A 1,153,433-nucleotide genomic window follows, 5' to 3' on the forward strand; every position below is an offset into this window, starting at 1 on the left:
GGCCTTTGGCCTTGTCTGGCTCTGAAAATGTGCACCAAATTTGATCCAAATCAGACTAAAACACTGAGGATTTTTTTTTTTCCAACATATGGATGGACAGAAACTGGATGGACGTAAACAGAGCACCCACACGTGCTACTGCCATGCAAGGGTAGAATTTTTTTTTAATTATAAACAAGCAAATCCCATCAGGCCTGCACTTATCTTTGGATACTTTGCATCAAGTGGAAAAGAGTTTACACTACTACCCCCGAAGGGGGTTCCAATCTATCACTGGTTACATTTCCAGCCATTTACAACTGCTCATTTACAACTGGGTGTACTGGGACGATGCAGATTAAGAATCTTTTCCAAGGACACAGACAGGTAGCCTGAAGCACATGCATGAAATCAAACCTCAGTTTGTAGATTGGTAGTCCAACTACTATCGCACAAAGCTACCTGCTATAAATGATAAATGGAGCAATATGATGATACCATGCATGCTTGGACCATGATCGTCTGGCTTGCAAGTCAATGCTGTCCCTTGGGCCACCAAGTTGATACCGGTGACCTTGAGGTTTAATTTAAAATGAATGCTTTTCACCTTACAAAATGGCATTTTTACAACCAACACTTTATTAATAGAGGCATTTGCGATAATCAGAATAGTTAATAATTGGAAATCAGCCACACATACAGTGTGATGAGCAAAGCACCAACAGATAAGGTCACTTTGTTGCCGTGATTTCACCCTCCTCCAGCGTGAAACGAGCTACCTTAACACTAGAGGGCTCACGTGCGTTTCCATTCACTGGAGCTCCTCTTTCAGCATCGGTGGGTTGTTTGAAATCTCGAACTATCACAGAGATGCCTGTTCAATGCATTATTGATTAGGCTTCATTGTGTTGAAATATCCTCTTTTAGAGCTAAGACACAAATCTGGAAAGACGGAACATACGTACTGTAACTTCTGAATACATAAGCAACACAGCATCATCTTCTCATGACACCAGAGTGCAAATTGAGGACAATGCGCATTCAGATAGAGTTTTTTCTTCTCTTTTTTGTCAAGAGCAGGAGGAAAGTGGGAGAAGAAAAGAGACAGATAGACAACCCCCCCCCCCCCCCCCCAAAAAAAAAGAAAAAAAAAAAAAAAGAAAAAAAAGAAAGAAAAACTGTGCAGGACAGTAATGTAGAGAAGGAACACTTGGGCACGGGCATGTGAGAGAGCATTTCTGTGATTTTTTTTTTTTTTTTTATTCAGAAGGCTTGCAAATTTTGTCTTTTTGCATGCACGCTCAATCACACCTCAGAGTAAATCCTACAAGGCAGCAGCAGTGCATGTGTAATCTTTAACAAACCGAGCAGCTGGTGTCCCCTGTGGGAGTCATTAGCGGTGAAGCTCATCCTTTTGTCACACACTTCAGTGTCTGTCCCTCTCCTCTCAGTCCAACCTCTTGGGCAACCCATCTAGCCCCCCCCCCCCCCCCACACACACACACCTGGCTTTGCTTCCGGCATGTCGCCAGCGGTCAAGGCTCCTTTGGCTGGCTGATCTGTACAAAGTGACCCACGTGAATGGGATGGAAGGGTGGCTGAATGACAGAGTGGAAACAAAAGAACACATATTGGGTAAGAAGGAGAGAATGAGGTCTGTCAACTTTCTGCAATCTATTCTCAGAGTCCTGAAGGACGTCTCTACCTCCCGTGCTTTTTTTCTCTGTGAGACAAAAAGAGAGCGCGCTCTTGCTTTATTCTTCTGCACCAGTTCCGTGTTATTTCCTTAAGTCCCTTGACTCCCCTCATTCAGTCAGCCGGCACTTGCTGCCTCTCTGCAGCCGTGCCACAGGGATCGATGGTTGTGTGAAAAGCTGCCCCAACCACCACCACCTCCTGCCACCCTTTTCCCCTAATCTCAGTGGGGCAGAGAGGATGTAGGCTGGCTTTGCATGAGAGACAGGCCCCTTCTCGCTTCCTTCTGCCCAGAAAAATCTCCAAGCACAGTTACTGTCATCAGTGTGTCAAACATGCTCCACACTATCCCAAGAAGAACCAGCACTCGTCTCGATTATGGCTCAGCTCAGGCCCTACTCAACATTACATGCACTTATTACAGGCTTAGAGTATACAGGACACATGGAACCTTGTAATATAGTCTGGATACAAAAACAACTGTGTCCCACGCATGTGAAGTGTGTGTGTGTGTGTGTGGGGGGGGGGGGGGGGGTGTCGACACGGGTTGAGGAGCGGACCCTGCGTCTGACGGAACCCAGCGCTAAAATACCAGAAAGCGGTTCAATAACAAAACAATTTATTTCTTCCACCCTTTGGTGCATAACAACGTGTACAAACTAAAACAGCGTCAGTTCTGGTGGAGTGAAGGCTGGCACGCTCTCCAGCGCCCAAAAGGATCGAGGCCCGGCGCTTCTGGACTCACTTTTACCGCCAAACACCACCCCAGGTGGACACGACAAACCGACTCTCTCTGCGAAGGATAGAAGGAGGTGAGGTAAGTCAGCAGTTACAAGCAATATCCGTCAAAAGGCACACACTATCAGCAACACATTCGGTCTGTATTTAAGCTTTATGTAAATGAGCAGCTTCTCACAACAGGTGGAGGATCAGTTGTCCGCACGCCACGGCAGTGAGAAGCGAGCTGCACAATTCTCATCACAATTCAAATATACTGCGCAACAAAATACCAAGTTACTATCAACAATTAGTCAAACAATTATTCACCTCTGATGTGTGCTGACAGCATGTGTCCCTCACCCTTCTTCCTTCACAGGCACGATGTCAAACCCAGTCGCGGTCCTCAGCGTCTCACAAACGAACACCACAAGGTCGAGTTCCCGGCAATTCTGCTTGAATCAGACATGGCTTAAATGCAGAACGCCATCTAATTATCTGCTTCAGCTGAAAGTCTTTAAGGTTGCATGTGAGCACCATCCACAGGTGCTGCACATAACGTTGATGAGGGTGAAGGACTCTTCAGCCAGCACCTTCTCCACAGACAAATCAGTTTTCATACCACCTGGAGAGCAAAGAAAAGAAAAGAACACCAAAATGTCCAGCCACACCCCCCCAACACACAACAATAATTTGTTTTTAAGTGAGGTCCATATCTTGTTTCAATGTAAATTAGTTAAATTTCTCTCAAATATATTCCGAAGGACCACTTAATCAATAAAAAAAAAATAAATAAATAAATAAATAAATAAATAAATAAACAAATCACGTAGACCACCCCCTAACTCCCCAAATATCCAAAAACAATAGGTCTGCTAACCACACAAATAGTGCATTACAAATTACAATCAAAAGCTTTACAAATAGCTTTGTTTACTCAGTAACACATATGTGTGAATATCTATGAGACTTTGGAGTCATTTGAAACTCTGAGAAACTATTTTAAGTTTGAACATGATATCAATTTAAAATGTAATATTTTTGGCCATTCTAATCCAATTTCATTTTTTCCATGAATTTGATTGGTTAAATGTGTGAGATTTCACACCTTATAATATTGGGGTAACAGTGGCAAAATATTTGCCCGTTTCACATTTGGAAGTATTACTCCATGCCCTGACCAGTGTTCTGACGAGATGTCATTCCTGTCCTCCACACAACTGCGCAAGCACACACATGTGCAATATTGTCTTGATGCGGAACTATCGATTTATGCGATGAGACACATAATTCCACAGAACACTGGCTGTGCACTGTTAGCTGAGAGTAGACAAAAGTCACCTACTGACACTGCCGCCGCAAAAATGGGTGAATTTAAGCTACCATATGAAAGTACTGATGTGGATTCTGATACAGGCATTTCAAATTTGATCGATTTTCATGTTTGATGGATTACTCCGTGCCCTGACGGCTGTTGGAGTGATGCTGCCTCAGCTCGACGGTAAGCTTCATCGATCAAATTACCTACAGAAAAATAAATCGAGCAAACAATGGAATTTAATTAGCATGGGATTAACCCCCTTGTGTCTGATGATTTGTGGACATTCATGCTGTTATACGCTCACAAATAGCCAAAGTTCTATTTGTGACTGTATTCACCTTATTCAGCCCCGCCCACTTTTACAACAGAGGCATTTCCGTTTTGGATTAGGACTTCCGGTGAGCGGTGTTTTCAGTGTAGAAAAATGGAAGATATTACATGGGTAGAAACAAAAACCTTTTTGAAAAGCTCAAAGGGAATGACTCTGGCTCAACCATGGGTCCAAACAGAGTACGAAGATGAAATGAAAAAGTGGCACTCGATTATGTATGCAGATATTGTTAACTATTTTGTGTGGATGGTTTGGCTACGAGGAACTATAAAAGCACCGAAGCCTATCAATATCTCCTTGAATCAAGTTAAAATACTACCCGACAAGTAGTACCACCGTAATGCTAAGATTACTTAATGTTAATATACCTATGGTGTTATTTCATGCAGTGCTTGGTTGTATCAAACACCAGAAAATGAGTAAATTAGATAGCAGCTAATGCTACAAACACAGCTTACCCGTTTGTTTCACTAGCATCTGCCATGGCTTCTTCAACATTTTAGTCTAACCATTTCTCTGTGTAAGGATGTAGTGGTGTGTTTTTTTTTTTTCTCCACAAAATAAAAATAACAGACATAGGGACATTTGGATGGATTTTTTAAATTCAGCACCTTAACGCAGCTCCGGAGATCCTCATCTTTCAATGGAGGAGGAAACAAGTTAAATGCTGGTTCACAGCACTCAGATCTCTCCTTTCCATGTTCAAAACATCGTTCTGAAAGCGAACGTTTCCTCGTTTTCCAGTTGTTGTGGGACCCACGAACTGAACAATTAATGCTGCTCATGTTTGGACACTTCTTGCATACTGTGTTCCCACGTAGCTAATCATCAGACACAGTGGAAAACCAGAAGTTGCTTGACAAAATAGAGCTGCCCACCCTGACTTCCTGAATAAAGTGAATAACCAGCATGAACGTCTGCAAATCATCAGACACAACAAGGTTATTCCCTAAATATACTCAAGGACCACTATAGATGACTCCAATCTGAGTACCAGCAGGCTGTGGACCGCTCTTTGTGACAGGCTGGATTAAATGCAACAGTGTTACAAGCCTGGAGCGGGGTGCGGAGTAGAAGATCTGTATCAAAAGCACCCCCCCTTCCCCACTCCAAATCAATGCAACACTCCTTCTCCAAGGTTTGTGGAAATCACTCTGCAAGGGCCATTCCCAATTCCGGTCCTCAGGGACCCCAAACCAGCACATTTTCACGTCTCTCTGCTCTGCCAAAAGTTGATTAGGTCATTCGTGTGACTCTTCACTCTTGATTGGCTGAGCACGCCTAAATAAATGAGCTAATCATCTTTTAGCAGAGTGGGGATGTGTGAAAAGTGGGCATCTCAGAGGTCCCTGATGACCAGAATTTGGAACTGCTTGTCTGTAAGATTGTGCATAAATTCAGTAGTGGACACAGCCAAAAATAAATTGTAAGTGCAGGTCGATGATGGTGCAGCTGAAACCAATCCATTAGGCCAAAACTGAGAATCTTATTCTGAATATTTGAGCACAACTTTGATGCCGGATCACTCGAGGAGCTCTATCTAAAAATTTGATCCAAATGTGATGATTGTATGAAGTAATTGTATGAATAAAAGCACTTTTTTTTTTAATCCTATTAAATGGATGTAGGATCTGACGTTTGACTGATTGATTGATTGGTTAATATTTTGAACATGCAAATAATTTAAAAAAATAAAATCTTACAAACAAGTGTACTTTGTGGAACATTTTTCTCGGTGAGAAGTTTAGAGCAATAGAAAATGTGTTTGCTTACATTTTTGAAAAGTGAGAAGTATAGAACTTATTTTTTTCACAACTCTTCTACATAAGACTTTCATTAATAGTTATTGAGCTTCCTTATCAATTTGGTTCTGTACTTTTTAATTGCCCTTCATAGCTATTACTTTTTATCTTTGCAAATCAAAAATATAGATTTGTTGCAATTATCCTCATCAAATTTTGTTTGACTTGAACAAAACAATGAGCACAAATTTGATGCAGTGTCATCTGAGGAACACTGAGTGCAGGTTGTGTCCAAATTGGACCATAACTGCAGAAGGAGAGGTATTTTTAAAATAGTTTTTAGTAAATAGTTGACATCTGCTGAATGACGGTTCACAGGGTGATGGACGATATGCCATGACATAAGATCATCTGGCCTTCAGCTGGCTCTGTGAGTCCCCAACCTTGGGTGGAAACTTTCACTTAACCTGCACCTGGAGCCAGACTGAAGGTGGCTTTCATGTTTGCTTGATTCATTGTAATTCTTTGGGTGACAATTGGGGTCAGGGTTAACGTTATGGTAGGAGTTAGGGTTAAGGTTAGTGGAGCTTCTAGGACTGGAGCGCCATTTTTTTCACATAGTGAAGCCACAGTCATAAGTCTCATAATTATACCGGACAGACATGACTCATGTATGGCCAACTTTCATTTCTCTCCTTATCAATCAATCAATCAATCAATCAACCAATCAACATTTATTTATAGAGCACTTTCCAGCACTGACTGGTGTCCAGAGCGCTTAACATCAAAAACACAAATTCACAAAAATAAAACACATATACAATAAAATGTTAAAACAGCACATTAAAAAACAGAACATATCACCTCCCACTAGGTGTTAAAAGCCTTTTTAAATAAATAAGTCTTTAACTTACATTTAAAAAGTGCTAGGTCAGGAATAGTACGTAACTCAAGAGATAGCTTATTCCACAGTCTGGGGCCATCTACCACGAAAGCATGATCACCCCAGCATTTATATCTTGACCTCGGAACATTTAAGTAAAGCTGGCCAGATGCCCGTAATGTCCTACTGTAAGTGCACAAAGTTAAAATTTCAGACAAGTATGGAGGTGCAAGGCCATAAACAGCTTTAAAAGAAACATTAAATTTTTAAAATCAATTCTAAAAAAAACAGAAAGCCAGTGGAGAGAGTACAGGACAGGTGGAATATGCTCACGTCTAAAAGTATTTGTTAAAAGAAGACCAGCAGCACTCTGCACCAATTGGAGACGTGCAAGAGAAGACTTAATTAATGCCAGAATAAAGTGCATTACAATAACCAAGTCTGGAACTGATGAAAGCATGAATGGCTGTCTCAAGATCACGTCAACTGAGAAAGTGCTTTATTTTAGCTGAAAGACGAAGCTGGGAAAAAAACAAACAAAAAAAAAACTTGTTTTAACAACAGAGTTTATCTGTTGATCGAAACTCAAACAGCTGTCAATTATCACTCCCAAATTCTTGACAGCTGGTTTTACATAATTAGCCAGGGCACCAAAATTTGGTGTTACCACATTTGGTATGCCAGAGCGCTCAAACACCATGATCTCTGTTTTACCATCATTCAGGTAAAGGAAGTTTTGGGACAGCAACTGCCTTACATCGCAAATACAGTTAAATAATGATGATAAAGCATCACTCCCATTAGTCCTCATGAAAGTACAGGTTATGCTAGGTTATAATTGACCCCAATGGCAGAATGTACAAAGAAAATAGAATAGGCCCAAGAACAGAACCCTGTGGCACTCCACAACACAGAGGAACAGTTAATGAGGAGAGGTCCCCAATCATAACAGAAAAGCTCCTGGCAGCCAAATATGATCTAAACAACTTAAAGTTCAGTACCCTGAATGCCAATAAAATGTTGTAACCGGGAAACAAGTACTGTGTGATCCACAGTATCAACGGCTGCTGTGAGGTCCAACAGAACCAGCACAGCAGGATTCCCTGCATTCCCCAACAAAGTATTGTCATTATGAACTTTTAAAAGTGGGACTCAGTGCTGTGTTGCAATCTAAACCCAGATTGGAATTTTTCAAAGATGTGATTGTCTTCTAAAAATGACTGTAACTATGAAAAGACAACCTTTTCTAAAACCTTAAGCCGGGTTCACACGGCAGGATAATTAGGCTGATATCGGACCTGATCTTCCCCTTCCGACAATCTTAAGGGTGCCGACAATCGTGATGACACTAAAGATAATCTTATCAGATATTCCTGTCGTGTGTGGTGTGTTAAGAACGCTCTGATCTGCTCGGAAGGACGTCAGGAGCGCTCCGATCTCAAATCGGGCATATTCAACATGTTGGATTTTTTTGGTCTGATATCACAGCGTGTGTTATGTCCTCCAACTACAATCGAGCACGCAGCCTGCTGAATGTGGTATGCAGCCAATCAGAAAGCGAGGTGACGGACGTATGGAGCGGAAAATAAAATCAAAACAGCTGTTCTAACTTACCTGAAAGTCCGGTGGTCACGCTGTCTCCACTCCTTTAAAGAATGCCTTTTCTTTTTCTATTTGTATCGTTTTTTTCCCCTCAGTTTTAAATAGTCCACAAAGTACCTCCGTTTGTTTACTCTGAAGTCAAATTTAATCTTGAGAGATTTTGCCAGATTTCCTGTCTGAGCTGTAAATGTTTGTGTGTGAAATCTGTTCGTGTGTGGTGTTGTTGTCCTTACCGTGTGGCTGAACACCACACTCTGTACGACCAAACCTGTCAGATCCATGATTTTTTATCTTAACGTGTGTGGTCTCTCAGGTTTTGGAAACCTAAAGATAATTTTAAAATCCTGCCGTGTGAACCAGGCTTTAGACAGAAATGGCAGATGAGACACATGTCTAAAATTAGATAAAACTGACGAGTCCAGATGAGGTTTTTTAAGAAGAGGCCGAACCACAGCATGTTTAAAAACAGCTGGAACAGACCCTGATCTAAGACAAGCATTGGTAACAGTTAGGAGACCCGCCTCAACAGTATTAAAAACCTCCTTCAACACCTTAGCTGGAACAACATCTAAAGGACAACTTGTAGGTTTTATGTCTTTCACAACTTCAGCAAGGGATGCAAAAGAAATGGGCTCAAACTTCTCGAGTAGCAGACAACTCAACATTGCAGTTCTGATCAGTGTTCTGTCTGACTGATGAAATCTTTTCAATAAGAAACTGAAGAAATTCCTCACAGGTTGTGGTTGTAGCGTCCATAAAAACAGAGGTGTGTGGATTTACAACTGAATTTATAGTCTGAAATAACACACTGGGACAATGACAATTGCTAGAAATAATATGAGACAGATATTGTGCTTTTGCTTCCTTCACAGCCTTCTGATAGTCAGTTAGACTGTCCCTCAAAAAAACCCAGAGAGACCTGTAGTTTGTCCTTTTTCCACTTTCTCTCCACCTGTCTGCAGCGTTGCCTGAGGGCACGGGTTGTGACATTTAACCAGGGGTCGGATTTTGATTTCCTGGATTTGCAGCGCATCTGTGCAACAGAGTCCAAAGTTACTGTGCATGTGGAGTGGAAAGAAGAGAGGATGTTTTCTGGGAGTAATGGAGAAACCAGTCCATTCATGGCATAAAACTGAGTCCATGAAGGTAGCAGCAAATCCCCCCCCGGTCGAGAAGGTGACCAAATGGCGGCGAGAGACAGGAGCAAGTGGCTTACCAGCAGATGAAGGAGCAGTAAATTAAAAAATAACAGCAAAATTGATCTGAAATAGCAATGTCTGATATGTGCTGAAGTGAATCTGAGAGCCCATAAGAAATGACCAGGTCCAAAGTGTGTCCAAGATTATGTGTTGGTCCATCCACAACTTGTGTTAGACCAAAAGAGTTTAAAATCATCAGCCGGCTGATTAGAAGGACAACGGATATGAATATTAAGATCACCACAGACAAAAAAATGTCATATTTTGGGTTTAAAATCTGTCAGAACTCAGAAAACTCCTGAATAAAATCTTTATTAAATTTTGGTGGATGGTAAACAACAGCACAGAGCACAGGACAGTCAAACTCCATCACAAACAACTGAAGTTAAAAAGTGGAGTAGACATTAGAAGATAGAAATCGGCATTTAAAGCTGTCTTTAAAAACCATGGCCACACCACCACCTCGACCTGATGCTCACAGGGAGCTGAAAACGAGCAGCTGGGGTGGAGGAGCAGCTGCAGGGATGGCTGCTATCCAGGACTTTCCAAGACTCCAGTCCAGCCGCCTGTAATTTGTCTAAATGTTGGTGTTGTCCGTTATTGTCCAGACCATCGTGAGCAGCATCACTCCAACAGCGACAGACAGCCCGGAGGTGGTTCATCCAGGCCCGCCGTATCGGCGGAGGTGGTTCATCCAGGCCCGCGGCGTCGGCGGAGGTGGTTCATCCAGGCCCGCGGCGTCAGTGGAGGTGGTTTATCCAGGCCCACGGCATCAGTGGAGGCGGTTCATCCAGGCCCGCGGCGTCAGTGGGGGCGATACATCCAGGCCCGCGGCGTCGGCTACATCCAAGGCTAACGGCAGCTACATCCACGGCTAGCAGCGGCTACATTCAGGCCCGCGGTATCGGCGGAGGTGGTTCATCCAGGCCCGCGGCATCGGCAGAGGCGGTTCATCCAGGCCCGCGGCATCGGCGGAGGTAGTTCAGCCAGGCCCGCGGCATTAGTGGGGGCAATACATCCAGGCCTGCGGCGTCGGCTACATTCGAGGCTAACGGCGGCTACATCCGTGGCTAGCAGCGGCTACATCTGGGGCTGGCGGCGGCGACATCCGAGGCTGGAGGTGGTTACATCTGAGGCTGCCTACGGCTACATCTGTGGCTAGCGGCAGCTACGACCGAGGCTGGGGGTGGCTGTGAACGAGGTTAGCAATGGGGAGGGTGTGCGGCGACTGGACCTGTGGTGGTGGAGGCTACGGGTGAGAATTGTTTTTGTAATCCATGGTGGCCATACTAAGGCACAATAGTCAACATGGCACCACCCAATAAAACAGATAAACTTGAGGAAAATATAGAGGAGATAAAGACCTCAATAAACCAGATATCAAAAGACATGTCTAATTTAGACAAGCTGACGGTGGAGATTAAAGAACTCCAAAATCTGGTTAAAGAGAAGGACAAGATCATTAAGAAACTTGAACAACGTGTAGATGAACTTGAACAATTCACTAGAAAAGATGATGTTATAATATCTGGACTAGAAACAAAACATCGGACATATGCAAGGGTGGTGGATTCTGGTGGAACCAGTGGGGAGGATGCACCACCTGAAGAACGACAATCATTGGAACAAGTTACAAACTTTTTATATCAAAAAGGTGTTGTCATCCATCAAGACACGATACCAGACTGTTATACTATTCCAACTAAAGATAAGTGATTAAGTGAATAAGTGATTTTGTGAATTCAATGTATAGTTTGGGGTTACTCCCCTTGATAACAAAACCAACCAGAATTACATCGCAAAGTGCAACAGTAATCGACAATATATTTACAAATAGAACAGATGAAATTATCAAGAATGGGATCTTTATGACAGATGTTAGCGATCATTTACCAATTTTTTTCAATATTTAAATATAAAAATAGGTTCAAGGAAAAAAACTGTTATAAACTTTAAAAGAGATAAATCAAAATTGGGAAGAAGTTTATGTCAGTGATGTTAATGTAGCATATAACTCATTTATGAAAATATTGATGAAATCATATAATAAAAACTGTAACTTAATAGAAATTAGTAAGAAAAGAGCAAATAAACCATGGCTGACAAAGGGAATAAAAAATGCTTGTGCAAAGAAAAACTATTTATACAGGTGCTTTTTAAAAATGCAAACAAAGGAAACAGAACACAGATACAAAAAATATAAAAATAAACTATTAACAATAATTAGGAAACAAAAAAGATTATTACAGTGAACAATTAAATAAGAGTAAAGATAATATGAGGGCAACATGGGGAATTATAAAAAGTGTGATTGAAAGTGATGGACCGAAAGCAACTTTTCCTAATTACTTTGTCAAGGAAAATAAAGAGATATATGACATAAAAGAAGTTGCAAATGGGTTTAATGATTATTTTTCAAATGCAGGATCATGTCTGGTGGGAAATAAACCAATAGTAAAAGATAAATTACATACACTTGTAAATACGGTCAACAGTATTTTCCTGGACAATGTGGAAAAAGATGAAATAAGAAATATTGTATAAAAAAAAGTGTAAGCAAAAGATCAACTGTCCATGAAGATTTAGACATGATGACTGTAAAAAGTATAATAGAAATTGTTATTGAACCATTTACTTATATTTGTAATCTGTCTCTGTCAACAGGGATTTTTCCAGATGAAATGAAAATTGCCAAGGTAGTCCCATAATATAAAAATTGAGACAAACATAATTTTTCTAATTACAGGCCAGTATCATTGCTTCCACAGTTTTCTAAAATTATGGAAAAAGTTTTTGTGACAAGATTGGATAAATTCATTGAGAAACATCATATTTTAAATAATGCTCAGTATGGATTTAGAACAAAACATTCGACAGCTATGGCAATTATGGAATTAATAGAGAAAATATCAACAACAATAGAAAATAAGGATTATTTTGTAAGTATTTTTATCGACGTGAAAAAGGCTTTTGATGTTATAGACCACCCAAGATTGCTTCACAAGTTACAACAATATGGAATAAGAGGTATTGCACATCAGTGGTAAAAAGCTACTTAGAAAATAGAAAACATTTTGTTCAGATAAATAATACCAGAAAATACAAAACAGTTTGTTCAGATAAATAATACCAAATTAGAATTGTGTAACATTAAGTTGTGTAACATCAGTAAGAGAAAGCTCTGTGGCTCGCAGTCCTTTGTTTTACCCTAGGAACACAAAGTAGTCCTGCACCCTGACCGCGCAGAGGCCGGGCCGGTACATAGGGTTTAATTAGGTCAGCTAAGTAAGGAGGTGCTAGTCCATGAATAATTTTATAGGTTAATAGCAAAACCTTAAAATCTGATCTCACAGGGACAGGAAGCCAGTGAAGAGAATGAATACACAAAGTACATTCAGTCTGTATTTATGTATTCATAAAGACAGACTTTCAAGTCCAGAGTAAAGACGCAGTTATTTACCCTTTCGTATGGCTAGCATACTGGCATGGTATGGTACTATACCTTCTACACTTTTAAATTAATTTTATTAGTAAGCAGACCAGGTCGCAGGTGCAACTCTCTAAAGTCTGTGTCTTTTAGTGAAGCTTAGGACGAGCGGCCGGCAATCACCTTAGTATTTCTTCTGTTTTTCTACTGTCTTTTTGTGAATGCGTTTGTCTGTTTGTGGCCCTGCGGCAGACTTGCATCCTGTCCTGGGTGTACCCCGCCTCACGCTCTATGACTGCTGGGATAGGCTCCAGCCCCCTGCAACCCTTGATTGGACTAAGTGGTTGAAGATGAAGATGTGTGAATTTACTTCAGTTTTCAATCTTGGGGAAAAAAGGCAACTTAATTTCTAGAGGAGTACAGCCACAGGGAGTACAGCAAAAAGGTCGCAGTACATTTGACACATTTGAGTTTGCATGGCTCCACTTTGCTACTGTGACATTAAACAGTTAGCTGGATTGAAGAAAGAAGAAAAACTGTTCCAAAAGTCCAATAGTTCTCAAATGGAGATGTCCGCTGCCTCATCTATCACAGAGAAAATGAAATGGAATTGAAGTCTAGAGAAGGTAGTTTAGGGGTAAAAAGTCCATTCCCTCTGTCAAGCAGCTGACTTGGAAGTCTACTTGTTGTCACCCTCAATTGAGGAGAACGAACTTCATTTCTAAGCTTGGCTCTCAGGCATAGTCTGCACCTGCTAAACCTGTTCACTGGTGATCTTTCTTCTCTGACGACTAAAGTCATCCCTCACTGGATCAGAGGCAATGAGGATTGGGAATGAACTCCCTTTATGGATTTTTTTACTCCAAATAAAGCGGCTCCTTCACTCCAAATAGCCATGACCTTAACACAATTAACCTGACAGTTCTTCACTTCCAAGGGTGTGCTCTGGGAGTTTGGGGAAACTGGCCAACTTGCCGTCATCCCTCACTGTTAGATCACTAATAAAGAGAAAAGACATGATTTATCCAATGCATCACAATTCATCTTTCTCCTTCCACTTATTCTTCCTCCCAATTCAAATTCTCAGACTTTATTGTTTGATGTTTGCTTGTTTTCTGGTCTGGCACCAGTCCAACATCACCAAGAAAGTCACTATATTTTCTGGTTGCAAACAATTTTGCAAATCACAACCCTACTTTTCTGTAGGATGCATCATGCCAAGAGCTGGAAACTGAACCACAGGCCTACCCTCCTACACAAGAGGCATGGAATGTCATGCCATTCCATGCACTTACTCTTCTGCAAGTTAGCGCTTTTGTGCATCAAAGATTTGCCAAAATGGCAAGATCCTTCACTGGCTAGGACATGAAAGTCCAATTCAATATTGAAAGAGATTGCTTGGTGATGACACTCAACCAGAGGCTGTAACAAGATGACAATGTAGGACTGAGCTTTGCTCAATGATGCCAACAAAGTCAGTGAGCTACTAATACTAATGTGATGTTAACATTTAGACAATTTATACATTATGCAACTCTTTGTGCTAAAGTTCACCAACCTACCTAGTCAAAGAAGTGTTCCCATATGCCAGCTTCTTCTGATCAAGATTTAATAGGAAACATAAAGTGACATATCACTCAAAAACTGACTCACTGGATTCGATTTCCATCTAATAAACATATGTAGTCCCAACTAAATTAAATTAAATTATCTTGCATGAACATGGTTTTGTGGGCTACATATATTTATTAGATGGAAATCCTGCAGATAATTGAATTGAGTTAATCCAATGAGTCATTTTTTTTGTGCATGTTAAGACCCTGTGCCTACTGTAGTAGTTGTCTCATGTTTTTTTTTTTTTGTTTTTGTTTTTGTTTTGTGCCCCCAGCATGAAATGCAACCTATTTTCTTGACACGTTTTTTTTTTTTTTTTTTGTTGCTATTTTGAATACCCTCCCCTAACCATAATCCTCCCCAGACCCCCTTTGTCACCCTTCATTTTGGGCTCCTGTCACAAAACAAATTTTTCATGTCCCTGGCACGAACCCATAGATTAATGTACTTTTCGTAACTCAGTCTCACTGGCTTGAACAGTTACATGAACAATGCAACTTTTACTTACGAGGTATATTAGAAAAGTATTCGACCTTATTATTATTTTTTTTCAAAAAAACATATGGATTTGAATCACATGTGATTGCGTCAGACAAGCTTGAACCCTCGTGCACATGCGTGAGTTTTTCCACGCCTGTTGGTTGCGTTATTCACCTGTGAGCAGGCTTTGAGTGAGGAGTGGTCCACCCCCTGGGCGGATTTTCATTGTCAGGAAATGGCGAAATGATTTGGGCTTTTTTCCATCAGAATTTTTTCAGAAACTGTTAGAGACTGGCAGCTGGAAACCATACGAAAAATTTATCTGGCTTTCGGTGAAAATTTTACTGTTACTACAGCTTTAAGGACGGCTTTAAGGACGCTCGGTGCGCCGCGCTCAGTGCTGCCATCGAGAGCCACAAACCACCGGATCATTTCTAAACGGATGGCTCTGTGGAGCCAGGACCGTCGTGTGCACTTTCTCTGGTTATCACAAGAGCTGGACATCAACCATTTTCCAGCAGATTTCACTTTTAACAAGAGAGTTTGTCATGGAAAGCCGAGCGGAGGCTTCGCGCATCACGATGGATTCGCTACTGGAGCGAGACAAAACCACCTCCGTTTTGGTCTCACAGGATGGCTTTGAGAGGGCGTTCAGACAGCTGTCGGTGGTTTTTCCATCGAGTGATTATCCGAGAAATTGTGGATGTGTCTGGACATGCCAGAACATGTCCTGTGAGGCTTCATCACGGTGTTGCTTTGCGCCATGCGGCACCGCCGCGACGCGCAAAATTCCTCCGTACGTCTGTCTCAATGTGCCGAAAAAGTGCTGATGTCCATGTCTTTTCACAATTCCTGTGGTAGTGAGACGACGTCCCAGATAAAACACAGCGTCCAGTTTGGAAATGAACGGCACATTCCTCTGCTTTGTGCGTTGTGGCGGTGCCGCATGGCGCACAGCAACGCTGTGATGAAGCATCACGGGACATGTTCTGGCATGTCCAGGCACATCCACAATTTCTCGGATAATCACTCGATGGAAAAACCACTGACAGCTGTCTGAACACCATCTCAAAGCCGTCCTGTGAGACCAAAACGGAGGTGGTTTTGTCTCGCTCCAGTAGCGAATCCATTGTGACGTGCGAAGCCTCCGCTCGGCTTTCCATGACAAAATCTCTTGTTAAAAGTGAAATCTGCCGGAAAATGGTTGATGTCCAGCTCTTGTGATAACCAGAGAAAGTGCACACGATGGTCCCAGCTCCACAGAGCCATCTGTTTAGAAATGATCCGGTGGTTTGTGGCTCTCGATGGCGGCACGGAGCGCGACGCGCCGAGTGTCCTTAAAGCTGTAGTAACAGTCCTTATTCTCTGTGAAGCCCGTAAAATTTTCACTGAAAGCCAGATAAATTTTTCGAATGGTTTCCAGCTGCCAGTCTCTAACAGTTTCTGAAAAAATTCTGATGGAAAAACAGCCCAAATCATTCTGCCATTTCCTGACAATGAAAATCCACCGAGGGGGTGGACCACTCCTCACTCAAAGCCTGCTCACAGGCGAATGACACAACCAACAGGCGTGGAAAAACTCACGCATGCACACGAGGGTTCAAGCTTGTCTGACGCGATCACATGTGATTCAAATCCATATGGTTTTTGAAAAAAATAATAAGGTCGGATACTTTTCTAATAGACCTCGTATTTTTCAGTGCTGATAAACTATTGTTTAGGATTCTGTAAAGTGTGATTCAGGTTCATTCAGCAGAGGCAGAAAGTCACTGAAATGTTCTGAAACAGTTGGCAGTCTTATTTATGACAGGACATGATATCTTGTCACTTTTAATACAGAATCTGGAAAACAATTCAAAGCAATTGTGTTGCAAAGGTTTCACAATGTTCCAGTGTTACATGGTTGCCATTATTAATTTGTACTACCAGCAAAAAGTGTTATCATCCCCAGTGACACGTTCTATCCATGCTTTAATTTAGGCTTTATTTGGCTGTTTCTTGTACATTTCAATAAACATCCAACACTGGGCAGGGCACACATTTATGTGATATTATGTAGGCAAAGGAGTTGCTTTTTTAGTTGATCTGGTGCAACAATTTTTACCACAAACACTTTTTTGTGTGTGTGTGTGTGTGTGTGTGTGTGTGATACAAGATGAATTATCGTCTATGCAAGCTACTGGCTGGATGAATGCATTCGTCTACATTTTTGCTGCCCAAGCCAAAGGCAACAGCACAATTTATGAGCATAATATTATTTGAAATGATTAAAATGATTAAATTCATATTGATGCAAAACCATTCATAGCTTAGCTGTGGTGTATGTTTTATAATAATTTAATTACTTTTTCTGTTATCCATCAGCGAATTTGGTGGTGATAATGGTGGCTAGGATCAAGGGGAGCACAAAATCACTGAGCGAGTCTGTCCAGCTCACCCGCTGGTATTTTTTGAGTCCTGCAGACTTCAGTTAAGAATCACTGTGTGCTCTCTTTCACTTGATTGTTAAATCATGAGTATGCCAGTGCATTTTGGAAAGAAAGTCACATGAAACCCCTCCCTTACGTAACTGAATGAATGAAAATACCATTGATTTCCAATGGCGGCACAGCACCAGGCCCTGTGCACAGGCACACAGGGTGGGTCTGGTGTTAATGAATATCAATGTTAATCTAATGAAAGAATGGCAGTGGACGGGAGGTGGGGGGAGGCCTGCTTGAATGGACTTTATGGAATCATAAGCCTGTAAAAATTATATAAAGCTCCAGCATAAAAAGAAACATAACTCAAAGCAGACCAACTTTTCTTGTTGTGCACAAGCTACATGTGTTTCTTCCAACAAATCTCAATTTTCTAGAATGGCTTCACATTGTGCTAATCATATTATGACTTAAATGGAATGTGTCACTCCAGGGTATGTGATTTTTTTATAAATGTATAACAGATTCTAAATCATTATTTCAAGTATTTAACTTATGTGGGCCCTGATATAGCTGATAAAAATAACATAAGCCAGAGTGCACTAGAAAAAAAAATGCTCCACAGCCATTTTCATCAAAAATCATCACCTTGGGGACCAATTTTCACTGCTTGAAGCTTAGTCTGCATCCAGTTGCAGTCCACTTCATGCTCACACTTATGGCAGCATGCACAGTCAATTCACATTGCTTTTTGTATATATATATATATATATATATATATATATATATATATATATATATATAAAATCAAATATGTCTAGATTTCCATCCATCCATTTTCTACACCCACTTTCTCCAACTCAGGGTCATAGGGGTGGGGCTGGAGCCTATCCCAGCAGTCATAGGGCATGAAGCTTTGCACACCCAGACAGAGCACACGGTCTATTGAAGGGCAAAGTACATTTTACAAAGCACAAACAAAGTAGTATTAATTAATATATACACTGAAACACACCTGCATCTTCTAATTTTATTCCTCCCGTGCTCACGCACAGCGGCCATGTAGGAAATCCTTCTGCTGTCTGGTGCTGCTCTGGTTCCACATGGCTCCGTATGTAAACAAAGTCAGCATCTCCTTTTGATACTTCCAAATTGTACAAATTCCACATGATGGTTAGTAAACATATGATCGCTGTTGATTCTCTCACTTGTCCATCTACAGTTAATGATCCTCATCAAATCCACATCAGTAACACAAATGGCTTGGAGCTGGTCCCATGCCCGTGTAACAGCTATCCCATTAAGTCTGCAAACAAACCCTCGTTGTCAGCCGCCATCTCTATCTCTCCAACATTTCATGGTCACACTTATAAACACATGGATAATGTTGTACGGTTTCTCCATGAGACTCACCTTCCTCAGGCATAGTGCGGAAGAGACAACATTTCATTTCCTTGACAGTGGCACAAACATGTCCAGTTCCATGCTTTTGAGAATGCAACATGCTTTGTTAGAGCTCTGCTGGCCACAATAGAAGGGATAGCATCCTTGTTTATACCAAAGTATTTTTTCTTTTCTTTTTTCTTTTTTGTTGTTGTTGTTGGTGATTTCTTATGCTGTACCAACTGCTTTTTTGTCTTTCTTGGAGGCAATGACAAAATGCTCCCACTTCTCCCTCAAAATGTTATCTTTGAGCAAACTGTGCACCTAATAAACATCAAACTCATGATGTTGGCCCCTAGTAAACCTGTTCACCATTTTGACGTATTCAACGTGAATCTCCACCAAAACACCTAATTCCAACTTTAAAAAAAATTGCTTTCTTCCTGTTTGTTTCAAAACAGTAAGAGTAGAATGGGAGGCAGTGCCTTCAGCTTTCAGGCTCCTCTCCTGTGGAACCAGCTCCCAATTCCGATCAGGGAGACAGACACCCTCTCTACTTTTAAGATTAGGCTTAAAACTTTCCTTTTTGCTAAAGCTTATAGTTAGGGCTGGATCAGGTGACCCTGAACCATCCCTTAGTTATGCTGCTATAGACTTAGACTGCTGGGGGGTTCTCATAATGCACTGAGTGTTTCTTTCTCTTTTTGCTCTGTATGCACCACTCTGCATTTAATCATTAGTGATTGATCTCTGCTCCCCTCCACAGCATGTCTTTTTCCTGGTTCTCTCCCTCAGCCCCAACCAGTCCCAGCAGAAGACTGGTTCTGCTGGAGGTTTCTTCCTGTTAAAAGGGAGTTTTTCCTTCCCACTGTCGCCAAGTGCTTGCTCACAGGGGGTCGTTTTGGCCATTGGGGTTTTTACGTAATTATTGTATGGCCTTGCCTTACAATATAAAGCGCCTTGGGGCAACTGTTTGTTGTGATTTGGCGCTATATAAATAAAATTGATTGAAATTGATTGATTGAAAACACAACACAAAATGGCTGAAATGGTCCTCAAAGTGACATCATGGAAACCAACATTTCCCACAGGTTAAAAAATCTGAGCTTTAAAAAGCAGTAGATGGTAAATGGATTGTATTTATATAGCACTTTTCCATCAAACTCAGAAGGTCAAAGCACTTTAAATAATGAAATCAGGCGAATTCCACATAGTTTTGGCTTAATATCACAGCGCATATGGCACAAAAAAATACAGAATACACCAATATTTTCAGAATTACAATGTGTTTTAAATAGTCTGCTCATTTGACTCATTTCATTTGATTTCATGTGATATGGGCTTTAAGAATCATTTGTTTGTTTGTTCCCCAACTATTTCCAGGTGCTTTGCTCAGTTTCCACCCTTAAACACCCTAAAATGGTTTGTTTTGAAAAAGGTAATTGGGTTCAAAGGTGGAAATTTTATTTTCACTCCAATGTCCACCAAACTAAACACTCATGTGGAGTTTGGCTCTTGAACTGCCACGCTGAGACCAAATTTATTAAACGTCAATCAATGGGGTCATGTTCATTCGGTTAAACGGTCTTTCATGTTGATGTCAAACAAATTTGGTGGATTATCATATTTAACAGCAAGATCAAATATATCAAAGGTCAGTCATTGGAGCCAAGGTCATGTCTGCTTAACCTTACCCACCTGAGCAAGCACACAGGGAACAGTGTTAATAAAAACTTCCTCACATGATTTTTGATTGCAGAAAGAAACCTCAGCAGACCAGACTCAGAGAGGTGACCATCTGCTCTGGTCATACTACAAATAACACAATAACAAAATGATTTCCAATGAAGAATTGTCAAACATGGAAGACAAAGAATACACAGCCAAGCCTCCAATTACTCAGTGGTTGTATTACACAATTTCCCATACAATCAAGCAGTATGAACATGGACCCATGAAATAAAGAAATATAGTGGTCAAAAAAAGCAGATCACAGACATGACACAAAACTAAAGTCATTTCAAATGGAAACTTTCTGGCTTTAAGAAACACTATAAGAAATCAGGAAAAAAATTGTGGCAGTCAGTAACGGTTACTTTTTTAGACCAAGCAGAGGGAAGGAGGCATTCTTTGTGAAACGTTTGAAACCTAGCCTTAACCGGGGAGGGGGTCTGAGACATGCTTTATCCCCTGTTTACAATGGGGTACTCAGGTCAAAGCAGTTTCAGTCTTTTGTTCATGGTAATGAGTCATTCACGTCATCAGCAGAGTTGTCAAGGGAGCCATCAGGAGAGGGACAGCTGCCCTGTCATTAGGAGGGTGTTAAATAGAGCACAATAGGTGCTAATTAGAGCTATTGTTTAGTCACCAGCCTATAGCAGTCTGCCTCTCGGCAGGAGGGGTCTGGTTAGGTTTAAAACTCCAGCTTTTGTGACTTCTTGATTTTTCTTCTCTACAAGAGTCAAGACAGAAGTCAGACCACCAGAGCAAGAATTTTAGCTGAGGAAGTTTCTGGATTTGAAGCGAAACGTCCTCGCGTCAAGCAACCCAGTCCAGTCGAACATTCAAGCTTCTCTGCTATGGAAACCACCTGGACAACTGAGAGCCTACACAGAAACAAGCAGAGGGAAAAAAAAAAATATGGACTCACTCAATTCTGAGGAATAAATTATGGAATCACCCTGTAAATTTTCATCCCCAAAACTAACATCTGCATCAAATCATATCTGCTCATTAGTCTGTATCTAAAAAGGAGTGATCACACCTTGGAGAGATGTTGCACCAAGTGGACTGACATGAATCATGGCTCCAACACGAGAGATGTCAATTGAAACAAAGGAGAGGATTATCAAACTCTTAAAAGAAGGTACATCATCACGCAATGTGGCAAAAGATGTTGGTTGTTCACAGTCAGCTGTGTCTCAACTCTGGACCAAATACAAACAACATGGGAAGGTTGTTAAAGGCAAACATACTGGTAGACCAAGGAAGACATCAAAGCATCAAGACAGAAAACTTAAAGCAATATGTCTCAAAAATCAAAAATGCACAACAAAACAAATGAGGAACGAATGGGAGGAAACTGGAGTCAACGTTTGTGATCGAACTGTAAGAAACCGCCTAAAGGAAATGGGATTTACATACAGAAAAGCTAAACGAAAGCCATCATTAACACCTAAACAGAAAAAAAACAAGGTTACAATGGGCTAAGGAAAAGCAATCGTGGACTGTGGATGACTGGATGAAAGTCACATTCAGAGATGAATCTCGAATCTGCATTGGGCAAGGTGATGATGCTGGAACTTTTGTTTGGTGCCGTTCCAATGAGATTTATAAAGATGACTGCCTGAAGAGAACATGTAAATTTCCACAGTCATTGATGATATGGGGCTGCATGTCAGGTAAAGGCACTGGGGAGATGGCTGTCATTACATCATCAATAAATGCACAAGTTTACGTTGATATTTTGGACACTTTTCTTATCCCATCAATTGAAAGGATGTTTGGGGATGATGAAATCATTTTTCAAGATGATAATGCATCTTGCCATAGAGCAAAAACTGTGAAAACATTCCTTGCAAAAAGACACATAGGTTCAATGTCATGGCCTGCAAATAGTCCGGATCTTAATCCAATTGAAAATCTTTGGTGGAAGTTGAAGAAAATGGTCCATGTTAAGGCTCCAACCTGCAAAGCTGATCTGGCAACAACAATCAGAGAAAGTTGGAGCCAGATTGATGAAGAGTACTGTTTGTCACTCATTAAGTCCATGCCTCAGAGACTGCAAGCTATTATAAAAGCCAGAGGTGGTGCAACAAAATACTAGTGATGTGTTGGAGCGTTCTTTTGTTTTTCATGATTCCATAATTTTTTCCTAAGAATTGAGTGATTCCATATTTTTTTCCCTCTGCTTGGTCTAAAAAAGTAACCATTACTGACTGCCACAATTTTTTTTTTTCCTGATTTCTTATAGTGTTTCTTAAAGCCAGAAAGTTGCCATTTGAAATGACTTTAGTTTTGTGTCATGTCTGTGATTGCTTTTTTTATACAAAATTAAACAACTGAATGAACATCCTCCGAGGCCGGTGATTCCATATTTTTTTTGCCAGGGGTTGTAAAAGGTAACAAACCACAAAGTACAAATAAAAACAAGCCCCCCCCCCCCCCCCCCCCAAAAAAAAAATATATATATATATTAAACTAAAACAAGTAAAAACAGTTAAAACAGCCAAAACAGATTGAGAATCTCATTCTGGGTTAAAAGCCAGTACATAAAAGTGGGTTTTAAGATTAGTTTTAAAAACAGAAAGTGAAGAGGCCTACCTCATGTGGAGCGGTAACTCGTTCTACATCTTTGGAGCCACAACAGAAAAAGCTCGGTCCCCTCTGAGCATACGCTTGCACTTCTGCACCTCCAGGAGGAGCTGATCAGCTGACCAGAGGTGGCGAGCAGGGGCGTAACAATAAAGCAGCTCAGAGAGGTAGGGCGGGGCAAGGTCATTTAAAGATTTAAAAACAAATAAAAGAATCTTAAAATGAATTCTAAAATGCACAGGCAGCCAGTGGAGGGAGGCCAGGATAGGTGTAATGTGCTCCCTCTTACGTGCACCAGTTAGCAGATGGACGGCATCATTCTGAACTAGCTGGAGATGTGCAAGGGAGGACTGGCTAATTCCATAATAAAGTGCATTACAGTAATCCAGCCGGGAGGTAATAAAAGCATGGATTGCTGTTTCAAAGTGCTGATGTGCAAGAAAAGGCTTAACCTTAGCAAGCTGCCTTAAGTGAAAGAAACTCGATCTGACTACTGCACTGATTTGGTGGTCCAGTTTAAAATCGTTGTCCATCTTAAAACCCAAGTTTGTGACAGTAGATTTCGCAAAGGCTGACAAAGGCCCCAGATCAACAGGTGAGGAAGAACAGGAGCTGCTAGGGACAAAAACAATCACCTCCATTTTCTTTTCATTAAAATTAAGAAAATTCAATGCCATCCACGGTTTAACATCCTCAAGGCAGGACAAAAGGAGCTGAAGAGAAGAGGCATTATTTTTCTTTAGGGGGACATATAGCTGGCTGTCATCAGCATAGCAGTGGAAGCTGATGCCATGCTTTCTGAGAATGTACCCCAGTGGAAGCAAATACAGGGAGAAGAGTATGGGTCCAAGAATTGAACCCTGTGGGACCACATATAAAAGTGGAGCGGAGGAGGACTCACAAACCCTGAGGCCAACGCGCATAGTCCTACCAGTTAAGTAGGACCTGAACCAGTCTCGAAGGAAAAGAAGGAAAGTCTTTTCCACAAAGGTGAAGATTAAGGAATTAGATTTTTCAATTTTTAAACTGTTGACCACACTAGGTGGAGTTGATCTGGCAAGGCAACCCACAGATCAATCATTTGGGAGAAAATCAACATTGTTATCACGTTGCCATAGCATTTGCTGTCTCCATGCCCATGGGCTCTATTACCTAGTGTGTAATTAAGGGCAAAAGAGGAAAGCTCAGCCATTTCTTTTTAAGACAATACATGCAAACCATACTGGTTTGCCATTCCTGGTAACAAATTGCAAATTTGCACTCGAACTTGCCTGAAAGTAAATACGGCATACACACCCAAAACAGGTTTTGACGTGAATGTTAACTGTGGCTTTGACAGCTCTGTGCAACCCACATTGTCTGAAACAAGGATTGTGTAATAAACCAAACACCTGCGCCTGTCCCAGTGGTGTCTGTGGCTCTGTGACAAATAGGTAAGACTATGACAGGTACATATGAGATTGAAACTAATTTTCAGCCACTATACTTATCTATTTAATTTCTGGTTTCAGTTCAGACACTGTCAGATCCACAAGCAGAGCCTCCAGATATCAGGTTTAATACTAAGACTCTGTATTACAGCAGCAATTAGGGTTAATGCATGTGCACAACAGTCAAACACACCCTGTTGTGGTCGACCCCCATTGCCCAGAGCAGATATTTGCCTTTAATGGTAAAATTTGTGCAAACCAAACTTCAAAAGAGGATTAACTATTCAGTTTGGATAAAAATTGTCAAGGACTCAAACAGAAACTTACTGGAGTCTGAATAATTAAAACTGTGACCTGAGAGAGTGAATTGCTGTTGCTTTTGGCTATTATCAGTAGAAATGATTTATTGTACACAAGGACAGAGTGGCAGAACATGCAGATTTTGTTAATTAATTAATACATTTATTTTTTTTTTCTGTCTGTTTTTTTTTTTTTTTTTTTTTAATTCAGTTTGGACCAAATTTAGTAGGATTACTGATGACCAGTCATGGACAAAGCAGTGCAAGTTTGACAAGTAATTGCAAAGCCAAGGTCACCATAGCCAAAATTTTGGTCAAACCTTTATGGACAGTGCAAGCAATATTTAGAATGGCTTTTGCCCTTGAGTGAGCTTGAACGGTCACACAGAATTTCATAAATCAAATCAAACAGTTTAGAGCTGATATGGAATTTACAAAGTGTAAGTGTTTCTTCCTCAACAATAAAGTAGTCAGAACACCATTTATTATGGCATCAATAAATCACAAATGGGACTTATATCTCACAAATAATGTTACACATACTGCCGATGGGGACTATATGACTAGTGGTCCATGAGATATGCTACATTCTCTATGGAAACACACAGGCATCAAATAAAGTGTAATATACCTAATTTAGTTGAATCAATGAATTTAATGGTTGTGCAGTTAAATTAATTCAGTGGTCATACTCACAGGCCAAACTGTAAAACTGTCAATTTACTAGACCCAAAATAATTTATCTTACAACATGAAACAATTTGGTCATTATATATATATATATATATATATATATATATATATATATATATATTAGGGTGGTTCAAAAAAATAAAAGTTGGAAATTCATTACTCTCACCCCTTCATTTTATGATGCATTGGGAAAAAGAAAGCCTGCCAAATATTTTTGTCATACATTAATATTTAGAGGTAGCACATCATAGCTGAAGGTTGTAAATATATCAATTATCGCTGCCCGAGTGCCCGTGCAATAGGTTATCCATTATCCAGTATCTAATCACATCACTTATAAAGAGGATAGAAGTTAACCACCTGAGTGTAACTAAAGTATAATTTTATATTCAATTTAAAACTATACCTGGGTTTAAATATTTCTCACAAACAACATACTTTCAAAAATGTTATTTTAGGCTACAAGCTGAAAATTTTGCTTCAATTCACAGCTTCTTTTCTTTCAGATCTTTGGTGATGGTGAATCTAACATGAGATAAATGTAAAAAGAGACACTTGCTGACTTAACATGCTTAACCATTAACTGGAAACTTCAGTAAAACATGTCAGCTACTAGAAGTAGAATATTTGTATACCTTATTGGTTCCACCGACTGAAATAAAGGGAAACAAATTGCCCTCAAATGGGCAAATACTCAAGGTATTTTTCTTCAAACACACTGATTTGAAGAAAACTGTCCATGATGCTGCTGTGACCTCTATAGACATGGCAATTCCTTTTTGGGAGAGAGCTAGAATCCCACTGAGGGCAAAGCAGCATCTGATCACAAAGTTATAAAAGGTGTTCGGAAAATGTAGAACATTGAAAAAGACCAAGAATCGCAATACAGACAAGCAGAAGAAAGATGAAACAGTGTTTTGTGAATCTTTGGAGGACTTGTTTGACATGGCACATCAGGATGTCCTAACAATGATAAAGTTTGAAGATGACAGACAGTTCCTACTTGCTCAGTGAGAGAAAGGTAGAGGATGCATGACAGGCATAGATAAAATACAAACTGCCATAGAACAAAGAGCAGAAAAAAGGAAAGCTGCAGAAGCAAAATACAAAGAGAAACTGGAGGAGCCTGGACCATCTAATCCAGCCCCTCGTCGGAATTCCTTTGTCTGAGAAGTTGTTGAGATACTGGCGCTTTGTTTGATCAAAATTTTTTCTAAACCTGTGAGGCACATCGAAGTGGACACGGTTCGAAAAATTAAGCTGGTTTTCGGTGAAAATTTTAACGGCTGATGAGAGATTTTGAGGTGATACTGTCGCTTTAAGGGGCTGGACGACTCCTCCCACAAGGAGTGCTCACAGGCGGATGACGTCACCGACAGGCGTGGAAAAACACACGCATGCACACGAGGGTTCAAGCATGTCTGACGTAAAAACATATGAATGAAATCCATATAGTTTTTGAAAAAAATAAAAAGGACCTATACTTTATTGACAGCCCTCGTATATAAAGCAGAGACTTATTTAAATTTATCAATAATGAAACAGTATTTCATCAATAAAATGAAAATGCAATGTTTGATTGTTATAAAATCTTCGCTACCCCAGTATGTAGGTATTGTAGGAGCATGATACATGTACGAGAAGAACTGCATCTCACAATCCATGTTTTACTGTTAACTATTTTATGGGATATGAAAAGATTTGATTTTCCAATGTATTGCCATAATTTCTGTCCTGACACATCAATATTAAACTGACAGAAATAATTTTGAAATATCTGGAAATGACCATACTATATGACAAAGTAATTGCGAGCAAAATCTTTAAGGGCTGTGTGCTACCAGTAAAAAGTATTAGAGTTTTATGAAATTGTACATGATGTGTTTTTATGTTAGGTACAACAAATGTAGAGGGTGAGACTTGAAGTTTTTTGAAAAAACAGTTTTGACCATTTTTATGGACCACCCTAATATATATATATATATATATATATATATATATATATATATATATATATATATATATATATATTTTTTTTTTTTTTATTATTCTACAGAATTTGATTGTGGAATCTAACTTCCGTCTTACAATATGTGGATGACAATCATCTGTTTCAAGATGCCAACCATGTCCACAACAAATATATGATTTGACATCCACATATTCCATATTGGACTAGTTTCTGCAGTGTTAAAGTAGTTGCAATTTTCATTCCAGTCATGGCTGCCATTTTGTAAAATAGTGGTTATCTTGACTTTTCAATGATTTGCATTGATTTTCCTAATGGCAAATCCCAAGAACTACGAATTGTAGATAAATTCAACTATTTATGCCCTCAGTATCATACTATATCTATATCTGATAACAAAATTAAGCTATAAACAGGTCTCTCTGGCAGCTACCCTAGGTGGTATATTGAAAGTAATTCAATATCCATTTATTTCTGGAATATATTTGGGTATATGTGTGCAAAGTTATGTGATTTTAATCACAAAATGCATAACTTTTATGGAATTTTGAGTTAACTGCACCACTGAATTATACATATAAAAAGTAGGACATAGATAAACATGATAAATGTGACACAAGCAAAAAGTTACCAACCTATTATAGTTGCAACGCTATCTTTGACTCACCTAAATATAACCTACAGCTGCAGTTGGCATCTTCTCTCAGACAGCAATGCTTTTACTTTATCACAGGCATTCTTATTCTGCCTTATCCTTCTTCAGTGAGGCGATTATCAGCAAGCCTGTCGTCTCAACACCGACCAGGTCAAAGCAGACTGTTCTCCTCTTGCTCAGCAACCATTGTTAATTCTCTCCTATTTTACGCCATTGATCTCCTGCCTCCCAATCCAAACATCCAGGTCTTTGAGGAGCTGTTAATCTGCTCCACAATGGAACTTTGTGCCCTCTTCTTGTGAGCACGCCATCAATTCCAGCACCCCCTCATCCTGTCACTCTACTTCCCAGCAAATGGCCAGCTTAAGCAGGATGACATGGTGTCACTCTAACAAGTTTACATTCTGTCTATCCAGAGCTCAGTTGGATCAGCAGGTTGCCCATTAAATGAGGTTTGAGGGGATTGACGATTCCTCTCTGCCAAAATATTCTTGAGCAAAACCCCCAAATTGCTCCCTTTCATGTGGAGTTTTTGAACACACAGCACTTGTGTGCATTGTCACGCAACACTTGACCAAAGTACTATTAGGTCAACAATGGCGCCATTTTGTTGATTGGGCTGAAGATCCTCGGTTCGATTTCCTATAAGACAGACAACTCACTCGTGCCAGTGAGCAGGGTCCTTAAGCCCGAAGAAGATCCAGATGTGCAGTAGCACTCCTGGCATGGCAATACCTTGACCTCAGTGTATGTGTAAACGACTGAATGTGTTGCATCACTGTGCAATCATATGTGCAAGTTTGTGCAACCCACTGGTTTTAAGTGCAAGTCGCATATCAAGACACTGACTAAATGGGATGATTCATGAAGAGTTGGACTGTTCACAATAAAAGGTCATTCTAAAATGTGCATTTGATCTTGAAGATCTTTAATAGGCAAAGAAGACAAATGTGGTAGTCCTGGGCTGGCATGAACACACAACATCTGTATTTGTAAAACTGATTGGAAATTACACTGGAGACAGCTTGTGGTAGTGAAATGAACATTCAGACCTGAACTAACACTCCACCCAACCACTTTGGACAACCATCCAACACTGTACATGATTTCTTTAGCATAGGTGTACCAGTACCAATCAGTTTGAGTGTTTCATTTGCACATTATTCTTTTTTTTTCAGAACTCAGAACTCAGAAGAAGTTTATTGCCATTGCCAATGAACAGGATTCACAGACTAGGAATTTGCTTTGGTATAATGGTGCAACATTAAACAGAGAGCAATATAAAATGCTAAGATAAAATATGTGCTGAAATAAGATAAAATATAAGATGAGGGTGGTGTCGTCTGCAAACTTGATGAGCTTTACGGAATCGTGGCTGGTGGTGCAGCAGTTAGTGTACAGGGAGAAGAGCAGAGGGGAAAGGACACAGCCCTGTGGAGATCCTGTGCTGAGAGCCCGAGTGTTCGAGATGTTCTTTCCCAGCCTCACACGCTGACTCTGGTCCATCAGGAAGTCTGTGATCCACCCGCAGGTGGAGTCAGGCACGTCGAGCAGAGAAAGCTTGTCCTGGAGCAAAGCCGGAAGGATGGTGTTGAATGCAGAGCTGAAGTCCACAAACAGGATACTAGCGTAGGTTCCTGGGGAGTCCAAGTGCTGCAGGACGGAGTGCAGGGCCAGGTTTATGGCATCATCTACAGACCTGTTTCCTCTGTAGGCAAACTGCAGGGGGTCCAGGAGGGGGTCGGTGATGGACTTCAGGTGGGATAAAACCAGGCATTCGAAGGTCTTCATGACTACAGATGTGAGAGCCACAGGCCTGTAGTCATTAAGTCCAGTGACGCGTGGTTTCTTGGGGACTGGAACTATGATGAGGACTTGAAACAGACTGGAACATGGCATGACTCCAGAGAGGTGTTGAAGATCCCTGTGAAAACTGGGGCCAGCTCATCAGCGCAGTGTCTCAGGGTGCAGTGCTCCACACTTTAGATGTCCTCACAACAGGTTTAGAGCGTTTTAGTCTCTGTCTGTACGCTGGGATCAAGTGGACCATCACGTGGTCTGAGAGTCCCAAAGCTGCACGGGCCACCGCACGGTAGGTGCCACTCACTGTCGTGTAACAATGATCTAACGTGCTCCCTTCTCTGGTCGGGCATTTAACAAACTGTTTGTATTTTGGTAATTCCTGACTGAGATTCCCTTTGTTAAAATCACCGAGAATTCGCTCGGGCTTGTGCACGTCCGCGCTCGGTGGAATATACACGGAGCAAAGTATGAAGGAGTTAAACTCACGTGGAGAGTAGAACGGCCTGTGGTTTATGAGGAGATATTCCAGAGAGGGAGAGCAGTGTTGGAAGATCACAGTCACATCGGAGCACCAGGTGTTCTTGATATAGAAGCAGAGTCCTCCACCTCTTATTTATCCACCGGAGAGTGCTCGGTCTCTGTCTCCGCGGAGGAGTTGGATTCCCTCTAGTTGGAGCGCAGTCTGGTGTCTGTGCATTTAACCACGTCTCCGTGAAGTACAGTACACAAGATGAGGAGAAATCTCTATTCCTCTTCATCAGCAGTGCCAGCTCATCCATCTTGTTGCCGAGTGAGCGGACGTTGGAGAGAAATATCCCAGGTAGGGGCATGCGTGTGCCCCTTTGTCTGAGGCGCACGAGAGCTCCAGCTCATTTTCTCTCCGCCGGCGTCTCACTCTTTTGGCCAAAAAGTGAACCAGTTCAGCTGCAGGCACTAAAAAAAACTGGCGTAATGTCTGTGGGTGTTGATGATCTGATGTTTAGAAGCTCCTCGCGGGTGTAGGAGCACGATGACACACGATTTACGCACAAAAACAGACAAAACAAGGAGCATCCAAAATACCAGGGTGCCATCAGGTGGTGCCATCTTGGAAACCATCTTTGTATACTTATAGTGCAAAGTGTATTATTTTATCTACCGTATAAACAGAATTATCATAGTTACAATGTTGGCGCACTCAGGCTCACAAAATGGAATATTGAATCACTGTTGGAGTCAGCAAATACAATCATCCATTTCTTAAGTATATTTTTACTTCGCAAGAATACAGGGACAAATGCGGCCAGCATGGATGGGCAAGCCTGCTGCATTTGGAGAGGGTTCATTCCCATTGCCCCTAAGCATTTTCTGAAACAGCACCGCGAGAGTCATGGAAACGTGCACTTCAGTGACTGGCGTAAAGATAAGTAAGAAGACCAAGGAGGTGTAAAGTTTCTCCAGCACAACCCATGAAAGAAAAAAATCTGTTTATTTTGCTAGTGAATTTTTTATTTATTTTTTTTTTTTTTTTCTGAAACAGAGACAGACAAAAAAAGAAAATACCTTGAAAGTCACTTTGATTTGTGACCATCACAAGAGTAGGGAGAAATACTGGAGTTTCTTCTTCAATTATTTGGGTTAGTTTCAAAAAGCCTTTGTAATACAGGGCCACTGATAGTTCCAGTGCTAAAGTACTGTCTTTGTGAAAGAACACAAAGTATGGAATCCATTGCTTGAATATGGTTCATCAAAGAGTATTTTTGAAGTCAGAACTAAGACTTATTCATAAAAGTATTTAAGGTTTAACACTTAGAACTCAGAGGATAATGTGAACTATTACTTAGCAATGTATTTTTCCAGGATAAAAAGGCCAAGGCCACAATCTGCAGTAGGCTTCTTATGCATCCCAACATGTATCAGTGGCATTATTGCACTTAACATCTAACTGAATGAAAAATAATATGTTCTATGAGACTGGCGTCCTGTCCTGGGACAGACTGGCATCATGTCCTGGGACAGAGTGGCATCCTGTCCTGGGTGTACCCCACCTCGTGCTCTGTGACTGCTGGGATGGGCTCCAGCCCCCTGCGACCCTTAATTGAACTAAGTGGTTGAAGTTTCTGTGTAGGCTCTCAGTTGTCCAGGTGGTTTCCATAGTAGAGAAGCTTGAATCTTCGACTGGACTGGGTTGCTTGATGTGAGGACGTTTTGCTTCAAATCACAGAAGCTTCCTCAGCTAAAATTCTTGCTCTGGTAGTCTGACTTCTGTCTTGACTCTTGTAGAGAAGAATAAACCAGAAGCCAACAAAAGCTGGAGTTTTTTAACCTAACCAGACCCCAGACCCCGGACTTTACAGAACACATCAATTCGGTGGAATCCAATATCAAGTTCACACGTGAGGATGCCAGAAACAACCATTTAGCCTTCATGGACTGTGATGTTACGATTGGAGAGAACAGGCAGCTCCAGACAGAGGTTCACAGAAAACCCACTCACACTGACAAATATCTGCTCTTTGGCTCAAACCACCCCCTTGAACACAAGCTCGGGGTGATCAGGACTCTTCAACACAGAGCCCTACAGGTGCCCACAACTGCAGAGGGAAGGGCTAAAGAGCGACAACTTGTACGGAAAGCCCCCACAGTATGTGGGTACCCACGTTGGTCCCTGGACAAAGTGCAGAAGTCCCAGAAAACAAAGAGACCAGATAGACAGGAGACGGAGACAAGAAGAAGAGGAGTGTCTCTCCCTTATTTAGCAGGAGTAGGGGAAAAACTACAGAGGATTTTCAGACAGCACAAAATCCCAGTTTACTTTAAACCAGTCAACACCTTGAGACAGAAATTAGTTCACCCTAAGGACAGGATCCCTAGTTACAAACAGAGCAATGTAGTGTATCATATTAGATGTCAGGAAAACTGTAATGAACACTACATAGGTGAGACGAAGCAACTTTTACACAAGAGGCTATACCAGCACTGCAGAGAGGTCACCAGTGGACCTCAGTCTGCAGTTCATCTCCACCTGAAAGACACTAACCACACATTTGAGGACAAGGAAGTTAAGATCTTAGCCAGAGAGAAGAAATGGTTTGAGAGAGGTGTCAAGGAAGCATTCTTTGTAAAACAGTTGAAACCCAGCCTTAACCGCGGAGCGGGTCTCAGACATGCTTTGTCCCCTGTTTACAATGTGGTACTCAGGTCAAAGCAGTTTCAGTCTTTTGTTCATGGTAATGAGTCATTCACGTCATCAGGAGAGAGTCGTCAAGGGAGCCATCAGGGGAGGCTTCCGTCCTGTCATTAGGAGAGTGCTAACTAGAGCACAATAGGTGCTAATTAGAGCTATTGTTTAGTCACTAGCCTATAGCAGTCAGCCTCTCAGTAGGTGGGGTCTGGTTAGGTAAAAAAAAAAAAAAAAAAACTCCAGCTTTTGTTGGCTTCTGGTTTATTCTTCTCTACAAGAGTCAGACAGAAGACTACCAGAGCAAGAATTTTAGCTGAGGAAGCTTCTGTGATTTGAAGCGAAACGTCCTCACTTCAAGCAACCCAGTCCAGTCGAAGATCCAAGCTTCTCTACTCTCTCATTCCTGTCATTCCTCACCTCCCATCCCTCTTTAGGGCCCCTTCACACATTACACGATTGAAGCTGACTAGCGCACGAAGGAGGGATTGCATGCCATTCATGAAAAATCGGAGCTGCCTCCAATGCCTCATACACCTGTCGCTACAGTTATTCATGCACACAGCGACTGAAAGACAGAGTACCCTATGAGAGCCCATTCAATCCCACTCATGACAGGTGTTGGCCAAATTCCAGGTGACACACATGAACATTCAACACCACTAGCTGGACACTTAGAAAATGTGTGGACATTTACGCTGTTAGCACAAAAATCGTGATCAGGCAATCACTTTCGAGCTGGATGTGAAACTTGTCTAAGTGCCCACATGAGTGTGGCGTTGCAAAAAGCAACACACATGTGGCGTGCATGTGTATCGCACATGTGGTGTGCATGTGTATCGCACATGTGTGCGTGTCCCCCCCCCACACACACACACACACACGTGGCATGCATGTGTTTCGGTGTTTTCGGCCTCTCGGTAGGTGGGGTCTGGTTAGGTTAAAAAACTCCAGCTTTTGTTGGCTTCTGGTTTATTCTTCTCTACAAGAGTCAAGACAGAAATCTGACTACCAGAGCAAGAATTTTAGCTGAGGAAGCTTCTGTGATTTGAAGCGAAACGTCCTCACATCAAGCAACCCAGTCCAGTCGAAGATTCAAGCTTCTCTAAGTGGTTGAAGATGAGTGAGTGTATGTTCTATGAGTGACGTTAAAACGGTGCAGTTCTATGAATCATTCTTCAACACAAACAACTTCTGTTGAAGGCAAGGTAAATCACTGGGTTTAAATCACTTCCAAGTAAATTAGGCTTTTTTTTTTCCTCCTTCAGTTTCATAATATGCATTGTAAAGTTATCAATCTGTGGAAATTGTTTGCTTTTCTATTCCAGTTTCTTAAATCTCAGATTAACATCTACATATAGCCATTTTAAATATGAATATTTTCAATCCATTTTTGCATAGTTTTTTTTTTTCTTTTCTGACATGCTCTATTGGATACCGGTGCCTTTTCCTTAGATCCCTGAGGCTGGTATTTAAGGTAACTGTGCTTTACGGGCTGCTCACTGTAGATACCTCTCCTAATGCTTGGCTATCTCTCTGCACACGGCAGGTATTTTTAGTGGCCCTTATCACTTTATTAAACATGAAGCACACTGCAGAGGCTTATGCTACACAGCTTGGATTCTTTGGCTTAGGATAATGTTGGCATGTGGATGGGTGATGGTGTGGGATGGGCAATGAGATGGAGGGTTCGGCCCACAGAAGGTGGAGAAATACAACCCCTGGCAAAAATTATGGAATCACCGGCCTCGGAGGATGTTCATTCAGTTGTTTAATTTTGTAGAAAAAAAGCAGATCACAGACATGACACAAAACTAAAGTCATTTCAAATGGCAACTTTCTGGCTTTAAGAAACACTATAAGAAATCAAGAAAAAAAGATTGTGGCAGTCAGTAACGGTTACTTTTTTAGACCAAGCAGAGGAAAAAAATATGGAATCACTTAATTCTGAGGAAAAAATTATGGAATCACCCTGTACATTTTCATCCCCCTGCATCATATCAGATCTGCTCGTTAGTCTGCATCTAAAAAGGAGTGAACACACCTTGGAGAGCTGTTGCACCAAGTGGACTGACATGAATCATGGCTCCAACACGAGAGATGTCAATTGAAACAAAGGAGAGGATTATCAAACTCTTAAAAGAGAGTAAATCATCACGCAATGTTGCAAAAGATGTTGGTTGTTCACAGTCAGCTGTGTCTAAACTCTGGACCAAATACAAACAACATGGGAAGGTTGTTAAAGGCAAACATACTGGTAGACCAACAAAGACATCAAAGCGTCAAGACAGAAAACTTAAAGCAATATGTCTCAAAAATCGAAAAATGTACAACAAAACAAATGACGAACGAATGGGAGGAAACTGAAGTCAACGTCTGTGACCGAACTGTAAGAAACCGCCTAAAGGAAATGGGATTTACATACAGAAAAGCTAAACAAAAGGCATCATTAACACCTAAACAGAAAAAAAACAAGGTTACAATGGGCTAAGGAAAAGCAATTGTGGACTGTGGATGACTGGATGAAAGTCATATTCAGTGATGAATCTCGAATCTGCATTGGGCAAGGTGATGATGCTGGAACTTTTGTTTGGTGCCTTTCCAATGAGATTTATAAAGATAACTGCCTGAAGAGAACATGTAAATTTCCACAGTCATTGATGATATGGGGCTGCATGTCAGGTAAAGGCACTGGGGAGATGGCTGTCATTACATCATCAATAAATGCACAAGTTTATGTTGATATTTTGGACAATTGAAAGGATGTTTGGGGATGATGAAATCATTTTTCAAGATGATAATGCATCTTGCCATAGAGCAAAAACTGCACAAACATTCCTTGCAAAAAGACACATAGGGTCAATGTCATGGCATAGGGTCAGTGTCAATGAGCAGATCTGATTTGATGCAGGTGTTAATTTGGGGGATGAAAATTTACAGGGTGATTCCATAATTTTTTCCTCAGAATTGAGTGATTCCATATTTTTTTCCTCTGCTTGGTCTAAAAAAGTAACCGTTACTGACTGCCACAATCTTTTTTTCTTGATTTCTTATAGTGTTTCTTAAAGCCAGAAAGTTGCCATTTGAAATGACTTTAGTTTTGTGTCATGTCTGTGATCTGCTTTTTTTTCTACAAAATTAAACAACTGAATGAACACCCTCCGAGGCCGGTGATTCCATAATTTTTGCCAGGGGTTGTAGAATTATTGACTTGCGCAGACAGTTATCTCTTGGCTGAGCCACATCCAATATTTTCCAACAAACGTTTTCCACTCAATATGAAAGGTGGGTGGACGGCTGGGCGCAAGATTTGGGGCGATGGAGATGAGTTGCCCAAGAAACTGAATCTCTACCTCAGCTGGTCATCAGGTCAAAGCATATTGATGGAATCAAGATTGCTAAACCATCCCTCTCTTCTCTTTCCCCCCTGTCAGCTTTCATCTGGGAATCTTTAATCAAGTTCTTGACTGCATCTATTAATCACTGTGCCACAGCCTGACCTCTACTTTGTTAAAAGTAGATGTCTAAATTGGCTTTTTTTTAAACATCTCTCAAATAAATTAGAGTCTGTTTGTAGTGAAATTAATCTTTCATGGATTCTAATCTGTTTTTTTGGAAACATATGAATTCAAAAGCTGCATTCACAGCGTTGGAGAAGCAGACGTTACTGTATATTCTAGAGTGTAATGAGCTGTGTCTGTGTGTATGTTTTTACTACTTTGGGAAGTCTTGCCAGTTGTACTACAGAGTACCATACTGTTTGAATTTATTCATAACTGGGAACTACATATATATACCAAAAATAAATAAATCAATAAATAAACTTCTTGGAAATGTTTTTTTTTTTTTTTTTCATAAATACAAGGTCTGTCCGTAAAGTATAGGTCCTTTTTATTTTTTTCAAAAACTATATGGATTTCATTCATATGTTTTTACGTCAGACATGCTTGAACCCTCGTGCGCATGCGTGAGTTTTTCCACGCCTGTCGGTGACGTCATTCGCCTGTGAGCACTCCTTGTGGGAGGAGTCGTCCAGCCCCTCGTCGGAATTCCTTTGTCTGAGAAGTTGCTGAGAGACTGGCGCTTTGTTTGATCAAAATTTTTTCTAAACCTGTGAGACACATCGAAGTGGACACGGTTCGAAAAATTAAGCGGTCTTCAGTGAAAATTTTAACAGCTGATGAGAGATTTTGAGGTGATTCTGTCGCTTTAAGGACTTTTCACGGTGCGAGACGTCGCGCAGCGCTCTCAGGCAGCGTCATCAGCCTGTTTCAAGCTTAAAACCTCCACATTTCAGGCTCTGTTGATCCAGGACGTCGTGAGAGAACAGAGAAGTTTCAGAAGAAGTCGGTTTCAGCATTTTATCCAGATATTCCACTGTTAAAGGAGATTTTTTTAATGATAGACGTGCGGACGGATTGTTGGAAGCCTTGAGGACAAGTTGGAACATCTCCAGCTGATAAACAATTTCTCATATACTCACTCCACTGAAAGCCATCAAAAGCCAACTGGATTTTAACAAATGGTTATCAACACGGAGGTGTTTTTCCTGTGCCGCCACGCCGCGTCGGCTGCGTCCCGACGCGCGGACCCCGTCCGCACGTCTTTCATTAAAAAAATCTCCTTTAACAGTGGAATATCCGGATAAAATGCTGAAACCGACTTCTTCTGAAACGTCTCTGTTCTCTCACGACGTCCTGGATCAATAGAGCCTGAAATGTGGAGGTTTTAAGCTTGAAACAGGCTGATGATGGTGCCTGAGAGCGCTGCACGACGTCTCGCACCGTGAAAAGTCCTTAAAGCGTCAGAATCACCTCAAAATCTTTTGAAAAAAAATTAAAAAAATAAAAAGGACCTATACTTTACGGACAGCCCTCGTATTACAAAATGTCAACCTGCAATACCATATCATATTTTCTGGATAATAATAATAATAATAATAATAGAAAGAGGAAGAAGAACAAGAACTATTTATATAGGGATTCCCCAGGAATCAAAGCACTGAACAGAATAAACTGAAAATAAAATAATGAATGCCATTAATAACAGTACACGACAATGATACACATATAAAGAAAAAAAAAGAAAATACAACAAACTTTAAGAGTCTTGATACAGTGCTGTGAAAAAGTTTTCATACCCTTGAGCTTTTACATTAAATTTACTTTACTAAAATGTCTATAAATTATGCCCTTTAAACTCACAGTGAAAATTAATCTCTACATCATAGATTAAAAGAAATAAAAATCTAAAAGCCAAAATGATGGTATTAATAAGTAAGTACCCCCTTTAGTATGTCACATATGACCCATCACTTTTACATCCAGTCTTTTTCAGACATCAGGGAAGTCAGGGAATAGATACATGAACCATGAACCATCAATGTCTTGGTCATTGATTATCTCTTGAACTTGATTTGTATTAGTTTGGAAGAAATACATACAGTATTTCTTCCAGTATTTTTATTTCTTTTCATTCATGATGCAACATGATTTCTCACTGTGTTTTTAATGGGCATCATTTTAGAAATTTTAACATAAATAGCCTGATTTTTTTTCTTTTGATTACTGATGTACTAAAAATGTCAACCATGTAAAAAGCTCAAGGTTGTACAAACACTTAGCCAGCACTGTATATATCTATCTCTGGGCAAACTGTACATTGGGATTCCTGCAGCAATGATAAATGTTACTGCTACAGAAGAACGGCCTACAACTTTATTTGTGCCATCACTCATCAACGATACTGCTGAACACCAGTTCCTCTGACCTGCCTGTTTGTCTAAGGCTCAGGGACGTCAGCATCACCTTGTCTGTACATCCCCAATCACCAACCCACCCAGTCACACACGCACACACACTTTTTTTTTTTAAATCCATGCACACAGCACAAGGAACTGGCAGTGAGAACAACTACTGAAGCTAATTGGAATGTCTGCTATCATGTCAGCACTCAGGGCAGGAGACATTGTACAAGTGTAACCTTAAGTTACATGTAGCTTGTTAGATAGACACTTAGTAAATAACAACAGAGCACGAATGTTCTGACTTTGAGAAAGTGATTATCTTTCTACTCATCTAAGACCCCCCCCCCCCCCCCCACCCCACAGCATACTGTTCATAATCTTTCCCACAGAGACCTTTTTCTTCACACTTCAAAATCAGCGAGGTAGAACAAGACAGTGAAAGAAGCTGAAAAAAGGCTTTATTTCAGAAAGAAGCAGATGAGAACAAATTAAAATGATATGTATTTTGATACCAATTGTGGATGCAGTGCATTTCAATGACAGTAAAATAAATAAATGCTACAAATGTTTGATTTTTATGTGCCACTGTCTTCAAAATGATCAAATTATTATTTTAATGGACTATCTGCAAAGAAATCATGACCCCGAAAGGAAAAAAAAAGAAATCACAACCCTTATTCAGAAAAAATAGGGAAAACAAGAATGCAATGGGTTCAATAACATACAGTTTACATACCCTGGCAAAATTATTTATTTATTTTTTGGCCATTTTTCAGATTTTTTATTATTATTATTATTTATTTTTTAGATTGAGATCTCTTTTGCAAGGAAGACCTGGACAATTAGAAAGTTTCCAATCCACCTAACCTGCATGTTAAATGTGGAAAGAAACCAGAGCACCCGGATGAAACCCACACAAACACATGGAGAACATGCAAATGCCACACAGAAAGGCCACAGGTGGGAATTGAACCCATGACCATCTTGTTGTGAGGCAACAGTACTAGCCACTATGCTAGCTGAATATGCTTGATACCACAAAAAAGTTTTTTGTCACTCATATTTAGTGGATGGACAAAGCTGTTTGTCAACTGTTTCCTCTTTTTAAATCATAATGACGACATAAACTACCCAAACGGTCCTGATCAAAAGCTTACATATCCCTATTCTTACTACTATGTATTTCTGCCTTTACCGTCAATGACAGCTTGGAGTCTTTTGTGGTAGTTGTGGATGAGGCTCTCTGATGGTAAAGCTGCCACTAAATATGTGTTGGACTTTATTTTCATTTATTTCGAAGAAATACAGACAATATGTCACTCTATGGTAAAGCTGCATTTTTTGTGAGTAGAACGTTCACAAAAACTGAGTGAATATGCAAGAAGAAGAGTGAGGAAAGCTACCCAGACACCCAGACAACCCAGAAGATTTTTTACATTTTTTATCATCAGTTATGCGGCTTCATGATGAAGTGGAATAAAGGAGGATTTTCTTAAAAAGACGACTTGAAAGTTTACCTCCCAATTGCCAGAAGGTTAATCTGAGATTCAAGCCTAGATTTGACCTATTTTGGTGAACAAATATCCTTCTCCGCTCTACTCCACTATGAAGCTAAGAGTGGTGATGTAAAACGCAAAATTTGCACTTTACACAATTTCTACAATCACAGCCACATAAGCCTGTGACTTCTTTGGTTTGTCTGGGTTCTTGATGGCTTTCCTCACTCTTCTCCTTCTTGCACAGTCAGTTTTACGGAACGGTCTACTCTATGCAGATTTTCCATAGAGTGCTATACTGTTTGTATTTCTTTGTAATTGATGTAAATAAAGTCCAAGACATATTCAGTGGCAGCTTCACCATCAGAGAGCCTCATCTACAACTACCACAAAAGACTCCAAGCTTTCACTGATGTTAAAGGGGGTTACTAACAAGGGTATATAAACTTTTGATTGGGGTCATTTGGGTAGTTTCTGTTGTCATTATGATTTAAAAACAGTAAACACAGTTGTTTCAATTCAATTTATTTAGTTTACGAGGTCTATTAGACAATAAACCGACCCTATTATTTTTTTTTTAACTATATGGATTTGAATGACGTGCGATTCCACCAATCATGCTTGAACCCTCGTGCGCATGCGTGAGTTTTTTCACGCGTGTCGGTGACGTCATTTCCCTGTGGGCAGGCCTTGAGTGAGATGTGGTCCTGCCCTCTCGGCTGAATTCCTTTGTTTCACATGCTGCTCGAGACGGCGCGCGTTGCTTTATCAAAATTTTTTCTGGACCTGTGAGGAATATCCGAGTGGATACTATTCGAGAAATTAAGCTGGTTTTCGGTGAAAAGTTTAACGGCTGATGAGAGATTATGGGGTGTTTCTGTCGGTGTAAGGACTTCCCACAGAGCGTTACGTCGCGCAGCGCTTCCAGGCGCTGTTGTCGGCCTGTTTCGACCTGAAAACATCCTAATTTAAGGCTTAATTCACTCAGGACGTCGTGAGAGAACAGAGAAGATTCAGAAGAGGCCGGCATGAGGACTTTATGCGGACATTCCACTGTTTAAGGACATTTTTTAATGAAAGACGTGCGCGCAAATCTGTGTGCGCCGCGACAGGAAAAACACCTCCGTGTTGAAAACCATTTGTAAAATTCAGGCAGCTTTTGATGGCTTTCAACAAGTGAGTAACTGAGAAATTGTTTAACAGCTTGGGCATGTTCCAACTTGTCCGTTAAGGTTTCCAACGGAGGTGTTTTTCCTGTCGCGACCCCCCACGGTCGGGTCCGGCCTGACATGTGACTCTGCCCGCACGTACTTTCATTACAAAATGTCAGTTAACAATGGAATGTCCGAATAAACTCCTCATGCCGACTTCTTCTGAAAGTTCTCTGTTCTCTGACGACTTCCTGGGTCAACAGAGCCTGAAATGTGGAAGTTTTCAACTTGAAACGGCGAGACGCTGCCGCCTCGAAGCGCAGATCGCCGTCAGGCGCCATGGGCCATCCTTAAAGCAACACTACCAGACCAAAATCTCTCATCAGCCGTTAAAATTTTTACCGAAAACCAGCTGAATTTATCGAATGGTGTCCACTCAGTTTTGCCTTACAGCTTTGAAATTTTTTTTTATCAAACAAAGCAGCAGTCTCTGAGCCATTCCTAAACAATGAAAAAATCGACAAGAGGGTGGGCCACTCCTCACTCAAAGACTGCCCACAAGTGAATGACGTAACCGACAGGCGTGAAAAAACTCTTGCATGCCCACGAGGGTTCAAGCATGTCTGATGTAATCACACGTGATTCAAATCCATATGGTTTTTGAAAAAAATAATAAGGTCGGATACTTTTCTAATAGACCTCGTATATCGTGTCAAATCACAACAAAACTGCCTCAAGGCACTTCACACAAGTAAGGTCAAATCTTACCAAGCCCTAGAAGAAGCACACAGGCGACAGTGGTAAGGAAAACCTCCCTCTGATATTGAGGAAGAAACCTCAAGCAGACCAGACTCAAATGGGTGAACCTCTGATTAGGCCATTCTACCAAAAAGGTTTACAATACAGAACTTGCAGCAACAGTTGATGAGAGTCCATGCAGGTGTCCAGCCACTGTCAGGGAGGGGTCATCGAGCCACTCGTTGGATCTCTTCCTACAGCAGAGTCCACCCCGCATTTGTCACAGAAATTGTTTGCTTTACCCAGCCACTAACCATGAGTGAAAAAAAAAAGTTTATTGTGTAATAATTCATATTCTCTAAAAAATGGCCAAAAAAAAACTAAAATTCTGCCACAGTATGTAAACTTGTGAGCACAATTGTGTGTGAAGCAGTTCATGTGAAAGCAATTACTTGGATATGGATGTGCTTTTGGAGCCTTTCCCAGCAGTCATAGGGTGAGAGGCAGGGTACAACTTTGGAATTATGCGAGTCTATCACAGTACAATGTAAGAATCACTGCAGGTTATATATTTATTTATTCATTCATTCATTTTTTCACATCACCCCTACCTTTTCAGATTTGGAGTTGTGAAAATTAAGTTCCTGCAACTTGCATTGGTGGAGCAGATATGTAGCTCGATGGACAGCAGTTGGGCTCCCAATAAGTTGACCTGAGGTAAATTTCTGGTCATACTACCTTTCTGTTTCCTATGGCAAGGGACTTCATCTGCATTGGCCAAAGCCCATGTTGTTGTAGTTGGGTACTGGTCTCGGATGGGGAAGTTAACCTACAATGGATTTGCATCCTCTCAAGGGGATTCAAAGATTGGTTCTCATCACATGCTATGGCATCCAGGGATAAGCTTTGGCAACAATGAGCCTCAGGACCTACATAGGACTTGTTTCTTTCTTTCAAAGAGTCAGAGCTCTATTGAGCCGAATATTCCTTTAACTTTAACTAGTAATGACTTCATGACTTTCTTTGCTAATAAAATTTTAACTATTAGAGAAAAAATTACTCATAACCATCCCAAAGACATATCGTTCTCTTTGGCTGCTTTCAGTGATGCCGGTATTTGGTTAGACTCTTTCTCTCTGATTGTTCTGTCTGAGTTATTTTCATTAGTTACTTCCTCCAAACCATCAACATGTCTATTAGACCCCATTCCTACCAGGCTGCTCAAGGAAGCCCTACCATTAATTAATGCTTCGATCTTAAATATGATCAATCTGTCTTTATTAGTTGGCTATATACCAGAGGCTTTTAAGGTGGCGGTAATTAAACCATTACTTAAAAAGCCATCACTTGACCCAGCTATCTTAGCTAATTATAGGCCAATCTCCAACCTTCCTTTTCTCTCAAAAATTCTTGAAACGGTAGTTGTAAAACAGCTAACTGATCATCTGCAGAGGAATGGTCTATTTGAAAAGTTTCAGTCAGGGTTTAGAATTCATCATAGTACAGAAAGCATTAGTGAAGGTTACATATGATCTTCTTATGGCCTCAGACAGTGGACTCATCTCTGTGCTTGTTCTGTTAGACCTCAGTGCTGCTTTTGATACTGTTGATCATAAAATTTTATTACAGAGATTAGAGCATGCCATAGGTATTAAAGGCACTGCGCTGCGGTGGTTTGAATCATATTGATCTAATAGATTACAATTTGTTCATGTAAATGGGGAATCTTCTTCACAGACTAAGGTTAATTATGGAGTTCCACAAGGTTCTGTGCTAGGACCAATTTTATTCACTTTATACATGCTTCCCTTAGGCAGTACTATTAGACAGCATTGCTTAAATTTTCATTGTTACGCAGATGATACCCAGCTTTATCTATCCATGAAGCCAGAGGACACACACCAATTAGCTAAACTGCAGGATTGTCTTACAGACATAAAGACATGGATGACCTCTAATTTCCTGCTTTTAAACTCAGAAAAAACTGAAGTTATTGTACTTGGCCCCACAAATTTTAGAAACATGGTGTCTAACCAGATCCTTACTCTGGATGGCATTACCTGACCTCTAGTAATACTGTGAGAAATCTTGGAGTCATTTTTGATCAGGATATGTCATTCAATGTGCATATTAAACAAATATGTAGGACTGCTTTTTTGCATTTGCGCAATATCTCTAAAATTAGAAAGGTCTTGTCTCAGAGTGATGCTGAAAACTAATTCATGCATTTATTTCCTCTAGGCTGGACTATTGTAATTCATTATTATCAGGTTGTCCTAAAAGTTCCCTGAAAAGCCTTCAGTTAATTCAAAATGCTGCAGCTAGAGTACTAACAGGGACTAGAAGGAGAGAGCATATCTCACCCATATTGGCCTCTCTTCATTGGCTTCCTGTTAATTCTAGAATATTATTTAAAATTCTTCTTCTTACTTATAAGGTTTTGAATAATCAGGTCCCATCTTATCTTAGGGACCTCATAGTACCATATCACCCCAATAGAGCACTTCGCTCTCAGACTGCAGGCTTACTTGTAGTTCCTAGGGTTTGTAAGAGTAGATTGGGAGGCAGAGCCTTCAGCTTTCAGGCTCCTCTCCTCTGGAACCAGCTCCCAATTCGGATCAGGGAGACAGACACCCTCTCTACTTTTAAGATTAGGCTTAAAACTTTCCTTTTTGCTTATACCATCCCTTAGTTATGCTGCTATAGACTTAGACTGCTGGTGGGTTCCCATGATGCACTGAGTGTTTCTTTCTCTTTTTGCTCTGTATGCACCATTCTGCATTTAATCATTAGTGATTGATCTCTGCTCCCCTCCACAGCATGTCTTTTCCTGGTTCTCTCCTTCAGCCCCAACCAGTCCCAGCAGAAGACTGCCCCTCCCTGAGCCTGGTTCTGCTGGAGGTTTCTTCCTGTTAAAAGGGAGTTTTTCCTTCCCACTGTCACCAAGTGGTTGCTCACAGGGGGTCGTTTTGACCATTGGGGTTTTTACGTAATTATTGTTATGGCTTTGCCTTACAATATAAAGCGCCTTGGGGCAACTGTTTATTGTGATTTGGCGCTATATAAATAAAATTGATTTGATTTGATTTGATTTCAGCAGAAGAACCCAGTTCTCCAATTATTATACCTGTACTTGTTTGATGAAGTCACATTTTCTATCAGGAATAGGATGGTTTAATCCCCAGCTTTGAATTGGCAAAAGGTGGATGCTAGAATGTCTCACTCACTCATCTTCAACCACTTATCCGGGATCGGGTTGCAGGGCAGCAGCTCTAGCAGGGGAGCCCGTACTTCCCTTCCCCGGGCCATATTGGCCACTTTTGACTGGAGGATCCTCGAGGCATTCCCAGGCCAGTGTGGAGATATAATCTCTCCACCTTGTCCTGGGTCTTCCCCATGGTCTCCTCCCAGATGGATGTGCCTGGAACACCTCCCTAGGAAGGCGCCCAGCGGCATCCTTACCAGATGCCCGAACCACCTCAGGTGGCTCCTTTCAATGTGAAGGAGCAGCGGCTCTACTCCAAGCTCCCCATAGATGACTGAGCCTCCGATGCTATAATGTTATTTATTTATTTTGTTATCATATTTATTTCCATCTAAATCATATAAGATAACCTGCGACAAACAAACTCTTCTTCTTTTGGCTGCTCCCGTTAGAGGTTCCCACAGGTGATCAACCATTTCCATCTCATCCTGTCCTCTGCATGGACCTGCATGTCCTCGCTCACCACACCCATAAACCTCTTTGGCCTCCCTCTTCTCCTCCTGCCTTGGTCCTCCATCCTGAGCATCCTTCTCCCTACATATCTTTGGTCCCTCCTATGCACATGTACATACCCTCTCAATCTCATTTCTCAAACTTTGTCTAGAAACCATCCCACCTGAGCTGTCTCTCTAATATGTTCATTCCTAATCGAGTCCATCCTAGTCACTCCATAAGAGAATCACAACATATTCAGCTCTGCCACCTCCAGCTCCGCCTCCTATCTTTTTGTTAATGCCACCATCTCTTAGCTGTACAACATAGCTGTTTTCACTACTGTCTTGTAAACTTTCCCCTTCACTCCTGCAGATATTCTTTAGTCAAATCACTCCTGCCACCTTTCATCACCCACTTCACCCTGCCTGCACTCTCTTCTTCACCTCTCTACCAAACTCTCCATGACTTTGGACAGTTGACCCCAAGTGTTTATACTCATTTACTTTCACCACCTCTACTCGTTATAACCACACAATTCCACTGGGCTCCATCTCATTCACACATGTACTGTCTTGCTCCTACTGACTTTTATTCCTCTGCTCTCCAGAGCATATCCCCACATTTCCAGGCTAGACTCAACATGCTCTCTACTTTCACTAGAGCTCACAATGTCAACTGCAAACATTATAGTCCATGGAGATTCCTGTCTGATCTCATCCCTCAATCTGTCCATCACCATTGCGAACAAGAAAGGACTCAGAGCTGATCCTTGTTGTAATGCCACCTCCAGTTTCTGTCATTCCTACTACACATCTCACCGCTGTCACACTATCCTTGTGCATATCCTGCACTATCCTCACATACTTCTCTGCCACTCCGCATTTCCTATTACAATACCACTACTTTTCTCTTGGCACCCTATCATACGCATACTCTAAATCCACAAAAACAGAATGCTACTCGTTTTTGGTCTTCTCTACAGTTTTCCATGGTTAAACCAGTCCCATTTTAACAGAGGTGCATTTGAGTGGTGGCCCATCCAGGGGTGTCGTAGTCTCGAACTCATTTCATGGTATGGAAACTGGGGATAAGCACCAGCAGCAGTGGGCCTCAGGACCAAAATAGAACTTACTGCTTCCTCCATGACTGTGTTTTCGATTCTGAATATAAAGGCTCCAATTGAGAATTTGAATTTATAAAAAACACACACACAAAAATCAGTGTGGAACATTTCAGAATAAGTGGATCTTCTTAAATTCGTTAACATCCTCCCCAGCTTTCACAATGCAGAGGTCGATAGAGCCAAAGTGGTTTTTGAGATGTTGCTTGCTCATCACTTTATGGATGGAACAAATCACTGCAGATACTCTTCCACTGCCTGCCCCTCATCTCTCTGTGATTAAATGGGAGACATTCACGCCTGATTTGTTAATTTATCAAAATGGCACCATGCGGGACACCGGGGTTGTATTCATCACATTTTTCTTTGACAAATTCACATTGGCTTGCATGAAGCTCAAACAGGTACGCATTACACATTAGTCATTTGGTGAAGGTACTGGAGTCATCGGATTAATACATTACTTCAGTTACAAGGTCTGACCTGAGAAAGAATGAGAATGTCTGTTTATCAGTGGAGATGACAAGTTATGCAGGGAATACAGATGATGAACTTAAAATACTAACCAGAGAATTTGTGATGCACTAAATTGTGACTTTTTTTTCCTGGCCCAGATTAAGAAGAAAACTGAAGGCAAACAGTGGACTGCAATAAACTGCAGAAAAATGGCACTTTCATGTCCAGAAAACTATTTAAGGGAAGTGCCTGTTTTGGAGGCTGGGGGGTTCTGGCCATCTTTCCCCCTCCTTTGTCATCTAATTTGTCTCATAACGATGAGGCTTTATAAGAGTCATTAGAAGGTATATCCCGTCGGCTCAACTTGCCATGGAAAAGCACTGGCATTCAGGGCTTGATAAATGGACACTCAACACTGGTTATTATGATGAATGGGAATTTCACACTGGCAAGCGTGCCAGGTAAAAAGAAAGAAATTCCTCCCAAAAGTGCTGCCAATGGCAAATTGGAAAGTGATGCCTATAGGAGCAGTTGACATTAACAATACTGGCTTCTACTGTATTGTTAGACTTGCTTGGAGTTAAAGGTAAAAGAGGTGGTCCCTTTTACACAACATGACCTATTAAAGAAATACAGAAAAAAAATAGTTCAATAGGCCTCTAGGGAGAAGAGAGCCAATAAACAGATGAACCATAGCCATGGTGAGTGCACAGACTGGAAGGTCTGTGTTTGTTTCATCATCAGTACATCTTGTTGGGCTTTATATAAACAGGCATGGATAAAGTCAATCAGTGTACAACATCAAGTGTATTGCGTTTGTAGGAGTACATACAGTCAGGTGCATAAGTGTTTGGATAATGATAGACATCACCAATCAAGATGCATTAATTCAAGAGGCTTAACAAAAATATCACACAAGCCATTTAGATATTATACCAGTTGTTATACACAGTGCCTCCATTTTCCGATCCCATAAGTAACTGAAGTGAAATAAGTCCTACATAGGCTTAAAGGTCCATTGTGCTGGTGCTTATCCATGGATTCTGAAGGTTGAAGGATTGAAAGTCTATGACTTCTCCTGGATGGGACATCAGTCCCATACAGGTTATTGCCCCATCCAAGGCCAGTACTCATGTATGGCTAGGTGGACTGGGACAGCGACACAAATTGGTACCCACTTACATTTGTGTGGATTGGGACAATACAGATAAGCATAAACATAAAGCCTCAGAATTACACAGCCAAGTAAGTCCTATGTAGGTCCTGAGGTGCACAGATAACACAGCATGAAATAGATTATCATCTACATGTTTCCAAACATGAGACACCAGTCCATTGCTGGTTATTTCTCCATCCAAGGTAGGTCGCCATTTGCAGCTGGGGGAACTGAGACAATGCAGATGACATGTCTTGTTGCCATCTCTTGTCTGAAGACACAGACAGGTAGCATGACAAGGAATGAAACTTGGGTCTACATATTGACAGCCCAACTCTTGATCCCACTCAGCTACCTTCTCAAAGAAATTGGACAAACTAAATATAAAGGTTATTGTTCATACAAATTATTAATTTTACAGCCAGATATATTTCACCAAGTCAAAACATAGCTACATGAATATTCACAAATCATTTAATACTGTCTTGAGAAATATGAACAGTGTGATACTATATGGCAAGTTTTTCTCGAGTAGGGAGTTCCCAAACACCACCCATCCCAGTTTCATGATGGAGTGGTACAGAAGTTTCATAAACAAATTACATCAAATCTGGGCTCGATTCCTGCATGTGACTTCTGGAAAACTGCTGCTAAAATTTCATATTGTTTTAAGTCATCCTTCTGATAAATGGGAGGTGTCAAGAAGTGCAGGGAAACAAAGAAATGCAGCAGCAATTTAATCACAACTATGATCGCTGGATAATATAAGAGGAGCAATAGATTACAAAATAGTATGTGAGAGACTAATGGGACTCATTTTAGAAAAGTATTTAATTGATTTTAAAGAGATTCCAGGGTAATCAATTAAAAGCCTTTTACCTTAGGTCTAAACTTTAATTGCTCTTCAAATGTGATCACTCTATTATATGTCATCATCACAATCACAGGAATTGATATAGGATTGGCTACATTATTAAAAAGACAATTTAACTACAGAACCAGGAACATGTAAACATGTGATAGAAAGACATCAGATCGCTTTAAATATTTAAGCATATTATGTGAGACATTTAAGTTAAAAAAAAAAAAATCATAAAATACCAGATGAAGAAGAGGGAAGAACAAGCCTAGCTGGATTTGGAAGGGCCACCAAATGCCACCAAAGCCCTGTTTTTACTGACAAGTATTTTGTTGAAAAGACTGATTGTGTTGTATGGCTGGGGGGGCCTGGCTGCCTTTTGTTTCTGTCTTCTGTGCTGTCTTTTGTTTTTCCTTCCAGGTGGTACGCGTTTAGGACTGAGTGGCTCTGTGGCTGAGTTTTCAGGACCTCACCCTGATCACCTGAGGCTGATCAAGTGCAGCTCGTCAGGACTCACAGCTGTGGTGCATCTACACGGATTGGAGCATGGTGGCATTTAAGTCTGGAGTACACAGTGTGTATTTGCCAGACACTCGACCTTGTGACCAGACGGGTGAGATCGTCGTCTCGAGAGCCATCTCATCATCAGTGGATGCAGAGAACGTCCAGGTTTGATGCATGGTCTGTGAAAGTGAGGGGGTGAGGTCTCACGCTCGTCAGCACACTTCCTGAGGTACGTTAGGTTTTCTGACTAACATTTGTACAGTCAATAAATGTGGTGTCCCTCACACCTTATTGTATTGAGCTGTTATGTTAGTCGTTTAATCAACTTCCACTGCAGTTGAGTTTGTGAACAGGGTGTTCCATGCCTGCAGGATGGGAAGCTGATAAGTAATTAAGCCAGGAAGTGTTTGCTGTTTGTGTACACCTTTGAGCGGTCTCTCTGTGTGTGGAGTGTGGACTCACATGATGATTTCTTCTTTCACAGACTCGGTTTGTCGCGGCCACCTGGGGGGTGTCGGCGGGGTCCTTGGGTCTGAACAGTTTCTGGCTCCGGACCGTTTGTGCTGCTAGGAGCGCACCGTAATCCACCACGCCAGACCGCGCACTCATTTGTTGTCTTTTTTCACATCACTGTTATGTCATTAAATTTAGTTATCCTTTGTACCGTGCTCTGCTTATTTTATACTGGGTCCTTCAAACGCTGGTCGGTTCTCCGGGCTGCGTCCGACACATAACAGTAGTCTCTGGCCATACATCACAGACCCAGCGGTAGCAGAGACGGTAACGCGCCGGGAAGGCGGCAGCAGACGTTCAGACGTTATCCGGATCAGTTGCGGGTGCTCTCCACCCGGATGGTGCGTGTCTGAGAACCCATTACACGAATTCTGATTTGAGCTCTCTTGCAGCCGTGTTCCTGTGTTGTGCCTTATCCGTGGGTCATGGTGGAGTGTGACTGGCGACGGCTTCGCGTCACGCTCCGACCGGATAAGAGGTTTAAACAGGAGCTGCAAGAGTGTGTCTGTAATGGGTGAACGCGCACGGCAGAGCTCTGTGGCACGGGTCGCTGAGCTTCCTGTGTTACAGTTGTAGCCCCGTTTCCCCGGGTGAAGATAACTACTGCGTCTGTTGTATCAGCTCCGGCGTAATTTAGTTGAATCACATTTTGGTTGTGTGTTTGCACACAGCTGCGCACAGAAAAGCAGCATGAGTTTGTTTTCTCTGTTACCAAAGGGGGTTTTTCATTTTCAGCACTCTGGCTCCCTCTGTTGGTGACTGAGTCACAGTACCGTTAATGCTCTTAAGATGGAACATGTGTGTTCCATTTGTTTGAGCTTAACGGTATGAGTCACTTATTAGTTTTGTGTTGGTTCATTTTTGTGGGTGTTTTTTGAGTTGGTTTTTGTGTGGGATTTTTTACACTATTAGTGTCTGGGGTCGTGCCCTTGCAGGCTGTCTGGAGCATAAACAGGACCCAAATAACTGTATGTTAGTCTGTTACTCTTTTTTTTATTTCTTTTCGTTTCACCTCCCAGGGTTTGATGGGACGGTCCTCTGGGGGGTGATGGGGGGGTAATTGGGTTGTTTTTTCTTTTTTCTTTTTTTTTGTTTTTGTTATGCCCCCTCTTCTCCTCTGGCTCCAGCCGTGTGAGCCGTACGTGTCGGCGTTGCTGGAGTGGTGCAGTTTGGTTATGCTGGGCATTTCCCAGGTAACCTCTGCACCCGGGAGGGGGGGGGGGGGGTTTGGGGTATTTTCTTTTATTCCCTCTCTTCTCCTCTGGCTCCAGCCGTGTGAGCCGTAGGTTGTCGGCGTTGCTGGAGTGGTGCAGTTTGGTTATGCTGGGCGTTTCCCAGGTAACCTCTGCACCTGGGTTCGGGGTGTTGTTTTTTTTTGTTGATTCCCTGTTCCACCTCCGGCTTCAGCGCGCCTTTGAGCCGTCTGCCATCGGCGTGGCTGAGGTTTGGGGCAGTGGAATATACCCGCAGCTGGTGGCTGGTTTGGAAGTCGGAGGGGTGGCGCCGTTTTGTGCCGTCTGCCATAACCGCTGTTCCACTCCTCCCGGTTGACTTCTGGGGTATAGTCATGGTTGGTGACGCTGGACGTGCTTCCAGTTTCCACTGCGCCGAGGGGGTGGGGCTGGGGTTGTTTTGTTTGTTTGTTTGTTTTTTTTTCTCCTTTTTGTTTTTCCCCCCAGTTTCCGCCCTCAGGGTTTGACTGTGGTGTCCTCTGGGGGGGAAAGGGCTGTGGGTCCATCTAGCCATAGACGGCCAGGGCTGGGTCCGTTGGTCATGAGGGGGGGCGTCTCCTGGGGTTGATGGAACGGTCCTCTGGGAGGCGCTGGGAGCCCTCGTGGGTGACTTTGGATCCCAGAGGGACCTCGGCTGTGGTTATTACTCCTGGAGCTGGCGGGATGTCCTCTGGGGGGTGTTGGTCCCTACATGTCGTTCGGGGGGGAGGGGGGTGTTAGCGTTTTTATTTGCAAGCTTGAGTTTGGGTTGTTTTTCTTTTCTCCCCTTCCTGGGGTTTGATGGAACGGTCCTCTGGGGAGGGGGGTGGGGGGGTGTTAGCGTTTTTATTTGCAAGCTTAAGTTTGGGTTTTTCTTTTCTCCCCTTCCCGGGGTTTGATGGAACGGTCCTCGGGGGGGGGGGGGGGGGGGTTTGGTTGTTTGTGTTTGTCTTTTTGTTTTATGACTACAGACTTTAAACATGGTTGGACAAAGGCTGACCGCACAGGTTCAAGAACTCCTGGCCACACCTGTGCTAACTGACTGACAGAAACAAAGGCAAAGATGCAGCCAGAGGAGAAGACATCAACCGTTCTGTTAGATGAAGATTCTGTTGGAAGATGAGTGCAGATACGGTTTCCAGCCATGGTCCCTGGAGGGGGGTATTTCTCCTGGGCCAGGTTTGTGTGGTCGCCGGGAGGCTTCCCGTGAGGGTGGGGTACTGTTGTATGGCTGGGGGGGCCTGGCTGCCTTTTGTTTCTGTCTTCTGTGCTGTCTTTTGTTTTTCCTTCCAGGTGGTACGCGTTTAGGACTGAGTGGCTCTGTGGCTGAGTTTTCAGGACCTCACCCTGATCACCTGAGGCTGATCAAGTGCAGCTCGTCAGGACTCACAGCTGTGGTGCATCTACACGGATTGGAGCATGGTGGCATTTAAGTCTGGAGTACACAGTGTGTATTTACCAGAGACGTGACCTTGTGACCAGACGGGTGAGATCGTCGTCTCGAGAGCCATCTCATCATCAGTGGATGCAGAGAACGTCCAGGTTTGTTGCATGGTCTGTGAAAGAGGAGGGGGTGAGGTCTCACGCTCGTCAGCACACTTCCTGAGGTACGTTAGGTTTTGTGACTAACATTTGTACAGTCAATAAATGTGGTGTCCCTCACACCTTATTGTATTGAGCTGTTATGTTAGTCGTTTAATCAGCTTCCACTGCAGTTGAGTTTGTGAACAGGGTGTTCCATGCCTGCAGGATGGGAAGCTGATAAGTAATTAAGCCAGGAAGTGTTTGCTGTTTGTGTACACCTTTGAGCGGTCTCTCTGTGTGTGGAGTGTGGACTCACATGATGACTTCTTCTTTCACAGACTCGGTTTGTCGCGGCCACCTGGGGGGTGTCGGCGGGGTCCTTGGGTCTGAACAGTTTCTGGCTCCGGACCGTTTGTGCTGCTAGGAGCGCACCGTAATCCACCACGCCAGACCGCGCACTCATTTGTTGTCTTTTTTCACATCACTGTTATGTCATTAAATTTAGTTATCCTTTGTACCGTGCTCTGCTTATTTTATACTGGGTCCTTCAAACGCTGGTCGGTTCTCCGGGCTGCATCCGACACATAACAGATTGAGCTACAGAGAATCCAATGGATGACTTGACAATTTTTTTTTTTTTTTTTGCAAATCCTTCTGGATTCATGCTGATATCCACCTTTCAAATCCCGCTGAATATTCTTTGACCTAATGCCTATGTCGACCAATTCTATCTCCACCAATTATGGAAATATAGCAGATGTTGTTCATTGTTACTTAGGCCCAATGGCCTAAACGGTGGATCACCCTTCTGAGTCTGGTCTGCTTGAGGTTTCTTTCCCAATATCATCTGAAAGAGTATCTTCTTACAGCTTTCACCTGTGTACTTGCACGAGGCCTTAGTAAGGTTAGACCTTACTTGTGTGAAGCACCTGGAGACACATTTGTTGTGATTTGGTGCTGTATAAATGTAATAAATGTATGTATGTATGTATGTATTGTTCAAGATTTCCTGTACCCAACTCTTATTGTAAATATGGAGTTGCATCAGCAAGAAGATCTGGCATAAATTTTGTACTACATTCACCACTTTTGAACAACTCCAAGGAGCAGAAACTTTTCTTTTGGACTGGCTGCTTTATACTTTGGTTAAAAACAAGAAGACCCCCCCACCCTTCCCCCAGGAATAATCTCAAACACACAATGTCTTACACCCCTATTCCACAGGACACCATTCTATTATGATCCTCCACAATCCAGAAAAGTGCAACAACAAGATGAAATGGCTTACTCCACATGCCTTCTATCAGGTTTGCTTATAAAGCACATACCTTGAAATCCAATCAAAAACTAAAGTAAAGCTGTGCCCAGCTGCATCCTGAACCAGAAGTGCAACAAATACTGCATTTGCTTAAAATTTTTACCCCAATGGAGCACAATGAAATAAGCATCAAGCTGTACTCACTAGGACTACCCCGTTTCAAGATGTTTGAACAGGATTGACGCTATTAAGACTATGAACACCAGGAAGTGGCCAGGTAGTGATGCTGATTTGATGAATCGGGATGAAATTTTTGAACAGCTCGAAAATTTCACCCCCATTTGAAAACTTGTGCCGATGATGGCTGTAACTACTGCGTATACTAAGTTTGTTCAAGACTGACAAAAGATGGACCAAGAAGTTAGTGTGATGCATCAAAACACACCCAAATTTGCTATTCGGGATGAAGCAGGAAGGAACGGTGTTCTGTGGAATAGGGGTATAAATTGGCATTATGGACCTTTTGCATGTGTTTCAACTGCTAGCAATCAACTTTGTTATATATCCATTGGAATTACTTTCTGGAAACAAAGCAAACATCAATCATCATGAAGTAGATAAACACAGTTTTCTTCAGTTTGCAATTTACACAACAGTAGCCATTATTCTCAGAATAAATGCAAAATGCTGCTGCCAAATTGTGTCATTGTTGATGGATTACACTGAGATGGATACTGTTCACTGTACTGCAGGGTTATGTTAAGAAATTTCTTTCATTAAATGTTATATACAAGCTATACACACGATGCATTTCAGGTCCTCTGGATAATATTAATTGTAAAGTTTATAAGTGTGACTGTAACTGATAGCTACTGTATGTGGAACTGTAGCATGCACATATTAATATAAATTAGTTAAACATTGTAATTATAAATTAAAGTAAATATTTCAGTAATCACAAAAATCACATGTTCATTGTATCTGGTCTAAAGTGGACTTTATAGTACTTCAGTTTCCAAAACAATGAATAAAAAACAATCTTTTTTTTTTTTCTTTTTTCCCAATGGCACTTACTTTGCACTGTACTGAGACAGACATTCACATGGTTTTTCGCTGTCGATACATCAGTGGATCACATAATCTATGGACCCTATGTTGCTGTATGGTCTATTTAGCATAGCATTGGTGCAACTGCTTTTTTCCAGTGTGCTTAATCTGAACACAAAGCAGGTTGCAAAGAGGTTGTGTTTACTCACAAGAGAGTGGCTGAGTCCACCCGGATGGGCGAGCAGTCCATTGTAGTTGGATGGACTGGAACAATGGAGATGAGGTGTCTTTACAGTACAGAAACATGCAGTATGAATGCAAAGTTAACCTGGGTCTAAGTATTGGTAGTGAAATTTCTACAAATTGTGTATATTGGGTTTAACATGAAATAAACCAAGCAAATTGTCATCTGTCAAGTTCCAGGGTTTGCTGCAAAATGGCATGCTGCAATTGTGACAATAGAGGTTCTCTGGTAATTACACTAACCTGTGCAACACATGTCAAAGAATGCAAATTAAAAACAGCCACTAAAGCTCCCTGAGGTGAAGCAAGGTGAAGCACCATGGTGAATGCCTGTTTATTTTCCATTAGTATTTACTTTTATGGCACCATGGTGGCTTAGGGATTTACATTGTTGCCTCACAGCTACAAAGATGCTGGTTCACTTCAAACCTAGTCCTTTGAGTGTGGAGTTTGCATGTTCTCTCTGTGTTTGCATGGGTTCCCTCCAGGTGTTCCAGCTTCATTTTACTTCCAGCAACATCAGGTTAGATGAGTTGAAAACTAAATTGATGGTTTACAGAAAAAAAAATGCTTTCTCCTACCTAATGGTACCAGTGGATTATGTGCCTTTGTTGGTGTTTAAACGTTTAGTGACCTTTACTATGTGGACAGTACTGTCATTTTTTTGCTGAATCGATGCATACCCTGATTGCAGCTCATTGGAAACTGAGCAAGGAATAGAAGTGTCTGGATCCATGATAGTCTTGTTGAGACCTTTACTTAAGTATTTCAGCAGTTACATTTATGTATCTGGGTTCTCTGCCTTTGAGATCAGGAGACACCAGACAATCACTTATGGAATCATGATGTCTCCAGACAGAGCTGTTTGGTGATGGCTATATCTCCGTCTGTGTCTTTGCCGTCCTGGTGCTTTCTCTTTCTCTTTGTATATGGTTGTGAGATTGAATGCTAACCACTTTGATGGGTACTGCTGGAATGCATCACTTGCATTGTGTGGAAGTTTCACCTATGGCATTTTGGACATGTAGAGCATTTCTCAATGCATCATCCAGCACACAGGTAACTGAGTGTTGAGGCAAAGGGGTTGCCCACATGTCACCGCTCAGTGACAGGTAGATGGTTATTTCCAAGACATGACAATGGATGGGTTGTCTGCCTGGGTGGTTGCTTCTATGTCGTGGAATAGTTCCACTTTGTGGTGGATTCGTCAAGGTGTGGCACCAACACAACCTCGAGAGTTGACTTGCACCAATATACAAGTAGCAATGCTCCAACACTGCTCCTGCTCTGTCCTTAGGAAATTACTGCTCGACTCTCCATAAAATGTGCATATAGGTTTAAAAGGGACATTCAATTGATGTTTTAGATGGTAATTTTATGTTATGAAGGCAATCCTCCCAGCTTCTGTCTTGTCAATAGCATTTAAGCAAGCCATAATGATAGCATGAATCATGTCAGCTTTCCTCTGACAAAATCTCGTGCTCTATTACAACATTTACAGGATCTTTCGCTTACACAGTACTTGCTGATCTTGCTGTTGTCTTGCAGTGTCAGAACGTGAGTACACAGTAACGGTTGCTAATCACAGATTAGTCAAGCACCATTTCAGTCCTGACTTTGCAAACTGTAACAGAGGAGCATGCCTTTAATGACTGCTATCAGATTTTTAGCAACATGGATTACAAGCTAAAATGTTGCATCCACAGTGCACTTTTTCTTTTTTATTCTGCCTGAGTGGCAAGACTGGCACGAGGGGGTGACCCATGGGTACTGAGACAGTGCTAAATCCTCTTGCCCCCGTATCGGGTCAGCAGCCTGTTAAAACCACAGCCTGCAGGTGTTCAGTCAATATGTGCTCACAGTCCCCAGGAAACTCAGGATGTCTGTTAGAGCCACAGCACCAGTGCAGCAGTAGGCCAGTTTGTTTGACAGTCAACCACAGCACTAATCCACTGCTCTGACTCACTCTCAGGGGGCAGCAGAGATAAAAATGGCTCAAAGGCAAAATACAGAAAATTTACAGTTCTGTACTTGCATGTCGTCCCACTGAAAACAACTGACAAATATGCATTCACAGTGTCAGGAAAGATGACTTTAAGCTTGCTTTCAGCTTGTTTTCATCTTGGAATATAATACGTGCCATGGGATTAATATACATGCTGTTGGATTAAACTGCACAGTGTTTGGTACCTTCCAGGAGTAAGTGAGGTCATACCGGACTTTTCCATTGCAAATGGGGAGGCCCACGGAATGAACTCAGTGGTGAAGACGATGGAATATGTCTAAGAATGATTCTAACATGACAAGTATGATCAAATGAAGTATTAATGTGTTAAAATTAAGAGTTGATTAGAAAAAGTATGTTACAAATAAGTGAAATGAATGATTATATGAGTTGTTTTTCATAAAGAGTGCAGAGTCAGAGAAAAAGAGGAAGTGAAGAAGATGTCGCAAGCAGGGCAAGAAAAGCTGATGTTAAACAACTGATCAAATGATTAAGATGTTGGTAAAATATGAAATGAATAATAAGGAATGAAAATGTTTGTATATGATCATATGAATTGTTTTTATGTGAAAGAGAGTTGTAATGAAATGATCGAATATGATTGATGTGATTTTGAAGAAATGATTTAAAAGAATGAATTCTCGGAAAAGCTGAAGTGTTAACAGAAAAGAGGAACTTGAGAAATAAGTTACTGGCAAGGGCTGCGGAGATTTCCAGTAAGCAGAAGGAGAAGGGAGGAGGTTTTGAGTCAACAGCGTCCCCATGGTAACCAAGATCATCTGAGGACAACAAGAGTCAAGCACATATATAAACTGTGAAACACCAGAAAACGGGGTTATTCTTCCAGGGAGGGGTGCTGTTGCCACTACTCCCCTGCTACGAGGAGATCACAAGACTTGACCATCTTGTGAGCAGCAATTGGAATCGTGGAGTGAGAGGACTGGAGCCATAAAAGATCATTTGAGAGAGATTTCAACTCCTACTCAGGCCATCCAGTTACAGAGTAGCAGAACAACGGAGAGTAACCACTGGCCTTAAGTCTGAGTGGGGAATGTTCAACGATTTCTCTCTCAAGGAACATCATCGCATACCAGAATGGATTAGATCAACTTTTGGTTGATTGAAGACGGAATAAATTCTTATGTGGATTAACTTCCTGAAGGACTACAACATCACACAAGGATCGTGGTCAGCTAACGATTAATAGCTGATGAAGAGGAAATCAAGTTCATCGAGCAGGGGACCCTAACCTCAAAAACCTCCTTCCCTCACTCCTAGAAAAATTGTTAAGAAGTCAATCCAGTCCCAGTCAAAGTAAGATCAGTCAGAATTATTGAATTAAAAACAAAAATCTCTGCCAATCATTATTCTAATTATACTTGAATTACTGTTGTGAAATGATCACCATATAACCTATTTTGATTATGTTATTGGCACTTGCAAAACTTGCAATAAATTTCCAAGCATGCAGTTAAAGTGTTAAGGCTCGGACATTGGTTTATTGATGCTTCTTAAGGTGTAAAAGTTAAAGTTTATTGGGTGTACAACATCAAAAAGGCTCTAAAAGGTTAGTCTGTATTTTTTTTAATGAAAATAACACATCCTGGGGACTCGCTGTACGAGTCACTAAATTCAAAATCTAGCAACATTCCAAGAGCCCTGATCCATAAGAGGAGAGCTGCCGTTAACGGGCGTGGCCGGTTTGTATCCTGGTTCCTGAGAAAGCTATTCGACCGGGGTGCGAGATCAGCTTCAGCGGGGTGGAGGTCCGGATGGAGGCAGTGAGCAGCTAGACGAATCTCCTCGCCACCAGCTTGAACAGCCTTTGTGCAGCCCTGCCGGGTAATACCCGTGGAGACACGAAGGTCGGACCCCAGAGACGGAGAGCTGGTTTTGTACACAAACACACTCATCGGAGGGTGAGCGTGTGCCGTGTATCTAAAAAGCGGGATCTGACAACAGTCAAAAAACAGTAACAGCACAAAATTTGCAGGCACTTGAGAAACATCACATCCTTTTGTCCAGTTGGATGGATGAAAAGAGAAACCAGAACAGCAGCTTTGATTTTGAGTTGTTATGTTTGTAGAGCGTGCTGACATCTGTCATAAAAATCTAAGGACAGAAAATACACCAGTAGCAGACTATCCTGCATGTTTACATCTGTCATAGAGACACAGCAGGGACAACGTTCCACTCCATCATAAGCAATGTGACAGACCACTGCCGTGCTGAAGCCATTTCACCATCATTCAGTGGCCAAAGTGAATATCAGGCAACACACTTGCATTTCAATGCCAAACAGCAAGCTCACTTACTCATCTTCAAACACCTCGTCCAGTTAATGGTCAAGGTGGGGCCTGGGCCTATCCCAGCAGTCACGAGCAGTCATGAGATGGGGTACACCCTGGACAGGATGGTAGTCAGTCATAGGGCTATATATAGACAAACAAACACTACATATAGACAAACAAACACATTGAAACCCACATGCACACCTACGGACAATTTACAGTTACCAATCCACCTAACCTGTATGTCTTTGGAGGTGGGATGAAGCGGGAGCACCTGGATGGAATCCATGCAAACACAGACAGAACATGGAAAATCCACACAGAAAGGACTAGGTTTGAAGTAAACCGGCAACTCTAGCTGTGAGATAACGATGTGAATCCCTAAGCCACATGGTGCCATAAACGTACACACTAATGGAAAATAAACAGGCACTCACCATGGTGCTTCACCTCAGGGAGCTTTGGTGGCTGTTCTTCATTTGCATTTTTTGACATGTGTTGCACAGGTCTGCGGAATTACCAGAAACACATTGAGGGAACACATTGAGACCATGCAAACTCCACACAGAATAGCCACAGGTGGGAATCGATCCAATGACCTTCTTGCTGTGAGGCAACAATGGTAATCACTGAGGTGCTATGCTTTCCTCAAATAGCAGGCTGCAAAGGGAAAATCCATTAAACTGAACATTTGCCATAATTACAGGGATGCACTTTCATACCCATGTAATCACTAGAAACGTTAACACTCTGGAACCTTGAAATACTCATGCTGAAATTATGTCATTCCTCACGGAAATACAACTGACAGCAGCCAATCCTTTTCTTGCAATATGTTTGGTAATATTCTTCAAAAGTTACACCTGAACACAGAAGTGGTGTATGCAGGAGTTTTGCTTTTGGCTTTTGGGGAAGACAAAAAAATTATGAACAAATATAGACAATGCCTGATGATGAATGAAGGTCAGTAAAGTGATTTAATTTTGAAAAAAAATGGTGAAAGGTCAAGGTGTAAGGATCAAAATCAAAATTTTGGGCCGAGTACTTAAAGCTTATTGCTTAAAAGGCCTCTACTAGTGGTTGGCTCTCACTGCGGTATTGTATCACTTCCTGTTTCGGAGCACAGCAGTGCTTTCCTGTATCTGTTAGCTGTTTAATCTGCGCAGTTAGATTGATCTAGTTAACTAGATAACAATTTGTTTCACAGTGTAATCTTCACATGCCTTAACTAAAGCACTCCCTCTGCTGAATCACCTCTAAATTATTTACACATTATTCACTTTGTGTGTTTTTAGGAATCCGCTAGCTTAGCGCAGCTACTAACTCTTAGCCGGTTTAGCATGGCGGCTTCTCCTGTCTCTCCTGCACTTTTCTGCTCAGGGTGTGAAATGTTTAGTTATTCCTCGGCCTCCTTTAGCAGTAATGGTACTTGTAATAAGTGTAGCTTATTCGTAGCTTTGGAGGCCAGGCTGGGCGAATTGGAGACTCGGCTCCGCACCTTGGAAAATCCTACAGCTAGCCAGGCCCCTGTAGTCGGTGTGGACTAAGGTAGCTTAGCCGCCATTAGTTCCCCTCCAGCAGATCCCGAGCAGCCGGGAAAGCAGGCCGACTGGGTGACTGTGAGGAGGAAGCGTAGTCCTAAACAGAAGCCCTGTGTACACCGCCAACCCGTTCACATCTCTAACCGGTTTTCCCCACTCGGTGACACACCCACCGAGGAACAAACTCTGGTTATTGGCGACTCTGTTTTGAGAAATGTGAAGTTAGCGACACCAGCAACCATAGTCAAATGTCTTCCGGGGGCCAGAGCAGGCGACATTGAAGGAAATTTGAAACTGCTGGCTAAGGCTAAGCATAAATTTGGTAAGATTGTAATTCACGTCGGCAGTAATGACACCCGGTTATGCCAATTGGAGGTCACTAAAATTAATAGTGAATCGATGTGTAACTTTGCAAAAACAATGTCGGACTCTGTAGTTTTCTCTGGGCCCCTCCCCAGTCGGACCGGGAGTGACACGTTTGGCCGCATGTTCTGCCTGAATTGCTGGCTGTCTGAGTGGTGTCCAAAAAATGAGGTGGGCTTCATAGATAATTGGCAAAGCTTCTGTGGAAAACCTGGTCTTGTTAGGAGAGACGGCATCCATCCCACTTTGGATGGAGCAGCTCTCATTTCTAGAAATCTGGCCATTTTTCTTAAATCCTCCAAACCGTGACTATCCAGGGTTGGGATTAGGAAGCAGAGTTGTAGTCTTACACACCTCTCTGCAGCTTCTCTCCCCCTGCTATCCCCTCATTACCCCATCCCCGTAGAGACAGTGCCTGCTCCCAGACCACCAATAACCAGTAAAAATCTTCCACTCCAGCTTATTAATTAATCAAAAACCCAGACAGAGCTATAATTCATTTGAAAGCTTGACTCTTAGTCTTGTCCATCCAAATTGGAAGTCCCAAAAACCAGTTTTATTTGTTGTTATCTATTGTCCACCTGGTCATTACTGTGAGTTTCTCTGTGAATTTTCGGACCTTTTGTCTGACTTAGTGCTTAGCTCAGATAAGATAATTATAGTGGGTGATTTTAACATCCACACAGATGCTGAGAATGACAGCTTCAACGCTGCATTTAATCTATTGTTAGACTCGACTGGCTTTGCTCAAAATGTAAATGAGTTCACCCACCACTTTAATCATACCTTAGACATTGTTCTGACTTATGGTATGGAAATTGAAGACTTAACAGTATACCCTGAAAACCCCCTTCTGTCTGATCATTTCTTAATAACATTTACATTTACTCTGAAGGACTACTCAGCAGTGGGGAATAAGTTTCATTACAGTAGAAGTCTTTCAGAAAGCGCTGTAACTAGGTTTAAGGATATGATTCCTTCTTTATGTTCTCCAATGCCATATACCAACAAAGGGCAGAGTAGCTACCTAAACTCTGTGAGTGAGATAGATTATCTCGTCAATAGTTTTATATCCTCATTGAGGACAACTTTGGATGCTGTAGCTCCTCTGAAAAAGAAAGTCTTAAATCAGAAGTGCCTGACTCCGTGGTATAACTCACAAACTCGCAGCTTAAAGCAGATAACCTGTAAGTTGGAGAGGAAATGGCGTCTCACTAATTTAGAAGATCTTCACTTAGCCTGGAAAAAGAGTCTGTTGCTCTATAAAAAAGCCCTCTGTAAAGCTAGGACATCTTACTACTCATCACTAATTGAAGAAAATAAGAACAAAACCAGGTTTCTTTTCAGCACTGCAGCCAGGCTGACAAAGAGTCAGAGCTCTACTGAGCCGAGTATTCCTTTAACTTTAACTAGTAATGACTTCAAGACTTTCTTTGCTAATAAAATTTTAACTATTATAGAAAAAATTACTCAGACAGAACAATCGGAGAGAAAGAGTCTAACCAAATACCGGCATCACTGAAAGCAGCCAAAGACAACGATATGTCTTTGGGATGGTTATGTCTGAGTTATTTTCATTAGTTACTTCCTCCAAACCATCAACATGTCTATTAGACCCCATTGCTACCAGGCTGCTCAAGGAAGCCCTACCATTAATTAATGCTTCGATCTTAAATATGATCAATCTATCTTTATTAGTTGGCTATGTACCACAGGCTTTTAAGGTGGCAGTAATTAAACCATTACTTAAAAAGCCATCACTTGACCCAGCTATCTTAGCTAATTATAGGCCAATCTCCAACCTTCCTTTTCTCTCAAAAAGTCTTGAAAGGGTAGTTGTAAAACAGCTAACTGATCATCTGCAGAGGAATGGTCTATTTGAAGAGTTTCAGTCAGGGTTTGAATTCATCATAGTACACAAACAGCATTAGTGAAGGTTACAAATTATCTTCTTATGGCCTCAGACAGTGGACGCATCTCTGTGCTTGTTCTGTTAAACCTCACTGCTGCTTTTGATACTGTTGACCATAAAATTTTATTACAGAGATTAGAGCATGCCATAGGTATTAAAGGCACTGCACTGCAGTGGTTTGAATCATATTTATCTAATAGATTACAATTTGCTCATGTAAATGGGGAATCTTCTTCACAGAATAAGGTTAATTATGGAGTTCCACAAGGTTCTGTGCTAGGACCAATTTTATTCACTTTATACATGCTTCCCTTAGGCAGTATTATTAGACAGCATTGCTTAAATTTTCATTGTTACGCAGATGATACCCAGCTTCATCTATCCATGAAGCCAGAGGACACACACCAATTAGCTATACTGCAGGATTGTCTTACAGACATAAAGACATGGATGACCTCTAATTTCCTGCTTTTAAACTCAGATAAAACTGAAGTTATTGTACTTGGCCCCACAAATCTTAGAAACATGGTGTCTAACCAGATCCTTACTCTGGATGGCATGACGTCTAGTAAAACTGTGAGAAATCTTGGAGTTATTTTTGATCAGGATATGTCATTCAATGCGCATATTAAACAAATATGTAGGACTGCTTTTTTGCATTTGCGCAATATCTCTAAAATTAGAAAGGTCTTGTCTCAGAGTGATGCTGAAAAACTAATTCATGCATGTATTTCCTCTAGGCTGGACTATTGTAATTCATTATTATCAGGTTGTCCTAAAAGTTCCCTGAAAAGCCTTCAGTTAATTCAAAATGCTGCAGCTAGAGTGCTGACAGGGACTAGAAGGAGAGAGCATATCTCACCCATATTGGCCTCTCTTCATTGGCTTCCTGTTAATTCTAGAATAGAATTTAAAATTCTTCTTCTTACTTATAAGGTTTTGAATAATCAGGTCCCATCTTATCTTAGGGACCTCATAGTACCATATCACCCCAATAGAGCGCTTCGCTCTCAGACTGCAGGCTTACTTGTAGTTCCTAGGGTTTGTAAGAGTAGAATGGGAGGCAGAGCCTTCAGCTTTCAGGCTCCTCTCCTCTGGAACCAGCTCCCAATTTGGATCAGGGAGACAGACACCCTCTCTACTTTTAAGATTAGGCTTAAAACTTTCCTTTTTGCTAAAGCTTATAGTTAGGGCTGGATCAGGTGACCCTGAACCATCCCTTAGTTATGCTGCTATAGACTTAGACTGCTGGGGGGTTCCCATGATGCCCTGAGTGTTTCTTTCTCTTTTTGCTCTGTATGCACCACTCTGCATTTAATCATTAGTGATTGATCTCTACTCCCCTCCACAGCATGTCTTTTTCCTGGTTCTCTCCCTCAGCCCCAACCAGTCCCAGCAGGAGACTGCCCCTCCCTGAGCCTGGTTCTGCTGGAGGTTTCTTCCTGTTAAAAGGGAGTTTTTCCTTCCCACTGTCGCCAAGTGCTTGCTCACAGGGGGACCTTTTGACTGTTGGGGTTTTTACGTAATTATTGTATGGCTTTGCCTTACAATATAAAGCGCCTTGGGGCAACTGTTTGTTGTGATTTGGCGCTATAGAAATAAAATTGATTTGATTTGATTTGATTTAAATTTACATTGTGAAGGATTGAGTGCCATCTGCTGGTGACATGGCAGATTGCATTATGACATTGCTGGTCACATTTTAGAGCCCCTTCACATTTTTGCTTCTTTTGCGGCAGGAATCCCCCCCCAGCAAGCTGCATTATCCTGTATTTCACAATTTATTAGTGTATACTAGCAACCATTTGCCTCCAAATGTGTATGCAAATATGCTTCAAGTTGGGTAACGGCTAATTGACACTTCTTCTAAAACTGATTTGGAAAAAGGCAACCATGGTAACACAGTCACTACTCCTGCAGCATCCCACTTGTGAGCACGATGACTCAGATGGCTCTGCAGATGGATTATAATGCATCCCTGTAACTTGTGCTTTGCTGCTGGCCATACTGCAGAAGCAGTTGATAGTGGCATGTAAAAGCATCTGCCGAGTTCTTGGAATGACAAACTCACAACTGGGAGGAGCAAAGAATGGTCTGTCTCAATATCCATCCTCACAGACTCAGAGATATTGAGGCACTTTCACACATGAAGGTTTAGGGCTTTTCCACTGTCAGATCATGTGCATGAGGACTCCTAGGAAAACATTTTGAGCCCCTTTTGCTCTTTTTGCATCCCCCACCCACGCACCAACAAATAAACTTAATACTAAGAAATACACTTTAATAACATAAGATTTCCATTCAATTGGATTAGATTTTTAAAATTAAGATTAATACACTTATTATTAGGTTAATATTTAGTCAAGCATAGTGTACCGTAATGAGAAAAAGTGAGATTTAGGTCAAAGTAGGCTACTAATAAAATCAACATATTTTAAATAAATAAAGTAGTCAATATATTATTTATTATGAAAATAATCCAACTTGTATCACAGCAGACAAGGACAGAGCAGGCTATACTTGCTGAGAAGGCTGCAGCCATTTAATGTCTGAAGGAAACTCTTGTGGATGTTCTACCACTCCGTAGTAGCCAGATTCCTCTTTTACACTGTGGTGTGCTGGGGGGCAGCACATCCAAGAAGGACACATCCAGGCTGGACAAAATGATCAGGTGGGCTGGCTCCATGGTTGACATGAAGCTGGACTCTCTGGTGACGGTGGCAGAGAAGAGAACACTGGACAAACCACTGGACATTATGGACGATGCCAGTCACCCTCTGCACACAGTCATGAGCAACCAGAGGAGCCTCTTCAACCACAGACTGTCAGGCTGAGTGGAGGTGAGGCACAGGCAGAGGCTGGACACAAATGCAGGCTCTCAAACAGGACGTATGAGTAAAAAGGATGGTCTTTATTACAGGCAGGAGTTCGGCAACAGGAAGACAATCCGCGGAGCAAAATTACCAGACAAGGACGAGACAGAGGACGTGGTCAAAAACTAGCAGGGTCAGTGCACAAGCAAACTGGGTTTTCAAAGCTGAGGCAAAAACAGGGTCAGGTAAACAGAGCAGATTCAAAACACGGCAAGAGCAAAAAGAAAATGAGACAAAGCGCTGAATGAAGAAAACGCAATGCAAGCAAACCAAAAGTACTAAGTGACTGGAAAAATCAACTGAGAGAAATGAGACGTGCTTAAGGCAGAAAATAATAAATGTGAGGAAAGCAAAAGGGGAAAAAACCAGGAGGTAATGTAACTAAGCAAAGTGGAAAACCAGGAGATCAATAAAAATAAACACATATTGGAACCGAGCTGACACTGAATAAAATATAGAAATAAATGCAGTGACAATACAAAATACTAATAAGAAATCAATCACAAAGAACATAATCAAATACTAAACACTGAAGATGAAAAATAAGCAAAACATGTGACTAACCATGATGTTAAGAATGTGAAAAGCTAAAGTAATATACATGACTAATAAAATAAAAGATGACCAAGAATGAAACTAGACAAAGAAAAGCAATGAATGACTAAACCAAAACTGCAATACATGAGAACCAAGACCAGGAACACAGAATAATAGATAAACATGAATAATCAGAAACAGACAAGAAAATAAACAAGCGGCCAAGCAAACAAAAACAAAGTCAAGAATGGGCTAAACTGAAGGAAAAGAAAAGGAAATGAAGACAGGAACCCAAATAGGATAGAAGCATGACACAGACTGCTCTTTCCCAAGTGCAGGACCAACAGACTGAAAGACTCCTTTGTCCGTCAGGCCATCAGACTGTACAACTCCTCACTCGAGGGGGAGGAGGAGTAACAGGAAGACAGGAAACGGGAAGGAGAGGAACAGCAGTATCCAGTAAACCAGTGTGCCTGGTATTTCTATTTGCAAACTGTACTCTGTGTGCTCCTTACCTTGTGTGCTGCTATACAATGCTGCTGGAACCTTATTTTCCATGAGGTAGTCTTCACAAGGGATCAATAAAGTTCTATCTAATCTAATGCATTAAAAATAAAATGTCTAAAATTAAGTTTATTAAAGTTAAAACTATAATCCAAAGGGATAAAAATACCTTGCATGCAATTTAAATGGGTGAATCTTAAAAATAGGCTGAAATAACTTGATTCAGTGCAAAATAGTAAGCAATTTCATAAGACAATATGTCTTATTCCTATTTATACCATTTTAAACCCTTGCGGCCTCTTTCCGTCACTGACTTCCAAAGTGACGTCTTTAAAGTCTGTGAGGGTCCAGGGGTCAGTGTACAGGGAGAATATTGGGACTGGTCCAACATGCCAGGTACCTCTGTGCCACTTGCCCTTGTGTGCAAACTGGAGGTAGCAAAGGAAATGAGATATTCGGACAATGAAGCAATGCTCAGCTTAGACATAGAAGCTGTTTCAGTTCAATTGAGATTGAGAAGACATGCTGACGAACTGCACATCTATAGTCCATGCATGTTTGTATGGGTGTCTGTTTGGTGTGGGACGAGATGCAGGCTGGTAATAAAGAACGCGGCTTCTCTAGACAGCGAGCAGCTTAAGTTTAATTGCTTGTGGTGGCAGTCAAAGTCAATATGCTGGTCAATGGCCTGTGCATCCCATAGGTTCATCTCGCCATAATTACTCTACATGTACACATAAGTCTGTCATCATTAAAATAATAAGAATGGCTTGGTCAAGAAGAATGGTTGCACAAATGCTAAAAGAACTGATTGAATCAATACCGCAGACAAAAGGGAGATACAACCAAAGCAGCAAATGCAGAGAAATATTATGCTGGAGAGATCTGCAATCCTATGCAAATAATAAAACATGCACACACAAATATGCATGTGACTAAAAAGCAAACTTTTGTTTTGGAGCAAAGATTTTGAGTTTGCTTTTCAAATCTCAATAGCGGGCTGGCAAACAACTGATTATCGTAAGAATAATTATTCAACATGATTAATGTGTACCAACATCATTTTCCATAAATTAAGACCAACTTGTAATATTATTTTTAAGCAGCAGTGAAATTTTGCCAGAAGGCTCATGAGAGACTCAAGCTCGGAGGTTTTCTTAAACAAAAATCCATCTCTGCTACAGACTACCATAATGCTGTGGCTGAAAATATGTTGCTGTCCAAATATTTATGCACAAAAGTGTAAAACACAATGAATTTCATTATTGATAAGTTGGGTGGCAGATGTAATATATGCCTGTTGAATCCCCGTTCAAAGCTTCTTGTTGTGGTGAAGTAAAAATGTATTAACATGTATTACAGCTATCCCAGGGTGACAGCTGTAGCCAGGTACGGGGTCAATGAAGAATTACACAGAGGTCAAAATATAAAATGCTCCAATCATGTTTAAAACTATACCAGATTATTTGTCTGATCATAATGATTTCAAAAAGGTATTGTTTGGACTATATATGACTGAATGTTCTAGAGTTATTGGGTAAAAACAGCAAAAATGGTGACATAGGTCAGTTTCCGTTTGTACAGGGGTCAAAAGTTAAAGTTGCTCCAATTTCAGTAGAAAAAAAAATGCAACTTTTTTGTTTGGCTTAATACGGTTCTAAAAAGGAATTGTTTGCACCATTTGTCATGCTTAGTTATGTTACAGGGTAACATATGTCACATGTCATACAATCCATTGGACATAAACCTTGTTTGACCTTTACTTTGGAGTCAAAAATATTCCTTTGATGAATCCTTTTATTTCAACCAATAATTTGCATAATTTCTTTTTTACTGAAATTAGAGCGGCTTTAACTTTCATTGTAAACTTTGGGCATCTTTGTGTAAGTACGCCCAAAATGTTTTTGGAAATGCTCAACATCTCCATTATGCATTAATTACGTGAACATCACACAAACAATTAAAAAAACACTGCGTGTGAGTGATTGCGTCAGCATACCGCATCAGAGTGCAGCTCATCTGAACAATTATAATGAGATGTTAAATTTATAATAAACATACTTTTACAGCTGCTCACAAGAACGAATGAACATGCAACTGTCTTACCAAGTCATTACAATATAAACATGACAAATAATTACCTTTTTAGACGTTTCCAATTGCTCTCTCCACTTTATTCAGTGCACGTGAGAGGGGGGGAAAAAAAAGCTGCTGCTGGAGCGGTCCTCTGTGATTCTGGAAGCGATTAGAGGCATTTCTTTTCAACAGCCAGCTCTGAGAAAACAATTAATTAATCCGCTATGAAATAATTATTTTATATACACAGCGTCCAACACGCAACGGGTGGCATCCAGTGGAACAAAGCATGGCATCCAGCTGGGAACACAGCGGGTGGAGTTCGTCACGACGATGTGTGTGCATGTGCGTGGATCAAAGTCATGCACGTGTCAGGGCACCTTAAGTGTCATTTCTTCACCTTAAGTGGTACCAATTAGGTCAAAATTGATGACTGCCTCATGGACCACCCACATCTTCATGATTCTGTGTAACTGATGATGCAACAGACAAAAGTTGTACTGGGCACAGTTTCTCTGACCATAACCACAGAAGCTCCTTCAGAGTCGTCTGGGTGTCTTGGTGTGTTCCCTCACTATTCTCCTCCAGTAGTGTGTACTTCACAGAGATTTATTGCACCATACAACGTTGTTTCTATTTCTTAATGATTGTTGGAAATGCAGTCCAATATATCTTAATTGACTTGGAAATGTTCATATATCCATCACTTGACTTCTTTCAAGTAAACTGGCAGTTAAAAGTAACTGATGGTTTAATCCTCATCCTGCACACCAATGAAGCAGCAAAGCAGAATATTGTTTTCACTGGCATGTGTGTGAGTGTGACTTTGGACTACATAACTTAAAAATAGTTTGATGGATTTTCTTCACAGTTGGTGGGAACATTACTTGGATGAAACTCTAGAGGCAATTCAGTTTTAGAGTTTAGTCAAAGTCATAGCCAAGATCTCTGATGAACTTCTGTCATATGTACATTCAGTGGTGGGCATAGCTAACCAAAAAGTTAGCTTCAATAACCATTAATCAGATAACTGAAAAGTTATCTTTTATGATGATAAACCGATAAACTGCTAAAGTTTTTTATCTTGATTATAGATAACCAATAACGTTTAGTATTGATTCGGACACGGCCACATCAGATTACACTGTCGGCTTCTGATAAACCAGTTTCAAGTGCCGCAGGGGCTGCTGAGTAAATTCAAGGATCACAAACACACAAGAATGCACAAAATAATTAATAAAAAAATAAAACCCCAAGCACTGTCATCATCTTTCAAAAGCAGTAAAACACATTAGTATTAGAACACAAAGTTTATCTCCGTATTCATTGTTATTTATGAACTAAAAGCTTGTGCTTTTTTCACACAATTTGAACCTTTAAACTGAAATACATCCATTAATGCATTGATTGGCAAAGTAAAAGACATGTAATAAATAGAAATTCTTACCTGTTAGCTTCAGTTGGATTCATCTGAAAAAAAAAAATAAAAATCATCCTGAGATTATCTGAAATGGTCAGTCACAAAGAAATAAAATAAAATAATGTTAAAATTAGTCCATTTTGTTTTTGTGTCAAGCAGACAATAACCTTCGTCTTCTTCTTCTTTCAGATCCAATGGCGGATCGCACCAGCTTAAGGTGCATTTACCGCCACCTACCGCCACCTACCGGGCTGGTGAGTGATCGCTGAGATTTTACAAAACCTTAACTCCTGGCAGCCATAGTATAACCCCTGGCAAAAATTATGGAATCACCGGCCTCGGAGGATGTTGATTCAGTTGTTTAATTTTGTAGAAAAAAAGCAGATCACAGACATGACACAAAACTAAAGTCATTTCAAATGGCAACTTTCTGGCTTTAAGAAACACTATAAGAAATCAGGAAAAAAAATTGTGGCAGTCAGTAACGGTTAGTTTTTTAGACCAAGCAGAGGGAAAAAAATATGGAATCACTCAATTCTTAGGAAAAATTTATGGAATCATGAAAAACAAAAGAACGCTCCAACACATGACTAGTATTTTGTTGCACCACCTCTGGCTTTTATAACAGCTTGCAGTCTCTGAGGCATGGACTTAATGAGTGACAAACAGTACTCTTCATCAATCTGGCTCCAACTTTCTCTGATTGCTGTTGCCAGATCAGCTTTGCAGGTTGGAGCCTTGTCATGGACCATTTTCTTCAACTTCAACCAAAGATTTTCAATTGGATTAAGATCCGGACTATTTGCAGCCCAAGACATTGACCCTATGTGTCTTTTTGCAAGGAATGTTTTCACAGTTTTTGCTCTATGGCAAGATGCATTATCATCTTGAAAAATGATTTCATCATCCCCTAAACATCCTTTCAATTGATGGGATAAGAAAAGTGTCAAAAATATCAACGTAAACTTGTGCATTTATTGATGATGTAATGACAGCCATCTCCCCAGTGCCTTTACCTGACATGCAGCCCCATATGATCAATGTTCTCTTCAGGCAGTCATCGTTATAAATCTCATTGGAATGGCACCAACAAAACCTCCAGCATCATCACCTTGCCCAATGCAGATTCAAGATTCATCACTGAATATGACTTTTATCCAGTCATCCACAGTCCATGATTGCTTTTCTTTAGCCCATTGTAACCTTGTTGTTTTCTGTTTAGGTGTTAATGCTGGCTTTCGTATAGTTTTTCTGTATGTAAATCCCATTTCCTTTAGGCGGTTTCTTACAGTTTGGTCACAGACGCTGACTCCAGTTTCCTCCCATTCGTTCCTCATTTGTTTTGTTGTGCATTTTCGATTTTTGAGACATATTGCTTTAAGTTTTCTGTCTTGACGCTTTGATGTCTTCGTTGGTCTATCAGTATGTTTGCTTTTAACAACCTTCCCATGTTGTTTGTATTTGGTCCAGAGTTTAGACACAGCTGAATGTGAACAACCAACATCTTTTGCAACATTGCGTGATGATTTACCCTCTTTTAAGAGTTTGATAATCCTCTCCTTTGTTTCAATTGACATCTGTCGTGTTGGAGCCATGATTCATGTCAGTCCACTTGGTGCAACAGCTCTCCAAGGTGTGATCACTCCTTTTTAGATGCAGACTAACGAGCAGATCTGATCTGATGCAGATGTTAGTTTTGGAGATCAAAATTTACAGGGTGATTCCATAATTTATTCCTCAGAATTGAGTGAGTCCATATTTTTTTTCCCTCTGCTTGGTCTAAAAAGTAACCGTTACTGACTGCAACAATTTTTTTCCTGATTTCTTATAGTGTTTCTTAAAGCCAGAAAGTTGCCATTTGAAATGACTTTAGTTTTGTGTCATGTCTGTGATCTGCTTTTTTTCTACAAAATTAAACAACTGAATGAACATCCTCCGAGGCCTGTGATTCCATAATTTTTGCCAGGGGTTGTAGGGATGAGACACTCTCCCGATCGAGGCCTGCATGCGCATTCCATCGATGCGTGTTTATCGTTGTGTGCAGTGTGCAGAGGATTCTCCACAAAGATCACTTTTTTCATTGTCTTGTTGGGGCATTTCCCATGGAATTCCTTCTAATGAAGTAGGCAGGAAGTTCCTCTTTGACCTTGTTTTTTTCCGGTTCAATTCTGCTGTTTCTTTCATGTACTTCGTTCGTGCTGAAAATTTTGCTAAAATTTACCAAGGGTTTTGTCTCTTCCCTTTTGTTTAGATGCGATGAAGTAATCCAGTGTCCTTTAGATATTAAAATAATTCTTTTTGCATGATGTGTGATGGGTTTTGCAGCATATTTCCAAGGGACAAGGGATGGTAACACTGTAATGTCCAAAATGAACCTGAAATACACTACCCACAATGCTCCCTGCGTCGGCCGGCCAATCACGTTTTGTGCTTACTGATGACATCATCAGCAAGTCACAGTCAGTCTGCCATAAATAAACACACAACAGATAGAATATTTTTTTTTTTTAATTTTAGGGTTTACAAATATTTTTACCGTTAAACTTTGCTCACTTTACCAGCAAAAAAAAAAAAAAAAAAAAAAAAAAAAATATATATATATATATATATATATATATATATATATATATATATATATATATATATATATATATATATATCGGACTGAGAGTTATCGGAACTAAATTTATTGATTTATTGGAAGATAAGTGGTCCGATTATGGTTTTAAAACTTATCTGAAAAGCTAATCCACTAGCAAAAACATTAGCTTCGATAATTATCTGCTATCAGATTAGCTGAACTGTGCCCACCACTGTGGATATTTACTTGTACATTTATATTGTGGTGAGTTTTGCATACACCCCTCTGATGCCTTTCATATTTAGAATGAATTCTCCCCATCCTACATTTTTTGGAATGTGCTGTAGGTCTTACATACAGGGATGTATCTACAGCATGTAAACAAATGAATTGAAGTTAATTACACAACACAAGAAATATCTCTGGTTCATGCAGTTTGCAATGCAATAGAAGTCCAGTTGCATCTTAAACACATGGCACAGAGGCCACCAGTGGTCCTCACAAGAACCCTCTGGATTACAATGTGCATGACAGTGGCTCACTTGTGTCTTAAATCCAAGGGCAGGTGACAAACACAACCCAAACATGAAAAAAATAATGAGATTCAACCCTGTTGTGCATTGTCCCCTGCTATGCGATCAGATTCCATGCCACTTAAACAGCATTGTGGAGTTGAACATACCATTAATGCATTTGCGCAATGTGCTTTATACCATGTGCCACAGATTGCCAAACTCGAGTCCAACATTTTCAACAAACCTCTTGCATGCATAAAACCTTTGCACAGTCCTGTGTGTGTTGTACATTCTACTTTTCTTCAAGGAAATGCAAAAAGATTTTCTTCTGTGATACAAGCAAAATCTCCTCAGATCTTTCTTTTCCATGCAACCCCCTGATAAAATATTAATATCTAAAATATTCATTCTTGATCAAAATACTTCCACAGGATGCCACATGTTGACAGAAAGGGAATCAGTATTCCAAAAGTTGCGGCTCACCTCATTACGGTTCCTCTGCACCGGCTGGATAGAGGCGTAATGTCAAACAAATATCAGGTGCAATCCATACACAGCTGTGCCTGGCAACCGTGCACATCCAACATGACATCAACATATGTTCTAAAGTCAAGCGTAATCCATGGCCTTTACCAGATCAATCAATCAATCAACTTTTTTCTTGTATAGCGCCAAATCACAACAAACAGTTGCCCCAAGGCGCTCCACATTGCAAGGCAAGGCCATACAATAATTATGAAACACAGTCTACGTCTAAAGCAACATAACCAAGGGATGGTCCAGGGTCACCCGATCCAGCCCTAACTATAAGCCTTAGCGAAAAGGAAAGTTTTAAGCCTAATCTTAAAAGTAGAGAGGGTATCTGTCTCCCTGATCTGAATTGGGAGCTGGTTCCACAGGAGAGGAGCCTGAAAGCTGAAGGCTCTGCCTCCCATTCTACTCTTACAAACCCTAGGAACTACAAGTAAGCCTGCAGTCTGAGAGCGAAGCGCTCTAATGGGGTAATATGGTACTACGAGGTCCCTAAGATAAGATGGGACCTGATTATTCAAAACCTTATAAGTAAGAAGAAGAATTTTAAATTCTATTCTAGCATTAACAGGAAGCCAATGAAGGGAGGCCAACACGGGTGAGATATGCTCTCTCCTGCTAGTCCCCGTCAGTACTCTAGCTGCAGCATTCTGAACCAACTGAAGGCTTTTTAGGGAACTTTTAGGACAACCTGATAATAATGAATTACAATAGTCCAGCCTAGAGGAAACAAATGCATGAATTAGTTTTTCAGCATCACTCTGAGACAAGACCTTTCTGATTTTAGAGATATTGCGTAAATGCAAAAAGGCAGTCCTACATATTTGTTTAATATGCGCTTTGAATGACATATCCTGATCAAAAATAACTCCAAGATTTCTCACAGTATTACTAGAGATCAGGGAAATGCCATCCAGAGTAACAATCTGGTTAGACACCATGCTTCTAAGATTTGTGGGGCCAAGTACAATAACTTCAGTTTTATCTGAGTTTAAAAGCAGGAAATTAGAGGTCATCCATGTCTTTATGTCTGTAAGACAATCCTGCAGTTTAGCTAATTGGTGCGTATCCTCTGGCTTCATGGATAGATAAAGCTGGGTATCATCTGCGTAACAATGAAAATTTAAGCAATACCGTCTAATAATACTGCCCAAGGGAAGCATGTATAAAGTGAATAAAATTGGTCCTAGCACAGAACCTTGTGGAACTCCATAATTAACTTTAGTCTGTGAAGAAGATTCCCCATTTACATGAACAAACTGTAATCTATTAGACAAATATGATTCAAACCACCGCAGCGCAATGCCTTTAATACCTATGACATGCTCTAATCTCTGTAATAAAATTTTATGGTCAACAGTATCAAAAGCAGCACTGAGGTCCAACAGAACAAGCACAGAGATAAGTCCACTGTCCGAAGCCATAAGAAGATCATTTGTAACCTTCACTAATGCTGTTTCTGTACTATGATGAATTCTAAAACCTGACTGAAACTCTTCAAATAGACCATTCCTCTGCAGGTGATCAGTTAGCTGTTTTACAACTACCCTCTCAAGAATCTTTGAGAGAAAAGGAAGGTTGGAGATTGGCCTATAATTAGCTAAGATAGCTGGGTCAAGTGATGGCTTTTTAAGTAATGGTTTAATTACTGCCACCTTAAAGGCCTGTGGTACATAACCAACTAACAAAGATAGATTGATCATATTTAAGATTGAAGCATTAAATAATGGTAGGACTTCCTTGAGCAGCCTGGCAGGAATGGGGTCTAATAAGCATGTTGATGGTTTGGATGAAGTAACTAATGAAAATAACTCAGACAGAACAATCGGAGAGAAAGAGTCTAACCAAATACCGGCATCACTGAAAGCAGCCAAAGATAACGATACATCTTTGGGATGGTTATGAGTAATTTTTTCTCTAATAGTCAAAATTTTGTTAGCAAAGAAAGTCATGAAGTCATTACTAGTTAAAGTTAATGGAATACTCAGCTCAATAGAGCTCTGACTCTTTGTCAGCCTGGCTACAGTGCTGAAAAGAAACCTGGGGTTGTTCTTATTTTCTTCAATTAGTGATGAGTAGAAAGATGTCCTAGCTTCACGAAGGGCTTTCTTATAGAGCAACAAACTCTTTTTCCAGGCTAAGTGAAGATCTTCTAAATTAGTGAGACGCCATTTCCTCTCCAACTTACAGGTTATCTGCTTTAAGCTACGAGTTTGTGAGTTATACCACAGAGTCAGACACTTCTGATTTAAAGCTCTCTTTTTCAGAGGAGCTACAGCATCCAAAGTTGTCTTCAATGAGGATGTAAAACTATTGACAAGATACTCTAACTCCCTTACAGAGTTTAGGTAGCTACTCTGCTCTGTGTTGGTATATGACATTAGAGAACATAAAGAAGGAATCATATCCTTAAACCTAGTTACAGCACTTTCTGAAAGACTTCTAGTGTAATGAAACTTATTCCCCACTGCAGGGTAGTCCATCAGGGTAAATGTAAATGTTATTAAAAAATGATCAGACAAAAGGGAGTTTTCAGGGAATACTGTTAAGTCTTCTATTTCCATACCATAAGTCAGAACAAGATCTAAAATATGATTAAAGTGGTGGGTGGACTCATTTACTTTTTGAGCAAAGCCGATAGAGTCTAATAATAGATTAAATGCAGTGTTGAGGCTGTCATTCTCAGCATCTGTGTGGATGTTAAAATCGCCCACTATAATTATCTTATCTGAGCTAAGCACTAAGTCAGACAAAAGGTCTGAAAATTCACAGAGAAACTCACAGTAACGACCAGGTGGACGATAGATAATAACAAATAAAACTGGTTTTTGGGACTTCCAATTTGGATGGACAAGACTAAGAGACAAGCTTTCAAATGAATTAAAGCTCTGTCTAGGTTTTTGATTAATTAATAAGCTGGAATGGAACATTGCTGCTAATCCTCCGCCCCGGCCCGTGCTACGAGCATTCTGACAGTTAGTGTGACTCGGGGGTGTTGACTCATTTAAACTAACATATTCATCCTGCTGTAACCAAGTTTCTGTTAGGCAGAATAAATCAATACGTTGATCAATTATTATATCATTTACCAACAGGGACTTAGAAGAAAGAGACCTAATGTTTAATAGACCACATTTAACTGTTTTAGTCTGTGGTGCAATTGAAGGTGCTATATTATTTTTTCTTTTTGAATTTTTATGCTTAAATAGATTTTTGCTAGTTATTGGTGGTCTGGGAGCAGGCACCGTCTCTACGGGGATGGGGTAATAGGGGGATGGCAGGGGGAGAGAAGCTGCAGAGAGGTGTATAAGACCACAGCTCTGCCTCCTGGTCCCAACGCTAGACAGTCACAGTTTGGAGGATCCCAAAAAATTGGCCAGATTTCTAGAAATGAGAGCTGCTCCCTCTAAAGTGGGATGGATGCCGTCTCTCCTAACAAGACCAGGTTTTCCCCAGAAGCTTTGCCAATTATCAATGAAGCCCACCTCATTTTTTGGACACCACTCAGACAGCCAGCAATTCAAGGAGAACATGCGGCTAAACATGTCACTCCCGGTCTGATTGGGGAGGGGCCCAGAGAAAACAACAGAGTCCGACATTGTTTTTTGCAAAGTTACACACCGATTCAATGTTAATTTTAGTGACCTCCGATTGGCGTAACCGAGTGTCATTACTGCCGACGTGAATTACAATCTTACCAAATTTACGCTTAGCCTTAGCCAGCAATTTCAAATGTCCTTCGATGTCGCCTGCTCTGGCCCCCGGAAGACAATTGACAATGGTTGCTGTTGTCGCTAACTTCACATTTCTCAAAACAGAGTCGCCAATAACCAGAGTTTGATCCTCGGCGAGTGTATCGTCGAGTGGGGAAAAACGGTTAGAGATGTGAACGGGTTGACGGTGTACACAGGGCTTCTGTTTAGGGCTACGCTTCCTCCTCACAGTCACCCAGTCAGCCTGCCTTCCCGACTGCACGGGGTCTGCCAGGGGGGAACTAACGGCGGCTAAGCTACCTTGGTCCGCACCGACTACAGGGGCCTGGCTAGCTGTAGAATTTTCCACGGTGCGGAGCCGAGCCTCCAATTCGCCCAGCCTGGCCTCCAAAGCTACGAATAAGCTGCACTTATTACATGTACCGTTACTGCTAAAAGAGGCCGAGGAATAACTAAACATTTCACACCCAGAGCAGAAAAGTACGGGAGAGACAGGAGAAGCCGCCATGCTAAAACGGCTAAGAGCTAGTAGCTACGCTAAGCTAGCGGATTCCCAAACAGGGAATCCGACACTAGACAGGCTGTGGAGCAGCACAGGTAACGCACGACAACAGTGCTAAAATAAAATAAAAATCCACTAGACAGGCTGTGGAGCAGCACAGGTAACGCACAACAACAGTGCTAAAAATAAAAAAAAATAAAAATAAAAATCCACTGGACAGGCTGTGGAGCAGCACAGGCAACGCACGACAACAGTGCTAAAACAAAATAAAAATCCACTAGACAGGCTGTGGAGCAGCACAGGTAACGCACGACAACAGTGCTAAAATAAAATAAAAATCCACTAGACAGGCTGTGGAGCAGCACAGGTAACGCACAACAACAGTGCTAAAAAATAAAATAAAAATAAAAATCCACTGGACAGGCTGTGGAGCAGCACAGGTAACGCACAACAACAGTGCTAAAAAAATAAAATAAAATAAAAATAAAAATCCACTGGACAGGCTGTGGAGCAGCACAGGCAACGCACGACAACAGTGCTAAAACAAAATAAAAATCCACTAGACAGGCTGTGGAGCAGCACAGGTAACGCACGACAACAGTGCTAAAACAAAATAGAAATCCACTAGACAGGCTGTGGAGCAGCACAGGTAACGCACAACAACAGTGCTAAAACAAAATAAAAATCCACTAGACAGGCTGTGGAGCAGCACAGGTAACGCACGACAACAGTGCTAAAACAAAATAAAAATCCACTAGACAGGCTGTGGAGCAGCACAGGTAACGCACGACAACAGTGCTAAAACAAAATAAAAATCCACTAGACAGGCTGTGGAGCAGCACAGGTAACGCACAACAACAGTGCTAAAACAAAATAAAAATCCACTGGACAGGCTGTGGAGCAGCACAGGTAACGCACAACAACAGTGCTAAAAAATAAAATAAAATAAAAATAAAAATCCACTGGACAGGCTGTGGAGCAGCACAGGCAACGCACGACAACAGTGCTAAAACAAAATAAAAATCCACTAGACAGGCTGTGGAGCAGCACAGGTAACGCACGACAACAGCGCTAAATAAAAATCCACTGGACAGGCTGTGGAGCAGCACAGGTAACGCACGACAACAGCGCCCAAAAAAATAAAATCAAAATCAAAATCCACTGGATAGGCTGTGGAGCAGCACAGGTAACGCACGACAACAGTGGTAAAAAATTAAATAAAAATCCACTGGACAGGCTGTGGAGCAGCACAGGTAACGCACGACAACAGTGCTAAAAAATAAAATAAAAATCCACTGGACAGGCTGTGGAGCAGCACAGGTAACGCACGACAACAGTGCTAAAAAAATAAATAAAAATAAAATAAATAAATAAATAAATAAATAAATAAAATAAAATAATAAAATAAAAATCCACTGGACAGGCTGCGGAGCAGCACAGGTAACACACGACAACAGTGGTAAAAAATAAATAAAAATCCACTAGACAGGCTGTGGAGCAGCACAGGTAACGCACAACAACAGTGCTAAAAAATAAAATAAAATAAAAATAAAAATCCACTGGACAGGCTGTGGAGCAGCACAGGCAACGCACGACAACAGTGCTAAAACAAAATAAAAATCCACTAGACAGGCTGTGGAGCAGCACAGGTAACGCACGACAACAGCGCTAAATAAAAATCCACTGGACAGGCTGTGGAGCAGCACAGGTAACGCACGACAACAGCGCCCAAAAAAATAAAATCAAAATCAAAATCCACTGGATAGGCTGTGGAGCAGCACAGGTAACGCACGACAACAGTGGTAAAAAATTAAATAAAAATCCACTGGACAGGCTGTGGAGCAGCACAGGTAACGCACGACAACAGTGCTAAAAAATAAAATAAAAATCCACTGGACAGGCTGTGGAGCAGCACAGGTAACGCACGACAACAGTGCTAAAAAAAAAAATAAAAATAAATAAATAAATAAATAAATAAATAAATAAAATAAAATAATAAAATAAAAATCCACTGGACAGGCTGCGGAGCAGCACAGGTAACACACGACAACAGTGGTAAAAAATAAATAAAAATCCACTAGACAGGCTGTGGAGCAGCACAGGTAACACACGACAACAGTGCCAAAAAAAATAAAATCAAAATCAAAATCCACTGGACAGGCTGTGGAGCAGCACAGGCAACGCACGACAACAGTGCTAAAACAAAATAAAAATCCACTAGACAGGCTGTGGAGCAGCACAGGTAACGCACGACAACAGTGCTAAAATAAAATAAAAATCCACTAGACAGGCTGTGGAGCAGCACAGGTAACGCACAACAACAGTGCTAAAAAATAAAATAAAATAAAAATAAAAATCCACTGGACAGGCTGTGGAGCAGCACAGGCAACGCACGACAACAGTGCTAAAACAAAATAAAAATCCACTAGACAGGCTGTGGAGCAGCACAGGTAACGCACGACAACAGTGCTAAAACAAAATAGAAATCCACTAGACAGGCTGTGGAGCAGCACAGGTAACGCACAACAACAGTGCTAAAACAAAATAAAAATCCACTAGACAGGCTGTGGAGCAGCACAGGTAACGCACAACAACAGTGCTAAAACAAAATAAAATCCACTAGACAGGCTGTGGAGCAGCACAGGTAACGCACGACAACAGTGCTAAAACAAATAAAAATCCACTAGACAGGCTGTGGAGCAGCACAGGTAACGCACAACAACAGTGCTAAAACAAATAAAAATCCACTGGACAGGCTGTGGAGCAGCACAGGTAACGCACAACAACAGTGCTAAAAAATAAAATAAAATAAAAATAAAAATCCACTGGACAGGCTGTGGAGCAGCACAGGCAACGCACGACAACAGTGCTAAAACAAAATAAAAATCCACTAGACAGGCTGTGGAGCAGCACAGGTAACGCACGACAACAGCGCTAAATAAAATCCACTGGACAGGCTGTGGAGCAGCACAGGTAACGCACGACAACAGCGCCCAAAAAAATAAAATCAAAATCAAAATCCACTGGACAGGCTGTGGAGCAGCACAGGTAACGCACGACAACAGTGGTAAAAAATAAAATAAAAATCCACTGGACAGGCTGTGGAGCAGCACAGGTAACGCACGACAACAGTGCTAAAAAATAAAATAAAAATCCACTGGACAGGCTGTGGAGCAGCACAGGTAACGCACGACAACAGTGCTAAAAAAAAAAATAAAAATAAAATAAATAAATAAATAAATAAATAAAATAAAATAATAAAATAAAAATCCACTGGACAGGCTGCGGAGCAGCACAGGTAACACACGACAACAGTGGTAAAAAATAAATAAAAATCCACTAGACAGGCTGTGGAGCAGCACAGGTAACACACGACAACAGTGCCAAAAAAAATAAAATAAAAATCCACTGGACAGGCTGTGGAGCAGCACAGGCAACGCACGACAACAGTGCTAAAACAAATAAAAATCCACTAGACAGGCTGTGGAGCAGCACAGGTAACGCACGACAACAGTGCTAAAATAAAATAAAAATCCACTAGACAGGCTGTGGAGCAGCACAGGTAACGCACAACAACAGTGCTAAAAAATAAAATAAAATAAAAATAAAAATCCACTGGACAGGCTGTGGAGCAGCACAGGTAACGCACAACAACAGTGCTAAAAAATAAAATAAAATAAAAATAAAAATCCACTGGACAGGCTGTGGAGCAGCACAGGCAACGCACGACAACAGTGCTAAAACAAAATAAAAATCCACTAGACAGGCTGTGGAGCAGCACAGGTAACGCACGACAACAGTGCTAAAACAAAATAGAAATCCACTAGACAGGCTGTGGAGCAGCACAGGTAACGCACAACAGTGCTAAAACAAAATAAAAATCCACTAGACAGGCTGTGGAGCAGCACAGGTAACGCACAACAACAGTGCTAAAACAAAATAAAAATCCACTAGACAGGCTGTGGAGCAGCACAGGTAACGCACGACAACAGTGCTAAAACAAAATAAAAATCCACTAGACAGGCTGTGGAGCAGCACAGGTAACGCACAACAACAGTGCTAAAACAAAATAAAAATCCACTGGACAGGCTGTGGAGCAGCACAGGTAACGCACAACAACAGCGCCCAAAAAAATAAAATCAAAATCAAAATCCACTGGACAGGCTGTGGAGCGGCACAGGTAACGCACGACAACAGCGCCCAAAAAAATAAAATCAAAATCAAAATCCACTGGACAGGCTGTGGAGCGGCACAGGTAACGCACGACAACAGTGGTAAAAAATAAAATAAAATAAAAATAAAAATCCACTGGACAGGCTGTGGAGCAGCACAGGCAACGCACGACAACAGTGCTAAAACAAAATAAAAATCCACTAGACAGGCTGTGGAGCAGCACAGGTAACGCACGACAACAGCGCTAAATAAAAATCCACTGGACAGGCTGTGGAGCAGCACAGGTAACGCACGACAACAGCGCCCAAAAAAATAAAATAAAAATCAAAATCCACTGGACAGGCTGTGGAGCGGCACAGGTAACGCACGACAACAGTGGTAAAAAATAAAATAAAAATCCACTGGACAGGCTGTGGAGCAGCACAGGTAACGCACGACAACAGTGCTAAAAAAAAAAAAATAAATAAAATAATAAAATAAAAATCCACTGGACAGGCTGCGGAGCAGCACAGGTAACACACGACAACAGTGGTAAAAAATAAAATAAAAATCCACTGGACAGGCTGTGGAACAGCACAGGTAACGCACGACAACAGTGCTAAAAAATAAAATAAAAATCCACTGAACAGGCTGTGGAGCAGCACAGGTAACACACGACAACAGTGCTAAAAAATAAAATAAAAATCCACTGGACAGGCTGTGGAGCAGCACAGGTAACGCACGACAACAGTACTAAAATAAAATAAAAATCCACTAGGCAGGCTGTGGAGCAGCACGACAACAGTGCTAAAAAATAAAATAAAAATCAAAATCCACTGGACAGGCTGTGGAGCAGCACAGGTAACGCACGACAACAGTGGTAAAAAATAAAATAAAAATCCACTGGACAGGCTGTGGAACAGCACAGGTAACGCACGACAACAGTGCTAAAAAATAAAATAAAATCCACTGAACAGGCTGTGGAGCAGCACAGGTAACACACGACAACAGTGCTAAAAATAAAATAAAAATCCACTGGACAGGCTGTGGAGCAGCACAGGCAACGCACGACAACAGCGCCAAAAAATAAAATAAAAATCCACTGGACAGGCTGTGGAGCAGCACAGGTAACGCACGACAACAGTGCTAAAAATAAAATAAAAATCCACTGGGACAGGCTGTGGAACAGCACAGGTAACGCACGACAACAGTGCTAAAAAATAAAATAAAAATCCACTGAACAGGCTGTGGAGCAGCACAGGTAACGCACGACAACAGTGCTAAAAATAAAATAAAAATCCACTGGACAGGCTGTGGAGCAGCACAGGCAACGCACGACAACAGCGCCAAAAAATAAAATAAAAATCCACTGGACAGGCTGTGGAGCAGCACAGGTAACGCACGACAACAGTGCTAAAAAATAAAATAAAAATCCACTGGACAGGCTGTGGAGCAGCACAGGTAACGCACGACAACAGTGCTAAAAACTAAAATAAAAATCCACTAGGCAGGCTGTGGAGCAGCACGACAACAGTGCTAAAAAATAAAATAAAAATAAAAACGAAAGCGTTAGCAAGCTAGTTAGCTTGCCAACGCTGATGAAGGTTAGCTGATAAAAGAGCTCCGTCGCGATGCTTCGACCGTTAGAGGTCTTCTTTAGGCGTTGGAGCACGGTGAAAAAGTAAAAAAAAGTAAAAAAGTCTTGAAAAAGACTGTTAATTCAAAGAACTCAAACAGATGCCCACAGGTCTTCCAGAAACACCAATCGAATTAAAAGCAGACAACAACACGGGCACTAAAGCTTTCCTTGTGCGCCACATTCATCTCGTACTACTTTTCAGAGGTATGCGACTGCGTGTTAAGTTTATGCTGTCATGGGACTCCAACAAGAACACAAATAGGCAAGAAATACAATATGTCAAACTCTCAATAAGTGGGCTTTTAATGGATAAAGAAGAAACATTTGCTATCTCGCGGTATAAATATGTAAACGCTGTACTGCTGTTCTTTGCAAAGTGATAGCACAGTTTCCAAAATTAGACTTGTCGGACATTATGAAGGATTAAAAACTGCTTCTAAAATATAAACATATTGCAACCTCTTTTATGCCTGCCCCCGCCCCTCGCCCCGAAGAGGACTTTAAAATTTTTGCAATCAAAATGGGCTATAAACGACAATTGTCACCTTGCTGGTTTTACAATCCACTAATTAAACTAATAGATCGTCTAATGATTCGGCAAGTATTGTACACATTTATGGTGTCCCGTGATGTTCCGAGTGGCTGCATTTAAAAAGGCACAGGACGTGTTGGTGCAATAGTATTTTATGGAATGCTAACAGGTTAAGAGCTATTTGAAAAACCTTTGAGCCGGTGTTATACTTAAAGGTTCTCAAACATGAATCGTTTTATCCCTGCATCATTTCGACTCCAATGACCAGCATGCAAATGTGCACGTTGCGCATGTGTGCATGCATACGGAGGACAGCTGGGCTTAATATTAAAGAGTAATTTCCCACTATCACCAATAAGACAAGGGCAATTGAACCTGAGCGCTTCATGTTTTAAAAGCTCATTTACGCATCAAATGTGCATTTTGGAAGATAATAACACGATAATAGATTTTTATGAAAATGCATTACATGGGGAGGAAGTATAGTGGATCTAAATGTTCCCTCAGCTTGCCTCTACGTTCAACAAAACACCTTTCAGTAGCAGTGTTTGGGGTCTATAAAAGTCCACGTCGCGAATATACATCTTCTCTTATGCAAATTCTACTTTGTGTTACTTTTTCAACATGCAAGTTTTTTTTGTTGTTGTTTTGTTTTTTTTTCTTTCCAAAGGCTCAGACAGATGTAAATGTCAGCTAAGGGTCATATTTTGTACAATTGTACCATCTTCAGGAATTTATTGGTGTCTTTAGAAGGCCTGGTTATCCTCAAGTAACATTCTCAGTAAAATATATCAAAAGTAATTAAGAAAAATGAGAGAGATTCATCATATACTTATTATTGTTCTTTTAATCCTAATTAGATTTGATTAGAACAAACTTTATTCATCCCTTGGGAAGACTCCCTCAGGGAAATTAAGGTTCCAGCAGCATTGTATAGCAGCACACAGGGTAAGAAGCACATAGAGCATCAAAAGTGAAAGTAAGAAAAAAAAAATGCAGATGTAAATATAAATACCGGATCTACTGATACTGATCACTACTGGTTTACTGGATACTACTGTTCCTCTCCTTCATGTCATCTGTCTTCCTGTTACTCCTCTTGCCTCCGAGTAAGTTGTACAGTCTGTTGGCTTGAGGGACAAGGGAGTTTTTTCCAGTCTTTTGGTCCTGCACTTGGGAAGGAGCCGTTTGTGGCTGAAGAGGCTCCTCTAATGCACGTTTCTGTATGCTAAATGTGAAACATTTATTTTGCATATTTGTGCAAATTCATATGATTAAGTCCAAAATATCTAACTTAATGCCATGCCTTCCCAAGGCACAGTCACGTTGGTTCAATGGCTACTTGCATGACCTTAGGTAGAAGGCTAGAGGATTAGAACGGAAATGGCGTAGTTCCAAATTAGAGGTGTTCCACCTTGCATGGCGTGATGATATCTTAGATTACAAGCATGCACTACTAGCTATAAAGTGGGCCTATTATTCTGATTTGATCAATAAAACAAGCATAACTCAAAGTTTTTATTTGACACTGTAGCATTTCTCATTCATGGACGGCCACCTGTTATTCACTTTCCCTTTTTAGCAAAGGACTTCTTGGAATATTTCAGAATATTTCGAGAAGAAAATTGAGCTCATTAGGTTGAGCATATCTCAGCAGGCCTTGGTCCAACCACCACATCCTGCTATGGAGGTGGATGCTCCCACTGAGGTGTTACCCAGATTTACAGATTTTGTTGGTATCCCGCTATGTGCGCTGATGGAGCTCATGACATCTACAAAAAGCACAACCTACTTATTTGAGCCCATACCAACAACAACTGTTTAAGGGTCTATGGCCCATTCTTGGGCCGACTGTGCTGGAAATGATAAATATCTCACTAACTTCCGGATCTGTTCCTAAATGTTTCAAGTCTGCAGTGATTAAACCTTTACTTATCCAACCAATCCAATATCGACCCTTGTGTATTGAAAAATTATAGACCGATATCAAATCTATCATTTTGTTCTAAAATCCTGGAAAAAGTAGTTTCACGACTGCTCGTGGACTACCTTACTGAGAATAATCTTTTTGAGCCATTGCAGTCTGCTTTTAGAAAATATCACTCCACAGAGACAGCACTTACTAAAGTTGTGAATGACTTCTTGCAAGCAATGGACTCTGATACCACAACAGTCTTGGTGCAGCGTTTGATGCCATGGATCATCATATTTTACTCGATAGGCTGGATAATCATTTTGGGATTACTGGAACTGCCCTTGCATGGTTGACATAATACCTGTCCAGTCGTTCTTAATGTGTGTTGTACAATGAAACTTCCTCTGATCTTAGGGACATGAAATTTCTCCAGCAAGGCGTCCAGGGGGCATCCGGAAAAGATGCCCGAGCCACCTCAGCTGGATCCTTTCGACGTGGAGGAGCAGCGGCTTGACTCCGAGCTCCTTCCAAGTTAGCTCCTCACTCGGGAGGAACTGCTTTGCGAAATATAGCGAAGATTCGTCCCATCCTGTTTATGGCTGATGCTGAGACTTTGATTCATGCATTTGACTCTTCTAGTTTGGACTACTGTAATGCTCTATTTTCTGGTTTACCGCAGTCCAGTATAGGGGTCTTGAACTGGTTCAAAATGCTACTGCCAGACTTTTGACACAAAGTAGAAAGTTTGACCACATTATGCCCATTTTGGCATCCCTACACTGGCTTCCAGTCATTGCAAGATCGGATTTTAAGGTACTGTTATTAGTTTATAAAATTGTTCATGGATTTGCACCTCCCTATCTGGCTGACCTGGTAAGCCCCTATGTACCAGCGCCTGCCCTGCGTTCGCAGGGTGCGGGACTTTTATGTGTTCCCAGGGTGAATAAAAAGTCTGCCAGTCACAGAGCTTTCTCCTCCTGTGCCCCAGCTCTGTGGAACAATCTCCCGGCACACATACGACAGTTGGATACTGTGGAGACTTTTAAATCATGTTTAAAGACTAATTTGTTTTCCTTGTTTTATCATTAGTGTTATGATGTGTTTTTATTCTTGTATTATTTTATGATTTTCTTTTCATTGTTTTTAAATTTTTATTTCAGGTTTTTTTTTTTTCTGTTTTTATTATGCTGTGTGAAGCGCCTTGAGGTGATCTCATTGCGAATTGGTGCTCTATAAATTTAAAAAAATATATTTTGAATTTGAATGCCATATCCTTCAGAAGGAAGGATGAATACATCAGCCATTAGCTATTTTCTATGTGATGATATAGTGGTGCAGTGGAAAATGAGGCAACACCACCTATGTGTGTTTGTTGTAATCTGAGATGTTCTGTCCTGTTTTCATTGTTGCACCAGTAGTGCTTGTGAGTCCAGCCTTGTGAAACTGATGCCACTCCTTACATTCATAAAGAGTAGTGATCACCTACAGAGCACTGTGCATGCAAAATGACACAGTATGGGACTTCCCAGAACCCACATGCTGCCTGTGAAAACAGATCTAGTCACAGGTTCATTGTGGAGTGGTCCAGACAATAATTTGATGAAGCAGATTAAATTTAGGCTGAGTCTCTGATGTGCTTTGCACAGTCTGTCACTGCAATTTCACAACTTTTTTAAAGAAAATCCTCATCTGTTCCACTCCACCATGAATCTGTACACTTGGCCCACACTATTCTGCTTCTTGCACAATCACTGGATACTACAGACATACTGCATATTTGCTAGAGTGCAAATATGCAAATGTGCAAAACTTCTTTTTCAGTGACTTGGAAATGTTCATTTATCCATCCTCAACTTGTCAAAAGAAAAATGGCTGGTAATTTTATTGTGTGTATTGATAATAATTCTTACATTTTCATTGCCCAATTACTTATAAAGTCAGTAGAAGCATGTGGTGGTGCCACTAATGGCCTCATCCACAACACCACAGAACCACCCTGGGTCCTGAATGACAGCCACCCAGGCAGAGAACCAGTCCATCCTCACATCTCAAAAGTAAGCATCTGTCTGCTATAGTCAGGTGAAATGTGGGAATACCTTTACTGCTGTCCAACTCCTGGGATCGGCAACACTGAAAGATAGTCATAAAATTGTCTAACTCAAACTGCATCACAACACACATGATACACTTCAGCTGAGTCTCCTAATGCACCAGCTCCTTCCAGCAGTTCCCAAGGATACTCAAAAGAGACATTTCGTTATTAAATTTATGTCACTGGACAAAGTCAAAACCTCCCAATCATAGAATAAGACAGGAAGCACTTGGGGCTTCATATACAAAGGTTGTGTACGCTCAAAAACGTGTGGTCCATCCTTCTCCACGCTAATGTTCAAATGTATCAAAAGTGAAATGACCGTGGTAGTGTGAGGTGTCCCACACCAAGTTCATGGCTGGCGTACGCACATTTCTACAGCCATCGTACCTCTGGCGACACTTAGAGGTGATGCTGGGAAACTTAATAATGTGAATTCAAGAAGTCAGAGTGATGTGCACATCAGAGAAACACTTATTAACAATTCACAGACCCACATTTTTGCAGTTATATGGGTGGATAAAAAGCATGCACAAAGTGATGAAGAAAATGCTATTAAGAATGGCTGCATTAGTGTTGTTAGAAGACATTGCAAATGGTGCAATCCGACGGGAGCGAGTATTTGGGGAACGCCAGGACTTAGATGGAAATGACGATAATTGGCTCATAGACCAATTTTGTTTACCAAGACCAGTGTTACTGGAGTTGTGCGCAGAACTGTGGCTGACCCGAGAGTAAAAGGGGCAAGCGGGGCATTCAAGCGGGAACTGGCCGATTGGTCAGGCATGTACCAGTCAACCTTGAGCCTCATCATGCCAGCAGTGTGGGACGGAATCATCCAAATGTCATCCAGGTACATCACATTTCCATACAATGCTGTTGAACAAGCCAACATTAAAGCACAATTTGCAGCTAGAGACAGTTTTCTTAACACAATTGAAGCTATTGACTGCACATATATTGCTATAAAGGCATCATCAGATGATGAAATTGTTTTTAGTAATAGGAACCATTTTCATTACATCAATGTTAAAATAATATGTGATGCACAAGTGCATCTAACTAACATTGTGGCTAGGCGGCCTGGTTCAATACATGACTCATTCATACTGACGAAGAACATGGTTGGGAACATGCTTGAGGCTGGCACAGTGCGCGGTGGGTGGCTGCTTGTTTAGTAAAGTTTATTCTTGTAGTCTGAATGAAAACCAGCATGGCTTCATTTGGAGAGGTGCGGATTAAATAGGTTTTTGGTTTTTATAAAATTTTTGTTTGTTTGTTTCTTGATGGTGAAACTAGAGCTGCAGAGCTTCTTAACAAGCCCCTGATCATCTCCCTGTGTTCAGTATTTGTCAATAAACGAGTGTGTAATGTTGTGAATGTCACACACTACCAGCTGCAGCACACCTTTTTTTTTACTTCAGTGTGTGTTTGTGCACTGCTCTGAGCCCACGGCATTTACGGCCTCACACACACACTCCCACACATTTCTTTTCCATTTTGTGTTTATCTCGTTTGACAGGGTACAAAATAAAATATCTCTGCGTGTCCCCACTTCATTTCCATTCATCTATAGCTCACACTCGCTATAATTTGTTTCCTTGTTCATCTGGAATGATTGGACAGAGAGCGAAATTGCAGGTCCCTGGGCACATTTAAAAACATTTGCATATATAAATGTTGGCATGGATAGGGAGGGGTTTGGTACTTCTGCATGTGGGCTCCATTTGACATTGATTGGGATGTCCAAAAGGAATGTGCTTGGAACTATGCATATGCACACTTTGATACATCTGACTTTTTTGTGCGTACCACAGTTTCCGGGTTTTAGCGTACACCATGTTCCAATAGGAAACCCACACAAATGTTTACATGAGGCTCTTGGACCATTGTTCTTCCAATCTCACAGGATACAACATTGATATTAACAATGATAATGGAGGTATGATGAACAAAAATGTCTATTTCAGAAAATAGTTCCTGCAATTTTTTTCCTTAAACCCTTTGAACTAAAGTAGAGGAGGTCGGTTACTAGGATAAGCAGTTGGGCTACCAAGCTGTACCACTGGGTTTGGTTCTTTGTCAAGATACCCATCTGTGCGTCTTGACAAGACACCTCATTGTTTCAGTCCACCAAGCTGTCAAAGGATACTAACATTGACATTGACTTGGGAAGTAACCTGCATCAAGCTAGTTACTTCTCTGCTTTACACTATGGAATCTGGGCATAAGATTCAGCACCAATGGACCAGCAGGCCAAAATAGCAAAAGACATTTCATGCATGGTGGACAGTCTGCAATTTTATACTCTATTTGGTTTTACAGTACCAATAATAATAATAATAACAAATTTGGTATGACATATGACAATTGAATCAATTGAAATCTAGAGATTCATGATAATCTGAACATTAAAAACCAGATGGTAATTTATTCCCTAATAAAAGCTCAACAGCGAGCCAATCTTTGCTTCATCCTGGAAACATAAAGTAATTACCTTTGGGTAAATAATGTAAAAGACTCTGAGGTCAAATTGAAAATGTTTGACTCCCAGGAAAGAAATGGCTCAAATATTTGCATGCCCTTGCCCAGTTCCCCGCCCTTTTTAGTAGGTCATCTGGAACGATGTGTGATGTCTATGAGAGGGTTTGTCTGTCTGTCTCTGTTCGACAATGTCTAGCACAGTGGGCCTCTGAATGTGTACCTGCACTAGTTAACTATTCATCATGCGAGACTTAGCAAAGCCACCATAAACAGCCTTAGATGAGCACATGGCAAAGTCCAAATGTTTGTTGGCTCACAATAACAAGCATCCATTATAGTTATGCATATATATATATATATATATATATATATATATGAAACTGTTGGTATTGAGCCTTCACTCAAAACTTTGTTGATGCGTCATCGACAGCAATTATAGCCTCAGGTCTTCTTAAATATCATACCACAAACTTGGTGCACCTTTCTTTGGAAGTTTTGCCCCTTCCTCTTTGCAGCACTTCTCAAGCCCCATTAGGTCAGATGGGAAGTGTTGCTATGCAGCCATTTTCAGATCTCTCCGGAGTTGTTCAATCGGATTCAGGTCTGGGTTCTGGGTGGGCCACTCAGAGTTGTTCTGAAGACACTCCTTTGATATCTTGGATGTGTGTTTAGGGTCATTGTCCTGCTGAAAGATGAACTGTCGCCCCAGTCTGAGGTCAAGACCGTTCTGGAGCAGGTTTCCATCCAGGATGTCTCTGTACATTGCTGCATTCATCTTTCCCTCAATCCTGACATGTCTCCCAGTTCTGGCTGCTGAAAAACATCCCTACAGCATGATGCTGCCACCACCATGCTTCACTGTAGGGATGATGAGTGATTTCCTCCAAACATGATGCCTGGCACTCACGCCAAAGAGTCTCATCACAACAGACAATTTTTGCTTTTCATTGAGAGTCTTTTGTCAAACTTCAGGTGGGCTGCCATATGCCTTTTACTAAAGCCTCGATCACACCGAACAATAAGCCATGAATAATGAGCCACACATGGGTGTGTAGTGATTATTCAAAGAATAACCCACATTTTCATCTATCACGTATCTACTACTAAGGCGCCTCTATCTGTACCCCGCATGTGCCATGTAGCAGCCACTAGTAAGCCACAACTGACTGATTATTAGAGCCTGGAATGGCTCGTATTAGCCACGCAGTGCCATGTCGTGCGATACTGGTGCATGAACGCACATTTTGGTCTTACCCTCCACCTCTCTCACACCCCTCCCACACTTGTTTCCTCATGGAGCAGGAAAGAGAGGAAAAAAAGTGTCCAGATGAAAGTCTTCTGTGATTCCAGAAGTAATTAGACGTGTTTTCAGCATTCAAGGATCGGCAGAAAAAGATTATAATCTGCTACAAAATAATTATTTTATATACAGCATCCGGAGCACAGAGCAGGTGGAATTGTTTGCGCAAGAGGGCAGGCACTCCAAAAGTAGCCTCTCGGGTCCTATGTAGCTGACAGGTGCTGGGATAGCCTCGTAAGCGCCACGCACATGCCTCTAAAATCCTTGTTAGTCGCCGTAGTATCTCACATACAAACTGCCCCACGGTGTTGTTGCTAAATTTTCAACATATTGACATTGGCGCCACGCTTAACCAAAAATAATGCCTCTAAGAGCCACTCAGAGCCACCATTCTCCCATGATAGTTGAATAAAACCTCTCGTAGCAAAAAAAACAAAACAAAAAAAAAACATACTGTGTTTCTCATTATTCATCCTTCATTATTTGGTGGGACCAGGGCTTATGGACTGACTTCCGTCTGGCTACTGTACCATAGAGGCCTGATTGCTGGATTGTTGCAGAGATGATGATCCTTCTGGAAGGTTCTCCTCTCTCCACAGAAGAATGCTGTAACTCTGACAGAGTGACTATCGGGTTCTTGGTCATCTCCCTGACAGAGGCTCTTCTCCCACAGTTGCTCAGTTTAGATGGGAGTTCTTGTGGATCCAAACATATTCCATTTACAGATGATGGAGGCCACTGTGCTCATCAGACCTTCAAAGCAGCAGAAATGTTTCTGTGCCCTTTCCCAGATTTGTGCCTCAGACACTCCTGTCTCAGATGTCTCAGGCAACTCGTTTGACTTCATGCTTGGTTTGTGCTCTGACATGCACTGTGAACTGTGGCACCTTATATCTAGACAGGTGTGTGTCTTGCCAAACCATATCCAATCAACTAAATTTACCCCAGGATGACTCCAATTAAGCTGTCAAAACATCTCAAGGATGATCAGTGGACACAGGATACTCCTGAGATCTATTTAGGGCTTTATGGCAAAAGCTGTGAATACATATGGAAATGTGGTTTCTTAGACTTTTGCTGCTGTTTTCTTTTTTTATAATAAATGTGCAAACATCTAAAAAAAAAAAAAAAATTGTCATTATGGGGTATTGTGTGTAGAACTTAAAAAAATGAATTTCATCCATTTTGGAATAAGGCTGTAATGTAACAAAATGTGGAAACAGTGCACCACTGTGAATACTTTCCAAATGCACTGAATATATATATATATATATATATATATATATATATATATATATATATATATATATATATATATATATATATATATATATATATATATATATATATATATATATATTAGACACACGTGTGTGTGTGTGTGTGTGTGTGGAATTGAGCACAACCTTCCAATTTTTGTGAAGCCAAGGAAAGGAAAAAAAAAGTCTGCTGAATTCTATTTGAAGCATCTGAAGTCATTAGTGTAATGATTTAATTATTTACCGAGTGCCTCAGCATAACTTAGTATGGGGAAAGCTTTCAAGATATTATTGAAATGAAATGCAAATGGTTTTTCCTTTCTTTGCATGGAAGGCCTGGAGAAATAGATTTTCAGTCACCTCTTTTTTGTCTGTTTGATGGGAACACATTCTTTGCATACGTCTTCCATTGTCCTATTTTTTCCTCTTCAAATTTGAGTTCCCACCCATCTTTCCCTTTGTCACTTCTTTTTCTTCCACTTTATAACATTTTCAACATTACAAAAATGCTACACAGAGACAAATAAATAAATGCATAAAAACAGTTGGCATGAAGCTCAGCAACAACAAGCACTGAGTTGCATAATTTCTCTTGATTTCCGATGTGTTGCTGTAGCATGTCCTTGTTATTTAGTTTTTGCTTGTTGCCAGGTACTTTCATTGTTGGATTTTTGGAATCTTGCCAGGCAGCCTGTACACATGCTTGATTTATTGGCTTTCTGCCTGTTCCAAATGGAAGATGGGATTTAATACTCAGTGTTTTCACTCAACTCAATCAGCAGGAAAGACGAAATTAAAAACGCACACAACACTGGAATTTGCCTTCGGAAAAGGTGGTTTTCTTCCCTGGTCTACAACATACATTTTAAGAGTAATTTAAGATGAAGTTGCTGGTGACATATAAATAGCTGTAAGGTCTACAGAAGTGTACAGCTTGGGAAATCTGGCTACATACATATGAGGTCTGTTAGAAAAGTATCCGACCTTTTTATTTTTTTCAAAAACCTGATGGATTTGAATCACATGTGCTTGCATGAGCAAACCTTGAACCTTCGTGCACATACGTGAATTTTTTCACGCCTGTCGATTGTGTCATTTGCTTGTAAGCAGTCTTTGTGTAAGGATGGGTGTAGTCTCTCGTCGTTTTTTCTTTGTAAGGAAATGGCGGAATGACTGGAGCAGCGCGACTGCATCAAATTTTGCCAGAAACTGGGCGACAGCCAGGTGGAAACCATTCGGATTATTCAGGTGGCTTTCGGTGACGATCCTATGGGCATCACACAGATTAAGGAGCGGTACAACCGGTTTAAAGACAGCCGCACAACGGTGGAGAGTGAGCCACGCTCCGGTCAGCCATCAACATGCTGAAATGACCAGATCATTCCAAAGTGAACGCTGTGGTGATGTGGGACTGTCGTGTGACTATCCAAGAAATTGCGGAAGAGGTGGACATCAGCACTTTTTCGGCACATTCCACTGTGACAGAAGATTTTGCCATGAAAAGAGTTGCAGCAAAATTCATGCCGATGGCTTGAGCACAAAGCTGCTTACGGAGCAAAAGCACCTTCGTGTTGAAGTCTCACAGGACATGTTGTGACATGCTCACCTCTTCCACCATTCGGAAGATTCAGACGGCTTTCGGTGGCTTTTCAGTAGTGTGACTATCCAAGATATTATGGAAGAGGTGAGCATGTCACAACATGTCCTGTGAGACTTTCAACACGGTGGCGCTTTTGCTCCGCCATCAGCTTTGTGCCGAAGCCATCGGCATGAATTTCGCTGCAACTCTTTTCAATGAATATATTCAGACAGGAAGGCAAACTGTGTTGTACAGGACAGTCAGGTGCTTAACAGTTGAGAACATAAAGTAGCTGAAGAAAGGGATTAAATAAACAGAGATGGCCAACACATATACAGGGCTGGAAATTTGAATCTGCCTGGTCATACCCACAGCCTCAGCCTAAGTCTGTTGTTGTTTTGCTGGGTGTGCTGTGGCTGTGCTGTGCCCAGTGTGCTGTAGAATGTGATTAAATAAACAGAGATGGCCAACACATATACAGGGCTGGAAATTTGAATCTGCCTGGTCATACACACAGCTGGCTATTTTGGGGATAATTGTCAGTTGAACTTTTAAAACAATGGTACCAGTTTGTTCCCCATGTCATGAGGATTCAGAATATATATAGTTTTTAGGGCTAGTGGCAGCATGCAAAGCACATGGTACAACACTGTATGGTTTTACATAAATGGCTATTTGGGGGGTAATTTTCAATTCAACTGTTAAACAAAATGGTACCAGATTGTTCCCCATGTCATGATTCAGAATATGTATAGTTTTAGGGCTACATATTATAGTTTGGGAGTTTATCCTAGACAGACAGCCCTTTACGTATATAGATTGGAGCTGGAGTTCCTGTACTTTCGATATTGCAAACAATCATTGTTTCAATCTAGGAAACATGTATTATCCCTACTGCCTAGGGATATTACAATTACTGTCCCTCTCTTGAAAGGAAAGTTTGAATCAACCAATCAATACTTTATTTGTCATTGTCATAATAATACATCTACACTCTGTGCTGAGAAAGGCACTTTCAGACATCATTATTAACATAATAAAATCCCAATTCCTTGCTGCTCAGTGACCATAGGATTCTAGCTTCATGTCCAAGAAGTCAACAGTTGACCACAGTTTACCATTTACCACATCCTAACTCTTCAAAGACAAAAACAAAAGCATGAATATCACCTTTGATTCTTTGCAGCCTATTCTAATTTTAACAAAGGATTTGATTTGGTTGTCCAGGCTACTCTGCGGTACTACCCGAGAACTTATGAGTGCAATTCATTTTATTGCATTTCAATTCAATGATATAGTGTAAAATCACAACAAGGTAAATCCAAGGTACTTCACATGGGTAAGGTAAATGGACTGGATTTATACAGTGCTCTTCCATCTGCATCAGATGCTCAAAGTGCTTTACAGTTGTGATTCACATTCACCCATTCACACAAACACACACATTGATGTCAGGGTGCTGCCACACAAGGTGCTCACGTCACACTGGGAGCAAATAGGGGATTTAGGACCTTTCCCAAGGGCCCTTTGTGATTTTCCAGTCAGGCTGGGGTTTGAACCCAGGATCCTCTAGTCTGAAGCCCAATGCTTTACCACTAGGCCATCACCTCCCCAGGTAAGGTCTATCCTTACCAACCTTAATTTCTTTAATAACTTGCCAGACATCATAAGGCGCGACAAGTTCCAAGTACAGTGGAGTCAGATTCTCTGATGTCTTTGATGTGAAAACTTACAGTCCCAGTTGAATATGTTAGAAAATGGTAGCCTGAAATGGAACATACAAAATCAAGTGCTACTACATATTGTATACACATTTGATTTTCTTTTACTGTTTGTATGCACAAAATGGAAGGTAATGTCTTTTTGGCCTGTTTTCATTTCAGTACTATTAATTTGCCTCTGAACAATGCCTGTATTCTATATTCTCTCTCCTGCAGTGATGGCTTATCTTACTCTGCAGTATGCATTGATTGCCTCAGCTTCATCAACAGCATGTGCACTGCAAATCCATACAGGGCATGGAGTCATGATGGCACAATTAAGAAGTGAAGCATAGATTTTATTTGAGATGGCAGCACACAGTAGATATGACAATTTAATTTCTTGTCCTTGCTAAAATGTCAGTTGCTCAAAGAACTTGTTTAAACACTACTGGCTCAGTGATGCTGTGTTACATTGTTTTGAAGTGAAGTAGTTATATATATATATATATATATATATATATATTTTTTTTTTTTTTTTTTTTTTTTTTTTTTTTGAGGGGGGAGGGGGGTCATTTCCATCTCATCCATTTTTTTTTTTCTGATTTGGGGTTGTAGATCAGAACATGAACCATGACACCAAAGGAGCAAATCCAACTCCACTCCTCTTTTACTTGAAGACTCTGAATGGTTCAATCATAAGAGAGAGACTGAGAAAAAGATTTTTGTTTGCACCACATTTTACCTAAATTGGACCAACTTTAACTTTTGACCCCTGTACAAGCTGAAATTAATCTTTGTCGCCATTCTTCATGTTTTTACCATATAACTCCATAACATTTAGTCATAGCTATACCGTTTTTGGAATCTTTATGATTAGACAAATAATGTGGTATAGTGTTCAATATGACTGGAGCATTTTTAAATTTTCACATCTGTGTAATTCTTCAGTTGACCCCTATCTGCCTAATGAAAATTCAAGTGACCAGTCAATTCTCTTCAAAAGAGTAATGTCTGAGGAGTATTTTGTAGGATTTGATGCTTGCTTTGCTATTTGAAGGATTGTTTCAGTTATCTGTTGCACTATGGGTGTACTGAGACAATGCAAATTAAGTGTCTTGTCCAAGAACACATTATATATATTATTATTATTATTATTATCATATACCTATAAATAATATGCCAATATGATTGGATAAAACACTAAAGAATAAATAGCAATACACCCTTGTGATATTTTTCTAGGACCGGTAATATTTTTCATACCACCCAAGTAAAACCCACAAAATGAATGTCGCCTTGGTAATCAGCCAATCAATACATATGTTGTGACATCACGGCACGTGCGATTGTTGTTGTTTACTCAGACGACACAATGGCCACCGACGAGGGCAGACATTCGGCCTCAGGGTGTATAAAGCCATATTCATTGGTGAACAACTTGATAACTGATAATATTTAGTATTTAATACCTACTCCTGTATATTATATAGTACCATATTTATTGTATATGTTGTTTATTACCCTTAATATTGAAATATAAGTTTTATATATATATATATATATATATATATATATATATATATATATATATATATATATATATATATATATATATATATATATATATATATATATATGATGTCTTATCTTTCTTATGTCTTATTATTTATTATTATATATACCTTTTTCTTGAGCTGCTTGGGTAGGGAGAGTTCCCATGGGATAAGAAAGCTTTTCAACGTACCATCCCTGGTTCTCAAGACCAGGCACCTAAGTGGCTCGACTCTACACTTTTCTACTCTTCTATTTTACTCTTCCTTTTTAGATATTTAGATATACCTTAGTATACTAGCATAGTTCCACCTTAGAATTGGAATATAATATATAAGATATACCTTACTGAATTTTCATAGAGAGGTAGCATGAGCAGGATTCAGTCCTAGGTCTATAAATTGTAAGGCCAGCTTGTTATCAACTAAACTATCCACTCTTAAGATCAGGGGATAAAAATCTGCAGTTTTAAGGCCAGGCATTCGAGGTGTAATGCTGGGTCTCAACAAATCGGGTTCTTCTTTATGAGTCCTGAAAAGATTCTCAGCACCATGAGAAACTGTACAATACATAACAATGCTGCAAGAAGCTTGAGATTGTACTGACATTACATTGTTGAGGAAGCAGGCAGAAAGTAACACACAGGAACAACAACACCCCTTTTTTGTCCCAATGGCCCAGTAGAACCCATGATGACAAGTAAGTGACTGGTGAAGGTGCTGATGGCATCAGATAGAAATATGACATAACAACCTGCCAAAGAATGTTTCCTATGTATGCCAAAAATGTTTGTTTGCGGTGGTTATAATACCATATTGGCATGTTAAATGAAACAAATTCCAAATCAATTTCTGAAAATTTAGCACTGCATTCTGGACTGTGTCGACATTCACAACAGTCACAAATTAAGCTTGGGGATCTACCAGGCACACTTGATTATAAGGAGAAGAAAAGGTCAAGCCATTCATCACCCACATACCTGGCCATTACAGCAACACCAATAGAAATGGTGACAAATGAACCCGTCTTACTTTAATGGACTTGGCATTCTGCTACTCTGAATGCACTCTCCAGTGTGAATTTGAGTCAACAAGCCACATTCATTCACTGTGGAGCTGGAACACTCGTAACCCCTTCAGCCGAGGCCGTGCAATTAACAAACACCTACTGAGAGAGAGGAATGGGTAATGGATGATGATGTGGGAGAAAATGGATGAGCGAGAGAATGAGAGTTGTGTCATTGGCGAGTCTTATAAAAAAGGCTTTTTGGGTGTTGTCTGTGAGGGGGTTTGGGTAGGGGGCATGTTTCCATGCCTTAGTTTGATTTTATTTCAGTCTGCTTGGATTTCCATCTTCACAAAATCCAATATGTCAGGTTTGTGTGTGTGCATGTATGGGGGGGGGGGGGGGGGGTACAGGGAGCTCAACTTGTTGACATCTGTGAATAAGCCTGACTAATGCTTTTCAAATTACAAGATTGCAGATCCTGTTTTGTCAAAATTATTATTTTATTTTTTCTAATCACAGCATTGGCTGCAACTCAAAGGAGTATTTCCAATGAGGGGGCAGAGCGGATCTGATCCAATTGGGATGCTCCTTTTTCTTGAACTCTGTCACTGTTTTCCTATCTACAGTGCTCTTCATTCTCTGGCAGAGTCCCAAACACAAGAGCGAGCCCCCGGTGGCAGTAATTACTGCAGCACTCAACCAAAATGACAAACTAACAAATGTCACAATATCACTGCTCGCTTTCTCCCTCTTGCTTGCAACTGACTTTTGCACGCTCATCCATTAGTAACCAGAAGAAATGTGGAAAAGCTGCACTACAGTAAGCAGAGACAGTGATGCTGTGAGAGGGGAATGGACCCCCCCCCTTTTTTGGGGGGGGGAGACAGATAGATGTAGAGAAATAAGAAGGAAATAAAGGGAAAGACAGAATGAGAGAGTGCTAGATGACCTATCAGAAAGCAGGCAGCCATGTCCGTAGCAGCAGGGTCGCATGCCGAACGTTAATTACACTGATAAATGGTGGTGGCTGTGCATCCTGCTACCAGCGATTTACAGCCTCGGTGACCCTAGCCACCGCCATACGTGAAGGACAAAGCCTACAGAAGAAAAAGATAAATGAGAGGGAAGGGATGCTGTTTAGCAATGTCTCTTTTACTTACATGAGAGATAGAGAGATGACAAAAAAATACAAGATTTGATGCTTGTTGCCACTACCCACCTGTACTGTATTATCAATGTCATGGCACCCACATAGCTAATTGAATCCTTTTTGGATGTTTTTTTTTTTTTTTTGCAAGTGAACACTCCACATATGACACTTCTTATCACAAACACATACACACACACAGAGTACTGAAGTCATTTGCTTGGAGAGTTACCATAACCTTAAACAACACTCTAGCATACCTACTGTATTACCTGAGTATTGGTGGACAGGAGGAGGTTATATGTTAGTTGCATTGGCCTATAAATGACATTTATTTTCAAAATATGTTGGTACATCTTCATGCATTGACAAGCAACATTAATTTAAAAGGTATATTTTTTATTCATAACTCAAACACTACATTAGTGAGAAGAAGCTAGCAGGTGCATTAAAATTATTCTGATGCACAAATCACTCAGAAGCACTTTAAACGGTTTCTTGTCACCACTGAGCACACAAAAATGTCAGTGCAGAGCTGAAAATATGTATGTTTATTAACAGAAATAAAGCAAAAATTATATTTAGCCTTACCTTAGTATATCTGTCCTCCCCATTGCAATTACGGCTGTCCCATGAAGTGCATACATCTACTGCAGAGTAGTAAGAAGGTTGTCCTGTCTTTATTTGATTGTGGTCTTTCAGATTGACAACATGGTTTATTCGCAAGCTCATTTATAAGGACGCATCAAGCTTTCCTCATTCAGATCTTGTTTCACAGCAGATATCATTCATCTTACTGGTGCATTGCTGCCACTTTCTGCTCCAGAGTGTGGATCAGACAGTACCTCGATCAGATCAGTATGTAGGAGCAGCTAGCCATACAAGCACATGATGCCACCGTGTGGCTGTACTTGATACTGCAGATTTTTTGACATAAAACTACTATGTATAGAAATATAAATCACAGGTCCAGCCAAACAAGCTAAAAACAGTGTTAATTATAATCCAAAATTGTGAAATTGTTATTTTGAAAAAGAAAAAAATAGGAGTTTCACAATCATTAAACAAATAAGTGAACATTAGCAGTACAAATGAGCCTTTGCACAGTTTTTCTCTCGGTGGGGAAAACATTCAGCTTTCCATCACAAAAGAGTTGCTGTTGTGATTCACATAACAAAATTTGCAAAATTTAACACAGTGTTTTGCAACCAGTTCTGTCATTGCATAAAGAAATATAACGGTGTACATTCAGGAAAATAACAGTAATTACCTTTACACATTTAGCTTTCACTGCGCGCAGTGCAGAGCAGCAAGGAATGCAGCTTTGATAATCCCCCTGAAAACTGCTAGAAGAAACTTTGCTTTGGTATATTTTTATTTGAGTAGGTGACCAAACACAGTAGACAATTTTACCACCTACCTACACTAATAAACAGAGTTATTTATTGTTTCAACCTTTCATCTACAAATTATAAGAAAGAAACTTACAGAAGGTTAATATTATTCAAAATCGAAAACTCTGGCCCTGTGATCGATGGGCATCCTGTCCAGGGTATACCCTGTCTCTCGTCCAATGACTGATGGGATAGGGTCCAGCCACCCACCCCCTGACCCTTGACTGGAGTAAGCAGGCAAAAGTACTGTAAATGAATGAAATAAATGAGGAAAAGTCTGTCAGGAGAAAGTAGAGCATCAAAGTACTAATTTCAATATATTGCCACACTCTCTTTTAAAATAAGCCTTGTGTGTCTGTAGGCCTAACATGAACATTTTCAGAATTTTTCCAAAACATCCCTTTCTGGTTCTCATCCAAATCACGCTTGGAGTAAAGGAAGGCTGTGCAGTAAAGAGGTCAACAGAGACAATTTCTTACCATGGAATTTGGAGATGGTCCTTCTCTTGTATATTTGTTTTTGGACTGCAATTTTTATTCATCTGTTCTTAATGTATTTTTACTTCATAATTGTGTAGATGGTACACTGGTGCTGTGCTTCACTGCATCAACTGCAGCATGGAACTGTCATCGGTTGTAGACGGAAATTATCCAGTAAAGTAACTGGTCCTTCCCACGCCTCAAAAGTAGCAATCTATCTGCTATAGCATGGTGAAACATGGGTGTCTGTACGCTTGATCTTGTCTTGCTCCCAGGGTCCTCAACATTGAGGCAACGTGATACTGGATAAAACCCAGAGCAGTGGACCAACATTGCCAACATAACCTAACCGGCGATCCTTCAGAGTATGCTGTACATGGTCATTTTAATGGCAGAACTTCACGATACTTCAGAAAATTTTCCACTGATACCTATTCATTTGGAATGGCCATAATAGAAAATACATCTTTTTAATAAAGCTTTGACATTTATGGTTGGGGCTTTCTATTAAATTTCTTCAAAGTCCAATAAACACAAACAAAAACAAAAGCAACCAAAAAAATACCCTTCTATAACAACATGTTGGCATTAAATAGTTAGATTTTTACTTCTGTCAGGTGTCACATAAGTTGATGTTAGGACTCCTGCTTGCTCTGTGAGCCACAGCCACTGAGCCAGTGCGCAACTGATGCAACCAAGAGTGCATTCACACCTAACGTCTTTAGCCAAGACCATCCGACTTTTCAATTCAGTGCCAAACAAAATAGCAGATGTGAAAGTTGCTTTGGACCATGGCCTGGGCCAAAGGACAAAATTTTGGTCAGACCAAAAGACATGGTGTAGGTCTGAATCAAACTGAACCATAGTCCTGTTCTTATGCAGTCTGAAAATGCAACTGGAATTATTCAGACTTCTTGGCCATCTACAGGATGTTGAGGCAGGTTATAGTCACCCATTAAACATTATAAGAAGAAAAGACATATAATGAAGACAGTACAAGAAGGAAAATTATTGAAAGTAGTAAAAAAGAGCCATGGCAGAACACTGAAGACACACTTCTGTTGAACTTGGTGCTGCCGGTAAATAATGCAGTAATAATAAAACCATCAAACCAATTAATGTTAACTGCAGGGAGATGCAGCCCATGTCAATGATGATAACAGGACATAAGTACATTGTGTTCTTTAGTGCAAATGGAAAATTGCAGTGCGAAACCAATCCAACCAGACAAAAAATTTCAAAACATAAGCCTTGGTGCGGATCTTGTTCCTTACTTTCAGGTGTGAAAATGCCACGAGATTTCAAAATTGGTGTGAGGGAGGAAGAGCAAGAGGTCCTGAAATGAGACAGGGGATGTGGTGGGCATCAATTTCTTTCAGTTTAAAGAAACAGCCACCAAAACAAGTATGTTGTAAGAGATCTCCACATTGGGTTTTTTATGGGATGCAACAACTAACTTTTTATGTGGTGTAATTTTTAAGGTTGTGTACACAGTGTCCTAGATTGAATATGCAGTGTTCAGATGGAAAATCCAGTAAGTCCAAAACCACAAATTTTTTTGATTGGCTGCTTAGGTAATTACCAGTGTTTAAAATAAAATAAATAAATAAATAAATAAATAAATATATATATATATATATATATATATATATATATATATATATATATATATATATATATATATATATATATATATATATATATATATATATATATATATATATATATATATATATATATATGATTTTGCCATTTTCCTATTATTTATCAAAATAGGTTCATTTTTGAGTGTATTTTGCTGTACATTCTCATTTTAAACTGAATTTTTCTACATTTAAAAAAAGCGACTGCCTGAGTTTTGCATCTGAACCCTTCATATGTCCCTATAACATGACCACATAGAGCTACAGTACATACAGTTGAAAGCCAAACCTATGGATCACACTGACAAAAAGCCACATATGCGTTCAAATATTTCAAAAGTGGTTGGGATGTGAGATTATTGAAGATAAGAAAAGCATGCATGCAAGGGAGACCAGGGACGCCCTGTGATTGATTCCCCCTCTGTTTCCCGTTGTACGCTTCATCAAAGAAAGACACAGTGATCTTGAATACAATTAAGGAGGCTAAGACCTGGCACTATTATAATCAAACAGGCTGAGGGAAAGAAATGAGGATGTCAAATCTGCCTGCTGCATCTGCACTTTCATCTATTGCCCTTTTCCCATCTTGTCACTTTGCTGCTAGTGTGAGGAATGCATGCACAAAACGGAGGGGTTGACAGCTAAGATGTATCGTGGTTATCTGTTTTGTTTTGTTTTTTTCTCTGTGCCTCGCCTGGTGTCTTAGCTTTGGATTATAAGTGATTTTCTCAAGAATCCGTCACAAAAGAAAGCAAAATGATTAGAGTTATCAGACTGCCTGCGCGATAATCCTGTCAAATTAATTTTCGTGAACATTACAGTTATATAACTGAAGGGTCAAAAGTGGACATGAGTACCTGGCAAAGCAAGGACAGGGATTAAGTCAAGTTTGTTGAAATCCTCGAAATGACACGCGGCACAAAGCCTTTTTGAAAGGTGCTGTCACTTTTTATGAACTCCCTGCAAAGATATATGAGGCATTTGTAATGCAAAAAGATTCACCATTTGTCAAAATTGCTTAACATTGGTGGGAATGTGGATAGGAGGGCTCATTTTTACTCATTTTCTACTTGTGCCCCCCACCCCCATACACACACACACACACACACACACACACACACACACACACACACACACACACACACACACACACACACACAGAGCCATTGAAGGAGAACATTACAGGCTTAAACAATGAGGCCGCTCAGCCTTCAACCTGTAACAAATTACAACACGCTCGACTTTGGTTGCACGCCAAGAGTAAAATATTACAGAAATTGGATGAAATTAGCTTCAGGAATTATAATAGAGTACAGTCTGGCACATGAACATTCAGTATTATAAAAGCTACCAACAGAAGATTCAGTGAATCGTTCCCTTGGCTCCACATGACCAAAATTTCCATATGAAAACTTTGTTCCTCTGAAGTGTGGAAGCTAAGAAGTAATTTTGTAAATGGATATGGAATTATTTATAACTTGATGTGAACATTCATTTGATGTGTCAAAGGCTGTGGAGATGTTTAATACAGGTATTGTAGATGTTCTTTTAGGTTCTCCCTTTATAATTGAAGTCACCGCAGCAGATCTCATATTGATCTACCTGTTTGGTACAAGTAAAATGTGGAAATTAACACTTCCTTTTCATCTAACATACTTGACTCAGAATCAGGAAAGTGTAATTATCTTCTAAGTATATCAAGATTGACAGTCTTATTCAGATACCCGACAAAGATAAATTGTACTTAGTGTGCTACATTACTCACTTGCTGTATGAAATTTTCTTTGTAGTAAAAGTAGGGCTGTGCAGCATCCAAGTTACTTAACCTTATCTTGATGTTGATTTCCAAATATGGAATGTATCATTTTTTAAACGGGTGATTGATATACTGATATTTGGCCAATGATGAGTTGATTGAAGGTGTAGTCCCTGTTGATTTTTCAGAAAATTGCCAAAATTTCCCTTATGTATTGTAAAATTTCAACTAATTATATTGTTGGGAAAGCCTTTATTTTGGGAGGATTCAATGGCAACATCACTCTGTCACTTTTTGCCAATTATATGACAGAGGACATTCATGTGACATTCAAATGAGGAGTTTGGAATTTCAATCATCCACCTAAGAAAAATATGTCTCGTTAACCTATGATAAAACTTTCCTGTTCCCACTGAGTAATTTTGTCAAAGAAGAAGAAATATTGTACTTGTAACTAATGTTAGTATTGATAATTAACACAGAAGACCTGTGTAACTTTTTGTCTTCCATGTCTATAAGTTTAGTGTATGTTGTCTAGATCAGGGATGCCCAAGTTCGGTACTCGAGATCTACCTTCCTGACACTCTTAGTTGTCTTCCTGTTCCAACATACCTAAATCCAATGAAAGACTCGTTAGCAGTCTTTCATTGGATTCAGGTGTGTTAGAACAGGGACACAACAAAGAGTGTCAGGAAGGTAGATCTCGAGGACCGAACTTGGGCACCCCTGGTCTAGATGTTCCCAGTCAGATCCTTGGTAGCCTGTGTTTATTATCTGTGTCCATCACTGTCAGTTCTGTTTCCAGTTTCGATAATGTTTGGCACTTTCAGGCACAATTGAAGGTCTGCCTCATCTCTTTGTCTCTGTGACGCCAACACTAGTAGTGTACCAGTGAACAAACAGCCCCTTTTGATGAAACTGGTGATTGAAGATCACAGATCATTCACTTGAATACTTAAGGACAAAATAAGGCTGATGCAGAAGAAGATTCCTTTTCAGGCTTAAATGGTAGCCCTGCACCATATTTTACTCACAAGTTTGATAAAAGTTCATGAATGCCATTGGGACAGAACCTGTGACAGGTCAGTTCAAGCCCTACATACACTTTGGGTCCAGTCTTGACTATGGCACCCTGTGGCTTGTGCAAGTTCAAGTTGCAAGGTGCATGGTACATCTGGGGTGTGTCACAGTGCACAATCTGAGTACACCTTAGAATACAGACTGTAAAAGTTTTATTTATTCTCTTACTGAGTTATGACTCCTCGAGGTATGTGCATCACGAACCCTTTTATTTTAGACAAAACTGAATATGGCTCTGTCCAAATACTAAACCGCTTTGCAATTGAGCTCAGACCTGATTTTTGTGGGTCAATGGCAAATTTGGACCTTCTTTGCAGGCAGTGGGTGCAGTTCTACTCATTACTCATTTACACAACATTGGTGCGACAATTGCTTGTGTGGTGCAGTGCATCAAAAAGGCATTCTCGAGAAGGTGTAAATTTTAAGACACGCTAACTTTGGGTGTTGTCCGAACCAAGCTCTGACACTGTTAATAACTCTGGCACCTCTTTCTGCCAAGGTGGTAGTTACTTTCACACTAATTTTGGTTCTTTTCCATCAAATAAATGAATAACTGGCAAATATCTTATCACTTTATGATGTGTCCAGGGTGCTGAAAGCTTAAGCTCTCACTTTAAATTTATTCTGCATGGGGAAACACTGAGTACTCTTCAGCATGGTGATACGAGTGTTATTGTGTTGCACGCTTTTAGAACAGTGAACACCATGTTTATTTCCAAGTTAACATCAACTTTAATGTCACACCAAAGGCAAACGTACCGGCTGGAATGGGGGATCTGTTTGACATTCTGACCAGGAAGAAAGTTCAGCATTAAGTGCAAAAGACTCTAAGGTCATTGTCCAGTTACACAATGGTAAAAATCATTAGTTGGTTGCTACCATTTGTGTGTGTATATATATATATATATATACACACACACACAATGACTCACAATTTGGCATAAGATATTTTTGCTCTCTTGTTTAATCACAACAAATACACCTGCCCTGAGGGGTGTCACAGGCTGAAGACATCATCTGTCAATCATTTTGGTGAAAACAGCCATTTTAAAAATCAACATTTTCATCATTGATTGACAGCGAAAACAGAAAAACGAATGATCACACTTTGTGCAGATGAGTCACCACCGAGCAGGTGTATTTTTGTCTCTGTGGAAAGAAGAATAAACTGTAGATATAAAAAGTGAGTCACAGATGCATAAATATTTTAACATCAGTAACTTGATAGAGTTTGCAAGTCTGACAAAAGATAATATATATTTTTTTACTGTTACATAAGATGTTTAAAAAGTGCCACCCTGCCCATAGATTAAACTTTTTTTTTTTTTTTTTTAAACCTTAAAGCCCCTGTCACACATAGCAGGAATGTGCCGGAACCATGACCAACATGGCAAATATTGCCATAATCCGATGCCGTTGGGAGGAAAAGAGGTGTGGTCAGCACTGTCGGAGCGCACACAGACTGCCTCGTCCACACGTGTCAGATCGCATTCAGAGCGTATGTAGTTGACACAGACCACTGTCAGATGGCAATAAAAGGCACTGCAGACTGCCCGTTCTCCAAATATCTGGATCACAAACACGGGACCGGAGCGTTGTGTTTCTCACACACACACACACACGTGCGCATGAGTGCACAATGTACATGTGTGCATGGCGTACACACGTGAGGCTGCAATTATCACTCAGCTGTGTGTGTGTGTGTGTGTGTGTGTGTGTGTGTGTGTGTGTGTGTGTGTGTGTGTGTGTGTGTGTGTGTGTGTGCATAACGCTACATAGGCCACTAAGCGTGTGCATGGGGCACACGTGCACGCACGTGCCACTGGACAGCTTTGCTCAAAGTTTGCTGGCAGTTGGGCCATGCAGCCCCTCAGATGGAGCGCCTTTCCAAGAAAATTTATTTTTTCTTATTTGCCCACTTCAGGAGCACAACACAGCTCTGGACACCACTGCAGGCTGCTGTGCCGGCTTCATGTCCACGTATGCGATGTGCAGCACTCCTGGACTGCTGTAGGAGGTGAGATTCATGTTTATTAATGGTGTAACGGTCTGGCACTACAGTTCCATGTCATGTCTCCTACAGAGTTAGGAGGTGATAATTTATTACAGCATGAGATCCATCCAGCTCTAAGCTTTACGTATGCAATGACGCATTACTGCGCATGACAGAGAGACGCACCTGCCTGTGTTATATGTAGTTATGATGGAGACAATAGTTCACATTATTTCCGCCACCCATGGGAAGGAAAGGACAAATATTTGTACTGTAAGGTCTACTGTGGATATCACAGCCTGGTCATATTTGCAGCAGCGTGCGCGCAGTAGCATACAGAACTTTTGGTTTGATCTGCTCTTTGGCTCAAACCACACCATTGAACACAAGCTCGGGGTGATCAGGACGCGTCAACACAGAGCCCTACAGGTGCCCACAACTGCAGAGGGAAGGGCTAAAGAACAACAACGTGTCCGGAAAGCCCTCACAGTATGTGGGTACCCACGATGGTCCCTGGACAAAGTGCAGAAATCCCAGAGAATAAAGAGACCAGATAGACAGGAGACAAGAAGAAGAAGAGTGTCTCTCCCTTATTTAGCAGGAGTAGGGGAAAAAATCTACAGAGGATCTTCAGACAGCACAAAATCCCAGTTTACTTTAAACCAATTAACACCTTGAGACAGAAATTACTTCACCCTAAGGACATGATCCTTAGGGTGAACTGTTTAGTTGTGACATGTGACATGGGTGAACTGTGACATGTTTAGCCACATGTTCTCCTTGAATTGCTGGCTGTCTGAGTGGTGTCAAAAAATTAGGTGGGCTTCATAGATAATTGGCAAAGCTTCTGGGGAAAACCTGGTCTTGTTAGGAGAGACGGCATCCATCCCACTTTGGATGGAGCAGCTCTCATTTCTAGAAATCTGGCCAATTTTCTTAAATCCTCCAAACCGTGACTATCCAGGGTTGGGACCAGGAAGCAGAGTTGTAGTCTTACACACCTCTCTGCAGCTTCTCTCCCCCTGCCATCCCCTCATTACCCCATCCCCGTAGAGATGGTGCCTGCTCCCAGACCACCAATAACCAGCAAAAATCTATTTAAGCATAAAAATTCAAAAAGAAAAAAATAATATAGCACCTTCAACTGCACCACACACTAAAACAGTTAAATGTGGTCTATTAAACATTAGGTCTCTCTCTTCTAAGTTCCTGTTAGTAAATGATATAATAATTGATCAACATATTGATTTATTCTGTCTTACAGAAACCTGGTTACAGCAGGATGAATATGTTAGTTTAAATGAGTCAACACCCCCGAGTCACACTAACTGCCAGAATGCTCATAGCACGGGCCGAGGTGGAGGATTAGCAGCAATCTTCCATTCCAGCTTATTAATTAATCAAAAACCCAGACAGAGCTTTAATTCATTTGAAAGCTTGACTCTTAGTCTTGTCCATCCAAATTGGAAGTCCCAAAAACCAGTTTTATTTGTTATTATCTATCGTCCACCTGGTCGTTACTGTGAATTTTCAGACCTTTTGTCTGACTTAGTGCTTAGCTCAGATAAGATAATTATAGTGGGCGATTTTAACATCCACACAGATGCTGAGAATGACAGCCTCAACACTGCATTTAATCTATTATTAGACTCAATTGGCTTTGGTCAAAATGTAAATGAGTCCACCCACCACTTTAATCATATCTTAGATCGTGTTCTGACTTATGGTATGGAAATTGAAGACTTAACAGTATTCCCTGAAAACTCCCTTCTGTCTGATCATTTCTTAATAACATTTACATTTACTCTGATGGACTACCCAGCAGTGGAGAATAAGTTTCATTACACTAGAAGTCTTTCAGAAAGCGCTGTAACTAGGTTTAAGGATATGATTCCTTCTTTATGTTCTCTAATGCCATATACCAACACAGTACAGAGTAGCTACCTAAACTCTGTAAGTGAGATCGAGTATCTCGTCAATAGTTTTACATCCTCATTGAAGACAACTTTGGATGCTGTAGCTCCTCTGAAAAAGAGAGCTCTAAATCAGAAGTGCCTGACTCCGTGGTATAACTCACAAACTCGCAGCTTAAAGCAGATAACCCGTAAGTTGGAGAGGAAGTGGCATCTCACTAATTTAGAAGATCTTCACTTAGCCTGGAAAAAGAGTCTGTTGCTCTATAAAAAGCCCTCCGTAAAGCTAGGACATCTTACTACTCATCACTAATTGAAGAAAATAAGAACAACCCCAGGTTTCTTTTCAGCACTGTAGCCAGGCTGACAAAGAGTCAGAGCTCTATTGAGCCGACTATTCATTTAACTTCAACTAGTAATGACTTCATGACTTTCTTTGCTAATAAAATTTTAACTATTAGAGAAAAAATTACTCATAACCATCCCAAAGATGTATCGTTATCTTTGGCTGCTTTCAGTTGGTTAGACTCTTTCTCTCAGATTGTTCTGTCTGAGTTATTTTCATTAGTTACTTCATCCAAACCATCAACATGTCTATTAGACCCCATTCCTACCAGGCTGCTCAAGGAAGCCCTACCATTATTTAATGCTTCGATCTTAAATATGATCAATCTATCTTTATTAGTTGGCTATGTACCACAGTCTTTTAAGGTGGCAGTAATTAAACCATTACTTAAAAAGCCATCACTTGACCCAGCTATCTTAGCTAATTATAGGCCAATCTCCAACCTTCCTTTTCTCTCAAAAATTCTTGAAAGGGTAGTTGTAAAACAGCTAACTGATCATCTGCAGAGGAATGGTCTATTTGAAGAGTTTCAGTCAGGTTATAGAATTCATCATAGTACAGAAACAGCATTAGTGAAGGTTACAAATGATCTTGTTATGGCCTCAGACAGTGGACTCATCTCTGTGCTTGTTCTGTTAGACCTCAGTGCTGCTTTTGATACTGTTGACCATAAAATTTTATTACAGAGATTAGAGCATGCCATAGGTATTAAAGGCACTGCGCTGCGGTGGTTTGAATCATATTTATCTAATAGATTACAATTTGTTCATGTAAATGGGGAATCTTCTTCACAGACTAAGGTTAATTATGGAGTTCCACAAGGTTCTGTGCTAGGACCAATTTTATTCACTTTATACATGCTTCCCTTAGGCAAGGGAAGCATGTATTATTAGACGGCATTGCTTAAATTTTCATTGTTACGCAGATGATACCCAGCTTTATCTATCCATGAAGCCAGAGGACACACACCAATTAGCTAAACTGCAGGATTGTCTTACAGACATAAAGACATGGATGACCTCTAATTTCTGCTTTTAAACTCAGATAAAACTGAAGTTATTGTACTTGGCCCCACAAATCTTAGAAACATGGTGTCTAACCAGATCCTTACTCTGGATGGCATTACCCTGACCTCTAGTAATACTGTGAGAAATCTTGGAGTCATTTTTGATCAGGATATGTCATTCAAAGCGCATATTAAACAAATATGTAGGTCTGCTTTTTTGCATTTACGCAATATCTCTAAAATTAGAAAGGTCTTGTCTCAGAGTGATGCTGAAAAACTAATTCATGCATTTATTTCCTCTAGGCTGGACTATTGTAATTAATTATTATCAGGTTGTCCTAAAAGTTCCCTGAAAAGCCTTCAGTTAATTCAAAATGCTGCAGCTAGAGTACTAACGGGGACTAGAAGGAGAGAGCATATCTCACCCATATTGGCCTCTCTTCATTGGCTTCCTGTTAATTCTAGAATAGAATTTAAAATTTTTCTTCTTACTTATAAGGTTTTGAATAATCAGGTCCCATCTTATCTTAGGGACCTCATAGTACCATATCACCCCAATAGAGCGCTTCGCTCTCAGACTGCAGGCTTACTTGTAGTTCCTAGTGTTTGTAAGAGTAGAATGGGAGGCAGAGCCTTCAGTTTTCAGGCACCTCTCCTGTGGAACCAGCTCCCAATTCAGATCAGGGAGACAGACACCCTCTCTACTTTTAAGATTAGGCTTAAAACTTTCCTTTTTGCTAAAGCTTATAGTTAGGGCTGGATCAGGTGACCCTGAACCATCCCTTAGTTATGCTGCTATAGACTTAGACTGCTGGGGGGTTCCCATGATGCACTGAGTGTTTCTTTCTCTTTTTGCTCTGTATGCACCACTCTGCATTTAATCATTAGTGATTGATCTCTGCTCCCCTCCACAGCATGTCTTTTTCCTGGTTCTCTCCCTCAGCCCCAACCAGTCCCAGCAGAAGACTGCCCCTCCCTGAGCCTGGTTCTGCTGGAGGTTTCTTCCTGTTAAAAGGGAGTTTTTCCTTCCCACTGTCACCAAGTGCTTGCTCACAGGGGGTTGTTTTGACTGTTGGGGTTTTTACGTAATTATTGTATGGCCTTGCCTTACAATATAAAGCGCCTTGGGGCAACTGTTTGTTGTGATTTGGCACTATATAAATAAAATTGATTGATTGATTGATTGATGATCCCTAGTTACAAACAGAGCAATGTAGTGTATTCTATCAGATGTCAGGAAAACTGTAACGAACACTACATAGGTGAGACTAAGCAACCTTTACACAAAAGACTATACCAGCACCGCAGAGAGGGCGCCAGTGGACCTCAGTCTGCAGTTCATCTCCACCTTAAAGACACTAACCAAACGTTTGAGGACAAGGAATTTAAAATATTAGCCAGAGAGAAGAAATGGTTTGAGAGAGGGGTCAAGGAGGCATTCTTTGTGAAACGTTAGAAACCCAGCCTTAACCGGGGAGGGGGTCTGAGACACGCTTTATCCCCTGTTTACAATGGGGTACTCAGGTCAAAGGAGTTCCATTCTTTTGTTCATGGTAATGCATCATTCATGTCATCAGGAGAGTCATCAAGAGAGCAATCAAGAAAGGCATCCATCCCATCATTAGGAGAGTGCTAACTAGAGCACAATAGTTGCTAATTAGAGGTATTGTTTAGTCACTAGCCTATAGCAGTCTGCCTCTCAGTAGGAGGGGTCTGGTTAGGTTTAAAACTCCAGCTTTTGTTGGCTTCTGTTCATTCGTCTCTACAAGAGTCAGACAGAAGTCAGACTTCCAGAGCAAGAATTTTAGCTGAGGAAGCTTCTGCGATTTGAAGTGAAATGTCCTCACGTCAAGCAACCCAGTCCAGTCGAAGATTCAAGCTTCTCCACTATGGAAACCACCTGGACAACTGAGAGCCTACATAGAAACATTGCGACCAACTGTGGGCATGAGGCCCTGGCACTGGTACGTAAGCTGGAAAAGACTGCTAAAAAGATAGCTAACTTTAGAAACCACTTAAGATTTAACCTGAGATGCAAACAAAACAATGTTATTCCCAAATGCATGAAGCAAAAGGCACTAGAAGCAGGTCACACAGCAGAAAAGATCCAGCACAATTACCTTAGGAGGATTTTGGGTCTTAGAATTAGAAGACTTCATTTTAAAATATTAGACCTCCAAAATAATCTGGATAGTCTGCACAAAATGTTAGAAACTTTAGTGGGGGAAGAGGCCCATAATAAGATCACAAAGTTCATAGTTAAAATTCAAATGGCTAAGCATTTAAAAAGTAAAGAGCGGCAAATCAGGAAGTTTCACAGCCTTTTAATGCAGAAAAGGCGTAATTTCAGTGGGAGTATTTTTAAAGATACACCCAGACAAATTAGTGACAACAGGTAAAATTGGGTAAAGAATCTGTCCAACAGGGTTCTTACACAGACAGAAAAGGATGAGCTCGCTAAAGGACTAAATTTCTCAGTGACCCCTAAACATATACCGACAGTAGATTACATCACTGCAGTAGAGTCAGCCATTAAACATAACAGTTTGTCAGAGTCAGAAGCTGGGAACCTCCAACTAAGAGTCACAGCAGTGCTGAACATTGCTAAGCCTCCTCCGTCCAACATCACAGGAGAAGAACAGAAAGCTTTGTCAGCACTGCAAAAGGACCAAAGCATCCTTATCCTGCCAGAGAATAAAGGCAGATGCACGGTGGTCCTGAACACATCGGACTACGAGGCCAAGATCAACAACTTGCTCAGTGACTCCAATACATACGAACGTCTGAAGAGAGACCCCATGAGTGGCTATAAGAAGAAAATCATTAGCTACCTCCAAAACCTGGAGAAAGAGGGACTCATCGATAGGCAGACATACTACAGACTGTACCCTGGGGACGCCACTCCGTACATCTATGGACTGCCCAAAGTCCACAAACAGGACGTGCCACTCAGGCCTATTGTATGTAGCACAGATTCCATCACGTACAATTTGGCCAAGCACCTCAAGTGGATTTTGGCTCCTCTAGTGGGTAACTCAGACCACCATGTGGAGAACACACAAGATTTTGTGAACAAGATCAAGGACCTACAGCTGGAGGCAGATGAAACTATGGTGTCATTTGATGTGACATCATTGTTCACCTGCATCCCCACCGCTGAGGCCATCTCAGCTGTGAGGCAGAGACTGCTGGAGGATGTGTCTCTACTTGAACGGACCAAACTCATACCAGACCACATCTGCCAACTCTTGGAGATCTGTCTCAACACCACGTATTTCCTGTTTAGGGGGAATTACTACAGGCAGATTCATGGTTGTGCGATGGGGTCTCCGGTATCCCCCATTGTGGCCAATCTGTACATGGAGCGAGTGGAGAAGACAGCCTTGACGTCTTTCACGGGCATCTCTGGTTCAGATATGTTGATGACACATGGGTTAAAATCAAGCAACAGGAAGTTGAAGACTTTACAGAACACATCAACTCGGTGGACGCCAACATCAAGTTCACACGTGAGGATGCCAGAAACAACCATTTAGCCTTCTTGGACTGTGATGCTACGATTGGAGAGAACAGGCAGCTCCAGACAGGGATTTACAGAAAAACAACTCACACTGACCAATATCTGCTCTTTGGCTCAAACCATCCCCTTGAACACAAGCTCGGGGTGATCAAGACGCTTCAACACAGAGCCCTACAGGTGCCCACAACTACAGAGGGAAGGGCTAAAGAACAACAACGTGTCTGGAAAGCCCTCACAGTATGTGGGTACCCACGATGGTCCCTGGACAAAGTGCAGAAATCCCAGAGAATAAAGAGACCAGATAGACAGGAGACAAGAAGAACAGGAGTGTCTCTCCCTTATTTAGCAGGAGTAGGGGAAAAACTACAGAGGATCTTCAGACAGCACAAAATCCCAGTTTACTTTAAACCGATTAACACCTTGAGACAGAAATTAGTTCACCCTAAGGACATGATCCCTAGTTACAAACAGAGCGATGTAGTGTATTCTATAAGATGTCAGGAAAACTGTAACAAACACTACATAGGTGAGACTAAGCAACCTTTACACAAAAGACTATACCAGCACCGCAGAGAGGGTGCCAGTGGACCTCAGTCTGCAGTTCATCTCCACCTTAAAGACACTAACCACACGTTTGAGGACAAGGAAGTTAAAATATTAGCCAGAGAGAAGAAATGGTTTGAGAGAGGGGTCAAGGAGGCATTCTTTGTGAAACGTTTGAAACCCAGCCTTAACCGGGGAGGGGGTCTGAGACACGCTTTTTCCCCTGTTTACAATGGGGTACTCAGGTCAAAGGAGTTTCAGTCTTTTGTTCATGGTAATGAGTCATTCATGTCATCAGGAGAGTCATCAAGAGAGCAATCAAGAAAGGCATCCATCCCATCATTAGGAGAGTGCTAACTAGAGCACAATAGTTGCTAATTAGAGCTATTGTTTAGTCACTAGCCTATAGCAGTCTGCCTCTCAGTAGGAGGGGTCTGGTTAGGTTTAAAACTCCAGCTTTTGTTGGCTTCTGTTCATTCATCTCTACAAGAGTCAGACAGAAGTCAGACTTCCAGAGCAAGAATTTTAGCTGAGGAAGCTTCTGCGATTTGAAGCGAAACGTCCTCGCGTCAAGCAACCCAGTCCAGTCGAAGATTCAAGCTTCTCTACTATGTCAACTTCTTAAGTGCTACTATGAGGTGATCCATTGATTCTGAAGAGATCACACCATTATCTGCAAAGTGAAGACTTTCCAATTCCTCAGTCAACTTCTTAAGTGCTACTCTGAGGATATCCATTGATTCTGCAGAGATCAGAGATCACACCAGCACTTGCAAAGTCAACGTCTGTTAACATTTCACTAACAAAGGAATCTACTCCACAGCCATTGGCAACACCCTGTACATAAAAGCATGAAAGCTTGCCAGATTCAAAACACATCCCTGACAGATACCAGCATTCTCTGGGAAGAGTCAGAGATTCTCTCCTCACTCCACACAGTACCTGTGCACGAGATGTCTATGAAGTCCACTAAATTCTTGGGGATGTCCCAAAGTGCACTGTGGTTAACAGAATGATATGGTTTGCAATAATCACCACAGGGTGCAAAAGAAGCAATGCCAATGTCTGTGTTCAACGAGTACACAATGAAATATAAGACTATCTCCTTGGTGCAAAACCCCAGTGGCCACAGTGTCAAACATGAAGCACAATAATGAAGGGCAAACCATTATGAAGAGTCTGACTTGGTGATGTAGAGAAAAAAGTATTTTTATTTATTTATTTGTTTAAATGCTATGTCTGTTGTGGTGACAGCACTTTACAAAGTCCTTGGTCAGAGCTTGAGATATGCAACCTTTGCAGCTCTTGGTGGTGATGGAGAAACTTTAAGTACTGCTCAGCCAAAGCATGAGTTTTCATTAAAATAAACAAGTGAAAAGTGATTTAAACGCAGTCCAAAAAAAAAAGACGCTCCTGCACAGTCCCGCCGGTGTGCGCATCACTGCATCAGGCTGCAGATCACCTGTGTTCCATAGTCATTAAATGCAGCAGTTTTGTGTGTTCACACAGCGCTCCATGACAAAAAAAGACACCACAATGAGGTGGCCACTTTAATTATGTACACCTGCAATTGCGTGGATAACTGCTCCCCACCTCCCCCCAAAAAACACATCCATAGACCAGCAAGAACTGAACCACGTGTTCCTGGACAGTCGCCTCTGCACTTCTTCTCACTGGCTTTAATTTGACACCGGTGATCCAACTTTTAACTTTGTGTTCTTCCATTATTGTCTGCAAAATCGCTGTTTTGCGAGTTCGGGTTCTTCGTAAATGTTCGTCTCGAGTGCGAGTCATTGCATCAGTGCACACAGAGTGCACTCTTCAGATCCATTATAACAAGATGTTAAATTTATTGTCAGATCCCGCTTTTTAGATACACGGCACACACTCACCCTCCGATGAGTGTGTTTGTGTAAAAACCAGCTCTCCGTCTCTGGGGTCCGACCTTCGTGTCTCCACGGGTATTACCCGGCAGGGCTGCACAAAGGCTGTTCAAGCTGGTGGCAAAGAGATTCGTCTAGCTGCTCACTGCCTCCATCCGGACGTCCACCCCGCTGAAGCTGATCTCGCACCCCGGTCGAATAGCCTTCTCAGGAACCAGGATACGAACCGGCCACGCCCGTTAATGGCAGCTCTCCTCTTATGGATCAGGGCTCTTGGAATGTTGCTAGATTTTAAATTTAGTGACTCATACAGCGAGTCCCCAGGATGTGTTATTTTCATTAAAAACCAGACTAACCTTTTAGAGCCTTTTGATGTTGTACACCCAATAAACTTTAACTTTTACACCTTAAGAAGCATCAATAATCCAATGTCCGAGCCTTAACACTTTGACTGCATGCTTGGAATTTTATTGCAGGTTTTGCAAGTGCCGATAACATAATCAAAATAGGTTATATGGTGATAATTTCACAACAGTAATTCAAGTATAATTAGAATAATGATTGGCAGAGATTTTTGTTTTTTTAATTCAATAATTCTGACTGATCTTACTTTGACTGGGACTGGATTGACTTCTTAACAATTTTTTCTAGGAGTGAGGGAAGGAGGCTTTTGAGGTTAAGGTCCCCAGCTCGATGAACTTGATTTCCTCTTCATCAGCTATTAGTCGTTAGCTGACCACGGCCCTTGTGTGATATTGTAATCCTTCAGGAAGTTAATCCACATAAGAATTTATTCCATCTTCAATCAACCAAAAGTTGATCTAATCCATTCTGGTATGCTGTGATATTCCTTGAGAGAGAAATCGTTGAACATTCCCCACTCAGACTTAAGGCCAGTGGTTATCCTCCATTGTTCTGCTACTCCGTGACTGGACGGCCTGAGTGGGAGTTGAAATCTCTCTCAAATGATCTTTTATGGCTCCAATCCTCTCACTCCATGATTCGAATTGCTGCTCACAAGATGGTCAAGTCTTGTGATCTCCTCGTAGCAGGGGAGTAGTGGCAACAGCACCTCTCCCTGGAAGAATAACCCAGTTTTCTGGTGTTTCAACAAGTTATATATGTTCTTGACTCCAGTCGTCCTCAGATGATCTTGGTTACCAAGACGCTGTTGACTCAAAACCTCCTCCCTTCTTCTGCTTTACTGGAAATCCCCGCAGCCCCTACCAGTAACTTATTGCTCAAGTTCCTCTTTTCTGTTAACACTTCAGCTTTTCCGAGAATTCATTCTTTTAAATCATTTCTTCAAAATCACATCAATCATATTCAATCATTTCATTACAACTCTCTTTCACATAAAAACAATTCATATGATCATATACAAACATTCTCATTCCTTATTATTAATTTCATTTTTACCAACATCTTAATCATTTGATCAGTTGTTTAACATCAGCTTTTCTTGCCCTACTTGCGACATATTCTTCACTTCCTCTTTTTCTCTGACTCTGCACTCTTTATGAAAAACAACTCATATAATCATTCATTTCACTTATTTGTAAAATACATCTTCTAATCAACTCTTAATTTTAACACATTACTACTTCATTTGATCATACTTGTCATGTTAGAATCATTCTTAGACATATTCCCTCGTCTTCACCACCGAGTTCATTCCGTGGGCCTCCCCATTTATAATGGAAAAGTCCGGTATGACCTCACTTACTCCTGGAAGGTACCAAACACTGTGCAGTTTAATCCAACAGCATGTATATTAATTCCATGGCACGTATTATATTCCAAGATGAAAACAAGCTGAAAGCAAGCTTAAAGCCATCTTTCCTGACACTATCATGACCATACTTTTACAGCTGCTTATAAAGAAGGAATGAACATGCAACTGTTTTACCAAGCTTGATCCAACTTTTAACTTTGTGATCAAACTGTTTGTATTAAAACATTACAAATAATTACCTTTTAGGCTGTTCCAAACATGTTCTCCACCTCAGCGCACGAGACAAAGAGGAAACAAGCTGCAAATGAAAGAGTCCTCTGTGATTCCAGAAGTGATTAGAGATATTTTCAACACCCAAACTGACAGAAAATGATTAATCTGCTACAAAATAATGGGTGGGATTGTAGTACGCAAAAGGGCTGAGCCAAAATAGCCTGTCTAAAATGGTCTGTCCTGTCCTTGTGGCCACCAGATGCTCGGATAATGGGCTTTTAACATCCTCGTCCTCACCACACACATGCCTCTAAAATCTGCGTTTGTCCTCGTAGTACCTCGTACACAAACTGCCCCACCGTAAATTGTGCTAAATTGTGAACTTCTTGAAATTAGCGCCATGCTCAGAGCTGAGCCTCATTAGCTGAATAGTCTGCCTCTAAGAGCCTCTCTGAACCACTATTCTCCCATGATTGTTGAATAACTGGACTTGTACCAAAACAAAACAAAAACCTACGTGGCTCATTATTCACCATTCATTATTCAATGGGACAAGGGATTTAATGATTGTGATGCTATTTTGCCAGTAACAGCAATTATTGTTTAAGCAATACAACACAAAGAAAAAATGCAGTAAACAATGGATTTTATAATTACAAATATAGTGTTGAAAGTCTTAAAGCAGCATAGCTAAAGGAGATGAAACAATGACAAAATTTACTTTGTATTAATGTCTACTTTTCATAAAATAAATGTATTTATATGATTATCTGTAAATTAATGTTTGTCTGTCTATATGTGGCCCTGCAATAGACTGGCATCCTGTCCAGAGTATATCCTGCCTTTCTCCCTAAGACTGCTGGGAAAGACTCTGGCCCCCCAGTGAAGCTTGATTAGCGTAAGTGGGGAATGGATCTCTGAATTGGACCCGATTCTATGCTGGGAGTGTTTTCATTTTGGGGGCATTCTATGGCAGATGGAGTGACATTGCCTCTTGAAATCTTGTCAAACACATGACAAAGGAACTGCATGTACAAGGTTAGAAGTTCCATCTGGATATGATGTAACCTGAGAATGAGGAATGTTGTTTTGTTGCACAGAAAGTTCATATCTCTGTATGCACCTAAAAAACAAATCAAAATATACAGACGTCAGTTTTTATATGCATTACTGGTGGTTGTATCACTGACTCATCACAAGGAGTGCATATAGCCAAATTTCAGCAGCAAGGAGCTGCTAGTCTTTTCTTTTTTTTTTTGTACTTAAGTCCTTCACCTGGTGAATCAGGATCATTGTGGATAAATGATGAACAACATAAAACGAGAGCTCCACTTTGTGAGTATATTTATTTTAAGAGTACCTACAAGAAATAGGCCATGGGCCATCATGGTCCCGCATGCCCTCTCCCCCCACAAAAATCTATAAATTTGGGATCATTAAAAAGCTTAGGATGTCTAGATTACAAAAATAACTGGTAACAGTAAAAATACTGGGCTTCAATATGACATATGAGCACTTTTATTGACCTACCATAGCCAAAAGAAAATGTCAGATTATGACATCTGATATTTTTTTGTATTCTAGACATCCTAAGCTTCCTAATCATACAAAATGGATGTGGGGAGAGGTGCAGAGGTGCATGTGGGACCATGCTTGCCCATGGATTAAATATTAAATGAAATTGTCCTACCATGAACTTGAGAAATACATGTGGTAGTTATATTTTCCTGTCAAAACTGAAATTGATCAGTGTGCATGATCGTATGAAGACTGCAACTACCACGCGATCACTGTCCAATTCTAACCGACACACGAACATGCCCATAATCAAACGATTATTATAAATGGTACTGGATGTGTCCAAACACTCCCGTCAAGTTGACAACCCCTCTCAAAGCAACTGCCCCAACACATCCAGGGTTTCTGACACAATGGGGACATTTTATTTCCCTCTTAATTACGGTCATATTGCTGATTTCGGTACTTGGACTCATCCCCTAAATAGCAAAATGATAGGGTTGCCAAGGAAAAAGTCTTTCAAGACTTAAATGAACTACACCTTTAATATTGTGCAAACTCTCATCTTGAATGTTGGTGAGTTACCAAATCCTTTGAATCTGCTCCTCTGTATTTTTTGAGCAGAGATGAAATGTGTAAATGGGTGCATACAGCAGATGTGCACATGTGCGCTGCAAGCTGCATGCATTATCACTAAATTGAAAGAAGAAAGCTCAAAAATATGTTTGCAGTTTGCTGCGCATACTAATCACCTTGTGCCTCATGTTTTGGCTCTATGATTTCCAAGAAGCTGTTTAAATTGTGAGGCTTTACTGTTGGCAGAGAAAATTATTTTTTGGTGCTCTGCTCTAAAAGGTAAGATGTCGGCTCTAAATGTAACCATTCTGTTGTAAATAAGAAGACAAATTAAGTCAGGGCTCTGACTTTAAATATTGCTATCAACGCTCCCCTGTTTTTATTGCTAATTGAACGCAATGTATTTTTCTGTGATTGCAGCCCATTTGGTTGTATAGTGCGTCTCCCAATGCGTGTTGGGCTCATCGCCTTCTTCTCATCTATGCTTCTTCTCAGGAAACAGACAAGTTCAGCTCAGGAAGGCCTGTTGCCAGGCAACAGCTGTGAGTGTATGATTAAAACTTTGATTTTCAATCTATCACCTGGGAGACTGATGTGACGGCCAACCCCACGACGCTCTGTAGAGCAGCCAGGATAGACTCTTACACGGAGGCTCCACACTTGCCAAAATTAACCTTCACTGTGAAATGAAATCCTTGCGCCTACTATAACTGTAGTGTTGCAGTGTGCCGCAAACCTCTGCTGAGGTTTGTGTGAATGAGTGTCATTATATTTGTCGCACTGAGGGTTGACGGTCTCACACACAATGAGAGAAACACACTTTGCGACTGAGCGGAGGCAAGCCAATGCAGAGAAAGAACTGAACAAGGGTACATAGACGACTGAGAAGTACAGATCTGAAATACCACTGAAGAAAGTTCTTAAATAAATAAACACTTGGCTGACTATTTTGTGTATTCCCTGGGGTTAACTGAGCATACATAGGATTTCGATCCTATCAGTCAGTAAGTCAGCAACTGATTGAGTGGATCTCCAAAAATTTCCATATGTAACTCCTAAAAACTACTGAATATTCAGCTTTAAAATTTGGGGTTCTGATGTATAAAAGCCCTGTCATCTGATGCTTGAAAATGAAAACACAAAATGCCACATATTGCAATTCCATGGATGCCTACTTGACGCGCTCTCTGAAAATGAGAGAGACTCAAGTGGGCATCCATGGAATTGCAAGTGGGCAATTCCATGGATGCCCAACAGGGACGCCCACTTGAGGCAACAGGGATGCCTCAAGTGGGCGTCCCTGTTGACCCCCATGTCAAAATCGCTATTTTTTTCAGAATAAATAAACATGTTCACAGGATTGTTTAAGGAAAAAAAAAAAAACATTTTGGTCTCTATACATCATTTGTGACAACTGTGCATGAATTATTATTGTTTTTTCCATAACTCGACAGTTTAAGCCATTTGAAAGTATAGATGCATAAAATACTGTGAAGGTGAAACAACTAACGGCCCCAGTAGCAGCAGCTCCTAGTTGCTATGGACTTCATTAATTTTGTCCTTTCTGAGCATTTTTTTAAACAAATATCTGAAATAATGACTTGCTCTGCAGATAAAAGTACTAACAGACCAGTATTTTCTTTGGGTATGTTTGCAAAAGGATGGTACATATTAGCAGGAAGCTTGATGACATTAGCTTTACTGATGGTGCAATGGTTATAAAGCTAATGTGGTCATAGTTTTTAATACTTGTACTCAAAGCAGCCATTATGAAAATAACCACACTGCTCAGAAAAAACACAAGTAAATGAAAGTTAGCCTGTTAGCTTATCGCTTTGGCTGTTTTGGAAACTGTGAGATGCAGATGTATGTGGGCTTAAGTCATTCTGCCTACTTCATGCTTATTCTCCACCTCATTTCCCAATTTTGGGTTGGCCAGGAGTTAGGTGGGGTCCGGCACTGCCAAAATAGTGACATTTGGAACTGCCCCCTTTCAGCTTCAACAAACTCTTTAGAAACCCTACGGGTGACTTCAGAAAGGATTTGTCCAGTGCATATACCACTTATTCTTCGATTAGACACTTGATGCTAAACATCTGACCCCAAGAAAAGCAATTCCTTGTCACTTGATTTTCATATTAACAGATATTTACTTTTTCTGCTTTAATTTTCAGATCTCCTTTAACATGACGGCCATTGTGTAGTCCCTTTGCATCTCTTTCACCTCTCCAGTCTGTCGTTACAGAATGATATTTCTCACATTTCTCTGCTCCATTCCACCTCCCCTTTATTCCTTTTGTCCTCCCAGCTCAATATCCTATCTCTCCTTGCATCCTTCCAAGTGCTGCCATCTTATCATCTTTAGCCTTTATGTAAGACTCTTGGCATGCTGGGATGTGACGACCGTCGCTGGACAGCATTAAGAGGTCTCTAAGCAGATGTGGAAATACAGAACACATCTGTACACCTGTGCAATATTATTAGAGGCACATCCCTTTGCAGAGATAAATACTGCAAAATGCAATGAAAATGCTTTTTAGTCAGACACCTGATGTTGAGAATATTTGCTGTGGCAACAACACAGAGTTTGGTGTCTAAGCTCCAGTCTCGTCACTCCCTCTGGTTATTACTCATAAAATTGTGGAGTGATGGTTAGACCTACAAATAACCCACCCGCCCCAGTCAGAGCCCACAGGTGGAAGCAGGGGGGGGGCAGCTGACAGCAGGCAGTGATGTTATGCAGTAGTGGTGGTGCTCATAGACAGATGGGAGACCTGCAAAATTGGATCTTAAATAGCCCTCCAAATTTTCAGGAAGTGTCTGGGTAGATGATGAGGCGAGTGAGGCATGACAAGTGAACGTACCTCCAGTTGTTTGCCAGAACTAGCTCACGGGTTTGTTCCATTTGTCAAATTACAAATTAGAATGTCATTCGACTTTGTATGCCTAAAAAAGCTGTCAAATTCCATTTATAGGAAGATATTGGGGATAATGGGCAACTTTTAGAAATTGTAGAGATCCCCCTCATGGATATTAGTTCATGATTACAACTGCATATTAGGACCATTGCTGGTGTGTGTGTGTGTGTGTGTGTGTGTGTGTGTGTGTGTGTGTGTGTGTGTGTGTGTGTGTGTGTGTGTGTGTGTGTGTGTGTGTGTGTGTGTGTGTGTGTGTGTGTGTGTGTGTGTGTGTGTGGTGGTGGTGGGGTAATATTCCAACAAATATAATGAAATTTTAGTCATATAATGGAGACACACTGATCATACTTTTTTTTGTGTGTGTCAACGTTTTAGGTCAGATTAGGTGTGGGAGCATGCACTGGTGTCACACATTGCCACATCCACCAAACTAAGGAACCACCCTGGCTGCTGGATGTCAACCACAGTGGCAGACATTTGACAGACTTTGAAGTTATAGTTATCCTAGAATTTTGATTAATGATTTTTTATTTTTTTTTTAACCAGGTCCTGAAAGTAACTAATCATGGTAACACTTTACTTGAAGCTATCATTATAATTGTGACATGACACTGTCATAATTGTTACATGACATAGTCATGAACCTGCCATAAACATTATGTCAATGTCATAAACGCACAAGACAAAGTCATTAAGTCATTAAGTGTCATTTGGTTTTTGTCATGTCTAGTTGACATTTTTTGGGATGTGTTGATTATCACAATGTGACATTAATAAAAGTGACATGACTAGAAGCTGTCTCTATCATGACAACTTGACAATAAATTTGTTTGGGATGTCCTTATTATGACAATGTCACATTACTAGAAAATGTCTGTCATGACAAGTTGACATTAAATTGGTTTGGGATTATGCTTATTATGACAACTTGACATTGACACAATATGCATCAATTTTTGTGTTTATGGCAAGTAGACATAATGATTATTAGGCAGCAGTTTAGAAAGCATCAGTAAATACATAATGAATTAGTAACAAATAATTATTTAAGAATGACTCATACTTGATATGTAATTAAGTAGTAAATCCTTTCAGCTTCTCCCTTGTCGGCACTCTGCGTCGCCACAGCAAATCTGAGGTGCATCTGCATGTTGATTTGGCACAAGTTTTGCGCAGGATGCCCAACTCCACATTACATGTAGAAATGTGGCATGGGTGGAGTTTGAACCGGGAACCTTCCGCACTGAAACAAAGTGCACTAACCACTTGGCCATCACCCCTGTCTACTTAATAAATAATTAACTAACACATTTAATTAATGCTTTACTTCTAGTAGTTTCATGCATTACGTAATTTACTCATTGTTTTTCATATTTAATAAACTATGAACAAACTATTTCTATAAGTGCACATATGTGTGCACTATTATGTCATAAGTTAGACTTTGTTTATGGCAAGTTGACATAATGACTTTAATAGTGAAATTGTCACCATTATGACAATGCCTTCAGGTATTACCCTTATTAAGATTAAAACAAAAAACAAAACCTGCAGATAAGGCTGGCCATGTTTATGCCAAATCTGGATGATGCAAACAGCAGGCGACACTCACATTAGTGTCGGCCATTTGCAATTTCTTTAATATGGCCTGCCAATGGTCAAGCGCACCAGGTCGATACAACAATGTCCGAAATAAATAGCAGCATGCTGCACTGCTGGATGTTCAATAATTTACAGAAAACATCAAACTAAATTTAAATAAAACAGGTGCAACTTGATTTCTCAATAGGTGTTGTAGCAGCTTACTCTGCATTGTGTTTCTCTTGTTACTCCTCATCTTTTCTCCACTGAGGACATAAACTCACGATCTCCGGCATAGGAGGTGGACACTCTGACCAGTCGGCTAAAAGTCAGGCTCTGGCCTGAGTTGCCAGAGTATCCTTAGGCTGTCAGGGAAGTGAAGCCTATTGACTACTATATGCACAGCAGCTCCTGCTGGCCTCCATCACACATGATAATGGAAAAACTAGGAACCAATAATTAAATCAAATAAATATATAATTGAAAAAATAAACCGGAAATCCCTCCTGCTCTACCATAAATCTACCTGCACCACCGGAAATCCACCTTCTCCACCGTAAATCCACCTGAAATGTACCTGCTCCACCGGAAATCCATCTGATCTACAATAAATGCACCTGCACCACTGGAAATCCACCTGTTCCACTAGAAATCCCACCTGCACCAACGAAAGTCCAGCTGTAGCACCGGAAATCCACTTTCTCCAGCAGAAATCCACCTGCTTTACCGAAATCCACCTGCTCCATATGTAATGCACCTGCTTTGTTGGAGGCCTTCCTGCTTTGCCAGATAGACAGTCGTTTCTTCAGCTCTGTCAGTCGGCACAAACTAAATAACTTATTATTGTAGGTTCTGGAGTAAAAGGAATTTATTTTTGGCTATAATTTAGGTGGCACCTATGGTGGTTTAATGACAACCTTAAGTCACATTGCAGCTCATCCTATTCAGGCTGGACAGAAGCACAGACTAAGAACCAAATGAACAAGCAAAGCTGGGCAAAAGTACAAAAGTAATACATTCCATTTACTTCTTTTTCCACTCAATGGCAGAAGATCAAAACAAGAAAATGTATCAAATACTAAACATTGTGACATACTAAACAGTGTGACATAATGACAGATGATGAGGGCGTTGCAGCCATGTGGATTTGGCAGCACAAAATGACAAAATTGCTGCTCACCAGTGTGAATGCAGCAATAATAATTTAGGTTTTGTGTCTTCATTTCTTTAAAAATCCCAGACTGATGCCTTTCAGTGTTGCCTTGGAAAACTCACAAAGCTGGTCATCTTTCTTGTTGCTTTTTTAGAAACATCATTATCTGTGCTGTTTTTATTATGTGGACCCGTACCAGTGTTTTGGCAGGATAATGGGATATATATATATTTATTTATTTTTTATTTTTTTTGTGAGCATGAGAAGAGTAAAGGTGTGCATTTACGTAGTGTTAGGGTTTGAGAGGATATATTGCACCTTCATTCCCTCTGAGAGTCGGATTGAAGTGGAATATCAGATTAGTTTAATTTGGTAAAGTACCCGAGGAGCTGAACCAAACAACATATCCATCCAGTGCATGGTATTTATTCAACCAGTACCACAAAAAAAAAAAATAAATAAAAAAAATCACTGCCTTGCCTATGCATCCTATGCATCCGAATAGGATTAATAAATGGAAGTTTTGACTATGCTGAATGCTTGGTCTTCAAAGTAAAGGTCAAAAAAGGTTGATGTCCATTGGATTCTGTGACATGAGACATATGTTACCCCGTAAAATGATAACTAAGCATGACAGTGCAAACTATTCCTTTTTAAAATGCTATTAAAACTCAACCAACAATTTGCATAATATTTATCAAATTGGATTGGAGCGACTTTAACTTTTGATCCCTGTACAAACTGCAACTGACCTTTGTCCCCATGTTTGCTGTTTTTACCTCATAATATTCACTCATAGATAGTCCAAACTATACCTTTTTTGGAATCTTTATGATCAGACAATAATGTGGTATAGTTTTCAACACGACTGGAGCATTTGTTTTGTTTTTTTTTTACTCCTGTGTAATTCTTTATTGACCCCTGTAGCTCATTAGAGGTCAGTTCCAGGATGTCTCTAAATCTGAAAATAAGCATTAGTTCATTTAGAATGTGTGTGCCGGATTTCATGCTTTTATCACAAATTGAACGATTGTTATAGAAATTTTTGCTAAGCTGCACCACCAGCTAAAACAATTTGAATGTAGAAGATTTGAAGTTATGATTTTAATCAAATTTTCTAGGAGGACAGTGGTTTGATCAAAGAAGGGTTGATTCAGTTTGTCTTTGGGTTTCTGTAACATTCTTGTGTTTTGGTCATGTCTGGGAGCAAACCTTGTACCATGCGTCACAATGCCAACCAAGAGACGGAACCACACTGGAATCTGGTAGCCAACAACCCACGGAGGCAACAGGTTCATTCCCACCTCTCAAAAATAGCCATCTATCTGTCACAGCCACTTGAAATGTGGGCATCCCCTTGGTCTGTTTTCCAATTACTGGGGTCCTTAGTAAAGCCAGACTGACATATTGGTTGTCCAATAATGTTGGACAATATGAGCTTTTCACAAAAATGTTGGTATTGCCCTTATTTTTGGAGATATGAAATCATTTATTTTACCAAATAATCCATGCAGAAAACATTGGCTGTTGGAAATTGTGTCATTGCGTAGTTTTTCCAGCAATGGAGATGCCAGTGGCATTGTTTACAATACTGTCAAGAATGGCTAGGGCACCATCACCCTTTGGTCAAATGCACGAGAAGAGACGGGGAAAAAAGCTACAATTCATTTTCAGTCAGATTGCGCATTGTACACCAACAAGAGACAAATGGTCACAATGTTGCCAACTAGGTGGGGGCCAAATAGATAAGTAGTCTACTTTGTGCATGTGCTGAGTAAAGTGACAAGGCAACTGCCAGTCTGAATGAAGGCAGTCTGACATACATTGCTTGTTTGAACAAAATAATCCAAGATAGTTTTATGTGCTTCCAGACAGCTGTATTTCAATATAAATCAAAATGTTTAGAATTTTTGACAAATTTGGTATAAGTTAGTGAAAAAAAGAAACAAACAACAACAAAAACATATAGGTAAATATATTGATATCATAAATGTTTTACTCCCTAACATCAGTATTGTGTCAGGCCCCCAAAAATCCATATTGTTAGGTTGTAGACCATGACATTGCAGCACATGTACACTAGATAGATCACACCCAAGGGGCCATAGTTACACCCAAATCTCCCTGTGTTAGCATTCATTTGAAGCAGAGCCATTTCAGATGTGCCCAAGAATCCTCCAAAAAGGCTTGATACCAAGAGACATGTAGTCATGACCTTAGGTCACTGGTCAGCCACACCTTACAATCATACAGTAAGACCCTAAACACTTGGACCTTCATCCTGATACAAATTTTTCCATTGCAAAGCACCTCTATCCAGCAACCTTGTGACTCAGACGCTCCTCAAAGGTGTCTCTTGTTCTCCAAGGCTGAGGTGCCAGAGATAGAAATGCCACAGCAATTGATCTTCTCAAGTTTGGCTTTTCCATCATGCCTCATTTAAAACAATAAAACATCCTGTTTACCCTCTGCTGCATACTGCCAATATGTGAATTTACCACGAGGCACAGGTAATCACATCCAGAGTGAGATATTAAAATGGGCATCTTATTCACTAGTGACAGGGTTGTTGCTCGGATTGGCACTCCGCCCATTGGAAAAGCATTTACCCATTTCACAGTGGTATGACAATGCAGCTTGACCTGACATGGACAGTTACAAGTATTAACACTTTAACCAAGCATATTATCTGTCAGGGCAGTGATAATGGACTTTAAATGAAATGCTGCTTCAAATAGTCACTGAAATGCAAAGTAAGTTGCTGTAACAGATTACAGCCACACAGAAAAATAACTTCGACCTAAAATGGAATTAATCTGTATCAAGGGTATAATGAAGAACCTTTCAATCCACAAATCACATTATACACAAAGCCAGCCAACAACCCACTCATACATAGTGGTGCATAAGGCAGCAACACTGAACTGTGGTGCATAACATCCCAGCACTGTCTACCCACAGAACAACTGAACTACTAACAAAGAGGGGAAATGTAAAAAATGCATATCCGTGATATTTCATATTATATACAAAAATAGAAGTAAACTATGATGCCCATCGCCAACATACTTTATTGGCATGTCAACACAAAATCAGCCCAAACAAAAGTGAATATATGAACTATATTTTATTCCACAATAACATTAATAATTATTATTTATTTGTAAGTGTACTGGCCTGTCCATAAAAAGAACACAATTTTCATATTGATTGTCATTAAAGCTGAAATTCATTATGTTGATATTCATTATATTCATTACTATTTTCATGCTTTTATGATGCCTTAAATGTGCATAGACATTTGAAAAACCTTTATTGACCATCCAAGTTTGGTAGAAATCAGCAAAAGGACGTGGGAGGAGCAGACCAGCAAACAGGTCGACATGACCTTGGCTCCAAGAACTGACTGTCTTTGGTAAATTTGACCTTGCTTCGCAGTTCTGACACCCATCTCCATGTGTGTGTGCAAGGTTTGGTGCAAATCAGAGTAAAATCTTAAATTTTGATCATTCACCCCAAGGATTGATTTTTGGTAAATTTGATCACCTCTGGTCGGTTCCAGACACCACCTACACATGTGTGCCAAGATATGTGGACAATCATAATTTTGGAGGAACAAACAAACATAATTTCAGTGTTCCCTGCATCACAATGGCATTGTGTCCAGGGTTAACCCACCTCACGCCCTGTGACTGCTACCATAGGCTCCAGCCCATGACCCTTGATTGGAGTAAGCGGTTATAGAAATTGGATCAATGGATAATTTTGTGTTTGAACCTTAATGACCTTGACCAGTACAAAAACTAACACCCCTATTCCAGAGGACACTGTTCTATTATGATCCAGAAAAAAAAGTGCAAAAATGGGATTAGAGTGCTTACTCCGGCATGCCTCCTATCAGGCTGGAAACTGGCTGTCTTACAAAGTACATATCTGGCAAGCCGCTCCAAAATGAATATAAAGCTGCGCCCAGCTGCGTCCCTCAGCCAGAACCACAACAAACACTACGCTTGCTTCAAATTTTTACCCCAATGGAGCACAAACAAGTATCAATCAGTACTCACTAGGACTACCCCATTTAAAGATGTTTGAACATGACTGAAGCTGGTAAGTCTATGATTTCACAGAAATGGCCACTTGATGGAAATTTGGCAAATCAGGATTATTTTTTCAACAGATCAAAAAATTTCACCCCGATTTCCAAACTGGTGCCAATGATAAATGGATTGCATTTATATAGCACTTTTCATCTGCATCAGACACTCAAAGCACTTTATACACTAATGCCTCACATTCACCCCGATGTGAGGGTGCTGCCATACAAGGTACTCACTACACACCGGAAGCAACTAGGGGATTAATGACCTTGTCCAAGGGCCCTTAGTGATTCTCCAGACAGGCTGGCCTTTGAACCAAGGATCCTCTCGTCTCAAGCCCAATGCTTTAACCACTAGACCATCTGGCCTTTGAACCAAGGATCCTCTGGTCTCAAGCCCAATGCTTTAACCACTAGACTATCACCTCCCCTAATGATGGCCGTAATTACTGTGTATATCAAGTTTGTTCAAGACTGACAAAGGATAGATCAAGGAGTTACTGCAATGCTTCAAAAAGCATTATACAGCCAAAAAGCAATAGCCAACTTGCTATTCAAGATTACACTGGAGAGAACGGCACTCTGTGTAATAGGGGTATAACCTTTCAGGCCAGTCCCAATGTTGACCTTTACCCATATAACACGTTTATTGGAATTGAACAAAGGACCTGGAAGGAGTTCTGGCAATCCCTCGGTGGCAAGGAAAATCATCTCCTGATCAACCCCACAGCAGGATATCTACATCCGTGGTTGATCTAGAGACACCTGTGTGTGTGTGGGTTTGTTTAACTTGAGAATATTGTTGCACACTGATAAACACACGGTCCTTGACAGAACCTTAGCCTGCTCCGACGGCTGGGAAATCCTAGACAATCAGGGCCTGAGGACCTGCTGCAGTTGTCATCCACATTCACAACTGTTGGGTTAGAACCAGTCACCTCCTCTGCCTGCCTGGTCTGGCATTGAGGACTTCTTGCTTCACCAGAGCCCTGGTAGCTGTCTCATGATCAAGGTTCCTGTTGGACCATCGTGGTTACTGTAGTGGGCACACACAGCCCAGACTATATTTAACCACAACAGGCAATCAATCCATTTCTTGATCTGTTATGCAGGTGTCACGATGTGGAAACGGAGTTGGATTTTAACACATTGCTCAAGTTATGAGCAATGTCAGTGTGTATAGTTGATATAAAATTTTGATTGTTTGGTGTTTCAGCAGAGACATAAAACACATTATAGTGAAAGTATGGACAGAACCACAGGCAGATAACAACAATACATATTACCAACAGTTTGTGTTGGAGACACATATGCTGCTGGAGTCATAAAAATGCCTCATTATTCCACAGGCAAAGATTTTTCACATGGATTTCTTTTTCCTATCTCTCTACAATATGCTTTTATCCTGTTCTAAAAGTTACAAAAAGCAATAGCTACAGGGATTTCTTAAAAAAATCCCTTGTATCAGCTGAATTTAATTATAAATGTGTAAAATATTATCTGGTCTCCATAAATAAGTACATGTTTAATGGATGTCATATGCATAATTTAGCTCCCACCGCCTCAGCCCTGCCCAAGCTCCACTGGGCTATAATGAGTACTGGTGCTGACCAGACCTCTTCAGAAATGAACAATAGGCTTGTGTGACCATGTTATCAACTCTACACAATGTGATTACTTATGAGTTGCAGTGCAGCCTCAGTTAAGAGTCAACACACGGCATCTGGAAATCAACATGTCAGGTCTGGGAGCTACACTTCCTTGCTTCAACATCACCATAGGACTGCCTTGGGTGCATGATAGCAACTACCTAAGCAGACATCCAGTTCATCACTACATCACTAAAGTGACTGCTGTCCTCAACACGCAGGCACCTATGTGTTGGATCATGCATAGGCCAATAGACCACATGGTCAAAATGATGATGCTGGTGCACCTTCATTATGTAAGTAATACTCCTCATCTGAGCACCCCACATTGCCCACATCATGACATGAAGCACCAGGACTGAAATGATATCAGCACTGCCAGACACCTATGTCCAGTGACCTCATGTCTTTGGCCCAGTCTCAATGCTCTGCCTTCACCATCTGACTTCCACATACCAGCTTCCTTCAAATTGACTTTGTTGTTTAGACATTCTCTGGGTTCCAGAACAGCAGTAGATGGTGCATGCAGTTATAGCAATGTTAATGAGCTGCACTGACACATAGTCTGGTATCATATGATCAGTTTTTGGATCTGCCTGTGGTGTTGTTTTAACCTCAAATAGTGCTTACCTGCAGGTGCAATTTTCTACCAATGAGAATGGCAATTGTCATTTACAACAGACAGTGAACCATCAGCAGAGTCTGTTGCAAAATGATTTTTTTTTTTAATTCTTGTGAAACACATGGTTATGGTTTATACCTAATAAAGTCAAACACAGTTTGCAGGCAAAAAATTCACAAAGATATGGTGCCACAAACAGAGGTAATCTATATATAAGTCTCAAATGTAAACATAACCAAATTCCCACCAAAATAATCCCCTGAGAAACAGAAAACCCAGTCCAAAAAGAAACTTAATGTCACTTAATCAAGACCTGGGGAACTTCAGATACAGATACTTGGAGTATACTCATGAAGGAAATTCTTAGGAGTGAACAAAAACTAGAGTAGACAGAGAGAAGCATTAATGAACTGTCACTGACTGACAAACCATGAAGTGCTTAAATAACCCAGGTGAAATATACAACAGGTGAGTGGCAAATAAGGAGGCAGAACTGAAGACTCGTGGACAAAAGAGTGCAGGGAGATGTAAATAACTGAACAGACAAGACCTTGTGCAAGAATAAATATAATAACAATAAGAATAATCATAATGATACACATAAAGAGACAACAAAAGGTAAGTAAGAAATAAAAAATATCCAACAAAAAGACATCCATGAAGGTGACAAAAAAAAACCCTACAAATCAGAAAAACTGATAATGACAAGACAAAGTGATTAAACCTGATGACCTTCAGAAACAGACTATAACAATGTATGTTTTTTCTTTATGCCCACGTGATGACAGCAAGCAGACACATGTGCGTCACAGTGGGCAGTTGTTAGTCATGTCCGTCCAAACACAATATTGTGTTGTCCAGCTGGGATGCCCAGAACCACAGATCTCCACAGCTGCTACTGTCGGTGGCCACACCCGTCAGTTAACGCACACACAAAAGGAAAACTTGTGGGCCACTTAGACAAATTCACTGACAGCACAACACTAATTGTCTGCTGACTGTTTTTGTGATGATAGCACAAATGGCCACACATTTTCTAAGTGCTAAACGAGTGGAGTGAGATGTTCGTGCGTGTCACCTGGAATTTGGCCGACACTTGCCGGGAGAGGGATCAATGGGCTCGTACAGGGCAAACTCTGTCTTTCAGCCGCATAAGGCATTGGAGGCACGTACAATTTTACACGTTTTGCACACAATTCCTGCTTCATGCGCATATCGACCAAATTCGCACTATGTGTGATGGGGCCCTTAAGTTAAGTGCTTCCTTCAAGAATATGTCACTTTCATTTTTAAAGATTATGTTACTTCCAAATTCATCATCGCAGCAAAGATTTATATAAGACTTTATATTGTATGACCATCTGTAGTATAGTGAGTCAGTGATATGTTTTCAGCAAAATGTTTCATGTGTGTCTGTTTCCATGCTTTGTTGAAAACAATGTTACATTAGGAGATATATATGTGCTACTACTGAAATAAGTGTCCAATAAGTGTCGGTCATTGAGGACTTATATCAAAGTGTTGAAGAGATCAATTTGTTGATTTAGCTGCTATTAAAATGCATGTGTGGAGCACTTCTGTTACTATGACAACATGGCTTTTGTGACCGCCTTGTTTTCTGAGCTATTTTTCAATCCAGAGGAAAAGCAGGGTGCGGTAGTTTGTAGAGGTGCCTTGCTGTCGAGAGCCTATTACCTGACTGAATGAACACGCCCTCATCATGTCAGAAATGTCACAAAGAGCAGTGCCTGCTGGGTCGGCACGCGACACATTGTGCAACAGCCATGAACCCACTCAAAAGTTTATCGGGATGAAGGACAAAGGGTATTAGCAGAGGTGTAATCCTGTAGAGGGCATATGGTTTATGTTGGAAAAAGACCATATTGATCACATTACATCAGTATGTTCATGATGTTGTCCCATGGAGAGTATGGATACAGTGACAACTGGGAGGTTTACCCAATATTATCTAGCTGGAATTAGTTGAGGTAGTTACGTTTGATCGTAAGCACCACCAATTAAATAAACTGTAATTTAGGTAAAAGGTAGAAGCTAGCCAACATTGGTATTCATCTGTAAACATTTGACATAATCAAATTTTGAATGGAAGAAAGAGTATTAAATAAACAGCATATCTACATATAGTTAGAAAATATACTTAATTACCGTATTTTCTCTGTTTTTAATGTGACATGACGTGTGCAGTGAGCAGTCATTTCCAGGTGAAAGGCGGCTCGCTGTGCTGTATTTGCCCTGGCTGGCCGGTACCCATTTGTACATATCAGCATGTCATGCAAGTGTGCCCCCCCCCCCCATATGCCGGGGGGAGCACGCAAAAACACACACACCCACGTGTTGTGGGGAGGAATGGGGGGAGCGCAACACATGCATGATACACACGCATGGCACATACTGTATGTCGAGGGGGGAGCCGCCATACTGGCTACCATGTGTGTTGCTTGGCACTCCACAGTCCATGAGGGCACTTAAATCTCACAGCCATCTGGAAAAGTCATTGCATGCTCACTATTTTTGCACTAACAGTTCGAATGGCCACACATTTTTTATTGTGTCCAGCAAGAAGTGCAAGATGTTTGTGTGTCACCTGGAATTTGGCCGACACCTGCTGCAAGAGGGATCGAAGGGCTCTCGCAGGACACACTCCGTCTTTCGGCCACTGGGTGTGCGCAAATAGCTGTAGTGACAGGTGTACAAGACGTTAGAGGCAACTCCGATTTTTCACGACTGGCATGTAATTCCTCTCTCGTGCGCTAGTCGGCTTCAATTGTATTATGTGTGAAGGGACCTTAAGAATGCAAGTGCCCATATTAAAAATCAGAAATCATCTGGGGCCACACCAAACCTTTAATGACAATTTTGATTTTGGTCCACTCCTCTTCAATGGCTGTGCGAAGGTTGCTGGATATTGGCAGGAACTGGTACATGCTGTCGTATACGCCGGTCCAGAGCATCCCAAACATGCTCAGTGGGTTGACATGTCCGGTGAGTATAGCCGGCCATGCAAGAACTGGGACATTTTCAGCTTCCAAGAATTGTGTACAGATCCTTGCAACATGGGGCCGTGCGTTATCCTGCTGCAACATGAGGTGATGTTCTTGGATTTATGGCACAACAATGGGCCTCAGGATCTCGTCACGGTATCTCTGTGCATTCAGAATGCCATCAATAAAATGCACCTGTGTTCTTCATCCATAACAGATGCCTGCCCATACCATAACCCCACCGCCACCAGGGCCACTCGATCCACAACATTGACATCAGAAAACCGCTCACCCACACGACGCCACACACGCTGTCTGCCATCTGCCCTGAACAGTGTGAACCGGGATTCATCCGTGAAGAGAACACCTCTCCAACATGCCAAATGCCAGCGAATGTGAGCATTTGCCCACTCAAGTCGGTTACGATGACGAACTGGAGTCAGGTCGAGACCCCGATGAGGACGACGAGCATGCAGATGAGCTTCCCTGAGACAGTTTCTGACCGTTTGTGCAGAAATTCTTTGGTTATGCAAACCGATTGTTTCAGCAGCTGTCCGAGTGGCTCGTCTCAGACTATCTTGGAGGTGAACAATGCTGGATGTGGAGGTCCTGGGCTGGTGTGGTTACACGTGGTCTGCGGTTGTGAGGCTGGTGGGATGTACTGCCAAATTCTCCGAAATGCCTTTGGAGACGGCTTATGGTAGAGAAATGAACATTCAATACACGAGCAACAGCTCTGGTTGACATTCCTGCTGTCAGCATGCCAATTGCACGCTCCCTCAAATCTGGCGACATCTGTGGCATTGTGCTGTGTGATAAACTGCACCTTTCAGAGTGGCCTTTTATTGTGGGCAGTCTAAGGCACACCTGTGCACTAATCATGGTGTCTAATCAGCATCTTGATATGGCAACACCTGTGAGGTGGGATGGATTATCTCAGCAAAGAGAAGTGCTCACTATCACAGATTTAGACTGGTTGTGTGAACAATATTTGAGGGAAATGGTGATATGTGTATGTGGAAAAAGTTTTTAGATCTTTGAGTTCATCTCATACAAAATGGAGCAAACCCAAAAGTGTTGCGTTTATATTTTTGTTGAGTGTATATACACATACACACACACAAGGTTGGGTAGGATAACTTTGAAATGTAATCCAAAGTAATCAGATTACAAGTAATCCAAATGTCTGTACATACATACATGTAATCCACATGTACGAGGTCTGTCCATAAAGTATAGGTCCTTTTTATTGTTTTCAAAAACTATATGGATTTCATTCATATGTTTGTATGTCAGACATGCTTGAACCCTCGTGCGCATGCGTGAGTTTTTCCACGCCTGTCGGTGACGTCATTCGCCTGTAGCACGCCTTGTGGGAGGTGTGGTCCAGCCCCCTCATTGGAATTCCGTTGTCTGAGAAGTTGCTGAGAGACTGGCGCTTTGTTTAATCAAAATATTTCAAAACCTGTGAGACACATCGAAGTCGACATGGTTCAAAAAACTCAGGTGGTTTTCGGTGAAAATTTAACGACTGATGAGAGATTTTGAAGTGATTCTGTCCGCTTTAAAGGACTTCCCACGGAGCGGGACATCACGCAGCGCTCCCAGGCGCCGTCGTCAGCCTGTTTCAAGCTGAAAACCTCCATATTTAGCCTCTGTTCATGAGAGAACAGAGAAGTTTCAGAAGAAGTCAGTTTCAGCATTTTATCCAGATATTCCACTGTTAAAGGAGATTTTTTTAATGAAGACATGCGGGCGGATTCGCACGTCGGCTTGCTGACGGCGCAGTGCAGCGCAACAGGAAAAACACCTCCGTTGGAAGCCTTAAGGACAAGTGGAACATGCCCAACTGTTAAACAATTTCTCAGATACTCACTCCACTGAAAGCCATCAAAAGCCGCCTGGATTTTACAAATGGTTATCAACACGGAGGTGTTTTTCCTGTGGAGGCGCATCGCGGCGGCTGCAAGCCGACGTGCAAATCCGCCCGCACATCTTCATTAAAAAAAATCTCCTTTAACAGTGGAATATCCGGATAAAATGCTGAAACTGACTTCTTCTGAAACTTCTCTGTTCTCTCACGACGTCCTGGGTCAACAGAGGCTTAAATGTGAAGGTTTTCAGCTTGAAACAGGCTGACAACGGTGCCTGGGAGCGCTGCGCGACGTCCCGCTCCGTGGGAAAGTCCAATGTTAATATTTGGTACAGTAGCCTTTGTTTGCAATACAGAGGTCAAACGTTTCCTGTAGTTTATCACAAGGTTTGCACACACTGCAGCAGGGATTTTGGCCCACTCCTCCATACAGATCTTCTCTAGATCTTCAGGTTTGGAGTTTCAGCTCCATCCAAAGATTTTCTAATTTGAGTTCAGGTCTGGAGACTGGCCAGGCCACTCCAGGACCTTGAAATGCTTCTTACGGGCCCTCCTTAGTTGCCCTGGCTGTGTGTTTCGGGTCCTTGTCATGCTGGAAGACCCAGCCATGACCCATCTTCAATGCTCTTACTGAGGGAAGGAGGTTGTTTGCCAAAATCTGCAACACATGACCTCATCCATCCTCCCTTCAATACGGTGCAGTCATCCTGTCCCCTTTGCAGAAGAGCACCCCCAGATTATGATGTTTCCACCCCATGCTTCATGGTTGGGATGATTTTCTTGGGGTTGTTCTCATCCTCTAAACATGGTAAGTGGAGTTGATTCCAAAAAGCTCTATTCTGGTCTCATCTGACCACATGACCTTTTCCCATGCCTCCTGTGGCTCACCCAGATGGTCCACTGGTGAACTTCAAATGGGCCTGACCTGTGCTGGCTTGAGCAGGGGGACCTTGCTGCCCTGCAGGATTTTAAACCATGAAGCATCATGTGTTACTAATGTAATCTTTGTGACTGTGGTCCCAGCTCTCTTCAGGTCATTGACCAGGTCCTCCTGTGTAGTTCTGGGCTTTCTCAGAATCATCCTTACCCCACAAAGTGAGATCTTGCATGGAATCCCAGACCGAGGGAGATTGATAGTCATCTTGTGTTTCTTCCACTTTCTAATAAATAATCATAACAGTTGTTGTCTTCTACCAAGCTGCTTGCCTGTTGTCCTGTAGTCCATCCCAGCCTTATGCAGGTCTACAGTTTTGTCCCTGGTGTCCTTAGACAGCTCGTTGGTCCTTGGTTATGGTGGACAGGTTGGAGTGTGATTGATTGAGTGTGTGAACAGGTGTCTTTTATACATGTAACAAGTTCAAACAGGTGCAATTAATACAGGTAAAGAGTGCAGAATAAGAGGGCTTCTTAAAGAAATATTAACAGGTCTGTGAGAGCCAGAATTCTTTGCTGGTTGGTAGGTGTTTCAAATACTTATTTTCAGCAGTAACATACAAATAAATTATTTAAAAAATCATACATTGTGATTTCTGGATTTTTTTCCATTTTAGCATTATGTCTCTCACAGTGGACATGCACCTAAGATGAAAATTTCAGACCCCTTCATGATTTCTAAGTGGGAGAATTTGCAAAACCGCAGGGTGTTCAAATACTTATATTCCTCACTGTATATATATATATATATATATACACACACATATATACTACCTGAGTTACCAGTTCTAATGCACAGATAATAAAGAAGATCTTTAGCCATGTCATCTCAGATGAAGCAGAAGAAAAATGGATGGATGGAAGTTGCATTGCATTGTGTGTATGTTGTCATTATTAATTTTCATAGAGCAATTTCTGACATTCATGAGACTCAAGTGAATGATGTTAAGTCATGTCATGTCATGTCACTGCAATTCTCTGGCATGCAGCATACAGCAGATACATTAACTTGAAAAAAAAAATGTGTACCTTAACTCACAGACAGCGTGTACTGGTCCATTCGGATTGTAATTAAAGTCCACCCTAGTCAGCTGCTACTTGTAGTAAGTAAAGTGTGGATGCTTGCTACCTCACCTGTGTGTGTGTGTGTGTGTGTGTGTGTGTGTGTGTGTGTGTGTGTGTGTGTGTGTGTGGTGTGTGTGTGGTGTGTGTGTGTGTTTGTGTGTGGTGTGTGTCTGTGTGTGTGTGTTTGCACACGTACACTTTCAACCTAAAGGCCTCGGTGACCTCCCCCTTGGTGCCCCCAGTCACCACAGCAAGTTTGGTGTCGATTGTTTAATTACTGTGGCTGTGCATACTCCGCTATGCACAGCCACAGTAATCAGTAATCAGCTCGTCATCTAATATTTAAGGTTGACCGTGTGTGCGTATGCGTGTTCATGCATGTACTCTTTCAACCTAAGGGCCCCCATGACCTCCCCCTTAGTGTCCCCAGTCACAGTGGGAAGAAGAAAAATAAGAAGAATTTAATAATCCAGAAGGAAATGTCTTGCCAGAGTGCCGAAACAGTAAACAGTAAATATTGTTTTGGGTTTTTTTGTTTGTTTGTTTATACAAAATGCAAAAATTGCACTTTGCACAGATTCTCCAAACATAGCCAATTAAGCCTATAACTTCTTCTCTGTATCTTGGTGGCTTTCCTCAATCTTCTCCTTCTTGCAGTCACTCAGTTTTTGAGAACTGTCTATTCCATGCAGGATTTACCATAGAGTGTCATACTGTTTGTATTTCTTTGGAATTGATGCAAATAAAGTCCAAGACATATTCACGGTAGCTTCACCATCAGAGAGCATCATCCACAACTACCACAAAAGAGTTCAAGCTTTCATTGATGTTGAAGGGAACAATATACAGTATTAAGAATAGTATGGTATGTAGACTTTTGATCAGGGTCATTTGGGTAGTTTCTTTTGTCATTATGATTTAAATAAAGTTTGGCAATAAATATGGCTTCACCCAACCACTAATGAGTGAAAAAAAAATATTTTGTGGTATCAATTCATATTCTCTGAAAAATGTCCAAGAAATCAAAAATTCTGCTGGTACAGTAGTGTTCAGAATAATAGTAGTGCTATGTGACTAAAAAAGATTAATCCAGGTTTTGAGTACATTTCTTATTGTTTCATGGGAAACAAGGTACCAATAGATTCAGCAGATTCTCACAAATCCAACACGACCAAGCATTCATGATATGCACACTTTTAAGGCTATGAAATTGGGCTATTAGTAAAAAAAAAGTAGAAAAGGGGAATACATGTGGAGTTATGTACTTAACAAAAAGGTGAAATAACTGAAAACACATTTTATATTTAATTTCTTCAAAATAGCCACCCTTTGCTCTGATTACTGCTTTGCACACTCTTGGCATTCTGTCGATGAGCTTCGAGAGGTCGCACCTGAAATGGTTTTCCAGCAGTCTTGAAGGAGTTCCCAGAGGTGTTTAGCACTTGTTGGCCCCTTTGCCTTCACTCTGCGGTCCAGCTCACCCCCAATCCATCTCGATTGGGTTCAGGTCTGGTGACTGTTGAAGCCAGGTCATCTGTCGCAGCACTCCATCACTCTCCTTTCATTCATAATTTTGATGCCTTCAGTGAGAATCTACTAAATAGTCATGAAAATAAGAAAAACGCATTGAATGAGAAGTGTGTCCAAACTTTTGGCCTGTTACTATGTGGGTGATTCTTAGACTACGGGCACTTATTATGTCCTTTGATCATATTGAATGAAAAACAGAAAAAAGGGGAAATTTCACACTTTTATAGTTATCTTTACAATGAAAGTGTGTTAAGAAATTTGTGTCTAGTAGTCTATGATGACTTTTTCACACCTTTTTTCAGCATCATTATATGCAAATATTGTCATTTTGTGCTTGTCCCACACCCAGACTTTTGATCTTCATTGATAAAAATGAATGGTAAAGAAACGTGTTTTTTTCTAATGTTTTAAAATATCTCTGAATAAAATTCAGTAAAATAAGTCAAACATATTGGGGTATTCAATGTCATACAACTGTTGTGATTTTTTTTAAACAAATGTAGTTTGTCCCACACTATTGCATAATTTCCACCACAACACTGTATGTCCCTTTAACAGTTTGTATGAAAGATTGTTTGGGTATTTCTATGGGAGAAAACAGTGACATCAGAGCACATGTATATAGCGCCAAATCACAACAAACAGTTGCCCCAAGGCGCTTTATTGTAAGGCAATGGTGTGGTATATATAAAACCCTGCTCTAAAACCAACATAAATCCTTAAATCCTGTATGGGGAAGTTTTGTCCATTGCACGTAGTGTACTAGGGCTCCAGGCATGAATTAAGTGAAATTCTATAACCAAACTGATGGCTGAGACATTAAATCCATGTAGAAAACTCATTGTATTTATTTAATCTGTCACTGCTGCACACATGGATGAAAAAGGTTCATACACTCTGCTCAAAATGGTCTGAATCATAAAAAAGCCATTTTGGGGAAAAATAGATAGAACCAGCTTGGGCGTTGCATTGGATACGCAACATCACTCCATAAATGCATACCCATTGCGATGCTGTAAAATATGATGACACTACACAGTTATGGCATGACATAATTTATATAGCACAAACATTTAGCACTATTACCACCTACCGTAAAATTAATCATGTTTGAGATGTAGCATCTGGAGTAGTGTGATGTCCAATAAAATCAATGTCACATTCACAGAAGTCCCACAGTTCTCACCAGAAATTTGGAGTGTGATGGTGCTGTACCTCTGGGGAGGGCGCGTTAATGTGTAGATCATATTCAATTTCCAGCAGAAGGTATGGAACGTAATTCTGGTGTGGAATGATTTTCAGATGCTTGTGTAAATTTGTCCACAGAATAAGATTTTTTGCATTTGACACCCTGTGTAATACTGCCTTGACAATATATTGTTGATATCATGTTCTAAAAATGAAACAAAAGACTTGCAAAAGAAGTGACAAAACACTCTGATAGGAGGCATGTTGTCGAATCATTATCTGTTGAAGATGTCGGTAAACTGACGTGAAGCTCAATTTAGAGAAAATACAGAAAGTTTTTCATGAAGGTCCAGTGAAATAATAAAACACCTGAAATGACAAAAAAAGAAAAAATAAATCTCTTCAGGGGCTAGAAAGCATGCTCAGTTTATATTCTCATGACTGATTTGGATGTAACATTGCATTAACCCCAAAGGTCATGCCCATTAAGTCCTTTCTTTGGCAGCTGGTGGGTCTTGGATCATTGACTTGCCAAATAATGAAATTTGTCATGGTTATTTTGAATACATTTCTCAAAAAAATGCTTCCTTCAACTTCTAAATTAATTCTACTGTTTCCTGGTCAATAATCATGAATTTGCATGCTTTGAATATTCAAGTCAAGTCAAGCCTAGGGACACACTCCAGTGCAGTGTGCTACCACAACCACCACACCATGGAACTGACCGGAGTCTCGAAAAAAAAAAATCACCCATGCAGACATCAAATCCATCCCACCACAGGAAAGTAGTCATTTATGTGCCTCCGCCAAATGAAACGTGGTTCAACTTGAGACTCCGACGAGGGCAGTCGCATCTCCACTCCCTTATCTCTGCTTTAACCTTCAAGTCCCTACTTCACCAGACTGTAAATTCCTCAAATTATATTGGATACTGGTTATATTGGACTACTATAGGATTAACCATGGAATTGATCAGCTGGTCTCTGAACGCTATTGACACCATTTTTTCTACAAGAAGGTCAGGAGTGGGGGATCCTACCTGCCCAGATGAATGTATCCTGCAGGCTATGTGCTCGACTCCTGGGGTCTTGAATGGTGTAACGGTCTGGCACTACAGTTCCATGTCATGTCTCCTACAGAGTTAGGAGGTGATAATTTATTACAGCATGAGATCCATCCAGCTCTAAGCTTTACGTATGCAATGACGCATTACTGCGCATGACAGAGAGACACCTGCCTGTGTTATATGTAGTTATGATGGAGACAATAGTTCACATTATTTCCGCCACCCATGGGAAGGAAAGGACAAATATTTGTACTGTAAGGTCTACTGTGGATATCACAGCCTGGTCATATTTGCAGCAGCGTGCGCGCAGTAGCATACAGAACTTTTGGTTTGATCTGCTCTTTGGCTCAAACCACACACATTGAACACAAGCTCGGGGTGATCAGGACCGTCAACACAGAGCCCTACAGGTGCCCACAACTGCAGAGGGAAGGGCTAAAGAACAACAACGTGTCCGGAAAGCCCTCACAGTATGTGGGTACCCACGATGGTCCCTGGACAAAGTGCAGAAATCCCAGAGAATAAAGAGACAGATAGACAGGAGACAAGAAGAAGAAGAGTGTCTCTCCCTTATTTAGCAGGAGTAGGGGAAAAATCTACAGAGGATCTTCAGACAGCACAAAATCCCAGTTTACTTTAAACCAATTAACACCTTGAGACAGAAATTACTTCACCCTAAGGACATGATCCTTAGGGTGAACTGTTTAGTTGTGACATGTGACATGGGTGAACTGTGACATGTTTAGCCACATGTTCTCCTTGAATTGCTGGCTGTCTGAGTGGTGTCAAAAAATTAGGTGGGCTTCATAGATAATTGGCAAAGCTTCTGGGGAAAACCTGGTCTTGTTAGGAGAGACGGCATCCATCCCACTTTGGATGGAGCAGCTCTCATTTCTAGAAATCTGGCCAATTTTCTTAAATCCTCCAAACCGTGACTATCCAGGGTTGGGACCAGGAAGCAGAGTTGTAGTCTTACACACCTCTCTGCAGCTTCTCTCCCCCTGCCATCCCCTCATTACCCCATCCCCGTAGAGATGGTGCCTGCTCCCAGACCACCAATAACCAGCAAAAATCTATTTAAGCATAAAAATTCAAAAAGAAAAAAAAATATAGCACCTTCAACTCCACCACACTAAAACAGTTAAATGTGGTCTATTAAACATTAGGTCTCTCTCTTCTAAGTTCCTGTTAGTAAATGATATAATAATTGATCAACATATTGATTTATTCTGTCTTACAGAAACCTGGTTACAGCAGGATGAATATGTTAGTTTAAATGAGTCAACACCCCCGAGTCACACTAACTGCCAGAATGCTCATAGCACGGGCCGAGGTGGAGGATTAGCAGCAATCTTCCATTCCAGCTTATTAATTAATCAAAAACCCAGACAGAGCTTTAATTCATTTGAAAGCTTGACTCTTAGTCTTGTCCATCCAAATTGGAAGTCCCAAAAACCAGTTTTATTTGTTATTATCTATCGTCCACCTGGTCGTTACTGTGAATTTTCAGACCTTTTGTCTGACTTAGTGCTTAGCTCAGATAAGATAATTATAGTGGGCGATTTTAACATCCACACAGATGCTGAGAATGACAGCCTCAACACTGCATTTAATCTATTAGACTCAATTGGCTTTGGTCAAAATGTAAATGAGTCCACCCACCACTTTAATCATATCTTAGATCGTGTTCTGACTTATGGTATGGAAATTGAAGACTTAACAGTATTCCCTGAAAACTCCCTTCTGTCTGATCATTTCTTAATAACATTTACATTTACTCTGATGGACTACCCAGCAGTGGAGAATAAGTTTCATTACACTAGAAGTCTTTCAGAAAGCGCTGTAACTAGGTTTAAGGATATGATTCCTTCTTTATGTTCTCTAATGCCATATACCAACACAGTACAGAGTAGCTACCTAAACTCTGTAAGTGAGATCGAGTATCTCGTCAATAGTTTTACATCCTCATTGAAGACAACTTTGGATGCTGTAGCTCCTCTGAAAAAGAGAGCTCTAAATCAGAAGTGCCTGACTCCGTGGTATAACTCACAAACTCGCAGCTTAAAGCAGATAACCCGTACTTTGGAGAGGAAGTGGCATCTCACTAATTTAGAAGATCTTCACTTAGCCTGGAAAAAGAGTCTGTTGCTCTATAAAAAGCCCTCCGTAAAGCTAGGACATCTTACTACTCATCACTAATTGAAGAAAATAAGAACAACCCCAGGTTTCTTTTCAGCACTGTAGCCAGGCTGACAAAGAGTCAGAGCTCTATTGAGCCGACTATTCATTTAACTTCAACTAGTAATGACTTCATGACTTTCTTTGCTAATAAAATTTTAACTATTAGAGAAAAAATTACTCATAACCATCCCAAAGATGTATCGTTATCTTTGGCTGCTTTCAGTTGGTTAGACTCTTTCTCTCAGATTGTTCTGTCTGAGTTATTTTCATTAGTTACTTCATCCAAACCATCAACATGTCTATTAGACCCCATTCCTACCAGGCTGCTCAAGGAAGCCCTACCATTATTTAATGCTTCGATCTTAAATATGATCAATCTATCTTTATTAGTTGGCTATGTACCACAGTCTTTTAAGGTGGCAGTAATTAAACCATTACTTAAAAAGCCATCACTTGACCCAGCTATCTTAGCTAATTATAGGCCAATCTCCAACCTTCCTTTTCTCAAAAATTCTTGAAAGGGTAGTTGTAAAACAGCTAACTGATCATCTGCAGAGGAATGGTCTATTTGAAGAGTTTCAGTCAGGTTATAGAATTCATCATAGTACAGAAACAGCATTAGTGAAGGTTACAAATGATCTTGTTATGGCCTCAGACAGTGGACTCATCTCTGTGCTTGTTCTGTTAGACCTCAGTGCTGCTTTTGATACTGTTGACCATAAAATTTTATTACAGAGATTAGAGCATGCCATAGGTATTAAAGGCACTGCGCTGCGGTGGTTTGAATCATATTTATCTAATAGATTACAATTTGTTCATGTAAATGGGGAATCTTCTTCACAGACTAAGGTTAATTATGGAGTTCCACAAGGTTCTGTGCTAGGACCAATTTTATTCACTTTATACATGCTTCCCTTAGGCAAGGGAAGCATGTATTATTAGACGGCATTGCTTAAATTTTCATTGTTACGCAGATGATACCCAGCTTTATCTATCCATGAAGCCAGAGGACACACACCAATTAGCTAAACTGCAGGATTGTCTTACAGACATAAAGACATGGATGACCTCTAATTTCTGCTTTTAAACTCAGATAAAACTGAAGTTATTGTACTTGGCCCCACAAATCTTAGAAACATGGTGTCTAACCAGATCCTTACTCTGGATGGCATTACCCTGACCTCTAGTAATACTGTGAGAAATCTTGGAGTCATTTTTGATCAGGATATGTCATTCAAAGCGCATATTAAACAAATATGTAGGACTGCTTTTTTGCATTTACGCAATATCTCTAAAATTAGAAAGGTCTTGTCTCAGAGTGATGCTGAAAAACTAATTCATGCATTTATTTCCTCTAGGCTGGACTATTGTAATTAATTATTATCAGGTTGTCCTAAAAGTTCCCTGAAAAGCCTTCAGTTAATTCAAAATGCTGCAGCTAGAGTACTAACGGGGACTAGAAGGAGAGAGCATATCTCACCCATATTGGCCTCTCTTCATTGGCTTCCTGTTAATTCTAGAATAGAATTTAAAATTTTCTTCTTACTTATAAGGTTTTGAATAATCAGGTCCCATCTTATCTTAGGGACCTCATAGTACCATATCACCCCAATAGAGCGCTTCGCTCTCAGACTGCAGGCTTACTTGTAGTTCCTAGTGTTTGTAAGAGTAGAATGGGAGGCAGAGCCTTCAGTTTTCAGGCACCTCTCCTGTGGAACCAGCTCCCAATTCAGATCAGGGAGACAGACACCCTCTACTTTTAAGATTAGGCTTAAAACTTTCCTTTTTGCTAAAGCTTATAGTTAGGGCTGGATCAGGTGACCCTGAACCATCCCTTAGTTATGCTGCTATAGACTTAGACTGCTGGGGGGTTCCCATGATGCACTGAGTGTTTCTCTCTTTTTCTTGTTCTGTATGCACCACTCTGCATTTAATCATTAGTGATTGATCTCTGCTCCCCTCCACAGCATGTCTTTTTCCTGGTTCTCTCCCCAGCCCCAACCAGTCCCAGCAGAAGACTGCCCCTCCCTGAGCCTGGTTCTGCTGGAGGTTTCTTCCTGTTAAAAGGGAGTTTTTCCTTCCCACTGTCACCAAGTGCTTGCTCACAGGGGGTTGTTTTGACTGTTGGGGTTTTTACGTAATTATTGTATGGCCTTGCCTTACAATATAAAGCGCCTTGGGGCAACTGTTTGTTGTGATTTGGCACTATATAAATAAAATTGATTGATTGATTGATTGATTGATGATCCCTAGTTACAAACAGAGCAATGTAGTGTATTCTATCAGATGTCAGGAAAACTGTAACGAACACTACATAGGTGAGACTAAGCAACCTTTACACAAAAGACTATACCAGCACCGCAGAGAGGGCGCCAGTGGACCTCAGTCTGCAGTTCATCTCCACCTTAAAGACACTAACCAAACGTTTGAGGACAAGGAATTTAAAATATTAGCCAGAGAGAAGAAATGGTTTGAGAGAGGGGTCAAGGAGGCATTCTTTGTGAAACGTTAGAAACCCAGCCTTAACCGGGGAGGGGGTCTGAGACACGCTTTATCCCCTGTTTACAATGGGGTACTCAGGTCAAAGGAGTTCCATTCTTTTGTTCATGGTAATGCATCAATTCATGTCATCAGGAGAGTCATCAAGAGAGCAATCAAGAAGGCATCCATCCCATCATTAGGAGAGTGCTAACTAGAGCACAATAGTTTGCTAATTAGAGGTATTGTTTAGTCACTAGCCTATAGCAGTCTGCCTCAGTAGGAGGGGTCTGGTTAGGTTTAAAACTCCAGCTTTTGTTGGCTTCTGTTTTATTCTTCTCTACAAGAGTCAGACAGAAGTCAGGACTTCCAGAGCAAGAATTTTAGCTGAGGAAGCTTCTGCGATTTGAAGCGAAACGTCCTCGCGTCAAGCACCCAGTCCAGTCGAAGATTCAAGCTTCTCTACTATGGAAACCACCTGGACAACTGAGAGCCTATATAGAAACATTGCGACCAACTGTGGGCATGAGGCCCTGGCACTGATACGTAAGCTGGAAAAGACTGCTAAAAAGATAGCTAACTTAGAAACCACTTAAGATTTAACCTGAGATGCAAACAAAACAATGTTATTCCCAAATGCATGAAGCAAAAGGCACTAGAAGCAGGTCACACAGCAGAAAAGATCCAGCACAGGTTACCTTAGGAGGATTTTGGGTCTTAGAATTAGAAGACTTCATTTTAAAATATTAGACCTCCAAAATAATCTGGATAGTCTGCACAAAATGTTAGAAACTTTAGTGGGGGAAGAGGCCCATAATAAGATCACAAAGTTCATAGTTAAAATTCAAATGGCTAAGCATTTAAAAAGTAAAGAGCGGCAAATCAGGAAGTTTCACAGCCTTTTAATGCAGAAAAGGCGTAATTTCAGTGGGAGTATTTTTAAAGATACACCCAGACAAATTAGTGACAACAGGTAAAATTGGGTAAAGAATCTGTCCAACAGGGTTCTTACACAGACAGAAAAGGATGAGCTCGCTAAAGGACTAAATTTCTCAGTGACCCCTAAACAATACCGACAGTAGATTACATCACTGCAGTAGAGTCAGCCATTAAACATAACAGTTTGTCAGAGTCAGAAGCTGGGAACCTCCAACTAAGAGTCACAGCAGTGCTGAACATTGCTAAGCCTCCTCCGTCCAACATCACAGGAGAAGAACAGAAAGCTTTGTCAGCACTGCAAAAGGACCAAAGCATCCTTATCCTGCCAGAGAATAAAGGCAGATGCACGGTGGTCCTGACACATCGACTACGAGGCCAAGATCAACAACTTGCTCAGTGACTCCAATACATACGAACGTCTGAAGAGAGACCCCATGAGTGGCTATAAGAAGAAAATCATTAGCTACCTCCAAAACCTGGAGAAGAGGGACTCATCGATAGGCAGACATACTACAGACTGTACCCTGGGGACGCCACTCCGTACATCTATGGACTGCCCAAAGTCCACAAACAGGACGTGCCACTCAGGCCTATTGTATGTAGCACAGATTCCATCACGTACAATTTGGCCAAGCACCTCAAGTGGATTTTGGCTCCTCTAGTGGGTAACTCAGACCACCATGTGGAGAACACACAAGATTTTGTGAACAAGATCAAGGACCTACAGCTGGAGGCAGATGAAACTATGGTGTCATTTGATGTGACATCATTGTTCACCTGCATCCCCACCGCTGAGGCCATCTCAGCTGTGAGGCAGAGACTGCTGGAGGATGTGTCTCTACTTGAACGGACCAAACTCATACCAGACCACATCTGCCAACTCTTGGAGATCTGTCTCAACACCACGTATTTCCTGTTTAGGGGGAATTACTACAGGCAGATTCATGGTTGTGCGATGGGGTCTCCGGTATCCCCATTGTGGCCAATCTGTACATGGAGCGAGTGGAGAAGACAGCCTTGACGTCTTTCACGGGCATCTCTGGTTCAGATATGTTGATGACACATGGGTTAAAATCAAGCAACAGGAAGTTGAAGACTTTACAGAACACATCAACTCGGTGGACGCCAACATCAAGTTCACACGTGAGGATGCCAGAAACAACCATTTAGCCTTCTTGGACTGTGATGCTACGATTGGAGAGAACAGGCAGCTCCAGACAGGGATTTACAGAAAAACAACTCACACTGACCAATATCTGCTCTTTGGCTCAAACCATCCCCTTGAACACAAGCTCGGGGTGATCAGACGCTTCAACACAGAGCCCTACAGGTGCCCACAACTACAGAGGGAAGGGCTAAAGAACAACAACGTGTCTGGAAAGCCCTCACAGTATGTGGGTACCCACGATGGTCCCTGGACAAAGTGCAGAAATCCCAGAGAATAAAGAGACCATATACAGGAGACAAGAAGAACAGGAGTGTCTCTCCCTTATTTAGCAGGAGTAGGGGAAAAACTACAGAGGATCTTCAGACAGCACAAAATCCCAGTTTACTTTAAACCGATTAACACCTTGAGACAGAAATTAGTTCACCCTAAGGACATGATCCTAGTTACAAACAGAGCGATGTAGTGTATTCTATAAGATGTCAGGAAAACTGTAACAAACACTACATAGGTGAGACTAAGCAACCTTTACACAAAAGACTATACCAGCACCGCAGAGAGGGTGCCAGTGGACCTCAGTCTGCAGTTCATCTCCACCTTAAAGACACTAACCACACGTTTGAGGACAAGGAAGTTAAAATATAGCCAGAGAGAAGAAATGGTTTGAGAGAGGGTCAAGGAGGCATTCTTTGTGAAACGTTTGAAACCCAGCCTTAACCGGGGAGGGGTCTGAGACACGCTTTTTCCCCTGTTTACAATGGGGTACTCAGGTCAAAGGAGTTTCAGTCTTTTGTTCATGGTAATGAGTCATTCATGTCATCAAGAGTCATCAAGAGAGCAATCAAGAAAGGCATCCATCCCATCATTAGGAGAGTGCTAACTAGAGCACAATAGTTGCTAATTAGAGCTATTGTTAGTCACTAGCCTATAGCAGTCTGCCTCTCAGTAGGAGGGGTCTGGTTAGGTTTAAAACTCCAGCTTTTGTTGGCTTCTGTTCATTCATCTCTACAAGAGTCAGACAGAAGTCAGACTTCCAGAGCAAGAATTTTAGCTGAGGAAGCTTCTGCGATTTGAAGCGAAACGTCCTCGCGTCAAGCAACCCAGTCCAGTCGAAGATTCAAGCTTCTCTACTATGTCAACTTCTTAAGTGCTACTATGAGGTGATCCATTGATTCTGAAGAGATCACCCATTATCTGCAAAGTGAAGACTTTCCAATTCCTCAGTCAACTTCTTAAGTGCTACTCTGAGGATATCCATTGATTCTGCAGAGATCAGAGATCACACCAGCACTTGCAAAGTCAACGTCTGTTAACATTTCACTAACAAAGGAATCTACTCCACAGCCATTGGCAACACCCTGTACATAAAAGCATGAAAGCTTGCCAGATTCAAAACACATCCCTGACAGATACCAGCATTCTCTGGGAAGAGTCAGAGATTCTCTCCTCACTCCACACAGTACCTGTGCACGAGATGTCTATGAAGTCCACTAAATTCTTGGGGATGTCCCAAAGTGCACTGTGGTTAACAGAATGATATGGTTTGCAATAATCACCACAGGGTGCAAAAGAAGCAATGCCAATGTCTGTGTTCAACGAGTACACAATGAAATATAAGACTATCTCCTTGGTGCAAAACCCCAGTGGCCACAGTGTCAAACATGAAGCACAATAATGAAGGGCAAACCATTATGAGAGTCTGACTTGGTGATGTAGAGAAAAAAGTATTTTTATTTATTTATTTGTTTAAATGCTATGTCTGTTGTGGTGACAGCACTTTACAAAGTCCTTGGTCAGAGCTTGAGATATGCAACCTTTGCAGCTCTTGGTGGTGATGGAGAAACTTTAAGTACTGCTCAGCCAAAGCATGAGTTTTCATTAAAATAAACAAGTGAAAAGTGATTTAAACGCAGTCCAAAAAAAAAGACGCTCCTGCACAGTCCCGCCGGTGTGCGCATCACTGCATCAGGCTGCAGATCACCTGTGTTCCATAGTCATTAAATGCAGCAGTTTTGTGTGTTCACACAGCGCTCCATGACAAAAAAAGACACCACAATGAGGTGGCCACTTTAATTATGTACACCTGCAATTGCGTGGATAACTGCTCCCCACCTCCCCCCAAAAAACACATCCATAGACCAGCAAGAACTGAACCACGTGTTCCTGGACAGTCGCCTCTGCACTTCTTCTCACTGGCTTTAATTTGACACCGGTGATCCAACTTTTAACTTTGTGTTCTTCCATTATTGTCTGCAAAATCGCTGTTTTGCGAGTTCGGGTTCTTCGTAAATGTTCGTCTCGAGTGCGAGTCATTGCATCAGTGCACACAGAGTGCACTCTTCAGATCCATTATAACAAGATGTTAAATTTATTGTCAGATCCCGCTTTTTAGATACACGGCACACACTCACCCTCCGATGAGTGTGTTTGTGTAAAAACCAGCTCTCCGTCTCTGGGGTCCGACCTTCGTGTCTCCACGGGTATTACCCGGCAGGGCTGCACAAAGGCTGTTCAAGCTGGTGGCAAAGAGATTCGTCTAGCTGCTCACTGCCTCCATCCGGACGTCCACCCCGCTGAAGCTGATCTCGCACCCCGGTCGAATAGCCTTCTCAGGAACCAGGATACGAACCGGCCACGCCCGTTAATGGCAGCTCTCCTCTTATGGATCAGGGCTCTTGGAATGTTGCTAGATTTTAAATTTAGTGACTCATACAGCGAGTCCCCAGGATGTGTTATTTTCATTAAAAACCAGACTAACCTTTTAGAGCCTTTTGATGTTGTACACCCAATAAACTTTAACTTTTACACCTTAAGAAGCATCAATAATCCAATGTCCGAGCCTTAACACTTTGACTGCATGCTTGGAATTTTATTGCAGGTTTTGCAAGTGCCGATAACATAATCAAAATAGGTTATATGGTGATAATTTCACAACAGTAATTCAAGTATAATTAGAATAATGATTGGCAGAGATTTTTGTTTTTTAATTCAATAATTCTGACTGATCTTACTTTGACTGGGACTGGATTGACTTCTTAACAATTTTTTCTAGGAGTGAGGGAAGGAGGCTTTTGAGGTTAAGGTCCCCAGCTCGATGAACTTGATTTCCTCTTCATCAGCTATTAGTCGTTAGCTGACCACGGCCCTTGTGTGATATTGTAATCCTTCAGGAAGTTAATCCACATAAGAATTTATTCCATCTTCAATCAACCAAAAGTTGATCTAATCCATTCTGGTATGCTGTGATATTCCTTGAGAGAGAAATCGTTGAACATTCCCCACTCAGACTTAAGGCCAGTGGTTATCCTCCATTGTTCTGCTACTCCGTGACTGGACGGCCTGAGTGGGAGTTGAAATCTCTCTCAAATGATCTTTTATGGCTCCAATCCTCTCACTCCATGATTCGAATTGCTGCTCACAAGATGGTCAAGTCTTGTGATCTCCTCGTAGCAGGGGAGTAGTGGCAACAGCACCTCCCCTGGAAGAATAACCCAGTTTTCTGGTGTTTCAACAAGTTATATATGTTCTTGACTCCAGTCGTCCTCAGATGATCTTGGTTACCAAGACGCTGTTGACTCAAAACCTCCTCCCTTCTTCTGCTTTACTGGAAATCCCCGCAGCCCCTACCAGTAACTTATTGCTCAAGTTCCTCTTTTCTGTTAACACTTCAGCTTTTCCGAGAATTCATTCTTTTAAATCATTTCTTCAAAATCACATCATCATATTCAATCATTTCATTACAACTCTCTTTCACATAAAAACAATTCATATGATCATATACAAACATTCTCATTCCTTATTAATTTCATTTTTACCAACATCTTAATCATTTGATCAGTTGTTTAACATCAGCTTTTCTTGCCCTACTTGCGACATATTCTTCACTTCCTCTTTTTCTCTGACTCTGCACTCTTTATGAAAAACAACTCATATAATCATTCATTTCACTTATTTGTAAAATACATCTTCTAATCAACTCTTAATTTTAACACATTACTTCATTTGATCATACTTGTCATGTTAGAATCATTCTTAGACATATTCCCTCGTCTTCACCACCGAGTTCATTCCGTGGGCCTCCCCATTTATAATGGAAAAGTCCGGTATGACCTCACTTACTCCTGGAAGGTACCAAACACTGTGCAGTTTAATCCAACAGCATGTATATTAATTCCATGGCACGTATTATATTCCAAGATGAAAACAAGCTGAAAGCAAGCTTAAAGCCATCTTTCCTGACACTATCATGACCATACTTTTACAGCTGCTTATAAAGAAGGAATGAACATGCAACTGTTTTACCAAGCTTGATCCAACTTTAACTTTGTGATCAAACTGTTTGTATTAAAACATTACAAATAATTACCTTTTAGGCTGTTCCAAACATGTTCTCCACCTCAGCGCACGAGACAAGAGGAACAAGCTGCAAATGAAAGAGTCCTCTGTGATTCCAGAAGTGATTAGAGATATTTTCAACACCCAAACTGACAGAAAATGATTAATCTGCTACAAATATGGGTGGGATTGTAGTACGCAAAAGGGCTGAGCCAAAATAGCCTGTCTAAAATGGTCTGTCCTGTCCTTGTGGCCACAGATGCTCGGATAATGGGCTTTTAACATCTCGTCCTCACACACACATGCCTCTAAAATCTGCGTTTGTCCTCGTAGTACCTCGTACACAAACTGCCCCACCGTAAATTGTGCTAAATTGTGAACTTCTTGAAATTAGCGCCATGCTCAGAGCTGAGCCTCATTAGCTGAATAGTCTGCCTCTAAGAGCCTCTCTGAACCACTATTCTCCCATGATTGTTGAATAACTGGACTTGTACCAAAACAAAACAAAACCTACGTGGCTCATTATTCACCATTCATTATTCAATGGGACAAGGGATTTAATGATTGTGATGCTATTTTGCCAGTAACAGCAATTATTGTTTGCAATACAACACAAAGAAAAAATGCAGTAAACAATGGATTTTATAATTACAAATATAGTGTGAAAGTCTTAAAGCAGCATAGCTAAAGGAGATGAAACAATGACAAATTTACTTTGTATTAATGTCTACTTTTCATAAAATAAATGTATTTATATGATTATCTGTAAATTAATGTTTGTCTGTCTATATGTGGCCCTGCAATAGACTGGCATCCGTCCAGAGTATATCCTGCCTTTCTCCCTAACTGCTGGGAAAGACTCTGGCCCCCCAGTGAAGCTGATTAGCGTAAGTGGGGGTCTCTGAATTGGACCCGATTCTATGCTGGGAGTGTTTTCATTTTGGGGGCATTCTATGGCAGATGGAGTGACATTGCCTCTTGAAATCTTGTCAAACACATGACAAAGGAACTGCATGTACAAGGTTAGAAGTTCCATCTGGATATGATGTAACCTGAGAATGAGGAATGTTTTTTGTTGCACAGAAAGTTCATATCTCTGTATGCACCTAAAAAACAAATCAAAATATACAGACGTCAGTTTTATATGCATTACTGGTGGTTGTATCACTGACTCATCACAAGGAGTGCATATAGCCAAATTTCAGCAGCAAGGACTGCTAGTCTTTTCTTTTTTTTTTTGTACTTAAGTCCTTCACCTGGTGAATCAGGATCATTGTGGATAAATGATGAACAACATAAAACGAGAGCTCCACTTTGTGAGTAATTTATTTTAAGAGTACCTACAAGAAATAGGCCATGGGCCATCATGGTCCCGCATGCCCTCTCCCCCCACAAAATCTATAAATTTGGGATCATTAAAAAGCTAGGATGTCTAGATTACAAAAATAACTGGTAACAGTAAAATACTGGGCTTCAATATGACATATAGCACTTTTATTGACCTACCATAGCCAAAAGAAAATGTCAGATTATGACATCTGATATTTTTTTGTATTCTAGACTCCTAAGCTTCCTAACATACAATGATTGGGAAGTTGCAGAGGTGCATGTGGGACCATGCTTGCCCATTGTTGTTTGGATTAATATTAAATGAAATTGTCCTACCATGAACTTGAGAAATACATGTGGTATTATATTTTCCTGTCAAAACTGAAATTGATCATGTGCATGATCGTATGAAGACTGCAACTACCACGCGATCACTGTCCAATTCTAACCGACACACGAACATGCCCATAATCAAACGATTATTATAAATGGTACTGGATGTGTCCAACACTCCCGTCAAGTTGACAACCCCTCTCAAAGCAACTGCCCCAACACATCCAGGGTTTCTGACACAATGGGGACATTTTATTTCCCTCTTAATTACGGTCATATTGCTGATTTTGGTACTTGGACTCATCCCCTAAATAGCAAAATGATAGGGTTGCCAAGGAAAAAGTCTTTCAAGACTTAAATGAACTACACCTTTAATATTGTGCAAACTCTCATCTTGAATGTTGGTGAGTTCCCAAATCCTTTGAATCTGCTCCTCTGTATTTTTTGAGCAGAGATGAAAGGTGTAAATGGGTGCATACAGCAGATGTGCACATGTGCGCTGCAAGCTGCATGCATTCATCACTAAATTGAAAGAAGAAAGCTCAAAATAGTTTGCAGTTTGCTGCGCATACTAATCACCTTGTGCCTCCATGTTTGGGCTCTATGATTTCCAAGAAGCTGTTTAAAATTGTGAGCTTTACTGTTGGCAGAGAAAATTATTTTTTGGTGCTCTGCTCTAAAAGGTAAGAGTTCGGCTCTAAATGTAACCATTCTGTTGTAAATAGAAGACAATTAAGTCAGGGCTCTGACTTTAAATATGCTATCAACGCTCCCCTGTTTTTATTGCTAATTGAACGCAATGTATTTTTCTGTGATTGCAGCCATTTGTTGTATAGTGCGTCTCCCAATGCGTGTTGGCTCATCGCCTTCTTCTCATCTATGCTTCTTCTCAGGAAACAGACATTCAGCTCAGAAGGGCCTGTTGCCAGTGCAACAGCTGTGAGTGTATGATTAAAAACTTGATTTTCAATCTATCACCTGGGAGACTGATGTGACGGCCAACCCCACGACGCTCTGTATACAGCCAGATAGACTCTTACACGAGGCTCCACACTTGCCAAAATTAAACTTCACTGTGAAATGAAATCCTTGCGCCTACTATAAACTGTAGTGTTGCAGTGTGCCGCAAACCTCTGCGTGAGGTTTGTGTGAATGAGGTGTCATTATATTTGTCGCACTGAGGGTTGACGGTCTCACACACAATGAGAGAAACACACTTTGGCGACTGAGCGGAGGCAAGCCAATGCAGAGAAAGAACTGAACAAGGGTACATAGACGACTGAGAAGTACAGATCTGAAATACCACTGAGAAAGTTCTTAAATAAATAAACACTTGGCTGACTATTTGTGTATTCCCTGGGGTTAACTGAGCATACATAGGATTTCGATCCTATCAGTCAGTAAGTCAGCAACTGATTGAGTGGATCTCCAAAAATTTCCATATGTAACTCCTACAAAACTACTGAATATTCAGCTTTAAAATTTGGGGTTCTGATGTATAAAAGCCCTGTCATCTGATGCTTGAAAATGAAAACACAAAATGCCACATATTGCAATTCCATGGGATGCCTACTTGACGCGCTCTCTGAAAATGAGAGAGACTCAAGTGGGCATCCATGGAATTGCAAGTGGGCAATTCCATGGAATGCCCAACAGGGACGCCCACTTGAGGCAACAGGGATGCCTCAAGTGGGCGTCCCTGTTGACCCCCATGTCAAAATCGCTATTTTTTTCAGAATAAATAAACATGTTCACAGGATTGTTTAAGGAAAAAAAAAAAGAACATTTTGGTCTCTATACATCATTTGTGACCAACTGTGCATGAATTATTAATTGTTTTTTCCATAACTCGACAGTTTAAGCCATTTGAAAGTATAGATGCATAAAATACTGTGAAGGTGAAACAACTAACGGCCCCAGTAGCAGCAGCTCCTAGTTGCTATGGACTTCATTAATTTTGTCCTTTCTGAGCATTTTTTTAAACAAATATCTGAAATAATGACTTGCTCTGCAGATAAAAGTACTAACAGACCAGTATTTTCTTTGGGTATGTTTGCAAAAGGATGGTACATATTAGCAGGAAGCTTGATGACATTAGCTTTACTGATGGTGCAATGGTTATAAAGCTAATGTGGTCATAGTTTTTAATACTTGTACTCAAAGCAGCCATTATGAAAATAACCACACTGCTCAGAAAAAACACAAGTAAATGAAAGTTAGCCTGTTAGCTTATCGCTTTGGCTGTTTTGGAAAACTGTGAGATGCAGATGTATGTGGGCTTAAGTCATTCTGCCTACTTCATGCTTATTCTCCACCTCATTTCCCAATTTTGGGTTGGCCAGGAGTTAGGTGGGGTCCGGCACTGCCAAAATAGTGACATTTGGAACTGCCCCCTTTCAGCTTCACAAACTCTTAGAAACCCTACGGGTGACTTCAGAAAGGATTTGTCCAGTGCATATACCACTTATTCTTCGATTAGACACTTGATGCTAAACATCTGACCCCAAGAAAAGCAATTCCTTGTCACTTGATTTTCATATTAACAGATATTACTTTTTCTGCTTTAATTTTCAGATCTCCTTTACATGACGGCCATTGTGTAGTCCCTTTGCATCTCTTTCACCTCTCCAGTCTGTCGTTACAGAATGATATTTCTCACATTTCTCTGCTCCATTCCACCTCCCCTTTATTCCTTTTGTCCTCCCAGCTCAATATCCTATCTCTCCTTGCATCCTTCCAAGTGCTGCCATCTTATCATCTTTAGCCTTTATGTAAGACTCTTGGCATGCTGGGATGTGACGACCGTCGCTGGACAGCATTAAGAGGTCTCTAAGCAGATGTTTGAAATACAGAACACATCTGTACACCTGTGCAATATTATTAGAGGCACATCCCTTTGCAGAGATAAATACTGCAAAATGCAATGAAAATGCTTTTTTAGTCAGACACCTGATGTTGAGAATATTTGCTGTGGCAACAAACAGAGTTGGTGTCTAAGCCTCCAGTCTCGTCACTCCCTCTGGTATTACTCATAAAATTGTGGAGTGATGGTAGACCTACAAATAACCCCACCCGCCCCAGTTCAGAGCCCACAGGTGGAAGCAGGGGGGAGGGCAGCTGACAGCCGGCAGTGATGTTTGCAGTAGTGGTGGTGCTCATAGACAGATGGGAGACCTGCAAAAATTGGATCTTAAATAGCCCTCCAAATTTTCAGGAAGTGTCTGGGTAGATGATGAGGCGAGTGAGCTGACATACTAGTGAACGCTACCTCACCGTTGTTTGCCAGAACTAGCTCACGGGTTGTTCCATTTGTCAAATTACAAATTAGAATGTCATTCGACTTTGTATGCCTAAAAAAGCTGTCAAATTCCATTTATAGGAAGATATTGGGATAATGGGCAACTTTTAGAAATTGTAGAGATCCCCCTCATGGATATTAGTTCATGATTACAACTGCATATTAGGACCATTGCTGGTGTGTGTGTGTGTGGTGTGTGTGTGTGTGTGTGTGTGTGTGTGTGTGTGTGTGTGTGTGTGTGTGTGTGTTGGTGTGTGTGTGTGTGTGTGTGTGGGTGTGTGTGTGTGTTGTGTGTGTTGTGTGTGTGTGTGTTGTGGTGGTGGGGGGGTAATATTCCAACAAATATAATGAAATTTTAGTCATATAATGGAGACCACTGATCATACTTTTTTTGTGTGTGTCAACGTTTAGGTCAGATTAGGTGTGGGAGCATGCACTGGTGTCACACATTGCCACATCCACCAAACTAAGGAACCACCCTGGCTGCTGGATGTCAACCACAGTGGCAGACATTTGACAGACTTTGAAGTTATAGTTATCCTAGAATTTTGATTAATGATTTTTTATTTTTTTTTTAACCAGGTCCTGAAAGTAACTAATCATGTAACACTTATCTTTGAAGCTATATTATAATTGTGACATGACACTGTCATAATTGTTACATGACATAGGTCATGAAACCTGCCATAAACATTATGTCAATGTCATAAACGCACAAGACAAAGTCATTAAGTCATTAAGTGTCATTTGGTTTTTGTCATGTCTAGTTGACATTTTTTGGGATGTGTTGATTATCACAATGTGACATTAAATAAAAGTGACATGAATAGAAGGCTGTCCTCTATCATGACAAACTTGACAATAAATTTGTTTGGGATGTCCTTATTATGACAATGTCACCTTACTAGAAAATGTCTGTCATGATCAAGTTGACATTAAATTGGTTTGGGATTATGCTTATTATGACAACTTGACATTGACACATAGCATCAATTTTTGTGTTTATGGCAAGTAGACATAATGATTATTAGGCAGCAGTTTAGAAAGCATCAGTAAATACATAATGAATTAGTAACAATAATTATTTAAGAATGACTCATACTTGATATGTAATTACGTAGTAAATCCTTTCAGCTTCTCCCTTGTCGGCACTCTGCGTCGCCACAGCAAATCTGAGGTGCATCTGCATGTTGATTTGGCACAAGTTTTGCGCAGGATGCCCAACTCCACATTACATGTAGAAATGTGGCATGGGTGGAGTTTGAACCGGGAACCTTCCGCACTGAAACAAAGTGCACTAACCACTTGGCATCACCCTGTCTACTTAATAAATAATAACTAACACATTTAATTAATGCTTTACTTCTAGTAGTTTCATGCATACGTAATTTACTCATTGTTTTCATATTTAATAAACTATGAACAAACTATTTCTATAAGTGCACATATGTGTGCACTATTATGTCATAAGTTAGACTTTGTTTATGGCAAGTTGACAATGACTTTAATAGTGAAATTGTCACCATTATGACAATGCCTTCAGGTATTACCCTTATTAAGATTAAAACAAAAAAACAAACCTGCAGATAAGGCTGGCCATGTTTATGCCAAATCGGATGATGCAAACAGCAGGCGACACTCACATTAGTGTCGGCCATTTGCAATTTCTTTATATGGCCTGCCAATGGTCAAGCGCACCAGGTCGATACAACAATGTCCGAAATAAATAGCAGCATGCTGCACTGCTGGATGTCAATAATTTACAGAAAACATCAACTAAATTAATAAAAACAGGTGCAACTTGATTTCTCAATAGGTGTTGTAGCAGCTTACTCTGCATTGTGTTTCTCTTGTTACTCCTCATCTTTTCTCCACTGAGGACATAAACTCACGATCTCCGGCATAGGAGGTGGACACTCTGACCAGTCGGCTAAAAGTCAGGCTCTGGCCTGAGTTGCCAGAGTATCCTTAGGCTGTCAGGGAAGTGAAGCCTATTGACTACTATATGCACAGCAGCTCCTGCTGGCCTCCATCACACATGATAATGGAAAAACTAGGAACCAATAATTAAATCAAATAAATATATAATTGAAAAATAAAACCGGAAATCCCTCCTGCTCTACCATAAATCTACCCTGCACCACCGGAAATCCACCTTCTCCACCGTAAATCCACCTGAAATGTACCTGCTCCACCGGAAATCCATCTGATCTACAATAAATGCACCTGCACCACTGGAAATCCACCTGTTCCACTAGAAATCCCACCTGCACCAACGAAGTCCAGCTGTAGCACCGGAAATCCACTTTCTCCAGCAGAAATCCACCTGCTTTACGAAATCCACCTGCTCCATATGTAATGCACCTGCTTTGTTGGAGGGCCTTCCTGCTTTGCCAGATAGACAGTCGTTTCTTCAGCTCTGTCAGTCGGCACAAACTAAATAACTTATTATTGTAGGTTCTGGAGTAAAAGGAATTTATTTTTGGCTATAATTTAGGTGGCACCTATGGTGGTTTAATGACAACCTTAAGTCACATATGCAGCTCATCCTATTCAGGCTGGACAGAAGCACAGACTAAGAACCAAATGAACAAGCAAAGCTGGGCAAAAGTACAAAGTAATACATTCCATTTACTTCTTTTTCCACTCAATGGCAGAAGATCAAACAAGAAAATGTATCAATACTAAACATTGTGACATACTAAACAGTGTGACATAATGACAGATGATGAGGGCGTTGCAGCCATGTGGATTTGGCAGCACAAAATGACAAAATTGCTGCTCACCAGTGTGAATGCAGCAATAATAATTTAGGTTTTGTGTCTTCATTTCTTTAAAAATCCCAGACTGATGCCTTTCAGTGTTGCCTTGGAAAACTCACAAAGCTGGTCATCTTTCTTGTTGCTTTTTTAGAAACATCATTATCTGTGCTGTTTTTATTATGTGGACCCGTACCAGTGTTTTGGCAGGATAATGGGATATATATATATTTATTTATTTTTTATTTTTTTTGTGAGCATGAGAAGAGTAAAGGTGTGCATTTACGTAGTGTTAGGGTTTGAGAGGATATATTGCACCTTCATTCCCTCTGAGAGTCGGATTGAAGTGGAATATCAGATTAGTTAATTTGGTAAAGTACCCGAGGAGCTGAACCAAACAACATATCCATCCAGTGCATGGTATTTATTCAACCAGTACCACAAAAAAAAAAAATAAATAAAAAAATCACTGCCTTGCCTATGCATCCTATGCATCCGAATAGGATTAATAAATGGAAGTTTTGACTATGCTGAATGCTTGGTCTTCAAAGTAAAGGTCAAAAAAGGTTGATGTCCATTGGATTCTGTGACATGAGACATATGTTACCCCGTAAAATGATAACTAAGCATGACAGTGCAAACTATTCCTTTTTAAAATGCTATTAAACTCAACCAACAATTTGCATAATATTTATCAAATTGGATTGGAGCGACTTTAACTTTTGATCCCTGTACAAACTGCAACTGACCTTTGTCCCCATGTTTGCTGTTTTTACCTCATAATATTCACTCATAGATAGTCCAAACTATACCTTTTTTGGAATCTTTATGATCAGACAAATAATGTGGTATAGTTTTCAACACGACTGGAGCATTTGTTTTGTTTTTTTTTTACTCCTGTGTAATTCTTTATTGACCCCTGTAGCTCATTAGAGGTCAGTTCCAGGATGTCTCTAAATCTGAAAATAAGCATTAGTTCATTTAGAATGTGTGTGCCGGATTTCATGCTTTTATCACAAATTGAACGATTGTTATAGAAATTTTTGCCTAAGCTGCACCACCAGCTAAAACAATTTGAATGTAGAAGATTTGAAGTTATGATTTTAATCAAATTTTCCTAGGAGGACAGTGGTTTGATCAAAGAAGGGTTGATTCAGTTTGTCTTTGGGTTTCTGTAACATTCTTGTGTTTTGGTCATGTCTGGGAGCAAACCTTGTACCATGCGTCACAATGCCAACCAAGAGACGGAACCACACTGGAATCTGGTAGCCAACAACCCACGGAGGCAACAGGTTCATTCCCACCTCTCAAAAATAGCCATCTATCTGTCACAGCCACTTGAAATGTGGGCATCCCCTTGGTCTGTTTTCCAATTACTGGGGTCCTTAGTAAAGCCAGACTGACATATTGGTTGTCCAATAATGTTGGACAATATGAGCTTTTCACAAAAATGTTGGTATTGCCCTTATTTTTGGAGATATGAAATCATTTATTTTACCAAATAATCCATGCAGAAAACATTGGCTGTTGGAAATTGTGTCATTGCGTAGTTTTTCCAGCAATGGAGATGCCAGTGGCATTGTTTACAATACTGTCAAGAATGGCTAGGGCACCATCACCCTTTGGTCAAATGCACGAGAAGAGACGGGGAAAAAAGCTACAATTCATTTTCAGTCAGATTGCGCATTGTACACCAACAAGAGACAAATGGTCACAATGTTGCCAACTAGGTGGGGGCCAAATAGATAAGTAGTCTACTTTGTGCATGTGCTGAGTAAAGTGACAAGGCAACTGCCAGTCTGAATGAAGGCAGTCTGACATACATTGCTTGTTTGAACAAAATAATCCAAGATAGTTTTATGTGCTTCCAGACAGCTGTATTTCAATATAAATCAAAATGTTTAGAATTTTTGACAAATTTGGTATAAGTTAGTGAAAAAAAGAAACAAACAACAACAAAAACATATAGGTAAATATATTGATATCATAAATGTTTTACCTCCCTAACATCAGTATTGTGTCAGGCCCCCAAAAATCCATATTGTTAGGTTGTAGACCATGACATTGCAGCACATGTACACTAGATAGATCACACCCAAGGGGCCATAGTTACACCCAAATCTCCCTGTGTTAGCATTCATTTGAAGCAGAGCCATTTCAGATGTGCCCAAGAATCCTCCAAAAAGGCTTGATACCAGAGACATGTAGTCATGACCTTAGGTCACTGGTCAGCCACACCTTACAATCATACAGTAAGACCCTAAACACTTGGACCTTCATCCTGATACAAATTTTTCCATTGCAAAGCACCTCTATCCAGCAACCTTGTGACTCAGACGCTCCTCAAAGGTGTCTCTTGTTCTCCAAGGCTGAGGTGCCAGAGATAGAAATGCCACAGCAATTTGATCTTCTCAAGTTTGGCTTTTCCATCATGCCTCATTTAAAACAATAAAACATCCTGTTTACCCTCTGCTGCATACTGCCAATATGTGAATTTACCACGAGGCACAGGTAATCACATCCAGAGTGAGATATTAAAATGGGCATCTTATTCACTAGTGACAGGGTTGTTGCTCGGATTGGCACTCCGCCCATTGGAAAAGCATTTACCCATTTCACAGTGGTATGACAATGCAGCTTGACCTGACATGGACAGTTACAAGTATTAACACTTTAACCAAGCATATTATCTGTCAGGGCAGTGATAATGGACTTTAAATGAAATGCTGCTTCAAATAGTCACTGAAATGCAAAGTAAGTTGCTGTAACAGATTACAGCCACACAGAAAAAGTAACTTCGACCTAAAATGGAATTAATCTGTATCAAGGGTATAATGAAGAACCTTTCAATCCACAAATCACATTATACACAAAGCCAGCCAACAACCCACTCATACATAGTGGTGCATAAGGCAGCAACACTGAACTGTGGTGCATAACATCCAGCACTGTCTACCCACAGAACAACTGAACTACTAACAAAGAGGGGAAATGTAAAAAATGCATATCCGTGATATTTCATATTATATACAAAATAGAAGTAAACTATGATGCCCATCGCCAACATACTTTATTGGCATGTCAACACAAAATCAGCCCAAACAAAAGTGAATATATGAACTATATTTTATTCCACAATAACATTAATAATTATTATTTATTTGTAAGTGTACTGGCCTGTCCATAAAAAGAACACAATTTTCATATTGATTGTCATTAAAGCTGAAATTCATTATGTTGATATTCATTATATTCATTACTATTTTCATGCTTTTATGATGCCTTAAATGTGCATAGACATTTGAAAAAACCTTTATTGACCATCCAAGTTTGGTAGAAATCAGCAAAAGGACGTGGGAGGAGCAGACCAGCAAACAGGTCGACATGACCTTGGCTCCAAGAACTGACTGTCTTTGGTAAATTTGACCTTGCTTCGCAGTTCTGACACCCATCTCCATGTGTGTGTGCAAGGTTTGGTGCAAATCAGAGTAAAATCTTAAATTTTGATCATTCACCCCAAGGATTGATTTTTGGTAAATTTGATCACCTCTGGTCGGTTCCAGACACCACCTACACATGTGTGCCAAGATATGTGGACAATCATAATTTTGGAGGAACAAACAAACATAATTTCAGTGTTCCCTGCATCACAATGGCATTGTGTCCAGGGTTAACCCCACCTCACGCCCTGTGACTGCTACCATAGGCTCCAGCCCATGACCCTTGATTGGAGTAAGCGGTTATAGAAATTGGATCAATGGATAATTTTGTGTTTGAACCTTAATGACCTTGACCAGTACAAAAACTAACACCCCTATTCCAGAGGACACTGTTCTATTATGATCCAGAAAAAAAAGTGCAAAAATGGGATTAGAGTGCTTACTCCGGCATGCCTCCTATCAGGCTGGAAACTGGCTGTCTTACAAAGTACATATCTGGCAAGCCGCTCCAAAATGAATATAAAGCTGCGCCCAGCTGCGTCCTCAGCCAGAACCACAACAAACACTACGCTTGCTTCAAATTTTTACCCCAATGGAGCACAAACAAGTATCAATCAGTACTCACTAGGACTACCCCATTTAAAGATGTTTGAACATGACTGAAGCTGGTAAGTCTATGATTTCACAGAAATGGCCACTTGATGGAAATTTGGCAAATCAGGATTATTTTTTTCAACAGATCAAAAAATTTCACCCCGATTTCCAAACTGGTGCCAATGATAAATGGATTGCATTTATATAGCACTTTTTCATCTGCATCAGACACTCAAAGCACTTTATACACTAATGCCTCACATTCACCCCGATGTGAGGGTGCTGCCATACAAGGTACTCACTACACACCGGAAGCAACTAGGGGATTAATGACCTTGTCCAAGGGCCCTTAGTGATTCTCCAGACAGGCTGGCCTTTGAACCAAGGATCCTCTCGTCTCAAGCCCAATGCTTTAACCACTAGACCATCTGGCCTTTGAACCAAGGATCCTCTGGTCTCAAGCCCAATGCTTTAACCACTAGACTATCACCTCCCCTAATGATGGCCGTAATTACTGTGTATATCAAGTTTGTTCAAGACTGACAAAGGATAGATCAAGGAGTTACTGCAATGCTTCAAAAAGCATTATACAGCCAAAAAGCAATAGCCAACTTGCTATTCAAGATTACACTGGAGAGAACGGCACTCTGTGTAATAGGGGTATAACCTTTCAGGCCAGTCCCAATGTTGACCTTTACCCATATAACACGTTTATTGGAATTGAACAAAGGACCTGGAAGGAGTTCTGGCAATCCCTCGGTGGCAAGGAAAATCATCTCCTGATCAACCCCACAGCAGGATATCTACATCCGTGGTTGATCTAGAGACACCTGTGTGTGTGTGGGTTTGTTTAACTTGAGAATATTGTTGCACACTGATAAACACACGGTCCTTGACAGAACCTTAGCCTGCTCAGACGGCTGGGAAATCCTAGACAATCAGGGCCTGAGGACCTGCTGCAGTTGTCATCCACATTCACAACTGTTGGGTTAGAACCAGTCACCTCCTCTGCCTGCCTGGTCTGGCATTGAGGACTTCTTGCTTCACCAGAGCCCTGGTAGCTGTCTCATGATCAAGGTTCCTGTTGGACCATCGTGGTTACTGTAGTGGGCACACACAGCCCAGACTATATTTAACCACAACAGGCAATCAATCCATTTCTTGATCTGTTATGCAGGTGTCACGATGTGGAAACGGAGTTGGATTTTAACACATTGCTCAAGTTATGAGCAATGTCAGTGTGTATAGTTGATATAAAATTTTGATTGTTTGGTGTTTCAGCAGAGACATAAAACACATTATAGTGAAAGTATTGGACAGAACCACAGGCAGATAACAACAATACATATTACCAACAGTTTGTGTTGGAGACACATATGCTGCTGGAGTCATAAAAATGCCTCATTATTCCACAGGCAAAGATTTTTCACATGGATTTCTTTTTCCTATCTCTCTACAATATGCTTTTATCCTGTTCTAAAAGTTACAAAAAGCAATAGCTACAGGGATTTCTTAAAAAAATCCCTTGTATCAGCTGAATTTAATTATAAATGTGTAAAATATTATCTGGTCTCCATAAATAAGTACATGTTTAATGGATGTCATATGCATAATTTAGCTCCCACCTCCTCAGCCCTGCCCAAGCTCCACTGGGCTATAATGAGTACTGGTGCTGACCAGACCTCTTCAGAAATGAACAATAGGCTTGTGTGACCATGTTATCAACTCTACACAATGTGATTACTTTATGAGTTGCAGTGCAGCCTCAGTTAAGAGTCAACACACGGCATCTGGAAATCAACATGTCAGGTCTGGGAGCTACACTTCCTTGCTTCAACATCACCATAGGACTGCCTTGGGTGCATGATAGCAACTACCTAAGCAGACATCCAGTTCATCACTACATCACTAAAGTGACTGCTGTCCTCAACACGCAGGCACCTATGTGTTGGATCATGCATAGGCCAATAGACCACATGGTCAAAATGATGATGCTGGTGCACCTTCATTATGTAAGTAATACTCCTCATCTGAGCACCCCACATTGCCCACATCATGACATGAAGCACCAGGACTGAAATGATATCAGCACTGCCAGACACCTATGTCCAGTGACCTCATGTCTTTGGCCCAGTCTCAATGCTCTGCCTTCACCATCTGACTTCCACATACCAGCTTCCTTCAAATTGACTTTGTTGTTTAGACATTCTCTGGGTTCCAGAACAGCAGTAGATGGTGCATGCAGTTATAGCAATGTTAATGAGCTGCACTGACACATAGTCTGGTATCATATGATCAGTTTTTGGATCTGCCTGTGGTGTTGTTTTAACCTCAAAATAGTGCTTACCTGCAGGTGCAATTTTCTACCAATGAGAATGGCAATTGTCATTTACAACAGACAGTGAACCATCAGCAGAGTCTGTTGCAAAATGATTTTTTTTTTTTAATTCTTGTGAAACACATGGTTATGGTTTATACCTAATAAAGTCAAACACAGTTTTGCAGGCAAAAAATTCACAAAGATATGGTGCCACAAACAGAGGTAATCTATATATAAGTCTCAAATGTAAACATAACCAAATTCCCACCAAAATAATCCCCTGAGAAACAGAAAACCCAGTCCAAAAAGAAAACTTAATGTCACTTAATCAAGACCTGGGGAACTTCAGATACAGATACTTGGAGTATACTCATGAAGGAAATTCTTAGGAGTGAACAAAAACTAGAGTAGACAGAGAGAAGCATTAATGAACTGTCACTGACTGACAAACCATGAAGTGCTTAAATAACCCAGGTGAAATATACAACAGGTGAGTGGCAAATAAGGAGGCAGAACTGAAGACTCGTGGACAAAAGAGTGCAGGGAGATGTAAATAACTGAACAGACAAGACCTTGTGCAAGAATAAATAATAATAACAATAAGAATAATCATAATGATACACATAAAGAAGACAACAAAAGGTAAGTAAGAAATAAAAAATATCCAACAAAAAGACATCCATGAAGGTGACAAAAAAAACCCTACAAATCAGAAAAACTGATAATGACAAGACAAAGTGATTAAACCTGATGACCTTCAGAAACAGACTATAACAATGTATGTTTTTTCTTTATGCCCACGTGATGACAGCAAGCAGACACATGTGCGTCACAGTGGGCAGTTGTTAGTCCATGTCCGTCCAAACACAATATGTGTTGTCCAGCTGGGATGCCCAGAACCACAGATCTCCACAGCTGCTACTGTCGGTGGCCACACCCGTCAGTTAACGCACACACAAAAGGAAAACTTGTGGGCCACTTAGACAAATTTCACTGACAGCACAACACTAATTGTCTGCTGACTGTTTTTGTGATGATAGCACAAATGGCCACACATTTTCTAAGTGCTAAACGAGTGGAGTGAGATGTTCGTGCGTGTCACCTGGAATTTGGCCGACACTTGCCGGGAGAGGGATCAATGGGCTCGTACAGGGCAAACTCTGTCTTTCAGCCGCATAAGGCATTGGAGGCACGTACAATTTTACACGTTTTGCACACAATTCCTGCTTCATGCGCATATCGACCAAATTCGCACTATGTGTGATGGGGCCCTTAAGTTAAGTGCTTCCTTCAAGAATATGTCACTTTCATTTTTAAAGATTATGTTACTTCCAAATTCATCATCGCAGCAAAGATTTATATAAGACTTTATATTGTATGACCATCTGTAGTATAGTGAGTCAGTGATATGTTTTCAGCAAAATGTTTCATGTGTGTCTGTTTCCATGCTTTGTTGAAAACAATGTTACATTAGGAGATATATATGTGCTACTACTGAAATAAGTGTCCAATAAGTGTCGGTCATTGAGGACTTATATCAAAGTGTTGAAGAGATCAATTTGTTGATTTAGCTGCTATTAAAATGCATGTGTGGAGCACTTCTGTTACTATGACAACATGGCTTTTGTGACCGCCTTGTTTTCTGAGCTATTTTTCAATCCAGAGGAAAAGCAGGGTGCGGTAGTTTGTAGAGGTGCCTTGCTGTCGAGAGCCTATTACCTGACTGAATGAACACGCCCTCATCATGTCAGAAATGTCACAAAGAGCAGTGCCTGCTGGGTCGGCACAGCGACACATTGTGCAACAGCCATGAACCCACTCAAAAGTTTATCGGGATGAAGGACAAAGGGTATTAGCAGAGGTGTAATCCTGTAGAGGGCATATGGTTTATGTTGGAAAAAGACCATATTGATCACATTTACATCAGTATGTTCATGATGTTGTCCCATGGAGAGTATGGATACAGTGACAACTGGGAGGTTTACCCAATATTATCTAGCTGGAATTAGTTGAGGTAGTTACGTTTGATCGTAAGCACCACCAATTAAATAAACTGTAATTTAAGGTAAAAGGTAGAAGCTAGCCAACATTGGTATTCATCTGTAAACATTTGACATAATCAAATTTTGAATGGAAGAAAGAGTATTAAATAAACAGCATATCTACATATAGTTAGAAAATATACTTAATTACCGTATTTTCTCTGTTTTTAATGTGACATGACGTGTGCAGTGAGCAGTCATTTCCAGGTGAAAGGCGGCTCGCTGTGCTGTATTTGCCCTGGCTGGCCGGTACCCATTTGTACATATCAGCATGTCATGCAAGTGTGCCCCCCCCCCCCATATGCCGGGGGGAGCACGCAAAACACACACACCCACGTGTTGTGGGGGAGGAATGGGGGGAGCGCAACACATGCATGATACACACGCATGGCACATACTGTATGTCGAGGGGGGAGCCGCCATACTGGCATACCATGTGTGTTGCTTGGCAACTCCACAGTCATGAGGGCACTTAAATCTCACAGCCATCTGGAAAAGTCATTGCATGCTCACTATTTTTGCACTAACAGTTCGAATGGCCACACATTTTTTATGTGTCCAGCAAGAAGTGCAAGATGTTTGTGTGTCACCTGGAATTTGGCCGACACCTGCTGCAAGAGGGATCGAACGGGCTCTCGCAGGACACACTCCGTCTTTCGGCCACTGGTGTGCGCAAATAGCTGTAGTGACAGGTGTACAAGACGTTAGAGGCAACTCCGATTTTTCACGACTGGCATGTAATTCCTCTCTCGTGCGCTAGTCGGCTTCAATTGTATTATGTGTGAAGGGGACCTTAAGAATGCAAGTGCCCATATTAAAAATCAGAAAATCATCTGGGGCCACACCAAACCTTTAATGACAATTTTGATTTTGGTCCACTCCTCTTCAATGGCTGTGCGAAGTTGCTGGATATTGGCAGGAACTGGTACATGCTGTCGTATACGCCGGTCCAGAGCATCCCAAACATGCTCAGTGGGTGACATGTCCGGTGAGTATGCCGGCCATGCAAGAACTGGGACATTTTCAGCTTCCAAGAATTGTGTACAGATCCTTGCAACATGGGGCCGTGCGTTATCCTGCTGCAACATGAGGTGATGTTCTTGGATTTATGGCACAACAATGGGCCTCAGGATCTCGTCACGGTATCTCTGTGCATTCAGAATGCCATCAATAAAATGCACCTGTGTTCTTCATCCATAACAGATGCCTGCCCATACCATAACCCCACCGCCACCATGGGCCACTCGATCCACAACATTGACATCAGAAAACCGCTCACCCACACGACGCCACACACGCTGTCTGCCATCTGCCCTGAACAGTGTGAACCGGGATTCATCCGTGAAGAGAACACCTCTCCAACATGCCAAATGCCAGCGAATGTGAGCATTTGCCCACTCAAGTCGGTTACGATGACGAACTGGAGTCAGGTCGAGACCCCGATGAGGACGACGAGCATGCAGATGAGCTTCCCTGAGACAGTTTCTGACCGTTTGTGCAGAAATTCTTTGGTTATGCAAACCGATTGTTTCAGCAGCTGTCCGAGTGGCTCGTCTCAGACTATCTTGGAGGTGAACATGCTGGATGTGGAGGTCCTGGGCTGGTGTGGTTACACGTGGTCTGCGGTTGTGAGGCTGGTTGGATGTACTGCCAAATTCTCCGAAATGCCTTTGGAGACGGCTTATGGTAGAGAAATGAACATTCAATACACGAGCAACAGCTCTGGTTGACATTCCTGCTGTCAGCATGCCAATTGCACGCTCCCTCAAATCTTGCGACATCTGTGGCATTGTGCTGTGTGATAAAACTGCACCTTTCAGAGTGGCCTTTTATTGTGGGCAGTCTAAGGCACACCTGTGCACTAATCATGGTGTCTAATCAGCATCTTGATATGGCACACCTGTGAGGTGGGATGGATTATCTCAGCAAAGGAGAAGTGCTCACTATCACAGATTTAGACTGGTTTGTGAACAATATTTGAGGGAAATGGTGATATTGTGTATGTGGAAAAAGTTTTAGATCTTTGAGTTCATCTCATACAAAATGGGAGCAAACCCAAAAGTGTTGCGTTTATATTTTTGTTGAGTGTATATACACATACACACACACAAGGTTGGGTAGGATAACTTTGAAATGTAATCCAAAAGTAATCAGATTACAAGTAATCCAAATGTCTGTACATACATACATGTAATCCACATGTACGAGGTCTGTCCATAAAGTATAGGTCCTTTTTATTGTTTTCAAAAACTATATGGATTTCATTCATATGTTTGTATGTCAGACATGCTTGAACCCTCGTGCGCATGCGTGAGTTTTTCCACGCCTGTCGGTGACGTCATTCGCCTGTAGCACGCCTTGTGGGAGGTGTGGTCCAGCCCCCTCATTGGAATTCCTTTGTCTGAGAAGTTGCTGAGAGACTGGCGCTTTGTTTAATCAAAATATTTTCAAAACCTGTGAGACACATCGAAGTCGACATGGTTCAAAAAACTCAGGTGGTTTTCGGTGAAAATTTTAACGACTGATGAGAGATTTTGAAGTGATTCTGTCGCTTTAAGGACTTCCCACGGAGCGGGACATCACGCAGCGCTCCCAGGCGCCGTCGTCAGCCTGTTTCAAGCTGAAAACCTCCATATTTTAGCCTCTGTTCATGAGAGAACAGAGAAGTTTCAGAAGAAGTCAGTTTCAGCATTTTATCCAGATATTCCACTGTTAAAGGAGATTTTTTTTAATGAAAGACATGCGGGCGGATTCGCACGTCGGCTTGCTGACGGCGCAGTGCAGCGCAACAGGAAAAACACCTCCGTTGGAAGCCTTAAGGACAAGTTGGAACATGCCCAACTGTTAAACAATTTCTCAGATACTCACTCCACTGAAAGCCATCAAAAGCCGCCTGGATTTTACAAATGGTTATCAACACGGAGGTGTTTTTCCTGTGGAGGCGCATCGCGGCGGCTGCAAGCCGACGTGCAAATCCGCCCGCACATCTTTCATTAAAAAAATCTCCTTTAACAGTGGAATATCCGGATAAAATGCTGAAACTGACTTCTTCTGAAACTTCTCTGTTCTCTCACGACGTCCTGGGTCAACAGAGGCTTAAATGTGAAGGTTTTCAGCTTGAAACAGGCTGACAACGGTGCCTGGGAGCGCTGCGCGACGTCCCGCTCCGTGGGAAGTCCAATGTTAATATTTGGTACAGTAGCCTTTGTTTGCAATTACAGAGGTCAAACGTTTCCTGTAGTTTATCACAAGGTTTGCACACACTGCAGCAGGGATTTTGGCCCACTCCTCCATACAGATCTTCTCTAGATCTTTCAGGTTTGGAGTTTCAGCTCCATCCAAAGATTTTCTAATTTGAGTTCAGGTCTGGAGACTGGCCAGGCCACTCCAGGACCTTGAAATGCTTCTTACGGGGCCCTCCTTAGTTGCCCTGGCTGTGTGTTTCGGGTCCTTGTCATGCTGGAAGACCCAGCCATGACCCATCTTCAATGCTCTTACTGAGGGAAGGAGGTTGTTTGCCAAAATCTTGCAACACATGACCTCATCCATCCTCCCTTCAATACGGTGCAGTCATCCTGTCCCCTTTGCAGAAGAGCACCCCCAGATTATGATGTTTCCACCCCATGCTTCATGGTTGGGATGATTTTCTTGGGGTTGTTCTCATCCTCTAAACATGGTAAGTGGAGTTGATTCCAAAAAGCTCTATTCTGGTCTCATCTGACCACATGACCTTTTCCCATGCCTCCTGTGGCTCACCCAGATGGTCACTGGTGAACTTCAAATGGGCCTGGACCTGTGCTGGCTTGAGCAGGGGGACCTTGCTGCCCTGCAGGATTTTAAACCATGACAGCATCATGTGTTACTAATGTAATCTTTGTGACTGTGGTCCCAGCTCTCTTCAGGTCATTGACCAGGTCCTCCTGTGTAGTTCTGGGCTTTCTCAGAATCATCCTTACCCCACAAAGTGAGATCTTGCATGGAATCCCAGACCGAGGGAGATTGATAGTCATCTTGTGTTTCTTCCACTTTCTAATAAATAATCATAACAGTTGTTGTCTTCTACCAAGCTGCTTGCCTGTTGTCCTGTAGTCCATCCCAGCCTTATGCAGGTCTACAGTTTTGTCCCTGGTGTCCTTAGACAGCTCGTTGGTCTTGGTTATGGTGGACAGGTTGGAGTGTGATTGATTGAGTGTGTGAACAGGTGTCTTTTATACATGTAACAAGTTCAAACAGGTGCAATTAATACAGGTAAAGAGTGCAGAATAAGAGGGCTTCTTAAAGAAATATTAACAGGTCTGTGAGAGCCAGAATTCTTGCTGGTTGGTAGGTGTTCAAATACTTATTTTCAGCAGTAACATACAAATAAATTATTTAAAAAATCATACATTGTGATTTCTGGATTTTTTTCCATTTTAGATTATGTCTCTCACAGTGGACATGCACCTAAGATGAAAATTTCAGACCCCTTCATGATTTCTAAGTGGGAGAATTTGCAAAACCGCAGGGTGTTCAAATACTTATATTCCTCACTGTATATATATATATATATATATACACACACATATATACTACCTGAGTTACCCGTTCTATGCACAGATAATAAAGAAGATCTTTAGCCATGTCATCTCAGATGAAGCAGAAGAAAATGGATGGATGGAAGTTGCATTGCATTGTGTGTATGTTGTCATTATTAATTTTCATAGAGCAATTTCTGACATTCATGAGACTCAAGTGAATGATGTTAAGTCATGTCATGTCATGTCACTGCAATTCTCTGGCATGCAGCATACAGCAGATACATTAACTTGAAAAAAAAAATGTGTACCTTAACTCACAGACAGCGTGTACTGGTCCATTCGGATTGTAATTAAAGTCCACCCTAGTCAGCTGCTACTATGTAGTAAGTAAAGTGTGATGCTTGCTACCTCACCTGTGTGTGTGTGTGTGTGTGTGTGTGTGTGTGTGTGTGTGTGTGTGTGTGTGTGTGTGTGTGTGTGTGTGTGTGTGTGTGTGTGTGTGTGTGTCTGTGTGTGTGTGTTTGCACACGTACACTTTCAACCTAAAGGCCTCGGTGACCTCCCCCTTGGTGCCCCCAGTCACCACAGCAAGTTTGGTGTCGATTGTTTAATTACTGTGGCTGTGCATACTCCGCTATGCACAGCCACAGTAATCAGTAATCAGCTCGTCATCTAATATTTAAGGTTGACCGTGTGTGCGTATGCGTGTTCATGCATGTACTCTTTCAACCTAAGGGCCCCCATGACCTCCCCCTTAGTGTCCCCAGTCACAGTGGGAAGAAGAAAAATAAGAAAGAATTTTAATAATCCAGAAGGAAATGTCTTGCCAGAGTGCCGAAACAGTAAACAGTAAATATTGTTTTGGGTTTTTTTGTTTGTTTGTTTTATACAAAATGCAAAAATTGCACTTTGCACAGATTCTCCAAACATAGCCAATTAAGCCTATAACTTCTTCTCTGTATCTTGGTGGCTTTCCTCAATCTTCTCCTTCTTGCAGTCACTCAGTTTTTGAGAACTGTCTATTCCATGCAGATTTACCATAGAGTGTCATACTGTTTGTATTTCTTTGGAATTGATGCAAATAAAGTCCAAGACATATTCACGGTAGCTTCACCATCAGAGAGCATCATCCACAACTACCACAAAAGAGTTCAAGCTTTCATTGATGTTGAAGGGAACAATATACAGTATTAAGAATAGTATGGTATGTAGACTTTTGATCAGGGTCATTTGGGTAGTTTCTTTTGTCATTATGATTTAAATAAAGTTTGGCAATAAATATGGCTTCACCCAACCACTAATGAGTGAAAAAAAATATTTTGTGGTATCAATTCATATTCTCTGAAAAATGTCCAAGAAATCAAAAATTCTGCTGGTACAGTAGTGTTCAGAATAATAGTAGTGCTATGTGACTAAAAAAGATTAATCCAGGTTTTGAGTACATTTCTTATTGTTTCATGGGAAACAAGGTACCAATAGATTCAGCAGATTCTCACAAATCCAACACGACCAAGCATTCATGATATGCACACTTTTAAGGCTATGAAATTGGGCTATTAGTAAAAAAAAAGTAGAAAAGGGGAATACATGTGGAGTTATGTACTTAACAAAAAAGGTGAAATAACTGAAAACACATTTTATATTTAATTTCTTCAAAATAGCCACCCTTTGCTCTGATTACTGCTTTGCACACTCTTGGCATTCTGTCGATGAGCTTCGAGAGGTCGTCACCTGAAATGGTTTTCCAGCAGTCTTGAAGGAGTTCCCAGAGGTGTTTAGCACTTGTTGGCCCCTTTGCCTTCACTCTGCGGTCCAGCTCACCCCAATCCATCTCGATTGGGTTCAGGTCTGGTGACTGTTGAAGCCAGGTCATCTGTCGCAGCACTCCATCACTCTCCTTTCATTCATAATTTTGATGCCTTCAGTGAGAATCTACTAAATAGTCATGAAAATAAAGAAAACGCATTGAATGAGAAGGTGTGTCCAAACTTTTGGCCTGTACTATGTGGGTGATTCTTAGACTACGGGCACTTATTATGTCCTTTGATCATATTGAATGAAAAACAGAAAAAAGGGGAAATTTCACACTTTTATAGTTATCTTTACAATGAAAGTGTGTTAAGAAATTTGTTCTAGTAGTCTATGATGACTTTTTCACCTTTTTTCAGCATCATTATATGCAAATATTGTCATTTTGTGCTTGTCCCACACCCAGACTTTTGATCTTCATTGATAAAAATGAATGGTAAAGAAACGTTTTTTTTTTTCTAATGTTTTAAAATATCTCTGAATAAAATATCAGTAAAATAATCAAAACATAATTGGGGTATTCAATGTCATACAACTGTTGTGATTTTTTTTAAACAAAATGTAGTTGTCCCACACTATTGCCATAATTTCCACCACAACACTGTAATGTCCCTTTAAACAGTTTGTATGAAAGATTGTTTGGGTAGTTTCTATGGAGATAAACAGTGACATCAGAGCACATGTATATAGCGCCAAATCACAACAAACAGTTGCCCCAAGGCGCTTTATATTGTAAGGCAATGGTGTGGTATATATAAAACCCTGCTCTAAAACCAACATAAATCCTTAAATCCTGTATGGGGAAGTTTTGTCCATTGCACGTAGTGTACTAGGGCTCCAGGCATGAATTAAGTTGAAATTCTATAACCAAACTGATGGCTGAGACATTAAATCCATGTAGAAAACTCATTGTATTTATTTAATCTGTCACTGCTGCACACATGGATGAAAAAGGTTCATACACTCTGCTCAAAATGGTCTGAATCATAAAAAAGCCATTTTGGGGAAAAATAGATAGAACCAGCTTGGGCGTTGCATTGGATACGCAACATCACTCCATAAATGCATACCCATTGCGATGCTGTAAAAATATGATGACACTACACAGTTATGGCATGACATAATTTATATAGCACAAACATTTAGCACTATTACCACCTACCGTAAAATTAATCATGTTTGAGATGTAGCATCTGGAGTAGTGTGATGTCCAATAAAATCAATGTCACATTCACAGAAGTCCCACAGTTCTCACCAGAAATTTGGAGTGTGATGGTGCTGTACCTCTGGGGAGGGCGCGTTAATGTGTAGATCATATTCAATTTCCAGCAGAAGGTATGGAACGTAATTCTGGTGTGGAATGATTTTCAGATGCTTGTGTAAATTTGTCCACAGAATAAGATTTTTTGCATTTGACACCCGTGTGTAATACTGCCTTGACAATATATTGTTGATATCATGTTCTAAAAATGAAACAAAAGACTTGCAAAAGAAGTGACAAAACACTCTGATAGGAGGCATGTTGTCGAATCATTATCTGTTGAAGATGTCGGTAAACTGACGTGAAGCTCAATTTAGAGAAAATACAGAAAGTTTTTCATGAAGGTCCAGTGAAATAATAAAACACCTGAAATGACAAAAAAAGAAAAAATAAATCTCTTCAGGGGCTAGAAAGCATGCTCAGTTTATATTCTCATGACTGATTTGGATGTAACATTGCATTAACCCCAAAGGTCATGCCCATTAAGTCCTTTCTTTGGCAGCTGGTGGGTCTTGGATCATTGACTTGCCAAATAATGAAATTTGTCATGGTTATTTTGAATACATTTCTCAAAAAAATGCTTCCTTCAACTTCTAAATTAATTCTACTGTTTCCTGGTCAATAATCATGAATTTGCATGCTTTGAATATTCAAGTCAAGTCAAGCCTAGGGACACACTCCAGTGCAGTGTGCTACCACAACCACCACACCATGGAACTGACCGGAGTCTCGAAAAAAAAAAAATCACCCATGCAGACATCAAATCCATCCCCACCACAGGAAAGTAGTCATTTATGTGCCTCCGCCAAATGAAACGTGGTTCAACTTGAGACTCCGACGAGGGCAGTCGCATCTCCACTCCCTTATCTCTGCTTTAACCTTCAAGTCCCTACTTCACCAGACTGTAAATTCCTCAAATTATATTGGATACTGGTTATATTGGACTACTATAGGATTAACCATGGAATTGATCAGCTGGTCTCTGAACGCTATTGACACCATTTTTTCTACAAGAAGGTCAGGAGTGGGGGATCCTACCTGCCCAGATGGAATGTATCCTGCAGGCTATGTGCTCGACTCCTGGGGGTCTTGGCGTATTGCATGCTTGGCACCTTTCTCCGTTGAGGACGTCGAGGATTTATTCATTTTTGGTCTTATGGTAGCAGGGCTGGTACTTTCTGGCTTATGTGCTGCCCTGATCTACCGGAAAATTGGCAAGATGGCGGCATCAAGAACCATGGCCCCTCGCTTGTCTGTCATGATTAACGAGGTTGGCAAGGCAGTGCATTCTCAGACTGCAATGACTCGAACTCAGACGCAAATTGGAGGACATCTTGGAGCTGATGCATGCCTTGCAGTTGAAGTTGAAGGCCGGTGAATATTTTTAATTCATAATTGGGAATATTCTTAATTCATAATTAGGATTTGGTTGTTCAAGTGGAAATGATAAAAGTGTTTTTCACTGCTCAAACCACAACACTCCAGGCTTATCAAGCCTGAAGGACAAACTGCCACACTGTTTTCCTCCAGAGGAATGTCTTCAGTCTGGGGATCATTTGGCTGTTTCTTATCGCAACTCACAAAGACAATAAACTGTTTTCATAGGACTGAAGCATGCTTCATTCCCTCCCCCCATCAAACACCCCAACTCCGGCTTCTGCTCACGTCATTCCTTCCCCCTTTTACAGGGGCGGTGCAGTTTTTGCTGCAGCTGGTCCCCGTTCCTCCCCCCAAGCTGATGGTGGTGCATCTCAGGGTTGCTGCGTGACCTTCACCCACTTGCCTCAATTCGGATAACGGACTTCTTCAAACTTAGTGCACATAAACAATGTAAAATGTGTATGTGCTGTCTTTAATTCTGATGTGTGTCATTATTATGGTAAACAAGTAATAATTGTGGACTAATTGCTGCCTGAGGTACCTGGAGTGTAAACATAGTTTCTCCACTGTGAGATCAATAAATAAAATAAAGTATATCTCATGTCCCCTTGGCCTTCTCCAGGTTCCCAGATCTTCAATACTGAGGTCACTGCTTGCTGGATCGTGCACAGAGAATTGTGGCACATATCCCAAATGCCGTTGCCAATGTTCTGTTACAATGCAAGTGAATGATCAACAAACCCTGTTCTGCTCAACTGGCTGATTGCCTCTTTCAGTATATGTCCAACTGGAAGTTATTTTTTTGTAAAGGTTTGAGACAATGTATCCCTTAACTTGTGGGCTGCTTCAGGGCTCCATTATTCCATATGACATAGGGTTTGTTTTTTTTTCCCCAGTGCCTGAAATTTGCAACCAAGTAAGATTGTGCTCATGCCTGCATTCATGGATGTGTTGATCTGAAAATGAGGTGTCTTCAAAAACAGTAAAGGTGCCTTGGTATCATGTGGAAGTAGAAAGCAATTGTGTCACAGACCAGCAAGAACCTGCAAGTCTGGCAACGAGTCTGTGTGGTATTTAAATCTTACACAAGTAGATTCAGTCCTCATATATACTCTGAGTGTAGGCAAAACAAAATTTAACTAAAAGCCAAGGTTGTTCTGAACATTTTGATATGCAACACATGGGCATTATATCAAAAGAGAGCACCTTAAAAGGGGTATTTCTGTCAAAATGGTAAAATTGGAAATATACCCTGAGAGCTAAAGAGGACGGCAGTTGACACTGTTAATGGTTTATTTCAGGTTATTCCCAAAACCCGACTATGAAAAATGAAGAGAACAAATGCAGCCCACTGCCCACAGCTCTGTGCCCACTGCCTAACTTTATATACCAAATACTTGTCCTGTACACTGCCTGTCTGTGCAGCAAGCATGTGATTCCAGAAAATTTTCAGAGACAAATGTTGACCTCATAGATTGAGCTATGATAGATGTCACTGAAGTGAGGAAGGAGATAAGTGAATTGACACTTTCACTACACACAGAAACATTATTGATTGATGATTCCAGGAAGTCATTGAAAGCTTCGACCTTAGTCTTGATCAATCAATCAATCAATCAACTTTTTTCTTATATAGCGCCAAATCACAACAAACAGTTGCCCCAAGGCGCTCCATATTGTAAGGCAAGGCCATACAATAATTATAAAAAACCCCAACGGTCAAAACGACCCCCTATGAGCAAGCACTTGGCAACAGTGGGAAGGAAAAACTCCCTTTTAACAGGAAGAAACCTCCAGCAGAACCAGGCTCAGGGAGGGGCAGTCTTCTGCTGAGACTGGTTGGGGCTGAGGGAAAAAACCAGGAAAAAGACATGCCGTGAAGGGGGGCAGAGATCGATCACTAATGATTAAATGCAGAGTGATGCATACGGAGCAAAAAGAGAAAGAAACAGTGCATCATGGGAACCCCCCCACAATCTACGTCTAAAGCAGCATAACCAAGGGATGGTCCAGGGTCACCCGATCCAGCCCTAACTATAAGCCTTAGCGAAAAGGAAAGTTTTAAGCCTAATCTTAAAAGTAGAGAGGGTATCTGTCTCCCTGATCTGAATTGGGAGCTGGTTCCACAGGAGAGGAGCCTGAAAGCTGAAGGCTCTGCCTCCCATTCTACTCTTACAAACCCTAGGAACTACAAGTAAGCCCGCAGTCTGAGAGCGAAGCGCTCTAATGGGGTAATATGGTACTATGAGGTCCCTAAGATAAGATGGGACCTGATTATTCAAAACCTTATAAGTAAGAAGAAGAATTTTAAATTCTATTCTAGAATTAACAGGAAGCCAATGAAGAGAGGCCAACACGGGTGAGATATGCTCTCTCCTGCTAGTCCCCGTCAGTACTCTAGCTGCAGCATTCTGAACCAACTGAAGGCTTTTTAGGGAACTTTTAGGACAACCTGATAATAATGAATTACAATAGTCCAGCCTAGAGGAAATAAATGCATGAATTAGTTTTTCAGCATCACTCTGAGACAAGACCTTTCTGATTTTAGAGATATTGCGTAAATGCAAAAAGGCAGTCCTACATATTTGTTTAATATGCGCTTTGAATGACATATCCTGATCAAAAATGACTCCAAGATTTCTCACAGTATTACTAGAGATCAGGGAAATGCCATCCAGAGTAACGATCTGGTTAGACACCATGCTTCTAAGATTTGTGGGGCCAAGTATCAGGGCAGCAGCAGCTTAAGACACTCCCACTGCTCAATAAGCTTCTCAAAAGCTCCAATCGAGATCACCAAGTCAACAAAGATTAGCGCAAGTCAGGGACAGTGAATGTTACTGCCATCTCTCTCTCTCTCTCAAAAAAGGACCAAATTGAAACATCTCAGTGAGCCATCCCATCAGTAGCTCAATGATGTACTGATTCAACATTCATTATCCACATAAGTATACAAATGTGCTCATGAATCAATGTAACAATCACATGTGGAGAAGCATACACATTGACCAAAAATGGGGAAAAGCACTCCAAGAGTGAGATGATTCTCAGTCTTCCACGTTTGTTCACCTCCTTCTGACAAGCCTTATTATCTCTTCATGACACTTAGCACTGACAGGTCCCTGTTTTTGGAAAACTGTTAGTACCCACACATGGTGGTAACTGGAGAACATTTATCATGATGGCTGGATTTTATTATTTTATTGTCACTGCCATCTGAGAAAGGCAACCTATGAATTAAAGCTTTTAACCACATTGGAGCTTTGTGACATCATAGGGGGGGATGAAAGGAATAATACACATAAATAAACTGAAGAAAGAAAAGAAGTCCAATGCAGGTCCTGAGGCTAGTCACGCTGATGCTTATCCCTGGATACTGTAGCGTGAAGTGGATGAGAGCCTATGGTTCCCCTTGGATGCTCATTCCAGATAAATAACTTCCTCAGTTGAATTAATGGATCTGTGCACAAAGCATCAAAATGTGTGATCACAAAGCAGCCATCAAAGCTTCCGCTTCATTGAAAAACCTATGCTTGATATTAGACAAAGCTTTTAGTGGTTTATGGTGGTTTCTGCTGCTTCACATTAGTTGAGGATCTGCACACCTATGGCTGTGTAGATTTTCCATTTAAAGGACGGGGATTGTTGAACTTGATAATTGCAACTCTCTTGGTTCTAAACTAGTAATGACACTTGCAATGCGCTCTGCACTGCTTGGCACGTGGTGGACAACATCACCCTTAGCATTCACTGTGCTGTGTCGACCACTTATGGATGACAATGAAAAGTATCAGAGAGCTGAGGAATACCCTGTGAACTATACACATGACCAAATAAATGCACAAATAAGTCTGGAAAGTCTTCGGGACATTCCCTCTTTGCTCCTCTGCCTTTGGGAAGAGGTACTGCACTCTAAGAAAACAGACAAATAGGTTAAGGAACAGCTTCTTCACCAAAGCTGTAGCCTCCAACACCCCACCCCACTCCCCTCCCACAAACAGACACTTAGTAAAGGATAACATGTCCAATAAATAATACAGCCTGTTTACATATCTAAAACTATACTACTTCACTGAGTATTTAGCACCTTAAAAAATGCAATGACAATAAACATCTATTCTATTGTATTCTAAAGGGTTTTTTTGTTTTTTTTTTACCAAGTATGACTTCATCATACGAGTTTTGTGTGGCCTTATGAAATCATTCATACCAGTTAATCACACATATTTTGCTGATCAATTTATGCTTCGGGTCATCCCTCTAGGCTTCTTGGTTGTTGAGAAATACAAAAAAATGTGTTACTATGATATGTTTTCCTTGGTTTTGACATGATATATATCCAAGTAATGTTCCAACCCTATTTCAAGGAAATAAATCTAGTCATTTTTGAGTTATCTTGTCCACAGACACAGACACACAGGCGGCAGCACAAGCAATATCCTGCAATTGCAGTTTAGCTGAAGTGCATACCTCTAGTAAAGGCAAACAGTGCTGGATTGTGGCTTTGATACTGATAATGCATATTTGTAGTAGTTGGATTGGTACAAATATGCGATAATTGAACTAATACTTATACAATAAAGCAGATTAATAAGCATTTCAATAAAGCAGTTCAATTAGCATATTTTTTTTACATAACAGATTTCATTGGTAAACTGACCAAAATATGGGAAAGTGCATCATTTTGCCATTTTAGGAAATTGTAATCAGAATCAGTGTATTCAGTCACAAATATTTTCCAGTACAATATTAATAAAAGTGGTTGCATATCAATACCTTTATACAGTGATTTGTTGATGGATGTGCAGTGAGCTTCATTTTTCATCCTGACAAAGATGACCCACACAGAGCAGAGATTTGTAATACCAATTACAAATGGCAAGTGATTATACTAAATCCATGATAGATAGATAGATAGATAGATAGATAGATAGATAGATAGATAGATAGATAGATAGATAGATAGATAGATAGATAGATAGATAGATAGATAGATAGATAGATAGATAGATAGATAACTTTATTACAGGGTCCAGATAAAAGAAACAAAACATCATACATAACAACAATACAGAAGAAAAAAAAAGTATGGGGACACTAGACACCCCTGAATAAAAGACACTTATACCAGTGTTTCCAAATCTGTGACGTATAACGTGTGGCACTGTACAAAATATTAATCAGTTTAAAAACAATCTGATTATCAGAATTGTTTAAACGAGAGATTAACCTAAATATCATTGTTCTTAAAATGGCTTGTAGAGTGTTCACACGTGCCATCACAAACATCTCAGTGGCACTGGTCCACTGGGGCCTTTTTTAATAAAATTCTCAGTCATTAATAAGCCACTTGTAGTCTCTGAAAGCTCACTTTCTTATTGTTTATCCACAAATGTGCAGTGTACAGCAGTGTACAAAATACTTTAAACAAAGCCAGCTTCACTTGGTCAGAGCAGCAGTCAAATTTTCAAAAATAGCGTGTTCGCTCTGACATATAGCGTAAGACTCTATCCTCATCATCACTCAGTGTATCTGATCACATGACCAAGATACCTCACCTGATTACATACTTTCAGTACATGACCTGCCAGGGCAAAATCAGGAAAAAAAAAAACAAATGTTTGTCATCATTAGTATTACTAATATTATTATTTTGCAAAAAAAAAAAAGGAAAGTGTCATATTATGATAGGAAAGAACAAAGAATATCAGAATCCTGCCCTATTGTACTTCTGGATACCACCAAAAACATTAATTGTTCGTGTACTTTCGAAAATGCATCATTTTACAGAAATTTATGGAGACCACCTGAAAACATTTTGACGCACAACATGGCAGAGATAAATTGATCTGCATTAATTTTTTGCACTTTTAAGATCACATTTTATGTTTAATAAATCGGCCCATCTTTAAAATCAAATAGGGACATATTCTTAAGGATCGGCTTTTCGTCTACTTTAATCGGAATCTATCGATAACTGTTAAAGATGTGGTGCTGACACACAAATCAACAAGCTACAGAAAAATATAACCTTGTGGGTGGAGCTAATTAAGCATCATGCAGTTAAAGCTCCATATTGTCGTCATGCCATAGCAGCCACGTGAATCCCAGATTAGAAAGCTTATGGTGAGGAAATGCCACTGCAGACTGAGTGAGCCCTGTAATATTTATTTGTAATTACAGTGAGTTAGCCTTCCCCAGTAAGCCAACCCCCTGCTGCCAAATTAAACTGACAGAGCAAGTAGTACATACTTTCTCTCATCAGTCAGTCCTTTCATCCCTGCTCCAATGTCTTCTGGAATGGCAGAGAGTGGATTCTGCCTGATATTTGCAATGGCCCAGGCCAGCGCACAGCAGGGATTGTGTGAAACTCTCTAAACCTCTTGCTTTGATGTCTGTTTAAATATCCCTACTTGGCAGAGTATGAAAAAGTGATGGAAAAAAGTGTGTGAACTAAAGCAAATGAGAGATCCTCGACCTTGCCTTCAGCAAACTGGAAAATAATTACAAGTACAAAACAATATTTTAAAGTGGTCTTGTTCTTTTTTTATGCCCGTTAGAAAATATGTATACTTTATGGAATTATCACATCCACACCATCTGGATATGATTTTCAGTTTGCACAATAACAGAAAAAGATGTTAATATTATCTCTTAAGATCAACATCCATCTGTTTCTTTTCAGTAATCTACACTAAATTAGGAGAGGGACTTCCCCATTCCCAAAAAGATATATGCAGTGAATTGCTTTTTTTTTTTTTTTTTTTGCATGTATAATATATTAAAACAAAGCTACAAAGGGAACACTGCTCAAGAACACATGGGTAATTGGTGAAAACTGTCATCTCAAGCAAGTGAGACTGTCAATGCGATGTGTCAGACCATGCCCAGTGATAAAAGTGACAAAGATAATTGTTGCCATGCTTCTCAGTGCTAAAGGAAACTTTGGAAAGTTCTGACAAAGCTTCTAAGATATTTAAGGGGACTGAGGGAGACTTTTAAGTAGCACGTCAAACAAGCAACGGTAGACTTTGTGGCCACCAGAACCCTCTGATTATATAACGGCTACTAGCTTTAATGATGCAAACTTTCTGTGAAGTAGTAACAACATGGACTCAATGTGAGACAGGAAATTTTGTGCCATTAGCACGGCATGCATGAGTATAACATAGTCAGATCTTACCCGCATGAGCTGAGTGGTGTCAGATCAACTGTATTGCATAAGCATCAGTGGAAGAGTGTCGGAACACAAGTACTTTGGGAGTGAACATATGTGAGATGACCTCAAATTACATTACGTCTGAATGAGAGTATTCTGTATGGAGATATGTGCAGATTGGCCTCTGCCAGGGCTGCACCTTGTCACAAATCCTGTTTGTGATTTTCGTGGACAGGATATCGAGGCATAGTCGGGGGAGGAGGTTTTCCAGTTTGGTGGGCTCAGGGTATCATCACCGCTTTTGCAGATGATGTGGTCCTGCTGGCTTCATCAGCCATTGACCTCCAACACTCACTGGATCGGTTCACAGCTGTTTGTGAAGTGGCTGGGATGAGGATCAGCACCTCTAAATCTGAGGCCATGGTTCTCAGCAGGAAACCAATGGATTGCCTACTACAGGTACGGAATACGGTCTTGCCCCAGGTGAAGGAGTTCAAGTATCTCGGTGTCTTGTTCATGAGTGAAGGCACAATGGAGCATGAGACTGGCCGGAGAATCAGCACAGCAGGGGCAGTGTTGCATACGCTCTACCCTACTGTTGTGACAAAAAAGGAGCTGAGCCAATCTACTTGCCAATCTTTGTTCCTTCTCTCACCTATGGTCATGAGGGTTGGGTCATGACTGAAAGAACTAGATCGCAGGTACAAGCGGCTGAAATGGGCTTCCTTAGGAGGGTGGCTGGTGTCTTCCTTAGACATAGAGTGAGACGTTCGGTCATCCGTGCAGAGCTCAGAGTAGAACCGCTGCTCCTTCACGTTGAAAGGAGCCAGCTGAGGTCATTCGGGCATCTGGTAAGTATGCCTCCTGGGCGCCTTCCTAGGGAGGTATTCCAGGCACGTCCATCTGGGAGGAGACCCCGGGGAAGATCCAGGACTAAGTGAAGAGATTATATCTCCACACTGGCTTGGGAACACCCAGTCAGAGGTGGTCAGTGTGGCACGGGGAAGGGAAATTTGGGGTCCCCCTCCTGGAGCTGTTGCCCCTGCGACCCGATTCCAGATAAGCGGTTGAAGATGAATGAATGATGTGTGCAGTATATATGAGAGCTTTTGAAACCCAGAACATACTTATAGGATATCAAACATTTTGTAGGGTGTTGGACATGAATCAGGATTTGGGTGAAACCTGGGGAATGAACGAATCAAATGACGGATGTCACAAAGTATTTTAACCAGTGTTTTAGCTCACATGTGCATACCGGCACCTTGGGGGTGGTGGGGGAGCATGTGTGTGATTTGAAGAGCTTCAGAGCTGCAGAGTTGATACGAAGACTGCAGATAAGTCAAAATTATTGTTGATTAATTGATGTTAGCATTTTTTCCTATTATTTTGTCTGTTATTTATTTTATTTATTTATTTTTGCCATTACATATCAATATTTCTGACCTGGTGGGAGTTATTGTTAGACTGGCAAGCTGCCAGTTCTTTCATACTGTAGGGTAAACATTAAAATATGCATTCCATTATGTTGCCTTGTATAGGCTTTTTTCAGTAGCTAAATTGTTGAAAATCACACAAACATTGCAAACATAGAGAATTGCTCTTAAACACAAGCACCAACCACCATATAAGGCACTTTCATTTCTTCCAGAGAAAACAAGGACCCACACGTCAGGTCAGCAAATGATCTTACAAATGGCCGTACATGGGGTTAAACGACTGGCTGCAGCTCAAAGCATGTTGACAAGGTTTGATTAATCACTGTGGGATAGTAGAAGAGAGCAGCAGTGATTAATACCTTGTGTTGCTTTTGATTTAATCAATCAAGAAAAGGTTTTAGCCTTGCCAACATGTGCAAAATGCACACTGATAGAGACTCGCTAGTTTTTATTAAACATGAACAGTTATTATAGCACGTAGGTTGAAACGTAGGTTTAGTATGCAACAGAAAGTCAAAAGTATGTAGTTCAATCTACTTTTCATCTTTTCAGTGACAGAGCCAGGTTTCCTGTGGCTGAATAAAACAATACTTGTCCAACACCCATTAGCACTTGGTTGTGGAAAAAAAGGTTGTTGCTGGTTATCAACATTGAAGCAGGGAAAATAACTTAAATAGTACTCAAGGCACATCTTCATGTCTGTACTATTTGGAGGCTGGGTTTTAAATAAAATGTACCACAAATAAACTAAGTAACCATAGGAACCTGAGTGTTTGATTAAATTTAAACTGTACCATTAAATAATTATGCTACACAGTAAATTTTGCAGAATAAAATTTACTCTGCTGGGATAACATTTGGTCTCAGTCCAAATAGAGTTAAATATACTCTATCACAGTGCTAAATCAACTCTGTCACAGTGTAAAATCAACTGTTATTAGAGTAGAAACACTTGATTTGACAAGCCAGTAGAGCTGATTTCACTCTATAATAGAGTGTATTTTGCTGTTTTTAGACTGGGACCAAATGTTATACAGGCAGAGTAAATTTTACTCAGTACAATTTACTGTGCAGGATTTAATGTCTCTTATTGTGGCTCTTCTATTTTTAGAAAATTAGACATTTTCATTTGCTGAATAGTTTGTTGACAATGAAAGACAGAAATTATTATTGGAATTTTGTTGGCGTTTCATTAAACACTTTTAGGAGTGGAGGTCCACTACTCCAATAAGATCCTATTAAAAGTCCTATTTGGAATGCCGAACTAAAGATGCAAAATATACTTTATTTAAACCCCAGTAACACTAGAGTGATGAGCCCGAATGTTGCCCGAACAAAAATTCGACAGCCATTCGGGAAAAGTCGAGGTGCAATCAAAAACCTCCGAAAGCATTCTGAGTGCACTCCAAACAGTTGGACAATGTTGTGCGGACAGCTGGAATGTAGAGCACATGCTCTCAGCTTTCGATGTGCGATTAACGTGGAAAATATCGAACGGGAGTCGAGGTGGACTCGAACTGCATTCTGACCGAGTTCTAAATATGTATTCTTATGATGCCAAAACAGCATTTGGAACAGTCTGATTGCTCTCTGGAGACATTCGCCATGGTCAGGCACATCAAATCCTGCCATTCCCAATTGTGCCACTGATGAACCATACGTGCACCTCCACTGGATCCTGTTTGAGGTGCGCAAAGGAAATACAGTTATATGCAATGTCTGTGGCACATGTTCATTTTCTGAACAAGACAAGGTCATTGCACAATCAAACCAAAAGCACTGTGTGTCACCGGGAGTCAAGGTGTCTCAGAGCCATGGAGCAGCGCACACATCTGAACGTAGTGTTATATCCATAATAAACCTTATATTACAGATACATTGTCAGTCCTTCCCATTGGTTAGATAATGCATGTGAAATATTATGATGATCATAGCTGTAACACCACAACTACGTTGCCATCCATGGCATTCATGTCAAGGGTGTGTGGCTAAGGGAGAAGTTTAAGATTCAAATTCATTGCGACAGACGAGTGCAGGTGATTAGCATCAGAACCAGAGTCAATAAATACCAAAGCAGTCTTGGAGGTGCTATCAAAGGTGATTGCAGCTTTAAATCTGTTGACTTCAACTTTGGTGTTAATATGGTTCTTACTCACCATCACGGAAGTCGGTGGCAGGGAGCAGGAAAAGCAGACAATTGTGAGAGTCACACTGAGGCTTAGAGTGTAAAAATGGGTTTACTGAAAACCCGGACAAAAGTAGACAAGTCAGAATCAGCATGGGGAGAACATGCAAACTCTACACAGAAAGGGCCAGGTTGAAAGCAATCCCAGGACCTTCTTGCAGTGAGGCACCAGTGCTAACCACTAAGCCACCATGCCATCTTTCTCATTGGTCTTGAGAAAGAATTTATATTTTTCAGTTTTTCTACCAGGAAGACTCAGTTTTAAGGCTTTCTTACAGATTCACCTAATCATTAACAGCAGTATATGTGATAGGATGTAGCTGGTACTCATTTTAGTCATCAACTCATGACCAATAAGAAATGTGCATGTTATTTAAAATGTCAGTTCTAAATCAACTCTCTGCTGCTCGCAGTCACTGTCCAAAACTCTTCCTCTTCCATCTCACCATCATCACTTCATCTCTGTCTCTGTCCATCCATTAGCCATTCACTATCATGACTGGTATGTCCCTCCACCCCCCCTCCCCAAGAAAACTGTTCCAGCATTATGTACCATATCAGCGTGGATTAAATCTTTTAGTGCTTCTCGTCTCCTGAATCTTATGATCGAACAATGCTGCAGTGTGTCTGAGAATGCAATACATTTGTCTGTAGAACTGTGTGAATATTCAACAGTCATTCTTCAAGCTCCTTGGAACCAAACCAAGTATTCCTTCAGTGCAGGATTCCCCACTTCTGGCTTAGGATTTGCTGGTTCACAGCTTTTTGTTTTGCATATGTGTTTTTTGAGTTGCTGTGTGTATTTGTTGTGATGATAATATGACCATATAGTAATAATATAATTTATTATTATGGCAGTGTGGTGGCTTAGTGGTTAGCACTGTTGCCTCACAGCAAGAAGGTCATGGGATCGCTTCCCATGTGGGCCTTTCTGTGTGGACTTCTCCCTGTGTTCACATGGGTTCCCTCCAGCTTCCTCTCATATTCAAAGACATACAAGTTAGGTGAAATGGAAACTTTAAATTGACCATAGGTGTGAGGAAGAGTGTGAATTACTTTGTGTGTTGACATGTGGCCCTGTGATAGATTGGTATCTTGTCCAGGGTGTATCCTGTCTCACACCCTATGACTGCTGGGATAGACTCCAGCACCCCGTAACCCTTAATTGGCATTAAGGGGTATTAAAAAAAAATGATTTATTACTATTACTATACTATTATCAGAGGGACCTGTTTCGGACTGAGTGAACAGCAGTTACTAAATTGTCAACATTTTTCATTTAAAATCATAGAAGCACACCAATGGAATCAGCGCATGAAATCTGTGGTTTTAGGCTATAAATAAACGATGGCACTCCAGACAACTCTTGTTCAGTTGTTTAAAAGTGCTGTGTGAAATGATAAAACATGCGCCGTTTTTTTATAATTTATTGTGCATTTTGATTTTATTTTTCATTTATTTCTTTCACGTTCTGTACTGTGTAGACATTGAATAATTAATGCCATTATTCCACATGCTCCGATACCGTAGGTGGTTATATGCACCTCAAAAGCTGGTTTGCAATTGGCTGATAAACACAAAATAGTTATTAATTGATGTGCTATTTTCATTTTCAGACTGTGGCTAAGGGAAAAGATTGTCTAGCAGTAATTCTTCATTTCTGCTGATAGAGTATTCATAACATTGGCAAGCATCCTGAGCTCCTGCAGTCCGCAAGATGTTAATGAGACCAAACAATCATGGTGGCAAAGATGAAGCTTTTGAGATACAAAAAAGAAAGTAATTGACATGTACTTCACAGGAGCAAAAAATTTCAGCTTGAAAATAGCCAATCCAGACGGCCATGGTAAGTTTGGCTGCAAATGGACCAGTTTTAGTGAAGTAATTTGCAGAATAATGCTGTGCGGCAACAAACATCCTCACAACACAAATCATTATCATCACTTGTCATCGTTATTATTATTGCTATTCATTTTATTTGTTATATTTATTTATTTGTTTTTTTGCAGTTAAAGGGTTCACAGAAACAGAATGTTAGACCAAAAGACGTTCTGACGTGTGCATTTGTGTTAACATCGAGTGGACACAAATGCTCTTTCTGTAGTTAGACATGCTTGTTAATTAAAATACTGTGTCTTGCTGATGTCCTTTTCATCCTGTAAGACACCACTTTTTTTTTCCCCAGAGAAAAATGTATTGCCCCACCAAACTTAGAGCTTGGAATTTTTTTCGTGTGCCTGTTGGAAGTATTTTTCAAATTATCAGAGTTCATATATAGTGGTTAATGCCTATTTTTGCTTCATATTATGTTACCTTGGTAATGATGAGTAATAATGGGACCATTCTAAAAAGCAATTGCTGACCACAGTTGCACAGTTACAGTAGTGTTCAGAATATTAGTAGTGCTATGTGACTAAAAAGATTAATCCAGGTTTTGAGTACATTTCTTATTGTTACATGGGAAACAAGGTACCAGTAGATTCAGTAGATTCTCACAAATCCAACAAGACCAAGCATTCATGATATGCACACTCTTAAGGCTATGAAATTGGGCTATTAGTAAAAAAAAAAGTAGAAAAAGGGGTGTTCACAATAATAGTAGTGTGGCATTCAGTCAGTGAGTTCGTCAATTTTGTGGAAGAAACAGGTATGAATCAGGTGTCCCCTATTTAAGGACGAAGCAGCACCTGTTGAACATGCTTTTCTCTTTGAAAGCCTGAGGAAAATGGGACATTCAAGATATTGTTCAGAAGAACAGCGTAGTTTGAATAAAAAACTGATTGGTGAGGGGAAAACCTATACGCAGGTGCAAAAAATTATAGGCTGTTCATCTACAATGATCTCCAATGCTTAAAAAAAACCCAAAAAAAAACAAAACAAAAAACAAAGACGCGTGGAAGAATACGGAAAACAACCATCAAAATGGATAGAAGAATAACCAGAATGGCAAAGGCTCACCCATTGATCAGCTCCAGGATGATCAAAGACAGTCTGGAGTTACCTGTAAGTGCTGTGACAGTTATAAGACACCTGTGTGAGGCTAATTTATTTGCAAGAATCCCCCACAAAGTCCCTCTGTTAAATAAAAGACGTGCAGAAGAGGTTATAATTTGCCAAAGAACACATCAACTGGCCTAAAGAGAATGGAGGAATATTTTGTGGACTGATGAGAGTAAAATTGTTCTTTTTGGTCCAAGGGCTTCAGACAGTTTGTGAGATGGCCCCCAAACTCTGAATTCAAGCCACAGTTCACAGTGAAGAAGTGAAGCATGGTGGGGCAAGCATCATGATATGGGCATGTTTCTCCTACTATGGTGTTGGGCATATATATATATCGCATACCAGATATCATGGATCAATTTGGATATGTCAAAATACTTGAAGAGGTCATGTTGCCTTATGCTGAAGAGGACATGCCCTTGAAATGGGTGTTTCAACAAGATAATGACCCCAAGCACACTAGTAAATGGGAAAAATCTTGGTTCGAAACCAACAAAATTAATGCCTCGCAGATGTGAAGAAATCATGAAAAACTACAGTTATACAACTAAATACTAGTTCAGTGATTCACAGGATTGCTAAAAAAGCAGTTTGAACATAATAGATTTGAGTTTGTAGCGTCAACAGCAGATGCTACTATTATTGTGAACACCCCCTTTTCTACTTTTTTTTTTACTAATAGCCCAATTTCATAGCCTTAAGAGTGTGCATATCATGAATGCCTGGTCTTGTTGGATTTGTGAGAATCTACTGAATCTACTGGTACTTTGTTTCAATCAATCAATCAATCAATCAATTTTTTTTATATAGCGCCAAATCACAACAAACAGTTGCCCCAAGGCGCTTTATATTGTAAGGCAAGGCCATACAATAATTATGTAAAACCCCAACGGTCAAAACGACCCCCTGTGAGCAAGCACTTGGCTACAGTGGGAAGGAAAACTCCCTTTTAACAGGAAGAAACCTCCAGCAGAACCAGGCTCAGGGAGGGGCAGTCTTCTGCTGGGACTGGTTGGGGCTGAGGGAGAGAACCAGGAAAAAGACATGCTGTGGAGGGGAGCAGAGATCAATCACTAATGATTAAATGCAGAGTGGTGCATACAGAGCAAAAAGAGAAAGAAACAGTGCATCATGGGAACCCCCAGCAGTCTACGTCTATAGCAGCATAACTAAGGGATGGTTCAGGGTCACCTGATCCAGCCCTAACTATAAGCTTTAGCACAAAGGAAAGTTTTAAGCCTAATCTTAAAAGTAGAGAGGGTGTCTGTCTCCCTGATCTGAATTGGGAGCTGGTTCCACAGGAGAGGAGCCTGAAAGCTGAAGGCTCTGCCTCCCATTCTACTCTTACAAACCCTAGGAACTACAAGTAAGCCTGCAGTCTGAGAGCGAAGCGCTCTATTGGGGTGATATGGTACTACGAGGTCCCTAAGATAAGATGGGACCTGATTATTCAAAACCTTATAAGTAAGAAGAAGAATTTTAAATTCTATTCTAGAATTAACAGGAAGCCAATGAAGAGAGGCCAATATGGGTGAGATATGCTCTCTCCTTCTAGTCCCCGTCAGTACTCTAGCTGCAGCATTTTGAATTAACTGAAGGCTTTTTAGGGAACTTTTAGGACAACCTGATAATAATGAATTACAATAGTCCAGCCTAGAGGAAATAAATGCATGAATTAGTTTTTCAGCATCACTCTGAGACAAGACCTTTCTGATTTTAGAGATATTGCGTAAATGCAAAAAAGCAGTCCTACATATTTGTTTAATATGCGCTTTGAATGACATATCCTGATCAAAAATGACTCCAAGATTTCTCACAGTATTACTAGAGGTCAGGGTAATGCCATCCAGAGTAAGGATCTGGTTAGACACCATGTTTCTAAGATTTGTGGGGCCAAGTACAATAACTTCAGTTTTATCTGAGTTTAAAAGCAGGAAATTAGAGGTCATCCATGTCTTTATGTCTGTAAGACAATCCTGCAGTTTAGCTAATTGGTGTGTGTCCTCTGGCTTCATGGATAGATAAAGCTGGGTATCATCTGCGTAACAATGAAAATTTAAGCAATACCGTCTAATAATACTGCCTAAGGGAAGCATGTATAAAGTGAATAAAATTGGTCCTAGCACAGAACCTTGTGGAACTCCATAATTAACTTTAGTCTGTGAAGAAGATTACCCATTTACATGAACAAATTGTAATCTATTAGACAAATATGATTCAAACCACCGCAGCGCAGTGCCTTTAATACCTATGGCATGCTCTAATCTCTGTAATAAAATTTTATGGTCAACAGTATCAAAAGCAGCACTGAGGTCTAACAGAACAAGCACAGAGATGAGTCCACTGTCCGAGGCCATAAGTAGATCATTTGTAACCTTCACTAATGCTGTTTCTGTACTATGATGAATTCTAAAACCTGACTGAAACTCTTCAAATAGACCATTCCTCTGCAGATGATCAGTTAGCTGTTTTACAACTACCCTTTCAAGAATTTTTGAGAGAAAAGGAAGGTTGGAGATTGGCCTATAATTAGCTAAGATAGCTGGGTCAAGTGATGGCTTTTTAAGTAATGGTTTAAATACTGCCACCTTAAAAGCCTGTGTAACAATAAGAAATATACTCAAAACCTGGATTAATCTTTTTAGTCACATAGCACTACGCTTATTCTGAACACTACTGTATATTGTTCATTTCAATGACATTTTGTGGAGACCCTCCAACTTTTGCCTCAGCCCCGCCCCAACAACAATTTCCAGGCGCCACCACTGGGCCGTGAGCTTGGAACAGTAAAGGCATGCACCTACATCACTCACATATGACTACATAAATAGGTTTTATATTTTATTCCAAAAGCTTCAAAATAAGTTTCAAGTTCAAGAAAGTAAGCTCAGACACAAGGCAAAGCATCATATACAGATGGATAAAATACACTTTATATAATGCAGACAAGCCATGGTGGGTCTTACATATGTACAGTATGGAGGTATGCAAACTTTTTTATATACAATATTTTATACACATACAAAAAAGCCTGTTTCTATTTTCCTTAGTGTATATATATATATATATAGACTTTTCATATACTCCCCACTAGCATTTGTACTATAATGATGAAAAGAAAAAAAAAATTACATATGCCAATCCATTATTCTTATATTACAAATGTATTCCATAAAAATATATCTCTGTACAAAAAAGGTTGTATTTATTTATTTATTTTTTTTAATCACTAACATATTCTCTTTTCTTCAAGACACTTTCCCAGTTGATGCTCTGCAGTGACACATGTTCTTTTCACGTTTGTCTGCTTTCCAGGGAACCCTTTTGGTGTACAGCAAGACAGTAACGGAATCTTTGCCTTTTGCTGAAAATTTGTTTTGTTGAGGCTTTCCAAGGCCATGTTGATCTTCCTTAGGTGATACAGATCAGTTCTTGTCTCCTGTTTAGAGGCTAGTTGATAGAATCTACTGGACTGGATTGGCATCTAATAAGGTGCACGCATGCACACACACACACACACACAGACCTTGCAATGATTTTTTTTTTTTTTTTTTTAAATTGTGATAAAATGTCAAAGCATTTTCCCCCTTTCTATTATTGCACAAAACAAAGGACCCGCTGCGGATTACAAACACTGAACACACGGATTCTGATGCACTCTGAAGTGAAATACATTCAGCAGCTTTTTCAGCAGGAACAGTGCGGGAATGTGATTTAATCGTGGAATTACCGCACCGTTCCTGTCGTCATTTATTTATAGCATAAAAAGCTACTCAAAAAGATATCCCTCCTAAATCATGCGTGTCTCCAGCAGATGCACTGTAACGGGTTGAGTGGTGAAGGCAACCTGCATGACACCGGCCTGGAATACACAGCAGTAAGTGCAGCATTGCTGTAGCCGTCAATGAGCTGTGACAAAGGAAGATGGTTGATGATGCAGAATGTCACACAGCATGACTGATGGATTGCATGGTTTTCTGACAGATGCACAAGTGCAGCTCCACTAGAGCTGCAGAATGGAAATGGGAAGCGATCGGTCTGTTCCCCAACTGTCAGAAAATACTGAACTCAGTGGTGAACTCAAAGGCCATAGGAACGGTCTGTTTCATTACAGGAGAGAACTCCAAGCTGTGGCAGGCAGATAAAGAAAATGAAGCCAGGATGAGCAGTTTCTCTATTTAAAAATATGCAAAGAGAAGCAGGAAGTAGCCGGCTGCTATAAAAAGAGACTCCCTCCTAACTCTCCAAATGAGGTTCCATCTGCAACTCACTGATCTCCTTTTTCAGAAATGTACATTTCACTTCGAGAACTTCATGAACTCAACCCAGATGAGTTAAAAAAAAATGGCTATGTGTAAGACCATTTCTGCATAATTACTATTAATTTATCCCAATGTGCCAATTGTCAATCAATCAATCAATAAATTTTTTTATATAGCACCAAATCACAACAAACAGTTGCCCCAAGGCGCTTTATATTGTAAGGCAAGGCCATACAATAATTATGTAAAACCCCAACGGTCAAAACGACCCCCTGTGAGCAAGCACTTGGCTACAGTGGGAAGGAAAAACTCCCTTTTAACAGGAAGAAACCTCCAGCAGAACCAGGCTCAGGGAGGGGCAGTCTTCTGCTGGGACTGGTTGGGGCTGAGGGAGAGAACCAAGAAAAAGACATGCTGTGGAGGGGAGCAGAGATCGATCACTAAAGATTAAATGCAGAGTGATGCATACAGAGCAAAAAGAGAAAGAAACAGTGCATCATGGGAACCCCCCAGCAGTCTACGTCTATAGCAGCATAACTAAGGGATGGTTCAGGGTCACCTGATCCAGCCCTAACTATAAGCTTAGCAAAAAGGAAAGTTTTAAGCCTAATCTTAAAAGTAGAGAGGGTGTCTGTCTCCCTGATCTGAATTGGGAGCTGGTTCCACAGGAGAGGAGCCTGAAAGCTGAAAGCTTATATAAAAAAATGGGAAGTACATCAAGTAGTATTTAGAACTGATTGAGAAGTTAACCTTATTTATATAATTATTTTTAAATTCAATTTTGGACAAGCTGAATTTGTCTCTGAAGGAAAGATAGCTTTACAAAGTTTCAAAGACACACATACTATACAATACTTGTAGAACAGTATACAATGTGCATGCTAAAATGCAACAACAATGGCACACAGTTGACATAAGAACCATAATAAGCCAAACATGGGTGGTTAGTCACAGAAGATTGTAATGAAGTACAGTTTGAAGAACTTTCAATATCTTCTACAAGGGCAGTACTGTGGAAAAAAATTGAAACATCCTACAATTGCGACAAAAGTTATACTTTTTTTGTCCATTGTATGTCAACAAAAAATATAATTTGGATTTCAGAACATTCCTACACTCCTTTTTCCACCCTTTTTATATGTGAGTGTCTTTAGAAATTTATGTAGTTTCAAAAGGTGAACATTTTTTGGAAAATTACCCAATTGTATAGTCTAAAATTCATACTGAAGATCATTTAATGATTAATAGACAATAATAAAGAAAATACTAACCATAGCCGACTCAAGCCATACATGATAACTGTGTTTGATGGTAGCTGTGTCTAATGATATTTCTGGCTGAAGCTTACCATGTTAATATAGTTGACGTAAACTACAAGTGATGCTGTTTGCATCAACAGTACTTGGAGTTTTAATAAATGGGCACATCAAAAATAATGTGCGCCACTTTGGTGTAATGTTGCCTGGTGTAAATAGTGGTAAATTGGTAGCTTTTCATTATTTAATAACAACATTAATATAAAATAATAGATGAAATACAACTCAATTTTCAATTATACACGGTTTTTCACATTAAATTACAGATTTTTTTTATATTTCAAAAGTCATCAAACATTGTACATATTTATGAATATTGAATGTTTTCATACTTTTGAAATTTTGTAGGCACATTTAACATGCTTCAAATGTTTGCACAGTACTGATTGTGCATGCAGACATGATAGAAAGGACTGAACTTGAGATTAGGAAAACCAGTTTCAAATTTATCACGATCAAATGAAATAGCCAATTTCCCACTGTGGGAAAAGCAGATATCAGATGCCCGAGTTTTCAAAAACATAAACACAAACATGGAGATGAGTGGCTTCATCACAGATGTTATGGATTTGCACCAAGGCACTATGATGAAATTAAAGTGCTTATTGGAGAATGCAGGAGGCAAAATCATGGAAAAGAAATGAATGTGGCCCTTTGAAATAGTTTCTAAAAATGTTGAGCCCTTGGCAGAAAGAACAATCATTATTATGTGACCTAAAGTTGCTGTTATTCCTGGCTGAGGTGGGTGCCATTTTGGCCCAGAGCAGTTATATAACTCTGGGTAATTTTCATGTAAATGCCTTCTTATAAATGCTTGATATCTTGGGGAAACTTTTCCCAAGGTTGGCATGAAAATTGGAGGCAGATTTGGGCCATGTCTGCACCAAGTGATTTCTGAAAACAAATTTTGAACATGTTCCTCACTAGGTTCCTGAATTTTAATCTATGCTTTGCAGCATGCCAACCTTGCTCAAAATATAAACAAGCTTGGAATAAATCAGTGCTGACCTCTACATTGTGTAACAGTTGCTTTATGCTGAATACATTATTTCCATTTTGGAGGGTTGAATCATCCATCAAACCTATTGAAATCGTTGATGGGATATTTGTTTGTCTTAAACTGATAAAACCTAATTGTGCGGCATTATGAGAAACTGATGTGAAATCAAAAATAAATCTGTCCACCAGAGTAAAATATTTAAATTTGAGCACAACAGATAAAACGTACAATGAAAGTCAGAGAATACAATAAGAAAATAAATTATTCAAAAACAGTGCAGCTGTAACTGCTCCCCTTTCCCATTAAATCTCAGCAGTAACTCAACCAGAGCAGGCAGGGGGTATTATTAGTACTGAAGACACAAGACAGAGCTTTGAAAGTGATAAATTTGCCAAACTAACTAACAGCACGCAGGAAAGCTGAAGTAACAATCAAAAAATTGTTTTCTGAAGTAGATCAATCAATCAATCAATCAATTTTTTTTATATAGCGCCAAATCACAACAAACAGTTGCCCCAAGGCGCTTTATATTGTAAGGCAAGGCCATACAATAATTATGTAAAACCCCAACGGTCAGATGATATGATGTATGGGATTGTAAAGTCTTAATAATTGAAAAAAAAAGTTAAGTGCATTTCTACATATGTCATAAACTCAAATATGCCACAACATATTCTTACACATGTAATTTAAAGGAATGTTTTTACTCAAATAAAATAAGATAGATGCTAAAAAGAGTATAGAAAATCAAATGAATATAAGACTGCTGTTTGTGGACTACAGTATGACAGCATCTATCCTTTCTGTGATAATCGCCAGATAAACTTAAAGTCTATATGGTTTTCAGAATGAAGGAAGGCTGATGTAAAGCAACCTACTCATAATGACTCAGGTTAGATTGGAAAAACTGGAGCACAATTTATGTCGTAGAGAAGTGATATGGTGCCCAGGTAGGTAAGTGATAAATAGCCAGGTGTGGTGTTTAATGGCTCATCCAGTTTAGAGGTAATAAAACATAAAAGTTCAATTAGAAGTGGCAAAGCTTTGCTATTCTACAACTGTTTTCCCAGTTCTCATCAATTTGCATGAACATTAGTTTAAAGACCTCTTTCCTATCATATGACATATCAGAATTTATTTCTTTGTGTGTGTGTGTGTGTGTGTGTGTGTGTGTGTGTGTGTGTGTGTGTGTGTGTGTGTGTGTGTGTGTGTGTGTGTGTGTGTGTGTGTGTGTCTGTCTGTCTGTCATGTAGTGAGTGATTGGTGTGCTGCTGTGAGAAAACAAAAACTTTGCTGATTTCAAAGACACTGCTGCCAAATGTTGGCTTGGAGGAAAGATTTGATTGTAATCTAATTGGAGCAAATCATTCACTCAGCTGTGTCATTTCATCATAATCAACAGCTTTCAGTTGAACGGGGACTTTGAACTGAACTGCATGACGATATTTGCTTTTTGAGCCTTACAGATATATCAGGTGGCTGATTTCACCAGCATATTGGTATTGCCATTATTAACATATTTTAGCAAATAAACAATGCAGAAAAAAAAAAAAAAAACAACATTTTAGCTGTTGGAGATGCTATCATTAAAAAACTAGTCCAGAAAAGGTGCTCTAATGGCATTGTGTGCAATGCTGTCAAGCATAGTTGGCACCTCATCACCCCTTGGTTACACAGCAGCAAGTGGAACATTGTCTTTTGAAAGTTAAGCGAATCTTGAATAAAGGGGCAAATAGGGATTTTGTTTTGACTTAAGGCCTTTTTATGTGACTACTCTAACTTTGTGGGCATGCAATTGCTTTGACACAGTCATGAACCTTTCAAAGTTCTCCATTGGGGTTGGTGGGTGTAGCAATGTAATTCACTGCCAGAACAGTAGGGAGTATGACAAATTTCTAGAAGCTTACTATCCCATGAACATTGTTGATTGTGAAACCAGAAAAGTGAGATTCTGGAAATGAATGAGTAAGCGGACTAGCCACAGCACATGCAGTCTCTGTCATCTCAGCATGTAGTTACAACTTTAGGATGGTGCATGTCAGGCTACACAGAGGGCCTCAGAGGGAGTTCCCAATGACAGAAGAGGGTTCTGCATGGCTACGGAGTTATGGATATGGAATAGCATAAATTCAGCTTGAAGGATAACCATACAATGACCGAGCTAACATCCTCTAGTGTTTCACAGCAGGAAGGAGGCAATGCTTGCACAACCTGCCAGATGGGAGGAAAAAAATGCAATAAACATATATATTGCTTGTCCTTCCACCCCTGAAGTGCTGGCCGTACATACAGTCCTAATTTTGGTGTGAAATTGCTTGAAAGATGTAACTGTCTGCCTTGTTTTTTTTTTTTTTATGTATACTGATCCCTTCTGTTAATGTTGGGGTGATCCAAATATTGATTGATATATATTCAAATGGAACACTGTTAGAAAATGTAGTTACCATTGTAATAATAATAATAATAATAATAATAATAATAATAAACACTCAGATGCCCAACCACTGGGGCAAAAAAAAAAATAAATAAAAAAAATAATAGTAATAATAATAAAATAAGTCTTAAATTACTGCCTGGCCGCAAGTTTTTTTTTTTTTAACTATTCCAGTTAAATATTTTTACTGATGATGTCTACAAACACAGGTTTTGACCTATGACTCATGACAATTGACTTTGCATCTCAGTAACCACAGAGGCTTAACAGTTATTTTTTTGGTCTCAGTTATTCAATGACCACAAGTTTCTATTTGAATCAGCTCACCTTTTTTCATGAAATGGAGCAGAACCAGCTGTTTTGGCCTTTGTCACAAATGAAATGAGCAGTAAATGGAGCTGTGCAACAAATAATATGGAGGCCCATTTAACCAGTGTGCTTTGCTGGATATGGTAGTATGAAGGTCTACAACTCCCCCTGGAAGGGGCACCAATCCATTGCAGGTTACTTCTCCAGTGAATGTTGGGTGAACTGGAACAATGCGAATTAATGCACTGTCCAAGGTGCAAAGCGCAAAGCGCAGTCCAGCTCATATTATAGACCCAAATCAATAGCAATATTGTAGAGCAGGGAGCTCAGTGGGATAAGGAGATGAACAACTAATATGTAGACCTGGGTTCAATTGTGGGGATGGTACCTGTATATGTCTTTGGAAAATACATTTCCTCTACAGGATATGAGGATAACCACCAGTACCAGTGGACCTCAGCACCTATATCAGACATACCTTTTCAACTCATAGCCACCTGCGCTGCTAAGTGAAAAGTCAACATCTGAACATACTAGACTGTATGTGTGTGTAACAAGATACGTTTAACAGAATCACAGTGTATTACCTACTATCTTTAAAGTTATAGTAATGTTATGTAGAAGGGATAGTAGTTTTATATTTTTGGAAAAAAAAATGCCATCACAATCAAGACTATATAAAAAGTCTAATCATCTGCTTGGGTGGTAGATTAGGGCACAGTGGGTCATGTATGGAGGAAAGGTTTGCCTGGTTGTAATCTGTCATTGTTAAGTTTAATTTAGTTCAATAGATGACTTGAATGTGAAGATATGCACATTTACAGTGTGACTTTGATGTAACTCAAGGTAACTTGACACTTGCATAAATCTGATCCGTGCACTGGCATTCCATCTGCCATGTCAAACAGTAAACTCGTAAACTCATTGTAATCCATTGCAAACTATGTGCAGCTGTGTGCAAGTGCGCAGGTTGACTGCAAAAATGTTCAAAATCTCTGGCATGCATTAATTTTGTGAACTACATGTGAACATTGTGTAAACAGCACACAGCAGTGTGTGCCACTGCAGGTCAGTGCATCAGTGTAGCACATCACAGTGCAGCTCATCTGAATGATTATGATGAGATGTCAAATCTATAATAAACAGTTTTACAGATACTCATAAGGAGGAATTACCGAGCAATTACAATAGAGATATTAGATATAATTACCTTTGAGAGGATTCCAAATGCGTTCTCCATGTCATGAAGTGCACAAGAACAGCTGCAGCTGTAGAAAAATCCTGTGATTCCAGAGCAATTAGAGGTGGTTTCATCAGCCAAATTCTGAGAGCAAATGATTAATCCACTATGAAATAATAATTTATTATAATGTGGCATCCAGTGGCACAAAGCGCAGCATACAGCGGAACACAGTGGGTAACAATGGCATGACGAATTGCGTGGAATTGTCGGGGTTAAATGTGTGCAAGTGTCAAGGTGCCTTCAGTTGTCCCTACCTCAAAAAATATCATTAAAACTTCAAACCAGAGATTTTCATTACAATCAGATATATATATATATATTTTTTTTTTTCAACAAATCAATACAATATCAGGATTTGTTCTGAATGGATGGTTAGTCATAGACAGCCTCAGCATATTACGAACGTGGTTTTGTTTGAAGTTTTGAGGCTCATTGACTGCACATACAGGGACTCACTACAAGTCTGCACACAATCACACATGCTTGTTGATGCACACACACACATATCCACACATAAAGCACACATCAACTCTCTGCACATCCTCACTAAGTGCTTTTTGTAGAAGTTCCAGTTACCTTTACCCTCTGATCTGAATACAGGAAATCCATCCCCACTTCAAATAGAAATGGAGTCAGACCTTTTAACAACAAAAAAAAAGTCTCCAGAGTGACACTTATGACAGTGAATCTTTAATTCTACACTGACGACCTCCAGTGATTCCTTTCAAAAGCCTCGGTCGTAGACAGTTGGTGGAGAGAGGGACCTCTGCAGTTACTCACCACAGAATGTAAGCGGTGCATACAAAAGCAACAAAAAAACAACAACAACAACAAAAAAAATCCTGTAAATGGAGAATGCAGAGAGGAATGAATCGAACCAGTCCGGACTGTCTCTGGCTCTGACTCGTGCAGCTGTTTGCCGTACAGTCCACGTGCACAGACATCTCTGTTAGCTACAGGTCAATTTCTTGACTTGAAGTTGACCATAAAATTCCCTTTGGGTGTAGGCGAAAAATCATCACAGCTTCGCTTCCAGCGATGCTCCCGTCCTCCGCAGTTTTAGGTGGAAGCTATTTCTCATTTTGTGGGAAATGACAAAGAAACCATGTAAAGTTACAAAACACTTATTTTTTCTCTCTTTTTTGGCATTTGTTACAGTCACGTTGTCTCCACATGGTTTCTTCTGCTTCTTTCTTTTTGTTTCTGTGTTTGTTTTTGTGTTGTTGTTGTTGATACTGTCTTCTTTCCTGCAGATAGGAACCATTGCTTGGAGACGTTTCGGCAAATAAAATAGTCTTTGTCTGTCCTTCTGCTCAAGGAGCTATGGAAGTCCTCTGCTGGCAGGCGGACAAAGATGTGGTGCACGTCTCCTCCCCTAACTAAATCAAAGATGAAGGCGTGGATGTGAAGATTGGCGGATATGTGGCAGAAATGGAGAAAAAAGTGAGGAAAGCAGGACAATGGAAATTGAATGAAAATGAAAAAGAAAAGTGGATAAACAGAAATACAAAAGAGAAAGCATTGACAGGAAAGGAGAATGTAAAAAAAGAGAGAGAGAGAGAGAAAAAACAAAGAAAGAAAACATTTAAGCATCAATGCACCATTTCCAACAGAAGTCAAGAAATATAATTCAGTGATTACGTTTTTGCCACCTCAAACCTTCACAATAAAAGCAGTGGTGTTTCTTTTAAAATTTCTGAAATCATGTCCTTCAAACTCTTTTGGTGCAAATTTTGTCCACACAAAAGGATTTTCCTCATAATAAACAACAAGTGAAATTTCAGTTGAAGTTTCCCAGAATGCACATGGGAGTCAAGTCTAAAGTTTGTTCTGTTGAATGAGAGTTCTTCTCTAGACCACTGTGACAGGCAAAAATTGCACTATGTACAGTTTCTTCAAGCCTCTAACTCCTTCAGATTTATCATAGGTGTCTTAATGTCTTCCCTCACTAGTCTCCTTCTCATAATATCACTCAGTTTTTGAAAACTCTCTACTCCAGACAAATTTTTCACACAGTACACATCATTTGTATTTCTGAATGACTGATGAAGGATATTCACTTGGAAATGTTTATGTATCATCCAGGGACTTAAATAAAGAAAACCCATTGTAAAGAACACCAATTTAATTGTGTTATGCTAAAATAAGAAGTCTACGAAAAAGCAAGACCAATACAGTGGGTCTGACAGGCTGATTTTGTTTTTTTGTTTTTGTTTTTTAGGTGGAAAAACATGCATTAGTACCTTTGAGATTTTTTTTTTTTTTAATTTAGAGTAGAAAATGACAGCGATACACTTTGGCAAGGTTAAAACCTGAAGGTTCTTGTGTAGAGGCACATGGTCAGGCAATAGACAGGCAACATGGTGCTATGACATTTTACAGTACCTAGGGGAAACCAACTGTGCTTTTATTTTCATTTGGATGGAACCACATCATTGCTATAATTTACATCATCCTGGTGGAAAGTGATGAAAATTCTTCACATTCCCCAAATAAACCTAGAAGGTAAATTCAAATTAAGTGAATTCATACTTGTTGAATTAAAAGGTAACATCACTTCTTTACAAGCCCAGTCACATTTATTTTTAGCAATCAAGCCTCTGAATGCTACCGACCTTGGTAATTGTTTGTTACTGAGAAATTCTTAAAAAAAAAAAAAAAAAAAAAAAAAAAGACTGCTACAGAATGAATATGGCAGCTGTCATAAAACACAGTTCTCTCAAAATAGCAACAATCTTGCAAGTCAGAATTACACCTGTTAGTGCATTAGTGGTACCATAACATCGAAGCAATATCAGATTGGCTTTCCAAATATGCAAGTTCTACTGATCAGCTATAACATTGTGACCACCTGCCTAATATTGCCTAGGTCCCCCTGTTGCCATCTTTTGTACTGTGGTATCTGGCAGTAAGAGGATTGTAACATATCTTTTAAATCATTAGACTTGCAAAGTGGGGCCACCATGGATCCTGGTGCTAGTTCACCAGTTTTCCTTCCTCGGACCACCTGTGGTAAGTACTGACAACATCAGACTTGTAAAATCCCACAAGACCTGCAGTTTTGAAAATGATGTGGCTCAGTTGTCCAACAATCACAATTTGGCCCTTGTCAAAGTGACTCACATCTTTATATGTCCACATTTTTCTTAATTCCAACACATCAAATTCTCAGCCAAAGTGCTGACGTTCTGCCTAATATATCCCACACAGTGGCAGGCGATATTGTCAAGCGATAATCAGTGTTTCCCTATCACGTGTCAGTGATCACAATTTTATGGCTGATCAGAGCATATCAGTCTTCAATAAGCCTTACAAATTTGATCCACTCAATTACTTTACCACTCATGCCATGAATGTATCATGTGTTGCATTCCTCCTCCACCCCCTCCCCTTTATTAATAAAATATTGCACATGTAATATGGGAAACTATAGAAACATACCAAAATCAAGCAATATAAATACTATAAAAGTTACTTAATTTCTCACGTTTTACACTTTGGATTGCCACGACCAATCTGATATGAATCTGCATGTTTATCTGGTACAACTTTAACATCAGATGCCATTTACGATGCAACACCACATGACAAAGAATGGACATGGGTGATCTTGAAAAGGAAACCTTCTGTTTTGGAAGCAAGTGCACTGACTGCTTAACCAATATGTTGTGAGTCTTTCTGGAAAGCTGACCTGAGGAATTTTAAACACCAAAAATTGGACATTGAATCTTCAAAAGATGATGATAATACAAGTATCACCGCTGGGTCAGTACTCCTTTTAGAATTATAGTATCTCCAGCAATACAAGTTGAAAGAAATTAAAACATGCAGGAACAGATTGATAAATACACTATACTCATGTGTTTGCTTTTCTGCCATTTGTGGAAGAAGGATTTGTCTTACACAACATCATTTTCAAAAGGTGAGTTGGGCACTCAGAGGCTCCATTGTTAAAAATGAGCAATGTATAAATTTGTCCTTTAACTTGGGTATCCCTTTAACTTAACTTGTTTTCATTTATATAGCACCAAATCACAACAAAGTTGTCTCAATGTGCTTCACACAAGTGAGGTCTAACCTAATCAACCCCCAGACGAAGCAATTTCACAGCTTTTATCAAGCAAACATGTTAGATTTACAGGGCAGTAAACTTTAAACACTGCAAAATCTATCAAAAGGAGTAGGTTATTTGCACAAAGTAGAAGAACTTGAATTTGTAGAATGAAGAGCTATCAAACATGATCATATATTGGTATTGACCTATTTTTACTATTACAGTGGAAGTTTTGAACACTATATTATTGTGGACTATAACACTTTTTTAACTAGTTTGGGTTGTCCTGCGATTTGTACTCTGGTTCATATTAAATTCCAAGAAATCATGGATTCATTACTAATGATAATTGTAATAACAATTTATATAGGGATTTCCAATAATTAAAGCATTAAACAAAATAAATTTGAATAATAAAAGAATACACACCAATAACTAAAAGCATACAACAACAATGGACAAAAATCCCATGTTAAAGAGATGAAAATACAGGAAAAAAAAAATGTATGGCTTCTACCCAAGTGACACACACATATATATATATATATATATATATATATATATATATATATATATATATATATATATATATACTACTGGATTGGTAAACTAGAAATGAGATATGTCTTGTTACCCAGACCTTTACCCTGCAACTCCCAAATCAGGTTGACTGCAGTGAGTTGGGAGAAAACCTTGATACATTTCATGGCTTGTAGGAAGTTAAGGAACTTTCTTTCACCTTTCCACTCTTTCTCTTTCACCTCTGTGCCAAACACCTCTTTCAAAGCATTAACACCTTGGAAACAAGGCTGGGCTACACAACCAGACATCAAAAGAAGCAAGATCAATTATAAATAACTTTTCTGTCCAACACAGGTTCAAGAGGAACATAGTAAATTTTAAGTTTCATTGTGGCATTTGAGAATCTCTTTCTTTTTCTAACAGCTGCATATAGTTCAGTCCAAACACAAAGAGATAACCTAAGCATCTTCAGAAGTGTATTAAACTATAATACTCCACATGGTGGTGTTTGATTCTTACCTCTGGAGTAAACAGTTGCTATACAGCTGTGCACACTGTACTGACTGTGAACTCTGTTTCGTTGGCCATGATGTCAGTGGGCTGAATGTTTCGGTCGTACATCGGATTTTCAAATGTCGCTCTGCCATTGGTGTTCTCATGACCCACATAACCATTGAAGGGGACTTTGGGTCTTCTCCTGAAATTACGTAAAAGTTTAAAATAACATTAGCACAGCAGTATGCATGAGTGCACTATGCATATCTATAGTTGTATTTAGCTTTGGATGTATATTTCCAATAAGTACAGAATGTATTTAAACCTTTGACTTAAAGGATGACTCTCATCATATAAAAACAGGGTAGGATTACTTTGAAAGAATACATGTGGATTACATATATGTATGTACATACATTTGGATTACTTGTAATCTGATTACTTTTTGATTACATTTCAAAGTAATCCTACCCAACCTTGCATATATATATACACTCAACAAAAATATAAATGCAACACTTTTGGTTTTTCTCCCATTTTGTATGAGATGAACTCAAAGATCTAAAACTTTTTCCACATACACAATATCACCATTTCCCTCAAATATTGTTCACAAACCAGTCTAAATCTGTGATAGTGAGCACTTCTCCTTTGCTGAGATAATCCATCCCACCTCACAGGTGTGCCATAGCAAGATGCTGATTAGACACCATGATTAGTGCACAGGTGTGCCTTAGACTGTCCAACACATGTCCTTCGCATAGAGTTGATCAGGTTGTCAATGGTGGCCTGTGGAATGTTGGTCCACTCCTTTTCAATGGCTGTGCGAAGTTGCTGGATATTGGCAGGAACTGGTACACGCTGTCGTATACGCCGGTCCAGAGCATCCCAAACATGCTCAATGGGTGAAAATGTCTGGTGAGTATGCCGGCCATGCAAGAACTGGGACATTTTCAGCTTCCAAGAATTGTGTACAGATCCTTGCAACATGGGGCCGTGCATTATCCTGGTGCAACATGAGGTGATGTTCTTGGATGTTGGCACAACAATGGGCCTCAGGACCTCGTCACGGTATCTCTGTGCATTCAAAATGCCATCAATAAAATGCACCTGTGTTCTTCGTCCATAACAGACGCCTGCCCATACCATAACCCCACCACCACCATGGGCCACTCGATCCACAACATTGACATCAGAAAACCGCTCACCCACACGACGCCACACACGCTGTCTGCCATCTGCCCTGGACAGTGTGAACCGGGATTCATCCGTGAAGAGAACACCTCTCCAACGTGCCAAACGCCAGCGAATGTGAGCATTTGCCCACTCAAGTCGGTTACGACGACAAACTGGAGTCAGGTCGAGACCCCGATGAGGACGACGAGCATGCAAATGAGCTTCCCTGAGATGGTTTCTGACAGTTTGTGCAGAAATTCTTTGGTTATGCAAACCGATTGTTTCAGCAGCTGTCCGAGTGGCTGGTCTCAGACGATCTTAAAGGTGAACATGCTGGATGTGGAGGTCCTGGGCTGGTGTGGTTACACGTGGTCTGCGGTTGCGAGGCTGGTTGGATGTACTACCAAATTCTCTGAAACACCTTTGGAGACGGCTTATGGTAGAGAAATGAACATTCAATACACGAGCAACAGCTCTGGTTGACATTCCTGCTGTCAGCATGCCAATTGCACACTCCCTCAAATCTTGCGACATCTGTGGCATTGTGCTGTGTGATAAAACTGCACCTTTCAGAGTGGCCTTTTATTGTGGGCAGTCTAAGGCACACCTGTGCACTAATCATGGTGTCTAATCAGCATCTTGATATGGCACACCTGTGAGGTGGGATGGATTATCTCAGCAAAGGAGAAGTGCTCACTATCACAGATTTAGACTGGTTTGTGAACAATATTTGAGGGAAATGGTGATATTGTGTATGTGGAAAAAGTTTTAGATCTTTGAGTTCATCTCATACAAAATGGGAGCAAAACCAAAAGTGTTGCATTTATATTTTTGTTGAGTATATATATATATATATATATATATATATATATATATATATATATATATATATATATATATATATATATATATATATATATATATATATATATATAGTCACTGTGTATGAGAGCTGTACTGTTGGTGCTCCATTGACCTCAATATATTTCTTTTCAGCTTATTATTATTACTGCTACTATTATATTTTCAAATTAATTGTTTTATATGAGTCAAATGTGTAACAGTAATTAGAGCATTAAGGGGCTTGATTAAGAATTTTTCAATATGACTTAAACTGTTCTTCAAAGTGAAGTTACTGTATTTCAAAATAGTAAAACTAGACTGTACCAGTGACAGACAAAATATTGTATTAAATATGAAATGTATGAGCAGTGCAAGGTTTACCGGTGTTTGTAGAGGTACAGAGCAAAGCCTGCAATGATCATAGCTATAAAAGGCACTAGGATGGCTGCTGCCACTGAACTGCTATTGGGGGAAAAGTTGTATCCTGGGATGTCTCTGCTCGGATCCAGTCCGTCTGCAATAAAAACACGTCAAACTTCACTCAACATGTTAATAGCACTTCTCCAGCAGACATTACAAGCCATTGACATGAGTGCAAATCAAAAACTGAAAGAAAATCGAGACAGCAACAATCAGCCTCAATCTGCCAAGATTGGGAAACACAAGTCGGAGGCAAATAAAAGAAAAACAAATGGAAACAAAACCAATGCCACAGTTAAAGACAGCTGACGGGACTATAAGCTCCTTTTAGACACTGAGCAAGACAACTGACTTATTTAAGTTTATTTCTCTGGGGTATTTTCATTTCCCTCTTGGAAATGCCGAATCCTATTATCCTAACAATGCTTTAATTACTGACATCAAAGACCATCAAAGCCATTTCAGATTCATTCTCTAATTAATGGGCGTGTGTATCTGCAACAGCAGAGGAGGAGTGACAGCCCACCTGTTTGCCACAAACTCCAATCCACAACTCCCCCTCAAAAAATAATCTCCATTGTAAAACCAGTGACAAAAAGAAGGGATTCATTTATTAAGCTGTGTGGTGTTTGCCAATCAGACACAAACAGGAAAATTCCTACAAATTGGAAAGGATTCCTTACAAGATGTTTGACTGAAGTGGTTTGCATAAATAAATAAAGAGCTGTGTTTCCACTGAGTGTTGCACCTCAATGGTGTTGCAGCTTACTGCCTGTTGTTTGAGCACCTTTTCGCTTTACAGATGACTTTCATGTAAATTTACTCTGGCTATGCTTTCCCTGCTTTCACCTTTTCACCATGTTTTAGTATTTTCTGAGTTAGCTCCACATTTACTGTCTTTATATATAAAGCTGGAAAAAAATTATATATATATATATATATATATATATATATATATATATATATATATATATATACGAGGGCTGTCAATAAAGTAAGGGTCCTTTTTATTTTTTCAAAAACTATATGGATTTCATTCATATGTTTTTACGTCAGACATGCTTGAACCCTCGTGCGCATGCGTGAGTTTTTCCACGCCTGTCGGTGACGTCATTCGCCTGTGAGCACTCCTTGTGGGAGGAGTCGTCCAGCCCCTCGTCGGAATTCCTTTGTCTGAGAAGTTGCTGAGAGACTGGCGCGTTGTTTGATCAAAATTTTTTCTAAACCTGTGAGACACATCAAAGTGGACACGGTTCGAAAAATTAAGCTGGTTTTCAGTGAAAATGTTAACGGCTGATGAGAGATTTTGAGATGATTCTGTCGCTTTAAGGACTTCCCACAGTGCGAGACGTCGCTCAGCACTCCCAGGCGCCGTCGTCAGCCTGTTCAAGCTGAAAACCTCCACATTTCAGGTTCTATTGATCCAGGACGTCGTGAGAGAACAGAGAAGTTTCAGAAGAAGTCGGTTTCAGCATTTTATCCGGATATTCCACTGTTAAAGGAGATTTTTTTTAATGAAAGACGTGCGGACGGGTCCGCGCGTCGGGACGCAGCCGCCGCGACGCTCCGCCGCAGGAAAAACACCTCTGTTGAAAGCCTTAAGGACAAGTTGGAACATGTCCTGCCTGTTAAACAATTTCTCATATACTCACTCCACTGAAAGCCATCAAAAGCCGCCTGGATTTTACAAATGGTTATCAACACGGAGGTGTTTTTCCTGTGCCGCCGCACGTCTTTCATTAAAAAAATCTCCTTTAACAGTGGAATATCCGGATAAAATGCTGAAACCGACTTCTTCTGAAACTTCTCTGTTCTCTCACGATGTCCTGGATCAATAGAGCCTGAAATGTGGAGGTTTTCAGCTTGAACAGGCTGACGACGGCGGCTGAGAGCGCTGAGCGATGTCTCGCACCGTGGGAAGTCCTTAAAGCGACAGAATCACCTCAAAATCTCTCATCAGCTGTTAAAATTTTCACTGAAAACCAGCTTAATTTTTTTCGAACCGTGTCCACTTCGATGTGTCTCACAGGTTTAGAAAAACAACGCGCCAGTCTCTCAGCAACTTCTCAGACAAAGGAATTCCGACGAGGGGCTGGACGACTCCTCCCACAAGGAGTGCTCACAGGCGAATGACGTCACCGACAGGCGTGGAAAAACTCACGCATGCGCACGAGGGTTCAAGCATGTCTGACGTAAAAACATATGAATGAAATCCATATAGTTTTTGAAAAAAATAAAAAGGACCCTTACTTTATTGACAGCCCTCGTATATATATACGAGGTCTATTAGAAAAGTATCCGACCTTATTATTTTTTTCAAAAACCATATGGGTTTGAATCACGTGTGATTACATCAGACATGCTTGAACCCTCGTGGGCATGCGAGTTTTTTTTTCACGCCTGTTGGTTACGTCATTCGCCTGTGGGCAGTCTTTGAGTGAGGAGTCGCCCACCCTCTTGTCGATTTTTTCATTGTTTAGGAATGGCTCAGAGACTGCTGCTTTGTTTGATAATTTTTTTTTCAAAGCCGTAAGGCACAACTGAGTGGACACCATTCGATAAATTCAGCTGGTTTTCGGTAAAAATTTTAACGGCTGATGAGAGATTTTGGTCTGGTAGTGTCGCTTTAAGGACGGCCCACGGCGCCTGACGGCGATCTCCGCTTCGAGGCGGCAGCGTCTCGCCGTTTCAAGTTGAAAACTTCCACATTTTAGGCTCGGTTGATCCAGTAAGTCGTCAGAGAACAGAGAACTTTCATAAGAAGTCGGCATGAGGAGTTTATTCGGACATTCCATTTATAACGGACATTTTGTAATGAAAGAATGTGCGGGCAGAGTCGCATGTCGGGCCGGACCCGACCGTGGGGGGTCGCGACAGGAAAAACACCTCCGTTGGAAACCTTAACGGGCAAGTTGGAACATGCCCAAGCTGTTAAACAATTTCTCAGTTACTCACTTGTTGAAAGCCATCAAAAGCCGCCTGAATTTTACAAATGGTTTTCAACACGGAGGTGTTTTTCCTGTCGCGGCGCACACAGATTCGCTGAGTCATCACGGAAACGACTTGGCGAATTTGCGCGCACGTCTTTCATTACAAAATGTCCTTAAACAGTGGAATGTCCGCATAAAGTCCTCATGCCGGCCTCTTCTGAATCTTCTCTGTTCTCTCACGACGTCCTGGGTGAATTAAGCCTTAAATTAGGATGTTTTCATGTCGAAACAGGCCGACGACGGCTCCTGGAAGCGCTACAGGACGTCCCGCTCTGTGGGAAGTCCTTACACCGACAGAAACACCCCATAATCTCTCATCAGCCGTTAAACTTTTCACAGAAAACCAGCTTAATTTCTCGAATAGTATCCACTCAGATATTCCTCACAGGTCCAGGAAAAATATTGATAAAGCAACGCGCGCCATCTGGAGCAGCGTGTGAAACAAAGGAATTCAGCCGAGAGGGCGGGACCACATCTCACTCAAGGCCTGCCCACAGGGAAATTACGTCACCGACGCGTGAAAAAACTCACGCGTGCGCACGAGGGTTCAAGCATGACTGGTGGAATTGCACGTCATTCAAATCCATATAGTTAAAAAAATAAAATAAAAGGGTCGGTTTATTGTCTAATAGACCTCGTATATATATATATATATATATATATATATATATATATATATATATATATATATATATATATATATATTTTAGTGCAGCGGATAAGAGAATATTTTGAGGGGAATCATGCAAACGGTGATAAAGCATCAAATTCGGCAGAAATACTCCTCAGACAATCCTTTTTTGAATAAAATGATTGGCCACTTGAATTTTCAATCGGTGGTCAGGTAGGGGTCAACTGAAGAATTACACAAGGGTCAAAATTAAAAGATGCTCCAATCATATTGAAAAATATCCCACATTATTTGCCTGATCATAAAGATTCCAAAAAGGTATAGTTTGGACTATCTGTGACTGAATTCTATGGAGTTATGGGATAAAAACAGCAAGAATGGTGACAAAGGTCAGTTTCATTTTGTACAGGGGTCAGAACTTAAAGTTGCTCCAATTTTGGTAAAAAGTGAAGCGAATTACTAGTTGAGTTAACACGGTTTTAAAAAGGAATAGTTTGGACCATGTATCATCCTTACTTATCACGTTACAGGGTAACATATGTCACCTGTCAAAGAATCCAATAGACGTAGACCTTGTTTGACCTTTACTTTGGAGACCAAGCATTCAACACCGTCAACACTCTTCCATTTATTAATCCTATTAGCTCAACCAATAATTTGCATAACTTTTTAGCCAAATTGGAGCAACTTTAACTTTTGACCCCTGTACAAAATGACACTGACCTTCGTCACTATTCTTGCTGTTTTTATCCCGTAACTCCATAGAATTCAGTCACAGATAGTCCAAACTATACCTTTTTGGAATCCTTATGATCAGGCATATAATGTGGAATATTTTTCAATATGATTAGAGTATCTTTTAATTTTGACCTCTGTGTAATTCTTTAATTGACCCCTACCTGACCACCGATTGAAAAGTCAAGTGGCCAATCGTTTTTGTCAAAAGAGGAGTGTCTTAGGAGTATTTCAGCTGAATTTGCTGCTTTTATCACCATTTGCATGATTGTTTCACTTATCTGCTGCACTAGTTGGACCCCCATTCCCTCCTCTTTTCTACTTCAACATTTTGTTTTGATCCGCTGCATATGTAATTTGCAGCAGAATGTATATAAATATTTGGCAAATTTAAAATGATATCTACACTGAAATACTATGTGCTTTGTGCACCACTTATGTCACATAAAAATTTATTGAAACTGATTAGAAAAATGCAGGATGGAGACACACCTGTTTGCCTTCTTTTGGATTCAAAACAGTCAAAAACATTTACTAATTACAGAATTTTAATTTTGCCTTTATTTAACCAGGTTAGTCCCATTGAGATCGAGATCTCTTGCAAAGTTTCCAATTCAATGACAGTCATCTCTGTTGAACAACGTTCTGCTTCTTTGGACACAGTGTCTTAATTCCATTCATACTGCACCAGTGTTCAGCTCCACTCTTGCATGATCTGCATTGCATCTAGCCATTCATTTATTGGTAACTGGAGTCTACAGTTCTCAAACACTGAAGGCATTTCAAGATGTATACGGCTGTGACTGGAGAAACTATGCATCATTCAAGTTTTGCTTGTTGCACCATCAGTCACAGCTTTTTGACAGAAAGACCCAGCGAAGGATTTTCAAACAAATAAACAGATCAAGTATAGGCTCAAGTCTTCTATGTCCCTTCTGGCAAAACATAACTGAAATTTCACCTTGTTTGTCAGAAAATCATTCTCTGTACCTCTTTGTCAAGAAACTCGATAATATCTATTAACACATCTAGTCATCACCTTTGGTGAACTGTTAGCGTCCAAGTTTCACACCTAAGCACCACAACTGTAAGGACTTGGCCTTTTGTTCTCCTGTAAAGATATCAGCACTGCCAAGCACTGCTGTCCAGTGACCTCATGACTCTTTAAGCTCTTCTCAGGCATTGGATGGAGACACACCTGTTTGCCTTCTTTTGGATTCAAAACAGTCAAAAACATTCACTAATTACAGAATTTTAATTTTGCCTTTATTTAACCAGGTTAGTCCCATTGAGATCGAGATCTCTTGCAAAGTTTCCAATTCACCTAACCTGCATGTCTTTAACTCGGAGGAAATCAGAGCACTCGGAGGTAACCCACGCAAACATGGGGAGAACATGCAAACTCCACACAGGAAAGCTACAGGTGGGTGATAAAAATAATAAATAAAAGTGGGAACACTTGCTCACCCAGTCTCTGGAGACCAAACTGACCAAATCCTTTTCCTCTGACAAATCCCTGGTACACAAAGGAGTTGGAAGAAGAGATATAGGACACCTGTGGAGAGAGAGGAATGGAAGACAGACACTTTATGTGTCACATCCAGGCTTTACAAAGGGGCGCATCATCAAAGTGTTAGCAGTTGGTGTGTGCTAAAAATGAAATATCATGTCAAAGAGGTGAGAGGCACTCTCATGGCTGACATTTAATATGATGTTTCAGTACACAAGAGCACAAACATTACCACACTGACATGTAATGCACACCACATGGTGTGTGGTGCGCAACAGCACAACAATGTGCTGTGCAAGATACTGTGGATCATGTGAATAAAACTCGAAAAAAAACTAGGCATACTGTGGCCTACTTTGTAAGTAATATCTGGAGAGTATGTGTGTGTGTGTGTGTGTGTGTGTATACGCTCCTGGTGCCTGAGGTTGAGGGATAATATGGGTGAAAAGACAGCAGTGGTCTGTTGACTCCTGATTACCAAGCAATGATTTAACTGACATTTTAATTAAAGAGAAACATTTTGTTGGGTTCTTCATCTCTCTAGAGTGACAGGTTTAGTTAGTATGCATGTGTGCTTGTGCATAATTGTGGCATTATGCACATGTGTGCATGAATGTAATGTTGTATTGATCAGTATGTGCACTTACGTGTCCATCTAGGGCCCAGTTATCAATTTTGAACTTGTTGACAAAGATCTCCACAGGGCCTCTGATCTGGTGGACCTGAAGCAGTAGCTGGGCTTCTTCCCGCTTATACATCCCTACAAGAACAATAAAAAAGACCACATTACACCCATTTTGGCATCTCTTCACTGGCTTCCTGTCCCAGTGAGATCAGATTTTAAGGTTCTGCTACTAGTCTATAAAATTGTTCATGGACTGGCACCTCCCTACCTAGCTGACCTAATTAAACCTTACGTACCGGCCCGGGCTTTGCGTTCTCAGGGTGCAGGACTACTTTGTGTCCCTAGGGTGAATAAGAAGTCTGCAGGTCACAGAGCTTTATCTTATCATGCCCCTGTTCTGTGGAATGATCTCCCTGTGTCAATAAAACAGTCAAATTCTGTGGAGACTTTCAAGTCCAGACTTAAGACACACTTATTTTCCCTTTCGTATGGCTAGCATACTGGTATAGTTTTACACTTTTTACTCGTTTAATTCATTTTATTAGGAAACTGAGCGGGCTGCAGCCTCAACTTTACCTAAATACTGTGTCTTTTAGTGAAGCTTAGGGCTCGTGGCTGGCGATCACCTTAGTATTTCTTGTCTTTTTTCTTGTTGCTTAATGCTGACAAATTATACTGTATTTCTTGTCTTTCTGATGCCTGGTTCTGTTTTTTTTTTTTTCTCTCTCTCTCTCTCTGTTTAAGGTGCAGCTCCATCCAAAGATGGGAATTGTATTTGTGCTGGAAATCCTCCTGTCCTGTGCACCAACAGCATTTCCTGTATATTTATTTTGTGAATTGTTTCTGTGAATTTGTTTTGTTAATTTATTTTATTTTGTTTTTTGAGTTGTTTTGTGTGAAGCACCTTGAGGGAACTCTGTTGTGATTTGACACTATATAAGATGATTAAATTGAAATTGAATTGAATTATAGCTAAATACTGGTGTTTTGCATCATTATCTAAGTCAAGAAATAACTTGCTCAGCATGATGTCAACTTTGTTGGTTGTTTGTCTGGTGATCAAAATCAATGCCAGTATGATGAAAAAGATTCCTTTGAACATTCAGCCTGCATTGTTACATGAAATAGGAGGGATCACTGGAAAGATATTGTTGCACCTGTCAGTAGAGTTGATTTCTGGGCACACCTGTGGCGGATGCGACACCTGCAACAATCATCCTTGCTGTACAGTGCATCTGGAAAGTATTCACAGTGCTTAACTTTTTCCACATTTTGCTCTGTTAAAGCCATATTCTAAAATGGAGTAAATTCACTCACAACAAAATTATACTCACAACACCCCATAATGACAACATAAAAAATTGAATTTCTAGCAAGTTTATTTAAAATAAAAACTCAGAAAACACATGTACATAAGTATTCAACCCTTTGATCAATACTTTGTTGATGCACATTTGACAGCAATTACAGCCTCAAGTCTTCTTGAATATGATGTCACAAGTTTGTCACACCTATCTTTGGGCCGTTTTGTCCATGCCTCTTTGCAGCACCACTCAAGTTCAATCAAGTTGGATGAAGAGTGTCGATGCACAGCCATTTTCAGATCACTCCAGAGATGTTCATTTGGGTTCAGGTCTGGGCTTTGGCTGAACCACTTAAGGATATTTGCAGTTGTCTTGAAGCCACTCCTTTGATATCTTGGATGTCTGCTTAAGGTCATCGTCCTGCTGAAAGATTAACCCTTGCCCCAGTCTGAGGTCAAGATAGCTCTGGAGCAGGTTTTCATCCAGGATGTTTCTGTACATTGCTGCATTCATCTTTCCCTCAATCCTGACTAGTCTCCCAGTTCTTGCTGCTGAAAAACATCCCCAAATCATGATGTTGCCACCACCATGGTGGTGCCTGGTTTCTTCCAAATATAATGTCTGGCATTCACGAAAAACAATCCCATCTTTGTCTCATCAGACCATAGAATTTTGTTTCTCATGGTCTGATTGCTTTTCAGGTGCCTTTTGGCAAACTCCAGGTAAGCAGTTGTATGCCTTTTACTAAGGAGTGGCTTCCGCTTGGCCACTCTACCATACAGGCCTGATTGGTGGATTGCTGCAGAGATGGTTGTCCATCTGAAAGGTTCTCCTCTCTCCACAGAGGAATACTGGAGCACTGACACAGTGACCATTGGATTCTTGGTCACCTCCCTCACTAAGGTCCTTCTCCCCCGAACACTCAGTTTAGACATGTGGCCAGCTCCAGGAAGAGTCCTGAGAGATCTGAACTTCTTCCATTTCTGGATGATAGAGACCACTGTGCTCATTGTAACCTTCAAAGCAGTAGAAATGCTTCTGTACCCTTCCCCAGATTTGTGTCTCAAGGCAATCCTGTCTCAGAGGTCTACAGACAATTCTTTGGACTTTGTGCTCTGACATGCATTGTCAACTTTGGGCCCTTATATGTAGATAGGTGTGTGCCTTTCCAAATAATTTCCAATCAGCTGACTTTGGTGGACCCCAATTAAGCTGTAGAAACATCTCAAGGATGACCAGTGGAAACATGATGCACCTGGGCTAAATTTTGAGCTTCATGGCAAAGGCTGTAAATACTTTGGTACATGTAATTGCTTAGGTTTTGTTGTTGTTTTTCTTAATAAATAAGCAAAAATCCAAAAAGAAAAAAAAAATATTTTTTACATTGTCATTATGGGGTACAGTGTGTAGCATTTTGAGGGAAAATGAATTTCATCCATTTTGAAATAAGGCTGTAACATACCAAAATATGGCAAAAGTGAAGCACTGTGAATACCTTCCGGGTGCACTGTATTCTCATACAGATTTTATTTTGTTTATAGTAACTTCACTTAGCCTAACTATTATTTATTTATATTTGCTTCATTCTTGACTGTAAGTCAATTACAGCTGCTGTCACACAATTGGAAATTCTGTCATGTATGTTACTTGCATAAGCTTCTCCTCCATTACGAGTACACTGCCTTGCATAACCCTCATTGGCTGCAGGTGCAAAAGTCTGTGCAGTGTATGTTCAAATTTCAAACAAAATGGATTTTTGATCCAACTTGGCAGGGTTCTTAGCATTGGTGGGAATGCAGACATCTTAATGTAATTAAATGAAACACCCAACACTTTACCAATTCCCAGCATACACTAGGACAGTAATTCATTATTAGCATTTGTTAACAGAGATTTAACATCTGTGATAAGCGATATCACACATGGGCAAGCAAGTGCACTTGTGTGCCACTCCAGTTCAAGTTGGGACATTGTGTGGAATGTAAATAAAAACAGAATACAACCTATATTCAATTGAATACACCACAAAGACAAGAAATCTAATGTTCAAACTTCTAAACTTTAGTTTTTGTTTTGAAATGGACACCTGCAACACGTTTCAAATAAGTTGGGACAGTGGTATGTTTACCATTGTGTTACATCACCTTTTCTTCTAACAACACTCAGTAAGCATTTTAGAACAATGTCCCAACTTCATTGGCATTGGTGTTGTATATGTAAAGTTGCATTAAGAAGGGTATCTGGCATAAAATTTGTGCTAAATCAAGATGCAAATCCACCTGGGATCTACTGTGGCAACCCTAAATTACAAGAGAAGCCAAAGGGACTTACTTTTTATCTGTGATAAGAGAATGGCATCTATTCAAACCAAATAACTTTTCAATATTTGAATATATTATTTATTTGTCATACTTACCAGCAAGTTTGAGTTCCACCCCACTGTGATCGATGAGTGTACCATTAACCCGATTGCTAAAGGGTTCAAAGGCAGTGATTCTGAGCATAGCTGGCTGCTTTTTCCCCAGATACTCATAGGATCCCCTCCAGAGAGAGTTCTTGGCAAAAACGCCTCCAGGGACTGAAAGGCAAAAGAACAAGAGGATTTAAGAAGCAAAACATGGACAATGCATCATGATGTTTGGTGGGGAACATTCATAAACTCTGCTGAAATTAAAATTAATTAAGGATATTTTCAGAGCCCATCTGAGAACCACTGACATGCACTGTAGGTGTCTGTAGGTGTAAGTAAACATGAATAAATGTACAATGCAAGAAGGTTCATTCTCAAATTATGCATAGGATCTGGTTTACCTGGTAGTTTGGAGGGTGGCTCCTGCACTGTCCCAACTGGGCTCTTACCACTTGGACGATTATCAGCTAGAGTATAACAGAATAAAGGTAGTCACAGATCAATGACAGTCATCTCTGTTGATCAACGTTCTGCTTCTTTGGACACAGTGTCTTAATTCCATTCATACTGCACCAGTGTTCAGCTCCACTCTTGCATGATCTGCATTGCATCTAGCCATTCATTTATTGGTAACTGGAGTCTACAGTTCTCAAACACTGAAGGCATTTCAAGATGTATACGGCTGTGACTGGAGAAACTATGCATCATTCAAGTTTTGCTTGTTGCACCATCAGTCACAGCTTTTTGACAGAAAGACCCAGCGAAGGATTTTCAAACAAATTTAACAGATCAAGTATAGGCTCAGGTCTTCTATGTCCCTTCTGGCAAAACATAACTGAAATTTCACCTTGTTTGTCAGAAAATCATTCTCTGTACCTCTTTGTCAAGAAACTCGATGATATCTATTAACACATCTAGTCATCACCTTTGGTGAACTGTTAGCGTCCACGTTTCACACCTAAGCACCACAACTGTAAGGACTTGGCCTTTTGTTCTCCTGTAAAGATATCAGCACTGCCAAGCACCGCTGTCCAGTGACCTCATGACTCTTTAAGCTCTTCTCAGGCATTTCCCAATGCCCCCTCCCCATGACTCACTTCCAAAAATATGGAGTGGCGAACCTAGTTTGACCATATCTGTAAGTGACAGTGTTAATGTGTTTGTCTACATGTGGCCCTGTGATAGACTGGCAACCCTGCCTTTGGCCCAATAGCCGCTAGTATAGGCCCCAGCCCTCCATGACCCATAACTGGAATAAGCAGGTATAATAAAACTTTACAATTGGCCAAAAATAAAGGAGGCTTCTCACTTCCAAATGTGACAAATTACTACAGGGCAGCTCAAATAAACCCACTGATTGACATTTGCAATCCATCATATGTAGTTAAATGGAAAGAAATAGAATATCAAAATAATATTCAAATACAAGCCGTGATAGGAAATGTAGATCTTTAGAATAAAATTGATCAAATTAATCCTTGGACAGAATCAGCACTTAGGACTTGGACAAAACTTGTTAAAGAGTGTAATGAAACTTGCTTAAGGATTAGGTGGATAGCATATGACGAAGACTTTACCCCATCAAAGATTGACAAAAACTTTAAGGCATGGATTGGAAGGGGGTTAGTAAAATTTGACGATTTATACCATAAGGGCTGCCTGCAAAGCTTTCAAGATCTAACACAGACATATAACCTTACAAATGAACAAACTAGATGCTAATACACCACTATGTGGAATTATAAAAATTTTACTCAAATCTTATACATCACTTCCAAATGATAAACTAACTTCAAATATATACAATGAGTTGCAAAATGTCAAAGTTGAAAACACTATATATGTTAAAGAAAAACAGGAAAAAGAAGGTCATTTTGAATTGAACATGGACAAATGGTCTAAATTACTAGACATTTTATGGAAAAGTACGCCATCACTCACTTGAGGGGAATTTGCATGGAAAGGGGTGATTCCTTTCTTTAAAATACCAGCACAAAGAGGTTCAAACGCAGACACATCATGTTGCAGTATGTGTGGGATGAAAAAACCTCACCACCATCATATTTTTTGGAGTTGTCCCAAATTGTCTCACTTCTGGGTAAATATTAAGAGCACTATTGACAAAGTCATAGGAATAATAACTCATTTAAATTTTGAGACTATGTTTTTAGGGAAAAGGCTTGGTTGTATTAAGGGAATATGTAAAAAAAAAAAAATAGATATCTGTGGAATATTATGTTGGTTGCTTGTAACAAAAGAATAACTAGGAAATTACCCACCATAGAAGAATGGACAGATATTGTCAAAGACATTGCTCAGATGGAAAAACTGACATTTGCATTGAGACTCGACCACGAGAAATTTGAGGACTACTGGAAACCATAGACGGACTTTATGAACATTTGAAATGGAACAGTATAATGACACCCACTGTTCTACTGCTACTCCGTTAATATTTTTCATTTGCATGTTTATTTTTACTTTCTTTGATTTTGTTGATGTTTACTATTATATATTAAAAAAAAGACGGAATGTAAAGGTAACCAGAAACACTATTCTTGAGATGAATTATTGTTATTATGAATGTACGAAATATGTAAATATTCCAGTGTAAAGTTCGAAATTAAAAAAAAAAAAAAAAATTACAAAAAAGGAATAAGCAGGTATAGAAAATGAATGAATGAACATATCAGTGGTAAGGGTTTCATGAAACAGTGCTATAGAATGAGGACATGAACATGGATCCAGATTGTGTGATATTTTTTTAGTTACACTCAGCTATTTCCATCACCCGACTCTTGTGGTTCTGGCTGAGAATAAGTATGCATATAAATAAAATCCATTAGCTTGTTCCTGTAAACAGGTACAATATATGCCTCAGGAAAAGCAAATAAACTCATCATCTAGTTTTCTCTTTGAACACAACAGCTTGAGGGTAACCGTGGTGGGAGGAAGCCACCATCAGCACCTCCTGTTGAGATGCAGAGCTAATAACCCACGTGGTGCTCTGAGTTACACATGTCAGCGACAAGTCTTGACTCATGCGTCATAGACCAGCCCTGGCGTCCTTGTGGGCCTGTGAGTACGTGAGAGAAATGGCTTCTTGGCTCCAAGGGAGGTGCTTTAATAATGTCTTACCGCTCACAGGGACTACGCAACTACACCACAGTAGTAAATATACACCCACACAGACAAATAGAATGGAGGTGGCTCTATAACACGACTGCCAACAAAAAAGCTGCACTGATGTCAGTTTATGAGCACACAAACATCAGGTAGGATTAAGGTATGCAGGCAGATGCACAAATGTAGGTATTCACACACACACACACAACTCGCGAGCACTTGCCGAACCTTGTTCTTTATTAGCTGCCACTCTTTTGAGCCATCACTGCACCCACCGGTGCTGTTAATATCCTGTATGTGCTGAGGCCAGGTTGCTTTTTTTTGCCTTCAGTTTTAATAGCAGGGCCTTAAAAATATCCGTCACCCTCTATATTTCAGCTACAGCTTGGTGTGAAATCCATCACAGATATATCTCCTGTAGCACATCTCTCTCTTTAAGCCATTAGCCTCCATCTGTCTTTGATAATTGTGTGACAATGAGTCTATTTTTCCCTCTATATATTTAGGCAAAATGCTGGGGGTGTTTTAATGGCAGTCTATTTGTCTGTGAGACCTTGTTAACACTGCCTCACCATTTATAAGAGGTGCATTGGCTAACTGAATCAATAGGATGCATTGGCCTAATCAGGTTTTGCACCCTAGTTAATGTTTCAGTGCCTGTGCGTGTTGTGTTGCTGTGAGTAATTCCATGCAGTGTAATTGTGTGATGGATGGCCCATCCTACCTTGGCATGTGTCGGAGAAAAAGCAAACGATTCATCAACATTAGCCGAATCCCCATTTTCCCAACTGGAGTCACCACTGAGTCCTGTGCCACTGCAGACACCAGCGGTTTGAATAAACACTGTTAATGGATACTGAGTATAATGAATATTCGGTGTGCAGTACATCCACACACTTGGCTGGGAGGGAAAGTGGCCTCATTTGTAGTTGCACTAGAGTTTATGAATTAATGTGTGCTTTATCTCAACAATCTAAAGCTCACCATCTAAAACGCAAAGTACAAATGTATTTGGGATGTGTCCAACTGTTTTTTTTGCTAATTTGAGGCTGTGTAATCTGAAAGTAGGGCACTTAGCACAAAAGGGTTGGATTAATCCTCTCAATTAGGCATGGCTGTTTTGGACTAAACATGAAATAAACCAATCAAGGTGTGATCTGTCATTCCCTTTAAACCTCTGGGGTCTGAGGGTATTTTTTGGACAGTTCACTCGCCTGGCATAAATGTTTTTTTTTGTTTTGTTTTTTTTTTTGCTGTTAACAGCTCTCCCTGCATCCCACAATCAAGTTTTATGTCTCTTTTTCAGGACAACCTGTGCTTTCAGAATATATATATATATATATATATACACATATATGAGGTCTGTTAGAAAAGTATCCGACCTTTTAATTTTTTTTCAAAAACGATATGGATTTGAATCACGTGTGATTGCATCAGCCAAGCTTGAACCTTCGTGCGCATGCGTGAGTTTTTTCACACCTGTCGGTTGCATCATTCGCCTGTGAGTGGGCTTTGTGTGAGCAATGGTCCACCCCTCTCGTCGTTTTTTTTATTGTGAATAAATGTCTGAACGTTTTGGAGCTTTGCTGCATCAATTTTTTTTCCAGAACCTGTGAGAGATCTCCAGGTGGACACCGTTCGGAAAATTAATATGGCTTTCAGGGACGATTTTATGGGGATTACACAGATTAAGGAGTGATCCAGACGGTTTAAAGACCACCCACAACTTCTGAGAGCGCGCCGCGCTCCGAGCGCCGATCGACAGGCTCAAACCCCGCTGAAACAACCAGATCATTTCCAACGTGAAGGCTTTGTTGATCCGGGACGTCGTCTGACTTTCACAAAAAGGCAGAAGGCGTGGACATACGCACTTTTTCGGCACATTCCACTGTTACAGGAGTTTTTTTCATGGAAAGAAAAGCGGAGGGACACGCCACGGAGCCGTTCATTATGCGGCACAAAACCACCTCCATGTTGGTCTCACAGGACGGCTTTCAGGTGGATTTCAGATGGCTGTCGGTTGCTTTTCAGTCGTGTGATTATCTGAGAAATTGAGCATGAGCTGGATATGCCCCAACATGTCCTGTGAGGCTTCATCACGGCGTTGCTTTGCGCCATGCGGCTCCACCTCGACGCGCGGAACTCCGCTCCTCTTTCCATGACAAAAACTCCTGTAACAGTGGAATGTGCCGTTCATTTCTAAACTGGACACTGTCTTGATCCAGTATGTCGTCTGACGAGCACAGGAATTGTGAAAAGACGTGGACATCAGCACTTTTTCGGCACATTGAGACAGACGTGCGGAGGAGTTCCGCACGCATAGTCCAATACTGTCATGCCTGTGGTCTCTATACAAGGCATCCATTTGGTGTTTTATCATGACAGAACTGTGGAGAATAAAGGTGACAGTTGGTTATAAATAAAACATGGTCCCAAAACGTAATTAGGAAAAAAAAAAACAACAACTGAAGATTTTCACAACAGCAGAACAACATTCTTGTTTGCAGTGGTGATGGACTATGATGTTTGCAGATGACATTGTGATCTGTTGTGAGAGTAAGGAGTAGGGTGAGATTAGCCTAGAGAGGTGAAGATATGCACTGGAGAGAAGGTGAGTGAAAATCAATAGGTGCTGGATGGGAACTTGAGAGAGTGACGCATACCAGCATGGTTGCAAGGAGTAGCTGTGGTCATGGTTGATAAGTGTAAATACTTTTGGTCAAGTGTTCAGTGTAACGGAGAATGTGGTAGAGACATTCATAATTTGTACAAACTGCAGCAGAGGCACATAGGTTGTCGACGTGTTAGAGAAAGAAAGAAATGGATGGACTGCATTGATATAGCACTTTTCCATCTGAATCAGAAGCTCAGTGTGCTTTGCAATGATGCCTCACACTGACCCGCATAGACATTCACACATGGTGCTACCATGCAAGGAGTTCAAATGCATACTGGGAGCAACTGGGGGATTAAGGACCTTGCCCAAGAGCCCCGAGTGATTTTCTAGTCTGGTGGTGATTCGAACCGAGGATGCTCTGGTCTCAAGCCAAATGCTTAACGACTACACCATCACCTACCCACTATCCCATCACCTGTCGATATCTACGTGTGCAGAAGGTCTCAAGCTCCATGTAGCTTCATAAATCCATCATGCAAAATTTGACACTGTTTCACTTTGCCCAACAGCAGTTACATCATTACACTGCACATGAATTTATATTATTGATAATCCTAATTTTATTATTATTCTTTCAGCATTTTAACACTTTCAAATGATATTGCATTCAAAATGCATGTATTTACCAAATCCAGGATAAACATGAAAATAGATTAACCATGTTTGACCAGTTTTTTCAAAGTCTAATCTGAGTCATTCCAACATTTGTTCATCAAACATTCACACTCATCAATCTTATTCATCTCCTGTATGAGAGTGTTCCCACATCCACGCTATTTATCACTGAAACAGTTTGGATCAAGCATTTATTCATATCACTTTATGGATTTTCTTGCTTTTGTACCTGCACACAGAGGTGGTTTCCCTGTCCAGCTCCCATCAGCCCTGCAGGTCCTGTGTTCAGATCCACCAGCCAAGTAAAAACCAGTTTGACATGTATAGATCAGGGTGTAGCCAAGAGATGGCAGTTCAATGGCTCTCACATCAGCCTGAGCTGGCAGCTCAGGTTGGCTGCAGTGATGAGCTGGGTGTTGAAAAAGGCAGAATGAAAGATTCAATATGAAGAGAAACACTTTTTTGAAGAGATGGGGCAGGGGAGCAATAAATGGTGAATAAAATCTGAAGAGACTCAGTCAAGGCAGAGTCACGGTAGAGATACAAGGTCAAAAAACTCAGGTGCACAGAATGTAATGTTATTTACATTAACACAAATCTTTTCACACCGTCTCCAGCTGATTTATTCAAACGCCTGGGCAATATGATCTCAGTGTAAGCTTACCAATGCACTCAGGTTGAAAACCACTCCAAGTGAGATTTGGCAGACAAGTGCGAGTAATGGAGCCCTGAAGTAAGTAGCCCTTTCTGCAGCTGAAGAGCACTGTGCTGCTGATCTAAAAATAGACAGAGGATGCTTGAGGATGTACAGAGGAATATCACTATGAGACTTGTTGATGACAGCAAAACCCCAAAGCGGCAGCTTACTGACAACTAGAGGTGGGCGATACTGGGAATTTTGGTCTTGATCCGATACCAAGTAAATACAGGCCCAGTATTGCCGATATCGATACCAATACCGATACCGATACTTTTTCATATTTAAGCTTCATAGATCCAAAGGATCCAAAGACCTGGGATAGAATTTTGCCAAACATTGTACGTGACAACAAAATACTTTATTATCACAATCAACATTTTTGTTTAAAAACATATCACTCAACACAACTTAAAACAAAATCTCCTGAGGTAGAGGGCTGACAAACCACAATACAACAAAATTAACACACCACAACAAATACTGTAAACTTATTCTGTTTTTCAAGTCGAACAATACAATAAAATCATACAAAAAATAAGGAATTTCTTTCCTTCAGTGCACTTCTCTACGTTGTTTCTTAAATAAAGAGTGTAAAAAAATAGAACTTAAAGCAAATTAAAACAATCTGCTGAGGTTAGAGAGCTGACAAACCACAATAGAGAAAAACTAAGACACCACAACAAATATTGTAAACAGTTTCAAAGAATAAGGAATTTCATCCCTTCAGTGAACTTCTGGCTTTAAACAAAATAAAAACATTAAGTGAAAATTAAATAAAGAAAGTATAAATAAAGAAAGAAAGAGAGCAAACAGAGAATAGACTTTGATGAATCTGCGTGTGCAGCAGTCAGTGTGTGCGGGAGAGAAAAAAGCTTGAGTATCGATCTTTTTACACGAGGATCGTTCAATATCAATAATTTAAGCCAGGAAAGAATTTTATTTGGCACCACTATAATTTTATCTATTAGCTTTTAAATAGGGGCTTCATAATTGTATGACATTACCAATACTGTACAATCAAAATTTGTGCCATCTAGAAGAAATTAAAACACCCCCGAAGGGTAAATTTTCATAAGAACATAAGACAGCATTGAACTAGTTACTGGAGCAATGGTGGTGACCAATATAGTCCATGGCACTGACATCATAAATCATGTGGGTGCTTCCCCAGACTTGAACAAGGGATTCTGGAAAGGACACAGTGATAGCCAACCAGAGTAGAGAGGCACCGTGACATCACTGGCTGGTCTCTCTGGCTGCTAATCCAACATGGGGAAAAATGCCCTGAACAAACCGTGTTTCTGTATAAATCTAACATGTTTTTCACACATTATGTAAAAGAGAATGACAAACACTTCTAAAACTAAATATTCTGTTTTTGTAACCTGATAGCACCTGTGAAGTGATTTAAATGACGTCATGGATATTAGCGTGCACGCGGTACATGCTCACCCACTGTCAAAGATAACTTCCTGTCTTTTCAAAAGCTTATGCATGCACACAGACACACACCCTCCTTCAGAAGCTGGACATTAAAATATTTGTTACCTTTATAAGATAAATATGTTCTCTTCATTAAAATAAGCTGTAATTTTACTAGATGTTTCTGAAATAAATAGCCAATTTAACACATTCAGTAGAAAATATTTTTTGTCAGTTCAGTGAAACTGGGGTGGCCCCAGTGGTGGGCACAGTTCTGCTAATCCACTAACTTCTAATTAACGACGCTAACTTTTATTAGCAGAATAGCTTTTCAGCTAATGTCAAAACCATCAGTGGATCAATTAGCTTCACCTAAATTTAGTTCCACTAATTTAGTCTGCTAACTTTTTTTTTTTACCTAGTAACGGTGAAAAACATTTATAAACCCTAAAATTATACATGTTGGCTCTTGCCTGCTATGTATTTTGAAGCAGTCAAGCAGCTGAGAGAAGCTGAACTCAACTCTACCTGAGTAGAAGCAGCCAGGCAGCCAGGCCGCCAGGCCGCTGCCGCTGCTGCAAAAGTAAACAAAAGTCATATCTTTTCACAGCATACAGCAGTCGAGCCGTGAGGCTGAAGTCCTCAACAGGAAAGCAGGTTTGACCTATGGTTTTGATTTATAAACCAAATTCATCTGGATAGTTTAACTACATTATTGTCAAGTCTGTCATTTGTACAAAGTAAAAATATAACACAAATCTTTTAATTTTAAAATAATGCACTAATTCTGAAGGTTTGAACATTAACACACACAGATGCCAAAATGCATGGGTAAACTGAGCCTCCAGTCACTGATTGGTTGATTCATTATATGTAAAAACCAACACACAAGTTAACGTGTGTGTTGTTTTTTACAAATAAATGTCTAGTTGTAAAATGTCTTTTTTTTTAATTTGTAAAAAAAAAAACGCATTTGCAAAACTGAAAATTCTGTTTGTTAAGTTGTGATTCAGCATCAACCCTTTGATATAACCGGCATTATTCACACTGTCATCCAGGAAATGGGTCAAAATGCATAGAACACTGCCATCTACTGATTAGTGGTTATCAAAGCTAACTTTTTCTTTAGCTGTACCCACCACTGGGTGGTCCTATACCTTTAAGTGCTTGTTACTAATTTCAAAAGAATGCAATGAATAGATAAAATAAAACATGAAAATCCAACAACTCCCAATATTACACATGAGAACAAATGAATGAATCATTGTCACTGAATTTCAGGTTATGAGCTGTGCAATGATGGGATTCCTCATAACATCAAGTTAAGGTTAACACCAATTTGTCTATGCGGTCCACATGGTGAAAAAGCATGTTGGCACAGTCAGTAAGTGAAGAAAGCAAACATAAAAAAAAAAAAAAAAATCAATGAAAAAAATATGATTTTTTTTTTTCTTTCTTTTAGTGCTAAAATGTAACAGAATAAAGAGTGAGGTTACAAATGGTAATTCAGTCTCCTGTGGGACTAGATTTGTTTGTACCTGATAGCCTTGACTGTTGTTCTGATTTCCGAACAGTGGAGTGCCAGGGTCTCCACAGGTGGTATGGGTGGGATCTGAAACAAGTGTATACAAAACAATTGTATGACCATCCTTTTCACAGTGACACAAGCTCCATTTAATATCTGTGCAAGCCACAACAAGTGAACATATCACCATGGAGTCACTGCATGTAACATTACTGTTTTCATGGCTTTATCTACAATTGCAAACAGTAAATTACAGTATGCAAGCAAATACACATGCAAAGTGGAGTGCAAAAGCACACACACACAATTCCATTTGTTCTTTGCAAACATGGTCTGTTATGTTTGAGTATATCCCATAACACAATATCGCATTTTTTAAGACAGGAATGTGATTCATTTGAAATGCTTTGTCTTGATCAACCTTATTTGGTCTTTCTATGGAATTTTTGTCAATTTTAGAGTATTTTCCATCAGTTGTTGCAAGTTTCCCTTTTTTCAGTGTATCATCAAGTCAAGGAAAAAAGCTACAACAATATGAAAAAGTTGGATGCTAAAATATGCTGAGGTGGTTGTATGCACAGTTTATCCTGCAGTTCTGAAGGCCCAGCTCTCACAGGATAAAGCAGGGGTCCACTGGGCCTAAAACCTTCTGAAAGTACTGAATAAATAACAAAAGCACCTGTGAGTAGATCTGCCTGTCTCTGTTGCTGCAGGCAGTGGAGCTCATTGTGTAAAGCTGCCGCCGGTAATTCATTTTGGTGAAAAGGCTTCACAATAAAAGTATTTCAACATTGAAAGCAGCAGCAGCGGCAGCCACGAAAAAAGGTTTTGCTATGAAAATGTACACTGACCTTGCAGTAAAATAGCATTTGGGCTTTAATATCACTGAGGACTCATTAGCTCGAATGTATCGTTGTCAACAAATTTTGTCAGGAAGCGCTTAAATGGTGTGTGTCTGAAACAGACTGCAGCAAGCAAATGACAAGGGATGATAAAGAAGAATGAGCCACCATGAGTGACAGCATCTTATCTAGCTAAACTGTGTCATTAACCCTCTGTGGTCCGAGGGCATTTTTTGGACAGTTCACTCGCCTGGCATAAATGTTTTATTATTGCTGTTAACAGCTCTCCCTGCATCCCACAGTCAAGTTTTATGTCTCTTTTTTCAGTACAACCTGTGCTTTCAGAATATATATGTTTTTGTTCTGTTTTATAAGTGTAATAAAGGTTTACAATCAAAACTAGGCAAGGAAAAAAATAAAGTGAAAAATAATTTTACACACACATTTATTCAAAACACACAGCAAACTATAATAAACAACTGTTTTGACACTTTATAAAGGTAATTTGAGGTCTTGTGTGAAAGTCTGTACAACAAAAAGGTTCAAACAATAAACACAAATGCACATTTTGAACAATATATACAAAATGGTCTATGCGTTTTGTTGTCCATTGATATGGTAAACAGTGCTTTACGCAGAGAAAGCAACAGAGTTATCCAGTAACATTCACATGCAAACTAGTGGAGCAATCCTGATAGTTACACACTCTTTGTTTGAGCACGTGAGATTGTCATCAGAGGCTCTCCGTCTGCTCCTGCTTTCACTGATCGCTGTGCGTAATGGCCCAGGGCGCACTATGTACTAATAGTATGTACTCATTGGAGCACCCAGGGGGCTATTCAAACGGGCCAACCAGTAACACATCACTCCTGAAAACGATCTTTGGCTTTCCATGTGAGGTAAATCTGCCCTATGATTGGATTTTGTAAAACCATGTGACAGTGAACCAATTCCGATTGGACACTCACATTGTGCACGTCATCACACAGCTTCTATGAGGAGTACAAAGATGGCCGATGGCTGGCTCAAAAGTCTGCAGAGTTAACATTTCAGCAAAAAAAGTAAGTTTCTATCTCATATCATTCAAAAGTTATTTATAATTTAGTAAAGCTTGGTCTTAGCCGTCGTATACGATGGCATCTGCCCCAGAGGGTTAATTAAAAAATAAATAAATAAATAATATCAAAGTGACACACTGGGGTGTACACACTTTTTAACACTTTGAACAGTGTGTCAGAAACCACAGTATTGCCATGGTATCCACTCCCATAATTTTGTAACGCTTTTAGACGCTTTTAGACAAAATTCTTTTAGACGCTTATATGCTTTTTATTGATATTGTGTATTATATAACGGCTGAGTGGATCCTTGTCATTTGATTGGTGCTTTGTATGTCACCTGACATGTATTATTCGTCACATTTGTGTTGCATTACATTTAGAGTGCAATTTCGCTCCATTTAGAGTGCAAATTTGGTTCCATAGTTTTTGTAGCATTGCACTCTGTGCACACACATGTGGATGCGCGCACACACACACACACACACACACACAATGCACACGTGCGCAGACACACAAAACAAATTCCCTGTGCTGTAAGCCGTTTGGAGGCATTAAGAAGTTAGAATGAAAAAGGCTAATTTCTGACATGATTTTTTTGCTGCATTGAGGAAGTACACAGTCCTTTTTTTTAGAAATATACCATTGAACTCAAACATTCTATTATTTGTATAATATATCAGTTTATTAAAATATAGCACTTGCTGCTACTTGCTTTTAATAATAAATAATTCCCTTTTGAATTATAAATTAAGCCCAAACTATGTGGTAATTCAACATTTCAATCTCATATGGAGTATTAACACAGCCTCACTTTACACAGAAATGTGTTCAAATATATGGACAATGTGTCAGTAAATTGTGAAGCTGAAGAACCTTGTCTGTGTTTCTCTCCTCCGTGTGTAAAATCATGATTTTGTGGACCTGACAACTGCTTGAACAAGACATTCCAAGGGAAACGTCGGTGTGACGAGCGGCTTTTGGAATTAATGTCTCAAGTTATAAGGATTTGCATTCTATACCACGTTCAAAGAACAAAATAAAGCTGAGAGAAAGCACAAAGGATCTGTGTTATCTACAAAATGTTTCTGACTACAGTGCAATTTTCTTGTGGAAGTAATATTCAAACATTGTTGCCTGTCAGCAATGTCAAAAGTGTGTTGTAGTTCTTTTAAGCAGGAAAAGGCAACCAGAAGCAAAACAGAGAACGTAAAGGCTTTGAATGCAAGACCCTGTGTGTACTGTAATGTAGCTGACCTATGCACGAGGGCTGTGTGCCACTCCAGATACCATCGTATTGGCAATATCTCCTGGTAGAGCCCACCAGGACGAGGGGAGGAGAGCAAGAAAAGGAGACGGAGGAGAGGTAGGTGAAACCTCGATCTTCTCTTCTGCCCTGGGCTGGTATACCTGGGTCTCCACAGAATACAGCTGCAAAGTTCACCAAAGAAAGAGGTGAATGAAAGGCGAATTTAAACCTGTAACCCAAATTAGATGTCATATTTTCCAGTGTTTGTGACGGCCACTCACTACTACAGAATGTTACAATGGGCTTGTGCCTCATCTTTCTCCATCAGCAAACACCTATTATTTTCCAATGTGCTACCATTTTTTTTTTTGTATTTATTTCATGCAAAGACATTAATTAAACCATAGAAACTAATTATATATTACATACAAACAAAATTTTCCAGGCGGAATTAAATGTTAAACAAACGCACTCCCACCAGGAGTGTAGTGAGTGGCCGTCTTTAGTTCAACCTTTATTTCTAAATCACATTTAAAATGACAGCAGGTGATCAAAGTGGTATACATCATCAAAAAATGGGCACCAAGTTACCTCCAATCGTAAATAAATAAGTTAGAAATAATAAAATTGCAAGAGGCAAGTAAACAAATAAAAGATAAAGTAAAATAAAGAGTAAAACATAGTAGGACATAGAGATGAAATTGCTAATTTAGGAAACAGAAAAATAAATAGGTTTTAGGCAGTTAAAACAAAACAGAAAATAAATCAATATGCTATGTGGAATTCCCGCATTATCCCACTTACGGAAGCATTGTGGTTTCTCGCCACTCCAGTTGCCACTGCCTTGACATGTTAGCACAGTGGGCAGTGAGAGCTGGTACCCTTGGTTGCATGAGTAGCTGATGCTGGAACCCCAAGTGAAGTCTGAACCAACGACTTGTCCGTTAGGGATGCTGGGCGGCGGGCCACAAACAATCGCTACAAGGAAACAGTTCTGTCATTACTGGGGTGGACAGGTATAATTATCCCAAGCAATTTTTGGGACTGATAATGCTCAATGAGACTGATGAGGCCTAAATAAATAATTATTCACCTTTCTGACATTGCAACATTTTGAATAAAAAACACTACAATGCTAATTGTCCCCAATTGTTTTGATAACGTCATATCTTAAAAAATGCAATATCATATTTTCATGGAATACAGTGGGCAGATAGCTCTTGTATCAAGCAAGAGTTAATTAGTTTGAAGCACATGCAGATCCAGATTAATTTTTAATTCACATTTTTATAACATTTCCCACTGAGCTCCATGTGGTATTTGCACTGTGGGAAAACATTGCCTCCCACTCGCACTTCAACATATTCAAAGACAGATGCACAGAGGATTGGTGGGCCTTGCTGGAAGTACACATTCATTGAATATCATCTAGTTTTATACTGAGTTGTTGCGCTGTCAGGTAATATATTTTCAGAATCAGGCCAGAATGATGGGTTTGTTTATATTAAAGGATGTTTGATAAAAACTGCAACTGTTACTGTGGTCACAAAGCACTGTAGACTTGATGACACTCAGACTATTGCCAAGAAGACCAACTGAAGACCAATGGATGATTGCAACGTTCTCATAAACAAAAGAAGAAACCTATGTTTTATGCAGCTAAGGAAAGTATGACATTCCTGGGTATGCTGCTTCAGGTGTTCAGAGTATGTGGAGGACAAGAGAAACACCTGAGACAAGTCCAGTGTTAAATTGCCACCACTGACACGGAATCTTCCAGTACTACAGGACTGTAAACATCTGACTGTACAACATATTGACCAGAGGTATTCTCTCATAGACTCCACAGTGTTTGCTGCATGTTTGAAATTGTTTGGGGATCAGATGGTACGTATGACTCAGGAACAGGCTACATTTCACAATCAGTATCAAATAAGGGACCACGCACTAATGCCACACACTGCCACATCCACCATACTACAGAAATAATCATTTATGGGTACACTGCCATGTATCTGTTTCAACCAGGGGGCTCATTTGGCTTATTTGAACTCATCAAGTCCTCAACACTGAGGTCATGTCCAGACAAACATGCCACTTGACTAAAATGCCATGATAATTCCTTCACCGCACAACTGGCATGCCTCCTGTGAGTTTCTCTAAGTAACTGTTCATTCAACACAAAGTCCTTCCAGTGGTAGCCAAAGACCAAGCACAAGTTCTAACACCAGTGACATCTGATCAACACCTTAGGAAACTGGTTAGCAAACATACACTCACTAAGTTTTAAAGTAAACAGCAAATACTGTAGGTATATTCAGTGGTAGGCACAGTTCCGCTAATCCACTAATTATCAAAGCTAATGTTTTCATTATTGGAATAGATTTTCAGATAACTTTTAAAACCATCGCTGTAACAATTAGCTTCCTATAAATTTAGCTCAGATATTTTTAGACCGCTGACATATTTATATATTTTAACAGGTAGAGTGAATAAACCTTAACAGTTAAAAACATTTGTGAAGTCTGAAATCAAAGATTTTAGGACCTCCCTGCTAAATGTTTTGTAGCAGACAGACAGCTCTATCCTCTGCAGGCAGAGGAGAGGAGAGGAGAGGAGAGGAGAGGAGAGGAGAGGAGAGGAGCGCTGGTTACAGGAGAGAAAGGAAGCAAAAAAGGGGAAAAAACATAATTTCTCTTTACACCATACAGACTCACTGGCATATCACGTAAATCATCAACAGGCACGCAGTTTTAACTTATGGTTTGAATTTTAACCAAACAACCAAAATAACAATTGTCTATAAACCCAGAGAATATATTCACAAGAGTTTTAGGCACACTATACAAAGAGTGTAATGCTGTTGTCCTTGTGCAGCAGTTAAAGTGCAGCCTCATCAGAGTGTCTCAATGCATTTCTCCTGTTGTGAAACCTTACCCATATTTCACTGCAGCATGTGTGCCTGTCATAACACTAAAACCTTCAAAATTAGTGCATTACTTTAAAACTAAAACATATAACTGATATTTTCGCATTATAAAATGCCAGATATGATGTTAATTTAAATAACTTGTCTGGAATTAGTTTGGTTAAAATTTTAACCATAAGTTAAAACTGTATGCCTGTTGATGGCTTGCATGATATACCAGTGAGTCTCTATGGTGTAAAGAGAAATTGTCTTTATTATCCCTCCTCCTCCTCCTCCTCCTCCTCCTTTTCCTTTTCCTCCTTTTCCTTGGTCCCCAGGTCTCTTAGGTTGACAGAAATCTAATCTGACACAGAAGTGCTGGCTCGTTGTTGTGTCAGTAGCTGCGAGTGTACTGAAATCAATATTGAAAGTTATCAGTTTGGCTTTTATCTGTAACTTCCACTGTTTTTTTTTTGTTTGTTTTTTAAGGGGTTTATGAGTTTAGCTTTATAAAAGATAACTTTTCAGTTAGGGGATTAACTGTTATCAAAGCTAACTTTTTGCTTAGCTGTGCCCACCACTGGGTATATTACTACATAGAATACATTTATAATGTAAAAGCTATACAAACTGATGATTAAATAGTATGATAAGAATACAAATATGCAAAATGATTGGTTATGTCATCCAGCCCTGAAGGCAAAACATTTAAGAAGCCAAAGACATAAATAATTTAATTTAACCTTTATTGTACCAGGTTAGTCCCATTGACATAGAGATCTCTTTGCAAGGGAGACATGGGCAGTCATAAAGTTTCCAATTCACCTAACCTGCATGTCTTTAAATGTGGGAGGAAACCAGTGCACCCAGAGGAAACCCACGCAAACATGGGGAGAACATACAAACTCCACACAGAAAGACCACAGGTGGGAATTGAACCCAGATCTTCTTGCTGTGAGGCAACAGTGCTAACCACTAAGCCACTGTTTTGCCCAAATAATTGTTTAATAATCAAAATACCTTTACAGTGTGGCTTGGTTCCATTCCAGGTGCGGTCCTTGGTGCAGATGAGAGTAGAAGCCCGGTCAGCATCCATGGTGAAACCAGGCGAACACTGGAAACTGACTGTGTGGTTGTAGATGAAATCACTCCCCAACCTCACACCATTGGCTGGGACTCCAGGGTCCCCGCAGTTGATTACTGCAGGGGCAAAGAGGAACAAAATTGCCAGAACTGGTAATGGTGAGATAATGAAGGACAGGTGCACTGGAGGTAGAGATGGTGGAGAACAGACAAGGAGATGAAGAAAACTTCTCATAGTGTTGGGGGAATAATGCAGGAACTATACAGAGTGCCAGAAAAGATCCCAGTTACCTTCAAGCTGATACAGTGTGATCATGTGTAAGTCATATATTTGATGATTTAATTTGTTTTGTGTTTGATTGTACTCTATAAAGCATGCAAACAAACTATTCAAAATCACACACCAAATAGAGCCTCCGAGTTAATGAACTGTTATATGTAGCAGACCCGCTTTCCTCAAGCAGTTCGCCACACAAACAAAATTCAACAATATAAAAAGCCACACAGTTATGTGTGTCTTCACAGGCAATTAGCTTTTTATTCATGGACAGTTGCAGCAAGGTGATGTTTATACTGTATATATGCATACAAATATTGCTTACTATGCAGGAGACAGACTCTTCAATCACGCCCTCAGTGCAACTTAATGTGATTCATCTAACTGTCCTTGCTGGGATGTTAAGAGCTCTTGGGATGAAGATCATCTACATTTTGAAAGGGGTATTCCACTACAGTAGCTTGCTTAAATGCATTTCTCCTTGATAATACTTTTTATATCCTGCGGGAAAAACTGTGATTGAGTAAGATCAGTGAGAATTGTACGGTTTGACTCAGCAGCATTGTAGCAGAGTTCTGTTGGAAATTTTTCTAAAATGCAAAACCCAGGACATGGACGACAACTCGGTTGCATAGAGAAGAAAAAGGACATTAGGCATTATTAAATGTACATGACTAACATTCTTGCAAAATCCCAGTAGGTTGCAGAAATGGGGCCTCTCCGAGGTGGAATGTCTGCTCTTGGCTGAGCAAACACTTTCATTTCCCACTGGGCTGGTGGGAGTGTGCCACCTGCAGCCACAGTGTCTGTCTAGGATGGGCAGTCTCCTAACAGTGCCTACAGGGTGGATATTCTGCAAGATAATTGCTGTTCTCACATGGCACTATTGTTAATGTCACTGTTTAATCACTTAATTATTTCACCATATGCCGATAAATGTTTCATTGCACTTTGGATAATCGTTTGTTGCAGCTAAAACAGATAAGAGAATGGAGCAAAAAGGTAAAGAAATAATCCACACTGACACATCTGCCACATGAATCAGTTCTTAGCTCTCACGTTAGTCGCGGCTCTTAAGTTAAAAGTGGTTCTATTCACATTCTGTCCTCACTAAAGGTGTGCTTTTGATGTCCTTCATCAGGCACACGTTCACTTTTATGGATTACAGAGTTCTGAAATCCATTGTGGGGCTGCTTAGGTTGATCCCCTCCATTCTGGAGCAACTGGTTCTCTGAGTGACCTCTATTTGCCAGGGTCTCTTGATGATGGAGGGCTGTCAGTTAAGACTACGTATTCCATACCACAGCCAGAATAAGCCAAGTCACAAAATGGGGTGCCCATGCAGAGAAAATATCAGTGGCATTGTGCACAGAATTGAATACATACATTGTGAAGTATTTCTCACATAAAATATTCAACATCCATGGGTCTGATGATGCTCAATGAGACTGTCTGGCATTTATATTGTGTATTTATATTGCAAACTGTTTTTCTTTATTAATTTCACATTTCATACTCTGTCTGCTTCTTACCCTTTGTGCTACTATACAATACTGCTGGAACCTCAATTTCCCGAAGGGAGTCTTCACAGGGGATCAAAGCTCTATCCAATCTAATGTCTAATCTAATGCTGCTTGACACCAGGCATTTAATCAAGCCTTTTAATTGATAATCACATTTGCAGTCCATATTAACCAGATGAATAATATACGAAGTCTGTCCAAAAAGTATCAGACCTTTTTATTTTTTTCAAAAACCATATGGATTTGAATCATGTGTGCTTGCATGAGCCAAGCTTGAACCTTCATGCGCATGCTTGAGTTTTTTCACGCCTGTCGGTTGCATCATTCGCCTGTGAGCAGGCTTTGTGTGAGCACTGGTCCTCCCCTCTCGTTGGATTTTCATTGCGAGGTGGAACGATTTGGAGCTTTGCTGCATCAAATTTTTCCAGAAACTGTGAGAGACAGCCAGGTGGAAACCATTCGGAAGATTCAGACGGCTTTTGGTGACTATCCTATGGGCATCACACAGATTAAGGAGTGTTACAACCAGTTTAAAGACGGCGCACAATGGCGGAGGGCGCACCGCGCTCTGAGCGGCCATCAACAGGCTGAAACGACCAGATCATTTCCAAAGTGAACGCTGTGTTGATCCGGGACGTCGTCTGACTACCAGAGAAATTGCAGAAGAGGTGGACATCAGCACTTTTTCGGCACATTCCACTGTTACAGGAGATTTTGTAATGAAAGACGTGCGGAAGTTGGAAGTCTCACAGGACATGTTGTGACATGTCCAGCTCTTACACAATTCCTCGGATACTCACTCGACTGAAAAGCCACCGAAAGCCGTTTGAATCTTCCGAATGGTTTCCACCTGGCTGTCTCTCACAGTTTCTGGAAAAAATTTGATTCAGCGCTGCTCCAATCGTTCAGACATTTTCCTCGCAATGAAAATCCAACGAGGGGGGAGGACCAGTGCTCACTCAAAGCCTACTCACAGGCGAATGATGCAACCGACAGGCGTGAAAAAACTCACGCATGCACACGAAGGTTCAAGGTTGGCTCATGCAAGCACACGTGATTCAAATCCATAAGGTTTTTGAAAAAAATAAAAAGGTCTGATACTTTTTGGACAGACCTCGTATATATATATATGTATATATATATATATATATATATATATATATACATACATACATACATATATATACATACATACATATATATGCCAGATAACTGTACTTTTTAAGTACATGTTGCAAACTGGCTGTAGTAGGAGCAAGTCTGCCCTGTTTAAGTCTGATCCTGTTAGATCTCAGCTGCAAAGCAAAGTGAGTTCTGGTTAGTACTTAGATGGGACACCTCTTTGGAATACCAGGGGCTGTTTGTGTTTTCTCAGGAAAGGCACCCTGGTATAAAACTGTGAATTGCATCTGGAACCACTGTGGCCATCTTAAGCAAATGCGAGTAGTCGAAAGATGAACAACAATTGCAAACTGGATCTAGTGATTTTCTATTAGCCTAGGTTTCAGTAATACGAGTTGCGCGGCGTGAAGCTCACTCTATGGTAGATGGAGGCACAAAGCGGAAATGGCACAAAAAATCTGCCCAGTGGGGAAAAAGCCACAAACTGGACAACATTGCTGTAAAAAGCCGTAAAAAGCCACAAACTGATGGTAGATGAAGCCGCAAACTGGAAATGGCACAAAATGATTTGATCCACTGACATCAATAGCCTTTGTGCTTAACGATTCCCTTATCAGTCCTTCAGAGCAGCCATTGTCTTTGAGGGTGTTTGTCAGGAAAATGATCATTTCTCTACATTCTTTCTCTACCAAACCTGCAGCAGGTCTGTAATCAACCACTTCTGCAATGGCTCCGCTTTGAAGCTTGAATCAGTGAAGCTGTGCTCTGACCCGCTGCTTCGTTGGTTATCTGCTTCGATGCTTTTCAGAAGCGGCAAGTCTGCTTCTTAACTCTTCTCAAAGCCATTTAAAGATGTCAATCATGAGTCACTTTTGTGCTGATTAAAGTCACTAACTGGGACTCTTGTCTTGTTGCAGGCAAGAAATGAGAATCGTCCTCCTTTCTGTTTGCACAGCTCCAAACGCTGCTCCGCTCTCTGCTGAGTCAAGCTTGAGTCCAGCTGGAATTAATAATTTCATAGCGTATTTTAAATCAAATGACACTTTTCCAAACATTGTAATACAAACAAACTACAATCAACTAAAACTTTTTTTTTTTATCTCCCAAAATGAGATGTCCTGCGTTCTATATGAATTACATTGATGCTGACATGCAGCCAGCTGAGCTCAGCTTAGAGGTATGGAGCGGCATTCATGCCATTCATGTCTGAAAGGAAATGCTTTTGACAAAAACTACAGATTTTCTTTATTTTTATTTATGTCCACAGATCAAGGATCCAGTGACCAATTTCATATTTATCTACTTTAAGACTCATTAAATGCTGACACAGAAAACCTGTAAAGCCTACTTTTAGCACACAGAAAATTCACAAGAGGTATTGATAAGGGAATCGATAAGGAATTGAATTGATAAGCTGAATCAATAATGGCATTGATATTGATAAAATCTATCAATACCCATCCCTAGACCTAAATGACATGGTGAGATGCTGCAGAGCTTTACTCGTTCATGTCAGCGACACATACATATTAGCCTCCTTTTTCGAGTCACTGTATGACATGACAATTACTGTGACCAACAAGAACCTAGCGGCAGAGCTACTGCAGTGGTGCTTGGCCACACCTAGTGGTCAAAAGTTCAGCTCAATGAATGATTTTCATCACTTTGTACCTAAATGGGAGTAACTTTAACTTTTGACCCCTTTAGAAACTGAAACTGACCTTTGTCATCTTGTTTTGGCATTTTTACCCAACAGTTGCACAATACTAGATTCATAGATTGATAGTCATAGATTGTCCAAGCAATGCAGTTTTGGAATATTGATGATCAGACAAATAATATAGTACATTTTTCAATATGACTGCAGCATTTTTAAATGTTGATCCCTGTGTAATCCTTCACTGACCCCTATCTGGCTATAGCTGCCACTCTAGGATGGCCACTCGACATTTATTTATTTTTTAATTTATGTAGACCATGGTATACTGAAGCTGGATTTAAAGTGCTAGTGAGGTCTCTTAAGAGGTACTTTCAGTTCATGGACCAGTATTTGTTTTACCCACCAGTTAAACTGGTGTACCAAATGAAGTGCCCAGTAATTGGATAGCTTGTGCCACTCTTGATCATCGATGGCGTCTTGTTTTTCTACATTTCTCAGCATATAAACACTGGTTACATAAGAATTAGCCAGCATAGTGCAAAGTGAATGCTAATGTTTTATCATGTAGCTACAGTAAAGTCAATAAAGTCCTTGTATACATGAGGACACAAAGATCAGGACTTCCCAAAAGTTCACTGAGGTTCTTAATCTGTGTGAACTGTTGACTACCTGAGCACTCAGGCATGTTGCCAGTCCAGGTCCCATTCACCGTACAGTGGCGGGTCAGCAAACCAGTGGAGTAGTAACCCTCCCGGCAAGAATAAGTAATGGATCTGGAAAATGTGAGGCCATCGTGTATCAGGATCTGGGCATTCCGTGGTGTTCCCGGATTTCCACAGGAAATCACTGCGAAAAAGACCAAAGCAGAAGCGACTGCATCATGTGTTTGCACATTACTGTTACATCATTAATAACATCTTGTGGTAAAACAGTAAGTGTATGTAAGTGTGCCGGAGAATTATGGCAGGCCTTGAATCTTTCCTTTCTTCAAGTATTTTTGGGGTTGCAGGGGTGGAGTTGTGTATAAAATCTAAATTATACATTTGAAAATGTCTATACACTTTTTAAAATTCCATTGCATGCTTTTTTTTTTACTACATTACGTACAGGGTATCTGGAAAAACTTTTCATTTTAATCATTAATTAATGTTACTGTGCTTTGACAGACATGTACTTTGCTCAGGTAATCATGGCTTGTCTGTTCAGCAGCCAATGATGGTTTATTATATTCTCCAGCTTGCTTCAGGACCTCAGAGTCATGTGGGCTTTGCCCTGCTGTAATGACCAGATGTGGCCTGGCCCTTGAAGTCTGTGCCAAGAAAGAACAGGTGGGCAACCTTGACTACTGAGCATACAGCATACCAAAGAGGGATATACAGAATCATGGGAATGAGGTGGTGATGGAGGAAGGAAATTAAAAACAACCTGGAAGACATGATGAAGGGAATAACACACACTATATATACACTGTGAAACCACATGGTCAAAGAGCAAGATGGAGAAATGCAATGCTTATGGGGCACATGCACCTGTCAAGATGCACGGACCCATGAACCAAATTAGTCATAAACTTCACCCCAAAACATTGAACAGAGACAGTCGGGGCATCAATCCATGATCTGAAATGGTGGATCATTTCAAACTGCCCCTTGAACGTGTTTAGCATGTTTCGAATGCCGTTTTTGCTATTTTGATTTCAGTCAGATTGCACTCCGACTGCCTTTTGATATTTTTTCCACCTAAACAGCACTTCAATTGTTTTCACATGTACAAAACATTCGGGGCGGAACTTTGTGCACTTTTAGTCCCCTCATGTGCAATATCATGTTCCTCTCCTATGGAACTCGTCTTTATATTTGCAGTTAATGTCGTATATCTTTGCACATTCCTTGTTTTTTTTTGTATTTTCTATATTGTGTACAGTTTTTTGCTTTCCTTCATTCTTATTATTCTATTCTATTTTATTTCAACTGTCATTTAATTATCATCAACCACTGCACTGAAAAGAGAGCTGCTACTTTTTAATCTTGTTATATTTTGTACTGTGTACACTGTGAAATTGTAAAATGACAATAAAAGGATTCTGATTCTCTGAGGAATCAGCCTGACTGTTTAGACGGCTCTCAGAATGCTGTCCAACATCCTCAAATGCACCTCGATATGTCCACAATGTGGGAACATTCATTGCGATGCCTTTCAGCCTCATTCGGCCACGAGTGTGACTGAGGTATAAACCAATAAACTCCCCACAGAAAGCTGACTTTATCTAATTGTTGCCCTCAGAGAAACCTAAAAAAACAAAACAAAACAACAACAAAAAAAAACACCCTGACTATATCTCATTTAAATGGAACTGGATGTAAAATGTCAGCTGTTCAAAAAGAAATGAGAACTGCAAACATAATATAAAATATAATAACCTCTACATCAGAGCTCTACATTCCATAAGTGCCATATACATACTACACAGCAAACTCACCACGGTTAAATTAACTCTGACAGTGTCTGTGTGGGTCCACACTGTGTCAGTGACTAATATATAGACACTGGCAGTGTTACTTTAACACTGTAAGTGTTCATTTTACACTGGTAATTTTGCTGTGCATCCTGCATATGATGTAAATGTGCATTTTTAAATAAATAACTTTTGGTAGACTGCACTAACCATGCAGGGGTGGTGGCCAAGTGGTTAATGCACTTGGTTTCAGTGCAGAAGGTTCTGGGTTCAAATCCCACCCCTGCCACATTTCTCCATGTAATGTGGAGTTGCGTCAGGAAGGGCATCCGGTGTAAATCCTGTGCCAATTCAACATGCAGATCCACCTTGGATTTGCTGTGGCGACCCCGAGTGCAAACAAGGGAGCAGCCGAAGGGACTTACTTTTTTAGACAGCAGTAACCACACTACCAACCCTTATAAATCCACTCACATGGACATACACTAAATCACACTTAATTCAAAAAAATTAAATTACAGTGTTTATTTATGCATTGTTAATATTTTTTCTTGTACTTTTTTTATCCCTCCCCCAACTCTCTTCTGTGCTGCATTCCGGTTATTTTTTATTAGTCCTTCTCTGACAAAGAATGCAGCTGGTACACTAAACAATAGAACCATATTTTAAAACATAATATTGTGGGAACATAGTATCCTCCTTGTGTGCACTGAAGGGGATCCACTTTTGTAAGATGTTTTCAACATCAGGGAGGAAAAAGATTGCTCTGCATACTTTTTGAAATGTTTGTAATGTCGTTGTCCTGTTTGTGTAATAGTAATGGATAGTGTAAGGCCAGCACCCCGATCGATTTGTTTTCTGTTTGAGCACACGGGTCCATTCAGTGAGTCAGTTTATTTTGGTGCTTGAAGCACACTGAGTGTGACCTTGCACAAGGACAACAATTAAAGGTGGTGTGGCATTTAATCAATAGAGAAAACTTTCTCTATTATCCCTGACCCTTATGCCTTGCTCATGTATTGTTTGACAGTTGGGAAAATAGGCATTAGAACATGTATATATTGAATACAGCTTTGGTTCAGTTTGGTAAAGTTGCAACTCGTAACACAGTTGGTGGCCAGCAGAAGACAGCATTATCTCAGTTCTGTGAGGTCATGTGATTGTTAAGAAGGCACCCTTTTGGAAACAGTCACTTACCAGCTCATGTGTTAATTCCAATAGGGTAAATTATTAGGATGTCCAATTTGTGTTTGGAACTCAGGTACTAGTGCCAGTGTCACCCGATTGGCCACTGGTCCATCCTCACACCTTTAACATAACCTCTGACTGCTGCAGATAGAAGATGTACAGGTGTCTCCTTGACATTTTACAGTTCCTGGGGTCCTCAGCATATGGCCACATGATCACAATGTCCAAGATGATGGTCCCCCACAATAAAAGTTGAACAGCTCATCTGAATTTCCCTTGAGTAACCATTCATTTGACAGAAAGTCACTCCAGCACTACCCAAAGACTTTCAGTAAGGCCAAATAACAAAAACATCTAGTCTTCACCTTAAATCACTGGTTAGAGTCCATATCTCACAACCACACAGTCAGACTGAAAGCCTCAGGATCTTCAAGTCTTAGAACTTAATTTTCCAACAAAGGTATTGTATAACTATCATCACACATCTTTGTCCAATGACATCCACAATATCTTTCAAGGGACAGCTCAACAACACAAGATAAACCATCAAAGACATGGATGTCACTGTTAATACAAATTTCATACTTTCAACAGATACAGGTACACCTCTGATGGCTCAGTCACACGAGTCATTAAAGTCTGCATATTCATCTTGATCTACGATAATCATTACCACAAATTCTGTCTCCTCAATTAGGTACTCAACTTCTGCAAATTGGGCATCCATCAATTCCACAAAGATCAGAGAATCATCTGCAAAGTCAAGGTCAGTGAACCTTTCCACTCTGACAAATACGCCCATGTTCCTGAACACAATGTTACCCAACACTGAATAAAGTAATAGCCACGACACATCCCTGACAACTGTGGGAATTTGCTCACAAGATATCACACACACCTGTCACAGCACCTGTGTGTAGACCAGCTATGATGTCTACATCATGCAGCTTTCTACTCCTTGTTTTATTCATTCATCAGCTCCTCAAATTACTCTTTCCACTTTCTCATGAACATGCTACAAATCCTTTCTAGCTCAGGCGATTTGTCAAGAAATCTTACTCAGTGTTTAACTTCATGTAGAGCTCACCTAGTGCCCTTTTCCAAGCCTTTTCCACTTCTCTCTTCACCTTCCATTCCATCCCCTTTTACTCCTGTCTATATATTTATGACAATCTCAATTCTTTCTTACCAATCTCCTCCTTATGCTTTCCTGTACACCTTCATTCCACCACCAAATCTTCTTTTCTGTATCAATATCACACATAATACCTCCATACAGTAGCTGTCTTCCTGCACACATCAACAGTAGTTACCCAGACATCCAGCACCTTCTCACATCATCTGGTGCCAGCGTAGTTTCAAAGTAGTCTTCATCATTCAACTTCCACAATCTGTTCCATGGTTCAGCCTTCACTCTCTTCCTCTTTTTTCACATTCACAATGTTCATATAAGTTATTACCCCATGCTGTCAAGCTATAAACCTCCCTGCCATCTGCTTAAAGTCTCCAATCACTTTCATCTTGCATCTCCAGCATAGTATATACAAGCTGAAACTGATATCCTCACCTTTTTCTCCTTCACCCACAACAGGATGCAAAAAGTACTGCTAATACCCTGGCAGATACTAGGACTAGGCCCCATGTTGCAAGGATCTGTACACAATTCTTGGAAGCTGAAAATGTCCCAGTTCTTGCATGGCCGGCATACTCACCGGAGATGTCACCCACTGAGCATGTTTGGGATGCTCTGGACCGGCGTATACGACAGCGTGTACCAGTTCCTGCCAATATCCAGCAACTTCACAGAGCCATTGAAGAGGAGTGGACCAACATTCCACAGGCCACAATTGACAACCTGATCAACTCTATGCGAAGGAGATGTGTTGCACTGCATGAGGCAAATGGTGGTCACACCAGGTACTGACTGGTCCCCCCCCCAATAAAACAAAACTGCACCTTTCAGAGTGGCCTTTTATTGTGGACAGTCTAAGGCACACCTGTGCACTAATCATGGTGTCTAATCAGCATCTTGGTATGGCACACCTGTGAGGTGGGATGGATTATCTCAGCAAAGGAGAAGTGCTCACTATCACAGATTTAGACTGGTTTGTGAACAATATTTGAGGGAAATGGTGATATTGTGTATGTGGAAAAAGTTTTAGATCTTTGAGTTCATCTCATACAAAATGGGAGCAAAACCAAAAGTGTTGCGTTTATATTTTTGTTGAGTGTAGAAGTAAGAAATTATTAAAAAGAAAATTATCCCCGACACTTACTTTCTTGATTCTAAAGAATTTTTCTGTTTGCTTCTTTTAAGTCACCAACAAAATCTCATAAAAAAGGATGACAGCAAGATGTTAACCAGACAGTGGTACCTGTTATAATAATAAAGGCCTGTAGAACTGTGGATCTTAATATAATCTATCCTTGATCTCATCCAGTCTGACATTTAAAGTCTTGATTTTATTCATTCTGGGGTGCAAAGTTGATTGTGTCCATAGAAATTGCAAAACAGTAGAACAAGACTTTGTTAATGCCAGCATCCACTGTGAAAGCACTTTACCTATCAAGGAGACCACAAGTACACTTATCCAAACAGCTGGTGGCTGAGGGTTACTGGCCCCAGTACCTCAACTCCATGAGTACCCTGAAAGGACATGTCTGTCTTCTCAAAGCACACAAGCGTACTGTAAACTGCATGGTATACTGTTACAACAAAGTTTTGAGAGGGTGACACGACTGGCCACTACTCATGAAAAACATCTACATTGTGACTTCAACCATGTATCCAAATCACTGTGATCCTCCTCGAAACCTGCCTTCAAGTAGCACCACCTGTCGTATAGCTTGAATTCATTAAAAAATAAATAATATTGGAAATCCCAGCACAATCCCTTACCATGACACTCAGGTTGGGCACCCAGCCATGTCCCATTGCTCAGGCAAGTTCTCTCTGGTGAACCTCTCAGCATGTAGCCAGGCTCACAACTGAAACGGACAATGCTGTTCACTGTAAACTCTTCCCCCAGACGAATACCATGAACTGGGATACCTGGATCTCCACAAAGCCCTACAGCGTCACCTGGAGACAGATAAACAGACCGAGAGAAGACAGAAAGAAACACACACACACACACAGTTTATAATTTTGTTTGCTTGGCTATGACCAAGTGAAGACTTCAGTAACATATTCCCCACCACCTCCTGATACAAAAAGATAACCTGGCAGAAAGATAATCAGGATGAAGTATAGACTTGGAATCGTCACGCATTTCCATTTTGACTATGTCCTCACTATGTTCATCACAATTTTTAAGGTGCAGTGTTTTTGTCGTGGTGTTTGTCTGAATGTGACAGGGCCCTGATTAGCATACAAACTCCTACTTGGGCAAACACTTCACTATATGGCAGATCTAAATTAAGTTTATGTACTGGTCTGTGCTCCTTCTTCCAAGGATGCTTAATTACTGTGTGTTCCAAGGGTAAAGAAGAAGTAAGCAGGTCACAGAACTTTTTTTTTTCATTTCCTGCACTTTTTCTGTGGAATAGTTTGCTCACTGAGATAAAACTCAGGCTCGTCTGTTCTCTCTATCCTATAACTAACACAGACATAGTTGTATTGAACCATTCTTTCCTTCAAACGTCAATTATTGCCAATATTGTTTGAGACAGACTTTCTCATCACATATGAATTCTGGAAAAAATGGTAGTAAAACATAGGATACCTTTCCAGCAAATATGTTTGCACGCTTTTGCTATTGTAAGATGGTGTTACTATGAACTGTTCATCATGGCTGAATGACCTCTGCTTTGTTGTCTGTCTGAGGTCCACTCACTGATGAAGAGGAGTAAAACTGATAAATGGAACCTGGGCACTGCTGAAACAGCTTGGCTTCATTGATCCTTCTATCCATCAAGTCAAACATCCATCTGATCCTCCAAGATCTTTCCAGGAGTGAGGCATGTGGGAAATGTGCAAATCCAGAGTGCAATCTGGACCTTCAGAAGTATCTTGTGGATGAATTCTGGAAAATGTTTCTTGTATGACTGCATTGGTTTTGATCACAATCTTGCCAGTTGCATTCCATTTTCAGAGACTCTGGTGTTCACCATTTGGGTGTCTTTTGAGTCATTGATCATTGCAACCACTGGAGACTATATGTGGATGGTTGCTTAGCTGCTACATTTCTGTCTCCATTTGTAGCAGTTCTTTGTTCTGCATTGTATAGTTTTTTTTAATTATTATTGTTATTATGGCCAAAGCAGATGGTCACTCCACTGAGTCTGGTCTGCTTGAGGTTTCATCATGTTATTCAAAAAAGCCTAAGGGAGATTTTTCTTACAACTGCTGCAAATGTGCTTGACCAGGAGGTGGGTATGGTTAGGCCTTACACATGTGAAGTATCTATGGGCATCTTATGTTGTGATTTGACACTGTATAAGTAAAATGAAAGGAATTTCTGTGACTTTCTTTGTTACATTTCTATTTTGAAATTGTATACGTACACCTCAAATTGGATATAGATGTATGGCGTGAATCATGGTTACCGCAGAGGCAATGTGGAGAGCAGAGTGCTTTTGGTTGCTCTATAATGTGAGCTGAGCTGTAGGAATTCTTCTCACTTATAATTGTGAACCAATTAAATGTGGTTTTATAGACACTCTTGTTGTCCTTGAGCCATGAGTGAAAGACAGATGACTCCTTCTTTGTTCCGCCTACCTCACTCATTTCTTACTAACAGCTGCTGCCTATCTCTTATTTGTTGGCCTGATATTGCAGTGTGACATGATGGTGACATTGCATCAGATTTAATCAAGTATTTGAGGCAGAAATGTGAGAATAAGATGGAGGAAAAGGCTATACCACCACAAGGTTTGAATAATGCTGAAATGCCACTTGTTCCTGTCTTTTAATTTAGGTTGACCTTGAACTTCAAGTTTGTACTGTCCTTCACAGTGTGGGGTTATTTTAAGTGCTATACTGCAAACCATCTGCTAGTCACCCTGGGTGCAGTTTTCCCTACCGGAACAGTGTGGCAGTGAGCCACTCCACTGGCCATCCAGCTGGCACATGCGCGTAGTGTTGCCAATAATGACGCGCTGGCCAATGCAGCTGTAGCGAATGACTGATCCAACTGTCCGACGATCACCTGAGATCTGGGCGTAGGGTGGCAAGCTGGGGTGGTCACAAAGCACCACTATGGAATGACAATGATGTTGGAGAGAAATTTGGAGAAATTATCCACATCATTTATATTAATTTATTACTGTATTTCTCTCTGTCTCTCTGTATGCACTACTCAAAAAATTTGGAAATGCATGCATATGACACAAACACTGACAGCAACTGGAAATACTGGGTACTCAACTTAGATGTCAGAAAATACAAACCAACTTTAAAAAATAAATAAAAAATATTTTTCCAGAACTGGTCATAAAAATAAAACCTGAAGGCAGATTTGATCTAAAATTTCAAAGAATAAGAATAATGATATCCAATTCATAAGAATTTCTGAAACCTGTTAAATGTAAAACAGGTAATCAATAACATTACATACCATCAAGTGAAATAGTATGTTGGTTGGAATGTTTATTTATTTTTAATTCATTCAAAATTGTTTCTGTCTTTTGTTTAATAAAATACGCATACAGGGTTGAAACTTTGACAAGAATCACCAAGACAGATGTGGCTTGTATAAATATTTATACTCGACCTTGTTCCATGAACGTTCTGCATTTTAGCACTTATAGTTTGTATTAAAGAAAACATTCACTGTGCATTGACGGTTATACTCAGACATTATATACGTAGACACCTCATGGACTGCCACTGCCTATTGAAGCCGATGTATCAGCATGGCAGACATCTTGGATGGGTCCTTATTGTGGTCCTACTGCATTTATTTGTACTGTGGAAGGTGTATCCCCAACTACAATAATCCATAACTCCCCTAATTTTTACTTTATTTTCCCACAGTTTGGTTTATTAGAAACAGCAAAGATTCAGTTATGATACAGGATGCTGTCACACATTAAAAATACGTACTTTCATGCTGAAAGACTTTGTCTTATGCTCTTTAACAAAGACATATGGTATGGCATATAGATAAATGTATAAATTAATTAATTTTATAATTTAGTACTGAAACAAGTTTGGGTTTGAATTTCTCTCTCTCTCTCTCACACACACACACACACACACACACACACACACACACACACACACACACACACACACACACACACACACACACACACACACACACACACACACACACAGAGGACTGGCTGGAGAGTTACAAACCCTTGGAAAAACAACCGTTTTGCACAGCTTCTTGCATATGCTGGCACTCTGTAACTCCAGTGTAAATTTTACAATGTGGTGCAGCCTTACTTTGTGAAATATACACACACCACAAATCTCAGAAGGATGAAATGATGGCTCTCAATTCCAAATTGGGTTTCTGTAATGTAATGTGCCCCCAGAGTAAGAACGCATCCTCTGAAGAGTTGCTTAAGAGTTGCGATACTAGTTGGATGGAAATGCAGCTAATGAGAGAGAGTATCAGTTCCTGCTGTAATAACATTACATGTAAGTACCGTTTGTTATGATGACATAATATTACAAATGGTAAAATAACTAAAATAATCCCACGTGATCTGGTTTCTATACTGCGCCGGTTATTGCGACCAAAAGCACCACAAAATACTGGCATATTTGGTCATTCTCCATTGACTCCGTTTGACTCTGGTGCAAGCCTACTGTGAAGAGACTCATCCAATATGGCAGCGACACTGGATTATGTTGCAGCAAGTCATGAGGCAACTACGTTTATAATGTCTATGGTTATACTATCCATGTTTTTTGCTAGCTATTAGCATTAACCACAGTTAGTATATGCAGTTAATGTATGCAGTGAAGCTAACCACAGTTGAAGCTAACCATTAGCATTACCCACACTTAGCATAAACACATATGCCAATGATAGGTGCTAATGCATGACTGCAAATACTACTGACTAGTATAGGGAGCACTTTTTCCAAACACAGCCTATTATTTGTCAAACACACAATACCAGTGTAACAATGCAGGACACTGGTAATCCTATGGAAGGTTTCATCACTGCATATGTCTGCGACATATGCCAGACATATGAAAAATACTTCATGAATACATTTAGTCCCTCGAATCAACAGTGACTGAGGGGACTCGAGGCAAACACACCTTACACATTCATTGGGATGAATTTAGTTTTGAACATGTGCAAAATAATATTACATACAATCACCAAATAAAATTTTATTTGCAAATATGGATATCATTTATTAACTGGCTTTCTGTATTTAGTTTGATTTATACTTCTTTATTGTAGTTGTCATTTCACAGTCAAAATATTACAATTTTTGAAGGTTACAGTTTGCAAATATCTAACTAACAAAGCAATATCTGTGATTTTAAAGTTTGTGTTGTCATTTTGAAATAGATCACACCACTGTCTTAACTCATTTTTTATGTTAATTTGTCTGCAGTGTACTCACACAGGCACTTGGGCAGTGAGCGGTCCCAGGTACCATCTCCCTGGCATGAAATGGAGCTGGTGCCCAGCAAGTAGTAGCCCGGGTTACACCTGTATGACATGGTTGTCTGGAAGCTGTAGCGATGGGGTCCACTGGGTAGTACTTGCCTAATGCTGTTCTCTACATGACCTGGATCTGTACAGTTCACAACTGGAGAAAATAAATGTAAATGTAAGAAAACTAAAAAAAAAACAACAAAACAGATCTTTATTGTTCAAGGTGGAAATACAGCATATTTCAAGGATTCTTGGATGGATCCTTGAATGCACAATGTGACTATGCAGAAAGAAGAATAGGCTATTCCTTGAGCAATAATAGCAATAATACATCATTTTTATATGTACATGAAACTCCCGTACAGAAACCTTGCTCCTTCAACAAATACTGCTGCAGTTATCTGTCCACTCCTTTCTTTTGTACTACTTCCATCCATTCGGCATCTATCCATCCTCCCATATTCAAATGAAGTAGAAGGCAAACTACGGAAACAAACATTTGCTTCATTAGAGCTGAGCTCCTGCTGGCTGCCACAGTGCTGAGATGATGATGGATGTGGAACTCATATGCGAAGAGGGAACACGTCAGTTTAGCAACAGATGGAAAGAGTTAGGGAAAGGGAGCATGAGGGATGAGTGAAAAGCATGAGGCACAAAATAGGATATGAGTGAGAGAGGAGGAAGAAGGCCTGATGGTGCAGAATATGTACTGGATATGAAAATTAATGGCTGGATGTATCAGTGAAATTTCTATCAAAACGCATAGCACTCATAAAGGTTGCATAAAAGAAATTGTGTAAAAATGGATATTTTCAAACCACAAGAGGTGTGACTTAACAGCAGAGGATTTTTTTTCTTTCTTTCATTACTACAGTCACCAGTGTGCTTGCTCATGGGGTGGTAATGTTTAAGCTCTGCTCCTGTGTCATGCTTTGAAATAAATATATTTAATTGACATATCATTGATTCATGCAAAAACAGCAACTCTTCCTCTACCTACAAGTATGATGGATGTTGCACCTCCCCTTGTGTATATGTTTTTTTTTTTTTTATCATTACAACATGTTTACATATCTTAAAATTCTGGACATAAAAATACTGTGCATTTGTCATTCTTGGTGCATCCATAAGAAAATTATCTGACTTTAATTTGCATATTAACCAGAACTGAATCACCGGGAGCAACTAGGGGATTAAGGACCTTACCCAAGGGCCCTTTAGTGATTTTCCAGTCAGGCTGGGATTTCAACTGAGGATCCTCTGGTCTTAAGCTCAACGCTTAACCACTAGACCATCACTTCCGCTGGTTTGAATTAAGATGTTATAAATGCCATAATTTGCAAATACTTTTGCTAAGACATTGACACTATAGAAAACCTATCTTGCTTGAGAGCTTTAACAGACACACTGTATTTAACCCTCTGGGGTCCAAGGGCATTTTTGGACAGTTCACTCGCCTGGCATAAATGTTTTATTATGGCTGTTAACAGCTCTCCCTGCATCCCACAATCAAGTTTTATGTCTCTTTTTTCAGGACAACCTGTTCTTTCATAATATATATGCTTTTGTTGTCTTTTATAAGTGTAATAAAGGTTTACAATCAAAAATAACAAAGGAAAAAGTAAAGCGAAAAATAATTTTCCACACACATTTATTCAAAACACACAGCAAACTATAATAAACAACTGTTGTGACACTTTATAAAGGTAATTTGATGTCTTGTGTGAAAGACTGTACAACAAAAAAGTTCAAACAATCAACACAAATGCACATTTTGAACAATATATACAAAATGCGTTTATGCTCCAGTCTGAGGAGTGGCCCTGCTCCCTCACCTCATTGGTATGGTAAACAGTGCTTTACGCCAGAGGGAGAGACCCACAGAGTAATCCAGTAACATTCAAATGCAAACTAGTGGAGCAATCCTGATAGTTACACATACTTTGTTTGAGCAAGTGAGATTGTCATGTGAGGCTCTCTGTCTGCTTTCACTTTCACTGTGTGTCATGGCACAGCGCACATTGAAGGAGTTAGGGCACTATTCAAATGGGCCAACTAGTAAGATATCACTCCTGAAAACGATCTTTGGTTTATCACGTGAGGTAAATCTGCCGTATGATTGGATTTTGGACAACCATGTGACGGTGAACCAATTCCGATTGGACACTCATTGCGCACGTCATCACACAGCTTCTATGAGGAGTACAAAGATGGCTGAGGGTGGATCGACAGTACGCAGAGTGAACTTTTCAGCAAAAAAAAAAAAAAAAAAAAGTAAGTTTCTATCTCATATCATTAAAAAGTTGTTTATAATTTAGTAAAGCTTGGTCCCAGCCATCGTGTACGACGGCGTCGGCCCCAGAGGGTTAACCTCTAAACAGTGTCACCATAATCGAAGAACTACATTCCCATATAACACATTAAATCAGTTATTTTCAGGTGTTTACAATTTTCCCAGGAGTCCTTTCACTCTCCTTTCATACAAGCACCAAATTCAGCACAAATACTCCTTAGACGTTACTCTCTTGAAAACAAATACAAACAAACAAATCTGATGAGATTCATATGTGTATTGATTTGTACATGTGTAGACAAACAGTCAAAGTGTAAAGAGATCTTGCTTTCATGCTACCAACTTCTAGTCAGCATATATTCACCCTTGGCACCCCCACATCCAATTTTATATGATATTTGTCACCATTTAAAATGATTCTCTTCCTTCAGAGTTTATGCACCTAATATAATCTATCCTGTGGACCAAAAAATACCTATGCTAAGACTATAATGGGTTGTAAAACAGTGTTTTTAGGGGTGTCCACCTACTCAATTATGCCCCAGTTTGCATTGTGTCTTGCCCCATGAGGGCACCTTTGCTACAGCCAAAATGAAGCTATTGTATGCTAATGTGCCCAAATTCTCGCTCGTTTTCATGTCCCACATCCTGACAGCATAGCTAAGCCAGCACCAATTACCTATTATAATGTATTCCTTCTAGTGGAATGCTGACCTGTGGTGCCATCATTTACAACTTGCTGCATAATAACACTACAAAGCCCATTTGAAGCAGTGCAGGCGCTCCAGCGTGAGACTTTCCAAGCCTGAAATTCAGCTTTGAATAAATGTTCTCAGGCAACATCTCCTGCAACACGATCCAACATTCATCTGAAATGACTGACCCCCTGTTAAAATTTTGTTTGGCCCAGTGGGGAGAGACAGAGAGAGAGAAAGCAACCAGATGAAAAGGGAAAGAATAATAAAGTGAAAAAGGAGATGAAGAGCTGCGATAATTCATCTCCGTTCCTCTCAGAAGTGGAGACCCCAGCAGCCCTCTCCTCCTCGTGGCTTCCTGCCAAACACTCAACCTGTGCGCGGCGTGTCAGACTGTGGTTTTTTTGTCCCGTGTCTTTTGCCTTTTATCGCTTAAAAGGCAAACGCGAGAAGGCGCCGCTGTGGCTTGGTTGCTGTGACTCAAATTGGCAGTGATTATATACCACAATAGCAGACAGGCTGGGCCACAGGTGAACTCCTGCTCCTTGTATTATTAACACCGTTTAAATCTGGACCCTGAAAATCATTGCCTTCATCTGACTCCTGCCCAGCCTTCGCCTCTTTATATGCTTTCTTCATCTATTCATGGCACTTTATCCCCTCTGAGGACAAGCGATGCACAGAACTTAAATATGCAGGCAAATACTGTTTAAATCATTGTTCATTATGATGCAACTTCTAAACATGCCTCATAATGTGTTCGATTTGAAGTCTGGATGATGAGAAACAATGCTGAATGGAATGAATTAAGTAAATATTAGCAGTGAAATTTAACTTTACAGAATAGCTCCAAATATCTTTGAGCAATAACCATATTCACATAGACTTGATGAACTAAGAAAAAATAACTGGCATTACATAGTGTCTGCATTTCTGATATCTTAAATTATAATTCATGATTACTCAGAATGTGAATGGAAGATGTGCCCAAAGTCTCCTACCAAGGTTGAAAGAATGTTTTTTATGCAGCACAACTAATATATATATATATATATATATATATATATATATATATATATATATACTAGAACACTGAATCAGCCAATTCAAAACTTCCTTGGATACAAAGATATTTGTGAATGAAATAAAAGCTATCTGGATGCAATAAGTAAACACACACTCAGTAATTGGTATAGAATGCTTCGGAAGTATAAAATTCAAAAACAGGTAAAAAAAAAAAAAAATAGATGGAGAGCATATGATAATACATCGATAATAATAAAATTATGCCAGCTAAATTGGACAAAAATATAAATATTGTATAACTAAGGGAGTCACAGCCTGGTGTGTTTTAGAGAATAATGGGGAGATGGAGAGTTTCCAAAGTTTGACACAAAAATATCAATTTGAAAAACATGATTTTTTTCCCCGATATCTCCAAATGAGAGATTATTATAAAAAAGAAGTGCAAGTGGGTCCCTCCACGAACGAGAGCGAAGTAGTGCAAATAATGACTAAAGCTTACAAAGGCAGCAATATTAGGATAATCTCTGCATTATATGAAGCACTAATGAAGGCTGATAAGCATACAACTCAAGAAGTGAAAATAAAATGGGAAAAAAAATAATTTAATATAAAAATTGACAATATGGATTGGCTTGCCATGTGGAAATTTCATTGTACAACTATTAGCTCTTGGACATGGAGGGAGTTTGCCTGGAAAAAATTGGATAAGATTCTTTATTACACCCAAGTTAAAAAGTAAACTACAGATGCATTAGAAATGGTGGAGCAAATGTGGGGAAATGGATGTGGACCATTCTCACAGCTTCTGGAAATGTCCAAAACATTTAGATTTTTTGAAATCGAACAAGTTTTGGGTTATACAATTCCATTGAACCACAACTCTTATTTGAATAATTTTTTGAGATGGCTCCATTGACAAATGCAATGAATACAAGGTCTGTCCAAAAAGTAACGGACCTTTTTATTTATTTCAAAAACTATATGGATTTGAATCACGTGTGATTGCATCAGCCAAGCTTGAACCTTCGTGCGAATGCGTGAGTTTTTTCATGCCTGTCGGTTGCGTCGACAGGCGTGGTGCACACCATTCGGAAAATTCAGATGGCTTTCAGGGATGAGTTTATGGGGATTAAACAGATTAAGGAGTGCTCCAGCCGGTTTAAAGACTGCCCACAATGTCTGAGAGCGCGGCACACTCTGAGCGCCGATCGACAGGCTGAAACCCCGCTGAAACAACCAGATCATTTCCAAAGTGAAGGCTTTGTTGATCCAGGACATTGTGTGACTACCACAGAAATGGCAAGAGAGCTAGACATAGCACTTTTGCCACACATACCACTGTTACAGGAGATTTTGTAAAGAAAGACGTGTGGAGGATTTCGCGCGTCAGCACGGAGCCACTCATGGTGTGCAACAAAAAAAAAAAAACACCTCCGTGTTGGAAACCATTCGGAAGATTCAGACGGCTTTCGATGGCTTTTCAGTCGAGTGAGTATCCGAGAAATTGTGTAACAGCTGGACATGCCACAACATGTCCTGTGATACTTCCAACCCGGATGTGTTTTATTTGTTGCGTGCCATGAGCAGCTCCGTGCCAACGCGCGAAATCCTCCGCATGTCTTTCATTAAAAAATCTCCTGTAACAGTGGAATGTGCTGCAAAAGTGCTATGTCTAGCTCTCTTGCCATTTCTGTCGTAGTCACACGATGTCCCGGATCAACAAAGCCTTCACTTTGGAAATGATCTGGTTATTTCAGCAGGGTTTCAGCCTGTAGATTGGCGTAAGGAGTGCGCCGCACTCTCAGACGCTGTGGGCGGTCTTTAAACCGGCTGGAGCACTCCTTAATCTGTGTAATCCCCATAAAATCATCCCTGAAAGCCATCTAAATTTTCCGAATGTGTCCACCTGGAGGTCTCTCACAGTTTCTGGAAAAATTTGATGCAGCAAAGCTCCAAATCGTTCAGACATTTTATTTGCAATAAAAATCCGACGAGAGGGGTGGACCAGTGCTCACACAAAGACCGCTCACAGGCGAATGACGCAACCGACAGACGTGAAAAAACTCACGCATGCGCACGAAGGTTCAAGCTTGGCTGATGCAATCACATGTGATTCAAATCCATATAGTTTTTGAAAAAAATAAAAAGGACTGTTACTTTTTGGACAGACCTCATATTTGGTGAAGGTAATGTTAATAGCAGCAAAGAAATGTATAACAAGGAAGTGGGGGAAAGTGGAAGTGCCATCAAAGGACCAATGGTTCATGACGATAGAGGACATATTCTTAGTGAAAAAAAATAACACAGAGACAGACTATGGGAACCACAAATGGACAAAAATGGAAAAAAAAAGTATAATTGTGTTATAAAGTTTAATAAAATATAAGTTAAAAAAGAAAAGATATGTCCAAAATTAATCAGAATTCCTTTTTGAGTGTCAGTCTGTGTGGACTTATGGTCCTGACCGCTGTCCATTGCCACTTATCACGAGTCCTATTTTTGATTTTGATGGGCAGGATTGCAAGGCACAGTCTGAGAATGGAGGGTATTCAGTTCCATGTCCTCTTTGCTTTTTGTGGATGCTGTGCTTCTATTTGCTTCATTAGACAGTGACCTTCCAAACCACACAGGGCAGGTTTGACTGTAAAGGGACTGGGATGAGGATCAGCTCCTTCAGGTCTGAGACCATAATCCTCTGTTGGAGATGGGTAAATTGTTCCCTCAGGTGATAATTATTGTATCAAGTGGAGAAGGTGGATTAGTGGTTAGCAGTGATGCCTCACAGCAAGGTTATGGGATTGCTTCCCACCCTTTCTGTGTGGAATTTAAATAATCTCCCAAAGTCTATGTGTCCAAATGTCTCCCAGTGTCGATCTCCCAATGTCTGAGCACAAAATAACTCTGTGGAATATCTACCAGGCACAACAGATGGAGATTAGCCAATGACTATAATCTGGTTTGTTTACTTCACTATATGGTGATGTATATGAACTTGCACTGTCCCTTCTCAAAGAAATAAAATAAAACAGTATCTCAGAGGTCTTGTTCATGAGTGGGGATATGATGGAGCAGGAGATTGGTGCTGAAACTGGTCGCACTGATGCTGTAACAGAACACTGTGGTAAAAATAGAGCTGAACCTGAAGCCAATACGAGTTTATTTATGCTCATATCCTCACCTATGTACTTGTGATTTGGGTCATGACCGAATCTTGGTTTACACTCAGGGGCAGAGTGAAAATCTGAAACATTTCGGAGAGCCTCGGAGTACAGCCGCATTGAGTATTTGGTGAGAATACCCTCTGGTTGTCTCGACCCGAGGGTGGACTTTCAGGCATGTCAACCCTTTATGAGATCCCAGGGAAGACCCAAGACATGTAGGGGAGATTAGATGAGATGTGATGAGATATACTTTATTGATCTCACAGTGGAGAAATTATGTTTACACTCCAGTTACCTCAAACAGCAATTAGTCCACAATTATTACTTGTTTACCGTAATAATGGCATACATCAGAATTAAAGACAGCACATACACATTTGACATTGTTTATGTGCACTAAATTTGAAGAAGTGCATTATCCGAATTGAGGCAAGTGGGTGAAGGTCACGCAGCAACCCTGAGATGCGCCACCATCAGCTTAGGGGGAGGAACGGGGACCAGCAGCAGCTAAAACCACGCCGCCCCCGCAGAAGGGGGAAGGAGTGACGTGAGCAGAAGCCGGAGTGGGTGGTGATTGATGGGGGCTAGGAGGGGGGTGGGGGGAGGGAGTGTAGCACGCCTCAGTCCTATGAAAACAGTTTATTGTCTTTGTGAGTTGAGATAAGAAAGAGCCAAATAATCACCAAGGCCTGAAGACATTCCTCTGGAGGAAAACAGTCGGGCAATTTGTCCTTCAGGCTTGATAAGCCTGCCGTGTTGTGGTTTGAGCAGTGAAAAACACTTTTTACAGCTTCACTAGAACAACCAAATCCCAATTATGAATTAAGAATATTCTCAATTATGAATTAAGAATATTCCCCGGCCTCTGAAATCTTCAATTTCAACTGCAAGGCACGCATCTGCTCCAAGATGTCATCCAATTTACGTCGAGTCATCGCAGTCTGAGAATGCACTACCTTGCCAACCTCGTTAATCATGACGGACAAACGAGGGGCGGTGGTCCTTGATGCCGTCATCTTGCCAATTTTCCGGTAGATCAGGGCAACAGATAAGCCAGAAAGTACCAGCCCTGCTACCATAAGACCAAAAATGAATAAATCCTCAGCAGAGAAAGGCGCCAAGCATGCAATATGCCAAGACCCCCAGGAGTCGAGAACATAGCCCGCAGGATATGGTCCATCTGGGCAGGTAGTATCCCCCAGTCCTGACCTTCTTGTTATGTGTCGGACGCAACTCGGAGAACCGACCAGCGTTTGAAGGACCCAGTATGAAATAAGCAGAGCACGGTACAAAGGCTAACTGAATTTAATACATAACAGTGATACAAAAAATAACACATGAAAGTGCGGTCTGGCGTGGTGCACTCCCAGCAGCGCTAACGGTCTGGAGCCAGAAGCTGTTCGGACCCAAGGACCCCGCCGACACCCCCCAGGTGGCCGCAACAAACCGAGTCTGTGAAAGAAGGAACCATTATGTAAGTCCACACTCTACACACAGAGAGAACACTTAAAGGTGTACAAACAGCAAACACTTCCTGGCTTGATTACTAATCAGCTTCCCAACCTGCAGGCATGGAACATCCAGTTCACAAAACTCCACTGCAGTGGAAGCCGATACATGACTAACATACAGCTCAATATAAAAAGGTGTGAGGGACACCACATTTACTGACTGTATAAATGTTAGTCACAAAATCTAATGTACCTCAGGAAGTGTGCTGACGAGCGTGAGACCTCACCCCCTCCTCTTTCACAGACCATGCATCAAACCCTGGACGTTCTCTGCATCCACTGATGATGAGATGGCTCCCGAGACGACGATCTCACCCGTCTGGTCACAAGGTCGAGTCTCTGGCAAATACACACTGTATACTCCAGTCTTAAATGCCACCATGTTCCAATCCATATAGATGCACCTCAGCTGTGAGTCCTGATGAGCCGCAGGTGATCAGGGTGAGGTCCTGATAACCTCAGCAACACAGCCACTCAGTCCCAAATGCAAGCCACCTGGAAGGAAAAACAAAAGACAGAAACAAAAGGCAGCCAGGCCCCCCAGCCATACAACAGTACCCCACCCTCACGGGAAGCCTCCCGGCGACCACACAAACCTGGCCCAGGAGAAACACCCCCCTCCAGGGACCATGGCTGGAAACCGCATCTGCATTCGTCTTCCAACAGAATGGTTGATGTCCTCTCCTCTGGCTGCATCCTTGCCTTTGTTTCAGTCAGTCACTTAGCACAGGTGTGGCCAGGAGTTCTTAAACCTGTGCGGTCAGCCTTTATCCAACCATGTGCGGTCATTAGTCATAAAACAAAAGAGAAACACAAACAACCAAACCACCCCCCCCCCTCCCCAGGGGACCGTCCTATCAAACCCCGGGATGAGGAGAAAAGAAAAACCCCAAACTTAAGCTTACAAATAAAAGCGCTAAAACACCCCCCCCCCCCCCCCCCCCAAACGACATGTAGGGACCAACACCCCCCAGAGGACTTCCCGCCAGCTCCAGGAGTAATAACCACAGCCGAGGTCCCTCTGGGATCCAACGTCACCCACGGGGACTCCCAGCGCCTCCCAGAGGACCACTCGTCAACCCCAGGAGATGCCTCCCCTCACGACCAACGGACCCAGCCCCGGCCGTCTATGGCTAGATGGACCCACAGCCCTTTTCCCCCCCAGAGGACACCACAGTCAAACCCTGAGGGCGGAAACTGGGGGGAAAACACCTCCCCCCCAGGTGCAGAGGTTACCTGGGAAACGCCCAGCATAACCACACTGCACCACTCCAGCAACGCCGACACTACGGCTCACACGGCTGGAGCCAGAGGAGAAGAGAGGGAACAAAAAGAAAATACCCCAAACCCCCCCCCTCCCCTCCCGGCTGCAGAGGTTACCTGGGAAACGCCCAGCACAACCTAACTGCACCACTCCAGCAACGCCGACACTACGGCACACACGGCTGGAGTCAGAGGAGAAGAGAGGGCATAACAAAAAACAAAACAAAAAAAAAAAAGAAAGAAAAAACAACAACCCAAATACCCCCCCCCCCCCCCCATGACCCCCCAGGGGACCGTCCCATCAAACCCTGGGAGGTGAAACTGAAAAAAAAAAATAAAAAGAAAGACTAACAGACTGACATAAGGTTGCTCGGGTCCTTTTTTTTTTTTTTTTTTTTTTGGCAGAACTGCAGGGTCACGACCCCAGACACTAAATAGTGAAAAACAAAAAATAAAATCCCACACAAAAACCAACTCAAAAAACACCCACACAAAATGAACTAACACAAAACAAATAAGTGATTTATACCGTCAAGCTCCAACAAATGGAACACACCTGTTCCAACTTAAGAGCTTGACGGTAATGTGACTCAGTCACCAAAAGAGGGAGCCAAAGTGCTAAAAATGAAAAACCCCCTTTGGTAACTGAGAAAACAAACTCATGCTGCCTTTCTGTGAGCAGCACACAACCAAAAATGTGATTCAACTAAATAACACCGGAGCTGACACAACAGACGCAGTAGCTATCATTACCCGGGGAAACGGGGCTACGGCTGTAACACAGGAAGCACCGCGACCCGTGCCACAGAGCTCCGCCGTGCGCGTTCACCCATTACAGACTCACTCCTGCAGCTCCCGTTCAAACCTCTTATCCGGTCGAAGTGCGACGCGAAGCCGTCGCCAGTCACACTCCACCACGACCCACGGATAAGGCACACACAGGAACACGGCTGCAAGAGAGCACGAATCAGTATTCAGTAATGGGTTCTCAAACACGCACCATCCGGGCGGAGAGCACCCGCAACTGATCCGGATAACTTCTGAACGTCTGCTGCCGCCTTCCCGGCGTGTTACCGTCTCTGCTACCGCTGGGTCCGTGATGTTTGGCCAGAGACTACTGTTATGTGTCGGACGCAACTCGGAGAACCGACCAGCGTTTGAAGGACCCAGTATGAAATAAGCAGAGCACGGTACAAAGGCTAACTGAATTTAATACATAACAGTGATACAAAAAATAACAAAAGAAAGTGCGGTCTGGCGTGGTGCGCTCCCAGCAGCGCTAACGGTCCGGAGCCAGAAGCTGTTCGGACCCAAGGACCCCGCCAACACCCCCCAGGTGGCCGCAACAAACCGAGTCTGTGAAAGAAGGAACCATTATGTGAGTCCACACTCTACACACAGAGAGAACACTTAAAGGTGTACAAACAGCAAACACTTCCTGGCTTGATTACTAATCAGCTTCCCAACCTGCAGGCATGGAACATCCAGTTCACAAAACTCCACTGCAGTGGAAGCCGATACATGACTAACATACAGCTCAATATAAAAGGTGTGAGGGACACCACATTTACTGACTGTATAAATGTTAGTCACAAAATCTAACGTACCTCAGGAAGTGTGCTGACGAGCGTGAGACCTCACCCCCTCCTCTTTCACAGACCGTGCATCAAACCCTGGACGTTCTCTGCATCCACTGATGATGAGATGGCTCCCAAGACGACGATCTCACCCGTCTGGTCACAAGGTCGAGTCTCTGGCAAATACACACTGTATACTCCAGTCTTAAATGCCACCATGTTCCAATCCATATAGATGCACCTCAGCTGTGAGTCCTGACGAGTCGCAAGTGATCAGGGTGAGGTCCTGATAACCTCAGCAACACAGCCACTCAGTCCCAAATGCAAGCCACCTGGAAGGAAAAACAAAAGACAGAAACAAAAAGGCAGCCAGGCCCCCCAGCCATACAACACTTCTTGTAGAAAAGATGGTGTCAATAGCGTTCAGAGACCAGCTGATTAATTCCATGGTAAATCCAATAGTAGTCCAATAGAACCAGTATCCAATATAATTTGAATAATTCACAGTCTGGTGAAGTAGGGACTTGAAGGTTAAAGCAGAGAGCAGAGATAAGGGAAAGTGGAGGAGATGCGACCGCCCTCGTCAGAGTCCCAAGCTGAATATGTTTATAATTACATTTCCCATCTGGCTTGGGAACACCTTGGGATCACCCAGGAAGAGTTAGAAGACTTGGCCAAGGATAGGGAACTTTTGGATGAGCATCAGAGTGGAGCGAATGAATGAATAAAAAGTCATTTCCCGATTTCATTGTAGAAATCTTAGAGTTTTTGATCAACATTTCAAAATGTCTCCACCTTAAAGTTGACAACACAACTCCAGCTTCTTCTTCTTCTTTGTCTTTTGGCTGTTCCCATTAGGGGTCGCCACAGCAGATCAATCGTTTCCATCTCACCCTGTCCTCTGTATCTTCCTCTGTCACACCAACCACCTGCATGTCCTCTCTCAGCACATCCATGAACCTCCTCTTTGGTCTCCCTCTTCTCCTCCTGCCTGGTGGCTCCATCCTCAGCATCCTTCTCCCTATATACCCTGGGTCCCTCCTCTGCACATGTCCAAACCATCTCAATCTTGCCTCTCTGACTTTGTCTCCAAACCGTCCCACCTGAGCTGTCCCTCTGATATGTTCATTCCTAATCTTGTCCATTCTTGTCACTCGCAAAGAGAATCTCAACATCTTCAGCTCTGCCACCTCCAGCTCTGCCTCCTGTCTTTTTGTTAGTGCCACTGTCTCTAAACCATACAACATAGCTGGTCTCACTACTGTTTTGTAAACTTTCCCCTTCACTCTTGCTGATATTCTTCGGTCACAAATCACTCCTGCCACCTTTCTCCACCCACTCCACCCTGCCTGCACTCTCTTATTCACCTCTCTACCACACTCTCCATTACTTTGAACAGTTGACCCCAAATATTTAAACTCATCTACTTTCACCACTTCTGCTACTCCTTGTAACTGCACTGTTCCACTGGGCTCCCTCTCATTCACACACATGTACTCAGTCTTGCTTCTACTGACTTTCATTCCCCTTCTCTCCAAAGCATATCTCCACTTCTCCAGACTAGACTCAACTTGCTCTCTACTCTCACTACAGATCACAATGTCATCTGCAAACATCATAGTCCATGGGGACTCCTGTCTGATCTCATCTGTCAACCTGTCCATCACCACTGCAAACAAGAAAGGACTCAGAGCTGATCCTTGGTGTAATCCCACCTCCACCTTGAATGAGTCTGTCATTCCGACTGCACATCTCACTGCTGTCACACTATTCTTGTACATGTCCTGCACTACCCTAACATACTTCTCTGCCACTCCAGACTTCCTCATTCAATGCCACAACTCTTCTCTTGGCACCCTATCATAAGCTTTTTCTAAGTCCACAAACACACAATGTAACTCTTTCTGTCCTTCTCTGTACTTTTCCAACAGTATTCTCAGAGCAAACATTGCATCTGTAGTGTTCTTTCTCGGCATGAAACCATATTGCTACTCACAGATCTTCACCTATTTTCTAAGCTTAGCTTCTACTACTCTTTCCCATAACTTCATGCTGTGGCTGATCAGCTTTATGCCTCTGTAGTTACTGCAGCTCTGCACATCACCCTTGTTCTTGAAAATAGGAACCAGTACACTTCGTCTCCACTCCTCAGGCATCCTCTCACTTTCCAAGATTTTATTAAACAATCTGGTTAGAAACTCTACTGCCATCTCTCCTAGACGTTTCCATGCCTCCATTGGCATGTCATCGGGACCAACTGCCTTTCCACTCTTCATCCTCTTCATAGCAGCCCTCACTTCTTCCTTGCTAATCTCTTTTACTTCCTGATTTACTCTCACCACATCATCCAGCCTTTTCTCTCATTCAACCAGGCTCAGTCCCAGCAGAAGACTGCCCCTCTCTGAGCCTGGTTCTGCTGGAGGTTTCTTCCTGTTTAAAAGGGAGTTTTTCCTTCCCACTGTAGCCAAGTGCTTGCTCACAGGGGGTCGTTTGACTGTTGGGGTTTTACATAATTATTGTATGGCCTTGCCTTACAATATAAAGCACCTTGGGGCAACTGTTTGTTGTGATTTGGTGCTATATATAAAAAAAAAAAATTGATTGATTGATTGATTTTCTTTATTCATCAACTCTTCAAAATATTCTCTCCACCTTCTCAGCACACACTCCTCACTTGTCAGCACATTACCATGTGCATCTTTTACCACCCTAACCTGCTGCACATCCTTTCCAGCTCTGTCCCTTTTCTTGCCAATCAGTACAAGTCCTTTTCTCCTTCCTTACTATTCAACTTATTGTACAGCTCGCAATATGCCTTTTCCTTTGCTTTTGCCACTTCTCTTCTCACCTTACACCGCATCTCCTTGTACTCCTGTCTACTTTCTTCATCTCTCCGACTATCCCAAAACTTTTTCGCCAACCTCTTTCTCCTTATGCTTTCCTGGACCTCTTCATTCCACCACCAAGTCTCCTTGTCTTCCTTCCACTGTCCAGATGTCATACCCAGTACTGCCCTAGCTGTCTCCCGCACCACATCTGCAGTACTTTTCCAGTTGTCCAAAATTGCTTCCCCTCCAACTAGTGCTTCTCTCACCTGCTCGCTAAATTTCACACAACAGTCTTCCTCCTTCAGCTTCCACCATCTGATCCTTTGTTGAGCTCTCACTCTCTTCTTCTTTTTACCTCTAAAGTCATCCTACAAACAACCATCCTATGCTGTCTAGTGACACTCTCCTGCTACCACCTTACAGTCTGTGATTTCTTGTAGCTTGCATCTCCTATAAAGAATGTAGTCCATCTGTGTGCACCTTCCTCCACTCTTATATGTTACCCTGTGCTCCTCCCTTTTCTTAAAGTAGGTATTCACCACAGCCATTTCCATCCTTTTTGCAAAATCAACTACCATCTGTCCTTCCCCATTCCTATCCTTGATACCATATCTACCCATTACTTCCTCATCACCTCTGTTCCCTTCACCAACATGCCCATTGAAGTCTGCTCCTATCACCACTCTTTCATGCTTGGGCACACTCTCCACCACCTCATCTAACACACTCCAGAAATCTTCTTTCTCCTTCATCTCACAACCTAACTGTGGGGCATATGCACTGATGATATTCATCATCACCCCTTCAATTTCCAACTTCACACTCATCACCCTGTCAGACACTCACTTAACCTCCAACACACTTTTAACATACTCTTCCTTTAAAATGACCCCAACACCATTTCTCTTCCTGTCCTCACCATGGTACAACAACTTGTACCCACCGCCGATGCTCCTGCTCTTACTTCTCTTTCACTTGGTCTCTTGCACACACAATATGTCTACCTTTCTCCTCTCCATCATATCAGCCAGCTCTCTCCCTTTACCAGTCATACTACCAACATTCAAAGTCCCCACTCTCATTTCCACCCTTCTAGTTTTCTTCTTCTCCCACTGTTCGTGGCAACGTTTTCCTCCTCTTCTTTGTCGTCTTCGTCCAACACAACACAACACAACTCCGCGCGCTGCGTCATTAGAGCTGCGCGTCACGAGTGCCGCTTCCCCGAGGCCTCGTGCAGCCACCGCGGATCCATCAGCGCGGAAACACCGAGGCCGCGCGGCACCAGCGCAGTGCAGATCCATCCCGGTGACAAACAACGCAGGCTGTTAACATCGGCGATCGACAAGCTGCTCATAAGCCGACCATGGGGCCTAAGAAGGTTCTGACAGCGGAGGAAGGTGACGATATTAAAAAATCTCTGGACTTTCTATCAGAGGAGATTTCTGTTGTGAAGCAGCAACAGAAATCAATTATGGATCTGGTGGAGGAGGTGAAGGCATTACAGCTCCAGAATGCCGAGAAAGACCGGCATCTGGTGCAGCTGGAAAATAGAGTGGCTGAATTGGAGCAGTACACCAGAATTAACAACGTCATCATCACAGGTCTTCATATCAAACCGCGGTCCTACGCACGGGCGGTAACAGATGAGAGCGGAGGGGAGCCCAGTGAACAGGAGGTCAGCTCTGTGGAAAAACAGGTTGCTGATTTCCTCCTATCTAAAGGTATAGAAATGGATTTAAATAACATTGAAGCATGCCACCCTCTGCCCCGGAGAAATGACGGTGATAAACGAACCGTCATCATGAGATTCATCAACAGAAAACACAAAACAGCACTGTTAAAACAAGGAAGAAAACTGAAAGGGACAAATGTATTCATCAATGAACATCTCACCAAACGGAATGCCGACATCGCCAGGAAAGCACACTTCTTGAAGAAACAGGGAAAAATCCAGCACACATGGACTTCAAACTGTAAAATATTCATCAAACTGAACGGATCACCAGAACAAGCAAAGTCATGGCAATAAGGAACATCGAGGAGCTGGACAAATATGAACAATAGTGTTTCTTAAAGCGAGGATCTGGACAAATATGACCAATAAGGTATGAGGACACAAACACATCACAACACCATGACACAGACCAGAGGAACCTATTCATCTACTACCTACTCATCTACATCTGGAGACATGAAGGATATAACTCAAAGGATTGCTGATCATGGAAAAGTAGAACTGAGAACATTTAAATACACAGACCACAATGTACTGGACTTGGAGCACGATATAGACCCGGACAATAATTTCTTCTCAAATATCAATGACAGTTGTTGCTATTATACAGATGAACAGTTTAATCGGATCATTAAAACGGATAACAAATTATCAATAATCCATTTCAACAGCAGAAGTCTATATGCAAACTTTAACAACATTAAAGAATATTTAAGTCAGTTTAAAAAAATATTTAACATAATTGCTATATCAGAAACATGGATCAATGAAGATAAAGGAATGGATTTTGAACTGGATGGATATGAATTTAATTGTGTAAACAGAAAAAATAAGAGTGGAGGAGGAGTGGCTGTGTATGTGGATAAGAACATGGATTATAAAATAGTAGACAATATGACAACTGTGATTGATAACTTATTAGAATGTATAACTATTGAAATATGTGAAGAAAAAAGCAAAAATGTATTAGTCAGCTGTATATATAGAGCACCAGGATCTAGTATTGAAACATTCACTGACTGTATGGGAAAAATGTTCTCAAAAACTAATCAAATTAGTGTTCATTTGTGGTGACTTAAATATTGATCTGCTCAATCCAAATAAGCATAAAATAACAGATGAATTTATCAGTATAATGTACAGTATGAGTTTATATTCAAAAATCACCAGGCCAAGCAGAATTACATCCCATAGTGCTACCTTAATTGATAATATATTCAGCAATGATATTGAGAATAACACTGTGAGTGGATTATTAATCAATGACATTAGTGATCATCTACCAGTTTTCATCGTTTATAATAGAAACCATCGGCGGAATCAGCCAGAGGAGAAAATAAAATACAGGCGAGTGCGGACAGAGGAAAACATGAACACACTAAAGAAGGATTTACAGGAGCAAAACTGGGAAAAGGTATACAGTGAAAGTGATGTTGATAGTGCATATGAAACTTTTTTACAAATATTTACATCATTATATGATAAAAATTGTCCAATTAAACAAGACTACAGATAACAAAAAATCCAAGCTCGACCATGGATGACGAAAGGGTTACGAAATGCATGTAATAAGAAAAATACACTGTATAGAGAATTCATAAAACTAAAGACTAAAGAGGCAGAAAATAGATATAAGAAATACAAAAATAGATTAACTAATATTATACGGGTATGTAGGAAGGAATATTATAGTAAAATATTATATAATAACAAAAACAATATTAAAGGAATATGGGATATATTAAATAGCATTATCAAAAATGGTAATAAAAAACAGAGTTACCCTCAGTATTTCATTGATAATAATGTCAAGAAGGAAAATAAGGATGAGGTAGTCAACGGTTTTAATAATTTTTTTGTAAATATTGGACCAAGCTTGGCAGAAAAAATTCCCGATTCCCAACCTGAGGATTGGGATAATAATCTCATAGAAAGAAATCCCTGTTCAATGTTCCTCACAGCAGTGGATGGAAATGAAATTATAGACATTGTGAATAATTGTAAATATAAAACATCTACCAATTTAAATGAAATTGATATGGTGGTGGTAAAACAGGTCATTGAATGGATTGTAGAACCATTAACATACATCTGTAACTTATCATTTCAAACCGGTAAATTTCCCAATCAAATGAAAATAGCTAAGGTTGTGCTGCTGTATAAGACTGGGGATAGACACCACTTCACAAATTATAGACCTGTTTCTTTGCTTCCACAATTTTCCAAATTATTAGAAAAGTTATTCAATAATAGATTAGACAAATTTATAAATAAACATAAATTACTTACTGATAGTCAATATGGATTCAGAGCACATAGTTCAACATCACTTGCATTAATAGAATCAGTTGAGGAGATTACAAACGCCATAGACCACAAATTACATTCAGTTGGAATATTTATAGACCTTAAAAATAATAAACTTGAACAGTATGGGATTAGGGGGTTGGTGTTGCACTGGGTGAGAAACTACTTAAGTAACAGAAAACAGTTTGTGAAGTTTGGGGAATATACATCATCATGTTTGGACAATGCTTGTGGCGTCCCACAGGGGTCAGTATTGGGTCCAAAACTGTTTCTAATTTATATAAATGATATTGTCAATGTTTCCAAAATATTAAAATTAGTATTATTTGCAGATGACACAAGCATTTTTTGTTCAGGGGGGGATTTGCAGGAGTTACTGAGGAGGATCAGTATAGAAATGGGAAAATTGAAAATATGGTTTGACAGAAACAAATTATCATTAAACTTAAGTAAAACAAAATACATGTTATTTGGCTATTGTAATACAGACATACAGGTTCAGTTACAAGTCGAGGGGGTAGATATTGAAAGGGTACATGAAAATAAGTTTCTGGGGGTGATAATAGATGATAAGATAAACTGGAAGACTCATATAAAACATATACAAAGTAAACTGTCAAGAAGCATTTCAGTTCTAAACAAAGCAAAACATATTCTGGACCACAACTCACTCCGCATTCTTTACTGCTCACTGGTTTTACCATATTTACAGTACTGAGCAGAGGTATGGGGTAATACTTATAAAGGTACAACACAATCACTATCAGTAATGCAGAAAAGAGCTATAAGAATTATTCATAATACTGGCTATAGAGATCATACAAATCCACTATTTTTACAATCCAAATTCTTAAAATTCACAGACTTGGTTCATTTTCAAACAGTACAAATTGTGTATAAAGCAATAAACAATTTACTTCCAGCAAATATTAAAAATATGTTTTTTAACAGATCAGGGGATTACAGTCTGAGGGGGAAATTTAATTTAAAGCATCAGTGGGCACGAACAACATTAAAAGGTTTCTGTATTTCTGTCTGTGGGGTGAGGATGTGGAACAGATTGGGAGTGGGGCTCAAGCAATGTCCAAGCATGAACCAGTTCAAACAGTGGTACAAAAATATGTTTTTTTTCTGGGTATAGGGAGGAGGAAGGGTAATGAGGGTTAGGGTGTTTTTGTTTTTTGCTTCGGCTTGTAAATATATAGTATTTTGTATGTAAGTAGGTATGTGTAGGTGTATATTTATGTTTGTGTATATATATGTGTATATATGTATATGTGTATATATGTGTATGTATATGTGTATGTATGTTGATGTGTGTATGTATATATGTATGTGTATGTGTATATGTATGTATATATATATATATATATTGATATCGGTTTAGGTGTGTAGGAATCTATGTGTATATGTGGCAAAGGGTATTACTGGTTGTGGGGAAGAAGGGGTAGGGATAAATAAGCTGATGCTTCACCCTACCCCTTTTCGGACATGTTGGGTACACAGTAGGAACTTTTTTGTTGTTGTCTTTACTGATCTATCTTGTAATTGTTGTTGTATCAAATGTTCGAAATAAACAGTTTTCATTCATTCATTCATTCATTCATTCATTCATTCAACTCCAGCTTCATATAAATATAACTTCACTATGACTGTAGTTCTAGTTCTAGCTTTTTTAACCTGCTTTGTCCTGTGATGGGACATTGGGGCATAGGAGCCTATCCCAGCAGTCAATGGGCGAGAGGTGGGGCAGACTATGTATTTTTTTGCCATGATCACAGGGCAATCACACATACATTATAGAAAGTCAAGAATTCACCTAACCTGCAGGTTTCTGGAGCTGGAGGAAGTTATATAGATATAGGGAGAACATGCAAAATCCACACAGAAAAGACAAGCTGAAAAGCAAACCCAGGAGCTATTCACTGTGAGGCAACCACTATTCCACCATGCCTGTGATCATGTGCATCTGGTTTGAAACTGAAACCTGGACATGTACATGAGTTATCACACCAACATGATTTTGATTACCATCTACTTTTAAGTGGTTCAAAAGGAAGGGTCTCACAGGTCACAAGAGACACATACAGATTCATCTAAGATATTAGTCCAGAGAGCACGTGCATCTGATGTGAAAGTGGTTCCTAAAAGCACTGATGACCTATCATGATGACGAGATGTGCGATGGTTGCACACATGGATGCATGGATGGATGAAACTCATTTTAATGTCCCCCAACTTGAGCGCCAGAAACAAAAAAAATAATAATAAAAAAAGAGTGAAAACTGACTCATGGTGTCACACAAAATACAATTCAGACTTAACATGGAAGCAAGACCATTGCTAATAAAATGTCACGACTAAAGCGTAGAGATTGCGGGCGTATGGTGAGCATCTCACCTGCTTAAGCATGAAGCAGCCAAATGTGTTCCTCCATTATTTTAGAATGCTTCACAGATTTCTGACCTTCTCATCTTTCCATGAAAACTTAATTAAATAAATAAATACATAAAAAAGGGCTTTCTCTCCTCATTTAAACCAAACTCATAAGTCAATCTGTCACTGGTCCTGTCACCGTCTTGTCACATACAAGGCCCAACCTTCCATGCGACCCTGTCAGAAAGCTCTCAGTTAGCGGGGACACTGGTGCCAAGATATATAGCTTGTCGGGGGGTGAGGGGGGAGACACTGACAAATTAAAAGTCCTTGCCAAGCTCATTCAAAGTGAAGAAAACTACTTTGTATTCAGAAACAAAGTCAGCATGTAGGTCTCCAAAGGCTTTTGGCATTCGCACAAAATCAAGAATCCTGCAGTTGTTTTATTTTTGTTTGGGCTCCATGAATGGCTATGGCCCGCAATACCCAGGTTTATTTTCTGACACCCTAGAGAGTCTTTGGGCTTAACAGACGTATCCAGTTAGGGTAGAAATAATACCACATGTAAATGTTATCCGGAACCTCTATGGATCATGAGGGTGAAACCGTGGTAATTAAATAATCTGATCTTCTATTTGGTTTTTCATTTCAATTTCCCCTAATGTGTGTCGTTTAAACTCTCTGTTCCTCTGGGTGCTTACGAGCTTCATCTCCGCTCTGTCTTTGATTGGGGTCAGCAGTGGTTACGATAGATATGACCTTATGTTCACCGATAGGATATGCAGGATACTACTGTCTCAAACAAATGCGCAAGAATACAAGGAGAAGCCAAAGTCCCGTGTGTAGATGTAGCAAAGCTCAATGATGATTTCGCTGAATGTTTTATGCACTAAACTGTGCCAACGCTCATTTATCTCCTAAATGATCCACAGAGCACGAAGCATGCAAATTATCAATGTCAGTGTTCCTGCTTTATACCTATGTACAGCTGACAAAGCCATATTGTGGTTTCCCCAAACATTTCTGAATATCCAAAATGCCTAAAACAGTATAAATGCACAAACAAGAAGTCCTCTATTTTTTTTATTTTTTAATGTCAGTTAAGGTCTTAACACCAATATTTGATCCTGATCATTCATCTTTTATCCTGATTTTTAACTTTTTTTTGTAATATACCAACTGTGCTTAATGATTTGCTTTGATCATGCAATCAACAACAAAATGAAATCAGGGACTATTGGCAGTTCCTGATCCTTTATCCTTCAGTCTCATTCTCACGTTCACAGATATGCATTTCAGAAGATCATGGTTGACAAAGAATTGGATCTAGAATAAAGTTTGACCAGATAATGGGCTGGTCTAACGCAAGATGCGATGACTTGAAGCCCCATCACACAGACGCCGATTGAGGCCAAATTGCGTCAGAATGACACACCCGGCCACAATCGTGAAATATTGAGTTGTGGTGTGAAGTCCTACGGACGACAGTCTATGAGCAGTCTACATATTTGGTCACATTTGCTCAGTTGTACCGAGTGTGTTGCAAATGTTCAAAACACTCTTTGTACCATTAAGATGGAATGCACATCCGACGGAGGTCTATGTGAAGTTTTTGCGTCATCTGATCACAGTCTACATATTTTGACAGCATCTGAAATGATCTGATCACGGGCGACTGAGCTCTGAGATCTAGATATATATGCACCATGGCAGTGACCCACCAAAATATATGATAAAAAAATATTGTACTACTTGATGAAAAAGATTTATTCAGACTCCTTAAATGAAGAGAGAGTTAGCCGCTGGTGGATGTTAGCCCCTGTTCATTCCAGTTTGATTTCTACCCTCAGTGAAACAATCTCTGAAAGGGAACCCGTTCTCTGTTTTTGATAGTTATGAAGGGAAACCTGAAAGACCCAATGAGTTGCCTCAAAGAAAATTAGTCAGCTGGTCAGGTACAAGCTAATCACAGTAGACAATTATGACTAGTTACCCCAACCCTGAGCTCAGCTGTGACACTTGCAGAAAGCCTTATTTTGATGTGTCCAGCATGTAAAACATCATCACTTGCTTAATGAATGCATAAGGGAATACCAAAGGATGTTAAAAGATTGCAACAGAAAAAAAAAAATTAAAAAAAAAATCAAAGCTTACAGAAAATGAAAGAAAGGCAGACACTCACTCTTGATCCAGAACTATGCCAAAAAATAAGTCCTTCCATGTCATCAAATTTCATTGAAATTCATTCATGTCCATTTGATATTTTAAATATGTAAACAAGAGCTGCTCTTTATCTACCTCAATCCACAGCACAACGCAATTGGTCCACTAATTTTCATTGAAATCTTCTCACATACTGTTAAGACATCCTGCTGCTTATGCAAACAAAACATGACCTCACTGGTGCAAATAATTCAGGTCTTGGTGAAGGAATTTTTTGATAAGCTGCTCTCACACAGATAGCATGTTTGTGGCATTTAGAGGTGCTTGTAGCACACATCACCCCACTTGCCATTATCAGCCACAATCACATCACTACTCACCACATAATGTCACACAAACACACCATTGCCAGCACTCAGCAGGGTGTGGTGAGTGTTTTGTTCATGTTGAAATCACTCATCATTCAACTTCATTCATTGAGCAGTCCCCCTTACACACAGACACATACTGTCTGTGTGACAGGCTGGAGGTGCCAGATTGTGCAGAACCTCAATGATATAATTGGGGAGACACAAAGTTGACATGCAGGGGTAACATGATGCACACAAGCAGTGGTCACTCAATAGGCACAAGCCAGCAGTTGCTGTTATTTCTGGCAAGTGCCAGAGAGTATAGCACACTAATGGTTGCTACTATCATGCCACACAATGTGAGATGAGCTATACCAGGGGTGGGCAATGAGAGCTGAGACACTGCTGGTTTTCCTTGCAACCAATCAGCTCAGCAGGGATGATGCTGACGAGACTCTCCCCTGAACATAAACACCTGATCGTCAATGAAATGACCTGCTGGGGTGATTGATAGCAAGGAAAACCTGCAGTGTCCTGGCCCTTCATGCCATATGATTGCCCACCTTTGGTATAAATTGTTCTCACTATTTACTTCATAGCTTCAAATTATTTCTGTTGTGATATAGACTTGCATTTTTCCCCATTCACTCAAACCTCTATGCTTTCTGCATCCAACTGCAGCCTTCATTCACTTCAGGTTTTCACATTCATCCATTCACTAATCTGTAGTCACCAAATTCTCTCTAACATCTAATTCTTCTTTTGTGATATTTTGTGCAGCTGCAATATCTGTAGCCTTTTCAGCAGAATACATTCATGCCACATGCACACTGATCTGGTGAGCTTTAGCACCATTGCAACACTTACTTTTACACCTGGGGAGGGCGGTGCTCCACTGCCCATTTGACTGACAGGTAGCTTTCACTGCCCCCTGCAGAACATACCCAGCATTGCAAACAAAGCGTACAACATCATTTAAGTTGAACTGAGTTCCCTGGGTCATGCCGAAAGTAGGGTTGCCAGGGTGGCCACATGTGACAGCTATGAAAAGGAAGACAAAACAGAGAAAGAAATGATAGTTACTGTATGTTTTGGGCAGGTCAATAAATTCTGAAGATAAACCATAATTTGTTAAATTATTATAAAAGGTTTGTCTGCATTCAAGGTCATCATGGGGCCAAAGGTTTGAACGTAAGCATAAACAGTCCTGCAGAACACCCACATGTGCATCTAATACCTCTGAAAATAGAGATCAGGTCGAAACATAACCTGACCTTAAAGGGATATAGTTTGATGTGGCTCAAAATTAATTGGATTCCATACAAGTTGGGCCAAGGTAATGTCATCTGCACCAAAATGGCCTGTGATTAAAGGTATCTTACAGGAAATGCCCCAATAATAGAAGCATTCACTTCAAAATAGACCACTATTAATACTATCTGGTGTATAATGGCCTCAGGTTCTTGGCAAACTGTCCAAAATAGTCCAAAGTTAACAGTACCCAGAAGAAAACATGGGTCACTAGCATCTGGTTCATATCATCCTGTCCAAACTGTGTCAAGATTAGCATCACCCATTCCAAAACAGCATGTTGTTAATGGCATCTGGTCCAAATTGGTCCATGTTTAACAGCATTTGGTCCAAAGCTTACCTTATTGGTCCAGATTGGCCCAAGATTAAAAGCATTTGGTCAAAAATAGCCCAATATGACCAACATCAGGTTTATAATAGTCAGAACTGCATACCATTGGGTGTGAAATGTCCCACGTGCATAGCATAAGGTCCAAAATGGCACAAATTAAAACATAATGAACTGAACAGATCCAGAATGGCATATGAAAACACTGGGCACTTGCGTGCAGTTGTCATTAATGAGCAGCAAACATTTCAAAGAGTTGGAAGTGGTTTTCATTGCACTGATTGCTAATTATGATGTGAAATTTGGCAAAATTTTGACAACAAGCACACATACTCATGTAATTGTTAACTTCCTTTCACCCAGTGTCACATGGAGACATGCATAATTTGTTCTCCAGCTTTCATTTGCATCAACAGGAGTGCACTCACAGTGGACTTGTGCAACATCACACAGATCCAGTTAATACGTTAATGTTAATATTTTCTAGATATGCTCAAATTTTAGACAGTGACAACATTGTGCATGTTCTCTGACATATTGGTTCAAGTCTCAGATTGGCTCTTGGGTTGACAAAATTGAGAGATTCTCTATACCTGTAGGCTATGGCCCAGTTGGGTGAGGCTATGCCTCTGTATTTGAACATTCAGTAAATGTTTGCTGTGGGTACTTACGAACACAGACAGGAGTATGTCCTGACCAGTGATGATCTTGATCACAGATTCGCACAGACACCCCAATAAGACGAAATCCGGGGTTGCACTGATACACCACACTACCTCGATAGTTGTAGTTCTCCCCAATGATCTGACCATTCACTATAGGCTCAGGGCTGCCACAATGGCCAGCTGAGGATGAAAATACACAAAAAATGTTGTGATTTATAATCTGGTGCAACTTATATGTTTTTTTTTTTTTCCTCTGTGTCTCTCTCTCTCTTTAAGAGGCTATTTTTGACAGGTGCAATTTATACTCCAGTGTGATTTATAATCCAGAAAATATAGTATTTACAATTAGGCATGTTTGTGAAAGTACAGTACATAATCATGTTTATATGAGTATTTTTTGGCACCGAGACCTCACCTAGACATTGGACCTGTGTGCCACTCCACAGTCCATTGGACATACACTCACGTACACGTGAGCCCACTAATGTATATCCTGTGTTGCAGGAGAAGATGGCCGTGGCTCCGTAAACCGTCAGTGTTCCAATTTTGTTACCATTAGGTGGAGTTCCAAGGTCCCCACAAGAGATAACTAAAATGAAGAAACAATATAAAAGTATTGCATTCTTCATTTTTTTTGAAAGATTATATATAAGGATCTTGACTGATGTTCCAATGACAAAACTGGACCATGAGATTTGCAGTTTAGACTCACTCTGACAGACTGGCTGAGGATCTGGGTAGTTCCAAGTACCATTGGCCTGGCAGTGAATGACCCTACGGCCCCTGTAGTAATACCCAGGGTCACATATGAGCATCATAAGAGCATCATATTGATTCTGAGTTCCGTAGATAAGCCTCCATCTTCCATGATCCACAGCAGAGTGTCCAATATCAGGGCAGGTCACCGCTATAAGTTCATAGGACAAACCGACAACTTACACAATGCATACACAGGATTGGTGACATTACGATCAAGGTGGTAGAAGTTAGTTTAATTTAGTAAAGAAAGAAGAAGAAGAAGATCACTAGATTTTTATATCAAATTCTTGTAGAGTGGACAGAGTAAATGAATACTTGCTCGTTGTTACAGTTTTGACCACTAGCAATCAAAGGGCAGGGAAGGTAACTTTAAAAGCATGCTAATAATAAAAAATAACATTCATAATAATTTGGTTAATTTTCAATTAGAATTCTCTGGAGTCCCAAGAGTAAGTGACTGATTGCACATTATTGTATTTTACAAATGACACATTATTGAAGGCTATGAAAAATAAGTTTTAAATTCATGAAAGTATTATTAATTATAATAATGATAATCATCATCATGGTCTTTAATATAAAATCCTTTTCATGAAGTTTCAAATTCGATGGACCCTTAAACATAAAATGTTAAAATATGGCACATGTGGAGATGTGTCATTTTAATATTTTGGTAATAAATTAAGTATTTCACAGATGCAAAAATACTCACGAATGCATCTGGGTGGGGCCTCAATGGGGCTCCACCTCCCTGATTCCTGACAGATGACTGAGGTAGTGACAGGTCTGGCAAGCCGAAAACCGGAGTTACACTGGTATGTAACTTTGGCTCCTAAAGAAAAGTCCTGTCCGACAATGCTGCCATTGACTGGAGGTACTGGCATTCCACATGCCATGACTGTTGGTAAAAAGGGGAAAAAAAACACAAAAAACAGAGTGAAAGCATAGGCTGCAAAGTGTATTTTAATCACTGTGCTTTTTTCTTATGCACAGTGGCTGGCTCATAATGGGCTTCCAGTGGAAACACAATCCTGGAGTCCGCAATGATGTTGAGCAAACATTATCCCGGGCCACCATTTGCACATCAGTAAACAATCCAGTCTGCAGAGAGCACATGCAATTCATGTGGAGATTACACCTTCTGCAGACTTGACTGCACAATGAAGGCCTGCGCTGCTGATGTTTTCACTTGAACTGACACCAGTAATGTGGCTGAGTGGAAACGACTCTGCACTCGTAGATTTGGTGTTTTATGATGAGGTATAAAAGAAAACCGCAACTACATGAAGATGCTGAAAAACACTAAAATTGAAAATGGATGGCTTCACAGTCTTATAAAACCCAAGACAACACATTTGCTTTACAACAAGTCCCTTTAAATCAACATCTTTTCTTTCTAGGTGTAATATTTTTCCTACTTTTTTAGTAAAAAAAAATCCCATAGAATGTTTTTCAGTGAGACACCAAATTGAAATTAGATAATCAGTCACAGAGATAACGTTGATGGATCAAGAAAATAATAATAATGAGCAGAGCTAAGAGTACTGCAGAATGTTGACGTTTGAAATTATTCAGCTCAAGTAAATGCAGGAGCACTAATTTGAAGGAAAGATATCATCAAAGCAATACTAAAGGTGAAGTGAGCGCCCTTAAAGCACGCCTAAGGCTGAGGGACTCTGGGTAATGTCATCCTGTCAACTGAAATCACACTTTGATCCAAATTGAAAAAAGGATTCATTTATGCCTTTTTAAATCAAACCAAAATGAGTGCACTTATAAAATGCATGAATGCCTCAACATGTCTTTACACAGACTAGTGCTGAATGCTGAAATGTATCCATGTTTCAGTTCCAAGTGCAATAAAGATCTACAGTAGTTGTGGTTAATTACACTGTCATCATGCAATGTCAAATGAGGAAACAGTTAGCATAAAACATTAGGTCCTTCATTGGCACCCCTTGGGCGTATACTGCAGAGTTTTGGGATTGCCTTTCATTGTTACGCTGATGATACTCAGTTGTACATGTGGATAACTGCGGGAAATCTCACTCCCATAAAATCCCTGGAGGACTGTCTTCTATCAATAAGAAGTTGGATGTCTAGTAACTTCCTACTTTTAAACTTTGATAAGACTGAAATGATGGTTCTTGGTCCAGCGAGACACCGGCATCAGTTTGACCAGCTGGCGCTCAGCCTGAGTTTGTGTGTCATACATCATACGGACAAAATGAGGAACCTTGGGGTAATTTTTGATCCCACAGTGTCTTTTGACCTCCACATCAGGGATGTTACTAGGATGGCTTTTTTTCCATCTGCGAAATATAGCGAGGATCCGCCCCATCCTGTCTATGGCTGATGCTGAGACTTTGATTCATGCTTTTGTTTCTTCCAGACTAGATTATTGTAATGTTCTATTTTCAGGGTTACCGCAGTCCAGCATTAGGGGTCTTCAGCTGGTTCAGAATGCTGCCGCCAGACTTCTGACACGTAGCAGACGGTCTGAACATATCACACCCATTTTGGCATCTTTGCACTGGCTCCCTGTCTCTGTGAGAGCAGATTTTAAGGTTTTGCTATTGACTTATAAGGTTGTTCATGGACTGGTGCCATCTAATCTGGCTGATCTGGTGGAACTCTACGTGCCGGCCCAGGCTTTGCGGTCGCAGGATGTGCGACTTCTCTGTGTTCCCAGGGTGAAGAAGAAGTTAGCAGGTCAAAGAGCCTTTTCGTATCCTGCACCCACCCTGTGGAACAGTCTTCCTGCGACTGTGAGGCAGTCGGAGTCTGTGGACATTTTTAAGTCAAGACTGAAAACCTATTTTTATTCTCTTTATTATGAATAGTTTTTTTTTTAATTTTTATCTGTTTTATTCTTTTACTTCTGTTTTTATTTATGTATTTGAATTTTTTTTATTCATTTTTAATTATTTATTAAATTTATGTTGAATTGTTTTATGTAAGGAGCCTTGAGATGGCTTTTGCTGTGATTTGGCGCATTATAAGCTAATTAAATAAAAAAAAAATTAATTAATAACCATGATATAATTTGATACTAGCTAATTATTAATCGTGATGAAATCCAAATGTGAGCTGAACTGGTATTTACATCACAGCAACACGACGTGTTTGACTAATGACTGGTCATATCAATGAAAACAGCAACTGTGGTTATCTTTGAAACATGCCATCACACACTAGCAGCTACGGTTAGCATATGCTAATGTAGCTGACACCAACTTTGAACACTAACCACATTTAGCATTATCATACATGCGATCATATACAGCATGTGTAAACTGCATATGTAGGTAACTGAGGTGAGCTTGATTACAAATGCCAATGCCAAAGTGTGACCATGATATGCTTAAGCTAAATGTGCATTATATTTCCTTTAATTCCTTTAATATTTGCCAACTTACACATTTTTGGTTGGTATATGTTGCACATTTGGAAATTGAGCAAAGTTCTCCTCTGTCACAGATATGCATCCTGGAAGTTCATGGGATATTGTTGTCCATAACCTGGAAAACCTTTGAGGGTTTGGCAGGGTATATTCTGTCATTGTGCCATGGTCTTGTTTTATCCATGGTGGAATGTGATGATATCATCACTAGTTTTTCTGGAATTCCTAAGGTTGTGAATAAATTGTATTATGGGCAATTATACAGTTGTTTTTGCACACATAACATGATACATTCTTTGCACGTTGCACCATCAAACTATGTGCCAGATCAGATTTGTGGCCTACCATGACTTTCTGGGATGCATATCCATGATTAATATTCAAGTCTTATGTTATTTGCTGGCAATAAAAAAAATGTAATCATGGTGCAATGAAAATTTGCATTGATAATGAAATAATATCAAGGGTCTCATCTATATGTTTTTGGGGTGTGTGGATAGATGAGAAACTGTCTTGGAGAGAACATATTCATCATGTTTGTAAAAAAAACAACAAAAAAAAACAAGTCAATAGGAATCATAACCAAAATAAGATATTTAGTACATCACAAATGTCTTTTAACATTATATTATAGTTTAGTTTATCCATATTTAAGTTATTGTAATATTGTATGGGGAAGTACCTTTGCAACTTATATAAACAAAATATTTCTTCTACAAAAAAAATTTGCTCAAATAGCTACTTGTTCAAAACCTTGTGCTCCAAGTGCACCCCTGTTTTTTAAACTGCAGCTCTTAAATATTTTCCACATGAATATTTTCTTGACCTGTACGCTTGTTTTCAGGGCTCTCTATGCTATTAAGTGGACTTCCTTCATTAAATATTATTTGTGCATAACCATCAAATTCATAATTATCCAACCAGGCAGGCTCCACATTTGCATTGACCTTTGCATACATCGACTCGTTATCAGCATCACATCACATTTTGTGGCATTAAATCTTGGAATAATAATGTACTGTACATCTTGTGAATCCATCTATCACCTTATATACGGATAAAAGTGGACTCAAAGCGAAGATTCTGCAGTAGTTTTTACAATGACTTGTTATAATCGAGAAAAAAAAAAGGTGTAATTCTGTTGTATTCTGTTATGTTTGCTTTGTTCGGGAATGGATTCTCTATAAGCCTTTTTGGCTTCCACCACTCCCTTGCACATTACTTATATTGTATTCTTCTCTCTCTCTCTCTCTCTTTTGTTGTTTTTTTGTATATACATTATTTTGTATGAGTTAGGATAGAATATGTATAGGATATGTAACTTTAAATTTAGGGAAGTATACTTATTTTCAGTTTGAGTTGATACTTTGTTAGATGGCTATGTTAGTAAAGTACATCTACATAAATTAACAGATAAGTTGTTCTAAAAAAGAGAAAATTTGGTATCGATTGGTATTGGTATATCCTGAATGTTCCACTATCTGTACTGTATTGGTTGTGAAAAAGTTGTATTGTGCCATTCCTACTTATTGCCTGGGAAACCATAAATGCTGCATCTCCTTGAAGGAAAACCCAACCCAAGAAGATTTTCATCGAACATGATCTACCACTGAATGTGGGCTCTCACCTTGGCACAGTGGTACTGGTGCGTTCCACTGGTAGAGTCCCTGTGCTGTCCGGGTGCAGGTTGCACTGCTCTGACCAAACAGACGGTAACCTTGGTCACAGTTGAAACGTAAGGTGCTGCCCAGTTTAGTGCCTGTTAGACTGTGCACAGTGCCATTTACAGGGTTCTTTGGAGGGCTGCAATAAGCCGCTGTGAAAACAACAAAAAATAATAATATGTATGAATATGCATACACAGAAAAATGGATCTTACGAAGCATAAAACTAAAATAATGTGAAGATGTCATTTGTTGCTGAGTAAAAGGATCATATGTATTGAACGACATGGTGCCTACAGATCTTTTGTTTTGCGTCTGTCTTACATGTCTTTTTTGTAAAGGAAGATATGCAGTAATACACACACTACCATGCAATCTCTAACTCAAAAACCACAGAGTAAACACAAGGAAAATTGATTAAAGGAAAGTAAATGTTCTGCAAAGTGAAACATGAGTATGTCAGCAACAGCAGCGATGGCAGCAAGATCATAAAAGTGATGGATTCACAATAACAGGAACAAAGTATCTGTTTTTGTTTGCTGGCTAAATTGGTGGCTGCAATAATCGTTTATCATTTCAGGTGGCTCCTGCAACAACCTCATGTTTTCATGAGTGTCAAAGACTCTCAGGCCTCAGTTAGATTACACAGGTGTCATATAGTACACAAGCCTGCTGGAGAAGAAGAGACATTTGTGAAAAATAAATGAAAGGCAATCATGAAGAGAGGTTCAACAGTAACCGAAATGATTAAATATTATTGAATTCAAGTTGTCCTTCCTTCAGTAGCACTGCATAGTTACTGGGAAACTAACCTTGATAAGCTAGTAAGACATCACTCCAGACACTGCTCAGGCTAACTTTCCAGGGTTTGATTCCCAATGCATTTCTCCAAAGGTTTGTTATAGTTGGCACCGGGGTGGATGATTCACCATCAAAACCTATTCTAATATTTATATGGAACATAACCTGCTTTGATGAACACTTACGCTAGAAACAAACTGAAGAATTATTGCAAACATGACATTGCTACAATTTGCATCAAGGTGATTCAAACAAGGATTTACCATCATTATTTACCCATCAAACTTCTAAATGTTTAACCAGTGACCAATGAATACATGATCCTATGATTCATTTATATACACTGTGATATCAAATATAAAAAGAAATTTCTTGGCAGAAATAGAAAACTCAAAAGTTTCTCAAAAACTATATATATATATATATATATATATATATATATATATATAAATTGAGAAATTCCTTGCACAATTTATTTACAATTTTTTTCTGTTGTATTGAATGATTTACTCAGTATGGGTAGCCATTTGTAGCCCTCATTTAAAATAAAAATAACATTAAAAAAAGCTATGGTAGATCCTCCCAACAACACGTCTGCATGCAGGGTCTCAAACGAAAATGTGATAGCTTAAAGCTAAATGTTCATTTGTGTTCCTGCTCTAACCTTTCAAATTTAATCAGCCCATCATTGGTAAGACTAGCTGGTGTGGAAAATGTTTATATGCTCCAAATGCTATTAAATTTAACCTAATTTGCTCCATTGGATGACATTGTGATCAGGCTGTGCCACATAAACAGGAACATAAATGTGAATTGAATTTAAATTATCCTCACAACATGAGCACTGGAACCGATTAACAAAAGTCAGGTGTAAATTTATAAACTTGTTTCATATTGGAGGTTCAGGTGATTAATGGAGAAAAAAAGAATGTTGCGTTGTGCACACGTTGCACCAAGTTAATTCTGTGGCACACAGTGTAAGTCATTATACAATATTTTATCGGCTCTGTTAATATCTATTTGAAAAAAATAAGAAAGGAACAAAAACAAGCTTTAAAAAGCTATTACTCTTGTCAAGATAGCCAGACTGCAACCCCCCATATCCCCAAAAAAGCCTGACACTGGATTAGTGAAAAGATGAAATGATTTTGGCTGCGGAAAAGGGGTCAATAATGTTCAGAGAGCTGGAATATACATGTTTAGGAAGAAATTTGAATTTTACAGGAATTCTGCCCAGGTCCTACCCCCCCAGCATAGACATAGGTGGAAAAAGCAAAACCTTATTTTTGGAAATAGAACGCTTGCCAATGTCCTTGATAAGTGACATCTTATCTGTTGATCCACAGTGTCTTGTAAGGGATTGTATCCACTTCTAGCAAAGCTGGGGAATCCCTTTCAGCTTCCACAAGTGTTCATTTGATGAAAATTGTTACTCCATGCAAGCAATTAATTCACTGGCATCTGTACAATCTACTGTTTTCAAAACCAGACCATTGTTCCCCCACAGAATCATAATAATAAAGTGGGTATCTGCCAATATTCATTTGACAGCAATGCAAAATAATAATGTGTATACATCAGACATTTAGCATTTGTGCATGTGGCTATAGAATAGAATAGAATAGAGCCTTTATTGTCATTGTACATACAGTGAGGAAAATAAGTATTTGAACACCCTGCGGTTTTGCAAGTTCTCCCACTTAGAAATCATGGAGGGGTCTGAAATTTTCATCTTAGGTGCGTGTCCACTGTGAGAGACATAATCTAAAAAAAAATAAATAAATAAATCCAGAAATCACAATGTATGATTTTTTAATAATTTATTTGTATGTTACTGCTGCAAATAAGTATTTGAACACCTACCAACCAGCAAGAATTCTGTCTCACACAGACCTGTTAATTTTTCTTTAAGCCCTCTTATTCTGCACTCTTTACCTGTATAAAAGACACCTGTTTACACACTCAATCAATCACACTCCAACCTGTCCACCATAGCCAAGACCAAAGAGCTGTCTAAGGACAAAAGGGACAAAACTGTAGACCTGCACAAGGCTGGGATGGACTACAGGACAACAGGCAAGCAGTTTGGTAGAAGACAACAACTGTTATGATTATTTATTAGAAAAGTGGAAGAAACACAAGATGACTGTCAATCTCCCTCGGTCTGGGATTCCATGCAAGATCTCACTTTGTGGGGTAAGGATGATTCTGAGAAAGCTCAGAACTACACAGGCGGACCTGGTCAATGACCTGAAGAGAGCTGGGACCACAGTCACAAAGATTACATTAGTAGCACATGATGCTGTCATGGTTTAAAATCCTACAGGGCAGCAAGGTACCCTGCTCAAGCCAACATGTCCAGGCCCATTTGAAGTTCATCAGTGACCATCTGGATGATCCAGAGAAGGCATGGGAGAAGGTCGTGTGGTCAGATGAGACCAAAATAGAGGTTTTTGGAATCAACTCCATTTACCATGTTTAGAGGATGAGAACAACCCCAAGAAAACCATCCCAACCGTGAAGTATGGGGGTGGAAACATCATACTCAGGGGGTGCTCTTCTGCAAAGGGGACAGGACGACTGCACCGTATTGAAGGGAGGATGGATGGGGTCATGTATTGCAAGATTTTCGCAATCAACCTCCTTCCCTCAGTAAGAGCACTGAAGATGGGTCATGGCTGGGTCTTCCAGCATGACAATGACCCCAAACACACAGCCAGGGCAACTAATGAGGGGCTCCGTAAGAAGCATTTCAAGGTCCTGGAGTGGCCTGGCCAATCTCCAGACCTGAACTCAATAGAAAATCTTTGGAGGGAGCTGAAACTCCAAACCTGAAAGATTTGGAGAAGATCTGTATGGTGGAGTGGGCCAAAGTCCCTGCTGCAGTGTGTGAAAACTTGGTCAAGAACTACAAGAAACGTTTGACCTCTGTAATTGCAAACAAAGGCTACTGTACCAAATATTAACATTGAATTTCACAGGTGTTCAAATACTTATTTGCAGCAATAACATAAAATAAATTATAAAAAAAATTCATATATTGTGATTTCCGGAATTTTTTTTTAGATTATGTCTCTCACACTAAGATGAAAATTTCAGACCCCTCCATGATTTCTAAGTGGGAGAACTTGCAAGATCGCAGAGTGTTCAAATACTTAATTTTCCTCACTGTATATACATACAACTAACTTTGCCCTCTGCATTTAACCCATCCTAATTACAGTTAGACACAGTCTAACCACTAGGAGCAGTGAGCAGCCACAGTCCGGCACCCAGGGACCATCTCTGGGTGTAGAGACATTGCCTTGGTCACGGGCAGGAAAGGAACAGACCCTAAAAACCCTGGCCAGGGCAAAACCAGAGGAAACTCTGGTGGAAGCCCACCGTGGTCCTGACATGGAAATCGGTCGTCCAACCTGGTTATAGGGGCAAAAGACTAATCGAACCATTGAGTAGCTGGTTCCCACCGAAGTTCCCTCAGGATAGTTGGCGCTCCCTGTTCACAGTTTTATATGGCAAAGCAAATGACTGATGAACTGAACACAAATGTAGCATGAGCTCCACCCCAAGAAATGAGAAGTTCTTAAAACAAGCAAGACATTTGTATTTTTCAGTGTAGAACCAGCAATGTTGAACGTCACACCAGTGGCACCCCCATGTGGTGGCTGGGGGTGGCTACAGCCACCACCAGATTACTCTGAGCCACCCCTCAGCAACCACATGAGGGTGCATTGGATTTGTGTGGATTTATGGAATATATTTTAAATCACAACAGTTAATAAGGTGAAAACGGTGTTAAAACAAGAGCAACAGCAACATCATCATCAACAACAACAATAATAATATATAATAAGAATAAGAAACAGAGCACAATGGGGTCCTCCGCACCTTCAGTGTTCGGGCCCTAAAAGTAGACGCAGCCGCGTCGCTATGTTTCCTCCCCCTCCCCCTCTTCGGAGTTTATTATAATAATAAATCTTAAGCTGCTAGATCACTGTGTCCAAATTCTTAGTGCAACAATGCCATCTTGTGGTGATATAGGGTGCCCTCCATACCCTGATGCTGGCGTGTTAGTCTGCAAGAAACAATAACAGTACAGTCTTGTCAAATTTGCCTCAGTCATAGAATTCTGTCACGAATAGTTGAATAACCCAAATATATTGTTAATGTAATTAAAGTGTGATTGCAATAATAAAAAAAAAAACAGTGTTTAAATATATGAATATACTGTAAATTCAGTATATCAAATAGTTTGTTTTTTTTTTTTTGGTCGGGTATGCCACCCTAAGATTTTGCCTACCCCCACTAGCCACCCTTAGAATTTTTTTTTTTTTTTGCTGGCGCCACTGCGTCACACTCCTAGCAAAAAATTGCTAGGGGTGCCAGCTTGCATTGGCATGAACAGTTACTGATGCTAACAGTGGTTGTTGCTAAAGGTTAGTGGCTGATGCACAATGTAGTTGAAGAAGGTGAACTCCAAGTGGTTAAAGTGGCAGGCTGGTGACCAGAGGATCCTCAGTTCAAATTCCAGTTGAAAATCACACTGGAAAAATACCTAAGGCCCTTGCACAAAGCCCTTAATAGCCAAATCACTCCCGTTGTGCAGTTGAATGACTTGCATGCGAGTGTGTGTGAATGTGAGGCATCGCTGTAAAGTGTTTAGAGCATGAAAGTGTTATATAAATAGATATATGAATGCAGCCCATTTACATTAACCATTAGAAATGTGGTTCGGGCCTACTGCAGTTAGCATCAGCCACTATCTGGCAGCACGGTGGCTTAGTGGTTAGCACTGTTGCCTCACAGCAAGAAGGCCATGGGATCGATTCCCACCTTTCTGTGTGGAGTTTGCATGAGTATGCTCCGGTTCCGTCCCACATTTAAAGACATGCAGGTTAGGTGAATTGGAAACTTTATAATTACCCAGGACTCCCTTGCAAAAGAGATCTCAATCTTAATGGGTCTAACCTGGTTTAATAAAGTCAAATTAAAGATGTTAGTATCAACTGCTTTTCATGTCAGCAGTAACAATCATGATCGTATATGCCATCAGTAACCCTTAATACATGACTATGCATGCTCACATGACCATAATTTCTCCTCCAGAAGAATTTCTATAGCCTTGGCGAACCATTCGGCTGCCCTCTTATCTTCTGCCCTCCCCTACAGTCTGATGTTGTCAAGGCAACTCCAGACATTATGCACACACTGACAGAAACTGATACATCTCATCTGCACACCTTACCTCTGCCTTGCTGCTCCCCCCCATGCTCGCAAATGCTGCGCAGGACACTGCTGCACCCCTCTCACCCAATACTCACATTTCCTCAATTTGGATGAAGGATTGTCTTAAAGTTTAGCGTACATAACAATCAAATGTATATGTATGGTTGTTTTAAATCTGATGTGTGCCATTATTACGTTCAACTTGTAATAATTGTGGATTAATTGTATTTTGGTCTGAGGTGATTGGCTGTGAAGAAATTTTGTTGCACTTGTAATGACAATAAATCTATCTATTTATCTATCTATCTAATTTGCATGGTCTTTGATGTGGTTCATCAGTTGCGCAATGTCAGTGTTGCAGTGTTTGTGGATATGACAAAAATCTATTAATTAAATGTTCAACATCTAGAAATCCATGACGCTTAATCACAAGGCTTGTGCAGCCATTCTGTCAAACCACTAGTTATTATCCCTCTTTCGAAAGAGTGGAGCTTTCTTCATACCCCGCAGGCAATCTAAATAAATGATCTTACATTACAAAAACCCGGTCAGTTAATACACTCTAAAACTGTTCCTGTGAAGCAGAAACTATAAGAGGCTGACATACCATTCTGTGGTATTAAAGAAGATGTTATTTATACTCAGACCCAATGGTGATTTTAGCTCTCAGAATTCCCAAGTAAAATATGAGCTAATATGAGCTATATTGTATATTCTATATTGTATATGAGCTAATATTGTCTCTTTGTAGACAAATCGGCACACTGTTTGCACTCCAGGCTTTGGTAATTTGGTGAAGTGCAATGTTTCATACAAAACAGCCGCGCTGTGTACACAGTTATCAAGGGATTGAAGGCTAATTAGTGCTCTCCTTAATCACCATGTGTGTAAAGTTATATCTCACAGAGTCAGAACACTTCAATCCAGTAATAGTTAATGCACTGACAGCAGTACTGTATGATCCACAGCACGTCTTTCTCCTGTCAGTCACTATGACTGGCAGCTTCTGTGCCACCCTTGAGTTCAATTTTGCTTCCATCTCTGTCTATCATTTGCATATCTCTCCCCCCCCACCTGCTTTCTCTCCCTTTGCCTGTTATAGTATACAGCTTGTCACGCTGCAATCAGCCCTGCAGGCCAGAGGAATCAGATCTACATGTGCAGGTGACTGGAATGGAATGGATAATTGAGAAGGGATGGAAGGAGACAATGAGATCAACAGACAGGGACAGATTGTAGGTCGACTAAAGCAGAATGGATTAACAGGTCTAAAAAAGTGCGAGACAAACCGTACATCAGCAGTTACCAAGATTTGTGAAGCCAAGTTCACTTTTCATGTCAGAGGAACATCAAGCATCTACCGAGTAGAGGTGAAGCATCTGGGCAACTTGACAGCACATTTTGTTTTTGACTGAACAAGTTCCAAACTCAGTTTTAAAGGGTTCCACTGAAACATACTTGCTCACAAAAGCAGCACTGGGCAAAATAATTTTATTAAATACTGATCTCATTGCCATCAAGAAATCAGTCCTGTTACTCTTGTAACTACCCTTCTATTACAAATCACTTGCTTCTCTTCTGCACCTCTCTCCCACACTCTGTTACTTTGAACAGTTGACCCAAAGTGTTGAAATTAATTTACATTCACCACTTCTGTTAATTGTAATGAGTATACTCCACCATGTTCACTATTATTCACAGATGTAATTAATCTTGGTCTGAGTGATTTTCATTCCCCTTCTCTCCAGAGTGCATCACCACCTCTCCACATCTCAACCTGCTCTCAACTCTCACGACAGACCACAATGTGATTTGCAAACATAATAGTCCATAGAGACGCATGTCCAATCTTGTCCATCAATTTACCATTACAACCATTACAACCAAGTGCTCAAAGCTCATCCTTGATGAAATCACACATCTTATGTAAATGCATCTGTCATTGCTACTGCACCTCACAACACTGTTACAGTTCTAATAAAAGCACTGCTTGATGCATCTTCCCCACCCCTGTTTGCTAGGGTTAGGGTTAGGGTTTTACCCTATTTAACCCTTTTGCCCCCTATTTGCTTGCCAACACAAAATCAGTTTCTTATTTCTTTGCAAGTGTACATGGCCCATCATGTCCAGAATGTACCGAGGTGATGCACTGTCCCCACTACTGTTCTGCATAGGCCTCATCCCCATCAGTTAAATCATGACAAAAAGCAGCTACGGATATTGATTTAGGAATGGAGCAACCAACACTTACCCCCTGTACATGGATGACATCAAGCTGTACACCAAGAGTGAGGAGGACAATGACTCACGGATCCACCTCACCAGGCTTTATAGTGAGGATATCGTGATGTCTTTCAAATGTTGCCAATTAGTGGCAATGAGAGGGAAGGTGAGCGAGACTGAGGGAGTGTAGTTGCCATAAGGCAGTATAGGGGATGTACATGATAGCAACAAGTACCCGGAAATCCCACAAGCCAATGGGAACCATGATGAAGATTCAAATAGGTCAGCCACAGCCAAATACCTCCATAAGGTAAGACATGTGCTGAGAGGCCAGCTCAATGGTAAATGAACTGCATGAATATAGCACTTTTCCATCTTCATCAGATGCTCAAAGTGCTTTACAATTATGCCTCACATTCACCAACTCACACAAACACACTCAGGGTGCTGCCATGCAAGGTGCTCACTACACACTGGAAGCAACTTGGGGATTAAGGACCTTGCCCAAGGGCCATTAGTGATTTTCCATTTGGACTAGGGATTGAACCAAGGATCCTCTGGTCTCAAACCCAACGCTTAACCACTAGACCATCACCTCAATGGTAGGAATAAGATCTGAGCAGTCAATACATATACCCTACCAATCATCAATACCAGCTGGGATAATAAGTTGGCCACAGGAGGAGATGGATGCCATGGATGTGAAACACAAAAAAGTCATCACAATGTACAAAGGTTTCCACCCAACGTCCAGTACCCCGAGGCTCTAGAAGAAAAAACCCTAGGCACCAGATCATACACTACAGCTGACAGGACCCAAGTTGCAGGCTCTACAAATGTGGCCCCAGAGACAGTCCCATACATAGGAGCAGGATGCAAAATGGCAAGCTGGGACAAACATACCATGAGAGGCACAATCAAGTGCTGGAAGATGTACAGGAACTCTGTGCCGCATACAGATTAGAGTCCCCAAGTCCCAATGGGAGATGCCACCAAAGGTGGTTGAGAATGACAAGGCTAAGGTCCTGTGGGACATCAAATTCTAGACAGACAAACAGCTGCTGGCCAAGACATACTGGTGGCAATCCCAGCTGACAACAACATCAGAAAGAATGAGTATGAGAAAATTGAGAAGTACCAAGGGCTGAAAGAGCAACTGGAGCAGATGTGGAAGGTAAAGTCCAAAGTGGCCCCAGTGGTAATAGGAGCTGTAACCCCAAATTGGAAGAGTGGCTCCAGCAGATTCCAGGCCCAATGTCAGAGGTCTCTGTCCAGAAGAGTGCAGTGACAGGAATAGCTACTATAGATACTGCACTGAACACTCAAACTCCCAGGCTCAGAGGACTTGTGCTTGAGGAACACAAATACCACCCTCTCCAAGGTGGTTAGAGGAAGATTTTTATGAGTCACAAGCCAAGTCTGGGACCAATCTTTATCCACAGGGGGTATTTAGAATGACTATTCTAAGGTTTTGTTTAACACAGCCATGCTACTAATTACATTATATAACACCGGTGTGACACCATATTCCACCATGTTACTGGTGACATAATCTTTGACCACAGGTGACCTCAAGGTCAAATTCAAACAGTTTCAGACTAATATGGATTGAACATAGCGGAAGGGTGCATGTTAGTTAAGGATGAAGTTGTTCAAGTTTGGACAAAATTGGTCAAACAGCACCACTATTATGGCTTGAAATATTCTGTGCCAAACATGTAAGGTTCAGGTTTGCCTTCTTTGAGTGCCCATTCTTGTTTTAAAATGATTTTCTAGCACATGAGTGAAAGACCCAAGCTTCCATTCCACATGGAACTGGTTACAATGTTGAGGTGGGCCATTTGTGTTGCATTGTGATGAGGGGATGTGTGGAACATGGCATTTTTGAACAACTCCCGCTCATCTGTGTTCTGACACACAATGAGGGCATATTGCAGCCTACTCCTTGCCAAAGTTGGGGCCAAAAAAAAAAAAAGTCGGATGGCACATATTAACAAAGTAGACAGATGAATTAAAAAGTTAACGAGCTTTCACATGCGTCGTTTTAAATCAGGAAATGAAATGAGAGAAAAAGAGATATCAACAGACTGATGACTGAGTGATCAGTCGCTCCATTAGCGCACTGATTGACACACAGAAGCAACACGGAAATTAATGTAGCGTAGACAGATACGCCTCAGACTGCTTTGGCGCTCAGAATGACAAATATGCAAATTATTGCAGTTGCAAACTCCCATAAAGTCACATGCGTCATGCTCATTGACTGAACTTCATCCTGATATAGATTGACCTGTAATCCACTATCAGAGGATGGACCATCTTTGCCTGACAAAGGGAAATAATAGAGATCTGAGGTGAAACAGTGTGGGAAGAGATGCTTGCAAGTACGTGACTGGAGGCTGGCCCACAGAGACGCAAGATGGATTGATGAAGAACAGACATGAGTACAATGAATCTGCCTGTGCCATCTGTTTCTTCCTCCCCACTAAGTTACTCCAGAAGGCATCTCCGTATTGACCATGGAAACATGTGGGTTCTCAGCTATCACTTAGTCTCTCCGTCACTTTGCTTACTTTGGAAAAATCCATCATTGCAGTGAGGAGGGAAAACAGTCACATGAAAAGGGGGGAAGGCAGAAAAATGAGAGGACACCTGATCAGGGAGACGGTGAACGCCACTGAGAGATGATTAGACAACGTGCCTGAGTGGTGTTGCTGCAGAATGGAGGGAGCATTAAAATATTTGCAGTCATAATTCACCGTGACTTATGCAGGTGTCAAGTACCAAAATATTCTTCATGAGACATTAACGGCAAAAAAAAAAACAAAAGGAAAGGAATTTCAGCAACAGTTGGTAATTCTCAGGTCTGTGTAGCACAGCAAGGGCATGTGAGTATGCCTGTCAGTGTGGTTGTCATGGAGATGGGTCATATTACAGCTGTAATTGATGCATTTCAAGAACAAAATTTTGCTGTTTCAGATGATAATTTGAGCAATTTTTGACTTTTGTGGGTAGCATGGTGGTGTTGAGCAAGAAGGTAATGAGATTGCTTCCCACCTCGGTCTTTATGTGTGGAGGTTGCATATTCTTTCCGTGGTTGCATAGGTTCACACTGGATGCACTGACGTCCTCCTACTTCCAAAGACATTTAGGTGAGATGAACTGGAAACTTTAAAAACTTGACCATAGGTGTGAGTGAGGGTACGGTTGTGTTTGTTTGTCTATACAGTATGTGGTCCTATGATAGAGTGGCATTCTGTCCAGGGTGCACCCTGCCTCTCATACTATGACTGCTGGGGATAGGCCCCAACTGCCCTGTAACCCTTACCTGGAGTAAACAGGTATAGAAAATTAATAAATGAATGACTTGCTGTTTGTTTCTCTTCTTCCCCCAGGTATTACTGACAGATTTCCACCAATTTGGTATATGGATTTGTAAAAGGTAACTTTAAATTTTCAGTCCGATGTCCACCAATCTTGGCACACATATCTAGCTATGTTCTCAAATTGTTCAGGCAAGAGAAAATTTTCCCAAATTCAGTCACTGGGGTCAATGTCATTGAGTTGATGGTCAAAATTTAAACATGTCTATTAATCCATGTAAGACCATTGGACCCTATCTCAGTGATCAATGGTTGAGGGGTGGGGTCCTCTCTGGACAAGCCTCCAATCTATTGTAGTGCAAAATTAACAACTTTTGCTCCACTTTAAACTTGACACACATATTGAGGTGAGTTCTAGAATTGAAATTTTTGGTCAGTCACGAGGACCAAGGTCATTTTTGCCTCTATGTTTGAGAGCCTACTACTTCCTGGTCCAACTGGTGATTTCTTTTATAACTGGTATGTAAATGAACAAGAAAAAAATGAAAAAATACTCAACGCACTAATGATTTCAGTTCACACAATATTGCACGGTAGTCTAAAGCGCATTGAGCATCTGATGCAGATGGAAAAGCACTATATAAATGCAGTCCATTTACCATTTTTTATTTTAGTCTGTAGGCTCTTCTGTGCCTCGCTCAGATTGTCTGAACTCTGTCACTCCTTAATATAATATACAGTATGTGTGGTAAGTGAACAATTATAGTCGTTCATGTAGAGTTATGATCGAGTCAGATTAATGTCACTATGGGTGTAGACATTTAAAGGACAATCAAAAATCACAGTAAGTAGTGCTTGATTAAATAAATGCAAACAGTACTTCATATGTCCTGCCTCCTATGTTCTCTTCCATCCCCAAATATGTGATAACATCAAGTTTAAAAAGTAGTTTAATCAGAATACTATAATATTGTGCATGAGTTATATATACAACCCCTGGCAAAAATTATGGAATCACCGGCCTCAGAGGATGTTCATTCAGTTGTTTAATTTTGTAGAAAAAAAGCAGATCACAGACATGACACAAAACTAAAGTCATTTCAAATGGCAACTTTCTGGCTTTAAGAAACACTATAAGAAATCAAGAAAAAAAGATTGTGGCAGTCAGTAACGGTTACTTTTTTAGACCAAGCAGAGGAAAAAAAATGTGGAATCACTCAATTCTGAGGAAAAAATTATGGAATCACCCTGTAAATTTTCATCCCCCAAATTAACAGCTGCATCAAATCAGATCTGCTCATTGACATTGACCCTATGCCATGACATTGACCCTATGTGTCTTTTTGCAAGGAATGTTTTTGCAGTTTTTGCTCTATGGAAAGATGCATTATCATCTTGAAAAATGATTTCATCATCCCCAAACATCCTTTCAATTGTCCAAAATATCAACATAAACTTGTGCATTTATTGATGATGTAATGACAGCCATCTCCCCAGTGCCTTTACCTGACATGCAGCCCCATATCATCAATGACTGTGGAAATTTACATGTTCTCTTCAGGCAGTCATCTTTATAATCTCATTGGAAAGGCACCAAACAAAAGTTCCAGCATCATCACCCTGCCCAATGCAGATTCGAGATTCATCACTGAATATGACTTTCAGATTCACTCAATTTGTACCAATTTGCTAAATTGGTGCAATTTCAATGGATTCCGGTACGTCCTGGTCAATCATTTGGGTGAAGGTCAAGGTCAGTGGGATCAAATTTCAAATTGCTATGCCCATGGATGCTGCTGACTAGTCTTTTAAATATGCCTGTAAGAAACATCAAATTTCTTGAGTAAATCCATCTGAAAAGTCTCTCTGACCAACATGGGCATGTCTTGAGTCAAAACTGACCTGAGTAGCGTATGCGGAAGCCTTTGTGGCTGGTCGTGTGATCAAAGGACCAGTGCAGGTAGACTCTGTTGCTGGAGCTGGTGATGCTCAGTGGGCTGGAATAGTTTCCACTTAGTGTGATCAGGAGTGGGCTCTGTCTGGATGGGCCTGGAAGGACACAGAGAAAGATAACACTACAAGAATGACCCTAAAACACAGCAATACGTACCTTATATGTAATTATTTCCCAATAGCTGCAAAGAGTGTTGGAACTGTTTCCCTGAGGCTGTCCATCTGCCTGGAGCGAGCATCCATTCATTCTGTTTCCTGCATATTATGTTATTTTAATACTGGGCCAAAGGATGATTTTATAATTTTGCAAGACTGCATTCTGACAATTTTTATTAACAGAAAATTACTATTTTTTTCTTTCAGCTCTTTGACCAAGTTCTCAGCAATAGCCTGGTGAATTCCCTTCATGTTGGGTATCTCTGCTGTGGTATTCATCACAAAATAATCACTACTTTTATGGCATTTTTTTTCAAAACTCTATGTTTTATTGCTTTTGTCTAACCCTGGTTGCTCAAGGTCATCAGATTTGCCACAAGTTTTAAGCAAGAATCTCTTTCTGAGGCAACTTCAGTTCTGCATGGATGAACATGCTCACAGTTCCTGGTGTTATCAAGTGAAGTCCAAGCTAAGTCCAACACTAATCTGGACCTATTCAGCTTCTCGTCTAAGATCTGATGGGATCAAGTAATTACAATTTTAATTTATTTCATTTGTATCGCGTCAAATCACATCAAAGCTGCCTCAAGGTGCTTCATGTGAGTATCATATAACCTTACCAACCTGTAGAGCAAGCACACAGGTGACAGTGGTACAGAAAAAACTCCCTCAGATGATGTTGAGGAAGAAACCTCAAGCAGTCCGAGACTCAGAGGGGTGACCCACTGCTTAGGCCATGTAGCCATGTGTTTTCAGTGTGGAATTACTGCTGCATGTTGTAGTTATGGTATAAAATGTTCAAAAATTAAACAATAATGTATGTTATAATATTTTGTGAGCCTTACGAGTAAACTGGTCTTCTGTCAGATAAAAATCTGCTTAGACGTTATCATCGAATGACAATTAAAAAGTGAAATATCAGCTATGTTTATTGGTGGATTTATATTTTTGTGGTTTTGAATAAAACAATATAGTTACAAGAGATAATAAAAACAAATGTGTGCATCATAACTACTCCTTAAAAAAATACATGTGAGCCAGTAAGTTTGACTCAGTCAAATGTAACACTTCTGATGAGCCAAAAGTAGTCATTTCTGAGAGCCATACAATATCCTGGAAATTGAGGCCCATGTGATATACACATTTCTGGGAAGCCCACACTGCCACAAGCTTTGGCTGATATGGCATCACGTTCAGCGAGGAAGGATAAATTGAATCTCTGACCATTATGTTGTTGTTGGTCAGATATCATAATGTATGAAGGAAGTAATAGGTCATTTTTGAAATGTGATGAAATATCACACACACACACACACACACACACACACACACACACACACACACACACACACACACACACACACATCTATAAATAAATATGTCACAGATAGTTAGCTTTACTCTTGGGACTTTATCTTCTGGCCCATTCTGATCCTTCTCAGTATCACAATTATGGCTCTGTACTTGATTTGAGTAGTCTTTTTCTCTATGTACATCTGATACTGCATTCACACATTGGTGGCATGATACAAACAATACACCAAATGTTCCTTTTACAATGAGAGGAGGACAGAGAATTCTACCACCACCTGATGTGTGAATGGCAGGTGCACATGACAAAAGTACATGCCAGTGAAAGTTAAATTTTTTCAACTTTTTCCACTTGCCAAAAGAAAAAACACATTATGCCAGTAAATTACTGGGTGTTAGATTCAAGAATGTCAAATGGAGATACCCATTTGTGCAGAGGGTTACCTTCATTACTTTCCCACATGTAGTGAGGGAGAAGTAGCACATCACAACATAGAGATGTGTCTGCCCAAACTTCTGGTAAGAAGTCAATAATTTTCTACCTCCTTCATTAGAGAAATGGAATCTCAGAAGAACATAATTGTGGCACCCTGTGGAGGACCTAAAGCACATCTGATTCCAATCCGATCATAAAAGTTGTGACATGTTTTAAAGAGCATTTTACCAATGTAGACCTACAAAATATGCAACAACTTTGAACTAAATGAATATTAATATGAATTTACTTTTGAAAATGTATACTTTTTTGTAATGTAATAACATAAATGCATTACTCATGACCTAATTGTTTGGGGGAAGAGAGCTGTCCCAATAACTGGTTCAGTAGCCCAAAGGTTAGCAAATGTATACCCTCTTCATCTAGAGATATGGTATTCATATCCCCAGATATAGGCAGTTTGAGATGAGCACTATTCCAAGACTGGCTTATATATATATATATATATATATATATATAAGTCTCATTATTAGTCTCTGATACTAGGGTGTTGCCATGTAAATATTAATCTAAATGAATACTTTTATGCATATTCACAGTTGTATTTGGCAGTGATTAATATTCATCTTAAAACTAGACCTGCTGGGAGCTGTACACAACAATGTTAAATTACTTGATGTGTTGTGCAACAGCTTGTGAGCTAAGTTAGAACCCCCCCGTCTTACTTATATTGTTTGCTCACATCCTATGCACTGGTCAGAAATTTGGAACCATACTTCAAACACATACATGACAATCTTAAAATTGATATGAATAAATAGTTACTAAAAACAAAACCCAACTTAAGAGGACAATTATGTAGAATTATTGGATTTGAGCCACAAAAGACCCAAGGAATAGTACAATCCATGTATAATGCAGTCAAACACAACATTTGAACTAACAGAGACTGACACAAAGGCACTATAATGATACCTGCACAATGTTCCTCACAATGACCTTAAGGTTTGACCGCATTTTCTGTAAGAATTTAAATTAATGTATTTTTAATGTGACATTTGTTCTCCTGCAAAGATATTAGCATTGTGAAACACCTCTATCCAGTGATCTCATGACTCCCTAAGCTTTTTCCAGATATCATGCACCCTAATACACTGTAAGCCCACATGTTCAAATTAATTAAAAAGATTAAGTAGTTTAAACTCAAAGTTTAAAGAAAATGCTTGACTTACTTAAATATGTCATGCTTGTGTACATGTTCTTGCTTTTTGAGTAAATTAAACTCAGAATTTTTGATTGACTTGAACTAATTGTATATTAAGTAAGCAAACCTTCAAAGTATAACTTAAGTACAACTTAAAAGAATTAAGTAATTACATATGAAAATATTTGAGTGAACAGTTTAACAGGGGTGGTGGCAAAGTGGTTAGTGTGCTTGGTTTTGGTGCAGAAGGTTCCTGGTTCAAACCTCAGCCCTGCCACATTTCTCTAAGTAATGTGGAGTTGCATCAGGATGGGCATCTGGTTTAAAACGTGTGCCAAAACAACATGCAGGTCCACCTCGGAGCTGCTGTGGGGACCCTGAGTGAAAAGCAAGGAAGCAGCTGAAGGGACTTACTTTTAATTAATGAACACTTTAATTTAATTGTAATCATGAGGCAAGAGTAGCATATAATCAAAACGTTTAAGTTTTGGGAACAACTGACTTTAGGTTTATGAACTCCAAAATATTGTGGCAATTGATTACCTCAGTATTTTTGAGTTCCACTAACTTGTTTGGGTTTACAGTGTAGTCTGCTTTCGCAGAAGCATAAAAGTCACTGCCAAGAGAAATTAATTTGAAGTTGCCACTGTGCAATGGATGGCTGCACCTCAGCATGGTACCAGTCTCTACCCAGAGACTGGTACGAGTGGTTTTCTTCTTTGGAGCCATTCCCGTGGAGAGCAGAAACAAGAGATATTCTTTTCTGATATTGAATTGGTGTTTTATGGCACCCAGAGTGTTAATCCCCCGAAAGAGTCATTTGTAGGGTGCAGTTTAACGTTGGGCCCAGGACATGAAATAAGAGTTGATTATATTTAGAAGCAGACATGCATTGTAACTTTTAATTAATATAAGTGTCTGAAGTGTCATTACCTCCACTTCAGATTGGGTAGGAACAGATAAAAAGTGACCCTTTGGACCTTGGTGGAGGAATGTACTCTGTGGCTGCCCTCTAACAGAATCCAAACTCTGTGACTGTTTCCATCCTTTATGTCAATACTTTCAGTTTCTGCCTTTGGGTACTCTCCTCAGACAGACACTTTCAAACATTCCTTCACACCTTCAGCCACCATCCATTAAAATTCTAAGTTAAAATGTTTATATTTGTATTTCATACTCTTTATATGTAATTAATTAATTATTTTTTCTTTTAATTGTGTGTTTTCAGCAGTGTTGTGTTATAATGTGTCCTTTGAGTTTGGGAATTCTTTACCTGAAGGTCTTATGTTTTATGAACATGTCCAGGGTATGCGCCCAACTGGTAGCAAAACAAATTGTCTCACTGAGGTTAAACAAAAAAAAAAAAAGTTAGTGTCTGCTTTTGAATCACATGCAGTCAATGACTTACCGTCAAATATCTCCAGCTCATCAAACTGTCTGCTCGTCTGAAAGTGTTCAATAGTGAAAGTGATGTTGTAGCCGGGTTCTACTTTAACCACCCACGAGCAGGACTCAAAATGTGGGAACCCGCTGCCTGGTGACTGACTCATTATGACACCTGTGGAGGCCGTGAGTTCTTCATTCATTGGGCAAGTCACTGTGGAGAGTTAAATAAAGTAAATAGTTTGTCAAGAATCATTTGCCCAAAGTCTAACAAGCACAGTGAAGCTCAGTTTGCTGCATCATAGACTGAACAGTTCAAACACATCCCAGCCCACATTCCTGTAATTAGCAGGGGCAAGCATAGACATAATGTAGTCAGAAAGCAGGCAATGAGCCAGTGGGTCCAATAAAGCTCCATCTATTACGCTGAAAAAAATACTGTCTACTTTCATCTGGCACCATTGATGCTGATAGATACAAGGAAAAACCAGTGACGCTATTAATTGAAAAAAAGAGAATCATTGAACTAACTTAAAAATACAATTGGTAAAACCTGAATGAATGAAGTTGTTTGACCTTATGTTTGTAAGTTAGATCAACTCGAGATCAACTAACTTACAAACTTAAAATCAAACAGGTTAATTCATTCAGGTTAACCAACTGTAACACTTTTTTCATGTTGGTTCTTTTTTCTGTGTATTTTAGTCCACCCTGGCATCTTAACATAATGACTGACATTGATATTGTTATATATTATTTTTAATTATAATGTTGGCATGACCAGACATGGGCTCGTTAAGTTAGATACAAGTACACATAAGCTAGGCCTTTTTCACATGGTAATAGACGGACAGACAGACAGACAGATAGACAGATAGATTTATTGTCATTACAAGTACAATGAAATTTCTTCCCACCCAATCACCTTGGACAAAAATACAATTAATCCACAATTATTACAAGTTGAACGTAACAATGGCACATATCAGAATTAGTCATTAATCATCACGGACAGGTGAGGGGTCATGGTTCTGGTAGCAGCTGTCTTTCCAATTCTCCGGTAGGTCAGGGCAGCACATAACCATAAGTACCAGCCCTCCCACGATAAACCAAATATAAATAAATATTTGATATCCTCCACAGAGAGTGGTACCAAGCACGCAACATGCCATTTCTCCCAGGGATCGAGAACATAGCCCACAGGGTAGGTTCCATATGGGCACGGAGGGTCCCCCAGCCCTGATTTACTTGTTGAAAAAAATGGTGTCAATAGCGTTTAGAGACCAGCTGATCAATTCATGGTTAATCCAATACAGATTGAACACTTCACAGTCCGGTGAAGTAGGGGCTTTGAAGGTTGGAGCAGAGATAGAGGAGGAGAGAGGAGAGAGTAGGAGATGTGACCACATTCACCGGCATCCCTGGAGCTTAATTATTATTAAAGATTGAGTTGTTCATTATTTGCATGAGATCTATGTTATAATTTCTCCTGAAGAAGAATTGGATTAACAGAGCTCCACTTTGTTGATGGAGAGCAGCTCACTATTAGGAAAAGCACGGTTGAGGTAATTGTCAGGCTGGTCTTAGAGCAGTAGTCGAAATGCCTTGTTTTATTATATAATGTCACTCCAGCTGCCAGAAGCATATTTTTGGCTGTTGCCCACCTTCATGTGACAGATGTGATGCCATGTCGGTGGCCAACACTCAAATCTGCCTTGAAGCCGTGTTGCTGTGACACATCTGGGAGAACCACATCTATCTCCACATCTAGTCTCCCCCCACCCCCCACTTGTCATCGGTATTTGACCGAGACATGTCCATGACACAATATGACATTTCTTCGTGGTTTCAGCCTGCATTATCAGACATTCCACAGAGCTCCTGTCAACTGTGTTTTGCTGAGATGTTATGAAGCCAAACAGTTTACTCTGTCAGAGCTGTCTGCACTCAGATTGAACCTCCCAAAAATCAAGCTGAAACAAGGAGGAATGCCAATGCTGCATTGTCTATACAACAGACTTTTATTTCCCTTTTTAAACTTGCTCATCTAGTCCTTGCACACAAGAAAAACACAAGAAAAAAATGTCAGGATTTCTGTATCCATAGATGTGGTTGCAAATTGGTTGATGTACCACTATACAGTAGGTCACTGGTGTCATGTCACAGTCAAAGTCAAAGGAGATGAGGATCAAGGCGGATTTCTCCTCAACATTTGTTTTTGTTTTTATTCAGTGTGTTTAAATGGTATGTGCTGAAGTGCACTGGATGTTTAATTCAATAATTTGACCATGTACATATTACCAACTGCACTAGCTCTTACTTGAACATGAAATATATAAAATTTAACTTATTTCATTCCTGATGTACTTGATATGTGTGTTTTACATAATACTGAATGTAAAAAGTAAGTCCCTTTGGCTGCTCCCTTGTTTGCACAAGGCAGCAGGGAGTTTGTGGGGTCGCCACAGCAAATCCAAGGTGGATCTGCATGTTGAATTGCCACAGGTTTTATGCCGGATGCCCTTCCTGATGCAACTCCACGTTACATGGGGAAATGTGGCAGGGGTGGGATTTGAACCCGGAGCTTCTGAACTGAAACCAAGCGCATTAACCACTTGGCCACCACCCCTGCATTACATAATACTGAATGTAATTATGTATTATGTATGTTGTAATATCAATGTATATGTCATGTTGGACTATGTTCATATTTGGGTTTTTGGGTTGCTTGTTTTTTGGTTTGTGTTCATGTTCACCATGTTCTCTTGTCTTGTGTCTGGGGTTTGGGTTCTGGGTGTGTTGTTCCTTTTGTTTGCCATGCTTCTGTCCTGAATGTTCTCACACACCTGTGCCTAATTTTACCTCGATACCGCCTATTGTTTAAGCCCTCTGTTTTTCCTGATGTATTTGCCAGTTCGTTGTCCTTTGTCTCATCGCAACCAGCCTTCTCATGGTCCTTGCTTGTTGTTGTTGCCATGCTGTGTTTTTGAACCATCTGCCTGTTTTTTGTCCTCCAGTATAGTCTCATAATTTGGATACAACTGTTGATTTTTATGTGTACTGACCTCTGTCTGTTTATGGAATAAACCCTTATTCTAGTCTAAATTGAAAAATTGAAAAATAAAAAATTATAGTCAAAATTGTGTATACCTGACAAGACAAGACTGAATACAAGACCAAGTCTGAACCAAAGTGCTCAACATTACTGTCTTTTTTCCCCATCTTCAAAGGTTTAATTAGATGATCCAACAAGTATAAGAAGCTCATTTTGTGTGGTCTTAAGACATTGTCATTCTCTGCTTCACTTCTTCCATGAACATATGGAATCCTAAGAGTCTATTTTGGTATGCACACATTTACATAGTTTGATTACTGAAGGGGTCTCTGCTGGAACACATCTTAACAGCTTGCTAAGATCCTCAAAGTTAAACCAATTTCAAACTCACACAAAACCTAGAGATGAAATGCCAACTAAAGGCTATTCTAACAATCACTGATGAAATCAAAAACAGCAATGTAAGATGATGTGAGTGTGATTAATGACCATTTCAGCACAGAAGCACACAGGACCATGTGATATCTGTGAGCATGGATGTGTGTGTTTCCAACAAGCATTGCACAAATTATAGCCACTGGTGGCAGTGCTCCTGTTGTGTGCCACTGACTATTTAAATACTCAAACCTGTTCTGCCTTTAGGCAAGGCAGCATTTGGCAATGGCCGTCCTTCATTAGAGCAAGAAATACTGAAAACTATTATTCATTTGTGGGTCAGTATGAGTGTGTACAAATTTGTTTTATTGTGCATTGGTGTTGGTGCACTATTGGGTATAACACTTGGCTTGCACATCCTCCTGTCTGTGTGCATGGAATTGAACAGATTATTAAATCCACAGGGGAAGTAAACTATGGCAGAATGCCTGATAAACACTGTTTGCATATAGCTGTCACTGTTTCTTTAACCTTGCAAAGGAGCAGTTAATGTTAGGTCAGCTGTCAGAAAAATTGGCTTCAAATTGATGTCACACAATGAACTTCCAAAGTAGTGTTTGTATTTCTCAATGACTGATGTAAATGAAGTCCAAGACATATTCAGTGACTCAGAAATGGTCATGTATCCATCCCATGACTTGTCAATAAAATTCTCAAAGTGATGATTTACTCCTTTTATTTTGAATGAATTGCCCCGTCCCAACATTTTATATTTTCCATAGTGTCAACTTTTTTTCTGATTTACTGATTTGTGGTTGTAGATTCTGGCATGTCTATTCAAGTGCATTCCTGACACTGTTGGTACATTACTGGTATCACTACAGCATTACAGGTAATTACTTGGCCAGTTAGCTGTCATGGATGTTCTTGCATGAGCCACACTTGAATATGGCAAATGAAATACTTATGACAAACTGTCAGCAACACCAACACACCAAGGTGGCACGGTGGCTTAGTGGTTAGCACTGATGCCTCACAGCAAGAAGTTCGTGGGATTGGTTCCCACCCTTTCTATGTGGAGTTTGCATGTTCTCCCCGTGTCTGCGTGGTTTCCTCCGGGCCCTCCGGTTTCCTCCCACAATCAAAACATTCTTATTTAGGGTCTGCTCCTTCTCTGTCCCTGACCAAAGCAATGTCTCTCCATCTGGAGTGGACCCCGGGCACCAGACTGTGGCTGCCCACTGCCCCTAGTGTTGGATTGTGGTCTAACTGTAATTATGATGGGTTAAATGCAGAGGCTAAATTTTGTTGTATGTATGCACAATGACAATAAAGGCACTATTGTATTCTATTCTGATGTCATGGACCAACAGTAATCCGAGATTCCATAAAAGCCACTGGTCACTCGTAAGACCAAGCAAACATTTTGCATGTCATACAGGAGTAATTTGCTTTCTAGCATGTCAGGGAATACAATTTCCACGGTGTGTCCAAATGATCTTGTTGCTCTATAAATCCACAAAGTACTTTTGACATCTCACTTTGGATGAAAAAGTGACATTAATCTACTCTGATCTGAAATTCTAACATGACAGCCACTATCTCTGAAGTAATTTTTTAACCTCAGGCACCTTGGTGGGTGTGTTTCAAATGACTTTGATCCATCGCTGATTGGGAGAGACTGATTGCACATCTAAGTGTAAAAAAAAAGCCCTTACATACATGTCTTCCGATGTGCTTTCAGCTCATCTTGGAGAGCTATAGACTGCAACTTACACTAATTGACTTTGAAACTAGAAAATGTGACAAAAGTCCAAAAGTACAGGAACCTCCAGGGTTGCAGTCAAAACATTGTTTGTAGATTGATGAGACTTAAAGATTTGGCTGCCTCCAGATGAAATGTTGATCAACACGATGAATGTGATGCAACTGCTATTCCTTCTCCATGCTGTTTCTTCTTTGTGCAACACAACCTGATTTTGACAGCTTTGAAGGCTGTCAAAAGTGTCTGTCAGTGTGTCTGCTCCAAAGCAATGTTGACATGCACACCTGTAGCGTGCATTAGCCTTAATGACAAGTTGCATAATGCTCAATTTTTGTCTGATTAAAGGCAAGCAAGTTGCTGCGTTCTTGATCATTTTCTGAATGTGTTTGAATATGCATAATATTCAACATGCAACCAGGGAACAGCAGTAGTCAAGATGTAAAATGAAAAGGGTCTGTACCAGGAGTTGTGCAGCATGCTCCATTTATTGTAAACAATGTTCTGATCAAATATACAAGATATGAAGAGAGGAAATGTGTTTGGAAAAAGGTCAGCCAGCGGTGAATTATTAACCAGTCTGAAATTAAAGTAGATGATTTGGCCAGAAGGACAGGAAACACAGCCATTAATGGACTCAGCCACAGGTTAAAAAAAAATAAAAGAAGCTATTTTACCAATTTGTTGATGTCGGAGAGGCAAGGTGAGAATGTGTAGACATACGGCATTGGACAGGCAAGGCCAAGTGTCATTAGCATAGTAATGTTATGACAAAGCAAGTGGGAGGTATAGAAAACTAAAAAAAAAAAAAAAAAGGGACAAAACAGAGAAAAGGAGAGATCCCAGGTGTGATCTTTGAGGTATACCCAGGGGAAAGCACAATGCTTTAGAGCAGTGTAGCCAGGTGTATTGTATTCACAATGCCATGAACACTGCCATCTACTGGCCAGTAGATGACGGTGTTCATGGCAGTATGAACACCCTTTGCCACCACACATTTGCTTAAAGTGCTGAATCCACTTAAACCAAATTTTCTGTTTTCAAATTGTTTTAACAAATGAAAAAAAAATACATCTTTACAAATACAGATTTATGTGTAAAACCTAACACACATTTCAGAAAGTTGTGTGTTAGCAACCAACCAACCACTCATGTCAGACGCGACATTAATTTCAGTAACTTGTCTGGAATTGGTTTGTTTAAAATTATAACCATAAGTCAAAACTGTCTGCCTGTGCATGACTTGTGTGATATGCCGGCGGGTCTGTATGGTGTAAAGAGAAATTATCTTTTTACCCCTCCCTTGTGCTTTCTCTCTGGTAGTCAGCTCTCTTCTGCCTGCAGAGGATAGAGCTGTACCACTCATAGCTGTCTGTCTGCTACAAAACATGTAACAGGCAGTCACTAAAATCTTTGATTTCAGACTGTATAAATGTTTTTAAACTGTTAAGCTTTATTCACTATACCTGCAAAAATATGTTAGTGGTCTAAAAATTATCTGAATTAAATTTATCAGAAGCTAGTTGGTCCGCTGATGGTTTTCTGAAGTTATCTGAAAAGATAATCTGCTAACAAAAATGTTAGCTTTGATAATTAGAGGTTAGCAGATTAGCAGAACTGTGCCCACCACTGTGTTTGGATGACATCAAGTCCAGCTGCCAACTCGTTATACCAGAGTCAATTGAAAGAATTATACTGGCGATGACCAACCTGGAGGGGAGTTGTGTGTTTGGGGACACGTGGAGAGAATTAGACCTGGTAGACCTGCAAGCCAACATGGGTCTGTTGATTCTAGCAGGAGTGTATCACTCAAACAATGAGTCAAACTAAAGTAAGGGAAGGGGGTTGAACACGGCAGAAGGGTATGAATGTGTAACTGGTGTGGAAAATGGGTGCAGTCAGAGGTGTAGAGGGTGAAGAGCAGCAGGCCCAGCACAGAGCCTTGAGGATAACCGCTCCTGAGCATATGTGAGGGGCAATCCTGACTCCTGAAGTTCTTAATCCAAAGACATGTTTTAAAAGAATCCTAAACTTTTCTGGAGCTTATAATATTTTTGCATGCCATTCCAGCACTTCTTTTTTTTGCGTTGCAATATTTTTCCATTACCTTGCTAAACATTTTTGCTTCCCATTTTGCCTTTACTTGAACACACATTTCTGCTCTATTATCTTGCACCACAGAGCGTAACACCACAGTATGGATATAAATGAACAGATGCTGCAGTAATGAAGAACTGCTCAGTTTGCTTGTAAATAAAATGTACTAAGGGACACATCTAACAGCTGGTAAAAGGCAGTTTCAAAATTAAAAAGGTTATCTTAACACTGAGTGGCCAAAGGGAAAAAAAAAATTGTATAAGAGAAATGACAATCTTAAGTAATCCCTTTTGCCTACATAGAAAATGTTCATGTATGCAACAACGACTGAGCCATTAGTTTACCATTAAAGGATGAAGTGGCAGATAAGTGCAAACAGACATTTACTTAAGTGCATTCTGATGTTCAAATCTGAGCACGTGTGCATCATTACACAATATATCAAGCTTGCAGTATTGCAGTTCTGATGGACACCTTCACTAGAGTCATTACTTAATTAACATAAAACAATGAGTGATACAATGGTAACAAGCTGCTTAAAGAGAATGGGTGACATTGGTATTGGCATTAGCGTGGTTCAAGCTTGAACAAGTCCAAGATGACAGTGAATATGTAAGACATTCTGTGGGTTTGTTATGATAATGCAAAAGGACAATGTACATGCAACAGCATAGGGACAGGGAAAAAGCAATCTAAAGAACAAACATAACAGGGAAGTCGAGTTAGAGAGGAAGTAGACAAAGGGGCAAAATCTAAATCTCGCATGGCTGGAAACTAATGTGATTGGTGTTATGCAGATTTATCAAAAATCTGTTTGGGCGGATAAACAGGGATTTTCAAACATCAAAGCTCATTGTGCTTCATTAATAAATTCAAGCAAAGACTTTAAATGGATGTAGTAGCTTTGTGTGTGTCGTGATGGAACTCTCTGTGATCACTCAAGAACAAATGCAGTTACACTTTTTCCCAATTGCTAAGACATATTTCTTGAAAGCAGCTCTCCTTTTCTCTAAACTGTGAACACAAGCTACATTCACAAAACCCCAGACTCTTCTTGCAAAACCAAACTTTCACCTCAAAACAGTTCAATCTGTGCTTAAAACTGAACTATGTTGTCAAATCGTGCACCAAGTCGATCAAAATGAACAACCCATTATAGGCGAAATGCATGTTGCAAAAAAAAAAAAAAACCCTGTGCATTTAGCACTTGGACATAGTTAAAAAAAAAAAGTACAAATCACAGAAATCCTGTGCATTTACTGTACATGTAGCACTTGTACAGTACAAAAACAAACACAAATCATGTGCATTTAGCACTTGTATACAGTAAGCCTACGTAAAAATAAAGTACAAAATATACATGGAATACTAGGCTTAGAAACAACAATACAGTACATTGGCACAGTGATGTATTGAAACATGTGTTTACTTATAGTATACTGTGGTACAGTGTATAGTGTAGTCATACAGTAATTCCTGTCAACATTAACATACTATAATGTCTGAAAAGGTAATTATCTGTTCGTTTCTCTAAATCTTCAGATTCTGGTGGACACAGTGAGTCTACTGATGCTTGATTGGACCCTTTGTCCAGCCTCCCTGATGCTCATACTGCCGACAAGAGCACGGTCAATCACAGTAGCTCTGATTTCATCAGATATGACTGTTCTTTGTCTTCACTGACCACCTCGACAACCTCTCACACCAACTCCTCTCAGATTTCTATCCATTGTAGTGCCCATGTTCCCTCACATTATTGGCCACAAGTGTGATCAAGCTTGAGTTGTTGTGTTCAACTGGTGACTTTTGCCACCTGTGCTCACCATTATGCCACACAGGTGGATCACAATGAAAATGTGTTGGCAAGTTGTGTCTAAACAGGTGAAAAGTGCTTATGGCTTTGCCAAAAGAGTGACTGATTCAATCAGTGGGTTTAGGCAACTGAGTATTTGGTTCAGACAACAGGGTTTAGTGTTTTAGCAATTAAGAAAACAAAAATGTAAGAGCTGTGGCTCTGAAACACCCCAATTTATTCAAATACCAGTCAAGCAAATACTGTAACAACCAATGGGATGCTCAGATAGCAGAAAATATGTGGTTATTACCTCTGGCAATGGAGTTGGAGGTTATGTTTTTGCCCATTTTTTTGTCTGTTTATTTGATGGCGAACAACCCGGAGCCCACAATTTTTCTTATATCACCATTTTTTATTTTTTTTATTTTATTTTTGTAACTGAAGACTCGTATCTTGCTTGGCAAGAACTGATTCATTTTCAATGTGAAAGATCAATGTTAGGACAAATCTTGGAAAACTGGAAAAATTCCAATCTTTAACAGTGAATGAATTTTCAAAAATTCATAGCTGTAAAAAAGATTGAATTGATTTTATTTTTGAGAGCATTATGTAGGATGCATCATTTATTGACTGACAGTTTGATCCGAAGTTTGATCAGGATCAGTGGCAGCATGGTGGCTTAGTGGTTAGCACTGTTGCCTCACAGCAAGAAGGTTATGGGGTTCGATTCCCGCCTGTGGCCTTTCTAAGTGGAGTTTGCGTGTTCTCCCAGTGTTTGCGTGGGTTCACTCCAGGTGCTCCAGGTGCTTTCACTGCCCTAAATTTGAACATCTCACTTTTAACAGACTCTCTCTGCAATAAAAACTATGAATCATTATTCATATTCCCAAAATATCAGTCACCTATGTTTACCTCTGTATATACGCAAATAAATGTGTAAATATTACACCAGTGGTTTTATTGTGTTCAGATGAAACAGAGGTTTAATCAATTGTGTCAGGAAATTATGACTTTCAGATCAGAGACTCAATATTAATGTTGTGTCTGAATATGAAGGCGGTGCCACTTATGGTTTAATTCATTTTCATATTTAATTAAAAACTGTCTTAACTATTTTTTTATTACATAAATTATTGTGCCGTAGAAGGCGCTATAAACATTACATTTAATGATAAAACTAATTACTCATTACTTATTCGGGTCCCTAAAAGAGAGGCCATATAGAGGCCATTCAAAATTAAATATTAATAAAATATTAACATTTACATTCCTTACATTTGGTGTTCCATGGTAGGCACACAAATCGTGTATAAAGCAATAAACAATTTACTTCCAGCAAATATTAAAAATATGTTTTTTAACAGATCAGGGGATTGCAGTCTGAGGGGGAAATTTAATTTAAAGCATCAGTGGGCACGAACAACATTAAAAGGTTTCTGTATTCTGTCTGTGGGGTGACGATGTGGAACAGATTGGGAGTGGGGCTCAAGCAATGTCCAAGCATGAACCAGTTCAAACAGCGGTACAAAAATATGTTTTTTTCTAGTATAGGGAGGAGGAAGGGTAATGAGGGTTAGGGTGTTTTGTTTTTTGCTTCGGCTTGTAAATATATAGTATTTTGTATGTAAGTAGGTATGTGTAGGTGTATATTTATGTTTGTGTATATATGTGTGTATATGTGTATATATATATATATATATATATATATATATATATATATGTTTGTGTATATATACATATATAATATATATATATATATATATATATATATATATATATATATATATATATACAGTGTTGCCACAGTTACTTTGAAAAAGTAACTTAGTTACTTTACTGATTACTCAATTGTAAAAGTAACTTAGTTACTTTACTGATTACTCAATTGTAAAGTACTAAGTTAGATTACTAGTTACTTTTTTAGTTACTTTTCCCAGCTGCCGACAACACCCTCTGCCACCTCAACATGACAATGATACCTGTTTGCCAAAGTCACTTTATAGTCACCCTTTCTTGACTTCAATGAAATAATACTTGTTTTATAAAAAGTAAAATAAAGACCTCTTTCTTGACCTCATATTTAACTGTTGACAGCACTGTACAGTAAAACTTGCAATTTCGAGCCTACATTGTTTATAAAGGTAACTATTAAATTCTAACATTTTCTAACATTTAAATTCTCTCTAAACATTTTACTTGTCGAAATTATTATTATTTTAAGCAATATTAGTTGTAGTAAAAAACGGCTTCAAAATTGCACCTTTAATCTAGGGGTGTTGTGGGGGAGGGGGCACATCCTTGCCCCACGCCCCCATTCCATCTAGATTCGCCCCTGCTTTGGCGTTTGAGCACAAAGAATGGATAGATAGGTAAGAAAGTTTTATTGCGTTTTCACATCATGTGGTCCTCAGAAAGAGAGTTTAGGTGCATTTGAGTGGAAAATAGTGTTAGTTGTTGACGCGTCGCAGAGGATCAGCTGTTTTTAACGACCAGATACAGAGCGGCTCAGCTCAGAATTCTAAATAAAGGAGGAAAAAAAGTATAAAAATGTCTTTGTAAAGTTCAGTGCAGGTGTGCTGATCACCGCGCTTTAAGAGGTGAGGACGAGTCGAGCAGCTGCAAAAAACCGCGGATTAAAAGCTCACAGCTCACTTAAAGTGGGCAGTTCAGTCGAATCCCGACCTCCTGCCCACAGACCAAGTTTAATGCTGTTATCGACCCACAATGAAAAATAATAGTAACGCACAGTGACATGGAGAAGTAACTTTAATCTGATTACTGATTTGGAAAGATTAACGCGTTAGATTACTCGTTACTAAAAAAAGTGGTCAGATTAGAGTAACGCGTTACTAAGTAACGCGTTACCGGCATCACTGTATATATATATATATATATATATATATGTATTGATATCGGTTTAGGTGTGTAGGAATCTATGTGTATATGTGGCAAAGGGTATTACTGGTTGTGGGGAAGAAGGGGTAGGAATAAATAAGGTGATGCTTCACCCTACCCCTTTTCGGACATGTTGGGTACACAGTAGGAACTTTTTTGTTGTTGTCTTTACTGATCTATCTTGTAATTGTTGTTGTATCAAATGTTCGAAATAAACAGTTTTCATTCATTCATTCATTCATTCATTCATTCATTCATAAAGATTATTAATATTTCAAATTGGCACAATATATTTTGTTGCCCATGTGGAACAATATTATTAATAGTTACATTTTGTTCCATATTTTGATGCCTGTAGTGATGCATATTAATTATTAACATTAAACAAAAAAAAAATTTAAAGTAATTACCTTTTCCTGCATAGATACATCACCAACATCACTAAACACCTTTATCCAGAGACCTCATTACCACAAAAAGCTTTTCCCAGACATTTCTTGGTCTATTCTTGAGGACATCACTGTCAAGACAGACAGATCTGTCTGTAAAAGTGTGCAAGATACACTGTCTTCAAGGACAAAAAAGAGAACAGGGGAAAAAAGGAAGCTGTTATGTAAGTACATAAGTTGGATGCTTGTGGGCTCAGGAGAGATGTGGTGTACAAGGGAGGAGGGAGTGCAGATGAAGGGAATGTAGAGAATAAGAGATGCTACCAGCGCTGAGGGGCAAGCAATGTTGCAGAACCTGCAATGAAGCTCCAGAAGTCCTCCCCAGAAGAACAACATCCACTGCCACTTGTACACAGTACACAACATAGGCAAATATGTGAGAGTGAGTTAAAAAAGGGAGAGGGTGACGGGGCAGCTAGTCATACAGGGAAGGCTGTGCTTGTCAGGGCTGAAAGTCGTGATGTGATAGGTGCAGCTGCAGCCGATATGTCCCCTGCATTTCAATGAGGTGCACACTTCATTTCATCCCTGGCTTCAAGCCAAGTCTCTGTAAGTGTCCCCCAGTTTTACTTACTTCCTGATCTCACTTTCTCATCATCCATCTGTTGATTAGTTGATCTTGTATGGACCTTTATTTTGCATGTTTGTCTTTTATCAATAATTGCAGGCATGTGCCTTGAATCACTGCACTCCAACTCAGGATGCCATAGGAAGTGCACAGCAAAGCTCAAGCATCATTGCTGGTTTTCAACAAACACAGTTGTCCTTCTCATTTCTTGTGCCTATGTTGTATAATGAGCTAGTTTATTTATGCGTATCTGGATGCCCAGATACTCAAAATAAGGTGTGGTCAACTATGGAGTGGGTGTTGGGCAGAGATGTGGTAACCAGCAAATTGCACGCTTTTGATGGCAAGGAAAGGTTTATTGACCTTGACTTCACAGCCAATGCTGTGATCTTTGCCGGTTAAATGGATACCCCAATTGCAGCACTTGATAGACTGAGTTAGGAATTGGAGTGTTTGGGTTTACAATTGTTCTTTTAATGACTTTCTGGACTCAGCCATCAGAAATGTATCTGTATGTGGTGAAAAATGTTGAAATGTAAAGCAATTCAGTTATCTTGACAGGGAGACTCGTGTCTCTTTGTGCTCCAACTTTGAGACCAAAAGATGCCTGGGAAGAGCTTCTGGAGTCATTAGATCACTGGACAGAGGTGTGTGGTGATGCCAGTATCATTGCAGTAGATCAAAGGGTTTTTTTTTGGTCCTGGTGCAATCTGTCCCTTTGCATGGTTGTGAGAACTGAACTCTAACCAGTGACTTAAGGCAAGAACTGCTCATCTCTGATACTCGGTCTCTTTGGAAGCTCTTTGGGTACTACTGGAATGACTTGGCATCAAATGATAATCACATAAAATAAAGGTTCAAAGAAGGTAACATCAACATTTTGGATATGTGGCATGTTTCTCTACACATGATCCAGCACATAGGTGCCTGGATGTGGGGATGGACTGGTTATCTGCCTGGGTGTTTGTCATCATGGACCAAAGGTGGTTCTGTGGTCTTGTGGATGCAGTGAAGTTCAGCACTAGCACATGCTCCAAGGCTTGACTTGATGTCAGATGCAATGCTGGTGTATTGATATTGTGAGGCTGTTTGATTTCCCTGTTTGATTGTATCATGTAAATTTAAATTATTTCAGTACTCAGTACTATTTCAAGTACTGCTATCATTTATCATTAACCCACATCACTCCAGATTCCATCTACTACATTGCTTCATCCCAGTCAGTTTATTTTAGATTGGATTAGATTGGAAAGAACTTGATTTATCCCTTGGGAATATTCCCTCAGGGAAACTGAGGTTCCAGCAGCATTGTATAGCAGCACACGAGGTAAGAAGCACACAGAGCATCAAAGTGAAAGCAAAAAGATAAATAAATAAAAAAAAATTGCAAAGTATAAATATAAATACACATATATAAATACCAGACAGACTGACTGCTGCTGGTTTACTGGCTACTACTGTTCCTCTCCTTCCCATTCTCTGTCTTCATGAGGAGTTGTACAGGCTGATGGCCTGAGGGAGTTTTTCAGTCTGTTGGTATAGCACTCAGGAAGGAGCAGCCTGTGGCTGAAGAAGCTCCTCTGGGGGATCCTCTGGTTTTATGCAGTCTACTTCATTTCAGTCAACACTGGGCTCCTTTAACTTACATGATCTGCGTCATTCCCATCCATCAACCTGTTCTGCGTCTATGAAAGATGAGTATTTTTTTCTTCAAAGAGAAGGAGGGACTTGAAAATTTTAAATTGCCTGTCCCTGGAATAATGGGTCTCTCAAGATCAGGACAACAATTAATTATCAAAAACTACAATTAGAGTTAAACTGTATGTGTGAGCAATTGTAAATAAAACTAACAACCATTAGGGCCTCTTCACACATAGTGCAAAGTTTGGTCAAAGTGCGCACTAAGCCGGAAGTGTATGCAAAACATGTAGAGTCATACATGCCTCTAATGCCTCGTAAACCTGTTGCTACAACTATTTGCACACTCCAGCGGCTGAAAGACAGAGTGTTCTCTGTGCAAACCCATCACACCTCTCACGGCAGGTGTCGGCCAAATTTCAGCTGACACGTATGAACATCTAACACCGCTCGCATGGCACTTACAAAATGTGTGGCCATTTGAACTCTTGGCACGACAACAGACTGTAGACAATCACTGTCGTACTCGCAGTGAAATTTGTCTAAGTTCCCCACGAGCGTGATTTTTCAAATCAAATCAATTTTATTTATATAGCACCAAATCACAACAAACAGTTGCCCCAAGGCACTTTATATTGTAAGGCAAAAGCCATACAATAATTACAGAAAAACCCCAAGGTCAAAACGACCCCCTATGAGCAAGCACTTGGCGACAGTGGGAAGTAAAAACTCCCTTTTAACAGGAAGAAACCTCCAGCAGAACCAGGCTCAGGGAGGGGCAGTCTTCTGCTGGGACTGGGTGGGGCTGAGGGAGAGAATCAGGAAAAATACATGCTGTGGAAGAGAGCAGAGATCAATCACTAATGATAAATGCAGAGTGGTGCATACAGAGCAAAAAGAGGTGAATAAAAAGAAACAGTGCATCATGGGAACCCCCCAGCAGTCTATAGCAGCATAACTAAGGGATGGTTCAGGGTCACCTGATCCAACCCTAACTATAACCTTTAGCAAAAAGGAACGTTTTAAGCTTAATCTTAAAAGTAGAGAGTGTCTCCCTGAAGGCTCTGCCTCCCACTCTACTCTTACAAACCCTAGGAACTACAAGTAAGCCTGCAGTCTGAGAGCAAAGTGCTCTATTGGGGTGATATGGTAGTATGAGGTCCTCAAGATAAGATGGGACCTGATTATTCAAAACCTTTTAAGTAAGAAGAAGAATTTTAAATTCTATTCTGGAATTAACAGGGAGCCAATGAAGAGAGGCCAATATGGGTGAAATATGCTCTCTCCTTCCAGTCCCTGTCAGTACTCTAGCTGCAGCATTTTGAATTAACTGAAGGCTTTTCAGGGAACTTTTAGGACAACCTGATAATAATGAATTACAATAGTCCAGCCTAGAAGAAATAAATGCATGAATTATCTTTTCAGCATTACTCTGAGGCAAGACCTTTCTAATTTTAGAGATATTGCGCAAATGCAAAAAGCAGTCCTACATATTTGCTTAATATGCGCATTGAAGGACATATCCTGATCAAAAATGACTCCAAGATTTATCACAGTATTACTGGAGGTCAGGGTAATGCCATCCAGAGTAAGGATCTGGTTAGACACTATGTTTCTAAGATTTGTGGGGCCAAGTACAATAACTTCAGTTTTATCTAAATTTAAAAGCAGGAAATTAGAAGTCATCCATGTCTTTATGTCTGAAAGACATTCCTGCAGTTGAACTATTTGGTGTGTGTCCTCTGGCTTCATGGATAGATAAAGCTGGGTATCATCTGCGTAACAATGAAAATTTAAGCAATGCTTTCTAATAATACTGCCTAAGGGAAGCATGTATAAAGTGAATGAAATCGGTCCTAGCACAGAACCTCGTGGAACTCCATAATTAACCTTAGTCCGTGAAGAAGACTCCCCATTTACATGAACAAATTCAAGCACACACACTGGTACGTGGGTGTGTGCACTCCACTGACAGCAGATGTGGCTTCCGACAGAAGCAGCTGTGGGGATCTGTCGTTCTGGACATCCCACCATGACAACACCTACTGTGTTTGGACATACATGGACTAACAACTGTCCACTGTGATGCTCCTATGTCTGATTGGTGTACTTACTAGGACATAAAAAAAACATATATCATCGTGGCGACAAGCTGCAGTGAGTGAGCAGGCGCCCGGATCGGACATTGACAGCCTGCCAGATTGAAACGGACCGTCAGATCAGAACAAGCAGCAGGCGATCTGACGTCACATCACCCACGAGAGCTCTGTTCCACATGAGGTGGTGTCTGTGCTGCAGCGCGCAGTCCACAAGACATGCATCTTGTGCAGAACACGCACACGGGGCAACTGGACACACCAAACCAGTAGATATCGACATGATCAGAGCACACTGCTTCTCATTCATGTTATTTCATGACTGTATGTCAGTGACCATGAGTCATCACCAGAGGAACAGAGATAATATTTGTATTGCTCACTTGATAAATGTGGTGTTTTTATATGGTGTGTGATTTTATTTTATTTTTTTTGTAATACTTCCATGTCCTTCCTGATATGAGGCAGATTCCTGCAGCTATCAAAGGACAGTTCTGTAGCTCAGTGGTAAAGTTTCTGACTGGCAGTCAGAGCTTTTGGAAGGCACGGGTTTAGTCCCGTAGGATGTTTTTTTTTTTTTAATTCCACATAAGTATCGTGATATGGTCCCCACAGGTACCAGCTGTTTTTTTTTTTTTTTTTTATTCCACATGAGCAGTGCGATGTGGTCCCACAGGTACCAGCTGGTTTTTATTTTTTATTTATTCCACATAAGCGGTGCGATGTGGTGCACCTCACACTGTTCCTGCTCGAAAGACACCGTCACGTACACAAACCTTCGCACCGGGATCGTACATGTTTGTGGTGCGCTAAATTGAACTGTTTTGCCATATTTGACCAAACTTCGCACTTTGTGTGAAGGGGCCCTTAGACAATGTTTTGGTCACTGGCTTTCACTTAAACATGTAGTTAGTTTTCAGCAATTTTAGCGGTGAGGATACAGATTCCACTGACCGAATACCCTATCCTCACCCCTCCCTTTACACCCAGTGGCATGCTCATGCTTTGCAAGCATTCGAGCTTAAGTGAAATGGAACTGGAACATAACGAAATAACCAGGACTGACACACTGATTTGTATGACAGATCACACAAAACCATAAAAATCACAACAGACAGAAAATATCATCTATGGGAGCAGATTGGACGGACTCTTGATGTTGCTGGTGAGTGGTGTGCTGTTGTCACTGCATGTATTGGAAGAATGTTTTTAGCTGTTTATTGATGCCATAGAAACAAAACAAATGCTCAACTGTTTTTCTTTTTTATCAAAATGCTGGGATGAAGCACTCCCTAGCAGCATGCAAGAGCTTTTGTGCCCTCCCACATCTTGTTACAAAGACAAATGTTTTCAGATGTTGATTTCTTAATGCTTGTTAGCTGGGTTTTGGCAGTAGTATGCAAGCTAGCATTAATTAATTTGAGCCAACAAAAACACAAAGTCACAGAATGTTCAGATGCTTCTCAGTAAAGTTAGACTTCCTGTTCCATAGAGTGCATGTCAATGCAGTCTTGGTTTGACCCCTAAAAACAAACCATCATTTTGTCAAAAGCCATGCCTTTGTTGATCGAAGTTTTTGCCTGAGGTCAGTCTGATTCCCTGTTGGGTTGACTGGCTTCAGCAGATAAAACATTATGTTTTGTTGTCTTTTAGTTGGAGCCTGTTTTGTGCTGGGAGGTGCTCATTTGATGGTGTTAGCTGCACAATCAATTCTGAAAAAAAGTAGTTGCTGATGATGCTGTTGAGGGCAAGGCATTTGGGATTGTGCACAAATGTCACAGCCTACGTAAGCAAGAGTCATCAGGAGATGACATATCTCCCTGGTCGCCACAAATCAGGAATACAAAGTGGGATCCAGTGGTCACAAATGAATCATACACAATGGAGCAAATAAGGAAGAGACCTATAACATTCAATCTTAATTCAAATAGGTTTAACAAGAGTTGAGCAGCATGGTGACTTAGTGGTTAGCACTGTTGCCACACAGCAAGAAGGTCATGGGATTGATTCCCATTTGTAGCCTTTCTGAGTGGAGTTTGCATGTTCACTCTGTGTTTGTGTGGGTTCCATCCAGGTGCTCCAGCTTCCACCCACTTCCAAAGACATGCAGATTAGGTGAATTGAAAACTTTAAAAAATTGTCCGTAGGTGTACATGTGCATGTCAATGTCTTTGTTTGTCTATATGTGGCCCTGAGACAGACTGGTCTCCTGTCCTGGGTGTACCCCACTTCACACCCTATGACTGTTGGGACAGGCTCCAGCCCCCCATGACCCTTAAATGGAGTAAGCGGTTGAAGATGAATGAGTGAGTGAACAAGTGTTGTATGACAAAGAGCAGCAATGGAGCATTTTTTTTTTTTTGTCAAAGCAAACATTCCTTTTTACATTATAGAACATATAGGAAGTGGTCCATGAAAATGAAGACACCTGGCTAATGGGAAGACCATGAGCCATTAGGTTACCAAGGCTATGTCCTGTTGACCTTGTCAGTTATCCACTTAAACACATCATCTTCAGAATCTTAATGTGGTGATCGATGTGAAATATGAATGACACTTGAGATATCTCGATAAGAAATGTTACAGACAAAATCTTGAATACCTTGCTGTGACCTTGAAATTGATCCCATGGTAACCACAATCGAATGGTGGTGGGGGATCGCCCAAGTACACACTTATGCTAAATATGAATGAGTTTGGTCAACTGCAGTGGTGGGCACAGATAACCAAAAAATTAACTTCAATAAAATACCAAAAGTTAAAATACCAAAACTCAGAACTCTCATTACGAATTCCAGCGCAATGTCCATTGTTTACTGGTTAGCAAAAATTGCTAATTTCTCAAACAGTATTTGTCCTATCAACTGTCCGTTTTTGCAGCATTTAACCTTGACCGAAAATACATAAAGCATACTTAATGGCAAATGTCAGCTCTCCCTGGTTTCACCATGATGAAAGCCACATGCACGCATGTACGCATAGAAGCCACTTGGAGATTAAACTATAGATGTTTTATGATCTTTAGGCAATAGACCTTAATAGTTTTGTTGAATAACTCAACCCTTTTATTTCCTTTTAATTATGTAATTTTTTATGTTAATTTACTGTTTTTGTATATATACTGTAAATTATTTAGGATAATTTACCTGTGCCAAATCAACATGAAGATCCACCTTGGATTTGCTGTGGCGACCCCGAGTGCAAACAAGGGAGCAGCCGAAGGGACTTACTTACTGTAAATTATTTAGGATCTTATTAACATATATACACAATTCTTCTTCTTCTTCTTCTTATTATTATTATTATTAGTAGTAGTAGTAGTAGTAGTAGTAGTACTGTCCGTATTATTATTATTATTATTATTATTATTGTTGTTTTCATTTTATGTTTATTTATGTTTTATTTTTAAATGGGCCACAATGGAAATAAGTGTTTTCACTTTCTTGTGCAATCCTTTTTTTTTTTTTTTTTTTTAATGTATGTATGGGCTACGGGCCAAAGAATAAACTCTGAACTTTTGGAGTCAACTCAGTTAAAAGTGTAGACCCTATGAATTTTTTTTTAAATGAACAAACAAACAAACCAGCCAGACAAAGAAAGAAAGAGGCAAAAGTAAACACATAACCTCCTCGGTGGAGGTGACAACAACAAAAGTTGGGAACAGGCACCCACTGACTCCTCTGGGAGGGTGATTTCTCAACATGTAGAGAGAATCACAGTAGCAGCGTCTCTCAGCATCGGCAGAGATGGGAACTGCTACCAAATTGTTGTCTGACGTCTGCTCCATGACTGCAGGCAGAAAGAATTCCCTCGGGCTCCACAAATAAAGCATAACTGGAATACTGGGTGAGTAAAATGATGCTGACCTACTATAACCTTGCTTTAAATTAAAAACACACAAAATTCTGTTTGGCACAGGAAGGCAGTGTTTCACATGTGCTGTGATGTGTCCCATTGTGTTTTCTGAGAAGAAAAAGAAAAACTATTTGTTCTGTAAAACAACCATGGCAGGGTTACTGGGACAATGTGTGCTGTGATATGAGCTTTTGAATATCACTCCTTGCATCCACCAGTGGCATTTGTGGCTGCTCAAATTTAATCAAGTATTTTTTTTTTTTTTTGACTGCACGTTATGTGCAACCAGTTCAAGGATTAAAAGCAAAACCCCGAAAACAACTGAAATGTCACAGAGAACAAAATAAAAACCAGAAAAGACATTTTTTTCAGTGTTCTTGAATACTGAACTCTTTTTTAAATGGTAAGTGATTAATATCGATCTATATCTATCTATCTATCTATCTATCTATCTAGATAGATAGATAGATAGACAAATAGATAGATAGATAGATAGATAGATAGATAGATAGATAGATAGATAGATAGATAGATAGATAGATAGATAGATAGATAGATAGATAGATAGATAGATAGATAGATAGATAGATAGATAGATAGATAGATAGATAGATAGATAGATAGATAGATAGATAGATAGATAGATAGATAGATAGATAGATATTTATTTTTTCATTACAAATTTAACCAACAGGAGATAAGTTTTACTTCAATTCTGCAGGCTTTTTGACATAAGGATGGCAGATCTTAGTCAAAGTCAAAATTCTGAGTGAAAGAATGTGTGTATTATATATATATATATATATATATATATATATATATATATATATATATATATTGGTGGGATGAGGAGTTGTGCTATCAATATGTAGACCTGTGTTTGACTCCTGGTCTGCCCTTGGACAAGACACTTTCTACATTGTCTCTGACCACCCAGCTGTAAACAGGTACCAGTGTTGGACAGGGATGTAACTTGTGACAGACTGGTATCTTGTCCAGGAGGAGCTGTAGCCTCTAATCTGCTTCATGCTAGGGGACTTGCTTTTTATTTATGACATCATAAGGCTAGTGCTTAAAACATCACTAAAGAGCTAAAATTAATTGCTGCTTTACAATGTTGAAGAAACTAATGAAAGAAAACTTTTTTAATCTGATCTAAATCAGGTGCAAAATGTAATCAGTTCTTCCCAGAACCAAGGATCATCTGTTATATTTTTATCAAAACTAATCCAACACATTTTGAGAGATCATGCATGAAGGCAAACCACACGTGAATATGTCGGGTTGGTCACTAAACTAAATGGCTGCCCTTCTCTATAGGTTCATAGAGCTAATTTCCAAACAACAACAAAAATTAATAAATACATTGCTGTACCATTCTTGAATGAACAAAGAATGCTTTAACTGTGTGTGGAACAATGGGGAATCAACTGGGGTTCTAATTGCAGGATCACTCTAATCTTTGTGGTGTAAAGTATTTGAGCACTTATGGGAAATTATTACATAGCTTGCACAAAGTCAGTTTGCAAACAGTTTAAAAGAGAACCAAAGTTGTACAAGTTCACATTCTTCTCAAAAACAATGATTTCTTATAGCCTGTCTTTTGGTTTTTAATTATGTTCATGTTAAGTGAAATATTACGTGGAAGTTTCTCTGCACACAGTAAGAATATCACTCCACTTTCATAAATTGTGCAAATCACCAGTAAATAGCCTCATATACGTACCTACTGCAGTGTATTTTAATTAATCTGCACAATTTCCGAGAGGATGGTCACGAAAGAAGATTGGAAAAACACTGACCAGCTGCTGATGTGACAATATACGAGGGCTGTCAATAAAGTAACGGTCCTTTTTATTTTTTTCAAAAACTATATGGATTTCATTCATATGTTTTTACGTCAGACATGCTTGAACCCTCGTGCGCATGCGTGAGTTTTTCCACGCCTGTCGGTGACGTCATTCGCCTGTGAGCACTCCTTGTGGGAGGAGTCGTCCAGCCCCTCGTCGGAATTCCTTTGTCTGAGAAGTTGCTGAGAGACTGGTGCTTTGATCAAAATTTTTTCTAAACCTGTGAGACACATCGAAGTGGACAGGCTCTATTGATCCAGGACGTCGTGAGAAAACAGAGAAGTTTCAGAAGAAGTCGGTTTCAGCATTTTATCCGGATATTCCACTGTTAAAGGAGATTTTTTTAATGAAAGATGTGCGGACGGGTCCGCGCGTCGGGACGCAGCTGCCGCGACGCTCCGCCACAGGAAAAACACCTCTGTTGAAAGCCTTAAGGACAAGTTGGAACATGTCCTGCCTGTTAAACAATTTCTCATATACTCACTCCACTGAAAGCCATCAAAAGCTGCCTGGATTTTACAAATGGTTATCAACACGGAGGTGTTTTTCCTGTGCCGCCGCACCGCGTCGGCTGCATCCCGACGCGCGGATCCGTCCGCACGTCTTTCATTAAAAAAATCTCCTTTAACAGTGGAATATCCGGATAAAATGCTGAAACCGACTTCTTCTGAAACTTCTCTGTTCTCTCACGACATCCTGGATCAATAGAGCCTGAAATGTGGAGGTTTTCAGCTTGAACAGGCTGACGACGGCGGCTGAGAGCGCTGAGCGACGTCTCGCACCGTGGGAAGTCCTTAAAGCGACAGAATCATCTCAAAATCTCTCATCAGCCGTTAAAATTTTCACTGAAAACCAGCTTAATTTTTCAAACCGTGTCCACTTCGATGTGTCTCACAGGTTTAGAAAAAATTTTGATCAAACAACGCGCCAGTCTCTCAGCAACTTCTCAGACAAAGGAATTCCGACGAGGGGCTGGATGACTCCTCCCACAAGGAGTGCTCGCAGGCGAATGACGTCACCGACAGGCGTGGAAAAACTCACGCATGCGCACGAGGGTTCAAGCATGTCTGATGTAAAAACATATGAATGAAATCCATATAGTTTTTGAAAAAAATAAAAAGGACCGTTACTTTATTGACAGCCCTCGTACATTATAAAGAGAGGAACAAAGCATTGACAATTAACTCACCATCACATGAGGGAGGAGGACCCTCAAACTCCAGGTGTGTCCCCAACCGACAGGTCAGGATGCTATTTCCACTTAAATGGTAGCCAGGTAGGCATTGGTAGCGCACTATATCACCTGGACAGAGATAGAGAGAAGCACGATTTAAAATCAGAATGTTCCAACATCGTGATAAGAAACAGGAGTAATTGTAAATTAAAGGGAAAGAAAGAGTGAGAGAGATTTGTAAGTGTGACATGCTGTATTGAATCCTCACTTGGGAACCCACAGATAAAACAGTGGTGTTGTATGCCTTTGTGTCTGTGAATAATGCCAAGCCAGGCAGCTAGGCAAATAAACAGACTGAGAGAATTAATCTCCATGGTATTCTACAGGGAGGGGGTGCACCAGCACCAAATCTCTCTCTAGCTGATTATTTTGTCATGATAGATTCTTCACACCATGTACGGCAGGTATAGAGTTGGTCATCACACGGTGCTACTGCATTTTATGGCATGAGTGCTAAAGTGTAGTTATATGGATCATAGAGCACCAATTGTCAAATCCAAATAACTTGATCCACCAGGGATGTAGCAACCAATATGGAGAGTGGGAGGTAAGGGGTGGGGGTGGGGGGGGGGGGGGTTGCTCTATCAAATGTAGATTGTAAAAATGAGAAGTCACGATGGAATTATTGTTTTTTTTTTTCCTGAGTCGTATAGATGTCGCGTACCCGATGACTCATATTGTTCGCATTACTCTCAACTAGTAGATGCAATATTGTAATAAAATTGTAATATTTCAAGGTTGTTAAAAAGATAATGTCGTGAAACAACAATCCCTAACTTGACCATTTATCGTAAAAGGTCAAAAGCACACAGTGAACATACTTCTGCACAACTCCACTTTGCAATGTACATGGGATGCAATCCAAAAACAAAGTAAAGCACGTGGTGAAAAGGAATAATATGCTAATTAATTAATCATGGGTGTGGTCTATGCATTATCAAACAATGAATTATTTTCAAAAGTAACTTTCACTTACTCTGGTTATTTTTAATTGACTAATTTTGTAAAGTGGTCCATGTTGTTGTGTATCCAATTTGAAACAAAGAATACTTTTGTTAAGCCAATAGATGATTTCATTCAGCTTTTCAAAAAGCCCTTGTACTGTTGTTTCATATTTAATCCTGGAAAGAACTTTTGTGGTATGTTCTTAACATGCTATATAAATAAAATTATTATGATGAGCATTCCTAATTGTTTGACTCATGGAGCTGAGTCCATCCCTTGGATTTTGGGCATCATGAGGATGTGATGTGTGATGGACAGAGTCCTCTTTAATATGTGAGTAATAAATATTCTGAAGAGTATGACCTTCTGGGCTTCTTCTATTTTTATGTTACCAGGGATTTTGTTGGAATTTTTCCATCAATTTTTTGATCAGACCAAGACCACCTATTATTTGTATGGTATTGTTGTTGTCTTCCTCTCTTAGATTATCTTGAGATGTTGATTTCAGACAAGTTCTCTCCTTCTTGTCTTTTGCTTCTATATCGGGTCTGTTGGCCTTCATATCTTTAACAGTTGGGAATTTGCATGTCCCAAAAAAGGGGCTTTATTATTTTATGTTACAGTTGATGATTCACATTCATGATATAAGATCAAATCATAATATTTGATGTTATCAAGATGGCCCAATGAAGCTATGCTGTTGCTTTGTTTCTATTCTGTTTTTGTCAATTAGGAGCAGTCAAAGAGTACTGTCTATTGCTGTTTGTTGCATTGCCTGCACATTTGGTTGTGCCATCTTCAAGAGGTGGAAAACTCTGGCTTCATGAAGCAAAAGTCCAATGACATTATCTGTTCTGCCCTCCCACCAAACCAGCTGATTCCAATTAGTTCAAGTTGTCAGGCAGTTAGATACGGTAATTAGTGAAATCACCTGTTTTAGATACAAAGGTAGAAGCAAAACATGGGAGGTCCTTTTTGGCTGTCACTTGGATGCCAGTACACTGATGTGGAGCAGCAATAATGACCCTTTCAATTTCAGATTTTAGGCTAACTTATTATTATTATTACTATTAGTAGTAGTAGTATTATAGTACCAACATAACTATGTGCATTTGTGAGTGCTTTCTATAATTATTTCCACTTACCTATTTTAAACTCTTTGCTTGCCATTAGGATCTCTGCATTTGGAATGATTGGGGGAGGCAGGCAAAACTGCAATCTGTAAGCTTTTTCAAAACATATGAGAAAAAATAAAAAAAATCAGGAATGACATTCAAAACTACCAGAAAACAAGACAGTCAGTGAAGATCATTTATATACCTTGATAACGTATACGAAACAATCCACCCTTCTCTGTGTTACTGCGGAAACGTATCAGCACTTGATTGGATGTACTGCTCGGTGGCTCATTAGGCTCCCCATCAGTGAACACGCCTAGTTTTCTCACCGTCTCCTGTGGACCATCCCTAAAAGTGAAATGGACATCATGGATCAACTAAACCATAAACAAACAGAGGTGATATGTTATAATCATTTTGTGTGGGGGATTTCTGGTGCTCAGTTTTTCATTAACTGATTTGCTTTTAGGCTCTGTGAATAAAAATTGTGAGAAAGGCAGAGAAAAAAGTAGCACTAGTTACTCCTTCTAAACCTGTATATCCCATCGATGGGAAATGTCGCTTTTTATTTGTGAGATACTGACAAGCCAAAATGAGGCGGGTGGTAGGGGATTAATATATAGCAGTTTCCCAGCTGCAGAGAAGAACCAAGCTGCTTTTGCGTCATCAGTTAGGGAACATGCAATGGTGCTGAGCATTACTGCACCCACAACACTATTGAACCATCTTGGGTACTTGATGTTGACCATCTGTGCAGAAAGCTGGTCCATCCCCACTTTTCGAAAGTAACCATCTATTTGCCACAGCCAGTTGAAACGTAGTTGGCCCCTTGGCCTTCCCTAGCCACCATTATGACACCTGCATTCTGGAACATGCCCAGACAAAAACAGCACATGGCCAAAGTGTCAAAGCTCAGTTTCCGTCACAATGCAAGTTTCATGTCATTACACCTGAAGCAATTACTCTGAGCTGGTCTGGGCGATTATGTTGAAATAAGGCAAAAATTACAGATGAATGTGGACTGACAGGTCTGGGCTTTGCTGTTTCTGCTAAGTGCCATCCAACGTGAGCCTCTTTGGAAGCTGCTTCTCAGCACTGGCAGTACTGTGGTATGGGCACAGCCGATTAAACTAGGTCCCAGATTCCTACCACGACCATTCAGCTTTGAAACCATCTGTCTTTGGCTGTCTGAGTGGGCATGAGAGATTACAAGCAGCTCTGGAAAGGGCTGGCTAGGGACTGCTGCCTGACAGCATTCTGGCCAACCCGCCATTACGGGGCCCATTTCCTTGGCTCAGTAGTTCAGTGGATAGTTACACAGCAGTAGTAACTGGAAACTAGGGAACACGATGGCCCCTATCTTGGCTCTGAAGGACGTTGCTGGGGGCAGGGGGATCAACACAGTGGGGGCAACAATATGACAAAGTGTAGATTTTGGCTCACTTTAGCTCTTTCAACTTTGTGCATTAATCTCACTGCAGACTACAAATCTTCACAGCACAGTCAGCATGTGTCCGTGCATTTCACTATATCATCTACAAAACATAGATGTCACCCCCACCACATGTGGACTTTTCATGCCGTGCCTGTCAAGCTGCCAGGTTGACTATGAGTCACATCTCCGGTCTCACTGAGAGCTGGGACCTTTGGAGCCAGTCTTGGGGAGAGGGGATCAGCTCCGACTGCCAACCACCATGCATGCAAAATCCTGTCTCTGGTAGCACATATGGTCGGCTCAACCATGTGTTATGGACGTGATGAAATGAAGCTTTGCCCCTCGACATTCGCTCAGGCAAACAGACGCACACCAACTAAGCAAACCTGAATCCATTACCACCACACACAAACAGAGTGCACATGCTTTCACCAGGCAGCACACAGTTGCCCTATTTGTTTTTCCCTTTCAAACACATGCACATATTTATAGAATTGGGAATGAAATCAGATTTTTCACCAATTAATTTAGCATTAAATATAGTCTTTGCATGATCCAATGTATTTGTCAATGCATACAGTCCACCATATGAATTGAAGCAATACTTCAAGGCAACTCCTAACCGAATATCCACCACAGGGAGAAACTGATGCATTTGTGCGTAACTCACACTTATAATTCAAAAAAGATGGATGCATGCATGCATGCACACGCAGACAGAATGTGATTGTATATGGCCCAATAATTCAGAGGGTGTGCAAACCTAGTGAATGAATATGCATATACAAGAGGCTCTTTTAGAAAGTTCCTCACTGACAGATGGTTTAATGGATCATAGAGTGAGAAAACACAGTACATATATGTTATGCATATCAATTTCTGAAAAAAAAAAAAATCGATAAGACATTTGTTAAAAACAATGCAATATGTATTTGAATGCACAGGCTATGGTACAATTCAGGAACAATAGTTTTTATTATGGAATATTTGGATTCAGTGTGTCACAACCCAATCTGATACAGTTCTTTGTTTAATGTAGATGTTAATTTTCCATGATAATTAGAATAGCCAAAACCTAAGCACACTTCTTCATCGTTGTGTAAAATAGACATCATAATGTGCATCATGTTTAATGATACACAATTGATTTTGTGGGTCATAAAATACTGGATAGCAGACCTTATCGAGCCTGCAAGCTAACCATAGCGTCACATGGGCCATACTAAAATATGAAATAGATGAAATGAAGCGAAATTGGATGAAATGGGGACTGAATCACAAAATGGGTGTACACTGTAACGAAATAGAGCAGAGTGAACCAGATTGACTCCAAATAATTATTACTTTTATTTATTTGTTTAGCTTTAGTTTTATGTTGTTGTTGTTTTTTTTTGTTGTTTTTTTTGTTTGTTTTTGTTGTGACCCTTATGACCCTTTTAATAATTACCTTATTTGAGCAAGAGCTTAACCTGGACTACTTTCATTTTCAAATCTGCTCCTTCAAAGGTAATATCTGGATAAAAATATTAACAAATCAAACTTTTTTTATAGGTTTACATTAAAAAAAATCATTGCTGTTTCTAATTATGATTGTTTAGCCTTAAATGAGCACATACACAAAGCAAAAGTTCACGCGTTCACACAGCACCATCACAGTTCAACCATTTCCATGAAAGCTACATCTTCATAACAACTTCTTGTGAGACAGGTGTTTTGACACTGGGAACAAAAAAATAAAAAAAAATTAAACATGAATGGATGCAAAGACCATCTAAGTCACCCGCTTTAATAATCCAACCTCAGCGCGACAGTGCTGACAAAGGTTTCTCCAAAAATATTGTTGTTTTCCAAATGAATAGATATTTTGCATTATTCAACAGGAGATATATATATATATATATATATATATATATATATATAAACAAGGTCTGTGATAAAAGTAACGGACCTTATTATTTTTTTCAAAAACCATATGGATTTGAATCACGTGTGATTATATCAGACATGCTTGAACCCTCGTGGGCATGCAAGAGTTTTTTCATGCCTGTCGGTCATTCGCCTGTGGGCAGTCTTTGAGTGAGGAGTGGCCCACCTTCTCGTCATTTTTTCATTGTTTAGGAATGGCTCAGAGACTGCTGCTTTGTTTGATAAAAAATTTTTCAAAAACTGTAAGGCACAACTGAGTGGACACCATTCGATAAATTCAGCTGGTTTTCAGTAAAAAATGTAACGGCTGATGAGAGATTTTGGTCTGGTAGTGTCACTTTAAGGACGGCCCACGGCACCTGACGGCGATCTGCGCTTCGAGGTGGCAGCGTCTCGCTGTTTCAAGTTGAAAACTTCCACATTTCAGGCTCTGTTGACCCAGTAAGTCATCAGAGAACAGAGAACTTTCAGAAGAAGTCGACATGAAGAGTTTATTTGGACATTCCATTGTTAACGGACATTTTGTAATGAAAGAACGTGCGGGCAGAGTCGCATGTCGGGCCGGGCCCGACTGCGGGGGGTCGCGACAGGAAAAACACCTCCATTGGAAACCTTAACGGGCAAGTTGGAACATGCCCAAGCTGTTAAACGATTTCTCAGATACTCACTTGTTGAAAGCCATCAAAAGCCACCTGAATTTTACAAATGGTTTTCAACATGGAGGTGTTTTTCCTGTCGCGGCGCACACAGATTCGCCGAGTCGTTTCCGCGCACGTCTTTCATTACAAAATGTCCTTAAACAGTGGAATGTCCGCATAAAGTCCTCATTTCGGCCTGTTCTGAATCTTCTCTGTTCTCTCACGACGTCCTGGGTGAATTAAGCCTTAAATTAGAATGTTTTCAGGTCGAAACAGGCTGACGACGGTGCCTGGAAGTGCTGCGCGACGTCCCGCTCCGTGGGAAGTCCTTACAGCGACAGAAACACCCATAATCTCTCATCAGTCATTAAACTTTTCACCGAAAACCAGCTTAATTTCTCGAATAGTGTCCACTCGGATATCCCTCACAGGTCCAGAAAAAATGTTGATAAAGCAACGTGCACCATCCGCAGTGGCTATTCAGACAAAGAGATTCCGATGGGCGGGGTGGAGCACTCCTCACTCAAGGCCTGCCCACAGGCGAATGACGTCACCGACACGCGTGAAAAAACTCACGCATGCGCACGAGGGTTCAAGCTTGTCTGACGTAAAAACATATGATTCAAATCCATTTATTTTTTGAAAAAAATAAAAAGGACCGCTTTTTTCATCACAGACCTCGTATATATATATATATATACACACACACACACACACACTTCTTGAATCATGATAATTGTTTTGTGAAGCCTGTATCAAATGTGCTTCTTTTTTTTCTTTTTTTTTTGAGTATTGCAATACCACAAAAACTCAACTACTGCATAAAAAGAATAATTTCATCTTGCAGGAGAACCATAAATTATTTCTAAAAAATACAAATAGGAAATGGATCTTTTAAAGGGTTACAAATTATATTTCAGAATAATTCGTTTCTTTAAACATTCACCACATTTTACTTTCTACATAATTTCTGTGAACAGTGATGCAATAATGTATTGTGATGTGTATTGAATTTTGATATATGTATTATGATATGTATCATATAGTGAAACTACTGTATCATCACACCTATATGTATATATTTCTGGCATGGGTTTATGTACTATTATTAGAGAAAAAAATGATTCCTCACAGTGTTGACAATATTTTGCAATCCATACTAAGATGAATTATCACACCAGTGATGACTGACACTGGTGTACTGCCCACCCCTTATCTGAAACTTATAATGAAAGAACCTTTTCTTACCAGACAGTTATGAAATCATGTGGTCCGTGAATCTGAAACAAAGTGAAGTTGAGTTTAATCCCAAAGCCGTGAGCCACGGTGATCAGCCAAGAGCAGTCAGCTGAACTGGGGTACACTCCTGGATAACCCGGGGAGAATATGGTGCCATTGTCTGACGTGATGTTCCCTCCACAAGGAACTGAGGACATGAGAGAAGGGCACAGAGCATAGTGCAATTCAACAGGAGAAACACATTATGCAACTGGTAGAAAAATGGAATTCTTCATTCGTCTCATCTTCTGCAACCTTTCTCAGTTTCCTCCTCACAGCAGCCTTGTGTTTGCCCACTCTCCTTCTTGAGCCCGTGCACTCGTCTGAGTTACAGATTAGCTCGCAAAGCCTGCTAGCAAGTGGGGACATGGAGTGTTTTGCTAAGATAAGGCCTCCACCCTTTTCCATCAGGAGTGAAGTGCCTGCAGAGTGGATGACCAGGGGGTTGCTGCGGACAGGGCATCGGTGCATACTGCACGTGTGTGCTCAAGCCGTGGATATGCATGTGAGTGTCTGAGTGCCACCAACAGTTACAGGAGTATGTCTCTGCAGACGCTCACAATCCTGTTTCTGATATGCCGAGATAAAAAAAATCCACCAAGGCCACACAAGAGGAGGAACAAACACATGAAGGTCGACCATACACAAGTTGCACCCATAACCTCCATGCAAATTCACATTTGCATGCATCAAAATTGTAGCTATATTAGAAGACAGGAGTGTTTGTTTTTTTTGTTTTTTTTTGCACACTTTAATGATTAGCCTAATATTCCAAGCCGAACATCTCTGCTGGTGTCCTCAGAGAACAACCAAATTCACTGTGGTGGGGCAGAAAATGCCATGAAGGGGCTGTAATCGTGGTATTACAGACATCTTTCGGGTATTCAGATTAACAGCACAGTCTTGGTTGCCAAATGGTAAAAATAAATCCCCAAAGCAGAGGCTACATGTTTTATCCACTGTTCTCACACAGGTTGTGCATGTTGTACAGCTGCCTGTGGCTGAGTGCCCCCTCTGCTGCAGCTTCACCTGCTAAATGAGCTATCGATCAGACTGATTAATTAAACCCTGAACACTGTGCGAAGGTGTGCCTCCGGTGACGACAACAACTGGCAAGCTTCTTTAGACTTAATTGTGTTATGTGTGTGGATGCTTTAAATATTAACATAAAACATAATAAGTGTTTGAGAAATGGTTGGGTTTGACACTTCCCTTTAAATAGTATGTTTTAGATGATGAGTGTTTTTTTTTCCATTGTTTAACTGTCACAGCTGATGCTTCATCACAATCCAATACTTTTTAGACTTAGTTTCACTAAGTAAACTCTCCCTTGACATGAAGTTATTGCAGCAATACTAAAGGATCCTCCAAAGAAACCTTCTTCTAAAGACATCTAGTTGTTGCCCAACACTCAAAACATGGCTCACTGGATGAACTCAATTCAATTATGTACAGGATTTCCATCTCATAAATATATGTAGCCCCAACTCAAATAAAGCACATCCATAACGTACCTTAATTTAGTTGGGACTATATATTTTTTTTAGATGGAAATCCAATCCAGTGAGTCAGTTTTTGAGTGACCAGATGACTCATTGAGTGAACTCAATTCAGTTATGGGCAGGATTTCTATCGAATAAATATATGTAGCACCTACTCAAAGCACAGCCATAATGTAACTTAATTTATTTGGGACTACATATTTTTTTTTAGATGGAAATCTAATTGAATGAGTCAGTTTTTTGAATGAACAGGTGACTCAGAGTGAACTCAGTTCAATTATGTGCAGGATTTCCATCTAATAAATATTTGTAGCCCCAACTTAAAAAAAAAAAAAAAAAAAAAATCACATCCATAATATATCTTAATTTAGTTGAGACTACATATATTTTTTAGATGGAAATCCAATCCAATGAGTAAATTTTTTGAGTGAATAGATGATTCAATGGATGAACTCAATTCAATTATGGACAGAATTTCCATCTAATAAATATATGTAGTCCCAACTAAATTAAATTAATTTATCTTGCATGGATGTGCTTTGTTTGAGTTGAGTAGCCCCAACTCAAACAAAGCACATCCACAATGTAACTTAATTTAGTTGAGACTACATATATTTATTAGATGGAAATCCTGTGAAATATTGAGTTTTCCAATGCATCTTTTTATTTTATTTTATTTTTTATTTTTTTTGAGTGTAGGTAACTGGTGAGTTTGCAAGTCGCACAACCAGATAGGAAGACAGGAGGCAACAGGATTACTCGTATATAGACTAGCACTTTTGCTCTCCTGTAAAGATATTGGCACCATCAAACACCTATATCAAGCCACTTGAAAGTTGTAGAATAATATGCAATGGATCTATAGCCTGCTGATTCATTCTTCACCCTAATTTTGTACAATACACCAGCAAGGCATTTGCAGTCACATGGGGCTCAACCACTGCTGCAAGATAAAGGGGTGCACAGCCATTAAATATGTAACAAAACCTCAAGAACTGTTGATTTAGTTTTTTTGTGGCCTTTATGAGTCATTGTGGTTTTTCAGCCTAACAGTGCCTTGCTCCACTGCCAATTACAGGACTTTGGATTTCAGTTTGGCAGGTAGTCATGGCAGCTTCCAAATGAGAAAAAAAAAAATCCTTGAAACTGACTCTAGACCTTCCATATGCTCACTTGTAAATAAGGTTATGAGCAAATAACACACATCTGTCAACAAAATCTTAGACGGTCAAGTCCACAGTTACTTTTGGATAATTAAAATGGAAAACCACGAACACAAGTGTTGCACTTCAGACAATATTTACTTGAATAGAAGCACATAACATAAAATTAAAGCAGACACTCAGTACTTTAAGCACACATTCAGTATTTGCTTTCAACTTGCATACACTATATGGTAAACAGCCACATATACAAGTGACATTATGCAGCCACACAGCCACTTTATGTGAAATTAGATTGTGGAAGGGTATGGAGGTATCATGCAACCAGCAGTTAAAATCTGTTTTGAGAAACAAAAGAATGGATAATGCAGAACATACTATAGCCAAAGAACAGCAGTGGCCTAAAAGTCCTGTGATATGTTGAAAATCTCAAAACATGAAAGTAGTGGTAACAAGAATCAATGTGTTTTTCATCCCGATGAAAGAAAATGTATTCACATGACTGAATCAGTGTTTGAAGGCTGGATCAACGATGTTCCTCTCAATTAAACCAATGTGTTTACACAGTTTACTGCTGGGTAGCCACACACATGGACACTTTTACATAGGACAAGGTTTAGACACATTTTTTGGTGATCAAAATGCAAACAAAAACTTGTGATAGATGATACAAATATTTGATTGGTGAAGCTAGCTGCTAGTTCACTTCTGCCACCTTCAACCAGTGGTGTAGTATGGAAATATTACTTGAGCAATCTTGACACTGGGTCTAGAATAACAGTTGAGACACCCTGAGCCAGGGATGTAGGATGGAAAAAAAATTAGATGATACACCTTGATAGAGGGATAGAAAAATTGCTCAAAGTGGCTCAAGTGATATTTGCCAACTAGACCACTGGGTGGCTCAAATGATTTTTTAATAATAATGGCTTGAATTTTTAAAGACACCCAAATCACTTTACAAGTTGCATTATTCATTCACTTGCACATTGGTGGTAGTAAGCTACCTGTGTAGTGCTGCCCCGGGACAAACTGGCTGCAATTCTGGGCCTATGGCCCCTCCGACCACCACTTCATTCATACACAGGCAAAGTAAGTTAAGTGTCTTGTCCTTGGGCAAGACACTTAAATTACTTACTCAAACATTCTAATGGAAATACGGAGATTTTTGACTGGATGGGAGCCAACTGAGCTATTGCCGCCTCATCATTTACACCATTCAGATTTCCATCGAAATGTTTTTTTTTTTTCCGTATGTGTCAGAATTTCCTATCTGGTGGGCGTGGTGCACCGTGCACCATTGTGGGCCGTCCTTAAAGCGGTAGTAACACTCCTTAATCTCTGTGAAGCCCATAAAATTTTCACCGAAAGCCATGGGAATTTTCAGAATGGTTTCCAGCTGCCTGTCTCTAACAATTTCTGAAAAAATTGTGATGGAACAAAGCCCAAATCATTCCGCCATTTACTCGCAATGAAAAAACCACGAGAGGGGTGGACCAGTGCTCACTCAAAGCCTGCCCACAGGCGAATGATGCAAACGACAGGCGTGAAAAAACTCACGCATGTGCCTGAAGGTTCAAGCTTGGCTGATGTAAAAACATATGAATCAATTCCATATATTTTTTGCATAAAATAAAAAGGTCGGATACTTTTCTCACAGACCTCGTATGACTATAGTTGGTGCAGAGTACAGATCATTTTAACTCTTAAGTTGCATCCCAGTTAAAATGCAAATGCATCAACCTTTACATTTGTAGCACACATATGTCTGCAGGCACACCATACAATAAAATATTAAATTGACCCTAAAAATTACACAGAAAAAGAGAAACATTTTCATTAGATTAAATTGAGTTGCAATGGCAATAAATCAATGTTTAGGCATAGCCATGCCATTAAAAAATGAAGTCTGCCATCTGATTCCATGATACTGTGCATCACCTGTTCACACCAGGACCACTGCATTAATGCCAATCCAATTACACTCACAGTCAGACGTGTCAAGAACTATGTTCTTCTGGTCATTTTAGATGATAAATACACAGCAGAGCACACATCCAGATGAATACAAATCATATTAATGCACAGAAACACAGGGACACAAGGCTGTATGTGGCATTTACAATGGGAATACACACTGCATTCCATTGCATTGGTTCCATCAAAGAGTAAATGCCACAAATTAATATAGTTTGGAGTGCATATCAAGTCAAAATGTTAGTGGCTATCAAATTTACGAGGCTTTTTTTTAACAACTATCCTACTGAAGAACAAACTGATCTAAAATACAAATTACCACAATTATGTCAGTTGTAACACAACACTGGATAATAAAAATACATTTCTCTTGGCATAATTATTAAATTGTTAAAGGTAATCAACACGTCGGACATTCTAAAATTATTCCTTGATATTGTCAATATTTGACCCTGTAGTTTGTTGCACATGTTACCAGGGGTTTTCAAAGTGTGGGAGAGTGGGCTGCCCCTCAGAGAACAAATGAATAGCTGTGCCCCCCCACCCCACAGACACACATACACACAATTTCAACATCTTTGTGTGTTTGTTTTTATTCTTTTACACATCTTAAACACATTTTAAATATATTTGTGTGTTTTTAAGGAACTGTCTATGCATATACACATTTTACAGCATTTGTGAAGATTTTAAACAGGTTTTTAAAGAACTTTCAATTTTTCTATTTTTACCTTATGTCATATTTTAAACATCTTCTTTTTTTTTTTTTTTACAATTAAACCTCTGTGTCTTTTTAAACATCTTTGACATAACTAACACGTTTTAACATAAATAGCATTAATTCAACTTCTATACATTTTTAGTCTCTCATCTAGTCCCAAGTCTCATCTAGTCTCACCTCTTGTTTACTGTGAGCAATGAGTCTGGGTCTTGATGCAGGATGCACTGTGGAGAGGAGCAAATGAAGATCATCCTCTACCTTCTTTTTTTGGTTGCCCCAAACTCTGTCCTCTCACTGGTAGATTTATGGACTAAAAAAAATTCCATTTTGCTCCTGGCATGTTAGTTATTGTTTTTTTTTTTTCTTTTTCCCCCTTCTTCTTTTGTTGGTTAACAGTGTTTAAAGTTATTTTTTGCCCCTCCCCTGAAAACTCTGGTGCCCCCCTTTTTTTGGGGGGGGGGGGGGGTCACAGTTTGAAAACCACTGAGGTAGACTAATCTAGGCATTGTTCAGCCTAACCGGAGCCAGCAAAATATTTCCATCATTATATTGCCTTAGTTAGCCTGGCCCTCAAACATGGATGAAGATGAACACCCACATAGCACAATACGTACTGACCTCTTCTGGTTCGAAACAGGGAGAACACACCATGTTTTATGATGAATATAAATATCCCCATTTCCACAAACACTCTTTGTTTCCTCTATTTCTTAAATCTAATCAATAAGACATGTTATTGATCCTCAGTAACAGTAACCATGTCTCAGCGCTCTAACAATACATGACTGGTTAAACTGAGTGTCTACTGCCTCGTAATTGTCTGAGCACACCTGATTATGTTAATTATCTCTCATTGCAGCAGGGACAGGTGGAACATGTCCACTTCACTGGTCCCTGAGGATCACAGTTGACATCCACTGAGCATTTGGGAAAATGCACAAATATTTCTCCTTGTTGCATTGAGCACACATACAGTTATAGACATAGCAAATGGATATGCATGATCTTTAAGTCATATTAGACAACACCCAAAGACAGGGGACAAAAACAATCATGTGTCGGGTCTTCAATGTGTTGGCTGGCAGTAATCCATATCTTCTTTCACATGAATATTGAAAAGCCTAGGACTTTATTAACTTAAATAGCTGTGACAGAATCAACTCTATCTCCTGTTCTCGCTTTATTTCACTCTGTTGCACCTTCTCTTACTTCCATTTATCTCCCTGCTCACCCATTCCCACATCCAGTGTCATGGCCATCACCTTCCTCTGTAATTTTCTCTCCCTTATTGAATAATCCACCAACAGAGTGCAAAAATGTGTCAAGGACAAGGTAGAAGAAAATGAACATAATAGATATTCTTTCAATTCTGTCCCTTATTACCTTTCACTTGCTTACACTTGTGCATGATAAGTTTAGTTGAATAGCATTTGCATCAATAACGGGGAATGATAATCCAGTTTAATTGCATTTTTCATAATTTCTAGTCATAATCGCTGCATTCTTCAGAGTAGTATCCTGTACTGATACTGTGAGTATCAGTAGAAAGTTGACACTCTAATAGAACTTTGGATGTGTTGATTAGGAAATATAGCTAGCAACTTTATTCAGAAGACTCTGCAAATTATTAAACATATTAAATCGAGATAATATTTGGGCTGTTACATTATTGGACTGCTTACCTTCACAGCGTGGAAACGGGTAGTCCCAATTTCGAGTGGTGCCATGCTCACAAGTGAGGATAGAATGTCCCATTAGCTGGTACCCAGGGTGACACTCAAAGGAAATGGACTGGCCCACATTATAGCCAGCACCCACAACCACTCCATGACGAAAAGGCTCTGGATCAGGACATTCATGCAACTCATACGCTGAAGGACACACATAAGGACAAGATTTAATACAACTCAGGAACATATCAACCTTCAGAATAAGGCCATGTTCTTCAGGCATGGTTTGACACAGTCAGACTTATATGGGCTGTGAATAAGTATATATTATTTTCAATGACAGTGCATCTATTTTTCTCTCATCACATCAATACATTAAACGGATTTAAATTTCCCTCAAACACCAGTAATCACTACAGCCTCCACTACTGTAGATATCACTGTCGAACAAGTAGGCTGGTCACCTCCCCGTAACGAGAACGTGTTGCTTCTGGTGTTACCTCAAGGGTGAGTAGTGCCTTTATTTTTAAATCAGATAGAGAAATTATTTAAATAAATAAACATTTACAAATTTGGCATTGTTATAAACCTCAGCTTTAGGAATATAGCAAACACGGAGTTACACTGCGTTATGTGATTCCCAAATCACCAACACATTACAGAGTGTCTAGATTTTGCGACGAGGTAAAATAAATGGTATGCAAATCATCTTGTGGAATCTTTCACTTCAGGTCACCTTATATCATGCAACTGGCAAGGAAGTATTTCAAGAAAAAAGTTGTCTGTAGCGCAAAATATATTATACAATGATGGGGGTTACTTGTTTATTCATCTTTGGGGAAGAAGTTAACTTTTTTTATAATGATATGCATCAAAATCTGGGCAGTAGACATTAGATTTTGATGTATGATGCCGACATCTGAAAACCCCTTGACCCTGTGCAATGCAAATGGCATTCTAATGAAGAGGAATGGAAATTTTTCAATGACATGATTTTAAATCAATGAGTCATCAGCATAATGTGATATAAATATAAGACTCTACAGGTGGTGCAAAAGAAGTTGCATTCTCAGCCCTATGTTTAAATTTGCAGGAAATCATGTAGAATATTCAGCCCAGTCTCACTTTTATTTATTTGTTTATTTTTTGTATTTTTTCATCCTCCAGTCATGAAATGATTAAAATTTTCGTGACTTTTTTTTTTACTCACTATTACTAACCCTACTCCTACCCCCAACCCTAACTTAACCATAACCTAGCCCTGCTCCTTCCCCTAACCATAACCTAACCCTAAACCTTCCCCTAACCCTAATCACCCTTACCACCCTCCACCCCCACCCACTGCACTTTTCATTATGTGCAGCCATCACGGAATTCATTTGAATGAATTTGTGCTCCCATTATGAAAATTTTGCACTTTTCGTGACAATATAACAAACCAATAGGTTAATGTATATTTCATGCTGCTGAATCATGACAATCCGTGAAACTGGGTTGGCAGTGTAGTGCAATATGAATCATGTTTCAGTGTGTCACAATATGATCTCATCATGGCCTGTGAATCACGATTTGTGTTGTGTTGTTCTTACCGGTGCACTAATCTAATAATTACTTTGGATTGTAAAGTGGTAATATAGTCGAGAATGTTCAGACAACATCATTACAGCAGCATGCCTTCTTATTATTTTCCTTATTTATTTTTCTTATTTTCTTATTATTTTTCATAAATCAGTATTTGTTGTTCCGTTGCTCTTCCTGCTTGTGCTCAACCTCCCACTCAATCCTCCAACTCCACTCTTCTACCACCTCCTCTTTCTCATATTCGCTACCGAGAGTTTTCCAACGGAGACAAAAAAATGCCAAGGGCAGGTTTGACTTGTGGCAGAAAAGAATGATGCAGTTGTGTGGGTAAATAGTTTTTTCCTATTTTCTGCCCCTTAGATACAAAAGCAGAGCAGGCAGTGAGCCTTGAAGAGCCAGGATATAAATAATATAAAATAAATTGATTCCTGTGGATCACAGCTTTCCTTTGCTGGAGATAACTCCAAGTTGCAAATAATGCAGAAGAGTGTGTGTGTGTGTGTGTGTGGGGGGGGGGGGGGCGCGCAAATATAATGTTTGATTTATATGCTAATGTACACCTAATTATAATCAGTAGGCAATTGGGAGATTTTGATTTGCTGTCTCGTTGGTTGAATCATGAAATACAAACTTTGCATGCTTCTTGCATTTAAACAATTGTTTTCCACTTTCAGCCATGTGCATGTGCAGTCAAGCTTTTTATTGGCACATGGTGCGGAAATCTCTGAGGTGATCAAATATTTCATATACAGACATTTATAGATTGAGGGAATTTACTAGCTTTGTTATTTGATTAGTTTGTTATTCGCCTAGTTAAGTAACATTATGGTTTTCCATGGATACACCTCTCAGTGAACCACCAACAGCAGTATATAAGTGAACAAAAAAAGTCAAAAATTATCTCTATAACTTTCACTTTTACAGTAATAAAACATATACTCAACAAAAATATAAATGCAACACTTTGGTTTTGCTCTCATTTTGTATGAGATGAACTCAAAGATCTAAAACTTTTTCCACATACACAATATCACCATTTCCCTCAAATATTGTTCACAAACCAGTCTAAATCTGTGATAGTGAGCACTTCTCCTTTGCTGAGATAATCCATCCCACCTCACAGGTGTGCCATACCAAGATGCTGATTAGACACCATGATTAGTGCACAGGTGTGCCTTAGACTGTCCACAATAAAAGGCCACTCTGAAAGGTGCAGTTTTGTTTTATTGGGGGGGGGATACCAGTCAGTATCTGGTGTGACCACCATTTGCCTCATGCAGTGCAACACATCTCCTTCGCATAGAGTTGATCAGGTTGTCAATTGTGGCCTGTGGAATGTTGGTCCGCTCCTCTTCAATGGCTGTGCGAAGTTGCGATGACGAACTGGAGTCAGGTCGAGACCCCGATGAGGATGACGAGCATGCAGATGAGCTTCCCTGAGACGGTTTCTGACAGTCTGTGCAGAAATTCTTTGGTTATGCAAACCGATTGTTTCAGCAGCTGTCCGAGTGGTTGGTCTCAGACAATCTTGGAGGTGAACATGCTGGATGTGGAGGTCCTGGGCTGGTGTGCTTACACGTAGTCTACGGTTGTGAGGCTGGTTGGATGTACTGCCAAATTCTCTGAAACACCTTTGGAGATGGCTTATGGTAGAGAAATGAACATTCAATACATGAGCAACAGCTCTGGTTGACATTCCTGCTGTCAGCATGCCAATTGCACGCTCCCTCAAATCTTGAGACATCTGTGGCATTGTGCTGTGTGATAAAACTGCACCTTTCAGAGTGGCCTTTTATTGTGGGCAGTCTAAGGCACACCTGTGCACTAATCATGGTGTCTAATCAGCATCTTGGTATGGCACACCTGTGAGGTTGGATGGATTATCTCAGCAAAGGAGATGTGCTCACTATCACAGATTTAGCCTGGTTTGTGAACAATATTTGAGGGAAATGGTGATATTGTGTACGTGGAAAAAGTTTTAGATCTTTGAGTTCATCTCATACAAAATGGGATCAAAACCAAAAGTGTTGTGCTTATATTTTTGTTGAGTGTATATGTAAATGACAGAGGTCCCTTAGTAGTTATGTCCTACCTTGGTACTCAAACCTGAAACCTGGTTTGTTTTGTGAATGGTCACTATGGAAATATATGGTTGTCTCATGGGAGCTGGTGAGTAGGGACGAAGGTATGTCATGGCCGCTGAATCGTCCAATCACTGCACTGGTCTCTAGTGGCCCATTTCGTATCTCCAGAAAGTCATGGTTGGCTTCAGTAGAGAAGTTGAGGAACTGAATATGGGCCCCTGGAAAAAAGAAACAAGAAAAAAGCATTAGTCAGCTTCTCTCAAAGGTTGTACAGTTTAGACATCCCAACACCTGTCTGACAGCCATTTTTTTTAGTCTACCCATGCTACTCTCGAGTGTGTGTGTTTTTTTTTAATGCCACACAGGCTTAGAGCAGAGCACAAATCTAGCCTTGAGGTTCGAATATTAGAATGACATTCACCTCTCTTTATAAAATAGTTGGTGTTACTTCAAAACTGAGGACTACAAGTCACATAATTAAAGGTTCTTCAATGTCAAGATGTCGCAGGAGTTGCTTACCATAACCAATGGGCAGGTAGATTCTCCAGGTGCAGTCACTATTGCTGGGATAGTTGCCAGGGAATCCAGGACTAAGAATCATGCCTTCCAGTTCTTCCCGGATTCCTCCACATTGAGCTGGCCAAAATGTGACAGAGAAAATTATTAGCATCCTCAAAGCCAAAATCTGAAAAAGGATGAGACGTTGAGAAAGGTTTGATAGGTTGGCCATCATGGTTCAAATTACAGGGGGGTACTGGGTGTGTGAGTGAGTGTGGGGAGGTGTATTATTCCCCACAAATGACAACTTGGACTCCCAAAAAGACAAAGAAAAGCAGCTTGGGGTGGGGAAGATGGCATGAAAGATGTCTTTACTTGTTACTTTAAATATATTTTCCATATTCATGCATGGAAAAATCTTGATAAAATTTCAGAAATCCCTGAAGTTGATTATACAGACGTTGAACATGATCTAATTTGCCTGTATCACTCCCATCATTGCAGTGGGTCATTTAAGTCTAGGGTCTAGTGTTGTGCAAACCAAGGGATACTGTAGTAGGTCAGTGTAGGAAATTATCTAGCATGTGTAATACACAAAGAAAATGAAGAAGAAGACCTTTTTATCACAGGTTTTAGTTCCAAATCAGAGTGTTTTATTGGAAATAATTAGACACAATTAAAAACAATATGAATTAAACAAGTACAGTACAAACCATAAACCCCATCATAACAAAAAACTTGAAATGTATATACATGATAAAAAATTTATATATATATATATATATATATATATATATATATATATATATATATATATATATATATATATATATATATATATATATAAAATAAGTAGGCTATATAAATGTCACTAACCAATTTCACAAGGAAATCACAGGGAAGAAGATTAAGACAGAAATGAGACAAAGAGCTGATGTCAGTCACACTAAATCCAAAAATTGTGTTTCTGTAAATAATTAGTTTGTGGTTACATGAAAGTTTTCAGTTATCTAGCGATCTAGAACTCCATTTCACAGCAAGAGCACTTCTTGATGGTTTTCAAGACATTTCTCGACTCATCAACTTACTTCTTCAGTTTTAAAAACTTAAGCCAGGGGTTAAAAGTTATCCTGTGCCAGCAGAAAGCACGTGAGGCAATCAGGAAACTGCTGATGCCTGTAAAAGTGATTAATCTTCCCTGAACTTCAACCAATCATGGCCTGAGATGGAACTAAGTAGGAAACAGTAGATTGTTCCTATAAATAGAACCCACTTGTCAACACAAATTCACGAGCACCAAGAGTCAACGTACATAATCAAGGAGGCACCTGTTGTAATTCCATTTAGCCTAAATGTTTGAAAAAACAAAACAAACAAAAAAAACCTGTTCAAAATCTCAAACACGTAGATGACTTGTTGTAACCTCATGCAATAATGAATGTGGTGGTATAGCTTCTGGGCATGTGTCTCAGAGAGTGAGTGAACAAAATAGGAAGAAGGGTTTTGCTCAGTTTTTGACCAAAGTTGGTGAATTGGAGTCTTTTGACAAAGTTATATGACTCTAATAAACATCAGGTAAAGTCAATATCACAGACCAGTGTATAATTTTAGCCAAATTGTTGGCACAGTGATTATATACTAGATTGGCTATTCCCAGGAAATGATTCAAGATACAAGTATGGTTGTAATTTGACACTGGTTTGTAGTCATACATCAACTTTCTATTGGTCATTTGGCCTTTGCTCTTGGATGACCTTAAAATGTCAAACCGAAGTTTGTAAATGTTTGATTCATTTTGAGCCAAGATGGAATAAACATGGTGGAATGATTGTATGTTGGTCAAGGATAAAGTGGTTCAGTTTTGGATATAATACATCCAATGTTGAGGCCTCACAGATAGATACCTTATGGTATCACCAAAGAGAGAATAAATTAGCATGATTCCCTGTCAAAAACATATTGTGGTTCCTGCACTCTCTGAGTGCCCCTTGTTGTTGTTTTTTTAGCTCGTATTTTCTCCATTTTGAGAAATTCAACAGTTAAGTTGTGCGTGGCTTTTAAAGTGTTCCGTCATGTGAAGTATGACTCCCTGTAGGAGTGGCACAATGTGCATCACCTACAGGGTGCAGTTATATGGTAAACAATTGCTTCTTTCATTCAACATAACAAGCATCACAACTCTTTACACTGGGATCTTGGTCTGAGGAAATTTGCATAATGTTTAGAATAACCAGCTGTCTCTATAACAGACCAGTTGCAAGATGACGGGGTGCCAAAAAAAGTGGAAAACATGAGAGGCAAGTGGAAGCAAACTGAGGCAAAAAGGAATGAGAATATCTGTTTACCTATACAGAGGGAAGGCGGGTAGTTCCATCGTCTTACTGTTCCGGGCATACAGGTGATATGAGAGTTCCCCTGGAAGGCAAATGCATACAAAGATGAAAAAAAAATCTCTTGTCCTATGCTGGTTATCTGGTGCACCAATTATTGGAAGCTGCTGCCTGTCTCTACATGAATTCATGTGGAAACTGATGAAATTTATCTGAAGTAAAGGTGAACAATGGATGGGGAGCATCACAAGTGTATCTGGTGATCATCCAGGATGAGAGTCAAGCTTTATTCAAAGGAGCAGACTTATTGTTGCACTGATGGAATACAGAATATAATCACTACTTTTCTCAAAGAACCCCTTGACAATTTCTTCATAAATGTTTCTGGAGGCATTGACCAAAATAGCCACATATTTCACAAATATTAGATAAACTCAGCTACAGTTTGAAAATTAAACACAGCCATAATCAAAAGGCTGTAATAATATCTATGATATTGGACTTGTTGAATTGTTGACATTGTGGCTGATACTGACTCAGTGATTGACCTTTGGGAGGAGATTCCTCTTTAACCAATATTCTGTGCAGCTACTCAGTCTATTATAACAAATATCCCTTAAGAGTTTATGATGGTGTACCAGCAATTATATACAGTGCTGATATACACAAAATGTCATTTAATGTAGTACAGCATGAAATTGACTTGAGGCAACTTTGTTGTGATTTGGTGCTATATAAATGAAATTGAATTGAAACTGACCCAAAACAACATGCCAGTCGGTGCTTAGATCTCAGCAACCATTGAGGCTACAGAACAGATTTTGCACTGACTACATTGCTGAGTGTCCCAAAGTTACTACAGTATTTGATCCTACGGACACATTTAGTGAGGTAATGTCTAGAAGTTAAAGTGATGGGCTTGAGAACAAAGGATCCTTGATTTGATTTCCTGTCAAACAGGAAAATCACTGCGGCCCCTTAGGCGGTGGTCTTATGCCACAAGTTGCTCCCAGTGTGCAGTTGAGTGCCTTGCATTGCTCACATCAGTGTATGCATATGAGGCATCATTGTAAAGTGCTTTGAGTATCTGCAATAGATGAATAAGGGCTATGGAAATGCAGTTCTTTTTTTTTTTTTTTAACAAACTCCTATTTTGACTATTGACTGAAATGAAATTCTCCCATGGGTATATCTGTGCGACCACTGATGCCAGACAGCATATTTTGAGGTTTTGTTACAAAGAACACAGAGGTGCATCTGGCGGATAGGTCTGACTGAAAATTTATAGGCCAGTGTTTGTTTTCATTTTCATAGTTCAGGGCTCATTTGTGTTCTTGGACATGACATTTCATCTACATTGTCGGAATTCATCCAGCTGTAATATGGTACAGGCATTGCCTGGGTAAGTAACGTATAATGAATTGGCATCCAATCCGGGGGAATCCCAGACACTTATCCGCTTCGCAATACAGTCTACTATATAGAGAGGTAAAGAAGAGAGTGCAGGCCAGGTGGAGAAAGGTGGCAGCAGTGATTTTTAACTGAAGAATATCAGCAAGAGTGAAGGGGAAAGTCTACAAGACAGCAGTGGGACCAGATATGTTGTACGGCTTAGAGGTGGCCACCATCTCTAAGACTAAAAAAAAGACAGGAGGCAGAGCTGGAGGTGGTAGAGCTGAATATGTTGCTATTCTCTTTGGGAGTGAGGAGGATGGACAGGATTAGGAATGAACATATCAGAGGGACAGCTCAAGTGGGACGGTTTGGAGACAAAGTCAGATGGGTAAGATTGAGATGCTTTGGACATGTGCAGATGGGGGACCTAGGGTATATAGGGAGAAGGATGCTGAGTATGGAACCACCAGGCACCAGAAGAGGGAGGCCAAAGAGGAGATTTACAGATGTGGGAGTGAGGAGGATGGACAGGATTAAGAATTAACATATCAGAGGGACAGCTCAAGTGGGACAGTTTGGAGACAAAGTCAGATGGGTACGATTGAGATGGTTTGGACATGTGCAGACAAGGGACCCGGGGTATATAGGGAGAAGGATGCTGAGTATGGAACCACCAGGCATCAAAAGAGGGAGGCCAAAGAAGAGGTTTATGGATGTGCTGAGGGAGGACATGGAGGTGGTTGGTGGGACAGAGGAAGTTACAGAGAACAGGGTGAAATGGAAACAATTGATCTGCTGTGGCGACCCCTAATTGGAGTAGCTGAAAGAAGAAGAACAAGATTTATTCATTCATTTTTTTGACTTATCTCAGTGTTGCCACAGTGGAATGGCTTACACACACTGATTTGGCACAAGTTTTATGCTGGATGTCCTTCTTGAGGCAACTCCAGATGTATAAGGACAATGGGACTTGTGTGGTCTAGAACCAAGGACTTTCCAACAGCTTTGCACTATTGTGCTCTGTTGCTGGACATGATTACAATTATTTTCAGAAATTCACAGAATTGAGACTTTGGAAAACTTCCCTTCTACTGTGGATGTATCGTTACACCTTTCTCACTTTCTCATTTAAAGCTGTCAAAGTAAAATGTCAAACCAGTTGAAAAGGATGTGACACATGAATGCACTTTCTGGAATGCAGTTTTAGCAGATAAGGATAGGTTATAGGGAAGGAACAGCCAGTTATAATGTCACCTGATGAATCCCTGAGAATGACAATGGTAGCGCTCAGGATACTGCGTCTACAGAATACAAACATTATATCTGTTTGTCCCCAAAAACCTTCTTCTGCAGTTGCACTGTGAAACCTTGGTTCATCTTGATAAGCTTAAGGAAGCCAAATGCTTACAAATAATTATCTTTAAGTAATTCATATAGTTTATGCACCCAGAATTAATGGATGTAAAATAAAATTGGTTAAATTGTGCTGCATTAATGTAATAATATGTTATTGACAAATTACAGGCCAACATAGAAAACTCAACAGAGTGGGCTGTCCATTAATCAAAGGGGGTTTCAAGCCTGACTGCTTTTGTGTGTCAAAGCGTGTTGAGTAAACCACTGAATCTTAAAATGTCCTCAACCAAGAGACACATTGCTCCCACAGGTTCTTTGTTTACTTATTTCTTGCAAAATATCTACCGCAAATCAAAAATCTACTGCAACAGAGACAAACAACACAATAACAATGAAAACTCATCCGTGATAGCAGACTGGACAGAAGCCATGTTCCTGTTGATGGTGAGTCCTTTTTAACACTGTACGTTATATTTTTACAATATAAATAGTTATTGTTGTCTTTGAAAAAAATCTGACAAGGAGCTTATTTTTCCTTTCAAGAAAGCAATGAGGAAAATAACTGGGATAAAGCATTTGTTGGTGCTTTCTCAGTGCATTTCTGTGCACTGAGCCAATGGCATTTGGTTTACTCCGATATGTTTAATTTTTTTGTGTGTCGTGGGCACATTTGTGGCAACTACACTAGTATGTGTACCTTTACATTATCATAATTAAAACATATTATTTGTTATTAGTTGATTTTACACTGATAGAGTTGACTTAGCACTGTGATAGAGTATATTTAACTCTATTTGGACTGGGGCCAAATGCTATCCCAGCAGAGTAAATTTTACTGCAACATTTACTGTGTGGGCTGCATCCTTTATTGACTGAAAAAGTTTGATCCAGAGCTGATCCAAATTACACATTTTGTGGCCATTTAAATTTGACATTGAAAACCACATTTAATGGATATTTAACATTATATTTTTCGTCAAACATGCCCCAGTCACTCTCATATTTGAAAGTGAGATGCAGACTGGCACTCACTATCACTTGACAAAGATTGATCTGGATCAGATTCAGATTATGGATTTTGTGGGCATTTGAATTTAATACTGAAAAGCCCATTTGATATACATTTTGCATTATAACTCTATCAAAAGGGAGTTAATCACTCTCATATGTGACAATGAGGTGCAAACTGGCACTCTCAATGAATAGACTGAGTGTGATCCACATCTGATTTGAATTGCGGTTTTAAGGGCTATTTGACTGTTTTAAACTTTGAAACGCCCTTTTCATCTATATTTTGTATTGTATATTAGCTTATGAAAAGCCACTTCTAACATGACTTTGAACTTGAAATTTTTTTCCAAGGTAAAAAATTGTGCAATTGGAAACTTGTGTTGGCGGAGGTTTCCACTCCGTGACTGTGGTGGTCTAGTTATTATAATTATAATAATAATGCATTCCAAAACTTGGCGGTCCTACACCTTGACACTCCATCAACTAAACATGTTTATTTTTTTTCCTTGACATTTTGATCTGAAAACAGATGTTACCTGCAGAGTATACCCAGGTTCACACTGGAACGACACCACATTATTCATCTGAAGACGCTCCCCAACTTTAATGCCATTCATCGGTACCACAGGCTCTGGACAGCTGGTCAAAGACACGGCTGAGAGGATAAAGAACATAGAGAGCAGGAAGAAGACAGGGAAAGAAAAGGCACCACTTAAATATTTATACAGAAGCACAAAAGCAGGATTCAATTTGAACACTCAACCAGTTTTAATACTGCGTGTGAGCTGATTCACACTTACTTTTGTACTCCAGCCTGAAACCAGCAGCAGACACACTAATATCAGAGAAAAAGTGGAGGTAGAGTTGGTTGGAAGTGCTGTTGAGGAGAGCAGGGACGGTGGTGCCTTGGGGAGAAGATTAATAGCGGAGTTTAGTAACGCTATCTCCTGCATGGGCAGACCATAACTAACTAAATAAGCTGCTGGCAAATAGCTGAAAAGCTTGTTCGTTTTACAATTGCCTGTTTAAGAGTATGTTTGTGCACAGAAATTGGTGCACATATGCATGATAGTTCAACTATTAAGGGAAACAGAATTGTAAAAATGTGACTTCTTCTGTTTAGCCAAGACAAAGAGCACATTTTTTGTAACTTGTGTAAAGAGCTCAAACTGAAATAGCATAAAAACACAGATTAATAATACTAATAATAAAGAATTATTAACAGAGTGTGATGTCTGTACGGGAGAAATCAGACCGAGGTGGAAGTATGGGCCAAGCATTGGCGAGGTCTGTATGAAAAACACAGAGGTACAGACCTCAGTCCATACATACCGAGCAAGCGAGGTTAATAATTGGTTTATTATATGGCTACTATATATATATACACACACACACAAAGTTACAGTATCACCCGAATATGACAGCCGCTGACGGTTTTGGACTTGTAGTCAGAGACTTGTTTGCTTCACATCCGTGAAGAACTTGCTAACAGATGGTCCAGTCGTTAGTTGGTAAGCTTTCAATCTGTGTGTTTCTCTGATGCTGTTTAGATATTTATGTAGTATGTTCATGTCTGACTTGGTTTTTCTAATCATGTTTTTAACTTTCTGGTTTTGTATTAATACGATACGCATTTTGAACTGATGGTCATGGTAAACTGGTTGGATACGGGAAAATATCGGACTGGAAATCAGCCAATCAGAGAGTAAGAAGTGTTGCAACCATATAATAATAATGTGTCTCATATTGTATATGAAAATTTAAGCACAGTGTCTTATTCTTATGACATTGTGTGCCCATGAAAAAAAAGCTAATTTTGTATTTATTGTTGAGAAATGTATCGTATTTTAGTTAGGGTTTGAATAAGAATAATTATAACATGAACTGCCAGATTTTATTTATGCATTTGCTTTTTTGTGATTGAACATTTGCAATGTTAAGTTTTGGTGATGTAATCATCATCTGCCCTCTGATGAATATGTGGGATTTATACAAATTTTTCTGTTACTTTTGGAATCTTTTACAACACATTTGTTTTTTTTTTTGTTGTTGTTTTGTTTTTTGTTTGTTTTTTGCGTGAGGTTAATATGTTTTGATGCTTTAATTAGGAAGCTAGATTTACTCATTCTATCTTAAAAAGGGCATTACTTTAATTAGGAAGCTAGATTTACTCATCCTATCTTAAAAAGGGCATTTTCAGTGAAAAAATGTTTTAACAATTTTCTGCAAAACCATGACTGGGTGTTGTAAGTCATAGCCATGAGTAACAAATAATTGAATAATGGTACTTTTGCGGAAAAAAAAAAAAAAGATCATGATTTTGGTGGTATATATAAACCTGAAAAAGCTGTTGAGAACATATTACAAAAAATTAAAATAAAATAAAATAAGAAATTCATAGGAATATATGCATAAATATTACCCATAGTAATACCTGAGAAGCTGCCAAGCATAGTGTCCGTATTGTCTCCTCCATCAAACACTTCAAGGGAGTCCCAGTTCTGTTCTGTGACAAAGCTTATTACCTGGATCTAAGGAAGTATGAGACATGACAGAGGATGGCAGATGAAGAAAATTAGTACAACTGGAGAAGGCAAAGAGGTGTGTCAGGAAAAAAAAAGAAAATGAATAATAGTAGAATAAATAATGTGCAAAAAAATTTAAAATCCAATGCCTTGATTGTTTCATGAAAGCTGAGGTAAATTTGGATGACCAACATGGTAAACCAAAATAAGTAAATAATCATCATTAAATAAATATGGTAGACCAAAAGTAAATTCTAAATACCATCTACAAAGCAAGAGCAGTGTGCCTCGTTTTGCAACAAGGTGTGCTACACATTCATCGTCTTGCTAGTGAAACGGTTTTAAATTTTTACTCTGATAACAAAATTTGACCACATTCCATCTATTTTGGCCCTACTGCATTGGCATCCTCTGCATGTGAGGCCTCATTTTAAAGTTTTATCATTAATGTACAACATTTTAAATGATACTGAAAACTGTAGAGAATTGTAGAGTTGTAAATCTGACAAGAAAATTTGACCATATTTCAATGATTTTGGCCCTACTTCATTGGCATCCTGTGCATGTGACGTCTGATTTTAACATTTTGTTGTTAACTTACAACATTTTAAATGTATTAATACTCTCCAACTTCATAGATCTTCTAAAACCTTAGGTACTGACCTGTTCTGTGCACTCTTGAGTACAGTTTTGCCAAGGTTAAGAAAAGGTTGGGCTTTTTCTCACCAGAAACTTTTTCTGTGGAATGCTTTGCAAAGTCAGATAACAGGCTAATAATGATGAGTCTTTTAAATCTAGATGAAAGATGCATGTGTTTTGTATGAAATTGGTTACTGACACTTACAGTAGTGTTCAGAATAATAGTAGTGCTATGTGACTAAAAAGATTAAACCAGGTTCTGAGTATATTTCTTATTGTTACATGGGAAACAAGGTACCAGTAGATTCAGTAGATTCTCACAAATCTAACAAGACCAAGCATTCATGATATGCACACTCTTAAGGCTATAAAATTGGGCTATTAGTAAAAAAAGTAGAAAAGGGAGTGTTCACAATAATAGTAGCATCTGCTGTTGACGCTACAAATCAAAACTATTATGTTCAAACTGCTTTTTTAGCAATCCTGTGAATCACTAAACTAGTATTTAGTTGTATAACCACAGTTTTCATGATTTCTTCACATCTGCGAGGTTTTCATTTTTGTTGGTTTGGAACTAAGATTTTGCTACTTTACTCGTGTGTGTGCGGTCATTGTCTTGTTAAACACCCATTTCAAAGCATTGTTCTCATCAGCATAAGGTAACATGACCTCTTCAAGTATTTTGACATATCCAAACTGATCCATGATACCTGGTATGTGATATATAGGCCAACACCATAGTAGGAGAAACATGCCCTATCATGATGCTTGCACCACCATGCTTCACTGTGAACTGTGGCTTGAATTCAGAGTTTGGGGGTCATCTCACAAACTGTCTACGGCCCTTGGACCCAAAAAGAACAATTTTACTCTCATCAGTACACAAAAGTATTCCTCCATTTCTCTTTAGGCCAGTTGATGTGTTCTTTGGCAAATTGTAACTCTTCGGCACGTCTTTTATTTAACAGAGGGACTTTGTGGGGGATTCTTGCAAATAAATTAGCTTCACACAGGTGTCTTCTAACTGTCACAGCACTACAGGTAACTCCAGACTGTCTTTGATCATTCTGGAGCTGATCAAAGGGTGAGCCTTTGCCATTCTGGTTATTCTTCCTATCCATTTTGATGGTTGTTTTCCGTTTTTCCTCCACGCGTCTCTGTTTTTTTTGTCCATTTTTAAAGCATTGGAGATCATTGTAGATGAACAGCCTATAATTTTTTGCACCTGTGTATAAGTTTTCCCCTCTCCAATCAACTTTTTTAATCAAACTACACTGTTCTTCTGAAAATGCCTTGAACGTCCCATTTTCCTCAGGCTTTCAAAGAGAAAAGCATGTTCAGCAGGTGCTGGCTCATCCACCTGATTCACACCTGCTTGTTCCACAAATTGATGAACTCACTGACTGAATGCCCCACACTACTATTATTGTGAACCACCCCCTTTTCTACTTTTTTTTACTAATAGCCCAATTTCATAGCCTTAAGAGTGTGATATCATGACTGCTTGGCCCTTGTTAGATTTGTGAGAATCTACTGAATCTACTGGTACCTTGTTTCCCATGTAACAATAAGAAATATACTCAAAACCTGGATTAATCTTTTTCGTCACATAGCACTACTATTATTCTGAACACTACTGTATATAGTGTCCTTATTTTATATCATATATACATTTCAAGTTTTTTGTTATGATGGCTTTATGGTTTTGTACTGTGCTTCTTTAATTCATATTCATTTTGTTTAAAAAATAAAAACATTTTTGAAATTTGGTACTAAAACCTGTGATATAATTAACGACTTCTCTATTCCACTTCATCCCTCTCTCTCTGTTCTTTCTTTGTATCATGCCCTCCATCATGTTGCTCACCCTCTACCAGCAAGCAGATGCACATTAGATTGGAGTGTCACAATCCACAAGATAACTTCAAGGAGCAAGGTGCCTTGCTGGCACATTTGCTGTGGTCCCCTAACAAAAGATCAATCTGTGATTTGCCTTGTTTCCCTTATATGTGCCAGACCCACTCCTTCCCCTTTAATTGGCTTGTATCTGATCTATAGCCATAAGACAGAGGAGGGGTTGAGGAATGAATGGAAGAGAAAGGAGAATAAACGAGTGGCAGAAAGAGTGAACAAACAACAGAGGACACATTGAATGTCAAAGAAGGATGAGTTTTAGCTCAAATAAGATAACGGCAATGGAGTAGATGGCACGGTGCCTCTTCACTGTTACAGGCAGTTTATGTGTCTGAATTAAGCCAAGGTCCAGTATTCCCATTGTCAGCATTCAAGCTAGGGGATGGACTCATCATCACTCACTCAATTTCAGCCACTCACTCCAATTAAAGGTCACAGGGAGGCTGGAGCCTATCCCAGCAGTCAGAGGGCATGAGGCATGGTAAAACCTAGATATGACACCAATTTGTCACAGGACCACATCTGGACTAACAAACACAGGCACGCATGTATGCACACCTATGGACAATTTAAAGTCTTCAGTCCACCTATGTATGTCTTGGGAAGTGGGAGGAAGGCCGGAAGTACCTGGAGGGAACCCATGTAAATACAGGGAAAACATGCAAACTCCACGATGAAACACCACAGGTGGAAATTGATCCCATGGCCTTCTAGCTGTGATGCAACAGTGCTAACCACTAAGCCACCAGGAATGCACTAATTCAACAAAAAAATGGTTTTCTAAAAATCATCATCAAATTCATTAGCTCACAGGTCTTGTAGCACTTCATGGATGAGGGGTGATTGAGATGTTTGGAGCCTGACCAACAAAATGTTGGTTTTTCAGAATGCAAATGATGGAGATCCACGCCTTACTATTTCTGGCTCAGGCTCAAAACTTCTTATCCACCCCCCATATGTGCCAATTCTATTCATTCCCATGGTACAGGGTTGCTGTATGCCCCAAGGTTGTTAAAGAAGTCAGCAGATTTGATTGGATTCAATTAACACTCTCCTGTCATCTGGAAAAGACATCTTCTTGTGTCTTTTAAAATCTAAACTTAAATCTTAAAATATGTATTCTCCATTTTCTATTCATTAATAAAGCAAGTCTAATATAGGCTGCGAGGCCCTGTGGTGCCCATATGTATCCCCAGATACCACAGCTTGAAGCAAGTAAGGGTGTGCTAAACCTGGATGGGATGCTAGTCCATTTGAGGAAGTCAAATGTTAGTTTCCCAGAGCCAGGAGGTTTCTACCCCAGTCAACGCAGGTACCATCTTACATCTGGATAGACTGGGACAATCCAGGTGTAGTATCTTGTTCAAAAACACAGATAGTAGTATGACCAGGAACTCAACCCAGATTCACATATTGACTTATCACACAGGTTACATTATAAATGTGATATGATTTATAGATGAGTTAAAATTTTTCTGTAATATGAGACATATTGAAGTTAATGTTAAACACAATGTACATTGAACTGCAGGCCAAGATCAGACTAGTCATGTTGACATCTTTCTGAACCCAGGCACCATATCATGTTTCCCTGACGTTGAAATGTTGAAAAATGTTCAATATCTTAAAATTCCATGTTTTGTCTTGACCATGTATTGGTGGTGTCTTAGTAGTTTTGTGACACTATTGTACTGAGATATGAGTATTCTTGGTGACCTCTGAGGAAAATAAATATCCACAAACCGGCAGGATACTGTCCAAAATGCATCATGAAGCACACAATCATGATTAATTATGAATATTATTTCATGAAAGTGATCACAGTAGAATAATGTGGTTGCAAGATGTATAGACCTGGTGAAAAGGTAAAATGTACTTTCACCTATGTCCCTCTGAGTTGCACAGAGGACAGCCTCCCACTTCCAATTATTGGCATTTTTAACTCTGGCGTGAATGTCCACCTGCACATACAACCCCTGGCAAAATTATGGAATCACCGGCCTCGGAGGATGTTCATTCAGTTGTTTAATTTTGTAGAAAAAAAGCAGATCACAGACATGACACAAAACTAAAGTCATTTCAAATGGCAATTTTCTGGCTTTAAGAAACACTATAAGAAATCAGGAAAAAAATAGTGGCAGTCAGTAACGGTTACTTTTTAGACCAAGCAGAGGGAAAAAATATGGAATCACTCAATTCTGAGGAAAAAATTATGGAATCACCCTGTAAATTTTCATCTCCAAAACTAACAACTGCATCAAATCAGATCTGCTCGTTAGTCTGCATCTAAAAAGGAGTGATCACACCTTGGAGAGCTGTTGCACCAAGTGGACTGACATGAATCATGGCTCCAATCATGTCAACTGAAACAAAGGAGAGGATTATCAAACTCTTAAAAGAGGGTAAATCATCACGCAATGTTGCAAAAGATGTTGGTTATTCACAGTCAGCTGTGTCTAAACTCTGGACCAAATACAAACAACATGGGAAGGTTGTTAAAGGCAAACATACTGGTTAGACCAAGGAAGACATCAAGTGTCAAGAAAGAAACTTAAGCAATATGTCTCAAAAATCGAAAATGCACAACAAAACAAATGAGGAACGAATGGGAGGAAACTGGAGTCAACGTCTGTGACTGAACTGTAAGAAACCGCCTAAAGGAAATGGGATTTACATACAGAAAAGCTAAACGAAAGCCATCTAAACAACACACACCTAAACAACAACAAGAACAAAAGGTTACAGTGGGCTAAGGAAAAGCAGTTCTGGACTGTGGATGACTGGATGAAAGTCATATTCAGTGATGAATCTCGAATCTGCATTGGGCAACGTGATGATGCTGGAACTTTTGTTTAGTGCCTTTCCAATGAGATTTATAAAGATGATTGCCTGAAGAGAACATGTAAATTTCCACAGTCATTGATGATATGGGGCTGCATGTCAGGTAAAGGCACTGGGGAGATGGCTGTCATTACATCATCAATAAATGCACAAGTTTACATTGATATTTTGGACACTTTTCTTATCCCATCAATTGAAAGGATGTTTGGGGATGATGAAATCATTTTTCAAGATGATAATGCATCTTGCCATAGAGCGAAAACTGTGAAAACATTCTTTGCAAAAAGACACATAGGGTCAATGTCATGGCCTGCAAATAGTCCGGATCTTAATCCAATTGAAAATCTTTGGTGGAAGTTGAAGAAAATGGTCCATGACAGGCTCCAACCTGAAAAGCTGATCTGGCAACAGCAATCAGAGAAGTTTGGAGCCAGATTGATGAAGAGTACTGTTTGTCACTCATTAAGTCCATGCCTCAGAGACTGCAAGCTGTTATAAAAGCCAGAGGTGGTGCAACAAAATACGAGTGATGTGTTGGAGCGTTCTTTTGTTTTTCATGATTCCATAATTTTTTCCTCAGAATTGAGTGAGTCCATATTTTTTTCCCTCTGCTTGGTCTAAAAAAGTAACCATTACTGACTCCCACAATTTTTTTTCCTGATTTCTTATAGTGTTTCTTAAAGCCAGAAAGTTGCCATTTGAAACGATTTTAGTTTTGTGTCATGTTGTGATCTGCTTTTTATCTACAAAATTAAACAACTGAATGAACATCCTCCGAGGCCGGTGATTCCATAATTTTTGCCAGGGGTTGTACTAAGTAACTGCCATCTTCTGAGGGAAAGCAGGATAGTAAATGCACCTGGGGGCAGTCTTGTGTATTTGACCTGGTTGGACAATGAGCTTAGATGGAGGAGCTAATAGCTGAGAGATGCACTGAGGTCATTAGCTGCAGTGGCTGAAGGGATAAGCTTAAAAGTTTTCCATCAGGCTTATCCACAGAGACCTTGACTGTATTCCTGGTGGAGATCCAGCACACAAATCTCAAAAATAAATACATTGCAACCACAAAAACAAATGCAAAGTGGCAGAAACACTAATGTCTTTTCCAGACTATAAGTTTTGTTTCTTTTTTGCCTGTTTGGAAGCTCCTGTGTCTTTCACTATGGTGCCAATTATATATATATATATATATATGTATATATATATATTCGAGGTCTGTCAATAAAGTATAGGTCCTTTTTATTTTTTTCAAAAACTATATGGATTTCATTCATATGTTTTTACGCCAGACATGCTTGAACCCTCGTGCGCATGCGTGAGTTTTTCCACGCCTGTCGGTGACGTCGTTCGCCTGTGAGCACTCCTTGTGGGAGGAGTCGTCCAGCCCCTCGTCAGAATTCCTTTTGTCTGAGAAGTTGCTGAGAGACTGGCGCTTTGTTTGATCAAAATTCTTTCTAAATCTGTGAGGCACATCGAAGTGGACACGGTTCGAAAAATTAAGCTGGTTTTCGGTGAAAATTTTAATGGCTGATGAGAGATTTTGAGGTGATACTGTCGCTTTAAGGACTTCCCACGGAGCAGGACGTCGCGCAGCGCTCCCAGGCGCCGTCGTCAGCCTGTTTCAAGCTGAAAACCTCCACATTTCAGGCTCTATTGATCCAGGACGTTGTGAGAGCACAGAGAAGTTTCAGAAGAAGTCGGTTTCAGCATTTTATCCGGATATTCCACTGTTAAAGGAGATTTTTTTTAATGAAAGATGTGCGGGCAGATTGCAGCGTCGGCTCGCAGCCGCTGCGACGCCCCGCCACAGGAAAAACACCTCTGTTGGAAGCCTTAAGGACAAGTTGGAACATCTCCAGCTGTTAAACAATTTCTCATATACTCACTCCACTGAAAGCCATCAAATGCCGCCTGGATTTTACAAATGGTTATCAACACGGAGGTGTTTTTCCTGTGCCGCCGCACCGCGCCGGCTGCATCCCGATGCGCGGACCCGTCCGCACGTTTTTCATTAACAAAAACTCCTTTAACAGTGGAATATCTGGATAAAATGCTGAAACCGACTTCTTCAGAAACTTCTCTGTTCTCTCACGACGTCCCGGATCAATAGAGCCTGAAATGTGGAGGGTTTCAGCTTGAAACAGGCTGACGACGGCGCCTGGGAGTGCTGCGCGACCTCCCGCTCTGTGGGAAGTCCTTAAAGCGACAGTATCACCTCAAAATCTCTCATCAGCCGTTAAAATTTTCACAGAAAACCAGCTTAATTTTTCGAACCGTGTCCACTTTGATGTGCCTCACAGGTTTAGAAAAGATTTTGATCAAACAAAGCACCAGTCTCTCAGCAACTTCTCAGAAAAAGGAATTCCGACGAGGGGCTGGACGACTCCTCCCACAAGGAGTGCTCACAGGAAAACGACGTCACCGACAGGCGTGGAAAAACTCACGCATGCGCACGAGGGTTCAAGCATGTCTGACGTAAAAACATATGAATGAAATACATATAGTTTTTGAAAAAATAAAAAGGACCTATACTTTATTGACAGCCCTCGTATATATATATATATACACACGAGGTCTGTTAGAAAATATATCCGACCTTTTTTTCAAAAACCATATGGATTTGAATCACGTGTGATTGCATCAGCCAAGCTTGAACCTTCGTGCGGATGCGTGAGTTTTTTCACGCCTGTCGGTTGCGTCATTCGCCTGTGAGCAGGCTTTGTGTGAGCAGTGGTGTACCCCTCTCGTCGGATTTTTATTGTGAATAAATGTCTGAACGATTTGGAGGTATGCTGCATCAATTTTTTCCAGAAACTGTGAGAGACCTCCAGGTGGTAACCATTCGGAAAATTCAAATGGCTTTCAGCGACGATTTTATGGGGATTACACAGATTAAGGAGTGCTCCAGCCGGTTTAAAGACCGCCCACAGCTGCTGAGAGTGCACCCCGCTCCGAGCGCCGATCGACAGGCTCAAACCCCACTGAAACAACCAGATCATTTCCAACGTGAGGCCTTTGTTGATCCGAGACGTCGTCTGACTTACTTACACTACAAGTATACCAAATTAAAGAACTGACAACATAGGAAAAAAAGTCTGACATATACATTTTTCATCTTCTAGGGGCATTTATTTAAAAGGTGCAACTTTTACTCTGGAATATACAGTAACTAACAAGTAAAAATAGGGTAAAACTATCAATATATTGTTTAAACCCCTGTTCCTGATGACCCAGTAATAAACAGATTTCCTAGTATGGAAGACAACATAGGCAAGCTCACCAATGCTGATATGAGTTATGAGAAGCTTTAAGAACTAAGATAGTGCTCATAAATATTTGATATTACAAATGTCTTTGTTCTTTATTACCACCATAGAGGAGATTATTATTGGACCACTGGCTGTCTGTGCAGCTATTATATTAGTAGGATGGCTTAAAAACTAAAATCCAGATTTCATGAAACATATATGAAAAAAAAAAATCGAAGGTACTGCCAGAGGAGTAGAACTCCCACTCCCACAAGGTGAACATATGTCTGAGTGACATAGTAGTTATCAATGGCAATAAATTAAGGATCAATATCTCAATATGATGCTGGTCGAGATATACTAAATTGTGGCCAGGTCATCTCCGTGTTGATATTCACCATCATGCACACTGGAAATTTTGGTTTATTTATTCATGTTATTATGTTAAAAAAATTTTCTGGACTCAGTATCTTCCATACTGGAAGTCTAATCCTTGCTCAACAGAGGATATAGAAGTTCTGACATCAAAGTGTGTGTTTGTTATTCAAACCTGTATTCCTGATCCTTCGGGAACAGTCATCTTCCAGACACAGTTGAGGCTATTGAGGTAGGGCTCAGGAAACCCAGGAGATAAGATTGTCCCAGTTCGCTGAGTGAGATTACCTCCACAAGGAACTGGTGAATAACAACCATGGCAGAGAGTAGTCAGAAAAAAATAATAATAAATAAATAAATAAATAAATAATAATAACAGCAGCAGCAAAACATCTTCAACTGGCAAATCCCATATTCTGGGTAAAAGCCATCTGGTATCCACTGGGACTCTGCATGGTGTAGGTTGTGCTATCAGTTTGTGTGCCAAATCTAATTTTATAGCTTCTAGGAGTCAAAATAGGATTTTGCACTGACTAATTCTGTGACATAAATAAGCAAATTGGGTAATTGTTGTCACTGGGTGTACCCATGCATCAGATTTTGTAAGTTTGGGCACAAGAACGTAGGACTATAGACCCCTCTCTTGACAATCTATGGTGCACAATATGGCACATAATAATGGCAAATAATTCAAGTGCATCAAGGGCACAACCAACTTCACTTTGCTTGTTGAGGGTGCAGTGCACAAAGGGGATGGATTAATTTGCTAAAGTAGTCATTGGCATGCTTTGGGTGCAACATCAAACAAAAGCGTCATCTGCCACCCCCATTTAGTAGCTGGACTCTTGCTGGAACATGGTGTATTGTAATTTACAAAGCAGGTTCAAGTAACAGCAGCCACCGGAGCTCCCCGTGGTGAAGAAGTGAAGCAGTAAAGTGACATTTTCTTTTTTTTTTTTTTTATGAATGCTTATTTTTGTTTCACTTAATGGTTGTGTTCAATTAAGTTTTTGCCTTGTAAAAGATAAATTGTTGTGTGGGCCACCGAAGAGGAGGTACTGCTGGCCCACACCACCAGAGGGCGCCCTGTCTGGAGTGCGGGCTCCAGGCACCAGAGGGCGCTGTCGCCTCACAGGAGCAGCCAGGGTGACAGCTGTCACCCATCACCTGAGACGAGACAGCTGATATCAATCAACAGGGAGGTATATCAGCAGGACGGCATCTCCACCTCATTGCCGAGATATCGCTTTACCAAGGAGGTAACGTATCTAGCCGATTATATCAACCTTAATTACCTTTTGCCTTTATACAGAGAGAGAGGAGAGCAGCAGGAAACAGTATTTGGATAAGTACTCACACTCCTGCACTTTAGTGTTTTCCTGACAAGAGGTGGAGGTGGTGTTCCACCCTGTGTGTTGCTGGGTGCAGCCGCACCCACACCTGACTGTTTCTGTTCCTTGCCAGCAGTACCGGATCCGACGAGCGGAGGCAGTGGCCACCTGGGGTTCGGGACTTGGCGGCTCCAGTATCCCCGGGGTTCAGTGGCAGAGGAAATCGGGTGGTTCCGGTTCGACTCGGACAGACGTCTCCTATCGTCGAGCCTGCCCACACGACACCTTTGGAATTCGGTTACTGCTGTATTTGTAATCTGTTGTGTTTGTTGTGTGAATTCACAACAGTAAAACTTTGTGATTTGACTTTCTCCATTGTCCGTTCATTTGCGCCCCCTGTTGTGGGTCCGTGTTCCTACACTTTCCCAACATAAATTGGATGACTAATTCATTGAATAGTTATTTGAAGTTCAATGAAAAATGTTGAGCCAGCTATTCCTCCTTTTTTGGTGAAAGCTCATGAGGTTCAAGCCCTGCTTCACAAAGAAGAAAGCAGTATACCCTATAGGAACTGAAACCTAAATGGAGCTTGGTGGACAGGGGCAATGTGGAAGAAATGTCTTGTCCAAGGACATGCACTTGATTTGTTAATTTTCTTTCATTTTAACTTTTTTCTTTTCTGCAGTAGTTGGTGCAAAGCACATAGGGTTCATGTTTACCTGAAAGTATTATTATTATGCTTTCAGAGTGGACTATATCAGCTTGGCCATACAAGCTTTGTCGCACATGCAAATTTGCAGAATTCAAGAGGCTTTAGAATCTTTAAAAAACATTCCCCAGCTTGTTGGTTACATCTGCTCCAGTTGTATATCATGTGCATGATATACACAACTGGCAAATCCACATCTGTGCCAGAATAAATAGATGGCGAAAGAAACAAAGAAAGAAAGAAAGAAAAGGAAAATGTACCGCATATGTTCACTGTCTGGAATATGTTTTACCTATACAGCTGGGTATGGAGGTGTTCCATTGTGCCAGGGCATTGGGAACTGTCAAACATTCAATGACACCAGATCCCTCTAGTACATAACCTGGACTGCAGTCAAACCGGATCACTGCACCAACAGCAAAGTTGTTCCCCATACGACGACCATTGCGGGGTTCAGGAACGGAGCTGCACTGTGTGGCACTGGTCCGTGGCACAGCTATGACAAATAAGTAAATAAATATACAAAGTTTTTTTTTTTTTTTTTTTTTAACTTCACAAAATCATTTGCATTTAATTTTCCATAGAGTCACAGGTTATGACTAGTGGTCACTTCAGAGGATCCTTGGGTACTCCTGGAATGATGCTGCATCAAAGGGACAGTTACCTAGGAAGACTCAGATGAGGAGTATCACTTGCACTGTGAAATCACATCAGTTCTAAAATTAGGGCCATGTGTCACATTTCTCTAGGCACATCTACCACCGATTAAGATGTCAATATAAATGATGCTTTGACTATCTCATAGCATGAGAGATGGAAATTTCTGGGTTCACTTCACTTCTGAGAGCTCTGCTGCCTTTGGGTTCTGATTATTTATTTATTTATTTTATTTATTTTTTTTTTTGCATAATGCAGTCAGTACCTCTGTTTGTTACAGAGATGTGTGTGAAGTGTTGGCATTGGTAGATGGGAGATTGAGAAGTTTTGTGTCTAACCTAGAAAAAAAAAAAAGTTTGGCTTGGATTTCCATCTTTTGCATTCTGAGAATGAGGCATGTGGTTCCTCAAAATGCAAAAGAAGGAGAACCATGCCAAACCTTTTTCCTGGGTATGGCTCAAAATTTCTCAATCACCCCTTGTATATGCTCTCGGTGCCATATCCAGTTGCTTTATCATTGGGTTGCGGATAAATATTGCATCACACCTCTGGGCTTACTTCTGGTAAATTGGTGAGCTACCAAAATGGTGCACCTCACAAACAACAGGGTGGAGTGAACACATTACTTAGAATAATGGTATTACAGAAACAGTCAAACAATTGTTGCAGGAATTGTTTCTCGAATCTAATTTAAAATGGGAGGTCACCCTGTTCATTGCCTTGATTTCTTCATATTATAAACAATACAAAAAAGGTAAAAAAAAAAATAAAATAAAATAAATATATATATATATATATATATATATATATATATATATATATATATATATATATATATATATATATATGACTTTGTCAAACTGCCTCCATAGGTGCCGTTATTTTAGGTGACTCAAAAGAAAAATGCATTATAAAAGGGGCAATTCACTCACAGGGAAGCACAAGACTGTAGTTTTTTTTTTTTTTTTTTTTTTTACACAGAGTAAATCCTCTAGGAATCATTCACCGGATTACCTATTATGGGAGAGAACTCTATGGGAGTGTGCGCGTACGTGTGTACATGTGAGACACTTACCCTGGTAAACAAGGTGGAATCCTCTCGAGCTGGACTGACCTTTGGATGTGAAGCGGATCAGAATTTGGTTGGAGGTTGCTAGTGGCAATGATTCACCTAGAAAGGTTAAAGACACGGTTTGTGATGGCTTTAACAAAGTGCTGTCTTTAGCCGATGTGTTTAATGACACATAAGGGGAGATGATGGTCTGGTTAAGCGTTGGGCTTCAGACCAGAGGATCCTCTGTTGAAATCCCAGCCTGACTGGAAAATCACTAAGGGCCCTTGGGCAAGGTCCTTAATGCCCTAGTTGCTAAGGGGGTGTAGTGGGCACCTTGCATGGCAGCAGACTGACATCAGGGTGAATGTGAGTCATTGATGTGTAAAGCGCTTTGAGCGTCTGATATATATATATATATATACGAGGTCTGTCCGTAAAGTATAGGTCCTTTTATTTTTTCAAAAACTATATGGATTTCATTCATATGTTTTTACGTCAGACATGCTTGAACCCTCTTGCGCATGCGTGAGTTTTTCAAAAGCCAACTGGATTTTACAAATGGTTATCAACACGGAGGTGTTTTTCCTGTGCCGCCGCGCACGTCTTTCATTAAAAAAATCTCCTTTAACAGTGGAATATCCGGATAAAATGCTGAAACCGACTTCTTCTGAAACTTCTCTGTTCTCTCACGACGTCCTGGATCAATAGAGCCTGAAATGTGGAGGTTTTAAGCTTGAAACAGGCTGAAGACGCTGCCTGAGAGCGCTGCACGACGTCTCGCACTGTGAAAAGTCCTTAAAGTGACAGAATCACCTCAAAATCTCTCATCAGCTGTTAAAATTTTCACTGAAGACCAGCTTAATTTTTCGAACCATGTCCACTTCGATGTGTCTCACAGGTTTAGAAAAAATTTTGATCAAACAAAGCGCCAGTCTCTCAGCAACTTCTCAGACAAAGGAATTCCGACGAGGGGCTGGACGACTCCTCCCACAAGGAGTGCTCACAGGCGAATGACGTCACCGACAGGCATGGAAAAACTCACGCATGCGCACGAGGGTGCAAGCATGTCTGACGTAAAAACATATGAATGAAATCCATATAGTTTTTGAAAAAAATAAAAAGGACCTATACTTTACGGACAGCCCTCGTATATATATATATATATATATATATATATATATATATATATATATATATATATATAGTCCTTTTACATAAGAATGCACGTGACTGAATTTCATGTTAACATATTTTCCTGTCTACATCAACATCATTTTGGAATCAATGTCTGTAACTAATGGATATGTGCATTCCTACTAAATTTTAGCAAAATGAGGTCATCATGATGAAATATAACTCTTGATATTAGAGTTGCGGTCATGTAAGGACTGCATGTCTGGTTTAAATAGACTTTAGCAACTTGTCTTTCATTCCTTCGGAAATAACGTATTCCTTTGCATTCTTGAGGCTGGACTATCGTAATTTTTACCTTTAAAACTGACAAATCTAGCGTAGTGATGCTGGGTCTTGTTTTCACTTCCATTTGTATGTCTGTATACATACAAGATACATACAAGATATCCCAAAAACATCTGGATCCTTCAAACTTGGTGGGCAATATTATATTGACGGGTATTACGTTAGATTTTGAAGAAGTGTAGTTTAAGCTTAAATGTCAAGGTCAAGGAAAACATGGTCGATAAAACATCTTTTGTTGTATAGCTCAATAACAAAGACACCTAAATTGCTTAAATGAGCATCTGACTGTTGTCACACTGCCCTTGCACATACCCTACACTACACACACCTCTCTGCCATTTCAGGTGCCCTTATACAATACCACATCTCTTCTCCTGGCACCCTATCATAAGCTTTCTCTAAATCCACAAACACACAATGAAATTCCTTCTGGCCTTCTCTATACTTCTCTATCAATACTCTCAGAGCAAACATTGCATCTGTGGTGCTCTTTCTAATGGTAAAGCAAAATATGGTAAAAAAAAGAATCATTTTGTTTGTATAGGTCAGCAATTAAGAAGCGTAGATAAATGATCTAAAACAGTGCTGTCCAAAGTATTCCAGAAAGGCCCAAGAGGATGCTGGTTTTCTTTGCAGTCACCGACTCCAGCAGGTGGTTTCACTGATGAACTCATCCCATCTGCTCAAAGTGATGTTAATCACTCCCCATTCAGGAATATCGGAAAAAAAAACAAACAAACTCTGCTTTCTTATTACTGGACAAGCATCAATGAACTATGGAAAGTACTTTAACTCCAACCCTTACCTGAGTTTTTCTACGTCTTTTTTCTTTTATTATTTTACATCATTTTTAATTGTCCCCTGACCTGACAAAGAAGATGGGAGTCATGAAGATACCCTCTGACATCTGTTGTGGGACACAACTGCTTGTGGACTGATGTAGAACATGATACAAAGTATTGGCATCTCTCCCTCTCCCTCCATCCTTCTTTCAGTGTGCTGGCTCCCTGCAGTGGATCTCATTACTCTGTCTGCTTGCTGTCACACTGCAGTGGGCGGTAGAGGTTCTTAACCCCAGAGACATCTGTTTTTTTTTTTTTCTTTTTCTTTTTCCTCCCACCTACAGAATGTATATCAGAACATCCTGTTTGTGAATGTGTCAGTCATGTTTCTTTGACATAAGGTCAATATCACATTTTCTTAAAGCTTCACCACCACGATTACTAGAGTTGCACTGTAGGATCGACAAGGCATGCTGGCATAGATTATTATTTGAGGAAAACCTTGCTGTGGACTGTCATGGTGACAGTTTCATAATTTGCTGTACAGGGCAGGTATTCATCTAGACAGATCAAGCATGTCAGCATATTACTTTTGATCCCTATTGCCACTTTCTACATTTAAGATTAGAAGGAGACGTTCAACTTTGGTTCCAAGTCAACATGATGGGGTCACTGGCTCAGATACAGCAGTCTTGGTGAGCTGTGTGAGTGATTTAAGTGCCAAATGTTAAACTACAATTTAAATTGATTTAAAAAAAAAACAGAGTGGTCACAATGGAGATTAAGGGGAGGGAATTTAATGTTTTTGAAGTGAATGTATTGCATTAATTCCATACTATGCTAACATTGCAACTATGGGCATATTCAGTAACATGTCCGTTCTTTTAGTCACCTACTGGCAAAAATGGCATTTGCACTGAAACTCTGGTATCATGTTTGGTTTTCTCCTCAGCATTTGATTATCTTTATCCAGTTCCCACATATACCACTGTTAAACCTTGTGAATTGCCAACCCATATAATTAAATAAATTATCTTTTCAGCAGACATAAAAAGGTAAACTAATAGTCTGGCCTCTCTCAATGTGTGTCAGCTTCAATGAAACATGTCAAATTTAAATCTCCAATGAAACCTCCAATGCTCCAGTTTCAAATATACCAGGAAAATAAGGACCTATGAGGAACAACATGTTGTCACAGCCAACACCAAAAGAGATTTTTGGATGACCTAAACAGTAAATTCATTCATTTTCAATCCTTGCATACTCCAGTCAATGGTTACAGGGAAGGGGCTGTAGGCTGTCCCAGCAGACATGATGTATGAGACAGGGGACACCCTGGACAGGACACAATTCCATTGCAGATTTTCAGCAAAATTTTCATTTTTTTCAAACTGAACTTTGGGGCCCCCGAGTAATTGAATAGCAAAACATGTGCTCAAAACTCAATATTTAAGACCTGCTCTTTACTAAGGGCCCCTTCACACATAATGCAAATTTGGTCGAATTACGGCAAAACAGTGCAAAACAGTTCAAATTAGCACACCACGAAACATCGCACCAACAGGCAGGCGTGCATGATCCTGGTGTGATGGTTCATGCACGCTGCGGTGTCTTTCGAGCAAGAACACAGTGTGAGCTGCTGCAGCTGCTCGCACATGGGATGAGCTGCACCACATCGCGTTGCTAATGTAGTGGAAAATAAAATAAAAAAAACAGCTGTATAATTAGTGAATATCACTGGGTTGACATAAATAATACATAAAAGGAGACACAATACAGAACCCCGCAGTTAAATAACCCAGGTTAAATAAATAAATAAATAAATAAATGCCACAGGATTTGAACTCACACGCTCTGATGACCAGGCAGAAACTTTACCACTGCAACACAATCATTGTCTCATAACAGGAGCATGAAATAGTTAAAATCATCAAGCAGATAAATGTATTTTCTAAATAAAAAAAAAAAAAAAAGCACTGTGATAACTGACCAAATGGCATTTGGTACGGTGCATTTCTGCTGATATGTGACTGAAAGTGGTGTATTTGCCGTACTGCTGACCTGTCATATGGTCCTGCGGCGTGTCGTTCACTGTCCTGTCAGACAGATGTGATGTTCAGATCCTGCTGCATGTCCACATGAACTGGAAGTCCGGTCCAGCTGGAAAAGCCTGTCAACGTGCGTGCTCTCCAGCCCATCGCAGAAGCGATATATATATGTTTTGTATTTCGATGTAAGGACAGCAAGCATACACACGCGGGTGTCCGTCAAAACATGATGCGTGTTCTACAGCTCTGATGTCGAGGACCAAAGTTGTCAACAGCTGCCAGACCCCCGTCCATTCAGCGCACAAATCAAGGTGTCACTATGTGATCAGATGAGAGGCACCTCACCTGCGGGGGGGAGGGAAGCACACGCATGCACATGTTGGGGGGGAGCACGCGACACATGCAGATATGTTGTGGGGGGAGCAGACACTCTGGCACATCACATGTGCACTCGGCAACTCCACAGTCTTGGGGCATTTAGACAAATTTCACATCCAGCTCGACAATGATTTTCTGTTGATTGTTCGTGATGATAGTACAAATGACCACACATTTTCTAAGTGCCAAACAAGCGGTGTTAGATTTTCGTGTGTGTCAGCTAGAATTTGGCCGACACCTGCTGCAAGAGGGCTCGATAGGCTCGCACAGCGCATACTCTGTCTTTCAGCCGCTGGTGTGCACAAATAATTGTAGCAGTTGTACGAGCCGTTCAAGGCAGCTACAAATTTATACAAATTTGTATGTTTGCATACGATTCCTGTTTCATGCGCACTTTGTGCGCACTTCGACCAAATTTACACTATGTGTGAAGGGGCCCTAAGTGTTGTGTGGGCCGCCAGAAGAGGATGTACTGCTGGCCCACCACCAAAGGGCGCCCTGCCTGAAGTGCGGGCTTCAGGCACGAGAGGGCGCTGCCGCCACGGACACAGCCGGGAGTGACAGCTGTCACTCATTAATTCCTGACAGCTGTCACACATTCTTCATCATCGCACTCCATAAAGACCAGACGTCATCTCCACCTCATCGCCGAGATATCATACTTCATTGGAGGTAATACTCTCAGCCTTTTTGTGAGATTTATAAATCTGTTATTGTGAGTGTTTGCAGGAGAACCGGTCGTTTTTGCGGAGGCTGTGCAAGACGGCGCTCCTTTTCATCTGAGACCGCTGCAACGTGTTGAGTGAGAGGTGGAGGTGGCATTCCCACCGCTGTTGTTACTGGGTGCACACACACCCACACTTGACTGTCTTTGTTCTTCGCCAGCAGTACCAGATCCGACAGTCGGGGACGGTGATCACCTGGGAATTCGGACTTGGCGGCTCCAGTATTCACCAGGTTCTGTGGGGGCGGAAATCATGTGGTTCCGGCTCTTCTCAGGACAGACATCTTCTATCCTCAAGCCTGCCCACACGTCACCTTTGTAATTTGACTGTAATTATATTCTGAGATTGTCTGTATGTTCGTTGTGCACGTTTCACAACATTAAATTGTTACCTTTTGGCTCATCTATTGACCGTTCATTTGCGCCCCCTGTTGTGGGTCTGTGTCACTACACTTTCACAACACTAAGGTGAGCAGCTGGTGACTTTTTTCTTTGTATAGCATCTCACATAAGAAAAGTAACAACATTACGATTATGATTACCATTACTAAAATGGAATTGGTTACACCAGTACCATGGTAAAACTAATTTCTGTCAAGTATTCCATCAGAGCACACAGAGATTTATATATTGAAAATGGTTTGAAACCAAAATGAAAACTGTGTGACCCCCACTTTCTGAGATATGGCATCATCCACTGCAGCAAGAACAGATAGACAAATGAAAGATAGGCAGAAATAAACTATAGACCCCCCCTCCCCCACTGGGGAAAAAAAAATCCTGCCAACTCAATAACAATCTTGGAACTGTTTTTTTGAGAGTCAACCACACTAACTGCTCGTGTCACCATATACACTTTTTTTTATTTGTTACTTCATTGGCTCACTTGGGTTTGTGACTGTGATAAGGTGATTAATTATTTGGTTTAGACTGACTGCTGAATTGCTTGAATGGTTTAGTTGGTTTGGTAACTCACAATGGTTGGTGAATTAGTCAGTTTAGTTGGGTTGCTGAATAAGTCTGTTGACTTTGTTTGGTTGATTAATTTGTCACGTGGTTTGGCAAGGTAGATTTAACTGGGTTGGTGTATTTGTTGGTTGTTTAGTTAGGTTGTGCAGTTATCCCCTACAATGGCAATCACTTTACAGTGGCAATCAACCTTTGTTAATCACTTCATAAATATGCATTTCACAAGTATGTTGTGATGTCTTCACCAACCCATTCTGTTCTGCCGCTTACTGTTTTATTTTCATTCTTAGTAGGATTCCATTTCTGAAATGTAATTCCTTTCCTGTGATCTGTGATTGATTTCCTGTTTTGCCACATCAGCTTCCATGCACATCACTCCTGGAATGATTTTTATCATCAGGCAAGACAGTAATAGTAGCACGCTGTCGGATGTATTTTAATGAAGGGTCAGTGTATTCACAGCAACCTGTCTTGTGCATTGACTGTTATGATGGAGACTATTTTACAAATAACATCCTGCTAATAATCAAAATAAATTGCCTGCCTAGTTACAGGACAGTAATAATAGCTTCTACATAAGCAGTCAAATGCTTGGACACGCTTTCCCCATTCAAATGAAAGAAAAGCATTTGACTGGTTATGCATATCCAGACTGCATAAGTATTTTTTTTTTCTTTTGTGGTTGTTGTATATTCACAATCTGGGTTTCAAACACATTCATCCTCATCATACATGTGTGCACTGGACAGTAAATTTGGCAGTGTTAATTTAAAACTGCAGGGAATGCATACAGTGCATCCGGAATGTATTCACAGCCCTTCACTTCTTCCACATTTTGTTATGTTACAGCCTTTTTCCAAAATGGAGTAAAATTATTTTTTCCCTCAAAATTCTACTCCCAACACCCCATAATGACAACATGAAAACAGTTTTGACATTTTTGCAAATTTATTAAAAGTAAAAACAAACAAACAAACAAAAAAAAGAAATCATATGTACATAAGTATTCACAGCCTTTGTTAAATACTTTGCTGATGCACGTTTGTCAGAAAATACAGCCTCAATTTTCTTGAATATGATGCCACAAGCTTGGCGCACCTATCGTTGGGCAGTTTTGCCCATTCCTCTTTACAGCACATCTCAAGCTCCATTAGGGTGAATGGGGAGTTTTGGTGCCATCACATTTTCTGATTTCACCAGAGATGTTCAATTGGATTCAGGGCTAAGCTCTGGTTGGGCCACTCACATTCACAGAGTTGTCCTGAAGCCCCTGCTTTGATATCTTGGTTGTGTGCTTAGGGTCACTGTCCTGCTGAAAAATGAACCACTGCCCCAGTCTGAGGTCAAGAGTGCTCTGGCACAGGTTTTCATCCAGAATGTAGTCTGGCCACTCTATCTTTGTCTCATCAAAGCAGATTTTTTTCTCTCATGGTCTGGGAGTCCTTCAGTTGGCTTTTGGCAAACTCCAAGTGGGCTGCCATGTGCCTTTTGCTGAGTAGTGGCTTCAGCCTGGCCACTCTACCATACAGACCTGATTAGTGGATTACTGCAGAGACGGTTGTCCTTCTGGAAGGTTCTCCTGTCCCCACAAAGGAATGCTGAAGCTCTGACAGAGTGACCATTGGGTTCTGGGTCAACTCCCTGACTAAGGCCCTTCTCCCATGTTTGCTCACTTTAGATGGGCAGCCAGCTCTAGGAAGAGTCCTGGTGGTTCTGAACGTCTTCCATTTAGAGATGATGGAGGCCACTGTGCTCATTGGGACCTTCAAAACAGCAGAAATGTTGATGTACCTTTCCCCAGATCCAAGCCTCAAGACAATCCTGTTCTGAGGTTGACAGACAATTCCTTTAACTTCATGCTTAGCTTGCACTCAGACAAGCACTGTCAACTGTGGGACCTTATATGCAGACAGGTGCGTGCATTTACAAATTATGTCTAATCAACTGAATTTAACCCAGATAGACTCCAATTAAGCTGTAGAAACATCTCGTGGATGATCAGTGGAAATATGAGGCACCTGAGCTCAATTTTGAGCTTCATGTCAAAGGCTGTGAATACTTATGTCCATGTGATTTCTTATTTTTCTTTTATTTTTATTATTGTCAATAAATTAGCAAAATGTGAAAGAAAAAAAAACATTGTCATTATGGGGTATTGTGTGCGGAATTTTGAGGAAAAAATTAATTTCATCCATTTGCAAATAAGGCTGTAACATAAAAAAAAAAAAAAAAAAGTTAAACGTGAAACGTGAAACACTGAATACTTTCCCGATACATTGTAAGGCTGCAGTCAGGGATAAAACTGACCTGATCACAGTGTCACAAACTCTGGGTGATAGGTCAGGCTGCCCAACACCAACAGAAAAGAGTTGAGTTTTACCATGATAGAGTTTATTTAACACTATGGCAGAAATGATTTAATGTGATTAGAATCATGACCATATGCACTTATGGCATTTAAATTAAGTACAAAATTCACTGCACAGTTGATTAGTGAGCTTCTCTGTCAGAAATCAACATTTATTTCTCCCTGCCAACATTTGCCAGCTGTACCACTGCACCTGGTTAGACAGCTCTGTGAACCTGCCATCAGGAGTCTACAGTTAATATCGCGTTCTGTTTATTGAGCTGTAAACTGGATTTTCTGAAGCTATCCTGGACTCAAACCAAAGTAATCATTTTGCTTTTGTAAAACCACACAGCTTGTGCACTGTGAGACAGCACACTGCCCATGAACTTGCACGCCTTCTCAGCGTCTGTTGAAATGTTAAAGCTCATGCATTCAAGCCATCCTTGTGCAGTCATCCGCACCTCCACTATCAGTGACTCATATCGTATATTTCTCCAATTACTGTTGTAACATGAGCTATCCATTTTATGGCCCTAATATTAATACATGTGCTTTTATTACCACAATAATAAACTTACTCATTTCACCCAAGTCTGTTGGTTGTTTTGTCTGATTGTGACATGGTTTACTCAAAACCTCAAAGATAGATGTTCATCAAGCTGTGGAAGGGTGAGGCAAAGTGCAGACAGTTGAAGGATGCAATTCTGAATCAATGGGTGGACTCAAGAGGTTTGTAAGAACACTTCTTAATACCAATCAAGGGTCACGGAGGGGGGGGCTGGAGCCTATCCCAGCTGACATAGGGCATGAAGGCGGGGTACACCCTGGACAGGACGGCAGTTTACTGCAGGGCCACTGTTGTGTGGACCGCCAGAAGAGGAGGTACTGCTGGCCCACCACCAGAGGGCGCCTTGCCTGAAGTGCGGGCTTCCGGCACGAGAGGGCGCTGCCGCCACGGACACAGCCGTGGGTGACAGCTGTCACTCATTATCTCATGACAGCTGTCACCCATCTACACTTCATCATACTACTCCATAAAACCCGGACGTCATCTCCACCTCATTGCCGAGATATCATCTACCTGTGAAGGCGTTTGGTGTGATCAGCGACAGCTTCGCTTCACACTCCAACCAGATAAGTGGTTAACAGGAGCTGCACGTGTGTGTGATTAGAGGTGGAGGTGACTTTCCACCTTCTGACTGTTTTTGTTACTGGGTGTGCACACACCCACATCTCACTGTTTGTGCTCCTCACCAGCAGTACTAGATCCGATAGTCGGGGACGGTGATCACCTGGGAATTCGGGACTTGGCGGCTCCCGTATTCACCAGGTTCGGTGGCGGCGGAAATCGTGTGGTTCCGGCTCTTCTCCGGACAGACGTCTTCTATCCTCAAGCCTGCCCACACGTCACCTTTGTGTATTGACTGCTATCATATTCTGAGATTGTCTGTATAGTTGTTGTGCACAATCACAACATTAAATTGTTACCTTTTGGCTCATCTATTGACCGTTCATTTGCGCCCCCTGTTGTGGGTCCGTGTCACTACACTTTCCCCAACAGCCACAATTTTATCAATTTTTTTGATGGAATAAATTAAGGGTTATATTACAATTTAGAGATAAAAAAAAAATCTCAAAAGTCAAATAATGTAGTACTCGTCCACATACCCACAGGACAGATGAGGGGTGCTGCCTTCCCCAAACTACAAATTGTATTGAAATCAATTGGAGGCATGATAAAATAAATAAATAAATAAATAAATAAATAAGTAAAATGTATCCAAAGTTACTATCTGCCTCAAAATCTCATGAAATCTAATTGTCCACCATATATTGCTGACTATGAACGAGTATCTTTAGATGCACTGCAAAAACAAAAAATAAAATAAAAATAAATGATTTAAAAACAAATATGATTTGTAAGGAAAACATATCCTTAGTTATGAAAGAAAGTGATGTTCTTTTTCTGACAATAGACAACATTAAAGTGCACAAAATTTAGGACTGTGAGTTGAGTATAATAGTAAATAAAAATAATTATACATTTTCATATATATATATATATATATATATATATATATATATATACACGAGGTCTATTAGAAAAGTATCCAACCTTATTATTTTTTTTCAAAAACCATATGGCTTTGAATCACATGTGATTACATCAGACATGCTTGAACCCTCGTGGGCATGCAAGAGTTTTTTCCACGCCTGTCGGTTACGTCATTCGCCTGTGGGCAGTCTTTGAGTGAGGAGTGGCCCACACTCTCGTCGACTTTTCATTGTTTAGGAATGGCTCAGAGACTGCTGCTTTGTTTGATAAAAATTTTTTCAAAAACTGTAAGGCACAACTGAGTGGACACCATTCGATAAATTCAGCTGGTTTTCGGTAAAAATTTTAACAGCTGATGAGAGATTTTGGTCTGGTAGTGTCGCTTTAAAGACGGCCCACGGCGCCTGACGACGATCTGCGCTCCGAGGCGGCGTTGTCTCGCTGTTTCAAGCTGAAAACTTCCACATTTCAGGCTCTGTTCACCCAGGTCGTCGTCAGAGAACAGAGAAGTTTCAGGAGAAGTCGGCAGGAGGAGTTTATGCGGACATTCCATTGTTAAAGGAGATTTTGTAATGAAAGAACGTGCGGGCAGATTCGCATGTCGGGCCAGACCCAACCGCGGGGGGTCGCGACAGGAAAAACACCTCCGTTGGAAACCTTAACGGACAAGTTGGAACATGCCCAGCTGTTAAACAATTTCTCAGATACTCACTTGTTGAAAGCCATCAAAAGCCGCCTGAATTTTACAAATGGTTTTCAACACGGAGGTGTTTTTCCTGTCGCGGTGCAGACAGATTTGCGGCGTCGTCACGGAACCAACTCGGCGAATTTGTCTGCACGTTCTTTCATTACAAAATCTCCTTTAACAGTGGAATGTCCGCATAAACTCCTCATGCCGACTTCTTCTGAAACTTCTCTGTTCTCTGACGATGTCCTGGGTGAACAGAGCCTTAAATTAGGAAGTTTTCAGCTCGAAACAGACCGATCCGCTTTGTGAGCTGTCCTTAAAGCGAAAGAAACTCCACAACCTCTCATCAGCCATTAAACTTTTCATCGAAAACCAGCAGAATTTCTCGAAAAGTGTCCACTTGGATATCCCTCACAGGCCCTGAAAAAATTTTGACGCGCGTCGTCTCCAGCAGCGTCTCAGACAAAGGATTTCAGCCAAGAGGGCTGGACCAGTGCTCACTCAAAGCCTGCCCACAGGCGGATGATGTCACCGACACGCGTAAAAAAACTCACGCGTGCCCATGAGGGTTCAAGCATGTCTGGTGTAATTGCACGTGATTCAAATCCATATAGTTTTGGTTTTTTTTATAAAACTGCCGGTTAGTTTTCTAATAAACCTCGTGTATATATATATATATATATATATATATATATATATATATATATATATATATATATATATATACACACATGAGAGAGAGAGAGAGAGAGAGAGAGAGGGAGAGAGAGAGAGACACAGAGAGAGCGAGAGCGAGACAGAGAGAGAGACACCTTAACACCTCGTGAAAACAAGCCCATGTTGCCTGTAAGTCAAATAAATTATCTTGTAATGATACATCTGTAAGGTGAAACTCAAGGTATATATTGGCTCAGGCAAAAGTGAAGGTGTATGGCAAATTTGAAAGTAATTCAATAATGACACAGTGTAATGTACTTAATTATACATCATTTTTTAATTTATTTTGAATTGTCCAGTTACTTTAGGGACTGCAATTGTCTAGACAATCGCCAATAGTGAGATCAAGCAGTGGGTCCAGTTTAATGAAGAAGAGTCTCCGAGGAACAAATATGTCTTTCGTATTATGTATCTGCAGTCAGTTGTCGTTTGACTTTAGGGTGCTCCAGTTTGTAGAGGTTGTCACAGCAGACCCACATTGGGATTTGGTGCAAGATTTACACTGAACAGACTCTGTGATGCAACTCCTGTTTTGCACTGGAGAAACAGATACAAGTCCTAGTTTTTTGAAGAGGCCTCCCATCCAAGGACAAACCAGGATCCAGTCTGCTTGGCTTCTGATATCTCACAGGATCAGGCTCACATGGGGCAGACTGGCTGCATGGCATTCGGTAATATTTAATTTGATCAACACCAATTTCATTTAGAATTATCTTGGAATTATTATGGATGAGCTCGGAAATATTGCAACATAAAAAATATGGAGGGGGTGTTGAATGAATTATTTTTTTAATGAATTATTTATTCTGCACAGAGATAAACAATAATAGAAACATCAAATTAACAGCATACCTGTATAGCCAAAAGGGTGCAGGCAGAAGCAAACCTACTATGATCTACTACGTTCTACTATGATCATCAGCTAAATTATGTAGGGCCCCTTCACACATAGCATGAATAAGTAGGAATCAGGGTGAATCACTGCAAAACAGCCCGAATAAGTGAACTCTGAAAACATCGAGCCAACCTTAGGGGGGATACACGGTCAGGCCACTGCGATGGTACTGTTCTATGGATTTTGACCAAAAATGCATGAATACCCCCATTGTCTGGATGGGAGCGTAAATAGCATCCAACTGTCACACAGTTACCATTTTGTGTACTGAATCACACTTAACAGAATTTTAAGTTTTGCAAATGCCTTTTTACAAATGAAAAACAAATGATATATTTACAAAACACATTTATTTGTAAAAAGTAACACACATTACAGTAACTTGTGTGTTGTTTTTTTTTTTTTTTTTAGAAATAAATAACCAGCCAACCAGTGATGAAGGGGTTAATTTTCCCATAATGCTTTTTGGCATCTGTTAGTTTTAATGCCCAAACCTTCAGAATTAGTGCATTAACTTAAAACTAAAAGATATTTGTGAGTTTGTAAAAATGAGTTGATGTTAAAATCAATAAAATGGCCAGAATTGGTTTGGTTTATAAATCAAACCATAAGTCATACCTGCTTTGCCTTTTATACCTTTTGCCACACATCGGGGCACTCTATGTTGAATGTAAATGACTCTTCCTTACAGCAGTGGGTAGGGGGGCACAAAGACAGAAGCTCTGAGACTCACTTTTAGTGTTGGGTTTGTGATCGTCTTTGAGTCTACTCAGAAGCGTTGGCGGTGCTTAAACTCAAAACTGGCTCGTCAGTAGCTGATAGTGTACCGGAGTCAATACTAAAAGTTAGTGGTTAGCTGTAGCTTTTTTCGGTGAATTAGTTTATCATTATAAAAGTTAACTTTTCAGTTAGCGGATTAGCGGTTATCGAAGCTAACTTATTGGTTAGCTGTGTCCACCACTGCCATCGAGCGGTGTTGGATGTTCGTGTGTATCACCTGGACTTTGGCCGACACCTGCCGTGATAGAGATTGAATGGGCTCTCACAGGGCACTCTCTGTCTTTTGGCTGCTGGTGTGAGCGAATAGTTGTAGCGACAGGTGTACAAGGTGTTAGAGGCAGCTCCAATTTTTCACAACTGGCATGCAATTCTTCCTTTGTGCACTAGTCAGCTTCAATCATGTTATGTGTGAAGGGGCCCATAAGTGTGTACTGGCCCAGTCTACAGAGGACCTATGCGCCAAAACTGAGCAAGATCCATCGAGAGACAGCCAAGAGCAGCACAGGAACATGCAAGCACACATACACTATAGATAGTTTTTTAATTGATTAAACAATAATTACAATGATTTCACTTATTTCTTTTAGAGGTTTTTTTTTTTCAGTCCACACACTTGTCAACACATCCAGCACAGGTGCTAAAAATGTCAGAGTGCTGCATTTATGTTTAATCACTAAAAGGTTGTGGATTTTCACCAGAAATCCAGTAAATACCTTTTTACCTTACATGCAAGTGTCTTGCCTTGAGTCTGTCTGCCAGTATTTGATCGCCTGTGACTTTTTAAGTTCTTACGGCTGTTGCTGAAATGCGTTACAGCTCACCGGGGCCCACCTGCAGCCACGGTAGCTCTGCCTGGGTCAGCAATTCACTTCACAGTTTAAAAGCATTATCTCATGAAAACAACATGATCAGTCCGACCTTGTAGGCAAATAACAGTTGGGAGATCCACCGAAGTGACTTTTACATATGCTATTTTTACATAAGAGACAAGTGTCCTACAATCCTTGCATGAGGCTTTCAGTGATTGTACCCTGCAGTTCGATGCAAATACAACATGGTCGTCTTCCACCTTGCTACAGTTTGACACCAGCTGGAATGCGCGCAGTAGTGTTGACAGCAATCAGCATGCATGCAAGGATTTTAATGCATCTGCATGTTTGCGTACCTGTGTGCGCTCCCGAAAGAGAGCTGAGAACGCGAGAGTGCTGCGTTGCCCCGTCGTAAACCTCCACGATGTCATTTAGAGCTGTCTGGAAGAAGGCGAATTGGCTGAAAACCACTAGAGAAGACAGAAAGGGACAAAAGAAGAGTAGTTTTAAAAAAAAAAGCTGCATGATGGAAAAGATTCAAAGTACTGTGGCAGATGCATTGTGGTAGAACCCCCACTGAACATATTCCAAGCATTTTCAATCAAAATGTCAAATATTGTAATATGATGAGTTCTGAAAACATGAAAAAAAAATGACATAACATGCGGAGGATGAGCAGTTCTGTCGAGGCATGGCGCCAGATGAAAGGCTGCAGTAATGACAGCAAATCTGTTATACATTGTGCGGCTGGTGCTTGACAACTGTGCTTTCATCCTTTCAACTTCCAACAATTTGCACCACGATTGCTGGAGCATACAGGTTAAATAGGTGGAAGGATGAAGAGGATGGATGGGGAGAAGAAGAGGACAGTGAAAGTTGGAGGTGAGAGGATGAGTGTTGTCTGGTCGGTGTGATGTCAGGGCCTTTTCTGCAACCTCAGTGTTTTCCTTTATTTATTTATTTATTTTCATCTGTCCAGTGTTAAAAGGTGCAATGGATGCCACTGCACCCATCACTTTCTCTGTATTCAGGGAAATAACCTGGTGCATAATCAATAAGGTCTGAGGCAAATACATTGTTGGACGACTATTTTGCATGAGTCATTTTGCAAGAAAATGCAAATGGAGAATTAATTATTTTAATATCCATTCTTCTTTGAACTCATTGAGTGGAGAATGTTGCCAAAAGGCTTGGAGAAGGATGGCTGCCCAGTAATGTTGGCACACTTCTGACTGAGTTTGACTTTCAAAAAAACTTCCCCAAAGGCAAATCTATGGCAGTTATGCACAATTTCATTGAGACCTTTTTGCATTCCAAGAAGCTGCTGCTTTAGTTGTCACTTCAGCCATGTTGGCAATCAACTCAAGAAGCAGTTGTCGATTATGTGCATTACCATGGATTTTCAAGCTTTCTGCAGCAATCAGCAAAGTTTCACCACTTCAGCCCCTCTACGATGGCCACTGGGTAATGGCTTATCAGAAGAAAGGGGTGGAGACTACTTGATTGTAGCAATGGCACCATTAGGTACTTGTGGCACCAGAGGTCATTCTGCTAATGCCTGGTTCATACGGCAGGATTTTAAAATCATCTGTAGGTTTTCAAAACCTGAGTGACCACACACGTGAAGAAAAAAAAAAATCATAGATCTAACAGGTTTGGTTGTACAGTGTGTGGTGTGTAGCCACACGGTAAAAAACAACACACCACACATGAACAGATTTCACACACGAACATTCCCAGGAAATCTTGTAAAATCTCAAGATTAAACGTGACTTCAGAGTCAACAGATGGAGATAGTTTGTGGACTATTTAAAACAGAGGAAAAAAAAAAACATGATACAAAAAGAAAAGGAAAAGGCATTCTTTAAAGGAGTGGAGACAGCGCGACCACTGGACATTGTAGAAACTCAGAACAGCTGTTTGATTTTATTTTCCGCTCCGTGCATCCGTCACCTTGCTTTCTGATTGGCTACATGTCACATTCAGCAGGCTGCGTGCTCGTTTGTGGTCAGAGGACACAACGCAAGCTGCGATATCGGGCCAAGACAATCCAACATGTTGACTGTCCCCGATTTGTGATCGCAGCGCTCCTGACGTCCTTCCAAGCAGATCAGAGCGCTCTTAACACAGCACACATGGCAGGAATATCTGATATGTTTATCTTTAGCGTCATCAAGATAGTCGGGGCATCCTTAAGATTGTCGAAAAGGGAAGTTTGGGTCCGATATTGGCCTAATTATCTTGCCATGTGAACCAGGAAAACAACAGAACCTTAAACCAAAATCACATTTTGCAAATCATTCAACCAAAATCTCTGGTCTGGTTTTGACATGCTTGAATTCAAAGTACAGAATTTTTAAAATGTCATAAATAAATGCAAAATGCCCAATTTTGTATTTTCAGACCTTTTTAATGAAATGATCAAAGTCAGCAAACAAAAACAGTGAAAAAGTTAATTAAAAATATGCATAAATAAAAAAGGCAGAGTGATTGGCATTGTTTGATGAATTTACAGGACTGTGTATTGTAACTTTTAAAGCCAGTTTTCAATGCATGGATGGATACATGTACATTTATGTACATCAATAAATATGTCAAAGTTTATTGACATCAAATATTAAAATATATACTTAAAGCTGTGCTGAGGTTTGTGCTGAGGTACCTACTTTAGGGAATAATTTATCCTTAAATTGTTGGAAAACTCTATTTATTTACACAACCAGTTGACCATATGAAAAGTAGTCAACAAGTTAAATGCCAACTACCAACCAACCAACTTTATTTGTTAAGCACTTCAAAAAGATGTAGGATAGAATACAGCTCACTTTTAAGAGCTAGAGAGAAAGAAAGAACATGGATGATAAAAGGAAGACATAGAGACCATTAGAGAAAAAGAAAAAACAGTGAAGCATAGAGACATTGCGTATAAGGAGAAGTCAAGCGTCTTCGGAGGTATTTGATCCAGTTGCACTGTACTCTTTTTTTTTTTTGTGGCCAAACTCACTCACCTTTCTTATAGTCTTAGATGACATATCGGTAAGGAAGCAGTGACCTTTATATGGAAATGCCAGAAAGCAGTGGAAATGTGTATCTTCCACACCAATTATTTTTGGCATGCGTTTGCCAGACAAGTGTAGTCGTACTACTTGGTAGTGATTAAACTGAGCTGCTGGAGTGATGGAACAGATGGATAAGAGGAATAACAATCCCTGTGTGATTGTACGTTCTTTAAAAGATAATTACATGACTAAAAAGATTTTTAAAAAGCCATTAAAGCTCTGACAAAAGTATTTTAATTGTATGCTCAAGACGATGCATGTGTGGAAGCTTGTAGAACTATACACAAAGTTGGCTGCATATTACATTCAGCTAAAAAAAAATAAAAAAAATAACAGTTTGTTCTCCGCTGACTCACCATAATCCTTGGGCACCACTACTGAGTACAGACAGGTCCGTGCTCGGCTGTAGTTGCCAGGGTAACCAGGAGACAAAACCACTCCCTCCAAACCAGAGTACTGTCCACCACATGGTGCTGAAGATAGAGAAAGAGGGAAAGGCAAAGCAATGAGAGGATGCCTGAGGACTCAACCAAAATACCACCAAAGAGAGGAAATGATGGTGCAAAGCCAACAGCACAACAATCAATTTCCCATCCCTCCCACTCCATCACTCTTAAATTACATTCCTTGTCTGATTGGGCTTTGGGTGGAAGATGTTGCTGGTGTTTGCATCAGTGAAATTGCAATGTCTTTCAAGTGTCCCTCTGGGTTAGAAAGGCTGAGAGGAGGTCCGCATCTCCTCTCCTGCTAAAAATCCTTAAATGTGCCATGCACATGTTTGTGCTGTGGTGGAAATGCTGGTGGAAGCTCATCTGTATGTATGAGGACATTCTCCATGTTATGAGGACATTCTTATGGTTTGCATATATAATATATATATATTTTTTTATCATCTAACAGTGTATTACTCTCATTCACACTTGTCAAAAAATGCCTTTTGAAAAAGAACAAAAATACATACTGGCCAATAGTCACTTTGTGTGTGTGTGTGTGTGTGTGTGTGTGTGTGTGTGTGTGTGTGTGTGTGTGTGTGTGTGTGTGTGTGTGTGTGTGTGTGTGTGTGTGTGTGTGTGTGTGTAATCCACTTCAAACCCCAAACTGAATGAAACCTGCATCCTAGCACATTTTAAGATTTGCAAACTCCAGAGTGTTATGCAGAATTGAGCTCTTGGCAGAAAACCCAATTGCATGCACTCATGTTTCCATTGAGTAGAGCCATAAGCACCGGTCTGCTTTGTGTTTCTAACAGTGGTCTCCAGATGTCAGTGTTTACCAATGCAGATGGGTTTAGGTTTGTTCCAGCTGGGCTTGCCATCTCCTCCCATGATGCAAGTGAGAGTTGGGTCTCCTTCAAGCATGTAGCCACTGTCGCAGTGGTAGGTGACAGTGGAACCCAGCTTGAGGTCCATGCCCTCCCGTGTCCCATTGCGCACCAGGCCTGGCTCGAAGCAAGACTCTCTGGGGTTCTCTGAGGAGAGATATAACATGGCAGGCAATGAGAAACAAAAGGGGCCATTTGACAGCATTCAGTTAAAAAAATGCATCAAGCTCTGCGGCAGTGATACTGACATAGAAATTGATTTCAAATGGAGATTCTTGGATTTCCCCAACTCATTCCATTGTTACTTATTTTCTCCCGCAGCTTTGTGCGTTTTCCTTTTCAGGAAAATATCTCATTGACTGCCATTTTTCTCTCTAGCTTTTGATATTGCCCTCTCGTCTGTGGCTGCTAGAAGTATGAATGGCTGTGGAGACAGACAGGCAGCTGACTGAGAGTGGCATCGCTCTGGCCCAAGGTCTGTTGACTGCACAGCTCACTGTGCAATCAAATAGACAAGACAATGTGCATACGCAAGCTTTCTTTACCAAGCACACATGCACACACATGGTCTCTACCCACATATCAGTTGCTGCTCCTCGGGGTGGAAGAAAGATGTCTCACGCATTCTACAACCACGTGGTTCTTAACTAGACAGCGGGTATACAGTGTTGATGCTGTCAATTTGAATTCTTGAACACAGTCCACTCTTGTCAATCAGAAAATCATAACAAAAGTTACTGAAAAGCTTGTCTGTCTCAACAAAATGTACAACAAATATGAAATAACTCCACATCAAATAGAAGTATATTCTACATTCAGGGAATTAAAATGCTATATGTATTTAATTTAGTTATGTTAACTGTTATGTTATTAGCTGCAATAAGGTGGTCCAATTCATTTTATAATCTGGGTTATGAAGGTACAAATAATTGTAAGACCTTTTTTTTTTACAATTAATTATTACTTTGGTTGTTTAAAAGGGGAAAAAAAATAAATATGTAAATGGAAAAAAAACTATTTGGAAAAAGCTGTAACACTGTATTATTTTATATTCTGTTTCCTTTTTTAACAACCACGTTCCATGGGACAGGTAGATATACTTTATTTTGATAAAGAATAAATTGCATAATAAATCGCTGGATACTATAGTCTATGACTTCCCCTGGATGGGATGCCAGTCCATCGCAGGTTACTTCCAAAGCCAATGCTGATACCCATGTACAGAGATGAAGAGTCTTGTACAAGGCAACAGACAGGTAGGTACACAGAGCTTGTATCTCAGTGGATAGTATTTGCCAACAGTCTACCTGGATTCAAATTCTAGTCACAGTACTTATCTGAGTTGGACTAATGACCTATAGTCCAGATTTCAATTTCAAGTTTTGGCTCACTGTCTGTGCCCTTGGATAACTCATGGAATCTGTGTTGTCCCAGTCCATACAGCTCCAAAAGGGCACCTTGGCTGTGGAAGTAACCTGTGATGATCTGGCATCCCATCAATCCCATCAAGGTGGAGTGGCTGACTCTCAAATGCTTCATGCTATTGAATCTGGGTATAAGCACTGGAACCAATGGGCCACAGGGTTGAAATAGGATTTAATTTTTCTTCAACTCCTACGTCATACAATGTGTGAATTTCCTCATGTTCATTTTGGAAAGATGGTTAAATTCAACCAGTGCTTCCACCAACTGAGGTTTTTATTTATTTATTTTTTTTTAATTGTGTTAGTTATTATGTCTACCAAGGACGTGGTAAAGTCATCTGCATTTATTTATTTGTCTGCCTGTTTGCAGGATTACGGCAACACTACTGCACAGATTTTGACAAAATTTTCTCAGAGACATTAGGCCATGGAAGACTCCATAAATTTTGAAGGTGATCCAGATCCGGATTCTGGACCAAGATTTCACTTATATAGGCTTGGAAGGATTACATCAAGACAATTTCACATGTTCTCACCAAAGTTGCACCACAGATAGATATTAGTCCATGGAAGACTCCCTGAAATTTTGGAGGTGATCCGGATGCGAATACAGATTCTGGATCAACTTTCACTTTATAGGCTTTTAAGGATTACATCAAACCTTCATCACAGATTCTCACCAAATTTGCACCACAGGTAGATATTAGGGCATGGAAGACTACACAGAATTTTGGAGATGTTCCAGATCCTTATCCAGATTCTGGATCAAGATGTCACTTTATATAGGCTTTGAATGATTACATCAAAACTACTTCACAGATTCCTACCAAATTTGCACCACAGATAGATATTAGGGCATGGAAGACTCCACTGAATTTCAGAGGTGACGCAGATCCAGATCTCGATTCTGGATCAAGATTGCGCTTTATATAGACTTTGAATGATTACATCACAATTACTTCACGGATTCTCACCAAATTTGCACCCCAGATAGACATTAGGGGATGGAAGACTCCACCGAATTTTGGAGGTGATTGGGATCTGGATCTGGCTTCTGGATCAAGATCTCATGTTCTATAGGCTTTGAAGGATTACGTCAGAACTACTTATGGATTCTCACCAAATTTGCACCACAGATAGATATTAGGCATGAAGACTCCACTGAATTGTGGCGGTGATTTGGATCTGGATCCGGATGGCAGACATCAAATTTCTCTTGTTTTAATAATGTGACACCCAATGACGACATCACATTTCACTCATTCAGTTGTGCATTTTGATTGACATATTTTACTTAACCCCTTAACGCCTGAATTTATATAGCTGTATATATAAAAAATGTTTTGTGTGTGTTTTTGCCTTAAGTAGATGGTAAATAATGATGAGATTATTAATTTCACTTTTGCACAAAAATAAATAGTGATTTGGTATTTGGTAATAATGTATGTTATAATGCTATATAATAATACTGGTATGTTGCAAATTTGCGACAACAGGCATACTGGTCAATTTGGTATGTTGCATATTTGAGTCAAATATTGTAGCATATATGCGTCAATAGGCGTTAAGGGGTTAAAACCTTTATTAATGTTAACATCCAGCATCTCAACCACTGACCTGATTACTATCAGGGGACAACACACTAACTACCTATCCAAGGATGTTACCCTGCTCTATGCAATACTTGTCCAGAATCAGAAGACATCAAAGTAGGGTGAATACAAAAGGTACAAGGGCACAAAACGCACAACATACAGTTAAAACCTTGAAATGACTCTGTCGAATGCTTCATACAGCTTGCTGTAAATATTACACATAGATGTCAGGACTTCTGTTTGTTGCCAAGTTGACATGCAAACCAAATTACATTTTAAATTGTTGTCGATACTGATCCGTTACATCCAATTAACCTCAATGAATTTAGTGATCTTTAAGTAGCTGTACATGATAATGTGTTGATTGTAGTACTTTCACATGCAGAAAGGTGCATCTGTTTCTATTTAAGACAAATCCAAAGCGTATAATTGAAAAGAACGAGGGGAAATTATTGTTCACTGTACTTACCATTAGCAATAATTTGCCGTTTAAGCTTCCTGGAAGTGGTTAGATTGTCTTTCTGTTCTAAATATTGAACGGGTTCAATATGGAATGTGATTTTATTTTTTGTTTTGTTTCCCCACTGCAACATTTGAGCAAATGTGAACTCCTATGTTGTAGTATCAAATATTGCATAGAATGGGAATATTTCTAATTATTTTCATAACAATGGCAAAGATAAGTAAGCTGTCTGATAGCATCAGAAATGCATTTATACGTAGATAAAATACATAAAATACACATAAAACCATAATTCCAACAGCTACAAAGCAATTGCCAAATATCTTGAAATCTCTGCTTTTTTAACGTTTACCAGTAAATTTCACAATCACAAAGCATTCAGGACATGACACTAAGAAGAAATGTAAGACACAGGTCAGGATGTTTGTGTTGGATTTGGGTGGGGTATGGGTACACTAAACAAGACTCAGTGGTAGCTGTACACCACAGAATAAACCAAGTAGGTCTACATGGACAAAAGCCTAGGACAGACACTGCTACAGAAAGGACTCCAAGGGCAACTGCTTCTGAAACAAAAATGTCTTTCATTGATTAAAAAAAAAAAAAAAAACACTCTGGGATAATGTTCTATAGACAGATCAAACAAAAGTTTAGTTCTGTGAGAATGCAGTTCATCAGTTTGATGATAACTGATGAAATGAGGCCCATACAAAAAAGAATACCCTTCCTACAGTCAAACATGGTTAAGCTTCTCTCATGGGGCTTCTTTGCTGCCTCTACTACTGGAGGCAATGGATATATCAAAGGAATGATGAAACACAATGGTCACTAAAGCATTTTACAGCAAATGGGCTGCCTTCTGTCAGAACACTAAGTCTGAGGCAGAGGTCTTGGGCTTTCAGCAGGACATGACTCAAAAGCACACAGCCAGTAACACAATAGTTGAAAAGGAAGAGTGCAGACAGTTTTAAACTGGCCGGTAATGAACCATGACATAAATCTCATTGAAAATATTTCGAGCTGAACCCTGACAATGGAAATAGGACACCTGCAAAACATACCACTGCTTAAAAAGCACAGCAGCTGAAGAGTGGCTGGAACTGCCAGCACAATAAACACAAGAAACAGCTTGAGGACCATATTTATTTTCTAAACACAATTTCAGATTATAGTAGACAATGTCAGATGAACACAAATATATTTCTGACTTGCTGTATCACATAGGGAATTTGGAGAAAGAATTAAATCAACTCATTGAATACATATAATCACATTAAACAGTATTAGGTTAAACTGTATCATGATCAGTGATGCCGGTAACGCGTTACTCTAATCTGACCACTTTTTTTTAGTAACGAGTAATCTAACGCGTTAATCTTTCCAAATCAGTAATCAGATTAAAGTTACTTCTCCATGTCACTGTGCGTTACTATTATTTTTCATTGTGGGTCGATAGCAGCATTAAACTTGGTCTGTGGGCAGGAGGTCGGGATTCGACTGAACTGCCCACTTTAAGTGAGCTGTGAGCTTTTAATCCGCGGTTTTTTGCAGCTGCTCGACTCGTCCTCACCTCTTAAACCGCGGTGATCAGCACACATGCACTGAACTTTACAAAGACATTTTTATACTGTTTTTCCTCCTTATTTAGAGCTGAGCTGAGCCGCTCCGTATCTGGTCGTTAAAACAGCTGATCCTCCGCGACGCGTCAACAACTAACACTATTTTCCACTCAAATGCACCTAAACTCTCTTTCTGAGGACCACATGATGTGAAAACACAATAAACTTTCTTACCTGTAAATCTGGTCCTGTTTTCTGCATAAATAAATGTTATCCATTCTTTGTGCTCAAACGCCAAAGCAGGGGCGAATCCAGATGGAATGGGGGTGGGGGGCAAGGATGTGCCCCCCTCCCCCACAACACCCCTAGATAAAGGTGCAATTTTGAAGCCGTTTTTTACTACAACTAATATTGCTTAAAATAATAATAATTTCGACAAGTAAAATGTTTAGAGAGAATTTAAATGTTAGAAAAATGTTAGAATTTAATAGTTACCTTTATAAACAATGTAGGCTCGAAATTGCAAGTTTTACTGTTACAGTGCTGTCAACAGTTAAATATGAGGTCAAGAAAGACGTCTTTATTTTACTTTTTATAAAACAAGTATTTTCATTGAAGTCAAGAAAGGGTGACTATAAAGTGAGTTTTGGCAAAACAGGTATCATTGTCATGTTGAGGTGGCAGAGGGTTGTTGTCGGCAGCTGGGAAAAGTAACTAAAAAAGTAACTAGTAATCTAACTTAGTTACTTTTACAATTGAGTAATCAGTAAAGTAACTTAGTTACTTTACTGTTGAGTAATCAGTAAAGTAACTAAGTTACTTTTTCAAAGTAACTGTGGCAACACTGATCATGATGTTGACATTTTGTGTGGTAGTTCACTTTAATCAAGTAAATCCTAGTGCCAAGCATACAAGCTATGATCATACATTCAGTATGTGGGCAATTCCACCATGATGGACCTTACATTTCTAAGGAGAATGAGCCATTTCAACCAGTCTCACAATTAAAAGTGGGAACCATGCATCCCTAATCTTGTGTGTGAGCATATTTAAGATCTTGAGATATTTACGCAGGGGAGAAAAGACACCCAGTGATGCTTCTTTTTTAAATGAAAACAAAAATATACAGTAAGTGTGATGGACTTGACAAGAAAAACAGGCATGGAAATTCCTCAACTTTATTTCAGAAAACTAACAACAATTCATCATTGTGAAACAAAATCTTCAATGCCATTGGTATGATCTGAGGGATGCCGATAGTTGTGACCTGCAGTTTGTGTTTGTATTATTTCATTATTATTATAGAACTTGCATCTTCATTTGCTTGTTTGTGTGCAGTCATCATCTTTGCATTTATTCTCAACTAGTAGGTCATCTGAAATAAGGCATGGCAATATTTCGACCCAAGGACTTCCGGTGGTGTGTGGGGGGGGGTGGGGGGGGTGGGGGGTATTATTTAGGTTTCCTCTGACACATATGTCCCAAGAGAGTTCATTCAGCCATGCCTAGAGACAAAAAAAAAACCAAAAAAAAAAAAACATGCCCTGAAGATACAGTATCACACGATTGCAAAATAAGCGAGAAGTTGAAGAGCATAAAGCTGACAGCACCTCAGGCAGATTGTCTAATGTGATTTTCAGTGACGGGCTGACCAAACACTAGCTCTGCCAGCTCGTCAACTCGCTGTTTCCTCACCAAACACACCCGAACCGGCAGCCAAACATGCCTCTGTGCCATGTTTGTCTGAAACTGAGAAGGTAATTTATGCATTATTTGGTTATGGTTCATTAGTGGGGAAATTTGAAGTGAAGAGAGGTAGTTTTTGTGAGCCACATACTGGGTCCATCTGCTCTACCACATTGACAATATCGTCACACAAAGCCATAAATACAACTGGGAACAAGATGAAGGGTGGGATCTGTAGTATTGTTTGACCCAAAGTCACTGGCTCTGCTCATTACTGTGCCTCAAAATAAATCACTGTGTGCAGGAGATGAAGTAGAGTTCTACAAACATGGTGAAAGATGGCCTTAATGGATGATTTAAACATACAGGTTTATCAACAGCAGTTTCCAAAACATTGTGGTGTAGTGGTTAAAGCAGTTGGATCCTCGAATCAAAACCTAGAGGGCTGAACAATCTCTACGGATTGGGCAAGGTCTTTGATCCCCTAGGATGCCTCAAGAGATGATGCAATTTACTAATAGGGTTCAAATAAGTTCATAAGATTAGTAAATATTATTATATAATAATGAACAAATACAATTACAAATTGGTTTTAAAATAATACATATGACACCATTTATATACGGACCATGCATTTATCTAAATCTACTTAAATGGCTGAGTTTGAATGGTATAAATCAGAATTAAGCTTGTTACTACACTACTCCTTCTGTGTCTTCAAACTTTCACAAAAGTTTAGATGTTAATTGAGGTTCTTGCAAGACTAGTCACAGGAACATTAACGTTATGAGGTAGAACATAATCAACAAGTCCGATCAGCTTAAAAGTTATACCTTCGGTTCGCAATTTGTTCAAAACTGCCCTGCCGGTATAGAGCAGGAAAGTTATTCTATGCAATTTATGCTATGCTAACAATGGCTATCTTCTTCTTCTGGACAACTGCACTTTCTGATAATAGTGGTGCTGCCCACAGTGGTGAACAAGTCAAGCAGAGGCCGTGCCAGCATGTTGCAGCAGAGTATTTAAAACCTAAAGGTGCCAAGTCTTTCATGAAATATGCATTTGAAGGTAAATGACAACTTGGCACCATTATAATTCATTGTGGAAATTGAATGTATACTTGAAAGAAAGAATTGTATTGGACATCACCAAAATGAATCATTGATTTAAGAAAAAGCACCTTCCCTGAATTGTATTATCACACTGGTATCTACATACACATCATCCTTTTATAAGGGAGCAATACACCCCCTAGTTATTAAATCTCCACAATTTGTTCCATGTGTGAACTGTTTTGTTATCACCCACTAGCCACAGAAACAAAGTTGCACATGGGATCTGATGTAACACATGATAAATCCCAAAACAGACCTGTCCAGGTCAACTGTGGAAGACCAAGCAACCAAGGCCATATATTGGAGCATGCACTGGTGTTGCAAATTGCAAAATCAACCACACCATGGAACTGCCTTGAGTGAAACATGGCAATGAGGTAGAGAACTGGTCCATTCCATCTCTTAACAGTAACCATCTATCTGCCTCAAAAGTGAGTCACCTGCATGCTGGATCATGCCTAGGGAAACTTGCCACATGGTTACATTCCCTCTTAATGCAAATAATACTCCTGATCTCCCTTTGAAAATGTTTGTTTGATTCAAGGTTATTCCACTGGTGCCTAAGGATCCAACAAAAAGACCCAGTGACTACATCTGGTGATTACCAATCCAATATAGCCAGAAGGAATGAAAGGGGAAAAAAATGATTTGAAGATACAGCTATGAACTGGAAACGTTGATGTCCCAATGTAAAACAGGGAAGCTAACAAACTACATTTCATCCAGAGCTTTTTGCTGTTACAGCTCAGTTGCACCATCTGAACACCAGCCAAGAACAGACATCTGGAGGTCAATGTGAAATTATTGAAATATCTGTTGTGTGGGCCGCTGAAGAGGAGGTACTGCTGGCCCACCACCACCAGTCGGCGCCCTGCTTGGAGTGCGGGCTTCAAGCATGAGAGGGCGCCGAGACAGAGAGTGACAGCTGTCACTCGTTTACACCAGCTGTCACTTTTTCCACGCCGGTTACGTCATTCGCCTGTGGGCAGTCTTTGAGTGAGGAGTGGCCCACACTCTCGTCGACTTTTCATTGTTTAGGAATGGCTCAGAGACTGCTGCTTTGTTTGATAAAAATTTTTTCAAAAACTGTAAGGCACAACTGAGTGGACACCATTCGATAAATTCAGCTGGTTTTCGGTAAAAATTTTAACAGCTGATGAGAGATTTTGGTCTGGTAGTGTCGCTTTAAAGACGGCCCACGGCGCCTGACGACGATCTGCGCTCCGAGGCGGCGTTGTCTCGCTGTTTCAAGCTGAAAACTTCCACATTTCAGGCTCTGTTCACCCAGGTCGTCGTCAGAGAACAGAGAAGTTTCAGGAGAAGTCGGCAGGAGGAGTTTATGCGGACATTCCATTGTTAAAGGAGATTTTGTAATGAAAGAACGTGCGGGCAGATTCGCATGTCGGGCCAGACCCAACCGCGGGGGGTCGCGACAGGAAAAACACCTCCGTTGGAAACCTTAACGGACAAGTTGGAACATGCCCAGCTGTTAAACAATTTCTCAGATACTCACTTGTTGAAAGCCATCAAAAGCCGCCTGAATTTTACAAATGGTTTTCAACACGGAGGTGTTTTTCCTGTCGCGGTGCAGACAGATTTGCGGCGTCGTCACGGAACCAACTCGGCGAATTTGTCTGCACGTTCTTTCATTACAAATCTCCTTTAACAGTGGAATGTCCGCATAAACTCCTCATGCCGACTTCTTCTGAAACTTCTCTGTTCTCTGACGATGTCCTGGGTGAACAGAGCCTTAAATTAGGAAGTTTTCAGCTCGAAACAGACCGATCCGCTTTGTGAGCTGTCCTTAAAGCGAAAGAAACTCCACAACCTCTCATCAGCCATTAAACTTTTCATCGAAAACCAGCAGAATTTCTCGAAAAGTGTCCACTTGGATATCCCTCACAGGCCCTGAAAAAATTTTGACGCGCGTCGTCTCCAGCAGCGTCTCAGACAAAGGATTTCAGCCAAGAGGGCTGGACCAGTGCTCACTCAAAGCCTGCCCACAGGCGGATGATGTCACCGACACGCGAAAAAAACTCACGCGTGCCCATGAGGGTTCAAGCATGTCTGGTGTAATTGCACGTGATTCAAATCCATATAGTTTTGTTTTTTTTATAAAACTGCCGGTTAGTTTTCTAATAAACCTCGTGTATATATATGTATATATATATATATATATATATATATATATATATATATATATATACACACATGAGAGAGAGAGAGAGAGAGAGAGGGAGAGAGAGAGAGACACAGAGAGAGCGAGAGCGAGACAGAGAGAGAGACACCTTAACACCTCGTGAAAACAAGCCCATGTTGCCTGTAAGTCAATAAATTATCTTGTAATGATACATCTGTAAGGTGAAACTCAAGGTATATATTGGCTCAGGCAAAAGTGAAGGTGTATGGCAAATTTGAAGTAATTCAATAATGACACAGTGTAATGTACTTAATTATACATCATTTTTTAATTTATTTTGAATTGTCCAGTTACTTTAGGGACTGCAATTGTCTAGACAATCGCCAATAGTGAGATCAAGCAGTGGGTCCAGTTAATGAAGAAGGTCTCCGAGGAACAAATATGTCTTTCGTATTATGTATCTGCAGTCAGTTGTCGTTTGACTTTAGGGTGCTCCAGTTTGTAGAGGTTGTCACAGCAGACCCACATTGGGATTTGGTGCAAGATTTACACTGAACAGACTCTGTGATGCAACTCCTGTTTTGCACTGGAGAAACAGATACAAGTCCTAGTTTTTTGAAGAGGCCTCCCATCCAAGGACAAACCAGGATCCAGTCTGCTTGGCTTCTGATATCTCACAGGATCCAGGCTCACATGGGGCAGACTGCTGCATGGCATTCGGTAATATTTAATTTGGATCAACACCAGTTCATTTAGAATTATCTTGGAATTATTATGGATGAGCTCGGAAATATTGCAACATAAAAAATATGGAGGGGGTGTTGAATGAATTATTTTTTTAAATGAATTATTTATTCTGCACAGAGATAAACATAATAGAAACATCAAATTAACAGCATACCTGTATAGCCAAAAGGTGGCAGGCAGAAGCAAACCTACTATGATCTACTACGTTCTACTATGATCTCAGCCTAAATTATGTAGGGCCCCTTCACACATAGCATGAATAATAGGAATCAGGGTGAATCACTGCAAAACAGCCCGAATAAGTGAACTCTGAAAACATCGAGCCAACCTAGGGGGGATACACGTCAGGCCACTGCGATGGTACTGTTCTATGGATTTTGACCAAAAATGCATGAATACCCCCATTGTCTGGATGGGAGCGTAAATAGCATCCAACTGTCACACAGTTACCATTTTGTGTACTGAATCACACTAACAGGAATTTTAAGTTTTGCAAATGCCTTTTTACAAATGAAAAACAAATGATATATTTACAAAACACATTTATTTGTAAAAAGTAACACACATTACAGTAACTTGTGTGTTGTTGTTTTTTTTTTTTTAGAAATAAATAACCAGCCAACCAGTGATGAAGGGGTTAATTTCCCATAATGCTTTTTTGGCATCTGTTAGTTTTAATGCCCAACCTTCAGAATTAGTGCATTAACTTAAAACTAAAAGATATTTGTGAGTTTTGTAAAAATGAGTTGAGTTAAAATTCAATAAATGGCCAGAATTGGTTTGGTTTATAAATCAAACCATAAGTCATACCTGCTTTGCCTTTTATACCTTTTGCACACATCGGGGCACTCTATGTTGAATGTAACTGACTCTTCCTTACAGCAGTGGGTAGGGGGGCACAAAGACAGAAGCTCTGAGACTCACTTTTAGTGTTGGGTTTGTGATCGTCTTGAGTCTACTCAGAAGCGTTGGCGGTGCTTAAACTCAAAACTGGCTCGTCAGTAGCTGATAGTGTACCGGAGTCATACTAAAAGTTAGTGGTTAGCTGTAGCTTTTTTCGGTGAATTAGTTTATCATTATAAAGTTAACTTTTCAGTTAGCGGATTAGCGGTTATCGAAGCTAACTTATTGGTTAGCTGTGTCCACCACTGCCATCGAGCGGTGGTTGGATGTTCGTGTGTATCACCTGGACTTTGGCCGACACCTGCCGTGATAGAGATTGAATGGGCTCTCACAGGGCACTCTCTGTCTTTTGGCTGCTGGTGTGAGCGAATAGTTGTAGCGACAGGTGTACAAGGTGTTAGAGGCAGCTCCAATTTTTCACAACTGGCATGCAATTCTTCCTTTGTGCACTAGTCAGCTTCAATCATGTATGTGTGAAGGGGCCCATAAGTGTGTACTGCCCAGTCTACAGAGGACCTATGCGCCAAAACTGAGCAAGATCCATCGAGAGACAGCCAAGAGCAGCACAGGAACATGCAAGCACACATACACTATAGATAGTTTTTTAATTGATTAAACAATAATTACAATGATTTCACTTATTTCTTTTAGAGGTTTTTTTTTTTCAGTCCACACACTTGTCAACACATCCAGCACAGGTGCTAAAAATGTCAGAGTGCTGCATTATGTTTAATCACTAAAAGGTTGTGGATTTTCACCAGAAATCCAGTAAATACCTTTTTACCTTACATGCAAGTGTCTTGCCTGAGTCTGTCTGCCAGTATTTGATCGCCTGTGACTTTTTAGTTCTTACGGCTGTTGCTGAAATGCGTTACAGCTCACCGGGGCCCACCTGCAGCCACGGTAGCTCTGCCTGGGTCAGCAATTCACTTCACAGTTTAAAAGCATTATCTCATGAAAACAACATGATCAGTCCGACCTTGTAGGCAAATAACAGTTGGGAGATCCACCGAAGTGACTTTACATATGCTATTTTTACATAAGAGACAATTGTCCTACAATCCTTGCATGAGGCTTTCAGTGATTGTACCCTGCAGTTCGATGCAAATACAACATGGTCGTCTTCCACCTTGCTACAGTTTGACACCAGCTGGAATGCGCGCAGTAGTGTTGACAGCAATCAGCATGCATGCAAGGATTTTAATGCATCTGCATGTTTGCGTACCTGTGTGCGCTCCCGAAAGAGAGCTGAGAACGCGAGAGTGCTGCGTTGCCCCGTCGTAAACCTCCACGATGTCATTTAGAGCTGTCTGGAAGAAGGCGAATTGGCTGAAAACCACTAGAGAAGACAGAAAGGGACAAAAGAAGAGTAGTTTTAAAAAAAAAAGCTGCATGATGGAAAAGATTCAAAGTACTGTGGCAGATGCATTGTGGTAGAACCCCCACTGAACATATTCCAAGCATTTCAATCACAATGTCAAATATTGTAATATGATGAGTTCTGAAAACATGAAAAAAAAATGACATAACATGCGGAGGATGAGCAGTTCTGTCGAGGCATGGCGCCAGATGAAAGGCTGCAGTAATGACAGCAAATCTGTTATACATTGTGCGGCTGGTGCTTGACAACTGTGCTTTCATCCTTTCAACTTCCAACAATTTGCACCACGATTGCTGGAGCATACAGGTTAAATAGGTGGAATGATGAAGAGGATGGATGGGGAGAAGAAGAGGACAGTGAAAGTTGGAGGTGAGAGGATGAGTGTTGTCTGGTCGGTGTGATGTCAGGGCCTTTTCTGCAACCTCAGTGTTTTCCTTATTTATTTATTTATTTTCATCTGTCCAGTGTTAAAAGGTGCAATGGATGCCACTGCACCCATCACTTTCTCTGTATTCAGGGAAATAACCTGGTGCATAATCAATAAGGTCTGAGGCAAATACATTGTTGGACGACTATTTTGCATGAGTCATTTTGCAAGAAAATGCAAATGGAGAATTAATTATTTTAATATCCATTCTTCTTTGAACTCATTGAGTGGAGAATGTTGCCAAAAGGCTTGGAGAAGGATGGCTGCCCAGTAATGTTGGCACACTTCTGACTGAGTTTGACTTTCAAAAAACTTCCCCAAAGGCAAATCTATGGCAGTTATGCACAATTTCATTGAGACCTTTTTGCATTCCAAGAAGCTGCTGCTTTAGTTGTCACTTCAGCCATGTTGGCAATCAACTCAAGAAGCAGTTGTCGATTATGTGCATTACCATGGATTTTCAAGCTTTCTGCAGCAATCAGCAAAGTTTCACCACTTCAGCCCCTCTACGATGGCCACTGGGTAATGGCTTATCAGAAGAAAGGGGTGGAGACTACTTGATTGTAGCAATGGCACCATTAGGTACTTGTGGCACCAGAGGTCATTCTGCTAATGCCTGGTTCATACGGCAGGATTTTAAAATCATCTGTAGGTTTTCAAACCTGAGTGACCACACACGTGAAGAAAAAAAAAAAATCATAGATCTAACAGGTTTGGTTGTACAGTGTGTGGTGTGTAGCCACACGGTAAAAAACAACACACCACACATGAACAGATTTCACACACGAACATTCCAGGAAATCTTGTAAAATCTCAAGATTAAACGTGACTTCAGAGTCAACAGATGGAGATAGTTTGTGGACTATTAAACAGAGGAAAAAAAAAAACATGATACAAAAAGAAAAGGAAAAGGCATTCTTTAAAGGAGTGGAGACAGCGCGACCACTGGACATTGTAGAAACTCAGAACAGCTGTTTGATTTTATTTTCCGCTCCGTGCATCCGTCACCTTGCTTTCTGATTGGCTACATGTCACATTCAGCAGGCTGCGTGCTCGTTTGTGGTCAGAGGACACAACGCAAGCTGCGATATCGGGCCAAGACAATCCAACATGTTGACTGTCCCCGATTTGTGATCGCAGCGCTCCTGACGTCCTTCCAAGCAGATCAGAGCGCTCTTAACACAGCACACATGGCAGGAATATCTGATATGTTTATCTTTAGCGTCATCAAGATAGTCGGGGCATCCTTAAGATTGTCGAAAAGGGAAGTTTGGGTCCGATATTGGCCTAATTATCTTGCCATGTGAACCAGGAAAACAACAGAACCTTAAACCAAAATCACATTTTGCAAATCATTCAACCAAAATCTCTGGTCTGGTTTTGACATGCTTGAATTCAAAGTACAGAATTTTTAAAATGTCATAAATAAATGCAAAATGCCCAATTTTGTATTTTCAGACCTTTTTAATGAAATGATCAAAGTCAGCAAACAAAAACAGTGAAAAAGTTAATTAAAAATATGCATAAATAAAAAAGGCAGAGTGATTGGCATTGTTTGATGAATTTACAGGACTGTGTATTGTAACTTTTAAAGCCAGTTTTCAATGCATGGATGGATACATGTACATTTATGTACATCAATAAATATGTCAAAGTTTATTGACATCAAATATTAAAATATATACTTAAAGCTGTGCTGAGGTTTGTGCTGAGGTACCTACTTTAGGGAATAATTTATCCTTAAATTGTTGGAAAACTCTATTTATTTACACAATCAGTTGACCATATGAAAAGTAGTCAACAAGTTAAATGCCAACTACAACCACCAACTTTATTTGTTAAGCACTTCAAAAAGATGTAGGATAGAATACAGCTCACTTTTAAGAGCTAGAGAGAAAGAAAGAACATGGATGATAAAAGGAAGACATAGAGACCATTAGAGAAAAAGAAAAAACAGTGAAGCATAGAGACATTGCGTATAAGGAGAAGTCAAGCGTCTTCGGAGGTATTTGATCCAGTTGCACTGTACTCTTTTTTTTTTTGTGGCCAAACTCACTCACCTTTCTTATAGTCTTAGATGACATATCGGTAAGGAAGCAGTGACCTTTATATGGAAATGCCAGAAAGCAGTGGAAATGTGTATCTTCCACACCAATTATTTTTGGCATGCGTTTGCCAGACAAGTGTAGTCGTACTACTTGGTAGTGATTAAACTGAGCTGCTGGAGTGATGGAACAGATGGATAAGAGGAATAACAATCCCTGTGTGATTGTACGGTGTTTAAAAGATAATTACATGACTAAAAAGATTTTAAAAAAGCCATTAAAGCTCTGACAAAAGTATTTTAATTGTATGCTCAAGACGATGCATGTGTGGAAGCTTGTAGAACTATACACAAAGTTGGCTGCATATTACATTCAGCTAAAAAAAAATAAAAAAAATAACAGTTTGTTCTCCGCTGACTCACCATAATCCTTGGGCACCACTACTGAGTACAGACAGGTCCGTGCTCGGCTGTAGTTGCCAGGGTAACCAGGAGACAAAACCACTCCCTCCAAACCAGAGTACTGTCCACCACATGGTGCTGAAGATAGAGAAAGAGGGAAAGGCAAAGCAATGAGAGGATGCCTGAGGACTCAACCAAAATACCACCAAAGAGAGGAAATGATGGTGCAAAGCCAACAGCACAACAATCAATTTCCCATCCCTCCCACTCCATCACTCTTAAATTACATTCCTTGTCTGATTGGGCTTTGGGTGGAAGATGTTGCTGGTGTTTGCATCAGTGAAATTGCAATGTCTTTCAAGTGTCCCTCTGGGTTAGAAAGGCTGAGAGGAGGTCCGCATCTCCTCTCCTGCTAAAAATCCTTAAATGTGCCATGCACATGTTTGTGCTGTGGTGGAAATGCTGGTGGAAGCTCATCTGTATGTATGAGGACATTCTCCATGTTATGAGGACATTCTTATGGTTTGCATATATAATATATATATATTTTTTTATCATCTAACAGTGTATTACTCTCATTCACACTTGTCAAAAAATGCCTTTTGAAAAGAACAAAAATACATACTGGCCAATAGTCACTTTGTGTGTGTGTGTGTGTGTGTGTGTGTGTGTGTGTGTGTGTGTGTGTGTGTGTGTGTGTGTGTGTGTGTGTGTGTGTGTGTGTGTGTGTGTGTGTGTGTGTAATCCACTTCAAACCCCAAACTGAATGAAACCTGCATCCTAGCACATTTTAAGATTTGCAAACTCCAGAGTGTTATGCAGAATTGAGCTCTTGGCAGAAAACCCAATTGCATGCACTCATGTTTCCATTGAGTAGAGCCATAAGCACCGGTCTGCTTTGTGTTTCTAACAGTGGTCTCCAGATGTCAGTGTTTACCAATGCAGATGGGTTTAGGTTTGTTCCAGCTGGGCTTGCCATCTCCTCCCATGATGCAAGTGAGAGTTGGGTCTCCTTCAAGCATGTAGCCACTGTCGCAGTGGTAGGTGACAGTGGAACCCAGCTTGAGGTCCATGCCCTCCCGTGTCCCATTGCGCACCAGGCCTGGCTCGAAGCAAGACTCTCTGGGGTTCTCTGAGGAGAGATATAACATGGCAGGCAATGAGAAACAAAAGGGGCCATTTGACAGCATTCAGTTAAAAAAATGCATCAAGCTCTGCGGCAGTGATACTGACATAGAAATTGATTTCAAATGGAGATTCTTGGATTTCCCCAACTCATTCCATTGTTACTTATTTTCTCCCGCAGCTTTGTGCGTTTTCCTTTTCAGGAAAATATCTCATTGACTGCCATTTTCTCTCTAGCTTTTGATATTGCCCTCTCGTCTGTGGCTGCTAGAAGTATGAATGGCTGTGGAGACAGACAGGCAGCTGACTGAGAGTGGCATCGCTCTGGCCCAAGGTCTGTTGACTGCACAGCTCACTGTGCAATCAAATAGACAAGACAATGTGCATACGCAAGCTTTCTTTACCAAGCACACATGCACACACATGGTCTCTACCCACATATCAGTTGCTGCTCCTCGGGGTGGAAGAAAGATGTCTCACGCATTCTACAACCACGTGGTTCTTAACTAGACAGCGGGTATACAGTGTTGATGCTGTCAATTTGAATTCTTGAACACAGTCCACTCTTGTCAATCAGAAAATCATAACAAAAGTTACTGAAAAGCTTGTCTGTCTCAACAAAATGTACAACAAATATGAAATAACTCCACATCAAATAGAAGTATATTCTACATTCAGGGAATTAAAATGCTATATGTATTTAATTTAGTTATGTTAACTGTTATGTTATTAGCTGCAATAAGGTGGTCCAATTCATTTTATAATCTGGGTTATGAAGGTACAAATAATTGTAAGACCTTTTTTTTTTACAATTAATTATTACTTTGGTTGTTTAAAAGGGGAAAAAAATAAATATGTAAATGGAAAAAAAACTATTTGGAAAAAGCTGTAACACTGTATTATTTTATATTCTGTTTCCTTTTTTAACAACCACGTTCCATGGGACAGGTAGATATACTTTATTTTGATAAAGAATAAATTGCATAATAAATCGCTGGATACTATAGTCTATGACTTCCCCTGGATGGGATGCCAGTCCATCGCAGGTTACTTCCAAAGCCAATGCTGATACCCATGTACAGAGATGAAGAGTCTTGTACAAGGCAACAGACAGGTAGGTACACAGAGCTTGTATCTCAGTGGATAGTATTTGCCAACAGTCTACCTGGATTCAAATTCTAGTCACAGTACTTATCTGAGTTGGACTAATGACCTATAGTCCAGATTTCAATTTCAAGTTTTGGCTCACTGTCTGTGCCCTTGGATAACTCATGGAATCTGTGTTGTCCCAGTCCATACAGCTCCAAAAGGGCACCTTGGCTGTGGAAGTAACCTGTGATGATCTGGCATCCCATCAATCCCATCAAGGTGGAGTGGCTGACTCTCAAATGCTTCATGCTATTGAATCTGGGTATAAGCACTGGAACCAATGGGCCACAGGGTTGAAATAGGATTTAATTTTTCTTCAACTCCTACGTCATACAATGTGTGAATTTCCTCATGTTCATTTTGGAAAGATGGTTAAATTCAACCAGTGCTTCCACCAACTGAGGTTTTTATTTATTTATTTTTTTTTAATTGTGTTAGTTATTATGTCTACCAAGGACGTGGTAAAGTCATCTGCATTTATTTATTTGTCTGCCTGTTTGCAGGATTACGGCAACACTACTGCACAGATTTTGACAAAATTTTCTCAGAGACATTAGGCCATGGAAGACTCCATTAAATTTTGAAGGTGATCCAGATCCGGATTCTGGACCAAGATTTCACTTTATATAGGCTTGGAAGGATTACATCAAGACAATTTCACATGTTCTCACCAAAGTTGCACCACAGATAGATATTAGTCCATGGAAGACTCCCTGAAATTTTGGAGGTGATCCGGATGCGAATACAGATTCTGGATCAACTTTCACTTTATAGGCTTTTAAGGATTACATCAAACCTTCATCACAGATTCTCACCAAATTTGCACCACAGGTAGATATTAGGGCATGGAAGACTACACAGAATTTTGGAGATGTTCCAGATCCTTATCCAGATTCTGGATCAAGATGTCACTTTATATAGGCTTTGAATGATTACATCAAAACTACTTCACAGATTCCTACCAAATTTGCACCACAGATAGATATTAGGGCATGGAAGACTCCACTGAATTTCAGAGGTGACGCAGATCCAGATCTCGATTCTGGATCAAGATTGCGCTTTATATAGACTTTGAATGATTACATCACAATTACTTCACGGATTCTCACCAAATTTGCACCCCAGATAGACATTAGGGGATGGAAGACTCCACCGAATTTTGGAGGTGATTGGGATCTGGATCTGGCTTCTGGATCAAGATCTCATGTTCTATAGGCTTTGAAGGATTACGTCAGAACTACTTTATGGATTCTCACCAAATTTGCACCACAGATAGATATTAGGGCATGAAGACTCCACTGAATTGTGGCGGTGATTTGGATCTGGATCCGGATTGGCAGACATCAAATTTCTCTTGTTTTAATAATGTGACACCCAATGACGACATCACATTTCACTCATTCAGTTGTGCATTTTGATTGACATATTTTACTTAACCCCTTAACGCCTGAATTTATATAGCTGTATATATAAAAAATGTTTTGTGTGTGTTTTTGCCTTTAAGTAGATGGTAAATAATGATGAGATTATTAATTTCACTTTTGCACAAAAAATAAATAGTGATTTTGGTATTTTGGTAATAATGTATGTTATAATGCTATATTAATAATACTGGTATGTTGCAAATTTGCGACAACAGGCATACTGGTCAATTTGGTATGTTGCATATTTGAGTCAAATATTGTAGCATATATGCGTCAATAGGCGTTAAGGGGTTAAAACCTTTATTAATGTTAACATCCAGCATCTCAACCACTGACCTGATTACTATCAGGGGACAACACACTAACTACCTATCCAAGGATGTTACCCTGCTCTATGCAATACTTGTCCAGAATCAGAAGACATCAAAGTAGGGTGAATACAAAAAGGTACAAGGGCACAAAACGCACAACATACAGTTAAAACCTTGAAATGACTCTGTCGAATGCTTCATACAGCTTGCTGTAAATATTACACATAGATGTCAGGACTTCTGTTTGTTGCCAAGTTGACATGCAAACCAAATTACATTTTAAATTGTTGTCGATACTGATCCGTTACATCCAATTAACCTCAATGAATTTAGTGATCTTTAAGTAGCTGTACATGATAATGTGTTGATTGTAGTACTTTCACATGCAGAAAGGTGCATCTGTTTCTATTTTAAGACAAATCCAAAGCGTATAATTGAAAAGAACGAGGGGAAATTATTGTTCACTGTACTTACCATTAGCAATAATTTGCCGTTTAAGCTTCCTGGAAGTGGTTAGATTGTCTTTCTGTTCTAAAATATTGAACGGGTTCAATATGGAATGTGATTTATTTTTTGTTTTGTTTCCCCACTGCAACATTTGAGCAAATGTGAACTCCTATGTTGTAGTATCAAATATTGCATAGAATGGGAATATTTCTAATTATTTTCATAACAATGGCAAAGATAAGTAAGCTGTCTGATAGCATCAGAAATGCATTTATACGTAGATAAAATACATAAAATACACATAAAACCATAATTCCAACAGCTACAAAGCAATTGCCAAATATCTTGAAATCTCTGCTTTTTTAACGTTTACCAGTAAATTTCACAATCACAAAGCATTCAGGACATGACACTAAGAAGAAATGTAATGACACAGGTCAGTGATGTTTGTGTTGGATTTTGGGTGGGGTATGGGTACACTAAACAAGACTCAGTGGTAGCTGTACACCACAGAATAAACCAAGTAGGTCTACATGGACAAAAGCCTAGGACAGACACTGCTACAGAAAGGACTCCAAGGGCAACTGCTTCTGAAACAAAAATGTCTTTCATTGATTAAAAAAAAAAAAAAAACACTCTGGGATAATGTTCTATAGACAGATCAAACAAAAGTTTAGTTCTGTGAGAATGCAGTTCATCAGTTTGATGATAACTGATGAAATGAGGCCCATACAAAAAAGAATACCCTTCCTACAGTCAAACATGGTTAAGCTTCTCTCATGGGGCTTCTTTGCTGCCTCTACTACTGGAGGCAATGGATATATCAAAGGAATGATGAAACACAATGGTCACTAAAGCATTTTACAGCAAAATGGGCTGCCTTCTGTCAGAACACTAAGTCTGAGGCAGAGGTCTTGGGCTTTCAGCAGGACATTGACTCAAAGCACACATCCAGTAACACAATAGTTGAAAAGGAAGAGTGCAGACAGTTTTAAACTGGCCGGTAATGAACCATGACATAAATCTCATTGAAAATATTTCGAGCTGAACCCTGACAATGGAAATAGGACACCTGCAAAACATACCACTGCTTAAAAAGCACAGCAGCTGAAGAGTGGCTGGAACTGCCAGCACAATAAACACAAGAAACAGCTTGAGACCATATTTATTTTCTAAAACACAATTTCAGATTATAGTAGACAATGTCAGATTGAACACAAATATATTTCTGACTTGCTGTATCACATAGGAATTTGGAGAAAGAATTAAATCAACTCATTGAATACATATAATCACATTAAACAGTATTAGGTTAAACTGTATCATGATCAGTGATGCCGGTAACGCGTTACTCTAATCTGACCACTTTTTTTAGTAACGAGTAATCTAACGCGTTAATCTTTCCAAATCAGTAATCAGATTAAAGTTACTTCTCCATGTCACTGTGCGTTACTATTATTTTTCATTGTGGGTCGATAGCAGCATTAAACTTGGTCTGTGGGCAGGAGGTCGGGATTCGACTGAACTGCCCACTTTAAGTGAGCTGTGAGCTTTTAATCCGCGGTTTTTTGCAGCTGCTCGACTCGTCCTCACCTCTTAAACCGCGGTGATCAGCACACATGCACTGAACTTTACAAAGACATTTTTATACTGTTTTTCCTCCTTTATTTAGAGCTGAGCTGAGCCGCTCCGTATCTGGTCGTTAAAAACAGCTGATCCTCCGCGACGCGTCAACAACTAACACTATTTTCCACTCAAATGCACCTAAACTCTCTTTCTGAGGACCACATGATGTGAAAACACAATAAAACTTTCTTACCTGTAAATCTGGTCCTGTTTTCTGCATAAATAAATGTTATCCATTCTTTGTGCTCAAACGCCAAAGCAGGGGCGAATCCAGATGGAATGGGGGCGTGGGGCAAGGATGTGCCCCCCTCCCCCACAACAGCCCTAGATTAAAGGTGCAATTTTGAAGCCGTTTTTTACTACAACTAATATTGCTTAAAATAATAATAATTTCGACAAGTAAAATGTTTAGAGAGAATTTAAATGTTAGAAAAATGTTAGAATTTAATAGTTACCTTTATAAACAATGTAGGCTCGAAATTGCAAGTTTTACTGTTACAGTGCTGTCAACAGTTAAATATGAGGTCAAGAAAGACGTCTTTATTTTACTTTTTATAAAACAAGTATTTTCATTGAAGTCAAGAAAGGGTGACTATAAAGTGAGTTTTGGCAAAACAGGTATCATTGTCATGTTGAGGTGGCAGAGGGTTGTTGTCGGCAGCTGGGAAAAGTAACTAAAAAAGTAACTAGTAATCTAACTTAGTTACTTTTACAATTGAGTAATCAGTAAAGTAACTAAGTTACTTTTACAATTGAGTAATCAGTAAAGTAACTAAGTTACTTTTTCAAAGTAACTGTGGCAACACTGATCATGATGTTGACATTTTGTGTGGTAGTTCACTTTAATCAAGTAAATCCTAGTGCCAAGCATACAAGCTATGATCATACATTCAGTATGTGGGCAATTCCACCATGATGGACCTTACATTTCTAAGGAGAATGAGCCATTTCAACCAGTCTCACAATAAAAGTGGGAACCATGCATCCCTAATCTTGTGTGTGAGCATATTTAAGATCTTGAGATATTTACGCAGGGGAGAAAAGACACCCAGTGATGCTTCTTTTTTAAATGAAAACAAAAATATACAGTAAGTGTGATGGACTTGACAAGAAAAACAGGCATGGAAATTTCCTCAAACTTTATTTCAGAAAACTAACAACAATTCATCATTGTGAAACAAAATCTTCAATGCCCATTGGTATGATATGAGGGATGCCGATAGTTGTGACCTGCAGTTTGTGTTTGTATTATTTCATTATTATTATAGAACTTGCATCTTCATTTGCTTAGTTGTGTGCAGTCATCATCTTTTGCATTTATTTCTCACCTAGTAGGTCATCTGAAAATAAGGCATGGCAATATTTTCGACCAGGACTTCACTGTGTGTGTGGGGGGGGGGGGGGGGGGGGGGTATTATTTAGGTTTCCTCTGACACATATGTCCCAAGAGAGTTCATTCAGCCATGCCTAGAGACAAAAAAAAAACCAAAAAAAAAAAACATGCCCTGAAAGATACAGTATCACGATTGCAAAATAAGCGAGAAGTTGAAGAGCATAAAGAAGCTGACAGCACCTCAGGCAGATTGTCTAATGTGATTTTCAGTGACGGGCTGACCAAACACTAGCTCTGCCAGCTCGTCAACTCGCTGTTTCCTCACCAAACACACCCGAACCGGCAGCCAAACATGCCTCTGTGCCATGTTTGTCTGAAACTGAGAAGGTAATTTATGCATTATTTGGTTATGGTTCATTAGTGGGGAGAATTTGAAGTGAAGAGAGGTAGTTTTTGTGAGCCACATACTGGGTCCATCTGCTCTACCACATTGACAATATCGTCACACAAAGCCATAAATACAACTGGGAACAAGATGAAGGGTGGGATCTGTAGTATTGTTTGACCCAAAGTCACTGGCTCTGCTCATTACTGTGCCTCAAAATAAATCACTGTGTGCAGGAGATGAAGTAGAGTTCTACAAACATGGTGAAAGATGGCCTTAATGGATGATTTAAACATACAGGTTTATCAAAGCAGTTTCCAAAACATTGTGGTGTAGTGGTTAAAGCAGTTGGATCCTCGAATCAAAACCTAGAGGGCTGAACAATCTCTACGGATTGGGCAAGGTCTTTGATCCCCTAGGATGCCTCAAGAGATGATGCAATTTACTAATAGGGTTCAAATAAGTTCATAAGATTAGTAAATATTATTAATATAATAATGAACAAATACAAATTACAAATTGGTTTTAAAATAATACATATGACACCATTTATATACGGACCATGCATTTATCTAAATCTACTTAAATGGCTGAGTTTGAATGGTATAAATCAGAATTAAGCTTGTTACACTACTCCTTCTGTGTCTTCAAACTTTCACAAAAGTTTAGATGTTAATATGAGGTTCTTGCAAGACTAGTCACAGGAACATTAACGTTATGAGGTAGAACATAATCAACAAGTCCGATCAGCTTAAAAGTTATACCTTCGGTTCGCAATTTGTTCAAAACTGCCCTGCCGGTATAGAGCAGGAAAGTTATTCTATGCAATTTATGCTATGCTAACAATGGCTATCTTCTTCTTCTGGACAACTGCACTTTCTGATAATATACGTGGTGCTGCCCACAGTGGTGAACAAGTCAAGCAGAGGCCGTGCCAGCATGTTGCAGCAGAGTATTTAAAACCTAAAGGTGCCAAGTCTTTCATGAAATATGCATTTGAAGGTAAATGACAACTTGGCACCATTATAATTCATTGTGGAAATTGAATGTATACTTGAAAGAAAGAATTGTATTGGACATCACCAAAATGAATCATTGATTTAAGAAAAAGCACCTTCCCTGAATTGTATTATCACACTGGTATCTACATACACATCAGATCCTTTTATAAGGGAGCAATACACGCCCCTAGTTATTATAATCTCCACAATTTGTTCCATGTGTGAACTGTTTTGTTATCACCCACTAGCCACAGAAACAAAGTTGCACATGGGATCTGATGTAACACATGATAAATCCCAAAACAGACCTGTCCAGGTCAACTGTGGAAGACCAAGCAACCAAGGCCATATATTGGAGCATGCACTGGTGTTGCAAATTGCAAAATCAACCACACCATGGAACTGCCTTGAGTGAAACATGGCAATGAGGTAGAGAACTGGTCCATTCCATCTCTTAACAGTAACCATCTATCTGCCTCAAAAGTGAGTCACCTGCATGCTGGATCATGCCTAGGGAAACTTGCCACATGGTTACATTCCCTCTTAATGCAAATAATACTCCTGATCTCCCTTTGAAAATGTTTGTTTGATTCAAGGTTATTCCACTGGTGCCTAAGGATCCAACAAAAAGACCCAGTGACTACATCTGGTGATTACCAATCCAATAATAGCCAGAAGGAATGAAAGGGGAAAAAAATGATTTGAAGATACAGCTATGAACTGGAAACGTTGATGTCCCAATGTAAAACAGGGAAAGCTAACAAACTACATTCATCCAGAGCTTTTTGCTGTTACAGCTCAGTTGTGCACCCATCTGAACACCAGCCAAGAAACAGACATCTGGAGGTCAATGTGAAATTATTGAAATATCTGTTGTGTGGGCCGCTGAAGAGGAGGTACTGCTGGCCCACCACCACCAGTCGGCGCCCTGCTTGGAGTGCGGGCTTCAAGCATGAGAGGGCGCCGAGACAGAGAGTGACAGCTGTCACTCGTTGACACCAGCTGTCACCAATCACCACCAGCTCTACAAAAGCCGGATCATTACTCCACCTCCTCACCGAGAAATCAACTACCGTTGAAGGTAATTTCTCCGCTGTGAGTAAGACTGTGTCTTAACCTCATCTTTGTCTGCAGCCTTTTTCCTGAAGTCGGAGATAACTGGAGTGGCGTGTAGTGGGAGCAGCGACGTCTTCGCCTCCCACTCCATCCAGATAAGTGACTGACAGGAGCTGCTAGAGTGTTCCTATTTCGGAGGTGGAGGTTTTCCCTCCTTGAAGTCCTGCAGAAAAAGGATTACTGGGTGTGTGGATACACACTCACCATAACTGTTTTGTCATCTTCTGCCAGCAGTACCAGGGTCTGCAACCGAAGACGGTGACCACCTGGGGACTCAGGACTTGGCGGCTCCGGTGTTCTTCAGGCCGTTGGTGGTGGAAGCTGTGTGGGTCCCGGCTCTCAGATCGCCAGAGGTCTCCTATCTTCGAGCCTGCCCGCACATCACCTTGTGTACAATTGGCATTATCTGTGTCTGTATTTAGTTGTGCGATTCACAACATTAAATTGTTGCTCTTTGTCTTATCCATTGTCCGTTCATTTGCGCCCCCTGTTGCGGGTCCGTGTTACGACCCTTTCCCAACAGGATTTCTCGGCCATTCGTCATGGATCCCGAGGGGCGTCAACCACAGCTTGAACAGCCAATGGGAGAACAAGGAGCGCAGGCGTCAGCAGGAGGCGTGGTAAGTGATCTGCAGCAAATCCTTACCGCTTTCACCGCTCAGTTAAATCTGGTAACCGAGCAGAATGCAGTCCTCAATTGGAGAGTGGAGGCTCTCACCGCCAGAGTGGAAGTGCGCGACTCGAGCGCTGCTGCAGTGACTCCTCCTGCTGGCTCTGGGCCACAGATAGACGTTCCACTGGCCATTCAACAAACCCCCCCACCGTCCCCTGAAGCTTACATAAGCCCTCCAGAACCGTACGGAGGCTGTGTCGAAACGTGCGCAGACTTTTAATGCAGTGTTCGCTCGTTTTTTCACAGCGTCCAGTTATGTACGCATCAGATGCCAGCCGGGTGGCTTATGTGATTAATTTGCTTCGAGGTGAGGCACGCGCTTGGGCTACGGCGCTTTGGGAACAGAATTCGTGGCTCCTGACGTCATACGCTGGGTTTGTACGGGAATTCAAACAGGTGTTTGATCATCCCAACAGAGGCGAGACCGCCTCGAGCGTGCTGCTGTCAATGAGACAGGGGCGCCGAAGCGCAGCTGATTATGCAGTCAACTTCCGCATCGCGGCTGCGAGGTCGGGCTGGAATAATGTTGCGCTCCGCGCCGCCTTCATAAACGGACTGTCTCCAGTTCTGAAGGAGCATTTACTGGCTAAGGACGAACCGCCAGACTTCGATGGGCTTGTCAGTTTGGTTATACGTTTAGACAACCGGTTGAATGAACACCGTCGGGAGCAGGCCGGGGGCGTGGTCGGGCACAAGCCGTCCCTCTCTCCTCCGGGTCCGAAAGGGTGTCGTCTTCCCCACGTTCCACTGCCAGAGGGCTCCGTGTGGCAAAAGCTCCCCCTGCTGACGAAGCTATGGACACGAGCAGGGCCAAATTAAAATTAAATATCAGACAAAGGAGGCTGGCCCGCGGGGAGTGTTTTTTCTGTGGCTCTTGTGAGCACATGTTAAAAGACTGCCCCAAACGATCAAACTCCAACGCCCATCCTTAGGAACTGGGTTAAGGGTGGGCCATAATATGTACACAAGGAAAACCCATAAATCAGCATGAATCCCAGTAACAATCCTGAGTGGGGATTTAACCCTTCACGCCCCAGCACTGGTAGACACGGGGTCAGAAGGGAATCTGCTGGATAGCAGATGGGCCAGGGAAGTAGGGCTTCCTCTGGTGGCCCTGCCTTCACCATTGAAGGTACGAGCACTAGATGGCACTCTACTCCCGTTAATTACACATCAGACACAGCCAGTAACCTTGGTTGTGTCTGGGAATCACAGGGAGGAGATTGTGTTTTATGTAACACCTTCTACCTCCCGAGTGATTCTGGGATTTCCATGGATGGTGAAGCACAATCCCCGGATTGATTGGCCGTCTGGGGTGGTGACGCAGTGGAGCGAAACCTGCCACCGGGAGTGTCTTGGATCCTCGGTTCCACCCGGAATTACAGCTAAAGAGGAGGTCAAAGTCCCCCCCAATCTGACGGCGGTGCCCGAGGTGTACCACGATCTTGCTGACGTCTTCAGCAAAGATCTGGCACTCACTCTTCCCCCACACCGACCGTACGATTGTGCCATCGATTTGATTCCGGGCGCTGAGTACCCGTCCAGCAGATTGTACAACCTCTCACGTCTGGAACGAGAATCGATGGAGACCTACATCCGGGACTCCTTAGCCGCCGGGTTGATTCGGAACTCCACCTCCCCGATGGGTGCGGGTTTCTTTTTTGTGGGTAAAAAAGACGGCGGACTCCGTCCATGCATTGACTACAGAGGGCTGAACGAGATTACGGTTCGCAATCGATACCCGTTGCCCCTGTTAGATTCGGTGTTCACGCCCCTGCATGGAGCCAAAATGTTCACCAAACTTGATCTTAGGAATGCGTACCACCTGGTTCGGATCCGGAAGGGAGACGAATGGAAGACAGCATTTAACACCCCGTTAGGTCATTTTGAGTACCTGGTCATGCCGTTCGGCCTCACTAATGCCCACGCGACGTTCCAAGCATTGGTTAATGACGTCTTGCGGGACTTCCTGCACCGGTTTGTCTTCGTATATCTGGATGATATACTCATCTTTTCTCCGGACCCTGAGTCTCATGTCCAGCATGTACGTCAGGTCCTGCAGCGGTTACTAGAAAACCGGTTGTTTGTGAAGGGTGAGAAGTGTGAGTTCCACTGCACTTCTTTGTCCTTCCTGGGGTTCATCATCTCCTCCAACTCCGTCGCCCCGGATCCGGCCAAGGTTACGGCGGTGAGAGATTGGCCCCAACCAACAAGCCGTAGGAAGCTGCAACAGTTCCTCGGCTTTGCAAATATCTACCGGAGGTTCATTAAAGGTTACAGTCAGGTTGTTAGCCCCCTGACTGCCCTGACCTCCACTAAAGTCCCCTTCACTTGGTCGGATCGGTGCGAAGCCGCATTTAGGGAGTTGAAATGCCGGTTTTCGTCTGCACCAGTTCTGGTGCAAGCCTGATCCTACTCGCCAGTTCATAGTGGAGGTGGACACCTCTGACTCAGGGATAGGAGCCGTTCTGTCCCAGAGCGGGGAGTCCAACAAGGTTCTCCATCCATGTGCCTACTTTTCCCGCAGGTTGACCCCCGCTGAACGCAACTATGACGTGGGCAATCGGGAACTCCTCGTGGTTAAGGAGGCTCTTGAAGAGTGGAGACACCTGTTGGAGGGAGCTACGGTGCCTTTCACGGTTTTCACGGACCATCGGAACCTGGAGTACATCCAGACCGCCAAGCGGCTGAACCCCAGGCAAGCCCGCTGGTCCCTGTTCTTTGGACGCTTTGACTTCCGGATCACCTACCATCCCGGGACTAGAAACCAACGATCCGACGCACTGTCCCGGGTGCACGAAGAGGAAGCCAAGGCTGAGTTGTCAGACCCCATCGAGACCATCGTTCCCGACTCCACTGTCGTGGCCACCCTCACATGGGACGTGGAGAAGACCATCCGGGAGGCCCTGACCAGGAACCCGGACCCGGGAAACGGTCCTAAGAACAGACTTTACGTCCCACCAGAAGCCAGGGCTGCCGTCTTGGACTTCTGCCACGGATCCAAGCTCTCCTGTCATTCCGGAGTGCATAGGACCGTGGCAGTAGTCCAGCAGCGCTTCTGGTGGGTGTAACTGGAAGCCGACGTCCGGGACTATGTCCAGGCCTGCACCACCTGTGCTAGGGGCAAGGCAGATCATCACAAGATCAGGGGCCTCCTCCAGCCCCTGCATGTGCCTCATCGCCCCTGGTCTCACATCGGCCTGGACTTCGTCACGGGCCTCCCGCCGTCCCAGGGTAACACCGTCATCTTCACGATAGTGGACCGGTTCTCCAAGGTGGCCCACTTCGTGGCCCTCCTGAAGCTCCCGACGGCCCAGGAGACAGCAGACCTCCTGGTCCACCACGTCGTGCGTCTGCATGGGATACCATTGGACATTGTTTCGGATCGTGGTCCCCAGTTCTCCTCGCAGGTCTGGAGGAGTTTTTGTAAGGAACTGGGGGCCACCGTGAGTCTCTCGTCCGGGTATGGCCAGGCAGAGCGGGCGAACCAGGAGTTGGAACAGGCTCTCCGCTGCGTAACCTCCGCGCATCCGGCGGCTTGGAGCGACCATCTGGCCTGGATCGAGTACGCCCACAATAGCCAGGTCTCATCTGCTACCGGCCTCTCCTCTTTCGAGGCGTGTTTGGGGTATCAGCCCCCATTGTTTCCACTTGTGGAGGGAGAGGTTGGGATCCTCTCGGTCCAGGCCCACCTGTGAAGGTGCCGCCGGGTGTGGCGGACCGCCCGTTCTGCCCTGTTGCAGGCCCGGACGAGGGCTAAGGCCCATGCAGATCGCCGGCGTTCCCCGGCCCCTGCATACCAGCCTGGGCAGGAGGTGTGGTTATCAACCAAGGACATCCCACTGCAGGTTGAATCACAAAAGCTCAAAGACCGGTTCATCGGACCTTTCTCAATACTCAAGATCCTCAGTCCCAGTGTTTCATGTCTCAAGGATAAAACCATACCACGCCTCACCTCTCTGCACTCCTGGACCCGTACCACCTCCTGCCCGTATCATCGACGGGGAGCCGGCATGAACAGTTCGCCGGCTCCTGGACGTCCATCAGAAGGGCCGGGGTTTTCAATATCTGGTGGACTGGGAGGGGTACGGACCCGAAGAACGCTCCTGGGTGAAGAGGAACTTCATCCTGGACCCGGCCCTCCTGGCCGATTTCTACTGCCTACACCCGGACAAGCCTGGTCGGGCGCCAGGAGGCGCCCGTTGAGGGGGGGGGTCCTGTTGTGTGGGCCGCTGAAGAGGAGGTACTGCTGGCCCACCACCACCAGTCGGCGCCCTGCTTGGAGTGCGGGCTTCAAGCATGAGAGGGCGCTGAGACAGAGAGTGACAGCTGTCACTCGTTTACACCAGCTGTCACCAATCACCACCAGCTCTACAAAAGCCGGATCATTACTCCACCTCCTCGCCGAGAAATCAACTACCGTTGAAGGTAATTTCTCCGCTGTGAGTAAGACTGTGTCTTAACCTGAGCTTTGTCTGCAGCCTTTTTCCTGAAGTCGGAGATAACTGGAGTGGCGTGTAGTGGGAGCAGCAACGTCTTCGCCTCCCACTCCATCCAGATAAGTGACTGACAGGAGCTGCTAGAGTGTTCCTATTTCGGAGGTGGAGGTTTTCCCTCCTTGAAGTCCTGCAGAAAAAGGATTACTGGGTGTGTGGATACACACTCACCATAACTGTTTTGTCATCTTCTGCCAGCAGTACCAGGGTCTGCAACCGAAGACGGTGACCACCTGGGGACTCAGGACTTGGCGGCTCCGGTGTTCTTCAGGCCGTTGGTGGTGGAAGCTGTGTGGGTCCCGGCTCTCCGATCGCCAGAGGTCTCCTATCTTCAAGCCTGCCCGCACGTCACCTTGTGTGCAATTGGCATTATCTGTGTCTGTATTTAGTTGTGCGATTCACAACATTAAATTGTTGCTCTTTGTCTTATCCATTGTCCGTTCATTTGCGCCCCCTGTTGCGGGTCCGTGTTACGACCCTTTCCCAACAATATCTGATGCTTTAAAGAGCTCTAATTAAGACCAGGGGATTTAGAACAACACAACTGTTTTTTTTTTTTTTTTTTTCTTCCCAGGAAAGCCCTTAAAGAACAGGCCCATGAAATTTACAGCTTATTCAGATGGTGCATATTTGCTCAGAAATAAAGGGCTTTTATATGCAGGCACTGAGGTGTTCCTCTGTGAAGACTGAAATATTAATGCAAAAATACAGATTTGTTGTGTTATCCATTAACCAGCTGGTCCTCCTTCAAGGATGCATGTGATCATTCTGCAGTGCAGAGTACTTCATAGGAGCTCATAATTTGGGGTCTACCCAAGCAGTGTGGTGTGGTCAGCGGAGCTTCAGCAAGGGAAAGAAAAAAAACAAAACAAACAAAAACAAAAAAACAAGCAATGCACTTTAATGTATGTGCCTTGGCTGCTGTAACAAGCAAGGCGCTGATCAAAAGTACCATACCCAGACATGCTGTTGTTTTCATAATTTTGTTTGTTGGATGCTAGTGAAAGTAATAATTGCATACAGGCAGGCTGTGGCACAAATGTGGCTGTGCTGATCAGCATGCCGTGGCACAGACATCAATACTTTCTTTGAAGCAATTTTCACACCACTATCTTACCACTCAACACAAGAAAATAAACAAATAAATAAATAAAAAGTAACACTCTGTAAGGTTGATAGGCAGCTGAAAGCAAATACATTTTCACTCAGCCAGAGGAAGGTTTTTGATGCATGAACTGTTTGAAGGGGACATAATCCAACATATATTATTCAAAATCCATTGTGGTCAGAATCTAGAGGACAACTTTTATGTTTGGAGTTTCTTTGATCAGTTTATCAAAAGGGGCAAAGGCTGCATCCTTTTTCGTACGTGTCCTCACCTGTGTACTGCAGAACAAATCCATTACTGCTGAGGGAGGCATCACTGCGGAAAGCCAGGAAGAGCGTGTTGGAGCTGCTCTCAATGTGATCTGGAGCGTCTGTGCCATAAAAGCTTCCAAGTAATGGGCTGAGTGAGTCTGGTCCATCATAGATATGTAAGAAGTCATAACTGGGCTCCAAGCTGAACCTGGACACAGAAATAGATATGAGACAACAGGAAGAAGACCAGAAGTAAATGCTGTGTAGATCCTGAGGCCCATTGTTGCTGGTGTTTATTCCCCGATTCCGTAGTGTGAACTAGATGGATATCTATGACTCTACCAGAAGGGGATGCCAGTCTTTCATAGATTACTGGCAGATTCTCATCCAGTTCCACATTTTCCATTTTATTTATTTATTTAGGTACAGTGGGATGATGCAGGCAGAGTGTCTTGTCCCAAGATATAGGTCTATATGTTGGTGGTCCAACTCCTATGCCACAGAGCCACGTACTCTTAATAGGAAAGGAGCAAAATTTCAGAACTAAAATTTCAAAATTATGGGAAGAACATTTTTTTTCTAAACTAATGGTGGGTGTGTATTAGGAGTTGTTTTTTGAAGGATCAATTTAAAAATGCAATATTTGTGAAGCAGTTCAAGTAGCTCTGGCTCTTTTTCACGAGTAAGGGGACAATGTAGAGTGAGATTGGCCGGAGAATTGGCACAGCAGGGGCGGTACTGCATTTGTTGCTTTTGGTTTGGTACATTTGGTACTGTTGTGACAAAAAGAGAAGCTCTTGATCTACTGGCCAATCTCTGTTCCTACTCTCACCTATGGACATGAGGGCTGCGTCATGACCAAAAGAACTAGATTGCGGGTACAAGCCGTCAAAATGGGCTTCCTTAGGAGGGTGGCTGGTGTCTCACTTAGAGATAGGGTGACAAGTTCGGTCATCTGTGGGGAGCTCAGACTAGACCCGCTGCTCCTTCATGTTGAAAGGAGCCAGCTGAGCTGGTTCTGGCATCTAGTAAGGATGCCCCCAGGGTGCCTCCCTAGGGAGGTGTTCCAGGCACATCCATCTGGGAGGAGAGCCAGGGAAGACCCAGGACTAGGTGGAGAGATTATATTTCCACACTCGCATGGGAACACCTTGGGATCCCCCAGTCAGAGATGGTCAATGTGGCCCAGGAAAGGGAAGTCTGGGGTCCCTTGCTGGAGCTGTTGCCCCTGCGACCCCCTCTTGGAGAAGCAGTTGAAGATGAGTGATGAGTATTTAGAAACAGAGTTATGGCCTACATATTTTTTATGGTGTAAATTTGGTAGTGTGGGCAGCACGGTGGCTTAGTAGTTAGCACTGTTGCCTCACAGCGAGAAGGTCATGGGTTTGATTCCCACCTGTGGCTTTTCTGGGTGGAGTTTGTGGGTCCCCCCCATGTTCGCATGGGTTCTCTCCAGGTGCTCTGGCTTCCTCCCACATCCAAAGACACACAGGTTAGGTGGATTGGAAATATTAAAAATTGTCCATAGGTGTGCATGCGGTTGTGAATGTGTTTGTTTGTCTATACTATATGTGGCATTGCAACAGCTGGGCGTCCTGTCCAGGGTGTACCCCGCCTTGCGCTCTATGACTGCTGGGATAGGCTCCAGCCCCCCATGACCGAAGATGAGTGTATGTGATATTTAGTATTGTGTCTCTCTAAATGCAGATGTAATGTAGAAAGGTGGGTAGAGAATTCCTACTTAGAAAATGGTTATGCAATCTCTAGCAACAGGCTTGAGCACCTGTTGAAGCCACTGATTTAAAGACAGGGGAATGATATTTCATGTACACCTTCACATATACAGTACAAGCAAGTGGTTTTGTGGAATAGGAACGAGACAAACAATACATGAAGCAGCATTCAATTTCAGGCATTATTTCAAGCTACCTGTTTGTTTTGTTGTGCACAACATTTTATCTGCACTGTCTCAGCTCACCAAGAATTTGTACCGGCATTGGATGGGGAAGTAACCTGCGATTGTCCACTCTATGGTATATGGGGATAAACGCTGGCCCAATGAGCTTCGGATTCTATATTGGGCTTAATTCTTCTCAAACAAAAGGACATCTATTTTCTGACATCAGGTGGATTAAGTTAATAGTTTCAGAGACCTAAACTTTGAAAATGTTTAAAAAAAAAAACACTTTAATTCAACAGCAGTGTGATATTTCATAGGTTTGACACCATCTATCAAATTCATATTGATGGTGTTCATATCATCTCCAAAAGCAGTGATATTGTCCCCCAAAATTAGTTTTAGACTACAACATAAAACAATGTGAAAGGTGGCCTCAATCACAATTACGTAGTTACTGAAGATTAAGTAAATTTGATTAACTGAGATGGAAGGAGCCAGTTTTAACTAAAAAAACGTATTTATTTATTTATCATCTAGAAGTAAATAACGTTTATACAGTTCAGACCCATGCCACAGTTAGGATTAGGGGTGAGGGGAAAATCTATACTTAGATGCATTGCAATGCAGATGTGCATGATTCTCAATCAGTTCACGATTGCCAATAATTTACATTATAACTTTAATTGTGAGGGGTTTGGGACACATCTGCTGCCACCGTGAATGAGTATTTTTTACATTCCTTATGTAAACCTGTGTCTCTTCTTTTAATCAAGTCATTTTTGACATGCTTGAAGATTCCCACCCCTAGTTAGAATGCAGCGGAATCTTACTGGTTGAAGCTAAGAGCGATGACATAGTCTGGTGTGACGGTGACGGTCCAGTCACACTCCCTTCCGTGGGGGTATGGCTCAGGATAATCTGGAGATAAAATTAGCCCACTGGGCCCGGTCAGGTTCCCTCCACACGGAGCTGTCCCAAAAAATAAATAAATAAATAAAATAAAGAATAAATTTACAATTTGAAATAGTTAGGATTTTTTTTCCTTTTGATGAAAATATGTAGAGCTTCACCCTGAACCAAAAGAAACAAAACCAACTCACTGAAAACAGATACTGGCATCAATGTTGCACAATTCAGATTTAAATTTATTCACTTACTCATTTGCAGCTGCAATAATGAATCAATTTGCAATGCAAACAGATTTTTTTTTAATGTGAAAACACAGTTTAAGAACTGCTGTAGCAAATGTTTTATGAAGCAAAGTAAGTAGTGTCACCTAACAAGTAAAGAAAATAGTTTACAATTTTATATCATGTCAACTGTATCTCAGAAATTGCATATCACCAAAATTCTGCAGGAAAGCTTCAGGAAGAATCTGAAGTTTAAACTATCAATCCAACAAGCCATCAAATCAGACAGGCTTAATTGTTTATCAACTGTTTTTTTTGTTTGTTTGTTTGTTGTTTTTTTGTCTTTGCAGTTCTTCAAATGTGATCACATACTTCATAAAAAGAAGATGATGAAGATGGAAAAAAACAAAACAAAACAACAGTTATTCTAAAAGAATATCAAGGTTTAACTCAGAAGTGTGTGTGGCTGCTTTGAAGCGGTCTAATCTGATCTGTGTCTGCTGCAGTGACTTCAGGAAATGTCTGGGGAACACGACAATCAGATTTGCCACTTAAGATTCACTTAAGGAGTCTGTTAAGTAATCATGTTAGAAATCTATATATCAGCTACCTGCTTTGCCAAAGTCAGTCCAGCCAGAGGTTATACAGTACAAAAAATGAAATGGGCAAGTTGAAGGACATGAAAGAATTTACAAAAAAAAATAAAAATAAATAAATAATTGAATTTAACATGATTCTACACAGTTTATTTATATTCTTATTGCATATAGTTTCACCACATTCTTTAATGTTTACATAAGCCAGTAACTCTGAACAGGTGCCATAAACACAAATATTCAATTTTGTAGCTACATACATACATACATACATACATATACATACACACACACACACACACATATATATATATATATATATATATATATATATATATATATATATATATATATATATATATAGTGTTTCCCTGTGTGTTACCAAATATTGCTCACTGGTTCCTCAACTATGTGACATAAAGGGGCACTGACAACACCTAAATATGATGAATTGGGAGTGACAATGTAATGAGGCAACAGGTAGGTAATGATTTTACTACTGATTTTTTATTCAAATAGGCTCCTTTTATTATGCCATTTTATGAAGGGGAAATAATAACCTCTTAGTGATGTTATTCTGCACATACTTCAAAGAGAATATTGAAAAGCATCCGGAAACTGTCAGGATTTGAGTTTTGTTTGCTTTTATTTCTTGGCTTTGTGTTTTTTCAGTTACTTTCTGTTTATTCTCTTGCTGGGATTTTTTTCTGTTTGAGTCTGTCTGTCTCTTAATCTCTCGTCTGTCTCTGTTGCCTCTTGGTGGTGGCTGTTTCCCTCTCTCTGGCGACACCCTCATTCTGGTGCATTCCACGCACACCTGCTCTCAATCTGCACCTCCTCACCTGGGTGTATTTAAGCTCCTCATTGTGCTTTACTCCCTCGCCAGATTGATGTGTCTTGTGCCACTTTCGAGCCCAGTATCTTGTATTTCCTTGCATTGCTTCATTTGCCTCATCGTCTTTTTGACTACCTGCCTGTTTACCTCGACCACGCCTAAGCCTGATGAGTTTGTCACTGTTGCTCTTTATGGACTGCCTTACTGTGTACCGACTCCAGCCTGTCAACCGAGTAAACGTTTTAACTTCACTGAGCTGTGTACCTGTGTCCTGCATTTGGGTCCAGCCCGTCTTGCCTGTCAAATCTGATAGAAATGTTAAAACTGAAGAAATATGTAGTTAAACAATTTACATAAAACCATAAACCATGCTTTGCCATTGTATACAGTTTCTCATTGCATGCCCTTTTACCTGTACACGTAGGAGGGTCTGGCTGCCAGAAGAAGCGACCATTGATTTCAGTGCAAGTAATCTTGTTCGCCCCCTGCAGGACATAACCGGGATCACATTGAAACACCACCGGATCGCCTGGCTCCCTGCTGTCGCCACTGCGGGTGCCATTTGTTGGCATTCCGGGGTCATTGCAGGATGTTGCAGTGGAGACTGGTGTAGCAACGGAAAGCTCAATCAGTAGAATTACAAATAAGTGCCATTTCTACATATGTGCACCTAGTTACTGCCCTGCTCCTCACCTGAGAACTGGAGAGCAAAGCCCTGCTTGCTGGTGAAGAAATCTGTAGTGAACTGCAGGCTGATGGTGTTGAAGGTACTGTGGGCATCTGGTGGGAGCACTGAGCCACTTAGCTCCCTCAGCAGGAGTCCTCCATCCTGGGGCCCATCCCAGATCCGAAGCACATCGTGAACCTCCTCCGTGTGGAAGACCAAGAAATGAAGGCTGGTCAAAAATAAAGGGTGAGATGCTTTTGTTAGAAATGTGGTATATGCTATATTTCATCTTAAAAATATAAATAAAAATAAAATAAACACACACTTTGAGAATTGAAAACACCAACAAAAACTTTAAAAAAATATTTAAATATTCATTTTGTTCACATTTTATACTTTCCATATCAAGATATGGCCCAAAATCACCATTCAAACATTTAGCCAAGCTGTCCAGATCTACTGCTCTCCAGTTGGTTGACATCTGGAAGGTTAACACCCTGCGTGTTGGCAATGCAACAATAGCTGGTTAATGTTTTCATGTGTGTGTGTGTACATCATAACTCAAAAACAGCTGGATGGATTTTCTTCAATCTTGGTGGGAGCAGTTGAATATCTAGAAACCGCGGTGGATGTGTTTATCAGCAGAATATTTGGGATCAATAAGCATGAATGATTTCATAATGAAATCACACAGAAGTCGTATGTTGACATCGTAAATAGTCTAACACCATTGCAGGTGTGTACATTTACTTGTACATTTATATACTGTGTGCATCAACCCTCTGGTGCCTTTCATTTTGCTTTTAAAAGGAAAAAAAATGCTAATCATCATAATGCCAAAGTAGTTAGGTAAGAAAAAAAAAGGTTGGGAAATCTAAGCTTTTAGTAGCTATGCAACACTCAGAGCTGAAATGAAAGAATGGCATTATAACAACCTCCTGAGCGTTTAAAAGAATGAAAGCACTGTGGTTAATCTCACAGTTAAAGGAAATACTAAGAATAGATGATACACAAACACGATGTTAAGGGCAAATACAAAAAAGGAAGGGAAACAAAGTGAAACAGACAAAAGATCTCAAGCATTTGCTGGATGTGCCTCAGTGTCATCTAGGCAGACATGCCTTTCAACACATTTAATAGTCTCAGTCTAGACATCTGAAAGATGATACCCTTCACGTTGGCTTAGACAGCTGTCAGCCAGCTGGTAGGCCACTGCTGTCAAATACATTGCAGTTGTGTTGGTATAAATGCACCAGCCTGGAAGTAGTGGATCCATAATTGTATAATTATATTTTTCTTGAATGTGTTTAGTTATGTATTTGCACACACATAAATGTGACTCATCTCAACACAACAGAGGTAGGGTTCCCAAAAACATCTTAACATTAAGATCAATAGAAAATAACCCTTAAAGAACCTCCTAAAGAGGAAAAGTTTTTTTGTGAAGGCTTTGCAACTACAGTGCTTTGCCAAAATGATTGTACAATAATGTGCATCTCCTGATCACTTGTAGAAGCTTAAGTTTTTTGTAACTGGTCTAGAATGTTTGAATGTTACAGCATACTCCAAAACGGATGCAATTCATTAATTTTCCTCAAAGTCCTACACACAATACCCCATAATAACAATAGGAATAAAAAGTCAGGTTTTTTGTTTGTTTGTTTGTTTGTTTTTTGATTTTAGCAATTTAATAATAATAATAAAAAAAGACACCCTAAGAAATCACACCTAAGCTCAAAATTGAGCTTAGGTGCATCCTGTTTCACTGATCATTCTTGAGATGTTTCTACAGGTTACTTAGAGTCCACCTGGGGTAAATTCAGTTGATTGGACATGATTTGGAAAGGTACATACCTGTCTACAAATAAGATCCCACAGTTGACAGTACAGTACATTTAAATAGTGCTTTTCCATCTGCATCAGATCCTCTTAGCGCTTTACACATCAAATGCCTTACATTCAGCCTGATGTCAGGTGCTGCCACGCAAGGCATCCATTACACACCGGGAGCAACTAGGGGCCCAAGGGTCCTTAGTGATTTTCTGGTCAGGCTGGGAATTGAACCGAGGATCCTCTGATCTGAAGCCCAACGCTTAACCACTGGGCCATCACCTCCCCCACCAGTAGACCATCACCTCCCCACAAAAAACAAGCATGAAGTCAAAGGAATTATGTGTAGACCTGCAAGACAAGATTGTGTCGAGGCACAAGGACTCTCAGGCCACAAGAAACAAAATTTTCTGGTCTGATGAAAGAAAGATTCAACTCTTTGTCATGAATGCCAGGTGTCATGTTTAGAGAAAACCAGGCACCATCCCTACAGTTATCATGGTGGTGGCAGCATCATGCTGTGGAGATGTTTTTCAGCAGCAGGAACTGGGAGACTAGTCAGGAGTGGCTTCAGGACAACTCTGTGAATATCCTTGAGTGGTCCAGCCAAAGCCTAGACCTGAATCAGATTGAACATCTCTGGAGAGTCTGAAAATGGCTGTGCACTTACACTCTCCATCCAACCTGATGGGGCTTGAGAGGTGCTGCGAAGACAAAAGGGCAAAACTGCCCAAAGACTGGTGCGCCAAGCTTGTGATATCATATTCAAGAAGACTTGAATGTGATGCACTTTTTGAACAATGTTAAAATATGTTTCTTTAATAGTGACATAATGACAATACATTATATCACAACACACAAGGGTGTGGCAAAACAATAACTTCTTGATTTGAATTTTAAATATGTGTTAAAATGGTCACAATATAATTTCAATTTCAATTTTCAATTTATTTTCATTTATATAGCGCCAAATCACAACAGAGTTGCCTCAAAGCTCTTCACATAGGTAAGGTCTAACCTTACCAGAGCAACAGTGGTAAGGAAAAACTCCCTCTGAGGAAGAAACCTCAAGCAGACCAGACTCAAAGGGGAGACCCTCTGCTTGGGCCATGTTACAAACATAAATTACAGAAATAATTCACATAACAATTCACGGACAAATATACAAGAAATGCTATTGGCGCACAGGACAGGAGGATCGCCAACACAAATACATCTCCCATCTCTGGATGGAGCTGCACCTTAAAGAGAGAGAAAAAACAGAATCAGGCATCAGAAAGACAAAAAATACTGTATAATTTGCCAGCATTAAACAACAAGAAAAACAGAGAAATACTAAGGTGATCGCCGGCCACTAGCCCTAAACTTCACTAAAAGAACTAGAATTTAGGTAAAGTTGAGGCCGAAGCCCGCTCCAATTACTAATAAATGAATTAAAAGAGTAAAAAGCATAAAACAAACCTGTACCAGTATGCTAGCCATATGAAAGGGAAAATAAGTGTGTCTTAAGTCTGGACTTGAAAATCTCCACAGAATCTGTTTTATTGACGCAGGGAGATTGTTCCACAGAACAGGGGCACGATAAGAGAAAGCTCTGTGACCCGCAGACTTCTTATTCACCTTAGGGACACAAAGTAGTCCTGCACCCTGAGAATGTAAAGCCCGGGCCAGTACGTAAGGTTTAATTAGGTCAGCTAGGTAGGGAGGTGCCAGTCCATGAATAATTTTATAGGTTAGTAGCAGAACCTTAAAATCTGATCTGACTGGGACAGGAAGCCAGTGAAGGGATGCCAAAATGGGTGTAATGTGGTTGTACTTTCTGCTTTGTGTCAAAACTCTGGCTGCAGCATTCTGAACCAATTGGAGACCCCTAATGCTAGACTGCGGTAAACCAGAAAATAGAACATTGCAGTAGTCCAATCTAGAAGAGATAAATGCATGGATCAGGGTCTCAGCATCAGCCATAGACAGGATGGGACGAATCTTCGCTATATTTCACAGGTGGAAGAAAGCAGTCCTCGTAATATTTCTAATGTGGAGGCCAAAGGACAATGAAGGATCAAAAATTACCCCAAGGTTCCTCACTTTGTCAGTGTGATGTATGACACACGAGCCGAGGCTGAACGTTAACTGGTCAAATTGATGGCGATGTCTCACTGGACCAAGAACCATCATTTCAGTCTTATCAGTGTTTAAAAGTAGGAACTTTCTAGACATCCAACTTCTCACTGCTGCAAAGCAATCTTCTAAGGATTTTATGTGAACGAGATTACCAGCAGTTATCAGCATGTATAACTGAGTATCATCTGCATAGCAGTGAAAGGCAATCCCAAAACGCCGAAATATGTGCCCAAGGGGTGCAATATAAAGGGAGAAAAGCAGGGGGCCTAAGACAGACCCCACTTTTTCCAGAATTTTAGAGAAAAATGGCAGATTTGATATCGGCCAATAGTTTTTCAATACACAAGGGTCAAGATTAGGTTTCTTAAGTAATGGTTTAATCACTGCAGATTTGAAACATTTAGGAACAGATCCAGAAGTTAAAGAAAGATTAATAATTTCCAGCACAGTTGGCCCAAGAGTGGGCCACAGGTCCTTAAACAGTTTTGTTGGTATTGGATCAAATAAACAGGTTGTGCTTTTTGTTGACATTACTAGTTTTGTCAGCACGCCTAGTGAGATACTAACAAATTCTTTAAATCTAGGTAATACCTCAGTAGTGGTGCCCACCTCAATAGCAGGGTGTAGTGGCTGGATTAAGGCATGCTGGAATATGTTTAATCTAATGTCTTCTATTTTCTTCCCAAAGTAATCCAGGAAATCTTGTGCAGTAAAAGGAGAGCGAACTACAGGTGGTTGTCCATGCATAAGTGTTGCCACTGTGTCGAACAAGAACTTTGAGTTATGCTTGTTTTTGTTGATCAAATCAGAGTAGCAGGTCCGCTTTGCAGCCAATAATGCATGCTTATAGTCTAAGATAGCATCAGGCCACACAAGGTGAAATACTTCTAATTTTGAACAATGCCAATTCTGTTCTAGACCTCTTGCTTTATGCTTGAGGTCAAACAGATAATCATTGAGCCAAGGTGACTGTGATTTGGGGGAGCGTGGTTTTAACACAGATGGTGCAATCATGTCGAGTGTAGTTTTGAGCACTGAGTTTAAACTATCCACAAGTCTGTGTACTGACTGGGTATTTGTCAAATGTGAAGCTAAGACATCAGGCAGTCTAGCTTCGAGTTCAGTCTTAGTTGAGGAGTTGATGCATCGCTGTAATGATATATAAGGTTGTTGTTCCACTAAACACGGCAGCGAAACTGTAAACTTAATAAGTGAGTGATCAGACACTACTGATGTAAGAGGGATGATGTCAATATTCGTGACAGCAATACTATGTGCGAGAACCAGATCCAGGGTATTTCCACTAATGTGCGTTGAATCCCGAATGCATTGCCGAAATCCTAATGCATCCACAATTTCCATAAACGATTTGCAGAGGGGATCAGAAGGCTTATTTATATGAATGTTAAAGTCACCAATGATCAGAATGTTATCTACACTATTTGACAAGTTAGAGATGAACGCACCAAATTCATCTAAGAATTCAGAATATGGGCCAGGAAGCCTATATACAGTGACAAAGTAATATGACTGATTTTTATTCTTCTGAACTTGGCAATGTGTAATATCCTGAGCAGAGTGGAGAATCAGATGCTCCAATGAGTTATATTTGTGACCTCCAACAGCTAATAAGCTAAACTTAGATTTATGAATAAGAGCAACACCCCCGCCTTGCTTCGCATCACGAGGGACGTGACTAAATGTATATGCTGGTGGGCAGGCTTCATTTAAGTGGAGGACAGCTGTAGGTTTAAGACAGGTTTCACATAACCCAATCATATCTAAGTGATGATCAATAATTAAATCATTAATCAACAATGATTTTGAGGACAGTGATCTTATGTTAATGAGACCCAGTCTAAGGGTCTCAGTGGGGTTGACAGTTGAACTGTTTGGGTTTAGGGTTGGTTCTATCTATGTTCGCAGACAAGATGGTGGCGCCTTCCCCAGTAGGGTGGAGGCTGTCCGGCATCAGCAAGCCACAGCAGCCCCAGAACGAAGGACAGTTATCAATAAAGCTAAAGCCTTGCTGTCTATAAAACTGCGCCAGCCACCTATTTAATGATGTCAGCCTACTAAATGCCTCATCAGTACCAAGGGAGGGGAGGGGACCAGAGACTATTAATCGATGACAACACATCTTTCTGGCAAGGTCACAAGTCCTCTCTATGTCCATTTTTGTGACCTCTGAGTGCTTCATCCTGATATCATTGGTGCCAACGTGAATAACTATGTGACTATATCTCATGTCATGTTCCTTCATCTGTCTTCGCTTCTGCAGCGTCAGCACCCTAACATGAGATGCAATGTTGGGAGCTCTGGCCCCAGGAATACATTTAACGTCAGCCTAAATAACCTAAGTAACCTAACTTTGCGGATGATAGAATCCCCTATCACTAAAGTCCGGTGTTTCGGCCTGGAGACAGGAGTGGAAGTCACTTGTGGGCTCAGAGAATTCACATCAGGCAAATCCAAGGGGGAGAACCAATTCACAGTTTGCACTGGCGAGTGTGATCAGGGTGCCACAACCGGGCACCAAGCCCTATGGGGCTTCATCCGCCTAGCCACAGTCCGAAAGCCATCCTCCACAGTCGGCATTTCTAAACTGATGCTAATGGGCTCGCTAGCCGGCCCAACACTAACCTCATCTGGAGTGCCCGTAACATCTAACTCCACTGAGCTAAGAAGCTGCTCTAACTTACAGACATGGCTCTCTAAGAGAGCCACACTATCTTCCAACATCACGCAGGATTTATGGAGGGTGTAAAGTAGAATTTGTAGTGTACTTTTGCACTAAGAAATTCAAGAATGTAGCAAAGCAAACACGAGCTAACCAATAATGGATAAGCTAACCACTCCTAAGGCTCACACAGACGCAAATAAATTAATTAAAATTCACAGCAGTTACACTGAAAAACTAAGAGAAGTATTAATCAGGTAAAAAAGCAGCAGCTATAAAATACACTAAACAGTTAATTAACTAACAGAAGTATAAAAAAATGAAATGAAAAATGATGACGGGGGTCCGAAAATATACACCAGTTAAACATGCAAAGGTTATTTTCCAAAATTTACTTCCAGTTATGCTCGGCTGAGTCATACTTTGAAACAATTTTCATGCAAATGATAGCAGGAGTAGTGTTTTGCACTTTCCAATTTCAACAAATTCTGCTTTCTGTTGTAAATGTGGATGAAATTTAAAATTCTCAAAATATTTGAATGGCAAAAAGAGAAAATCATACTGATCTTAAAAAAAACCCAGGAGGAGCATGATGGAAAGACCTGACCTACTTTTCAACATTTCCACTTCCTCTAGAATTTTTGGATGGGTAATCAAAATTCTGACTATTAATTGGTGACCCTAAGGGCATTTGCATGTTTGAAAATTCAAACTGATCCAGTAAGAACTCACAGAGGAATAAGCACTATTCCTTCTTTCCTGAAGAAATTGTAGATGGAAATTCAACTTTCTTGCTAAAACATGAAATAATTGTATTAATAAAAAACATAAAAAAGTAAAGCTCCATCTGCAGACCACATATGCATCCTCTAAAAATGCCATCAAGCATTTCTATTGCAACATGTACATGCATGTAGCTACTTATCTTCCAGTTCCATGTTTGGATGTTTGGTGGTTTCACTACCCCAGCAGACTTGTATAGGTTAAGTTTTGGTATGACACGTTTATTCCTGCCATATATGTTCCATATACTGTTTGTATTCTTCCTTTTTTTTAGATATTTAGATACACCTTACTATACACTAGTATAGTTCTACTTTAAAACTGGAATATATTATAGAAGACATACCTTACTGAATTGTCATGCATTCATTAAATACATAATACAACAGGACTGACAGTAAATGGTAAATAAATGGACTGTATTTATATAGCACTTTTCCATCTGCATCAGACACTCAAAGCGCTTTACAAATAATGCCTCACATTCACCCCGATGTCAGGGTGCTGCCATACAAGGTAGTCACTACATACCGGGAGCAACTAAGGGATTAAGGACCTTGCCTGGGATTTGAACTAAGGATCCTCGGTCTCAAGCCCAATGCCTTAACCACGAGACCAACACCTCGTCCACCTCCTCATTTAAATGTGCCACACACAATCAGCACCAAGGACAGCTAACTTTAACGAGCTCTTAACAGCATGCTAATGTGTGCTGCCACTAGCTACTTTGGGGAAATGTATCAAAATGGTCACCTAAAGCACTGATCAATCTTTATTGGTAACCCGAGGACCACAATTACATAAAAGGAAGCCTTGTCTGTAATGTTAAACAAATTCAAGTCAAACAATTTTGCAGATGTACAAATTTCAAAGGATCATTGGGACAAAAATTGCTCAACTGTTGACTGACCCAATGACCACCTCATACCATCATCTGCAAGCCATTTGTTTGATTATCTTTTTCTGTAAGCACAAGTGATAGGTACAAGCAAATAACCTTTGCATGAATGCCATAAATTTCAAGACACATTCGTGACCCATATTCTCTACTCTCACAAAAATATTGCAATCAAACTTTAACATGACTTAACTGTAATGTTTGAATCCATTTCTTTAGTCTAATACATAATTGTTCAATAAAATCCTGAGTCTATTATAAACCTATACATCATCCCTTTATATAAAATATATTGTATGACTCGTAATGTAAACAACGTGTGTCCTTATCATGCAGAAATCTTAGTCCCTAATGTGAGCCAAGTTTCCTTATGCCCTTGCACACACAGAAAGCCTTGAGCTATAGATGATGCAGAGGAGAAAAAGGAAGCCACTGATATGTCGGTTTTAACAACAAGTTCCCAGCATTTCTGCATAATTGGTGTCAGACTCTGATTCACATACTGGCTGATGTTTCAGTGGTAGCCAGAGGCTAGAGCACAGCATGCTGTGTGCAGATACTGTATATATCCTACCTGAAAATGACCGCTCCAATGCGTGTGAAAAGAAACCCAAAAAACAACAAAATGAAAATGTGGGTGTATACTGTATTAATGGGTGCACATATACATGCAGAGAACAGTGCATCACAGCTTGACATCCATGCAATGTGATCATTTGATACAGACAAGATAAAAAGATGTTTTTGATTTTTTGCTCATTAGTGGCACATGGACAATACTCAGTGATATATACAGAACTGTAGCGTAAAGTATGACAGAGAACAGGAATACACCATAAATATTGAAAAACATGAAAATGTTTCCAATACAGTAATGGAGAGTGAGATTGTGAGATTTTATTGCTTTACTGATGTAAAAAATCTGAACTATTTTTTTCAATAATGAGTATATAATGTGGTGACATGATGGCTTTGTGGTTACCATTGCCTCACACCAAGAAAGTGTTAGGATTGCTTCCCGTCTGGGCTGTTCTACAATGAACATAAATATAAACAAAACTTTTGTTTTTGCTTCCATTTTTCATGAGCTGAACTCAAAGACACAAAGAACTCAAACATTATAGAGTGGCCTTTTATTGTGGCCAGCCTAAGGCACACCTGTGCAATAATGATGCTGTCTAATCACCATCTTGCTATACCACACCTGTGAGGTGGGATGGATTATCTCGGCAAAGGAGACATGCTCACAAAGACAGATTTGGACAGATTTGTGAAGGATATTTGAGAGTAATAGGTTTTTTGTGTATACAGTAAATGTTTTAGATCTTTGAGTTCAGCTTGTGAAAAATGAGAGCAAAAACAAGTGTTGCATTTATATTTTTGTTCAGTGTATGTGGATATTGCATGTTCACCCCATGTTTGCGTGTGTTTCCTCCAGGTGCTCTGGCTTCCTCAAAACTTCCAAAAACATGCAGGTTAGGTGGATTATGTAAGTGTAAATGAGTTTGTCTATGCAGACTGGCGTCCTGCCCGGGATATATCCCACCTCACGCTTTTTGACTGCTGGGACCCCTGCTTGGAGTAAATGGGTATGGAAACTTAAAGAATGAATGTAAATAATGTAAGTGCAAAAAGCAGATGCATTGCTGCTCTACTGTCAGGTGAAGCAACCAAAAAGTTACTCATGGCAGTCAAATGGTAGATACTCTGACTGCAGGCTGGAATTATAACCACAAATGACTTCTGCAGCTTTCCAAGTGCACATGTTCCTTCCTCTCAAACCACTTCACATGTTTCACAGCTGGATCACTTCTCCCCTAGAAATGCACTTTGTGCTGATCTATTTTATTTTGAGATCATAGGAGAAAAAAAACAACAAACCATTATTTGATCACAGCTTAGGAAGTCACTTAAGCCCCATTCCATGTTCACAGACAACAAGGTTGACATACTGGTATGTGAAGGCTACGATGGACCTTGAATGTACGCTAGTGCATGGCCTGATGACATAATGCTCGGGATTTGAACCATATCACATACAAAACAAACATACCATACATGCAGCCTTGGTGCTTCCAAAAAACTCCTCCAATTATGATCACAATGTGTTCATTTTGATGTTTTGGGTGCCACACAAATACAAGGGTTTAGGAAATTGTTTTGAAATAATACATTTCAAGTATTTGCAAATAATGGCACATTTAGGACAAAACCATGGCACAATGATGGCATGTAATGGTGGATCACATACTCCCTCACAGAGCTTCTAATTGTTTCTGTGGTATGGACAAGGTTTCAAGCCATGACCTTCCGAGATGCAAATCTGTGAAAGTGAGAATGGGTCATTACAAAATTCAAGGGGAAATTACAACACTGGGAACATTGCCAAAATGTTTTACTCATGTAACATTGTTCAAATAAATAAATAAATACCTTCACCGGCCACTTGAGTAAGTAATTCTGTTTTCAACTGCTCATTAATGCTGGATCTAATAAGATGGTAATGTGGCAGAAACCCAATGCTTTTAAATATGTAGACATAGACAAGAGGATATGCAGAACCACACTCATGTCATGACAGGTCTGGTGTTCTTTCGCAACCGCCAGGCCTGCGTGATGCCAAGTGGCATTGTGTTTCAAGAATGGAAAGGTAGGGGAGTAGATGGTGAGGGCACAAAAGCAAGACGAATGTCAATCATCGCTGCTTTGCTGAAAGCGGGGGATGATGGTAGATGGATAACAGGTTGATGGAGAGAAGAGGAAGCACTAAAGGATGGAAGGATTTGTGCTCAGAGCCCGGAAGGATAGGATGGACTCCGGCTGCATGTTAGGATAATTGGTTTCTTTTATACAATATCAAAATAGACAATCTCGCCTTGTCACTTTCGTTGAGTGAAGGCTGGGAGGTAGTATGAGGAGAAAAGAAGATGGTGACAGGATAAGATGCTGTGACAGGCTTTTTAAAACCCTCTTTCGCACTCTCTCTCCCCCTCTCTCTCTCTCCATTCCATTCATTACCAAGCCCGAATACACACACATACACACACACACACACACACACATACATATATACTCAACAAAAATATAAACGCAACACTTTTGGTTTTGCTCCCATTTTGTATGAGATGAACTCAAAGATCTAAAACTTTTTCCACATACACAATATCACCATTTCCCTCAAATATGGTTCACAAACCAGTCTAAATCTGTGATAGTGAGCACTTCTCCTTTGCCGAGATAATCCATCCCACCTCACAGGTGTGCCATATCAAGATGCTGATTAGACACCATGATTAGTGCACAGGTGTGCCTTAGACTGTCCACAATAAAAGGCCACTCTGAAAGGTGCAGTTTTGTTTTATTGGTGGGGGATACCAGTCAGTATCTGGTGTGAACACCATTTGCCTCATGCAGTGCAACACATCTCCTTCGCATAGAGTTGATCAGGTTGTCAATTGTGGCCTGTGGAATGTTGGTCCACTCCTCTTCAATGGCTGTGCGAAGTTGCTGGATATTGGCAGGAACTGCTAGACGCTGTCGTATACGCCGGTCCAGAGCATCCCAAACATGCTCAATGGGTGACATGTCCGGTGAGTATGCCGGCCATGCAAGAACTGGGACATTTTCAGCTTCCAAGAATTGTGTACAGATCCTTGCAACATGGGGCCGTGCATTATCCTGCTGCAACATGAGGTGATGTTCTTGGATGTATGGCACAACAATGGGCCTCAGGATCTCGTCACGGTATCTCTGTGCATTCAGAATGCCATCAATAAAATGCACCTGTGTTCTTCATCCATAACAGACGCCTGCCCATACCATAACCTCACAGGACATGCCCTGACATACCCAGCTCGTCCACAATTTCTCGGATAGTCACACGACTGAAAAGCCACCAAAAGCCGTCTGAATCTTCCGAATGGTGGACGAGGTGAGCATGTCACAACTTGTCCTGTGAGGCTTCATCACAGAGGTGCTGTTGCTGCGCCATCAGCTTCTTGCCGATGAATTTTGCCGCAACTCTTTTCATGGCAAAATCTTCTTTCACAGTGGAATGTGCCAAAAAAGTGCTGATGTCCACCTCTTCCACAATTTCTCGGATAATCACACGACGGTCCCACATCACTACAGCGTTCACTTTGGAAATGATCCGGTCGTTTCAGCGTGTTGATGGCCACCCGGAGCGCGGCGCGCTCTCCACCTTTGTGTGGCCATCTTTAAACCGGTTGTACCATTCCTTAATCTGTATGATGCCCAGAGGATCGTCACCGAAAGCCGTGTGAATAATCTGAGTGGTTTCCACCTGGCTGTCGCCCAGTTTCTATGAAAATTTGATGCAGTGGTGCTGCTCCAGTCGTTCCGCCATTTCCTTGCAAAGAAAAAACGATGAGAGACTACATCCATCCTCACACAAAGGCTGCTTACAAGCAAATGATGCAAACGACAGGCGTGAAAAAATCATGCATGCACACAAAGGTTCAAGGTTGGCTCATGCAAACACACGTGATTCAAATCCATCATGTTTTTGAAAAAAATAAAAAGGTTGGATACTTTTCTAACAGACCTCGTAAATGTACAAGCAAATATATTTTTCTGTAATAGGGGTGTTGACAATATGTCTCATACAACTTCTGTGTGACTTTTTTATTCTGCAAGATTGAATTCATTCATACCATTCATTCATTCATTTACTTATTTTCTATCCCTGGTGACTCCAGTCAAGGGTCACAGGTGGGCTGGAGCATATCCCAGCTCATTCATACCAATCCTCCACCCATCCATTTTCTATACCCGCTGACCATATATATATATATATATATATATATATATATATATATATATATATATATATATATATATATATATATATATATATATATATATATATATATATATATATATATATATATATAGATCAATACATGGTTTAGTTCATCACTCTGTGCTTCTTGGTTGTTGAGCCATAACAAAAAAAATATCCTGCTATCACTACTTTGCCAACCTGCAGGGGAATAAAAGTTAATGGAACTGCACCATGGAAAATCCTACAGCTAGCCAGGCCCCTGTAGTCGGTGCGGACCAAGGTAGCTTAGCCGCCGTTAGTTTCCCTCTGGCAGATCCCGAGCAGCCGGGAAAGCAGGCCGACTGGGTGACTGTGAGGAGGAAGCGTAGTCCTAAACAGAAGCCCCGTGTACACTGCCAACCCATTCACATTTCTAACCATTTTTCCCCACTCAATGACACACCCGCCGAGGATCAAACTCTGGTTATTGGCGACTCTGTTTTGAGAAATGTGAAGTTAGTGACACCAGCAACCATAGTCAATTGTCTTCCGGGGGCCAGAGCAGGCGACATTGAAGGAAATTTGAAACTGCTGGCTAAGGCTAAGCGTAAATTTGGTAAGATTGTAATTCACGTCAGCAGTAATGACACCCGGTTCCGCCAATCAGAGGTCACTAAAATTAACATTGAATCGGTGTGTAACTTTGCAAAAACAATGTCGGACTCTGTAGTTTTCTCTGGGCCCCTCCACAATCAGACCGGGAGTGACATGTTTAGCCGCATGTTCTCCTTGAATTGCTGGCTGTCTGAGTGGTGTCCAAAAAATGAGGTGGGCTTCGTAGATAATTGGCAAAGCTTCTGGGGAAAACCTGGTCTTGTTAGGAGAGACGGCATCCATCCCACTTTGGATGGAGCAGCTCTCATTTCTAGAAATCTGGCCAAATTTCTTAAATCCTCCAAACCGTGACTATCCGGGGTTGGGACCAGGAAGCAGACTTGTAGTCTTACACACCTCTCTGCAGCTTCTGTCCCCCTGCCATCCCCTCATTACCCCATCCCCGTAGAGACGGTGCCTGCTCCCAGACCACCAATAACCAGCAAAAATCTATTTAAGCATAAAAATTCAAAAAGAAAAAAATAACATAGCACCTTGAACTGCACCACAGACTAAAGCAGTTAAATGTGGTCTATTAAACATTAGGTCTCTCTCTTCTAAGTCCCTGTTAGTAAATGATATAATAATTGATCAACATATTGATTTATTCTGCCTTACAGAAACCTGGTTACAGCAGGATGAATATGTTAGTTTAAATGAGTCAACTCCCCCGAGTCACACTAACTGCCAGAATGCTCGTAGCAGGGGCCGAGGCGGAGGATTAGCAGCAATCTTCCATTCCAGCTTATTAATTAATCAAAAACCCAGACAGAGCTTTAATTCATTTGAAAGCTTGACTCTTAGTCTTGTCCATCCAAATTGGAAGTCCCAAAAACCAGTTTTATTTGTTATTATCTATCGTCCACCTGGTCGTTACTGTGAGTTTCTCTGTGAATTTTCAGACCTTTTGTCTGACTTAGTGCTTAGCTCAGATAAGATAATTATAGTGGGTGATTTTAACATCCACACAGATGCTGAGAATGACAGCCTCAACACTGCATTTAATCTATTATTAGACTCAATTGGCTTTGCTCAAAATGTAAATGAGTCCACCCACCACTTTAATCATATCTTAGATCTTGTTCTGACTTATGATATGGAAATTGAAGACTTAACAGTATTCCCTGAAAACTTCCTTCTGTCTGATCATTTCTTAATAACATTTACATTTACTCTGATGGACTACCCAGCACTGTGGAATAAGTTTCATTACACTAGAAGTCTTTCAGAAAGTGCTGTAACTAGGTTTAAGGATATGATCTCTAATGCCATATACCAACACAGTGCAGAGTAGCTACCTAAACTCTGTAAGTGAGATAGAGTATCTCGTCAATAGTTTTACATCCTCATTGAAGACAACTTTGGATGCTGTAGCTCCTCTGAAAAAGAGAGCCTTAAATCAGAAGTGCCTGACTCCGTGGTATAACTCACAAATTCGCAGCTTAAAGCAGATAACCCGTAAGTTGGAGAGGAAATGGCGTCTCACTAATTTAGAAGATCTTCACTTAGCCTGGAAAAGAGTCTGTTGCTCTATAAAAAAGCCCTCCGTAAAGCTAGGACATCTTACTACTCATCACTAATTTTCAGCACTGTAGCCAGGCTGACAAAGAGTCAGAGCTCTATTGAGCCGAGTATTCCTTTCACTTTAACTAGTAATGACTTCATGACTTTCTTTGCTAATAAAATTTTAACTATTAGAGAAAAAATTACTCATAACCATCCCAAAGACGTATCGTTATCTTTGGCTGCTTTCAGTGATGCCGATATTTGGTTATACTCTTTCTCTCAGATTGTTCTGTCTGAGTTATTTTCATTAGTTACTTCATTCAAACCATCAACATGTCTATTAGACCCCATTCCTACCAGGATGCTCAAGGAAGCCCTACCATTATTTAATGCTTCGATCTTAAATATGATCAATCTATCTTTATTAGTTGGCTATGTACCACAGGCTTTTAAGGTGGCAGTAATTAAACCATTACTTAAAAAGCCATCACTTGACCCAGCTATCTTAGCTAATTATAGGCCAATCTCCAACCTTCCTTTTCTCTCAAAAATTCTTGAAAGGGTAGTTGTAAAACAGCTAACTGATCATCTGCAGAGGAATGGTCTATTTGAAGAGTTTCAGTCAGGTTTTAGAATTCATCATAGTACAGAAACAGCATTAGTGAAGGTTACAAATGATCTTCTTATGGCCTCAGACAGTGGACTCATCTCTGTGCTTGTTCTGGTAGACCTCAGTGCTGCTTTTGATACTGTTGACCATAAATTTTTATTACAGAGATTAGAGCATTCCATAGGTATTAAAGGCACTGCGCTGCGGTGGTTTGAATCATATTTATCTAATAGATTACAATTTGTTCATGTAAATGGGGAATCTTCTTCACAGACTAAGGTTAATTATGGAGTTCCACAAGGTTCTGTGCTAGGACCAATTTTATTCACTTTATAAATGCTTCCCTTAGGCAGTATTATTAGACGGCATTGCTTAAATTTTCATTGTTACGCAGATGATACCCAGCTTTATCTATCCATGAAGCCAGAGGACACACACCAATTAGCTAAACTGCAGGATTGTCTTACAGACATAAAGACATGGATGACCTCTAATTTCCTGCTTTTAAACTCAGATAAAACTGAAGTTATTGTACTTGGCCCCACAAATCTTAGAAACATGGTGTCTAACCAGATCCTTACTCTGGATGGCATTACCCTGACCTCATTCAAAGCGCATATTAAACAAATATGTAGGACTGCTTTTTTGCATTTACGCAATATCTCTAAAATTAGAAAGGTCTTGTCTCAGAGTGATGCTGGAACACTAATTCACGCATTTATTTCCTCTAGGCTGGACTATTGTAATTCATTATTATCAGGTTGTCCTAAAAGTTCCCTGAAAAGCCTTCAGTTAATTCAAAATGCTGCAGCTAGAGTACTAACGGGGACTAGAAGGAGAGAGCATATCTCACCCATATTGGCCTCTCTTCATTGGCTTCCTGTTAATTCTAGAACAGAATTTAAAATTCTTCTTCTTACTTATAAGGTTTTGAATAATCAGGTCCCATCTTATCTTAGGGACCTCGTAGTACTATATCACCCCAATGGAGCGCTTCGCTCTCAGACTGCAGGATTACTTGTAGTTCCTAGGGTTTGTAAGAGTAGAATGGGAGGCAGAGCCTTCAGCTTTCAGGCTCCTCTCCTGTGGAACCAGCTCCCAATTCAGATCAGGGAGACAGACACCCTCTCTACTTTTAAGATTAGGCTTAAAACTTTCCTTTTTGCTAAAGCTTATAGTTAGGGCTGGATCAGGTGACCCTGAACCATCCCTTAGTTATGCTGCTATAGACCTAGACTGCTGGAGGGTTCCCATGATGCACTGAGTGTTTCTTTCTCTTTTTGCTCTGTATGCACCACTCTGCATTTAATCATTAGTGATTGATCTCTGCTCCCCTCCACAGCATGTCTTTTTCCTGGTTCTCTCCCTCAGCCCCAACCAGTCCCAGCAGAAGACTGCCCCTCCCTGAACCTGGTTCTGCTGGAGGTTTCTTCCTGTTAAAAGGGAGTTTTTCCTTCCCACTGTCGCCAAGTGCTTGCTCACAGGGGGTCGTTTTGACCGTTGGGGTTTTTACATAATTATTGTATGGCCTTGCCTTACAATAGAAAGTGCCTTGGGGCAACTGTTTGTTGTGATTTGGCGCTATATAAATTGATTGATTGATTGATTGTGTGTGTCAGCTTATCTGGATTTAGCTTCTGTTGAACTACCCTTGTAAAATATCTTCCATCAATATCATTTTTAACTCCTGACACTCACTGGTCTGGGTTTACTATGTTGGGGGGGGGGGGGGGGGGGGGTATGAATGAGCATTCGCCACAGTAGATGAGAGGCACAATAAATCGTAGACAGGTTGTCCAGTGATGTGTCAATTTCTTATGGGATAACACCAACATCGCCAAGAAATCTCTTTATAAATTATGCTGATTAAGCAGACATATGATACATATTGAGGGAGGTGATGGTCTAGTGGTTAAAGCGTTGGGCTTGAGACCAGAAGATCCTTGGTTCAAATCCCAGCCTGACTGGAAAATCACTAAGGGCCCTTGGGCAAGGTCTTTAATCCCCTATTGCTCCCGGTGTGTAGTGTGCGCCTGTAGTTTGAGCCCCCTCACATCGGGGTGAATGTGAGGCATTATTTGTAAAGCACTTTGAGCGTCTGATGCTGATGGAAAAGCACTATATAAATGCAGTCCATTTACGATTTACATATGTTCACCTTCTTGCTTTCCTACATATTTTTGTACCTCCTCAGATATTTTGTGGTTAAGTGTCTTGCTCATAAACAGTTGGCAACAATCACAGACTAAACCCAACAAACCTGAACTCAGTGGACAACCCATTCTGCCTACTGAGCTATCTGTACCCTAAATAGTACAGAATATTTTCAAGTTTTCTGGTGATCAAATGTAAAAAAATGTGCACAAAAGGTCTTGGATCACTTAGGCAAGAACATAAATCTCAAGCACTCGCTCATAGCATCAAATGTCATGCCAAGTCTGATGATGCCAGCGAGCAAAGTCAAAAAACACAACAAGGACATTTTACTGGCAAAGTTCCACTTTATAGCTCGATTACCAACTTATTCTGTTGGCCTTTGTTCTGACAGAGAAGAGTCTTCCCTTCAAAAGGCTGAGACAATCTTCTGGTGGGTGGACTTTAAAAAAAAAAAAAACACAATTTTTGTCCACTTTATGTACAGAAAGATACATGATGGCGTAACATAAACAATGTCATCTTATTTACATTTAGTGAAACTTGGAAATGACTGAGAAGATTAAAACTGAGATGACTAATGTTAGCCGAGTTCATCATCATATGCATTATTATTATTATTATTATTTAGCTCTGTTCTTGATATTTTATCATTTTCTTGCATTGTTGCTGTATACTTATGTTTAAGTTTTCTTTTGTGGTTTCATTGTATTTAAATTGTCACTGTGTTGGTGCTGTTAAAGGAAAAGAAACCCCACGAAACAGCTGCGAAGATAGACTGTGCTATAAACTAACGATTGATGCATATCATTGAAAATAAGGAGCTCTTACAACTGAAATATCCACCTCTGAAAGTTGGCATTTAAGCAGAATTTGACGATTTCATGAATGCCACCATTGACACAATTTTAACCAATCAGAAAAACAAACAAAAAAAAAAAAAAACTGATTGCTTGTGGCCCTGCTGTGATGTAGCGTGAGCACAGAAAGCTACAGATGGTGAACATGCACTGATGTAAAAGTCCTCACTCTCTCGCTATCTCTCTCTCCCTTGCTCTGTCTCTCGCTCTCTCTCTCTCTCTCTCCCCTCTATCTCTCTCTCCCCCATCTCTGTTCTCCCTCACTCGCCATTTTATTGCTGAGCAAACACAAAACTTTTCAACTGTTAAAATCAACTAAATTTCTAAATGTATCATCAGTGGCACTCAAGGGACTAACTGGATAAACACTGAAGGATTTTGGTGGTTTTCCCATTCAGCGGAGAGGAAGTGAATTTCTGTTCCTTCTGTCGTCTTCTGCTTCGCTCTGAACTTCATTAACAATTCAGTTCATTTTTCGGAATATCAGTGCTCTGCGTCACAGACAATTTGAACCCGAGAGATGGGCTGAGATCTTACCTGTTACGTTACAGGTGAGATCTTACCTGTTATTTGAATATAAATTCAAATAATCAGCTAACTATACACACACACACACACACATATATATATATACACACAGTGGTAGGCACACTTCCGATAATCCAATAACAGATAATTATCGAAGATAATTTTTTCATTATCAGATTATCTTTTTAGATAAATTTAAAAACCATCATCGGACTAATTATCTTTAGACCAATAACATACTAAACTAAGCTGAACAGTGAAAAATATTTTTAAAACTGTTAAAGCTGTTGAGACCTACCTGTTAAAAGTTTCCTAATAAGCATGTTGTTCTACCCTCTGCAATCAGAAACCACTCTATTGTCTGTAAGCAAAGAAGAAGTGGTGACTAAAATAAAAGTCATTTCCTTTAACACCATACTAATATAATCGCAATGTCACCAAGTCATCCAGAGGCATACATGTTTAACTTATGGTTAACCACTCATTTTAGACAAGTTATTTAAAATTATTGTCATGTCTGAAGTTTATAAAGTGAAAATATCAGATATATGTTTTCGTTTTAAAGTAATGTGCTAATTTTTAAGGTTTTGTGAGCACATGCTGTGCCAGGCAGCAATGCATTATGGGTAGCATAAGGTAATCTCAGACATTCACGACAGGACAAATGCATTTCAGACACTCTGTTCAGGGTCCACAGATAACAGCATTAAACTCTAGTGCCTAAAACTCTCGTGAATATATTCTCTGGGTTTATAGACGTTAGTGTATTTGCGTTTGTTAAATTCCACGCATCTTAAATGTAGCAGACGCTGATTATCTGGAATTTTGTTTGACATTTTTTCAAGGCCGCTACTGCCATCTACTGGCCAGGAGTGTTCATGGCAAGTATAAACGTCTGGGTACCTGGCTGCTCTCAAAGTGTTGGTATTGTCCATTGTCCAGGCGCTTTTTGTGTGCATATATGTTAACTTTGTATTCTAAAACTACGGTTAGAAGTAATTCCAACTCCTTATCGGTCCACACGAACGAGGTTGGCACCATGTTTTTAGTTTTTGTGGAAGTGATGACAAGAGAATAAGGCTCCTGATTGGATAGAATTTTAATCAGTACCAATCAATCAATCAATCAATTTTTTATATAGCGCCAAATCACAACAAACAGTTGCCCCAAGGCGCTTTATATTGTAAGGCAAGGCCATACAATAATTATGTAAAACCCCAACGGTCAAAACGACCCCTGTGAGCAAGCACTTGGCTACAGTGGGAAGGAAAAACTCCCTTTTAACAGGAAGAAACCTCCAGCAGAACCAGGCTCAGGGAGGGGCAGTCTTCTGCTGGGACTGGTTGGGGCTGAGGGAGAGAACCAGGAAAAAGACATGCTGTGGAGGGGAGCAGAGATCGATCACTAATGATTAAATGCAGAGTGGTGCATACAGAGCAAAAAGAGAAAGAAACAGTGCATCATGGGAACCCCCCAGCAGTCTACCTCTATAGCAGCATAACTAAGGGATGGTTCAGGGTCACCTGATCCAGCCCTAACTATAAGCTTTAGCAAAAAGGAAACCACCACCCAAAGGTTTGGCAGACTAATTACAACACATTTATACGGTTCGATGTGGATGGATTTTTTTTTTAAATGACGTAGTGTGGATTAAGTTTTTTCCCCAAACTGAAAGGGTAAGATATTCGGTTTTACAAATACCCGACAACGTGTGTACATGGCCTTATGTTTGTGAAAGGCACTATATAAATAAATTTACTTACTTACTTACTAATATTGAGTGCACGTTTTACAACATCATAAAAGTTTTAAAACATGCAATTGCGATGACACTTCCAGGGCTCCGTAAAATAAATTTACTTACTTACTTACTAATATTGAGTGCACGTTTTACAACATCATAAAAGTTTTAAAACATGCAATTGCGATGACACTTCCAGGGCTCCGTAAAAATGCCTGTTTTTACAAATAAAAATGGAATATTTTACAAAAGCACATTTATCTTTAAACCAACGCACGACACACGTCACATTAACGTGTTGGTTTACATAATGGATTACTGAACCAATCACTGTTTAGCACTTTTACCCAGAATGCTTTGCGGTCTGTGTTTGTTACAAAACCTCAGAATTAGTGCCTTATTCAACATTAAAAGATATATGTTATATTTTAACTTTGTACAAATGACAGAATTGACATTAATGGAGTTATTCTATCAGTATTTTCAAAAAAATATAAGTTAGTATGACTTTATTATTAAGACCTCCGCCTGACCGGAGGGTTGAAATTGATAGAAAGCTGGCCTTATGGCTGCTCTTGGTGCGCCTCTGTGGTGGGAGCGCTGTTGTAAACAAGAGCTTCCAGCAGGGGCAGAATGTTGAAGAAAAGTGATTATGATTAGTAGAGTTGATTTCGTGGGTGCTCTCAGGATTTGTCTGCTTCCTGCAGGAGGCAGCATGGTCAAACATTCTTGCTTTTTCTTTAGGTCTTTTACTACTTTTGATGCTTTCAAAAGCGATCGTGTTAAAAATCAATTTCAGCTCTTTAGTAACTGCAAATATCCCATAGACAACACCGGAATTTATCGATTATCTGTAACTTCCGATACATTTTTGGGTGGTTTATCGGTTTATCTTTATCAAAGATAACTTTTCAGTTATCTTATTATCTGTTATCGAAGTTAATTTTTTGGGTTATCTGTGCCCACTACTGTATATACATACATACATATACATACATATATATATATATATATATATATAAAATTGAATAAGATTTATTAACAAAATCAAAAAATAACAAAAAGCAAAATAAACCAAAAGGTCCTCATAAAGACTAGTGCTTCCCATCTTTTTTTTCCTTGGAGCACCAACACTTGTACCTAAAAAAGGCTGACAGCCCCAATACCTTGTCTGCCCAACTCCAAATGAAAAGAATAACATGATTCATTTCATATTTAATTATTTATTCAGTCAGTCATATATTTGAAAAAATAAATAAATAAATCTTGAACCCTATGGCACTGCCATGCCTCCACATAAACTAAACTAAAATGATCAGTTTCAAGGTTGCAGGTTGAGCACTGCACACAGGGTTTATACGCTTATCACAGAAAGTGCTGCAAAGAGAGGATGTTTTCAAAAATAATGCAATGAAAAGGTTTAATTTGTAAATGGACATCTTACAGAAAGATGAAACAGAAAATCAAGCCAAATTAAATGAGTATTTCATACGACACAGAGTACTTGCTCATCTCTTACATCAAAACAGAATAAAATTACAGATTATGTTTGCCAGAATATATACAATTAAGCCTAATTGATTGAACTTTTATTACATGGTTCTCCAATGATAGCATCACTGTAAATGTGAAGGAGACTGCATCACAGCTCACCTTCAGAAAACATCTTTAGACTTACTGGTACCTTGTGAACATGACAGACAATACAATAAAATGTGATGTAACCAACCAAGTGCTCTCTCAAATGAATTGCATCTACTTCCTAAATAGTGCAAGTCAATTAACTGATAAATACCTATAGCCTCATTACTGCATCATGTGGCCTTGATCCATCACTTGAATTCAAGAGCAGTAACCACTGAATGTTCCATCAATGAAATGGCTCATTGCCTCTCTTATTTCTATTTTCTTTTACCCTGTTATAGCTGCTTTATGTTTGGATTTCTCTCGCCTACTCCTATGTACTGTGAACGCTTTACTTCCACAACTTAGAGCACATCATTCAGAATGCATTTTTTGGCTGTCATTTGGCACATATCCTGCACTCACAGTCTGATTAGTGTGCTCCTTGATCTACAAGGCACCCCTGGACTAATGCCTTGCAAATTTTAACTTAATAAATTTTGTTCAGGATCAAAGGCAAGTGTAAAGAGCAGACCTTGCAGAGGAAGGCTGGAGATCCAGAAGTGCTGAAGACACTAATGAGTCTCATCTCGTAACCACAAGGGACTTCGAAATGTCAGATGTGCAAACAAGGGGATACAGTCTTACCTATAAACATTTGGACAGTGATATAACATTTTGTTTTTTGCCTCGGTACACCTCTGCAACGCAGCTGAAATAAAATAGAAGGATGTGCCTGTAGTATAGACATTCACAAATAATAGCCACACTGAGCTCTGACAGTGTAAAATACTTTTTTTTTCTGGATTTTAATGTTCAAAAGGCAGATTTGAAAATGAAATTGTCTTGGATCCATTGATATTATTATTAAAACTGGCATATCATGCAAAATCACTTTTTTTTATCTACCTTTTACATTTTCATGATTTTGGTAGTCAAAGTTCAACATCTCAGAAGTCAGTTCTACGAGTATGAGTGTTTCCACACACATTCTTCTGATTAATGCAGAATTGATTACTGACACAGCTTGTTTAACAGCTAGTACATGACATATGCTTCATATACTCAAATTTTCTTTGAATAATTAAAAGGCCCACAGACTCCACAGACACACATACGAGGTCTATTAGAAAAGAAACTGACCGTTTTATTTTTTTAAAAAACTATATGGATTTGATTCATATGTTTTTACGTCAGCCAAGCTTGAACCTTCGTGCACATGCGTGAGTTTTTTCACGCCTGTCGGTGACATCATTCGCCTGTGAGCACGCCTTGTGGGAGGAGTGGTCCAGCCCCCTCATCGAATTTTCATTGTCTGAGAAGTTGCTGAGAGACTGGCGGATACCATTTGAGAAATTAAGCTGGTTTTCGGTGAAAATTTTAACGGCTGATGAGAGATTTTGGATTGTTTCTATCACTGTAAGGACTTTCCACGGAGCGGGACGTCGCGCAGCGCTCCGAGGTGACGTCGTCATCCTGTTTCAAGCTGAAAACCTCCAAATTTAAGCCTCTGTTGACCCAGGACATCATGAGAGAACAGAGAACTTTCAGAAGAGGTCGGAATCAGCAGTTTATCTGGACATTCCACTGTTAAAGGAGATTTTTTTAATGAAAGACGTGTGGACGGATTGGCGCGTAGGCTCGCAGCCGGCGCGGTGTGCCCTCCACAGGAAAAACACCTCCGTGTTGATAACCATTTGCAAAATCCAGGCGGCTTTAGGTGGCTTTCAGTTGAGTGAGTATCTGAGAAATTGTTTAACAGCAGGGCATGTTCCAACTTGTCCTTAAGGCTTCCAACGGAGGTGTTCTTCCTGTGGCGGGCGCACCGCGCCGGCTGCGAGCCGACGTGCCAATCCGTCCGCATGTCTTTCATTTAAAAAATCTCTAACAGTGGAATGTCCAGATAAACTGCTGATTCCAACCTCTTCTGAAAGTTCTCTGTTCTCTCATGACGTCCTGGGTCAACAGAGGCTTAAATTTGGAGGTTTTCAGCTTGAAACAGGATGATAATGTCGCCTCGGAGCGCTGCGCGACGTCCCGCTCCGTGGGAAGTCCTTACAGCGATAGAAACAATCCAAAATCTCTCATCAGCCAATAAAATTTTCACCGAAAACCAGCTTAATTTGTCGAATGGTGTCCACTCGGATGTGCCTCACAGTTTTTGAAAAAAATTTGATGAAGCACAGCACCATTCTCTCAGCAACTTCTCAGACAAAGGAATTCCGACGAGGGGGCTGGACCACTCCTCCCACAAGGCGTGCTCACAGGCGAATGACGTCACCGACAGGCGTGAAAAAACTCTCACATGCCCACGAGGGTTCAAGCTTGGCTGATGTAATCACACGTGATTCAAATCCATATGTTTTTTTTTTTTAATTATAAGGTCAGATACTTTTCTAATAGACCTCATATACTTTCTCAATGGCCCAGGATTACAGCTGTATTCCAACATCACAAAAGCTCTGATATGCAAACTGAAAATTGTTACATCACACACACACTCACACACACACACACACGAATAGTCTTTGCAAACACACTTTGTAGTGCAGTAATAAATCATGATCAGTATATTCATGATCAGTGTTGCCACAGTAACTTTGAAAAGTTACTTTATTACTTACTACAAACAGTTACATTTTGCAGTTACTTTATGCAGTTACTTCAGTAGCAGCTGTGGACAACTTGTCAACTCAAGCTTTATTTCTAAAGCACATTTAAAACGACAGCAGTCTACCAAAGTAAATAATAATTTACAACAGCCAATAAAACAAATAAAATAAAATTCTCAGCAGCTGCTGAATGTAGCTAATAAAGGAACTCATAATCTAATGGTTAGTTTTAAGATTGAGACTCAGAAAAGCAACTATTAGTTACTTTGCTGATTACTCACTCTTAAGAGTAACCAAGTTAGATTCCAAGTTACTGTGTTAGTTATGTTACTTATTAGTTACAAGTTGTCAGCAGCTCCTAATAAAGTAAATGCATAAAGCTCCTAATAATTTAACTGTATAAAGTAACTCAAAAGTTAACTAATTAAGTTACTTTTCAAAATAAATGTGGCAACACTGTTGATGATGTGCCATTTTTGCAAAGTTCATAGATTGCAGTTTACTTTTTTTATACATTAAAATGTTTCTGTAATTGTTTTTAATAAGAGTTAAAATGTTTTCAATGATTTTGCATTTCTGAGGGCCTTATATTTATACATTGGATATCCCTCACACCTTAGAGGTAAACAGGTAGGCAGACTGATCGATCGATAGATAGGAGACGTGTGTCTGCTTAAAAAGGAAAACAAAGTTACATGTATACAGGAGCTCCCTCAAAATGGACAATGAAAGTTTGTAAAAACAGTTCCTGGTCTGACAAGTCTCATTTCCAGCTGTGATTTTCCAATGGTAGAGTCAGAATTTGGAAAGTTGAACATAAATCACGCATGGCGCAATGCTACCCTGTACGAGTAAGGCTAGTGGTGGTAGAGGGGTAATGGTGTGGCAGCTGCATGATGCTATTACATCAACATGGACCAACATCTCTGAGGAATGCTTCCACATCTTCTTAAATCTATATCAAACGATTGATTTAGCAGTGTGTACAAAGGCAACACGCAGTCAAACTGCTCATCAAAATGACACACACCTGGCTTCCTTGTAATTCTGTGAGAATTTTGTGAAAACATGTGCATAAAAGGGGCAGAAACAGACACAAAACACTAACAGTTCTCTAGTTAAATTTCAAATCAGAAGGCCCTGGGCTGACTCTCCTTCACTCCATATCAACAACTATTGGCCCCACACATTCTGTTGAAGGATTGATTACTCAGTGGTCTGTGAAAGAAATGAATCTCACTGCAAAACAGGCTGTTAAGTTGCAGCTATACTTAGAGGTGTTTGATTCAAAGTCTGCAAAAGACCAATTTAATCAGAGAACAAGCAAGCACACATAGCCAAACAATCAGCCTTGTTCAGACCTAATAGTGCTTCCAGGAGCAGCCTCAATGGTCCATATGCAGTGTAGGTTATGCTCATAGGGAGCTGGGTAGCCTGGAGACAAGATACGACCAGAAGACTCCTCCTTGATGGTTCCACCGCATTCCGCTATAAGAAGAAAAGATAGAAGGACAGAGAAATTAATAAATACACAGACACAAAAATGTCCCAATTCTGCTAAAATGCATGATTTTTATTAAACAGTGACACAGAACACATCGTCAGATTTGTTTATCTTTTCTCAATTTAAATAATTGGAGGGACAGCAGCTAACTCGATGTGCTCTTCCTTGGCTCAGCAAAGACAATCCTGCATCACATCCATGATCTCATCTCATCACCTTTGAACAGTGATGTACTTGACTGGAAAAACAGATTATTCAAGTGTTGGCAATGTTTCTGTGAAGGCTCTCAGTTGTCCAGGTGGTTTCCATAATAGAGAAACTTGAATATTCAACTGGACTGGGTTGCGTGACACGAGGACATTTTGCTTCTAATCACAGAAGCTTCCTCAGCTAAAATTCTTGCACTGGTAATCTGACTTGTGTCTTGACTCTCATAGAGAAGCATAACAGAAGCCAGCAAAAGCTGGACTTTTAAACCTAACCAGACCCTGCCTACCGAGAGGCAGACTGCTATTGGATAGTGACTAACAATTGCTCTAATTAGCACCTATTGTGCTCTAGTTAGCATCCTCCTAATGACAAGGTAGCTGTCCCTCCTAACGATGGGACTGCCGCCTCTCCTGAAGACTCTCCTGACGATGTGAATGACTCTTTACCATGAACAAAAAACTGAACCTGCTTTGACCTGAGTACCCCATTGTAAACAGGGGACAAAGCGTGTCTCAGACCCCCTCCCCCATTAAGCCTGGATGTCAACTGTTTCAGATACAATGCTTCTTTCACTCCACTCTCAAACCATTTCTTTTCTCTGGCTAAGATTTTAACTTCCTTGTCCTCAAATGTGTGGTTAGTGTCTTTAAGGTAGAGATGAAAAGCAGACTGAGATCCACAGGCGCCCTCTCTGCAGTGCTGGTATAGCCTTTTGTGCAACGGCTGCTTAGTCTCACCTTTGTAGTGTTCCTTATAGTTTTCCTGACATCTGATAGAATACACAACATTGCTCTGTTTGTAACTAGGGATCCTGTCCTTTGGGTGAACTAATTTCTCTCTTAGGGTGTTAACAGGTTTAAAGTAAACTGGGATTTTGTGGTGTTTGAAGATCCTCTGTAGTTTTTCCCCTGCTCCTGCTAAATAAGGGAGAGACACTCCTCTTCTTCTTGGCTCTGTCTCCTGTCTGTCTGGTCTCTCTGTTCTTTGGGACTTCTGCCCTTTGTCCAGGGACCATCATGTGTACCGACATACTGTGAGGGCTTTCCGTACATGTTGCTGTTCTTTAGCCCTTGGCTATGTGTTGAAGAGTCCTGTTTGCAACTGTTGTTTTCAAGGGGGTGTGTACGCAATGTTACACAGTAAAATCACCACTAACACTGACAGTTTTAAATTAACACTGCCAGTGTACATATGGTCCCACTCTGAGCTGAGTAACACTGAGTCACTCAGTGTTAATTTATCACTGGTGATTTTACTATGTAGGATGAACATTTAAAGAATGATTAATAAATTAATTACATGACATTTCAAGGAAGATTCATAAAATGAAGGGTATGTGTGCATCATGTGTTCAGCATCTTTGTGTTGGCCCAGTAGTAGTTGATAGTACGAGTAGTAGTAAATTACTTAGAGTATAATGGCTTAACAGTTAAAAAAAAAAAAATCCAGTCCACACCATATTTAGCCTCTTATAAAGAAGAAAAGCAAGTACTATATCATTCCTGAGGGCCATTTGTGCACATGCTTATCTCTTAATTCCATACTGTCAAGTGGATGAGAGCTTTTGACTCCTTCTAGATAGAACACAAGTCCAACAGAGTCTACTTCCACAAGGGTGATAACCATTACCACCTGGGTGGTAGATGACATATTTTATCTGAAGACAAGGCATGAATGTGAGCTATGACAATTTGGCCATGCATTGGATTATTCTGGGTGTGATTTCCATCAATTCTGAGGGCACCAGCAGCTGGCAAAGGACAAAGGGCCTTGATATGACAGGTAGATAATTACCAAAGGTGCTTCCATGGTGTGGTAGATGTGGCAACACCGCATGCTTCCAGACTTGACTTGTCCAAAAACAGATACAGGTAGCATGCCCAGGAAACTAACTCTGATCAACATATCAGTAACTCAAGGTATTATCTTACTGAGCTACCTGCTTGCTATTGATCTTTTATAAAAAAAAACAAAACAAAACAAAAAAAACAGGGGGGAAAAAAAGTGCAAATAAGAGGACAATGATTGGGGAAAAAGGATTGGTCAACAATGATTGGGGAAAAAGCTACATCTTTCAGCTTGAAGTAATGAACTGCCACCATCTAGGCTCTGCAGCTGAGAAGCAATTTTCAGTACGCTTTCAATTACCACCTTCAACCTTTCTACAGAAAGTGAATTAAAAAAAAATGAAAAATGTTCTCCAAGAGCAACAGATTATAAATGCTTTTGTTCACACATTTGAGGGCAAATCAATTGACAAGAGCAGGATTAAAAAAAAAAAAAAAAAAAAGTGTTCTTGTTTCTTTTCATTCTGCTGAGAGTAAAATAGTGTTGTCAATCGGGAGGAAAATGGAAGTGTAGGAATGATGATGATGATGGCGATAACAATGACTGTGAAAGCCATCTGATCTTAGACTGTGCAGAGCTACAGTGGACCCAGAAAGTATTCACAGCGCTTCACTTTTTTCCACATTTTGTTATGTTACAGCCTTAATCCAAAAGGGATGACATTTGTTTTTTCCTCAAAATTCTTCACACAATACCCCATAATGACGATGAGTAAAAGGTCCCACAGTTGACAATGCATGTCAGTGCACAAACCAAGCATGAAGTCAACACTATTGTCCATAGACCTCAGAGACAAAATCATCCTGAGGCACAAATCTAGGGAAGGGCACAGAAACATTTCTGCTGCTTTATCATCTAAACTGAGCCATCGAGGGAGAAGGGCCTTAAGTGAGGGAGGTGACCAAGAACCCGATGGTCACTCTGTTAGAGCGCCAGTATTCCTCTGGGGAGAGGGAACATTCCAGAAGGACAACCATGTCTGTAGCAATTACGGTTGGGAGGGTTACTTTAAAAATGTATTCCGATACAGTTACTAGTTACCTGTTGAAAAATGTAGTCAGTAATGGAAAGCTGCGCATGTTGGAAAAGCCACAAACGGAGGAACAAGGGAGACAATATTTCCTTCCATAAGTAAGTGGTTTTAGTTCTTTTTGTCACTTTGTCCATGATATTTGGATGATAAACAGCTGTATGTCTCCTGCCATTAACTCTTCACTTATGTTTAGTTGATATTTGCCACTGCTAGACCAATGTCTAGTTAAAATACTTGTCGTTAGTGATTAAAATTGTTCGACAAGACTGGGGATTTTTTTTTAATTTGCACCTTAAAATAATGAGATTATAATGACCCGAGCTGTGCCACTCACAGTCACACCCACACATAGAGATGTGTACTCACACCACTGACTTCATGAATGAAACTCGGTCAATAAAGGATAACTATGGAAAAATATTAATATATATAAATATATTGTAATGGTTTTAGGAGCCGCACTGCATTGAACAGCAGCAGCTGCAGCAGGATGTCTCAGCTCAGCAGCTTGAACAGTGCAGATCCATGTAACTTTTAACACTAATATTTGGGAATGTGTGTGTGTCAGAGTACGTTTAATACTTTCCTGACATAATTTAATGTAATTTAATTTTACTGGCTCGATATCCAGGTCAAAATGGTATTTTAACACATATTTTGCAAGCATTTTTCTGAGTGTGTTCAGTCGCGAATCTCCATTGAAAATGCATTAACATCCGGGTATTTCATCAATATTTTGCCTGGTTAGGAAATGTCATGTCACTGTCCATGAAGGGATGTTTTTGTTTCAAAGAAAAAATATATTATATACAGATAATATCATAAAATGCATTAAAATTGTAATCCTGCAAATTAATCCCCATTTTTACTAAATATACCTGTAATCTGAATACGTCTTTTTTTCGGTAACTGTACCGGAATACAGTTACTTTTTTTTGTATCCTAATTACGTAATGGCGGTACATGTATTCTGTTACTCCGCAAGCCTGGCAGCAATCCAGTGGATTTCAATCAGGTCTGTATGGTAGAGTGGCCAGAAGGAAGCCACTCCTAAGGAGAAGGCGCATGACAACTCAGCTTGTGTTTCCCAAAAGGCATTTAAAGGATTTTCAGACCATGAGAAACACAGTTCTCTGGTCTGATGAGACAAAGACTGAACTCTTTGGCATCAATGCCAGGCATTATATTTGAAGGAAACCAGGCACCATTCCTACAGTGAAGCATGGTGGTGGCAACATCATGCCGTGGGGATGTTGTTTAGCGGCAGGAACTGGAAGACTAGTCAGGCTTCAGGGAAACATGAATGCAGCAATGTACAGTGATATCCTGGATGAAAACCTGCTTGAGAGCGCTCTTGACCTCATACTGGGGCGGCAGTTCATCTTTCAGCAGGACAATGACCCTAAGCACACAGCCTAGATATCAAAAGAGTGGCTTCAGGACAACTCTGTGAATGTCCTTGAGTGGCCCAGCCAGAGCCCAGTCCTGAATCTGATTGAACATCTCTGGAGAGATTTGGAAATGGCTGTGCGCCGATGCACTCCATCGAACTTGATGGAGCTTGAGTGGTGCAGCAATGAGGAATGGGCAAAACTACCAAAAGACAGGTGTGGCATGCTTGTGGCATCATATTCAAGAAGACTTGAGGCTGTAATTCCTGCCAAAGGTGCATCAACAAAGCATTGAGAAAAGGATTTGAATTCATATGTACATGTGATTTTAATAAATTTGCAAAAAATTAGAAAAAAAAACTTTTTCATGTTGTTAGTATTGGGTTTTGTGAGTAGACTTCTGAGGAAAAAAAAACAAAAAAACATCCATTTTGGAATAAGGCTGTAACATAACAAAATGTGGAAAAAGTGAACCGCTGTGAATACTTTCCGGATCCACCGTACAAGAGAGTGCACCTGCACCCAGACACACAAACACTCACAAGTGTAGACTCACAAATAACTTCATTAGACGTCAGATGAAAGATCAACAGTCGGACAGAGAGCTGAATAGACATCGGTTTGTTTGAGGACCTGTGTGTGCAAACCATAACTTTCTGCTCATACAGCAACAACAAACTGAGGCACCTCACCAAGCCAATGAGGAGGAGAAGTGGTGACAGGCTCCTGCACAAGAAGGCCAGAAACATGCTAATATATGAGATCAGAGTAGCAAAGAGATGCTGCTCTGACAGGCTGAAAAATAATTGTCAGCCAACAATCCTGTAACGGTGCAATCTTCAGCATGCCAGCAACTACGGGAAACTATCCCCCAAACTGTGGAGAACCTCAGCTGGCTGAGGAACCGAACTTGTTTTACACCAGATTCAAAACAGACCCTCACACACCCCTCACCAACCCTAAATACAATGGACTACTTGCCCCTCTATCTTTCCCCTCCCCTCTGCAACCCCACTTGCACTAATGATCTGCAAAGAGGAAATATGCCAGCAGTTTTGCAGACAAAAGATCAAGAAAGCTCCAGGACTTGATGGTGTCTCTCCATTATGTCTGATGACCTGTGCTGATCAGGTCACCTCCATCTTCACCCAGATTTTCAACCGATCTCTGGAGCTGCAGAAGGTCCCGACATGCTTCATATGCTCCACTATTAACCTAGTCCAAAAGAATCTCTCCATAAAAGAACTAAATGATGGCAGACCTATCACCCTGATGCTTAGTCATGAAGTCTTTTGAACGGCTGGTGTTGAGCCACTTGAAGGACATCACAGAACCCCTGCTGGAACCCCTGCAGTTTGCCTACTGGGCAAACAGTTCAGTTGAGGATGCAGTGGACATGGGACTGTATTACATCCTGCATCACCTTGACTCTGCAGGGCCATACGTGAGGATCCTGTACTTGGACTTCAGCTCCTCATTCAGCATCATCATTCCCGAGACCCGACATTCTCCACTAAAACCTCCCCATCCTCTCTGTGCCAGCTCCCACCTGTCAGTGGATTTCCAACTTCCTGATAGACAGGGACACAGCAGATGAGGCAGGAGATGGTCACATCCAGCACACGGACAATCATCACTAGCACACCTCAGGGGTGTGTGCTCACTCCACTGTTCCCTCGATTCAAATGATTGCACATCAGGGATCCCCCCCCCCCCCCCCCGAAGTTTGCTGATGATACCACCATCATTGGTCTCATCCAGGATGGGGGTGAGGCTGTATACAGACAGGAGGTGGAACGTTGGTCTTCTGGTCTGGTCAGAACAACCTGCAGCTTTACCCATTCAAGACTGTGGAGATGATAGTGGACTTCATGAGAAATCCTCCATCATCTCCCCAATCAACAACACTGTGTCTACTGTGGATACTTTCCAGTTCCTGGAATCCACCATCTCCTGGGATCTGAAGTGGACATCCCACATAGACCCAATCAGGAAAAAGGCACAGCAGAGGATGTTCTTCCTCAGACAGCTCAGGAAGTTCAACCTGGCCCAGGAACTGCTCATCATCATCTACACATCTATCATCCAGTCTGTCCTGTGCATCTCCATCTCTGTTTGGTTTCCCTCTGTCTCCAAACATGACAGACACAGACTTCAAGGAACTGTCACGTCAGGAACAGGTTCTTTCCACAGGCCACTTTGAAATTGTGAATTATTTAGTGTTTAGTGTATATTTATACATGATTGTACAGAGAGTGTTCAATCCGCAGTCAAATTCCTTGTATTCTTTGAGGATACTTGGTGAAGAAAGTCTGTTCTGATTCTGAGCTGACACCATATTTAATTTTTGCTAAACATGTGACCTGGACCTGGATAAGTGACAATAACAGAATATGACTGAATCAATAAATAAAAGGCCATTTTTTTGCCTATCAGTAATTCCATTGTTCTTTGGCCATCACTTCACCTACTTTACGCACACACACACACACACACACACAGAAACAATAAAAAAATAAATAAATAAATAAAACACTTTGTAGATATGGAGACACACCAAAACTAGTCAAGAACGAGGCCCAATGTTAGAGTTAGGGTGATGTAGATTATATTGTCAAACCATTTATGTGTCTTGTTCTGTCTCATCTCTGCTCCTTTACAGAGCCAAATGACCTGAGGCACAATTCCTACTTCAGATCAAAATGCTTTATTACCCGAAACCTTTTTTTTTTTTTTTTTTTTTTAGAAGCAGTGAATTCACTTTCTTACCTCTCTGAGAAACATGCTGCTGAACACTGCACAAGTTGGTGATTTCAGCTGAGTAATGTTACTTTAACTGCTTCAAAATTTGAATAACCACTTTTATATTGATAGCTTTCCTATACAAGGTTGGGACAGTTGCAAAATAAAAAGGTACAGCTCTTCGGGAAAAAAAAGCAAACCCTTCCAGCTATTTAAATAACTTCATTTACATTGATGTTTGTAAGTACACCAGACAACATATGCTGACATGTTTCTTGCAATTGGTGGACAGCGAAGATCTTGTTTGTTGCCCCTCTTGAGGGCAAGAAGCCATGTTGGGTTTCAAGAAGGTGCTTTCTGCTTATAGTCTCACAAGGTTGTTGGCAGTCTACGCGCCCACCATTATGTTGGGAATTATCAAGATAGAATCTTCTTCACCACTAAGGGATTGCCAAGATGATTACAATACTAATGATAACAACTAATATGACTGCATATTCATTCAATTTCCATTGCTATCCAGCAATCCATTTTCTATACTTGCTTATTCCAATTAAGGTTCACAGGGGACTGGAGCTTATCCCAGAAGTCACAGGACACGAGGTGGGGTACACCCTGGACAGGATGCTAGTCTATCACAGGGCCACACAAAGACGGACAAGCCTAACATCAATTTAGAGTCACCACTTCACCAAACCTGCATGTATTTGAAAGTGGGTGGAAGCAAGAAGACCCAGAGAGAATCTACACAAACACAGGAATAAATGCAAACTCAACACACAAAGGACTAGGTGGGAAGTAATCCCATGACCTTTTTTGCTGTGAAGCATCAGTGCTGTCCACTAAGCCACCATCACTGTATATAATCCTGTATGGATTCACATAATGATTGGACACGTTTTACAACCGATGCCCTTCCTGTTGCAACCCCAGCTGGTGATCAGAAGATGGCTGACCGTGATTTGGGGAACTTCCGAGCTAACACATAATGTTTTTCTAATGTTATAAATGGGATATATTTAGGACGTGGTTATCAGAAATATTTCTAGAACATTTTCCTTATGTTACTTATTTTTATATATTGACAAGTCATGTGTATAGTTGGAGGAAATTTGACAAATATATTAATTCTAGTGTCACTGTCATTTTTACTCCAAATTTCTTTCATTGACTAGGGTATGACTTTAGGTAACGTTACCATACTGTTCTGGGAATTTGAAACATATCTTTAGTGGACTTCATGTAATCTTCCAAGAATGTTCTGGGAACCAAAAATAGACTTTCCTTAAAAATGTTCCAAGAACTTTACAACTAATATTCTGATAACAAATGTTCTTATAACTTTTTGGAAACTTTATTCTGTTAGCTGGGTTCTTGGTGTGAGGCTACAAAACCACACCCCCCATAAACAGTTGTATTCAAAACATCCAGTAATGTGGTAATCCTGCAAAAGCATCATCATTGTTGATTAAGTCATACTTACCAGAATATCAGTCCCTCCATTTTTAAAATCAATTCATAACTTCATAACAGAGATCTTCTAGCTGACAGAGAAACATAGATAATCCCTGATCTTCTTAGTGGAGGTAATATTATCATTTTCCATGCAGATATATCCAGATAAAGAGTAAATGACAAACAACCAAAGCAAGAAATGTATCCCCACTTTTTCTGTTGTGCCTTTGTTGTAAAGTTGCAGTTTCACAGAGTGAAAAGAGAAGACAGTGATCTATTGCCATGAAGCAATCCCATCTCTTTCCTTTAGCCTTTTGACCCCTGAAAGTAACCTCTTAGTGTTACCATGGGATTGAACTCCCTCAGCTTCTCTGTGCTCCTTCATTTTCTGTCAAGCCATATGTCTTTCTTGGCTCAACTTCTGTTATACAGTACCTCTCTTTTTAAACACCTTATCCACCCAAAGTACTTAAGATTCACCTGAATATGAGGTAGTACCATGATAATTCTCCTGTATTCATAGATTATGTTGTAAAATATCATTGAAACAACTAAGAAACAATGACAAGTACATAGAAACAGCCATTGTATTTTGTACATCATATACCGGATATCTAGTGTTAACGACCTCTGCGATGTATGCAAACTGTAGCTCCAATGTTAAAGTAATCACGCTATTACAAACAAACAAAACCAGCGCCACATCTGCTTCAAAATTTGTTCATTCTCTTGGGCTATCACCCAATGGAAGGGGCACAGAGAGGACACAAACATGTTGGGAGATACACAGAATGTTGAATGCTGTTTGTGCGGAGACCTGAAATTACCTGTCAGTGTGATTTCAAAAGAGAGCTGAGAAAGATTATTCTAATCACCTTGGCTGGTGTCAAAGTGTGCCATTCTGTCTTTGCGCAGTCTTGTTCAGTGTGTTCCCTGAGCTCCTGGCTATTTGCCGGAGACTGTCAGGATGAAGAGAAAATCCAAATAAATAAATAAATAAATAAATGTTCTGACATGATTACCATGGTTACAGAGAGGGGCAGGGACCAAATTATGAGGGATCATCCACAAATGACACCCAAACTCAGCTACAAAGTTTAGGGTCTGTGGGTGTAGACAACTTTTTAAATTTCATTACATTTATTTCTATTTATTAGACCTCAGTGCTGCTTTTGATACTGTTGACCATAAAATTTTATTACAGAGATTAGAGCATGCCATAGGTAGTAAAGGCACTGCGCTGCGGTGGTTTGAATCATATTTATCTAATAGATTACAATTTGTTCATGTAAATGGGGAATCTTCTTCACAGACTAAGGTTAATTATGGAGTTCCACAAGGTTCTGTGCTAGGACCAATTTTATTCACTTTATACATGCTTCCCTTAGGCAGTATTATTAGACGGCATTGTTTAAATTTTCATTGTTACGCAGATGATACCCAGCTTTATCTATCCATGAAGCCAGAGGACACACACCAATTAGCTAAACTGCAGGATTGTCTTACAGACATAAAGACATGGATGACTTCTAATTTCCTGCTTTTAAACTCAGATAAAACTGAAGTTATTGTACTTGGCCCCACAAATCTTAGAAACATGGTGTCTAACCAGATCCTTACTCTGGATGGCATTACCCTGACCTCTAGTAATACTGTGAGAAATCTTGGAGTCATTTTTGATCAGGATATGTCATTCAAAGCGCATATTAAACAAATATGTAGGACTGCTTTTTTGCATTTATGCAATATCTCTAAAATTAGAAAGGTCTTGTCTCAGAGTGATGCTGAAAAACTAATTCATGCATTTATTTCCTCTAGGCTGGACTACTGTAATTCATTATTATCAGGTTGTCCTAAAAGTTCCCTGAAAAGCCTTCAGTTAATTCAAAATGCTGCAGCTAGAGTACTAACGGGGACTAGAAGGAGAGAGCATATCTCACCCATATTGGCCTCTCTTCATTGGCTTCCTGTTAATTCTAGAATAGAATTTAAAATTCTTCTTCTTACTTATAAGGTTTTGAATAATCAGGTCCCATCTTATCTTAGGGACCTCATAGTACCATATCACCCCAATAGAGCGCTTCACTCTCAGACTGCAGGCTTACTTGTAGTTCCTAGGGTTTGTAAGAGTAGAATGGGAGGCAGAGCCTTCAGCTTTCAGGCTCCTCTCCTGTGGAACCAGCTCCCAATTCAGATCAGGGAGACAGACACCCTCTCTACTTTTAAGATTAGGCTTAAAACTTTCCTTTTTGCTAAAGCTTATAGTTAGGGCTGGATCAGGTGACCCTGAACCATCCCTTAGTTATGCTGCTATAGACTTAGACTGCTGGGGGGTTCCCATGATGCACTGAGTGTTTCTTTCTCTTTTTGCTCTGTATGCACCACTCTTCATTTAATCATTAGTGATTGATCTCTGCTCCCCTCCACAGCATGTCTTTTTCCTGGTTCTCTCCCTCAGCCCCAACCAGTCCCAGCAAAAGACTGCCCCTCCCTGAGCCTGGTTCTGCTGGAGGTTTCTTCCTGATAAAAGGGAGTTTTTCCTTCCCACTGTCGCCAAGTGCTTGCTCACAGGGGGTCATTTTGACTGTTGGGGTTTTTACGTAATTATTGTATGGCCTTGCCTTACAATATAAAGCGCCTTGGGGCAACTGTTTGTTGTGATTTGGCACTATATAAATAAAATTGATTGATTGATTGATTGATTTCTTGATTTTATACAGACACACACCACTAAATTGAGATCAATTAAAATTGCATCAGTGTGATTATTTATTGCTTTTATTCCTGTTGTGAATCTTATGGAACACTGAGATTTGGATGACCCTGAAATTAATGTGAAAACGATTTATGATTTAGATTTTTTTTTTCCATACGTAAACCCACCAACTACACTAGTCAGATTCATTGCCATTGTATTGTACCAGCAATTGTTCATTAAAATTCATATTAAAAGGGGTCACTGTTCATCAGGTGAGGGCAGCACAGGTTGTTTTTTCTGCAAAGAAAATCCAAAGAGACTGCTGTGAGAAATTATATCAGTAATACTATGGTACATAATTATTGGATTTCCTGAAAATGTTTTTGTTATTTAATGAAGATGTGTTGCTGCCACAGTAAGCCTAACCAGTGCCATTTGCAAGTAAATGGGGATGATCCACCAAGACGTCAGGGAAATTGGATAGGAGCTGCAGTATGTTTGGTCTTCCATGTATCTTGAGGGCAAAAAAGTGGACATTTGTCTGGTGTCATATTTTACTGCTGGGTGTCTGTTATTTCTGCATTTTATCACTAAGCTTACCTGCACCAGGTTATAATAGCTGACTTTAGACTTTTATGTATGACTTCAATTCCCAGTAAATCAATCAAGAATAAAAAGGAAGTACGTGTGAAGAAAGCCACTACGATATTCAGCATGCCATGGCAGGAATTACAAATTTCAGTGGCTGTGTTTGGACAGTGTTGACTGTAACTTCACCAGTAATAGTACACACAGTCTCTCCAAGCAACTCTGTTGAACCTGGCAACTTCTTAGTTGTCATTAATGTGTTAATGGCTTTACTCACTACTCGCTGTGCATTACTCAATTTTCGAGATTTATCCTACCAAACTGTTTCCATTTGTTCACTAAATTAAATAAATATCAATTGAACGTAACATAAAAACAACTATTGAACTTTTATCTAATGATTTATGAATAGAAAAAAAAAAAAGCAACTGGAAATACTTCAAAATGACCAGTGATGCCACCCTATGTCAACTTCATGCAGATTTACCATAGACTGCAAAACTGTTTGCATTTCTTCATAACTGATGTAAATAAAGTCCAAGACTCAATGGCAGCTTTATCATCAGAGAGCCTCATCCACAGTTACCACAAAAGATGTCATTGATGTTAAATGGGACAATACACAGTATTAGGAACAGGGGTATGTAAAAAATACTCATATATATCACACACACACACACACACACACACACACACACACACACACACACACACACACACACACACACACACACACACACATGAACAATAACTTTGAACTCCTTCACTTGGGGCAAGACCACATTCTTGACCTGGACTAGGGAATGCCTAAATAAAAAAGTAAACAAAAAAAAATACTCATATATATATATATATATATATATATATATATATATATATATATATATATATATATATATATATATATATATATATATATATATATATATATATATATATGAGTGAGGGGACAATGGAGCTTGAGATTGGCCAGAGAGTTGGCGCAGCAGGGGTGGTACTGTGTTTGCTCTACCATACTGTTATGATGAAAAGGGTGATGAGCCAAAAGGTGAAGCTCTCATCTGCTCCTCAGTCTTCATTCCTACTCTCACCTATGATCATGAGGTTTGGGTCATGACCAAAAAAAACTTGAACGTGGGTACAAGCAGCCGAAATGGGTTTCATTAGGAGGGTGGCTGGTGTCTACTTTAGAGATAGGGTGAGAAGCTTGGTCATCTGTGGGGAGCTCAGAGTGGAGCTGCTGCTCCTTCATGTTGATAGGAGCCAGCTGAGGTGCCTCGGGCATCTGGTAAGTATACCCCCTGGGTGCCTCCCTAGGGAGGTGTTCCAGTCATGTCCATCAGGGAGGAGACCCCGGGCAAGACCCTGGACTAGGTGGAGAAATTATATCTCCACACTGGTCGGGGAATGCCTTGGGATCCTCCAGTCGGAGTTGGTTAATGTGGCCGGGAAAAGGGAAGTCTGGGCTACCCTGCTGGAGCTTTTGCCCCCGAGACGTGATCCCAGATAAGCCTTTTTTTGGCCATTTTTCAGAGAATATGAATGATAGCACAAAACCTTTTGTGTTATTCATATTTTCTGAAAACTGTTTATAACTGTTTACTCTTTTTAAATCAGAATAACAACAGACACTACCCAAAGGTGTAAGATCAAATTTTAACATACCCCTGCTCTTAATTCTATGTAGAAATTTGCTGTAATGCAATTACAGCAAATTTTTTTTTTTTTTTTTTATGTGGAAATATGTGCTTGGCTCTGGAATTTAAGGAAAACTACTTGTTCAGGTTTGTTGCACGTGAACAAATGGTGAACATTCTTAATAACTTTCACTTACGTGAGAAGATATTCACCTGTTTTGGGCCTTATTTTGGTGCTGCAGATGCACTGAATTCACTACTGATTAGCAAATCAGTGAGATTTTCTGTTACTTTACATTGACATGCTTTAAAAATATATTTGGAAAGGCAGTGATGTTTACAAAACTACTGTGGATAGAATAATGACTGGGTCTATAATTATTCAATATTAATTATTTTTGATATATATATATATATATATATATATATATATATATATATATATATATATATATATATATATATATATATATATATATATATATATATATATATATATATATATATATATATATATATATATATTAGTAAGTATAATTAGGCAAAATTAAGTATTTTTGAAAATTAATGGCTGCTGGTTTCCTCTTTCTTGCAGATAATGTGACCAAGGAATGTATGTAAATTTTATATGCAATTTATGTGTGAAAATAAATCTGAAAGCATCTTTGATTCTCTTATCATGCAGAAAAAAGGACTTAAAAATCAGTTTTGTGGTTGATATGAGCTACAATCACATAATTGCAAAATAAAAAAAAATAAATGCAGGATTTGCAACTGTGATGCCATACGAGGAGCTAAATGGAGCACAATTATTCTTGATTGATACAATGCTGAGAAAGCAGCCTAATGAATGTCTGAAAATAGCATAGCCCAGACAAACCACAGAGCTTTTCCAAAACTGCTCTTGCATATTTGCATTGTTTGTAAGAAGTAGGTCATATATCCCGGTGCAGCTGGAAAGCTCACAGTGGTTTAAATTGCGTTAAACAAAACAGAACCCACAGATCAACTGTGCATAATGCATCAAAAGGGAGAACAATGCGATACCATATAATATGAAATAGTGACAGTACTTTGTGGCAAAAAATAAATGCTATGCAAGGTCATGAGGCTCATTGGGTTGATATGTTTGTCTGGATATAACATCATACTGTAAATTGATAAGAGTGTATGACTCCTTCAAGATAGGATGCTAGTCCATCGCAGGTGAAATCCCTACTCAAGGCTGGTCACCACTCAAGCATTTTATTATGTCTTCTCCAAAAACACAAAGCGGTGGCTTGACTGGGAATCAAACCCAGGTCTACATATTGGCAGTCCAACTCCTATCCCACAAAGGTAGTTATACTCTACAACATAATGTGACAAAAAAATATAGCACAAGTCGACATTTGAAAATGCCCTTTAGCTCAACAACCAACCATCCAAATACAGAAACATCTAACATACCAACACAGAGAGGGAGGGGGCTGTCCCAGGCCCTTCTTTCTCCCCTCAGGCAGGTGAGCACCTCGGGTCCCTTCAAGGTGTAGCCTGGATCACAGCTATATGACACGGTACTCCCTGCAAAGTGACCCTTGTCCTCACGCTTATAACCAAACTGGGGAACACCTGGATCCTCACATTTCACCAGTTCAAAACCTGGGACAGAAAGAAATTAAGAAAGAATGGCAAACATAAGATAAGGAGGAGTACTGAAGAAGCAACTAACATAATTAGACATGGTGCATGGAACAAAACAATAAAAAAATACATAAAAAAATCAAGGTTGAAAAATAGAATTAAATGTTAGTCTAAAATATTATCAGAGGGCAGAAAATTAATAAGCGCAAATTTAGTGAACCCAGTGGCCCCTTCAGCATGCTCATGTGAGGGATTATATATCAATATATGCAATGAGTGTTACTCACTGGTGAAGTGCAGCTCAAAGCCTTTACTTGTGTTTTCTGCATTGCTGATGAATTCTAGCCACATGGAGCTAGACGTGGAATTCAGAGTGGTGTCGAGCAACTCGCTGCCCGTAAACACCCCAAGCAAGCGAGCTTTATTGCTGCTGCCGTCAAACACCTGGAGAGAGGATGAGAGCGAAAGGAAGCACCTGAGTTAATACGAATGCACAGATATGACGACAAGGCTGCACAAACGGGGACACGCCCACCCTCCCAGCCCTCACTTTGAGCATATCATCCTCCTCCAGCCTGAAATCTCGTGCCCGGAGCTGGATGCCTTTGCCGGGTTGAGTCTGGATGGAGTAGATGCACTCGTGATTGTTGCCGTAGTAACCCGGGTAGTTGGGTGACAGCAGAATGCCTTGCATGCCAGTCACGGAGGAGCCGCATTCGGCTAGAGGAAAAGAGATGGCGCAGAAACAGGCAGAGAAAGAGAAAGAGAGAAGGAGAGAGAGCGGAGGAAGTGGTGGTGTTGGAGAGAGCAGAAAACATGTCAATCGCTATATGCTTGAAACTCACAAATGTATTCCTTCAGGCTGGCTTGCACAAGGAGGTGAGAGAAGTGATGGATGTGGGTATTGGCTCCAGCTGAATTTTGAGGCCCTCATTTCCACAATCATACTGTAATCTGAATATGATTAGTAAGTAAGCTTTATTTATAAAGCGCCTTTCACAGACCAGGGTCACAAAGCGCTGCACATGGCATACAAAAATAATCTAAAAATAACATACGAAAACAATAAAATACAATATTAGGCTAAAAAGCTAACTTAAAGAAATGCGTCTTTAGTTGCCTTCTAAAAGTATCTATACAATCCAGAGAACGAAGGGCACAGAGAAGCTCATTCCAGAGGCTAGGCGCCACCGCTTTAAAAGATCTGTCCCCGCGAGTTTTAAAACGGGTCCGAGGAACCATCAACAGGTTCTGATTGGATGACCTGAGGCTCCTGGAGGAAGCATAAGGCTGGATCAGGTCCCTGATGTACTCCGGTGCCTGTCCATGCAGAGCTCTAAAAGTCAATACCAGGATTTTGTAATGAATCCTGTAGGAGACAGGCAGCCAATGCAAAGTATTAAGAATAGGAGTAATATGGTCCCTCCTGCGGGTGCGGGTAAGCAGGCGCGCAGCAGAATTTTGCACAACCTGCAGGCAGGCCAACTCCTTATTCAGACAGGTGAAGAGACTGTTACAATAATCCAAACGCCATGAGACGAACGCATGAACAATCATCTCAAGCTCTTTTAATGTCACCATCTTACGGAGCTTAGAGATGTTCCGAATTTGGAAAAAACAGTTCTTAACCAGGTAATTTGTGTGCTGCTCCAAAGACATCCCTCCATCCAAAATGACACCCAGGTTACGCAGGCTGCTTTTGACCGTGCAGCTTAGGCTACCGAGATGCTGCTTAATTCCAGGTACAGCACTATCTGGTGCTACAATCAGAGTCTCCGTCTTATTGGAATTATTAACAGCAATTCTGGCTCAACCTCAATATTGTATTTTCTGCCCAAGAATAAAAGATACATTTTATTCTTAAACAAAGTCCAGACCTATATAATTAACCCTAATCAGGTCACCTGGGTTCCAAGTGAACCCCAGGGGTATATAATGATTTATACCGCAGCCAGATGTGGATGCTCGAATTATGAGTGGATCCAGACCCTCCAGATCAGGTGTAGTGGATTCAGGTTGTGTGGAACAATTTTTTTTCAGCCATCGTAATATGAATTTGTTGTCTGTTCACACAAAAAACAAACAAAATGTCAGACATGTCAACCTCCGAGATACCACCTGAAAATTACGATTTCTAATCATGTTTTACATATCATTTCTGAGCTACTGTATAACAAACAAAACACGCAATATCATGAAATATCTACTTCGTTGGGGATGGTGGACGGATACGGACGGATATGGACTGATCACCTTCGCCTCCAGCTTTTTGGAAACTAATAATCTTGTTTAAGGTATCAGTTTCGTAAAAACACAGTCACAGCTGAGGTATCAAAACAAAACACCCCTCTTCTGGGGAGCAATGTGACACTGCTCCCCAGACGAGGGGTGTTTTGGGTGTCTTTCCACTTATTCAGCTCAAACTTTATGTAATTGTCACCCATACAGCTGTCTTCAATTTCACTTCTAATGATCCAATTTGAGAAAATACTGTGGGCTCCACAATATTTTTTCTTATGGTGTATAACAGTATCTGGTCTGACTCCACTCAAAATGTTAAGCTTACTGTCACTCTTTCACAGCTACTGAACTGTCAGAGCAGTTTTTATTCAGGTTATCTGCATCAGAGTAACTGCAGAGAGTCGGGGTTGTAATTAATTCTTGTACTGAACATTCTGGAAAATATCTGGAAAAAAAATTAAGTATTTCAAAATGAAATGTGGTTCATCAGTTTATTAGTTGCAAAGTTACCATATCTATCTATCTATCTAGTTATATTACAGAAGCTTACAAGAATGACATCTAAAACACCTTAATAGCATTAAAAACAAGGTGATCTAGTGGGTTCTGCACAGATGTACAGATTAGAAAGTTTCACAACATGTACTGATGAGTGTTAAGAAAACAATGAAATGACAGTAATTATATTCTGGTCCCATCTTGATGTTTAATGCTGTATGTGTGAAACACTAAATGCTGGTGCTTTTGGGGCATGTCTGTCCACCATACAAAATTTCAGTTCAAAAGGGGTTGGATACATTCCAATAAGTATCCATGGGCATTTTATGGACATGTCATAGTTGGGGTTTGTGGGGTTATGTTGGGATGTTTGAAATGCCACGCCCTCTTCCTGCTTGTTCTGCAGGTGTCTGATAATCCCTCATCGGTCAAAGCCTCACATATTCCTCATGTCTCCACCAGATCATTTGTGCTTTATGCCTACGTTCTCAGGCATCTTTTCTCCGTGTCCTAGTTCCTTGTTCATGTCTTGCCGTCAACAGACCATCCGCCTGTTTTTTGACCTTGCCTTTTGTCTCTTGTTTGGGACACTGCTGCTCAGTATCGTTTGCTGCCCTGTGTATTGAATCCTGGCTGGAAACAGACCAAAGTTTTTGAAAAAATGCCACTGTGTTTGAGTCCTACATTTGTGACCTGCCTTTTCGTGTCAGAAATCATGACAGAACATTGCATTATATTTTTCAATCAAAATTGACACCTGTCATTCATTTGATGGTGTAACTATACCAAGTGTGTGCAAATTGCTGAGAGAGGGAACACTCAGAAGTGAGAGGATTTCTGGTGAGACATAATTAATAGCAGGCAAAAGTACTGCAAATCAACGAAGGTTTAGTCACAGCTGAGAGCTAAATTAACCTCTGCTGCATCTACCACCTTATGTGAAGACTGGTCACTGATCACCACATATATGTCATGCAATGAAGGTGGAGCTATTTCAGTTGACCTTTGAGAGGAATGCTTGAATAGAAGTATACGGTCAGCAGGTCCACACTGAGTCTTGTGACCTCCAACACTTTTCCTAGGTATGTTACAAACTGCCAAATCTGATTGGAAATGTGATAGAGTGGGCTCACGCAAGTCCTGACACAGATGAACTGAATGAGTTTTCCTTTTCTGCAAAGGCTGGGGTGTGTGAATGGCATTTATAATGCACTGTTTTATCAATGCAAGGGTTGTAACACATTTTAGTACGTAATATCACATTTAAAGACTGAACTGAAAATTGAATCCCCCAGTTCATCCACCTGATATCCATACAGGCTCAGCTACAGCCAGCTGCTGCAAGAAAGAAAAAGCATAAACTGAGGTTTGTGCTATAAAATTCTCCCAAAGTGGTGATCACACCATGGCTCAACTGGTTTTCCTTAAAAGCTGAATAGACAAAGTTTAGAAAGCATTACTTCAGCTTGCCCTGGTCAAAAGTTTCAGGTACAAGCCAGTGAAACAGGGTTCACCACAGATGCTGTGGTGCTGCCCATTACACAATCAGTGTACTGACCTGACAAACTCAGTGACCCATTTAAATTCACCTAATTAAATATAAAATAAAGAATTCAGAGTATGCAGTCTGTTCCATCCATCCAACTCTCTGTGTGTGTGCATGTCGCCATAGATACTCTATCTAAAGCATTGCTTGTTGTGCAGTCTTAAGATAATGTAAGATTAGGAAACTGAAGCAGGTGTAATGTTATTAAACATTATAGTATAAAAACAAAAATAATACAAGTCACTTGCTACTAAGACATCATTAGTCACTGAGAGCAGAGAGCAGATTTTGGACTTAAAATACTCAGAAAACCAGCTTGGGGGAATGCAGTCCACTTGCACATGCTTACAGAATAAAGCCCATCTGATTTAACAGTTGGCCACTAATACCCGGCAACCTTTAAATCACAGATATGAATATATCAGTATCAGTGTTAGGTTTAACAATACAAAAAATTTGAATTTACCTGACAAACAAAGCAGAAAAATACTTAGGGTGTTAGAAATGCTGTCATTACACAGTCCCCCCCCCCAACAGAAGGTGTTCAAACAATGTTGTTTTCAATGTTGTCAAGCGTGGCTGGGATCCCCATCATCTGTTGGTCATATTAGCTACAAGAGACATGAAAAACAACTACCTGCCATTGATTTTCCTTCAGAGTGGACATCTTAGGCAGGGACAGAAAAGATTACAAATCTATTTTACACGAAATGCTGAAGGATACAACATGGCAATTGTCAATCCGACTGAAGGCAGTGTTACTTTTTTTTTTTTTTTTGATGTTTGACTAAAGGAGTTATATTTATTTATAATAAAGTTCATGTTTAAACTGCAAAACATCAAGCCTCAATTACATTTCTTTTTCATAAGAGTTTGATAAAAATGATAGTCATCATTGCTATTCTATTGGCAGATATATTGACATTGCAATATGTTACTCCCTAATATGGATATTGTATCAGATCGGGAAAAAAAAAAGTTAAAAAAAAAAAAATCATATTGGTCAGGTTCGAGTGCAGGTACATATATTTACTCAATGGAGCATGACTCACTGAGCCCACGTTCGCAGTACCAGAGCATTATATGCCTGGACCTCTCCATAAAATACATGACAGATGACACCGATTGGTTTATTTTGTGTTATGCCCACTGCATGCTATACCATAGTTAGGCATGCATGGTGTACATAGCATGGTGTTGTGTTGTGACACATTCCAAATGCCACCATGTTTCTGACTGTGTTCTATAGACTTTCAAGATTTGGTCCAATATGTGTGGATATAGAGATGAGTACAGTTGAGAGCAATGTGACCGCTCTTAAGATGTTTAACAGATGGCTACACCTGCTAAAAGTCGATGGTGGGTTGTTGGATGTGACATGAAAGAGAATGGTGTGTGAAGGGGGTGAAGAGGGAGTGCCCAAATCCAAAAAAAGCATGAAACCACCTACCAACACACCTTGGCAGAGGGGAGCTCCATACCCTCCTCCTGCCTCCTAAGCACACCACCCTCTGTGGACCCTCAAGCCGGTAACCTGGGAAACAGGAGAAGATGAGGGAGTCGCCGACTCCATACTGCAGGCCTTTCCTAGTACTGTACGGTGGGATTCCAGGATCTTCGCATGGCTCCAAATCATACTCTGCAAAATAAATGGAAAGAGAAACAATGGAAAGTTTATTACAAAACAGATTATAGGCACCATAATTCAGAGACAGGCAGTGTGTGCGGGTTGGGGGATCACAGATTGATTACGATGTTTTATTCCAAACACTAAAAAAACAATATGGGTGTTGTTGGTTTTTATGTTACATGAACGTTATGTAAGTCTAACATGTAGCTTCTATGATATGGGTGAACACATTCAAATCATGTAGTTTTAACATAACGTGCAACAACTTAAAATTTAAGTTGCTCAGTAAACATAATAAAGTGATGGAAAGTATTTCCACCCAAGTAAAATACGTTAATGTAACCAGATTGATCTAAATATAAATTTGTTGGGTCAACATGATGAATTTGCGTTACTGTTTCTTAATTATCATGAGTCAGGCCAACTAGATTTGTAAGGGTAAACGTAATAATAATAATAATAAAAAAAACAGCAAGTCCCTTTGGCTGCTTGCTTGTTTGCGGTCAGGGTCACCACAGAAAATCCAAGGTGGATCTGCATAAATTGTGCTGATCCAACACAGCAAAGTTAAGTTGACATGCACCTGTACTATTTTAAGAGTAGTTGTAACTACTTACAGGGCAGGGGTGGTGGCCAAGTGGTTAGTGCACTTGGTTTCAGTACAAAAGGTTCCCAGTTCAAACCCCACCCCTGCCACATTTATCTATGTAATGTGGAGTTCCATCAGGAAAGGCATCTATTATAAAACCTGTGTCAATTCAACATGCAGATCCACCTCAGATGCGCTGTGGTGACACCGACCGCAAACAAGGGAGCAACCGAAGGTACTTTTTATTTTTGTACATTTACCCTTATAAATCTAGTTGGCCTAAACCACAGTAATTGAGTAAAAGTAATGCAAAAAGTATAGGTTGTACTGACAGCATTATTTTTGTTGTATTGTCCAAAGTCAGTGCCTTTGCATTCAAATGCTGAAATATTGAGCTCAGTATCAATGTGCCATATATATTTTGCATAAATGATTACATTCAAATTAATCAGTTCTTTTGATGTCACCCATTTCATTATTCATTCTTGAGTGCATGCAATTATGTATTTCCAGAAAGCATAATTATCAATGCTGAGTTACAATGAGACCACCACAAATGAGGGGGAAATAATAACCTACTTAAAATCAAACTACTAGCACATGCCCTAGTTATTATATGGTTCAAATTCAGTTTTTGTCTCCTATTTACAATAAAATAAGCTTCACGTTGGACAATCCAACATCTGAGCACATGCTGGTCAGCCAGACATTCCAGGCCTGTAAAATGACAGAGCGTTGTGTTTCCAAATAAAATAAATAATTTTATTTGCCATCATGAAAAAAAAAATCTGTACAAATAAACTATGAAATGTAATTTAGCTTAAACAAAAATGTAAAATGATAAAGAAAGTCAAAAAAAATGTATAGTCAACAAAAATATCAACACAACAGTGTTGTTTGGAATCCTATTTTTCATGCAATGATGTAAAAATGTTGAAGATAACTTTTATGCAGACAAAAAGCTGATTTCTGTAGCATTATGTTCACAAATGTATTAAAATCTATGCGAATGTTGACCAAATAAAATGTCGACCCACAGTCGGCAAGCGTTGAGGTGCATTCGGAAAATGTCGGACAGCATTCTCAGAGCAGTCTAAACAGTTGGGTCCATTTGTGTGGCCACTCCGAATGCTTAACACAGTCGAGGTGGAACAACCATCATATGGCAGTTGGTGTGCAGCCTGACTGCTGTAGGACTATATTCTAAACAATCAAACGGCATTAAACGGCATTCGTGATATTCCGATTGCATTTGAGAGGGGGGCACTCAGCATGCTTCTGCCCTGGCTGAATTTCCTGAATGTGCCTGAACACATGCGTTCAGGCACATTCAGGAAATTTGAGCTCGTCTCGAGAGTTGCTGGAATATATTCTGCCAAACCGCAATCGGACCGCAATTGTACGGCTTGTAAGTGCATTCTTATTGTTCTTACTGCATCCTGGCAGCTGTCCAGGTACTCTTACTGTGTACCACCTACATTTGTACTGCATTCGGAGGCTCATGTACACAGCATGTGCGTGAATCAGTCGGGGCAGGTCGGACAACAGTCTGGGTATTCGGACGGCTGTCCTCTGCAGTTCATATTTCCTCTCAGATGTGGCACGAATATTGTGTTTTTTTGGACATTCAGCCCGATTCGGCTTGGCTCATGCGGATTCATACTATGTGTGATGGGGTAATAGGGAGTGTTTCATCTTTGCCAAGTCCCATCTTGCAGATGTGCCATATCAAGATGATTAAACATGTTTATTACACATGTGTACCCTGGACTTATCACAGTAAAAGCCTACTCTCAGACCTGTTCTGCTCCTGGACATCATCTGCTGTGTATGTTTTCCAACTCTCCCTGCTCCAACCACCAACATTTAATTACTCATGTGTGCTCGGAGATGCAAAAGCTAGGAAACGCCAGATGTGACTAATCAGCTGTGGTTGCAGCAGGGATTCTTGGAAAAGCTGCAGGGCCTGTGAGCTCTAGAAGAAGGGTTGTAGAAACCTGATCAAGAGTGTGTGTGGATTTATGAAGAAAAAAAAAATCATTATTATGATGTACTTTCCATGAACAATATCCGAAGTCACCAAAGTGTTTTGATCCATTAGCTTATGTGTTTACTTTTCTGTAACATTTTGGCTTAAGTCACCTAGCAACAGCAATCCCTGAAGACTTAAATTTTCAAGCAGATTTTCTTGTACCAGCAAATAAGCTTTGAAGACCATTTAATAAAAGCCCAATTTAAATGAGAACTAACACACAGATGAATGTGAAAGGAAATATGTTGTTCTGCCATGTCTTCAACTCTTCTGCTGGTAAGCTCCGCTGTGGTGTTTTAAGTCAGAAAAAAATAAGCATTTGAACTTTGCTCTTTAACGGGTCACATGTAGTAGGCTAGGACTGTGATAGCTTTTGCAGTTGTTTCTTTACATGCCTAGGCTGAAAGCATTGGTGTGAAACCATCAGTCAAAGCAGAACAAGTAGCTCAGTTGGATCAGGCATGGGGTTGAGGCCCAGTCACATTTCCTATATGGTTCTTTAGACAATCTGCATTTTCAGTCCATGAAAACTGTAAATTGATTTTGATCTTGGCTGGGGAAGTAACTGCTTCGGATGGGTGTTCCCTTCAGAGAGAATTGTAGACTATCATCTGCTTCATAGTACGGCATTACAGGTTAAGGTCAAACACATATTGTACTGTGGGGCTATATAGGACTTACTTTTTACTTGCATCTTGGATAAAACATCTCCATGTATTATCCATTTTGAATTTGCAAAAATCTTTAAAAAAGAAGAACAACTTTCACGTTGTCATTATGGGATATTGTGTGTAGAATTTTGAGAAAGAAAATGAATTTCATTCATTTTGGAATAAGGCTGTAACATAACGTGGAAAAAATGAAGCGCTGTGAATGCTTTCTGGATGCACCGTATTTCTTCTCAATGTTTCTGATTATAAAGTCTTTCCTCACCAGAGAAAGTGATGTTGAATCCTTCGTAGGAGACAGAAAAGTCAGACAGAAAGCGAATCTGTGCTGCGTAATTTCCAAACAAGCCTGCACTGAGTGTCGGAGGTAGTGTGGACCCAGTCAGCCTCCACAGTGGCTGAGAGAAGCTGCCGTTCTCTGTCACCAATAAATGGTCATGAGGACTCTCCAGGTGGAAAGTGTGGAAGGTGAACTGGACACCTGAAGAAAAGCAAGAAAGCATAAAAGTTTTGACTTTGCCAAAAAAGTAGGAAGATAAGTGACACAAACAATTCACAAAGTTGCAGTTTCAGAGTACTTGGATTTCAGTCAGGTAATTATTCATTGTTTCACACAGCATACTGTTCTGCTCTTACTCCTATCAAATACATTATGAAAAGAGGGTACCTACAAATAAAGCTGTGTCAATTTGATAAGAGCATTCCACTAAAGGTGATGTGACTGGAATGTCGTGCCGCGCTGTAGCCCAAGGCCAGACTAATAGCTTGTCAGTGTCTCGGAGACGGCTTGTTCGGCAAAATAGAAAAGGCCGCTTGGTAAGAGGAATTTACAACTGAATTTGATGAGTGCATTTACTGACAAGGTATTTTCATGCTAACCTTTGCCATGAGAGGTCTCGATTGTCCATGTGCAGTTCAAATTGTGCGGGTAGAAGTCAGGGAATCCAGGTGACAGGATGGTGCCAAAGCTGCCTTGGATGTAACCTCCACATAGAGCTTGTGAGGAGCAGAAAAAGGAGGGTGATGGGGAAACATGATAGTGGAGGAGACAAATTACATCAGAGAGTGCAAAGGGTCAATAAAGACAAATACAATTCCCCCCAAAAATGGAAAAGGTTGTCTGAGCAATTACAATGTCATAAAATGTATTTTACAAGCAGTGCCATTCAAGAAGGCATTAAAAGTATAGACTATTACCTGCAATACCATTACAGAGAGGTTAGGAATCAACACAATGATTAAATATAAAAAAGAAAATTACAGTAGGACAAAAGGGAAATAATGTATGGTTTGCTCAGTGGCCCACACATAAATCCTTTATGATGAAATATGCCTAAAGTTTTGAAGTTGAAAGCAAATAAAGCTGTCGGTACGTGAAAAATGCATTTGATATGTATATATATATATATATATATATATATATATATATATATATATATATATATATATATAGTGGCTCGCAGAAGTATTCAAACCCATGGTATTTCACTCATTTTAATTTGTTTATGGCATTTCAAATACAAAAAGTAAATCAGGCTTCCTAATATAAAAATTTAAAAAATGATCTTCATTAGACTTAAATGGAAAGCAAATCTCTGCAACCTGATATACATTAATTAAAAATATAAAAGCCAAGCTGATGGGTTGCATACGTAATGGGCCCCTTAGGTATAATACTTTAAATAATCAATTTTATTGCCAGTTTTTTTTTTTTTCCAGACAAGTCAGGGGATGGATACATGAATATTTCCAAGTCGCTGAATATGTCTTGAACTTATTTACATCAGTTATGAAGAAATACAAACAGTATGACATGCTATGGTAAATCTGTGTGGAGTAGACAGTTCATTCCAAACATAGGCACAACTCTACATCTGAATATTTAAAAAAAAAAAATACTAATAATAAAAAAAAAAATGGGATGTCCTCTTCAATATCCTGGCTCAAACTCAATGAGATGCTGCGTTTGCATCTTAATCAGGGAGTTCTTGGTTGAAAACCCATCACTGTTGACAGCAAATATATTTTGTTAACTATTTAGGAATAACAGTCATTGATATATGAATTTTGAGTGTTCAAAACTAACTGGATAAAGTTTCCATTTATTTTTAAATCATCATATTTACAGCAGCACAGTGGCTTAGTGATTAGCACGGTTGCCTCACAGCAAGAAGGTCATGGGTTCAATTCCCATGAAAACCACTCTGACCTGGTCCCTTTCTGCTCCCACATTTAAAGACATGCACGTTAGGTGAAATGGAAACTGTAACTGTCCAGGTCTCCCTTGCAGACAAGATCTCAAACTTAATGGGAGTAGCCTGGTTTAATTAATTAAAATGTCAACTAGTTTTCTTTTGACAAGAAACAGAATGGAAATATTAAAGTTTCCAAGTCAATAAATATGTGGTGGAACTCATATCAACCATTAGGAAATACAAACAGCATTGCATTCTACAGTTACTCTGGAGTAGATAGGTGCTGAAATGTCAGTGACTGTGCTAAAAGGAAATGAGCACAGAAAGCCATTAAGACATGTGGACACCTCTGAAGGAGTTACAGGCGTCTGTGGTTGTCACTTTGTGGTAGTCTGTTGCGTCCCTATTTATACAGCTTCATAGATGTGTATCATAGAGAAAGATTTTCTTCACAAGAAGACCTGCCATTTCTACTATACTTTGCCAAAAGACATATTGGAGACATGAGTGTAGATCTGATTTTTTTTTTTTTTTTTTTTTTCCATGTATGAAACCCCTTCTGTGTTCCACTCCTGCACACTACACTCAACTTGTGTTTGTTTCACATTAACTCTTGCTTGAATATCTGAATCTATTTTATGTGAAACACACACAAAATAGAATAAAAGTACTTTTTCACACCATTATTTGTAGCTATTTAAGTGTGATGCAATGTGGCGTTAAGCACCAAAATTTAATTTCTCCATCTGTAACTAAACAACAGCAATGTTAGTCTTAATCCCATTTGTGACATCTTTATCGGTCAGTTTAAGATTCTGGAACATACCATCGCAACTTGGCAGGGGGCGACTCCACTGAAAATTGGGTTCACATTCTAAAGGCTCATCGTCGCTAAGTGTGTAACCTGCATCACAGCTAAATGTCACCAGAGCACCCACGTAGAAGTCATTGCCATGACGCAGTCCATTGACAGGTATACCAGGATCAACACAGTGGTCCGACTGTAACTGCAGCGCTACAAAGGAGGGAGACAAAAGAGGCTTACTGTCCATTTTCAAACATTTGACTTTAGACTTCTTGCAATGGAAAAAAAAAAAAAGTTGGGTGTATTTTCAGAGAATCCCACTTGCATAAAATACAAGAATGTCCTCTCTTTATAGTCTCACGTACAGTTGAGACCATTGGTCTATGCACGCATTGGCTACAAAACACTAACACACACTCAAAAAATTTCATATTGTCAAAAACAATATGTGTTCAGTCAGACAGAATATGAGCCTAAGTTCCAGATAAGTGCTTTAAGAAATAGTTTTTAAATTTACATTTGTATTCACAATGTCATATTTTCACCGGTCAAAGGTTTTAAAACATGAACTTGACTGCCTCATAAATGAACATTGAAGATTCTGGAGAAATCCAGAAATGTGTTTGTTTTTATAAGCTTCTGAATGAAAAATCAGCATTCATAGACAGACAGACAGACAGACAGATAGATATATGAAATGTGCAGCTTTAATGATAATCAATATGAAAACTGGATTCTATTTCCATGCAATATTTTTTGGTATATAAGTTGCACCAGAGCATAAGTTGCAGGAACACAAAAAAAAAAACCTAAGAAAAACAGGATATAAAGTATGAAAAAGTGTGTTTTCCAATCATTTTAATATTGCATGATCATTTGCAACTGTCTTTACAGACTCCAGTTTGGTACCCGACCTCTCTGTTGTTTAAACCCCCAAAAAGTAAACAACTCTGTATCAAAAATCACCGATAGGAGACTGCCCTAATAAATCACTATACAGTAGTAAACCACAAAATTAGAAATTAAGAGAGGATTTTCTGAAAGACAGAATTTATTGGAACATTTTGTGCAGGACTAGCGAGTGTAATTCTGGGCAACAGTAATACGTGTCACAGCAGTAAATGATGTTTGTAAGAAAAATCTCACCCCATTTACTTTGTAATTATAGGTGTTCCTATAACATTGGCTTCATGCTGAAATTGAGAGGCTGGCAGAGTCAACTCCCTCTACTTCAAACAACAATGAGTGAATGAGTAAACAATGAGTTTGTGAACCTGATTTTCACTGCAGGCACTTTAGCAGAAATAAATGACTCATTTACCCTGCTATGCATATGTGAGAGTAGATTGAATTTTTCATCAAGCTTCAAAGGTGTAAAGTCTCACTTTCATAGCGTATGCGGAAGCCAATGTCAGAGTGGCTCTTGTCAGTTGAGAAGAGGAGATAAAGGAAGTTGGAGGTACTGATGAGGAACTGGGGGACCTGGGTGCCCTGGTAACTGCCAATCAGAGGGGATGAGGGAAATCGTCCGTCACGCACCTCGAGGACGTCATAGTTGACCTCTGTGCGGAACCTGAAACATTGAAATGAAGTTCAAATAGTGCAGCAGATAAGTAAACAATCATGCAATGGTGATAAAGCTCAAATAGGCAGAAATACTCCTCAGACACTCCTTTTTTAAAAACGATTGGCCACTTGACTTTTTAATCAAGTGGCCAAAGATGTTCCAATCATCTGGAAAATATTCCACATTATGTGCCTGATCATAAAGATCAAAAAGGTATAGGATATAGTGGACTATCTGTGACTGAATTCTATGGAGTTACTGGATAAAACAGCAAGAATGGTGGACAATGGTCAGTGTCATTTTGTACAGGGGTCAAAAGTTAAAGTTGCTCCAATTTTGGTAAAAAGTGATGCAAATTATTGGTTGCACTAATAGGATTAATAATGGAATAGTGTTGACAGTGTTGAATGCTGGTCTCCAAAGCAAAGTCAAACAAAGTCTACATCTATTGGATTCTATGACATGTGACATAGTTACCCTGTAACGTGATAAGTTAAGGATCGTGCTGGTCCAAACTATTCCTTTCTAAAAACTGTGTTTAACTCAACTAGTACTTTGCATGTGATGAGTTTGATTTGTTGGGGGATGTCATGTACCCCTTATGAGTGTTATGAGAAGGAGTCCAGGGGGCATGGGTTGTGTGGCTTTGCATTCCTGTATGCATGATCCTCTATCTCGGACTCCTGCCTGTTGTTTGGGGGCTAGATTTCATTGATACAACCTGACATAAAACTCACAAGTTCATATATCTCATGTACAACTTCAGTCTGTTTGTCTGATTCTCTTTTGTGCGTATTCTTCTTTTTATTTGCACATTTAGTTGCAAATTTGCACATTTTACGTGAATTATTTAGTGTTTAGTGATATTTATACATACTTGCACAGAGAGAGTGCAGTTCAAACTGGTATCAAATTCCTTGCATTCTTGTATAGATACTTGGCGAATAAAGGCTATTCTGATCTGATCACTGTTATACTTATGGTCTTTCTATATTAAAGCATGGTCTGTTTTGACTTCACCTTGCTCGGTTAGTGTCTTTAATGTCTTGTGAACACTGTATTGCCATTTTTTATTGATATTTCATTGTTGACTCATGTTTTGTCTTCTTTTGTATTATCTGCTTAAGGCATCGGGTAGGAGGTCGGGGGTTGCTGTTTATCTGATATAAAACCGGGGTGTCTCTGCACTTAAGCCCTTTCACACAGGGGCTGCTCCCAGTTGCTCCCGGTTGTGTGTGAGTTGTTATGACGATGCACGTGGAAGCAACCTCGTGCCGAGATGATGCAGCTCAGTGCCACAACAGCGCGAGGGGCACAAACACAAAATTAAAATGTTAATTCTTTTTTTTTTTTTTTTTTTTTGCATCCTCTGCTCAACGCAGAATTAAGTCGCGTGACTGGAAGCACACACACACACACACACACAAGACAATGCTACTGATGCCAATTTATGATTCCTGCTGTGTTCCATTGTTCCTGCAGTATAAATCACACAGCATTGTTTTTATACCATGTACACAATGCAGTAAAAAACTACATGCTTAAAAAAAAGACCACAGGAAAAAAAAAATGCTGATTGCAGCTGCTGCTCCTCTCTGTGTGGAGCTGTCTGGTGAAGAGAGGCACTGTGAAGCAACTCCTTCTCTCACAAATGTGTATATATAAAATCCATAAAAGTCCTGCTCACAGACTGATTGCCAGAGACATCCAGTAAAAAGTCCGGACATCTCTAGTCCATCACGGATGGTCATTCACGTGCGCACATGTGAACAATTAAAGAAAAAAAAAACTGTCTGGCTGCAAGCTTTGCTCTCCCCTCAAACTCTCTCCATCACAATTCAAACAAAGGGACAAGTCCTGCTCACAGACTGATTGCCAGAGACAGGACATGTCAACATCAAGTACAACTCCAGACCAGTGGTGGGCACACTTCCGATAATCCGATAACATAATTATCAAAGATAATGTTTTCAGTATCAGATTATCTTTTTAGATGACTTTAAAAACCATTATCAGACCAATTATCTTCCAATTAATTTTTGTCCGATAACTTTTAAACCGATAAATAAAGCTGAACAGTGACAAGCATTTTTAAAATTAGTTCAGTACACACCTGTTCAAAGTTTTGTAACAGACGCATAGTTATAACCTTTGCAAACAGAAGAGAACTGCTTGTATAAAAAGCATATCAATCCTCTGTAAACAAAGGTAAAACAGCCCCAAAAGGAAAAAAAAAGAAAAAAAAAATTCCTTTAACAGCATACCAATATGCTGGCAATACATACATACATACATACATTTTTATAACTTGTGGTTCAAATTTTAAACAAACTAATTTTGGACAAGTTATTTAAAATTACTGGTCATGTCTAAAGTTTCATAAAGTAAAATATCAGATATATGTTTTAGTTTTAAAGTACTGTGCTAATTTTTAAGGTTTTGTGAGTAGATGCTCTGCATTTTGGGTAGGATGATGTAATCTCAGTACGTCACAGACGGACAATGCATTGCAGGACACTCTGTCAGGCTCCACGGGACAACAGCATTAAACTCTAGTGCCTAAAACTCTCTTGAATATATTCTCTGCATTTATAGACGGTTGATTTTTTTAATTGCGTTTGTTAAATTCCATGCATTTTAAATGTGAGCAGACAGGGATTATCTAGAATTTGTTTTGAAAGCCTCTACTGCCATCTAGCATCTACTGTCCAGTAGTGTTCATGGCAGTGTCTGGGAACCAGTAGATGGCAGTGTTCTATTTATTTTGACCCCGGTTATGTCAGATGATTGTCAAATCAACTTTTTTGCTTTGCAAATGGCTTTTTTTTTTTTTTTACAAATGAAGTTTAAAAACAAAACAACTGCAAAAATAATATAATAATAATAATAACATTATTACAAGACACCTCTGCAGTGTTTGCACAGGCACAGTGCGAGCGGTTGGATGCTGCTTGTAGCTTTCAGCAGCAGGATAACCTCACGACGGCCGACCACAATAATATATCAAACAGGTTTGATTCTCATTCGACCATACGAGCGCCGATCAGGAGGTGGTCATCAGATGTTGACCGCAGCTTGATACTCCATGAACACTACACAATGCAGGATGCATGATTAACCTGAAACTTGGTCCAAAAAAATTCCTGCATGAAAAATCATCTCGCACACTGTAAAGTACATTTTACAACATCAAATGAATGTTGTAAAGAGAATGTGCGCAAACATGCACACATTCTCTCCACATGCAAAAAAATTTGCGATGACACTTCCAGGGCTCCGTAAAAATGCCTATTTTTACCAATAAAAAAATGGAATATTTTACAAAAGCACATTTAAACACCAACACATGACAGACGTCACATTAACGTGTTGGTTTACATAATGAAGGACTGAACCAATCAGTGTTTAGCAGAGGCACGTTTACCCAGAATCCTTTGTGATCTGTCTCTGTTACAAAATGTCAGAATTAGTGCATTATTCAACATTAAAATATATATGTTATATTTTAACTTTGTACAAATGACAGAATTGACATTAATGGAGTTATTCTATCGGTATTAATGTTATTTATAAATCAACACCATAACTCAATATGACTTTATTTTTCAAAACCTCCGCATGACCGGAGCTTTGTCATTGATAGAGAGTTGGCTTTATGGCTGCTCTCAGGGTGCCTCTGTGTTGGGAGGGCTGTAATAAACAAGAGCTTCCAGCAGAGGCCGAATGTTGAAAGAAAAAAGTGTGGTCTCATTGTTTGGGTCTCGGGGTGCCTCTGTGCTTGGAGCGCTGTAGTAAACAAGAGCTTCTAGCAGGGGCAGACTATTGAAAGAAAAAAGTGTGGTCTTATTGTTTGGGTCTGTTGTTATTTTTAATATTATTAGAAGCTATTAAATTTGTTTTACTAATAGTTGTGAATGTGCCAGAGATAATATTGGAATTTATCTGTTATCGGTTATCTGTAACTTCCGATACATTTTTGGGTGGTTTATTGTTTTATCTTTATCTCAGATAACTTTTCAGTTATCTGATTATCTGTTATCAAAGTTAATTTTTTGGTTATCTGTGCCCACCACTGCTCCAGACATCTCCACATTTGCTCACAGATGGTTCGTTCGTGCGCACGCGCATCTCGCGGTCAAAGGAGGGGAAAGATAAACTCACAGTGCAGCCCTGCAGCTCAGCACAAGAACAAATATAAACTAGAAGAGAAGTCAGAGTGCACAGTCTGGCTGCAGCCAAACTGTGCACTCTGACTTCTCTGTGCAGAGAACCTGCAGGCTGCATCCTCACCTCCTCTCTGCCCCCTGCTGCGTGCACGTGACGCAGAAATTCCTGCGTCGTCATGACGCAACAGGGAGCAACTGGGAGCAGCCCCGGTGTGAAAGGGGCTTTAATCTCTCACTGTCCATTGTTCTCGATGATTAAAGGTAAAACAACATCCAGTTTGTCCTTCTCGCTGTGTCAAAGAGGAAAAGTTGAAAAGTTTCAATTTTCGATAGCATGTACCACTGCAGTTTGCATCAAACCCTGAGGAACATCAGAATTACTGTTGGCTGCATACAGACAATGCGAATGCAATCTGCTCCCATGCAAGATGCACAACTGCACACTAGGAGCAACTCAGGGATTAAGACCCTTGCTCAAGGACATTTTAGTAATTTTCTTCTCTGACAGGAGAGTTGAACCTATGACATTCTAGTGATAGAAGTCTGCTTCCCCTCATTTTCAGTCCAACACTACCCTCTTGAAATCTTATCTGGCAATGTTGAAGAGTGATCTAAAAACTCCTAGTTCCAGCCTATTGTCCTGAACTGCTCAGAATGTCAGTATGTTGTTTCTCTGCCGATATCCCAACTACTGTCATGAAAACTGGTTTCTGCGTTTTTCTGCAAAACAAAAACTGGGCAGGAAACATTAGCTCCTTGGCAGAGGTAAAAATAGAAGAGCTTAATCCAAATGAGGTGTCACAGATTTACTACATTCCAACTTGACAGGAAAACTGGACAAAGGCAAAACTTCCAAAGCAACACACTGCTGTATAAAAGGGGGGTGGGGGGGTAATATGCATAGGACTGAAGCAAAACCAAAGTCCAGAGATATATATGTGAGCAACGGCAGACACAGTAACACCCCAGTGACGTCGAAGCAGATGGTAAAGCGAAGACTCACTTGTCGAAGATGATCTTGATGGGGTAGCCTGGGGGAGCCTCAATAATCCATTCACAGTTAAGAGCCTCCTTATAGAGTTCTGGCCAGCCAGGAGAGAGGATGATCCCAGTGGGAGCTTTCAGATCGCCTCCACATGGGGCTAACACAGAGAGAAGGACCAAAAAAGAAGAGCAATTCAATTGTGTGTGTGTTTTTTGTTGGTTTGTTTGTTTGTTTGTTTGTTTTTCTTCAGCTGATGATGTATTCACAGGTGATCTCACACATCCCATCTATTTGTCTAGGTTAACCACTTGTCCACAGGAACATCTCTGCTACCATGTCTTAGTATGTGAGTATTGCACGTTAAAGTACTCTTAATTATCTACATTGCCATTTATTATTAATTTTATCTGCAGCTCCCCCAACCCGTCCTTGGGGTTGCAAACATGTCGCTGTTATCCACATCAAACAGAACAAAAATTTGTTTCCTTGATCGCTTACTCAAAAGACAAGTGAGTACATCGACCCCCGCCCCGCCACCATCACCCCCAATCTCAATGCTGCGCATTGCTCAAAGTGCCAATCCTCAGCCAAAACACACAGGAGCAGTGCGAGGATTAGATACAGTTCCAGTGACTTTGAAGTGGAATGATTTAATCAGCCAGCTCATCATGCTGAAGGACATCTCTAAAACATATTACACCACCAACACATGGGTGTGATAGATGGTCGCAGAGGAATACAAGGTTGCTGTGTCCCACGCGGGAGGGGGGGTTGCTTGTTTCAATGAAATTATTTCTCTGTTGTGAGTCATGAAGATGATTAGAAACCTTATATCAGTCACGACCATGTGTGCACAAGAAGCGTTACCAGGTAAGTTCTTTCTGGGTTACAAAACATTTTGTATTTGTAATGGTTTTGTATGATTACAATTGAGTTAAAGAAATGCAAACAGGTGTGTCAGTGAAGTCCACAAAAGTGTTAGGGAACTGATTTAATTCAAGGGTAAAAATTTGCATACAAAATGATTGGATGTACTTTCAGAGGAGACTGTAGTTAAATGTTGCACTTTCAAAATTGAGTCTCATAACCCAGAATGTTACTGAAAATGTCATACATTGGTACCAGAAGAGTTGTGATATTGTATGTGGAACTGAAAAGGGCAGAGAAATATATGAGGGTGTTGTAGAATAAATGAGGACAGTGTAACAGCTGTGAGAAGTGTAGTAGGCAAGACCAATGCATTCAAGGTGCAGGTTGGACTGCATGACAGATTGGCTCTGAGTCTTTTCTTGTTTGCCATGGTGATGGATGGGTTGGCAGACTACATCAGATGGAAGTGGCCATGGATTCTGATGTTTGCCAATGACATTGTGGTCTAAAGTGAGAGGAGGGAACACACTGAGATGACAATGGAAACGTAAAGGTTCACTCTGGAGAGAAGGGGAATGAAAGTTGAGAAGAGCAAGATGAAGGGTATGTTCCAGGTATTTGGGTACTTGGGGATAGGTGTGATAAGAAGAAAGCTTAAGCAGGGTGGCATGGTTGGAGAAGAGTATCTTGAGTGATTTATGAAAGAAGGCCTGAGAGAAAGTGAAAGTTTTCAAGATGGTAGAAAGTCCAGCTATGTTGCATGGCTTTGAGGTGGTGGTGCTGACAAAAGTAAGAAGGCATAGCTTGATGTGGCAGAGATGAAGATGCTGAACCTTTCCTTGGGAATAACATTAATGGAAAGGATAAGGAACAAAAATACTAAATGGACAATGCAAATTGTATAGTTTGAACACAAATTGAAAGAGATGAGATGGACATCATTAGGACATGTGTAGACGAGGAAAACAGGGTCTATTTGGAGAAGGATGCTAAAAATGGAGTAACCATAGGGAATGAGAAAAAGAAAGCCAAAGTGGAGGTTTACAGATATTGTGAGGAAGGACATGCAGGTGCTTGGAATGACAAAAGAAGATGTACACAGTGAGATGGAAACAGATGATCCACCAAGGCTCTATAAGGAGCAACTGAACATTATGTAATGTTATGACATGGCAAAAAGGAAAAAAAAAAAAAATCCAAGTCACATCACTTACAACTGTAATGCTGAAAACACAAAAGTAAAACTTCTCAAGGCAGTAAATTCAATTTGCCAAACAATTTCTTGAAGGAAAAGATGAAAAAGTCTATTCCAGGGTTAAACTAATGCCACATTTACACAGGATTGAGACATACGAAGATCTACAAGATCATGACATTTTGTCAACTCTCTCAAGTCTTGGCTGTTCTCCACTGTGATCTGTTATTTGTGTTTAGACCAAGCTTGCACTGCAACTGAATTATGCAAGTGGAAAATATGTTAATATCAGCAATCACTGATGCAACCCCATGCAGAGTCAATTGGAAGTCTATTACGACACATAGGATCAAATTGGCAGTGAATTGAGGCTGATGAGACTGACACACCTGATGAGGAGCGATGGAGAGTGATGGTGACCAAGAGAGATCTTTTTTTTTTCCGAACACTGAGACCCCATTGTGACTAGACTGCAACCACAGTGGGAGTCAGTGTGAGTGACGGTGAGCAGAGGCCGTTCGTCAATCTCATTTCGGTCATGGACTCAGTGAAAATGGGGTATCAAGTTGTGATGCGGTATTCCAAATCTAAAGAACATTGTCATAGACAGCAACTCATACTTGACCTACCTTCACAGCGAGGAACAGCATTGTCCCAAACCACATTGCCATCTTTGAGGATGCAGGAGATGGTCTGAGATCCATGAGTCTTTACGAAGCCCTCTTCACACAGGAATGAGATGGAGCTACCGAGCTGGAGGCTCTCACCAAAACGTTTCCCATTTACTGGTACACCTGGGTCTGGACACTCATTGTGGCGAAATGCTGTCAGAAGAATGGAGAACATGAATATATATATATATATATATATATATATATATATATATATATACACACACACACATACACTCAACAAAAATATAAACGCAACACTTTTGGTTTTGCTCCCACTTTGTATGAGATGAACTCAAAGATCTAAAACTTTTTCCACATACACAATATCACCATTTCCCTCAAATATTGTTCACAAACCAGTCTAAATCTGTGATAGTGAGCACTTCTCCTTTGCTGAGATAATCCATCCCACCTCACAGGTGTGCCATATCAAGATGTTGATTAGACACCATAATTAGTGCACAGGTGTGCCTTAGACTGCCCACAATAAAAGGCCACTCTGAAAGGTGCAGTTTTATCACACAGCACAATGCCACAGATGTCGCAAGATTTGAGAGAGCGTGCAATTGGCATGCTGACAGCAGGAATGTCAACCAGAGCTGTTGCTCGTGTATTGAATGTTCATTTCTCTACCATAAGCCATCTCCAAAGGCGTTTCAGAGAATTTGGCAGTACATCCAACCAGCCTCACAACCACAGACCACGTGCATGTTCACCTCCAAGTGAGGTGGTCTGAGACCAGCCACTCAGACAGCTGCTGAAACAATCGGTTTGCATAACCAAAGAATTTCTGCACAAACTGTCAGAAACCGTCTCAGGGAAGCTCATCTGCATGCTCGTCGTCCTCATAGGGGTCTCGACCTGACTCCAGTTTGTCGTCGTAACCGACTTGAGTGGGCAAATGCTCACATTCGCTGGCATTGGCACGTTGGAGAGGTGTTCTCTTCACGGATGAATCCCGGTTCACACTGTCCAGGGCAGATGGCAGACAGCATGTGTGGCGTCGTGTGGGTGAGCGGTTTTCTGATGTCAATGTTGTGGATCAAGTGGCCCATGGTGGTGGTGGGGTTATGGTATGGGCAGGGGTCTGTTATGGACGAAGAACACAGGTTATTGATGGCATTTTGAATGTAGAGAGATACAGTGACGAGATCCTGAGACCCATTGTTGTGCCATACATCCAAGAACATCACCTCATGTTGCAGCAGGATAATGCACGGCCCCATGTTGCAAGGATCTGTACACAATTTTTGGAAGCTGAAAATGTCCCAGTTCTTGCATACTCACCAGACATGTCACCCATTGAGCATGTTTGGGATGCTCTGGACCGACGTATACGACAGCGTGTACCAGTTCCTGCCAATATCCAGCAACTTCGTACAGCCATTGAAGAGGAGTGGACCAACATTCCACAGGCCACAATTGACAACCTGATCAACTCTATGCGAAGGAGATGTGTTGCACTGCATGAGGCAAATGGTGGTCACACCAGATACTGACTGGTATCCCCCCCAATAAAACAAAACTGCACCTTTCAGAGTGGCCTTTTATTGTGGACAGTCTAAGGCACACCTGTGCACTAATTATGGTATCTAATCAGCATCTTGGTATGGCACACCTGTGAGGTGGGATGGATTATCTCAGCAAAGAAGTGCTCACTATCACAGATTTAGACTGGTTTGTGAACAATATTTGAGGGAAATGGTGATATTGTGTATGTGGAAAAAGTTTTAGATCTTTGAGTTCATCTCATACAAAATGGGAGCAAAACCAAAAGTGTTGCATTTATATTTTTGTTGAGTGTATATATACGCACACATACATACACAATATTGTGCAAATGTTTTAGCCACATTTAATGCATCATAAAAGCATTAAAAATGGTACAAAACCTAATTCTCTCTCTCTCTCTAATATGTATGTGTGTGTGTATATATATATATATATATATATATATATACATACATATATACATATATACGAGGTCTATTAGAAAAGTATCCGACCTTATTATTTTTTCAAAAACCATATGGATTTGAATCACGTGTGATTACATCAGACATGCTTGAACCCTCGTGGGCATGCGAGAGTTTTTTCATGCCTGTCGGTTACGTCATTCGCCTGTGGGCAGTCTTTGAGTGAGGAGTCGTCCACCCGCTCGTCGATTTTTTTCATTGTTTAGGAATGGCTCAGAGACTGTTGCTTTGTTTGATAAAAATTTTTTCAAAACTGTAAGGCACAACTGAGTGGACACCATTCAATAAATTCAGCTGGTTTTCGGTAAAAATTTTAACGGCTGATGAGAGATTTTGGTCTGGTAGTGTCGCTTTAAGGACGGTCCACGGCGCCTGATGGCGATCTGCGCTTCGAGGCGGCAGCGTCTCGCCGTTTCAAGTTGAAAACTTCCACATTTCAGGTTCTGTAAGTCGTCAGAGAACAGAGAACTTTCAGAAGAAGTCGGCATGAGGAGTTTATTCGGACATTCCATTGTTAACGGTCATTTTGTAATGAAAGAACATGCGGGCAGAGTCGCATGTCGGGCTGGACCCGACCGCGGGGGGTCGCGGCAGGAAAAACACCTCCGTTGGAAATCTTAACGGGCAAGTTGGAACATGCCCAAGCTGTTAAACAATTTCTCAGTTACTCACTTGTTGAAAGCCATTAAAAGCCGCCTGCATTCTACAAATGGTTTTCAACACGGAGGTGTTTTTCCTGTCGCGGCGCACACAGATTTGCCGAGTCGTCACGGAAACGACTCGGCGAATTTGCGCGTACGTCTTTCATTAAAAAAATGTCCTTAAACAGTGGAATGTCCGCATAAATTCCCCATGCCGGCCTCTTCTGAATCTTCTCTGTTCTCTCACGATGTCCTGGGTGAATTAAGCCTTAAATTAGGATGTTTTAAGCTCGAAACAGGCCGACGACAGCGCCTGGAAGCGCTGCAGGACGTCCCGCTCCGTGGGAAGTCCTTACACCGACAGAAACACCCCATAATCTCTCATCAGCCGTTAAACTTTTCACAGAAAACCATCTTAATTTCTCGAATAGTGTCCACTCGGATATTCCTCACAGGTCCAGAAAAAATTTTGATAAAGCAACGCGCGCCGTCTCGAGCAGCGTGTGAAACAAAGGAATTCAGCCGAGAGGGCGGGACCACATCTCACTCAAGGCCTGCCCACAGGGAAATGACGTCACCGACACGCGTGAAAAAACTCACGCATGTGCACGAGGGTTCAAGCATGATTGGTGTAATCACATGTCATTCAAATCCATATAGTTAAAAAAAAAATAAAAGGGTCGGTTTATTATCTAAGAGACCTCGTATATATATATATATATATATATATATATATATATATATATCAATCAATCAATCAACTTTTTTCTTATATAGCGCCAAATCACAACAAACAGTTGCCCCAAGGCGCTCCACATTGTAAGGCAAGGCCATACAATAATTATGAAAAACCCCAACGGTCAAAACGACCCCCTATGAGCAAGCACTTGGCCACAGTGGGAAGGAAAAACTCCCTTTTAACAGGAAGAAACCTCCAGCAGAACCAGGCTCAGGTAGGGGCAGTCTTCTGCTGAGACTGGTTGGGGCTGAGGGAAAGAACCAGGAAAAAGACATGCCGAGAAGGGGGGCAGAGATCGATCATTAATGATTAAATGCAGAGTGATGCATACGGAGCAAAAAGAGAAAGAAACAGTGCATCATGGGAACCCCCCCATAGTCTACGTCTAAAGCAACATAACCAAGGGATGGTCCAGGGTCACCCGATCCAGCCCTAACTATAAGCCTTAGCGAAAAGGAAAGTTTTAAGCCTAATCTTAAAAGTAGAGAGGGTATCTGTCTCCCTGATCTGAATTGGGAGCTGGTTCCACAGGAGAGGAGCCTGAAAGCTGAAGGCTCTGCCTCCCATTCTACTCTTACAAACCCTAGGAACCACAAGTAAGCCCGCAGTCTGAGAGCGAAGCGCTCTAATGGGGTAATATGGTACTACGAGGTCCCTAAGATAAGATGGGACCTGATTATTCAAAACCTTATAAGTAAGAAGAAGAATTTTAAATTCTATTCTAGAATTAACAGGAAGCCAATGAAGAGAGGCCAACACGGGTGAGATATGCTCTCTCCTGCTAGTCCCCGTCAGTACTCTAGCTGCAGCATTCTGAACCAACTGAAGGCTTTTTAGGGAACTTTTAGGACAACCTGATAATAATGAATTACAATAGTCCAGCCTAGAGGAAATAAATGCATGAATTAGTTTTTCAGCATCACTCTGAGACAAGACCTTTCTGATTTTAGAGATATTGTGTAAATGCAAAAAGGCAGTCCTACATATTTGTTTAATATGCGCTTTGAATGACATATCCTGATCAAAAATGACTCCAAGATTTCTCACAGTATTACTAGAGATCAGGGAAATGCCATCCAGAGTAACGATCTGGTTAGACACCATGCTTCTAAGATTTGTGGGGCCAAGTACAATAACTTCAGTTTTATCTGAGTTTGAAAGCAGGAAATTAGAGGTCATCCATGTCTTTATGTCTATAAGACAATCCTGCAGTTTAGCTAATTGGTGTGTATCCTCTGGCTTCATGGATAGATAAAGCTGGGTATCATCTGCGTAACAATGAAAATTTAAGCAATACCGTCTAATAATACTGCCCAAGGGAAGCATGTACAAAGTGAACAAAATTGGTCCTAGCACAGAACCTTGTGGAACTCCATAATTAACTTCAGTCTGTGAAGAAGATTCCCCATTTACATGAACAAACTGTAATCTATTAGACAAATATGATTCAAACCACCGCAGCGCAGTGCTCTTAATACCTATGACATGCTCTAATCTCTGTAATAAAATTTTATGATCAACAGTATCAAAAGCAGCACTGAGGTCCAACAGAACAAGCACAGAGATAAGTCCACTATCCGAAGCCATAAGAAGATCATTTGTAACCTTCACTAATGCTGTTTCTGTACTATGATGAATTCTAAAACCTGACTGAAACTCTTCAAATAGACCATTCCTCTGCAGGTGATCAGTTAGCTGTTTTACAACTACCCTCTCAAGAATCTTTGAGAGAAAAGGAAGGTTGGAGATTGGCCTATAATTAGCTAAGATAGCTGGGTCAAGTGATGGCTTTTTAAGTAATGGTTTAATTACTGCCACCTTAAAGGCCTGTGGTACATAACCAACTAACAAAGATAGATTGATCATATTTAAGATTGAAGCATTAAATAATGGTAGGACTTCCTTGAGCAGCCTGGCAGGAATGGGGTCTAATAAACATGTTGATGGTTTGGACGAAGTAACTAATGAAAATAACTCAGACAGAACAATCGGAGAGAAAGAGTCTAACCAAATACCGGCATCACTGAAAGCAGCCAAAGATAACGATACATCTTTGGGATGGTTATGAGTAATTTTTTCTCTAATAGTCAAAATTTTGTTAGCAAAGAAAGTCATGAAGTCATTACTAGTTAAAGTTAATGGAATACTCAGCTCAATAGAGCTCTGACTCTTTGTCAGCCTGGCTACAGTGCTGAAAAGAAACCTGGGGTTGTTCTTATTTTCTTCAATTAGTGATGAGTAGAAAGATGTCCTAGCTTTACGGAGGGCTTTTTTATAGAGCAACAAACTCTTTTTCCAGGCTAAGTGAAGATCTTCTAAATTAGTGAGACGCCATTTCCTCTCCAACTTACGGGTTATCTGCTTTAAGCTACGAGTTTGTGAGTTATACCACGGAGTCAGACACTTCTGATTTAAAGCTCTCTTTTTCAGAGGAGCTACAGCATCCAAAGTTGTCTTCAATGAGGATGTAAAACTATTGATGAGATACTCTAACTCCCTTACAGAGTTTAGGTAGCTACTCTGCTCTGTGTTGGTATATGACATTAGAGAACATAAAGAAGGAATCATATCCTTAAACCTAGTTACAGCGCTTTCTGAAAGACTTCTAGTGTAATGAAACTTATTCCCCACTGCAGGGTAGTCCAACAGGGTAAATGTAAATGTTATTAAAAAATGATCAGACAGAAGGGAGTTTTCAGGGAATACTGTTAAGTCTTCTATTTCCATACCATAAGTCAGAACAAGATCTAAAATATGATTAAAGTGGTGGGTGGACTCATTTACTTTTTGAGCAAAGCCGATAGAGTCTAATAATAGATTAAATGCAGTGTTGAGGCTGTCATTCTCAGCATCTGTGTGGATGTTAAAATCGCCCACTATAATTATCTTATCTGAGCTAAGCACTAAGTCAGACAAAAGGTCTGAAAATTCACAGAGAAACTCACAGTAACGACCAGGTGGACGATAGATAATAACAAATAAAACTGGTTTTTGGGACTTCCAATTTGGATGGACAAGACTAAGAGACAAGCTTTCAAATGAATTAAAGCTCTGTCTAGGTTTTTGATTAATTAATAGGCTGGAATGGAAGATTGCTGCTAATCCTCCACCCCGGCCCGTGCTATGAGCATTCTGACAGTTAGTGTGACTCGGGGGTGTTGACTCATTTAAACTAACATATTCATCCTGCTGTAACCAGGTTTCTGTTAGGCAGAATAAATCAATACGTTGATCAATTATTATATCATTTACCAACAGGGACTTAGAAGAGAGAGACCTAATGTTTAATAGACCACATTTAACTGTTTTAGTCTGTGGTGCAATTGAAGGTGCTATATTATTTTTTCTTTTTGAATTTTTATGCTTAAATAGATTTTTGCTGGTTATTGGTGGTCTGGGAGCAGGCACCGTCTCTACGGGGATGGGGTAATGAGGGGATGGCAGGGGGAGAGAAGCTGCAGAGAGGTGTATAAGACCACAGGTGGCACCTGTGTGTCTATATATATATATATATATATATATATATATATATATATATATATATATATATATATATAGACACACAGGTGCCACAAGTACTAACACATAGATTTCCTGCTGAAACATGGCATACGCCAAAATCCAGAAATTGGAGTAAGCACAGAAAATGCCTGGTGTTTCAAAGTATGCATAGGCATGGATCCCAGCACATTATGTTTGTTCATCCTACTTAATGTGGAATTAAAAACACAAAACTCTCTGGCCACACCACTATTTACATATGCAATTCCATGTAAATAGGCCCTTTGAGCACATATTCCCCACTCTGTCACATCAGACAATATGAACACAGAAAAAAAAAAAAAAAAAAAAAAAATATATATATATATATATATATATATATATATATATATATATATATATATATATATATATATATATATATATATATATATATATATATACAGTGTGAGACAGATGACTGGAAATGACACACAGGGATAGTTTATTTGGTACCTTGTCAAACAGAATAAAAAGGAAACCACAACAATGTGTGTTGTATGTGTGTGTGTGTGTGTGTGTGTGTGTGTGTGTGTGTGTGTGTGTGTGTGTGTGTGTGTGCGTGTGTAAATGTGTAAGGCCGGAACACTGTGAGCTCAAAGCAGCACAATCACACTGAAGTTTAAAAAATAGGTGAACTTTATACACCCGTTTGACAAATACTGAACACAGGGAGACAATTGGGGGCCTATTAAGAAGCACTGCAGCTGTAGTGTCACCATCAAGAACAAAAAAAACATATTTGAATGTGCACATGCCCGAATGTGCCTGTGCTGGTTTTCATTCAGAACAATTACACACACACAAAAAAAGATTTACACAGCAAGCAGCCATCCATCATGCAATGTGCCAGCTCCTGTTCCCAATCCACCCCAATGTATTTGCGCATCACATATGATTTAAACATTGACGGAATGAAACTGTTTCCCATTAACAAAAACAAATTCATCATGTGATAACACCTTTATAACAATATGTGCGCAGTAATAGTTCCGATCAAATTAGGGAAGGTTCTCACTGCAAATTGCATTTAATGTTGGAATGTGATGCGCCTGGGTGACATTCGGATGATTGTGCTCCACACAGCTGACATGGCTCGATGCAAGGTTGATTGGCACACTCCTGACTGATCGGCCAGCTCACGCTGGAATGCCCCTGTTGCAAGGACACCCAGCGTGGTCAGCGCCTGTGTGGGCACAGACAACCACCTGGCTCCTCGCCATCTTGTGTTCCGGGCCGGCTGAGCTCTGCGTGCACCTCCAGTAACACTGGCCTTGGTAATCTAAATCCGCTAATGAGCCAATAATTGTTATTTGCAAGTAAACCCTCGCATTTCCTAAATACACACTCACGCCGGATTGCACCATTTGCAAGGTCCTCTGACAACAGCCATTGTTAGTGCCATTTTACACATCACTTTGGCTGTGCTTTTAGGTCCACCCATGTAATGTAAAATGTGGGTGTGTTAATTGTTCAAAAGTGTGTCTCTAGTGTACACATCACTCTGATGGGTTCATGTTTTCACACTAAGCACAGTTCCCAGCATCACCTGTACATGTCGGCACATCTGAAAGTTAGCATGGAGATGTACGTATGTCACTTTTGTGTGTATGCATGCTTTGTACATGAGGCTCACCAACTCTAAGATCCTAAGATGAACGCTAAAATTCTAGCTGGCAATATCATTAACCTTTTGTCTTTTTTTTTTTTCTTGTTTACTACTGTTGGACTCGCTTGCTCCTGTTGCACAAATGTACTGTGGCATCACCCACTCAATCTCATCTTCAACCGCTTACTCCAGTTAAGGGTCACAGGGAGGCTGGAGCCCATCCCAGCAGTCTGTACTGTGGCATGTAACTTTAAAATAAAAATGTATTGCATATAAAAAAAAATAGAACAGTGCAATTACGTCTGATACTAATCCTTCTCACATATCACCTTTTCTGTGCACCAAGGTTAATTTCCAAGAGTAATTAGCCTAAGTTTCTTGACAAACTTTTTTTTTTCTCTGTTGTCAGCATTTGAGGATGCCAGCACTAAACAAGAAGAAATTTGTTTCACTTAGTCACATTGATTCGTCCTGCTACAGTAATTGTAGAGCACAAAAACAACACAGTAAGCAGATGACACTGCTGACTCATAAGTAGACTAAATATTTTCTTGAGCTCTCAAACATCTGCTCAACAGACATATGAATAAAATGACAGGCATAAACCCTGTTGCCAAAGGTGTGAAGAAGAAGAGCTTCCCCCCCCGGATATCTCATATATATCCATATCCCCCCTGGATATTTCCCCCACCCCTGCAAAGCAAGTCTGCTTTACCATTATCACTCATTTTATCCTACCCAGATTATGAAACAGTGGAAAACAGTGTCTGACCAGTTTTTTTTGTATAAATTCTATCTCCAGCCCCATCATGGACAGATGTTCTCTCATATTTCAGGTTGTCAGTCAGGTCCATATATCTGTAGAGTATATTTGGAAGGGGGATTCAAATATACTTCAGAATCGGAAATATTACTATTGTAGAAAGCTATAGATACATACAGAAAGAATACCAATATCGTTCACTGTCAGTCAAACTGTGCTTCATCTGGGACCATAACACATCCATGAAATGTAGAGTTTAGAGGTTCCTCTATCCTGATTGGGCCTTATCAAGGTTTAGGTAAGCTTTAATCATTGCTGCCCTGTAGCAATGAAGCCTTTCAGGGGGCTTCCAGGGTGGGAGGGAAGATATCCTAGTATATTTCCCCCGGGGGGGAAGATATCCAGGGAGGGAAGATATACTGATATACCAGTAAGCAAATACATCACTCGTGTCGCAATCCTGCCTGTTCATCCTCTTTCTCTTTCACTCTCAGATGCATCTGAGGGTCGGTTGCACACATAGGAGCTAATGGATCCCTCTTCTGTAGCCATCAGACTCAAAGAGTGTGCACCAACCTCATCCATCACAATCATCTTATTTATTAACATGCCAAAAATCCCCTCAATACAGTTTGGCGTGTGTTTAATTAACATGAATGATGGGAGCTGTCCTCTCAGTCATATACAACCCCCTAAAAACAATCTGTGGTTACATGACACTATTCTCAGGATCTAAACATCATCTTCAATTAACTGCGCTTGACATTAATTCACCATGCTGCACTGGTTATTTACTTGTTCATCTAACTTGTTAATGAATGCAGCAGTTGCCATGTGGTGTCCACATTGTGGCTATACAGAGGGAGCCACGTCAGGATGACGGTACTGCAAATGAGCTGGAACCAAAGCCCAGTTGCATTGTGGGTAGACATTGTGGCACTTTAATTATAGTATAAGTGGTTTCTAGATTGTGAGCCAGTTCCATAAAAAAAATACAAAAAACAAAAGGTTTTTGCTGTGCAAAACAACATCACCATCCTGCTCCGTTGATGTCACTGACAACAGATCATTGTATTCTGCATTGGATGGCAACACTATGCAGTATATACACAGTACAAGTCAAAAGTTTTGAATAGTCTAGGAGCATGTGATGATGCTGTGTGTTCCTGTGTCCACAACTCCATGGAACTGCCTTGGGTTCTTGATGGCAACCATCCAGGCAGACACCCAGTCCATTATCACATCTGTTGTAGTGTGTGTAGTGCTCTCCGCAGATTTTCATCAGGAAAATGGCAGAACGACTGGAGCAGCGCTACTGCATCAAACTTTGCCAGAAACTGGGCAAAAGCCAGGTGGAAACCATTCGGAAGATTCAGACGGCTTTCGGTGACGATCCTATGGGCATCACACAGATTAAGGAGTGGTACAACTGGTTTAAAGACATCCGCACAGTGGTGGAGAGCGAGCCATGCTCTGGTCGGCCATCAACATGCTGAAATGACCAGATCATTTCCAAAGTGAATGCTGCGGTGATGTGGGACCGTCGTGTGACTATCCGAGAAATTGCGGAAGAGATGGACATCAGTACTTTTTTGGCACATTCCACTGTGACAGAAGATTTGGCCATGAAAAGAGTGGCGGTGAAATTCGTGCCAAAGCGCTAACAGTGGAGCAAAAGCACCTTCGTGTTAAAGTCTCACAGGACATGATGGAGTCCGAAAAATGATGCCACCTCTTCCACAATTTCTCGGATAGTCACAAGACTGAAAAGCCACCGAAAGTCGTCTGAATCTTCCGAATGGTTTCCACCTGGCTGTCGCCCAGTTTCTAGCAGAATTTGATGCAGTAGTGCTGCTCCAGTCGTTCCGCCATTTTCCTTGCAATGAAAATCTGCTGAGAGCACTACACATGACCTCACACAAATCCTGCTTGCCAGCAAATGACGCATTCGACAGGTGTGAAAAAATTCACGCATGCGCACGAAGGTTCAAGGTTGGCTCATGCAAGCAAGCACACGTGATTCAAATCCATCAGGTTTTTGCAAAAAATACAAAGGTCGGATACTTTTCTAACAGACCTCGTATATCAACAAAAGTGGTCCATTTTAGTGGAATAAGCATTTAAATGTAGGTCGGCGATTATGTTAAAGTGAAAATGACTGTGGGGCCTTGACAGGTATACAGTAGGTGCTGTATAATGGGAAATTCTAGTTTTGGGATGTGGTTGTAAGCACAAATCAGGCTCATTGCACAACAATGTATAGGTGGTGAATGGTTTCAGCTTCTGAAATGATCTATACAGTATCTGGAAATTGCTTTACCACCTTTTAGCCAGCAGGTACTGCATCTGAGTATAAAATGTGACTGGATTTGCTGAGTAGTCAGCAATGACCTAGAATAAACCATGATAAGTAGTGCTCCAATAAATCTTTCAAGTCTGGATGGTGTAGCTTTGTTAGATATTACTTAGTTTCTCTGTCTTTTATACTGTATATTTGCCACAAAAGATGTTGCCAAGGGGTTAAAATGACCTCATGCAATATTTTGGAGGCAAGAACATAAATATGGAAGGCAGTTCATGAAGAACTTTGCATTGCCACAGAAAGGCAAAATCTCAGAAAACAAAATATGAAATCAGAATAGTCTTTTAGTTGCAAAGACGGAGTGTATTGCTGTGAAGTACTGGAAGACTCAAAACTTACTTGTAAATGTGATGTTGAAGCCTCTGTCTGTGGAGGTGTGATCAGTCAGGAACTCCAGCCGTGCTACATGGGCACTCGTTGTAATAGGTGGAGGCAGGACATCACCAGAGAAGGTACCCAAGATGGGAGACTCTGCCTGGTGAGGAGGAGTTCTTTGATGGAGTTAAAGTAGTCAGTGATTCATTTATTCAGTTTCTGCCATTTACGAGGTCCGTTAGAAAAGTATCCGACCTTATTATTTTTTTCAAAAACCATATGGATTTGAATCACGTGTGATTGCGTCAGCCAAGCTTGAACCTTCCTGCGCATGCGTGAGTTTTTTCATGCCTGTCGGTTGCTTCATTCGCCTGTGAGCAGGCTTTGAGTGAGGTGTGGTCTACCTCTCTCGTCTATTTTTTATTGCGAATAAATGTCTGAATGATTTGGATCTTTGCTGCATCAATTTTTTTCCAGAAACTGTAAGAGACCTCCAGGTGGACACCGTTCGAAAAATTAATATGGCTTTCAGGGATGATTTTCTGGAGATTAAACAGATTACGGGGTGTTACTGCCCCTTTAAGGACGGCCCACAACTGCTGAGAGTGCAGCACGCTCCCAGCGCCGATGGACAGGCTGACACCCCGCACAAACAACCAGATCATTTCCAACGTGAAAGCTTTGTTGATCCGGGACCTCGTCTGACTTTCACAAAAAGGCAGATGTGGACATCAGCACTTTTTCTGGCACATTCCACAGTTACAGGAGTTTTTTTTTCATGGAAAAAGAAGCCGAGGGACGCACTACGGAGCAGTTCATTACGCAGGAACAAAACCACCTCGGTGTTGGTCTCACAGGACGGCTTAAAGGTGGATTTCAGACGGATTCCAGTTGCTTTCCAGTCGTGTGAATATCCGATTATGATTGTGCATGAGCTGAACATGCCAGAACATGTCCTGTGAGGCTTCATCACGGCGTTTCTTTTCGCCATGCAGCTCCGCCGCGACGCGCAGAATTCCTCCAACTTTGTTCCTCTTTCCATGACAAAAGCTCCTGTAACAGTGAAATGTGCCGTTCATTTCTAAACTGGACGCTGTCTTGATCCGGTATGTCCTCTGACTAGCACAAGAATTGTGAAAAGACGTGGACATCAGCAGTTTTTCCTGCACATTAAGACAGACGTCCGGAGGAGTTCGGCGCGTCATGGTGCAGCCGCTCGGCGCAAAGAAACGCCGTGATGAAGCCTTTAAGCCGTCCTGTGAGACCAACACCGAGGTGGTTTTGTTCCCGTGTTTGTGCGGGGTGTCAGCCTGTCCATTGGCGCTGGGAGCACGCTGCGCTCTCAGCAGTTGTGGGCCATCCTTAAAGGGGCAGTAACACCCCGTAATCTGTTTAATTCCCATAAAATCGTCCCTGAAAGCCATATTAATTTTTCGAACGGTGTCCACCTGGAGGTCTCTTACAGTTTCTGGAAAAAAATTGATGCAGCAAAGATCCAAATCATTCAGACATTTATTCGCAATAAAAAATACACGAGAGGGGTAGACCACACCTCACTCAAAGCCTGCTCACAGGCGAATGAAGCAACCGACAGGCATGAAAAAACTCACGCATGTGCACGAGGGTTCACGCAATCACACGTGATTCAAATCCATATGGTTTTTGAAAAAAATAATAAAGTCGGATACTTTTCTAACATACCTCGTATAGTGGTTGGGGGCAGAGTGGCAACAGACTAAGCAGCTCATCCCACACTTATCTATCCTCAACCAGGTCCTCTGGTGCATCTCAAGATATTTTCAAGCCAGTTTTGATATTTAATCCCACCAATTTGTTGTGGGTCTTCCCTGTGGACACTTACATATTGGACATGCCTGGAAAACCTCCCTAGGGAGACGACCATGGGGTGTACTTACCAAATGTTCAAGCCATCTGGCTTCTTTTGATGCAAAGGTGCAGCAGCTCTACTTCAAGGCCCATCTTGAATTTTGACCTTCTCACCCTGTATTTAGCTGTAAGCCAGATACCCTATGAGAGGACCTCATTTCTGCAGGTTGCATCTCCAATCTTGTTCTTTCAGGCACTACCTAGTGTTCGTGAGGGTGGGTGAGGATTGACAGGTAAATTAAGAGCATTGTCTTCTGGCTCAGCTTTTTCTTCACCAAGGAAGCCCAGTACAGCATCTGCTGGACCTTAGCTGCAGCTCCGATCCTTTTATCAATCTCAGACAACATCTTACCCACACTCATAAACAAGACCAAAAGATCATTGAATGTCTGCACTATGGGCAATAAATCTACTCTGATCCAGAGGGGAGAAACCACCCTTTTCTAACTGAGATGCTGATCCTTATCTCAGTTGCTTCACACTCAGCCTCAAACCTGCCTGGTGTGCACTGGAGGTACCTATCTTATGAAGACAACAGAACCACATTGTCCACAAAAAGCAGTGATGCAATAAGGAATTAAAGTTCAAGAAAGGGCCAAAGTGAAAATCCTCCAAAGGAAACAGTGTTAATTTAGCAAAAAACACCATGTGCTTATATTTAGCAGCTGTTTTATCAAAGTTAATCAAGAAAACTAACTACTCATTAAAAAATACCTTTCCCCCATCCTTGATTGAGAGGAAATCAAACTGTTTCTCCATGCTGAGATCGTTGAAGGCCAGATTGATTCTGCTCTCAGGATTAGTGATGATCAGCCACACACAGTGCATGTTGTTGCCATACTCTTGTGGGTAATTTGGGGACAGCAGTACTCCTGATGGAGTAGTGAAGTTGAAGAAACAGGAGACTATGTGGAGAGATAAAGAGATGTGGACAGTTTGAGACAAGAGACACCTGAAAAAAGAACAAAAAGTCAAAGTGGTACAAAAAGATGGGGCAAATATAGGTTGAACCACCATGTCTCAAGCCTAATACTTTGAGAGTTGCTCTGTAGATGGGGCACCCTTACTGGCTAATAGTTTAATATTATGTTGTTATCTTGCAGCTTAACCATTGGAAAACCAGCACACCCCAACTTTAATTTTGTTTGCAGTATATGAATGAGATGAAATAGGTCTAATTTGATATAGTCAGCATCTACAGCCCACTTAAGGGCCACTGGGTAATCATAAAAATTTGCTCAAACAAACAGCAACAATGGAAACTGAACATCACCACCTTCGCTGGCAAAGAGAATAGCTCAGAATAGCTTAAGACTTTGCTTAAAGTGAACTTTTCAGTGTTATGTGCCAAATTTGACTCTTGTGCCAACAAACCCTGTGTCATTCAGCTTGGTGATGTTTATCTGTGAGCTGCAGCTTTTTGTCTCGCCTACTATCTTATCAATAACACAGCAATCAGTATCATCTGCACGATCCAAACTCATTTCTTATTCTCCTCACATGAGTATTTGCCTTTCACTCTGTTAATTAGCTAATAAGGTCTTCTATTGTCCCAAAATCCACAGCCTCTGCAGGGTAAACCACAGGCTTAATCTGACCATCAAATCATGTAAATGTCCCTGCAAACATTCCGATGTTGGATGGGTCATATGTATTGATATGTGTGAGGTTTTTATTGCTGTGGAGTGATTGAGCAATCTATTTTGGGCAATTTAATAAGTGTTGGCATTGGAATGATTTTGGATTTTGAACAGTTTGAAGTATATCTGCTCTGGGGAAAGGTATGGCTGGACAGTATGCCTAAAATTTATATCACAGTATAATTTGAAGCTCAAAGTGTAATGGTATATATCGCGGTTTATTCATCTTTCTTACAATGTCAAAGTACATGCTTCTGAAGTATTATGCAGACTGCAGGCAGCAATGACTGATATACACTCAACAAAAATATAAATGCAACACTTTTGGTTTTGCTCCCATTTTGTATGAGATGAACTCAAAGATCTAAAACTTTTTCCACATACACAATATCACCATTTCCCTCAAATATTGTTCACAAACCAGTCTAAATCTGTGATAGTGAGCGCTTCTCCTTTGCTGAGATAATCCATCCCACCTCACAGGTGTGCCATATCAAGATGCTGATTAGACACCATGATTAGTGCACAGGTGTGCCTTAGACTGCCCACAATAAAAGGCCACTCTGAAAGGTGCAGTTTTATCACACAGCACAATGCCACAGATGTCGCACGATTTGAGGGAGCGTGCAATTGGCATGCTGACAGCAGGAATGTCAACCAGAGCTGTTGCTCGTGTATTGAATGTTCATTTCTCTACCATAAGCTGTCTCCAAAGGCGTTTTAGAGAATTTGGCAGTACATCCAACCAGCCTCACAACTGCAGACCACGTGTAACAACACCAGCCCAGGACCTCCACATCCAGCATGTTCACCTCCAAGATCGTCTGAGACCAGCCACTCGGACAGCTGCTGAAACAATCGGTTTGCATAACCAAAGAATTTCTGCACAAACTGTCAGAAACCATCTCAGGGAAGCTCATCTGCATGCTCGTCGTCCTCATCGGGGTCTCGACCTGACTCCAGTTCGTCGTCGTAACCGACTTGAGTGGACAAATGCTCACATTCGCTGGCGTTTGGCACGTTGGAGAAGTGTTCTCTTCACGGATGAATCCCGGTTCACACTATCCAGGGCAGATGGCAGACAGCGTGTGTGGCGTTGTGTGGGTGAGCATTTTTCTGATGTCATTGTTGTGGATCGAGTGGCCCATGGTGGCGGTGGGGTTATGGTATGGGCAGGCGTCTGTTATGGACGAAGAACACAGGTGCATTTTATTGATGGCATTTTGAATGCACAGATATACCGTGACGAGATCTTGAGGCCCATTGTTGTGCCATACATCCAAGAACATTACCTCATGTTGCAGCAGGATAATGCACAGCCCCATGTTGCAAGGATCTGTACACAATTCTTGGAAGCTGAAAATGTCCCAGTTCTTGCATGGCCGGCATACTCACCGGACATGTCACCCATTGAGCATGTTTGGGATGCTCTGGACCGGCGTATACGACAGCGTGTACCAGTTCCTGCCAATATCCAGCAACTTCGCACAGCCATTGAAGAGGAGTGGACCAACATTCCACAGGCCACAATTGACAACCTGATGGACTCTATGCGAAGGAGATGTGTTGCACTGCATGAGGCAAATGGTGGTCACACCAGATACTAACTGGTTTCCCCCACCAATAAAACAAAACTGCACCTTTCAGAGTGGCCTTTTATTGTGGGCAGTCTAAGGCACACCTGTGCACTAATCATGGTGTCTAATCAGCATTTTGATATGGCACACCTGTGAGGTGGGATGGATTATCTCAGCAAAGGAGAAGTGCGCACTATCACAGATTTAGACTGGTTTGTGAACAATATTTGAGGGAAATGGTGATATTGTGTATGTGGAAAAAGTTTTAGATCTTTGAGTTCATCTCATACAAAATTGGAGCAAAACCAAAAGTGTTGCGTTTATATTTTTGTTGAGTGTATATATATATATATATATATATAAAACTATAATATTCTGACATTTGTTCTGTGAATCTGCAGTAAATAGAAACAAATACAAAACTATGATCAAGTAACTGCAGTCTTTAAAAAAAAACTTCCATTAAATATATTTAAAAAACACATTGCACAAAAAAAAATTAATGATCGACAGAGGAAGCTTTTCTTCCACCATCTCCACTCTATGATTCATATGACATTACAATGGATGCATTCTTTTGCATTCATTATACTTCACAACATGTTTTAAAATGAGGCGACAGAAAAGATTGCAACCACTCTTTCCTGACAGTTTGCAAATGATCATTTTCTGCTCACAATGGATGGCACACTGGTCTTTCCTCATCTGGACTGCTTTCTGACACTTTTTTTTTTTGCATTTCAAAACACAGCAACTGAGAAAACATTTTTCAGAGGATTCACTGGTGCAGGCTATTGACACTGAATCCTTCTGTATCAGATAAACGGTAAGGTTAGTTATATCCCTGTGACTATATGTTGTTAATACCATTCATCCCAAGTGTAAGCTACATCTCTGATCTGGCATCAGTACAGTCAGTCACACACTAATACAGTATATTTCACTTGTACTTCTCTGTTATTGCTATGGCTATAGCAGATGGTCACCCAACTGAGTCTGGCCTGCTTGACCTTTCTTTCTAAAATAAAACCAAATGTTTTTGTTTTATGATTTTTTTTTCCCCATTTTGGAAGAGTATTGTATCGACAGATCCTGCATGCCAAATGTGTACTTTAGTGAGGTGCGACCTCATATATTAATATCGTCATATTATTTAACAGAAATGTTACCAGAAGTAGGACTTCTTTTGTGTGTGCATGCTAGAGTAGGAGGGGGGAGAGAGAGAGAGACAGAGAGAGAGAGAGAGAGAGAGAGAAAGAGACAGAGACAGAGAAAGAGAAAGAGAGAGAGAGAAAGAGACAGAGAGAGAAAGAGAAAGACAGAGAGAGAAAGAGAAAGTTAAAGTTAAAAAAAAATCCCCCTCATCCCAATGCCCCCCCCACCCAACCACCTACCCACCCACCCACACACACACACACACACACACACACACACACACACACACACACACACACACACACACACACACACACACACACACACACACACACAGTGGCCCAAATATTCTGCCTTACTTACACACCAAGATTGATGATGATATGTGCAGGCATGTAGGGTGTACATGTATTATAAACCCACTTATGTAAGACACATCTGAGTATTGGGCTCTTTAAATAAAGAAATACAAAGCAGTGAATTGTAGATCACATTTTTCATGGTCTAAGGCTCAACTGCTTTATAATGATGGATGATGTGCGAGGTCAGTGCCTGATGACACCTCATCTTTAGGCCTATGTGACCATACAAGCACAACTTGTATCATGAATACGAGTATGTGCATATTGTGTGTAGAAATGGCAAGTGCATTGGGTGAAACCTAGCAATGATAGCAGTGGTGTGCTTTTTTGTACAAGGTTAAAGAATGATCCCAGTTATTTGCACACAACAAAGTGAAGGTTTTGAAGTGGCTATCCCAAAGCCCCAAAGAGAACATTTACGGATTGATCTGATAAAATTTGGCTGAACAAGATGCCATACAACTTTAAATATTTACACCAGTTCATGATGAATGGGACAAAATTTTATCTAAATATTGTGAGAAACATGTGGAAGGCTATCCAAAAATCCTTCATTCAAATTAAGCAAGTAAAAGTCAATAGCATTAAATACTAACAAAATATAAGTAATATTTTGACATGAAGAACAGCTACTGCAATTAAATGTAGACATATAGCAATTAATTTCTAATAATACTTCTTTCATCATTATTTTGACTTTTAAGAAAACAGTAATAAAGTAGACATTGTAAGGGCCTCAAGCCATCACTTCCTTGGCAAAGTAAAATGTGGTAGAATTTAGACAACATGTACATAAACATTGAAAATGTATCAAATGTATACATATGATATACCATAAAGGATCCAGAAACTTACACACACAACTTGGCTTCTTAGCGGACCACTGATTGTTCTTTTGACAGGTGATGTTCTTTTTACCAACCAGTTCAAAGGCAGGCAAGCACTCAAAATGCAGTCTGTCCCCATGACGAAAACTGGTCCCCTCCCGTTTGCCATAGGCTGGAATACCTGGATCGCCACAGCTGCCTTGGTCAATTTCTGTGCGAGCGAAGATAAACACAAAGGCCAGTGTTCAGTATGCAAAAATGACATTTAAAATAATTATTATTTAAGAGAAACACACAAGGATAGAGCTGCCAGTACGAGCTTGTATGGGAGCAATTAAATTTAAAGGTCACAATTTAATTATAAGTCTTCACATGATGTGGTGCACTCATTTGGCTGTCCAGTCTTCAACTTGCACACAATTAGTCTTCAGTTCTCTCACCTGCCATTGTGTAGAAAGAGCTCTGCAGCAAGAGATTTTCTCAAACTTTCTTCACAAATGACAGTATGATGGAAGCTACAAAGGGTTGTTTAATTATACTTCTACTTTAAGGCAGCTGTGAATTGTGCTGGTTGAATTCCATGAGGTCCTTGTGGTTCCATCATGCACACTCTGTTACACAAGGAGACTCAGGCCCCTGCTTGGCTGTTTTACAAATGAAACATTTGCAACATCTCAAAACATGAAGATATAGTGGACACAAGGTTCAATTCATTTCACTTCAATTTATTTGTACAACACCAAATCACAAAATAAGCCACCCAAAGGCACTAAACTTACACACCCCATGAGTAAGCACAGTGGCAACAGTAGTCAGGATAAACTGGCTGAATAAATGAACAGAGACTCCCCCTGTCAATTATACTTGAAACTTGTCCATCATTGAACTTATCCACTGTCTCACTGAGGTCACTTTGTGTACCAGGGTTTATCTTGTTATCTTGTGTGTTTGTCAAGATATGGCATCCATTGGGTTACAGTGAATCAGCCCTGTGATTGCAATTACAACTGACGCATGCCCAATGTCCAGCTTGTCTGAGATATTTCTTAGGTGACAGCATTCATTAGGTGTACTAGCTTCCAACTTCATACACAAAGTCAATATGAAGATATTTTGTCTGCAAGTTTACAGAGACAGTACCCTGGTGGCCATAATTAGAAAATGCACCAAATGTCAATAGTGTCTGGGGTATTAGTGAGTTGACCTTTGTACATGTATGCATTATCTTTGTGAAGATAATGCATATACATTTTTTTCAGAGACTGCACCTAAGGTGGCCACAACTACAACTGATACTTTTGCCAATATCTAAGTCAAAAAGTTACTTGACCTGGTCTGCACATCTGCAAAGCAGGTACAACTACTTTCATAACAAAATCATTTTTTTTGTGATTAGTGTTAAATGATAGAGCACAAAATGCCTCAAAATCAAAATTGTAACTGGCTCTGCACTACAATTAACAATTAGATACACTCTACAGTACCATACACTGCAAAGCATTAGCCATTTATTAGGAGGTTTGCGGTGAAAAACTAATTCCTTGCACATGTAGTTCCATTATAATGATGGCAAAATGATCATTCTTCTCTTTTTGCCCTCTTAATGAGACATTTTTTTTAATTTTCTGAGACAAATTTTTAATTTTAAAATGTCTTATTTTAAATTTAACACTAACATGCATTTTCTGATATGACCAACTGTATATACTTTGACATTTTTATTTATTTATTTTATTTTATTTTATTTATTTATTTATTTATTTATTTTTTGCTCACCCACTAACATATTGTGGAGCAGACAAATCCATAAAGAATAACAACAGTGGTTATTTTCCCTGGAGACATTGTTGACTTTGGAAACATAATTGCGCCATGTGTCACATATTTCCAAGAATGTTCATTTGGCAGCTCTCCTTATAAAAGGGCTCTGGCAGGAATCACACAGAGTGGCCACTGGTTAAGTGGGTGTGTGTTACAGAACCAACAGGAGGTTAGATAGACTTCTGTGACATATTTAGTAAAGTCTAATATGAGCTGATTCAGGATTATATGGTGCATATAATTGGGGGGTTTCAAAAATGCACAGGTCTTGCATTATTATACTTTTAAGGTGATTTAAACTTCAATAAATTAGTGCAAACTGCACAAAACACTATTTTCAACAGTGCAATCCCTTTAATTCATGCCCCTGGGTCATTGGATTTGGAGATCCAGAGACACATGGGAAAAGCTCAGAGTTTCTGGATAAAGGTGTTTGTTGATGTTGAAATATTTGCAGAATTAAGTCCAAGTCTATAGGGTCCTATTGCTTACTCTCTACTTTATGGTTGTAAGACTCGGACTAAGACTCGGAGACCAACCAGATACCTAAAATAATGACAAGATGTCTTTGGTACTTGGTCTCTTTAAAGGACCATGGGGTACTGCTGGAATGACATTGTTTCAACCACAGTTACTTGGGGTGGAGATGAGATGAGAAGCATCACATTGTGAAGGGGTTCATCTTATGACATACTGGCCATATGGTGATTTTATCTGGGCATGACTAATCAAGCAGGTGTCTCAGTGCTAAGGACACCAGTGGCTGGAGAAGCCAAGGAGGATACCCATGTTTCACTTGGCTGTAGCAGATGGCTACTTTCGAGAAGTGGGGATGCCTTAGTGGTTGCCATGCAGGACCCAAGGCAGTTCTATCGTGTGGTGGATGTGATGATGGCACCATCAGCACATGCTTCCAAACCTGACCTGAAACCATCTCAAGGCAAAGTAGAGAATGAGAACAGTAGCAGTTTTAGTCACTGAAAAACTGCTGAATGTGTTTTCCTGTTAAAATTTCAGTTAAAAGAGAGAATGTCTACATCTCCACAAGGAAATACACCAGTGGGGTAAGGGTGGGGGGTGGATAGTGTGAAATTGCACTTGGTGATCATTCTAATAATACAAGTGATTGAGAATGCATGGGCTTCAATATGGGAGGTGAATTGGTTCAAAGCACTTCTTCCTCTTCAACAAGTTGAACTTGTTTTAATTACAATTTGCTACAGCTGGTGCACTTTCTATTTATTACTGATGAAAAATAAGCATCTGGGAGAGAACCAAGTCCCTCACAGATGCTGATTTTTCTCCATCTCTGTGCTTGTGAGAGGCAAACACAACATTTGTCCAAAAGAATAATTCTGGCATCTCCCCCACCCGACAATTCCAAAAATCACACACAAACAGAATCAGTGCGTGCCCTCCCTTTGCATTTGTTGCCATGTGAACACTCCATCCACAGTGGAAAAAAGGATTTTAAATGAAGCATCACCTTTACATGAATGAAATCATGACACTTAATTTGACATAACAAAACTCGGTCAACATAACACCATGACTTCACTCAGTCAAATGGAGTCACCAAAACCTTTGTTCATGCAATGGACACATTAATATTCACATGCACATTAGTCACACAGGTTATATTCATTTATTTTAGCAATTAATTCATTTGTTAATGCTCAAAAGGCCCCATGTCCATAATTATGGTGCACCATCTAAAGGACACATCACTGAAAAAAGCAAGACAAAAGAAAGTGTCTCACTAAATAAACTAAGTTTATCAAACTGATATTAACAAGTTGGCATAAATATTACTTGTTAAGTTCATTTGGATCAACCTAATTTATCTGAGTAAAACCAGTTGAAGTATTTTCTTCTTAATTTGATAAGTTGACCCAGCAATTCCCTTGGGCACCAGGCAGAAATAAGTTGTATTTAGCCTTTTAATCATTGGGTCTGTTTTGGGCATAATGAAAATTACACCAATCAGATTGTCAATTGTCATTGTGTTTAAGGGTGTTTTCACATGAAAAAATCTGGAATAAGGTTGGAACTAAGGTTCATGTTCACCACTGGACTGATAGTACAGCACACTGGGCATTTGCCCGCTGGCCTGATGGCCTACTGGCCTGCGGATTTTTTTTTTAATTTTTTTTACGAAGTATAATATATAATATAATAATAATTTAAAACATAACACTATAGGTGGACACCGGTATATAAACCCTCCTATTGGTGCATAAACTGGTAGATCGGCCCTTTAGTCATGATTGATTGTGGCCTGGACCAATGAGGTGAGGGGCAGGCCAATTACCCCTCCATCTCAGGCCTCGGTTGGGCTACACAGTGCGCCAGTGCCAGACAGAGTGATAACAAGCGATATGGATGGTGGCAAGAAGAGGAAAGGTGGCGCTGAAAGAGCCAGGGATCAGAAGAGAGTAGCCCTTCAGGCAGATGCTGCAAAATGTCTTAAAATAACAGACATGTTTGCTTTGCATGGACGCGGAGCATCCACATCTGCGGCAACCTCAGCAAGTGGTGGAGAAGAAGTTCAACAGGTGGATGAGGCGGGGACCACTACGGCCATGACGGTAAGTGAAGGTTAACTTCAGCTATTAATTGATGAACAGCAACCTAACTTGTTCATAAATCAGACATCTGTGTGTGAGAGAGACATTCTGATCTTCTGGTCCGAAGTAAAGTCTTCTATTATTATGTGAATCATTTATTCATTCATTCATCTTCTACAACTTAATCCATTTATGGGTCACGGGGGGCTGGAGCCTATCCCAGCAGTCATAAGGCGTGAGGCGGACAGGACGCCAGTCTGTCGCAGGGCCACAAACAGACAAACAAACACAGACCCACCCAAACACACAAACACTATGGACAATTTAAAGAGTCCAATCCACCTAACCCGCATGTCTTTGGATGTGGGAGGAAACCGGAGCACCCAGAGGAAACCCACGCAAACACGAGGAGAACATGCAAACTCCACACAGAAAGGCCACAGGAATTGAACCCACGACCTTCTCACTGTGAGGTAACAGTGCTAACCACTAAGCCACCGTGCTGCCCTATTATGTGAATCATCCCTTTTTATTTTATACTCTAAATTAAATGGATGAAACAAATCCTATTCTTTCCAAGTCCTGGCATAATTTTGCATATCTAACATTTTACTTTAAATTGAGAGTCATTATCTAAGTTGATTAGCAACACAAATTGGTAATAAAAGAAATCCTTGATGTTACTTTTAGCTTGTAGTGAGAGAGACAACTGTCTCCATCTTGTGGCCTTTTTGTGTATTGCAGTTTCAAAAGTTCAACCTTTCTATCCAGTCATTGGTCCAGTCATCCAGTCATTTCTTGCTTTATATGATGAATTGTATCACACAAGTAATGATATATTATTTATAGTATAGCCTACAGTATTTATATAACAAATGTTTTTATATAATTTCTATTTCTAAATTTAAGTAACAAGGCTGAATGAAATGACGGCTTATTATGTCTAAAAAGTAATGTGACCTACTGTCAATAGATCATACTTTTGATAAGCCTATGATAACTGTATTTCGGGAGAACTTTTCATAATGTTTCTGTGTAGGCTCTCAGTTGTCCAGGTGGTTTCCACAGTAGAGAAGCTTGAATCTTCGACTGGACTGGGTTGCTTGACACGAGGACGTTTCGCTTCAAACCACAGAAGCTTCCTCAGCTAAAATTCTTGCTCTGGTGGTCTGACTTCTGTCTTGACACTTGTAGAGAAGAATAATCAAGAAGTCACAAAAGCTGGAGTTTTAAACCTAACCAGACCCCTCTTACCTAGAGGCAGACTGCTATAAGCCAGTGACTAAACAATAGCTCTAATTAGCACCTATTGTGCTTAAGTTAGCACCATCCTAATGACAGGGTAGCTGTCCCTCCTAATGATGGGACAGAACCTCTCCTGATGGCTCCCTTGACGACTCTGCTGATGACGTGAATGACTCATTACCATGAACAAAAGACTGAAACTGCTTTGACCTGAGTACTGTTATGTGCTGGGGTGTTTGGCTGGCTTTTTGTTTTCTGTTTCTCCCACCAGGTGGTATGCATTTAGGACTGAGTGGCTGAGCATTAGGACCTCACCCTGAACACCTGAGGCTTGTTTTCACGTGCAGGTCATCAGGACTCACAGCTGTGGTGTATTCTGTCTTGAGCAGAGATTGCTGCATTTAAACCTTGAATGCACAGTGTGTGATTGCCAGAGACTCGACCTTGTGAGCAGACGTGTGAGATCGACGTCAGGAGAACAATCTCACCATTACGGACACAGAGACCGCTCCAGGTTTGACGCCACAGTCTGTGAAGGAGGATTGGGTGAGGTCTCACGCTCTTCAGCACACTTCCTGAGGTAATTTGGTTTTGGTGACTTTTATGAAGTAATGACAGTGGATTTGGTGTCCCTCACACCTTGTTGTATTGAGCTGTCACGTTATGCTAATTGTCTAATCACCTTCTGCTGCAGTAGAGATTTGAACTGAGTTGTTCCGTGCCTGCAGGGTGAGAAGCTGATATATATTTAAGCCAGGAAGTGTTTGCTGATTGTCTGCACCTTTTGAGCTGTGTCTCTCTGGGTGGAGAGTGTTGGACTCACCTCATGTTTTCTTTCTTCACAGACTCGGTTTGTCGCGGCCACCTGGGGGTGTCGGCGGGGTCCCTGGGTCCGAACTGCTGTGGCTCCGGACCGTTTGCGCTGCTGAGAGCGCGCCGTGTTTTCACCTCACCAGACCGTGGACATTTTTGGTTGTTTATCACTGCACTCATTATGATTATTAAATTCTGTTATCTTTTGAACCGTGCTCTGCTTATTTCGTGCTGGGTCCTGTCAAACGCTGGGTCGGTGCTCCGACCGCGTCCGACACATAACAAGTATCCCATTGTAAACAGGGGATAAAGCGTGTCTCAGACCCCCTCTCCGGTTAAGGCTGGGTTTCAAATGTTTCAAAAAGAATGCCTCCTTGACCCCTCTCTCAAACCATTTCTTCTCTCTGGCTAATATTTTAAATTCCTTGTCCTCAAACGTGTGGTTAGTGTCTTTAAGGTGGAGATGAACTGCAGACTGAGGTCCACTGGCGCCCTCTCTGCGGTGCTGGTATAGCCTTTTGTGTAAAGGTTGCTTAGTCTCATCTATGTAGTGTTCGTTACAGTTTTCCTGACATCTGATAGAATACACTACATTGCTCTGTTTGTAACTAGAGATCCTGTCCTTAGGGTGACAGAAATTAGTTCACCCTAAGGACAGGATAACACAATAATTTTCAAGTAAGTACCCAATTACTCGCTCCAGGGCAAATTTGATTCAGGGACTGAAATGAAAACTTCATCTTCACCAAAAAAGGTATCACCGCTCACCTGTCCCGGATTCCAGAGAAAGGTTAGGGTGCAACTAAACGTGCCTCAAGAAGAGACAGATGTTATTGCCACTACTACTACGACTACTACCACTTGCAAAAATGAAGAGGTAAAACATTCAAAGGAAAAAGAAAAGAATACAAAAGCATGACCACAACCTTTTAGCACACTTGCCAATGATGATGCGGCAGAAACATGCCTCTCCCCTTAACCACAATTACTACTACTACTACTACTACTGCTACTACTACTACTACTACTACTAAAGTGCTCAATGGCCTATGTCACTAACTGTATGTCAAAATATATGTGTGCCAAGTTTGGCTCAATTCAGGAGCACAAAAGTGTCTCTCCCCTTAACTACAACTACTACTAAAGTGCTCAATAGACTATGTCATTCCCCATATGTCAAAAAATGTGTGCACCAAGTATGGCTCAATTTTGAGATGCCGTTTGGACAGGAGAGGGACATATATCCACATACAGTTGTCTCTTAGCATACACAAACAACACACAGCATAACAACACACTGGTGTAAGGTGTTGTTTTTTGTTAGCTCTGAACCCCACCAGCATAATGCAATTGTAGCTCAAACAAGCAACAGTCAATTAATGAGGCTACAACCAATGTGCCTATTGTTGTAAAGCTAAAATACTTCTTTGACCCTTTTGCTTGAAACTAAACCCACACAGAGGAAGGCATCTCTGTTATGCCCCATTCTCACGCTCATGGATATGCATGGATATCCAGAACACTGCATATTTCCATAGCAAATTGGCACTTGACAAACAAGGCTACCCATAAATGGTAAATGGACTGCATTTATATAGCACTTTTCCATCTGCATCAGACACTCAAAGTGCTTTACAAATAATGCCTCACATTTACCCCAATGTGAGGCATTATTAAATGCAATCAAGTGTACGGTTTTATGATGTAACATGCTGATGTAGTCCAAGGTGTGATGAGATAATATGCCAGGCTGGTACCGTGTGATGTGTGCAAAAGCAGGAGTAGGATATAACTATCACAACCGTGTCATTTGTGGAAAATCTCCTGATCATACATGACAGTGGACCCAGCCTGAGGGCAATATGAAAAATAAATATGACAATCCAACCAAAACAAATATTTTCAAGATAAGGACAAGGTTTCATACCTTGAACTTGTGAGACTGGTGAAAGTAAGAAGCAGGCTTCATGCTATTTCATGGCCTTTATCCAATGTTAGATAGAGCTGCTTTTCAATAACCATCTGCCTTTAAATAGTAGTTTCAAGCGCAGATGAGAGTCACATTTCAAGTGTGATAAGCCAGACAGCAAGGCTGCACAACGCATTGACTGAAAGCATCCTCACCTTCATACGACACCTTGAAACCCAGTGAGCCGCTGGTGTCGTCCGTTTTGAAATTGAGCCACATCTGGTGACTGGTGCTAACCACAAGGTCTGGAGTTGTTGTTCCCGACAGGCTGTTAAAAAAAAAAAAAAAAAAAAAAAGTGAGAATTTCTCAAGCATAGACTGCACGTGAACTTTCAAATCATGGAAAATAATTAATCCATCTGCAAGGGATTGGGGGGGGGGGGTTAAATAGCTTTATATATTAAACTACTGACCTTTTTCTTCAAAGAAATGTGCATTGCAGTGCTGTAGGCTACCCCGGTCTTAACCCTTTAATTCAAAATGATGGCGAACAAGAAACTGGAAAATGAAGGCAAGCTCAGCGAGCCCTACTGAAGTAATTTAATCCTATTTGAATAGTAATTCCACCCAACTCTAATTAGGAAGCCATAGCTCCAGAGTAAGTGATTAAGGCCTCTAATTTTAATGATGGCACATGGAGGCTGAGTGCCTTTTTTCTGCCCATAGCCTTATCAGACTTTATGTGAACTTGGCAATGACTTTTTTTTTGCACTGCTTGTTGCATTGATGCTGTGTGCATTGTTTTACCAAAAGCTTCCTCTACATTTTGAAGATGAAAGTTGACCCAAATAGCTTATGTAATCAACGTCCATTTTTTTTTTTTACCTAGTTATACTTGAGGACCGTGATTCTGACACTAGTCTATCAAATATACTTGCTAATATTTTGAATTTCTGTCCACCAGTATGCTCAAGGAAGACACATTTAATCTTTACCACTGTTCAAGGTTTTTGTCAATTGTTTTTCAGTCTAACAACAAGAATTGTGTCTCCATTAACCAAATAGGTGGCAGACCAGTTTTTGAGATATTTTATATTGATCTGGTGCATCAAACTAACAAATTTGAATTAGTTTGCATTATATGTCCTTCAAATTTGGAGTGTTACATGATAGACAATGGCATTTATTGTTTTTGAGGTATCATGTTGGGAAACTGGAAAAGTTGAGTCTATCAATCCATCAATTCAGAAATGCTTAGGTCTTTTAGGCCATAGTACTACCGCTTGTTAGGGTGTACTAAAATTTTCAACAACCATTACATTAATGGATTGAATTACAATGCATTATTCTTTGCATTGGCATTTTGATTGCATGGATAAAAACAATCATTATACGGAAACGTTTAAGTACATGCTTTTTTGGTGTTCATGTATTTGTCTAATATGTTTAAACAATTACCAGTGTATGGCCTTAATATCATTTAGGAAGCATCAATCAAAGTCCCATAGTCTGGAAATGAAAATGGAAACTTAAAAATATAAAAACTGTAGAACTCAGTAATTCAGTAAATACGATGGCGTGTTAGGGCCACATTATTTTATTTATTTTTTTTTTTTTAGACTTCGAGAATAAAGTCGTAATATTACGAAAATAAAGTCGTAATTTTAAGACTTCGAGAATAATGTCGTAATTTTATGAGAATAAAGGCATAATTTTACAAGAATAAAGTCAGATTTTTATGAGAAAAAAAACAAGTTTCCCAGTAGATACACATCAGAACAGCTAACGTATGCTATCGCTATCATGTGGAAAGCAGCCTTACAAGGTTTTTTTTTTGGAAAGAGCCTTAGAAGTAGTTAACTAAACAGTGCCTCAAACTTGGATTTATGAACAAGCAAAACCATTTTACAGACGTTTGACGTGGATGCGGCGCAACAGAGAAGAGTCACGGAGGCCGTTTTGTGTGCTGTCAAAGTCTCATTTAAGGAATCAAGCTTTTTTTTTCCTCTTTCACAATTTTTTCAGGACTTTTTCAGGACTTTATTCTCGTAATATTGCGACTTTATTCTCAAAGTCTAAAAAAATAAATAAATAAATATTCAATATGACCCTAAAACACAGTCCTAAGTAAATGTGGTTCTAAACCTTTGTTAACTTAATTTCTGTAGTGATGGCACATGATGGAAAAGGATCTAAAATTCTACATCAATTCATGAAACTAGTCTTGAGTTGAAGTGTGAGTCACCTGCAATATATTTCTTAATTCTAATTTGTTATGGAAGAGAAAATCTGATCCCAATTTAGAATTGTATAATAAAGAATTTCATGCAAAAAGAGACGGTCCTTAAATCATTTGACAGATTGCACAAATTTATACATTTTGACACATAAGCATTGATAAATATATCAACTTAAACTTCATCACTCATCATCAACTCCTCTGACAAGGGCATCCTCCTAATTCCCACCAAGGTGGTTGGAATTAGGTGCTCAACTTTATCAGGTTGGTAAACTTAAATGCAATTAATAACATCCTGTGAATTGTTATCTGGCACTTGCTCGAGCAATTTCAATTAAGGAGTATCAATATGCACTGTGTTGGTGCAACACATGCCACTGACTGAACAATGTGATAATTAACTTTTTTTAATGTGGTACTGCATCAAAATAGCAGAACTGAGTACAGAAAAAAGTGTGGTTTAAGAAGAAAAGTAGACAAGAAATAGAAAGCAAAATGAAGGTTAAGGTCACATGGAGCCTGAGTTGCAAAAATTACAATGTTGAGAGTGAAGCAGAAAGAAGTGAAGATTAAAGGCAAAGGAAGAAAGAGGAAGGAGTCACTCACACGTGAAAGATCGTCTTCTGGTCCCCCACCACCTCGCCATCTCCCACTGTCAAGGTGTCATAGCCACGCTCTAGGTCAAAATCCTCAAATGTCAGCTTGATCACCTAGATGACAGCAGAGACATTGGCAAGATATAAACGACAGATGATTGCCTATTCTTGACACCAGGTGCACAGGAGACACCCCATCTCATCTGTCATGTTCCGTCCCCTAGACCATCTATCTATTATCTATCCAACACTTTTCAGGTGTGAACTGACACAGATCCTGTCACCGCACCGTACGAGGTTTGTTAGAAAAGTATCCAACCTTTTTATTTTTTTTTTTGAAAAACCTGATTGATTTGAATCACGTGTGCTTGCAAGAGCCAACCTTGAACCGTCGTGCGCATGTGTGATTTTTTTCACGCCTGTCGGTTGCGTCATTTGCTTGTAAGCAGCCTATGTGTGAGGATGGATGTAGTCTCTCATCGTTTTTTTCTTTGCAAGGAAATGGCAGAACGATTGGAGCAGTGTGACTGCATCAAATTTTGCCAGAAACTGGGCAACAGCCAGGTGGAAACCATTCGGATTATTCAGACGGCTTTCGTTGACGATCCTCTGGGCATCACACAGATTAAGGAGCGGTACAACCGGTTTAAAGATGGCCGCACAACGGTGGAGAGCGCGCCGCGCTCAGGGTGGCTATCAACACACTGAAATGACCGGATCATTTCCAAAGTGAACGCTGTGGTGATGTGGGACCATCGTGTGACTATCTGAGAAATTGTGGAAGAGGTGGACATCAGCACTTTTTTGGCACATTCCACTGTGACAGAAGATTTTGCCATGAAAAGAGTTGCAGTGAAATTCATCGGCATGAAGCTGATGGAACAAAAGCGCCTCCGTGTTGAAGTCTTACAGGACATGTGACATGCCCAGCTCTTCCACCATTTGGAAGATTCAGACGGCTTTCGGTGGCTTTTCAGTCGTGTAACTATCCGAGAAATTGTGGATGAGGTGGGCATGTTACAACATGTCCTGTGAGACTTCAACACTGTGGCGCTTTTGCTGCACCATCAGCTTCGTGCCAAAGCCATCGGCATGAATTTCGATGCAACTCTTTTCATGGCAAAATCTTCTGTCACAGTGGAATGTGCCAAAAAAGTGCTGATGTCCACCTCTTCCACAATTTCTCGGATAGTCACACGACGGTCCAACATCACCACAGCGTTCACTTTGGAATGATCCAGTCATTTCAGCGTGTTGATGGCCGCCCGGAGCACGGCGCTCTCCACCGCTGTGCAGCCATCTTTAAACCGGTTGTACTGCTCCTTAATCTGTGTGATGCCCATAGCATCGTCACCAAAAGCCTTCTGAATAATCCGAATGGTTTCCACCTGGCTGTCGCCCAGTTTCTGGCAAAATTTGATGCAGTCACACTGCTCCAATCGTTCTGCCATGTCCTTGCAAAGAAAAAACCCATCCTCACACAAAGGCTGCTTACAAGCAAATGACGCAACCGACAGGCATGAAAGAAATCAGGCATGCGCACGAAGGTTCAAGGTTGGCTCATGCAAGCACACGTGATTCAAATCCATCAGGTTTTTGAAAAAAATAACAAGGTCGGATACTTTTCTAACGGACCTCATATGTGCTATGCAGATTCAACGTAAATTTTGAACTGTTAACAATTTGTCATACTTATTTGTCATTCAAGCTATCACATCCCATCCAGAATTCATCCTGTCATTCTACTGTAATCACAATGCATTTAAATGACCACAGCCACATTGTACATAGTCAAAAAATGTTGAACTCCTTCCTGTCAATTCTATTGTTTCCTCTGAATGGGTTTGTTGGAGCACTGTTAAACAAGGTTTGAAAATCCTCCAAATATTTATTTATTTGTTGGCCTACATTTCAGTGAAACAGTGGGATGAGGTGTATCACCACATTAAATGTGCACCTTTACAATGGTGGCATACTTCATCAGATGTGGTAACAGACTCAGGACTGTAGACAGTAATACTACATGCCAACTTTTGTTTTTTGCATCATTGCTCAAGCAGCTTATGTCTGAACAATCTCTGAAGGACCTGTTAATGCCTGAGATGCACATTATTGACATCTCTTTTGAGGACCATAGTGTATATATTGCATCCTGTTGAACACGAGTATTGGATGATACTTGCAATAGTGTTGATGATGATATTTCCAATTTCTGTGCAAAGCCGTGGATCAAACTGTAAGGACGCCTTCTAACATAGTGCGACATTTGGATGAAGTGCACACTTAGTGTGCATGATGCAGGAATCATGTGAAAACCATATAATGTCGTCCCTGCCTCCAACACCTTGTTACACCTGTTGCTACAACTATTTGTGCAGAAAATGTGTGGCCAATCGCACTCTTGGCAGGAGAACAGACTGCAGACAATCACTTTCGTACTCGCAGAGAAATTTGTCTAAGTCCCACATGAGTGTTGCTTTGGTATGTGTGCTGAGATGACAGGATGTATGTCCTCCCACTGGACACCTGGACATTCCAGCTGGACACCATGTACTGTGTTTGGATGGACATGGACAAACAACTGCCCACTGTGACGCACGTCTGTTTGTTTGCTATTATGAAGTTGACATAAATTAAATCATATCACTGTGGCAGCATGCTGCAGCCAGTGATCGTGCGCAACACAGACAGGCTGCTCCCAGGTTGAAATGGATCGTCAGCTCAGAACACACAGCAGGCGAGCTCATTGTCACCCACGTGAGCTGTGTTCCACATGATGTGGTGTCCTGCAGCGCGTCATCCACAAGACACACACACAGCTGGTTGGAGACATGCCAGCAGATGTGGACATGAATGACACGAGCAAACTGCTTCTCATTCATGTCATTTCATGACTGTATGTCTGTGACCATGGGTCATTTACAGAGAAATAGACAAATCATATTTGTATTGCTCGCTTGATAAATGCGGTGTTTTTATATGGTGTGTGATTTTAATTTTTTTGTAATACTTCCATGTGCAGATTTCAAAGAATAGCTCCATAGCTCCGTGGTAAAGCCTGACTTGCAATCAGAGATTTTTGAAGGCACAAGTTCCTGTCTAGTGGGTCATATGTTTTTTTCTTTTCCTCCCCTCTTTCCACATAAGTGGCACAATGTGGTTCCGCAGGTACCGGCTAGTTTTATTTATTTATTTTTTTTATAGTCTGCATAAGCGGCACAATGTGCCCCACAGGTACCGGCTGGTTTTATTTATATATATATATATATTTATAGTCTGCACAAGTGGCATGATTTGGTCCCACATGTATCGGCTGTTTTTTTATATTTCCTTCACATAAGTAGCACAAGCTGTCACACTGGGTTTGTGCACGCCTGCCCATCAGCGTGATGTTTCTTGGTGCACTGATTTTGTACTGTTTCGCGCTGTTTCGCCGTGTTCATCCAAACGGCGTCCAAACTTTGCACTATGTGTGAAAGCGCCATAAAGAATGTGCTGTAGTTATAAACAGAACACCTGAAGGAAAAATAAAAACAGCAGGACCATTACACAGAGCATTTTAAGTGCACAGTGAAAAATCAGCGGTAAGGGTTGTCAAACTGCATGACATCATACAACCTGCAGAGGGCACTGAACAGGAACATTACAAGCATGCAGTTGGAATATTTAACATTTTAGGGTGAGAAAATGGACAGTGTTGCTACTAGAAATAAAAGTGTATTTTAAGATGCTCATCACTGCAACACAATGTTTCCCAATCCTGGCTCTCAGGACCCAAAGTACTGCAGATTTTCCATTTGGCCCTGAACTAATCAGACTAGATCAGCTCAGTCAGCTGTGTTCCATTGGTCAGTTATCTGTTGATGAGCTGAACAAACGTGACTGAGCTGATCTGCTCTGTTTAGTTGAAAGTCAAATGGAAAATCTGTATTATTTTGGGTCCCGAGGACCATAATTGGAAAACACTCCTCTCGCTATACATAAAGTAATAAAGTATTCTGAATTGGTGGAAACCCACCAAATAATTCCTGAGATCTGGTCGCAGTACTTAAAAATTAAGTTTGATGTCTATAAAGTTCAGTCTGCCAATATTTTGATTCCACAGCTGTTAGGCCAAGATGTAGGACAAAGAAAATATACAGAAATCCACAGATCAGTTGCTGAGCTCTAAAAATGGACTGACGGATGGATGGACAAATGAGTGCTTCTAACAGCTTACAAATGGACCGATTACCCAGTTAGGTATTACATAATAGCACATTTGAGCCAAGAGAAATGAGGAGCAACAAAACAAATGCCAAAGAAATAAGGTTTCACTTAATTATGTTATTGCATAATGCCTACAAACACACCCACACACACATATGGTAGAATGGGAAACTAAGCTATAAATAAATTAAACTTAAAACACACCAAGGACTGTCTTTGTCTCCGATTGGCTGCCACTGATTTCCACCAAATTCTTAATATTTTCAGAGGGCTGGGAGTGCAAGGCCTAATGAAAAAGCTTATATAAATGCAAATTGCATTCTGTCCTATGTTAAACCCTGGGCCTAATGAAAATTGCCAAGGTGGAGAAAAGAGATGGATGACGCTCAGGCAAAATAGGCCAGATCGCTCGATAAATAGAGTTTCATACTGCCGACTCATCTCTTAAGTGCCAGCCTACAGGTGAGGCACAGAGGGGACACGGGAAAGAATAACAGCTGTATATGCTCTATGTTGTTTGCGATCTTTGATGACTTTGCTGACAATTTGCTTGTTTTTTGGAGAAGAGAACTCCATGTCCTCCATTCACCCTCGGATAAACTGCATTCAGCAGCTTCAGGACATTATAGAAGACCGGCGTTTGACAAGAACCCACATTTGTCATAATGTCACGAGGGCTGGATTTAGGTTGAGAAGAGCGACATCGCATCCCACCAGCTTCCTTTTGCAGTTCCGCCTGAGTCCCCTGCCTGACCTAACATCTCAGCTGGCTGGGCCTGTGTGGACGAGCAGGAGCAGAAGCCCATTACATCTATAAACAGAAAGAACAGCCTCACTCCATCTTCATCTGGACCAGACACGATGCAAGAGACAGCCCCAAACTATTATTGTTTCAGTACGCTACCCGCTGTATACTCAAGGGTGTCTTGATGTGCGTTTGCACACCTACAAGCGATGGATTGTGTGTTTGTGTCTTGCAGTGTGTCTGTGGCGGTTGCAGGATGGGTTCCTTTAGACAACCTTTCCTGTCTCGCCTCACCTTACCTCACATAGCCTCTCCTTCACTCCATGCAGAGGAGTGAGGGAACACATTTGTACAATCATTTTATTTGAGATCACAGAAAGATATCTGGCAGGGAGACAGCTGGGTGGCCTTGAACATAACTCCAAAGTTGATGTTCCAAGTAGAGTGACTATGACACTTTTCATGATATCCTCTGAGCATGCTCTCAGATTCTTCCCATTTGTCTGTAATCTTATTTCATTTTTGTAAACTCCTACATTCTTTCCCTCCCTGACAGTGTTTCTAAATACTCCAGTTTGTTGGTGAAGTTTCATTGATAACATTTTTCCTTTCATTTATCTCACCTTTCTTTTATCTGTAATTATTTGAAGCAGTCAGGCAGACAGTGGCAATCAGAACAATGCATAATAGGCTCTGGTTCAGTTGAGGCAACATATACTTTACCAACAACTTTAAAAATCAGTTGTCACCAGTTCAACAGAATACATATACATTATTATGTTTTTGTTATTAAATTAAAAATAGGAAAAAATAGGCAAATTTAAAATGTAACATTTGACTACCAGGACGAAGGCCGAAAATAACAATATGGTAAAATGGTAAATGGACTGCATTTGTGTAGCACTTTTCCATCTGTGTCAGAAGCTCAAAGCACTCGCATTCACCCATTCACATGAGCATAATAATAATAATAATAATAATAATAATTTGGAGTCATGGCTTTATGCTTGTTCAATAGTCACATGGAGTGCCTTTGTAAATTTGTTCTGATTGTGGAGTTGTGTAGGAGCTTTTTCACCTTGTTCAAGCCTTGGTGAACAAGGTGCATCCATGCAGGGCAATGTAAAATCTGTATACTCCCAAAATAAAATTAATAATAATAATAATAAATATACAAAGTTAGGAGTGAAGTCTTTACCCTAGTCAACAGCCTGTGGTCAAGTCCCTGTGGTATCTCCATTTATTTCCTTGAGGTCACCACAGCTGCTCTGAGGCCAACACAGTGTGTGTGTGTGTGTGTGTGTGTGTGTGTGTGTGTGTGTGTGTGTGTGTGTGTGTGTGTGTGTGTGTGTGTGTGTGTGTGTGTGTGTGTGTGTGTGTGTGTGTGTGTGTGTGTGTGTGTGATTTCAGATGGATTCCGGTTGCTTTTCAGTAATGTGATTATCCGATTGTGATTGTGTATGAGCTGGACATGCCCGAACATGTCCTGGAAGGCGTCGCGGTGGAGCCGCATGGCGCAAAGCAACGCCGTGATGAAGCCTTCCAGGACATGTTGGGGCATGTCCAGCTCATGCACAATCACAATCGGATAATCACACGACTGAAAAGCAACCGGAATCCATCTGAAATCCACCTGAAAGCCGTCCTGTGAGACCAACACGGAGGTGGTTTTGTGCTGCGTAATGAACTGCTCCGTGGCGCGTCCCTCTGCTTTTCTTTCCATGACAAAAACTCCTGTAACAGTGGAATGTGCCGTTCATTTCTAAACTGGACGCTGTCTTGATCCGGTATGTCGTCTGACTAGCAGAGGAATTGTGAAAAGACGTGAACATCAGCGCTTTAAGACAGACGTGCAGAGGAGTTCCGCGCGTCGCAGTGGAGCCGCATGGCGCAAAGCAACGCCGTGATGAAGCCTTCCAGGACATGTTCGGGCATGTCCAGCTCATGCACAATCACAATCGGATAATCACACGACTGAAAAGCAAACTGAATCCATCTGAAATCCACCTGAAAGTCGTCCTGTGAGACCAACACAGAGGTGGTTTTGTGCCGCGTAATGAACGGCTCCGTGGCCATCCCTCCACTTTTCTTTCCATGAAAAAAACTCCTGTAACAGTGGAATGTGCCAAAAAAATGCTGATGTCCACGTCTCCTGCCTTTTTGTGAAAGTCAGACGAGGTCCTGGATCAACAAAGCCTTACGAACGGTGTCCACCTGGAGGTCTCTCACAGTTTCTGGAAAGAAATTGATGCAGCAAAGCTACAAATTGTTCAGACATTTTTTCGCAATAAAAATCCGATGAGAGGGGTGGACCACTGCTCACACAAAGCCTGCTCACAGGCGAATGACACAACCGACAGGCGTGAAAAAACTCACGCATGCGCACAAAGGTTCACGCTTGTCTGATGGGATTCCTCCACATGTCTGTCTCAATGTGCCAAAAAAGTGCTCCACCCCTCTCGTCGTTAAGGAAATGGCGGAATGATTTGGAGCTTTGCTGCATCAATTTTTTCCTGAAACTGTGAGCGACCTCCAGGTGGACACCATATGGGCAGCACTGTGGCTTCGTGGTTAGCACTGTTGCCTCACAGCGAGAAGGTCATGGGTTCAATTCACGTGGTCTTTCTGTGTGGAGTTTGCATGTTTCCCCTGTGTGTGCGTGGGTTTCCTCCATGTGCTCCGGTTTCCTCCCACATCCAAAGACATGCGGGTTAGGTGGATTGGAGTCTTTAAATTGTACGTAGGTGTGTGTGTGGGTGTGTCTGTTTGTCGCCCTGCGACAGACTGGCGTCCTGTCCTGGGTGTACCCCGCCTCGTGGTCTATGACTGCTGGGATAGGCTCCAGCAGTCCCCCGCGACCCTTAATTGGACTAAGCGGTAAAAGATGAATATATATATATATATATATATATATATATATATATTTATATATATATATACATACATACATACATACACACACACACACACATACACACACAGAGAGCGCGAGAGAGAGAGAGCGTGAGAGAGAGAGTGCGAGAGAGAGAGAGAGAGAGAGAGAGAGAGAGAGAGAGAGAGAGAGAGAGAGAGATACACAGTATTGTCTTTGGCTCCTTCCTACCTGGTGGACTTGGTCAAGCCCTACGTACCGGCGTGGCCCTCGAGTTCGCAGGGCATAGCGCTTCTGTGTGTTCCAAGGGTGAATAAGACGTCTGTGGGGCATAGAGCCTTCTACTACCATGGCCCTACTCTCTGGAACGATCTACCTGCAGCTATAAGGCAGTCCGACACTGTGGAGACTTTTAAATCAAGACTGAAGACCCACTTTTTTAGACTGTCTTATTAATTTATTCTGTTTTTATGTTTACCTTCTAATGTCTTTTTATTCTACTGTGTTTTACCTTTTTATCATGCCCTTTTTAATTTTAATTTACTGTTATAAATTGTGTGTTATGTGAAGCACCTTGAGGCGAATGTCGTGGGATGGCACTATATAAATTAATAAATTCAAATTTAAATTGGAATTGATATTCCTTAGTGTCCTTGACATCACCAATAAAAATGCCAAATATCGATCTTTCAACAAACCCTTTGAAATCATTTTTTATCCAAATGACATAAGCAAACATTTTAATTACATAAAATACAAACTGTTTTGCAATATGAAATGGTTGGAGTTCTAAGGTATATGCACTGTGAATTTATGGCCTCAGATGTATAAAGATGCTTACCTTGGAAGTGTCTGTAGCTGTGATGATCCACGTACAGTTAGCATTGTTGTCATACTGGACTGGATAATTTGGGGATATAATGATACCAGTTGGGCCTTTTAAATGACCTCCACACATTGGTGCTATAAGACATGAGAGAGAAACCATCAAAGCTTTGATCAAATAAATGAAAAAAAAAGACCTTCTCAACTGTAAGGGCCCCTTCACACATAGTACGAATGTATGCAAAACGTGTAAAATCGTAGCTGCCTCCAAAGCCTTGTACACCTGTTGCTACAACTATTTGTGCACACCATCAACTGAAAGGCAGTGTGTGCTGTGAGAGCCCATCGAACCCTCTCGTGGTAGGTGTCAGCCAAATTCCACCTGAACACCTCTCGTTTGCCACTTAGAAAACATGTGCCCATTCATACTATCATCACAAAACAGTCAGCAGACAATCACTGTTGAGCTGGATGTGAAATTTGTCTAAGTGCCCCATGACTGTGGAGTTGCAAAAAGCCACACACGTGGTGCATGTGTCATGCACGTGTGCACATGTGCTTGCTCCCCCAGCACATCACATATATTTGGGGGAACGGGGGGAGCACACTTGCATAAAATGTTTATATGTATGTACAGATCTGTGATCAACCATCGCCAGGACAGTTATAGAAATAATTACTACAATACCTACATACACAATTACATAACAAATACCAAAATGAATGACCACATAACACAGAGTGACACATTGGTCTGGGCCCTGAATGGACAGCGGGGCATGTCTGCCCACAGCTGCAGCTGTAAAGATCTCTGCTTCTGGACGTTCCAGCTGGAGAACACATTCCATGTTTGGAAGGACATGAACTTACAACATTTCTCCATGAGTTGTGTGTCTCTGCCTCCTGTGCTTGCATGCAAATATATAAAACTTATTTTGCCTTTGTGCCGGGCTGCAGCAGCTGCACACAGCACCTCCTACATGTCCTTGTGGTTTCTGGCATTTTTCCACTTTGATCACAGGCCAGTGATGGTAGCACAGTGGTAAATGTTCTGTCTGGCCATCAGAGCCTACAGGTTCAAATCCCATGAGTTGCATTTTTTTTTTAAACCAGGGTTATTTAACCGCGGGGTTCTGTTTTGCATCCACTTTTATGTATTATTTATATCAACCTTGTAATATTCACTAATTATACAGCTGTTTTTTATTTTATTGCTGTACACATTAGATGTGCAATGTGGTGCCGATACTCGCAGTGTTCCCACATGCACGAACCGTCGCAGCATGAATTTTTATTTATTTATTTATTTCTTCACAGTAGCTGTGCGATGTGGTTACACATCGCGAAGCTGCTCGCACTGTGTTCCCGTGTGCACAAACCCTTGCAGCGGCATCGTGCACACCTGCCCATCCGCACGATGTTTTTGTGGTTCACTCATACGAGCTGTTCTGCTGTGAGTCTCTCCGAGTTGTACTTCTTCGTACTATGTGTGAAGGGGGCCCTAGTGTATGAAAGCAAAACACCACCTGCAGTCCCCTCTTGTTCAATTACTGTGTTAATGACAGACCTCATACATTTGAATATTCTTCAAATACAGAGAAATAACAGCATTTAAAGTTCCATTACTTAAAAAAAAAATGTACCTTTTCTACTCAAAATGCTTCCACAATGACCCAATATGACAAATTAATAATTGCATTAATTTCATTTATTTGTATTTGTTCTTTCCATTATTATCTTACACTGACTGAGCTAAATCTGTTTTACAACCATTTGTACTCTGTTAAAGTAAAACTTATTAACAAGCAATGATAAATTATGCCTAATTAGTTATCCACTTTCACAAGTTAGCACGCGTAGCACTGTATTGACAAAGGCACAGCATTTTGGTACTTTGCACATGTCACAGCCAGTACATTATCAACAAATGATAGCAGTGCGTTTGTATTCTCCAATAAATTCACATACAAAGAGAACCAACAGCTAACAGAGAGTTAGTGCACTGTTCTTTGCAAGTGTGCATATATACTTCTGAAATCCAAACAATGCCATGTTTCTCGTAACATGTAATGCATGTAATTGCACATACATCTTATTACAGGCAAAATATACACGTGCACAGACAGAATATATATTTTCACATTGTTGTTGTTGTTGTTGTTGGCAGTTTCCTCGCTTGCGAGGATAGTGGGAAGGCCTTTTTTTTTTTTGTTTTTAGTTTATTTTCTACAAGCCTTCTGGTGGCTGAAAAGTCCAATGCGGGATGCACAAGACCTGTCACACTTGGGGCAAATGAACACTTGAGTAGGCTGGGCTTGTGCTGCTGCCTGCTCTTTCTGTCTTTGACACTTCTGGCGTGAGGCTTCACTTCTTTCTGCCTCAAACTTCAGGTTGGTGGATTTGATGCTGGAACGCCAGCTGAGTCTATCTGTAGCTAGATGCTGCCATGACTGATGCAGAATGGCTGCAAGGGAGAGCTGTTTCTTCAGCTGGTCCTTATAGTGCTTTTTGGGGGCCCCTTGGTTTCGTCTCCCTTCCTTGAGCTTTTCACATTTTCACATTACATTTTCATTTTCACATTACATTTTCACATTACATAGATGCAAAGACACACACACTAGCCAAATTCTGCCAGACATCCACACCACATTTGTATGACGTGGAGATACATGGTTATGATTTGAATGCTTGAACAAAGTAATAAAAATCCCTATGCCTTGAAAGGACCAATGTTTCAAGGGGAACACATGAAGTGGCCATATAGAGGAGAAATAGAATATGGATATGCACAGGGTAACGGATGAAACTTTGAATCTGTCGTACAGCTGTGATCAGGAGATGTAAACTCTGGAGGGGTTTTAATATCATGAAACATACAGAGAGCATCTCAAGAACAAACGTTTGTACATAAAAGGTGCCTCTGACTTGAAATTCTGCATATATCATATAGAATTCTGAAAGTGCATAGAAAGCAGTATATATATGTATATATATAAATTGTGCTTAAAATAATTTGCCATCTAGACAAGAACAACTGCATCACCTGCATTCTAAATGACTTAATGCACCTCTGCACTATTTCAAATACCCACAAGAGATGGAGTGATGCCATATTCTCAGCCAAATTCTGTATCTCAGTTTTTAGCTTATTGTGTGTGTACGACATACTGCCAAAAGAAAGATGATACAGTCAGCCATCCACAAGTGTAACTACTCTCATTTAAAGCATAGCAAAACAAGTTCTAAACCAACATTTAGAGGACAATGTGCCATTTTTCCCTTAAAAAATAAATAAATACAAATGAAGGCCAGAGGATGTCTTTAAATGCTTCTTCAAAGAGAAACAAGCCAATGGGAACCATGATGATGTTGCAAGAAGGTCAACCACAGCCAAATACCTCCAGAAAGTAAGACAGGTGCTGAGAAGCTAGGTTAACATTAGGAATAAGGTCTTAGCCAGCAATACATACACCCTAACAGTCATCAGATACCCACGTAGGTTAATACATTGGCCACAGGAGGAGACAGCTGACACTGATGTCAAGACAAAGCAATGAATTTCCAGCTGGAGATCTACTTTTGCATGTCCTTATGATGGTGTGTTTTCAACTTAAAGGTGCCTAATGCTCCATTTTGATGGAGAGCTTGATTTATCCCTGGATCATGTTTAAGTTTCTTTTAGACAGAGTGAGACAGAACAAAGGCTTTGGAGAAAAGGTTAAATGAGGATGATGGAAAGTAACATTCTTAAAGGGCAATTTCACTATCAAGTGAGTAACTATTAGATTAATCACATTTTCTTTTCTTTTTCACATAAAAAAACTGACATTGATTCAAAGGGATTGGTTTAAAAAAGTGTATGTGTATGTGTATGTAAATGTTTTTTGCCCCCACCCATCAAGTAAGGTATCCTTGAAGGGTAAACATACACATAAAAATTAGATGAAAACTGACTTTCAGTCAGTAGTACACTTGAATTGCATCATCTTTTCTTGTGTTTGCAACCTTTATGCACATTTACGACTGATGGTTATTTACATGCTCCACAGCATGTTCATAATGATCAGCACCATGGACAGCTCACGTGAAGAAACTCTTAACACTATGCCCTGGCTGCTATGGGAAATGTGAAAATGTTGAAATATTTACACAAAAACTCATTGAAAACACTCTTAGCTCTCAAGGTTAACTTTTATTTGATACAAAGCCCCAGTAGTCAATGGATATCACTTGTTTGAATTTTATATATTCATCACAATACTTCAAACATGGTGCTAAAATGGTAAGGAATTCAGTATGGTGCAACATAATCCCAAGTCTCAGAGTCACAATTACTTTAGAATTTATATTGTTCTGGTACTGATGCAGCTCAAATGACAAATAAGAAAAAAACGTATATGATTATGGCATCACAGATATTCTGATGTAAATAGTCCAGCTGGCAGTAAAACCAAAGCTGTGATTGTTATTAATCACATAGCAGGATGAAAACAATAATTCCTTAGGGCATAATTCCTAAAGTCATAATAATGCTTACATCATGGTACAGCAAACTATGTTTGATTATGTATTGAATGTATGGAACTATGTTTGATTATTACTTTTGCTTTTGGTGGTCATTTCAGAAATATGATTGTTAGAATATCCTCAAAAGTTCAGCATGTCACAGTCAATGTCACAGTCTCACCGACACCACTGAATCAAAACATTTGTGCAATTTTCTCTTTCAATATTCCCTGATGGTGTGATTTATAAACTCCTCATGATCAATACACAGAAAAAATAAATAAATAAATAAACAGCTCGGCTTAATTACTTCCAGGGTTACTCCTCAGCACTTTGCAATTACAGGGCCTTTTGAAGTAATGATCCAACATTTAGTGATGCAGAATTGATGAAACAATACAAATAATCAACCTCTGTGCCTGACACTTGAAGGAAGACTGACTTGAAGCAGTTTTCTCTACATCCCTGATTTGTGAGAACCAATCTGTGAGACATGTATTGTTACAAGATAAAGCAATGACAATATGTGAAATAAGCAAAGATGCTCCAAGTTTCTTGCTCACTCACATATCTTAAACCGCTCTAATTAAGGGTCATGGGGTGTGTGTGTGTGTGTGTGTGTGTGGGGGGGGGGGGGGGGGGTGTTGACATCTATCCCAGCAGTCATAGGGCGTGAGTTGGGGTACACCATGGACAAGACGCCAGTCTGTGCTGAAGTTTTTGCAGATTCTAATCTCTATAGAGTTAAAAAAAAATGCTTGATGGAATTGTTTAGATTGGCATGATGAATATACATATATACATATACATATATAAATATATGTTACAGACATTGAAAATCTATTTTCTCTACCTTCACTTGTTTCATGTTACCAAGCAATATACTTGACTGTGATTTTTATGAGAGCATTTCTTAATAAAGTTGGCTGGTTCTCTAAAGAGGATGAAAGAATCCATAAATTGATGGAATTATTTTTGAAGCTTCTGAATGACTACAGTAACTGAAACTATGAGGGGTTGTTTGCTGCAAATTTGGCTGTATTTATGGATCATCTTGAGCAGAAAATGTCATCCTGCTTTGAAGAGCATGGATGAAAAAATACATAAATAAATAATGGAAGCTTTGATAACATCACAGTGCAATGCTGGATGTCAATAGATCATGTTCCACCTTAGGAGGTATTCTGAAATTATTCAAGACAACCCAAGCAACTGTACAAATATCTTTTAGGAAAACATTACAACACAAAATTACAAACTGTAATGTGGTGAGGAGACAGCATCAGATGGTGGTTTGTAGGATGACAGAGTCAAAGAAGAGGAAGAAAGTAAGAGCCTGACAGCGAATCAGATGGTGAAAGCTGAAGGAGGAAGAATGTGTGAAATTCATGCATGGGAATTAAGTGATTTTGGACAGGTGGAAAGGGCTGCAGATGTTGTGAGAGACAAAGCTCGCAAGGTGCTATGTGTGCCATCTGAACAGTGGTTGGAAGACAATGACTTGTCAGTTGGAGAGATGAAGAAAGTAGACAGGAGTATAAAGAGATCCAGCATAAGGTGAAAAAAGAAAGGGCAAAGGCTAACGAAAAGGCATATAGCAAGCTGTACAAGGAGTTAAAATTAAATACGAAGGAAGAAGAAACGGACTTGTACTGATTGGCAAGACAAAGGTGCTGAGCAGGAAAGTATGTGCAGCATGTTAAGATGCAGATGATAATGTGCTTACAAGTGATGAGAGTGTGTTGAGAAGGTGGAGGGAATATTCAATGGAGTTGATGAATGAAGAAAATGAGAGAGAGAGAGAGAGACAGACAGAGACAGAGAAAAGGCTGGATGATGTGGAGAGAGCAAATCAGGAAGTGCTGGAGATTAGTAAGAAAAATGTGAGGACAGCTATGAAGAAGATGAAGAGTGGAAAAACAGCTGGTCCAGATTAAATCCCAGTGGAGGCATAGAAATGTTAAGGTGAGATGGCAGTAGAGTTTCAAACCAGATTGTTTCATAAAATCGTGGAACATTAAAGGATGCCTGGGGACTGCAGAATAAGTGTAATGGTTCTGATTTTTTTTTAAGAACAAAGGTGATGTCCAGAACTGCAGTAACAACAAAGACATAACATTTAGCCACAGCATGAAGTTATGGGTTAGAGTGGTAGAAGTTAGGCTTAGAAAGGAGGTAAAGATATTTGAATAGCAACATAGTGTCATGCTGAGAAAGAGCACTCCAGATGCAATGTTTGCTCTGAGCGTGCTGATGGAGAAGTACAGAGAAGGTCAGATGGAGTTGCATTGTGTGTTTGTGGATTTAAAGGAAGCTTACAACAGTGTGCGAAGAGAAGAGCTGTGGCACTGCATGAGGAGGTGTGGAGTGGCAGAGACGTATGTGAGGGTAAAGCAGGACATGTACAAGGCTGGTGTGACACCGGTGAAATGTACAGTAGGAATGACATTCATTCAAGGTGGAGGTGGGATTACACCAAGGATCAGCTCTGAGACCTTTATTTTTCACAATGGTGATGGGCAGGTTAATGGAAAAGATCAGACAGAAGTCTTCATGGATTATGATGTTTGGTGGTGACACTGTGATATCTAGTGAGCACAGAAAGCAGGTTGAGATGAGGCTGGAAACAGAAAGAAACACTATTGAGAAGGGGAATGAAAGTCATTAAGAGCTAGACTGAGTACATTTGCATGAATGACAGGGAGTCTGGTGGAATAGTGGGGTTACCAAGAGTAGAGGTGTCTAAGGTAGATAAGTTCAAATACTTGGGATCAGCAATACAATGTAATGGAGAGTGTGGTATAGAGGTGAAGAAGAAAGTGCAGGCAGGGTGGAGTGGGTACAGACAGATGGGGGAGTGATTTGTGACAAGATTGACTGCCAAAGTGAAGGGCAATGCCTACAAGACAGTAGTGAGACTGTCTATTTTCTATGTTTTAGAGACTGTGGCACTAACAAAAAGGCAGGAGCCAGAGCTGGAGGTGAACAAGCTGAAGAAGCTGCAGTTTTCTTTGGGAGTGATGAGTATGTAAAAGATGAGGAAAGCCAAATCAGAGGGAGAACTCAGGTCAGATGGTTTGGAAACAAAGTTAGAGAGGTGAGACTGAGGTGGTTTGGACACGTACAGAGAAGGAACTCAACATATATATGGAGAAGGATACCGTGGATGGAGCCGCCAGGCAGGAGATGAAGAGGGAGGCCAAAGAGGAGGTTTTTGGATGTGGTGATGGAGGAAATGCAGGTGGTTGGTGTAACAGAGGCAGAGGAGAGGGTGAGATGGAAACACTTAACCTGCTTTGGTGACACCTAACAGATGAAAGAAGCAGAGACATTTACTTTTCTCGGCAGTGACATTCATGTCTCTGGACCCTCAGCATTTGAGACTGGTAAAAGCTTATGTCCCTGTACAGAGGTTTTTGACGAAGGCAACTTCTTTGCAGGAGAACCAAGGTCCAAGTCTTTAGGGTCCTGGTGCGTCCTGTCCTACTGTATGATTGTGAGACTTGGATACTAACCAGTGACTTAAGATGTTGACAGGATGTATTTGGTATTAAAGGTCATTTTGGCAGATCCTTGGGTACCACTGGAATGCCTGTATTAAATTAGCTATTATTTACAGAGAAAGAACAGCACTATCACTTGAACTGTGAGGGAGCATACACTTCGACATATTGGCCATGTAACATGTTTGTCTGTGCAAGATCCAGCATGTAGGTGCCGGAGTTTTGAAGAACCTAGTGCCAGGAGAAGGAAAAGGGAGTACCCACATTTCACCTGGCTGCAGCAAGTAGATGATTACTTTTGAGATGTGGGATGGAATGGTTGGCTACCTAAGTTGTTGCGATCCAGGAACCAAGACAGTTCCATGTCATGGATGCAGCAAAGCCCTGCACTAGTGCATGCTCCCAGAATTGACTTGATGCAGTGTTGACCATTTCTTTTGGAAGTTCATTCCAGAGATAGTCAAGTCATGGGACAGAATGAGTACTTCCTGATGGTCATTCCAGACAACTGGTGGTTAAGCTGGAGATGCTGGCCACTGACCTACCAGTGTTTTTGCTGGTCTCTGGATTAACGCTTGCTCACTACACAGTATAAGACAAATGTGATAAGGTCGATTGCCAATCAGACCTTTACACATCAAAAATAAATAAATATAGAAATAAAGGGCATATGTATGTGTCATGAGATCCATTCTGCAGAGACAATGTGCTTCATTAATTGCTGGTGTCACTTCAAATTATATTTCACTGTAATTAGTCACCATGTGATATCCAAATGAATTTCCATCAGGACTCAAATTAACTATGACATTCACTTATGAAGGTGAGGCTTTGTATGCTAAACATGACTTTTTAATCAAATATTTTTTGAGAAGAAGGAGTTGAGAAAAGATTGGATATAATTGGTGGATGACAAGCGAGTACAAGCGGCCGAGATGAGTTTCCTCCGCAGGGTGGCTGGGCGCTCCCTTAGAGTGGTGAGGAGCTCGGTCACTCAGGAGGAGCTCGGAGTCGAGCCGCTGCTCCTCCATGTCGAAAGGAGCCAATTGAGGTGGCTCGGGCATCTTTTCCGGATGCCCCCTGGACGCCTCGCTGGAGAGGTGTTCCGGGCACGTCCCACTGGGAGGAGGCCCCGGGGAAGACCCAGGACACGCTGGAGGGACTACATCTCTCGGCTGGCTTGGGAACGGCTTGGGGTTCCCCCGGAGGAGCTGGGGGAGGTGTGTGTGGATCGGGAGGTCTGGGCGGCTTTGCTTGAGCTGCTGCCCCCGCGACCCCACTCCGGATAAAGCGGAAGAAAATGGATGGATGGATGGATAATTGGTGGATGATTACTGGAGCAATAAAGAAATAAAAAAACTTAATTTCACTGAAGGTAGTAGCAATATAAACTAAAGTGGTTTGTTTTTTTTTTGGTTGCAAAAAAAACAAAAACAAACAACAACAACAAAAAAAAAAAAAACAGAAGGGGTAGCATCTCTAATTTCTGGTGTGACACTTTCAAATGAAATAAGATTTTGCACAGGATTTTTGTTTTCTTTTGGCGAATTTAAAATGAGCAGGACTTTACTGAACATAAAGAGCCCTCTTCTCAAAACAATGCAAAGCCCAGTGCAAGTGTTAATGGTAAGTGCTAATTCCACCTGGCATAGTTGCCATTTCCATACTCAGCGTCCTCTCACAATACAAAATGCACTCTTGTGAGCGTGTTCATTTATTAAAAATCAGGTGTGGTCAGATGCAGATCTGGTACATTGACATCCATTACCAAAAAGTGTTTGTGTTGTAGACTAGCTTATATAATCAGCTTCTCAAACACATGCACATGGTGCCCTATAAATGTGCAATATTAATATGGCACCATATTATGGCCACTGTAGACAGAAAACAAGCAAACAAAAAATGATTAGGAAAAGGGAGATAGAAAACATTTCATAACAGGTCTCTCACCCATCCAATAAAGAAACCAATAAAGGAATACAACTATATATATTCATGGTAGAAAACATAACCTTGCTGTTTCATTGTTTCATCTCAGAGATCACAGGTGGTCACAGTTTGTTTTGCACTTTGGCAGATTTATGTTAATCTGCTGTGGAGTTGGACATCGTGGCTTAGTGGTGAGCAGTTTCCTCACAGCACAAATGTTCTGGGATTGCTACCCACCTGGCCCTTTCTGTGTGGTGTTTGCAAAGGTGGGATGAAGTCACCAGCAAGTCATTCTCAAGTCATGAATTGGCAAGTCACAAGTCTCAAGTCAAGTCACAAGTTAAGTCTCAAGTCATAATGACCACCAATTTTTTGCAAGCTGACTTGAGAATTGACTTGAGACTTGACGATTCATAACTTGAGAATGACTTGATAATGACTTTGTCCCACCTCTGGGTGTTTGCATGTTCTTTTGGTGCTATGGCTTCCTCCAACATCCCAAGACATGCAGGTTTGGTGAATTGGAAACTTTAAATTGACAATAGTTGTGCTTGTGGGTGTGAATGAGTTCATTTGTCTTTATGTGGCCTTGTGACAAACTGTTGCCCTGTCCAGGGTACACCCGGCCTCTCAGCTTATGTCTGCTGGGATAGACTGCAGCCACAAGAGCACCGTCCACAAGACACGCATGTCGGGCAGGACATGCGCGGGCCGGCTGGACATGTGCCAGCAGATGTGGACATGAGAAGAGTGAACTACTTCTCATTCATGTCATTTCATGACTGTATGTCTGTGACCATGGGTTATCTACATATTTGTATTGCCCCCTTGATAAGAGGGATTCAGTATAAAATGTTGTATTTTTTATAGTGTTTTTTTTTATTCCACATCAATGGCATGATGTGGTGCACCTCACACTGTGTTCCTGCTCAAAAGACACCGTCACGTGCACAAACCCTCACACCAGGATCATGCACACCTGCTCGTCAGCGCAATGTTTTGTGGTGCACTAATTCGAACACTTTCGTGTTGTTTCGCCATACTTGACCAAACTTTGTACTATGTGTGAAGGGGCCTTAAACAATATTTTGTGTTAAAAACTTACACCTTACCATGGAATACAGACAACTAAAGTCACCAGATGCTATGCCAAAACTTAACAGCTTGCCATTAGTATTACATAAAGCATTTTGCAAACCTTTTCTTCCACCAGAGGTCTTGAACTGATTCCAGATAAGGCCAAGAGGGTGCAGGCTTTCTTTGCAACCACCCACTCCACCAGGTTATTTCACTGATTAACTGATTCCATCTTAAAGTAATGTCAATCAGTGAAATTGTCTGGTGGAGTGGGTGGATGCAAAGAAAACCTGCACCCTATTGGTCCTTTCTGGAGTCAGTTTGAGACCTGTTTTACGCAGCTTAAGGTAAGGCCTTTCATTCAAAATACTGTAAGTCTACCACGTATTGCCATCTTGTTTGTGAGAAATCATTTAATCCTCATTAATATGCAAATTTATGCACATATTGTCCCCAAACTCTAATCAGCTTATCTCCTCCCCAGAGGTGATCTATTGTGTAACTACTATGAAGTGTCTATTGTGTATTCTTTTGGAAAGATCATGTTCACAAGAATGTATTCACCCACTACCAAATACACATGCAAGAATGACAATATTTCCCACAGATGATTTGTATAGTCGCAGTGCATGAAATATACATTTGCACATTCCACAAGCCAAATACTGATCAGTACAAACAAATGTGCAAACTCGTCTTTTGGGTGTAATTTGGGATACTGAGGTATAAAATAAGAGAGCACATCTGTTCTGGGAAGTAGAAGTCTGGTTTTGGTCTTACATGGATGCCCGGGTGAACATGAGGGCTATTTTGGACAATTTTGGCAGCAAAACCAGTACATTTGGTGTTTGTGCATATACCATCGAATTGTCAAAGAGATGGATGACAACAATGACAATAAAAATCTACAATGAATTTACAAATGAAATGTTATGCATTTACATTCTTGTTGATGTGAGTTTGAGAGATTGATGAAGAAGAAAGAAGTCCTGTATAGGCCCTGAGACCCACTAGTGCTGGTGCTTATCCCTGATTTTAGTATTGTGACTTAAATGAGACTTTACAACTCTCCCTAGATGGAAGACCAGTCCAAGACATGTTACTTTCCCAGCCAAGGCTTGTTCCCATTTACAGCTGGGGCTAAGTGACTTCTCCAAGGACAATAGACTGACCAGGAATGGAACCCAGGTCACCATACTGACACCCCAACTCCATATTCCACTGAGCTGTCTACTCAGGTTTGTATCACTGTTCACAAGAAGCAAGCTTCGTCTACTACTACAACTACTATTTCTAGTTAATCCAAAAGCCTTGCATGGAAACACTACCAATAGTCCTGGAATTCCAGGATGTAAATAATCTATGAGATCCAGCCAAATCTGTGTTCATGTGACAGTAAAACAAAAATTATACAGTGAGAATGACTGTTAAAAAAATGTTTACGTGTAAAGAAGACATAAATAATAGGCAACTTGGCTAAAAATAGATGGTGAAAATGATTCTGGTGAGATGGCAATTTCAATCCTGCCACGGCAAAATTCCAACTCCCGATGAATAGAAAAAGAAAATGGACTGGGAAGCTCAGCATACATACCACATACCCTGGGTTTGACTACTTAATGGCACTTTGTAGATACTACCCACCATTTACTATACTACATACTAAAAGTAAGGGAGTGACTAGCAGTGGCACTATTGATATGGACTATGTGAATGCCATCTTACCTGTCCTTTGACCTACATGTTTACAGATGACACATGCATATATCCATGTGTTTGGTGAAAAATTCTATCTATACAGTTCCACAGAAATGTGGACGCTGCAATGTTTTCATGCATGTCCTCTGTCTTCTTTGAACTTTTCTATGAAGTTATTCTTTTTCTTTTGTCAGGCTCCAACTGCATTAAGGGACAGCATAGTGTCATCCATTTGCACACAATGGAGATAGCAGATCATTCAGGTACAGTTTGCTCACCACTAAATGAAATAATGAGTATTCGGACTCACTATGGATTGTGTGTACTTCACTTTGTTTCCTATACAGCCCTCTACTGTGTATATTCAGAGGTACCCAATGTTTTCAGTATCCAGAATATCACAAGAAAAGCCTATAAATATAAATGGTCAAATTGAGATTACGTCCCAGTGACATCCCATGGTATCATTCCTTACCTCTGCAGATGGGGCGATCATCATTCCAGCCCACATAACTGTCTGTCACTTTTAGACAGCTGATGCTCTTTGAGCCTTGAAGTTCATAACCTTCGTCACAGGAGAAATGCACTGTGGCTCCTCGCCTGCAGATGGGTTCAGTACAGGGACAATGACATCAGTGTCACAAATGTGTACTGTACTATACCTATAAATTTCCAGAAATGATTTGAACATCAGATTCTGCTGGATGTTTAGCACAAGCTCAAGAAGTGCTACTGTCAATTCCGTGTTACCCTACTTCATTTGCTACAACATGAAGCACTGGCTGGTCAAATGTAGGAAAGCTCAGAAAGAGTTATTTGTAAGGGGGAGATAAATTTTATATATATATATATATATATATATATGCATCCCAGGTGTGACAAATGTAGGAAGCACTGGCTATGACTAACAAAGCACCATAATTGAACAGGCAAAACCACAATGTATTAAAGGCAGCCAATGAGTGCACAATGGTAAAAGTGGAAGCTTTATTTATTTATTTAATTTAACATTGAATCATAATACACTGTTACAGCACAAACACTACGATCATTTACACTTCCAAAGTCACTTTACGTAGATTATTATAAAAATCAAAAGGTCATTTGTTTTCTTCTCAAAGGAAGACAAAAGGTATAATATTATGCTTTAATTGGCAATTAAAAACTAAATTTGATTGCAATTCAAAAAGTGTCTTATTGTTGTCAATAACCTGAGTTTTATAGCGATCTTATTTAAGCATAGCTTATGTTTTACAGCAGTCTTATTGCCTCTGAATTTCTTGACTTGGGTTCACCTGAAATCAGAGCCTTTTCGTTTCCCTCGATCTGGGATTCCTGGGTCTGGACACATATTGAGTCCCTGTGCTACACCCATTTGAGACACTAGAGGGAAAGAAAAAAAAGAATAAGTTATTCAACAAAAACCTTAAGCAGTTTATGTAAGAACTAGTCTTCAGTGAGATATATAGTCTGGAGATATTCATTTTGCCTTTGTTATACATCATTTAATAAACATTGAAATAGTGAAAACAATAATGACATGGAGGACCACTGTACCATTCTGAGTACCAAGTGTGCCAACTCCCATTTTTGATTCATTTGAACATAACCATATCATTTCTAGAATTTGTTTCAAGAAGACGCAAACCAACACTTAATGTGGACCTGGCCTGGGATGCCTATTGATCATGTTTTGAAAAAAAAAAAATGGCTGATGAGCAAAACAAATGCAAGCCAACAAGTAAATTGTACAAGATACAAAATTTACCAGAAGGAGTACTTTCTTGGTCTAAAAGCAAAAGCACTTAAAATTCCAAAACATAATGAAGGAGCCACTGTACATAAAATCTATATGGCATATTTCATTTCCAATATATTGACATATGTTGACTGCTACACTGAAAACATGTTTATGGTCCTTTTAAGACCATACATAGGCATCTGTTTGTATATAAGGCAGAACTCCTACTATGCTCCTGGTAGGGTTCGCCAGAGCAAATCAGTCTGTTCCATCTGACCCCATCCTCCACAAAATCTATATCAAAATACTTTTTATTCGGAGCTGATGGTCAACCAGACGTGAGAGAGAGGGTCATCATTATCTTCATCTATAGGCACAATTTGAATTTGTTTGTACATGAATGTATGCATTTTAATGTGTTTTATTAGAGGCCATATTTAACATTTTCACAACCCTTTCTACAAATCTGTAAATTTTCTGCACGAAAAAACTGATATATAAACATAGGTGAAAAGGTAACCTTCTTGTCCAAGATTAAAATAAAGGCTAATGAGTAGAACATTAAACTTGATGAATGTGACTGCAATAGCATTTTTCATACTGATACAACAGCTTGGCATTTGTATTAACAGCCTAATTAGCATTCACATGCGTCAATGTGTTTGACACATTGAGTGGTTTCCTGCTTACAGGGTCTCCCCAGCACATCTGAATCCAGTGCATTCCTCATGGTGTTTTGTCAGGTCATGACCCTCTGTGCAAATCTGTGGAACGTAAAGTGCCGAAAGGGGTCAAACAAACTTGGCTAAGGGGGAGGACCCATCTGAGTGACAGAGGGGTCAAATGTCGTTCAGGCCAAATCAATGTGACACCTGCTCATTGACAAGTGTTTTGGTGTGAAGCAAGTCAATGTTGAATTTAAAACAAGGCTCAGCTATATATTAACAGTGGTAAAAATAAATCCAAAGGATAAAATAAGATATAAGAAGCTTGGTTAAATCAGAGAAGATGCAGAATCCACAACATAATGGTGGACAAAGTCTTGTCCACAGAATTGTATGCAATTGGGTCCCACCGAATAATGAAGGATGAAGAAGGAGCCATGCAGCATGTTTTCTTTGCTACAAGAGGGTTTCTTCAACTATCGTGGGAGTTTCATGGCTCTGAGTGGCTCTTAGAGGCATTATGTTCAGTTAACAAGGATCCTCTCTGAGTGTGGCGCTAATTTCAAGACGTTCAAAATTTAGCAACAACAGAGTGGTACAGTTTGTGTTCCAGTTACTGCGACGGCTTAGAGGCATTTGCATGGTGCTTACGAGTCTGCTAAAAGCCCATTATCTGTGCGCCTGTCACCTTCGCAGGACCCGAGAGGCTATTTTTGGAACGGCTCTCCTCTTGCGCACACAATTACACCTACTCTGTGCGCTGGGTTCTATATAAAATAGTTATTTTGTAGCAGATTAATCATTTTCTGTCAAACCTTGGATGCTGAAAAAACACCTCTAATCACTTCTGGAATCACAGAGGACTGTTTCATCTGGACGCTTGTTTCCTCTCTTTCCTGCTCTATGTGGAATGTATTTTGAACAGCTTAAGTTAATTATTTTTAATGTTTTTTATAGCTTGATAAAACAGTTCCTTGCTGTAAAAGTATGTCTGTATGCTGATGTCTGGTGTATGTAAAAGTATGTTGATTTAATATCTTGTTAATGGATCACATGACTGGCGCTGTGCGTGCACGCACTGAGGCAGGACCTGAGAGGCTATTTTTGGAGCGGCTCTCCTCTTGCGCACACAATTCCACCTGCTCTGTGCGCTGTACTCTATATAAAATAAATATTTTGTAGCGGACTAATCATTTTCTGTCAAACCTTGGATGCTGAAAACACCTCTAATCACTTCTGGAATTAATGGATCACATGAGCTCCACTGTGTGTGCGTATTGACGCACTGAGGCAGTGACTCATCATCACGCTTCAAACTAGCATTTAGGCAGAACGCCAGCTCACAAAAGAGTGATTTTTCAGTCAATATTAGACAAACACAAAGTTAAAATTTGCGTGTCTGCGTGGATGTGTGTTTAAAGCCATGGAAGATAACTCCAGTGGAGCAGCTAAGAGCAGAAGCTGTGCGGCAACACAGGTGGAGAGCGCACAAAAGACCGATTTTGAAGACATAACACAAAGTTCAAAGTTGTAGCATGGTGACTTGTAAGCTGTGGAATAAATAAATATATATATACATACTGAAAATGATCCACAGGTGTATATAATTATATAATATATAATTAAAGCGGCCACCTCATTCTGTATGCAGAACGGCACCGCGTGCAAAAGAGCGCTTTTGCAGAAATAAACGGACAAACACAATGTTAAAAGTGGAATCACGTAAAAATTGACTGTGTTTAAAGCCAGGGAAAAAATAAAGCCAGTAAGCCACAGATGGAAAGGAAGCCATTTAGAAAGAGCACAGAGGCGCGTGCGCAAAAGAGCGATTTTGCAGAAATAAACTGACAAATATAAAGTTTTGTGTATTTAAAGCCACAGAAGAAAAGCCAGAGAGCCGCGGAGCCAGCAAGGAGCACAGAGGTGGCTCTCCAGGAATACATGGTTCGGGTCAAGCCGGTCTGGTGCATTACAGGTGGACAGCAGCCTGGCACACAGCGCACAACTGCGGAACTGTGATGGAGTGTCTATTTTTGGACTGCGTTTAAAAAAAAAAAGAAGGGACATCTTTAAATGATGCTGTGAATCTGTCAATTGAAAACCCACACTTTGAAGGAACCAGGTGTGGGAGGGCTGGAGGTTTGGACCAAACTCATGCCTAAACGTGCACCAACATGGCGTTATCATGGTGCTATCATGGCACTACGTGGCTTAGTGTGGCTGATGTGAACCATTCATGGCTGTAATGACAGGTCAGTCATGGCTCACTAGATGCTGCTACGTGGCACAGGAGAGGAGCCTGAAAGCTGAAGGCTCTGCCTCCCATTCTACTCTTACAAACCCTAGAAACTACAAGTAAGCCTGCAGTCTGAGAGCGAAGCGCTCTATTGGGGTGATATGGTACTAAGAGGTCCCTAAGATAAGATGGGACCTGATTATTCAAAACCTTATAAGTAAGAAGAAGAATTTTAAATTCTATTCTAGAATTAACAGGAAGCCAATGAAGAGAAGCCAATATGGGTGAGATATGCTCTCTCCTTCTAGCCCCTGTCAGTACTCTAGCTGCAGCATTTTGAATTAACTGAAGGCTTTTCAGGGAATTTTTAGGACAACCTGATAATAATGAATTACAATAGTCCAGCCTAGAGGAAATAAATGCATGAATTAGTTTTTCAGCATCACTCTGAGACAAGACCTTTCTGATTTTAGAGATATTGCGTAAATGCAAAAAAGCAGTTCTACATATTTGTTTAATATGTGCATTGAATGACATATCCTGATCAAAAATGACTCCAAGATTTCTCACAGTATTACTAGAGGTCAGGGTAATGCCATCCAGAGTCTAAAAAGTCACGACAAAGCTTTATATTCTTTCATAAAGATACCCAATTATAATAGGCGTTTATTTTGCAAAATTACACCATTAAAAAAGTCCGCACTTGCTGTCTTGGATTTTGCATCAACACCTTCATTCCATTGAAAAACTAGACTGTATTCCCTTTGATAGACATTGTGCACCATAACTGAATAAGTGGAAACCATCACTTCGTCTGAGTTTCTCTGAAATGACTGAAACTTACACACTGATATCTTGTGATGGTTGTCCTTGCTAGGCAACATCTTCACACCTCGGGACTTCAGCTCAGTCATCTTCTTTACTGGAGAGAAAGCAAAAAACAAAACAAAAATGTACAATCCTAAGCCTATAGATGAGAACTCAGTCATTACCAAAAAAATGACAGCAGTGGCTCAAAATATAATATAGTCCACGATATGTCCCCTTAGTTTGTAAAAACAACTGGCAGCATACCAAAAACAGATATCCTGAAGAGCATCTTATACTCCTTGGCCTGGGGCAATGAATTTTTTAAATTCAAGTCACAAACATTTTAAAATATTTGTGATGTGAAGTTGTAATGGAAATAAATGGACAACTCCATTCAAACCAAAGCTAATTTTGTGACAGACAGTGTGATATGTGAAATATCACATTATAATTAAATCCAAATTTGATTAGCACATAAAACTATAAGAATAAAAAAATAGATACTGTATGTTTCAGACACCCTATTCTTTTAATATCAATTAAAGTTTGGTCTCCCAGTATATATTTCTGATATATTTTTTCAAATTTTGACAAAATCATCGATCATTAAGGTTATAAAATTCACCAGACAATGGAAAAAGTATATATGGGGGTTTAGGGCTCTGTGTGTGTGTCAGGGTCAAAAACGCTGGATTCAAAGAAAACATTGGGGAATTGCTGCAAAATAATTTCTAATGTCCATACTTAAAACCAGGAGTATGACCTTGAGCTTTAACAGCATGCTAAACTAACCAAAGGTTTTGTTTTTTGTTTTTTTTTACATAGGTGTCTGAGGGGGCAGTTGGTCTTTTTAAATTCATGATATTTTTCTTTTTTTAAGAAAGTACAGCAGTAAAGTTGAATATATAGATGGTTGAACAGTTAGACCCCATATTGTACAACGTGCTTTAGGGATTGAAAGAACACACACAGACACACTTATTAAACCTTTTGTTACAGTGCAGTCAAATTCAAGACTGATGACTGATGATATATGCATATGCCAGATCATTCCACCAAAGCCATCGACTGTTCTTTAGAATAGAATCCTTGTCAATCCAAATACACAGATTTCAGCTCCATTAGAAATTCAAACTGAAATTCAACCTTGAGTCACCAAGCTTGCTCATTATGAGAAGAAAATTTGAATAAAAATGTTCATTTAAATGCATGACCTTAATCACATAAATTGAGTAACATAATTAAGTTCTTAAATATCCACTGCTCAGGGGGTGGTATTTGCCGTATAGACCCTGTGGAAACATGTCATCAACAGAGATTTCATTGCGTTTTCCTCAAAGTTGTCTGCTTGCTTTGTGTTGTGGCTCACCTTTTTTCTCATGCTTTGTCACATAAGTGATAGAAAATATGATGAATGCCTATTGACAAGGGTGACATCCAACACAATTGTAAGGAACTAGTACATCAAAGAAAATGACACATCTTCCTTATGTTGACCATTCGGGTGACCAGACCAAAAGTAGGTACAGTATTTTCGCCCACAGAGATATATTCACTTCCAGGTCTTTGCACCTCAGAAAGCACAACCTCTACAATGTTTTGTGAGTTCCCTGGACAGCATTGGAACATGCTTACTTTTGCAAAGGGAAATTATGTTTCAAGTGCTCCAGCGCATGACCCACCCAAGATTTGGACGTGGGTGACTCCATACAGCGGACGGTCCCACAACACTGCACCAGCCGCCATCCTCCAAAAACAAGGCAGGGTGCCTTTTTGTAGTTTTTTATTGTCTGGAGGCTCCAAATGGCTTTTTCCAACACCTTCATAGCATGTTACCCGTCAGGAGCACAATTATTGAACTGCACACATGGACAGTGGAAATAAGGAGCTTACTTTTTCAACATTTAGCATTTTTGAGGTATTTTGATGGCAGCTCAAGTGCTAATGCCACTGCCAAGCACCAATAAATGAATAAATAAACAACCTGTAAGATGGAGAACTACCCATCTCTCTTGGATGATATGATCATGTCCAGGGTTCACACAAATAAAATAATGTGCCACATAGCACCATTTGAGACTCTGAATGGTCATGACTCCCATTGCAACATTTCAGACATTTTGGTTGCCATTTTTGGAAAGGTGGCCAACATGCATAATCTAATGGCAGTGGTGGGCACAAGTCCACTAACCTGCTAACTACTAATTATCAAAGCTAATGTTTTCATTAGCAGATTAGCTTTTCAGATAACTTTGAAAACCTTTGCACTGCCATGAACACATTCATGTACTGGCCAGTAGATGACAGTGTTCATGGCAAAAATAGACAAGAAGAGCATTTGCCACACATTTGCTAAAAGTGATGAATCACTGAGCAAACAGAATTTTCACTTTTCAAATTGCCTTTTTTTTGTACAATTGAAAAAGACATTTACAAATACAGATTTATCTGTAAAACCCACCACACATTGGGGGAGGTGATGGTCTAGTGGTTAAGGTGTTGGGCTTGAGTCCAGAAGATCATGGGTTCAAATCCCCGCCTGACTAAGGGCCCTTGGGCAAGGCCTTTAATCCCCTATTGCTCCCGGTGTGTAGTGAGCGCCTTGTATGGCAGCACCCTGACATTGGGGTGAATGTGAGGCATTATTGTAAAGCGCTTTGAGCATCTGATACAGATGGAAAAGCGCTATATAAATGCAGTCCATTTACCATTTCAGTATATCATTATACCGACCAACCAACCACTGCTGACATCAGGAAACTAATGGTCTCATAATGCATTGTTGCATGTGTGTCTAAATGCTAAAACCTTCAAAATCAGTGCATTACTTTAAAACTAAAACATATAGCTGATATTTTCACTTTGTAAAATGACAGATGTGACGTTAATTTCAATAACTTGTTCGGAATTCGTTTGTTTAAAATTATAACCATAAGTCAAAACTGTCTCCCTGTGCAAGACTCTAGTGATTTGCCGGCAGGTCTGTATGGTGTGAAGATAAATTCACTTTTTTTTCCATCTCTCTTTTCTCTCAGGTCACCAGGTCTCTTTTGCTGAGAGAAGACTGATCAGAGTCAGAAGTGCTGACTTATTGTTGTGTCAGCAGCTGCCAGTGTACCGAAGTCAGTACTGAAAGTTATCAGTTTAGCTTTTATCTGTAACTTCCGCAAGATTTTTTAGGGATTTATTGGTTCAGCTTTATAAAAGTTAACTTTTCAGTTAGCGGATTAACGGTTATTGAAGCTAACGTTTTGGTTAACTGTGCCCACCACTGTCTAATGGTAGCGGAAACAAGTTGCTGCTGTCAATATAAATAAGGATGGAGTGGGTTAGTCAGAAAAATTCAGTATATGGAGTCAGAGATAAAAATAAAGGCATATGCATTTACTCTCCTATAGGAGGTGGTGTGGTGCTTAGTTTCAGTGCAGAGTGTTCCCAGTTAAAAACCCAAACCTGCCACATTTCTCCATGTGATGTAGACTTGTGTCAGGAAGGGCATCCAGCATAAAACTTGTGCCAATTCAACATGCAGCTCCCCCTCAAATTTGCTGTGGTGACCCCAAGTGCAAACAAGGGAGCATCTGAAGGGACTTGCTTTTTATTTGTTTACTCTCCCATTTCTTTAAGAATATTTAATAGCTGCCTGGATGCGAGACCCATACATATCACGGTTTTTGCAGATGAACTCAAGCTGCACTCATTTGTGACCATTTGACTGGTCACGGATGCACAAAATAGATGATTTTTTGATTGCACAAGTGAATGAATATACAGCAATTTAGGCAATCATGTGGTAAGTAAGTAAGTAAGTAAGTAATTTTATTTGTATAGCACCTTTCACAGACAAGAGCCACAAGGTGCTTCACAACATAAAAAGCACAATACACCACACAATACACCACACAGTGGCCAAGACATTTAAAAACATAGCATAGCAGCCCAAAACCTAAGCAAAAGCTTGTGTAAAAAAGAAGGTCTTAAGTTGGCTTTTAAAAGTGTCAACAGAGTCCAGTGAGCGCAGAGAGAGTGGGAGACCATTCCAAAGCCTGGGAGCAACAGCCTGGAAGGATCGCTCTCCTCTGGTTGAAAAACGGGTGCGTGGAACCATCAACAAATTTTGATCCACAGACCAATGCCCTGGCAGGGGCATAAGACTGGATGAGGTCATAGTTATAGGAAGGCGCCTGACTATATAGAGCTCTAAAGGTTAAAACCAAAATTTTAAAATTGATACTGTAGGACACTGGCAGCCAATGAAGCTCCTTTAAAATTGGGGAAATGTGAGTCCTCCTGTTGGCTTGTGTCAGAATTCTCACTGCAGAGTTCTGTACCAACTGCAGTCGACGCAACTCCTCCTTGTTTAGACATGAAAACAAACTGTTACAATAGTCTAAAAGTGTTGACACAAAAGCATGAATAATAAGCTCTAAATCATTTTGTGACACCATTTTCCTGAGCTTAGAGATGTTTCTTAGTTGAAAGAAGCAGTTCCTCGTCAGCTGTTTACAGTGCTGTACTAAAGACATCTCTTTGTCAAAGATGACACCCAAGTTTCGAAGACTTGATTTTGCAGACTGGCCCAGGTCACCCAAGTACTGTTGAATACCTGGAATATGGGCATCAGGGGCAATAACCAATGTTTCTGTTTTGTCTGCATTGAGCTGACGAAAGTTATTCCTTATCCATTGTTTTATTTCAACTAAACAATGGAGGAAGGAATTGAGCTTCTTAATCTCAGATGGCTTAAAGGAGCAGTAAAGCTGGATGTCATCCGCATATAACTGGTAAGAAACATCAGTGAATCTTTGAATGATCTTACCTAAAGGGATCAAATACAATAAAAACAAGATGGGGCCCAAAACAGAACCTTGAGGGACTCCACATAACAGGTCTGCAGACTCTGACCTTATCTGGTTAGCAGAAATGCTAAAGCTACGCCCGGACAGATATGAGAAAAACCACAGAAGAACTGACCCCGACAGTCCGACATGATCCCTCCATCTACTCAGCAGGACCTGGTGGTCAACAGTATCAAAGACAGAGGACAAATCCAAGAGTACTAACACAGTGCATTTCCCAGCATCAGCAGACATCATAATGTCGCTGGACACTTTCAGAAGAGCCGTTTCCGTAGAGTGTTGTCTACGAAAACCGGACTGAAACCTGTCGTGAATGTTATTCTGATCCAGGAAGAGTGTCAGTTGGTCTGAAACCACCCTATCGAGGATCTTAGACAGGAATTGGAGCTTAGAAATAGGTCTAAAACTACTTAGCTCCATTTGATTTAAACCTGATTTTTTCAGTAGAGGCAACACTATGGCATGCTTGAAAGCACTGGGAAACACACTGGTGGACAGAGAAAGATTTACCATTTTAGTAACACATGGACCTAGTACCTCAAATACTTTAGAGAAGAGCCTGTAGGGAAGGATGTCCAATGAGCAAGAGGAAGGTTTTATCTTGTTCACCAATGCTGAAATATCAGCAAGTGTCACAGCCCTAAATGAAGACCAAATGCTGGGGACAGGCTCACACAGGAGGTGTGGGATTTTATCCTTGATCAACTTGATTTTGTCAATGAAAAAACTCAAAAAGGCATTGATGTTAGCTTCAGAAAACACAGGAGTAACTGAAGCAGCAGGACATACAAGAGAGTTGATTGTATCAAACAATACTCTGGGATTCTTCTTATTAACAGACACCAGCTGATGTATGTAGACAGAACGGGCACTCTCAGCCATTTTGTTATATGATGAAACTAGAGATGAAGCCTGTGGACCTCAAGTTTAGAGGAAAATAGTTGTAAATAATTGATTTACCAATTGATAATTGGTAAATAGTTGATGCTATGTTTGAAGCTCATATATTCTTGTTTCTTCAGAGGTAGTTTTGCTTAAAACAGCAAGGGAAAAAATATGACATATGACTTTGTTCACTTCCACAACACTCACAACTGGCAGTGTCATCATGATTTATGTAAACTGAAGATTGAAGAAAGTGGAGCTCATTTGGAAAATAATGTCAAACAGATTTTGGAATTAAATGTTTGCTGTGAACTTTAATGCAAAGTATTTCATGAAAATATCACATTACCCAATCAAGAATTATATCTATGTTTATACACAATCTCTTCACTTTCAGAAGTCATTAGCACTTGGAAAAAAGTATGTTAAAAGAAACCATCACATTTATGACCAGTTTTCTTTAGACAAGTTAGGGGATGAATGAATTGATCTTTTCCTATACAGGGAATTTATCTTGGACTTGTATCAATCATTAAGGAACTGGTTCAAAATTCTGCTGCTAGAACTGCTAGACATTATGGACAATACCAGTCACCCTCTGCACATCATCATCAGCAACAAGAGGAGCCTCTTCAGCCGCATGACCAACAGGCTGAAGACTCGTTTGTTCCTCAGTCCATCAGACTGTACAACTCCTCACTCAGTGGGAGGAGTAGTAACAGAAAGAGGACGGGAATGAGAGGAACAGTAGTAGCCAGTACAGCAGTAGCGAGCAGTATTTCTTGTATTTATTTATATTTGTGTATTTATATTTACATTTGCAAATTTGTTTTCCTTTTTTCTACTCCGTGTGCTGCTATACAATGCTACTGGAACCTGAATATCCCTGAGGGAGTCTTCTCAAGGGATTAACCCTCTGGGGTCCAAGGCATTTTTTTGGACAGTTCACTCGCCTGGCATAAATGTTTTATTATTGCTGTTAACAGCTCTCCCTGCACCCCACAATCAAGTTTTATGTCTCTTTTTTCAGGACAACCTGTGCTTTCAGAATATGTATGCTTTTGTTGTGTTTTATAAGTGTAATAAAGGTTTATAATCAAAAATAAGAAAGAAAAAAGTAAAGGGAAAAAAATTCCACACATTTATTCAAAACACACAGCAAACTATGATAAACAAATCTTTTGACACTTTATAAAGGTAGTTTGAGGTCTTGTGTGAAAGACTGTACAACAAAAAGTTTCAAACAGTAAACACAAATGCACATTTTGAACAATATATTCAAAATGGTCCATGCGTTTTGTTTACTGATATGGTAAACAGTGCTTTATGCCGAGAAAGCAACAGAGTTATCCAGTAACATTCACATGCAAACTAGTGGAGCAATCCTGATAGTTACACACTCTTTGTTTGAGCACGTGAGATTGTCATCAGAGGCTCTCCGTCTGCTTTCACTGATCGCTGTGCGTAATGGCGCAGGACACACTGGATGTACTCATTGGAGCACCCAGGGGGCTATTCAAATGGGCCAACTAGTAACACATCACTCCTGAAAATGATTTTTGGCTTTTCTCGTGAGGTAAATCTGCCCTACGATTAGATTTTGGAAAACCATGTGATGGTGAACCAATTCCGATTGGACACTCACATTGCGCACATCACACAGCTTCTATGAGGAGTACAAAGATGGCCGAGGGCTGGCTCAAAAGTCCATGGAGTTAACTTTTCAGCAAAAAAAAGTAAATTTCTATCTCATATCATTAAAAAGTTATTTATAATTTAGTAAAGCTTGGTCTTAGCCATCTTATACGATGGAGTTGGCCCCAGAGGGTTAATAAAGTTGTATCTAATCTAATCTAGAAGCATAAAGTATGAACACATAACTCCAATTCTGGCCTCTCTTCCCTGGTGTCCTGCTGCTGTAAGTTCTGACTTCAAGGTTTGTTAATAATTTACAAAATCATTCATGGATGAGGGCACCCCTATCTGGCCGATCTAATTAAACCTTATCTACACCACGTGTTATTCATTCTCAGGACACCTGATTACTGTATGTCTAAGGTTAAGAAGAAGTCAGCAGACTGCAGAGCATTCTCTTATGTACCTGTTCTATGGAACAATAAGCCTGCTCAGATAAAAGTCTGGTTCTCTGGATTCTTTCAAGTCTAGTGTAAAGACAATTCTCTTTTCACTTTTGTGTGACTAACAAATGTGCATAGTCTTTGACCATTTTTCCTCTCATTGTATTTTGTGTTCTTAACAATGGAGCAGGTGTCAGCCTCATATCTAAATTCTGGGTTTGTTAGTGAAGCTTAAGGGGAGCTGCCATTGATCTCATTAGTACCCTCCCTGCTTCTCTGTTGATTTACTGTTGGTGAAACTAATGCCTTACAAGCTATTAGTTCCATCTGATTGATTCTGCTCTCTTTTTCGCTCCATTTGAGGCATTATGGTTGAGACTAAGGCCTTGACTTAGGTAGTATGGAGATGCATGCTGAATAAATGGACGGGGTGCTATCCGCACCATGAAAATAACAGTGAGGGCTGTGGTGACACAGAATTTCATTGTAGGACAAATCTGAGTGCTTGGGACAATATATTTTTTTTTTTTTCGTAATTCTGTTATTTGTTAGAATGGCCTAAGCAGTGGATCACTCTTCTGAGTCTAGTCTGCTTGAGGTCTTTTCCTCAAAAACACTAAAGGGAGGTTTTTCTCACCACTGTTGTCATGTGCTTGCTCAGGAGGGTTGGTCAGGTGAGACCTTACCCATATGATGCACCTCGAGGCAGCTTTGTTGTTATTTGGCACTATAGCAATAAAATTAACTGAACATAAAAAAGAATGGTACTGTTTGCTAAATATGACTGGGTACAGAGTTTTATAAATGAGTGTCCAAGAAAACCAATAAAATTTGAGACTGAAGTCTCTGGTGTTTCTTTGGGCAAACTTTAGCTGAATTTCAGTTGTATTTTATTTAATTTTAAGATAACCCTTCTCTTTGGCACTGCATAATAAATCTGCATAACTGGTGCTGCAATAAAGAGCTGCAAAATCACAAAAAAATGGGGTTACTGTAAAATATGTAAATACTTGCCTGTATATGGTATGTGATTTTGTAGGTAGATCAGAAATAAACAGCAAATCCCATGCAACCTCATCAACAATTATATTTCAGTGTATTTATGTTATAAATGCAAGACAAATAAAACTATATTCAAAACTAGAAGCACTCGGAGAGCACAAACATCCGCCAAGGCCATAGGGTCACTGACATCACATGGAATACCCTTTGGCAAAAAGACTTATTCCACATCGTTTCATGCATCTACATCATGTTTCAGATTCAGTGGTTAACCCTCTGGGGTCCGAGGACATTTTTTGGACAGTTCACTAGCCTGGCATAAATGTTTTATTATTGCTGTTAACAGCTCTCCCTGCATCCCAAAATCAAGTTTTATGTCTGTTTTTTTTTTTTTTTTTTTCAGGACAACCTGTACTTTCAAAATATATATGCTATTGTTGTGTTTTATAAGTGTAATAAAGGTTTACAGTCAGAAATAAGAAAGGAAAAAGTAAAGCGGGAATAATTTTCCCACACACATTTATTCAAAACACACAGCATACTATAATAAGCTAGTAACACATCACTCCTACAAACAATCTTTGGTGTGTCACGTGAGGTGAATCTGCCCTACAATTGGATTTTGAAAACCCTGTGATGTTGAACCAATTCCTATTGGACACTCACATTGCTCACGTCATCACCCAGCTTTTATGAGGAGTACAAAGATGGTGGACGGTGGCTCGAAAGTTATCAGTTATCAGCAAAAAAAAAAAAAAAAAAGTACGTTTCTATCTCATGTCATTAAAAAGTTATGTATAATTTAGTAAAGCTTGGTCTCAGCCGTTGTGTACGACAGCGTCTGCCCCAGAGAGTTAAACCCTTAGATCTTCAGCAAATGTTTTTATAAAGAGAAACTGCATGAACTACATGTTTTTTTTTTTCTAATAAGTTTATTCAATGAGGAGAAACAAATGCTAAATTATTCTTGTATCGTAACTTAATTTTTATTCAGCTGTTGTTACCCGTCTTCATGAAGTTAGATGCAAAAATGTTGAAATTGGCACTATTCTGCAATGATAAAGAATCCTTAAAAAAAATTCTGGATCCGGATCATTACCAAAATTTAATGACTTCTAAGTTAGACCAAGATACACCCCTGGTAAAAATGTCATTTAAATCTGTAGAGGTTTTTTTGAGTAATCCTGCTAACTAACCAACCAACCAACCAACGTGACCGAAAACAGATCCTCCTTGACGGAGGTAAAAATCCTCTAGGGATCATTTTGCAACATTTGTCCAACATTATAAAATTAAAATTGGTTGACAACCTTTTGACAATTACATTTGATGGTGGACCACATATGTCAATCATTCACTGAAAACAAATTTGCTGGCTTCTTACCTTGATATTGGGCACTGAATCCTCTCAACTTGTGGTTGCCATCAGAAGTAAAGTGCAGCCGAAGCCAGTTCTTGCTGCTAATGATGGGTGAAGGGAGGTTGGGTCCTGTAAACCTGCGCACAAACCAGACAAAAACTCAGCATCTTCCAGGAGCACTTCATTATATGTAGAGTAACAATTCTATTGAAAATATCTATTAGATATGCTTGAGTAAATTTGAGGTTAATATAGGACAGAATCAAAGCCACTGATAGTATCTGCTCTGAATACAGGATTATGTAAAACCCCAATGCAGCTTTCAGCAAATGCAGCAAATCAAAATTACAGGTAAAGTAAATGATAATTACTTTAAAATTAAACAGACATATGGATCAATTGATTGACTCCCATGGGATAGAGGAACCAAAGCACATTTTAAAGGTGGCAGGGAGAAACAGGATGTAATAAACATTTTAATGCTTAGCATTCTTTATTGTCAGTTATTTGATATTTAGTTTCATCCTTTTGAAACATTGTTGCTTTACAAAAGCTTCTATCAAGTATAGTATGATATTTTGTATGTTGTGTACATGTAAAATGTGCCATAAAGTGTGCTGAGCATTAGAAATACACATCTCCAAACATTCCTTCCCCCTAACCATCAGTCCATCCATCCATCCATCCATACATACATAGCAGTAAAACTGTAAGTTTGATTTAACAGTTGGTACAACATTTGATTCAACATTAACACATTTTAAATGTCAAACAAAATCTTGTAATACGAGTGCAAAGTATTAATTTTGGGAAAAAATACATAAAATACAAATACATATAATATTGCTTTCCATCTGATACAGATGCTCAAAGTAGCTCCATTGACTCATTCACACACTCAGTCAAACTTTACTTCCAGGCACTGCCATGCTAGGTGCACAACTGCACAATTTGAACAATTTAAGGATTTGACCCCTTAAGCCCTTGAGCCTATTTCGCCAAAACCACATACCCATACATTATTATTTATTTCTCAGCTTGCACAAGGTCAAAAATGCAAAGGTTTGGATCAGCTAAAAGACAGGTCCTAGGGGATGATGTGGATGCAAATGGCTGAAAGTAAATAATACTTGGTAGGAGTAAATTAGTTTGTTTTTTTGTTTTTTGTTTTTTTTCAAAAAAATGAATTCTGATTTATGTCTTTATTTGCTTGGCATTTCAGCTGTGGTTAGTTGATATGTGATTGAAGTGGATACTTTTGTAGAGGAGACTCCGCTTGACATTTTGATGTATATTAAGTGTATGTTGGTGTCAGCATTGGTTAGTTATGAGTGTTCAGATGTTCCAAAACAGGGCAAGTCCCCAAATTTGGGGACTCTAGGGTTTAAGAGGTTTAGACTTTTCTGAGGAGCATCTTGTTGAAGTTTCCTGTGTGATCAGGGGCTTGATCCTCTGCTGACAGGCATGCTTCTCCGACATTCAGGCCCCCACATCAGCAAGCAACAATAAGCTTACTTATGTTTTCAATCTCACGGAAGCTAATGCCTGTTTTCAATCTCATGGAAGCTAACACGTGATCTTCCAATTTCAAAGTCGGAACTACTAAAACTTCAAGTTCCTTCAAAAAAATGTATCCTGAAATATATTCATTTATTTTGTGCTGCTGGGTGTGGGCCACTGAAGCAGTAGGCCAAGCAACTCAGGCCACACTTGCCTGTTTTCATCAAAATCCTTGAACCCATCTTTGGTGTTCCTTGCAGCATGTCTAGGTTGTTCAAAGGGGCCTCTTTCCAGTTGGATGTACTGGGAAGACCTCCATCTGGAGATGTCTAGTGACATCCTCACAAGGTGCCCAAACAACCTCAGCTGGTACCTTTAAATGTGAACAAGCAGCAGCTCTGCTTTGAGTCCCTTCCATATATTCAAGTTTCTGTCCAGTGTAAGCCCAAATACCCGATAGCAACCTCGTTCTGGAAGTCATTACCCAAAGTTACTGACCATGGGGGTAAGAATGTAAATCTACTGATGAACAGAGTCAAACACATTCATGCACACCTATGATCAATTTACAGTCAACAGTCCATCGAGTTCACTAACATTGTGTGTTATTTTTCCAATCTGATCTCATGACAAAAACTGTGATGATTTAATATAGTAGTTTGTATTAATGTCACGAAATTGAGTACATAGTTGTGATGGCGTCATGAAAATATTTCATGGTGGTATCACAAAATTTGGACTGAGTTAGGCTTAAAAATAGTGATCGAAGGATGACCCTGTCTCAGAAATATAATGCATTTCATGACAGTATCACAAATAAATAAATATGTAAATAAATGTGAGATTTAACTGTATTTTTCAATAACTCACCTATATCCATGATGTCCATCAGTAATCTACAGTGTGTCAGTTGTTGTATGAACACATCAGATTGTGAGCAATCAGAGAGCACACACTGGCAAGAGAGTGACGTTTTATTTTTGATTTGTTTGCCATTTCAAAATTGCAGTACGAAACTGTGCCCAAAACTGTCACACTGCTTTAAAAACAGCTAATTCTTCTCCATAAGCCCCCCTTCCACACACACACACACCACTACAAAACTACATTTTCTGGCATATAATAAACAACCAGATTTTGTGGCTAATGTGTTTTTGGAAAGACGTTGCTTCGTCCTACACTCAGTACCCCCAACTGGACTGTGGAGAAATTCCACAAGATGGATGTAACAGAAGCCTTAAAAAGAGTTGTTTTAGGGCAAAATGTTGCTTATTACAGGAAGCCTCTGCTTGCACGCCTGAGAACTTTAAGGATGTTCAAAATTAAACTTCAACTATATGTGGTAGTAAAAGGCAGATGAAATGATTTTAGCAGAATGTAGCCCCATTATAAAGAAAGTTCACCCAGCCGTGGATCTGCTGGCAGGCAGTTAGAGCTCATCAGTTAAGATGAGGCCAAATTCACTGTGAAGGAATGAAGGGTCGAACAGAGTTCTGGACGGTATCAGAGTGCAAGGGTGAATAATGAAGGATTTGGACAAGAAAATTATATTAATGATCCCCTGTTCAAATGCTCAGCTGCACTGTTGCCTGAGGGGCATTACACTGCTGTAGCTGTTCATCTATTTGTACTTTTGTCACTTGATATTATCATACAATGGAGAGAATATAAAAAAAAACCCTTGCCATTTCATGTCACCCATGATGATGAATATTAGGATGCTTTTAAAGCAAAAGAGCCTATTTCCAGCTTCTTATCTTGAGCTCACTCACTCACTCACCTTCAACTGCTTACTCCAGTTAAGGGTCACGGGGGCTGGAGCCTATCCCAACAGTCATAGGGTACACCCTGGACAGGACACCAGTCTGTTGTAGGGCCACATATAGACAAACATAGACATGCACACCTGCACGGGCACCTATGGGCAATTTAAAGTTTCCATTCCACCTAACTTGCATGTCTTTGAATGTTGGCAGAACCCGGGGCACTCTGAGGGAACCCACACAAGCCCATGCAAACTGCATACAGAAAGCTCACGGGGAATTGGTCTTATGACCTTCTTGCTGTGAGGTGCAGCTCCATCCAGGCATGAATGTGGTGTCTGTTTCTGTAACCCTTCTGTCCTGTGCACCAGCAAAATTTCCTGTATATTCATTTTGGAAATTGTTTTGTAAATTTTGTCGGTAGCATGGCCCGAGCAGAGGGTCACCCCTTTGAGTCTGCTCTGCTTAAGGTTTCTTCCTCAAATCAGAGGGAGTTTTTCCTTACCACTGTTGCCTGTGTGCTTGCTCTGGGGGTTGGTAAAGTTAGACCTTTCTTGCGTGAAGTGCCTTGAGGCAACCTGGTCTCATGGCAAGTCATGATTCAGCAGCACGAAATATACATTAATCTACTGGTTTGTGATATTGTGACGAAAAGCACCTCATTTTCGTCACAGTAGCACAAATTCATTCTCATTCATTCCGTGATGGATGCACAAAATTAAAAGCAAAGCGGGGGTGGGGGTGGGGGGGGGGTGTTGGTGGTGGTGGTGGTTATGGTTAGGGTGGGGGGTAGAAGTAAGATTAGGTTATGGTTAAGGTTAGGGTTGGGGGTGGGAGTAGGGCTAGGAATAATGAGTTAAAAAAGCTCTGTCATGAAAATTTGACTCATTTCATCACTAGAGTACAAAACAAAAATCAAACAAAAAAGCAAAAAGAAAAAAAAACAAAACGTGAGACTGGGCTGCTTGAGTCAACTTTGTTGTGTTTTGGCACTATAAATCGAAATTTAAAAAAAAAAAAAACAGCTGTATAAAGTGTAGATGCATTGACTTTACTTTCATTCTGCATTAATTCAAAGCATTTTAAACACTTTAAAAGATGTAATAATACAGTATTTCCTGTTCTGTGTAGAGACATACTGGTAAATGATATTGGCAAAAACTATATACCTTAATGATCTGAATCTAATCATTGACTTTAAAAAACTCAAAAATGGGTGGTGCGTCCACCAATGCCCAACACTCTGTCTGTTTGAAGAGTATGTGAAGATCTTTGCGATAAAGGCTTTGGAAAAATACAAATGTTAAAGAAAGAGAACGTCAAGTAGATTTTGGAACTGTAGCTGGTACTGCATGTTCCTGCATGTTCCTGCATGAACCATGTGACAGAATTGATTTTGGCTCCAATTAGTGACTGCCAAGGCGCATCCAAGACCTCAAGAGTGAGCTCAGATGTTGACCTATTTATAGATGGCATACAAGTCCACAACTAAGCTACCTTAGATCACAAATGTCAACCACCCAGGCATATTACTGGCCAATCTCCTCTTTATTTGCCTTACACAGAGGATAGGCAAGTATTCTGTTGGCAATCTCATCTCAGTCTCAAGAAGTAAATGTTTGTTTGACACAAAAAAAATTCCAGTGGTACCCAAGGATCCTTGAGAGAATCTTTGTATTCAAGATAGAGGTGTCACCTTTGGCCACTGGTTAGTGTCAGAGTCTCCAACAGTGAGAGAGGAAGTACAATGCCCCACAAACATGGATCTTCATTCTCTTGTAAAGGTATCAACATTGCCAAACACCTCTGTTCAGAGACTTCATGGTTTCCCAGAAACATGACCCTCACCGCTGAGTGAAGTTCATCTCTCAGAGTGACACATTTTCACCACATATAGCTACACGTCTGATGGACGAGTCCAAAAACTCATTGAAAGCCTTGATTTTAGTCTGAAGGCTTAAAAATAAATGAGAATCACTAGCTATTTCTAACTGAAGTGTGCTTTAAAAGAGGGCATTGCTCCATACCTTTTCCGTAATTACATATAGGTCACCAGGCATCTTAAAATAGATGTTGATGTTTGTAGCCAAAGTGATGCATCCAAATTTATGGTTGCAATGAAGAAAGTTTTCCCTTGCCTGTTTCTCATAAATTGAAAGGATTTTCTGCTGGCCACACCCTTTCCCAAGTGGAATCTTTTTTTTTTTTTTCCTTTTTTACAGAACATGCGGGTGGGTGGCACAGAGTGAAAATCAGTTCACTGTGCCTGACATAGCCAGCAAGAATCCAGATCCAGACTTCCATGACACATCATGAAAGTCTAAAATGAGGTGTTTCAGACCTAAATTTAAATGTGACCCCTTTAAGATCAGTGGATCAAACCATCAAACTTTTCCTAAACCTACTAAATTTGCAGTATTAATTTTGCTGATAAACCATCACTACATTAAACTTATGTTGGCCTTTTTTTATATATGTTCCTCATCCACTCAACCACATACAACAGCCACCTTTCCTTGCATTAGGTTTCTGTGAACCTTCATTTGTAATTCTTTTGCATCACTAATTTCTCAAAATCAACATATTCAAAGTGATGTAGAACTACAAAGCTTTTTGTCATGTGACCATCCTTAATCTAGGACAAGAAGTGCAAGAGTGATAAAGTAAGTGTGTGCCTGCCTCAGGGGGTGTTTTATTACTGAAGAGAGTGGGAAAGATGAAGCAGAAAGGGGCATGTGATACTGTTAGAGTGGCACAATTAGAAAGTGGAGTGCACAAAGCACCTCCAGCTCCAAGTACATAGCTTGGTCCCAAGACAGTTCAGAAATCCTCAATACTAAATCTCATATGCAAAACAAGTGAACCGCTTTGCATAAGCACCCTCAAAACAGTTTATGACTGAATATTCTGCAGGGGAAGACATGCATTACAAAATAAGAATTTATTTTTGAAATCAATCTGTATGACACATGAATATACAGTAAATACAGTGCACATTTCAGGTGGTGTGGTGGCCAAGTGGCTAAATGACTTGCTTCCAAAACAGAATCCATTACCATTACCATTAGAATCCGTTACCATAGAATCACCCAATACTTAAAAGCCTATAAAGTGAAATCCTGAGCCAGACACTGGATCACCTCCATCACTGCCCTAATATCTATCTGTGGTGAAAATGTGGTGAAAATCCGTAAAGTAGTTTTGATGTAATCGTTAAAAACCTGTGAAGTGAAACTTTATCCATAATCCGGATCCAGATGACCTCCAAAATTTAAGTGAGTCTTCCATGGTCTAATATGTATCCCTGGTGCAAATCTGGTGAGAATCTGTGAAATACTTTTCATGTAATCCTTCAAAGTTTATATAAAGTGAAACTCGATCCAGAATGTGGATCTGGATCACCTCCAAAATTTAATGAAGTCTTCCATGGCCTAATATGTATCTGTGGTGAAAAATTCATCAAAATAACTCAGCCACCTGGGGTGTGCAGCCAGTACATTCTGAGTGCCGGTCACAAGCCCGGATAAATGAGGAGGGTTGCATCAGGAAGGGCATACGTTGTAAAACAAGCCAACCCAACTATGCAGACTAAGAATCGAATTTCCATACCGGATCGGTCGCAGCCCAGGTTAACAACATCCGCCACCGGTGCTGTTGCTCAACAGGGCGCTGGTGGAAATTGGGCTACTGCTGGGCAAAGACGGCGAAGGTGTGACAGAGGAAGATATAGAGGACAGAGGACAGGGTGAGATGGAAACGATTGATCTGCTGTGTGTGAGTCATACGCTCTCATCTGATTTATGCTACGGAATCCGAGCTAACCACTGGCACCAACAGAATTTAGGGCCTACAGTATATAAGACTTAATTGTGATGTCCACCAATACTGACACACAGAAGCAGGTGTAGTCTAGAATATCACATTGACCTCGTCCAGCCCCTCTCCATGGTTCTCGACCAGAGAAAGGTGCTTTGCCCTCTTCAGGTCGGTGGAGTGTCCTTGCCTCAAGTGGTGTTCTGGAATTGCCCAGACAAGATACAAAGTACTAAAAGTAAATTATTAAGGATATGTTCATTTGAATTAAAGGTCAAAAATATGTTCACTCTGATGTCCACATCTATACATACATAAAAAGAGGCTTCTGGATTCGCCCAGGTGAGATCAAATTTAGGTATTTGACTCAGATTTGGCAAAAAAACAAGACACACATATGGAGGTGGGTTGTGGAATTGTCCAGGAAATGACAAATTTGCTAAAAGTCAGTCATTAAGGCCAAGGTAAACATGACTGGATGACATCATTCTGACCATCTTCTTGCCCATTGGTACCATTACAGAGCAGGAAAAAAAAACATGGCTTTCACAAGATTTTGCTTGCATTTGCAGATGGACCTGCTGTGTAACATTCTCTCAGTTACCTAACTACACACCACATGATTAAGAGAACGTGGGCACCAGGCATGAAAACCACACCTGCCTGGTTTGAAAACTACCAGTAACTCTTGCACTGGATTGGATGGATGACAGGGTCTTCAACCTTTGTTCTCAAAATTAAATATTTGTACATGACCATCTGATGGGTAGTCATGTGTTCAACTGTGTTTGCATGTACACATCGCTGATTGTTTAAAGCAGTGTCCACATTAATTGTAACTACTCAGGGAGAAGAGTCTGCATCCTACTCGGTATGCAGGCCCCCGAGGCTTACAGCAGGCTTGGTCATTAAAGTCCCAATGACTTTAAAATCAATGTTTTAGCATTTTAATGAGGGTATGTGAATGACAGCACAAGCAAGTCAACTGAGATGTACGTAAAGGAACACAGAACTGCCACACATAAAATCACATACACATATCAATCATTTCTATCACACAAAAACACATTACTATGATTTTAATTTAATCTTTATTTAACCAAGTTAGTCCCATTGAGATCGAGACCTCTTTTGCAAGGGAGACCTGGACGATTAAAGTTTCCAATTCACCTAACCTGCAAATCTTTAAATGTGGGTGGAAACTGGAGCACCCGCAGGAAAACCCACGCAAATACAAGGAGAACATGTGTGGATATCGAACCGATGTCCTTCTTGTTGTGAGGTAACGGTGCTACCCACTAAGCCACCCTTCTGCTCTTTAATACCTGTAAGGAGGAGCGCATGAGGAAATCATGACTACAGATGACAACGAATGACCAGAATTATGAGAAATGAATATGAAACCAAGATCACTGAGGGAGCATGATGAGAACACGAAAAGCACAGAGGTAAAATAAGCAAAATTAAGGGAGAAAATCGAAAGCTGTGATAGCGTATCAAGCTCAAAGTAAACTGGAGAAATCAAAGAAAGCAAAGGTTTTTCACTTAATAAGATGGACTCAGATCTGATACAGTACATCTCTTGAGTTAAAGCTGTGTTGGACTCAACACCAAAAGCACAGTGCTGCAGAGGAACTCGAAACTTCCAACAGCCAAAGCAACAAAAGTGGAGATCCATCAGAATAACATGTCTCATCTTCCCTTAGAATCCGTGCTCCAACAGAGCCAAAATGTCCATTCTTCTTTCTTTCTCAGCCTTCATGTAGTATTCATAGTGAGACCTCTGCCCCATAAGAAAGGCTTGTTAAATCTTCTGAGGGATTCCACTCTTCCTCTGCCAACAACTCATTTTCTGCCTTCACAGAACATATAATATGGACACTGATTGAAAGAAATTTCCTTTTGGGAAGAACAATGCACGAGCATTCATCTTTGCCCCTTTTCTCCTTTTCTTTTATGCTTCTTCTGCCTTTTAACTTTCTTCAAGCATGCATGATCGCCCCCAAACATGTTAAAGGCATTTCAACTACAGTGAAAATGTAAGAGTTATGAAATCTCATCTCAGCATTGGGAAAAAAGTATTGATTCTATACCATTTATATTGCTATTTTTCACCAATCATAACAAAGAAATATGCTCATATCTCTTTGTCAAAAGACAGTTAACCGTTAGAGCAGTCGTGCTTTGATTGATGACATACTCTTGTGAATTTATTACCAATGCAAATTTAAAGTAATGTCATGAGACAAAGTTGCCATCAAATTTCAAATCCTGATTTAAAGGGGGGAAAAAGAAGAAAAGGTTTGAGATTAACTTTTTGAAAAAAAAAGATCTAACAATCCATTCAAACAATGAATACAATCAATGGTTAAGAGCAAATTTCTGCCATTTTTTTAATGAATTGGTCAAAGCTTATAAATATTGTTCATCAGCTGTAATATACAGGGTCCAGTGTTTGAAGTGGCTCTGATTTGAAAAAAATATATATATAATAATATAATCACTCGTTACAGTATGGACAATTAAAATTATTGATTTGATACCTTGTGGATTGTGTACTTTTATTTTGTTGTGATAAGAAAATTCAGTCATATATATATATATATATATATATATATATATATATATATAAAACAACAAATACAAACGGAACACAGCACAGACATTTGAGAGTAATCAATGAACTGAATTTTCTTATCAATCAATCAATCAATTTTTTTATATAGCGCCAAATCACAACAAACAGTTGCCCCAAGGCGCTTTATCACAACAAAATAAAAGTACACAATCCACAAGGTATCAAATCAATAATTTTAATTGTCCATACTGTAACGAGTGATTATATTATTATATATATTTTTTTTTACACGAGGTCTATTAGAAAAGTATCCGACCTTGAATCACGTGTGATTACATCAGACATGCTTGAACCCTCGTGGGCAAGCAAGAGTTTTTTCACGCCTGTCGGTTACGTCATTCGCCTGTGGGCAGTCTTTGAGTGAGGAGTGGCCCACCCTCTCGTCAATTTTTTCATTGTTTAGGAATGGCTCAGACTGCTGCTTTGTTTGATCAAAATTTTTTCAAAACTGTAAGGCACAACTGAGTGGACACCATTCGATAAATTCAGCTGGTTTTCGGTAAAAATTTTAACGGCTGATGAGAGATTTTGGTCTGGTAGTGTCACTTTAAGGACGGCCCACGGTGCCTGATGGCGATCTGCGCTTCAAAGTGGCAGCGTCTCGCCGTTTCAAGTTGAAAACTTCCACATTTCAGGCTCTGTTGACCCAGGAAGTCGTCAGAGAACAGAGAACTTTCAGAAGAAGTCGGCATGAGGAGTTTATTCGGACATTCCATTGTTAACGGACATTTTGTAATGAAAGAATGTGCAGGCAGAGTCGCATGTCGGGCCGCAGCTGACTGTGGGGGGTTGCGACAGGAAAAACTCAGTTGGAAACCTTAACGAGCAAGTTGGAACATGCCCAAGATGTTAAACAATTTCTCAGTTACTCACTTGTTGAAAGCCATCAAAAGCCGCCTGAATTTTACAAATGGTTTTCAACACAGAGGTGTTTTTCCTGTCGCGGCGCACACAGATGAAAGACATGATGAAAGACGTGCACGCAAATTCGCCGAGTCGTTTCCGTGACGACTCGGTGAATTTGCGCGCACGTCTTTCATTACAAAATGTCCTTAAACAGTGGAATGTCCGCATAAAGTCCTCATGCCGGCCTCTTCTGAATCTTCTCTGTTCTCTCACGACGTCCTGGGTGAATTAAGCCTTAAATTAGGATGTTTTTAGGTCGAAACAGGCCGACGACGGCACCTGGAAGCACTGCGCGACGTCCCGCTCCATGGGAAGTCCTTACAGTGACAGAAACACCCCATAATCTCTCATCAGCCGTTAAACTTTTCACCGAAAACCAGCTTAATTTCTCGAATAGTGTCCACTCGGATATTCCTCACAGGTCCAGAAAAAATTTTGATAAAGCAACGCGCACCGTCTCAAGCAGCGTGTGAAACAAAGGAATTCAGCTGAGAGGGCGGGACCACATCTCACTCAAGGCCTGCCCACAGGGAATTGACGTCACCGACACGCGTGAAAAAACTCACGCATGCGCACGAGGGTTCAAGCATGATTGGTGTAATCGCACGTCATTCAAATCCATATAGTTTAAAAAAAAAATATAAAACGGTAGGATACTTTTCTGATAGACCTCGTATATATATATATATATATATAGGGTATATATAAGCTTTTTCTTCTGCCTACACCCTTTTGGCCACATGTGCTACTGTAAAATATTTTTTATAAGGAGTTTTGTGTATGTTTTATGTAATGTTTTCAATTAATCCCCGGTTCATATGTGTGCTGATCAGCTGGACCTGGTCTGTATGGATCACTGATGAAGTATACTCCATTTATTTCACCATTGTACACTAACAAGTACCTTCTTCAAAAAATGTTTCCTACATGCATTCACCATTGGTGAGATTAGTTTATGATGCAAAGAGCTTTGAAGCTTTGAGTTTTGATCTAATGCTTGTTAATTTTGCTTCAGTGGTCCAACTGGGTGCAGATAAAGTCAAGTTGAAAGCCACAAGACTGAGACAAACATGCAATTATTGAATGTTTAAGTTCAACAACATGACCCAAGGGCACCAATCAATCATATGTCTGACAATGTGAAGAAAACAAAGAAAAGACAAATGCTGGGACAAGACAGTTAGTGAACTCGCACACACCCACACCAATAACTGTGCACCTTTCACTGGTTGTAATAGTCTGCAGGCTGTATTGGATCTGTGGTTAATGGGACAAAACAACAAATGAGTTTTCAAGGTCACTCTTAAAGGAGAGAGCGGTAATTGAGCCCACCTTGTAGATCCATCAAACACAACAATAAACAAATGTCAATAACACCAGGGCTCATTACAGCATTTCAGTCGCTCTGTTCTGCAGGATGTTTGGAAGGATAGCCAGACAGAGAGAGAGAGAGCAGAAGAAATGTGAAAGGTGGAACAATTTTCAGTGTCACTGAGAGGGAATTAGATATGTTGCAGAACTGTATTTGGTAAAGGCCACGAAACAAAGCTCAAGAATGCTTCATTTGACTTGTGGTAATAATGTAAAATAAAAGGCATGACAAATTATTCTTTATGAGTTATTTATCAAAATTATTCATCCTGTTTAAATATACTCAACAAAAATATAAACGCAACACTTTTGGTTTTGCTCCCATTTTGTATGAGATGAACTCAAAGATCTAAAACTTTTTCCACATACACAATATCACCATTTCCCTCAAATATTGTTCACAAACCAGACTAAATCTGTGATAGTGAGCACTTCTCCTTTGCTGAGATAATCCATCCCACCTCACAGGTGTGCCGTATCAAGATGCTGATTAGACACCATGATTAGTGCACAGGTGTGCCTTAGACTGCCCACAATAAAAGGCCACTCTGAAAGGTGCAGTTTTGTTTTATTGGGAGGGGGATACCAGTCAGTATCTGGTGTGACCACCATTTGCCTCATGCAGTGCAACACATCTCCTTCGCATAGAGTTGATCAGGTTGTCAATTGTGGCCTGTGGAATGTTGGTCCACCCCTCTTCAATGGCTGTGCGAAATTGCGACGACGAACTGGAGTCAGGTCGAGACCCCGGTGAGGACGACGAGCATGCAGATGAGCTTCCGTGAGACGGTTTCTGACAGTTTGTGCAGAAATTCTTTGGTTATGCAAACCAATTGTTTCAGCAGCTGTCCGAGTGGCTGGTCTCAGACGATCTTGGAGGTGAACATGCTGGATGTGGAGGTCCTGGGCTGGTGTGGTTACACGTGGTCTGCGGTTGTGAGGCTGGTTGGATGTACTGCCAAATTCTCTGAAACGCCTTTGGCGACGGCTTATGGTAGAGAAATGAACATTCAATACACGAGCAACAGCTCTGGTTGACATTCCTGCTGTCAGCATGCCAATTGCACACTTCCTCAAATCTTGCAACATCTGTGGCATTGTGCTGTGTGATAAAACTGCACCTTTCAGAGTGGCCTTTTATTGTGGGCAGTCTAAGGCACACCTGTGCACTAATCATGGTGTCTAATCAGCATCTTGATATGGCACACCTGTGAGGTGGGATGGATTATCTCAGCAAAGGAGAAGTGCTCACTATCACAGATTTAGACTGGTTTGTGAACAATATTTGAGGGAAATGGTGATATTGTGTATGTGGAAAAAGTTTTAGATCTTTGAGTTCATCTCATACAAAATGGGAGCAAAACCAAAAGTGTTGCATTTATATTTTTGTTGAGTGTACATTCCTTCCCTGAGATACAGGTTCACAAGCAAGAAGAAAACAATATTGTTGGCTCCGTAAGTAATAATGTCCAAATAACACTGGCATTTCTTTTATCTTGCCATACCAAAGCATAAATTGCTGTAAAAAGGACATGTAATTTTCACTCACTTGTTCAGCAATACGTTATAGTACAAATGAACTCCATTCACATATGTAATTGCACGACACTACAACGGCAGCAACTAGCATGGGATATGATTTGTATGACCAATTTGTAGACTGATGTTCAATTCCAGGTGGATGCTCCAGTCGACCTACTTGTGTTTTTGGGCAAGGCACTTCTTAGATTAGATTAGAACTTTGTTAATTCCTTGGGTAGACTCCATCAGGAAAACTGAGGTTCCAGCAGCATTGTATAGCAACATTAAAAGCAAAAGTAAATAAAATAATTTGCAAATATAAATATAAATACGCAAATATGAATACCAGAAATACTGCTTGGTACTGGTTCACTGGCTAGTCCTGTTCCTCTCCTTCCCATCCCCTGTCTTCCTGTTACTCCTCCTCCCCCTGAGTGAGGACGTCTATAGTCTGATGATCTACAAAGGAGTTTTTCAGTCTGTTGGTCCTGCACTTGGGAAGGAGCAGTCTGTGGCTGAAGAGGCTCCTCTAGTTACTGAAGACGGTGTGCAGAGGGTGACAGGCATCATCCATCATGACCAGCAGTTTGTCCAGTGTTCTCTTCTCTGCCATAGTCACCAGAGAGTCCACCTTCATGCCAACGAACCCAGCCCATCTGATCAGTTTGTCTATCCTGGATGTGTCCTCCTTGGATGTGCTCTCCCCCCAGGACACCACAGTGTAAAAGAGGACACTGGCTAGTTAGTGGCTACCACAGGTTCTTGCAGATGTTAAACGACCACAGACTCTTCAGGAATTATACCGTGCTCTGTCCTGTACACGTGGTTGGTTTGGATTGTCCAGACATCAAACCCAGCCAGGACTCAAATCACTTCTGAAACCAAATATGTGCAATGATGGTCATTTTGTCGGTGAGCAAAGCTGATACTGAATACCATACAAAATGCCATCAATTTCAACAAATAATTTCATTTTATAAGCCAAATTAATTTAATTATTTTTTAACTTTTTTTTCCATTTTCTGTAATATACAGGCAAAGTGAAATTTTATTGCCAAACAAACCCACTGGGGGGGGGGAATCAAAATATAATAAAATTATTGCAAGAAATGTATGCAGGCTGCTATGTCAATCTATTTGTATCTATTGCGGATGGTGTGTTTAGGGTTATTGTTATTATTATTATTATTATTATTAGGATTATTATCATCATCATTTCTTTTTAAGTTTATTCATTTTTTGTTTTATTGTCCGGTTCATCATAATTCCATATTCAAGCTTTTTGAAAAACTGTTTGCAGAAGTTGTACATCTGTTTTCTGGGTCTGATGAGTGTAAACTGAAATTATTGTGACCATAAAATGTTCTGTTTTTTTTTGTTGTTTTTTTTTGTTTGTGTTTGAGGCATCTCAGCACCACAGAAAACATTATTTATGTCTGAGATATCATTTTTCTTTCTCCCTTAATTGTGTTTTGCTTTATATTGTTTAATTGTGCCTTGCAAGTCCAGCTTGGGCAAGATTTTATCAAGGTTATCTTGTGTAAAAAGGTGCACAAACATCATTGCACTCGCAAATACACCTGTATGATGAGGCAGAAACAGTATGCAAAAGTATTGTGTCAATCAGAAGTGCAAAATAGGATGCATTGTCAATTTAGATTTATGCGGTTTGTCCACCTGAGAGTACAAAGATGTGGGTTGTAACATGCAAATAGGTGATGTTTTCACATGCAATATAAATTACTAAGGTGGCGCCGGTAGCATCTGTAATTTGCAAGTTTGAAATTATCAACTGATTGGGCTAGACAGCCTGCTATTCTACAAGTACTAGATAGTCATTCCCACACAGATGCTGTAAATAATAATAATAAAAAAATAAATTAATAAAAAAAAATGAAACCTTTTAGATTTTGGACATTTTTAACTTTATTTCATGCTTGTTTCTTTCAGAAAATAAAGTTTAAAATGCCTAGTGTTTGCAATGTATTTATTTTTTGTTTGTTTTTATATATATTTTCTGTGCAACCTCTGTGCTGGAACTGCAATCTGCGACAGCAGGATGTTAAGCACAGTCAGTTAATGCCAAGGTCTCAACCTTGCAAACAACAAATGTTTTCAGCACCAGAGACTGCTTTATTTTTCTTTTCTTTCTTTTTTATTTCCAGTGTGTGAACAAAGTTATGTCTCAGGGTACGTGTGCAAGGGGCATACTGCAAGTGAATGTAGTCCTGCTTTAAGAAAGTATTTAAAAGAAAATCACATCAGAATTAGAGGAAATTATGCTATACAAAGAGTGGTGGATACATGGAACAACATGTCAGAAGATATATTAAAAGCAATGAGCATAATGATTTTTAAAAACAGATTACACAATGGAGAAATAATTATAAATACAGGCAAAATATGGTAAATCAATAAAATATACTGCTATTCGATTCCCAAGTTATCTTCCATGTATCTACATTCAATCTGGATAAAGATGTTCCATGTACCTTTGACCAGTAATATAACTTTCAGGACTGATTTAACTTCAGAATCCTCAAGGAATGGACTGCATTTATATAGCACTTTTCCATCTATATATTAAGCTCAAAGTGCTTTACAATGATGCTTCACATTCACCAATTCACACAGACACACCAATGTCAGGGTATTGCCATGCAAGGCTAGGGTTTGAACTGAGGATCATCTGATCTGAACGCCACTGCTTAACCACTTTACCTTCACCACCCCACCTCCTCATTTGCATGCTGCCATCTACTTCACGTTATCGTCTGCTGTCAATAGCACACATACTTCGTAAATTACCGACAAAAGTCTTTCCACTCCATTGTGCAAAATTTTGGATTGCCCACAGAATTTAGCATTCATTATCTGTGAGCTTATTAAATCAAGCCCTGTCTGGTGCATAACACTAAAAATACCTCAAATCAAAAACATTTATTAATTTATTTATTGAGAGGATGCAGTATATAAGATGAATGATACTAAACCAGGCTGTAAAATTCCCAAAAAACCTTAAGAATTAGTGCAGAAATTTTTTTCAACAGGCAGTGTTAGTTTATGCAATTTATATAACAGTGTAATACCATAATCAGCCCTTGTTTATCAATATCATAATATATGCATTATGAAAAAGTGATTTAATATTTCTAGTCTGAACATCTGCTTCAAATTGATATTGCTGTTTGCAGCCTAAATTAACCAAATAGTGTTGTCACTCCAGGAATAAGAATAGACTTTTCAAGATTATGGACATTGCACTGAAAAAATTGCATTACTTAACATTTATGCAGTTTGGAGTATGTACACAATGATTAAAAGGGTGCATTTGGGCAAAACTTTTTTTTCTTTGAAATCTTAATTTTTTCCTAGTTTAAGATTTATTCTTTCAAACACTGTGATGATTTAACACTTTTACATTTGCTTACTTCTCTTTGCTGCTGTTAGTTTGAGTAAACCAATAGCAGTAATTTTTCTAGGTACACACAGCCATTAAATGCATGCATGATTTAACAGCAATCCATTAATAATAGCAACTTACCGGCATTCATAAAAACAAAATGGCATATAAACCTGTGTTGCTGTACATTCTGCCCCCATGCACTTTTTATAATGAAGGAACTCCACAGTGCTGAGTCACAATTTACATTAAAAAACAATATGCCTCAAGGCACTCAAGGGTGGTGCAGTTTGTATAGGTTGGCAGAAAGAGTACACACACACACACACACACACACACACACACACTGGGATGTGCGTTGCTCCGTTATAAAATAACATAATGCATATATACATCCATGGTCTCTGATACATTTCAGGGATGTCATTATATATATATATATATATATATATATATATATATATATATATATATATATATATATATATATATATATATATATATATATATATATATATATATATATATATATATATATATATATATATATATATATATATATATATATATATATATATATATATATATATATATATATATATATATATATGAAAGATCTGATTCCATGCAATATGATACAATATGATAAAATTCTTTGTTTCATGGAAACATTAAACATCAAAGTAGCATTGCTTATACCCTCGTCACACATAGTGTGAATATGTACAACTCAGGGCGACATCCTTCAGAGCTAGTATGAGCGCACCATAAAACATTGCAGGTGTGCATGATGCCGGTGTGACGGTTTGTGCACTCAGGAACACAGTGCCACCAGCTGCATGATGTAGTTGCACATTGCACAGCCGCTGTGAAGAAAAAAATATAGAAAAAAAAATACTTGCTGCGATGGTTTTGTGCATGCGGGAACACAGTTGCTGTGAAAAAAATAAAAATAAATAAAAATGACATGCCACCCATGGAACTCGAACCCGTGCCAAAAGCTCTGATTGCCAGTCAGAAACTTTACCACTGAGATATGATTGCGGAAAACTGCCTCATATCATGAATGACATGGGCATATGAAAAGAAAATTAATATTAAAACCACACACCATATAAAAACAGCATTTTATTGAATTCCTCTTATCAAGTGGGCAATACAAATATGATCAGTCTGTTCCTCTGTAGATGACCCACGGTCACAAACATACAGCCATGAAATTACATGAATGATGAAGCAGTTCATTCTTCTTACGTCCACATCTTCTGGTCCGGTGCGTTCACCCGGCCACACGCATGTTCTGCCCAACATGCATGTCTTTTGGAAGCTGCACCGCAGGACTGACACCGCATCATGTGGAACAGAGTTCACATGGGTGATGTGACAGTCAGATTGCCCGCTGCATGTTCTGATATGACAGACCGTTTCAACCTGGGAGCAGCCTGTCAATGTCCGCGTCTTGCATGCGCTCGCTCATTGCAGCCCGTGGCCACAGCGATATATGTTTTTATTTATGTCCATGTGATGACAGCAAGCAGACACACGCACGTCACAGGGGACAGTTGTTAGTTCATGTCTGTCCAAACTCAGTACGTGTTTTCCAGCTGGGACGTCCAGATCCACAGCTCCCCAAACCTCCTGTCAGTTCAGCGCATGCACCAACGTGTCAGTGTGTGTGTTAGCAAAGCCACACTCATGGGGAACTTAGACAAATTTCACATCCACCTCGACAGTGATTGTCTGCAGACTGTTTTCGTGATGATAGTGCGATTGGCCATACATTTTTTTAAGTGCCATGCGAGTGGTGTTAGATGTTCATGTCTGTCACCTGGAATTTGGCCGATGCCTGCCGCGAGATGGTTCAATGGGCTTGCACAGCACACACTTTTTCTTTCAGCCGCTGGTGTGTGCAAATAGTTGAAGCAACAGGTGTACGAGGCGTTAGAGGCAGCTACAGTTTTACACGTTTTGCACACGATTCCTGCTTCATGCGCACTTTATGTGCAAATCAACCAAATTCGCACTATGTGTGAAGGGGCCCTTAGATTCACACTCATAGTTCATGAAAAAACAGGAATGTTCTTCAGGCTTTTGCTGGTGTGCTGTAGCATGTTGGCACCATCTCTGCTTGCCTTTGTTTGGCACTAGGGGCAGCACCACATAAGTCCAGAAGACCCCAACTGTTGCATGAACAGCATAGTTTATCTTTCCCGTTATGAACTAGTCACAGCAACACTCTCTTCTTAACTCAGCAGAGAACCAGTGCCGGACAACAAACTTGGGGCAGTTCATGACATGGGATCCACTTTTAACACTCTAAAGTGGCTACATATCTAAATCCTGCATTTCTTTTCTCATACAACTTTCCTGGATTCCATTGGTATGACACAGACACACACATACTTTTGTTGTCCTCCAAATTTCCCATTGACTAAATCCAGCTTGTATTTTAGCATGCTTGTCTGTAGCAGTCACACATCTGTGGTTCAAACTGCAGTTACTTTCAATGCTGCTGCTTTCCTGAAAAGAAATTCAGATGAGGAAAACATTTTCGAATAACTCACCAAAAAATAACTTCACTTTGGGGTACGTGCTACAATACAAATTTCAGAAATGTAACTGTGTCTGTGATTGTTCTTGTGCAGTTAAATGTTCCATTGCAATTTTCAAATTGAGAAGATTTTTCTCAGATTCTCAAATTACTGAATCTTCTTCTGAATCTTATTCTGCTGTTTTACACTGCAGAAAAAGAAAAAAAAAAAACATCTTAAAAAAAAAAACAATCCCAATTTCTAAACTGGATGCAATGTCTTTGGGATTTTATGGATTACACCAGATGGTGGCCATCAGGTAAGATATTCCAAAAATAATTTTGTAAAAACTAAAGATCTAATTGTATTTAATCAGCTCATAACTTGACATCTAAGCCATAGGTTTTTGAGGGAAAACCCAATTTAACCATCCTATTTATTTTGCATTTGAATGTAAAAGAGTAAATTAAAAAAGTAGACGAAATAATTTCTATACACTCTGAGGCTCACTGGTATACGTGCTCATCTCCAGTTTCCATAGCCTCAAACAGATGAGAGTCTACAACTCACACCAGTCAGCCACAGGTTACTTAACCAATCAAGGCTGGTAACCATTTACAGCTAGGTGGAGTGGGACAATGCAGATAATATGTCTTGTCCAAGGACTCAGACAAGTAGCTTGCCAAGGAACCAAAGTCAGCACCACAGGTACATATTGGTAGTACGTGTCTTATAAAAAATTGTATAATCTGGACACACTTCTTTGTCAGATTCAATCAATCAATCAATCAACATTTATTTATAAAGCACTTTACAGCACCGACTGGTGTCCAAAGTGCTTAACATTAAAAACACAAATTTACAAAAATAAAACACATATAAAATAAAATTTTAAAACAACACATAAAAAAAGAACATAAAAATAACAGAACATCTCACCTCCCCACTAAGTGTTAAAAGCCAGTTTAAATAAATAAGTCTTTAACTTAGATTTAAAAAGTGCTAGGTCAGGAATAGTACGTAACTCAAGAGGTAGCTCATTCCACAGTCTCGGGCCAGCTATCGCGAAAGCATGATCACCCCAGCGTTTATATCTTGACCTTGGAACATCTACGTAAAGCTGGCCAGATGCCCTTAATGTCCTACTGTAGGTGCGCAAAGTTAAATTTTCAGACAAGTAGGGAGGTGCAAGGCCATAAATAGCTTTAAAAACAAACATTAAAATTTTAAAATCAATTCTAAAATGAACTGGAAGCCAGTGGAGTGAGTACAGGACGGGCGTAATATGCTCACGTCTAAAAGTGTTTGTCAAAAGATGAGCAGCAGCATTCTGCACCAACTGGAGACGTGCAGGAGACGACTGATTAATGCCCGAATAAAGTGCATTACAATAATCAAGTCTGGAGCTGATGAAAGCATGAATGGCCGTCTCAAGATCACGTCTACTGAGAAAGTGCTTTATTTTAGCCAAAAGGCGAAGTTGGAAAAAACTAGCTTTGACAACAGAATTTATCTGTTGATCGAACCTCAAACAGCTGTCAAATATCACTCCCAAATTCTTGACAGCTGGTTTTACATAGTTAGCCAAAGCACCAAAATTTGGTGTTACCACATTTGGTATGCCAGAGCGCTCAGACACCATGATCTCTGTTTTACCATCATTCAGGTTAAGGAAGTTTTGGGACAGCCACTGCTTTACATCACAAATACAATTAAATAATGATGACAAAGCATCACTCCCATTAGTCCTCACAGGCAGATAGATTTGCAGATCATCTGCATAACAATGAAAGGACAGGTTGTGCTGGGTTATAATTGACCCCAATGGTAGAATGTACAAAGAAAATAGAATCGGCCCAAGGACAGATCCCTGTGGCACTCCACAGCACAGAGGAGCAGTTGATGAGGAAAGGTCAACAATCATGACAGAAAAGCTCCTTTCAGCCAAATATGATCTAAACCACTTAAGTGCAGTACCATGAATGCCAATAAAATGTTCCAACCGGGAAACAAGTACTGTATGATCCACAGTATCAAAGGCTGCTGTGAGGTCCAACAGAACCAGCACAGCAGGATTCCCTGCATCCACCGACAGAGTAATATCATTATGAACTTTTAAAAGTGCTGACTCAGTGCTGTGTCGCGATCTAAACCCAGACTGGAATTTTTCAAGGATGAGATTGTCTTCTAAAAATGATTGTAACTGTAAAAAGACAACCTTTTCTAAAACCTTAGATAGAAATGGCAGATGAGACACAGGTCTAAAATTGGATAAAACTGATGAGTCCAGGTGAGGTTTTTTAAGAAGAGGTCGAACCACAGCATGTTTAAAAGCAGCTGGAACAGACCCTGATCTAAGACAAGTATTGATAAAAGTTAGGAGACCCGCTCCAACAGTATTAAAAACCTCCTTCAGCACCTTAGCTGGAACATCAAAAGGACAACTTGTAGATTTGATGTGTTTTACAACATCAGTGGGAGATGCAAAAGAAATGGGCTCAAACTGTTCGAGCACAGCAGAATGTGCACGAGGAGCAGACAACTCAACATTACAGTTCTGATCAGCGTTCTGTCTGACTGATGAAACCTTATCAATAAAAAACTGAAGAAACTCCTCACAGGTTGTGGTTGTAGCGTCCATCAAAACAGAGGTGTGTGGATTTACAACTGAGTTTATAGTCTGAAATTACACACTGGGACGATGACAACTGCTCAAAATAATATGAGACAGACGTGCTTTTGCCTCCTTCACAGCCTTCTGATAGTCAGTCAGACTGTCCCTCAGAAAACCCAGAGACACCTGTAGTTTGTCCTTTTTCCATTTTCTCTCCGCCCGTCTGCAGCGTTGCCTGAGGGCACGGGTCGTGGCATTTAACCAGGGGTCGGATTTTGATTTCCTGGATTTGCAGCGCATCGGTGCAGATTATCCATCTGCAATAGTTTGGACTCATTAAATTCAGGTGGGTTGAGTGGTGTTAACTGAGTGCAAAATTTATTGTACGTAATTTTTAAGTTTTATTGTGTTATGAGTATTTTATTTTGTCATTGTAATGTCTAACCACTTATATAAAAGCACTTTCACGTGTATAATCTGTGACACAATGGGAACTACAAATAAAATTAGTATTATTAGATTTTTGGATTACAAGGACATGGAAAGGGACATAATATCTTTCTGCAACTACTGGTGCAGGTGTGCTTTGCAACTCTGCATTTCTGAACAGAAAATCTATTTTCCTTCCCCAAATATTGGCTTGGATATTGATTTTGGCCCATTAGAAAATGGTTGGCTGGTTTTAAGATGATGGATTGGAGCTGATTTGATTTAAAGGCAACCTTTCTCCTGCAATGCAATCTGCTTTGTGCTCATGCCTCTACTTGTTAAATTTACAAAAAACATATGTCGTGCATCATGTGTGTTTCTGGCACAACTGGGGTGGTGCTGTTTCAAGAAAAAAGAACAATGAAGTCAAGATTCGCAATCTTAACAGTCTTGCATTTGAGATTTTACTGTTATACGAACACTTTACAATCATAAAATCATCAAATGGTTACATATACTTGTGGACCACGTTTGGCAACATTTAGAGCCTAGAGAGATTGGGTGAAATATAATAAAATAATAAAACTGCCTGGCAAAATTTCAACCGAATTATTCTGTCACAAACAATGTAATCTTCAGCATGTCCAATTTCAAAATGTAGTTTACTGGCTGGGGCTCATTAAAGAAATGAGATGAAAGCTTGTACAACATGAAGTACAGCAAGGTGTCAATCGCAAGACCTCTGAGGAAAAGCCTTATACCCCCGTCACATATAGCCAGAATCATGCAGAATGGCGTAGGACTTATGGTGCACATCTGAAAAGTGCTGGATTTCAGTTCCAAAACGTTCTGAGAGCCATCTGCAGAAGTCCATACAGTTAGTCAAAATCAGCCAGTGGCCCTCATTGTGATGCACATGTTCAAAACTCTCCAGGTGCGGGCAAGATGGGACAACTATTCAACGGTGATCTGAACGCCATCTGACTGTAATTTACATATTCTGAAGGTGGCATAAACAGGATCCGAAATGATTTGAGCATGTATGAAGGAATCTCGAGATGGATTGGGCATGGCAAAGCCTGCGGTATGACCTGCACATACCATTTATTCATTTATAATGTCCACCTCCACTAACCAACCCCCTCCCAGAGTGCAAAGGAACCGTTGATCATTGATATGTATGTGGGATGCAACCATCCATGTGCAGGTGATGTGAACATGGTGCGATCAAACCGAAAGTACCGTGTCCACTGCGGGTCAATGTGTGGCACAGTGCATGGTCCTGCAGATCTGGACAGGCTGTTATATCCATAAAAGACCTTACAGTACAGATAATATTCCTCCCCATGGGCGACATAAATAATAATACAATAACATGCTTTTGGAGGGTGGTATGCATTTTCAGAGACACTCCGTCCATGCCCAGTCGCCCAAAATGACCAATATTCACCCAAGTTAGACGAGGGTGAATATTTGTCCTTGCGGGTGACTGGACATGGACAGAGGGACTCTGAAAATGCATACCGCATGATAACTGCAGTTATTTGCATTATTATCACTTACTGAGATGCACAACATGTGGAATCACACTAACAATATTTAATGTCATTTCAAAACACACGACACCCAGCAAATGCATACATAAAAAGTTGGCTCACTTTAACTTTTGTTGTGTTGGCTGGTACTACGCTGCTCTCCAAATTCACCAGGGCATCCTCATCAAGCTGGCTGCTTTGGCTGCTGTTCATTGTCAGACTAACTATAATAAAATCATCCGGAATATCCATAATGGGACCAATTCTCGCCTTTTCATGTTATCGTCTGCGGACAGTTCTTGGGTTGAGCATGATATGACATCATCACTTTATGCACAGCGGGCAGATATGGACAGGTAGCGTAAATGTAAATCTATGCTACTGGCCCAGCAATGCCTCCCTAAGTGATAATAATGTGAAATATTGTGCCCATCAGATCTGCAAATCCACAGCGGCTGGCGGACAGTTGCGCATGCTGTCACACTTCATGTCAGAATCTCAGAGCTGAATGGATCTTACCACTGTAATACACAAATTATTGCTTGATCACATTTAATTCTGTTGGATATATGACATGAATACATATGAAACATGAATCTCACCTCCAGGAGCATTTTGCAGCGCAGTGCGCCAAGAGCCAGGACCAGTATTCCACCTGTGGTGGAATACTGGAAACAACACCTCCAAACATAAATCCCATGAGATAATTCAACCAAAAATCACGATGTAGAGGTGCATTGTGGGGGTGGGGGATAAAGTTTGCTGCCACGAAAATATTGGGATAGCTCACTGCAAACCTTTTTAAGCATAGGTGTCCTTGGACTGTCAGCAAAGGTTCACTGTGAAGTTTAGCTGGCAGTAAAACTGTCCACTGACAGATGAGCACATGCACGTGTGTGTGCGCACATGTAGCAGCTTATGAAAACACACACACACACACACACACACACACACACACACACACACACACACACACACACACACACACACTGAGTGGTCATTTTCTTCATGACAGCACTTTTACACACACACACACACACACATGCCTGGGGAAAAGAGGATGAGCGAAGGAGTGATTGAATGGAAGTGAGAGACTGCACGGATGGACACATGGTGTGAGTCCGGTCCATATGTTGGTTGTTCTTTGATGTCCAGTCCAGGTCTTGTGCAAAGGGATGAACACAGCGCTCCGATCTGTGTTTGCCATCCAGAAATTTGGAGATCAGGCAGTCTGCAGCGCCTTTTAAGACCATCTGACAGCAGCCTGTGTCATCTACATACATTTTGGACGCGATCTGACAGGACGAGGCAGTCTGTTCTGACAGAGCTGGCCACCCCTCTTTTCCTCCCGACTGCATCGGATTATGGCAACATTTGCTGTGTTGGGCATGGCTCTGACACATTCTTGTTACGTGTGATGGGGACTTTAGAAAAAAAAAATAGGATTGTTCCACACAGTCAGCATCCAAAGAAAAAATATGTGGATTGAAAGAATGTGAGTGGATTGAAAGAATGTGAGCACATAAATTTGACTGAAGGGTACAAACTTAGATTTCAGGTAAAGTTCCTGTATGTCATGAGCAGAAAAAAAAAAAATAAATAAAAATACATTGAATGATGTATATCAACAGACTTGACAAACTTCAAATGTAATGTTTGTTAACCGTCTTGATTTTTACAATATCTGTACTAATGTAATTTGGGGGTCAAAATCCAATCCCTCATCCACACCATGACACCTCAGTAATGGATCAAGTAGGAGATTGCCTGTTGGAATGAAATACGGTGGGGGCCTTGTGCCAACTATGGCTGCTATGGTAACCACGAAGGTCCACACAGGAGCCCTGAACATGAAACGGCTAATGGGACACTGGTCAATCAATCAATCAACTTTTTTCTTGTATAGCGCCAAATCACAACAAACAGTTGCCCCAAGGCGCTCCACATTGCAAGGCAAGGCCATACAATAATTATGAAACACAGTCTACGTCTAAAGCAACATAACCAAGGGATGGTCCAGGGTCACCCGATCCAGCCCTAACTATAAGCCTTAGCGAAAAGGAAAGTTTTAAGCCTAATCTTAAAAGTAGAGAGGGTATCTGTCTCCCTGATCTGAATTGGGAGCTGGTTCCACAGGAGAGGAGCCTGAAAGCTGAAGGCTCTGCCTCCCATTCTACTCTTACAAACCCTAGGAACTACAAGTAAGCCCGCAGTCTGAGAGCGAAGCGCTCTAATGGGGTAATATGGTACTATGAGGTCCCTAAGATAAGATGGGACCTGATTATTCAAAACCTTATAAGTAAGAAGAAGAATTTTAAATTCTATTCTAGCATTAACAGGAAGCCAATGAAGGGAGGCCAACACGGGTGAGATATGCTCTCTCCTGCTAGTCCCCGTCAGTACTCTAGCTGCAGCATTCTGAACCAACTGAAGGCTTTTTAGGGAACTTTTAGGACAACCTGATAATAATGAATTACAATAGTCCAGCCTAGAGGAAACAAATGCATGAATTAGTTTTTCAGCATCACTCTGAGACAAGACCTTTCTGATTTTAGAGATATTGCGTAAATGCAAAAAGGCAGTCCTACATATTGTTTAATATGCGCTTTGAATGACATATCCTGATCAAAAATAACTCCAAGATTTCTCACAGTATAACTAGAGATCAGGGAAATGCCATCCAGAGTAACGATCTGGTTAGACACCATGCTTCTAAGATTTGTGGGGCCAAGTACAATAACTTCAGTTTTATCTGAGTTTAAAAGCAGGAAATTAGAGGTCATCCATGTCTTTATGTCTGTAAGACAATCCTGCAGTTTAGCTAATTGGTGCGTATCCTCTGGCTTCATGGATAGATAAAGCTGGGTATCATCTGCGTAACAATGAAAATTTAAGCAATACCGTCTAATAATACTGCCCAAGGGAAGCATGTATAAAGTGAATAAAATTGGTCCTAGCACAGAACCTTGTGGAACTCCATAATTAACTTTAGTCTGTGAAGAAGATTCCCCATTTACATGAACAAACTGTAATCTATTAGACAAATATGATTCAAACCACCGCAGCGCAATGCCTTTAATACCTATGACATGCTCTAATCTCTGTAATAAATTTTATGGTCAACAGTATCAAAAGCAGCACTGAGGTCCAACAGAACAAGCACAGAGATAAGTCCACTGTCCGAAGCCATAAGAAGATCATTTGTAACCTTCACTAATGCTGTTTCTGTACTATGATGAATTCTAAACCTGACTGAAACTCTTCAAATAGACCATTCCTCTGCAGGTGATCAGTTAGCTGTTTTACAACTACCCTCTCAAGAATCTTTGAGAGAAAAGGAAGGTTGGAGATTGGCCTATAATTAGCTAAGATAGCTGGGTCAAGTGATGGCTTTTTAAGTAATGGTTTAATTACTGCCACCTTAAAGGCCTGTGGTACATAACCAACTAACAAAGATAGATTGATCATATTTAAGATTGAAGCATTAAATAATGGTAGGACTTCCTTGAGCAGCCTGGCAGGAATGGGGTCTAATAAGCATGTTGATGGTTTGGATGAAGTAACTAATGAAATAACTCAGACAGAACAATCGGAGAGAAAGAGTCTAACCAAATACCGGCATCACTGAAAGCAGCCAAAGATAACGATACATCTTTGGGATGGTTTATGAGTAATTTTTTCTCTAATAGTCAAAATTTTGTTAGCAAAGAAAGTCATGAAGTCATTACTAGTTAAAGTTAATGGAATACTCAGCTCAATAGAGCTCTGACTCTTTGTCAGCCTGGCTACAGTGCTGAAAAGAAACCTGGGGTTGTTCTTATTTTCTTCAATTAGTGATGAGTAGAAAGATGTCCTAGCTTCACGAAGGGCTTTCTTATAGAGCAACAAACTCTTTTTCCAGGCTAAGTGAAGATCTTCTAAATTAGTGAGACGCCATTTCCTCTCCAACTTACGGGTTATCTGCTTTAAGCTACGAGTTTGTGAGTTATACCACGGAGTCAGACACTTCTGATTTAAAGCTCTCTTTTTCAGAGGAGCTACAGCATCCAAAGTTGTCTTCAATGAGCATGTAAAACTATTGACAAGATACTCTAACTCCCTTACAGAGTTTAGGTAGCTACTCTGCTCTGTGTTGGTATATGACATTAGAGAACATAAAGAAGGAATCATATCCTTAAACCTAGTTACAGCGCTTTCTGAAAGACTTCTAGTGTAATGAAACTTATTCCCCACTGCAGGGTAGTCCATCAGGGTAAATGTAAATGTTATTAAAAATGATCAGACAAAGGGAGTTTTCAGGGAATACTGTTAAGTCTTCTATTTCCATACCATAAGTCAGAACAAGATCTAAAATATGATTAAAGTGGTGGGTGGACTCATTTACTTTTTGAGCAAAGCCGATAGAGTCTAATAATAGATTAAATGCAGTGTTGAGGCTGTCATTCTCAGCATCTGTGTGGATGTTAAAATCGCCCACTATTATTATCTTATCTGAGCTAAGCACTAAGTCAGACAAAAGGTCTGAAAATTCACAGAGAAACTCACAGTAACGACCAGGTGGACGATAGATAATAACAAATAAAACTGGTTTTTGGGACTTCCAATTTGGATGGACAAGACTAAGAGACAAGCTTTCAAATGAATTAAAGCTCTGTCTAGGTTTTTGATTAATTAATAAGCTGGAATGGAAGATTGCTGCTAATCCTCCGCCCCGGCCCGTGCTACGAGCATTCTGACAGTTAGTGTGACTCGGGGGTGTTGACTCATTTAAACTAACATATTCATCCTGCTGTAACCAAGTTTCTGTTAGGCAGAATAAATCAATACGTTGATCAATTATTATATCATTTACCAACAGGGACTTAGAAGAAAGAGACCTAATGTTTAATAGACCACATTTAACTGTTTTAGTCTGTGGTGCAATTGAAGGTGCTATATTATTTTTTCTTTTTGAATTTTTATGCTTAAATAGATTTTTGCTAGTTATTGGTGGTCTGGGAGCAGGCACCGTCTCTACGGGGATGGGGTAATAGGGGGATGGCAGGGGAGAGACCTCCTGGTCCCAACGCTAGACAGTCACAGTTTGGAGGATCCCAAAAAATTGGCCAGATTTCTAGAAATGAGAGCTGCTCCCTCTAAAGTGGGATGGATGCCGTCTCTCCTAACAAGACCAGGTTTTCCCCAGAAGCTTTGCCAATTATCAATGAAGCCCACCTCATTTTTTGGACACCACTCAGACAGCCAGCAATTCAAGGAGAACATGCGGCTAACATGTCACTCCCGGTCTGATTGGGGAGGGGCCCAGAGAAAACAACAGAGTCCGACATTGTTTTTGCAAAGTTACACACCGATTCAATGTTAATTTTAGTGACCTCCGATTGGCGTAACCGAGTGTCATTACTGCCGACGTGAATTACAATCTTACCAAATTTACGCTTAGCCTTAGCCAGCAATTTCAAATGTCCTTCGATGTCGCCTGCTCTGGCCCCCGGAAGACAATTGACAATGGTTGCTGGTGTCGCTAACTTCACATTTCTCAAAACAGAGTCGCCAATAACCAGAGTTTGATCCTCGGCGAGTGTATCGTCGAGTGGGGGAAAACGGTTAGAGATGTGAACGGGTTGACGGTGTACACGGGGCTTCTGTTTAGGGCTACGCTTCCTCCTCACAGTCACCCAGTCAGCCTGCCTTCCCGACTGCACGGGGTCTGCCAGGGGGGAACTAACGGCGGCTAAGCTACCGTGGTCCGCACCGACTACAGGGGCCTGGCTAGCTGTAGAATTTTCCACGGTGCGGAGCCGAGCCTCCAATTCACCCAGCCTGGCCTCCAAAGCTACGAATAAGCTGCACTTATTACATGTACCGTTACTGCTAAAAGAGGCCGAGGAATAACTAAACATTTCACACCCAGAGCAGAAAAGTACGGGAGAGACAGGAGAAGCCGCCATGCTAAAACGGCTAAGAGGTAGTAGCTACGCTAAGCTAGCGGATTCCCAAACAGGGAATCCGACACTAGACAGGCTGTGGAGCAGCACAGGTAACGCACGACAACAGTGCTAAAATAAAATAAAAATCCACTAGACCAGGCTGTGGAGCAGCACAGGTAACGCACAACAACAGTGCTAAAAATAAAATAAAATAAAAATAAAAATCCACTGGACAGGCTGTGGAGCAGCACAGGCAACGCACGACAACAGTGCTAAAAACAAATAAAATCACTAGACAGGCTGTGGAGCAGCACAGGTAACGCACGACAACAGTGCTAAAATAAAATAAAAATCCACTAGACAGGCTGTGGAGCAGCATAGGTAACGCACAACAACAGTGCTAAAAAATAAAATAAAATAAAAATAAAAATCCACTGGACAGGCTGTGGAGCAGCACAGGCAACGCACGACAACAGTGCTAAACAAAATAAAAATCCACTAGACAGGCTGTGGAGCAGCACAGGTAACGCACGACAACAGTGCTAAACAAAATAGAAATCCACTAGACAGGCTGTGGAGCAGCACAGGTAACGCACAACAACAGTGCTAAAACAAAATAAAAATCCACTAGACAGGCTGTGGAGCAGCACAGGTAACGCACGACAACAGTGCTAAAACAAAATAAAATCCACTAGACAGGCTGTGGAGCAGCACAGGTAACGCACGACAACAGTGCTAAAACAAAATAAAATCCACTAGACAGGCTGTGGAGCAGCACAGGTAACGCACAACAACAGTGCTAAAAAATAAAATAAAATAAAAATAAAAATCCACTGGACAGGCTGTGGAGCAGCACAGGCAACGCACGACAACAGTGCTAAAACAAAATAAAAATCCACTAGACAGGCTGTGGAGCAGCACAGGTAACGCACGACAACAGTGCTAAAACAAAATAGAAATCCACTAGACAGGCTGTGGAGCAGCACAGGTAACGCACAACAACAGTGCTAAAACAAATAAAAATCCACTAGACAGGCTGTGGAGCAGCACAGGTAACGCACGACAACAGTGCTAAAACAAATAAAAATCCACTAGACAGGCTGTGGAGCAGCACAGGTAACGCACGACAACAGTGCTAAAACAAAATAAAAATCCACTAGACAGGCTGTGGAGCAGCACAGGTAACGCACAACAACAGTGCTAAAACAAAATAAAAATCCACTGGACAGGCTGTGGAGCAGCACAGGTAACGCACAACAACAGTGCTAAAAAAATAAAATAAAATAAAAATAAAAATCCACTGGACAGGCTGTGGAGCAGCACAGGCAACGCACGACAACAGCGCTAAATAAAAATCCACTGGACAGGCTGTGGGGCAGCACAGGTAACGCACGACAACAGCGCCCAAAAAAATAAAATCAAAATCAAAATCCACTGGACAGGCTGTGGAGCAGCACAGGTAACGCACGACAACAGTGGTAAAAATAAAATAAAAATCCACTGGACAGGCTGTGGAGCAGCACAGGTAACGCACGACAACAGTGCTAAAAAATAAAATAAAAATCCACTGGACAGGCTGTGGAGCAGCACAGGTAACGCACGACAACAGTGCTAAAAAATAAAATAAAAAATCCACTGGACAGGCTGTGGAGCAGCACAGGTAACGCACGACAACAGTGATAAAAAATAAATAAATAATAAATAAATAAATAAAATAATAAAATAAAAATCCACTGGACAGGCTGCGGAGCAGCACAGGTAACACACGACAACAGTGGTAAAAAAAAAAATAAAAATCCACTAGACAGGCTGTGGAGCAGCACAGGTAACACACGACAACAGTAAGGTAAGGTAACAGCAACACACTGGTAAGACAAAAAGTCCTCAACAGTGGATCAGGTGGAGGAGGTGACCCAAGAGCTGTGAAGGCAGATGAAGTCTGTAGCAGGTCCTCAGACCCTGATCGTCTAGGATTCCAACCATTGGGACTAGGCTAAGGATCTGTCACAGGCCATGTGTTTGTCGGCATGCGCCAACCATTTCTGTTAATCAAACCCATGCACATGCATCTCTAGACCAACAATTGATGTACAGTAGATCCCGTCCAGGAATTGATCAGAGACCATCTTCCTCACCACTGAGGGATTGTCATGACTAAAAAAAATAAATTATCATGCACTATGAAACTATAAGGTTAAAACAAAAGAACGGCTCAGAGGGCTGAAGCAATACCCCGCGGCCTCTGCACACTGGGATATGTCCATGTTCCATATTTCATGGTACAAATCCAAATCACAATATTTTTCTACTTTAATAATTCACCTCCTGGGTTGACTCTTCACACATCCCCTCCCCCCCCCCACTGTCATTGTGACCTACGGGAACTCTATATGGTAGTATCACTCCAACACTTACCTTCACTGCATGTTCTGGGAATTGTGAGGCAGCACAAACTGCTGTGCATTTCTGTTTGTTACTGTCCTCTCCTCCCACCTACAGCACAACAATACTAAAGCGTCTTTACTGATGAAAATACAGTGGCTTACAATAGCAGTGCACAAAAGCAGGATGGTGTATTTTATTTTTTGGTTCCTCAATGTAACAGAAATAGCAGAAACATATCCTTTGGTACAGATTTTGGTGCACCATGTGAATTCACATACAGTATTCACTTACACCCTAATCAAATAAATTTGTGGGGTGAATTACCCTTGGTGACATCAGCATTGGTTCCTTGATGTGTTCATTGACTTTATGTTTGCTAGTTCTGGCACTGGGCATGATGATCCTAAAAGATACTTCAGAAAACATATGCATTGTTGTCACAGTTCTCTTTGGTACTGAACAGTGGTGTCCACCATGGTTTGTGGCTTTGTTGCAAATTTAGCATGAACACATTGAAGGAAAGTTGGACTTGTGCTTTGTCACATCTGCACATACATCCACAGAATTTCATAAACAAAGAAAAGCATCACCTGTATGATGCATACGCTGTGCACTCGATACACCACAACACAAATGTACAAGTAAATTATACATATGACTGTCATGTTTTTTGTTTTTTTTTTGACAGTGTAGGACTTCATCAAACGAGTTTTGTGTTACTTTATTCTGAGGTCTTTCTTATCAATCAATCTCAAATATTTTACTCATCAATAAATACTTCACATCACCCATTTAAGCTTCTTGGTTGTTGAGATACACAAAAACAGTATTTTTTGGACCATGATTTCATTGACCTTGACCATATTACTCTAATATATAAACACCTGTAGACTGAAGAAATATTCCCACCAGTTTTGAAGGATGGACACACACCCCAATGAAAACAATACCCTGCTATGCTGCTGGGCCAATGTTCCAGGTAACTATACTGTTTCACTAGAGGGTCTATAATTTAGAGTGCATTCTTCAGTGTTGCTGCTTAAATTTTGGAATTTGCATTTCAATAAATCATTGATTTTCACAACAGGCTGTCTGTCTCTTGTTTGACCATCTCCTTCATACATCTTACATATGGTAACGAGGGAAAACAGATATTTCAAACACGTTGGACATCTGGCACCCATGTTGGTTTTTAAATTCATTGTCAGACTGCTCCATCCCTTGCAGCATTTGTTTCCCAGGATTTTTTTCTGTTCAAGTTTTATTTTTCTACAGAACTTATTTTGGAAGCGATGTACAATCCCTCCAAGGTTGAAGAGTTCTGAGGTTTTATGACATAAGGATGGAGAACAGGAGAAGGATTCATGGTGGGAGGAAGAGAGAAAATAAAGGATAAGTTGTTTCCCGAGCACGAGAAATGAATCCCAGTCAACAAGAACTGCCAAAACTCAACCATAACTTTCTCTGCCTCTTCATCATCACCCTCTTCTTGCTGTCCACTCCTGCTACTGTTGCCCAGGGGTTCATGTGTAAGTTCTCTTAATTAATTTGAAGGTCACTAACAAAGGCCACCAGCGTGTTCTTGCAGAACACGCTGCACGCTGTTCTTGCAGAACACACAGTATATTTATACTCCACCAAAGGTACTTTTGTCACAATATGTCACTCTCAACAAGCCCATCCTATTTTAATTCCTTTTACTTTCTCAATCATATGAATCAAAGAAAATCTTTGTATGAAACTGTAATTTAGACTTACACGAACACATAAACTGCAAATGTACAGGCTATGGCCCATGAATTTGAATTACTGTTCATCTTTCAATGAAATATTCAAATTACAATAAAGAAAAATTGTGAAATGTGTTGCTTTTAACTTACACATTTTAAACACCTACGCACCTCGTGATAGTCATTAATTCCTCAATTTCCTTGAGGGAGTCTTCCTAAGGGATTATAAAGTTCTAACTAATATGATCGAATCTAATCATCACTGCATAAATAATCCACTATTAAGGGACAAGGAGCTTGGATCTCACCTCAAGCATGTTCAAGTTCTTCCTGGAACTTTTCCATTGCATCATGTCACATGTGGACCTCCTCTATGCCAAGCTACAAAAGAAAACCAATGATTTGCTCCATGTCAATGGCTGTATCCAGCAGTTCCACAGGACAGCCAACTGATCAGTTATTATTATTATTAATTTTATTATGATTATATTTAGGGTCACTTTCTGTCTTTATTATAATCATCTTTATTTTTGTTATTTTGTAAACATTTTGACATCTGCGCTCAGTCTTATCTACAGCATGGATGAGTTTAATTAAGGCCTGCTGTGATCCTGTGGAGCTTTTCCGATTGTTCATGGAAAATAATTTTGGAAAGGTCTTTTCAGTGACTGTTACTCTATGAAGATCTTCATCACACATCCTTGACCACTGCAGAGCTGAAAGGGTGCTTCTCCAGCTTAAAGAATCAAAATGTTTCCAAGAAACACCATGAACCAGGACAGGCTGAATGCACTGGCAGGGAAGAAAAATAAAAATAAAAAAACTGGTTGATGAGATGATGGACTTTAATCCGAGGGGTCATCAAGAAATCTGGAGTCCAGAAAGAAAGGAGTGCAAAATTTATGTTCAAATCGTGCATCTGAATGGTGTTGGGCAGGAATAAAGTTGGTTGAATTGTCATTTCTTTGTTTTTAGTTGTTCTTTTGTGGCTCCTGTATTGAGTGCTTTTTTATTTGTTTCCTCTAAAGGTTCTCCCCTCTTAAATTTTTTAGCACCAGTCACCACTGATTATAATTACAACCTTCACCAAGACAACACGTCACTCTGCTGTTGCAATGGTTTCACCCGGATTGGAAATCTCCTCTCACATCACTCAGCATTTGCTTCAAATGGACATTTTATCTATTTTGGCCCCGCCTAGCTGGTAACATAGCAACCATTTGTCGCATCACTGTAAAACACCCACTTTGATTGAAAATGAATGGCAGCTGTTCAGTTTGCCTCTGGCTAATGTGACCAAGGGGTTATGGGGATCCCAGCCATGCCAGACAGCATGGTCAACCATTTTGCTTGGTTGTCACCTGCTTGCCAAATTCTGTAATGACATTTTCAATAACCAAAGTTTTTTTTTTTTTCCTGCATTATTTCAGTGAAAAAGAACTTTTCACATTAGCAAAAATAATGCCAGTACTGATATGTGCGTGAAAGGCTCATATCAGCCGATATTTTCGGCCAACCAATGTATCAGTAGGGCTGTAATAAAAAGTAAGCTTTATTATGTTTCATAGAAATGGACAAAGCGCAGGAAAACAAAGAACTTTTATGTCCTACAAAATAAGCTATCCCAATACAGTACATGCCCTAAACATTATCCAACTTCACAGATACTGTTAAAAATATACATAAAATAAGAATAAACAAAATGTAAACAAATTCCACCACCATGCCCATTTTTACACTGGGCATTAAGGATTTCTTATTTTTATGTTTGTTTGTTTGTTTTTTTCTTGTTATGATGATGCAACCTGCAAAGTTTCTGCGTATATGTGCATCCACTCATGTTAATGTGTGTGTAAGTGCATACTCTGTGCTTTTGGTTCTACAAGCTCCCAATTTTAGGTTACAAGGGAAGACTGTTTTTTTTTCTTCTCCCCCCCTTCAGTTTCTGAGACCAAAATGCACAAAAAATGCAGTGTAAGATAAATGTGTAAAACCTTGGCTTATGGAGGACACTGCAGTGGTTGCAGTATGTGGGCAGACCCAACCCCCATCCTCATCCACTGAGTGGGAGGATTAACCCAGACTTAATAGCCCTTGTCCTTTGAGCGGTTGGTTAGTGACTGCACAACCCTGCAAAAATAATATAGGTCAAAATGTGGAGAAAGTTTGGGAGAAAATGCAATCCCTCTTAATGTAAAAGTTTTGCTTCCAGGTCTCTTTCATTTTCAGATTTTGCTCTACCTGTGTAGGTACAACTTGTAAAATATGCAAATATTCAACACTAGGTGGCCTGATGTGTTAATTACAGCCATTGACTGAACTGGTTAGGGTAGTATCTCACAGGGCTGCAACTGGTGGAGAGAGGTTGGAGACACAAACTTGTGGCAAAACCAGCAAATAAGCAAGAAATTTTCAGTTGGAATCTCCCTGAATTGGTAATAATGATGCATTAGTACATGTCGACCAGATGTGGGCTGAATGTTGCATGGACTGGTGGCAAAAATAGGGCCAAAAATCACGAGGAGTCCATATACATAATACACGTGTGAAACTGAAATACTGCAGAGCACTCTCACGGATGTGAAGCGGTACTCGCTTGGCCATTGTAGGTGCAAGGATTTGCAAATGAATGCCACGTGGCACTCTGGAGCACCACTCGTGCAGCTGAAATGATAACATGTTTGTAAACAAAGTGCTCATCATGGCCATGGGCTGCTATTATGCTGCTTTTATGTGAAAAGATCCGGTGGAAATGCACCACACTGTAGCCGCGGAAGGTACAGCACTGTAAATAAAATTAAATTAAATAAAATAATAAAAACTGAAGAAAAAATGCCTAGCATGACTCCACAGAGGATAAATAACAGGAAGATGTGGGCAGCACACTCACCAACTTGCAGAATGATGTCCAGGAGCTGACGCTTGTCAATATTATTGTACCTGATGGATCCACTGTCCTCTCCTACTGAGAATGACCAGTATATGATCATTCACTTATACAATCCTCCTCTCCTCAAGCTTTAGGATCCTCTGGAAGCACTCCTCGATGTGCGCACAGTCACATCTCTGTGATGCAGCGAACCACAATCTCCAGCAGAGTGAGCCCACAAGAAAGGCATCTGCATATCATCAGTATTGCCCATGCTACATCCATTCTCTCTTCCTTAGGCTCCAGTATCTGCTTGAAGCGCTCCTCTTCATGCTTTAATGGCCATGTCTCCATGATGTGGCACAATGTCCAGTAGCGCTTCAGGTTTGTGAGGCACGATGAGTTTGAGTGTTTAGTGAGGAGGTTTTTCATGGTGCAATTTTTGATATTTTCAAAAATTCAAGTGACACACGAGCAACACACTGCAACTCTTGTGAGGAAATACTAGCACTCCAGGAATGCCATATGAATTTTGACAAAATCCCTCACAAATGCTATTCTTAAGCTGTTGCAGCCCAGTGAGATAGCACCATATATATATATATATATATATATATATATATATATATATATATATATATATATATATATATATATATATATATATATATATATATATATATATATATATATATATATATATATATATATATATATATATATATGTGTGTGTGTGTGTGTGTGTGTGTGTGTGTGTGTGTGTGTATTTATGTATGAACGAACAGAAATATACACACAGAATGAAACCCATAAATCCTCACACTAAGTCTCTGTCCATGAACTGCAAGTAGCTAATTCCATGATAATCATTCAAGCATAAACAAGGTTTCATTTTGTAACAATTGCCCTTGTTATAAATTTTTTCCTGCATCAATCTTTACACTTGACAAGCAATGTCATCATAATCACACAGTCATTCTTACACAACTCAATAATACACAGAAACACTCTCTGCTGTAATACTGCATTAAATGACTGGAATTAAACACCTACCTCCGCCTCTGTGACAATTATGAACACATTAATCAGCAGCACCTCTATCGCTTAAAGTGCTCATGTCAACAGAACAAGAGGCGGAGGAGTGAATTTAATTGAAAAGTGCATTGTGGCTAATATATATATAATACCTGATAATAAACCTATTCATGTGACATCCCATTATAACATTAATATAATAAATTATTTGTAAGTGTACTGACCAGTAGAATATCACACAAACAGTTGCAAATGATCATGAAATATTAAAATCATTGTAAAATAATTACTCATACTTTAAGTCTTGTTGTTCTTAAAATATTTTTTGACGTCCTGTCACTTATATTTTGGTGCAACGTCTATACACTGAAAAATGTCAAGTGAATAGAACACAATTTCAGTATCACTAAATTCATCCCACATTTCATTTAATTATGAATATTTATCAGGTTTTCATCATAATTAATGCTTTTATGATGCATTAAATGCACCTAAAACATATGAACAGTATTCTATATATTGTAATAATTCACTTCACTGTGTTGAACCAGCATCAAAAGTGGGAAGTGTAGAAAGAGCAAGGCTGCAAATGTAGAGTGCTTCATTATTTCAAGCAACCTGCATGTCCTTTGTGTGGCCTTTGGCAAAATTTAAACACTCGCAAACAGACATGCCACTGACCTTCCTTCCCACTGCAGAAGTCAGCAACACACATGCATGTGTTTTACATCAAACATTGCTAAATAAAATGAAAAAACATTGAATTTGACAAAGGTAATATATATACACATAATTTTTTTTTCATTTAATTTGGCCTTTACTTAACCAAGTTAGTCCCACTGAGATCAAGATCTCTTTTGCAAAAGAGACCTGGACAGTTATAAAGTTTCCAATTCACCTAACCTGAATTTGCATGTCTTTAAATAACTTAAAATAACTTTACTCAAAGAATACAATTTTGATAGATTCAAGAATTGACTCAGTTTCCTTTTTGCTGTGAATGTTGTGTAATTCAAATTGTGTGCCAAAAACAGCATTCTACATTAAAGATTCATGGTTGTTGGTTGTTTTTGCGCTCAGTGAAAAATGCAAATAAGGGTCTCTCAAAATCTTTGGTCTCTTGTTTTTCCAATTCATCTCTAGCTCTACAAACAAATATTCCAAACTAAATGTTTTGAGACAACCATTTTAAAGAATATTTATGGACTCAGCGGGTCTCTCATTCTCCCGCAGATCCCAATACTCAAAGAAATTGTGGCAAACACTGCTGTTCACTTCTGTGTTACAAAGTGTAGAGAGTGAAGAGATTGAATTTAGGCAATAGGGGAGAAGATGCGTCTGTTCAAGTTGAAAATGCATCAATTTGACGGCAATCTCTTGGGCTGGTCTGAGTCACAGAAAGTCCGTGACCTTACAGATAAAGGAGCACAGCTTGCTCATGACAGCTGTGAATGAAACCCTCCTCCAACAAGCTGTCTTTTTTACTTCTTATTCTGCTGGAAAGCTCCTACTGGAAGTTCATTTATTGATGCAAAAATGTGGGTATGTTCCGATTTGCTGTATCTGTCGACACACACATAATGATGCGTTTACACATAACAATGACAAGTCATGAACGCCACGAAGTACACATTCTTGGCTGCTGATCATGAATGTGATGATTCGGGGCAGAGGTGTCAGGTGCAGTGATGCCGGTAACGCGTTACTTAGTAACGTGTTACTCTAATCTGACCACTTTTTTTTGGGACAAGTAATCTAACGCGTTAAGCTTTCCAAATCAGTAATCAGATTAAAGTTACTTCTCCAAGTCACTGTGCGTTACTATTATTTTTGCATTGTGGGTCGATAGCAGCATTAAACTTGGTATGTGGGCAGGAGGTCGGGGTTCGACTGAACTACACACTTTAAGCGAGCTGTGAGCTTTTCATCCGTGGTTTTCTGCAACAGCTACGACTCATCCTCACCTCTTAAAGCGCGGTGACAACAGCACACCTGCACTGAGCTTTACAAAGACATTTTTATGCTTTTTTTTCTCCGAGCCGCTCCGTATCTGCTGCTAAAAACAGCTGATCCTCCGTGACGCGTCAACAACTAACACTATTTTACACTCAAATGCACATAAACTCTCACATGATAAACTCTTTACATGATGTGAAACGCAATAAAACCTTCTTACCTGTAAATCTGGTCATGTTTTCTGCATAAATAAATGTTATCCATTCTTTGTGCTCAAATGCCAAAGCAGGGGCGAATCCAGATGGAATGGGGGTGTTGTGGCAAGGATGTGCCCCCCACAACACCCCTAGATTAAAGGTCCAGTTTTGAAGCCTTTTTTTACTACAACTACTAATACTACTTAAAATAATAATAATTTCGACAAGTAAAATGTTTAGAGAGAATTTAAATGTCAGAAAAATGTTAGAATGAATTTAATAGTTACATTTATAAACAATGTAGGTTAGAAATTGCAAGTTTTACTGTTACAGTGCTGTCAACAGTTAAACATGAGGTCAAGAAAGAGGTCTTTATTTTACTTTTTATAAAACAAATATTTATTTTCATTGAAGCCAAAAAAGGGTGACTATAAAGTGAGTTTTGGCAAAACAGGCATCGTTGTCATGTTGAGGTGGCAGAGGGTTGTTGTCGGCAGCTGGGGAAAGTAACTAAAAAGTAACTAGTAATATAACTTAGTTACTTTTCCAATTGAGTAATCAGTAAAGTAACTAAGTCACTTTTTCAAGGAGTAATCAGTAATCAGTAATTGGATTACTTTTTCAATGTAACTGTGGCAACACTGGTCAGGTGTCCTCAGGAACTGCTGCAACCTGTTACCACACGTTACGATTAATGGCACATGTTGCTGGAGAATTATCAGGAACCATTACGCACCGTCAAGAATAATGTTCCACGTTGTTGCACGCTATTGCGCACTATTGTGTGTAACAGTGCATGGTTAAGTTCTGTCACTTTGTGAATGAGGTGAATTGTCTCCACACACACATCCATATTCATCCAACCGAATTCAGATCGCTCCAGTTTTTCAGAAGAACTTTGTGACTGCATGCATAGTTGGGCTCTCTGCCATGGAGTGGCGCAGAGAGGATGAGGAGGAGATGGAGAGAGCCAGATGTGTGGCTTCACGCAGCTCTTGTCTTGCGCATTTTCCCAAACATCAGGCACAGGCAGCAGGTGGAACACCTGCAGGAGCGGGCTGAAGAGCACTGAAATGAGACTTTTAGCCGACTTGGTGTCAGCAATCAAACTGAATGCGGTGCAGCAGGGTTTAACTGTGCGCGCGCTTCTTCCTCCGCCGGACTGGAGGAGGTGCAGAGATATCTGGCTTCACATGAGTCTCCTCTCGCTCCTCTGGTTGCTCAGACTCGTTCTCCCGCTCATCGGTTACAACATGTTGTGTCGTGAGGAGCTTCAGCAGGAACTGTGGAACGACACTTGGCTGACTTCGCGTCACTGTTCCTCTTCGGTATACTGCATCAAACTGAACGCTGTGGAGCCGAGTTTAATTGTGTGCACGTGACAGAAAACCGATTTGTCTTGGTGCGCAGTGAAATGTGACGTCACATTACAAGTCGTGTCAAAACTTGACAGTTTCCGTGTCAATTCGTAATAACGCGTGACAGTTTGGGCTCCAAGAACCATCACAGGAACCACTACGAACGTTGTCACATTCTATCAAGGATCACTACTCATCAAGACGGAACAACACGCTCAGTTGTGACCTCCACGACGTGAGACGAAATGAGGGTGGTGTGTGACATTCGTGGAAGATTTTTTGACAGGCAAAAACATGCTTCACAAATATCAAGAATATCACGCACCAACACACACTATTAAGAAACCTATTCAGATGCATTAAGTCACGTTAAGAATGTCAGGAATGTGTCACAAATGACAGAAAAATGACATTCGTAACGCGTCTTGCTTATTTGTTAATGCACCTTAAGCACTTAAACAGTGAAATGCATGTACGAGCATGATTGCATCTAGTTGCCAAGTCTGCACACTACTCATTTTTCAATTTTCTGTTGACTGTCATTTCAAAGCAAGCTTATTGGAGGATATTAATGCAAACTCATGATAAATGCTTTTCAGGAAATTGAGATGTTGGAAGGGGACAGTTGGAGCTTAAATAAAAGCCAGATTCAAAATCGTATAACTAAAACAACATTAGTGTCATTACAATAATATTTCAATCCATAATTGGGGCAGAAGTTGCCTAATATCAGCATAAAAGCAGCAGTGTCCTTAATTATGTTCTCGTTAACACGCTTGCTTCAGGAAAGAACATATTAAAGTGGGAAGGTTTTGTGTTAGCACACTGCCCTTGGCCCATCGACGAAAAAAAAAAATAACATGGATACTCATTACAAATTACCTAAAACAAGTGTATGGTGCTTTATTTTCCTCTCATTCTCAATGACATCAAGCTGCCTCATGTCCACTTGTGTCACAAAAATCTTCCAAGATGAAACGCAATATTAATTTGTGCCTTTTTATCCAGTTAACTGATTAAATATAACAATGCTTTGGATGCATGATGGCAAAATGGAATGTCAATGTATTAATCTGTCCCATTCTGTCCTTTTTACTGATGAAAATGTAGCTAGGACCCAGATGTGGGGTGCCAAGATGAGCATGCATAATGCATATCTTAACAGGACAGGAATGAATGATAAATGGACAAACTGTGTTAATCTGTCATGTAGGATAATAATAAATGACAACAGGACAAAACGGCAGCAATTACAAATAGGATTGTGCTCATCTGTGTACCTGTGGTTGTAATGGTCTAAATATGAATGGAGGCAAGTGCACGGGTATAGCCTGATGACAGAATGCCACTGCAGCTTACGCCATCAAAAACCCAGGCTAAAGTCAAACACATGAACCTGTGGCAGGAATGTGTACAATACTCAGAGGCACACTAGATGAGGGCCCCTTCACACATAGTACAAATAAGTACAATTCAGGGCGACTCACGGCGAAACAGCTCGTATGAGGGAATCACAAAAATATGGCACAGATGGGCATGCATGCACGATCCTGGTGCAATAGTTCGTGCATGCAATGGTGTCTTTCAAGCAGGAACACAGTATGAGCAACTGCACCACATCACGCCGCTGATGTGGAGAACAATAATACGTATAAAAACTAGCTGTATAATTAGTGAATATCACTGTTTATATAAATAATACACACAAAGGGATGCAATACTGAACCCTGTGGTTAAATAACCCTTGTTAAAAAAAAAAAAAGTGTCACTCACGGGATTGGAACCCGTAAGCTCTGATTACCAGATGGAAACTTTATCACTGCGCTACCATCACTGTCCTGTGAAAGGTGTGGGAAAATACCTCATATCAAGAAGGATATTGATGTATTTAAGAAAAAATATGACTACACATCATAAAAAATGCCACATTTTTTTGAATCCCAGTTATCAAGTGGACAATTCAAGTATGATCTGTCTGTTCCTCTGTAGATGACCCAGGGTCACATACATATTGTCATGAAATGATATGAATGAGAAGCAGAGTGCTCTGATCATGTCCACATTTGCTGGCAGCGTGTCCAGAAGGCCTCGTTCACATTTCCTGCCCCACATGTTGTCTTGTAGATGGCACACCACAGGAGTAACACCATGTCATGTGGAACAGAGCTCATGTAGGTCACGTGACATTCAGATTGCTGCTGCGTGTTATGGTCTGATGGTCTGGATCATCTGGGATAGCCTGTCAATCAGCGTGTCAATCTTGCTACAGTCCATTGCAACAGTGATATATGTTTTTATTTATGTCCACGTGATCACAGCAGGCAGGCACACACGCATCACAGTGGGCAGTTGTTAGTCCATGTCTGTCCAAACACAGTATGTGTTCCCCAGCTGTGACGTCCAGAACCACAAATCTCCAGAGCCACTCCTGTGGGTGACCACACCCTGTCAGTTCAGTGCACACACCAATGTGTCACTGTGTCTGTTTGCAAAGCCACACTAGTGGGGCACTTAGACAAATTTCACATCCAGCATGTTCACACATTTTTTAAGTGCCAAACGAGCGGTGTTCGATGTTCGTACGTGTCAGCTGGAATTTGGCTGACACCTGCTGCGAGAGGGTTCAATGGGCTTCAGCTGATGGTAGGCGCAAATAGGTGCAGAAACAAGTGTACTAGGCATTCAAGGCACCTACGATTTGCATACGATTCCTGCTTCATGCGTAATTTGACCAAATTTGCACTATGTGTGAAGGGGCCGTAAGTGGGTTCAGAACACACGTACGATACACCCTGCTTGTATACACAAGAAGCTGAAATGAAAACAGATAACAAAATAAAAGTATACACATGGAAAACACAAATCTTTACCTCACTTTTTCATCTTGGGGAGCTTTACTATTCATTGGCTCAAGTCTGGTTACAGGCCAGGAAGCCTCTTACTTGAGTCTACTTTCTTCTGCTAAGAAATGAACTTTCTTCATTGCAGAAATTGCACTCTGATTGTTTAATTTCATATTCTGCTCAGAACGTGCCCATGAATGATGAAGAGGATAAAGCGACCCTCCTCAAATTATACCCTACTTAAACTGCCCAAGTGATTCAGACATGCCTCATATTGACGTGCTATACACAGCAGATTGTACATCACAAGATGTGATTGTAGAAGTTCTACACAAAGCTCATATAAACAACAGAAACACAAAGGAAGAAAATGAAAGAAAAACATCAAGCAAAGTCGGGTACACTGTAAAAGAACTGTTGTATAGTTTCTTGTCTGGCTGACAGCTGAGATTGAAAGACAAAAGCAGATCAGAGTCATGAATCAGACAGCGTTGCTATTGTTCTGTCCATCTCTTTCATCATTTTATCCACAGTGAGGTTCTTTGGAGAAATGGCAACATGGGGTTGCGATTCATGAGTCCAGAATAATTATGCATGTATGACTGCCACCACCATCTTGCATGTCATTTGACATGGATGTACACACACACACACACACACACACACATATACATATATATATATATATATATATATATATATATATATATATATATATATATATATATATGGTTCCTGCTGCTACATAAATGTATATTTGTATGACTACTTCTAAAAAGACATAAATATTTGCATAACCTACGGACTGCGGCACACTGATTTTGGCTGTCTATGCAATAATCTGGTCTGAGTATTTAAATGTAGCCTCAGACAACATCAACATTTTTGATATCTGCTAATAAGCAATCTAAAACCAGATGACACAACATGAAAACATTGACATTAGTGGCTGATAAAAATGTGTCACTGACGTTTCGCCCATAGTAACAGCTGCAGACACAATACAATGCTCAACTGTATTTCATGCACTGTATGTGACACCTGTAGGCCAGAAGGTTCTCAGCATTTTCTGTGCTGAATGTGATTACAGTAGCTGTGACAGAGACCATGTGTTAGCTGTCAGTCAGCATCAGCCATTCGCTGACAGACAGCGTGCTTGCAGCAGTGCTGTCACCAGGTGTAAAAGACTGTATGTGGCCATGCTGAGTATGAGGACACATGTCCTGAAGTGGAACCATGCCTGGCTCAGCTGTTCTGGACAGAAAAGCAACGATCTTACAAACTTACAATTAAAAATGACAGGCTGTTAAAAATGCTGCCTCTGATATTTACTCTATCGCAACCATGCCTTCTATAATACAATTTAATAAAAATGTAACTCCATTTGAAGGGTGTAGAGTAAATTAAGGTAAAAAAAAAATGGATTGACTTGTTTTCCTGCTTTTGGATTTCTTTTGTTAAACCTTGATATAAAATAAGAAGTGAAAGATTTTGTCAGTTTTGTCAAAGCAACAGTGTGTATGGTTTTAAATGTAATTAATACTGTTATTTTCAATCTACTTTCAATTGTTAATTTTAGGAATTTAAATACTAATGTTTCATTTGATTTAATTAATTTAAACTACAATACTGTTTTGCACTTAATTGACAATGTTATGTGGAAAAAGTTACATTAACCTTATCAATTAAATTCAACATTTTATTTTGTAGAGTGTGTAATTCATATCCATCCTGTATAATTACTTTGAACAATCCACCAGTATGTTTTCATGAGCTTCGAATGAGCCCTTTGACATCTTCGTGGGAGCTTGCCCTCTTACGGATGATGCTACTTTGCACAATTTCTTAATTCAAATTACAAGAAAAATTGCACAATTAATACAAGGATTTAAAATTCTTCAACTGCATTTGGAGGACAGGAAGAGTAGAGCCATTATTTTATATGTTAGATGCACATTTTTAAAGGCTGGCTTTGACATAGTTGTACACAAATATTCAAGTGTTATACGGATTGCAGTCAAGTCCATAAGTAGTTGTACAGTTACATTTTTTTTTTTTTTTTAATTTGCCTCACCACAATGAAATGGAAAATAAAAGTGTAGATGAAATTGGAACAAAAATGCTTCCATTGTGGATTTTCAACTTTAATCCTTAATTTCCTTTTAGAAATTACAACTATTTTTATACAGTCCCTTAAATTCAGATACCTTAAGTAACTGGACAAACTACAAACATTTTTACAAACATATACACTCACCTGCTGCTTTATTAGGTATAGCAGTTCAATTGCTTGTTCACACAAACAGATAATGAGCCAATCACATGGCAATAACTTAATGCATTTCGGCTTCTGGACATGGTAAAGATGATTTGCTGAAGTTCAAACTGAGCATCAGAATGGGCAAGAAAGGGGATTTAAGTGACTGAATGTGGTGTGGTTGTTGATGCCAGATGGGTGGGTTTGAGTATTTAAGAAACTGCTGATCGACTGGAATTTTTGCAGGCAATCATGTCTAGGGTTTACAGAGAATGGTCCAAAAAAGAGAAGCTATCCAGTGAGCAGCAGTTGTGTGGACAAAAATGCCTCAGTGGTGTCAGACGAGAATGGGCAGACTGGTTGAATGGGAAACCATGTGATTCTTTCATGTCAAAATGGGTCAACATCTCTGCAGAATGTTTCCAACACCTTGTTGAATCTATGCCATGAAGAATTAAGACAGTTCTGAAGGCAAAAATGGGTCCAATTAGGGACTAGCAAGGTATACCTAATAAAGTGGCCACTGAGTGAAGAAGTCATCATTTATGTTCAGAAGATAGATTGTAATTTGTAGCCAAAACAGTCGATGCACTCTGAGGCATTGCACCCTGAAAGAAAAATTACAAGGTCAATTTTGTAAAAAAAAGTAAGCTTTTTCTGTGACTGTCGCTTTAAATGGATAACAGCTACTGTGTGAGCATGTCGTGCAGAACAAAGGTTGAACGTTTCTTCGTTGCACATACATTGAAACATGCACAGACAGAACTGTAGGATTTTGAGAATGTTTAGGACAAACGCCCAACCATTTTAACAGTGAAAGCAAGACAGAATGTATTATATTACCCCTTAACCCCTAAAGCCCGATCAGAACGGTTAAATAGATTGTCCTCACTTGCCAGTTTCACTTTAATTCTTTATTGTCCTGGAATTTCCTTGATGTGATGGAGATTAGCATTTAGGGGGACAAAGGAGCAGGGATTGGCCTGTAAATACTGTTAAATGCTCTGCAGGGGTTGCAATGATGGATTGCGGCCTCAGACTGACACAGATGTCAGTCAGTAGATGAGCTTGTCACACTAAATGGGCTTCTTTTGAAAGAAATAAGTGATGGGAATAGGGAATACTTTCTCTGAAGCCAAAGAAATTGCAGTGGCAGGCTCATTTTTCTGCTACATTTATACATAGCACATACAGTGTGCTATAATATATATTCTATAGCTGATTAACTATTTTTCTCCATTCTTTTTCTCATTATGATTCTGTAAATATCAAACAAGAAAGATCATGTAAAAAGAATGTTTCTATTGATGCAACAATACTTTTTTCTCCCCAGAAAAATCACTGTACGTGTTTGCTGTGCAGAATGAAAGCCTTGTTCTAATAATGTTTGTGCTTCACCTGCTATTTTGAGAACAAACACGATTAAAGTTCACTATGACTAATACTGTGATCTCCTTCGATTACCACAATGTAGGAAGCAAACCGATAAATCATAAAGTCTTTCACTTTAGTGGGAGTTTCTGCAACCATGTGTATTCAGTGTAGGTTTGTTTTCTGCTACACAATCTCACAGACAAAACTGAATCATATTTCCCCATGGGAACAACACTGCGACATGTTCTCTCAACCAGTTTTCTTTTGACAATGCACCTCAGCTCTGTAGCTCTGCACATTTAATGATTACTAGGTATGTGTCGAAATGAAGACAGTAGGGACTAGGGCAATCTGTCCAAATGTCCTTGACCTCACCCAGATTATTAACCTCTGGCAGACATTGCAAGAACAATTCTGAGTCTACATAATAAGTAAGTGCCACATTTGGACCAGTTGGATTGAAAATCTATTTCATTGACATTTGCGAAAATTGTCAAAGGGAGGTTTTCTGTACCAACATTCATTGGCATCCCAAGTTTTGTAGAAATCAGCAAAAGTACTTGGGAGGGGTTGGCCAGCAAACAGGCAGATATGGCAGATGGCTCTTCATTAATATGTGTGCCAAGCTTGGTGGAAATCAAAGTGAAAAACTTAAATTTTGACCAAAATCATCTTGACTCAAATGATTAATCTTTGCCATACTTGTCCTTAACTGGACAAATCCAGAACCCACCTCCATATATATACTCAACAAAAATATAAACGCAACACTTTTGGTTTTGCTCCCATTTTGTATGAGTTGAACTCAAAGATCTAAAACTTTTTCCACATACACAATATCACCATTTCCCTCAAATATTGTTCACAAACCAGTCTAAATCTGTGATAGTGAGCACTTCTCCTTTGCTGAGATAATCCATCCCAGCTCACAGGTGTGCCATATCAAGATGCTGATTAGACACCATGATTAGTGCACAGGTGTGCCTTAGACTGCCCACAATAAAAGGCCACTCTGAAAGGTGCAGTTTTATCACACAGCACAATGCCACAGATGCCGCAAGATTTGAGGGAGCGTGCAATTGGCATGCTGACAGCAGGAATGTCAACCAGAGCTGTTGTTCGTGTATTGAATGTTCATTTCTCTACCATAAGCCGTCTCCAAAGGCGTTTCAGAGAATTTGGCAGTACATCCAACCAGCCTCACACCACAGACCACGTGTAACCACACCAGCCCAGGACCCTCCACATCCAGCATGTTCACCTCCAAGATCGTCTGAGACCAGCCACTCGGACAGCTGCTGAAACAATCGGTTTGCATAACCAAAGAATTTCTGCACAAACTGTCAGAAACCGTCTCACGGAAGCTCATCTGCATGCTCGTCGTCCTCATCGGGGTCTCGACCTGACTCCAGTTCGTCGTCGTAACCGACTTGAGTGGGCAAATGCTCACATTCGCTGGCGTTTGGCATGTTGGAGAGGTGTTCTCTTCACAGATGATGCCAAGGAGATGTGTTGCACTGCATGAGGCAAATGGTGGTCACACCAGATACTGACTGGTATCCCCCCCAATAAAACAAAACTGGACCTTTCAGAGTGGCCTTTTATTGTGGGCAGTCTAAGGCACACCTGTGCACTAATCATGGTGTCTAATCAGCATCTTGATATGGCACACCTGTGAGGTGGGATGGATTATCTCAGCAAAGGAGAAGTGCTCACTGTCACAGATTTAGACTGGTTTGTGAACAATATTTGAGGGAAATGGTGATATTGTGTATGTGGAAAAAGTTTTAGATCTTTGAGTTCATCACATACAAAATGGGAGCAAAACCAAAAGTGTTGCGTTTATATTTTTGTTGAGTACCTTTGGCCACAATGACCTTGATCTTTGCAAAAAATAAACCCATTAAGGCCAATTATGTGGTTGAGCTTCATCAAAGCATTGGAAATCCATCAAAGCATTTGGGAGGTGTAGGGGAACAAACAGACAAATGATTTGCAAATCATATCATTTGCACATCATTTTGCCCTGTTTCTTCTCTGTCAAACCAGAAGAAACAGGGCAAAGTACTGAAATTTTGATAATTGACACACTGTGGTAAAACCAAAAGTGACCAATTGTTTATGATAATTAAAGGCAAGAAAATCTGACTAACATACAACTAGTTAAAACTGACAAATGTATAACTGCATTTAGATGAAAAACATCAATATATGATAGATCATTTATGTCAGAAATTGTACCTACAAAAGCATCATTTTTGCATTCGTTGAGAAATGCTGTAAAAGAGTAAGTCCCTTGGGCTGCTCCCTTGTTTTGCTCCCAGGGTCGCCACAGCAAATCCAAGGTAAATCTGCATGTTAAATTGGCACAATTTTGATGCCGGATACCCTTCATGATGCAACTCCACATTACATGAAGTAATGTGGCGTGGTGGTGGTGGTGGAACTGGGAACCTTACTCAAACCAAGTGCACTAACCACTTGGCCATATCTATTAATTCACTACATTTTCATTCAGATTTATTTTTGTGTTTATATTAATTAGTCTGGCACCCTGACAACTAACAAAATGAAATAAGTAAATAAATGAATAAATAAAGCCTCCACTAAGTGGGTAGATTACATTGTTTAAAAATATAAAGCACCCAATCAAGAAACTAGAAACAAAAAAAAATGACATGGACTTCTACTCTAGATCAGTAACAATACATGTGAATTCAGTTTTCGTTTTTCACATATTACAATTGTGCCAGAAATTTGACCAGACCTTTGCCCTGACCATTGACAAATCCAAACTAAAAATGAAATCACAGAATGAACCTGCCAAGGTTGACCAACATCACATTAGGCTTTCTAAAGATATACTGTTAACATGTAAAGGCTGCATACAACCTTGAGACCAGATACTTGCATGCAGACCAGAGCAACAACATGTGCATATGTAAAATCAATAATATTGAAAATTGGGTGTTTGACAGACTGGAATATGGGATTGCTGTGCCTTGGTGGGGGTATCTGTATCTATCAATTTGAATGTTTTTTAAGAGTCTGTTCAGCTGCCTCATTCTATGTCCACATATCTGGCTCAGCATTGCTCTATCTCCTCCCCTCTCTCCTTCCATATGCAGTGCAAGTGGTTTTTATTTTTGGTTCCTCCTCTGATGCCCAACAACCCCCACCACTCTCTCTTTGCACCTTTGATGTCAGGACCACAGCGTAAGCCTGGGCTAATCTGCTGTGAGGCTCCAGAGTCCTAACAAGACCAAGGGTTGGAATCAGGAAAAACGGCAAAGGACGAAAGGAAGGAAAGGAAAGATGAAAGCAAAGGGATGGATGGTGTGAGGGGTGAAGATTGCTAAAAATATCAATTCATATGCTACAGACAATTTAAATTTTAAATCCACCAGTAAGTCTGTTTACTTGACAGTTTTACATGATGCATAAATTGTACTTTTAGGATTATGTGAACAGAAGTGAGAAACCGTTGAAGTAAATTACAGCTCGCGGTGAAAATCACAAGTGATGCAACATCAGTTCTTTGGTCATCAATAGAATATTTTCTGATATCACAAAGTTTGCCATGATTCGATTCAGTTCAGCTGCCTATGATATTTATGAGACTGTTCTGTAAGCTGGTTATGTGCCTGGTGTTTCCAAAGGATGTGTTTATAGGCCAAAGTAGTGGCATGGACATGGGACAATGGGAATTTCAAAATAAAGGCAATTTGGATAAAGTTGTTGAGGCTGTTGCGAAATGATGGCAGCTAATTGCAGCACTGAAAGGTTACTTTGTTCATTTTAGCCAGTTACCACAGACAATAACACAAAACCAACATGTCATAATTTTGTAAATAAAATTAGATGTACCAGATCAACCTCAAATGCCTCCCCACCCCCCCCCCCAAAAAAAAACATTTAGAAATACCCTTGTTTCAAAAATTGTTTCCACAGTACATATGAAAATGGAGACATCACAATATGAGCAAAATATGTAACAGAACAGGAAAGTAAAATGGGAATCAAAGAATGGATAGAACATCTGACTCAACATTTTTCCAGGCTTGTTATGCAGATTAGCTCTGGCTGATGAAAAACAGTTTTTCCAAAACGTTTCAAATCCTTCTTGTAGTTAATTGGCAGTTTGCAGATGGCGTCAGATGCACACCACCACTTATCATCCAGTGGTGTGTAGAAGTACTTAGAAGAGTAGATTTCTTAGGGAAAAATACATGAAAAAAAATAATAATAATTGAAGCTCTTCTTACTAATAAAGGGGATATGTAAGGGCCATAAAATAATATATTTTCAGCTTGCTGTTGTTTTGTGGGTTGTCAGTCAGTATTAAGAATAAATTTTGAATGTTCTGAATGTGATGACCTTGCTTCAGTCAACATGAAAAGAAAGACATCTGCTGTGCCAAATGGTGAAGACTGGTACCTCCTGGAAAGTCCAAGAATGTGCATTCATCAAGCTACAAAATATGTAATTAAATCCATTTTAAAGTGACAATGTGTTGGATTTAGTGTTGTCATACAACCCCTGGCAAAAAGTATGGAATCACCGGCCTCGGAGGATGTTCATTCAGTTGTTTAATTTTGTAGAAAAAAGCAGATCACAGACATGACACAAAACTAAAGTCATTTCAAATGGCAACTTTCTGGCTTTAAGAAACACTATAAGAAATCAAGAAAAAAAAGATTGTGGCAGTCAGTAACGGTTACTTTTTTTAGACCAAGCAGAGGAAAAAAAATATGGAATCACTCAATTCTGAGGAAAAAAATTATGGAATCACCCTGTAAATTTTCATCCCAAAAACTAACACCTGATTCAAATCAGATCTGCTCAGAAAATAGAAAACAGTTTGTTCAGATAAATAATACCAAATCAGAATTGTGTAACATTATTTATGGAGTACCACAAGGATCGGTACATGGACCCAAACTGTTGATTTTGTATATTAATGATTTTGTGAATGTATCTAATGTGCTTGGCAGCATTTTATTTGCTGATCATACAACGCTGTTTTACTCTGGATCAGATATACAGGAAGTAGCACAAGTGATAAATACAGAGTTGAAAAAAGTTAAATATTGGTTTGATATAAACAGATTGTCACTAAATATTAATAAGACAAATTTCATATTGTTTAATGACAGTGAAAAAAAAATAATGTGTCATTACAAATAGATGGAATGGATATACAAAGGGTAAAAGAAACAAAATTTTTAGGAGTCATAATTGATGAAGATCTTACATGGAAGTCGCACATAAATTACATAAAAGGGAAAATAGCAAAAGCCATTGCTGTTCTGCATAAAGTAAAATATTCATTAAATAGTTATGGTTTATTAACATTGTACAATTCTTTGATTGTTTCATATTTAACTTATTGTGCAGAAATCTTGGGATCAACATATACAACTTATACACAACCTTTATTTATTCTGCAGAAAAGAGCTTTAAAAGTGATTAGCAACTGGTTTTAGAGATCCAGCTAATCCATTGTTCATTAAGTATAGGGTACTTAAATTTCATGATTTAGTCGATTTGAAAATATTACAAACAATGCACCAAGCTAATAAAAATACTTTACCAACAAACATTCAAAATATGTTTGAAAAAAGAGTAAGTAGTTATAAACTGAAAGGAATAGAAGTCTTTAAAAAACCAAGATACAGAACCAAAGTAAAGGAACGGAGTATTGCAGTAAATGGTGTAAAATTATGGAACAATCTCAACAAAGAAATCAAAGAATTAAGGTTGCTTAAGTTATTAAAAAAAATGTATTAAACTAGATGTACGAGGTCTGTTAGAAAAGTATCCGACCTTATTATTTTTTTTAAAAACCATATGGATTTGAATCACGTGTGATTACATCAGCCAAGCTTGAACCCTCGTGGGCATGCAAGAGTTTTTTCACGCCTGTCGGTGACGTCATTCGCCTGTGAGCATGCCTTGGGGAAGGAGTGGTCCACCCCCCTCGTCAGAATTCCTTTGTCTGAGAAGTTGCTGAGAGACTGGCGCTGTGCTTGATCAAAATTTTTTTCAAAAACTGCAATCTGTTAAATAATGTGAGGCACATCCGAGTGGACGCCATTCGAGAAATTCAGCTGGTTTTCTGTGAAAATTTTAATGGCTGATGAGAGATTTTGGATTGTTTCTATCGCTGAAAGGACTTCCCACGGAGCGGGACATCGCGCAGCGCTCCGAGGCGAAGTCGTCATCCTGTTTCAAGCTGAAAGCCTCCAAATTTAAGCCTCTGTAGACCCAGGACGTTGTGAGAGAACAGAGAACTTTCAGAAGAGGTTGGAGTCAGCAGTTTATCCGGACATTCCGCTGTTAAAGAAGATTTTTTTAATGAAAGATGTGCGGACGGATTGGCGCACCCGCCACAGGAAAAACACCTCCGTTGGAAGCCTTAAGGACAAGCTGGAACATGCCCTGCTGTTAAACAATTTCTCAGATACTCACTCAACTGAAAGCCACCAAAAGCCGTCTGGTTTTTACAAATGATTATCAACACGGAGGTGTTTTTCCTGCGCCGGCTGCGTCCCGACGCGCAGACCCGTCCGCACGTCTTTCATTAATAAAATCTCCTTTAACAGTGGAATGTCCGGATAAACTGCTGATCCCGACCTCTTCTGAAAGTTCTCTGTTCTCTCACAACGTCCTGGGTCTACAGAGGCTTAAATTTGGAGGTTTTCAGCTTGAAACAGGATGACGACGTCGCCTTGGAGTGCTGCGCGATGTCCCGCTCCGTGGGAAGTCCTTTCAGCGATAGAAACAATCCAAAATCTCTCATCAGCCATTAAAATTTTCACAGAAAACCAGCTGAATTTCTCGAATGGCGTCCACTCGGATGTGCCTCACAGTTTCTGAAAAAATTTTGATCAAGCACAGCGCCAGTCTCTCAGCAACTTCTCAGACAATGAAAATCCGACAAGGGGGCTGCACCACTCCTTCCACAAGGCGTGCTCACAGGCGAATGACGTCACCGACAGGCATGAAAAAACTTACGCATGCGCACGAGGATTCAAGCTTGGCTGATGTAGTCACACGTGATTCAAATCCATGTAGTTTTTAAAAAAAATAAAACTGTTGGTTTCTTTTCTAATAGACCTCATATTAAGTAATTCTGAAACTATGAAATAAGTCAGTGGGCTGTGAGAAAGCCAAAAAATGTAATCTGTTAATAATGTTTAAAATGTTTTAAGTTTAAAATGTAACCTGTCAGAGATGTAATCTACTAAATAATGGTCATAATTATGAAATAAGTCAGTGGTATGTGACAAGTCAAAGAAATGCAATCTGTTAAATAATGTTGATTAATGACGCTGGATATTGAAAGATTGTATTGTAAAAAGGGGCAGAAAACATAAGACTTGACTATATAAGACAGGGGAGGTGATGGTCTAGTGGTTAAGGTGTTGGGCTTGAGTCCAGAAGATCATGGGTTCAAATCCCGCCTGACTGGAAAATCACTAAGGCCTTGGGCAAGGCCTTTAATCCCCTATTGCTCCCGGTGTGTAGTGAGCGCCTTGTATGGCAGCACTCTGACATCGGGGTGAATGTGAGGCATAATTGTAAAGTGCTTTGAGCGTCTGATACAGATGGGAAAGCGCTATATAAATGCAGTCCATTTACCATTTAAGACTTGTTCTTCTCTCTGCTCGTTTTCATTCAGGTGATTTGTAATGCTTTATTTCTGCTTTTCTGGGTTTTTTTTTTCTTTTAAATGAATGAAATAAATATTAAAGAAAGAAAGAAAGAAAGTAAATCTCTACAAACTGACATAAACTAAGTAAAAATATAAAGCCAAGATGATGGGTTACATAAGTAGTGGGCGCCTTTGGTATAATACTTGTAAATAATCAGTTTTATTGCCAGTTTTCTTCTGACAAGTCAGGGGGTGGATACATGAACATTTCCAAGTCACTGAATATGTCTTGAACTTTATTTACATCAGTTATGAAGAAATGCAAACAGTATGGCACTCTATGGTAAATCTGTGTGGAGTAGACAGTTCTGAAAAACTAAGTGAATGTGCAAGAAGGAAAAGAGTGAGGAAAGCCACCAAGACACCTATACAACCCAGAAGGTTATAGGCTTATGTGGCTGTGATTGGAGAAATTGTGCACAGTGCAAGTTTTGAATTTTATATCCTCAGTTATAGCTTCACGATGAAGTGGAGCACAGGAGGATTTTCTTAAAAAAAAAGACCTGAAAGTTCACCTACAATTTGCCAGAAGGTACATCTGAGATGCAAGCCTAAATGTGATGTTTTAGTGGAAGAAGACCCTCCTCTATAGAGGGTCTTCTTCCACTCTTAAATTGTAGAGATTTGTTTTCAGTTTGAGTCTAAGGAACGTAATTTTAGAAATTTTTATATTGAGAAGCCTGATTTACTTTTTGTATTTGAAACACCATGCACAAATAAAAAATTGCAAAAATCTAAATACTTTTTTTTTTTTTTGACATCATCTTTATGGGGTATTGTGTGTAGAATTTTGAGGAGAAAAAATGAATTTCATCCATTTTGGAATAAAGCTGTAACATAAAAATATGTGGATAAATTACAATGTTTTGAGCAACCACAAACTGCTGTTCTTGTTTTACAGTTGTCCACCCATGCTTCTAATTCCAACAGACAAAGTAAATATGTCAGTTTTGAGCAATTGTTATCAATATGGCGCTGCAACATGGTGGCCTCCAAGAATGGGCCCACTCCCATGTAGATAGGAAGGGCTTATTCTCTGCTTATGAAACTCGATTTGTTGTTGCTGGTAAATATTTACAACTCGTTTGGAATGTCATATTCCATTTCTGCAAATAACAACCCCTAAATCCTCTATAGTCAAGCTTTCAAGACTATGATCAATGATGAGTCTGTACATGTGCTAGCACTTGCATTGCTTGCAAATGTTTTGGCTAAGAAAGTCTCAACAGAGGGAAGTCTACTAACACCCCTATTCCACAGGGTTCCAGTCTTCTACAATCAACAATGATCCAACAAATGTGCAAAAATGGGATATAACAGATTAATCTGGCTTACCTACTAACAGGTTAGCTTGTAAAATGCAGCTCTGGAAACTTGCCCGAAATAAAAGTAAGGAACTGCACTCTCAAACAAAAACACAACAAAACTCTGCTTCGGCTTCAAATTTTCAACTCAGTGGAGCATGATCAAACAGGTTTTAGGCTGTACTTACAAAGAATACCCTGGTAAAAGAAAAATAGAGAAGACAAGAAAAACACATGACAAAAATGTTTGCCGTAGTGAACTGGGGGATGCAAATGAAACAGAGGAGCAAAAGTCTAAAGAAAGACTTATTGGTGTTCTGTATTTAAACAGAAAAAAATGCTTTAGAGGAACTAAATGTATTAGCTTTGGTGAAGCCTATAGTCAGCCCTCTTGTTCCCCTCCCTGTGGCTTTGAAGCCAAGAGAAGAAAAGGCAGAATAATCCCTCAGCAACACTATTTATCTGCCTAGCTCTGATGCTGCTATTTATAGCGCATTAAAGGAGAAAAACATCTTTTCTTCGCCTTCAATAAAACATTAAAAAAAAAAAAAATACAGTTAGAGCTCGTTTAACAGGATCAAATGTGTAAGCAAAGGGAACCAAAAAGGGGGAGAACCATGTCAAGTGTGAAGCTGAAACATTTTTTTTAAAATGGGCCGGGGAAGAAAAAGCTTTTGTTGGGTTATTTGCTTTATCACAGAAAGCAGATATAAGTTCTGCTCTCATTTTCATTCAGAGTACAAAGATCATTCATTACCATACAAAAGAATGTAATTTCATCTACTAATAGGTAATTACCCTGCAGCTTATTGCATTAATTCCATTGGAAATATCTGGGACAGTTATGAACATAATGAAAACAATTCAAGCACACGACACCTCTTTGTGGTGACCCAGTAATACCACATAAATCAATAGCCAATACTTCAGCCATCTCCGACATACTCACGTTGCTAATCCTGAAGTTTTATTTTCCAAGTTTGGCTATTATGCACCAGTTTGTCATAAGAAGTGTCTGATGAGCCATGAGGCCCATCTGCCCAGTATTTATCTCTGGAAGGAGATAAGAGTCCACAACTCCCCCTTGATGGTACGTAGGTTATTTCCCCAGCTACACATTTACAGCTGGATGGAAAGACAATGCAGATAAAGTGTTGTGTCCAGGGACACAGACAGGTAGCATGAACAAGATGCTAACCCAGGTCTAGTGATTAGTAGGCCACCATCAAATTCAGCACACGTATTCCTCGGACATTACTCTTCTGATATAACTGATTAGCCACCTGAATTTTCAATAGACAGCCAGGTGGGGGTCAATTGATGAATTACACAGGGGTCAAAATTAAAAGCTGCTCTAATCATATGGAAAACTATAACACATTATTTGTTTGATCATAACAATTCCTAAAAGGTATAGTTTGGACCAACTGTAACTGAATGTTATGGCGTTATGGGGTAAAAACAGCAAGAATGGTGACTAAGGTCAGTTTCAGTTTGTATATGGTCAAAAGTTAAAGTTGCCCCAATGTTGGTAAAAAAGTGATGCAAATTATTGGTTGAGCTAATAGGACGAATAAATGGAATAGTTTTGACAGTGTTGAATACTTGTCTCCAAATTAAAGGTCAAACAAGCTCAATGTCCATTGGATTCTATGACATGTCACATATGTCAACCCATAACATGATAACTAAGCATGACACACATTCAAATCTATTCATTTATAACATTGTGCATCACTATGCATACTTCTGCATGTTTGAAAACTCGATCTAAACAGCAGGTTTGCATAATTATATGGGAAAAGTGGAGAAAAATACACTGTACAGATAGTATGAAAGCCACACCACTGCAACTAAACTGCATTAAAAATGGTAACACCCAGCACACACAAATGAAGACATCAAGCAACCTGCTCCTTTAAGCAGTCCTCAACAGAGGACATGTCAGCACATCAGTAATTAACGTGACAGAGGGGCACAGACAGATGAAACACCTCCACGCCTGCAGATACAGCCACTCTGTTCACTCTGCCATGCAAACCAAAACACAAACCTAATTTAATTCTCGTTTTGTGTGCTTGCACATGCACAAGGTGGCAATGCCTCTGCATATTTATCTGCAGCTGAAACGACGCTTCAGAAACTGGCCTTCTGTCAAAAAATCAGCCTCATCCCTGATTCATATCATCTACACAAACAGAGCATTAATTAGCCATGCAAAGACAAATTGCACAGTAGTTTTTTTTTTTTTTTTTTTGTCCTCCCTGGTTCACTGGCCATGCCACCCTGAGTAATCCCTCTTTATCACACAGTTGGGAAGGATAGTCAAGCTAATAACACTGTGATATTAAGAACAGTGATCTGCCAATGATAGAGCTCGGCGGTGCCATCTGTTAATTCTGTCTGCATGAACCTTAGATCAGACTAATCCTTATTTTAATTATTTTTGTAACCCTGTTTTTCTCTCACGTCAGTGTTCTCTAATCAGTGCATGTAATTAAAAAAAGGAGGCACAGCAAGCATGGAGGTACAGTGATAATTAAGTCAGACAGAGCCAACGGAGGTGAATTTCTGATTTAAACTTTTCTGTAATGCTACACTTGCTGTTTGGATGCATGTCTTTTTAAGATCTTTTCTTTTTACCAGCAAACACGTTCAATCTGAATTTGATGAAACTTGGCAGAATGTATGATGATCAGTCAAGAATAATGTTAACTGATTTTGAAAAACAAATGGCTGAAAAAACAAAAACAAACAACTTATTGTTGCTTTAATATATATATATATATATATATATATGTATATATATATAGTTGTTTTAAAGCAGCAATAATAAGTTGGTCATTGGGTCATTGTTTGGAACTTGTGATATATATGTAAACACCCTGGCCACAACAAAAAGGATATTTTTAATGCTTGGGTTGCTAATTTGTAAGTTAAATTAAAAATGCAGACAAAGTTGAAATGTCAATAATTCGGTACTTCAGCATTTCCCATAATCCTCCTGCAATTCCCAGAATGCACCGCGGAGTTCCGGCGTTTCACAGCGCATGTAAACAATGACAAAGTGAGGATGTGGATGGCGATTTAGCGAGTTCACGGGCGATTATGATGATGATGTGTTCTCCCAAGTTGAGAGGGTTATCTAGAGGAGGTGTAGCACCTGTGATGGACTTCTGCTGTGCCCCAATGTTGTCTTATTGTCCATACTTTACGAGGTGTGTTTACACTGAGTGCTGAGGTCCTGACACCAGAACTCTGCTAAAATCGACCTCTCGTGTGAGTCATGGACCGCGAAATGGCGTGAGGTTGACAACGATGAAACTCCAAATGGCTTATACTGACAACTTCAAAACAGAAAATGTTGAGATCATATGCAGGGGACAAAAAAAAAGAACAAACAAACCCCACTCATTGGTTCTTACATTTACTTTAACTTCCATTTAATTGAAGACTGCATGAACCCAAGGTATTTCATGTTTTGTGTGGTCAAAATCATTTCATTTAATAATATTTAATCCCATCATTTAATCCCTACAGCACATTCAAAAAAAAAAAAAAAAATGTGGGACGCTAAAGTATATACCAGTTTGCAATGTTGCTATTCTAACAAGACTTAAAATATGTTTTTGTGTTGAGGATACCAAGCAGTGAAGTGTGTCAGGTGTTCAACCTGCAAACATGTCTTGTGTGCAACAAGGACAGGTCAGGACTGCAGGCAGGCCAGTTCAGTACCTGTAGCCATGTCTTACACAGCCATGCCTTTGCGTATAAATGTAGTTGTGCAATGTTTTGTTGAACAATGCATGAATGCAAAGATGCTGTCTTGAATGCACCATATGTCACTCGAAAATTACAGTGTACTTTTCTGCATTACTACTGTCATCACTCAACAAAAATATAAACGCAACACTTTTGGTTTTGCTCCCATTTTGTATGAGATGAACTCAAAGATCTAAAACTTTTTCCACATACACAATATCACCATTTCCCTCAACTATTGTTCACAAACCAGTCGAAATCTGTGATAGTGAGCACTTCTCCTTTGCTGAGATAATCCATCCCACCTCACAGGTGTGCCATATCAAGATGCTGATTAGACACCATGATTAGTGCACAGGTGTGCCTTAGACTGCCCACAATAAAAGGCCACTCTGAAAGGTGCAGTTTTATCACACAGCACAATACCACAGATGTCGCAAGATTTGAGGGAGTGTGCAATTGGCATGCTGACAGCAGGAATGTCAACCAGAGCTTTTGCTCATGTATTGAATGTTCATTTCTCTACCATAAGCCATCTCCAAAGGCGTTTCAGAGAATTTGGCAGTACATCCAACCAGCCTCACAACCGCAGACCACGTGTAACCACACCAGCCCAGGACCTCCACATCCAGCATGTTCACCTCCAAGATTGTCTGAGACCAGCCACTCGGACAACTGCTGGAACAATCGGTTTGCATAACCAAAGAATTTCTGCACAAACTGTCAGAAACCATCTCAAGGAAGCTCATCTGCATGCTCGTCATCCTCATCGGGGTCTCGACCTGACTCCAGTTCGTCGTCGTAACCGACTTGAGTGGGCAAATGCTCACATTCGCTGGCGTTTGGCACGTTGGAGAGGTGTTCTCTTCACGGATGATGCGAAGGAGATGTGTTGCACTGCATGAGGCAAATGGTGGTCACACCAGATACTGACTGGTACCCCCCCCCCCAATAAAACAAAACTTCACCTTTCAGAGTGGCCTTTTATTGTGGGCAGTCTAAGGCACACCTGTGCACTAATCATGGTGTCTAATCAGCATCTTGGTATGGCACACCTGTGAGGTGGGATGGATTATCTCAGCAAAGGAGAAGTGCTCACTATCACAGATTTCGACTGGTTTGTGAACAATATTTGAGGGAAATGGTGATATTGTGTATGTGGAAAAAGTTTTAGATCTTTGAGTTCATCTCATACAAAATGGGAACAAAACCAAAAGTGTTGCGTTTATATTTTTGTTGAGTATATATATGTGTGTGTGTGTGTGTGTGTGTGTGTGTGTGTGTGTGTGTGTGTGTGTGTGTGTGTGTGTGTGTGTGTGTGTGTGTGTGTGTGTGTGTGTGTTTGTTTTGTAAGTCTAGTTTGGGCCTAGCTGACCATTTGACATCTCGCACCTGCAATCAATAATCCACTCCTGAGCGAGCCCCGTCTCAAGTTTTTTTTTGTGCTCACATCACAAAATGATTAAATTTTTGACAGGATTTTTTTTAACTTACTAGTATTAACCCTACCCCTCCTCCCAACCCTAACCTTAACCATAACCTAACCCTGTTCCTTCCACTACCCATAACCCCCGCAGACCCCCTTGCTTCACTTTTAATTTTGCAGCTGTCATAGAATGTATCAGAATAAATTTGTGCTCCCATTACAAACATTTAGCACTTTTCGTGACAATATCACGAACCAATACATTAATGTATATTTCATGCTTCTGAATCACAACCTGCCATGAGACTGGGTTGCCTGAGCACTTTAAAAGACCAGTTCATTCTCCCAATCATTGGCAGTGTGTTGACTGTCATCCTGTGGTACACATTGCTCTTGTTCATAGAGCAATCTGTTTTTTGTGAAAACTTTTTTGAGACTGGATTTTATTTTGTCTCCTGTGTTTTCTCAGTCACTCACTCCCAGCCATGCTTCCACTCCCGCCGGCCTCCAAGGACTATTCTGCTCACCCCCTGACAATGACACTCTTTTTGTAAAATAAATTACTGATCCATTTTTTGGAGTTGAGCCTGCTGTCTGCACATTGGGATCCGATTCATATATCTGCATCACATTAATGGTTTTAAAATCTTCAAAAGACAAATTGAAGACAAAACCAGATATATTATTTTTTGTAACCATTTGGCATGTCCACTTAGGATAGTCCACTTCCTTTTGATGAGACACTGAATTAAATTTCAAGCTATGTACTCAAAGAAACTGGAAATTTTTGGTTTGTTAAAGCTCAAATCATTTCAGTGTCTTATCACGATCAAGAAAACCACATGATCAAATGTGAAATATTCTTGAAAAATTTTGAACTTTTAATTTAAAAGCAAATAAATAGATTAAAAAGCTGCAAGTTAGTACACTTACTTTGTCCTGTTAGCACAGGAATAACTACTTTATTTAACCCGTCTCCCTGCCTTTGCTTGTCTCGTTCTCACTGGTGAAAGTTGGATTAAGACAGACTGCACTTCTCTGAGATCGATACGATGTTGACAACTTTTTGGCACTCTCAAAAAATCTCAACCAAGAAACAAAACACACTCATGGAAGCATATCCACTATATCACATTAGTGTTGAATTTTTTTTTTTATTGTTTTACCTGTGAGTGTGGCTATATATATATATATATATATATATATATATATATATATATATATATGTATATATATATATATATATATATATATAGTGTTGGTAACACATTTAAGAAGAAGTTAACATCGTATGGCATTCTCATTCTGACGGTTGTTGGTGTACATGCTGAGCAATCAGATTTCAACTTTCAGTGTCATGATTATTTGTGACAAAGTTACCACTGCTGCATCAAATAATTAATCGATTAAATTCTGTAGTACTATAGCTGAACTAATTCTGAGGTACTCTAACTGAACTCTTCCAGGCAGATGGAGATACTGCTCTCCTGGCATTGCAATGAATCTTTGTTTCAACTGGGAAGATGGGAATCATCCCCACTGAGCTGAAAATAGGATTTATCTCTTTCTGTAAAGGAAATGGTGATCACCTGGATTGCAACAACTCCAAGGCTGTTACAGTGCACTTTCTGCTGGGAAAGGGATTTGCAAAGATCCTTCTTAAACTTATTTAGCCCAAGTTACTTCACACTTTTGAGAACAGACCAAAGCAGCCTGACTTCACACCCAAGAATATCATCCATTGACCATATTCTAACTCTGGAACTACTCATTAAATTTTAACACACATATCGGTAGTGTTTCTTTTGAACAGATTTTGTTTGTTGCAAAATGTTTGACTAATCAAATTGTGCCTGCAAGACCTCATCTACACTCTAAAAACTGCTGTCTTAATAAGAAAAATTAATGTATAGATAGATTTTGTACAGATTTTTTTTAGTTATTTCAACTTAGTTATTACATCTTTCAACTCTATTAATGCCACAAGATGTTAAGTCAAAATAACTTAAAAAAAATCGCAAATTATTACATTACTCTTTCTTGTTGAGACAGAGGTTCATTTTTTAGAGTGTTGATGTCCCTGATGAAAGACACTTGATTATGTCAAGACATATGCAGGAGAACAAAGGTGTGAGATTTGAGGATCCTTTTGCTTCCTGTCTTGCTGAACGGTTGTGAGACTTGAATGCTAATCTGTGAGCTAGGCCAATCACTGCATGTCTTTTTCCAAGCTCCTTTTGGAGGATCCTTGGGCGACAATAGAATGAGGTGGCTTTAAACAAACCATTATTTAACAAGAGTCAGAGCGGTATCGCTTCCATTGGTAGGAAACATCAGTGCTGTGGATCTAAAGACCCACAGGGAAGGGCATGTCTATGGATCACCTAGCTGCAGCACATAAATGTCTGTTTTGGGGGAATGGAGATGGACTGGGTAGTAGTCTTCCAGGATACAAGAAGGTTTTTCACCCACACATGCACCCAGATTTCTCTAATTATGTCTTCTGTGACAAATGGAGCCACAACAACAAAGGAGAATGGATTTTTCCCATAAAAGGTTTCAAATCAATACATGTGCAAGAGGGTATTCACACTTTCAAAGGGGAAAAAAAAAAAAATCTTGTGATACACTTGCATCAGTTTTTCACCCGAGTGTACACGGTAAGGGAATATTATATATATATATGTATATATATATATATATATATCCTGCACCACAGTACACTGACAGGTTACTGCAAACGCAAAGAAACTGTGTATCAAGGGACCTAGAGTGAGAAGGGTACCACTTATGGTGACATGTCCACTTTTTGAGCACATACTTTGGATTTCCAAGCGTCTGCAGTGTCCAACTTCTAGGTGGATATATGTTTGTCACAGTGTTATTACTTGCCAAGTGATTGACTCAAGGAATTGTCAATCACACCATGTCATTTCACTGTTTTGTGCGTAAACAGTCTGGGCTAACATACCTTGCAGTTTGCACATCACTCCAGCCACAATCTGTCAATCGTAACCTTGAAATTGCATTTGTTTAAAGTAGAAAAAAATCCTGCCTATAGCAACATTACGCCCTTCACACACACTTCATTTAGTCAGTGGAACTAACAGTTTAGCAAGTGAATCTTTTTTTAGAGACCTCAAAACGCTGAAATGCAAAATACTTTCACTGGAGTACTAGAAAGAACATGAATTCATTGCTGCCAGAGCCGGCCCAAGGCATATGCCAACTACACGGTTGCTTAGGGCCTCCACGCCACCAGGGGGCCCCGAGAGCACCGAGACGTTGTGATAAAAAAGTAAATATATACGTGAAATTAAAATAATATTGAATAATTTAAATGAAATTGTATTACACCCGAAAAAAATTAATTCATTTTGACAAAATACCAATACTAGGTTAATTGATGCCTCCTGTTGGCTGCTGCCACCGTTGGGCAAATTTAGATGCACCGTTTGGGTCAGGTGGTCGATGACTAATCGTGAGGAAAGAAGTGAGTGCAAGTCATGTCTCAGAAAAGAAATTATCCCTCTGGAGCGGAGAAAAGAAAAAAGAAGAAGTTGGAAGACGATAAAAAACAGCAAGACAAAGGTAGGTTTGCATGTCCAGTATTACAATTTTTGTTGTCATTATTTGCGAAATGCTCCATTCGTTTAGTGTAAAGTGCTTTAGGTGTCTTAAAGTCAGAGGCGATTGTTCTAAGACTGCAAGGGAAGCTCAGCTTCCCCTAAAATGTCAAAAAATAAGTGATCAAATATATACTGTTGTATGTACATGTCATTGACTAAATATGCGCTACAACGTGGTCAACTTTTGTTCAGAATCAGCTTCTTATCACTGGTAACGACGCGGCTTTCCTCTCACTCAAACCCGCAGCTTCACAGTGCTTTAAACAGTGTGGACACTGAGCGTCCACAGACTTCAATAGGGACACAAAGACTGCAGCGAAACAAGACGAGTCATTGGATAAATACTGGGCTTTGTCCCGCCCATCGGACGCTCAGCGTGTCTGGGGGTCTATGGGGCAGTGGGCCGGCCTCCTCCACCATCACAAAGCACTCACAGGCGGACACACTTCACACTAGCCTCGCGCCAGGCCCAACTAGCGAGCTAGCTAGGTAGCAAGCTGCACATAATGGCAGACAATTTGAATGTTGTGGACCGGATTTTGGTGAAGCCATTTGATAGACTTCCTTATGAAGAAAAACTTAGAGTTAAACAGCAGGGCAGATCAACTCCTCAGATTAATTTGGTGCAAAAGGTGGGGAAAAGTAGCTCAGCTGTCAATGGTTTGCAGGCCAAAGTTAAAGCAATAGCCCCCAGTGCAATGTTTGTGCATTGCTATGCTAATGATAATGTGGGTACGTTACACACATAACAGTGTAGCCTATGGAATAATGAGGCAGCTGGTGCTGAGGTGATGGTAGGGGGGCCCCCAAATGAAATTCTGCTTAAGGCCCCATAAAGGCTTGGGCCAGCCCTGATTGCTGCAATATAGCAAAGATGATTTTCAGATTTTTAGCAAATGCTGTGAATAACCACTGACATTTACAGAAATGTGGGCTTGCAAAGACAAACAGTGAGCAGAAGAGGTAGATAAGAGTTCAAAATTACCAGAAAATAACAGCAAAAGTATCTGTAGCCACCGGGTGATAAATGGACATTCCACTTTGGGGAGGTGATGGTCCAGTGGTTAAATCTTGGGTTTGAGACCAGATGATGCTCAGTTCAAACCCCAGCCTGACTGGAAAATCACTAAGGACCCTTGGGCAAGATCATTAATCCCCAAATTGCTCCCGGTGTGTAGTGAGCACCTTGCATGGCAGCACTCTGATATCTGTGTATGAGTGTGTCTGTGTGAATGAGTGAATGTGAGGGATCAGTGTAAAGTGCTTTGAGCTTCTGATTGAGATGACAAAGCGCCAGAGGTGGGACAAAGTCACTGTCAGGTCATTCTCAAGTCATCAATCTATAAGTCCCAAGTCAAGTCTCAAGTCACCTTGCAAACAATTGGTGGTCATTATGACTTGAGGCTTGACTTGGGACTTGCTGATTTATGACTTGAAAGTGACTTGATGTTGACTTTGTTTCACCTCTGCAAAGCGCTATATAAATGCAGTCCATTTTACCATTTACCATTCCCTTGGATTTTCCAGCTCCTGGGATCTTCAAAACCTAGTCAAACTAGACCAGATGTCACCAACCCTGGTCCTGGAGGGCACCTGCCCTGCATTTTTTCCAGCTCCTCAGGCAATTATCTCTATCAGGTGTGCTCAGCCAATCAAGAGCCCTATGTGACCGCCTATTGAAAATTCAAGTGGCCCGTCTTTTTTATTTTTTCAAAAGAGCACTGTCTAAGGAGAATTTGTGCTGGATTTGGTGCTCGTAACACCATGTGAAGTATTGTTTCAGTTATTTGCTGCACTGCTGTGTCCACACAGGTGCTTCCCATGCTGCACTTTCTGGCAACAGAGGCATTCCAGCGGGAGCTACCTGATCAGTCAGGAGCGTGCCAGTCAACTTTGCGCCGAGCCATGCCAACTGTGTTGAATGCAATCATCCGAATGTCATCCAGGGGCATCACATTCCAACATTAAAGCACAGCGAGAGCCAGTTTTCCAAATGTAATCGGCGCTATTGACTGCACACATATTGTTATAAAGGCGCCATCACATGATGAATTTCTTTTTATTAATAGCAAACCTTTTCATTCCATGTTCACATCATATGTGATGTGCAAATGTGCATCTGGCATGGTGCACAATGGGTGGCTGCTTGGTATTTTGTGTAATTGTTCCGAATGAAAACCAGCATGGGCACATTTGGACATGTGCCCATTCAAATATGTTTGTATTTATATGTTTTCACTTGTTTTGTGGTTTGCTGGTGAAACTTGGGCTGTAGAATGAAGCCCAACACCTACCAAAGAGAGGCAGTTCAATGAAGTCCATTGCTCCCTCCACAGTAGTAGAGGGGGCATTCGGGACTGTATGACCAGTATAATGACATTTCTGAGTTGAGCATGGGATGATCCGTGTCACCTTTATGGGTTTTCCACCCCTCCAGTGAGAGCAGTGTCACCCACTATCGCGGCCACTTTTTTGTAAAATGGGGTGAATTCCTCCACTCTGACCCCTCCTTTGAAATCCTTTGTCTGACCATTTCTTTCTTATTTCAGTGTGTGTGCACTGATTAGATTTTTTTTTTACAGACATGAATCTTACTACACCTCACACCTATGGTGCCATCAGCTTGACACAATCAAATGATTTAAATAAAATTGCATATTCAGATGGAGGCTTGGACAGGGAGGAGTTCTGTACTTCTGATTGTGCGGTTAATTCCACATTCCGTGGGAAATACAAACGGAACATGCTTGGATCTATGCGTAAGTACACTTTGATAAATCGGAATATTTTTGTGCTCAAACAACTTTCTAGGTTTTGGCGTATGCCATGTTTTTGTAGGAAATCCACACAAATCTTTGTACATGAAGCCCCTGATCTCACAATAATTTGTTAAGACAAGAAGTACCAGCACCCTTAAAGTTAGAGCCTCATTCTCCCACTCAGGTGCTGGCATCACTAAACATCTCTCAGTCTCAAAGACTGAGGACCAAGAGGCATGAGTACCACTGAGGAGAGAAGTGAATCTATCTGCAAGTTTGACATTTTAACCATATACAGATAGATCGCTGAGGCCTGAGTCCCAGAAATCATTGAAAGCCTTGAATTTGGTCTACATCCAGGACAACTGCTCAAACAGACACTCCTCATTTAAATCAGGGCATACATCAATACAAAGATCACAACACTGTTGCCAATGTCAAAGCCAGTGAACCTTTTACTCCCCATCAAAAGCTACTGAAGCAACTGGACTCTGCAAATCTGCCTAACTCCCACACCATGGAAGCTTTGAACAAAGTAGGACACAGAATGAACAAATGAACACCACAAATCACTGGTCAAAAATCAGATACTTTGCCATCACTCCACTCAGCGCTTGCTGTCTCTATGTGTCAGCCAGCTGTGATGTCCACCAACTTCTATGGCATCCTAAAAATTCTCAAAATGTTCCACAGAGCAGATGAGGCAACTGAACCAAATGCACCTGGTCTTGAAAGGAACACTGACAATATTTGTGCTTCCAGAGCTAGGATGTTGTCAGTGGTTCATATTCTGGCACATAAAGCCACAGTGTTTCAGTCTATATGTGTAAAATAAATGGTACTGAATCATGTTTGGGTAGATCCTTGCAAACGTGTACTGTCTGCAAAGGTACCTCCTCAACCCTACTTAGAGTAAGAACCAGAACGCATCCACAAATCAGAATTCACTTGGCAAAACTCAGAACCCCCAAGACCAGTCTGTGCCCCCATTCCGAACAGTACACACATAGTGGTGGGCACTGCTCAGCTAATCCGATAACCGATAATTATCAAAGCAAATGTTTTTGTTAGCGGATTAGCTTTTCAGATAAGTTTAAAAAACATCAGCGGACCAATTATCCTCCGATAGATTTAGTTCAAATAACTTTCAGTCCGCTAACCTTTTCTTGCTGGTAAAGTGAGTAAAGTTTAACGGTCAAAATGGTTGCTGCTATATTTGAAAGTAGTTTTGTGAGGAACAGAATGTGGTTGTCTTGCGGTTGAACAGTGACCCAGACCTCAGCCTGTGCCTTTAATTGTTTGACCTCTGGGTGTACCAGATGGACAAATACCAAAATCTTGTTTGTGCTCTTGAAGTGTACTATTTTTTTTTTTATGCATACACACAGATGCCCAATGTAAAAAAAAAAAACAAAAAAAAAAAAATCATGCTTGCTCACAGGTACATTGGAGTGTCTTATCTGCCTTCTGATTGATTTCTGTATATATATATATATATATATCTGTTTACATTTCAGTTTAACATTGTGTTTCAACAGAAATTCGAAAGTAGCCATGACAATTTACCAATAACATTATGGTTTCTATGTGCAACGACAGAAATTTGGCATTCAGAGAATTCTTAACATGAAATTATAACTATATTTAAATGAAAAAGACAAAGCAAAATAACTTGCCACCATCTGACCCAATTTAAATCCATAGGAAGGCATTACGGAGGTTTCACCCAATGCTCGAAGGTTGTCAGTCATCACTAGGGTGCCACTCACTATTCAATCAATCAATCAACTTTTTTCTTGTATAGCGCCAAATCACAACAAACAGTTGCCCCAAGGCGCTCCACATTGCAAGGCAAGGCCATACAATAATTATGAAACACAGTCTACGTCTAAAGCAACATAACCAAGGGATGGTCCAGGGTCACCCGATCCAGCCCTAACTATAAGCCTTAGCGAAAAGGAAAGTTTTAAGCCTAATCTTAAAAGTAGAGAGGGTATCTGTCTCCCTGATCTGAATTGGGAGCTGGTTCCACAGGAGAGGAGCCTGAAAGCTGAAGGCTCTGCCTCCCATTCTACTCTTACAAACCCTAGGAACTACAAGTAAGCCCGCAGTCTGAGAACGAAGCGCTCTAATGGGGTAATATGGTACTACGAGGTCCCTAAGATAAGATGGGACCTGATTATTCAAAACCTTATAAGTAAGAAGAAGAATTTTAAATTCTATTCTAGCATTAACAGGAAGCCAATGAAGGGAGGCCAACACGGGTGAGATATGCTCTCTCCTGCTAGTCCCCGTCAGTACTCTAGCTGCAGCATTCTGAACCAACTGAAGGCTTTTTAGGGAACTTTTAGGACAACCTGATAATAATGAATTACAATAGTCCAGCCTAGAGGAAATAAATGCATGAATTAGTTTTTCAGCATCACTCTGAGACAAGACCTTTCTGATTTTAGAGATATTGCGTAAATGCAAAAAGGCAGTCCTACATATTTGTTTAATATGCGCTTTGAATGACATATCCTGATCAAAAATAACTCCAAGATTTCTCACAGTATTACTAGAGATCAGGGAAATGCCATCCAGAGTAACGATCTGGTTAGACACCATGCTTCTAAGATTTGTGGGGCCAAGTACAATAACTTCAGTTTTATCTGAGTTTAAAAGCAGGAAATTAGAGGTCATCCATGTCTTTATGTCTGTAAGACAATCCTGCAGTTTAGCTAATTGGTGCGTATCCTCTGGCTTCATGGATAGATAAAGCTGGGTATCATCTGCGTAACAATGAAAATTTAAGCAATACCGTCTAATAATACTGCCCAAGGGAAGCATGTATAAAGTGAATAAAATTGGTCCTAGCACAGAACCTTGTGGAACTCCATAATTAACTTTAGTCTGTGAAGAAGATTCCCCATTTACATGAACAAACTGTAATCTATTAGACAAATATGATTCAAACCACCGCAGCGCAATGCCTTTAATACCTATGACATGCTCTAATCTCTGTAATAAAATTTTATGGTCAACAGTATCAAAAGCAGCACTGAGGTCCAACAGAACAAGCACAGAGATAAGTCCACTGTCCGAAGCCATAAGAAGATCATTTGTAACCTTCACTAATGCTGTTTCTGTACTATGATGAATTCTAAAACCTGACTGAAACTCTTCAAATAGACCATTCCTCTGCAGGTGATCAGTTAGCTGTTTTACAACTACCCTCTCAAGAATCTTTGAGAGAAAAGGAAGGTTGGAGATTGGCCTATAATTAGCTAAGATAGCTGGGTCAAGTGATGGCTTTTTAAGTAATGGTTTAATTACTGCCACCTTAAAGGCCTGTGGTACATAACCAACTAACAAAGATAGATTGATCATATTTAAGATTGAAGCATTAAATAATGGTAGGACTTCCTTGAGCAGCCTGGCAGGAATGGGGTCTAATAAGCATGTTGATGGTTTGGATGAAGTAACTAATGAAAATAACTCAGACAGAACAATCGGAGAGAAAGAGTCTAACCAAATACCAGCATCACTGAAAGCAGCCAAAGATAACGATACATCTTTGGGATGGTTATGAGTAATTTTTTCTCTAATAGTCAAAATTTTGTTAGCAAAGAAAGTCATGAAGTCATTACTAGTTAAAGTTAATGGAATACTCAGCTCAATAGAGCTCTGACTCTTTGTCAGCCTGGCTACAGTGCTGAAAAGAAACCTGGGGTTGTTCTTATTTTCTTCAATTAGTGATGAGTAGAAAGATGTCCTAGCTTCACGAAGGGCTTTCTTATAGAGCAACAAACTCTTTTTGCAGGCTAAGTGAAGATCTTCTAAATTAGTGAGACGCCATTTCCTCTCCAACTTACGGGTTATCAGCTTTAAGCTACGAGTTTGTGAGTTATACCACGGAGTCAGACACTTCTGATTTAAAGCTCTCTTTTTCAGAGGAGCTACAGCATCCAAAGTTGTCTTCAATGAGGATGTAAAACTATTGACAAGATACTCTAACTCCCTTACAGAGTTTAGGTAGCTACTCTGCTCTGTGTTGGTATATGACATTAGAGAACATAAAGAAGGAATCATATCCTTAAACCTAGTTACAGCGCTTTCTGAAAGACTTCTAGTGTAATGAAACTTATTCCCCACTGCAGGGTAGTCCATCAGGGTAAATGTAAATGTTATTAAAAAATGATCAGACAAAAGGGAGTTTTCAGGGAATACTGTTAAGTCTTCTATTTCCATATCATAAGTCAGAACAAGATCTAAAATATGATTAAAGTGGTGGGTGGACTCATTTACTTTTTGAGCAAAGCCGATAGAGTCTAATAATAGATTAAATGCAGTGTTGAGGCTGTCATTCTCAGCATCTGTGTGGATGTTAAAATCGCCCACTATAATTATCTTATCTGAGCTAAGCACTAAGTCAGACAAAAGGTCTGAAAATTCACAGAGAAACTCACAGTAACGACCAGGTGGACGATAGATAATAACAAATAAAACTGGTTTTTGGGACTTCCAATTTGGATGGACAAGACTAAGAGACAAGCTTTCAAATGAATTAAAGCTCTGTCTAGGTTTTTGATTAATTAATAAGCTGGAATGGAAGATTGCTGCTAATCCTCCGCCCCGGCCCGTGCTACGAGCATTCTGACAGTTAGTGTGACTCGGGGGTGTTGACTCATTTAAACTAACATATTCATCCTGCTGTAACCAAGTTTCTGTTAGGCAGAATAAATCAATACGTTGATCAATTATTATATCATTTACCAACAGGGACTTAGAAGAAAGAGACCTAATGTTTAATAGACCACATTTAACTGTTTTAGTCTGTGGTGCAATTGAAGGTGCTATATTATTTTTTCTTTTTGAATTTTTATGCTTAAATAGATTTTTGTGGCCAACATTTTTTTTTTCAACTTTTCCAGGTCCCACCCCCTATTTTTTCCTTTTATGAAGCATATTAACTGCTACAAGTTTCATTCAGATATATGGATATTTACAGGTAGCTCAATGGACTGATATGTTTCACATACATCAAGTAATTATGTATAAATTGTATAGTTGGGCGTCAGCTGAATCACTAACTTTAATGGCCAAAAATTTGTTTTAAACATTTTCCAGGTTCACAGAAATGATGGCAAGCAGTAGTTGTGATCTGAACTGGTCAGGCACAAGCAACTGCAGTGTTTAATCTCACTGAGGAATGGAACCTCACTGATCACATTAAGTTCATGTGCTTTGACACCACAGCCAGCAACACAGGAGTCCGTGCTGGTGCCTGTGTACTTCTTGAAGAAATGCTGGGTAGGGATCTGATCAGCTTAGCATGCAGACATCATATTATGGAATTAATGGTGGCAAAGGTGTCTGATACAGTTATGGGACCATCTAGTGGACCAAACATCAAGTTGTTCCAGAGATTCCATGAATATTGGGGCTCAGTTGACCAGTCTAGCTATAAAAGTGGACTAGATGTAGGTTTCATAGCGTCAACTCTCAATCCAGTTAAGGATGATATCATTTGCTTCATTCAGCAACAACTAACAGAGTTTCATCCCAGAGATGATTACCGTGAGCTCTTGCACTTGCTGTTTCTGAGAGCTGACTGCAATGGTGATGTACACATTCAGGCTCCTGGGGCATTCCATCGAGCTAGGTGAATGGTAAAGCTCATATACCGTCTGAAGATATAGTACATCTTTCGTTCCCAGTTCCGACTGACTGCACGTGAACTCTCATCTCAAGGGGTGGCCTTGATTCAGGAATTCAATGGAGTTCTGACCAGTCAAGAGGAACAGAAGCAATTCTTGTTGCAAGTGGTGGAGAAACACCGCCGTGACTTTCCAAACACTAACAAGTCCAACTTTACAACACTCACCACAGCCGCTGTTGAAGCAACATTGACATCTGCCGACAACTAATTAACATTGTGATAATTTCAGTCATTATTTGTGCTAATCTGTTTTTGTTCAAAAATCACTTAAGTTCTGAAGTAACTGCTAGCAGCTGCTAGTCTTCATTTTAAGGATTTCTGCAATATTCTGATCTTTTTTTTATGTTAAAACAATTATTATTTGTCATATCTGAATTTTCGAAAAATTTGAAAAATTACAAAATTTTGAAACTGTTGAGCTGCCAGTAGATATTATTAGAATACATCCAAATTTTGTCACCTTTTTTCTTTTCATATTATGAAGAAATTTGGGGGGTGGGACAATGAAAATTAGAAAATTTATTTTTGAGTGGCACCCTAGTCATCATCCATCTAATGTAATAACTTGGCAGTCAGAGGCTGCATGTATCTAAATCTAATTGCTGTTCCCGATGTCCTTCAGAAAAGATCTCTGTGTGCAATGTGTTGTTAGCCAATTGATTTCATAATATGTGCCATCTCCTACTTGCTGTAGCTCCCTCTTGGCTCATTACGGTGACTGAATAATCAACTGGTGCTGAATCTCACACAGTCCAGTGAAGCTTAGCGTGTTGTCTCAATCACACTCTCTACAAGATATCAGCAACGGTCAGGGACAACATCACCTTCTACATATTGTGATGATTCACTATTACCCAAAGTACAACATCTGTGCAGAAGCAGACCCAAGGACTGAATCAAAAGATGATGAATAACAAAACCATGGAATGCTCTGAATTATTTTCAAACATGTGGAGCCCTTCAATGCTACACAAAGCAGAACTGCAGCTGACAAAATTAAACCATACATACCAGCCCATTCCTTTGTGCCCTAAGGTAAAAAAAAAAAGTTAGCAGGCTACTGTGGTTTCTTTTATTATGCACCTATCCGATGGAATGATCTCCCTGCAGAGATAAACAGCCAGATTCCGTAGAGTCATTAAGTCCAGACTAAAGACTCATCTGGTCTCCTTTTCATATGGATATCATACCAATGCAGTTTGGAATTATGCTTCCTTTCCTTTTGCATCATATTATTAAAAATGGAACAGCTCTCAGCCTCAATATATCTAAATTCTGGGTCTGTTAGTGGAGTACAGGGCTAGCTGCCATTGACCCCTTTAGTAATCTCTCTGCTGCTCTGTTGATCTCATGCCTTCAGTGCTGTCATCTCCAGTTGACTCATTCTGCTCTTTTTCTAGCAGGTGCTGTTATCACAATCTCTAAGGTTGGCAATATTTCCAGAGGACCAGACTAAGCCAGCATTGGCATATGATGTCTGCCATCAGAAGTATTCAACAGCTGAAAGTATACACTCTGCAGCAAGATGGACCATTTGTCCCTGAATAACTGACTTCCTGTTTTTCCTTCATCTTTTTTTTAAAACCTTGTGATGATTATAATGGCCCAAGCAATGGGTCACCCCAATGAGTTTGGTCTGCTTGCGGTTTGTTCTTCAAAAATGCCAGAGGGAGATTTAATTCCCACTGTCACTTGTTTGCTTGGTCAGTGGAGTTTGTAAGGTTTACCTTACTCATGTGAAGCGCCTTGATGCAGCATTGTTGTAATTTGGCAGAACATAAATAAATTAAATTACGATAGTTATAAAGTTTACTTATATGAGTGGTGAGTCCCTATTCACTACTGTGTTGATTAATTAAAATCATGATAAAATATATATATATATAAAAAAAACAATATTTGTTTTATGTGTTACTGCTGTACATAATCATGAAAAAAGTCCATACATTGAGATCAGACTGTTCTGCAAAACACAAAATGGTCTTTTTGAAAAGATCAAGGATGCTTGACATTACACTTCAGAGATCTGCACCCCTGGGTGGCTTTAAAAATTATCACATGACACAAGGCTGTGCTGTGATGTAATTCAATATACATAGGCCCAAAGTTAATTGTTATTGATAACGAGCCCAGCAACTGGGACTGTGTGACATCAGATGAAATGGGTATTCCATTCAAGGGATTCCAAGGACCGCCACAGAAATTTAGAGTATGATGATGCTGTACCTCTGTGGAGGATGGCATAATTGGGTATGGGGGCAGGGACTGTAGGATTTTGTCATTGTGCTAATGTTTAAGACAAGCAGTTGGGGCAGTGTGAAAATATTCCACTCAAAGGATCATGTCACACGAAGGCACCGAGTCAGTATTTGTGCACAGCACAATGGGTCATCTAGAACATATGTGATAACATATGTTTGTAATGACAAGCCCCAAAAAAATAACAGCTACCCAGTGTAACAGAGTTAATTCAATAACCCTGGACTTCACTTCACTATCAAAGCTCTCCCATAAATATGAAAAAATAATGTTCACCTTTTTCGTGCCTGTCACATAAAACCAGTGCAGTGAGGAAAAACATCTGCAAGCTCAGATTGTAAGCCATTCGTGCTTTTGGGGCACAGTTGGAATAAAACGACAGACTGAGTCCCAGTAGTGTGGTGCTTAGTAAACATAACTGACGAGACAGCCAGTCAGGACACAGTGATATGGTCCATTACCTGTAACCTCTGCAAGTTCTTTACTCTCACCGGGGTGGGCTGCATGTTAACACATGGGCAGACCTGCTCACACAAACACACTGCCATCCAGGGAGCCTGCCTCAAGGGGACAAGTTGACAGGTCAGACTGCAGTCAGATCTGGAAGTATTTGAACAGTGACATTTTTTTTTTTTTTTGGAATTTTGTCTCTGTACTCCACAGAAGAGATGGAATCAAACAATATGTGTGTATAAAGGTTAAATGTAATGACTGTGTAACCATTTCCAAGTTATGTCCTCCATTTTCAGAATACTTGAATAACTAGACAAATTTAATATTGTATAAGGATTCTGTGAATAGATATCACTGCTTTTCAATGTGATTTTCATCAAAAAAGTCAGGACAGGACCCTTAATTGGAGTAAGTGGGTATAGAAAATGGAAGGATGGAAGTCAGGGGAAGGATACATTACTGTCACTGACTATATTTTTGACTTCACTATTATCAACCATTAAAAAATACAATCAGTATGTGTCTGGAATCTAAAGATTGAGCATGCAAAAAATAAGAAGCCCCCAAGACAACCATGGCAATTCTGATGGAGTAATAGGCTTTGGTGGCTATGATTGGTGTGTATGTACATAGCATAACTTTGCAGTGTTGCATCACCAGTTATACAGCTTTGTGATGCAATGAGACAAAGAAGGATTTTGTGGGGAAAAAATAAATAAATAAAACAATTCTGCAGTTTGTCAGAAACCACATGGAAGACTCCAGCCTAGGTCTGACCTGCCTTCTTGTATGAGATTCATTGTCTGTCACTGCACCTTGGGGCTGTGATATATATATATATATATATATATATATATATATATATATATATATATATATATATATATATATAAATAAATAAACCATGGGCATCTCCATCTAACACTCAGATTCACCATGCACTGCCATGTTGCTTCTGCTTTTTAATAATTGAAGGAAATTAAATGCAACATGTATTCAGTGAGGGTTTCATGTATTAATTCCTTACTGCAAAGATAACTGTCTGAAAAAGGTGATATGTATGTAGTATTATTATGATATCATCATCAATAATAATAATAATAAGAAGAATAATAAGCTTGAAAAATTACTTAAGGAATTTGAAAATGGAGGGATTGTGCCTAAAAGTGGTTGTGCAATATTTTTTGAGGAACCAACTGAATTAAAGTTAAAATTATCCAGGACAAAATCTATTGTTTAATTTCAACACTATTGTAGTTTTCAGTGGAAAAATCCTCCCAACTCCCTGCCCCCACTCCCCCAAAAAGTATCACTGTCCAGATACTTATGGACCCGAGTTCAGTATTAGAAAGTGGATTATTTTTTTTATTTTTTTTTTTATAAATATCTTTAGTCTCTCAGATCCAATTCTCTGTCTTGTACGTTGAGCAATGTGACAGTGGGAATAAAAATGTGAGCCACGTTTGGCAGAGCCAGTGTGCACCACAGAACCAGGTGTTACGGATCGTACTCTGCTGGAGTTTGCCTTGTGGGAGTGGCACAGTTTGTCATACTGAGGTTTTGATCGATGGCATGCTGCAGATTGAGTCCTAAAACAAGAGGTGCCATTAATAAACACTGACTCAGAGAAAGAGATTTAGAGCAGCCATGGTGGAGAGATACAAAAAGACAGCTATTGATCCAGTAGTTGGGCTCGAGCTGATAAGCCTAACTTTGGCTTTGTACATGTAAAGCTGACACTTTAAAGTCAACAGAACAATGATGCACAGAACCAGTAGATTAAGGATAAAATACTTAACTATAATTAACTAATGAATCTGTCATTTATTTTTATATTTTAATGGCAAAATAGTAATTTCAGGATTGGGAGGGTTACTTTAAAAATGTATTCCGATACAGTTACTAGTAGTTACCTGTTGAAAAATGTAGTCAGTAACGTAATCCAAGTACCATAATATTAAAGTAATGTAATTTGATTACTTTCAATTACTTCTGGATTACTCCAATATCAAATATGCTAATACAGACAAAAGAAACTAAATAGAAATTGTCTTGACCACATAGTACAGTTTATTAAGCAAAAATAAAACAGTTTCTTTTACATGGCATGCTCTGTTTTACATCACATTATGAATTAAGAGCGCCACAATATTGTTTTAAACACACCCAGTGTTCACCTGCTAAATTTTCAACAAAAAATGCCAAACAAATGAAGGATAATGAAAACTCAGGCGGTGAACGGATGAATTTGTAATTAAAAGTGGCTTAAAGAACAATATACAAAACCAAAAAAAAAATTCTGCTACTTGTTCAGTAAACATAAAATGATCTTACTTTAGTATTTCACATGGCATTTGCACCATGTTTAACATAGTCCATTTATTGAACTTTCAAAATAAGAACAAAAGCATAATGAAAACCATTAAGTAAATACTGTCAGTAAGGAGGCGTGATCGCCATTTTTGGGCGAGTTAGTGATTTGCATGCATAGAAGTTCAAGAAACAGGTGGAATATGCCGGAAAGCTGCGCATGTTGGCAAAGCCACAAACGGAGGAACAAGGGAGACAATATTTCCTTCCATAAGTAAGTGGTTTTGGTTCTTCTTGTCACTTTGTCCATGATATTTGGATGATAAACAGCTGTATGTTTCCTGCCGTACCTGTGTCGCCCAATGACACGGACCATTAACTCTTCACTTATGTCTAGTTGATATTTTCCACTGCTAGACCAATGTCTAGTTAAAATACTTGTCGTTAGTGATTAAAATTGTTCGACAAGACTGGGAATTTTTTTTTATTTGCACCTTAAAATAATGAGATTATAATGACCCGCGCTGTGCTGCTCACAGTCACACCCACTGACTTCATGAATGAAATTTGGCTAATAAAGGATAATTGTGTAAAAATATAATATATATATATGAATGTATTGTAATGGTTTTAGGAGCTGCGTTGAACAGCAGCTGCTGCAGGATGCCTCAGCTCAGCAGCTTGAACAGCACAGATACGTGTAACTTTCAACACTAATATTTGGGAATGTGTGTGTGTGTGTGTGTGTGTGTGTGTGTGTGTGTGTGTGTGTGTGTGTGTGTGTGTGTGTGTGTGTGTGTGCGTGCGTGTGTGTGCGTCAGAGTAAGTTTAATACTTTCCTGACATAATTTAATGTAATTTAATTTTACGGGCTCGATATCCAGGTCAAAATGGCATTTTTTAAACATGTATTTTGCGAGTATTTTTCTGTGTGTTCAGTCGCGGCTCTCCATTGAAAATGCCTTAACATCCGGGTACTTCATCAACAGTGATGCCGGTAACGCGTTACTTAGTAACGCGTTACTCTAATCTGACCACTTTTTTTAGTAACGAGTAATCTAACGCGTTAATCTTTCCAAATCAGTAATCAGATTAAAGTTACTTCTCCATGTCACTGTGCGTTACTATTATTTTTCATTGTGGGTCGATAGCAGCATTAAACTTGGTCTGTGGGCAGTTCAGGTCGAACCCCGACCTCCTGCCCACTTTAAGTGAGCTGTGAGCTTTTCATCCACGTTTTTTTGCAGCTGCTCGACTCGTCCTCACCTCTTAAAGCGCGGTGATCAGCACACCTGCACTGAGCTTTACAAAGACATTTTTATACTTTTTTCCCTCCTTTATTTAGAATTCTGAGCTGAGCCGCTCCGTATCATGTCGTTAAAAACAGCTGATCCTCCGCGACGCGTCAACAACTAACACTGTTTTCCACTCAAATGCACCTAAACTCTCTTTCTGAGGACCACATGATGTGAAAACGCAATAAAACTTTCTTACCTGTAAATCTGGTCCTGTTTTCTGCATAAATAAATGTTATCCATTCTTTGTGCTCAAACCCCAAAGCAGGGGCGAATCCAGATGGAATGGGGGCGTGGGGCAAGGATGTGCCCCCCTCCCCCACAACACCCCTAGATTAAAGGTCCAGTTTTGAAGCCGTTTTTTACTACAACTACTAATATTGCTTAAAATAATAATAATTTCGACAAGTAAAATGTTTAGAGAATTTAAATGTTAGAAAAATGTTAGAATTTAATAGTTACATTTATAAACAATGTAGGTTTGAAATTGCAAGTTTTACTGTTACAGTGCTGTCAACAGTTAAATATGAGGTCAAGAAAGAGGTCTTTATTTTACTTTTTATAAAACAAGTATTTGTTTTCATTGAAGTCAAGAAAGGGTGACTATAAAGTGAGTTTTGGCAAAACAGGTATCATTGTCATGTTGACGTGGGTTGTTGTCGGCAGCTGGGGAAAGTAACTAAAAAAGTAACTAGTAATCTAACTTAGTTACTTTTACAATTGAGTAATCAGTAAAGTAACTAAGTTACTTTTTCAAGGAGTAATCAGTAATCAGTAATTGGATTACTTTTTCAAAGTAACTGTGGCAACACTGTTCATCAATATTTTGCCTGGTTAGGAGACGTCATGCTGTCCACATTTTCGTTTCAAAGAAAAAATATATTATAGATAGATACTTTATTATTACAGACTCAATGTTATGTGTCGGACGCAGCCCGGAGAACCGACCAGCGTTTGAAGGACCCAGTATAAAATAAGCAGAGCACGGTACAAAGGATAACAGAGTTTAATGAACATAACAGTGCTGTGAAAAATATAAAAGTGCGCGGTCTGGCGTGGTGGATTGCGGTGCGCTCCCAGCAGCGCTAACGGTCCGGAGCCAGAACCAGTTCGGACCCAAGGACCCCGCCGACACCCCCCAGGTGGCCGCGACAAACCGAGTCTGTGAATGAAGAAATCATCTTGTGAGTCCACACTCAACACACAGAGAGAACGCTCAAAGGTGTACAAACAGCAAACACTTCCTGGCTTAATTACTAATCAGCTTCCCACCCTGCAGGCATGGAACATCCAGTTCACAAACTCACTGCAGAGGAAGCTGATTAAAAAGGACTAACATAACAGCTCAATATAACAAGGGGTGAGGGACACCACATATACTGACTGTATAAATGTTAGTCACAAAATCTAATGTACCTCAGGAAGTGTGCTGACGAGCGTGAGACCTCACCCCCTCCTCTTTCACAGACCATGCATCAAACCTGGACGTTCTCTGCATCCACTGATGATGAGATGGCTCTTGAGACGACGATCTCACCCGTCTGGCCACAAGGTCGAGTCTCTGGCAAATACACACTGTGTACTCCAGTCTTAAATGCCACCATGTTCCAATCCATGTAGATGCACCACAGCTGTGAGTCCTGACGAGCCGCAGGTGATCAGGGTGAGGTCCTGATAAACTCAGCTACACAGCCACTCAGTCCCAAATGCAAACCACCTGGAAGGAAAAACAAAAGACAGAAACAAAAAGGCAGCCAGGCCCCCCAGCCATACAACACTCAAGGTCCAGATAAAAGAAACAAAACACCATACATACAACAACAACGAAAAATATAAAAATAAATAAATAAATAAAATAGGGACATTAAACACCATTGAATAAAAGACACATACCAGTGTTTCCAAATCTGTCACGTATACCGTGTGGCACTGTAAGAAATGTTAATCAGTTTAAGAACAATCTTATTATCAGAATTATTTAAACGAAAGATGAACCTAAACATCATCGTTCTTAAGATGGCTTGAAGAGTGTTCACACGTGCCGTCACAAACATTTCCGTGGTACTGGCCCATTGAGGCCTTTTTAGTAAAATTCGCAAAGAGTCATTATAAGCCACTTGTAGTCTCCGAAGGCTTGCTTTCTTATAGTTTATCCACAAATGTGCAGTATACAAAGGTGTACAAAATGCTTTAAACAAAGCCAGCTTCACTTCGTCGGAGCAGTAGCCGAATTTTCGAACTAATGTGTTTGCTCTGACATACAGCGTACGACACTGACGAAAAATATCCTCATCATCACTCAGCGTATCAGTGATCACATGACCAAGATATCTCACCTGATTACATACATTCAGTACATGACCTGCCAGAGTAAAATCAGGAAAAACCAAATACTTGTCATCATTTGTTCTAGAAATCATGATCATACTTTTCATATCATTATATTTTACGTCATGTTTTTCTCCATACATGGCACACACATTCAACAATTGCTGTAGCCCAGCAGAACTGGGACTAACAAAACACAGTCAGCAGCATACATCAAATGGTTCACCACTGTATCCCCAACCACACAACCACACACAATTATTACAGATAATATCATAAAATGCATTAAAATGTAATCCTGCGAACTGATCCCCATTTTTACTAAATACGAGGTCTGTGAGAAAAGTAACGGACCTTTTTATTTTTTCAAAAACTATATGGATTAGATTCATATGTTTTTATGTCAGCCAAGCTTGAACCTTCGTGCGCATGCGTGTTTTTCCACTCCTGTCGGTTGCGTCATTCGCCTGTGAGCACACCTTGTGGGAGGAGTGGTCCAGCCCCCTCATCGGATTTTCATTGTCAGGAAATGGCGGAATGATTTGGGATTTTTTTCCATCAGAATTTTTTCAGAAACTGTTAGAGACAAGCAGCTGCAAACCATTGGAAAAATTTATCTGGCTTTTGGTGAAAATTTTACGGGCTTCACAGAATAAGGACTGTTACTACAGCTTTAAGGACGCCCCACAATGGTGCACAGTGCGCCGCGCTCCGAGCCGCCATCGAGAGACAGAAAACACCACATCATTTCTAAACGGATCGCTGTGTGTAGCTGGGACCGTCGTGTGCAATTTCTCTGGTTATCACAAGAGCTGGACATCAGCCATTTTCCAGTAGAGTTTACTTTTAACAAGAGATTTTGTCATGGAAAGCCACGCGGAGGCTTGGCATGTCCCAACTTGTCCCCTGGCACTCTGCAACGGAGCTGTTCCTTTGTCTCGCTCGATCAGCGAATCGGTCGTGACGTGCGAAGCCTCCGCGCGGCTTTCCATGACAAAATCTCTTGTTAAAAGTGAAATCTGCCGGAATATGACTGATGTCCAGCTCTTGTGATAACCAGAGAAATTGCACACGACGGTCCCGGCTCCACTCAGCCATCCGTTTAGAAATAATGTGGTGGTTTCTGCCTCTCAATGGCGGCTCAGAGCGCGGCGCACCGTGCGCCATTGTGGGGCGTCCTTAAAGCTTTAGTAACAGTCATTCTCTGTGAAGCCTGTAAAATTTTCACAGAAAGCCAGATAAATTTTTCAAATGGTTTCCAGCTGCTTGTCTCTAACAGCTTCTGAAAAAATTCTGATGGAAAAAAAGCCCAAATCATTCCGCCATTTCCTTGCAATGAAACAACGACAAGAGGGGTGGACCACTCCTCCCACAAGGCATGCTCACAGGCGAATGACGCAACCGACAGGTGTGGAAAAACTCACGCATGCGCACGAAGGTTCAAGCTTGGCTGGCGTAAAAACATATGACTCAAATCCATATAGTTTTTGAAAAAAATAAAAAGGTACGATACTTTTCTCACAGACCTTGTATACCTGTAATCTGAAAATGTCTTTTTTTCTGTAACTGTAGTGGAATACAGTTACCTTTTTTTTGTATCCTAATTACGTAACGCTGTTACATGTATTCTGTTACTCCCCAAGCCTGGTAATTACACATACATATATACAAATATATGGCAAAATTTCCACAAATACCAGGATTTCTACAAGTTAATGCTGTTTCTTGTTTAAAGTATTTGAATGTATGCAAATGTACACAGCAAGCACACTTTGTTTGTGGTGTTGTACAGTTACTACACTTAAGCCCCTTTCACACTGGCGTATTCATAGAGCTGCTTATTGTGGTGTATCATCTACACTGAGTTGAGCAGCTCTACGCTCACTTTTAGCAGCTCTATGTCGATTTTTTTTCTCCCTATGCAGCAGTATGTTGAGGGCTGCGCGCGTGGAACAGAAGAAATTAAACATGTTTCCTTTTCTTCACTGTAGAGCGCTGGATGCAGTTTTAAGCAGGTCTGCACAGCACAGCGTTACTGCATGCAAGTCTGTGCAACACGGCACTCCTGTAAGAGTTTAGAGTCACAGCGCTTCATTCACAGCAGCTTTTACAACAGCCAGACTCAGCAGCATGCGTACACAATGAAAATGATCACCAAGATAAAAAATAATAATAATAAAAATAATAATAATAATAATGCTAAATTACTCTGTATCTGATGTGCACCGTGCAGTAGAGAACAGAGCGCGCTTCCAAAGAGACAGAAAATGTCAGCCTTGGCTACATACGGGGCAGAATTCAACTGTAAAACCCTCATGATACAGTCCACTGTTTTCCAAGTGCAGTGATGTGTTCTTCACAGCCAACAGGAGTAAACTGGTTTTAAATAGCAGCAAGGGCTACACACGACTGTGTGCACACATTAAAAAGCGAGCACACGCAACTGCAAGCAGATCGACGAACACAGAAAAAGGCTGAGTACGCTCGCATTTTGGGCGTATTTCAATGAAACAATGCTGCAATACACAGCTCTTCGAATATACCAATGTGAAGGGGGCTTTATACAAAAATTGCATCACTGTCCAAATACTTATAGACCTGACGCTAAATGAAACCAACATGCAGCCTGTTTGCTTAGACATGAACATTCTGTACAATCATCATCACAGTGTTTTGTTCCATCATTGCAATATGGTGGTTGTACTTTTGTCTTCAAGAATATCTGTGCAAACTTTGGGAACCTATGGCATTAGAGACCAAAATGAAATAAAGTGAAAGATGTACATGTAGTATATTCTGCAAGAAAAGAGGGCTTGATAGATATGGCTGGTGTAACACCATCACAGCAGGACTTGTGCTTTGTTGTTGTTGCTGACGCAATGATCCTTGACATAAATCAGGGCTCGAGAATCATCCCTCATAACAGATGTGAGACTCTTTCTCTTCAGCCAGTTTCTATCTCTCTATGAGCTTCATACATTCTGAGTAAAGAGAAGCACTGTATCATTGCAGGAGTCTAGATACCATATTCACATTTATCTGACTGAAAGAGAAATGTAAATTTGTGGTATGCTTCACTGCATCCACAACACCATGGAGTCACCTGGGGTCCTGAATGGCAACTGCCAGGGCATTCAACTGGTCTACCCCTACATCTTGAAAATAACCATATATCAACATCAGCCAGCTGAATTAGGGGTAACCCGTTGGTGTCCAGCTCCTGGTGTCTTCAGCGCTCAGACACTGATGGAACATGCATAGAGAAACATGGCCAAAATGTTGAAACTAACCTTCCTTCTCAATACAGGGGATAATCCTGAGTAACTGAATAAGTGTGAATAATTTTTTTAAATGTCTGACTATTCAGGCGATGAGATCTCTCAGTCCATTCGTGTCAATTATGAATAAGGGGATGGTTTGTCTCTGTACAGAAGAACAAGTCCATCTTCAGGAAGAAGATTGAGGTTAGTCACTGTACAGCTGTTTTGTCAGTGTTACAGCTGAAGCTGTGTTTGTCGATACATGCACCCAAGGAACCATCCAAGTCCCTTTCAGGGAACATGTACATGTTCATGGGAACTGTTGAGATGTGGAGCAGGCCATTGGGCTTGGGACATCATCAATCAATTTTCAATCAATTTTTTTTTTTATATAGAGCCAAATCACAACAAACAGTTGCCCCAAGGCACTTTATATTGTAAGGCAAGGCCATACAATAATTATGTAAAACCCCAACGGTCAAAACGACCCCCTGTGAGCAAGCACTTGGCTACAGTGGGAAGGAAAAACTCCCTTTTAACAGGAAGAAACCTCCAGCAGAACCAGGCTCAGGGAGGGGCAGTCTTCTGCTGGGACTGGTTGGGGCTGAGGGAGAGAACCAGGAAAAAGACATGCTGTGGAGGGGAGCAGAGATCGATCACTAATGATTAAATGCAGAGTGGTTCATACAGAGCAAAAAGAGAAAGAAACAGTGCATCATGGGAACCCCCCAGCAGTCTACGTCTATAGCAGCATAACTAAGGGATGGTTCAGGGTCACCTGATCCAGCCCTAACTATAAGCTTTAGCAAAAAGGAAAGTTTTAAGCCTAATCTTAAAAGTAGAGAGGGTGTCTGTCTCCCTGATCTGAATTGGGAGCTGGTTCCACAGGAGAGGAGCCTGAAAGCTGAAGGCTCTGCCTCCCATTCTACTCTTACAAACCCTAGGAACTACAAGTAAGCCTGCAGTCTGAGAGCGAAGCACTCTATTGGGGTGATATGGTACTACGAGGTCCCTAAGATAAGATGGGACCTGATTATTCAAAACCTTATAAGTAAGAAGAAGAATTTTAAATTCTATTCTAGAATTAATAGGAAGCCAATGAAGAGAGGCCAATATGGGTGAGATATGCTCTCTCCTTCTAGTACTCTAGCTGCAGCATTTTGAATTAACTGAAGGCTTTTTAGGGAACCTTTAGGACAACCTGATAATAATGAATTACAATAGTCCAGCCTAGAGGAAATAAATGCATGAATTAGTTTTTCAGCATCAATCTGAGACAAGACCTTTCTAATTTTAGAGATATTGCATAAATGCAAAAAAGCAGTCCTACATATTTGTTTAATATGCGCTTTGAATGACATATCCTGATCAAAAATGACTCCAAGATTTCTCACAGTATTACTAGAGGTCAGGGTAATGCCATCCAGAGTAAGGATCTGGTTAGACACCATGTTTCTAAGATTTGTGGGGCCAAGTACAATAATTTCAGTTTTATCTGAGTTTAAAAGCAGGAAATTAGAGGTCATCCATGTCTTTATGTCTGTAAGACAATCCTGCAGTTTAGCTAATTGGTGTGTGTCCTCTGGCTTCATGGATAGATAAAGCTGGGTATCATCTGCGTAACAATGAAAATTTAAGCAATACCGTCTAATAATACTGCCTAAGGGGAAGCATGTATAAAGTGAATAAAATTGGTCCTAGCACAGAACCTTGTGGAACTCCATAATTAACTTTAGTCTGTGAAGAAGATTCCCCATTTACATGAACAAATTGTAATCCATTCCTCTGCAGATGATCAGTTAGCTGTTTTACAACTACCCTTTCAAGAATTTTTGAGAGAAAAGGAAGGTTGGAGATTGGCCTATAATTAGCTAAGATAGCTGGGTCAAGTGATGGCTTTTTAAGTAATGGTTTAATTACTGCCACCTTAAAAGCCTGTGGTACATAGCCAACTAACAAAGATAGATTGATATTTAAGATCGAAGCATTAAATAATGGTAGGGCTTCCTTGAGCAGCCTGGTAGGAATGGGGTCTAATAAACATGTTGATGATGACTGTTGATCATGTGAATAAAAACTCAGAAATGTCTGACTAAATGACTTGATTTGATAAACACACACTCACTAACTTGACCAATACAGACCATGTCAAGAAGACTTTTTTATCTCTTGGTTATCCTTTGAGCCATCATTGTGACAATTAGAGTCAAATTGTAAATGGTTTCTTTCTATCACTGCTCCTCTGAGAGTTCTTTCTTGTGCTTTTTTCTGTTATTGGTTGTATGGCCAAAGCTGAAGGTGACCCCACCAAGTCTGATCTGCTTGAGTTTTCTACCTATTATAAAAGGCCTGATGGAGCTTTTCTTCAGTACTGTGGCCAATCTGCTTGCACAGGGAGTGGGTAAGGCTTAAACATCCCTTGTTTGTAGCATCTTCAGGTGACTTGTGTTGTGCTTTGGTGGTGTTTACCTAATTGTATTTAGTCTGTTGGTCTCATTACCATGGTTTCTTGTTTCTGGTGAAAAGCTGAAAACAAAGACATTTAAAAAATGGGTTGAATTCTGAAATATGGGGAAATTTTACTGACTTCTAACAGTTATCAGTTTAGTTTTACAGGATTATATGTGGATTTAAAGACCAGAATACAACATGACCCATTACCACATAATGAATGACTGTGGAGATCCATTAGGTAATCATACAAATCTATACAATGAGATGCTTTAGACAACCCGCACAAAACTGAAATAGAGAGACAGTCATGGAGAGAAATGACATAGTCAAATCTTTCTCACTGTGACCAGAATAGAAATGATTCCTTTACTCGAAAATACCAGATGATGTTCTGAAAAACAGGCCACAGCCAAAAAAATGGGTAAGACATACTCAGAATTCAGGCCACGAATATACACCCACTCACCCACAACACAAAATCCTTTTTAAAACATGCATGGAAGTGTGGTGCCACTGGTTGCTTTGACAACTGGTTGTATTCTCACCTTGCAAATAAATAAATAAATAAAATAAAAATAAAATAATACAATAATGCCAAGACATGCTCTAATTTCGGTTTTCAAACAAGGATGTTTTAGAATCACATGCTGTCATGTATCTCGTGTTACACGGCAAACTGTTCAATCGCTCACTCCTCTACACACACTCACTGTGACTGTTTTACTGCAGGAAACACTTAAAAGCAGAATACATGAATGGCAGCCAACTGCATGACATGATGGATGTGCCTGTCAAGCTCTACTGGAATGGAGCTGGGGATGAATATGTGGTTACCAACTCCATGCTCAATAGCAGTCGATGTGCCCACAAGCAGATACAGTGCACATGAAAATATAAACAGATGCTCTTGTACTGAGCATACAGTGCATAATGTGGCATCAAATCTTCTAAGGTAAATTATGATGGAGACTGAGCAGCAGCAAATTCAATAATCTTGAGCTCTCAGATGAAGAGCTTGGCAATCTCTTAAAAACCACATACAAAAGTAGAGGCATTGTCTGCATAAAAATGAAGTGTTGTCATATTGCTGGAACTCCCATCTAAAATGAAAGTTAGACTTATAAAGTACTTCCGAAGATCATTCACTCGCTCTCTGGTGAGTCAATCCAACTCATTGAGCATTCAGTACTCTTGAATTTCTTAGCCCCGTCCAAATGTTGGGATAATTTGAACCATGTCAACAGCAGAACAATCAATACCAAATGCCAGTACCTCAAGGATACAAGGCTAAAACAGAAAAGGAATGTAGGCTACCTCAAGGGATCAAAAGTCATTGGGTTCCTAGATCTATCAGAAGACTAATAGTTTGGATTTACCCAGGAAGATGTAATTGTCTGCTATGAAATTAGTAAATGAAGAACTCAGAGAAGATACAATGCAAAAATAAAATAAAAAAAAAATAGTGGAAAAGAAAATCCTCGTTCCAAAGAGTTTTTCTAAATCCATGGTTTCCCACCTGGGGTCTGAGCTCACTTTAGGGGTGGAGGTACAAAAGCTCACCAATGTTTTGTCTGATCTGAGGGTATTAGAATTAAATTTAACCTATTAAATACAGTCATAATAACACAATAATTACAGTATCAAAAATATTTATGGAAAATCTAATTTGATTTGGAGGAACAAAAGGGTGGGGGTGGCGCAAATGTTTGTCCCAGAGGGAAAAAGAATGGAATGAATTACTTTTTTCACTTTTTCTTTTTGGGGAGGGGATGTCAGTCTTTCTTAGGTACATGTAGGGGGTGCTTTGAAAGAAAAAAGGTAGGAACCATCACTTTAAATGGTATGATCACTGACTTGAGGTGTAGAAGTATTTTATTTTTTTTTAGAAAACCAGGGGGAATTAGTCAAAATTCTATTCAATTACAAAGCTGCCTCAAGACGCTTCACACGAGTAAGGTCGAACTTTACCAAACCCTCTGAGCAAGCACACAGGTGATAGTAGTAAGGAAAAACATTATCTGATGATAATGAGGAAGAAACCTCAACAGGCCAGACCCAGAAGGGTGACCCACTGCTTAGACCATTCTAACAGTTACAAGGTTTTGACAGATTGTACAAACATTTGTTTTCAAGTAGACAAAACAGAAAAGCAACAAAGACAGTCCTTAACTGAAAATACAGTAGAGTCCATCTTTGCTCTCCAATATATAGTAGTTTATGTGCAGCAACAATAGGCTGCAGTTCAGGACCTCTGTTCAATGGTGGAACAGGCGTGGCATCCTGAGGTCAGTCCGGCACCTTGGTGGTGCTGGGCCAAGATCAGTCATTGATATTTTCAGTGCCGCGGAGAGAGAGAAAAAGTGGCCTAACTGGAGCACCCGGAGGAAACCCACACATGCAAACTCAACACATAAAGGCTGGAGGTGGGACTCAAACCTGTGACCTTCTTGCTGTGAGGCAATAGTGCTAACCACTAAGTCACCATGCTGCAACTGGAGACTCTTAATGCTGAACTCCAGTAGACCAAAGAACAGAACATTGCAGTAGCCCAGTCTAGAAGAGACAAATGCATGGATCAATCTCTGCATCAGTCATAGACAGGATGGCATGAATCTTCACTATATTTCACAGGTGGAAGAAAGCAGTCCTAATGATATCTCTAATGTGTAGGTCAAAGGAGAGTGCAGGATCCAAAATCACCCGAAGGTTCCTCACTTTGTCAGTTTGATGTATGACTCACAAGCCTAGGTAGCATTACCAGGTCAAGTTGATGTTGTCTCGCTGGACCAAGGACCATCATTTTGGTCTTGTCCAAGTTTAAAAGTAAGAAATTACTGACATTTAGGTTTTCACTGATACAAGACAATCCTGTAAAGACTTTATGTGTACGAGATTAGCAGCAGTTATTGCCCTGTACAACTGAGTGTCATCAGCATAACAATGAAAAGTAATTCCATAATGCTGCAGTATGTGTCCAAAGGGTGCTATATAAAGAGAGAAAGCAGGGGGCCTAACACAGGCCCTTGTAGAACCCTGTATTTCATGTCACCAAGGGTAGAGGTAGTATTGTGTTATAGAGCACAATGAGAGTGACCGGTTAGGTAAGATGTCAACAATGCAAGGGCATTCCCAGAAATTCAAAAATGATTATCCAGCCTGTCAAGTAGAATAAGATAAACCTACTTCCTTTTGTAATGCCACATTCACATATCTTACTTTCTATATACAGTATCCAAGAAACTTGCTTTGAACACCCCAGCAGGAACCTGCTGCTACATAAAAATATAATATGTGGCATTGCAAAACAATTGGGAGCCAAAAAAAAAAAAAAAAATTTACAGCTCAAATTGTTGAGATCCACTTAGCAGCAAGTGCGCAAATGAGTACCTGGCAATTGGCGCACGTCAGGTGTTGTTTACATTCCCATAAAAATGATGGGGGTTTGGAAAGAAAATCAATGTGAATGCAAACAGTTTAATGGCAGAGTAATATGTTCCCCTGGGCCAACTACACTGGCACATCCTGTCAAAGCGGTGCAGAACGTAGGCGGAATTCAGTTGCTGTTCTTTTTTCCTTTTGCCTACGCTACCCCCTTCCCCGGCACATTCAGTCCACATTGCATGTCTCAGTTGAAGGTAGTACTCTGAAGGTAGTCTTCAGGGCTGAATTTCCGAATGCTTAATCCGCAGGACTGCCAGTCAAAGTGTTGGGTGGATGGAACTAAGCAACATCAAATTAATGTATTCAAAAAAATGATGGTTATTGATGGCCTTTGAGCTGGCTCATCCCCCCCCCCCCCCCCCCCCCCCCCCCCCCCCCAAAAAAAAAAAAAAAAACCTTCACAGATATGAAATAGAAATACTTAGTTTGAAGTGCTGTGGAATAAAGGCAGACTTTTGACCATGATTTGTGGACTTTTTCCATTGGATCACCCAATCTGTCTATCATGAACCCACCAATACTGAGCCTGGGACTCCTCACAATTTTAATTACAAAGCCGCTGGGAAAGAACACCACATACATTCTCAACTAAATTCATAGAAGCTACACATCCATTTATCTTTGCTCTTTTTTTTCGGTCAAACAGGACATGTAAGTCTCCGACTTCTAACTTGAGATAAGAAAAGATCTGGCAACACAACGCAAAGAGAAAAAATTCTGAGAGGATTAAAAAGCAGGGAAAAAGTATCTTAACAGAAAGTGACAATGTGACAATGTGACAAAGTTTTATTCGGCACACAAAATATTAAAATAGAAAAAAATGAACAATTCCACAAACAAACACAGACAAAACTAGTGAGTCCGAAAGGGTGTGGGCTGAAGCAAAGCTTATTAGCGCCCACCCCTGCTCGTACAAGTCCAACAATTCTTAGTCATATTTACATAAATACAAATTTACTACTACATGTCGACACACAGACATACACATCAATATACTATTCACTTATAATTATATTTATATAGTACCAGATCACAAGAAATTCGAATCAAGGCACTTTACGCCAGTAAGGACTAACCTTACCAACCCCCAGAGCGAGCACTAGGCAACGGTGGTGAGGAAAAACTCCCTATAAGGAAGAAACCTCAAGCAGACCAGGCTCTTGGGGGTGACCCCCTGCTTGGGCTGTGCCATATATACCTATATACATACTTATATACTTTACAAACATAAATATATACATACATACATATACACAGTCACTTATATACATATACACCTACCCATATCTATATATCTACATACGCATATACATACCCACACATTCAAATATACAATGAGTCCCACTTAGAAATTGAACATTCCATATAAATCAAATTATATTTGCTTATTTATGATACTTAGACATGATGTTCTTTTTGAGTAGTTTCTTAAATCTTACTAAGGTACTACTCATTCTAACCTCTGTTGAACATTTGTTCCATTTCCTCACCCCAACCACAGACACACAAAAACCCTTTACATTTGTTCTTACTGGTGGTTTCATAAAAATTGCACAACCTCTTAAACTATATCTGGATTCCCTCAATCGGAACAGACTCTGGACATGTCTCGGTAAGGCTTGGTTTTTCGCTCGAAATAAAGTTTGAATTGTAATGTAATTGACCAAATCTATGAATTTTAATAAATTTAAAGACACAAATAAAGAATGAGTTGGTTCACGATATTGTTTATTGCAGATGATTCGTATGGCTCGTTTTTGCAAAAGGAATATTGGATTGGTATTTGATTTGTAAGTGTTTCCCCATGACTCAACACAATATGTCATATATGGTACCATCAGAGAATGATATAAAGTAAGTAACCCTTCTTGCGGCAGTAGGTCTTTGGCTTTATACAGAATGGCTATAGTTTTTGACAATTTTGATTTCACATAATTTATATGTGGTTTCCAGCTAAGTTTATTATCAATTATAACACCTAAAAATTTATTCTCTGTTACTAACTCAATTTCCTTATTGTTTATAGTTAAATTTTTACATTTGGGTGCCTGTTTATTTCCAAATATAATACATTTAGTTTTCCCAAGGTTGAGTGACAACTTATTAGCGTCAAACCAAACCTTAAATTTTTCCAGTTCTTTCTCCACTATGTCAGAAGCTGTTCAAGATTTTCACCGCTACAGAACACAGTTGTATCATCCGCAAAAAGGACACATCTCAGTGAACTCGACACCCAACTTATATCATTTATATAGATTATAAACAACAAAGGACCCAGCACTGAGCCCTGCGGCACCCCACATGTGACATCCCTGAGTTCAGAATTTGTATTATTGAATTGAACATACTGAAATCTGCCTTGTAAATAACTAGCTATCCATTCATATGCCAGACCTCTGATTCCATATTTCTGCAGTTTAATTAATAGTATTCCATGGTTAATTGTGTCAAATGCTTTCTGTAAATCAAAAAAAACACCTATTGTGTATTGTTTATTGTCAATTGCAGTTGCTATACTTTCCACAAAGTCCATTAAAAGCATGTGATGTACACTCAACAAAAATATAAACGCAACACTTTTGGTTTGGCTCCCATTTTGTATGAGATGAACTCAAAGATCTAAAACTTTTTCCACATACACAATATCACCATTTCCCTCAAATATTGTTCACAAACCAGTCGAAATCTGTGATAGTGAGCACTTCTCCTTCGCTGAGATAATCCATCCCACCTCACAGGTGTGCCATACCAAGATGCTGATTAGACACCATGATTAGTGCACAGGTGTGCCTTAGACTGCCCACAATAAAAGGCCACTCTGAAAGGTGCAGTTTTATCACACAGCACAATGCCACAGATGTCGCAAGATTTGAGGGAGCGTGCAATTGGCATGCTGACAGCAGGAATGTCAACCAGAGCTGTTGCTCGTGTATTGAATGTTCATGTCTCTACCATAAGCCATCTCCAAAGGCGTTTCAGAGAATTTGGCAGTACATCCAACCAGCCTCACAACCGCAGACCACGTGTAACCACACCAGCCCAGGACCTCCACATCCAGCATGTTCACCTCCAAGATCGTCTGAGACCAGCCACTCGGACAGCTGCTGGAACAGTCGGTTTGCATAACCAAAGAATTTCTGCACAAACTGTCAGAAACCGTCTCAGGGAAGCTCATCTGCATGCTCGTCGTCCTCATCGGGGTCTCGACCTGACTCCAGTTCGTCGTCGTAACCGACTTGAGTGGGCAAATGCTCACATTTGCTGGTGTTTGGCACGTTGGAGAGTTGTTCTCTTCACGGATGATGCGAAGGAGATGTGTTGCACTGCATGAGGCAAATGGTGGTCACACCAGATACTGACTGGTATCCCCCCCCAATAAAACAAAACTGCACCTTTCAGAGTGGCCTTTTATTGTGGGCAGTCTAAGGCACACCTGTGCACTAATCATGGTGTCTAATCAGCATCTTGGTATGGCACACCTGTGAGGTGGGATGGATTATCTCAGCGAAGGAGAAGTGCTCACTATCACAGATTTCGACTGGTTTGTGAACAATATTTGAGGGAAATGGTGATATTGTGTATGTGGAAAAAGTTTTAGATCTTTGAGTTCATCTCATACAAAATGGGAGCCAAACCAAAAGTGTTGCGTTTATATTTTTGTTGAGTAGTTCGAGACCTTCTGAATCCATATTGTTCTTCACAAATGATGTTTTGCTTCAGTAAATAATCATTTAATCTTTTAGCAAATATTTTTTCCAAAATTTTGGAAAATTGTGGCAGGAGTGATATAGGTTTATAATTAGAAAATGTGTGTTTGTCACCAGTTTTAAACAGAGGAATTACTTTGGCTATTTTCATTTGAGAAGGAAATTTACCAGTACTTAGTGACATATTGCAAATATAATTGAACAGTTTTAGTATACAATCAATAACTTTTTTAATAAGCCATATCCAAATTATTAAAATCAGTCAATTTCTTACTTTTGAACCATGAACCAGATCAAGTATTTCCCTTTCATGAGTACCACCAATGAACATTTGAAACAGATTTGTTAAACGTTGAATTATTTACCCAGAAGTTATTAGTTGATGAGTCACTTTACTGGCAAGATTTTTACCCACATTAACAAAGTATTCATTAAAGTGTTCAGCAATAGACTCGTCGTTATCAATCGTGATGTAGTTGTTACTCTGAAAAATGAAGGATAATCTCTAGTTACTCTATTCTTTTTTACTATTTCATTTAATATGTTCCATGTGTTTTTGATGTTATTTCTATTTTTGACAAGTAACTCATTATAATATATTTTTTTACTGAGTCTCATGATATTGATTAACTATTCTTATATGTTTTATACTTACTTTCAGCTTCCTTAGTTCGTAGTTTTATGAAATGTTATATAGTACGTTTTTTCTTTTTACATGCCCTCTGAAGCCCCTTAGTTATCCATGGTTTGTTGCTATATTGATTTCTATATATTTTGTCACAAATGGACAGTGTTTATTATACAAACTGGAAAAAATGGAGATGAAAGCATCATATGACCTGTCAACATCATCAACAAAAACATCTGACCAATTCTGACTTGATAAATCCTCCCTTAAATTATCAATTGTTCAGGTGTTACTTTTCTACTCATGAATTTGGTATTGCTTCGATACTTACAACAACCCTCCAATGCAAAGACTGAGAAAACTGGCAAGTGATCACTGATATCACTGAGCAGTAGTCCCCCACTAAGATACCGGATATAACGTTAGTTAAAATATTGTCAATGAGAGTTGTTGTATCCATAGTTATTCTGCTCGGATGAATGATGGTTGGAAACAGTCCTAAACAATACAAGGTGTTTATAAATGAAGTGATTTGTGGATGATTGTGAGGGTTAAAAAATCTATATTGAAATCTCCACAGACAAATAAATGCTTATTTCTGTTGATTTTGTTGTACATTCCTAAGATAATGTCTTCAAAGGTGTCAATATTGTCCCAGGAGCTCTGTAAATACAATAACAACTATGTTTTTGGAAGTTTATAGATGTAATTTCTATGGTAACACATTCCATGATGTTGTCCACTGTAAATGACATGTTGTTGATGAGTTTACAGTTATACATCTGACCTTACAAACAACGCAACGCCTCCGCCCCTTCTCGTCTGCCTATTAACCAGGAACAATTCATAACCATCAAGATATACCAGATCTTATTATCCTCATTTAACCATGTTTCTGAAATTGCAATAACTGAAAAACGTTTTTTGGTTGTTTTCAAACAATCATTAATAGTGGACAGATTACGAGAAAGACTTCTGCTGTTGAAATGTATAATTGAAAAATCTTCATCATTGATTTTATAATTTTTGAATTGTTCTTCTGTAAAATATTTGCACTGTCTCACAATATTCTCACTGAAAAAGGTATCAGGATCATTTTCAGATTCGAAGGGTGTTAGCAGAGTTATTATAATTAAATGTATTCTAGACAGAGCTCCTGGGCAGAAATAAACGGATCATTATCCTTAGTCATTATGTCTCTCTTGTCTCCGGGGTAGATGATTGTGGATGAGTGGGTTGCTCCAGTCTGCATCATGTGCTGTGATGTGTTGAGTCCTCATACCTATTGTCATATTTGTCCAGCTCCTCGATGTTACTTATTGCCATAACCTTGCTTGCTTCTGGGTGATCGTTCAGTTTGATGAATATTTTTACAATTTGAAGTCCATGTGTGCTGGATTTTGTCCCTGTTTCTTTAAGAAGCGTGCTTCCTGGCGATGTCGGCCTTTCCGTTTGGTGAGATGTCATTGATGAATACGTTGTCCCTTTCAGTTTCTTCCTGTTTTAACAGTGCTGTTTTGTGTTTTCTGTTGATGAATCTCATGATGACGGTTCGTTTATCACCGTCATTTTCTCCGGGGCAGAGGGTGGCACGCTTCAATGTGTTATTTAAATCCATTTCTATACCTTAGATAGGAGGAAATCAGCAACCTGTTTGTTCCACTAGAGCTGACCTCCTGTTCACTGGGCTCCCTCCGCTCTCATCTGTTACCGCCCGTGCGTAGGACGTGGTTTGATGTGAAGACTGTGATGATGAAGTCATTGATTCTGGTGTACTGCTCCAATTCAGCCACTCCTATTTTCCAGCTGCACCAGACGCCGGTCCGCGTTCTGGAGCCGTAATGCCTTCACCTCCTCCACCAGATCCATTGAGATTTCTGTTGCTGCTTCACAACAGAAATCTCTCTGATAGAAAGTCCAGAGATTTTTTAATATCGTCACCTTCCTCTGCTGTCAGAACCTTCTTAGGCACCCATGGTCGGCTTATGGGCAGCTTGACGATCGCCGATGTTAACAGCCTGCGGTTGTTGTCACCGGGATGGATCTGCACTGCGCTGGTGCCGCGCCGGCCCTCGGTGTTTCTGCGCTGATGGATCCGACGGGGTGGCTGCACGAGGCCTCGGGGACAGCGGCACTCGTGATGCGCGGCTTTAATGACGCAGCGCGTGGCCTCAGTGATTCACCACGTTGGGCGGGCCTCGGACGTTGTGCCGTCCAGTCCGTGGGACTAAGTTGCCGGTTGAGGTGGTATTCCCACGGTCCGGGTTGGCAACACCACCGGCGTGGCAGATGGCAACTACAAACACACCTCTGAAAACTCAGGTACAAACTTTTTGCAGCTCGCTCTGACGACACGCAGCTCTCCCTGACGCACGCAGCTCTCAGTACAACATAATGTCCTTGTGCACTCAGATAAAGAAAGGAAGCTTTGGTATTATACACAAATTCACACTTCATGCCTGACCTTAAATAGAAAACAGCACTTTAAAGTTACCTTTAATTTTTCCAAAACAAATCGGTCTCGAACAAATACAAATCCTTTCGACAAATACAGACTGAGTGAGACCATGACTGAAGAATGGAGAAGAAGAAGAAAGCCATTTCTAAATCCTGATAGGAGAGAAATCCCTGAGCTCCAGGTAACCAAAAGGTATAATCCCATTGAACAAGTTGTCCATTTCCATGGTATTCCCTTAAATAAATGTACATTCACTCTTCTTAACCACAAGAGTGGAAAATGATCTGTGGACACCGACCACAATATCACCTCTTCTATCCTGTATCTTCTGAGACATGTGGATACATTAGGAACTAGTAAGAGCCAGCACCCAGGTGCCTAAGTATTGAGGGCCCTAGTGGCTGAAGAAGGCAAAGGGTAAGGTCATATTTCTCCTGGCTGCAGCAAACTGATAGGTTCGTTCAAGACATGGGCATGGACTGGCTGTCTGCATGAGTGGGTGCCATCCATTACCCAAGAGCTTTCTGTAGCATAGTTGACACCAAGCCATGACCTTAGCTGGATTGGTCACAAGACAAGTCAAGTCTGGGAGCAAACCACTGGTGTTGCGACACCACATCCACAACACCACAGGACCAAGGTAGGTCCTGTGGTGGCAACTACACAGGCAGACAACTGGTCCATCCTTACATGTCAAACAAAACCATGTATCTGCTGCAGCCAGGTGAATGGTGAGTGTCGCCTTGGCTTTCTCCAGGTACTGTGGCCACTTGTATGTTGGATCTTATCACGAGTAACATGCTATATAGCCAGTGCAAGTGATACATCTCAATGCTAGTCTCTCTAAAATACTGCTCATTTCACACACTCATTCCAGTGGTACTCAAGGATCTTCTGAAGAAAATAAGTACCAAAGACATCCAGCAGTCACCTTAGGTCACTGGTTAGTCTCTCAACCATACAGTTAGACAGGGAGCATCAGGACCCTCAAGACGTGGAGCTTCATTCTCCTCCAAAGATATCAGCATTGCCAAACACCTCTGTCTAATGATATCCTGACTCCATGTTCTCTTCCCATATTCCCCTCCATTTCAAAGGCAGAGGACCTACAGACTCGAGTCCCACTGCCAAGACAAGTGAATTTTGTGCCAATTCAATAATTCACCACATACAGATACACTTCTCATGCTGACTCTAGGAAGTCACAAAAAGCTTGGCTGTTGATCCAAGCCTTGTCCAAGGACACAGACAGATGGCAGGACCAGGAATCAAACTTAGGTCTACATCAGAGGTCTCAAACTCATTCCAGAAAGGGCTGAGATGGTGCAAGCTTTCTTTGCAATTACCCACTCAACCAGATGAATTCACTGATTAAGTCCTGCTCAAAGTGATGTTAATCAGTGAAATCACCTGGTGGAGTGGGTAATTGCAAAGAAAGCCTGCACCCTCTCCTCACTTTCTGGCAGAAGTTTGAGACCTGTGGTCTACATATTGGTAGCCCAAGTCTTATCCTACTGACCAACCTGCAGTTTATATATTCGAGGTTAGGTTAATGTGTAGAAAATAGAAGAGCAAATGATAAGTGGGTAAAATCAAGCAGTGTCTACACCATGTCCCCTGTACTGCCTTTCCCCTGCACCGGACAAGATAAGCCACAAGTCATGCTCTGCATGGCCTGCCAATAACTCTCTCCCTCCTTCTCTCGCTGCTTCTTCTCCCTGCTGCTTTCTCTTGATCTTCCAGATATTGAAGCCAAGTCGCAGGTGCACCACCACACAGGCCTCTGGCTACAAATGCCACAAACATGACAAACTCAGTTGAGTTTTGGGCTCCTTGCACAAAAACTGAGAGCAAATCAAAGTTCAAGACGAGACGATGATAACAGCGTGAAATGTGCAAAGAAATACAGCCAGGCTGCAGTCTGTGCTTATGTGTGAAAGGCTCAATTCCCATTTGGGCAAACAGAGATTCAAAGAGACTTGTATATTAAGCTACAAGGCACAATTTTCAGTTTTCAGACCAATTGGAGTCAATCAAGATCTCCTCCAGAAGTGGTTTTGCTTAACTATTTACTACACGACAGAAATGCAGACTGACACATACTTTCAGGGGCCATCATCACCACTCAACGATGACTTCTCTCATATTCTTTTTGAACCACATTACTCTTTCAGCTGTTTTTTTTTTTTCCTGTACTTTCTGAGTGTGAGAGAAAATCTCTATATTGCAAGTATTTATTAAGTCACCCAGTGGTACACCTTGTCCCTTTCTGCCAACTGCCTGTGGCTATAACTTCAAAGTTCCTTCTGCCTGCTCGTGTTTATAAGTATTGCTCCTTCCTCAAATGATCCTGGAGCTAAACTGATGCTTTTTATATGTTCTTCAGAATGAACAAGCTGCACAGCATTTCTTGAAAAGATAAACCTGTGGGTAACCATGTTTTTATCATGTAAATATTTTTGCACATTTTTGCCAGAGGGATGACTACAATACTCAAGAACTCATACCTAATCCATGGCAGTGGAATGTATAATTTAGGAGAAAAGTAGTAGGTTCCATATTTGCCCTCAGGCCCACTGATGCTAGTACTCCTAGGTTATGTATTATAAAGCTGATGAAAGTCAATGATGATGGATGCCAGTTCATTGCAGGTTACTTCAGTAGCCAAGATCAGTACCCATTTTCAGCAAGGTGGTCTTGGAGAATGCAGATGACCTTTTCAGTTAGACAGACATGTATCATGACGGAGAATCAAACCAATGACTCCATGTTGGTAGTCCAACCCTAACACAAAGCAACCTGCTCATGTAATCCAACTAAATTTTAAAAATCAGGAATTGTTTTTGAGTGGACCAAAGTTTGTAGCAGGAAGTGGGATTGATTAGTCAGGTTAGTAGGTGACCAAGTAGAACATCAGCTTTACATGTTGTAGGTCTGCTATGATGTTTGACCAACGAAACACAAAGGTTGGCTTAACTGTAAGGTGAAAGACACTTTTCAACAACAAACCAAAGACAGAGAGGGGGAAACAACCTCCTGATCCTTCTCTCTCAACAATCAGATCATCAAGTTTGTGATGATGTGCCATATCTACCACATCAGATGTACCACTCAAGTACAGCAATGGCACCACAAATATCTATCAATCCTGTTAGTCTACAGAACAAGAAGAAAGTATAAATTAAAGCACATACAAGGTACAGCTATTGATGTCACTGGGTCAAGTCTGGTATGTGCTGCACATACGAGATCTGTTAGAAAAGTATCCGACCTTTTTATTTTTTTCAAAAACCATATGGATTTGAATCACGTGTGATTGCATCAGCCAAGCTTGAACCTTCGTGCGCATGCATGAGTTTTTTCACGCCTGTCGGTTGCGTCATTCGCCTGTGAGCAGGCTTTGTGTGAGCAGTGGTCCACCCCTCTTGTCAGATTTTATTGCGAATAAATGTCTGAACGATTTTGGAGCTTTGCTGCATCAAATTTTTCCAGAAACTGTGAGAGACCTCAGGTGGATACCATTTGGAAAATTCAAATGGCTTTCAGGGACAAATTTATGGGGATTCAGGGGGGGATTTTATGGTGTCATCTCAAAGCTGTCCTATGAGACCAAAATGGAGGTGTTCCTTTGTCTCGCTCCATCAGCAAATCGGTCGTGACTCGCGAAGCCTCCGCTCGGTTTTCCATGACAAAATCTCTTGTTAAAAGTGAAATCTGCCGGAAAATGGCTGATGTCCAGCTCTTGTGATAACCAGAGGAAGTGCACACGACGGTCTTGGATCCACAGAGCCATCATTTTAGAAATGATCCGGTGGTTTGTGGCTCTCGATGGCGGCACGCAGCGCGGCGCGCCGAGTGTCCTTAAATCCGTCCTTAAAGCTGTAGTAACAGTCCTTATTCTCTGTGAAGCCCGGAAAATTTTCACCGAAAGCCAGATAAATTTTTCTAATGGTTTCCAGCTGCCAGTCTCTAACAGTTTCTGAAAAAATTCAGATGGAAAAAAAGCCCAGATCATTGCGCCATTTCCTGACAATGAAAATCCGCCAAGGGGGCTGGACCACTCCTCACTCAAAGCCTGCTCACAGGCGAATGACGCAACCGACAGGCATGGAAAAACTCACGCATGCGCAAGAGGGTTCAAGCTTGTCTGACGCAAACACACGTGATTCAAATCCATATGGTTTTTGAAAAAATAATAAGGTCGGATACTTTTCTAATAGACCTCATATATATATATATATATATATATATATATATATATAATATATATATATATATATATGAGATCTGTTAGAAAAGTATCTGAACTTTTTTTTTGCAAAAACCTGATGGATTTTAATCAAGCGTGCTTGCATGAGCCAACCTTGAATCTTTGTGTGCATGTGTGAATTTTTTCACGCCTGTCGATTGCGTCAGTTGCTGGCAAGCAGCATTTGTGTGAGGTCGTGTGTAGTGCTCTTGGCAGATTTTCATTGCAAGGAAAGTGACGGAACAACTGGAGCAGCGCTACTGCATCACATTTTGCCAGAAACTGGGCGACAGCCAGGTGGAAACCATTCGGAAGATTCAGACAGCTTTCGGTGGCTTTTCAGTCGTGTGACTATTTGAGAAATTGTGGAAGAGGTGGCATCATTTTTCAGAGTCCAGCATGTCCTGTGAGACTTCAACACAATGGTGCTTTTGCTCTGCCGACAGCAGCTTCGGCACGAATTTCACCGCCACGCTTTTCATGGCCAAATCTTCTGTCAAAGTGGAATGTGCCGAAAAACTGCTGATGTCCACCTCTTCTGCAATTTCTCGGATAGTCACATGCCGGTCCTGCATCACCACAGCGTTCACTTTGGAATGATCTGGTCATTTCAGCATGTTGATGGCCGACCGTGAGCGTGCTCACTCTCCACCGTTATGCGGACGTCTTTAAACTGGTTGTACCACTCCTTAATCTGTGTGATGCCCATAGGATCGTCACTGAAAGCCGCCTGAATCTTCCGAATGTTTTCCACCTGGCTGTCACCCAGTTTCTGGCAAAATTTGATGCAGTAGCGCTGCTCCAGTCATTCGGTCATTTTCCTTGCAATGAAAAATCGCAGAGAGCACTACACACAACCTCACACAGATGGTGCTTGCCAGCAACTGATGCAATCGACAGGCGTGAAAAAATTCATGCATGTGCACGAAGGTTCAAGGTTGGCTCATGCAAGCACACATGATTCAAATCCATCAGGTTTTTGCAAAAAAAAAAAAAAAAGTCAGATACTTTTCAAACAGACCTCGTATATTATTATATATATATATATATATATATGATATATATATATATATATATATATAGCACATGGCGCCTAAATCTTTAGAAAGTAACAGGCTTGTAATTTTCTTATTGTTTTGTAATTTTAAAATGATTTTCAAATGCATACAAGAAAGGAGTACTGTCTTAACATAGTGAAGCTGCCTTTATTTGTACCACAGATCACCTCTCTACACAATTTCCAAAATAATAAAAGTGACTGTCAAGTTCTTATTTCAGACTCATTGTACAACACTTGTTGTGTATTTTTGTACTTTTTGACCTTAGAATAGATCAAGGGATTTTAATGTCTTCAGATTATGCTGTTAAAATAAATATATGAAATGTTTTTTTTTTTTTTTTATCTACAGTCCACATAAAACCACTTGAATGTCTTGAGACAATGACTCTGCCCTCCGTATGCTTTCACTTTTTGGCAGCTTCGATGAGCCTCATCTCTCTCAAGTAAAATGAGATTTTCTTTAGATAAGAGAAAACGAGGTAAAATGCTAAACAGTAAATGGCTGTTGTATCACCTTGTATGTTCAGTTATATTACAGTGGAGAAGCTTCTGACCTGTTGGCCTTTCGGACCAATTACCAAGCCAAAAAAGGTTATCCATGAAAAGAAATTAGTGCTAAAGTTGAAGAACTTTAAAGATAGTAATGCTGAAATACCCTTAAAAATACAACTCATCCCCCTTTCCATCCACAAGCACAGATCCTAATTCCCATGGATGCTCCTTGATCTTTTCCACACTCAGCTGTTACTCAGAAAACACTCTATGACAGCTATGGTTCAAAGACACTAAACCAGCTCCATTCCTCTGAGCCTCCTTGATGCTCATCCAGTTCACATCGCACTTAAAACAGTGTATTCCTGCATCAGCAAAAGGCAAGCAAAGGGTTTCCCAGTGGGCTTCCTCTTGTCTTTCCAATCACCCCTAGAGTCAAAACTGCACATGCTGACTACTCACCACTGTGAAGAGCCCTCAGTGCCGCTGACTTCCAGCAGGTCGTAGTCATCCTCCAGTTGGAAATCAGAGAAAACCAGCGCAATGGTGTCTCCTGGCTCAGCCAGCACCGTCCACGTGCAGTCAGCATTATTGTTGTACTCAGCAGGGTAATTTGGGGTGGTGATGACCCCACTCTGACCCCGCAGTGTCCCACCGCAACCATCATCAGCTGCAAAGACAATAGCAGAAAGAATACATTGAAAAGCTCTAAACAGTTCAAAATGTGATCAGAGAAACATACAAGCAAAATTAAAAAATGCCTTGAAAGTTGTCATTTTTAATCCTTTCAAGCAGCAAAACATAATATGATAAAATCACTAGGCAAGCAACAGAAGGCAATACACCCTTATTGCTTAGCTAATAACGTCAAAGTCAGTATTACCAATTGGTAAAGTGTCCAAGTGTTCTTCTTAGTCCACGGGCCAAGCAGGTTTTCGGTACCACTTAAGGGGAAAAAAACGACACTTAGAATCCAGCCTCAGTGTATCGTGTCTTCACAAAAATGTATGATAACCATCCCAGGGTGGTAGCTGTAGCCAGGTAGGGGTCAATGAAGAATTACACAGATGTCAAACTTTAAAAATGCTCCAATGATGTTGAAAACTATATCACATTACTTGTCTGATCATAATGATTCCAAAAGTATACTTTGGACTATCTTTGACGGAATGTTCTGGAGTTATGGGGTCAAAGCAGCAAAAATGGTGACAAAGGTCAATTCAGTTTGTACAGGGGTCAAATATTAAAGTTGCTCCAATTTTAGTAAAAAAAAAAAGCAAATTATTGTTTGGGTAAATAGGGTTCTAAAAAGGAATAGTTGGTAATGTCATGCTTAGTTATCATGTTACAGGGTAACATATGTCACATGTCATTGAATTCAATGGGTGCTGACCTTGTTTGAACTTTACTTTGGATACAAAGCATTCAACAGAGTCAAAACTTTTCCATTTATTGATCCTTTTATTTCAACCAGTAATTTGAATGTTTTTTTGTTTTTTTTTGCTGAAATTTAACTTTTTAACTTTAACTTTTGACCCCTGTACAAACTGAAATTGACCTTTGTTTGATTTTTGCTGTTTTTACCACATAACTCCAAAACATTCCATCATATATAGTCCAAACTGTACTTTTTTTTATTGTTATGATCAGACAAATAATGTGAGATAATTTTCAATATGATTGGAGCATTTTAAAGTTTGACCTCTGTGTAATTCTTCATCGACTCTTACCTGGCTACAGCTACCACCCTGGGATGGCTATCATACATTTTTGTGTAGGCCATGATGCACTGAGGCTGGATTCTAAGTGTCGTTTTTTTTTTTGCCCCCCTTAAGTGGTACCAATTAGGTCAAAATTCATGACTGGCTCATGGACTACCTGGTGTTCAGAAGGGAATATAGGATTTAACATTCTTTAATTTAGCCCATCTGGTCCTTAGGGTTTACTAGAACACAGAGTTGTTTTTGCATCTTTGGTTGAAAGTCAGATGTGCTCAGTGAGTGTTGGACTCCAACAAGGTAACAATTCTTTGTGACTTTGTGATTACAACCACAGCAGTCTGCTGGGGAGATGGCTATAGACTGCGAGTTTGTCAGAATGGTTGCGACCAAGTCAAGATGATTCCATAGTGTGGTGGTTGCGGCAACACCAACATATGCTTCAAGAACTGATCCGGCCTCACTATGCTGGAAACCAGTGGATTGGTCTTCTGAAATGGCAGTGAGTCAATACTCCAAGTGATGAAGTTTATTGTGGTATGTTGGGTTCTTGTCCATGAGTGTTGACAGACTGTTGAGTGCTCTTTCAGGTGAACTGGAGCAGCAATGGCAATAATGCAGGCATTGCTTCAGACCATTGAGGATTTCCTTTTAGGATGGCAGGACTCATGCTCCCTTCAATTTAGGGATGACCTACATCAGAGTTGTGAAATAAAATAAAAATGTGTCCTCCAGTTAAAACCCTGTTACAATAAATTCTGCAGAATAAAATTACCTCTGAGAACTAAAATTGATTGCACTCTAAAAAGAATTGTACAAACTCTATCATCAAGTAAAATTATGTCTGTTATGTTATTAAATCAAAATGTTCAACTCTAAAAAGAGTTTTTTTTTTTTTTATGAAAATAGAGTTGATTTGACTCAGTGATGGAGTTTGCATAATTGTATGTTGAGTGGGACTAAGTATAGCCCCGTCAGAGGAAACTTTATTCTACAAAATTTACTGTGATGTCAGCAGCTTGGGAACATTCTGTCAAACCCGTGTATATCACATATCAGAATTAAAAATTGCTACATATGTTGTGAATGCTAATAATGGTACTCTTTCAATTTTAAAAACTATTAAGTGCATTTTCTGAAAGAAATTCTTAAGATAAATCAAAAGTAAGCTGTTTAAGCAAGTATTAACTACATATAGACAGAATAGGATAAGATAGACTGGTGTCCTGTCCAAGGATTGCCCCGCCTGATTCCTTATGATTGCTGGGATAGGCTCCAGGATCCCGTAACCCTTGACTGGAGTAAGTGGGTATAGAAAATGAAATTAATTAAATTTGATAAAATCTATTAAAATGAGCCACACATTGATTTTAATAAATTTATAAACAACATTTGAGAAAAACTTTTACATTCAGCTCATGAATGAAAGGCATCAGACAGTTAATGTATACCCTGTGCACTCTACATACCACAGTATAAATGTGCACAAATGGAGAACATTTATTGTATATAGCGCATTTCCATCTGACTCAGAAGCTCAAAGCGCTTTGCAATAATGCCTCAAATTCAACCCCACAAATGTCAGGGTGCTGCAATACAAGGTGCTCACTACACACCTGGAGCAATCTGGGGATTAAGGGCCCAAGGGCCCTTAGTTATTTTCTAATCTGGCTGTGTTTGAAGCAAGGATCCTCTGGTCTCAAGCCCATTGCTTAACCACTTCCCGAAAGGGCCAAGAGTGTGCATGTTTTATTTTCAACCACCCACTCCACCAGGTGATTTCTTTCACTGATTAACTGATTCCATCTGCTCAAAGTGATTGTAATCAGTGAAATCACCTGGTGGAGTGGGTAGCTGCAAAGAAAATGTGCACACTCTTGGCCCTTTCTGGAACGAGTTGAATACCACTGCATTAGATCATTACCTCCAGAAATCTCTGCATTTATGTCTGTAATGTGTTTTTTGACAATGTATGTTTGCAGCATTCAAGGATTCAAGGATTCAGAAGGAGTTTATTGTCATATGCACATAAGGAACATGTTCCCTGCACAATGAAATGTGTTTACTGCATTTTTACCCATCCTAATTGCCAGTTAGGAGCAGAGGTCGCCTTTTACGGCGCCCAGGGACCCAGCTCCAGATGTATATCCCTGCCCTAGGTCACGAGCAAGGCTGAGCAAACCTTGACCGGCCTCATGACACACTTAAACAACAACACACATAAGCCGGTCCGGTACATGAACACATATAAAAGCACACACAAGGAAAGAATTGGGAAAAGAAAAACCTCCATTGCTGCTGTGTTGAACTCACGCAGCACCACTGGAGAGCAAAAAAAAAAAAAAAATAAGCACAGAAAAACAGTCATAACAAAAAACAAATCACAACAGACGACAGACGACAGCCAAGACTTGGATGTGTCCAGAGAAACAGCCCGGAAGGCCGCACATGAGGCGCCATCGACAGGCCTTATCTGTCCATCTGGCGGGGATCCCAGTCCTGAATCAGTCCACCAGAGTCTCAAGGTCCCACAGTCAACATCTCAGGACTGGGGAAGGGAGGGAAGGAGGGGGAAGACGAAAGGGGGGGGGGGAGACGAGGAGCGAGGCTATCAGGAGTGTTCCTCGGGGGAAGGATTTTATCCCAGTGGCCTTGAAGGACAGCTGGTGTTTGGAAACCAAATAGATATGCAGATTAACAGACACCTGGCAGATTCCACAGTCTAAAACTTCAGAGTGGCTCCCAAATACATCTGAATAGAGGAAATGTGGTCTTATTGATGATCAAAGTGGTTTTCCAGTGCAGCCATTCTCCCAGAGATGGATTCCAATGTGCGGTTGACACCCGCCGACTGAGCTGACACTGCCCTTCCAATCGAATCAATCATGTGGGGCAGCCTGGACTGGCCAATTAATGACGCCTCCACCTTCTTAATTTTCCACACAGCAGAAACCCAGTCACCACAGCTCCAAATAAGTAAACATCTTCAACGTCCTCCACAGACAACGTGTACAGGCACGTGACTTGCCACCTCTGCCAGCTGTCCATCACGTAACCCGCCACATGTGTCCCGGCAGGACAGGTCGGGTCCTCCGCTCCCAAGTGTCTTGTGGAAAAAATAATATCAATTGCGTACAGAGACCACTTGATCAGATCCATTTTGCCATTTTCCAGAGAAGCAGGGCTGGCAGCCTCACAGACAAAACACGCTACAGTAGCAGGAAAGTTGGGGAGGGAGGAGGAGAGAAAAAAGCGACCGTCCCGGCCGAGAGCAAGAAGGCAAAAAAAACAAACAAACATATGATATCTGTGTGACTTTATGAATTTATACTAATCAATCAAATATTTTGCCATTAAATTTATGTTTAAAATAATTGATTTATTCTTCCTGGTTGTTGAGATATACAAAAAAAGTCTTTCATAATGTTCCCAGTAGATTTTGAGCAGTGGTGGGCACTGTTCAGCTAATCAGATAACAGATAATTATCAAAGCTAATATTTATTAATATTAATATTTATTAATATTTTTTGCTAGCGGATTAGCTTTTCAGATAAGGTTTAAAACCATCATCAGACCAATAATAATAATAATAATATTAACTTTCAGTCCGATAATATATTTTTGGCTGGTAAAGCGGGCAAAGTTTAAAGGTCAAAAACATTCGTAAACCCTAAAATCAAACATTTTAATCAGTCCGTTGTGTGTTTGTGGCAGACTGGCTGCTTGTCACTTGCTGATGGCGTCATCATTAAATGCAAAACATGATTGGCCGGTGAACACATGGAGCATTGTGGCTAGTGTAGTTCAGGTTCATTTTGGATGTTACAGTGAGTGTTATCGTCCACTCGACACAAAAAGAAAATGGACTCATTTTAACATTATTTTATTTCTTTGTGGCTGACGGTATAATTTAATTGCCAAGACTGTGAGGGAAAGAAGCTCTCACGGCACAACTGTGTACAGCCTTGCCTTTGGACCTACGCTCCGTGGACTCTGTTGAAACATTTAAAGTGAAGCTAAAGACCCTTTGTATAGGCTGGCTTTTACCTAGTTTTTATGGTTTATGTTTCTGCTGTTTTTAATTTCTCTGTTCTTATGTGAAGCACTTTGTGATTTCTATCTTGAAAGGTGCTATATAAATAAACCTTACTTAGTTACTTACTTACTTACAGAGGGACTTTTCTTCACCATTTAGGCACTGTTTTTGATAAATAAAAGGACATTATGTGGATTATTTCTTCAGATGAATCCCACTGAAACTAACAGGTAAGAATTTATATTTAGTATGTGTCTTTTACTCTGCCAACCAATGCATTAAGGAACGTATTTCGGTTGTTAAGCCGCAGGTTTCAAAGCGAGTGAAAAAAAGCAGCCGCTTTTTAGTTTGTACTTCTAATACTGTGTTTTACTGCCTTTGAACGATGATGACTTGTGGGGTTTTATTTTTTATTGATTCATTTTTCGTGCATTCTTGTGTTTGTGATCATTGAATTTACCCAGCAGCGAAAAGTGAAAGTGAAACTGGTTTATCAGAAGCTGACAGTGTAATCTGATGTGGCCGCATCCAAATCAATACTAAAAGTTATTGGTGAACGGTTATATAAAGATACATTTTTTAGCAGTTTATCGGTTTTGCGTTATTAAAGATAACTTTTCATTTATCAGATTATTGGTTATCAAAGCTAACTTTTTGGTTTGCTGTGCTCACAACTGGTTTTAAGGAAATCCATTGAGCTGTTGAGTTACCTTGTCCACAGATGCAGACACGTTGTTGTGTGTTGGGGGGTGTGGCTGGATGTTTTGGTGTTCTTTTCTTTTCTTTGCTCTTCAGGTGGCATGAGAACTGATTTGTCTGTGGAGAAGGTGTTGGCTGAAGAATTCTCACCCTCATCAACATCATGTGTAGCACCTGTGACTGGTGCTCACATGCAACCTTAAAGACTTTCAGCTGAAGCAGATAATTGGATGGCGTTCTGCATTTAAGGCATGTGTGATTCAAGCAGAACTGCCGGGAACTCGACCTTGTGATGTCCGTTTGTGAGACGCTGAGGACCGCGCCTGGGTTTGACACATCGAGCCCGTGAAGCAAGGAAGGGTGAGGACACATGCTGTCAGCACACATCAAAGGTGATTAAGTGTTTGACTAATTGTTGATAGTAACTTGGTGTTTTGTTACACAGTATACTTGAATTGTGATGAGAATCGTGCAGCTTGCTTCTCACTGCTGTGGCGTGCGGATAAGTGATCCTCCACCTGTTGTGAGAAGCTGCTCATTTGCATAAAGTTAAAAAAGATACAGACCTGAATGTGTTGCTGATAGCGTGTGTCTTTTGAAAGATATTGTTGTAACTGCTGACTTACCTCAAATCTTTGCTTCACAGAGAGTCGGTTTGTCGTGTCCACCTGGGGGGTGTTTGGCGGTGGTAGTGAGTCCAGGAGTGCCGGGCTTTGATCCTTGCGGGCGCTGGAGAGCGTGCCAACAGTCACTCCACCAGAGGGACGCCGTTTTTGTTTTTACACCTTTTATGCACAGTGGGTGTAATAAATATATTGTTTTTGGAACCGCTTTTCTGGTTATTTTTAGCGCTGGGTTCCGTCTGACGCAGGTCCGCTCCTCAACCCGCGTCGACACATAACACACACACCGGTGAAAACAATAGCCTTCTGCTGTTGTTTTGTTGATACACAGAGTAAAAATCATAGCAAAACTGAAAATAATATTTGTTGAGTGAATATACTGGTTTATTTAAATACTGGTCACAAATTGTGGAATCTCCCCATCACATATAGGGAAAAAAACTTGACACACGATGCAATGTTTCATGAAAATCCAATTTACTCTTCCAGTCAGCTGGATTTCTGGTCCCATTGTTTACCAAGCTAGGAGTCCACATTTCATTTTTATGCATCTGTTAAGCCCCGGTCACACGTCGAAAGCTGGACGGAGGATAAAAAGTCAAAAATCATTGAGAAAAAGTAGACGAAAGTTCCTGCACTTTTCCCCATCACTGAAAAGCCTGTGAATCAAGTGAACTCAAACAAACAAAACATTCAAGATGACGTGACTGAAAGTGGAAATAAAACTAGTCTAAACTCATTGCCGCAGTACTTGCAAGTGCAAGATTTTTTTTTTGTCTTGAAAACAGGTGAGTTCTTGCGGCATGTCTGTACCTTGTTGTACACAAACAGTTGAAATGTGCATAAATATTGAAAGCAGTTGATAAAACATTATTAACTCTACTGTTTCTGTATAAAAATGTTGCTTTTTCTTCCTAAACTTGGACGATTCATTAGCGATAAAAGGATGTTTGGTTCAGCTCGGAGAATCTTTAGTTCTGGATTCGTTCAGATATCATCAACCTTCATTCTATACATTGGATGTGGGAGGTTGAATATAATTGGATGAAAGTCAAACAAAATGCAACTGTTACAAAAACTAAGCAAATGATAAGAAACCGTCCACAACTAAAGCAAAACGAAATATGGAAGAATTGAAGTTGTCGTCAGTATTTGTTCAAATTTTTCAACAGTTTATAAATTAGGTCACACTTAACTTGAAGCTATTCTCAGAATAGTGACATGACACTGTCATAACTGTTACATGACATAGTCATGAATGTGTCATAAACATGTCAATGTCATGAACGTTTATGACTGCTGTCACTAAGTGTCATTTAGTTTTTATAATGACAAGTTGACATTTCTTGGCTTGCATTGATAATAACACCTTGACTTTAATCAAAGTGTCATGACCAGAAGTTGCCTTTGACCTTTTTGGTCTTTGGCTGTATGGCAACTTGTCATTACAAAAAGTGAATGACACTTAATGACATCAGTCATAAACATTTATGCCATTGACATAATGTTTATGACATGTTCATGACTGTGTCCTGTAACAGTTATGACAGTGTTATGTCACTGTTATGACGATACCTTCACGTAAAGTGTTACCAAAAATTCTGACAAAGCTCCAGTTGCAGGAATGAAGCTGGAGCTGGAAGTGTTAAATGATGCCTCCAAGAGTCAATGAAATATTTTCTTATTTCGTTTTGGCTTCATTGTCCTTCGTTAGTGCTGCATGGCCGGGGCTTGAGAACGCTGCACAAGCTCAGCCGGTTTGACACAAGTGTGACCATAAAACGTGTCTATGTTTAGTGGCTAATTGACTGGCCAAATGAAAGAAGCAAATGACACAAAGATGACGACTGCAATCAGATGTTTTAGTGTCATCATGGAAATTGTGGAGCTTTGAATAATTGAAGCATATGGAGCCATCCAACGCCAAGAGTTGGCGTTGGATGGCAGGATGATATTCTCCCTGGCTGCTGTGTGCTGATTAAGGAGAAGTCAAAATCAGACGAAAGTGGTGGTTATGTTTCAAGGTATATATTGATTATTTGTTGCTTAGTTTGTCCAGTCTGGTTTACACCTACTGGATGTGTTTTTTTAATGCCGACTGTGCCAGTTACAGTGCAACAGGTGTAATTGCTGACTGTAAATTTCTTCAAAATATAGCAAATAATACCAATGCGCCACCTATGGTGACCTGAATGTGACTATATATGGGAGGGAGAATGTCTGATGAAACAGTGTAAAATCCCAAATATAGCAACATATAAAAGTGCAAATTTGTACACTGTGATGTGAAAAACCCCTACAGTGACTTTCGAATCAGAACGGAGCACGGTTGTGTTCCTGATGCAACAGAATGCAAGGCTGCTTAAAATGTAATCAATTCACATTTGTATTAATTACAAGTCTTCGGCCCTTGGGACTGTTTTAAGGAAATAATTAATTCAGAATTTAGTGTGCTGCCGCAATAATTCTACGAACTATCAACTGGTGTATTTATACCAGCTTTCAACATAGTATCAAAAACTTTTTAGGAGGCTATCACTGTTTTTATTTGTCAATGAAACCATGTGTTACTGTGGACTGGTGAGCAGAGGGGGAAGCATCTAAATAAATTCTGAATGGCCCTTTGACATTATAATATTAAATTTAATTTGTCAGTATGTTGATATTGGAGTTAGGCTCTGGGATTCATTAGAGTGCATCCAGCTCTGTCTGTGGTATTTTAAAGAGGGGCAGGATGCGGTTGGAGACACCAGAGACTGACTGTCATCCATTGCACCTTTCACCACAGCAGCAACCCCCCCCACTGTCCCCCAGGCCCAACCCCTGAGGGGGAGGGCAAGTGGGTGTACGGATGCGCAGAAACCTGTGAGGAGTGAACTCAAATAGCGGGGAAACCACAACAGAAGGGTGTCGAGAGGTGGATGAACAAGATGACAGGTGACAAGTGAGGAAGGGAGAGGGAAAAGTGCAGAGGAGTGGTGGACAATAAAGAAAGAGGAAGATGGCAAACAGGGTGACAGGTGATTGTTGCAGTAGGAGTGACAGGAAGACTGCAGACAGGGGAAAAAAAAAAGAGGGACTGCATTGATATTCTGCTCAAGACAGTTTCTCCACAGTTGAAGAGAAGTCTCTGGGTTTTAACTCTCCCTTTCACCTTGACTTGCTCCTTCACTTTCTGCACTCTCTGCCTTACCTTGGCCAAAGCAAAGTGGATGCCAACAACAGAAATCAAAAAAATGTCCCCACCACAGACTTTAGAAAACCAAGAAATTATTCAAAGCTTTAATATTTTTTTTTTCCTTTTTTTCCCATTACTAAATTGAGGATGTCAGGGCACTTCCCACGGTTGAACAGCACATATTTCTGGCTGTCACTTGGTATGTCATGGTTTCCCATGAAGTGTGTGGAGCCAGTTCCATTCGACTAAGCGTCATGGCAACTGAGGAAAAGCATGGTCAATGAATGCAACCAGTAAGAAACATACATCTGTATACTTACAGTACTGTGCAAATGTTTTGGGCACCAAGGGATTTCTTTCAGTGAAAAATTCATAGTGTGATGATGTGTTATTTACATTCTTCAATTGGTCCAAAAAAAAAAAAAAAAAAAAAAAACCATCACCTGGAAAATGTGTACACATTGCTATTCCAACAAAATCTAATTTCTATTTAATAATAAAATTCAAATAACGACATTACACAGGAAAATCACCAGTGTTATATTAACACTAACAGTGAACATATGATCCCACTGTGGCCAGAGTAGGACCATTTGTACACTGACAGTGTTAATTTAACATTGGTGACTTTACTGTATATGTGATGAATCTCTGTGCTCGACAGCAGGCGGCTCAAAGATGCACAGTCAGCAAAGGTATAGAGTTGAGTCATTGATATGAACATGGTCAAATGATTTCTTAGCTGCGATGTGAGTATTAACACATTGATATAGAAATTCTATTTAGCTTTTGTTCTTGCTACATTGACCATCTTCCAAAGGCCTCATTAAGAGCACTCATACATGTGATAAACAGTGGAAAACCCATTTTAGATAGGATATGTCTTTACATGTGTTTCATATAATTGGATGTAAATTCTATTTCACATATCCTTGGGGAGCTGGGAGTAGAGTCACTGCCCCTTCACATTGAAAGGAGCCAGTTGAGGTGGTTCGGGCATCTGGTAAGGATGCCTCCTGGGCACCTCCCAAGGGAGGTGTTCCAGGCACGTCCATCTGGAAGGAGATCCCGGGGAACACCCAGGACTACGTGGAGAGATTATATCTCCACACTGGCCTGGGAATGCCTCAGGATCACCCAGTCAGAGGTGGTCAATGTGGCAGGGGAAAGGGAAGTCTGGGGTCCCCTGCTGGAGCTGTTGCCCCCGCGACCCGAACCTAGAAAAGCGCTTGAAGATATATAAATAATCTTGCAGGCATGATTATGGACAGTCCATAAAACCTACTGAAAAAGCACATTAGACGGGCCAAAATTCAATAAGAAACTCTTCTAATAATGGCATTACCCCACCTTCCATATTAATCTCATCCTTAAGAAAGAGAAAACATCATTAGAGCACCAGCTGTCTTAGCTTTGGATGGTGATGTGTTGTGGTGCTGAAGGATCATCCACTGCATGGCAGTACCCAAGTCTAAACCTGTGGTGGCTCATGCAGGTAGCAGTCTTTTTGCAAGAATGACAACATTAGTTCAAGGACTAAAAAAAAAAAAAAAAAAAAAATGCATTATCATTTATGAACTTTAAACATTCTTATACACAGTGGCTCCATCTTCAAAGTCATAAGTCCTGGCTCAAACTAAATATGAGGATTTTTTTTCCATGAATTCTTAGGACAATGGAGTCTTCGGTTGAGTTTTGTTGTGGTGTGTCCTGTGTCCATGGCTGCATCCTGTGTTGGTATTCTCTGTGTCTGGTCTCCTGTCTATCTGTGGTTTTGTTTGTTATCCATTCTTGTGCTCAGTCTGTTGGTGTGTGTGCCTTTAGTCATGGTGTAATGTCAGTGTCTGTGGTCTGTCCTTTGTCTGGGATCCCTGTCTAGCTGTCCTTATCCTCTGCCACCCCCTTATGACTGTTCCTGGTGTTGCTTGAGTTGCCTGTAGGTTTTTATTTCTGTATCTGCCCTTGTCCTACGTCTCCCCATTGCGACTGTTCCTTGTGTTGTTATTGTCTAAGAACTTGTGGGTTTACATATCTGTAAACCCACAAGTACTGACAATAACTGACAAGTACACACATACTGATTTTATTCCTCATCTGTCATTGTATTTTTACATTGCTGCAGTGTAGTTCTTTTAGTCATTGTAGTCTGGTTTTATTATGTCTCATTCATTTGTTCTTGGATTTGTTCCTATATTGATTGTAGTTTGTTCTTCCTGCTTTATTTTATTAGTCATAGTTTGCTTGTATATGTTTTGGTTAACTTCTTCCTGTGTATCTACCCCAGCTATTGAGGATTTGTAATTACCCTCACCTGTCTCCTGTTTGTGTGATCACCCCAGTGTGGATTTAAGCCTCACTGTTTCCTTGCGTGTTTGCTGTTTCCTTTGCACTGGTTTCTCCTGAGTGTTCCATGATTTGTAAGTACTTTGTACATCTTTGTCATGTCCAGTTTTGTAGCCATTTTGACTTCTGTGCGTAGTTCATTCCTGTTATCACCCCCTTAGTGGTATTTGCTTGAGTGCCTTCTGTCTTGTGTTTTGATTTTTAATCATTTTGTCCCCTGTTTGACTATTTTTGGTACTTTGTGTTAAATATATGTGATTTCACCTCATCTCTTGTTTTGTGGCTGCCTGCATTCTGGGTTCTTTTGTGCGACAAATCATAACACTTTGGTTTTTGTTGGTGAGGAAATGTTTTACTGACTTCAGCTTTGCAGATGATGCTGTGATCTTTGCAGAATCAATGAATAACCTTATTAACCCAGTTGAGCTGCTGAGTGTGGAAACAGTGTTTCGCTTTGTGATTGTTCTGGATCAAGACCAAGATCAAGGCTTTTAATTACTTCCTGGACTCAGCCATCAGAAGTGTATTTGTTTGTGCTGGCTGAATTATAGAGATGTTCAAGTATCTCAGCAGTGACATTCAAGTGTCTGGGTTCCCAACCATTGAGATGGAGAGACACCTGGCAAGACATTATGGAGTCGTGATGTCTTCCATACTGGGTCTCCTTGGAAGATTCTTGGGTACCACAGGAATTACTGTGTCAAACAAGCAGTTACTTAAAGAGATCAAGATGAAGAGTATCAGCTGCATTATGGGAGAATGTCAGCTTTGACATTTTGGTCATTTAGTGTATATATATATATATATATATATATATATATATATATATATATATATATATATATATATATATATATATATATATATATATATATATCAGTCATTAAGGAATACAACTAGTATAACAAGTCTGCTTGGAATAGGCAGTCCTCAAAATCTGAGTGACTGCAAGAAGAAGTCTTGTGATGTCAGACTCCAAGACCTCCATGGAAACTTCAAAGATGTTATAGGCCTCTGTAGCTTTTGACTGTTACACCATCATTCACACAGTCATGGTCGGGTTAAATGGAGACAGGTTTCCATTTGTGAAAACCAAACAAGTTTTTGCTGGAGTCTCCCATCTGCACTGTGGTAATCTGTAGCTGAATTTTCACATCTTTTTAGGAAAAGTGTAAATATCAGCATGGCTTTGTTGCAGACTTTTGCAAAGCCCTTTGTGGTCATGCAGCTAAGTGCACCTGTTTCGAGTCCAAAGGTTCCCAATTCAAAGCCACCACTGACCATTCTCCACGTAATGTGGAGTTGTGTCAGGAAGGGCATCTGGTGTAAATCTTATGCCAAATCAACATGCAGATCCACCTTGTATCTGCTACTACAATTTCAAATGAAACAACGGAGAAGGAGAAGGGACTTACTGAGTTGAATGGGTTGATTACTGGGAAACTCTTTTCGATTGTGTGACCTCTGAAAAAGTATTGGACAAGTTGGACTGGGATAATTTACATTCATGGACATTGTCACATGTTGCATTGCCATTGCTTTACCATAAGTTCAAATGAATCCATCAAATGGTTTTGAAGGATTTGCACTTACATGACTCTGACAGATAAATGGATGGATAGGGCGATTCACAATAAAATTGCAGACTATCACTATTGCTATATTATTGAAACCATAACAATGAAATACAACTAAAATAAACTCATGGAAAAACACAAAACTTCACTTTACTGCTTCAAATCAGGAAGTTTGAGACCAAAAAAAATTTCTTGTCATTTTACATCAATTGATAAATTAAGAAGACATCTCACCACAATTTGTCATCCCTGAAATTGTAACAGAAATATTGCCTTGATTTAATTGCATCCTGACCTGATAGCATTTTTACAGCCTCAGCCTTATCTGTAGCTTGACTTTACAACAGTTCTGGCACATTTGTGCTCTCCAGAGTCCAGAGGCATGACTGTGCCAAATGTTCTCCACTACTACCAGAGTACAGTGAGTTTTACACATATGAGCAAGCATCATAATTGGACTGACATTAATAATACACTTACACATTATGTAGCAGCACTCAGGTCGATGCGTTGACTTTTATGCGGCACTGCAGGACCCCAATCAATCTCAGTGGAAACTGGCAGTTTCTAAAACTGAGCTTAATTTCTGAGTGTGCGAGGGTGGGTGCATAATCACATACTTAAGTGCATGAGCACCTTTCCCCCAGACGTGTTGGTGTTGATACGGAGGACAAAAAAAAAAAAAAAAAGAAGATTACTTTGAAAATATATGCAATGCAGAGGCATGTGAGTGCATGTGATTGGGTGGGTGGAGGCTGTATTGGTGTGAGGTGCCCAGCCATGTGTGCTCATATGTGGGCTTCCTGACTCCTGGCCTCATTACAGATGGCACAGTGTCTCAACTCTCCGCTCAGCAGGCACACTAACACAATGCACTGGCCACATGGTCACACACTCGCACGCCCATCAGCAAAAAGCCGTATAGCATGCAACCATGCAAACATGCATGTTCATGCTTCGTTTCAAAGGATTTACCTTCCCAGAAACTGATACTCTGCAAGAATGATATCGGTGAATATTTGAAATGTGTTATATTGGGTCGGACAAAATGCACCGACACTGGCAGGTGTCGGTGCCGCGGGGGTGCCTAATAACTGTGACAGAAGGACAACTGGCAACAGCACCTGACTGGGAGCAAACACATGAGGTCCTGTCATGCTAAATAAGATATCAGAATAACCACAGAAAACCTTGTAATGTCACGCGGATGCAAGTGTGTGTGTGTGTGTGTGTGCGAGGGCTGTAGGATGAGTTTTTTCAGTTGTCGAACACAAACAAGTTGTACCTGTTCAATGTGCACTGCAAAATACAAGACGAGTTTACACAACTGAAGTATAAATTTTAAACACACCTAATTAAATGAGTGACTTTAGCTCAAGCAAATTCAGTAAGGTATATCTTCTATTATACATTCCAAATCTAAGGTAGAACTCTACTAGGGTATACTAAAGGATATTAAAATATCTAAAAAAAAAAAGAAGAGTAGAGCAGCATGTAGCATGTATATAAGCATGTATATAAGTGATATTTACACAATCAGGGTAGTAAACAACATATACAAGAAATATAGTTACTACATAATATATAGGAGTTAGCTCCTGAATCCTAAGTGTTCATACAGGAGAAGATTGTAGTATATATCTACCTAGTCTGTAGACTTGTAAAACTAAATTATAGCTAGTAGGCTAAGCTATAAATCTGGTTATGTTATTATACAGACAGAAGCTATGATTTAATATGTCTTAGGTTTCTATCTAAAGTTCACCCTGCTAGCTTACTATAGGAAGACAAAATCCATACTCTACATGCTTTCTAATGGAAACCCCAAACTTAGATACTATCTATTGATATCTATTAAAGAACCCATAAACTGAAGAACCATTAAAAATCTACACCATGTAAAATAAAAGTGTAAATCACAAAAGTAGGCGAACTATAGCCAAATGAGTTGCTGTTAATTTAGCCGTTAACTAGCCAACTGTACTGAACAGGTACAAACAAGTTGTACCTGTTCCACGTGCACTGTAAAATACAAGACCAGTCAGGTAGCTTTAGCTCAAGTTATTTTTAATTCTTTCATTGTCATTTTTTATTCTCTTGTTTGTAGACTCAGTTGTAGATTCAGTATTTAGTTTTTACAGTCCATTAGCTTATATTTAGGTGACATTACTTTGACATTTAGATAATTTTGGCTTCATCTAGGTCTACATTCATGCCAGATCTACAACGCTTAATGGATGGTCGTCACAATGGTGCATGTGGGCTGCAAAAGTGGAAAATACAAATTTGCCCAGTACACGAGTGCAAACAAGGTACTGCACATTGCATTTGCGATCCACCATACATCCTACACACTTTTCCAATGGAATTGCGAGATTACAAAAGACATGCTGAGTGAGCAATATTAGTAATTTATAATTATTTCTGCTTTTACTGGTTACATATACAAAGAAATTGCTCAGTTCTTGTCTTATGCAACGTCAGTGTTGCCTTTGTTACAGCAGATTACTATACCTTAATTAAGAGACTCCATGACTGGGTGGGCACCTCAAGTGTGGCCTTGGAGTGGTTTTCCTCCAACCTGACAAATAGGTAATTTGCTGTCTCTATTGGGGATCTTCTCTCTTCCTCCCCCTTGTTATGCGGTGTCCCACAAGATTCAGGGCTGGGCCCCATTTTATTTATTTGTTTATTTTTTATATTTTTATTTATATGCTGCCTCTGTGTCACATTATTCACAATTTTAACAACACATATCACATTTACATAGATGACATTCAATGCCATTTTACTTTTAAACAAAATGAGGCATCCCAGGTTGCAAGACTTCTTGACTGTTTGGACGCCATAAAAAAACTACATGCCTTTGTTTTGTTTTTTGTTTTTTTTTTACAATTAAATTCAGGTAAGACAGCTGTATTAAATCATAGCTCCAGACACTGCTGTACCTGTGATCATCCAGAACCTTGAGCCCTTGGCATCGGCTGTTCATCCAAGTCTAAGAAACATAGGGGTAACATTCAACAATTCTCTCTGACACCCATATTTTTTCCTACCTGCGAAATATTAGCAAAGTCAGAGCCATGATCTCTCCCACATAACTTGAGATGCTTGTACATGCAATTATCTCCACCCATGTCAAGTACCAGTAAGTCCCTTTGGCTGCTCTGTAGTTTTCATTTGGGGTCGCCACAACAGCATGTTGATTTTGCACAAGCTTTACACCAAATGCCCTTCCTGCCACAACTCGACATTACATGGAGAAATGTGGCACAGGTGGGGTTTGAACCGGGAACCTACTGCACTGAAACCAAGCACAGTAACTTGCAATGTACTTTTTTCCTTCACTAAACAAATCTGTCCTTCACCACCAGCAGTCCATCCAAAATGCTGCTGCCGGGGTACTCACTTGGTAAAAGAGATGTGGGAACCCCTATCAATCTCAGTGGAAACTGCCAGTTTCTAAAACTGGCTTAGTTCCCTACAATGGCTCCCCTTGTCCTGCAGGAAATTCTTATCATCACCTATAAGGCACTACATAGTCAAGCCCCTTCGTACGTTACAGACTTAATTCATCTCCACATTCCTACTCGCTCCCTTAGGTCTCACAACCAGAAACTGCTTTCCACTCCATGTACCCACTTAAAAACCTGCCCCTAAGTTGTAGAATGCATTACCAGCACACCTCAGACTTATTGATACGGTTGACTGTTTTAAAAGGTAGCTGAAGACCCATGAGTTTAAACAAGCATTTGAGTACCCTTGGTTTTTTTTTACTTTCTTGATATTATTTTTATTTATTTTTGTTGTCTTATTTAAATTGCATTTTACTTTGACTTGATGTTGTTTTCAATTTTAATTCTTATATTTATAATTATATAAAATGCAGTTTTAAGCTATTACCTGCACATTTATGTAAAGCATTTTGTGACTATGATTGTGAACAGTGCTATAGAAAGTTAAAGTAAAAGTTAATGTGATGATGCATTAACACAAATTCCTTTAACACCACTATTTTTTTTTAAAAGAAGTAATTAAGGCAGATACCTTCTGTGACCCTCAGCCCAACATGTTTGCAACATCAGGAAGCCAAACAGCAGTGTGAATGGCAATGCAGAATCAAATGCTCCAACAAGGCATTTTTTTTTATTGATCTGTATCTGATTTATTCAGTGGTGGGCACACGTCCGATAACAGATAATTATCGAAAATAATGTTTTCATTATCGGATTATCTTTTTAGATAAATTTAAAAACCATCATCGGACTAATTATCTTCCGATGAATTACCGTCCCATAACGTTTAGACCGATAACGTACTAAACTAAGCTGAACAATGAAAAACATTCTCAAAACTATTAAAGCTGTTGAGACCTACCTGTTAAAAGTTTCCTAATAAGCATGTTGTTCTATCCTCTGCAAACACAAACCACTCTATTGTCTATAAGCAAAGGAGAACTGGTGACCAAAAAAAAATAATTCCCTTTAACAACATACTAATATAATCGCAATGTCACCAAGTCATCCAGAGGCATACATGTTTAACTTATGGTTCAAATTTTAACCACTCATTTTAGACAAGTTTTTTTTTAATTATTGTCATGTCTGAAGTTTATAAAGTGAAAATATCAGATATATGTTTTCGTTTTAAAGTAATGTGCTAATTTTTAAGGTTTTGTGAGCACATGCTGTGCCAGGCAGCAATGCATTATGGGTAGCATAAGGTAATCTCAGACGTTCACGACAGGACAAATGCATTTCAGACACTCTGTTCAGGGTCTACAGATAACAGCATTAAACTCTAGTGCCTAAAACTCGTGAATATATTCTCTGGGTTTATAGACGTTAGTGTATTTGCGTTTGTTAAATTCCACGCATCTTAAATGTAGCAGACATGGATTAACTGGAATTTTGTTTATTTTTTCAAGGACGCTACTGCCATCTACTGGCCAGGAGTGTTCATGGCAGTATTAAACGTCTGGGTACCTGGCTGCTCTCAAAGTGTTGGTATTGTCCATTGTCCAGGCGCTTTTTGTGTGCATATATTTGATAACTTTGTATTCTAAAACTACGGTTAGAAGTAATTCCAACTCCTTATCGGTCCACACGAACGAGGTTGGCGCCATGTTTTTAGTTTTTGTGGAAGTGACGACAAGAGAATAAGGCTCCTGATTGGATAGAATTTTAATCAGTACTGCTACCCAAAGGTTTGGCAGACTAATTACAACACATCTATACGGTTCGATGTGGATGGATTTTTTTTTTAAACGACGTAGTGTGGATGAAGTTTTTTCCCCAAACTGAAAGGGTAAGATATTCAGTTTTACAAATACCCGACAACGTGTGTACATGGCCTTATGTCTGTGAAAGGCACTATATAAATAAATTTACTTACTTACTAATATTGAGTGCACGTTTTACAACATCATAAAAGTTTTAAAACATGCAATTGCGATGACACTTCCAGGGCTCCGTAAAAATGCCTGTTTTTACAAATAAAAATGGAATATTTTACAAAAGCACATTTATCTTTAAACCAACACACGACACACATCACATTAACGTGTTGGTTTACATAATGGATTACTGAACCAATCACTGTTTAGCACTTTATACAGAATGCTTTGTGGTCTGTGTTTGTTACAAAACCTCAGAATTAGTGCCTTATTCAACATTAAAAGATATATGTTATATTTTAACTTTGTACAAATGACAGAATTGACATTAATGGAGTTATTCTATCAGTATTTTCAAAAAACCATAAGTTGGTATGACTTTATTTTTCAAGACCTCCGCCTGACTGGAGTGTTGAAATTGATAGGGACTTGGCCTTATGGTTGTGCTCGGTGTGCCTCTGTGGTGGGAGTGCTGTTGTATACAAGAGCTTCCAGCAGGAGCAGAATGTTGAAAGAAAAATGATTATGATTAGTAAAGAGTTGATTTCGTGGGTGCTCTCAGGATTTGTCTGTGCTGTTTCCTGCAGGGGGCAGCATAGTCAAACATCCTTGGTTATTCTTTAGGTCTTTTGATGCTTTCAAAAGCAATCGTGTTAAAAATCAATTTCAGCTCTGCAAATGTCCCATAGACAACACCGGAATTTATCAATTATTGATTATCTGTAACTTCCGATACATTTTTGGGTGGTTTATCGGTTTATCTCTATCAAGGATAACTTTTCAGTTATCTTATTATCTGTTATCGAAGTTAATTTTTTGGTTATCTGTGCCCACCACTGAATTTATTAAGCCCAAGTCACCAAATAAATGTGTGCATGCTGTCTGCTAAAAATCCAGTCTGTCTTTCACTCTGTTTCAGAAGCATATTGGTACCAGACTTAGAACTCCACAGTGAAAGTTTAAAAATGCGCATTGCTTCAAATACACACCAAGTTCATTTCTGGTGTTATTACTTCCCTCCAGGCCAACACGTTTTTGGCCAAATAAGTTTATGGTCTAGTTTTGTAGACATTTTAAAGACATCACTTTCCAAATGGCAATAATAGTAAAAATGATTTATCAACCAAAACATTATTCGGTCAGTATTACTCAGAGTTACTACTACAATACTGCACTAAATGCAATTTGAGACAAAAACTGTTTACTTATTTAAAAAATAAAGAGTGCTTACAAACATTAAAGAGTTTGGATTGAAGATAAGTGCAAAAGTGTTTTTAGATTAATCTCTATTAATTGTGAGTTAATTATAGACAATAATTTATTTAATTACATTTTTTAATGCATTGACAGAACAAGTCTCTTGTATTTATTACAGTGATCTCTTGGTACTTGATCTGCATTGTTGGTCATAGTGACACTTTCATATGCCATTAGCTTCTGTAATTGTTCAACATTGTCATTTTCATGAAAGAAAGTGTGAAGCTTGACAACAACAAAAAAAAATCCCTGTGTTGAAAACTGACAATATGAATCATAATTATAATATGCAGCTCACAAAATTATTATTTTTTTTCACTAATTGGATTTTATTCTATTTAGTACACATCACTGTGGTGTACAATTATAGAAAAAGATGCTGTCCATGTGTATCTGTCAGTTCATAATATTTTCTGAGCAGTTTCTCAAAAACATAACCACTGATCCAAGATGTCTAGTTCTAAATTCACCTCACACAAATTTAGAGGCTGCTGACTTTGACCTACTGTTTCTCAGTCAAAGCTATATGTAAAAATAGGCCTTAGCTGCACCATTACTTGACACAAAATCATTGCAGACTCCAGACATTTGGGATATAAGTTCACCTAACACAACTCTCCATGTGAGTTTATAGGTTTCTGACCTTGACTTACCATTTAAAGATTGAATCTGTACTTACGTCTAAAAATACAACTTGGCTGCACGATCACTTGACACGAAATCATGGCAGACAACACATACCATGCCAACTTTATATATAAAGCACCTTAAAACAGCCACCGCTGACACAAGGTGCTCTACAACTCCAAATATAATACAAATTAAGATACAAGAACCACAAAATAAAACTAAAATAAAATGATCAAACCAAGTCTCATTGGTATTAAAAGACAGAAAGAAAATTACTTTTTAAATGAACTTTAAAAATAACCAATGAAGGTGCCTCCCTAACACCCAGAGGCAAGCCATTCCACACTTTAGGAGCAATGACAAAAAATGCCTTGTCCCCCCTGAGCTTTCTTTTTGACATTGGCACTTCCAGGAGCAGCTGGTCCGCTGACCTGAGAGACCATCTAAGTATACGAGTATAAGGATGAAGAAGCCCAGTGAGGTACGATGGAACTAAACCATGGAGAGACTTAAAGACAAACAAGAATTTTAAAATGAACCCTAACATATACTGGCAACCATTGAAGTATGGATAGGATGGGAGTCATGTGTTCCCTCCCCTGAGCTTCTGTCAGAAGCCGCGCCGTAATATACATTTGGGACATATATTGATCTCACTGCTACCTCACACAACATCAGAGGTTGCTGACCTTGACCTATTTTTCCTTGGTCAAGTCACGGGCCATTCAAATGTTAGTGGGGAGGTGAGGGTCTTATGGTTAAGCAGTGGGCTTCAAACCAGAGGATCCTCGGTTCAAACATCAGTCTGACTGGACAATCATGACTGACCATTGGGCAAGGTCCTTAATCCCCATGTTGCTCCCGGTGTGTAGTGGGTGCTTTGGATGGCAGCACCCTGACATTGGTGTGAGTGTGTCTGTGTGAATGGGTGAATGTGAGGCATCATTGTAATGTGCTTTGAGCTTCTGATGTAGATGGAAAAGTGCTATATAAGTGCAGTCCATTTACCGTTTAGTGGATACCTAAGTATAAGTGCCACTACCAATGCACCTGGAGCTGAACCTCAGGACAGATCCCTTGTTTTTCCACTGATATTACTTGATTGATTGATTGATGTGTCACAGCAATAAGTGAGTGATCGGAGACCACTGACCCAAGAGGCATGATGTCAATATTTGTGACAGTGATACCATGAACAAGGACCAAACCCTATGTACTTGCATCGGTGAAAAGCTAGATGTCCAGCAATTTCTTACTTTTGATCTCAGAGAAGACTGAAAGGATGGTTGTTGGTACAGCGAGACATCAGCATTAGTTTGACCAATTAATGCTTAACCTTGGTCCATGTATCATACATCACAAACCTTAGGGTGATTTTTTTTAATTTTTTTTATTCCACATTGTCCTTTGACCTACACACTAGAGATATTACAAGGACAGCTTTCTCACACGTGTGAAATATAGCAAAGATTCATCCAAACCTGTGTATGGCTGAGGCAGAGACCCTGATCCATGCATTTTTTTCTTCTAGATTGGACTACTGCAATGTTCTATTTTCTGGTTTACCACAGCCCAGCACTTGGGGTCTCCAAATGGTACAAAATACTGCTGCCAGACTCTTGACAGGATGCAGGAAGTTTGATAATATTACACCCATTCTGGCATGTCTTCACTGGCTTCCTGTCTAGGTGAGGTCAGATTTCAAGGTTCAGCTATTGTCCTATAAAATTATTCACAGACTAGCACCTCCCTACTCCGCTGACCTAATTTAAACCCTACGTGCCCTCTGCGTTCTCAGGGTGGAGGACTACTTGGCATCCCTAAGTAAAATTAAAAGCCTGTGAGCCAGAGCCTTATGTTATTGTGCCCCTGTTTGGTGGAATGATCTCCCTATGGAGATAAAATAATCTGATTCTGTAGAAACATTCAAGTCTAGACTTTAGACACATTTCCCCCCTTTTGTATGGCTGAAATAATGGCATAGTATGGAACGGTGCTTCCTATCCTTTCAAATTCATTTTTTTTAGGAATGGAATGGGTCTCGGCCTCAACTTTGTATAAATTCTGGGTCTTTTAGTGAAGCTTAGGGCTACCAACTGGTGAGCACCCTAGTAATTTCTCTGCTTTCCTGTTGATTTAATGTTGATGAATTATACCTTGGGTGTTTTTTTAATGGCTGACTGATTCTACTCTTTTTCTCTCTGTCTGAGATATGGAGAATAATGTGTGGGAGTGGCGTCTGTAGACAACAGGATGCTGGAATGACCATAAGATGCCATGCCTGGAACTGATACAGCAGATGCGTTATATTCCTGTTTTCTTAAGCTCTGTAAAACATTGTAATTGTTAGAATGGCCTAAGCAGTGGGTCACCCCCTCTGACTCTGGTATGCTTGAGATTTCTTCCTCTATCATCTGAGGGAGTTTTTCTTTACCACTGTCACCTGTGTGCTTGCTCTAGGAGTTGGTAAGGTTACTTGTGTGAACTGCCTTGAGTCAGCTTTGTTGTGATTTGGTGCTATATAAATGTAATAAATTTAATTTAATTGGAATTAATCAAACTTTTACAGAGTCTTGTCTCAAAAGGAAACCAAGAGCACTCAAGATTTTATTTCAAGACCACAACTCTGAGAATATCAATAAATTACTTGTGGTTAGACCACTGAATGTTTGACCTCTTTGTATCTGGTATCTTAAAATGGGAAAATCACTTTAGAAGTTCACACATTCATCCAAAAGAATAATTACCTCTAACAACTGAGAAAATGCTTCAGTTCACACTCTTGATAATTCTTACTAAGTATCAGTAGTTTGTTTAATTACTATATATTACTTCTATTATTGTTTTGCACTTACTGAAAAGAATCTAAGGCTTTAATATGTCATTCTATTTTGAAGATTTATCTATGGTCTTTGTAAATTGAATATATTTTAACAAAACTCATCAGTTCAGAAGGAACAACTATAAAAAAAGTATTAATTATTTAAGAAAATAGGCAAAAGTGAAGACTTTAGTAATTTCCCCAACTGCATATAGAAAAAGAGTTAAGGTTAGGAATATGATGGTCCCACCACTGGGGGAAAAAAAAAAGTCTCACTGTAAGGTCCATTCTCTGCAGTGGAAAATTTCACTGGGAGTTGGCGAGTTTATCTGATTATGAAGTGTAACCATGATGATTCGGAGAGAAAGTGATTCTGGGTGATGATGGTGGATGGCTGTGTTTGCAATGTCAAGGTGAGAGCTGTGACATGGGCACGGGATTTGAAACAGCTACCGGCCATTTGTATTGGCGATGTTACCTGCTTATAGTCTATGGACAGACAAACAAAAGAATTAAGCACAAATGTGACGACTATAAGATTTTTACTGATTGTCATATGGAACATGTAGAACTTGAAAATGTTGAGGGAGGTCTTTTTTTGTTTGTTTGTTTTGTTTTTACATACAAAGCTCTATGAATATGGAGCAATGCCAGACAGCAGAATGATATTGTACAAAGCTGCTGTGTGGAAACATGGGGAAAAGTAAAATTACTGGGATGTGGCTGTGTTTCAGGGTATGCATTTGTTACTACTTCCTTTGTGGTTATCCCAGCTTATTTAGATTTATTTATTTATTTTGAATACACCATGGGTTATAAAGGAGTTGGAGCTGGACATAAGTTGGTCAGCCAACCTTGGGAATTTCAGACAATAATTGGTGTTCCCCAATGGGGGTACATAAGTACCTTTATGCAGTATGGAGAATTGTTTATTACATTCTGTTTGTAATGATGATTTCTGGGGAAGAAAAAGTCACGTACCAAACCTGATGCTTGCACAAATATTGTAGTTTGTTCCTTGGATGGTAAAGCATGGAAAGGGAGTGTTCAGGAATGATGGTTTTGTTGATTTTAGTACCCAGTGTTTTCCTGTAGATGGGTGCATTTATTGAAAAAAAAAAAAACATGTTTCAGAGCAATTGTGTCTGTACTTTGCATGTTTGTCTTTAATTGTAATTGTCATGAGGTGTGGAAAACATACACTTGGTGCTGGTCTTGACTCTGTCTCTATCTACTTTGAACTTAGTTTTGACTAGGTCTCAGTGACTTACGGTGCTGGTGTTATCCGAGTCTCAACACATTCTGGATTTGGTCATGACTTTGTTTTGGTTTAGGTGGTTTGACAACAACACTGGCAATTGAATATGTACATCCTTAGAACACTAAACATACAAATGGCAAGGCTATGAAAGTCCCTGCAGAGCATCCCAGTTAAGTCAGTGAAATCGGTTCTTTGTCAAACTTATAGGTGAACATGCAAGGAAAATCACAGCACTTACGGTGTGAAAGACATTTTGCATGATATTTTTCCACATACCTCTGCAGTAGGGCAGCGGGAAATCCCAGGCAGCAGTGCCAGCTGAAGTTGCAAGACAGGACAGGGTGGTGTGACCCTCGAGCACATAGCCTGGGCTGCAGCTGTAGCGGATTTTGTCACCTATGTTGAAAGTGGACCCCTGCTGGTGGCCATTGAGTAGCTGTCCAGGGTTACCACAAGTGTAGCTGGGTAGAGCTGGAGAGACAATGGAGGGAGCAGTCGGTTAATGAGGCAATTTTTTTACAAAGATATGTGATATGCTCCCAAGGTAATATCATGTACAATATGCAATAAATGTAGGGAGTCATTGGCTGTGTGTTGTCTTAATAAAGTGCCCATAATGATCTACAACAGACAGAGATAACCATGAAATTGTGTGATTTATCACAAATATATATGTATATAGCTCATTTCCAAATTATACAGATGTCATATTCACAACCAGCATCCACATTGTTTCTGTAGCAAATATACACATGCTCATCTGTGCCTCTATTGGCATGTTGGTCTTAAAACTTAAAATGAGGTGTAGTCAGGAACAGTGCTAGTGCCTTACTTTATTTTGGTTATTTATACAATGCAATATCCAGGTACATCGGTAGGCTACAATATATGAAGATGTTGATTATAGACACACAAAAATGTGCATTAATATCACTCATCTTAAGTCAAAACAAAATAAAAAAAACAAAATTAATAGAAAAATACAAAATTTTCATGACTTGGGTTTTTCCCAAAATTTTTGCACCATTTTTCTTACTTTCCAGGTTCACAGATGGGGAGGACCAAGATGGAGGACATCGGAACTGACTTCAACTGCTTCAGATCAGGTAGCTTTGGTGGAATTTATGCCTATAAATGACATGTTTGCCAGTCTCTCACCAAAAATTAAAACAAAAACCCGCCTGTTTCCATCACCTACTGAGTCAGCCATCTAAATTGTAATGCACCAGATTCAAGCCCAAGTTCTTAAAGGCATTGATACATAAGCTGATTGATTTATTTCATGTTATGCCCTAAAAACACCCATGTTAATAAATGAAATAAATGAAACCACCATGGCACATAGTGCCTTAGTTTGCACTGATCACATGCCATTTAAATTGTAAACTGTGATTTGATATGCACTTGTACTATGTACATTAGACTGTGGTATAGTATATAAACTGAGGGAATCTTGCAAAGTTGTTTTTCACAAACTCAAGCATGCTACAATGACTACCACTGTTTGTTGAAATATGCATGTGCATGCAAATATATGAGCTCACAGTTCAGCCAGCACACAACTCCAGCCTTAGGGTTTTTTTTTAATAACACAGACTGGCTTACTGAATATATCGTAAGCTTCCAAATTTAAGCCTCTGTTGACCCAGGACGTCGTGACAGAACAGAGAACTTTCAGAAGAGGTCGGAATCAGCAGCTTATCAGGACATTCCACTGTTAAAGGAGATTTTGTAATGAAAGAAAGTGCGGACGGGTCCGCGCGTCGGGACACAGCTGGTGCCGCGCACCGCCACAGGAAAAACACCTCCGTTGGAAGCCTTAAGGACAAGTTGGAAAATGTCCAGCTGTTAAACAATTTCTCAGATACTCACTCAACTGAAAGCCATCAAAAGCTACCTGGTTTTTACAAATGGTTATCAACACGGAGGTGTTTTTCCTGTGCCGCCGCACCGTGCCGGCTGTGTCCCGACTCGCGGACCCGTCCGCACGTCTTTCATTAATAAAATCTCCTTTAACAGTGGAATGTCTGGATAAACTGCTGATCCCGACCTCTTCTGAAAGTTCTGTGTTCTGTCACGATGTCCTGGGTCAACAGAAGCTTAAATTTGGAAGCTTTCAGCTCGAAACAGGCAGACAGTGGCGGCTCAGCGTGCGTCGCGACGTCCTGCTCCGTGGGCAGTCCTTAAAGCGACAGCAACAGTCCATAATCTGTCATCAGCCGTTAAAATTTTCACAGAAAACCAGCTGAATTTCTCGAATGGTGTCCACTTTGATGTGCCTCACAGGTTCTGAAAAAATTTTGATCAAGCAAAGCGCCAGTCTCTCAGGAAGTTGTCAGACAAAGAGATTCCAACGGGAAGGGTGGACCACTCCTCACTCAAAGCCAGCCCACAGGCGAATGACGTAACCGACAGGCGTGAAAAAACTCTCGCATGCGCACGAGGGTTCAAGGTTGTCTGATGTAATCGCACGTGATTCAAATCCATATACGAGGGCTGTCCGTAAAGTATAGGTCCTTTTTATTTTTTTCAAAAACTATATGGATTTCATTCATATGTTTTTACGTCAGACATGCTTGCACCCTCGTGCGCATGCGTGAGTTTTTCCATGCCTGTCGGTGACGTCATTCGCCTGTGAGCACTCCTTGTGGGAGGAGTCGTCCAGCCCCTCGTTGGAATTCCTTTGTCTGAGAAGTTGCTGAGAGACTGGCGCTTTGTTTGATCAAAATTTTTTCTAAACCTGTGAGACACATCGAAGTGGACATGGTTCGAAAAATTAAGCTGGTCTTCAGTGAAAATTTTAACAGCTGATGAGAGATTTTGAGGTGATTCTGTCGCTTTAAGGACTTTTTACGGTGCGAGACATCGCGCAGCGCTCTCAGGCGGAGTCATCAGCCTGTTTCAAGCTTAAAACCTCCACATTTCAGGCTCTGTTGATCCAGGACGTCGTGAGAGAACAGAGAAGTTTCAGAAGAAGTCGGTTTCAGCATTTTATCCGGATATTCCACTGTTAAAGGAGATTTTTTTAATGAAAGACGTGCGGGCGGATTGCAGCGTCGGCTCGCAGCCGCCACGACGCTCCGCCACAGGAAAAACACCTCTGTTGGAAGCCTTGAGGACAAGTTGGAACATCTCCAGCTGATAAACAATTTCTCATATACTCACTCCACTGAAAGCCATCAAAACCCAACTGGATTTTAACAAATGGTTATCAACACGGAGGTGTTTTTCCTGTGCCGCCTCGCCGCATCGGCTGCGTCCTGACGCGCGGACCCGTCCGCACGTCTTTCATTAAAAAAATATCCTTTAACAGTGGAATATCCGGATAAAATGCTGAAACCGAATTCTTCTGAAACTTCTCTGTTCTCTCACGACGTCCTGGATTAATAGAGCCTGAAATGTGGAGGTTTTAAGCTTGAAACAGGCTGATGACGCTGCCTGAGAGCGCTGAGCGACGTCTCGCACCGTGAAAAGTCCTTAAAGCGACAGAATCACCTCAAAATCTCTCATCAGCTGTTAAAATTTTCACTGAAAACCAGCTTAATTTTTCGAACCATGTCCACTTCGATGTGTCTCACAGGTTTAGAAAAAATTTTGATCAAACAAAGCGCCAGTCTCTCAGCAATTTCTCAGACAAAGGAATTCCGACGAGGGGCTGGACGACTCCTCCCACAAGGAGTGCTCACAGGCGAATGACGTCACCGACAGGCATGGAAAAACTCACGCATGCGCACGAGGGTGCAAGCATGTCTGACGTAAAAACATATGAATGAAATCCATATAGTTTTTGAAAAAATAAAAAGGACCTATACTTTACGGACAGCCCTCGTAGTGTTTGAAAAAAAATAAAAAGGTACGTTAGTTTTATCACAGACCTCGTAGTTGATAAAACCTGGATAAAGTTACTTGCACCAGTGCTAGTGCAGTATAAAATTACGTGCACCGCTCGAATAATACGTGCACAAACTAGCACATGCACATACTATTTCGGCCCCTGTTGATTAATACTCAGGTACTCAACCTCAGGCGGAGACCTGAGTATCCTCTATCCTGAGGGCAGGATGACTTGTCACTTTCAGACTCTAATGCAGTGTAGTCTCTCTTTTTGACCAGCCAAGGCTGCTTAATGACATCTTTCCACCCATCACTTTCAGATTCGCCTATGCACAAGGACTTTCTCCTAATAGCACATTTTCTGCTGAGAGTCCACTGCAGCAGCATGGCCACTGAGGTGGCCATAAGTTAAACACACTGCTTTACATATGTGGCTCTGACCATGCAAAGGGGGACTCCCTTTCAAACATACCACGACAATTAGATCCTGAATGGTTGTTAAGAGAATAAGGTGGAGGAGACTCAATGGGATGATATTAAGACTGTGTGAACAAGGAGGGTAATTGATAGTTGTTTTTTTTTCTCTTCTGCTGCACATATGCTCGTCCTCTCATTGCTGCAGATAATTATGGCTAATCAAATGATATAGAGGCTTCTGGAGGTGTTGAAATGTATCCAATGTAAACTGTCAGTAGGGCATCATTCTTCTTACAAATAAAAACAGATTAAGTAGAAAAATTGATTTCAATTTCAATTTATTTTCATTTATATAGGGCCAAATCACAACAAAGTTACCTCACGGCGCTTCACACAAGTAAGGTCTAACCTTACCAACCCCCAGAACAAGCACACAGGCAATAGTTGTGAGGAAAAACTGTCACACTTTATTTGAAGGTATTGTCATAATAGTGACATAACACTGTCATAACTGTTACATGACAGTAATGAATGTATCAAACATTATGTCAGTGTCATAAACAGTGTCATTTGGTTTTTATAATGACAAGTTGACATTTCTTGGCTTGTCTTGATAACAACTTGACTTTAATCAAAGTGACATGACCAGAAGTTGTATTTGACTGTATTTGACCCTAACCCTTCAGCTGTATGGCAACTTGTCATTACAAAAACTGAATAACATTTAATGACAGCAGTCAAACATTTTTGACATTGACATAATGTTTATGACACATTCATGACTGTGTCATGCAACAATTATGACAGTGTTATGCGACTATTATGACAATACCTTCAAGTAAAGTGTTACCGGAAAAATGCCCTCTGATGATTTGAGGAAGAAAGCAGACTAGGGGTGGCACTCTGCTTGGGCCTGCAATCAATTGAGAAAATTTTAGCCATGTTTTTTTTTTTTCTTATTGTCAAAGGAATACACAACACATCAATCAATCAACTCAATCAACTTTTTTCTTGTATAGCGCCAAATCACAACAAACAGTTGCCCCAAGGCGCTCCACATTGCAAGGCAAGGCCATACAATAATTATGAAACACAGTCTACGTCTAAAGCAACATAACCAAGGGATGGTTCAGGGTCACCCGATCCAGCCCTAACTATAAGCCTTAGCGAAAAGGAAAGTTTTAAGCCTAATCATAAAAGTAGAGAGGGTATCTGTCTCCCTGATCTGAATTGGGAGCTGGTTCCACAGGAGAGGAGCCTGAAAGCTGAAGGCTCTGCCTCCCATTCTACTCTTACAAACCCTAGGAACTACAAGTAAGCCCGCAGTCTGAGAGCGAAGCGCTCTAATGGGGTAATATGGTACTACGAGGTCCCTAAGATAAGATGGGACCTGATTATTCAAAACCTTATAAGTAAGAAGAAGAATTTTAAATTCTATTCTAGCATTAACAGGAAGCCAATGAAGGGAGGCCAACACGGGTGAGATATGCTCTCTCCTGCTAGTCCCCGTCAGTACTCTAGCTGCAGCATTCTGAACCAACTGAAGGCTTTTTAGGGAACTTTTAGGACAACCTGATAATAATGAATTACAATAGTCCAGCCTAGAGGAAATAAATGCATGAATTAGTTTTTCAGCATCACTCTGAGACAAGACCTTTCTGATTTTAGAGATATTGCGTAAATGCAAAAAGGCAGTCCTACATATTTGTTTAATATGCGCTTTGAATGACATATCCTGATCAAAAATAACTCCAAGATTTCTCACAGTATTACTAGAGATCAGGGAAATGCCATCCAGAGTAACGATCTGGTTAGACACCATGCTTCTAAGATTTGTGGGGCCAAGTACAATAACTTCAGTTTTATCTGAGTTTAAAAGCAGGAAATTAGAGGTCATCCATGTCTTTATGTCTGTAAGACAATCCTGCAGTTTAGCTAATTGGTGCGTATCCTCTGGCTTCATGGATAGATAAAGCTGGGTATCATCTGCGTAACAATGAAAATTTAAGCAATACCGTCTAATAATACTGCCCAAGGGAAGCATGTATAAAGTGAATAAAATTGGTCCTAGCACAGAACCTTGTGGAACTCCATAATTAACTTTAGTCTGTGAAGAAGATTCCCCATTTACATGAACAAACTGTAATCTATTAGACAAATATGATTCAAACCACCGCAGCGCAATGCCTTTAATACCTATGACATGCTCTAATCTCTGTAATAAAATTTTATGGTCAACAGTATCAAAAGCAGCACTGAGGTCCAACAGAACAAGCACAGAGATAAATCCACTGTCCGAAGCCATAAGAAGATCATTTGTAACCTTCACTAATGCTGTTTCTGTACTATGATGAATTCTAAAACCTGACTGAAACTCTTCAAATAGACCATTCCTCTGCAGGTGATCAGTTAGCTGTTTTACAACTACCCTCTCAAGAATCTTTGAGAGAAAAGGAAGGTTGGAGATTGGCCTATAATTAGCTAAGATAGCTGGGTCAAGTGATGGCTTTTTAAGTAATGGTTTAATTACTGCCACCTTAAAGGCCTGTGGTACATAACCAACTAACAAAGATAGATTGATCATATTTAAGATTGAAGCATTAAATAATGGTAGGACTTCCTTGAGCAGCCTGGCAGGAATGGGGTCTAATAAGCATGTTGATGGTTTGGATGAAGTAACTAATGAAAATAACTCAGACAGAACAATCGGAGAGAAAGAGTCTAACCAAATACCGGCATCACTGAAAGCAGCCAAAGATAACGATACATCTTTGGGATGGTTATGAGTAATTTTTTCTCTAATAGTCAAAATTTTGTTAGCAAAGAAAGTCATGAAGTCATTACTAGTTAAAGTTAATGGAATACTCAGCTCAATAGAGCTCTGACTCTTTGTCAGCCTGGCTACAGTGCTGAAAAGAAACCTGGGGTTGTTCTTATTTTCTTCAATTAGTGATGAGTAGAAAGATGTCCTAGCTTCACGAAGGGCTTTCTTATAGAGCAACAAACTCTTTTTCCAGGCTAAGTGAAGATCTTCTAAATTAGTGAGACACCATTTCCTCTCCAACTTACGGGTTATCTGCTTTAAGCTACGAGTTTGTGAGTTATACCACGGAGTCAGACACTTCTGATTTAAAGCTCTCTTTTTCAGAGGAGCTACAGCATCCAAAGTTGTCTTCAATGAGGATGTAAAACTATTGACAAGATACTCTAACTCCCTTACAGAGTTTAGGTAGCTACTCTGCTCTGTGTTGGTATATGACATTAGAGAACATAAAGAAGGAATCATATCCTTAAACCTAGTTACAGCGCTTTCTGAAAGACTTCTAGTGTAATGAAACTTATTCCCCACTGCAGGGTAGTCCATCAGGGTAAATGTAAATGTTATTAAAAAATGATCAGACAAAAGGGAGTTTTCAGGGAATATCCAGGCAGTTACTTTCTATTCAAATGTATGATCTGTCCAAAAGAGATTGCAGACTGCGCAAGGCTAACAGGGTGAAAACTATTTCCCCTCCATACTTGTTAGACTATGCCTTGACGCACAAATATGATCCACGCACTGCCACGCAATTCATCATGCCAATGCGACCTGCTTTGTCTCACTTTGTTTCACTTTCTTTCGTAGTCAGTGACACATTTGCTCACAGAACATGGCTGGTGAAACCATCTCTTTTCACTTTCAGAATCAGAGAAAATATTGACAGCTGGAGGATGTCTCGTGCATGTTGTGCAGTGGAGACCGCATTTGAAATAGTCTCAGGTATATATATATATATATATATATATATATATATATATATATTTGAACACCTTGCAGTTTTGCAAGTTCTCCCACTTAGAAATCATGGAGTGGTCTGAAATTTTCATCTTGGGTGCACATCCACTGTGAGAGACATAATCTAAAAAAAAAAAAAATATATATATATATATATATATATATATATATATATATATATATATATATATATATATATATATATATATATATGTTGGGAAAGTGTAGGAACACGGAACCACAACAGGGGGCGCAAATGAACGGACAATGGAATAGGTCAAATAACAACACTTTACTGTTGCGAACGTGCACAACAAACACAACAAATTACAACAATGGACAAAGTTCAATTCACAAAGGTGTCGTGTGGGCAGGCTCGAAGATAGGAGACGCCTCTCCAAAGTAGAACCGGAACCACACGGTTTCCTCCGCCACAGGACCCCGGGAATACTGGAGCCGCCAAGTTCCGAACTCCCAGGTGGCCACTGCCTCCGCGTGTCGGACCTGGTACTGCTGGCGAGGAACAAGAACACAATTAACATGGGCGCGTTTGCACCCAGCAACCTGTACGGCAGGGAAGCTACCTCCACCTCTCGTTGGAGAAAAAAGTCTGCAATCACTCACAAAAATCACAAAGGTTACTGTCAAGCAGTCAGCTGAGATTATTACCTTCCAGGTAGAACGATATCTCGGCGATGAGGTGGAGATGCCGTCCTGCTGATATACCCCAGTGATAATTGCCGTCAGCTGTCTCAGGTGATGGGTGACAGCTGTTACCGAGGCTGCTCCTGTGGGGCGGCGGCGCCCTCTGGTGGTGGTAGGCCAGCAGTACCTCCTCTTCAGCGGCCCACACAACAGGACCCCCCCCTCAACGGGCGCCTCCTGGCGCCCGACCGGGCTTGTCCGGGTGGCGACGGTAGAAGTCGGCCAGGAGGGCCGGGTCCAGGATGAAGCTCTTCTTCACCCAGGAGCGTTCTTCGGGACCATACCCCTCCCAGTCCACCAGATATTGAAAGCCCCGGCCCATCCGACGGACGTCCAACAACCGGCGCACTGTCCAAGCCGGCTCGCCATCGATGATCCGGGCAGGAGGTGGTGCCGGACCGGGTGTACAGAGGGGCGAGGTGTGATGGGGCTTGAGCTTCGACACATGAAACACAGGATGGATCCGCAGTGAGGCTGGAAGCTGAAGCCTCACTGCGGCGGGATTGATGACCTTGAGGATTTTAAACGGTCCTATGTACCTGTCCTGTAGTTTAGGGGAGGCCACTTGTAGTGGGATGTCCTTTGTGGACAACCACACTTCCTGCCCGGGGCGATACGTAGGGGCCGGGGTCCGCCGCCGGTCTGCATGGGTCTTCGCCCTCATCCGGGCCTTCAACAAAGCAGAACGGGCGGCGCGCCACACCCGACGGCACTTCCGCAGGTGGGCCTGGACCGAGGGCACACCGACCTCCCCCTCAACCACCGGGAACAACGGGGGCTGATACCCCAAACACACCTCAAAGGGGGAGAGGCCGGTGGCTGATGACACTTGACTGTTGTGGGCGTACTCGATCCAGGCCAGATGAGTACTCCAGGCCGCCGGGTGCGCGGCTGTCACACAACGCAGTGTTTGCTCCATTTCTTGATTGGCCCGCTCTGCTTGCCCGTTGGTCTGGGGGTGATACCCGGACGAGAGACTGACCGTGGCCCCCAGTTCCCGGCAAAAGCTCCTCCAGACATGCGAGGAGAACTGGGGACCGCGATCGGAGACGATGTCTGATGGTATCCCATGCAGGCGGACGACGTGGTGGACCAGGAGGTCCGCCGTCTCCTGGGCCGTAGGGAGCTTCGGGAGGGCCACGAAGTGGGCCGCCTTGGAGAATCGGTCCACTATCGTGAGGATCACGGTGTTTCCCTGGGACGGCGGGAGGCCCGTGACAAAATCCAGGCCGATGTGGGACCAGGGGCGATGAGGCACGGGCAGCGGCTGTAGCAGTCCCGGAGCCTTGCGATGGTCGGCCTTGCCCCTGGCACAGGTGGTACAGGCCTGGATATAGTCCCGGACGTCGGCCTCCAGGGACGCCCACCAGAAGCGCTGCCGGACAACTGCCACGGTTCTTCGCACCCCTGGGTGACAGGAGAGCTTAGAGCCGTGACAGAAGTCCAGGACTGCAGCCCTTGCCTCTGGTGGGATGTAAAGTCTGTTCTTTGGTCCAGTCCCGGGGTCCGGGCTTCGTGCCAGGGCCTCCCGGACGGTTCTCTCTACGTCCCAGGTGAGGGTGGCCACGATAGTGGACTCCGGGATGATGGGTTCCGGTGGATCCGACAACTCCGCTTTGACCTCGTCTTCGTGTACCCGGGACAAGGCATCCGACTTCTGGTTCTTGGTCCCGGGCCGGTAGGTGATGCGGAAGTCAAAACGGCCGAAGAACAGTGACCAGCGGGCTTGCCTGGGATTCAGCCGCTTGGCGGTCCTGATATATTCCAGGTTCCGGTGGTCAGTGAAAACCGTGAATGGCACGGACGTTCCCTCCAACAGGTGTCTCCACTCTTCAAGAGCCTCTTTCACCGCAAGGAGTTCTCGGTTGCCGACGTCATAGTTCCGTTCAGCCGGGGTCAACCTGCGGGAAAAATAGGCACACGGATGAAGGACCTTATCGGTCTTCCCACTCTGGGACAGCACAGCTCCTATCCCTGAGTCCGAGGCATCCACTTCAACCACTAACTGGCGACTAGGATCGGGCTGCACCAGAACGGGTGCAGACGAGAAGCGCCGTTTCAACTCCTTGAACGCGGCATCGCAACGATCCGACCAGGTGAAGGGGACTTTTGGTGAGGTCAGGGCTGTCAGGGGGGCTAGCAACCTGGCTGTAGCCCTTAATGAACCTCCTGTAGAAATTCGCAAAGCCGAGGAACTGTTGCAGCTTCCTACGGCTTGTGGGTTGGGGCCAGTCTCTCACCGCTGCAACCTTGGCCGGATCAGGAGCGACGGAGTTGGGGGAGATGATGAACCCCAGGAAGGACAAAGAAGTGCGGTGAAACTCACACTTCTCGCCCTTAACAAACAGCCGGTTCTCCAATAACCGCTGCAGGACCTGACGTACATGTCGGACATGGGTCTCAGGATCCGGAGAAAAGATGAGTATGTCGTCTAAATATACGAAGACGAATCGGTGCAGGAAGTCCCGCAAGACATCATTAACCAATGCTTGGAACATCGCGGGAGCATTTGTAAGACCGAACGGCATGACCAGGTACTCAAAATGACCTAACGGGGTGTTAAATGCCGTCTTCCACTCGTCTCCCTTCCGGATCCGAACCAGGTGATACGCATTCCTAAGATCAAGCTTGGTGAATATCTTGGCTCCATGCAGGGGCGTGAACACCGAATCCAACAAGGGTAAGGGGTATCGGTTACGAACCGTGATTTCGTTCAGCCCCCTGTAATCAATGCATGGACGTAATCCGCCATCCTTTTTCCCCACAAAAAAGAAACCCGCACCCATCGGGGAGGTGGAATTCCGGATCAACCCGGCAGCCAAAGAGTCCCGGATGTAGGTCTCCATTGATTCGCGTTCAGGTCGTGAGAGGTTGTACAGCCTGCTGGACGGGAACTCAACGCCTGGAACCAAATCAATGGCACAATCATACGGGCGGTGCGGGGGAAGGGTGAGTGCCAGATCCTTGCTGAACACCTCCGCAAGGTCATGGTACTGCACCGGCACCGTCCCTAGATTGGGCGGGGCTCTGACCTCCTCCCTGGCCTGGGAACCGGGAGGAACCGAGGAACCTAAACATACCTGATGGCAGGTCTCGCTCCACTGGACCACTACCCCGGACGGCCAATCGATCCGGGGATTGTGCTTCAACATCCAGGGAAAACCTAAAATCACACGGGAGGTGGCCGGAGTTACAAAAAACTCGATCTCCTCCCGGTGATTCCCCGACACCACCAGAGTTACTGGTGGTGTCTTGTGGGTGATTGGAGGGAGTAGGGAGCCATCTAGTGCCCGTACCTGCACAGGCGAGGTAAGCGCCACCAGAGGGAACCCCATCTCCCTGGCCCATTTGCTATCAAGCAAATTCCCTTCTGAGCCCGTGTCCACCAGTGCTGGGGCCTTCAGGGTTAAATCCTCATAAAGGATTGTAACTGGGAGTCGTGTGGCGATGTGGGTGTGTCCCACGTGAACGTCTCGGCCCCCCCCTAGCCCAGTGTCTAGGGGCGGGCGTTGGTGTTTAACCGTTCGGGGCAGTCTCGTACCTGATGCTCAATCGAGCCACAAACAAAACACGCTCCGCGGGCCAGCCTCCTTTGTGTGACCGGTGCCCTAAATGTTGCCCTACTCGTGTCCATAGCTTCGTCAGCAGGGGGAGCTGTGATCGCACGGAGCGCAGGGGCCGTGGAGCGTGGGGAGGACGGAACGCGGTCGGAACCGGAAGGGAGAGGGACGACGCGTGCCTGGCCACGCCCTTCGTCTCGTTCCCGACGGCGCTCATTTAACCGATTGTCTAATCGTATGACAAGATCGATAAGCCCATCCAAATCCCGCGGTTCGTCCTTAGCCACCAGGTGCTCCTTGAGGACCAATGACAGTCCGTTTACGAAGGCGGCGCGGAGGGCAGTGCTATTCCAGCCGGACCTCGCAGCCGCGATGCGGAAGTCGACTGCATAGGCAGCTGCGCTCCGGCGCCCCTGTCTCATTGACAGCAGCACGGCTGAAGCGGTCTCTCCTCTATTAGGGTGATCGAACACTGTTCTGAGCTCCCTCACAAACCCATCATATGTCAGAAGGAGCCGTGAACTTTGCTCCCAGAGCGCTGTAGCCCAAGCGCGTGCCTCACCACGAAGCAGATTTATCACATAAGCTACTTTGCTAGCGTCGGTCGCGTACATGACGGGACGCTGTGCGAAGACGAGCGAACACTGCATAAGGAAATCCGCGCACGTCTCCACACAGCCTCCGTACGGCTCTGGGGGGCTTATGTATGCTTCAGGGGATGGTGGGGGGGGGGTCGTTGGACAACCAGTGGAACGTCGCTGTCACGCACAGGGTCTACGGGAGGGAGAGCCGCAGCGGCGCCCGGAGGAACAAGAACACAATTAACGTGGGCGCGTTTGCACCCAGCAACCTGTACGGCAGGGAAGCTACCTCCACCTCTCGTTGGAGAAAAAAGTCTGCAATCACTCACAAAAATCACAAAGGTTACTGTCAAGCAGTCAGCTGAGATTATTACCTTCCAGGTAGAACGATATCTCGGCGATGAGGTGGAGATGCCGTCCTGCTGATATACCCCAGTGATAATTGCCGTCAGCTGTCTCAGGTGATGGGTGACAGCTGTTACCGAGGCTGCTCCTGTGGGGCGGCGGCGCCCTCTGGTGGTGGTGGGCCAGCAGTACCTCCTCTTCAGCGGCCCACACAACATATATATATATATGGAAATCACAATGTATGATTTTTTAAATAATTTATTTGTTTGTTACTGCTGCAAATAAGTATTTGAACACCTATCAACCAGCAAGAATTCTGACTCACACAGACCAGATAATTTTTCTTTAAGAAGCCCTCTTATTCGGCACTCTTTACCTGTATTAATTGCACCTGTTTGAACTTGTTACCTGTATAAAAGACACCTGTTCATACACTCAATAAATCACACTCCAGCCTGTCCACCATAGCCACCAAAGAGCTGTCTAAGGACACCAGGGACAAAACTGTAGACCTGCACAAGGCTGGGATGGACTACAGGACAACAGGCAAGCAGCTTGGCAGAAAACAACAACTGTTGTGATTATTTATTAGAAAGTGGAAGAAAGACAAGATGACTGTCAGTCTCCCCCGGTCTGGGATTCCATGCAAGATCTCACTTTGTGGGGTAAGGGTGATTCTGAGAAAGCTCAGAACTACACAGGAGGACCTGGTCAATGACCTGAAGAGAGCTGGGACCACAGTCACAAAGATTACATTAGTAACACATGATGCTGTTGGGGTTTAAAATCCTGCAGGGCAGCAAGGTCCTCCTGCTCAAGCCAGCACATGTCCAGGCCCATTTGAAGTTCACCAGTGACCATCTGGATGATCCAGAGGAGGCATGGGAGAAGGCCATGTGGTCAGATGAGACCAGAATAGAGCTTTTTGGAATCAACTCCACTTACCATGTTTAGAGGATGAGAACAACCCCAAGAAAACCATCCCAACCGTGAAGCATGGGGGAGGAAACATCATACTTTGGGGGTGCTCTTCTGCAAAGGGGACAGGACGACTGCACCGTATTGAAGGGAGGATGGACGGGGTCATGTATTGTGAGATTTTGGCAAACAACCTCATTTCCTCAGTAAGAGCATTGAAGATGGGTCATGGCTGGGTCTTCCAGCATGACAATGACCCCAAACACACAGCCAGGGCAACTAAGGAGGGGCTCCGTATGAAGCATTTCAAGGTCCTGGAGTGGCCTGGCCAGTCTCCAGACCTGAATTCAATAGAAAATCTTTGGAGGGAGCTGAAATTCCAAACCTGAAAGATCTAGAGAAGAACTGTATGAAGGAGTGGACCAAAATCCCTGCTGCAGTGTATGCAAACCTGGTCAAGAACTACAGGAAACGTTTGGCCTCTGTAATAGCAAGCAAAGGCTACTGTACCAAATATTAACATTGATTTTCACAGGTGTTCAAATACTTATTTGCAGCAGTAACATGCAAATAAATAAAAAAAAAAATCATCTTTGTGATTTCCGGATTTTTCTTTTTTTTTTTTTTTTTTTAGATTATGTCTCTCACAGTGGACATGCAGATAAGATGAAAATTTCAGACCCCTCAATGATTTCTACGTGGGAGAACTTGCAAAATCGCAGGGTGTTCAAATACTTATTTTCCTCACTGTATATGTATGGTAATGGATTGAATAAAACAATTGTATTTTCATTCCTTCTTATAAGATAGATGTATCTGTCCTTGCCTCAAGTGGAGGAGTTTAAGTATCTTGGGGTCTTGTTCACGAAGGACGGATGGAGCGTGAGATCAATAGACGGATCGGTGCAGTGTCTGCAGTGATGCGGTCGCTGTATCGGACCGTCGTGGTGAAGAGAGAGCTGAGTAGGGGGGCAAAGCTCTCGATTCACCGATCGATCTACGTTCCGATCCTCACCTGTGGTCATGAGATTTGGCTCATGACCGAAAGAACGAGATCGCGAGTACAAGCTGAGCTACAAGATGAGTTTCCTCCGCAGGGTGGCTGGGCGCTCCTTTAGAGATAGGGTGAGGAGCTCAGTCACTCAGGAGGAGCTTGGAGTCGAGCCGCTGCTCCTCCATGTTGAAAGAAGCCAGTTTAGGTGGCTCGGGCATCTTTTCCGCTGGAGAGGTGTTCCGGGCACGTCCCATCGGGAGGAGGCCCTGGGGAAGACCCAGAACATGCTGGAAGGACTACGTCTCTCAGCTGGCTTGGGAACGCCTTGGGGTTCCCCCGGAGGAGCTGGGGGAGGTGTGTGTGGATCGGGAGGTCTGGGCGGCTTTGCTTGAGCTGCTGCCCCCGCGACCCGACTCCGGAAAAAGTGGTAGAAAATGGATGGAAATGGATGAATGTACAATGTTCACGACTAGCTCACAAAAATTAATGGTTTAAGGCAAGACAACAACACCTCCTCCATTGGAATGCAAAAGGCTCTCATGGTCAGAGAGGGTGTAACCAACCATAAATGGATTGGGGAGCATGATTGGCTCCCTAAACACCTGTAAAACATGGTCTTCAATGCTGAAAGAAGGATGTTCCATGAGGTGGTGCTCGCCTGATTTAACCACCTCAAGTTTGGACTTGGGCACTACCCTGCAGTGTATGATCCCTGAGTGCCAAGCCAGATACCTCCATCCAGTGATATGAACCTTGATGCTCTCCAGTGGTTTCTTATTTTGTTGGGTTAAGGATCCAAACAGTTTTCCCCCAAATCTTTGCTCCATTCTTCAGTGAAAGCAACAACAAAAACAACAATAATTCCTGACAAGCGCTAAAACAACAAATCTTTTGTCATGATATCAAACCTTGACTGACAAATTACAGGGGCTGTTGTGTAAATCTCAACATCAGCTCTCAGAAAATACAGTCATCTACAGACTGGAAGACTGCCTCATGGCCATGACAAGTTGTAAATCAGTAAAAAAAAAAAAAAAAAAATCAAATAAAAAGACGAAAGAGAGAACACACTAACTGATAAGATGCCAGAAAATCTGAGACAGTAACATGAGATGACCAGGGTGGCTGATTATATCATATTAGCAATGACTGAAGGTACAGCGTTTTCAAGCCATAGGTGTGTAAGAGTGCATGTAGCATGCATGTGTGTGAGTGTGATGTAGACCAGCAGGAGTCACTGTGCAATAGTAGTAAACAGAGGTGGGATGAAGTCACCATCAAGTCACTCTCATGTCATGAATCAGCAAGTCCCAAGTCAAGGCTCAAGTCATAATGACCTCCAATTGTTTGCAAGCTGACTAGTGACTTGACTTGGGATTTACAGATTGATGACTTGAGAATGACTTGACAGTGACTTCGTCCCACCACTGGTACTAAACAGGTCTCACTCCCCTGACAGCTAAAGGAGGCTCTAGCCACTCAGACTACACCCCAGGCTTTTAGCCAACTGGTCAGAGCGTCTGCCTCCCATACCGGAGATCGCAAGCTTGTGTCCCAAGGGGAGGAGTCACAACAGAAATGCAACACAGAGTTAGCCGCTACATTTGTGTTCCAACACATGTGCATGTGTGATAGTGCTACAGTGCTATGTATTTCAGGTTATTAATTTGGGCAATAAGTTTATCCTACTTATGGCACCATAATTGGTACAATTATTTGGACAAAACTGTGCCTGAAGAACTGGAACTAAAGACAGTTTTTAATTGGTTGAAAACTGAGTGTGTTCTTCAGTCCCACTATATGAATTTATATGTCAACCATAATCACAAAAATTACAAATCAATGATGGCATTAGACAGACACCTGACAAAGGTTGAGTTGGGTCCTGGAGCACTGGCTTGTGCCATATTCATCGTACTACTGAAGTGTCCCGATTCCTAAATGGCAACCACCCAGAGAAACAACTGGTCCATCACCAACTTTCTCTCTCTGAATATGCTGCAGCAAGGTGTACCATGGGTGTCCTCTTGACCTTTTTGCAATTGCAGGAGTCCTCAACACTGAGGCACCTGTGTTCTGCATCATGGTCCAAGAAGCATGCCACATGGGCAACATTTTATTGAATGAAAACGGTTTATTTTGAACATTTGATACAACAACAAATACAAGATAGATCAGTGAAAACAACAAAAAAGTTCCTAATGTGTACCCAACATGTCCGAAAGGGGTTGGGTGAAGCATCAGCTTATTTATCCCTACCCCTTCTTCCCCACAACCAATAATACCCTTTGCCACATATACACATAGATTCCTACACACATAAACTAATATATATATATATATATATATATACACACTCAACAAAAATATAAATGCAACACTTTTGGTTTTGCTCCCATTTTGTATGAGATGAACTTAAAGATCTAAAACTTTTTCCACATACACAATATCACCATTTCCCTCAAATATTGTTCACAAACCAGTCTAAATCTGTGATAGTGAGCACTTCTCCTTTGCTGAGATAATCCATCCCACCTCACAGGTGTGCCATACCAAGATGCTGATTAGACACCATGATTAGTGCACAGGTGTGCCTTAGACTGTCCACAATAAAAGGCCACTCTGAAAGGTGAAGTTTTGTTTTACTGGGGCGGGATACCAGTCAGTATCTGGTGTGACCACCATTTGCCTCATGCAGTGCAACACATCTCATTCGCATAGAGTTGATCAGGTGTGGCCTGTGGAATGTTGGTCCACTCCTCCTTAATGGCTGTGCGAAGTTGCTGGATATTGGCAGGAACTGGTACACGCTGTCGTATACGCTGGTCCAGAGCATCCCAACATGCTCAATGGGTGACATGTCCGGTGAGTATGCCGGCCATGCAAGAACTGGGACATTTTCAGCTTCCAAGAATTGTGTACAGATCCTTGCAACATGGGGCCGTGCATTATCCTGCTGCAACATGAGGTGATGTTCTTGGATGTATGGCACAACAATGGGCCTCAGGATCTCGTGACGGTATCTCTGTGCATTCAAAATGCCATCAATAAAATGCACCTGTGTTCTTCGTCTATAACAGACGCCTGCCCATACCATAACCCCACCGCCACCATGGGCCACTCGATCCACAACATTGACATCAGAAAACTGCTCACCCACACGACACCACACACGCTGTCTGCCATCTGCCCTGGACAGTGTGAACCGGGATTCATCTGTGAAGAGAACACCTCTCCAACGTGCCAAACGCCAGCGGATGTGAGCATTTGCCCACTCAAGTCGGTTACGACGACGAACTGGAGTCAGGTCGAGACCCCGATGAGGACGACGAGCATGCAGATGAGCTTCCCTGAGACGGTTTCTGACAGTTTGTGCAGAAATTCTTTGGTTATGCAAACCGATTGTTTCAGCAGCTGTCCGAGTGGCTGGTCTCAGACGATCTTGGAGGTGAACATGCTGGATGTGGAGGTCCTGGGCTGGTGTGGTTACACGTGGTCTGCGGTTGTGAGGCTGGTTGGATGTACTGCCAAATTCTCTGAAATGTCTTTGGAGATGGCTTATGGTAGAGAAATGAACATTCAATACACGAGCAACAGCTCTGGTTGACATTCCTGCTGTCAGCATGCCAATTGCACGCTCCCTCAAATCTTGCGACATCTGTGGCATTGTGCTGTGTGATAAAACTGCACCTTTCAGAGTGGCCTTTTATTGTGGGCAGTCTAAGGCACACCTGTGCACTAATCATGGTGTCTAATCAGCATCTTGGTATGGCACACCTGTGAGGTGGGATGGATTATCTCAGCAAAGGAGAAGTGCTCACTATCACAGATTTAGACTGGTTTGTGAACAATATTTGAGGGAAATGGTGATATTGTGTATGTGGAAAAAGTTTTAGATCTTTGAGTTCATCTCATACAAAATGGGAGCAAAACCAAAAGTGTTGCGTTTATATTTTTGTTGAGTGTATATATATATATATATATATATATACACACACACACACACACACACACACACACAAACATAAATATACACCTACACATACCTACTTACATACAAAATACTATATATTTACAAGCCGAAGCAAAAAACAAAAACACCCTAACCCTCATTACCCTTCCTCCTCCCTATACCTAGAAAAAACTATTTTTGTACCGCTGTTTGAACTGGTTCATGCTTGGACATTTCTTGAGCCCCACTCCCAATCTGTTCCACATCCTCACCCCGCAGACAGAAATACAGAAACCTTTTAATGTTGTTCGTGCCCACTGATGTTTTAAATTAAATTCCCCCCTCAGATTGCAATCCCCTGATCTGTTAAAAAACATATTTTTAATATTTGCTGGAAGTAAATTGTTTCTTGCTTTATACACGATTTGTACTGTTTGAAAATGAACCAAGTCTGTGAATTTTAAGATTTTGGATTGTAAAAATAGTGGATTTGTATGATCTCTATAGCCAGTATTATGAATGATTCTTATAGCTCTTTTCTGCATTACTGATAGTGATTGTGTTGTACCTTTATAAGTATTACCCCAGATCTCTGCACAGTACTGTAAATATGGTAAAACCAGTGAGCAGTAAAGAATGCGGAGTGAGTTGTGGTCCAGAATATGTTTCGCTTTGTTTAGAACTGAAATGCTTCTTGACAGTTTACTTTGTATATATTTTATATGAGTCCTCCAGTTTATCTTATCATCTATTATCACCCCCAGAAACTTATTTTCATGTACCTTTTCAATATCTACCCACTCGACTTGTAACTGAACCTGTATGTCTGTATTACAATAACCAAATAACATGTATTTTGTTTTATTTAAGTTTAATGATAATTTGTTTGTCAAACCATTTTTTCAATTTTCCCATTTCTATACTGATCCTCCTCAGTAACTCCTGCAAATCCCCCCTGAACAAAAAATGCTTGTGTCATCTGCAAATAATACTAATTTTAATATTTTGGAAACATTGACAATATCATTTATATAAATTAGAAACAGTTTTGGACCCAATACTGACCCCTGTGGGACGCCACAAGCAATGTCCAAGCATGATGATGTATATTCCTCCAACTTCACAAACTGTTTTCTGTTACTTTAGTAGCTTCTCACCCAGTGCAACACCAACCCCCTAATCCCATACTGTTCAAGTTTATTGATTAATATGTCATGATTGATTGTATCAAAAGCCTTTTTAAGGTCTATAAATATTCCAACTGAATGTAATTTGTGGTCTATGGCATTTGTAATCTCCTCAACTGATTCTATTAATGCAAGTGATGTTGAACTATGTGCTCTGAATCCATATTGACTATCAGTAAGTAATTTATGTTTATTTATGAATTTGTCTAATCTATTATTGAATAACTTTTTCTAATAATTTGGAAAATTGTGGAAGCAAAGAAACAGGTCTATAATTTGTGAAGTGGTGTCTATCCCCAGTCTTATACAGCAGCACAACCTTAGCTATTTTCATTTGATTGTGAAATTTACCAGTTTGAAATGATAAGTTACAGATGTATGTTAATGGTTCTGCAATTCATTCAATGACCTGTTTTACCACCACCATATCAATTTCATTTAAATGATCAATTATTCCCTTACAAAGCAAGTGATACTAGTAGTCTGTGTCGATGCACAATTGACATAAGGTGATTCCAGTGGAACATAAGGATCCTCCAAAGGGACCTATTATCAAAGACATGCAGGGTGGCTTAGTGCTTACTGCTGGTGCTACACAGTACGAAGGTCTTGGGTTCACTTCCGACCTTGCTGTGTGGAGCTTCAATGTTCTGCAGTGGGTTGTGTGGCTCTACCCACCTCACACATATAAATGTGTAGCTAATGTGAATTGGTGAGTCTACATTGACCTTAGGTATGCGAAAATCTGTCTATATGTACCAGCCCTGTGATGGACTGGTGTCCTGTCCAGGGTGTAGCCTGCATCACATCAAATGACTGCTGGTTAGGCTCTAGCTTGTCTTGTGACCCTAAACTGGAATTAACAGGATCATAAAATGAATGACTGCATTCTATTCATTCCTGCAAGCTCAAGTCTTCATAAAAATTAACAGGAAGTGAGCAACGTGGTACTTTCCATTTATTTCCCCACCTGAGGCCATGCTTATTAAAGGTATTTCAAATATATGAGCTTTGCAGTCTCTTTCACACTGCAACTTATCAATGCTTGGCTTCTGTGTTATAAAAATGGTTTATTCCTTTGAGGCAGTCTGCTTTAATCATCATCACAAAGACAGCTGTGCATGCCAACACTTCAAACCCAACTATGCACCAGTAGCTCTTGGGTATGTATCATGGCTGGTCCATAAGTCACTGGGATGAGAGCCTGACACAGCATGTCCCTGGGGTTTGACTTCTGAAATAGCAAAGAACAATCTTTGTCCAACACATCCCTCTCTACGGATAGCAGTAGACTGAAGTTTGCACAAAACCATCGACATAAACACAAATCACACACAAATCTATCCAAGGTCTTCGAACATTTGTCGTTTAAGATGTGCTCATATAATTAGGTAAACACACCTTTATTTTATTTATGTATTTATTTTCATGGATATGACGCAAGCATGATCTTTGTGTAGTGTGATTTAAAAAAAAAAAAATCAACCCCCCTATTTCACTCTCTGATAATAATTGGGCTATTTGTATATGCTCACTAGGCTGTCAAAATCCAACCCCTCCACATCATGACACCTGGGTACTGGATCAAGTAGGGGATTGCCTGTTGGGTTGAAATACTGTGTGGACCTTTTGTGTCCTGTTACCGCTACAGGAACCATAAAGGTCCAACAGGAGCCCTGATCACATGACATCTAATGGGGCTCTGTCTCTCAACAGTGGATCAGGAGGTGGTGATGGCTTGTAACCCAATGGCTGTTAAGGTAGATGAAGACTGCAACAGGTCCTCAGAACCCAATCATCTTGGATTTCTTTGCCATCAGACCTGGCTAAGGACCTGTGAAGCACCATGTGTTTGTTGGTGTGCAATGACATTCTGACGCTAAATGAATCCACACATAGGCATCTCTAGACTGACCCTGGATCTCGATTTCCTCTGTATCCACTATTCCATATGGGTATTGACTAAAAGCAGATCTCCCTCCCCACCCAACAGTTGCCACAAGGATTATCATTGTGCAATGCAACTGCTGCTAGTAAGACCCATTTAGGGATATTTTGAATATTATTTATTTTTCCTGCTCCAAACATGTCAAATGTGATTTTTTTTCAACCATTATTTTGGACCATTTGCAAATACCGTCCAAACCAGAGTCTGGTCTGATTCATAGCTAACCTTTGGGATATAAACTTTCTCATTAATTATTTCATATGATATACAAAATGTACAGCTCAGTATGTCATGGGTATACCTAATTTTGGGACACAGTACAATGTTTGTTTCATATGTAATTTACAGAAATGTGCATTAGCATTTTTGTGAATGTTACAATAACAATAAAACAAATTTCCCTTAAATTTCACTTTATTTATTATTATTTGTTAGTTGATTTTGTTTTCAGTGATGTGAAGAATTCTCAGATCAGATATTCAAGGATTCAAGGATTCAAAAAGAGTTTATTGTCATATGCACATGGGAACATGTTCCCTGCACAATGAAATATGTTTACTGCATTTTTACCCATCCTAATTGTCAGTTAGGAGCAGAGGTCGCCTTTTTTGGCGCCCGGGGACCCAGCTCCAGATGTATATCCCTGCCCTGGGTCACGAGCAGGGCTGAGCAAACCTTGACCGGCCTCATGACACACTTAAACAACAACACACATAAGCCGGTCCGGTACATGAACACATATAAAAGCACACACAAGGAAAGAATTGGGAAAAGAAAAACCTCCATTGCTGCTGTGTTGAACTCATGCAGCACCACTGGAGAGCAAAAAAAAAAAACACCATAGCACAGAAAAACAGTCATAACAAAAAACAAATCACAACAGACGACAGCCAAGACTTGGATGTGTCCAGGGTCCAGACAGACAGCCCGGAAGGCCGCATGTGTGGCGCCATCGACAGGCCTCATCTGTCCATCCTGGGGGGGGATCCCAGTCCTGAATCAGTCCACAAGGTCCCACCGTCAACATCTCACGGAAGGGAGGGAGGGAGGGGAAGACGAAGAGGCGGGGGAGACGAGGAGCGAGGCTATCAGGAGTTTTCCTCGGGGGGAGGATTTTATCCCAGCGGCCTTGAAGGACAGCTGGTGTTTGGAAACCAAATAGATATCCAGATTAACAGACGCCTGGCAGATTCCACAGTCTGAAACTTCAGAGTGGCTCCCAAATACATCTGAATAGAGGAGATGTGGTCTTACTGACGATCAAAGTGGTTTTCCAGTGCAGCCATTCTCCCCGAGATGGATTCCAATGTGCGGTTGACACCCTCCGACTGAGCTGACACTGTCCTTCCAATCGAATCAATCATGTGGGGCAGCCTGGATGGGCCAATTAATGCCACCTCCACCTTCTTAATTTTCTGGTAAACCAGTGCTATGGCCGCCCCACACAGCAGAAATAAGTAAACATCTTCAGCGTCCTCCACAGACAACGTGTACAGGCACATGACTTGCCACCTCCGCCAGTTGTCCATCACGAAACCCGCCACGTGTCCCAGCAGGACAGGTCAGGCCCTCCGCTCCTGAGTGTCTTGTGGAAAAAATAGTATCAATTGCGTTCAGAGACCACTTGATCAGATCCATTTTGCCATTTTCCAGAGGAGCAGGGCTGGCAGCCTCACAGACAAAACACGCTACAGTAGCAGGAAAGTTGGGGAGGGAGGAGGAGAGAAAAATGCGACCGTCCCGACCGAGAGCAAGAAGGCAAAAAAAAAAAAAAAAGATTAAAAAAAGATATAGGTCATTTACAAACCTTCAGATGATTTGCACGTATATGGTCCATATAAGATTTAACCCTTTAATGTCTTCGGGTTTGTGGGACCCATTTTGAGTTTTTAGCTTAAGATAAATTATACATGAATTATTTTTTTTTAAACTAAGATTCAGTGGTCTTGGCTCATTTCTGTGAGGAACATTAATCAGAAAACATTTTCAATGATGGACTCCCCGTATACCCCCTTTCACATTTAATGTATATTACATACAGGGTCTTTGGGTCCACTGGTGGTTGTCCACTGGGCTAGTGAAAGAGTGGAAATCATAGGTCCTGTGCACCTTCATTTTCTCTTTCGGGGGGGGGATCAGAAAGGGGCCTTGATGTGAGCACCCATAGTGTGAACCTGCTGTTCCCACACAATGTTGCAACATTGCGTAGGAACTGCACCCACATTTCCCCTCTGTCTTGCGGGAACTAATCTTGGGGACATGACACTATGAATTTGGTACTTTAACATTTCCCATAATCCCCCTGCACTTCCCAGAATGCACCATGTGCTGCCAGGAGGTAAAATGCCAGCAGAATTCCGGCACTTCAAAGCCATATAAACAATATGGCAAAGCAAGGATGTGGATGGTGTTGATCCAGTGAGTTCAGGAGCGATTATGATAATGACACGTTCTCTCAAGTTGAGAGGGTTATCTAGAGGAGGTGTAGCACCTGTGAACTTCTACCATGTAGCAATGTTGTCTTGTTGTCCATACTTCACAAGGTGTGTTTACATTGTGCCATGAACCCGAACTCTGCTGAAACTGATCTCTTGCATGAGTCATGGACAGTGAGGCGGTGCAAGATTCACAACTGTGGAACACTGAATAGCTCTGTCAGAATGGTTCCATACCAGAATGGCAAAGCGACCCCTATGCCCAAGACAAATTTCTTCCTAGGGAGACTAATAAAGACCGTTTGACTTTTGACTTTGTTCAGGCTGCCTTACAGTTGCTATTGGAAGAGACAGACGGTTTTGATGGTAATACAGAGGAAGAACTATGCAATAAACACAGTGAAACTCAGGCCCTCATGTGGTATAGTCTGGTAAGAAAATGAGTTCAATTGGGCTAATGTGTTGTTCAGAGAGATGCTATGTGTAAACTGACCTGAGTAGGTTGAATTTCTAATGAAATTCAAATAAATAATATATTATAGTTTTGGAAAAACTTGGCTCATTTGTACATATCTTATTTATTTTCTAGTTATGCCCGTTTTATGATGCACACAAAACCAAGTGCCATTTCTATTCATGAATGTGATTTAGCAAAGGTAAAAGGAAGAAATTTAACATATATGGTGTTTATATTACTTGCAATTGGGATGAAGTAAACATCTGCCGAGTATTTTAACAAAACAAGATTTGATTATGTTGAATTAAAAACCTCAAAATGCAATGGGTTCACCAGACCCAGCAGGACTCCCAGTGTAACAAAAAAGCAAAGACCCTATCAGTGTTAAACCAAATGTATGTCATATTTTAGTGCACTACATTAATGTGAATAAAAATAACATTACCAGAACATAATCAGATCGGGCTGTACCGATTGCTCCGGCAGTGGTTTGATCATAAGGTATCAAATTTCAAACAGATAAAATGCCATATATAAGTGCCCCCCCCCCCCCACAAAAAAAGGTTCGCAAATCACACCACAGATGAGATTCATTTAAAATGTGGGGTTGTATATGGGCATGCATCAAATCTGATTTAAAAAACATAGCTTCACATTAAACAAGACGTTCAGATCTCTGTCTACGTAATGCATTGCATGCTTAAAGTAAATAAAATAAGATGATGTGAATTTAGCCTGTCATCTGCTTGCATTCCTGTCTTCCATATCCTCCCTTTCTTGACATCTGTCAAAGGACAAGTGAGGCAGAGATGGTATGGAGCCGTCTGTTATAAGACATTCTTCAAAACCATTAAGACTTTCCTGGGAATTGTCAAGGTCATTATTCATTTCATGGTCCTGTACTTACTGTATCTACTCCTGCTTAATGTGTTTCATACTTCAAGGCAAGGTTCCTGTAACACTCCAGGAAATCCATAAAGAAGAAATGCAAGGGTCAGGTGAAAAGTTTTGCCGCCGATGTGATTATTTCAAAAACAAGAAAAATACTTAAGTGAAACTGGTGCAAGAGAAATCCTTCTCTTTTTTTCCACTACTGGGGCTCCAAACAGTTTTCGCCTGGTTCATATCTTGAAAAAACTAGCCTTAGAAAGATGGCAGAGAATAGGTATTTATGATGACATTGGGGAAAAAGCATTTTCATCAATGGCAGGAAGAAACTTCATACAGCGTCACTCTTTTCTCAATTTATGTTTCTTATATTCCTCTCCTTCTTTCTGCTGTGTATTTTTAAGAGATATTGCAAGATCGATCGCAGCCCACAGGTGCATTAGCTCAATAGGCAGTTTCTGCTTTGTCAAGCAGAACTCCAATCAATGCCTATGTTCCTTACACACGGGTAGGACAAAAGCTGGCATCTTACATCATTTCTGATTGGAGAAATTAACTTTACAGAAAATACAGTTAGGGGCATATATTTGGATACTGACAAAGTGGATGATGTGGACACTGGACATATACACTGGAATTGAAATACAGAATACAGAATATAGTCAGAATACACTGGAGTTGAAAGCTTGCAGTCTACCTTAAAACTGAGGATACTACCATTATTGTATTGTTTCAAATGTAAGATTGCCATGAGTACAAGGCACACCCATCCTCATATTAAAATAAAATAAAATAAAATTCAGAAGCCCAGACTTTACTAATTGCTAATTATAGCACATTTCATGGGCAGCATCTCTTTTCCTTTTACAATAATATGCTAACAAACTAACAGATTTAGTACCATGGTAATCTTCTCTGACTGTTGGGATTGTAAGGATGGTCATTTTGAACTCACCAACTTTTGACATTACAGTCGTCTATCATATTTCTTAGCTGCGTGACAGTAGTTTGATGAGTCATGAGCATTTTGTCACCATCAGCTTAAACTTTGCATAACTTCTCAGTTGCTAGTTATCATATTGGAGGCAGTCTGTAGGATGATCAATGTGTCACTCAATGTGTCATATAAACGTTCTAAGACATTCCTAACAAGCACACTCATTTCATGACTGCTTGGTTGCAGCTACTGTTTGGATATATTTGACATATAACTATAGACCCTTAATATAAAATTGCCCCATGTTTTACTGTACTATTGTTGGAGGTCTCAGAGGCACACTAGAACCATACATCATCACATACACCAAGCTGTCTTGAGTCCTGGATGGCAATCTCCCAGGTAAACAGCTGGTCCATCCTCACCTCTCAAAAGTAACCATTTATCTCCTGCAGTTTAGTGATGGATGGCAATCTCCCAGGTAAACAGCTGGTCCATCCTTACCTCTCAAAAGTAACCGTTTATCTCCTGCAGTTTAGTGATACATGGATTTCTTCTTGGGCTATGCCAGCAACTGGCATCTTCAATGCTGAGGTACCTGTGCACTGGATCATTCCCACAGAAGTGCACCACATGGCAAACATGATGTTGCTGATGTTTCCTTACAAGACAAGTAATCCTCATCCATCGAGTCTCCTTAAGTAATAATTTGTTTGACACTTAAGTTATTCCATAAGTATCTATGGCTCCTCTGAAGACAGTTTATGGATGGATGGATGGATAGATATATCAGACTTCATAAAATGCAAACAATATGAAATGCAAACAATATGACTGCTGAAATGAGAATTCAGAATTGAAAATCAAATTAAAATAAACCAAGCAATGTGTTGAGCTGCAAAATTTTAAAACCTTCACTTCACATGATCATTTTAGTGCATTACTCTTAGTTTTAGGCTTATGATTTCAATGGGACCAGCAAGAACAAAACTCTCATGAGAAATCCCACTTTGAAAGTATGTATTTCTTATTTCCACCTCAGGATCCTCTTAACAAGAAGCAGAATTTCAAAGTTAGAAGTCAGGCTTGCACCTCTGTACTTGCACGCTCAAACTTAAAATGCATATGTTATAACAGCACCCAGATTCAAACTCAGATGAACTTTTGATTTCCTTTTTTCCCCACATGCATTAAATGGCAAGTGCAGTGTAAAGCCCAGTTGTTGTGTAGGAAGCGCTGAGGTGTGAAGAAGAGCTCATATGGCTGTCGGCAATGTCTGCAAAATGTAATAATGTACCATTCAGCAGCCCTTCACTATATATCAGGCTCAATGAAAGAGTATAGGGGAGCACAAGAGACCTGAAGGAAAGCCTGAAGACAGGGCGACAGAGATGAGGGTAAACAGGGAGAGATCACATCTGTGTACAGCTTCCACTCGTTTGGCTTGAAGCATCTAAATCATCTAAATCACCCCGGCTTTTCAAACTTCACTCTCCACTGGCATTGCTCTTTAAAGCCAGAATCGTATGTCTCCTGTGGCAAGTCCTAAAGGTACAAGTGGCTTTTAAGGGTAAGAATTGTGAGAAAAGTGTTACACTACAATATGCCTTCCATGTTAGTAGATGTAACAATAATAAAATTAATGAGGAGAAAGTAGTGGAATGCATTGATTCTGGCTTTTTTTTTTTGTAGTGCTTTGCAATTTTGAACATTGCACTACTGCCGTGTATGCAGTTGTACTGAGCCAATCTTTCTTTCACATGATGCTGCCAAGTTGAACAGTATCATCTGCACAGATGTAACATTTCTGGATTCCTACACAGTGAAAAGACATATTTTACACAGGATGAATAATGTGCTTCAGGTAGTTTATCCAATTCAACCACCAGAAAGGCTGGTATTCATCCTCAGGGGGGATGTAGTGCTGGACATAAAGTGCAGACAATCGTGCTAGTTTCCCCCAAGATATTCCGTTCGTGAAATCATACCAAAGACTGCAACATAAATTCAACATTGCTGTTCTTAGATCCTGCTGGTCAATAACAAGGACCCTTCCACCCTCCGATCTTGTTTTCCTGCATTTACACTTCCGTTTCCCACTCCTGTATCAGTCCTATTTTCCCTGCTCTGCAGGTTGCCTTGGCAACAGCAACGGCCCACCAGAGGGGACTTTGTGGAGGTGTTGATGCATAAATGCGCACATTTGTGGATGAAATGAACCACACAAAGTTCCATCGAATGAATTAAAACTAAAAATCTGACAACATATGTCGCACTTTGCCATGTTAGCAGCTATGTGGTCATGTTCATACCGTTTCTTATACTAGAGGGCCAGAATATCTAGTGAGTGTTTTTATCTGAAATGAAAAAAAAAAAAGTTCCCCATTTCTGAATTCACTTTAATTTTCCATCACACAGCTCATTAATCTAAAGTTGTGAACTGATCATCAGTGGCAATATGGAGCAAAGGTAAATGTGAACACTTGATCAATGCAACAATTTAACGACACCTTCATTTGTTTAACTGTGATGTCGTAACAGGATCAGACACACAGAAGGCAATAGAAAAATAACTTGATTAGGTACAAGGAGTATTTATTTATTTCTATGAGTGATCAGTGTTGAAGATCAGTTTCAAAGCTCGGCCATCACAATCAAAGTTGAGTGCTCAAGAACAAAGATCAGGATCAAAAACCCAGATCAGTACTCAGCACACACACTGATCTTCAACTGGTTATCCAAGATTGGGTCGCGGGGGCTGGAGCCTATCCTAGCAGTCATAGGGTGTGAGGCAGGGTACACCCCGGACAGGACGCGAGTCTGTCAGAGGACCACATATAGACAAACAAACACATTCACTCCTGCACACCTATGGACAATTTAGAGTTTACACTTCAGCTAACCTGCATGTCTTTGGAAGTGGGAGGAAGAAATTCCAATATGGGTAGAAATTGCAAACTCCAAACAGAAAGGCCCCAGGTGGGACTCGATCCCATGACCTTGTTGCTGTGAGGCAACAGCGCTAACCACTAATCCACCATTCCTGTAAGTCCCTTTGGCTGCTCGCGTGTTTGCACTCAAGGTTGACATACGTTTTAGGCCAGATGTCCCTCCTGATACAACTTCACATTGCATGGAGAAATATGGCAGGGGTGGGGTTTGATCCAGGAATGTTCCGCACTGAAACCAAGCGCACTAACCACTTGTCCACCAACCCTGCCAGTACTCAGCATCAAAGCTCAAACTAAGAGTTGGCAATCTGGATTAAGAATTTCAGAAAAGGCATCAAAAGAACATCACTGCTACACAGAAAAAGAAAGAAGAAAATAAAATGGCAAAAGACAATCATCAAAAGGACTTCTGGATCTTGGTGGATTAATTGGACAGTGGAAAGATCAACAATACAGCAAACAAGAATGGTTTATTTGGCTTATCATAATAAAGTGCATTTACTATATAATTTTGCTAGGTGGTGCAAATCACAGTCACTCATCATTGGCAGGTAAAGCCATATTAGGATTTTTGCAGCATTGGCTGTACAGTCGACCATCAGTGCCCTGTATTATCTGCTTCACCTGCTCAATTATCCTTAATTCTTATAGTCAAAGATGTTTTTGATCAGTATCCAATCTGGCTGAACATCTCACTGCATGTTTCTGCCATTATTGCTTCCAGAGTAGGAGTGTTAATCAACTCTGCTGCCATGAGACAATATTAAAAGTCATCAACTAAATTAAAAACAAAGAATAACTGAGCTGAAAAAGAAAACAACTACAATACCATTGTTGGAAATGACCATAATTTTGTAGAGAGGGACACATTGTTTGACTGCTTCCTCTCCAATGAAGTGATGGGACTGGAAGAATTTAGAGCTGTGGTGAGAGAAGCAGCTTTGCGATTGAAGGGTTGCCAGGTTGGATCCATGACTGAACAGATAAATCAAGAGTTTAAAAATCAGTACTTCTCATCTTCATTACCACCACAAAGGTGCCTTTGAACAAGGTCCTCGGTGTCTAATTTGCTTACATTGTGGTTTTAAGCTGCCTTAGTACATTTTAAGTTATAAATGCATTTCTGTCCTTAGGGTAGCTGTATGTTAATTTTCGATTTGACTGAATACAGAGACCATTATTCATAATATAACATTCATAATATAATGTACAATAGAGTTGCTGTCCAGTCAGATATACACTGGTAGTTTGGCACAAGTTTTACACCAGATGTCCTTCCTGATGCAAATGTAGTTTAATGCACCACAACGCATTAAACACATTAAATACATATCTTTGTTTATTTTTTTATTGAAATCATGCACATCCCATGTATTTGTCAGCTAACAGGCTATGATGGCAGGTCATTTCACCCTACAATTACCAGAATTTGTTTAATATTTATTATTATTCTCATCCTAAACCCAACCCTAACTCAATGTGCATTTCTGAAGAATAAATGAATGGCAAATGTGCATCATGAATATGCATTGAAATTTATAGGAATATGGAGAAAATATCTAACTTAACTTTAAGTATGACATCATATGAAATATTTTGACCAGCTTTTCTGTTTTTTTTGTTTTGTTTTTTTTCCCAACATAATAAATTCTGAACACATCCATTTTATTCCAAAACAGACAGACATAATCACATACTATGTTTCCGCATCTTTAAAAGCTTTGGACCATCTATGAATCAGGACTGTTTGAACAGAGGCACTTCAACCACTGAAAGATGTTATAGACACTGATCAACAATGATATAATGCCAAAGTCAACAGATTTCTTCAAAAATTAGTTAGCTGCTTACCTTAGCCTATTATGTGATTGGTGGCATTGTTCCCCTTTGAGTCACTGCTATGTATTTTCAAGTGGTTTATTTCCATTTTGGGATGGTAGGTATGTGCATATATACGCCTCCATAGGGACCATCTTCATGCTTCCGGACACTTCTAAAGATAGTTTTGCCTCTTCACTGGTAACAAGAAAAGCTTTAGTCAAAGTACACTCAACAAAAATATAAACGCAACACTTTTGGTTTTGCTCCCATTTTGTATGAGATGAACTCAGAGATCTAAAACTTTTTCCACATACACAATATCACCATTTCCCTCAAATATTGTTCACAAACCAGTCTAAATCTGTGATAGTGAGCATTTCTCCTTTTCCTTTGCTGAGATAATCCATCCCACCTCACAGGTGAGCCATATCAAGATGCTGATTAGACACCATGATTTGTGCACAGGTGTGCCTTAGACTGTCCACAATAAAAGGCCACTCTGAAAGGTGCAGTTTTGTTTTATTGGGGGGGGGGGGGGGGGATACCAGTCAGTATCTGGTGTGACCACCATTTGCCTCATGCAGTGCAACACATCTCCTTCGCATAGAGTTGATCAGGTTGTCAATTGTGGCCTGTGGAATGTTGGTCCACTCCTCTTCAATGGCTGTGTGAAGTTGCTGGATATTAGCAGGAACTGGTACACGCTGTCGTATACGCCGGTCCAGAGCATCCCAAACATGCTCAATGGGTGACATGTCCGGTGAGTATGCCGGCCATGCAAGAACTGGGACATTTTCAGCTTCCAAGAATTGTGTACAGATCCTTGCAACATGGGGTCGTGCATTATCCTGCTGCAACATGAGGTGATGTTCTTGGATGTATGGCACAACAATGGGCCTCAGGATCTCGTCACGGTATCTCTGTGAATTCAAAATGCCATCAATAAAATGCACCTGTGTTCTTCGTCCATAACAGATGCCTGCCCATACCATAACCCCACCGCCACCATGGGCCACTCGATCCACAACATTGACATCAGAAAACCGCTCACCCACATGACGCCACACACGCTGTCTGCCATCTGCCCTGGACAGTGTGAACCGGGATTCATCCGTGAAGAGAACACCTCTCCAACGTGCCAAACACCAGCGAATGTGAGCATTTGCCCACTCAAGTCGGTTACGACGACGAACTGGAGTCAGGTCGAGACCCCGATGAGGACGATGAGCATGCAAATGAGCTTCCTTGAGATGGTTTCTGACAGTTTGTGCAGAAATTCTTTGGTTATGCAAACCGATTGTTTCAGCAGCTGTCCGAGTGGCTGGTCTCAGACGATCTTGGAGGTGAACATGCTGGATGTGGAGGTCCTGGACTGGTGTGGTTACACATGGTCTGCGGTTGTGAGGCTGGTTGGATGTACTGCCAAATTCTCTGAAATGCCTTTGGAGATGGCTTATGGTAGAGAAATGAACATTCAATACACGAGCAACAGCTCTGGTTGACATTCCTGCTGTCAGCATGCCAATTGCACGCTCCCTCAAATCTTGCGACATTTGTGGCATTGTGCTGTGTGATAAAACTGCACCTTTCAGAGTGGCCTTTTATTGTGGGAAGTCTAAGGCACACCTGTGCACTAATCATGGTGTCTAATCAGCATCTTGATATGGCACACCTGTGAGGTGGGATGGATTATCTCAGCAAAGGAGAAGTGCTCACTATCACAGATTTAGACTGGTTTGTGAACAATATTTGAGGGAAATGGTGATATTGTGTATGTGGAAAAAGTTTTAGATCTTTGAGTTCATCTCATACAAAATGGGAGCAAAACCAAAAGTGTTGCGTTTATATTTTTGTTGAGTGTATGTTTTTTTTTTTTCCTTGCCCCATGTCATTATGTTATATACCTGGTTAGCCCATGATGGTCTTTGCAATCTACATGATTCATTCCTGTGACAATTTAATTTATTTTTGTCCCAAGTGAAAAAATGAACTCTGCATCCTCAAACAACAGAGCCCAGGTTGAAAAATGTCAAATTCCTCTTTAACGAAGAACACATTCATGAATAAAAGAAATTAAGTGTAAATCAAATGGTAATGCAAACATTTAAATTTTCAACATTTTACTTCCCACCCACTCTTCCAATCACAGTGCCCCACCCCTTCTGAAACAAGTCCAAACACCTATTTTGATTCCAAACTCCTCAGCGTCTGCCAAGCTTTTGTGTTATTGCACTGAAAGGCATCTTTAACTTAAATAATAAAATAGAGCACAGAGAAATTCCAAATGATGGGTAAGACTCAAACACAAAAACGAGCAGGTGTGCATTCACTATATGCCACAGTGATGGCAAATTTGCAGTCTCCTTGAGCAAGAGCTCATCAATGATACACAGCAAGACACGTTCGGAGAGGGATGCAAATCCAGGCAAACAAAACATTTTAGATGATATTTGTCTGTTTCCACAGAGTCTGCAAAAGGTTTAGTTCTCCATATCCCAGCCTTGTTATTTCTCTTTCCTGCAGGAAATCAACGGGGAATTGTGTAGATTGTTTTTCCACTCTGAGTCAAACCAGTGGAAACATAAGAGTATGGCAACCATCGATTCTCTCTAAATGAAGCCCAGACAAACATAGCTGATGTGAGTGTGTTGAGAGAATAATATTGTTCAGTTCTGATGCTTGTATAACTGAGTTTATTAGTCAGGATGTTTCTCAAAACTTTTTTTTTCACTTTTCCACTCAAATACAGCATTTGCAATATTGAAAGCTTAAGCGCATCAACAAATGATAGTGTAGAATATATTATACACATATAATAGAGTGAATACTTTGCCAGTCATGTAAAGAAAGTCACTGATTTAAAAAAATGGCTTCTTTACATTAACATTTCTAAAGCTGTGCCCTTTCAACTCTCAATGAGCACTGATCTCTACATTATGACATGATTTAACCCTCTGGGACCGGCTAAGACCAAGCTTTACTAAATTATAAATAACTTTTGAATGATATGAGATATAAACTTTTTTTTTGGCTGAAAAGTTACCTCCGCAGACCTTCGAGCCAGCCATCAGCCATCTTTGTACTCCTCATAGAAGCTGTGTGATGACGTGCGCAATGAGAGTGTCCAATCAGAATTGGTTCACCGTCACATGGTTTTCGAAAAATCCAATCGTAGGGCAGATTTACCTCACGTGAAAAGCCAAAGATTGATTTCAGGAATGATATGTTACTAGTTGGCCCTGGGTGCTCCAATAAGTACATACTATTAGTACATACTCAGTGCACCCTGCGCCATTACGCACAGCGATCAGTGAAAGCAGGAGCACAAGGAAAGCCTCTGATGACAATTGCACATGCTCAAACAAAGAGTGTGTAACTATCAGGATTGCTCCACTAGTTTGCATGTGAATGTTACTGGATAACTCTGTTGCTTTCTCTGTGTAAAGCACTGTTTACCATATCAATGGACAACAAAACGCATAGACCATTTTGTATATATTGTTCAAAATGTGCATTTGTGTTTATTGTTTGAACCTTTCTGTTGAACAGTCTTTCACACAAGACCGCAAATTACCTTTATAAAGTGTCAAAACAGTTGTTTATTATAGTTTGCTGTGTGTTTTGAATAAATGTGTCAAAAATTATTTTCCCTTTATTTTTTCCTTGCCTATTTTTGATCGTAAACCTTTATTAAACTTATAAAAGAACAAAAACATATATATTCTGAAAGCACAGGTTGTCCTGAAAAAAAAGAGACATAAAACCTGATTGTGGGATGCAGGGAGAGCTGTTAACAGCAATAAAACATTTCTGCCAGGCGAGTGAATGCCCTCGGACCCCAGAGGGTTAATAAAAATATAAGATGCTGAATAATACCATGCAGGAGTGAGGACATCCTTAATTATAACAACTAAATGAACTTTTCCAGTGTGAGGAAAATGTTTTTCATCATTATGGGGTTATGAGAAATGCAAGAAAAGTGTGTATATTTTATCTTTTGTGTAATTATAAGTTCTTCAAATATATTGTGTTTCATGCTTGCATTTTAATGAGACTGGTTATTGCTAAAGCTTCTGTGAGAATGTAAGGTTATCATTTCAGAAAGGCTGAGTCTCAAAGTTTGACCTTGGTTCCATAAGTGGGAGTGATGACTGGGAAACTATTGCTATGTAACCCTGCTTATGATATCTGAAAACCTGTATATAAGCTTCGTGAAGTGTAACTTTATTCAGGAAGGAAGTAGTAATATCACTGTTTCACTCCCGCTGTAATAATAAAGACTTCAACTGAAGCAAGTCATATGTCTCCCTCTTCCTCCGGCCATAGTCAGGACGGTGGTAATTTTCCTGACGTCCAGCACTTTCTTTAAAGTGCTGGACGTCAGGAAAATTACACCTTAGGGGATGGATACATGAACATTTCAAAGTATGTATGCATGGGAAATGTAGGGTAGCTCTGTCTGGAGCTGGCAGTTCTCAAAAACTGAGTGACTGTGCAAATAGAAGACCAGTGAGGGAAGGTGTTATAAGCTTTTGTGGTCAAGTTTGGACAAAATTGTGCATAGTGCAACCTATTATCTCGTCCACTTCATGCTACAGTCAGAAAATTTTCCATAAAAGTATTTTTTGTTTTGTTTTTAATGGCATGCTGTGGCAAAAATGAATAAATACATAAGAAAAAAAAGAAGAGCTGACACATTTGCTTGCACCATTTTCTAACTACAGTATAATTTTGAATACTGATATTTAATTGGATAAAAAGTTCTGTAGCTGTTTCCAAGGTCTTCAAGAGGCAGTCTTCAAAGGTTGATCAATAGCTCTGACCTTATGGATAAATGTGGATTAGAGTCTGTTAAATAAAGAAATTATTATGAGCACAGCTGGCAAGTAGTACTGGTTGATTCTCAGAACCATTGCAAGGATATTTGATCATGGCATACAAGGCAATCTTAATGATATATGAGATTACACAGCTGTTTAATTATAAATTAAGTTTGTTTTTTTTAGTTGCCTCCTCTAAGGTCTAAGGTAAATACATTTAATGTCGCTTCAAATTAAATTTCCATCAAACTAATTGAAGAACGCACTTGAGGGGAACCCCCCCAAAAAATACTCTCTAGGCAGCAAAGACGCCCACCCTGAAAGATCGGGTGGTAGGTACTGTCTGTATGAATACATTTTTGCATCCAACAGCTGAACATTTTCCAGATCAATAAACTGTCACCTGAAGTTATCTTGGAGAGTGCACAGTAAATACACCAGTAAATTCCATACTGTCATAAACAATACATGAGACATCTGATACGGTATTGAGTTTACTTTCTAGTACAATGTAGTAGCAACAGCATACACAAAAACATCCGCTCATGCTGAGTCTTTCAGTGACAATGCAGAGACACCACTAGCTGATCAATAACACAAAGATTCAGGCTCTACCTTAACAACAGATGCAAAAACAACCTGCAGAGTGGGCATAAATCCATTTGAGGCATGTCCGACTCAGCATACAGTGTTATTTCAGCAGAGGAAAATTTGGGTGCAAAACCAGGCGCTGGGTGCAAAGGGGTTTGATTTAATGAGTTCATGAGTTACTTGCAGCAGCACGGTGGCTTAGTGGATAGCACTGTTGCCTCACAGCTAAAAGATTGTGGGATCACTTCACACCTGGGGCATTTTTGTGTTGAGTTTGCATGTTCTCCTAGTGTTTGTGTAGTTTCTCTCCAGGTGGTCCGGCTTCCTCCTACATCCAGAGATATGCAGGTTTGGTGAAATGGAAACTTTAAATTGACTGTAGTTGTGTGTGTGGGCGTGAATGTGTTTCTCTGTCTATATGTGGCCCTGCAATAGACTGGTGTCTTGTCTGGCTTGTACCCAGCCTCTAGTGTCATGTCTGTTGGGATAGGTTCCAGCCCCAGGTGACCCTTAAGTTGAGTAAGTGGAAGAAAAACAAAATTCAGTGAATTAGTCACTTGCACTGTGAGGGAGTGTCAGCTATGACATTTTGGCCATGTAGGATGTTTCTCAGTGTGTGACTTTGGAACATGTTTCCCAGTACATTCACAATTAAACAGATTATAGCCACAGTTATTGCCTGTAATCCCAATAAAGTATATTTTATTTATCAACCCATATTTCATCAACAGTATGGCTATAGAAACCGGCTACAACAGTTACCAAACATGACTGACAGGTTTGAGGGAAAGATTAATGCAGGAATATGGAGACATCCTGGATGAAAACCTGCTCTAGGGCTCTCTTGAACTCATACTGAGGTGACAGTTCATCTTTCAGCAGGACAATGACCCTAAGTACACATCAAAGTTATCAAAAGAGTGACTTCAGGACAACTCTGTGAATGTCCTCAAGTTGCCCAGCCAGAGCCCAGACCTGAACCCGATTGAACACTTTTGGAGAGATCCGAAAATTGCTGGGTACCAATGCTTCACATCCAAGCTGATGGAGAAGACTTGAGGCTGTAATTGCTGTGAAAGGTGCATCAACAAAGTATTGAGCAAAGGGTGTGTATACACACGTGATTTATTTACTTTTATTTTTTTATAAATTTGCAAGAAAAAAAAAAATCCAAAAACTGTTTTCCCATGTTGTTATTATGGGGTGTTCTGAGTAGAATGTGAGAGGAAAAAATGAATCTACTCCAGTTTAGAATAAGGCTGTAACATAAAATATGGAATAAGTGAAGTGCTGTGAATACTTTCCGGGTGCACAGTACATTTGATATGGAATGAAAATAGGTGCTGGGTGTGCAAATGAACTGCATTAGTTTGAACCCAACAGTGACACCTGTGGTGCATTGTGCGCCATATTGCACAGGGTAGAAGACGGAGGACTGCATGTCAAAATATAACAGTACCAGTCTCTTCTTTCTATCTTCTAAAGAAAAGAGGGCATTAATGTTAAGCAATTTGTCTCATTCAGCTTAGCACGAGACAGTAAGTAAGACAAATTGTATTCCATTAAATAGGAAAGAGAGAATACATACGTTTGCATTCTGCAAATAAAGTGTTTTTGCTGCTTGCATGTCAGAAAAGCTCCATGCACAGAAGGAGATTTATCATCCTGTGTCATATGCTGATACACATGCTTACTGGATAAACGCAAGCATTCAGAGACAAATTCCTACCTCATCTCGGCTCAAACAATGACACGCTAATCCAAGGACAATACAGGCATTAATCCCCACAAAACAGGGATTGTACAGAGACAACAAATGTGGGAGTGACAGCAACCAGATAAATAAGCGAAGAAAACTAATCCTGATGACAGATAGATGCCAGGCTGGAAGGAAAAAAGTGACTTACTAAGTACGACAGATGAAGCAAATGACAAAGCAAGAAACTGGAAGTTTTAAAACCATGGAGATGGAATCATACGTATATAATATAAAGCTGTGCTTCTGTCTACACCCTTTTTGCTACACGGGAACACTGTTAAGTTGTTCTTTTTATGAGGTTTATATTGTTGATATGTTTCCCGAATAAATAAAATGCATTCATTCTTTCATACACTGGACAAACCCTTCACGATGAATGTTTCAACAAGTTTAACACTTTCACCACAAACAGAGACTTTGGACAAAATCCATCTTAAGCCCAGGTTACACATAGACGGTTTTTTCCGCGGGTAGTACGTAGACCGAAGTTTGCGGTAGTTCCGGCTGTTTTGCGGTGGAAAGGGGCGGAGCATTACGCCGGCGTTTTGAGCGCCGTACTAGCCGCAAATATACGGATAAAATGCCGCTAAATCCGCCGAATAAAGCGGAGTTTTGACGCCGTAGCATCCGGCACACTCAGGCAACGGGGGTTAATACTCAGTTCTATCCTTTACAATCGCAGGTTAAGACGCGTGAGAACGGCAGTGTTGTGCTGCCGCCGATAATGCCCTGTGTACCGCTGGATTTATCCAGGCAAATAATGCGTTACTCCAGGAACTTTTGCTTATAGGCACCGCCCCCAGAGTATAATAGGCTGAAGCAGCTGTCAGTGCAGGGGGAGGGAGTGACAGGGAGCTCATCTCTCAGCCTTTTCTTTTTTCTCCTTTTTTCCCTCCTCAACGTGTTGCTCGTCTGCACCACAGTACTACCCTATGCTTCTGAACCAGACCTCTTGGTAAGTCCTTGCCACTGCCAATTTTATTTTAGGAGGTATACTGGAGCTTCTCTGCAAAAATATCTGGAGCTGGCCGCGAGTGAGAGACCTGCATGCAGCGAGCTAGTGTTTTTATACTGACCGTCGCTAACTGGGAGGTGGCGTTTACAACAGTGTACTGTCTGCTAGCGCCGCCGTTTTGTCTGCCTCTGTCACCGGTTAAAACGCCTTTGAGGATGCCGATGTGGGCTCTATCGTTGTTTTACACGCCGTTGGTTAGGGATACAACGCCGGCCGCCAATTACGGCGGTGTAAACTGCGGGACTACAGGAAGGGGCGGGATGACACGGCGATTAAAAAGTATCAAACACCGTAGTTCGCGTTGTCTCCATCATCAGGCCACTTCTCCGGGAGCGCTCCCGGAATTATTCGACATGTTGAATAATTTTTTCGACGATTCCCGGTGAAGCCGGAACCAAACCACGCCCCCATGCGCCGGCGTTAACTATGGCGTGTGATCCCTAAAACGGCCTGGAGGGGGCAAAATCTCTGCCGGGACGCTTCCGGGAGAGTTTACCGTCTATGTGTAAACGAGGCTTTACTCTGCCATTGTGTATACATCTGCTGTTTTTGAGTTCTGCTGTGATTTTTGGGCGCTTGTCCTTGTTATCATGGGTTGTTACCTGTTCCTTGTGCATTTGATTGAATTCGTCACTAATCACTCCTGTTCTGTAATAAGGTTTACCCTTTACTCCTTCTCTCAGTTGTGCTTGGTATATCTATGGTCAAGGTCCCTTCAAGTTGTTTTCTTGTTTGACATCACCACAGATGTTGTCATTCTGTTAATTAATTAGCCTGTGTGCCATGACTAGATTCTCTCATAATATTTTCCCAGTTATTTCTTGCCAGATTATATTACAATTTTCATTTCCATTGTGTCATTACCTTCCTCAGCTTTCAACTCCATACTTCCCTGTAATCTTTCAGAGTTTGACTCAGCTCGCCTTTGGATTATTATGATTCACGCTGGTTTGATTGCTTTAACAATCTCAACTATAATTATAAAAAAAATAAGTAAGTAACAGTATTCAGATAATAACCTTTCACCTTATTTTCAGTGTTGTTAGGTGTCTTGCATTTTCAGAGTAAAGTGTTTGCTTGCAGCCTGACAACAGTTCTGAAGGCTAGGCCCAGGAAACAACTGAAAGCCTGGATACAATACATTAAATAAATAAAATGATAAATGTCAAGAAAATGATGTGCATCTGTATACACCCTTAAGTATAAGACAACTCAGAGCTTGGATACATTTTTTTTCTTTTTTTTTTTAACCAGGTTAGACCCTTTGAGATCAAGACCTCTTTTGCAAGGGAGACCTGGACAGTTCTAATGTTTCCAGTTCATCTAACCTGCATGTCTTTAAATGTGGGACGAAACCAGAGCACCCGTAGGAAACCCACACAAACACAGGGAGAACATGCAAACTCCATACAGAAAGACCACAGGTGGGAATCAGTCCCATGACCTTCTTGCTGTGAGGCAACAGAGCTAACCACTAATCCACCATGCTGCCCATGAACATTTCCAAGGTGCTGAATATGTCTTGGACTTAATTTAAAGAAATATTTACGAAATACAAACAGGACGCTACTGTATCGTAAATCTGTCTGAAGGAGGCAGTTTTCAAAACCTGAATGACTGTGCAAGAAGGAGACGAGCGTGAAAAGCTGCCAAGACATTCATGACAAACCCTGAAGTTACAGGTTTCTGTGGTTGTTGTTGGAGAAACTTCTCACCGTGCAACTTTTAACTTTTTGCATCACCAGTCATACAATTTCATGATGGACTGGCACAGAGAAGGTTGTGAAATTTCAGCAAGTTTTCCAGAGATGCAAGAATTGATCTATTTTGTTGTATGAAAGACTTTCTCTGCTCCAATCCACAATGATGCTGTCAGTGATGATGCAAATTGTACTGCTTGTACAATATATAGTTTCTCTAATTACAGCCACAGAGGGTTGTCTCCTCCAGCCACATTTACCATACAGTCCCATATTGTTTGTATTTCATAAAGATTGACTGAAATGATGTCCAAGACATATTCACTTACTTGGACAAGTTCATGTATCCATTGTCGGAGTTTAGCTGTGTTGTATGGTACTTAAGGGTGTGTGTACCGTCGTTTTGACTTTCATATTTAACTAACACGTTGCCCGTGAAGATCCATGGTCTGTAGATTGGGCAGTGTTTATAAAATGGGTAGCTGACATTTTTCAGTGATGGTAATAAATTATGCAAAGTTTCTGCAATTATTTGGAATAGCATGTGAGTCCAGAACATAATCATCAACATCCATTGTTCACTGTTACACAACAGCCTTAATTTCTTCAAAAAATATTGGTCCTATCAATGTTCCGTTTTCACAGCATTCATCCTTGACCCAAAATACAAAAGCATACCAAACTGTAAATGTCACATTGAAGAGATTATTTTTCACTGAGAGCTTAAACAGCATCACTTTCAAAATTTAGAAATGAAAAAAAATCCTGTCTTTTGTTTTTAATTTTGATGTAATTACAAAATTCAGACATGTAAAAGCTCAACATTTCCCAAACATTCAAGCAGCATTGTATACATTAAATTATGATGGCTACACTCTCCCAAAATGTTTCAAGAAAAAAAGGACAAGTACAGTGATAGATATTACTTTCATTTTATTCCTGCCCACAGCGATATGTTTGTACTATGCAGTGCAGGTCAATTACCATTAACATGGACAGGCAAGACGGGCATATTTGTAAGCAGTGCAGAAAGCAAAAGGTTGTAAGAGTGAGACAAACATGCGAGGAGCATGAAACATCATCAAAATAGACAAAGAGCATGAAAACATTTATTTTTGTTTTTGAGGGTTTTGGGGTCTGTTTTTTCTGGCCAAGAGACACAAAAAAACAAAAGTTAGGAGGCACTTTGACTGGCAAACAAGAACTTTAAAGGTATAGGAGAAGCTTCTTATTCTTCCACTTCTGGGAATTTTTAAGGATTGTGTTATGCCCCGCAACCCAGTCAACCCAATCTAAGTGGTTGAAGATGAGTGAGTGACGAGTGAGTGTTGTTATCATTGCAGGATTAGTGCATCTGCCTCCAAAACTGAAGGTCTTGCTTCAAGGCAACCTGAGCTCCAAACTTCATGTAGATCTGGAGCTTCCTAAAACAGGGCATCTGGTATACAACTTGTGCCTAATCAACATGAGATACACATCTGATAGTGACCCTAAGCAAAAACAGCACCCCATCAGGACAAGAATGAAGCGTGAGTTCTGTGGCAGTTGCCATGTCCACATCTCTGAAGTTGAAACCAGGCACTAGTAATAAAAAAAGAAATAGACAGCCACTTCAGCCATCACTATGTCCATCCTAGACCTAGGCCCACAAAATTACTTGGATCGTCATGCTAACAGTTACTGCTGGGGTCCACGGATGTGGATGCACCCGCGCATTCAGATCAAATATTCCTCATTTCTCTCTTGATAGCTTGTCACGGAATGTCACATAATCTTTAACTATCCGCTGAAACTACAACTTCTTAGCTGTTGTTTCCATTTTTTCTCAAGACAATCCATCACTCTCAGTCAGCCCTAGAAGTGGGACAATATCACATGTTCCTGCAAGATCAATGACTATTTGTAGCTACAATTGGGCACGTGTCCGTCTGGGATTCTCAGCAGAACACAGCAATAAACAGAAAGTCTACAGCAACCTATACCCGCCAAGTTGAAAACACTTTCATTATTATTCAGTCCTTCAGACATTGACAACTGATGAAAAAATACACATGGAGGACATTTTCCATCAGGATCAGCATGCAGAAATTGTGGATTTTAGCAGTGCAGATGTTTAAGTAATAATAATTTTATTCATAGGACAAGGACTTATTTGAAAGTAGGAGACATCCAACTGACATTGGCAAGTGTTTTTATTTTAAAATATGCTTTGGCAATGTACAGACAGCTGCAAATGAGCATAATGCGAATGATGTCTGCTACCATGCGTCCACATGAATCAAAGCATATATTCACTAAAGAGCTGAGAATTTCTAAAAATTCATATATTTTCAGTTTTAGAGCCATATTATATGTTTAACCAGTCTTCTAGACAAATGTATGTCTAACATTAAGAAAGGTGAGATTGTTGTGAACATTTTAATATGCAGTACATTGGCATTATACTAAATGCAAGTACCATAAAGTGGAATTACTGAAAGTTGAGAAAATATATAGTGAGCACACACTATATAAAACTGGATTTATCCTGATATCATACACTGAGGCAGAGTACAGTTTTAAAAGGTGACCTATCACTCTGACTCATGCTGAGCCAATTGACGGGGTTACCGCAGGCTAAAATTAATTACATCAAAGTCTATGATCCAGAGGGCTGAAGAGATGACATTTCCAAAAAAGCCAACTGAGGTGCTTAATTACTCACATTCATAAAGAGGGAGAATTAGTGTTCTGGGTGGCTACCACATAGAACTAGTGGTGGAAAAAAAACATCAGCAACCTTTTGAAAAATTCATCCACAACAGGTAAAAGTGGATGAAGTGTCTTTGGTGGTATTTTATACAATTGAGAGCCTCATACCAAAAAGCAATGTCTTTCAGAGCAAGTGGCAAATCCGGCAATGCAGTACTTTTTTTTAGGGAGATGAGCTTGCTGTCAATAAAATGCATGTGAAGAAGGGAAGGTGCTGTGCATGAGTAATGGTGCAGCAAATGCATGGTGCAATGCTATTCCTCTGACCTGCTTTTCTTGATGATTTTTCTCTCTAACAGGGTGGAAGAAGATTCCCCTCACAGCCTCGTGCAATACCTGACAACTGGGAAGTGTCCTTGTTACTCACTCTCACTTCAATCCATCTTATTTTTCTTCTCTTATGCTCAACCGTCCTCTTCCAGGAATAAACAGCATCCTGCAGGTTGATGTCTTTCTTTCCCCACCCTCCCCCGTTTCCCCCGTTCTCTCTCTCCCTCCCTCGGTTAGGATGCAGAGAGACGAGACCCTGTTGATGTGTACCGTGTCAGTGTGGAAGCAGCAGGGAGCACAGAAGGCCTTTCAAAGAAGCCAAACTACAGACAGTTAACGAGGGGAGACAACGGTGTTTGCTCTCATGCACGTGTAAAATCATATACGTGCAATTGATCTGAAATGGTGAGTCAATTAATCGGTTTTGTCACACTTTTGATTGGGCAAGATGGCTGCGTTCGGGGGTATTGGCTTGTGCATGTTGCTGGTAATTACTGAAACAGTGCAGCCATCACCAAAAATGATACCTAGTTTGACAATTGGTCAAACTAACAGAATGAGGGGGGAATTGGCATGAACATTCTCCTCTGAGCACACAAACATCCTTTCTGTGTATTTTCTCATTTGTGATGGGGTTGAGTATGAGTTTTTCTGAGGGAGATGGACAGAAAAACAAAAATAACAAGCCACTTCTCTCACATATGTGACAAATGATGCCATAGTTGTTTACAAGCAAGAGGACCCTACCATTACCTTTCATAAATTGCAAGGGTATGAAAGGCTGACTTTACATGTGCCTGCCTGGACATGTCCCTCTAAATACTATATGAAAGAATAATTGGAAATTATCTTCAGACGACAGGTTTGCCATTCTGATTATACATATAATGACTGTAGATGATGGAATTCCTAAATTCCTTGCAATTGAACATTGAGGAACATTGTTCTTAAACTGCTGGATTATTTTTTCATGCAATTGTTCACAAAGTGGTGATCCTTGCCCCATCTTTGCTTGTGAACGGCTGAGCTTTTGGGGGATGCTCCTTTTGTACCCAATCATGACACTCACCTGTTTCCAATTAACCTGTTCACCTGTGGAATGTTCAAAACAGGTGTTCTTTGAGCATTCATCAACTTTCACAGTCTATTGTTGCCCCTGTCCCAGCTTTTTTGAAATGTGTTGCAGGCATGCATTTCAAAAATCAGCAAATATTTGCACAAAAACAAACAAAAAAAAAATCAGTTTGAACATTCAATATTTTGCCTTTGTGGTGTATTCAACTGAATATAGGTTGAAGAGGATTTGCAAATCATTGTATTCCGTTTTAATTTACATTTCACACTATGGCCCAACTTCATTGGAATTGGGGTTGTATTATCATAGGTACAGTTGTAGTTGGATGCTCACATATACTCATCTTGGGCATGAATCTCATGGTACTTATGAGCTTTTAATGATTCCTATGAACACTTATTTTGCCTGGGTGGAATAACTGTACACCATACATCATTAATGACTTTAATGCCCCCGTCACACATAGCAAGAATGTGCAGGAAGCAGGCAGACACGGCAAAAATGCCCATAATCCAGACACAGTCAGCAGGGAAAGAGGCGTAGTCAGTCGTGTCAGAGCAGCCACACCTGTGCCTTGTGCACACCTGCAGGATGCAGCCCAAACATATTTAGACAACAGTCAGATGACACAGACTGGTGTCAGACGCCACCAACATTGGAGCTAGAACAGTAGAACAGGTGATCCAACCAGCGTGCAAGTGTGTGGCTAGATGAAATGGTCACTCAGCTGTGCGCATGCGTTCATAATGGCTGAACGAGCCGCTAGGCATATGTGTGTGAAGAACAGGTGATCAAACTGGCGTGTGACTGTGTGGTTGAAATATTTGCTTAGCTGCGTGTATGTGTGGGCTGAATGAGCCGCTCCACATACTCATTTATTTTGGATGTTCTTTATTCCACACAGGGTGAAAATCATACATACATCCGCACTAATAATTAGGTTAAATGGCCCTTAGCAAGCTGCATCTCAAACAGACAGCTTTGGAAGCTATCAACAAGCTTTTGCCATTATTCTGGCAAGATATTTGACCACTCAGAATTGATAAAGTTCATTTAAATTGGTCAGTTTCTTGGCACCGGGCAGCACGCTGGCTTAGTGGTTAGCACTGTTGCCTCACAGCAAGAAGGTCATGGGTTCAATTCCCACCTGTGGCCTTTCTGTGTGGAGTGCGCATGTTCTCCCCGTGTTTGTGTAGGTTTTCTCCGGGTGCTCCGGTTTCCTCCCACATCCAAAGACTTGGGGGTTAGGTGGATTGGAATCTTTAAATTGTCCATAGATGTAAGAGTGGGTGTGAATGTGTTTGTTTGTCTGTTTGTGGCCCTGTGACAGACTGGCGTCCTGTCCTGGGTGTACCCCACCTCGCACTCTATGCCTGCTGGGATAGGCTCCAGCCCCCGCGACCCTTGATTGGACTAAGTGGTTGGAGATGAGTTTGTGTGAGTGAGATTCTTGGCACAGACATGGTTTTGAAGCGTTGTACACAAATTTTCAGTAAGGTTGAGTTCAGGGCTTTGGGAAAGTAATTTGACAAGCTTAATGTTAGCCTAATTCATCCTACACAGCCAGTTTGTGTGTTTAGGATCATTGTACTGTTGGAACAGTAATTTGGTAACACTATTTGAAGGTATTGTCATAATAGTGACATGACACTGTCATAGCTGTTGCATGACATGGTCATGAATGTGTCAAACATTATGTCAATGTCATAAATGTTTATGACAGCTGTCATTAAGTGTCATTTGATTTTTGTAATGACAAGTTGACAAGATGGTATATAGCGGTAGACCAAAAGGGCCAAAGACAACTTCTGGTTATGTCACTTTGATTGATAATCAAGTTGTCATATCCAAGACAACCCAACAAATATCCAGTTGTCATTGACATTATGCAATTATTATGCCATTATGTCATTGACAATGTTTATGACATGTTCATGACTGTGTCATGTAACACTTATGACATTATTTTTTCACCATTATGATGATACCTTCAAGTAAAGTGTTACCCAAAATTTCAACCATCTAGCTGTTGAATTAAAGCGAAGTTGAAGTATTTGAAGGTAGGCATCCTATTTCATTATTCCATCCACTTTTTGCACTGCAGCAGCACTTTACTTCCCCAAATAAGCCTGTTGTGATTGCTGCCAAATAGCTCAATCTTTGTCTTGTCTGACCATAGAACCTTTCTCCAGAAGGCATTTGGCTCATCCATTTGGGCAGTTACAAATTTCAGTCTAACTTGAAGGTGTCAGTTTTGGAGCATGGGCTTCTTTCTTGGTCAGCACCCTCTCAATCAATGTTAGTGTGGACAGTAATGCTGGTGTTGAAGCAGGTTCCATTTTATAGCAGGTCTGAGCCTTGGAGGTTCCTGGGTTGTTCCTGAACATCCTAAGCAATTTCCTCTTATCTGAGCGTGGTAGTTTGGGTCTTCTTCCAGACCTTGGCAAAGAGATGACACACCTGACTAACTTGTAGTTATGTAAAATAAGTTTAAGTGATCATCTTGGAATGCTCAATTGTTTAGAAATGGCTCCAAGACCCTTCCCAGCTTGTGTAACTCTACAAGTCTCCCTGTTAGATCTCCCTGAGGTCCTTGGACTTTACCATCATTCTGAGGATTGGTCAGTCCAATGAGTCCTGTCAAACACATGCTTTTTAATGCAAGCAAATAGAAACTACCAGTTGTAGTCAATTGTGATCAAGTGAAAAGACTTTCCTTTCCTGGGAAACATTAACCACTTCTGACTGGGGGATACTGAGGTGTTTCCAGGACACTGTGGAGATACAATCTCTCCACCTAGTACTGGGTCTTGGCCAGGGTCTCCTCCCAGCTTGACCTAACTGGAAGACCATCCTAGGTACCCAGGGGGCATCCTTACCAACCTCTCCTCTCAAAGTGAAGGAGCAGTGGCTCTACTCCAAGCTCCTCACGGAAGAACAAGCTTCTCACTTTATCTCTAAGGGTAAGAAGATCTGTATCAGTCGTCCGATACCTTTCTTTTTTTTATTAATTTAACATTTTAGCAGTTTGAACTTGATTAAAATGAGTTAAAGGTAAGAAACTGCTCTGTGAAAAAACAAGTAACTTTGCAACTGTAATACACAGTGTAAAGAAATGCATACAACACCACATTCTCCAACTCAAACACAGCTGCACAGACTTAGTAAACAGATTTTCTGCCCATCAGTGCTCCAGGATTTTCCTTGGTGCACTTGTCACTTCATGACACTGTTACACTGCTCACACCTCAGCAGATTCCCCCACAGTGGAAATTTTTTGACATGTTCACTTCATTACAAAGTTATGTACATATGTTCACTAACACATGTAACCAAGCTGCTCACTACTGCAGGCACCCTGTCAAACATCACAGGGTCAGTTTCATAGAGGCACCACATTTGCCTTTCTTGAGAGAAAAAGAGGTTGTTTTTCATATGTATTTTTCATTTGTTTTTCCTTTTTTTTGGTGTTTTTGCACTCAGTTGAGTTTCATGTTCCCATTATTCACTACTGTGCTTTCTGTGCATGTGTGTTGTGAACCTACTTATGTAAGGCGTGTACGAGTGCTGTGCTCCAAAAATACCCCAGAGTGACTGTGCTGATGCAGTAGACTTCAGCCGTTCTTTTAGTCGATCTAAAATGTAATGTCTTTTTTGCAATATGATAGGAACATGACAGGGTTGTAGCTGACCATGCTGAATTTTTCGACAAACATGTCCATGATCCAAAACATTTCAATAGAAAGAAAATAAGAAGGTGGAAACAAACAATGACACTCGCACAGTATTGTGCGATGTTTGCACATGTGGATAATGGGGTGTTTTTGCCAATGAAAATGCAAGTGGTGATTGCCACTTTGCAATAACATAAAATAGGTAATCAAGAAGCAGCAGCTGCTTTGAAATTAGCGCAAAGCTACCTCAATAACAAATTTAATGGAAATATGTTCAATTAAAAGCAGTTACCTTCAGGATTAATAAAGACTTCTGATTCTGATAATGTTGCAGTGATCGGCTATAGAAAAAGCAAACAGCAATTACATGATATCCTCTACATGGAAAAAAAGCTAAACATGAGCTATACATGCTCATCAGCAGTGCATGAACAGAATGTGCCCAAATAATTTTCTTATGTTTTTCAGTTAAAAACATGAGAAAATCATGGTACGTGGACACATTCATATCAAGTGTAACTGATGTACATATTTAAGGGCCCCTTCACACATAATGCAGATTTGATTATCAAACTCTTAAGAGGGTAAATCATCATGTTATGTTGCAAAAGATGTTGGTTGTTCACAGTCAGCTGTGTCTAAACTCTGGACCAAATACAAACAACATGGGAAGGTTGTTAAAGGCAAACATACTGGTATACCAAGGAAGACGTCAAAGCGTCAAGACAGAAAACTTAAAGCAATATGTCTCAAAAATTGAAAAATGCACAACAAAACAAATGAGGAACGAATGGGAGGAAACTGGAGTCAACGTCTGTGACCGAACTGTAAGAAACTGCCTAAAGGAAATGGGATTTACATACAGAAAAGCTAAACAAAAGCCATCATTAACACCTAAACAGAAAAAAAAACAAGGTTACAATGGGCTAAGGAAAAGCAATCATTGACTGTGGATGACTGGATGAAAGTCATATTCAGTGATGAATCTCGAATCTGCATTGGGCAAGGTGATGATGCTGGAACTTTTGTTTGGTGCCGTTCCAATGAGATTTATAAAGATGACTGCCTGAAGAGAACATGTAAATTTCCACAGTCATTGATGATATGGGGCTGCATGTCAGGTAAAGGCACTGGGGAGATGGCTGTCATTACATCATCAATAAATGCACAAGTTTATGTTGATATTTTGGACACTTTTCTTATCCCATCAATTGAAAGGATCTTTGGGGATGATGTAATCATTTTTCAAGATGATAATGCATCTTGGCATAGAGCAAAAACTGTGAAAACATTCCTTGCAAAACGACACATAGGGTCAATGTCATGGCATAGGGTCAATGTCAATGAGCAGATCTGATTTGATGCAGGTGTTAGTTTTGGGGATGAAAATTTACAGGGTGATTTCATAATTTTTTCCTCAGAATTGAGTGATTCCATATTTTTTCCCTCTGCTTGGTCTAAAAAAGTAACCGTTACTGACTGCCACAATTATTTTTTCTTGATTTCTTATAGTGTTTCTTAAAGCCAGAAAGTTGCCATTTGAAATGACTTTAGTTTTGTGTCATGTCTGTGATCTTCTTTTTTTCTACAAAATTAAACAACTGAATGAACATCCTCTGAGGTCGGTGATTCCATAATTTTTGCTAGGGGTTGTGTTTACATAGACTACATGAGGCATATGGTCACCCACACATCCAGGTAAAGAGACCTGGTGGTGCAGATGAACATTATGTGTATGTGAGTCTCTTGCAAACTCAAACTGACCCAAATCCAAAGCATTATTGGGAAATGAGCTTACTGTGCATGCTCCACTGCACAGCAGACGCATTGTGCCTTATTAGAGTGCACTCTTGTCTGTTTGCGTGCATGAACACATTTGTCTATTTCTACACGTGGATGTGCCCATGTGTCGTGCATCCACATTGCCAGGCGTGTTGTTTATCTAACTCTTATTCGGAGAGCAAAACAACAACTCGTCCTGACCACAGACGAGACCCTGTCTTGCCGTTCAGTCACCCAGAAAACAAATAGAGGGCAAGAAGCAATGAGGGTAGAGTGCTCCCCTCCACCACCCAGTAAAATAAAAAATAAATAAATACTTCATCTATGCTGTGCAGACAACATGTGCCTGGCAATGACTTGCAGAAGCAATGGGAACTGTCAGAGTTCTCTTTGCTTGTGTCAGGTCTATAAAAGGAAAGAGAAAAAAAGAAAGTATGATAAATAGGTGCATTGATGCTCTGATGTGGCATTCAAGATCAAATATTAGCACATTGCAAAGCATAGAGAGAGACACCAGAAGACATTGTACAGCTACCTCATTTTTTTTTTTTTTTTTTTTTTCCAGATGCCAACCTGGATTTGTTTTCAACCTAAAGTATGGTGCATTTTTGACACCGTTATTGCATATTATTTTGCGATGCAGTGTTTCCATAATATGTGGTTCTATGCAGCCTTGACATTTCAAAAAGTGCACCACTTTATCTTTGACTAACACACAACTAGTCATCCGTGTTTCTTTACTTAACCAAACACTTGAAATAGGCATTCTATAGTTATTCTAAATTAGTCTGATATGTTAGTAATATCCAAGGTCAAAGGTCTTATTGGAAATAAAAATATTACTTCATACTCGTATTTAATTGAAATTATTGTTATATTTCTGGTATATCTCGCTCTTGTTATATTGCTGGTTTTCCTGGGGAGGTGATAGTCTAGTGGTTAAGCGCTGGCTTTCAGACCAGAGGATCCTCGTCTTAAAACTCAGCCAGAGTGCAGCCAGAAAATCGCTAAGGGCCCTTGGGCAAGGTCCTTAATCCCCTAGTTCCTCCCTGTGTGTCATGAGTGCCTTGCATGGCCGCACCCTGACATCAGTGTGTGATACTGTCTATATGAATGGGAGAATGTGAGGCATAATTGTAAAGCGCTTTGAGTTTCTCATAAAGATGGAAAAACACTATATATCCATTTACCATTCATCTCTACCAAATCCTTGAAACAGCCATTTGGAAGAGATTGTTGCTCTAAACAGAGACATTCTAAATGAGTGTAATTTTCAAAAAGGTCATGTGACTAATAAAGTGGTGATACATGAATTACCATGCGTGTCTAATAGTAACTAGGTGTATCTTTCACCAATTCCTCAAAATAACCATTCCAGGTGACTGTTATACAGCATTGGGCCAAAATCTTGGCATCAGCCCACTGATCTTGATTTTTTACAAATATTTTCTCAAAATCCAATCACTTGGCTGGTCTCCAGTCAATCCCTCAAGTCTGGTCCCAAATGGATCAAAAGATTGTCATTTTGACATTTTTGTTCACAAATGGGTGGACACACAAGACCAATAAAATATTACTGCACAAGGTTATAAAAATGAAATATGCAGTGCATGATTGCACGGGAACTGGTAATATATATATGTATATGTATATGTATATATATGTGTTGAACATGGTTCTTTTGTACTCAATACTCAAAATAAGCAAATTTGAGACACTGTAGATGATCATGAATCAACAACAGAAACTTTGCTATTGTAGAGATATGCATAACTAAACCACCTAATGACACAAATGCATAAATCTGCACATAATTGCATTTGCTTTCTTTGTGGTATCCTGAAAAAAACAATGCAGATTCAGATCATAAACAGCAGCAATCTTGCAAGGCAAAGGGGTGTGTGTGTGTATATTTATGCATGAGCTGAAACAGTCTTCATTAGGCTGACAGCCGACTGTTGCATCACAATCGACCGTTAATTAAATGTCAGAAGTGTCTAACGGTCAGAGACAATGGTGGTTGATTCCCGTGCCAGACACTAATAACAGCTACAATCTGCCAAGAGTGGACACTCTGCTTACCCAGACATTTTTCAAGAAAATCAGCAAATGCATGCAGTTAAGCTGCTGCTATAACAGCCACACTACCACTTGGTATTCCAGGAGTTTAGGACATTGACGTTCAATTTAAATAAACAAACCCTTTCAGGGAAATTATGAGGTTAACCTACTTTTGCAGTAGTTTGGTGCAAATTGGCCCAAGCACTTCAGAGGAAGGGGGTGGGTGGGTGAGGGGCATGGTATGATTCTGGAAAATCCAGTGTATATCAAAAAGAGGACCACACCAGCACCTTGCATGCTTGAAATCACAGCCCACAACCCTTGCACAGCGTCTGAGACATTGCTACCAAACTGTTTGAGTTTAGCCTTTAGGAGTTTGAGTGTGACCTTTCAATGTCACCAATGGAATAGGTCATGTGACCTTTAAGTAATATAGTCGCAAACATAAGAGTTTATACGAATTATGGCCATTTGTATACATAGTCATTTTTCATGGCCATTTTTGAGTCCACATGTAATTGGACCAACTAAATATAAGTGCCATTATTATTGTTATTATTTTTAAGCATCGTAACAACAATTAGTATATATATATATTTTTTTTTTCCCATCTACTCACATATTCTGCTGTTTTCCCCCCTCTGCTCAGCTAATTCTTCCATGTTCTTATTGGTGGCATCATCACTACTGACAAACAAAAACATAAAAAATACATCAAAAAATGTGTGCATTACACACAAACCCTACACTTTGCCTCATGTTTTTGGAGTGAACTACAGCATCAAGATGTTCTAGACCTGCTGGGTCAGTGAGGACACCTAAACTTCTAAAGTTCTGTTTATAAAAAGCTCAAATGAGGATTATACCCAAATGGTTTCATGGGCAGAATAGCAGTGAGGTACCACTTGTTGGAGAGCAGATGTCAGTGAATCTTAATACGACTGTAAACAATCCAAACACAAAGTGTTGCCAAGTCAGGAGGTATTGATGTGGACTTTTCTTCTAACAGTACAACTCTGCCCAACTTATCTAAACTGTACATGATTCACATTGACAATGCAAATGAACAAAGGCTCCGGTGTGACCTGCACACAATTTTCAGATATGTTTGTGCCAATTCAGATTTTTTTTTCCCTAAGTCAACTCAACTTCATGTCTTGGCATCAGTTTGTTTGAACAAACTCGCCATTTCCCCCAGGAGTTACTATGTCAATCTTGTTTTAGGAGCCCCTACAAAATGCTCCTGTCCATAAAGTGACTTGTTAACTTTACCTCAAGTAAACAATGTTGCCGCTTTGAGCAGACTTCTTCAAATATCTCTGAGCTCCTTCAGAGGTCAGGTCAGGTCTGAGAGCACACAACAGAATCCCCTTGGCAAATGGATGGGAACCACCCATGCAGACATCTGGTCCAAACCCATTTATTAAAACTAGCAGTCTATCTGCCAGGTAAAATGTAGGCATCACTTAGATCTTCTCCAGCTACTAAGGGTCCTTAACACTGAGGCATTTGCCAAGAGAAATGTGTCACATAGCCAAAATATTGTATCTGCCATTTCCTCAAAATATAGAATAGTATCTTTATTGTCATTGTACACATACATACATACAATGAAATTTGTCCTCTTCATCATAATCACCCAACGTAACCATTCCTTCAAGGCAAAGTCATTCCAGTAGTACTAGGTATCTACTAGGACTTTGGTATGTCGCCATAGGTCACTGGTTATCATTCAGATATCACAATCAATGAGTAAGATAGGAGGTACCTCTAAAGCAGAGGTATTCAACATATTCCAGAAAGGGCCGAGGGGGCGCAGGTTTTGTTTGCAACCAACCACTCCACCAGCTGATTTCACTGAGTAACTGATTCCATCTGCTCAAAGTGATGTCAATCAGTCAAAAGTAACAGAAAATAATAGTTTGGGGACACTTACCAAAGAAATATTCCCTCCAGGTTTTGTGAAAATTGAACCAAATTCCACATCATCAGTTAACTGATTTTCCATATAATGTAAACTTGCAATTCGTTGACTGTGGAAACCATTTGTAGACTTCAACACTGAAAATGGAATTGTGGCTTTTGGAAGAACTTGAAGTGTCACCAAATGCCTACTCCAGCATTAGTTCCTTGTGACGTTGTGACTTTAAAATTCTTACTGTGGGCCCTGGAAAAAAAAAAAAAGCTTTTCTTAAACCGCTACTTTATTTGAATTTGCAGACACACAAAGTAAATCAAAATAAAGTGGAAAAGTGCAACAGATTAACTGACTGCTGTCTGGATACTAAACGAGTAAACAAACTCATCCACACAATAAATGTAAATCGCTATTTGGCAAACAGTTATATTTGTGCATCTTTCCTAATCATAGCTAATTTTCTCGGCAAGATGAGCAACAACATCCATGCAAAGCATCTCAAAGGTGCTCAGCTGGATATAAACCCCTAAAGACCTCCCTTAAATGGCACAGTTGCACACAAACAGGAACATAATATACCACAGAATGAAATGCATATCTGTTTCTAAGGAGAGAAAATAAGGCATTAGGACTGCAGGATTGGATCCAAGTTTATCCTCTACTTTCGCTTCTGTCATCGTGCATTCATTTTGCCAGCTCCCTCACTTAAGGGTACGAGGCTCATTTTTCAATTAGGCACTAGACTCCTCATGCCTCACTGCTCTCTCATCACCCTCATCTACTCGGCCCTTTCTCTCATGCTAATGAGGAGGGAGAGGCGGGGAGAATAAATAGAGACACTGTTGTATATCAGCTCTGATGAATGCAAGAAAAACAGTGCTGTTGGAAGGGCTCGCTCTGCTGCTTCACTCTTTAAAAAAAAAAAAAAGTTTGGTCGGTGTAAAATCTTATGATAGAAAACCAATCATAAAAACTGTGTTTAAAACGAATCACTACATTTTAAAGTTGCAGGAGTTGCTGTGCATGTGAATGATTTTCAGCCTGTGACACAGTGCCAACATCTATTTTTCATGCAACAGTTGAAGAATCTGGTGTGCACACTTGCGCCAGTTTGCGTTGAACCTGTAGCAGAGTGGTTGCAACCCCCAGTGTGACTGGGTACTCACTGAAAATGTTGAGAAGCAAAACTGTTTGTCATCAAATGCTGGGTGCAACATGTAAATAGGGATGGAAATGAACACATTAAGTAAAACAAGAAACTTATGTAACTACAGTGGATCAAGAATGTATTCACAGTGTTTCAGTTTTTCCACATTTTGTTACGTTACAACCGTATTCCAAAATGGAGTAAGTTCATTTTTCCCTTCAAATTCTACACACAATACCTCATAATGACAACATGAGTAAAGTTTATTTTTATTTATTTATTTATTTTAGCAAATTTATTAAAAATAAAAACCTAAGAAATCACATGTACATAAGAATTCACACCCTTTGCTCAAAACTTTGTTGATGCACCTTTAGCAGCAATTACAGCTTCAAGTCTTGCTGGATATGAGATCACAACCTTGGTGCACCTATCTTTGGCCAGTTTGCCCATTCCTCTTTGCAACACCTCTCAAGCTCCATCAGGTTAGATAGGGGGCATCAGTGCACAGCCATTTTCAGATCTTTCTAGAGATCCTTTGTAACCTATCCAAATCATGTCTGATTTGGAAAAGCACAAGGGGTAAAATTTATTTACCCCAGGTGGACTCCAGTTAAGCTGGAGAATCATCTGACTGATTGTCAGTGACAAGAGGATGCACCCAAGCTCAATTTTGAGCTTCATGGCAAAGACTGTGAAGACTTAAGTACATGTGATTTCCTCAGTTATATTTTTTGTATATATAAATTTGCAAAAATCTCGACAAAGTTTTTGCATTGTCATTATGGGGTATTGTGTGGAGAATTTTGAGGAAAAAATCTAGTTAATACATTTTGGAATAAGGCTGTAACATTAAAACAACAACAACAACAAAAAAAACAAAACAGAACAAGTGAAGCACTCTAAATACTTTCCGGATGCACTATGACTCTAATTTTTAAGGATTACAGCATTACATATTGTAATTGACCATCTGCTTTTCCATCATGCCATTTATCCATCCATTCATCCCTCTGTTCACCTGTCTACCCATCTGTCTGTCCTGTCTATTTGTCCACCATCCACCCTCAAGCGGTTTGGCTGTCCATCCATCCACCTGTTTGTCTCATCGTCTGTCAGCCCACCTGTCCATCCAGCAATCTGTCAATACATCTTTCCAACCATTTCTCTGCTATCTATGTCTATCCATCGATCCCTGCATTCATAAACCTATCCATGTTTCATGTGTCCATCCATCCATCCATCCATGAACCAATTCCAGTGGGGATTGGGCAAGATCCAGGGTACACACTGGACAATTATTCTACTGCAGTGCTGACAGATTTAGGCAAACAACTGAACAAAAATATTATGTATATATATATATATATATACATACATATACACATATACACATATATACATATACACATATACACATATATGTATATACATATATGTATATATATATGTATATGTATATATACACACGTGTATATGTATATATACACACGTGTATATGTATATATACACACGTGTATACGTATATATACACACGTGTATACGTATATATACACACGTGTATACATATATATACACACACGTGTATACATATATATACACACACGTGTATACATATATATACACACACGTGTATACATATATATACACACACGTGTATACATATATATACACACGTGTGTGTATATATATATATATATATATATATATATATATATATATATATGTTTTTGCTCCAATTTTTCATGAGCTGAACTCAAAGAACCCCCATCCATCTCTTTATTATTATTATTATTCATTATTCCATGATAAAATGAACAGACTTCCAAAAAGCCTGGTGACTGAGCCTGGGCATGAAAACATACAATTTTGTACAGTGTGACAAAACTGCAAAACATATTAATTATTTGTTTTCCACCAAAACACCTGCAGCCAGTTAATGCTGAAGAGGCAGGCTTCGTGAGTTGTGCACTGGGCTGGGCTGTACTATTTTTTTTATTATCTTTTTTTCAGCTGACCCAGTTGGGAAGAAAATTGACTACACAACTAAGAGACATCAGAAGGCAAACTTGGCAACACATGACTGATTAATCATCACGACACTTTAATATTCAGGGAGCAATGACATTAAGAAGAGGCAACAAATTATCCGAGGCACAGAGGGTGAAATTCGAGGTACGGTGGAGAAATAGGAGAAGAGCAATAGTGATGGAAGGGAGAGCAGGCGAGGGTAGACATGACACGAGGACATGAGAGTTAAGTGTAATCCCCAGCAGATGTTTTCGGAAGCTCTGAAAATGTCTCCTATTCCCTTTACCTCTGTTGGCTTCATCTGTGTAGCTACAGATATTAAGATTAAAAAAGACAATTACTAACACAAAAATGGAGTCCGGTAGTTGCCATGGTGATGAGAAGGGAGAGATTCTAGAATGGTCTCAGCCATTTCACAGTGTGTTGTAAGATGAACTGTGCAGCATTTCAGCTTAATGCAGTGTGTGCTAAAAGAAAACACATCTGCAATGAAGAAGATGGACCAAAATGTTTGGTGGTGAGTAAAGCATCACTTAAAAATAGCCTGTAAGATGCCGAGGTTTTAAAACCAAGAGCTGTGCATCGAAGCGGAATGACAAAAAGCAAAAAAGCAGCTATTTATCTCATCAAATAAAATGAAAGGACATCAGCTACAAAATAAATTAATTAATAATGCATTCTGTGAGGCCTGCATAGATAGAAATGCACCACACAAAGGTTAGACACTGGTCTCTACCTAAATGTGCAAAATTTACTGTCCAACTCTATGACAGTTGCTGCCTTCGACCATGCACTGTATTATATGTAACTGTCAGGTGGAACACGTAAAACATGGTTTTATCCTGCAGTGCTGAAGGCACAGAAAGTCAAAGAACTCCCTTTTTCCATTTCTGTGTGTGTCTGTGTTGTCATCTCCATGATACCTTAACATGAGATTGACCTCTGTTATACGTCAGACAAGTACAATGTCAAAGCTAGTTGTAGCCATGAGGGGGGTGAGTCTCTGAAAGTATGCCTGCAGTATCTTGACAATAAAATTGTGCATCATGGTGAAACTTGCAATACAAGGTCAACTCACAGACCTCAGATAAGTCCACAGTTGGTCATGTTTTGACTTTTATTGTAACCACCAGGGGTCTGAAACACTGAGTATGGGATATCTCGGCAAAGAATCAAGGCAAAGCTCGGTGCACGAGGCCACCTCAATTAGACCTTACATAAGGCCACAATTGGGCAAGTTTTGAATTTAACCCGTGACCACCAGGTTAAATCTTGTGTATATGATATCTTGTCAAAGATTACATAAGTCAAGGTGACACAAGGTTACCTTACTAAAACTTTGGATGATGTCACAGTGGGCTACTTTTGATCCTAATTATGGGCACCATGGGGGGGAGTCTCGTAACATTGTGCATGTGGTATCTTGACAAAGATTTTGCATAAAGCCGAAGCCTGGGAAGAATGTTACATCATAAAGACATCAGACAAGTTTGACATTTGATGCATGTTGATACTAGCAGTGGTCATTTGGAGGATGGGTCTCTGAAATATTGTCTATACAATATCTTGACAAAGAATTTATCAATCAAGGTGAAACTTGGAACAGACAGTCATTTCACAAAACATTGGACTTGGCAGTACAGGTTAGGATACGTACACTCAACAAAAATATAAATGCAACACTTTTGGTTTTGCTCCCATTTTGTATGAGATGAACTCAAAGATCTAAATCTTTTTCCACATACACAATATCACCATTTCTCTCAAATATTGTTCACAAACCAGTCTAAATCTGTGATAGTGAGCACTTCTCCTTTGCTGAGATAATCCATCCCACCTCACAGGTGTGCCATATCAAGATGCTGATTAGACACCATGATTAGTGCACAGGTGTGCCTTAGACTGTCCACAATAAAAGGCCACTCTGAAAGGTGCAGTTTTATCACACAGCACAATGCCACAGATGTCGCAAGATTTGAGGGAGCATGCAGCTGGCATGCTGACAGCAGGAATGTCAACCAGAGCTGTTGCTCGTGTATTGAATGTTCATGTCTCTACCATAAGCCGTCTCCAAAGGCGTTTCAGAGAATTTGGCAGTACATCCAACCAGCCTCACAACCGCAGACCATCTGTAACCACACCAGCCCAGGACCTCCACATCCAGCATGTTCACCTCCAAGGTCGTCTGAGACCAGCCACTCGGACAGCTGCTGAAACAATCGGTTTGCATAACCAAAGAATTTCTGCACAAACTGTCAGAAACCGTCTCAGGGAAGCTCATCTGCATGCTCATCGTCCTCATCGGGGTCTCGACCTGACTCCAGTTCGTCGTCGTAACCGACTTGAGTGGGCAAATGCTCACATTCGCTGGCGTTTGGCACGTTGGAGAGGTGTTCTCTTCACGGATGATGCGAAGGAGATGTGTTGCACTGCATGAGGCAAATGGTGGTCACACCAGATACTGACTGGTATCCCCCCCAATAAAACAAAACTGCACCTTTCAGAGTGGCCTTTTATTGTGGGCAGTCTAAGGCACACCTGTGCACTAATCATGGTGTCTAATCAGCATCTTGGTATGGCACACCTGTGAGGTGGGATGGATTATCTCAGCAAAGGAGAAGTGCTCACTATCACAGATTTAGACTGGTTTGTGAACAATATTTGAGGGAAATGGTGATATTGTGTATGTGGAAAAAGTTTTAGATCTTTGAGTTCATCTCATACAAAATGGGAGCAAAACCAAAAGTGTTGCGTTTATATTTTTGTTGAGTATATGTCTCACCATTTTTCCACATGCATCAAAAGGCAATTATTTTGAAAAAAAATATCAGTTTAATGAAAATATCTCTGTTCATTTTTGACCAATCAGCATTTGAATTTCTGACCATTTGGGTGAAAATAAAGATACTCTCCCAACTATGTAATACTCATGATGCCTGCTCAAACATTGGAACAGAAAACAATAAAAGTGACAAAACCAACAGAGCACAGAATTTCCAAACGTTGTGGGTTATATACACATCACAGATGTCCAACATTTCCATCCCACCATAGTTGCAGAAATATTTCAGATTTTCTTCCATTTATGTGTAAGAGACCATTTGTAAACAAAGAAAAGAAAACAACACAACTCACAAATGCAAACTCCCCACCCCTGTCCAATCTCCATCTAATGTGGAATTACAGCATCTGGTGTAAACCTTATGCCAAATCAACTTGCAGATTCACCTCAAATCTGCTGTGGTGAACCAAAATAATAATAAAAAGAAAACACAATAGACAAAGGGAAAACTAACAATGGGTCAACAGCCTGTCAGTATGCCTTTGGACTTTGGGGACATGTAAGGCATTTCATTGTTCACTGGGCTGGTGGACCACTCATTCATCACTCATCTTCAACCACTTATCCAGTAGCGGGTGGCTGGGGCAACAGATCCAGCAGAGGACCTGAAAATTTCCTTTCCCGTGTCACATTAACCACCTCTGACTGGGGGATATTGAGATGTTCCCAGGCCAGTGTGGAGATATAATCTCTGCACCTAGCCCTGGCTCTTCCCCGGGGTCTCCTCCCAGCTGGATGTGCCTAGATTACATACTTAGGGAGGCTCAGGGGGCATCCTTAGGAGATGCCTGAACCACCTCAGTCGAATCCTTTCAAAGCAAAGGAGCAGTGGCTCTACTCAAAGTTCCTCACGGATGGCCAAGCTTCTCACTTTATCTCTAAAGGAGACACCAGCCAGTCTCCAGAGGAAACCTATTTTGGTCGCTTGTACCCGTGATCTCATTCTTTCGGTCAGCCCTTACAAACGTAGGTGAGAGTACGAACAAAGATTGACCAGTCAATGCATTGTCACAATAGTACGGTAGAGTGAATGAAGTGAGTGAACACTGTCCCTGTTGCACTGATTCTCCTGTCAATCTCATGCTCCATTGTCTCCTCACTCATGAACTTCTTCACTTTGGGCAAGACCTCATTCCCTACCTCGGAGTAGGGAATCCATTGGTTTCCTGCTGAGAACCATGGCCTCAGAATGGCTGTGAACCATTCACCGTTCCACTGAGTGCTGGAGGTCACAGGTCGATGAAGCCAACAGGACCACATCATCTGCAAAAAGCAGTGATGAGACCCTGAGCCCACTAACCTGAAGAACTTCCTCCCCGACGATGCCTCGATATCCTTGATTGGTGACAAGGCATAGCCCTGGTGGAGACCATCCCCCACCAGAAATGAGTCGAACTTACTGACGCACCCAACACAGCTCTTGCTGTGGGAGTACAGAGATTGTATGCCCCTGAGAAGGGACCCCCTCACTCAATACTCCCGCAGCACCTACCACAGTATCTCCCAGAGTACACAATCATACACCTTCTCCAAATTCACAAAACACATATTGACTGGATGGGCATACTCCCAGGCACCCTCCAAGATCCTTCTGAGATTGAAGAGGTGGTCGATTGTTCCACGGCCAGGACAGACACAGCATGGTTCCTCTTCAATCCGAGGTTCGACTATCAGCCAAATTCTTCTTTCCAGTACCCTGGGGTAGACTTTACCATGGAGACCGAGTAGTAGGATGCCCCTGTAATGGCACACTCTGGTCCCCCTTTTAAAATATGGGACCACCACCCCAGCTTCCAACTCCTTAGGCACTGAGCTCGACCTCAACCCAATGTTGAAGAAACATCTCATCCAAGACAGTCTCTGCACACACAAAGCCTTCAGCATTTCTGGATGGATCTCATCAACTCCTGGGGCTTTGCCACTGCAAATTTGTTTGACTACCTCAGTGACTTCCACCAGGGAAACAGATGATGATTCCCCATCAGCTTCCACTACTGCCCCTACTATAGAGGTTGCTCCAGTCTGATGCAGGAGTTCCATAATGCACCAGCCTAATTTTTATTTATTTATTTACTTATCCAGGACATTTTTTTGCCTTTTGTGAAGGAAGCACACATTCATTTGTTTTCATATAGAATCAGTTTGTTTTTTTTTGTTTTTTTTCTAGATCCCTGTGGAATATTAGCTTCTTTGATTAATTCAATCTTCAATAAAAACCTCTGAAGACTGTCCACCTTAACCTTCAGGTCAGCTTCGCCTGGGCACATCGTCAAATGTTTATTTGACAGGCTGGTCCTGGAATAACTTGGTCCATTAAAGATGGTGGCCATACTCAGAATGATATACCAGCTCCCTGTAATAAATGCTATTTTCCAACTGGCCATAAAATGAGATTATATAGAACTCCATTATGATCACTCATATACTGCAGTTGTAGTAGTTTCCCCCATCACATTTTATTGTAGTAACACAGGGAAAGTGATGTCCTTATTTACAGAAGGGAGGAAAATTATTTATGAAAAAAAAAACATAAAAGTGTATTTTCTGCTCAAATGTCATGTAACAAGAGATTTAAACTTGTATTTATACATTATATAATATTGGCTTAATTTAAATTGTGTGCAGTAGAATTGTTTTCCAATTATTTAAAGTTATGATTACACTCTTGTCATTGAATTTGTTTCTTTTTTTAAATTAACTAAACAGGTAAAAATAATACAGGATGGATGAATACAGAAACCTGTGTTATGTTTGCGAAAACACCCTCTGAATCAGACAGCCTGATTTATTATGTTCCTGCAACCTTTGCATTAGCATGTTCTTAAGGGCCCCTTCACACATAGCACGAATAAGAATAAATCAGGGCAATTTACAGCAAGACAGCCTGAATGAGCGAACCCCGGAAACGTCGAGCCGACATCGGGAGGGACACATAGTCAGGCAGGCGTGAATGATCCCGCTGCATCGGTTTCACGCAAACACGTGCACAAACAGTGTGAGTATCTGGAATATGTTGCACCACATCGCACTGCTGGTGTGGAGAAAAAAAGGGAAACCACACACAATAAAAAAAAGCAATTTCTAATATTTCATCACTCTTATTGGGCGGACAATACAAGTATGATCCCTCTGTACAGTGATGAAATGACATGAATAAAGCAATGTGCTCTTATTATGTCCAGCTGGGTACATAAATAATTACTACAATAACTAACAGCTGCCACTGTTTGGGGCCATGCCGCCTTGTCCATTCAGCGACAAGACCAAAGTGTCACTCTCTGTTTCTGTGTTCATTCATTTTAGTTATTTGGCACGTATTGTAGTAATTATTTATATACCTGTCCTGGCTGTGGTCTCTGTGTTTTGAATGTTAAACGTCATGTGCACTGAGCCGCCATTTCCAGCTGTCAGTGTGTGGTGATCAGCTGAGATGCGCCTTGCTGGTTTGTGTGTGCTCAGACGTGGTTGGCTGGCCCCCATGTGATCTTGTCTGTACATACATATCAGCATTTCATGCAAGTGTGCTCCCCCTGCATTCCACGTGTTGGGGGAGCCGGGGCGCAAAACAAACACACAGCACATGTGTTGCGGGGGGAAACGGGGGGGCAACACAAGTGCACATGTGCAATACATACGTGCACCACGTGTGTTGGGGGGAGGCAAGACTCTGGCACGCTACATCCGTTTTGCGTGGCGATGCCACACTCACAGGGCACTTAAGACAAATTTTCAGCCACCTCAAAAGTGGTTGCCTGTTTTCATGCTGACTGCACAAATGGCACCATACTCTGCGAGTGGTATTGGATGTTCGTGTGTGACACCTGGAATTTGGCCAACACCTTCGAAGAGAGGGATCAAATGGGCACTCACAGGAAACTCTGTCTATTGTCCACTGCAGTGTGTGAATTGTTGTAGCAACAGGTTTACGAGGCGTTAGAGGCGGCTCTGATTTTTCATGAACGGCATGTAATTCCTCCTTCATGCACTAGTCAGCTTCAATCGTGTTATGTGTGAAGGAGCCCTAACAAATATAATTCACCCACTCCACCCCTTACTTGGAAGTGCCACCAATGCTCCCAGAGGTGAAGCACTGGTACAGCAAAATGCAGTTTTGTGCTTTCTTCCATATTTCCTGAAATGATTTCAATTGTATTTCATTGCTGTGAACTTATAAGGCATTTTTGAAAACTGCATGATATAAATAAATGGAAAACTGCACTCGACTTTATGGCAGGTTTTTGGTGGTCCATGGTGCAACTGTGTTGTGCTACCTCATGACAACAATCCAACTAAGACTCCCCATATTTACAGATTTGATTTGCTCTTCTAATGTTCAGTTTCTCTCATGAAAGCTGTTTAATTTGAGGTGAAGATTTTTTTTTTTTTAAGCTGCTGCATTGCCATCTGAGGTCAATTACCTGCAGTTATACACTTTGAAAAATTTCTTGCAGAAGTTTGAAAGGACTTCTTACATCATGCAAGGTCAATCACTAGATGAGTCTGACAGCATTTCTTTCCACTTGTGAGAAAGAAAATATAATCTTTGTCTTTGGTTTTTATCTCACCATGTAGAGTGGCCCTCAGCCTGCCAACTATCTTGATGCTGGTTCATTGAGTCTCATCCCCACATTCACAATGTTTCAAGAAGAAAAACCCTTGTCAGGTAATTAGCCTAATTAGTCACCGGTTTGTGTTTCACTCCCCTCCCTCAGCATGTCGTTCCCCCTGCGCCAGTTTGAAGAGCGGTATCATTAATATCATTCTTCCACAGGTCATAAAGCATTCTATGTCACCATGATAAAGGTCCCAATTCTGGTTTGGGAAGACAGAGATGGTAACCCACGACCACATAAAAGGGCTTGGAATTAAACTATCCAGTTGTGTAATTAGTTTGGTGCACACAGCTGAGATATATATATATATATATATATATATATATATATATAGATATATATATTTGTTTTTGTTTTTTTTGAGTGATATGATGTAAAAGAAGGCCCTTACCTTCATAGACAGCTTTGAATCCCTGCCCACTGACAGCGTAGTCAGACAGAAGCCACAGTGTAAGTCTGGAGCCTGTACTCACAATGGGTGAAGGCAGCTGGAACCCTGTTAACCTGAGAAGAAAAAAATGGAAAGAGACAATATCTTTTCATGAAGAAGAAAGTAACAAAATTCTGATCTTTTTGTCAAAGGTATATATTTTATATGTATATGATATTTGTACATATGATGTAATTCTAGGGAAGATGACTTTTTTAAACTTTATTTATACATTAATTTATGTTTAAGAAAGCACGTTTGGCAGCAGAAAATGCTCAATGAAAAAGACCTATAAACGGTGAAACTACCACTATGTGGAACACCGAAACACTGTGACCAGCTATTGTTGAAGGAAAATCCTGAAATAGAAAATGTCAAGTTCAGGCCTAGTAGTGTGCACCAGTGCTGTTCATTACCATATACACCACTTTAGAGAACCACCTTGGAACATAAGACCCACCAAGGCATACCAACTGTCCAGAAAGTCTCCATCTATTTGCCACAGCCAGGTGAGCATCCCATTGGCCTTGTCCATTTGTTTGAATCACCAACTTGCTGGACCATACTCATGAAAACATTGGCCATAGTGTTGCTTTGGACATTTCCTCACAATGCAAGTAATATGCCTCAGCTGAGGATAAGTAAGTACTCATTTGACCCAAAGTTTATCCAGCAGTACCCAATGACTCTTTCAAGAGACCTACCACCAAAGACATCCAGTCATCATCTTAGGTCATTGATTAACATCTAGATCTTGTAATGCCACAATAAAATTTGAGGTAGGAGGACTTTTTAACAAGTAGATGTGCAATTCTGATGGATAAATCCAGGTGCGCGATGTGGTGCAGCTGGTGGCACTGTGTTCCCATGTGCCAGCAGCCCGCCGGCGCAATGTTTCTTGGTGCGCTCATATGAGCTCTACCGACGTGAGTCACCCTGGAGTTGTATGTATTCGCACTATGTGTGAAGGGGCCCTAACTCAGAACAATAACAAACCTGTGTACCCTCATGCCCAACTCAGCTTATCAAGTGATGCAACTAACTATCTGTTGATCCCACAAAAAGGTCAAAATATTGGTTTAAAATTCAAGGTCAGTAGAAATAGAAAAGCTCATGTTTCCTCATTGACAATGGCATCCAGTTTGACTCAGGTGCCTAACAATGAAGGAACATATGTCTTTTCTTACTGGGTGCCATTATTGTGATGTATTATGGAACTGAACTGCTTATAAGAAATGCAGCTATTACATTTGAAACCACTAATATGGTTTGGAGCAATGAGCCTTGACTTTTTAGTGCAAGTTATTGCAGCGGCTGCACCAGGCTCTGCAATTAAACTCATTTTAACATATGTGCCACCCAGAGCTCACATACACATGAATTAAATGAGAAGCAGGTGCACACTGTTTGCCAGTGGCCACAAGTTGATTCACCTGCTTGTGTTTCTGTATTAACAGATTTCAGCAAAACACACATTATCCAGCTCATCTTTAAAAGTCCCTTCCCATCTGGGAATATGCATCGTCTTTTCTCACAGTCAATCTTTTTTTTGGTGTGTGTACATACTGCTCCTAATCTGTTACAGTCAGGCCTATATCTTTTTGGACAGTAACATCACAATCAAGCCTTTTGTAAGGTAGATATTCAACTTGAATTTAAGGAACTTTACAAAAATATCACTTTAACCTTTCAGAAATTGCAGCCATTATTTTATGCAGTCTTTTATCTCTTATGGCTTATTCAGGTTTATTGTACACAAGTCCATTACCAATACCCATTTTCACGGGCCATAAGTAATTGAATTAACTAAATTGGATTATCCCTTAAAATGATCACTTTTTGAGCCAGTTGTCTTCACACAATTTTGTTAGATGGATACCTGTACATTTCCAACTCACTGAGTATATTTTGGACTTCATTTACACAAACAGTTTGGTACTCCATGCAGACAGCTTCATGGTGGTGTGGAACAGAGATTTTTTTTTTTTTTTTTTCTCAAATGAAGGTGAAATTTCAGTTACTGCTAACTGGATTCTTGTTATTTGATTGGTGCTTTGTATGTCATGTGACATGGATTATTCGGCCCATTTGTGTTGCATTGCATTAAGCATGCAAATATGGTTCCATTTTCCGTGCAATTTGGTTCTATACATTTTGTACCATTGCACACTGTGAACCCTACCCATGCACACAGTTCGTTTTGCTGACAGACGATTTGAAGGAGCGAATTGACGCTGTTAATTATTCTAATATATATACACACACACAAACAAAACAAATGAAAAACAAAAACAAATCCAGTATGCCATAAGCTGTCTGGAGGCATGAAGAGCTGTTACGATGAAAACCTGGACAAATTTCTTACGCGATTTTTCACTTGACTGAGGAAGTATACAGTCTTTTTTTTTTTTTTTGAACTATTGTGGACTACACCGTCAGAATTATTTTTTTAAGGATCTAACTGTTTTTCCAAGTTGACTGAGAACAATTTTGGACTCCTATTTTAAAGTTGTGTTGGACTGTTGATGTCAAAGCACCAGTGAGACACCAAAATGTAAGTCCCTTTTCTGTTTATAAATTACTAAAATATCAAATGGCAAGGATCTATTTTTGCTATTATATAAAACAAATAATGAATATTTTTACATTCTTTCAATGAAATCAATATTTCATGAGATGAAAGATGGAATGTTCCATTCGGTGAGGTGAATGGAATGTTCCGTCTTTCACTTAATGAAATAGTCATCCCATTGAACTCATAAAAAATCATTTTATATACACACACACACACACACACACACACTTAACACAAGAAATGCAATTATGTTTAATATTGCTTCATGATTAAAATTTCTGTCAGATCTCACACTGAAAAAAGAGAATGTTTGAACCAACTTAAAAAGTGTTGCAATTTGTAAAAATCTGAATGAATTAAGTTGTTTGAACTTAAGTTTGTAAGTTATAGTTGATTTAACTTTCAAACTTAAGTTTGTAAGTTATAGTTGATTTAACTTTCAAACTTAAGTTCAAACAACTTAATTCATTCAGGTTTTTACAAATTGTAACACATTTTTAAGTTGGTTCAAGCATTATCTTTTTTCAGTGAATACTGGATGTCAAATACAATACTAAATGAAGGAGTGTCAATAAACAAAGGTAACATTCTGAATCAGATCACAGTGTGACCACCATGTGCTGCAATTAATTCAGGTAATCTTTTGAGCATGGGACCTACTAAATGCTGAATTTCCTGCCACTCCTTCCTCAAGGCATTCTGGAGTTAAACAACATTGTTTGGTATAGAGATTCGAGAGCAAACACGATGATCCAGAACATCCCATATGGGTATGTTGCACATCCTCCCTGTGTCAGGAACCTCCTTAACTGGCTCATACTCGACTCATGAACATTTAAACATCTAGTGCAGCGGATAACTGAAAAAAATTATTCAAATGGTGATGCAAGCACCAAATTTGGCTCACATATTCCTTAAACATTACTGTTTTAAAAATGCTGGGTACCCACGTGAACTTTCAATAGGCGGCCAAGAAGGGGTCAATTGAAGTATTACACAGGGGTCAAAATTTAAAAATGCTCTAATCATATTGAAATGTATTCCATATTATTTGTCTGATCATAAAGATTCCAAAAAGATATAGTTTGGACTATCTGTGAATGAATGGTCTGGAGTTATGGGGTAAAAACAGCAAGAACACTGAGAAAGGTCAATTTCAGTTTGTACAGGGGTCAAAAGTTAAAGTTGCTCCAATTTTGGTAAAAAGTGGTGCAAATTACTGGTTGAGCTAATAGGATTAATAAATGGAATAGTTTTGACTGTGTTGCATGCTTGGTTTGCAAAGTAAAGGTTAAACAATATCAGCATCCATTGGATTCTATGACATGTGACATATGCTACCCTGTAACATGATAACTAAGCATGATACATGATGCAAACTATTCCTTTTTTAAACCGTATTCACCCAACTAATAATTTGCATCACTTTTTACCAAAATTCGAGCAACTTTAACTTTTGACCCCTGCACAATTAAAATTGACCTTTGTCACTGTTCTTGCTGTTTTTACCCCATAACTCCAGAACATTCATTCACAGATAGTCCAAACTATACCTTTTTGGAATCTTTATGATCAGACAAATAATATTGAATACCTTTCAATATGACTGGAGCATTTTTAAATTTTGACTCCTGTGTAATACTTCAATTGACCCCTTCTTGGCCGCCTATTGAAAGTTCACGTGGGTACCCGGCATTTTTAAAAGAATAATGTCTAAGGAGTATGTGTGCCAAATTTGGTGCTTGCATCACCATTTGAAGGATCCCTAAGTAAATATTCACTTATCTGCTGCCCTAATCTGGCTGTGTTCTGCTCTGTCAGGCCAACATCAAGCCAGTGGCCCGTTCACAGAGTTTCAGTGAAGAGTGCGATATCAAAAAAGCAACAAATTTCAAAATTTTTCATTTGCTTTTATTACCCCCTCATACCCAAACAAAATCATCACTCCTAATTATTACTGTCAGTGAGTCATTGTTCAAAACATACCACATCACGGTAATTCTGTCCAGGTGCTCACCATCGTCCTTTCGATGTGTTTGTGTGCAAAAGCGTGTTCCGTGAAACTCACTATTTAAAATCTGCATCTTCATGGCAGGCTTGAAATGACAATTACTCTCCTCCCTACTAGTTATTGAACAACTTTTGTTTCGGAAGGCATTTGAACATGTTTCTATGTATTTTCCCAACAATTGCTCTCAGGAAGAAGTAATGATCTAAAACAATGTTTTTCAAACTGTGAGGGGCACCAGAGTTCTTCAGGGGGGGCTGTAAACATTGTTTACCAACAAAAGAAGGGGGGGGGAAAGGAAAAAAAAAACATTACTAGCCAACATGCAAGTAGCAAAATGGATACATTTATAGTGGGTAAATCTACCAGTGACAAGACAGAGTTTGGGGCAACCAAAAAAAGAAGAAAGTAGGATGATCTTCATCTGCTCCTCTCCACAGTGAATCCCCTTCATCAGCCTCCTGTGCGCATCAAAGACCCAGACTCATTGCTCACACTAAACAAGAGGTGAGACTAGATGAGAGACTAAATGTGTCTAAAAGTTTAATTAATATTATTTGTTAAAATGTATTGGTTATGTCAAAGATATTTAAAAACACAAAGATATGCTTAAATGTAAAAAAAAAAAGCAGCATCTTCTTATGTCGGCAAATTCAGCGCCATTTTGCAAACAACTGGAAACTGGGTCAGGCGAAAGTAGTCCAGCAAGCTCAGTCTGTGAGCGCAAGCTATCCCACAATTCCAAAGTAGCAGAGATGTCGCTCCAACGAGAGCGACGCACTGAGCAGAGTGAGCGACTCCTCGGTTAGCACTGTTGCCTCACAGCAAGAATGCTATGACATTGGTATTCTACCTGTGTTTGTAAGAGTTCCATCTGGGTGCTCCAGTCTGGATTGGAAGATTTAAATTGGTGTGAAAGTCTTTGCCTGTGTCAATCTGTTGGTCTGTCTATATGTGGCCCTTAAACAGGCTGTCGTTCTGTCCAGGGTGAGCCACACCACACGCCCTATGACTGCTGGGATAGGCGCCTACTCTCCTTTGACCTTGATTTGAGTAAGCGGGTATAGAAAAGGAGTGAATATGTATTTTCTGTTGAGATATCGCCACTAGATTAAAGTGGATTTAACCACTCTGCCTGCACAAATGTTTTGCATAATCATCAACAACAGCAACAGAGGTGGAGAAATTTACATAACACCTGCACAGTAAAAAAATCATTATGCCATCATCGGAAGAAGACTTAAGACACGCATGATTGAACTTTTCTCTGAACGACTGCCACGGTGAGATATCTGCAAAACGATGGGACACATGTTCATGCAAATAGCCCCTTTGCTAACTGCAAATTGTGTTGGACGGCAGCCATCTTGGTTGAACAGCTCACCATGGCAGGCAGGATTGATGGAGGGTCCGATGCAGAGGATAGCGGCGGGTAGTGAGAAGGATTGGAGCTTCGCTCAAATCGCAACTGTCTGACACAAGCTGGAATAGGATACTTCAGAACACTCACACAGTGAGACATTAAATATTAACATGATAGGTGCTGAGACAATCTGAGGCTTGCAGCTGGCGTAGGGGGAAAGCCAGCATGGGGATTACCTGTTTTCAAGGAAAGATGCCAAATATGATTGTGCGATACAAAATAATGCATTTTCAGCGTGGGTATCTCATGTGAGCAGACAGCCTCATGGAAGGAGGGAGGGAGAGACAGCAGAAGACAGAGGTACTGGCTGATTTCACTGTTTGGTGAAACAAGTAATCTCATATGACGGACCGAAGAGAAGACGCCACCAGGCACATTTGCATAAGTGCACGTCTGAGCAGAGGTCTATTAAAGATGGCTTTCCACCTGACTGACCTCAACATCGCCTCAGTGAGGACCCTCTACTTCCAATTACCCCACCAAAACCCATGGTGGTGAGATCATGCTGAGGAGTTGGTGATGGATGTGGAAGAACAGATTGACAGCCGGCACCAAAAGTGGAAAAGATGACAGAAATCATGATCATGAGGCAGAGTGAAGATGAATCTGACAAAGTCACTCATTAGGCTGTGCAGCTTTTTTTTTCCCCCCCAAACACTCTAAACCCAAGATGTCAAACTAATGGCACTTTTGATGTCAGGTTTTCATTTTTGTTTGTTTGTACTGTCTGTGAGAGACGTGGGATTTTGCCTTTTGTTAGGCTGACATTTTCTGGTGTTGATTTGAACCAAATTTGGTGGAATAATTGACATCAACCAAGGACAAATTTGTCAGATTTACTTTTTGTATTTGTTTTATTTATTTCTTGGAGTACAAGTACAAGGCCAAAACTTTGGCCTATTTGTTTCAAAGGAAATATGAGCCTCCCACCTTCCAGCTCAGCAATTTTTTGTTTGTTTGTTGTTGATCTTGTTGAGTTGTGTGTGACGTTATGGATTTCTACAAAGATTATATTCAACATACAAGGAAATTTACATGTAATTACCCTCCCCCCCCCTTTTTTTTTTTTTTTTTTTTTTTTTTTTTACATTTTCTCCATGTTTGACATTTCATTGTTATTCCTTCCTTGATTTGATTTTTTGTTTGTAAGTACTGTGGCCAAAGCAGATGGTCGCCCCACTGAGTCTGGTCTGCTTGAGGTTTCTTCCTGTAATCAAAAATAAATAAATAGAAATATTAAAAAATATTAAAACAGCCTCAGGGAATTTCCCTTACCACTGCTGCAATGCACTTGCTCATAGCGTGGCTAAGGTTAGACCTTACCCCTTGTGAAACACCTTGGGGTGAATTATGTTGTAATTTGGCTTAACATCAATACATTAAATTGTTTCATTGACAGAACAGCAGTGAACAGCAAGACAAACCCTGTGACCCCCCCCTAAAATCTTTGGTAACCCACTGGTAGTGGTTAGGGAGTTCTGACCCACTTTGGGAAGCAGGGATAGTGCGGCCACTTACACTGACTTGTTCAAGAATTTGTTTAGATACAACTATGGTTGCTGTTGAAGTCCAACATCAGATTTCTATTAATCACATGGCCTTTGACCTTGGGTGATCTATGTTGTCATAATTTTACTGTAATAAAGTAATTGTAAATCAGTTCAAACTTTGAACAACTTCTATTTCACAAGTTTTACTTTTCTTTTGCAAAATGGTCAAGAAACACAGATGAAGAGTCTGTCTATATGATAAATATATCTAAATCTATTGCTTTTTTGAAAGTGGGGAACTTATTTGGGTTGCCAGCCACAACCTTGAGGACACGTCCATTCTGCTGCAAGATACGTTTTCCAGCCAAGTCAAGGACATAAGGACATTTTGACAATATCACAATCTAATTATAGCAACTATCAGTTTTTTTTTTTTTTTTTAAGCAAATAAGAGGACTGAATAAAAATTCTGCCACTGCAACCTTGAACATAAACTTTCAGAATGCTCATATAAAGAATTGGCGTTATGGGGCTATTCCACAGAGTGCCATTTCTTTCCGTTTAATCCTGAATAGCAAATGAGGACACGTTTTGAAGCATCACAGTGACTTCTGGATCCATCTTTGTCAATCTTGAAAGAACCTGGTATATGTACTAGTAACGGCCATCATCTTTACATGTGGTATTTGTAGTGACTATGACTTGAAACTTGTTGGACTGTGCTCCATAGAGGTAAAAATTTGAAGCCAAAGCCACATTTGTTGCCTTAGCTCCTTTCTTTTGTTTTTAGGCGGGTTGCCAGGTCTGCATTTTATAAGCCAGTGTATTAGGAGGTAAATCGGATAAAGCAGTTTCATCTATTTATTTATTTATTTATTTTTTTTTTGGTATCATGGGTGTGATCATAGTAGAATGGTGCACTATGGAATAGCCCTGTTAGATTCAACCATGGCTAATGTGAAACATGAACAGGAAGTCCTGTACTATGTCTCAGTCACATGACCTCGACACATGATTGACACTGCACTGAAAAAAAAGGAGTGTTATTTACTTGAAGAAAAAAAAAACTTAGGGAAGTTTTTTTTTTTTTTTACTCAGAAATTCCAAGTACATTTTACAAGTTAGTTAGTTTTAGTTACTTAGTTTATGTAAAAGAATAACTCAAATAACATTTACTAGCAATTATCAGCTGAATATTTTCATTGAATTTTATTCTGTCTTTATTCATAAAAGTAAAACTTTTCAGCTGTTCCTGTTGTTTGCACTCAAGGTTGCAACAGCAGTTCCAATTTGGATCTGCCTGTTTGATTTGGCACAAATTCTACAATGGATGCCCTTCCTGATGGACCTCCACATTACATGGAGAAATGTGGCAGGGGTGGGGTTTGAACCGGGAACCATCTGCACTGAAAACAAGTGCACTAACCACTTGCCCACCTCCCCTGCACTGAGTTTTAAGTCCCTTTGGCTGCCCTTGTTTTCACTCGGAGTCGCCACAGCAGATCTTGGATCATTAGTTCCTGAATGTGGTTCATTTTAAAACAACCATCGATGCCATCTTGATGCATCTTTTTTCTAAACAGAATTATTTTGTCTCACTGACAAACTTAAGTATGTTTTAATAATCCATAATAGGCAGAGTTGTGGTGAAGTGGTTAGTGCACCTTGGTTCCAGTATAAAAAGTTCTCGGTTCAAACCCACCCCTGCCGCATTTCTCCATGTAATGTGGAGGTCCATCAGGAAGGGATCCAGTGTAGAATTTGTGCCAAATCAACATGCAGATGCAAGTTGGATCTGCTGTGAAAACAAGGGGAACAGCTGAAAAGATTTACTTTTTATGAATAAAGACAGAATAAAATTCAATGAAAATATTTCAGTTGATAATGCTAGTAAAGGTTTATTTGAGTTATTTTTTTAGATTTTTAGATTAACTAATATATGGCAAGTAAAATTACTTAAGACTTATCCTTGTAAAATTTACTTGAAATCAATATCACTCCAATTCAAGGTTATAACGTCCAATTCAAACAATTTTGGGTTACTATGGATTAATTATCATGGAGGGGTTACATGTTAGTTCAAGATACATTGGTTTGGGTTGGACAGAACTGATCAAATTTGGGCCACACAGAACAAAATATTGTGGTCTCATTAATCATAAACACAATTTGCATGAATATGTAAGTTAAACAAGGTGCATGTTAAACATGCAATCACAGGTGCTTGCCCTCTTAATACATTTATTTGCACTATTGGGTAGCGATATTGCTTGGATAGTGGTTTTGGTATAACATTAGCTGGACAAAATGCCCATTTGTATTTCAGCAGTGTGGAAAGTTGTAATTGGTGCACGTCTCTACACAGACACCCAGTAATGGTGAAATGTCAAAAAGTGTTCTGGAGGCGTAAAAAAAAACAATTATTCCACCACATGTATGCACCTTTTACACGTGTTCATCCATAGTTTTTAAACCAAACAGAGGACTAAATCAGGTCATTGGTCCTCTAATCTCATTTACTCTGGCAGTGAGTGAGTGTGTGTGTGTGGTGTGTGTGTGTGTGTGTGCGTGTGCGTCAGTGCCGATACAGCTGCTTTTACCCCCAGGAGGGAAGTGGAGAGGGGTAAAAAGGAAAATAGATACAGCAGCAAGATTTGAGACTGAGAAGAGGGTAGACATTATCAAATAAATGATGGGTGGTGCGAGAGCAGAAAAATTCCTTGTATGTATGTGTCCACTTTGTCTGAGACCCACTGCACTATAAGTTGTCAGCGGTCAAGGCTAAAGGCTGATGATCTGCTGTTCTCTGGACGCTGCAATTTTCCACTGACTCCACCTCAGAAATGGAGAGGTGCTCAAAGATCATATAACTCCTTATACTTTCAGTCTTTGGCCATATGTTTGATAATTTTACCAATAATTTAGATTAGAAAAAAAAAATATACCTCCAATCTCTTAAGGTCAGGTCAGAGTAAAGAACATGCACTTCCATTTGTCCAGTACCACAATTGTGATGAAGGTAACACCTTTGTGCCATATTGGTATCCATAGTCCAGTACTTTCAAAACTGTTAACTGATTCCATCTGCTCAAAGTGATATTAATCAGTGAAATTACTGGTGGAGTCAGTGGCTGCAAAAGAAAAACCTGCACCTCTTGGCCCTTTCCTGGAACCAACTTGCCCACCCCTGACCTACATGAATCAGTTCTGGCCTATCAGGATATGGAATCCTTTGTAAAAAAAATTTCATAATGATATATGAAAAATTGTGGGTTCCAGGATGTTCACAGACAAACTGGGGCAAAAAACAATACCTCTGCCTAACTTTGTTGGTGGAGGTAATAGATGGAATGGAATTATTAATTTAAAAGGGACATGCATCATTCATCTTCACTTTTTCCTCACAATTATTCTTTTTCCTGCTAGCAGTGCTTAAGCACGATCACTATCAATGTTGTCAGATACAGCTGATGTTTCCAGCCCAAAAACTGTAACAAAGCACCCAAAGGCATGTATACATACAAAATATAATTGTAATATAATATTTTAAGCTGTTCCAGTTGCCTCCAGTGTCATTAAAAAGCAAGAAACCATTTATTTGCAATGCCTCTGCACTCCCCCATGAGCATTGAAGGACATCTGCTACAAGCCGGATGCAGGTTTGCGGACCAAAAAAAAAAAAAAAAAAAAAAAAAGAAAACCCTTTGTACCAGCTGTCTGAAGTGTTTGACATAAAATGGAAGTAATCCATAGTGTTGCACATCAGTATCATCAAGCTTGTGTATGACATCATTGGCTCTCCTCACAGTAGAAAAAAAAAAAAACTCACTCAATAGCGAAGGTTAAAATGGTGTTCAGTTCCCACACATTATTTGATTCTTCCAATGACTTTCACAAGCGATAGGCTGGATTTATATTAGCCTTGCGTTCATGTTTTTTAAGCATGATGCACCACTTTGCCCAAGGGGACAATCTGGCCTTGACAGAGCTTTATGGTTATCCTCAAGCATTCCCAGTTTGCAGAGAGTTAAATTTCATCATTTAATTTAAAAGAGGCTCTTCAAACGTGTTACATGCAAATACTGTGTTTGGTGGTATTGCAGGAGAGATAAAACTGCTCCCTCAAAAATATCCATCAGGGCAAAAGTGATCAAAATATGACACTTTTATTTATTTTTAGGTTTCCAGTTTACTTGGGCTGTTCATTTTCTCAAATGGTGACTAACTGATGCCATAACAATTTGTAAATCCTGCACAGATTCCACGACCCACCAATATTTGAAGCGCAGCTGACATGTTTCACAACAAAGTCAGATAATTTCTTCCACTGTTCTCACGCAGAAAGCAGGTTTTGATGCATACAGTGGCTCATTAATATGCATACGCTCGACGTCGTATTTTGCGGAGTCGCAGCTGATGGCCAAGACTGAAGGATCTGAGACTGACAGAGATAAAACTGCAGTCAGCGATGCTGAGAGACTAACTGCGGCGCAGTCATTAATGAACTGGCGTCTCGAGAGAAACGAGACAAAAGACTAATATAAAGAGGGTTGGGGAGGGGATCCTGGGAAGGGTGAGGTGAGGGGAGTTAGACGGTGGGAGTGGGTGGAAACAATCTTGGCAGCAATTTGAGTGGATTCCAAGAGATGTGAAGTGCTCCAGAGAAAACAAACACTGTGAAGGGGAAAGAAAATAATATAAAAATTGCATGGTAACTTGAGGGGAAAAAATGGGTGGAGACAAATATAAGCCAATACGATGATGAAACAATAATTTATGACATCCGACAGGTGACAGAATGCCTTACTCATAACTGTGTTCAATTTGAGCCATAAAAAGACACGGGTGACAACACACTACTGACTACTTGTCATTTGCTTCACAGAATTGCTAAAGTCATCAGCGATTAAATTAATGGCTTCATGTTGGCGTGAATGCATGCTTATGCAAATGAGAAAAGGGGTATTGATTCTTTTTTTTTTGTCATTTTCAGGTAATTGCCAGAAAAGTAACGCCCCATACCCACTTTCTCACTTTCATGGAAATGCTTTTGTGATGTTCCAGAAGAGTCAGAATTTGAATCAAATTTATTGCCATGTAAGTTCACACATACAAGGAATTTGATGTGGTGTTATTGGTGCATAAACAAACAAACAAAAAAACACTTCTGTAAGAAGTAAAAGTCAAATTTGCAATACTATAATAACGCAGTAGAACGGGATTGTGCAAAAACAGGTGCACTATACCATTCAGTGCAGCGATGACCAATCTGTACTCTTTGCAGCAGTGGGGGCAAGTGGGATCTCTGGCATTATTTATTTGTTTAGCTGCAGTTGGAATTATTGAGCAAACTGGAAAACCAGACTGTTGTGCTTTTTGTTTTTGAACTAAACGGACACGAAGGGCCCATTTTTCCATTTAATGCAAATCAGTGCACAGCACCAAGCAGTTCTAATTGTAATTGCTAGTGTACTACTGGCACACTTGTCATTTTTACACCCAGGCCATACTTTGTGTAAGTAGAGAGTATAATTGCATTCAATTGTGCACCTATGGTGTGTTGGCACTGTGAAAGTGGAAAGTGATTGTGGCATAGACTACAAAGACATGGTCAAATGTCCCCAATGCTCCCCTCACCCCCCTCTCGATTTAAACGGCACGGTATTCACCAAACCTCACATAGGTTGGCACATGCTATGTGCACACTCTGCACATAGAAAAGCACATAAGAAAATCATACTATAAAAAAAAATGCATTGAATTGAAATGTTCAATATTGTTTTACATTGGCTTACTTTGGTTGGCTGGTGCACAGCATCACAAACTGAATTAGTGGGTTTCATGTTTTAAGAAGGGTTAACAATTTAAACCTTCTGGGGTTGATGGACACACACGCATGACCGACTCAGTTTCTTTTTCAGGTCTCTATGAATAAGACAGCAACAGCATGTTGAATTAGTTGACCACTTCCTGAACAACACCTCTTCTTTCAATTCCTGTTGTAGACAATCTTCCTAACTAGAGCATAGAGGTCACATGAGTCAGTTGGTCAGTCAGTCAATCCATCTCTCTGCCTGCAGCAGTGCTCAGAAAGTATTGTTTCTCTATTAAAGAGCAGACTGATTTACACTGCCACAAAACCTTCTTAAATGAAAAAAAAAAAAAAAAAACAGCTCTGTCGGCCTCAAAACCTTTTACTTTGTATTTAATACAACAGACGAAGCATGCCATTGTGGAAATAAAAAAAAGTGGATGAGCATTTTTATTGATTACTTTCTGGAAAGACAAGCTCCCCACCAGAATCCAACACAGCAAATTGGCATTTTTTTTGTGATTGATTTTCCACTGAATTATATTTATGGATATGGATATTTATAGACATTACTGGATTGAGTGATTAAAGAAAATATCAAGCTGGAAATGGTGAGGGTTTTTTTTTATTATTATACTTAACTGTCTTCATGAATTACATTACTTTTGTGAGGTAAGTAAAAAAAAACAAAAAAAAAAAAACACCTTTGGTGAACCCATTTCTAGTATCAAACTATTTGTCCACATGAACAAAGGTGTATTTTCAAGATTTTAAAAGACTAAAAATTGTTTTAATTTTTGTTTTACAGTAAAACTCGTCTAAACCATCATCGTATTTTCACACTAACTGGACAACAGCAAAAATTCCAATGCTTTTGTATGGTTTTCTAAGTTATAAACACCATATATACTGGATTTTGTGTAACATATGAAAACGTCCCGCCCAGTCATAATGTATTCCATAAAAAAGCCCTTGCATGTACCGGACAGAGCAGTCTGGATGTGCCCAGTGACAGACGTATGAAATTAAATTCAGCACTGACATTCACCAATTTGAGGAAAGGAGATATCACATTTCATTGATGAAAGGGGCCGGCCGTTTATTTATTTATTTATTTATTTTTGTTCTAACCTTGCTCACACACAGGACCTAAACAGGCAGGGCATAATTCAAGGATGGCGATTATTAACAAAATTCTGCTTGTTGCCTGTATTGTAATATGCAGGAAACCCAGGGCTTCACACATAGCCCTGGGTGTCAAACCAAACCGCTTTAGATCACTGCCCACTGCGTAGTTGTGAAATCATTCACCTGCTAATAATACACTGCAAAACGCTGTGATTTGTCACGTTTACCTTTTCACTCCTTCCTCTCCCGTCATATTTTGAACATTTATGCAGAGCACCTGCCAATTACAGTTCAATCTTGGATCAATACGGCAGAAAAGTCTGCAAATCTGACATCACAACGCAAAGCTGGAAAAGACACTCAAATGATCTGCAATTCAAGAAAGAAATTTTGATTGTATCATTGTTTTGGATGTGATCGTTTCATATGTACAACGGATTTTGTTAGTTTTATCCATATATGGATTTCGATTATAAGGGACAAAAATCAATGGTCAACCTAAATCCATTATATGTGAGCTTTACTGTATAGTTAGATCCTAATTACTTGTACATGCAGTGTTCTAGACAAATATGTGAGACATAGTTTTGCTTGGGACTCTGGCGAGGGCGGTCGCATCTCCTCCTCCTTCTGTGTTTTTCCTCTATCTTTCTATCTCTGTTCCAACCTTCAAAATACCAAATTCACCAGACTGGATTCTTCAAGCTATATTTGGAATAACCATGGAATTGATTAGCTGGTCTCTCAATGCTATTGACACTATTTTTCAACAAGGAAATCAGGGCTGAGGGATCCGCATACCCAGAGGGACACCTGGGAGAAGTGGCATGTTGCATGCTTGGCACCATTCTCCCTGTGCTGCCCTGACATACCATAAAATTGGCAAGACAGCTGCTACCAGAACCACAACCCCACTCTGTCCGTCATGATTAATGAAGTGGCAAGGTGGTACAATCTCAGACTGCATTAACTTTTGAATTCAAATGCAAGTTGAAAACATCTGAGCAATAACTGCCTTGCAAAGGAAGATGTTGGAGACCAGGGAATATTCATGAATTGGATTTTGATGGTCAGAGGAGCTGCAAAGGAATTTCTGTGTCTCTGCCCAACTCAAAGCATGGCAGCCTTATCAGCTACCAAAGGTCAAATGCCCTACTTGTTTTTTTTTTGTCAAAGGTATATATTTTATATGTATATGATATTTGTACATATGATGTAATTCTAGGGAAGATGACTTTTTTAAACTTTATTTATACATAATTTATGTTAAGAAAGCACGTTTGGCAGCAGAAAATGCTCAATGAAAAAGACCTATAAACGGTGAAACACCACTATGTGGAACACCGAAACACTGTGACCAGCTATTGTTGAAGGAAAATCCTGAAATAGAAAATGTCAAGTTCAGGCCTAGTAGTGCACCAGTGCTGTTCATTACCATATACACCACTTTAGAGAACCACCTTGGAACATAAGACCCACCAAGGCATACCAACTGTCCAGAAAGTCTCCATCTTTGCCACAGCCAGGTGAGCATCCCATTGGCCTTGTCCATTTGTTTGAATCACCAACTTGCTGGACCATATCATGAAAACATTGGCCATAGTGTTGTTTGGACATTTCCTCACAATGCAAGTAATATGCCTCAGCTGAGGATAAGTAAGTACTCATTTGACCCAAAGTTTATCCAGCAGTACCCAATGACTCTTTCAAGAGACCTACCACCAAGACATCCAGTCATCTTAGGTCATTGATTAACATCTAGATCTTGTAATGCCACAATAAAATTGAGGTAGGAGGACTTTTTAACAAGTAGATGTGCAATTCTGATGGATAAATCCAGGTGCGCTGTGGTGCAGCTGGTGGCACTGTGTTCCCATGTGCCAGCAGCCCGCCGGCGCAATGTTTCTTGGTGCGCTCATATGAGCTCTACCGACGTGAGTCACCCTGGAGTTGTATGTATTCGCACTATGTGTGAAGGGGCCCTAACTCAGAACAATAACAAACCTGTGTACCCTCATGCCCAACTCAGCTTATCAAGTGATGCAACTAACTATCTGTTGATCCCACAAAAAGGTCAAAATATTGGTTTAAAATTCAAGGTCAGTAGAAATAGAAAAGCTCATGTTTCCTCATTGACAATGGCATCCAGTTTGACTCAGGTGCCTAACAATGAAGGAACATATGTCTTTTCTTACTGGGTGCCATTATTGTGATGTATTATGGAACTGAACTGCTTATAAGAAATGCAGCTATTACATTTGAAACCACTAATATGGTTTGGAGCAATGAGCCTTGACTTTTTAGTGCAAGTTATTGCAGCGGCTGCACCAGGCTCTGCAATTAAACTCATTTTAACATATGTGCCACCCAGAGCTCACATACACATGAATTAAATGAGAAGCAGGTGCACACTGTTTGCCAGTGGCCACAAGTTGATTCACCTGCTTGTGTTTCTGTATTAACAGATTTCAGCAAAACACACATTATCCAGCTCATCTTTAAAAGTCCCTTCCCATCTGGGAATATGCATCGTCTTTTCTCACAGTCAATCTTTTTTTTGGTGTGTGTACATACTGCTCCTAATCTGTTACAGTCAGGCCTATATCTTTTTGGACAGTAACATCACAATCAAGCCTTTTGTAAGGTAGATATTCAACTTGAATTTAAGGAACTTTACAAAAATATCACTTTAACCTTTCAGAAATTGCAGCCATTATTTTATGCAGTTTTATCTCTTATGGCTTATTCAGGTTTATTGTACACAAGTCCATTACCAATACCCATTTTCACGGGCCATAAGTAATTGAATTAACTAAATTGGATTATCCCTTAAAATGATCACTTTTTGAGCCAGTTGTTCACACAATTTTGTTAGATGGATACCTGTACATTTCCAACTCACTGAGTATATTTTGGACTTCATTTACACAAACAGTTTGGTACTCCATGCAGACAGCTTCATGGTGGTGTGGAACAGAGATTTTTTTTTTTTTTTTTCTCAAATGAAGGTGAAATTTCAGTTACTGCTAACTGGATTCTTGTTATTGATTGGTGCTTTGTATGTCATGTGACATGGATTATTCGGCCCATTTGTGTTGCATTGCATTAAGCATGCAAATATGGTTCCATTTTCCGTGCAATTTGGTTCTATACATTTTGTACCATTGCACACTGTGAACCCTACCCATGCACACAGTTCGTTTTGCTGACAGACGATTTGAAGGAGCGAATTGACGCTGTTAATTATTCTAATATATATACACACACACAAACAAAACAAATGAAAAACAAAAACAAATCCAGTATGCCATAAGCTGTCTGGAGGCATGAAGAGCTGTTACGATGAAAACCTGGACAAATTTCTTACGCGATTTTTCACTTGACTGAGGAAGTATACAGTCTTTTTTTTTTTTTTTGAACTATTGTGGACTACACCGTCAGAAATTTTTTTTAAGGATCTAACTGTTTTTCCAAGTTGACTGAGAACAATTTTGGACTCCTATTTTAAAGTTGTGTTGGACTGTTGATGTCAAAGCACCAGTGAGACACCAAAATGTAAGTCCCTTTTCTGTTTATAAATTACTAAAATATCAAATGGCAAGGATCTATTTTTGCTATTATATAAAACAAATAATGAATATTTTTACATTCTTTCAATGAAATCAATATTTCATGAGATGAAAGATGGAATGTTCCATTCGGTGAGGTGAATGGAATGTTCCGTCTTTCACTTAATGAAATAGTCATCCCATTGAACTCATAAAAAATCATTTTATATACACACACACACACACACACACACTTAACACAAGAAATGCAATTATGTTTTAATATTGCTTCATGATTAAAATTTCTGTCAGATCTCACACTGAAAAAAGAGAATGTTTGAACCAACTTAAAAAAGTGTTGCAATTTGTAAAAATCTGAATGAATTAAGTTGTTTGAACTTAAGTTTGTAAGTTATAGTTGATTTAACTTTCAAACTTAAGTTTGTAAGTTATAGTTGATTTAACTTTCAAACTTAAGTTCAAACAACTTAATTCATTCAGGTTTTTACAAATTGTAACACATTTTTAAGTTGGTTCAAGCATTATCTTTTTTCAGTGAATACTGGATGTCAAATACAATACTAAATGAAGGAGTGTCAATAAACAAAGGTAACATTCTGAATCAGATCACAGTGTGACCACCATGTGCTGCAATTAATTCAGGTAATCTTTTGAGCATGGGACCTACTAAATGCTGAATTTCCTGCCACTCCTTCCTCAAGGCATTCTGGAGTTAAACAACATTGTTTGGTATAGAGATTCGAGAGCAAACACGATGATCCAGAACATCCCATATGGGTATGTTGCACATCCTCCCTGTGTCAGGAACCTCCTTAACTGGCTCATACTCGACTCATGAACATTTAAACATCTAGTGCAGCGGATAACTGAAAAAAATTATTCAAATGGTGATGCAAGCACCAAATTTGGCTCACATATTCCTTAAACATTACTGTTTTAAAAATGCTGGGTACCCACGTGAACTTTCAATAGGCGGCCAAGAAGGGGTCAATTGAAGTATTACACAGGGGTCAAAATTTAAAAATGCTCCAATCATATTGAAATGTATTCCATATTATTTGTCTGATCATAAAGATTCCAAAAAGATATAGTTTGGACTATCTGTGAATGAATGGTCTGGAGTTATGGGTAAAACAGCAAGAACACTGAGAAAGGTCAATTTCAGTTTGTACAGGGGTCAAAAGTTAAAGTTGCTCCAATTTTGGTAAAAAGTGGTGCAAATTACTGGTTGAGCTAATAGGATTAATAAATGGAATAGTTTTGACTGTGTTGCATGCTTGGTTTGCAAAGTAAAGGTTAAACAATATCAGCATCCATTGGATTCTATGACATGTGACATATGCTACCCTGTAACATGATAACTAAGCATGATACATGATGCAAACTATTCCTTTTTTAAACCGTATTCACCCAACTAATAATTTGCATCACTTTTTACCAAAATTCGAGCAACTTTAACTTTTGACCCCTGCACAAATTAAAATTGACCTTTGTCACTGTTCTTGCTGTTTTTACCCCATAACTCCAGAACATTCATTCACAGATAGTCCAAACTATACCTTTTTGGAATCTTTATGATCAGACAAATAATATTGAATACCTTTCAATATGACTGGAGCATTTTTAAATTTTGACTCCTGTGTAATACTTCAATTGACCCCTTCTTGGCCGCCTATTGAAAGTTCACGTGGGTACCCGGCATTTTTAAAAGAATAATGTCTAAGGAGTATGTGTGCCAAATTTGGTGCTTGCATCACCATTTGAAGGATCCCTAAGTAAATATTCACTTATCTGCTGCCCTAATCTGGCTGTGTTCTGCTCTGTCAGGCCAACATCAAGCCAGTGGCCCGTTCACAGAGTTTCAGTGAAGAGTGCGATATCAAAAAAGCAACAAATTTCAAAATTTTTCATTTGCTTTTATTACCCCCTCATACCCAAACAAAATCATCACTCCTAATTATTACTGTCAGTGAGTCATTGTTCAAAACATACCACATCACGGTAATTCTGTCCAGGTGCTCACCATCGTCCTTTCGATGTGTTTGTGTGCAAAAGCGTGTTCCGTGAAACTCACTATTTAAAATCTGCATCTTCATGGCAGGCTTGAAATGACAATTACTCTCCTCCCTACTAGTTATTGAACAACTTTTGTTTCGGAAGGCATTTGAACATGTTTCTATGTATTTTCCCAACAATTGCTCTCAGGAAGAAGTAATGATCTAAAACAATGTTTTTCAAACTGTGAGGGGCACCAGAGTTCTTCAGGGGGGGCTGTAAACATTGTTTACCAACAAAAGAAGGGGGGGGAAAGGAAAAAAAAACATTACTAGCCAACATGCAAGTAGCAAAATGGATACATTTATAGTGGGTAAATCTACCAGTGACAAGACAGAGTTTGGGGCAACCAAAAAAGAAGAAAGTAGGATGATCTTCATCTGCTCCTCTCCACAGTGAATCCCCTTCATCAGCCTCCTGTGCGCATCAAAGACCCAGACTCATTGCTCACACTAAACAAGAGGTGAGACTAGATGAGAGACTAAATGTGTCTAAAAGTTTAATTAATATTATTTGTTAAAATGTATTGGTTATGTCAAAGATATTTAAAACACAAGATATGCTTAAATGTAAAAAAAAAAGCAGCATATCTTCTTATGTCGGCAAATTCAGCGCCATTTTTGCAAACAACTGGAAAACTGGGTCAGGCGAAAGTAGTCCAGCAAGCTCAGTCTGTGAGCGCAAAGCTATCCCACAATTCCAAAGTAGCAGAGATGTCGCTCCAACGAGAAGCGACGCACTGAGCAGAGTGAGCGACTCCTCGGTTAGCATGTGCCTCACAGCAAGAATGCTATGACATTGGTATTCTACCTGTGTTTGTAAGAGTTCCATCTGGGGCTCCAGTCTGGATTGAAGATTTAAATTGGTGTGAAAGTCTTTGCCTGTGTCAATCTGTGGTCTGTCTATATGTGGCCCTTAAACAGGCTGTCGTTCTGTCCAGGGTGAGCCCCACCACACGCCCTATGACTGCTGGGATAGGCGCCTACTCTCCTTTGACCTTGATTTGAGTAAGCGGGTATAGAAAAGGAGTGAATATGTATTTTCTGTTGAGATATCGCCACTAGATTAAAGTGGATTTAACCACTCTGCCTGCACAAATGTTTTGCATAATCATCACAACAGCAACAGAGGTGGAGAAATTTACATAACACCTGCACAGTAAAAAAATCATTATGCCATCATCGGAAGAAGACTTAAGACACGCATGATTGAACTTTTCTCTGAACGACTGCCACGGTGAGATATCTGCAAAACGATGGGACACATGTTCATGCAAATAGCCCCTTTGCTAACTGCAAATTGTGTTGGACGGCAGCCATCTTGGTTGAACAGCTCACCATGGCAGGCAGGATTGATGGAGGGTCCGATGCAGAGGATAGCGGCGGGTATGTGAAGAAGGATTGGAGCTTCGCTCAAATCGCAACTGTCTGACACAAGCTGGAATAGGATACTTCAGAACACTCACACAGTGAGACATTAAATCGTAACATGATAGGTGCTGAGACAATCTGAGGCTTGCAGCTGGCGTAGGGGGAAGCCAGCATGGGGATTACCTGTTTTCAAGGAAAGATGCCAAATATGATTGTGCGATACAAAATAATGCATTTTCAGCGTGGGTATCTCATGTGAGCAGACAGCCTCATGGAAGGAGGGAGGGAGAGACAGCAGAAGACAGAGGTACTGGCTGATTTCACTGTTTGGTGAACAAGTAATCTCATATGACGGACCGAAGAGAAGACGCCACCAGGCACATTTGCAATAGTGCACGTCTGAGCAGAGGCTATTAAAGATGGCTTTCCCACCGGACTGACCTCACATCGCCTCAGTGAGGACCCTCTACTTCCAATTACCCCACCAAACCCATGTGGTGAGATCATGCTGAGGAGTGGTGATGGATGTGGAAGAACAGATTGACAGCGGCACCAAAAGTGGAAAAGATGACAGAAATCATGATCATGAGGCAGAGTGAAGATGAATCTGACAAAGTCACTCATTAGGCTGTGCAGCTTTTTTTTTCCCCCCCAAACACTCTAAACCCAAGATGTCAACGAATGGCACTTTTGATGTCAGGTTTTCATTTTGTTTGTTGGTACTGTCTGTGAGAGACGTGGGATTTTGCCTTTTGTTAGGCTGACATTTTCTTGGTGTTGATTTGAACCAAAGTTTGGTGGAAATAATTGACATCAACCAAGGACAAATTTGTCAGATTTACTTTTTGTATTGTTTTATTTATTTCTTGGAGTACAAGTACAAGGCCAAAACTTTGGCCTATTTGTTTCAAAGGAAATATGAGCCTCCCACCTTCCAGCTCAGCATTTTTTGTTTGTTTGTTGTTGATCTTGTTGAGTTGTGTGTGACGTTATGGATTTCTACAAAGATTATATTCAACATACAAGGAAATTTTACATGTAATTACCCTCCCCCCCCCTTTTTTTTTTTTTTTTTTTTTTTTTTTTACATTTTCTCCATGTTGACATTTCATTGTTATTCCTTCCTTGATTTGATTTTTTGTTTGTAAGTACTGTGGCCCAAAGCAGATGGTCGCACCCACTGAGTCTGGTCTGCTTGAGGGTTTCTTCCTGTAATCAAAAATAATAAATAGAAATATTAAAAAATATTAAAAACAGCCTCAGGGAATTTCCCTTACCACTGCTGCAGTGCATTGCTCATAGCGTGGCTAAGGTTAGACCTTACCCCTTGTGAAACACCTTGGGGTGAATTATGTTGTAATTTGGCTTAACATCAATACATTAAATTGTTTCATTGACAGAACAGCAGTGAACAGCAAGACAAACCCTTGTGACCCCCCCCTAAAATCTTTGGTAACCCACATGGTAGTGGTTAGGGAGTTCTGACCCAACTTTGGGAAGCAGGGATAGTGCGGCCACTTACACTGACTTGTTCAAGAATTTGTTTAGATACAACTATGGTTGCTGTTGAAGTCCAACATCAGATTTCTATTAATCACATGGCCTTTGACCTTGGGTGATCTATGTTGTCATAATTTTACTGTTAATAAAGTAATTGTAAATCAGTTCAAACTTTGAACAACTTCTATTTCACAAGTTTTACTTTTCTTTTGCAAAATGGTCAGAACACAGATGAAGAGTCTGTCTATATGATAAATAATATCTAAATCTATTGCTTTTTTGAAAGTGGGGAACTTATTTGGGTTGCCAGCACAACCTTGAGGACACTGTCCATTCTGCTGCAAGATACGTTTTCCAGCCAAGTCAAGGACATAAGGACATTTTGACAATATCACAATCTAATTATAGCAACTATCAGTTTTTTTTTTTTTTTTTAAGCAAATAAGAGACTGAATAAAAATTCTGCCACTGCAACCTTGAAACATAAAACTTTCAGAATGGCTCATATAAAGAATTGGCGTTATGGGGCTATTCCACAGAGTGCCATTTCTTTCCGTTTAATCCTGAATAGCAAATGAGGACACGTTTGAAGCATCACAGTGACTTCTGGATCCATCTTTTGTCAATCTTGAAAGAACCTGGTATATGTACTAGTAACGGCCATCATCTTTACATGTGGTATTTGTAGTGACTATGACTTGAAACTTGTTGGACTGTGCTCCATAGAGGTAAAAATTTGAAGCCAAAGCCACATTTGTTGCCTTAGCTCCTTTCTTTTGTTTTTAGGCGGGTTGCCAGGTCTGCATTTTATAAGCCAGTGTATTAGGAGGTAAATCGGATAAAGCAGTTTCATCTATTTATTTATTTATTTATTTTTTTTTGGTATCATGGGTGTGATCATAGTAGAATGGTGCACTATGGAATAGCCCTGTTAGATTCAACCATGGCTAATGTGAAACATGAACAGGAAGTCCTGTACTATGTCTCAGTCACATGACCTCGACACATGATTGACACTGCACTGAAAAAAAAGGAGTGTTATTTACTTGAAGAAAAAAAAACTTAGGGAAGTTTTTTTTTTTTTTTACTCAGAAATTCCAAGTACATTTTACAAGTTAGTTAGTTTTAGTTACTTAGTTTATGTAAAAGAATAACTCAAATAACATTTACTAGCAATTATCAGCTGAATATTTTCATTGAATTTTATTCTGTCTTTATTCATAAAAAGTAAAACTTTTCAGCTGTTCCTGTTGTTTGCACTCAAGGTTGCAACAGCAGTTCCAATTTGGATCTGCCTGTTGATTTGGCACAAATTCTACAATGGATGCCCTTCCTGATGGACCTCCACATTACATGGAGAAATGTGGCAGGGGTGGGGTTTGAACCGGGAACCATCTGCACTGAAAACAAGTGCACTAACCACTTGCCCACCTCCCCTGCACTGAGTTTTAAGTCCCTTTGGCTGCCCTTGTTTTCACTCGGAGTCGCCACAGCAGATCTTGGATCATTAGTTCCTGAATGTGTTCATTTTAAAACAACCATCGATGCATCTTGATGCATCTTTTTTTCTAAACAGAATTTATTTTGTCTCACTGACAAACTTAAGTATTTTTAATAATCCATAATAGGCAGAGGTGTGGTGAAGTGGTTAGTGCACTTGGTTCCAGTATAAAAAGTTCTCGGTTCAAACCCCACCCCTGCCGCATTTCTCCATGTAATGTGGAGGTCCATCAGGAAGGGCATCCAGTGTAGAATTTGTGCCAAATCAACATGCAGATGCAAGTTGGATCTGCTGTGAAAACAAGGGGAACAGCTGAAAAGATTTACTTTTTATGAATAAAGACAGAATAAAATTCAATGAAAATATTCAGTTGATAATTGCTAGTAAATGTTATTTGAGTTATTTTTTTTAGATTTTTAGATTAACTAATATATGCAAGTAAAATTTACTTAAGAATTATCCTTGTAAAATTTACTTGAAATCAATATCACTCCAATTCAAGGTTATAACGGTCCAATTCAAACAATTTTGGGTTACTATGGATTAATTATCATGGAGGGGTTACATGTTAGTTCAAGATACATTGGTTTGGGTTGGACAGAACTGATCAAATTTGGGCCACACAGAACAAAATATTGTGGTCTCATTAATCATAAACACAATTTGCATGAATATGTAAGTTAAACAAGGTGCATGTAAACATGCAAATCACAGGTGCTGCCCTCTTAATACATTTATTTGCACTATTGGGTAGCGATATTGCTTGGATAGTGGTTTTGGGATAACATTAGCTGGACAAAATGCCCATTTGTATTTCAGCAGTGTGGAAAGTTGTAATTGGTGCACGTCTCTACACAGACACACAGTAATGGTGAAATGTCAAAAAGTGTTCTGGAGGCGTAAAAAAAAACAATTATTCCACCACATGTATGCAACCTTTTACACGTGTTCATCCATAGTTTTTAAACCAAACAGAGACTAAATCAGGTCATTGGTCCTCTAATCTCATTTACTCTGGCAGTGAGTGAGTGTGTGTGTGTGTGTGTGTGTGTGTGTGTGCGTGTGCGTGCAGTGCCGATACAGCTGCTTTTACCCCAGGAGGGAAGTGGAGAGGGGTAAAAAAGGAAAATAGATACAGCAGCAAGATTTTGATGACTGAGAAGAGGGTAGACATTATCAAATAAATGATGGGTGGTGAGAGCAGAAAAATTCCTTGTATGTATGTGTCCACTTTGTCTGAGACCCACTGCACCTATAAGTTGTCAGCGGTCAAGGCTAAAGGCTGATGATCTGCTGTTCTCTGGAAGCTGCAATTTTCCACTGACTCCACCTCAGAAATGGAGAGGTGCTCAAAGATCATATTAACTCCTTTATACTTTCAGTCTTTGGCCATATGTTTGATTAAATTTTACCAAGTAATTTAGATTAGAAAAAAAAAAATATACCTCCAATCTTCTTAAGGTCAGGTCAGAGTAAAGAACATGCACTTCCATTTGTCCAGTACCACATTGTGATGAAGGTAACACCTTTGTGCCATATTGGTATCCATAGTCATGTACTTTCAAACTGTTTAACTGATTCCATCTGCTCAAAGTGATATTAATCAGTGAAATTACCTGGTGGAGTCAGTGGCTGCAAAGAAAACCTGCACCCTCTTGGCCCTTTCTGGAACAACTTGCCCACCCCTGACCTACATGAATCAGTTCTGGCCTATCAGGATATGAATCCTTTGTAAAAAAAATTTCATAATGATATATGAAAAATTGTGGGTTCCAGGATGTTCACAGACAAACTGGGGCAAAAACAATAACCTCTGCCTAACTTTGTTGGTGGAGGTAATAGATGGAATGGAATTATTAATTTAAAAGTGACATGCATCATTCATCTTCACTTTTTCCTCACAAATTATTCTTTTTTCCTGCTAGCAGTGCTTAAGCACGATCACTATCAATGTTGTCAGATACAGCTGATGTTTCCAGCCCAAAAACTGTAACAAAGCCACCAAAGGCATGTATACATACAAATATAATTGTAATATAATATTTTAACTGTTCCAGTTGCCTCCAGTGTCATTAAAAAGCAAGAAACCATTTATTTGCAATGCCTCTGCACTCCCCCATGAGCATTGAAGGACATCTGCTACAAGCCGGATGCAGGTTTGCGGACCAAAAAAAAAAAAAAAAAAAAAAAAAAAGAAAACCCTTTGTACCAGCTGTCTGAAGTGTTTGACATAAAATGGAAGTAATCCATAGTGTTGCACATCAGTATCATCAAGCTTGTGTATGACATCATTGGCTCTCCTCACAGTAGAAAAAAAAAAAAAACTCACTCAATAGCGAAGGTTAAAATGGTGTTCAGTTCCCACACATTATTTGATTCTTCCAATGACTTTCACAAGCGATAGGCTGGATTTATATTAGCCTTGCGTTCATGTTTTTTAAGCATGATGCACCACTTTGCCCAAGGGGACAATCTGGCCTTGACAGAGCTTTATGGTTATCCTCAAGCATTCCCAGTTTGCAGAGAGTTAAATTTCATCATTTAATTTAAAAGAGGCTCTTCAAACGTGTTACATGCAAATACTGTGTTTGGTGGTATTGCAGGAGAGATAAAACTGCTCCCTCAAAAATATCCATCAGGGCAAAAGTGATCAAAATATGACACTTTTATTTATTTTTAGGTTTCCAGTTTACTTGGGCTGTTCATTTTCTCAAATGGTGACTAACTGATGCCATAACAATTTGTAAATCCTGCACAGATTCCACGACCCACCAATATTTGAAGCGCAGCTGACATGTTTCACAACAAAGTCAGATAATTTCTTCCACTGTTCTCACGCAGAAAGCAGGTTTTGATGCATACAGTGGCTCATTAATATGCATACGCTCGACGTCGTATTTTGCGGAGTCGCAGCTGATGGCCAAGACTGAAGGATCTGAGACTGACAGAGATAATCAACTGCAGTCAGCGATGCTGAGAGACTAACTGCGGCGCAGTCATTAATGAACTGGCGTCTCGAGAGAAACGAGACAAAAGGAGACTAATATAAAGAGGGTTGGGGAGGGGATCCTGGGAAGGGGTGAGGTGAGGGGAGTTAGACGGTGGGAGTGGGTGGAAACAATCTTGGCAGCAATTTGAGTGGATTCCAAGAGATGTGAAGTGCTCCAGAGAAAACAAACACTGTGAAGGGGAAAGAAAATAAATATAAAAATTGCATGGTAACTTGAGGGGAAAAAATGGGTGGAGACAAATATAAGCCAATACGATGATGAAAACAATAATTTATGACATCCGACAGGTGACAGAATGCCTTACTCATCAACTGTGTTCAATTTGAGCCATAAAAAGACACGGGTGACAACACACTACTGACTACTTGTCATTTGCTTCACAGAATTGCTAAAGTCATCAGCGATTAAATTAATGGCTTCATGTTGGCGTGAATGCATGCTTATGCAAATGAGAAAAGGGGTATTGATTCTTTTTTTTTGTCATTTCAGGTAATTGCCAGAAAAGTAACGCCCCATACCCACTTTCTCACTTTCATGGAAATGCTTTTGTGATGTTCCAGAAGAGTCAGAATTTGAATCAAATTTATTGCCATGTAAGTTCACACATACAAGGAATTTGATGTGGTGTTATTGGTGCATAAACAAACAAACAAAAAAACACTTCTGTAAGAAGTAAAAGTCAAATTTGCAATACTATAATAACGCAGTAGAACGGGATTGTGCAAAAACAGGTGCACTATACCATTCAGTGCAGCGATGACCAATCTGTACTCTTTGCAGCAGTGAGGGGGCAAGTGGGATCTCTGGCATTATTTATTTGTTTAGCTGCAGTTGGAATTATTGAGCAAACTGGAAAACCAGACTGTTGTGCTTTTTGTTTTTGAACTAAACGGACACGAAGGGCCCATTTTTCCATTTAATGCAAATCAGTGCACAGCACCAAGCAGTTCTAATTGTAATTGCTAGTGTACTACTGGCACACTTGTCATTTTTACACCCAGGCCATACTTTGTGTAAGTAGAGAGTATAATTGCATTCAATTGTGCACCTATGTTGTGTGTTGGCACTGTGAAAGTGGAAAGTGATTGTGGCATAGACTACAAAGACATGGTCAAATGTCCCCAATGCTCCCCTCACCCCCCTCTCGATTTAAACGGCACGGTATTCACCAAACCTCACATAGGTTGGCACATGCTATGTGCACACTCTGCACATAGAAAAGCACATAAGAAAATCATACTATAAAAAAAAAATGCATTGAATTGAAATGTTCAATATTGTTTTACATTGGCTTACTTTGGTTGGCTGGTGCACAGCATCACAAACTGAATTAGTGGGTTTCATGTTTTAAGAAGGGTTAACAATTTAAACCTTCTGGGGTTGATGGACACACACGCATGACCGACTCAGTTTCTTTTTCAGGTCTCTATGAATAAGACAGCAACAGCATGTTGAATTAGTTGACCACTTCCTGAAACAACACCTCTTCTTTCAATTCCTGTTGTAGACAATCTTTCCTAACTAGAGCATAGAGGTCACATGAGTCAGTTGGTCAGTCAGTCAATCCATCTCTCTGCCTGCAGCAGTGCTCAGAAAGTATTGTTTCTCTATTAAAGAGCAGACTGATTTACACTGCCACAAAACCTTCTTAAATGATAAAAAAAAAAAAAAAAACAGCTCTGTCGGCCTCAAAACCTTTTACTTTGTATTTAATACAACAGACGAAGCATGCCATTGTGGAAAATAAAAAAAAGTGGATGAGCATTTTATTGATTTACTTTCTGGAAAGACAAGCTCCCCACCAGAATCCAACACAGCAAATTGGCATTTTTTTTGTGATTGATTTTCCACTGAATTATATTTATGGATATGGATATTTATAGACATTACTGGATTGAGTGATTAAAGAAAATATCAAGCTGGAAATGGTGAGGGTTTTTTTTATTATTATACTTAACTGTCTTCATGAATTACATTACTTTTGTGAGGTAAGTAAAAAAAAAAACAAAAAAAAAAAAAAACACCTTTGGTGAACCCATTTCTAGTATCAAACTATTTGTCCACATGAACAAAGGTGTATTTTCAAGATTTTAAAAGACTAAAAATTGTTTTAATTTTTGTTTTACAGTAAAACTCGTCTAAACCATCATCGTATTTTCACACTAACTGGACAACAGCAAAAATTCCAATGCTTTTGTATGGTTTTCTAAGTTATAAACACCATATATACTGGATTTTGTGTAACATATGAAAACGTCCCGCCCAGTCATAATGTATTTCCATAAAAAAGCCCTTGCATGTACCGGACAGAGCAGTCTGGATGTGCCCAGTGACAGACGTATGAAATTAAATTCAGCACTGACATTCACCAATTTGAGGAAAGGAGATATCACATTTCATTGATGAAAGGGGCCGGCCGTTTATTTATTTATTTATTTATTTTTGTTCTAACCTTGCTCACACACAGGACCTAAACAAGGCAGGGCATAATTCAAGGATGGCGATTATTAACAAAATTCTGCTTGTTGCCTGTATTGTAATATGCAGGAAACCCAGGGCTTCACACATAGCCCTGGGTGTCACAAACCAAACCGCTTTAGATCACTGCCCACTGCGTAGTTGTGAAATCATTCACCTGCTAAATAATACACTGCAAAACGCTGTGATTTGTCACGTTTACCTTTTCACTCCTTCCTCTCCCGTCATATTTTGAACATTTATGCAGAGCACCTGCCAATTACAGTTCAATCTTGGATCAAATACGGCAGAAAAGTCTGCAAATCTGACATCACAACGCAAAGCTGGAAAAAGACACTCAAATGATCTGCAATTCAAGAAAGAAATTTTGATTGTATCATTGTTTTGGATGTTGATCGTTTCATATGTACAACGGATTTTGTTAGTTTTATCCATATTATGGATTTCGATTATAAGGGACAAAAATCAATGGTCAACCTAAATCCATTATATGTGAGCTTTACTGTATAGTTAGATCCTAATTACTTGTACATGCAGTGTTCTAGACAAATATGTGAGACATAGTTTTGCTTGGGACTCTGGCGAGGGCGGTCGCATCTCCTCCTCTCCTTCTGTGTTTTTCCTCTATCTTTCTATCTCTGTTCCAACCTTCAAAAATACCAAATTCACCAGACTGTGGATTCTTCAAGCTATATTTGGAATAACCATGGAATTGATTAGCTGGTCTCTCAATGCTATTGACACTATTTTTCAACAAGGAAATCAGGGCTGAGGGATCCTGCATACCCAGAGGGACACCTGGGAGAAGTGGCATGTTGCATGCTTGGCACCATTCTCCCTGTGCTGCCCTGACATACCATAAAATTGGCAAGACAGCTGCTACCAGAACCACAACCCCACATCTGTCCGTCATGATTAATGAAGTGGGCAAGGTGGTACAATCTCAGACTGCATTAACTTTTGAATTCAAATGCAAGTTGGAAAACATCTGAGCAAATAACTGCCTTGCAAAGGAAGATGTTGGAGACCAGGGAATATTCATGAATTGGATTTTGATGGTCAGAGGAGCTGCAAATGGAATTTCTGTGTCTCTGCCCAACTCAAAGCATGGCAGCCTTATCAGCTACCAAAGGTCAAAATGCCCTACTTGTTTTTCCTCCAGAAGAATTTCAACAACCTTGGTGAAGCATTCGGCTCCCATCTTATGAGCCGTCCCTTACAGCCTGCTGTTATGGCAACTATAGACTTTATGCACACATGGACAGAGATTAATGCACCCCCCCCCCCCCCCCGTGTTTCTGACAGACAATACCCACCCACCCCGGCCTCCGCTCTGCCATTCTCCAACACTCACTTTGCCTCATTTCAGATGATGGACTGCTCCAAAGTTTAGCACACATAAACAATACCAAATGTATGTGTGGTTGCTTTAATTCTGATGTGTGCCATTATTACATTCAACTAGTAATAATTGAACTTCTAAGTGTAATGACAATAAATGATCATCTCATCTCATATTGTTAAAGTTGAGATTGTAGTCAACATTTTGATGTGCAACACATTGGCATTATCTAAATAGTGGGGGATCACTGAAATTATGGCAAAAATCGAGAAAGTACCTTTGGATCTCAGAGGGGTAAACAGGGTTTAAAACAGACTGTTGAAAATGTATCAAGATACGAAAACCAGATAACTTTTAGCACATGATAAATGTATATAAAATTGTCAAAAAATATTCATACATTAAAAAAATATTTCTTCAGAAATATGTTTTCAAATTATGTCTTTTGAAAAGATAGGGTCATCTTATATTGTCAAGGTCACCTTATATTGAATACAATAATAGACTTTTTTGGCAGCTTTATTCTGTTTGTCCTTAGTAACAGATAATGTGTATCATTATAAGTAATTTTAAAATCAAAACGGTATTATTAAATTACAGATTGTGGTAGTAGCCAGTATGGAGAGAGAGAGAGATATATATATCTATATATCTATCTATATATCTATATATCTATATATATATCTATATATCTATATCTATATATATATATAGAGAGAGAGAGAGAGAGAGAGAGAGATAGATAGATATCTTGATATCTTTCAGGTTAGGCGTTTCAGCTCCCTCCAAAGATTTTCTATTGAGTTCAGGTCTGGAGACTGGCCAGGACCTTGAAATGCTTCTTAGTTGCCCTGGCTGTGTGTTTGGGGTCATTGTTATGCTGGAAGACCCAGCCATGACCCATCTTCAATACTCTTACTGAGGGAAGGAGGTTGTTTGCCAAAATCTCACAATACATGACCCCATTCATCCTCCCTTCAATACTGTGCAGTCGTCCTGTCCCCTTTGCAGAAGAGCACCCCCAGAGTATGATGTTTCCACCCCCATGCTTCACGGTTGGGATGGTTTCTTGGGGTTGTTCTCATTCCCTAAACATGGTAAGTGGAGTTGATTCCAAAAAGCTTCATTCTGGTCTCATATGACCAGGGTCGGACTGGGAACAAATTTCGGCCCTGGCATTTTTACTCTGGACCAGCCCACTATTGGCCCGATGAATCCACCCCCAAACATGCACACCCACCCGTTCATACCAAACCCCTAATGAACAAATACTACACACCTCAACACCATGAACACACACCTAAACACCCACTTTCACTGTCATTTCACCTTGAGCATAGTACAAAATGGAAGCAAAAGCACACAGGTGGAAAAAAGCTTTTGTGTCTCAAAAGTGTGAGTGAGTGAGAGAGAGAGAGAGAGAGATAAAATTAAGGTAATATTTTGCATGAACATTACTGAGTGGAATGGAGGCAAAAAAGAAGCTTGAAAAACTTAAATAACTTGACTAACTAATAACACCAAAACCTTTAAATTAAATTGGTTAAATTTAATTAACAGTGTAGAGGACAAAGCAAATTAAGTATACAAAACCACTTAATTAAATGCGTTGCTAAACTTGGGTTTGTCTGACTATAAGTGTCTTGTTTGTACTCAGTGGCTGAGTTAGAATTTCTTTAAAAAACATGCAAATTGCTATTTTAGGGTTTTGTTTTGTTTTTAAACTGAGCAAATAATTTGTTTTAGAGTGTGGAATACTCAAAAGAATATTTCACTTCTGTGAACTGATCCTCATAACGTGTAAAGTTACAAACAGCCCCGGCCTCCCCTATTACCATTATAACTGGTCTGCTGTCCCAATAAACAGCTGTCCCTTTGACCCCCTAAAACAAACAAAAAACATCACTCATTTGTTTTATCTTAAATTTTCACCCTCGTTTCCACACCAGGAGCAACATTCGGGAATAAATCCGAGCAGCAGGGAGAGCGCGAAGCGCAGAGAAGTCCAGGCGCCGAGGAGTCAGTCCATTCACAGGGGCGCAGTGTTGCCAGATGTGAAATATGAAACTATCGTACCAAAACCTCAAAATTATCGTATTTTGGGACAAATGATCGTACACAAACAAAACACATACAACGTAGCTATTTTAGCTTTTTTTTTTTTTTTTAATTTCCAAAGAATTTTATGTCACATTTTTAAACAGTAATTATAGTAATGGGGAAACTAGAACGCACTACTAGAAAGATTTTTTTTTTTTCTGTGAAGGGACACAAACGTGTTAATTACCAGACTAGAAAGAGTCTAATTCAACCTCGAGGTGGCTGTCGTCATCCGATGCCGTGGCCACTTGTGCAGAGTTTGTTCAACACAAAAAATGTTGACACCTCCATAAGGAACTTGAACTTTTTTTTATTTTTCTTGTATATCTCTTTGCTCTTGTGTTTTGTTCGTTTGTTATTGCATTTGTTGAAATAAAGTTTTGAAAAAAAAAGGTGTTGGTTGGGGAATCTTTCTGTCACGGCAGAGATTGGATGGGAACTCATTACTTTGTATGAGAGGGGGCGGGCTTTCAAATGACGTTGTCCCGGTCGCCCAAAGCCAGCAGCAGCCCTGTGTGTGGTGTGTCTTTGATGCCGCCTGAGTGCAACGCCTGCAAAATGATTCTTGGGTGTCAGAGAGAGATGCGTGTTTGGGCAACCAACTGAAATTATCGTACATTTTGGATTTTTTCCCCATTATTGATCGTACAGAGGGTAAAACAATCGTACAAATATAATAATTATCGTACATCTGGCAACACTGCAGGGGCGGGAGCAGCCGCCTGCTCTTCCTGCAATCTGATTGGCCACCCTGTATGCTTCTCCAATTGTCATTGGCTGTTGGTCATGTCAATCATTGTGCTCGATGTAAGTCACCCTTTTCTGATCAAACGGAAACAAAACTGAAACCTAGAATAAGACTGCGCCGTGTATGAAACACTACAGAACTTTTATTTTGACACAAATTTAGGAAGTGGTTCTGCAGCTGCGCCGATTAAATGCTGTAGCTTCACCGATCACGGACTTTCCTCATGTTGACAGCAGGCGCGGTTCGAGAAAACTGTATTTCCATAATCTCTATAAATATGGGAGGGCCGGCCCACGCACGTGAAAACGTGCAGCGGCCCACCAGGCAAATGCCAAAAATCACAGATTATCAGTCCGAGTATGCATATGACCATATGACCTTCTCCCATGCCTCCTCTGGTTCATCCTGATGGTCACTGGTGAACTTCAAACGGGCCTGGACATGTGCTGGATGAGCAGGGGGACCTTGCTGCCCTGCAGGATTTTAAACCATGACAGCATCATGTGTTACTAATGTAATCTTTGTGACTGTGGTCCCAGCTCTCTTCAGGTCATTGACCAGGTCCTCCTGTGTAGTTCTGAGCTTTCTCAGAATCATCCTTACCCCACAAAGTGAGTTCTTGCATGGAATCCCAGACCAAGGGAGATTGACAGTCATCTTGTGTTTCTTCCACTTTCTAATAAAAATAGTAATAAAATAGTAATAATAACATAGTGGCCACACAACTGCTCAGTCAGGGTTAACTTATTTGTGGGTGTCACAATACAATTCACCACCAGAACAGTAGGGGATGCGAAGACTAGCCTACTAACGCGTAATGTCATTACTTATGAAACCAAAAAAGTGACATTCTGGAAATGATGTAGATAGAGGACCAATTACAACTGGTGTGGTCTCTGTTCGGTCTCCGTTGTTTTGATGTGTAGTTACAATTTTTTGGGAGATACCCATCAGGCTATGGAGAAGTCTATGTGCAGTGCATGCAGGTGGGACCTCACATGCGAATTCCTGAATGAGCTAAGGACAAGGACCTCAGGGGAGTCCACACAGATGTCTTGCCTGCAGCACTTTCAACGGTAAGATAAACACTGTTCCCTCTGACTCCAACTGACAATTAGATATGTTCAAGTGCAGTGCAAGAGTCAGTGAGTTTTTCTTTGAGTCATGTGTTTAAGCATCTTAAATATGAACAGTCAGTATAGTGGTTGTGTCCAACAGCTAACCCATGTTAAAAGGTGTGGTCACTAGGCCTGAAATCCCCATGGTGGGTGGAAGTCTTTTTTACATTGGGTACAGTTGTATTAGTTCTTTGATCTGTTCTAATATGACATTAGTTTGAATACCTGAAATGACTCTAAGCATTTTCCTGTTCATAAATTCACACTGCACATATATACATATACATATATATACACAGACACACACACACACACACACACATACACACACATATATATATATATATATATATATATATATATATATATATATATATATATACACACACACACACACTCATTATAATAACAAAAATGAGTGTTTCTGTTGCTGAGATGGAGAGAGAGCAAGAGAGTCATATTTAAACATGAGTCTTTAATGATATGAGTGAAAGTAGGTGAATGCTGAATTTAAAGGCATAGTTGTTTAGCGACTATGATGAAAAGAGAATGGTTAGATCAGTAACCACCAAAAATAATGGAGCAGAGAAGCTCGGAAACGAGATTCAGACACCAGGGGCTTCATGTACAAAGCATTCTTACACACAAAAACCTAACATACAGCCGTCTCCACATTTACATGCAGATGTATCAAAAGCGACTTGAGTGTGGAAATGTGCGGCACATCATGAAAAAATCCAGGCTGGCATACGTACGTTTCTACAGCTACTGTTCCATTATTGACATGTAAAGGTGATGCTGGGAACAGTGATGCCGGTAACGCGTTACTCTAATCCGACCACTTTTTTTAGTAACGAGTAATCTAACGCGTTGATCTTTCCAAATCAGTAATCAGATTAAAGTTACTTCTCCATGTCACTGTGCGTTACTATTATTTTTCATTGTGGGTCGATAGCAGCATTAAACTTGGTCTGTGGGCAGGAGGTCGGGGTTCGACTGAACTGCCCACTTTAAGTGAGCTGTGAGCTTTTCATCCGCGTTTTTTTTTGCAGCTGCTCGACTCGTCCTCACCTCTTAAAGCGCGGTGATCAGCACACCTGCACTGAGCTTTACAAAGACATTTTTATACTTTTTCCCCTCCTTTATTTAGAATTCTGAGCTGAGCCGCTCTGTATCGTCTCGTTAAAAACAGCTGATCCTCCGCGACGCGTCAACAACTAACACTATTTTCCACTCAAATGCACCTAAACTCTCTTTCTGAGGACCACATGATGTGAAAACGCAATAAAACTTTCTTACCTGTAAATCTGGTCCTGTTTTCTACATAAAGCCGACGTGAGCGTGTATTCGGAGAATGTGAGGATTTATGTCCAAATGAGGATAATTGGCTCATAAACCTTGGGTCAATCTTGCGCTGAGCCGCAATCATCCTAATGTCATCAGATACATTCCAACAATATAGCGCGTTTTGCAGCGAGAGCCAGCTTCCTGAATGTAATCAGAGCTATTAACTGCACACATTTTGCTATAAAAGGCACCATCACATGATGAGTTTGTATCTAGGAAACATTTTCAGTCCATCAGTGTTCAAATCATATGTGGAGGCTGCACGGTGTGCAATGTGGGGGGCTTGTGTTAAATACTTTATTTGCATAATTGTTCAGAACAAAAACCATCACGGATACATTTGGGCATGTGCACAGTTAGATATGTTTTTAATTATTATTATTAAGGGTTTTTTTTTTATTATTTTTGCTTGATGGTGAGCTGCAGAGCTTCTTACCAGGCTTCCTGTGTTCAGTATTTGTCAATAAACACGCGTGTAAATTGTGAACATCACACTGTCAACAGATGTGCGCCTCACCTTTTTAACATCAGTGTGTACACGGCCTCACACACTCATGCTCAGTAGCTTTCACAAACATTTTTCCAGCTGCATGATTAATCCGTTTAACAGCGTACAGAATAATCATTTCCAGTCATCTATAGCATCATTTTTTTTTCCTGTGTTCATGATGTCTGATGTGACGTCGTGGGGAATCCCTGCTCAAAGGGCTTATTTACATAAAATTGCATATTTAAATGGGGGGTGGCCACGGAGGAGTTTGGTTCCATGCTCAGTTCCATGTTCAGTGGGATGTACAAATGGAACATGCGTGAATTCATGGCTACGCACACTCCATACATCTGAATATATTTGTGCTTACACCAGTTTCAGGGTTTTGGCACAGTGATCTGTTGCAAATGTGATGTGTTTTAATTATTACAATGTGGGAAATCCCACAGTGACATGCGCCTCATAGGGGTGCCCCGTGGGGTGATTTCTTGCATGGCATGATATTCACCAGCCTTGCGGTACGCTGATGCGCCGGTCAGGTGGAGCAATATCTTTTAGTTTATTCCCATCTGAGGATAGCATGCCGACATCCGCGCCTCACAGTACAGTTATGTAAGGTTGTATCCTACAAGCCAGCACAGGTGTTCCCCAGCTGTGAGTTGCGAGCACAGATATCTGAACAGCTGCGCGTCACAGGGGGACACACCCCAGTCAGTCAGTGGACCCTAGCAGCTCACAGAATAAAAGATCACTCTCTGTACCTTCATTCTGTGATTGTAATAGATTCTATGTATCTATTATGTGTTTGTCCTGCATCTGTCTGATGTCTGTGTTTACAATGCAACACATTGCATGCAGTGAGCCATCATGTCCAGCTGTCAGGGAGTCGCTGGCCGGTGATCAGCTGACAGGTGCTTTGCTGTGCTGTGTGCGCTCAAACATGGCTGGCGGGTCTCCGTGTGATCATTTCTGCACATACATATCAGCGTTTCATGCAAGTGTGCTCCCCTGCACACTACATGTGTTTCCAGGGGGGGTGCAACACACGTGCAGTACACATGCAGGCCACATGTGTTGAGAGGAGAGCCAACACTCATCCACGCCACATGTGTGTTGCTAGGTTATGCCACCATCATGGGGCACTTTGATACTTTTCACAGACAGGTCAAATGTCATCACCTGTTGTCTACTCTCATACCAGGAGCGCAAACACCCTTGCCTTTTTTAAGTGTCCAGAGAGCGGTGTTGGATGTTCGTGTGCATCACCTGGAATTTGGATGACACCTGCCATGAGAGGGATCGAATGGGCTCTCACAGGGCACTCTCTGTCTTTGGGCTGCTGGTGTGCGTGACAGGTATACGAGGCATTAGAGGCGGCTCTGATTTTTCATGAATGGCATGCAATTCCTCCTTTGTGTGCTAGTCCGCTTCAATTGTGTTATGTGTGAAGGGGTCCATAAGCAAAATCACCAGTGTCCATACATGCCCAATCTTTACAATGTTAAAAAAAATAGTCTAGTGTTAACTTTAACACTGCCAGTCTTAATTTAACACTGAAAAAAGTCACTGGCAATTTTGCTGTGTACATTGTATACTCAAGATAATCTTGGTTATATCTCCCCTTTGAACTGCCTTGCATTTTATTGTGAGGCTTTGGCATCTCTTGACCTTCTCCAAGATCTGAATTGGTTTGGTGGCCACACCAATTCTGCTTGTTTTGAAATAAACATATTTAATTATTTTAAATCAAAGGCCATGCACTGTGAAGACATACAGCCTGTAACTACGAGTTGCTCAAAGAAATGTCGCTACATAATGGGGTCAACGGCAATTGCTGCAGTGCCAATATGAAGTATTTTGGTGTCTCATTCTCAAACCCTTTAATTCATCAAAGGACATAATTTTCCTGCATGTTCCTCAGGTCAGGGCATGTTCAGTGAATGTAATCTGGCTCAATGCAGTAAAGTAATTTGGCGGCTGCTCTGACTGCTGTTTAAAAAAAAAAAAACACTCCTAAGTCGACAAGACAGTGTGGCGATAAAAGTGTATGCATTAATTACAGTGGCTGACATGCTCTGGTGCCACATTGCAAGAGCACTGACGTGTTTGCTGGAGTTGTGAAGTGAATGCATTTAGTGTTTCTGCAGGTCTGTCAGGAATGGTCATGTCACTTATTTCAGTTTGAGAAATTTAGCAGTAAGGACACAAACAGGAGGTGGGCTGCAGCTGTGCGCTCTTTCCTCCAGTCACCACTGAAATTTCTCAGCAGGTAGACGAGTCCTCATTGTACCTGTGTGTTACTTATGCTGACACTTTGTGCTATGCCAAAAGATTTGCTGCTTAAAGCCATAACGTATGCAAAATTGTAACTTTTTTTTAATCCATCGGAGGATTTTATACTATATTTGAACACCTTTCTGCAGTATTTAATAAATACACCGTATTTAGAATGTGTGATTAACAATATTCAACTATATGCATGAAGATGTTATTGTTGTGTGTTGGGGGGGTTTGGCTGGACATTTTGGTGTTCTTTTCTTTTCTTTGCTCTCCAGGTGGTATGCAAACTGATTTATTGTCTGTGGAGAAGGTGCTGGCAGAAGAGTCCTTCACCCTCATCAACGTGATATGCAGCACCTGTGGATGATGCTCACGTGCAACCTTAAAGACTTTCAGCTGAAGCAGATAATGAGATGGCGTTCTGCATTTAAGCCATGTGTGATTCAAGCAGAATTGCCGGGATCTCGACCTTGTGATGTTCGTTTGTGAGACGCTGAGGACCGCGCCTGGGTTTGACGCATCGTGCCTGTGAAGGAGGACGGGTGAGGGACATATGCTGTCAGCACACATCAGAGGTGATTTGATTGTCTGAATAATTGTTAACAGTAATTTGCGGACAGATGATCCTCCACCTGTTGTGAGAAGCTGCTCATTTACATAAAGCTTAAATTCAGACCTGAATGTGTTGCTGATAGTGTGTGCCTTTGAAGGATATTAGTTGTAGCTGCTGACTTACCTCACCTTTTCTATCCTTCACAGAGTCGGTTTGTCGTGTCCACCTGGGGGGTGTTTGGCGGTGAACGTGGGTCCAGAGACGCCGGGCTTCGATCCCTTTGGGCACTGGAGAGCGCGCCGTCCTTCACTCCGCCAGACAGACGTGTTTTGTTTGTACACCGAGTATTGCACAAAAGGGGGAAAATAAATTGTTTTGTTATTGGAACCGCTTTCTGGTTATTTTAGCGCTGGGTTCAGTCAGACACAGGTCCGCTCCTCAACCCGCGTCGACACTTAACAGTAGTTCACGGCCATTCTAAAATGGACCCAGCAGCAGAGGCGGTTCCATTTGCCGAAAGAGTTCAAGAACACTTGGAGAAAATATGGGAGCAATTACAGCATCTCGCAAACCAAATTAAACAAACAGACGCCCGTGTTACGGAGCTTGCAGCGCAAGCCGTTTCGCTTCCTGCTGCTCCAGCTGCGGCACCATCGATACCGGTGCAGATAACTCCGTCACCCAGAGATTCGGCGTCCGAACCGATTATTTGTCATCCGGAGCCTTATGCGGGAGACGTTGAAGCCTGTGCTCCGTTTTTGATGCAATGTTCTCTGGTTTTTGCTCAACGACTGGCTTCCTTCTCTTCTGATGGCAGCCGTGTCTCATGTGTGACAAATATGCTCCGAGGTGACACCTTAGCTTGGGTCACTGCGTTGTGGAGTAATAACTTGCCATTGTTAGGATCCTTTAAGGATTTCTCCCAGGAGTTCCGATTGGTTTTTGACCATCCGGTGAAAACAAATACCGTTGCCCAATGGTTGCTGAATCTCAGGCAGGGGAGGCGGAGTGCGGCGGAGTATTCCGTGGATTTCCGAATTTTTTCTGCTCAGTCCGGTTGGAATGCCGCAGCTTTACGAGGAGTGTTTGTGGATGGTTTAAATGATTCATTAAAAGACGAGCTAGCAGTCCGTGACGAACCAAACGATTTAGATGAGCTAATATCTTTGGTGATTCGTCTAGATGATCGGATAAAGGAGCGTGGACGCGAGAGAGGGCGGCCATCAGAACGGGTTTTTTCGTCTCGGGGCTTTCCCCGACACAGATCTGGGCTGCCTCTTCTTCTCCCCACTGAGACTCCTCCGACGGGACCTCTGGCTCCTCTTGCGGATGAGCCCATGCAGCTCAGACGAGCTGAAGCCGCTATATTGCCCCGTCATATAAGCGTCAAGAAAAATAGTGGTGACGGATCTCCAGGAGTTCTGGGACAGGCAAAATAATACACAAAAAAAAAAAAAGAAAAAAAAATTATTTGGGCTGTTTTGTTTTTTTTGTTTTTTTTTAAAGGGGTTATAAATTGTTTGGGGATTCAGAGGCGGTTCTGGTGGAGTGAACGACAGGCGGTTCGGAGCTCGGCTGGACTCAGTTGATCGTTGGTTTTTATTATTTGTACTTAGGTATTTTCTGTTTGGGTCTGGGGTCGTTTTGTTTTGTTATTTTTTATTTCCCTGCTTCCCTAACCCCAACCTCACTCGCCCCAAGACCGTTCGTCTTGTGGGTTGTGGGGTGGTGCAGGTTGGTCACGCTGAGCGTTCTCAGAAGACCTCTGCACCTGGGGGGGTTGTCAGGGGTGTTTTTTTTGGTTTGGTTAGGGCCCGGTTCCACTCCAGCCTCGGTGGGCCTTTGTACCGTTCGTCATTGGTGTTGCCGGGGTGTGGTGCAGCGGGAACATACCTCTGTCGGAGGGGTGGGCCGATCTGTTGCCGTTCGCCATTTAGGTAGTTCCACCCCTCCCGATAGGCTGGGGTATGGTCAGGTTGGGGCACCGGACGTATTTCCGGTTTTCCGCTGCGCCTTGGGGTTGGGGCCAGGTTAGTTTTTCCTGTTCCCTTCCCCGGCTTGGTAATTTTGTTGCCGTTCACAAAAATTGAGCCGACGGAGGGCTCTGGGAGTGATCTGGGGTCTTTCGGGGTGCTGGGGAAGGTAACAGGGTTTATCAGTTGTTTTATTTGCCCCCGGGGTTGTTTAATGTAGTCCACCGGGGGTTGGAATTTTGTGTTTCTTCTGTTTCCTTCCAGGTTCCACCTCGAGGGTTGATGGGACGGTCCTCTGGGGGGGAACTGGCTTGTGGGGCCGACTAGCCAAGTGTGGCCGGGTCTGGGGTTCCTGGGTTGTGGGGAGGGTGCCTCCTGGGGTTTGATGGTACGGTCCTCTGGGGGGCGCCGTTGCTCCATGTGTACCTGGGGACCTCTGTGGGATTCCGGCTTTGGCTATTTCTCCTGGAACTGGCGGTAAAGGCCTTCTGGGGGGTGTTGGGCTCTGCAAGTCGTTCTGGGGGGGTTGTTTGTTATTTTACTTTGTGTATTTATGTTTGTATTGTGTTTGTGGGGCTGTGTTGGGTTTTTGCATTTGGGAGTTTTTCTTTTCTTCCCGGGGTTGGATGGGACGGTCCCCTGGGAAGGTTTTGGGTGGGTTTTGTGTTTTTCTTGTATGTTAGGTTGTACTTGGGACTCTTTTGGGGTTTTTGTTGATGCCAGCCGGCCTTCCAGCTGCGGTGCCCTGTCCTGCTGTCTGCGGTGGACCTTGGGACCGTTACGCTGTCTGCTTCCTGACGAGGACCCCGGAGGGAGGTGCTTTTCTCGGACCTGGTCTGTTCAGTCGCCGGGAGGCTTCCCGTTAAAGGGGGGGGTACTGTTGTGTGTTGGGGGGGGTTTGGCTGGACATTTTGGTGTTCTTTTCTTTTCTTTGCTCTCCAGGTGGTATGCAAACTGATTTATTGTCTGTGGAGAAGGTGCTGGCAGAAAAGTCCTTCACCCTCATCAACGTGATATGCAGCACCTGTGGATGATGCTCACGTGCAACCTTAAAGACTTTCAGCTGAAGCAGATAATGAGATGGTGTTCTGCATTTAAGCCATGTGTGATTCAAGCAGAATTGCCGGGAACTCGACCTTGTGATGTTCGTTTGTGAGACGCTGAGGACCGCGCCTGGGTTTGACACATCGTGCCTGTGAAGGAGGACGGGTGAGGGACACATGCTGTCAGCACACATCAGAGGTGATTTGATTGTCTGAATAATTGTTAACGGTAATTTGGTATTTTGTTACGCAGTATATGTGAATATTGATGAGAGTTGTGCAGCTTGCTTCTCACGGCCGTGGCGTGCGGACAGATGATCCTCCACCTGTTGTGAGAAGCTGCTCATTTACATAAAGCTTAAATTCAGACCTGAATGTGTTGCTGATAGTGTGTGCCTTTGAAGGATATTAGTTGTAGCTGCTGACTTACCTCACCTTTTCTATCCTTCACAAAGTCAGTTTGTCGTGTCCACCTGGGGGGTGTTTGGCGGTGAACGTGGGTCCAGAGGCGCCGGGCTTCGATCCCTTTGGGCGCTGGAGAGCGCACCGTCCTTCACTCCGCCAGACAGATGCGTTTTATGTTTGTACACCGAGTATTGCACAAAAGGGGGAAAATAAATTGTTTTGTTATTGGAACCACTTTCTGGTTATTTTAGCACTGGGTTCAGTCAGACGCAGGTCCGCTCCTCAACCCGCGTCGACACATAACAATAATAGCATATATGGAAATGAACATTAAAATGTGCAAACACAAAACGAAAAAAGTGCAATAAGTGGGCCTTTCCAATTCAGTTTTACACTTTGAAAAGCATTCCCCTCGTGATCTTTTGTCAAATATTCCACAGTGCAGACTATACATTTCCATTAAGTGACACTCTCAAGCACTTAACGGAAATGTGCCTGTGATATTTGTACATCCTTTACTGCGAAAGAAATGGGAGTACTGTTTTTGCTTTTAGTTCCAACCTCTTATAGGTCTAACAAATGTCTGACAGAAATGTAAATCACAATTAAACCTTTTATTTATTTATTTTATTTGTATCACCAGTTATACAGCTTCACGATGACGTGGCATCGAGGAGGATTTTCTTAAAAAGAAGACCTGAAGGTTTAGCTAAAAAATGCCAGAAGGTACATTTGAGATGCAAGCCTAGATTTGATCTGTTTGGTGAAAGAATATCCTTCTCCGCTCTACTCCGCTATGAAGTGCAGAGTGGTGATGCAAAATGCAAAATTTGCACTGTGCAGAATTTCTCAAATCAAAGCCACATAAGCCTATAACTTCTTTGGGGTTGTCTGGGTGTCTCGGTGGATTGTACTTTCAACTAAAACATAAAGCTGCAATAACAAAATTAAAAAAGATGCAAAAATCAAAGATAACTAATTTAATTCATAATTATTACCAATCACAGAAGACAATGATATATTTAAAAAAAAGAACAAAATCACAACAAAAGCCTCAGTAGCCTACTTTTGCTGTTGAAGATTCATTTATTGCCATGTTACTTTGGTATCATGAAGCCAGTGTAATAAATATCTCCTTACATGTCTATTTGGAGGAGATACCGAATGCCCCACAATCTGTACAACATCATAGTCCTGCTTAATCCTTTGACTATGTATTCATTAAAATATTATTATTCACCTGACTTAGAGATGCAACAAAAATAAACATAATATTGAGCCTAAAACACAACCCTGAGGTACCCCACATGCTGTGCTTCAATCCATGCTACAAGCAGTATAGCGAGAATGATTTATATACAGTATAATCACAAAAAATTATTTTTAAGCCTGAAAAATTCAACTTTCATGAGGATTTCTCTTTAAGTTCCCTAAAAGGAGCATGCCAAATCTTGTGAATAAAGACCAGTCATCCAAATAAACCAGAAACCAGTCATATTGATTTTTCAAATCATGAATCAAAGACAAATGAAACATGTTTGCATACTTCACACACATGCACACACACTAGTAAAAAATGAACAGCTACAAATGGGAAATGGAGAAAAATATCCACTGAGAAAAGTACTGCTTTTGTGTAGTTGATATGATATTGCTGAACTTTAGAGTCTGACATTGTGCGATCATTGTGTAGGCAAAGTATTTTGCTGAAAAATATGAAAGCTATCATCAGCCATTACAATTCAGCTGGCTAAAAAAAAAAAAAAAAAAATTGACAGTAATCTAGAGTACACTACACAGAACATTTCAAGCACTTTTACCCCTTCATCATTCTCAAGTTTGGGATTACAACCCCTGGCAAAAATTATGGAATCGCTGGCCTCGGATGATGTTCATTCAGTTGTTTAATTTTGTAGAAAAAAAGCAGATCACAGACATGACACAAAACTAAAGTCATTTCAAATGGCAACTTTCTGGCTTTAAGAAACACTATAAGAAATCAAGAAAAAAAGATTGTGACAGTCAGTAACGGTTACTTTTTTAGACCAAGAAGAGGAAAAAAATATGGAATCACTCAATTCTGAGGAAAAAATTATGGAATCACCCTGTAAATTTTCATCCCCCAAACTAACACCTGCATCAAATCAGATCTGCTTGTTGACATTGACCCTATGCCATGACATTGACCCTATGTGTCTTTTTGCAAGGAATGTTTTCACCGATTTTGCTCTATGGCAAGATTCATTATCTTGAAAAATGATTTCATCATCCCCAAACATCCTTTCAATTGTCCAAAATATCAACGTAAACTTGTGCATTTACTGATGATGTAATGACAGCCATCTCCCCAGTGCCTTTACCTGACATGCAGGCCCATATCATCAATGACTGTGGAAATTTACATGTTCTCTTCAGACAGTCATCTTTATAAATCTCATTGGAACGGCACCAAACAAAAGTTCCAGCATCATCACCTTTCCCAATGCAGATTCGAGATTCATGACTTCATTCATCCACAGTTCACGATTGCTTTTCCTTAGCCCATTGTAACCTTGTTTTTTTTCTGTTTGGGTGTTAATGATGGCTTTTGTTTAGCTTTTCTGTATGTAAATCCCATTTCCTTTAGGCGGTTTCTTACAGTTCGGTCACAGACGTTGACTCCAGTTTCCTCCCATTCGTTCCTCATTTGTTTTGTTGTGCATTTTTCGATTTTTGAGACATATTGCTTTACGTTTTCTGTCTTGATGCTTTGATGTCTTCCTTGGTCTACCAGTATGTTTGCCTTTAACAACCTTCCCATGTTGTTTGTATTTGGTCCAGAGTTTAGACACAGCTGACTGTGAACAACCAACATCTTTTGCAACATTGCGTGATGATTTACCCTCTTTTAAGAGTTTGATAATCCTCTCCTTTGTTTCAATTGACATCTCTCGTGTTGGAGCCATGATTCATGTCAGTCCACTTGGTGCAACAGCTCTCCAAGGTGTGATCACTCCTTTTTAGATGTACAACCCCTGGCAAAAAATTATGGAATCACCGGCCTCAGAGGATGTTCATTCAGTTGTTTAATTTTGTAGAAAAAAGCAGATCACAGATATGACACAAAACTAAAGTAATTTCAAATGGCAACTTTCTGGCTTTAAGAAACACTATAAGAAATCAGGAAAAAAAATTGTGGCAGTCAGTAACGGTTACTTTTTTAGACCAAGCAGAGGGAAAAAAAATATGGACTCACTCAATTCTGAGGAATAAATTATGGAATCACCCTGTGAATTTTCATCTCCAAAACTAACACCTGCATCAGATCAGATCTGCTCGTTAGTCTGCATCTAAAAAGGCATTTAGTACGGCGTATTTCTGCTGATATGTGACTGAAAGTGGCATATTTGTCATATTGCTGGTGGTCATATGGTCCTGCCGTGTGCCGCTCACTGTTCTGTCAGACAGACAGGACATTCAGATCACCTGCTGCATGTCCACAAGAACTGGCAGTCTGGTCCAGCTGGAACAGCCTGTCAATGTGCGCGCTCGCCAGCCCATCGCAAAAGCGATATATGTTTTTATGTATTTCGATGTGAGGACAGCAACCACACACGCACATGTCCATCAAAACACGATGCGTGTTCTGCAGCTCTGATGTCCAGGACCAGAGTTGTCAACAGCTGCCACACCCCCATGCATTCAGCGCACAGACCAAGGTATCAGATGAGAGGTGCCTCGCCTGCGCGGGGGGGGGACGACAAGCACACGTGTTGTGTGGTGCGCCGACACTCTGGCACACCACATGTGCTCTCGGCAACTCCACAGTCGTGGGGCACTTATACAAATTTCACATCCACCACAACAATGATTGTCTGCTGACTGTTTTGGTGATAATATTGTGAATGGCCACATATTTTCTAAGTGCCAAACGAGCGGTGTTCGATGTTCATACGTGTCAGCTGCAATTTGGCTGCCACCTGCCAGGAGAGGGTTCGATGGGCTTGCACAGGGCACACTCTGTCTTTCAGCCACTGGTGTGTGCAAATAGTTGTAGCAATAGGTGCACAAGGTGTTTCAAGCAAGTATGATTTTACATGTTTTGCATACGATTCCTGCTTCATGTGCACTTTATGTGCAATTCGACCAAATTTGCACGATATGTGAAGGGGCCCTAAGCAATGGCGATCTTATATATTGCATATTGTTTGATAGGAGGCTAAAAAAAAAACATACTAAAGTCTGTAAAACCTCTGTACAGGTGGATATTAAACAATTCACGCTATAAACCTCAAGACTACCCCCAGTGTAAAACCTTTTTTGAAAAAGTTTTGTAACATGAAAAACATGATATATAGCCAGTGATGCCGGTAACGCGTTACTTAGTAACGCGTTACTCTAATCTGACCACTTTTTTTAGTAACGAGTAATCTAACGCGTTAATCTTTCCAAATCAGTAATCAGATTAAAGTTACTTCTCCATGTCACTGTGCGTTACTATTATTTTTCATTGTGGGTCGATAGCAGCATTAAACTTGGTCCGTGGGCAGGAGGTCGGGGTTCGACTGAACTGCCCACTTTAAGTGAGCTGTGAGCTTTTAATCCGCGGTTTTTTGCAGCTTCTCGACTCGTCCTCACCTCTTAAAGCGCGGTGATCAGCACACCTGCACTGAACTTTACAAAGACATTTTTATACTTTTTTTCCTCCTTTATTTAGAATTCTGAGCTGAGCCGCTCTGTATCTGGTCGTTAAAAACAGCTGATCCTCCGCGACGCGTCAACAACTAACACTATTTTCCACTCAAATGCACCTAAACTCTCTTTCTGAGGACCACATGATGTGAAAACGCAATAAAACTTTCTTACCTGTAAATCTGGTCATGTTTTCTGCATAAATAAATGTTATCCATTCTTTGTGCTCAAACGCCAAAGCAGGGGCGAATCTAGATGGAATGGGGGCGTGGGGCAAGGATGTGCCCCCCCACAACAGCCCTAGATTAAAGGTGCAATTTTGAAGCCGTTTTTTACTACAACTAATATTGCTTAAAATAATAATAATTTCGACAAGTAAAATGTTTAGAGAGAATTTAAATGTTAGAAAAATGTTAGAATTTAATAGTTACCTTTATAAACAATGTAGGCTCGAAATTGCAAGTTTTACTGTTACAGTGCTGTCAACAGTTAAATATGAGGTCAAGAAAGACGTCTTTATTTTACTTTTTATAAAACAAGTATTTATTTCATTGAAGTCAAGAAAGGGTGACTATAAAGTGAGTTTTGGCAAAACAGGTATCATTGTCATGTTGAGGTGGCAGAGGGTTGTTGTCGGCAGCTGGGAAAAGTAACTAAAAAAGTAACTAGTAATCTAACTTAGTTACTTTTACAATTGAGTAATCAGTAAAGTAACTAAGTTACTTTTTCAAAGTAACTGTGGCAACACTGTATATAGCACATTGCACAACTTTTTATATTACCATGCAACTTGGCTTATCTTACTCGACTGAGCATGATAAAATGAGTACAGACCAAGTACACAGAGGAGGTCTTCTCATCTTTTCAAGATGACAGTTGGTAGAGCTTCTAGTCCTCCAAAAATAAGTTGTCCAAACATAACTTTGCATTTGATAGTGATCTTTGTTGAATAAATGGATGACCTGATTGCAGCACTTGAGAATGTAAGTTCAGTGTCAGTGCATTGGGGACTTTTGTTTGTCCTAGACTGAAACTAAAAGCCAGGCGTTCAATGATTTTCTGGATTCAGCCATCAGAGATTTTTCTGTATGTGGTGAAAGTGAAAAACGTCTCTTGGCTGTGATGCTTGTGTCTGTTGGAACTCAGCCTTTGACAGTGAGAGCTGCCTGGGAAGAATGAAGGCAATCAAGAGGTTCCTCCACAGAGGTGTTTGATGATGCTGATGATGTTACAGTAGAAGAAAGACCCAAGTCTGTTGGGTCCTGGTGTTTCCATTTTTGCTATATACTTCTGAAACTTGGACTCCAACCAGTGAACTGAGAAGACAGCTGGATATCTTTGGTCCAAAGTGTCACTAGAGATGTTGAGTACTACTGCAATGACAGTGTCAAACAAATGGTTATGTTGAGTAGTGGGACTCAAATATGCATACGACTTGATTTATGAGGGACCATCAGGTGTGACACAATGACGATGTGGCATGCAATGCTAAACAAGATCTATAGGGCAAGTGTCTCAGTGCTGAAGACCCCAGCAATTGCAAAAGACCAAGGTTCCACAATGTGTTTGACATGCAGCACAAATGCCTGGTCCCACTGTTGACCTGTTTGTGAACATAACCCTGCCAGAATTCAAAATTCCACACTTCCATCTTCAGTTTCTCTGACCTGTCCCATTTAATCCATCACCCAGGTTCCCAAAAATCCATGAGATATTGTTCATGCAATTAAATGGGATTAAGTCTGATTCACACCCTTCAGATAATGCAACAATATTATGATTTGCTTTAAGTCTTCTGTATACACTGCAGGGTGCACACGCTGGTGAATTCTAGGCAGGGTTAAATATATATATATATATATATATGTGTTACATCAGCAGCAGTATATCTGATGTAAATTGTGCCAAACAAAATATGGATCCAACTTTCCATTGACCGCCACAGGTTGAGGGGGGGAACTGTGTTACTGTTTGGGAAAACGAGTAGATGAGGAAGGGTACTGTTGCGTGCTTTGAAATCAAAAGTCTGTTCAATAGAACAGGGTCATTTGTTTAAGTCTTGATTGTTTTATTACATTGGCAATATTGTGTTTGCTTTTCAATTTTACTGAAAATAGATGATGCTCAAAGTGATTTGTTTGTAAGTAATTTTATATTAAATTATGCATGTTTGTTCAAGAATAGAATTCTGGGATGACAGGTGGAAATTAGCTACTTGGAAATTAGCCTCCAAGCTAACTGGCATATCCTCTGTCGTGTTATAATGTCTTCATCATATATATCATTTAAACTAAAGCTGACTAATTGGAAACAGAACTGAAAATGAGATGTTTCAGACAACCCAGAAGTGTAAAACATTAATTTAATATGGTTTGTGTATCTGCTGCAGTGCTAGGGCATTGCTAATGCCAGTTATGCTAATAATGCCTTCTTAAGTGTTACTGATTTCCAGTTAAATTGACTTCACACCACTTAGCTTAAGATGTAACAAATTGTCATTTTGTGACATCTAAGCTCTCTTTTCAATCATGGCTGAGGGGTAAAACTGCTCAACAAGAAGAGCAAAAAAAAAAAAAAGGTGATACATTCATTTGACTCTATCGAGTGTGACCCTGAACACACAAGTTTTAAAAGTGACATCTCCTTTGAAGGATTTTTACTGCATATTCAATCGCTTATTGCCGCAAAGTAAGCATTTGATTTTATGCAGTTGCACATTGATACGCCTGGGGAAGGGAGGATGTCAATAGCAATACACAGGATGAGTGATCCACAGGATGTAGGACATAAATTCACTGCCATCTACTTGATTATTTCTCTAATCTGGGCGTTACAGGACCTAATAATTCTGCCTCACAGGTGAGCACATGCCATAAATCTCGACACCATTTCACTTTTGCCCGCGCTAGATGATGAAAAACAAACTATCACTCTTCTGCCTGTTTTTAGCAGTCCATCGTTATAGCTGGCGTTGATAAGTGGCCGTCTCGCCATAAACAGCCCAGACTCAAAGGAACTATAAATCCAACGCTGTGTATGGTGGTGCGCATGAATAAAAGAAAAAAAAAAAAATCTATCTGTAGGGTTCACACATGCCCGTGGGTGTGTGTTTTTGTTGATAAAACAAAGATGCTTAATCATGACCGCAAAAATGAATAAAATTATGCAAAGCCGTATTTCTCAGATGCTTTACATACATATTATTGCACAGGCTGTCATATATAGTAGGTGGTGAAGGGTGATCACCCAAGCAAACTGTGTGTTTTGTGTGTGTATGCGGCACAGCAGCATTTATGCACAGGAGTCATTTCTGAGAGTATATCTAGTGAGAGATTAATGGTCACGGCCTTCAGTGAGGAAGATGCATTGCCATTCCAATTGTTGAGGCAAAAGTGCTGCTGTATGTCGCAAATGTTTGCAAAGACACACCTACAGTAAATAGTCGATGGCTCAACTTTAACACTATAAATCAGTTGACTTTATCAACTTTGGCTGCTTCTTCCGCGACTTCCAACTCTGGTTAAAAGTTCAAAAGCTCTTTCAAAACTAGCCTCAGCAACATTAACGTTGCAAGGTAAAAACAAAATCAGCACGTTTGAGTGCGGTAGGCAGCAGCGTCTGAACTTCATGTTACGTACACAATTTGTGAATACTGTCATGCCGATTCAGAACAGGAAAGTTATGCTAAGATATTCATACACACATACACATACATACAGTACTGTGGAAAAATTTTGACACATTTAATGCAACATAAAAGCATTAAAAATTCTGAAAACCTGACAAATATTCATAATTATTATATGGCTCCAAACTACGCGCTCTCTGAATGGTGGTAGTTTCCCATCACAGACTAGTTACCATGACAATCAGTCGGCAACACATATTTTCATTACAAACCAGGAAGCAAAAAACATGATTAGAAAAACCAAGTTGGACATGAACGCACCCATAAAACCTAAACAGCATTGGTAAAAAAAAAACACAGATTGTAATCCTACCAGCTAATGAGTGGACAACCAGTTAAGTTAGTGGAGGTGAAGAAAGTGAACGAGCCTAAAACCATCAACAGCGTATTCGGGCAATACTTTAAGTTTCCGTGTGTGTGTGTATATATATATATATATATATATATATGAGCTCTGTGATGAAAAAAGTGGTCCTTTTTATTTTTTTCAAAAAATAAATGGATTTGATTCATATGTTTTTACGTCAGACAAGCTTGAACCCTCATGCGCATGCGTGAGTTTTTTCACGCGTCGGTGACGTCATTCGCCTGTGGGCAGGCCTTGAGTGAGGAGTGCTCCACCCTGCCCGTCGGAATCTCTTTGAATTGCCGCTGCGGACGGCGCGCGTTGCTTTATCAACATTTTTTCTGGACCTGTGAGGGATATCCGAGTGGACACTATTCGAGAAATTAAGCTGGTTTTCGGTGAAAAGTTTAATGGCTGATGAGAGATTATGGGGTGTTTCTGTCGGTGTAAGGACTTCCCACGGAGCGGGACGTCGCGCAGCGCTTCCAGGCACCGTCGTCGGCCTGTTTTCAACCTGAAAACATTCTAATTTAAAGCTTAATTCACCCAGGACATCGTGAGAGAACAGAGAAGATTCAGAACAGGCCGGCATGAGGACTTTATGCGGACATTCCACTGTTTAAGGAGATTTTGTAATGAAAGACATGCATGCATATTCGCCGAGTTGTTTCCGTGATGACTCAGCGAATTTGTGTGTGTCGCGACAGGAAAAACACCTCCGTGTTGAAAACCATTTGTAAAATTCAGGCGGCTTTTGATGGCTTTCAACAAGCGAGTAACTGAGAAATTGTTTAACAGCTTGGGCATGTTCCAACTTGCCCGTTAAGGTTTCCAACGGCGGTGTTTTTCCTGTCGCGACCCCCCGCGGTCGGGTCCAGCCCGACATGTGACTCTGCCCGCACGTTCTTTCATTACAAAATGTCCGTTAACAATGGAATGTCCGAATAAACTCCTCATGCCGACTTCTTCTGAAAGTTCTCTGTTCTCTGGGTCAAGAGAGCCTGAAATGTGGAAGTTTTCAACTTGAAATGGCGAGATGCTGCCACCTCGAAGCGCAGATCGCCATCAGGCGCCGTGGGCCGTCCTTAAAGCGACACTACCAGACCAAAATCTCTCATCAGCCGTTAAAATTTTTACCGAAAACCAGCTGAATTTATGGAATGGTGTCCACTCAGTTGTGCCTTACAGTTTTTGAAAAAAAGTTTATCAAACAAAGCAGCAGTCTCTGAGCCATTCCTAAACAATGAAAAAACGACGAGAGGGTGGGCAACTCCTCACTCAAAGACTGCCCACAGGCGAATGACGTAACCGACAGGCATGAAAAAAACTCTTGCATGCCCACGAGGGTTCAAGCATGTCTGATGTAATCACACGTGATTCAAATCCATATGGTTTTTGAAAAAATAATAAGGTCCGTTACTTTTATCACAGACCTCGTATATATATATATATATATATATATATATATAAAACAATTATTAACCTCTTGCTCGGTTAATAATCCTTTAATTAATGAAATGTGTGATGACTTTCAACTTCAATGATAATGCATATGACAATTGGATTCAAATTCCGTGTCATTTTTCAATATATAAGTCGCACCAGTGTGTAAGTCGCAGGAACTCAAAAACAGTTTTAGGAAAAATGCAACTTAAAATATGTGTTTTACAATCATTTTGATATTGCATGATCCCTTGCAACTATGTTTATGTGTTTCTGTGTAGGCTCTCAGTTGTCCAGGTGGTTTCCATAGTAGAGAAGCTTGAATCTTCGACTGGACTGGGTTGCTTGACGCGAGGACATTTTGCTTCAAATCGCAGAGGCTTCCTCAGCTAAAATTCTTGCTCTGGTAGTCTGACTTCTGTCTGACTTCCCTGGTCTGGTAGTCTGACTTCCCTGTTTACAATGGGGTACTCAGGTCAAAGCAGTTTCAGTCTTTTGTTCATGGTAATGAGTCATTCACGTCATCAGTAGAGTCGTCAAGGGAGCCATCAGGAGAGACTTCCGTCCCATCATTAGGAGGGACAGCTGCCCTGTCATTAGGAGGGTGCTTACTAGAGCACAATAGGTGCTAATTAGAGCTTTTGTTTAGTCACCAGCCTATAGCAGTCGGCCTCTAGGTAGGGGGGGTCTGGTTAGGTTTAAAACTCCAGCTTTTTTGGCTTCTGTTTATTCTTCTCTACAAGAGTCAAGACAGAAGTCAGACTACCAGAGGAAGAATTTTAGCTGAGGAAGCTTCTGCGATTTGAAGCAAAACGTCCTCGCGTCAAGGAACCCAGTCCAGTCAAGGAGTCAAGCTTCTCTAATATGTTTATGTGGGATTCTACTGGCCAGTACACTTTCAAAAAAATTATTAATGAAAATATAGCTCATTCACTTTGTTGGAACCAATTGTCTTGACATGCAAATCAAAAATGGGTGGGGGAGAGGCATATAACTCTACTTTTTTTTATAACTCAAGGATGCCTAAAACCTTTGCACTGAATTTTATATGTACACATTTGATGGCTCAACTTCAGCGCCATAATAGTTGACTTAAACTAGTTTGGCTGCTACTTCCGCAACTTCAAAATCTCAAAAGCTCTTGCAAGACTGACAATAGCCACGTTAACTGTGCAAGACAAGAAGAAAATCAACAAGTTGAATAGCGGTCAACTTGATGTTGATTTCACAATTGGTTCATCCTTTTCTACCAGTTCAAAGCAGCAAGGTTTACACTCATGGATTTATGGGAGGACAAACAACAGGTTTCTCCTTCTTGCAGTCTTCTTCTATGCTGCATTATTTATTTATTTTTTTGTTTTTTTGCTGCTGCATGCTGTGCTGCCCCCGGTGTTGAAAAGTAGGGGAGTACATGTAGCATCTATGTGCTGCTGAAGATCCCTATTTTTTCATGATATATGGATTTTGAAGTACGCAATGCCACATATGGCTTACTCAAATCGATCATGGTCAATTATTTTAAATGAAGAAATTTATTGGATTGCAACATGCTGCATTAAATTTGATTGCATTAAGTCCTAACGGGGGGAGAAATATATATATATATATATATATACACACACACACACACACACACACACACACACACACACACACACACACACACACACACACACACACACACACACACACACACACACACACACACACACACACACATTTCTAATCAAATTAGATTTGTTCCACAAATCTGAATGGTTAATTGGTTAATGTGAGATTTCCAACCATAAAATATATCATTGAAGGTGGCAAAATATTCGACTGTTTCACATTTCATGTATTACTACTGCAGAGTCGACGATGCCGTTAGGCTTCGCCGACTGCATTGCTTACAGAAAATAAACCATGTAAACAATGGAATTGGATTAGAATGGGAATAACCCCCTGGTGTATGATAATTTGCAGATGTTAATGCTGGATTATGATCCCAAATTGAGTTTTAGCGGCGACACGTTAACGTCCGCAAATTGTCAGTCACAACAGGGTTATTCCATATATATATATATATATATATATATATATATATATATATATATATATATATATATATATATATATATATATATATATTTGTTAAAGCCATTTATCAGGTTTATTTCAACAGACTACTCACTGAACAGATAAATGCCATCACTGGTTCTTGGCTCCAAGGATAAATTGAGGAGTCAGCCAATCTTCTTTCAAAAATAACATTAAAGTCAGCTTTCACTCTCTGTGGAGTACAGCAAAAGCATGCACGTAATGATATTTGCCACTAATGTGTGTACTTTAAAAGCACTTGTGCCCACAAAACATGAATGTGTGTATGTGTGTGTGGAGTTAGTTAGGTTATGTGAATTCCAAATAATTTTTTATTGTGAATCAGCTGTCTACACACACACACACACACGTTTGTGCTGCGCTGGAGTGTTAATGGCACTTCCAGCATCATGCACTGGTGCTCCTTATTTAGGTCCGTTCAGGCCCGCAGGCTGAAAATCTGTCTATTCTTCCTCCACTCCCGCCCCCCTTCCCAGCCCTTAAGTCCCTCCGTTCCATCACGCAGAGGAAAGCGTGTGGAGAGAGATGCCTTCACACACCCCGACAGCTTTCCCTCCTGCTGAAATGTACTCAGTGTTCTCAGACTGGCAGCTGCAAGGTGATATGTGACACCAAGCGAGTAAGCAATTGCTGTTACCAGCTAAAATATGTGCTCATGCAGATCGACACTGATCGAGCGAGAGGAGGGTCAGGGTCTAGCGTAAGGTCAGTTTGGCTGTTTTAGTCATGTGGAATCCAATCAGGTGATGATTTAACTCTGACAAGACCGCGGGCATCTGAGAAGAAGTTTAACGGCAATCTGATCTGTCTCCTCAGTTAATTGCATCACTGCAGGGATTTGGAAGCACTGAAGTCTGACATTTTATTGAGAGATTAAGGAAGGTTTTTACAGTCCATACTGTTATATTAGTGGGGCGGCACAATTAACCTAATAGTTATTTTGTAATAAAACCACCAAATTTGGCGCACACATGCTAAATTAATTAAAATGTTAAAACTTTTCAGATGTTGAGGTAGCCTGGAACAGACCTACAATGACCTAATGACCTACAAGGGTCAATGCAGAATTACACAGGGGTTAAAATTTAAAAGTGTTCCAGTGATATTGAAAGGTATACCATATTATTTGTCTGTCCATAAAGAGTCTAAAAAAGTATAGTTTGACTGAGTGTTATGGAGTTATGGGGTCAAAACAGCAAAAATAGTGACAAAGGTCAATTACAGTTTGTAGATGGGTCAAAAGTTAAAGTTGCTGCAATTTTGGTTAAAAAAGTGATGCAAATTATTTGTTGAGCTAATAGGATTAATAAATTGAACAACTGTGATTATGTTGAGCGCTTGTCTCCAAAATAAAAGGTCAAACAACATCCATTGGATTCTGTGACATATGTTCCACTGTAACATGATAAATAACCATGAGAGATGGTGCAGAGTAGTGATTTTTAAAAACCTATCGACTTACCCTAATCCAGTTTATATATGTATATATATATGTATATATATATATATATATATATATATATATATATATGTTGTGTGGGCCGCCAGAAGAGGAGGTACTGCTGGCCCACCACCAGAGGGCGCCCTGCCTGAAGTGCGGGCTTCAGGCATGAGAGGGCGCTGCCGCCATGGACACAGCCGGGGGTGACAGCTGTCGCTCATTACCTCTTGACAGCTGTCACCCATCTACTCAACATCATCTCACTCCATAAAGACCAGACGTCATCTCCACCTCGTTGCCGAGATATCATACTTGGACCCAAAAAGAACAATTTTACTCTCATCAGTCCACAAAATATTCCTCCATTTCTCTTTAGGCCAGTTGATGTGTTCTTTGGCAAATTGTAACCTCTTCTGCACATCTTTTATTTAACAGAGGGACTTTGCAGGGGATTCTTGCAAATAAATTAGCTTCACACAGGCGTCTTCTAACTGTCACAGCACTTACAGGTAACTCAAGACTGTCTTTGATCATCCTGGAGCTGATCAATGGGTGGTTATTCTTCTAGCCATTTTGATGGCTGTTTTCCATTTTCTTCCACGCATCTCTGGTTTTCTTTGTTCATTTTAAAGCATTGGAGATCATTGTAGATGAACAGCCTATAATGTTTTGCACCTGCGTATAAGTTTTCCCCTCTCCAATCAACTTTTTAATCAAACTACGCTGTTCTTCTGAACAATGTCTTGAACGTTCCATTTTCCTCAGGCTTTCAAAGAGAAAAGCATGTTCAACAGGTGCTGGCTTCGTCCTTAAATAGGGGACACCTGATTCACACCTGTTTGTTCCACAAAATTGACGAGCTCACTGACACATTCAAGCAATCAGCTACATTCAGCCACCTCCCGGAGAGACGAGACTGACTCGACCTTTTTATTGATATCTGCCGACTGTCTAATACCAACAAGAGCGTTGCGTGTGTATTTTCAAAGTTCCAACAAAGTTTCTTTCCGAATCCCAGGTGTTGGGTAACACTAGCAGTTTAATGAAGCGCCGCAGCAACAGAATGAGTCATATTTATATTTCCTAAGGAATGACTATGACTCATACAGCAACTACTGCGAGAGAACACACACAGTCACCAACAGTTTTTGAGAGCGTGAACGCTCACATGGACACACACACACACCGGCAGGCTTGCAGAAGTTCCCACATATGGTTGCGCTGATTTTTACAGCAGCATCCCCTCACCATGAGTGAAAATCTCAGCGTACTAAATATAAAGTAAAGTGAGTGCTTTGAAAAAGAAATCAAAGGACTTTTGAATAGTTGTGTCACAGAGTGAGGTGCCCCCTTCATTTTTGAGGACTTCTTAATATTATAGTCAAATCAGAGCATGCGCTGGTGCTGCTATTTGCCCAATCCACAACACCACGGAACCATCCTGCGTCCTAGATGGCAACCATCAAGGCAGATAACTGGTCCATTCTCAAATCTCTAAAACAACATCTATCTGCCGCATCCAGGTGAAACGTGGACATCCCCTAGCCTTCTTCAGCTACTGTGGTCCTTGCTACTCAGGCACCTGTGTGCTGGATCATACACAGAGAAATGGGCCACATGGTAAGACCCCCTTTTTAATGAAAGTTGATTAAACAGTCACCCTAAATTAATAATTTTTCATTAAATTGATTAAATGCCCATCCTAAAATAAATAAATTTTGTGACCTCAACACATTGTAAAAATCAAAAAATAATGCTGATTCACCAACTTTTTCCTCATAGATTCCGTGTCTTCCATGACGACATCATCATTCTGTGCTGGTCTTCCCCGAGTTCCATAAATTTACAGAGTGACCCACAATAACTTTTGTTTTGCATTTTAAAACTTCATTCATTAGTTTACCCATGCATATTACTTATTTATTTATTTTTTACTTTTATTAATTAGTTGCAGTTGACAGTTGACAATGATGTCAGTTAGAGAGCTTATCTGGCGCACAATGGGTTGAGTTACTTGTGATTAAATGAGTCATTTTCAGTACAGTGCATCTGGAAAGTATTCACAATGCTTCACTTTTTCCAGATTTTGGTGTATTACTGCCTTGTTCATTTTGTTCCTCAAAATTTCACCTTTTCAATTTGTTTATCTATATGTATATAAAATGCTAAATCACAACAAAGCTGCCACAAATCAGGTCTAACCTTACCAACCCCTAGAGCAAGCACACAGGCAACAGTTGTAAGGAAAAACTCCATCTGATGATTTGAGGAAGAAATCTCAAGCAGACCAGACTCAAAGGGGTGATCCTCTGCTTGGGCCATGCTACCATGAGTTTTTTAGCCCTTAAAATGTATTACTTGTTTAATACTTCTATATTGTCCATAAACTGTAGATTTAATTAGTTTATTTAATAATCCATGTCCATCTTGATTATCATCTGATTGTGGCATGCTAAATCTTTTTTGGGAACTCATATTTATGCAAACACTTAAAGGTCTGGCTCTTCAGATATGTTTTTCAGGGTTTTAGAAAAAAAAAGAAAAAAAAATATAAGTTAATCTGAGCAGTAGCTTTTTTGCAAATGCTTCAGCAGTTTATTGGTTTAGCATCATTACAATTAACATTTGTTTGCGGTTTAGTGGCTAAAGCGAAGTCAACTATCAAAGCTAACTTTTAAGTTTGCTGTGCCAACAACTGTGGGAAAACTTTGCACACAAACGGGACTTGACAGCAACATAAAGGGGCTGACTTACCATATGTGGATCTTTGTGGAAGTGTGCAAAACTGCATGTGGGTATGTGCAAGAAGAAAGAAGTCTCACTTTTACAGCGTGTGCCCCTTACTAAACCAAGGAGCTCAAACACAACACAGACATAACCCAAAGTCTAAAATTTGGTTGCCGTCTCTACGGTTTTGCTCCTCTTTCTTCCATCTTGCTCTTTCTGTCACTCATTTTCAAAGTGCCCCGATAGCAAGACTGGAACGATTTCTCCTCATCCCACCAGAGCATCAATATACAACATAGCCCACAGGTCCAAACCAGAGAAAGACTGAGGAGAACAGCGCAACTCCAATCCATAATGGATTTTCTTCTCTCTTTCATTCTCCTTCTGTGTGGAGATTTGGGAGGGCACCACTGACACGGAATGAGAGGAGTGGTGGGGGTGAGGAGGAAAGGTGAGGCAAACTGAGCCATACTGACAGGGAGAGGCCAACAGAGACTCAAACAGTGTCGATAATAAAAGCCCTTCACAATATTTCTTTCAACAGTCTTCTGGCGCTTGCATAACATATGCTTTACACAATATGCAAGGCTGGGCTTGCTGGGAAAGGTGAAAGCAATTAAGAGATGCTTTGGCAAGATTTCAACTGGTCAGATGGAGAAATTGTCAGAAATTAATTTAACCTTATTAGTGTCATACATTGCCCATAGGTTCTGCCTTCATAAAAGGTGAAATAATTTCTGGAATGTCAAAAATGTTACGGAGATAATGCAATGCAAAAATCATTAAAGTCAAATGCAGCTATATGCAGATGATAATCAAGCTTTAAGGTGTTCACATCTACTATGAGGCATCTAGGCAAGCACCAGCTTATATTTTGAGGTCGCTTGATGTCATCATGTGACATGTCATTTTTTAGCCCCTGGATAACTAAAGTCTATGCAGTATATTGCATTTGAATATCTTGTCTAGTTCTTGAGATATGTTCATTAGAGGATTATCTTTAATTTGACTTTGACCTTCGACTTTCACATGACCTCTGTTTGCAAGAGGATAGTCCACTGAATTTATCCACCGAGCTTGATTGAAATTGCTCTTTGCATTGTGCAGATATTGGTACAAATACTTGACAATGACCTCTGACTTTAACTCAACCTTTGATCAAGGACCATTTTGTGAAATAACAGTAAAATGAGTAGATCCATTAAATTTGTTTGAAATTGCTTTTTTGCATTTTGAAGATATCACAGTGGACAAAAAGAAACAGACAAGTCGTGGTCATTACAATAACCAGTGGTGTGCACACTTCCGATAATCCGATAACAGATAATTATCAAAGATAATGTTTTGTTTTATCGGATTATCTTTTTAGATAACTTTAAAAACCATTATCGGACCAATTATCTTCCGATTAATCTTTGTCCGACAGCGACAAGCATTTTTAAAATTAGTTTAACACTCACCTGTTAAAAGTTTTGTAACAGATGCACAGCTATAACCTTTGCAAACAGAAGACAGCCACTTGTATAAAAAGCATCTCAATCCTCTGCAGACAAAGGAGAAACAGCCCCAAAAGGAAAAAAAAACATTTCCTTTAACACCATACCAAAAGCGGGGGGCGATATCACCTAAGTCATCCAGAGGCATACATTTTTAACTTATGGTTCAAATTTTAATCAAACAAATTTTGAACAAGTTATTTAAAATTACTGTCATGTCTGAAGTTTTATCAAGTGAAAACAGGACAAATGCATTTCAGACACTCTGTTCAGTCTCCACGGACAACAGCATTAAACTCTAGTGCCTAAAACTCTCTTGAATATAGTCTCTGCATTTATAGATGTTGGTTTTATTTGCGTTTGTTAAATTCCATGCATTTTGAATGTAGCAGACAGGTATTACTGTATCTGGAATTTTGTTTTCAAGGCCTCTACTGCCATCTACTGGTCAGTAGTGTTCACTAAGCGTGTGGGAACCAGTAGATAGCAGTGTTCTATTTATTTTGACCCCGGTTATGTCAGATGATTGTCAAATCAACTTCTTGGCTTTGCAAATGGCTTTTTTTTTTTGTGCAATGAATGTATACATTATACAAGTTTCATTTTTTTTAATGGAATTACAACCTTATTTCTTTTTCAAATTCTCCCATTTTTTGAATCCAGCCTTATTTCCTTTACAAAGTTCCTTGACAAATAATATCAGTCTATTAGGACATCAGATTATGTGTTACACATATACATGTGTGTGTATATATTTTCCAACTTATTCCCATTGATGAAACTTTTCATTTTCTGCCTGAAAGCTTATTAGATGAGTGTGTTCAGGGCTCCGTTTGTTTACAAAATACACACACGTTACAGACCTTGAAATCCAACAGCAAGGATTGATATTATCCAAAGATTTATGAACATACAAATTAACGTGCTTACACTTTATCATGATTTTCTCCATTGTGAGATATAAAAGTGTCTTATCGTAGCGTTCGTGTGTATGTGCATCATAACGCAGCGCACGAGCGACGTTACGATATTCTTCAGAACGACAACATACGCAACATGCATCCAGCAGCATACACGCTTCTGTCATAGACAACTGCCTGTAAAGTTTTTTGGCAAGTTCTAACTTTCTAAACAGCGTAATTTGTAATGAAAGCCGCTTCATTTGTGCGGCTCTTTCGGCACCATGTTTGTTTTTTCAGAGACAGCAGTAAGCTCATCCTACCCCTCCAAATGGAGGGATTTGTAGCCCTTCGCCTTCCCCTCCACCTCGCTCCAAAAAGAGAGACTCAGCCAGTGTTTAGCAGAGGCACTTTTACCCAGAATCCTTTCCGATCTGTCTGTTACAAAACCTCAGAATTAGTGCATTATTCAACATTAAAAGATATATGTTATATTTTAACTTTGTACAAATGACATAATTGACATTAATGGAGTTATTCTATCGGTATTAATGTTATTTATAATCAAAACCATAAGTCAGCATGACTTTATTTTTCAAGACCAGCGCCTGACCGGAGTGTCGTAATTGATAGAGAGTTGGCTTTATGGCTGCTCTCGGAGTGCCTCTGTGCTGGGAGCGCTGTAGTAAACAAGAGCTTCCAGCAGAGGTAGAATGTTGAAAGAAAAGTGTGGTCTCATTGTTTGGGTCAGTTGTTGTTTTTAATATTATTATAAGCTATTAAATTTGTTCTACTACTAGTTGTACATGTGTCAGAACTAATATTGGAATTTATCTGTTATCGGTTATCTGTAACTTCCGATACATTTTTTGGGTGGTTTATTGTTTTATCTTTATCGAAGATAACTTTTCAGTAATCTGATTAAGTGTTATCAAAGTTAATTTTTTGGTTATCTGTGCCCACCACTGCCAATAACCCTTTTCTGCTTCAGAGCAGGACAAACAAATTAAGGGAAAAAAGTTACAAAATGTTACACGATTATAGCCACTATCACATCAGCATCCAAGCAGATTCTTCATTAGGTTGTATAATCCCAACTGGATGCCAAATTATCCCAAAGATACTGATACATTACTGAAATCCAACAATTCTTTAAATCTGTGTGAAACATAAAATCTGGAAATGTCAGCCATTTGTGCCAACAATTTAAAATAAGGCAAAGACAAACTTGAAAGTCTCTGTGCCTTTGAAGACCAAAATCTGTTCTCTCACTTCATTTGTTACTAGGATACCACCATGGATAGTTCATCAGGGCTGAAGTTCAAAAAAGTCACTGTCAGTAAACATGTTTAATTGGACACCGCGATCTGAACCCGGATTAGCAATTCACAATGTCTGTATGTTTGATTGGAGCAGATAGAGGCTCCATATAGAGGTTCCTGTGTCATATAGTAACTGTTATTTATAAAGACAGTTTAAAGTGAGTCTTGGAACACAAATGGAACTATATTACACAAAATGTCCAGTATAAAAAACAAAACACAGAAAAACAGAGACAGATAGTCAACATTACAACCAAATTTTAACAGGGGTTCAATTAAATTAACTGAAATCATCTGCTGATCATATCTAGCAGATAAAATGCAAGGTTTTTGTCTGGACTTACATCAACTGAATGTGATTGTGTAATTTCAACAGGCGAATGATTTCACAATTTTAGATCACAATAAACAAACACTCTTCTGTCTGCCAACATTTTCCTCACAGTTGGAACCCACAGTAAGCCAGACTCCTGAAACTTGAGGGCTCTTACTGGTATAACAACCAAATATATACCTCCTGGCAAGAGTATATCCAGGGTTAAACTGGGCTAGCCTGTTTTATACACTGAATATTTATTGGGCTCTGCCTCAATGCTTATATATACACACACACACGGATATGTAAAGTATACAACCCCTGGCAAAAATTATGGAATCACCGGCCTCGGAGGATGTTCATTCAGTTGTTTAATTTTGTAGAAAAAAAGCAGATCACAGACATGACACAAAACTAAAGTCATTTCAAATGGCAACTTTCTGGCTTTAAGAAACACTATAAGAAATCAAGAAAAAAAGATTGTGGCAGTCACTAACGGTTACTTTTTTAGACCAAGCAGAGGAAAAAAATATGGAATCACTAAATTCTGAGGAAAAAATTATGGAATCACCCTGTAAATTTTCATCCCCAAAACTAACACCTGCATCATATCAGATCTGCTCGTTAGTCTGCATCTAAAAAGGAGTGAACACACCTTGGAGAGCTGTTGCACCAAGTGGACTGACATGAATCATGGCTCCAACACGAGAGATGTCAATTGAAACAAAGGAGAGGATTATCAAACTCTTAAAAGAGAGTAAATCATCACGCAATGTTGCAAAAGATGATGGTTGTTCACAGTCAGCTGTGTCTAAACTCTGGACCAAATACAAACAACATGGGAAGGTTGTTAAAGGCAAACATACAGGTAGACCAAGGAAGACAAAGCGTCAAGACAGAAAACTTAAAGCAATATGTCTCAACAATCGAAAAATGTACAACAAAACAAATGGAGTCACGTCTGTGACCGAACTGTAAGAAACCACCTAAAGGAAATGGGATTTACATACAGAAAAGCTAAACAAAAGGCATCATTAACACCTAAACAGAAAAAAACAAGGTTACAATGGGCTAAGGAAAAGCAATTGTGGACTGTGGATGACTGGATGAAAGTCATATTCAGTGATGAATCTCGAATCTGCATTGGGCAAGGTGATGATGCTGGAACTTTTGTTTGGTGCCTTTCCAATGAGATTTATAAAGATGACTGCCTGAAGAGAACATGTAAATTTCCACAGTCATTGATGATATGGGGCTGCATGTCAGGTAAAGGCACTGGGGAGATGGCTGTCATTACATCATCAATAAATGCACAAGTTTATGTTGATATTTTGGACAATTGAAAGGATGTTTGGGGATGATGAATTCATTTTTCAAGATGATAATGTATCTTGCCATAGAGCAAAAACTGTAAAAACATTCCTTGCAAAAAGACACATAGGGTCAATGTCATGACATAGGGTCAATGTCAATGAGCAGATCTGATTTGATGCAGGTGTTAATTTGGGGGATGAAAATTTACAGGGTGATTCCATAATTTTTTCCTCAGAATTGAGTGATTCCATATTGTTTTCCTCTGCTTGGTCTAAAAAAGTAACCGTTACTGACTGCCACAATCTTTTTTTCTTGATTTCTTATAGTGTTTCTTAAAGCCAGAAAGTTGCCATTTGAAATGACTTTAGTTTTGTGTCATGTCTGTGATCTCCATTTTTTCTACAAAACTAAACAACTGAATGAACATCCTCTGAGGCCGGTGATTCCATAATTTTTGCCAGGGGTTGTATTACAACCACTGAAAATTGTGTATGTTTGCAATAATACATTAAAATATACCCTCATGTGAATGAGGAACCAGTGAAGGCAAGACAACAACTGGGAAATACAGCAGGGAAATATGGTCAAAAGCACTATCAGCCATTTTCTGAATTTGTGAAGATTATTATTATTCAAGTTACAAAAACACACAACATTTCTAAATCTTTTAACATGTGGAGTCACAGAATCATCCAGAGATGCTTAAATGATAATACTGACGTATCTAAGAAGGTGAATATCAATAATTTCAATATTGCCTGGTTTCAGAAATAACAATAAAGAAATAAATAGATGGCATCCAACTTTTCACTGCAACCAAACAAGCCTCCAGTTTTACAGTATGAGATATATTTCCTGCAGCATCAGGAAAACACACTTGAATATCATCAGCATAGCAATGGATATTCATCCAAGCTCATGACTAAGACGTGCTGCATCAAGAACAAATATCCTTGGACCTAGGGCAGACCTTTGAGGCACCCATTGATCTCTACCTTTAATGCTAGATGGAACTGGTTCTTCAGGTTGGCCCTCACAAATATGGACACGGGTTTTCCAGTAAACCAAAACAAGCAGTTTGTTGTGAAAGTGTAGGAACACGGACCCACAACAGGGGGCGTAAATGAACGGGCAATGGATAAGCCAAACAGTAACAATTTAATGTTGTAAATTGTGCACAACGGAATACAGACAATAACAAGTTTGGAACTACAGTCATTTACACGTTGGGTGACGTGTGGGCAGGCTTGAGGATAGGAGACGCCCGTCCAGAACCGAGCCTGATCCCACACGGCCCTCACCGCCAACGGATCTGAAGAACACCGGAGCCACCAAGACCTGAGTCCCCAGGTGGCCACCGTCTCCAGCTGTCAGACCTGGCACTGCTGGCAGAGAACAAAAACAGCACAGGTGAGTGTGAGTATGCACACTCAGTAATCCCACAGTCTGTGTTCTTTTGGGAGGGAGCACCTCCACCTCCAATCACACACTCGTGCAGCTCCTGTCTAACCACTTATCTGGTTGGAGTGTGAAGCGAAGCCGTCGCTGGGCACACCTAATGCCAATCCCTCAGATAAGGCAACACCACAGGAAAACGGCTGCAAAGCAGTTCTGACTATACTTTTACTGCAGAGAAATTACCTCTAAGGTAGCTGATTTCTCGGCGGGGAGGTGGAGTTGCAGTCCGACCTTTATGATGGTGGTGATGTGGATGAGTGACAGCTGGTGCTGATGATGAGTGACAGCTGTCACTCCTGGTTGCTATGACGCCCTCTTGTGCTTGAAGCCCGCACTTCAAGCAGGGCGCCATCTGGTGGTGGTGGGCCAGTAGTACGTCCTCTTCAGCGGCCCACACAACACAGTTACTCATTTTGAAGCTACTAAAAGTGATCCCATTAGTTTTTGAAATCTTTTGGAAGCTGCCAAGCCATTTAAAGAGACAACCATTTTTAGTGTATGTAAACTGTGCAGATATCATCAAGTCTGGGAGCATATGCCAGTGTCATGCACCAACCATGGAACTACTCTCGGTCCTGGATAGCAACTACCCAGGTAAACAAGTCAGACTTGTCAAAAATAGCTGCTCATCTGTCACAGTCATATGAAAGGTGGCCATCTCTTTGGTCTTTCTGGTTGCTGGGGTCCTCAGCATTGACAAAGTTTGACAAAGTTTTTTTAATTCGGCACACAAAATATTCAAATAGAAAAAAATGAACAATTCCACAAACAAACACAGACAAAACTAGTGAGTCCGAAAGGGTGTGGGCTGAAGCAAAGCTTATTAGCGCCCACCCCTGCTAGTACAAGTCCAACAATTCTAATCAGTCATATTTACATAAATATAAATTCACTACTACATGTCGACACACAGACATACACATCAATATACTATTCACTTATATTTATATAGTACCAGATCATAAGAAAGTCGAATCAAGGCACTTTACGCCAGTAAGGACTAACCTTACCAACCCCCAGAGCAAGCACTAGGCAACTGTGGTGAGGAAAAACTCCCTATAGGGAAGAAACCTCAAGCAGACCAGGCTCTTGGGGGTGACCCTCTGCTTGGGCTGTGCCACATATACCTATATACATACGTATATACTTTACAAACATAAATATATACATACATATACACAGTCACTTATATACATATACACCTACCCATATCTATATATCTACATACCCACACATTCAAATATACAATAAGTCCCACTTATAAATTGAACATTCCATATAAATCAAATTATATTTGCTTCTTTATGATACTTAGACATAATGTTCTTTTTGAGTAGTTTCTTAAATCTCACTAAGGTACTACTCATTCTAACCTCTGTTGAACATTTGTTCCATTTCCTCACACCAACCACAGACACACAAAAACCCTTTACATTTGTTCTTACTGGTGGTTTCATAAAAATTGCACAACCTCTTAAACTATATCTGGATTCCCTCAATCAGAACAGACTCTGGACATGTCTCGGCAAGGCTTGGTTTTTCGCTCGAAATAAAGTTTGAATTGTAATGTAATCGACCAAATCAATGAATTTTAATAAATTTAAAGACACAAATAGAGAATGAGTTGGTTCACGATATTGTTTATTGCAGGTGATTCGTATGGCTCGTTTTTGCAAAAGGAATATTGGATTGGTATTTGATTTGTAAGTGTTTCCCCATGACTCAACACAATATGTCATATATGGTACCATCAGAGAATGATATAAAGTAAGTAACCCTTCTTGCGGCAGTAGGTCTTTGGCTTTATACAAAATGGCTATAGTTTTTGACAATTTTGATTTCACATAATTTATATGTGGTTTCCAGCTAAGTTTATTATCAATTATAACACCTAAAAATGTATTCTCTGTTACTAACTCAATTTCCTTATTGTTTATAGTTAAATTTTTACATTTGGGTGCCTGTTTATTTCCAAATATAATACATTTAGTTTTCCCAAGGTTGAGTGACAACTTATTAGCGTCAAACCAAACCTTAAATTTTTCCAGTTCTTTCTTCACTATGTCCAGAAGCTGTTCAAGATTTTCACCGCTACAGAACACAGTTGTATCATCCGCAAAAAGGACACATCTCAGTGAACTCGACACCCAACTTATATCATTTATATAGATTATAAACAACAAAGGACCCAGCACTGAGCCCTGCGGCACCCCACATGTGACATCCCTGAGTTCAGAATTTGTATTATTGAATTGAACATACTGAAATCTGCCTTGTAAATAACTAGCTATCCATTCATATGCCAGACCTCTGATTCCATATTTCTGCAGTTTACTTAATAGTATTCCATGGTTAATTGTGTCAAACGCTTTCTGTAAATAAAAAAAAACACCTATTGTGTATTGTTTATTATCAATTGCAGTTGCTATACTTTCCACAAAGTCCATCAAAGCATGTGATGTAGTTCGAGACCTTCTGAATCCATATTGTTCTTCACAAATGATGTTATGCTTCAGTAAATAATCATTTAATCTTTTAGCAAATATTTTTTCCAAAATTTTGGAAATTGTGGCAGGAGTGATATAGGTCTATAATTAGAAAATGTGTGTTTGTCACCAGTTTTAAACAGAGGAATTACTTTGGATATTTTCATTTGAGAAGGAAATTTACCAGTACTTAGTGACATATTGCAAATATAATTGAACGGTTTTACTATACAATCAATAACTTTTTTTAATAAAGCCATATCCAAATTATTAAAATCAGTCGATTTCTTACTTTTTGAACCATGAACCAGATCAAGTATTTCCCTTTCATGAGTACCACCAATGAACATTGAAACAGATTTGTTAAACGTTGAATTATTTACCCAGAAGTTATTAGTTGATGAGTCAATCTTACTGGCAAGATTTTTACCCACATTAACGAAGTATTCATTAAAGTGTTCAGCAATAGACTCGTCGTTATCAATCGTGATGTAGTTGTTACTCTGAAAAAATGAAGGATAATCTCTAGTTACTCTATTCTTTTTTACTATTTCATTTAATATGAATTATTGTATTATTATATTGAGCCATCTGTGTGCTAGATCATGCCCAGAGATGCTTACCACATGGCCAAAATGCCATAGCTGATATTCCCTCACTATGCAAGAGAGTCTCCATAAGTAACCATTTGTTTGACACAAGGTCATTCCAGCAGTACCCACAGATTTTCTGAAGAGACCTACAACTAAAGACAATCAGTCATTGTTTCAGGTCACTGGTTATCCAACCCTGACAGTCATATTGTAAGACAGGAAGCACAATGACTCTAAAGACCTGGACCTTCACTTTCTTGCAAAGATAATACATCTCCTGACACCTCTGTCCAGTGAACCAATTTATGCCATAAGTTCTTCCCAAGGAACTTTCATGAATCTAGTGACCGAGGACACATACATTTATTTCATAAATATTATTTTTGAAATAACTTTATGAAATTTACTTGATAATTTAAAACATTTTATTGAAATATGTGCAGTTGTGGAACATTTATTTTGGAAGTTATTCCACAAGGTATATAAATTTATGTCTGCAACTGTACATTATCAGAGTCTCCAGTTTTCTGAAAATGTAAATGTTTGGACTGGGAGAACGTTCAAAGTCTACACAGACTGTCACCAGCCAGCGAGGCAACGCTCAAACCCATTTCCTTCTTGCTGTGATTCGGCAGTACTAACCACTGCTCGATAAATCTGCTGGAAGACCAACATTTTCTACACCATTATTACCACCACTGAGGTGTCCTTGAACAAGACACTTAATCCAGACTGCCCCGTTGGAGCTGCTCAGCGGGCAGTAACTTGCAATGTGATTGGTTGAAGCTTGCAGGTGTGAATGCTGTCTGCTACTAGTGGTCCATAAAATATTACGTCCACATTAAAGATACCATGAAATAGCCTTCTTACTCCCACCTTCCTTAATAAAATGCAATTCAGCATATTGGACAGGGGCATAAACAAGCGGACAAGCATTATAAAGTGTAAATTATTGCAATATCAGGAGAAAGAGGTGCTTTTTATGTTCACACCAACTAGTGTGTTATGATGTCATCATTAATAATTCACTATTTTTAAGTGCTGCAGTCAATGTTAAAGATACACTCTGGTGGTTTCTTGGGAGCGCATAAAATCTTGAAGGGCAGATAGTTTGATACAAACTATACAACCAACTTTTATCATGATTACCTATCTTTGATCCTGATTGTGACATGAGAGTGATCAGTGATTTTTTTTTTAATCCTCATAATTGACCTTTGATTGTGAGAAGTGCATCTAAACTCTTTGAGGCCATATGGGAGGTACGTATCTCCAGATACCATACTATGAAGTCTTTCAGAGTTGATTACAAACCCTGGATGGGACAGCAGTCAATCTGCGGTTGCTTCTCAGCTCATTTTACAGCTGGATGGGCTGGGATATCATAGATGGAAGTGCCTTGTAAGGACTCAGTGTCCTTGCCTCAAGCACACACCAGGAATCATATCCAGGTCAAAATATTGGTCGTCCAACTCCTGTCTCACAGAGCAACCTGCATAGATCAGTTTTATCCCAAGAGCTGAACATTTATGTTGATAGCTGAAATCCATGATGATAGAAAATTTTTCATCCTGACCACTGATTTTTTTATCTTGATTTTACATACTGATCCTAAATGCTGCACTTTGATCATGATGAGTGTATAGTGTTATATGTTATATGTATAGGTTATATGTTTGTTTCATAGTAACCAGTGCTATCATGACACTAACCATGTCAGATGGTAATTGTGGTCTGTCTCCTGTACTTGTCTTATGCCCTGTGTTAGTTGTTGTGTCTTCCTTTATTTCACACTTTAGCCTTCCTTAAGTTCCACTTTTGATTCCAGCTATTGTTTCTTGGTTTTGTTCTCCCTTTATAGTTCAGCAGATAACAGAATATTTACAAAGGAATCCTGCAAGATTCCAAAAATGTGTAGTTTGGACTATCAGTGACTGAATGTTATGGAGTTATGGAGTAAAAACAGCAAAAATGGTGATAAAGGTCAATTTCAGTTTGCATAGGGGTCAAAAGTTAAAGTTGCTCTAATTTTAGTAAAAAGTGATGCAAAATATTGGTTGAGTTAATAGGATTTTTAAAAGGAATAGTTTGCACCATGGGTCACAGTTATTATGTTAGGGGTTAAGATATGTCACACGACACAGAATCCAATGGTCACTGACATTCTTTGACCTTTACTTTGCAGACTAAACATTCAACACAGTCAAAACTATTGAATTTATTAATCCTATTAGCTCAACCAATAATTTGCACCATATTTTACCAAAATTGGAGCAACTTTAACTTTAGACACCTGTACAAAGTGGAATTGACCTTTGTCACCATTTTTGCTGTTTTTCCCCATAACTCTATAATATTCAGTCACAGACCATCCAAACTATACCTTTTTGGAACCTTTATGCTCAGACAAATAATGTGGTGTAGTTTTCAATATGATTGCAGAATCTTTTAAGTTTCACCCCAGTGTAATTCTTGAATTGACCCCTACCTGGCTGTCTACTGAAAATTCAAATGGCCAATCGTTTTTTTTTTCTTTCAGAAGAGTAATGTCTAAGGAGTATTTGTCCCAAATTTGCTGCTATCACCATTTGCAGGATTGTTTCAGTTATCTGCTCACTATTACTTTTGTAATTGTGTATACTTATATTTTTAATTCTTTTGGTGCTACTCACCCCAGGGTTCTTTGTAGTTTGATGTTTCACTCTGTCTCTCTGTCAGTCCCCGTGTGTGTTTGTAGGCGTGGTCCTGTTGCCTGGTGTTCCTCGCAGCTGGTTCTTATCACAATCACTCCACCTGTCACTTGCCATCTACAGTAGTTACATATCAGGATTTAAGTTTGTCACTGTCCTGCCTTCACTTTGCTGGGTTATTCTGCTTCATGTGGTCTTGTTTGGTAATAATCAGTTCTGTGTTTGCTCATCTCCACTTGTTCCTGTGCTGCTGCCAACTCTACTTTGTTTCTGATCATTTGGACTGTTCTGTAGTTTGGACTCTCATTATCAACTGAAGCTTCAGGAAATAAACTCTTTACTTTTTACTCCTTCTGCAATCTGGCTGAATTTTGGTGTACAATCCTTCTAAAATCCTAGCAGATTAATAATACCAATCACTGGCCAGGTGCGTGCTGATGGTTAACATTAATCAAGAATGTTGGCTTTGAAACCCAAGGTTGCATTGATTCTGATGCATGCACAGTTTTCATTAACACTGTTACCATGGCTGCATAGAAAATGTGAATGAACAGCATGTGATCTGCAAGGAACTTGCAAAAGCTCATCAAATTAACATTTTCCTTCATTTTACCAGTCGAACTGTCATAATAAAAATAATTCAATACAACTTTGTACTGCTATAATTTTTCCCCTGATAATGTGTAGATTTACGCACTCTTTATAATGGACTGAAAATATCCTTAAAGCCCCCGATACACATAGCAAGAATGTGCAGGAACCAGGCCAAAACAGCAAACATTACCATCATCAGACACAGTCAGGAGGAAAAGAGGCATGGTCAGCAGTGTCAGAATGCATCCATATTACCTCATCCACACCTGCACGATGGCATCCAAAGTGCATGTAGACAACAGGTAAAAAGGTACGAGTAGATGACAAACTGCCATCAGATGCCCATAAAAGGTGCTGAAGACTACCTGATGTCCAAACCTCTGGATGGCAAACAGATTGGAGTGGGAGGCAGCGCTGTATTCCTCACGTGCACATGTGTACGAGTGTGCAGTGCATGTGCCCCATGCACATGCGAGGGGCTGAAATTATCAATCAGCTGTGTGTCTGTGTATTCATAAACCACTAAGCGCGTGCGTGCCACTGGATACCTTTGCTGAAAATTTGCCGGCAGTGGACCATGCAGTCACACCATGCATCAGACGCAGCCTTTCCAACAAACTTTCATTTCTTTTTTCTTTTTGCTCACTTCAGGAGCACAACACAACTCTGTACACTGTGATGTCAGTTGGATTATCACATGGGATTTAATTTTTGCAGCTGGGGTGAGGCTTTTCACCACAGCTGTGGTTTGGTTCCTGTGTGCTCTGCACTGTGAAAGGATTGTGGTTCCATGATGGAGGTGAGTTTCATGTTTAATAATCTTGTCATGGCCTGGGATACAGTTCCATGTCACACCTCCTACAGAGTTTAGATGGTGATCAGGTAATATGCATATTACAATTGTGAGATCCATTCAGCTCCGTGCCTGATGTGTGCTATGTTGCATTACTGCGCATATGACCATGGAGATGCGTAGCGGCACACAGTACTTTTAGTTTAATTGTGCACTGTTCACATTCACTGTATATGATGAATGCCTGCCACAAACATGTTATTTCACATCATTTTCTTTGCCCTCCCCTGACAGAGTCCGGTGGAGGTGGATATCCCACATGTTGGCAGACTTTGCTTGACCGATTGATCTCAGAGCTCAATCAACCATGATCAGATAATTTCAGATGCTGTTTTTATGCCATCAGAATATGTCAACTGCAACCACATGATGAAAAAACTGCATATAGACCGCCATCAGAAGGCATCTCGAAGGCACCAAGAGTGTTTTGAACATGTGCAACACACTCAGGGCAGCTGAGCAAATGGGACCATATATGTAGATGTTCACAGACTGCCATCCACTTGCAGTCTTTGGACTGCAAGTCAATATTTCCCGATTGTGGCCGGATGTGTCATTCTGACACAATTCTGCCTCAATCGGAGTATGTGTAATGGTAGTATAAATTTCACTCAAATTCCTGTGATCACCATGTCCTCCAGTCCTGTAGAAGTCACTGTGGACCCAACAGGCTCCTGGTCATATCGAGCACTGTTTCACAGCTGAGCAAGGGCAGAAAATATAAGAGTCACAGCTTCATCTTTTAAAGCCAGCATGTGTGCGCTTTAATTTTAACAACGAAATTGGGATTAATAATTTAAATAAAGCATATGTTTGCAATCTTTGGCATAGTTGAAACTAGGGATGGAAATCAAGAACCTATTCCACTTCAGAAGCCATTTCAAATTTTTCAATCTGGCATGTTTTTCTAATAGTTTCATCAGAAAACCAACTGTCAAAATTTCAGAGGCAACTTTGTTATATCAGGCTCTGCATCTAGAAACCAGGAAAACAGCTGCATTGATGCTGAAAACCTCTGGAGACCTTTATTTGTCCACACAGAAAACTGATCAGTCTGAATTGATAAGAGAATTGAAGAAGAATCAGACAGATAGGCAGAATTGACAATGTACTGTATCTTTACTGATTAAATATCAATTCAACTGACTTCAGGAATATGGAAGACATTATGGAGCCACATTGCATTTTGTGATCCAGAACAATTAAATGCCCAAGATGTATGAAGAACTGAAGGGAATAGTATGCACTTTATTTAGATATAATGTTATGGCATCTTACACTTCACTGGGTTCATTAACACTGTAGTTTACAAATACATTTCAAAAGAAGAATTGGAATGGAAATTTTAAAATGAAACTATTTTGAATCAATTTGTATACTTAACTATCAGTACTGTATAATGGGATGTAAATACTAATCTGCCCAGATTGTATTCTTAGTTCCATTGCTGTTGTTACATTTGCTGTAAATTATGTAGTGCATTGCAATATATCCCAAATCAAATCTGCTGCTATGCAACAGGTCCATTCCCACCTCTCAAAAGTAACCATCCTTCTGTCACAGCATGATAAAGTATGGGAGTGTCCTTGGCATTTTCCACCCACTGAGGTCCTCAACACTAAGGCACCTATGTACTGGATTATACACAGCGACATGCACCATATGGCCAACATTCATAGCTGGCATCCCCTCACACTGTATCAGTGTATCGCAGTATGTATCATCTTGCAATGTATTGCAAAACAGTTGTATAATGGCCAGTGTCTTGTGACATGGATGGTATTGCAAGGTCCTTGCCAAAATCCAGATATGCCAACATACTAGTGTCACTTCATAAATAGCAGTATGCCCTTCTCACACAGATAGCGTGTTTGTTTCATTTAGAGGAGCATGTAGCCTGTGTCACCCAGCTCACCACTATCCACCACAAACATGTCACACAGTTGCTGGCACTCAGAGTTTGTTGAGTATTTTGGTCATGTTCAAACTGTTTGCCACTAAACTTCAGTTGCTGTGCAGTCACCCTTTACACACCATGTGCATGCATTTTGTGTGAGCTCCTGGAAAGGACTGGGCTATTCTGGAACTCCAAATACACATAATAATAATAATAATTTTAAGAAAAGGATTAAGTGATGGACAGGAAGCGGTAGACGATGCCCACTGGCAGCCACTGAACACCAGACACATGACAGCACTTGTCGATATTGACAGCAAGTGCCAGCATGTGCAAGTATAGCTCACCAGTGGTTGACACTAACATGACATGCTTATGACTTCTGTGTAAGAGGAATACCTCTTACACAGTATGCTCTTCATTCATTCATTTGTCGCCACTTGTCCAGGTCACAGTGGGAGTAGACCAAGCAACTCATCCCTGTCCTCAACCAAGTCCTCTAACTCCTTCTGGGGATCCCAAGGCATTCCCAAGCCAGCTGGGAAATTTAATCCCTCTAGCATGTCCTGAGTCTTCCCCGAGATCTCCTCTCAGTTGGACATGCCTGGAAAACCAACCTAGGGAGATGACCAGGATCCTCCCCAGATGCCCAAACCACCTTAACTGGCTCCTGTGAGTCCCTCACTGACATTCATGCTTCTCATCCTGTCCTTGAATGTAAGCCCAGATGCCCAAAGGAGGAATGTCATTTCTGTCAGTTGCACCTACCCAAAGCTCATGACTATTGGAGCGTAAATGAACAGGTAAATTGAGAGTCTTGCCTTCTGCTCAGCATCCAGAAAGCTGATAATTCCCAATAACTTACAACACCATATTTCAAACAGTTACCATGGTATGCCCATTACCAGTGATGATGTTGCACTATTGTATTCTAACAAATGGAGCTCGTCTACCCTTGTGGGTAGTATGAAGGTGCAAAAAACATCCTTGAATATATCAAAATAGGAAAAACACATATCTGAGTGCAATGGAGCAACATTTGTTCTCTTTACCTGGTCCGTAGGTTTCCAGGGCTGGGCGGTCCATCATATACAGACAGGATGTCAAAATCCTCTTCGAGGGCGAAGCCTTGGAACACCAGCTGTATCCGGTTGTGCTCTGACGCCACAATCACCCATGTGCAGTTAGCATAGTTTGGATAACCATAAGGGTAACCAGGGCTCTCTATCATCCCATTGGGACTGTGTAGTGTGTAACTGCAGTTCTGAGCTGTGAAGGGAAAAAAAAGGCCGTTGTTATAACAGTGAAAATGGTTGACTTCAGCAGGATGAAATGATTTAACCTCATAAAACACTTTGTAGTGAGGATGCACTTTTTTTGTAACTTTTAAATCCAGGCTCATAAATGCACACCCACTGTCAAACACTTTGTTCAGAGTGCTGCAGCATCCATTATCACAAAGTGATGCGCGGCATTGGTCATTAATACATCAGTGCAACATGTCTCACCCTCTCCCCATTTTTCTCCACCTCTACCACCTCCATCATCACACACTTGTTCACTCAGTGGATTTTTTGCCACATTAACAAAAAGGTTGCCATGTTAACACGTGAAATAAGTGGGTTAGAGCAGATAAAAGCGGAAATGCTGTGGGAGGAGAGGAACCGAACATTATCATGCTGGCGGAGGACACATTATTGCAGTAATGTGACCAATTTTGCCCCAACCTGAAGTGAAATTACTCGTCCCTGCTGGAGTGTGTGCATGCACGCATCCCTCTACTTTAATTGGACTCATCTTTTGCTTTGTTGCCAAGCACTGAACTCAATCTGATGTTATAAATGTGAAACGGGTTTCATCGGGTCAAAGCAAGCCAATGCAGACAGAGTACAGCCTTAACTTTTAATCAGTGTTCAGGATTTAGCTGTAATTAATCCAAAATGGCATTTATGCTATTTTCTGGGTCTACAGTGGGTATAGAAAGTACACACAAACACACACACACACACACACACACACAATTTCAATTCATTTGTGCCTTAAAAAATTTACTCAAACCGAAAACAAATCTTGCGAATGTGATAAAAATGAAATAAGAAAACCAAATCCAAATAACAGGTTGGATAAATAATGACTCCCTTTTGGCATAACACAACTAACTCATTACTTTTACAACCAATTTTCTTTCAGCATGTCAGGGGATGAATCCATGGACATTTCCAAGTCAGTGACTGTTGTTGGACTTTATTCACATCAATTATGAAGCAAAGGTAAACCTGTCTAGCTTAGGCATTTGTCAAAAACCTGGTGACTATAGAAAAGAAGAAGATGAGTGAGGCAAGCCACAAAGACACCCATGTCTACTCCGAAGGAGATCTATTCCTCTGTGGCTGTGACTGGAAAAACTATTGTATCATCTGTCATAATATCACAGTGGAGTTGCAGAGAGAAGAACCTTCATACAAGGAAACCTATATAAATTTGAGGCTTTCATCCACCATGCATCTTCTGTCAAACTGTAGCTAAACTTAGATGGACTTTTTTCCCCACGGCACAGTCAGTGGGCTACCTGTCACTGTGTGCAGGCAGTCAGTCATGCTTGTGAACCAAACTTGGTAACTGCATTAAAGAAAGTGATCCAAAGAAGCCTATTGCTTTTGGGTTCACAAGGTCAAGGTCATTGGAGTGTACTTTGTAAAATGAAAATAAAAAAAGAATGCATGCAGTAGCTTCTTTCGCAATTGCCTGACTGTCACCAAGCTTTATGTCTGTGTTAAGCATGGTTTTGCCAAGAAGAATCTTGGTTTTGGATTCAAAAGGCCAAAAATCAAGGCCATTTGAGCGTACTTTGCAAAAGGTTATGAAAACAATAACTTCTTTCATAATTGCCTGACTGTCACCAAACCTGGTAAGCAAGGTGTTGCCAAAAAGCCCATTGAATTTGGTTTCAAAATGTCAATATCACTTAACTGCACTTTGTAACAAACTTCCCCAAATACTGTATGCTTTTTAGGGCATACTGACCCAAAGAAGCCTCTTCACTTAGGGGTAAATATTTCCAAAAGGTTAAGAACACTGGAGGTTAATTTGTGAAAATTTTGGGAGCACAATAGCTTCTTTCCCAATGGCCTGATTGTCTCCACACTTGGTATGTGTGTTAGACATCATGACCCCACAAGAAGTCGATTGATTTTGAGGTTAAAAAGTCAAAATTGCTGCACTGCATTTTCACCAGCTGTCATCGACAAGCTTATCAATGTTTGCCCAGGGCTCCTTGGATTCATGCCAACTATGCAAGAACCCATCTTTCCTCCACTCCACCAAAATCCATCTTTCCTCCACTCCACCATGATGTTGTATAAGTAGTGATGCAAAATGCAAACATTGCATGAAGCACAGTTTCACCAATAACATCTATAGACACCAATAACTCACATTTTATCATGGGTTGGTTTGGTGGTACTACTGGACTTCATGCACAGGAACCCTCATTTTGAGAAAACCAATTTTTAACCATACAGTACCATACTGTTCGTATTTCTTCAAGCGACAGCATGTTAAGATTTAGGGGCATTTATGAAAAGAAAATGAACAAGGCATTCAGAAACATCTGCTCAGTATATCTTGCAACAGTGAACTGACGTGGTCTCGTAAGCTTTGAAGACTGAGTACCCTTGTAGAGGCCACCATGTTGATGCACAAAAAAAGGACCTTCCACATTTTGCATCCTGGACAGAAGACCAAAAAAAAAAAAAGAAAATGAATCATTGGTTGTTCCCCTACTACACACAGTCTACTAGTTGCTTGTGCAGGCTGTGCACAATTTCTCCAATCACAGCTGTATAAGGCTATAACTTCTTCTGGGTTGTCTGGGTGTCTTTGTGGCTTTCCTCACTCTTCTACTTCTTGCACCGTCACTCAGTTTTTGAGAACTATCTATACTCCATGCAGATTTACCATAGAGTGAAAATCTGTTTGCATTTCTTTGTAATTGATGTAAATAAAGTCCAATACATATTCAGTGGTAGCTTTACCATCAGAGAACCTCATCCACAACTACCACAAAAGTCTCCAAGCTTTCATTGATGTTAAAGGTGGCAATACAAGGTATTAAGAACAGGGGTATGCAAACTTTTGATTAGGGTCATTTGGTTAGTTTCTGTTGTCATTGTGATTTAAAAAGAGTAAACAGTTTGATATAAATGGCTTCACACAACCACTAACTATGAGTGGAAAAAAACGTTTTTGTGTTATAATTCATATTCTCTGAAAAGTGGGCAAAAAAAAAAAAAAAAAAACCCAAAGCAAAAAATTTTCAAAGCACAGAAAATCATGCCCATTAATGGCATAACACACTCTACAACCACACCACTCAATGACACTTGAGCCTACACACTACTGACTTTTGTTGTTGTTGTTGTTTTGAGTAAATGGAGTTTAAAGTGCAGGCAATTGGGGTCATGATCACATGAAGCAACCCGCATGAATAAATATGGGCTTAGAGGTGGTGAATTTTAATGTCAGGAAAGAACTCATGCCATTCACTTAAATTAGGTGTATTTTTCCCCCTGTATTTTTCCATGAATCATAATACGTTTTGATTGAAATTTAATTAGGAGAGTATAAATGAAAGATATCTGTTATGTACACTGGCACAATCATTCAAGAACACAAATTATTCCAAACAAAGACCAGATTACATTTCTTGCACATTTATGTCTGTACTTAGAAATACATATGCAATACCAGTTCAAGGGTTAAACACAGGGAATTGAGTATATTTTGATTCTACATATACGAGTATGTGGGTGATTTTTTTAACTACGGGCACTATTGGCCTTGTAAATGTAATTTCCACCACACCATTGCCTTACAATATAAAGCGCCTTGGGGCAACTGTTTGTTGTGATTTGGCGCTATATACATGTGCTCTGATGTCACTGTTTATCTCCATAGAAACTACCCAAACAATCTTTCATACAAACTGTTTAAAGGGACATTACAGTGTTGTGGTGGAAATTACGGCAATAGTGTGGGACAACTACATTTTGTTTAAAAAAATCACAACAGTTGTATGACATTGAATACCCCAATTATGTTTTGATTATTTTACTGATATTTTATTCAGAGATATTTTAAAACATTAGAAAAAACGTTTCTTTACCATTCATTTTTATCATTGAAGATCAAAAGTCTGGATGTGGGACAAGCACAAAACGGCAATATTTGCATATAATGATGAAAAAAGGTGAAAAAGTCATCATAGACTTTCAGAGTGGCCTTTTATTGTGGACAGTCTAAAGCACACCTGTGCACTAATCATGGTGTTTAATCAGCATCTTGGTATGGCACACCTGTGAGGTGGGATGGATTATCTCAGCAAAGGAGAAGTGCTCACTATCACAGATTTATACTGGTTTGTGAACAATATTTGAGGGAAATGGTGGTATTGTGTATGTGGAAAAAGTTTTAGATCTTTGAGTTCATCTCATACAAAATGGGAGCAAAACCAAAAGTTTTGCATTTATATTTTTGTTGAGTATATATATATATATATATATACACTCAACACATACTGAAGACATACGCAGGACATAAACAACCAACGTGCCGCATATCCCCTGTCATCCGCTGATATCCACAACCGACGGGTTGGTGCGGCTTGGCAGCGGACCGGGACAGCGGACAGGGACAGCTTGCAAAACAGATATGACGCGTGCCCAGCACGGCCACATCATGGTCGCAAATGGTATGTCGCGCATGCAGACAGAGTGGGCACGTATGAAGCGAGTGCATCACGGCCGCTGTGCCCCTCATGGGGGTGCCTCCGCGGTCGCCTTCGCTTCTGTTATATCCGCTTTTCTTCCTCATGTATTCGCTGATCCACCCCGGGACATTTGTCATTTCCGCCCACCTTTGTTGCGGACGCTCAGCTTTTGTCTCCTCATTTCATGTGCAAATCCTAAACGCCAGTGGGACAGGGCCCTAACATCTTGTTATTTCCCGATTTACCCTGCCCTCCACTCCCACAAAGTACAGATTGATCATTCCTGCACTGAAAGGTATTTACATCTTCAAACCTTTGCACAGCCCCATTCCACTTTGTTATATTTATTCTACAGTGAACATAGTATACAAATAATGAATGTTTGAATTTAATGGTATGAATATTTCATGAGGGGAAAGCTGAAACATGCACCATTCAATTCGGCTTTGCCTCGCTGAATGGTGCATGTGCCTGCGTGTGCACCTGTAGAGTGCAATGGTACCAAACATATGGAACCAAATTTGCATTCTAAATGGAACCAAGCTGCACTTTAAATGCAATGCAACACAAATGGAATGAATTAATCCATGACATGTGACATACAAAGCACCAATCAAATGACAAGGATCCACTCAGTCGTTATATGATTTTGTCTATTTGACTCCTTTACTTCTTACAGAAGTATTTTTTCTTTTTCTTTTTATTATTGTTGTTTTTGCAGCAGTGACACCAGATCAAATTCCTTGTATGTGAGAACTTACATTGCAATAAATTCAATTCTGATATATCTGAAATATAACTAGATATGGTCAGTTTGCAACTATTATGAGAGGAATAAAAGGCTATTGAGTATCAGGTGAAGAAACCACATTTAATGAGTAAAGAACTTTGATCTTTTTTTTTCGTCTTTTGTTGAAAAACTTTTGGGCAGCACGCTGGCTTGGTGGTTAGCACTGTTGTGTCACAGCAAGAAGGTTATGGGATCGATTCCCACCTGTGGCCTTTCTGTGTGGAGTTCGCACATTCTCCCCATGTTTCCGTGGGTTACCTGTGGGTGCTCCGGCTTCCTTCTACATGCAAAGACATGCAGGTTAGGTGGACTGCAAACTTTAAATTGTTAGCAGATGTGTGTGGAGGTGTGAATACGTTTGTTTTTCTATATGCGATCCTGCAACAGACTGGCGTCCCTGTCCAGGGTGTACCCCACCACACGCTGTATGACTGTTGGGATAGGCTCCAGTCCCCCGTGACATGAAATTGGAGTAAGTGGTTGAAGGTGAGTGAGTGAACCTCGTTTCAATACAAAATTCATTACACACGTGTGTGTGTGTGTGTGTGTGTGTGTGCATATACACACACCCCGGGGTCCACTTGCACCCCATATGTTGTGATTAAGGTTAAGCATTTAAATATGAACATCAGTTTCTTTGTTTGTTTGTGGAGATTCAAATCTGTGCAGCTTTGCATGAAATATTTTAGTGAATGATGTTAAAGCAGCAAAAATTTGAAAAATACACTTTTACAATTTATCAACCTTAATGTTGCAAAGGCTGGCTTCATCCTCAACATTTTTAGTAGTCGTGAATTTATAAGAATCTGTAAACTAGTCAAAAGAAAAACATATGTCATGGTGCAGAAGTTTGGAATCAAATAAAATTTTACAATTTCTGGATATTTATCTATTTTTTTTTAGCTGAACAATACATTTGCAATGTAATATATTTACACATAGCACTTGAGCATGGAACACGTGCCATGTGTGCATGATGATTAATCTGGCAGACAACTAGCGGTTAGTTATGTTTTCAGAGCAGGATGAGCTAATGCACAGCAATTCAAAGCAGAATTCATTTTAATGAGACTGCCAAATCTCACCTGAGTGTGACTGTGAAGTCTGCACACCTGTGTGCCAAGTGACCGGTACTTAAATAGACGGTATGCACAATCTGGTCTACAACACAGAGTGCTTTCGTAAAATGTGTTTTTAAAGCTGCAGCATAAAACATTCTATCCTTTCCAACAAAAAAATGTTATAAAACAAAATAAAACAAACATAAAATAACAGTATTTGGACAGTGACTTTTTCCCCTTAATTGCAATTTTGCCTCTGAACATCACCACAATGAAGAGATGTATTAAAGCAATCAAGATGTGTGTGTAATGTAAAGTGTCAGCTTTAATTCAAGGGGTTTGACTTTTAAAACAAATTCCCATTAACCATTTTGGAATTACAGCTGTTTTTATACCGAATCCCTCCATTTTCAGTGGCCACAGGGCAGTGGACAAACTAATACAACCCAAAATATATTGAAAAAGTCATCACTTGTACAGCCAGCTCTGTTTAGACACATTAGGCGATGGATGCATGCACATGTCCAACTTGCTGAATATGTCCTGAAAGTGATTTATTTCAGTTATTTCCCATCTGGAGTAGGCATTCTCAGGAACAGAGTGATCAAATCAAATCAAATCATTTTTATTTATATAGCACCAAATCACAACAAACAGTTGCCCCAAGGCGCTTTATATTGTAAGGCAAAGCCATACAGTAATTACAGAAAAACCCCAACAGTCAAAACAACCCGCTGTGAGCAAGCACTTGGCGACAGTGGGAAGGAAAAACTCCCTTTTAACAGGAAGAAACCTCCAGCAGAACCAGGCTCAGGGAGTGGCAGTCTTCTGCTGGGACTGGTTGGGGCTGAGGGGAGAGAATCAGGAAAAAGACATGCTGTGGAAGAGAGCAGAGATCAATCACTAATGATTAAATGCAGAGTGATGCATACAGAGCAAAAAGAGAAAGAAACACTCAGTGCATCATGGGAACCCCCCAGCAGTCTACGTCTATAGCAGCATAACTAAGGGATGGTTCAGGGTCACCTGATCCAGTCCTAACTATAAGCTTTAGCAAAAAGGAAAGTTTTAAGCCTAATCTTAAAAGTAGAGAGGGAGTCTGTCTCCCTGATCCGAATTGGGAGCTGGTTCCACAGGAGAGGAGACTGAAAGTTGAAGGCTCTGCCTCTCATTCTACTCTTACAAACCCTAGGAACTACAAGTAAGCCTGCAGTCTGAGAGCGAAGCGCTCTATTGGGGTGATATGGTACTATGAGGTCCCTAAGATAAGATGGGACCTGATTATTCAAAACCTTATAATTAAGAAGAAGAATTTTAAATTCTATTCTAGAATTAACAGGAAGCCAATGAAGAGAGGCCAATATGGGTGAAATATGCTCTCTCCTTCTAGTCCCTGTCAGTACTCTAGCTGCAGCATTTTGAATTAACTGAAGGCTTTTCAGGGAACTTTTAGGACAACCTGATAATAATGAATTACAATAGTCCAGCCTAGAGGAAATAAATGCATGAATTAGTTTTTCAGCATCACTCTGAGACAAGACCTTTCTAATTTGAGAGATATTGCACAAATGCAAAAAAGCAGTCCTACATATTTGTTTAATATGCGCATTGAATGACATATCCTGATCAAAAATGACTCCAAGATTTCTCACAGTATTACTAGAGGTCAGGGTAATGCCATCCAGAGTAAGGATCTGGTTAGACACCATGTTTCTAAGATTTGTGGGGCCAAGTATAATAACTTCAGTTTTATATGAGTTTAAAAGCAGGAAATTAGAGGTCATCCATGTCTTTATGTCTGTAAGACAATCCTGCAGTTTAGCTAATTGGTGTGTGTCCTCTGGCTTCATGGATAGATAAAGCTGGGTATCATCTGCGTAACAATGAAAATTTAAGCAATGCTGTCTAATAATACTGCCTAAGGGAAGCATGTATAAAGTGAATAAAATTGGTCCTAGCACAGAACCTTGTGGAACTCCATAATTAACCTTAGTCTGTGAAGAAGATTCCCCATTTACATGAACAAATTGTAATCTATTAGATAAATATGATTCAAACCACCACAGTGCAGTGCCTTTAATACCTATGGCATGCTCTAATCTCTGTAATAAAATGTTATGGTCAACAGTATCAAAAGCAGCACTGAGGTCTAACAGAACAAGCACAGAGATGAGTCCACTGTCTGAGGCCATAAGAAGATCATTTGTAACCTTCACTAATGCTGTTTCTGTACTATGATGAATTCTAAAACCTGACTGAAACTCTTCAAATAGACCATTCCTCTGAGATGATCAGTTAGCTGTTTTACAACTACCCTTTCAAGAATTTTTGAGAGAAAAGGAAGGTTGGAGATTGGCCTCTAATTAGCTAAGATAGCTGGGTCAAGTGATGGCTTTTTAAGTCGTGGTTTAATTACTGCCACCTTAAAAGCCTGTGGTACATAGCCAACTAATAAAGATAGATTGATCATATTTAAGATCGAAGCATTAATTAATGGTAGGGCTTCCTTGAGCAGCCTGGTAGGAATGGGGTCTAATAGACATGTTGATGGTTTGGAGGAAGTAACTAATGAAAATAACTCAGACAGAACAATCGGTGAGAAAGAGTCTAACCAAATACCGGCATCACTGAAAGCAGCCAAAGATAACGATATGTCTTTGGGATGGTTATGAGTAATTTTTTCTCTAATAGTTAAAATTGTATTAGCAAAGAAAGTCATGAAGTCATTACTAGTTAAAGTTAAAGGAATACTCAGCTCAGTAGAGCTCTGACTCTTTGTCAGCCTGGCTACAGTGCTGAAAAGAAACCTGGGGTTGTTCTTATTTTCTTCAATTAGTGATGAGTAGAAAGATGTCCTAGCTTTACGGAGGGCTTTTTTATAGAGCAACAGACTCTTTTTCCAGGCTAAGTGAAGATCTTCTAAATTAGTGAGACGTCATTTCCTCTCCAACTTGAGGGTTATCTGCTTTAAGCTGCGAGTTTGAGAGTTATACCACGGAGTCAGGCATTTCTGATTCAAGGCTCTCTTTTTCAGAGGAGCTACAGCATCCAAAGTTGTGCTCAATGAGGATGTAAAATTATTGACGAGATAATCTATCTCACTCACAGAGTTTAGGTAGCTACTCTGCCCTGTGTTGGTATATGGCATTGGAGAACATAAAGAAGGAATCATATCCTTAAATCTAGTTACAGCGCTTTCTGAAAGACTTCTACTGTAATGAAACTTATTCCCCACTGTTAGGCAGTGCATCAGAGTAAATGTAAATGTTATTAAGAAATGATCAGACAGAACGGGGTTTTCAGGGAATACTGTTAAGTCTTCAATTTCCATACCATAAGTCAGAACAAGATCTAAGGTATGATTAAAGTGGTGGGTGGACTCATTTACATTTTGAGCAAAGCCAATCGAGTCTAACAATAGATTAAATGCAGTGTTGAGACTGTCGTTCTCAGCATCTGTGTGGATGTTAAAATCGCCCACTATAATTATCTTATCTGAGCTAAGCACCAAGTCAGACAAAAGGTCCGAAAATTCACAGAGAAACTCACAGTAACGACCAGGTGGACGATAGATAACAACAAATAAAACTGGTTTTTGGGACTTCCAATTTGGATGGACAAGACTAAGAGTCAAGCTTTCAAATGAATTAAAGCTCTGTCTGGGTTTTTGATTAATTAATAAGCTGGAGTGGAAGATTGCTGCTAATCCTCCGCCTTGGCCCCTGCTACGAGCGTTCTGGCATTTAGTGTGACTCCGAGGTGTTGACTCATTTAAACTAACATATTCATCCTGCTGTAACCAGGTTTCTGTAAGGCAGAATAAATCAATATGTTGATCAATTATTATATCATTTACTAACAGGGACTTAGAAGAGAGAGATCTAATGTTGATGTCTAATGTCTAATGATTTTTACTGGTTGTTGGTGGTCTGGGAGCAGGCACCGTCTCTACGGGGATGGGGTAATGACGGGATGGCAGGGGGAGAGAAGCTGCAGAGAGGTGTGTAAGACTACAACTCTGCTTCTTGGCCCCAACCCTGGATAGTCACGGTTTGGAGGATTTAAGAAAATTGGCCAGATTTCTAGAAATGAGAGCTGCTCCATCCAAAGTGGGATGGATGCCGTCTCTCCTAACAAGACCAGGTTTTCCCCAGAAGCTTTGCCAATTATCTATGAAGCCCACCTCATTTTTTGGACACCACTCAGACAGCCAGCAATTCAGGGAGAACATGCGGCTAAACATGTCACTCCCGGTCCGATTGGGGAGGGGCCCAGAGAAAACTACAGAGTCTGACATTGTGATGAAAGCAGAAGCGGCCTAGAGAGGGAAGACACAGGAAAACTCTGAAAGAGTTAGGATTTACCCTCATGAGGCTTTTGGTGGATGACGACTGAAACATTTCCAACAAACTAAACAAGTCCAGTTGACCTGAGTCAACCGACTGGCATGTCATGACCTGGATGCCTGAGAATCTCACAGAACTGTTGACTGTTTCATTTCATGTCTATTGTGAGACTGAGGTGTCGATGCTGCTCTATCCTGTCTATGTTCTTGGGGCTAAGTGGTATTACTTAACACTCACACAGGCTGCATTATGAAATTAGTTGCTGGGTGCAGGTGACCGAGTCTGGCATTCCTCAAAGTAAATCTGTCAGTTCAAGTGAAATTATGAACATGTGCTATACTGCTTCAGCAATTAAAAGGACTGCCAGCATGTACTATGTTGTACTTTATCTATTTTTTATTATATAAGAGGAACATTTGCTTTGGCTTATACTGGAATGTTAACCCAGCTGGCAGCTGATATTTGCTCAACTGATATTTTGTCGACTTTTCAACTTGCAATACCCATTTGCCACCAACTACACTGCAACATTTTATTTTTTTGTTTGTTTGTTTTTAGTCTGAGAGACAAAGAAGATCATTTTTGGAAAAGCATGGAGAGGGATTACTTGCTTCAGCATTTTTCTTTCTTCAAGGCAGCAGTGGAGGGTTGTTTTTTTTTACATTAGTTTTCATGCCAAATGGATATTATTCATCCAATAATAAACAAGAGCAATCCAAGGTTCCTAACATCCACCAATCTAGATCACCTCCAAAATTCAGTAGAGCCTTCCATGCCCTAATATCTATCTGTGGTGTAAATTTGGTAAGACTCCGTTAAGTAGTTTTGATGCAATCCTTCTAAGCTTGTATCAAGTGAAATCTTGATCCAGAATCAGGATCCAGATCACCTCCAAAATTTTATGGAGTCTTCCATGACCTAATATCTATCAGTGGTGAAAATTTCATCAAGATCTGTGCAGTAGTTTTGACGTAATCCTACTGATAGACAGACAAATAAATAAGCAGTGATGATTTTATTATGTCCTTGGCGGACGTAATTATGGGTAATAAGTCACTGATGTTATTTTATATACTCAACAAAAATATAAACGCAACACTTTTGGTTTTGCTCCCATTTTGTATGAGATGAACTCAAAGATCTAAAACTTTTTCCACATACACAATATCACCATTTCCCTCAAATATTGTTCACAAACCAGTCTAAATCTGTGATAGTGAGCACTTCTCCTTTGCTGAGATAATCCATCCCACCTCACAGGTGTGCCATATCAAGATGCTGATTAGACACCATGATTAGTGCACAGGTGTGCCTTAGACTGCCTACAATAAAAAGCCACTTTGAAAGGTGCAGTTTTCTTTTATTCGGGGCGGGGGGGGGGGGGGGGATACCAGTCAGTATCTGGCGTGACCACCATTTGCCTCATGCAGTGCAACACATCTCCTTCGCATAGAGTTGATCACGTTGTCAATTGTGACCTGTGGAATGTTGGTCCACTCCTCTTCAGTGGGCAGTCTAAGGCACACCTGTGCACTAATCATGGTGTCTAATCAGCATCTTGGTATGGCACACCTGTGAGGTGGGATGGATTATCTCAGCAAAGGAGAAGTGCTCACTATCACAGATTTAGACTGGTTTGTGAACAATATTTGAGGGAAATGGTGATATTGTGTATGTGGAAAAAGTTTTAGATCTTTGAGTTCATCTCATACAAAATGGGAGCAAAACCAAAAGTGTTGCATTTATATTTTTGTTGAGTGTATTTATCCTGTTTTGGGATTTTCCAAATCTCTGCCGTACATTTCCCAGCAGGTGGCACTGCTGCATTGCACATATATTTTATGCATTATTTTAAAATACTTTTCATACATTACACAACTTTTATAACCTGAAGACTTTGGTAAACTAGTTTTTAATGCCAAAACTGTTCATCCACATGAATAAAAATGTATTTTCATGAAAGATTTTTACAAACAAATTTGGCACACATTCAGATAGCTGAGACTTTGGTGAACGTATTGATGTTTCACACATGATCATTGTACTAAAAGAAAGTACCATTTAAAAGAGGAATAACTGAAAGTATGGTAAAGTTTAGAAAATGTCATTGGACTCCTAGTGCAGCAGACAACAGAATATTTACAGGGAATCCTTCAAATATGGAAAGAAGCACCAAAGTTGGCACAAATACTCCTTAGACATTACTCTTTAGAAAAAACTGATTAGCCACTTGAATTTTCAGTAGGCGGCCAGGTAGGGGTCAATTGAAGAATTACAAGGGGTCAAAATTTAAAAATATTTCAATAATATTGTAAGCTATACCACATTATTTGTCTGATCACAGTGATACCAAAAAGGTGTAGTTTGGATCATCTATGACTGAATGTTATGGAGTTATGGGGTAAAAACAGCAAGAATGGTAACAAAGGTCAGCATTAGTTTGTACAGGGGTCAGATGTTAAAGTTGCTCTAAATATTGTAAAATGTGATGCAAATTATTGGTTAAGTTAATAGGGTTTTAAAAAGGAATAGTTTGCACTATGTGGCATGTGTAGTTATCATGTTACAGGGTAACATATGTCACATGTCATAGAATCCAATGGACGTCGACATTGCTCTAGCTTTACCTTGCAGACCAAGCATTCAGCACAGTCAAAAGTATTTCATTTATTAATCCTATTATTTCAACCAATAATTTGCACCACTTTTTACCAAAATTGGAGCAACTTTAACTTTTAACCCCTGTACAAACTGAAATTGATTTTTGTCACCATTCTTGTTGTTTTTACCCCATAACTCCATAACATGCAGACATAGATAGTCCAAACTATACCTTTTTGGTATCATTGTGATCAGGCAAATAATGTGGCATAGCTTTCAATATGATTGGAGCATTTTTAAATTTTGACCCCTGTGTAATTCTTCAATTGACCCCTACCTGGCCACCTACTGAAAATTCAAGTGGCGACTCAGTTTTTTCAAAAGAGTAATGTCTAAGGAGTATTTGTGCCAACTTTGGTGCTTCTTTCCAGAAATGAACAATTGTTACAGTTATCTGCTCCACTATCCAGACAGTTCTGTGAAGTAACCTGTGGCTGCTGGTGGATGTTGGTCTGTGTTGCTTCCTATTTGATCCCTGATACTTTGTCCATTATACATATAGTCTATTGCTACTTGAAAAAGATGCAACATTTCCTCATACAGCTAACATGAAACTCAAAATGTTATTTCTCAACTAATTTAAGACCTTGTTTCAGGAAATCTAAATTTAAGAAAGTTCAAGAAATGAAGAAAGCAAATTTTTCGTTGTTCCACTCGGATTTGTTTTTGTCTTGTTTCAAGCTGACACTGTTTTCATGTAAAAATAAAAATAATAAGGCAATGTAAAAAGTGAAATTTCACTTAACTTGTAGATATGATTTTTTTCCCCCTTGGAATTATACAAATATACTTTCATATACACAGTTATTTTATGTATTTTGCATTTTTACAATGGATTTCCAGTATGAACAAAGACAAATAGTTGCACTGGAAAAAAGTGTGACCTTGCTGTGGTGGTGCTCCAGGAACTTTCTGCGTTTGTGTGCATACACACACACACACGAACAAGCTATTGTTTGCTTTGCCAGAACAGTTGTTCAGAGCAGGCAACCAGAGCTGCGGCAGTGTGCTCTGACACTTTGATGAATCGACGGCAGCTTTGCTGTGCTCCAGCAGGGCAGCAACCTCTCAGAGTGGACGAATAGAAGGAAGGAAGGAAGGGATCAAACAACGACAGGAAAGCTGATTGCACAGACATGCAAGAAAATAAATTTGGGAGATGTGGCATGAGGAATAATACAAGCAAAGGTGGAATGAGGGATGGAAAAACAGGAGCACAAGGATGCAAGAAAGTCATGAGGACAACAAGACAAACAACATAAATAAACAAGAATAAATGACTTGGAAAGACCATAAAGACTATATACAGGAGTTTTTTTTTTTCCTCTTTTCCATCTTGTTGCCCTTCCATATGGAGGTTGAAGACACCAGACACATCATTCATGACAACCTCTCCCTTACACTGCACTATCTGCAAATCCCCATGGTGTATTTGTATTGCATGTACTGTACAGTCAGGTCCAAAAATAGTTGAGAAGTGACACACTTTGTGATGTTGCATCTGTACATCACCACAATCAATCTAAAATGTAACAATCCTGCCTGTAGTGCCAACCTTTGTCTTTGAATTCAAGGGGTTTAACAAAAATGTCAATCTATTTAGTAATTCCTTGTTTGTGTTCATATTCCTTCCATTTCGGAGTCTATAAGTAATTAAGGATCACACTTATAGCCCATTGTCTGGTAAAAAAAATCAATATGTATTGGATTTCAATTACATCGATCACTAAGAAATACAAACAGTATGATAAACATGTGTGCAGTAGACATTTTAAAAAAATCTGAATATGCAAGAAGGAGACAAGTGAGTGAAGCCACCAAGACACCCATAAATACTTTGAAGCAATTACATGTTTCTGTGGGTGTGACTGGTGAAACTGAATCATTTTTTGTCTGATGCATCACTAGTCATACCTTCATGGTGGAGAGGAATTAGAATTCAAGAAAACCGATCACAAGTAGGTTTTCACATCTCTCAGGTGTCTCCTGGAAAATTGCAACTGGAATTTCACATTACCTTTGGAAAATCTTCTTTTCTATTCTACCACGAAGCTGGCTACCTGGGTGAAGCAACAAAGAAAAACTGCCATTCTCACAGATATCAATGAATTCTTCAGAGATGCCATGGGTGACTTGGAAGTTCTCTCACGGGTTCCATTGTTGCACTCTTAAGCCCCGTTTATACATAGACGGTAAGAGCTCCCGGAAGCGTCCCGGAAGAGTTTTTGGCCGTCTTAAGGATCAAACACCATTGTTAATGCTGGCGCTAGGGGGCATGGCTTAGTTCCGGCTTTACCGGGAATCGTCGAAAAAATTATTCAACATGTCGAATAATTCCGGGAGCGCTCCCGGAGAATTCGCGTGACGACGGAGACAACGCGAACAACGGCGTTTGATACTTTTTAATCGCTGTTTCATCCTGCCCCTTCCTGTAGTGCCACAGTTTACACCGCCATAATTGGCGGTCGGCGTTGTATCCCTAACCAACGGTGTGTAAAACGGCGATAGAGCCCACATCGGCGTCCTCAACGGCGTTTTTACCGGCGACAGAGGCAGACAAAACGGCGGCGCTAGTGGACAGTGTGCCATTCTAAACGCCTCCTCCCGGTTAAAATGGCGTTCCAAACAGCCGATAGGCGGCAGTCAGTATAAAAATGCTAGCGCGCTGCATGCATGCCTCTTACTCGCGGCCAGCTCCAGATGTTTTTGCAGAGAAGCTCCAGTATGCCTCCTAAAAGAAAGTTGGCAGCGGCAAGGACAAGAAGAAGGAAACCAAGAGGTCCCTGGTTCAGAAGCAGAGGGTAGCCCTGTGGTGGAGATGGAGCAACACGTTGAGGAGGGGGAAAGGAAGGAGAAGAAAAGGCTGAGGATGATCTCCCTCCCCCTGCAGTGACAGAGGTATGTATTCCTGCTGCTTCAGCCTATTAGACTCTGGGGGCGGTGCCTATATGCAAATGATCCTGGAGTAACGCAGGATTTGCCTGGATAAAAACCTGGGTATTAACCAGCGGTACACAGAACACCGCCGTTCTCACGTTCATCTTAACCTGCAATTGTAATGGATAGAACTGGGTATTAACCCCCGTTGCCTGACGTGTGCCGGATGCTACGGCGTCAAAATGCCGCTTTTTTTTAGCGAATTTAGCGGCGTTTTATCTGCGTATTTGCGGATAGTACAGCGGTCAAAATGCTGGCGAATGCTCCGCCCCTTTCCACCGCGAAAACAGCCGGAACTACCGCGAACTTCGGTCTACCTACTACCCGCCCACAAAACTGTCTATGTGTAAATGGGGCTTTACTCTTTTTTTTTTTCTCTAAATGGCTACCCCAAACAGATATATCCTAAAATATCATACTGTTTGTATTTTTAATGACTAATGTCAATGAGGCAGCACAGTGGTTAGGGGTTAGCACTGTTGCTTCACAGCGAGAAGGTCATGGGTTTGATTCCCACCTGTGGCCTTTCTGTGTGACATTTCAGATTCAAGATTCAAACAACTTTATTGATCCCTAAAAGGGCAATTCATATCACACCCAATTACCTCAGACAACAGGTGAGGGGTCGTGGTTCTGGTAGCAGCTGTCTTGCCGATTCTGCGGTAGGTCAGGGCAGCACATAAACCAATAAGCACAAGCCCTCCTACTATAAACACAGCCCATATACATTTGATTGTTTATATAGGCTAAACTTTAAGACAGTCCGTCATCCAAATTGAGGCAATAAGAGTGTGTGTGTGCGTGTGTGTGTGTGTGTGTGTGGGGGGGGGGGAGTTGCAGTTTCCCACACAGCCGTGAGCTTGGGGGAAAATGGAAAGCTGCAGCAGCTGAGCCGCGCTGCCTCATGGTGGAGGGAAAGGAGGAGCAGAGTGGAGGCCTGGGGGGTAGGGTCAGAGACACAAAGGGGGGTGGCAGAAATCTTGGCAGGAGATGCGTGCGTCATGATAGAGAAACACAGAGGAGAGGAAAGAGGAGGAGGAGATGCGACCGCCCTTGCTGAAGTCCCAGCTTGAAAAAAAAAGTTTGCATGTTCTCCCTGTGTTTGTGTGGGTTCTGTCCAGGTGCTCTGGTTTCATGCCACAGGTTAGGTGGATTTGAAACTTTAATTGTCCGTAGGTGTGTGTGTGTGTGTGTGTGTGGATGTCTATATTTGGCCCTGCGATAGATTGGCATCCTGTCCAGGGTGTGCCTCACCTCGTGCTCTGTGACTGCTGGGATAAGCTCCAGCCTCCCACAACCCTTGATTGGACTAAGCGGTTGAAGATGAGTGTTTGTCTGTGATGTCAAAGAAGTCTAAGACACATTCATCGACATGGACATGTTCATATATCTATATCTAACTTCCTTCTTTAAAGAAAAGTGATTTTGTATTACCAAAAATCTTGACAATTTTAGGGTACCCTATTACTAATTCTAATCCAAATACATTTTTTCAGCAAATCTGATTGGTTAATCGTGTGAGATTTCAGATTGTATAATATTGGGGTAATGATTGCAAAATATTTCACCGTTTCACATTTGGATGTATTACTTCATGCCCTGACTGGTGTTCTTACGAGATGTCATTCCTGCGAAATGTCATTTCTGTCCTCTGCGCAGCTGCGCGTGCACAATATTTTCGGGATGCAGAACTGTCGATTTATGCGACAACATGCACAATTCAACAGAACACTGGCTGTGGGCACTGCTAGCTGTTAGCTGAGAGTGAGAGAAAGTCTTGTACCGCCGCCGCTGAAATGGGTGAGTTTAAGCTACCATATGAAAGTATTGATGTGTGTTCTGATACAGAATTACTGTTTCACATTTGATGGATTACTCTGCACCCTGACTGCTGTTGGAGCAATGTTACCTCACGGTAAGCCTCGCCGACCGAATTACCTACAGAAAAATAAACCATGCAAACAATGTAATTGAATTAGAATGGGAATGTGGATGTTCATGCTGTTATACGGTCACAAATATCTATTTTACCGGCTTCCGTAATGCATCACCGTAAAACTCCTTTTTAGTAAAGCTCAATTTGCAGCCATAGAACCACCATGAACGTCCGCAAATCAGACACAACAGGGTTATTCCCTAAATGTATGGGCTATGAATAATGTCATAGTTTTGTCAAAACCCTTGAATCAAAATTAGCAAACAAATTACAAACACATATTGATTGTTTCATTTCTGCCAATTTGCGATGGTATACTGAGGCAAAATTATCCCAATTGTTTTATAATCGGGTACTTATGAAACTAATCCTAATACTGAAATCAAATAACATTATAAAGACAGAAACAATATGAACAATCCAGAACTGCAGATCTCTTTTACTCTCCTGACTTTTAGCATCTGTTTCCTTTCTTCATGTTTTAGCAATAGTAATTCCTCACTTCTTTCATTATTCATTATGAATACAAAAGTTATTTTCTTTTTCCTCTTCTTCGTTTAAACACCATGCCTTTACAATGCACAGTATGTTGGCATGATTGCCATTAAAAGCAAGAATGCAGCTTGGGAATAAGTGTAGAGTCCAAAACAATGTTGGAATGGCACATGAAATATAAAAAAAAAAAAAAGGAAAAAAGTTATTTTTTGTCCAACAAGACAGACAAAGACAGTGCCTTGAAAGTATTCAGCTCTTTGGGATTTTACACATTTTAATTTGTTCGTGACATTTTAAATACAAAAAAATAATTCAGGCTTTTCAATATTAACATTTCTAAAATCCTCCTCTTTAAACGCAAACTCAAAGCAAATCTCTACAACTTGAATCATATCTTATAAATTGAATCAAAATATCAAAGCCAAGATGATGGGCTGCATCAGCAATGGTCCCCTTTGGTATAACACACCTAAATAATCAGTATTATTGCCAGTTTTCTTCAGACAAGTCAGGGGATGGATACATGTACATTTTCAAGTCACTGCATTTGTCCTGGACTTGATTTGGATCTGTTTTTTTTTTATTATTTTATTTTTTTATGAAACACAAACACTATAGTACCGTATGGTAAATCTGTCATTCGGAGGCATTTCTGAAAAACTAAGTGACTATGCAAGGAGACGAGTGAGGAAAGCCATCCAGAAGAAGTTATAGGCTTCTGTGGCTGTGTCTGGAGAAATTAAAGCTAAGAGTGGTGATGTAAAATTTGCACTATACACATAGTGGAATGGAACAGAGAAGGATTTTTTTCAACAAAACAGATTAAATCTAGACTTGCATCTCAGATGTGCCTTCTGGCCCATCTGTTTTTTTTGTTTGTTTGTTTTTTAAATCCGTCTCATCCACTTCATCATGAAGCTGTATACCATGTATAAAGTGATGGTTTTAGGCTGTAAATAAGCAGAGTGCTCTTGTTCAGTCTTCTAAAAGTGCTGTATGATTGTGCTAAAACTATCAACCTTATGTTTCCTAACAGTGTTAAGATTATTGTACATTTTGACTATTTTATTTTCATCTTATCATTTCACAGTCTGAATTGTATTGACATAGAATAATTAGTACCATGATTCCACACACTCCGACACAGCAGGTGGCAGTATGCACCTCCAAAACTGATTTGCAATTCGATGATAAACACGAAGAAGAATTTTATTTTTTAAGTATTTATTTTCAGACTGTAGCTGACAATGTGACCAAGATGAGTTCCTCAAACCAGTCATTGAGGTTTGATTTAATCATTCATGTGTATTTGAAAATTATGCCATTTTTTTCAAGGCTGAAGTTGACCGTATGACTCCTCAGAGCATTTTATTGCAAGTATCTGCAAATAAATATGGCTTGTTGTGCCATTAACTGGCCTAGTGAGGTAGCTGCTTATGCACATAGAAAGCCATTATGTCAATAGTGCTGTCTTCTTTCAAAACATCTAAATATTTGCTGAAAATGCCTTATGTGGTCATTTCCAGTTGTCCAAGCAAGACGTCTTGATCAACTATACACACGTGACATCAGTCCCCAAACAATTACAGTATGAAGTGTTGTTAAAAGGAAAAATTATGTAATACAGTGGCAATCATGCTCCAGTTTTATTATTATTATATTTTGTTAACTTGACTTTTGTGTAAATGATCCCTTGGCAATTAATGAAATTCAGTCCTTTTGTTCTTTACCCAGATTTTGTTACAATTGGGAATGAAAATATTTGTCAGAAAGCCACAGGAGCTACAATACACTTGTGTCTCCAGATAATGAAGAAGTCAGGTCACAAGTTGTAAGATTTTTTTACTAACATGAAGGTACATACACATGAATGCTTATTTTAAAATTCCCACCAAATGTGGTAATTCAATGTCAATATTCACACAAAGTCCAAAAGAAATGAGTGTAATTGTTTCAGTTCGATGGCCGCTCAAGAAATAATGTCCTCCTGATTCCCCTTCACCCGAGCTCAACATTAATTTTTGGAAGCTGCCTTCACACAACTATCTGGAGATTATGGTGTCAAGTTTCCCTTGGACAAGGTGTTAAAACCCCAGGTTCCGTTTGAGGTGCAGTTGAACGTCATGCATGGCGGTTTGCAGATATCAGTTTAATCAGTGAATGTGATGCATCATTGTAAAGTGGTTAGCGATGGAAAAGCACAAGATACATTCAGTCAATTTAATAAATTAATGGAGACAATTTTTTTAATAACTGATCTCTTACTCTGTGTCCGATTCATTTGCCATCATACACTGAGCAACATTTGTTTGTCCTTTTGCTTCAACCAAACCTATGTATGTGGATGGAGACTGACCCCAGAGTTGTCATTAAATGGTCAATTTCGTAAACCACATTTGGGTCAAAGCCAAGGAATTTGATTTTCAAATCGATTTGGACAAAACGTAGCATATGTTGATGGGTTGTGGAATTGCACTGGAAAGAAAAGAGAGGTCCAACCTAATGTTTGCAAGGTTGGGCTAATGAAGTGGCCAGTGAGTGTGCTCAAACATGAATGTGCCATTTGTGCAAATGTGGTTTAAACAAAACGGAGTCCAACAAAATGCAGCTATTCACATGTATAAACTGTCCTCTGAGTGAACTTCAAACTAGAAGGGGAGCATATGCTGGTGCTGTGTGTCGCTGCATCCACCACACCATGGATCTGCCCTAGGTGCTACACTGTCCAATTATACAACTTAACAGTCCCAGCTCTCAAAATTAGCCACTTATTTGCCATTGTCATCTATGTTCCTCAACACAGAAGCACCTATGTACTGACTCTTGCACAGAGAAATGTGCCGCATGTGCAAAATGTTGAAGCTAGCACTCCCTCACAACAGATCATTTAGTTCACCAGGTTAGTTCCATTGAGATCCAGACCTCTTTTGCAAGGGAGACCTGGACAATTATAAAGTTTCCAATTCACCTGACCTGCATGCATGTAAATATGGGAGGAAACCAGAGCATCCGGAGGGAAACCCATTGCAAATACGGGGAAAACATACAAACTCCACACATAAAGGCCACAGTTGGAAATCAAACCCATGACCTTTTTGCTGTGAGGCAACAGTGCAAACCACTAATCCACCGTGGTGTCATACTTCACATTTTAGTCTATGTAGGTGACAATTCATTTGACACAGTCATTGGAGTGACACCAAAGGTTCCTCTGTCCAATGTCTGGGTGCTGCCATGATGCACTCACTACACACCAGGAGCAACTTAGGGATTAAGGACCTTTCCCAAGGGCCCATCGTGATTTTACAGTCTGGCAGAGGATTGAACAGAGGATCCTCTGTTCTCAAGCCTGCTCTATAATGACAAGACCATCAACTCCCACAATAAGACTTTAAGCACTAGATCCCTAAAAATATGGACCTTTGTTGTCATGCAAAGATATTGGCACTGCCAAACACCTCCACCCAGCAACCTCATGACTCTCTGAGTCTCTCGAGGTTAGAGGTTGAGGACGAAGCAATATGAATGTCCCCACTGAGATCCAGGAATGTCTCTACAAATTCAATAATTTCACCATATACAAATGTACTTCTCATGGCTGAGTTCAAGAAGTCATTCAAAGTCTGGATCTTTGTTTTGATCCAAGATATGTGTCATATGACCATAACAATACAATATTATTTATCTCTCACCATGTCAGCACATATGCATGCACTGACCACATTGTATTGACAATCAACTTCAGGACAGCCACCATTAAAATGGAAATATGTGAGGTCGGTTACAGTGCCCACATTCATACATTAGGCTAATGTCAGGGCCAGGATGACACTGGCTGCCATTATGGATAAGCCAAATGAAGCGGAAGTGGAAAAGGCCTGCTTCCATTCAGGTCCATATTCTCTCTCTCACTCACACAGACACACACACACACACACGCGCACACACGAGCTAAATGGCAGAGAATTCATGCTGTTTTTTCTCTAGTTAATTCCGATTCTAAGAGAGAAATGGCATCCTACTTGCACAAATTTGCAAAGTAAAGCATTGTTTTTTTCACATACTGTGCATGAAACTAAACCACTTTTGCAAATTTCAGTTGGCCAACTCTGAACTGCACAGCATGCAGCATGACAAAAGGTCCATTGCTTCCACTGCATCATTGTCCCAGATGTGAGATTAAATTCAGAGACTGGCATTTCTCTGTAGTGTTCAAGGATCTGTTGACGCCGATGGCATCGCTTAATTAATACACACATGCTTGCACAAACACACACACGGAAGCCTACATTGTCACGGTGGCTTAGCTGGAGGGTAAAATGCACGTGGTTAGAAAAACATTGATGTGCAGAGACGCAGCTGAAGATTAAAGCATCTAAGAATGTCAGCGCATGCCAATACATGGAAAAGTTGTGCTGGGATAAAAATAAATAAATAAATCAAATGGCACATTTGCATGCATGCATTCCTGGCACAATGGAGCATGTGTTCTCTCAGACAGAGAGGAAGAGCGAGAAGGGAGGTAGGCAGTTCCTTCCAGCTGGGTCATATTTAACCACCCAAAAGGGATCTGCCACCTACCAACCAAGAGCAAACAAACAAACAAAGAAAAAAGGCACCTACGTTCTTTCACAAACAAAACCTATTGCTCAACCTACTGATTTCACCCGCCAGTTCAGCTGAAGCAATATTGATTGTGTATTAATCATTGTGTTGTTTCCCTCTATCCATCCTCTTGTCAACAATACAGTTTAATTGCCTTACAGTAAAGTTGACATTAATGTGCACGGCATTGCTTCTCGGCAACCCACACACGGAGACCTGATGCTGATTTGGAAAAAAAAAAAAAAAAATCAAACCAGCCCATTCTGAGTCAAAGCTATGTCACAGCTGATGTTCTTCAGAAGGACCCCTGTCTTTGTGGGGCGTTTCATCAGTGCTGGTACAAATAGGCCTCCCACGCAAAATGTGGAGAGGCTGAATGCCCGGAGATACGTATGTGTGTGCCAATTGGTTTCTATTTATATTTGTGCGTGAGGAAAAAATATAATTGTGTTCCAACCCAAAAAAAGGAAAACTGTCAAAAGGAAAGGTATGCAGTTCAAAGTGAGATCTCACTGGTAACATAATGTTACCAGTGTTAGCACTGTTGCATCACAGCAACAAGGTCATGGGATCGAGTCCCACCTGTGGTCTTTCTGTGTGGAATTTACATGCCCCCCTCGCACCATGTTTGCGTGGGATTCCTTCGGGTGCTCCAACTTCCTCCCACATCCAAAGACATGCATGTGAGGTGAATTGTAAACTTTATAATTGTCCAGGTCTCCCTTATTATGTCGTAACTATATTTCTTGTATATGTTGTTTATTACCGTAATTGTGTAAATATCACTTATATACATGATGTCCATTTTCTTGAGCTGCTTCGGTGGGTAAGGAGCGTTCCCTTGGGATAAAAAATCTTTTCAACCTACCATCCCTGGTCCTCAAGACCAGGCACCGAAGTGGCTCTACTCTATTCTACTCGACTTTTCTACTCTTCTTTTTTTAAATATACCTTAGTATACACTAGTAGAATTTTCTTGTAAAGAGGTTTCGATCCCAATAGGACTAACCTGGTTAAATAAAGGTTAAATTGTGTCAGAAACATTGATTTATGGACTAATTTCTTTGTGACAATTAGTCATCCATCCATCCTTTTTCTATACCTGCATAATCCAATTAAGGGTCACCGCGGGGAGGACGAGGTGGATGGTACACCCTGGACAGGATGCCATTTTTTCGTAGGTCCAATTTATCAGCTGCTCCAAATCAAATATTGCTGCCTAGTGATATCACAGTATTAGGCATGTTATTGCAAACAATAAAGCATATTTTCAAACTACCTTGTCTGTTACTGACTTATGTGTGTAAAAAGGTGAGTTTTATCGCAGGAATACCATGGGCTATAGTTGGCAACCAGCCAGACAGCCCATTCTCAATTCCTGAAAAATAGCCATTTATCTGCCACAGCTTGGTGATGTGTGGACGTCCCTCTGGCCTTTGCCAGCTGCAGAGGTCCTCAAGGCTGGTGAACCAATGTGCTGGATCACAGCCAGGGAAAAGTACCATATTGTCAAAATGTTGTACCTGATGTTCCCCAACCTTGCACTTTATCCAAGTCTGCTTAAGTGACCACTCATCTGCCACACAGTCATTCCAACAGCAGTCATAGATTGTATGGTGACACCTTGTACAAAAGGCATTCAGTTGATGTCATATCTATACAGTAAACCAGGAAAAAGCAGGAACCAGAAGAAATGGTCCTGCAAAGCTATATACTTCTCCAAAGACCTCTGTCTAGACACTTCACTACTCCATAAGCACTTCCAGGCAGCTATGTCTCAAAGACCAAGGAGGCTGTGATATGAATGTCACTGCCATGATAAGGGCCCCTTCACACATAACACAACTGAAGTACTTAGGAAATGTGTGGCCATTTGCGCTGTTAGCATGGAAATAGTGAGCCGGCGACCACTTTTGAGCTGGATGTGAAATTTGCCAAAGTGCCCTGAAGACTGTGGTATTGCCAAGTACACATGTCGTGTGCCAAAGTGTCCCCCCCCCCCACTCCCCAAATCATGTGGCGTGCATGTGGTTCGCACTCACCCCCCGCTCCCCCGGTACAGGTGAGGCACCTCCCATCTGATCACAAAGTGACACCTTGGTGTGTGTGCTAAATGGACAGGGGGCGTGGTCAGCTGCCAACAGCAGCAGCTGTTGACATCTCTTGTGCTGGACATCACAGCTGCAGAACACATACCGTATTTTGACAGACAAGACGTTACAGCTGTCTACCATGACATGTGTGTGTGCTTGCTGTCCTTATGTGGAAATACATAAAACATATATCATTTTTGTGACGGGCTTGTGAGTGTTTATAGTGCACACAATGACAGGCTGTCCCAGCTGAAACGGGCCGTCAATTCATGTGGATGTGCACCAGGTGAGCTGAATGTAGAGTAGAGTAGAGTAACTTTATTGATCCCCAGTGGGAAATTAAGGTGTCAAGTGGCTTACACAAATACACATAATGCCCACATGGACATTTCAAGACACACATATACACAACAAGCATTAACACAGTTCAAGGGGAGGAAAGAAAAAAAAAGCAATTGTGCAAAAACATATCCTGTGAGTTGACTTTTGCACAAACATGTTACATCAGTCTGAAAGGACACACATGTCCTGTGAGCGGCATGCCACAGGACATGCTGACAGTGCGACAAATACGCCACTTTCATGCATGTATCAGCAGAAATTTGCCATAACAAATGCTGTTTGGTCAGTTATCACGGTGCTTTTTTGTCTTTTTTTAAAATATGTTTATCTCCTTGTTGATTTTAGCCATTTTCTGCTCTGTTATTTATGTTATAAGACAGTGATTATAGCACAGTGGTAAAGTTTCCATCTGGTAATCAGAACTTTTGTCAGTTGCAGGTTTGAATCCCTTGAGTGGCATTTATTTTTTTTATTTAACCAGGGATATTTAACTGCGGGGTTCTGCATCCACTTTTATTTATTATTTATATCAACCCAGTGATATTTACTAATTATACAGCAGGTTTTTATTTTATTTTTCCTTAACATCAGCAGCAAGATGTGGTGCAACACATCCCAGCTGCTTGCATCGTGCACATGCATGATGGTTTGTGGTTCCCCATTTCGTGTTTGGTTCGCAGATTTTCTTTCAGTTTCTGCATCTTTCGTGTTATGTGTGAAGGAGCCCTAAGCAAATCCCTCTTAAGGTTCAAAACTCTCTCTGTATACAGATACACTTCTCCGATGCTAGTATCAAGGGGGGCAGTGGAGGGCAATGCTCATACAATAAGCTTTTGTGCCCCCAATACCCCCAGATGTCCAAACTCCATTATATGATATTACATTAAATATGTTAAACATAAATTATTTAACTTTTCAAACATTTATAGGTGCCACAGTGGCATAGTGGTGAGTAGTGTTGCCTTACAGCAAGAAGGCTGTGGGATTGTTTCCCAAGTTGTCCTTAATGTGTGTTTGCATGTCCTCCCTGTGTTTCCGTGGATTCCCTTTGGGTGCTCTGGCTTCCTCACACTTCAAAGACATGCATACTAGGTAAACTGGAATCTCTGAATTGACTGTATACGTGACAGAGCGTGAATGTGATTGTCTGTCTAAATGTGGCCCTGCAATAGATTGGTGGCCTGCCCAGGGTGTAACTGCCTCTCGCCCAATGACTGCTGGGATAGGTTCCAACCCTCCCCACGTCACTCTTAATTGGAATAAGTGGGTATAGAAAATGACTGAATGAAAATCAGTTTATGATAAATGTGATATCATGGTCACCTTGTGTGCTGTGAACATATGAGACAATCAGCAGTGGCTAGTAGTACCTACAAGTCAACTCTCTCTGTCTTTTGACCATTCTATTACAAATGTCTGCAATAATATGGCTTATTGTGCAATTAATTGTCATTTATGAAATCTGTGCCGCAGTCCACAAATAACAGCCAAGCCATGGTTGTCCTGTTAGCTTTGAGCTTGTTACGACTTTATTCATTCTGCTCAGGCTACAAAACTAAGAGAAATAGATGATCAGTGTTGGTATGACACTCTACCAGGATTTAAAAGTAGCTATTGCCACTTTTCTCACTCTACTGCTGTAAAAATTCAGGGTATTTTTAAGTTCCTTTCAGGCAGGAGAAATCTCTTGTCTCAGAAAATAAATCCACTTAATGGTTAATTTGATCTTTTAATGTGTCCTGTTTGTTATACTCATATGTGGCACCATCACCATAGCTTGCGCAATCTTCTCCTGTGATGTCTTATCCTTCTTATGTCTTATTACTTATTATATTATCTATACCTTTTTCTTGAGCCCCTAAGGTGGGTAGGGAGAGTTCCCATGGGATAAAAAAGCTTTTTAACCTACCATCCCTGGTTCTCAAGACCAGGCACCTAAGTGGCTCTACTCTACTAATTTCTACTCTCCTATTTTACTCTTCCATTTTAGATATACCTTTGTATACTGGCATAGTTCCACCTTAGAACTGGAATATAATATATAAGATATACTTTACTGAATTTTCATAAATCTAAGTAGCCTATTGTGACAGTAACTTATTTTTTTTTTAATAGATTTACATGACTGCATAACATACTAGGAAAGACCTGCCCATCTGTCAAAAACCCCATGCCCTATTACTGATTGTTGTCTCGCACCAGCTCTGCACTTGTCATGGCTGAGACAAGGAAGTTACTGATCGTAACCTTGATCCGGTACAATGGCAAACACAGACACTGTGATCCCTCACTCAGCTTTTCAAGTGCTGCAATCAGGGCATCCATTGATTCCACAGCAATCGCAGCATTATCTACAAAGTCAAGGTCAGTAAACCTTTCCTCACTGACAAATGTTCAATGGATGCATGGACAGAGTGTTGGGTAGGGTTGTGAAGTGATTTACGTAGGTGCCTCTCGGAGTGAGGAAATACGCAAACACACAGACATGAAAGTAGTAGAATAGACTGACCGACTTAGAGAGTCATGATACTATATACAGAAGGAGCTTGTCTCAGTGGGCAGCATATGGAAACAGCTAACTGTATAATCACTCATCTTTTAAAAGTATTTTTACATTTAGTGAGGTAGATATGTGGATATTTCCCTCTGTTGGGATTCTGTGTATGCTACCAGACACTTCGAATGGTATTTTGGTCTGTTTTGTGGTGACAAGAAGCAGTTTACCTTTTTTTTTAAGATTGCCTTGTACAGTTCCATTATGTAGCGATTGTTTTGTGTTCTAAATCAATATTTCACTGATTAAATTAAGTTTTGTCTGAACAGACTAACCCCAGAACTGCTTTAACTCTTCGTAGCATATACATTCAACAAGGTGTTAGATACGTTCCTCATTAGTCCATGGGCCAAGCAGGTTTTTGGTACCACTTAAGGGGAAAAAAATGACACTTACAATCCAGGCTCAGTGTATCGTGGCCTACACAAAAATGTATGATAACCATCCAAGGGTGGTAGCTGTAGCCAGGTAGGGGTCAGTGAAGAATTACACAGAGGTCAAACTTTAAAAATGCTCCAATCATGTTGAAAACTATATCACATTATTTGTCTAATCATAACAATTCCAAAAAGGTATAGTTTGGACAAGCTATGATGGAATGTTCTGGAGTTCAATTTCAGTTTGTACAGGGGTCAAACGTTAAAGTTCCTTCAATTTCAGCAAAAACATTATGCAAATGTATTCATGTATAAACTGAAATTGACCTTTGTCACCATTTTTGCTGTTTTTACCCCATAACATTCCATCATAGATAGTCCAAACTATACCTTTTTGGAATTGTTATGATCAGACAAATAATGTGATATAGTTTTCAACATGATTGGAGCATTTTTAAAGTTTGACCTCTGTGTAATTCTTCATTGACCCCTACCTGGCTACAGCTACCACCATTGGGATGGCTATCATACATTTTTGTGTAGGCCATGATACACTGAGCCTGGATTCTAAATGTCATTTTTTCCCCTTAAGTGGTACTGATTAGGTTAAAATTCATGAGTGGCTCATGGAGTACATAGATGTTTGTCCATACTGACATTATGCATCACACAGTCACCCATTAAACCAGTCTGCCCATTCTCCTCTGACATCAATATGGCCTTTTTGTCCACATAACTGCTGCTCACTGGATATCTTCACTTTTTTGGACCATTCTCTGTAAACCCTAGAGTTGTATGTGTGTGTGTGTGTGTGTGTGTGTGTGTGTGTGTGTGTGTGTGTGTGTGTGTGTGTGTGTGTGTGTGTGTGTGGGTGGGTGGGTGTGCATGCATGTAAATCCCAGTAGACCAGCAGTTTCTGAAATACTCAGACCAACTTGTCAAGCACCAACAACATGTCAAGTTGAAAGTCACTTAAATCCCTTTTCTTCTCTATTCTGATGTTTGGTTTGAACATCAGCAACTCATGTTCACCACGTCCAGATGGCGCTAATGCACTGAATTACTGCCATGTGACTGACTGATTAGCTATTTGTGTTAACGAGCAATTTAACAGGTGAACCAAATAACGGGGCCGTTGAATGTATTCCTGTTAGGTTTTTACATTTTGTCCTGTGTTTCCTTTCCCATTGTGTGTGTGTCTGCTTGTTTTGGAGTGTGGTCTAGGTGTGTCTGACCTTTTGTCATTTTGCACCTGCAATCAATGATCCACTCCTGAGCAGTTTAAAAGACCGGTTCATTCTCCAATTCACTGACTATCATCCTGTGGTACTCATGGCTCTCGTTCATTGATTAATCTGTTTTTTGGGTGTGATTCTAAGGGCGCCTTCACACATAATATGAATGTGGATGAATTGTGCACGAAGCAGGAAACGTATGCAATTGGTATAAAATCAGAGCTGCCTCTAATACCTCGTACAGCTGTCACTACAAATCAGAGCTGCCTCTAATGCCTCATACATGTGTTGCTACAACTATTTGTAAACACCAGCAGCTGAAAGATAGAGTGCCCTGTGAGAGCCCATTTGATCCCTCTCGTGGCAGATGTTGGCCAAAATTCTAGCTGACACACATGAACATCCAACATGGCTCACTTGACACTTAGAAAACAGTTGCACTGTTAGGACGAAAACAGTCAGCAGACAATCACTGTCAAGCTTGCTTTGAAATTTGTCTAAGTGCCCCATGAGTGTGGCTTGGCAAAACAGCAACACATGTGAGGTGCCAGAGTGTCGGCTCCCCCCGCACACACATGTGCCATGTGTCACGCTACCCCCCATCCGTAAACATGTGGCGTGCCTGGCGGTGGGGGGTGGAGCACACTTGCATGAGCTGCTGATATATGGATGTACAGATGGTGTGTTGGTGTGTGCACTTAATGGACAGGAGGTGTATACACCCACAGCAGGTGCTGTTGCATCTCTGGTTCTGGATGTCACAGCTGGGAAACATATAGTGTTTGGATGGATATGAACTTTCAACTGTTCATTTGGATGTGCGTGTGTCTGCTTGCTGTCGTCACGTGGACATACATAGAAACATATATTGCTGTTCCGTCGGACATTGACAGGCTGCCACAGGTGACAATGGACCGTCAGATCATAACACGCAGCGGGCAATCTGAATGTCACGTCACCCACGTGACCTCTGTTCCACATGATGCGGTGTCTGTCCTGCGGAGCGAGGTATTCAATCAAATGTGGTGGTTTGTTTATGGTGTGTGGTTTTATTATTTTTTTAATACATCCATATCTTTGTTGATTTGAGGCATTTTCGTGCACAGTTTATAGGCCAGCGATGGTAGCACAGTGATAAGGTTTTTGGCTGGCTATCAATAAAGTGTTTTTCAAATCCCGCCAATGGGTGGCATGTATTTTTTTGTTGTTGCTGTTTTCCACAGCAGTGGCGCAATGTGGTTCTGCACATACCAGCTGGTTTATATATATATTTTTCCACAACAGCTGTGCGATGTGGTTACACATGCTGCAGTTGCTCGCACTGTGTTCGTGCACGAGCATACACGAAACCTTCGCAGCGGGATCATACACGCCTGCCCGTCGGCGCAATGTTTTCATGGTTCGCCAATTTGAACCATTTTGCGCTGTTTCACCATAATTCAATCAAATTCATCCCATGTGTGAAGGGGCCCTAACATCTGTGTCACCATGCCATTTTAATACCAGCTACATTTTTTAAAACATAATTCAGGCTCACTAGCCCCTACAACTGTAGCTAGTTACATTGCACTATCTGAACCACCTTTTTTGCTCCGTCCAGTCGAGCCCATACAGTGTTTTTTTTTTTCTCTCCATATGTTCTAAGATAATTTCATTTTTAGTTTGTAGCTGTGTAAATTGTTCCCACACTTCATAACATCTAAAATGTGTTACCAGCGATGGACTGTGTCAAGTTCTTTAGCTACAGGGCACTTCAGCTTGAAACACAGCTGTTAAAAGGTAATAATTTTAGCAGAATATTAAAATGAGACTTTTTTTTTTTTTTTTACAACCAATCAATTACATGAATATTCAGTTTGGTCATTATCTGCAGTACATGCATTTAAAGCTCCAACTATGGATATAGGGTTTTTTTTTTTGCATCTTCCTTCTTTCTTTAATGATTAAAAAAGAACAATGCAACACCAATGTTTGCAACTGTAAAACTATGATCATCACATTTCCCCTCTTACGTCTGACAACTAGGCTCTTTGGAGTACTCTGAGCTATAATAAAGAGCATATATTGCTTTGAAATTCAAAAATGCCATTTCAAACAGGATAAAAAAGTCTGTGGAAGTGTACCACCTGATGGAACAACAATACTATTGTGAAGATTAAAATCACAAAAGTGTAAAAACGTATGATATAATCAAAGAGGACAAGTGTTTTGATTCCAACATAGCCACCCAATTGCGACGTACACTTGTGCTGATCTACATTGTAAGCGCGTGATTCAACAGCACTACTATCAATTTAAAAAGGATCAAAAGAACATGGCCAGCCTCACTTTAAATTGCCATGCCATAAAAAGTTTTCATCAAACAAATTTCTTTTGTTTTTGATCGGATCTGCCCTAAAATTTGTAATTTTTACTGTCGCACATGCACATTTATTTATATAGAATTTGAATAATTGTGCACCCAAGCCAACCAACATATTATCAGGGAAGCATGAACCCAGTCTCCTTGACTAAAATATAAAACAAAATATACACTCATCTAAGGGTTGCGGGGTGCTAGAGCCTATCCCAGCAGGCATAGAACACAAGGTGGGGTACACCTTGGCCAGGACACCAGTTGGCCGCAGGGCCACATATAGACAAACAAACACATCGATAACCGCAAGCACCTACAGCCAATTTAATGTTTCCAATCCACCTAACCTGCATGTCTTTGGATGTGGGAGGAAGCCGCAGCACCTGGCACCATGTTTGCCCTTCTATAACAATAATAATAATGAAAAGAAACATTATGGACTCACACACCGTTCCAACTCATGACACAAGCTTTGCTTAATTTATTATCACCCTTACCACAAAAATGTCAGCTACCTATTTTATAAACACTACCCAGTGTAGAGCCCATCAATCCCAATGGACCATAATGTTTCTTTTCATTATTATTATTGTTATAGAAGGGCAAACATGGGGATAACATGCAAAACCCACAGAGAAAGGGTCCAGGGAGGGATACAATCCTAGGGCCTTTTAGCTGTGAAGCAACAGTGCTAACCACTAAGCCACCATGTCATCCATAAGAGCATAATTTATTGATCTAAACATGATCATGACCTTGTTAAAATTGAATTTTTGGAAATTCATTCCAAGCTTTTTTTTTCAAGTAAATTTAACTCCATATTTTTTAAGTTAAAGACTCCTGTTTGATATCACCATGAGAGGTTTGCCCGTTTATCAAACTAGTCAGATGTACATAAATCCTTCCACTTCAAACAGCCAAATCTTAGGCTTCTTATTGAGAAATTCATTGGAACTTGCTTTTGATGCATATGAACAAGGTAATTGCAACAAGCTGAATTCTAAATTTGAACCATTAAAGAATGGGTTAAATGCTTTAAATCTCAACCTAAAATCGGTCTTTGTTGCACACAGAGTCTGACATAGTGGCTCTGCCTGTTTCCCAGAAAAAAAGCACCTTTGACAGATTGCCTATATGGTGGACAGAGTGCACAGAAAAGGGAAAAGACAAGGACAAGGACAAGATAGCTCCTTTGTAGAATCTAATCTTCAATCTGTTGGATCACTGATATCTGAAAAGAGGAGTGGAAATCAGACAGCAAAAGAAACCTCTGCCAGCACTCTGTCTACTCACGACATGACATTTACATTTGCCCCATGCTTTATGGGGATTTACACAACTCGGAACAAATTCCCATATGTGATGATATCAGGAAATGCAGGATCACAATCAAGATTGAGACTTTTCTTTGCACCCGTAGGTGGCTCAGGGAGGTCTTAACTCTAATTATTTATGTTTTCCCATTTGGTCATGAGGGGAAGACTGAGTGTTTGTGTGTGGTATGTCCGTTTATACTTAATCTGCCTCTTAGTATTGGCATTGATGCATAGCAGTTGCATTTACTGACATCTGGGAGGTAAACAGAACAATATGTTCAGTTTACATTCCCTGGACCAGGTGCACAAATGGGGGTAAAAGTGATAAAGGTGAAACGTGAATACAATACCACAGCTTCTACTTCTCGAAATATCTTGAATATATTTTTGAGGAAATTCACCTTTCAGCAAACATTCCATCCTCAGTTGAATGTCTGCAAAAAATAATCTTTAAAAAAATTGAATATGACAGCCAGCTCTAGGAAGAATCCTGGTGGATCCCAATCTCTTCCATTTATGGATAATGGAAGCCATTCGGACCTTCAAAGCAGCAGAAATATTACTGTACCCTTCCCCAGATTTGTGCATCTAGAAAATCCTGTCTCAGACATCTACAGACAATTCCTTTGACTTCATGCTTGGTTTGTTCCCTGACATGCACTGTCAGCTGTGTGACCTTATATCTAGACACGTGTGTGTCTTTCCAAATCATGCCCAAACAACTGAATGTACCACAGATGGACTCCAATTAAGCTGTAGAAACATCTCAAGGATGGTAAGTGGAAACAGGATGTAGCTGAAGTCAATTTTGAGGTTCATGGCAAAGGCTGTGAATACTTACGTACATGTGATTTCTTGTTTTGGGTTTTTTGAATAAATTTCCAAAAATCTCAAACTTTTTTTCACATGGTCATTATGGGGTATTGTGTGTAGAATTTTGAGGGAAAAAAAAAAAAAATTTCATCCATTTTGGAATAAGGCTGTAATACGGGGGTCATCAACCCTGTCCCTAGAGGTCACCTGCCCTGCACATCTTCTAACTCTGCCTGTTCGACTCCCAGGCAATTAAGTCCATCAGGTGTGCTCAGCCAATGAAAGAGCTGGAAACCACCACTTTTGAAATATCAGGTGTGACTTGTACAGGCAGATGTGGAAAACATGCAAGGCAGGTGCAACATAATGAAAAGGTGTAAAAATTGAACACTGTCATTACTTTATGGATGCACTGTATATATATATATATATATATATATATATATATATATATATATATATATATATATAGATAGATATATATAGATAGATATCTATATCTATATCTATATATATCTATCTATATATATATATATATATATATATATATATATATATATATATATATATATATATATAGATAGATAGATATAGATATAGATATATATATATATATAGATATATAGATGAGGGGTTATTGGGGTGTTTTAAACCCTACTTTTTCTGAGTCAGGTACTATGATTCACCATATCCACAACACCACAGAACTGCTTTGTGTGCTGATTGACAACTACCCAGGCACTTAACTGGTCCAGCAATCGATTAAATAAAAAATAACAACCCCAAATTACACTGTTTAGTCAAGATGGAATAGTTCAGAAAGTAAAGGCTTCCACACTTTTTTCTAGTAAAGCTGTGTGAATTTGTGAGAGTGTGGCTGTGATCAGCGTGACAAAGCACAGTGTCAGAGCTGTGGCCATCTGGAGACAGATGACAGTGTGGATTACCAGAGAGGAGGTGGTGGAATGGGAAGGTGGATGAAGGAGGAGGAGAAGGCAAAAATGGAAGAGGGGGAGAGAGGAGTACAACGAAATATAAACCATGTAGGTTGAAAAATTAAGAACCAGCATTCATATTGCCAGACATGTTTTGCTATGTTTCATGACCCACTGCATTATAAGGAAAAACTGTGATTTTTTTTTTTTTTTTTTTTTTTTTTTTTTTTTTTTTACACTGGTTGCTTCATATTGATTTCATTGTCAAGTAATTCCCAAGAAATAAAAAAAAAAAAGTACTTCCATTCCGCATTGTGTCAACAGCAGACAAAATAGACAGCACTGTCCAAACCTGGTTCTTCATATTCTTCAATCAAGTTCCAAATGTTGCTTCAGCCACCATAGCAGTGAACTGCCTTAGGTTTTGAATGACAACCTCTCAGGCAATAACCAATGCATCTCCACCCTTTGAAAGTGACCATCCATCCTTGGCAGTCAGATGAAACTTGAGCATCCCATTGATGTTATCCAGCTGCAGTTGTCCTCAACACTGAGACACCTATGTGATGAATCATGTAGAGTCATTCCAGTGGTACCCACGGAACCTCCAGAAGACCTCGTATCCAAAAACATCATGTAGTTTCTAATTAGGTTAGACCTTACTTGTGTGAAGCACTTTGAGGCAACCTTGTTGTGCTTTGGCACTATATAAATGAAATGAAAATAAATTGAAAATTAGGGGTTAGCTCTGTTGCCTCACAGCAAGAAGGTCATGAGATTGATTCCCACATGTGACCTTTCTGTGTTGAGTTTGTATGTTCTCCCCATGTTTGTGTGGGTTCCCTTCGGGTGCTCCAGCTTCCTCCAATATCCAAAGACATGCAAGTTAGGTAGATTGGGAACTTTAATTTGTGTGTGTGCGGGTGTGATTGTTTGTCTATATGTGGCCCTTCACAGATTGGCGTCCTGTCCAGGGTGTACATGCCCTCATGCCCTATGAATACTGGGTTAGGCTCCAGCCCCTTGTGACCCTTAATTGGAGTAAGTTTTTGAAGAAGAGTGAGTGAGTAAATTACATCTTGCAATTCCAGTTTTACGATCAAGCTTTTTCGTTCATAACCATTGTCAACCTAAATCCAATTGCATTTTCTTTAAATTGTGAACAATGCTGTACCAACATCTTGTAAGTTATCACCTTACTAAAATTTTAACATAAAAACTTGTTTCCCCCCTTTTTGTGCTAAAAATACTCTTCAATTTAAATTCAACAAACTAAGCCCATGGACCATTTTTAAGAGTGCGCTTTGTCCCTTTAAGGACTGGCCATTAGTTAGGCAGAGTCAAGTACTGCTAAAACAGAGCCATTTGAACTTCAAATGCACTCTTCATTAAATATGTGGATGACGTCACAGAGGGTTTATCCAGTGTATATGCAGTCTATACTTTTCATAGCAGTGCCTGTTTATATCTTTCTGCAATAAAGCGCAGAGACGTTCTGCGTAAAATCGACAGCAGAGGGTTGGTGATGCGTTTTTGAGAAGGAGGGCATGGAGTTTGCGGCAATGGCGTGAAAACTGGAGAAATCTCAAATTATAAAAGCAGCGACCTCTCTGCTGTGTGTGTTGGCTGAGGGAACTGTCCCTGGTGCTGAAAGGGGACAACGGCTGAGCGGCCGAGTCAGCTGCGCCTGTCGCTGTCCGTCGTGCTGAAAACGCCAAGACGCACAGATCTGCCAAATTCTGCCTGCCAGACTTTATATATATATATATATATATATATATATATATATATATATATATATATATGTATATATATTCATATTTAGATAATCCTACATTAATAGATAGAATAATTAATATATTAATACGCACACCTCATCCATGTCATAGCTCCCCAAGTATTTTGTGAGTGGCACTTGAAAGAGCTGTTTCAGTTAAGAGGACGTCCAGTAAATAGATAAAAGGTAATCGAGCCCTGCATCCCTCATCACATTACTGAAAGTTGCATTATGAACAGGGTAGCACAACATCACGGTTTATTCAAGCCGTTTTGCACCCACGTTAAGTGGCTGTCCCCCACGCCTCCTGAGTACAGGTTGATTATTGCGCGATGGCTCTGGGACAGCTGGAATTTCATGGCAGGGAGGGAAGCTCCAACCTTTCATGCTCTTCTATCTGTGTCATGCCTCTTGGGAGCAAGAGGGTATAGGCTGGATATTGTCTGAAGTGGAACAAAATAAGTAGACACAGATCTGCCGAATACATAACAATCATTAAACACAGCACTGCAACGTCAATCAGCACTTGACAGATCTGGATGTGTGTTGGGTAAAGTGTGTAATACATCCTGTGTGTATGCACGCGCTCCGCCTCCCAGCATAATGTGAGGCTCTGGTGCCGCTCGATGGGAGGACGGAGAAACTGCTGACGACTGTAGCACCGGGAGACGCGCACCAACACCTGAGCGCCCAACAGATTTAACCGACAGACGCGTTAACGCACAGTGAGACGTTCCGAGCGCAGCTCCACAAAACGCGCAATAAGTGGGAGTCCGATTTCAAAATGATTCTCATATAAAGCAGTAAAGACAAATGCGTAAAGACGCGCGGATGGGCGGATGGCGATGACGATGAAAGTATGACGTGTCAAGCTCGATTCGAATCACAGTTTGTACAGTGGGAAACGATGCGTGGTGAAAATGAGCCCACGCTCTCTCAGTCGTGGGCTGTGCTTGCTGTCCAATCCACAAAAAAAAAAAAAAAAAAAAGTGTGAGTGGGTGAACGCGGAGTCATGACTCACTTTTAAATTTATTTTGTGGCCGTATTCTTGGTTTTCACTAAAAATAGCGTCCAATCTTTTGTGTGGGGCCAAGAGTGATATAACTCTTAGATTTCTTGCCAAAAAGAACTCAAGAAAAAAATAAATCATTGCGGCTCTTATCCATCCTTCACCCGCGCCATGGGAAATGCTGGACTCTAAAATGACGCTATCATGAATAACCACGACTCTGGAAAGATGGGGAGGTTGGTGTTAAAAAAAAAAAAAACTAAATAAAAATAAAAATAAAAATCACGACCCAGTCACCCCACAGCCTTACTTCTCTCGGTATCTTCTTTCAGCGTGCGCACATCAGGTTGGGGAGAAGTGGAAGCAAGTTAATAGTCGCGATAATGACGATCATAATCTGTTGAATGCCCAGCTGCGGCAGCGAGATTTTCCTTTTGCAATTAATCAACGACAGAAAATAAGAAAAAAAAAAAAAAAACCGAAGTCAGTTAATTAGGCCTGAACCCCAACCCTCCCACCCCGCGCCACCACCCACTCAGACAGAAAGAGACAGAGGAGGAGAGAAAGAGAGCGGGAATCCTGAGAAAGAACAGTGAGGGAGCATCCGGCGCAATGTGACCACCTGCGCTTGTGCCCGCTGCGCACAAACGTCCTCTTTCACGCGACACCCGCCCCATCGTCATTTTGTTGAAGGAGTCAAGGAGAGGCTGTCATCCAAACACGCCTCATCCCCAATCAATAAGTTTGCGCAGATTGATCGCGTTTACACTGATTTGCATTCAGCTGTGGTTGCTGATGGAGGCGGGTGGTGGGGGTGTTCTGCATCACGCGGATTGGGACTTACCCTTTACTGAGGCGGCCAGTAGCCCCATATATAAGAAGAGGACCCGACTCCAGTGGTGCGCCTGCACTCCCGCCTTCATTAGAGCGAAAATCCGTATCCTGTCCCCTCTGCTGCATGCGCATTCCGCTCTCCTGGCGAGTCCCGTGGCTGCGTCCCGGTTGGAAGCGGCGGTCATGGCAAAGGGGGGGTGGGGTGGAGGAGGCGGTGGGTAGTTCTCTAATCCGGCACGCTCGATACTTCTCAGATGGTCAGAAAAGAGAGATTCACTCGGTGTTGGTGCTGAGAAAAATCCCAATGCATGGAGGAGCCTCTGATCTCGCAGCTGGACTGAACCATGTCACGCAGGGACCGAGGGGTTTAGAGTCTGTGTCTGGAAAACAGAGAGATCTCACATCTATAAAAGAGGCAACAGAGAGGAAGGCAAACCGAAGGGGAAAAAAGAAAGAGCGTGAGATGTGATGGGATTCAGGTGGCTCACCGAGCTGACCGGCGCGCGTAAAAAGCCTAAAAATCCCCAATCCGTTCCACATACGTGTCAGAAACACCAAAATGAAATAATAATAAAAAGAACGGGGAGATCCCGCCTTCTGTGCGCGCTTCAAATCATCTCCAGGTAACAGGCAAACAGATAATCCACATTTAAAGTCGATATGAGATGCGAAAAAATGACGAAGAGCGTAGTGACCCGCAGAGGATATCCGACCACCACCTGAGAACCAAAGAAAACAACAATAACAAAAAAGAATAAGTTACCGGAATTTAATGATAAAATATGCGTAAAATACGCAGTGTAAATCCAAGAAGGCAGCGCTGAGCTGTGATGGCCACGACGTCGACGAAGGTCTGCGCGACGCCAACACGCAGACTGCAGATCTGTTTCTTCCTTACGAGTATCTCTCTCTCTCTTTCTCTCTCTCTCTCTCTCTCCTCTCGCTCTCCCTCTCTCTCCCTCCAGTGATGATATGTGATTTTCAAGAACTTCCTTTTTTGTTGTTGCTGCCTCTCAAGAGGTTATAATGAAGACAAAAACACATTTAAACAGCCGGTTTCTTTTAAGGGGTCATACTGAGCCAGTTTGGTTTCATCTGCATTTAAATTTTAACAGAGCTCTCCATATAAAACATCCTCAAAGCCCCACAAATCTGTCACTGACAATGTTGAAACATCCCTGTAAGAAAATTTAGGCTGTAAAAAGGTTCATTTTAAATGCTTGTGACACGTCACATGAGCCCTTAAGTGGGCTGTGTTTGAATAGGCATTTTTGCTGAAGAAGATTTCCAACTGAATGAAATCACAATGATGTAAGTTAAGTAGCATTCCTGGATCAAAGCTGTTTAAGTAATCTAGATGGTTAGGAAACATGTCACTGCTTCCTTTGGAGCCTCCTTTAGCAGACAACTGACCATCCAGAGCATCAAAGTAAAAATTTTATTCCAATTAGTTGGGTAATCTACTTATCTGAAAACAGAAAGGTATTTTCTGTTCAAAGCACACAACAGGCTGATTCTTAGGTATTTTGACCTGCTGATTTAAAAAATTGCTGTATCTTTACTCTTGCACCTTCTAATTTGCATCAAACAAAATGGCAATCCATTTTGTCAAATTTCCACCAAGTTTACTTGTATTTGCATTAGAAACAGATATACAACTTTGATTCTTATGTATTTTGACCTGTAGAATTCAAATGTTAGCATGCTCATTCACTGCCGAACTTGCATAAAACAAAATGGCTGTGGAGAGGTGTGTGTATATGTGTGTTAGACGGACACCATCGCAGTCGCGATGATTACGTCAACACGGCGGGACCAGGGGTTGTTGTTAGCGGTGCCATGCTAAGAGGATATACTATGTGAATCCTCCGAGAAGTTCAACAATAAAAGGAGTTATTGAGCAGTTCCTTTCCGCGTTTCATTAACGTGACATGGTGTCAGAAGTCTGACGAACAGGACACCCGATGGAGATGGCAAAATTTGGACCACCAGAGCAGTTTGACTTCACAAAGCCGGTGGAGTGGCCGACGTGGAAGCGGCATTACAGCAGGTTCCGTGTGGCGACCAAACTTGATAAAGAGCCTGATGTGGTACAAATAAATTCCCTTCTTTATGCAATGGGGAGGGAAGTGGAGCCCATTTACGAGTCCTTCACGTATGAGAGTGAGGAAGAGGAGAATGACTTTGACGTGGTAATGGGCAAATTTGATGAACATTTTGTGCCAAAACGCAATGTGATTCATGACCGTGCGTGCTTCCACAGATGCACACAGTGCCCCGGGGAGACTGTGGAGGCTTTCATAAGAAACCTGTATGAACTGGCCCAATATTGCGAGTTCGGCCAAGCTAAAGATGAGAACATTCGGGACAGAATTGTCATAGGCATACTGGACTGTGATGTGTCTCAAAAGCTACAGCTGGAACCGGACCTGACACTTGAAAAAGCCATTCAGATCGCAAGACAGAATGAACAAATCAAACAACAAAATACAGCGATGAGGGCTGAATGCTCAGTGGATGCAGTGAGGTGACGGGAGCAGCAACATAACACAAAAAAGAACAAAAGTGGATGGCTGGGGCAAAACAAAAACAAATATGATGTACAGGAAACATGCACTTGATGTAACAGGCAGCACACGAGGAATGAAACATGCCCAGCGAAAAATAAAAGATGTCGTAAATGCAACAAAATTGGACACTTCCAAGTTGCATGTAAAACCAAGATGGTGAATGAACGAACTTGTGGCAACAGCAGCACCGGAAGCCACAGGTAGTGATGATACGTTCTTCCTGGGTGCCATTGTAGATCAGGATGCCACAGTTATAGACCAACCTGGGTCAGACGATGAATGGCATGTAACATTGCCGGTGAATGGCAGTCTGGTGGAATTTAAAATTGACACTGGGGCTGACATTACCATAATGTCTCAGCGCACGTTCCACAGCCTGCCCCAGAAACCCAGACTGGTTAGGACCAGACCCAATGCCAGCAGCCCGGGAGGGGAAGTGAAGTGTATGGGTAAATTCCTAGCCACCAGTCAATACAAAGGGCAAAAATACTCATTTTGGATAACAGTCATTCATGGACTGTTCACACAAAACTTACTGGGGAGATGCGTGGCCAAACAAATGGGCCTCGTAGTGCGTGTTGGTGCAGTTAGTACCGAAGTGCTCAGCGACATGTTTGGAGACATAGGGCTGATGGACTGTGACCCAGTTAAAATTAAATTGAGGGCTGATGCTGAGCCCTATGCCACGGCGACACCCCGTTGTGTGCCATTTCCACTCCTACCCAAAGTGGAGGCTGAACTAAAAAGGATGCTGAACATGGGCATCATCAGGGAGGTGACGGAGCCTACTGACTGGTGTGCGCCCATGGTGCCAGTAGTGAAGAAAAATTCAGACTCCATCAGGGTGTGTGTCGACCTTAAGCGCTTAAATAAGGCAGTTAGGCGGGAGCAGTACATGTTGCCGACATTTGACGACATCACTCCAAAGTTGGCCGGAGCCAAGGTGTTCTCCACGCTGAATGCATCTAGTGGCTTCTGGCAGATTCCCTTGGACCCAGGTAGCCAGCTACTGACTACCTTCATCACACCAATGGGCAGGTTTTGTTTCCGCCGCTTGGTATTCGGTATCTTGTCAGCGCCGGAGATCTTCCAGGGGCTGATGTCAGAACTGCTCAAGAACCATGATGGAGTCGTTGTGGTCATGGACGACATCTTGGTGTGTGGATCGAGCGAGGAGGAGCATGACCGACGCTTAGAGTCCGTCCTGTGCACTATAAAGCAGTTGGGCCTGAAGTTAAATAAAGCCAAGTGTTACTTTGGTAAGGAGGAACTCCACTACTTTGGACACATAATTAGTGCAAGTGGCATCAGGCCAGACACAAACAAGGTCAGGGCCATCACGGAAATGCCCAGACCGACCAATGTTGGGGAGTTGCGCTAGCTGTTGTGGGGAGGTTCCTTCCTGACCTGTCCACTAAACTGCACCCGCTCAATGAGCTGCTCAGGAAGGAGAACATGTGGGTGTGGAGCGAGCACCAGGAACAGGCACTGGAAAAAGCAAAGCTTATGCTCCTATCTGCACCTGTGCTTGCATATTATGACCCAAGACATCAGACGGTTGTGAGTGCGGATGCCAGCAGCTATGGCTTGGGAGCAGCACTGCTGCAAGATCGCAGCGGCACTTTGAGACCTGTCGCCTTCTGCTCACGTACTTTAACTGAGACAGAAAAACGCTACTCGCAAATTGAAAAGGAGTGCCTGGCAGCAGTGTGGGCCTGCGAGCGGTTCACGAGGTATATGCAGGGGATGGAGAGCTTCCTCCTCCAGACAGACCACAAATCACTTGTACCGCTAATTAACGTGTATGATTTGGACAAAGCACCACTGCGGTGCCAAAGACTGTTAATGCGCCTAATGAGGTTCAATGCGATGGCTGTGCATGTTCCTGGGAAACAAATGGTCATGGCTGATACACTGTCTTGAACCCCTCTAAGTCAGGAAGCAGAGTCAGACATGGACCTGGAGGTGGAGGCGTATGTCAGAGGGGTGGTGACGAAAAAACCGGTGTCAGTAGACAGACTCTCCGAGATACGAGAAGCCACACAAAGTGACCGGGATCTTCAGACTGTTATCACATGCATCCGAGATGGTTGGCCACGCAAATTGGCCGAGTTCCCATCCTCTCCCGGGTTCTACACCGCTAGGAGCCACCTTTCAGAGTCAAACGGACTAGTACTGTACGAGGACCAAATTGTAGTCCCAACACGACTGAGGGCTAACATCCTCAACCAAATTCACGGGGGCCATCAGGGGCTAACAAAATGCCGTGCAAGAGCCAAGTTGTCAGTGTGGTGGCCGCGCATCAGTGGCGACATTAAGCTAATAGTGACGCAATGTGAGTTCTGTATAGAACACAAGCCAAAGCAGAGACGCGAACCCCTTATTACTACACCTCTTCCAGAAGGGCCGTGGCAGAGGATTGCCGCAGACCTGTGTGAGCTAAACGGGAAGAGCTATCTGATTGTGGTAGACTATTATTCACGCTACATCGAGATGGCACATCTGCCTTCCACGAGTAGCCTGCAGGTCATCAATCACTTAAAGGGTATTTTCGCCAGATGGGGAATACCACTGGAGCTTGTTAGCGACAATGCAATGCAGTTCACTTCAGTTGAATTCAGAGACTTTGCTAAAGCTTATGGGTTCACCCATATGACCTCCAGTCCACACTACCCCCAGTCAAATGGGGCAGCTGAGAGAGCGGTCCAAACCGCAAAGAGGATTCTCAAGCAGCCAGATCCATCACTTGCTCTGATGAGCTACCGAGCGACACCCATCACTGCCACTGGGGTCAGTCCAGCTCAACTAATGTTGGGAAGACAGATTCATACCAATGTGCCGACACTAGAGACAAGCTTACAGTCAGATTCTGTGGGACGGGACCTAGTGTTACAAAATGATTTGAAGGCCAAAAAGGCATACAGGCACTTCTACAACAGGAGACACTCTGCCCGCCCACTCCCGGAGTTATGTCTGGGTCAACCAGTCAGGGTGATGTTGGATGGAGAGAGAGGGTGGAATACCCCAGCGGAGCTCATCGGACCATCAGGAGAACCGCGTTCCTATCTGATCAAGACGGATGGTGGCGCTATGCTGCGTCGCAACAGGAGACATCTGCAGGTGGTTCCGGAGAACATCGCGCCTACGGACCAGCTGCATGCGCCAGGTGGGAGCCCGATGCAGCCAGTGACCCATTCCAGTCCTACGCCGACCGGTTCGGAGGTTACAGCACTACCGGGCAGCTCAACTCCAGAGTCTACACAAGGTACTCCTCTGCAACCCCCTCCTTCCCAGGGGGAAACCAGGATGACCTTGAGGGGTCATGAGATCAAACTACCTCTCAGGTACAGAGATGTTTAGAGACCAAGTTACAAACATCACTTGGGTGAGTCACAAACTCTTAATTTGTTTTGACAGAGACATTCTCATTGCTAGAGGAAAAATGGAGATGTTTGTTGAACATTATGCTTCTGTTGCATTACCTTCTGTGTGAGTGTGAGAGTGAAGTTCAGAAAAGACTTTTCTTTGATATTTTAGAAGGACTTTGAGGTCTTGTGTTCAAAACCAAAAGAGACTTTCAGTTTTGATTTTGGAAATGGTTCAATGTCGAATATGGACTTGTTTTGTTAACCACTGTATTTGCTAGTATATTTACCCTGTTCAACGAAAGGGGGGAGATGTGGAGAGGTGTGTGTGTATAGGTGTGTTAGACGGACACCACCGCAGTCGCGATGATTACGTCAACACGGCGGGACCGGGGGTTGTTGTTAGCGGTGCCATGTTAAGAGGATATACTATGTGAATTCTCCGAGAAGTTCAACAATAAAAGGAGTTATTGAGCAGTTCCTTTCCGCGTTTCATTAACGTGACAATGGCCACCCAGTTTTTCACGTTTTTCCAAAGTTTGTTTTTGCTCAAGAAAGGCAATGAAAACTCTCCATCCCTAAAATGCACAAAACACCATGGCCGCCTGCTGTTTTCATACTTTGAAGAAGCTTGTTCTACAAATTAAAGTGATAAACAAAATTTCCCCCATGCCTCTGCTGCACACTCAGGCCTACAAATGCATGTATTTGTCAATCTTACTTATACTGGACTGTTGAAAAATGTCTCTTGTAGATTTAATAATCACAATATCATTATATTCATTCCTTGATGGCATGAATGACTCTTGAGGTCTGGGCTCTGTCTGGGTCACTCAAGGATATTCACATAGTTGTCCTGAAGACACTCCTTTGATATCTTGGCAGTGCCCTGCTGAAAGATGAACCATCGCCCCAGTCTGAGGTCAAGAGCACTCTGGAGCAGGTTTTCATCCAGGATGTCTCTGTGCATTGCTGCATTCATCTTTCCCTCCATCCTGACTAGTCTCCCAGTTCCTGCCACTGAAAAACATCCCCACAGCATGATGCTGCCACCACCATGCTTCACTGTAGGGATGGTGTCTGGTTTCCTCCAAACATGACGCCTGGCATTCACGCCAAAGAGTTCAGTGTGTCTCAGACCAGAGAATTTTGTTTCTCATGGTTGAACATACTTCAGGTCCCTTTTTCACAAACTCCACGTGGGCTGCCATGTGCCTTTAACAAAGGAGTGGCTTCTGTCTGGCCACTCTACCACACAGGCCTGATTGGTGAATTGCTGCAGAGATGGTTGTCCTTCTGGAAGGTTCTCCTCTCTCCACAGAGAGGAGAGCTCTGGAGCTCTGACACGGTGACCATCGGATTCTTGGTCACCTTCCTTCTTCCCGATCGCTCCATTTAGACAGGCGGACAGCTCTAGGAAGAGTCCTAGTGATTCCAATTGTCTTCCATTTATGGATGATTGAGGCCACTGTGTTCACTGGGACCTTCAAAGCAGCAGAAACATTTCTATACCCTTCCCCAGGTTTGTGCTTAGAGACAATCCTCTCAGAGGTCTACAGACAATTCCCTTGACTTCATGCTTGATTTGTGCTCTGACATCCACTGTCAACTGTGGCATCTTATATGTACTTTCATCACTGAGACAGATGGACCAATATGTCTGTGTGTAAAGTAGCCTTTTGGAACCAATCAATGGCAAGAAGTAGCAAACTACAAATGACCAAAACTGTTTGCCATGATTCTGAAACTTTCAGTCACATTTTGACAAAAAATAAGTTAGAAAATTTATTGTCAAATTTTTCTCCACCTTAACAGATTTTCCCAAGTTTGTTTGTTTCTTTATTTTATTTTCTGATTTCATTTCATTGAACTCAATCTGTGGTTGGCTGTTCAATCATGTTGATTTAATTATTGAAGCAAATACTACAGTAACATATACTATGACCTCAATTTGGCTGGAATTTTCTATTAGCTTAAATAATATTTTTCTATGGATGCACACCATGTTTTTTTCTAAGTAAGTCCACTGTGATTTATTTTGCTCTGCAACCATTCCAGCAGGACTAATCCATAGCTACCCAACAACCATATTTGTGTTATGCTGTATGGAAAGTGCTATTTTCAAATTCATTACAGCAAGTGTGAAAGAGGCAGGACTTATAGAAAAGGAAGGTATTGATTGAAAGTTAAGCTGCTGTAGGAGTGCAGGACAGGTGGGCTGTTGTGAGGAGTGGTAACAGAACCACCGCATTCATGCTAATTTCCACCATCTGTTTACCGGATGCCCAGAGCTTCCAGGACATCTCCGTTATCACAAGAGCCTCAGTTTCAGTGGACTACCAGCTCCACATTGAGGTTTCAAAGTCAACAGGCTGATGACTGAAGAGTAGCCTCATTAAAAGGTCATGGACTGGAGCGGCTGAGGCACAAGACATATAGAATGGAGCCATAACCCAAAGGGTGAGACCCATTTCTATTCATTCCGACATCCACTTTTTCTCTTTTTTTAATGTTATTTTTTATTTTATATTTATTATTATAATATTTATTATTTATTTTATTTTATTTTTGTCTTTCAAGCCAAAGAAAAAATAATCTACAACTGCATTTTGACAGCACAGACACTATTTTCTGATTAGCATTTCTAGTATAATGTCTGCTTGTGAAAGACAGCATTTGCTGACTAGAATTCTACCTTCTTTATTTGGATATACTGTCCAAATAATGGCATCCATACTGCTGCTACTATTACTAAAACTATGTGATATTGCCCATGGACATGAAGACAGTAAGGGCTATGGTAGTCTGAAATATGACTCCAGTGAGCTTGACTTTCACCCAAATGATTGAGCCGTGGCTGACCTTGATAGGACAATTATACAATCCACCTATGCATAACATTTGGTCTAAATGTGCTTGAAAATCAAAATCCTTGACCTTAACTTTTGTCAAAAATGAGTTATTTCAGGACAGTTTTAGAGTCAGCCTTCATGAGCATACCAAGTTTTTAAGAATCAGAAAAAGAACCCGTGATGAGTAAACAAAAAGCAGATACACATGAATTGACCTTTGGCAAATTTGACCTTGATGTACTTTTTCAGAAAACATCTTCATACACCCAAATGACCAAATGATTGACCTTTAATGAGCCTGACCTTGCTTGAGCAACTTGAGGGCCCACCTCCATATCTCTACCAAGTTTGGTGGATGGGGGGGTTTGACCTTTTTATCCAAATGACCTTGTCCATTTTGAAGACAAATTGTTTATTGTCAGTTCTGGGCATCTTTGTCCACATACAAACTTTGTTGGAAAGAACCCCAGAGGAACATTGGAAAATACTGACTGAGTGTTTATGAATTGTGAATTATGTTACTGTTAGCAAAACATTTTCTGTTGCCTGTGAGCTGCATTTGCTTTTACTGCCTTCTGTCACATGAAGATGTCTTGCTATATCATAGAAACAATGAAAATTTCTAGTACTGTATACAATAAATTCAGCTTTCTGCACTTTCAAACCAGAGCACCGCACTCATAGAGTGCAAACCTCCACCAACACTAGTTTCCAATTCCACAAAAATTTTGCCTTGGAAAAATTTTTCAAGGTCAAAGTCCTGTTAGGAGTGTCTTTTCAAAAGCTAAATTAGTATGTATGTAGTTCATGCACTTGAATCAACTTTTTTGCTTTCTCCACTTGGATTCCAACTGGACAAAAGACAAACAGGCATAAAAGTGGAACCTCCATCCAATTATGGTTGTGTAGGTAAATCCATAACAGAAAAACGAGAGTGACTGAGGCACTTTTGATTGAGATATAATCCAAAATGTACTCCAAATGGGCTCTTCAATATTAAATTCAAATGTCCACAAAATCCACAGTCTGGATCAGACCCTGCAGCTCAAACTTTGGGAGGTGACAGTGAGTGCCAGTTTGCACCTTGCCTTCAAATATGAGAGTGATTGTGGCATGTTTGATTAAGACAGAATATAAAATATACATTATATGAGGATTTTCAATGTGATTTTTCAGTCTGGCTGGGTTTTGAACCGAGGATCATCTGGTTTGAAGCCCAGCGCTTAACCACTAGACTATCACCTCCCCCATCCTAAGTAACACTCTCAAGTATGAAAGAAATTTGACACTGTTAAACATAGAAAAAAAAAAAATCTTGGAAAATTGGAAGAATTCCTGACTTTGACCTTGAAAATTTAACCAGCTCTTTTCTATAAGGATGCGAATCTTCAATAAAAATTTCATAAAAATATATGAAAAATTGTGGGCCTCCAAGGCTCCAAGGTGTTCACAAACAAACAGACAACCAAACAAACGGGTGACAACTTAACCTCTTTGTTGAAGGAGGTAATAAATAAATTGATGCCATAGTTGAGTCAGTAATTTTCTCTTTGTCACTGACTGAACCATTTGAACATCTCATTTGTTTCAAGGCTCTTCCTTACATATTAATTTATATACTAGAATGCCGCGCTCGTACAGTGCAAACCTCCACCAACACTAGTTTCCAATTCCACAAACTGTTACCTTGGAAAATTTTTCAAGGTGAAAGTTCTGGTAGAAATGGCCTTCACAAGATAAAATATAATAGAAAATATAGATCAAAAGGGCTTTTTAATGAAAAAAAAAAAAAAAAAATCAAATATCCACTAAATTCACAAGACGGATCAGATGTGGATCAAACTTAGTCTATTCACTGACTACGTTTACATGCCGTTAATATTCGGGTTAAGGTCAGTATTCCGGTTTCTGAATCATTAGGAATAACCCATTTACATGCTTAAGCAGACAGAGTTACTCATGTATACATTGTCACTGGTATCATTTGGTAAATGGTAAATGGTAAATGGACTGCATTTATATAGTGCTTTTCCATCTGTATCAGGTGCTCAAAGTGCTTTACAATTATGCCTTACATTCACCCCGATGTCAGGGTGCTGCCATACAAGGCGCTCACTACACACCGGGAGCAATAGAGGATTAAAGGCCTTGCCCATGGGCCCTTAGTGATTTTCCAGTCAGGTGGGGATTTGAACCCATGATCTTCTGGACTCAAGCCCAACACCTTAACCACTAGACGATCACCTCCCCATTTGGAATATTTGGAATATCCCCATCTAAACAGCGACGAATGGACAACGTCCAGATGCATGGAGAACGTCATGATGCAAATATACGTCATTTCCGTTTCTTCTTCCTCTTTCTAGTATCAATAAAAGACATTATATTCATGTCTTTCATGATACTAATGAAGTATTCGGTTTCCTCCTCGCTCCAAAAGTGTGGTGCTGTGCTGCCGTGTCTGGATTTCCTCATACTTGTTTACCTCTGCTTCTGTGGTGTCCGGTGGGTTGCGTGCGCCGCATACAAGTAGTTGCCGTACTCAAAAGACCAAGATTCCTTGCAGATAGGACATGCGCAAAACATAAAATAATGTTCCTTTCTATGAGGATATCCCGATGCACGTTTATATGACCTGATATTTGGGTAAGAAAAAAGGAGCAACCCAGCGGTCCTATTCGGGTTTTTGCGGGTGTTTACATGGCCGCGTGAAACTGGGTTATTGCTAATATTCCGGTTATGAAAGGGTTATTGGCTGCATGTAAATGTAGTCATTGAGGGCGCCAGTTTGCACCTCATTTTCATGTGAGAGTTGAGGCTCGTTTGATTGAGATATAATGCAGAATGTACATCAAATGGGCTTTTCAATGTTAAATTCAAATGTGCTGTTCACATACAGGTAAAGAGACAGACAAACAGGGACAATAACATAACCTCCTCCAACTTCATTGGTGAAGGTAAAAAAAAAGAAAGGCTTAACTGATGCATATGTAGGGATTTGTATCTATTTTCAATCATGTATTCATACAAGTAATACATTTTAATACAATATTAAAATGAAACAGTTGTTTCTGGCAGTGAATGATTCATTATTTCAAAATGATCCAGTTGCCAAATAAAATGAGTCACTGTTGCCATCAAGACAGGAAATTTAGAGTCAAAACACTTGAAGCACAAACTAAAGGCTTGAGAAAATTGGTTATGCACTCGGCAAAAATAAACAATTTTGTTTTCACTCCCATTTTTCATGAGTTTCAGTAAATGATTAAAGATTTCTCCTATATATAGAAACGGTTTATTTCCCCTGAATTAAACCATTACTTAAAAAGCCATCACTTGATCCAGCTATCTTAGCTAATTATAGGCCGATCTCCAACCTTCCTTTTCTCTCAAAAATTCTTGAAAGGGTAGTTTGTAAACAGCTAACTGATCATCTCAGAGGAATGTTCTATTTGAAGAGTTTCAGTCAGGTTTTAGAATTCATCATAGTACAGAAACAGCATTAGTGAAGGTTACAAATGATCTTCTTATGGCCTCAGACAGTGGACTCATCTCTGTGCTTGTTCTGTTAGACCTCAGTCCTGCTTTTGATACTGTTGACCATAAAATTTTATTACAGAGATTTGAGCATGCCATAGGTATTAAAGGCACTGTGCTGCAGTGGTTTGAATCATATTTATCTAATAGATTACAATTTGTTCATGTAAATGGGGAGTCTTCTTCACAGACTAAGGTTAATTATGGAGTTCCACAAGGTTCTGTGCTAGGACCAATTTTATTCACTTTATACATGCTTCCCTTAGGCAGTATTATTAGAAAGCATTGCTTAAATTTTCATTGTTATGCAGATGATACCCAGCTTTATCTATCCATGAAGCCAGAGGACACACACCAATTAGTTAAACTGCAGGAATGTCTTACAGACATAAAGACATGGATGACCTCTAATTTCCTGCTTTTAAATTCAGATAAAACTGAAGTTATTGTTCTTGGCCCCACAAATCTTAGAAAGATGGTGTCTAACCAGATCCTTACTCTGGATGGCATTACCCTGACCTCTAGTAATACTGTGAGAAATCTTGGAGTCATTTTTGATCAGGATATGTCCTTCAATGTGCATATTAAGCAAATATGTAGGACTGCTTTTTTACATTTGCGCAATATCTCTAAAATTAGAAAGGTCTTGTCTCAGAGTGATGCTGAAAAACTAATTCATGCATTTATTTCCTCTAGGCTGGACTATTGTAATTCATTATTATCAGGTTGTCCTAAAAGTTCCCTGAAAGCCTTCAGTTAATTCAAAATGCTGCAGCTAGAGTCCTGACGGGGATAGAAGGAGAGAGTATATCTCACCCATATTGGCCTCTCTCATCTGTCTCCTGTTAATTCTAGAATAGAATTTAAAATTCCTCTTCTTACTTATAAGGTTTTGAATAATCAGGTCCCATCTTATCTTAGGGACCTCTTAGTACCATATCACCCCAATAGAGCGCTTCGCTCTCAGACTGCAGGCTTTCTTGTAATTCCTATGGTTTTTAAGAGTAGAATGGGAGGCAGAGAATCCAGCTTTCAGGCTCCTCTCCTGTGGAACCAGCTCCCAATTCAGATCATGGAGACAGACACCCTCTCTACTTTTAAGATTAGGCTTAAAACTTTCCTTTTTGCTAAAGCTTATAGTTAGGGCTGGATCAGGTGACCCTGAACCATCCCTTAGTTATGCTGCTATAGACGTAGACTGCTGGGGGGTTCCCATGATGCAGAGTGTGTTCTTTTCTCTTTTTGCTCTGTAGCACCACTCTGCATTTAATCATTAGTAATTGATCTCTGCTGTCTTCCACAGCATATCTTTTTCCTGATTCTCTCCCCTCAGCCCCAACCAGTCCAGCAGAAGACTGCCCCTCCCTGAGCCTGGTTTCTGCTGGAGGTTTCTTCATGTTAAAAGGGAGTCTTTTCCTTCCCACTGTCGACAGGCTTGCTCACAGGGGGTCGTTTTGACCCGTTGGGTTTTTTCTGTAATTATTGTATGGTTTTGCCTTGCAATATAAAGTGCCTTGGGGCAACTGTTGTTGTGATTTGGCACTATATCAAAAAAAAAAAAAATTCCAAAGATTTGGCTAAACTTCAATTAGTGAGCATTTTGCTTATGTCAAAAATAACCATCCAAATAACAGGTGTGGTACATAAAGATGCTGATTAAACAGCATAATTACTGCACAAATGTGCTTTACTGCTCACAACATAAAGTCATTCTAAATGCACATGTAACTGTGCATTGTAATGCTTCAACATAAAGTGATGTGGTGGATGAGTGGCACAGCAATGGGCCTCAGGATCTCACCGCGGTATCTTGAATGAATGAATGACATTTATTTCAGCAATACAGCACATAGTCACATCGTATCAAAACAAACCAAAACAAAACCAAAATTTGCACTGTGTGTCTGAATCTTTGTGGAGTAATAGCAACAAACCTGCACTGTGTTTCTTTTCCTTAGCTGAATCTGAACATACCATAACCCTACAGACACCATCAGTGCCGTATCTCCACAAAGAGCGACAGAAAGAACGGAAATGGAAAAATAGGAAGAGGAAGAGAAAATCAATGACATAGAGCTTTGTAACTCCTCCAGGGGTGGGGGCAGGGAAAGTAACTGACCTGTGGTCGACTTTGAAACTTCCCACAATGCTCTGCACATGCAATTGTTCTGGGCCACTGGCTTGAGTGAAAAAGCTTGGATCTTGCTTCACTGCATGAGGTTAAAGGTGTTTAAAATGCTTATTATTATTATTATAGTATTTTGACCTGTGATGGGCAGTGTGAAATGTAGTTGTATAGTTAAGTTTCAGTGATTTATTTATAAATATATTCTATAGCGTATATTCTATACTGTACGGATTCTATTCTGTTTTGTTCTGTAATTTATGTTTTGTAGCATGGCCCAAGCAGAGGGTCACCCCTTTGAGTCTGGTCTGCTTGAGGTTCTTCCTCAGAGGGAGTTTTTCCTTACCACTGTTGCTCTGGAGGGTTGGTAAGGTTAGACCTTACCTGTGTGAAGCACTTTGAGGCAACTCTGTTGTGATTTGGCGCTATATAATGAAATAAAATGAAATTGAATTGAATATACTTTGTTGGCATTAGGTTAGTGGAATTACAGCCCCCCGTCCCCACCCACCACCCACCATGGCAAACAGGTTCAAAACTATTTTTTTTAAATTGCTAGAAGCTAAATGCACAAACTGTTTCACACAATTCACTTTTCAAAATTCTCAAACTGTAAATGAGACAATTCACTGTAACTAACCTGGGACACTTGTGTGACAAAATATCGTTTGTTTCAGAATATGATTGGTTGTCCAAAAATCATGGAAAGTAAACAAACCAGAAAATTCAGTCCTTTTTAAAAAAGACTCAAAAAGGTTTCAGTCTGACTGTTTTGTTGAAGAGTTTTTTTTTTTTTTTTTTTTAAGAAACAATTCAAAGCTCTGCTAAACTTGCAATGGTAACAAATCTAAAACCATTTGACAGTTTAAAACTGTAGTTTAAGAGACGAGTGTCTGACTTTCCCATATTCGTGTCTGTGCAGATTGTGAAGTGAAGCAGACATGTGACTTGTGAGCCGAGTAGACCAGGATGAAAAGGAAAGTTAAAAAGAAAAAAAAAATACACACTGACTTGAGTCTTCCCTGCTCTTATCTCTCAGGCCACAGACATCACCATGTTGTCAGGTCTGTATGGGCACTGAGCCTTGTGATGGAAGGAGAGATGTACGTAAACGAGGAAAAGGGCAGCAGGGGAAAGCGCTCTGGTGAGGATGTTGAGGTTTGGGGCAAAAGCTGCATCTATGTGTAGGATTAGTTAGTCTCTGGGTAGTTTGTGATACAGTTTTTTTTTTTTTTTTTAACCAAAAGCATTCCATTTTTAAATTGTAGTCACTTTATTATTATTTTTTTTCTAATCAGTTTTAATTAGAACATGTTAGGGTGTGGTAGGATTGAACCCAAAATTCAGACATTGTCCAGACAAGTGTCACGAAAAAAACAAACAAACAATGATTTATTTACCAGATGTAGATGAGTCCAAAGGTGACGAGCAGACCAAACAGACAGGATCACAGAATGAGAGTTCAGCAGCAACACCAGGGCACACAGAAATGAACAATGCACAAGAATGCTAAGGACCAGTAAAACCCAACCACCCAAGACCGCACAGTGACAAACCTAAAGAGTGACAGACAAGTACATGAGTGATTGGGGATGTGAAGCAGGTGTGAGGGAAAACCGGTGACAGGGACACACCTACAAGCACACACAGGAACTGACAAAGACAGAGTGACTATAAAACACAAAAACTCAGAGGGGTGAGTAGAAACAAACTCAATCCATAACTAAATATCAAACGACAAGGGGAACCACAAAATAACCAAGTACAAAATCAAGAAAGAAAAGGCAGAAAACTAAAGTGGAACTTCAGAATGCAAATGAGTGTAAATCAGGAAAACAACGTGACTAGCTTATATGACATGGACATGGGACTGGACACAATAACAACAGATCATAATGACAACTAACATACACTCAACAAAAATATAACGCAACACTTTTGGTTTTGCTCCCATTTTGTATGAGATGAACTCAAAGATCTAAAACTTTTTCCACATACACAATATCACCATTTCCCTCAAATATTGTTCACAAACCAGTCTAAATCTGTGATAGTGAGCACTTCTCCTTTGCTGAGATAATCCATCCCACCTCACAGGTGTGCCATATCAAGATGCTGATTAGACACCATGATTAGTGCACAGGTGTGCCTTAGACTGCCCACAATAAAAGGCCACTCTGAAAGGTGCAGTTTTGTTTTATTGGGGGGGGGGGGGATACCAATGTTGGTCCACTCCTCTTCAATGGCTGTGCGAAGTTGCGACAACGAACTGGAGTCAGGTCGAGACCCCGATGAGGACGACGAGCATGCAAATGAGCTTCCCTGAGACGGTTTCTGACAGTTTGTGCAGAAATTCTTTGGTTATGCAAACCGATTGTTTCAGCAGCTGTCCAAGTGGCTGGTCTCAGATGATCTTGGGGGTGAACATGCTGGATGTGGAGGTCCTGGGCTGGTGTGGTTACACGTGGTCTGCGGTTGTGAGGCTGGTTGGATGTACTGCCAAATTCTCTGAAACGCCTTTGGAGACGGCTTATGGTAGAGAAATGAACATTCAATACACAAGCAACAGCTCTGGTTGACATTCCTGCTGTCAGCATGCCAATTGCACGCTCCCTCAAATCTTGCGACATCTGTGGCATTGTGCTGTGTGATAAAACTGCACCTTTCAGAGTGGCCTTTTATTGTGGTCAGTCTAAGGCACACCTGTGCACTAATCATGGTGTCTAATCAGCATCTTGATATGGCACACCTGTGAGGTGGGATGGATTATCTCAGCAAAGGAGAAGTGCTCACTATCACAGATTTAGACTGGTTTGTGAACAATATTTGAGGAAAATGGTGATATTGTGTATGTGGAAAAAGTTTTAGATCTTTGAGTTCATCTCATACAAAATGGGAGCAAAACCAAAAGTGTTGTGTTTATATTTTTGTTGAGTGTATATAAGACATGGGTTTTCTTCATCAGCAATACAATTTTTCCCTTTTATATTGCAATAAAGGAATCACAATCTTGACTTCGAAATATGATGAAAACCCACCTGATCTGAAATAATTTACAATTCGACGTCACGTGGGCTAAAATGCAGTGCCAAGACACCATGACACCCTTTGTGATAATGCTATAGATCATGTGGTAGTTTTTTCTGCCCATCACTATGCAACCTGTTAGTTTAGCAACAGGAAATTGCGGTAAAACAAACTGTGGCTTAAAGCACTGCCCCAAAAAGTACATAAATATAAAAAAAACAATTTACAATAGCAACAGAGAGACAACAGGCACACTTGGTGGTGTCAAACTCCAATCCCTTTGTTCCACATCGTGACACCTGGGTAAAGGATCAAGTCGGGATTGCCTGTTGGGGGGAATATGGTGGGGACCATATGTGCCCTGTGGCCACAATGGTAGCTATGGAAGGCCCAACAGGAGCCCTGAACATGTGAGGGTTAAAAGGTCCTCTGGTGAAACAGGAAGTCCTCCAATGATGACTCAAGTGGAGAAGGTGATGGTTGTAACTCAATGGGCTGTGAAGGCGAATGAAGGCTGCAACAGGTCTTCAGACCCAATCATCTAGGATTTCCTGATCATTGGCCGGCTAACGGTTTTATTTTCATTACATTTGATATGTGTATTTTTTGCAGTTGTGGAGGTAGAAATTCCAGGGGTTTCCATTGAATGCTATGTGAAAATCAAACTGTATGCATTACAGATGCACTTCCTCCTTTTTGCACACAACTCATGGAACAAGCGCTGTGCTTTTGCCATAGAATCCCCTGAAATCAATCCAATACAATGAGCTGTAATTTCACAATAAACCACACAATATCTCAGGCTATAATCACTAGATTTCAATTCAACTCCACTATTTTCAGAAGGAGAACTCACATCGGAATGGAAGGTTGCAACCGTTTTTTATGTGTTATCAGCTGTTTAATTTTGGGAGTTTTAGTGGTACTTTTATTGTTTCATTTATATTCTTTATATTGAAGTATATTTTGTTTAAAAATTTGATTCCTGGGAAAGCCCTAACATAAATTTTTCTTCTTCATTATCATTATTATTATCATCATTATTATTAATATTAATATTAATAACCAGTGCATGATTTTCCAGTATAAAAGTCACAACAAAGTCACAGGACCTCCAAAGCTAGTAAAAAAAAAGTGACTTAACACTCCTGAAAATTTTGTAAATTTGGCCAATCTTGTAGACAAGTATTAGTGCCTCTTCACACATAGTACAAATGTGGTCGACTTGCGTATGAAGCAGGAATCATATGCAAAATGTGTGAAATCGTAGTTCTCTCCAACGCCTCATACATGTGTTGCAGCAACTATTTTTGCATGCTAACGGCTGAATGACAGAGTGTGTGCTGTGAGAGCCCATCGAACCCTCTTGTGGCAGGTGTCGGTCAAATTCCAGCTGACACACACAAACATCTAAAACCGCTCATTTGGCACTTAGAAAATGTGTGGCCATTCGCACTATCATCACAAAAACAGTCATCAGACAATCACTGTCGAGCTGGATGTGAAATTTGTCTAAGTGCCCACACGACTGTGAAGTTGAAAAAGCCACAAACATGTTGTGCATGTGTCTCGCACATGTGCACGTGTGTCACGCCCCCCCAAGATCCCCCCAACACATCTAACATGCCGGGGGAGCACACTTGCATAAGAGGCGTATATGTATGTACAGATCTAATCACACAGGGGCTGGACAGCGAGGTCTGATCGCACACAGCACGGGGAGAGGCCTGTCTACTGATCACAGCACACTGAGAGCTGGATGACAGCTCAGTGCACACATTAAAACCACAGAAACCACCACCAGGACAGTTATGTAAATAATTACAACAATACCTACATACAAAATTACATAACAAATAACAAAGATGAATGACCACATGGCTGTAAAGATCTCTGCACCTGGACGTCACATCTTGAGAACATGTTCCGTGTTTGGAAGGACACAAATTTATAACATTCCTCCATGAGGCGTATGTCTCTGCCTGCTGTCCTCACATGGAAATATTTATAAAATATCTTTCACCTTTGCACCGGGCTGCAGTGGCTGGACACAGCATACCTCATCCATGTCCTTGTTGATTTCAGGCATTTTTCCCCACTCATTAGAAGCCAGTGATGGTAGCACAGTGGTAAAGTTTCTGTCTGGTAATCAGAGCTTACAGGTTTGAATCCCATGAGTGGCATTTTTTTTTAAAGTTATTTAACCATAGTGTTCTGTATTGTGTCCCCTTTTATGTATTAGTTATATCAGCCCAGTGATATTCACTAATTACACAGGTGTTTTTTTATTTTATTGTTCTCCACATCAGTGGTGTGATGTGGTTTAACTGCTCGCACCGTGTTCCCACGTGCAAGAATCTGTCGCAGCATGTATTTTTTTATTTATTTTTTTCTTCACTGCAGCTGTGTTCCCACATGCACGAACCATCGCAGCGGCATCATGCACGCCTGCCCGTCAGCGCAATGTTTTCGTGGTCCGCTCATATGAGCTGTTCCGCTGTGAGTCGCCCCGAGTTGTACTTATTCGTACTATCAGTGAAGGGGCCCTTTTACAAGCCCAGTTGCAAGTAATGCTGCATGTTTAAATTTAATATTCACTGTCATGTTAGGAGAGGAAAAAAAAGTGAAATGACCAGAGAAATAAATTGGACAGTTAGTGTCACCATCCAACATCAGAGTAGGGAAAACAGCTCATCACAGGCACACTCCTTTGCTGTGAGAAAAACTATGAATCTCAAACCTGAATATATAAATCACCTGTGCTGTTACTGAGGACCTTAAACCTGAAGATTTTTCTGGACTTCCTTCTAAACTGCTTCCCTCCAGGACTTTCTGTGAGATTGAGGACATGAGAGCAGAAGTAATTCTAGCAATTCCAGTGATATTACCATACCTCAGGTGTGTAGTTGTATCTCGCAGTGATCACGACCCGACGAATGTTACTGATGACTTACCATGTGGAGGAAAATGAACTTCTATGCTCATTCAGTTAATTAAATTGTGGCAGTTTGTGGGATTCCTCTATGTTTGACATTGAGAAGGTCTTCAATTTACTTTTAACCAACACACCCACCATCCTATCATTTCCCTTGAAGGGAAAGCCTTGAGGAGGACTCATGGCCAGAATAGCACATCATCCCCGCTCCTCCCTTTGGCATGCCCACCTGGATATAGGCTCCATTCCCTGGCAGAGAGCGCAAAACCTGAAGCAAAGTTCAAACGCAATGCACCACCAGGAGCCCCAACACAGCAGGAGGCTTATTACCCACTGGCTGATTTCCCAGCTCAGATGCCCACAGAGTAATCTTTCCTATCAATCCCCAGGCTTACAACAAACCACTGTGAGGAGCATGGGACTTCCCACCAGAAAAAAAAAAAAAAAAAAGGATGGGAAATGTGCCCCACAGAATGCCTCCATCTGTGCAGAACATCAGAAATCTGTTACCACCTGAAACATCTGCCAACCAAAGTAACTCTGCTACTATTATGTGTGAGGAATTAGATGATATCCAGCAAACTCCATGGATGTATGTGTTTTACATTTTATCATACCAGTAGATTAATCACTGCCATGACATTTTATGAAATTCCATATAGTGGTTATGGCTAAAATGTACAGTATTGCATGGGTATTGTTATCTAAGCCTGGAAAGTAAGGGTGATGGCTAAGTAGTTAATGTACGTGGTTTCAGTGTGGAAGGTTCCCGGTTCAAGCTGCACCCCTGCCAGATTTATTCATGTAATAGGGTGTTATGTCAGGAAGGGCATCTGGCAAAAAATAAATAAATAAATAAATTAAAACTGTACCCAATAAACATGCAGATCCACCTCAGATTTGCTGTGGTGACCCGGAGTGCAAAACAAGGGAGCAACCGAAGGGGCTTGCTATTCTTATCTTAGACTATTTTCTATTACATGGTGTTTCAGAGACCAACTTTGCTCATGTAATGGTTTCTCAAACGTACAAAAAATCGTGCAGTTAATTAAGGTATATAAAACATAATAAATGCAAGTTGATTGTTACAAGTAATCAGCTTCATTGCAATGAAGTCACAACAGGTGGAGAGTCATGGCTAAGTTTTAAAAATGTATTTAAAAAACAAATAAACCACAACCTATTTACACATTAATGGCATGCTGTCAGGGGTCTGTTGTACCAAAAGCAGACAAGTAATAATAAGCAGGTGGGCAAAAAAAAAAAAAAAAAAAAAAAAAAAAAAAAAAAAAAAAAATATATATATATATATATATATATATATATATATATATATATATATATATATATATATATATATATATATATATATATATATATATATGGAAAGTACATAACTTTAATGACCATCCTATCAGAAACATGAGAGTTCCTGTGACTTAAATACACCTTTTATCAGTCAGGATGATCCGACACAAAATTTGTCATACACCTTCATTTGAGCCAGTGCTGAGCACTAAGTTTCCAGTAATCAAGGCCATATGTAATTGCCCTTTTAGGGATCAATAAAGTTGTCTGATAGTCGTCCTTTCCCTTTAGTCCTGGAAAAAAAAATGTTGGCATCTGCCCTGTAAAATGCAGTGATTGAAAAGATAGACAGACAGAGAGACAGACATATATATATATATATATATATATATATATATATATATATATATATATATATATATATATATATATATATATAGATAGATAGATAGATAGATCAAAAACAATGGTTGCCATCATCTTCTGAATGAACATATAATGCGCCAAAATATTTCAAATATGTTGAATAAAAACTGTTTTCTTTTACCTGTGTAATATTCCACAGGCATGCACACATGGTTCGAGGGTGATGAATTAGGAGCAGGTGTGGTTGTCGGTGAGAGAGAGAGAGAGTAACAATTTCAACACAAAAAAAAAAACATACTAAATCGATTACTTTCTCATTGTTTCAGAGATGTTAAGTTGTAAAATTCAAATTACTTTGCTCATACCTCCACACAACCCTGCAACAAACATTTTGTTTCAATTTACTCAATGCAGTTACATGTTCCTTCTCTCTCTGTCTCTCCCAACATACACCAATTGGCCATAACATAATTGTGACCACTGACAGATAAAGTTAATAAAAGTGATCACCTCATCACAATGGTAGTGAGATATATTAGGCTGCAACTTAACATTTATTCTTCAAAGCTGATGTGTTGAAAGAAGGAAAATGGGGATGCATAAAGATCTGAAATTGAAATAATAACTAGATGCTTTGGCCAGTGCATCTCCAAAACTGAAGCTCTTGTGAGATGTTCCCAGTCTGTAGTGGTCAGTACCTACCGAGAGTGGACCAAGAAGGAAAAATCAGTGAACAGGCGACGGGTAATGGGCAGCCAAGGATCATTGATTCATATAGGAAAAATCCAATCCAACACAAGGTTGTGCTGGAAACATCTTGGTGCCAGATACCACAGCACACTTTCAGAGGTCGAGTGGAATCCATGCTTCGACAGATCAGGGTTGTTTTAGTGGGACCCTACACAATTAGACAGGTGGTCACAATGTTATGGCTGATCAATGTATGTGTACTTGAAACATTGCATAATATTTGGTCCTAAGCGTGGTCAATAGCTAAACAAAATCAAAACAAGGTTTCTAGTCGGGTCTCGGTAGGGGACAAATGCTGTATGTGTCTTGTAATCGCCACCAAGTGCTCCAATCTGAAAAACACACACAACCAAACACAACAACTAAATGTATTACATCTGACCGTGAAGGTCTAAAAACCCTGTGACTCTGCATGATGGTTGCAGAGAAATACTTCCTCAGCTGGGTGAGTCAGTGGGAAAATGTATCCATAATGAGGGGATTATTGTGCAGTGGCAAAGTGAATTACACGGTAAAGCCTTCCATACTGGCTGATGGTGCAGAAAGAAAGAGTGAACACTGATATGAAATAAATCAATGAAATCTGAAAACATGCAATCAGGTCCATAAGAATTTGGACAGTGACACCATTTTTCAAATGGAGCTGAAATTAAACAGTAAATAGGAGCTTGAAATGTAGCTTTAAGTCAGGGAGTAGTAATGTTTGATACAGACCCAGAGGCCTGTTCATGTCACTGTGTATCCCCTGATTCCATAGCATGAAGAGGATAAAAGTCTATGACTCCCATTTAATAAAATGCCAGTCCAATGCAGGTTACTCTCTCAGCCAAGGCAGGTACACATTTACAGGTTGGTGGGCTGAGACAATACAAATGAACCATCTTGTCTAATGACACAGACTGGTGTCGTGGTCAAGAATTGACTGATAACATGGACCATTCCAGAATTATGGCCATCTGTATGTATAGTCCTCTAAATTTTCAGAGTCCATATATAACTGGACAAACCAAATACAGGCAATATTGTTCATACTCTGGGGTAATGAGTTTGGTTTGAGACCGAAGGATTTTCAGATCAAATTTCCATCACACCAGAACATCACTGATGTTCTTATAGCTGAGTCCAAGACTTCTTGGACTCAGCGATAAGAAGCATCTGTGCATCTGTATGCAGCAAACGTGTTGAACCTGTCAAGACATTCACTTATCTATGCAGTGCCATTCATGTCTTTTGGTCCTCAGCCTTTGAGATTGAAATATGCCTGAGAAGAGCTTGTGTATTCATAAGGTTACTAGACAGAAGTGTTTGACACTGCTGAAATGTAAAGCTGAACAAAGTTCAGTCTTTGAGTTCCTGGTGATTCCTGTTCTACTGTGTGGTGGTGAGATTGATGCTTACCAGTGAAATAAGGCAATGACTGGATGTCTCTGGTATGCAATCTCTTCGGAGGATCCTTGGGTACCACAGGATTGATTTTGACTCAAACTAGCAGTTACCTAGAGAGACGAATGAGTAGGAGTGTCATTTGCATTGTGATGGAATGTCAACTTAAACATTTTGGCCATGTGGCATGTTTCTTTATGCATAATCCAGCACATACAGTAGTGTTCAGAATAATAGTGCTATGTGACTAAAAAGATTAATCCAGGTTTTGAGTATATTTCTTATCGTTACATGGGAAACAAGGTACCAGTAGATTCAGTAGATTCTCACAAATCCAACAAGACCAAGCATCCATGATATGCACACTCTTAAGGCTATGAAATTGGACTATTAGTAAAAAAAAGTAGAAAAGGAGGTGTTCACAATAATAGTAGTGTGGCATTCAGTCAGTGAGTTCGTCAAGTTTGTGGAACAAACAGGTGCGAATCAGGTGTCCCCTATTTAAGGATGAAGCCAGCACCTGTTGAACATGCTTTTCTCTTTGAAAGCCTGAGGAAAATGGGACGTTCAAGACATTGTTCAGAAGAACAGCGTAGTTTGATTAAAAAATTGATTGGAGAGGGGAAAACTTATACGCAGGTGCAAAAAATTATAGGCTGTTCATCTACAATGATCTCCAATGCTTTAAAATGGACAAAAAAAAAAACAAAAAAAAAACAGAGATGTGTGGAAGAAAATGGAAAACAACCATCAAAATGGATAGAAGAATAACCAGAATGGCAAAGGCTCACCTATTGATCAGCTCCAGGATGATCAAAGACAGTCTTGAGTTACCTGTAAGTGCTGTGACAATTAGAAGACGCCTGTGTGAAGCTAATTTATTTGCAAGAATCCCCCACAAAGTCCCTCTGTTAAATAAAAGACATGTGCAGAAGAGGTTACAATTTGCCAAAGAACACATCAACTGGCCTAAAGAGAAATGGAGGAATATTTTGTAGACTGATGAGAGTAAAACTGTTCTTTTTTGGTCCAAGGGCCGCAGACAGTTTCTGAGAAGACCCCCAAACTCTGAATTCAAGCCACAGTTCACAGTGAAGACAGTGAAGCATGGTGGTGCAAGCATCATGATATGGGTATGTTTCTCCTACTATGGTGTTGGGCCTATATATCGCATACCAGGTATCATGGATCAGTTTGGATATGTCAAAATACTTGACGAGGTCATGTTGTCTTATGCTGAAGAGGACATGCCCTTGAAATGGGTGTTTCAACAAGGCAATGACCCCAAGCACACTAGTAAATGAGCAAAATCTTGTGTTCCAAACCAACAAAATGATGCCTCACAGATGTGAAGAAATCATGAAAACTGTGGTTATACAACTAAAATAGTAGTTTAGTGATTCACAGGATTGCTAAAAAGCAGTTGAACGTAATAGTTTTGAGTTTGTAACATCAACAGCAGTGCTACTATTACTGTGAACACCCCCTTTTCTACTTTTTTTTACTAATAGCCCAATTTCATAGTCTTAAAAGTGTGCATATCATGAATGCTTGGTCTTGTTGGATTTGTGAGAATCTACTGAATCTACTGTACCTTGTTTCCCATGTAACAATAAGAAATATACTCAAAACCTGGATTAATCTTTTAGTCACATAGCACTACTATTATTCTGAACACTACTGTAGGTGCCTGAGTGCTGAGGACCTCAAAGCCTGGACAAGGTCAAGTTAGGTGGTTGCTTGTGTAAGGTGGTGATGGACCAGTTGTCTGTTTGGGTGACTGCCATCCAGCCCCCAAAGATGTTCCATGGTGTAGCGGATGCAGTGAAGTGTGAGACCACCACATGATCCCAGACTTGACATGTGTTTATGAACTAAGACAAAATTACAAAATAAATAAATGAATAATTGCATTACTGTCCAAATACTTACAGACCTGTATTCACTCAGACATATGACACCGTTTCAAATTACACAGATTTCAGTGTGGGGTTAAGGGGTGAGACACTTATCCTCTCAAGTTTGTACCTTTTGCTGGTGAATATTCATGAATTGGCAAATCTATGCAATTTCAATGCCAAATCATAAAACTAACCTGTCAGTTTGTTTGTTGTTTTGTTTTGCTTTTTGCTTTTTAACAGGTGCATGCTTGTAGCTGAAGGCAGCTCGCTTCTGCCAATAAATGTGCGTATGTGCAGATACCGCTGACTCTCCTCCAGTAGTTTTCAGCCCGTTGCTGAATGATATAATTTTTCTGTGTCGATAGTGTAGCCTTGTTGATTCAGTAGGGGTCTGCTGAACCCCTCAGGCTGAAAAATTCAGCTGGAATACAAAGAAATGCACTTCTATTAAGCTTACAAAGTGCATCGCTGTTAACCTGACATGGGCCAGACAATGCAAATGTGCAAAGTGTTAATCCTTCCCCTGTTGCAGGACATATTGCAGCTGCAGGTACAGATGGCAGAATGGGTGTAAATGCCAGGAGGTCCTGAGATAGCGCTGCCAAAGTGGGAATGAAGCAAGCAGCTGCCCCTCAGCACAACACCAGACCTCATATCTTTAAGCAGAGAGTTACCATTAGCACGGCCAAATGTAAGTTTATACCTTACACGTTCATTGTGCAGGTGTACGTGTAGTGGGAGGTGCACAAGTGTGTGTGTGTGTGTGTGTGTGTGTGTGTGTGGGGGGGGGGGGGGGGGGGGTTCGTATTATATTTCATGGTGGACCACATGAAGAATTCATTACATTCACCACTGTTAGGTGCATGTACAGGTTACAGCAGGGCATGTTAAAACCTCATGTGCAGTCATGCAAATAATCCGAATGCACATTATTAAAACAGCAACATTATTATTTATTTTGTTCAGATGGGGGACATTTAATTGGTGTAAGGAGACTGCACTTCCCACCTGCTCCATTCTGGATAGAGTTACCTTGTCGTCACTGTGTTTGTGTAGGTTTTCTGAGGGCACTCTTATTTCCTCCCATTATCAAAAACATGTTCATTTAGGGTGAACTCCTTTCTCTGCCCTTGACCAAGGCAGAAATACATCTGGAGTTGAACACCGGGTACCAGAATCTGGCTGCCCACTGCTCCTAGTGGTTGGATTGTGTCTAAGTGTAATTAGGAGAAATTCAGAGCCAAAAGTTTTATAGTTATATACAACCCCAATTCCAATGAAGTTGGGACATTGTGTGAAATGTAAATAAAAACAGAATAGAATGATTTTGCAAATCCTCTTCAACCTATATTCAATGAATACACCACAAGACAAACTGATAAACTTTATTGTTTTGTGCAAATATTGCTCATTTTGAAATGGATGCCTGCAACACATTTCAAAAAGCTGGGATGGGGCAACAAAAGACTGGGAAAGTTGATGAATGCTTAAAGAAGAACTGTTTGGAACATTCCACAGGTGAACTGTTATTGGAAACAGGTGAGTGTCAGATTGGGTATAAAAGGTGGCGATGATCAAACTTTGTGAACCACTGTGTGAAAAAAAATTGGCCAACAGTTTCAGAACAATGTTTCTTCAATGTTCAGTTGCAAGGAATTTAAGGATTCCATCATCTGCAGTCCATAATATAATCAGAAATGCAGAGAATCTGGAGAACTTTCTACACGTAAGCAGCAAGGCCGAAAACCAACATTGAATGCCCGTGACCTTCGATCCCTCAGACGGCGCTGCATTAAAAACCGACATCACTGTATAAAGGATCTTACCTGAAAGATATATTGCACAAGATGTTTTACAATATTGCACATAACTCTAAATAACTTAGTAACTCTGTTCATTATGAATTCATCCTACAGAAGGTGGAGGAATTAAACAGTCTGATTGCCACGGGTAGGAAAGTCTTCCTGAAGGTGCGCTGGAGACCACCGAGTGATAAACATCGCAACAGAATTCTGCAGACATTAAGAGATCTGAGCCTCCTGAGGAAGTACAATCGGCTCTGACCTTTCTTTATACACAGGATCTGTGTTAATAGTCCAGTCCATGTTTGTTGTCTATGTGGACACACAGGTACTTGTAGTAGTCCACAATGTTCACCTCTGTCCATTAATGGTAACTGGGTTCGGACAGGTCACCTGTCTTCTGAAGTCTACCGCCAGCTCCTCAGATACGTTAAGCTGCAGGTGGTTGAGTCCAAACCAGTCCACAAACCTGTCCACCACACTCCTGTATTCAGCCTCCTGGTCACTGCCGATGCAGCCCACAATGGCAGAGTTAAGTAATGTGTTTATTTTCTCCTATAACCAAACAGCAAGCAAATAAGAGGAAAAGGCAATAATATGATATGCGGGAAATATGTGAGCGTAGCAGCGGGATGCTGTACTGATGGTGGAATCCTAACATTGTAGCAGCTGATATTTTGTCTTTTCCAAACTTAGAAAACTTTGTTAAACTTTGTAAAAACCCTTGTAACTGTTAGAATGGCCTAAGCAGTGGGTCCCACCCTTTGACTCTGGTCTGCTTGAGGTTTCTTCCTCAGTATCATCAGAGGGAGTTTTTCCTTACCACTGTCACCCGTGTGTTTGTTCTCGGGGTTAGTAAGGGTAGACCTTACTTATGTGAAGCACCTTGATGCAGCTTTGATGTGATTTGGCACTATATAAGTATAATTCACAATTTTTATTCAATTTATGACTGTAGATTATAGTGTAGTTAATTTACCTGTTGAAATTCCCATAAAAGCCATTAATTATCTTAAAAACACTGACTGTGATACAGTACAAATGGTTTTCCTGAACAGTACACATATTGTGCTAATCCTTGTGCTACACAGAAAATAAGCCTCTTTTTTCATTTCAGTCATAACCAATCTTTAAATTGGCATGTTATTAGACAGAACTTAGCTTAGACATATACACAAATAAAGAGAAAAAAAAATCAAACATAGTAATTAGTACATTCGATGTTCAGCCATCACAAGCTGCCAAAACAACTGTGGAACTACACCAAATGTTGACACTTATCCTATTAAATGGTGTTTTGTGAAAATGTTTTTATGGTGGCAATTGCTTAACAAATTGGTTTAATAACTCGCATAGATTTTCCAAAAGGGCTTTGATGACTGTATGAGAAGACCATAACATAAATTACTATGTCTTCATCAAAGCATCCAGCAAGACCTCATGCCCATTAGGAGGTAGTTTCCATGGTGAGATACACTGCCCCCACCCCCCACCCCAACATCAAAACAGAATACATCTTTGAAGGAATATGGAAGAAATAGGAGCTTGCTGTGCAGAGTATTTAATTTGAGGGTAACAAAATCCAAATACAGTGAATGATGTCAGAGGTATAGCTATTGTGTATGTGTACCATCCCCAAATGGACTAGATAAAAAGTGGATAATTTAACAGTTTAAAATATTTCACTCCCCCACCCCCCAATTTCTGGTAACCCCATTTGAATGTCATGACTCACATTATCAGAACCTTAAAAATGATTTTATTCAGATGCTTGTTTACACAATTAAATATCCTTTTTGTACAGCATATATAACCTCACACTACAGTGGGGAAAATAAGTATTTGATCCACTGTGAATTTTGCAAGTTTTCCCACCTACAAAGAATGGAGGGGTCTGTCAGATTTATTGTAGGTACACTTCAACTGTGAGAGACAGAGTCTAAAAACAAAATCAACAAAATCACGTTGTATGATTTTTAAATAAATAATTTGCATTTTATTAAATGAAATAAGTATTTGAACCAATAGAAAAACAAACCTTAACATTTGCTATGGAAACATATGTCTGCCATTACAGAGGTCAGACGTTTCTTGTTGTTCTTGACCAAGTTTTCACACAGTGCAGCAGGGAGTTTGGTCCACTCCTCCATACAGATCTTCTCCAGATCTTTCTGGTTTGGAGTTTCAGCTCTCTCCAAAGATTTTCTATAGAGTTAAGGTCTGGAGACTGGCTTGGCCACTCCAGGACCTTGAAATGCTTCTTACGGAGCCCCTCCTTAGTTGCCCTGGCTGTGTGTTTGGGGTCATTGCCATGTTGTTGCCAAAATCTCACAATACATGACCCCATTCATCCTCCCTTCAATACGGTGTAGATGTACTGTCCCCTTTGCAGAAAAGCACCACCAGAGTATCATGTTTCCACCCCATGCTTCACAGTTGGGTTGGTATTCTTGGGGTTGTTCTCATCCTCCAAACACACCGAGTGGAGTTGATTCCAAAAAGCTCTATTTTGGTCTCATCTGACCACATGACCTTCTCCCATGCCTACTCTGGATCATCCAGATGGTCACTGTTGAACTTCAAATGGGCCTGGACATGTGCTGGCTTGAGCAGGGGGACCTTGCTGCCCTGCAGCATTTTAAACCATGATGGCGTTGTGTGTTACTAATGTAATCTTTGTGACTGTGGTCCCAGCTCTCTTCAGGTCATTGACCAGGTCCTCCTGTGTTGTTCTGTCCTTTCTCAGAATCATCCTTACCCCACGAAGTGAGATCTTGCATGGAGCCCCAGACCGAGGAGATTGACAGTCATCTTGTGTTTCTTCCATTTTCTAATAATTAGTCCAACAGCTGTTGTCTTCTCACCAAGCTGCTTGCCTGTTGTCCTGTAGTCCATCCCAGCCTTGTGCAGGTCTACAGTTTTGTCCCTGGTGTCCTTAGACAGTTCTTTGGTCTTGGCCATGGTGGATGGATTGGAGTGTGATTGATTGAGTGTGTGGACAGGTGTCTTTTATACGGGTAACAAGTTCAAACAGGTGCAATTAATACAGGTAAAGAATGCAGAATAAGAGGGCTTCTTAAAGAAGAACTAACAGGTCTGTGAGAGCCAGAATTCTTGCTGGTTGGTAGGTGATCAAATACTTATTTCATGCAATCAAATGCAAAATCATTATTTAAACATCATACAATGTGATTTTCTGTCTTTTTTTAGATTCTGTCTCTCACAGTAGAAGTGTACATGCTGTAAAAATTACAAACCTCTCCATTCTTTGTAGGTGGGAAAACCTGCAAAATCAACAGTGGACTTATTTTCCCCACTGTATGCCTTCACAATGTGAGGGTGGTCACATTGTTATTGTCATACTCCTATGACAAACAGAACCAACAAGACTTTGATGCAACACAGTAATACTGGATCCGCAAAATTCCTAGTTGGCTCAGTTTGTATAATTAATAATAATAACAAAACAAAACAGACACACAAAATTACACATAAGTATTTTAGCAGAAAATTCACAAATTGATTGGTGATTATTGAGATTGCTGAATGGTACATTTATTTGTGATTTGATTTATTGTTTCTTAAAACAGCTTACTGTGTGTGCTTGCATATTTTTTGTCACCTGCCTGCTCAAAAAGAGTATGAATGTGGAACATTGTCTACAGCGGAGATCTCAAACTAAGGGAAGAAATGACCAAGAGATTTGCAGGTTTTCTTTACAACCACCCACTCCACCAGGTGATTTCACTGATGAATATCACTTTGAGCAGATGAAATCAGTTGGAATTCGTTTGAGAGCTCTGGTCTAGAGTTTTGTCTGTCTGTGCTTTCATTCATTCATTTTGTAAATCTGCTTATTCAAATGAATGGCCATGTGGTGCTGGAGCCTATCATAGCAGGCATTGTGTGAAATGCAGGATACACCCTGCACAGGCTTCCAGTCTATACCATAGGCTACCGCAATGGTGGGTCAATGAAGGGCAAGACAATGCAGGATTTCCTTGCAACCAATCACCTCAGCGGGTGGGTTGCTGATGAGCTTCTCCCCTGAACATAAACACCTGATTGTCAATGAAATCACCTGCTGAGGTGATTGGTAGCAAGGAAAACTTGGAGTGTCTTGGCCCTTCATGGCACATGATTGTTTACCCCTGGGCTACAGTTAACTTGATTTTCCTAAAAATTAGATGATAGTATCCATGGGTCCAAACTTATATATTGGCTTTAAAGAGTATGAAAAATTCTGACACAAGCAAAGCTGACTCCAAGTCAACTGCTATGTACGACAACATTACTGTTTAGTAAACTTTAGTTTATAAGGTGATCCAGTGCAGAATTTCACCCAGTACTTGGCAGATATTTTCATGGATCAGTTTCTCATTAATAATTTGAACTTCCCCTTACCAATGCTCTGTTATGCAGGAACTCCTAGTGCACAATTGGACACAGTGCTACCATAGAAGAGACGAAGAAGAGTTTCTTGTTTAACATGGGTAACCAATGAAAGTCTATGACAACGAAAGTCTACAACTTGTTTCCAGAAGGGCCCACGACATGTGTCACTCCTCCCCCCCAGCACTGATGTTAAGAGTGCCAGTCGGGAGCGTGGTTGCAATCGGGAAGTGAACCCGAGTTGCTGGCATCCCAGTCTAATGTGCAAGCTGTTACGCCACCACCTCCCTCTGATAGCACCAACATTCCACCATGATGCTATCACAGTCTGATCTACAGGTCAATCAGCAGCTCTGTTAGAGCAGTTATGAATGAAAGGGCTCTGATCTAGAGCAGCTTAGGGGTGATGATGGAAGAATAAGTTTAAGTACAGCCCTTAAAACAGGAATCAAGGGAGAAATTTGCCTTCAAGTGGATATAACTGAGCAGCAAGGACATCAGTCATCCACGGCTTGTCCCCTATTATTGCTGACGTAAACACCATTCAGAGATCACACTAAACTCTGTCAGATCCAGCCCTCTATTCAGTCAAACAGTTCATGCTGACCAGCTCACCTGCTTTATTTTTAATCACATAAACACCTCTGTGAATGAATCATCTCCCCTTCTGAATGACTCTATTTGGTTTAAATGTTCTGGCCCATTGTTTGGTCATCTCGATGGATTGCAAGCATGCATTCATGAATCCTTTCTGTCCCTCCCTCAAGAGTTAAAAACTTAATTATAGGTCTGGAGTCCATTCTGTCTCTTTTTCCTGAATATTGCGAGACACGTAGTGGCACAACTTGCAAGCAGCACACCACAAAGTAGAAAATGAGTAACAATAAGCAGACTCAGGTTCAAGAGTACATGGTTCTGAAAGGGAATGATACATGATAACCTGACTGGTGAAACTGAGGTTGCAACCAAAACACTCATTATGCATTGCGAGATGAAATACAAGCCCTTTATGCCATGTGTTCCACTGTTCTTTTTAGTAACAGATATATGAAGGGACTAGGGACACACAAATGTATGATTGTGCTGTTTAATATACACACAAGCTGCAGTTACAATATCTACACCACTAGATGTGCTACACACAACCATTAGTTGGATTTGTTAGGTCATTGAATGGCATGTTGGTTTCATCTGACTTTCCCTCTGCAAATGCCCCCCCAACATATTTAATGTGTAAATTGTGGGTTTAGTGATGAATTTCCCCATAGTTCACATGCATAGCAGTCATAGGTTCCACACTATGAACAGAGGATTTTGCAGGGCTTTCACAACGGAGTTAAACCATAGTCACACTGCTTCCACACACAGTAACACATATTTATTGTATAAATCAACACTCCGGTTATAGGAATTACACATAGTTCATGTCCTGAGCAAACATTGGCTCCATGCTATGCTTATAGGGTTGCACCATGGAAACCTGCTTGGGACTGCCTCCGGAGTCCTCCGAGATAACATAGCCCAGAAAGACACCTTCAGTCGGATGGTTTCCTGGACCACCGGTGTCCACCACGTTGGTCGAGGGTTAGCGCCCCTTGAGGCACCTAAAATCTTCAGTCCACAGCTCCCTGCTGCAGCTTCAGCAATGGAAGCTTTGACCATTGCTCCTTCTGGTTCAATGCCCCCAGCCTCAACAGGGATGCCTGTGAGGAAGTTTTGAAGTGCATCTCTATTTACAAGGTTCTCTGCATAGCAAATGTTGAAATTTTCCTGATGTGGGAAAAAAGAAATATAAAGAAACATGAAACAGCACTGTGCTATTTTCTGATTGCTAGATAGTTAAAAAAAATCTAAATTATATAAAGTTGAACTGTTCTTGTCGTCACAGCAGTAACGATATAAAAACTATTGTGTAGATCTATTTGGTAAAATTAAAAAAGATCAAACAATTTACAAATATAAAACGTTCACTCAGCATGCCTGAGTGATTGATTCTGCAGCTAAAGGCTAAGCTAACATCATCCAATAAAACTTCAGTGTTTAGTGGTGCACTAATATCACATTTTATTTTCAGATTACTACCTCACCTCAGACAAATTTGCAGAAGCGCCATTGTTCAAACTGGAAGTGTGTATATAAAAGTGAATAATTTCGGATCCGGTGTGTCTGCTCGATCCCACGGCTGCTGTCTCGCTCTCTGACCGGGTCTGTGGATCTCAGGCCATGCAGGCCGCTTCAGCTCCGCTTGGCTGCTCATCATTCATTCTTCTACTTTTACTCCCAATCCTAATCTTGTGGTTATGAGCCCCAGACTGTTTTGCTTTTTCCTGTCTCAAAACCATGATCGCTGTTGTCGGCGTTGCTTAGCGGAGGCTAAAAACAAAACAAAACATAGTGACATAGAAATCTCTGCCCCCTCCGCATCCAGACGTGTTTTTGCCACATCCACTTTTGAAAAAAAAAAAAAAAAAAACGCAAGCAGATGCGAAACAAGGAACACGCCACATGCTCGGTGTGAAATGCTCTTAATTGTTAAAGGAAAAAAAACTGAGCGCAAATTGAATGCAAGATGCCAGAATTGTATTCCAGAAGCCATTGACTGTACATGATTTGTTTCTGTCTGTAGACATTGTTCAAGTCAACATTTAACGTAAATGGAAAATGTAAACTAATATTTAAATTTCATGAAGAAGTGGTAAGAAAACAAAATATATACCCTTGAACATTTTTTCATGGCCTGCCTCTGTCTGCCTCTCTTCTTTCTTTTTTTTAATCTTGTGTGTAGTTTGTTAGTTTCCCCCCAGATGGCACCCTGCAAAGATGAGGAAAACCTGCTGCTCATCACCACCACACACCTGACGTGCACAAGTGGCTCATCAGCAGCGGGTTAGTTAAACCCAGGTTTTCAGCTTATTCACTGCCAGATTCTTGGTTTTCCATGCCATGAAGCCGGATTCTTGCATCGCATCCTGCATGAGATTCCATGACCTTGACATCATCTTTCCTGTCACTTCCATGCGTTCAGACATCGTAGCTTTCCACAGCTCTTTTCAAGGTAACCTGGCCAACTCTAATTCCTGTATTAGAGCTTGTTGATTTCTTTGTTGCTTCCAGACACTCTCCTGTGCAGCTCCCATGTCGCATATGCTCCTGGCTCTATGACTATCTGCACCTCGTCACTGTGGAACTCTCCAGCTCTCAGCTACAGAGCACGTAGTTCTGCCATGCAGTTAAGTTCCTTCATCTTCTGAGATCCCACTCTCACGCTTTTCCTGTCAGTGACTGTGCTTGACTAAGAACTGTTCCAAGAACTCGCTTCAAGAACTGTTCCCAGAACTAGTACCAAGAACTGTTTTCCTAGAACTGGATGAACTCTGATATTGAACCACTAAAGTCAAGTCCTGCTTAATTGGAACTGCGTCCAGACATGAAGCACTTGACCTCTGACCTCTGGAGGTACTCATGAACGGTGACTGATTCCAGAACAGCAAATCTTATTTTCTAGACTGTGAACATTATTTCCATAACAGTGAACATTCCTGTTTTAAGCCTCCTCCGTTCTCCTATTTCTCGTTATCAGCTATGTGCACCCATCTGGCTCTGAATCGAGTTCCCATATATACCCTAGGATTCCTCCTTGTTCTCAAACTCCCAAGTCTGTCCGTATGTGCACTGCAGCTCCCAGATGTTCCACCGCTACAAGTGGGCCCTGTCTTGGCTCAGCAGGCCATCTGACCAGCGCAGCATTTTTCATTGGTTTATTGTAAATAAATCTCTTTTTGATCACAACCAGCTCTGTTCCTTGCTCCCAGCATTTAAGTCTATCACGTGTAATGGTCCGGTCCCGTCCTGTGCCCCCCACATACACATTTTAAGAAAAGGTCAAGGATATATATTTTGTTTTCTCACCATGTCTTCATAAAATAACACAATGAAACATTTTTATGAATAAAACAGCACTGAACAGCTATGCAATCAACTGAGTGAAATATTATGTACAATATAACATTGCATTTTTGCATTTATACATTTCGTTCTATCTGAAGATGTAGATACTACACTCCTCTCTGTCCCTGAGATATTTAAATAATAGTTTCATTTTATTTTACTGCATGTGGTGATGCTGAGAGGGCTGCGCACCACACTCTGAGGTATGTACCTTTGACATCAGCACTTCCAAACCGCAGGGATAATTGCTGAAGGTCTGATGTGCATTTCCTCTGGGTGGAAATGGAAACATGAGAGTTGCATGAAGTCAGGTGAGATGAAGGAATATTATAAAATGTGTGAGAGCATCACAGATGGAGAGAGATGTTATAAAAGTTTTATTTTCACAAGCAAAAGAGCTGATGCAAAAATCCAAATAAATGTTTATAGCGGGTGTGAGACATTATGAGAAAATCTTCAGATGGCAACATCTTTTTAAATCACTGTTGATGTCATGCACCATCACACAGCACTGAACCTGCCTTCTCTGTAGTTATGTGCTTTGAGGTGGGCAAAGAGGCTCACCCTTGGACTCAACTGTTTGGTGTTGTGTTGCTTAGAAGAAGTGATTGTGGTTTGGCTATATTAGGTAAAAAAAAAAAAAAAAATCTCTCTCAAGTGGCTCCTTCTGTAACAAAAATGAAGTAAGCTGTCTATAGTCACTGAGGCTCATTGGCGCCAATGCTTATTCCTGGATTCTGCAGTATGAAGGGTATGAAAGCCCAGCAGTCCTGTTGGACAGCACACCATGCTGACCCAGATTACTTCCCCAGCTAAAGACAATATCCATTAACAGCTGTGTAGACAAGAACAGTGCAACTAATGCCTGGTTCACACGGCAAGATAATTCGGCCGATATTGGACCCAATCTTCCCCTTCCAACAATCTTAAGGATGCCCTGACAATCGTGATGACGCTAAAGATAATGTTATCAGATATTCCTGCCATGTGTGGTGTGTTAAGAGCACTCTGATCTGCTTGGAAGGACGTCAGGGGCACTGCAATAGCAAATCGGGGCTATTCAACATGTTGTATTGTCTTGGCCCAATATCGCAGCGTGTGCGGTGTCCTCCGATGTGATGTATAGCCAATCAGAAAGCGAGGTGAGGTGACGGATGCACAGAGCCAAATCTAAAATCAAAACAGCTGTTATGGCTTACCAGAAAGTCAGGTGGTCGCGCTGTCGCCACTCCTTTAAAGAACGCCTTCTCTTTTTCTTTTTGTATAATTTTTTTTTTCCCCTCTGTTACAAATAATCAACAAACTATCTCCGGTTGTTTACTCTGAAGTCACATTTAATCTTGAGAGATTTTGCAAGATTTCCTGTCTGACATGGGAAAGTTCGTGTGTGAAATCTGTTCGTGTGTGGTGTGTTGTTTTTACCATGTGGCTACACACCACACACTGTACAAACAACGTTAGATCTATGATTTATTTATTTTTTTTATCTTCACGTGTGTGGTCTCTCAGGTTTTGGAAACCTACAGATAATTTTAAAATCTTGACGTGTGAACCAGGCTCAAAGTATTTTGTGTTGTTGTTCATTCGGCTGCTCCCTGTTTTTGTTTGGGGTCGCCACAGCGGATACAGCCAGAACCACATTGGTAATTGGCACAAGTTTTACACCCGATGGCCTTCCTGACGCAACTCCAGTTTCACCTGGAGAAACACACACAGCCACAGGTGTTCCAAAGAACTGCTTAGGTTCTGAGATCTGACTGGATCAGTCTTAAGCCTGGTTCACACGACAGGATTTTAAAATCATCTGTAGGTTTCCAAAACCTGAGAGACCACACACATGAAGATAAAAAATCATGGTTCTAACAGGTTTGGTCATACAGTGTGTGGTGTTCAGCCACACGGTAAGGACAACAACACCACACACGAACAGATTGTTATGTGTCGACGCGGGTTGAGGAGCGGACCTGCGTCTGACTGAACCCAGCGCTAAAATAACCAGAAAGCGGTTCCAATAAGAAAACAATTTATTTTCCCCCTTTTGTGCAATACTCGGTGTACAAACATAAAACGCGTCTGTCTGGCGGAGTGAAGGACGGCGCGCTCTCCAGAGCCCAAAGGGATCAAAGCCCAGCACCTCTGGACCCACGTTCACCGCCAAACACCCCCCAGGTGGACACGACAAACCGACTCTGTGAAGGATAGAAAAGGTGAGGTAAGTCAGCAGCTACAACTAATATCCTTCAAAGGCACACACTATCAGCAACACATTCAGGTCTGAATTTAAGCTTTATGTAAATGAGCAGCTTCTCACAACAGGTGGAGGATCATCTGTCCGCACGCCACGGCCGTGAGAAGCAAGCTGCACAACTCTCATCAATATTCACATATACTGCGTAACAAAATACCAAATTACTGTTAACAATTTTTCAGACAATCAAATCACCTCTGATGTGTGCTGACAGCATGTGTCCCTCACCCGTCCTCCTTCACAGGCACGATGTGTCAAACCCATGCGCGGTCCGCAGCGTCTCACAAACGAACATCACAAGGTCGAGTTCCCGGCAATTCTGCTTGAATCACACATGGCTTAAATGCAGAACACCATCTCATTATCTGCTTCAGCTGAAAGTCTTTAAGGTTGCATGTGAGCATCATCCACAGGTGCTGCATATCACGTTGATGAGGGTGAAGGACTCTTCTGCCAGCACCTTCTCCACAGACAATAAATCAGTTTGCATATCACCTGGAGAGCAAAGAAAAGAAAAGAACACCAAAATGTCCAGCCAAACCCCCCCAACACACAACACAGATTTCATACATGAACATTCACAGCTCAGACAGGAAATCTCGCAAAATCTCTCGAGATTAAACTTGACTTCAGAGTAAACAAACTGAGGTACTTTGTGGACTATTTAAAACAGAGAAAAAAAAAAAACGATAGAAAAAGAAAAAGAAAAGGTGTTCTTTAAAGGAGTGGAGACAGCACGACCACCGGACTTTCTGGTAAGTCAGAACAGCTGTTTTGATTTTATTTTCTGCTCACTGCGTCCGTCACATCGCTTTCTGATTGGCTGCACGTCACATTCAGCAGGCTGTGTGCTCGTTTTGGTCGGAGGACACAACATACACAGCGATATCGGGCCAAAAATATCCAACATGTTGAATATCCCCGATTTGCGATCAGAGCGCTCCTGACATCCTTCCGAGCAGATCAGAGCGCTCTTAACACACCACACACGACAGGAATATCTGATAAGATTATCTTTAGCTTCATCACGATTGTCGGGGCGTCCTTAAGATTGTTGGAAGGGGGAGATCGGGTGCGATATCGGCCTAATTATCCTGCCGTGTGAACCAGACCTTACACAGAGCAGACCTTAAAGTATTTTGTGCACAGACTGAAAATTCAGGTATGCATATTTGTAGCCCTACTACTATGATGGTCTATGTGATCTACGTTTGTAGAATGAGGCTGCATTCCATTTCAGATTTTTGCAAAATTGAAGCCGTTTTTTTTTTTTTTTTCTCCAGAATGTTAACAAAACGTATCTGTAAAATGACAGCGTTTTCTTTGAGTGATGCCATGTGACTAATGGGTTTTGTCCTCTCACAATAGCCATTCAAATAATCATGATGACGGATGTGCAAGTTATGCCAGCTACTAGCATTTCATTCTTTTTCAAATCCTATATTGCCTTAAAGTCATCTCTTACAAGGTTTAGCAAGCTGTCAGTTTTTTTTCCTCTATCCACATGTAATATGCCATGTATTTGAGAATGTCACATAACTCTTGACACAGCTTCACACAGACTATAGCCTTTGTCCCTCAGACGGTATAACTCCTCACTAGGGGAGAGGAGAAGTAACAGGAAGACAGGGGACGGGAAGGAGCGGAACAGTTGTAGCCAGTAAGCCAGTAGCATTTCTGGTGTTTTGTATTATGTGTTTTGTAAAATCCTATCTAATCTAATCTTTCTGTAAGTCATGTGACCTAAAGTTGTGGAAAAAAAGTGTTTTCATTGCAGGTTTGCAAAGTAGAGCTTTTTTAAATCATATGAAAGCCGCCTCTGCAAGTGATTTTTTTTTTCCTGAAATACTCACTTCTATTAAGCATGTTTTCAATTCACTACTTCAAATTGCACAATATGAAGGGTGATGGAAACACTCTTACAGATGCTAAACATTTTTTTTTGCATTTAGTGTTTTCTAATTTTAATGTTAATTTTGATTAGAGAAATACCTTTTGCCTTTGAATATATTGATATCCATTTGTTGCCTGTCTACTCTGTGCTTGATTTTATGATTTTAACCCCCTGAGATAGTCACACAAATAATTGTTTTGGCAGTGATACAATTTTGTAATTTTGCCTCTCATCACTACAACATTGCAAGTACACAATCAATACATGATTCAAGTGTGCACATCCAGCTTTAGTTCAAAAGTTTAACAAATAACATCACATTATGCAACGCAGACATGCAGCAGCACTGACGTAACAACCCGCTAAAATAAAGACATGCCACAGTGTTGTGCAGGACAGACACACCATGATGATGCAACATGAATGCATGTTACACTGGCACTGTAGAGAAATGCACACCATATTGCAGTGTGTATGGAGTAACAACATTATGAAGAGCTGCACACCTGACCAAGTCTTGTGAAAGTCTCTCTGACCAAACAAAATCTATTCTGGGGTCAGGAAATGTATCTCCCTGTTTGTTATTATCCATATGGTGCTGTCTCTCAACTACAGTGTCATTTTATATTTCAGTTTACCACATTTGGCAACTTGGCACAGTGCAGGTACTGCTTGCGTGCATGAAGAATCATGTGCATTTAGAGTGCTCAATAAAATGTGGCCATGCAACATATTTATCACTCAAACAAGCTTTGCACTGACCACAGATGGGATGATCTGTACAAGATTACACAGCTCCTACTTATCCTTCAATGCAAAGGACAGACAGAGGCACACAACAAAAACATATGAGGCTCTTCTGCATTAAGCACCTGTATTGATGCATTTATTATATGGCAGTATTGCATCGTATCATTGTGAAGTGTGTGGCCAGTTTTACCTGCCTGCACTGTTGTAGATGGGGAGCTGATTGTCCTCTTGACATCAGGCAGGACTATATATTAGGTCTTACAATGTGGCTAATGCTTACAAAGATACACAAGGACAAATACACATGTATCAACCTGTTCTTTTTAAGGGGCCCTTCACACATAGTACGGATAAGTACAAATCAGGGCGAATCATGGCAGAACAGCTTGCATGAGCGACCCACGAAAATGTCGAGCTGATGAGCAAGCATGAATGATCCCGCTGTGACGGTTTCATGCATGCGACATGTCATGCGAGCAGGAACACAGTGTGAGCAGCTGGGACGTGGTGCATCACATCGCGCCACTGATGTGGAGAAAAATAAAATAAAAACCAGCTGTATAATTAGTGAATATCACTGAGCTGATATAGATAATAAATAAAAGGGGACACAATACAGAACCCTTTGGTTAAATAACCCTGGTTAATTAAAAAATAAATGCCACTCACGGGATTCAAACCTGCAATTTACAAAAGCTCTGATTACCAGAAGGAAAGTTTACCACTGTGCTACGATCACTGTCTTATAACAGGACCGTGAAATGGCTACAATCAACAAGGAGAAAAGAGAAAAAAGTGCCTTGATAACTGACCAAACGGCATTTGTTACGGCGGATTTCTGCTGAAACGTGACTGAAAGTGATGTATTTGTCGCACTGTTGGCTTGTCATATGGTTGTGTGGCACGCCACTCACAGGAAATGCATGTCGGGCCGGACACACGTCTCCTATCAGACAGACGTGACATTCACATCGCCTGCTGCATGTCCACATTAACTAACGGTCTGTCTCTCCAGCCTGTCACAAAAGCAAAATATGTTTTTATGTATTTCCACATGAGCATGGCAAGCACACACATGCACGTGTCCATCAAAATACAGTAAGTGTTCTGCAGCTGTGACATCCATTACCAGAGATGTCTCAACAGCTCTTGGCACAGAGGCACGCCCCCGTCCGTTCAGTGCACAGACCAAGGTGTCACTCTGTGATCAGATCAGAGGCACCTCGCCCCACTGCGTGTGTGGGCACGTGAACCACACACACACCATGTGTTGGGGGAGCGGGAGGGGGGGCGCGAAACACATGTACATGTGTTGTAGGGTGAGCCGACACTCTGGCACTCCACATGTGTATTTGGCATCTCCACAGTCATGGGGCACTTAGACAAATTTCACCGCCACCTCAAAAGTGATTGTCTGCTGGCTGTTTTCATGCTAATAGCGCGAATGGCCACAAATTTTCCAAGTGGCAAGTGAGCGATGTTAGACCTGGAATTTAGCCGACACCTGCCATGAGAGGGATCGGACGGGGTCTCACAGTGCATACTCTATCTTTCAGCCGCTGGTGTGTGCAAATAGTTGTAACAACAGGTGTATGAGGTGTTAGAGGCAGCTACGATTTGCTACAAGTATTGCATACGATTCCTGCTTCATGCACAATTCGACCACATTCATGCAATGTGTGCCCTAAATAAGGTAAAGTTAGTGGAATCCTCAGTTCTGAACTTCTGTGGTGTGTTGTTTGAGTAGCACACATGGTGGGGCCATCACATGATGAGCCTGTGGACAGATGATTTCCTGTCCACCTTACACCTCCTAGGCTGTAATCAGTCTGTTTACCCTTTTACTGCTGGGTGAGGAGGAAGTAACAAACACTCCCCAACTCAAGCTGTGACTTGAATCAGTGACCTTCTGCACAGAAAGGCAGTGCTGGAGCCACCATGGCTCATCAAAAAGCAAACAACCCTCGTTTTCAGTACTGATAATGTGCTGTGAATAGGTGATCATTATGTGGATTTCTCTTTGTAAACACCAAGGGTGAGGTTACACACACACACACACACACACACACATACACACACGCACACACACACACACACACACACACACACAAAACAGTTTTTTTTATTCAAATGGGTTTAATCTACTATCCTGATACCTAATCACTCTTACCTGTGTTAGACACTGATTTGCACCCCTTTGCTCCAAGTCCCTAAAGGCACATATTAGATATTGCTTCTTAAAGGCAGCAACTAAATGAATCTCAGCTTTATTGTTTTGTGGATTTGGCAACTCTACACTGGCAGTTGGGTGTCACAGCATCCAAACTAAAATCAGGCAACAAACTGACAATTAAAAATGTTTTGCTCTTGGCAGAAAAGTTACAAGTGAGTGGCCAAATTGTGGAGTTTAGCAGGCTGATCAATGGGCTCTCATAAATGTAAGCTTGTCAACAACAAGGTAACTTTGGAAAGATTCAGAGAGAAAAAGGTTGGCAGAATAAGTCTTGTGCATGTGAGCGTGTATGCCCTTCAGCTGTGCAGTGAGTGAGTGGCAGAGACACAGGCCAAAGTTTTCCCTGTTGCATTCTTCTCTTCCAGCTAATAAGCCTGTCTCTGAGTTGTTGCTAGGCTATGTGGCTCTGTTGTTATCTTCTGAAATATGGCCTTCATCTGTAGGTCTTTTCAGCCCAGTCTCATGCTTTTATTTTTGTGCTCCCATCATGAAATCAGTCACATTTTCATGACCCACATTTTTTTTATTTTAGTATTTCTAACCTTACCCTGTCCCCTAACTCTAACCATAAGATAACCCTCTCCCTTTCTACAATCCTAACCATAGCTCCCCACAGATCCCCTTTTGTGCATTGTTGTGCTCCTGTCACAAAAAACGCATTTTTGTGACGGCATCATGAGCCATGGATTCATTTACTTTTTGCAATGCCTTCATGGAATGGTGTGAGTGTTGTGGTTTTGCCCCTGTCTGTGCTGTTATGTTGATTGCCATTTTGTGCTATCTGTGTCCTTTCTGTTAGATGTCTTTGTGTTCTGTCTCCTGTCGGTGTCCCTGTGTTAATCATCAGTGTGTTGCAGTCCTGTGTCCATGTCTGTCACTTTGCAGTTTCCCTGTTTGCAATCTGTACACTTTGAGTTCCATCTTAGTTTTCTGTCTTTGTTTTCTTGGTTATTTTTATGGTTCTCTATTTAGTTTATTATTATTGTCATGATATTTTTGGTTCTACTCACCCCCCAGGATTCTTTTTAAATGTATGTCATTGTGTGTTTGTTAGTTTCTGTGCATGTTGTAAGCATGTCTTGTGTCGCAGCCTCCCCTATTCTCGTCCATTCTACACCTGTTGCTCATTTGTGTTTCTGTATTTAAGACTGCACTGTTTCCTGTTTTAGTTGCCACATTCTTCTTTGGCTCCCCCGTGTTATATGTGAGTGTTTGATTATTTTTTTTCACCTCTTGTACTTTGCAATGTGTTTATTCATGAGTATTTCATTATTCCCTTACACCTCCGCGAGCTTTGCCATTCTATGACTTTTCTGTGTTCATTGCCCGGTGCATAACCCAGTTTGTTTTGTTGGCTTGCCTGCATTGTTGTGGATTGTATTTTGCACTTACTCTGGTTGGACTTGACTTGCGTGTTTTTGGACAATGAATCACCTTTCTCCCTGCATGGTTATTGCCTACATTTTTTGGGTTCACTCAGATACTACAAACTCAACAGTGAGACTGTGTTGGTCTTTGCATGCATGAATGTACCGCATGTGTGTTTGTGCACCATAAGTGTGAAAGTACAAAAAAGGCACAGAGGAAAGGTGCAAATAATGGAAAAAATGGTCTCACATAATGGGTTGTTAAAAATTCACCCCTTGTGCAGTTGTCCTGATTGGGGAAACTAACTATTGACACAAAAATGTTTTTGTACCAAGCTGTAGATGTTTCTTTCTGCTGTGTTGGACATCTGACAGAACAGGGGTTCAAGTATGTAGCTCCAGCCTCAAGTGGTCATTTGAGATCTTCACATTTTGACAGTTTATGTTGGCTTCATTTTCTACACTAGAAGTTCGTTCTTGGAATACTACCATGACCCCTTCATGATCCTTGCTTGGTAAAGGGTTGGTCCACCGTTCCACATTGTTCTGTCTGATACAAATTACCCTGGTACAGGCTGAATGATCTGATTCCTTCATAGCTTCCTCGAAAAACTGCACAAGGCACAGCAGTTCAGTGCCTTACATTACAAAATATTTTAGCGCCCTGCTTAAATGTAAATGATGAGGCAGCAATGTTGTTATGACCATCTTCTTGTGCATGGTGATAAATTGCCTCATCACCAGACTTGTCAACTGAATTGCTTCTCTAATTACCTCATTTGCGCATATCATCTGAGAAATGTGACTTTATTATAATTTGTATAATTTACATGTCACCAAAGTAAATAGTAAGACTTAATTAATTACAGTTATTATTGAATAAGAAGAGAATGGGTGAACCTTTCACTCTTTACTTGTTACAATGCAAAGAAAGGTCTGTAAAAACATGTCAGTTTAGAATAGTTGCACATAACATAAAATTAAGCTTGCTTTTTTATTTTATTTGATTATTATTATTATTATTTTTTTTTTGGTTCAGCGCAATCAAACAAGACAAATTTAGAGATTTCTCCTCATAATTAAAACCAGTGTTGTATAGTAACGGAGTAAAAATACTTCACTACTGTACTTAAGTATGTTTTGGGAGCTTATTTCACTTTTACTGCACTACCTGCAGCGGGTCTGTAATCAACTTTTCTGCAGCGCGGCTTTGCTTTGAACCTTGAACCCTTCAAAGCAGTGATTCGCAGATCGCAGTGCTTCGATCTACGATGTGTGATTTCATTGTTTTATTTCTCTATTTCTTTAGTAATTAAACCATTACTTAAAAAGCCATCACTTGACCCAGCTATCTTAGCTAATTATAGGCCAATCTCCAACCTTCCTTTTCTCTCAAAAATTCTTGAAAGGGTAGTTGTAAAACAGCTAACTGATCATCTGCAGAGGAATGGTCTATTTGAAGAGTTTCAGTCAGGTTTTAGAATTCATCATAGTACAGAAACAGCATTAGTGAAGGTTACAAATGATCTTCTTATGGCCTCAGACAGTGGGCTCATTTCTGTGCTTGTTCTGTTAGACCTCAGTGCTGCTTTTGATACTGTTGACCACAAAATTTTATTACAGAGATTAGACCATGCCATAGGTATTAAAGGCACTGCGCTGCGGTGGTTTGAATCATATTTATCTAATAGATTACAATTTGTTCATGTAAATGGGGAATCTTCTTCACAGACTAAGGTTAATTATGGAGTTCCACAAGGTTCTGTGCAAGGACCAATCTTATTCACTTTATACATGTTTCCCTTAGGCAGTATTATTAGACGGCATAGCTTAAATTTTCATTGTTACGCAGATGATACCCAGCTTTATCTATCCATGAAGCCAGAGGACACACACCAATTAGCTAAACTGCAGGATTGTCTTACAGACATAAAGACATGGATGACCTCTAATTTCCTGCTTTTAAACTCAGATAAAACTGAAGTTATAAACTGTACTTGGCCCCACAAATCTTAGAAACATGGTGTCTAACCAGATCCTTACTCTGGATGGCATTACCCTGACCTCTAGTAATACTGTGAGAAATCTTGGAGTAATTTTTGATCAGGATATGTCATTCAATGCGCATATTAAACAAATATGTAGGACTGCTTTTTTGCATTTGCGCAATATCTCTAAAATTAAAAAGGTCTTGTCTCAGAGTGATGCTGAAAAACTAATTCATGCATTTATTTCCTCTAGGCTGGACTATTGTAATTCATTATTATCAGGTTGTCCTAAAAGTTCCCTGAAAAGCCTTCAGTTAATTCAAAATGCTGCAGGTAGAGTACTGACAGGGACTAGAAGGAGAGAGCATATCTCACCCATATTGGCCTCTCTTCATTGGCTTCCTGTTAATTCTAGAATTTAAAATTCTTCTTCTTACTTATAAGGTTTTGAATAATCAGGTCCCATCTTATCTTAGGGACCTCATAGTACCATATCACCCCAATAGAGCGCTTCACTCTCAGACTGCAGGCTTACTTGTAGTTCCTAGGGTTTGTAAGAGTAGAATGGGAGGCAGAGCCTTCAGCTTTCCGGCTCCTCTCCTGTGGAACCAGCTCCCAATTCAGATCAGGGAGACAGACACCCTTTCTACTTTTCAGATTAGGCTTAAAACTTTCCTTTTTGCTAAAGCTTATAGTTAGGGCTGGATCAGGTGACCCTGAACCATCCCTTAGTTATGCTGCTATAGACTTAGACTGCTGGGGTGTTCCCATGATGCACTGAGTGTTTCTTTCTCTTTTTGCTCTGTATGCACCACTCTGCATTTAATCATTAGTGATTGATCTCTTCTCCCCTCCACAGCATGTCTTTTTCCTGGTTCTCTCCCTTAGCCCCAACCAGTCCCAGCAGAAGACTGCCCCTCCCTGAGCCTGGTTCTGCTGGAAGTTTCTTCCTGTTAAAAGGGAGTTTTTCCTTCCCACTGTTACCAAGTGCTTGCTCACAGGGGGTCGTTTTGGCCGTTGGGGTTTTTCCGTAATTATTGTATGGCCTTGCCTTACAATATAAAGCACCTTGGGGCAACTGTTTGTTGTGATTTGGTGCTATATAAATAAAATTGATTTTATTTTATTTTGATTTTGATTTGATTTGATTTATTTCGCTTTATCCTAAATTATCCCTGCTAAAACCCTGAAGAGCATATGTCTGTGAGTAATATTTAATATTTTTATGTTAAACCAACCTGTTATGGTCTTCTGAAACAGTTGATGTATTTTATAACTTAAAAACGGGTCTATGGTGTTTTCAATGTTAATGTTAGCATTAAGCTGTTCGCATCAGCACGTTTGTGTTGATTTGTTTTCTGTATAATTAATGGCTCAGCGTTTGTTGTCATAAAAGAGTCAAATTGTAATTTTTTTAAATTTATTTTTATTCATATATTAATAATAATAGCAACAACAATTATAGTCTACATAACAGACAAAAATAGTCAATAATAAACTAATAATGTTACAATACAATTTTAGAGAAAGAGACAAAAAGAACCTAATGAAACAAAACACAACAGAAAAGATAAAACCATTTAACAATGAAAACAAATAAATACATATAGAAATAAATATCAGTTTCCTGTGAACACCTAGTGAGTAGCCTACTCTCGTTTAGGTTTTGAAACCTTGTTTCTGAAGTGTTTTTGTGTGATGTGCACAATTTTCAGTATTTTGATGCATACTACCAGTCATTTACAAGCCTAGATAAACTTTGTAATATAAAAAAAATCAGTCTGTTTTTGATTATTAATATTTACTTGTACTTTTACTTTCGATACTTGAGTACATTTAGTTGTACATTACTTGTCATACTTAAGTACAATAAATACTAGATACTTTAAGACTTTTACTTGAGTAGCATTTCAATTGGTGACTTGAACTTCTATTAGTCATTTTTTTAATGGGTATCTGTACTTTTACATAAGTGTGATTTTTCTGGTACTTTATACAACTCTGATTAAAACCACTCTTGAAAAGCTTTTAAATGAATATCACTTCTTGCCAAAAGATCTGCTATGTCATATCACATGAATGTGAGCCTAATCTGTCATTCTCAGAGGGATGCCTCTAATATTTCCTTGTCACCTGACCTACATTTTGGATACTCATGAAGATCACCCAGCCTGAAATTGATCATTCTTTCCATGTGATCACCCAAGGTCCTTATAATTATTATGCAAACATGGTTACGAGCTTGCTGTCAGCCTCTTATCTTTGGTGGCCACCACAAGTATCTCATAAATGACCTTCTTCTTGATTTTTTTTTTCTTTAGTCACATTTTCGGTTCTCTTTCAAGATACAGTGCTGCTTCACAATGACGCTCAACAGAAGCTGCCTAGTTGAATGCTTAAACTAATTTTATGAGCGAATTTGCACTCATAGGTTAGGATAAATGTGTACAGTCAGGTCCACAATGTGCAATGAAATTAAACAATCAAAAACGTGCCTGGGGTGTATTATATTTTCAGATTAAATTCAGGGGTTTAAGAAAAATATTCCTTTGCCCCTTGAGGAATTACAACCATTGTTAAAAACAGCAAAGCAATGGCTATATGTCTTTGGTACGAGGTGTCTTTGGCAGATCCTTGGGTTCCAGTGGAATGACTTTGTGTCAAATTAATGGTTACTTCATTCACATTAAAATGATAAGTGGCAGATGCTAGCTGACCCTTCAAATAGGACATTGCAATAATCCAATCTAAAAGAAACAAAAGCATGAATCAGGGTCTCAGCGTCAGCCATAGACAGGATGGGACGAATCTTCGCTATTATTCGCAGATGGAAGAAAGCAGTCCTCATGATGTCCCTGATGTGGAGGTCAAAAACTAGAACTGGTGTTGAAAAATGAACAAAAAAAGGGATAAAGCATATCCCTTTTCAGCAATACAATCTAATCACCACTGAAGTCTAACAAATACTAAGAATTTAATGAAAGCCAAGTATGCTGTGCAACCTTGACCATATTCAAACAAGTATTGCATAACTGGTTAAATACGGGTTCACGGGTGAACCTTTTTAAAGATAGCTCAAATGGGAGTTCATTTTCATTACTCATGCTCATCTAAATATGATACAGGAGATTGTTTTTGTGGAAAATAAATGAAGATGTTGTATCCCTATTCTACATATTCCTTCACATTTATTCTTGTCAAAGGGATCGTGAGGAGTTTGTGCATCCAGTCAAGCCTCCGAAATTTTCCAGAGGACGCTGGTAGACATGAATGGAGCACTAATTGTGTTATGATTAGGGGTTTGGATGGAACCGAACCATTTTAGACTATGGATCCAAATGCAGGGAGCTGGACATGGAGAGGAGTAGAAAGGAAAAATCTGATTTATTTGTCATAAACAAGTGAAAATGCTGCACTGGGGTGCCTGCAGTATGGAGAGTGGCCCGCCCTGTAGCTGTGAAATTAGGGAGCTGCAGTTTCCAGAGCTAGTCTTGAAGGAATGTGTAACAAAGGCTTCTGAGACCAGGACCAGGCGGTACATTTGCCTCTGCAACCAGGAACTAAGGAAGAAGACACAGAGGGTGAGTGGAAGGCACTCGTAATGCTGGAGTCTCAGACTGTCACAGTTCATAAAAAGTTTAACACAGGCTGTAGCAGAGTACACAAAATAAAGGCCTCTTCTTAAGAAATACAGTTCACTGTTAAGCAATATTATTCATAGTTCATAAGTTGTATCCAGGGGTCAGAGGTCAAGTCTTACGTGTTGAAGTGCAGTTCCAATTCGGCAGGACTTGATACAGCTGGGCAGAGTTCTCAATTGTTTGATATCAGAGTTTGTGCAGTTCTTAGACAGAGTTCTTCAAATAGTTATTTATCATAGCACAGTCACAACAGGACTTTATGATATGATACGATACACTTTATTGTCCCCTCTGGGAAATTTGGACTCCAATAGTTGCACAAATAAAACTGCCATGGCATAGTTACATAACTCTTGCATATTGCACATAACTTAATACACACACCAATATTGCACATACCCCTTTTGCGCAACAGTCTTGCACAGATGGCTCTTGCATATTGCAAATATCCCTAATAGGCATATCTTAATTGCACATAACCCTATTGCACAGCAGTCTCACACAGATGATTCATGCATATTGCACATATCCCTAATACACATACCCATATTGCACATACCGCTATTGCACAGCTGTCTCCCACATAAGGCTAAAGGAAAATGCTGACAATATAGTGAATGACAATGAATAAATAACACTGAATAGCAATGACACCATGACATTAATGCACAATCCTACTACCTATCCCAGGAACCATTTTTTTAAAACTCTAATTGACGTGTGCATGAATGAGTTTTTAAAGCAGTTCAGTTTACACTGAGGGACTCTGTATCACCTACCAGACGATAAGCGTTCATACTCGGAGTAGAGGATGTGGGAAGGATACGACGAAGCTCGCTGTGCTTGTTTGAGAACAGACTGTTCATACATGGACTACAGGGAAGAGTTTTCAGTCATCCCTACAACTTCACCAGACGAGCAAGCTTAGATTTTAACTGGACAGAGAGATTACCGTACCAATATGACATCCCGTACCGGATAATGCTTTCCCAAACAGCCTGATAAAACAGAAACAAAATGTTCCAATCAACCCCAAACACCCTGAATCTGCGCAGAAAATATAACCTCTGCTGTAAACGGGAGCATAAATTAGTGACGTGTTTCCCAGCTAAACTGGTTGTCTATGCAAATGCCTAGATACCTGTAAAAGCTGACCTGATTGATTTATTTGTCATGGATTACCAGAGGCGTATGATGACCAATACAGCAAGGGTCAATTATCATCTCCTCAGTTTTCTTTACATTTATGGTAAGAAATTTAGCATCACACCAGTGGACAAAAGTCTGCACCTCATTAAAGTACAGTGATGGATCTGAGTCTTTGTGAAGCAGACTGAGGATGGCAGTGTCATCAGAAAACATGGTTTCCATGAAAGTGGCTCATGCAATCATTAGTATAAAGACTAAAGGACAGGCAAATTGACACAGCCCTGAGGTATGCCAGTACGGATGTTTTTTGGATCAAAGATAGTGTTGTTAACTCTGACATTTTGAATTCTGTTTGTTTAAAAAGAATAAAACCATTTTATAATTACAGAGTTTACTGACAGGTGAACCCTGTCAGTAAACCCTGTTCTTACTAACCCAACTTAGTGAGAACAGAGTCTCACAGAGACGAGGGGAACTTAACTGGCATTTAGTTGACAAGCGCTCCATGCCGGGAGCCGAGGAGTTCCCAAACTGACATTGCGGTGCAAGTATAGTACCATGGTCCAGGTCCACTTGGAAGCCGTACTGAGATCGTCTGGAACAATTGGAAATGACAGTTCGCTCTAATGCTGGAATTAGAGGGAGAGACCAGCATTACCTGAACATAAGCTGCAGGAAGCTTCGGCGTCATGAGCTCATGGCTGGAGACGCATTCAGGGTCAGCAGTAAGGCTTGGTCCTTCGGGCTCTGTCTTCACTTTCAACAACGTGGAAAGCAAGGCACAGACAGCAAGAAACATGCACGTCTCTGGATCTAAGATCACGAAAGTACCAGCGATCATCTAACAGATGCTCAGAGTATAAATAGTCTTGCGGGTAATTAGTCACTCATCAGAATCAGCTGAGTCGAGAAACTAAGGACACCATCTAGTGAGAAATAAAACATATGACACAAGTTAAAAACAGAGTCCAGAGCTGAGGCCGAGGGAAATCCTGACAAATGGTGTACTTGCGGAGGTGACGTCATCAAAGCAGAACTCAACTCTTGCAAGTGTTTAAGCCTGAACATCAAATATTTTAAGATTTTTTTCAGTATCAGTGATCAATATCAGTGTTGCCTGACTGACGACTGGCGGACTTTGGCATTGGTCAATGTTAATCAACTTTTCACTGTTTTTTTGGCAAACCCCAGGCTAATCATTAGAGTATCAATATATGATTAGGGACCATCAGAGGACATTACTGTATTTGTACTCTTTTAGCATCACTCATTGTCACAATGACACCTTTTAAAAGAAGGAAGATGCATTTTACTGCTCGGAAGCATAATTAGCTTCACAAGACTTTCCACTATTATCTGTTCAAATCAACTGCCTAATCTGTTACTATATTTTATTAGTTTCTTCCATTTAAATGGTTTTCTGAAATGTTTACACAGAAAAGTCACTGGATTTGTACATTAAAATGGATTTACCTGTCAAGTCAAAGCCAACCAAGGAGGGATTGTTCATCTGCAAAGAAATAACTCAGAAATACTCCTGACACTTTCTTGGCTTTCAATCCAGCTCAACATTGATTCCTTCTTTCTCATCCTCAGGCATTTTCTTTATCATTTCCTCCAATGCTATCTCACACCATCATTCAATTTACTTGTTGAAATTCTTCTAATCACTGCAGTGCTCGCCTTCTTTATTCCTGAGCTAGAAAAGCTCAGACGCATCAATCCAGACATACACACCAGAGTTCAGACGGCCCTGTTTTCTATCCAACAGTTGACTCTCTGCTGCTGACTGCTCTGCTCTCTTTGGGTCGCATCCCTGACATTTGAAGTTGTTTTTAATCTGTGCTCCAGAATTTACAGCTGCTCTTCTTGCAGTAGCACGTTCGCGTGCTGCGCAGCTGCAACTCAACCCTCCACTGATTCTTATTTTGTTTGTCATGAAACTGTCTGCTTGTATTACATGTAAAAATGCTGTTGTTGTGAGACAAATCTCCCTTGGTAGAGATTAAACAATTTTCTCCGGAATGATGCTAAGAATTAGTCACAGCAGTTTGGAATCGGTACACGTGCAAATCAAATTTCTACACGCTGGCTGGTGCATGTGTCACCGATTTGGTTGCCTGTGGGGTCTGTGTGCATTTTTGTGTAAAAGCTGTATAATTGAACATGGGGAAAGGGTTTAATTTGCCCAGGTGTCACTCCTGATGGATGCTCCTCATAAGACAAGTGCAATCAGGGATTATTCCTTATCTTCCCTCCCACTCCTTACCCTTCCTCTCCATCATACATTAGTCCCCTTAGCCCCTTCTGCAGACCATCAGAGTGATTTTCATCCTTTTTTCAGTCCAAAATATGGCACACTTTAATAATACGGCCTTTGACTTTTTGAAAAAGTGATGCAGAAAAGCAATTTTAAACAAACTTTTCTCCATGGGGGAAGTGACGAGGTCTTTTAGGCCATGCGGGTGCTTATAGCACATCATTAGGTTTTTATAATTCAGTCTTCTGATTCTCTTTTTGAATGTGGGACCTTTCCTTCTGTTTGCTCCAAGCATGCTGAACATGTTTCAGCCAACGCTCTGAGTTCACGTCAAAAAGAAACAAATTACAGCTAGTGAAGGTGCAAAAGCTGCCAACTGCAGGAAATATGTCTACTTTTGCTGAATAACCTCAAGGACAGCCAATGTTTTCAGCCTGAGGGTCAAGACCCTCACAAAAATTTGTGCAGTCAATTTGTTGAACGGTTATTTATCAAAGTTGGAAATGAGAAACAAACCAAAAAAAAAACATTTTTTTAATAACACCTTCATATTCCCTCATGGATTGTGAGAGGAGCATCAGCAATGACACTACGGTCATGTGGCACATTTTTGCATCATCCAGCATGCAGGTGCTTCATTGCTGAGGACACTGGTGCCCGGAGGAGTCCGAGGCAATGCTGAAGTAACACCTGGCTGCAGCAGATTAATGGTTTCATCTGGGAGATGATGGCAGACTGGTGAAGGCAGCAACAAGTGACGCAAGTGCACACTCCCAAACATGGCCAGTGAAGAATTTATCCCAGCCTGGTAGAAGATATTCTGAAGGTGTGAAACTCCTTCAAGGACAACATTGTGCACAAAACCAATATGTGATTTTATGCATTATATATATTAAGTCATTTGGGTTCAGATCTTGTTTAAACCTGCAGTTTGGAGGATTTAGTGACATACTCGTATACTGGTAAGGTTGCAGATTAAAATATGTCATTAACATCAAGAATGTTTTTTGCTAAGGAAACAAAAATGTGAGGCGAATGAAGATTCATGCTCATTTGTCTCATCTTAGGGTCCCTTCACACATAGCACAAATAAGTAAGAATCAGGGCAAATCACGCCAAAACAATCCAAATGAGTGTACTGTGAAAACATCAAGCCAACGTTGGGAGGGATATGATCGGGCAGGCGTGAACAATCCCGCTGCAACGGTTTTGTGCACATTCGTGTGTGTGCACAAAACCGTCACAGTGGTACTGGAAGACAGTGCGAGCAGCTGGAATGTGTGGAACCACATTGCACCACTGATGTGGAGAAAAAACAAAAAACAGCTGGATTGTGTGGAACCACTTCACACTCATGCTGTGGAGAAACAAAAAATAAAAAATACATGCCACTCACGGGATTCAAACCTGCAATTTACAAAAGCTCTGATTAACAGACAGAAACTTTACCACTGCACTACTATCGCTGTCTTATAATAGCAGCATAAAATGCAACAAGGAGATAAACGGATTAAAAAAAAGAGAGAAATTATACAATTTAGATGCAGAGGAAATTTTCATCATCTTTAATTATGGCAAAAAAGTGATGTTTGTTATGGTGTATTTTTGGTGATACATGACTGAAAGTGGTATATTTGTTGCACCGTTGGCTTGTAGTCCTGCGGCGCTCCGCTCAAATGACATGCATGTCCTGTCAGACAGACATGACCTTCAGATTGCTTGCTGCATAACCATATGATCTGATGGTCCATTTCACCTGGGACAGCCTGTCAAGGTGCGCGCCATGCGCTCGCTCGCTGCAGCCCATTGCAAAAGCAATATGTTTTTATGTATGTCCATGTGAGGACAGCAAGCAGACACACAGGTGTCACTGTGGACAGTTGTAAGGCCATGTCCGTCAAAACACGGTACGTGTTCCCCAGCCGTGATGTCCAGAAGCAGAGATCTCAACAGCTGCTGCTGTCGGCAGCCACACCCCTTGACTGTTCAGTGCACACACCGATCTTTCACTCTCTGTTTATGTGCTATGTGATAATTTTTTAAGTTATTTTGTTATGTACAGTGTGGTAAAAAAGTATTTAGTCAGTCCCTGATTGTGCAAGTTCTTCTACTTAGAAAGATGAGAGATGTCTGTAATTTTCATCATAGGTACACTTCAACTATGAGAGACAAAATGAGAAAAATAAAACATTAAAAAAATCCAGGAAATCACATTGTAGGATTTTTAAATAATTTATTTCTAAATTATGGTGGAAAATAAGTATTTGGTCAATAACAAAAATTCAACTGAATACTTTGTAACATATCCCTTGTTGGCAATGACAGAGATCAAAGGTTTCCTGTTAATCGTCACACACTGTAGCTGGTATTTTGGCCCATTCCTCCATGGAGATCTCCTCTAGATCAGTGATGTTTTGGGGCTGTCGCTGGGCAACTCCCTCAACAAATTTTCTATGGCGTTGAGGTCTGGAGACTGGCGAGGCCACTCCAAGACCTTGAAATGCTTTTTTACTGAGCCACTCTTTCGTTGCTCAAGCGGTGTGTTTGGGATCATTGTCATGCTGGAAGACCTATCCATGTTGCATCTTCAATGCTCTCACTGATGGAAGGAGGTTTGGGCTTAAAATGTCACGATACATGGCCACATTCATTCTTCCCTTAACAAGGATCAGTCGCCCTGTCCCCTTTGCAGAAAAAACAGCCCCAAAGCATGATGTTTCGACCCCCATGCTTCACAGTAGATATGGTGTTCTTGGGATGCAACTCAGCATATTTCTTCCTCCAAACATGACTAGTTGAGTTTTTAACCAAAATGTCATTTTCTCAATCCTCTTCTGGATCATCCATATGCTCTCTGGCAAAATTTAGACATGTACTGGCTTAAGCAGGGGACACATCTGGCACTGCAGGATTCGAGTCTCTCTCTGCGTAGTGTGTAGCCTTTGTTACTTTGGTCCCAGCTCTCTGCAGGTCTTTCATCAGGTCCCTCCGTGTAGTTCTGGGATTTTTGTTCACCGTTCTCATGATCATTTTGACCCCATGGGATGACATCTTGCGTGAAGCCCCAGATCGAGGGAGATTATCAATGGTCTTGTATGTCTTCCATTTTCTTACAATTGCTCCCACAGTTGATTTAATCACACCAACATGCTTGACTATTGTAGATTCACGCTTCCCAGCCTAGTGCACATCTACGATGTTCTTCCTGGTGTCCTTTGACAGCTCTTTGGTCTTGGCCATGGTTGAGTTTGGAGTCTGACTGTTTGAGGCTGTGGCTAGGCGTCTTATACAGATATTGAGTTCCAACAGATGCCATTAGTACAGGTAACAGGACAGAAGCGCTTCTTAAAGAAGACGTTACAGGTCTGTGAGAGCCAGAAATTGTGCTTGTTTGTAGGTGACCAAATACTTATTTTCCATGATAATGTACAAATAAATTCTTTAAAAATACTACAATGTGATTTTCTGGATTTTTTTTTTCTTTTTCTCATTTTGTCTCTCACAGTTGAAGTGTACCTATGATGAAAATTACAGACCTCTCTCATCTTTCTAAGTAGGATAACTTGCACTGACTAAATACTTTTTACCCCACTGTAATTGTGTATGTAGTTATTGTAGTACTTATTTATATACCTGTACTGGTGTCACATTAAAAACACAGAGAGTGTTTTTAATGTGACACGTCGTGGGCACTGAGCCATCATTTGCAGCTGTCAGTGAGTCGCTGGCTGGTGATAGCCTGGGAGGCGGCTCGCCGTGCTGTGTGTGTGCAAAGACGTGACTGGCCAGTCTCCATCTGTACATATATATCAGCATTTTATATAACGGCTAAGTGCTTTGATTGGTGCTTGTATGTCACGTGACATGGAGTAATTCATTCCATTTGTGTTGCATTGCATTCAGAGTGCGGCTTGGTTCCATTTAGAGTGCAAATTTGGTTCCATAAGTTTGGTACCATTGCACTCTCACGTGCACTGCCTCGTGCACACCTGCACATGTGATCACACATACACATGCGCATACTCATGTACGCGCGCATATGTGCATACTCACGCGTGCACGTGCATGCATACTTGTGCACGCGCACGTTGCAAACTCACATGCTTGTGCACGAGTACCCACAAGTGCGTGCGCGCGCACGCGCACACAAAACCAATCCACCATGCTGCCTGGAGGTTGTTAGCAGGACGAGAGAACAAAAGCTGGACTCATTTTTGACATGACTTTTTTTTTTTGCTGCTGCAATGAGGACGTATACAGTCTTATTTTTGTTGTTCACGTATGCACAAGTGCCGACCAGGTTGCGAGCGCGCGCGGGGGACATGACTTTCCTGAGACATAATTTGAGCTAACTGACACTGCTTGTAAGATGACTTGTAAGAAACAGACAGACAGACACACACACACAAAACAAATCCACTGTGCTGCCTGTTAGCAGGAAGACAAAGAAAACCTGGACTCATTTCTGACGTGACATTTTTTTGCTGCACTGAAGAGGTACAGCTGGACCGAGCCGGTTGTGTGGGCGCGCGCATGCGCACGGGACAGCGACATGATGATTTGATTGAGTTAACTGACGCTGCTACACACACACACACACAGACACACACACACACACACACACACACACACACACACACACACACACACACACACACACACACACACACACACACACACACACACACACACACACACACACAAAATCCGCTCCCCTGTAAGCCATCTGGATTTATGAAGAGCTGCTAACATGAAAAGCTGATGTTATTTTTGGCTGGACTGGTCTTTTTTTTAATGGAAGTCCAAAGTCAGTGCACAGCATCACTGGACTACACGTCACAGTGGAACACCAAAATGTAAGTCCCTTTTCTGTTGTTTATAAATTAATAAAATATCAAATGACAATGATCTATTTTAGCCGTTATATAAAACAAATAAGGAATGTTTTTACATTGGTACGAATATTTCATGAGGTGAAAGCTGGAACATACCATTCAATGAGGCGAACTCATAAGCATTCATTATTTGTATACCATGCAAGTGTGCTCCCCGGCACGTGTTGTGGGGTGGTGAACAAAACGTACAATACACACACCCGCAACCTGGTCTCACAGCAAGTCATGATTCAACAGCATGAAATATACATTATTGGTTTGTGATATTGTGACGAAAAGTGCCTCATTTTCATGAAGGCAGCACAAATTCATTCTAATTCATTCCATGATGGCTGCATGAAATTAAAAGTGAAGCGGGGGGGGGGGGGGGGTTATGGTTAGGGTGGGGGGGAAGGAGTAGGATTAGGTTATGGTTAAGGTTAGGGTTGGGGGTTGGAGTAGGGTTAGTAATAGTGAGTTAAAAAAAAACTTCCGTCACAAAAATTTGACTCATTTCGTGATGGGAGCACGAAAAAAAAAGTGAGACTGGGCTGCACGCACGGCACATGTGTTGGGGGGCTATACCCTTGCATGCCACATGAGTTGCTTTGCAACACCACAGTGGTGGGGAACTTAGACAAATTCCACAGTCAGCTTGAAAGTGGTCAAAAGCACTTTTTTCATGTTGACAGTGCAAATGGCCACATATTTTCTACGTTTCCAGCGAGTGATGTTGGATGTTCATTTGTGTCACCTAGAATCTGGCCAACAGCTGCAAGAGGGATCGAATGGGCTCTCACAGGGCACACTCTGTCCTTCAGCCACTGGTGTGCGCGGATAGTTTTAGCAACAAGTGTACGAGGCATTGGAGGCAGCTCTGAATTTTCATAAATGGTATGCAATTCATCCTTTGTGTGCTTGTCAGCTTCCGTGTGAAGGGGCCTTTATGATGGGTAAGAGGTATGATCCTTAATTTTACAAAAATGAACCTTCTGAAACTTGTTAGCCTGCGCTAGCAACCAATAGATAGTGTATAGCTGTATCAACGTGGTGCAACATGTCGGCATCCATGACGGGGCCCACTCCAATTAATTACTAAATTTCATTTCCAAAACACCATTCTCATCACCGCAATATGTGTTTAAATGCGAATTATTGAATTATTAGAAAATTGATTTTGGTTAGTAACTATATTTACACAATTTATTACACTTATTTAGTTTCTGTAACAGAAAAAAAAAAATAAATAAAAATAAATAAATAAATATATATATATATATATATATATATATTCCTGTCAGTTTTCAATTTTAATGGGGCCCTTAAAGATAAACTAAAATTTACATTTTAAACCATATGATTTATGAGATGTCAGGTTACGGTAATGGCAATTTTTTTCAGGACTCCAAATTTAAAATACCAGAAAAAAAAAAATAATATATATATATATATATATATATATATATATATATATATATATATATACCAAGAAATTCCAGAAATATCAGTGTTTTTTTGTAAGTTCAGGATGGCATCTTAAATGCTCAAAAGGAAATTTGTCTTCAAATGCCTTTAGAAAAAATGTCAGGTTGGATTCCTTTTAAATCTGTTTTTTTTTTTTTTTTTTGTGAAAATCATCTTTACATATGAAGGGCTCATTCTAAGATCATGAAATCACATTTATTGATGCAGGTAATTTTATACATGAATGGACAGTTGGGTGTGAATGATATATCCTATTTTTACTGATAAACACCCATGAATCCAACACACACACACTTTTTTCTGCCAACAGTGTGCTTCAGGACACTGTTTGGAAAGAAAGAATGATAATATTAAAAATATATATTAAAAGCACTGAAGACAGGAAGCGTTATCAGATTCCAGAGTAAAGTAGGACAGCGGCTGTGATCCAAGAACAAGGGTGCTGATCACGCATCTATGCCATATTGTGTCCAAAGCAAAAAGGACATATTTTAAGTTAATGTGGTGGCAGAGGAGGAAAAAAATATACATATCCTGTGATTTCAGATAATGTTGAGTTCGCCATTTTTAGTCACACTGTCCCATTTTCAACATGTCAGCCAACAATAGGGCAAAGATGACACTTATTTTTATGGCTTTATTCACGCGCTGCCGTCATTTAAAATCCAGCACATTTATCCACGGTAGTAAAAACCTCGATTTTTTATTATTCTTGTAATGTGTCCAAGTATAAATATTCAGCCTTTAACTCTTTTTTTTTTCCACCATGCTCTCTCTACAAAAGCTCTTTGCTCTATAAAATGACGGCGATGTTCGTTTGTATTCATAATTTGTAATTAGCACACAACTTGAAAGGACAAAGTGGGTTGCTTGAAATTTTGCTAGATTTCTGCGACATCTCATGATGTGTCATACAGCAGACACGCGAGTTAAAAGAACTTGAACCGCTTGGGCCCCATTCACCTTGTGCGGCGAAGGCGTTTGCCAGAGGCGCTGACATTCTTCTCTTAGCTTCAAACAGATACTCTAATAGCTGCTCAAAGAACACGCACACACACACACACACACACACATACACACACGCACACACTCCGTTTTGTCTCCCCCAGCCCCCACACATCTCTTTAGTGAAGGAGAAATTTGACTGAGTCCATGAAACTGGTTATTAATATTTAACGCGTCTCTTTAAACTTACATGGAGCCATTGCTGAGTTGAACCAGAAGAGTGGGAGAAGAACAAAATAGTGGGTGAGTGGTGGTAGTTGGTGGGAGGGAGGGGGGATGACTTTCACTTTTGAAGCTACAAGACATACAGAGTCGTCAAACTCAGTAATTTGTTAAAAAGAAGTTACCTTCATGTCATCTTCACAAATGCCGCGCCTTGTCAGTTTTGGTAAATATAGCCTATGTAAAGGATGGCGTCACGCAGGTCTGATGCCATCACTTAATTGGAGAGAGGGTGACATGCCCCCCCCCGCCTTTCTGCTCATATCTCTGTGCACTGAGTAAACACGACCCCCTGTGGCGCGCTGAGATGGTAAAGCAGCGCTCGGTGCATTGTTCGCAGTAATGTAGAACACTGCTGCCAACCTCTTGCCGTGAAAGACAAGAGGGGGTGAGATGAAGAGAGAGAAAGGAGAGAGGAGAGGATAAGATAAAAGATAAGAAGTGTGTGACGTGAGGAACAGAGGTAAGTGGGATACTGAATAGGTTGTAACAAAATGTTCCGTTCTTCCAATGAGCAGAGCTTTCCTTGGAGTCTGGGATTTAATAATTGGGCTCTAATACATTGCTTATTTACAGCTCATGATGTTTTTATTTGCTTTACTTGTTCTCTGATGTTGATCAGATTAGACCCAGTTTATGCAGCCAGTTATATTTAACATTAAAAGAAAAACTCCAGCTCGATCCAAACTAGGTCTTATTTTCCACAATTTTGGCATCCTATTGATAATGTTTGAAACTTGTTCAATAGTGACTTCCAATACCAATTTGATCTTATCATAACTACTTATCAGTGTTAAATACACTCAAATAGAGTTCATTGGTACCAGTGGTTCCCAATGTTGTTTTCTTTGGAGGCCCCTACTTGTACCAAAGAAAGTCTAAGCCCACCCAACCCATGCACCAACCAACCACCCTCCCTGAAAAAAAGTGAGTAATTTTCCTTTTTATTAATTTATTTTGAAAAAAAAAAACAAACCAAAACAAAACAAAAGTGTTAATACTATTGATTCCATGTATTCTATGATGGTTGAAATTCTAAAATATTTTATCTCAGAAGATTCTATTTTTAAAAATTTTGGTCGGCTTAAAGATCTTAAAATATCAATATTTTTATCTACTTAACATTGGGAGATAAGTGTCTTGTAAATGACTCAAGAATAGTTTTCAGGTTCCAAAAACAGAATTTTCAATTTTAGAAGTGTTTATTTCTCACTAGCTTTTATATATTATACCAGAAACAAAGCTTTTAGCAAGTAGCTACACCAGGAAGTGACATCACCATGCAAACCTCGGTGAAATGTCTTGTAAATAAGTTCAGAGGTGTTATTAGGTTCCAAAAACAGCATTTTGTGTTTTAGAAGTGTTTATTTCTCACTAGCTCTTACATAATTTCCCAGAAACTAAGCTGTTAGCAAGTAGCTACACTAGGAAGTGATATCACCATGCAAACCTCCATGAAATGTCTTTTAAATAAGTTCAGAGGTGTTATTAGGTTCTAAAAACAGCATTTTTAGTCTTAGAAGTGTTTATTCCTCGCTAGCTTTTACATAATTTACCAGAAATTAAGATGTTAGCAAGTAGCTACACCAGGAAGTGACATCACCATGCTAACCTTGGTGAAATGTCTTGTAAATAAGTTCAGAGGTGTTCTTATGTTCCAAAAACAGCATTTTCAGTTTTAGAAGTGTTTATTTCTGAGTAGTGTTTACATACATTTGTGCTCAAAAGTTTACATACCCTGGCAGAATTTTTGCTTTGACGGCCATTTTTAAGAGAATATGAATAACAACACAAAAACTTTTTTTTTCACTCATGGTTAGTGGTTGGGTGAAGCCATTTATTGTCAAACAACTGTGTTTCCTCTTTTTAAATCAAAATGACAAGAGAAGTACCCAAATGAACCTGATCCAAAGTTTACATACCCCTGTTCTTAATACTGTTTATTGCCCCTTTAACATCAATGACAGCTTGGAGTCTTTTGTGGTAGTTGTGGATGAGGCTCTCTGATGGTGAAGCTGCCACTGAATATGTTTCGGACTTTATTTACATCAGTTACAAAAAAATACAAACAATATGGCACTCTATGGTAAATCTGCATGGAGTAGACAGTTCTCAAAAACTGAGTGACTGTGCAAGATGTAGAAGAGTGAGGAAAGCCACCAAGACACCCAGACAACCCAGAAGAAGTTATAGGCTTATGTGGCTGTGATTGGAGAAATTATGCACAGTGCAAGCTGAAGAGACCAGCGAGTGATGTAACGGTGCAGCTCTAATTTGATTGGCTGTCACCTACGTCACTGAAAAGCTAAACGGATCAAATCACAACAGAATGTAACTTTTTAAACCTCTTATATATGTCAAGGTTAGTCATCTTTTTTATTTTATTTTCCTCCACATCAGCAGCGTGATGTGGTGCAGCTCGTCTCGCTCGAAAGACATGGTCGCGTGCACAAACCGTCACACTGGGATCGTGCATGCCTGCCTGTCGGCGCGATGTTTCGTGGTGTGCTAATTTGAACTGTTTTGCTCTGTTTCACCTTAATTCGACCAAATTCGCATTATGTGTGAAGGGGCCCTAAAATTGTTATGCAATGAGAAGATAGTATTTATTGTTCGTGAATTATTGCTCAGACATTGCTGTCTTAACCCATGCACCCATTTACTACATTTTTGCTGCCCAATCCATGAGCCACTACCAGTGCAAGGAAAATTAATTGGAAAGAAAGAAACCAAGAGGTAAATGTCCAACTGGTGACTTTTAACTGAAGGTTACATAGAAGGTTTTTGCAGCAGTATTTTTTTTTTCTTTTACAGCAGCAGAACATTTTATTAAAATAAAGAATCAGTTCTCTATTAAAAATTAAATGCTTCCAACTTACTCCCGACCCTCCCACCCAAATCCCTTTCAAAGCCAATTGTGTTTCATCAATGAGCTTATTATTATTATTTTTATCATCATCATCATCAAAATCTTTTTTGTACCAGATTGTCAATTGTCCCTTTCTCTCTGTGTCCTTCAATTACGGTCTGCAGGCAGCCAGGCAAGATGGAGGTCGACACCTGAGGTGTCGATAACCGGAACGTCAAAACAACTGGCGACTTCAACTATCAGTGTCAAGCCACCACGACCTTATCTGTGTCCGACACAAGCCGAGTTGATAAGTGAGCATTTCAGAGTTCAACACAGCCTTTGTGGAAACATAAATGAAGAAATCAAATGAAAGAGAGGGACACTCTTTTTTCCCCACAAGCTATTAGGAGCTGTCTTTTCATGCTCATTGCAGGAGTAACAAAAGTTTCTTTGTGCCGGTTATCCGTGCTCATCTTTGTTTGTTCGTTTCATCACCTTTCTCCTTTACGGTGACAGGATGCGCACACGTCGAATGTTAAATGCGCACCCGTTGCTAAATAGACAACACCAATACAGAAAAAGATCCGAGTTCTGAGCTGTACAATTGTGTGGAAAAAAATTAATTAATTGGCAGACAAGCGAGGAAAACTGTTGAATTGTGGGGTTTTTTTTTTGTTTGCTTTTAATTCTGAAAAAGTGAGAACAAGAAAGAAAGGTCTTTTTTGTCCTTCTTTAAAACCATCAAAGTGATGGCACAAAAGGCATATCACTGCCAGGCCAGTATTTTCCTGTCATCCAAACAGCATCCAAATTTTATCCTCACCTTGATAAATTATTTGAATCTCATTGTAAGAATGTGAGCGAAGGCACAATAACAGTCTCACACACACAGTGGTGTGAGTGAGCACAGTGACAAACACACACACACACACACACACACACACACACACACACACACACACACACACACACACACACACACACACACACACAGATCAGTCATCTCTCATAAATGTGCATGCACAGCTAAGCAGCCCTGTGTGCACGTACATGTGCATGCCGCATCAGTGAGGACAATCCGCTACCTCTGACAGCCTGCAGATCGTATCCACTTTTCCTGTCCTCTTCATGTGTTAAATGTCAACACATGAATGCCAGTTGGAAAAAAACAACAACGAGGCACACTTGTGCACTGAGATTTCCCCATTAGTAATTTCTACTTTGTCATTTTATGTCTCCCCCATTCATCCTCAAAATATCACATCTGCCCTAAATGAATGATCAGTCCATATATATTGAATGTACATAAGTGGGAAATGGTAAATGGTCCGACTTCATTAGAAGCTCAAAGTGTTAAACAATTATGCCTAACGTTCACACAGACACACTCACACACCAGTGTTAGGGTGCTGCCATGCAAGGCGCTTACTACACACCAGGAGAAACTAGGAGATTAAGGACCTTGCCTAAGGGTCTTGAGTGATTTTCTGGTCTGGCTGCCTTTTGAAAAGAGGATCCTTTGGTCTGAAACCCAACCCTTATCCACTAGGCCATCCCCAGAACCCTTTGCTCCTCACACCGTTTGGTCAAACCTCTTTGCAGCCCTCTCAAGCTCCATCAGGTTGGGTTCCTGGCTTGTCTCCTAGTTCCTACTGCTGAAAAACATCCCCACAGCTTGATGCTGCCACCACCATGGTTCCCTGTAGGGATGGTGCCTGGTTTCCTCCAAATATGACACCTGCCATTCACACCAAAGAGTTCAATCTTTGTCTCATCAACCAGAGAATTTTGTTTCTTGTGGTCTGAGAGTCCTTCAAGTTGCTTTTGGCAAACTCCAGGAGGGCTGCCATGTGCCTTTTACTTAGGACTGGCTTCCGTCTGGCCACTCTACCATACAGCCCTGACTGAATGATTGCTGCAGATGTGGTTATCCTTCTGGAAGGTTCTCTCTCCAGAGAGGAATGCTGGAGCTCTGACAGAGTGACCATTGGGTTCTTGGTCACCTCCCTGACTTAGGCCCTTCACCCCGATTGCTAGGTTTAGACGGGTGGCCAGCTCTAGGAAGAGTCCTGGTGGATCTGAACATCTTCCATCTACAGATGATGGAGGCCACTGTGCTCATTGGGACCTTCAAAGCAGAAGAAACAGTTCTGTACCCTTCCCCAGATTTGTGCCTTGAGACAATCCTGTGTCTGAGGTATACAGACAATTACTTTGAATTCATGCTTGTTTTGTGTTCTGGCATGTAATGTCAAGTGTCAGACCTTATATGTAGACCAGTGTGTGGCTTACCAAATCATGTCCAATAAACTGAATTTACCCCAGGTGGATTCAAATTAAGCTTTAGATACATCTCAAGGCTGATCAGTGGAAACAGGATGCACCTGAGCTCAATTGAGCTCAGGTGCAATGACTTTGAATACTTATGTACATGTGATTACTTCAGGGGGTATTTTATTTATTTTTTTTTTTTTATAAATTTGCAAAATTTATTAAAAATGGTTTTCCAAATTGTCATTATGGGGCATTGTGTGTCAAATTTTTTGAGGAAAAAAAAAAATTCATCCATTTTGGAAAATTGCTGTAACATAAAAAATGTCAAAAATTGAAGTGTTGTGATACTTTCTGGATGCACGATATGCCAAAGTACTGGATTGTGTATCAGTGGAGGAATCAGATCTCATCAGATTGTTCTATTGGACCCATAAGTAATATTCTGGCTAATGTTCGCTTTCCTTTAGAGATTAAAATATTTGTTTCACGGTTTATGTTCATATTTTATTTGATGGCTAAGTTTGCAAACTTCATCCAGATGAATTTATTAGCAGATTATTTAAGACATGGTGTTGTGGGCTGGGGTGTTTGGCTGGCTTGGTTTTTGTTTTCTGTTTCTCCCACCAGGTGGTATGCATTCAGGACTGAGTGGCTGAGCATTAGGACCTCACCCTGAACACCTGAGGCTTGTTTTCACGTGCAGGTCATCAGGACTCACAGCTGTGGTGTATTCTGTCTTGATCAGAGATTGCTGCATTTAAACCTTGAATGCACAGTGTGTGATTGCCAGAGACTCGACCTTGTGAGCAGACGTGTGAGATCGACGTCAGGAGAACAATCTCACCATCACGGACGCAGAGACCGCTCCAGGTTTGATGCCACAGTCTGTGAAGGAGGATTGGGTGAGGTCTCACGCTCTTCAGCACACTTCCTGAGGTAATTTGGTTTTGGTGACTTTTATGAAGTAATGACAGTGGATTTGGTGTCCCTCACACCTTGTTGTATCGAGCTGTCACGTTATGCTAATTGTCTAATCAGCTTCTGCTGCAGTGGAGATTTGAACTGAGTTGTTCCGTGCCTGCAGGGTGAGAAGCTGATGTATAGATTTAAGCCAGGAAGTGTTTGCTGATTGCGTGCACCTTTGAGTTGTGTCTTTCTGTGTGGAGTTGGACTCACCTCCATGTTTTCTTTCTTCACAGACTCGGTTTGTCGCGGCCACCTGGGGGGGGTGTCGGCGGGGTCCCTGGGTCCGAACTGCTGTGGCTCCGGACCGTTTGCGCTGTTGAGAGCGCGCCGTGTTTCCACCTCACCAGACCGTGGACTTTTTAGTTGTTTAGCACTTCACTTACTGTTATGTTTATTAAATTCTGTTACCTTTTGAACCGTGCTCTGCTTATTTATGCTGGGTCCTTTCAAACGCTGGGTCGGTGCTCCGACCGCGTCCGAAACATAACACATGGAAAATAATATCGGATTTTATCAGCAGATAATGACGTTTCCAAGGCAGGTATCATATTTGACATGAAGAAGTTGTATTGTGCCATCCCTAGTTTAAATTCAGTCACATTCACAGATATACACTGTGGAAGGTCACAGTCTATAAGTGTGACTAATCAGCGTCTGAAGATCATGGTTGCCAACAAATGTGATCAAGAACATGGTTCAGTGACATAACTTATATCATGTGATGTGTGGAGACACCATGATAGCACAGCCATAGCATAACTTTTGCACAAACTTGACACTAATGGAAAACCTCCCCACACAACAGTGATACAAGCTTCACAGAAATGCAAGGAATTTCCAAAGTATGTCAAAATTTGTGATGGAAAAAAAACAACTGTCAAATATGTTGAAAATATCTTCTGTTGAAACAAGACTGTGGTACAATGACAGAACGTCCTGGTTCATCACAGAAGTCCTCCTTGACTGGTTTAACAAGATTTCAATCAAAGGCATGTCTGTGAAGATGAAAATGAGAATTTGTGCTCAGTTGTGGAGATCAGCACGATCCAAATGCACTTGCTACGTGGTCTAAACCATTGCACCATAGATTGGCAAGATATGTAGATTTACCTTTGCAGTGCTCCTGAAAATACTTTCCTTGGACTTTGATTAGGGCCCCAGTCTTAAAAGCAGACTTGTATGTTCTACAAAACAACAGAAAAATGACTTGCAAGCACTCTAAAAATGCCTTAGAGGTCTATTGGACAATTTGAGGATAAATTGGGCAAACAGAAAATCAATCTCTTTTTCAGCCAGTAGAAAGTCAAACCTGTTGACATATGTAGCACCCTGTATTTTCTGTACGAAGGGATGATTTTGGCGTAATAAAGTCACTTGTCTTCCTGATGACTGTTTTTTTTTTTTTTTGCAGTGAACTTGCCACCAGTTCATGACAAAAAAATGAATCAACTCTTCTCCAACTCAAGGACTGTCTCTCTGCAAAATTCCCTGGTAATGTTCCCACCACTTTGAGGCATCATGCCTTTGGAAATTCACACACATCTGTAACTGTTGCCCTATTCTGTGAGTCGCTGGAGGCAAGCGACTACTGCCTTCTGACATGTCGATGCATCATTTGATGCAAGATTGCTAAAGATTTTTATCTGAGCATTTATATTAAAACTCTGCCCACAAATGGCAAACGAGCCAAATGGTACTTTGACTGTCTATGTAAATTTTAGACTTCAACACTTTGGGAACCACTAAAGAATTCCCAACTAAACAGCCACAAATCCAAATTAGCCTAGCGGGAATGTGAATGTAAAACACTGGCACTTGGGAAAGCTGGGATCAGGCTCTAAAGAAGCTACCTCTAAATGATATTTAGGGACATGGCGGAAAGCCAGACCTTTTTGTACTGTGTTTAAGTTCCTAGAGGGAAAATCAATTTGTTATTGCCAAAGCATTTAGACATTCAGCACTTTTTATGTTTTCACTGAGCTCTTGGGGTTATTAAATGTGCCTGTTATTTGCACAGAAAATATTTTAATCTCTCAAATTGGGCATTTTAAAAGACAACATATGAAAAGTCATTAATGCCTTTTAAGATGATGTGCACAACAGTTATACTCTGCTTTTCTGTTAATACTAGGTGAGCTACGACCACTACCTTTGCACACACACACACACACACACACACACACACACACACACACACACACACACACACACACACACACACACACACACACACACACACACACACACACACACACACACACACACACCCAGGACTAAACCAACCCAACTCTTTTAGGTTCCTTAGATGACCCCAAAACACAATCAGGATGTTCCCAAAAATAAAAACTGGCCTCAAGCCACTTATCCAAGATGGTGTCCAAGATGGCAACCAAAATAGTTTTATTTTATTTTATTTTTTTGCTAAAACACTAATGATTTCTGTCATTATTAAGTCTATTGTTTGTTCCTATGTATTTTAATGATACGGAGCTATTGGCAGCCATTTTGGACACCATTTTAAATCTTAAACCCATGAATGAATTTAGTTTAGACACAAATGAGTTTGCTGAGACCTGCAATGGCCTTCCCATTGAATCCCTGTGATATTTAACTGTTTTAGTGAAAAACCCCATTTTGGTGGCCATCTTAGATAACTGGCTTGAGGCTAGTTTTGATTTTTGGGAACATCCTGATTGTGTTTTGGGGTCATCTAAGGAACCTAAAACAGTTGGTTTGGTTTAGTCCTTGGTGGGGGGGTGCAAAGGTAGTGGTTGTAGCTCCCCTAGTATAACTGCTGGATTTAAAGTGTAAGAGAAGACAACTTTAAACTAAAGCATACCCTGTTTGACACATAACAGTGAAACACTGATACAAAATAGCAGTTAGAAGAGTATGATGGAAAACAACATACATTGCCATTTTTCTGGACTGGTTGCTGTCCAAGACCCTGCGTGCATTCATGGTGGTGTGAATTTGGTGATGTGTGGCACTAGCGCATGTTTATCATGCCTGAGTTGCTTTGACCATCTTTCTCAATTAAATAGTGAGGTCATGGAGCACCCACCACATCTCTTGTATCCTGGATGGCACCCATCAAGGCACAGAGCTGGTCCATCCACACCTTTCAGATGTAACCATTATTCCACCATTACCATATAATCGTTGGAAGAGAATGAATGCGAAAGGCATCTAGTCATCATTAAAGGGCATTGGTCCATCCCCAAATCTTGAAGTGGTGGCTCCAAGTATCTCCAGAAACTCAACACTGCAAGATTTTTTTTTTTTTATCTCGTTGCTGATTTAAACTCTGATTCACCCACAGGCTGAGGATTCACTTTCGTAAAACATTAAGTCATGCACTTTTAGGAAACCAGCCCCTCTAACATGCCTATGATGGACACACGACATCAAATTTCACTCCTCCTCGTACACGAGGAAAGTGTTTGAACCTGGAGCATTTCATTGTTTGCTTGACTCAGCAAAGTGCTGAGCTGGCTTTACAAGCCAACAGCTAATACTTCAGCCAGCACCAGGAAAAGAAAAAAAAAAAAAAAAGCATATTCCTGATTTGAGGCAAAAACTTTTTAAATACTTGTCCAAAAGATTTGTGCGCAACAATCACCATGGTGCAAGTGTTCCAGCTATGATGTTAAAAAAACACATGTGATATTCATCACTTGTGTTATGCCTGCCAGGACATGCAAGAAAGCAGTGGAAATTGTCAGCATCCCTTTACACTGCTGACAGCAAGATGAAGGCATTCATTCGGTTAGTTGGGAGAAGAGGTTGTTTATTAACCGCAGGGTTGTTGGATTAAAAGCACTGCATTGCAATGTCCTTGAGAAAGTGATGACACCAAGTTGATCCCAGATGTGCAGAGCGACATTTACAAGGGAATGCAATTGTAGTGCAACAGCAGTGTAAAACCTGATTAGTAGGTTTAGATTTAATTCAGTTAAATGTGTTTATACAGTGCCAAATCACAACAAAAGGCACCCCAAGGTGCCACACATGAAGAAGGTACAAACATCTGGGGTCCAAAGGCATTTTCTCCATTTTACCTTACTTTCAGTAACTCCCCTTTTAAAGAGGTACTTAATGTCTATGTGTGGCATATCAAAAGGTTCAGAACAGTCTCAGGTTTGAATGTGACATATTTGCAACACTGTAGAAAAAAAACAAAACAATTTGGCTCTAAACCTGAAAAGATAAAATGTGTTTTTTCTTAATTCTTCTGATCTCTAGTGATTAGAAATTTATATACCTGTGGATTAACTGTTTTAGTGTTAGATATGGGTTAACCAAAGCTGTGAGCTCACAAAGTAGTGTAATTATATATATATATATATATATATATATATATATATATATATATATATATATATATATATATATATATATATATATATATATATATATATATATATATATATATATATATATATATATATATATATATATATATATATATATATATATATATATATATATATAGTGTTCAGAATAATAGTAGTGCTATGTGACTAAAAAGATTAATCCAGGTTTTCAGTATATTTCTTATTGTTACATGGGAAACAAGGTACCAGTAGATTCAGTAGATTCTCACAAATCCAACAACACCAAGCATTCATGATATGCACACTCTTAAGGCTATGAAAGTGGGCTATTAGTAAAAAAAAAGTAGAAAAGGGGGTGTTCACAATAATAGTAGTGTGGCATTTGGTCAGTGAATTTGGCCATTTTGTGGAACAAACAGGTGTGAATCAGATGTCCCCTATTTAAGGATGAAGGCAGCACCTGTTGAAGATGCTTTTCTCTTTGAAAGCCTGAGGGAAATGGGACGTTCAAGACATTGTTCAGAAGAACAGCGTAGTTTGATTAAAAAGTTGATTGGAGAGGGGAAAACGTATATGCAGGTGCAAAAAATTATAGGCTGTTCATCTACAATGCTCTCCAATGCTTTAAAATGGACAAAACAAAAAAAAACAAAAAAAACAGAGATGCGTGGAAGAAAACGGAAAGCAACCATCAAAATGAATAGAAGAATAACCAGAATGGCAAAGGCTCACCCATTGATCAGCTCCAGGATGATCAAAGACAGTCTGGAGTTACCTGTAAGTGCTGTGACAGTTAGACGATACCTGTGTGAAGCTAATTTATTTGCAAGAATCCCCTGCAAAGTCCTTCTGTTAAATAAACGACATGTGCAGAAGAGGTTACAATTTGCCAAAGAACACATTAACTGGCATAAAGAGAAATGGAGGAATATTTTGTGGACTGATGAGAGTAAAACTGTTCTTTTTTGGTCCAAGGGCCGCAGACAGTTTGTGAGACGACCCCCAAACTCTGAATTCAAGCCACAGTTCACAGTGAAGACAGTGAAGCATGGTGGTGCAAGCATCATGATATGGGCATGTTTCTCCTACTATGGTGTTGGGCCTATATTGCACACCAGGTATCATGGATAGGTTTGGATATGTCAAAATACTTGAAGAGGTCATGTTGTCTTATGCTGAAGAGGATATGCCCTTGAAATGGGTGTTTCAACAAGACAATGACCCCAAGCACACTAGTAAATAAGCAAAATCATGGTTCCAACCCAACAAAATGAATGCCTCGCAAATGTGAAGAAATCATGAAAAACTGTGGTTTTACAACTAAATACTAGTTTAGTGATTCACAGAATTGCTAAAAAAAGCAGTTTGAACATAATAATTTTGAGTTTGGAGCATCAACAGCAGATGCTACTATTATTGTGAACACCCCCTTTTCTACTTTTTTACTCATAGCCCAAGTTCATAGCCTTAAGAGTGTGCATATCATGAATGCTTGGTCTTGTTGGATTTGGGAGAATCTACTGAATCTACTGGTACCTTGTTTCCCATGTAACAATGAGGAATATACTCAAAACCTGGATTAATCTTTTTAGTCACATAGCACTTCTATTATTCTGAACACTAATATATATATATATATATATATATATATATATATATATATATATATATATATATATATATATATATATACACACACATACGAGGTTTGTTAGAAAAGTATCGTACTTTTTAATTTTTTTCAAAAACTATATGGATTTGATTCATATGTTTTTACGTCAGCCAAACTTGAACCTTTGTGCGCATGCGTGAGTATTTCCACGCCTGTCGGTTGCGTCATTCGCCTCTGGGCAGGCTTTGAGTGAGCACTTGTCCACCCCTCTCGTCGTTGTTTCATTGCGAGGAAATGGCGGAATGATTTGGGCTTTTTTTCCATCAGAATTTTTTCAGAAACTGTTAGAGACCGGCAGCTGGAAGCCATTCGAAAAATTTATCTGGCTTTCGGTGAAAATTTTATGGGCTTCACAGAGAGTAAGGAGTGTTACTACAGCTTTAAGGACGGCCCACAATGGCACATGGCGCGCCACGCTCCGAGCCACCATCGAGAGGCAGAAACCACCAGATCATTTCTAAACGGATTGCTGTGCGGAGCCGGAACCACCGTGTGCAATTTCTCTGGTTATCACAAGAGCTGGACATCAGCCATTTTCCAGCAGATTTCACTTTTAACAAGAGATTTTGTCATGGAAAGCCGTGCGGAGGCTTCGCGCGTCACGACCGATTTGCTGATGAAGCGAGACAAAGGAACACCTCTGTTTCAGAGTGTTAGAGGACAAGTTGGGACAAGCCCAGCTCTCCACAATTTCTCTTATACTCACTCGACTGGTAAGGACTGAAAGCCGAGATAAGCATGTCCCAACTTGTTCTCTAACACTCTGAAACAGAGGTGACAATAACAACGACGAGAGGGGTGGACCAGTGCTCACTCAAAGCCTGCCGACAGGCAAATGACGCAACCGACAGGCGTGGAGAAACTCACGCATGCACACGAAGGTTCAAGCTTGGCTCACGTAAAAACATATGAATCAAATCCATATAGTTTTTGAAAAAAATAAAAAGGTATGATACTTTTCTAACAGACCTTGTGTGTGTATATATATATATATATATATATATATATATATATATATATATATATATATATATATATATATATATATATATATATATATATATATATATATAAACAATGTGTAAATAAATTATTAAAAATGTGTGGTGCAGTGCAGGTCAGCAGCACTGACCACTGGGAACTGTGCATGGCAGAAAACTAATACATTCAAGAACATAGTTGTAAAATAAAAATCATTCATCAGTTCCAGGTCAGTGTTGTGTGTCTTCAGCCACAAATGTCCATAAATATCCTTAAGTGATACAACCTGGACGATCTGTTACAAAAAATGTCAGTTTCTTCAGTTATGGAGGAAATTCATGAGCCTTTTCTTTCTTTGTAAGAGTAAACATAAATTTTAAAGTGTTTTCAGGTCAACATGACCATTCTTTTAGAGTTCATTGGCTTTCACTCCTACAAGGAGAGATACTCATAGGATGAGATAGCAAACAGACGCATGCGACCTTCTTTGGCCTCTAGGGGGAGGTCTTAGTGAGTTGAACTTGTGAACTAAGCTTAACCTTGATACATAACACCTTTGACAAGATAAAGTACACATCAATCACACAAATACAGATACAGACAGATGGACACTAAGACTCAAGTAGTTCCTAGACCTGCTCCATCTTCAACAATGCTGTTAAAAATGACTCACAATTTGGCAACAATTGGTGAAGTGGTAGACCAGATACTTTGAAGGGTGAAAGTCATTCAGTAAAATCACATGCCAAAAGAACAAAAATGGCAAGCTTCAGTATTTGACAAATTTGAATTCCTGATGAAAGTAGGACTGAAAAATATGCATTTCTGATCGTTTGTTATGATCACCAAGGAAGCCAATGAGTAGGACATAATATGCAAAGAGGCAGATTTAGGTAAAAAAGGTACCTAATCTTATTGACTGATAAATGCTGGAATCAAAGACTGGTTTAAGAGGATGAGAATGCGCTGGCGCCTGCTTAATCTGGATTGTGGCTTGCCAGGACTAGGTTGGCACCAGTGAAAGTGGTGAAATCTGGGATTTCTGGAAAAACAAATAAAAAAAAAATTGTGAGCATGGAACAGAGACACAAGATAATGTGACGCAAACTCAAATATTAGTCAGGTGGCTGACTGTACCGCTCTGAATATGGGATAATCTGGCGAAGCTTGAGTGGAACACCAGGGTTGAAATATTGATGCTGATAAGCAGTTGTAGTCAATCAGTAGTTTCACTGACAAGGCAAAGGGAGGAAAGAAAGCACAACAACAACATACTGGTCAAATTTTAGGCATAGTTCAGCCAGAATACAAATAAAGGCATAGTTATTGCTTGAGTCCCAACAAATAGAAGGATAAAATGTTTATGGTGCTTTTGTATTACTGTATGAGCAGTGAATGTTGGAGAGAAAAGGTCAAACAGAACTCCTCATTGGTGACAAGATTTTCTTAACAACTCCACAATATATGCAGGTTAAATTGTGGACCACAAGCATACCTCCAAACAAGGTCTGATTGTTGATTATTTCTTCTTGCTGCAGGCATAATGCAATTGATTTTCTGAAATAGAATCCACCTAGTTTCACGCTACCCTTTGAGAAATGACAATGTTTTGTATTTTGTATTTGGCACGCTATCCTATCCCTGTGCTGACCCCAAAGAGCAAAATACACTTGCCTCCCAGAAAAATCAATGCATTCTATCGCTACGCAACAAAACACTCAATAATCATATAGTAATTTACAATACATTCAAGTTCTTGTGTACAGATGAAATATATGTTTAAAACTAAGGCATCTCATGTATTTCTGATATAATGTTTCTATGCAATATAATAAACAATACTCAGTGGTATCTGTGCTGGAGACCCTCCTGTCCTGTGCACCAACTGTATTTCCTGTATATTCGTTTTGTGAATTGTTCTGTAATTTATGTCGGTAGCATGGCCCAAGCAGATGGTCACCCCTTTGAGTCTGGTCTGCTTGAGGTTTTTTCCTCAGAGGGAGTTTTTTCCCTTACCACTGCTGCTCTGGGGGTTAGTAAGGTTACATCTTACTTGTGTGAAGCGCCTTGAGGCAAGTCTGTTGTGATTTGGCACTATATAAATGAAAATAAATTGAAAATTGAAAAATTGAGTGGTGGGCACAGTTCAGCTAATCCAATAGCAGATAATTATCAAAGCTAATGTTTTTGCTTGTGGATTAACTTTTCAGATAAGTTTTAAAACCATCATCGGACCAATTATCTTCCGATAAATTTAGTTCCAATAACTTTTTTGCTCGTAAAGTGAGCAAAGTTTAACGGTCAAAAATGTTTGTAAACCCTAAATTCAAACATTTTAGTCTGTCTGTTGTGTGTTTATTTATGGCAGACTGGCTGTCACTTGCTGTCACTTGCTGATGACATCATCATTAAGTGCAAAACATGATTGGCTGGTCGACGCAGGGAGCATTGTGGGTAGTGTAGTTCAGGTTCACTTTGGATGTTACAGTGTTGTCCCTTGGAAATCTCCTGCAAAGCCCATCACACATCGTGCAAAAATAATTATTTAAATATCTGCATTACTTCATCACATCTTAACAAATGACTATGGCTGCCAGGAGTTGAGGTTTTGTAAAATCTCAGCGATCGGTCACCAGCCCAATAGGTTAACAGCATTTTATTTTATTTCTTTGTGGCTGATGGTATCACCAAGACTCGGTGGGAGAGATGAGCTATCACGGTGCAGCTGTGTACAGACTGGGACGTTACTTCACTGTTTAGACCATTTTAGATAATCTCAGAACTATTTTTTTTTTCAGATGAATCCCACTGAAACTAACAGGTAAGAATTTATATTTAGTATGTGTATTTTACTATGCCAATCAATGCATTAATGGATCTTTTGGTTGTTTAAGCCACAGGGTTGAAAGCGTGTGAAGAAAGCAGCAGCTTTTAGCTCGTAAATGATGGTGTATCTAATACCGAGATAAACTGTGACTTCTAATACTGTGTTTTACTGCTTTTGTTAGATGATGACAGTGTTTGGGGTTTTATTTTTTTATTCATTAATTTTTCATGCATTCTTGTGTGTTTGTGATATTTGAATTTACTCAGCAGCTCCTGTGGCACTTAAAGTGAAACTGATTTATCAGAAGCCGACAGTGTAATCTGATGTGGCCGCGTCTGAATCAATACTAAAAGTTATCGGTTATCTGTAATAAAGATGAATTTTTTAGCAGTTTATCAGTTTATCATCATAAAAGATAACTTTTCAGTTATCTGATGAATGGTTATTGAAGCTAACTTTTTAGTTAGCTGTGCCCACCACTGACAATACTTGCATTCAACAAATAATAATGCAGTCCACAGATACTATCTTCTGACTAACATGTCAACAACACATCTCTATATAAATAGGTCCAGTATCAGAGTTTTTTCTGTGATCAGTATTTAGTCAACATCCACATACTCCAGACCTCCCAAAAATTTTTTATAATACTGCTTCATTTAGTTACATTGAACCTTAAAGGGGTCACACTGTGACAGTGTAGATTGAGCAGCAAATAATACTCTTTTTTTCTTTATACTGAGTAAAATTTTGACAAAGAATTGTACGTATTTTCCATTCAATTCGACTGCAAAGTGTGTCTAAACTTTTGAATAGTATTGTACATTCTTTGATGGGCTTGAACCCAAATTGTGAATGCATTATCTCATCACTTTGGGAAAGCCCCCCTTATCTGATATCAAAACATGGCATAATGTCTGAGATTCCACTGTTTGCAATAGTGATATGAACATATATCATATGATGTTTGCAGTTGTTTCACAAAGATTAACTGTCTGGGGCCCACGACGGCTGAGACCAAGTTTTACTAAACTATAAATAACTTTTTAATGATATGAGATAGAAACTTTTTTTTTTTTCCTGAAAAGTTAATTCTGCGGACTTTTGAGCCACCACCCGCCATCTTTGTACTCCTCATAGAAGCTGTGTGATGACGTGAGCAATGTGAGTGTCCAGTCAAAATTGGTTCACCGTCACATGATTTTCCAAAATCCAATCGTAGGGCAGATTCACCTCACGTGACACATCAAAGATTGTTTTTAGGAGTGATGTGTTACTAGTTGGCCCCTTTGAATAGCCCGCTGGCTGCGCCAATGCACCCTGCACCATTACGCACAGCGAAAGTGAGCAGATGGAGAGCCTCTCATACAATCTCACGTGCTCAAACAGTGTGTGAGTATTAGGATTGCTTGACTAGTTTTCCTGTGAATGTTACTGGATAAGGCTGTGGCAAGTTCTCTCGCTCCGGTGGCACTGTTTATCATATCAATGGAGCAAGGGGGTAGGGGCCACTCCTGAAACTGAATGAGCCTCGAAGTGTGAATGTTGCTTTCAGAGCAGGAGAGAACAAACACACAGTCAACTTCATAGGAGAACTTTGTGATGTGACCTTTGTGTAATAGCAGACAGAAATTGCTTTGAGATGAAGACAAACAAAACACAGAGACCATTTTGTATATTTTGTTCAAAATGTGCATTTGTGTTTATTGTTTGAACCTTTTTGTTGTACAGTCTTTCACACAAGAGCCAGATTTACCTTTATAAAGTGTCAAAACAGTTGTTTATTATAGTTTGCTGTGTGTTTTGAATAAATGTGTGTGGAAAATTATTTTCCGCTTTACTTTTTCATTTATTTCTAATTGTAAACCTTTATTACACTTATAAAACACAACTATAGCATATATATTTTGAAACTACGGGTTGTCCTGAAAAAAAAAAGACATAAAACTTGATTGTGGGATGCAGGGAGAGCTGTGAACAGCAATAATAAAACATTTATGCCAGGCGAGTGAACTGTCCAAAAAATGCCCTCGGACCCCAGAGAGTTAATATGTAAAAGGATTTTGCAATTGTTAAAGTGAAGATAAGCTAACATGCAAGTTGATAGTTTATTTAACCCTAGTCATATAAAAGCATTATGCTTCATGCAAGAACCACTCTTATGTGGTTCATGTGACTTGTGCGAGTGATTTCACAGAACTTCCTGCATTCACTATTTTTTCTCTTATATTGAATGTTTTCATGGATACAAACTATTTTTATAAGTTTGCTGTAGTAGGAATTGTGCATTTGGTCTGCTGTTTAAACAAAACCTATTCTCTCAATTGCATATGCATGGTCGAGTGAAAACTGTTCCTGTAGCCTAGGCTTAACCTGCTTATTGACTGTGGTTGAAAAAAATACATAAAAAATAAAGAAATCAGGAAACACAACTGTGATAATAGCAAACATATGTTTAATGACTGGTACTCCCAATTTTCACAAGTTCAACATGATAAAGCATGCAAAGCTGTGTGAAGCCAAAAACAGCATTGGACAGCAGGGCAATAGTTTACGTGGTATAATAATAATAAAGGACTATTAGCTGAGCAAGTGAGGTTAATAATCTGTTTATTATATGGCTATTATATATATAAAAACACAAATTTAAGGTATTGTCCTAATATGAAAGCTGCTGACAGTTTTGTGCTCATAGTCAGACCTGTTCGCTTTCTTCACTTCCATGAAGAACTTGCTTAAGGGCCCATTCACACATAGTGCGAATTTGGTCGAACAGCGCTTTTTTTTTTTTTTTTGCCTCCTTGCTCTCGGCCAAGACAGTCGCATTTTTCTCTTCTCCCTCCCTCATCTTTCCTGCTTCTGTGGTGTGTTGTCTGTGAGGCTGCCAGCTTTGCTCTTCTGGAAACAGCAAAAATGGATCTGTTAAAGTGGTCTCTGAACGCAATTGACACTATTTTTTCTACAAGACACTCGGGAGCGGAGGACCCGACCTGTCCTGCCGGGACATATGTGATGGGTTACGTGATAGCCAGATGGAAGAAATGGCAGGTCATGTGCCTTTACACGCTGTCTGTGGAGGACGTCGAAGATGTGTATATATTTGGCACGGTGGTGACCGGGTTCCTGCTGTGTGGAGCGGGCATAGTGCTCGTTTACCGGAAAATCAAGAAAGTGGAAGCGGCAATAATTGGCCCGTCCAGGCTACCCACGTGATTTATTCGATTGGAAGGGCAGTGTCAGCTCAGTCGGCGCGTGTTAACCGCGCGGTGGATACCATCTCGGGAAGAATGGCTGCACTGGAAAACCGCATTGATCATCAGTAATGACCACATCTCCTCTCCTAATTCAGATGTATTGAAAGCCACTCTGTCTCAGACTGTGGAATCTTTCAGGCATCTGCTAATCTGGATTTTCATTCGGCTTCCCAAAACACAGCTGCACTTCAAGGCCGCTGTGATAAAAACCTCCTGGAAGAAGAACAACGCTCATGCCTCACTCCCCTGGTCTCCCCCCACCCTCAGCTTCTCCAGCTCTGATTCTGACTGTGGACAGTGGACTGTTCAGGGCTGGGCCCCTCCTCCCTCCAGAATGGACGAACAAGGCCGTTGATGGCACCTAAAGGCCAGATAACTGGACTTACAAATCTCGGTCATCGTCTCTCGTCCTGTTGTTGTGTGTGATCATTGTTCATTGTGCTGATGTTTTTTTTTTTCCCTGCATTGCTGCTTCAATGCAGCAGCAATGAAGGTTTTTCTTTCCCAAGTTTTACCTTGTGTGTGCTTTTTATATGTGTTCATGTACCGGGCCGGCTTATGTGTGTTGTGTGTTATGTGTGTGTCGTCTGTCGTCATGAGGCCAGTCATGGTTTGCTCAGCCCTGCTGTTGACCTAAGGCAGGATATACATCTGGAGCTGGTCCCCGGGCGCCTAAAGGCGACTTCTGCTCCTAACTGGCAATTAGGATGGGTTAAATGCAGTAAACACATTTCATTGTGCAGGGAACATGTTCCTTTGTGCATATGACAATAAAATTATTTTGAATCCTTGAATCCTTTGAATCCTTGAATTAACTTGGCATGAAGCAGGAATCGTATGCAAAACATGTAAAATCATAGCTGCATCCAACACCTCGTACACCTATTGCCACAACTATTTGCACACACCAGCAGCTGAAAGACAGAGCGTGTGCTGTGCAAACCCATCTAACACTGCTCGCATGGCACTTAGAAAATGTGTGGCCAGTCACACTATTAATATGACAACAGTCTGCAGACAATCACTGTTGGGCTGGATGTGAAGTTTGTCTAAGTATTCCATCAGTGTGGCTTTGCAAACAGACACATTGCGTCGGTCTGTGCACTGTAAACTAACAAGAGGTGTGTCCGCCAACAGGAGCAGCTGAGGAGCTGTGGAGCTGGACGTCAGGGATGGACAACACGTATTAACAACTGCCCACTGTCACGCTCATGTGTCTGCTTGCTGTCCTCACAGTGGACATAAATAAAAACATATATCGCTGTGGTGATGGGCTGCAGCAAGCAAGCATGCAGATGGCATGCACACTGACACCCTGCCCCCAGGTCGAAATGAACCGTCAAATCATAACACACAGCGGGCGAGCTGACTGTCACGTCACCTCTATTCCACATGATGTGGTGTCAGTCCTGCGGCATGCTGTCCACAAGACATGTGTGTCAGGCAGGACACGCATGCAGGGCTGGCTCGATACGGTGACACCAGATGTGCACATAATGACAGTGCCATGTTTCTCATTCACGTCATTTCATGACTGTAGATCTACGACCATGAGTCATCTACAGAGGAACAGATGGATCATATTTGATAAGATGGATTCAGTGAAATGCTGTGTTTTTTTATGGTGTGTGATTTTATTTTTTTTAAATACGTCCGTCTCTTTGTTTATTTCAGCCATTTTCCCACACTGTTTATAGGCCAGCGACAGTAGCTCAGTGGTAAAGTTTCGGGCTGGCAATCAGTAAAGTGCAGGTGCGAATCCTGTGGGTGGCATGTATTTTTTCTTTTCACAGCAGCAGTGCGATGTGGTTCCACAGGTACCAGCTAGTTTTTTTTTTTTTTCCACATCAGCGGCACAATGTGGTGCACCTCGTCCCATGGAACACAGTGTTCCTGCTCGAAAGACACCGGTGCGTGCATGAACCGTCGCACCAGCATTGTGCATGCCTGCTCGTTGCCGCAATGTTTCATGGTTTGCTCATACAAGCAGTTTCATCGTGAGTCACCCTGAGTTGTACTTATTCATACTATGTGTGAAGGGGCCCTAAGAGATGGTCCAGCTGTTAGCTGGTAAGCTTTCAATCTGTGTGTTTTTTCCAATGTTGTTTAGATATTTATGGAGTATGTTCCTGTCCAGCTTAGATTTTCTAATCATCTTTTTAGCTTTCTGGTTTGTAACAATTCTGACACGTGATCCAGACCGATTGTGATGGTAACGATCTGATATGGTAAAATATCAGACCTGAAATCAGCCAATCAGAGAGTGCACAGCATTGTAGCTATATAATAAATTCATTGTATAGGCTGTCAGTATTATTAATTTAAGGTAGTAAGTTCCTTTGTCTTCTTCCTTTTTCACTTGGGGTCACCACAACAGATATAAAATGTATTTCCATGTTGATTTGGCACAAGTTTTACAACGGATTCCATTCCTGACACAACTCCAATTTAGACAGCAAATGGGCAGTTCTTGAACTGGGAACCTTCTCTTCTGAAAGCAAGTATGCTAATAGCTTGTCCACCTTGCTGCACAAATTTAAGATCACATAAGAATTCTATTATGAGCCCTACAACAATCAAACTTGCAGGAATCAAAACGCTCATTCTGGGGGCATGAACTGCTAAGATGGTGGTCACACAGATACAGAAGAAGCCAAACCCCATTGCCTACCACTGGAGGAGAGAAAATAATACATTATCCATAGATTCATGGGGCAGATGGGCTGTAGTCCGATCCATCCAACATGGAGGAGAAATGGTCACAGAAATTCTATCTTCAATCCTACTGAATAACATTACAAAATGAATATGAGCACTGCATAATATGAAACCACTTATGGGACTTAATATTTCCCTCATTGGCATGATGGAGATTTACCTTTGATCCCTCTTGTGATGACATTTTCTATCATCCATTTTCAAATCAAAATTTTTTCATACATTTCTGAGAAGGTACAAGTTCAACCCTCGTGTGTCATGGCTTTAAAATAATTTACTGTTTTCCCCTTTGTTGCCGAATTTAACAAATCCCTTAATTCCCCACAGTTTACACTTTCAAATATTACAGAGTTCATTTGTGGAATGACTTCAAACATCAAACACACAAAGTTCAATAAGACCCAGGAGATAGGAGACTTGAGCATTTATTCTATATGTTTAAAATGTACAAAAGAGACAGCCTTTGTTTTGGGGGTGATTCCCATTCCTGATGGCATTGGGGTATATTGAACTCAAATCCTGTCATCAGAAGAAGGCAGGGTGTTATTAAATAGTTAATCTGAGGATAGCTAAAATCTTGAGTCTTCCTGGTACAAATTGCACTATGCTCCATTTTCCCCCTCGGCTGCAAGCTTCCTGAACAAAAAAATCTGACACATGCACATTGCTGGAATGTTACAGTTTTTGTCAATCGCTTTGGCACTAGTGACAGAACCTCGATGTCATTTTTCACAACTCTAGATACAAAACTCAAAATGTCACCATTTATATCACAGGCTGTCCAATGTTCAAAACATTGCATTGTGTACTCATATCTTTAAAGAAAGCATGTACTCTCAGAATCACTGGTTCAAACAACTCATTTATCATGAAATACCATAGGGACATTTCTTTAGATCATCCACACACAACATACACATAGTTTCATTGTTTATTTGTTCGTACAGCCATTAAATATTGTAGAACAAAATATGTGATACGTTTCATCCCGTGGTACACGTAATGTCACTGTAAAAGGATTAGTAGAGAGAATACCACGGGTTGAATGAAAACAACAATTATTGTAACAAAAAGAAAAAAACATGAGACTGTTTTTTCAGAGTAATGCAACAGTTACTTGTCATTTTGAGTTATATCAATTGATAGATATTGTAATGAAATGAATAGTCTTAAATGTAATGTGTGAATTGCATTCTGAAATGGTTATACTTTGATGTGCCGTTGTGTCATTTTGACCAGGTGATTCTAGTTCAATAGAAAAATGATCTTTGGTTTATGTGAATTGTAACCAAGACATTGGCATTTTGATCATTGGTTGTGAATTTTGTATCTAGAATTTTGTATCTTGTGAAAAGTGACATCAAGGTTCTAAAACTACTGTCAAAGCGATTGACAAAAAAACTGTAGTTATGCTAATCCATTTTCCTCATGAATGTGCTTGGGGTTTACACACAGGGGCCGTTCACCATGTTTGCACACATAATTTACACAATTATCTACACTTGAGTGTTACCTGAATCAGGTGTGGCATCCTCATATATGCCCATCACTTTTAAAAATGTAAGAAACATGTGAAAGGAGGTTACAAAAAATGTTCTTGCATGATGCCAATTGTTGGTAATCATGCCACAGCACTCTTCCCACCTTTGACAAGTTGTATGGAAGAAATACCTTTTCCCACCAATATGTTTCAAAAGGCACAAAGTGAGATGGAATTGGGTTCTAAATAATTTCAAGCCACATTTTCTAATCATTCCAAGCCCAATGCTGTTAGCGGCACAGGGATAAAGTGAACCTACCCTTTTACTGACCTCATAAAACATTTAACAGTAATGTTTTTTTATTGATTTTTGTCACAATCTGTAACACATTGGAGAATGAATGGTCCCTTTATTCTGGGTTGGTTGGTTGGTTGTGAGTGTATGTAGACTGTAATATCTTCATCAGCAGTGTGTTTTACCATCTGTTTCACCCAGTGAAAAATGTGCATTGTTTTCATCCACCAAACAGTTGCAGTTGTTCAACAATTTTAGAATTCAATTCAGTGTTTTCATTTACACTGGCTTGCAAATGTATTCAGCCCCCTGGTATTTCACTTATTTTAATTTGTTTATGGTGTTTCAAATACAAAAAGAAAATCAGGCTTCTCAATAAAAAACATTTCTAAAATGATCTTCCTTAGACTCAAACTGAAAACAAATCTCTACAACTTGATATAAAGTAATTAAAAATATAAAAGCCAAGATGATGGGTTGCATAAGTAATCAGCCCCTTTGGTATAATACCTGTAAATAATCAGTTTAATTGACAGTTTTCTTCAGACAAGTCAGGAGATGGATACATGAACATTTCCAAGTCACTGGATATGTCTTGAACTTTATTTACATCAGTTATGAAGAAATACAAATAATATGGCACTCTATGGTAAATCTGTGTGGAGTAGACAGTTCTCAAAAAGAGTGACTGTGCAAGAAGGAGAAGAGTGAGGAAAGCCACCAAGACACCCACACAACCCAGAAGAAATATTAGTCTTGTATGGCTGTGATTGAAGAAATTGTGCACAGTGCAAATTCTGCATTTTATATCTCCAGTTATACAGCTTCATGATGAAGTGGTATAGAGGAGGGTCTTCTTTCACTAAAACATCAAACCGAGGCTTGCATCTCAGATGTACCTTCTGGCAAATTGTAGATGAACTTTCAGGTCTTCTTTTTAAGAAAAACCCCCTCTGCTCCAGTTCATCATGAAGCTGTATAACTGGGGATATAAAATTTAATACTTGCACTGTGCACAATTTCTCCAGTCACAGCCACAGAAGCCTATAACTTCTTCTGGGTTGTCTAGGTGTCTTGGTGGATTTCCTCACTCTTCTCCTTCTTGCACACTTCTTTACTCCACACAGATTTACCACAGAGTGCTATACTGTTTGTATTTCTTCATAACTTGATGTAAAGTCCAAGACATATTCAATGACTTGGAAATGTTCATGTATCCTTCCCCTGACTTGTCTGAAGAAAACTGGCAATAAAATTGATTATTTACAGGTATTATACCAAAAGGGCTGATTACTTATGCAACCCATCATCTTGGCTTTTATATTTTTAATTAATTTATGTCAGGTTGTAGAGATTTACTTTCAGTTTGAGTTTAAGGAAGGAAATACCAAGGGGGTGAATGCTGTTGCAAGCCACTGTAATGCCAAATCATAAGTCAGCTTAGAAATAAGGGCAAGGCTGAGTTAGTAAACTACCCAGACTTTGGTGGCTATTTTACAGGATGAAATATCAAGCAGACCCAACTCAGTGGGATGACCATCTGCTGTTGCCATTCTATCAAGACGGAGCAGAAAGCATACTCAAGACTAACATACTCAAGACTCAATTCAATATGCAGTATAACCCTTGGTTCACAAGGGAGGAGTTATTGAATTGGCAATAGTGATGTGTAGATCAGACATGTAGAGAAACAAACCTCCTAGAGTTACTGTGTATGTTGATGCTGGATTTCACTCACTGAGGTGGGCGAGTTCTCCAGAAAAATGCATATTACCTCCATATGCTTTTGACTTGCATATTATTCTGCCAATTTGCTAATTTGACACAGCTCTGATTTGCATTCAACATGAATGAGCTCAGCTAAAGAAGCTGCTTAAACATTTCCTGATCACAGTTTGACAATTCGAGACATGAGAGTAGATCATTGCACATTTCTTCATTGTGCTTTTGACTTAGATGTTCGGCTGACACCTTGCCAATTTGACACAGCACTAATTATTTACCATACATCCTGATCACATTCAAGGATTCAAGGATTCAAAGGAATTTTATTGTCATATGCACAGAAGAACATGTTCCCTGCACAATGAAATGTGTCTACTGCATTTAACCCATCATAATTGCCAGTAGGAGCAGAAGTCGCCATTAGGCGCCCAGGGATCACATGCTGAATGTCTGAGCAAATAAACACCATCAAAGCAAATGTGACTGTGCTTTACGCTTTAATCATATTATGACAACTTGCGATTTTCTTTTGTTACACAGTTTTATGTAAATTTTATATGACTGGAGATGACTTGTGTCTTTATGGATGCCTGACTCTTTTAGTTTGTTTTATGGTTGCAAGGTTTGCTGAGAACACATATTTTCACCATTTGGTCATGATGTACAAGTGAGTCCTGTGACCTCCACATGAGAGATATTATGAGGACTGCTTTCTTCCATCGGCAAAATATAGCAAAGATTCGTCCCATCTGTCTATGGCTGATGTTGAGACCCTAATTCATGCATTTGTCTCTTCTAGATTGGACTACTGCAATGTTCTATTTTCTGGTTTACCGCAGGCCAGCATTAGGAGTCTCCAATTGGTTCAAAATGCTGCTGCCACACTTTTGACAGGAAGCAGAAGGTTTGACCACATTACACCCATTTTGGCATCTCTTCACTGGCTTCCTGTCCCTGAGAGATCAGATTTTAAGGTTCTGCTACGAGTCTATAAAAGTGTTCAAGGACTGGAAACTCTCTGCCGAGCTAACCTAATTAAACCCTACTTACCGGCCCGGGTTTTGCATTTGCAGGATGCAGGACTACTTTGTGTGCCTAGGGCAGGGGTGGCCAAGTTCGGTCCTCGAGAGCCACATTCCTGACACTCTTAGTTGTCTCCCTGCTCCAACACACCTGAATCCAATGAAAGACTCGTTAGCAGACTTTTAATGAGCCTTTCACTGGATTCAGGTGTGTTGGAGCAGGGAGACAACTAAGAGTGTCAGGAATGTGGCTCTTGAGGACCGAACTTGGCCACCCCTGCCCTAGGGTGAATAAAAGTCAGTGGGTCATAGAGCTTTCTCTTATTGTGCCCCTGTTCTGTGGAATGATCTCCCTGGGTCAATAAAGCAGTCAGATTATGTGGAGACTTTCAAATCCAGACTTAAGACGCACTTATTTTCCCTTTCATATGGCTAGCATACTTTCATATTATGTCACGATACGTTTTACTTTTTTACTATTTTACTGTGCCTTTTATGATCTTTTGATTAATTTTATTTTGTTTTCTGAATTGTTTTGTGTGAAGCACCTTGACATGACTCTGTTGTGATTTGGCCTCTATATAAAATGAATAAACTGAAATTAAATTGAAGTCAAATTTGCGAGCATGCACTGGTGCCAGATGTTGTCACATCTTTCACACCACGGAGCCACCTTTGGTCTTGGATGGCAACTACCAGAGCCGGCCCAATGCATATGCCAACTATGCGGTCGCTTAGGGCCTCCACGCCACCAGGGGGCCCCGAGAGCACCGAGACGTTGTGATAAAAAAGTAAATATACGAGGTCTATTAGAAAAGTATCCGACCTTATTTAAAAAAAAAAAAAACATATGGATTTGAATCACGTGTGCTTGCGTGAGCCAACCTTGAACCTTCATGCGCATGCATGATTTTTTTCACGCCTGTTGGTTGCGTCATTCGCCTGTGAGCAGGCTTTGAGTGAGGAGTGGTCCACCCCCCTCGGCGGATTTTCATTGTCAGGGAAATGGCTGAGAGACTGTTGCTTTGCTGATCAAATTTTTTTTAGAAACTGTGAGGCACATCCATGTGGACACCATTCGAGAAATTCAGGTGGTTTTTGGTGAAAATTTTATGGGCTTCAAAGACATTAAGGGATGTTACTGTTGCTTTAAGGATGGCCCACAGCAGCTGTGGGGCGCGCCGTGCTCCAGCTGCCATCGACAGGCTAAATTACCATTTCATTTCTAAACGGATCGCTCTGTGGATCCGTGACCATCGTGTGCAGTTTCTCTGGTTATCACAAGAGCTGGACATCACCCATTTTCCTGCAGATTTCACTTTTAACAAGAGATAAAAAAAAAAAAAATTCTAAAAAAAATTTGATCAAGCAAAGCAGCAGTCTCTCAGCCATTTCCCTGACAATGAAAATCTGCCGAGGGGGTGGACCACTCCTCACTCAAAGCCTGCTCACAGGCGAATGACGCAACCGACAGGCGTGAAAAAAATCACGCATGCGCATGAAGGTCCAAGGTTGGCTCACGCAAGCACACGTGATTCAAATCCGTATGTTTTTTCTTTTTAAATAAGGTCGGATACCTTTCTAATGGACCTCGTACATTTACATGAAATTAAAATAATATTGAATAATTTAAACGAAATTGTATTACACCCGAAAAAAATAAATTAATTTTGACAAAATACCAATATTAGGTTAATTGATGCCTCCTGTTGGCTGCTGCCACCGTTGGGGAAATTTAGATGCACCGCTTGGGTCAGGTGGTCGATGACTAATCATGAGGAAAGAAGTGAGTGTAAGTCATGTCTCAGAAAAGAAATTATCCCTCTGGAGCGGAGAAAAGAAAAAAGAAGTTGGAAAACGAGAAAAAACAACAACACAAAGGTAGGTTTGCATGTCCAATATTACAATTTTTGTTGTCATTATTTGCGAAATGCTCCGTTCGTTTAGTGTAAAGTGCTTTAGGTGTCTTAAAGTCAGAGGCGATTGTTCTAAGACTGCGGGGGAAGCTCAGCTTCCCCTAAAACGTCAAAAAATAAGTAATCAAATATATACTGTTGTATGTACATGTCATTGACTAAATATGCGCTACAACGCGCTCAACTTTTGTTCAGAATCAGCTTATCACTGGTAACGACGCAACTTTCCTCTCACTCAAACCTGCAGCTTCACAGTGCTTTAAACAGTGTAGCGACACAAAGCATGCAGCGAAATGAGACGAGTCATTGGATAAATACTGGGCTTTGTCCCACCCATCAGACGCTCAGCGTGTCTGGGGGTCTATGGGGCAGTGGGCTGGCCTAGGCTGGCCCAGACGCTCAGCTTCTGCATGATGATTGGATGATCTGTCTGAGGCTGAATCCCTTTTTGATTGACAACGAAATGAGCGAATCAGCGATCTTTTGGTGTAAACATCCGTGGGAGTATTTTCATTCTGTTCTGAGCTGAACCGGAGACTTTCCTAATCCTCTTAGCAGCATTTTCTTTGTTAAAAATGACTAGCGACAAATCGAGCTTCTATTTCTGGTGTTTTTTTTTTGTTTTGTTTTTTTTTGTAGCTGCTTGTGTTTGGAGACTGACTTCTATCACTCTTTCTGACTTCTATCGCAGTTTCTGTCCCTACGGAGCAGCGGGTGCTGCTGAGCTCCTCCACCATCACAAATCACTCACAGGTGGACACACTTCACACTAGCCTCGCGCCAGGCCCAGCTAGCGAGCTAGCTAGGTAGCAAGCTGCACATAATGGCAGACAATTTAAATGTTGTGGACCGGATTTTGGCGAAGCCATTTGATAGTCTTTCTTACGAAGAAAAACTTAGAGTTAAACAGCAGGGCAGATCAACTCCTCAGATTAATTTGGTACAAAAAGTGGGGAAAAGTAGCTCAGCTGTCAATGGTTTGCAGGCCAAAGTTAAAGCAATAGCCCCCAGTGCAATGTTTGTGCATTGCTACAATTACAACTTTATTTTTCTGTAAGATAATGTGAATGTCATTTGATTCTATTTTGTATTTGGATATTGAACATTTTGCACACCATTGCACATCTGAAAGAAATTAAACCATTTAACGTGTTTACTATAAATGCAGTCTCCTGCCTGCTGATGTTACTTTCAAATAGTTAAATTAATGAGCCATACATATACATCACTCTGTATGTTGAAGTTAATTAAAACATATTTATGAGTTTGCTACCCCTTTAAGGTTAAAAACAAGAATGACAGCTGTATGATGTAAGATAATTATAAATAATGCTAATGATTGTGGGTATGTTACACACATAACAGTGTAGCCTATGGAATAATGAGGCATCTGGTGCTGAGGTGATGGTAGGGGGGCCCACAAATGAAATTCTGCTTAAGGCCCCATAAAGGCTTGGGCCGGCCCTGGCAACTACACAGAAAAACTGGTCCATCCCCATTTTTACAAAGTAACCAGCTATTTGCCACATCCAGCTGAAACATTAGTGTTCTCATGGCATTCCCCAGCCACTGGGATTGAACTCAACTTTACAAGTTGAGTTGAGTTATAAAGTTGAGTTCAACATCCAAAACTTGCAAGAGCTCTTTATGTTAAAGAACAGAAGCAAGTGGACATAATTAAACACAGCAGCATGTTTCAGAGTGTACCTGCTGGCTGTATCATGCTCAGAGAAATGTGCCCCATGGCTAAAATGGGGCACTTCTTTCTACTGCATTCTCCTGCAAAGACATTGGCATCAGCAAACACTTCTGTCCACCAACCTCATGACTTGGATCTCGTGATTTGGAGCATCAGCAGGAATTGGAAAATTAACCATTGCTATGGTTCACAACGGAATATGCATGCATTTAAATATTTTCATCTTATAAGATTGGACGCACAGTGAGGCAAATAAGTATTTGACCCACTGTCAATTTTGCAAGCTTTCCCACCTACAAAGAATGGAGAGGTCTGTAATTTCTATCCTATGTACACTTCAACTGTGAGAGACGGAATCTAAAAAAAAAGAGAGAGAAAATCACATTGTATGATGTTTAAATAATGATTTTGCATTTGATTGCATGAAATATGTATTTGATCTCCTACCAACCAGCAAGAATTCTGGCTCTCACAGACCTGTTAGTTTTTCTTTAATAAGCCCTCTTATTCTGCACTCTTTACCTGTATTAATTGCACCTGTTTGAACTTGTTACCTGTATAAAAGACACCTGTCCACACACTCAATCAATCACACTCCAACCTATCCACCATGACCAAGACCAAAGAGCTGTCTAAGGACATCAGGGACAAAACTGTAGACCTGCACACGGCTGGGATGGACTACAGGACAACAGGCAAGCAGCTTGGTGAGAAGACAAAAACTGTTGGCGTAATTATTAGAAAATGTACGAAACACAAGATGACTGTCAGTCTTCCTCTGGGGCTCCATGCAAGATCTCACCTCGTGGGGTAAGGATGATTCTGAGAAAGCCCAGAAATACACAGGAGGACCTGGTCAATAACTTGAAGAGAGCTGGGATCGCAGTCACAAAGATTACATTAATAACATACTATGGCATCATGCTTTAAAATCCTGCAGGGCACACAAGGTTCCCCTGCTCATGCCAGCACATGTCCAAGCCAGTTTGAAATTCACCAGTGACCATCTGGATGATCCAGAGGACGCATGGGAGAAGGTCATGTGGTCAGATGAGACCAAAAAAGAGCTTTTTTGGTATCAACTCCACTTGCCGTGTTTTGAGAATGAGAACAACCCCAAGAACACCTTCCCAATACAGCCTCTGGACACTACTGGATAAGATGTACAACCAATGAGAGCAACAAAGCATGTGGTGTAGACCGATTAACAATGCCGTGCACTGGAGTAGGTATGTCAGTAAATGACTGTTGTTGGTTTTGCCATAAAAACCTGAAAGTCCATGGATTTTTTTTTTTTTTTTTTTTTTTGTCATTCAAAAAACATTTGGAAAATGATTTTTGCCACGTGCTATATTCAAAAAAGACTTGGTGATGTTGGAGCTCCTCAATGACTTATTGCATAAGCTTGCCCCATATGTAATAAATGGTTGCAATTTACCCAGCATGTTTTCGGCTATGAGAAAAAGGCTATGAACAGGAGTGGGAGCAGAGCGTTTCGGAAAGTTAATTCATTTGCAGAGTGAATTACCGGTCTGGTTTACCAGGCTAATTCAAATCAACATTTGCTTTATGAAACCACAGCGGACTATTCATTTCTGAAACTATACCACAGCAAGACACACAAAGAGTTGGGGAGAAGGGAATCCTTGCTGTAATTCATTATGGGGCATCTGTATGTGATGCACAGAAAAGGTACTCCCTAAATACAGAACACAAAACTATGTGCTTTCCAAATTAATTGAAAGATGCCCAGTAATAACCAAATCTCCATTGTGCTGCGGTGACAGTGAAATGGCAATTATTCAACAGTGCAGTGTCATTTTCGCCAGCAGACCTTCTCATACATAATGCATCCAAATCATTGCATTTTTCCTCCATTCTGGGCTACAATGCATATTTCATCACATCAGTGAAATATTAAGCACTCTTATGATTTGATATTCTCTTCCAAGGGGAATGTCAGTTTATATACTTTCTTCACATTGCTTGCATCTCCATTGGGCTTACGCATCTGAGGAGGTATTTATTTTGGCGTGTTTGTTTCCAACAGAGTCAGCTGATTGGTTAATGCTACGGTAATAATCACAGAAACAACCAATCAATGCAAAAGATTATCTCAGCTCAGAGGCTAACTGATCTGTAATGGGCTCAAGATGGAATGGTGGGTTCAGCTCACTGCAGACTCATGTGATTGAAAGGAGAGAAGCTCAAACTGAGTAGGTTCTCTCCTTCCCTCTACCCTCAAATTTTTATTTTCCGCAGTTATCCAGCTGAAGGAGATTAACGAGTCATTGCAGGGGAAGATGCACAGGTGGAGGGAGCATTTCAGTCAAAATTCCTCAAGCAAAACATTCTCCTGTTGAAATTCGTGAAGAAGAAACATGCATGACATTGCATGCAAATTTGCCATTATTTTAGTTCTTTTCTCTGGCATTGTCATCATAGATATCCCTTAAAGACTACTGCATGGGCCTTGGTGAATGTATGTCAGTTGCAAGTATTTTCAGAACATTAATTGTTTCATGAAATAAATGGACTATATTTCTACTGCACATTTAAATGGATATTATGGACGATGCCAGTCACCCTCTGCACACAGTCATCAGCAACCAGAGGAGCGTCTTCAGCCACAGACTGCTCCTTCCCAAGTGCAGAACCAATAGACTGAAAAACTCCTTTGTCTCTCAGGCCATCAGACTGTACAACTTCTCATTCGGGGGGAGGAGGAGTAACAGGAAGACAGAGGTCAGGAATGAGAGGAACAGTAGTAGCCAGTAAACCAGTATTGATCAGTATGTCTGGTATTTGCAAACTCTGTTTTACCCTGTGTGCCGCCATACAATGCTGCTGAAACTTGAATTTCCCTGACGGAGTCTTCCCAAGGAATCAATAAAGTTCTGTCTAATCTAATCCAAATCTCATAAAGATGTTGAAAGTGCTTAGCAATGATACACCAAATTCACCCATTCACACACATGCTCATTAGACCTGTTCAAAATGTCAAATGTTGCACAATCTTTTGGGCCACATGTTGTTCTTGTTCCACTAATAAAATAAAAGATCTGTGGCAAATTTTATTGTAATCAGACATTGTTTAGGGGTCTCCCACAAAGCAATCATTTCCCCCAAACAAGCAAAGTAGCAATCCAGTAATTCCAGTAATGTTCTCCTCTGGGTGACCAATCAACCACCACTTTTTGTGATTAGAAGCCATCACATGTATTTGTAAAAATAAATAAATAAATAAATAATGGCATCAGAGTCTTCTCCCATTAGGGTGACTTTGCCTTGCCAGCTGAGGGAGAGGAAAATGTGTCAGTCTTACCTGATTGAGTTCAAAGTTGGTCTGCACCTATAAAACCCAAAGTGGAAAAAAACATGTGAACCGAAGTCTCCCACAACTTTTACTTTTTTACTATATAATATGAACAGCCCTAATGCTCATACATGGATGTCAGCAAGCATACTAGGAACAATTTTGGGACTCTCCCATAGCCAAGATTAAAGTTTACTGAAAGCTGCTTGATTTGTAGTTGTGATCGAGCATACCACTATTTACACCAGTGACTATTATGTCAACATTTATGTATTTGACTACTCACAGGCTGTCACAAAGAAAACGCTCAGCATGGTCAATGTGAACATATAATTGCAATTTGGGGTGCATTTGGGGCATTTCCCTCTCCACGTTGCTATTTACATGGTGTATATTATGGGAGTATCATTAGCCAAAGGGGATGTATTTCATTTCTTTGTTGATAATGGGTGTGTTTTGGGTGTAACATGAATTACACCAATCAGATAATCATCTGTCATTCACTTTAAGAGCTGCGGGAAATTGAATTTGGCACATTACCATTTAGATGGCAGACTCATAACAGAAGTGAGAGGTTTTCTGGTGAGGGAATCAAGATTGTTGGTGGTTCTATGCTCACAAGTACTCTGGCTCTATGCTCACAAGTACACAGTAGTGCTGTTCTCCCCATGTTTGTGTGGGTTCCCTTCGGTTTGCTCTGGCTTCCTCCCACATACAATGACATGCAGGCTAGGTAGATTGGAAACTTTAAAATTGTCTCTAAATGTGCGTGCAGATGTGAATGTGTTTGGTTGTCTATATGTGGCCCTGCGACAGACTGCTGTTTTGTCCAGGGTGTACCCTCTCCTCAAGCTTCCCAGTGACTCTTATTTGGAGTAGGCAGCTGAAGATGTGTGTGTGTATATTTTAAAATTTCTTGACAAGCTGAGAGACAGTTCTGTTGTCAGCATCGATATATGTAGTATGGGATGCTAAGACAGCGGAGAGAGGAGATGCATGATGAATGGGAAGAATAGTTTGCAGATTCACAAATGAAAACTGTTGCAGGATTCAGCAACAAAAAAAAAACTGTCTTAAACAACAAAAAGCTGCAATTCAAGAAAAATATAAAATTTTTCCATGCACAGCAAGCCAATATGAATGTGGGTGATCACAATTTTCTGCATTTTCAATCTTGACAAAACCATGATGCTCTGCTTATATATATATATATATATATATATATATATATATATATATATATATATATATATATATATATATATGTCTGTTTGTGTGTGTGTGTGTGTGTGTGTGTATTTATTTAAAATGGGACAATGCACATTAATGAACATAGTTACATGTAAATATGACAGATTATAGCAAAATGCTAATTTCCATCCATAGTCCCATTAACATAGAAACAGACTAAGACCACACAACATACCAAAATAAATTATCCAAGACAGAAAAACAACTAAAACAGAATACACATACAAATATTTACAATTCAAAGTTACAATAATTGATAGATAATAAGTATCCGACAGATGGAGGAACCTAAAGAGTTTCATGATGGGTGTTGATGTGCAAAAGTACTAGATTAAAGTGACAAGTCCTATCTCTACCAACAGATAGGTGATCCATTTGGATGTGACATTGATCATATACTCAACTGTCATCAAACTGGTTGAATGGTGTATCAAATTATATTGTCAGGCTGTTGCATGCTTATATGTTTTGACTAAATCAGATCAAATGGTTGAGTTTTTAGATCTTAAAGTTAGAAAATTTGACCTTTAATTGGAGTGCCCCTTTTGGGTTATTGCTATAATTCTTTAAAATGCCACACCACAATGCTGATACATATTTCCCTCAGGCGTTGATTTGTGAAGTCTCTGTGATGACCTGAGATATGACTGAGAGACATGAGAACAGTCTGGTTGACTTCATTGTGTTGGGATCTGCTGTGCTGCTTTCGATCATCATTTGTTATATTATCATCACCTGGCATAAGGTGGCTGTTTTGTAATCTGGTCATCACCTGCTATAAATGTGATTTATATGACAGTAATGTCAAATGTGTACAACCTGCATGAAAAATAACAGTAGTTTTTTTTTTCCTTTCTTTTCTCATTGACTTCGTTATGCCAATTAGAATGTCAACCAATCTCCATAACACAATCTATGCCATCTGAGTAAATCACCTGACAAATTGTCTTCTGTCTTGGCAATATCCATTTCATTACAGTGGCACTCATATTTGAATACCAACAAGGCTGCTGTTGTCTTACCGTTTGGACTCCCAGTGCGCCAGGTGTTCCTGTTGACAATTTTGGCCCAAGTGCAGCTGACATGGATAAGAACAACAAATGATGAGAACTCAAGCAGTTTCACACTCTTCTCGTATCTGCTTAATTTGCTGCAATCAGAATTTATAAAGGGAAGGAAAATACTGTGCTTCTGCACTGTTCTTATCATATTTATTTGTTGGTGTCGCTTTCAAAAAAATTATATAACGGCTGAGTGAGTCCTTGTTATTTCATTGGTGCTTTGTATGTCACGTGACATGGATTATTTGTCCCATTTGTGTTGCAATGCATTTAGAGTGCAATTTGGTTCCATTTAGAATGCATTTTGGTTCCATACGTTCGGTAACATTGCATGCTGTAAACACCACCCAGTAGTTGGGACAGTGTTTAGCTAAACATGCAGAGTTTGTTTTGCTGATGGGCGACGATAATTGATGGTGCTAATTATTCAAACACACACACACACACAAAAAAAATAAAAAATATCCACAACGCCATAAGGCATCTGGACGCATGAAGAGCTGTTAAGGTGAAAACCTGGACAAATTTCTGACATGATTTTTTGCTGGACTGAGGAGGTGCACATTTTTTCCAAATCCAGTGTACTGTAAGGTGTTTGGAGGCATGAAGAGCTGTTAGGAGGAAGTTAAAATGAAAAGCTGAACTACTGTACTTTCTGACATGGTTTTTTTTTTCCGCACTGCACTGGGCAGGTACACAGTTTGGGTTTTTTTGTAAGCACGGTATTGCGGACCTCATCGTCAGAATTCTTTTTGGACTCCCATTTAAAGTTTGCATTGGATTGTTGATATCAGAGCAGCAGTGATGTACAAAAGCTGGACAAATTTCTGATTTTCGCTGCACTCAGGAAGTACATAGTATTTTTTTTTATTTTTATTTAATTATTTATTCTTTTGGAAGTACACAAAGTCAGTGCAGTGATGCACCAAAATGTAAATTGTAAATTAATATAATATCAAATGACGAGGATCTATTTTAGCTGTTATATAAAACAAACAATGAATGTTTTTACATTCTTTTAGTGGGAATGAATATTTAATTTGGTGAAAGCTGGAATGTACCATTCAACTCTGCTTCACCTTGCTGAATGGTATGTTCCAGCTTTCACCTGATGAAATATGTGTACCAGAATCACAATCACCTTTATTGTCATTGTAATTTGCATTACAATGAGATTTGAGTGCAACTCCAAAAAGGTGATTTCCGTGGTGCAAGTAATTTTTAGCCAAATAAAAGATAGTGAAATTTAACGATAAATTGTTCAGATTGTATGTACAACTAATATAAACATAAGGTAAAATAAACATAAAATAAAATAAGATAAAATGTGGACCAAGTAAAATGTAAAACGAGAATTATATACAACTGTGGAATCATATTACATGGGAAAATTCCACATGGTTTACAGATATTGCACAAGAAACTTGAAAGTTGCAGATTAGCTTGATTTGTTATTGTTCAGTGCAGTGATCGCTCTGAGGAGAAACCTGTCCCTGAGTCTGTTTGTCCTAGTTTTGATTGACCTATACCGTCAACCGGAGGGTAGTAGATCAAACAGGTGGTTGCTGGGGTGGGATGTGTCTTTGCTAATGCTGGCAGCTCTGCTGAGGTAGCAAGAGCTGGCAATGTCTTCCAGGCTGGGTTGAGAGCAACCCCCTGGGCCGTTTTAATCACCCTCTGCAGCGCTCTCCTGTCTGCTGCTGAGCACCCCCCGTACCACACTGTGATGCAGTATGTCAGGATGCTCTTGATGGTGGCTCTGTAGAACTACACCAGCAGCTTCTCCTCCAGATTGTTTCTCCAGAGCACCCTCAGGAAGTGGAGTTGCTGCTGGGTTTTCTTCACCACCACTGAGGTGTTCGCAGTCCAGGAGAGGCTGTCAGAGAGCTGCACTCTCAGGAATCTGATGGAGCTGACCCTTTCCACACAGTCCCCTTGGATGTAGAGCGGGGCTGGGTCAGCCCTGTTCTTCCTGAAGTCCAGGATTATTTCTTTTGTTTTTTGTGGTGTTCAGCGGCAGGTTGTTAGCTGAACACCACGCTGTCAGTCGACTGACCTCGTCTCTGTAGTCGTTCGCATCCCCCCCTGAGATGAGCCCAATCACGGTGGTATCATCCGCAAACATTATGATGGTGTTTGTGGGATGGGTCGGAGAGCAGTCGTTCGTGTAGAGAGTGAACAGGAGGGGGCTGAGTACACAGCCTTGAGGGGAACCGGTGCCGAGTGTGATGGTGGAGGAAAAGTGGGGGCCAAGTTTCACGGACTGTGGGCGGTTTGTGAGGAAGTCCTTGATCTTGATTCCATCAGAATTTTTTCAGAAACTGTTAGAGACTGGCAGCTGGAAACCATTAGAAAAATTTATCTGGCTTTCGGTGAAAATGTTACAGGCTTTGTAGAGAATAAGGAGTGTTACTGTCACTTTAAGGACGGCCCCCAGCGGCTGTGGGGCGCACCGCGCTCCGAAGCCGCCATCGACAGGCTGAACGACCATTTCATTTCTAAACGGATGGCTGTCTGGATCCGTGACCATCGTGTGCCATTTCTCTGGTTATCACAAGAGCTGGACATCAACCATTTTCCGGCAGATTTCACTTTTAACAAGAGATTTTGTCATGGAAAGCTGAGCGGAGGCTTCGCGCATCACGATGGATTCGCTACTGGAGCGAGACAAAACCACCTCGGTTTTGGTCTCACAGGATGGCTTTGAGATGGCGTTCAGACAGCTGTCGGTGGTTTTTCCATCGAGTGATTATCCGAGAAATTGTAGATGTGCCTGGACATGCCAGAACATGTCCCGTGAGGCTTCATCATGGCATTGCTGTGCGCCATGCGGAGTGAGACTTCCAACACGGAGGTGTTTTTTTGTTGTTGCGCCATGAGCAGCTCCGTGTCGACGAGCAAAATCCTCCGCACGTCTTTCATTACAAAATCTCCTGTAACAGTGGAATGTGCTGCAAAAGTGCTATGTCCAGCTCTCTTGCCATTTCTGTGGTAGTCACACGATGTCCCGGATCAACACAGCGTTCAGTTTAGAAATGATCTGGTCGTTCCAGCCTGTCGATGGCCGCTCGGTGCACCGCGTGCCCTCCGCCGCTGTGGGCCATCTTTAAAAAGGTTTTAACAGTCCTTAATTCACGTGACGCCGACAGAATCTTCACCGATATCCATCTGAATCTTTCGAATGGTTTCCAACTGGCTGTCTCTAACAGTTTCTGAAAAAAATTTCATGGAGCAAAGCGACAGTCTCTCAGCCATTTCCCTGACAATAAAAATCCGACGAGTGGGGTGGACCAGTGCTCACTCAAAGCCTGCCCACAGGTGAATGACGCAACCGACAGGCGTGAAAAAACTCACGCATGTGGACGAAGGTTCAAGCTTGGCTGTTGCAATCACATGTGATTCAAATCCATATAGTTTTTGAAAAAAATAAAAAGGTCCATTATTTTTTGGACAGACCTCGTATATATATATATATATATATATATATATATATATATATATATATATATATAGATAATCAATAACTGATAAATTCTGGTGTTGTCTATGGGACATTTGCAGTTACTAAACAGCTGAAATTAATTTTTAACACAAAAGCGGTAAAAGACTGAAAGAATAAAGAAGAATGTTTGACCTTACTGCCCCCTGCAGGAAGCAGCACAGACAAATCCTGCAAGCACCCACAAAATCAACTCTTTACTAATCATGATCATTTTTCTTTCAACATTCTGTCTCTGCTGGAAGCTCTTGTTAACACCAGCACTCCCACCACAGCGACACACCAAGAGCAGCCATAAGACCAGTTCCCTATCCATTTCAACCCTCCAGTCAGGCGGAGGTCTTGAAAAATAAAGTCATACTAACTTATGGTTTTTTGAAAATACTGATAGAATAACTCCATTAATGTCAATTCTGTCATTTGTACAAAGTTAAAATATAACATATATCTTTAATGTTGAATAAGGCACTAATTCTGAGGTTTTGTAACAAAGACAGACCGCAAAGCATTCTGGGTAAAAGTGCTAAACAGTGATTGGTTCAGTAATCCATTATGTAAACCAACACGTTAATGTGACATTTGTTGTGTGTTGGTTTAAAGATACATGTGCTTTTGTAAAATATTCCATTTTTATTTGTAAAAACAGGATTTTTACGGAGCCCTGGAAGTGTCATCGCAATTGTATGTTTTAAAACTTTTATGATGTTGTAAAACGTGCACTCAGTATTAGTAAGTAAGTAAGTAAATTTATTTATATAGTGCCTTTCACAGACATAAGGCCATGCACACACGTTGTCGGGTATTTGTGAAACCGAATATCTTACCCTTTCAGTTTGGGGAAAAAACTTCATCCACACTACGTAGTCTAAAAAAAAAATCCACCAACATCGAACCATATAAATGTAGCGGCCTTGAAAAAATGTCAAACAAAATTCCAGATAATCCGTGTCTGCTACATTTAAGATGCGTGGAATTTAACAAATGCAAATACACTAACGTCTATAAACCCAGAGAATATATTCACGAGAGTTTTAGGCACTAGAGTTTAATGTTGTTATCTGTGGACTCTGAACAGTGTGTCTGAAATGCATTTGTCCTTTCATGAACGTCTGAGATTACCTTATGCTACCCATAATGCATTGCTGCCTGGCACAGCATGTGCTCACAAAACCTTAAAAATTAGCACATTACTTTAAAACGAAAACATATATCTGATATTTTCACTTTATAAATTTCAGACATGACAATAATTTTAAATAGCTTGTCTAAAATGAGTGGTTAAAATTTGAACCATAAGTTAAACATGTATGCCTCTGGATGACTTGGTGACATTGCGATTATATTAATATGGTGTTAAAAGAAATGAATTTTTTTTTTCTTACCAGTTCTCCTTTGCTTACAGGCGATAGAGTGGTTTCTGTTTGCGGAGAGTAGAACAACATCCCTATTAAGAAACTTTTAACAGGTAGATCTTAACAGTTTTAAAAATGGTTTTCACTGTTCAGCTTAGTTTAGTACGTTATTGCTGTAAAAGTTATCTGACAGTAAATCATTGGAAGATAATTAGTCCGCGATGGTTTTTAAATGTATCTAAAGAGATAATCTGATAATGAAAACATTATCTTTGATAATTATCTGTTATCGGAAGTGTGCCCACCACTATATATATATATATATATATATATATATATATATATATATATATATATATATATATATATATATATATATATATATATATATAGACATGCCATGGACATCCCAAATTAGTGTAACTCAGATGAGTTTGAGCATGGTCAGGTTTGATCAAGACCATCAACGTACCACCCATTTTATTGAACGGAGTATTGATTCCTCTTTCCAGGTGGCAACTATAAAAAGGTGTAATCATCTAATTTAACTGGGCATCATAAAGTAGTGTATCTGGGAAATGTTTGGATGTGTGCATGACCAGGTTTGAGCAAAAAACCCTGTAAGTACCTCACATTTTGCTGAACAGATTATCACTTATTGTCATTTATTATCTGCTGGGAAGTGTGTTATTTTGTTTGTTTCAACTGACTCTTTCATATCATACAGTGCATCCAGAAAGCATTCACAGCACTTCAATTTTTCCATTTTTTTATGTTACAGCCTTACTCCAAAATGAAGTAAATTCATTTTTCCCCTCAAAATTCTACTCACAACACCCCGTAACGCCAACATAAAATTTTTTTTCTTTGAAATCTGTCTTTCCTTCAATCCTGAGTAGTCTCCCAGTTCCTGCCACTGAAAAACATCCTCACAGCATGGTGCTGCCACCACCTTGCTTCACTGTAGGGATGGTGCGTAGTTTCCTCCCAAAACAATGCATGCATAATTTCAGTTATATAGTACCAAATCACAGCAAAGCTGCCTCAAGGCACTTCACACAAGTAAGGCCTAACCTTATCAACCCCTAGAGCAGGGGTGGCCAAGTTCGGTCCTCGAGAGCCACCTTCCTGACACTCTTTGTTGTCTCCCTGCTCCAACACACCTGAATCCAATGAAAGACTTGTTAGCAGACTTTTAATGAGCCTTTCATTGGATTCAGGTGTGTTGGAGCAGGGAGACAACTAAGAGTGTCAGGAAGCTGGATCTCGAGGACCGAACTTGGCCACCCCTGCCCTAGAGCAAGCACACACGTGACAGTGGTAAGAATAAACTCCCTCGGATGGTATTAAGGAAGAAACCTCAAGCAGTCCAGACACAAAGGGTCATACTTAGGTCATACTAATAAAAACATTTTTAACAATACAGAGGAACATCAAATTTTTGAAAGTTATTAAGTCCACACAGACATCCAGGACAACACCAGTTGGTTGGAGAGGGGAGGGGATTCATGCTAAAGAGTTCAATCTATCTCATCAGACCAAAGAATTTTGTTTCTCATTGTCTGAGAGTCCTTCAGGTGCCTTTTTGCAAGCTCCAGCTGGGCTGCCATGTGCCTTTCATGAAGTGGCTTCTGTCTGGCCACTCTACCATACAGGCCTGATTGCTGGATTGCTGCAGAGATAGTTGTCCTTCTGGAAGGTTCTCATTTCTCCACAGAGGAGTGCTGGAACTCTGACACAGTGACCACTGGGTTCTTGATCATCACCTTGACTAAGGCCCTTCTCCCGTCATCGCTCAGTTTAGTCCTAGTGGATCTGATCTTTATGGATCATTATGGATGATGGTGTGTGTGCTCATTGGGACCTTCAAAGCAAGGGATGTTTCTGTATCCTTCCCCAGATTTGTCCCTTGAGACAAACCCGCCTCAGCGGTCTACAGCCAATTCCTTTGACTATGCTTGGTTTGTGCTTTGACAAGCTCTCTCAACTGTGGGACCTTTATGTAGACAGGTGTCTGCTTTTCCAAATCATGTCCAATTAACTGTATTTACCCCAAATGGACTCCAATTTAGCTGTAGAAACATCTCAAGGAAGATCAGTGGAAACAGGAGGCACCTGAGCTCAATTTTGAGCTTCATAGCAAAGGCTGTGAATACTTATGCGTGTGTGATTTCTTAGGGTTTTTTAACAAATTTGCAACAACAACAACAAAAAAAACCCCACAACATTTTTCACATCATCATTATGGGGTTTTGTGTGTAGAATTTTGAAGAAAAAAATAATTTCATACATTTTGGAATAAGGCTGTAACATAACATACGTACATTGGAAAAAGTGAAGTGCAGGGAATCCTTTGGATGAACTGTATTTACCCTATGCTGTCTACACTGAAAAAAGTGAAACAGTGCATTTCATTCAAAGTACTTATTTACACTGGTCTAATGGAAAATTATGGTTTCCAGTTTAAATCTGCTGGAATCACTTTACAAAATCATAAATACACATTGTGAGAAACTAAAAAAATTAGCTGTAACAACTTACATCATTTTTTTTTTAAGTTGAACCAAAGTACCATTTTTTTCAGTGTATACACCAGACACTTCATTCAAACTTCACAGCAGTTGACAGAAATATATTTTGTTTAACTTTATTCAAACTTTCATCCAGATCTATTTATATATATTCATGGTTAGCAGTGTTGCCTCACAGCTAGAAGTTCCTGGGTTCACTTCCAATCTGGTCCTTTCTGTGTGCAGTTTGCATGTTCTTCCCGTGTTTGTGTGCTCCAGACATGCAGGTTAGGTTAACTGGAAACTTAAAATTGACCATAGATGAGAGTATGAATGGGTTTATCTATGTTTCAGCCCTTCAATGGACTGGGGCCTATCCAGGTTGTACTCTGTTTTATGCCCATTGACCACTGGGATAGGCTCCAGTTACCCCCCCCCCTAACATAGTCACGCAGAAGTCATATGATATATAAGTGTCACCTGTCAAAAAAATGCCTCTTTAACAGAAAAAAAAATACAACAAAACCCCAAGCACAACAACCACATACATCTGACTTTCACAAATATATTATTATCATTACTACTATTTTTTATTAAATGCAATAGTAATATTTACAGTCCCATCAAGCATTCTTTAAATAAAATGTATCCATACCAAGAACCCAATCAACTTGAGACCCAATCAACCTTAGACTTTAATTATTTATATAATTTGATTAGTTTTTGGCACATTCTCCATCTGCTCCCCCATCCACCACCACCAAGGGTCATGAAATTTGGCGTGATAGATCAGCACAGTCTCACATTTTTTTTTTGTGTTCCCATGATGAAATGAGACAAATTTTCATGACGGGGTTTTTATTGAAACTCACTATTCCTAACCCTACTCCTTCCCCCGATCCTAACCTTAACCATAACCTAATCTCACTCTTTCTCCCCACCCTAACCATAACCACCCTGACCCCCCACTTCACTTTTAATTTTGTGCAGCCATCATGGAATGAATTAGAATGAATTTGTGCTGCCGTGACAAAAATGAGGCACTTTTTGCCACAATATCACGAACCATTAGATTAATGTATATTTCGTGCTGCTGAATCACGACTTGCCATGAGACCAGGTTGGATAGATTTTGCATAATCCTTCTGACACTCAAAGACAGTGGAAATAATAATAATAATAATAATAATAATAATAATAATAATAATAATAGGCTGTAGAAACTGAGAATCAAGCTCATTGCAAGCTAAATGCAACCATATGCGATAAGATATATCTGCCTGATTTCCATTATGATATTGTTTCCTTGCAACAATCTCAGAGATGGTATCCAAAATAAGCAAGACAAAGTTCCTTTATCTCTTGATCTGGTGCATCAAATTTCACCACTTTTGAATTTTTTGTCCTCACTATGCATCCATTTAATTGCGACATCTGCAAGATGATAGCATTTATTATGTTTTAGTATTGTGTTGAGAATGTTGAAGGGTTGAGCTCATGTAGCTGATGATTCACTCACTGCACATGCCTCGACTTTTGCTGAGAAATAATAATAACAGTATTAATGTCAAGTCTTTTGAAGGACTGCACACCCTTCTGAAACAATTCCTGTATTCATGCAATAAGTATAAGACTGCTACTTCAGTTTTGACATTCCCATCTTTTCATGGCCATCACAGCATTTTGTATGAAATGTTGTTTAATTGGATGGTTGCCCATGATAAAAGACTGTAATTTAACAGCTAAATATGAATCATAACCCCAGAAATACAATTGTATGTGCTGCTTTTCTTTGTTTCTGGATGCATAATTGCAAATATTTATTCATCAGTCTGCCACCCCACAAAGCGGTCCTTACTCAGTGCACGTACACCGCAGATATCTTCTGCTCTCATACAGATATATTACCACATCCTAAATAATCCCTTCAGGAGACTCAAGAGTGCAGGAGCGCTAAATTTTATTCTTGTGCAGGTTTTAAGTGCTTGTTGCTCCAAAACAGAAAATAGAATAGCATTTGTAACATTTCATTAAAATCCTTTCAAATATCAAACAGTTGAATATGCATTATAGTTTTACAAAAAATTATTATTAATGTCATTGTACACATTATTATATTAAAAGAAAAAGCAAGTCTATTGATGATCTACTTGGACAAACTCTGGATTTGCTCACAGTGGCAGAGATGTGAGACTAGCTCAATTCTTTCAGAAAAGGTTTAATAATTTAAAATGGGACTATCATAATTTCAAACCCAGAGAACTGAATCCTTGGGAATTTTCTCAGCAATTTCCTGCTGGTTAAATGAGAACTTGTGCATCAAAATGCACATAAAGGGGGTAAATAAATAAATAAAAAATAAAAGGATCCTTATGGGGCCCATGCATGTAACCCAGGTGGTCACAGTTTATTTGACAATCACATATTGAAGAAATTGTTTGTACTAACTTTAAATTGAATTTGGTGTGTTAACATATAATTCATTGCAATGCAAATAAGTATTCAAAGAAGTCATACTTTGGCCTGCAACCATCTCCTCAAACTTGTTGGTAAATATTCCAAACACCAGTAGTGATAGAAAATTATTATTGGGTTGGTAACAAGAAACCACAATTAAAATATTGGAAAATTTCATAGACTCATTAATAAACATTCATGATGACACAGACAAGGCTTCTTATTGGTTATTGCAAACCGTAAATATGCTTGATGTGCATCACAAAGATGAATGTGTACTGTTCAGAAATCTTAGTTATTAGTAGAAAATGTGCACCTGATAGCCACCACAGATACCCAAGCTTGACAGTACTGTGATGAAATGTGTGATTTTAAAATTTCCATACTTCTACTATAAGTGCAAAACAATGAATCGAAAAACTGAATAAACCATTCTGTCATAGACAGTGTTGGGCAAATTATTTTTAAAAAGTAAATAATTATAGTTACTGGTTACGTCTCCCAAAATGTAACTGAGTGACAGTAACATAATAGTAATTCATCAGTAGGAAAATGTAACTATTGCATTATTTTTTTTTTCCCAAAATGTTCAAATATGTATTTCAATCAATCAATCAACTTTTTTCTTATATAGCGCCAAATCACAACAAACAGTTGCCCCAAGGTGCTCCATATTGTAAGGCAAGGCCATACAATAATTATAAAAAACCCCAACGAATTTGAACATATGAATATGAATTTGAACATATGAATATGAATTTGGATCTCCTCCCTTTTTTAATGGAACTTTAAATTCAACTGTATGTTCATTTTTTTATAATAAAATTGAATATAAATGCATTTAATGAATTAAATGGACACCATAAAATAGATTATTAACAGTAAACATTGTACACTAATCTGCATTATATAACGATTGAGTGGATCCTTGTCATTTGATTGGTGGGTTGTGTGCCACGTGACCTGGATTATTCATCCAATTTGCCATTATGTTTCATTTATTGTGCAATAGTTATTTTTTAGCATGTAATTTTGTTGCTATACGAAATGTGTTATTGCACGCCCCGACCACTGCACATGCTCACACTACCGGGAGTGGTGTTTAGCTAAACACGTCAGAGTTTGTTTTGCTGACAGATGATGATTTGAAGGACCTAATTGACACTGCTAAGCCTTCTAACACACACAAACACACACACACAAAACAATTCCACCATGCTGTAAGCCATGTGGAGGCATCAAGAGCTGTTAGGATGAAAAGCTGGGCAATTGTTTGACGTGAGTGTAACCCACATAAACTGTGCGTTAAAAAATAAATAAAACTCTAAATTCCTCCCGTAATGCATCAGTGAATGCAACACTTTAGTCACGTGATCCCATGTGCATGTGCCCTTCCGCCCTCATGATGCTCAGCCAATCGCGTTGCTCTTAGCGCCTGATATAGACGCCTGTTCCCCCTCTCCGACAGACGTGTGGGAGAGGAGCCTTCAGGACGGCTGCATCAAGGTTTGTCTTCAGTTAAAATTCTGTTTTTGCATGTTTATTGCATTCGTACTAAAACCCTGTTTTAAATCTGTATGTTTAGAAGTTAATATCCGCTGACGCTGGGGTTCGCGCTGTGGCAGCATTTCCTAAACAGAATTGGTGAGTCTGATTGTTTGTGTTAGCATTAGCATATGCATGAGTGGTCTCTATCATCAGACTACCTGTTGTACTGAAATGCTAACTAAGTATTATTAGCCTTGCTGCTTATGTTGTTTGGCTACAGTTATTTTAATGTCTTGTTTTGGATTTCATATCCTGTTCATTCAGTGCACTTTTATACAAAGAGTATTATGAATTGTATTTCAGGAATGTTGTGTACACAGATGAAAGGAAAGAAAGCTAGCTAGTGTTAATGGAAATATTTATTGGTACTAATATTTGGTCCTGTCTGCTTAAAACAGGCCAGGTGATTTCTGTTGGGAAAAAAACCCAACACCCGTTTGATGGCGAGCTTAGCCCTGAAAAGTGCCTGAGACCCTACACAACCTCAGCTACTGTATGGTAGGAGGCTGATGCAGCCGTTCCTCTCCAACTTCTGTCAACTCTCCTGTTGAACTTTATGGACAATATCAACCACTCTCCTGTTGAACTTCATGGACAATTAAACCACATCAATTGTGGGAACTACACATTTATTTTTTGGAATCTTGAGAGACTGTTCCATTTCCACTCTGGACAAGGAAAAGTTGTATTTTCTGTTGAACAGAGCTGTGTGTGTATTTGTGTTTGGAATATTGGTTTTGACTAGAAAACTGTCTTTTTCCTTGTGAGAAAAAAATCTACCTCATCTGCAGATTGTATATATTGTAAATATTTTTCTATTCACTATTTGCACTTAATAATAAGGCATCCGCCACATAAACTAAAATCCCTGTCTGTGTATTTGCTGTTCCTATACCTCCTAGAGCCGTAGCTTATCTTCTGATCTAGCCCAACATCTGACAAACTTATAATCCCAAATCCTAAATTTTCTTATAGGTTACATAAAAGAAAAAATGTGGTGAGCCAGCCAGGAGGTTGTGGAACAATAAATTATATTTTTCATTAAATCTCACCAATTCACAGAAAATATGGATTTATTTCAGTCGCTCGGTATTAATATTCCAAATGCGGTTTTAGTGAGTAGTACTCCAAAATGTGATATTGAGGAAGTGGAAGACTTTTTACTTGAGTACGGAGCTATAGAGCGGTCTTTGACAATAAATGCACCTCAAAGGGAATATAATGACATGCTTGTTGTTGAATTTAAAAGTGGTTCACCTTTTAATTTATTGGGTCCGATCTTGCCATATACTTTTAAATCTGTGAATAATGAATACTGCGTTAAAAGCTTAGCTAAAGTTTACGCTGCGAATGTAGGTTGCACCAAGACAAAGACTTATTTAGCTGACTTAGAGGAAGTTGCTAAACTGTCTGGACAAGACTTCACAGAAGTGCTTCAGGTTTTAATGGTCCAAATAAATGATGCTGTTGCAGAGCATCACCCAGCTAAAACAGAAGGAAAGATTCCTCTAGAAATCAAAATGGCTGCCGCTGCTCCTCCTCAACATATTCACAACATGGCTGCGTCTTCCCCAACGCCTGCACCTAAAATAAATATATCTGCTGCAGATTTAAATCCATCTGAGGTGCAGAGGTATGTTGTGGAACACATTGTTAAGAGTGATGATTTAAATGTACGCTCCCCTCACAGACTCCGCATATTCTCTGGAAAAATACCACGCCCACAGCATGAAGTGGATTTTGACACATGGCGTTCAGCTGTTGATATCATCCTTCAAGACCCAGCAATATCGGAACTCCAAAAGTCGAGATACATCATGGACAGATTACTACCACCTGCTGTGGACATTGTGAAACATCTCAGCCCAGATTTGTCTGCTGAAATCTATATCCAGCACCTTGACTCAGCCTATGGAACTGTACAGGACGGGGAGGAATTGTATGTTAAATTCATGGATACCTGTCAGGATGAGGGGGAGAAACCATCTGTTTACTTACAAAGACTGCAAGTAGCTCTTAGTCTGGCTGTGAAGCGTGGAGGAGTAAGGCCCTGTGACGTGAATAGGCACCTGCTTAATCAGTTTTGCAGAGGATGCTGGAATAACAATTTAATCTCAGAACTCCAGTTAAAACAACGCAAATTAAACCCACCCCCTTTCGCCGAACTGCTGCTCTTGCTGAGAACAGAAGAAGACCGGGAAGCCAGTAAAGCTGAACGGATGAAACACCATCTTGGAACAACACAAAACATTTATGTGAAAACACAGTTAGCAGTTGAAGAGGAGAAAGGTGTTTGTGCTGCATTGTCCACTCTCACAAAACAGATGGCAGGAATACAACAGCAACTAGCTGCTCTCACTGTCTCCAAATCCTCCAGCTCATTCCAGCCCCTTACTCCGAGACACTCTCACACTCAAAAGACTCACCAGAAACCAAGAACTGTACTTTCAATTCCAAAACCTGGATTTTGCTTCCGCTGTGGAGAAGATGGACACATATGAGGGCTGTCCATAAAGTATAGGTCCTTTTTATTTTTTTCAAAAACTATATGGATTTCATTCATATGTTTTTACGTCAGACATGCATGAACCCTCGTGCGCATGCGTGAGTTTTTCCACGCCTGTCGGTGACGTCATTCGCCTGTGAGCACTCCTTGTGGGAGGAGTCGTCCAGCCCCTCGTCGGAATTCCTTTGTCTGAGAAGTTGCTGAGAGACTGGCGCTTTGTTTGATCAAAATTTTTTCTAAACCTGTGAGACACATCGAAGTGGACATGGTTCGAAAAATTAAGCTGGTTTTCAGTGAAAATTTTAACGGCTGATGAGAGATTTTGAGGTGACACTGTCGCTTTAAGGACTTCCCACAGTGTGAGACGTCGCGCTGCGCTCTCAGGCGGCATCATCAGCCTGTTTCAAGCTGAAAACCTCCACATTTCAGGCTCTATTGATCCAGGACGTCGTGAGAGAACAGAGAAGTTTCAGAAGAAGTCGTTTCAGCATTTTATCCGGATATTCCACTGTTAAAGGAGATTTTTTTTAATGAAAGACGTGCGGACGGGTCCGCGCGTTGGGACGCAGCCGGCGCGGAGCGGCGGCACAGGAAAAACACCTCCGTGTTGATAACCATTTGTAAAATCCAGGCGGCTTTTGATGGCTTTCAGTGGAGTGAGTATATGAGAAATTGTTTAACAGCTGGACATGTTCCAACTTGTCCTGAAGGCTTCCAACAGAGGTGTTTTTCCTGTGGTGGAGCGTCGCGGCGGCTGCGAGCCGACGCGCGGACCCGTCCGCACGTCTTTCATTAAAAAAATCTCCTTTAACAGTGGAATATCCGGATAAAATGCTGAAACCGACTTCTTCTGAAACTTCTCTGTTCTCTCACGACGTCCTGGATCAATAGAGCCTGAAATGTGGAGGTTTTCAGCTTGAAACAGGCTGATGACGCCACATGAGAGCGCTGTGCGACGTCTCGCACTGTGGGAAGTCCTTAAAGCGACAGTGTCGCCTCAAAATCTCTCATCAGCCGTTAAAATTTTCACTGAAAACCAGCTTAATTTTTCGAACCATGTCCACTTCAATGTGTCTCACAGGTTTAGAAAAAATTTTGATCAAACAAAGCGCCAGTCTCTCAGCAACTTCTCAGACAAAGGAATTCGACGAGGGGCTGGACGACTTCTCCCACAAGGAGTGCTCACAGGCGAATGACGTCACCGACAGGCGTGGAAAAACTCACGCATGCGCATGAGGGTTCAAGCATGTCTGACGTAAAAACATATGAATGAAATCCATATAGTTTTTGAAAAAAATTAAAAGGACCTATACTTTATGGACAGACCTCGTAAGACCACAATGTCAGAATCCTCCCAACCAAACACTCGTTAACACAAAGCGCAAACAGTTCAATGAAAGAAAACAGAAATGGCAAAGACAAAATCCTTCCTCTCATGAGTCTTTAAACTAGAATCAGTTCCTGTTGAGGGACACACAGGAACTGTGCAGGACCCACCCTGTCCCGCAGCAAAGAAGAGGAATGTCAATTGTGCAGAGCTACAACAAACCAGTCCAGGGCCAGAAACAATGCTGCCCCGAGGACTGATTGGATCCAGGTGCACAGCTGAAGTCAGTATTGCCAGTCAGACCTACCAGTGCCTACTTGACACCGGATCAAGTGACCACAGTGCCTGTATCATTTTATAATATATATCTTCATGAACATCCAATACAACCGTTACAAGACCTATTACAAGTTGAAGGTGCTGCAGGTCAAAAGGTTCCTTACCTCGGCTATGTTAACATTTCCATCAAGTTTCCCAAAGATTTCGTCGGTGAAGACTATGAACTGTTGACCCTTGCCCTTGTTGTCCCAGATACACACCCTGACTCTCCAGCCACTGTACTTATTGGCATGAATACACTTGAACCACTTTACAAGCAGTATGTTGACAAACATTCTACATTCCAACCCAGTGAACATGGATATAGAGCCGTATTAAAGATTCTACAGCTTTCACACCAACAGGACAGCCATGACAGTATTGGAGTTGTAAGACCCCTGTGCGTGTTCCGGCCGGCCGCACCATTGTGATCGAGGGCTCTGCTAAAGTCCCTACTCCACAGTTTCACCGCAGTGTTCTGATGCGACATCCTGCTACCTCCCTCCCTGGCGGCTTGTGTGTCAGCAGCTGCCTAATATCCCTTCCAGTCCGTCCTCCATACAAGGTTCCAGTGGTACTTACCAATGAATCAGAACAAGACGTATACATCCCACCCTTCACTGTTGTTGCTGACCTGGAAATGTACCATTGTGTCCTCTCAGAACATCATGTGACTAAGCCAACAGTTCAGAACCCACCATCCTGTTGGGAAAGTGTAGTGACACGGACCCACAACAGGGGGCGCAAATGAACGGTCAATAGATGAGCCAAAATATAACAATTTAATGTTGTGAATGTGCACAACGAACATACAGACAATCTCAGAATATCATAACAGTCAATACACAAAGGTGACGTGTGGGCAGGCTCGAGGATAGAAGACGTCTGTCCTGAGAAGAGCCGGAACCACACGATTTCCGCCGCCCCAGAACCTGGTGAATACTGGAGCCGCCAAGTCCCGAATTCCCAGGTGATCACCGTCCCCGACTGTCGGATCTGGTACTGCTGGCGAAGAACAAAGACAGTCAAGTGTGGGTGTGTGTACACCCAGTAACAACAACGGTGGGAATGCCACCTCCACCTCTCACTCAATAACTTGCAGAGTACTGACGATTCCTCAGGGAAAAGAGTGCCTTCTAGCGCTCTCTCAGCTTCCACTGACAGCGGTACCGGTACTCCTGCAAACACTCACAATATACAAACAATATTGCAAAACGGCTGAGGATATTACCTCCAATGAAGTATGATATCTCGGCAACGAGGTGGAGATGACGTCTGGTCTTTATGGAGTGAGATGATGTTGAGTAGATGGGTAACAGCTGTCAAGAGGTAATGAGCGACAGCTGTCACCCCCGGCTGTGTCCATGGCGGCAGCGCCCTCTCGTGCCTGAAGCCCGCACTTCAGGCAGGGCGCCCACTGGTGGTGGGCCAGCAGTACCTCCTCTTCTGGCGGCCCACACACAACACATCCAACTTAAATATTGATTTTGGCGATTCACCACTGTCACTTCAATGGAAAAAACGGATAACTGAGAAACTCAATGCCATTTCAGAAGTATTTTCACGACATGACATGGACTTTGGTTGCACTTCCGTTGTGAAACATAACATACCACTCCACAACAATACACCTTTCAAACAACGAGCCCGGCCTATCCATCCTCAAGATTTCGAAGCTGTCCATCACCACCTACGTGAGTTTCTGGAGGCCGGTGTTATACAGAAATCCTCATCACCTTTTGCTTCACCTGTCGTGGTTGTGAAGAAGAAAAACGGTGAAGTCCGATTGTGCATTGACTATCGGAAACTTAATCTTCAAACGATAAAAGATGCATATCCTCTACCAAATCTGGAAGAATCATTTTCTGCTCTTTGTGGTTCCAAATGTTTCTCAGTACTCGACCTAAAGTCTGGTTACTATCAGATCGAGATGTGTGACGAAGATAAGGCCAAGACTGCCTTTGTGACCCCACTTGGCTTTTGGGAGTTTACAAGAATGCCCCAAGGTGTGACGAATGCCCCAAGCACGTTCCAGCGCTTGATGGAGTGCTGCATAGGAAACCTTCATCTAAGAGAAGTGCTGGTATTCTTGGATGACATAATTGTATTCTCAGATACTTTAGAAGAGCATGAATGAAGGCTTTTGAGAGTACTGAACAGACTCCGTGAATATGGGCTAAAATTGTCACCTGAAAAATGCAGACTATTCCAGACTTCAGTTTGTTACCTGGGCCACATTGTATCTGAAAATGGTGTTCAAACAGATCCAGAAAAAATTGAAACAATAAAAACCTGGCCAGTTCCAACAACCTTGAAACAACTGAGATCTTTCCTTATCTTTGCAGGATATTACCACCGATTCATAAAAGATTACTCTATATTTGCAAGACCATTAAACAATCTGACCCGGGGGTATGCACCTGTTTGAAAACCAAAGCGCCCACGAACCAACAATTTGCCTGTTTATTCTCCAACCCAGCCTTTTGGACAGAAATGGGATCACAACTGCCAGCTTGCCTTTGAGACTTTGATTGAGAAATTAACAACCGCTCCAGTGCTTGGGTTCGCTGACCCATCTCGTCCATACATCCTTCATACTGATGCCAGTATAACAGGACTAGGAGCAGCCCTATATCAGGAACAAGATGGGAGACTCAGAGTCATTGCATATGCCAGCCGTGGGCTATCACACAGTGAAACCCATTACCCTGCCCATAAACTTGAATTTCTTGCCCTGAAATGGAGTGTGACAGAAAAGTTCAAAGATTATCTGTATGGTGTCGATTTCACAGTGGTAACAGACAGCAACCCGCTGACTTATATTCTAACTACAGCCAAGTTGGATGCCACTGGACACCGTTGGTTGGCTGCATTATCTACCTATTCATTTAAACTCTTGTACTGAGGAGGAAATCAAAACTGTGATGCAGATGCTTTGTCACGTCGACCACACCCTTTTTCCAGTGACGACATCCCAAAAGATACTGAACTCATTCACCAGTTCATCTCTCAGCATACTGCCGGCACCAATACCATTTCAGAGGAAATTGTTGAAGCCATTTGCCACAGTCACCTCATCCGAGCCACCCAGCCACATGACGACAATCAGGTTTCATTTACACCTGTTGAAACAATGTCAGCCACTGTAGATACCATCTCTGAAAGTTACAACTCCGAAGACCCCCGTTTTCAGTCATGCCAGTTTTTGATATAAAAGAGAAGCAACACGCTGATCCCACAATACGAGAGCTAATCCATCAACTTGAGACTGGGGAAAAGGTACCGCCCACAGTAAGATTAGAACTGCCAGAGCTCCCACTGTTGCTCAGGGAGTGGTCAAGATTAGAGCTGATGGATGGAATTCTGTACAGGAAAAGGCATGAAAATGAAGACGTTTCATACCAGCTTGTCCTTCCTGAGGAACTACGTCCTTTGGTTCTGAAGAGTCTCCATGATGACATGGGTCACATGGGAATTGAGCGCACGATTGACCTAATCCGCACTAGATTCTACTGGCCAAAAATGGCAGTGGACGTGGAGCAAAAAATAAAAACTTGTGGCCGCTGTGTGCGAAGGAAGGCCTTACCAGAAAGAGCTGCCCCATTGGTAAATATAATGACATCCCGACCGCTAGAACTTTTATGCATCGATTTCTTGAGCCTCGAACTGGATTCCAGTAACACACGTGATATCCTTGTTTTAACTGATCACTTCACTAAATTCGCTGTCGCAATACCTACGCCAAATCAAAAGGCCAAAACTGTTGCAAAATGCTTACTGGATGGGTTTATAACTTATTACGGCATTCCAGACGCATACACACCGATCAAGGAAAAGACTTTGAATCAAACCTGATTAAAGAACTCTGTGAGGTTGCAGGAATCCAAAAGAGCAGAACAACATCATACCATCCGAGAGGAAACCCAGTGGAACGTTTCAACCGTACGCTTCTTGCTATGTTAGGAACGTTGGAACCAAAGCAGAAATCCAGATGGAAAGAACATGTTAAACCATTGGTCCATGCTTACAATTGCACTAAGAATGAGGTTACAGGATTCAGCCCTTATGAACTTATGTTTGGCAGAACACCACGCTTACCTGTGGATCTTGCTTTCAATCTTCCAGTGCGAGGGAAGTGGACCAAGAACCACTCACAGTACATCAAATCTTTGAAATCCAGGTTGGAAGAAAGTTTTCAAGTTGCCGTGAGAAATGCAACAAAGACAGCTGACCGAAACAAAGCCTGCTTCGACAGTAGAGTAATTCCATCTGCTCTAGAACCAGGGGATCGAGTTCTTGTGAGAAACGTACGATGGGAAACATAAGCTTTCTGATGAATGGGAACAAGAAGTTTATGTCGTGGTCCACAGAGCTGGAGACCTTCCAGTGTACAAAATCAAACCAGAAACTAGTGACGGAGCAGCACGTACCCTCCATCGAGACCTTCTGCTCCAATGTAATTTTCTCAAAGTCAGTGAAGAGGAGCTAAATTCCGATAACTCACCTGTTCGCAGACCTAGAACTCGACAGCAGACCGCAGTAACCCGTTAATCTCCATTGTCCAAACGATGCTACATAGTTTGTCCAACGCACTTTCAGTCAGTCGTTACTAAAATCTGTTATTTCGCATTCAAGCTTATCATGCACCAGACGTGCACGATTTTAGGCGGGGAGGATGTAACCCACATAAACTGTGCGTTAAAAAATAAATAAAACTCTAAATTCCTCTCATAATGCATCAGTGAATGCAACACTTTAGTCACGTGATCCCACGTGCATGTGCCCTTCCGCCCTCATGACGCTCAGCCAATCGCATTGCTCGTAGCGCCTGATATAGACGCCTGTTCCCCCTCTCCGACAGACGTGTGGGAGAGGAGGCTTCAGGACGGCTGCATCAAGGTTTGTCTTCAGTTAAAATTCTGTTTTTACATGTTTATTGCATTCGTACTAAAACCCTGTTTTAAATCTGTATGTTCAGAAGTTAATATCCGGTGACGCTGGGGTTCGCGCTGTGGGAGCATTTCCTAAATGGAATTGGTGAGTCTGATTGTTTGTGTTAGCATTAGCATATGCATGAGTGGTCTCTATCATCAGACTACCTGTTGTACTGAAATGCTAACTAAGTATTATTAGCCTTGCTGCTTATGTTGTTTGGCTACAGTTATTTTAATGTCTTGTTTTGGATTTCATATCCTGTTCATTCAATGCACTTTTATACAAAGAGTATTATGAATTGTATTTCAGGAATGTTGTGTACACAGATGAAAGGAAAGAAAGCTAGCTAGTGTTAATGGAAATATTTATTGGTACTAATATTTGGTCCTGTCTGCTTAAAACAGGCCAGGTGATTTCTGTTGGGAAAAAAACCCAACACCCGTTTGATGGCGAGCTTAGCCCTGAAAAGTGCCTGAGACCCTACACAACCTCAGCTACTGTATGGTAGGAGGCTGATGCAGCCGTTCCTCTCCAACTTCTGTCCACTCTCCTGTTGAACTTTATGGACAATATCAACCACTCTCCTGTTGAACTTCATGGACAATTAAATCACATCATTTGTGGGAACTACACATTTATTTTTTTGGAATCTTGAGAGACTGTTCCATTTCCACTCTGGACAAGGAAAAGTTGTATTTTCTGTTGAACAGAGCTGTGTGTGTATTTGTGTTTGGAATATTGGTTTTGACTAGAAAACTGTCTTTTTCCTTGTGAGAAAAAAATCTACATCATCTGCAGATTGTATATATTGTAAATATTTTTCTATTCACTATTTGCACTTAATAATAAGGCATCCGCCACATAAACTAAAATCCCTGTCTGTGTATTTGCTGTTCCTATACCTCCCAGAGCCATATCTTATCTTCTGATCTAGCCCAACATCTGACAAACTCATAATCCCAAATCCTAAATTTTCTTATAGGTTACATGAGTTTTTGGTGGACTGAGGAACTAACCCTTTTTTTGGAAGTACACAGAGTCAGTACATGGCATGACAGGCTACATCTAACTGTTTTTTTCTAACTTAACTGAGAACAATTTTGGACTACAATTTAAAGTTCATTTTGGACTGCTGACATCAAAACACCAGTGGAACACCAAATGTAAGTCCATTTTCTGTTATATATAAATTAATAATAATAATAATAATAATAATATATATATATATATATTAAAAAAAACAAGTAATGAATGTTTTTTTCATTCTTTCAATGGAACAGATATTTAATTCAGTAAAAGCTGGAACATACCATTCAACTCTGGTTGCCTCATTGAATGGAGCATTCCATTGTTCACCTCATGAAATATTTGTACCACTGAACTCAGAAACATTCATTATATGTATACTGTTTTAATGTTGCTGTGGGACAGTGTGAGGCAAAACACCCATAAAATTTTAATATGTTATTATTCATAATCCTTACCATGTTCTTATAGTAGAACAATCAAACATAATAGATATTTTACCAGGTACTTGACTTAGACTTGTTTTATATAACCTACCAGTTTATCTCTCTCTCTCTCTCTCTCATATATATATATATATATATATATACACATACTAGTTTGTTGTCCATGGGGATCAACAGGCTCTAGATGGGGTAGTGTTTATAAAATAGACAGCTGACATTTCTTCAAGGGTAGAATAAATTGTGGCAACGTTTCTATAATGAGTTGGAATGGCGTGTGAGTTCAGAATGTTTTTAGAACCTTAGACCTCAGTTTTACCTGAGACCTGAGTTTTACCTTTTACCTTAGACCTCAACAGTTTTTAGAAGAAGAACTCAACCCTTTTTATTTCCTGATAATTGCATTTTTATGGTAATGTACTGTATTAAAGTGTTAAGAAATTGTTTAGGTTCTTGTTATCATATACACACAGTCATCATCATCATTATTATCATTATTGTTAATTCTATTTTGTCATTTGATTTTTTAATGGACCACAATGGAAATACAGTAGTGTTCAGAATAATAGTAGTGCTATGTGACTAAAAAGATTAATCCAGGTTTTGAGTATATTTCTTATTGATACATGGGAAACAAGGTACCACTAGATTTAGTAGATTCTCCCAAATCAGACCAAGCATTCATGATATGCACACTCTTACGGCTATGAAATTGGGCTATTAGTAAAAAAAGGAGAAAAGAGGGTGTTAACAATAATAGTAGTGCGGCAATCAGTCAGTGAGTTCATCTGTTTTGTGGAACAAACAGGTGTGAATCAGGTGTCCCCTATTTAAGGATGAAGCAAGCACCTGTTGAACATGCTTTTCTCTTTGAAAGCCTGAGGGAAATGGAATGTTCAAGACATTGTTCAGAAGAACAGCGTAGTTTGATTAAAAAGTTGATTGGAGAGGTGAAAACGTATACGCAGGTGCAAAAAATTTTAGGCTGTTCATCTATATTGATCTCCAATGCTTTAAAATGGACAAAACCAGAGACGCATGGAAGAAAACATAAAACAACCATCAAAATGGATAGAAGAATAACCAGAATGGCAAAGGCTCACCCATTGATCAGCTCCAGGATGATCAAAGACAGTCTGGAGTTACCTGTAAGTGCTGTGACAGTCTCCCCCTCTAGCTGCCACCTTATTGTAGAGGGGGAGTTTGCGTACCCGGATGATCCTAGGAGCTATGTTGTCGGGGGCTTTGTGCCCCTTGTAGGGTCTCCCAAGGCACACAGGTCCTAGGTGATGTGTCAGACTAAGGGCAGTTCAGAAGCTCCCATGACCAGTAAAAAATCAAGGACAGAGATGTCGCCCATTATGGCAGAGCCAGGGCCCCACGCTGGAGCCAGGCCCGGGGTGGGGCTCACACGCGAGTGCCTGGTAGTCGGGCCTTAGCACATGGGGCCCGGCCGGGCTCAGCCCGAAAGAGTAACGTGGGCCCGCCCTCCTGTGGGTTCACCACCTGCAGAGGGGGCCATGGGGGTCGGGTGCAGAGAGGATTGGGTGGCGGTCGAGGGCGGGTGACCCAGCGGCCCTGTCTGCGCTCACAGTCCCTAGCTGTTGGCACATGGAATGTCACCTCGCTGGGCTGGGGGGGGGGGCTGAGCTTGTGCAGGAGGTTGAGAAATACCTACTAGAGATAGTCGGGATCACCTTCATGCACAGCTTGGGCTCTGGTACCCAACTCCTGGAGAGGGGCTGGATGCTCCACTTTTCTGGTGTTGCCCACGGGGAGAGGCGGAGAGCTGGCATCGCATTGCTTATTGCTCCCCAGCTCAGTCGCCATGTGTTGGAGTTCACTCCGGTGAATCAAAGGGTCGCGTCCCTATGCCTTCGGGTCGGGGACAGGTCTCTCACTGTTGTCTCGTCCTACAGGCCAAGCGGCAGTGCAGAGTACCCGACCTCCTTGGAGTCCCTGGGAGGGGTACTAGATAGCGCTCCAACTGGGGACTCCATTGTTCGAGTGGTGCTCAGTTGTTGGACTTCTGTGCTAGTCACAGTTTGTCCATGATGAACACCATGTTCAAGCACAACGGTGTCCATAAGTGCACATGGCACCAGGACACCCTGAGCCAGAGGTCGATGATCGACTTTGTAGTTGTATCATCTGACCTTCAGCCACTTGTCTCAGACACTCGAGTGAAGAGAGTGGCTGAGCTGTTGACCGATCACCACCTGGTGGTGAGTTGGATCCACTCGGAGGGGAGGAAGCTGGTCAGACCTGGCAGGCCCAAGTGTATAGTGAGGGTCTGCTGGGAACGACTGGCGGAACCCTCTGTCAGCGAGGTCTTCAACTCCCATCTCCGAGAGAGCTTCTCCCAGATCCCAGGGGAAGTTGGAGACATGGAGTCCAAGTGGACCATGTTCTCCACCTCCATTGTAGATGCGTCTGCTGGTAGCTGTGGTCACAAGGTCTCTGGTGCCTGTCGCGGCGGCAATCCCCGAAGCCGGTGGTGGACGCCGGAAGTAAGGGATACCATTAAGCTGAAGAAGGAGTCCTACTTGTCTTTGTTGGTAGGTGGGACCCCGGAGGCAGCTGACAGGTACCGGCAGGCCAAGCGCGCCGCAGCCCGTGCAGTCGCAGAGGCAAAAACATGGGTGTAGGAGGAGTTTAGGGAGGCCATGGAAGATGACTATCGGTCACCCTCAAAGAAATTCTGGCAAACCGTCTGACGCCTCAAGAGGCGGAAGCATCTCTCTACCAGCACTGTCTACAGTGCGGGTGGGGAGCTGTTGACCCTGACTGGGGATGTTGTCGGGCAGTAGAAGGAATGCTTCAAGGATCTCTTCAATCCCATCGTCACATCTTCCGAAGAGGAAGCAGAGACTGGGGACTCAGAGGCAGACTCATCCATTACCCAGGCCAAAGTCACTGAGGTGGTTAGAAAGCTCCTCTGTGGCAAGGCTCCTGGGGTGGATGAAATCCGTCCTGAGTACCTTAATTCTCTGGATGTTGTGGGACTGTCTTGGCTGAAATGCATCTGCAACATCGTGTGGCGCTCGGGGACAGTGCCTCTGCATTGGCAGAGTGGGGTGGTGGTTCCTCTGTTTAAGAAGGGGGACCAGAGGGTGTGTTCCAACTACAGGGGGATCACACTCCTCAGCCTCCCCTATTCCAGAGTACTGGAGAGGAGAATTTGACCGATAGTCGAACCTCGGATTCAGGAGGAGCAGTGTGGTTTTCGTCCTGGTCGCGGCACGCTGGACGCTGCATTGGGTGAGATTTGGGTCATGACCGAAAGAACGAGATCGCGAGTACAAGCGGCCGAGATGAGTTTCCTCCGCAGGGTGGCTGGGTGCTCCCTTACAGATAGGGTGAGGAGCTCAGTCACTCAGGAAGAGCACGGAGTCGAGTGCCTCCATATCAAAAGGAGCCAGTTGAGGTGGCTCGGGCATCTTTTCCAGATGCCCCCTGGACGCCTCACTGGAGAGGTGTTCTGGGCACGTCCCATCGGGAGGAGGCCCCGGGGAAGACCCAGGACGTGCTGGAGGGACTACGTCTCTCGGCTGGCTTGGGAATGCCTTGGGGTTCCCCCGGAGGATCTGGGCGAGGTGTGTGTGGATCGGGAGGTCTGGGTGGCTTTGCTTGAGCTGCTGCCCCCGCGACCCAACTCCGGATAAAGCGGAAGAAAATGGATGGATGGATGCTGTGACAGTTAGAAGACACCTGTGTGAAGCTAATTTATTTGCAAGAATCCCCCGCAAAGTCCCTCTGTTAAATAAAAGACATGTGCAGAAGAGGTTACAATTTACCAAAGAATACATCAACTGGCCTAAAAAGAAATGGAGGAATATTTTGAGGACTGATGAGAGTAAAATTGTTCTTTTTGGGTCCAAGGGCCACAGACAGTTTGTGAGACGACCCCCAAACTCTGAATTCAAGCCACAGTTCACAGTGAAGACAGTGAAGCATGGTGGTGCAAGCATCATGATATGGGCATGTTTCTCCTACTATGGTGTTGGGCCTATATATTGCATACCAGGTATCATGGATCAGTTTGGATATGTCATGGACTGGGATGTTTGGCTGGCTCTGGCTCTGTTTCTGTTTCTCACCAGGTGGCATGCGTTCAGGACTGAGTGGCTGATTAATCTGTGGCTGAGTTTGAGGACCTCACCCTCATCACCTGAAACCTGCATCACCTGAAGTTCATCACAGCCTGATCAGGAATCTCAGCTGTAGCTCATCTTTCCTGATCAAGGGAGGCTGCATTTAAACCCTGAATACACAGTGCATGATTGCCAGAGACTCGACCTTGTGAGATCGACTTTGTGCCGACTTGGTGATCAACCTTGTAACATCAGATGTTGAATCCGCTCCAAGTTTGATGCCTCGATTCTGGGGAGAGGATTAGTGAGGTCTAACACCATTCAGCGCACTTCCTGAGGTATTTTTGTTCCTGTGATTCTCATTAATTGAGGCCAGTGAATGTGGCGTTCCCTCGCGCCTCTCTGTGTTGAGCTGCTGTGCTAATTTCTCAATCAGCTTCTAACCGCAGCTAATATTTGAACTTGTTTGTTCCACACCTGCGGGGAGAATGCTGATTCTAAATTAAGCCTGGAAGTGTTTGCTGACTGTGGGCACTTTTGAACTGTCTCTCTGTGTAAGAGAGTGTTGGACTCACCTCACCTTTCCTCCTTTCTCCAGACTCGGTTCTGTCGCGGCCACCTGGTGCCGGTCCAGTCCCTGGGTCCAGTTTTGCTGTGCTCCAGCCCCTTTGAACTGCTGAGAGCGGGCCGTGTCCTCCACTTCACCAGACCGCCAACATCCTTATTTATTTGTGCACCTTTATCTACTCTTTGTTCATTAAAATCTGTTTATATTCCAACCGTTCTCTGCTTCTGTTGCGCTGGGTCCAGTCAAACGCTGGGTTGGTCTTCCACCCACATCCTACACAAAGCATGGATATGTCAAAATACTTGAAGAGGTCATGTTGCCTTATGCTGAAGAAGACATGCCCTTGAAATGGGTGTTTCAACAAAACAATGACCCAAGCACACTAGTAAATGAGCAAAATCTTGGTTCCAAACCAACAAAATTAATGCCTCGCAGATGTGAAGAAATCATGAAAAACTGTGGTTATACAACTAAATACTAGTTTAGTGATTCACAGGATTGCTAAAAAAAGCAGTTTGAACATGATAGTTTTGAGTTTGTAGCGTCAACAGCAGATGCTACTATTATTGTGAACACCCCCTTTTCTACTTTTTTTACTAATAGCCCAATTTCATAGCCTTAAGAGTGTGCATATCATGAATGCTTGGTCTTGTTGGATTTGTGAGAATCTACTGAATCTACTGGTACCTTGTTTCCCATGTAACAATAAGAAATATACTCAAAACCTGGATTAATCTTTTTAGTCACATAGCACTACTGATATTCTGAACACTACTGTAGGTGATTTCACTTTCTTATCTCATCCATGTATTTTTTTTATATATATATTTACAATTATATTGCGTATTTACAGTTGTGCTCAAACGTTTACATACCCTATCTTTTTTTGGCCCATTTTTCAGAGAATATGAATGATAACACAAAAACTTTTTTCACTCATGGTTATTGGAGGTGTGAACCATTTATTGTCAAACTGTGTTTACTCTGACATCGATAGCTACTCAGAAAAGTTATTAGTTACATTCAGCAGCTGCTGACAAGCTAATAAAGTAACTGTTTATAAAGCTGCTAATGAAGTAACTGTATAAAGTAACTAATAAAGTAACTTTTCAAAGTAACTATAGCAACACTGGCAGACACATACACAAAGTGATTACAATTATACTGCAAACCTCTGTGGGGGCTCAAATTGCAAGAAGAGATTGAGATTTTATTTCCATTGAGTTCAAAAATCGGAGGAGAGACACACTCTATTGGACAAGTCTGTATTTTGTACTTTATGGACAAAAAAATTCAAATGTACATTGAGACATTTGTACATATTCTTCCTGCCTGGAAAATCAGTGATAAATGTACACTCAGTCCTCCACTCTGAACAGAACAAAAAGCCCAAATTACATTTTAACGACCTTTTGTGCCATTAGCCACAGAGTCTTTGAGGATGCTTCAAACTGAAGCTTTCAACTATTCCAAATTCTCACAACTTTTCTTGATGGGTAAAGGACCCCCTTCACTCTGCCAGAGTTTATGCAATTATGTAAAAAAAAAAAAGGTTTCTGTGAAAATGCAAGAAAATACTTCACTGTAGGAGATATTTTCATAAGGTAGTTTAATGCTTGGAGAAAAGTGAAGCCTTGTCTTGGAGAGAAGGTCCTTGAATAGAACCAATTTTATGATACCGAAATAGATCTTTGTCATTTGATTGGTGGCTTGTATGTCATGTGAGATGTATTATTTGTCTTACTATATGAGTAACATTACTACCACAGATTTTTGGACTATTTGCTGTGCATTTTTCTCTCATCTGTTTCAGTCTTTTGCACAGCCCTTTTAGGTTTTTGCAAAAATGCTTTAATGATATCACTCACTCACTCATCTTCAACTGCTTAACTGAGGTGGGGTCGTGGGGGCAACAGCTCCAACGGGGGACCCCAAATGTGTGTTTTGTGGGCCACATTGACCACCTCTGACTGGGGGATACCAAGTTGTTTCCAGGCCAGTGTGGTAATAATTTCTCCACCTAGTCCTGGGTCTTCCATGGGGTCTCCTCCCAGCTGGAGGTGCCTGGAACCCCTCCCTAGAGAGGCACCAAGGAGGCATCTTTAAGAGATTTATACATCTTCATGATGAAGCGGCACAGATGATGTTTTTTCTTAAAAGAAGACCTGAAAGTGCAAAATGCAAAACATGCCTTTGGCACAATTTCTCCAATCACAGCCACATAAGCCTGTAACTTCTTCTAGATGTCTTGATGGCTTTCCTCAGTCTTCTCCTTCTTGCACAGTAACTCAGTTTTTGAGAACTGTCTGCTCCACACAGATTTACCATAGAGTGCCATATTGTTTGTATTTCTTCATAACTGATGTAAATAAAGTTCAAGACATATTCAGTGACTTGGAAATGTTCATGTATCCATCCCCTAACTCGTGTGAAGAAAACCGGTATTATATTACAGGTATTATACCAAAGGGGCTGATTACTTATGCAACCCATCATCTTGGATTTTATATTCTTAATTAATTTATATCACATTGTAGAGATTTGCTTTCAGTTTGAGTCTAAGGATGATAATTGTAGAATTTTTTTATTGAGAAACCTGATTTACTTTTGGTATTTGAAATGCCATAAGCAAATTAAAATGTGTGAAATACCAAGGGGCTGAATACCTTTGCAAGCCACTGTAATTGTGACTTACTTTTTCAGTATTAATTTTAGTCAGTTTATTTCTTTTATCTCAATAGGTGCCTCAGTGTTTTGCTCTGAGACTTCATCATCCCTTTTATGTGTCAGCAGTCATCTTCTGTGGCATTTAGAATTAGAAAATCTACTTATTTTTACTGTATTTGCATCAGTATTATACACTGCCCACTCCCTTTGCTGCTGGCATCATCTGGAGGCTTCTGGAGAGGAGAAGGCACACTTTATCCATTCACAGCAGTCATTAGTGTGAGACAAATAAGAGCCTTAATCAGAATGTGTGAAACAAACCTAAGAAGGGTAGACACGCTCAAAGAACAGGGGTGACAGTGATATGAATCCCTTTCTAACCCTCGTCCTCACTCATGGAGTTCAGGTTCAAAATCATATCCAGAATTATACACTATCATAAATGATGTACCTATTTGGTTACAAAAAATACAAAAATGCAACCAATTCAATAATAACGTGCCCCACCCGGTTGGCATCATTAGACTTTTTTTTAAACAACAAAGACACTTTTTATGTTTGGATTAAAACATGGCAAACCACTCACTATTGAGCTGATGACTGCATCGTCTTGGCTATTGAGGACTTTTCTGAACATCAGGAGGAACGATCTGACACCACAGACATCCAAGCTTTGCAGGACTGTGTTGAAAAGTAACCAACATAGAATCTCACCCCTCGAGGCTCATGGATAAGCCTAAGAAATTTTCAAATGGCCTTCATAAGTCCAGAACCCGTAAAAGGTCTGCACACCCATGAAGTTTTTAAAATTAGAGTAAATCGATTAAAAATCAAAAATTCCGAGTGTGGAAAAAAAAATTTCATTTTGTCAGACAAACTTTTATGCTTTGCAATTTTATTTATTTATTTATTTTTTACTTAAATTTAAGAACTCAAACAACAGCAAATGCACTTTATATAATCCCATTTTTTTGTGTAGACAGTGTTATAATAAATGCATTATAAATATAAGGCTTCCTTAGGATATAAAGGAAAGCTGAACAAGAAGTGAGCACAAAAGGGACCACTTTGAATGTAGGAAAGACCAATGCCATTGTGAGTTTGCCCCCGGCCATGAAATCTCAGAGAGTGATTTTAACTGAAATGCAGACAGACTATGTCAACTTTTAGAATAAGATTTCTTTATAGAACTCATCCCAGTAGATTCATTAGATTATTATCAACACAGTTGTTTCTTTCATCTCTGTTGCCTTTTTGTATATAATCTGTAGTTAAAGAAGATGAAGTCAAGGGATGCTCTGCTCATCAGTGTCAAAAGAAATCTTGTCAACTTGTCAGCTATACAGATGTCATGGAAGGCACTTAGCCCAAGGACAGAGGAGTTTGTTGTGTTGAGATATTTATGCTTTAATCAGTGAAGGTTGATGGCAAGAGCTGTCAGATGAACATTTTCTCAGAGATAGAGGAGCAGATGGGGAATATTTCCTTGTTCAGGCAGTTTCTTCAGTCAAGGTCATCAACACTGAAACATAAATTGATAAATGTTGAATTCAGAAATTATATGGATCCAATTCATGTGGTTGCACGTCTAATTTTCAGAAATAGTCAAAAAGGTACAGAAGCCATCCATTATTTTTAGTTTTTAGCAATTCTGATGTTAGTTACCAGTATTGTGCACATGGTCCACATGGTTTTGAGATGCATCAGGTTTTAGTTTTAAACAAGAATATCCAATTTCATTGACTGATGTAATATCAGTACAATGCCATCCATTTTTCTTGGACTCTATCCATTACCTCATGTTTGTTATTTCAGGCATCGGTCATTCTAAATTGTATTTGCTTGGTTATTTCTGGGTTGTGCTTTTATTCTATATTATTATGGTCTTAGTAGGTGATCACCCAGTTGAGTCTGGTCTGCTTGAGGTTTGTTCCAAAAATCAAAAATACCAAGGGTACTTTTCCTTACCATTGCTGGCCTTGTGCTTGCACATGGGGTGGTTAGGGTCCAGGCATTAGTTGTGTTTAGCACCTTGAGATGGACTTGTGTTGTGACTTGAAGCATTATGAAAAATGGAACTGAAATTAAATGAAATTTCAGGCCAGTTCTGCTATAAATGCTGAAGATATTTTGAATTGAGATCATAAGATGAATTTAAGACAAAGTATCAGCTTAATTTGCTATAATGTACATCTCAGTGTGTTTGACAACATAGAACACATAATGAAACCAAATTGTCTTTTAGTCATGCACTTGGAAGCTAGACTGAAACCACACAGGCAGACGTATTAAAAGAAATAGCAAGTCGATTTAATACCAGAGTGACATAGCAACTGGTTGTCAAACTTTTTCTCGCACAATTTTCTAGCATCAAATCATAGGTTACTTCAAAGTGCTACACAAGATTTTGGTCTACCTTACCCAGCCAATTAACAAGCACAATGGTGACAGTGTTAATACCAATATCCACCCCCCTCCTCCACTATTTTGCAGGAACAGCACTCAAACAGACCAGACTCCATGTGGAGGCCACCTGCAGTGGCTATTCTATCAAGACAGAAAACAAAGGGTACAACCTAAGACTGACAGAAAATGTGGCAACCTATAATAGGAAACCTGCAACTGAACAAGCATCATTAAATTGGCACACAAATACAACAATGATGTGTAGATCTGAGTCCCAGAGAAGGACAGCACACAGAGTGTGTGTGTACCATAATTTATCAGAGTCCATAAATTGTAGAATTTCCAGATGTGCAATGTATTGCAGTTTATCAGGGACAATGTTATGAAAGCATGTATTGTTTGCTCATGGAAATGTTCACAGTGGTAAGCACAATCTTTACCAAAATCAGTAGTTAATGTTTTTAAATACGGACCCTCATTTATAAAATTTGCCATCTTAACATAACAATGTCATAAATTACGATACATCCCAGATATGGACATCTGGTAATTTCAGCAAAACTTTCATCCTTGCCAGTTGCCACCCCCTTGTAGCTATAAAGTGGGTTTTTGAAGGCTGGTGAGTGGTACCAACCTTGCCTGAGATCAACTTGGGTTAGGATGGTGGTGGGGCTGCTAGCTATAGCAAGGTATTCGCAGTTGAAAGATCCATCCATCCGTTTTCTTTACCATTTTACTCCAATTAAGGGTCATGGGGGGTTGGAGCCTATCCCAGATATCATGTGGTGTGAGGCAGGGTACACCCAGGAAAGGATGCCAGTCTATCACAGGGCAGTTGAAAGAAAGATTGACCCAAGGAAATAGTTTCCTTTTCCGACATCCCAAGACACAATCATAGATATCACATTCCGGCCATGCACTCTGGAGATCTTGCTGGAGTTGACTGAATACCTCGGAAGAATGGATGGAGGAGGCCTTTGAGAGGAAGACAGCTAAGAATGAGGGACTGGTGAGTGAATGACAAAGATTGAATGGAGGACCACATATGATTCCATTGAGGTTGGGTGCAGAATCTTCACAGGGCAGGCTTTCTGTATGTCATTTATGAGGTTTGACTTTGATACCATTGCAGTGTTCCAAAGTGGTGGGTCCTGGATGAAAAAACCTTTTGGTCTTGGACAGAAGTCGGGGTTTGACTGGCTTTGGCTGGGTTGCCTGGGGAGTGGGTAGCCTAAAGTACTTGATGATCCCAGGAACATCACTGTTGATGTGTCCAAGTCACATCAACAGGACATGTTTAAAGGTGTTTGCTGTCAGAACCACCCAGTACAAACAGACACTAACAACCGACAATTAAAACAGAATGAAACATGTTGCAAAGGAAAAAGATGATGTTGGAATTATACGAGGTCTGTCCGTAAAGTATCGTACCTTTTTATTTTTTTCAAAAACTATATGGATTTCATTCATATGTTTTTACGTCAGACATGCTTGAACCCTCGTGCGCATGCGTGAGTTTTTCCACGCCTGTCGGTGACGTCATTCGCCTGTGAGCACGCCTTGTGGAAGGAGTGGTCCCGCCCCCTCATCGGATTTTCATTGTCTGGAAATGGCGGAATGAAAAGGACTTTTTTTCCATCAGAATTTTTTCAGAAGCTGTTAGAGACTGGCACCTGGAAACCATTCGAAAAATTTATCTGGCTTTCAGTGAAAATTTTACGGGCTTCACAGAGAATAAGGACTTTAACTACAGGTTTAAGGACCCCTTTAAAGGACGGTCGGTGCGCCGCGCTGCGAGCTGCGACGATGCGGCACAAACCACTGGATCATTTCTAAGCTGATGGCTCTGTGGATACGAGACCGTCGTGTGCTCTTTCTCTGGTTATCACAAGACCTGGACATCAGCCATTTTCCGGCAGATTTCACTTTTAACAAGAGATTTTGTCATGGAAAGCCGCGCGGAGGTTTCGCGCATCACGACCGATTCACTGATGAAGCGAGACAAAGGAACACCTCCGTTTCGGAGTGTTAGAGGACAAGTTGGGACATGTCTATCTTGGCTTTCAGTGCTTACCCCTTGAGTGAGTATAAAAGAACTTGTGGAGAGCTGGACATGTCCCAACTTGTTTTTTTGTATATTGTCATAACCATTACTCGAGTGTGACTGCATTCATTAAACCATTGAATGTTAAATCCTAGTAGTATGACAGGAATAATCTAAACACATAATTGCACATACATATTCTGGATTTTCACATGCTGATCTCTTATATCCCTGTCATGCACCATTTTGTAGAAACAACCAGTGTTGCATTTTCTTTCATATTGTCAGCAATTACAATTGGGTGCAGACATTTTTTTATTCATGCTTTGTATGGCCAACTTCATTTAATTTGTTAATGTACAGCCATTCATACATTTAAGGCCCGCAACACTGTCCACATAAAGGTTGGGAAGCGAGAGCATTTATCACTTTGTAATGCTGCCATTCCTTCTCACAACACTTAAAACAATTTTTGGCATTGAGGATGAAACATCTCAGTTGTTATTTTGTCCCATTCTTCCACCAAAATGCATCTAAGGGCATGCTACATTACGGGGTCAATGTTGCTGCATTTTTTTTTTCTTTTAAAACGTCTGAGCAAACTCTTTAATGAGGGCAGGTTATTACTGGAGGTAGGCCAATCCAGTACCTGTGCCCTCCTCATCTGCAGCCATACCTTTAAAATTTGAGTAGAATGTGGTTTTGCATTGTCTTGTTGAAAAACGAATGAGCATCCCTGGAAACAAAATGGTACCTTAAAAGGCAGCATATGTGCTGAAACATCTCAATGGACTCTTCTGTGTTAATGCTGCCATCACAGAAGTGTAAATTACCTTTGCCAAGGGCACTAACACAACCCCATACCATTGCAAACCCTGGCTTTTAACACTGTTGCTGAAAACACTCTGGAGCACACAGCATCCATTTCGTCCAAAATAGAGCTAGAAGACTGATGTGTGTGACCACAATAGACATTTCCACAGTGTGATGGTCCAACCTTGATGCCTCTGAGGTTAGAGATTGTCAGTGCTACTGGAAAAGGTTGACATCAGACTCAGTAAAGTTTTAAGTGGCATTTGTCAATGTAACTGCATTGTAGCCCTTGACAAATGTTTCCCAAAGTAATATCTTGTCTGTGTGGTTATAACAGGCATTGAAGAGTAATGGTTCTTGATGCAGTGCCATCTGAGGAGTAGTATATCATTGGAGTTCACTTTAGACTTGCACAGATTCCTAGAATTGTTTAATGATATTGCGCAGTGTGGAGAAAGAAATATACAAATCCGTTCCAATCTTTCTGTGAACAACACTGTCAACAAATGCATAAGGAAATTATTTAAATAATTCAAAACAAACTGGGGATCCTCTGCTCCTCAAAGACTCTGCCTTTGAACAATGCTTTGTTGTCAAATCATTATCAGAATCACATGTTGACATCATTTGTTGGAAATATTGTTTATTTTTTTTATTGTTTTTTTTTTAACCTCATTTCTAGTCCTAAATTGCCCTGTCTCTACATTTTTATGAACGTGTTCTCAGCCTGCATATTCAGAAATGAAGTTGACAAAACAAAACATGGAATATATCAGCTAGATATTCTCTGCAATGACGCAGAAGTCAAAGTAAAAGTCAACATCACTGCTTTTTTATTTATTCATTGATTAATTTACATATTTTAAAATGTATATTTTTCATATTGTCTCAACTTCTTGTGGGGATGTGATGTCATGTGGTCAAGCATTGGGCTTGAGACCAGAGGATCTTCTGTTCAAACCCCAGCCAGGTCAGGCAATCACTAAGGTTGCAAGTTTACTTTGTAAACTGGCCTGCTTAGGCCTAAGCAGGCCGAATGGCCTAAGCAGTGGGTCACCCTCTGAGTCTGATCTGCTTGGGTTTTCTTCCTCAATATTATAAGAGGGAGTTTTTCCTTACCACTGCCACCTGTGTGCTTGCTCTCGGGATTGGTGGCATTAGACCTGACGTGTGAAGCATCTTGAGGCATCTTTGCTGTGATTTGGCTCTATATAAAATGAAATAAATTGACATTGAAAATTGTGGGTACAAGCTCATTGCCCAAAGTATTATCAAGATAGGTTTGCTGTTCTGTTTTTTTTCCCCTTGATTTTATTTTTAATCATAAATCATTCTTATAAGCACAGAGTATAAGTTGCCTTATTTGCATTCTGAGAAAACTGCTCAGAATGCAAATATTTCTGTGTGTTATTTTTACACTGAACTCCACATTGCACTTTGTTTTAACTTTTGTAATATTACTTGGCACACACCCACACTGCAGAAAAGCTTTATTCAGTATTGGATTTTCTGTGCGGTTGTTATATATATATCTGAATGCGCAGTGAGTGGACATCTGTGATAAGGTCCACTGCTGTTGCCATGTTACTGTTGTGTGGGCCGCTGAAGAGGAGGTACTGCTGGCCCACCACCACCAGAGGGCGCCCTGCTTGGAGTGCGGGCTCCAAGCACGAAAGGGCGCCAGACCTAGAAGAAGTGACAGCTGTCATTCATCCCCTGCACCAGCTGTCACTCGTTCATCATCATCACCACCATAAAAGCCGGACTGCAACTCCACCTCCTCGCCGAGAAATCGACTACCATTCCTGAGGTAATCCTTCTCTGCAGTATTTGGATTAATCCACGTTTTGATCTCTGTTTGCAGCCGTTTATTCCTGTGGGACAGTTTTGTTGGAGCGGCGTGTTGTGGGAACCGCGACGTCTTCGCCTCCCACTCCCTCCAGATAAGTGACTGACAGGAGCTGCTTAAGTGTATGATTGGAGGTGGAGGTGCTCCCTCCCATCAGTGTTGGACTGTGTATTACTGAGTGTGCGGACTCACACTCACACATCCTGTTTTTTGCTCTCTGCCAGCAGTACCAGGGTCGACAGCCGGGGACAGAGGCCACCTGGGATTCGGGACTTGGCGGCTCCGGTGTTCTTCAGGCCGTTGGTGGTGGAAGCCGTGTGGAGTACGGCTTCTCTCTCATCGGGGGGGTCTCCTATCTTCGAGCCTGCCACACGTCACCTGGTGCTAATTGACTGTGCATATTTTCTGTATCTTTTCGTTGTGTAGTGTCACAACATTAAATTGTTACCTTTTGGTTTATTCATTGTCCGTTCATTTGCGCCCCCTGTTGTGGGTCCGTGCTACGACACCTTCTCAACAGGATTTCTCGGCCATCGTCATGGATTCCGAGGGGCGTCAACCCGAGTTTGAACAGCCAATGGAAGAGCCAGGAGCGCAGGCATCAGCGGGAGGCGTGTTGAGTGAGCTGCAGCAGATCTTAACCGCCTTCACGGCTCGGTTAGATTCTGTGACCGAGCAGAGTGTCCTCCTTGATCGGAGGGTGGAGGCTCTCACCGCCAGGGTGGAAGCGCGCGATCAGGGCGCTGCTGCAGCCACTCCTCTGGCTGGTCCTGGGCCTGTATCAGACGTTCCACTGGTTGTTCAACGAACCCCCCCACCGTCCCCTGAAGCATACATAAGCCCTCCGGAACCGTACGGGGGCTGTGTCGAGACTTCCTCATGCAGTGTTCGCTCGTCTTTTCACAGCGCCCTGTCATGTACGCATCAGACGCTAGCCGGGTGGCTTATGTTATTAATTTGCTTCGAGGAGAGGCACGCGCATGGGCTACGGCGCTTTGGGAGCAGAATTCACGGCTCCTAACGTCTTATACTGGGTTTGTACGGGAGTTCAAACAAGTGTTTGATCATCCCAACAGAGGCGAGACCGCTTCGAACGTGCTGCTGTCGATGAGACAGGGGCGCCGTAGCGCAGCCGAGTATGCAGTCGACTTCCGCATCGCGGCAGCGAGGTCTGGCTGGAATAATGTTGCGCTCCGCGCCGCCTTTGTAAATGGACTGTCCCCGGTCCTTAAGGAGCACCTACTGGCCAAGGAGGAACCGCGGGATTTTGACGGGCTTGTCGATTTAGTTATACGCTTAGACAACCGTTTAAACGAGCATCGTCGGGAGCAGGCCGGGGGGCGTGACCGGGCACGAGCCGTCCCTCCCCCTTCCGGTTCCGACAAGGTGACATCGTCCCCACGCTTCACTGCCAGAGAGCTCCGTGTGGCTACAGCTCCCCCTGCTGAGGAGGCTATGGACACGAGCAGGGCCAAATTAAAATCAAATATCAGACAAAGGAGGCTGGCCCGCGGGGAGTGTTTTGTCTGCGGCTCTTGCGAGCACATGCAGAAGGACTGCCCAAAAACGGTCAAACTACAACGCCCGTCCTTAGAAACTGGGCTAAGGGTGGGCCATAACATGCACGCGGGAAAACCCCGCAAATCTGCACGAATCCCAGTAACAATCCTTTGTGGGGATTTAACCCTTCACGCCCCAGCACTGGTAGACACGGGGTCTGAAGGGAATCTGCTGGACAGCAGATGGGTAAAGGAAGTAGGGCTCCCTCTGGTGGCTCTGCCGGCACCATTGCAGGTGCGAGCACTAGATGGCACCCTGCTTCCATTAATCACACATCAGACACAACCAGTGACTTTGGTTGTGTCTGGGAATCACAGGGAGGAGATAGTGTTCCATGTCACACCATCTACCTCCCGAGTGATTTTGGGCTTTCCATGGATGGTGAAGCACAATCCCCGGATTGATTGGCCGTCTGGGGTTGTGACGCAGTGGAGCGAAACCTGCCACCGGGAGTGCTTAGGATCCTCGGTTCCTCCCGGCACTACGGCTAATGAGGAGGTCAAAGTCCCCCCCAATCTATCGGCGGTGCCAAAGGAGTACCATGATCTTGCTGACGTTTTCAGCAAAGATCTGGCGCTCACTCTTCCCCCGCACCGACCGTATGATTGTGCCATCGATTTGGTCCCGGGCGCTGAGTACCCGTCCAGTAGACTGTACAACCTCTCACGTCCGGAACGCGAATCAATGGAGACCTACATCCGGGACTCCTTAGCTGCCAGGCTGATCCGAAACTCCACCTCCCCGATGGGTGCTGGTTTCTTTTTTGTGGGCAAGAAAGACGGCGGACTCCGTCCATGCATTGATTACAGAGGGCTGAACGAGATCACGGTTTGCAACCGATACCCGTTGCCCCTGTTGGATTCTGTGTTTACGCCCCTGCATGGAGCCCAAATTTTCACTAAATTGGATCTTAGAAACGCGTACCACCTGGTTCGGATCCGGGAGGGAGACGAATGGAAGACGGCGTTTAACACCCCGTTAGGTCACTTTGAGTACCTGGTCATGCCGTTCGGCCTCACCAACGCCCCCGCGACGTTCCAAGCTTTGGTAAACGACATCTTGCGGGACTTCCTGCATCGGTTCGTCTTCGTATATCTGGACGATATACTCATCTTCTCCCCGGACCCTGAGACCCATGTCCAGCATGTACGTCAGGTGCTACAGCGGTTGTTGGAGAATCGGCTGTTTGTGAAGGGCGAGAAGTGCGAGTTCCACCGCACTTCTTTGTCCTTCCTGGGGTTCATAATCTCCTCCAACTCCGTCGCCCCTGATCTGGCCAAGGTTGCGGCGGTGAGAGATTGGCCCCAACCGATAAGCCGCAGGAAACTACAGCAGTTCCTCGGCTTTGCAAATTTCTATAGGAGGTTCATCAAGGGTTACAGTCAGGTAGTTAGCCCCCTGACTGCCCTGACCTCCACCAAAGTCCCCTTCACCTGGTCGGATCGGTGCAAAGCCGCGTTCCAGGAGTTGAAACGCCGGTTCTCGACTGCACCAGTTCTGGTGCAGCCTGATCCTGATCGCCAGTACGTAGTTGAAGTGGACGCCTCTGACTCAGGGATAGGAGCCGTGCTGTCCCAGAGCGTGGAGGCTGATAAAGTTCTCCATCCTTGTGCCTTTTATTCCCGCAGGTTGACCCCAGCTGAACGGAACTATGACGTCGGCAATCGGGAACTCCTCGCGGTGAAGGAGGCTCTTGAAGAGTGGAGACACCTGCTGGAGGGGGCGTCGTTGCCCTTCACGGTTTTCACGGACCATCGGAACCTGGAGTACATCCGGACCGCCAAGCGGCTGAACCCCAGGCAAGCCCGCTGGTCTCTGTTCTTCGGGCGCTTTGACTTCCAAATCACGTACCGCCCCGGGACCAAGAACCAAAAACCAGATGCATTGTCCCGGGTGCATGAAGAAGAAGCCAAAGCGGAGCTGTCGAACCCCACCGAGACCATCATCCCCGAGTCCACTGTCGTGGCCACCCTCACCTGGGACATGGAGAAGACCGTCCGGGAGGCCCTGACAAGAAACCTGGACCCGGGGACTGGCCCCAAGAACAGACTATACGTCCCACCAGAGGCAAGAGCTGCCGTCTTGGACTTCTGTCACGGGTCCAAGCTGTCCTGTCATCCCGGAGTGCGCAGGACCGTGGCAGTAGTCCAGCAGCGCTTCTGGTGGGCGTCCCTGGAAACCGACGTCCGGGACTACGTCCAGGCCTGTACCATCTGCGCCAGGGGTAAGGCGGACCACCGGAGGACGACGGGACTCCTCCATCCCCTGCCAGTGCCTCATCGCCCCTGGTCTCACATTGGCCTGGACTTCGTCACGGCCTCCCGCCATCCCAGGGCAACATGGTGATTCTCACGATAGTGGACCGGTTCTCCAAGGCGGCCCACTTCGTGGCCCTCCCGAAGCTCCCGACAGCCCAGGAGACGGCAGACATCCTGGTCCACCACGTCATGCGGCTGCATGGGATACCGTCGGACGTCGTCTCGGATCGGGGCCCCCAGTTCTCTTCACAGGTGTGGAAGAGTTTCTGTAAGGAGCTGGGGGCCACCGTAAGTCTCTCGTCCGGGTACCACCCCCAGACCAACGGCCAGGCAGAGCGGGCTAACCAGGAGTTAGAGCAAGCCCTCCGATGTGTCACCTCCGCGCATCCGGCGGCCTGGAGTCACCATCTGGCCTGGATCGAGTATGCCCACAACAGCCAAGTTTCGTCTGCTACCGGCCTCTCCCCTTTTGAGGCATGTTTGGGGTACCAGCCCCCATTGTTCCCGTTGGTGGAGGGAGAGGTCGGTGTGCCCTCGGTCCAGGCCCACCTCAGGAGGTGCCGCCGGGTGTGGCGGGCCGCCCGCTCTGCATTGGTAAAGGCCCGGACGAGGGCTAAGGCCCATGCGGACCGCCGGCGTTCCCCGGCCTCCACATACCAGCCTGGGCAGGAGGTGTGGCTTTCGACCAAGGACATCCCTCTGTGTGTCGACTCCCCTAAATTGAAAGACAGATTCATCGGACCATTTAAGATCCTCAAGATCATCAACCCGGCCGCAGTGAAGCTTCGACTCCAGGCTTCACTGCGGATTCACCCCGTCTTTCATGTTTCCCGTCTCAAGCCACACCACACCTCGCCCCTCTGTACTCCGGGACCAACGCCGCCTCCTGCCCGGCTCATCGACGGGGAGCCTGCCTGGACAGTCCGCAGGCTCCTGGACGTCCGTCGTAAGGGCCGGGGTTTCCAATATCTGGTGGACTGGGAGGGGTATGGACCTGAGGAACGCTCCTGGGTGAAGAGGAGCTTCATCCTGGACCCGGCCCTCCTGGCCGAATTCTACGCACGGCATCCGGACAAGCCTGGGCGGACGCCAGGAGGCGCCCATTGAGGGGGGGGTCCTGTTGTGTGGGCCGCTGAAGAGGAGGTACTGCTGGCCCACCACCACCAGAGGACGCCCTGCTTGGAGTGCGGGCTCCAAGCACGAAAGGGCGCCAGACCTAGAAGAAGTGACAGCTGTCATTCATCCCCTGCACCAGCTGTCACTCGTTCATCATCATCACCACCATAAAAGCCGGACTGCAACTCCACCTCCTCGCCGAGAAATCGACTACCATTCCTGAGGTAATCCTTCTCTGCAGTATTTGGATTAATCCACGTTTTGATCTCTGTTTGCAGCCGTTTATTCCTGTGGGACAGTTTTGTTGGAGCGGCGTGTTGTGGGAACCGCGACGTCTTCGCCTCCCACTCCCTCCAGATAAGTGACTGACAGGAGCTGCTTAAGTGTATGATTGGAGGTGGAGGTGCTCCCTCCCATCAGTGTTGGACTGTGTATTACTGAGTGTGCGGACTCACACTCACACATCCTGTTTTTTGCTCTCTGCCAGCAGTACCAGGGTCGACAGCCGGGGACAGAGGCCACCTGGGGATTCGGGACTTGGCGGCTCCGGTGTTCTTCAGGCCGTTGGTGGTGGAAGCCGTGTGGAGTACGGCTTCTCTCTCGTCGGGGGGGTCTCCTATCTTCGAGCCTGCCACACGTCACCTGGTGCTAATTGACTGTGCATATTTTCTGTATCTTTTCGTTGTGTAGTGTCACATTAAATTGTTACCTTTTGGTTTATTCATTGTCCGTTCATTTGCGCCCCCTGTTGTGGGTCCGTGCTACGACACCTTCCCAACAGTTACACTTCTTTAAAAAAAAAAAAAAAAATTCCATAGCTACCTACACATGCAGACAAGTGTATGTTAACTTGAGTACAGACATTTTCAAAGAATAGATGGATGAAAAAGGACAAAGAAAGCCTTTGAAAGATTGAATCCTGAAGATAAAGTTGAAGTTTGGTGGTGACTGAAAGTCATTCTGATTAACAAAGTAGAATTTCAGCATTGAAGCTCAAACCCTAATCTTCTCTGTAGACTGTTGCCGCACTTTGCCGCACACAAGGCTGTACTGTATTTTACAGCGTATACGTCACACTGCTGTATATGCTGCACCTTTTTTTGTATTATCGACTTGTTTATTCTGGATTTTTGTGCATGGTTGTGGTGTAATTTTTATTGTTGGCATTTATCCTTTTATTTTTGAAGCTTATTTTGTTTCATGCTTTGATTCCTGGGAACGCCTGATATGAACAGCAATTATAATAATTATTATTATTAAGAGCAAATGCATGATTTTTTTTTTTTCAGTTTTCTAAAGACTTGCACGTTTAGTCAATTGGAAACTTTATAATTGTCCAGGTCTCCCTTGTAAAAAGATCTCGATCTCAAAGGGACTAACCTGGTTAAATAAAGGTTCAATCAACATACCAGGCTATAAGTTGCAGAACATCCAAAACAAGTGAAAAAAAAAACAACTTATAAAGAATAAATGCCTGAAAAACTGCCTCTCAACCCTCATCAGAACTGTATCACCATATTTTACAGAGTATAAATGGAATAGTTGGAACCAGTGCCATGGAAGAAGCTATTTTGTGCAAAAATTGATTTTCTCTCCTTTATTCTGTCAGCCTGGTAACTGGTGCAATTATGGTAAACACATTTCTATGGAAATTCTAGCAAGCTGTTTACAGACATCTAGGAGGTTTTTTTTTTATCTTGGTAGGATTATTAATTTCCAGTTTTATTCCAAACAACATATTTACTACCATTTTTATTGCTGCCACTCCACAGACCTTGTTCATTATCTCTCCTTGCAGTCCGGTATTGGTTTTAGCAGCCTTATCTTAATCTGGCCATGACTGTTCACTCCATGAGAGCCTTTATGTTTCTTGAACACTCATTTAATGCTTTTATATTCACTTTTGTGCAATGCAACACTTTCAAAATGAAAGCTTACAATATAAATGCCTGTTAAGTTAACGCCAACACGATATTAAGTCAAAGATTATTTGTTATGTGTAGGACGCAGGTGGAGGAGCGGTCCAGCGTCTGACTGAACCCAGCGCTAAATAACCAGAAGCAGTTCCAAAAAGAAACAAATTTTTTTTTTTTTCCACTGTGCTATACACAAATACAAAGTAAATGAGTGGTGGGGTGAAGAGGCGGCGCGCTCTCCCCGCGCCTCAACGGATCGGAGCCCGAACATTCTGGACTCAGGAGTTCCGCCGACACCCCTCAGGTGGCTTTTCCCGAGACTGTACTCTGCGAAGGAGGAACAGAGGTAAGGTTATTCAATACTTTTATCAAGAAAAACTATTTAGAGGCACACTTATCAGCAACACGTTCAGGACTGATTTCAGGCTTAATTCAAAAGAACAGCTGCTCACAGCTTGTGGAGGATTATCAATCCGCACGCCACAGCCGCGAGGAGCAAACGAGACGACTCTCTTCAATACTTAATTTTAGCTGCGCAACAATGCCACATTATATTCACAGATAAGCTTATAAGGATAATCACCTCTGACGTGTGCTGACAGCGCTTGCCTCTCACCCTCGTCCTCCTTCACAGACGCAATGTCAGAATCTGGAGCGGCCCTCAGCGTCCTCAAACGGTTGTCACACGGTCGTATTCTCCGGCAATTAAGCCCAGATCACTGCTGGCTTAAATGCAGTTCTTCATCTCTTCATTGGTACCAGCTGAGAGTCCTCAGAACTGCACGTGAATGTCACAGGTGTCATAGATCGTCCTGATTAGAGAATCGCACGTGAGTGCAACAGGTGCAGCAGATCACCGTGACAGAGGTGAGAGACTCTTCTGCAGCACATTCTCCCCAGAGATCAGCCCCAAACCACCTGGGAAGGAAAACAAACACAAAAACCACAAAACAGTGTCCAGCCAAGCCCCCCAACACACAACATTATTAGCATAGTTTTAGAAAATTCATTCTGTTCCAATGTGTTCCTGTTACTCATACACCGATCACTGTGAAATAATAAATCACAACTGACACCCAGTGAATCACTGACAATGCCAGAATATTAATACTGCCATCAACCAATGAGAAGGTTAAATGTAAAAGACCTCATATTTGTCAGTGTGCTTTTACTGTTAATTTGATTTTGATAAAAGCTTAAATTAAGGCTTCAGACATGCCACTTGAGTTAGCTTCTCAAAGTCAGGCTGATGAGCCGTGAGGACTTGTCATTGTAATGAGCGAGCCTCATTATGAACCAAATCATCCCGTTCTCTCAGCATTTCAGCATGAAGAGCACTCTTTTAGGTAATTAATCCTTTACAGTGGTCTAGAAATGCTTTTGCTTTATCAGTAGGCGTGCTTAAGTCGAAAAGGCATTATCACCTTGGTGAGGGGTCAAGAAACGTGAGCAAAAAGGGCACACGATGAAAATGTATCTATACCATGGTCCTAGCTCACAATAAATATATTTTTTAAAGTGTCATCTATATTAAAAAAAAATAATCTATTACAGTTCGTAAAGTATAATCTTTCAACCCAATCTTGAGAATCTTGATTAAGTAATTAAGTAGAATCCTTATAACAGTTCAACAAATCATTGACAAATCCATAACCTGTCTTGTAGAGATATTAAAACCACGTCTTCTATTACAGATGAAGAAAGCCATGAAAATCTGCAGTTCCTCTGAAGGTGACTCAATGATAGTCCACCTGACTTTACTATTTCTTGATTTACTTATTAGTTTTGGTCTACCAGGTGATGCACTTGCCACCATCAATGATAGTACACATATATCCTTTTCCATCTTAAATTTACAGCTTTACTGTTCATGTTCTTGCTTTATAATGTTCTTATTGGCTTTGCTGCTGGAGGTGTACACTCTTGTAATATTTATGTTTCTGGGATGATGGACCCCAAGACTATGTTTGTATCCATGTTATCAAGATTTCTTAAGAAAACCTATTGCAATGTTGATCAAACTTAGAAGATGCCTATCAATGGAAGAAGTGTTCTGACTCTGGTTAAAATAGGGCAATGGTGAACATCAGAGGTCAAAGTTCTATCCTTATGATACAACATAGAAAAATGGTAAATTTTATAGAATAGGAGTTCCAGGATTTTACAGTACTGTTTAATGTTCCATGAAGTCTTTTTCAATATGAATGATAATTTAAAATGTAGGTGTGACATCACCTTGCTCTGGCCACTTGATTTTGATGTTAATGACACTTTACAGATTGCTTTTATCAATTCTTCTTTTGTGCATCAGTATGCAACATTCACTATCATGTACATATCGTATAGGCCATTACACAAGCATATTTTATATTTTCACTTCTTACAGTGTATATTTATTTTTATTACATTATTACATTTTTATTACATTGCTTGTTATATTCTATCTATCTATCTATCTATTCTATTTTATGTTATTTCATTTTCCACCCCCAACTTATATTTAGATATTTTATACTTAGTTATTTATATATATTTGGGCATCCAGCGTGGGCAGCAAAGTAAGAATTTCATTGCACAGGGAACCATGTTTCTTTATTGTGCATATGACAATAAAAGCTTTAAATCTTGAATCTTCTTCTACATATTATTACACCAAGTAACTCAGTGTAGAATTTCTTTCTGTATATGTGTATGTGTTGAGATGTCTTAAGCTGCCACAGGTTTCATGGTTGAGCTTTATCTGCTGTCAGATAAAATAAACCACTATTGTTTTTTATTAAGGCTGAATGATGTCTAAATGCTGACCTTCTTTAACAGGGTTAAGATGCTAAGTGCTGTGAAAATAAAATGAGATCTCTTTTTCATGTTGCCATAGATACCTGCAAAGCAAAATAACAATGTGTAAAAATCTTTTGACCCCCCCATCTAATGCACACTCTCACACACCACAAGATGTTATTTTTACTTTTTACTTCTGAGGGATTTATACGTAGTGGTTTTGTTTGTTTGTTTGTTTGTTTGTTTGTTTGTTTGTTTGTTTGTTTGTTTTTCTGGAGTATAAGTGACATTTGGGTACAAGTTGTACCTTTTTTCTGTAATTGGCATTCACAATTTTATTATTGTTTATTTTGCTTAATAATTTGATTATTGGGAAAATCTGATAGAGTAATTAAGTATTGATAATTAATAATAATAATAATAAGAAGAAGAAGAAGAATAAAATGCACAATTGTCCATTATATAAGTTTTACCAGAGCATAAGTCACAGGACCTCCAACACAAAAAATAAGACAACTTATTATAGTTTATTTTGTTTCGTAATTTGATTATTGGGAAAGTCTGATAGAGTAATTAAGTATTAATAATAACAATAAATGTGCAATTGTTCACAATATACGTTTTACTACAGTTTAAGTCGCAGGACCTCCCAGACAAAAAATAAGACAACTTATACTCTGTACTTATTACTAGAGCTTATTTTTTTTAGTAATTTGACTATTGGAAAAGTCTAATAGAGTAATTATTATTATTATTATTATTATTATTTATTATTATTATTAATAATAATAATAATAAATGTACAATTGTTCACTATATGTTTTACAGAGCATAAGTCGCAGGACCTCCCAGACAAAAAATAAGACAACTTATACTCTGTACTTATATATATATATATATATATATATATATATATATATACATACATATATAAGTATATATGCATACATAAACATGATTGGAATTGAAAAAGCATCTCAGTGGAATTTAGATGTGATAAGGTGACATTAGTGATGGGATTTGTAAACGAGTTGTTATTACACATGATTTGTGGACATATTAATATTGCATGTGATTTGTGGACATATTGCATGTGGTTATTTCACAGTGTTATTGTACCGTCTGACAGCAGCAGGGAGGAACGACCTGCGGTATCGCTCCTTCTTGCACTGAGGGTGCCTCAGTCTGTCACTGAAGAAGCTGCTCAGCTCCACTACAGTCAGGTGCAGAGGGTGAGAGGAGTTGTCCATGATGGATTTGAACTTGGCTAACACCCTCCTCTCAGCCACCTCCTCCAGAGAGTCCAGAGGACAACCCAGGACAGAGCTGGACTTCCTGACCAGCTTATTCAGTCTCTTTCTCTCTCACTTTGTGCTGCCCGGGTTTCCAACAGACAACAACATAGAGTTGAGCAGAGACCACAACAGAGTTGTAGAAGGTCATAAGCAGAGGCCTGCTCACTCCAAAGGATCTCAGTGTCCTCAGGAGGTGGAGGCGACTGTGGCCTTTCTTGTACAGGGCATCAGTGTTGTGAGTCCATTCCAGTTTGTTGTTGAGGTGAACACCAAGGTATTTGAAACTGTCCACGGTCTCTATGTTTTGCCCCTGGATGTTCACCAGTGGGTTAGGTGGTGGTTTCCTCCTGAAGTCGATCACCATCTCCTTCGTCTTAATGGTTTTGAAACACAAGTGGTTGCGCTCACACCAGTCCACAAAAGCTGTGATGACCGACCCGTACTCCAGTTCGTTCGCCTCAGACACACGACCCGCAATGGTGGAGTCATCAGAGAACTTCTGGAGATGGCAACTGTCTGTGTTGTAGGTGAAGTCCGAGGTGTAAAGGGTGAAGAGGAAAGGCAAGAGGACAGTGCCCTGGGGGGCCCTGGTGCTGCACCTTACCACCTCAGACTGACAGCCGCGCAGCCATACATACTGCGATTGGTCAGTGAGGTAGTCGATGGTCCAGGCGGCGAGATGCCCATCCACACCTGTGTCCTCCAGCTTCCTCCACAGCAGCACCGGTCTGATGGTGTTGAAAGCGCTGGACAAATCAGAGAACATGACTCTCACAGTGCTCCCGCCGGTCTCCAGGTGGGTGAGCACTCACTGCAGCAGGTAGATGACAGTGTCATCTACCCCAATGTTGGGCCTGTAGGCGAACTGCAGTGGGTCCAGGATGTCGCTCACCACAGACAGGACAAGCCGCTCCATGGTCTTCATGAGGTGGGAGGTCAGGGCAACTGGTCTGTAGTGGGCTGGTTCCTTGACGTGCAGTGTTTTGGGAACCGGGGCCACACAGGAGGTCTTCCACAGGGTGGGGACCACCCCCAGACTGAGACTCTTGTTGAAGATGTGGCTGAGGACCTCACAGAGTCATCTGCACAGGTCCTCAGCAGCCTCGGGGAGATCCCATCAGGTCCTGCTGCTTTCCTCTGCTTCATCTGCAGGAGCTGGCCTCTCACCTCAGATGGAGTTACAGTGAGGGGGGAAGGAGGGGGAGCTGAGGAGTGAGCTGAAGTGGTCTGGTGCTGGGAGAGGAGGGACAAAGTCTGGGGTGCAGTGGAGGTGACCAGGGGGAAGAAGGTGGGGGGTCAGGGAGACTGGAGGGCTGGCTGCTGGAGACGTATGGAGAGCCAGGATCAGGCAGGGGGGCAGGTGTGGAGGAGCCAAAATGGTTAAAGTAACTGTTTAGCTCCTCTGCAAACTGAGAATCTCCATCTGCAGTCCTGCTGGCACCCTGCCCAAATCCGGAGGCGGTCTTGAGGCCTCTCCACATGTCCCCGACGTTGTTTGGGCCAGCTGCTCCTCCATCTTCCTTCCATACTCCTTCTTGGCTGCACGGATCTTCCACTGAAGCTCCTGTTGGACTCTATGCTACTCCTCTCTGTCTCCCGAGTTGAAAGCCCTCTTCTTCTGGTTCATCAGGACCTTCAGCTCGGGGGTCACCCAGGGGTAGTTGCTGGGAAAGCAGCGTACCCTGCGGGTGGGCACAGTGCTCTCCACACAGAGGTTCATGTAGTCAGTGACACACTGGTTCAGGCCATTGATGTCTTCACCATAAGAGTTTTGAAACATGATCCAGTCTGTGGTTCTGAAACAGTCCCTCAGCCTCTCAGTTGCCTCTTCAATCCAGAGTTTCACTGACCTTTTCTGCACTGGCTGTCTTCTCACCCTGGGTGTGTATTGGGGGAGCAGATAGACGAGTTGGTGATCCGAGTGTCCGAGCAGGGGGAGGGGGGTGGAGGTGGAAGCGTCCTCCACATTAGCATAAAAAGGTCCAGTATTCTATTGTCCCTAGTTTTACATGTGACGTATTGGGTGAATGTGGGGAAGGTGGCAGAGAGGGAGGCGTGGTTAAAGTCCCCTGTAATGAGGAGGAGCGCGTGGTGGCGTTGTGTCTGCAGCCGTGTGACTGTACTGTGGATCTGCTCACAGGCAGCAGTGGCATCTGCAGAGGGAGGAATATATGTGCAGAGCACAATCACACTTCCAAACTCCCGTGGGAGATAGTATGACCTCATGCTCACCACGAATAGGTCCACAACCGAGGAGCAGATCTGATCCTTCACGTGAACATGACCTGCGCTGCACCATCTCTCACTCACATAAACGGAGAGCTCACCTCCTCTTTTCTTCCTGCTCTCCGCCAACATCCTGTCCACACGGATAAGTGTGAAGCCGTTCATATTGATAAGACAGTCCGGTACATGTTCATCCAACCACGTCTTCATGAAGCACATGAGACTGCAGCCTTTATATAGCCTCTGGAAACGGGTTAGTGCTGCTAGCTCCTAGACCTTACATTCCCCATGACCACAGATGGAATTTAAGTCCTTCTCCGCTTTGTACGGCCACCTCTGCAGCCTCTCCGTCTCTTCCGTATGTCTGCAGGTATGTCCAGGTGCTCAGCATAGTGGTGACCCGGCCCACTGTACATAGAGTCTCTTAGTCCAAGCAGGTGATCCCGGCTGTAAACAATGGGGCGTCCGGAGCCTGGAACAAAAGGATTTCCCCGCACTGCCTCAAAAAGTGCAGAAAGAAGCAGAAAACTAATCACAAGAGATACAAAAGTGGGTTTACCGTGTGCACACTTGCACAGAGTACCACCCACTGCAAATATAAACAATAAAGCACTATTAAAAAGTATTAAAAATAGCAAAAGTAGGAAAAGAGGGGGCAGAGCTGAAATAACAGGCAGCTGCATCGACAGTGCCATCTTGAAAAAAAAACTTTATTTTGTTTAGTCATTTCATTATTGGGAAAGTCTGATAGAGTAATTAAGTATAAATAATAATAATAATAACAACAACAACAGCAACAACAACAAATGTGCAGTTTTTCACCATACAAGTTTTACTACAGCATAAGTCACAGGACACACAAAAACAACAATTTATACTCCATAATTACTTGTAATACAGTTACAGACACCTGAAAGTGGATCATACTCTTATTTGCCAGCCTCACTCCCATCATTGTAATGGGTCATTTAGACTATGATCTAAATGATCCATTACATTATTTAGACTATGATCTAAATTACTTCATTGATGATCAGGTGTTTATGTTCAGGGGAGAAGCTCATCAGCAAACCCATCTGATGGGGTGATTGATTGCATGGAAAGCCTGCAGTGTCTTGGCCCTCGTTGCCCACCCCTGCTCTAGCTGGTTAATTATTTACCATTAATTATCTCTTTTAACTTTGAGGGGTCCAGAGACATAAAGTAAACAATGATTTGGTCTCACCAATGAGACCATGGACCCGAAATGGTTAATACATTTTACTCTCTTGCCATCAGAGGTTCTGAATTTGTTTACAGATGAATCATAACATTTTTTTAATTTTGCCTTAAATTACAGTTTATCATGAGAAGAAAAACCCTACGTGATTATAAACACTAGATGCTCTCCACTAATCCTCCTCTGCTCTACCCCACTATATATTAACAACAGTTGATGCTGTAACTGCAAACATCAAGCACAGTTGGCATGAGTGCAAATGCTATACACACACACACACACACACACACACACACACATATATATATATATATATATTTAGCTTTGTGTCATATCTGTGATCTGCTTTTTTTCTACAAAATTAAACAACTGAATGAACATCCTCCGAGGCCGCTGATCCATAATTATTGCCAGGGGTTGTGTAATATATATATATGTATATATATATATATATATATACACACACATTTTCATTTTGATTTGATGAATCTGGAATCTGTATTGGGCAAGGTGATGATGCTGGAACTTTTGTTTGGTGCCGTTCCAATGAGATTTATAAAGATGACTGACTGAAGAGAACATGTAAATTTCAACAGTCATTGATGAGATGGGGCTGCATGTCAGGTAAAGGCACTGGGGAGATGGCTGTCATTATGTCATCAATCAAATCAAATCAATTTTATTTATATAGCACCAAATCACAACAAACAGTTGCCCCAAGGCGCTTTATATTGTAAGGCAAAGCCATACAATAATTACGGAAAAACCCTAACGGTCAAAACGACCCCCTGTGAGCAAGCACTTGGCGACAGTGGGAAGGAAAAACTCCCTTTCAACAGGAAGAAACCTCCAGCAGAACCAGGCTCAGGGAGGGGCAGTCTTCTGCTGGGACTGGTTCGGGCTGAGGGAGAGAACCAGGAAAAAGACATGCTGTGGAGGGGAGAAGAGATCAATCACTAATGATTAAATGCAGAGTGGTGCATACAGAGCAAAAAGAGAAGGAAACACTCAGTGCATCATGGGAACCCCCCAGCAGTCTAAGTCTATAGCAGCATAACTCAGGGATGGTTCAGGGTCACCTGATCCAGCCCTAACTATAAGCTTTAGCAAAAAGGAAAGTTTTAAGCCTAATCTTAAAAGTAGAGAGGGTGTCTGTCTCCCTGATCTGAATTGGGAGCTGGTTCCAGAGGAGAGGAGCCTGAAAGCTAAAGGCTCTGCCTCCCATTCTACTCTTACAAACCCTAGGAAATACAAGTAAGCCTGCAGTCTGAGAGCGAAGCGCTCTATTGGGGTGATATGGTACTATGAGGTCCCTAAGATAAGATGGGACCTGATTATTCAAAACCTTATAAGAAGAAGAATTTTAAATTCTATTCTAGAATTAACAGGAAGCCAATGAAGAGAGGCCAATATGGGTGAGATATGCTCTCCCCTTCTAGTCCCTGTCAGTACTCTAGCTGCAGCATTTTGAATTAACTGAAGGCTTTTCAGGGAACTTTTAGGACAACCTGATAATAATGAATTACAATAGTCCAGCCTAGAGGAAATAAATGCATGAATTAGTTTTTCAGCATCACTCTGAGACAAGACCTTCCTAATTTTAGAGATATTGCGCAAATGCAAAAAGCAGTCCTACATATTTGTTTAATATGCGCATTGAATGACATATCCTGATCAAAAATGACTCCAAGATTTCTTACAGTATTACTAGAGGTCAGGGTAATGCCATCTAGAGTAAGGATCTGGTTAGACACCATGTTTCTAAGATTTGTGGGGCCAAGTACAATAACTTTGGTTTTATCTGAGTTTAAAAGCAGGAAATTAGAGGTCATCCATGTCTTTATGTCTGTAAGACAATCCTGCAGTTTAACTAATTGGTGTGTGTCCTCTGGCTTCATGGATAGATAAAGCTGGGTATCATCTGCGTAACAATGAAAATTTAAGCAATGCTGTCTAATAATACTGCCTAAGGGAAGCATGTATAAAGTGAATAAAATTGGTCCTAGCACAGAACCTTGTTGAACTCCATAATTAACTTTATTCTGTGAAGAAGATTCCCCATACATGAACAAATTGTAATCTATTAGATAAATATCATTCAAACCACCGCAGCGCAGTGCCTTTAATACATATTCCATGCTCTAATCTCTGTAATAAAATTTTATGGTCAACAGTATCAAAAGCAGCACTGAGGTCTAACAGAACAAGCACAGAGATGAGTCCACTGTCTGGCCTGCAAATAGTCTGGATCTTAATCCAATTGAAAATCTTTGGTGGAAGTTGAAGAAAATGGTCCATGACAAAGCTTCAACCCACAAAGCTGATCTAGCAACAGCAATCAGAGAAAGTTGGAGCCAGATTGATGAAGAGTACTGTTTGTCACTCATTAATTCCATGCCTCAGAGACTGCAAGCTGTTATAAAAGCCAGAGGTGGTGCAACAAATGTGTTGGAGGACGTGTGGAGGAATTTGCGCGTTGGGATGGAGGCGCAGGGCACAGAACAAAAAGCAACGCCGTGATGAAGCCTCAGAGGACATGTTGTGGCATGTCCAGCTCGTCCACAATTTCTCGGATAGTCACACGACTGAAAATCCACCGAAAGCCGTCTAAATCTTCCGAATGGTGCCAGAGCTGGGCATGTTAGTGCCTGTCCTGTGAGACCAACACGGAGTTGCATTTGTCCCATGCCATGAGCGGCTCCGTGGCAAATTCCTCCACTCCTCTTTCCCTTACAAAAACTCCTGTAACAGTGGAATGTGCAGAAAAAGTTCTATGTCCAGCTGTCTTGCCATTTCTCTGGTAGTCAGACGACGTTCCGGATCAACAAAGCGTTCACTTTGGAAATGATCTAGTCATTTGAGCCTGTCGATCACCACTCGGTGCGTGGCGTGCCATCCACCGCTGTGGGCCGTCTTTAATCCAGTTGTAATTGTCTTTAATCTGTGTGATCCCCATAAGATCTTCACCGAAAGCCATCGGAATTTTCCAAATGGTTTCCAACTGTTTGTCTCTCACACTTTCTGAAAAAATTTTGATGAAGCAAAGCGGCAGTCGATCAGCCAATTTCCTGACAATGAAAATCCGCCGAGGGGGCTGGACCACTCCTTCCACAAGGCGTGCTCACAGGTGAATGACGCAACCGACAGGCGTGAAAAAACTCACGCATGCGCACGAAGGTTCAAGGTTGGCTGATGCAATCATACATGATTCAAATTCATATAGTTTTTGCAAAAAATAAAATGGTCCGTTACTTTTCTAACAGACCTCGTATATATATATATATATATATATATATATATATATATATATATATATATATATATATATATATATATATATATATATATATATATATATATATATACACACACACACATACACACATATATATATATATATATATATATATATATATATATATACACAAGGTCTATTAGAAAAGTATCCGACCTTATTATTTTTTTCAAAAACCATATGGATTTGAATCACGTGTGTTTGCGTCAGACAAGCTTGAACCCTCGTGTGCATGCGTGAGTTTTTCCACGCCTGTCGGTTGTGTCATTCAGGCTTTGAGTGAGGAGTGGTCCAGCCCCCTCGGAGGATTTTCATTGTCAGGAAATGGCGGAATGATTTGGGCTTTTTTTCCATCAGAATTTTTTCAGAAACTGTTAGAGACTGGCAGCTGGAAACATTAGAAAACTTTATCTGGCTTTCGGTGAAAATTTTACGGGCTTCACAGAGAATAAGGACTGTTACTACAGCTTTAAGGATGGCTTTAAGGATGCTCAGCGTGCAGCGCTCCGTGCCGCCATCGAGAGCCACAAACCACCGGATCATTTCTAAATGGATGGCTCTGTGGATCCGAGACCATCGTGTGCACTTTCTCTGGTTATCACAAGAGCTGGACATCAGCCATTTTCCGGAGATTTCACTTTTAACAAGAGATTTTGTCATGGAAAGCCGAGTGGAGGCTTTGCGCGTCACGACCGATTTGCTGATGGAGCGAGACAAAGGAACACCTCCTTTTTGGTCTCACAGGACGGCTTTAAGATGGCGTTCAGACAGCTGTCGGTGGTTTTTCCATCGAGTGATTTTCCGAGAAATTGTGGATGTGCCTGGACATGCCAGAACATGTCCCGTGAGGCTTCATCACGGCGTTGCTTTGCGCCATGCGGCACCGCCGCGACGCGCGGAATTCCTCCGCACGTCTGTCTCAATGTGCCGAAAAAGTGCTGAGTCTTTTCACAATTCCTGTGCTAGTCAGACGACGTCCCGGATAAAACATAGCGTCCAGTTTGGAAATGAACAGCACATTCCACTGTTACAGGAGTTTTTGTCATAGAAAGAGGAGCGGAGGCTTCACTCGTCGTCACGGTGCCACATGACACAAAGCAACGCTGTGATGAAGCCTCACGGGACATGTTCTGGCATGTCCAGGCACATCCACAATTTCTCGGATAATCACTCGATGGAAAAACCACCGACAGCTGTCTGAACGCCATCTCAAAGCCGTCCTATGAGACCAAAACGGAGGTGTTCCTTTGTCTCGCTCCATTAGCAAATCCATCGTGATGCGCGAAGCCTCCGCTCGGCTTTCCATTACAAAATCTCTTGTTAAAAGTGAAATCTGCCGGAAAATGGTTGATGTCCAGCTCTTGTGATAACCAGAGAAAGTGCAGACGACGGTCCGGCTCCACAGAGCCATCTGTTTAGAAATGATCCGGTGGTTTGTGGCTCTCGATGGCGGCATGGAGCACGGCGCGCCGAGCATCCTTAAAGCTGTCCTTAAAGCTGTAGTAACAGTCCTTATTCTCTGTGAAGCCCGTAAAATTTTCACCGAAAGCCAGATAATTATTTTCTAATGGTTTCCAGCTGCCAGTCTCTAACAGTTTCTGAAAAAATTCTGATGGAAAAAAAGCCCAAATCATTCCGCCATTTCCTGACAATGAAAATCCGCCAAGGGGGTGGACCACTCCTCACTGTGTGATTGTGTCAGACAAGCTTGAACCCTCGTGCACATGCGTGAGTTTTTCCATGCTTGTCTGTTGCGTCATTCGCCTGTGAGCAGGCTTTGAGTGAGGAGAAGAGGAGAAACAAAACAAACAAAAAAAAAACAAACAAGAAATGTGCACTTCCTCAGTCCAGCCAAAAAAATCATGTCAGAAATTTGTCCAGGTTTTCATCTTAACAGCTCTTCATGCGTCCAGATGGCTTATGGTGTTGTGGATGTTTTTTTTTTGTGTGTGTGTGTGTGTGTTAGAAGAATTAGCACTGTCAATTAGCTTGTTCAAATCATCTTCCATCAGCAAAACAAACTCTGCCATGTTTAGCTAAACACCGCCCCCACTAGTGGGTACGTGGGCAGGATTCACAGCATGCAATGGTACAAAATGAATAGCAACAAATTTGCACTGTAAATGGAAACAAATTTTAACACAAAATGCAACACAACACAAATGGGGCAAATAATCCATGTCACGTGACATACAAAGCACTAATCAAATGACAAGGATCCACTCAGCCGTTACATAAAGTTTGTTCTAAACACTGGAACACTCCATGCCTGCAAATGTAATTCCTGGAAGAAAAAAAAAAAAAAACTTATTGAATGCTGAAGTAAATAAGGGCGAAGTGGGACTAAATAAAAAAAAAAAAAAACTTTTTCAAACTCAAAGCAATTTCTTGAAAGTGTCAGGCAGCAGAGTTGTCAAACAGACATCCATTTTAATTTCCATCCATGCAATGGCAATTCAGGGCAACGTTCAAGCTGTCTTTTATTTGTTTACTTCTCCGTGGCTGCCAGTTTCAATGACAAACAATTGATATGTTGGCAAAGGAAAGCTGAAGAAAATCTCAGCTCTGGGAAAGCTGACATCCAGAGTGCTGATGTGAAAGTAAAGCAGGACAGAGGGGATTTTTCCCATGTAAGGATAAAAGAAACAGTTACTCCCAGCATCAATGTTTAATGCATCAGTCAGTGGCTATGGCCACTTTGACTCCGCTTTCCATTTAATTATTAACAGAACAGCGCCACTGACAGCTCAACTGCCTGTCAGACGCAATGAAAAAATGCAACAGAAATAACAGATTTTGAAGTCAGAGCTCACAAGATGGACTCTGTGCATCTGATGTGATGCAAAATGTGTGTATATGTGCAGTGATGGACACGCAGCAGAGTGTATTTAGATGGTACTGATGACTGTGCTTGATGTGGTGGCATCGCCACACCTGCGCTGCCATCTGTGCACCTGCACCCCTGCGACTGTTGTTCCTCCTGGCACACAAGTGTGGCACTGCAAACGTGATGAACATCTAACTTCCGTCCTCTGAAAGAAAGAAGGTTAGAATTTTTGCACAAATCCTCTGCCGCCTGCAGCCTGCAAATATGAAATTCAGTGCAACTTTTTTCAGTGAAAGTTGTAAAAGGCTATGATCTTAGTTCATTCACTTGTGTTTTATTATGATTCAAAACCAGGGCCCAGTTTCATAAAGGAATCTAATCTTTTAGTGTACTAAACTTACTTCGTCGATTACAGTTTGTCATCCAACATTGTCTATCTAATCACTGTTTCACATTGATGGCTAAACTTGTAGATTGGCTGTCTTACGTTACTCAACGTTTTTCACAGCCCAGTCTCATGTTTTTGTTTTTGTTTTTTTTGTCTTCCGTCACAAAATGATTCAAATTTTCGTGACTTTTTTTTAACCCTCTATTACTAACCCTACTCCTACCCCCAACCCTAACCATAACCATCCCCCAACCCCCCCCCCCCCCCCCCCCGCTGCACTTTTAATTACGTGCAGCCATCAAGGAATGAAAATTTTGCACTTTTCATGACAATATGATGAACCAATTTAGATTAATGTATGTTTCATGCAGCTGAATCATGACAATCCGTGAGACTGGGTTGGTTTTCATGAGTATAACGGCCTTGCACAAGCCATTGCCAAGAGACGGATCCAATGCACGACAGTTTTGGTTCTTATGAACCATCCAGCCTTTGTTTCGTTAACTGGCACACAACACTGCTCACCGTAACAGCAACACCCGGTGACTAATGTGAGACCTGTCACAAACACATCACGACAGTCCTCGTCTACTGCAACCATGGACGGAAGGGCACCACCAGGAGTGGAACCTGTGGCTTAATTTGACACAACACGGGAAACTTCACCCAGCCCGGACACGGAAAGAATTGACAGATTGATAGCTCTTTCTTCCTTGCCAACCCCCAGAGCAAGTACACAGGTGACAGTGATAAGGAAAAACTCCCTCTGATGATTTGAGGAAGAAACCTCAAGCAGACCAGACTCAAAGGGGTGACCCTCTGCTTGGGCCACGCTACCGACACAATTGACAAACCAGTTTACAAAACGAATATGCAGATAATATTTCCGGTGCACAGGACAGGAGGGTTGCAGAAGTATATAGACACCACTCCCATCTCTGGATGGAGCCGCACCTTAACCAGAGAAAAAACAGAATCAGGCATCAGAAAGACAACAAATACAGTGTAATTTGTCAGCATTAAACAACAAGAAAAACAGGAAATACTAAGGTGATCGCTGGCCACTAGCCCTAAGCTTCACTAAAAGACCCAGAATTTAGATAATGTTGATGCTGTGACCCACTCTGTTTCCTAATAAAATGAATTTAAAAGGATAAAAAGCATAGTAACATACTATGCCAGTATGCTATCCAAAGAAAAGGGAAAATAAGTGTGTCTTAAGTCTGGACTTGAAAGTCTCTACAGAATCTGACTGCAGAAATGTTTTTATTTATTTATTATTATTATTATGTTTTTTTTTTACAATAATCAGAAATTAATTTTGAGGTGCAAAAAAACACATTTGAAGGCTTTTCTTCAGAAAAGTGCTGTGTATAAATGAGCAGTTCTGTGACACGTTTCTACCACTGATCTGTATATAACACTGTTTTATACAGATCAGTGGTTTCTGCACTGCAGTCTTCCATGTTTTGGCCTGATGTCTCATTTCTATTAGACAGTGAAGCTACATCACAGCGCACAGCAGTGGAAGCTGGACTGGGTTGAAGTTTGACCGCTTTTGACAATTTGTGATGCTTCTGCTGCGGCTGACGCTTACAGTGTGAAAGCCCCTTTACTATTCTGTCACCATTGTCTATTGTATTTACAGCTGTTGTGAGAGCCTCGCTAGAATGACAGTCACATTCCATCAGTTAATGGAAACCTGGCCATTTCATGATTGTGCTTTTGTTGACATCTGAAAATAATCACTAAAGTTTTGTGAAAATCTGTCTTGGAAGCCTAGTTAGTAACCTAAAATCCCTTTAGGGGAAGATTTTTGTTCTCTGAATACTTATGCTCAAGTTTTTATCTTCAGGAATTGTAAGATCTTGCAATCACCTGGTTATGTAATATTAACTTTAACAGGCATGTGATATTCTATGAAAATTACATAATGCCCTATTGTGGTGTCCTTCATGAGCCTCCTGCACTGGAAAATTGTTGTGCTGGAAGTCTGTGCCAAGTGTTTTGAGCTGATGGTGAAACTGTTCCTAAAAAAATGTATTGCCCAATGTGATTCGAGGTCTCTGGATTTGTAACCCAAGCATGGCAGTAACCATTTAGAGCACAGTGAAGGCTGCAAACCCCTCAACATGCACAATGCACCTCCTAAGTGGATCAGTCCACGTTGTCACATTTTCGCGAAGCTCAGTGGGATGTGGCCACATTATCCTTTCACCAGTGGCACATTTCAATCAGCTATGTCAATAAACACAAATGTGTGCTGACAATCAGTGGAAGCAGAAAAGCCACTTGCATACATTAGTGAGGCTATGTGTCCACAGTGGAGGAGAAGGATGAGTCTCTTAAAATGATCAGCTTCGTATGTATACTTTAGTGACCCGAGGTTTGCAGCCCATCTTCCCCTTGCTGTGCATTTAGAATGCAGTTCACAGTGTGGTCAGGGTTGGTCAAGGGCAGAGATACACACTAACTCAGCAGGTCAGGGGCTGTAATTGGTGCCAGTCATAGGATAAATGTTTGCACGGTTTCACTCTCATGCCAAGAGGGGACATTTTAATGATAAGGGTGAAATGATATGATGGGGAGAGGGGGCATGGGATTGTCAAGAAATGGGAGTAAATGTGACACAATAAGCAGAAGATTAGATAGAACTTTGTTTTCACTTGGGGAGATTCCCTCAGGGAAATTGAGGTTCCAGCAGCATTGGATAGCAGGACATAGGGTAAGAAGCACACAGAGTATAAAAAATGTAAGTAAAACACAATTTGCAAATATACGTAAATACCACAAATACTGTTTGCTCCTGGTTTACTGGCTGCTACTCAATGCAATATATTTCATGTATATAGCGCCAAAACACACCAAACCAATCCTGTTCATGATTTTCATGAACAGGATTGGTGACAAGAAGCAGCACTGGCAGAGTTCAACACCCACCAAAAACAATGAAAGCTCAGGGGGTTAAAACAATCCCACCTCAAAAATGCCTGAATAGCCAAGTTCATCAGAGAAATCCACCTGGTTGACCAAGGTATGGACAAGGTTCCAAAACATGAACGCATATCCATAAACGCAGGAACAGGGCTTTATGTAGGAAATATTGACATGGCCACATGAGTTTTTCATTTCTAAGAACAATAACATCTAAGCACAAAAATTTAGGGAGGACAAAGTCAAAAGTTTTGTCACAGTGAACGCTTCTGATAATAAAATGTGTTTATAGTTTCATACTGTATATACCTTCCCTCTTAGTGTTGCAAGAATTTTGATAGGTATTTTCAGTGGTCTAAAAACTAGCACTTTGGGTAAATTACAACTTTCCTTCTCCATGGTCAACAATAATTCATGGAATAGTGAAAGTGCAAGTGCAGAGCTTAGGGCCCCTTCACACATAGTACGAGTGTGGTCGAATTCCGCATGAAGCAGGAATCGTATGTAATAAGTGTAAAATCGAAGCTGCCTCTAATGCCTCGTACACCTGTTGCTACAACTATTTGCACACACCAGTGGCTAAAAGACAGAGTGTGCTCCTTACGAGCCCATCAAACCCTCTCACGGCAGGTGTTGGCCAAATTCCAGGTGACACGCACGCACATCTAACACCACTCCTTTAGCACTTAGAAAATGTGTGGCCATTCACACTATCATCACAGGGAGGGGCTGCAGTGGCCACACACAGCACACCACCATCATGTCCTTGTTGATTTCAGGCATTTTTCCACACCAATTACCGGCCAGTGATGGTAGCACAGTGGTAAAGTTTCCATCTGGTAATCAGAGCTTACAGGTTTGAATCCCATGAGTGACATTTTTTTTTTAAAACCAGGGTTATTTAACCGTGGGGTTCTGATTTGCATCCCCTTTTATGTATTATTTATATCAACTCAGTGACAATACAGCTGGTTTTTATTTTATTGTTCTCCACATCAGCGGTGCGATGTGGCGTAGCTGCTTGCACTGTGTTCCCACATGCAGGAAATCATCGCAGCTTTTTTTTTTTGCTTTTTTTTCATCACAACAACCATGCGATGTGTAACCACATCATGCAGCTGCTCGCACTGTGTTCCTGTGTGCACGAACTGTCACAGTGCTATCTTGCACGCCTGCCCATCAGCGCAATGTGGCTGTGGTTCGCTCATACAAGCTCTTCTGCTGTGAGTCGCCCTGAGTTGTACTTATTTGTACTATGTGTGAAGGAGCCCTTATGCTTGATTGGGTTATACCCATAAAATTAAACTTGGGCTCGGTTATTGCCAGTAATACTACTGGTTAATTAAACATTATACCAGTTTGCCATGGCCATTTCCAGCAAACATGAGGTGTAAAGGTGGGTCAGGAGGGCTGATGTTTGTTTGAGTCCAAGTAGAGGGTACCATGGAAAAAAAGATTCAAAAATTATTCTTTGTTGTCTCTGTTGGGACATTAAACTAGGCATGTAAATTGCAATTTTATCACAAAACCTGCTCCATTAACATGAAGCCACTGTGAATTTGTGAAATGACTTATACACACAGGTATAGTCAGCTCTAAGTTGGGACTTGATGGGGCTGTAGGCTTCTTGTTTTTTATTTTCCCGTTTGTCTTGTTAGCTATACAAATTAAAAGGTGTTTTTCAATCAACTTTTTTTCTTATATAGCGCCAAATCACAACAAACAGTTGCCCCAAGGCGCTCCATATTGTAAGGCAAGGCCATACAATAATTATGAAAAACCCCAACGGTCAAAACGACCCCCTATGAGCAAGCACTTGGCAACAGTGGGAAGGAAAAACTCCGTTTTAACAGGAAGAAACCTCCAGCAGAACCAGGCTCAGGGAGGGGCAGTCTTCTGCTGAGACTGGTTGGGGCTGAGGGAAAAAAACCAGGAAAAAGACATGCCGTGAAGGGGGGCAGAGATCGATCACTAATGATTAAATGCAGAGTGATGCATACGGAGCAAAAAGAGAAAGAAACAGTGCATCATGGGAACCCCCCCACAATCTACGTCTAAAGCAGCATAACCAAGGGATGGTCCAGGGTCACCCGATCCAGCCCTAACTATAAGCCTTAGCGAAAAGGAAAGTTTTAAGCCTAATCTTAAAAGTAGAGAGGGTATCTGTCTCCCTGATCTGAATTGGGAGCTGGTTCCACAGGAGAGGAGCCTGAAAGCTGAAGGCTCTGCCTCCCATTCTACTCTTACAAACCCTAGGAACTACAAGTAAGCCCGCAGTCTGAGAGCGAAGCGCTCTAATGGGGTAATATGGTACTACGAGGTCCCTAAGATAAGATGGGACCTGATTATTCAAACCTTATAAGTAAGAAGAAGAATTTTAAATTCTATTCTAGAATTACCAGGAAGCCAATGAAGAGAGGCCAACACGGGTGAGATATGCTCTCTCCTGCTAGTCCCCGTCAGTACTCTAGCTGCAGCATTCTGAACCAACTGAAGGCTTTTTAGGGAACTTTTAGGACAACCTGATAATAATGAATTACAATAGTCCAGCCTAGAGGAAATAAATGCATGAATTAGTTTTTCAGCATCACTCTGAGACAAGACCTTTCTGATTTTAGAGATATTGCGTAAATGCAAAAAGGCAGTCCTACATATTTGTTTAATATGCGCTTTGAATGACATATCCTGATCAAAAATGACTCCAAGATTTCTCACAGTATTACTAGAGATCAGGGAAATGCCATCCAGAGTAACGATCTGGTTAGACACCAAGATTTGTGGGGCCAAGTACAATAACTTCAGTTTTATCTGAGTTTAAAAGCAGGAAATTAGAGGTCATCCATGTCTTTATGTCTGTAAGACAATCCTGCAGTTTAGCTAATTGGTGTGTATCCTCTGGCTTCATGGATAGATAAAGCTGGGTATCATCTGCGTAACAATGAAAATTTAAGCAATGCCTAAGGGAAGCATGTATAAAGTGAATAAAATTGGTCCTAGCACAGAACCTTGTGGAACTCCATAATTAACTTTAGTCTGTGAAGAAGATTCCCCATTTACATGAACAAACTGTAATCTATTAGACAAATATGATTCAAACCACCGCAGCGCAGTGCCTTTAATTCCTATGACATGCTCTAATCTCTGTAATAAAATTTTATGGTCAACAGTATCAAAAGCAGCACTGAGGTCCAACAGAACAAGCACAGAGATAAGTCCACTGTCTGAAGCCATAAGAAGATCATTTGTAACCTTCACTAATGCTGTTTCTGTACTATGATGAATTCTAAAACCTGACTGAAACTCTTCAAATAGACCATTCCTCTGCAGGTGATCAGTTAGCTGTTTTACAACTACCCTCTCAAGAATCTTTGAGAGAAAAGGAAGGTTGGAAATTGGCCTATAATTAGCTAAGATAGCTGGGTCAAGTGATGGCTTTTTAAGTAATGGTTTAATTACTGCCACCTTAAAGGCCTGTGGTACATAACCAACTAACAAAGATAGATTGATCATATTTAAGATTAAAGCATTAAATAATGGTAGGACTTCCTTGAGCAGCCTGGCAGGAATGGGGTCCAATAAACATGCCGATGGTTTGGACGAAGCAACCAATGAAAATAACTCAGACAGAACAATCGGAGAGAAAGAGTCTAACCAAATACCGGCATCACTGAAAGCAGCCAAAGATAACGATACATCTTTGGGATGGTTATGAGTAATTTTTTCTCTAATAGTCAAAATTTTGTTAGCAAAGAAAGTCATGAAGTCATTACTAGTTAAAGTTAATGGAATACTCAGCTCAATAGAGCTCTGACTCTTTGTCAGCCTAGCTACAGTGCTGAAAAGAAACCTGAGGTTATTCTTATTTTCTTCAATTAGTGATGAGTAGAAAGATGTCCTAGCTTTACGGAGGGCTTTTTTATAGAGCAACAAACTCTTTTTCCAGGCTAAGTGAAGATCTTCTAAATTAGTGAGACGCCATTTCCTCTCCAACTTACGGGTTATCTGCTTTAAGCTACGAGTTTGTGAGTTATACCACGGAGTCAGACACTTCTGATTTAAAGCTCTCTTTTTCAGAGGAGCTACAGCATCCAAAGTTGTCTTCAAAGAGGATGTAAAACTATTGACGAGATACTCTAACTCCCTTACAGAGTTTAGGTAGCTACTCTGCTCTGTGTTGGTATATGACATTAGAGAACATAACGAAGGAATCATATCCTTAAACCTAGTTACAGCGCTTTCTGAAAGACTTCTAGTGTAATGAAACTTATTCCCCACTGCAGGGTAGTCCATCAGGGTAAATGTAAATGTTATTAAAAAATGATCAGACAGAAGAGAGTTTTCAGGGAATACTGTTAAGTCTTCTATTTCCATACCATAAGTCAGAACAAGATCTAAGATATGATTAAAGTGGTGGGTGGACTCATTTACTTTTTGAGCAAAGCCGATAGAGTCTAATAATAGATTAAATGCAGTGTTGAGGCTGTCATTCTCAGCATCTGTGTGAATGTTAAAATCGCCCCTCTATAATTATCTTATCTGAGCTAAGCACTAAGTCAGACAAAAGGTCTGAAAATTCACAGAGAAACTCACAGTAACGACCAGGTGGACGATAGATAATAACAAATAAAACTGGTTTTTGGGACTTCCAATTTGGATGGACAAGACTAAGAGACAAGCTTTCAAATGAATTAAAGCTCTGTCTAGGTTTTTGATTAATTAATAAGCTGGAATGGAAGATTGCTGCTAATCCTCCGCCACGGCCCATGCTACGAGCATTCTGACAGTTAGTGTGACTCGGGGGTGTTGACTCATTTAAACTAACATATTCATCCTGCTGTAACCAGGTTTCTGTTAGGCAGAATAAATCAATACGTTGATCAATTATTATATCATTTACCAACAGGGACTTAGAAGAGAGAGACCTAATGTTTAATAGACCACATTTAACTGTTTTAGTCTGTGGTGCAATTGAAGGTGCTATATTATTTTTTCTTTTTGAATTTTTATGCTTAAATAGATTTTTGCTGGTTATTGGTGGTCTGGGAGCAGGCACCGTCTCTACGGGGATGGGGCAACGAGGGGATGGCAGGGGGAGAGAAGCTGCAGAGAGGTGTATAAGACCACAGCTCTGCCTCCTGGTCCCAACGCTGGACAGTCACAGTTTGGAGGATCCAAGAAAATTGGCCAGATTTCTAGAAATGAGAGCTGCTCCATCTAAAGTGGGATGGATGCCGTCTCTCCTAACAAGACCAGGTTTTCCCCAGAAGCTTTGCCAATTATCAATGAAGCCCACCTCATTTTTTGGACACCACTCAGACAGCCAGCAATTCAAGGAGAACATGCGGCTAAACATGTCACTCCCGGTCTGATTGGGGAGGGGCCCAGAGAAAACAACAGAGTCCGACATTGTTTTTGCAAAGTTACACACCGATTTAATGTTAATTTTAGTGACCTCCGATTGGCGTAACCGAGTGTCATTACTGCCGACGTGAATTACAATCTTACCAAATTTACGCTTAGCCTTAGCCAGCAATTTCAAATGTCCTTCGATGTCGCCTGCTCTGGCCCCCGGAAGACAATTGACAATGGTTGTTGGTGTCGCTAACTTCACATTTCTCAAAACAGAGTCGCCAATAACCAGAGTTTGATCCTCGGCGAGTGTATCGTCGAGTGGGGAAAAACGGTTAGAGATGTGAACGGGTTGACGGTGTACACGGGGCTTCTGTTTAGGGCTACGCTTCCTCCTCATAGTCACCCAGTCAGCCTGCTTTCCCGACTGCCCGGGATCTGCCAGGGGGGAACTAGCGGCGGCTAAGCTACCTTGGTCCGCACCGACTACAGGGGCCTGGCTAGCTGTAGAATTTTCCATGGTGCGGAGCCGAGTCTCCAATTCGCCCAGCCTGGCCTCCAAAGCTACGAATAAGCTGCACTTATTACAAGTACCGTTACTGCTAAAGGAGGCCGAGGAATAACTAAACATTTCACACCCAGAGCAGAAAAGTACGGGAGAGACAGGAGAAGCCGCCATGCTAAATCGGCTAAGAGCTAGTAGCTACGCAACCTAGCGGATTCCCAAAAACACACAAAGTGAATAATGTGTAAATAATTTAAAGGTGATTCAGCAGAAGGAGTGCCCCAATCAAGGCACCAAACAGGCCATGAAGCAGCACAGGCAACGCACGACAACAGCGAACGCATGACAACGGTGCTAAAATAAAATAAAAATCAACTAAACATGCTGTGGAGCAGCACAGATAACGCACGACAACAGTGCTAAAAGAGAAAAAAAATAAAAAAAAATAAAAAAAATAAAAAAAATAAAAATGAAAGCGTTAGCAAGCTAGTTAGCTTGCCAACGCTGATGAAAGTTAGCTGATAAAAGTGCTCCGTCGCGATGTTTCGACCGTTAGAGGTCTTCCTTAGGCGTTGGAGCACAGTAAAAAAGTAAAAAAAAAAAAGTAAAAAGGTAAAAAAGTAAAAAAGTAAAAAAGTCTTGAAAAAGACTGTTAATTCAAGTCCAAAGCAGCAGGTAGCAGTCTCTGTGTAAACAGTCCCAACAGAGAGCCAAAATTCTGATGCCAACACGTAAACCAACACGTATCTCGTGGTCGTGACAGCTGATTGTAGAATGGATGCCATGGACCATGGTTTTCACCAACCTACACCAAAATCTAAATCACCTTTAGATATTTATCTGAGTAATATTTCAACCACGTTTGATTTTTAATTATAATTAATAAGACAGAATGAGAAACAAAAATAGCAAATTTATAAATAAGGTTATGAATCACTTGTCACCCATGTCGTATTCACCTGAGGGTTTCCTCAGGTGAACACAAATGTCTGACTAAATGCATTACTCTCCGGCACCTTTTTGCCAGCAACATCTTTTATTCAAACCTGCAGCTTCATTACAATATGAAACCGTCAGAAATTAGAGCCATGTATAATTCTTTGCTGGAATGCCATTTATTTTTGTTCAAACCAATGCAAAAGCAGCAGTTGTGGGAAGAGAAAAAGAGTGGAAAGACAACAGCAACAATCCGTGGATAACTAATTATAATGTTGCTTTGATGCACCTGTTCCTGAGATGTCCCACATACAATCCCCCATTCTATATGCTTGTATGTCCACACGTTGTATATTTGCATATTCAGCCATGTAAAACACATGTGCATTGTGTGTGTAAAATGTTTTGCGATCCCCTTTTCAATACCCACTTTCTCGTTTCATGCATTCCCTTCCCTTCCAGCCATGTATTACCCTTTATTCTCTCCGACATCCATTTCTGGAGCCTCTTTTCGAGTAAGCAGAGACGATAATCCTCCCCAGTGTTTGGCAGTGATCATTGCCACGACCCAAAGGCATCTAAGTGCATCCTATACTCAAATCTCACACCATGTTCCATCCTCCCATGAACCATTTTGATTACCTTCTCTCACATTTCTTGCACAACTCTTCTTCCTTCCTGTCTAAATCCTGTCATTTCTGCATTTTTCACTTTCCATTTTACTGTTTTTTTTATGTCTCTTGTTCCATTTCCGGTGTCCTCATCTGATTGCAGAATCACAGATGAAATTAGGATTTGAACCCTCAAAATGTATTATAATATCTTGAATGTAGTTCTTGCAGATCTCATTTCTCTCCACTCAGTGACAGCAATCTTTGTGCTGCATGCCCACACATAGATTAATATGGAACAAGGTTAGTAATACAATGCATGTCTTATCTGCTTTATTAAACACAATTCCACTTTGTGTTTTAACAATTCATTTCCGGATGTTATTTATCTTGCTGTAAATTGTCATGAACACTGCAATGCATGATCAGATTTTTTTTTTTATTCCAGCAATCTTTCTGAGGCTAAGTGCGCAACACAGACACACTTATATAAAAAGCGAAAACATCTTTGAGGCCAAGTATGAAGTGGCTGGGAAGACAGTCAGTACCTCCAAATCCATGGAGATCATTGTCCTCTGTCAGAAAACTGACCCTCTGTGTAAGGGGCTAGTTATTCTTCAGTTTTCTCAGGGTCTTATCACAACTGGTATGTTGGAGCATGAGATCGATAGAGGGATTGGGGCTGCATCTTAGGTCCTGTGTACTGGACTATCATTGCAAAGCCAGCCCAGTCTCACATTTTTTTCGTCCTCCTGTCACGAAATGATTCAAATTTTTGTGACAGTTTTTTTTTTTTAACTCACTCTTATTAACCCTACTCCTACCCCCAACCCTAACCTTAACCATAACCTAACCCTACTCCTTCACCCAACCATAATCACCCCCAAACCTCCCACTGCACTTTTAATTACGTGCACCCATCACACAATGAAATAGAATGAATTTGTGCTTCCATGATGAAAATTTTGTACTTTTCGTGGCAATATGATGAACCAATAGATTAATGTATATTTTGTGCTATTGAATCATGACAATCCATGAGACTGGGTTGTGCAAAGAAGGAGCTTCACCAGATTATCATGACGCATTTTTTTATTTTTATTTTTCTAACCCTATCCCTTCCCCTAACCATAACCCCCACAACCCCCCCCCCCCCCCCCCGTTATCACCCCTCATTTCGTGATATTGTCACGAAAAGTGCCACATTTTCATGGCGGTACCACAACCTAAGATTAATTTATTTTTCGTGATGCCATCACAAAATGGTGTGAGATTGGGTTGCCTATCCTCATCTATTGTCATGAACTTTGGGTCATGGCAGAAAGAACAACCAGATACAAGTGGCAGAAATGACATTCCTTTGTTGGGTATCCAGGCTGACACAGAGAAAATATCAGGAACTCAGAGTAGCCAAGCTGCTTCTTTGCATCGAAAGGAGCCAAATGAGGTGGTTTGGGTGTCTGGTGAGGACACCCCCAGTCATCTCTCTTGGGAGGTCTAGGCACACCCAACTGAGAAGTGGCCCCGGAGAAGACCAAGGACATGCTGGAGGGATTATGATGTATAGACATCTAAAAGGTGATTAGGTTTTAGAATAGTTTGGTCAAAGGACCAAAAAAAACCCAAAAAACAATTCTATACCGGCTTACTCCAATCAAGGGTCACAGGAAACTGGAGCCTATCACAGCAGTCATGGGGCGCAAGGTAGGGTACACCCTAGACAGGATGCCAGTCTATCACAGGGCCACACATATATAGACAAACATGTTTAGACCCACCTATGGTAAATTTTAAAAAGTTCCCAATTCACCTAATATGGATGTCTTTGGAAGTGGGAGGAAGCCAGAGAGAACCCACACAAACATGCAAACTCCACACAGAAAGGACCAGTTGTAAAGCAATCCCATGACGTTCTTGCTGTGAGCCAACAGTGCCAACCACTAAGCCACTATGCAGTCCTCAAAAAACACTGTCTCAGCAACCAACAAGCCTAGCTCGAAGATCTAAAGCACATCTCAATGATCAAATGTCTGTGATTAATTGGTCTGAATGGCTTCATATTGAACTCACACAGAAGTCATATGAAGTGTCAGTCAAAATCACATTGCACACATATGCGTATTTTAATTGTACATTTTTTATCATGGTGTGTGTAGGGCTCAGGACATGCATCAGACATCTAATGCTTTCCTTTTTCCGATGTAGCCTGATCTGCTGAAGGTCTACCTTGCCACATTGTGGTGGCACCCGGGTGTGCGGTAATAGGAATATACTGGACATGTCTTAAGACTGTAGATTTTTGTTGTGACATTAAATGCAAGAAGATGCTGATTCTTCTAGACAAAGAGACTCAACATGCCCCCCTATAATCCTGAATTATGGTGATTAGTCATAAATAAGCTTTTAAAAGTAATTCCATCCATTCCTGGTATCCTTTGCAATTATCCACGGTATTTACTATTTAAAAGACACATTCAACTTAGTGTAAGTCACCTGCTGATTCACTGAAATATGACATAGTGATGAAAAACCAATCTGTTCTGTAACTACTCTTTTGAAATTCAGTAGTTATTTGTTTGGAAATAATGGAGACATTTTTCACTGACAACACATTTTCTTTGATAAAACATGCATTAGTGGAAAAATGGGTTGAATGTGTGTGGTTGGATGATTGCAATGGGAGGAGAATCGAGACTGTGTCATGAAGGTCTCAGAACACAGTCTGAAATTTATGTAAGCTTACTTACATGAAAGTTGATGAAATAAAAGCGGAGAAAGAATGCTCAAAACATCTTCAAAACATCAATTTGATCAATTAGTTTATTCCGATCTCTAGTTGTGTATTGATTAAGCTACCCTCGTAAAGTTTTCATGTTGGCCATTGGCTTGGGTTGAGCTCATCCTCCCTTTGACAGGTCTTGTTTTTAATCCATCCTGCTCACCAGTACATGAATTGTGCAGGAAGTGGTTTAGATACCAACTGCCCTTCCACACAACAGGTGCTGCTGATTACAGTGTTATGGGGCTATTCCACAGAACACCCCTTCTTCCTATTTAATCCCAATAGCAAATCAGGATGTATTTCAAAGCATCAAGAAACTTTTTGATCAATCTTTGTCAGTGTTGAACAAACCTGGTATACGTAGTTGTTAGAGACCTCATTGGCACCTGATTTGAAATAGGGATCCAGTTTTTTGAACAGTTAAAATTTGAATTCATTCAATTTAAAGACATGAAGGTTAGGTGAATTGGAAACTTTATAATTATGCAGGTCTCCCTTACAAAAGAGATCTTGATCTCAATGGGACTAACCTCGTTAAATTAAAATTCATATTGATTCTCAAAATCCTTGATAGTTCATGGTAACATCAAGGTATTCATAGTCTAAACAGCTTCAAGCTTCAATCATGTTTGAACATCTTTAAAATGGGGTATATGTCATGATTAATGCTTGAAACTTGCTTGATTGTGCTCCAGCGTCTAAAAAGTTGAAGCCAAGCAACGTTTGTTGCGGTTGTTGTTTGAAGTTGGACAGCTCAAGCTCCTTTCTTTCATTTTTGGATGGGTTGCCAGGTTTCTACTTTAAAAGCCAGACATTTGTCAGGTCTGCACTTAAGCCAGTCTGTTAGGAGGCAAGCCATGAATCCATTTTGCACATTTTTGGATCATGGTGAACATGTAGAATGGTGCCCTGTGGAATTGCACTGTTACCAATAGCAGAGCCAACACCCTGACCTGGTCTCATTGCTGCCATCTAAGGTTTCACAATTGCAACATAGAGTCCACCTCATTATACCATGTTTTTTAACTAGGTACTGTATGTAGCTGTGGTCAGTAAATTCCATCAGCACTCCTAAAGTAGATTTTAGACGTATAGCTGCTGCAGTCAGCTCTATTTTAAAACTTCTGTCTTTCCAGTGTTATGCATGAAGGCTATATTCTTCACCCAAGGCTTCTTGGCTTCTCGGTATCTAAGAGAAATGTGAAAATTAAACATTCTACTCTTCACTCTGATTTTAAGCAGCCCGTTAGAGAGGCATCATCACTGTGATTACTATCACTATTATGTCCTCATCTTCAATAATACCTGCTACCTCTCGCTTCACCCATCCGCTCTCAGGATAATGACGGTCAGGCTGAGGGAGAGGGCATCAGCTGCAGAAGGATAGTTCTGGTAACAAAAACTGAGACAACCAAAACCCACGCCAAGATCTAAATATAGAAATGAAATCTCTATTGAAAAGTAGTTGAACTTTAACAAACCACATACCTGATACTGTGTGAGAACAGGAAAATGGGAGTGTTGTGTTTAAGACAGTATTTAACTATTATGGAATAATAGTATGGGAATCACACAATGTGGAAGACACCTTTGATTCTGTTGCCATTCAGCAAAATCCCTCATTTTCATTCAAAAAAACCTCCACTGAATGCTGCTATAGCTTTGGAAATGAGTGATAAAATCTAAACAACATTCTGTTATGCAATTAGCGAGTGTAGACTCAAAACATTACATGAAATACCCCATCCACTTTGTGCCAATATTGTGAACAGTTACCTCACAGGATCCTTGGTATGGTTGGAATGATTTGTGTCAACAAGTGATTACTTAAGAGATTCAGAGAGCCATACTTGCATTGTGGGAATTGGCCCGCATCCAGCATATAGATTCATAGCACCCATGAAATATATGCATGTGTTCCTCCAGACGGCAGATTTCCAATGAAATGCAAAATTTACTTTCATCTGAAAACAGGACTTTTGACCACTGTACAATGGTCCATTTCTTCTCCTTCAATCCAGGTAAGATGCTGCTGAACTTGTCTCTGGTCAGGAGTGGACTGACACAAGCAATGCATTGTAGCTCAATTTCTGGACAGATCTGTGTTTGGTGGCTGTTAATGTACTGACTCCAACCCCAGTCCATTCCTTATGAAGGTTTCCCAAGATCTTGAATGTACTTTGCTTGACAGCCCTTTCAGGTCTGTAGTCAAACCCTCTTGTTGTCCATCTTACCGACCACACTTCTCCCTTCCAGTCACCTTCCATGGATATGCTTTGATACAGCACTCTGCAAATACACACATTTTTTTGAATCTATAGGTGGTAATTATCAACATTTTAAAAAACAAAAAACTTTGAAAATTTAAGTTTATTCATTTATAATATATATTTTTCTCACTTTATTAAATAACTGCCCAAAAAATTGAACTGTTTATATAGATATATAATATTATATAATATATATATATATATATCTATATATATATATATATATATATATATATATATATAGATTAAGATGCACTGTAAATATTCTTCACTTAAAATTTCTAAAATAAACCTCTTGAACTCAAACTTAAATGTCAGCAGCTTGATGTAACAAAAAATAAATAAAGATGTCAAAGTCAAAATAATTGGGTTGCATAAGTAAAGACACCCTTGAGTATAACACAAGTAATGTATCCTTTTCAGTGAGGTTTTCTTTTGACAAAACAAGGAATGGTACACAAACATTTGAGTCACTCTATGACTTCAGTTACATCACTCAGTAAGATTAATGATGACAGAGAGAGAGAGAGACAGAGATAAGTGACTGTAGGTGGGCTCCAACAAGTAAATAGTTGCCAGTTAAGTAGATAACCCCTAATGAAAAGAATGTGCTTTAAAACACAACATTCCTGCAGCAAACCCACTTTATGTTTGTTGTAATGTTCATTTTGGTGGTTAAATTCAGTTTAAGAAGAGGTGAAAGCACATAGTTTTTTTTTTATTTATTTATTTTTTTCTGATCAGCTGGTTACTTGTAATGATTTCAGTGGTCACATTTTGTGACAACCAAACACGAAAATGGCATCCCCCTAAAAGGACAATATTCCGAGCTTGGTAGGAAGTTCTCAAACTGGGTGTAAAAGTGAAAGCCACCAAAAATCAAAACCTGGGCCGGTTTCACAATGCAGTTAATAATCACTTATATTTTGACGTTGGTTGTTGCACAAAGGGCTAATTCAGCTAAAGTTTAGCATTAGCCAACTAAAGTGTTTAGCCGCTACAGAGGAGGCCAGTCTTATTTATTTCGACAAACATTAGTCCTCTTACCTCAAAATGGCGGCTATCATTACCACGAATTGATAGAGCAGGAAGTAAGGAGAGCCTTGCGGAAGAAGCAGGTTTTCCGTGACAGGAATAATCCATTGGAGATGTTTACAAATGCCGAGGCCAGGGACACTTCTCCTCTGTGTGGCGGACTTGGCCATGTTTGTAGCAGATGACCAACCCGGAAGTAACAAAACTCTCACGCATTAGAGGCATTTTATTTCCAACGGCACTGGCGAGGCCACTTATGCTTCGTGAAAATCACTGACGAACTTTAGACTGCTAATCTACAAATTTAGCAGTCAATGTGAAATGGAGATTAGACGGCTAATCTTGGACCGAGTAACCTTAGTGGACTACGTAAGTTTAGTCACTAAAAGATTAGACTGACTCTGGATTAGACATCCCTTAGTTATGCTGCTATAGACTTAGACTGCTGGGGGTTTCCCATGATGCACCCAGTGTTTCTTTTATTCACCTCTTTTTGGCTCTGTATGCACCACTCTGGTTTTAATCATTAGTGATTGATCACTGCTCTCTTCCACAGCATGTCTTTTTCCTGATTCTCTCCCCTCAGCCCCAAACAGTCCCAGCAGAAGACTGCCCCTCCCTGAGCCTTGTTCTGCTGGAGGTTTCTTCCTGTTAAAAGGGAGTTTTTCCTTCCCACTGTTGCCAGTGCTTGCTCATAGCGGGTCGTGTTGACCGTTGGGGTTTTCTGTAATTATTGTATGGCTTTGCCTTACAATAGATAGCGCCTTGGGGCAACTGTTTGTTGTGATTTGGTGCTATATAAATAAAATTGACTTGCTTGACTCGTGAAAGCGGGCACAGGTCATCACATTTGTAGCCCATCTCATTATCCCACTGAGCTGCCAGGAAGATGTGTACTGCCGCATGTGCAGTAAATGCAGCATAAAATGTAAAACAGCAGGTACAAAACAATAGATCAGCAGGCACAAAGTCACGCTGTACTCTCACGCGACCCGTGTCAGTCTATAACTAAACCACATTTGGTTTGCTACACAAACACAGAGGATATTTTTAGCACACAAAAATATCGTAGCTGTGAGTCAGCTGCAATCTACGTGGACCCCATCACAAAGGAAGGATTATTACATGATATTTTCCACCACTTTTTTTTTTTCGCTCTGCCAATTATGTCAAGATGTCTTTGCCACCTGTATGCGTCACCTTTCAGTGAGACTTCATAAGTAATTTGAAGGAGATTCCCTGTAATCCAGTAACTTGAAGCATTCCATTCCATAGTCCCTTCAATATTGAAGACCTGCGACCCAGTCCCCCATCTCATTTAAGACCAAGTTACATCCGCAAGGCCATCGTTTATCGAGAATGAAGGTCCACAGCTTTAGAGTCCTGGTAGCTCCTGTCTGGTTGTGAGACTTGGATGCTAACCAAGTTACTAGGTTATCTACTTTGGTGGTCACCATTCTAGGACCCAAGACAGTTCTATGGTGTGGTGGTTGCAGCAATGGCACCATTGCCTGCTCCCTGATTAGTCTGCCAAGTAGGGATGAACAACTAATTTATAATGGCACAAACTACACTCAACAAAAATATAAACACAACACTTCTGGTTTTGGCTCCCATTTTGTATGAGATGAACTCACAGATCTAAACACTTTTTCCACATACACAATATCACCATTTCCCTCAAATATTGTTCACAAACCAGTCCTAAATGTGTGATAGTGAGCACTTCTCCTTTGCTGAGATAATCCATCCCACCTCACAGGTGTGCCATATCAAGATGCTGATTAGACACCATGATTAGTGCACAGGTTGCCTTAGACTGCCCACAATAAAAGGCCACTCTGAAAGGTGCATTTTATCACACAGCACAATGCCACAGATGTCGCAAGATTTGAGGGAGTGTGCAATTGGCATGCTGTACAGCAGAATGTCACCAGAGCTGTTGCTCGTGTATTGAATTTCATGTCTCTACCATAAGCCGTCTCCAAAGGCATTTCAAGAATTTGGCAGTACATCCAAGCCACCTCACAACCGCAGACCACATGTAACCACACCACCCGGACCTCCACATCCGCATGTTCACCTCCAAGGATGCATCTGAGACCAGCTACTCGTACAGCTGCTGAACATCGGAGTTTGCATAACCAAAGAATTCTGCACAAACTGTCAGAAACCATCTCGGGAAGCTCATCTGCATGCTCGTTCGTCCTCATTGGGGTCTTGACCTGACTCCAGTTCGTCATCGTAACTGACTTGAGTGGGCAAAATGCTCACATTCACTGGCGTTTGGCACGTTGGAGAGGTGTTCTCTTCACGGATGATGCGAAGGAGATGTGTTGCACTGCATGAGGCAAATGGTGGTCACACCAGATACTGACTGGTATCCCCCCCAATAAAACAAAAACTGCACCTTTCAGAGTGGCCTTTTATTGTGGGCAGTCTAGGCACACCTGTGCACTAATCATGGTGTCTAATCAGCATCTTGATATGGCACACCTGTGAGGTGGGATGGATTATCTCAGCAAAGGAGAAGTGCTCACTATCACAGATTTCGACTGGTTTGTGAACAATATTTGAGGGAAATGGTGATATTGTGTATGGGAAAAAGTTTAGATCTTGAGTTCATCTCATACAAAATGGGAGGCAAAACCAAAAGTGTTGTGTTTATATTTTTGTTGTGTATACTACAGTTAAATAAAAGATGCTACAGTATTTTTTCATATGCCAAAGCTAGTTACAGAAAGAACAATGAAAGGCTGAATCTTCAGTGGAACTGTGCAAGATGGTAAATAGTCCCAATAGAAATGTAATATGTCACCTGTCACCGAAGTAATCATACAATGCATATCACAGTTATAACTATACTGCAGTTTTACAAATGAGGTTCGAGTTCATTTAGTGCTCGGTTACATGCTCTCCCACTGATGCTCATTTTCAGCATTTTGAGGAGCAGGGATTTCTCTCATATGATGCAGTTGTCAAGGGTGAATCTGACACACAGAGGCTTGATTTCTCACTCACTCACCTTCAACCGCTTACTTCAGTTAAGGGTCACAGGCAGTGATGCCGGTAACGTGTTACTTAGTAACGCGTTACTCTGATCTAATCACTTTTTTTAGTAACGAGTAATCTAACGCGTTAATCTTTCCAAATCAGTAATCAGATTAAAGTTACTTTTCCAAGTCACTGTGCGTTTACTATTATTTTGCATTGTGGGTCGATAGCAGCATTAAACTTGGTCTGTGGGCAGGAGGTCGGGGTTCAACTGAAACTACACACTTGTAAGCGAGCTGTGAGCTTTTCATCAGCTACGACTCTTCCTCACCTAAGCGCGGTGAAAACAGCACACCTGCACTGAGCTTTACAAAGTCATTTTTATGCTTTATTTTTTCTCCTTTATTTAGAATTCTGAGCTGAGCCGCTCTGTATCGTCTCGTTAACAACTAACACTATTTCCACTCAAATGCACCTAAACTCTCTTCTGAGGACCACATGATGTGAAAACACAATGAAACTTGTTACCTGTAATCTGGTCATGTTTTCTGCAGAAATAAATGTTATCCATTCTTTGTGCTCAAACACCAAAGCAGGGGCGAATCCAGATGGAATGGGGGCGTGGGGCAGTGGATGTGCCCCCCACAACAGCCCTAGAGTAAAGGTCCAGTTTGAAGCCGTTTTTTTTTACTACAACTACTAATTCTACTTAAAATAAATAATAATTTTGACAAGTAAAATGTTTATAGAGAATTTACATGTAGAAAAATGTTAGAATTTAATAGTTACATTATAAACAATGTAGGTTAGAAATAGCAAGTTTTACTGTTACAGTGCTGTCAACAGTTTAAATATGAGGTCAGAAAGAGGTCTTTATTTACTTTTTTATAAAACAAGTATTTATTTTCATTGAAGTCAAGAAAGGGTGACTATAAAGTAAGTTTTGGCAAAACAGGTATCATTGTCATGTTGAGGTGGCAGAGGGTTTGTTGGCGGCAGCTGGGGAAAATAACTAAAAAAGTAACTAGTAATCTAACTTAGTTACTTTTACAATTGAGTAATCAGTAAAGTAACTAAGTTACTTTTCAAGGAGTAATCAGTAATCAGTAATTGGATTACTTTATCAAAGTAACTGTGGCAACACTGGTCACAGGGGGGTTGGAGCCTATCCCAGCAGTCACAGGGCGTGAGGTGGGGTAAGCCCTGGGCAGGACGCCAGTGTGTCACAGGGCCACAAACAGACAAACAAACAAACAATTCACACACCTACGGACAATTTAAAGTTTCCAGTCCGCCTAACCTGCATGTCCTTTGAATGAGGGAGGAAGCCGGAGAACACACAGGGAGAACACGCAAACTTCAAACAGAAAGGACACAGGTGGGAATCGATCCCATGACCTTCTTGCTGTGAGGCAGCAGTGCTAACCACTAAGCCACCATGCTGCCCAGCTTGATTTCTAACAAGATTTATATATGATTAAGGTTGTAATAAAGCAGAGTTGTCTCAAGAACTGCAAATGTGCTCATTCAGTATGCAAATGTTTAATTGATTTTAAATATTGTGGTAACACAAATATTGATTAGATCAAGGAGTTGATGCTCGAGCAATTGGAGAGCATGTGAGCAGAGGATCATTGGTCTGAATTCCTGCCAGACTGGGGGGAATCAGTAAGGTGATTTTGGCAAGTTTCTTAAAATGAGGTGTTGACCGATTAAACCCCCACCCCACCCCAAAAAACAAACACTAAAACAACAAAAATTAAAAACAACACTAGTTTATCATCTCCTCCCACATGTCGAAATCAGCCCGCATCAGTTTTTTTTTTTTGTAAATTTAATTTATGGTAGTACAGTTTGTGCAAGAACTGGCACATCCGCTAGGTAGTGAGTGTGCTTTTGCAGAAGACGGCTGAAGTGTACCGAGTCAGAAAACTAGAGACATGAGGTGGTACAGATTGACAACAAAGCCAAGAAGCTGAAGCCATGGTACAGGGTGAGCGTTCCCTCCAAGGCGACTATGAGCAGTAATTCCAGCTAGTACGCATGTGATATGCTGGACAAGCTTGGAGTCAAAGTACAACAAGATGAGTTTTTCCTCATTCACTTCTTCTTCTTCTATGGTGACTTCTTTGTGCCATAAAGCACTTGCACTCATTAGTTCCTGCCGCTAGGTCCGACCCACAAGTTATTTTTTGTAGGACACTTCTGACACTTCATTGTTAGGGATGATAAGCATTTTTTTTTTTTATCAGTGTCGATATTCTACATTTTTCAAGTTATCAGCATCTCTAATTTTTAAAGCCAATTTTATTTCACAATGTGCTACTTTGGTTAGTTTGGTGGCTTAGTGGTTAGCACTATTGCCTCACAGCAAGAAGATCCTAGTATCCCTTCCTACCTGGTCTTTTCTGTGCGGATTTTTCATGTTCTCCATATGCATGGGTTCCCTCCAGGTTGTCTGGTTTCCCCCCAACTAAATTTTAGTTGCTGCTGTCTGGAATTTATCAGTGTGCTTCACACAGCAGTACCTGATGTGTTTCATGTTACAATTTCAAGCTATGAACGCTGAAGTCTGTTGTCCCACAGACTAGAAGAAGGTAGCAGAATGCTGACTGGAGCTGTGCTATTGTAAATTGTGACTGAAGGCAAAAATCATTTTCTATATCGGCCATCAGTCGCAGATATTAGCGATAATGATTGCTAATATCCGCGATGTAAATTAGCCTAAGGCTAACTCTGGTGCAATGCATCAAATGGTAACATTTATGTTTTAATTGCACATGGTCCCTTTCAAATAAATTGAAATTGAATAATCATATCACCCAAGAAAAAGCCACATCAGTCAACCCTGCTTGCATCATTGTGTATGTGTGCATGGCTGAATTTAAGGCATCATTGTAAAGTGCTTTGCATTTGCCTCACATGGAAAGGCACTATAAAAAAAAAAAACAATCCAGATTCTATCCGAAGAAGAGCATCTGTAGATTTCAAACAATTCAGATACTGTGTGTCTGTGGCTGAATACCAAAAATAAAAGACAACAAAATAATCTCCATGTAAACCAATGCACTGCTGCATTGTGTGTATTTTTCTTCCAAGTGGACACAACTATGGATTAAACGACACATGCATGAGACTGTGCCAAAGGCTTGAGCCAAATAATTCAACAGTGTTCACAGAAGGGGAACATTTACACAACCCTCTCTCTGCAGGGGTTGTACTGAAGGTGTCCTTTAGTGAACAACACTATCCCACACACACACCTCGCCAATCTATTGCAAATGCTCACAGCCACTCTCTCACACACACACACCACCGGTGGAGTAATTACAGACATTTAATCACTGAACTCTACTCCTGCGAGGCACAGCAGACACAGTGGGGAGTGAGCACGAGTGGAGGCTCTTGACTGATTTCAACCTTGGCTTAATGATCGTTTTTTGAGCTTGAATGCTTTCCTGCAGCTCTGGTTGCAGATGCCACTGTTTTCTGAGAGCCGCCAAAGAATCAAGGATGCTCTGTGATGTACAAGGATAATCTTTTGATGTGCAAAATTGTCATAAATGGATTGGATAGAGCAATTTTCAGCACAGACAAAGAAATAAAGGGATACAAGGGGTGTAATAACGAAACGGGATTAGATGAGATTCAGAGCATTACAATCATTACAAATAATTGGGATTTTTTTGTGCATGACTTTATAATTAAGGTCCAATATTTGCAAATCATATCAAGAGTCGTACATATGTACGCACACACAACTATTTACATATATATAGAGTGCCTCGCTTTTTCTAACTTTTATATTACAGCCTTATTCCATAATGAATAAATTCATTTTTCCCCTCAAATTCTACACACAATACCCCATAATGACAATGTGAAAAAAGTGTGAGAATTTTGCAAATTATTAAATAAAAATAATAAATAAATAAATAAATAAATACAATGTCACGTATATAATTATTCACAGCCTTTGCCATGAACCTCAAAACTGAGATCAGGTGCCTCCTGTTTCCACTGATCCTTGAAATGTTTCTACAGCTTAATTGGAGCACACATGGGGTAAATTCAGTTGACTGGACATGAATTAGAAAGACACACACCTGTCTACATATAAGGTCCCACAGTTGACAGCCCATGTCAGAGAACAAACCAAGCATGAAGTCAAATGAATTGTCTGTAGACCTCCAAGACAGGATTGTCTTGAGGTACAAATCTGGGGAAGGGTACAGAAACATTTCTGCTTCTTTGAAGGTCCCAGTGTGCACAGTGGCCTCCATCAGCTGTAAATGTTAGAATTTCTAATCAATAGAATTCTTCCCAGAGCTGTCCCCCTGTCTAAACCCAGCAATTGGGAGAGAAGGACCTTAGCCGAAGGAGTGACCAAGAATCTGGTGGTCACTCTTTCATTATTCCTCTGTGGAGAAAGGAAAACCTTCCAGGACAACCATCTAAGCAGCAATCCACCAATCAGGCCTGTATGATAGAGTGGCCAGACAGAAGCCACTGAAGAGTAAAAGGCACATGGCAGCCCGACTGGAGTTTGCGAAAAAGCACCTGAAGGACTCTCAGACCATGAGAAACAAAATTTGCTGGTCTGATGATACAAAGATTGAACTCTCTGCGTCAATGCCAAGTGTAATATTTGAAGGAACTAGGCACCATCCCTACAGGAAGCATGGTGGTGGAAGCATCATGTTGTGAGGATGCATTTCAGTGGCAGGACCTGGGAGACTAGTCAGGATTGAGGGAAAGATCAATGCAGCAATGTACAGAGACATCCTGGATGAAAAACCTGCTCCAGAGTGCTCTTGACCTCAGACTGGGGTGACGGTTCATCTTTCAGCACCAGCCAAGATATCAAAGGAGTGGCTTCAGGACAACTCTGTGAATGTCTTTGAGTGGCCCACCAGAGCCCAGACTTCAATCTGATTGAACATCTCTGGAGAGATCTGAAATGGCTGTGCCCTGACGCTCCCCATCCAACCTGATGGAGCTTAAGAGGTGCTGCAAAGAGAAATGGGCAAAACTGCCCAAATATAGGTGCACCAAGCGTGTGGCATTGTATTCAAGAATACTTGAGGCTATAGTTGTTGCCAAAGGTCAACAAAGTGTTGAGCAAAGGGTGTGAATACTTATGGATGTGATTTGTTTATCATTATTATTTCTAATAAATTAGCAAAAAAAAAAAAAGACCTTTTCATGTTGTCATTATGGGGTATTGTGAGTAGAACTTAGAGAGGAAACAATGAATTTACTTTATCTTGGCATAAGGCTGTCTCATAAAATGTGGAAAGAGTAAGTTGCTGTGAATACTGCTCCTCAACGTATCATTAGGTTAGCATCACAGACAGATCTAGAAATATTATGCAGTAGAAATATACTTTCCACAAACTTTATTTTATTTTTGCAATTTTATTTGGGCATCCATCCAAGTCTTAAAACAACATGTCCAGTTCAATGCACTGGAATCATTATCAGTAATTGTTTTTGTTCTTCCTGCATGATTGCAGTTCTGCTTCATGATTTGTGTTCCATATCAATGTATAAAGAATCATCTTCATTACAGACACACACAGACACACACACCACAGGGTTTGTGGCTTTTTACAACAATGTTGTCCGGTTTGTGGCTTTTTTCCCCTATGGGCAGATTTTTTGTGCCATTTCCTGTTTGTGCCTTCGTCTACCATTGAGCGAGCTTCACACCGTACAGCGGCGCTTCGCTCATATTAAATTAGAGGAACATTTCTCAAGCAGACCAGACTCAGGTTTGGTAACCACCTACATTGGCCATATAAAGAAAAAAGTCCACATGGCTTTCAGACCCACAGGAAGGTTGCACAGTTTAAAGTATTATGTTGGTATAACACGATATGGTACAAATATCACAATGCTCCACATCCTCCATATATACTTATTATTTTACTTTCATTTTTGTTTAACACTCAGGATTCTGTTGTGCATACTGTCAATCTTGTGTCTTAGCTAAGCTGCCATACCTGCAACAAAAAATTAACACCCCTGTATTTTCCACCATGTTGATGCGTAAACGAATTACTACTCATAACCGGAGCGTGCGTTTCCCATTGCCAGACTGAGCATCATGAGGGCGACAATGATTTACAATTTATTTTCATTTATATTGCACCAAATCACAACAAAGTTGCCTCAAGGTGCTTCACATAACTAAGGTCTAACTTTAACAACCCCCAGAGCAAGCAAACAGGTGATAGTGGTAAGGAACAACTCTATCTGAGGAAGTTTCTGTGTAGGCTCTCAGTTGTCCAGGTGGTTTCCATAGTAGAGAAGCTTGAATCTTCGACTGGACTGGGTTGCTTGACGTGAGGATGTTTCGCTTCAAATCACAGAAGCTTCCTCAGCTAAAATTCTTGCTCTGGTAGTCTGACTTCTGTCTTGACTCTTGTAGAGAAGAAAAAACAGAAGCTAACAAAAGCTGGAGTTTTTTTAAACCTAACCAGACCCCTCCTACCGAGAGGCCGACTGCTATAGGCTAGTGACTAAACAATAGCTCTAATTAGCACCTATTTTGCTCTAGTTAGCACACTCCTGCACCCTCCTCCTCAAAAATAAGGCTATACCAGCACCGCAGAGAGGGCGCAAATGGACCTCAGTCTGCAGTTCATCTCCACCTGAAAGACACTAACAAGGACAAGGAAGTTAAAATCTTAGCCAGAGACAAGAAATGGTTTGAGAGGTGTCGGTGTCAAGGAAGCATTCTTTGTGAAACAGTTGAAACCCAGCCTTAACCAGGGAGGGGGACTGAGACACGCTTTTTCCCCTGTTTACAATGGGGTACTCAGGTCAAAGCAGTTTCAGTCTTTTGTTCATGGTAATGAGTCATTCATGTCATCAGGAGAGTCGTCAAGGGAGCCATCAGGAGAGGCTTCCGTCCCATCATTAGGAGGGACAGCTGTCCTGTCATTAGGAGGGTGATTACTAAAGCACAATAGGTGCTAATTAGAGCTATTGTTTAGTCACTAGCCTATAGCAGTCGGCCTCTCGGTAGGAGGGGTCTGGTTAGGTTTAAAAAAACTCCAGCTTTTGTTGGCTTCTGTTTTTTCTTCTCTACAAGAGTCAAGACAGAAGTCAGACTACCAGAGCAAGAATTTTAGCTGAGGAAGCTTCTGCGATTTGAAGCGAAACGTCCTCGCGTCAAGTAACCCAGTCCAGTCGAAGATTCAATCTTCTCTTCTATCTGAGGAAGAAACCTCAAGCAGACCAGACTCAAAGGGGTGACCCTCTGTTTGGCCCGTGCTACCGACACAAATTACAAAAACAATTCACAAAAACGAATATACAGGAAATTATGCTGATGCACAGGACAGGAAGGTTCCAGAACCAGACAGACACCACATCCATCTCTGGATGGAGCCGCACCTCAAAGTCACATGTAGTATATAATTACAATGCCTCTCCTTTACCCCACCACCACCACCACTTCTGCCTTGCAGGTTAGTAGATTAGCTTTAGCACAACAGAGGCCCATGCTCTCGTCAGCTTGCAGCCTCCACGGCAACCCCTGGCCGCACAAAATGAATCGCTCCTCACACACTCAAACAAGCAGAAGTTTGTAAGCTATTTTTAGCCTTTCATGATCCTGGCCCTCAACATGCCTGAAGGCTCATTAGTGACACAGAGGCCACTTCGGTATGAGAGGCATTCTCAGAGTGCCATATTATGTTGACACCCTTTTCTAATAATATATAGAAATCGAGCACATGCCTTTGAGTTTATCTGTCCAGACAAGATGTCGCCCGTGTCCATCAGATGAGCCACGTGTTCAACGCTGTGCAGTCTGGCTCTGAAATCCCTCGAATCGGGAGGATTTTAGTGTAAAACCAATGGCAGGATCAACAATTCAACACCTAATTACTTCAAGGTCAATTACAGCAGCACTCTGCTTTGAAGTTTTGAAATAGAACATCAAAGGTTTTTTTTTTTTTTTTAAACCCTCCCACCCCCACCCACAACCTCAGGATTTCAAAGCAGCAAGATGCCACAGAGAAATGTAAGAAAATAAGGCTCGACATTCTGGATGCATGATTTTACTGCGACGATAAAAGAGAGAGAGTGAGACAGAGAGAGAGGCAGAGGAAACAATGAGCTCACATTTGCCATATTTCTTTTATGAGAGACGTCGTACGTGATGCATAATGGATTTTATGTTCATACACAGGGTTTCTCCTGACATCCCCTAAAGATGAGTGGCCAAAGGTTCCACTGCAAAAACATCACTTACAACAAAGGTTCGAGTTGTAAATATACTAAACACTCTAAATATTCCCATATGGAGGCCAAATATTAAGTATTCTGCTTGTATTATTCCTTTCGTTAGTTTGGCCTTTTGGCTTTCCGTTTCTCAGTAAAGGTTTGAGAAGTTAGGGTGTACTTTTCAAAAGTTGAGATTTTCAGCGCATGTGTAGGCATGACTGAGTTCACTTAGTGACCCTATGAGCCAGTATGCATAACCCTAACTTCGTAAAAACTATTTTGAAACTTTGGATTCTCATAGCTACAAGAAGGATCAGTGAACCTCCTATCTTGGGCCGTGTTGGCATTTTTCTTAGTCTAATAGCTTCACATATATATATTTTTTATAATGTCTGAGTGGATCCTTGTCATTTGATTGGTGGGTTGTATGTGTTGTGACATGGATCATGCCATTGACCATTGTGTTTCATTGACCATGCAACAGTTCTTTTTTAGCATGCAATTTTGGTGCTATATGAAATGTACTACTGCACGCCCTGACCACGGGGCATGCTAATACTACCGGGGGTGAGGTTTTGCTAAACATAGCAGAGTTTGTTTTGCTTGCAGATGACTTTCTGAAGTTGATAATTAATGCTGCTAATCTTCTAACTCACAAAAACAAACAAAAACGCTACACTGTAACCCATCTGGAGGCATGATGAGCTGTTAGGATAAAAAGTTGGTTGAATTTCTGAAGTGATTTTTTGCTGGACTGAGGAACTACACAAAGCCTTTTTATTACACAAAGTCAGTACATGGCATCACGGACTACATCTAACTGTTTTCTCTAACTTGACTGAGAACAATTTTGGACTCCAGTTTAAAGTTCATCTTGGACTGTTGACATCAGAACACCATGGAACACCTAATGTAAGTCCCTTTGCGGTTATGAATGAATTATTATGTTTTTATTTATTTTGGAAATACACAGTCAATGCACAGCATCACAGACTACATCATTGCAATTTTGGACTCCAATTTAAAGTTTGTGTTGAAGTGTTAAATACCAATGGAACAACACAATGGAAGTCCCTTTCTATTGCTTATAAATTAATAAAATATCAAATGACAAGGATCTATTTTAGCTGTTATATTAAACAAATAATGAATGTTTTTCCACTCTTTCAGTGGAACATTCCATCTTTCACCTCATGAACTATTTGTACCATTGAACTCATAAACATTAATTATTTGTATAATATAGTAGTTTAAATAGGAATGTTGGTGCCTGGACTTGTTCAGACAGGCACATCTCAAGGAAGGTATTTGTTGTTAATCGCGGGACGCTTGTAGCCACTAAGGGCTCATTATTCTCAAAACTAAATTAGGATATGCTGTTTGGATCATTTTACCCATATTTGGGTCTTCACTGAAATCTGGATGAGATGCAACTGGTGGAGAACGGGTAAGATGAATGTCTTTTAATCAAAGCCAATAATTCAGTTCCAGGTCATACAAACACAATGAAATTATTCAAAGTAAAAGTACAAAAATAAAAAAATAAATAAAAAACAGGCTAAGAGATAAAATGAAGCACAGCTCAAAATCATGAGATCTGACTTGAAAGACATTTACACTATGAAACACGACTGCAAACAAAACTTACACAACAAAACAAAAGTAGGGTTTAAGTAGATTGGGGGTGATTACAATTGATGACAGGTGCACAGATGGCTGAAGGAAGTCAGGTGGGAGAGCAAACAGCAAGAAAGCAAACCAAACAAGAACAGAGAAGACTGTTGTGAAAGTGTAGGAACACGGACCCACAACAGGGGGCGCAAATGAACGGACAATGGAGGTAGCCAAATAACAACGCTTTACTGTTGTGACAAAAAGCACAACAAACACAACAGATTACAACAATAGACAAGAAGTCAATTCACACAATGTGTCACGTGGGCAGGCTCGAAGATAAGAGACGTCTGTTCAAAGCAGAACCGGAACCACACGATTTCCTCCGCCACCGAACCCCGGGAATACTGGAGCCGCCAAGTCCCGAACTCCCAGGTGGCCACTGCCTCCGCGTGTCGGATCTGGTACTGCTGGCGAGGAACAAAACAGTTAAAGGTGGGTGCGTGTGCACCCAGCAACCCGTATGGCGGGAAAACCACCTCCTCCTCTCGGAAGAATGTCTGCTACTTCACGCACAAAAGTAACAAAGTGTTAATATTGACAAAGACAACACAGTTGGCTGAGAACAGTACCTTCAAGGTAGAGCGATATCTCGGCAAAGAGGTGGAGATGTCGTCCTGCTGATATACCACTGCTGATCAGATGATTGGTGACAGCTGTCATAGGCGATAAGTGACAGCTGTCAACCCGGCTGCTCCTGTGAGGCGGCAACGCCCTCTGGTGCCTGGAGCCCACACTCCAGACAGGGCGCCCTCTGGTGATGGGCCAGCAGTACCTCCTCTTCAGCGGCCCACACAACAGGACCCCCCCCTCAACGGGCGCCTCCTGGCGCCCGACCAGGCTTGTCCGGGTGGCGGCGGTAGAAATCGGCCAGGAGGGCCGGGTCCAGGATGAAGCTCCTCTTCACCCAGGAGTGTTCTTCGGGTCCGTACCCCTCCTAGTCCACCAAATACTGGAAGCCCCGGCCCATCCTACGGACATCCAAGAGCCGGCGCACAATCCAAGCCGGCTCGCCATCGATGATCCGGGCAGGAGGCGGCGCCGGACCCGGAGCACAGAGGGTGAGGTGTGATGCGGCTTTATCCGGGACACATGGAAAACAGGATGGATCCGCAGTGAGGCCGGAAGCTGAAGCCTCACTGCGGCTGGACTGATGACCTTAAGGATCCTGAAGGGACCGATGTAACGGGCCTGTAGTTTGGGAGAGTCCACTTTCAGGGGAATGTCCTTGGTGGACAACCACACCTCCTGCCCTGGCCGATACGCAGGGGCCGGGTCCGCCGACGGTCTGCATGGGCTTTTGCCCTCGTCCGGGCCTTTAGCAAAGCAGAACGGGCGGCGCGCCACACCCGATGGCACTTCCGCAGGTGGGCCTGGACTGAGGGCACACTGACCTCTCCCTCAACCACCGGAAACAACGGGGGCTGATACCCCAGACACCTCAAAAGGGGAGAGGCCGTGGCTGAAGACACCTGGCTGTTATGGGCATACTCGATCCAGGCCAAATGGGTACTCCAGGCCGCCGGGTGCGCGGCCGTCATGCAGCGCAGGGCCTGTTCCACCTCCTGATTGACCCGTTCTGCTTGCCCGTTGGTCTGAGGATGATACCCGGACGAGAGACTCACCGTGGCCCCCAGTTCCCGGCAGAAGCTCCTCCAGACTTGCGAGGAGAACTGGGGACCGCGGTTGGAGACGATGTCTGTTGGAATCCCATGCAGCCGGACGACGTGGTGGACCAGGAGGTCCGCTGTCTCCTGGGCAGTCGGGAGCCTCGGGAGGGCCACGAAGTGGGCCACCTTGGAGAATCGGTCCACTATCGTGAGGATGGTGGTTTTGCCCTGGGACGGCGGGAGGCCCGTGACAAAATCCAGGCCGATGTGGGACCAGGGGCGATGAGGCACAGGCAGCGGCTGGAGCAGTCCCGATGCCCTGCGGTGGTCAGCCTTGCCCCTGGCGCAGGTGGTGCAGGCCTGGATATAATCCCGGACGTCGGCCTCCAGGGACGCCCACCAGAAGAGCTGCCGGACAACTGCCACGGTCCTACGCACCCCTGGATGACAGGAGAACTTGGAGCCGTGACAGAAGTCCAGGACTGCAGCCCTGGCCTCTGGTGGGACGTAAAGTTTGTTCTTCGGCCCAGTTCCGGGATCCGGGCTCCGTGCCAGGGCCTCCCGGACGGTTTTCTCTACTCCCAGGTGAGGGTGGCCACGATAGCGACTCCGGATGATAGGTTCCGGTGGATCCGACAACTCCGTTTTGACTTCGTCTTCATGCACCCGGGACAAGGCATCCGATCTCTGGTTTTTGGTCCGGGGCGGTAGGTGATCCGGAAGTCAAAACGGCCGAAGAACAGTGACCAGCGGGCTTGCCTGGGGTTCAGCCGCTTGGCGGTCCTGATATACTCCAGGTTCCGGTGGTCAGTGAAAACCGTGAATGGCACGGACGTTCCCTCCAACAGATGTCTCCACTCTTCAAGAGCCTCTTTCACCGCAAGGAGTTCTCGATTGCCGACGTCATAGTTCCGTTCAGCCGTGGTCAACCTGCGTGAAAAGTAGGCACACGGGTGAAGTACCTTATCGGTCTCTCCGCTCTGGGACAGCACGGCTCCTATCCCTGTCAGGCGTCCACTTCACCATGAACTGGCGGCTAGGTCGGGCTGCACCAAAACTGGCGCAGTAGAGAACGTCGTTTTCAACTCCTTGAACGTGGCTGCCAGTTTCAATGACAAACAATTGATATGTTGGCAAAGGAAAGCTGAAGAAAATCTCAGCTCTGGGAAAGCTGACATCCAGAGTGCTGATGTGAAAGTAAAGCAGGACAGAGGGGATTTTTCCCATGTAAGGATAAAAGAAACAGTTACTCCCAGCATCAATGTTTAATGCATCAGTCAGTGGCTATGGCCACTTTGACTCCGCTTTCCATTTAATTATTAACAGAACAGCGCCACTGACAGCTCAACTGCCTGTCAGACGCAATGAAAAAAGCAACAGAAATAACAGATTTTGAAGTCAGAGCTCACAAGATGGACTCTGTGCATCTGATGTGATGCAAAATGTGTGTATATGTGCATGATGGACACGCAGCAGAGTGTATTTAGATGGTACTGATGACTGTGCTTGATGTGGTGGCATCGCCACACCTGCGCTGCCATCTGTGCACCTGCACCCCTGCGACTGTTGTTCCTCCTGGCACACAAGTGTGGCACTGCAAACGTGATGAACATCTAACTTCCGTCCTCTGAAAGAAAGGGTTAGAATTTTTGCACAAATCCTCTGCCGCCTGCAGCCTGCAAATATGAAATTCAGTGCAACTTTTTTCAGTGAAAGTTGTAAAAGGCTATGATCTTAGTTCATTCACTTGTGTTTTATTATGATTCAAAACCAGGGCCCAGTTTCATAAAGGAATCTAATCTTTTAGTGTACTAAACTTACTTCGTCGATTACAGTTTGTCATCCAACATTGTCTATCTAATCACTGTTTCACATTGATGGCTAAACTTGTAGATTGGCTGTCTTACGTTACTCAACGTTTTTCACAGCCCAGTCTCATGTTTTTGTTTTGTGTTTTTTTTGTCTTCCGTCACAAAATGATTCAAATTTTCGTGACTTTTTTTTAACCCTCTATTACTAACCCTACTCCTACCCCCAACCCTAACCATAACCATCCCCCAACCCCCCCCCCCCCCCCCGCTGCACTTTTAATTACGTGCAGCCATCAAGGAATGAAAATTTTGCACTTTTCATGACAATATGATGAACCAATTTAGATTAATGTATGTTTCATGCAGCTGAATCATGACAATCCGTGAGACTGGGTTGGTTTTCATGAGTATAACGGCCTTGCACAAGCCATTGCCAAGAGACGGATCCAATGCACGACAGTTTTGGTTCTTATGAACCATCCAGCCTTTGTTTCGTTAACTGGCACACAACACTGCTCACCGTAACAGCAACACCCGGTGACTAATGTGAGACCTGTCACAAACACATCACGACAGTCCTCGTCTACTGCAACCATGGACGGAAGGGCACCACCAGGAGTGGAACCTGTGGCTTAATTTGACACAACACGGGAAACTTCACCCAGCCCGGACACGGAAAGAATTGACAGATTGATAGCTCTTTCTTCCTTGCCAACCCCCAGAGCAAGTACACAGGTGACAGTGATAAGGAAAAACTCCCTCTGATGATTTGAGGAAGAAACCTCAAGCAGACCAGACTCAAAGGGGTGACCCTCTGCTTGGGCCACGCTACCGACACAATTGACAAACCAGTTTACAAAACGAATATGCAGATATATTTCCGGTGCACAGGACAGGAGGGTTGCAGTATATAGACACCACTCCCATCTCTGGATGGAGCCGCACCTTAACCAGAGAAAAAACAGAATCAGGCATCAGAAAGACAACAAATACAGTGTAATTTGTCAGCATTAAACAACAAGAAAAACAGGAAATACTAAGGTGATCGCTGGCCACTAGCCCTAAGCTTCACTAAAAGACCCAGAATTTAGATAATGTTGATGCTGTGACCCACTCTGTTTCCTAAAAAATGAATTTAAAAGGATAAAAAGCATAGTAACATACTATGCCAGTATGCTATCCAAAGAAAAGGGAAAATAAGTGTGTCTTAAGTCTGGACTTGAAAGTCTCTACAGAATCTGACTGCAGAAATGTTTTTATTTATTTATTATTATTATTATGTTTTTTTTTACAATAATCAGAAATTAATTTTGAGGTGCAAAAAAACACATTTGAAGGCTTTTCTTCAGAAAAGTGCTGTGTATAAATGAGCAGTTCTGTGACACGTTTCTACCACTGATCTGTATATAACACTGTTTTATACAGATCAGTGGTTTCTGCACTGCAGTCTTCCATGTTTTGGCCTGATGTCTCATTTCTATTAGACAGTGAAGCTACATCACAGCGCACAGCAGTGGAAGCTGGACTGGGTTGAAGTTTGACCGCTTTTGACAATTTGTGATGCTTCTGCTGCGGCTGACGCTTACAGTGTGAAAGCCCCTTTACTATTCTGTCACCATTGTCTATTGTATTTACAGCTGTTGTGAGAGCCTCGCTAGAATGACAGTCACATTCCATCAGTTAATGGAAACCTGGCCATTTCATGATTGTGCTTTTGTTGACATCTGAAAATAATCACTAAAGTTTTGTGAAAATCTGTCTTGGAAGCCTAGTTAGTAACCTAAAATCCCTTTAGGGGAAGATTTTTGTTCTCTGAATACTTATGCTCAAGTTTTTATCTTCAGGAATTGTAAGATCTTGCAATCACCTGGTTATGTAATATTAACTTTAACAGGCATGTGATATTCTATGAAAATTACATAATGCCCTATTGTGGTGTCCTTCATGAGCCTCCTGCACTGGAAAATTGTTGTGCTGGAAGTCTGTGCCAAGTGTTTGAGCTGATGGTGAAACTGTTCCTAAAAAAATGTATTGCCCAATGTGATTCGAGGTCTCTGGATTTGTAACCCAAGCATGGCAGTAACCATTTAGAGCACAGTGAAAGCTGCAAACCCCTCAACATGCACAATGCACCTCCTAAGTGGATCAGTCCACGTTGTCACATTTTCGCGAAGCTCAGTGGGATGTGGCCACATTATCCTTTCACCAGTGGCACATTTCAATCAGCTATGTCAATAAACACAAATGTGTGACAATCAGTGGAAGCAGAAAAGCCACTTGCATACATTAGTGAGGCTATGTGTCCACAGTGGAGGAGAAGGATGAGTCTCTTAAAATGATCAGCTTCGTATGTATACTTTAGTGACCCGAGGTTTGCAGCCCATCTTCCCCTTGCTGTGCATTTAGAATGCAGTTCACAGTGTGGTCAGGGTTGGTCAAGGGCAGAGATACACACTAACTCAGCAGGTCAGGGGCTGTAATTGGTGCCAGTCATAGGATAAATGTTTGCACGGTTTCACTCTCATGCCAAGAGGGGACATTTTAATGATAAGGGTGAAATGATATGATGGGGAGAGGGGGCATGGGATTGTCAAGAAATGGGAGTAAATGTGACACAATAAGCAGAAGATTAGATAGAACTTTGTTTTCACTTGGGGAGATTCCCTCAGGGAAATTGAGGTTCCAGCAGCATTGGATAGCAGGACATAGGGTAAGAAGCACACAGAGTATAAAAAATGTAAGTAAAACACAATTTGCAAATATACGTAAATACCACAAATACTGTTTGCTCCTGGTTTACTGGCTGCTACTCAATGCAATATATTTCATGTATATAGCGCCAAAACACACCAAACCAATCCTGTTCATGATTTTCATGAACAGGATTGGTGACAAGAAGCAGCACTGGCAGAGTTCAACACCCACCAAAAACAATGAAAGCTCAGGGGGTTAAAACAATCCCACCTCAAAATGCCTGAATAGCCAAGTTCATCAGAGAAATCCACCTGGTTGACCAAGGTATGGACAAGGTTCCAAAACATGAACGCATATCCATAAACGCAGGAACAGGGCTTTATGTAGGAAATATTGACATGGCCACATGAGTTTTTCATTTCTAAGAACAATAACATCTAAGCACAAAAATTTAGGGAGGACAAAGTCAAAAGTTTTGTCACAGTGAACGCTTCTGATAATAAAATGTGTTTATAGTTTCATACTGTATATACCTTCCCTCTTAGTGTTGCAAGAATTTGATAGGTATTTTCAGTGGTCTAAAAACTAGCACTTTGGGTAAATTACAACTTTCCTTCTCCATGGTCAACAATAATTCATGGAATAGTGAAAGTGCAAGTGCAGAGCTTAGGGCCCCTTCACACATAGTACGAGTGTGGTCGAATTCCGCATGAAGCAGGAATCGTATGTAATAAGTGTAAAATCGAAGCTGCCTCTAATGCCTCGTACACCTGTTGCTACAACTATTTGCACACACCAGTGGCTAAAAGACAGAGTGTGCTCCTTACGAGCCCATCAAACCCTCTCACGGCAGGTGTTGGCCAAATTCCAGGTGACACGCACGCACATCTAACACCACTCCTTTAGCACTTAGAAAATGTGTGGCCATTCACACTATCATCACAGGGAGGGGCTGCAGTGGCCACACACAGCACACCACCATCATGTCCTTGTTGATTTCAGGCATTTTTCCACACCAATTACCGGCCAGTGATGGTAGCACAGTGGTAAAGTTTCCATCTGGTAATCAGAGCTTACAGGTTTGAATCCCATGAGTGACATTTTTTTTTAAAACCAGGGTTATTTAACCGTGGGGTTCTGATTTGCATCCCCTTTTATGTATTATTTATATCAACTCAGTGACAATACAGCTGGTTTTTATTTTATTGTTCTCCACATCAGCGGTGCGATGTGGCGTAGCTGCTTGCACTGTGTTCCCACATGCAGGAAATCATCGCAGCTTTTTTTTTTTTGCTTTTTTTTCATCACAACAACCATGCGATGTGTAACCACATCATGCAGCTGCTCGCACTGTGTTCCTGTGTGCACGAACTGTCACAGTGCTATCTTGCACGCCTGCCCATCAGCGCAATGTGGCTGTGGTTCGCTCATACAAGCTCTTCTGCTGTGAGTCGCCCTGAGTTGTACTTATTTGTACTATGTGTGAAGGAGCCCTTATGCTTGATTGGGTTATACCCATAAAATTAAACTTGGGCTCGGTTATTGCCAGTAATACTACTGGTTAATTAAACATTATACCAGTTTGCCATGGCCATTTCCAGCAAACATGAGGTGTAAAGGTGGGTCAGGAGGGCTGATGTTTGTTTGAGTCCAAGTAGAGGGTACCATGGAAAAAAAGATTCAAAAATTATTCTTTGTTGTCTCTGTTGGGACATTAAACTAGGCATGTAAATTGCAATTTTATCACAAAACCTGCTCCATTAACATGAAGCCACTGTGAATTTGTGAAATGACTTATACACACAGGTATAGTCAGCTCTAAGTTGGGACTTGATGGGGCTGTAGGCTTCTTGTTTTTTATTTTCCCGTTTGTTGTTAGCTATACAAATTAAAAGGTGTTTTTCAATCAACTTTTTTTCTTATATAGCGCCAAATCACAACAAACAGTTGCCCCAAGGCGCTCCATATTGTAAGGCAAGGCCATACAATAATTATGAAAAACCCCAACGGTCAAAACGACCCCCTATGAGCAAGCACTTGGCAACAGTGGGAAGGAAAAAACTCCGTTTTAACAGGAAGAAACCTCCAGCAGAACCAGGCTCAGGGAGGGGCAGTCTTCTGCTGAGACTGGTTGGGGCTGAGGGAAAAAAACCAGGAAAAAGACATGCCGTGAAGGGGGGCAGAGATCGATCACTAATGATTAAATGCAGAGTGATGCATACGGAGCAAAAAGAGAAAGAAACAGTGCATCATGGGAACCCCCCCACAATCTACGTCTAAAGCAGCATAACCAAGGGATGGTCCAGGGTCACCCGATCCAGCCCTAACTATAAGCCTTAGCGAAAAGGAAAGTTTTAAGCCTAATCTTAAAAGTAGAGAGGGTATCTGTCTCCCTGATCTGAATTGGGAGCTGGTTCCACAGGAGAGGAGCCTGAAAGCTGAAGGCTCTGCCTCCCATTCTACTCTTACAAACCCTAGGAACTACAAGTAAGCCCGCAGTCTGAGAGCGAAGCGCTCTAATGGGGTAATATGGTACTACGAGGTCCCTAAGATAAGATGGGACCTGATTATTCAAACCTTATAAGTAAGAAGAAGAATTTTAAATTCTATTCTAGAATTACCAGGAAGCCAATGAAGAGAGGCCAACACGGGTGAGATATGCTCTCTCCTGCTAGTCCCGTCAGTACTCTAGCTGCAGCATTCTGAACCAACTGAAGGCTTTTTTAGGGAACTTTTAGGACAACCTGATAATAATGAATTACAATAGTCCAGCCTAGCGGAAATAATGCATGAATTAGTTTTTCAGCATCACTCTGAGGACAAGACCTTTCTGATTTTAGAGATATTGCGTAAATGCAAAAAGGCAGTCCTACATATTGTTTAATATGCGCTTTGAATGACATATCCTGATCAAAAATGACTCCAAGATTTCTCACAGTATTACTAGAGATCAGGGAAATGCCATCCAGAGTAACGATCTGGTTAGACACCAGATTTTGTGGGGCCAAGTACAATAACTTCAGTTTTATCTGAGTTTTAAAAGCAGGAAATTAGAGGTCATCCATGTCTTTATGTCTGTAAGACAATCCTGCAGTTTAGCTAATTGGTGTGTATCCTCTGGCTTCATGGATAGATAAAGCTGGGTATCATCTGCGTCACAATGAAATTTAAGCAATGCCTAAGGGAAGCATGTATAAAGTGAATAAAAATTGGTCCTAGCACAGAACCTTGTGGAACTCCATAATTAACTTTAGTCTGTGAAGAAGATTCCCCATTTACATGAACAAACTGTAATCTATTAGACAAATATGATTCAAACCACCGCAGCGCAGTGCCTTTAATTCCTATGACATGCTCTAATCTCTGTAATAAAATTTTATGGTCAACAGTATCAAAAGCAGCACTGAGGTCCAACAGAACAAGCACAGAGATAAGTCCACTGTCTGAAGCCATAAGAAGATCATTTGTAACCTTCACTAATGCTGTTTCTGTACTATGATGAATTCTAAAACCTGACTGAAACTCTTCAAATAGAACCATTCCTCTGCAGGTGATCAGTTAGCTGTTTTACAACTACCCTCTCAAGAATCTTTGAGAGAAAAGGAAGGTTGGAAATTGCATATATTAGCTAAGATAGCTGTGGTCAAGTGATGGCTTTTTAAGTAATGGTTTAATTACTGCCACCTTAAAGGCCTGTGGTACATAACCAACTAACAAAGATAGATTGATCATATTTAAGATTAAAGCATTAAATAATGGTAGGACTTCCTTGAGCAGCCTGGCAGGAATGGGGTCCAATAAACATGCCGATGGTTTGGACGAAGCAACCAATGAAAATAACTCAGACAGAACATCGGAGAGAAAGAGTCTAACCAAATACCGGCATCACTGAAAGCAGCCAAAGATAACGATACATCTTTGGGATGGTTATGAGTAATTTTTTCTCTAATAGTCAAAATTTTGTTAGCAAAGAAAGTCATGAAGTCATTACTAGTTAAAGTTAATGGAATACTCAGCTCAATAGAGCTCTGACTCTTTGTCAGCCTAGCTACAGTGCTGAAAAGAAACCTGAGGTTATTCTTATTTTCTTCAATTAGTGATGAGTAGAAAGATGTCCTAGCTTTACGGAGGGCTTTTTTATAGAGCAACAAACTCTTTTTCCAGGCTAAGTGAAGATCTTCTAAATTAGTGAGACGCCATTTCCTCTCCAACTTACGGGTTATCTGCTTTAAGCTACGAGTTTGTGAGTTATACCACGGAGTCAGAAGACTTCTGATTTAAAGCTCTCTTTTTCAGAGGAGCTACAGCAATCCAAAGTTGTCTTCAAAGAGGATGTAAAAATATTGACGAGATACTCTAACTCCCTTACAGAGTTTAGGTAGCTACTCTGCTCTGTGTTGGTATATGGACATTAGAGAACATAACGAAGGAATCATATCCTTAAAACTAGTTACAGCGCTTTCTGAAAGACTTTTAGTGTAATGAAACTTATTCCCCACTGCAGGGTAGTCCATCAGGGTAACTGTAAATGTTATTAAAAAATGATCAGACAGAAGAGAGTTTTCAGGGAATACTGTTAAGTCTTCTATTTCCATTACCATAAGTCAGAACAAGATCTAAGATATGATTAAAGTGGTGGGTGGACTCATTTACTTTTTGAGCAAAGCCGATAGAGTCTAATAATAGATTAAATGCAGTGTTGAGGCTGTCATTCTCAGCATCTGTGTGAATGTTAAAATCGCCCCTCTATAATTATCTTATCTGAGCTAAGCACTAAGTCAGACAAAAGGTCTGAAAATTCACAGAGAAACTCACAGTAACGACCAGGTGGACGATAGATAATAACAAATAAACTGGTTTTTGGGACTTCCAATTTGGATGGACAAGACTAAGAGACAAGCTTTTCAAATGAATTTAAAGCTCTGTCTAGGTTTTTGATTAATTAATAAGCTGGAATGGAAGATTGCTGCTAATCCTCCGCCACGGCCCATGCTACGAGCATTCTGACAGTTAGTGTGACTCGGGGGTGTTGACTCATTTAAACTAACATATTCATCATGCTGTAACCAGGTTTCTGTTAGGCAGAATAAATCAATATGTTGATCAATTATTATATCATTTACCAACAGGGACTTAGAAGAGAGAGACCTAATGTTTAATAGACCACATTTAACTGTTTTAGTCTGTGGTGCAATTGAAGGTGCTATATTATTTTTTCTTTTGAATTTTTATGCTTAAATAGATTTTTGCTGGTTATTGGTGGTCTGGGAGCAGGCACGTCTCTACGGGGCTGGGGCAACGAGGGGGATGGCAGGGGGAGAGAAGCTGCAGAGAGGTGTATAAGACCACAGCTCTGCCCTCCCTGGTCCCAACGCTGGACAGTCACAGTTTGGGAGGATCCAAGAAAATTGGCAAGATTTCTAGAAATGAGAGCTGCTCCATCTAAAGTGGGAGGATTGCCGTCTCTCCTAACAAGACCAGGTTTTTCCCCAGAAGCTTTGCCAATATCAATGAAGCCCACCTCATTTTTTGGACACCACTCAGGACAGCCAGCAATTCAAGGAGAACATGGGCTAAACATGTCACTCTCCGGGTCTGATTGGGGAGGGGCCCAGAGAAAACAACGAGTCCGACATGTTTTTGCAAAGTTACACACCGATTTAATGTTAATTTTAGTGACCTCCGATTGGCGTAAACGAGTGTCATTACTGCCGACGTGAATTACAATCTTACCCAAATTTACGCTTAGCCTTAGCCAGCAATTTCAAATGTCCTTCGATGTCGCCTGCTATGGCCCCCGGAAGACAATTGACAATGGTTGTTGGTGTCGCTAAATTCAACATTTCTCAAAACAGAGTCGCCAATAACCAGAGTTTGATCCTCGGCGAGTGTATCGGTCGAGTGTGGGAAAAACGGTTAGAGATGTGAACGGGTTGACGGTGTACCGGGGCTTTTGTTTAGGGCTACGCTTCCTCTCATAGTCACCAGTCAGCCTGCTTTCCCGACCTGCACTGGGATCTGCCAGGGGGGAACTAGCGGCGGCTAGCTACCTTGGTCCGCACCGACTACAGGGGCCTGGCTAGCTGTAGAATTTTCCCATGGTGCGGAGCCGAGTCTCCAATTCGCCCAGCTGGCCTCCAAAGCTACGAATAAGCTGCACTTATTACAAGTACCGTACTGCTAAAGGAGGCCGAGGAATAACTAAACATTTCACACCCAGAGCAGAAAAGTACGGGCGAGACAGGAGAAGCCGCCATGCTAAATCGGCTAAGAGCTAGTAGCTACGCAACCTAGCGGATTCCCAAAAAACACACAAAGTGAATAATGTGTAAATAATTTAAAGGTGATTCAGCAGAAGGAGTGCCCCAATCAAGGCACCCAACAGGCCATGAAGCAGCACAGGCAACGCACGACAACAGCGAACGCATGACAACGGTGCTAAAATAAAATAAAAATCAACTAAACATGCTGTGGAGCAGCACAGATAACGCACGACAACAGTGCTAAAAGAGAAAAAAAATAAAAAAAAAATAAAAAAATAAAAAAAATAAAAATGAAAGCGTTAGCAAGCTAGTTAGCTTGCCAACGCTGATGAAAGTTAGCTGATAAAAGTGCTCCGTCGCGATGTTCGACCGTTAGAGGTCTTCTTAGGCGTTGGAGCACAGTAAAAAAGTAAAAAAACAAAAAAGTAAAAAGGTAAACAAGTAAAAAAGTAAAAAAGTCTTGAAAAAGACTGTTAATTCAAGTCCAAAGCAGCAGGTAGCAGTCTCTGTGTAAACAGTCCCAACAGAGAGCCAAAATTCTGATGCCAACACGTAAACCAACACGTATCTCGTGGTCGTGACAGCTGATTGTAGAATGGATGCCATGGCCCATGGTTTTCACCAACCTACACCAAAATCTAAATCACCTTTAGATATTTATCTGAGTAATATTTCAACCACGTTTGATTTTTAATTATAATTAATAAGACAGAATGAGAAACAAAAATAGCAAATTTATAATAAGGTTATGAATCACTTGTCACCCATGTCGTATTCACCTGAGGGTTTCCTCAGGTGAACACACAATGTCTGACTAAATGCATTACTCTCCGGCACCTTTTTGCCAGCAACATCTTTTATTCAAACCTGCAGCTTCATTACAATATGAAAACCGTCAGAAATTAGAGCCATGTATAATTCTTTGCTGGAATGCCATTTATTTTTGTTCAAACCAATGCAAAAGCAGCAGTGTGGGAAGAGAAAAAGAGTGGAAAGACAACAGCAACAATCCGTGGATAACTAATTATAATGTTGCTTTGATGCACTGTTCCTGAGATGTCCACATACAATCCCCCATTCTATATGCTTGTATGTCCACACGTTGTATATTTGCATATTCAGCCATGTAAAACACATGTGCATTGTGTGTGTAAAATGTTTTGCGATCCCCTTTTCAATACCCACTTTCTCGTTTCATGCATTCCCTTCCCTTCCAGCCATGTATTACCCTTTATTCTCTCCGACATCCATTTCTGGAGCCTCTTTCGAGTAAGCAGAGACGATAATCCTCCCCAGTTTGGCAGTGATCATTGCCACGACCCAAAGGCATCTAAGTGCATCCTATACTCAAATCTCACACCATTCATCCTCCCATGAACCATTTTGATTACCTTCTCTCACATTCTTGCACAACTCTTCTTCCTTCCTGTCTAAATCCTGTCATTTCTGCATTTTTCACTTTCCATTTTACTGTTTTTTTTATGTCTCTTGTTCCATTTCCGGTGTCCTCATCTGATTGCAGAATCACAGATGAAATTAGGATTTGAACCCTCAAAATGTATTATAATATCTTGAATGTAGTTCTTGCAGATCTCATTTCTCTCCACTCAGTGACAGCAATCTTTGTGCTGCATGCCCACACATAGATTAATATGGAACAAGGTTAGTAATACAATGCATGTCTTATCTGCTTTATTAAAAACAATTCCACTTGTGTTTTAACAATTCATTTCGGATGTTATTTATCTTGCTGTAAATTGTCATGAACACTGCAATGCATGATCAGATTTTTTTTTTTTTATTCCAAGCAATCTTTCTGAGGCTAAGTGCGCACACAGACACACGTTATATAAAAGCGAAAACATCTTTGAGGCCAAGTATGAAGTGGCTGGGAAGGACAGTCAGTACCTCCCAATCCATGGAGATCATTGTCCTCTGTCAGAAAATGACCCTCTGTGTAAGGGGCTAGTTATTCTTCCGTTTTCTCAGGGTCTTATCACAACTGGTATGTTGGAGCATGAGATCGATAGAGGGATTGGGGCTGCATCTTAGGTCCTGTGTACTGGACTATCATTGCAAAGCCAGCCCAGTCTCACATTTTTTTCGTCCTCCTGTCACGAAATGATTCAAATTTTTGTTGACAGTTTTTTTTTTTTTAACTCACTCTTATTAACCCTACTCCTACCCCCAAACCCTAACCTTAACCATAACCTAACCCTACTCCTTCACCCAACCATAATCACCCCCCAAACCTCCCACTGCACTTTTAATTACGTGCACCCATCACACAATGAAATAGAATGAATTTGTGCTTCCATGATGAAAATTTTGTACTTTTCGTGGCAATATGATGAACCAATAGATTAATGTATATTTTGTGCTATTGAATCATGACAATCCATGAGGACTGGGTTGTGCAAAGAAGGAGCTTCCCAGATTATCATGACGCATTTTTTTATTTTTATTTTTCTAACCCTATCCCTTCCCTAACCATAACCCCCACAACCCCCCCCCCCCCCCGTTATCACCCCTCATTTCGTGATATTGTCACGAAAAGTGCCACATTTTCATGGGCGGTACCACAACCTAAGATTAATTTATTTTTCGTGATGCCATCACAAAATGGTGTGAGATTGGGTTGCCTATCCTCATCTATTGTCATGAACTTTGGGTCATGGCAGAAAGAACAACCAGATACAAGTGGCAGAAATGACATTCCTTTGTTGGGTATCCAGGCTTGACACAGAGAAAATATCAGGAACTCAGAGTAGCCAAGCTGCTTCTTTGCATCGAAAGGAAGCCAAATGAGGTGGTTTGGGTGTCTGGTGAGGGACACCCCCAGTCACTCTCTCTTGGGAGGTCTAGGCACACCCAACTGAGAAGTGGCCCCGGAGAAGACCAAGGACATGCTGATGAGGGATTATGATGTATAGACATCTAAAAGGTGTTAGTTTTGAGAATAGTTTGGTCAATAGGACCAAAACACAACCCAAAAAACAATTCTTATACGGCTTACTCCAATCAAGGGTCACAGGAAATGGAGCCTATCACAGCAGTCATGGGGCGCAAGGTAGGGTACACCCTAGACAGGATGCCAGTCTATCACAGGGCCTACACATATATAGACAAACATGTTTAGACCCACCTATGGTAAATTTTAAAAAGTTCCCAATTCACCTAATATGGATGTCTTTGGAAGTGGGAGGAAGCCAGAGAGAACCCACACAAACATGCAAACTCACACAGAAAGGACCAGTTGTAAAGCAATCCCATGACGTTTCTTGCTGTGAGCAACAGTGCCAAACCACTAAGCCACTATGCAGTCCTCAAAAAACACTGTCTCAGCAACCAACAAGCCTAGCTCGAAGATCTAAAGCACATCTCCATGATCAAATGTCTGTGATTAATTGGTCCTGAATGGCTTCATATTGAACTCACACAGAAGTCATATGAAGTGTCAGTCAAAATCACATTGCACACATATGCGTATTTTAATTGTACATTTTTTATCATGGTGTGTGTAGGGCTCAGGACATGCATCAGACATCTAATGCTTTCCTTTTTCCGATGTAGCCTGATCTGCTGAAGGTCTACCTTGCCACATTGTGGTGGCACCCGGGTGTGCGGTAATAGGAATATACTGGACATGTTTAAGACTGTAGATTTTGTTGTGACATTAAATGCAAGAAGATTGTGATTCTTCTAGACAAAGAGACTCAACATGCCCCCCTATAATCCTGAATTATGGTGATTAGTCATAAATAAGCTTTTAAAAGTAATTCCATCCATTCCTGGTATCCTTGCAATTATCCACGGTAGTTTACTATTTAAAAGACACATTCAACTTAGTGTAAGTCACCTGCTGATTCACTGAAATATGACATAGTGATGAAAAACCAATCTGTTCTGTAACTACTCTTTTGAAATCAGTAGTTATTTGTTTGGAAATAATGGAGACATTTTTCACTGACAACACATTTTCTTTGATAAACATTGCATTAGTGGAAAAAGGGGTTTAATGTGTGTGGTTGGATGGATTGCAATGGGAGGAGAATCGAGGACTGTGTCATGAAGGTCTCAGAACACAGTCTGAAATTTATGTAAGCTTACTTACATGAAAGTTGATGAAATAAAAGGCGGAGAAAGAATGCTCAAAACATCTTCAAAACATCAATTTGATCAATTAGTTTTATTCCGATCTCTAGTTGTGTATTGATTAAGCTACCCTCGTAAAGTTTTCATGTTGGCCAATGGCTTGGGTTGAGCTCATCCTCCCTTTGACAGGTCTTGTTTTTAATCCATCCTGCTCACCAGTACATGAATTGTGCAGGAAGGGTTTAGATACCAACTGCCCTTCCACACAACAGGTGCTGCTGATTACAGTGTTATGGGGCTATTCCACAGAACACCCCTTCTTCCTATTAATCCCCAATAGCAAATCAGGATGTATTTCAAACGCATCAAGAACCTTTTTGATCATCTTTGTCAGTGTGACCAAAACTGGTATACGTAGTGTTAGATGACCTTACATTGGCACCTGATTTGAATAGGGATCCAGTTTTTTTGAACAGTTTAAAATTTGAATTCATTCAATTTAAAGACATGAAGGTTAGGTGAATTGGAAACTTTATAATTATGCAGGTCTCCCTTACAAAAGAGATCTTGATCTCAATGGGACTACCTCGTTAAATTAAATTCATATTGATTCTCAAAATCCTTGATAGTTCATGGTAACATCAAGGTATTCATAGTCTAAACAGCTTCAAGCTTCAATCATGTTTGAACATCTTTAAAATGGGGTATATGTCATGATTAATGCTTGAAACTCTGCTTGATTGTGCTCCATCGGTCTAAAAATTTTGAAGCCAAAGCAACGTTTGTTGCGGTTGTTGTTTGAAGTTGGACAGCTCAAGCTCCTTTCTTTTCATTTTTGGATGGGTTGCCAGGTTTCTACTTTAAAAGCCAGACATTTGTCAGGTCTGCACTTAAGCCAGTCTGTTAGGAGGCAAGCCATGAATCCATTTTTGCACATTTTTGGATCATGGGTGAACATGGTAGAATGGTGCCCCTGTGGAATTGCACTGTTACCAATAGCAGAGCCACAACCCTGACCTGGTCTCATTGCTGCCATCTAAGGTTTCACAATTGCAACATAGAGTCCAACTCATTATAACATGTTTTTACTAGGTACTGTATGTAGCTGTGGGTCAGTAAATTCATCAGCACTCCTAAGTAGATTTTAGACGTATAGCTGCTGCAGGTCAGCTCTATTTTAAAACTTCTGTCTTTCCAGTGTTATGCATGAAGGCTATATTCTTCACCAATGCTTCTTGGCTTCTCGGTATCTAAGAGGAATGTGAAATTAAACATTCTACTCTTCACTCTGATTTATAGCAGCCCGTTTAGAGGAGGCATCATCACTGTGATTACTATCACTATATGTCCCTCAATCTTCAATAATACCTGCTACTCTCGCTTCACCCATCCGCTCTCAGGATAATGACGGTCAGGCTGAGGGAGAGGGCATCAGCTGCAGAAGGATAGTTTCTGGTAACAAAAACTGAGACAACCAAACCCACGCCAAGATCTAAATATAGAAATGAAATCTCTATTGAAAAGTAGTTGAACTTTTAACAAACCACATACCTGATACTGTGTGAGAACAGGAAAATGGGAGTGTTGTGTTTAAGACAGTATTAACTATTATGGAATAATAGTATGGGAATCACACAATGTGGAAGACCACCTTTGATTCTGTTGCCATTCAGCAAAATCCCTCATTTTCATTCAAAAAACCTCCACTGAATGCTGCTATAGCTTTGGAAATGAGTGATAAAATCTAAACAACATTCTGTTATGCAATTAGCGAGTGTAGACTCAAAACATTAACATGAAATACCCCATCCACTTTGTGCCAATATTGTGAACAGTTACTCACAGGATCCTGGGTATGGTTGGAATGATTTTGTGTCAAACAAGTGATTACTTAAAGAGATTCAGAGAGCCATACTTGCATGTGGGAATGGCCCGCATCCAGCATATAGATTCATAGCACCCATGAAATATATGCATGTGTTCCTCCAGACGGCAGATTTCCAAATGAAATGCAAAATTTACTTTCATCTGAAAACAGGACTTTTGACCACTGTACAATGGTCCATTTCTTCTCCTTCATCCAGGTAAGATGCTGCTGAACTTGTCTCTGGTTCAGGAGTGGACTGACACAAGCAATGCATTGTAGCTCAATTTCTGGACAGATCTGTGTTTGGTGGCTGTTAATGTACTGACTCCAACCCCAGTCCATTCCTTATGAAGGTTTCCCAAGATCTTGAATGTACTTTGCTTGACAGCCCTTTCAGGTCTGTAGTCAACCCTCTTGTTTGTCCATCTTTACCGACCACACTTCTCCCTTCCAGTCACCTTTCCATGGATATGCTTTGATACAGCACTCTGCAAATACACACATTTTTTTTAATCTATAGGTGGTAATTATCAACATTTTAAAAACAAAAAACTTTGAAAATTTAAGTTTATTCATTTATAATATATATTTTTCTCACTTTATTAAATAACTGCCCCAAAAAAATTGAACTGTTTAATAAATATAATATATATATATATATATATATATATATATATATATATATATATATATATATAAGATGCACTTGTAAATATTCTTCACTTAAATTTCTAAAATAAACCTCTTGAAACTCAAACTTAAATGTCAGCAGCTTGATGTAAACAAAAAATAAATAAAGATGTCAAAGTCAAAATAATTGGTTGCATAAGTAAAGACACCCTTGAGTATAACACAAGTAATGTATCACTTTTTCAGTGAGTTTTCTTTTGACAAAACAAGGAATGGATACACAAACATTTGAGTCACTCTATGACTTCATTTACATCACTCAGTAAGATTAATGATGACAGAGAGAGAGAGAGACAGAGATAAGTGACTGTACTGGGCTCCAACAAGTAAATAGGTTTGCCAGTTAAGTAGATACCCCTAATGAAAAGAAATGTGCTTTAAACACAACATTCCTGCAGCAAACCCGACTTTATGTTTGTTGTAATGTTCATTTTGTGTTAAATCAGTTTAAGAAGAGGTGAAAGCACATAGTTTTTTTTTTATTTATTTATTTTTTCTGATCAGCTGGTTACTTGTATGATTTCATTGGTCACATTTTTGTGACACCAAACACGAAATGGCAATCCCCCTAAAATGACAATATTCCGAGCTTGGTAGGAAGTTCTCAAACTGGGTGTAAAAGTGAAAGCCACCAAAAATCAAAACCTGGGCCGGTTTCACAATGCAGTTTAATAATCACTTATATTTTGACGTTGGTTGTTGCACAAAGGGCTAATTCAGCTAAAGTTTAGCATTAGCCAACTAAAGTGTTTAGCCTGCTACAGAGGAGGCCAGTCTTATTTTATTCGACAAAACATTAGTCTCTTACCTCAAAAATGGCGGCTATCATATACCACGAATTGATAGAGCAGGAAGTAAGGAGAGCCTTGCGGAAGAAGCAGGTTTTCCGGGACAGGAATAATCCATTGGAGATGTTTACAAATGCCGAGGCCAGGGACACTTCTCCTCTGGTGTGGCGGACTTGGCCATGTTTGTAGCAGATGACCAACCCGGAAGTAAACAAAACTCTCACGCATTAGAGGCATTTTATTTCCAACGGCACTGGCGAGGCCACTTATGCTCGTGAAAATCACTGACGAACTTTAGACGGCTAATCTACAAATTAGCAGTCAATGTGAAATGGAGATTAGACGGCTAATCTTGGCCGAGTAAACCTTAGTTGACTAAGTAGTTTAGTCAACTAAAAGATTAGACTGACTCTGGATTAGACATCACCTTAGTTATGCTGCTATAGACTTAGACTGCTGGGGGGTTTCCCATGATGCACCCCAGTGTTTCTTTTTATTCACCTCTTTTTGCTCTGTATGCACCACTCTGGTTTTAATCATTAGTGATTGATCACTGCTCTCTTCCACAGCATGTCTTTTTCCTGATTCTCTCCCCTCAGCCCCAAACAGTCCCAGCAGAAGACTGCCCTCCCTGAGCCTTGTTCTGCTGGAGGTTTCTTCCTGTTTAAAAGGGAGTTTTTCCTTCCCACTGTTGCCAAGTGCTTGCTCATAGCGGGTCGTTGTTGACCGTTGGGGTTTTCTGTAATTATTGTATGGCTTTTGCCTTACAATATATAGCGCCTTGGGGCAACTGTTTGTTGTGATTTGGTGCTATATAAATAAATTGACTTGCTTGACTCGTGAAAGCGGGCACAGGTCATCACATTTGTAGCCCATCTCATTATCCCACTGAGCTGCCAGGAAGATGTGTACTGCCGCATGTGCAGTAAATGCAGCATAAAATGTAAAACAGCAGGTACAAACAATAGATCAGCAGGCACAAAGTCACGCTGTACTCTCACGCGACCCGTGTCAGTCTATAACTAAACCACATTGGTTTGCTACACAAACACAGAGGATATTTTTAGCACACAAAAATATCGTAGCTGTGAGTCAGCTGCAATCTACGTGGACCCCCATCACAAAGGAAGGATTATACATGATATTTTCCACCACTTTTTTTTTTCGCTCTGCCAATTATGTCAAGATGTCTTTGCCACCTGTATGCGTCACCTTTCAGTGAGACTTCTAAGTAATTTGAAGGAGATTCCCTGTAATCCAGTAACTTGAAGCATTCCATTCATAGTCCTTCAATATTGAAGACCTGCGACCCAGTCCCCATCTCATTTAATACCAAGTTACATCCGCAAGGCCATCGTTTATAGGAGAATGAAGGTCCACAGCTTTAGAGTGCCTGGTAGCTCCTGTCTGGTTGTGAGACTGGATGCTAACCAAGTTACTAGGTTTATCTACTTTGGTGGTCACCATCTAGGACCCAAGACAGTTTCTATGGTGTGGTGGTTGCAGCAATGGCACCATTGCCTGCTCCCTGATTAGTCTGCCAAGTAGTGGAATGAACAACTAATTTATAATTGGCACAACTACACTCAACAAAAATATAAACACAACACTTCTGGTTTTGCTCCCATTTTGTATGAGATGAACTCCACAGATCTAAAACTTTTTCCACATACACAATATCACCATTTCCCTCAAATATTGTTCACAAACCAGTCTAAATGTGTGATAGTGAGCACTCTCCTTTGCTGAGATAATCCATCCCACCTCAAGGTGTGCCATATCAAGATGCTGATTAGGACACCATGATTAGTGCACAGGTGTGCCTTAGCTGCCCACAATAAAAGGCCACCTCTGAAGGTGCAGTTTTTATCACACAGCACAATGCCCACAGATGTCGCAAGATTTGAGGTGATGTGTGCAATTGGCATGCTGACAGCAGGAATGTCAACCAGAGCTGTTGCTCGTGTATGAATGTTCATGTCTCTACCATAAGCCGTCTCCAAAGGCATTTCAGAGAATTTGGCAGTACATCCAACCAGCCTCACAACCGCAGACCACATGTAACCACACCAGCCCAGGACCTCCACATCCAGCATGTTCACCTCCAAGATCATCTGAGACCAGCTACTCGGACAGCTGCTGAAACAATCGGTTTGCATAACCAAAGAATTTCTGCACAAACTGTCAGAAACCATCTCAGGGAAGCTCATCTGCATGCTCGTCGTCCTCATTGGGGTCTTGACCTGACTCCAGTTCGTCATCGTAACTGATTGAGTGGGCAAATGCTCACATTCACTGGCGTTTGGCACGTTGGAGAGGTGTTCTCTTCACGGATGATGCGAAGGAGATGTGTTGCACTGCATGAGGCAAATGGTGGTCACACCAGATACTGACTGGTATCCCCCCCCATATAAAACAAACCTGCACCCTTTCAGAGTGGCCTTTTATTGTGGGCAGTCTAAGGCACACCTGTGCACTAATCATGGTGTCTAATCAGCATCTTGATATGGCACACCTGTGAGGTGGGATGGATTATCTCAGCAAAGGAGAAGTGCTCACTATCACAGATTTCGACTGGTTTGTGAACAATATTTGAGGGAAATGGTGATATTGTGTATGTGGAAAAAGTTTTAGATCTTTGAGTCATCTCATACAAAATGGGAGCAAAACCAAAAGTGTTGTGTTTCTATTTTTTGTGTGTATACATACAGTTAAAATAAAAGATGCTACAGTATTTTTTCATATGCCAAAGCTAGTTACAGAAAGAACAATGAAGGCTGAATCTTCAGTGGAACTGTGCAAGATGGTAAATAGTCCCAATAGAAATGTAATATTGTCACCTGTCACCGAAGTAATCATACAATGCAATATCACGTTAATAACTATACTGCAGTTTTACAAATGATGTTCGAGTTCATTTAGTGCTCGGTTACATGCTCTCCACTGATGCTCATTTTCAGCATTTTGAGGAGCAGGGGATTTCTCTCATATGATGCAGTTGTCAAGGGTGAATCTGACACACAGAGGCTTGATTTCTCACTCACTCACCTTCAACCGCTTACTTCAGTTAAGGGTCACAGGCAGTGATGCCGGTAACGTGTTACTTAGTAACGCGTTACTCTGATCTAATCACTTTTTTTAGTAACGAGTAATCTAACGCGTTAATCTTTCCAAATCAGTAATCAGATTAAAGTTACTTTTCCAAGTCACTGTGCGTTACTATTATTTTTGCATTGTGGGTCGATAGCAGCATTAAACTTGGTCTGTGGGCAGGAGGTCGGGGTTCAACTGAACTACACACTTTAAGCGAGCTGTGAGCTTTTCATCAGCTACGACTCGTCCTCACCTAAGCGCGGTGAAAACAGCACACCTGCACTGAGCTTTACAAAGTCATTTTTATGCTTTATTTTTCTCCTTTATTTAGAATTCTGAGCTGAGCCGCTCTGTATCGTCTCGTTAACAACTAACACTATTTTCCACTCAAATGCACCCTAAACTCTCTTTCTGAGGACCACATGATGTGAAAACACAATGAAAACTTTGTTACCTGTAAATTGGTTATGTTTTCTGCAGAAATAAAGTTATCCATTCTTTGTGCTCAAACACCAAAGCAGGGGCGAATCCAGATGGAATGGGGGCGTGGGGCAGGGATGTGCCCCCCACAACAGCCCTAGATTAAAGGTCCAGTTTTGAAGCCGTTTTTTTTACTACAACTACTAATTCTACTTAAAATAATAATAATTTTGACAAGTAAAATGTTTATAGAGAATTTAAATGTTAGAAAAATGTTAGAATTTAATAGTTACATTTATAAACAATGTAGGTTAGAAATAGCAAGTTTTACTGTTACAGTGCTGTCAACAGTTAAATATGAGGTCAAGAAAGAGGTCTTTATTTTACTTTTTATAAAACAAGTATTTATTTTCATTGAAGTCAAGAAAGGGTGACTATAAAGTAAGTTTTGGCAAAACAGGTATCATTGTCATGTTGAGGTGGCAGAGGGTTGTTGGCGGCAGCTGGGGAAAATAACTAAAAAAGTAACTAGTAATCTAACTTAGTTACTTTTACAATTGAGTAATCAGTAAAGTAACTAAGTTACTTTTTCAAGGAGTAATCAGTAATCAGTAATTGGATTACTTTATCAAAGTAACTGTGGCAACACTGGTCACAGGGGGGTTGGAGCCTATCCCAGCAGTCACAGGGCGTGAGGTGGGGTAAGCCCTGGGCAGGACGCCAGTGTGTCACAGGGCCACAAACAGACAAACAAACAAACAATTCACACACCTACGGACAATTTAAAGTTTCCAGTCCGCCTAACCTGCATGTCCTTTGAATGAGGGAGGAAGCCGGAGAACACACAGGGAGAACACGCAAACTTCAAACAGAAAGGACACAGGTGGGAATCGATCCCATGACCTTCTTGCTGTGAGGCAGCAGTGCTAACCACTAAGCCACCATGCTGCCCAGCTTGATTTCTAACAAGATTTATATATGATTAAGGTTGTAATAAAGCAGAGTTGTCTCAAGAACTGCAAATGTGCTCATTCAGTATGCAAATGTTTAATTGATTTTAAATATTGTGGTAACACAAATATTGATTAGATCAAGGAGTTGATGCTCGAGCAATTGGAGAGCATGTGAGCAGAGGATCATTGGTCTGAATTCCTGCCAGACTGGGGGGAATCAGTAAGGTGATTTTGGCAAGTTTCTTAAAATGAGGTGTTGACCGATTAAACCCCCACCCCACCCCAAAAAAACAAACACTAAAACAACAAAAATTAAAAACAACACTAGTTTATCATCTCCTCCCACATGTCGAAATCAGCCCGCATCAGTTTTTTTTTTTGTAAATTTAATTTATGGTAGTACAGTTTGTGCAAGAACTGGCACATCCGCTAGGTAGTGAGTGTGCTTTTGCAGAAGACGGCTGAAGTGTACCGAGTCAGAAAACTAGAGACATGAGGTGGTACAGATTGACAACAAAGCCAAGAAGCTGAAGCCATGGTACAGGGTGAGCGTTCCCTCCAAGGCGACTATGAGCAGTAATTCCAGCTAGTACGCATGTGATATGCTGGACAAGCTTGGAGTCAAAGTACAACAAGATGAGTTTTTCCTCATTCACTTCTTCTTCTCTATGGTGACTTCTTTGTGCCATAAAGCACTTGCACTCATTAGTTCCTGCCGCTAGGTCCGACCACAAGTTATTTTTTGTAGGACACTTCTGACACTTCATTGTTAGGGATGATAAGCATTTTTTTTTTTTTATCAGTGTCGATATTCTACATTTTTCAAGTTATCAGCATCTCTAATTTTTAAAGCCAATTTTATTTCACAATGTGCTACTTGGTTAGTTTGGTGGCTTAGTGGTTAGCACTATTGCCTCACAGCAAGAAGATCCTAGTATCCCTTCCTACCTGGTCTTTTCTGTGCGGATTTTTCATGTTCTCCATATGCATGGGTTCCCTCCAGGTTGTCTGGTTTCCCCCCACAACTAAATTTTAGTTGCTGCTGTCTGGAATTTATCAGTGTGCTTCACACAGCAGTACCTGATGTGTTTCATGTTACAATTTCAAGCTATGAACGCTGAAGTCTGTTGTCCCACAGACTAGAAGAAGGTAGCAGAATGCTGACTGGAGCTGTGCTATTGTAAATTGTGACTGAAGGCAAAAATCATTTTCATATATCGGCCATCAGTCGCAGATATTAGCGATAATGATTGCTAATATCCGCGATGTAAATTAGCCTAAGGCTAACTCTGGTGCAATGCATCAAATGGTAACATTTATGTTTTAATTGCACATGGTCCCTTTCAAATAAATTGAAATTGAATAATCATATCACCCAAGAAAAAGCCACATCAGTCAACCCCTGCTTGCATCATTGTGTATGTGTGTGCATGGCTGAATTTAAGGCATCATTGTAAAGTGCTTTGCATTTGCCTCACATGGAAAGGCACTATAAAAAAAAAAAAACAATCCAGATTCTATCCGAAGAAGAGCATCTGTAGATTTCAAACAATTCAGATACTGTGTGTCTGTGGCTGAATACCAAAAATAAAAGACAACAAAATAATCTCCATGTAAACCAATGCACTGCTGCATTGTGTGTATTTTTCTTCCAAGTGGACACAACTATGGATTAAACGACACATGCATGAGACTGTGCCAAAGGCTTGAGCCAAATAATTCAACAGTGTTCACAGAAGGGGAACATTTACACAACCCTCTCTCTGCAGGGGTTGTACTGAAGGTGTCCTTTAGTGAACAACACTATCCCACACACACACCTCGCCAATCTATTGCAAATGCTCACAGCCACTCTCTCACACACACACACACGCACCGGTGGAGTAATTACAGACATTTTAATCACTGAACTCTACTCCTGCGAGGCACAGCAGACACAGTGGGGAGTGAGCACGAGTGGAGGCTCTTGACTGATTTCAACCTTGGCTTAATGATCGTTTTTTGAGCTTGAATGCTTTCCTGCAGCTCTGGTTGCAGATGCCACTGTTTTCTGAGAGCCGCCAAAGAATCAAGGATGCTCTGTGATGTACAAGGATAATCTTTTGATGTGCAAAATTGTCATAAATGGATTGGATAGAGCAATTTCAGCACAGACAAGAAATAAAGGGATACAAGGGGTGTAATAACGAAACGGGATTAGATGAGATTCAGAGCATTACAATCATTACAAATAATTGGGATTTTTTTGTGCATGACTTATAATTAAGGTCCAATATTTGCAAATCATATCAAGAGTCGTACATATGTACGCACACACAACTATTTACATATATATAGAGTGCCTCGCTTTTTCTACATTTTATATTACAGCCTTATTCCATAATGAATAAAATTCATTTTTTCCCCTCAAATTCTACACACAATACCCCATAATGACAATGTGAAAAAGTGTGAGAATTTTGCAAATTTATTAAAATAAAAATAAATAAATAAATAAATAAATAAATACAATGTCACGTATATAATTATTCACAGCCTTTGCCATGAACCTCAAAACTGAGATCAGGTGCCTCCTGTTTCCACTGATCCTTGAAATGTTTCTACAGCTTAATTGGAGCACACATGGGGTAAATTCAGTTGACTGGACATGAATTAGAAAGACACACACCTGTCTACATATAAGGTCCCACAGTTGACAGCCCATGTCAGAGAACAAACCAAGCATGAAGTCAAATGAATTGTCTGTAGACCTCCAAGACAGGATTGTCTTGAGGTACAAATCTGGGGAAGGGTACAGAAACATTTCTGCTTCTTTGAAGGTCCCAGTGTGCACAGTGGCCTCCATCAGCTGTAAATGTTAGAATTTCTAATCAAATAGAATTCTTCCCAGAGCTGTCCCCCTGTCTAAACCCAGCAATTGGGAGAGAAGGACCTTAGCCAAGGAGGTGACCAAGAATCTGGTGGTCACTCTTTCATTATTCCTCTGTGGAGAAAGGAAAACCTTCCAGGACAACCATCTAAGCAGCAATCCACCAATCAGGCCTGTATGATAGAGTGGCCAGACAGAAGCCACTGAAGAGTAAAAGGCACATGGCAGCCCGACTGGAGTTTGCGAAAAAGCACCTGAAGGACTCTCAGACCATGAGAAACAAAATTTGCTGGTCTGATGATACAAAGATTGAACTCTCTGCGTCAATGCCAAGTGTAATATTTGAAGGAAACTAGGCACCATCCCTACAGGAAAGCATGGTGGTGGAAGCATCATGTTGTGAGGATGCATTTCAGTGGCAGGACCTGGGAGACTAGTCAGGATTGAGGGAAAGATCAATGCAGCAATGTACAGAGACATCCTGGATGAAAACCTGCTCCAGAGTGCTCTTGACCTCAGACTGGGGTGACGGTTCATCTTTCAGCACACAGCCAAGATATCAAAGGAGTGGCTTCAGGACAACTCTGTGAATGTCTTTGAGTGGCCCAACCAGAGCCCAGACTTCAATCTGATTGAACATCTCTGGAGAGATCTGAAAATGGCTGTGCCCTGACGCTCCCCATCCAACCTGATGGAGCTTAAGAGGTGCTGCAAAGAGAAATGGGCAAAACTGCCCAAATATAGGTGCACCAAGCGTGTGGCATTGTATTCAAGAATACTTGAGGCTATAGTTGTTGCCAAAGGTCAACAAAGTGTTGAGCAAAGGGTGTGAATACTTATGGATGTGATTTTAGTTTATCATTATTATTTCTAATAAATTAGCAAAAAAAAAAAAAAGACCTTTTCATGTTGTCATTATGGGGTATTGTGAGTAGAACTTAGAGAGGAAACAATGAATTTACTTTATCTTGGCATAAGGCTGTCTCATAAAATGTGGAAAGAGTAAGTTGCTGTGAATACTGCTCCTCAACGTATCATTAGGTTAGCATCACAGACAGATCTAGAAATATTATGCAGTAGAAATATACTTTCCACAAACTTTATTTTATTTTTGCAATTTTATTTGGGCATCCATCCAAGTCTTAAAACAACATGTCCAGTTCAATGCACTGGAATCATTATCAGTAATTGTTTTTGTTCTTCCTGCATGATTGCAGTTCTGCTTCATGATTTGTGTTCCATATCAATGTATAAAGAATCATCTTCATTACAGACACACACAGACACACACACACACAGGGTTTGTGGCTTTTTACAACAATGTTGTCCGGTTTGTGGCTTTTTTCCCCTATGGGCAGATTTTTTGTGCCATTTCCTGTTTGTGCCTTCGTCTACCATTGAGCGAGCTTCACACCGTACAGCGGCGCTTCGCTCATATTAAATTAGAGGAACATTTCTCAAGCAGACCAGACTCAGGTTTGGTAACCACCTACATTGGCCATATAAAGAAAAAAGTCCACATGGCTTTCAGACCCACAGGAAGGTGCACAGTTTAAAGTATTATGTTGGTATAACACGATATGGTACAAATATCACAATGCTCCACATCCTCCATATATACTTATTATTTTACTTTCATTTTTGTTTAACACTCAGGATTCTGTTGTGCATACTGTCAATCTTGTGTCTTAGCTAAGCTGCCATACCTGCAACAAAAAATTAACACCCCTGTATTTTCCACCATGTTGATGCGTAAACGAATTACTACTCATAACCGGAGCGTGCGTTTCCCATTGCCAGACTGAGCATCATGAGGGCGACAATGATTTACAATTTATTTTCATTTATATTGCACCAAATCACAACAAAGTTGCCTCAAGGTGCTTCACATAACTAAGGTCTAACTTTAACAACCCCCAGAGCAAGCAAACAGGTGATAGTGGTAAGGAACAACTCTATCTGAGGAAGTTTCTGTGTAGGCTCTCAGTTGTCCAGGTGGTTTCCATAGTAGAGAAGCTTGAATCTTCGACTGGACTGGGTTGCTTGACGTGAGGATGTTTCGCTTCAAATCACAGAAGCTTCCTCAGCTAAAATTCTTGCTCTGGTAGTCTGACTTCTGTCTTGACTCTTGTAGAGAAGAAAAAACAGAAGCTAACAAAAGCTGGAGTTTTTTTAAACCTAACCAGACCCCTCCTACCGAGAGGCCGACTGCTATAGGCTAGTGACTAAACAATAGCTCTAATTAGCACCTATTTTGCTCTAGTTAGCACACTCCTGCACCCTCCTCCTCAAAAATAAGGCTATACCAGCACCGCAGAGAGGGCGCAAATGGACCTCAGTCTGCAGTTCATCTCCACCTGAAAGACACTAACAAGGACAAGGAAGTTAAAATCTTAGCCAGAGACAAGAAATGGTTTGAGAGGTGTCGGTGTCAAGGAAGCATTCTTTGTGAAACAGTTGAAACCCAGCCTTAACCAGGGAGGGGGACTGAGACACGCTTTTTCCCCTGTTTACAATGGGGTACTCAGGTCAAAGCAGTTTCAGTCTTTTGTTCATGGTAATGAGTCATTCATGTCATCAGGAGAGTCGTCAAGGGAGCCATCAGGAGAGGCTTCCGTCCCATCATTAGGAGGGACAGCTGTCCTGTCATTAGGAGGGTGATTACTAAAGCACAATAGGTGCTAATTAGAGCTATTGTTTAGTCACTAGCCTATAGCAGTCGGCCTCTCGGTAGGAGGGGTCTGGTTAGGTTTAAAAAAACTCCAGCTTTTGTTGGCTTCTGTTTTTTCTTCTCTACAAGAGTCAAGACAGAAGTCAGACTACCAGAGCAAGAATTTTAGCTGAGGAAGCTTCTGCGATTTGAAGCGAAACGTCCTCGCGTCAAGTAACCCAGTCCAGTCGAAGATTCAATCTTCTCTTCTATCTGAGGAAGAAACCTCAAGCAGACCAGACTCAAAGGGGTGACCCTCTGTTTGGCCCGTGCTACCGACACAAATTACAAAAACAATTCACAAAAACGAATATACAGGAAATTATGCTGATGCACAGGACAGGAAGGTTCCAGAACCAGACAGACACCACATCCATCTCTGGATGGAGCCGCACCTCAAAGTCACATGTAGTATATAATTACAATGCCTCTCCTTTACCCCACCACCACCACCACTTCTGCCTTGCAGGTTAGTAGATTAGCTTTAGCACAACAGAGGCCCATGCTCTCGTCAGCTTGCAGCCTCCACGGCAACCCCTGGCCGCACAAAATGAATCGCTCCTCACACACTCAAACAAGCAGAAGTTTGTAAGCTATTTTTAGCCTTTCATGATCCTGGCCCTCAACATGCCTGAAGGCTCATTAGTGACACAGAGGCCACTTCGGTATGAGAGGCATTCTCAGAGTGCCATATTATGTTGACACCCTTTTCTAATAATATATAGAAATCGAGCACATGCCTTTGAGTTTATCTGTCCAGACAAGATGTCGCCCGTGTCCATCAGATGAGCCACGTGTTCAACGCTGTGCAGTCTGGCTCTGAAATCCCTCGAATCGGGAGGATTTTAGTGTAAAACCAATGGCAGGATCAACAATTCAACACCTAATTACTTCAAGGTCAATTACAGCAGCACTCTGCTTTGAAGTTTTGAAATAGAACATCAAGGTTTTTTTTTTTTTTTTTTAAACCCTCCCACCCCCACCCACAACCTCAGGATTTCAAAGCAGCAAGATGCCACAGAGAAATGTAAGAAAATAAGGCTCGACATTCTGGATGCATGATTTTACTGCGACGATAAAAGAGAGAGAGAGTGAGACAGAGAGAGAGGCAGAGGAAACAATGAGCTCACATTTGCCATATTTCTTTTATGAGAGACGTCGTACGTGATGCATAATGGATTTTATGTTCATACACAGGGTTTCTCCTGACATCCCCTAAAGATGAGTGGCCAAAGGTTCCACTGCAAAAACATCACTTACAACAAAGGTTCGAGTTGTAAATATACTAAACACTCTAAATATTCCCATATGGAGGCCAAATATTAAGTATTCTGCTTGTATTATTCCTTTCGTTAGTTTGGCCTTTTGGCTTTCCGTTTCTCAGTAAAGGTTTGAGAAGTTAGGGTGTACTTTTCAAAAGTTGAGATTTTCAGCGCATGTGTAGGCATGACTGAGTTCACTTAGTGACCCTATGAGCCAGTATGCATAACCCTAACTTCGTAAAAACTATTTTGAAACTTTGGATTCTCATAGCTACAAGAAGGATCAGTGAACCTCCTATCTTGGGCCGTGTTGGCATTTTTCTTAGTCTAATAGCTTCACAATATATATATTTTTTATATAATGTCTGAGTGGATCCTTGTCATTTGATTGGTGGGTTGTATGTGTTGTGACATGGATTATCATGCCATTGACCATTGTGTTTCATTGACCATGCAACAGTTCTTTTTTTAGCATGCAATTTTGGTGCTATATGAAATGTACTACTGCACGCCCTGACCACGGGGCATGCTAATACTACCGGGGGTGAGGTTTTGCTAAACATAGCAGAGTTTGTTTTGCTTGCAGATGACTTTCTGAAGTTGATAATTAATGCTGCTAATCTTCTAACTCACAAAAACAAACAAAAACGCTACACTGTAACCCATCTGGAGGCATGATGAGCTGTTAGGATAAAAAGTTGGTTGAATTTCTGAAGTGATTTTTTGCTGGACTGAGGAACTACACAAAGCCTTTTTTATTACACAAAGTCAGTACATGGCATCACGGACTACATCTAACTGTTTTCTCTAACTTGACTGAGAACAATTTTGGACTCCAGTTTAAAGTTCATCTTGGACTGTTGACATCAGAACACCATGGAACACCTAATGTAAGTCCCTTTGCGGTTATGAATGAATTATTATGTTTTTATTTATTTTGGAAATACACAGTCAATGCACAGCATCACAGACTACATCATTGCAATTTTGGACTCCAATTTAAAGTTTGTGTTGAAGTGTTAAATACCAATGGAACAACACAATGGAAGTCCCTTTCTATTGCTTATAAATTAATAAAATATCAAATGACAAGGATCTATTTTAGCTGTTATATTAAACAAATAATGAATGTTTTTCCACTCTTTCAGTGGAACATTCCATCTTTCACCTCATGAACTATTTGTACCATTGAACTCATAAACATTAATTATTTGTATAATATAGTAGTTTAAATAGGAATGTTGGTGCCTGGACTTGTTCAGACAGGCACATCTCAAGGAAGGTATTTGTTGTTAATCGCGGGACGCTTGTAGCCACTAAGGGCTCATTATTCTCAAAACTAAATTAGGATATGCTGTTTGGATCATTTTACCCATATTTGGGTCTTCACTGAAATCTGGATGAGATGCAACTGGTGGAGAACGGGTAAGATGAATGTCTTTTAATCAAAGCCAATAATTCAGTTCCAGGTCATACAAACACAATGAAATTATTCAAAGTAAAAGTACAAAAATAAAAAAATAAATAAAAAACAGGCTAAGAGATTATAAGAATGAAGCACAGCTCAAAATCATGAGATCTGACTTGAAAGACATTTACACTATGAAACACGACTGCAAACAAAACTTACACAACAAAACAAAAGTAGGGTTTAAGTAGATTGGGGGTGATTACAATTGATGACAGGTGCACAGATGGCTGAAGGAAGTCAGGTGGGAGAGCAAACAGCAAGAAAGCAAACCAAACAAGAACAGAGAAGACTGTTGTGAAAGTGTAGGAACACGGACCCACAACAGGGGGCGCAAATGAACGGACAATGGAGGTAGCCAAATAACAACGCTTTACTGTTGTGACAAAAAGCACAACAAACACAACAGATTACAACAATAGACAAGAAGTCAATTCACACAATGTGTCACGTGGGCAGGCTCGAAGATAAGAGACGTCTGTTCAAAGCAGAACCGGAACCACACGATTTCCTCCGCCACCGAACCCCGGGAATACTGGAGCCGCCAAGTCCCGAACTCCCAGGTGGCCACTGCCTCCGCGTGTCGGATCTGGTACTGCTGGCGAGGAACAAAAACAGTTAAAGGTGGGTGCGTGTGCACCCAGCAACCCGTATGGCGGGAAAACCACCTCCTCCTCTCGTCGGAAGAATGTCTGCTACTTCACGCACAAAAGTAACAAAGTGTTAATGTTGACAAAGACAACACAGTTGGCTGAGAACAGTACCTTCAAGGTAGAGCGATATCTCGGCAAAGAGGTGGAGATGTCGTCCTGCTGATATACCACTGCTGATCAGATGATTGGTGACAGCTGTCATAGGCGATAAGTGACAGCTGTCAACCCGGCTGCTCCTGTGAGGCGGCAACGCCCTCTGGTGCCTGGAGCCCACACTCCAGACAGGGCGCCCTCTGGTGGTGATGGGCCAGCAGTACCTCCTCTTCAGCGGCCCACACAACAGGACCCCCCCCTCAACGGGCGCCTCCTGGCGCCCGACCAGGCTTGTCCGGGTGGCGGCGGTAGAAATCGGCCAGGAGGGCCGGGTCCAGGATGAAGCTCCTCTTCACCCAGGAGTGTTCTTCGGGTCCGTACCCCTCCTAGTCCACCAAATACTGGAAGCCCCGGCCCATCCTACGGACATCCAAGAGCCGGCGCACAATCCAAGCCGGCTCGCCATCGATGATCCGGGCAGGAGGCGGCGCCGGACCCGGAGCACAGAGGGGTGAGGTGTGATGCGGCTTTATCCGGGACACATGGAAAACAGGATGGATCCGCAGTGAGGCCGGAAGCTGAAGCCTCACTGCGGCTGGACTGATGACCTTAAGGATCCTGAAGGGACCGATGTAACGGGCCTGTAGTTTGGGAGAGTCCACTTTCAGGGGAATGTCCTTGGTGGACAACCACACCTCCTGCCCTGGCCGATACGCAGGGGCCGGGGTCCGCCGACGGTCTGCATGGGCTTTTGCCCTCGTCCGGGCCTTTAGCAAAGCAGAACGGGCGGCGCGCCACACCCGATGGCACTTCCGCAGGTGGGCCTGGACTGAGGGCACACTGACCTCTCCCTCAACCACCGGAAACAACGGGGGCTGATACCCCAGACACACCTCAAAAGGGGAGAGGCCGGTGGCTGAAGACACCTGGCTGTTATGGGCATACTCGATCCAGGCCAAATGGGTACTCCAGGCCGCCGGGTGCGCGGCCGTCATGCAGCGCAGGGCCTGTTCCACCTCCTGATTGACCCGTTCTGCTTGCCCGTTGGTCTGAGGATGATACCCGGACGAGAGACTCACCGTGGCCCCCAGTTCCCGGCAGAAGCTCCTCCAGACTTGCGAGGAGAACTGGGGACCGCGGTTGGAGACGATGTCTGTTGGAATCCCATGCAGCCGGACGACGTGGTGGACCAGGAGGTCCGCTGTCTCCTGGGCAGTCGGGAGCCTCGGGAGGGCCACGAAGTGGGCCACCTTGGAGAATCGGTCCACTATCGTGAGGATGGTGGTTTTGCCCTGGGACGGCGGGAGGCCCGTGACAAAATCCAGGCCGATGTGGGACCAGGGGCGATGAGGCACAGGCAGCGGCTGGAGCAGTCCCGATGCCCTGCGGTGGTCAGCCTTGCCCCTGGCACAGGTGGTGCAGGCCTGGATATAATCCCGGACGTCGGCCTCCAGGGACGCCCACCAGAAGAGCTGCCGGACAACTGCCACGGTCCTACGCACCCCTGGATGACAGGAGAACTTGGAGCCGTGACAGAAGTCCAGGACTGCAGCCCTGGCCTCTGGTGGGACGTAAAGTTTGTTCTTCGGCCCAGTTCCGGGATCCGGGCTCCGTGCCAGGGCCTCCCGGACGGTTTTCTCTACGTCCCAGGTGAGGGTGGCCACGATAGCGGACTCCGGGATGATAGGTTCCGGTGGATCCGACAACTCCGTTTTGACTTCGTCTTCATGCACCCGGGACAAGGCATCCGATCTCTGGTTTTTGGTCCCGGGGCGGTAGGTGATCCGGAAGTCAAAACGGCCGAAGAACAGTGACCAGCGGGCTTGCCTGGGGTTCAGCCGCTTGGCGGTCCTGATATACTCCAGGTTCCGGTGGTCAGTGAAAACCGTGAATGGCACGGACGTTCCCTCCAACAGATGTCTCCACTCTTCAAGAGCCTCTTTCACCGCAAGGAGTTCTCGATTGCCGACGTCATAGTTCCGTTCAGCCGTGGTCAACCTGCGTGAAAAGTAGGCACACGGGTGAAGTACCTTATCGGTCTCTCCGCTCTGGGACAGCACGGCTCCTATCCCTGAGTCAGAGGCGTCCACTTCAACCATGAACTGGCGGCTAGGGTCGGGCTGCACCAAAACTGGCGCAGTAGAGAACCGTCGTTTCAACTCCTTGAACGCGGCTTCGCACCGATCCGACCAGGTGAAGGGGACTTTTGGAGAGGTCAGGGCTGTCAGGGGGCTAACTACCTGACTGTAGCCCTTAATGAACCTCCTATAGAAATTAGTGAAGCCGAGGAACTGTTGCAGCTTCCTACGGCTTGTTGGTTGGGGCCAATCTCTCACTGCCGCAACCTTGGCCGGATCAGGGGCGACGGAGTTAGAGGAGATGATAAACCCCAGGAAGGACAAAGACGTGCGGTGAAACTCGCACTTCTCGCCCTTCACAAACAGTCGGTTCTCTAACAACCGCTGCAGGACCTGACGTACATGCTGGACATGGGTCTCAGGATCCGGAGAAAAGATGAGGATATCGTCCAGATATACGAAGACGAATCGGTGCAGGAAGTCCCGCAAGACGTCGTTAACCAAGGCTTGGAACGTCGCGGGGGCATTGGTGAGGCCGAACGGCATGACCAGGTACTCAAAGTGACCTAATGGGGTGTTAAATGCCGTGTTCCATTCGTCTCCCTTCCGGATCCGAAGCAGGTGATACGCATTTCTAAGATCCAGCTTAGTAAAGATTTTGGCTCCATGCAGGGGGGTGAACACGGAATCTAACAATGGCAACGGGTATCGGTTGCGAACCGTAATCTCATTCAGCCCCCTGTAATCAATACATGGACGAAGTCCGCCATCTTTCTTGCCCACAAAAAAGAAACCTGCCCCCATCGGGGAGGTGGAGTTCCGGATCAGCCCGGCAGCCAATGAGTCCCGGATGTAGGTCTCCATTGATTCGCGCTCAGGTCGTGAGAGGTTGTACAGCCTGCTGGACGGGAACTCAGCGCCTGGAACCAAATCAATGGCACAATCATACGGACGGTGCGGGGGAAGGGTGAGTGCCAGATCCTTACTGAAGACGTCAGCAAGATCGTGGTACTCAACCGGCACTGCCGTCAGATTGGGAGGGACTTTGACCTCCTCCTTAGCCTGTGAACCGGGAGGAACCGAGGATCCTAAACACCCCCGATGGCAGGTTTCGCTCCACTGAACCACCACCCCAGACGGCCAATCAATCCGGGGATTGTGCTTCAACATCCATGGGATGCCCAAAATCACGCGGGAGGTAGAAGGAGTTACAAAAAACTCAATCTCCTCCCGGTGGTTTCCAGACACCACCAGAGTTACTGGTTGTGTCTTGTGTGTGAGTAAAGGGAGGAGGGTGCCATTTAGTGCCCGCACCTGCAACGGCGAAGGAAGCGCCACCAGAGGGAGCCCTACCTCCCTTGCCCATCTGCTGTCTAGCAGATTCCCTTCTGACCCCGTGTCCACCAGTGCTCAGGCTTGAAGGGTTAAATCCCCGCTCAGGATTGTGACTGGGAGTCGTGTGGCAATTTGTGTGTGTCTCACTTGAATGTTTTGACCCCCCCTTAGCCCAGTCTCTAAGGGCGAGTGTTGTCGTTTTGGCCGTTTGGGGCAGTTTCTCTGTGTGTGCTCAGTTGAGCTGCAGAGAAAACACTCTCCACGGATCAGACTCCCCATTTTGGCCCTGTGCGTTTCCCTAACAACGTCAGCAGGGGGAGCTGTTGCCCCACAAAGCGCTGCAGCTGTGGAGCGTGGGGAGGGCGGCCCCTTTTCGAACCCGGAAGGGAGAGGGGCGGCGCGTATCCGGTCACGTCCTTCGCCTCGCTCCCGACGGCGTTCCTCCAACCGATTGTCTAACCGTATAACGAGATCGATAAGCCCATCTAAATCCCGCGGTTCCTCCTTAGCTACCAGCTGCTCCTTCAGAACCAACGACAGTCCGTTTATGAAGGCGGCGCGGAGCGCAACGTTATTCCAGCCAGACCTCGCAGCCGCGATGCGGAAGTTGACTGCATAAGCGGCTGCGCTCTCGCGTCCCTGTCTCATTGACAGCAGCACGGTTGAAGCGGTCTCTCCTCTGTTAGGGTGATCAAACACTGTTCTGAACTCCCCCACAAACCCAGTGTATGCTGATAACAACCGTGAGTTCTGTTCCCAGAGCGCCGTAGCCCAGGCGCGTGCTTTACCCCGAAGCAGAGCAATCACATAAGCTATTCTACTAGCATCAGCCGCGTACATGACAGGACGTTGTGCGAAGACAAGCGAACACTGCATAAGAAAGTCCGCGCACGTCTCCACACAACCCCCGTACGGCTCTGGAGGGCTTATGTATGCTTCAGGGGAAGGTGGGAGGGGTCGTTGAACGACCTGTGGAACGTCACTGTTGCGCACAGGATCGACAGGAGGGGGAGCCGCAGCAGCGCCCTGAGGGCGCGCTTCCACCCTGCGGTTAAGGAGGACGTTCTGCTCGGTCATTAGATCCAACCGAGCCGTAAAAGCGGTGAGGATTCGCTGCAACTCACCGATCATTCCTCCTGCAGACGCCTGTGCGCCCTGCTCTTCCATTGGCCGTTCAACAGCTGGTTGACGCCCCTCGGGGTCCATGACGTTGGCCGAGATATCCTGTTGAGAAAGTGTAGGAACACGGACCCACAACAGGGGGCGCAAATGAACGGACAATGGAGGTAGCCAAATAACAACGCTTTACTGTTGTGACAAAAAGCACAACAAACACAACAGATTACAACAATAGACAAGAAGTCAATTCACACAATGTGTCATGTGGGCAGGCTCGAAGATAAGAGACGTCTGTCCAAAGCAGAACCGGAACCACACGATTTCCTCCGCCACCGAACCCCGGGAATACTGGAGCCGCCAAGTCCCGAACTCCCAGGTGGCCACTACCTCCGCGTGTCGGATCTGGTACTGCTGGCGAGGAACAAAAACAGTTAAAGGTGGGTGCGTGTGCACCCAGCAACCCGTATGGCGGGAAAACCACCTCCTCCTCTTGTCGGAAGAATGTCTGCTACTTCACGCACAAAAGTAACAAAGTGTTAATATTGACAAAGACAACACAGTCGGCTGAGAACAGTACCTTCAAGGTAGAGCGATATCTCGGCAAAGAGGTGGAGATGTCGTCCTGCTGATATACCACTGCTGATCAGATGATTGGTGACAGCTGTCATAGGCGATAAGTGACAGCTGTCACCCCGGCTGCTCCTGTGAGGCGGCAGCGCCCTCTGGTGCCTGGAGCCCGCACTCCAGACAGGGTGCCCTCTGGTGGTGATGGGCCAGCAGTACCTCTTCTTCAGCGGCCCACACAACAAAGACTATGTCAAACTAAAACAGGAAGTGGGATAAAACTTACAAACAACATAAATAAGTTGTAGAATAAAACCCAAAAACCAGATACACATTTAAAGAATAAACCAAAATTTAAAATACTAGTAAATAATACTAAATACTAAATAACAGTCACAAGGAAGAACACAGAAATATTACTAGACTAGAGAACTGGAACTGAGAACACACCACTTAATACTTTAAAAAAAAAAAACACAATAGTCACCGGTTATTGTGTGGGCAGCTGACGTGAGACACAACCACAAAGAAGATGAGTAATGATGGCAAAATAAATTGAGGAGGGTTTTTAATGTATAATCTTTTCACCACCACTGTGTACACTATTGTCCTCATTTTTGTTTCTTTTGCAGAAGAATTTTTATCAGAACTTCTGTGACAGTCACTGTGTTTGATATTGTCCGAAATGTTCAAGACAGTCTCCAATGTTTTCTAGTCGATAAGACCTGCAAGACCAAAGAAATCAGAATCAGAATCAGAAGAAGTTTATTGCCATTGCCAATGAACAGGATTCACAGACTAGGAATTTGCTTCGATATAATGGTGCAACATTAAACACAGAGCAATATAAAATGCTGAGATAAAATATACAATATGTGCCAAAATAAGACAAAATATAAGATAAAAAAAATGACATATGAAATATGAAAGGCTGTGTGCAACAGAAAAAGAAAGAAGAAAGAAAGAAGAACAGAAAAAAACAGTGCAGTGGGAGGAGTGCAATTAAAACCAAAGTACATTGTCTAAAGTGACCCGTGATAAAATGATAAAGTGACAGAGTTAAGGTTAAGGTGACTGAGTTATGAGGAGTTCATGAGTCTAACGCAGAGGGGAAGAAACTGTTCTTATGGCGGGAGGTTCTGGTCCGGATGGACCGTAGCCTCCTGCCCGAGGGGAGTGGTTTGAATATGTGCAGGGTGAGAAGGGTCGGCTGTGATCCGACCTGCTCAGCCCAGAGTCCTGGAGACATGCAGGTCGTGGAGAGATGGAAGCTTACAACCGATCACCTTCTCAGCAGAGGCCACAATGCGCTGCAGTCTGTGTCTGTCCCTGGCTGTGGCCCCGGCGTACCACACCGTGATGGAGGAGCAGAGGATGGACTCGATGATGGCCGTGTAGAACTGCACCATCAGCTGGACAGGCAGCTTGGCCTTCTTCAGCTGCCGCAGGAAGTACATCCTCTGCTGGGCCTTCTTGATGAGGGAGCTGATGGTTGACTCCCACTTGAGGTCCTGGCTGATGGTGGTACCGAGGAAGCGGTGACAGTCCACAGTGGTGATGGGTCTGTTGGGGAGGGCGGGGGGGCTGTGGATTTCCTGAAGTCCACGATCATCTCCACTGTTTTCTGGGCGTTGAGCTCCAAGTTGTTGCTGCTACACCAGGTCACCAGCCGGTCCACCTCCCTCCTGTAGGCAGACTCATCCCCATCCGAAATGAGTCTGATGAGGGTGGTGTCGTCCGCAAACTTGATGAGCTTTACGGAGTCGTGGCTGGAGGTGCAGCAGTTAGTGTACAGGGAGAAGAGCAGAGGGGAAAGGACACAGCCCTGTGGAGATCTTGTGCTGAGAGCCCGAGTGTTCAAGACATTCTTTCCCAGCCTCACATGCTGACTCCGGTCCCTCAGGAAGTCTGTGATCCACCCGCAGGTGGAGTCAGGCACGTGGAGCAGAGAAAGCTTGTCCTGGAGCAAAGCCGGAAGGCTGTGAAATAGAGAAATAGAGAAATCAGAAATAGAGATTAACAAATCACTACCAGAGATGTGCTCATATTTGATAATTTATTGTTTATATTGTGACTAATAAATCAACCACTCTCTTCAAGAATGTCCCACTTGCAACAGCTGATGCAAATTCTACCAATCCTGGTGAATTCTGCAATTTTGCCAAATCACCACGACTTTCTGCAAATTTGTCACCAAACTCACTTCCAAGTTTCTGTTTCTGAAGGAAAACAAAACATCTGACATGTACCAATAAAAAAGTACTGCTGAATAGAGATAGGCGGTGTAAATGGTATATAAAGCCCATATAGACCATTAGCTAGAGCCTTGAAATATGGAAAGCGTTACCACAAAAGTGGCAGGGTACCATACCTTTTCTGAAAACTCCAGGCTTTCAGAAAAGCTTTGGTAGCTTTAGCGACTTTTTCAGCAACATCCAACCCCTCTGGCTGACAGTGTAATAGGTCAGAATTTACAACAAATTTCTATAATTTGTCCACTGCAAATATTGCCTAATCCATTAGTCTCTGGTGGATTTGGGACGAAATGAGTGGACAACCAGCGAATGCAGGTCCACAGTGCTTCTCGATGTGAACAGAAGACAAACAGATAATGCACAGATAAAATTAACGTCTGCTGGACATCCACTGGCAAGCTAACTAACAAGTGCAGAACAAAGCGTTAAGCAAACGTACAACCACTGGGGAAACTCTCCAACAGATATTTTTGAGCTTTCACAAAACTTTCTGATAGACTTGTCGGACATCAGCGGACAAGGAATCATTACTGAAGAACTATTATGTGTTTGGATTATTCCAACAAGTGAATTATGAACACCTTTACTCATATTAAGACTGCAATATGATTTGTTAATAACTTTGCTAAGAATGGTCTTGACTTAAACATGCTGCAAATAGTGGGAGCGGTTCTGGATTAGCTTCATATCTTGCACTGTAGGAGCCCTCCCTTGAATTTTAAGCTTCAACAAAAACTGTGACATTACTTTAGCTGCACAATATCTGATGACACACTCCTCTCTTTGAAAACACATTTGAAATAAGCCAAACCTCCTGTGTGCATCCAGCCCAGGAAGAAATGCATGTTTTTGGGCCGCCTGCTTATGATATATTACATCTCAGTTGGAAGGCACTCATGTGCCAACATCCACGAAGAATGGTTGCTTAAGGTGAGTTCATTTACTAGTAGTCTCTCATGGCACAACACTGAAAATGGAAGATTAAACATTTGCCCAGGGGCCACACAATGCGCTACACAACTCAACACATGCCAACAAAATGCACGACTTCAACAAGGTTTTAAGAAAATGAAATGACTGATTTCTTGTTCTTTTCTATTAGTGTGTGAAAAGAGCAAAACATATATTTGTTTGAGTTAAAGTGTTAAAAATATTATTTTCATTTTAAATGGGTGGCGTAATACACTTTTTCTCAGAACTAATATTGTGGGTCTTTATGGGCCATATGCATAATGTGTATAATGTGTATGAAAAAAGAAACACACCAAGCATTTTATTTGTAGAAACATTCATTTGACAAAGTAGTGAAATTCATGTCTCTTGGTCCTCTGCCTTACAAATCGGCGAGATGCTTGGGAAAAGCTTGTGGAGTCATGTCATTGCTGGCAACACCAATATAGTTGGATGACAATGACGATCCAAGTCTCTAATGTCCTGGTGCATCCTCTCTTACTGAAAGGTTTGGAGACTTGGACTCAAACTAGTCACTTAAACTGATGAATAGACGTATTTGATACGAGGTCTCTTCTGAGGATCCTTGATATGGCTGGAATGACTTTGTGTGACAAGAGTAGTGACGATGGGAGACTCAGATGAGGAGTATCAGTTGCATGGTGAGGGAGTGTCAGCTAAACAGTTTGGCCATGTGGCATCTTTCTCTGGGCATGATCCAGCATGTAGGTGCTTCCGTGCTGAGTACCCCAGTGGCTTGAAAAGTCCAAGGAAATGACCATGTGTCACCTGACTGCAGAAGGTATGTGGGGTTCAAAGGTATGGGGATGGCCCAATTGAATACCTGGGTGGTTGCCATCCATGACACAAGGTGGATTTGCAGTACAGTGGATGAGGTGATGTTCACCATCAGTGCATGGTCGTTGACTTGACCCTCATAAATTTGCACGTGACTGTCTGAATAAATGTTGAATTAAAATCATCAGTTATACCACTTAGTGCAGCAGATAAGGGAATATTTAGAGCGAAATCCTGCAAATGGTGATAAAAGCATCAAATTCGGCAGAAATATTCCTCGGACAATCCTCTTTTGAAAAAAAGTGGCCACTTTTTTTCAGTTGGCGTTCAGGTAGAGGACAATTAAAGAATTACACAGGAGTCAAAATTAAAAGATGCTCCAATTATATTGAAACCTATGCCACATTACTTGCCTGATCATAAAGATTCGAAAAAGGTATGGTTTGGACGGTCTGTAATTGAATTCTATGGAGTTATGGGATAAAAACAGCAAGAATGTTGACAAAGGTCAGTGTCGGTTTGTACAGGCGTCAAAAGTTAAAGTTGCTCCAATTTTGGTAAAAAGTGATGCAAATTACTAGTTGAGTTAACACAGTTTTAAAAAGGAATAGTTTGGACCATGCGTCATCCTTGTTTATCACGTTACAGGGTAACACATGTCACATGTCATAGAATCCAATAGACGTAGACCTTGTTTGGCCTTTACTTTGGAGACAAAGCATTCAACACTGTCAGCACTATTCCATTTATTAATACTATTAACTCAACCAATAATTTGCATCACTTTTTACCAAAATTGGAGCAACTTTAACTTTTGACCCCTGTACAAAATGAAACTGACCTTTGTCACCATTCTTGCTGTTTTTAATCCCATAACTCCATAGAATTCAGTCACAGATAGTCCAAACTATACTTTTTTGAAATCTTTATGATCAGGCAAATAATGTGGAATATTTTTCAATATTATTGGAGCATCTTTTAATTTTGACCTCTGTGTAATTCTTCAATATACCCCTACCTGACCACCAATTGAAAAGTCAAGTGGCCAATCATTTTTTTCAAAAGAGGAGTGTCTAAGGAGTATTTCTGCCAAATTTGATGCTTTTATCAACATTTGCATGATTGTTTCAGTTATCTGCTGCACTAACTGTGGGCAGGATGGTGGTTAGCACTGTTGACTCACAGCAACAAGGTCATGGGATCGATTACCAACTGTGGCCTTTCTTTATGGAGTTTGCATGTTCTCTCTGTGTTTGCATGGGTTTTTCCGGGTGCTCCTCCCTCCCACATCCAAAGACATGCAGGTTAGGTAGATTGCAAACTTTAAATTGTCCATAGGTGTGCGTGCAAGTGTGGATGTGTTTGTCTCTCTATATGTGGCCCTGCAACAGATTGGCATCATGTCCAGGGTGTATCACGCCTGAAGCCCTACGTATAACTGATGGGATAGGCTCCAGCCCACCCTTAATTGGAGTAAGCGGTTGAAGATGAGTGAGTGAGTTATACCACTGTCAACAGCTGTCGTATACACTCAACAGCTGGAACAAAAAGCAGCATTTGCAAAGCACTCCTGTGTTTTGCTGCAAATTTGGAGTGACAAATTGCTAATAGTACGCATGAATCTCATATTTGTACATGATCACCAGTCATGTGTTCCATTATTGAATTCCTGTTGTAATTTCCCATTACGGTGTATATTTCACCTCATGTTTTGCCCACTCAAGGGAAATCATACTTCTCCTTGCAGTTGACATCTTGTTTTGTTCATAGACACTCACATATGAGGGGTGGTGGGTGGTGCTGGTAACATTTATTCAGAGTCACTTTTTTTCCTTGGGGTTACAAAAACCTTGGAAAATATCCAGTGTACTACAGGTTTAACAGCTTCAGGTTTTTTGTTTTTTTAAATGGACCTCATGGAAGTTGAGTTGAGTAATCACTGATGATGTCTTGAAAAAAGGACTTACATTGAATAATATGCAATAATCATGCTGTCTAATCAGCATCTTGATATGCCACACCTGTGAGGTGGGATGAATTATCTCGCCAAAGGAGAAGTGCTCACTAACACAGATTTAGACAAGTCTGTGAACAATATTTGACCGAAATAGGTCATTTGTGTATACAGAAGATGTTTTAACTCTTTGAGTTCAACTCATGAAAAATGGAAGCAAAAACAAAATTGCTGCATTTATATTTTTTATCAGTGTGTTCTCCAAACAATGAATAAGCTTAGGACTCAAAATATTCATTCATTTTCTATACCCGTTTATCCCAATTAAGGATCACAGGTGACTGGAGTCTATCCCAGTTGTCAAAGGGCGTAAGGCAGCATACACCCTGGATTAAAAATATTTGTGAATTAAATAAATGTTCAAAACAATGTTGTAAAAAGTGCCCGACCGATATATCGGCCAGCTGATATTATCGGCCGATATAAGCCCTTTTCAAAGTACTCACTATCGGCCAAAATTTTGCAGATAGAACACCGATAATTTCTCATAAACAGAACAGTTACTGAAATAATGTTTGTGTCGGTAATGTAAAATGTCCTTGCACCGTTTGTCCAGGAGATGGAGCTCTGACTCCATTCAACTGAGAGCTACTTACACCCCTGCTTAAATGTGTTCATCACCAGCCCCTGTAGTTCACCGTCACACTGCACTGATCGGCTGACAAAAGCATACAAGTAAGTTTATCAGGATCTATATCCTTATCCTGATCCTACATATATCTAAGTTGCAGTAACAAGAGGTACAAGATCAGATGTATTTCACAACTCTTTTTAAGGATATGTATTTGCTAATTTCACAAATGTTTAATTCTTGATTGCATTTTTTGAACTTGAAAATTCTTCTCTGTTATGAAGTTAATCAATGTGAGGACAAAGCTTCAGCTTTTAGCTCATACCTTTTTTGTTAAGGGTCCAAAAAAGAACATTTTATTCATTAATAATAATAATAATAATAATAATAATAATATCGGCTGATTTATCAGCTATCGGCAAATCAGCTAATTTATTGATTATCAGCATTTTTTCATCCAAATATCGTCATCGACATCAGCCTAAAAAAATCCATATCGGTCTGGCTCTAGTTGTAAAGTTAAAGAAAAGAACAAAAAGACACTTTTCTGTAAATTTGCTCTTATTCTAAAAAGCTCCACTAGAAAGTTGTATGATAAAAATGAAAAAAAAAAAAACTTGACAAGCCTTAAAAATCATTATCAGGCTGGCAAATTGTCAAAAGTTACCAAAAGTCATGAAACAAAGGATGAACAAAGAGCCAAATGATAGCTTTAGCTACATGAGGCTAGGCCACTTGGGCACCTTTAGCCACAATAAATAAATAAATAAATAAATAAAAATAAGCTCTTGCAAGAAGAAGATACGAGCAGAAGAAAAAGACAAGAGGAGGGTCAGTTCTGAAACTTTTAAAGGGGACTCCACGTCATAAAACTCCATCCCATTGGGTGTGTAATTCCTCATATGCAGTGGAAACAGGATGCACCTGAGCTCCATTTTGAGCTTCATGGCAAAGGCTATGAATTCTTGATTCCGAAGTTTATGAATTATTATTATTATTATTATTATTATTATTATTATTATTATTATTATTATTATTACTACTAGTAGTAGTAGTATTAATAATAATAATAATAATAATAATAATACATTGGCAAAACTCTAAAAAAAAAAAACAATAAAGATTTTCTTCACATTGTCATTATGGGGTATTGTGTGTAGAAATTAAAAAAAAAAATAATTTCATCCATTTTGGAATGAGGCACACACACACACACACACACACACACACACACACACACACACACACACACACACACACACACATATATATATATATATATATATATATATATATATATATATATATATATATATATATATATATATATGTATGTGTGTGTGAGTGTGTGTGTGTGTATGTATGACACCTGCAGACAGTCTTATCCCATCCCCTCATGACAGTGCATCATAACTTTGTCCCATCCTGGTGATGTCTTATTTATGGTGTTCATTTATTTATTTATCTGTGCCATGTACTTGATGTTGCCAGACTAATGACGATATGGCAATGTGACTCTGTTCCTAATTACGAACAAACATTATCAACATGTTGTGCAAGGAAAGTCTTTGGGGGAAAAAATTTGCACATCCAAATTAGACATTAAAATGTACGACACAGCACAATAAGAGACCCGCTCAAAAATAATGAGGATTAATAATGGTCACTTGTTAGGCTCTGGCATGTGTCCACCTGTTCAAGAAAAAAAAATGCATATGTGCCAGTTTTCGACAGTTTGCAAACTCCAGCACTCAGCAAGAGACTTATTAGACCACACAGCAGCATGCAAATGTTCCTAGGCTTTTGAAAAGTATCTTCATCTACCTTGTACAATGCAGTACACGGTACACATGGATGGGCTGAAAGACGGACAAACAGATAGGTCCATACTCTCTAGATTGGTAATACAATAACTCATAAACAATGAATGCTATCATCTTGGATTGCTATCACCACAGTAAAAGGGCATATTATGCAGACAAAGTTGTTGAAATTAATACCAAGAGCCATATGCGTTCTTTTGTGCAACAGTACTGTTATCGATACCCAATTTTTTTAAATCGATAAACCAAAAAAATGATCGTGATTCATTCCAATAATCTTTTAATGTACTTTCAGGACATTCTGAATGTTATTCTCTGTTTAATGTTCTTTATGATCATAATAAAACCATTTTTCTTGTTTGTTTTTCTAAGAGTTACTTTGTAACATCAATCAATCAATCAATTTTTTTTTTTATATAGCGCCAAATCACAACAAACAGTTGCCCCAAGGCGCTTTATATTGTAAGGCAAGGCCATACAATAATGATGTAAAACCCCAACGGTCAAAACGACCCCCTGTGAGCAAGCACTTGGCTACAGTGGGAAGGAAAAACTCCCTTTTAACAGGAAGAAACCTCCAGCAGAACCAGGCTCAGGGAGGGGCAGTCTTCTGCTGGGACTGGTTGGGGCTGAGGGAGAGAACCAGGAAAAAGATATGCTGTGGAGGGGAGCAGAGATCGATCACTAATGATTAAATGCAGAGTGGTGCATACAGAGCAAAAAGAGAAAGAAACAGTGCATCATGGGAACCCCCCAGCAGTCTACGTCTATAGCAGCATAACTAAGGGATGGTTCAGGGTCACCTGATCCAGCCCTAACTATAAGCTTTAGCAAAAAGGAAAGTTTTAAGCCTAATCTTAAAAGTAGAGAGGGTGTCTGTCTCCCTGATCTGAATTGGGAGCTGGTTCCACAGGAGAGGAGCCTGAAAGCTGAAGGCTCTGCCTCCCATTCTACTCTTACAAACCCTAGGAACTACAAGTAAGCCTGCAGTCTGAGAGCGAAGCGCTCTATTGGGGTGATATGGTACTACGAGGTCCCTAAGATAAGATGGGACCTGATTATTCAAAACCTTATAAGTAAGAAGAAGAATTTTAAATTCTATTCTAGAATTAACAGGAAGCCAATGAAGAGAGGCCAATATGGGTGAGATATGCTCTCTCCTTCTAGTCCCCGTCAGCACTCTAGCTGCAGCATTTTGAATTAACTGAAGGCTTTTTAGGGAACTTTTAGGACAACCTGATAATAATGAATTACAATAGTCCAGCCTAGAGGAAATAAATGCATGAATTAGTTTTTCAGCATCACTCTGAGACAAGACCTTTCTGATTTTAGAGATATTGCGTAAATGCAAAAAAGCAGTCCTACATATTTGTTTAATATGCGCTTTGAATGACATATCCTGATCAAAAATGACTCCAAGATTTCTCACAGTATTACTAGAGGTCAGGGTAATGCCATCCAGAGTAAGGATCTGGTTAGACACCATGTTTCTAAGATTGTGGGGCCAAGTACAATAACTTCAGTTTTATCTGAGTTTAAAAGCAGGAAATTAGAGGTCATCCATGTCTTTATGTCTGTAAGACAATCCTGCAGTTTAGCTAATTGGTGTGTGTCCTCTGGCTTCATGGATAGATAAAGCTGGGTATCATCTGCGTAACAATGAAAATTTAAGCAATACCGTCTAATAATACTGCCTAAGGGAAGCATATATAAAGTGAATAAAATTGGTCCTAGCACAGAACCTTGTGGAACTCCATAATTAACTTTAGTCTGTGAAGAAGATTCCCCATTTACATGAACAAATTGTAATCTATTAGACAAATATGATTCAACCACCGCAGCGCAGTGCCTTTAATACCTATGGCATGCTCTAATCTCTGTAATAAAATTTTATGGTCAACAGTATCAAAAGCAGCACTGAGGTCTAACAGAACAAGCACAGAGATGAGTCCACTGTCCGAGGCCATAAGAAGATCATTTGTAACCTTCACTAATGCTGTTTCTGTACTATGATGAATTCTAAAACCTGACTGAAACTCTTCAAATAGACCATTCCTCTGCAGATGATCAGTTAGCTGTTTTACAACTACCCTTTCAAGAATTTTTGAGAGAAAAGGAAGGTTGGAGATTGGCCTATAATTAGCTAAGATAGCTGGGTCAAGTGATGGCTTTTTAAGTAATGGTTTAATTACTGCCACCTTAAAAGCCTGTGGTACATAGCCAACTAACAAAGATAGATTGATCATATTTAAGATCGAAGCATTAAATAATGGTAGGGCTTCCTTGAGCAGCCTGGTAGGAATGGGGTCTAATAAACATGTTGATGGTTTGGATGAAGTAACTAATGAAAATAACTCAGACAGAACAATCGGAGAGAAAGAGTCTAACCAAATACCGGCATCACTGAAAGCAGCCAAAGATAACGATACGTCTTTGGGATGGTTATGAGTAATTTTTTCTCTAATAGTTAAAATTTTGTTAGCAAAGAAAGTCATGAACTCATTACTAGTTAAAGATAATGGAATACTCAGCTCAATAGAGCTCTGACTCTTTGTCAGCCTGGCTACAGTGCTGAAAAGAAACCTGGGGTTGTTCTTATTTTCTTCAATTAGTGATGAGTAGAAAGATGTCCTAGCTTTACGGAGGGCTTTTTATAGAGCAACAGACTCTTTTTCCAGGCTAAGTGAAGATCTTCTAAATTAGTGAGACGCCATTTCCTCTCCAACTTACGGGTTATCTGCTTTAAGCTACGAGTTTGAGAGTTATACCATGGAGTCAGACACTTCTGATTTAAAGCTCTCTTTTTCAGAGGAGCTACAGCATCCAAAGTTGTCTTCAATGAGGATGTAAAACTATTGACGAGATACTCTATCTCCCTTACAGAGTTTAGGTAGCTACTCTGCACTGTGTTGTTATATGGCATTAGAGAACATAAAGAAGGAATCATATCCTTAAACCTTAACTATAACTGTCCAGTGTGGTTTTAAGCATGAACACTTGCAATTAGCAATTGGTATCATAGGTGGCAATACATGACCTTTAGGTACATTTCCCTTGCCATTCAGCACAAAGAAGAACACTAAACAGTTTTTTGTTTGTCTGTTTTTTTGTTGTTTTTTTAAGAAGACAAAACATTAACAAACACATTTTAGCAGCATTTACACAACCACATTGCACAGATTTGAATTCTCCTGAACTGGAATACAGCCATCACAGAGAATATTGTCCTGCTGTCTAACATTGCTTCAGGCTTCTCAGTGCTTCCTAAATGTCAATAATTCAAGTTTATCTTTCTTTTGATTATTTGTCCAGCCACAGCCGATAAGCCAGTAAGCACAGACACTGCAAACAATTTGCAGTACTAAGTGCTTCACAGCCTCATGTTCACACCACAGCGGTCCTGTTGAGACTACTAACTCAAGATCGTTTCCTCTACAAGACTCCATGGTCACACACTTGAAAAATTGGATAAACCTTTACAGTTTTCTGGTAGGTATTGACAAATAAATGGAGAGTTGATGGTCAAATAGTGGGCTTGTGACCACTAGATCCTCCGTTCAAATCCCACTCAGATTGAATTTATAGAACAGTGAAAACAAGGACCTTGGTCATGGCCAAGAGCCTTGTTTTCACTGTTCTATAAGTTTCTCTAAGTTCTATAAGTTTATTAATGGAAAGCAAAGTTACATTTGTCTCCCTTATTGTTGGGAAAGTGTAGTGACACGGACCCACAACAGGGGGCGTAAATGAACGGACAATGAAAGAGTCGAATATGAACACTTTACTGTCGTGAATGAGCACAACCACAATACAGAGGAATATAAGATTTTGCAAACAGTCAATCACAAAGGTGACGTGTGGGTAGGCTCGAGGATTGAAGACGTCTGTCCTGAGAAAAACCGGAACCACACGATTTCCTCTGCCACCGAACCTGGAGAATACTGGAGCCGCCAAGTTCCGAGTCCCCAGGTGGCCACCGTCTCCGAGTGTCGGATCTGGTATTGCTGGCGAGGAGCAGAGACAATAAGATGTGGGTGTGTGTACACCCAGTAATAACAAAGGTGGAGATTCCACCTCCACCTCCAACACAGTAAGAGACTGAGGGCTACTTAGTCTGACGTGCGTCACTTGTCACGTTTCCCCAAACTTAGCGTCCCGTAACCAGTAGGCTCCTCAGGAACTCATGCAACAACTCAGAGAATTCTGTGTTTTAGCACAACAACGGCTGAGAGTATTACCTTCACAGGTCGAAGATATCTCGGCAACGAGGTGGAGATGACGTCCGGGTTTAATGGAGTAGCATGATGAAGTGTTGATGGGTGACAGCTGTCATGAGATGATGAGTGACAGCTGTCACCCCCGGCTGTGTCTGTGGCGGCAGCGCCCTCTCGTGCCTGAAGCCCGCACTCCAGGCAGGGCGCCACCTGGTGGTGGTGGGCCAGCAGTACCTCCTCTTCAGGCGGCCCACACACTTATTTTGTGAATGAAAACAAAAGAAGAAAAACCCACATATGAAAACACTGTCCTGATATGAACTTTGTGTTTTGTGATCCATTATACCTAAACTGAATACAGCTCACATTAAATGCTAGACTGCACAACTGTTCTGGGATGAAACTATGAATGACAGTTGTACAGCACTGTGCATTGCTATACATCCAGTAGACGATGGATCCTTCACCTGATGGGCATGTTGTATGTACAGATGAAAGCATACATACCATTGCAAGTGACTTTTGATGAAATATATAGTAATTATGGGTGTGCTGACGAAAGTGAGGCAGGTTCTGAAACTTTTAACATCTGGGGTCCACAGACACATTGACATGTCCAAATCTACTTGCTGTCAAATTTCTATTAAATCAGCGACATGGGCATTTTTGCAACATGCACATCCCCAGTTTTAATCCCTGAAGGAATTTAGTCATTAAAATTGATTTGCTGAGATACAAGACATTTATCTGGCACTGTTGAGTGATTTTTTTTTTTTAAGTTATTTTACAAATATGCTTTTTTGGAATGTACAAGGTCCCTGCCATGCAGTTCCCAGGGGGTGGTGCAGCTACACTGTATGGAGCTTTTTTTTTTAACTTAGTCATTCATTGAAAATCTTTCTGTTACGATCAGTTCTGTAAAAGCCAAGGCAGCAGGTAAAGGACCCATAATGCAAAGGGGCACCAGGAAAAAGGTAACATCTTTATTGAAGTTCTGCATGGGAGGAGGCATGGGAAGAACGGATGACACTGGATACTGGTGGTGAGCTGGGAGGAGTGTCAAGGCCAGGTGGGACTTCAGGGGGTAGCTGTGACAGTAGAACAGCACTGAAGATAGAAACAGACAGTTTTTAGGATCAAATAAACCTTCAGTCCAGGAAAGATGATTGAGAAAACCAATACTTCAAGAAAATATGCATAGCAAAAAGGACCAGCATGAAACATGGAATACTCTAGAAAAGCTTGAAAGGAAATTTTGGGTTTAAGTTGGTTGATATGTGAGGCACAGGTGTGACAGTTGCCACAGGTGTCCACAATCAGCAAACCACTGGAATGAGCAGAGGGAGGTGGAGATGGAGAGACAGCACAGAGGTTAAAACACATTTCTAAATTACACTACTTTTGTGATCTAAAGATTTTGGTAAACCAAGCTGAAAGACCAAAACAGCCAATCCACAAGAAAAAAAAAAGGTCCATATTCACTCAACACCTGAATTTCCAAAAGTACATTTTATATTGTCAGCTTTAGAGACAAATTGTATACTATATGTCCCTGTCCTGCAGTTCCCAGGAGGTGGTGCAGCTGCACTGTATGGATTTTTTTTCCCCTAAATTTCTCATTGTTTAAAAATCTTTCATATGTTACACTATTTTTGTGATGTAAGAACTTTGGTAAACCCTGTTGTAAGAACCAAAACAGTTCATACATGTGCATAAAGATGCATATCATGAAATATTTGAATTTCTAAGAATACATTTCATATCCTCAGTTTGTGAGACAAATGATATATATTGCACAGTGTTCTTGACAAATATATCTCATATACAGAGCTGAAAGCTGAGATTGTTCTGAATATTTTGATGTGCAACGCATGGGCATTATATTACATGCAAGTACCTTAAAAAGGGAATTTCTAAAGGTATGGTAAACTGATCTGAATATAACAAGTTCCTGGACCTCAGAAAGTGAAAGATTAAATGGGGCATTGTGAGGCAACAGTGTTCGTGAAATTGTCCAAGTCTAACAGAATTAAAAAATTCACCCATAAAACAGGAACCACTGCAAAACAAACATTCCGTAAGCATCACTCAGGTGCAAAGCTCCAAGGATCTCACATAGACTGTGCTGTTGCTGTATATAGAGTTTTCAAAAAGCTTGCAAGAGTGAACAACAAGACCATATGGCAGGTCAAACCACTAGCAATCAGCAATGACAAACTTTGTCAAAAAGAAGTTGTTTACAGTTGTTCACTCATTAATTTAACACAAATATGTTACTTTTGAAATATTTATCTACTTAGGGAAAAGCAAGGTCAGCACTTTCTGGAATAAATGTACTATTCTTCAAAGACAAGGACCTGTTAGCAGGTTGTGCTGCAATTATTATAAAGAGCATCCAAGGCAAAATCAGCATTTTAATAACAATGCCCGCCAAATTTTATGCGTGCCAACAAAGGATACGGATGTATTCTGGGGATGTTTTTCGAGCACACCTGCTACACAGACCTTGTTGGATGCACATCATTTATAGAGAAGAGTATAGAAAAGACAGGCAGGAAAGTCAACATCACGACACTAAGATCAAACCTCTGCCCTTGAGCGGGAACTGCACCCCCACGTATCCGCATCACATGGCTGCTCAGGCCTTGCCACTGTACCTGGAGCTGTACTGTGATGCAGTCCCAGAAAGTCCAGATTGTCGCTGTTATTTTCTGACACCTTCCAAGTTGTTGTTGCATCCATCACCCCTGACCTGCACCACCCGCCCTCAGCAGCACAGCGACATCTTTTGACACAGCAGGAGGGAAAGATGAATGAGCCCGGGTTGCGACACTCTATAGGGTGGCTGACTTTCACATCATGTCACAAATAAGCTACGCAGCTTCTGAAATGTTCATGCCAGAAACCTGTTCAGAGATGTGATTTAAATATTGTGTATCCAACTTTCTGTAGCCGTATCGCAAACTTTGCACAGTTTCTGATGTTGGATTGTTGTATCGTGGCGTAATGACATCATAAGCAAATGGTCTGAGGAGTGTTTCCAGTTCCTTCTTCAATCTCACTCTCACTGACTCATCATCTTGAATCTATGCCACAAATAATCAAATCAGGCAATTCTGAAGGTAAAAATTGGTCCAACCAGATACCGGCAACATGTACCTAATAAAGTGGCTAGGCTGCATATTTTTGCAGATTTGCCAAACTGTGATACTTTTGACATCAGTGTTCATGCAGACATCACCCCACCACCCCAAAGACACTCCTTCTTCATTGCCGCAGTTTGTGACTCTACTGGAACCACTATTACTAATTTCTTGCAATAAATGATTGCATTGTCACGATGGTAACCCCTAAAGTTTATTGGAATTGATATAAAATAAAACAAAGAGTAAGTATGTTGTTCTTTAATGATCCCTTGGGAAGACTCCCTCAGGGAAACTGAGGAACCAGCAGCACACAAGGTAAGAAGCACACAGTGTCGAAAGTGAAAGTAAAAAGAAAAACTGTTTCCAAATATAACTAGAAGCACTCAGAGAGCGCAAACCTCCGCCAAGACCATAGGGTCATTGACGTCACATGGAATACCCTTTGGCAAAGAGACTTATTCCACGTCGTTTCAGGCATCTACCGTCATGTTTCAGATTCAGTGGTTAAACCCTTAGATCTTCAGCAAATGTATTATAAAGAGAAACTGCATGAACTACACATTGTTCAGTCTTTCTTACCCGTCTTCATGAAATTAGATGCAAAAATGTTGAAATTGGCCCTATCCTGCAATGATAAAGAATTCTTAAAAAATTACTGGATCCAGATTGTGTTCTGGATCATTACCAAAATTTAATGACATCTAAGTTAGGCCAAGATACACCCCTGGTAAAAATTTCATTAAAATCTGTTGAGGATTTTTTGAGTAATCCTGCTAACAAACCAACCAACCAACCAACCAACAACAAACAAACGGATGTGACCAAAAACATAACCTCCTTGGCGGAGGTAAAAATATAAATACACAATATAAATACCAGACATACTAGTTTACTGGCTACTACTGTTCCTCTCATTCCCGACCTCTGTCTTCCTGTTACTCCTCCTCCCCGATTGAGGAGTTGTACAGTTTGATGGCCTGAGGGATAAAGGGGGTTTTCAATCTGTTGGTCCTGATATATATAATGCTGAATATAAATGCTTTTTGACTATCAGGGTGAAGTCTTTCATTATTCCAAAGGATCATATATTTTGTTAAACACCTTATGACCTCTGTGGAATTTGCTTTTTTTCAAACCAAATTGGGTGAAACAAATTAAATTGATTTTAGCTTGCTAATTACCTAGGTTATATGTGTCGTTAGCTAGCTTATTTATCTTATTAGCATAGCCGATGTGTTCCCATGCCTGATTTCTGCTTAAGTTAATTTCAAAATGAGGTGGGCTTAGCTCTGTCTAAGAGAACGAGTCCCTCATAATCAATCACCTTGAAATAACTCAGTGAGGAGCAGAGCCTCCGAACAGAATGGAAGCCAGTGTAAGTTTCTAACAGCTGTTTTAAAAAGGTGAACATAAGTATTGAGAGGATCGGTAGGCACTCATAAAGAGATTTTGACTTGCTCAGTGCCAACAACACATACAGCTACACGAGCATGTTGCCCGTGGGGATCCAAGGGTTCTACATTGGGTAGTGTTTATAAAATAGGCAGCTGACATTTTTGACCACCAGTCCTAATAATAATAATAATAATAACAATAATAATACTAATTATTATAATAATACTAATTATTATTATTATTATTATTATTATTATTATTATTATTATTATTATTAATGCAATAAATTAATGCTGCAATAAATTGTGCAAAGTTTCTCAAATGACTATAAGTGAAAGTGCAGAAAATTAAAATGAGAAGATTTTGTGAATAATTATACTTATTATATGGCACATTTAGTTGATGTTATGTTTTATCATTGGTAAGGTTGAGATATTTCCTTTGTTGTCTGATTACCAAGGATGGATTAATGATTGATACCAACTTCCATTTTTCCACTGTTTTTTTTTTTTTTTGTTTTTTTTTACAAAAGTACTATTCCTATTAACTTTCTATTTTTGTGGCATTCATCCTTGACCCAAAATATATAAGCATACCAAACAGTAAATGTCAGCTCTCCCAAATGTACATACACGCACACATGCACATACACAGAGGCCACTTCGTTTTTAATATATAGATTACATAAGCAGTTATCCCACATTAATGTTTGCATTCTCAATCAGTATTCCGCTATGTCTAACGTGAAAAAATCAATCCCAAAATATACAAAATTAGAGCCCAGTTAAAAAAAAATGTCACAGTCTTCCTTTAACTCAGGAAGCAGAAAGTTTGACCACATTACACCCATTTTGGCGTCTCTTCACTGGCTTCCTGTCCCTGTGACATCAGATTTTAAGGTCCTGTTACTAACCTATAAAATTATTCATGGACTAGCCCCTTTGTACTTAGCTGACCTACTTAAACCCTATGTACCGGCCCGGGCTTTGCGTTCTCAGGGTGCAGGACTACTTTGTGGCCCTCTGTTTGTTCGGCTCCATCCAGATGTGGGTGTGGCGTCTTCTTCTGCAGACTTTCCGTCCTGTGCACCGGCATAGACTCCAAAAATCTCCCAAAATTTAAAACTGTATAATTTCCTGTATTGTCTATTGTGTCGGTAACATGGCCCAAGTCACCCCTTTGAGTCTGGTCTGCTTGAGGTTTCTTCCTCAAATCATCAGAGGGAGTTTTTCCTCACCACTGTCACCTGTGTGCTTGCTCTAGGGGTTAGTAAGGTTAGACCTTACTTGTGTGAAGCATCTTGAGGCAACATTGTTGTGATTTGGCACTACAGAAATGAAAATAAATTGAAATTGAAAAAAAAAGACTGTTCCTCTCCTTCCCATCCTCTGTCTTCCTGTTATTCCTCACTGTTCAGAACTAATTGACTGTTAGTTCATGTTTATTGCTATGCTCAGTAGTATTAATTAATGCACCCTCATTTTATAGTATTATATTTTCATTGTTTTTGAGCATTTAGAATTTACATATATCACAAATATTTTATATATGTGACTATGGTTAAATTTAAAACTAAATCAACTATTTTAATACACTGATAATAACAGACTAGCTAGTTGTCGATTTTTGTCACAGCGGGTGCCTATGTTATATGCCACATGCCTACACAGCACGACTCATGCACAAAATGTTCACAGAATAACATAATTACCAATTTATTTATCTTTTTTCCAGCAAACTAGAGAGGCTGTGCAGAGATATTTTGTGCAGGTTCCCGACCTCTTCTACACAGTCTTTACCAACCTTGAGAGAGAAAGCCTTTTGAATCCTCACAGCAAAGCTCATCTCTGCTATAAAGCAGTGCTTTCTGCCTAACATTCAGGAATGCTCTGACTTCCTCCATCTCTGTGCTAATGGCCACCGACAGCACACCAAAGGGAAACCAGATGCCACTTCAGCTGTGGACTCACCACTGGCATCAGGCACAGCAGGACCCCAGGAGGGTTTGAGTTCAGAAGTTGTACTAAATTTCTTGCTGCAGTCTTTATGTCACACAAAAAGCAGTGATTTGTGGTGGAAAAAAAAAATACTACTTCTCATCACTCATCTTCAACCACTTTTCCGGGTTCGGGTCGCAGGGACAACAGCTCCAACAGGGGACCCCAGACTTCCCTTTCCTGTGCCACACTGACCACCTCTGACTGGGGGATCTCAAGGCGTCCCCAGGCCAGTGTGGAGCTATAATCTCTCCACCTAGTCCTGGGTCTTCCCTGGGGTCTCCTCCCAGATGGACATCCCTGGAACACCTCCCTTACCAGATGCCCAAACCACCTCAGCTGGCTCCTTTCAACGCAAAGGAGCAGCGGCTCTACTCCGAGCTCCCCACTAAATTATAATTAAATACTTTAATTATAATCTGTTAAGTAAATATCTAACAATATGTGACATTCCCTCAGTGGTAAGGAATATTGTCTCTTGATTAATTCCCAGACAGGATGAAAATGAAAATCTACATCCAGGGTCAGTCTAGAGATGTCTGCATGTGGACTTGTTTGATGTGGTAATGTCAACACACAGTCCTTAACAGATGTTTAGCCTGGTCCAATGGCTGGGAAATCCCAGACGATCGGGATATGAATACCTTCTGCAACCTTTATCTGCCTTCACAGCCGTTGGATTCCCAGCCATCACCTGCTCCGCCTGATCTGCCATTGAGGACTTCTTGTTTCATCAGATCCCCATTAGCTGCCTCATGTTCAAGGTTCCTGTTGAGCCTTCATGGTTACCATAGCCAAGTTCACCAAGTTCCCCGATGTACTTCATGCCAACAGGCAATCCCCTACCTGATCCGTTACCAAGGTGTCACCATGCCGGTCAGGCACTGGATTTTGACACCCCAGGCTGTAAACATGGTCATTTGAGCTGCAAATTTGGGCATTTTAACATAGATTTCTATGGGGACTGACTCTCTTTTGGAGCCAACCATCAGTGATCGGCCTAAAACCACAAAATTCCATTCTAATTTGATACAAGCCTGAAATTCCTCAAGCAAAAAAAGAGCCACCTGGTTGCTCTTTTAATTAGAAATTTGTTAATAGCATTTGTGTTCAAAGAACAGTTGAACTGGCATCTGTCAATATAATTAAGGGCAAATGTACATGGAATCTCTTTTTTAATGAGGAAGGGGGCTTGTGGGAGTAATGAGTTCCGCAGGTGATTTATTTAGATTTAGGCAATCTACCAGGAGCACTGCAAATCAGCACAGGGCCACAAATAAGCACCTGATGAGGGTGCTGGTGATGTAAGACGGACACAGAGTATAAAGGAGTGAGATGAGTGCAACCAACAGACCCACATCAGTATGGGAAACATGACTGATCAAATGTGCATTGAACCAATTTCACACAGAATCTTGTGGATTCCCTGGCTAGTCTCGTTTTTTTGAATAGAAGAAGTTTCAGTTTGTGCAATTGGCACTCATAACAACAACAAGAACAACAACAATAAAAGCTCAGATGTTGAGTTGAAGTTTTCTGTTCTCAGCTGCTGACAATCTGTGATTTTCAGGTCTGGGAACATGTACTGTTGCCACACATCACAATCTGCCACACCATAGAACTGCCTTAGGTTCTGAATGGCAACAACCCATAAATACAACAGCTGCATCCCTACCATGCGAAATCTAACTGCCGCCACAGGGTGAAACGTGGGCATCCCATTGGCCATCTGGCTGCTGAGGTCTTCAACATTGAGGAGCCTGTGTTCAGTCATAGCAAATGTTCCTTCACAATGATACTTCTTATCTGAGTCTCATGGGAAGGAGCTGCAGTTGATCCCAACAGACATAAGGCGAGAGGTGGGGTACACCCTCATCGGGACATATCATAGGGTGACAAGACAGAAACTGATCCACACCTGCATCCATACCTACTGTTAATTTCAAGTGCCACTGTGCCACCCAGTAACAATTCAGGTGGCACATTAATAACTGTAGTACTAAAGCATCCTCAGAAGAGACCTAGCACCAAAGACCTCTCGTTGCTGTAGCGGCCAAGTCTCACGACCATAAACTGAAAGACGAAGCACCATCACCTTAAAGTTTTGGACCTTTGTTCTCCTGCAAAATATCAACATTGCCACTACTCCAGGGCTGCCAGGGGGATTATGGGAAATGTTAAAGTACCGAATAGAGCCATCTTTGGTTTTGAATGGCAACCACCCATAAATACAACAGCATCATTCATTAGAGGAGGTGATGGTCTAGCGTTGGGCTTGAGACCAGAGGATTCTCAGTTTCAACTAATGGCTCTTGGGAAAGGTCCTTAATCCCTTAGTTGCTCCCAGTGTATAGTAGGCAACTTGCATCACAGCAGCCTCACATCAGGGTGAATGTGAGGCATTGATGTGTAAAGTGCTTTGAGCATCTGATGCAGATGGAAAAGCGCTATATAAATGCAGTCCATTTTTTCATTCCTACCAAATGAAAGGGACAATGAACTGCCACCACTGGGTGAAACGTGGGCATCCCATTGGCCATCTGGCTGCTGTGGTCTTCAACATTGAGAAACCTGTGTTCAGTCATAGCAGATGTTCCCTCACAATGTTAAGTGATACTTCTCATCTGAGTCTTACTGGAAGAAGCTGCAGTTTATCCCAAAGACATTTGGCGAGTGGTGGGGTACACCCTTGTCATAAGGCAACATATAGACAGAAACTCATTCACACCTGCATGCATGCCTGTGGTCATTTTCAAGTGCCACTGTACCACCCAGTGACAGAAATTAATTCCTGTAGTACTAAAGCATTCTCAGAAGAGACCTAGTACCAAAGACCTCTCGTTGCTGTAAGTCAATGGTTCACATCCAAGTCTCACAACCATAAACTAAAGAAGAAGCACCATCACCTTAAAGTCTTGGGTCTTTGTTCTCCTGCAAAATATTGGCATTGCCAAGCACCTCTACCCAGCTCCTTCATGACTTCATAAGCTCTTACCAGGTGTCTCCAAGGCCAAGGTTCAAGAGATGTCTGTGATGGTCTGCAATTTAAAAAAAAAATCTTAATGTTGTAAGTTTGTTTGTTTGTTTGTTTGTTTTAAACACAGTGTTTTATATGGTTGGTATGTTGCTTCTTTGTTTTTTTCAATTGCATTTTAATTTGCAAAGCACTACGTGACATGGTCACTGCGTACACTGCCTGCAAAGTACAAACTGATACAAATCAGGAATTTGACATCTTGCAAATTCACCCAAAGACTACTTTCTCATTTAAAAAGTAAATGCAATTAAGAGTTCTTCAAACATCCTCACAAAATCAATATATCATGTCTTAAATACTTTGGTCATTTTTGTTTTTTTCTCAATTGGGTACATTGCTTATTTTGCGTTGTTTCAATATGAAAACCAGCATTCTCCAGCACAAGACTCCCGTCTCCCTGCGCAACCTAAATGCTCATCAACAGCCAGCGTAGCTACACATTTAAATATCTGCTGCCATATACACTGACCTCCTTTCACCACAGAGATTGTAAATACAACTGATGGGTAGATGGCGTGGATGTCACGGAGAGTCACAGAGGTCACCATCCAGCATGCATTATTTAACAGCACAGTACAGAGGAGGAGGACGGCAGGTGAGGACCTAAAGGATGATCTGACACTCCACGAGATGTGGCTCCATGCCAGCAGTCGCCCTCTGTCAAGAGTCTCAAATATAAAACGGCAGCTGCATGTAGCTTTTAATGTATTTGCAGATATCTATGTCGGTATGTCTGTGAAAAGCTTTAACATTGTCTATCACAGGCCAAAGAAAGCGGCATCATACTTTTCAGTTTATCATGTGAAATATGTGGATTACCTTGATTATGTATATTAGTTGAGGATAATTTAATAAAACATTGAATTTATATACTTGAATAGATAATGGTGTCTTGAATAGATAGTGAGCCTCAGGATGAGTGCACCCTCCCCAGTTGCAAGCATATAATTATATAGTCAGTTATTTTAGTGTCATTTACTTTCCTTACAATTACTGAATCAGTGATTAGTATTAAAGTTAAGTTATGACATGAGAACATAAATTAGGAAGAAGAAAGCAAAAGAGCTAAATGTAGTGCCAGAAGGGCAGGAAAAAGACACAGGGACAAAGTTTTGCACGGAGGAAAAGAGTGAAAGAAAATGAAACAAAGGTGGGGTCGGCAGCAGGTTGGAGGGCCTCAGGGTTTGTTAGGTTTAATTGGGCCTAGGGCTCTGGGACATGCAGTGACAACATCAAAGGTTAGATATACATCAGGCGCTGCTGGGAAATGTCGAGCCACATGTGGCAGGGCCGCAGGGCAGAGAGGGGAAGATAGCGAAGGTTTGTGATGAATTCCAGATGAATATCACTGATTCTGTTCGGCTTTTGTCTGAACAGAATGTTGAATCTTTTTGAGAATAATCTTTTTGAGCCATTGCAGATTGCTTTTAGAAAATATCACTCCACAGAGACAGCACTTACTAAAGTTGTGAATGACCTTTTGCGAGCAATGGACTCTGATACCACTAGTCTTGGTGCTGCTTTTGATACTGTGGATCACCATATTTTATGCAACAGGCTGGAGAATCATTTTGGGATTACGGGAACTGCCCTTGCATGGTTGACGTCATACCTGTCAAGTCATTTTTACTGTGTGTTGTGCAATGGCACTTCTTCTGATCTTAGTTATATGGAGTTTGGGGTTCCGCAGGGATCCGTTTTATGCCCCCTGCTTTTTTCCCTTTATGTAGCACCCCTTGGGAATATACTGCGGCGTTTTGGGATTGCCTTTCATTGCGATGCTGATGACACCCAATTGTACATGCCGACAACTGCTGGCAATCTCATTGACATAAAATCTTTGGAAGATTGCCTTGCATCAGTGAGAAGTTGGATGTCTAGTAACTTCCTACTTTTAAATTCTGATAAGACTGAAGTGATGGTTCTTGGTCCAGCGAGGTATCGGCATAAATTTGATCAGCTAGCGCTTAACTTAGGTATACATCATACGGATACAGTGAGGAATCTTGGCGTAATTTTTGATCGTATGTTGTCTTTTGACCTCCACATTAGAGACATTATGAGGACTGCTTTCTTCCATTTGCGAAATATAGCAACATTTCGTCACATCATGTCTATGGCTGATGCTGAGACTTTGATTCATGCATTTGTCTCTTCTAGATTGGACTAATTCAACCACATTACGTCCGTTTTAGCATCCTTGCACTGGCTTCCAGTCGCTGCAAGATCGGATTTTAAGGTACTGTTATTAATTTATAGGATTGTTCATGGACTTGTACCTCCCTACCTGGCTGACCTGGTAAGCCCCTATGCACCAGCTCAGGCCCTGCATTCTCAGTATGCAGGACTTTTATGTGTTCTGATATTTGAGTCTGATTTGGTGAATGTAGTTTATGGCTGCGCATTGTGTTGAATTTGTAATGTTTTGTTTTTTTTTGTTTTTTTTATCATGATCTCTCACTTTGGATCCTGTGATGACTTTGATCCTAATGGCTGACCTTTTTTGGAAAGCTTATTTATGATGACTATGAGTTTTTTTAATCAGTCATCTTTGATCCTGATTGCTGACCTTTGTCTCTGTTGATCCTGTACCCCAATGATAGATACTGACGCACCATCTATGATCCTATCGTGACTTTGATTCTAATCATATATATATATATATATATATATATATATATATATATATATATATATATATATATATATATATATATATATATGTAGATTCCAAATTGTCATTGAAGGTTTTGTCACAATCACTCATATTTGATCCTGACTGTGGATGTTTGATCCTGACATTTGGCCTTTAAGCCAAATCACTCATCTTTTTTTCCTGATCTTTGATCCTGGCCACTCATTTTTTGGTTTTGCCCACAGTGTTATGGTGAAAACAACAAAGGCAGAGGTTAGGACTCGTATGCAGGAAAAGAGACCGGAGTAGCAAAAATATAACAATTTATCAGTAAGTAAATAAATAACTGAATAAAATGCACAGATGAACCAAGCACTGAAGGAGGGAGAGACGAGTCAGGGTACTGCAGAGAGGGTTCACTTCCAACGAGGTAAAAAGAGCTGAGCCAGAGCAGGACCAGGTGGCTGACCAGGCTGATTGAGTCCAAAATCTGAAAACACAGGAGAACAGGGTCAGAAGTCAAAAATCATGGAACACCAGAAGGTGAAGAAACAGACCTGAGGCCAGAATACCCCAAAGGCAACTGAGTTTTCAGCATCTGAGTGAGTGAAAAGTAGAGGTATAAATACAGGTGTGGATGATTGCAGACAGGTGAGTCCAATCAGCTCCATGGGTCAGCCAGAAAAGAGACAGGAAGGGAGGGGGAGTGAAGCAGCAGCACAACACAGATTATTTTTTGGCAAACATAGAACAAAGTATAGTTGGGTCTGTGGCACAGAAGCTGCTCAACCAATCCTAAAGGTCTGGGGTTTAATTCCTTGTGTGCGCATCAAGTGATCTGTTTTTGTCTTTCCACAAAACACTTATCATGTATCATCACAATCTACCTAGTAAAACCCATACCTTCCTCGGATGGGGATTTCATCTGCAATGGACTGGCATCCCATCCAGGGGAAGTTGTAGAATGTTATCCTCTTCACACTGCATAATCCGGAGATAAGCATCTGCACCAATAGTCCTCTGGATTTATATCAGAATCTTGTAGTAGAGTCTATGGCTTCCAACTGAGAGGACACCAGTGCTTCAAAGGTCACTTCCCTAGCAAATGCTGATACCCATTTACTGCTATGTGGATTGTAGAAGTTCCACTTCGTTCCTACTCTCACCTATGGTCATGAAGGTTGGGTCATGACCAAAAGAACTAGATCATGGGTGCAATGGGCTTCCTTAGGAGGGTGGCTGGTGTCTCCCTTAGAGATAGAGTGAGACGCTCGGTCATCCGTGAGGAGCTCGGTGTAGAGCTGCTGCTCCATCGTGTTGAGAGGAGCCAGCTGAGGTGGTTTTGCATCTGGTAAGGATGCACCATCCTAGGGAGGTGTTCCAGGCACATCCATCTGGGAGGACACCCCTGGGAAGACACAGGACTAGGTGGAGAGATTATACGGTATCTCCACACTGGCCTGGGAACGCCACAGGATCCCCCAGTCAGAGGTGGTCAATGTGGCATGGGAAAGGGAAGTCTGGAGCCCTCTGCTAGAGCTGTTGCCCCCGCGACCTGATTCCAGATAAGCGGTTAAAGATGAGTGAGTGAGTGAGTGGACTGCTGAAGTATCTTGTCCGAGGCACAGACATGTAGCATGACTAGGAATCAACCGCGGGTCTAAATGTTCGTAGTCCAACTGCGACATACTCTAACATCTATCATAGAACATCTAACATAGATATTTCATCACAGCGTAATAAAACACCTTGATTATTCAATGCCATGTACAACTACATAATATTTTTGTTTCTGAGGGAGGAAGATACAGTTGCTTGTTGAAGAGTAATGAACTGTGTTGTAATTGTATGATGGAAACAGTGACATGTTAGCTGCTGTTGAGGAGATAGCAAACGAGTCTTAATTGACGGTGACCACTTCAATTATGCTCACGTCAAACTGTGTGTGTGCGAGCGGGTAGGTCAGATAGCTGCATGACGCACTCCCACACTGCGTGCATTACCGTTTGTGCGTGGTTGTGCGAGCTCTGCAGTGAAGACTATACGTGATAAGAGCAGGATTAAACCAACCTGACATCTTGTGACAGACTTGACGTCAGCCTCTTCCTCTGCTTCATTACTGCAGCTGACACACTGACACACGCAAAGACACACATCGCCGCCGTCTTCGCCGGACTGGCAGCGTGAACACAGCAGGAAGAGGTGCGAAGGTTTGAGAGGCACAGAAGGCGAGGCCGGGTCTGCCTTTAATTCACTGCGCTGAAATCAATCATTGTTCCCAAGATGGGACTATGATTTATGATTAGCTGAGCTTTAGAATTGTGTATAAGAAAGAAGTACTTTTGCCACACAGCCCTGTGGTGTATTTGTGACAGTGACATATAGTCAGTGGCACACCATGAAATTGACGGGCTCTAGTGTAAATGTACTTGTGGGGATCTTCGCCGCATGATATTAACACTGACACTTTCTCCATTAAATAGAAATTTGCAAACGTGTCTTTCAAAAAGCAGGTAACTGCAAAACTGTCACTGCCACCGTGGCCACAGCTGTGTTACTGTTACTTGTAAATATTCGAATTTCTGGCAATTGTGTTGAAATTCAAATATGGGAAATTATGAACAATGACTTTCTAAAAACTTTTGTGAGACTTTCATTTACAGTGTAAAGAAATGGGATTGTCTATGGCCAAATGGCATATTAAAAGAATGTTTTCCTTTGGTGTGTGTGTGTGTGTCAGTTGGTCAAAAGAATGTCAAAACTATTCCTGAACTAGAAGCACTCAGAGAGTGCAAACCTCCGCCAAGGCCATAGGGTCACTGACCCTAAAGAGATTCCCTCCTTGGCACAGTGATCTATTCAACAATTCAGTGTTACAACCAAAACTATGATACATACACTTTTCTTTCCTGTATATTTGACGTCCTTGACCATGAAAACATACCACTAGAACTTGGAATCACTTTTATGTCTTTAGTAGTTGAAAAGTTATTGTATAAAGACGATTTTTCGGTAATGGCGGTTTTCTTCTGGCTCTAGCTCCATAACATTTGAAGCTACATCAAATCTGATGACACCTTACTGAATCAGTACAGATTCAGCTACAATTTGGTGTTAGCTGTGCATCTCTAGTGTCATTTGTCACCTCACACTGACACATTTTCTATTTTCCCTATATTTTTGCATATTCTTGATCACCAGATCCGGAATCCGGATCCGATCAACACCAAACTTTGTTGTTTGATAGAACATTTGACTATGTTACACCCTAATTTTTTTCAAGCCTTTCTGCCTTGTTTTTGTGGAGTTACAAACTAGAATGTCAAAATTCCCCCTATCCCGCAATGGTGAAGAATCCTTTAAAAAAATCCTGGATCCGGATCATGATCCAGATCACCACTAAAATTTAATCACTTGTTCCTCTTGTGATTTCCAACCACTCCACAAAATTTCATCAAAATCCATTCAAAACGTTTTGAGTTATCCTGCTGACAAACAGACAAACAGACAGACAAACAAACAAACACGACCGAAAATATAACCTCCTTGGCGGAGGTAATTATAGAAATAATTCATGGAAAAATAAATGTATAAGCTTCAACAAGTAATATTTGTGATCCACTTGATTCTGGGGCTTAGTAAATCACTTTCTAGACTGATTAACTCTGGCCCGATTCACTGTGCCCCGGGTGCATGTGACACACGAGTCATGTTATCAAATAGCTGATAGTCTGGAGAAGACATAACACATGCTCATTAGTTGGACGGGGTAGTCTTCTAACTAATAATTTCTGGGCCACCTTTCCTCTGTTGTGAGAAATAAATACAAAGACACTGACATCCAAAAAATTTACTTTGATAGGAAAAACTGACTTCACTTGCCACTTAGTTTTACCCTTAATGTATCCAAAAATAAAATGCTAATTTATATGGGGATGTCTTTATGCATAAAAATATGGCATAACTGCTGCAAATATATATGTAGTTTTGCAGATATGGCTACTGATTCACTGTGCCCCTTGGTTGACTGTGCCCCAGTTTCCCTTACTGTTATGACTTACAGTCATAGGAAGCATGTACCACAATGCAGCAGCTGAGGTAAAGCTACAGTGGGTAGGATTTAGGAGTGTCTATAGCATGGTGTAACCAGTTTGTAACCAGGACTTCTACTGGGTTAGCCAGTATTAGCGGTATCAGTTGCTAAACTGCACCTTACGCGGTAAGTATTCAGCAATTTTCCATAGATAGTGGTAGGATAGTACTGTGTGCAGGATTTATTAAATTGGACATACAACAGACAGAAGTGCCAAAAGCATTAAAAAAATACAGCTTTCAGTGTCATTGCTGCTCAGAGGAGCCATGATGGATTGTGAATTTGGAGTATGTGGGGTTTGTATGACTTGTCGAGAACAAATTATGACTTCAGTGGCTGTTCCTGAGTGCATAACTGAGACATTTGACCTCTGAGTACAAATGGAATGCACCAATACTTACTGTATGCACTGCATTTCACATTTTACAGTGTGTCCCCTTAGAATGCACCTGGAGGAATCAGTGGTTGTACTGGTTGCTAGTGCGGGTCTGAGGACCCCCAGTTTTGTGAAATGGAAAATCACAGATCTTGCTTATCACAAGAGAAAGCAAGGAAGCATGAAAAGCAAAAATGTGAAAGAAAAACTGATGAGCATCATGACCAGAGATGGCATAATGCAATCTGCAACCTCACCACTAGAGGACACTAAATCCTACACACTGTAGCTTTAAGTTATGGTATGTAATGTAGTTTTGGTCCTGTATAATCTGCAGTTGCCATTATGACACCTTCACAATATTGATCGAGGTGTTTCCAGTGAGCAAAGATTAAGTTTTGACCAGATATGTCTACACACAAACACACACACAAAACACACACACAGGTGGTGACGCACAAAGGCTATGAATATGTTGGTAAGAAGGTAGAAGCACTCAGAGAGTGCAAACCTCCACCAAGGCCATAGGGTCACTGACCCTAAAGAGATTCCCTCCTTGGCACAGTGATCTATTCAACAATTCAGTGTTACAACCAAAACTATGATACATACACTTTTCTTAGCTGCTGGACCGAAAACATAACCTCCTTGGCGGAGGTAATTATTATTATTGTTGTTATCATCATCATCATAATGTTATTTTATTTATTTATTTAGATCGATATGTATTTGGAGACCCTTGATTGGAGTAATGGGGTATAAAAAAATGAAAGAATATACTTGGAGTTTCAGGCCTACAGTCATAAAGTGAAATATGGACCAACTTAACAAAATAATAATAATAATAATAATAATAATAATAATAATAATAATAATAATAATATAAATCTGTAAATTGTTGGACCAGTGTTGCCACAGTAAGTAACTTTATTAGTTACTTACATTTTACAGTTACTTTATAGTCACTTCATTAGCAGCTGTGCACAACTTGGTGACAGCTGCTGAATGCAACTAATAAAGTAACTAGTAACCTAAATCAGTTATTTTTAAGATTGAGTATTCACAAAAGTAACTATTAGTTACTTTGCTGATTACTCAGTCTTAAAAGTAACCAAGTTAGATTACTAGTTACATTACTTATTTGTTACAAGTTCTCTGTTGTGTGGGCCGCTGAAGAGGAGGTACTGTTGGCCCACCACCACCAGATGGCGCCCTGCTTGAAGTGTGGGCTTCAAGCGAGAGGGCGTCATAGCAACCGGGAGTGACAGCTGTCACTCGTCATCAGCACCAGCTGTCACTCATCCACATCACCATCACCATAAAGGCCGGACTGCCACTCCACCTCCCCGCCGAGAAATCAGCTACCTTAGAGGTAATTTCTCTGCTGAACTTAACACTGACTTATAGTCTGAACTTCTTTGCAGCCGTTTCCTGTGGTGTTGCCTTATCTGTGGGATTGGCGTTTGGTGTGATCAGCGATGGCTTCGCTTCACACCCCAACCAGATAAGTGGTTAGACAGGAGCTGCACGAGCGTGTGATTGGAGGTGGAGGTGCTCCCTCCCAAAGGAACACAGACTGTGGGATTACTGAGTGTGCGTACTCACACTCATCTGTGCTGTTTTTGTTCTCTGCCAGCAGTGCCAGGTCTGACAGCTGGAGATGGTGGCCACCTGGGGACCCAGGACTTGGCGGCTCCAGTGTTCTTCAGATCCGTTGGCGGTGAGGGCCGTGTGGGATCCGACTCGGTTCTGGACGGGCGCCTCCTATCCTCAAGCCTGCCCACACGTCACTCAACGTGTAATTGACTGTAGTTCCAAACTTGTTATTGTCTGTATTCCGTTGTGCACAATTTACAACATTAAATTGTTACTGTTTGGCTTATCCATTGCCCGTTCATTTACACCCCCTGTTGTGGGTCCATGTTCCTACACTTTCACAACAGGATTTCTCGGCCAGCGTCATGGATCCCGAGGGGCGACAACCATCGCTTGAACAGCCAATGGAAGAGCAAGGTGCACAGGTGCCAGCAGGAGGCGTGTTAGGTGAGCTGCAGCACATCTTAACCACTTTTACTGCTCGGTTGGACTTAGTTACCGAGCAGAGCATTATTCTCAATCGAAGGATGGAGGCTCTCACCGCCCAGGTGGAAGCGCATGCTCAGGGCGCTGCTGCAGCACCTCCTCCTGCTGACCGAATGCCAGAAACAGACATTCCACTGGTCGTTCAACGAACCCCAGCACTTTCCCCTGAAGCATACATAAGCCCTCCGGAGCTGTACGGAGGCTGTGTCGAGATGTGCGCGGACTTATGGATGGACCTGGTGGCGAAGGACGAGCCGCGGGATTTAGACAGGCTTATCGACCTGGTTATATGGTTAGACGACCGATTAACAGAACATTGACGGGAGCGAGACGAAGGGCGTGGTCAGGCACAAGCTGTCCCTCTTCCTCCCGGGTCCGAAAGGGAGCCGTCTTCCCCATGCTCCACAGCCAGGGCACTCCACATGACGACAGCTCCCCCTGCTGACGTTGTTAGAGAGACGAGCAGGGCCAAAAGGCGATCAGATCAGAGACAAAGGAGGCTGGTCCATGGGGAGTGTTTTCTCTGCAGCTCAACCGAGCACACACAGAAAAAATGCCCCAAACGGTCAATACAGCAGCACTCGCCCTTAGAGACTGGGCTAAGGGTGGGTCACAATACCCACGCGGGGAGACCCCGAAAATCTGCACGCATCCCAGTCACGATCCTGAGTGGGGATCTAACCCTTCACGCCCCAGCACTGGTGGACACGGGGTCGGAGGGGAATCTGCTGGATAGCAGATGGGCAAAGGAGGTTGGGCTCCCTCTAGTGGCCTTACCGTCACCATTGTCGGTGCGAGTGCTAGATGGCACCCTTCTTCCACTAATCACACACCAGACACAGCCAGTGACATTGGTTGCGTCTGGAAATCACAGGGAGGAGATTGTGTTTTATGTAACACCTTCTACCTCCTGAGTGATTTTGGGTTTTCCATGGGTGTTAAAACACAATCCCCGAATTGACTGGCCATCTGGGGTTGTGGTTCAGTGGAGCGAAACCTGCCACCGGGAGTGTTTAGGATCCTCGGTTCCACCCGGTGTGACAGCTAAGGAGGAGGTTTTAGTTCCCCCCAATCTGGCGGCAGTGACAGCCGAGTACCATGACCTTGCTGATGTCTTCAGCAAGGATCTGGCACTCACGCTGCCCCCGCACTGTCCGTACGATTGTGCCATTGATTTGATACCGGGCGCTGAGTACCCGTCCAGCAGGCTGTACAACCTCTCACGTTCGGAACGCGAATCAGTGGAGACCTACATCCGGGACTCCATAGCTGCCAGGTTGATCCGGAACTCCACCTCCCCGATGGGTGCTGGTTTCTTTTTTGTGGGCAAGAAGGATGGCGGACTCTGTCCATGCATTGATTACAGAGGGCTGAACGAGATCACGGTTCGCAACCGATACCCGTTACCTCTGTTGGATTCAGTGTTCACGCCCTTGCATGGAGCCCAAATTTTCACTAAACTGGATCTCAGGAATGCTTATCACCTGGTTCGGATCCGGGAGGGAGACGAGTGGAAGACGGCAGTTAACACCCCGTTAGGTCACTTTGAGTACCTGGTCATGCCGTTCGGCCTCACCAATGCACCCGCGAAGTTCCAAGCATTGGTTAATGATGTCTTGCGGGACTTCCTGCATCGGTTTGTCATCGTATATCTAGACGATATACTCATCTTTTCCCCGGATCCTGAGACTCATGTCCAGCATGTACGTCAGGTCCTGCAGCGGTTGTTGGAGAACCGGCTGTTTGTGAAGGGCGAGAAGTGCGAGTTCCACCGCACTTCTTTGTCCTTCCTGGGGTTCATAATCTCCTCCAACTCCGTCGCCCCTGATCCGGCCAAGGTTGCGGCGGTGAGAGACTGGCCCCAACCAACAAACCGTAGGAAACTGCAACAGTTCCTCAGTTTTGCAAATTTCTACCGGAGGTTCATCAAGGGCTACAGTCAGGTAGTTAGCCCCCTGACAGCCCTGACAGCCCCGGCCCCTACGTATCAGCCTGGGCAGGAGGTTTGGCTTTCCACAAAAGACATTCCCCTGCAAGTGGAATCCCAGAAGTTGAAGGACAGATACATTGGACCTTTCACCATACTCAAAGTCCTCAGTCCAGCCGCAGTGAAGCTGAAGCTGCCAGCTTTGCTGCAGATTCACCCAGTTTTCCATGTGTCACGCATCATACCTCACCACGTTTCACCCCTCTGTACCCCCGGACCGGCGCCGCCTCCTGCCCGGATCATTGACGGGGAGCCGGCTTGGACCGTGTGCCGGCTCCTGGACGTCCGTCGGAAGGGCCGGGGGTTCCAGTATTTGGTGAACTGGGAGGGGTATGGACCCGAAGAACGCTCCTGGGTGAAGAGGAGCTTCATCCTGGACCCGGCCCTCCTGGCCGACTTGTACAGGCGTCACCTGGACAAACCTGGTTGGGCGCCAGGAGGCGCCCGTTGAGGGGGGGGTCCTGTTGTGTGGGTCGTTGAAGAGGAGGTACTGCTGGCCCACCACCACCAGATGGCGCCCTGCTTGAAGTGCGGGCTTCAAGCACGAGAGGGCGTCATAGCAACCGGGAGTGACAGCTGTCACTCGTCATCAGCACTAGCTGTCACTCATCCACATCACCATCACCATAAAGGCCGGACTGCCACTCCACCTCCCCGCCGAGAAATCAGCTACCTTAAAGGTAATTTCTCTGCTAAACTTAACACTGACTTATAGTCTAAACTTGCCTTATCTGTGGGACTGGCGTTTGGTGTGATCAGTGTTAAGGATTTTATATATATATATATATATATATGTTATCACTGTTAAACATTTGTAGCTTTGTCTTCTTTCTCATGAGAACGGTGTTGTGCTGTTTTGCACTTCACCCTGAGAACGTACGTGTTATTCAACCTTGTTTTAGCTTTGTCTTCTTTCTCATGAGAACGGAGATGTGCTGTTTTGCACCTGTCTTAATGCAATCCTGAGAATTCAATTTTGTTTTAGCACTCTGGGGTCAATCTGAACTGGGAATGAAGGACTGGATGTACTTATTGTTATAACATAACTTTGTTTTCGTAGCCGCTAACGACTGGGAGTAAAAGAACTGAAGGTTGAATTTTGACTGATTGTGATGCTTAGTGTTCCAGGCAGATGCAAAACAGCTGATAACTGCAACAGACGAACGAGATGTGCTGACCTGAAGTGTTCTTCCTTACAGCTGCACTTGACGTATGCGTTTATGTTATGGGAAGAAACTTGTCTTGCGTCATTACCCCCACCCTTAGGACAAGTTTCTTGTTTATGTGATGAGGGCGTCTCTTAATAAAAAGAGCGGAAAAGCAGGCCAGACTTTAGTGTAGCCTTGGTGTACAGCCTGGCCGCACTCCGCGCGTAATATTTGACTTTCTGTCTCACTGGTGTTTCTTGACTCTGTTTGTCTTGTTAAAGGTTTAAAAATGTTTGGAGGAGAAAATACCCAACATTGACTGGGGGCTACGTCCGGGATCTCAACAATACCGGAGGTGTCCAGCGGAGGTCGTCAAGTCCAGACGTAAATCCTTGGCCAAGGTCCGATCGATCGATTGATCGTGTCTGCAATTGTCGACCACCGTTGGCATCGTCTGGTTGACGAGATTTTCCCGAAGAAGACAGACAGGAAGTCGAGTCAGTGAGTAGAATTTCTTTGTAAATAGTACCGAGTGAGTGGTGATCAGATCACATAAAACAGTTAAATTCCGCAAGCGATGATACAGAATCGTCTGTTAATGCAAAGCAGTTAAACTCTGTAAGGAGGGTGCGGACTCCTCTGTTTATATACGCGTACCGGTAGGGGATAAAAATGATCACATAAAACAGTTAAACTCCGTAAGCGATGATACAGAATCGTCTGTTAATGCAAAGCAGTTAAACTCTGTAAGGAGGGCGGACTCCTCTACGGTTGCGAGGGACGCAAGTAGTTAAATTCCGGAAGGAGGATACGGACTCCTCTGTTTTAATACGTAAAGGAAATCCCGGGTAGAAATACGTGCACTGTAAAAAGTAGTTAAATTTGGCAGGGACGGCGGAGTCCCCTAATGCAGGACAGTAGTTAAATTTCACGGGAGGGCGAGCTCCCCTGGCATAAGAATACGCGTACGATTATTAGGACTGTTTCTATGTGTAAATAGTGTTTTGCGCAAGTGTAAATAACTGTGTGAAAACTGTGTGTGTGTAATACTTTGGACAACGTTAGTGACAACCGTGCGTGTGGAAGCAGAGGCAAGTGATTCCGCTTCCTACGGGGAGGTGAAAGGAATCAACCACACGACGGCAAATTAATTGTCACGTCCAAAGAAAGTGTGAAAACTTCAGATTTAGAACACCCTAGGTGTGCCCCCGTCTGAAGTCCAAATTATAACAAGGGATAATAAAAATGGGGGGTAAGACGTCTATAAATAAGGAAAATTTATCAACTGACGACTGGAAATTTATGGAAGCAAAAAATCCAAAAACAACAAAAAATTGGAGACCTGGATTAATAAACATGACTTTGACGGACGCCTGAACCTGATCAGTATACAGAAGCTGAAGAAGGAGTTAGAACGGGAACATAAAGGTGATGAGAAAAAGATGCAGAAAGTAGGGGCAGATTTAGTGGCATTTTGGGAGGAGGAAGCAGAGAACAGACAGAAGGGAGCAGAGAAGCAACGATTAGAGAAAGCAAGGAAAAAGAAAGCTGTAGGTAAGGCAGAAGAAGATGTGATAATTCAGCACAGAGAACCAGAACAACCTCAGCAACCACCGCCGGCTGGATCGTCGGTGACAACAACACCTTTATCTCCTCTACCAGAGGATGACGATGTACCGCCACCACAGTATGATTTGGCAGTAAAACCTAAGGTAAAAAGAGAAAAACCAGAAAAACCACAAACACGCAGTCAAGCAAAAGTGCCTACAGCCCCTCCCATGGTGGAACACAGTGACCAGGGAGGTGCCTATCCTATGATAGAAGTACCAAATCCTCGTGCAGGAACAGCAGGACAGCGATCAACCATGCTCGTATATCGAACATGGAATGCTGATGATATCAAAGCAGCAGTCGACATGATACCATCGCCACATGTCGATATTGAGGGATTTATGCAGGATATAGAAAACATTAGAAATTCTTACCACCTTAGTGGACCTGAAGTCCAACAGGTGTGGATGAAAGCATGTGGCCCTAAAATGGAGTCAGATACGCGGAGACTGGAATCCTGCAGACCAGGATGGCGTACCATTGCCACATGATGATCCAGTCTTGAAAACAAGAGTGGAAGCTATGATTACACGTGCAAAAGGTGTGTTAGGACCAAAGATAAATTATACTGAAATTACCAGGACAACTCAGAAAGAAGGAGAGCCATGGATAGAGTTTAGATGCAGATTTGAGAGTGTATTTAGAGTCCATAGTGGCATATTGCCAGGAACACCAGTGTATGAAAACAAATTGAAAAATGTTTCACCTGTGAAGCTGACAATGACCGATTTGATTCATGATGGCAACTCAACAGCTGTCATAACAGTAACAGGTGCCACTGAAGATGTTTTAAAATTGAGATTCACAGGTATGCCATTACATGTGTCACTTTGTAAACCATATTTGACAGAATGGCAAGAATTGGGACTGACAGTCATAACAGCTTTGTCAGCCACTGATTGGAGCAGAGTTGGACCACGAACGGAGTTCAGTCCATCAACTAAATTGTATAAAGTGCCAGTTAATGTCTCATTGGTGCTGACAGCTGGAACACACATTAATGTGTCCACTTCACAATCCTGAGTGTTTCAGTTGAGTCCTGAAGAGGATGATCTTCTCTCTTCTGTACCATCAGGATTGTGGACAACAGGTCCTTCAGACGTAGGACTGATAAAAAAAATGCACAACCTGTAGTTATAAGACCAAAACAGAATACAGACCATGTGTAAGACAGTATCCATTGAAACCTGATGCAATTGAAGGAATCAGGCCAGTAATAGAGAATTTATTAACAGCAGGAGTAATAGTGCCATGTCCAGATTCACCATGTAACACACCCATATTTCCTGTAAAAAAAGGCTCCGCCCTCAGTGGGATGGAGAATGATTCAAGATCTGCAGGCAGTAAATGCTGCTGTAGTAAAAAGAGCTCCATGTGTACCAGATCCGCACACACTGTTAAGCTCATTGAGATTAAATTCTAGTTGTTTTTCTGTAATAGATATCAGTAATGCATTTTTTTTTTTTCCGTACCAGTACACCCAGATAGTCAATTCTGGTTTGCTTTTACCTTTAAAGGACAACGATATACATTCACCAGATTACCGCAGGGTTACGCAGAGAGCCCAACTATTTATTCTCAAGTCATGTCAGCATGTTTAGCTAATTTCGTTCCACCGGCAGATAGCCAACTATTAGTGTATGTCGATGACATTTGATTGCCTCTGACACACGAGAAAACTGCATAACTGACACAGTAGCATTATTATGTTTCTTATTTGATAATGGCCACAAAGTGAGTAAAAACAAAGTTCAGTTGTGTAGGGATAAAGTAAAATATTTAGGACATGAATTATCAGCCACAGGGCGCACGATCCTGTCTGACAGGAAGGAAGCAATTTTACACGCTCCAAAACCACAAACCAAAAAGCAGATGATGTCATTTTTTGGACTGACTAATTACTGCAGGGCATGGATTCCCTGCTATGCAGAATTGACTAGTCCACTTTCTGATTTGATGTACAAAGATGATATTTCAATGTCAACCGTGTTGGAATGGAACAAAGAAGCTGAGGAAGCTGTTGTAAAAGTAAAACAAACATTAGTGTCATCCACAGTTTTGGCACTACCAGATTATAGTAAACCATTCATTCAAACAGCTGATTGTAAGAATGAGTCCATGACTAGTGTTTTGGTTCAAGTGTATGGCTCAAAATTGAGGCCAGTTGCCTACTACTCATCTAAATTGGATGCAGTAGCAAGTGCTCTACCACCATGTGTACAGGCTGTTGTTGCAGCCTCTATGGCTGTTCAAAGTAGCAGTAATGTTGTTCTATTCCATCAGTTGACACTGAAAGTTCCACATGCAGTCTCTGCACTTCTGTTGCAGACAAACATGAGCCTTTTGTCCCCAGCAAGACATCTTTCGTGTATGTCCTTGCTATTATCACAACCACATCTTACGGTAGAGCGATGTACAACATTGAATCCATCCACATTGATACCCTTACCTGAGGATGGTGAGCCGCACAATAGTCTTGATGTAGCTACGGTCTGTACGAAAGCACGCCCAGACCTCCAGGACACACCCATCCCAAACAGTACAATTGTGTATGTGGATGGTTCTTCCACTAAAAACGCTTATGGACAAACACAATCTGGATATGTTGTTGTCACAAATTCAGAAGTATTGGATTCTGCTTCATTGCCATCCTCATTTTCAGCACAAGCAGCTGAATTAGTTGCTTTAACTGCAGCTTGCTATCTGTTTAAAGGTACGGCTGTATCAATTTATACAGACAGCCAGTACGCTTTCAGTACGCTGTGAAATTGCCTAACCAAATTGCTATATGCAAATGTGCGGCTCACACCAAAGGCTCTGACAGTGTTTCAAAAGGAAATGACGTTGCTGACAAAACCGCAAAGGCGGCAACAGCTCTTTCTATTTTTCTCCTATATGACACCCCTCCGGATATGACCACAAAAGAAACCCATATTGCCAAAAAATATGTTTAAATGGGCAGCTATTATGAGCCATGGCGTGACGCATGTCTCATCAGGGGGTATGATATCGCAATTGCAATCTATTTTTTGTCTTTATGGGTTCGATGCATATGCAAAACAGCATTGTAGAGCATGCATGACATGTGCAAAACACAACTCACAAGGCAATTTGAGACCCCAAAGAGGCAAATTTCCAACACCACAATATCCCTTTCAAGTGATTCATATGGATTATATACAGCTGAGTAAACATGAAGGGAAGGAATTTTGTTTAGTCATAATTGATGCCTTCTCAAAATGGGTAGAATTGTTCCCTACAAAACATGCAGGTGCACTTACAGTGGCTAAGGCATTGTGCAAAGACATCATTCCATGATTTGGAATACCAGAAACAGTCTATTCAGATAATGGAGCGCATTTTGTTAATACAATAGTGCAATACGTAGGAGAAGCGCTACAGGTCAATCTCAAAAATCATTGTGCTTATCAACCACACAGTGCCGGATTAGTGGAAAGGACAAAGGGCACATAAAAGGGCGCAATAAAAATAAGATTAAGGAAATGTATAGAAGAGACAAAACAAACCTGGATTGAATGTTGGACCTAGTAAAATTGTATATGAGAATAACACCAACACCATCAGGGTTAACACCATTTGAGATACTTTATGGACGACCATATCGTCTACCAATTTTGACATGGATACTAAAACAGCAGATGAGGAACAAACATTAGCAAATTTTATGAAAAAGACATTAACACAGAAAGAGATAACTTAAACACATTTACTGCCGAATAATTTTGATCTTCCACAGGACGGCCTTCCAGTAGTCTAGCCAGGAGACTGGGTGTTCATCAGAGTGATTAAGAGGAAGAACTGGTCCAGTCCTCGTTGGGAAGGTCTATACCGAGTGCTGTTAACAACACCAACTGCAGTAAAGATAGCGGAGAGATCAACGTGGATACATCACTGTAAGATACAGCGTGTGTTGGCGGCCTCCACAGTGTAAGGGGAAGTCTGGCTACAAAGGGAGTCTATTTAATTAGCAATAGATTGTCTCAATGCCAGTGAAGCAGGGAGATCCTTGCACTATTAGGTGAGGTGGTTAACAACACTGTATCCTAGCAATCATGACTGAACTACAGCAGACCCCGGAGCGGCGTGCTCAGCGCCGCCGCTGCCGGACTGTTGGTAGGGCAGCCGGTTGTGTTGTGATCTTAGTGTGTTTCGTGCTCCTCGGATTCCTGGCCTGGTGGTTGACCCAAGAATTGCAGCTCACTGTGGACCGAGCCAGAGAACAACGCAAGCAACATCAGAAGAGGTTTATTCATAATGTGAACGAGACAGATGGACACCCTCATATATACCATACTAATATGTGGTACAGATATGTTCATTTATTGGCTATGGAATTACGTTACTAATTATTATGTTTGTTCGCAAATACCTATATCCTCAACACACCCAGCTCTGACAGCTAAACCGTACCCTGCTAGGGTGACAGAATGTCTTATCATACGGATGCATAATCAAACTGTATTTCGGGGGCAGCAGTTCTCAGCAAATCTGATAAGATGTAACACCACTTGCCTCAGTGCAACCACTTATATGATAGGGATTTCAACAGAGGACGTACAAGCGTGCCCAAGTGCTGCTCCATTGACTAGACTGAAGGGAAACGCAAAAATATCATCACGTTAAATTGTCATCACAACGGCCATTCCCAATTTGCTTTTACGGGACAGGGAATAAAAATGTAGGTAAAATTAAGAAACGTCTGTGTACCCAAACGTATGTTTTATCAAATAATTTAAGCCTAACCAAAACATAATATGTGGATGGTACTTATCTTCATCACATTGGACGGGGATGTAATTATACAGGCTCCTGTCCATGGGGAACGGATGAATCATGTGCTTATGTTAGTAAGTTTTTGCTACCACCTGTAAATGGTACTCCGGTGTATGATGACATCTATTGGCTTTATGGTTCCAGACTGTACATGAGTCTCCCACCAAATTGGGGTGGTGTGTGTGCACCTACCCAGGTGACTGACCATACATATGTGGTAAGACCTCCACAGAGAAGAATGGCAGCACCAGACGGAGGAGATTGATATACCCAGATGTGTTACCACATAATCACATGTGGGGCTCGGATGTACTAAAGGACCAAAAAATTGTGGTCTGTAGGAGATAAAATAGCACATTCATTGTTCCCCTGGATAGGAGTGGGAAAAAAATTCATTAATGATTGAAACTCTGAATTATTGATTGGGTCTGTTCATGAATGTAACTAAAAAAAATAGTAGCAGCTCAAAACACTGAAATAGATGCTTTACGTACCATGGTGATGCAAAATCACATGGTTTTAGACTTGCTTACTGGTTCACAGGGAGGAGTTTGTGTTCTGCTGAACACAACATGCTGTACTTTCATCCCAGACTCCATTCATTCAGTGGATATGCAGGACGCATTGGAGGAGCTGAATGAACTTCGTGATGCAATGCATAAAGACACCCTAGCCGTGAACCGGTGGAATCCCTGGTCCTGGTTGACTTCAGGACCATGTTGGCAGTTACTATTGAAAATGGTGTCAAATACATTTGTACAGCGTAATCTGGCCTTCCAACAAACTATGCCAAAATATCAAGCATTGAAACAGTCAGACCTTAGTGGAGAAAACTGTAATGACTGTACTGAGAATTATGATGATATTGAAAAGCTCACAACTCCAGTTCAAGCTTGAACTGTTGACGTGATGAGTTAACACACTCTTAGCCTATGAAGCTTTAGCTGAAAAAGTAATAAGACAAGTGGTGTAGTCGAATAATACAGAAAAACGGTTCATTTATACCAGTCGGTAGGAGTGATGTATGGTGGTGGTGTGGTGATAACAGAATCTTTGATAGACTGCCACGAAATGTGTCAGGTTATTGTGCATTAATATCATTATTGTTACCCATGACCCCTGAAGACGTTACGACATATGCAGCCTCTTATTCCTGAGGATTGGCAGAAAGGCATAGCCAGACATAGAGTAAAAAGAGATTGGAAAGGAGTAGGAAATCCAACATATATTGACGCAATAGGAGTCCCCAGAGGAGTGCCTGACGAGTATAAACTGGTTGATCAAATAGCAGCTGGATTCAAATCTTCCATCTGTTGGTGGTGTTCAATTAATAAAACGTGGACAGAATAAACTAAGTTAATAAACTAACTAACTAAGCTGGGTGATGCCTGCTATACGTTTAACAGGTGATAAACAGGTGGGAAATGTTAAGGATTTTATATATATATATATATATATATGTTATCACTGTTAAACATTTGTAGCTTTGTCTTCTTTCTCATGAGAACGGTGTTGTGCTGTTTTGCACTTCACCCTGAGAACGTACGTGTTATTCAACCTTGTTTTAGCTTTGTCTTCTTTCTCATGAGAACGGAGATGTGCTGTTTTGCACCTGTCTTAATGCAATCCTGAGAATTCAATTTTGTTTTAGCACTCTGGGGTCAATCTGAACTGGGAATGAAGGACTGGATGTACTTATTGTTATAACATAACTTTGTTTTCGTAGCCGCTAACGACTGGGAGTAAAAGAACTGAAGGTTGAATTTTGACTGATTGTGATGCTTAGTGTTCCAGGCAGATGCAAAACAGCTGATAACTGCAACAGACGAACGAGATGTGCTGACCTGAAGTGTTCTTCCTTACAGCTGCACTTGACGTATGCGTTTATGTTATGGGAAGAAACTTGTCTTGCGTCATTACCCCCACCCTTAGGACAAGTTTCTTGTTTATGTGATGAGGGCGTCTCTTAATAAAAAGAGCGGAAAAGCAGGCCAGACTTTAGTGTAGCCTTGGTGTACAGCCTGGCCGCACTCCGCGCGTAATATTTGACTTTCTGTCTCACTGGTGTTTCTTGACTCTGTTTGTCTTGTTAAAGGTTTAAAAATGTTTGGAGGAGAAAATACCCAACAATCAGCGACAGCTTCGCTTCACACCCCAACCAGATAAGTGGTTAGACAGGAGCTGCACGAGCGTGTGATTGGAGGTGGAGGTGCTCCCTCCCAAAGGAACACAGACTGTGGGATTACTGAGTGTGCATACTCACACTCATCTGTGCTGTTTTTGTTCTCTGCCAGCAATGCCAGGTCTGACAGCTGGAGACGGTGGCCACCTGGGGACTCAGGACTTGGCGGCTCCGGTGTTCTTCAGATCCGTTGGCAGTGAGGGCCGTGTGGGATCTGGCTCGGTTCTGGACAGGCACCTCCTATCCTCAAGCCTGCCCACACGTCACTCAACGTGTAATTGACTGTAGTTCCAAACTTGTTATTGTCTGTATTCCGTTGTGCACAATTTACAACATTAAATTTTTACTGTTTGGCTTATCCATTTACGCCCGCTGTTGTGGGTCAGTGTTCCTACACTTTCACAACATTCTCGGCAGTAATAAAGTAACTGCATAAAGGAATAAACTAATAAAGTAACTAATAAAGTAGATTTTCAAAGGAACTGTGGCAACACTGTAAATTTATTAGCTTCTTTTAAAATGGGAGGTGATGGTCTAGTGGTTAAGCGTTGGGCTTGAGACCAGAGGATCCTTGGTTCAAATCCCAGCCTGATGAGAAAATCGCGAAGGGCCCTTGGGCAAGGTCTTTAATCTCCTAGTTGCTCCAAAGGTGTAATGAGTACCTTGTATGGCCGCACCCTCACATTGGCATGAATGTGAGGCATTATTGTAAGGTGTTTTGAGCGTCTGATGCAGATGGAAAAGTGCTATATAAATGCAGTCCATTTACCAAAGTAAATTTATATTTTTGGGTTTCAACCACATGGGGCATATACTTGGGTCAAAAATTTACACATTTTGGCAAGAAATTTCAGCTTTTTTTAAGATGATTGAAGTTTCATGTTTTCAGCTTGTTTCACCTGTTTCTTGAATGAAAATTCATTCTTTGTTCCAATTGTACAACTGGTGATGTGAAACAGACAAACTTTCACCACCATAGAAGCTGGCATATCCTTCGTAGTTGTCTCCTTCTTGCAAGGACACTCAGGTTGTGAAATGTTCTTTTGTATTTCATAATGATTGATGCAACTGAAGTCCAAGACATATTCAGTGAATTGCAAATGTTCATGTATCCATCCCCTGGCTTATATATATATATATATATATATATATATATATATATATATATATATATATATATATATATATATATATATATATATAGTCTGTAAAATGATGTTTATGACTGAGTGAATAATTATATTTACTCTTGAATTACTGGTGCTCTTCATGTTGTAAACCTACTCATTTTCAGACTTGTTTTATGATCTTAAAATCTGTTTTTTTTTTTTCTGACTGTCTATTTGTGAATTTTGACCTCAGCAAACAGACATTCTGAGTTATGTGCTGCTTAAACCGTGGTGCTATGATACCCCACCATACGTCTTGAGTACCAGCTCAAGGCATTTATTGGAGAGTTGGAGACAAAAAAAATTCTCTTAATGGTCTAAATTTAATGGTCACAGAAGCAAGCCACGTGTGGCTGCTGAGGTAAGAGAAAATGTAGAGAATTTTTTAGAACTAAGTTACAACCAATGTTGTTAAGGTCAGAATTGCACTGAACCACAACAACAACAACAACCGGGAAATACAGATACAGATACTTTATTATCACTGTAGGAAGTACAACAAAAGATAAGGTGCAAGCCTTTCAGTGCAAACATGAACCTGAATGAAACCACACAGAAACTTAAAAGGTCTGGGGAACAAAGAAAATAAATATAAAATGGAACAGAATGGAAAAAGTCTGTTCAATTTCAAATAAAGGAAAAAAGTACATCAGAGCAAAAAAGAGATATTGTATATAACAAGAGAAAAATATGTACAAAACTGTGGATACTTCATTGGCAGTGGATATTGTACATTAACAAATATTGCACACATTTCAAGTGTGTCATATGATCTGGCTATTTAGTTCCAGTGGCATTCATAGCTCTAACAGCAATTGCACAGAAACTGTTTTTCAGTCTATTTGTTCTTGCTTTAATGGTCTTATACCATTTGCCTGACGACAGTAGCTCAAGCAGAGCGTGGCCCCGGGTGTTATGACAGCTTTAGGATGGTGTTAGCTCTCCTGAGACTGTAAGAGCCATGAAGGTCCCCCAGTGTGGGTAGAGGCCACCCAGTGATCTCTGCCATTTTGGTCACCTTCTGGAGCTCTTTACTGTTTGCCACCGTGCAGCTGGTATCCACTTATAGAAGCCGTATGTCAGGATGCTCTCCATGGTAGAGTGGTAAAAAGACATGAGCAGTCTCTGGTTTATGTTATTTTTCTTGAGGATTCTCACAAAGTGGAGTCTTTGCTGTGCCTTCTTTAATAAATGTGTGGGGTTCCTGTCCCAGGCCAGTTTCTCCTCTTTGTTGACTCCCAGGATGAATGGGCTGAATATCTGCTTTGTTTCTCCTGAAGTCTATGATTAGCTCCTTGGTTTTGGATGTGTTCAGGAGAAGGTTATTTTCTCTACACCACACCGTCCACCTCATACCAGTAGGCGGATTCATCTCCTCCAGTGATACAGCCTACCACTATGGTGTCATCCACATACTCAATGAAGGTGTTACTGGTGTGGATAGGGGCACAGTCAGAGGTGTAGAGGGTAAACAGCAGCAGGCTCATCATGCAGCCTTGAGGGGAACCGGTGCTAAGTGTGAGAGCTGTGGGGACCAATCCTGACTCTATGTCAGCAATCTGACAGAAAGTACTTAATTCAAAGACATGTGGAATGAGGTAGACTGAGGTTCAGCAGTTTCCTCATGAGGCTGTGGGGGAGGATGGGGCTGAATGCTGAATTATAATCCATGAAAAAAAGACGGGCATAGTTACACTGTTGCTCCAGGTGGGTCAGTGTGGTGTGAGTGTAACAGGATGGTAGTCATTGAAGCTGGTTATGGGGATTTCTTGGGTAGGGGGACTATGGTGGAGGTTTTCAGGCATGACGGGACAGCAGACTGTGTCAGGGACCGGTTGACAATTTTGATGAAAACACCAGCAAACTGGTCTGCACAGTCTTTCAGCACCAATCCGGAGACGCCGTCAAGGCCTGATGCTTTGCATGGGTTGATACCTCTCAGTGTGCACCTCACCTCGTGCTCCTCCACCTTGAAGTTGCTCCCGACCACTGGTGGCAATATAGCTGCTCCAAGTGCCACAGTCTCAAAGTTAGCAAAGAGGAGATTTAACTTTTCTTCCAACGCGCCATCACCTTCAACAGATTCTGATGCCAGGTTTGTACATCCATGCCTGCCTGCCTGCTGTTGTTGCTGGCAAAGTGGTCATCAATCCTCCTCCTGAAATCCTCTTTGGCCTTCCTGATGGCTAACATCAGGTTGGGGCGGGCTGTGTTGTAGAGAGCTCTGTCACCAGCTTTGAAGGCAGAGTTTATCTCCTTCACCTCCCTGGTCATCCAGAGTTTCTGATTTGGGTCGATCTGGATGTGATTCACCACTGTGACCGTATCTACACAGTTCTTGATGTAACGTAGTACAGTGTCAGTAAATACATCCAGGTCCACATCTTCAAAGATGTCCCAATTGGTGCTGTTGAAGCAGTACTGCAGCTGTCTGGCCATGTTTTGACCATGTTAATGGTGGTAGGGGATGATTACCGGAGGGAGGGGGGTATATGCAGGGATGAGTTGCAGAGAGATGTGGTTTGACTTGCCTATATGTGGTGCACATCTGGCCCTGTAGCCTTGCTTAATGTTGGTGTAAACCTTGTCCAGTGTATTTGCTCCTCTTGTGGCACATTTGACATGTTGATGAAGTCTGATGAACACTGATTCTACATGGTTAAAATCACCCGTGATAATATGCTCCACGTCCAAATGTCAGTTCAGCTGTAGACTGATGTTGCTGTGTAAAGCACCAAGGGCAGAGCAAGCATTAGCATGCGGTGGAATGTAAACAGTGGTTAGCAACACTCCAGTAAACTCTAGAGGGAGGTATACAGTCAGAATTTAAAACAGTCAAATATTCCAGATCTGGGGAATAATGACTGGCTACCGTCACTGTGTTGGTACAAATGGCAAAAGACAGAATCACAGACTGCTCGATCAACACTGAGATGAAATTTTGTGTTTAGAATTATGTTTTCTCAAATCCATAAAAAATAATAATTTATGATTATAAACAAAAAGCTTTTTTTTTGTCTTTTGAGAAGTGCCTTTAAAGGTGGTTAATACCGGATTTTCAAGTGAAAATAATTATGTGTCATCAGCTCAAGCAAATCATAGGCAGCTCTTAACATTCTTGTGCTGTATTTAAAAGAATAACCCGACTGGTTCAAATAACTGTGGTCTGATGTAATTGAACCACAACACAACAGCAGAGCAGATGGTAAGGTTTTATAGCGGTACTGAATGGACCCTATGTTGATGTGCCTGGAAGCTATCAAGCTGAAAATATGAGCTGTGCTTTGAGAAACTAAAAATGTAATGAAAATACACCATTATTCATGTGGACAAACTGTTTTGGTGATAGGAATGGATTTACTAAAGACTGTGGGTCACAAAAGTAATGTAATATCCAATTATAATTAATATCTAAAAATAGTTGCATTGCAGGCAGAATTTTTTATTACTGGTATATATACTATATTAAAACTCCCTGGGTTTACATGGATTATTTTTGTACAAGACTATGTTTTGCTGAACTGCACTCTAAATACGCTGTGCATTTATTGGATGGTTGTAACCATTTAGTTTGAAGGGACGCATTTAACACATATAAGCTCATAAAACATAATGCAGTGTTAAAATTTAAAGCACCCAAGATGCATAATGCAGTTAGACCACTTATAACATTAACATAAATCTTATGGGTTACGGCATCAATAATTTAACACTGTGAAAAATGACTATGCTGCAGAAATATGCAAGTTTGCTCTTGAAAACAAACTTAAGCACAAGTGGATTCACAATTTTTCCAAGATTTAAATTTTAATAAGCCATGTAATTGTGAAACAAAATGGGAAAATCTTCCCTCTCATCCACATAACTTCACTGTTAAGGATGGATTTGGGAAACATTTTGAATCATTCCAGAAGGGAATCAAAGATAAAACTGTCAAAAGGGTTTGTTTGACATCTTGTTCAGACTGGTGCAAGTTAATGTCAGATCCAGTGGCAGCTGGTGCTAAAAAAAAAAAATAGGGGTTGGGGGGGGGTGACCCTTTGGAGGAAACAAGATAAAAAAGCACTTCATACGGGGGTGACCAAAGAACAAACTAAAGACAAATCAAATCACAAAACAACCTACTTTATTGCTGCCCAACACCATTCAGAGGTCCTATTTGAACAGAAATGTTGCCCTCCTTTCTTTCTGGACTGCAAATTCTTGATGACCCTCTGATTAACTTCATCTCCATCACTGGTTTCTTTTCCATTGACAGCATGGCTAGTGCATTCAGCCTGTCCTGGTTCATTTTGTTTCTGCAAGGTGGAGAAGCACCTCTCAGCTTCTGCAGTGGTCATGGGTGAGGTGATGAGGATTTTTAGTAGAGTAACCGTCTCTGAAAACATTATTTTCCGTGAACAACTGGAAAAGGTCCACAGCACCACAGCAGGACTTGTATTCTTCCTTGCTGTAGATAATACTGAGCTGCAGGCAACAAAATGTTTATAGAATATTTACAAAATAACATAATAAAAAGGATTAAATAATAAAGGCAGGATCTTGCTCACAAGTGAGGGGACAATGGAATGTGAGATTGGCCAGAGAATCTGTGCAGCAGGGGCGGTGTTGCATATGCTCTACCGTACTGTTGTTATGTTAAATTTTACAGGGGGTGGTGCCCCAGCAACCCCTATTGACAAACTGCCACCAATCAGGTCACAAATGTCTAATTTTGACACCTTTAAAGAGTTTTGAGTTGAGAATGAAAGGTTTTGGTGATATATATATATATATATATATATATATATATATATATATATATATATATATATATATATATATATATATATATATATATATATATATATATATATATATCTCAAAGGGTGCAAATTACTCTGTCAAGTGTACCAGTTATGTTTGCATTAGTTTACTTTCAGCATATTAAATAAATTTATTTCATTACTATTCAATAACGTTTAATATTTCATAAAACATTTCAGTGATACAGATTGGTTTATTTGCACTTGTCAGCATATTTTAACTTGTGGTCCTAAAATTCAAAGTGATAATAATTCTACCCCTCATATAGCATGTATACAATATTTTTTTAAATATCACTGCATCCCCCAGAAAAGACTTTGCACTGGGCTCTGTGTTGAATTTAATAATTTGCTTATAATATGATTAATATTAGCTTATATCTTGTTTACATTTAGAAGCATAACACTCTGTTGTGACTTGCATAACTGTGGTCACAATGTACATACACCCTTTTTGACAGTAAGAATACAGTCCGCCAACATTTGTCATGCATATTATTGTGAGTGCAACATTTATTTATTTTATTTATTTTTTTCTCTGGAGTGGAAAAGATTGGAAGATTGATCATTTCATCTGCAGAAAAAAAAACCACTTTGAAAAAAAGCAGCTCCCTGTGGGAGACACTGTTGCAGTGCACAGCACAGGACACATTCCATATTCAGCTTTCGAGCCAAAGTGTATCTTCACAAAGAACTCTAGACAAATACGTATATCTCACACTCCAGAATTCTAAGATTGTTCTGAACATTTTGATTTGCAAAATATAGGCATTACACTACATGGAAGTACCTGAAAAGTACTGGGAGTTATTGAAGGTATGGTAAAACAACTTGGAAACAAGTTGTGCCTACCACAGTATATACATATATTATATATATATATATAGCAAATGTCACCCACATAATTCATATTTCTTTGTAAATTTTCATGGAAATATAGCATTTTTTTCATTATTACTGTTTGACAATTTGTGCAGACTGTATTCTATTTCTCTATTTCTCTATTTCTGCTCAACCATTTAGCATTTTTTCTCACCCACTGCTACATCTTTATTCACTAATCAATAATAATAATAATAAAAATAAAAAAATGGTACATCTACTTGCTGTTCTGCCTTTGTTGACAGTACTCACTGTACTTTAAACATAGTGCAAGCTCACTTTTGGCTACAACAGTGAAGTCCAAAAAGACAGAAGGACAAAAATAAACTCACTCACTCACTCACTCATCTCCAACCGCTTAATCCAATCAAGGGTCGCGGGGGGCTGGAGCCTATTCCAGCAGTCATAGAGCGCGAAGCGGGTTTCACCCAGGACAGGACGCCAGTCTGTCACAGGGCCACAAATAGACAAACAAACACATTCACACCCAGTCGCACACCTATGGACAATTTAAAGATTCCAATCCACCTAACCCGAATGTCTTTGGATGTGGGAGAAAACCAGAGCACCTGGAGGAAACCCACACAAACACAGGGAGAACATGGAGACTCCACACAGAAAGGCCACAGGTGGGAACTGAACCCATGACCTTCTCGCTGTGAGGCAACAGTGCTAACCACTAAGCCACCGTGCTGCCCCAAAAATAAACTGAATAGGATAATACATTTGTGGCAATTCACTCTTCTGGTCTGACAACCTGCAGTTTATCACTGACTGCAGAGTATGAATTTAATTATAGTACCCACATTGTACTTAGTTTAATATGTATCTCTACTGTCATTCTTGTTAAACTGGAATAACTGTGGGCAGACTGCAGAGATCGATACTGTCTAGAATGAATCAACTTTCAATTAGAAAGACATATCTTCATTAAAATTCAAACTAAACACTGAGTGTTATGCCTGTTATTTTTATTCAGTCAGAGCACATGCACATGTAGGGGTATTACGGTATTTTTGGTCCATGTTTCCTTTTGAGCGCATGTATGATAAATGTAAAATAATGCACCAACATTTTCAGGTGCCTATTATGGTTTTTGATTTGAAATTTTTCAGACACAAATCGAGTTTAGTGATACAGCAACGCTTTTGGTAACAATGAGTTTTCTCAATCAACTAACCAATGATCTACTTTTTACAGTTGCACAATGTGCCAAAACCAACAGTCATGATTCTCTTTCGTGAGAGAGGTTTCATTCTGTTTGCTCTAAGTACGTCTATGATTGATCAAAGTCTTATTATCAAATGAGATTTGATATAACATGACAATAGTAATGGTGCTAGGATTTTGTACAGTGTTTGTCAAAGCACATCTTGGACTGCCTTCACTCAAATTCCTCTGTCTTGTCCTCACAATCCAATAATCTGATGCCAACTCAGGTGTTGTAGATAAATTTCATCATTTGTTGAATCAAAAGATACAGAACTCAGCAGCAGGTGTTATTGCAATTGTCCATTCACATTCAAGGCAACACAGCTTCTCTGTTTCCATGGTGAATGTTAATCACTGAGCTCTAATATTTTTATTTATTTATTCACTTTTACATACAAAAATGAACTCACACAGAGATTTAATGGGATGTAAAAAAACTAACCCTGGCACATGGTCCAACTGTGAGAAACACGGCATTTCCAGTCATATTCAATTTATGTGTTTAACTGTTGACAACCACTGCATTTCCCTCTTGTTGACCTCTGCCAAAAAGAATTGCCTTCTCTAATTTAGGGAATTCTTTTTTTTCTCTCTCTCTTTTCTGCCAATGCCAATGCTCCAAAACTCTGCACTCATGTCACCTCAGCAGAAGTCGTCTTAATTCGGGCTTGCTACGCTCAACCATTTGCTCTCTAAACCTAGGCTTATGTACTTATTTGTGTGATATTATGTGATCAACAGCACTTGTTTCTTCATTTACAGAATTACGCAAAAAACAACAAATTTATTTTAATGAAACTATCAAGGCTGTCGGACAAAGAAGGTTGGAGACAAATGTAGGATTCGACAACGTAGCTCTGGTTTAATGAGGCGTTTACTGAAAGGTTCAGCAGGGTTTGGTACATGGAGAGGCAGTCCAAGAGAAGCAAACAAATAAAAAACATCAGGCAATGGTGTGGTCGGTATAACAGGTAGATGGTCAAAACACAACATGGAAACAGGACTTAGAATGAACAAGGAACAGATCTAGAAGCGATGGCACAGGGCACAACGATCAGGTGAAAAACCAGTGCAACCAATGGTGCTTAAATTCTCACATTGGTAAGCTGTAGATAGGAAACCCGTGTGGAAAGATCCTAAACAGGGCATGACCCAACCGGAGTGAAACGCCCCCACCAAGCTTGAAGAAATGTAGACAAGAGAAATGGGGACCAGAAAACAAGACACACCCAGCCAGAAAAAATAACAAAATCCAAAAACAAAACCCAACAGTACGATATAAGATAAAACACAATACATGACAGAAACTTCATTGGAGAGGCAAGGCATAGGCCCAGAAAGAGCCCCTAAGATGTTGACAAAGATCTGGATCAATTAGGCAAACCTAAATGAATCATAAGAAACAAAGGTAAGGATCAAAACTTACCAATTTAGATAAAAAAAAAAAAATCAGCAGTCAAGATCAAAATTTAGCAATGAAGATCTACATTCAGTAACCAGTACTCAGGTTCAAGCAAGGTTCACAGGGAAGCTAGCATTAGAAGCAAAGATGAGTGATCAGGATCAAAGTTCCAATCGGGATCAAAACTGAGTGTTACTTAACCGTTGATTGTCTATCCATCTCTGTCTATATTCACCCAGATCGAGATCAGTTGGATCATCTGGACGTTCCCTCACAACATAAGAGATGCTCTTAATCTGAGTCTCCATAAGTAACCACTCACTTGAAAGAATGTAATTCCATTGGTACCCATGGATACTCAAAAGTAAAAAAAAGACATATAGCCATTGCTTTTGGCCATTTGTTAGCATCCAAGTCCCTCTGCCATACAGTCTGAGAGGATGTACAAAGACTTCAACGTTTGTTCTCATGCATAACATTGCCATAACTAGACACCTCTGCTCAGGGACCTCAGAAGTCCATGAACTCTTCCCAACTCTGGGTCTTTCAACCTCAGAAAAATAAGCCAAAATAAGTGCACTACAGACATGCAGGTTAGGTGAATTGGAAATGTTAGAATTGTCCACATCTCCCTTGTAAAAGAGATCTCAATCTCAATGGGACCTGGTTAAATAAAGCTTAAATTTAAAAAAAATCTGCTGCAATAACTAGTTAAATTAGTTGTTATAAGATATAGGCAGACCAAAATATGAATAAAAGCTACGAGTAAGCACACTGTTCTCCCACTGGTAAAACGTGTTGCGTTGATGTTCAGGGTGTAACAGTGCGGATCAACCCCACACCAAATTATACCCTGAAAAAGCCTTGGCTGGTTTAGTCCTCATGGTATATGTTGGGCAAACAACAAGAAATAGCCAAATCTACACTCAACAAAAATATAAATGCAACACTTTTGGTTTTGCTCCCATTTTGTATGAGATGAACTCAAAGATCTAAAACTTTTTCCACATACACAATATCACCATTTCCCTCAAATATTGTTCACAAACCAGTCTAAATCTGTGATAGTGAGCACTTCTCCTTTGCTGAGATAATCCATCCCACCTCACAGGTGTGCCATATCAAGATGCTGATTAGACACCATGATTAGTGCACAGGTGTGCCTTAGACTGCCCACAATAAAAGGCCACACAAAATGACGTGACCAATACGTCACATGAAAACCCTCTATAAGTGAAAGTTTGCAATGTAGGCTGGTGGTCAACAGATTAGCATATGGCTAGTGAAATTAGCTACTTGTTACACCTGGGCTGTACTATCTTTAAACGGTTATGCCGGCAGACAAACCTAAAATTTCAGCGACATGAATAGGGTAACTGAAGTATTTCTATTTCAACATGTCTTAATCAAATCATGCCAAATGTTTCCATTCCAACGTAACATCATTGTGTGTTAAGATTTGGCTAGCATGTTGGGTGTTGCTGCGATGTAGGCTAGGTCCTATTTGGCGGGCGGTCATTTCGCCAGTCCTTTAGGTTCGACTACCAAGATGACTGGGCTTACTGCGGAGTTAATGAATTCATATGTGTTTGCTAATTGTAGTAATTTAATGTGATATTGCATGAGTCAGGCGTAACTATGGGTATCGAGAACCAGTTCCTTTCGTGTATCATTAAGAAATGGTTCAGTCCACCGACATCAATAACCTTTTTGCTTAACATTTCCCTTATACGTCCTTCAGAAATGCCGTTGTTTTTGGGGGCGTTTGTCAGGAAAATTATCATTTCTCTACATTGATTACAGACCTGCAGCGGGTCTGCAATGCGGCTTTGCTTTGAAACTTGAACCAATCGAAGCAGTGACTCGCAGATCAAAGCAGTGCTTCGATTTGGTGCTTCGTTGGTTCACTGTTTTCTTTCGCTTTATGTTAATTTTCCCCGCTAAAATCCTAAAGAGCATATGTCTGTGAGTGATATTTACCTTTTTTTTGTGTTAAACTGACCTGTTATGGTCTTCTGAAACAGTTGACAGATGTGATGTATTTTATAACTTAAAAATGGGACCGATGCTAACGCGTTAGCATGTCTGTGGCATTTTCAATGATAAAGTTAGCATTAAGCTGTTCACATCTCAGCATGTTTGTGTGCATGTTTTCTGTATAATAATTAATGGCTCAGTGTTCATTGTCAAATTGTATTTTTTTTTTTTTTTTATTCATATATTAATAATAGCAACAATAATAGTAATAATAACTCATAATAACTAATGCTATAATGCAATTTTAGAGAAAGAGACAAAGAACCTGATGAAACAAAACACAACAGAAAAGATAAAACCAACTAACAATGAATATAAATAAATAAATATAGAAATAAGTGTTTCCTATGAACACCTGGTGACTCTTACACGTCCGCTTCATCCCTGATTTATTTAAGTTTAATGAAAATTTGTTTTGGTCAAACCATATTTTCAATGTGTTCATTTCTTCACTGATTTCCTCCAGAACTATCTACCAAGCGAGAAAACTGCTGCATCCTGAGCAGAATACTACTGGAGTGAATCTGAATAAGGAAAGGTTTTTTTTTTTTTTTTTCCTTCTCAGCAAAATGGATGCTGCACTCACTGCAGTTTTTTTTTCTCTGGAATAGTCCCAGATTGCATTTCAGAGCTTCTAGAATTGAAACATTTTCGTGCAGGTGGTGTTGGGGGTAATTTTGGGTTACAGCTTTTTTTTTTGTTTTTCACCGCTTTCATCCCTGAATATGTCAATCGTGAGTCACTTTTGTGTGGATTAAAGACACTAACTGGGACTCCTGTCTTGTTGCGAGAAAGAAACGAGAATCGTCCTCCGTTCTGTTCACACAGCTCCAAATGCTGCGCGGCTCTCTGACAAGTCAAGTTAGAACTATAGAGTCCAGTCGGAATTAATAATTTCAAAGCAAAACACCATTTAAATCAATTGACATGTTTTTCCATATGTTGGAATACAAACAAACTGCAATCCAGCAAAACGTTTTTCCTCCCAAAAGAGAGACATTCTGGAGAGACATGCCAAAATGTCTGAAAGGAAATGCTTTTTACAAAAACTACAAATTTTATTTATGTCCAGAGATCAAGGATCTAGTGACCAATTTAAAATGTTGTTGACACAGAAAACCTGTAAAGTCTACTTTTAGTACACAGAAAATTCACAAGAGGTATCGATAAGGGAATCGATAAGGAATTGAATTGATAAGCATAATCGATAATGGCATCTATCAATAAAATACCCATCCCTAGGTGTTTGAAGAGCTATTTTCCAAAGTGTGTTAAATTTCTTGCAGACACTATATTCTGTCCACTAGTATGGTGCATGTTGCCTGTTTAGTAGTAAAATAATTCCGCCTAGTGGGCAAGTGGCATTAAGACAAGACCAGACAAGTCAAACCTAAGTAATATTCAGTTCAGTTACATTAATGTTTCTGTGATAATAATAATAATAATAACAATAATAAATCAATTGTTTTTTCCTTCATAATGATTTAAGTAAATGAAGCTTCAGACACAATACAATAGCTTGTAGAATTGAATATAGGCATCTATTCAACTAGAGTTGATGGGATGTTTTTTTTGTTTTTTTTTCAAATGAGACTAACTGAAATTCTACACTGTCTTTTACAGAGGAGACATAATCATCAGCTGCCAAAGTATTGTGAGCTAACTTCAGCTGCCTCCAAGCGAAAGACTGAGTCTGGGATGACATTAAATGTCAAACAACTAAAACTAGAGGAAACGAAGCAAATGTCTCAGAAAAAGGTGGATTGCTCTGCTTCATTGTTCAAGGTCTTCAACCGTTCTCACTTGTAGAACAGCCATCATTCCAGACCCTCATCCTGGACTTGCAGTCAAATGCTGCTCTGATGTCTCAAACCACAGTCCAACGCAAAATGGAGACCGCCATGATGACCATGAAGGCAAGAGTCAAGGAGGCAATGGGCAAGACTGCTTACATTGTCACAACAACGGATTGTTGGACTGTAAGGAGGAGGAGCTTTCTTGGCGTGACTGCACATTGGCTGGATTCAGGCACTTTTCAAAGGCATTCTGTTGCCCTCGCATGTCGGCGGATAAAGGGTCCCCACACATTTGATGTCTTGGCGAGCACATTGAACAACAAACACAGTAAGTATGACATCCGCCAGAAAGCAGTGAGAACCACTATTGACAATGGGTCAAACTTTCTTAAAGCATTTCGTGAATTTGGTCAAGATGAGAACTACAATGACATTCCTGAGGAGGAGACTGAAGAAGGAGCTGATGATGATGGCTCGGATGAAGAGACTGAGGTGGAATTTGTAAATGTTGATGCCATTATGGCTGAGGATGATGGCCTCCAGTACCAGCTGCCAAAGCACCACCGCTGTGCATGTAACTTGCTGAACCTGGTCTCGACCATGGATATTGAGAGTGCGAATAGTTCAGAGGCCTATAAGAAGCTTTCAAGGTCAGCCTTCTCTAAATCAGGCTCTCTGGAACAAAACGTCAAGGTCAACTCCTGCTGCAGAGGCAGTTGAAAAACACTGCAAGCTACAACTTGTGCAGCAAAAACAAAACAAGATGGAATCCGTTATACTTGGCTGTGGAGCGCATTGTGCGAATTCTCAAAGACCAAGGAGAGGGACCTATGAGAGAAGTCTGTGCTGAACTCAAAGTTCCTATGTAAGTAACAAATGTTTTGTCTTCTAAACAGTGTGTCATTGGTCAACATTATGAGAGCGGAAATAATGAAAAGAATGTGGTTGGATTACTGTAACTATAACAGACCCGCTTCATTTTTGTTTTGTAATGGTAACAAACTGTTTCACGAACCCCCTGGACCCCATTTTGAGAACCACTGGTCTAAGGGATAAATGCCTATAGAAATGCTTGCCACATTACCTACTGCAGTGTTTGTAAATGAGTAACAGAAATGGGAATGTTCAAATTTGTGTAATATGAGAGTAAATTATTATTATTTTTTTAAATATATATATTTTTGATTTTTTTTTGTTTTTTTTGTTTTTTTTTTAGGTACAGTCCTGCTGATATGGCCTTCTTGAGCGAGTACACCACCACCATGAGCCCAGTTGCAAAGGCAATAAACATACTGCAAGGAGAATCAGACGTGCAGATGGGATGGTGCCCCACAATCTCAACCCTCACCACCATGCTTGAGAAAATGAGACCAGCTCTGAGATTCTGCAAGCCACTTGTGGATGCCCTCCTGGGTGGTTTGAGGAAATGCTTTGGCAGCATGATGTCTGATCCTGAGCTCATTGTGCCAGCCATTCTCAACCCGAAGTTTAAGACGTCCTGGACTGCTGATGAGGATGTCCTCAAGCTTGGTAAGAGATGTTCTAAACCTAATTTTGCCTACTCTTGAAAATTGAAACTGTACTGCAGCTTGCATAGGTTAGTTCCTTAATGATGTAATGATGAAATGTATGGTAAATCTAGATTTTTTTGATATGTTTGTTTTTTATTTAGGCCTTGGTTACATCAAGGAACACCTTCCCGACCATGATGAGGGGCATCCTACAGACGCTAGCACTTCTGATTACCTAACTGCTTACCTAACATGTGCAACAGAAAGTGTGACCTTGTTAACGGCTTATTCTGCTGTATGTAGCCTCTCTCTTAAGTTGAACACAGCCTTGCCTGCCTCTGCAGCATGCGAAAGGCTGTTCAGTGCAGCTGGATTAATATTCAGGCCAAATCGGGCAGCTATCAGCTCCCACAACTTTGGGAACCAGCTACTCCTGAAGTTGAATAAGGACTTTTACAACTCTGACCATTGACATTTGAGAACTGTTCACACTAAGGCAGGGGTGCACGTTGGGCTTTTTCACTCATTATTACAGTAGTGTTCAGAATAATAGTAGTGCTATGTGATTAAAAGATTAATCCAGGTTTTGAGTATATTTCTTATTGTTACATGGGAAACAAGGTACCAGTAGATTCAGTAGATTCTCACAAATCCGACAAGACCAAGCATTCATGATATGCACACTCTTAAGGCTATGAAATTGGGCTATTAGTAAAAAAAGGTAGAAAAGGGGGTGTTCACAATAATAGTAGCATCTGCTGTTGATGCTACAAACTCAAAACTATTATGTTCAAACTGCTTTTTTAGCAATCCTGTGAATCACTAAATTAGTATTTAGTTGTATAACCACAGTTTTTCATGATTTCTTCACATCTGAGAGGCATTAATTTTGTTGGTTTGGAACCAAGATTTTGCTCGTTTACTAGTGTGCTTGGGGTCATTGTCTTGTTGAAACATCCATTTCAAGGGCATGTCCTCTTCAGCATAAGGCAACATGACCTCTTCAAGTATTTTGACATATCCAAACTGATCCATGATACCTGGTATGTGATATATAGGCCCAACACCATAGTAGGAGAAACATGCCCATATCATGATGCTTGCACCACCATGCTTCACTGTCTTCACTGTGAACTGTGGCTTGAATTCAGAGTTTGGGGGTCATCTCACAAACTGTCTGCGGCCCTTGGACCCAAAAAGTGAATTTTACTCTCACCAGTCCACAAAATATTCCTCCATTTCTCTTTAGGCCAGTTGATGTGTTCTTTTGCAAATTGTAACCTCTTCTGCACATGTCTTTTATTTAACAGAGGGACTTTGTGGCGGATTCTTGCAAATAAATTAGCGTCACACAGGCATCTTCTAACTGTCACAGCACTTACAGGTAACTCCAGACTGTCTTTGATCATCCTGGAGCTGATCAATGGGTGAGCCTTTGCCATTCTGGTTATTCTTCTATCCATTTTGATGGTTGTTTTCTGTTTTCTTCCATGTGTCTCTGTTTTTTTTTTTTTTTGTCCATTTTAAAGCATTGGAGATCATTGTAGATGAACAGCCTATAATTTTTTGCACCTGCGTATAAGTTTTCCCCTCTCCAATGAACGTTTTAATCAAACTACGCTGTTCTTCTGAACAATGTCTTGAATGTTCCATTTTCCTCAGGCTTTCAAAGAGAAAAGCATGTTCAACAGGTGCTGGCTTCATCCTTAAATAGGGGACACCTGATTCACATCTGTTTGTTCCACAAAATTGACAAACTCACTGACTGAATGCCACACTACTATTATTGTGAACACCCCCTTTTCTACTTTTTTTTTACTAATAGCCCAATTTCATAGCCTTAAGAGTGTGCTTATCATGAATGCTTGGTCTTGTTGGATTTGTGAGAATCTACTGAATCTACTGGTACCTTGTTTCCCATGTAACAATAAGAAATATACTCAAAACCTGGATTAATCTTTTTAGTCACATAGCACTATGTATTATTCTGAACACTACTGTAGATATTACAAGGTGAATAGGTTTTTGTGTGTGTGTGTGTGTGTAGTATGTGTTCATGGTGAGGTTTACCTCTAGTAAAACACTTCAAAACAAAAAACACACAACGCCATACTTGTGATTATTTTTTTGTTATACTTAAAAAATCTTGCTTTCTGGCGTATTTTGTTCTGTGACTGTTCTACAGCACCTTCAGTCTACAGGCTCTTACAACTTAACCACTGACATTTGACAACTTTTCACACTAAGGAGGAACGGGGGGCAAGAGTTTTTCTGTGTACTAGCAAGCTAGTCACATTTGATTTCAGTATTGATGGGGAAATAAAAAACACTTTCCTTAAGTTGGGTTGCTTCTTTCTGTAATATTATGTCCTTATTCTGCAGCCTTTACAAGCCAGAGGTATTTGTGTTCTTAGAAATGGCATAATAAATGCAAATTGAAATTGTACTTTCATACTTAAGTATTTTTGAAAGCAAGCGCTTCAGTACTTTCATGCAAGTATAAATTTAAACATCCAACTTTCACTTGTATCAGAGTAACATTTGACCAGTAGTATCTGTACTTTCACTTAAGTACTGAAGTTGAGTACTTCGTCCACCCCTGTTCATATTTCTCAGCCAGGAGGCTGTGATGACATCACCAAATACGCAATGGCAGATTTTCTAACACTGTCCCCTGACCCCCCAGAAATTCATCTTATTAATACTTATTAAAACTGATATTCTAACCTGAACTCTAACTGTAATCACAACATACATTTCTGAAAACAAAAGGTGATACATGTATTGTGCATTCATGTTGAAATTTGTTGAAATTTGCATAAAATATGGTGCTTAACATTTTGTATGACACTATACAAAAAGCAGAATGAGAATGCATTGTGTAACATTGTCATACACACCGTAATATCATTCATTCGTTTGTTTATTTTGTGATGCTTAATGGATCCAGGTCATGATGACAGTAGACCAAGCAGCTCACCCCACACCTCCCTATCCTTGGCTACTTCCTCCAACTTTTCCCGGGGGGGGGTTCCTGGGGCATTCCCAAGCCATCTGGGAAATCCCTCCATGGTGTCCTGGGTCTTCCCTAGAGCCTTCTCCTTGTTGGATGTGCTCGGAAGGCCTCCCTAGGGAGATGAACAGGGTTCAAAATCACCAGAACCACCTCAACTGGCTCCTTTGATGCGAAGAAGCAGCGGCTCTACCCAGAATCCCTCCCAGCCTTACACTGTAACAGCACTAGA

The 1,153,433-nt window shown here is 40.7% G+C and overlaps 1 protein-coding gene and 1 long non-coding RNA gene across 2 annotated transcripts; both read right to left on the minus strand.

The window, feature by feature from the left end:
- Nucleotides 1-198,628: 198,628 nt before the first annotated feature.
- Nucleotides 198,629-207,088, minus strand: LOC117501307. Its single transcript, XR_004558005.1, has 2 exons — nt 206,860-207,088; nt 198,629-199,326 (listed from the first exon to the last, which is right to left on the minus strand). It is a non-coding gene; the product is annotated as an uncharacterized LOC117501307 (long non-coding RNA).
- Nucleotides 207,089-207,494: 406 nt separating this feature from the next.
- On the minus strand, nt 207,495-870,425 carry csmd2 (CUB and Sushi multiple domains 2). Its single transcript, XM_034160153.1, has 72 exons — nt 870,251-870,425; nt 831,053-831,269; nt 754,309-754,421; nt 688,437-688,631; nt 663,084-663,291; nt 557,999-558,111; nt 547,825-547,902; nt 543,634-543,721; nt 542,814-542,938; nt 529,642-529,763; nt 520,985-521,088; nt 518,355-518,467; nt 509,813-509,995; nt 504,938-505,128; nt 502,361-502,496; nt 490,347-490,541; nt 487,671-487,809; nt 482,320-482,507; nt 480,956-481,144; nt 478,814-478,930; nt 478,200-478,415; nt 474,466-474,654; nt 469,281-469,450; nt 469,018-469,174; nt 468,557-468,748; nt 453,363-453,489; nt 426,645-426,847; nt 426,364-426,555; nt 424,221-424,359; nt 421,511-421,698; nt 405,983-406,177; nt 405,067-405,183; nt 402,017-402,130; nt 370,126-370,221; nt 368,686-368,889; nt 366,529-366,653; nt 357,246-357,342; nt 355,612-355,716; nt 355,348-355,466; nt 351,065-351,134; nt 348,741-348,857; nt 348,230-348,439; nt 344,569-344,757; nt 337,494-337,671; nt 332,449-332,594; nt 332,274-332,354; nt 330,139-330,252; nt 306,540-306,728; nt 301,974-302,120; nt 288,462-288,650; nt 284,144-284,329; nt 283,385-283,579; nt 283,088-283,261; nt 282,679-282,852; nt 281,236-281,409; nt 257,049-257,237; nt 254,534-254,707; nt 252,409-252,591; nt 246,536-246,712; nt 241,222-241,401; nt 238,098-238,271; nt 237,302-237,475; nt 234,158-234,231; nt 231,162-231,273; nt 230,727-230,906; nt 224,481-224,546; nt 224,086-224,247; nt 220,388-220,500; nt 219,698-219,785; nt 213,836-213,968; nt 211,460-211,637; nt 207,495-207,743 (listed from the first exon to the last, which is right to left on the minus strand). Exons 1-71 carry the CDS (start codon nt 870,423-870,425, stop codon nt 211,478-211,480), a joined length of 10,806 nt encoding a protein of 3,601 aa, XP_034016044.1. The 3' UTR covers nt 207,495-207,743; nt 211,460-211,477.
- Between the last annotated feature and the right edge of the window lie 283,008 nt (nt 870,426-1,153,433).

The sequence above is a fragment of the Thalassophryne amazonica genome, chromosome 20, assembly GCF_902500255.1.
Source record: "Thalassophryne amazonica chromosome 20, fThaAma1.1, whole genome shotgun sequence".
Taxonomy (NCBI): domain Eukaryota; kingdom Metazoa; phylum Chordata; class Actinopteri; order Batrachoidiformes; family Batrachoididae; genus Thalassophryne; species Thalassophryne amazonica.

Excerpts from the sequence above, each read along its gene's own strand:
- csmd2 (XM_034160153.1), bottom strand. The coding sequence starts at position 870,425 with ATGACCGCCGCTTCCAACCGGGACGCAGCCACGGGACTCGCCAGGAGA. Across the intron at positions 421,699-424,220 it reads ATCGCTCTTAGCTTCAACCA|GTTCAGCTTGGAGCCCAGTT; the intron begins GTAAGATTCCGC and ends TTCTGTGTCCAG. Across the intron at positions 406,178-421,510 it reads ATTTGTTCTGCAGTACACAG|AGAACCCCAGAGAGTCTTGC; the intron begins GTGAGGACACGT and ends ATCTCTCCTCAG.